Here is a 1,153,433-nt window from a genome sequence, read left to right as displayed (position 1 = left end):
AAACCAAGGCCCAGAGAGGCACTATTGCCACAGGTCACAAAACAAAACAGTTTCAGAATTCTGGCCTCTTTTCAGCATACCACCCATAAGAAAGCCTAGCAAATAATAAGCATTCCATAAACATTTGCAAAAATGAATGAATCAATTAATAAACTCAACAACTGCACTCTCTGAATGCCTTATATGCTCTGTACATAGTTTTAAGCTCTGGGAATAGTGTTGAACAAGATCACTACCATCATAGAGTTCACATTGGTGGGTGTGAGTGTGTGTGAGGAGGAAGAGGAGGAGGAGTAGTCTTCATTGTAATCATCATCATAGTAGTAGTAGGGCAATTGGAGTAATATATGATGCGGAGCAGATAAATAATTATAATAACTGATATTTAATGAACCTTTACTATATGCCAGCCAGATACTGTTCTAAGCATTTTGTCTTAGTCAATTTGGGTGGCCATAACAAAATACCATAGACTGGGTGGCTTAAACAACAGACTTTTATTTCTTGAAGTTTGAGGCTAAGAAGTCCAAGACCAAGGTACTAAATAATTCTGCTCCCCAGTGAGGGCCCTCTTCCTGGCTTGCAGCCTTCCCACTATGTCCTCACAATGTAGAAATGGAAGAAGCTCTGGTCTCTCTTCTCCCTCTTATAAGGACACTAATTCCTAATCCCATCATGGGAACTGCACTCTCATAGCCTCATTTAAACTTAATTATTTCCCAAAGGTCCACCTCCATCATATTGGGAGGTCAGTGCTTCAGCATAGGAATTTGGGATGGACACATTCAGTCCATAATAGCACTGTATATAAACCAACTCCTTTAGGACTCTCAATAACAAGAGCTACTCTTATGCTCCTATTTTACAGATAAGGAAACTGAAGTGCAGAGAGGTTAAATGGCTTGCCCAAGGTCATATAGCTATAAGTGGCAAAGCCAGAATTCAAATCTAGACAGTCTGGGCTCCATAGTCCAAAGTCTCATCCAAATCAAGGGAGTAAAGAGTGACTGAGTAAGTAAATAGACAGTGAATAAAGAAATTAATCTAATTCTTCATTGTGAACACTTCATAGGAAAACAAATTATCTTTCACAAAATTGGTCTTTGGAAGTTATTTGTAAGTAAATTACAGATGTTCCTCAACTTATTTTTTAAAGATTTTTATTTATTCATGAGAGACACAGAGACATAGGCAGAAGGAGAAGTAGGCTCCCTGCAGGGAGCTTGATATGGGACTCAATCCCAGGACCCAGGATCACTCCCTGAGCCAAAGGCAGATGCTCAACCACTAAGCCATGCAGGTCCCCGATGTTCCTCAGCTTATAGTGGGGCTACATCCTGATAAAGCCATTGTAAGTTGAAAATGCATTTACTATACCTAACATACCAAGCACCATAGCTTAGTCTCATCTATCGTAAATGTGCTCAGAACACTTACATTGGTGTACAATTGGACAAAAATCATCTAACACAAAGCCTATTTTATAATAAAGTATTGAATATTTCATGTAATTTATTGAGTACTGTACAGAAAGTGAAAAACAGAATGATCATATGGGTACAGAATGGTTTAAGTGTATCGGTTGTTTACCTTTGTGATCACATGCCTGAGCGGGAGCTGCAGATTGCTCCCACTGCTCAGCAACACCAGGGAATATCTTGCCGCATATTGCTAGTCCAGGAAAAGAACAAAATTCAAAATCTTAAGTATGGTTTCTACTGAATGTGTACTGCTTTTGCACCATCATAGACCATCTGTATGAGAAATTCTGACCATGGGAACTCTTTTTAAATCTTATTTGAAAAAAATTAGACACATAAAGAGGGGTTCTTTAAGTTTATATATGTGCAAACTTCTTTCCTCAGGTGACAGTTTTTAGATTATAAATCTAAACATCATGAAAATAGACAATATTTAGTAAGCCTTATCACATGTCAGATACTAAGTGCTCATTTTAACTCAGTTGATCCTTATATCCACACCAGGAAGCAGGTACCATTTTCATCTTAACTTTATGGATGAAACAAGGAGGCACAGAGAGGTTAATTACCTTTCCCAAGGTCACAGAGCTAATAAAGTGGCAGAACTAGAGTCTAAACAGGCCAACCCAGTCCAGAGACTAAGAAACACTCCCCCTAGTCTCTCTATTTTTATTTAGGGCCATGTTTCTCAACCTGGCTTCCTGTTGGCTTCACCAGGGGAGCTTTTAAAAAATGCTGATGTCGGGATCCCTGGGTGGCGCTGTGGTTTAGCGCCTGCCTTTGGCCCAGGGCGCTATCCTGGAGACCCGGGATCGAATCCCACGTCGGGCTCCCGGTGCATGGAGCCTGCTTCTCCCTCTGCCTGTGTCTCTGCCTCTCTCTCTCTCTGTGTGTGTGACTATCATTTAAAAAAACAAACAAACAAACAAACAAAAAAAAAACTCCATTCCAATTCTGATGTATGATAAGAGTCCAAATACAATGACTTAGAACCTGTAATTGACTCAAACCCCTCTAGGTTTTGAGCTTTCTACCCAAAACCAACATCACAACAATCTCCACCCTCTCAATGGCATCTGTGACTTCCAGTGACAGTCCACAGCTCAGGGTGGCGATGCTGGCTTCCTTCCAAAAATTTCTATGGATCCTGGAGACTCTGGTTTTTCTGAACCTCCAGGTCCATCTGTTGGGTCTTAGCACTACTACCTAGAGGGAGGATCAAGAGGGAGCAAGGCTGTTATATTCCAATTCACTCCTAGTGAAGAACAGCTCTCCTTTATTGTGTCAGGAGCTCCACCAGGCGCTTAACATACACTGTTACCACTCTCCACTCCTAGGATTTGAGGGGGGCCAATAATAGGACCCTTCTTCTTTCTATATGATTTCTAAACCAGTTGAGATAAGCAAAGGAGTTACACAGATGGAGATCAAAATGTTAGCTTTATTACAGATAAAGGTTGCTTGAGAATATGGGGTAGGTGGAGCAACAATGAATATACTACACCCCAGAATTATACATTGAGCAGAAGTTTAGCAGATGGACAGATGTAAGCGAACCTGGAAGAGACTCCACTGGTGCTGTAATGCATGTTTATAAAGCATGATTGAATTGTAAGATATTATTACCAAAATAGAAACTGCACACTGACTACCTTACTCAGTGCAGGCACTATGCTTAATTATTATTAAATCTACTACACAACAACAAACTAAACGCAAAGTCATTTATAAATTTACCTCAATTTACATGTAGCTACTATGTGCAACATTTTCCCACACCAACCCCACAGAAAAGTGGAAGAGATTTTATTGTATTTCCATCTTTTATACTGTACTTATGGGCGACATATGCAAGACACCTGTGAGAGGCATAGCCACAGCACACCCCACATGGGCATTACAAGCCATTTACATTAGATTTTCCTGTTACAGTAGCTGCAGGCACGTAAAATGTTTATTACTGTTATATTGCCGTTGCTTTCATTCTACATATACCTGCTGCTGAGCATCTGGTCTTCTGTTGAAAAGAATGGGAGTGTGTTGATGTTTTCCCTAGAACTCCAGTTTTCTTTAACCAGACACTGGCTCTCCATGGCCTTCTTTGCTGGCTAGTCTCAGGGCCCAGAGAGAGTCAATCACTTTGGTATAAGCTGAACAAAGAGAAATCATGACAAAGACTGCTTTTGCATTAAACTAATAGTCCAACAAAAGCAGGTCTTTTTTTTTTTTTTTTAAGATTTATTTATTTATTTATTTATTTATTTATTTATTTATTTGAGAGAGTGAGAGAGCTAGAGAGAGAGAGCAAGAGCAAGCTGGGGGAGGGAGGGAGAGGAACAAACAGCCTCCACACTAAGCGTAGAGTCCTATGAGGGGTGGATCTCCGGACCTTGAGATCATGATCCGAGCCAAAACCAAGAGTTGGGCCATCCTGATGCCCCCAAAACCAGGTCTTTTTAATTCTGAGGTAATCACTCTTTGAAGAACAGTCCATGAAGTTTTTTCCCAGGCTTACTACTGAGATGGTAATTACAACCCAGATCAATCTATCTTCTCCCATACCCAAGCCACTACATACATCATCAGGACTATTTTTGGTGCATTAACTGCTTGCCATTTGTCTGAACAACCCTTCAGTTATCTAATCATTGTCTTCAGAGATCTTAAGCAAGTAGACAAGCCTGTATGTTAGGTTAAACAATAAAACAAAAGTTAAATATGGTAATAGGTGATCATATATATTTAGTATATTGGGAAGTTGTCTGGACTTAGACTTTGTTGGGTGAGAGGACTGGCTTTCTCTTACCAGCTTTGGTCACATCACTTGATTTCTTTGTCTATATTGTATAATCGAGAAAGTTTGTGTGGTGGTTAAGAGGCTGGGCCTCAAATTCAGGCATGATTGTGAACCTCAACTGCCATTTACCAGCACTATGACTTCAGATAACTTACAAAACAATTCTGTGCCTCCAATTCTTCATCTGCAAAGGGGGATCTGCTACAGAGGATGACTGTGAGGATTAAACATGATATTCATAAAGCACTCAGCAGAGTGCCTAGACCATAGTAGGTGTTCCCTAAGGGGCAGCTGTTATTATTTTCAAGTTAAAAAGCCTCTGTGAAACCACTGGTAAACTACTATGATTATATAATCAATTGTCAAATGGGTGGTGCTAATGATTGGTAATTTCAGAGTTGAGGGGTAAGGTGCTCTCTATGGGAAGGAATATAGTGAGCTTGGCTTTGAAGAAGGCCTAGAGTGGGTGGGTGGATGGGGGTGACAAAGACATGAAAGAAAGGAAATTGGCTTAATCAAGGGCAAGGAAGCAGGAATGTGCATGGAATAATTTATGAACAGCAGCTTGTTGGAGGAAAAGATTCAATTGGGGTGGGAAGAGGAGAGGAATAGGTAGTAGAAAATAGGATTGGTAAGGAATACTGGGAAAGCCCTTCCAGAATAACAAGTTTTAATAATCCTAAGGCAGTTGTATACATTTGAATGTTTTTGAGTAGTGAGAAGATATGAAAGGAAGATTATCCTGGTGGTAATGGATAAGACAAAATGAATATCTCGGAGGTTCCTTTATTCTATTTTATTGGTGAACAAGACCTTTTAACCTTTGATGAGATTTGGGGGCCTAACAATGATATATAAAAAATTAACTTTCCCAGGTTTTGTTCCTAACTTAGTGAAACATTAAATATTGTGATAGCTAACATATATATATAGTTTTTTATACTTATCGTAATTTTAAGTGGCCCATAAATGGTGGTCATAAAAGAATAAAATCTCAGGATGCTTTCACCATGGGGAGTTGTCTAATAGGGTCACAAAAAAATAACTTTGCTGTGACAACTTTGAGGTAGTATGTCATAATCTTTTGGAGTAGTATTTTACTCTAGAAGTTTTTCCCTTACTGACAAAAATTAGAAAATAGTAAATTGGGAACAGCAGGGATTAGAATACAACTCATAAAGATTTAAACTGATGTTGGACAAATTATAGACAACATGAAAATTCTCTAAAATAATTTTAAAGACCCAGGATCAGGAGATAACTTTTCAAATCTGACTTATACAGGACAGAAAAGAGAATTAGAAGGGAACATGTAATCACAATGACAAAAGAGAAGATCTGAACAGGAAAATTTTCTACTGAGGAGGGATTAGTCAATACCAGAACCAGAATGCATATTAATTATGTCTAAATAATATAGATGACAGCAAAAGCTACTATTTATTGAGCAAAAAGGTAAGGGCCAGGCTAGAAGCATTTGTTCTTATTTCCCTCTGATAACAACTTATTACCTGCATCTTACCAGTTAGGAAATTGAGATTTACTGTGACTTGATAACTTGTCCAAAGTCACACAGCTAATGAATGCAGGACTGAGCTGAGATTTAATGGCAGCTCTGCCTGACTTCCTAAATCAGGCTCTTTCTATTGTACCCACACAAATATGTAGCAGGTATTCATACACACACACACACACACACACCTGCATGTGTGCACACACACAAGTACACATATTTCCTGAAGTTGAATAAATGCAATTAGCATGTGTAACATAAGGAGTCAATACTTATCCATTGATTTTTATTATTTAATTATAAGACCTTAAGTTTAAAGAATGAGTTGTTAAGGAGGATCTAAATTGAATGGTTCTAGGTGATGTCAGCAAGCAGTGAGAAGCCTCTCAAGGGGCATGCCAGATATGTTGTAGCCCTTCAGGAGGAGAATAAATAAGTGAGCACCTTGGATTAGTCTTCTGACACTTTTCTCATACTATTCACATATGTCACAATGCCCCATATAGTCAGCAGGGTAGGTATTATTTTCTCCTGTTATATGGAGTCCTAGAAGTTAAGTGGCTTCCCAAGGCCATATAGCTAGTATATGGCAGTGCTGGGATTCATAAGAGGTCTTCTGACTCCAGATCTGGACTCCCCCCATTACAACACAGCTGCTTCTAGAAGGTGCATCAACTGAGTATTTTAAATGTGAAACCTGGGTTTAAATCCCCTGTGGCAGAGGGATTAAGCCCTAATGATGTTCAGTTTTCCTGTAAGTAAAAATACAAACAATAGATTGATGTGAAAACCAGATGAAAGAAAAGAAAACACAGCTCAAATTACTTCAGTCATGTATATTAGAGCCTGAGCTTTCTTTGGATAATTTATGCAAAAGAAGTTGCTAAGTACCCACTCTGCACCAGGTATGTGCTGGGTGCTGGAGACACAAAAATCTTTGAAATTTTCGTGCTGACCACAGTTGCAGTCAATTTCAGTAATACATATATATGATATGAATGGGAGAGATAAGAAGCAGATGAATGAATGAACAAACTAAACCTAGATGAGAAAGAAGAATTTTTAATCTTGTATATCAAAATTCATTCACTGAACAATCATATTGAGTTCCTGCCTCGTGCACTATTCTGGGTGTCCTGGGAGACACAAGATTAAACAAAATATATGTTCTATCCCCAAAGAACAGTATGGTATATTGGTAAGAACATAAGATTCAGTCAGAAGAACTATATCTTGAAACTCCATTCTACCAGCTAACTAAATAACTTTGAATACATTTCTGAGCCTCAGTTTTCCCATCTGTAAAGCGAAGATAGTGCTGACCTCTCATGATTATTGAGAGGTATAACATTTATAAAAGTGCTTTGAAAATTGTTACATAATGTTGTCATTATTACAAAAATATTCCAAAAATATTTGCTACTAGCTATCAAATACAAGGTTTATTGAGGTACCTGGAGAATTGCTTTAATTCCCTGCTTTGCTTTCATGGTGGAGCCTTGGCTTAATGTCAGTTGTGATGGGATAAATGTGATCTCTGTTACCATCCATTATTTCCTTCTTCCTTGAAATCTACTCAAGAAAATTATAGAAGCAAGTTGTTCTAAAGGGCATGTTAAGTAAAAGGAGATGTTTCTGCTAATAAAACACAAAGGACCACTAACAAGTGAGTTTTTTGTTTAATGGTAAAACTAATAAGTAGTAAGTTAGTTAGTTGTTTAAAATAACATTGGGCTACAGCATTTCTGTGTCTTTCTGCCTTTGTTTCCAGTTCTGGGTTGCATCAAGTCAACTAATGTGTATCAGTCACTCATCATGTGCTATAGTGGGGACTACTCCCTTAAGTAAGCCATGATCCTTGCCTTCAAGGATCATGCATGTGAGACAGATATGAATATAAATAATCATAATACAGTAGGATCACTTTACAATACAGGTATGGACAAATCATCATAGCAAAAAGAGGTATGATTGATTAGCTTTTTTCATGAAAAGCAGGGAAGCTTTTATGGAGAAGGTGACACCTGAGAGGGCCTTTATATAAGAATAGGAACTCAGCAGATCTTGAAAACAGAAGAGCACTCCACATAGAGAAAACAGCGCATACAAAGGTAAAAAAGAAAAGGGGATGTATGGCATATTTGGAGAACAGAGATTATGTTAGTATTGTTAATATACATAAGTTGTGTGAGAAGTGGTTCAAGATGAGGCTGGAAAGGTAGGTTAGAACCAAATTATGATAGGCATGCCTAAGGATTTGGGACCCTAACTTACGAATCATGCATCTCCCATATCTATCAGAGTTCCTAGAGGTAAATCCTCAATATATACTTGTTGAATGAGAAAACTATGGTTAGTTATAGTAACTGAAATTTATCTAACTATCCCAACTGTCTATCCCTTTAGATTTTAGAAGAAGGAAAAAACTCTGTAGGAAAAAAAGAAGTCTCATTGGCTCATTGGGAAAGAAAAGAAAGAAAAAGAAAAGTGAGGGGTGAAGGTGCAGATGGTGCAAAATAAAGCCACCAAAACATAATGACATGAGAATTGTTGCTCCACTCCTGGGTTGGAACTCTTGCCTTACTATTTACTATCTGTGAAAACTTTGACAAGTCAAGTAATTACCTGAGCTTCAGTTTCTCCATCAGTAAATGTGAGTAATACAGAGTAATTTTTACTAACCTATAGCATTGTGTGAAGGATCAAACCTGATTTCTATGCTCTTTAGAAGTCACAAAAATTATGCACATTTCGGGCAAACCTGAGGTCATTTATGTGAAGTTAAGGGTCTCTGGGTGGAGGAGTATTGGGTAGAAAATTACGTATAGTGTAGAGACACGGAACCTGACAGCCCAGGATGACTGATTCCAGTTTTCAAGAGCAGTGAGAGCCTTGCTAACACCGGCAAATGATTGCCATTTCCTTTGTCAGGCAGTGACAGGAGTTAGTTGACCTGAAAATTCACTAATAGTTCCATTAGAGAGGCCTTGGAAGTAGCCATCTTTTTACTCATCCTGGTCAATTAACAATGAATTAATGCCAGACATATTTTCAGTTGAGCTGAATGGTAATTTCCCCCCATTTTGCTAAAAATATCCTCTTACAAAGGGAAAGCTAGCCAGCAAATATCCTGCTTTTCTTTCCAAGATTACTTTGAAGGGTTTCTAAAACAATGTCAGCTCTAGGCATTGATGAGGTAGTAGGTCAAACCCTGAATTTGACATAGGAGACCTAAGTTCAAATACCAGTATCTCTACATACCAGCTGTGTGTTCTTTGACAATAACTAAAATTTTCTGAAGCTCAGTGTTTTCAGATGTGAATTAAAAGGGTAGAGATGAATGCTTGAGTCCCTTTCAGTGATAACAATTATATGAGAACATTTAAAAATGGTTTTAGGCATGTTGGTGGAATGGTAACCTGACCTTGGGAGTAGGGGAGGAGCACTGGATTTCTTCTACTCACTCTGAACTAGGAGCCAGTACACTGGGGAAACTCTTAGCCCTTGGTTCTCAACCAAGGAAGGTGGATGGAGGTGGGGATATGTGAAGGGGAGGTGGATTTTGCCACCCATTGGACAGTTGGCAATACCTGGAGACATTTTTGGTTGTTACCACTGGGAGTTGCTACTGGTACCTAGTAAGTAGAGGCCAGGGAGACTGTCAAACATTCTACAATACAGGGGACAGTCTCCAAGACACAGAATTATCCAGCTCAAAATGGTCATAGTACAGAAGTTGAGAAAATCTCCTCTAGTATATTGGATGGTTTTGTCCAGGTCATAGTTTTTTTGTTGTTGTTGATCTCCGTGTCCTCATTTACAAAACAGGGATAGTAAAAAAAACATGCCTCTATCATCTCATGAGGTTGACAGCCAAATAAGGTAGCAGATCAAAAGTACCTTGAAATTTAATGTGCTTCAAAACAGAGGAATATAATCCTCATTATTAACTGATCTTTGCTGCTCTAGGAGCCACTTTCTTGGCATCTGTTGTCTTATTATTCTTAGACATGAGGTCTAAGATGCTTCTCCAGTTTGTGAGAATTACTTCAACATCTGAACTTATTAAATTAATTAAACAACAAACCTATATAAGCAAAGCAAACTCTAAGGCTGTAAATGCCTCAAGGTTATAAAATTGAAACCTAAGTATAACCTATCCTAAGAAGCAAACTAGGCTTTAAACTACAATCAATAGTTCCTTTACTTTGCTTCTGCCTTTTCTCTATAAAAATCTGTCCCTAGCTGCTCTCCATGGAGTGTTCCAAACCACTTTTTCATGCTGATTCAAATCAGTTTTTGTCCAGATAAACTCCTAAAAATTTTTAACATGCCTCAGTTTATCTTTTTAACAACCTCTAGGAGTTATGAACCTTGCTCTCAAACTCAAGTGTGCAAGAAATGTCTTTTATACGTTTAGTGTTAAAGTATATTTCTATTATAAGCCTACATCAGACAGGGGCTGAGCTCTCAAACTTGAACAGCAAGGGTCTCCCCTACATTTTCTTGAGGTTGCATTCTTGTTCCAGGGATTTCTGTAGGACCAGGGCCCTGGAGCTGAAACTCTTATAACCTCAGAAATCACCTAACTATGCTAGTATTCCCTGGAATGAGTCATTGCTTGTTGCGTGATCTGCCCACCTGGGTCACTGTAGGGTCCTCCTTGCTAGGTCCACTGCAATTTCTAATTGTCAAAGAAGGAAGAAGAATCATCCTGAATGCAGCCAATCAGGATCCATTCATTGTAAGTTTACTGTATCTTTATTCAAACTCTCTAGTCTAAATTTGATTCTTGGCCAAACATCGATCCATCTCTCCCTCTCTCATTCTCTCTCTCTCTTTCTCATTCCCTGCCCCACATCCCTCTTTCTTTCATTCAAGATTTACCTAATTATGAAAATTAATAAGACAGAAAACAACAAATGTTGGAAAGGATTTGGAGAAAGGGGAACCCTCTTGCACCGTTGGTGGGAATGTGAACTGGTACAGCCAGTCTGGAAAACCGTGTGGATGTTCCTCAAAGAGTTAAAAATAGAGCTACCCTAGGACCCAGCAATTGTACTGCTGGGGATTTACCCCAAAGATACAGATGCAGTGAAACACCAGGACACCTGCACCCCAATGTTTATAGCAGCAATGTCCACAATAGCCAAACTGTGGAAAGAGCCTCTATGTCCTTCAACAGATGAATGGATAAAGAAGATGTGATCTATATATACAATAGAATATTACTCAGCCATTAGAAACGACAAATACCCACCATTTGCTTTGACATGGATGGAGCTGGAGGGTATTATGCTGAGTGAAGTAAGTCAATCGGAGAAGGACAAACATTATATGGTCTCATTCATTCGGGGAATATAAAATATAGTGAAAGGGAATAAAAGGAAAGGAGAGAAAGTGAGTGGGAAATATCAGTGAGGGTGACAGAACATGAGAGACTCCTAACTCTGGGAAATGAACAAGGGGTGGTGGAAAGGGAGGTGGTGGTGGGGGATGTGGTGACTGGGTGACGGGCACCGAGGGGGGCACTTGATGGAATGAGCACTGGGTGTTATAGTATAGGTTGGCAAATTGAACTCCAATAAAAAAATATACAAAAAAAAAAAAAAAAACCACCCAGAATATGAAGGGAAAAAAAAAGATTTACCTAATTAGAAATAACCAATAGTGGTCACCATTTTTCCAGTTTTTGAGTACATCATTAGTAGAGTAATATACTGGGTTCCAGATAATTTAACAAATGGTGTTGGGACAATTGGTTTCAAAAAATGAGTTTGATCCATTGTACATCTTGCACTAAAATAAATTCCAGATGGATCAAAGATTGTTTTTAATGATTCATTAAAGTTGTAGAAGAAACATAAGAGAATTTGTTTTTATATAATCTTGCAGTGGGAAGAACCCTCTAAGTATGACATAAAATTCAGAATCCATAATAGAAAATTTTAGTCAATTTAAACTTGTAAAAACTTTAAAAAATTCTTCATAGAAAAAAATTCTTTAAAGTCAAGCAAATAAATTGGAGAAACATTCTTGACTTACATATTGCAATCCAAGGGCTAATTTCTTTAATATATAACATTTTCAACAATATTAAGAAAAGCATTCAATAGTATAAATGGGCAAATGATATAGGTAGTCTGTTTAAAGAAAGGGGAAAATAAATGGTTCTTAAATATATGAAAGGTGTTCAACTTCATTATAATAAAAGAAGTACAAATGAAAACTATATATGAGATACACAAAAGAAAAATTTGGATAAAACATTGGCTTGTTGAGAATTTGGGGAAACAATCAATTTCCAGGGTTGTTGGAGGGAATGTAAATAATATAATCTTTATTGATTAAATTTTTAAATTTATTCTTTGATCCAGCATTTCTGCATCTGGAAATTTATCTCATAGGTATAGTCACAAAAAGAGAAATAATACACATGCAAACAACCTATCTTCCACTGATAGGAGATGGCTTAAATAAATTTTGATACATCCAAAAAATAGAATATTATATAATCATAAAAGGAATAGGCAGCTCTATACAGAAGTACTGATATGGAACAATCTCCAGGATACATTATACAGTTAAAAACACCAACAGAATAATCTGTGTAGTGTGCTACTATTTGTGTAAATAACAGAAGAATTTAGAAATGTATATAGTTATATATTGGCATACATTATATCTCAAAGAATATTCAAAAGCCTGTTGCCTCTGGGAGTCAAAAGCAGAAAAGAGCTTTAGTATTCATTGAAAACTTTTGTACCTTTTCAGTCTTGTATTATCTTTTACATAGTAATGGCAACACCAGCTCTAGCTCCTGCCTCTGTGGGCTCCAAATGGCCTTATATCTTCCTACCTATAGACACCTTGGCATCTGCTTAGGAGTTGGGTTTTCCTTGCATGTCTACAGTTACATCTTTGTACCTGGTACGAGGACCTTCCTTCCTTTCCTGAAGCCCAGCTTTACATTTACATTCTTTGCTGTATATAACCTCCAGAATATTGTGTGGTGTCAATAAGAGAAGGCCTGCACTAGGTAAGACCAGTCTCCAGCAGAAGATCACATGGCAGAGTGAAGTCAGGATCAGGAGTTAGAGAAAGAATACAGTGGAGTTACCTTCTGTCAGTCACTTTTTCTCTTTGGCCCTTGTCTTTTTACTTGTAAAATTAGTTTATATTAGATAACATCCAAGGTGTTGTAGTAGTTCTAAATTGACTTCCCATGTTCCTAGTAAAGTCAGTATAGAAGACACAGACCGTGGAACCATAGTATGTGGGTTCAATCCTAGCCTTGCTACTTATTAGCTGTGTCCTTAGGCAAGTTTTTTTTTTTTTTAAGATTAATTTATTTATCTTTAGAGAGTGAGAGAGAGTGCTGGGAAGAGGGGCAGAGGGAGAGAAACCCCTGCAGACCCCTGCTGAGTGTGATCATGACCCTGGGCTTGATCTCAAGACCCTGAGATCACTACCTGAGCTGAAACCAAGAGTCAGGCACTTGAGTCAGGCACAACCAACCACGCCACCCAGGCACCCCTGGGCAAGTTTTTTTTTTTAACTTCTTTGTGACTATTTCTTCATTTGTAAAATGGAGATGACAATACTAGAACCTGACTTGTAAGGATATTGGGAGGATTAAGTGAGTTGCTATGTTTAAAATTCTGAGAAGACTGCCTAGCACATTTAAGCACTACTGAAGTGTGGCTGTTTCTTCCTCTTTTCCTCCTCCTCATTATTATTATCACTATTGATTTTGGGGAGGCTCAAAGGATTGTGCAAGGTATGGCCTGGGTTACCTAAGCCTGAATAAAGAAATGATTCCTTGCTACATTGAGAAGTATTAGAGCTCTAGATAAGTCCTACTTTCAAATGAAGCATGAATAGAAAAGGATCTGTAGGTCTCACCCTACCTCTGACAGCTTCAGTCGATCCATGCATCACTTTCAAATACTTACTGTATAATGCTTCAGGGCCCGCTGAGGAAATATGCAGTCTAGTCTTCATTCTTGAGTTGTTAACACTGAACATTCTTGAGTTGTTAACAACAGAAAGGGCAGCTTTCTGATAGATCAGGCAACTAAAAGAAGAGGAGAAAATTTCATTTACTGAGATGCACTATGGGTTATGTGTTGAATCTTTTGCAAAAACATTCTCATTTAGCTGTGTCAACATAAACTAGTACTGTATTGATTCTTAAATTGTGACAAGTAGCTTGCAAGTATAGAGGAAATTCTGAGATAAGATACCAAGAGACTGATCAAGGTGTTTGCAAAATTCCTAATGAATCAACTTAACTACTTGTTAAATATACATATTCTCAAGCTGCACCCTACATCTACTAAATCTGAATGTCCAGAGGTGAGACTCCAGGAAGCTATATTTTTTAAACTTTAAAAAGAAAAAATTTAAATAAATAAATAAATAAATAAAATAAAAAATTTAAGTAGGCTCCATGCCCAACATGGCGCTTGAACTCATGACCCTGAGATCAAGAGTCACACGCTCTCACACACTCCACCAACTAAGCCAGCCAGGTGCCTCCAGAAAGCTATGTTTTTACCAGGGTTTCAGGCAATACCTCTCACCAGAGAAATTTTGGAAACCTGGGTTAGAGGATATCTTGAAGGGCCAAGAAGAGAGAGTTCTATTCTCCACATCTGAGAGTTTTCATTTGCCTGTCACAAAGCAAATGAGGAATGAACTGGGTAGGAGCCAGCAATAGGCTCTCGTTGCCTTCCTGGGAGCACAGTTGTGACTTTAACCTAAGAGATTACACTCTCACGTGCTTTTCTCCTTTGAAAATCACTCAAGGAGGCTATAGTGTGCGTCTTGATCCCCTTGCTCCATACTCGATTGATAACAAGGGTTGCTTGGTTTTTAGAAAAACCTCTTTGAGCTGTGTTCTCACGCACTGTGACGTCAGCAGAACCCCCAAGACTGAATTATAGCTTTGCATTCCATCAAGAATCATGTATTATTCTCTATGTTATCCATCATTGCTTCCCACTGCTCAGAAGACAGAGTGACAGCAATACACACAATGGGCAAGCACCTGAGGTGCTTTAAACCTATCAATAATAAGCACTGTTCTCAGAAAGATTTTGCTCTGTGGAAAAAGCAGAATGGAACAGCCTTTCCAATGACCGGCAGAGGCTTTGAAATTGTTTCCCATTAAATGTGCAAATTCTGAAGGCACAGAATTCAGTTACCACCTCATTTGTGTCCTAGGGATTTGGTTTGGACTAAATCAAATAAATATATCTGTTCATATTAAATACAAAATGATTATTGGATGTGTTGCTTCTTACATTTAGCTGCATACAAACACAGAATTCAATCTATGTGAAATTAATGAGTTGATGGTGAGTCTGATGTATGTGTTTAATCAGAAAATTACATTCAGGGCACTTGAAAGCATATTAATTGAAGTTTATTAAGAAGGCAGTAGGTATTTAGATACAAACACAAATGCAAAATATATCAATACCCGTACCTGTAATTATCTATCACTATTGCCTTGCAAACTCAAATGAAACATAACGCATGCTTGGGTCATTTTAGACATTAGAAATGTTTGATAAAGATATTTTATTTTAGTTTTCCTTTTAAACTGGATTGAGTTACACAGTTAAATACAGAGAATATGTACTTGTAGTTGTACTAATGAAGGGAGGCCACTAGTAATTGGCATATAATATTTCCTCTGATATTATTAGCTTACAAATTTCTCAGGTTAAGATGAATATAAAACATTCCTTTACCCAGCTTGATTCTTTGTATAAATAAAGAAAACAGGCTCTTGACACAATGCTTCCCATAAATGCTATCATAATAAGACATATTTACAAATCAAACATAGCAATGACCAATCAGCACCTTTAAGCTTCTCCAATTTATTCCGAGGGAAATACAATAGCCTTGGTTGATATTTGTGGTACCTTCTTGTATCACTAGATATAATGGACTTACTACTCACCAAATGGGCAAATGTTGATCTGGCTTTCTCAAATACGTGGATTGAGATTCCTGTTTTGCATTTCTTTTTTTTTTAAATTTTATCAAACGTTTAAAGAAGAAACCATACCTATTCTCCTAAAGCTGTTTGGAAAGATAGAAAGAGATGGAGTACTTCCAAATTCGTTCTATGAGGCCAGCATCACCTTAATTCCAAAACCAGACAAAGACCCCACCAAAAAGGAGAATTACAGACCAATATCCCGGATGAACATGGATGCAAAAATTCTCAACAAGATACTGGCCAATAGGATCCAACAGTACATTAATTTTAAAGATTTTATTTATTTATTCATGAAAGACACACAGAGAGGCAGAGACATAGGCAGGGGGAGAAGCAGGCTCCCTATAGGGAGCCCCATGAGGGACTCGATCCCAGGACCCCAGGATCACTCCCTGAGCTGAAGGCAGACGCTTAACTGCTGAGCCACCCGGGCTCATTTTCATTTCTTTAGCTGTGTATCTACCATTTCTTTCTCTCTACTAATCTAAATATCTTCATATTTGAGAACCCCTGCTCACATTCACCTGACATAAGGCCTAAAATAAGGCAGTGAAAAAGTTGCCATTTCCAAATATCTTTGTGGAGGCAATCAATATCTGAAAGCTTAATTGCATTTTTTAAAAAGATTTTTTATTTATTTACTCACAAGAGACGCAGAGAGAGAGAGGCAGAGACACAGGCAGAGGGAGAAGCAGGCTCCATGCAGGAAGCCCGATGTGGGACTCGATCCTGGAACCCCGGGATCACACCCTGAGCCAAAGGCAGATGCTCAACCACTAAGCTACCCAGGCGTCCCTGTATGGCCATTCCGATTATTAAATTGTTTTTTAAAGATTTTATTTATTTATTCTTGAGAGAGAGAGAGAGAGGCAGAGATACAGGCACAGGGAGAAGCAGGCTCCATGCAGGAAGCCCAACGTGGGACTCAATCCCGGGACTCAGGGATCATGTCCTGGGCCTAAGGCAGGCTCTAAACCACTGAGCCATCCAGGGATCCCCTTAACTGCATTTTTATGCATTCAGTGGATTTTGGGCAGAGTGTGAACAAGGGCACAGTCCATTCAGCATCTCTAAGGTCAGCATCTTTCCATGATGCTGCACAGGGAATGAAAGGGGGTAATTCTCAACTCTCTGACAGATTGGGGGTACAGCCAACTGTCAAATGTTTACCCTTCCTCAGGAACTCTGCTGAACTCTTGACATCCATCATCTCATTTAATCCTCATAACTACTATATGAAATGGACATTATTTCTTTATTTAACAAGTGAGGAAATTGAGGCCAACACAGATATGTAGCATGCTTAAGATTCAGACATAGGAAAAAACTAAGATGACAAAGAGGAAATTTCATGGGCTAGAAACGCCAGGGGTGGGAGTTGAACTTAGCATGGACCATCATCTTCAAAACACACTCTGTACTCTGCTGGACTACTCTCTTTTTGCATAATTATGCCATGTATCTTCCTATAGCTTATAAGTTTATTTTAAATTATGGAATTGGTTATCATTCCCTTGGTAGCCTGATTTTTAAAGTCCTTTTCTCAGCAGAGTATCAGAAAAATTGGGGGAACATCCAAAGGTATTTTATTCATATCAAGGAGCTAGGAATTTTGTTTTTTCCTCAGCATCCAAGTTTTCATTCCTTTTGTGTATATATTATCAGATATATTTTGCTTATTAACTTTTCTTTGTTTGCACAAACTTTCCTATAAGAAATGTAAGTCTTTGCCTAGCAGTGTTGACTAGTGGTTATAAGCATAGCTCTTAAGGCAGGCTCCTTAGTTCAGAAACAAACTATTGCATTTATTATTCAACCTTGGGCAAGCAGTTTACGAAGTCTCAGTATCTTACTCTGATGGTAGGTATCTATGGATTAAATGAGATAATGCAAAGACAGAGACTGGCATCCAGTAAGAACCTGAAAGCATTAGCTACTATTATTTGTATAAGCATTAGGCTTTAACTCAAGACTATACCAAGAAGGCTAACTATAGGGTACCATTCTCTTGTCCCTTTGCAGTTAATCGAAAAGATAAGATCCTTAAACCTAGAGGCAGAACAAGGTCATCTCCCAGGATTAGGTCAAATAATGGTGTCCCAGTGAATTGGAAGCAGACAGATCATCTCAGTCCTACTATTAGCTGTGTGACTTTGGGCAAGTCATATTCGGCCTTCACTTTCCCCTTGTCTCAGACATGGGGAAATCAATTTGTCCCCTGAGATTCCTACTAGTGTTATTCTTTGAAGCACCCATGTAATCATGAGTACTCACTTCCAAGAGCTTGTAATTTCCATGCCCTACGTGAACACCATCTTTTAGCCCAGGAAGCCAGGAGCTCAGGTTGCTCCTGAACTTAGCACTTGGATGCCCAGAGCAGCTGCTAACACCCCCAGCCGAGCCCCACACCTCCTTAATCTGAAATCCTCATTAGCTCCAACTGCAGGCCATCTATTACCTCACGCCCATAATGGGAGTTAATTTCTGTTGGGATCAGATGGTCTTCCCCCTGGAAATTTTTATTCATATTTCTTTCCTGTTTTGTGATTCTCAATCGGAGTTTTCTAATAACAGATCATTTCTTTTTGTCTAACTTTAATCTGGTCCTGCTTGACAAGCCCCATCCTTTTCATTGAAGGGTAAGACCACTTAAAGGAAGGCCAATAAGCCTTTGCGCTGCTCGGCCGGCTAGGGTGATTTGTCACCCGGTGCAGTGGTGGTCACACCAATGGATTTATCTCAAGGTAAATGGAGATGCTGAGACCCGGGACCTGGAGCTTTGATTAAGGCGCCCTTTTTGTAGTGTTGATAGATGTTGCTTGTGTTTATCTATTTGAAATGCCACTAAATCTGTGAATACAATGGAAAAAGAGAGTACTTTGCTGCTGAAAACATATTAGTGATTTATGTTTCAGTAAGAAGCACAATAAAGAGACAGAGGCTATTAAGAGCAGCTATTTTCATGAGAAATAGTTCTGCTTTAAAACATTATTAACCCCACCTTGATAAAGACTTACATGCATGCATAATCATGTTTACTTACCCCTTTAGTTTGGTGCGATATGCATTTGAAGCACACATTCTCTAAATATTAAGAAGTTAGCAGAATATTTACAGCAAAAGACACTTCACCTAGGACTGTTCTGCATGTAAATTTCCTTCTCTCAGGATAGGGACACATAATAAACTTATCGAGGAAGATTTGGAGTTTATATGGACTTCATATTGTTCAAAGCACTCTCAAATCCTGCTCACCATCATTTTCTATGTCTACACACACACACACACACACACACACCCCACCCCCGCTGCCCTGCACTGTAGTAGATATAACCAGTACGGTGACACATAAAGATTATAATGCATGGATATAACTTATAACATGAATCAATGTCATCAAGACGCACCCATTTAAATGAATAGGGTCAGATGAGAGTGCTGTATCACCCTGACTTGTGTGACAGTTACAAATGCATCACCTCGTATGCATAATAGGAGTGTACAAACCAGAAGAGATTTGTAAACTTGGTTCATTTCAAGCAGAACTGACCCACAAGAATGGAAACAAGAGAAAAGGCAACCAGGTTGAAGCTGTCGGGGAAATAAGTGATTCTGCATTTTGTGGTTTCTAAAAACCCTAACGAGGATTTGGTGTCCTTCCAGCTCCACTGGGGACCCGAGTACCGATCAGACCAGGCTCAGCACGCTGGCTGTTTATGTACCACGTTCACTTTTAAAGGTTGCAGTGCTTGCACGGAGTAGAGGTGGGGATAACAAACGAGGATTGGAGGGTGGGGTACCCAGGCTGCCTGGAGGGGTGAGTTTGAGGTGTGCGATTCTTACCAAGTCTGGGGTGGTGGTGGGAGGGGGAACCCAGGCGAGTAGGGCCTGGCAGAGTTAGCAGTGTTCAGAGCGCAATTAAGTGTTTGGACGGTTCTGTGCCGTGTGCTCTGATTTATTGATACGTTCCGGGGATTGCTCCGCAGCCGGGTGAGCAGCGTGGGGGCGGGGGGGGGGGGGAGGCCTGGGGCGGTGCGCGCAGGGGAGCCCGAGGCAGGCCGCGGGGTCTGGGGCTTGGCCCCACCGCGCGCCGGTGTTGAGCGCAGCGCTTAGCGGAGGCCACACCTGCACCTCATTTGCTTCTGAGCGGCGCCATGACCCGCCTGCTGATGGGGCGCCTTCCCTTTCGTCCTCGGGATTATGACAAGTTATTAATTGCCACCATTAGCCGCAGCAGCCTGCCCGAGATCTCTGCTGCTCTCTGGAGGTGAGAAACTGCGCGTCTGAATGCGGAGGGAAGAGGCTCCGAGCGGCGCGGGGCAAACTGAGCAACAATCTGCCCAAAAGGGATTGTGAGATGGTGAATAATTTATTAGAAAACATTTTTCTTTGTCCTTCCCACAGACCCACAAATCCTCCCCAAGCGCTCTTTACCAGCCTTGCAGATAATGTACTTACACATCTCAGAGCCTGCTAAATAGACTGAAGAGGCCATCGGGTTCACCCTCCACACTGCGGCTGCCAGGACCGCGCACACCCAACGCGCGGCCTCTGCCAAGGGCCGGCTGATGGAGGTGAGGTAATTAGATGCGTTTGCAGAGGCAGATATGAAAAGCTGGTGGATGCATGGCCGCCCCACCTCCTTCCAGCTCCTGCTTCCCATACAGAACAGGTATATCCTCCCACACACAACTCCACAATTTCATTCCTTACTATAAGTATTTATTGAGTTTCTACTATAATTGAGAGTCGCTCTGTCCCTGGCACCTTCTGGATAAAAGGAAGGCCACACCATCTTCACAGCCATACATGTACTCCTTTGACAGAACTGTGAGCCTATGGTACTGGGGATGTAAAGAGGAAAGACTCAGGCCCTGTGCTCAAATTGCTGGAAGCCTGTGTTCATGCAGTGACACTAGGGCAGGCGGAGTGAGATATTGTAAGCTCTCCATTCCCAGAGATCTTCATAAGGAGGAGAAATAGTCCTATCTCCTCAGAGGTTTTAGAACAACACAGTTTGAAATCAGGCCAAGCATATGTAAAAGAAGTATCTTCTCAGTCACAGTTTTTATGATACCATGATCTTTTCCACCTTAAAATGATGCTCTGAGATCTGTCTTTCTAGGGATTTGGTGGATCAATTAAATCATTCAACAAACTTTAGGTAAGCGCTTACTACATGCCATGCCTCATGCTGGTCTCTGGGGATCCAGTGGTAGATGGGTGTGTTACCTGACATCCTGGAGGACTGCTCAGATTCTGAAGAGACAGCACCAAGCCTGCAGGTGCCTGCAGATGAGACTGGCTGCCTCCATTGTGTAAGTTTGAATGTGCTTTAATGACAAGCATGACAAGTGTTCTGATCCTCCTGCAGTTACTGACAGCCCCCATCTAATGGGCAAATTATATATCAAATATAGGAGTACACACACAGAGTAGAAGACTAACATGTCAAAAGGGGATATAATCTGTGAAAGACCCATTAATCCACCTATTTATTTGACCAACACATTTTGAGTACCAACATGAGTCAGACCCCATGCCTGGTGCCAGGCATCTCACACCAACCAGCCATGGCTCTGTGGAGGCACACAGACCAGTGTGGGATATGGTCTAGTGTGTAAAAAATTATAATTCTGTGGAAAATACTGAGAAAAGGTATCAGGCGTTCTTGAGGAAGAGCAGAAGAAACAAGTGGTTCAGGCTTGGGAAGGTGCACGAGGGTGTATAGATCAGAGAAGTTTCCTCAAGGCAGCAATGTGCTAGTTGGGTTTTGAAGAATGAGTGGGCCTCACTGAAAGAATGCAAGAGAGAGGAAGATGGGGAAAGGAAGATGAGAAAAATATGGTAAGCAATATACTTAAGCTATACTTCACTAAGCAAAGAGTATTGGTTAATTGGAATCATACATTTATCCATCCATTCATTCAAAGAACAGTGAAGCCTACTATGTTGTTATGGACTGAATGTCCCCCTAAAATTCATATGTTGAAGCCTTAACCGCTGTGTGGGTGTATTTAGAGTAAGGAAGTAATTAAGGTTAAAAGAGATCAGCAGGGTAGGGCCTTGATCTGATAGGATTAATATCCTTTTAAGAGACACCAGAGTGCACATACGCACACGTGCTCGCACACGCGCACGCAGATACTCTCTCTCTCTCTCTCTCTCTCTCTCCAGGCACAGGCATCAAGGAAAGGCTATGTGAGAAGACAACTGTCTGCACACCAGGAAGAGAGCTCTCACCAGAAATTGACCACGTTAGCACCTTGATCTTGGACTTCTAGCTTCCAGAACCATGAGAAAATTAATTTCTGTCATTTAAGTTATCCAGTCTATGGTATTTTGTTATTGCAGCCCAAGTACATGGGCTAATATTACAAGCTTCTAGCACTGTACCAAGAACGAAGTAATCAAAGATAAATAAGACCATTTATTTCCCACAAATGCTCAGGGCTATGTAGGAGAAACTGACCAACAGACAAACAATAACCAAAGTAAATATTCTGGTGGATTACTTGATCACCTGTTTGAAATCATCATGATTTATTTTCTTAAGTGAACAACAATTTTATCTGCTCTTAAACACATTTCAGTATGATTGAAGAATTCAATGGAGCCATTAATACTATTTACCAATATTTGAATTTCTTTTCACTCTAGGCAAATTCACAAAAAGTTAACTGGGTCTATATAATTTGCTTTAAAAACTGAATTGTGATCAAAAGTGATAGGTATCACTTGCAGGCAGAAACCTTTAAAAGCCAGTGAGTGATTTTGCCAAGTTTCCTTCTCCTGGATAGATAGCAACCATCAACATCCCACGTGTGGGAGGCTCTATCAGCCCACATCTCCATGTAAGACCATTAGGAGCAGAAGACCTATGAAGAACAGGCAGTGTGAATAAGAAATAAACATTTTTTGTTTTAAGGCACTGACATTTGACATTTATTTGTTACTATAGCACAATCTAGCCTAGTATGATTAATATAAGAAAGAAGAGGTTACTCGCGTTCTGACTTTGGTAGACATTCTGGAATATTGGTTTTGCCACTTGTAGCCCTAAGAGTAACATACTGTACAGGGGTCAAGAGACTGGACTTCCATTTTCTGCTTGGCCTGGGAGTCCCATTTATCCACCATCAGTTATAAAATACATTAGCAGATTTCCTCACAAGCAATAAGAAGTTAGAATTTTACTTGCTCATCTACCCTTTCAGTGTTACATGCTTCATCTCTCATAAAAGATCTGTTAGCAAAGAAGCCTGTGTGTGAAGCTGTGTACTTGAGAGATACAAACTGCACATGGATATGGTTTTCCAGTCTTTCAGAGGGTTTTGCCCTTTCATGTCCTGTTCATTAGCCCAAGAGCAGAAGGCTCTGGAATTGAGTGTCTGGTTTTAAATTCTGTTCCATCACTTACTAGATATGTAGTGTTGCACATGTTACTTAATCTCTTTAAGCCTCAGTTTCCTCATCTGGAAAATGTGCATACTAATAGTACTACCTCATGGGAATGTTTGTGCGTTATGAGATCATGCACATAGAGCTCAAAAAATAGTAATAATTATTATTTCTGGTGTTATCATTACTTTTCACCATCAAGATAGTCTTTTTTTTCCCATCAAGATAGTCTTAAAACCAAATGCCAAGAGTCCTTATCACAAAGCCATGACTATTGTTAGAGAGCTTACTTAAGGGTCAGCTGGAAGACAAGGGTCTGGAATAAATGATCTTCCAGCTCATGCCCAAGGTTTGCAATCCTTCAGCAGCACACAGTACCTTACTGGAATTAAAACATCTCCTCGGAAAGGTTCTACCCCAATGGGAATCCTGCCAAGGGAGGACCCAAGTTAAAGCTGGTGTGGATGCTGGCATGCTGCTTTCAAGAGTTCTGGAAACTAGCTTTCTTGCAAGTCTTCTCTTTTGGTTATTTAGCAACTCCCTTTGGAGAAAGATTATCTCCTTTTTGAAAGTAACCTGACCACCTGTCAAAACTGGACTTGTGTGAGGAATTGAAAGGCTAACTCTTGGCAGTCTGGCTAGGCTCTCGTTTCAGTAATTACACTGGCAGTGGCTGCATTACTCAGCATGAACTTGGCTTCCAGTCTCAACCATCTTCTGAGTCTCTGATGATGTGACTAAAAGAGCGTCTGGATCTGCCCCAGACTGTCAAAGAAGTAGGAACGGTGACTGACATAGAAGTACTATGATAATCACTTATAATTATGAAAATGAGTTTCTATTTGAGGAAAAGTGGCAACCAAAAAAAGAAAAAAAATTAAAGAGTACTAAACATTCTGCTCTAATTTCTGCCTTTTTAAAAAGGATTTTATTTATTTGAGAGGGAGAGGGAGACACACAGAGAGAGTGCACACAAGCCAGGGGAGGGAGAAGCAGACTCCCCACTGAGCATGGAGCCTGACATGGGTCTGGATCCCAAGACCTTGGAATCATGATTTGAGCTGAAGGCAGACACCTAAGTGACTGAGCCACCTAGGTGCCCCTCTAATTTCCTTCTGTCACTAATATGGAATATTCTTTAATCCTGGGCTTTTTAAAAATATATATATTTGATAAACTTCTAAATGATGTTTACCAAGTGCCAGGCCACATGCAGTGGACATGTGACTATACAATGATTCATACAGCCTTGACTTTCTCTGCAAGGAGCTCTTAGTCATCTCATCATTCAACAGTCCATTCCTTCAACTCATTCACTGGCATCCATTTTGTGCCAGGCACTGTGTTGTACTGGGTGTACAGTGGTGAACACAATAGAAAGCCCCCTGCTTTCGTGGAGCTTAGACTTTAGTGGCAAGTTTTGAAGAAGTAAACACAAAAAAATATACAGTAATGAGCTGTTTTTATGTCAGCAAAGGAGACAAAGGGAGCATCGCCATGCACATGGTGGACATTTGAGAGCAGCATATAAACAAATACTGACAATGCAGTAGGAAAGGGACACATGCAAAGGGCTTTCAGAGCACAAATGTCAGTGTTCTTGTCTGTTTTGACTACAGGCCAGACTGAGGATGGGGAGATGTGCATACAGGAGCCCAGATATGGAGGAATGATAAAAACCAACACACATACATTTTGGAAGTATTTTCTCAGAATACAAACCATCAGGGATCTAAAAGCCTGACTTAGGGAAAATTTCATTTTATAGTGTTTCTGTAACTGTATAGAAACACAAGAGTCGTTTTACAGATCATTTATTCTACAAATACTAAACTATTTTATAGCATGATACTCATCATTGAAGCAAGCAATTAACAGATCTTGCCTCCTGCAAGCTCTCTCTGACTGCTCCACACCACTCACCTACACATTCCTGTAAGTCTTCTGTGATTCTTCTCTAAACTCCATAACCCCTTCTGTATGCTATTATTATATCATTTTCCATACTTTTGTAAACCACTGATTCATTTTGTCTTTATTGTTTTTTAGACTATGAACATCTTGAAGGCAGAGACTGTCTTGATTTGTCTCTGTATGCTCAAGGCCTAGCTGTATTAATTTGAATTTCCTCAGAAGCAGACTCTAAGGCAAGCATGGAAGTGTAAGTCATTTATTTGGGAGAGATCCCAGAGAACACTGGGAACTGAGGAGGGGAAACAGCAGAGGGGAAGAAGCCAATAAGAAATATGTTATCAAGCAGGTTACTAGGCCCTCTGGAGAACTAGAGAGACACTGTAGAATATGTCCCAGTGTTGTCCCACTAAGGGTTAGAGGAGCTGGGGCATTTATCCACCACCACCCCAATCTATTGTTGATCGAGCACTGCTCCCAGGGGCATGCGCTCTCCAGCATTTCTGACTTGCTTTCCTCACAGGTCAAGCCCTCAGACAGTGTCACCTGTGCTTACTGTAAGCAACCTTTAGAACATGGAGATGAATATTAAGGGATATGGGTGGGGCATAACATCTGTTGGACTAGTTCAGAGCCTGGCACCCAATGGCTGCTTGGTAGGCTTTGGTGACTCAATATAACAGACAAGCAGCACACACTGTAAAGGAGTAGAAATTTAGTGTGAGCTCTATGGGCAAACCTCATGTTATTGACATGGCCATCAAGCAAAAAGTGAAGTTATTAGGTTTGGAGGCAGCTTGAGTACATTTGTGGGGGATGCTTGTTTCTGCAGCAGTCATGAAGAGAATTGGTAGGAAGAGTAGTGTTATTTTAATCCCTCCTTTCTCCTTTGCCTAGTTCACATGTAACCATATCTCCTGTTAGTGGAGTGAATCCATCTGTGTTTTCTCATTGGCAGATGTTGGGGGCTCGATTAATAGCACTTGCTAATATGTTGTTATTTTCTGAAAGGATGTGAATTATAGCAGGTGCTATTTATGAATGACATTTAGGAGCAATGCATCCAATTAGTTTGTTATCCTACACACGGTCAGATGAGGTCTCTTTAATTGACCTTCCAGAGCAAAGATGGCCAGCCTCCTTAACCCTCCCTCATATTTCTACAGGTCCCTCTAGTTGTCCTTCCTGTTTAAAAGTGACAGTGATGATACCAACCCAGGATTTCACCTGAATTGGAGTTTCTTATGGCACAGTTTACATGAACAGCTCCACCCACAGCCTAAGTCAATAAAAAAACTACTCCATATACCTTATAACTTCAAGAAATATTACTTCAGGAAAATAACACAGTAATTCCCACATGTGTATTCATTCTTGCTTATTCATTCATTCCTGAGACTAACCTTGGGGCAGCAGAATATAGTGGATAAGAGGACAGTATCTAGCACTAGACTGCCTAGGTTCTGTGCTTCCATTTCCTCATCTGTAAAATTGAGCTGATAACAGTTCCCATCTCATAGTGTTGTAATGACGATTAAAGGAATTAATAAATGTAAAGCTCATAAAAACAATTCCTAGCTCTTTGAAGAGTTCCCAGGACTATGCTAGATACTGAATAACTAAAGAATTATTTATTGGGATCCCTGGGTGGCGCAGCGGTTTGGCGCCTGCCTTTGGCCCAGGGCGCGATCCTGGAGACCCGGGATCGAATCCCACATCAGGCTCCCGGTGCATGGGGCCTGCTTCTCCCTCTGCCTATGTCTCTGTCTCTGTCTCTGTCTCTCTCTCTCTGTCTCTGTGTGTGTGACTATAATAAATAAATAAAAATTAAAAAAAGAATGATTTATTCATTTGTTCAACGAATATTTATTGAGTACCAATTCTGTTCTGGTCACTGGGCCAGGTGTAGGAATACCACAGTGAACAAAATAAACCGTTTGTTTACCAATCCTTATAGAGTTTACATCATACCTGGAAGCATAGATGGTGATAACGGAAAAAAACCCCGACTGACAAAGTAAGGGTTAGGAGAGACATCCTGAAAATAACTATGCTAAGACCTGGGGTCTGATAGAAACCAAACAAAGAGTGTTCCAGGTGGGGATTGTGGGTGCCATGTTCTGGAGGTGAGAGATGGCATCACAGAAACAGAGTGGCTCACTGTGGCTATGATATGGAGGGGAGGGATGGGGAGCTGGAGCCTGGAGAGGAAGGCAAGGAGGTAGGTTATGAAGGGCCCATTGGCATTGTTAAAGTGCTGCCCTCTCTGCTTGGAATAAATGGAGGGAGGGAGTAAACACCGTGTTTACTTGTTTACCACTCTTTTGACACCTCTCCTACATGGCCTTACATAATAATTTTTTTACAGTGTAAAGTGCATATATACTTTCACTCAATCACATTATGAATTCCTTGAAGGCAAGAACCATGGGTCTTCTAATTCCTTGAATCCTCCCTAACTGTTGCTAATCTTCTTAGGAATTAGGCCCCCAACTAGCCATCTCTTAGCACATCTTATATAATTTCAGTTTCAGTGTTATTCTCTTTGGTTTGAGGAGCAGGTCTCCATCACCGTGGAGGACCCCAACACCATGCCTTGCTCTTGTCAGACCTTCCCACCACTTTGGACTCAACTCCTCCCTCAACCTACTACCCTGAGGTTTCAGTTAAAGCCTCCCAGTGCTCTTTAACTCTTTCCCCGGGACTCCTGGTCCTAATATCCTGCCATCATTCCCTGAAGTAATTTTGTTATCCCTCACCAGATCTTCCCTCCCACTCTAAGGCAAATGACTTGTCTAGACAAACTGTTGTAATTTTAACCCTTCAGAATGTAGTGGAATAGCAATGTTTGTGGAGTCACACAGATCTGAGCCTGAATCCCACCTCCTACCTGTGAGGTCTTAAGCAAGTTATTTAATCTTTCTGGGCTTTGTTTCTCTCATCTGTAAAATGGGCCTTATAATACCTACTGCAGGGTTGCTGCTGTGAGATTAAATAATAGTTATATAACTCAGATGTTCATTAATGTTGTACCTGTGTTTCTGACAACAGATACAGCATGTCTAGTTCACAAGTCATAAGCTCTCCATGTCTGTACTTTATTTTTGTGGTAACTGATTCAGTTCCCAGAAATCTTGTGAGATAGTCAATTAGGGTCAATGAAAGGTAATTTCTTGGCACAAAGAGTTCCCTTTTCAAGATCTACCCTACACGTAAGTCATTCTTATTCTAAGCTGTTAAGACATTTTTCAAACTTACCTATAAAATGGTAATTCCAGACCTAAGAGACATATCAGCAGTGATCACTAAAAGAGAGCAAGTTATTTTGAAGTTGTTTTTCTCTAGAGCAACATGTGTACAGCATCCAGAACAATTAGATCCTGATTGCCAGGCCAAATTTCCATCAAGACACTGATGAGTTATAAACCCCTGGAGCTTTGCTCAAGTCACTGATGGAAACAGCAGCAGCATCCAAGCCCTTTGATGGAATCACAGCCTTGTAATTAGTATGAGTCCATTCATTATCATGGGCCTGGGTATGTGCATATGAGAGAAAAAAAAAGTGAGGGAAGAGGAAACAAATTAAAACACGTAAACTGAGAAAGGAAGAGAGATTGCAACCACTTAAAACTCACGGATATAATTACAGGAACTACTCAAGTTTGGGAAATGCAAACTGATTGCAGGGAGGCTTGATGTATAGAGTACTAACTGCAGGGCTACCTTAGGGAGAACTGTGAAATGCTTTGTGTCTGTCTTTCTGCCCCATTTCCATTTCTCTCTCTCTTGTTTCTGTGTTCTCATGACCTGGACACTTAAGCGTGAGGATGAGAGGGAACATGAATGAAGGGAAGGAAGGAGAGAAGGACAGGAAGAGAGGACCATCAACTCATGGAGCATGGACTCTAATATGTGCCCAGTGCTCTGCCAGCTGCTTCCCACTTGTTAGTACACTGTCAGGAACACATGCATGGGCAGCAGGCAGCCTGCTTCAGAGTCCACCTTAGGCCTACTTGAGCAGAGGCTTGTTTCTTCATATAAAAAATAACATTGAGGTGATTGGGAGAGTGAAATTAGGTACAATATATGAAGCCCTTAGCATACAAAGTGGGGCTCTTATCCCCATTTTGTGGATGAGAACACTGGCAGCTGGGGACATTAAGTGGACAGTGGGCTCCACCAAAGTGGGGGCTATGCCCATGCTGGTTACTGCTGCACAGGCCCATGTAAGCCTTCATTAAATATCTGTGTTGAGGGGGAATTAAAATTCAACCTGACCAATCCAAGGCCAGTATCCTCTCCAGTACCATGTGCTCTCCCTAGACACTCCTTTGTCTTTGTGGGCAGACCTACAACAGTAGTTAAAAGCACAGACTTGGGAGCCAAACAGCCAGGATTCAAGTCCTTTGTGAACGAACTATTGACATATTTCTTGTACTCTTCATGTTTCCCAAGCCCCCATCCCTTTGATAGTCTCTTAGTCTTTTAAAATATCTCAGAACATTTTAAAGGGAACCAATCAAAAAGGATCATTTGGAGGCCAGAGCCTTAGAGAAAAGTCCCATTGCTGGAGACGAGAATACTGGCAACAGAAAAAAAAAAAAAAAAAACACCCAGGGACATATAGTTAGGATGGTGTGTCTGGGGTTTGTTTTATGAGACGGAAACAGAAATAACAAAAAAAAAAAAAAATTGGGGGATGGAGCTAATAATTACTGAGCAGCTATTTATATACTCACTGTGCTTGGTGTTCATATGTGGTATCTCATTTAATCCTCATAAAAGTTCTGGAAGGAAGATTCCCATTTTACAGGTAAGGAAACTGAGGGTCAGAAAAGTTAACCTGTCTTGTTAAATGGCAAAGCAAGGCTGATTTCCAGGTTAGCCTATGTTGTTTCCATAACTATAGTATGCCTCTCTTTAAGGTCAAAGAAAATAAATATATTTGTCAGGCTTTTAAGTTTATAAAAAAGCTTCATCTTCTACTGGGTGTCTACTAGAAAGTGATTTCTCTGTTTGGAAAGAGCATTCATGTTCATGTCCTGCTCTCTTTTCACCTAACCTCTTTTCAACACCATACACCAATCAATGTAGTCTGTAGGTCCCTGGGGTTTTTAGTTTATGATTAGGCCACAAATTTGTGACTATTTCTAAAAATAATTATTTGTGCTCAACATGAATTTTTGTAGCAGTTAGATAAATAAACATTTTTTTATATTTCAAAATATAATATTGATTCTGTTTCTAGTAACACAAAAGAGAAGTAGGTGAGAAGTCAGAGTGCTGGCTTAAAGATTGAACCCTGTAAAGTTTACAGGCAATCTACAGCGAAGCTAAACCTAACAGCCATGAAACAAAAAATAGCACAATCACTTTACAGGGGTTTTCCAGGCAACTCCGGAATTCAAGTGCCCAAGTTCAGCCCATGTAATAAAAGAGATTTTATGATGGTTTTCCAATAGAGGGAGAAGATGGAGAAAAGAGCACTTGTATTATTGAACATCCTAAAACTAAAAGCCTCATGAGGAAAGTTTATTATGTGTGGAAAGTTTGCTTTAAGGAGAAAGTATACTAAACCATAAAACGAACAAAATCCCTCATCAACCCAGGCAGCTCTAAAAACATTATACATTGATTCATTGATTTATTCATTCGTTCATTCATTATTGCAACAAACCTTTATTGAGCACCTATTATGATGGCAAACAAATGCCCAGCACAGGGGATGTAAAGCTAACTAAGGCATGTTTCCTGCCCTTAAGAAAATCTTGTTATCTGAAGGGGGAACAAATATTTCAACAGTGATTTTTTTTTTTTTTTTTTAATTTTTATTTATTTATGATAGTCACACAGAGAGAGAGAGAGGCAGAGACATAGGCAGAGGGAGAAGCAGGCTCCATGCACCGGGAGCCCGACGTGGGACTCGATCCCGGGTCTCCAGGATCGCGCCCTGGGCCAAAGGCAGGCGCCAAACCGCTGCGCCACCCAGGGATCCCTCAACAGTGATTTTTAAAAAAGATTTTATTTATTTATTCATGAGAGACAGATAGAGAGGCAGAGACATAGGCAGAGGGAGAAGCAGGCTCCCCATGGGAGCCTGATGCGGCACTCAATCCCAGGACCCCAGGATCATGACCTGAGCCAAAGGCAGACGCTCAACCACTGGGTCACCCATGTGCCCCAATTTCAACAGTAATTATTCCACAATGTATTTGAGATCTTATAATAAGAGCAATAGTAGCTAGTGTTCATTGGGTGCTTACAAAGTACCATACTTGGTTTTAAGCACTTTCTGTGTTAACTCATTTACTGCTCACAACAGCCCTATGAAGTAAATACTGTTATTAACACCACTTTCCAGATGAGGATAGATAGGGTAAGAGACTTGATTAAGGTGAGACCTATGTAGAAAGGGCCATGAAAACATATTAGAGGGATCTGCTTAAGAGTAGAGAAGGTGCATGTGACCTGGATCTTAAGGAAGGACCAGGAATTCTGTGGACAGAGAAGTGGAATAGGAAAGCACATTTTTAACATGGGGAACAGTATGTGCCAAGACAGGAAGCAGCTCATGAGCATGATATAGGTGGGAAACTGAGAGAAGTTCTGTGGGTGAGTGTAGGACTCAAGGTGAATGGTAGTCAGAGATGCAGATTGTGAGGGGTTTTATGAATCATGATAAGGAGTTTGGGCAATATGGCACCAAATGAGGATTTTAAGCAAAGGATTCAAAATAACTGTGTAGTTAACTTTGGCAAAGAGTGTACCAGAAGGGAGAAGATTTGAAGTAGGGTAATTAATTAGGAGGCTAAACTAGTAATCCAGATGAGAGATGGTGACCTCAACTAAGCCAGTGATTGGAAGGATGACAACAGGGAAATTTGAAAGATTTATGAATAATGGATTCAAACTTCTGCAATTCTATTTCTGTTTATGGCACTAGGTAGGAAATATCAAGATACCAACCCTTTGATTGGTAGACCCTAAAGAAATTTGTGTAACAACTTTTTTGAGTGAATCTGGACTCATCCATTCATTTTTACCTAACAAACACTAGTACATATTTTGAAAGGGCTTTGTATGGTGCATAGTAGATGCTCAAAGTTACACATAGACACACACAGTATCAAAGTGATCTAATAATGTGGGGCAACCCTGAACCTCAAAGATAAAAGTCATTTATTTAACAGTTTTCACTAATCTATAACGTAACATCTTAAATTGCGGAGTAAGAGTTAGTTGTGTTTAGATTTAAGAAAAGTGAGTCTTTCCTTGGTATAAAACATTATACCTCACTCTCTCATCATGTTTAATAAACTACCTATGCTATCCTTTTTTGTTGAGAGGGGAAATTGGGCAACAGAGAACCCAAGCTACCTGCCCAAAGCCACACGGCTAGATGACATAGGAAAAGTAAAATATTTATATAGCCATCATGTGTTCCCCTCTAATGCTGCTTCTCCTTCCACTTTAAAAGAAAGTTAGACAATTATGGAGAGAAAGAGACAGAAAGAACATTCTGCATAAAATAAAACATTAAAAAAATACAAATGTGGCCTAATTTAATTTCCAATACATGTCTCCACCTTCAGCTTTGAAAAAAAAGGTTAAAATGCAATTCTCCAAAACGAAGTTATTCGATAGAGGAATATTAACCTCTTTGCCCCTTGTACTTTGACTCGTTTTATCTCCTTTTCATTTTTGTTTGTGGGTCTATTCATTTTGGTGAGGCCAGGCACGTTGCTAGGTAACGGGCCCATCGTGCGCCAGCATGTTAGTTTGTCTGCCTGGCCCCTGTGGCAGACTTCCCTAGCGCTAGCTGCCGGCAATGCAGTCTCTTACAAAAAGCATTTATCACCGAGCAGGCACCGTAATGGCCACTCAGTGGAGGGGAAATTGAGCTGACCCGAAGGCCAAAGCTGTTAGGGAGACTGGTGGGAAGGGTAAGAGGGTCACAACACCCTTTTCCCACCCACTTAGTGGCCAGTAAGCACTAGCACAGCCCAGCCACTGTTTTCACTAACATATCCTGAGGCTTTGCACCTGAAATAAATGTTTGCTTGACATTAACGATAAAAAAAAAAGAGGCAAAAAAATAAAATCGGTTTGCTCCAAGAACAATGAGCTATGTGATTTAAAGTTAGCCAAAGTTCCCTCAAGATTTGATTTTTGGTAGTTATGCTGGAGGGGAGATTTGAAGAGGAAATTGGGTGGTTCTAGATAATTAATATATTCTGATAGTGGTCATACAAATATTTATTTACCTAGCTCCTTGAATTTGAAAGTAGATAAATCTAATATCTGTGCTTTCCAGTCCCCCACCCAATAAATGGCACCAGTTTTATATGTATCAAATGCTGGTCATCGCCCAATTGACAAAATTTTCAAATTTATATTTCCTTCACTATTTATTTTTGCTTAGCATGAGATAAAGTTTAAAATTCCTGCAAACCAGGAATTTTTAAAAGTGTACGTATGTGCACTTTTGCAATGTTAAGTAACAATGCATATTTGGATGTGATTGTTTCCTGTACAATTTTATAGATTCTTTTGGAAACATTTATATTTCTTTGACTTTTTTCAAAATTTCTTTATGTGCATAGATAAAAACAAAGAAAAGTAGCATTACAAAAATAAATACATGAGTAAGGATGAAAATCATTATAAACAGTACAAATGTTATACACAAATCTTTGTGGAAATATTGGTTCCATTGTGGGAGAAAACAGAAAACAGAAATTCTTTCCCTAGACCATTTGTTTTTTTCAATCAACCATAGGCCATGTCATTTGTGTTAGAACTTGAAAATTATATGTAAAATTATATAAGGGGTTTTCAATGTCCTTGTGTGAAAAACTACTGCTCAGAGTTTCATTTTTAATTATCTTTATTATTAAACAATATGTTGTCTCCATATTCTTTTTGTGTGCAAACTCATTTTTCAAATAGGAATGTGTAACCACTGCTCAGAAATTCTCACTCTAAATGGATTAGCTATGTGATTTTAGTCAAATGGCTCCCTTTCTCTGAATCCTAGTTTCCCCACCTTAAGAGGAGAAGATAATATCTGCCCCAATTACCTTCCTGAGTAATCTGGAGCATTGGATGAGATGCTAGCTGTAAAACACCATATAGGTGTGAGATGGCAATTTTATTATTGAAAAAATTAAAATGTTTGGAGAAATGAAAGGATGAGAAGTAAGTTTTCAATAGCACTCAGTATTCTCTCATTGTGGATAGAATTAGGCTTTTTGCCTTGGTGAGATGCCAAAGTCAAAAGCCCATTAGGGCCACTGTGTTCTTTTTGACCAATTAGCCTCATTTTATACATAGACATGAGGAATTGCTGCAGCTTTTCATCAGAAATGGAACAGAGTTAAGAGTACAAAAAGGGCCCTGTTCTTCACTCCAGCTCCACTGCTTTCAAACAACAATATTTAACCAACAAAAGAAGAGACCAAGTCAATCTCAGTTTTAGTGATTCCCTTGAAAGTCATCAAATAAAAATGTGAACTTTAAAATTGATCAGGATTAATTTCACTGACACTGTATCATAACATATATCTCTTCAGAGACTCATTTGTTGGGCTGCAGATGCAAAGAAAGTAAGGAAAGAAATAAATCAGAATACAATAAGGCAATTAGACTTTTGCCATTGATAGAATACTAAAAATGTCTGATTTATCAAAGCATTAACAAACAGAAATAAACACAAGACTTATATTTTCTTACAAAATACCTAGAGAGAAAGATTAAAATAATAACCAACACCACATGTATCAATAAATTTAATTTATAAATACTGCTCCATTGCCAAAATATGCTCTTTCATTTGCTAATTTAAAGAGTGCAATAGCAAGGGATGATTTATCAATTCAAGTGCCACCCTGATGTGTAACTGCTGTTCTCATCTCTGTAGACATTCTCCTACCCAGATGAGAGAGTACTAGTGAATCTGAAGCACAGCTTAATAAGTAAAGTTATTTCGTCTTTACCTGCAGTCATTACCTTCACTCTGAAATTAAACATATTTCTAGTGTTTTTCTTCCTTATGATTTCAGTCCCAGGGTAGGTACAGTAAGAAAAATAATTACCTGGTGCCAGGCATTGTCCTAAGTGCTTACATACATTATTTCACTTAATCCTAACAATAGCCCTAGAAAGCATTATTGTTCTTTATCCATCCCCATTTCCAGATAAGAAAAGTGAGTCTGACAGAGGTATGGCAACCTGCTGTTCATAAATGTCAGAGGAAAGATTTCAAATCAGGACTGACCAACTCCAAAATATGTTCTCATAATAACCACAATGTAATTACTTCAAAACAAACATACACCTGAATGTCTTGAAAATCAAATTTCTTTCAAGACAAAATACAATGCTAATTACAGAAACTGTATAATTTAATACAGTCTAATACATGAAAAGTTAAATTTTGATCAAGGAATTTTAGTGGTGAAAGAACCTCAGGAGCCATCAAAATTAAACCTTCATTTCTCAAATGAAGATGCAGAGGTGAGACATTACGTTACCTAGGACATCTGAGGTTATTAAATGGACATAGGACTGGTGATTGTTCCAGCAAGTTAAGCAGCCATATAGTTGCCTCAAATAGTATGTTTACAATGTTGTCCAATACACAGCAATTCTTACACAAAAATGTCAGAGAAAAACAGCTGTTGCAAAATGAGGTAGCACTACATTAGAAGTCAGAGGGAATCACCTATTTCATTCCATACTGGCCTTCACATGCCAACCCTATGCCAGGCACTGGGTCACAGAGATGAAGGGCTCTCAGTATAGGCTTTGCACGATAATAAATGTCAAATGAATGCTTACGAATTTTTTAAAAAGATTTTATTTATTTGTTCATGAGTGACACACAGAGAGAGAGGCAGAGACTCAGGCAGAAGGAAAAGCAGGCTCCATGCAGAGAGCCTGATGTGGGACTCGATTCCGGGACTCCAGGATCACACCCTAGGCTGAACGCAGCGCTAAACCGCTGAACCATCCGGGCTGCCCAATGCTTATGAATTTTAAGTAATTTACTCAAATTTTAATTTTGAAGACCAAAAGAAAGCCTGAGGTTAAACTAAATAATTTATATGAACACTGGAGCAGATGTTTAATCCCTGAGTATGGCAACACTCAGCCTCATAGGTAAAAGGTGACTGTGTGAAGCCATTTTCCTCTTGGAGGTGAGGATGGAAGCAAAAATACTTAGATCAAAATGCTGCTTCCAAATACCAGTCTACCCAAGGAAATATTAAACCACCTTGTGATTCTGTCCCCAGTCATTTAAATAGGATTCCCTATACGACTTTCTTAATCAGACTAGGGGGGCCTCAGAAAATGATGAAATCATTCATATTATTGTATAAAAAGAGGTTCAAAGAATAGAAAATAAAATAATTCAACAAATCTAGAAGAGATGAAAAGAGGACTTATTCTATAAATAGCAATATATATAAGCTCAATCAGTTTAATCTCCTGGTGAGCAAATTTAGAGTTTCAGTGATTTGCCCAAGGTCACATGGTTTCATAGGGGTAGAGCCAGGGTTAGAACCAAGACCTCTTGACCTCAGTTCTGTGCTTTTTTCAGGGCCTTATATTGCTTGGACAAATATCAATGCACAGTTAACACACAAAAAAGAAAAGGTGTAGAAAAGTGGTATATTTACTTGATTATGTATATATACCAAGATGGAATAAAATCAATAGTACAACTTTGAGCTGATTTTGATAACAAAGCTACAAATTTTTCATTTCAAAGTTACTTTGAACATGTCAAAAATTTTTTTTGTAATATCCACATGAGACATGTAATAACAGTCATTTACTTGAACCTATAAGCATTAATGTTTAAGACATAAACTGTTTAGTGTACTATCTCTAGTATATAAATTTTCCTCCACACAATAGAATGCCCCAAAATTGTCATTAGCATGATAGGCTGTGCATTATAAATGCCCTCAAACTTTCAAAAACAAATTTTGTACTGTTTTAGTGAAAATAAAATGGACATGCAGCATATTTTATTAAAAGAGGTAAGACATATCAACAATGGTATACTGAGGAGTGGGGATGAACAGTGGGAATAGTCTACCCCAGCTGCAAGCATTATCTGTAGAGAATTTTAAAACTTGGACACATCGTAGTCTATTCCTCATTATCACCATGCACCAGCAATTCAGTTGGGGTTGAATTGTGCCCCTTCCCCCAAATCCATGTCCCTTGCAGAACCTCAGAATGTGAACCTATTTGGAAAGAGGGTTGTTGCAGATGTAATTAGTTAAAGGTGGGGCCTTAATCCAAAAACTAGTGCCCATATTTTCTTAATTGTGTCTTTATTTTTCAAATGAGGAAGAGGAAAAGAGACACAAAGGTATATACAGACAAGGAGAGAATACCATGGGATGATGGGCAGAGACTGGAGTAACATAAATACAAGCCAAGGAATACTTAGGATTGTCAGTATCTGCCTGAAGCTAAGAGACAGGTATGGAACATATTCTCCATGCCTCCAGAAGGAATCAACCCTACCAACACTTTTATTTCAGACTTCTAGCCTCCAAGACTGTGTGTGAGACAATATATTTCTCTTGTCTTAAGCAACCCGGTTTGTTATACTTTGTTATGACAATGCTAGGAAACAAATACAACAGCCACTCCCAAACCCTTCCCTCTTGGTATACCATTTAGTATTAATAATATAACATAATTACTAAAGTATATATTGTAGCTTATAATTAGTAGAATAAGTCTAGAAGTAAAGAGAGACATACAAATACATATTTTTTTAAATTTATTGTTTACTGGAGTTCAATTTGCCAACATATAGCATATCACCCAGTGCTCATCCCGTCAAGTGCCCCCCTCAGTGTCCGTCACCCAGTCACCCCAACCCCCCACCCACCTCCCCTTCCACTATCCCTTGTTCGTTTCCCAGAGTTAGGAGTCTCTCATATTCTGTCACCCTCTCTAATATTTTCACTCTTTTCCCCTTTAATTCCTTTCACTATTTTTTATCTTCCCCAAATGAAAGAGACCATAGAATGTTTGTCCTTCTCCGATTGACTTACTCAGCATAATACCCTCCAGTTCCATCCACCTGGAAGCAAATGGTGGGTATTTGCCATTTCTAAAGGCTGAGTAATATTCCATTGTATACATAGACCACATCTTCTTTATCCATTCATTTTTCGATGGACACTGAGGCTCCTTCCACAGTTTGGCTATTGTGGACATTGCCGCTATAAACATCGGGGTGCAGGTGTTCCAGTGTTTCACTGCATCTGTATCTTTGGGGTAAATCCCCAGCAATGCAATTGCTGGGTCATAGGGCAGATCTATTTTTAACTCTTTGAGGAACCTCCACACAGTCTTCCAGAGTGGCTGCACCAGTTTGCATTCCCACCAACAGTGCAAGAGGGTTCCCCTTTCTCCACATCCTCTCCAACATTTGTGGTTTCCTGCCTTGTTAATTTTCCCCATTCTCACTGGTGTGAGGTGGTATCTCATTGTGGTTTTGATTTGTAACAAATACATATTTCAGTGCAGTAAGGTAGAAGTTGTAATGGAGATGTACACAGGCATCTATGGATCAAAAAGAAGGTGTGATTCAAAGCTTTTCTGAACATACAGGATGTGTTCAGGAAAAAGCAGATTAATCCAGTTCGACTGGAACAGATCCTTGTGTAAAGGAGAAAAAGGTGTGTGGGGGGTGAGGCTCTACTCATAGAAAGATTTTTAAAAAATAAAGACTTAAAAAAGTCTTTATATGCTCTGAACCCTCACTAGTTAAAGTATGTTTTGTGAACCAACAGAATTGGTGTTACTGGAAGCTTGTTAAAGAAGCAGAAATCATTCCGGGAAACACTGCTATAGTCCCTTACTACTCAAAGTACAGTCTTTGAGACTAGTAGTATCAGCATCACCTGGGGACTAATTAGAAACATGGACTCTCTGGCCCCACCCTGACCTACTGAATCAAAATCTGCATTCTAACAAGATGACCAGCTGATTCATTTGTCCACTGGTGTCGAGAAGCACTATCCTCGGAGATTATGCCTCTACCAGAGGAAGTAAATGGGTGAGAACCTGGCTGAGTGGGAAGTTGGGGCAGGGGTGATACACCAGGGCATTCTGAAGGAACAACATGAGCAAAGACACTGAGGAGTAACAGCAACAAAACAGCAAATGAGACTTACAGAGCTAGATCTTGTGCTAGGCACTTTATATGCACTTATCTTTTGATCTCCACATTCTGTGTTTTCATCATGCTCATCTTTCCATGACAGACAGAAGGTGTAGAAAGGGGAATAGATAGCTCAATGTCACCCAGCTAGTGAATCCAGCCAGAAGGTGGATTTGACCCTAGCATTTCTCAAGCATCTGACAAATACCCCAAACCTTTGTGTATTTGCATAGGAAATTCCCTCTGCCTGGACTACTCTTCTTTATCTGTTAAAATCTCATTCATTCTTGGGATGCCTGGGTAGGTAGCTCAGTTGGTTGAGTGTCCAACTCTTGATTTCAGCTCAGGTCACAATCTCAGGGTTGTGGGATCAAGCTCCACTTCTACCTCTGCGCTCCATGAGGAATTTGCGTGGGATTCTCTCCTTCCTTCTCCCTCTGCCCCTCCCTCCTGTGCGCGCATGGGCGCACGCGCTCTCTCTCAAATGAATAAGTATTTAATAAATCTTTTTTAAAAATCTCATTCATTCTTCCAGATCCAGCTCAAAAGTCACCTCCTCTGTGATCTTCTTGCCTGTTTCCCCAATCACAATTAATTTCACATTCCTTGGGTATCTCTAACATCTCTTTTATATCACAATGCTATCATTTGTCATGGTCTGGCTTAGTTGGTGCTTGTCCCTCCCCTCCTCATCCCCAAATTGAATGTGATGTTTTGGAGAGTGGAAGCATGTCTCAGTATTTTCAGTTTTCCCAGTGCCTAGTTGGGTGCTTGATACCTACTAGACATGAATATTTATTTGTTAAAGATGAACCTAGGGATGCCTGGGTGGCTCAGTGGTTAAGCATCTGCCTTTGGCAGTGATCCTGGAGTCCTGGGATCAAGTCCCTCATTGGGCTTCCTGCATGGAGCCTGCTTCTCCCTCTGCCTATGTCTCTGCCTCTGTGTGTGTCTCTCATGAATGAATAAATAAAATCTTAAAAAATATATATGAACCTGGATGTCAAGTCTGGCTGCATTTTTGACTAGCTATGTGAAATTCACAAAATCCCCAAACCTCTGTATCTATAAAATGGTGATGATGAAACCTACTCATAAGATGAGAAGAGACGAGCTATGTGAAAATGCCCAGCACAGTGCGGAGCACAAAATAAGTGCATCATAAATACCTTTTAAAGGAATAAAATACGTGAGTAAAGTGCCTTAGTGTAAAAGCAAACAGTAATAGTAAACAGTACCTCTTATTAAGTAAGTGCCAGACACTATTTAAGGTAGAACATACATATTAGCTCATCATTCTTCAAATACAACCTATTATTATCATATCCTCACTTTCCTTCAATAAGTAGTTAAACCAAGGCCGATACAGGTTAAGAAGTTTGCCTAAGATCTAGCGGAAAGCCAGATGGGGAACCTGATCCAAATGAATCCAAAACCTTAGCTTCCAGATTTAAAAAAAAGCATGACATTAAGTACTCCCAACCTGTGTACCATCCCATCCATATATCATACCACTATACTTTAACCTCCAGAAATAGTTATTTTATCAAATTTGTACCGATTCCTAAAAAAATCTGAGCACTTTTTAAATTTAACTCCTTAATACTAGGAAAATACAGCTGTCAACAGTCACATGCGATTTGGCTGTTCATCATGAAATACAAGCTGTGTCAAGGGGAAGTGTGTTGAAACTGTTTGTTGCTGTACAGCACCGTGTATGCAACTAAAACAGTCAGGAACAGGCTTCCTACGTTCATGGAGATGTTTACAGACTGGCAAGTTAATAGGAATAAAAGCTGTAACCAAAGTATGAGTGATATTCTTTTGATGTCAGCTACATGGAGTCCTTCCTGTTACAGTAGTTGGATTTTTTTAAGGAGATTGGATTATAAAATTGGAAAGTGCTTCTCTTTACTGTACACTGTTTCCACTTCTCAATTATAAGGGAAATGAATTTAGATGTTTAAAAAATCAAATTATTTATCTTAGTGTTCCCTGAAGTTTGCAAACTGCTGAGCAATGTGATGCTTTGCCCTGCATTCTCCTCATTGAGTCTATCTGGGTAAATTAATTACAAGACAATCCTTAGGAATTAAGTGTATTTTAAGTTCAGAGGCATCTGCTTAGAGACTTCTAATACCGCTAAATAGTCCCTTTGGAAATGCACTCGTTAGTATGAGTGGTATAATTTTCATTTCCGCTGGCACTATGGCATATGACTTCTTCAGTTTCAGCTACCCTCTGATTGACCTGTCAAGGGCATAAACCACTCTGAAGATGTTCCAGTACCATTTGTGCTTCTCTAGTAGGTATAGGAGACCATATTGATTTGTTCTATGTGAAGGAATAATTTAGAAGATTATTTTCTCTGGTTTTAATACAACACATTCTCTGAATAAACATACACACAGACACAGAATCTGAACTTATAATAAGCTTACTGGCAATAGAACAAAACAAATAAACATTTTCTTAGATAACAGATATTCCGTAAGTCCCCAGGACATGAATTAGAAAAAAATCTATGGTATGATTAATCCATTATGTAAAATGGAAATGCATTTTTAAGTTGAATGCCAATAAGATGTTGGCAGGGGATTGGCAGGGGAGAGGGTACTTAGAACACAGAGAACTGAAAATTACATTTTGGATTTTTTTTCCCTCTTCTCTAAAATGGAATGTGGTGAGTTTTTAATATCACCTGATTTTTATGAAGCTACTGTGTTCCAGTTTGGAAAAATTCTGAATCGAGTGATTTTAGGAGGTCTGCTCTTTCCCAGGCTTGAAACAAAAAGCAAAGAATGGCCAACCAGCTATTATTCCCTCATTTATAAACAACATGGCACTGGGTGTCCTCCAGAAGAATGGGCATCCTCCACTCATCATCCATCCATCCCATCAACAAATCTAATTTCAATAGGTCAGGTATAGAGAAAAGAAGATATTAGTCCTTTGAATAAAATAGAGGCAAAAATTTGCTTTAAATAATAGAATTTTTAAACACACATAAAGCTTACACTCAGCTATCCCCAGAAGCATAGCTGACCCTCAGTAATATCACCAAATCAATCACTTCCGATGATGAAAATGATATAAAGGGACACTCACATAATACCTTATTAGTGTTATAAGGTATATTCATACATTTTATATCATTTATTCCTTGCAACAAACCTCTGAAGAAGTCTACATATGATGTCTATTAAAATTATACAGGCTTTAGAGGCAGCTCAGGTGGCTCTGCGGTTTAGCGCCGCCTTCGGCCCAGGGCCTGATCCTGGAGACCCAGGATCTAGTCTCACGTCAGGTGCCCTGAATGGAGCCTGCTTCTCCCTCTGCCTGTGTCTCTGCCTCTCTCTCTCTCTCTCTCTCTCTCTCTGAATCACATGAATAAATAAAATCTTAAAAAAAATAAAAAGAATATATAGACTTTGGAGTCCAGACAATTAGATTAAAATCTTGGCCCCTCAACATACTAGCTGGATCACCCTGGAAACTTGGTTAAACTTTCTGAAACTGCTCTCTCTGAGCTGGGACCTAGTTGGTGGTGACATAGCCAAATGCACCAAGAAGGTCAGAATCGTGGGTAAATACAGGACCCAGTATGGTGCCTCCCTCAGGAAAATGGTAAAGAAGATTGAAATTAGCCAGCACGCCAAGTACACCTGCTCCTTCTGTGGTAAAACCAAGATGAAAATGCGAGCTATGGGCATCTGGCATTGTGGCTCCTGCATGAAGACCATAGCCAGTGGCGCCTGGACCTACAACACCACTTCTGCCATCACAGTAAAGTCAGCCATCAGACTAAAGGAGTTGAAAGACCAGTAAAAGCTCCACCATTTGAAGCACTGCTAGCCTATAATAAATGGGTTAATTTATGTAATAAAATTACTTTGCCTTGTTGTTAAAAAAAAAAACCCTCTCTGAAACTGTAGTAGGAGTAAATAAGGTAATATACAAAAAGCATTTTCCCAGTTCATGCCTCATGGTATGCTCACAATAACTGGTAGTTGCTATAATTATTCCATGATTTCAATAACTTACTCTTTTCCAATCTAGAAATATATTTCCCAAAATGTATCTTAATAACCAGTTTCTGGGCCTTTTTAAGCAAACATAAGTATTTATTGAATGAATGAATAGAAAGAACTCTAGTTCAGGAGCAATCAGGAAAAGGACACACGGGGAGAATAATAGTCATTCAGCAAATATTTATGTTCAAACTCTTACTATAGACCAGAAGCTATTATAGGGCAACTCATTTAATCCTCATAGCAATCCTGTGAAGTAAGTATTATCCTTTTGCAGATTTCAAAACTAATGGTCCAACGTGCATACAGACATACAGCAACTAAGGGACAAAGCCTGGAGTTAAATACTAGCCTTTGGCTCCGTGTCCAATGTTCATTTTTGGCACCTTTGTTTCTTAATCCATTATGGAATAATCTAAGACAAACCACAGTATTGTTAGCAAATCCTGTCTATTTCTCATGAGCAAGCCCCACAGGATGAGATAATTTCTTTCTAAATCTAATTCACTTGGCTATTCAGCATGACTCTTAGATGTATATAATGGTGTCATATCTGATACCATAGTGTTAATGTTAATGTGATTAATAGGCTTTCATCTACAACATGGACCAAATCATGCCTTTTGGGAAAAAATATGAAGAACTGAAATGAACCTTCTCTATGATCCCCACCTCTCACATTCTCATCCTCTGATACTAATCACTCCCCACAGACTGCTTGCTGAGTTAGGGGAAAATAGGAAAGAGGACTTGAAAAGGAAAAAGATTAGAAAAGGAAATACCTTGTACCCATTCATAATTGAGTACATGTGACTAAAATCTTCAAGAAAAGGATAGAGCCATTGTACATCAACTCCAACTCTGAATCAAACATCTGGGTAGGACACACTTCTCCATTACCCATCTTATGGAACCTTCCACATCCCCATGGACAAGTGGGCTGCTGCATATCTAGGTAGAGCAAGTAATTAGGAAGCAGGTAATTCGATTTTTAAAAACAAAACAAAACACACTGATTCATTCTTTCATTCCTTCAATATATACTTATAGAGCATCTTGTACATGTCTGGCATACAGCAAATACCAAAACACTTATAATTGTTTGCCAAATGAATTTAATTTTCCCACTGCAGTAAACTTGATAAACCAATCTCTACCCTCAAAAAATGTACAGTCTGGTTTGGAGAATAGTTAATAGATAATTACACTAATGACTGTTTACTTTCAATTATAATAAGTACATCAAAATAGCAGTATAGTGTGTTATGAGAGTGAATAATAGGAAATGGCATCCTAGACTAGGGCATAAGGGAAAAATTTCATGAGCAGGTGGTATTTAAGCTAAGAAGGGGGAGCCTGATTTAAGCAGAGAGTAAGGGCCAGGTCATTCTAGGCAGAAGTGCAGCAAATTCTTTATCATGGCCTATGATGCCCTATGATCTGTCTCTGCTTCCCTCATGACCTCGTTTCTTACCAGTTCCCTTCAGTCACTCTTCTCCAGACTCATGATCTTCTCTCTCCTTTTAATCATGTCAAATTTGTTTCTATTTCATGAGGCTTTTGCATTTACTGTTCTTTGTGTCTAGAATGCTCTTATGCCAGCTCTTCATGTAACTGGCCCCAGCATCTGGATCCCAGTTCAAAATCGCTTGTTCCAAGAAGCCTACCCATCCACCATATGGGATGCCATTTACCATTCCATCAGTCACCATCTACCCTATCACAATCTACCAAATCCTTTAGAGCAATTATTAATGCTTGATGATTTGTTTACTTGTTTGTGTCTATCCCCTCCAACTAGAAAGTAAGTTCCATGACAACCAGAATCTTGTATGCCTGGCAAAAGTAATCACTCAATAGAAATTGAATAAATGAATAAGTCTTAGCATTTATGAAGGCCCTCTCGTTGAAAAAGATGTGGCATCTTCCAGGAACAGAAACACCAGTATGGTTAGAACATAGTTTAATAGTCTATTAAATGTTAGTTCTTTTTCAAATGAATATATCTATACATACAAGAGATAAGGGCTCCTCAATCATATTTTAATCAGCTTGACAGTAAACACAAGTGTCTTCTTACACAGAGTATAGCTGCTTTGCGTATAATAGGCACCCAAACTTTTGACTGATAAAAAATTATTCTTGTCTATTAAGGCCCTTATACCTCCTTTTTGCGTACAAAATTTCAACTTCAAAAGTAGCTTCCCAACCAGACAACAAAAAGAAATAAAAAGCATTCAAATTGGCAAAGAAGAAGTCAAACTCTCTCTCTTTGCAGATGACATGATATTGTATCATGTCATCAGAACCCAAAAGACTCCATCCCAAGGTTTCTAGAACTCATACAGCAATTCAACAATGTGGCAGGATACAAAAATCAATGCACAGAAATCAGCAGCATTTCTATACACTAACAATGAGATTGAAGAAAGAGAAACTAAGGAATCAATCTCATTTACAGTTGCACCCCAAACCATAAGATATCTAGGAATAAACCTAACCAAAGAGGTAAAGGATCTGTATTCTAAAAATTATGGAACACTTATGAAAGAAATTGAGGGAGACATAAAGAGATGGAAAAACATTCCATACTCATGGATTGGATGAATAAATATTGTGAAAATGTCTATGCTACCCAGGGTAATTTACATGTTCAATGCAATCTCTATCAAAATACCATGGACCTTCTTCATAGAGTTGGAACAAATAATCTTAAGATTTGTATGGAACCAGAAAAGACCCCAAATAGCCAGAGGAATATTGAAAAAGAAAACCAATGCTGGGGGCATCACAATGCCTGACTTCAAACTGTATTACAAAGCTGTGATCATCAAGACAGTGTGGTACTGGCACAAAAACAGACACATAGATCAATGGAACAGAACAGAGAACCCAGAAATGGACCCTCAACTCTATGGTCAACTCATATTTGACAAAGCAGGAAAGAATATCCACTGGAAAAAGGACAGTGTATTCAACAAATGGTGTTGGGAAAATTGGGCAGCCACATGCAGAAGGATGAAACTGGACCATTCTCTTATACCATACAAAGATAAACTCAAAATGATTGAAAGATCTTAATGTGAGACAAGAATCCTTCAAAATCCTAGAGGAAATCACAGGCAACAACCTTTTTGAATTTAGCCACAGTAACTTCTACAAGACACATCTATGAAGGCAAAGGGGAAAAAAAAAAACAAAAATGAACTATTAGGACTTCATCAAGATAAAACCTACACAGTGAAGGAAACAATCAACAAAACTAAAAGGCAACCTACAGAATGGGAGAAGATATTTGCAAATGACATAAGGATAAAGGACTAGTATCCAACATCTATAAAGAATTTATCAAACTCAACACCCAAGAAACAAACAATCCAGTCATGAAATGGGCAGAAGACATGAACAGACATTTCTCCAAAGAAGACCTACATATGACCAACAGCCACATGAAAAAATGGTCCACATCACTTGCCATCAGGGAAATACAAATCAAAATCACAATGAGATACCACCTCACATCAGTGAGAATGGCAAAAATTAACAAGACAGGAAACAACAAATGTTGGACAAGATGTGGAGAAAGGGGAACACTCTTGCACTCTTAGTGGGAATGCAAACTGGTACAGCCACTCTGGAAAACAGTATAAATGTTCCTCAAGAAGTTAAAAATAGGGGATCCCTGGGTGGCGCAGCAGTTTAGCGCCTGCCTTTGGCCCAGGGCGCGATCCTGGAGACCCGGGATCGAATCCCATGTCGGGCTCCCGGTGCATGGAGCCTGCTTCTCCCTCTGCCTGTGTCTCTGCCTCTCTCTCTCTCTCTCTCTGTGACTATCATAAATAAATAAAAAAAAAATAAAAGAAGTTAAAAATAGAGCTACCCTATGACCCATTGATTGCACTACTGGGTATTTACCCCAAAGATACAGATGTAGTGAAATGCCAGGACACCTGCATCCCAATGTTCATAGCAGCAATGACTACAGTAGCCAAACTGTGCAAGGCGCCATGATGTCCTTCAACAGAAGAATGGATAAAGAAGATGTGGTCTATATATATAATGGAATATTACTCAGCCATTAGAAATGACGAATACCCACCATTTGCTTCAATATGGATGACACAGGAGGGTATTATGCTGAGTGAAATAAGTCAATTGGAGAAGGACAATCATCGTATGGTTTCACTCATATGTGGAATATAAGAAATAGTGAAAGGGATTATAAGGGAAAGGAGGGAAAATGAGTAGGAAAAATTGGAGAGGAATACAAACCATGAGAGACTCTTAACTCTGAGAAACAAAAAAAGGGTTGCGGAAGGAGAGGTGAGTGGGGTGATGGGGTAACTGGGTGACGGGCACTAAGGAGGGCACTTGATGGGATGAGCACTGGGTATTATACTATATGTTGGCAAATTGAATTTAAATAAAAAATTTAAAAAACAAAAACAGAAGTAGCTTTCCATCATTATCTCAATGGATGACTCCCTAATTTAGCTCTGTCAATGAATAGATATATTTGATTGTGCCAGCCATAAAGGAATGCACTTACTCCCTTACAGTTTGGGTTGGGGATTTGGACAGAGTTGGAAGGAATATCCCTTGGTAAGCCTAATTTTATACAGTATGCACTAAAGACTCATCATATTACCAAAGAGTAATATTTGTTTTGTTTGTGCTCTATATTCTTGAGTAGGAAGGTATTATTTCCCAGCACTCACAGATAATCTTTTCCAAGCTTTCTGCTCTGGCCACACACCCCAGAAAGTGAGTGCTGGTAGAAAGAGACTGACAGTTTAATAATTAGGAGTAGCAAAGTGTGGAAGAGGCATTTCATCTGCATGAAACGTTCCCCCCAGAGCAATTCCAGAGCTCCCTAACACATTGACTTTGAAGCCTGTGAGGTTTGAAAACAGAGCCTCCTAGGGGAATTTTACTGTAAAATATCTCCCTGGGTCCCTACTTCAGTTCTTTCCCACTAGGCCCTCCAAAGTATTGGTTTGCTTGACAATTAAGGGAGAATTGTCAGATGATTCTTAGACTTGAACATTCGATGCAGGCAAAAACACTTCATATCCCCAAGATGGCTGCCCAAGATCAATTTTTGGATTAATTCTGGGGGGAAAGATTGACAATCCACATAATTTCAGGACCAATAAATTTAGGTCTAATAAAAGAGGTGGGGTTTTTTGACTTAATTCTGGAGAAAACTACATCTGGTAGATCTAGACTACTACCACTAGAAAATTTCTTACGGTCAGGGAACATGTCTGTTTTCTTTGTACTAATCAATTAGCATTGGTCCTGGAAAGTCATACTTGGATAAATATTAATGAATGATCATCAAAAATCTATCTATCAATTTCTGCAAGACTATGGTTTAAAAACAATTCAATTGCACTAATTTAATGTCCTCCTAAACAGGTCCATTATATTGAGGAAAAAATTACAGCTGTAATAGATCTTATCTTTATCAAGCTTTTGCAATTAGTGCCTTTTGACATTGTTGTCAAGAATTTAAAAAATTTATTCACCGTATAAATGGGTAACTTGGGTTCTTTGGTTGCAAGCAAAAGAAATTCATTCTAACTTAAGCAGAAAAAGAATACACTGGAAATATATGGCAGCTTTGAGTTCTACTAGATGGTTGCAGAAAAGGACAGGCAGCTTCAAGAGTCTGTAATAATCTGGGTCTCAAATGAGTGCACATTAACAATCTTTTTCCATCCTTACGTCACTCTGCTCAAGATTCAGAGTCCTAGACGAGACTGGTTGCCCCAGTCTGGGTCATAGGCCCATTCCTTGACTAAAAGAGAAAAGGGAACTTTTATTTTCCTCCTATCAACAACACACAGTAGTAGAGAACAGGTAATGCCCTTATCAAAAAAAGGAATGATCTGGGGGTACTTGGGTAGTTTAGTCAGTTGGGTGTCTGCCTTTGGCTCAGGTTGTAATCCCAGAGTCCTGGGATGGAGCCCCATGTCAGGCTCACTGCTCAGCAGAGAACCTGCTTTTCCCTCTCCCTCTGCCTCTCCCTCTGCTCATGCTTAAGTAAATAGATAAAATATTTTAAAAACAAAGAGGAATGGTGGAGGCTGATAACTCACAGCTATCGACTATGGTGGGTGAAGAAGCGGGGAAAGCAATGAACATTTCTTGAGCACCTGTACATATCAAACACATAATATGTGAATTATCTTATACATATGTCTCATTTCATCCTTAGCCATTCTGAGAGATGGGCATTTATCTCTATCTTACAGATAAGGAAACTGAGCCTCAGAGAGGCTATGTGACTTGGCTAGCACCACCCAACTAATAAGCTCTCAAGTGAAGATCTGGATCCTGTCTTTTCTGATATCTGCACTATAATGTGTGTCCCAAGCTTAAATAACTATTATTCATGGGTTATTGTCAGCCCCGAGGGAATATACTGAATGGGGCTTTAGAAAGGCTGATCTTTACTGGAGAAAATGTAATGCTTTATTTACTGACTTGATTGGTGAAATAACGTACATCTGCAAAGGTATAGTAAGGGAAAGAGCACAGGACTGAGAATGGAAAGAAAGGAGTTCACATCCTGGCTTTGCCACTTTATAGTTGTGTATCTCTGGGTAAGTGTCTGAGATAGGAGTTCCTTGGCTGAAAAAGGATACTGACTTAATGACTCCCTTGCGGGAGATAGCAAACGCACAGGTCTTGGCATCTCTGCTGGTTCTTAGCCTCTGTAAGACCTCATTTATTTTTCATGCAAAATAAAGATAATATCTATGATATAATATTATCATAGGAATTAAACAAGACAGCATACAGTAAATGCTCAATAATTCTCATGAAGCTCAGGAAAGGTAATATATGTGAAGATGCTTTAAAACCAAAACTGCAAATGACATCAAATTGGGCAGGAAATTTTAAAAACTGAACCATAATTTTTTAAAGGCCTGAAAAATGATAGGATGGATATTCTTTTGAATGGAAATTAATATTTAGGGGGATCCCTGGGTGGCTCAGCGGTTTAGCGCCTGCCTTTGGCCCAGGGCACAATCCTGGAGTCCCGGGATCAAGTCCCACATCGGGCTCCCGGCATGGAGCCTGCTTCTCCCTCCTCCTGTGTCTCTGCCTCTCTCTCTCTCTCTCTCTCTCTCTCTCTCTCTCATGAATAAATAAATAAATAAATCTTAAAAAAAAAAAGGAAATTAGTATTTAGTTGAGACAAATATGGAGTATGGCAGAGAGTGGCTACCTCCTTATTAAACCCACTTCCTCTTCTCTTAGGTACATAGCTAAACATATAATGTCCAGCTTTTCCTGCAGTTAGGGTAGCCATGTGACTAAGTCCAGGTCAAATGAAAATGAGCATAAGTTTAGTCCATACAATCTACCAGGTGCAATCCTTCATGCATTCTCCCCTAGCACCTTTAGACAGCCTGGGTGGCTCAGCGGTTTAGCGCCACCTTCAGCCCAGGGCCTGATCCTGGAGATCCAGGATCAAGTCCCATGTCAGGCTCTCTGCATGGAGCCTGCTTCTCCCTCTGCCTGTGTCTCTGCCTCTCTCTTTCTGTGTGTCTCTCATGAATAAATAAATAAAATCTTTTTTAAAAACGTTAAAAAAAAAAGAAAGCATGTGTTAATGAGGCAAAGCCACAAGTTGGAAGGAGCCAGGGTCTCTAAATCCCTGCTTGGAGGAAAACTGATCATTGATCAGGGACATACATTTTGACTTATCATATAAGCAAAAAAAATAAGCATCTACTGCAGTCAACTATTGAATTTTAGCATTTATATATTTTAATAGCCAGCACTACATTAACTCACACATTCTCAACCTCAGAACTATTGAAATTTTGAGCTGGGTACTCTTTGTGGGGAGGGTGGAGTTGTCCTGTGAATTGAAGGATGTTAAGCAAAATCCCTGGCTTCTATTTACCAAATGTCAGTAGAGTTCTCCTCCCCTTGACAATCAAAAACGCACTGCCAGACATTCTCCAGAAGGGCAAAGTTCCCTGGTTGAGAACCACTATCTTAAATATATTTGGGAATTATTTCAGTTAAAGAAAAAAAAAATGACTCTACAAAACTGAGAGAAAAGGAATGTCTTTTCCCAAAAGTAATAGTAAAATAGCTAAGGAGCCTAGCCTAGGGGACTACAGGTTAAAACTGTATCCATGAGAAAATTTGTTGAATTGGATTCTGAGGATTAAAATTCCTAAATAGGGATGCCTGGGTGGCTCAGCGATTGAGCACCGGCCTTCGGCACAGAGCGTGATTCTGGAGTCCTAGGATCGAGTCCCACATCAGGCCCTGCATGGAGCCTGCTTCTCCCTCTGCCTATGTTTCTGCCTCTCTCTCTCTCTTTCTGTGTGTCTCTCTGAATAAATAAATAAAATCTTTAAAAAAATAAAAAAAATAAAATTCCTAAATAAAATGACTTTCCCAACCTGCTGGTGCTCTACAACTGTATCAGGGGCATCATAATCAGAGAGTACTTCACACTTCTGGCTATTCTGAGATCTTCAGCTGTAGCAATACTATTTCTTGAGGTGGTTTTATTCTTGTTCTTGGCAACAGCCCTGAAAGAGAAGTGTCTTAGTCTTTCATCAGAGTTATATTCTCCTGCTTGTCCTCAGTGTATAGGCATATAATGATCTGATACTGTAGATAGTTTAACATAAAAATCCTCCCTCTGAACAGTTTTCAGAAATCATTTTGGTGGAGTAAAAGCCAAGTAGCAATATATGAGCACTTTCTCTTAAACATTTTATTCATCATTCTAAAAAAACTCATAATGCAAAATTTTTCAACTTATAAAATGTCCACAAGATAAAATTTTTTTCATTTTCTTTCTTTTTTTCCTCCTCTTTCAGAAGGTTTCTTTTCTGTATCATTATTAGTTTGAGGTGTACATCATAGGGATTTAACATTTATACACATAACAAAATAATCCTCACCATGTCTAGTTACCATCTGTCACCGTACAAAGTTATTATATTATTGACCATATTTCCTATATTGTACATTATATTCGCATGATTTTTTTAATTTTGTAACTATAAGTTTGTACCTTTTAATCCCTGTCACCTCTTTTACCCCAATACCTCCTCATTCTGGTAACCAACGGTGTGTTTCCTCTCTAAATGAGTCTGTTTGTGTTTTGTTTGCTTTTTTTGTTTTTTAGATTCCACATATAAGTGAAATTATACAGTATCTGTGTTTTTCCATCTGATCTATTTCACCTAGATAATACCTTATAGATCCGTTAATGTTATTGCAAAGGGCACAATTTCATCCTTTTTATGTTTTTTAAATTTTTATTTATTTATGTATTTATTTATTTTAGAGAGAGAGAGCATGAGCAGGGGGAGGAGCAGAGAAGGAGGGGAATGAATCTCAAGAAGACTCCACACTGAGCCTAGAGCCCTACATGCAGCTCAATCTCACAACCCTGAGATTATGACCTGAGCCAAACTGAGATTCAGATGCTCAACCAACTGAGCCACCCAAGTACCCCATCATTCTTTTTATGTTTGAGTAATATTCCATTTTTTTCCTTTATCCATTCATCGATAGATGGACACTTTGGTTACTTACATATTTTGGCTGTTATAAATAAATACTGCAATGAGCCTAAGTGTGATTATATCTTTGCAAACTGGTGTTTCTTTCCCTTGATTTTCACAGCAACCTCTATCAACCCAAATCTGACAATAATATACATATACTGAAAAATGCAAGAAAAAACCACCATATACACAGTGAACAAAGTCATGAATTTGATGGAAACTTTGTGAATTCCAAATTTTGATATTTTTGTTTTTAAAAATCTTCAATTCATAAACGCTACCCACTTTGGTTGTTTTATCATTTTATATGCTTTGAACACTTTTTTGGTAAGTGTTTAATAAATTCAGCACTGGAATAGGAGGCAGATACATGTGAAACTTTGGAATTTAACAAGATGTGAGTATTGGTACCTCAACTTTTATTTTTTAAAAAGTATCATAAGGGGTGCTTGGGTGGCTCAGTAGGTTAAGCACCTGCCTTCAGCTCAGGTCCTGATCCCAGGGTCCTAGGATCCAGACCCTGCATAGAGCTCCCTGCTCAGCAGAGGGTCTGCTTCTCCCTTCCTCTCTGCCCCTCCCTTCACACATGCTCCCATGCACTCTCTCTCTCTCTCTCTCTCTCTCAAATAATAAAATCTTTTAAAAATCTTTAAAAATAATAAAAATAAATAAAAAGTATCACAAAGGACATAATCAAAAACAAGGGCATCTTAAAACCAAATATGTGTATATGTGCTATATCTCTGTACTGCCAATAACTATTAAATTGCCGCTCAGAACCACTGCTCTCCTCCTAAAAGCATAGCAGATATGAGCTAGTTCTACTTAATTTCCACACCAAACTGGGAAGAGAAAACATTTGGTGTGTTTGTGTTTTTGTCTAAAGAGAATTACTAGTATTAACCAGGTAAAGCCCTGGGAAATCAAAGTACCATCACTACCATCTAAGATCAGAAACCCTTGAACTTTCCATGCAAATATTGCCTGCCATTGTAAACAACCTTACAGTAGATAAATGGAGTTGCTCTTAAGATCCCTTAGTTATCATTATATTATATTATGATTTTAGTTAGGCTATTCTACCATACACTGGAAATTTATATGTACAGTAAATCTCTATAGCTGCATTAATATTCAGCATGTATATAATAAGCTAGCAATAGCACAATATCATTCATTTTCAAATTTGTGCTCACTCTTGTTATGCATTTGCACCAAAGTACAGAAAGTCCCTGAGTAATTCCTCAAGGAAAGTTAGCAGAAGCTGGGCTTACTGCGTGAAACGGAGGAGGGAACATCTCTAAGAACTCAAATCACCTCTTTGTTGTGTTCATTGAAATCCAGAGAAAAATGTACCATACATAGCTTGCCAGGCTGCACATTTTGCCGTAGCACTGCAATAAGTGATGGAAGCAATAAGTCCAGAGCCTGCTACCCAGGAAGAGCTTTTCCAGCTGGAATTTGGAGATCGACTAAAAAAGTTCTTCCCCTGAAAGATGGATTAAATTGATCATTTTTTCCTAGACATAGTGCACTTCAGGCTCATTTTGCTTTGTAATTAAGAAGAAAGCCAGAAACATCATTTACACATTAAGAATTTAATAGATATATTTTTCTAGCTTTATGCATTAGCACAGGACAGCCCATTAATGAAATAAGTCTTCCTTCAGGGTCAATTTAGATGGCTGTAATCTTCTGCAAATATATTGCAAATGAGGATCATTTAATGATCTTAAAACTAACTGCCAGGAGAGGATTGTTATAACTCTCCAGACAACAAAAAGAGACTTGGCATGGTATGCAGTGGCCTTTCTTTAATTTAACACATGTTTAACTTCTGGCCAGTACATTTTTTAAAATTGCAAATATTATCTTTTGTTTAGGTTAGTCTCTGGCTTAGCTGACCTGGGAGGTTGATTCTGATCATGGAAAGCTTAGGGCTGCACTAAGTGATGGTTAAAGGGATAGCAATGTTGCACTGAAAATAATATATCCTTTGGGTTGCTGATATGACCATGATTGTCAAGCTCAGCTGAGCTTCCCTTGTTCTGTTCCAACTCATCTCTTTCTGCAGGACTTTCTTGTCTGACTCCACTAACTGTACATACTGATGTTACAACTATACTTCGCATGTACACAGGATTAAGGCATTTTAAAACTTCTTTCACATGTGGTCTTATTTGCTTCTGAAAACAATGTTAAATGGTAATATGGAGCGTCTCCTTTTCCCTTTATAACAACTAAACAATCTGAGGTTGCAAGGGACAAAATGCTGGGCTCCAGCCCCATCATCCCATTGCACTCCTCCCAGCCCCAGTTAGTAAGAGCTAAAGTTCAATCTTTTGGAACATTGTCCACTATGTATTCAAGTCAACCCAGATTCCTTGCTGTTGGAAAAGCACTGATCTAAAAGTTGTGGAAGCCTGGAGGGAAGATTTGATACCATATTTCCATGACCACAGAGAATGTACTGGAAAAGCTAAACATTTGTCCCTAAAAATATAGCAGGCAGTATATGTGTATGTGTAATTATCAAATGAATGGAATAGATAGTAAGTGTTGAGAAGTTCATGGAAGGGAGAAATATTATGAGATATAGAGGTCACAGAAGATTTCTTGGAAGAAGTAGACTTGAAAGAAGGACAGTAATTACATGGGAGAAGAGAAAGTTATCAGGTAGCATGTATGAACATGTGATTTTACAGTTAAATAGGCCTGGGTTTAAGTCCTGGCTCTCCCTTTTATTAACTATGTGGCTCTAGTCAAAATACTCAACTTCATTAAGTCTCATCGGGAAAATGGGAATAATTATTAGTAGCTCCTCATAGAGTTTTTGTTAATATCTGAGATAATGTTTTATAATGGCAAAATTCTTAGTATAGTGGCTGGTACAGAATCAGTATTTGTTATGAGAATAGCTCAAGCAAAGACATAGAGATGAGATATAAAGATTGCCAAAAAAAAATAATGATTAGTCAGATTTGAGCAAAATTTTGTGAAAAAGAGTAATGAGAAAATACTACAAAAAATTCAGACCAGATTATGGGGGGTCCTGAGTGCCGAAAGAATAAGCTTTCCCCAGTGCCTTTCGACTTCTATGATTCAGAATCTTTTCTTGAAACAAAATCTTATTCTCAATATATAAAAAAGATACACATAGAACTTTTCTGGTTGGAGCAAATATAGAGAATCGAGACCCCCATCTGCCAGCATCCCCACCCATCCCCAACATTCTCTGGAAGGAAACCCAGGTTTAAAACCATGCTTTTGATGACAGGAAGTTGTATGATGAACATTTACCTGAGAGCCGTAAGCAAATGCAATGGAGAAGAGAGACATGAATGGCCACTTAACCTGTTGTCTTGCCAGATGATCAGGGTTTGAAATGAAATAGAGTGCTGGCAGCATGAATAAAGAGGGACAAGTACCAAAGACATTACAAAGGACAGTTTAACAGGTCTTTGTGAGATGTTCAGGTGGGGAGAGATAAGGAAAAAAGGATCGATGATAATTTGATAATTCACGGGCTACAGACCTGAGCAACCATTGGTGGAATCCTAGGTTAACCAAGAACTCCTTTTTAACAAACATTTTAATGAGACTAATGTCTCTTGGAGTCCACTGTGGGATATGCTGCTCTATGAAAGCCAACAAAGGACCCTTGCAGAAGTCCCATTCCAACCATCATTGACTAAGTGTGTCAGGCACAAGACTTCTGCCATCGAGAAACTCAAGGTCTAATAAGGGAAGCTCACATGTAATCTATATTCCACACCCACAATATTTATAAAATTCATGACGTGTTTTGGGAAAAGCAAGTAATCCATGTGGTGACAAATAAGAGTGCTGATTTGGTACTTAGAGTGACAGGTGATAAGGCTAGAAAGGTAGGCAACAGTCATTATTGTTGTCATTAGCCACCATCTATTGAATACACGCTATATGTTATGCATTGTGCTAATCATCTTACATGCACTACATCTATAAATCTTCCCTACGATCCCATAAGGTAGGTACAATAATCATCCACATTTTACAGATGCAAAAATAGACGCTTAAGGAGGTTACATATCTTACCTCTTACAGGGGTCTCACGCTGTCTAAATGGCATAGCCTGAACACAAACAACCCTGACCTATCAGACCCCACAGTCTGTGCACTAAACAACTGTGATACCTGGGCTTCTTAAACTTTGTGAGCTGTTTTAAGGAGTGTAGACTCCACTGTGGAAGCCTTGGAGAGCCACAGAAGATTCTGCATTTCTTTCTCTCCTTTGACAAATCTCTGAAAACACTTTGAGTCAGACCCAAAACAGGGGAAAATGACACTTGCTAAACTACCAAACCACATCTGCCTTGCAGGGATGCTCATGAGTCACAGCCTCCAAACTGCCTGGGGATTTTCAAATGAAAGGCCCTTATGTGTTGCAAGTTACTATCCTGCTGGGTTATCTTCTTCAATAACTGTTTCTTAGCATTGCATTGCTGCACCATGAAAATCTTGCTTTATTATACTTTCTTCAGAGAATCCGCAGCTCTACATTCTGCCTGTCGTGTGGGTTTACTGAGAGCTAACTTTCAAAGTCATGCATTCTATGGTAAGTGTATTTTAAACCATGCAGCATCACATTAAAAAGAAATGGCAGTCATTCTGCCCTGGAAACTGTTCCCTAGCATGACATTACTTTAATTCACTGGCTCCTTGTAATCAAGATCTAATAAACAGCACCTTTAAATAAGTCCTATACACAGCCTGCATTGTTACAATCAATTGAACTACTTAAAAAGAAAACCTCTGAGGCTATCTGGAGGCATTCTGTGCTTCCCTCTGTTTTATGGCACAACCTTAGACACGACGTGTAAAAAGGTCAAGACAGCATGTAGGCTTTTGCATTAAACAGCAGAACACTAATTAGTTTTAGTGACAATGGAGTTCTGTTAGCGTGTTCTAATATTTTGATGCTTAGTTTTGTTTGAAACCTCTAGCCATAATACACAAAAGCTCTTCTATCTTCCAGTTTTTCTTATGTCTTGATTTTATGCTATTATCTGTTGAACAAAACATATATATTTTATATTTCTGTATTTTCATTAAAAGTCTGTTCTAATATCTAATTTCAAAACAGTTCATTTAAAAGAACAAAAGAAAATATAATGTGGGACCCAAAATTTAATGTGGAACTTAATATTTGACTATTAGTTTCAACCATTTTTTCAAATCTCAAATGTGAATTGTGTTAAAACATACTATCAATGAGTTTTAATATTTATGCATGTTAACCATCCAGAGCAAGTATACTATGTTTTAAAATGTTAAACATTAACTGTTGAGTGTTAAAAGTTTTTAAATTGATTGCCACATTCCCGAATTCTATTAAGGAGAATTTATACAGTCCTTCAAAACCAAAGAATTATTTTTTTCATCACATTATTTGCATCTATATTCTTACTCTTTTTCTAAGATATAGGTAAATACCTAAAACATTCTCCAGGATAAAGAGCTGCAACTGAAGAAAATAACACTATTTGAGACTTTATTAACAAACAGCTATCTTTCCAAAATACCAATTACTGTAAGTATAGTATGGTATGACTTTCTATAAAATAAACAACTGAATGAATTTTCCTTGGCTAAACTGGGAGTTACCAGTTCCTTGTACAAGACAAATTTATGCCACTTTTTGGTATCATTTGGTGTTTTTAAAAAATCAGTTTGAGGTCATAAGCTTACATTCGTCACCATCTTTTCAAGAGGTTATTGGGCTAATGCTTTAATAATACCTCCTGATGCTGTTCTCCCATGAGATTAAAAGCAATCAAATCTTTAGATGGGAAAAAAACCCCACATTCTTCTTTGTTCCCCCTAGCTGACTTGGCTGTGGTCTACAGAAGCTGAACTTTCATTAAAAGAAAATAAAGTTTCTAGCCCTTCATCTTGTAAAGGTAGCGTCTTTATACCGTAAATCAATACACTGCTGTTTGGTTTGCTCTCCAGCTAGACAGACTAAAACAATATAGCATCAAGGGAAGTGGGAGCATCCCCTCCAAGCCATTTGTCTTAATGGAGTGCCCACTTCAAAACTGACTTCTTACTGCTTCCATGGTGCCAATTTAATTGTTATCAAGCAAGACCCAAAGAAACAAATCCAATTATAAAGCCGATTCTTTATAACCAAAATGGGATATATGTGGGTGCTGTGGACTGCTTGCCATGCGCTGGGCACTGTACTAACCAGGTAAATGCATCACTTTATTTTATCTTATGAGAGAGGTGTTGATTCTAATCTCCATTTTACAGAGGAGAAATTTGAGACAGAGAAGTTAAGTAACTTGTTGAAGGTCACATAGCTCATTAAGTGAAGCAGCTGGAACTCTCACCTAAATCTGTCCAATACCAGATTTTAGTCTCTTAACCGCAATATCATGTTGTCTAGCAAAAGCAATAACCTAATTCTGCTTTCATTTATATTCTGTACTATCTTTGAACATTTCCAAGATTTGCCTCACAATGACTCTTAGTGGAACAGAATAAAATGGTATTTTCTGGTCCATATATTTTCTGTACCCAACAGAAATGACACTCAAGTCTTGAAAAGGGAAAAGCACACAAGTTATGGAGTCAAAGTAGCTGGGTAATTTAAGCAAGTTACTTAACCTCTCTGAGTCTTACTTTCTCATCTGTAAAATGGAGATAATAATAGCTACCATCCAGGATCATTGTTAAGATTAGAGCTAATAATTTATCAAACACTCCATAGGAATCACTCTGTTCAAAAACTTTACTTATGTTATCTCAATTCATTCTCACAATGATCCTCTGGGGGTTTAGTTATCCTGACATATATTCATCCATCATTTAAAAAAAAATTATAATCTGCTGGGTGCTAAGGTTACAGACTAAAGTTAAGGAATCTCTGCTTGGCCTGTCAGCCTTTAAAATTTGTGACCTAGACTAAGGTTGCTCTCTGAAAGTGCAGCACCTAAGTTATGATTTTGCCTGAGGTCTTTTACATACAACAAGCAATACTTACCGATAAGTCTTCTCTTCTCTGCTAGCTAGATTAGTTAGATTCCTCACTCTCCTCAAACACATCACTCTTGCCCCAGAATTTAATCGTGTACTTTCTGCCTAAAGTTCTCTCTCCCCCTTCTCAATTTTTCCAGATCTATCCATGTTATTCATTCATTCATTCATTCATTCATTCAACTATTTATTGAGTCCCTACTATATACTAGGAGTTGTTCTGGATGCTTAGGTTCAAAAGCAAAAAATCAGAGAGAAAAAAATCCTAACCCAAGGAGCTTACATCTTAGTATAATGATTAATCATTCCTTACAAGTATAGCACAAAGTGGAGTGTTTTGGGTGTGGACTTAGGATGGAAATGGTTGATGGCTATAAGGTTTCAAACAGAATACTATTAGGAATGCCCCATTTCTTTAGTAAGGCCAGGCCTCTGGGTTCTGAATAAAAACAATCCATGAGTGGGTACATAAAACTAAGTCATCCTACTTTTGCTAAATCAAGGATGGGTGGCAGAGAATAGAACTAAAGACCCTTCCATGTTTCTGCCTTTCCTCCTCCAAAGAGTTGCCCTGTCTTGCCTGCTTAATGTTTTAACTTTTTGGTTCTTTTTCATTATCATCTGCTGCTTATTGCCTCATCCATGATCCCTCCAACTGTAAAGGGGGCCATGAAACAGGCATACTGAAGTACACCTGGCTCTGAAAATCTAGAATGGTTTTCGGAAAAATTCAGACTACCAGCTTTAAAAAAGTTATATTTTAATAGTACAGAAGTAAATTATTTTCCAAGAATGTAGCTACTAGAGCATCACAATACCCAATGTGTCTTGGTTCCTAACTCAATATTTTTAATTACTTGCCTTTATTGGTCAGACAAAATGTAGAGTCAAGTTTCAAGTAATACCTTTTATTGGACTAATGGTGGAATATTGACAGAGGAGCTTTAGGGATATAGAAAACACCTCTAGGTCAGTAAGGGATTGACTCTGAGGAAAGGATTTCTGTAGGCAGAGAAGCCTCTCTGTCAATATTGTACAGTTTGTCCAATAAAAGGTATTACTCAAAACATGCCGGGTGTTTTGCTTTTACATTAAAAAAAATTGAGTCTTATAAGCTAAAGATGTTATCATGTAGGATAAATCTTATCAAAGTCAGTTGTTTGACCTGTCTAAACCTCTATTCCCTCATCTGAAAATAATAAAATCTGTCCTACTTCATGGGATTATTGTATATCATTAGTTAACATTTATGAAAATATTTTTATAATTGGAAAGTATGATAAAATACGTGATATTTTAATGATCATTAATATGCCTAAGCTGTTAATGGCAATAAGCCTAAATTAACAGATATCAAAGAGGGACACCTGGGTGGCTCAGTGGTTGAGCATCAGTCTTTGACTCAGGTTGTGATCCTGAGGTCCGGAGATCAAGTCCTGCATCAGGCTCACCCTCATTGCAGAGAGCTTGTTTCTCCCTCTACTTATGTCTCTGCCTCTCTCTATCTCTCATGAATAATAAATAAAATCTTTTAAAAAATAGATATCAAAGAGGTACCAAAATGACAATGATGGGAGTCTTTCCAAATTCCCATTTCAACATTCATGATTTATAATGTTAATTCAAGTTAACAAAATACTCCTGAATCAGGCAGGAGGGCCAGGCAATACAGTTATACCATGGTCGTTACCATTTTCATTCAGAGGTAGAGGTGTTTATAAATAATGCAAATAAGAGGAGATATCATACATAGGAAAGATAGCATTTGTCCTATAGTACCTAAATAAAATGGGTCATTGTAGCACCTGTGGGATTCTTTCCCTTCTTACTGTATCAATCTTTGATTTCTAAATTGTCTTTATGGATAGTTCCATTAACGAATCCCTAATAATCTGAAAAAAAGCAAACCTATGGTTGCCAATGCCATTCAAAAAAATCCCAGCAAAAGCTCTGCATTCTGTCTCAGAAAGAACTGTTGGATTCTAGACTCTTCTTTCATTTAGAATACTCAGGGTAACAATTCCCTTGACTTCCTTAGTGATCAAATCCAAATAAATAAGCCACTACTTTCAATGAGACATAAAAGTCTAGTCTAGTCTAGCAGAATACCTCACATCTAGAGGAACATCCTCAGATTCTCAGATGAACCCTTTTAATAGTTGCTTTTAAGACCAGCTTAATGTATTTACCCAAATCTGAATTTTCTCCAAAATAATAAAAGTTGTATCAGTTATCATTTTTGCTAAAAGCTGTTATTTTTAGAACAACTCATCAGGTAAGTTGCATCCAGAACCAGGTAACTACTTCTTGAGATTACCTTCTCCCATAAGAGGCAGTAACCAGCAATGATAATGTTTCTAAGGAAACTCACAGCATAGGGTGGAGGGTTTAGAGTTAAATTTGAGATCTCTGTTGATAGGGGACCATCTGAACTGAATCAGCAGAGGCAATTCAATGAAAGTAGATTCTTTTTGTGAAAGGTAGCAACAGTTTCAAATATATTGGTGTCATATTAAACTAATTCAAATTCAGCTAGTTTAGCCCATTTGTTTAATAATGCATTCATCAGCCATTTGCTGAATGCCCACTATGTGCTGGCCACTGTGCTAGATGTCAGGTTGCTTATAGCCTATAAAAGAGGGAGGCATCGTAACAAATGTGATATGGTGGAAATAGAGATAGAGCAATGAAAAGGGATCAGGAAAGGTCTCCAAGAAAAGATGAAACTTAAGTTGTGAGAACCTGTAGGAGTCAGTCAGAAAAAAGATGGAGCTTTTGTAGAGAGGAATCCAGAAGGAACAGCACATACCAACGACCAAGGAAAAGCGAAAGCAAACTTCATGGTTATTTACTCTAGGAGGGCCGTTAAAGTCCTGTGTAAGCTTGTTTCAGAGCTGCCCCAAGGCCCAGTGACATTCTGTTGCTTTCAGAGGTCCCTGTTTAGAGTCCTAGATTGAGCCTCAGGTGATTTTTGGTGCCTTAGCCAAGCCTTTCCCTGAGTGAAGGAGGGAAGGCCCAGCCTTTTCTCACTTGAGGGAAGAAAAAAGCATTTTCAGAAAAGATTTGGCCTCTAAGAAACAGTCCTGGAAAGACAGAGGGAATCATTCTAAACCTGAAGCATTATTCTTCATTCTTATTATCATACTTGACCTGAAATTTACCCTAACATGAGAAATCATGTCCTTTCTCCATACAAGAAGAGAGCTTGGCTTCTTTTTTCATTTCTGATGTCACTTCAGGCTGTTCAAGAATTTCCATTCCCAAACAGCAGGTACATTCAAATCACAAAGGAAAATGAAGGTAGGTGAAGGCAAAACTGAGAGCAGATGCTTGAACTTGGCTTTAACAGAGAGAAGAGTTTCCAAACTTGAGATATCAAGAAATCAATAACTCCACACACAAAACTCAATAACACTATTTTATATTCAGGCCATTCATACCCTCTGGCTACTGCTTTGTTTTAAAAGGCTAAAAAAAAGGTAATAATAACTAGAAGCAATTGTTTTCCCTTTCCATTCTCAGTTCACCCAGTGATTAGACTGAGGTTTGTTTGTTTCCACAGGCAAAGACTATGTATGCCAAAAGGGATTTTTATAATGGAGTTATACACCTCTAGTAAAAGGATTTTGCTATAAAAAAAACTTCAAGTGCAACCTTAATGATAGAGACACACACACAAAAAATGATAGAGACACAAACACAGCATTAAGGATAATGGTATCTTTGGGCAGCTAGATGAATTGAAACATGCAAACATGGTGTTAACATTTTTTGTTTTCAACTTAGGGTCCCACTATCAATTCAGACTACACATAACTGGCTGGAGTTAAGTAAGTCAATATTAGTTTCATGAATGTAAAAGTATCCGCTGTTTTCTGGTTATCTTGATAAATCAGTATTTCTAAAATAGTTTCAAAGAGATGTGTAATTTCAAAAATCATTATTCTTTTTTTTAAAATCATTATTCTAATTGGTTTACTTGCTTGGTTATTTTTTTGACATTTCTGCCTTCACAAGAAAAATCATAAGAACATGACCTATGAAAAGGCACAGACTCTAAAGAACAATCATCAACAATTAAAGAAAAAAGAAACAGTTCACTACTGAATATACTCTTTCTCTTTTATAAGAAATGTCACAGGGCTATTTTTTGTATTTGAGAGAAATGGCGTTGTGATGACTTGTCCCTTCACATAATCACATGCTCTGTTCTACATTTGCACCCTACACAATGCAACCCCTCCCCCAAACACACAAAGCAAAACAAGACTTCCTCGAGACCCTCTCTGGGATTTCTTCTGATTAGCTACACAAAGTACCTTTCCACTCCTGTTGCTATTAGTTATTTATTAATTTCTTAAATAGTAGCTGAATACCTACTATATGTCAGGCAATGTGCTAGATTCTGGTCACAGAAGTAGAATGATGGGGTGGCCCTTGTCCTGACATAGTTTATAGTCTGGTACTTGGAGACGTAGATAAGGAAAAGGATAATTATGGAGGCATATGGGGAATACGGAGATGAACTGGGTGCTTTAAGAAGGGTCACCTAATCCAATCTGGAGAGTCAGAAATGCTTTCCTGAAAGATGAACTATTTTAGCTGAGTGCTGAGCCAAGGGAGAGTGGAGATGTGGGTTCCAAGAGGTGGGTTTGGACAAATTTCAGTAACAAACTTAAAAAAAAAAAAAAGAAAAAAAGAAAAAGAAAAAGAAACAAACAAGATTGAAAATAATCAAGATGACCTATGAAGCCAAATATTTAGAACTAGTCACTAGGAGCCTTTCCAGATATACATAATATGGAACAGTAGGGAATAAATAGGATTTGGAATCAGAAAACTGGATTCAAGTCCAAGGCTCTAATTCTTATAAGCTATGTGACCCAAAATAAATCATTTAAACTCTCTGGAGTATGGTTGTTTTTTCTCATCTGTGAAACTAGAGTAATAATGTACAAGTTCTGCCATTCTCATAGAGTTGTTAGGCTCAAATGAAATAGTGAATGTGAAAATACTGTCTAAACTGTAAAGCATTACACAAATGTTAGTTATTATTATTAAAACAAAAGTAGAAGTGGGCTAGTAGAATTAATAGGATTTAGACACAAGGAAAAAACAGAGATTATGAATATAAAGTGAAAGATAGTTCTCTTTCTTGCTAGGGTAATGGCCAAAATTAATTTCCCAAAGCCTGGGAAATTTGCCAGAAATATATGAAGGAGGTACAAATTCCTATTTTAAAGAAAGGAAGAAATTTAATATGCTATAAGAAGCGTGCTGAAAGGGAGGGAAACTCTGCTCTCCATTTAAGATGTCAGAGAGGGAAGCAACAGGGTAAAATATACCATCAAGAAACTTTCCAAAAGCTCTCATGACCATACAGGTATTTCCAGCAGCTAAAGCATTTAACTGAGAGTATACATATTTTAAAAATATATTAAACCCCCTCCACCTCTCCCACTCTTTCATGCACATGTGCTATATTTCTCTCAAATAAATAAATAAAATCCTTTTTAAAAAATCTAAAACCAAAAATAAGGAAAATATAAGCCTATCAAAGTAAAAACCAGGAGAAAAAAATCAAGCTGGTGTAAAATGTCTGTATAAAAATCAGATGATAGAAATATGTATAGGTATAGCAGGATGATGGAAGAGAAGGGGAAAACTTAGCAAGAACATAGACACCCATTACAAGCAACAAACTACTGAACATTTTCTTCAGGCACTGTGCTTTGTGCTGAGGCTAGATAAGCCATGGTTCCTGTTCTCTAGGGGCTCACAGTGCACTAGTAAACCTCTTAGAGCATTTTAGAAGCAAAAAGAACAGAGCGAAAATGAGCTTAAGGTCTAATAACAGATGGTCTAAGGTGGTGCTAAAAGAGAGATCAAAGATATTGGAGTTATTTATAGAGTTGTTTGAAGCAAAAAAGAAAATTTCCACAGCTCACAGCATGGACTGTATGATGACAGATGAAGAAAGGCCATGCTCTTCTGGGTCTGAGGATTACATTGCTGAGTCCTCCTTGCCCTGAGCATTGCCCATAGGAACTTCCTTTGCAGCTATGGAAATAAGAGGGAAGTGCAAAGGTTTAAATAGAACATACTTCAAAGAAGAGCAGGAGCATATCAGGAACTGTGGCTTCTTAACATTACTTAGGACACCTACACCTATCTTCATCATCAGTTTCTTCATCACAACAAAAATAATTTCAATGCAAATGCCAGGCATTTTCCTGGGCGTCTTGAATACATTATGCAATTTACAACTCCTATGTAAGATATACATTATTTTCCCCATGTTATAGATGGAGAATCTGTGGTTCAGAGAGGTGAAGTAATTCGTTCAGGGTCACACAGCCTGTAAATGATTGTGTGACTCTAAAGATCATGACCCTTCCATATGGATGAGAAACAGAGCATGTGAATGCTAGTAAACTCTAGGGAAATCATTAAATATACCAGAAAGAGAAAAGTGAGATGTATATTTCTCTGGATTAAACAAAAATTTTTAGTGAAATAAGCCACAAGTTTTCTTGAAGACCATGCACAATTGCAATTTGCCAAAAGGCTAATGAAATACCTGTGGAGATGCTACACATAGGTATTCAGGATTCCCCCATGTCAACATCAGAGGTCAGAGCAAACCAGGTGCTTACACTGCCTTCAGGTAAGAGGTGCCAAAGACTGGAATAACACAGGGTTTGTCCAACGCACAGAGACAGCAGAGCTGATAGAAAAATGTGGTCCAAGGAAATCTGGGGACATAGATTGTGCTGGGCACTGAGCCTAAGGGTGAAGGGGAAAAATTATAATATAATAATGCTAATAATTATTACCATTTTGAGACCAAGGGCCAGGTGCTGGGCTAAGTGCATCCCATGGATTAAGAAGCTCATCTGAACATGTCTGTGAGCAGTGAGAACACATCAAGTCTCCTCTCATGCCAGATTTCATACCTGGATCATAGGTTTAAAGGCCAGGAGCCATTGCCTATTGAGTGGATGGACGGGGAAAAGATTATGAAGCAAGCAAGTTGACTAGCTATCCTTATGGTATTGTGTGATTTGCCATCCCCATATTAATAAGGTTTATTCCTAAGTGGAATAAAAATATTAATGAAGAATGATGATGTGAAGCTACACGTATACAATATCATTTCAGCAATAGCAGACTATAAATATTAAGTTCTACTTATCTTTTAAAGCTCAGTTCAAATGTCATATCCTCGGCCACCTGTTGGATTCAGAAGGACACAGGTTCTAATTTTGGTCCTGCCACTGTACTGTGTATCCTTGGGCAAGTTACTTAACCAGTCTGAGGTTCAGTTTCATCCATTCACTCAACAAATACAATTAACGTCTACTATATAGGAGGCACTCCTATATAAGAACACTTGTTCTTAGCATTGGGGAAAAAATCACCAGGGTTGGGGGAGACCTATTCTCAAGGAGCTTGAATTCTAATAGAGGATGAGAGACAATAACAAATATATATGGTTAATGGTGATAAGTGCTCTGAAGAAGAATAAAGCAGAATAAGGGGACAGAGAGTGACAAGGGATGTCATTTTCTTTGTGATTATCAGGGAAGGCCTTACTGTTAAGTTGAAGTTTGAGCAGTTGTGAATAAAATGAGATCAAACCATGCAGATATTGGGAGAGGAGCATTCCAGGCAGAAAGATCAGCAAGTTCAAAGGACCTGAGGTGGGAATGTGCATATTGTGTGTGAGGAAGAAGGAGGTCAGCATGGCTGGGAGGGTATATTTTAAGGAAAGTAGTGAGAAATGAGGGCAGAGGGGTAACTGGGGCCAATACTATTTGGGGCCTCCTTAGCCATAGTAAGCTTTTGACTAACATATGGAATTGTTGTGATGATTGAGATACTAAAAAAGGAATGCCTAATACACATTTAAGTGCTCAATAGTAGTTATTATTATTATTCCTTACCCAACAAATATAAAAATGAGATAAGAAAAGGCATTAGGATTTTAAACTCTTTCTTAGAAATGATTCCCAAAGTGACAAATGGACTAAGATCCTAGATCCAAATGGTATTTCCTGTCCCCATTTTCCCCCTCCCTGACACCCTGGGGCACTTTTTCCAGTTATGATGTTAGGATAGTTTGCTTTCATACTAAGCATAAATAGACATAAAGAAAGATACCTAACAATCCATCCTGGGACCCAAATGGAAATGCCAATGATTTTATTTTTAACTTTTCAATTGTGGCCACAGCACCTAATTATTTAGAATCCTTTTTTTTAGTCATTTAAAACTATATTCGTATTTTTACTTTTCCTCCATATATGGATATGTTCTTCCACAAAACCACTCCACTTCTCAGAGGCTTAAGAACAGAATTGTTTGAGAACTGAAAGTGATGAGGTAATTGCTAGCTTTACAGCTAATTCTTTTTCATACATTCATTATTCAAAAATAATAAGATGAAACCCACAGAACATAGTGGGCAGGGTTAGAAAAGGATGTTTTATATATCATTTATAGAAGATTTGCAATTGCACTTTGTGATTCAGAGCTTAGTAGGCACCAAATTTAGAATAACTCTCTTTATCTGTGCAAACTTTCCTTAGCCTGTTGCAACTCCCAAATCCAACTCTTACACATGGGTGTTGGGTAGAATATACTGAATAAAAAGTATACAAAGGCTTAATTTTTCTCCTGCCTACAAAGATCTCCAAATCTTTACTATTCTGCACAGCTGCCTAGAATAGACAACAGTAAAATCATTGTCTATGATTCGAACTGAAGAGGAGTGAAAATACCATTAACCCTTTAAAACAGAATTATCTTACTCTTTTGATTTCATTGCAAACTATAATGTGTTTGTGGCCATATTTGGATCATATCCGGTTAGAACACAGGAATAATAGATATCATTCAGATAATAATTAGCCATGTACTTGCAATAGCGGGATGTGAAGTCAAAGGAAAACACTAAAAATGTTGTTTTTTTGGACCATGACAAAGAGCTTTTTAAATGAGTTTGAGCATTTTTTGTGTCTGACTCATGTCTGGAGGCCTCACTATGGTCACCAATGCTTCAACTTTTGTACTTTTAATTTCTATCTTTGACAATTTTAAATGCTAAGTAACACAAGGCTTTCTTATTGCCTGCAAGTACATATAGTTTCTCTTTGTTTCTGCTATTTTCTGTTTGTAAGCAAATGCTACAATTTTAGATCACATGTTTTAGCCATTGTTGCTGATTAAAGGGAATTATAACATGTATTAGGACAATGGGCCTTACAATTTCTCCATTGATGTCTTAAAATTATAAAATCAATCCTATAAATTCTAGCTGACTTTTTTTTACTTGACCTGAATTATTATTACTTCTTTCACAGTTGGTAAGTTAAAGTTCCAATGACAGGAAAATTAATAACTAAATTATGACAGTATGAATAATTATTTACAGAAAAAAAGACTAAAAGAACATATACCAAGATGCTATCAGTGGTTTTTTGGGGGGGTAAAAGTCTAAGGGGATCAATTTTTCTTTGTGTTTTTATACATCTTCCAAATTTTCTTCAGTGGTCATATATCATTTTTATAACCTTAGAAAGTTTTTAAATTGCGAAAATTGCGAAAAACAAAAAAAGTTTTTAAATTGCGAAAATTGCGAAAAACAAAAACAAGTCCCAAACTCTTAGTAGATCATTAATACATTAGAATCATCTAAAATGTGATTCTATAGAAATAGACCCTATCAAGGGCAAGTAATTAGTTTCAAAACCCTCTTTTCTTAAAGAAATACTCAAAAGAAAAAAAAAAAGAAATACTCAACCTTTGATTTCATAACACAACTCAGAGTTCCATTGAAACAGATACTTGTTGGCAGTTCAATACAGGAATTTTATTTCATGTATATAGAGAATGGAGAACTGGGAAATTCATATTTAGCTTCAGCCATCCCCACCTTATTAAGATGTCTTAAAATATCTACCCGTTCTTCACTCACTGTTCACGTACCATGTGGACTCCTAAGTCAGAGGAGAGGAGAAAAAAAGGAACATTGGACCATTTTGCAGCAAAATCTATCTGCATGATTGATACTGGCTGCACAGAATCAATCTGCTGGGCTACGTTTTGGCATTTTAAGCATGGACCCTTTCTCTCCTCCTGAGTCTTCAGAGATAAATTTCTTGGTCTGGAGTTTTACTGATTTTTTAAAGGAACTTCTCAAGCCTCCTCTCTGTTGGTCTAACTACTCTCTGCCCTCTTGGCAGAGATGCTACCCTTTGACTCCTTGGGAGAGCCAAGCTACCACTTAAAGATACTCCTGAGCAGCTGACTCTGATATTTGGCAGTTTGTGCTTAGCTCTTTGGGCCTATTGAACTTCAAAGACAAATACTGGGCATAGAAATGACACAGAGAGGGCAGAGGGGCATGAGAACTGGACCTTGAGCACCTAAGTGCTGAAACAGATTTTCTTTGTTCTTAACTGGTGCCTAGCTAATTGTTGGTGCTTAGCAAAGGTGAAATAATAAAAATGTTACTACTAACAAAAATAGTAGGATTTTAAGCAAAAAGATGTTTGAGAACCATTGTTCCTAAAAAACTAATGGACAGACTCTGGCATCTTTTCTTTGATCTTTCCAATGTCCTAGTTTGAAGAGATTTGTTAAAATGTGCCTTCTTTGTGGGGTGGAGGGGCATAGAAGATCAAATGGGGAACAAGTCCAATGAGAATTTCACTAAAAAGCAAGCCATTTAACATCAAATACTAATACTACAAGCTAAACCTACAAGACTAATTATTATTCTTGCTCCAAGTACCTTTTCCCTCTGCCTCAGTTGGCTTTGGAAGGGATATTATAATTAGATAAGGAATATTAGTCAGTAAGAACATACATGTCCTCATACTAGTATTTTGTTTAAAGCTGAAACTAAGATAAAAAGAATTCTTGGGTATTTCCAGTAATCTTTCAATTCTCCTTACTTAAGAGCTAAAATACAGCCATCAAAAGAAAAGAAATCAACAATAATGGCAAAATGTGGGTAATTGTAAAACTGAATGATAAGGGATTCATTATGGTATTCTCTTTACTTTTGTGTGTGATTGAAATTTTTCATGATAAAAAGTTCTTAAAAAGCTAACAGCAAATTACAGCCATATGTCCCCATTTGGCCACAGAATAGTTTGTGTGATCTCTGGGAAGTTTCATCCCTGTCCCTCAGTTTCTGTAACTATACAGAGAAAGTTTGGTTAGTCTAGATAATATGCAAGGTGTTCCTCCCTACTTTTTATTTTTATGACGTTTTCTGCCTTTATTCACATTCTTCATAGTATCCTCTAGATTTTATGGATTTCATACTCAAGAGATCTAAGAGAGACCCAAGAAATCGGAGTCAGCAAGGCCTGTGCCTATGTTCCAGACCTCATACACACTTGCTCTGAACAAGTCACTTAAACAGTCAGTTTTCTTCTCTATAACTAGGAATAATAGTAGCACTTTCTTCTCTGGTTACTGTAAAGACAAGATATGGAAAGTGCTTAAACACAGGACCTGGCACCTTATATGCTCTCAATAAATGTAAGGTATTGCTGCTTTTGTGATGGTGGTTATTATTATGACCATTCTCTTGCATCCTGGAACATCTGCCCTGATCTATCCTTTCTGACTGAGGAAGCAGGGTCAAAAATACAAAAAATGAGGTTAGGAGTGCCTGCAGGTGGATCACTAGTTTTTCCTGAAAGTGTGTACTTGCTTTAAAGTGCAAGAAGTCAAAGGAGGATGTTGTGCCCACACACATGCTTCCAACACCAGAGCTCCATTATGTTTTCTTTCTTAAGATTCTCTAGCAGGTGTTTATATTTATGAGCATTGTTTTTTTAGAGTGTTGTAAACACAAGTCTGAGAGTGGCGTTCCTGATTTAATTTGTGCTTTCTCTTTGGAGGAATGAGCAGTGGTGCTAGGGATATTAAAGATCTAGATATTTAGTCTAGTCTAGTTAACAACCCTTCTGATTTCAAAACCAAAGATCAATTAGCATCTAGTCTGGACCAAAATGGCTACAGAAAAAAAATTTTTTTTTAATTCTAACAATTCCTTTATAAAAGCAACAGAAATTCAATCATGCAGCAAATCGTGACTTGAGTACTCACAAGAGAATTCACACGTAGTACCTATTTTGCCAAAAAGCTCTAAGTGATAGGTATTATTATCCCCATTTTACAGATGAGAAAATAGAGATTTGGCAAGGTTTGATAGCTTGTTCAATGTCATAAAAGCTAGTAGGTGAAAGAACATAAATTCTGGCTGCAGAATCCATAATTGGGAATGTAATAAATTAACATCACCTCCCTGGGGCGGGGGGAAACTTACCGAAAAAAAAAATTTTTAATTCCTGGAAAGAAACTCTTGGAAATCCTCTGCCACAATCTCTGCTCTGTTCCAAAACAACAAATGTTCATTAGCTCTCAAGTTAAGAATGCAATAAAAATACCTGCATTCATACTACTTTATGAATTATATCTTAGTTTTTAAAATCTACCCAATTTAGCTGGACTTTGTCAAACAAAGGCCCTAAATATCCACATAAGAAAGGCATAATCCTCAACATCAAAACTCTGCTAGTGAGGTTACATTGCATCTGACCATTATCTGGTAGCTTAAGAGAAAGCTGGCAGGAATGATGGGGCCAGCGCAAGCTGGCTGGCAATATAAAAGAGATCAGCCATTCTCTTAGGTGATATGAAAGATACCACACATTACTGGGGTTTTTAATCTTTGTTTTGTGCTCTTTACATGATGACTTTGACCTAGGGAGAGGGCAGTAAAACAGACAATCTCATGCTAATGGGAGTGCAAATTTATACAACAATTTGGGAAGCCACTGTAGCAACACAGCAAAGACCCTGAAAAGATGTTTTAGCCCTAGGACTCTAATCCTTCTTCTTGAATCTATGATGAAAAAATTATCAGAATTATGGAAAAACTTTATGTTCAAATATGTCCATTACAATAAAGAAAAATCTAAAACAATCCAAATGCCTGATAATAAGCCAGTAGTTAATTAAGTATACCAAACTAAATTAAGGCAGAACAACACAATGAAATAGTATGTTGTCATTAAAACTGGGCAGCCTGGGTGGCTCAGTGGTTTAATGCCACCTTCAGCCTAGGGGGTGATCCTGGAGACCCAGGATCAAGTCCCATGTCAGGCTCCCTGCATGGAGTCTGCTTTCTCCCTCTGTCTGTATCTGTGCCTCTCTCTCTCTCTGTCTCTCATGAATAAATAAATAAAATCTTTAAAAAAAATTTATGCTTACAAAGCCATTACAAATTATGTCACTGTGAAAAATGCTTGTGCTATAGTGTTAAGTCAAAAAAAATACAAACTTACAAACACTGCTCTTATGAATACCTATATTAACCTTCCTGTGCCTCAGTTTCTTTATTTATAAAATATGACTATTACTAATAATACTTTCTTCATTGGATTGTTATGAAAATTAAATGTTAGCAAAGAAGTAAGCTTAGAGTAAGTAAGCACTAAGTTTTAACCATACAATACAAGTATTATCATCCTCATTCTATAGATGAGATGACTGAGGCACAGAGAGGGTAACACAAGAAGCAAGATAGCCTAGGGCAACTAACAAAGTTTGGATTTGAACTTGTCTGACATAAAGTCTCATGGCTTTAACCACTACAGAATGCCTCCTGACAGAAAGAGAAAAGTCAGAAGTGTAAGTCAGATTGGAAAAAAAGTTATTGTCATTTTACAAATAATTCTTGAGATGACAAGTTGTTTGAAAACCATGTCAAAGAGTCAAATCACTATTTTGAATTTCATATTATTTTATATTTCTACTTAGTATTTTTAAAAGAAAACAATGCTCAAAGCTAGATATTAAGAATAAGTATATTGCAATATCATTCTCCAGAGTTAAACGACAACTCATCTTCTTGAGTGGAAGAGAGAAAAGCAATCTCAGTGGAGGAACTCAAAACATCCAAGGGGGGGGGAACCTTACATCTAGAAAAGAAGAATAAGAAAGACAAGAGAAGACAGGAGTAGGAAAACCATTACCTAAAAGAAAATAGGTGGGCAAGTTGGTGCAATCTTGCTCCATAAATTCCCAAGGGAGCTTTCACAGATTGGCATGGAGGAAGAAAGGGAGCTACTGGGGGTGGGGTGGGGGGAAGGAATGAAAGGAAGATAAACACCCCCAGGACAGGAAGATAACAGCAAAATAACTGAATTAGTAGATTCTTCATGGTAATAGTTGAGGTTTCAAGGGCAACTGTGCCTTCCAAAAGAATGAAACTGATCAATGAGAAACAGTCAAGTCATTGACCAGGCTTAAAACAGGATGTTACTCTAGATCTCAGAACTATCATCTATATATCTTTTAGATTTCGTATGTATAAATACATATATGTGTGTCTACATATATATGTTAGAAATAGGTATAAAAGGGGCACCTGGGTGGCTCAGTAGGTTAAGCCTCTGACTCTTGGTTTTGGCTCAGGTCACGATCTCAGGGTCATGAGATCAAGTCCCATGGCAGGCTCCACACTCAGCACAGAGTCTGCTTGAGATTCTCTCTCTCCTTCTCCTTCTGCCTCCCCTCTTAATAAATAAATAAACAAATCTTAAATAAATTTAAAAAAAAGAATTAGGCATGAAGTAAGTGGGCTAAGAAATAGTTTCTCTGAGAATTTAGTAAAAGGAGACAGATCACACTTCCCTTTATTATTTTAAAATATTAAAAAAATAAATCAAATAATGCCTAACATGCAATACTGCATATATTTTAAAAGATAAATGCATAATAAAGTGCTTAACATAGGGATCCCTGGGTGGCGCAGCGGTTTGGCGCCTGCCTTTGGCCCAGGGCGCGATCCTGGAGACCCGGAATCGAATCCCACATCAGGCTCCCGGTGCATGGAGCCTGCTTCTCCCTCTGCCTGTGTCTCTGCCTCTCTCTCTCTCTCTCTGTGACTATCATAAATAAATAAAAATTAAAAAAAAAGTGCTTAACATAGAGCCTGGCACAAACAAAACTCTCAGCAAATGTTAGCTGTCATCATTTACAGCAACACATCAAAAGGCTCTAAGCTCCTTGAGGACAAGGATTGTATCTTTTTTATCTTTGGTACCCAATGCCTTTCACAATTCTTGGGACTTAAGAAGCAGGCCTTAGCTAAATAGTCAGGAAGTGACAGAGAAAAAGGAAAGGGGGAGGCAGGGAAGCAGGGGCAGGGAGAAGTTTATCATTTGGGAGAACATGAACTGTCAAATGAATTTTAATCCTAACAAGAGATTTAAGTGGGAAGCCTTTATTTAACCTTCATTCACTTCTTCAGTTCATTTTTCATTCCAAAAATATGGAGTGATGGTGCTGGAGAGACAGAAATAGACAAATGGGACGAGTCTCTAGCCTCACAATAGTTACAGTGCAGCAGGGAACACAGGTATTAAACTAATAATTATGGAAGGCAGTAGGGCTGAGTGGTTAAATGTAGGATCTTTTGTTTTATTTTTTAATGTAGGTTCTTTAGAGTCAAAGATGATAATTTAAATCTGAGTCTAGAATGGAGAGGTTAATTGATTTGTTCAAGATCACAATTAGTTAATTCTGGTGGGGAAAATAACAAAGAAAACCTGAATCTCTTTGCCCTCCACCCCAAGATAGTTTGAGTATACAACTGTCTGAACTTAGCCTGGCATTTTTGTTTCTTTGTTTTTATTATATATATTGTATTAACAATCCCTCATATAAATGGCTGTTTTCCCTGTTAGAGTATAAGCCATGTGTAACTGAGGACTACATCTGCCTTGCTTTTTACAGAATCTTCTCCTTAAGCATCAGAATTGGTGTTTTCAGATATGATAGCCAAAGCCACATATGGTTATCAAACACTTGAAATGGAGCTAGTCCAAATCAAGATGTGCTGTAAGTATAAAATAAACACTAAGTTTTAAAGATGGGGGGGAAAATCTCATTAATAATTTTATATTGGTTATATATAATATTCTGAATAAATAGGGTTAAATAGTTTTTGTTTTTTCCCCCTTTTTTAAAAATAGATTTTATTTTTAAGCAATCTTTACACCCACCATGGCTCGAACCCACAACCCCAAGATCAAAGGCTGCATGCAATACCAAGTCAGCCAGGGACTCCTGTTTTTCCTTTTTTTTTTTTCTGTTTTTTCTTTTTTAACGTGGCTAATAGAAAAAAAATTAAATTTTGTGTGTGGTTTACAATTGTGGTTTACATTATATTTCTATTGGACAAAGAAGATGTTCCACAAATTTTTGCTGGATAAATGAATGGATCAAGAGGTCTATGGAGCTTTCAGGAAGACTAAAACCAGCCTGTTCCTTGTAATGATGCCTGACATCTTGATGACACACCAAGTCTCTTTACTAATTAGGAAGTCCAGAAGGGTAATCTAGGTATTATACCCCATGTTCCTTGGTAGCTAAACCACTAGTGCCTGAGTTTATAAAGCATCAGGATTCAAAATACCCTCTATTTTTCCCTGTCAAAAAAAGGTGCCAGTCGTGTGTGGAAAAGCAAAGAAGATTACAATCTTATTACAAGATTAAAACTTCATAACAGAGTACATCCAAGCAGGCCAAACCAAAAAGGGTATGGAGAACATACATTATATTAAACCATGAGTTATTTTATGCAGGCCTGAAACTGTGGGAAGGAAATGAGAAGGAAAATTACAGAGGCAATAGAAGAAAACGGAATTTTATAGCATTTGGAGATAATCTTTGAAGAAAAATGCTCTTGATGAAAAGGAAAAAATGCCCAAGGAGCCAATAATTTTCTAAAATATCTGAAACCACCCAAAAATATATGAGGAGAAAAAAATAAAGAGGGAAAGGAAGGAGGGAGGGAGGGAGGAAGGAAGGAAAGAAAAAAAATCCTGGAAACTCATATGCCAAAATGGTAATAGTGATGCTCTCTAGACGGTGGTGGATGTTTTGGTTTTCCGTTGTGCTTTTGCTTCATTTTCCAAAATTTCTATAACAAAGTGCCACTAGGTAATTAGGCAAAAAATGCAATAAACTGTGCCCTTAATTAGAAGGATAAAAGGGTGAAGCTTAGCATTAGTGACAGAATGACAAGTCAGAAAGAGAGTGGAGAATCTGTGGCAGGCCTGGAACCAAAAACCATCAGGTGGCTGGGCAGAGTCTGACACACAGAAAACCAGGAAGATCAAATAGCTACAAGAATGATGGAGTAGGTACCAGCAGGGAGTGGGCCAATGAAAGACCACATACAAGAAATTGGGACTCAACTTTCGAAGCTTGAGGTGACAGAGCTAAGGGAACAAGACAAATGAACCAACTTTCAAAGCTAAAATGATGATGGATAGACCTGGGAGCAGCCAAAGCCTAAAAGGGAAGAAAGGTCCTGGAATAAGTCCTGAACTTTATCAAATTCTTTGCCTGAAACTGAAAAAGAAGATAGAGAGTGATCAGTTAATTGTATAGTATTTGTTATTATAGAAGTTAGGAATTCAGTTGGAAAATATTAAGCTGTTCACTCACCAAAACCTGCTAAATGCAAGGAAATGTATCAAGACTTTGGTCTCTTTTTGACAAGAGAGCCTGTCTTATCAGACAAGCTTGGGAACTCATTCATTCCATACCTATTTATTGAGAACTTACACTTTTGTAGGGATTAGGAGGGAAAAGTCTGACACAGGAACCCAAAAGTCCAACAACATCCCTTGGCTGCTCTGGTTTCCTGTCCTTGAGAGCTGTATAAATAAAATGTTAGATTACCTGATAGGAACCAGATTCTTAAAGCATAGTGTACTGTCTTGGTATGAATATCTAAAGATGTCTTAACATTCCTGATGTATAGAATATATTAGATGTTTAATAAAATTTTGATCTAAAGGACTTTGGACCCTGATGAAACTATGAATAATGGTATGGTCTCCATAGCACCTACATTATCATCTGATGCTCTTTTTTCTCAGCCACAAAGAACAACCAGAGCTTCAGAAAATCAATAGAATACTCAGTTTTCAGTCCCATTCATGTAAACTAAATTAGTCAGACAAAAGGTAAACAGTACATTAAAATAGATATATACAAACCTAAAAACCATCCATTTTCTAAATAGTATTGCCAAATTTATCATATATGTTGGTATACATAACTTTAATCCATATTTATATAATGTTGCTTTTTAATAATCGTCTTTTAAATACCAACACAAATCTCCTTCTTATGAATTGTTCCTGTGACATCCTTGGCAAATCTTCATTACATTTACATGATAGAAAGCATATTAAAGTTTAACAGTAGTGTAGAGATTTCTATCTTACAATCATGCATAGATTTAATAACAAAACATTTTGAGGATGGAAATTCAGGAAAACCTAGGACAGTTTGGATGAATACGTTTCAAGAAAGGATAAGAGGGGAACCCTGGGTGGCGCAGCAGTTTGGCGCCTGCCCTTGGCCCAGGGCACGATCCTGGAGACCCGGGATCGAATCCCACATCAGGCTCCCGGTGCATGGAGCCTGCTTCTCCCTCTGCCTGTGTCTCTGCGCCTCTCTCTCTCTCTCTCTCTCTGTGACTATCATAAATAAATAAAAAAAAAAAAAAAGAAAGGATAAGAGTCCGCACTGTACAGCATGACTATCAAACCTTTTGTGGATGACCCCATAACATAACTTTAAAAGCCAGAATAGCCACATCTTCCTCTTTTATTTACATTTTTAAAATTTTATTTATTTATTTATTTTTGGTTAAAGAAGTATTTTGTCCATTAAGTGGTTAAAACTTAAGGTTACCCATCCAAGGAGTAGGAAATGAAGGTTCTCAGTTTGATGGACAACAGCTCAGAGATCCCTGATGTCCCAAAATATTAGGTTTCTCTTCTAATAATGTTGGAAATATTGCCTACTGTCATGATTAATCTGAACCACAGCACAAGCTGATTGTAGGTGACACAGTCACAGAGCAGCGCCCGTGTTGGTTTCCACACACCGTCAAATCTGCTACAAATGCAGGGGTGAATGGGAGAGAACTGTGATACCAGGTTTCCTGGTGGCTAATAGATTGTGACATGAAAGAAGGAAACCTTTATTTTAATTCAAAAAACAAAAGCCAAATAGCAAAACTTATGTACGTGCTGAACTTTTTTTTCTTCCTCAAGTGGAAAACATTGACTTGCTAACAACTCTTGGCTGGCATCAAGGGAAAGTGGAGGTATTTGCAGATGTGGAGGAAGACATACAAAACATTTTTCAAATCAAAGGCTTGAATTATTGCACTGGGTTCATGAAGTTTCACAGGCATCTAGACACACCATTGTCTTCACCCTGGAACAAGCTGCCCTTTCTATTCAAGAAAGAAAACAACCCAATGTTTCTTACAATCAGATCTGTATGTATCAGGGAGCTATCTATATTTTGAAATTCTTTGCATTGTCTGTGGAAGGGTGTGCTGTTTGGACCCAACAATGGCAACATTGATTTTAAGATTTTTGAATTTTGGTTGTACAGAGCAAACAGTGAAAGAAAACTGCCGGCTTTCAGAACTACAACAACAGTGCTCTTACACAAACTCACTTCTCTCCTGGCTGTTTTACATAGCCAAAGATCAATACTGCTCATTCAGCCAATGTTATTAACCCCATTTATCAGCTTCTCTCTTAAAAAAAAGAAAATTGAAAGAATCTTGCCGACAAAGTTATGTCATCTTCCGCTTGTTCAATCGTAGACTGGATAATTCACTTTGTTGTGTACCCCCAACAATTGGGCCTTGTTTATGAACTTACATTTATTAAGTGAAAGTATTTGGAAACTGATGGTACATTCAAGCTTGGTTGCCATGGGCAGTAATCATGGCAGAAAGTCATGACCTCCCCGTTATGCAGCGAGTAACTAATTGAAATGATACAAATTACTGCGATTCTCTGTCTGCCAATTTCGAGCCTGGTTCTGGTCAAGGGTCAAATGAGCTCCTATTCATGAAACTATGTTTGAAGTAGCTGCTACCATAGTAAGGGGGTTTGGCGTAGGCTTCACTACTCCTTTGGACTTTACCACATACTGTGGTGAGACGGAAAGCAGTAAGTTCCAAAGCCTACCTTAGCCAACACATCAAAAGCTTACTGTTGTCATTCGGTTTGTGCTACTTGTCAACAGCACTGGACATGGTTTGCTAAACTTTACTTACTGGCTAGAAATAAAAGTTGTATTCAGAAGCCACTTAGGGAATCTGTCCTTTTCAGCCTGCATATTTCACCAGTGCTCTGATATGCCATAAACTCAATATTGAATGACTCTCAACTTATCATTTCCCACCAAGTGTCATCCTTTTCAGTTTCTCGCTGCTCCTGCGCATATACACATTCCTGCCAAATAAATAAGATAAATTAAAAGCCTAAGAGGTATTAGCATGCAAGTTCTTCAAAGCATAATCAAGATGATTATCTCTGTTTGAGAAATGACACTAAATGTTAATCTAATTGAATCTGGGAAATGTGGCAATAAAAAGTTAATAATTTACAGAGAAATTGTTCTTCAGAAAATTCTAAGTGGATGTCCACTAAATGAATTTCAGGAATTGTGCTCAAAGGCATATAGGATATGTGACAAATGCAAAGGCTTACTTTGTCGATGTTTTTTACACTACCAAAACTATTTGCTTTAAAGAGGCATGCTGGTACATATATGTGCACAGAGATACACACACTTTGTCTGCACAATACCTAGAACGAATGGAGAAACATCTCTTCAAGCCAGCTGATAATATGAAGAGAAGCCTACCTGAGTATTTAAACTTTAACTTAAAGATTGGCTTCAGAGGGCATACCAAACACTATTTCTAAAATCAGAATTACCTACAATTAATGCATAAAGAAAAGCCTCATAAATTCCCACTGAATTCTTTTTTAATTTTTTAAAAGATTTTATTTTTAAGTAATCTCTACACCAAACATAGGGTTCAAACTCACAACCCCAAGATGAGGAGTCACATGCTCTACTGACTGAGCCAGCCAGGTACCTCCCACATAGAATTTTTAAGGTGCCAAAATTATTTTGAAAATTTTATAAAGCAAGGAGGTACAAGATTGGTTGGACATCCACTGTAGCCAATCCATGCTAGCACCCTAACAGATTAGACTACTTAATTTAGACTATCTCTCATCTCAGATCTCAGCAATTTCAGAGAAAGGGAAAACCTTGGTGAATCCATTTCAAATGACATTAACAGGCTATCTTCAAATTTGCACTAGAACAACAAGTAATAAAATTATACTGCAAAGTAGCTACAACATTTGAAGCTATAATTTCCCTTCAAACATATCCAAGTATGGTTGCTTTGGGGGTGGTCTACCCTATTCTTCATCAGTAAAGTCAGTCAACAAATACATATTGAGCCTCTTTAATGTACCCTGTACCTCATGAAGCTGGCCAGCAGACACTTGTCTCAGTTGAAGGGAGGACCTCGGTACTCAAATTTATACTTTTGTTCAGATCCAGAGCATCATCTGCAAGCTTATGTGGGAATAATAGGCTCAAGTTGAAGAGTTCTGTTAAAATAAGCAATGGTATAACAGGAATCTGATGTCCCAGTAGAATGGAAAGGTTAAAAACACTAACTTTATATTCAGCCAGACCTGAATTCAAATACCAACTCTGCTATTTACTATGAACCTTGGACAAATATTTCCATTTCTCTCAACATCAGCTTTCTCATATTGTATTTTTAATTTTTTTAATTTTTAATGCAGTGTCTGGCATAGAATAAATATTTTTATTGATGATAGCTCTTATTACTAAAAAAAAAAAAAAAAAAAAAAAAAAAAAAAAAAAAAAGACCCTTGCCAAAAAAGACAGTACTGGAATAAAATCCAGAACTTAAAAAAATTTTTTTTCAATTCAACATTTCAGTCAAGTGGGTAGCTTACTATTATAACATCTGTAGAAATTCAGAGAGTGATTCCATTGCAAAGATTCTAAATCTCAAAAATAAATTTCATTATTTATCTATTTGTTCACCAAACAGGCCCTGGAAATGCAACAGTGAGACCAATGTGTTTCCTGCCCTCATCTTGCTTGCAACCTACCAAACCAAGTAAATCACAAGCATAGTAAATGTTGAAACAAAGGCATATAGAGTATTATAGGAGTTCAGGGCATGGGACCTAACCTGTCTAGTTATATCCTGAATAGGATCTTATTACTTACTCTTGACTAGAAAAGACAGGAATGAAATTTGTGTTGTGAGATTGTGAATTTTTCCCTAAAAAGCCTCTTTCCATTCTAGGGCAACTTTCCCCAGGTGCCAAGGGAGACAGGTTCCTACCTCTCTGGTTCCTACCATTGCTGGTTCCTACCACAATGCACCCCTCCCCTCCAGTCTTATTTTAAGCTGGGCCACAGACCATTCCCTGAGCCTTTGCAACCTCTATGATTTTCCTCATGCCATCCCATTCCCTTTTCCAGCCTGTGATGCCTTTCCCGACCCTTCCATCCCCAAACATCTCAATCCTTTCCATCTTCCAGATTCCTCTCTTTTATCATTCCCTCCATGAAACCTTTCCCAATTCCTGAAGTAAGCTGTTATCTTTTCTTCCTCTAGACTTCCCAGACTCATGAGCTGGGAGCGACTGCCTATATCATCCTTTACTTGACTCCCTTAAGTAGATCCCTATGTATTTATATCTCCAATAGACCATAAGCTTCCTGAATGCAAGACTGCGGTCCCATCCCTAAATACCTAACACAGGGCCTCAAACTTGGGGGAATTCAATAATTATTTGTTATGATAATGATACTCCCTCGTTTCAAAAATCTTGTTAGATTTTTTAAGTGACCACCCTAAGGAACTGGGTACTAAATCACCAGAAATAATTATGAGTAAGAGTGAGTCTCCTAATTTGGAATGTAATAAACTAGCATAGCAGAACTATTTCACTCCTTCTAACAGAAGCATATATCACTCAAGTCAGTCAGTCAACAACTACTTATTGAAATTTGTATTTCAATACAATAATTTGTATTATTGAGCCTCTATTATTTGCCAGGAATTGTGACAGGGCCTAAAGATGTAGTACCTCACAGAGTTTATAGTTTTGTATGTAAGACAGACATTTAAAAAATGATTAAAACTACCAGAGCCAAAAAAAAAAAAAAAAAAAAAAAAAAAAAAAACAAAAAAAACCTACCAGAGCCCAAATCCTTAAATGGACAAAAGATTTAGACATTACAAAAAAATAAGCCAATGTCATTAGTCATCAAGAAAATGTAAATTAAAACCACAATGAGATACTACTGTACAACCCTTGTAGTGGCTCAAATTAAAATAGCTGACAATTCTTGTGTTCATGAAGACACGGAAAACTAGAACTCTCATATATTGTTGGCAATAATATAAAATGCGGCAACCACTTTAGGAAAGTTTGGCAGTTTCTTGCAAAGTTAAACATACTTTATGACACAGCAATTCTACTCCTAGATTATTTACCCCAGAGAAATAAAAACATGTATCTACCAAAGGCTGTACTTGAATATTTATAGCAGTTTTATTCATAATAGCTAAAAACTGGAAACTCCAAATTTCCACCAGCAGGTAAATGGATAAATAGAGATACATCTATACAATGGAATACAACTTAGCAAAAAAAAAAAAAAATGGAATGGACTACTAAAATGAAACATGGAGAAGTCTCAAAAACATTATGGTGAGAAAAAGTAGCCAAGCACAAAAGAATACATACTGTATGAGATTCCACTTATACAAAATTCTAGAAAGATCAAGCAACCAAACAATAAAGGAAACATGTCAGTGTTGCCTGAGGCCAGGTATAAAGGGGAGGATAGACTGCAATAGGGCATGAGGGAACTTTCGAAGATGATGGAAATGTTCTGTATCTCAATTGTGGTGGTGGGTACTCAGTGTAACATTTGTCAAAACTCATTGAATTGTACACTTTAAATGGGTGCAGTATGTTATATGTAAATTATATCATAATAAAGCTGATTTTTTAAAAAAATGCCAGGAGTATTGCCAAGGAGAAATACAGGATTTGTTAATTGATAATCTAGATCTTAAGATGAATAAAAATGTCTAACTGTAAATTAATTTGATTTTAATCCGACAATGTCTTTAAAAAAAAATCATTCCCAGTATGTGTTTCTTCCATAACTAAATTATCACTTCTTTGAGGGCTAAGAGGAAAGGAAATTCATGTTTATTAAATACCTTCTATAATCCTGGCACATGCTAAGAGATTTATGCAGAGGATATCTCACTTAATACTAACATTAATCCTAAAAGATAGGTATTATTATCACCACTTTATAGATAATGAAATTAGGTCTCAGTCAACAATTAAGTTACTTGCTCAAGGTCACACAGTTTGCAAATGGGGAAGCCAGAGTCTGAACCCAAATCTGTCTGCTTTCAAAGCTCAAACTCTTTTCCTGGAGCACCCTGAGTGACCATGGCCAACATTTCTCTAACTGCATTTGTCCTACTTTTCTAGAACATCCCTCTGCCTCTTCTTTTCTACCTGATTTCTTCCCCATTCTCAAGATCCAACATAGGGCTCTTTCCTGACATGGAGAATTCACCTTTTCCTGAAGTCCCAGAACAATATCTGTGTGACCCACTTGGGCATTTAATCTTAAATGGCTTATTTCAGCCATAATGTAAACAATCTAATTATTTTATAAATAGGTCTCGTCTCCAGTCAGCCTGCAATTTCCTTGCAAGCAGGGATATATGTTAGTTGTGGTAATATATAAACATTGAAATCATAATGGTTTTAATTAATTTCTCACTCATGCAAAGTCCAACAAGTCACAGTGGAGGAGGGAGTTCTCCCAAAGGTTGGCCAACATAGTTCATTAACTGTGGTGCTCTTCATTACACACATACTATGTATCAGCACTGGGCTAGATGCTTCACATATTATAACTCATTTTTCTTTTTAAGTTATTTTTTAAAAGCTTTATTAAGATATAATTTACATAGTAAATAATTCACCCATCTTTAAGTGTATAATTTAATGAATTTTAGTAAATGTACAGACTTGTGTAACTATTACCATAATTCTATTTTAGAATATTTCCATTATCCCAAAGATATCCTTCATATCCACTTACTTCAATGTTTCTCTCACATTCAGCCCAGACAACCACAAATCTACTTTCTGTCTATAGATTTGTCTTTTCTGAACATTACATACACATGGAATGATAGTGTGTGGTCTTGTATGCCTAGTTTCTTTTACTTAGCATAATATTTTTGAGGTTCATCCAGTATGTAGCATGTATCAGTAGTTCATTCCTTTTTATTGCTAATAGTATTCTATTGAATAGATATACCACAGTTTGTTTCCAATCACCAGTTAATAGACATTTGTATCTACAAAATTGGGCTGTTTCCAATTTTTTTACTTTTATAAATATTATGAGATAAATTCTTCAATCTCCATTTTATAAATGAAAAAAATCAAGGCTCAGAAAGTAGTTATCACGCTCAAGGTTAAATAGCCGGTAAGTCCTAGAGTCCAAACTCTAAAGCCCTTGCTCTGTGACATTGGTTTTTAGATTTAGGGATTTTGCTGATCTGAACGTTAAAAAATGAAACTTTTTAAAAATGTGAGAATAAACTTGTTTGCCATCTTCTGTATTTTGTAAAGGGCATTTTTAAAAAACCAATGACCATCTACCATCAGTATCATTTCTTAAAATAAAAAATATCTTTAACTCCCTAAAGTAGAGTAATAAATGAAGTTTTACTAAAAAGCTTGCTACAGGGGTTCCCTGGGTGGCTCAGCGGTTTGGTGCCTTTGGCCCAGGGCACGATCCTGGAGTCCCGGGATCGAGTCCTGTGTCAGGCTCCCGGCATGGAGCCTGCTTCTCCCTCTGCCTGTGTCTCTGCCTCTCTCTCTCTATGTCTATCATGAATAAATAAATAAACAAATCTTAAAAAAAAAAAAGCTTGCTACACTGTCCTTATTTTTCTCATCTCTCTAAAATCAGTTCATGAAGACGAGCCCTCACTTAAGAACCACTGTTCCTAATCACAAATCTACCTAATTAATAGGGCCACAAACTGTACTAAAATGAATTAGATGAAATGCTTTCAGTTCCTCTTAAAAATGATGTTAGGTCAAAAGTCAAAGTTTTATTAACTTTATTTCAATTGTATACAACAAATCCCTTCCAAAGGACTTATCCTTTTTATAGCAGTGTAGTACAGTGAGGTAGTGTCTCTTTTCCAGGAATAGGGATTTTAATCCATCATACCCTAGCAACAGTTCCAGTGACCTGGAGATAAGTACCGTGTTCCAAAGATCCAAAGATGAAGCCTTCTGTAACCACAAGCCAACCAGATTAGTTTATGTTTTCTTTTCCCGAGAACTGAGGAGAGGCCTTAGATGGTAATTCTGTGGCAACAGATTTAAATCTAGAAGATTTCATTCAAACCCAGCCCTCATGGAGACTAAAAGAAACGTTGAAGTCTTGCTGACATTCGTTTCGTGGTTTCCATCCAGGTCCCAGTGGAACAAATGCCATAATTAGCCCTCAGAAGAAAGGCCAGAGATTGACTGCGAGGTCCCTCCAGTCATGCCTTGAGGCCCTTGCTAGACTGGGACGCTCACACTGTTGCTCTCTGCTTTGTAGCTGTTTGTGCAAGAACAAAAGGACTTCAGTCTCCCTTGCTATTAATCCAACTTCACAAGCATGAAATTTACAGACACACACAAGAATTCATCATTGAAACCTTTTCCCCTTGTCATGTTCAGCTGCTGAAAAGTGGGCATACTCTTGGATATGAATGTTAATAAAAAGGAAAAAAAAATGGACAAGCTTTCTGAATCAGTTTCTAGGGCTCTCCACCTCTATCGCAGCTACAGGTCAAAATTTTGGGAGTTTGACTTTTTGGGGGAGAATGTGTCTCTCCACAGCATCTAGTTTGGGAATATTTTGTTAAAATTTTATTATCAACCTGAAAGTCAATTACTTTCTCTTAATAAATAAAATACTTCCATAATGTAAAACCAGTCATTCAATCTGTAAATGAAAAAAAAAAAAAAAAAAAGAATAGCACTGAAGAGTCATAAAGTGAATACTATTTGATTAGAACCAAACCAGTGGTATCAACTGGTTTTGCTCATTTAACCTGTCTCCTCATCATCATACACCCATCATTTAGCTGCAGGGTGGATGTGTTCACACTGAACTATTAATCTGTTTCAAAATGCCATAACATTTCCATGAAGAACTTCCTAATTTTTTTTTCAGAAATTAAATGTCTGTTTAAAGTTCATTCCCTCCTGCTGTAACTAATTGAAATGAGATTTGGTTTATCTTTATGACATGGAAATGGGATTGAGTTTCATAATAATAACAATAATGATAACTCGATAGATTTTAGGAGCAGTAGTTAATAATTACAGTAATAGGGGGGAGATTACACTTGCCTATTGCCACCTAAACAGATCCCTATTATTTGTAGAGAAATGTGAATGAATGTCACATGACCACTATTTCCTGATTTTGTATTTGTGTTCAGTGTAAGAATTTTAGAGCAGCACCATAATGAATTGGGGCCTCAAAACAATATTCCCTCAACAAGCAAAGAAAGCATTAGCACACTGGCTGAGAAATGTGCTGAATTATATTGCAGTTGTGATGGAAATAACCTGGTCTGGGGAAAATACAAAGAGAAGGCTTTTTCTTAAGATCTTTTCCCATCAATATACCCAAAAATAAGTCAAACCAACCTGTGACACTTCAGAAATTACAATACAATTTTTCAAATATCACTCCATTTGATCCTTACAATAAGCCCTTTGAGAGTGAATAGATTATTATCTTCATTTTACAGATAAGGTCATTGAGATTCAGAAACATAAAAGACTTGTCCAAGGTCGCAGAGCTAGTAAGTGGCAGACTTAACACTGAAAGCCAGCTCTACCTGTCTCCAATTTCAAATTCTGTTCCTTTATCACCCTATCAATGAAATCAGGGACTATACATATTAGTCTCAGAAGTCAGTAAAAAAAAAGCCTTAGGTTTCCCTTAAATACTAACCCAAGTCGGCATCCTGCTACCAAAAAGAGGTTTACCTTACCAGGAAGATACACCAAGGATACCAACTTTCAACTAGTTTGAGGTTATGAACTGGTCATTATTATTATTGTCACTATTTATATGGTTAACAGGCATTGTTTACTGAATATCTACTCAATGGGAGATGATTCTTCATCTTCATTTTACGGATAATTTACACGGCTACTGGCATCTGTGTGGCTTGTCGTCTACTCACCTTTCCAGACAACTTTCACTTTATTGTCTTTACTCCTGCCATAGTGAATTTCTGCCAAGTCATCAAAGACCCCAGACTGTCTTTCACAAAGGCTGTTTCCTCTGCTTGGAACATCTTTTCCCATCCTAGCCCACTCCACTTTACCAGTTATTATTTAGGTCTCAGCTTACATGACATTTCTCAGAGGTCTTCCCTGACTTGAAGACTGATGATATGCTCTCACAGCACTCGAACCTGTCACTCTTAGAGCATCCACCATACTTTCTGAGAAGCGCTTATAACATTCCTGCTGAACATTATAAAAGCAGTGTATGTGTCAATTATTTATTGATATTTTCCAAAGTATAGATTGGAACAACACCATTAATACAACAAATATGCGGTGTTTGAAAGAACAGGGAAATTGAAACTCAGAGAGATAACACAATTTAAGCAACTTAAGAATAAGGATTCCTTCACTCACGTGTAACAGGATGAAGTTGAGGATTCAAAAAAAAGATCCTTTAATAAGCATACCATGATCACCCTATTTAAGATTGCAAACCATGTCCTGCACATCTTCCAGTCCCCTTTACTCAGCTTTGTTTTTTAAATATATCATGTTCCAATATATTATTAATTTTGATTACTACCTCTAATACACATATAATCTTAGTTATAATTTCCTTGTGATCATTTTTGTTTATTGTTTCCCCTCACCAGAATGTGAGTTTCATGAGGACAGGGATTTTTGTTGTTATTGATCTCTCACTGTGAATAGTGTTTACTTTATAGTAGATGTTTAATAAATACTTGTTGAACTGAATCAAAGGAATTCTTAGTATCTAAAATTTCCTTAACAGTTATTAAACAAAATAGATTTATTTTAGGTACCAAAGATGACAAGTTCATTACTTACATGAGATGAGATGTGTGATCTGAATTTTTCCCAGTTTTCCACACTTGACCAGTTGTTAGGATCTTATCCCACCCTCAAACCTCGTTTCCCAATCTGTATTATAAGGGTCATGGTCTTGGTCCCTCCATCAATAGAAAGGAGTCAAGAATATCTCCTAGTCCTAAAGGTGACCAGTCTTTTCATAATTTCCTAGTGAAGAGATGAAATAGAAGAAGCTTACTCACCTCAGAAACTCTGCAAAAAGGCCATGAAACCTGGGAATTCAACTGGCTCTATTTGCAAAAATGTGCAGAGGTGATATTTATTAAGTACTTGACACTCCAGAGAGAACACTGCTGTACAAATATGTCATGCTGCTTTGAACACAAGCAAAGCAGGAATCAGATTCTATCTCCTTGCTGTATCCCAAGCCAAGGTGACTGTCTTGCCTTCATCTCAATGTATTTATATCTCATCACCAACACTCATCACCAAGGGAGCTGGTTCAGAGCTGAGCTGTAAAGATTGTGTAGGGAGCAGTGCTCAGAAGCACTGTACGCCACGCCCGGCTTATGCCAATGAATTTTAACACTCATGCATTCCAGATGAGCATCAAACTCTGTGATGAATAGTAAGAACAGGAATTCAGATTGCAATGTATGCAAAAATAAATAAGTAAAGCAATACTAAAGTTACTGAATGAGACTCTGATGTGGGAGACTGTCCTCTCCTCTCTGTTCACAATGCAAAGGCTACAATTCTTTCTCATCATCTCTTGCCTGAATTACTATAGCAGCCTTCTCACTGCTCTCCATACCTCCAATCTATCCACCATATTGCAGACATATGAATCTAAAATGCCTATCTGAACTCCTGGCACCCTTCAATGTCTTCCCAACTCTTCCAGGAAAACTCCATAGCATAACCCACAGGTCCCCCTATGACCTGACTCCTGCCCATCTCCTGATATTTATCACTCCCCACTACTCCATATATACTCTATGCTCTAGCTACAGTGAACTGCATATAGTTGCCCTAGTGTACCCAGCTTTTTCCTGTTTCAATGTCTTTGCATATGCTGTTCCCTCTGCCTAAAATGCCTTTCCTATACTTTCACCTATTAAACACATTCATCATTTGAGATATGTCTCTACTGGATAGTTTTCTTTGATATAATTCTATCCTAGTTTGAATTAGAGTCATTAGACAAATATTTCTTTAATCCAGCAAATATTTATTATATGCCTGCTGGTGGCATTTAAAAAAAATAATGGCTACAGACTTTTTCCCATTACTCCCATCAAAAGGAAGAGTCTATGTCTCTGAAATGTGGGCAGGTTTGTGGCACAGCAATGAAGCTATGTGACATCTGTGGCTAGGTAATAAATACCCATTCAGCTTCCACCTGGATCTCTTGAAACACTCACTTCCAGATGATCCCTTCTGGGATCCTTCCTCTCAGAACCAGCCCCATTCTGTGAAAAGCCCAAGTCACATGGACAGACTACATGTAAGTGTCTCTGGTCTTCAGTCCCCACTGAGCCTATCATTTGAGTCGTCTCTAATCAGGAGCCAGAGAGTTAAGTAAGGTACCTATGAATGGTTCCAGCCCCAGCTCATTCCAGTCTTCCCAGCTGAGATAACTCCCCACCCCACTTGGCTTCAAGAAGAGACAAGAGACAAGACACTTCTGCTGTGGTAGGCATAATATTCAAATGGCCCCCAAGATTCCCACATACTCCCCTTGTATACCCAGTCTGTACAAACCCCTTCTGAGGGGAGGAAAAGGGCTGTGAATTTGATAGGATACCATTCCCACAATTATGTCATATGGTAAAATGAAGGGATTTTGCAAATATAAGTTAGCTCCCAAATTAGATGATTTTGAGTTAACAAAAAGGGAGATTTTCCAGGGTGGGCCTGACTTAATCAGGTAAAAGCCCTTAAAAGAGGGATTGAGCCCTTCCTGAGGAGACAGATTTCTTTGCCAACCTTGAAGAAGAAAGCTACCATGTCATGAGAGGGCCATGTGGCAAGGGACTATCAATGGTTTTTTGAGCTAAGAGTAGTCCCCATACTGACAGCCAACAATAAAACATGGACCTCAGTCCTACGACCACAAGGAACTGAATTCTGCCAACAACCATATGAGCTTGAGAAAGGCCCTCACCTTCAGAAAGAAATGCAGCCTGGACAATACCTTGATTGCAAAGTTGTGAGCCTCTGAGTAGAGGACCCACCTAAGCTGTGCCCAGACATCTGACCTACTGCGATAACAGATGTAAATTATTTTAAACTACTAAATTTGTGGTAATATGTTATATAGCAGTAGAAAATGAATATACCTACTGTACAACCTCTTTGAATTCCTAACCACAAAATCTGCCTGTATAATGAAATGGATGTTATTTTTAAAAAGATTTTATTTAAATTCAATTTGTTAACGTATAGTATAAAACCCAGTGCTCAACCCATCAAGTGCTCTCCTTAGTGCCCAATACCCAGTGACCCCTTCCCCCCATCCTCCTCCTCTTCTGCAATCCTTTGTTTGAAATGGATGTTATTTTGTGCCACTAAGTTTGGAATTGTTTCTTTACATAGCAACAGGTAACAAAAACAAGCAGCCAGTAAAATATGAAAATCCTGTCTTCATTGCATTCTTCCCTCTTGTGAGTGGGGAAGACACACAATAAAATACATAAGTAAAATATGGAGCATGTTTCACAGGAACAAGTGCTAGGAAATGAATAAAACAGGATATAGGGGGGCAGTCCGGGTGGCCCAGCAGTTAGTGTCGCCTTCAGGGCATGATCCTGGGGACCCAGGATCGAGTCCCATGTCGGGCTCCCTGCATGGAGCCTGCTTCTCTCCCTGCCTGTGTCTCTGTCTCTCTCTCTCTCTTATGAATAAATAAATAAAATCTTTCAAAAAAGAAAAAACAGGATATAGGGATGATGATTTCTGGGAGTAGTTTCAGTTTTAGACTGAAATGTTCAATCTAGATGTTCTACACTGAGGCAGAATGTATGTTAATCACAGTGCTAGAGAAGGGTCCTAGAGGTCACTTAATATGCTAGGTATCAGATGTTTAGTTTTATTTTTTTAAGATTTTATTTATTTATTCGTGAGAGACACAAAGAGAGAGAGGCAGAGACAGAGGCAGAGGAAGAAGCAGGCTCCATGCAGGCAGCCCGATGTGGGACTTGATCCTGCGACTCTGGGATCACACCCTGAGCTGAAGGCAGACACTCAACCACTGAGCCACCCAGGTGCCCAATCAGGTGTTTAGTTTTAAAGTCATGTATTTATCTGCATGTTGTTCAACCCAATAGTAATAAAAGTCCTGGTATGCAGTATCCCATCTCATTCATTAATTCATTTAACCTCTCTCTGCACAAGAAATATTCATTGAATGTCTATTGTATTAAGTCATATGAAAGATGTAGAGTTTCTTGAGCACTACCCATGGAGCCCCAGGGCCTTACTGTCCAGCTGAGGAAGTGAGATGCATACATGAGGAGTATGCAGCAGTGCTAAGTTTCCTGAGAAATTTTATATTTCCCTATCTCACCTACTATACTGTAGCTATAGGATTCAAAAGAGAGAGAAGCTGGGATGATCAGAAAAACTTCTTGAGGTGGTGGGAATGGAGCTGAATCTTAAAGGATGGCTATTTCCATAGGGGACCTTATTCATCTTTGATTGCCCCCTAGTGCCCCACACAGGGAATGTAAATGTGTGGAATGTGTGCAAGCCACGAGACACAACAGCAGACAACTAATTGATGATGGCTCTGTTCCCAGACTCCGCCTGAGAATCCTTCTCAACACATTTATAGCCATTGCTAAGTGATCAGAGATGACACATGAAATAAAACCTATAACCCATCACTGGTAGCTTAACATCTTGGACATGGTAGGTGCTAGTATTAGTTTATTAATCAATAGCCCACCTAGGAAGAAAGAGAAAACCAGTTCAGAAGCAAAAATTCCTCTAGTGAGAAAAGGAATAGTCTAGGAAGGAAGTTTTGTACTGTGTTTATCCCTTCACCCATCAACTTTTTTCACTCAAAGACAGATAGTCTTGGTTTGGGATTCTCAAGTCAGACTGAGCTAGGTTCAAATCCTATCCTAGGTTTTTAATTTATAATTTATATGATCTGAAGTAAGCTAATATCTCTCTCTCAATCTGTTTTCTCATCTATACAATTTCAGATCTTGTACAGTTGCTTAAGAATTTATAAATCAAATAATGCATAATATATAAATTCTATTCCATAAATTCAGATATACAGGAAATTGCACATTATTTTATTAGATTAAATCCAACTTCAAACTCCTACTCCAACAGGATGGAAAGAAATTCAATTTTTGCCATTATTAGGACTCCACACTTTCATCTCTACAAGGTCACAGAAAGGTCCCTCCAGGACACCATAATCTCAGTGATTCACCTTCACAAAGTCAAGAGAATCTTTCTTCAGCCACTTCTCAGTCCTGTCACACACTCTGAGGAGAGGAAATGCCCAATAGTGGGGTGCCTGGGTGGTGCAGCGGTTAAGCATCTGATCCTTGGTTTCTCACAGTCATGAGTTCGAGCCCTGTGTGGGGCTCCACATTAAGCACAGTCTGCTTAAAACTCTCTCCCTCTCCCTCTGCCCCCCCTCAAATAAATAAATCTTTTTTTAAAAAAAAGGAAATGTCCAATAGCTACCAGTTTTGAAGGGGGGAGGGCAAGAAAAATACAGAGGGAACCGAACCAAACCAAACTAATATGTCAATAAATGATCTTGCTATATCTGTAAGCTTCTACCATACTCCCTGATAGCTGGCATATGCCCAAATATTTTTTCATTTATTCTACAAATACTTATGAGTCTCTATTACTTGCCAGACTGGGGTTTTTTTGAACTGGGGGTTTCTCAACTTTAGCACTATTGACATTTTGGACTACATTCTTTACTGTTGGGTAGGGGGAGGATGGGAGTGAGGGGGAGGATGCAACTGAGAAGAGGAGTGCTGTCCTGTGCATTATAGGATGTTTAACAGCATCCTTGGCCTCTACACACTAGATGCCAGTGGTAGCTCCCACCCTAGTCATGACAACCAAGAATGTCTCCAGACATTGCCAAATGTCCCCTGGGGGTGGAAACTGCCCCTGGTTTAGAACCCCTGAATGGGAAGCACCTGGGTGGCTCAGTGGTTGAGCATCCGCCTTTGGCTCATGTCGTGATCCTAAGATCCTGGAACCAAGTACTACATTGGGCCCCCCACAGGAGCCTGCTTCTCCCTCTACCTATGTCTCTGCCTCTCTCTGTGTGTCTCTCATGAATGGATAAATAAAACCTTTAAAAGAACAAAACAAAACAGAACCCTGAATGGGATAAACAAGAGAAAATCCCTACCTCCATGGAGTTTACATTCTAGGATAGACAATAAAGAAACAAATTTATTTATAAAATAAATTCCGGCTTGGAAGGCTAGGGAGACTGACAGTTCTTACCCCCTTGCTTCTCTGAATAAATAAGAGCCAAGAACCATTCTGAAGACAGTAGCATAGGCATCAGACCCTGATGAAGAGATATTTCATTGATAAGCAAAAATCATAGAAATGGAAATTGAATGATCTGGAATAACACCAGAAAGAAATAGGATTATAATTTAAATAACCATATTGAAGGATCAGCATTCATCTCTGTTGGACATATTCCTATGCATGGAAAAATAACCTCATCAACAGAAGCACAGGACATCCACACACTAAAGGGAAAAATTTCTCCTGCCTTCTCTCCAGCTCTGAGCTATTCTTCTGAACACTTCTGGAAGAATTTAGAGAGTGCCCCCATTCAATGAAGCCTTAAATTGTGAAATAAGGCAAGAGCACATAAAGAATTATTTAGAATACCACTGAAATCATTTTTGTCATAATGTAAAACTTGGTTTTAAAGAACTAGGTTAGGGATGCCTGAGCCTCTGCCTTTGGCTCAGGTCATGATCTCAGGATCCTGGGATCAAGTCCCACATCGGGCTCCCTGCATGGAGCCTGCTTCTCTCTCTGCCTATGTCTCTGCCTCTCTGTGTGTCTCTCATGAGTAAATAAATAAAGCCTTTAAAAATAAAGAAAGAAAGAACTAGGTTAAAATCTTCGTATGTACATAGCTTTTGTACAATTTACAAAACCAGAACAAATTTATAAATTAAATATAAGCAAAACCACAAAACTAATGAAATTCAAGTTATAGAGTGGCTATAGTTTTGCCATTCTAAACATGCCCAAGTTTGGTGTGGTGCAGCAGTACCCCTATGAGCTATGTGATGATTCAGTCCTCCCACCTCTTTTCTCTCTTAGAATTATTGTAAAACTTCTTGTTTACTCCTTTGCCCTTGGAGTAAGTAGTAGTATTATAATATGATCTTCCTATGGTGTCAACATATCGTTTTCTTATTAGGTCTACTGCTTCTGTTCTTTCCTCATTAGCCCACTAAAATTACCCAATCTAAACACAAATACAAACTTAGAGAAAGACACCACAGCAATCGCAGGTTATAAGGAGGTCATTTGGGATGTCCAGGTTATGCTTATATTGCCTTTTTCTCTTCTTTTCTTAGATTATTATAAAAATTAAAACCTAGGGATGCCTGGATGGCTCAGTGGTTGAGCGTCTGCCTTTGGCTCAGGGCGTGATCCTCCCTCCCCTGCAGGGAGCCTGCTTCTCCCTCTGCCTGTGTCTCTGCCTCTCTCTGTGTGTCACTCATGAATAAATAAGTGAATAATCTTTAAAAAAATTAAAACCTAAATGTAAAGGCCTTCATAGAGAACTCTAGGATCCCTGATAATACATCTATGGAAGCCTAGATTCTAATTTGAGAGACAGTGGTGTAATGGCTAAAGGTATCAGAAACAGAATGTCTAGGAATCAAAATTCTGGCTCCATTATCTACAAGAAATATTTTGCCTGCTGGCTTTTAAAGGGCTAAGTGCCATCCCAGACTGGGTCCCACAAAAGTTTACATCAAACAAAACAGGCCTGGAGCAAAACTGCAATGTCATTTGTTTCTGCTTCTCTGCCCCCGACTTTCCAATGCCACTCTCCCCCTATAGGTTCTTCAACACCACTTAAGATACCTGTCTAGCTCTTGGTTAGCCATCAACTTACCATTCTGCCTCTCCTTACCCCACTCCTAAATAACTTCCAACATACTAGGAGAATGGTAATTTATGGACTTTGTTAAATATATTTTAATATCTTTAGAATTTTATTTTTTTATCTTTAGAATTTTAAAGTATCTTTTAATAAATGAAAATCATTTATTGAGCAACTACTACATGCTAGACCCTTTGAATACTTAATTTTATTTAATCCTCTCAATAACCCAGCAAACTAGGTATCATTAATCCTTAGATGCAGAAACCACTTCATCTTTAATGCCAAGCACAGTGTCTGGGAATCACAAGTTTATTGAATGAATGAATGAATGAATGATCACCTAAGTAAAGTTACAGAGCTAGTAACTAAGAGAGAGAATTCAACCCTAAGAATGACTCCATGACATTTAAAGTTCTTTCCTCTATACCAGGGTCAGGAACAGTTTTCTATAGAAGGCCAGAGAGTAAATATTTAGGCTTTAAGGGCCACACAATCTCTACTGCAACAGCTCAACTCTGTCATTGCAACACAAAAAAGCAACCATAGATAATATAAAAACTAATGAATGTGACTGTGTTCCAGACCATACTTTGCCAGACTCTGCTGTACACCAAGCTGCCTCCCAAGCTACTATTTCTCTTAAGTAACCCCGTTTCCCCCACAAACCAACTGCAATGAATGGAATTCTGAAAGGTGGAATTTTAGAACTTGATCAGTTAAATGGGATCCAGTTTTTCTACTGCCACGGAAGTCCTGCCATGGAGACAATGGCCTATCTCCCAAGAAGCAGGCAAAAACAACTTCATGACTTCCCCTAAGTGTCCAGTATACTGTGTCTTTCCTCTAACCATAGCTCTGCACACTGACTTTCAAAAAGTTCTAGATTATTTCAGGATTAAGTCAGGTGCTAAATATTAAAGTTGGTCCATTCCAAGAGGGCAATTATCTAATCTGTTAATGAAAGAGCAGTCACATATCATAGCAAAATCTCCTCTGGTATATTCATTACAGGCAAAATGAGGATAAGTGGAACTTGCTTTATCTCTTTATTAAGTTAGAAAAATGACTACATATATTTTCCAGATAAGAGACTGTTTCGAAGACGAACCTCTATGGTATTTTACAAATGTAGTTTTCATTTTCTTTTTACCAAGGAAATTCAGAATAACTTGTCTCACTGTAAATCACAGTAACTCTAGTTGTTTTTTCTCTCTCCAAATGAGACATTGCCTGACATCTAACATGTGGCAAGATCTGAGAAAAGTTTCCACAAATTGGTAAAATTCTTTCTACATGAATATGTAATGTAATCTTCTTGTTAAACAAGAATAGATAATTTCTCCCAAAATGAATGCAATAAAGGGGCATAGAAAGAATAAATAATTCTAATACTGTTCTTTAATTCTGCTTGTAATTTTCCAAATTCCAGACTGATGGCAACATAGTGGGCCTATTCTATTACATATTATTTCAAAATGCTCATGCTCCTTGGAGAAATTCACAGGGACAGTCGTTACTAAAAAGCCCCCAAATGTGGTAAACTTGCATCATTTTATAGCAAAAGAAAAAGTCATTATTTTGTCCTATTTGTCTATACTATTTATGCCTGCATTCAACAAACATTTATTGAGAACCAAATATGGAGACAGGCATTATGCTAAGTGTAATAGGAGAGCCTATAAAAACATAATCTTTGTCTTCAAGGAATTCACATTTTAATTAGGGAGATGATAATGATGATGATAATGTTGATTATGTTAAGCACACAATCACTGATTATGAATGGGACACTGTGCTAAATTATCTACTTATCCAATTTCATGTAATATAACCCTCCACCCAAATAACTTATAAGATGGATGTTATTATTATTCTTACCTTACAGATCAAAAAACTGAAGCTCACTGACTAGCCAATGATGACATAGCTAGTAAGTAGGTAGATCTAGGATATGAACCCAGGAAGACTGACTCTGCTAAACTAGAAGTTATACATAAATAACCTTAATACAATGTTGAAAGTAGAACATCTTCTAGAAGAGGGACAGATAAAATGCCACAAAAATTGAACGTACAGGTAACTTTTAACTAGGACAATCAAGAGACACTCCATGGAGGTGGGATGGAGGAAATTCTGAAATTGGGAGAAGGAAATTCTAGGCAGTGGAAACAGCATGAGCAGTGGTACAAAGATAGGAAACATAAAGTAAAGTTTAAGAAAAAGCAGATAAATCTAGTTTGGTGCCAAGTACACATTAATGCGTGAAGCAGGAAATAAGATAAAAAGACAAGTGAGGATCCTTTCATAGAAGGCCATTAAAAGTAGACATTTATATGATGCTTTAGAGTATACAAGATTCTATGAGGCAGCTATTATTTTCATTTTACAAAAGAGAAAATTGAGGTCCAGAGTGACATTTCTGGCCTAGGGTCATGTAGCCAGCAAGTTTTAGATCTCATTAATTTATTCAAAAGATATTCATTAGTCCAGGGACTGTGCCAGGTACTAAAGACAGCCATGAACCAGACACAGGCGTTGTCTTCACAGCACTGCCAATCTAGGAAGGAAAGACAACCATTATAAAGCAAGTCCTTATAATCAACTATGGTGTGTGCCACAATGGAAAAATTGTAAGGTGCTTTGTAACCCTAATATCCTAGAAACCTACCTGGAAGTAGGAAAGGCGTCAACAATGAAGTGTCATTTAAGCCTAGATCAGAAAGATGCACAGGAGTTAGCCTGATACTGGGGATGGTGTGGGGAGGGCATATAGTAGAGAAGAATATTACAAGCAGAACATTCCACATACGTATGAAGCTCAGAGGAAACAGAAATGTGACATCCTCCAGACAGTGAGAAGTTTAAAGGATAGAGTCAAGAAAGGAGAAGCTGGAGAGAGTGGCAGATATCAGATTCTGAGGATAGAGGGGCATCTAGCAAAAGATTTTAAGCAAGACGTGGGAAGGACAGGAAGAGTGACATGGTTAAATTTTGGTGTCAAAAGAACAGTAAGGATGTAAAAGAGAGCTAAATTATATTGGATAGGATGGGGACCAGTCTGAAGGCAATACAACTCAAACCCAACACGATGTGATTTGAAAATCACTTTCTACTTTTTCTCAGGAGGTAGCAGGGTGTTCTAGAAGCTTTAGAGCAGGTAAGTGACATCAATTGATATATGCATTAGAAAGATTCACCTGGAGCTGCATGGAGTAGGCAACAATAACTCACCCCATTCTTTTTTTCATTCAATAAATATTTGTCAAGTACCTATTATACGTTAAGCATTATGCAATAGTTTTAGGCCTGGAAATAGGAAGCACATGTGACATTAGCTGAGTTGCAAACAAATTTTTAAAGCCCATAGTCTAATATTCCTTTAAGACTCCATTTGAAAGACCCCATCCCAAAAGCTTTCCCTGTCTCTGCTCTTCCAATGCTACTTCAAATTTGAATTAGCATAGCCACTTAGTCTGTTCCAATGAAATCACACAGCCTTGCTGCTATTATTTCAGAATCATTCACTGACACATGTCTTGTCTCTCAAGTGTTCTTCAAGACTTTCACCTGCATTGTTTTTAAGTTCTGGGGTGCCTAATGCAGTCTGGACACACAACAAATGTTTAGCTAAGAGGGCTGAGTGACTGGATGAATCAACAAATGGATAGGATTGCATGAGGCCATTCTTTGAATGTTTGCTGCTATATTACATTTTATCCTGAGTTCCATTCCCCCATTATTCCCTGAAGACAAGAGTTACATACACATTTAAACTTACAAAAATTTTCAGCCCTGTAAATACTATAATATCATCCTCAGTCATTCTTGATTCTTGCCTAAGGAAGGCCCGTGGCTTGGATTATAAATACCATGGTGGTCAGTGTTGTAAAAGTGCAAGGCAATTAGAGAGAGAAATAGATTTGTACCCTCACTATTCACAAAATATTTAGTGTGTGAACAAGCTTTGACCATCAAGCTTTGCTGATGACCATCTATTTTCTACAAGCAAAAGGAAACATGCATTTAACATTTCTATATGCCCATAAATGTGTGAGAAGTAGTATTTGCATTATTTCATTTTTAAGCTTTATGAAGACCACAGGGAATATGCATGGATTTCTTCTAATGCTCAAATGTTTACTTCACTTCTGGATATAACTTGATTTAATAGAACAGGGAATATGTTTTGCATCATGCGGACTGCAATTGGTCATTGCACAATTGTGATAGGGAATTAGCACCTCACCTTTCAAAAAACTAGTATCTCAGGAGTAAAGTAGCATTCAGCAGCTTTGTTTGAGTGGCTGGCTTAATTTGCTCGGCCTTACATTCTCTGTTAACTGTGGTTATGAGCTCACTGTTGTTTATTTTACAGACCTAGAAGTCTTTGGCTTTCAATCAACTTTTATGTTTTCTTCATAATTTTCTAACTTGTAGGTTTGTTTCTGTTCTTTTGATCCCTCAATTTATGATTTTTAGCTTTCTTTTTTTTTTTAATTAATTAATTTATTTATTTATTTATGATAGTCACAGAGAGAGAGAGAGAGAGAGAGAGAGGCAGAGACATAGGCAGAGGGAGAAGCAGGCTCCATGCACCGGGAGCCCGATGTGGGATTCGATCCCGGGTCTCCAGGATCGCGCCCTGGGCCAAAGGCAGGCGCCAAACCGCTGCGCCACCCAGGGATCCCGATTTTTAGCTTTCAATAACAAACTTTATTTAGATTAGTTTCCTAAGGCTGCCATAATAAATTGCCACAAATTTGGTGGCTTAAAACAACTGAAATTAATTTTCTTACAGTTCTGGAGACCAAGTCCAAAATAAAAGTGTTGGTAGGATTGGTGCTTCCTGGAGACTCTGAGGAGAATCCATTTCATATACCTCTCTCCTAGTTTCTGGTGGCTCTCAGCAATCTTTGGGACCCCTTGGCTTATAAATGCATCACTCCAATCTCAGTCTCTATCTTCACATGGCCTTCTTCTATATCTATTTGTCTTTTCCTCATCTGTCTGCTATAGAAACGTGTCATTGGATTTAGGGCTCAGCAAGTTCATCCAGGATGATCTCTTCAGATCCTTAATATAATTACATCTGCAAAAAAATCCTTTTTTCCAAGTAAGGTCACATTCACAGGTTTGGGTGGGCATATCTTTTGGGGTGGAGATGGGGTGGCCACCATTCTACTCACTACAACACTTACACTAAATTCTTTTTTAATGTAAATTTAAATACTGAAAAATCCCACAAGAAAAAAAAAATAATTGGTATTATAAGTCTGAAATTCTCTAGCTCCTAACCCTTTTTTTCTCACTGAAACAATCGTTTTGTAATGAAAGCTTCATTATAAATGAACAAATAAATTCATATAAAATTTTTTTAAATCCAAGCTTTCTTAGGATTGTAATTGATTGTATAAATGAGTTAACTTTTGTAAAGCACTCAAAATACCTCACACAAAATGCATTATATGAGTTAGATAAATAATAAAATTAATGTATGTTATCAAAGAGCAGAAGACTGTACTATTGTCCTATTTTTCAGATGAATGAGCTAAGGTTCAGTTTCTAGCCCAAATAGTGAGAGGTCATATTGTCTGACTCCAAAGCCTATGTTCTTCCACTGCACCAGGGTGTCCTCAGTCAAACTGGGGGAAAGCAGGCTGAATATTACCATGATTTTGCTCACAATGACCCTGAACCTTGGTCAGGGTTGATCCACCGGAGAAGGGAAGTTGTGGTACCAGAGAATATTCTGGGGCCAAGTCAGAGGTTAGTTACCAACAAAATGGTCTGAAATTTGCTAAGGCAGAAGAAACATGAAAGTCTGTGAGAAAATATAAGTAAATTGAGGACTGATGGAATAAAAAAGGGATTATACGCAAAACAGAGAAACTAACTGGCAGTTTTTGGGAAATGGAATTAGATGAAAATAGGGTATGTAGTGAGTCGTTGTGAGGAGAGGTAAATGCTTCATGTCACCCAGTAGCTGAGTTCTTCAAGGGCCAGCCCTCCCTGCAAGACATACATGATAACATATTCTTCATAAAGGCTGAGTAAAGGGACACCCCAACCATGGCTGAGGTACAGCAGAGGTGTTATTTCTCATAACCCCCATAGCCCAGCACGGAAGAACAAGAGAACAGGAGAGAAGGAAATCAGGTATGTTTCAGAAAGAAATGCAGGGAGCTGGGTGGGGGATGGGTATTAAAGAGGGCATTTGTTACGATGAGCACTGAGTGTTGTATATATATGATGAAACTGAATTCTACTCCAGAAGCCAATATTGCACTGTATGTTAAATAACTTAAAAAAAAAAAAAGGAAAGAAAAAGAAATGCAAAATGTAGGCCCCTGAATCATGTGCCATTTAGGTGAAATAAGGTTATCAGTGCTTGTTGTTTATAAAGATGTACACTGACAAAACATGAGAGACTCCTAACTTTGGGAAAGGAACAAGGGGTAGTGGAAGGGGAGGTGGACAGGGGTATGGGGTGACTGGGTGACGGGCACTGAGAGGGACACTTGACAGGATGAGCACTGGGTGTTATATTATATGTTGGCAAATCGAACTCCAATAAAAAATACATATAAGAAAGAAAGAAAGAAGAAAGAAGAAAGAAAAGAAAGAGAGAAAGAAAGAAAAGAAAGAAAGAGAAAGAAAGAAAGAAAGAAAGAAAGAAAGAAAGAAAGAAAGAAAGAAAGAAAGAAAGATGTACCCTCTTCTACTTTTCTAAATTTTCAGGGAAAACATATTCTCATTTTGTAGTAGAAAAACAAACAAAAACTACTTTAAAGGCCTCCTCTACTAAAAAATAAACATTCTTTGTAGACCACACGCTCTGATGGGAATTCAAACTGTATCCGCTGAGAACTAACAGAGGTCAAAGAGAGAATGGACAAAACATGTAGAAGCATCAGGATAAATAATAATAGTAATAAAGAGTGCATGGCATTCTTTATGTGCAACTATATCTGTTATTGCAAGAGCTTTCATTAGGAGAAGGAGAATATTAAATGGAATGATGAAGGAGATGAACAGTTAAATGAATACTCTGAATCAGTATTTATTGGAGAAGACAATGGGGAAATTCCTGTTCCAAGGACACATTTTATGGCAAAGCAGAGAATGGCCCTGACAGAGATTCTTCAGTCTCTGAGGAGAAGGTATGGAGCAACTTGAGGAACTCTGTGCAGTAAATCACCAGGACCAGATGGTATTCATCCATGGGTTCTGAATGAGATAAAGTGGGAAATCATGAGTTCAGTGACAAGGATATATAATAGATACTTAAAAACAGCCAATATCCCTGAAGATTGTGAAGTCATTAATATGGTATCACATATGTGTGGTGTGGTGTGGAGTGAGTGTGTGTGTGTGTGTGTGTGTGTGTGTGTGTGCGTGTGTGTGAGAGAGAGAGAGAGAGAGAGAGAGCTTCTTGCATGTTCTGGGCCTCTGAGGGGTGGGAGGGATGAAGGAGGTTTTCTTTTTTTTTAAGAGCGAAGAAAGATTTCTTGAAAAAACAAAGGATAGAGGAGTTTTAGTTTGTGAAAAGAATATCAAAAGACAAGAGACTAAATTTTAAAGACACTTAATAACATTTAAGCAGTTAAGTGGTTATTTTCCAGGTACTCTGGGAGATGCTAGGGATAGAAAGATTAATGAACATGCCTTCCATCTAAAAAGAAGGCTTATAGCCTTGTAACTTCAGCTATATTCATGGTCCTGCTATTGGCTTTGGAAGGCATCTAGCAGGCAATGTAGCATCTTTAAGCACTACCAGAGGACACAAGCAATATCTGGTGATTCTTTTCTTCCTTACAAAATTGTAGGTTTGGGTTGTTTGGTAAAATCTGGAGGCCTAAAATGCACGTATTGACTTTTGCTTCTCTCTCATAGGATCCAATCTCTGAGGTACTCAGAGGTAGCTAAAATGTATGGAGCACCAGGATCTTGCTCAGTTCTTTACCTATTACCTCATTCTCATTTAATTATCATAACTGTTAAGATGTGATAGACCTAAAATCTTAATCTTTGCAGTCTAATTCCAAAGTTCAAGCTTTTAGCCATTACTCTCTACTGTCTCTCTATGTGTATGTTTTATTTATAAAGGGAGTTGAAATTTTCACAAAACAACTCTTGCCCTTGTTACATACAATTCTCTTCTCTTTCATTGAAAGAATGATGGTCCCAAATGCCCAAACTAATTTCATAGTCCACCAATGGCTCACAGTCACAGTTTGTTTAGATAAATAGGAGTAAATCAGTAAATAGCCATATTCTCTTTGACTCTGAGGAATTCTAAAGCTAAATGAAAGCTCTACTATTAAAATCTCAATACATTAAAAAGGGTAAATCAGACGACTTTTAAATTGTCTTGTACCATTGCAAGATGCTTTTAACACAGGGGGAAGGCCCATTTCTTCCACTCCTTCTCTTACGTTTTTTTCTCTAAATACAATGTTGAATCAAATCTTCCAGCTGCTCTCATTGGGTAGAGCCCCAAGAGTATTACTTACACTGCTCTGAAATCCGACCACCTGAAACATCTACCCACTGATTCTAGTTTTACCCCTTGGAGACACACAGAATATTCAAGTAATTCTTCTGCCCAACACCCTTCAAATATTTGGAATGCATTCATGTCCCTCCTAAGTGTTTTCCTCCTTAGAATAAACATTTCTAGGGCAGTCTGGGTGGCTCAGCAGTTTAGCGCCGCCTTCAGTCCAGGGCAGGATCCTGGAGACCCGGGATCGAGTCCCAAGTCTGGCTCCCTGCGTGGAGCCGGCTTCTCCTTCTGCCTGGGTCTCTGTCTCTCTCTCTCTCAGTGTGTGTCTCATGAATAAATAAATAAAATCTTAAAAAATAATAATAAACATTTCTAGATCCTTCAACCATGTACAAATGAAGACATAAAATCCAACCCAAACTGGTGTAAGCAAAAGGAGGCTTCATTCGCTCATACACTAGAAAAGGCCAAGGATGTGACGCCTGGGTGGCTCAGTGGTTGAGCATCTGCCTTTGGCCCAGGGTGTGATCCCAGAATCCAGTATTTAGTCCCACATCAGTCTCCTTGCAGGAAGCCTGCTTCTCCCTCTCCCTCTCCCTCTACCTATGTCTCTGCCTCTCTCTCTCTCTCTCTCTCACTGTGTCTCTCATGAATAAATAAAAATTGAAAAAAAAGAAAAAAGAAAAGGCCAAGGATTGTTCTAGCTTCTGGCATGGCTTGATCTGGGGCGAAAGTAATATCACCAGGATAGACTTTCCATTTCTCTCAGTACTGCCCTCCTCCATAGTGGTTCCAGTCCTCCTTATAATATGGCTGAACAGCCCCAGACTTTGTATCTTCTCATGCATAAAGTCCAGCAGGAAAATGTGAATTTCTTTCCAGAAAATTCAGCAAAACTTCTCTTCCATCCCATTGGCTCTGATTAGACCAGTGCTCAATCTTCCAACTATTACTATGGCAAATGGTATTAAATACTTTGATTAGCAGAGCTTAAGTCACATGTCTATCTCTGAAAACATATAGACTAGAGAGGTCGTCTTCAACAGAGAGATTTTAGGGATGGAATATTTATTCAGTAAAGGTTGCATAATAAAAAGACAATAGCTGTCCATTAGATACTGTTACTCATATTTCATAGTTCCAAACCAATTCATCAAAGTGGCCTACCACAATAAAACATATCACTAAATCCTTGGAACTTTTCACATGTTGTGGGAAGAGGGATTGGGGCTGGGCCAGAATGCCAGGGTTATGTCTGCCATAAACCAAGAGGATGCCCCAATGGCATAGTAACTCCTACTTATTCCTCAACTGTAACCTCCTCTGTGTAGTTCTTCCTGTATCCTTCAAGCAGTTGCTCCCTTCAAGAGCTCTTATTAGTACTTCTACTATATTGTAGTTATTCATGTCTCAGGCTTATGTTCTTCCTGACAGTGGGTTCCTTGAAGATGGGGATTTTAAAATACATTTCTGTATCCCTCACACCGAGAAAACACCTCACACGCTTTAAAAAGAGGCCTACAATGCCTGCTATTTGAATAAATTATTCTGAGATCGGGGAAGAAGACACCCCATAGCAACTCTGAAAGTGTGAAATCAACAGTGCATCTTTCTCTCTCTTTTTTTTTTTAAGATTTTATTTATTTATTCATTTTTAAAAAGATTTTATTTATTTATTCATTTATTATTATTTATCCAATATTTATTCATTTATTTATTTATTTATTTCATTTTATTTATTCATATTCATTTATTCATTATTTATTTATTTATTCATTATTACTTATTTATTTTATTTATTTATTCAGAGAGAGAGAGGCAGAGACCCAGGCAGAGGAGAAGCAGGCTCCATGCAGGAGGCCTGACATGGGGCTCGATCCCGGGACCCCAGAATCACACCCTGGGCCCAAGGCAGGGGCTAAACCGCTGAGCCACCCAGGCGTCCCAACATCTGCATCTTTCTCTCTATCTGTGTGGGTTTCAGCATCCATATCCATAAAATCACTGGGGAAGAAAAGTTTCAAATTCCCTGACATACTGGGGCAGGGGTGGTAACAAAGCAAAACTGAGCATTAAGCATAGATGGTCCAGAAGGTGGGGAATTAATTATCAAATAGACAAGGAGTTGTAGACAGAGATTACAGATTTAGGCAGGTAAGTTAAAAAAAAAGTCACAAATGTTAGAAATTTCTGTCAGTGAGAACTCAATTGCTTATAGAGTTGGTAGGAAATGAGCTAAGGACTGATTCTGTTTACTCTGCTCCTTTTTAAACTGTCATGCATGCCAAGAAAGGGAAGAAGGGTAGGGATGAGTCTGGAGAAAACTGACCTTCACTAGTGTAAGAGCTGATTTCCAATCCTCAGCTGAGGTGGGAAGAAGAGACTCAACAATAGGTATTTATCAAGCACCCTGTGCTAAATATAAGGGCTACAATGATGAATAAACTAGACCCCCATCACTGGACTCACATGCTATTGCCCAGAGCTAACGAGAATTACTTTACCCAGTCTCATTTATGTAAGACTGAGGCAATACTTACAAAATACCTTAAGCTCCTCATATAAAATAAGTCATATAAATGACTTAACTGAGGAAATCATTGGGTATATTAATCTTTCAAGGGGCCAATGTTATGCCAGCAGGATGCAGATGATATCGATGTTATTCCTTTGCCTCAACTAAGGTGACAAGTCAGAGAAGAAAACATGAAAACAGAAGCTAACCTTAAACCAAGTCCCATGCCCACAGCAATGTTACTATATGCCCACGGGTTACCTGCACGTAGAAATGAAATCAGAGCCATGCCCCTTGCCGATATTGTTGCAGGGATATAAGATAGCAAAGAATGAGATTGATGCTTTTCTTTCTGCCTCTTAAAGACAATCATTATTCCTCAGATGACAATTTGTAAGCTCAACCTAATTATGACCAAACTGATTAAAAGACGTATAACATAAGGATTAGCATTAAGGTAAATGCTGCTTAACTTAGCCACCAAGGACACAGAAAGAATAGTTATGTTGTTCAAGAAGTTGTTTGGAATATAAGAGTGATTTCTGCCAGTAAAATCTAGCCTTAGTAAATTATTTAGCACCATCTTTTTCTTATTTGAACTCCCAAACTGGAAACTTCCTAGGATCAAATATTCCAAAGACATGGCTCCTATGTTTATGAGGAAGGCAACTGCCACTAGACATCAGAGATAATTCTGGGCTCCAGGAAGCTGCCTGTATTCTCTTAGCCTCAGATGTCCTATCCACAAAATAGGGATGATACCTTACAGGGGTTAGGGTGAGCAATAACAGAGCAACCACACCTAAAATATCTAGTACAGTATTTGGGAACTAAAAGGTTTTCAATCAATGTTTGCTCCTCTCTCTCCGTCCCTTGTCTTCTAGGACTTTATAAAAGCTTCACTTTTTTAGCCACTAACAGTTTAAGGTAAGTAACTTAAGTATTCATTCTTTTCAGAAAAAGGAAATTTTCTTTTTTTGTTGTGTCATGACTTATAAGTACCTTTACCAAAAGGTCTAAAAAAATGAAAAGCAAGGTCAACATTTGTCCCCACAAATATTCCCCATGTTAAAAAGTCATTGTTTTATAGCAGATCCATGAGGAGTCAAAGAGGAAGATGGAGGAGACAAAAATTTGGCGTATGTACTATGTGATAGATAATCTGCATATTATATACATTACCTCATTTAATAAATACAGCAGCATCTTGGTATCTCTATGACATCAAATCTCAGTTCTGATCAAGGGCTACTATGATGAATAAACTAGCCCCCCATCACTGGACTCACATGCTATTGCCCAGAGCTACGAGATTTACTTTACCCAGTCTCATTTCTGTTGTGTGACCTTGGGCAAGTTACTTGACTTTTCTGTGCCTTAGTTTCAACTATTAGGAAAATAATAGCACTGAACTCACAAGGCAAAAGATGAGTTCATACATGTAAAACTCTTAGAACAGTGCCTGGCACATAGTAAGTATTCAACAATGTTAATAGCTGTCAACAACTACAGTAAGAATAAGAGTAACAATAATAATATTTAAAAGCCCTTAATATTAAAGGTGGCACATAACAGATGCTCAATAAATGCTTCCTGTTATTACTTAGATAATAAAAGTAAAATATGATTTTAAAAAGTATTCTCTTTCATCAAGTTTATTTCATATAGGAGCTGCCTCTATGTCAAGCAGAAATATACGAACATCCACTCTGACTTTATTTTATAGATTATTGAATCAGAAGATAACAAATCTCTTGCTTCCTTTATACTAAATCTCTTTCAGAGCTTCAATAGTGAATTGGACAAATGTTCTGATATCAGGCCATTAGGCAGAATTTCCAAGTATAGCAATTCCTCACTTCTTTCTTTGCCCTTATCCCCATAAACTGTCATAAAATACTAAGTCAATGCCTAACTGCCTCCAAGCAGGGATTGGGGGACAGGGTTGTCTTCTCTTTATTTCTGACAACCCCAATCCTCTCTGTTTCTTTCCTATCTGTTCAGTTCTTTGCCTATTACTCCTTCCAGTATACATTAAGATTCAGCAAAACAACTTATAAAGCTCCCCCTTCACCATGCCTTCTCTCAGGTTCACTAACATTGCTTTGGCTTCTCTCTGTACCTGACCTGATCCATCCTAGCCCATAGGAGACATTCAGTACGTGTTTGCTGGTTGAACAAAGGACTTTAAACTGCAAAATAATCTACATGCCAAGGAAACCAAATGCTGTTCAGACTTGGGCTCACTGCAATTATGTACTCTTTCATCATTTCTGCTTGTAGCCTCAATTAGAGAAGCAGCAGCATGTCTCTTAGACAATTTTAAAATATATGACAAATAGTTCCAGGTTACCATGTAAATAGATACAAAAGATACAATAGATCTGCCATGAACAGATCTCCTGGCACTGATCATTAGAGAGGAATAGCATTATCTGGATATTAGAATAACACTGAACAGTGAGGCTTGATGCAAAATGGGCTTTTACACCAAAGCGCTTACCTTTCCAGATGCCGTGAGGAATACAAAATATATGTTAGATCTTTCTTTTGTCCTCAGTGGGCTTATAATGCAGTTGTGTAAAAAAAAATATATGAGAGGGTTCAGAATATTTCAAGCTAAATTGCTGCTATTGAGAAAGCCCTCTGTTTCTGAGAAATGAATAATTAGTTTGAGCTAGAATTAAAAAGTACATAATAAAAAGTTGGAGTTCTCAAAGTACAAAAATACTGTAAAATTCTCTTTAACTAGGATAATAACTTTCCCCCCAAATTTATAATTTTATACATATTTCATGTGGGCTGTGGGATAATTTAGCTATGCTATATCCTATATTCTTATGAATACTATTAAAAAATACATATTCACATGAGTTACAAAGCTGTAATTCAAAATTTCAACACCTATAGCTTTAAAAAAATGATAGAATTTTAGAGCTGATTCTAATCATTTTTGAACTCAGAGCCAGATTTCTTGATTTCCTTTTCCAGAAAGTTAAGAAAAACCTAAAACATTAAAAATATGATTAATGTTTTAGTTCTTCATTCACCTAGTTTGTGGATTATCCAGCTTCCTTCCTTCCTAATGGAGAGTTACCAGACTTCTGGTCTTAACATGTAAAGCACCTAGAAGAGCTTCTTGCATGTAGTTAAGTGCTCAGTAGCTATTGCTGCTGCTACTGCTATTGTTATTACTTTTACTACTACACTGCGGCTTCCACTGTTGCTATTACTGTTACTACTATTAGTATGGCTGCTACTATTTGTTCATTGTTGACTAGCCCCCCTGACCTCATAGTGGACTGGCAGCATAAATTAAAGGACATGAGAGGCACCTGGGTGACTCAGTAAGTTGAGCATCTGGCCCTTGATTTCAGCTCAGGTCATCATTTTGGGGTCATGGGATCAATCCCTGCATCTAGCTCCTTGCTCAGTGGGGAGTCTGATTAGGATTCTCTCTCCCCATCCCCCTTCTCCATGTTCCCACATGTGTGCACTCTCTCAAATAAATTAATTAACTAATTAATTAATTAAATCTTTTGAAAGAAAGGGTGAATGAAGGGACATGAAACTTACTCTAGACCAGGAGTTCTTTACTTAGAGTCCAAATACCCTCAAGTACCCTCTTTACTTAGAATTCAAATACCCTCAAATATGTGAATTTGGATGGTAAAAATTTACATATTCATTTTCACTAACCTCTAACTGAAATTTAGCATTTCTTTCCACTATAAATGTAGACAACAAGCCGTAATAATATTAACAGTACCTGTGCTTTTGTCACCAGTAGAAATTGCAGGTGTTTTTATATCACTTTACAGTGATATATCAATTGTAGAAATATTGTTTATGTTCATCAATACTTCTCACCACTAGTGCTTATTATTTAACTCATTAATAAAAAAGCATATGAGGTGCCTGGGTTGGTTAAGTGTCCCACTCTTCGGCTCAGGTTATGATCTCAGGGTCATGAGATCAAACACCTAGTCGGACTCCCTACTCAACAGAAAGTCTGCTTCTCTCTCCTCCTCTCTCTTGCTCTCACTCTGTCCCTGCCCCTCCCCTACTGTGCTCTCTTTCTCTCTCTAAAATAAATAAATCTTTTTAAAAATAAATAAAATGTAAAAGCATATATATATTGCTGCATCATAATTCGGGTTTTCAAATATTTTGGAATTGCATATATAATATATAATTGACTTTATTTGTAATCTTATGCATTTTGTTTTGTTCATATAAAAACATAATGCTGAGAAAGATTCAGTAGGCATCATCAGACACCTAAAGAGGTCCATAGCTCAGAAAAGGCTAGGAACTTCTGCCCTAGCCATTCACTTACAAAGCTTTTATTCATGCTCTCCCATCTGCCTCAAACACCCTTCCATTTGCCTACTGATTGATCCCTCAGCCGAAATTTGCCCTCAGTGAAACCTTCCTCTCTCCACCACTGAAAACAAATTATTGCACTTAATTGCTAAATTTGTACCTCTCTTTTACTAGCTATATGATCTTGGACAAGTAATTAAACTTTCTCAAACTCATTTTCCTCACTTGTAAAACAGTAGTAGTACATGTAATTGGAATTCCAATTACTTGGAAATAATAGTAGTGTATGTAATACTAAGAATGGCTGTGAAGATTAAGCAAGATTATGCATATTAAATGCTTTGTGTAACGTCTAGAGTAACAATTCTCATACTTTTTGGTTTCGGGACCCTTTGGTTTTGATTTAAGAATATAAAGAAAATTTGGCCTCACACAATCATCTAATTCAAGAAGAGAGGAGTATTTTAATATTCTTTTCCAATACCTGTGGGTATTTTTCTCAGATACTCTCCCAATATGACAAGTAGTAGTTAGGTTAGTTGAGATATGGAATCTGAAATGATATCAATAAACTTTTATACACTGTTGCATTAAAATACGCTGCTCTATCTTGCACACTGAATGGATCTTTTATTCACATATGATTTTATAATATCAGGCACTGGTCATTTGCAAAGCATTGGTTCACTGAATTATGCAGATCTTCAAAACATTGATACATTTCACTACACAATAAGAAAAAAAATCACATTCGTTAATAGCACTAAAATCTCACTGGAAAAGTCTTTTGATTTTAGGAAGCTGACAAGTTCACAATGCTGAACACAAATCTTCCAAAATTCTAATTTTCACATGAAAGTTCAAATTTTATCATTCGCAACAAATACTGTCAGTTGTTTTTCCTTGAAGTGACAGGCTCACTTCATTCATTTTTGAAAAAACGTCTGCCAAATACCCATGTCTGAATAAATTTTGTTTGCCTGTCAGTTATTCTTTCAAGTAAAAATGGTGTTCCATGAAAAAAAAGGTGGCTATTCTCTTACACAAGTATTTTTCCTCAGCCATCATGCAATGCTGTGTATCAAAAGTGCTTTAAATGTATTTTCCACTATGTCACATAGAGTACTGAGTAGGTATGTATCAAAGGTCTAGATTTAATAAAATTAATAATTTTTTATTGCTTCATCTAGACATTCTTAAGTGAAATTGGCATTGTTTTTCCATAGAAATAATGAACATAATAATACGTCAGTGGAACATTTTGGTGCCACTAATTTGATTCATATTGAGGCACCAACAGTTTTACCCATCATTGCTTTCACACCATTAGTGCAAATGCCAACACAGTAAAAAAAAAAAAAAAACAATAATAATAATAATAATAATAATAATAATAATAATAATGCCTTAGTATTATTATGAAAATTGTTTTGACCCTGTATACCTACTGAAAAAAGTCTCAGGAATCCCAAGGAACTATCAGCCACACTTTGAGAGCTGCTTAACTACATCACAGTATGTGCTTTATAAATGTTAATTATTGTTATCACTAGCTATAAAGACTGTTTTTTCTAATTAAAACTTTGGAATATAATATTTCACATGGTCTACATGTGAAGAATTAGAGAAATGGAGACTGTCCCCCTCCCCCCCATATCATTTTTGTTCTTTTTTCATTTTGTCTTATACTATAATTATATCCACCATCCAGACATTAAGGCCCCCAGGACAACAATAAGACTTTACTTAGGCCTGCTACTCAGCATTACCCACTACCAGCTTTACACAGAACGAGTGCTTAGTAAAATACCTGTTCAATAAATGAACAAATGAACAAATGCAAATCAATCCATTCTAGACTTCCTAGTAACTGGTGGAAGGAGAGAGGTTAAAGTGGTAGATAGTTTATTTTTGTTTGTTTGCTTTTAAGATAGACATTTCAACTATTAGCAAATCAAATTTGTGGGGCAGCCCAGCTCAGCGGTTTAGTGCTGCCTTCAGCGCAGGGCGTGATCCTGGGAGCCTGCTTCTCCCTCTCCCTTGTGTCTGCCTCTCTCTCACTCCTTTCTGTGTATTCTTATGAATAAATAAATAAATAATCTTAAAAAAAAAAGAAAATCAAATTTGTATCATAATCAACCAAGGTTACACTTTATAAATAACATTATACTTAAAACTTTTTTTAAGGAGGCTCCACGCCCAGTGTGGGGCTTAAATTCATGACCCTGAGATCAAGAGTCACATGCTTTACCAACTAAGCTAGCCAGGTGCCCCATATGTCTATAACACTAAGTGAACATTAACTTTTTTCCTTATTAAAAAGATAACACATGTTAATTACAGGAAATACAGACCAAAAAAAGAAAGAGAAGAAATTAGTAGGAATTCTATCATCTAGAAATAAATTTTTAAAAAATTTTGGGATCTTGTTTTTTTTTTTCTATGCAGGTACATAATTTTTTACCTCCTGTTTTGTTACCTCCTTTTTCATCTAACGCTATATAATGACTGTCCTCCTATATTACCATATATCCTTCTCTAACATAATTTTCAAATAATATCATATATTAAATAATATCAAATAATTTCCAAATAATATTACATATTATTTGGATGTGCTTCAGAAATAATTGGTTAAGCAGAGTTTTGTTTTGATTTTTTTCCATGTTATTTCTGTCCCATCTCATCATTAGCCAGAGAAACTAGAATCAGCAGTAACATAGAATGAAACAATAAGTAAACTCAAAGTATCCACCGAGCATTTTTACCTTTCTGTCATTGTCACAAGCACCATGGCAATGAATAACACACCTACAGCAGAAATAGTCCTGAAAACAGGAAAGAAATAAAAATTTAGAACACCCACAAGTAAGACATTTTAAGATGTATCTAGAGAGAAATACACCTGGATCATGTAGCCAAGAAGACAGAATTACCCTCTTGGGAAGCCACACTGAAAAAATGCTCAATGATGGGATGTGTGGTAAACTGTTCAGCTTGTCCATTGGTAAGTCAACCCAGAAGCTGCATGAAATGAATGGGCAGAAATATAAAGACTAAAATAAGTAGGAGTTGAAATAAGAAGAACTCTATTACTGCATTGGTAAAAGGGACATTTACGTAGAAGTCAAGGGTACTCTATTCTAGATTCTGTTTCAGTGTTTTGAAAAATATATTATCAATCTTGAATTTTCTCCTTAACTTCAGAGATAGCTAGTATAGTCAATTGAATATAAAAGAAACTTCAAACTAAGAATACTACCAAAGAGAGAAAGTCAACAAGCAACACAGTGAGATTGTAAATAAGCAGGAGAAAAAATGGAACTGAAAAAACAATGGAACTGGATATCCTCAAAGAAAACTATATCAATATATATTATAAAATAAACCATATTTCATATATTATCATTATTTTATATATTAAAAATATAGTTTATTTATACATTAAGAAAACTATATCTAGATTTTTTTTATCTGTGGAGAAATGGAAACCTAATTATTTGTAATAAATTATTTAGACAGATATTTAGTTCTAAGCCCTGCCTTCTGGGAGTTATCAATTTTAAAGAACTTTTGTGCGATTCAAAATTAAATTTTTATAAATTATTGGAAATGATAATATAATAACACTTTCTATATACATGTATATATTTTCTGTGACTGATTTCTATTAAATGAAGTGAACTGCTTCATGGTAAAGACTTTAGTACCCAGATCCTTTAAGTGACTAAGGAACACTATGGATAATGATCTTAAGCCCTATCTCCACCCCTCATAATTTATTTGAATACTTCAACTGTGTCCCTCAATTTTTTATAATGCAATAAAATCAGTATCTAGATGGTTTTTAAATGCATTCTTTGAAAATTGTTTTATGTAAAATAAATTTGTTGAATAACTTAAAAATATATATAACTGTATTCTCTCTGATAATCTATGTAATAAATCAGAAGTCTGGGAGCAGTTAGTACTTTCTAATTTTTAGTAAGGTTGAGGAGGTCATTTTTTAAAAATTTTTATTTATTTATGATAGTCACACACACACACACAGAGAGAGAGAGAGAGAGAGAGGGGCAGAGACACAGGCAGAGGGAGAAGCAGGCTCCATGCACCGGGAGCCCGACGTGGGATTCGATCCCGGGTCTCCGGGATCGCGCCCTGGGCCAAAGGCAGGCGCCAAACCGCTGCATCACCCAGGGATCCCGAGGAGGTCATTTCTTTACTCAATATGGTTCAGTGCCTTAACTAAGATTCAGAGTTCCATGTTCTATTTTCTCAGCTCTTTTCGTAAAGTATTGAAAAAATTCCAACCCTCTCAAACTAGCATTTACTTCCTTAATTTACACTTAACACTCCTCCATTCCATTATTCCTCCAAGATCATTCATCCAACTAAATCTGTCCAATCTATCTAAGACAGCATCTTTACAAATCCTTGAACACACCTTCCTAAATTCTGTCTCCAAGTACTTGCCATATAACTCCTCCAATGTTTGCCCCTTTCTACCATTAGTTCCTCCTACCCAAATCAAAATGGACCTGCCTCCTTCGCCAATGTTGCCTAAATAATCCCACTCGTTTTGATCATTCATGCATTAGTTATTTTAAAGAACATAGCTCATTCATATCACCACTGACATATTGCTCTCAAGTTGTTTTCCTGAGGCTATCTTTATTCCTTGACTATAAGTTTCTTGAAGGTAAACACTATGGCTTCTAATTTTTTTGTTTCAAGAAAATGGAAGATAGGAAGAAGAAATAATAAAAAGAAGGAAGAAGAAAGAAAAAGGGGAATAAAAGGGGAAATGGAGAAGAAACAAAAACAAGAAGAAAAGCAGAAGATAAATCTCAAAAAAAAAAAGAAGATAAATCTCTGAGAGTCTATTTTCTGATATGGACAATGAAAATAATGACATGGAGTTGCCATCCCTGTTCCATGCTCTATTTTTTTTCTAATTTTATATTTCTAATTTTAAATCTAATGAACATTCTGTTTAAAACTGCAACCCTCATCTCCTCCCTTACACTCCTTTACTTCGTCTTTTTTTATATACTTATTTTTTTTAAGTTAACCTCTTTTTAAAAAGATTTTATTTTTAAGTAATCTCTATACCCTACATGGGGCTCAAACTCACAATCCCAAGATCAAGAGTCACATGTTCCCCTGACTGAGCCAGCCAGGCACCCTCTCTTTTTTATATACTTATTACCTTTAACATACTAAATAATTTACTTACTAATTATGTATGTTTTATTATTGTCTCTTCAACCCTACTCAACTCCAAGTAAGCTCTATGATGGAAGAAATCTTTCTCTATTTTGTTCCCTAATTTAACTCCAGCCCTTGAAGCAGTATCTGACACAGAGTAGATAGATAGTAAGCTCACTGAATGAATAAAGCTTTCTGCAAATGTCATAAATAAGCTCTGGAATTTTCACAAATACCCACAACAGAGTCACAGTGATCAATGGAAAAGCTGCTCCCTTGTTAATGCTACATAGCAGCATTATCAACCACCCAAAAAATGGCGATTTAGATCCCAACTAGATTAAACACCATGAAAAACTGCCAGTATAAAGAATCAAGCAGAACTTTACAGAGGATATGGCAAGTCTGGACTTCACCACAGGCCCCCTGAGGGGCTAAGTGTTAACCAAATGAAATGGTGATAAGGACTGACAGGTGGCCAATCTGGCTCAGAGGCCTTAACTACTCCCTCCCCACTCACAGTGAAAGCCACAAAGTACCTATAAAAGGGGACTTGCTGTCTCAGGAAATCTCTCTAGGCAAGTCTCAAATTTCTACTCCAGTTGGCTGAGTTGGTGTAAGCTCTCTGCCTCCAACCCAGTTGTTATCCCCTGCCCTGTGTCTTCTGATGAAGCATCCAATCAGTAGGTCTTTTTGGTTTGCAAACTAATTGTCTTTGGATCTCCTATGGCTCCACCAGAGTCCCTTAGAGAGAAAGAGAGAAGTCTAAGACAGAAGTCTACATAGCTTTTAAAAGGTATGGCTTGGGGATCCCTGGGTAGCTCAGCGGTTTAGTGCCTGCCTTTGGCCCAGGGCATGATCCTGGGGGTCCTGGGATCAAGTCCCACATCAGGCTCCCTGAATGGAGCCTGCTTCACCCTCTGTGTCTCTGCTTCTCTCTCATGAATAAATAAATAAAATCTTTAAAAAATAAGTAAAACGCATGGCTTGCAGACTGCCACCTTCAGAAATGTTTGAAAAACAGTCTTGCCACAACCTCAGAAATTACTCTCAGAGTACCCAAAGCAGTACAGTCAGTAAAGATGGGTTTAAAACTACTTCTACCACCTACAGTCAACTGGTCTCAGAAAAGCTTGATTCTCTGAACCCAAGTTTCCTATTCAAAATAAGCAAACCCCCTTCACAAGGTTATTGTGCACACAGCCTCTTTCCCCTATCTCTAGAGGTAGACAAATTTAACTTGACCTTTAAATTTTGGCTCTGTGTCATATACACTAGCTCAGTCTCAAAAAGCTAACAATATTTAGATGATGTATTGACAAGTTCCAAAGGAAATATTTCCATTACACCTAGAAAAACCTGGGCTTTGGAGTCATATAGGCCTGAATCAGTTGGTGCAGCCAGTTTCCAGGCTTTTTTCATGACCTTGGTTAAGTTACTTCCCTTCATCTATAAAACAAGTATGCAATAAATATTCACAAACTTGTTGTAAGGATTAAAATAGATAATGTATGTAAAGTGCTTGACATAGCCTGATATACTTTTGGTACTTAAGAGCTAATAGCTATTATTATTAATATTAATATAGATATGGTCTAATATATTCTCTACTGAGATGGGTACTGGGATGAAAGAGACCTGGTCTATTTTCCTTGAATGCTAGATCTGGGTCTTTTCTTCTCCAGTAGTACAGTATATTTGTTGTATGAGTGAATGAATGAATGAACAAATGAAAGAACAACATAATGATAAAAAGAACACTACAACTGAAGTCAGGAGCCCTAGATGTTTCACTTATTTCCACCACTAATTAAATAATTGAAAACCTAGATAATAGATATTAGACTTTTTGGACTTCTAAGTTCAAGCTTTTGGCTTTGGCATTGTTTGATTCTGACAAATTGTTTTCCATTTATTTTTTTCAAGATTTCATTTATTTATTTGAGAGAGAGAGCATGAGTGGCAGAAAGGCAGCCAGAGAAGGAGAAGAAGCAGACTCCCCAGTGAGTGTGGAGCCTGACATGGGGCTCCATCCCATGACCCTAAGATCAGGACCTGAGCCAAAGTCAGATGCTTACCTGACTGAGCCACCTAGGTGCCCCAATTCTGACATTATCTGCAAAGGTACAAAATATACATGATAAAAGAAAAGGAAATTCTTAACCTATCACTGAGACCTGCTGCTATAGACTGAATTGTGTCCCTTGAAAATTCATATATTGAAGCCCTAAACCCCCAGTGTGACTATATGAAGAAACAGGGCTTTTATAAAAGTGATTAAAGTTAAATTAGATCATAAGGGTAGGCCCTAATCTAATAGTGTCCCTTTTAAGAAGAGACAGCACAGAGTTTGCTCTCTCTACCATGTGAGGATACAGGGAGAAGGTGGCCCATCGGTAAGCCAGGAAGAGAGCTCTCACCAGAAACTAAATTGGCCAGCACCTTGATCTGGACTCCCCAGTCTCCAGAAGTCTGAGAAAATAAAATTCTGTTCTTTAAGCCATGCAATTTATGCTATTTTGTTATGGCAGCCTGAGCTAAGACACCTGTTATATGCTGTATCTATTAGAAATATCCAACCCTTGGGGTGAATGGGTTGTTCAGTCAGTTAAACAGCTCCTTTTGTGCAGGTCATGATTGCAGGGTCTTGGAATTGAGCCCTGCATCCGGCTCACTGCTTCTTCTGCTTGTCCCTCCCCCTCTGCTCCTCACCCCCAACTGGTACACTCTCTTTTTTTCTCTCAAACAAATAAATAAAATCTCAAATTAAAAAAAAAAGAAATATCCAACCCTACATTCAGAGTTCTCTAAGAATATAATTTTTAATCTCCACACTGCTTTCGATTCCAAACTCATAAATTTGATATTCAGAGGCTCCTTAAATGGAATTGCTATATTACAACAGCAAATTGATAATCCTGATAAACTACTAATTGGATTGAATTTATAAACACTTTCATACTATGCTTCAGAATGTTAATTACCGGTTTGAAAAGCTCATATCCTTTACTCTCTTGTTTACTTGACATTTATTGAGCAAATTTCATGTTTGTTAATAAATTACTCAGTGCAAAATCCCTAAGATATTAAAGTAAATTTGTTCACCAATTTATCCTAACAAATCAACTCTGTCAACTCTAGAAAGAATGGGAAATTCCCCTTCATTTGGTGAAGAAAAACAATGCCTTTAACAAACTCTAAAACAGCTAGGGTTGCACATTGTTTCTTGGTGGAGAAGAAATTCCTAAATAAACAGGTCTTACCTGGGAAACATTTATAGATACTTATACATTGCTCAGTATGGTAGCTATTAGCCACATGTGGCTATAGAGCACTGGAAATATGGGTAGACAAAATTGAAATGTGCCATAAGTAAAATATCTCATTAATAAGATATTTATATTTATATTCATTACATATTAAAATAATACGATTTAGGATAAGATATTCATTTATATTCATTATATATTAAAATAATAAGATTTGGGATACATAATATAAATAATATATCATTAAAATTAATTTCACCTTTTATTTTTTAAATGTGGCTACTAGAAAATTTAAATTTATATATGCAGATGGCATTATATTTCTAGTGGACAGCACTGTTCTAATTAATTCCTTGTCACACTTGAAAGTACTTAATTAAAGCAAAGTATGAATCAAGGATTAAATACGGCCAACAGATATGTCTTATTTGGGCACACAATTAAACAATTTATTAATTTGCGATATCTAAACATTGACAGATTACAAGTCAAAATGATGCTTCCAGGGTACCTGAGTGGCACAAGTCAGTTAAGCAGCGGACTCTTGGTTTGGGCTCAGATTGTGATCTCAGGGTTATGAGATAGAGCCCCATGTCCTGAAGCCCCTGCACTCAGTGCAGAGTCTGCTCAAGACTCTTTCCCTCTCCCCCTACCTCTCCTGGCTCATGTTCTCCCTCCCTATAAAATAAATAAATAAATTGTGCAAAAAAATGCTTTAAAAAAACGCTGCTTTTGCCTTCTTTTAAAAAGTCAGAAGGGCCGGAGCCACCTCTGCCAGCAACATGTTCAAGGTAATTCAGAGGTCTGTGGGGTCAGCCAGCCTGAGTCTGCTCACCTTTAAAGTCTATGCGTCACCTAAAAGGGACTCACCTCACAAAACTTCTGTGAAGGTTAATGAGCTTTCACTCTACTCAGTTCCTGAGGGTCAATCTAAATATGTGGAGGAGCCAAGGACCCAGCTTGAAGAAAGCATTTCACATCTCCGACATTATTGCGAGCCATATACAAGTTGGTGTCAGGAAATGTACTCACAAACAAATGGGGGTTAGACAGCTATGAATATCTCCAAAATGCTCCTCCTGGATTTTTTCCAAGACTTGGTGTTATTGGTTTTGCTGGCATTGTTGGACTTCTTTTGGCTAGAGGGTCAAAAATAAAGAAGCTGGTGTATCCACCTGGGTTCATGGGACTAGCTGCCTCTCTTGATTATCCACAACAAGCCACTGTATTTGTCCAGGTCAGTGGGGAGAAATTATATGACTGGGGTTTACGAGGATACATAGTCGTAGAAGATTTGTGGAAGGAGAACTTTCAAAAGCCAGGAAATGTGAAGAATTCACCTGGAAATAAGTAGAATGCTCCATGCTCTGCCCATTTTAATCAGTTATAAGTAAACATTGGGAACTCCATGCATTTTCTACAGAAAAATGGCAGAGAAGTCAGTACTGAATGTAGTAAATTGGCTTCCTTCTTCAGGAAAAACTATACCAGGCTTCTTTGTTATCTTGGGTGATGCCATACTACCAGTGGACTAATCGGAAATCCTTTCACCTACAGATAATGTCCAGCATTCGAACTCCTGGTTCTCATGTTGCTATTTATGTACATAATTAAAATTCTTAATTAAAAAAAATAAAATAAAAAAATAAAAAGTCAGAAGATCCAGAAACATTAAACCTACATTCTAACATAGCAACGACTTGCAGAAATTGATTAGCAGCTTCCGTCTTTGACCAAAGCATGAGCTTTCTAGTTCATGTTAGTCCCTAATTGGTCTGTTCTACCTCCTTTGCCTGGTTTTCATAGGTATTTGAATTTTGATGTTTGCCTATTGAGAAAAGTTCAAATGTGGAATGGAGTGGAAGAGAAACCATATGCTCTGGATTTTGGTCAACAAATCCCAGTTTAAATTCCAGTTACCCATCTAAATGGCCATAGGACTTTGAATAAGTTATAAGTTTCTCTGAACCTCTGATTTCCTCAAGAAAATGGAAATAATAACTATATTTCAGAAATTTGTAATAATTAAAGTAAAACATATTCAGTAGTTGCATCATAAAAATTGTGTAATGAATTATGTTATTACTTCTCTCCTTTAGCTGACTCAATATTTATTTGGGAATTGGGGGTATTGATAAGAAAGGTGTAACTAGGTCCTTAGTAGTTTCCATAGTGCTAAAAACACAAAGTACAAATGCTCTTTCCCTGAACGCAAAGATCTTGGGAAAGAGATCTTTCAACATTTTTCCTAGAGACTACCTGATAGTTAAAAGCAGTTTTTTAAATAAAGTTCCATTTGTATTTGTCAACTAGAAATCAAGACCTCAGGGTTTTTTGAAGTAAACTTTACCCCCTGTGTGGCGCTTGGACTTACAACCCCCAACATCAAGAGTCTCATGCTCTCTGGACTGAGCCAGCCTGGTACCCCAAGACTTCAGATATTTAAAATCTGTGCAAGCTTTCAAAACACTGAAGCCCAAACAATGGCAGACTTTTATTTCAACCGGTGCCATGTTACAGCTTTATTTACAATCCCAGCAGTTCATGTAAATTGCAGAAGCCAAACTTTTCACACCTATAGATACTATGATTTAGTACAACCAAGAGTTAAGGATTAAAGACAGTATGAAAAGGATGCAAAAACTGAGAGCACAAAGATCAATGGAAAAAGTTACCTATATTCAGAAGCCAGGATACAAACCAGAGTGATTTGTTCTGTAGACTTGCCTCTCTTGGCATAAAATTTGTATCTCATTGAACACCTTGTTCAATAATAGCCACCGACTAGATTCAAATGCCTGCCCCTCACAGTTCTTAGGTAATGATTCATATACTCTCCTAGTTTTTTGACTGCCTGAAATTACTTGTGACAAATTATTCTTCAGTGTATTGTCTGCATTACTTTTTCAAATGTTTCTATGGTTCATAGATAAGTTATCTGATGTATATTGTCCTGTCTCTCCAGTAGTAAATCAGGAATTGAAGAAAGGGCTCCTCCCAAAATTCTAGTGTAATCCACAAGTTATTCAAAGTTCTTCAAAGAAGAATTCCACAAGTTCTTCAAAGAAGAATTCTCCTAGAACACACACATAAATTCCATTTGAATACCACGGTTAGCTACAACAATAAACAAAGAGACTGGTAAAAATTAGAAAAAAGTATAAGTGAATAAATTGGGAAGAATTCTTCAGATTAATGGAAGAAACAAGTCCAAAGATTTGATGACAAATTTTTAAAAAGGAAAAACTTAATAATCTGGAGAAAAACAAATCAATAAATTAGAAAAAAATCTGTTTCAAATATGAGAAAGAAGAGCTATGTTTAAAATGTAATAAGGGGGCAGCCCAGGTGGCTCAGTGGTTTAGCATCACCTTCAGCCCAGGGCGTGATCCTGGGGAGCCGGGATCGAGTCCCACGTTGGGCTCCCTGCATGGAGCCTGCTTCTCCCTCTGCCTGTGTCTCTGCCTCTTTCTCTGTGTGTTTCTCATGAAAAAATAAATAAAATCTTTAATAAATAAAATACAGTAAGAAATCTTTTTTTCCTTATCCATCAGATGAATCGATATTTGTTTCATTGTTAACACTCATTTTGGAACAGAATGAGGTAAAATGAACAAACTTACACATTGCTTACATTAATGCCTTTATGGAAAGCAAAACCTTTTAAAAGTTCCAAGATCTGGGGTGCCTGGGTGGCTCAGTTGGTTAAGTGTCTGCCTTCAGCTCAGGTCATGATCCCAGGGTCCTGAGATAAAGCCCCATACATGGCTCCCAGCTCATGAACCTGCTTCTCCCCTGCCTGTGCTCTCTCTCTTGTTAGCTCTCTCTCAAATAAATAAAATCTTTTTAAAAAAAGTTCCAAGATCGGGCAGCCCGGGTGGTTCAGTGGTTCGGCGCCGCCTTCCGCCCAGGGCCTGATCCTGGAGACCAGGGATTGAGTCCCACATCAGGCTCCCTGCATGGAGCCTGCTTCTCTCTCTCTCTCTCTCTCTCTCTCTCTCTCTCTCTCTGTCTCCCTGTGTCTCTCATGAATAAATAAATAAAATATTTTTAAAAAATAAAAAGTTCCAAGATCTTTCAACTTTTCTATAAGATTAAAATTTGAAGGAGGAAAAGAATGAATCTTAATAGCAAAACAAATACATATTTCCTTAAGAAAATATTTTACTATATATATTTTTGGATCTATAATTGACATATATCATTAGATTCATTTCAGGCGTACAACATAACAATTTGATATTTATATATATTCTGAAATGATTATCACAATGAGTCTAGTTAACATCCATCACTACACATAGCTACATTTTTTATTTCAAATGAAAACTTTAAAATGTATTCCCTTAGCAATTTTCAAATATACAATAAAATAATGGGGCACCTGGATAGCTCAGTTGGTTAAGTGTCCAACTTTTGATCTTGGCTCAGGTCATGACCTCAGGGTCGTGAGATTGACCTTCACATGGGACTCTGTTGGGTGTGGAGCCTACTTAAGATTCTCTCCCTTTCCCTCTGTTTCCACCCCACCCACCTCCGCCTACTCACGTGTGTAAACACTCTCCCTCTCCAAAACAAATGTACTATAAAATATTATTAAGTATAGTCACCCTGTTATACATTACTGAATATATACATATGCATATTTTTAAGTTATGAATTCAATGATTTTTTTAAAGAGATCTAATCTCTCTAAAGCTGTGAGTCTCAAAATGTATTATCTGGATCAGCAGCAGCAGCAGCAGCAGCAACAGCATCTGGAAACATGATAGAATTGCAAATTCTCATGTGCCCCCAGATTTACTGATTGAGAAATTCTGGGAGTAGGACCCAGCAATGGTTTAACAAGCCCTCCAGATATTTCTGATGCATGCTTAAGTCTGAGAACCATTGCTCTGAAGTTATAGAAAATACAGTGAATTGGAGAATATATTAAATAATTCCATGAGAATGCAATCAGACAAAACAAGAGTATAGCAAAGTCTATGTGACCAGTTCTCCATTTCTTCAACAAATAAATGGCAAAAGGGGAAAAAAAGAGAGAAAGTATTAAAAGTTAAGACACTTGAATGTACAAACAGGGGGCACCTGGCTGGCTCAGTCAGTGAAGTGTGAGACTCTTGATCTCAGGGTTGTGAGTTTGAGCCCCACGTTGCATGTATAGATTGCTTAAAAATAAAATATTTTTTTAAAAAGGCCAAACATGATAATAAGGAGTTATTACTTATTTTTATAATGTGATCATTGTAATATGGTTATGATTTTTAAACAACCCTTAAAAGGTCCTTAATCCATTAGAAACTAAAAATTATTTTAAAAAACAGATGAAGCAAATATGTCAAATGTTAATAATTATATAACCTAAGTAATTAAAAATAGAAGTTTGTTATACTACTCTTTTTTGGTTTGAAACTTTTCATAGTAAAAAGCAAAAGCAAACAAAAAGCTCAGACCTTTTAGCCAATAATTTCCATTTTGGAAATTTACCTTAAAGAAATATTCAGAGTCAGAAAGTACCTACTTATAAAGATCTTCATCACAGCATTATTTATACTATAAACTGTTAGAAACCCAAATATCCAAAAATTTTAAAAATCATATAATGTTATGAGACTTTTAAGTAGTAGAATATGATGCAACTATTCAAAAGAATAATCTTTTTAAAAAGCTAGATACAAAATACATATAGTATAATTATTTTTTGTAAAAACTAAATATATGCCTAGAAAAAAGACTAAAAGTAACTACATTAAAATGTTAAGGGTAGTTGTATCTGAATACTGAAGTTATAGATCATATGTATTTTCTTCTTTGTAACTTTCCATGCTTCCAAATTATCAGCAATGCATATGTACCATGTCATAATATGAAACTATTTTTAATAAAAACAAAGTATTTTTGTCAAAATGATAATAAAAATAACATACTGGGATCCCTGGGGGGCGCAGCGGTTCGGCGCCTGCCTTTGGCCCAGGGCGCGATCCTGGAGATCCGGGATCGAATCCCACGTCGGGCTCCCGGTGCATGGAGCCTGCTTCTCCCTCTGCCTGTGTCTCTGCCTCTCTCTCTCTCTCTGTGTGTGTGTGACTATCATAAATAAATAAAAATTAAAAAAAAAATAAAAAATAAAAATAACATACTGTTATACAATAAAATTAAGACTTTTTTTTAAGGTCTGAGAATCATCTTGGGAATAAACTAATACTTGATGAGATAGAGGGGAATTACACTTACTCAGCGGAGCATATATTATTTATACTATTCATTTGACAGTAATTACATACATCTTTAGATTATGTTTGTATGTCCATGTACATATTATTTCTACAATACTCAAAAAATATTTATTGAGTACTACTATTTGCCAACAATTACCAAAGCAAGCAAAAATTCTTATCTTCATGAAGCTTACATTCTAATAATGGAAGAAGACAGATAATGAAGAAAAATTTTTAAATATTTATGATACACCAAATAATAAGTGCTATGGAAAAAAATAAGGCACAGGAAATAAAGAATACTGGGTTGTTAGGGGAGATGGTGCAATTTTAAATAGGGTAGCTAGCAAAGGCCTACACTTAAGGATATCATCCGAAGAGGTGAGGAGGTAGACCATGCTATATCTGAGCGAAGAGGATTTCAGGCAGAGGAAACAGCAAACGCAAATATCTTATGGCAGAAGCATGCCTGAGGTACATATTTTGCTTGTCTCTCTAACTTGACTACAATCTCTTTGAAAGAAATATGTAATCACCTGCTTCTTCTGCCATAGTCCAAATCACAATACCTAGAATAGTACTTAGGAAGCATTTATTAGTGATAATATTGCAAGGACTAAAAATGATTGGACTCTATCATCTTTTCCTTAAAAATAATCCATTATCATTTTGTATATCATTTTTTACAAATAACCTTTTAACATAAGATGTGTTCAAAGTTGGGTGTGTTTCAGAGGTGAAAATGTTTCCTTCTCCAGATATATTCAAACAGACTGAAGTATCATTCTCAGGGATGTTCTGAAGGAGTTATAAGTATCAGATGCTTTACTGGACTAGATGACCCATTTAGTCCTCCCTTCCATCACTCAATAGACAACAAACATTACTTAGCAATGAACAAGACCAGAATCCTTGCTTCTCTGAATTAATTACCTGTCAGCACCCTAATAGTTGCTATAAAGCTACTGGATGGGCAAATAGTCATTGCTGGTTAAAAACAAGAAAACCTCTCCCTTTTTAAAAGTGAAACATTTATAAAGTCATTATGCTTATTTACCAGAGCATGCGTTCCTCAACTTCTTAAGAGAATATCTTATTCATATTTGAATCTCTAGAAGCTGACATCAAGACCTGAGCTAAACCAAGAGTTAGACACTTAACAGACTGAGCAACCCAAGCACCCCTTATATATACAATCTTGAATAAACTCCATATTCACGATATTTCTTCAGCCCCTAGCCTGGCATTTAGTACTCAATTATTTTGTTGATAGAAAAGTAAGGCATACTTAGTTACAAATGACAATCACAAATTGAAAATGTATTTACAATTAATTTGGTTCTTTTTTTCCCCATATTAAACATCAACCTGAGGCAATGGCATTGATTTAAACTGAGTATTTTACTTGTAGTGAAACTGTGAAAAAGAAGACCAATCTTTCTTTATTCATAAAATTCCACTTCTTTTTTTTTAAGCTATTTATTCCCAGTAAGCATTCCCATTGGTTAAAGATCTACTTAAAAGATCTTTTACTGGGGATCCCTGGGTGGCTCAGGGGTTTAGTGCCTGCCTTCAGCCGAGGGCATGATCCTGGAGTCCTGGGATCAAGTCCTGCATCAGGCTCCCTGCATGGAGCCTGCTTCTCCCTCTGCCTGTGTCTCTGCCTCTCTCTCTCTCTCTGTCTCTCATGAATAAATAAATAAAACATTTTTAAAAAAATCTTTTACTTAATTAAGGGGGAAAAATCACAATATATTCATAGAATCTTTTCTACAAACAAAAGCATAGGGTTAGACAAAGATTAAAGATAATGTCTCCACCGATGTATTTATTAGATAAAACTAAGTTGCAGTAACAGATAGATCCCTTAAATACAGAGGATGTTTGTTTTTTTTTGTTTTTTTTAAAGAAAGTTTATCCTTTCTCACATAACAGCCCAGGGAAGGAATTCAGGTCAGAGGTGACTTGCTCCATAACCTTTCAAGGATAACAGCTTTGCCAACTTCAACACCTGGCTTCCAAGGTTGCCCTGGGCATCATCGCTCCAGTCAGCCAGAAGTCGGAAGGGCATAAGGGGCATGAGTGGAAGGGTTTGTAGGCCAAATTTGAAAGTGATTATGTCACCTCCCCTCAAATTCCACATCACATAGCCATCCATATCTAACTGCAAGAGAAACCCAAAAATATAACCAAGCTCTGGATCCAGAAAGAAGAGGATAATATTTTAAAAGACTGCTGGTGATCTCTGCCATAGTGGAATTCTAAATGAAACTCTAATTCTCTAAATATTCTTCCCCCCACCCCCACCCCACTCCTGCCCACTCTGAGTATTCAAAGCCTCCGGTTTTGGTTTTTGTTTTTGAAGATTTTATTTATTTGTTTGTTTGTTTGTTTGTTTGTTTATGAGACACACAGAAAGAGAGACAGAGGCAGAGACACAGGCAGAGGGAGAAGCAGGCTCCATGCAGGGAGCCTGACGTGGGACTCGATCCCGGGTCTCCAGGATCAGGCTGCGCTAAACCGCTGAGCCACCCAGGCCGCCCTAGCCTCTGCTTAAATGTGCACAATGCAAAGGGCTCATATAGGATATTCCCTGTCATAGTTCACATTTATGAATAGATTATGTTCCAAGAGTTCACTTGTGAGTTTACTAGAATAGATTTTCTGAAAGAAGTACAATAATAGGCTAACCCAAAATTTACTACTTATCCCATATAGACAAACACTATAAAACCTGCAGTTTTGCATGAGATAATAAGAATGAAGTTTCCTCTTCTACTCTTGCGAAAAAAGAAAAGGTCGACTGGATAAAACAAGTTTTTATTCAACTCCTCCTCACCTCATTACTCTCCTTTCCATAGGTAACTGTCACCCTCAGACCCTGCCCACCTAAGTCTATCCTACTGCCCATTTCCCAGCAGCATTTATCATCAATGCTGCTGCTCTTATCTGGATGTTAAAGCAGTGGGTTTACATTTTAAGAAGTATTTTCACAGATACATTTATAATAATAGTTAACATTTCGTAGGGTGCTCAGCGGGCTCAGTCATTAGAGCATGCGACTCTTGACCTCGAGGTTGTAAATTTGAGCTCTGTGTTGGGTGTATAGATTACTTAAAAATAAAACCTTAAAAAAATAGTTAACATTCTTGAAAACTTATTATATACCAGAACTATTTTCTCTGAACTTCATTTTACTCATTTATAATGTGGAGATAATAAGAACCTCAAGATGTTATTGTAAGGGTGAAATGAGATGCCTGTAAAGTGCCTTTCCCTTGCCTGACATCAGTAAATTTACTTAATAAATGTTAGCTATTATTTTCCTAATTTGTTTATTACTACTCAGAGATAGGGTGAAAGTGTGAAGAGCTCATTATCACTCAGCTGTTCCCTTCTCCTGTAGGAACCTCCCATCCCTCCAACCTATAAAGGAAACAACAATCACACTTTTTTGAATGTTGACAGTGGTTCTCAATGCTAATGTGCCTGAACTGCTTGTTAAAAATGTAAAAATCCCCATTCAATTAGTCTCAGGTAAGCATTGCTACCACATTGAACAACACCAGGGGGCACCATTCACATTGTATTGCATATAAATGGTGCTTCCTGGAGTCTTGCAAATCTGTAGTTCTGAAGTTGTAGCCCAGGAAATTGTATTTTTAACAAAGACCAAGGTGATAACAGACAATCCTCAAGGGTCTTTGAGACTGTTCTAGAGTGACTGTTAAAAGTGTGAGGACCTGAGAAAGAATGTGTCCCGCAGGCTAATTCAGTGTCTAAAAGCGGCTGTAAAGAATATCCAAAAATAACTATTTTAAGATTTTATTATTTTTAGTGATCTCTACATGCAATGTGGGGCTCAAACCCACAACCCTGAGATCAAGAGTCACATGCTCTACCGACTGAGCAAGCCAGGTGCCCCATAACAAGATAATAATTTTTTTTTAATTTTATTTATGGGAGACAGAGAGAGAGAGAGAGAAGGAGAAGCAGAGACACAGAGAAAGAAGCAGGATCCATGCAGGGAGTCTGATGCAGGACTTGATCCCGGGACTCCAGGATCAGACCCTAGGCCAAAGGCAGGCGCTAAACCTCTGAGCCATGCAGGCGTCCCTCAAAATAATAATTTTTAAAGCTATCTACTACAACCCGAACACAGATTTATTATTCAGTAATATTCTCAGTAGCCAAATTCTGTGGAATGAGATTTTAACCTGTAATTTCCTTCCAAAGGCTTCGCAAGGCTCTTCAGAAGTTATCTCATTAATCCTCAGGACAGATCTCTGAGACAGGTGGCGGACATAGGACTTTTCATTACAGGTAGCTTGAGGCATGAGCAGGGTTCCTGGCCCCAGAAGACCAGCCTCAGTACCTGGATGGGTCTTCTGCAATCTTCCCAGTCTTTATCTATAAGACACTGAGCTTCTGCTTTTTGCTGGGGAAATCTTCATTTGTTCCCATATGAGAAAGGCTGTTAAGAAGGCAAATTTCATTCATTTGTCCATTTCATTCATTCATTCACAAATATTTATTAGCTACTACATAATAGGCCCAATGCTTTTTGGAAGTCAGTGGGTGTTGAATTATAAATGCACAAGTAAGCAACTATGTTCTAAGGAAATCACTGTGGGACCATAAAGAGGAAAGGAAGTACATATTAATTGCGCACTAATTACTAAATGCAAAGTATTGTGCTGGTATCTTTACTCAGATTATCTGTTTTATTCCTTGCAATAATTTTGAGCAATAATGACAGATACCATTTTTACAATCTTCAAAAAAATACATTTTTACAATAATTGGTTACATACCTATGGGTAGTACATATTAGAGGCAGACTTTGAAATTTACCTGATTCTAAAACCCATGCTCTCTCCATAGTTCAAACCCTTAAGAAGATTACAACCCAATGATAAAGACAAGTACACAAGACTTTTGTATAATAACAATCATGACGATAGTTGACATTTATTGAGCACTTGGCTAACGGTATGTTCCAGGCATCAAACCAAGCACTTCATACAGATTCTTTTGTGTAATCTTCACACCAATTCTGTGAGGTAGATACTATTAACCAGCTCAAATTATAGATGAAATAAATATCTGAAGCTTATAGAAGTTACATAACTTTTCTGTAGGAGAGAAGGCTTAAAGAACACCACTGCTTGGAGTTGTCTGGGTGGCTCAGTGGTTGAGCATCTGCCTTTGGCTCAGGTCATGATACCCGGGGTCCTGGGATCCAGTCCCATATCAGGGCCCCTGCAGCGAGCCTGCTTCTATTTCTGCCTATGTCACTGCCTCTCCCTGTGTGTCTCTCATGAATAAATAAATAAAATCTAAAAAAACAAACAAACAAAAAACACGCTATTCCAAGAAGCAGTTGGCTTGTTCTACAAGGTCCCAAGAAATAAATATAAGACCAAATGTCAGGTACTTCAGAAGACAGATTTTGGTTCAAAATAAAGACCTTACTGACAGAGCGATCCAAACGTTGCCTCTGGAGGGAATGAATTCTCCTTCTAAAGAGTTTGAACAGCTAATTACCACTTCAAAGACACATTATAAGATGGATATTATTATCTCAAGAATGTTCTGTTCTCTGCCCCACCACACCCCACTCCCACTTCAACTTCCATACATTCTTCAGATTTCAACCTAAGTATCACTTCCTCAGAGACATCTTTCCAGATCCTCCACACTAAGAGCCTCCATTATATATCATCTTAGTTCCTTGTACTTCTCCTTCATAGCACTTAAAACTGTAATTAATAACTAATTATGTAATTAATTATGGAATGTACATTCTTACTGGAAAGACACTATGTGAATTTTGTTCCTGGATGTTTACCTACCTACCTACTACCTACCAGAGTCTGGAACATGTTAGATGCTCAATAAATATCTGTTGACTGAATGACTAAGTGACTGTTGGTGGGTGATTGGACAAATTTGGATTCTCAGAACTGACCTAGCTGAAGATAATATGAACTCCCCCTGCTAAGGCGACTTGAACATTTCAGACAACCCATGTTCTTGGGGCCTTTCATACACCTGCTAAAATATTCACCTCATTATTCTCTCTGTCACACTTTTACCTTTTCCTTTGTTTGCAGCTCATGTCAAAACCTCAACCACACTGGTCCATCCCTACGTTGGAAACTGCATGGCAAGGACTAGCATTCATTTCCAACACTCTTGGCTTCTCTGCACTGATTTATTTCATATTCATCCATGGGCTTTGGCCTGCCTATCTCCCTTGTCCATCTGTTTGGACAGCAATGTGCCTGCTTGTGGGTGGTTAGATTCTTGGCATGGAATAGAATCTCCAAACAATGCAAGAGGTTTACATGGGCAAGCTGCACTGCATAGTCAGAGACATCTGTCTTGTGGGGAGAGTCTTCTCTCCGAAAGTCAGACTAACACATATCCCCTTTACACTTGATTATACCTGTAGAAATGTGGATGCTCAAACCAAATGATCAAAATCTCAAAAGGAAAATAAAAAAATAGTCACAACGTATTTGACAAACATAACTGACAGCCCATTCTTAGCTGGGCAGTGGTAGGTAAGGGCTAGAGATATGAGACCTGCAAAACTGAGGAAAAGCAATGTGTTAAGTATGGCATATACATGAAGTTACAGGAGCATAGAGAAGGGATGAGAATGCTCAATAGACCTGAAAAGTCCGAAAAATTCAAAATATATACCCAGGAAATAGTGCCAGGGATTTTCTGCACATTGTGTTATATTAGGCAACAGAGGAGAAAAATGGATTGCAACAGAGAGAGAATAGCTAAACCCAGAACCCAAGATGTAGCCTTGCCAATCAGTGGCAAGCAGGCAAATGGGCAGGACTTAGTAAGGGCTATGCCAAGGAGATGCAGCCTCTTTCGTTTAAGATAAAAATAAACATTTTCATTCCAGTTATTTAGGATAAAATAAATATGACAATGTGGGGCATGATGAAAGGTGAGTGTGCTGTAAGTGCATATGCCTCTTTCCAAGAATAGTGTCAATTCGTACATACATTCCTAAATAAGTATACACACAAACACACACATGCACACACACACACACACCCCACATGGCAAAGCAACACTGTCTGTTATGGGGCAATGTTTCACAGAATTCTAAGAAGTGAATGAGCCAATTATTATGGCATGTAATTTTGGCAAAAATATTTGTTATTTCAATGGTTTTTTGAATGAGCCAGGGAACTTTGGAATGTGAATCCTCTGTATGAAAACACACTGTTCTTTTAAAATGACTAGGACAGCAGGGCCCTATGAATTCCAAAACTGATTTAACCTTCCTAAATGGGAGAAGTTGGGTATGATAAGGTATATGAAAATGGGAATGAAGAAAGTGGTAAGTAAAAATCCTAAAAGAAAGAGAAAAGAGAACTTTATAAGGAAGACTAGAAAAACAGAATCTGGAATAAAGACAAAATAAAGTTATCACCCTTCTGATGGTTTTATTTTTCAAGGGGAAACAGGAAACAATTATAATAGACATGTAAATTAACAAATGAATTCTACAATTTTCAGAGAGAGGTAAAATAAGGGTTTGAGGAGGCAATCTTAGATGGCCAGGGAATTGCTCAATATAGAGGGGACATTTGAGCTGTGCCCTGAATGACAAGAAGAAAGCCATGCAAATATTTAGGGAAAGAGCAGAATAGGCAGAAAAAAAGAGAAAGTATAAAGGCCCTGAGGCAGGAAAAGGTTTCATCCATTGAGAACAGCAAGGCCAATGTGGTTGGAACATAGTGACCAAGGGGGAGTGTGGTAAAAGACTAGGTTGGAAAGAAGTAGGCAGGGGCCAGATTACACAGGCCTTCATAAACCATCATAAGATGCTTGAGTTTTATTATATATAAAATGAGAAGCCAACAGATGATTTGAAGTAAGGGAGTGATGTAAATATGCATTTTTGAAAGATCATGCTATTCATTGTGTGAAAAATAAAACTGTAGGGGGTGGGTACGAGTAGAAACAAAGAGATCTGTTAGAAATACTTTACAATAGTACAAGTAAAAGATAGTGGACGGTGGTGAAAAATGGTCAAATTTAGAATATATTTTGAAGAAATATATTTTGTATCTTTAACCATCATGCCAAACTTTTTACTTATGACACATTATTTTAAACTCCTCATTATGCTTTTATTTTTCTGCCTTATCTCCTTAGGTTATAGTAATTTTAACTTATTTACAGAATTCTACATAGAATTATTAATTCATTTAGGGATACCTAGGTGGCTCAGTGGTTGAGTGCCTGCCTTTGGCTCAGAGCATGATCTCCGGGTCCAGGGATGGAGTCTCACATTGGGCTCCCTGAGAAGAGCCTGCTTCTCCCTCTGCCTCTGTCTCTGCCTCTCTCTCTGTGTCTCTCTGTCTCTCTCTGTGTGTGTCTCTCATGAATAAATAAAAATTAAAAAAAAAAAAGAATTACTAATTCATTTAGTAAACCTGTGGTAGTTTTTTGGAAGGCAACTATGCTAACCACTATACCACCAACGCTCCCTATACCACCACCGCTCCAACTGTGGTAGTTTTTTTTTTTTTTTAATTTATTTTTTATTGGTGTTCAATTTACCAACATACAGAATAACCCCCAGTGCCGGTCAACCATTCACTCCCACCCCCCACCCCCGCCCTCCTCCCCTTCTACCACCCCTAGTTCGTTTCCCAGAGTTAGGAGTCTTTATGTTCCGTCTCCCTTTCTGATATTTCCCACACATTTCTTCTCCCTTCCCTTATATTCCCTTTCACTATTATTTATATTCCCCAAAGGAATGAGAACATATAATGTTTGTCCTTCTCCGATTGCCTTACTTCTTCCAACTAGGGCCCGACAGAATGGCTCCCGCAAAGAAGGGTAGCAAGAAGGGCCGTTCTGCCACCAAGGAGGTAGTGACCAGAGAATACACCATCAACATTCACAAGCGTATCCATGGAGTGGGTTTCAAGAAGCATGCCCCTCGGGCACTCAAAGAGACCGGAAATTTGCCATGAAGGAGATGGGAACTCCAGATGTGCGCATTGACACTAGGCTCAACAAAGCTGTCTGGGCCAAAGGAATAAGGGATGTTCCATACCGTATCCGTGCACAATTGTCCAGAAAACGTAACAAGGATGAAGAGTCACCAAACAAGCTCTACACGCTGGTTACCTGCGTACTTGTCATCACTTTCAAAAATCTACGGACTGTTAATGTGGATGAGAACGAATCACTGATTGTCAAATAAAGGTATAAAACTGAAAAAAAAAAAAAAAAAAAAAAAGAGAGTCGCATGCTTTACAACCTGAGCCAGCCAGGCACCCCAGGGTAGTTCTTTTTTTAAAATATTTATTTTATTTTATGATTGTTTTTCTTCTTGCCACATATATTGTATTTATACACACACACGATTTGCTTTGCCTATTTTCTATATCTAGAATTTTCCTTTTGAATAACTTTCTCTTCCTCTCACCCGTTTTGTATATGTTCTTTGGCTCTTTTCATTCCTTTTTCAAATATTCCTTATTTTATACAGTAGTCTTAGACACAAAATACAAAGTACTTTTACACAAAATACATGATTAAATACAACAATCTTATAAAGTAGCTCATGCTAATATAACTTATGCCTTTTTATAGATGAGCAAAGTGAGTCTCAGAGAGGTTAAGTGATTTGCCCAAGGTCATGGAACTGGATACAGAGGACAAACTGAGTACAGTCAAGGTTCCCTGATTCCTAAATCAATGCCTTTCTACTGTACTACTATGTGTCCTGTCTTTCCCTTCTGAGCCCACCTGCGCTATACCCTAGAGAGCAGGTGCTTATGCAAAGTAGATGATCAATAACCCAGTGACAGAGAGGACAACAATGCTGTCTCTCTGTATTCAATGTATTGATTCATCTATTTGTACAGTTAGCGTATATTTCACCATGCGAAAATGCGCCTTAAACTTGCCGTGTAGATTTTACAAAAAAAAAAAAAAAAAGTTAGAAAAGACTAGATCTGAATTCTTTGCATTTGAACAGGTTAGTCATGATTCAATTCAATAAATATTTTATTGTGTACCTACCACATGCCATAAGTATTTATTGGAAGAATGAATAATTCTACATAGTATTATATAATTGTAAGCTATGATTATCACAATCTACTTGGAGAGATATGACAGAAAAAAATAAAAGACCATGAAGTACTGTGTAATAAGTGAAGCAACCTGGCATAGTGATTAATAATTCAATATGCATTGACTTTTTAAGGTTCTGGGAATAGACAGGTGAACAAGACAAGATGGTTCCTGCCCTTATGAAGCTTCTACTGTAATCTACTCTCAAAACTGCTATTCTTACCTTAACAGCCTTGGAAACTTCCTAAAGTTCTCCATAACTGATAATATTGCTAACTTTTACTAGATGCTTACTAAAATTAATTTACTTGATCCTTTCAACAATCTTATGAAGTAGGAAACATTACATTATTATCAACTCCATTTTCCAAATAAGAAAGCCAAAAAGACCATACAGCTAGTCAATGGCAGAGCCAGTTCTGAATTCAGGCAGTCTAGCTTCAGAGTTCACATGCTTAGCTCCTACACAGGGAAAAATTTACATTTTGTGGGGCATGAAGCACATATAATATAGGGACTAGGGACTATGTTTGAGAAGAAAAAGTCTACAATACTACAAATACAAAATTAGGTACAAGGCTGGTGAAGGGGCCCATCCAGGACTTGCACTTTATTAGCTTCACAATAAATCTGCCTTTAGCTTTAAGGTAATCCCATCTCTTCCACTATGCAATACCTTAAGCATGAAGTTCGTTATAAAAATGATGACTGTCCCAATCCAAACACCTAGAAGGTGATTACATGAAGGGAGCAAGAAAATAAGCATTACTATTTAACTGTGAAACTACAAATGAGATTTTTCTGGTGCTTCATTTCAAGTCAGTTTGGATTCATAAAGTATCTGCTATGTGCCAAGCATCGTGTTACCATGCAAGTATATAAAACTGCATTTAAAATTATAGATAGATGATAGACAATGTTAGATAGATAGATAGACCTGCTCTCAAAGATCATGTTTACGTTTCTAACACTGTATAAATGCAAAAGGAGACCAATATGACAGCACTACCCACCCTTGAGGAATTTAAATAATAATAAACAATTAATAAACACTTAATGCTTAATATGTAACTGGCATTATAATAAATGGGTTACATCTGCTGGAGTAGGTAGTAATATTACCACCATTTCTATTTTATGAATGGAGAAACTGACCAGAAAAGTGTCAGAGTTCAGTTCTGAAATCAGATGTGCTAACCTTTGACCATACTCTTAACCATTCTACTATTCTTCTCCAATCCTTTTAGAAATGCTAATCTTGGAAACCTGAACAATTCGAGATCTAAAGCTTCTAAACTCCTCCCAATTGCCATCTTATCCATGAAGCCTTCTGTGCCCACTCGATAGAGGTCAGGTCCCCCTCCACATACATAGTCTCCCCTAGCCACCTTTCTCATTTCTGGATCAGTGAGTTACTTTTGCCTCCTTTTCTAGACCAAGAGCTTCTTGAAGGCGTATGTCTTTAGCACCTGGTAGGTGTTGACTAAATATTTGAGGAATCAATGAATTAATGCACAATACATTCAAACTGTAGTCAGGTGGTCAGTTGATTCTGTGGTAAACAATTTATCTGCCATAGGTTTTAGATGGGACTTAAGCATGAAATAAGTTTTAGAAAAGTAGAGGGAGAAAGAAAAGGATATTTCAGGTGAGGGTAAAACCCTGGGCAGCAGAAGGAATAATCGTGGTGTAAAAAGTGAGTTAATTTCCTATTGTTTCTATAATAAGTTACCACAAACCTAGCAGTGTAAAACAGTAACAAGTTTATTCTTATAGTTGTCAAGGTCAAAAGTCCATAAAATCAAGGTGCCAGCAAAGCTGTGTTGCTTCTACAAGCTTCAGGGAAGAACGTATTTTCTTGCCTTTTTCAGCTCCTGAGGCCACCTGAATTCCTTGTCTCTTGGCCCCTTCCTTGCATCACTCCACCTTCTTGATTCTGCTGTCTGAATCTCCTGCCACTGGCAGTGATCCACCTGCCTCCCTCCTATAACAACCCTTATGATTACATCACTAGGCCAGTGCAGAAAATCCAGGATTATCCATTCATCTCAAGAACCTTAACTGAGAAGTGCCTGGGTGGTTCAGTTGGTTAAGCGTCTGCCTTCAGCTCAGGTCATGATCCCAGGGTCCTGGGATTGAGCCATGTGTAGGAGCCTGCTTCTCCCTCTCTCTCTGCTGCTCCCCTCTGTGCTGTGCTCTTTCTCCCTTTCTCTCTCTGTCAGATAAATAAATAAAATCTTTAAAAAAAAAGAGAGAGAGAGCGAGAACCTTAACTTAATCATATCTGCAAAGTCCCTTTTCTTATGTAAAGTGTATTTACATCATGTAAAGTAATATTCACAGGTTCCCTGAGCTCTGGAGATTAGGATAAAGACATCTTTGGACAGCCATTATCCAACCTACCACAAAAGGTAACAGTGAAAAAACCGTCTGGGTTCTATGAAAGTTATGTCCCTATCAGGCCATAAGTTGAATAGATAAAGAGTGGCCACACTTCCTTCTAGGCTGAGAGATCTGGACTTGTTCTATTAGGAACAGGCAGTCATTTAGAGTGTTAAAAATGTAAAGTCATTAAGAAAATGATGCTTTTAAAAATTTATGTGGCAACTGTTGTTGTTGGCTTCAGCTGAAATCATCTTTTTTTAACATAATAATAATAACCAGTTGTATATAGGGTTTCATTGTTATACATACTTTCACATATAAGCCTGTCTGGTGGGTACTGTTATTTCCATTATAAAGATGAGCAAACTGAATTTGGAGAGGTTAAATGACTTACTGAGAAGATTATACATAGAGCTAACACATGACAGAACAGAGCCAGATACTGCGTGGAGGTGGTATAATGCAGGGGTAAGTACAAATCGCTTTGGAAACTGACCTGAGTCCTAATATTAACTCTGCCCTTAACTGGCTATGTGACTAACCATGTTATCTCACTTCCCTAAATTTCATTTCCCTTTTCTCTAAAATAAGGCTAATAATTGTTCCTGTCTCATAGATTTTTGTGAGGATTGAGTAAGATAATGCTAGTGAAGAAAGTACTTAGCACAGAGCAATAAATAAACAGTAGCTATTATTATGAATCCCACCCCCTTTCAGTAACACTGAACCTAGATGAGACTGAAATCATAGTTTTTAAGTCAGCTTTACATTTTAACACAGAAGGATTCAGAATCTCTGTTTAAAAGAAGCTATTAAAAGTAGGTAGGTTTGGGATCCCTGGGTGGCACAGTGGTTTGGCGCCTGCCTTTGGCCCGGGGCGCGATCCTGGGGATCCAGGATCGAGTCCCGCGTCGGGCTCCTGGTGAGTGGAGCCTGCTTCTCCCTCTGCCTCTCTCTCTCTGTGTGTGTGTGTGGCTATCGTGGATAAACAAAAATTAAAAAAATAAAAAATAAAAAAATATAAAAAAATATAAAAAAATAAAAATAGGTAGGTTTCACAATATTTTCTAGCATATGAACTTTCAGTTCTTCCCAATGAAAATAAAATGTCTTCATAATGTGTATTAATGCCCTAAAGTATGTTAATAATTTTAATTCCAACTCTCAGTTATTCTCAGTATAATTTCCCATAAACTCTAATTTTCTTTAATCAATATCTGATTTTGTTCAGATGGGTTATTTGAGAAAGACCAAATAAAATAGATGTAGTTTTGCAGTCAATCAGCATGGATTGGTTTGTATAACTTCACTGGACAAGCAAGCGCTTGCCAAATGGTGTGAATTAACCTTTACTTTGTGCCCATTGCTAGAAGGAATGAATGAACACCAGTGGTCTGGCCTGAGAGCCACTGCCCAGTATGTGGCATCCAAAAAGACTTTTCCTGGCTGACCTTTCGGAGAATGTCCAACCGTGAGAAAATGGAATCCAAAAGAAGATAGAGAATCGGGCTCCATGTTTTCAGAGATTGCACCACATTGGTCATTGGAGTTAAATTCGTTCATATCCATCAGCTTTGTGCTCTGTCACGCAAAATATTAAAATGAAATTCAAAGAGAACAGTTTGAAGCAATCCTTCCTGTTCTTGAAAATCACCTTTAGCTGCTGGGAACGCTGATAATCCCTTTGTAGCTTACCCAGGGCACATTTATCAGTGAGGCAGCTAAGCCAATTGTGGCTGCATTCACAGGTGACTGTGCTGTCTGCCTGCCTTCCCAGAGATACAAGAAACAAAACCAAACTGATAGAGAGGAACTGGCATTGCAGATTCACACAAGAGAGAGGCCCAGGCCAGGCTATTTTTTTATGGACAGAAACATCAGGCCCTCCGTGGCCCAGCCTCTGAATTCACAGGCTTCTCTTAGGATGCAAACCACAATTCTGAAAAATAAAAGGGGATCTCAAGCAGAAAAGGAGATTACAAATAACGATCATTCAACAACAATAACCAAAAAATAAACCCTGGCAGCCACCATGCTAAGCAGGCCTGGTGGATGCCAGTCTTGCCTTCTCAGTTCCTGCTCTGATCAGAAGCACAACAAATTATCTAGTTTCCTAAATCCAGTGGGCTCTGACCGCAGACACTGGAGAGCAAGCTCCATTTAAATTTGAAAAGCTGTTACTGATAGAACCCTGCTGGCAGGCACAAAAAGTACTTTTTACATATAAAAAGCATGTTTGGCAAATTCGGCTGTTTTCAGCGGCTAAGTTATACAATGTTGTTTACAAACAACAACAACAAAAATTAACATTCATCTCTGCATTAAAAAATGCTCTACTGGTCCTTTCATAATTTTTAGATCCTTTTTAGAAATCAAAGAAATTGAAGTGGAAAAAATTTTCATTACTGTTCTGTTGCTCTTAAAAGCACTCTTTTTTTAAAGTAATAAATAAAAGGTTTTTTTTTAAGTAAAAAATCAAAATAGACCATTAGGCTCAAATCATATGTATAGCAATGTGAGTTATTTCCCATCTCTTTAGACATTTACCTTTTCCCCCCATTTAGCCTGTTTTTTACAGTTCAATAAATATTTTTCCAAGCTCCACTTGCCAAACAAAAGAGTTTAGCCTCAGTGTTACTCCTCTGACAAATATCCTTATGGTCTTGCACATGTGAGAGCCATTGATAAACAAATTAAAATTCTGTCCCAGCTCAGAGCTCAGCTGGCCCATTTTATCTTGCAGTATGGGTTTGTAAAGGTCTGGGTGTCTGTCATCCTCCCCTAACCTTGTCTTTGTCAAAGGGATACAAAAGCCTGCCCGCTCGGGGCCCTTACGATACTGATTAGTGTGAGTGACAAAGTGGTGCTGCAAGTCCACTCAGCCCTTCATAATAAATCTATCAAAGAGTAATAGAATTCCATCAATCCTGCATCATCCCCGAGGGTCGCTGGGCTAGGATGGAAAGTGTGTTCCGTTGGGATTGTACAACTGTTATTATTCAATTACACTCTTTTCTTCCTAGTTAAAGACCATGATATCATTATCACTTAATGAATACATATAATTGGATCTGGACTCTATGTTTGGCTGATGAATACCACTCACTATTCATTCAGTCTCAGCTCATCTTCTGACCATTTATTATAGACTTTTGGCTGAGAACCATGATGACAAAGGGAATTTGAAATTAGCTGTGATTTTATTCAATGCTCAGTTAGACACAAAGACAAAATAAAATTTTGATGCCTAAATGAGTTGAGAATGGATTAAGAAGTTTTGCCTAACTCAGCAGTCTCTGATTTACTCACATCAAATACACACACACAAGATCCACAGACACACAATCTCTCACGCACACACACGCACACACACAGCAGCAAAACTATTTTAACAATTTAATAACTTCTAAAAATAGAGCTTTATTTTAAACAATCCTGAACATTTTTTAATATAATGGAGAGACAATTTACTATTTAATCTCTTTAAAAAATAAATAAAACATGTATTAGCCATAAAAGTGTCATCATACACAGTCACATACACGTACGTTAAAATCGTCAAGTCAACCCTATCCACCAAACACAATTTTATGATTAAATAACATTTAAATTTGACAAAGCAAAAGTGCTTCCAATACAGTATATTTATTACACCTAATATCAAGTCCATCATTAAGTTTCATCATACGATGTGCCCCCAAAGGAAACTAGCCCTCCTATTCATATTGTTGGGAGTAAATGTAGCATACCTCCTTTGGATCACTGGTGAACAGGCTACCTCATTAATCCTAGTTAGTAGATGCTGCCGGGCATGTGGAGCCGCCAAATCCAGATGCTACCCACAGAGGCTCTCCAGGCAGTTAGGGAATCACGGAGTACCACCTCAAGCCTTCCATACATCACTTCAAATTAAATTTACATTAAGTGCTACTCCATCAGAGCTGAGAGAAGCTGACATCTTTGGAAAATGCAGATGATAATCCATTAAATCCTATTATATACATGTCTTCTAATTTTACTTAAGCCCATGCATACCAAAGTATGAGTTTGTGTTAAAAATTAAAGACCCTTTTACTAGAACAAAAGACTTTATGAACTGTTGACTTTGGGAGGTTTTATTACAGGGGCAGGCTAGTCTATCAAGACAAGTAGACTTTTTCTGTACAAATTCTAGTTAAATATTTCTTCTGAGGATTTGTGCTGGTTTTTGTTTTAAAACACATCCTCTCTCCCCTTTCCCTACCATCCTGCAGGCTTTCCAAATAATATAGTCTTTCTGAGTCTCCATGCAGTATCTTAATAACGTTTGCATTGAATGCTATGAAAGAGACAGTAGCACACATATTGTCTCCTTTTGCAATTAAGAAAATATTTGCTGGCAGCTTCCAAACTGGCAACAAGGAGAAGATGCTATAAAATCATCACAGTGAAAAGCTGAGGTTTAATTAGCCTATATCACATATGTTAATCCCTTTATATTTTCATAGTCTTTAGTCACAGCTACTTTTACTTTGATGAGTCTTTTCTAATTTCATAGCAGTGATCTTATTATTTTTGATCCTGAGCGCTTAAATTTTTATATTTAGCTGCAGTCTTTTATGTTGACATTTCTGTGTAATTTGTTTTTCTACAGCTAAAAGCTGAATTAATTTAAAATTGGAAAATATTCAGAAGACCATGAAAATCGATGACTATTTGGAAAAAAGATTCTACCATAAGCCAGAAAACTTCTACCCAGAAATAATACACACACACGCGTGCACGTGCGCGCGCACACACACACACACAATTAATTTAAAAGCTATTTATCAAATCTTTTAAATTTTAATCACAGTTTGGTTTCTCTACACTAGATTTTTACACATTAAAGCCATTTATTTAAGAATGTGCCACTATATATGTCTGCATTTCAATAAAAGTGCCCTTTCTAGAGAAGTGCTAGAGCCCTTCACTCAAACCTAAATTTTTTTACATCCATCACTATTCTCAGACAATATACAATTCATTTCTTGGTTAGCTCCTACTTATGGCATTAAAATATTCCACAGGTACTCATCTGATCAAAATTTACTTGTAGAAAAAAATCTTTGGTATATATGCAATTATAATCCTTGATTTTAAAATAAGAAAACTGAGTCCCCAAACAGTTCAGTGACATAGAATAATAGAAGTTACTTCATAAAAGTTTACAAGAATTAATATTAGTTAATGTATATAAGGTATCTGGCATATATATACTAGGCTGTCAATAAATGGTTACATTTGTTTTTATGTTTTGCAGAGAGAGCTCTCCTAAAAGATTTGAGATTCATTTAGTGAAAGTTTTACGTTAATATCTTTGAAGATTTGTACACAATTTTGACTCTAATAATTATAAAATATTAGGGATCCCTGGGTGGCGCAGCGGTTTGGCGCCTGCCTTTGGCCCAGGGCGCGATCCTGGAGACCTGGGATCGAATCCCACATCGGGCTCCCGGTGCATGGAGCCTGCTTCTCCCTCTGCCTGTGTCTCTGTGCCTCTCTCTCTCTCTGTGACTATCATAAATAAATAAAAATTAAAAAAAAATTTTTTTTAAATTAAAAAAAAATAATAATTATAAAATATTAGACTCTTCACCTCCTCAGAAAAGATACCAACTAAGCATAATGTTAGTTAGGCACAACAGATTGAACATTAGGCTGATGGCCCTTCCTTCATACTTCGAAAGTTTAAAGTCCAGATCCTTGCCTGAATGAAAAAAAAAGTGAAATTCATATTAACAATCACTGATTATTAAAGTCTGCGTTATTGAATTATATGCACTTCTAAGAAGCCACTTGAAAAAGAGTATGGCAGGCCTTAAAGAGAATTCCCAGCTCTACCACAACTGACTCTTCCTACCAGAGCCATTTCTTTATGCAAGTTCCAAATTCCTATCAAAGGAATTAAAGGGGAGATAATAAACAAGACTTCACATGGATGCACAGATAAAAACCAGATTTTCATTTCCTGGAAGTCCTTGAACAAACCCTAGATTCACAGTGTCCTACACTGGCTTGCCTCTCTAACATTTCTACTTAGATGTATCAGTCTTAACTATCCCAAATCAAACTCTTTATGGTTGCCCTTCCTAAACTTGCTTCTGTTCCAGTCATCCTCATACCAGTAAGTGGTACCACCACCTACTCAGTTACCCAAACCAAAAAAAATGGAAGTCATCCTGGATTTTCTTCCTTCTCTCACAATTCCCTTCCAGTTCAACATGAAATTCTGCAGGCTTTACCCCAACTATATTCCAAATATATTCTCTCCTCTAATCTCACCCAAGCCAACATCATTTCTCAGCTATATTACTACAAGGAACCTCAACTTCCATGTTTTTATCATTTCTCCACACAGATTTCTTTTTAATGAAATCATCCATACATATAAAAAAGCAAAAAAGTAATGAATACCCATATATCAATCACCCAACTTTAAAAAAAAAAAAAGATTTATTATTTGAGAGAGAAGGAAAGAGAGCACAAGCAGGAGGGGCAAAAGGAGAGGGAGAGAGAATCTCAAGTGGACTCTGCACTGAGCACAGAGCTCATTGTGGGCTTAGATCACGACCTAAGCAGAAACCAAGAGTCAGACGCTTAACTGGGTGCACCCACCCAGGTGTCCCACAATCACCCAACTTTTAAAAACATTAACATTTTGTCACATTTGACTCAGCTCTTTTTCAAGAAATAAAATATAATTGAAAGACCTATGTACTCATCCCCAGTTGCCTCTTCATTACTCCCACTGCAGAGATAATAACTGTCCTGGAATTTTGTGAATTTAGTGATTTCATTTCCATGGATGAGATTTTATTTTTATTAAATGTTTAAATTCATGCATAACCCTCTTGAGGGTTGAGCAACTGAAGGTAACAGAAAACCCAAATAACAGAGGTTTAAAGAGAAATGGGAATTAATTTTTCTCACATAACTGAAAGACTTGGAGTGAGCACCTGGGACAGTGAACTTGGTTTAGTGTCAAGGCTAAATTCTTTGGAATTCTCTTGGTTTTCCCCTAATGGCTACAACATAGTTGCTCCAGATTCAATCATTGTGATTCATTTCTAAGCAAGGGAAAAGAAGAAAGAGCCAATGACAAAAGAGCACATCAGCTGAATTTTTTTCTCCTTTTAAGAATCTTTCCCAAGAGCCCTACCCAACTTCCCTTTATTTCAGAACCATGTCACAATCCATTTAGCTGCAAGAGAAGCTCAAAAATGTAGTTTTTCAAATGGATACATTCTCACAACAATAAAAGCACGATGCTGCTATTATGAAAGGAAGGGAGACTAAGTATTGAGTAGGCAACTAGTTGTCTTTTCTACAATATGTATGCTTAATAATATACTGATTTGAAGGCTTATAATTTTTATAAGTGAAATCATACTGTGTTACTTAATACAATTTGCTTTTTTTGCTTGACATCATATTTCTGGAATTCAACTGTATTAATATAACAACTAATTCATTCATTACCATTTTTTAAATTCATTCCCATTATTCTAAAATATTCTCTTAATGAATACACCACAATTTAACTCATTTTCTGTTGATGTTAAGTGAGGTTGTTTTAAGTTTTTCAATGCATATTCTCTTATATGTCTCCTTAAGGGTAAACATAAATTAAATTTCACTTCTTCCTTTTTAAAATTCTCCAGTGGTTTCCTATTATATTGAAATAAATTTAACCTTCTTTCCATATAACATCCTATATGAGCCGGTCCCTACTAACTTCCCCAATCCTATCTGGTTCTACTTTCCCTCTTATTCATTCTGTTCCATACATACTGGCCTTTTTTTCCATTCATAATATGCCAGACACTTTTCTTCCCTTATGGCCAGGGGATGAGCAAGGTTTTGTAGGGCCTGACGTTTATTCGAAGTAGGTACAATGATATAAAATTAAGTGCAAGGCATTGAAAGGGATGGAGGCAGGTGAGATGTTCTGATACTTAAGTGTCATTTATCTTCATGGAAAATCGACCTCTGCTCAAGGTCTCTGAAATTCTTTCTTTCTGCTCAAAATGTGTTTGCCCAAGATGTGTTCTTCATCAGGCTCCATTTAATTATTCAGGTCTGGGGCAAAGACAGCTAGTCCTCTAATATCCATTCTCCTCTTGTGCCATAGTAATAGAATTTTTGGCTAAGTACATGATTACCCAAGTAAAACCTACATTTTATAGTAGGCAACTAGTTGTGGCCCTGAGACTATGTTCTGACCAATGCGATGTGAGATGTGAGAAAAATGATGTGCTCAATTTGGGGGTGATTTCAAGGGGACACATACTTAGAGATTTCCTTTTTCCTCTCTCTCTTCCTTTCCCATTGGCTAGGGTGTGGACCTATGAGTTAGCCAACATGGACCATATGGATGACACTCAAGAGATGGTAGAGGGGCACCTGGCTGGTTCAGTTGGCAGGCAGAGCATACATACAACTCTTGATCTCAGGGTTGTGAATTTCAAGCCCCATGTTGGGAACAGAAATTATGTAAAATAAAATCTTTAACAACAACAACAAAAGAGATGGTAAAGCAACAGAATAGGAAGACCATAGGCCCAAGACAACTTCATGAAGCAGAACTACCAAAAAACCTTAATAAGAAAAAAAAAATAACTATCATATTTTAAATCTATGTTATGTTTGAGTCTCTGTCACATTCAGACAAATCTATATCCAATACATGGTCTTGGTTCAAATATCATTTCCTCACCAAGCTTTCTCTGACTACCGCATCTAAAGTAGCTTCTTCTCCCTCGGGATGCCTGGGTGGCTCAGCAGACAAGCATCTGCCTTCAGTTCATGGTATGATCCCAGTCTGGGGATCAAGTCCCACATCAGGCTCCCTGGGAGGAGTCTGCTTCTCCTTGTCTGTGTCTCTGTCTCTTTTTGTGTCTCGTGAATAAATAAATAAAATCTTTTTTAAAAATAAAAAAAAAAGCTCCCCCTCATATATACCAAGCCATTCCCTAACACATGAGCTTTATTTCCTTCAATGAATTTATCATCACCTGAAAATACTGTGTTTAATTTTTTACTTCCTCTTTCCTCACCAAAATATTAATTTTGTGGAGGCAGGGACCTTATCTGTCTTGAAACTATTGTATGCCCTGTGCCTAGAAGGGTGCCTCTGGTATATATGATAAGTACTCAATTATTAGTGGGATAGATGAAAGAATGAATCAACAAAAAATAAAACTAATTAGTTTCCACTAGACTATAAGCTGGAAAAAGGCAGAGATAACATCTGTTTGTTTATTGTCACATCACCAGGAACTAACTTCTCCATACCTTTTTGTAAAACAAATGCATCTACTGACAAATAAATGTATAAGGATGAATGCATTCTCAAGGTGCCTGGCTGGCTCAGTCAGTAGAGCATGTGACTCTTGATTTTGGGGTCATGAGTTTAAGCCCCACATTGGGAATAGAGCTTACACATTAAAAAATATATTCTCTTTTAAAAAAGAATGAATACATTCTCAAAGTAGTATTGCTTCTGAAATAATAGTCAATAATAAAAATTTAATCATGAATATAATTTCATTTTTAAAAAATGTTTCAAAACCTAGCTTCCCGGGGAAATAATTTGTTCATTAGGAAATAAGAAAAATAGCAGTATTCCCATAGAACTAAACAGAAAATATTGAAAGAAACTTAGCTTTCACAAAAAGTTGACGTGAAAAAAAAACGTTGATGTGGTTAATTTAAAATATAAATACCAATAACATTAACTGGCATTTATTAAAGGCTTACTATATGCCAGGCACTGTGCTAAATGGTTCCCATATACTATCTCATTTAATCCTCATAATAATCCTATGAGTATGTAATAAAGGCCAACAGTCCCTCTTTTAACCACTTGAGGGCGAAATATGTTTTGGCATTCAGAACTTCTCCAAAAATTAGTAGAGTACTTATGCTACAGGTAGCACCCCTACCAGAATCTAGGTCAGCATCCCATAGTCAAAAATACTAATAATTCGGCTGAGAAGCATATTAATATTCAGCATTTAGTGGGTACACAAGAACTATAAGTAACCTCATGTCCATGGTAGATTCTTCCTGAGTTCACATCAGGGCAGGTTTTCCTTAGAAAATGAATTACAAAAGCTTTTGATTTTCAGATATTTGGGATTTTAGATTTGCAAACAAGAAATTGGAAGTTTGTATAATCATCCCAGATTTATAAGTAAAGAAAACAAAAACTAAAGAACTTGTCTAAGGCAGGGTGCCTGGCTGGCTCAGTAGGTAGAGCAGGTGACTCTTGATCTTGGAGCTGTAGATTTGTACCCCACGTTGGGTGTAGACATTACTTAAAAATAAATTTGGGATCCCTGGGTGGCGCAGCGGTTTGGTGCCTGCCTTTGGCCCAGGGCGCGATCCTGGAGACCCAGGATCGGATCCCACGTCGGGCTCCCGGTGCATGGAGCCTGCTTCTCCCTCTGCCTCTCTCTCTCTCTCTCTCTCTCTCTCTGTGACTATCATGAATAAATAAATAAAATCTTTAAAAAAAAAAAAAAAAAGATTTTATTTAGGGGCACCTGGTTGGCTTAGTGGTTGAGTGTCTGCCTTTGGCTCAGGTCCTGATCCTGGGGTCCTGGGATCAAGTCCCGCGTGGGGCTCCCCATGGGGAGCCTGCTTCTCCCTCTGCCTGTGTCTGCCTCTCTCTGTGTCTCTCATGAATAAATAAATAAAATCAGATTTTATCAGACTTTTCCAGGCGCCCCTAAAAAATAAAATCTCAAAAAACAACAACAACAACAACTTGTCCAAGGCCGCCAAAGAGATAATAAGGAGTACTGGACTTGAGCCCAGATTTACTGTATATAGTTGATGATCTCAAAGAATCTGCAATCCAACTGAAGAGATAAGACATAAAAACAGAAAGAGTTAAATAGTCATACAAACAGGACTAGATACAAAGCCTAAATGAGAAAAACCACAAATGTGAGACAAACAATACACACCACTAGAGATCAGAGAAAGAGAAATCACTATGGGCTAGTGGAATCAGGGAAGGCTTCATGGAAAAGATGAAGCTGGGCCTCAAGGGATGGGAAGGATTTATATAGATATAGAGAAAAAGGGGTGGCATTTCAGGTATAGGCTGTGACCCACACATATATATCATCTAGTAAAAGGTTACATTTACAGTCAGCATATGCAAATTATTTTTAGAGACTTTATTCTTAAATGGATGCATGTATAAGAACAAATAGTAGACACTCTCAAATGTGTCTTTCAGTATACATACATTATAAAGGACCCTCATATAAGCAGTTTTACACACCCTAAGAAAAGTTGCTTTGATCATTTTCAACCAGGTAGTATTCTAAGCGCTTCTGCAGTAAAAGAATCAGCCCTAAAATCAATCAGGTACCTAAGAAACAAAAGCTGCCTCTAGGACAGAATATTCAAGTGAACTCTCTAGTAGAGACTACCTCCTCCACTATTCAGTAACATATCTTGAAGCACTGGATTGATTTATGTTTCCAGTGTCCTCTAAGATTCCATAACTTTAGGGCATCTACATAAATATGTCTTGTGACAAATACATACTACTGCATAAGTATAATATAACCAGTAACATCATATGCATGTATAAATATGCTGATAGAGCTAATATTTATGTATGAAGAGAAGCGATACCAAGATTTCATCCTAAATTTAAAAGCAAATTGTCACTTTTCAGTACATTCTCTAAAACAAGCTCTCAAATCTCTGACATCATTCATTTCTAATAAATTGCTAAAATGACTTTAAGCCCAGAAATTATTTCTTTTTGCCTGCAAAAAATCCTGTATAAATAGAATGATACATATTTTGAAATTAATATGATGAGTCACACCACTTGGGTACGTATTAAAACGATCAGCAGAATCAAATGGCAAACTTAGTAGTTGTCCTCAGATTATCAGAAGGGTAATAATAATTCTGCTTTCTCTGCTTTAGGAGGGCCAAAATAGGATGTGGTTCCAAAGGAATCCAGTCCATTTCTTGATAAGTTCATGACATTTCTTTTTTTTTAAGATTTTATTTATTTGCTTTAAAGATTTTATTTATTTATTCATGAGAGACACACACACACACAGAGGCAGAGACATAGGCAGAGGGAGAAGCAGGCTCCATGCAGGAAGCCCAATGCGGGACTCAATCCCGGGACTCCGGGATTACACCCTGAGTAAGGCAGACACTCAGCAACTGAGCCACCCAGGTGTCCCAAGATTTTATTTATTTATTTGAGAGAGACTGAGAGCAAGAGTGATCACAGAGGGAGAGGAAAAGGGAGAAGCAGACTCACTACTGTATGGAAAGCCCGATTCAGGGCTCAATCCTAGGACCCCGAGATCATGACATGAGCCAAAGGCAGATGCTTAATCAACTGAGCCACCCAGACATCCCAGTTCATGACATTTCAGATCAATCCCTTCACATTGGACTCCAAAGACCAATAGTGATTGCACATCAGTAACATGCATGAAGCCAGAGTATCTTCCTTTCCACCTTAAATCTCAATCTATATTCTTTATGGAGCCTATCTTTTCTGGTTCTGAATTCATTCCCTAGGACACTCCGAACATTTCTTCTCATCTTTTAAAGCAAATATTCAATATTCTGATTAATACACCAACGGCAGAAGATAATATATGTCTTTATACTATATGTATAGGGAATGCAAACTGGTGCAGCCACTCTGGAAAACAGTATGGAGGTTCCTCAAAAAGTTAAAAATAGAACTATCCTATAATCCAGCAATTGCACTACTGGATATTTGCCCAAAGAATACAAAAATACTAACTCAAGGGGATACGTGCATCCTGATGTTTATAGCAGCATTATCTACAATAGCCAAATTATGGAAACAGCCCAAGTATCCATCAACTGATGAATGGATAAAGAAAATGTAGTATATATACACAATGCAATATTACTCAGCCATAAATAAGAATGAAATCTTGCCATTTGTGATGACATGGATGGCACTAAAGACTATTATGCCAGTAAAATAAGTCAGAGGGCAGCCCCGATGGCGCAGAGGTTTAGCACCTCCTGCAGCCCAGGGCATGATCCTGGAGACCCTAGATCGAGTCCCATGTCAGGCTCTCTGCATGGAGCCTGCTTCTCCCTCTGCATGTGTCTCTGCCTCTCTGCCTCTCTCTCTCTCTCTCTCTCTCTGTCTCTATGAATAAATAAATAAAATCTTTAAAAAAATAAATAAAATAAGTCAAAGAAAGACAAATACCATATAATTTCACTCATATATGGAATTTAAGAAACAAAATAAATGAGTAAAGAGAAAAAAAGAGGAGACTGGCAAACAAAGAAACAGACTCTTAACTATGGAGAACAAAGTGGTGGTTACCACAGGGTAGGGGCTTATGGGAATGGGTGAATGAGGTGATGGGAATTAAGGAGTGCACTTGTTGTGATGAGCATCAGGTATTGTATGAAAGTGTTGAGTCACTATATTGCACACCTGAAACTGATATTACATTTTATATTAACTAATTAGAATTTAAATAAAAACTTTAGAAAATAGTATATGTATAGAATAACATTTTAAAGATTACTCAATGATTTTTTTGTCCTTGAGAACTGCTTTATTCTTCTACCATTCAAATGAAACCTTGATAATAAAGCTTATGTATCCAAAGTAAAATTCTCTTTGGAAAAAACAAAAATCTCTTAAATCTCTGACAGAAACATTTATCTGGAAAAGCCTGCAAATGTTTTGGGGGTTTTTGCTGGTATGGTTGTTTGTTTATTTGGCTTTTGAAAAAGAGAAGAGGTTTTCTTTTGAAAAGTAAGAGTATGAATTTCTTAAAGCATAAACCCCATATTGCAACAATAGAATTGGGAAAAGACATAATAATAGGAGATTTATGCTTGAAAGTCAGGCGGAAGAAAAATCTGAAGATGTAAAGGGGAGCAATGAAGTTACCTACGGATGTAAGTCTCTGAGAGGGAGCTGGCACTCTGGCTCCCCTAGGCTCTGTCCCTCATGAAATGACAATAAAATCTCACATAGGTTTGGGAGATTCTAAGAACAGAGATGTGGCTTTGCTTCCTGGGTAAAGTCCAGAAACACAGCAAGTGTCATAAAAAAAAAAAGTACCCAAACATATAGCAATAATTCAGCAGAAATTTAACAAAGCGTAGAAAGAAGAACTTGTAACTGTTCTCCAGGTCTTCCTTGACCTCAGAAGTGGCTGCAAGAAGGCTAGTTGACCTGAAGGATAAGAAGGTACCAGAGGTATGAACTGTATAAGCTAGAAATCAAAATAGGACCATAGCTATTGAAGCAGATGCAAGATTGACTAATAACTAGCAGAGACAAAAAATTATCATAGACCAAATTCGTCCTTCTCCTCAGATCATGGCAAACTTAAACCCTGAAGAGCTTAGATGTCTCCATAGAGAAGGGTGGAACCCCAAATTTGGTTGAGTTTATATTTAAAATAATTGCTATATAATTAGTGGCAAAAAGAAACCATTAGAAAAGAACTTCCAAAGCTCCCACCATCATGTACACCATGCTACCTACATCCATACCCATATAAACTATGGGTTTCCCCTCCAACTACTGCAGAGAACGTGCATGCTTCTCTCTAAAGTCTAGTTCTCTGGATTCTATCCTCTCTCATCTATTCAAGAACAATGCCCTTTTTTAAAAAAAAAAAAAGGTTTTATTTATTTAGAGATAGAAAGGGAGGGAGAGAGTGTGCACAGGGGAAAAGTAGAGAGGGAGGGAGAGAAAAAGAATCTCAAGCAGACTCCAACCTGAGAGTGGAGTCCCATAAGCTGAAACCAAGAGTCCCACACTTTGCAGACTGAGCCACCCAGATGCCCTAGCAACAGTCTCTTCTTTTGTCCTGTATCATCAATTTTTCATTCTTTTCAAGGTCATTTTCATCAGCAAATAAATCTGCTACACTGACTTTTGTCTTTAAGAAGTCCTCTCTATGAATGAAATATGTGCATAGCACTATAACATTAGGCAGTAGCTTTTTTTTTTTTTTTTTTTTTTTTTTTTTTTACTAATTACAAAAGAATTACAAAAGAGAGAGTGCTTTATAATGGAGAAACCTGGCAGTCACCATTTTAACTATGAGATCAAACGTAGCATCACTACACTGGACAACTACCATTATGTGCCTCCTGATGGAATATTATGTGAAGCACATAATGGAACTTAGGATATTCTTTTTTTTTTTTTAAGATGGAGGATGAGACAATTTTTTAAAAAAGATTTTATTTATTCATTCCTAGAGACACACATACACACAGAGAGGCAAAGACACAGGCAGAGGGAGAAGCAGGCATCATGCTGAGAGCCTGACGTGGGACTTGATCCAGGGTCCCCAGGATCACGCCCTGGGCTGCAGGCGGCACTAAACCGCTGCACCACCGGGGCCGCCCAACTTAGGATATTCTTGCCAAAAATGTTTAACATGAATTTCATCAAGCCTTTAGACTTTATTTCCAGTTAACAGGATACATAGGTGAAAAAGAAACAAGCTAAACTATACCATGAACAATTAGGGAAAAAAAATATGGGATATTCCCTGCACTTTCAAAAAATTAAATTCATTTTTTAAAAATGCAGGAGAAGGGGCACCTGGGTGGCTCAGTGGTTGAGCCTCTGCCTTTGGCTCAGGTTGTGATCCCAGGGTCCTGGGATCAAGTCCACATGAGGCTCTCACAGGAAGCCTGGTTCTCCCTCTACTTATGTCTCTGCCTCTCTCTGTGTGTCTCTAATGAAGAAATAAATAAAATATTTTTTAAAATGCATGAGGATTTTTCTATTAATCAATACTAAGGAGACATAATAATATGCAGCATGTGAACTTCAATTGGCTTCCAGATTTTAAAAATATCTAAAAATTTTTTTGAGAGAAAATATTGGGAGAATGTGAATTTGAGAGAAAATATTGGGAGAATGTGAATATGACCGGATATTAGATCATGTGGAATTATTATTAATTTTCTTGTGATGTGAAAGCTGAAGTATTTATAGGTAAAATGTCTTGATATCTGCAACCGGCTTTCAAATGCTTCTATAAGCCACTCAGAGAGAGAAACCAGACAGAGAAAGATAAAAATTGGTGAATCTAGGTGAAGAACATACAGTTGTTCATTATTTATTCTTTCAAACTTTCTGTATGTTTGAATTTTTTAAGTAAAGATTTTTTAAAAGCCTCTGTTGGAAAAAAATTTAAAATTAAAATTAAAAATTAAAATTAAAAAATAAAAGCTTCTGTTGGGCAGCCCGGGTGGCTCAGCAGTTTAGCGCCGTCTTCAGCCCAGGGCCTTATCCTGGAGACCAAGATCGAGTCTGGTGTTGGGCTCCCTGCATGGAGCCTGCTTCTCCCTTTGCCTGTGTCTCTGTCTCTGCCTCTCTCTCTCTCTCTCTCTCTGTCTCTCATGAATAAATAAATAAAATCTTAAATATATATATATATATTATATATATATATATATAATTTAAAAGCCTCTGTTGATAGCATATCTCTTTCAAAATAACTAATGTTTCATTTCTCTATCCCCCTTGGAAATTCCTTGGAAAGAGTTATATAATCAAAATTTTTGTTTCTCCTCTTTCCATTCTTTCTTGAATGGAATGAAGCTAACTCCCTAAATAGGCTAATTCCCCACCTTCTCACCAAAAATAATCTTAGAAAGTCACCGATGACTTTCACACAGACAAATCCAATGATCCATTTTCAGTTCTCATCCTATTCAACCTACCAGTAGTGTTTGAAAAACTTGATTAGTTCTTCTCTTAAAACATTTTTTTAACTTAATTCTAAGACACCATGCTTTCTTGATTTTTCTCCTTTGTACTGACTGGCCCTTCTTGTTTCCTTTGGTAGATCCACCTCATCTCCCTAATCTCTAACACTGCAGTCTCCCAAGGTTCAGACCTGAGATCTCTTCCTTGTCTAGACTCCTTTTCTAGATCATGCCACCCAACCTCTGATGTTTAAACACCATCTATATACACTATTTGGACTTCTACCCTGAATCCCAATATTCTTATACTAAGTGTCTATTTGACATTTCAGCTTGAATGTCTAATAGGCATTCCCAACTTAACACTAACATTCATACTTAATTGACCTTCCGAAAGATCCCTGCCCTAATCACCTTGAACATGTTTCTCCTACAAGTCTTCCTTATCTCAGTAAATGGCAATTCCACTTTTCCAGCTGCTCAAGCCAAAACTTTGGACTCACCATTTGACTCATCTCTTTTTCTCCCATAACCAATTCTTCAACAAATCTTGTCAGCTCTATTCAAAAATTAACCTTGGATCTTGCACTACTCACTATCACTACTATAATGAGCAGAGTCTAAGCCTCCACTTATTTGGCCAATTGCAGTAGCCTTCTAAACGGCCTAATTTGCATCCTATATTTATCCTACAAAAAGCAACCAAAGTCCATCTTTTGATTATGACATAAATCACATCCTATAATTACTCTGCTCAAAATGTTCCATTGGCTTCCAAATATACACCATTCCTATTGAAAAAAATTAAAGAAAATTTAAATAAATGGAAAGATCTCCTTCCTTTACTGAGATGTCAATTCTCCCTAAATTGATCTATCAATTTAATTCAGTCCTATCAAAATTGACAAGCTAATCTAAAATTCAAAAGGGGGTACCAGGGTGGTGCAGTCAGTTAAACATCTGACTCTTGGTTTTGGATCAGGTAATGATCTCAAGGTTGTCAGATGGAGCACTGACTCAGGCTCCATGCTTAGTTTGGAGACTGCTTGAGATTCTCTCTCACTCTCCCTCTCTCTTCACGAACTCAATAAATGAAAATCTTTAAATCAATCTATCAATAATATTCAGAAGAAAATGAAGTTTCAAGGAAATCAGAATTGTCAAAACAATTTGAGAGGGACGCCTGGGTGGCTCAGAGGTTGAGCACCTGCCTTTGGCTCAGGGGTATCTGCTGGTCCCAGGATCAAGTCCCACGTCCGACTCCCTGCATGGAGTTTACTTCTCCCTCTGCCTACGTCTGCCTCTCTCAGTGTCTCTCATGAATAAATAAATAAAATCTTAAAAAACAAAAAAAAAGGAAACAATCTTGAGAAGAAAAGAATAAAGGTGGAGAAATCATACTCCCAATTTCAAAACTACAATAGAGCTATGGTAATCAAGTTAGGATTGTACTGGCAAAAGGATAAACATCTAGATGAATAGAATACAAATTAGATTCTAGAAATAAATCATTGGTCAATTGACTTTTTGTGAGGATCATTAAATAATTTGATGCAGAAGAACAGTCTTTTCAACAGTCCTAGAATAACTGGATATCCATATACATAAGAATAAAGTTGGGGGCAGCCCCAGTGGCTCAGCGGTTTAGCGCCACCTACATACAGCCCAGGGGTGATCCTGGAGATGCAGGATCGAGTCCCAGGTCAGGCTCCCTGCATGGAGCCTGCTCCTCCCTCTGCCTTTGTCTCTGCCTCTCTCTCTCTCTCTCTCCTCTCTGTGTATTCTAATGAATAAATAAATAAAATCTTTAAAAAAAAAAGAATAAAGTTGGAACCTTACCTTACACCACACACACAAATGAACTAAAATGAACCATAGACCTAATTGTAAGAACTAAAACTTATTGAAGAAAATATAGGCATGAATTTTCATGACTTTGGATTAGGTCTTGGATTCTTAGAGATAATGCCAAAATGCCAAGTCATTTTATATATATATTATATATATAAATATAATTTTATATATATTATATTTATATATATAATATTTTACTTCATCAAAATTATATTTTTTTAATTTTTAATTTTAATTCCAGTGCAGGTAACATATAACACTATATTAGTTTCAGATGTACAACATAGTGATTCAACAATTCTATACATTACTCAATGCTCACTGTGGTAAGTGTACTCTTAATCCCCTTCACCTACTTCACTCATCCTCCCCCACACCTCCCCTCTGGTAACCACCAGTTTGTTCTCTATAGTTAAGAATGTGTTTTTTGTTTTGTTCCTTTGTTTTGTTTTTTAAATTCCACGCATAAGTGAACTCACGTGGTATTTGTCTTTCTCTGACTGACTTATTTCATTATACTCTCTGGATCCATCCATGTTGTTGCAAATAGCAAGATTTCATTCTTTTTTATGGTTGAGTAATATTCCATCATATGTATTTACCACTTCTTCTTTATCCATTCATCTATCAATGGACACTTGCGCTGCTTCCATAATTTGCCTATTGTAAATAATGCTGCAATAAACATAAGGGAGCACATTATCTTTTGAAATTAGTGTCTTTGTATTCTTTGGATAAGTGCCCTGTAGTGCAATTACTGGATCACATGGGAGTTCTGTTTTTAATTTTTTGAGACCTTCCATACTGTTTTCCACAGTGCCTGCACCAGTTTGCATTCCCACCACCAGTGCATGAGGGTTCCTTTTTCTCCACATCCCTTCCAACACTTGTTTCTTGTGCTTTTGATTTTAGCCATTCTGGCAAGTGTGAGATGATATCTCATCGTGGGTTTGATTTCCCTGATGATGAGTGATGTTGAGCATCATTTCACGTGTCAGTTGGCTGTCTATGTGTCTTTGTTGGAGAAATGTCTGTTCATGTCTTCTGCCCATTTTTAAAGTGGATTACATGGTTTTTTTGGACACTAACCTTTTATTGTATAAGTCATTTGCAAATATCTTCTCCCATTTGGTAGGCTCTTAGTTTTATTGTTTCCTGTGCTGTGCAAAAGCTTTTAATTTTGATGTAGTCCCAATAGTTTATTTTTGCTTTTGTTTCACTTGCTTTGGGAGACAGCTCTAGAAAAATGTTGCCATGGCTGATTCAGAGAAATTGTTGCCTGTGCTCTCTTCTAGGATTTCTATGGTCTCGGGTCCTTAATCCATTTTGAGTTTATTTTTGTCTATGGTGTAAGAAGGGTCCAATTTTATTCTTTTGCCTGTGGCTGCCCAGTTTTCCCAACACCATTTGTTGAAGACACTTTTTCCCACTGCATATTCTTGCCTCCTCCATTAAAGACTGATTGACCATGTAATCATAGGTTTATTTCTGGCCTCTCTATTCTGTTTCGTTGATCGATGTGACTCTTTTTGTGTCAGTACCATACTCTTTTGATCACTACAGCTTTTAGTATATCTTGAAGTCTGGGATTGTGATACCTTTAGCTTTATTCTTCTTTTTGGGGTCTTTTGTGGTTCCAAACAAATTTTAAGAGTATTTGTTCTAGTTCTGTAAAAAATGCTGTTGGTATTTTGACAGGGATTGCATTAAATCTGTGGATTGCTTTGGGTAGTATAAACATTTTAACAATATTTGTTCTTCCAGTCCATGAGCGTGGAATATCTTCCCATTTGTTTGAGTCATCTTCAATTTCTTTTTCTGTTAAGTTTTTATTTTAATTCAATTTAGTTAACATATAGTGTTATATTAGTTTCAGGTGTGTGATATAGTGATTCAGCACTTCCATACATCACCCAATGCTCATCACAAGTGCACTCCTTAATCCCCATCACCTATTTCACCCCTCCCCTCTGGCAATGATCAGTTTTTCTCTATAGTTCAGAATCTATTCCTCAGTTTGTCTCTCTCCTCTTTTCCCCTTTGCTCATTTGTTGTTTCTTAAATTCCACATATGAGTGAAATCACATGGTATTTGTCTTTCTCTGACTTCACTTAGCATTATAATAATAATAAAATCTTTTTTAAAAAAATGCTGCAAAAATCATAGTGATGCATGTATCCCTTTGAGTTAGTGTTTTTGTATTCTGGATAAATACCCAGTAGTGCATGTGCTATCTTTAACTTCTTTCATCAGTGTTTTATAGTTTTCAGAGTAGAAGTCTTTCACCTCCTTGGTTAAGTGTATTCCTAGATATCTCATTATTTTTGGTGCAACTGTAAATAAAATTTTTTATTAATCTTTCTCCTACTTCATTATTTGTGTATAGAAATGCAGTACAGTTCTATATATTGATTTTGTATCCTATGACCTTATTGAATTCATTTATCAGTTCCAATCTTTTTCTTTTGGTAGAATCTTTAACGTTTTCTGTATATAGTATCATATTATCTGCAAGTGGTGAAGTTTTACTTCTTCCTTACCGATTTGGATGCCTTGTATTTTTTTTTTCTTGTCTGATTGCTGTGGCTAGGACTTCCAGTGCTATGTTGAATAAAATTGATGAGAATAGACATCCTTGTCTTGTTCCTGATCTTAGGGGAAAAGCTCTCAGTTTTTCCCCACTGAATATGATGTTAGCCATGGGTTTTTCATATATGGTCTTTATTATTACATTGAAGTTTGTTCCCTCTAAACATATTTTGTTGAGGGTTTTTATCATGAATGGATATTGTACTTGTCAAATGCTTTTTGTGCATCTAATGAAATGATCATATGGTTTTTATACTTTCTTTTGTTGATGTGATGTATTAGACTGGTTGATTGCAAATATTGAACCATCCTTGCATCCCAGGAATAAATCCCACCTGATTGTGGCAAATGATTTTTTTAAGATTTTATTTATTTATTCATGAAAGACACAGAAAGAGAGAGGCAGAGACACAGGCAGAAGGAGAAGCAGGCTCCATGAAGGGAGCCTGACATGGGACTTGATCCCGGATCTCCAGGATCACACCCTGGGCTGACGGCGGCACTAAACCACTGAGCCACCCAGGCAGCCCTGATAGATTTTTAAGTACTGTTGGATTCAGTTTGGTAATATTTTGTTGAGGGTTTTTGCATCTATGTTCATCAGAGATATTGGTCTGTAGTTCTCTTTTTTTCGTAGTGTCTTTACCTGGTTTTTATAGAATCAATCTGGAACATTTTCTTCCTCTTTTATTTTTTGTCATTGTTGAAAAAGAATAGATATTCAGTCTTCTTTAATTGTTTGGCAGAAATCAGGGCCACTCGGCTGGTTTAGTCAGTGGAGTGTGATTCTTGATCTCAGAGTTGTAGGTTCAAGCTCCACATTGGGAATAGAGATTACTTAAAAATAAAATCTTTAGGGCAGCCTGGGCCAATCAGCTGCCATCTGGTCCTTGACTTCTACTTGTTGGGCATTTTTTTTTTTAATTACTGATATAGGAACACCTGGGTGGCTCAGCAGGTTGAGGGTCTGCCTTTGACTCAGGGCATGATCCCAGAGTCCCAGGATCGAGTCCCACATTGGGCTCCCTGTATGGAGCCTGCTTCCTCCTCTGCCTGTGTCTCTGCCTCATGAATAAATAAAATCTGTGTCTCTCATGAATAAATAAAATATTTAAAAAAATTAATTACCTATTCAGTTTCATTGCTGGTAATGTTTGTTCAAATTTTCTATTCTTTCTGATTCAGTCTTAATATGTTATATGTTTCTAGGAATTTATCCTTTCTTTAAGTTGTTTCATTCATTGGCATATAGTTTTTCATAATATTCTCTTATAAGCCTTTGTATTTCGGTGTCCATTGTTATTTCTCCTCTTTAATTTCTGATTTTGTTTATTTGAGTCCTTTCTCTGTTGAAAAATATTTTGTTTTGTTCTTCCAAGCATACCATCAAGAAAGTAAAGACAACTCACAGAATGGGAGAAATATTTGTAAGTTACAAATCTGACAAAAGGCATATCTTCCGAAATATGTAAAAGATACTTCTGATTCAACCAATAAAAAAAAATTAAAAACAGGCAAAGGATTTGAATAGACATTTCTCCAAAGAAGATACACAAATGGCCAAAAAGCACATGAAAGCATGTACAATATCATTAATCTTTAAGGAAATGTAAATCAAAACTACAATGAGATAGTACTTCACAACCACTGGAATGTCTATGATTAAAAAGACAAATAAGGGGCGAATGGGTGGCTCAGCTGGTTAAGTGTCTGCCTTCCGCTCAGATTGTGAACCCAGGTTCCTGAGATGGAGCCCAGCGTCTGGACTCCCTGCTCATTGGGAGCCTGCTTCTCCATCACCCTCTGCCCTCTGGCTCTTGCGCATTCTCTCAGTCTTTCTCTCTCTCTCTCTCTCTCTCTCTGCCGCATTCTCTATCTCATACAAATAAAATATTTAAAAAAAAAAAAAAGACAGAAAAGAGTGGCTCCTTGATGGTTCTGTTGGTTAAGCATCTGACTCTTGACTTCAGCTCAGGGCATGTGTCCCAATTTTGTGAGATGGAACCCTGTGTTGGGCTCTGCACTGGATATGGAGCATGCTTAAAGATTCTCTGTCTCTCTCTCCTTCTGCTCCTCCCTCCCCTGTCTCTTCCTCTCAAAAAAATTAATAAATACATAAAAAATAAAAAGAGTAAAACAAGAATTGTTGAGGATATAGAGAAATTGGAATCCTTATACACTGTTGGTGAGAATCTAAACTGGAATCCTGGGCAGACTGGGTGGCCCAGAGAGTAATCCTGGAGACCCGGGATCAAGTCCCACATCAGGCTCCCTGCATGGAGCCTGCTTCTCCCTCTGCCTGTGTCTCTGTCTCTCAAGAATAAATAAATAAAATCTTTATTAATAAATAAATAAATGAATAATAAATAAATAAATAAATAAATAAATAAATAAATAAATAAACTGGAATCGTTATACACTGTTGATGAGAATCTAAACTGATGCAGCCACTTGGAAAATCAGTTGGCAGCTCTTTGAAAAGTTAAATGCTGAGGTACCATATAACCCCCAAAATCCAATCTTATGTATATTCCAAGAAAAATGAAAACATATGTGCGTACAAAACTTGGACATGAATGTTTATAGTAACATTATCCATAATTGCCAAAAAGTGGAAACAAAATAACTGTCAATCTACTGATAAATGGATATATAAATGTGGTATATATAATGGAATGTTATTTGGACATACAAAAGGATAAACTTCTGATACATGATACAATCTTGAAAAATTATGTTAAGAGGAAAAAAAGGGAGAAACAAAAAGACTGCATAGTGTAGGATTCCATTTATATGAAATGTCTAGAATAGGCAAATCCATAGACACCAAAAGTAGATAAGTGGTTGCCAGATGCTGGAAGGAGGGAGAAATGGGGAGTGACTGTCAAAGGGCATGGAGTTTCTTTATGAAGAGATGAAAATATTCTGGAATTAGATGGTGATGGAGTCTGCATAACTCTGTTAATATTCTTACAACCAGGGCAGCCTGGGTGGCTCAGTGGGGTCAGCCCGAGTGGCTCAGCGGTTTAGTGTCACCTTCAGCCCAGGGTGTGGTCCTGGAGACACCGGATCGAATCCCATGTCAGGCTCCCTGCATGGACCCTGCTTCTCCCTCTCCCTGTGTCTCTGTCTCTGTTTCTGTCTCTCTGTGTGTCTCTCATGAATGAATAAATAAAATCTTAAAAAATATATATTCTAACAACCACTGAAGTATGTACTTTAAAAGAGTGAATTGCATGGTATGCAACTGTATCTCAATAAAACTGTCTTAAAATATCCAAAATTCTTACCTTGGTTTAAAAGGTATTTTATAATCTGGTTTGTTTCATATCCTGCCACTTTCCCCATCTTCGGTTTGTTCCGCCCTTCTTGCTATTTCTCAAGCCCTCAAGCACACTACTGCCACAGGTTCTCAAAACTTGCTCTTCCACCTGTCTGGAATATTGTTCCCCACCTCTCATCTCTTTAGAGTTCTACTTAAATAGTCCCTTTTTAGAGACCATTCTATATAAGCTCTATGGAAACAACTCACCCACTCCCACTTCCAGCACTTCCTACCTCCCTTACTCTATTTCATTTTTCTCAGCTATTTTTGCCCCCCACCGCCTTATTATATATTTACTTATTTATGATCTGTCTGCCCCATTTCAATATAAGCTCCGTGAAAATAGAAACTTTGTCTATTTTATTTACCCTATTACTGTATCTCCAGCATCTAGAACTGTGTCTGGCATGTTTTACATGCTCAAGGTTACACAAACAGTAAGTGTGTTGCAGTGTACCTAAAACACCAGAAGTCCACTTTCAAGGTAGATTGTCCCTGGTCCTAAGAAAATATTGCTAACAGCTCCATTGGCTTCCTCATAGAGGAAAGGCAAAATACTAATACAGGTAGGAGGAGTAACCCAAATACTGGAGTTAGATGTGACAACAACCCAAAAGTATCTATATTAGAAAGAGAAATATACCAAATATTAGGATTAGGAATAGGAGTGTTTCAACTAAGAGGAATAAGAGATTATATAACACATATTCTGCCTCTTTACAGAATCCTCAAAGCATCTCCAGATGGTCCTTTTATCTTTTTTTGCTAGTTTTCTCTGCTACATTGATAAAGGAAGAAAAGAAGGCAGTGGTACGGAATGACTGCAAAGGGGGCAGATATTTAAACACTGTAGAAAAAAAAGCAAAAAGGGGGGGTGCCTGGGTGGCTCAGTCAGTTGAGGGTATGACTCTTGGTTTCAACTGTAGTTGTTATCTCAGGGTCCTGATCTCAGGGTTGTAAGATCGAGCCCCGAGTTGGGAAAAGAGTCCTCCCTCTTTCTCTGCCCCTCCCTCTGCTCGATCTCTCTCACTTGCTCTTGCTCTAAAATAAACACATAAATAAAATCTTTTTAAAAAAAGAAAAGAAGCAAAAAGTAATAGTAACTATTACCCCCAAATATCCCCAATCTTTTTCCTCCTTAAGCTGTGGAAATCATAGTATATATTCTATGTTCATTTGCTCAGCAGAGATCATACTATCTATCCACAAAGCACACTCCAAATCCTAGTCAGCCATAGTATCAATTCAACTGCTGCTTACAGAAGGAGGGCAAGGAAAGATATGGGTATGCAGAGCAAAATGGACCACTACAGCAAATGTAATAAATGCAAAGATTTCTCAATAATGGTGCTGGAACAGCTATAAATCCATATGCAAAAAAATGAACCTCGATCCATATTTCATATCATATACAAAAATTGGCTTAAAATGGATCATATAACAAAATGTAAAACCAAAAATGATAACATTTCTAGAAGAAAACATAGGATAAAATATTTATTTTGCATTTGCTAAATATTTCTTAGATATGGCACAAAGACACAAATAATAAAAGAAAAAATTGATAAATTCAACTTCATCAAATGTGTTCTTTGAAAGACATTATTAAGGGAATAAAAACACACAAGCCACACACTGGGAGAAAAAAACTACAAATCACGTATCTGATAAAGGATTTGTGTTATAAGCATATAAAGAACACTCAAAACTGTAATAACACTGTACAATCCCATAGAATAAAGGGGCAAATAGTTGAGAAGATGCTTTTACCAAAGAAGATACACAGATAGCAAATAAGCATATTGTATTAGTTTGATAGGACTGCCATAACAAAGTCCTCGGAATGGGAGGCTTAAAGAACAGAAATTTATTTCTTACAGTTCCAGAGGCTGAATGTGCAAAGTCAACAAACCTGTCAACAGGTCTGGTGTCTCTTCCTCTTCTTATGAGGACACCAGTCATGTTGGATTACGACCACATTCTAATTTAATTGTCTCTTTAAAGATCTTTTTCGTTTTTGCTTTTATTTTATTTTTTATTTGAGTTCAATTTGCCAACATATAGCATATCACCCAGTGCTCATCCCGTCAAGTGGCCCCTCTGTGCCCGTCACCCAATCACCCCAAACCCCCGCCCACATCCCTTTCCAATACCCCTTGTTCGTTTCCCAGAGTTAGGATTCTCTCATGTTCTGTCACCCTCTCTGATATTTCCCCCTCATTAAAGATCTTAACTCCAAATACAGTTATATTCTGAGATGTTAGGGGGTTAGGACTTGAACATATGAATTTTGAGAGAACATAACCCATAGGACACATGAAAACATGCTCCACATCATTGATAATTAGGAAAATATAAATTACTATCACAGTGAAATACCACTACATACATATTAAAATGGGTAAAATGAAAAGACTGATCATAACAGGTTTTGGTGAGATAGGAACAATTCTCGTACACCTTGGCAGGAATGTAAATTGTATAAACCCTTTAGAAAACAGTTTTCCAATTTCCTAAAAAGTTAAACATACATGTACCATATGACTCAGGCTTTGTACTTCTAGGTATTCACCCAAGAGAAATGACAGCATGTGTCCATACAAGGACTTGTATACTAATGTCCATAGTAGCTTTATTAACAACAGCCAAAAACTGGAAACAACTGCTCACCAGCATGTGAATGGATAAACAAATTATGGTATATCCATACAATAGAATACTACTCAGCAATAAAAAGGAACTATTGATAAAACAACAGAATAGATTAATCTCGAAATAATTATGCTGAGTGAAAAATACCAGACCTAAAAAATACATATAGTATGACTCCATTTATTAAATCCCAGAAAACGCTAACTAATCTATAGTGACAGGAAGCACATGAGTGGTTGCTCGGACAGGGATGAAGCAAGACAAGGGGCCCAAAAAGATGAATTATAAGTAGACACAAGGAAACTATTGGGGTGACAGATGTATTCATAATGTTGGTTGTAGTGATGGTTTCACATGTACATACATATGTATACAAAATTTATCAGGATGCCTGGGTGGCTCAGGAGTTGAGCATCTGCCTTTGGCCCAGGGCGTGATCCTGGAGTCCTGGGATCAAGTCCCACATCAGGCTCCCTTTATGGAGCCTGCTTCTCCCTCTGCATATGTCTCTGCCTCTCTCTCTGTTTCTCGTGAATAAATAAATAAAATCTTTTTAAAAAACTATCAAAGTTTATATCTTAAATATATGCTATTTAAAAATAATAAATAAATATATGCTATTTATGTCAATTTTACCTTTAAAAGCCATATATATACAAATATGTGTGTATACATACATATACATATACATACACATACACATAACCTACATATGCCAAAGAACATATCATTCGATATTGAGCTTGGTCTCCCAATATTTCAGCTAAACCAACTCTTCCCATGCCAATCCATTCTTTCCTCTGCTCCCAGAATAAACTTTTTAAAACATATGATATTGCCATAACTCTTCTTAAAAATTTCAACTCTCTCAGTAAATACAGTTCTTAAGGAAACTTTTCTTAATCTAATATCATCCTCCTTTCTACATTCATCTCTTTCTGGTTCCCTTCAGGGTTTTCTATACCTGCTACAATTCATTCCTCATTTAGTCTTTGAACATTCACATGTCCTAACCCTTCTATGACCGGTCCCAACTTCTCAGCCTGGAGTATTTCTATTCGGTCTTCAAGATCCATTTCTTTTCTTTCTTTTAAATATTTTATTTATTCATTCATGAAAGACATAGAGAGAGAGGCAGAGACATAGGCAGAGGGAGAAGCAGACTCTCTGCAAGGAGCCCGATGCGGGACTTGATCCTGTATTCTGGGATCATGCCCTGAACAGAAGGCAGATGCTCAACCGTTTGAGCCACCCAGGCATTCCACAAAACCCATTTCAAATGGCATATCCTATCTATGTGAAGCCTTTCCCATTTCCTCCAAACATTCTCTCTCTCCTCATTGTTATCAAGATCCTTTGTACTTATTTTTAATAGCTTTCTATTGTAAAGCTTATTATTGTTTTTAATTTGTTATTGAAACATAATTGACATAAAACATTAGTTTCAGGTGTACAATATGATTCCCCATTTGTACATATTACAAAACAATCACAACAATAAGTCCAGTTAACATTGTCATTACATATAGTTACAAAATTTTTTTCTTGTGATGAGAACTTTTAGGATCTACTCTCTTAACAACTTTCAAATATACAATATATTAGAATTAACTATAATCAGCGTTTGATTTTATATCTGTCTTCTCCACTAAAGAAGACATTGTGTGGGATCCCTGGGTGGCGCAGCGGTTTGGCGCCTGCCTTTGGCCCAGGGCGCGATCCTGGAGACCCGGGATCGAATCCCACATCGGGCTCCTGGTGCATGGAGCCTGCTTCTCCCTCTGCCTGTGTCTCTGCCTCTCTCTCTCTCTCTGTGTGACTATCATAAATAAAAAAAATAAATAAATAAATAAATAAATTTAAAAAAAAAAAAGAAGACATTGTGTCTCTTAGTTTTCCCAGAGCTTTGCACAGTATCTGATACATAGTAGCAATTCAGTAAATGTTAGTTAAATGAATGAAAGCACATTTATTGGTAATTATTAATAGTTTTAATATATTTTTATGATGTTTTTAACAATTTTAATAATAAAACAACTAGCTTTAATAAGGTATTTGTAGAATCTCCTAAAATAAGCACATAAATATTATATATATACAATATATATACTGAAAAGTATTTTCATAAAACTGGTAAAATAAAATGATTTTGTGCTATATTCAGGACTTACCCCACAAACCAATCAGATGGTCAACAATTTGCCAAAGAAATTCTGAAGATCACCTAGTAAAAAGAGATAAAAAGAGAGATGTGGTTAATTCATCCTTCAGACTAAAGGGTATATTCTCATTTTGACGTTCAGCGATTTATATATGCAACTCCCATTAATGCTAATAGGAATTGTGCACATAAATTCTCACAAACTGAGATGAGAATACATCCCTAAATGTGCAAACCAGGGATACATCCAGATGCTATAATTCCAAAGCCTAAAAAACTAAGCCCATAATTAAAATGTGTGGATCTCTTGGTGGCAGCAGATTGAGTTGCTAACACACAGGCCCAATTCATCACAATATATCTATAGCCTTCCAACCTCTACCAGTCCTGGAAGGCAGCAGATGCTGGTGAACCGCAGACGGCCTTGAGCAGGTGAAAGGTCAGTTTGCTATAGAAACTTCATCTGGAGTAGGGGAAAAGGCAGGATAGAGTACTGTCTGGGGAAGATGAAAGTTGCCAAAGATCCTTTCTCTCCTGTTCCTACTGTCTTCCTTAGTCCTTTCACTTGACAGTTATATGTGCTTAGAAGAGAAATTCTGATTCTAAAATCTTTGAATGATAACCAAATAATCTGTTCTGTAAGAGGCTATTTGAAAATTTGATTTACTCATAATATATCATTAAATATGTTCTGTTTGAGAGAATCAACTGGTATTTCTGAAAATCCAAAGCAAATCTAAGGTGAATACAAATATATGATTTCAGGGTGCCTACAGTAGCTCAGTTGGCCAAAATCAACCACCTCTTGATTTTGGCTCAGGTCATGATCTTGGGGTCATGGGATTAGCCCCACACTAGGCTCCATGCTCAGTGGGGAATCTGATTGAGATTCTCTCCCTTTCCCTCTCCCTCTGCCCCTCCCCTCACTCACGGGCCTCTCTCTCTCAAAAATAAATAAATACATCTTTTTTAAAAAGCCAAAATATGGGGATCCCTGGGTGGGTCAGCGGTTTAGCACCTGCCTTCGGCCAGGGAATGATTCTGGAGTCCCGGGATTGAGTCCTGCATCAGGCACCCTGCATGGAGCCTGCTTCTCCCTCTGCCTGTGTCTCTGCCTCTGTGTGTGTGTGTGTGTCTCTCATGAATAAATAAATAAAATCTTTTTTTAAAAAAAGCCAAAATACATGATTTCACATAATATATGATCTAATCACTAGATCTTACAGACTTATTAAAATTTCAACCACTTATTTTTAATAGTCCTATAATAATTTACCTCCAAATTCAATCCCACCAAAAGTATAACAATCTGTACACACTAAGTACAGCCTAACAAAAAACACGTGAACTTAGAATTCAAAGACATAGACTCAAGTTCCACTTACTGGCACTAGACACGAAGTCTCTCCAAGCCTTGGAAATGATAGGCAACAATTGTTGCCCTATCCATCTCTTAAAATATTTATGATGCTCAAATTAGAAGTTTAAATGAAAACTATTTAAAAATACAAACATCAGTTCCTGTGCTCAATAATAATTTTTCTAACTTAAATATATGTTATCATCTAAACACTGAAAAAATGGTCTCTTTTACTGAAAAACAACCTAATGGCCAACAGAAAGTATCTTTCATAATTCTATTTCCTCTCTCTTCCCACCGTGATCCTCAACTCTGGTCCTTATTTCTGCCCAACCACCAATCCAATAATGAGTACCTTGTTTCACCTAAGCGACCTAAAACCACAAAGTGTGATACTTCAATAGTAGGGAAAGAATAATAAATTACATTAGAAGTCATGTGACTTCTAGTCCCAGTTCTACTAGCAGTACCTACTATGCCCCAGACACTGTATTAGGAACCAGAGATACTTCACTGAACAAGATTCAGCTTCAACTTTAAGGAAGTCATCCTTGGCACATCCTCTCTCCATTACTGCCCATATTCAAACCAACACTGAATCCTGTCATTTTTTAAAAGATTGTATTTTTAAATAATCTCTACAACCAATGTGGGGCTCGAACCCACAATGCCAAGATCAAGAGTTGCACACTCCACTAACTGAGCCAATCAGGTGTACCTGGATACTATCATTTTTACCTTGAATCCATCCATTGTCTCTATCTTCCCTGGTCCAAGATGGCATCATTTCATCATCTCTTGTATACACTACTACCATAACCTGCTAACTAGGTTACCCACATTCTACTCTTGGCACTTGGTTAACTGTGATCTTTTCAAACCCAAATCTGGTCCTGTTACGCCTCATGTTTAAAACATTTTAATGACTACTAAATGTTCTAAAAATAAAGGTGAAATTCTTAATGTGGCCTACAAGAGCTCACATAATTTGGCCCTACCTACTTCTCAAGTCTTATCAATCCCTTCCCTCTCTGTACTTCAACTACATCACCTCCTTTTGTCTTCTTTGTAAGTACCACTATCCTTCCTACAACCAAAACACCTTTAACATGCTGTTCTCTTTACCTTTTCATGTAGTCAACTCTTACTCATCTTAACTCAATCATCACTTCAAATTCCTCTTAATATATTCTCACAGCACCATGAACATCTTCTCAGTATTTAGCACTCATTAATTATTAGCTAACACCTCCAATGAACCGTAACCTCCATAAGAGCAAGGTTTGTGCCTGCTTTTGCTCATCATTATTTTCTCAGCACCTATCACAGTACCTTGTACATAGTAGCTGCATATTTTTATTAACATTACATTAACCACCTCATTTTAGTAACAAAGCAAGTCAGTAGGCAATTATATCTCATTAAACAACCACGGAAATTCTGAGAAAGCAGGGATTTTTGCCCATTTTATTCACTGATGTATATTCAGTACCCAGCAAAGTGGTTGGCACATATTAGGTACTCCATGAATTTTTCTTGAATTAATGAAGAGATAAACTATGGATAAGCTCAAGGAATAATGATAACATATAGTAATGCTTATTGGCTTACTACATGTTCTTTATTTCTTTTATCTGATGTCTATTTTATTGGGAGAATTCAATGAAATCCTAAACATAACAACTTCCTTGCTGAGTGATTTAGGGAAGTGACATAATCTCTGAGATTCTGTTTCCTCAGCCAAAAAATGAAGATAATATCATATGTTCTGGCCTCCTCACAGGGTTAGTTAAGAATTAAAGGAGATCGGGATCCCTGGGTGGTGCAGTGGTTTGGCGCCTGCCTTTGGCCCAGGGCGCGATCCTCGAGACCCTGGATCAAATCCCACATCGGGCTCCTGGTGCATGGAGCCTGCTTCTCCCTCTGCCTATGTCTCTGCCTCTCTCTCTCTCTGTATGACTATCATAAGTAAATAAAATTAAAAAAAATAATTAAAGGAGATTATGTAAACTATAAGGGGCTATGTAAGTGAATAGGCCCAAACTATTATTTTTTGAACATCTATCATATAAGAGTCAGTAGACTAGGCATTGTGCTTAAGAAATGATAGGACAGGGGATCCCTGGGTGGCGCAGCGGTTTGGCGCCTGCCTTTGGCCCAGGGCGCGATCCTGGAGACCCGGGATCGAGTCCCACATCGGGCTCCCGGTGCATGGAGCCTGCTTCTCCCTCGGCCTGTGTCTCTGCCTCTCTCTCTCTCTCTCTCTCTCTCTCTGTGACTATCATAAATAAATAAAAATTGAAAAAAAAAAAAAAAAAAAAAAAAAGACATGAGGACCTGAGCTGAAGGCAGATGTCAACCACTGAGCCACCCAGGCGTCCTCTTAAAAAAAAAAAAAAAAAAAAAAAAAAAAAGAAATGATAGGACAGTAAGTCTCTCTGAGCTAGTTACCACATAAAACCCTCTAAAATCGCATGCTTTTTCCTCTTTCCATTTCTTTCTTATCTCTCTGTTATAATCATCATTTTGATTATTCACATACTCTCTTGTGCTATGAAATACAGAAATACTGGAAAATATGGGGCACAGAAAGAAGTGGCTAAAGCTGGATAAAGTAGAATTTAGACCTTGAACAAGAGATTCAGCAAAATTCTAAATGTTGAGGAGGGACACGCAGTGAGGCACTTCACATTATTCCCAGGCTAAAGTACTGAGGACAAAACTGGTTGGGTAGGGATGCCATTGAATGCTTAGGGTAAAAAATAAGTGCAGTTTTCCCTTGCACAACACAGGTTTGAACTGTGTAGGTGACTTATATGTGGATTTTTTTCAATAAATACAGTATTCTCTTATGATTTTCTAACATTCTTTTTTCTCACTTGTTATATATAGTATATAACAAACATAACATACAAAATATGTGTTCATCAACTGTTTATAAGTGAGGCATTCAGTCAATAGTAGGCTTCTAATAGTTAAATTTTTGGAGTCAAAAGTTATGTACATATTTCTAACTGTCCCGGTGGCAATGCTTCTAATCCATGTTGCTCAAGGGTCAACAACAGTGAAAGTTGAATGAATAGCATTTTTTTCCTGAACAAAATTACCTAGGAGACATTAATTGGTCGGTAGAAAAGAGCATGGATATGAGTTGTGAATAGTGGCACTATACATCCCTTTTCTTTATTCCACAAAACACTTTCAGGTTGGATGATGGTGAGCTCAACATGCTGACAGTAATCATAACATTTCATGGTGCCTATCCCAGAAAAAAAGAAGTCCTGTTTCACCATGCCCATCACAATCCACAGGCAACTATCCATCATCCCTTCTCCCTCTCTACTAATAACTACTGTCCTCACTGGGATCCAAAGCAAAGTCCTCCAGATAGCCCATTAATACAGGCATTGTATTCAATGTTTTCCAGCCAGAACAAGATTTAACTTTAAAGAGCCTCCCAAACCATGGCAATCTTTTTTACCAAAAAAACTCAAACTAGAGTAAGGTTTTCACCATATCTCTGAATCTGGGTGACTTTCAGAAGGATTTCAGAAAGTATTCTTTCATGGTTTTCACAAAAAGGAAGTCTTTCTCCTCCTGGAGCTGATGTTATTTTTGCTAAAGTATAGCTTCCCTACTATAATTATACAATACTTGCATTCTATGAAACTAATGTTATTTAAGAAGTGATTGTACCTTTTGACCATTTTCACGTATTTCAAAGGGAGTCAAAAGGTATAAATTTCCACTTATAAAATGAATAAGTCATAGGAAAGTAATATATAGCATGATGAGCATTGTTGGTAATAGTGAATTGGGTATTGAAGGAGCTAGAGGAGTAATTCTTTTTTTTTTTTTTAAGATTTTATTTACTTACTTGACAGAGAAAGAGAGAGCACAAGCAGGGAGAGCAGCAGAGGGAGAAGGAGAAGCAGGCTCCCCACTGAGCAGGGAGCCTGATGTGGGGCTTGATCCCAGGATCTTGGGATCATGACCTGAACCAAACACAGGTGTTTACCCAATTGAGCCATCCAGACACCCCTGGGAGAGTGAGTCTTGAAATGTCTCATCACAAGAAAAAAAATTGTAACCATGTAGGGTGATATACATAAGTTGGACTTATAATGTGATTGTTTTTGCAACACATACAAATATCAAATCATTATATTGTACACTTGAAACTAATATAATATCAATTATAACCTAATAAAATTTTTAATTTTAAAAATAAAGTTGATTGTAAAAATAATGGGGAAAAAAGGTATGCAGAGTTTCCTAGCAACAAGAGAGAATAAAGGAATTTATAATACATAAGTATATTCCAGTTTTGAGGTGAAAATCAGGTGATCAAATCATCTTTAAGCAAATCCTCTTTTTAAAAATATTTATTTATTTATTTATTTATTTATTTATTTATTTATTTATTCATGAGATACACAAGAGAGAGAGAGGCAGACAGAGGTGGGGGGAGAAGCAGGCTCCATGCAGGGAGCCCGATGTGGGACTCAATCCCAGGACTGTGGGATCACACCCTGAGCCGAAGGCAGACTCAACCGCTGAGGCACCCAAGCATCCCTAAGCAAATCCTAAATAGCATACAAGATTAGATAAAAATGACAGAGATTTTAGACCCATTATTATCAAATGATAAATAAGGCAAACGTTTTTAATAAAGTTTGGTATTTTTAAAGTACAGAATCAAATAAATATCACAGTATATAGCTGCCAAAAAAGAGCCACAAGAATAAGTTGTCAAATGAACAGCCAGCAATTCAAAACAAACATGCATGTGTTCCCAATGCTGTGTGAGTAACAATCTTTCTCCTGCAACTGATATATAGCCAACAGCTGTATGTTATACAAATTATGTTCTCTAATTACTCTATCTCCATATATCTCACTTGTATTGTGCAAACTCTCACTGTAAGAGAAATGCCTATTCATTATACCTGCCAGTCTCTATATAAAATTCAACCAGGAAACCCATAACACCAATACTACAGTAACTCTGCTGTTCAAGAAACTTCAAATATAAGGAATAGGTCTGGTGGTACATTAGAATTCTGGCTCTGTCACTTATAGCTATGTGACCTTAAGAAATTTATTGAGTCTCTCTGAGTCTTGGGTTCCTCATCTATTCCAGTGGGGATAGTAATACTCACTTTAAGGTAATTGTGAGAATTAACTGAGATGCTATTAACCTCTAAGCATAAATGCAGAAAGCTCAGTGAATGTCAGGTATTAAACAAGGGATTTCAATGTGAAATCTATCAGAATACCCCATTGAACTTAAGCAATAAAGACCTTAATTATATTACATAATTAGAAATATGGAGGTATGGTAATTCTTACATACTTAGAAGTATGCTCCAGAGTTGAAAGTTGAGAGAAGTAGCTCAATGCTGTATTCAAAAACACAAACCCTAAATACATATTCTTCTCAAACTATAGCAAGAAATAAAAGAGGAAGAAAATGTTCCAAATTGATTCTATAAAAACCAGGTAAAGACACTACGAAAAAAGAGAACTACAGCCCAATATCTCTGATGAACATAGACGCAAAAACCCTCAACAAAATATTACCAAACTGAATCCAAGAGTACTTAAAAAAAACGTCAGGGCAGCCCAGGTGGCTCAGCAGTTTAGTATCACCTTCAGCCCAGGGTGTGATCCTGGAGATCCGGGATCAAGTCCCATGTCAGGCTCCCTTCATGGAGCCTGCTTCTCCCTCTGCATGTCTCTGCCTCTCTCTCTCTGTGTCTCTCATGAATAAATAAATAAAATCATTTAAAAAAAAAAAAAAACATTCACCACAGTCAGGTGGGATTTATTCCTGGGATGCAAGGATGGTTCAATGTTTGCAATCAATCAGTGTGATACATCACATCAACAAGAGAAAGGATAAAAACCATATGATCATTTCATTAGATGCACAAAAAGCATTTGACAAGTACAATATCCATTCATGATAAAAACCCTCAACAAAATATGTTTAGAGGGAACAAACTTCAATGTAATAATAAAGACCATATATGAAAAACCCACGGCTAACATCATATTCAATGGGGGAAAACTGAGAGCTTTTCCCCTAAGATCAGGAACAAGACAAGGATGTCTATTCTCATCAATTTTATTCAACATAGCACTGGAAGTCCTAGCCACAGCAATCAGACAAGAAAAAAAAAAATACAAGGCATCCAAATCGGTAAGGAAGAAGTAAAACTTTACTACTTGCAGATAATATGATACTATATACAGAAAACCTTAAAGATTCTACCAAAAAAAGATTGGAACTTATAAATGAATTCAGTAAGGTCACAGGATACAAAATCAATATATAGAACTGTACTGCATTTCTATACATAAATAATGAAATAGCAGAAAGATTAAGAAAAAAATTTTATTTACAGTTGCACCAAAAATAATGAGATATCTAGGAATACACTTAACCAAGGAGGTGAAAGACTTCTACTCTGAAAACTATAAAACACTGATGAAAGAAATTAAAGATAGCACATGCACTACTAGGTATTTACCCAGAATACAAAAACACTAACTCAAAGGGATACATGCACCACTATGCTTATTGCAGCATTAAAAATTTTTTTTTATTTATTTATTCAGGAGAGACACAGAGAGAGGCAGAGATGCAGGCAAATGGAGAAGCAGGTCCTCATGGGGAGCCTGATGTGGGACTTGATTGTGGAACTGGGATCATGCCCTTAGCCAAAGGTAACACCCAACCGCTAAGCCACCCAGGCATCCCTGCAGTATTATTACAATATTACAATAGCCATATATGGAAGCAACCTAAGTGTCCATTGATAGGTGAATGGATAAAGAAGAAGTGGTAAATACATACAATGGAATATTACTCAACCATAAAAAAGAATGAAATCTTGCCATTTGCAACAACATGGATGGATCCAGAGAGTATAATGCTAAGTGAAATAAGTCAGAGAAAGATAAATACCATGTGAGTTCACTCATGTGCAGAATTTAAAAAACAAAACAAAGGAACAAAACAAAAAACACATTCTTAACTATAGAGAACAAACTGGTGGTTACCAGAGGGGAGGTGTGTGGGAGGATGAGTGAAGTAGGTGAAGGGGATAAAGAGTACACTTACCACAGTGAGCACTGAGTAATGTATAGAATTGCTGAATCACTATATTGTACATCTGAAACTAATATATTGTTATATGCTAACTGCACTAGAATTAAACAAAAAATCAAACACAGACTCTATTTTTCTGGTCCACACTCTCCTTTGTCCTCATGCTTAGTCACATTATAGAGATGTCACAGTTCCAAATATAACATTCCCTGCCACTGTTCCAAGCATAAAATAAAGGGATAAAGGGTTTCTCATAAAGCCCTTTCATTTTATCTAAACTAAGAACTTTCCCAAAATCAGGCATTCCCTTACAACCCATTGGTTAAAATGAGTCTCATGGCCATACCAAGCTTCATATCAACTAGAAGGCAAGAATGTAGAAATGGAATATGAGATAGGCAATATGCATCCCTACCATGGTAGAAATTTCACAATCTCAAACAAGTGGCTTCCTTAGTCCTGTTTCCAGATATGCAACAAGCACTGGCATTTCTTATATCTACAATAAAATACTTTGAACCTAAAAGTGATCTCCTCTCAGAGCTGGTTGGCCAGAACTAGTTCCATGGCACTGATTATAAGGAAGCTGAGAAATGTAGCTTTTGATGTGTTCAGAAAACAGTATCAGTCAATGTGGTAATAGCTATTACCCCAACCATGCAGCTTTTCTCTTCTCTAAGTTTAGCATATTCTTTTCCAGAATGTCTGCTTTTTAAAAAATATTTTTTAGAGCACTTTTGGGTTCACAGCAAAATTGAGAAGAAAGCAGAGTTTCCATATACCTGCTGTCCTTCCACACTCATAGCCTTTCCAAAACCATCAACATCTCCCTCCAGTGATATGTTGTTGCAGTTGATGAACCTACAATGATACATCATGGTCAGCCATAGTCCATAGTTTACATTAGGGTTCACTCTTGCTCTTGTTCATTCTATATGTTTGGGCAAATCTATAAAGGGATATGTCCACCATTATAGAATCATACAGAACAGTTTCATTGTCATAGAAGTCCTCTTTGTTCTGCCCCCTAACCTCCTAGCTTCCAGCAACTACTGGTTCTTCTACTGTCCCCTAGCTTTGCCTTTATCAGAATGTCATATAGTTGGAATCATACAGTGAGTATAATTTTTCAGATCGGTTTCTTTCACTTATTAAAGCTTTTTCCTATGCTTGATATCTCATTTTGTTTTTAGCATTGACTAATATTCCATTGTCTAGATGTACCACAGTTTGTTTATCTAGTCATGTGGTGAAGGACATTCTGTTTGCTTCTAGGTTTTGACAGTTATGAATAAAGCAACAAGCATTCATGTGAAGGATTTTGTGTAAACATGGGTTTTCAACTCCTCTGGGTAAATATCAATGAGTAATATTCCTGGATCATATAGTTAGAATATGTTTAAACGGGATCCCTGGGTGGCGCAGCGGTTTGGCGCCTGCCTTTGGCCCCGGGCACGATACTGGAGACCCGGGATTGAATCCCACGTCGGGCTCCCGGTGCATGGAGCCTGCTTCTCCCTCTGCCTGTGTCTCTGCCTCTCTCTCTGTGTGACTATCATAAATAAATAAAAATAAAAAAAAAAGAATATGTTTAAACTTGTAAGAAACTGTCTTCCAAAGTGGCTCTACCATTTTTGTGGGCAAACCAGTAATCAAAAATCCTTGTTGCTCCATATCCCTGTCAGGATTTGGTATTGTCAGTGTTTTGGATCTTTGGCCATTCTAATAGGTATGTAGCGGTATTTCGTTGTCTTAATTTGCATTTCTCTGGTGACACATTATGTGGAGCATCTTTTCATATGCTTATTTGCCATCTGTATCTCTTCTTTGGTGAAGTGTCTTCTGCTCATTTTTTAATTGCATTGTTCATTTTCTTATTATTAAGCTTTAAGAATTTTTGTATATTTTAGTAACAGTCCTTTATCATATATGTTGTTTGTAAATATTTTCTCCCTTTCTATGGCTTGTCTTCTCATTCTCTTGACAGTCTCTTTTGCAGACCAGAGGTTTTTAAATTTTAATGAAGTCTAGCTCATCAATTATTTCTTTCATAGATCATGCCTTTAGTGTTGTATCTAACCAGTCATCACCATACTCAAAGTCATCTATACTTTATCCTGTTATTATCTTCTAGTTTTATAGTTTTGAATTCCCTTTAGGTCTGCGATCTATTTTCAGTTAATTTTGTGAAGGGCATTAGGTCTGCATCTAAATCAATTTTTTATATGTAAATGTCCAGTTTTTCCAGTATCATTTGTTGAAAAGGCTATCTTTGCTCCATTGTATTGCCTTTGCTCTTCTGCCATAGACCAGTTGACATATTTATGTGGGTGTATTCCCAGGCTTTCTATTCTGTTTCAATGGTCTATTTCTTTATTTTTTCACCAGCACCACATTGTCTAGAGTATTGTACTTTTATAGCAAGTCTTCAAGTCGGGTAGTATTAGTTATTTGACTTTGTTCTCCTTCAATATTGTGTTGGCTATTCTGGGTCTTTTGTCAATACAAACCGTAAAATCAGTTTTCCAATATCCACAAAATACTTTGCTGAGATTTTTTTTAAAGATTTTATTTATTTCTTTATGAGAGACAGAGAGAGAAACAGAGGTAGAGACAGGCAGAGGGAGAAGCACGCTTTCTGTAGGGATCCTAATGCAGGACTTGATTCTGGGACCCTGGGATCACCACCTGAGCCAAAAGCAGATGCTCAACCACTGAGCTACCCAGGTACTCCAATTGCTGGGATTTTTATTGGGATTGCATTGAATTTATAAATTAAGGTAGGAATATTGATCAAGTCTTTTAATCCATGAACACAGAATACTGCTCTATTAACTCTTCTTTGATATTTTTCATCAGAGATTTTTTTTAAGATTTTATTTATTTATTTATTTATTTATTTATTTATTTATTTATTTATTTATGAGAGACACACACACAGAGTGAGAGAGAGAGGCAGAGACATAGGCAGAGGGAGAAGCAGACTCCATGAATGGAGCCCGACGTGGGACTCGATCCCAGGTCTCCAGGATCAGGCCCTGGGCTGAAGGCGGCGCTAAACCGCTGAGCCACTGGGGCTGCCCTCATCAGAGATTGTTTTACGAATAAATCAGGGATGCATATATATATATATATACACACACACATACACACACACCATATATAATGAAATATTATTCAGCCATTTAAAAAAAAAAAAGACATACTGGGATATTTGGGTGGCCCAGCAGTTGGGCATCTGCCTTCAACTCAGGGCATGGTCCTGAAGTCCCAGAGTCGGGTCCCACGTTGGGCTCCCCGCATGGAGCTCTACCTGTGTCTCTGCTTTTCTGTGTGTGTGTGTGTGTGTGTGTGTGTGTGTCTCATGAATAAATAAATATTTTAAAAATAAAAAAATTTTAAAATGACATACTACTACTTGTGACAAATGAGTGGACTTTGAAGACATTAGGCTAAGTGAAATAAGTCAGATGGAGGAAAACAAATACTGCATCATACCACTTGTATGTGGAATCTATTTCTTTTAATACCAAACTTATGGAATTTTGATTTGCATTTCTCTGATGATTAGTGACGCAGGGTATCTTCAAATGCTAGTTGGCCATTAGTATATCTTCTTTGGAGAAATATCTATTCGAGTCCTTTGGACATTTTTTAATGAAGTTACTTGATTTTTATTTTTGTTCAGTTGTAGAAATCCTTTATAGATTCTGGATATTAACCTCTTATCAGATATATCATTTGCAAATATTTTCTCCTATTCCATAGGTTGCCTTTTCACTATGTTGAACGTGTCTTTTGATGCACAAAAGGTTTTAAGTTTTAAGTTTTAAGTCCCATTTGTTTATATTCGTTTTTATTGCCTGTGTTTTTGGTGTCTTACCCAAGAAATCATTGCCAAGTAAAATGTCATAAAGTTTTCCTCTATTTTTTTAGGAGTTTTGTCATTTGGGGATTTATGTTTAGGTCTTTAACCCATTTTGAATGAATAATTATATATGGTGTAAGACAAAAGCCCAACTTCATTCTTTTGCATGTAGATATTCAGTTTTTCAGGTATCATTTGTTGAAAAGACTGCCTTTACCCCATTGAGTGGTGTTAGCACTCTTGTTGAAGATCATTTGACCATATTACAAGGATTTCTTTCTGGGCTTTCTATTCCATTGGTCTATTTGTCTGTCTTTATGCTAGTATGACACTGTTTTGATTTCTTTTGTTTGGCTTTATAATATGTTTTTAAATCAGGAAATGTGAGTCCTCTGATTTTGTTCTTCTTTTCAAAATTGCTTTGGCTATTTGGGGTCTCTTGAGATTCCCAAATGAATTTTAGGGTGAGTTTTTCTATGTCTTCCAAAAAATGCCTTGGGGATTTTGATTTGAATTGCACTGAATCTGAAGATAGTTTGGGATGGTATGGACATCTTAACAATAGTAAGTCTCCCAACCCACAAACATAGGATGTTTTTCCATTTATTAGTCTTTAATTTCTTCCAGCAATGTTTTGTAGTTTTCAGGTACAAGTCTTTCACCACCTTGGTTAAGTTTGTTCCTAAGTATATTATTCTTTTTGATCCTATTGTAAATGGAATTATTTTTCTTAATTTCCCTTTTGTTTATTTGTTAGTGTAGAAATGCAACTGATGTTCCGATTTTGTTTCCTACAATTTTGCTGAATTAATGTATTCTACTTTCATCAGAGTTTTTTAATTTCCCTTACACAGATCTTATATCTATTTTGTTAATCATTTTTTGTTCAATGAACTTACTTCAGTTTTGCTTCTATTCTTACTTTTATTCATTTTTAAAAGATTTTAGTAATTTATTTGAGAGAGAGAGGGTGTGTGCACAAGTGGGGGGAGGGGAAAGGATGAGGGAGAAGGACAAGCAGACTCCCTGCTGAACGTGGAGCCTGAGTTAACTCAGGGCTTGATCCCAGGACCCCAAGATCACAACCTGAGCTGAAGTCAAACACTTAACCAACTGGCCACTCAGGCACCCCATTCTTCCATTTATTTATTTATTTATTTATTTATTTATTTATTTATTTATTTATTTTAAATGTTTAAAAAGACTTTATTTACTCATGAGAGACACACACACAGAGAGAGGCAGAGACACAGAGGCAGAAACAGGCTTCATGCAGGGATCCCGACATGGAACTCCATCCCAGGTCTCCAGGCTCAAGCCCTGGGCCAAAGGTGGCGCTAAACCACTGAGCCACCCGGGCTGCCCCCCTTTTATTTTTTAAATCATTATAACATAATTTCTTTTACAATCTCTTTCAAATTGTTCCATTATTTCAGGTTCTTAGGGTGATAACTCTATTGACTGCATCTGTTGATTCCCCCTCAGAAACACTTTTTTCTTTTTGTGGTTTATAATGTTTTTCTATTCCATTTTCAGAGGAGTTTATTCATTGTATAGTCATGGTAGTTGCCCTGGGTTCTGAGAATATAGAAGATACATATTTTCAAGCTTGTTTCTACAAGCATGTTTCTTCCAATGGTATCAATGGCTCTGGACTATTTATTGGATTATGAATCTTACATCAGGTAGCAGAATAAATCTGAGTATCACACATACAGATAATACAAACTTGGGATTTTAATTTCCTGGACAGATGGCTAGCTGCTTTGCCACATTTCTGGACCAGAAAGTTTCTCTGGCCTGTGAATGTAAGAACTTCTGATTTCTAGGGTCTAAGAAGGGGTATCAATTCCAGCTTTCTTACCTTGTGTAGGCCTGTTAGTCAAACTCTCTTACCCCTATGTGGGCATTAAGAACCCAACCCCTGCTCACAAGTCTTATAAGCCTACATAAATCAACTTTCTCTATACAAGCAATGGGGTTCAGCCACTGCCACTGTACACCAAGCTGGTGTACAGGCACTGAAATCTCACTCACTGCCCTTTCACCTGCACAGACACTTATGTGGCCTGATTTGAAGGCTTCAGAGCAGCAACATAGCCCAAAGCATCTTCCCCCATCAGGGACCTAAAATTCTACCACTGAAGATTAATTCATGTGGGATAATCATTGCCCTCTTCTCTTTACATAGAAAACATTCTAAAGACTTATCTTGGTGACAGTATCTCTGGGAACATTTTTCAAAATGATGTTGGCACACATCTACTCAAATATATTGTCCCTATCTGTATTCATTTGTTTGGTAAGATCTATAAATTCACAAATCAGTGTAAATTTACAAATTATCAAGACATGAGCAGTGAGAAATTTTTTTAACAAAATTAAAATAATGAAAAATAATTAAAATAATTTGTTCCTAACAGCGATAATAATTGTTCCTAACAGGGAGATAGTATACTTTTCTTAGTTTCTGCCTGTATAGCAACCCTTCCTCTTATATTTTTTGGTTACAGAATTCTTTTCTGGGATAACCCGTTCATGTACTTTGGGTAGAGATGATGCTGGAGGGGTAAAGGATCAAAGTCTGGCCAACTAATCTGATCCACTCTACTGGCCTCATTTGGTCCATGAGTGGGCTTCCTGTTGGAGCTACTAAGGAAGATGGTCATTTTCAATGAGGTTGATAAGGTAGGAGGATTTGAGTGTGTGGCTGCCTGCTACCATTTTCCTTCCACATGGGGAGAACTTGGTGAAGGATGACACAGGAGAGACAATCAAGACAAGAAATGGAAAGAAAATGCAAATAGAGACCACTCTGTATTTACTAAAACCTGTTTTTCTTATCTCTGATCACAGTTAGATTGTATTTCTCTGTCTCTCTGCAGACAGAGAAATACATAGTTCTGTGACTGAACTCTGGCCAGAAACAGTAATCCTCCATGCTGTCTCCACTTCCACCCCTATTTGTTGGCTAGATGTAGAATTCATTAGAGGTCAGATGCCTTAGAAGTAGCAGGCTAAAAAATGAAATGAGCTTGAAACCTTAAATTACCACATGGAAGGCTACCTATTGAAAATGCTCATTAAACTATTATGCGTACAGGGGCACCTGGGTAGCTCAGTCAGTTAAGCATCCAATTCCTGATTTCAGCTCAGGTCATGATCTCAGGGTCATGAGATGGAGCCCCTGCATCAGGCTCCATGATTAGCAGAGTCTCCTTGAGATTCTTACTCTCCCTCTTCTTGTATTCCACCCCACCACCACCACTTGCATGCTCTCTCTGTCTCAAATAAATAAAATCTTTTTTTTTTAATTTTTATTTATTTATTATAGTCACAGAGAGAGAGAGAGAGAGGCAGAGACACAGGCAGAGGGAGAAACAGGCTCCATGCACCGGGAGCCTGATGTGGGATTCGATCCTGGGTCTCCAGGATCGCGCCCTGGGCCAAACGCAGGCGCCAAACCGCTGCGCCACCCAGGGATCCCCTAAAATCTTTTTTTAATAAACTATTATGTGTACAGAAATAAACTTCTATTTTGTTGAGCTATTGAGATTTGAGTGTTGTTTATAACAGGATTTAGCCTATCCTGATTAATAAGAGGAATACAGAGCCCTAGTGACCTTGTTTGAATCCATAGAGCCATGTAGGCTTGAAGCTAGCTACTCCTCTGGGACATCTTTTTGCTTATTGGTTTGAATTGGGTTTCAGTTTCTTGTAATGAAAAGACTTCCAGGCAGCCCTGGTGGCTCAGTGGTCTAGTGCCGCCTTCAGCCCAGGGCACGATCCTGGAGACCCAGGATCGAGTCCTATGTCGGGATTCCTGTGTGGAGCCTGCTTCTCCCTCTGCCTGTGTCTCTCTGTGTGTCTCTCATGAATAAATAAATAAAATCAGAAAGAAAGAAAGAAAGAAAGAAAGAAAGAAAGAAAGAAAGAAAGAAAGAAAGAAAGAAAGAAAGAAAAGACTTCTAACACAAGAGGAAATATGTATAAAAAAAAATCAGTGATACCTTAGTGTAAAATGAGCTACTTACCAAATCATTTTGCTTTCTAAGAAGAACTAGAACAATATGAAGTTCTAACTACCTGAGAGAACTTCAAGCATTTCTTGACTTCTATAGGCCAGAAAATTTTTCCTCTAACTCAGATAATGATTTTATTAAGATAAACCTGGTCTTGTGAGTTTTTACCTTCAGATCAGAAAGTAAGAGACAAAAAGGAGCTAGAAATCATCTAATCTAACTCTTTCATTTTACAGATGAGAATATCATGGTCCAGAGAGGTGAAAGCGTTTCCCAAGTTCACACAGTAAGCAGCAGATGGCAAAACCAAAGTTAGAACTCAGATATTTTATAAAAAAGAGGAAGAGAGTGAAAGTACAGGAGACAGTGGGCACCACTGATAAAGCAAGGAACCTAAGGTAGGAGAAAGAAATGAGACCTGGGGAACAAACAGAGGAGTAAGTCTTAGATTTAAAGAAGAATATCTGGGTAGCCCTGGTGGCTTAGCGGTTTAGCAGCCCAGGGTGTGATCCTGGGGACCCGGGATCGAGTCCCACGTCAAGCTCCCTGCATGGAGCCTGCTTCTCCCTCTCCCTCTGCCACACTCTGCCTCTCTCTCCTCTCTGTGTATTCTCATGAATAAATAAGTAAAATCTTAAAAAAAAAAAAGATGAATATCCCTTACATTTAAACTAGAAGAAAAGGATGGGTATGAATACAGGGCCATAGGCAAAATCCCAGAGTTGTGGACAATGAATTTTGCCAACTTCACTTCTTAGCTCAGGCCCACTCCCACAAAGTCCAGGAATTAAAATTATGACAAGAAAACTTTAAAACTATTCAAATGGATAGACTGACCCAGCCCATGAGAATGGGGTTTATATAGAGTAAATGTGTCCTTTGGGATGAGATAAGGAGGGTACTATAAACAGAGACAAGTCCTACCAATGGCCAGACAGCCGGTAACAGGCCAGGCTGCACAAAGGTCTTTCTGGCCACCTTTTTACACAGTAGTAAGAAAACCATACATCTCTGTTGAGTGTGAGAGTGATCTGGCTACATCTGTCATTCCATTGATTGCCAGGCTGGGTTCATTAGTTCTGGCTGGCTAGCCTAGGGTTTCCTTTCTCTATTACCTTTCCACATGCACCTCTTATCAAGCTGCATGCTCTGTCAAGAGGTTATGCTTCTCTAGTAGGGTGGATCATTCTTCAGGGAAGAATATACTTATTATCAGAGTATAACCCAACTTCATTGTTCAAGAGCCCCTAAATAATCTCTTAGTTCTAATTTTTTTGTCACCCTGAAGGATTATCTCTAGTGCCAACAGCACCCAGAGTGACTAAGACCTTATAGGAAAAGAGGTTCTAGCTCTGGAATGAGAGATTCAATAAGGGGAATCCAAAAACTTTCACACTTTCATCTAGAATGAGAAGTCCAAAAAATTAAGGACATAGAACAAACAACCACTTTGAGGACATTGACATCGTAGGATGTCCTAACCTTTATGCCTCTTCTGCTTATATCATGGGGAGGCAACACAGCATCATGGGCTTTAAATCATTACATTGTGTCCCAGATCCTCTTGTCTTCATACTTCCCTGACTTCAGTTACCATCTATGCTATACTAATGATTTCCCCTCTAGAACTCATTCTAGAACTCTTGACCCTAATACCCATCTACCCATAAGACTTCTACTTTAGTATCCCATAAACTCAAAAACTATTTATTTGGCATCTAGTAAGTGCCAAGTAATGTCCCAATATGAACTTATCACTATCCTGAAAGGAAAACTGGATGAAACCTTGGGGCTTACACCAGCATTTCAGTTGGACTAAAGACAGAACCATCCATAGAGTGTCAGGTACTATCCCAAGTATATTTACCTCTGTATTTCATTTAATCATCATACTAATCCAACAAAATAGAATCATTACCTCCATTTAACAGGTGAGAAAACAGTATATAAAATAGATGTTTCCAAAATTTTTAGGTTTCAAAGACATTTCAAAAAATATTAGGAGGAGTTATATAGGATTACTATTTGTTTTGTTTTGTTTTTGGCAAATAGGAACACTAAAAAAAATCATCTACTATAATTTCATAAAAGATTATATTACATGGAGGAAATTTAAATGCATATTACTAAGAAGCCAATCTGAAAAGACTACGTACTATATGATCCCAACTATATGCACATTCTGGAAAAGGTGAAATTACAGAGATAGTAAAAAGATTAGTGGTTGCAGGGAGGAGAGGAAAGAAAGGATGAATAGATGAAGCACAGTTATTCAAGGACAGCGAAACTATTCTGTATGATACTAATGGTGGATACATATCATTATACCTGTGTCTAAACCACAGAATAGACCAAGAGTGAACTCTAAGGTGAACTGTATAGACTTTGGGTGATAATGATGTATCAGTGTAGGTCAATCAATTGTAACAAATGTACCATTCTGCTAAGGGGATGTTGATAATAGGAGAGGCAGTGCAAGTTGGAGAACAGAGACATACAGGAAATCTTTGTACCTTTCTCTTAATTTTGCTATGAACCTAAAACTGCTGTTAAAGAATTTTCTCTTTTTTTTTTTTAAATTTTATTTATTCATGAGAGAGACAGAGACACAGGCAGAGGGAGAAGTAGGCTCCAGCAGGGAGCCCAATGTGGGACTCTATCCTGGGACTCCAGCATCATGCCCTTGGCGGAAGGCAGACACCCAACCGCTGAGCCACCCAGGCGTCCCAAGAATTTTCTTTAAAAAGAAAAGGTAGGCTCCATTTAAATATATATGTATGTAAAAAACATAAACAGTCCTTTTGATTCAATAAATTAAGCTTTATGGAAAATTTGTATTGTCCTTCTCCATCGCCCCTCCATTTTGCTGACAACCAATAAAAGCCTTGTCACAGGCCCCAAATTTGGGGACCACTCATTGAGTTACTTGCTCAGTGATTAAGTGATAAGTAGCTGGATTAAGTGATAAGTAGCTACAAGGACTTCCTGGTATTTGCATAAAGAGCCAGGTTACATCTCTCTTCTCCCACCATCTTCCAGATGCCCTATGTTAAGCAAATTAAATTATGTTGCCTTTCCTTAAACAGAGCAGGCGTTACCTTAGGGGAGCTTTAGCTCATTCAGTGGGGTTGCTTTATATTAAGAAAGAAAGAATGATCATCTGTGGCCTTTCCAGAAAAAGATAACTTTTGGAATATTCCTGTTTCTTTGGAGATAGAATATTAATTTCTGGAAGAAATATTTTGTCATAACCATATTTTGTGAAGCTTATAAGTTTATTCACAGTATTATCAGAACAAATCAGAATTAGTGGACTAGGGCTTGAAATTTTAGTTTCAAGTAAAACTTCAGAGTAAACAGTAATAATTTTCAGATTATAAACCAATGAAATCTTCCAATTTGTCAGAAACAATAAAAATTAGTCTTATATGTACTTTCTAATATTAAAAGAAATGGATTTTTTTAAAACTATAACTAAATTTGCAAATTAAACACTACCCACCATCCCCTGATACATAGAAGTCCTTAAAGGAGTCAAATAATACTGCTTGCTAGACCTAGCCTATTGGACTCTAGGATCATTAACATTAAAAAATATATAATTTAGTATTTGGAGTGACAGGTATATTATGCAATTAATTTTTTGGTAATAAAATACCATTCAGTGAAGAAAGTAAGTCCAAAATCAGCAATCAAGGTGAAACAGATAGAAAGGCAGAAAGAAAATTATAAGTAGTGATGTAATTAACATATTTGGAGTTGTGATTATTTTGATGATTTTATTTTTGGTCACATTAAAACACCTCAGGAAATATAATATTAGGTTTAATTAAATAAAATTTTCATTTTTGCAGGTCAAAAAATGATCAAATATCACAATTTCATATAATTCAAACTAATATCTTACAGTCTTCAATGTAATTTAATCAGGTTTCTGGAAACAAAGTATTCATTTTTATGCAGGAAAAGTAAGGGGTCCTGTAACTTGACTTTTGCCAGATATCACAAAGGAATCAATAACAGAACTAGAAATATAACCTAATAGAATAACAGAACTATTAATTATGCTAACTCAATAGCACCATTGAGCACCTACCACATGCCAGGCAAAGTTGTGGAAGTGTGTGTGTGTGTGTGTGTGTGTGTGTGTGTGTGTATGGGGGTGAGGCGGGATGGGGCTCGGGGTGGGAGGGGGAACAAGGTCACATGCTTTATAGAGGTTTGAACATTTGAAGTTTGCCAAGCAGACAATTTGACTTAAGAAAGGCACAGGGAAAGTTATAAAATTACCTCTCTTGGTTTTACTTCTATTGTCAAAGTATTTGTCTTCTGTTGTCAACAGAAACTGGTTAATGAAGATGTGCTAACTTAATCAAGTTAATATCTGAATTCCCCAGCAAAGCCAGGCTGAGCCAGTAGTTTCATATACCAATATCAACAACCAAAGCACTTTCTGTCAAGGACTTCAGCTGAGTGAAGTTTCATGAACTGACAATGTGGCAAAATATTAGCTTTAATAATAAATCTGCTAATTCTTCTTCCCTGCCTGCCTTGTTCAACATTATGTTCCCATTCTGGCTAATAATAAGCCCTCAATAAATATTAGTTGAATGAATTAATTAGCTGATGTTGGGTCCTTGATTACAGCAAACTAATTCCTGCCAGATAAAATAAGTTCATGTTCATTTATTATACATAAACTTTTAAACAAATAGTGAAAGTCACCAGAAATTAATCAGATCCAACATCTTTCCTTACTAAATAACAGCATTACCTCTCAATTAGATATTTTTAAGAATTAGGGACGCCTGAGTGGCTCAGCGGTTGAGTGTGTGGCTTTGGCTCAGGGCATGATCCCGTGGTCCCAAGATCGAGTCCCATGTTGGGCTGCCTGCATGGAGCCTGCTTCTCCCTCTGCCTGTGTCTCTGCCTCTCTTTCTGTGTCTCTCATGAAAAACTAAATAACATCTTTTTTAAAAATATTTTTTTAAGAATTAAATCCACGTAAAGAAATTAACAAATATTAGCAAATTATTTTAAGTATTTAAATATTCTTTTATTGAAATATCCTAATTTGTATGTGTATCTTTTATGCTAGAAATATAATCAGAGCTATGTGTATTAAAAAACTGTTTCCTTTTACAAAAAAATAAAAAAAAACTGTTTCCTTTTACAATACAGCTATATGACTACTTCATAAAATTGCTGTAAGAATGAATGAGTTATACAAGAAAGGAATTTTAAGCACAAAAGAGCCTATTCTAGGTGAAAATGTTATTATAACAATTCTACCTCTTCATCCAGTTATAATACACAAAAATCATTTTATAAGGCTACTTGTATATCAACTTCCAAATAGTCTGATTAAAAAATGTCTTAATCTATATTTTAGGCAAAAAAAGGAAATCTAATTTTAACATGTTATCAAATGACTGAAAATAAAAGTACTGCCAATTTAAGTACTTCAACTGCCAGAGTTCTATAGGCCAGATAATAATTTTAAATAATAGTTACATTGTTAATTGTTGAAATAATATATAATAGTCTTTTTTCTCCTCAATCATTAAAATCTTATATAATATTCCAATAATAATTTATCACTAAGACAGATATTTTTCTAAGTAATGCATCACCAAACCACATTTTGTTTCTGGTGTCATCTGCTGAAATCAATCCATGTTATAAAATGACACATTAGCTAAAAACTTGATAAACTTTGGAATGAAGTTCACTGACATGCTACTAAAAATAGATTCCTTTTAATTTTTTCAACAAATTTAATATGAACATGGTGATAGAAATACATTAGGATAATAGAAATTCACCCTACATTAGTTTTTAATGATTCTTAGATATCACAATTCTTTCATATTCCAAATTTTAATTAGTCTTCGAAAATAATAACTACCATCTCTTGAACAGTTACAACATGCACAATACTATGCTAAGCACTTTATAAGCTTTACTTCACAAAATCCTCACAACAACCTTATGCAGTACTATACATATTAATTAGTGTCCCATTTTATAGAAATGGAAACTGAGACTCAGAGGATTAAGGTGTTTGTTGTGAACATAAGAACCAAGATTTGAGTACCTCAGGTCTACTTCACTACAAAGCCCATAGTCTTAACCAATCATCCAATTTTAAGAAAACAAAGTCCCAAATATAGAGAAATGGAAGTCAACAAAATTGAAATACAAACTAAGGGTAAATATAAAAAAAGACATTACTGATTGCTAAAGACAGGAGAAATGTTAACTACACTAGGAATCTCAAGAATATATTTACAAAATAAGTGAGACAAATGAATTTTCATTTTTAATAAATCCATTTCTTTTGCCAATATTTTTAAGATGATTGCAGAGACTAGCCCTTTTCAGAGTTCCTGATAAACATGTTTTTCATTCTAGACTTAAAATTCAATGTCTTTTAATTATCATGCTTTCACACCTGTGTAGTGGTTTCATTAAATAATGTACATACATTTTTTAAGCATTTGTTAACAACCAGTTATCGGATATTCATGACGAAATAAAGTATACCTTCTTAAGCTTTACACCGTCATTTCTCCTCCATGAGAAATTAAGTTATTTTCACATGATCAAAAAAACTCATGACACACAATTAAAAACAAGAGTCACATTTTATAAGGCAGCAATTACATTCATGTGGTACCAGTGTAATTGAAAGACAGAAGACATTTCATTCGTTAGTAACACAGAATTTCTTCCAGTGGGTTTCCTAGAGCTCATTAGATATTCCCTGGCTGATTCTCCTAAGTAATTAGATTTTAACAGGATTTTCAACAGATCAGAGCAATCTCTGTGGGTGCCAATAGAAGAGTCCCCCTCTGGCCTTACCAGCAGGGCAGAGCAGATAACATCCAGACTGGGAGTTAATGGGACAATTACTGGCCTCTTTTAAATGAGTTACATTAATGCACTTAAGCTAAATGGTTCTGCATATGATTAAATATTAACATCTGCAAAATATGAAAGCATGATATGCAATCAAGTTTTGTTGTTTTAATTTCCCCAAAGAAAGACTTCAATTGTTTATATAAATGCCTTTAAATACTACGTATTAAACATTTTTAGCATATACTAACAGAAAGCGAGAAACTATTCTTCTCACTTAAGAGTCCTAAAATATATGGACCTTTAGGATGCTACTTTTGGCTATGATGGAATAACTAAAAAAATAGACAAATAAGTGAAATAGTTTTCAGACATTGGACAAAAGGCAGTACAGGGGAAGTAAAATAAGTTGTCTCCCTGAGTTGAGAGACAGAGTTGAGAATTTAGGGAAACCAAGGTGGCTATAATTCACAGGACAGAGGACCAGGGAGAAGAGAGTAGTAGCAGGGTACCAAGGGAGAGAGTTCTGAAGATCTGCAGAGGTTACCCTCCAAGTCTCATGCTGTGTGTTGATCACCACATACACAAGTGGTAACTACTCAAGGCAAAAAAAAAGAATCACTGGAAAAGAGCAGGTGGAACAATTGTCAGAGCTCACACAGGGCTGGGAATATCCTCACAGCCAGAATTAAAAACAAAACAGAACAAACACACCTTAAAACACATAAGGCAGCAGTTAGAGAATCCAGAAGGATACTGTCTCAATAGTAGAGGCAAATTAGCTCTAGACTCAAAGTTGCTCTGGTGCTACCTAACAAAACTTAAAGGCAAATCGCAAAAGGATCAACCTATTTCCAAGTTATCTGAATGCTCAGAACAATGCTCAAAAATATTTATAGGAATACAAAAGAATCAAGCACTTGAACAACATAAAATTCAGTGTCTAACACCCCAAATTCATTAAGTCATGAAAGGAGTATGGAAGATATAAAAATCACAAAAATCAAACTTCTAATCATGAAAAATACACTAGATAGGATTAAGAGTAGTTTGACATTGCAGACTGAAAAAAAAAATGGACAGTGACTTGTGGGACAGTGAGATGTGGGACAACTTCAAGTAGCTTATTACATGAGTAATTGGAGTCCTAGGAGAAGAGAGGGAAGAAGGGAAGAGAAAAACTATTTGAAGAAATAATGACCAAAAATTTTCCAATTTTGATGGAAATTATATACCCCCAAAAAATGAAGCTATACCAAGTTTAATCATAAATCAAGTAACCTGGGCAACCCGGGTGGCTCAGCGGTTTAGCGCCGCCTTCAGCCCAGGGCCTGATCCTGGAGAACTGGGATCGATTCCCGCGTAGGGGCTCCCTGCTTGGAGCCTGCTTCTCCTTCTGCCTGTGTCTCTACCTCTCTCTCTCTCTCTCATTCTCTCTCTCTGTGTCTCTCATGAAAAAATAAATAAAATATTTTTATCAATCAATCAAGTAACCTAAAAATACTTTTAAATGCATTATAGATATATTTTAAATGTCTCTAGCAAAACCAAAATATATTAGTCCAGACCTGATCCAAAGTCAATCTCATGTTTGGTTCCTACGGCACTGGCTTACAAGATTTTCTAAAAGTAATTTTCAATCTAATGCAAATAATCAACTTTGCCACTAAGTATGAGAGATATTTCAGAAATTTACAATGAATTTTATCCTTTACTTACTAACTTTATAAAGAATTATTTCCTTCCTTTCCTCAGCTGCTGTTAAGGGGCTGGGTCCTGCTCAGGAAGATAAGGCCTCATGGGAGTGAGGCTCTCCTTTCATCTACTCTGCCAGCACCTCACCTGGCATGCCTGCTCAGCATTCACCCACACCATGGCCTCTATCTTAGAGCTCACCCACATCTACTCAGCCCTCATTTTGCAGGACGATGAAATGCTAGTCACAGAGACTAAGATCAATGCCTTCATTAAAGCAGCCAGTTTAGGGTACCTGAGTGGTTGAGCGTCTCAGTGGTTGAGCGTCTGTCTTTGGCTCAGCGTGTGATCCTGGGGTCCTGGGATTGAGTCCTGCATCAGGCTCCCCAGAAGGAGCCTGCTTCTCCCTCTGCCTATGTGTCTCTCTCTCCCCCTGTGTCTCTCATGAATAAATAAATAAAATCTTAAAAAAAAAAAAAAAAAAAAAAAAAGACCTCATCTTTAAGTCTTTTTAAACATTCAGGTGACCTGATTCTATGATTGTAAATGCTTTGGTGTTCAAACTAGGAATTTCCTTTGCTTTTACTTCTCCATAGGATGACTGTAACACTTGTAACTTTCTTGTATATAGGAAATATTGGACTATAAGGAGACCTAGGGTAGTTCTGGCTCTATCACTAATTTGTTGGGTAACTTTAAACAAATCATTTTTATTTCTTGGTTTTGGTTTTGCCATCTGCAAGTGTGGCCTGAGGTCTCTAAACACATGTCTCAAGAGTTCATTCCATTTTATAGGCTTTGCTTTCCCAAGTCTCCAAATCTTATCTATATATCAGCCAAGAGCCTCGCTGAATAACCTGCCAAAATTCTGTTTCTGGCATTCAGAAATATGTAAAATCTCTGACATTATAATTCCATGTTGTTGATGTGGAAAATTGTACAGTCAAAACTGACTTCCGGGCATTTGATGTAATCAGCACTGGGTGTTATATGCAACCGATTAATCACTAAATTCTACCTCTGAAACTAATAAAACAAACAAACAAACAAACAAACTGACTTCTATTTGCTTCAACCATACCCATTCATAGGGGCCAATAATAAAGAAAGATCCTTAAAGTTTCTCTAATTATCAATGACCTACACACACCAGCTCTAACATTCAACTTGCATATTGTATTGCCAGTTTTGCATCCCTGATAAGAATCATATTGTTCCTGCTCCCAAAGTAAGAAAAAGCAAGTAAATTAGCCCTGAGTTCAAATTAATTTTTTTGCCATTACAACATTTAAAAATATTAGTTGTACCATTTACTTCTGCTTCTAAAATAAATACAGAAAGAATATTACCAAGAGACCTGTTAAATGAATCACTCTGAGAAATATGCCAAACACAGGACACAAAAATGACTGATTCTTTTCTTACAGCAACTCATCAAAATTGACTGTCTAGATATTTGCATACCCCTAACTCTAAGCTAAATTCAGAAGCAATCTCGTTAAAATGAGAAAATTCACCCACCAGCTTAATATTCTCTGTCCAGTATTGACATTATGATATTCTTTTGTAGTATAATTAGAGATGGGATTTATAGATTTCTTCTCTTAACTCTTTCATTCATTTGATCCAAAAACTCTACTTCCAAAACGATCAAAATAAAACTCAACTCTTATTTCGTGCCAGAGGATTGGTTGGTTGTGAAATCTAGTTCCTGAATGTTAGAAGTTATTATGGAAAAATCGACATTTCTTATTGTGCAATGCCTACGCTCTCTACCTCCAAAAGAAGTTTTCTCTTTCTTTCCAAAAGAAGTTTTCTCTTTCTTTCTTTCGTAAGCTCTATACCCAACACAGGGCTTAAATTCACGACCCTGAGATCGAGAGTCACATGCTCCACTGACTGAACCAGCCGAAAGATATCTTCTTAAAGGGGTGCGATCACCAAACATAACTTCCTTTTCTTATCTACCATCCAGAAATACTCAGGTAAGAAAAAAAGAACTATGGATGGCTAAATAACAAAAAACAAAAACAAAAAAAAACCAAAAAAACAAAAAAAAAAAAACAAAAAAAGCCTATCCTCGGTACAGATTTAGAAATAAGTAAAAATAATGGGATTTGCATAGCACTTTAAACACTTTAGAATCAATGCTTATGGTTTTACTTGATGTACTGTTAACCTTATAAGGTTACATCAGGCATAAACTCCCATTTATAGGAAGGGAAAATGACACAGAAATCACCTGCCTGGTGACACAATGAGCTTGCTATGCAATGAATTGTGCCTCACCCCCTCAATTTATACTGAAGCCCTAACCTCTAATGTGACTGCATTTGGAGACAGAGCCTATATGAAAGTAATTAAAGGTTAAATGAAGTCATAAGGATGCGTCCCAGATATGATATGATGAGTATTCTTTCAAGGAGGGTACTCGCTGCACTGTCTCTGAGTGCACAAAAAGAAGAGGTTATGTGAGGATTTGGCAAGATGACAGCTGCCTACAAGTCAGAAAGAGTCCTCACCACAAACGAACCATGCTGAAACTCTACTCCAGGATTTCTAGCCTCCTGATCTACAAGAAAATAAATGTCTGTTGTTTAAGCTACACAGTCTATAGTATTTTGCTATGGTAGCCCAAGCTAAGGGTTAAGGATCATGAAACTTCTCCTAGAACCAATCTTTTGACTCTTTGTCTTGTGCTATGTCAGCATAGTAGAATGGTCAGCATTAAAGTACTGAGAATGACCCTTTAATTTCCAAGCAATTTTTCCTGAACTTATAATTGTGACCACCCCAAAAGCTGCTATGTCTTCACCTTCCATCAAATAACAGAAGTACTGCTGTCATGAAGATACTCCTTAGAGGGGGAAAAATGGAAGCATCATCGTAAACGTATGACAAATTCTGTGAATTTTTCTCTAGCACTAAACTTTTAAACAATTACTTGAAAAAAAAACTCTACTTGTTATTGGAGAATGATTTTCTTATGCTTAATGTTTCCTTCCTATGAAGAGCACTAAGCCCTCTAGTGCCACACATTCAAACCTAACCGGTACATTTTGTAAAGAATAACTAGACATATTCCAATTAGCTCAACTCTTTTTTCTCTTGAGATGAGTTTATCCAGCAAAAGCACAAATTCTTTGCTCTTCCATGTTAAAAATCTTACTTCAGCCATCTTTCCATGGAAAGAAGCCTAAGACCTAGAAGATAAGCGTCCCTGAAGTCAGGATATTGTTAAAAAACTTGGCTCCCACACTAAGCCAACTCAGTCAACTTTATTATTAGTAATAAAGGTGATATTTTGGCTCCAATGTTTACTCTTTTTTTAAAGTTTTCTAGAATTATTCAGAAAGAGGAAAAGTAGTGCGTTATTTAATGCAAATCCTTTCAGAGACCACCAGGATAACTGCAGGATGAACCTTTATATTCTATTATCTCTACCATTTGAGAGCCAGGAGAAAACATGTACCTTAATGGAGGTGGAATTATCCTTGCAATGACTGCAGTAAATGTTTGTTGAAGGGGAAAAAAATGGAAAGAGGAGATATACCATATAGACCCAGTTTTAATGGAAAGCCTATTTCTGCCATATACATTAGAGAAATTGTTCAAGAACAGTTCATCCATGTGAAAATATTAGCACTGTAATTCTGCCAAGGTCAGTAAGACCTAGTGATTTGCTGAGATATCACCTTCATTTCACCAGGTAAATAAAGGCTCCTTTTTTCAGTATGTCCTATCCAAGAAGGTACTCCATAGCAACAGTTAAATTATGAATACAGCACATATGTTCCATACCATATCATTTACAGCACAATTTAGCATAGACATAATGCTTTGTAACAAACTACAATACCATTCACAAAATGCATTTAAATAGCATAATTTAGTTCATTAAATTCAGTCATTTACAGTAAATCAAAATCATCATAGGAATTGAAGAGAGTACACAGTTGTTTGTTTGAATAGTTAAGCTAGGCAAGTCAATTTCTTTTTGAAGGTCAAGGACAGAGTTGTTTCCACTTTCTGTTATAAAAAAGATACAGCTGGTGTCAAAAGATAATTTAATGTCACCTCAAAATGATCAACCCTCTTTTTTTTTTTCTCCCCTCCGTCTCTTTCTGTCTCCTGGTTGCATGTCATATCACTGCCACTCCTGAAATATATCCAACTCCTGAAAACATTTTATAGTTAACTGAACAAGTCTGCAGACTTTACAAAATCTCAAATGTACAAATTTCTTCAAATTTTTACCGAAATATATATATTTGGCCCTGAGAAACATTCAAACACTAGATCACAGTACATGTAATCATCCATTTATCTGTTTTTCATAACATATTGTAAGTATCATGTGGGTGGGAACCTCATCAACCATACTTAGATTCCTACAACCTAGTACAGTGTTTGTTGATTATAAATTCCTTGAAATCAAGGACTGGTTCTTTATTAGTGTCATTCCTATGGCCCTTACCATAATGTTTCACATATACTCAGTAAATATTTGTTGATTTAAAGATCTTTTGGGGGTGCCTGGATGGCTCACTATAGAGCATATGACTCTTGATCTCAGGGTCATGAGTTCAAGTCCTGTGTTGGGCATAGAGAATACTTTAAAAAATTAAATTAAAATTAAAAAATCTTTTTGGAGGGGCTGACTTCAAGTTATATTTTGTAAGCACACAAAATCAGTATATTTTTATTGTCTAAGTAAAGTAGTGATAAAAATAACAAAGACTAAGAAAAGACAGCCTTTAGAATTTAACACAAATTATTTGACCTGATCTCATTGTTTCACTGTCCAGTGCATTCCAAACAAAACCACAATCCAGGTGGACACAATTATGTCTTCACCTCACATAAATCTTTTTGTTAGCCTTTGCCTGAAATGCTTTCACCATAGACTCAGTAATAATCAACAGTATGAGGATCTAAGCTCTGGTATAGCTTCTTTAAAGTCGACAGTATCTAGGCAGCATTCATACATTCAGCATTTATGCAGACATTTGACAACTTTATGTATGCCTTGCACTAAGCACTGTGTTAAATAGGATATAGGATATATGGAGGATATAGACTCAAGACCTGAACTCTGTTTTCAAGATGCTTCGACTCTAGTCAGGTGCACTGTCAATAGTGCAGTGTCTAAGATAAGCATAAAGTACTCAGAGCACAATATTCTGATAAAAAGATACCAATTGCCTTTACTTGGCATTACCCAGCCATATAAAGAACTGATTTCCATTCTCAGCACATTTTGAGAGGGCCAATGATACACTGGAGGAAGTCTAAGAGAGAGCTGCCAGGTGGAAGGAGTGCCTTCTCACATTTCCTCCCCTCAGGTTACCTCTTCCCTTCCTTAAAGAGGAAGGAAAATGGGAAAGATTTTTGGAAGCACAAGGGGAAATGTTTTCCTTTTTCTCTTAATTGAAAGTAACTGTTCTTGAAAGTATTTGAATATTGCTAGAGTGAGTATTGCTGGTTTGAGGAACCATGTCCAAGTCCATTACCATGAATAGCCTCTAATTGTATTAACTCCCTATGCTGAGAGTATCAGTAGCTCCACAGAACCCAAGCAATAAATGTACAAACTCCTTGGACTGCATTAAAGACCTCTGTCATCTGGCTTCAACCTTTATAACAGAGATTGCTAATTTCCTTTTTTTTTTTTAAGATTTTATTTATTTATTAATGAAAGACACACAGAAAGAGGCAGAGACATAGGCAGAGGGAGAAGCAGGCTCCCAATAGGGAGCCTGATGCGGAACTCAACCAGGACCCCAAGATCATGACCTGAGCCAAAAGCAGAGGATCAACCACTGAGCCACCCAGGTGCCCCAAGACTGCTAATTTCCTAATCCCTTTCCCCTCTTTTATTAGTAATAAAAATTTTAGCTGGAAACAAGGCCACCCAGGGAAAAAAAAAGATGTTTCCCAGTGTCTGCTACAGCTAGTGTGGCTATGTGACTAAATTCAGGCTAATAGCATGCAAATGGAAATGTCAGGCTGCAACTTCTGAGAACCTTAAGAGACAAAGGATGTCTACTCCTCCTGCTGATTGGGACATGAATGTCATGATTAAAGTTCCTCCTGGACTTTAATGACAAGGGCCATACCCCAGGGATTGCAAAGCAGAAAACTGGTAGGAAGTGGTGGGTCCTTGAAGATTTTGTGGAACAGAGTCAACATACCACTCTTGGTTTTTTGTTGTTGTTGTTTTGTTTTTTGTTTTTTTTATGATAGTCACAGAGAGAGAGAGGCAGAGACACAGGCAGAGAGAGAAGCAGGCTCCATGCACCGGGAGCCCGACATGGGATTCGATCCCGGGTCTCCAGGACCGCGCCCTGGGCCAAAGGCAGGCGCCAAACCGCTGCGCCACCCAGGGATCCCAACATACCACTCTTGGATTGCCTACCTCTAGATTTTTAACTGAAAGGGATATTATTCTCTATTTCATTTTAGATACTAAATTCAGCCACTGTTGGCAGACTCTGTTATTTGCAACCTCCCTTTCCCCCAGATCCTCCCCTAATGGCCTGCTGTAAGCCAGGCATTGTGCTAAGTCTCTAAAAACATTATCTTATTCAATCCTCACAAATACTCTGTTAGGTAGCTACTATTATTAGCTCCATTTTACAGATGAAGAAACAGACTTAGAAAGATGAATCTACTTGCCAGGTTTTTAAGCCCAGGCAGATTGTCCCTAGAGGCTCTGCTCTGAATCTCTATGCTATATTACCTGCCACGGACTGAACTACTTTCCCTATTTCATGTCTTTACTCATATTCTTCCCTTGATGTCTACAATGACTTTCTGACTTCCTTTTTTTTTTAAGATTTTATTTATTTATTCATGAGAGACACAGAGAGAGAGAGAGAGAAAGGAAGAGACATTGACAGAGGGAGGAGAAGAAAGCTCCATGCAGGTAGCCCGACATGGGACTCGATCCCAGGACTCCAGGATCAGGCCCTGAGCCAAAGGCAGATGCTCAATCACTGAGCCACCCATGTGTCCCGACTTTCTGAATTCCTGATGTCCCTTCCTTTCTAAATGCTCTCTTCCAAATGAAGATTCTGATGCAGAATAGAAATAAATCCCTCCTCAAATGAGTCCATTGTACTTTGACTATGCCTCTACTACATTGCTTTGCATATCTTTCCTTGCAATCTCATTAGCTATGTTATGTTCCAGTTTTCCTCAATATATTTTAGTTCCTTGACAAGAAACACATTTGATTTGTCCTTTCACTTCCCATACTACCTACCAGTAAAATTCAATAAGTGTTATTTGAATTGCTAAAAAAAGTTCTCACTGAAAGAACAGAGTTTTTGACTATCTTATAAATGAAAGACAAGTGGTGAGTTGTAGTTATAAATAATTGAAATTCCATAATAACAGCAGTATCCAAAAGAACTTTCCACAATGATGGAAATATTCTATACCTTGCTATCCAATACAGTAGCCACTGGATGTGGCACTTGAACTGTGTGTGGTGCTTCACTATATGAAGCACTTGAAATACGGCTAGTACAACTGAGGAAATAAAAATCTTTATTTCATGCAATTTTAATTAATTTAAATGTAAACAGTCACATGTGAATAATGGCTACCATATTGGGTGCTGCAGCTCTAAAGACTGTGTTGAAGCTTTAGAAAAAAGGTCCATCATGCTTTATATAAACTAAGTGCTCAGTAAATGTTTGCTAGAACTTTGAATTGGGTTGAAGTGAATAACAACCTAAGTACACAAAATCTATGTAAATTTTGAAAAAGACCGAAAAGGGGAGAAACTTCAAGAAATTTAAGGACAATATAGAAAAAATGAAGTTGAAGCATCATCAACCAAAAACCACTAAATATCAGCATTTGCAGCAGAAGAGAACCCTCAACTCATTTTGTCCTTGCTCAAGCAGAGTCTGAAAGAGGTATGTCAAGATGAGCAATTAATTATATGATGTATAAACCCAGTTTAATAAAAGCTGGGCTGGCATCCATTTACAAAAACCTCCAGAGGACAGAGGTTTCTCATGCTCTCTTTAAAGAAACTGTCTGTAAAAGGTTGGGATGGGTCTCACCAGGCTGAAAAGAATAAGTCCAGATCACTCTATTTAACAATGATTCATCATAAATTCCATTTTTTATTTAGTGGGGAAATGACAGAAACTCACTCACTCCTGGTTACAGCAATTCAGAGCAAAAACTGCCGGGACAAAATCTAAATTTAAGGCCTTTTCAGAATTTTTCATTTTTGCTTTTACCCCACTGAGGTAGAACACTAAAGAATGTAGTTAGGAACCCACGCTGCTAAGTGAGCTCCTCCCAGCCTGGCCATTCTGAGTGTGACCTTTCACCAGGTCCCTGGCATAAGACAGTGTCGTCTCCTGGAGCAAAGCCAGAATGTAAGATGAAAAGCCACATGCGGAGGATGACGCAAGGGAAACAATCATGACTCTCATATTGAGAGCCAGAAAGAAATTTGAGGTCTTATGCACACTAGTTCCTAAGCCTGGGTGTTTCACTCAGCATAATAACTCCATTAACATTTTACTTTTTTAGGATTTCCAGCCACAGAAGAGCATACCAGTAATCAAACTTTAGGTATGCCACTCTGGGGACGCCTGGGTGGCTCGACGGTTAAGCGTCTGCTTTTGGCTCAGCATGTGATCCTGGAGTCCCCGGATCAGATCCCACATCGGCTCCCTGCATGGAGCCTGCTTCTCCCTCTGCCTGTGTCTCTGCCTCTCTCTCTCTCTCTCTCTCTCTCTGTGTGTGTGTGACTATCATAAATAAAAATAAAAAAATAAAAAAATAAAAAAATAAAAAAATAAAAAAAAAGAAAATCTGGTTGATGGGATCCCTGGGTGGCGCAGCGGTTTGGCGCCTGCCTTTGGCCCAGGGCATGATCCTGGAGACCTGGGATCGAATCCCACATCGGCCTCCCGGTGCATGGAGCCTGCTTCTCCCTCTGCCTGTGTCTCTGCCTCTCTCTCTCTCTCTCTCTCTCTCTCTTTTTCTCTCTATCATAAATAAATTAAAATTTAAAAAAAAAAAGAAAATCTGGTTGATGTCAGTGCCATGTCCTCCAAGAATACTGGCCAGTGGGCTGTCCTAAAGTACTGCCACTGGAGCCACTGCTGCTGCCACTGGAGCCACTCCTATTGCTGGACACTCCCAGAAAGTTCACTAACCAGATCCAGGCAGACTTCCAGGAACCACATTTTCTGGTAGCTACTGATCTCAGGGCTGACCACCAGCATCCCACACAGGCATCTTATGTTAACCTGCCAACCACTGCTCTGTATAACACGGACTCTCTTCTGTGCTATGTGGACAAGAGAACTCAGTGGGTCTAACATGGTATGTGATGACCTGGAAAGTTCTGTGTGCACCGCCATCCCTCATGGACACCTGTGGGAGGTCATGCCCAATCCATTTCTCCAGAGACCCTAAAGAGATTGGAAAGGAAGAGTAGGCTGCCACTGAAAAGGCCATGACTAAGAAGGAATTTTGGGGTGAATGGACAGTGCCAGCCCAAGTAAACTGCTTGAGTTTACTGCTACTGAGCCCGGGGTTGCAAACTCGCCTGAAGGCAGCATGTGGCCTTGGTGCCTAACCAACAGTTCCCTACTGAAGACCAGAGCCCCTAGCCTGCCACTGAAAACTGAGCTGCAGCTCCCATTGCTCAGGCCACTGAATGGTAAAGAATAAGCCTGAGTAGTCTTAAGCTGTTCTTCCACAGACTCTAAAACAGAACATGGAAATAGAGTACCTGGGTAGCTCAGTTGCTAAAGTATGAGCCTCTATATCTCAGGGTCATAAGTTGAAGTCCTACAATGGGTATGGAACCTACTTTAAAAAAATGTAAAATAAGTAAATAAATAAAAATAAAACAGAACATGGAAATAAGGTGGATAGAAAATAATCTTTAAAAAACAAACAAACAATCTTTGGGTACAAAATGGTTTTACTGCTCAACTCAAGGGCCCATTCAGTTCAACACATTTTTTTCTAGTTCCTACCATGTGATTGCTAAGTGCTGAGAGCACAAAGAGGAATACAATGACATATATAACAAATATTGGGACTTTATATAACAATGCCTTATGGAGGACAAATATTTTTGAAACCACTGCCATGCTTTATATACTCTATTTCAGTTGCTTCAATAGCCTCTGTGAAATTGGTATTATTTTCCCTGGTTTTCAGATGAACAGGTTGCAGCCCAAAGTGATTAAACAATCTGCCTATTTGTACAGCTTGTAAATGCCACACTCAGATTCAAATACAGGGCTATCAAATCCAAAATGTGTACCCTTCTTACCAGGCTATTCTCTTCCCCCCTATACTCCCAAACACAACTGAAAGACCTTATATTGAGAGCATCCCCAAAATATTATCAAATGTCTTTAGAGCCTATAATAGCTTGGTCTCTCACCAGTTGAAGTAATCACTGCTAATAATAACAATGACTTATTGAATGTGTACTATGATCATTCTTTAAACCTCCAGCATCACAGTTATTCTGTAAGGCACACATTATTAACATTATCATACTCACTTGACAAATGAAAGAAACTGAGGCCCAGGAAAATTAATTAAATCGGCCAAGGCCATGCAACTACTAAAGGAAAGAATTAATGGATCAAAACTAGACCTGGTTAGCTCAATGCTAAATTAATACTTTTTCCACTAAGCATTTTATCTTGGAAAACAAAGACTCTGAGAGTAAACTCCAGATTTAATAACAGGCCAAGTCCTTTTGGGGGAGGGTGAGATTTTCTTGATTACCTAGCAGAAAGGGGTTTAGAAGACATGCCTGAGAAAGAACGAGCCAACCATATTCTAAATTAGAGGATGAAAAAAAAAAAATAAAAAAAAATAAATTAGAGGATGGAAGGCTCCACAAGCATTGGGAGAGAATCAAAGTCCCCCATTAGGGGCACCTGTGGCTCAGTGGTTAAGCGCCTACCTTTGGCTCAGAGTGTGATCCCGTAGTCCCGCATTGGGCTCCCTGCATTGAGCCTGCTTCTCCCTCTGCCTGTGTTTCTGCCTCTCTCTCTGTGTCTTTCATGAATATATAAATAAAATCATTTAAAAAAATTTTTTTAAGTCTTCTATTAAATAAGCTATAGATTAAAAAAAAATAAGATCTAGATTGTCATTGCTGAAAGAGGTGAGAAGCACAGAGGATCTGGAACCAATAAATCTGATTTTGAATACTGACTCTGTCATTTACTATGCGTGTGATTTCAAGCAAGTCATTTCAATCTTTTTGAACCTCACTGTTGCTTTTGTATCTGTCAATGTGAATTATTCAATTTGCTTATGTGAAGTACTTTGCAAAAAGAACTGAGAAGGATTTTTTTTTTTTTAGTTTTTTGTTTTGTTTTTGGTTTTGTTTGTTTTTTGAGAGAGAGAGAGAGAGAGAGAGAGTTCATGTACTCAAGTGGAGGAGCAAAGGGAGAGGGAAAGAGAATCCCAAGCAGGCTCCACACCCCATGCAAGGTTCATCTCAGGACCTTGAGATCATGGCCTGAGCGGAAATCAAGAGTCAGGATGCCTAACCATACTATATGCAACAAGGAGGCAATGTGCCAGCCAGCAAGTTCATGCCTACATTCTCCCCCATTGCAGTCCAGTAAAAAAGAAACCACTTCCTCCTAATGCTCCCACAGAAGTTTTGGGCATTGGAACAACGTAGGTAGGTCATGCTTTCCCTCCTCCAGACAACAATGTTATTAGGGTAACTATGTAAGGTGATGGATGTGTTAATTAACTTGATTGCAGTAATCATTACATAATGCCCATGTCTATCACTGTACCTTTTAAATATAAAAATAGACAATTTTATTTGTCAATTATATCTCAATAAATTTGGAAAAAGTAAAGGCATTAAAAAAACAAAAAGCAATATATTAGGAAGATCTAATGCACTTGATTGGCCATGACTGAGTCACCTGACCTATTACTAATGGAGCTACCCAGGAAAGAGATGGTTCTCCTAAAGACATTTGGGTGGCTTTCAGAAATAATGAGGAGCAGAAAAAATAAATATCTGTTAGAAGATAAAATTTAAAAATTTAAAACAAACTAATAGCAAAACACCAAATAAGGAAACAGACGTTTTTATGTATTATTTTGAGTGGACAAGTTGGCAATATCTATTTAAAATACAAATTCACTTTCTTTTTGCCCAATTGTACTTCAAGATATTTATCCTACAGATAAATCTACCAGTGCACAAAGATGCTCCTTAAAGGATGATCACTGAAGCATTGATTGTAATGGCAAACACTGTCCGTTAATATGGAAGTTGTAAAATTTTGATACATTCATAGAGACACAATTATTTTTTAATGAGGTAGATCTATATGTTCTTGTATGGGAAGAAGTCTATGATATGTTGTGTTTTTTTATGTACAGAGCTATATTTTATTCATTTTTATTTATTTATACATTTTATTGTTAATGGACATTTCATTTTTTCCAGTTTATTGTCCATATGACAAGTGTGGCTGTAAACATTTTTACTGGCACATAACTGCAAGATTTCTCTAGAGTATATACCTCATAGTGGAATTACAAGTCAAAGGTTATGTGCATATTCAGCCTAACTAAGTACCAAGATTTTGTCCAGAATGGTTATAGCAGTTTATATACCTGCCAGCAGTGGTTTTTCTTTTTCACCCCTCTTTTATCTTTGTTTTACTTATAAACATTTATTAAGTATTTGATATATTGCCCAAACCGGAAATTTGGGGAACTTCTTGCTCTTTCTTTTGTTTGTTTGTTTTTCACAGCTCTTTTTTTTTAATGTATTTTTTTTTTTTTGGAGTTTGATTTGCCAACATATAGTATAACACCCAGTGCTCATCCCATCAAGTGCCCCCCTCAGTGCCCATCATCCAGTCACCCCAACCCTCCGTCCACCTCCCCTTCCACTACCCTTGTTTGTTTCCCAGAGTTAGGAGTCTCTCATGTTTTGTCACCCTCTCTGATTTTTCCCACTCATTTTCTCTCCTTTCCCCTATAATCCCTGTCACTATTTTTTATATTCCCCATACGAGTGAAACCACATAATGATTGTCCTTCTCTGATTGACTTACTTCATTCAGCCAAATACTCTCCAGTTCCATCCACGTTGCAGCAAATGGTGGGTATTCATCATTTCTAAAGGCTGAGTAATATTCCATGTAATATAGACCACATCTTCTTTATCCATTCACCTTTCAGTGGACACCGAATCTCCTTCCACAGTTTGGCTATTGTGAACATTGCTGCTATAAACATTGGGGTGCAGGTATCTCAACTTTTCACTGCATCTGTATCTTTGGGGTAAATCCCCAACAGTGCAATTGCTGGATCATAGGCTAGCTCTATTTTTAACTCTTTGAGGAACCTCCACACAGTTTTCCAGAGTGGCTGCACCAGTTCACATTCCCACCAACAGTACAAGAGGGTTCCCCCTTCTCCACATCCTCTCCAACATTTGTTGTGTCCTATCTTGTTAATTTTCGCCATTCTCACTGGTGTGAGGTGGTATCTCATTGTGGTTTTGATTTGTATTTCCTTGATGGCAAGTGATGTGGAGCATTTTCTCATGTACTTGTTGGCCATGTCTATGTCTTCTTTGGTGAAATTTCTGTTCATGTCTTCTGCCCATTTCATGATTGGATTGTTTGTTTCTTGGGTGTTGAGTTTGATAAGTTCTTTATAGATCTTGGATACTAGCCCTTTTTCTGATATTTCATTTGCAAATATCTTCTCCCATTCTATAGGTTGTCTTTTAGTTTTGTTGACTGTTTATTTTGCTGTGCAGAAGCTTTTTATATTGATTAAGCCCCAATATTTATTTTTTTCTTTTGTTTCCCTTGCCTTCATAGAGGTATCTTGCAAGAAGTTGCTGTGGCCAAGTTCAAAAAGAGGAGGAGGGCCTGTGTTCTCCTCTAGGATTTTTTTTTTTAAGATTTTATTTATTTATTCATGAGAGACACAGAGAGGGAGAGAGAGGCAGAGACACAGGCAGAATGAGAAGCAGGCTCCTTGCAGGGAGCCTGACATGGGACTCCATCCCGGGTCTCCAGGATCACACCCCGGGCTGAAGGTGGCGCTAAACTGCTAAGCCACCAGGGCTGCCCTCCTCTAGGATTTTTTTTTTTTTTTTTTAAAGATTTTTTTTTTTTTTTTTTTTTATTCATGATAGTCACAGAGAGAGAGAGAGAGAGGCAGAGACACAGGCAGAGGGAGAAGCAGGCTCCATGCACCGGGAGCCCGATGTGGGATTCGATCCCGGGTCTCCAGGATCGCGCCCTGGGCCAAAGGCAGGCGCCAAACCGCTGCGCCACCCAGGGATCCCTCTCCTCTAGGATTTTGATGGATTCTTGTCTCACATTTAGATCTTTCATCCATTTTTAGTTTATCTTTGTGTCTGGTGTAAGAGAATGGTCCAGTTTCATTCTTCTGCACGTGGCTGTCCAATTGTCCCAGCACCACTTATTGAAGAAACTGTCCTTTTTTCCAGTGGATAGTCTTTCCTGCTTTGTCTAATATTAGTTGGCCACAGAGTTGAGGGCCCATTTCTGGGTTCTCTATTCTGTTCCATTGATCTCTGTGTCTGTTTTTCTGCCAGTACCACACTGTCTTGATGATCACAGCTTTGTAGTACAACTTGAAATCTGGCATTGTTATCCCCCCAGCTCTAGTTTTCTTTTTCAATATTCCCCTGGCTATTCAGGGTATGATATGTTGTTAAGAGAGAACAAAGGAAACTGTAAGAAAATAGGGAAATATGATCCTGCTCATGTAATAAATAAAAATATCAGGAAGAATGTTTTTTAAAATGTGTAACACTGGGGGATCCCTGGGTGGCTCAGCGGTTTAGCACCTGCCTTCAGTCCAGGGTGTAGTCCTGGAGTCCTGGGATCGAGTCCCATATGGGGCTCTCTGCATGGAGCCTGCTTCTCCCTCTGCCTATGTCTGCCTCTCTCTCTCTGTGTGTGTCTCTCATGAATAATAAATAAATAAATCTTTTAAAAAATTAAAATAAAATAATATGTGTAACAATGTTTATCACTGGGAAAGAAGTATAAGGGAGTTAGGAGTGGCAGGAAGAAAACACTTTTCAATTTATATCCTGTGGAATTTTAGTTTGTTTTCCTGAGTACTCATGGTTTATACTACTTTTAAAAGTTAGTTTTTTAAAAAAAAAGTTAATCTAAAAACACCTGTTCATTTAACTATTAACATGACTGACAATTTGTACCATTGGTTCTAAAGAACTAAAACATTTTTTACATGTGAAGAAATTTATTAAATTACTGAAAATACATGTAAATGGGATTTCACCATGAAATTCTACATACTTCCAAAAAGTAGGCAAATAATCTTGTTAAGAAGCAATATAATATTTTCATGCTAATCTAGCAAATTATCTGGGCTACTGAGTCAACTTGGTTCATTTATTTACTTTGTTTATCGGTCAGACCAGCCCATCACAGAATTTTGCCACTATAAATTGGCCCCTGGACTGACTCATTCAGGCAGGCAGCAACTCCATCAAACCCAATAATTAATCGGGCAGTCCTCCTCCATATGTCACTTTGACTATTCATTAAAGCAATGCATATGGCTCTTACCTACATGTGCTAGCTTTTTGCTTTTATTCATGGTTCAACAAATTTATGAACCTCAGATCCAGCAGAACAAAGAAAAATTAGTAGAGAAGATATTATAATTAGGCTGACAGTTTAAAATTAAAAAAGAAAAACTAAAATTGAGAAGAGATGCTGTCATTAACAGTAGAATTCATGACATAGCAAACATCTGTTGATTGCCTTCTATGTGCAAGATACAAGGCTAGACTCTGGAAACATGAAGAGATATACATGACCTTGTCTATATCCATAGTATTACCTTTTATTTGAGAAGATAGCATATGTATTGAAAAGAATAAGTAATGTACAATGTTATCATTGGCAAGTGTCATATATTTCTAATTATCAAGATTCCCATTTAAGATGTATAAAGTATCTTAGGAATCGTGAATAACTGAAGTATATCATACTGTATATAGTATATAACATATATATATTTGTATGTATAGTGTGTGTGTATATATATATATATAGTGTGTGTGTATATATAGTGCAAGAATGATCACTAAACTTAGAGTATTAGAACTATCACTAAACTTATAGTATTATTATAAATTGAATGATTATGTTCCCTCAAAATTCATATGTTGAAATCCTAAAGACCCAATGTAATTGTATTAGGAGGTGGTGCCTTTGAGAGGTAGTTAGGTCATGAGGGTAAAGCCTTCATGAATAGGATTAGTACCCTCATAAGAATAGACACAAGAGCTTGTTCCATCTCTCTGCTCTTTCCCCCATGTGAGGTGTAATGAGAAGCTGTCAGTCTGCAACCCAGAAGATAGCCCTCACCAGACACTCTGACCATGCTGGCACCCTGGCCTTGGACTTCTGGCCTCAAGAATTGTGAGAAATAAATTTCTGTTGTTTATAGGCCATTGTCTATGGTACTTTGTGATGGCAACCTGAAATGACTAAGACAAGTTAAAGATAGCATTTTATTTATTTATTTTTAAGATTTTATTTATTTATTCATGAGAGACACAGAGAGAGGCAGAGACACAGGCAGAAGGAGAAGCAGGCTTCCTGTGGTGAGCCTGGTACAGGACCCAGGCATCCCAAAGACACCATTTTATAAAATAAGAAATGAAGATTACTGAATTGAATTGATAATGCTTTGGTGACTTAGATATTTAGATATTCAGAATATAATTTCCATATGATTTAATAATATGCACAGTAATATACAAAACCAAAACACTAATTTAGAAGAGATCATTGGGGGCGCCTGGGTGGCTCACTTGTTGGGTGTCTGCCTTTGGCTCAGGGGATGATCCCCAGGTTTGGGATCAAGTCCTGAATCAGGCTCCCCACAGGGAGCCTGCTTCTTCCTCTACCTATGTCTCTGCCTCTCTCTCTCTGTCTCTCATGAATAAATAAATAATTTTAAAAAAAATAAAAATAAAAAAGAAGAGACCCTTAAATTCTCACTGTGACATAAGAGATGTTAATCATAACCATAATTATAGCTAAGATTTACCTAGTATTTACTAATATGTGCCAGATACTGTTCTAAGTTATATATAAGTACATATTCCAACCTCACAATTCTATGATGAAAGTAATTTATTATTCCTACTTTACAGATGAGAAAACTAAAGTACTGAAGTTAAGTAATTTGCCCAAGGTAGGTGTCAGAGCCACACTTCCAAAGCAGGCAGTCTGTCTCCAGAGTCTATGTCTATGTAGTGACTATATGATATATATTCTCTAAATTATCATTTTGTTCACTTTTTTAAAAGATTTATTTTTTTTAATTTATTTGAAAGAAAGAGCACTGGGCGGGACAGAAGGAAAGGGAGAAGCAGACCACCCACTAAGCAGAAGTGGGGGCTCCATCCCAGAACCCTGAAACCATAACCTAAGTTAAAGGCAGACACTCAACCAACTGAGCCACCCAGGTGCCCCTTTTTTGTTCATACATCCAAGGAGAAAATACAAGGCAAAGAATGATAAAGACAACATTCTTCTATTGTAGGATTCTGTACTTCCTTTATAGCCTCAAGCCATGCCTTGTACATCATAGACAATCAACAAATACCTGTCCTATGAATGGTTGAGCTCTAGACTGAGAGAACAGTATTTGCGATCCATATTACCCACTTCTTCACAACTCCGACCACATTACTTTTCCCTAGTATTCCCTGGTATTTTCTCTAGTATTCCCTAGTTGTTCTCTTCTCCAAATTCCAAGCAAGAAGCAGAGTGTCTGAAGTAGAAAGTTATGTAAATAGAGCACAGCACTGGTCTGGGAATCAACCCTGACATTTTTTATTTATACAGCCTTGGACAAGTAGCTTCACTCCTCTTAGAAATGAATATTCATATTTGTCGAATAAAAGAGTTGGATTAGATGACTGATTTTCAAAGCTCAGAAGGAAAGAAGAGGAAGCATATGAACAGGTGCGACCTCTTCAGCTTCAAGGAGAACAGTTCCCTCTAAACCTGTTTTACATATTAAGTATATGAGATTTTGTTTAAATAAAGGAACTCAAGCCTTTACAAAGTTTGAAGACCAGTGGATTTGATCAAATTCTTAAGTACTGTTTCATTTCAAATATTCTATCACTCTTGACTGCACAGGCATACTCCAATACATCAAGCGATTTGTCCTGACCTGTTCAAGAGATATTCTATAACTGAATCTTAGAATTCTTTCCATCATTACAGTTCCGGATCTATCCTTAAAAAAAAAAAAAAGAAATTGATTTTTTCCCCTCTACTCACATTTATCAGCCCATTTTTTGGAAGCTCTTCTTGCCACATCCTTAAATAAGTAAATAGGATAACTGTGGTAATTGCCTGACCTGCAAAGTGTATAGAACTTCAAGGTTAATGCTCTTGGCACAAGATTTTTGCTACAAACAGCAGAATTCTTCTAACCCTTTGCTGAGGCATCGGTTCAATAATAAGAGAAAATCATGCCATGTATTGAATTACTCAAAAGAGAATTATCAGAGAATCCCTTGATGGTCTAACTATGGCTAAAATGGACTCCAAAAAGAACTGGTCTTAAAGAACTTCAGGAAAGGCCTTCACCAGAGATATAATAGAAGAGCCAAAACTTAAACAACAACAACCACCTATATATTCAAGAATTGGCATAATCCTACCCTCAATTTTGGGCTAATTCTCTATGTTTAATTTTATAATCCTGAACTTCCTTTCACATGAATGAAAAGAAGTTACTAGTAAGCCTACCCATTCTCTGGAATTATTTTAGTCAGTTTTCATTAAGTACTGTCAAATATATACATCATTTAGGGCTTTTAAATCCAAATTTTATTGAAGATATATTACATATGGCCTAATATTTCAATTCAGCAATGGCCATCAGCAATAAGCATTACTCCAAAAGTGGGATTAATTAGATATTCTAGCAAACACAGTGATCCAAATAGCAAAGAAAAATCCTGGGCACTGAGCCCAGATTCCCCACCCTCTCTTATGGTGTGGTTCATCTCTCTCTGATAAACTAGACAACCAAAAAATCTTCCATCATTATTAGTGAATGTGTAAATGTGCAATAAATGATCAAATTCCTCCACCAGGTTGCCTAATAAATTTTTTAAGGAGAAAAAATTGCACAAAACCAAATTGCTTCATAAAAAGGTATTTTTAAAACCAAGGAGAAATATAGTTGTCAGAAATAAAAGGTAACTCTCCATGGTAATCAGCAGTTTCCTCTAATCTGACTTCACCACTCCTCCAATGACAGGCTAATAGATAGTGCCTTTCTAGAATTATAAATCTGTCTTTGTTATATTATGAAGCTTTATTTCAATTTTGCATATTTACAGTGAGTATGAATCTCAGCTCCACAAAAAAACAAGAGATTCAGAGCCAATTCCTGGCCTTGATCCCACAAAAGTTCCTGGTTTTGCACTCACCAGTTAAAACTGATGATACTCCAACCTTGAATCTTAGCTTTAGGTCCAAATATCTTGGTTTCAAAATTTTAATCTATTTGAATGGTGAAAAGGTGGGAGGAGCTCCAAGCAAAATATTTACAAAGGGTCTCACTCATCAGACATTTATGGTTCCTCTTTTTCCTTTGCTCTCTCAACTCCCAGAAGCAGCTACTTGGTGACATAATAGGTCTATCACTGGGAAAGATTAAAATAAAAAATAACCTAGCAATAGGGATCCCTGGGTGGCGCAGCGGTTTGGTGCCTGCCTTTGGCCCAGGGCGTGATCCTGGAGACCTGGGATCGAATCCCACATTGGGCTCCAGGTGCATGGAGCCTGCTTCTCCCTCTGCCTTGTCTCTGCCTCTCTCTCTCTCTGTGTGACTATCATAAATAAATAAAAATTAAAAAACAAACAAAAATAACCTAGCAATAACCATTTTCTGCCATGACCAAATCTGCATTTCTGGGTTACAATGTACCTTAAATCTTCTGTCAAAGAATCCTCTTAGTTCAATAGGGAGACTGTTTATTCATAAAGTAAAAATCTTTGAAGCTAGAGCAGCTGACAAAAGGAACAAAAAGCAAAAGAGCAGTAGCAGCAGCATTATATTTATATAGTCTAAACAGTTTTTAAAGTATGATCAAGTACATTACATAATTTTATCTTTCCAATAAATTTGCAAGGTGGTTATGATATTAGTATTAAGTCACTTATCTTGTATGAACTTCAGAATCCTCATCTTTATTTTTTCTTAAAGGTTTATTTATTTATTCATGAGAGACACAGAGAGAGAGGCAGAGGACATAGGCAGAGGGAGAAGCAGACTCCCTGCGGGGAACCCAATGTGGGACTCCGTCCCAGGACCCCAGGATCACGACCTGAGCCAAAGGCAGATGCTCAACCACTGAGCCACCCAAGTGCCCCAGAATCCTCATCTTTAAATGGGGATATATTTCACAGGGTTGCTGTGAGGCTAGAACAAAATAACATGTATAAAGTATGTGGTATAGAGTATTCAATAAATGGTGTCCTGGTTTTGTGTGTGTGTGTGTGTGTGTGTGTGTGTTTTTTTTTTTTTTTTAATTATTATCATCCCTACAAATAGAGGAAACATTGCTTAGAGAAAGTAACTAGGCCGGGCTTTCAATGAAATAGACTTTTTGAATACCTCCATAGGGCTGTGAACATAAAAATTCATGAAATCCCATCTCTGCCTTCTATCTAGGAACTCAGACTCACTCTTAGTAAGAAGACAAACAAGTTCTAGAACCAAATGTTCTTTTCACTCCATTCTGATGCAAATTCAGGAAAAAAAGAGGTAAACTGAAACCCAAGTCAACTATTTCTTAGATAAAAAACCTGCCTTTAGGGATTCCTGGGTGGCGCAGTGGTTTGGCGCCTGCCTTTGGCCCAGGGCGCAATCCTGGAGACCCAGAATCAAATCCCACGTCGGGCTCCCGGTGCATGGAGCCTGCTTCTCCCTCTGCCTGTGTCTCTGCTTCTCTCTCTCGGTGTGTGTGACTATCATAAATAAATAAAGAAAAAAAAATTAAAAAAAAAAAAAAAACAACCCTGCCTTTGCAGGTTTTTTTCACTGGTTAAGGGTACTCTAACTCAATGTGCCCCCCCTAACCTACCTCCCCTCCACAGTAGGAAATCCTGAATAGTGGGAATTTCCTCCTCTGACTGGAGAACTCCTTGCTTTTGTGTAACACTGTACAGTTGACTAAAAATACTTTCACCTGGGCAGCCTGGGTGGCTCAGCGGTTTAGCGCTGCCCTGGAGACCAGGATTGAGGACACCAGGGTCGAGGAGACCAGAATCGAGTCCCACGTCAGGCTCCCTGCATGGAGCCTGCTTTTCCCTCTGCCTGTGTCTCTGCCTCTCTCTCTCTCTCTCTCATGAATAAATAAATAAAATCTTTAAAAAAAAAAAACACTTTCACCTACATTAATTTAATCTAACTAACTTAACTCTCCCCAAATCTTGTGAGGTATGAATTAGTAAAATCATTTTAGAGTAAAAGAAATTGAGAAATAGCTAGGAGTGCCATAATCTAGACTAGAACTACATCAATAGCCTAATGCTATTTTAATTACTAGTTTAAAGCCTCCCTACTAAACTACACTATTTTTTTTATTTTTTTTTTATTTTTATTTTTTTCTTTATTTATGATAGTCACAGAGAGAGAGAGAGAGAGAGAGACAGAGACACAGGCAGAGGGAGAAGCAGGCTCCATGCACTGGGAGCCCGATGTGGGATTCGATCCTGGGTCTCCAGGATCGCGCCCTGGGCCAAAGGCAGGCACCAAACTGCTGCGCCACCCAGGGATCCCCTAAACTACACTAAACCTATGTTAAAATATTTTTGCACTCTCACCTAGATTTCCTTCTATTTTCTCTAAGCCTCTGTGACACACTCTAACTCTCCTATGGGCTCAATACTGAACCCTGTATTTGAGAAATTCCCCCAGGCAATATGTTTATTCAATAATCCATGCAATATAATATAATATCGCCTTTTCAAGTAACGCTGTGACTTTTACATAGGCTAGATCCATAAAGAGAGATGGAGAATGATACTTTGCATTTGTTTAGCAGTCTTTCAAAGTGCTTTCATATATATTATTCAGAGAGGAAGAATGAAATTTGAATTTAAGAGTAGAAAGATGTTAGAGATTCTCAAATCCAGTGTTTCTTAACCTTCTTTGGGTCACTTGCCTATTTGAGAATGTGACAAAAGCTACAGATCTCCTACCCAGAAAGATGTACAAATGAATATATACACACAAGTCTGCATAGTTTCAAAGGGATTCTGAGACTGCCCCAGATTAAGAAGTACTCTAAATTGCAACCCTCAATTTACAAATGAGGAAGCTACTATTTAATCGTGACAACATCCCTACGAGGAGCCAGAGTAAAGATTATGATTCACATTTCCCAGATTTGGAAACAAGGTTCAGTGAGGTTTCAAGACTTGCCCAAAGTCTTACAGCTAGTTAATAATAGGGAGTAGCAGAACCCAGGACTCTGGGTGGCTTAGTTCTTATTCTTCTAGATTATGTCACCTTTCCACTGCACTATGCTGGAACTTCTTTACCACGAGAAAGTCTCTTTCTATAGCTAATAGTTCATTTTACCCTTTATAACCCATATAATTCTTGACCTCCAATTTAAAAAAATTCCAAATTAAAAAAAAAAAAGTTCTCTTCACAATAGTAACTCATTTCTTAGAGATTTCCAAAAGGTTTTAGTCACTGCTAACACATTAAGTATTGATCTAGAAATTAGAATTGTAAACAACTCTGTAATTTCTACATTGGTGATTAATACCAATCTGGTCAACTTCTGCATATAGCAGCAAACATACCTGAATCCAAGCAAAGAACGCAAATATGTTAGCACTTCTCTTGGAAGGGTACAGGAAAGTAGCATTAGCACATTAGAATTACTTCTAGCACACAGAGTGCTTACTAAATATTTGTTGAATGGAGAAATGAATTTATGAATAAATATCGAGTTTTTCAAATACTTTGTTTCTACTTTCAAAAATTATATATAAACTAAGAATACACTCAAATACAGAACTTTTTGGTTAAGATCTAAGTTACACCCTCAACAGTATACTCAATATTAAACTATACATAAGAACAAATATATTTTTTAAATGTTTACTCATGTTTTATCAAAACAGTCTATGTTATTAAGATAATGGTTCTGGTTGATTTTATTATAACTTATTCATTCTCTTATAATAATAAATATATTTAAAATTCTTTTGGGAAGAAAATATCTCAGATACATATAAAATATTTAGATATGCCAAAGATACTATAACATTTATGATGAATGTTAAATTTTTGCAAGAATATGGTTTATTATTAACATTTAATTTAACTTTACTTGATAGCAGTCTATCCTACTCTCAAGATTTCCATATCTGAGGAGCAGTCTTTATTTGTAAGTCAAAAGCTTCCAGAATATGTACTAAGATGCTAAATATTTTGGTATTTAAGAGAACGAAAGATACTGTGTTTTAGCTTTGCTTATTTATGCTAGCTTTAGTAGACTTTGGATCTGAATTTTTATGTTTCATTATCATAGTTTTTTCATGATAACTGGATAGATTAAGAATTTTCTACAAAACAAATGCTTAATAAGGCAATAAACCTGTTGAAGGAATAAATTAGCAGGCAGGTTATGCTTTTAGGATATCTATACTACAGAAAAAGTATTGTACCCACTCTACCTAGTGATTAGGTTTATATTGCAATGTGACTCATAAGACTCACTGTACTGAATAAAAATTTAGGCAATTAGTGATCTTATTTCTTAGGAAGAACTGCTTGCTATCGTATATTAACACAGATCTCACTCAATTAAAATTGCTCACAGTCAGCAAAAATAATTTCTGCACTGTAATGAAATAATGAAATAATTATATGCAAGGGAGGACTTGTGATCTTTTTAATTATTCTATTCTTCATTTTTAAAAGGGCTATTTGAAAACGTACTCTTATAATTGATTGCTATAAATCAGTCAAACGCATTCTAAGGATCATAAATATTCTAACTTTTAAAAGACAAAGAAATGCTAAATATTCAATGGAATACTTCAATATTCAGAAAATTTAATCTGGGGGGAAAGGATAGCCTGCTCTTTAGAAAATAAAAAAGTAAATTTGTTGTCCCGTGAAAAATGAAATATCTTGAATGTCAGTAACAGAAATGGAATTAACAAGAGTCTTTTTATTGTTTTTTAAGGTCATTAGGCTGTGAATTCTATAATTATGGAAATTGTCAGTCCAGTTCTGTAAGAATGTTTGCTCCCATCCATAAGGTAGTGGAATGTTCAATCAGTCTCTCTCGTGGGAAAGTTAGGTCATAACTGTAAGTGTACCAGCAAAATTGAATTAAGCAAAGAGATTTCATTAGTATTTATAGCCAGAAGGCATCTGTAAAAGTACAGGGCAAAGAAGTTATGTGGAAGTCAAAGGAGAAAAAAAAATGGGTTTCCAGTGACAAAGGCGAATCTGAAAGAGATATAAGTGTATAATGAATAAGAGCTATTGAACGCTACTGCAAAGAGGGAGTTGCAAAGATGTCAAATATTGATTTTCTTGTGTATGCCTTTGGACTACATATGTAATTGTTTGGATTTGCTGTCTTCATGGTACAACAATATTTGTTGTCGAAGGTTAAAAAGCATGATGTGAAATAAACTAAAAACTGAGAAACATGTTGGAGAATTAAAATAATCCTCCACTCAGTACCTCATTGAGAGGTTTCTGTATTTTCTTGTAAAAGAATATTTTTAATGAATAAAAATGTTATGTATTTTTCGAACAGAACACAAGATCTTTATTATTAATTATATTAATTGAGAATTATTTGATTGATTTTCAGTCTTATTTTAAATTAAACTAGGTTCTCTACTTCCTTACTTTATTGCATGGATCTTCTTAAACCATATATCTAATTTTGAAAGTAGAGTTAACCACACTTTATTCAGTATGATTATAATTAATCCAGTTAAAGCTAAACTAATAATAAAAATCTGATGTCACCACTTTAAAAGAAATATTTTCTATAGTATTTTCCCTTTCACCACAGAAACTCCAGAAGAGAACTTCTGCAATTTAAAGTCTGTATAAGTATATATATTTAATAACAAATTGCAAACTCAGTCAAATTAATTATCAAGTTAGTACAGTCACTAGATAAGCAAATACTATTTTCTATTGCTTACAGGGGTTATTTTCCCTCTGATTATTCAAGTATGAACAAAGAATGTTAACTAACATGCTCTTTTTAAAAATATGTTCTTTTGAAATAACACTTTTTTAAAATCTGATTTTATTATTTGTTAGGACTTTGACTCGCATTTATGAATATTACCTTATTCTCTTTCCTATTTCAGGAAGTTTAAAAACAGCAAAACTCTCCAGGTGAATTCTATTGCACTTAAAACCACAATGACCACAAACTGAAAAGAGAAAGGGGAAAAAAAAGTATGAGATGTTTTAAGTATTAGAGGCAGACAGGGGTACAAATAAAGGAACAGTATAATATACAGCAGAAGCCTATCATTTTACCAGTGCAGAAAATACTGGCGAGAAAAAACCTGCAGAGAAGACAGTTTCTTCAGCACAAACAACTTTCACATTTTATTTTCAATGTCTCACTTTTAACGCTACTAAATATTTAATAGCAAAGTAAAACAGAGTGACAGCGTTGAATCTATGTGAAACCCAAAATATTTTTTTCGCAGGGCATCGGAAGCATGTAGGACGCAAAGGAGGTAATCCAGCAGTAATGGCAGCTCCTCTCCGAGGTAAATACTTGTCAGGAACAAAACATAATTCAATTGCACTCTTCTTCTCTGAAAAGGTTGCTTGTGGAATATCCATCATAAAGTCATTTCTATTTCTTAAGAGCTATTAGTGCCTGGCCCCTTGGCTTCATTAAGACACTCTTTTTCAATATATTCTTTTATTTTAGACTTCATCCCACTTCTCAGCTGCACAGTGCACATTGCAATTGCCGGGCTACCAAGGGAGCTGTCAGCCACGCCCCCCAGTGACTGACATGCAAGGACAAGGTAGCAATGGAGAGGAAGGCGGATTTGTTGGGACTAAGTCAGAAACATTTCTTAAACCCTAGAGGTTGAAAGGGAGTTTGGCCAAGCCTCTGAGACAGAGTGCTATATCATTTAGCTGACACTAACATTACCATGCTCCCCATTAGGAGGGCATCAGTCTCCCGGCCCGTTAATCTCACCCAATGTTCTGGTAGAGCTAAAGAAGCTAGAAGTTTTGAGAGTCCCTGCTGCCAGACCTCAATGTTGCCTAAGCAAGCATTAAGAGATTATGGTAATAATAGGTGTGCTTACACCAAATAAAAGGTTTCATTAATCAAGCCATATTGAGATAAACCTGTCACTGGACGGAGGAGACCAGAAATCAAATACTGTGAAAGTTCTGACAGATTGTTAAATAGAAACCCTTTAAAATAGAATTTAATTTACTGTGATATTATAGATATTTATGCATCAATAGGCAAGTGCAGATTGAGTTCAGAGGTCGGCTCTGGTATTTGAAAAATAAAAGCACAGGATGAAACAAAAGGTGACAGTTACCTTTGTCTGAAATTAGGGTTCATTAGACTAAATGGGAAGGTTCTAACTGATTCATGTAGGGAACTGAAGCACAGCATGCGATGTGGTGTGCAATATTGGATAACAGGCAAATCCAATTAAGGGATCTTCACTGTTAAAGACTTGTCTACAAACTTAAAAAAAAAAAAAAAAAATCCCAGAGCCAGCCCTGGAGCAGTCGCGATTGTCTATGGTGACCCTCTCTCACACCACAGCAGGTAAATATATTACCTTCCCAGCATTATGGTTAGGAGTGTTGGATTTGGAAGTTTGGATTTTGAAGTCAGACCTGAGTTCAAATCACAGCTCTGCTACTTACTAGCTGTGTAACTTTTAGCAAATGACCATCTTTTAGCCTCAATATCCTAATCAGTAAAACAGATACTACCAGCAGCCACCTCATATGGCTATTGTGAGTACCAAAATCAGGTTTGCAAAGCACTTAGTACAATGGCTAGTAGTGTGCAACAAACCATAGTTATTAATCCTTCCATTTCCTTCTCTTTTCTTTCTCTCCCACTTCATTTCTTCCAGTCTCTTTCTTTTTATCTTTTGCCCCCTCTTCCCTTTTTCTTGTATCCCCACCTGGCCCCTAGCATCCACCATAGGCACCAGCAGCACCTCCAGGCATTGAGCAGCCTCTGAATCAAAGAACCTGCTGAATTCTGGTTTGTGAGCAGAGCTCAAAAATAAAGACCACCTTACCCATATATGAAAGATAATAGGAAGGCAGCATACAATATTGTTACTCTTTTTCTAGACACTCCCAAGTGTCTAGAAAGCAGCCAAGACAGATTCAAAATGCTACAAAGTGTCTTGTACCCCTTTGAGAAAGTCCTTTGTCATCCCTTAATTCCCAAACTGGGTTAAGTACACCTCCTCTACATCTGCCTGTTTCCTGAGAATCCTGTATCAGGGATCCCTGGGTGGCGCAGCAGTTTAGTGCCTGCCTTTGGCCCAGGGCGCGATCCTGGAGACCCGGGATCAAATCCCACATCGGGCTCCTGGTGCATGGAGCCTGCTTCTCCCTCGGCCTGTGTCTCTGCCTCTCTCTCTGTGTGACTATCATAAATAAATACTTTAAAAAAAAAAAAAAAAAGAATCCTGTATCAGAACTCTTCCCACACTATTGAAATTATCTTCCCTACCACTAACCTATAAGCTATTCATAAGCCAAGGTATTTTATTATTTATCTTTGTATCCTCTGGCCAGCAGTGGTGTTCTTGACAAATGTTTGCTGAATTGATAAAAAAAAATTCACATTGAGGCCAGAGTTAAATCATCCACTGAAATCCCCTCCACATTTATTAATTGAAAGTGGCATAATTGACCTGCATGTAAAGATAAAATGACTCAGACCACTTGAAATAATTTAATATTCAAACAAGAGCTGAGGTGCCTGGGTGTCTCAGTCAGTTAAACACCCAACTCTTGATTTTACCTCAGGTCATGATCTCAGCGTTGTGAGATCAAGTCCCGCACGGGGCTCCATGCTCAGCGTGGAGTCTACTTAAGATCCTCTTCCTTTGGGATGCCTGGGTGGTTCAGCGGTTGAGTGCCTGCCTTCAGCCCAGGGCGTGATCCCGGAATCCCGGGATCGAGTCTTACATCGGGCTCCCTGAATGGAGCCTGCTTCTCTCTCTCTGCCTATGTTTCTGCCCCCCTCCCTCTCTCTCTCTCTCTCTCTCTCTGTGTCTCTCATGAATAAATAAATAAAATCTTAGAAAAAAAAAAAGATCCTCTTCCTTTGCTCCTCCCCCTCATCTTTCTCTTTCTCTCTCACTCTCTTAAATAAGATCTTAGAAACAACAACAAAGAGCTCTCAGAAAACTTCTCTTTAAATGAAAGTGTCCTCAAATCATAAGTCTCTTGTTTGGATTTATTGGTCTCACTTTGGACTTAGTCTTTACCTGTATTTTAACAGAACCATAGTTCAAAGAGAAATGGAAAAAAAAAAAAAAGTATGTTTCAATTTTTAGCCTCCACCACTCCTCCAACATAAATCATTTGACCTTTCTATTCCTGTTTCCTATTTCATAAAATGAAAATACTGATGTAGGCCACATACAGATACAGTGTTTGTTTCCAAGGGTCAAATCTCATAGTAAAAACATCTACATTTATTTTTATTATAATTGTTTTTAAATTGAGAATGTTCAACTTTTGTGAGTTGTATAGTTATTTACTGCTGTGTAATGTATCATCCCCCAAATTTAGCATCTCAAAACAGCAAGTATTTATTATCTTACAGTTTTGGGGTTCAGGAATCTTGAGTGTGACTAAGCTAAGGGGCTCTGGTGCAGGATCTCTCATACAGCCCAACAGTGCTGCAGCCACCTGAAACTTAACCAGAACTAAAGGACTCGTTTCCAAGATGGTTCACTCACAGGTCTATTAGCAGAAAGCTGGTTTTCCTCCCTGGTTGTTGGCAGAAGGCAAAAACATCTGTTCCATTCTATGTGGTCTTCTCATAGAGCTGAGTATCTCATAAGCTCGCAGCTGCCTTCCCCAGAGGGAAGGATGCAAGAGAGTACAAGGCAGAAAGAAGCCACAATGTCTTCTATGAGGTAACCTCAGAAGTGACATACCGTTATTTCTATCATATCCTATTGGTCACACAAACCAATGCTGATATAATGTTGGGAGGGGACTATATAAGGCCATGATTACTAGGAGGCAAGGGATCATTGGGGACCATGTTGGAGCCTAGCTACCACACCAATAAACAGTAATATCCATGCCAATGGAGCAGAGAAGAAATGATTCTTGGTTAGGGGGGTGGAAAGCCAGAGTCAAAATGACTTCCTCAGTACTGAGATTAAAGTGTACTAAGTCAGTTCAAATAACAACTAAGTAGATGAACTTGGGGTTCTGACTCCTTATTCCTATCATTTTTATATACATAACTCTTCATTGTATCACTTACTCCCTGAATTCATCAAAAGCAAATTTACCTTCCCCCACTCTACCTGTAACTGTAACACTTGGTGTTAGGGAAAAATCATATTTCTCCTAAGCAACAGACAACATCAACAAACAAGACATAAAATAAACCCACACCTATGAATCTAGGAGCTAAAAGACACAGACTGAATATTCAGTAGATAGCACTTAATTTTATTATACTAGTTCTTTCCAACATCTCAGCTGGTTGCACAAGGATCATATGCAATTAGACTCTCTGATTCTCAGCTGAAATGTATGAAAGTCTGAATCCCAGTGGATTTGACAAATCCTTTTCCATCATATGATAACTCCCCACCAAAAGATAATTTTCCCAATATCCTACTTCGAAGTGAAAAAGAAAACTAGGAATTGAGGGGCACCTAGCAGCTCAGTCAATAGAGCATGCCACTCTTGATCTTGCTTGGGGTTGTAAATTTGAACTCTGTGCTGGATATAGAGATTACTTAAAAACAAAATCTTTTAAAAAATCTTTAATAAAGAAATTTGGGACGCCTGGATGGCTCAGTGGTTTAGCCCCTGCCTTTGACCCAGGGCGTGATTCTGGAGTCCTGCATTTGGCTCCCTGCATGGAGCCTGCTTCTCCCTCTGCCGGTGTCTCTGCGTCTTTCTCTCTCTGGGTCTCTCATGAATAAATAAAAATAAAATTTAAAGAAAAAAGATAAATGTTGTCCTTTAACAAAATTTTAAAAATTATTTTAAAAAATTTAAAAAGGAAATTGGAAATTGTGATGTGAGTTCTAGCCTGGGCTATCATTAACTTGCTGTATGATTCCTGGCATATCACATCTCTGCTCTTCAACTTTAAAGAGGCAGGATTGGATCAAAAGAACTTTCTGGGACAAAATTAATCCCATAATCCTAATTCATCTGTGCTTTCAGATAAACCCAACTTTCTTATCCTTATCTACTGTCATTTGTGACCCTCATTGCATTGATTTCTCACTATATTCTGTCAGAAAGCAATAGGACAATGGCTATATTTGAACTTATATTAGGCTTCTGTCTACTGCCACCCCCTTTTTTGCAAAAATACTGCTGGAAAATACCCTGTAATATTCACTGAGGGAAGCTCAGCAGAAATGAAAATATTCAGCCAGTAAGGTAAAACTATTCTGTGACCAGTGGAACCAAATTGGAGATAAATTTAGGTACACAGATATAAAAACCAATTTTTAAAAAATGGTTTTAACAAAAAATGATTGCTTGTAGACAGAGACAGGAAGATGTCTTTCCCCAAAGGATTCACTCTTCACAAAGTTTGGCAGCATGATGAAAGGCAGAGAAGTATGATTCTATGGCAGTAGAGGAAATGATACTCTCATCAGCTGGCAACCAATTTTCCTCAGAGGAGGTACAGACACAGTTAAGTCAGGCCAAAAGTTATGAATGTCCCTGAATTCCCACGGGAAAAGACTGTGGTGCAAAGAAAGGAGTTTCATATATTGAGCCTAGACAAGCCTGAACAAGAAAGGGAAGCCTTTTAGCAATTTCCTGACAAAGAAAAAAAGGAAGAAAAGTAAGAAAATGAGGGAAAGAAATAAAGGTAAAGAAGAGAAAGGGCACAGGAAGAAAACAATAGGAAAATACAAAAATGAAAGAGAGGGAAAAAATTGTCCAGGACTAAAAACTTATTGAGGAAGTCCTGGTAGTCTTGTTCAATAAGGTACCCCTACCACCTACCTGAGTGCCTGTTATAGAACAAGTGTTTAGTATATATTGAATGAACTAAAGAATGGAGATTTAAAAAATAAACAAAAAACAAATTTGAAAAAGGTAGGATATTCATTTGCTTCTAGCTGAGTACTAACTGCAGACAAAAATCTCACAACCGAACAATAGAAGGAGAGAAGGTAGATGGATCCATACAAATCTATTACCTCTCTGGAAAAACGAAAAGAAAACACATGTTCTACTGCTACACATCTTGTCACTCTTTCGAGTTTTCTTCTATATATTAATAATCTGTATCAGTTACAACCTTATAAATATTTTCGGATCATGGTAAAAAAGAAAACCACTAACAGTTTTATTTACATACCAGTTCAATAATGTTTTTATGTTCCTTAAAAAAAAAAAAAGAATAGTACTTTATTTGGACATAGAAACCACATAGTCATTCTTTGTCATTTCTGAGAATTCTACAATATTTCAGTACTAAAATAAAATTGTTGGGGTGCCTGGGTGGCTCAGTTGGTTAAGCATCTCCTTCAGCTCAAGTCATGATCCCAGGGTCCTGGGTTCGAGTCCAGAATCGGGCTCCCTGCTCAGCAGGGATGTCTGCTTCTCCCTCTCCCTCTGCTAGCCCCCTTACTCATGCATGCTCATCCCTTGGCTCCCAGTCAAATAAATAAATAAAATCTAAAATAAAATTAAAAATTGTCAGGAAAAAGCAATTAATTTAAAAAGCAGCACTTAAAGGTCTTCTAGGATTGTAATCCTTCTTAAAAAAAAAAAAAAGAAGATTTATTTATTTATTCATGAGAGACACAGAGAGAGAGAGGCAGAGACACATGCAGAGAAAGAGCAGGGTCCCCACAGGGAGCCCGATGTGACTCCATCCCGAATTCCAGGATCACACCCTGAGCCAAAGGCTCAACTGCTGAACCACCCAGGCGTCCCTAGGATTTTAATCCTTCTGCAGAATAAATTACTTTTTATAAATTTGGTTGTTTGGGTTAAACAGTGACACAAGATCAAACTGCATTCAGTTCACTCAGCTCATACAGCCCAGTTCATTCCCCTTCTACAGATAATATTAGATCTTGGTCTAACACAACTATCCCTTTAGGACCAGTAGGATTGCCATAGTAATTGCTCAGTGACCACAGTTGTTGTAACTTTGACACAGGAATGACCACAGTTCTAGGTCAGCTTTCACTTCACCAAGAAATGAAGACACATTAACAAAAGTAGGACTACACACACAGAGACTGAATCACAAACACAATGTCTATTACAGAAAAGAAGCAAAAAGAACAGCGTACACTTCAATTTCACATAAAAACTCAGGTCAAAAATACTGTTATTTTTTTTTCCTTCATCATTCACTTTTTTAAGAACATGCAAGAGATCACTTCCACAGTGTTTTAATCAGATAAGCCTTTGTTTAAATGAATTATACTTCTAAGTAGAAATAATCGAGCCAGATAGCCTGTTAATCCAAATCATATCTTCTGGTAAATATATATTTTCGAAAAGACTGAGACATTATATGTTTCTTAATAAAGTGAATTTCAGGGGTTCCTAGGTGGCTCAGACAGTCAAGTGTCTGCCTTTGGCTCAGGTCATGATATTGGGGTCCTGGGATCCAGCCATGGGGCTCCCTGCTCAGCGTGGAATCTACTTCTCTCTCTTCCTCTGCTCCTTCCCCCTACCCCATCTCTCATGAATAAGTAAATAAATAAAATCTTTTTTAAAAAGTGTTAAAAATAAATAAATGAATTTCAAATTATCTAATTTTATGTCAACTTAAAATGTGATTATTTTTGATAGAGAAACTTATCAACATGTTTATAAAATAAGGTACATTATAAGGAATTGAATTGAAATTTATCTGTAAAATGAAAAAAAAAAGACATTTCACTTAAATCAGGCATCAAATATCTTTACTGTTCCATCCTTCTCCCACTCTAAGTAGGGCAGGATCAAAATGAGATGAGACACCTAAGGATATAAAATACAAGACAGAATATACTCAAGTGATAAGTTTTGTGTGTTCACATCTTATCAAAAAGGGAGCTAACTTTTTTTTTTAAGATTTTATTGGGGGGATCCCTGGGTGGCGCAGCGGTTTAGTGCCTGCCTTTGGCCCGGGGCGCGATCCTGGAGACCCGGGATCGAGTCCCACGTCGGGCTCCCGGTGCATGGAGCCTGCTTCTCCCTCTGCCTATGTCTCTGCCTCTCTCTCTCTCTCTCTGTGACTATCATAAATAAATAAATATAAAAAAAAAGAAAAAAGAAAAAAAAGATTTTACTGGGGATCCCTGGGTGGCTCAGTGGTTTAGCGCCCACCTTTGGCCCAGGGCGCAATCCTGGAATCCCAGGATGGAGTCCCGCGTGGGGCTCCCACCGTGGAGCCTGCTTCCCCCTCCTCCTGTGTCTCTGCCTCTCTCTCTCTCTCATAAATAAATAAACAAATCTTTAAAAAATAAATAAATAAAGATTTTATTTATTTATTCATGAGAGACACAGAGAGAGAGGCAGAGATAGAAGCAGGCTCCACGCAGGGAGCCCCACGCGGGACTCGATCCCAGGATTCCAGGATCACATTCTGAGCCAAAGGCAGACACTCAACCGCTGAAACACCCAGGTGTCCCGGGAGCTAACTTTAAAATAGGCCAACATTATACCCTAAAAAGAGGTCAAAATATTAATTTTTAAATTTATTTAAGTAATTTCCTTATGCAGATTTGGGTTCCCATCTAGTGTTTGCCAATCAGCATTAACTAATAATTATAACTCAGGCACCTGACTAGCTCAGTAGACGGAGCACATGGCTCTTAATTTCTGGGTCATGAGTTCAAGCCTGGGGTTACATATCAGGCACTATGCTAACCACTTTTTTTTTTTTAATTTATGATAGTCACACACACAGAGAGAGAGAGGCAGAGACATAGGCACAGGGAGAAGCAGGCTCCATGCACTGGGAGCCCGACGTGGGACTCGATCCCGGGTCTCCAGGATCACACCCTGGGCCAAAGGTAGCGCTAAACCGCTGAGCCACCTGGGCTGCCCAGTACATCCACTTTGGAAACAGTTTGGCAGTCCTTCAGAAAGTTGAACATAGTTACAATACAACTCAGCTATAAATCCTAGGTATATTTATAAGAGAATTGAAAACATATATCCACACAAAAACTTGTACATGAATATTAATAGCAGAATTATTCATCATAGCCAAAAATTAGAAACAACTCAAATGCCCAACAACTGATAAATGAACAAAATGTGATATAGCGTTTTCTGGGAATATTATTTGTCTACAAAAATGTGAAGTTCTAATACATGTTACAACATGGATGAACTTTGGAAACATTATGCAGTGAAAGAAGCCAGACACAAGGGCATCTGGGTGGCTCAGTCAGCTAAGTATCTGACTTGATTTTGGCTCAGGTCATGATCCCAGGGTCATGGGATCGAGACCATTGTGGGGCTCCATGCTGAGCATAGAGCCTGCTTAAGGTTCTCTCTCTACCTCTGCCCCTTCCTGCAACACATGTACTCTCTCTTTCATTCTCTCTCAAAAAAAAAAAAAAAAAAAAGGCAGACACAAAATGCTACATATTCTATGTTTAAGGATATGCCAGAATGCGGAGAAAATCAATCAACCAAAACCAAGCCAGAATTAACATAGATGTTAGGTGTATTAGATAATGACATTAAGAGTTATTATAATCTGCATTTTATATATTCAAAAGGCTAAAGGAAATGTTAAATATGTTGAGTAAAGACATTAAAGAATATTGAGGCCATGACCAGAGCATGGCCTGAGCCATCCAGGTGCCCATACTAGCTGAAATTAACAGCAAGTTAGGCATTGTTGAAAAAAAAAATGAATCTGAAGACATAACGTTGGAAAATAAACACAAATTGGGGTCCCTGGGTGGCTCAGTTAAGCTCTGCCTTTGGCTCAGGTCATGATCCTGGGGTTCTGGGATTGAGTCCTGCATTGGGCTTCCCACTCAGCAGGGAGTCTGCTTCTCCCTCCCCCTCTTCCCCTGCTTGTGTTCTCTTTCTCTCTCTCTCAAATAAATAAATAAAAATCTTTAAAAAAGAAAAGAAACACATAGAAAAAATACTTAAAAAGGGATGCCTGGGTGGCTCAGCAGTTGGGTATCTGCCTTCGACTACAGGATCAAGTCCCACATCAGGCTCTCCACAGGGGGCCTGCTTCTCCCTCTGCCTGTGTCTCTGCCTTTCTGTGTCTCTCATGAATAAATAAAATATTTTTAAAAAGATAAAAGAAAAAATACTCAAAAGGAAAAAGAAAGTAAGAATATAATATAACATCAATATGCTATGTAACAGCTTCAAGTGATTAGCATACCTATAACTAGGATTCCCAAAAAAGGAAGGGATAAACAGAAGAAAAAATATTTGGAGAAATAGTGTCTAAAATTTTTCAAAATTTGATGAAAACTATAAACCTATAGATTCAAGAGGCACTTGGGTGCCTTAGTCAATTAAGCATCCAACTTTTGCTTTTAGTTTAGATCTTGATCTCAGGGTCTTGAGTTCAAGCTCTGAGCTGGGCATGGAGCCTACTTAATAAACAAACAAACCTACATATTCAAGAATTTCACAAACCCCAAGTATCTAAAAACAAACTACGCCAAGACACAGTTTAATAAATTACTTAAACTTATTAATAAACAGAAAATCTTAAAAGCAGCTATGAAAAAAGTCACATTACTTAGAAAGAATGAAGATAAAAATTACAGCACCCTTCTAATCAGGACAAATGCAAGCAAGAAGTCAGTAGAACAATATCTAAAAAGTACTGAAAGAATAAAATTGCCCAATTATAATTCTATATCCAGGGAAAATATCTTTCAGAATAAAGGAAGAAGGTGCCTGGGTGGCTCAGTCTGTTAAGCATCTGCCTTTGACTTAGGTCATGATCCCAGGGTCCTGGCATCCAGTGCTGCATTGGGCTCCCTGCTCAGCAGGGAGTTTGCTTCTTCCTCCACCCCTACTCAGGGCTGGTGCTCTCTCTGTCTCAAATAAATAAAATCTTACAAAAAAAAAAAAAATCTCTCCCTGCCCCACCCCTCTCCTTGTACACTCTCTAAATTTAATAGAAAAATATCTTAAAGAAAGAAAGATATTCATAATACCCAAAAGATGGGGAAAAAATCAAATTTCCACCAGTGGATGAATGGATAAACAAAATGTAGTATATCTATACAATGGAATTTTATTCTGCTACAAAAAAGAATGAAGTACTAATACATGCTACAAAAAGGTAAACCTTGAAAATATTATGCTAAGTGAAAAAAGGTACAAAAGACTATATACTACACACAATTCCACTCATATGAAAGTCTAAAACAAGGAAATTTATAGAGACAGAAAGTAATCTGTGCTTACTTAGGGCTTGGGAATGGGAGAGATAGGGGATGGAGTAATAGCTAAGGAATATTGTTTCTTCCTCAGGTGATTAAAATATTCTAAAACTGACTGTAGTAATAGTTGCACATAACTGTGAACATCCTAAAAACAGCTGAATTGTACACATTATGTAAGTGAATTGTATTGATGTGAATTATATCTCAATAAAGCTATTTTTTAAAAATCAAGATGAAATAAAGACTTTTCTAAACATACAAAAGCTGAACGAATTCATTGCCAGCAAACTTGCACTACAAGAAGTATTAAGAAATGTATTTTAGGGGCAGCCTGGGTGGCTCAGCGGTTTAGCACTGCCTTCAGCCCAGGGCGTGACCCTGGAGACCCCAGATCCGATGGAGTCCTGCATCGGACTCCCTGCATGGAGCCTGCTTCGGCCTCTGTCTCTGCCTCTCATGAATAAATAAATAAATGTTTTTAAATGTGTTTTAGGGGCCTCTGGATGGCTTAGTCGGTTGAGCATCTGACTTCAACCAGGATCATGATCTCCAGGTCCTGGGGTTGAGCCCTGCGTTAGCCTCTGCATTCAGCTGGGAGCTGCTTATCCTTCTCCCCCAGCCCCCCACCTTCTGCACACTCTCTCAAATAAATAAAATCTTTTTTTATTTTTTTTAAGATTTTATTTATCTAAAAAAAAAAGATTTTATTTATCTATTCGTGAGAGACACAGAAAGACAGAGGCAGAGACATAGGCAGAGGGAGAAGCAGACTCCATGCATGGAGCCTGATGCAGGCCTCGATTCCGGAACTCCAGAATTATGCCCTGAGCGGAAGTCAGTTACCGGAGAGCCACCCAGGCGTCCCTAAATAAAATCTATTAAAAAAAAAAAAAAAAAAAAAAGGAATGTCTTTTAGGGAGAAGGAAAATGATACCAGATAAAAAATATGGGCCTACTCAAAAAAGTAAAGAGCAGCAGAAATGGTAACTATATGAGTAAATATATGAGTTTTTGTCTTATTTAAATCTCATTAAAATATAAACAAAAATAATAACAGATAACAGTGTGGTATGAGATATGTATTTCGAAAAATTAAAACACAACACAGTATAACAACAACACAAAGGCTGAGAAGAGAGAAGCCAAAATATACTATAATAAAGTGCTTAAATTGTATATGTAGTAAAATGTCACTTGAATGTAAAGTGTGATAAAGATGAATAGTATAAACTTTAAATCAAATACGAAAATAACAAAAAAGAGTTATAACTAATAGCCAACAAAGCATATACAACTGAATCATAAAAAGTACTCAACCCAAAAGAAGAAAAGGGCTGGTTGGCTGGCTCAGTCAGTAGAGCATGCAACTCTTTCTTTTTTTTTTTTTTTTTAAGATTTTATTTATTTACTCAGGAGAGACACAGAGAGGTAGAGACATAAGCAGAGGGGAAAAGCAGGCTCCTTGCAGGGAGCCTGATGTTAGACTTGATCCCAGGACCTCAGGATCATGACCTGAGCCAAAGGCAGATGCTCAACCACTGAGCCACCCAAATGCCCAAGTATGGAACTCTTAATTTCAGGGTCATGAGTTCAAGCCCAACCTTGGATATACATCCTACTTTAAAAAAAAAATAAATTTTAATTTTAAAAAAGAATTCAAAAAAGAGGGAAAGGGCGAACAAAGAAAGGTTGCACAAATGGGAAATGGCAAATTGAAACCTAACAATTATCAATAATCACATTAAACTGGAACATTGAACCAAAACAACAACAATACCAGGTATTATATTACAAAGCAAATTCTAAAAAATATCCAGGAATCTGAAGCTTCTGAGATGAAGAAACTGAAATTTCAGAGAGTTTAAGTAATTCTCCCCAGAACATAAAATTAGTAGGTAGTGCACAGTTAACTGTTAACTCCATGACTGGTCTTTAATAATAACCATGAACAATTATCTAATAATTATACCACCTCTATTAAAAGTTTAAATTAAAATTTAAAAAATTGGGACATCTGGGTGGTTCAGCAGTTGAGCGTCTGCCTTTGGCTGGGATGTGATCCCAGAATCCCAGGATCGAGTCCCACATTGGGCTTCCTGCATGGAGCCTGCTTCTCCCTCTGCCTATGTCTCTGCCTCTCTCTGTGTGTGTCTCTCATGAATAAATAAACAAAATATTTAAAAAATAATAAAAATTTTTAAATTTTTAAAATTCATTCCCTGTAATAGTTATTCCTTCTATATTGTATCTGATATTCAACCTCTCTATGTAGACATTCCTAGGAATAGAGCATTCTACTTCACTAGGAAGCTGTAATTTGAAATAAGGGTAATTTTATTGGGCTGTGTAAGCATGCAAGACAGAGAAAATCACATGGACGAGAAAAAGAGCAAATGGGGCACCTGGGTGGCTCAGTCGAGTTGAGCATCTGCCTTAGGCTCACATCATGATCCCAGGGTCCTGAGATCAAGCCCCATATCAGCTTCCAGACTCAGTGAGGAGTCTGCTTCTCCCTCTCCCTCTGCATCCCCCACCCCTGCTCATGTATTTGCACTCTCTGCTCTCTCTCTCAATAAATAAATAAGATTTTTTTTTAAGACTTTCCTTATTCATGAGAGACACAGAGCACGAGAGAGAGAGAGAGAGAGAGAGAGAGAGAGAGGCAGAGACACAGGCAGAGGGAGAAGCAGGCTCCATGCAGGGAGCCAGATGCGGAACTCGATCCCGGGTCTCCAGGATCACAACCTGGGCTGAAGGCAGGCGGCACCAGGCACCAAACCACTGAGCCACCGGGGCTTCCCAGATCTTTTTTTTAAAAAGAAAAAAGGGGGGAAAAGAAGAAAAGGTCAAAGAAGCAGGATTATGGGAAGGTAGGTTGAGGCCATGTTAATAGTAGTTTATTCATAGGAAAGAAGTGGAACATAAATAAATAAATGAATAAATAAAAAAGGGAAAGAAGTGGAACACAGAAGATTATTAGGGAGGTGACATATTTTAGAAAGAATAATATGATTGGCAAAAGAAATATCCTTTTTGATCCTTTCAAAATACTGCTACAAACTACATCATTGTATCTAAATTGTCTTTCAACAATTTTGAGATGAGTATCTCAAAAACTAGCATGACAGCTTAGAGGTAAGTATACACGATACCACACCCCACTCTCGTGTTTATATTGATATAAGTATTTCCATCAGATGCTCTATTTGGCCTCAGAATCTTTCTCAACACAACTCTCCTAGGAGCTATGATTAACTGACCCAACTTTTTGCAGGCCCTGGCAATGTAAAAGAGAATGAGATTTGGATTTAGATATACAGCACCAGTTCTATTACCTAGTTAGCTACGTGATTGTAAACAAGATACTTGGTATCCCTAAGCATTGGTATAAGATAGCCCTGATGACATTAACCTTACAGGATCACACAAAATAATGTAATCAGTACCTAGCCTCAGTAGGTATTTAATGTTTATCTTCCTTTTTTCCATATAGCTATTCAAACTAGTATATAGAATGGGTCTAGCAGTATTATATTATCTTCAATAACTATAAATAAACTCCAATTTATTTTTTTTAAGATTTTATTCATTTGGGGACACCTGGGTGGCTCAGCGGTTGAGCATCTGCCTTTGGCTCAGGGTGTGATCCTGGGGTCCCGGGACTGAGTCCCACATTGGGATTCCTGCATGGAACCTGCTTCTCCCTCTGCCTATGTCTCTGCCTCTCTTTCTCTGTGTCTCTCATGAGTAAATAAATAAAATCTTATTTTTTAAAATTATTAAATTTAAATTAAATCCCAGGGCCCCAGAATCACGACCTCAGCCAAAGGCAGATGCTCAACCATTGAGCCACCCAGGCATCCCAATAAACCCCAATTTAAAGAATAAATGGATGCAGATATCTCAGGAAGACAGTATGCAAACTGGGTATCTCCTTCAAATCTGCTCAGATGTCACCACCTTTCAGGTTTACCCTGACAACTATTTAAAAGTGTACCAATTGTCCCACTCCTAGCACTCCTGGTCCCTTTCCCTTGTTCCTCCTTTTGTTTTGTTTTGCCTTAAACATTTATTGCCTTCTAAGGTAATATACAAAATTGTTACCTCTTTTATTGCCTTGATAGAAAGTAATCTCCATTAAAATAATCATCTTTATCTGTTTCACTAATATACCCCCAGCACCTAAAACAGTGCCTGGTTTATGAAAAGTACTCTATAAAGATTTTTCAATTATTTATCTGAAAGAGTAATACACACTTAAGATGAGGTTTATCATTAACAAGAATATATATATCCATATTTCAAAAACTTTTTCTTGATAATTTAAAGTTTTTTGCCCAATTTCTTGTCAGCTCTAATTAGATCATCACTGTAGTTTTTATTTTGTAAAGTGCTAGAGAAAAGTTCTAATTAGGTCATCATTATTTTTATCTTGTAATGTGGCTAAGGAAGACCTCTACAAGTAGGGGAGAAATGTCAGCTCTATCATTTTATCATTAGGAAATTTTTATTAAGATTTTATTTATTTATTCATGAGATACACAGAAAGACAGAGACATAGGCAGAGGGAGAAGCAGGCTCCCTATAGGGAGCCCGATGTGGGACTCGATCCCAGGACCCTGGGATCACAACCTGAGTCAAAGGCAGATGCTCAACCACTGAACCACCCAGGTGCTCCCATTAGGAAAACTTTAAACTGAAGTTTCTTTGCATGAATTTTTTCAAGCTTACATTATATGTACAATTTGTAAGGTTATTTTACTTTACTATAAAATATAACCTACAAATTCGCTTAACCCAGCAAGTATTAACTGCAATAACCTCACAGAAATTGGGAGCAAACAAAAAAACAAAGGTCCTGGAGGTATTGTACAATTCCTATTCTCTCAGAAAGTTTCATCCACCGTAGTGAGGCCTTCCTCTATTTAGACGACTACAATTTTAAGTAACCAAAGCAAAAGAAAGAACAGTATTTTTCTCCTTGATGTTGAGAAAAACAGCAAATCTGGGTACCTTCCCCACACCATATCACAGACTATTAGGTTTTTGTGCCAGAGTGAAGGTTAATTGCATGAATATCCTGTTTAGTATTGGAAAGGGGGGTGGGTTGCATTCCTGAAATAGGTGTGCAAACTAAATCAGTCTATATGTAGTTGTTTTAGCATAGCCCCTGTGGAGTTGCTTTGTAAGTCATCAATTGTTCTCTTCAAATCCCCTAGTCACTACATCCCTTAGGTAGCAGCAGTTATCTTCTGCTACCTTTCCTAAAACTATGTCAATCCTGAAAGGTTTCAGGGATGTTTATAAGGCCTTTTATGATAGTCAAAGGCTCCACCAATCCTTAAATGCTTCCTGGCTGTTCCTATATCCTCCACCCTTCACTTGAAGACACCTCAAGTTGCCTTAAAATGTATATTTTTTAAAGATTTTATTTAATTACTCACAAGGGACATAGAGAGGCCCGAGACACAGGCAGAGGGAGAAGCAGGCTCCCTGTGAGGAGTCTGACATGACTGGATCCCAGGACCCAGAAATCACAACCTGAGCCAAAGGCAGATGCTCAACCACTGAGCCACCCAGGCGCCCCTTAAAATGTATTTTAACAGCCAGGATGACACCCTTCTTTTGTTACTTCATTACAAAGTACTATTCATGTGTATCCTTTGTCAGTCATTATGGATTTGCTGGAACACAAGATAAATGGCAGAGAAACACTACCATTGCAAAATGCACCCAATTCAGGAGAGCAGATAAAGAGCTCTGAGGATGGGACGCCTGGGTGGCTCAGCAGTTGAGCCTCTGTCTTTGGCTCAGGGCCTGATCCCAGGGTTCTGGGATGGAGCCCTGCATTGGGCTCCCTGTGAGGAGCCTGTTTCTCCCTCTGCCTATGTCTCTGCCTCTCTCTATCATGAATAAATAAATAAAATCTTTAAAAATTAAAAAAAAAAAAAGAGCTCTGAGGATGAGAGCAGATGGCCAGAGTTCAGTTATTCTGAGTTCAGTGGCTGAAAGAACACAACTGTTCACAGAACTTGGGCAGGGGATACATACTTAAATTTCGGTAACATGCATTATATTTATACGGAAAATATTTCAGAACTAGAAAGCTAGGAAAGCAGTGTTACTTAAAGTTATTCTTCTCTTTTCAGATGAATGCTGTCTTTCTGAGAGATCATTATGGGAGGTTACATGTTTATTTTCAAACAGTCAAAACATTTTTAGAATCCTGTTTGGAAAGTCCTTTGCAGACTAAAGCACATTCTTTTGATCATCCCTAAGGATGAGAAATGTCAATATTTTAAACGGGCTTTTATTTTAGACAATCTCCAAAAGTGACATAGAAAAATGGATAATCAAGCCAGTACAAATTATGAATCAAAGTTTAGATGTGATTCTAAAGTAATGGGACTGATGTTCTTCTTATGGTTATCTATAACATATCTCATTAATTGTATATCAATATTTCATTATTACTTTGGAGTATTTCATAGAAGAGAACTTGGAGGGGACTCCTGGGTGGTTCAACGGTTTAGCGTCTGCCTTTGGCTCAGGGCGAGAACCCAGATCCAGGGATTGAGTTCCCACATCGGGCTCCCTGTGAGGAGCCCACTTTTCTTTCTATGTCTCTGCCTCTCTCTCTCTCTGTGTCTCTCATGAATAAATAAATTTTTAAAAATCTAAAAAAAAAGAAGAGAACTTGGAGATGATGCATAATGCCATAACTAAAAGGTAGAGGTAAAAGAAAAAAAACAAAGCATTTAAATTACAATATTCATTATTTACAATGATCCAAAAAACATTACCAACAGCTGTTTATTATCAGCTATTATTGTATCCATTTTAAGGATCTATTTGGCCCAAAATAATAAGCAAGATTTAAAATATGTACATACACATACTCATACATGCACATATATATAGGGTAATAGAAGGTTTGTTATTCTATAGAGAAATATATTTAAAGTTTTTTTTTTTAAGTTTTTAAAACATAATTGATATCATTAATGTTTTATCCTATAGCTGGCCGTAAGTACTTAAGTATAATTGTTATGTACAAACCTAACCCTCTTTTTGGTATGCTATCTCCAAGAATGTTTATTTTTCCATTCCCATAACATCAGTCCATATTCAAACTGGTTTGATATTGATAAATGTTAAAATTTTGGTATAAAAGACAAAAGAGAAGTATTTTCAATATATATTGTTTTAAACCTCTATATATTTTACATATTAGAACATAACCTCTAGAAATCCTGGTTTGGGAATAAGGTTTACTTCTCAATTGTCATGTAAAAGCCAAGATTTCTTTCAAAATATTTTCTTTGAAGAAGATATTTTAAGTGATTAAGCAATATATAAAACTAATATATAGTTGATGGTATTGCTCTGATTTTATAAGGTTAGAATGTATTTTTTTTTTTTTTTTTTTTTTTTTTTTTTTATAAGGTTAGAATGTATTGAGTTTTTTTTTAGTTCTCTAGGAAACAGCTTTATTAAATAACTAAAAGTCCTAGTTTTCTTTTGTCTTCTTAATGTTTATTTTTTTTTTTTTCTTCTTAATGTTTAAAACCAGAATCTTTAAATTATGATCAGAAAGAATAATCTTCAGATAGTAATCACAATTATTTAAATATATCAAGCTTGAGAGAACCGGGACATTGGTGGATATAGCAAATGCTTCACCACAATGTACTTTACCATGCTTCAAATTAAGATTTTTTTTTCAAGTTATATCATACAGTAAAGTCACTCAGAATAAAATATACCAATATTGCACCTTAGCTTTCTAAGAAACTCCTCCTTTCTAAGAAACCTGTCTTCATGGCATCTTGAACCTCACTCCAAATACTGTTTATGTTTTAACTGTAGTTGATATAAGTGCATCCTGAAGTTACTGTGAAAGCTGCTTTTTACATTGGTGTAGGCTTTAGCTTTTCACTTCCAGATTTTAACAAAGGACACCATCACCACCCACCCGCCCCCTTCCTCCCCACTCAGTAAAGACAGACAGACTTATAAACTCCCTGCTTACACAGCCTTGTGAATTGACCACAGTTAACAACAAATTTAAATACCTCCAATCATCTTTTAACTTTCAAACTGAGATATCTTGTTTAAAAAAATAAAGGAGGGAAATTTCAAATACCCACATGGTTCTTTCCACCTAAAAGAGTTTAAATAACATCATTTTGCATAATAGTTGCTAATTAATTAATTGCTATTTTTGTTTTATTTATGCAGCATCTTTCTTCTGAGCTTTTTTTTCATCACTGTTCATAGTTATCAGTATCTTTTTCTTTTTTAATTTTTTTTCAAGATTTTATTTATTCATGAGAGACCCTCAGAGAGAGAGGCAGAGACTCAGGCAGAGGGAGAAGCAGTCTCCATGCAGGGTGCCTGACGTGGGATTTGATCGTGGGACTAGATCCAGGGACTCCAGGATCACACCCCAGGCCAAAGGCAGGTGCCAAACCACTGAGCCACCCGGGGATCCCCTAGTTATCAGTATCTTAATAGGTAGACGATAGTGGACAGAATTATCATTTTCCCTTTTATAGACAGAGAAACAGAAATAGTTTTAGAAATAAGATCACTCAAAAAAAAAAAAAAAAGAAGAAGAAGAAGAAGATCACTCATTAAGATAGCAAGAGAAAAAGATTGGATTCTTTGTCCCATGCAATGCTCTTTTAAAACTACCTTTCTAATTCTTTAGGTCTTCATATTATTTGTTAATAAATTTAAGTAGCTGAGAAAGTCAAGACAAACAGCCCTGGCTAGAACTACAGATAATTTCCTGCAGAGTGCTATGAACTTCAATCCTACGGCATAACACATCCAAACTATTTTAGTCCTGGATGTCTCCCAAGGGTCTGGTGACAATCATATCAAATTGAGGATCCACAGTGCAGTAAGGACCACACTAAACACACATGCACTCATTTATACTTGGAATTTTTAAATCTTTTTTTTTTTTAATTTTTATTTATTTATGATAGTCACAGAGAGAGAGAGAGGCAGAGACATAGGCAGAGGGAGAAGCAGGCTCCATGCACCGGGAGCCTGATGTGGGACTCGATCCCGGGTCTCCAGGATCGCGCCCTGGGCCAAAGGCAGGCGCCAAACCGCTGCGCCACCCAGGGATCCCTATACTTGGAATTTTTAGATAAGATTTTTGCCTTTTCTCAACCTCCTAATGTTTAAATCCTACTTATCCTTTCAAAACCATGAGCAAATGCTACCTCCTTCAGGAAGGCTCTCTTAATCCTCCCACCCCCTTCTCCTTAATCCCTCAGGGCTAAAAGGAATCTCTCTTCTAAATTCCCAGGAGTACTTTATTGGTATCTTTTATCCCACTTAACATATTTTATTCTATAATGTAATATTTTACGTATTTAAATTCTGCTATTAGTCTGCAAGTTCATCAGGTTAGGATCCATAGTAGATAGTAAGACTTCAATAAAGGGACAGATAAAAAAAAAAAAAAAAAGGGACAGATAGTACAGGAATAAAAATAAAATGCGCATTTCCACATGGGAAATTACCAAAGAAAATACATGCACTCTTGAAAAGGTATTAGAGGGCTGGATAACAGTACAGCGCTACAAAATAGTTAATGTTATACATGCTAATGAATTAGAAACAGAAATTTCATCTGAAGCACTGGGTTTACCAAGTATTGGCAGTGTTATCAGAAGGACTGATCTGCAAATGGCTATCTTTTGCATATGTAACAGGATTCAAACTCCTTTCCGTGGCTAACAATGATGTATGATCTGTATGATCTGGCCTCAGGCCTACCTCTCCAACCGCATTCCCTGTTCCTCTGCCATGCAAAGTTCCTGTCCAACCATCCAAGCTCTTTTTTTGCCTTGAGGCTTTTGCCTTGGGCCATTCTGCTACCTGGAACACAGTGTTGCCATTCTCCTTTCTATCTACCAACTACCTCATGCTCTTAGACTGGTTCATTATTCAAATCTTATCTTAAAAGACCCATTAGGCATTTCTACCTTAAAATAAGTCACCCTAGGCTTACCAGCTATTATTCCCTACTGAACACTATTTCTTCCTTTATCACATTTTGTATTTTTTGTTTCTTAGCTTGTCTATTATTTGTCTGCTCCATCAGATCCTATGACATGAGAGCAAGAACTACATCTATGCAGTTATCAATGTAGACCTAATACCTGGTATATAGCAGGGTATCAATTCATTTGTTTTATTGAATAATGAAAAATGCCAATTAAATGAATTTAAAATAAAGTATACAGAGGCGCCTGGCTAGCTCCGTGGGTAGAGCATGCAAATCAGCCTGAGGGTCATGAGGTCAAACCTCATGTTGGGCAGGGAAACTACTTAATAAATAAATAAACAAGTAAATAAAATAAAACTGAAGTGTATACATTGACTTCAGTGTCTTAATAAGCTTCAACTTCAAATACTGTAAAGTTAGTTCAAATTCCAGTTACTTCTTATGACCTGTGCAGGCTTGAGCAATTTACTTAAATCCTTTAAATCTCAATTTCTTCAAGAAGAAAAAGGACTAAAATTAGTGTCAACTTCTTAGATATATAAGAACTGAATGACAAAGAACTGAATATTTCTCCCTCCCTACTTAGCTATTAAGCACTCAATAAATGCTTGATATTATCATGCATATAAGAATTTCTTTGGTCTCCCATTGGTTATTTGTTCTTTTCCTGGCATCATTTGCCTCACTTAAAGCAACACTTCTATGTTAATGAGGTTATTTTTTGCTTTGTTTTGTTTGGTTTTATAACAACTTTATTAAGGTATAATTGACATGCGTAAACTACGTTGAGGTTGTCTTTTAAATGTCATCTGGGGGTACCTCTGGGTGGCTCAGTCAGTTTAAGGCTCAGGTCATGATCCCAGGGTCCTGGGATTGAGCCCCACATCTGGCCAGGAAGGGCTCCCTGCTCCACAGGGAGCCTGCTTCTCCCTATGCCTCCCTCTCCCCTTGTCTGCCATGCCCCCCTGCTTGTGCTGGCTCTGTGTCTAATTAATTAATTAATTTGATTAAATAAATGTCATCTTGGCCTAAAGAGTCTTCTACAACAGGTGATAAGGAATGCTGATCAGCAACATTATGTATAACTGTCCATGCTATGTGAATACAGGTGTGCCCCAGTTGGGGAATTCTTTAGGAATTACTATGTTTAAATTTATTGAACAAATATTTCATGGGCACCAGCTTGTATCAGGCAGTGTTCTAGAGATCGGGAATGTATCAGTGAATAAAATGGACAAAAATCTCTGCTTTCTGGTAGTTTACATTCTAGTATTATTTCTTATAATACGAAAGGATTTATGATTTTAGGAAATTTGTAAATTTTTTCAAAAAGAAATTATTTTTAAATAGCCATTCACCATGCTTAAAAATCAAGGCTATAGATTCATCTATCACAAAAAGTGAGTACATCTCTAATAAAGACCACCTCTATAATAGGCTTAAAGTGTCCCCAGCAGGATCTCATAGTCATATCCAAGTCATAGCTGTTTCATTACTTTGCAGGTTATTCCGTGAGACAATTCCTGGCTGCAACTTCTCTACTTCCGAAGCTAGCAGTGACAAAAATCAGCTTTCCATCTTTCAAATTTGCGAAGTCCCAGGTCTGAATATAACATGAGGAAATAAATGCTTAGAGAAAAACACGGAAGATGATATAAAGAAAGGAGGGAGGTTTTCACTTGGCTTCAGAATTCCATCAAGTCAAAAAGTATGTGCTTGTTCAATTCTGTTATTTCTCTAGAGTCTGGATAGTGTTTTATCAAACTGTTGGTTGCAACTCATTAGCGGGCCATGAAATCAATTTTGTGGGTCGTGACTAGCATTTTTTTTCCCAGAATAAGAAAAAAAATCATAGTACAACACATAGTGTGAATCTTGTTTTATGAAACGTGTGTCTCACATGTGTATGTGTCTTGTTACATGTATTTATATACTGAATCTTATATTTCCTATCATGAGTCAAAGATATAAATACCATAGAACCTTCACATGTCCAAGAGGAGTAAGAGGGAGAGGGTAACTCATAGGTGCAAAAAAGAAAATAAGAAATGCAAAAAAGAAAATAAGCTGAGTTTTACAAATCAAATAAAGTTCAATATTAAAACTTCTCCAAAATGTTAATCAGCTTATAGATTTTTATTTTAAGCCTCTGAGGGGACAGTGGGGAGAAGCATTATGACCAGATATACTCACTTTATTTTTTAATACTTTATTTATTTATTCATGAGAGACAGAGAGAGGCAGAGACATAGGCAGAGGGAGAAGTAAGGCTCGTCACAGGGAGCCTGACATGGGATTGGATCCCCAAACTGGGATCACACCCTGATCCAAAGGCAGACGCTCAACCACTGAGCAACCCAAGGGTCTCCAGATATACTCACTTAAAAAAAAAAAGATTTTATTTATTTATTCATAGAGACGGGGGGAGCAGGGGGAGGAGCAGAGACACAGGCAGAGGGAGAAGCAGGCTCCATGCAGGGAGCCCGACGCGGACTCGATCCCCCGTCTCCAGGATCACACCCCCGGCTGCAGGCGGTGCTAAACCGCTGCACCACCGGGGCTGCCCTATACTCACTTTTAATTCAGAAAATTGATCATTTAAAATAAACCTTTTTTTAAAAAACTTCTCTCTGTAAGACATAAAATGTTGTATTCATAAATAAAACTAAGGATATGCTGAATTTATCTTTAGATTCAACTTCTAGCCTTAAAGTACTGTAATCACCATTAACATTTAGCAATCCATGGTCCTCCATCCCCTCACTAAGAGTGTTGATCCCTCCTTCCTTTGTAAAATAATATGTGAATACCTATGGCAAGGATGAGCTTTATGGTAAAACAAAAAAGCAAAACAAAACAAAACAAAAAAATGTTCATACCTAACTGTTGGTAAATTCTGGTTTCCCAATCACAGATTTTAATTCTTAGCTGAAAATTATTTGTAGTGCCATATAAATATTATTTGAAATAGGAGCTCTTATATCAGGAAAGTCATTTCTTAGGATATCAATTCACATCCTTTGAATGTTATTTATTTACATGACTTTAAAAGCAATTAAGACATTTAGGGAACACATTAAACCCCAGATTAATGTGCATTTTTCTCTTGGACTATCTATCATTCAAAGGCTTACCCCTACCCTTTTCCACCCAGGGAGATAAATGTTTCAGAACCAGAGAGGCATATTTCCTTTCTGTCTGTTTCCTTAGAATTCATTTAAACATGCTTATTGAAATTTCCTGTCATGCAATATTTTAGAAAGATTCCCCAAATATATACAGCTTGCAGACTGTAAATATTGAATGACAAGATTGCTACCAAGTTTTCTTCCTTAGGCAAACAATACCACAGTCAAAATCCCCTATATAAACAATTCCAGTCGGTATGTAAATTAGATTAACATAATAAAAGAGTAAGTATAGCTGTTTTCCTCTAAGTCTTTTAAACAAATAGAGGTGAATATTCAAAAACTGTAAATGCCCTGGGGGCATGACAGCTTTTTGTCAGTTGTCAATACTGATCTATAAGAGGACAAGAGGACTGTTGGTCTCCAAAATTAAGTATCACTTTCTCTAAACAACATCCAAATCAGAGGACAAAGAAAACATTTTCCTCTCCAAGGCAGAGTGTTCAAAAAAATTTGAATTCCTAAGTAATCTCACAAGTTAAACTGATAAGACTATCAGAGACACAAATTTCATGGCTTTTTTCTTTAAAGATTTTATTTATTTATTCCTGAGAGACATAGGCAGAGGGAGAAGCAGGCTCCTGCAAGGAGCCCAAAGCAGGACTCCATCCCAGACCCCAGCATCACGCCCTGAGCCAAAGGCAGACACTCAACCACTGAGCCATCCAGGCATCTCTCATTTCATGGCTTTTTTGAGACCAATTTCCTATTCTTAAGAAGGAAAGACATATCAAAACTAAATATGACTCTCTATAAACAGCTGCAAAATCAGGACACTAAATGTAAAGTCATCTAAGCTAATACACAAAGATTCATTTCCTTAGGCTTCAACAGAACTCTCTAGGCCATGATTTGGCATAAAATATTCTACAAAAAAAAAAAGAAGGATAAATATCAGAAGTAGTCGCCACCCTTTGAGCAGCCTCACAGGTGAAGGGTGAGTGAGACGGTCTCAGGCTGAAATTTTACTCCTATTTAGCTACCTAAAGGGTGGCAAAGTAATCAGGTCTCCGGGGAACCAGCTAATTTAATAGGGTGGAACTAGTTAAAAAAATTAGAATTTTGATCTTGTTTTAAACTTCCGGGGTTTTATCTCCTTTGTATTAAATGAAAATAAACACTTCTATATTGATTATTTTAAATTTACAGTATTGGCTCCCATAAGAATTAGAAGCCTTAACCACAGTTTTCTGTTCATATATCTATATAAGTAGATATATGAAACCCATTAGTTTAATACCAAGAGCTAGTAAATTTTCTTTTATAAGAATTCCTTTCATTCCTGCTTAGTGGTTAAAACATAGACTTTGGAATCATATAGACTTGAGCTGAATGCTTGACTATTTTCTAGTTCAAGCAACCATGAGCAAGTTGCTTAATCTAATCTATCAATTAAAAAATGGGAATATTAATCAGTATCTACTAGACAGGGTTGTTATGGATATCGAATAGAACAATGTATAAAAAAAAGTGGTAGCTCAAAGAAGACAGAAAAGAAATGACCTCCACAGGAGGAAGAAAGGGGAGGGAAAAACAGGATAAGGAAAAGGGAAAGGGAAAGAAAAGAAGAAAGAGGTAGGGGGAAACAGGAAAGGGGGAAGGGCAAAGAAAGCAGAAAGAGAGATATCCATTGTAATAAATTTCAATGGATACTGTATGATACCATACTGTACTTGGATACTGTATGATACCATACTGTACTTGGCAAACATAAACACATAACCCTGTTTGTGTCTCATTCTCCACCATTTTCCTCCAGCCTTCACCTGAGCAATCAGCCCCCCAAAAACAAACAAACAAATAAACAAAAAAAAAACATACAATCATGCTGACTGAGTTTCACTTTAAATTCATGACAACAGGGGCACCTGGGGCATCTGGGTGGCTCAGTGATCAAAGGATCCTGGGACTGAATCCCACACCATGCTCCCTGCAGGGAGCCTGCTTCTCCCTCTGCCTTTGTCTCTGCCTCTTTCTGCATCTCTCATGAATAAATAAATAAAATATTTATAAATAAATAAATACATAAATAAATACATAAATTTATGACTACAATTGGCAACTAGTTTAAAAATAAAGGAAAAATTTCTTTTCTGGCATTGATTAATTCAGTTGCTCAATTACAACAAAGAACCTAAGTGCTTTCCATCTTTTTCCTCTGCTAGCCTCAAGGCCAAAAGATGACAACTGCAAGTATGATATGCAGACCTAACAATGTCTATAGCAGAAAAGGAACTCTTTCTTCCCCAGAGATCCTTGTCAGTAAAGAAAACCCTTCCTAGAAACGCAGAACAACGTTCCCCTTCTTTCTCACTGGACAAATGGTATCACTTGACCATGTCTTTATTAGTCTCTGGCAGGGTGAATGAAACAATCATAGCTGGATTAAATCAATCAAGTTTCACCCCCATGAAGCTGGAATGGGATTTTCATTAATACACATAGCTATAAGGATGACAGGAGATACCTGCGGAATCATACTTGCAGAAGAGAATTATATTGGCAGAAAACACCAGATTGGACAAAAAGGGACATAAACAGTACAAAATGAAAAGAGGTATTTGGATCTTCCAAACTTCCACAAGCAAGAAGCTGACTAAGAAAACTACTGAGCTGGAAACATGTGCCATCTTTCACAAGACAGGAAAAATTTGGAGGATAGAAATAACCCAGAAGGTGGAGACAAGATCATGGAAACTTGGGATCCCTGGGTGGCTCAGCAGTTTGGCACCTGCCTTTGGCCCAGGGTGTGATCCTGGAGTCCAGGGATGGAGTCCCATGTCGGGCTCCCTGAGTGGAGCCTGCTTCTCCCTCTGCCTGTGTCTCTGCCTCTCTCTCTCTCTCTGTGTCTTTCATTAATAAATAAATCAAAAAAAAAAAAAAAAAGATCATGGAGACTTATTCTCAGGCATTGAGCTCTAATCACAGAATGCCAACCTGTGCATAACTGGATTTCAGAATTGCTATCAACCACTAACTCTTATGTGATTCCCTTATTGTACCTTTTTGAATAAGAGTGTATAACAGTTACCTTATGCTATCCTCCATTACATGTTGGGTGTGCGCAAAAGAAGATAATTTGTCTGTTTAGTTCACAGGTCTTCAGATCAAGAACTGCACTTAAGGAGCTATACTTTTGGACCTACATCTGAGAAGTCTTATCTATACCTGAACTTGATTTCTATGATGAGATTCTGAACTTTGAGGTGATGGTGTAATGAAATGAGACTTTTGGGAACCTTAGGAGGAAGTGAGTACATTTTGTATGCAGGAGCAACATGGATCCTAGGGGACCACAAAGTGGACTGGGGTAGCCAGCCACCAAGATGGTCTCTACCGATCCCCACCTTCTGGTATTCATATTCTTATATAGTACACTCCTACATTGTATTGGGTTGTTCTGTGTGACCAATAGACTCAGCAGAAGTGATAGCATAGGATGAGGCTAGGTCACAAAAGATATTGTGGTTTCTGCCTTGCTTTCTCTCTCGATCTGGGGAGCCACCTGCCACATCATAAGGACACATAAATACTCCTGTGGAGAGGCCTACATGGCAAGGAACTAAACTCTCCTACAAACAGCACATGTGAGTGAACACTAATCAAGGCTTCAGATGAATGTAGCCCAGTCAACAGCTTATCTGCAGGTTCATGGGGGATTCTGAGCAAGAACCACCAAGCCATGCCCCATATGAATCCCTGATCCACAGAAACAGTGAGAAAATAAGTATTTGCTTTTTTTTTTTTAAGATTTTATTTATTTATTCATGAGAGACACTGAGAGAGAGGCAGAGACACACAGGCAGAGTAAAAAGCAGGCTCTACGCAGGGAGCCTGATGCAGGACTCAATCCCGGGACTCCAGAACCATGCCTTGGGCCGAAGGCAGACCCTAAACCGCTGAGCCACCCAGGGATCCCCAAGTATTTGTTATTATAAGATGCTGAATTTGAAGATAACGCAGTAATAGATAATAATTAGGCAGCCTGAGTGGTCCAGCGGTTTGGCGCCACCTTCAGCCTGGGGTATGATCCTGGAGACCAGGGATCCAGTCCCACGTCAGGCTCCCTGCATGAAGCCTGCTTCTCCCTCTGCTTGTGTCTCTGCCTCTCTGCCTGTCATGAATAAATAAATAAAATCTTCGAAAAGAAAAAGATAATAATTAGAGGTAGTTATTATAAATTCTGTATCCATTTTTTCCTAAGACTGTCTGTTCTGAGAAGCTCTCAAAATCAGTTATCAAAAAAGTACTGGAAGGGTATCTGGTTGGTTCAGTTGGTAGAGCAAGTAACTCTTGATCTTGAGGTCATGAGTTTGAGCCCCACCTTAGGTGTAGAGTGTACCTTTAAAAAATTAAGTTAAATTAAAATTTAAAGGTACTATGGACCCTTCTGAAAGAAAATAACACAAAATGGTTGGAAAAAAATCTTCACTTGCCACAAAAGAGAAAAAAAAATAAAATATCAAAGTAATGACTAGACATTAAAGATCTCTGTTCTTTGTTCATCTTCTATTATTCAAATAATTAATATTAAAGGTATAGAAGTATTGGGGGACCGGGGTGGCTCAGTTGGTTCAGCTTCTGACTCTTTATTTCAGCCATGGTCATGATCTCAGGGTTGTGGGATTGAGCCCTGCGCCAGGCTCCAGGCTCACTGCAGTCAGCTTGCTCCTCTTCTTCTGTTCTTCCCCGACACCCCCCCCCCCCACTTGTGCTGTCCTTCTCTCATAAATAAATAAATAAATAAATAAAATCCTTTTTAAAAAGTATATAAATATGGGATCCCTGGGTGGCGCAGCGGTTTAGCGCCTGCCTTTGGCCCAGGGCGCGATTCTGGGGTCCCGGGATCGAATCCCACGTCGGGCTCCCGGTGCATGGAGCCTGCTTCTCCCTCTGCCTGTGTCTCTGCCTCTCTCTCTCTCTCTCCTCTGTGTGACTATCATAAATAAATAAATAAAAATTAAAAAAAATTTTTAAAGTATATAAATATTTAATCAGTATGTCCCACTGAAAGGTTTAATTCAGTTGTGAGTGCCAGTGAGAAAGTTATTGGGGATGAGGAAGGAATAGAAGGGGTAGGTGAAAAGAAAGATGATATTACAGAACAGTACAGTGTAGTAGTTAAGAGCATGGGCTCTGAAGGCACACTGCATGGGTTCAAATTCTGGTTGAGTAACTTTCTTCATTTGTAAAATGGGAATAATTATGTCCCCTCCCCCACCCTCCCTCATAAGATTATTGTAAGGAATAAATACATGTAAATTGCATATGAGAGCATGTAGCACCTAGCAAGTACTTAATAAATCACTTTTATTATCCTGAGAATGTGGATGGGATGAAAATGTATAGACATATTCACAAAGAAGATTCAGTCACAGTCTTACTTAGCAGATTATGCTGCTTCAATTTCCCTTCAGAACACTTCAGGAGACTGGAAAGAGAAGCCCTGATCCAACTGGGAGGCAATTAAAACTATAGTAAGTGGCACCTCTGTTTGTTTTCAGCACTTTTTTATATACATCAGTAGAAAACCTGATGGGCACTTGACTATGCTCCAGGTTTTGAAAACTATGTCTACTATGTACAGAGTGACCAAATAATTTGTTATCCAAACTGGGACACTTCTAAGAACAAAACAAGCCCTAGATATATTTGAAAAGTAGGCTTAAACTGGAACCGTTCAGGTCAAGTAGCAATGGACATTTGGTCACTGTGACTACAGCACAAGTGCAAAGAAAGAGGCAATACACATGAAATCAAACAGTATTTTGCGACTATGCACAAAAATGAAGAAACGGTATCTACTCTTTTTTTTTCTTTTTTGTTAAGATTTAATTTATTCATGAGAGACACAGAGAAAGAGGCAGAGACATAGGCAGAGGGAGAACCAGGTTCCCTGGGGGAGCTGGATGCAAGACTCAATCCCAGGACCCCGGGATCATGCCCTGAGCCAAAGGCAGAGGCTCAACCACTTAGCCACGTAGGCATCCCTGGTGTCTACTACTGATAATTGTCTTGCCAGAATTTGAAAAGCCAATCTACTTATATTGAAATAATTCCTATCAGACATTGCCAAACCCTTATAATAATATCTATATAACAATTATTCAGAGGGGTGCCTGAGTGGCTCAGTTGATTGAGCATCTGGCACTTGGTTTCAGCTCAGGTCATGGTCTCAGGGTTGAGATCAAGCCTCACATCAAGCTCTATGCTCAGATATATGCTTGATATTCTCTCTCCTTCTCTCCTCCGCTCAGGCTCTCTCTCTCTCTCTCTCTCTCAGATAAATAAATAAATAAAATCTTTAAGAAAAATTACCCATAATAAAAATACATCTCAGAAACTCTTGGCCTTGTTGACTACACTTATCTTCTCAAAAGTTCCTCTTGCTTGCTTTCTGTGGTGGTACTCCTCCTGATTTATGCTTGATTTTTTTTCACTTTTCTTTTATGGGCTCTTCTTCCTTTTCCCATCTCTGAAATTTCCTTGGCTTTCTCATCCCACACACTCCCATTTGCTTTGCAGAGCTTACACACTTTCATTGCTTGAACTATCACACTTGAATGCTGATGACTACCAAATCTTTATTTGTAGTCTTGATTTCTCTCTTAGGTTCTGGACCTGAGTGGTCCAATACCATATCCATTAGCCACATGTGGCTAGGGAGCACTTGAAATGTGGCTAGTGCAAACTGAGATGTCTATAAGAATAAAATACACACCATATTTCAAAGACTTAGAAAAAAATGAATGGAAAATATCTCAAATTTTTTCATATACATGTTGAAATGACAACATTTTTAGCAATACTGAGCTAAATAAAATGTATCGTTAAAATCAATTTATCTATTTGTTTACTTTTTATTTATTTTTTTTCTTTTAAGATTTTAATTATTCATGAGAGAGAGAGAGGCAGAGACACAGGCAGAGGGAGAAGCAGGCTCCACGCAGGGAACCCGACATGGGACTCGATCCCGGTTCTCCAGGATCACACCCCGGGCTGAGGGCAGCACTAAACCGCTGAGCCAACCAGGCTGCCCTGTTTACTTTTTAAAATGTAGTTATTAAACATTTTAAAGTACATACATACTTCACATTTATAGCTCACACTATATAACTATTAGACAGCACTGCTCTAAACTCTTATCTTCTACTAATTATCTCTGGTCAGAAGTTCTACCAGCACCTCCAATTCAGTATGTGAAAAACTAAACTCATCTTCTCCTTTCAGTCCATTTTCCACAATGATGACAAGAGTGATATTGCTAAAATACATATCCAGTCACATCATTTCCCTGCTCAAAATTCTACAATAGTCACTTTCAGGATAAAGATAATAATAATCTAAACCTCTCAATTGCTACCTTCAAGGGCTTACAATGTCTGCCTCTCTTACCCTTACAATTGAAAATTCCTAGAAGGCTGGGACTATGCCTTTCAATCAGAAAACAGGAAAAGGCATTTCAAAGATAGAACTCATTAAATAAAATGTTTTTAATATGTGTTAAAGTGTTTTGGGTATATTTAATCCTTACAACAACCACATAGGGAAGGTATTATTATTCTCATTTTACAGATGAGGAAATAAGAAATTAGCTCAAAGTCACACAACTGGTATATAATGGAGTTCATGATGTGTCCTGAGAATAATAATATAGTCTCATGGAGCTGGAGCGTGGAGTACAAATGAAACTAGAAGGTAAGTTGGAGCCAGATCATGGCACACCTAAAACTTTCCTGAAGAGTTGCATTTTCTTCTATAAACAATGAGGGTTTTCTTAAAATCAGAGAGTGATTGTCATGCTCTGATATTTAAGGATATAACTTGAGTAGTCATGGGGATGACTAAAAGCAAGAGACTAGAGAATGTTCCTCCATCTGTATTCTCCCAACATTTCCTCCAGACATTAAAAATTTTTATTTAGGAGTTACCATGAACTCTTTCTCCCTTATTATTTTTTTAAGGTTTTATTTATTTATGTGAGACAGAAAGAGAAAGAGAGGCAGAGGGAGAAGTAGGCTCCTGCAAGGAGCCAGGTGCAGGACTCGATCCCAGACCCCAGGATCACGCCTTGAACCAAAGGCAGAGGTTCAAGTGCTGAGTCACCCAGGCGTCTCCTCTTTCTCTTTTATTGATCAGACCCTTAGTCCTTCCAATGTTACCTCCTGAATCCTTCTCCAATTCATCCCCTCTCTCCAATCCCACTGCCAATTATTTGAACCACATCTTCATCACTTTTAGGATAACTGAAATAGCCCTTCTACCTTCACTCTTACTCCATCTAGTATACCCTTTACATGCCCTTAAATAGATTGTTCCAACATTTTACTCTGATCATGCCAATCGTTAAGTTGAAACCCATCAGTGACTCCTTATCATCTGCAGGCTCTTTAGCACAATATTCAGGAATCTTCATGATTTTCCCTTTTCTAGCTCTCTAATATCAACTCCAGCCACTCCCCCACCTCCTACTTCAGTCATATTAAACTATACGCTGCTCCTTATGTGTCCTCTGTGTCTTTGCTCATGCTGTGTTCTCTGCCTAGAACTCTGTTCCTCTTTTCATCCACCTAATAGCAGTTATCATTATTCAAGACAGCTCAAGCATTATTTCCTTTGGGAAACTTTCTTATACTCCTTGTCTTTTCCAGACAGAGTTAGGTAAGTCTACTCTGCACTCCTGCAACATTCTACAAGTATTTATAATTTATCACATTATATTTTAACTATGGATTTTCTTGAATAAGTCACCCATCAGAGTGGGGCTGTGCCTTACTGATTCCTTCATTTAACCAATATATATGGAGCATGACTTCCCCTTCCCCACCTTCACCATCACCCCCCAACCTTCACCCCACTCCCCACCCAAGGAATGTTTAGCTGGGCGCCAGTGATACAATAGTGAGCAAAACAGAAGAAAATCCCTGACCTTGTGGAGTTAACATTGTAAAAGTGGAGCCTACCTTATTTACCCCTGCAGTTCCAGTGCCCAGCCCCTGATGAACTAATAGGATACGGTTAGAAAAGTGGATGGGCCTACCAGCCAGTCTTTTCAATAGTCTCTCCCTGTCAGGCTCTTCCGCCGGATCTTTTCCTTTTATCTATGTTCCCTTTTAATTTTCTCTCATGTGTTCATCAAAGCACGTCCATGTAATCCAAAACGAGCCATACTGGACCTGGACTAAATTTCTAAGCAAAGTTCTATTTTTATTCTATATCTTTTCTTTCTTCCTGTTTTCTTGTCACACACTATTCCCCATTTCCCTTGAGACCAAGTACCCTCCATCCAACTACAGTACCAAGTACCCACTATCTAGAAGTAGTTAGGCATCGTAGTATCCCAAAGTATCCCAGGTCCTAATTTACTCCTCCCTAATTTTCTGCAATGCCCCTGAAGTCAGAACTAGCTGCTCAGTAATATCTTCTGTATTGGAAAGCTTCACATTTTCTCATTTCCCATCCACTGAGACCTCTTAAATGCTCTACCTCTACCATTAGTACCTATCACCCTGGAATCTTGAATTTAATTATTTTCCTCGCTAGCATTTTCCAGAGTCTAGAACTGTTCAACACAGTATTAATAAATGAGTAAATGAGGGGCACCTGGATGGCTCAGTTAGTTAACCATCTGCCTTAGATTCAGGTCATGATCCCAGAGTCCTAGGATTGGGCCTGCATCCGCTCCCTGCTTAGCGGGGAGTCTGCTTCTCCCTCTGCCCCTCTCCTCTGCTCATGCTCTCTCTCTCTCAAATAAATAAGTAAAATCTTAAAAAAGAAAAATGAGTAAATGAATAAACATACATTTATTTATACTGTTAAATATAGTTAATACTCAAACAACACTGGGGTTAGGAGCACCCACCTCAAAGCCATTGAAAATTTGGGTATAACTTCTGACATACCCAAAACTTAACTACTAACAGTCTCCTGTTGACAGGAGACCTACTTACCAATAATATAAACAGTCAATAAACATCTATTTTGTATTATGTATTATATATTATATTCTTACAATAAAGTAAGCTAGAAAAAAGAAAATGTTATTAAGAAAATCATAAGGAAGGGATGTCTGGGTGGTTTGGTCAGTTAAGTGTCTGTCTTTGGCTCCAGCTCCAGTAGTGATTCCAGGATCCTGGGATGGAGCCCCCATGTCCCCTGCTCAGTGGGGGGTCTGCTTCTCCCTCTCCCTCTGCCTCAGCTGCCCTGCTGTTGGTCTCTCTATTTCTCTCCCTCTCTCTCTCTCAAATAAAATCTTTAGCAATTTTTTAAAAATATTTATTTATTTATGATAGAGAGAGAGAAGGGGAGAGAGGCAGAGACATGGGCAGAGGGAGAAGCAAGCTCCATGCCTGGAGCCGGATGCGGGACTCGATCCCGAGACTTCAGGATTGTGCCCTGGGCCAAAGGCAGGCGCCAAACCGCTGAGCCACCCAGGGATCCCAGCAATTTTTTTTTCTAAAGATTTTATTTATTTATTCATGAGCGACACACAGAGAGAGGCAGGCAGCGACATAGGCAGAGGGAGAAGCAGGCTCCATGTGGGACTTGATCCTGGTCTCCAGGATCACACCCTGGGCTGAAGGCAGATGCTCAACTGCTGAGCCACCCAGGTATCCCTCAAATAAAATCTTTTAAAAAAAAAATCATAAGGAAGAGAAAACACATTTATAGTACTGTATGGAAAAAAAAATGTGCCTATTCGTGGACCCGTGCAATTCAAAGCCTGTTGTTCCCGGTCAACTGTATATCCTCTCTCCCTAAATTCAGCTGTATGACTTCCATCCTTCTCCTCTACATTGTAGAGAGATCTACAAAAAGAGGCTACCGGAAGTACCCACTGTGGACCAAAGGTTATGAAAGTTGCTTCTTTAAAAGTGCTAGAATGGGAATTTAAATTTTAAAAGTGTGTTTCCATATCCCAGGTCGTGTCACATCTGAATGTGTACTCTTAATATGTGGCTTTTTGCATTGTTTGTAAATTCAGCTGACCTGAGTGAATGAGGTATGTATCAGAATGGTGTTTCTACAGGACATCTATCTAAGTGGGTCCTTTCTCCAGGATGTAACTGAGCCAGCCAATGGCATGGTGTTCTTGAGATTTTTGTCAAGAAAAGACAGGGCTGGAACTCGGCAGCCAACATCCAAGTCCGATTTAAGTACCCTGTGGAGCATGTATTTGAGAGCAGGGAGGAGAGGGGATTTCTGCATGAATACCAAAAAAAAACAAAAAAACAAAAAAACAAACCCATAAACTTTCTAAAGGGCACGGTTGTAAGAGGTCTTCCAGGTCACCTGGATTCTCTGGGCCATGCATAAGAAGGAAATGGACCCCCGATACTCCCCGCAGAGAACCCTTCCCCTGGGACAGACGGATTCGCCAGACTCCCCTCCCCCCACGGACTGCACCTCTGCGCAGTGTGCATGCAGGCGCGGCGGCAGCGACTGCTCCCAGAGCCAGCCCTCTCAACCTCTCCTCTCCCAGCCAAACTCCAGAGATGTCCAAGATTCTTAGGCAGGGGTTTTCCAATCTGCCCCTGAGGCAAGGCGGGCGGGCCCGGGCTGCGATGTCGAGAATTCGATGTCCGAGCGACCTCCTCGCAGGAGTGGATCGAGTTAAATATAACCGCGCGAATGGAATGGCGCTAAAAATAAGGCAACAGCTGGCGCGTCCACAGCCCTGTCCCGGGAAGGAGGGCGGGGGACTGAGGGGTCCTGCGCCTGAAGGGCTCCCCCTCCACACACTCCCCTCCCCCACCCCCTCAGCGACCCGGGGCCGGAAGGCAGCGGCGTCCGCAGGGCCGGGCCCGGAAGGCCAGCGAGGTGGGCGCGAGCTGCTCTGGGCCCGAGACGCCTCCACCTGCGGGCGTCCCAGGGACTGGACTCCGGGGCCGCTCGGTGGCCTCAGCGACAACTTTACTGAGGAACCGCAAACCCCGGGCGAACTTGCCTGGACGTGACAAGGTGGAAAGGCTGGCGCTGAGCTCACGCCCGCCCCGCCGCCAGAGGGAGCTGAGTGCGAGAGGCGGGAGCCGGACCCTCCTCGCCCGGGACGCAGCCGCAGGGGCACCTGAGGGGGGCGGCCTCGCGCGCGCAGACACGCGCGACTCCCGCGGCGAGCGGCGCTTTCCCACAAGCCCCCGGCGGCGCGCGCCCCTCGGCCCTGCGCGCCCGCCGGCGTCAGCGCCCCGACCATCCAGGCAACGATTGAAACGTTTCCAACACGGGCTATTTATTCGCTCCCAATAAATCGATCGGCAGTGATTAAAAAAAAATCGATAGGGCCTGGGTGGGCGAGTCGCTCGCGGGGAGACCAAGGTGTTTCCGCCCTGCTCCCGGGGCGGGCGCGGGCCTGGGAGAGGCGGGTCCCGCCCGGACCACACCCGAGGGCTGGTCACCTGGGCGCGCGGGCCCCGGGCGGCGAGGGGCGCGCGCCCGCCGCCTGCTTTCCCCGGGCCCCTGTTGCCTCGCGGTCTGGCGCGCGGGGCAGGCGGGGGCCGCCGGGGACCGCCGGGGACCGCCGGCGGCCGCAGCGCCGCTCCGAGGCTTTTGTTGCTCCACGGCGGGCTGAATGGGGGTTTTGTAAAGTGGGACAGATAAAAACGAGCAGCATCATATTGTTTGACAGAATGATCCCATATGATGAAGTGTCGGCTCCGAAGGGGGTGAAAATGGTGAATTCCTAAAAACCCAGCCCTGGGCTCCTCCGCAAGCTGCCTCCGTAGCCTGGAGGGACCCAGCCGTCAGCCCGGCCCGGCCGCATCGCTCCAAACCGTGTCGGAGACACTGGAGCTTTCAATGCCAAGTCATTTCTAAGCCCCGATCCTGCCCAGGACCTTTCTCCTCGCGGATGAAAAGAACAATTTTCGAGAGAAAGGCTCGTTTTGATTAAATCTGACATGCTGCTGATAACTCCATGCTAATGTGAAATAATTAACATAATAGCCATAATTAAAAGCACGCTAACAATGCCATAAATTTATCACACAATTTTACTAGCTTTCTGCCCCTAACTGCTCTCTCATCGTTAATTAAACGTGTTGCCTTTTACAGAATGGATGTTTATACATTTCCAATATAAATAAATTCGAAACCATCCTCTCTCTCTCTCTCTCTCCTTCTCCTCTCCCTTTGGTCTTTCGCCATTTATACGCACTTCTTGGCATGGGCCCGGAGTGGCGGACACCTTGAAAATAAATGAAGTTTTAAGATGAAAATCCAAACCAGAACGTTAAATTAGCCTCCCCCCACCCCCACCCCCCGTTCTTTCTCACCCCGAAGAGATCTGGAGACATACACAATTGTGGCTGGTGGGAAGTGAGCTTAAAAATCCCACCCACTTGGAAATAGAAATAATCTGGGTGGGTTGGGGACCTGGGTATCATCTCAGCCTGTCCCATCTTGCTCGGTGGTGGCCTTCCAGGTACAGGCTGATAATAGTTTAACAAATCTCGAAGATTGTCGAGAAGGAGCTGACTTTGGTTCTTGGGGGGAGGGGGGGGAGGCTAGAGGGGAAGAGAAAGGAGGGGGTATTTTCCAAATGGGCTCCACCTACGTTTGGTTTCCTCTGCAAGAGAGAGAGGGAGGCTGCTCTCGGTGGAGGATGCTCCCCTCACTGCGCAGAACCTGGCCCTGTCTCCCCGGATTATAAGAAAAGTGCACCCGCGCACGGGCATGATTCTGTCTCATTTCGGACCAACGATTTATCCAAGCCATTGGCACATACTCCGACGCAAAGGAGGATTAAGAAGGCCCTTGGGTGTTCTTGGGCCTGGCAAGGGGGTAGGTGGGCTATTCCTGCCTCCCACACGCTCTGACCGTGCCCCTCCTCCCATGTTGACCACTTAGGAATCCAAATTGAGCTGTAATTAACTTCGTCTTCTCCGTCATAAATTGTTCCATCCCCTTCTCCCCCATCCCATCTCACCCCCACCCCACCCCCACAACACACTAAATCTCCCCTCCCCCAAGACGTCTCAATTTCCTTCTTATCGATCCGGGACTCCACTTTCCTTGTTACCTATTGCTAGAAACTCGGTCCCCTCCACCACCACCACCACCACCGCGCCCTCCGCGGCTCCTGTCCAGGTACCATGGACTGTGCCGGCCTCGGGAGAAAGAGGGAGACTCATTCCCTTCTCCTTGGGCTGAAACGTTTCAAACATTTGAACAGGTGAGACAGCTGGATGCCATCTTCTTTAAATCCCTCCTGGGAAGTTTGCTTGTTGTGACCCCAAGTAGTTACTCTCACTCATAATAATATTGTGTACTCGTTCTGCTTCTATCTTCCCCAGTAAGCCCTCTGCGACTTAGAATATATTTACCCACATTTCTCTCCCCCTCCTAATATTTGTTCCTCTATCACATTTTTCTACCCCCCCCTCCACCCCCCACCCCACCCCCCACTAAATGTGTCACTTTTTCTTTGTAGCCGTCTCGCATCTTCCTTCAGTCTCGCTCTGTTCTAAAGTTTGGCGGTATCTGACGATTTGTGGGCTCTTCGCTTCAAACTGCAATTACGGGGCAAACAGGGTTTACTTGGCCCAGACTCCAGTGCGCCTCGGGCAGGTCCCTGCACCGCTAGGAGTCCCGGCCCTTCCGCCCCGGCGGCATCCCGCCGCGGGAACCGCGGGAACCTTCCGGCCTCCCACCTGGGCCGGCGCTTGGCCTCCTTCCGGCCCCGGGAGGCTGCGCTGGTCCTACCGGCCGCCCGGAAGGAGGAGGACGCGGGCAGGTCCCCCGGTGGAGAGCGGTCGCGGGAAAAATCGCTGCCTCCGCTGGAAATCGATATTAAGCGGTTGGGCCGGCGCCGGCGACGGACGTCGGGGCCGCAGCCAGTAGGTCCTGCACGTCTCATCATTTAGCTAATCGAGTCGAAAAGTTTCTGTAAGGGCCAGACCCGGCATCAGATGGTAACACTGATTGAACAAGAGATTAGCACAATAGATCTCTAACCGAGGGGAAGCGTTGCTTTTCACGCTACGCGCCGTAATTAATGGTATGAATCAATTAATTTGACTTTTATTGTGTCGAATGAAAAAAGCGCAACAAATGGAACTGGCGGCTGGGAGTTGTTCACTCCGCACCCCTTCCCCCAGGGGGGTTCCACTGAGACACGGGGATGGGGACGGATCAGGCCAGGTCTTGGCCGAGGGAGGGCGAGGCAGAGACCAGCAGCGCCGAGGGAGGCCTGAGAGCCAGCCCTGGCGGGCAGCAGAATCAAAATTAGGCTCATTTGGAGGCTACTTTAAAAAGACTGCCGAGGGCAGCCCCTGGAGTCGCTACACTCCCGCGCGCCCACGTACACACGCGCACACACATAGGGCACGCGGCCACGCGGGTCCAGCCTCTTCCGCAGCGATGGGGCTCGCGGACCCCGGCGGCCCACTGGAGCTGGACAACCGAAGCTGGGGAAAAAGTAATTTCTGAATTTTAAATTTCGTTTGTTTTTTTTTGTTTGTTTGTTTGTTTGTTTTTGTCCTTCGACCTTCCTTTTGTAATTATTGGGTTGCTCGGAGAGTTGCAGCCCCCACCTCTGCAGCCGGGTGCAGGGGTGGGCTGCCAGCGCCGCTCGGGGTTGGTTTCTCGGAGGGCTGTCTAGATGACATTGCAAACGGTTTTCGGACCTGCGGGGCCACAAAAAAGGTGCAGCTTCGGAGATGAACTCAGAGATGCATTTTAGGGTCAGGTACAACCGGGGATCATTTAGATACAAAGAAAAAAACTTTGGAGTTTCGCAGGTATCTCAGGATGGATAGAGATACCCTGCCGCCTCCCTCCTACCCCTCCCCCCCCCCCATCCTCAGCACAAACCAGGAACTTTCTGCAAAATGGAGATCCAATGGGTTAGTGTTATAACCAGGAAATTATCTAATGGAGATGAAAGTCAATCTGTGTGTCTCACTGCCTATAATCAAGTAACTTTACGGATTTGGGGCGAGGGTGTGTGTAGGCCAAGGACTGATGGGATCGTAGGTGAGAGAGACACAGATTGAGGGAATCAGAAACACCACCTGTCCAGCAAGAATTAAATCGGTTTCCCAGCGTCTTCTGTAAATACTTCACCAATATTTCCTCTCGGACCTCTCTCGTGTTCTCCTTCTTCTGGTGAGGCCGGTATTCTCCTCCCAGGACTCGGCGGACAGACAGGGCTTGGGTTCAAGGGGCCCGCCAACACCCGGCAGGCGCTTGCAGGTCGCTCCGAGGCGGCCTAAAACTTCAGGAGCAGAGAGGTGGCGCATCGCGGACTTACCCGGTCACCAACACTACTCCGAGGTGCGAGGTCCAAGCGCACGGGCGATGTCACGCACCCACGGTCTGTCTGCGATCCCCCCCCCACCCCCAATCCCAGTTAAATCCCCGTAGCCTTTCCTACCGCCAGTGATTTTCCTTGCCAAGGAAACGGTGTGAACTAGCCGCGCGCGTCCTCGCCTCCTCCATCCGCGCTGCGACTGGTTTCGTGGAAGTTAAGTCTTGGAGGATTCACCTAAGCCTCAAGAGAAGAGAATCCACGTTAGTTAACAGCGACTGAGAGCCTAGCCCACCCGCGTACCCGAGGCCGCCCCCCCGCTCCCCAGAGGCTGGGCCCCGCGGCCGGGGAAGGGCCACCACCAGCTCCCGGCGCGGTCCTGCGGCCCCAGCCGGAGCGCGGCGTCCATCGTAGAGGCCGGGAAGCCTCTTCTCCGCTCCACTCGACTTACCCAGGCCGCTGAGTCCCGGTTCCTTCCCCAGCGCCTCATTTCCGACTTTTTCACATGCTAAGTCGTTTAACAACTCCCAGCAGCTAGTTACGGCCTCTTATTTATAGGTTCCCTGTTATTTTACGTCGTTTTTATTTCTCACCGCAACTATTCTAATAGATTAATCAATAACTATTTTCTGACCTTCGGGAACCCCAGCTGATGCTGTTGTGGCCGCGCGGGGGAGGGACATATACATATATATAAATAACACGCCCACATCGAGCGGGGAAAGCGAAGGCAGGACCCGGGTGCTTTGGCTTTGGGGGACAGGGAACTTGTCCCCTCAGTAGGTGTCTCCGCAGAAAAAGCACTGAGGCGGGAGTGGGGGGAGGTTCTGAAGCCTAATCAGCAAAACGGAGCCGGGTGCGCCGCCCTTATTGGAGAGCTAAAAAGAATCAAACCCCCAAAACAAAACAAGAGACTACTAAGTTTTCTTTAAAAAGGGGGTGGGGGGGGATGGGAATCTCCTTCTCTGTTGCCCAGTCCCAGCCTAAGGAGTGCTGGCAAAGGGGGAGGGGGGAAGGGAGAGGGGGCAGGGAGGGCCGAGCGGCGAGAGCTGCCGGGTCCCGCGGATCTCCCGAGCCCACGCCCTCACTCGCTCACACCCACCCTCCGGCACTCACACCCATGGGCTCCCCGGAGCCCCGCGCGGGGCTCCAGCCTAGGCTGGGGTCCCAGGGCGGGCCCGCGGGATGCTGGCGCACCGCGCGGCGCCGAGTTGCGCGTCCCTTCGTCCCTTTGTTGACAATTCCCCGAACCAACTTGAGTTTGGCCGGCTCCGCCGCGGCCCTGACGTCACGCGCGGTCACGTGGCCCCGCCTCCCGCTGGATCTTTAAGTAGAAAGTAATCTATCAGGCCAGTCCTTAAAACGGGACTTTCGACTACGGGGGCTCGGCGTCCCTGACACCCCCTCCCCCCCCCGCCCCTGCCCGCGCCCTCCCGAGCTGCTCGGCGCCCGGCGTCCCGCGCCCGTCCGCACCGCTGTTGCTCTCCGCGCCCCGGCCAGAGGCCGAGGAAGGCGGGCGAAGTGAGGGGGCGGGGGGCGCGGCGTGGACCAGCCGCCGCGGCCGGGAGCGGCATCGAGCGCCTAGTACCGAGCGCCAGGGACGGCCGGAGTTTGAGGAGCGCGGCCGCGGGGGGCGGACGCCAGCGCCCGCGGCGCGCGATGCCGGGCTGCCGAGTGTGAGCTCAGCCGGGAGGGCCCCGAACCACCTACGTCCCCCTCCCCTCTCCCAGCCTCCCATCTTTCGGGAGCACCCCAGACCCCCTTCCCCGGAGCTCGGCGGCAGCCCCTGACGACTCCCGTCGCCCGCCGCCGCCACCAACCCCGAGGAGGGATGACCCTCTCCGGCGGCGGCAGCGCCAGCGACATGTCCGGCCAGACGGTGCTGACGGCCGAGGACGTGGACATCGATGTGGTGGGCGAGGGCGACGACGGGCTGGAGGAGAAAGACAGCGACGCGGGCTGCGACAGCCCCGTGGGGCCGCCGGAGCTGCGCCTGGACGAGGCGGACGAGGTGACGCCGGCGGCACCCCTCCACGGGCAGCCCCAGCCGCCGCACCAGCAGCCCCTGGCGCTGCCCAAAGAGGCGACCGGAGCCGGGGCTGGGCCAGGGGGCGAGGCGGGCGCTCCCGAAGCTGACGGCTGCAAGGGCGGCGAGGAGGGCGGCGGGAGCGGCGGCGGCGGGCCGGGCGCGGGCGGCGGCGCGGCGGGCGGCCTGGCCCCCAGCAAGCCCAAGAACAGCCTGGTGAAGCCGCCCTACTCCTACATCGCGCTCATCACTATGGCCATCCTGCAGAGCCCGCAGAAGAAGCTGACCCTGAGCGGCATCTGCGAGTTCATTAGCAACCGCTTCCCCTACTACCGGGAGAAGTTCCCCGCCTGGCAGAACAGCATCCGCCACAACCTCTCGCTCAACGACTGCTTCGTCAAGATCCCCCGCGAGCCGGGCAACCCGGGCAAGGGCAACTACTGGACCCTGGACCCGCAGTCCGAGGACATGTTCGACAACGGCAGCTTCCTGCGGCGCCGGAAACGCTTCAAGCGCCACCAGCAGGAGCACCTGCGCGAGCAGACGGCGCTCATGATGCAGAGCTTCGGCGCTTACAGCCTGGCGGCGGCTGCGGGCGCCGCGGGGCCCTACGGCCGCCCCTACGGCCTGCACCCCGCGGCCGCGGCCGGCGCCTACTCCCACCCGGCGGCCGCGGCGGCCGCGGCGGCGGCGGCGGCGCTCCAGTACCCGTACGCGTTGCCGCCGGTGGCCCCCGTGCTGCCGCCCGCGGTGCCGCTGCTGCCCTCGGGCGAGCTGGGCCGCAAAGCGGCCGCCTTCGGCTCGCAGCTCGGCCCGGGCCTGCAGCTGCAGCTGAATAGCCTGGGCGCCGCCGCGGCCGCCGCGGGCACGGCGGGCGCTGCGGGCACCACGGCGTCGCTGATCAAGTCCGAGCCGAGCGCCCGGCCGTCGTTCAGCATCGAAAACATCATCGGCGGGGGCCCCGCGGCGCCCGGGGGCTCGGCAGCGGGCGCTGGGGGCGCCGGGGTAACTGGGGGCGCTGGGGGCGCTGGGGGCGGCAGCGCGGCGCAGTCCTTCCTCCGGCCGCCCGGGACCGTGCAGTCCGCGGCGCTCATGGCCACGCACCAGCCGCTGTCGCTGGGCCGGACGACGGCCACCATCGCGCCCATCCTGAGCGTGCCGCTCTCTGGACAGTTCCTGCAGCCCGCAGCCTCGGCCGCCGCCGCCGCCGCCGCCGCCGCGCAAGCAAAGTGGCCGGCTCAATAGGGACGCGCCGATGGCCGGGACCGCGGGCCGGGCGGCGGCCCGCGGCGGCCGCTGCACTCCTGGTCTGCGCGCCCCGCCCCGGGCCCGGCCCCCCTGCCCAATCCCGGACTCTGCCTCTCCTCCATTTCCTCCCCCCCCTCCCCGACCCCTCAACACCGACCTTCGGCGGCCTCCACCCCTTCGCGCACACCTAGGCTGGCGGAGCAAACTCGCCGCCCGCCCGCCCGCCCGCCGGGAATAGCTTTCCGTACAGGTAAAACCGAAAACTGAATTTTCCAAAAAATGTACCCCGACGGCTCCTGCCCTCAGTACCGTGGGGCTGGGAGGGAAATTCTTTGTACATATTTGTATAAAAATTATTGACTTTCCTTTTGGGGTTCTTATTTTTTTAAGAAAAAAAATTCAGTAGATTTAGAGCTCTGAACTTTCATTTTTTTTGAAGGTTCACTCTCCGCAGTTTTATGTGAGAAAAAAAAATGTATAGAGACGTTGGGAGATTTTAAATATAAAAAATTTTCAAAAGGCGAAAAGTGTCATTCTATTATAAAAGTCTGTTTATATATGAATGAATATATATGGTATTCTAAATGTTATTCCATCGTGTTGTACACAACTTTGTAAATAAATTTTTAAAATGTTCTCCCTAGTGGTTTTTTTAGATGTCTGAGGTAAACGACAATATTTTAATATGGTATTTGTATTTTTATCTTTACCAGAAATTCGAGGAGTTTCAAGTAATGACCCTTTCAAACTTAGCTATGCATAATTTGAATGTATGAAAAATTTAATTGGAGAAAGGAAAGAATGCCTAGTTTATATCGTATTAACGTTTTTCTTTTAGTTTTCACATAAAATTGGAATGTGGGTGATGATCTCGTTCATACCAATCCATTAAGTCTGAATGATCAGGTATTTCTATAGATAAAATAAGCTGCCATTTTTAAAAAAAACCAACCTAAGTGTGAACAACAGAACAGAATGATCTTTTGATTTTTTTTTTTAATACCAGACTTTTGTCTTTCATAATGAGTTCTTGGTCATTTCAATTACCCTTTCTAAGGAATGTAAATTACAAACATGCCCCATTTTAGCATTCAAATCTTAATTTCAAAAATTTATTAATTTTCATTAAGTGGAAGTGGCAAATAAACAGTTTTTTTTTAATGTATGTGACGGCAGTTTAATTTCTGCAGTGTAACTGTATTACCTATATTAACCTGATCAATAAGACAGTTCTTATTCTATCACAATACTTTGAAAATATTTCCTTTCCCTTTCCTATGGCAATAAATCTACAACATAATTTTGATTCCTGAAGGATTCCTATAAATGCCTCTTCTCCAACCCGCAGGGTTTCGAAAGGCCAAGGAATAGTGTGGCCTTAACAGTCTTAAAAAACAGGTGCACATCCCCCGTCCCCCCCTTTATTCCCCTCTTTTTAAAACTTTTTTAAGAGAGTAAACCATAGTCTAGGTTAGTGGGAAGTGAGAGATCATAGGGCAGGAATGGGGAGATGTCCTCGTAGATCGGCTGTTGCAACCTCAAAAGTATTAATGTAGAAATGAAACATCTAGAAGAAGGCCGTTTCCCATCACCACCAACTTATCCTAAAACAGCATCAATTCTAATTATTTTGTAATTAATTTAGCTGTTAAATTACTTATGCGAAATCGCTTTCCAAAACTGGAACGGCTAGCAGTGCTGTCAGCTCGGCCCTACGCGCGTCCTGCTTGCAAAACACGGCTAGTCCCTGCCGATGGCGTCAGCCTCGGCTCTTGGTCTTGGAGATGCCTTCCGGCTTCGGATCCGAGCCTTATTTCTCTGCTGTCGGCGTGAGCTAGGGAGTCGCTTTGAAAGACACGTCCTCGAAAATACCGAATCTGTTTTCCTGGTAAACAGTAAACATTATTGTGTCCTGAGTAAACATTCCTCTTGGATCAGGGTCCTAAAATAAAACAGGCTGCCGGGGGTGAGATAGTTTAACTTGATAAACAAGAACCTGATAATCAACCGCGGCCGAACGGGAGCAACAGTAACCTTCACGGAGAAGAGATTATGGACCACACAGTCTCCGGGCGGGTCCCTTCTAATCTCCTTTTACAAGGAAAACTAAACGGATCTAAATTTGTTTGTGTGTTGCAGCTATAAAAGTAACAAGTTGTTTCACAGTTGTGTCTGGCTAATCGGTTTTTACACAAACAGCAAATGGTACATGATTGCAAACACATAGAGGTTATTTCTAATTTTAGCTGACACCCCTGGGAAAAGGGAAAGGCAGGGCTTCTTGAATTCACTTTTAGCCTCAAGAAGCTGCTGATCCAAGGCTTCTAAATGACATTGGATAACAGAGGCCTCATTCCATCCCTGATCCTTTGTTACTTATAAAATTACTCGCTCATATTTCCACGCATAGCAGCAATACCGGCCGAGCCTGAGCTCGCAGCTTGACACTCGGCCACAAGCCGCCGCTTGAGATCCGCAGGGCTTTTTCCAGAGATGCATTAGGCGGCAGGGAGTAGAGGAGGAATCTGCCGGCAACTTTCCTTCTAGCCGCTTCTCAACCTTGAACTAGAGCCTGGACATGGTCCCCTTCCTTTATTTCCTGGAGAATAGGAGACTCCCAGATGCAGACCCCAAACTGGACAGCGGCTGTTTAAAGTGCTGGCAGATGTGTGGGCTATAGACCTGACTCTACCCCTTTGAAAAGCTCTTTTTGGTTTAAGCTTTTTAAACCACGAAGGTGTAGAGCAGAAGGGAAAATGCAAATATATATAATGAACGCAAGCATTTGGTGGGGGGGGGGGGGGGTTGAAACTCCCTTGATATGAACGGCGGGCAGCAGCGATGAAAGACACTGAAATCCCTTTTTTTACATTGAGATTTAAAGGCAACAAGACTGATATCTGCTTTTTATTCCACTTAGGCAGATTTATTTGTAATAAAAAAAAAAAGGAAGCTGGTTGATTTTTATGGGAGAGAGATTTTTAGCTTTCGGCTACACACGAATTTAAACTGGTTTCCACCTCCTCCAGCACTCATTTCTAGAAAGTCAATCCAGTCCCGAGGCCTGTAGTCCTTAGAACTTCTCCGGGACCGAGTCCCCGAATGGGGTCCCTGCATGCAGTTCCTCGGGGAATGGGTGAATCCGGAGGTCCAGGGAAATAGGAACCTAGACTAGAGCAAGACCCTTGCACGGACTATGATGGGCTCTCGCTGCGATGGCGGATGTTGCCTGTAGGGGGCGACGAGCAGATGGAAAACTTACCCATTTTGTCTCCTAGCATCCAGCTCCAACCCGCCGAGGCCTCTCCTGGTCTCGCAGCCTCTGAACAACCTGGCACCCTTGTTCATCCTCTGGGTCTGGGACATGCAGGTAGAATCTTGGAGAAGCAGCTTTCCTCGGCCTGTCTCCTGAAAGGGACAGAGTCCCGAGGGAAGTTTGTCTTAAAGATTGGGAAGCAATAAAGTTTAGTGATGAGGAAACATCGACTTGGTAGCAATTAAGAATTATATTTGAGGTTATTTATTTTATATGGTTTATTGGAAGAGTCTTGTCAGTGAGGGGAACATGAAAGGCTGATGGGGGGGCGGTGGTTAACGTGGGTTCCTTGAAGAACTGTCTGGAAGAGAATGTGATCTGAAAGCCAATTCCAAAGTCATGTGTCCATTGGACTCCACTATGATTGTGGCAAACTGCAGCATGAATTAGTCAATGTTCTCCTCGCTGGGAGGGGTGGAAGGGATGGGTGTTGGAAGAGCATTCTTAGGGTGCCCAAGCCCAGCCATGAGGGATTGGGTACCTATTTCATGGGAAGGGATGATAGGAAGCAATGGAATGACAGAGACCTTGCAGAGGTGGGTTTCAATCAGGGATTAGGCATTTTGTGACTGTGACTTTGGACAAGCTGCTTGGTTTCTTTGAGTCTCTTCATTTCTTTACCTCTACAATGAGAATGAGGAGTGGGCAGCCCGGGTGGCTCAGTGGTTTAGCGCCGCCTGCAGCCCAGGGCGTGATCCTGGAGATCCAGGATCGAGTCCCACGTCAGGCTCCCTGGATGGAGCCTGCTTCTCCCTCTGCCTGTGTCTCTGCCTCTCTGTGTGTGTGTGTGTGTGTCTCTCATGAATAAATAAATAAAATTTTAAAAAGAGAGAGAGAATGAGGAGTCCATCTGATGCTTGGGCTTACAGGATTAGGTGAGTTGGTGTCAGTGAAAAATGTTTTATAAATTGTAAGGAGCTAAAGGGGATGTAAGGAGTTTGCTTGGTATTTCTAATGGCTTCTGGACAGAGAAAACAACTCTATTCCAAGCACTAACACTGTTGGGTTTTGAAAAACTCGATTTTAGGTGTGAAAAGTGGGTTTTTCTAAGAGGGGTCAAAGAACCTATTCCAGTCCCCTGCTGCCTGGAAGGATGGAGCAAAAGAGGCTGGTCAGAAGGGGCTTTTAAAAGGTGGACCTCCTCCTGGTCTTGAGTTCTTCCGCTATGGTTTGGGCCTGAGGAGAAATCCTCAGGCCAGCTCCAGAGGCCTGGCACATTTCTTTCTGGCTGAATGGTCCACTTTGCTATTTTCCCCTTTGCCTGCACCATCTGAGGCAAGTGGAGGAAACAGGAGCCCTTCGCTGACAGATGCCCATTAGTGTAAAACATGGGCTTCGGAGGTGAATTAAAGGTAACCAGATCCTAAAGTCACATAAAAGACCACCCTCCCTTTGCCTCCCTCTAACAGTTGGCAGAGTTATACCCAGAGCCAACTTCTCTCTTAACCATTACCATCTCCTCCTCTTGCCCTCTTAGGAATGTACAGGCCATTCTTTGCTCCCCAGAAGCAAGACCAGCCAAGAAGGGCGGGTGCATAGAACAAAATTTGAAAAGAAATGTTGCAAAATCATCCATGAAGTAGTAGGAAAGCATTGTCATCTTATTTATTTATTTATTTTTTACTTCTTGAGGGGGTGTCTTACAATAGAATTTCTCAAAATAAGGATTACATTAATCCCCTTCCCTATTTTAATATAAAACCCATACCGAAGCCCTTCTTTTCCAGATGATGTTGTGTTTACGCACACAGCTTCTTCCAATCAGTGGCAAGGTGGGGAGGAGGATGGAACACCTTCATTCCCTAGTCCCTCGAGGCTGCATTTCGGAGTCATCTTCAGAAAAACAGTCCTACAGAACACCCTCCCCTCTATTCACATAGCCCCGGAAGGTTCTGGGACTTCCCCAAGGTCACTCAGCAGCCAAGTGTAAGCTATGGAAATACTCCGGGGCGGGGTGGGGGGGGGGGGGGGGGGGGGGGAGTGTTCTCTACGTACCAGGGAAGGATGTTCATTTGAGGAAAGGAAAAAGCAAACCATGGGGGCAAGTCAGGTTGGGAAGAGTAGAGAAAAGAAAAAAGACCAACCCAGGGAAGCGCTGGGCGGGGCGGGACTCAGCTTGGGGAAGACCCAAGACCTAGAGCCTTGGGGCGTCTCCGAGGACCTGAAGCCCGCTCCGCCCCAACCCGCCGGGGCACCGCTAGCCCAGCCCTGGTCGGTTCTGCGGAGACCGACGGCTCGATGTTCTTTTTGGCGCGCGATTTGGGAAGGGAAGAAAGGAGGCGGGAACCCCAGGCCCGCAACTGCCCTCGCCCCGCAGGTCAGCGGCGCGTCCACGGCGCTCCGGTGTCTGCAGCCGGTCCCCAGGGGCCCCCCAAGCGCCCCCCCCCTCCGTGGGTCCACCTTTGCTCCAGCCGCGAGGACTCGGCCTGCGGGACTCCAGCTCCCCCTGTCTGAAGGGAGGGAAGAAGAGAATTTGAATTAATTAGGGAGAAAACCCATCCGGGAAAGATGCCCGCCGCGGGCCGGGGGCAGCGAGGGGCGTGGTGGGGATGTCCCCCCGGGCCTCTCCCGCGGCGCCCCACTGGCCCGCGCCTCGGGAGGCTCGCGACGCGCGAGATGTACCCGCCGGGGGGACTCGGGCGGCCTGGGACCGCAGCCTGCGATCTCTGGAAAACCAAGAGCAAGTTTACTACGTTCTAGTGAGGCCACAGCCCTGGCGGGTCGCAAAAGGAGGGTCGAGAGGACTCCGGAGACCCGGCCTGGGTGGCGGACGACCCGAGGGTCGCCACCCCGGGTCTGCTCGCGCGGCCGCCAGTGCGCGGCAAGGTCTCCTCTGGCCGCTCCCTCTGGAGCCGACTTGGCGTTTGCAACGTCCCCTCCCGGGATCTGGCAACAGGGGCTGCCGTGCGCCCCTTATTGAAGAGGGGAGCTTTGCTTCTTTTCCTCCCTCCATCCCTTGCAACTCTCTCCTCTCGACACATGGTGAGCGAGACTCCGTTTTCTCCTAAAGATCAACCACATATTTTGCCCGTTACCCTATTCTGCAAGGGGCGTGTGCCTGGTATCGCAGAGAGCTTTGGGGTCAGCGCCAGAGCAAATCCAAACCCTAAATGTTCTCTTTGCCCTCAAGCTCCACCTGGGGGGGGGGGGAGGCAGCGCCTCCTCCAGGAAGCCTTACAGAACCTCGCAGCCCTGGTTAGTTGCACCTCGTTGGAGCCCAATTGGCCAACCAATGAACCGTTGTCGTAGATACCCTGTGAGTTTCTTACTGCCTGACATTGCCTAGCACAAAAGGGACAGCTAAAATGTTTTGCCTAGCAAATGACAAGCGAGGACCGTGGGTATGAGGATGAGGAAAGCTGTTAATTGATCAAAACAGGTCTTTCTCAAGAGTTTGGGGGACTATTTTCTTCCCATTCCTTTTCTTCAGTCCCCTTCTTTATGATAATGCTTTTATAAACACCATGTTAATTTTTTTTTTATTCATGAGACACACACAGAGAGAGAGAGGCAGAGACAGACAGAGGGAGAAGCAGGCTCCTCGCAGGGAGCCCTATGCAGGACTCAAACCCTGGACTGGGATCACGCCCTGAGCCGAAGGCAGATGCCCAACCACTGAGCCACCCAGGTGTCCCAAACCATGTTATCTTTTTTTTTTTTTTTAAGATTTTATTTATTTATTCGTGAGAGACACAGAGAGAGAGGCAGAGACACAGGCAGAGGGAGAAGCAGGCTCCATGCAGGGAACCCGACATGGGACTCCATTCCAGGTATCCAGGGTCACACCCTGGGCTGAAGGCAGAGCTAAACCACTGAGCCACGTGGGCTGCCCAAAACCATATTAATATTTTATTTTTATTTTTAAAAAGATTTTATTTATTTATGCATGAGAGACATATAGAGAGAGAGAGGCAGAGACACAGGCAGAGGGAGAAGCAGGCTCCATGCAGAGAGCCCGACATGGGACTCGATCCCTGGTCCCCAGAATCACGCCCCAGGCTGCAGGCTGCGCTAAACCACTGTGCCACCGGGGCTGCCCTCTATTAATATTTTAAATGAAGGAATTTTAAAACTATTTATTAGAGATCTAAAAGGTATAAGACATGTCAGCTTCATAATATAATTTGATTTTCTGGAATGTTTTCTCTGCCTTCTCTCTCTCTTTCTCTCTCTCTCTTTTTAAGATTTTATTTATTCATTCAAGACACACACAGAGAGAGAGGCAGAGACACAGGCAGAGAGAGAAGCAGGCTCCATGCAGGGAGCCTGACGTGGGACTCAATCCTGGGTCTCCAGGATCATACCCTGGGCTGAAGGTGGCGCCAAACCGCTGGGCCATTGGGGCTGCCCCTTCTCTGCCTTCTCTTACATGAAATATCATCAGACAGTTCCACCTCCAACCTAATGGAAACCTCCTCTAGAGCACTTGAGTTTTCAGCAAGATTCTGCTTCATTTCTTCCAGTGGAAGAGGAATCAAACTTCACCATTCATCACTTCTGGGGGCATCTTTATTTGCTACACTGTCTTTCTCTTATAGAACTGGTTTGTTTATTTAGTAAAATATAGAGGATTTGAGAGTCATTTGCTTAGATTTTAATATTAAAGATGACCATATAAGTTGTTCATATTATCAACTGTTGGGTTTCTTTATGTAGAAACAACATTTACTGTGGTTTGGCTTTTCCATGAAAACTATTGTTTGTGGGGAAAACTGAGCAAAAGCTAAATAAAGCTTTGAGAAAGCATTAGGGTTCTATATTCAGTATATGTGTTCTAGGACTGTCCAGGAGCCTTGTTCTGAGATTCACTTGGAAAGTCCTAGTTACCGTCACCCCTCCTAGGATTGAGTTCAGAAAATACTGGCAGTAAAAGTTTTGTGAGATGGTTGTTAGAATCTCATGTTATTTTAACCAACCAAACAAAAAAATAAAAAGCTTTAAATAGTTAAACAGATCATTTAATTTGTCTTTCATTGCTATGACCATTGGCATAACAGTTATCTCTTACCTGTCAGTCATCCCAACCTTCACCATATGAAACTAGATATCTTCTCTGAAAAATATTCATATGGATTTTGCTATTTAATACAAAGAAGAAAGAAGGAAAATCCCAGATTATTTGACTATTGCCCTCGTATTGGAATCAAGATAACATGCTCTTGGGATGCCTGGGTGGCTCAAAGGTTGAGTGTATACCTTTGGCTCAGGGCGTGATCCTGGAGTCCTTGGGATCGAGTCCCACATTGGGCTCCCTGCATGAAGCCTACTTTTCCTTCTGCCTACGTATCTCTGTGTCTCTCATGAGTAATTAAATAAGATATTTTATATATATATGTGTGTATATATATATATCATGCTCTTTAGTTTTATACACTTAATGCAATTTTTTTCAAATTTGTATCTAGTTTGTGTGGTCTCTATTGATTTAGTCTTTATATAGCCCAGTTAGCTTCTTCTTCTGCCATTGTTACAGATTATCCCAGTAAGCCATCTCTCAAATTCTACCATCTTGCAAATGTAAATGTTGGTTACAAGAGCAAGGTGGTATCAAGATCAGCACAAATTAATCACAACCACTGAGAAACATCTGCTTTATTGATGGTACTTCAACAGCATCACCTTTCCACATGCATCAGGAATTATGGCTTTATGATAAAGTTGCTCTTGTTGCTGGAGGGAATCAAGTGCAAGTATTAATAGACTGGATTAAAAGACAAGACTAATTCCTAGTCCTAGTCCTGACATTGAACTTTGAAGTATCTGGTGGACTCTATATTTGCCCATGTAAAGATTACTATTGAAAATTTAGCTGAGAGAAAGAATTGTAGTATTATAACCACCATTTTAAAGTTTTAGCCAAAAGAGTTTTTTGAGTACTGTTTAAAAATTTAGAGATTTTTTAAAACCTTAATTTCATTTTTGTCTTGGTTTAAGATATGTTTTTCCAAGACATCTGTCACTCAAACCTCTAGCAGTTTAATGACTCCTTTACTCTGATATTGATAGTATATATTGTAGTTTAAGGTAGAGGACTAAATCACCTCTTCTCTACTACCACCATCCATGGGGCCCCATGAATAAATTGAAGACCTCCCCCACAGGATCCTGAGAGTGAATCCACCCTCCACTTTGGGAACCATCATTTTGGTACAGTATATTCAATAAAAGAACTTAATGGGTTACAGTTATTGCTTTTAAATACTCTTACATAGGTGAGATGAAGTATAAGGAAAAACTTTATTAAACTTTGAGAGCTAAAAACTTACTGTATAAGAGAGCTAAGCTGTATTTTCAGAATCGATTCCCTTGCTAAGAAGGTTTATTATTCAAGGTGCAGAATGATATTCTGGAAAGACTATGAGCTTTGAATCTAATAGTCCTACTGTCAAATCCTGGCTCTACCATTTTCTGAATATAATTTTCATCAAAGTTATTTAGTCTGTCTAAAGCTCAGTTTTCTTATCTATAAAATGGGGATCACAATATGAAGATTTACTGTGATAATGTATTTGGAGTGCTCAAAAATGATGGCTATTATTACTTTACAGTTTTGCTGATTTTATAGCACTCATATTTTCATGAGGCTACCTTTATTTTTTTCTTTGATATCATATACCAATAGTTGTCACATTTCATATTTAAAAATGAAGTTGCTGATACCACTGTCCCTTCTATCTGTTTGAGCGAGGTATCATTTTTGTGTTCTCACAACTTAACAAATGTGAAACAATTTACTCTGTAGTGCCACTTGGTAAATCACTTTTTCACTTTCAGGATATTTTTCAGTCTTGTGGATGAGAGGTCTTGACAATAGTCATTAAAGATATGATAGCACTTTCACAAGAACAAGGCCATGTGCCTTATGTCTTTGCTGAGCTCGGGTCTAGGTGGACTAATTTTAACATTTTTCTAGATCTGCACTAAGATTTCACTAGGAGAAGTCACTTTCTGCCTAGATTGGATCTGATAAGGCAAACACCTAATTCTGAGCTTGTAAAGATCACCTCAGTTATACTGTCTGGTTAATGGGAGGATGTCATATCATTTAGTTAAAGGAAGATGTGATAGAAATAAGATTGACTGGGTTTTGCTGCTTAGTGATCTTGACTAAGTCACTTGAAACCTCAAATTATGATAATTTAGTTGAGACCTTTGTCTATTTGGCTTACTTAAACTAAAGCAAATATCACTTAAAAAGTATGAGAAAGAATGAAAAACTATTAAAATGTGAAACTGCCTTTAGTTCTCTTCAATGGGCATGAAACACAGGGAAAGGTATATGGGTGGTGTGAAGTTGCACACAGTCTCAGTTCCTTCATGTATTTTGTAATGTGAGCATCTTGCTACAGAAAATGGGATGGGATCTCAATGTTTAAATATACTGCTCTTATATTTTTGTACAACATGGCTCCTAAATGCAAACTAGCGATTACATCTAGACTTCAAACAAAGGGACATCAACCTGTTTTAACAATGGAGAAAAAGCTGACTATTTGATCAATGGAGAGATTGTATGCTTGTTAAGGCATATAGTTAAGGGCAACTTTAAGGGATTTTGTGATTAATTTTTACTATATTTGATTTTTTACCTTACATGTTACTTTATAATCTAACTCCTGCACAAAATGCAATTTTCGTTGTAATATCTGCCTTACCAGGGTTGTTCTGGGAATCAAATGCAATAATATATGTTAAAGTGGTCTGCAAAATTCACAGTGCTATAAAATGTAAAATGTTTCTGTAATCTGGACAAGGCTTGGTCAACCATTTAAATGTTTTTATTCTGTGTTCTCACACAGAAAGTGAATTATAGCTGTGTACAGAACAACAATCACAACAATAATGATAGAAGGTAAGAAGATTGGTTAATTGACCACTTACGACAACCCAGGAGATGTGTTTAGCACTTTAAGTGGATTATCTAAATTAGATACTGCTTCGGGAAGAGTTCTTCCATTTAGATTTCTGTACTCCAGGCCCTCGTAAGGGTACCTCAGTTTCAAATACTATATACACTTTTTGGGAAACCCTCACATTATTCATCTATGTAGCCAGTATTTTTTTCATCTGATACAGCTGATTTTTTGTTAAGATTTTATTTATTTGAGAGAGAGAGAGAGAGTCAGCGGGGGAAGGGGCACAGAAAGACAAGCAGATTTCCCACCTTGTGCAGAGCCTGACTTGGGGCTCAATCCCACGACCCCGAGATCATGACCTGAACCAAAATCCAGAGTTGACACTCGACCAACTAAGCTGCCCGGTTGCCCCTGATTGAGAAGTGCTAGGTGAGAAAATACTTATTTCCTACTATTTACATGGGGAGGAATTTTCATTTGAGGACATGTGAACCTTTACCTCTTTTTTTTTTTTTTTTAGATTTTATTTATTTTTTAGAGAAAGGATGTGTGCACATGAGCATTCAACTGTGAGCAGGGGAGGGACAGAGGGAGACAGAATCTCAAGCAGCTAAGCAGGAGCCCAACACAGGACTCAATCTCATGATCCTGAGACCTGATCCAAAACCAATAGTCTCACTTAACCAACTGAGCCATGCAGGCACCTCGAACATTTACCACTTATTCACTCCATCCCTGAGGGAGGAAGGAGGACTTATCTGTTTAGTGAATTTAGGAGAAGGAGCTAAGCATTTGTGGATCAGCCACTCCTGCACATTTTGGATTTGCCTGCTCTCGGAGAGGACACATTCAGGTTTTCAACCTCTGTCATACTATGACCTTAGCAAAACGTGCCCTTACTTGTGGTTGAGATCTCAGCTATTTGGTGTTCCCAAAACACCAAACAGGTAAGCAGATAGGTAGGTAGGTAGGTAGGTAGGTAAATCTCACTCATTTAGCATCTGTTAGCAAGTTCACTTGGTTGCACATCACTTAATTTAGATTTCATTAAAAATAGAGGGGATCCCTGTATGGCTCAGTGGTTTAGCACCTGCCTTTGGCCCAGGGCGTGATCCTGGAGACCTGGGATCGAGTTCCGTGTTGGGCTCCCTGCAGGAGCCTGCTTCTTCCTCTGTGTCTCTGCATCTCTCTCTGTCTCTGTGTATGTGTCTCTCATGAATAAATAAATAAAATCTTTAAAAAAAGAAAAGAAATAGGACTACTATTTCTTGTCTCTGACTCCTGTGTCTACTCCTCAGTTGGTTCTAAATTTAGATGGGAAAGAGAAAGATTATGAATGAACTACTTAAAACCCTACCAAGAGACAGTATAAGGGAGTGGTTAAGAGCACAGGTGTGGAAACAAATTTACCTAATTTCAAATTTGGACTTCATCACTTTCAGCTGTGTTGCCTTACACAATTTACTTAAACTCTCTGTGCCTTAGTTACCTTATCTGAAAAATGGGGACAGTCATAGAACCTACCCTCATAGTGAGAGGATTAAGTGAATTAAAACATGTAAAATGCTTAGAATAGTCCTGGGCCTATCAGCATTCAATAAGTGTTAGCTTTTCCCATTATTTTTTTTAAGATTTTATTTATTTATTCATGAGAGACACACACACAGAGAGAGGCAGAGACACAGGCAGAGGGAGAAGCAGGTCCATGCATGGAACCTGATGTAGGACTCGATCCCGGGACTGCAGGATCATGCCCTGGACCAAAGGCAGGCTCCAAACCGCTGAGCCACCCAGGGATCCCCAAGCTTTTCCCATTATTATATTAACATTAATAGCCCAAGGATACAATATAAATATTTGCTTAAATAATTTGCATTCAGCTTCTAACTACCCTCCTTAAAAAATGTTGATTCATTGATTATTAGCACAGGAGCCTTCTACTTCTTTGTTTTCTGTGCTAACTACGGCAATTTAATCTTTTTCCTCCCCCTTGCCACAATCCATAGAAATGAGACTCACAGTGACATATATCTAGGGGATACTTTTAGACTTCTTTGAGCTCTTCAGGCTAGTCTATGTGCTTGCTCTTATTTCAGAGCCCCATAGCACTTTGCTTATCCTATACAATTTCACAGTTAAATGTGTGTTATCATATGTAATGGGATGCTGAATAGGACGGAATTTTTTTTTTAAGATTTATTTATTCATGAGAAACAGAGAGAGAGAGAGAGAGAGGCAGAGACAGAGGGCTCTGCAAGGATCCCCGTGGGGGACTCAATCCCAGGCCCCCTGGGATCATGGCCTGAGCCAAAGGCAGATGCTTAGCCAACTGAGCCACCCAGGTGCTGAGATATAATTTTTTTAAAGAAAAGCACCTCAGTGTCTCTTCTTAGGATACGAATATGTTACAGTAATATTTGGGAAAGTGTGTTCAACATTTTATCATGGAGAATTTCAAACAAAGAAAAGTTGAAAGAATTTTTTTTAAGATTTAAGGTTTTTTTTTTTTAATCTCTACACCCAATATGGGACTTGAACTCATAACACTGGGATCAAGAGTCACATGCTCCACCAATTGAGTTAGCCAGGTGCCCTGAAAAGTTGAAAGAATTTTACAGCATGTATCTGTATACTCACCATTCTACCATTAATATTAAAAAATATTTTTTAAAGTTTTTATTTTTAAGATTTTATTCATTCATCATGAAAGACATAGAGAGAGAGGCAGAGACGCAGGCAGAGGGAGAAGGAAGCTCCCTGTGAGAAGCCCAATGCAGAACTTGATCCTGGGACCCTGGATCATGCCCTGAGCCAAAGGCAGATGCTCAATCACTGAGCCACACAGGCGTCCCTAAAGATTTTATTTTTTAAGTAATCTCTACACCCAACGTGGGGCTTAAACTCATAACCCTGAGATCAAGAGTCACTTGTTCCACCAAGTGAGCCAGGCAGGTGCCCCCACCATTAACATTTTAATACACTTGCTCTATCACAGAATTTTCAACCACTCATCCTTTCATCTATCCATCATCCCATCTTTTCTGGTGCATTTGAAAACAGAGTGTTGCAGCAATATTTTGAAATGCTAACCTTTGCTTCTTTCCTCGGAATTTTTGCAACTCCTCTTTCCTATCTGAGGCAGAAGCATTGTGGCAAAGTGGAGGCTTTTGGATCCTGGCAGCCTGGGCTTGAAATCCAGCTTTGCCACTTACTAGCCATGTGGCCCATGTAACTTTATTGTTTAAAGTAAATAAAATATTTTTTAAAAGGGGGAGATAATAGTAGTACCTACTTCACGAAGTTGTGAAAATGTATGTAATGTATGTAAAGTGCTTACATTAGTGCATGACCAGCAAACACTTGTAGAATACTAACTTATGTTAGGAAATTTATACATACTAACATATTTAATTCTCGCCAAAACCCCATGAGGTAGTACCATTATTTTATTTTTTAAAGATTTTATTTATTTATTCATGAGAGACACAGAGATAGAGGCAGAGACATAGGCAGAGGGAGAAGCAGGCTCCCTGCAGGGAGCCCAATGCAGGACTCGATTCCAGGACCTTGGGATTATGCCCTGAGCTGAAGGCAGACACTCAACCATTGAGCCACTCAGGTGCCCTGAAGTATTACCATTGTTATAAACTATGATGTATATTAGGTATTATTATTTATTATAGCAGAAATTCATGGAGAAAAGTCTCTGCTTAGTTTTCGTGTTTTTTTTTTTTTTTTTTTTCTTTTAAGATTTTATTTTATTTTGGGTACCTGCATGGCTCACTTGGTTAAGTGACTGCCTGCAGCTCGGGTCATGATCCCGGGATCCTGAGAGTGAGACCAGCATCAGGCTCCCTGCTCAGTGGGGAGATTGCTTCTCCCTCTACCCCTCTCCCCTGCTTCTGAGCTCTCTGTCTCAGATAAATAAATTTTAAAAGTTTTTTTTTTAAGATTTTATTTATTTATTCATGAGAGACAGAGAGAGAGGGAGAGAGGTAAAGATACAGGCAGAGGGAGAAGCAGGCTCCATGCAGGGAGCCTGACGTGGGACTCGATCCGGGTCTCTAGGATCAGGCCCTGGACTGAAGGCAGTGCTAAACCACTGAGCCACTCGGGCTCCCCTTAAAAATATTTTTTTTAAGATTTTGTTTTTTATTTTTTTTAATTTTTTAATTTATTTATGATAGTCACACAGAGAGAGAGAGAGAGAGAGAGAGAGGCAGAGAGATAAGCAGGCTCCATGCACTGAGAGCCTGACGTGGGACTCGATCCCGGGTCTCCAAGATCGCGCCCTGGGCCAAAGGCAGGCGCCAAACCGCTGCACCACCCGGGGATCCCTGTTTTTTATTTTCTTAAGTAGGCTTCATGCCCAGCACAGATCCCCAAGGTGGGGCTTGAACTCATGACCCTGAAATTGAGACCTGAAACACTGAACCCACTGAGTCACTCAGGTACCTGCCCCTAAAGATTTCGTTTTTATTTTTTTTTTAATTTTTATTTATTTATGATAGTCACACAGAGAGAGAGAGAGAGAGAGAGAGAGAGAGAGAGAGAGGCAGAGACACAGGCAGAGGGAGAAGCAGGCTCCATGCACCGGGAGCCCGACGTGGGACTCGATCCCGGGTCTCCAGGATCGTGCCCCGGGCCAAAGGCAGGTGCTAAACCGCTGCGCCACCCAGGGATCCCCAAAGATTTCGTTTTTAAGTAATGGCTACACCAAGCAAGAGGCTCAAACTCACAGCCTCAAGATCAAGAGTCAGATGGTCTACAGACTGAACCAGCACTCTTCTGCTTAGTTCTTGAATTTTAAAACAGACATTTTGAAGTTCATGGCAAAAGTCATGCCAAAGAAAGGAAGCTTTATGAAAGAACTGGACTCCTTTCCTGTCAAAAGCCTATGTACCCAAGGAAAAAGTTTATGTTAACAACTCATTTTGGAACAACAGATAGAGTCTTAACTGTCTAAATTATGTAAAATTTCCTAGCCCTAGGGAGAAAAGAGGAGAAACAAGTAGGGAGAAGCAGAGGAGGGTATTTTAGGACCTGTCCCAAGCCAGGCTAATTCTTGGAGTTGGGGTATCCAAGAATATCCCTCTGGATGGATGGATTTGGGGATTGGACAGCAGAGGAGAATTGTGCTTCCTACAAATATGTTTTGGACTCTTGCGATGCAATTGTTGTATGTGTGTTTGTGTGTGAGAGCACTTAAGATTTACTCTCTTAGCTAGTTTGAAGTACATAATGCAGTACTAACCATAATCACCATACTGCAAGTTAGATCCCTAGCATATATTCATCTTATAACTGAACATTTGTATCTTTTACCAACATTTCTCCATTTCCTCCCACCCTCCTCCAGTCTTGGCAACTATTTTACTCTCTGCTTTTGTTATTAATTTGAGTTTTTTATATTCCATATATAAATAGGATCATATAGTATTTGTCTTTCTATGTCTGGCTTATTTCACTTAGCATAATATCCTTTCCTGTGATATTATGAGATATATATATATATATATATTATAGATATATAGATTTTTATTTATTTATTTTGGTCTTTTTTTTTTTTTTAAATCCTATCCCTCCCTGAAGTCCACACTAGACCATCACCTACTGCCACAGGAAAGGGAATCCAGAAGAAACAAAATAACCTAAATTTTTGGCTTTTGAGCACCAAAAACCAAATGCATAGTGAACAAAAAACATGTTTGGGTGAGTACGGTTGTTTCTGTTTCCACAGGAGATACAAATTTTCTGGATTGGAAGAGAAAGATAGTCCTAGGCAAACTGGGACAATTGGTAATCCTAGTTTAGTGGGGAGGTTATTCTGGTTTCAATTATACTTGGTATTTACAAAATAAATTGTTGTTGGATATATTAAGGACTTTATTTTATTTTATAGGATTTTATTTATTTATTCATGAGAGACAGAGAGAGAGAGGCAGAGACATAGGCAGAGGGAGAAGCAGGCTCCCCTTGGGAAGCTTGATGCAAGACTTGATCCTAGGATCCTGGGATCATGACCCAAGTCAAAGGTAGATGCTCAATCATTGAGCCATTCAGGTGCCCTATATTAAGGACTTTCATTCAGTATTCTACTAATGGAGGCAAGGCTTGGCAATATTTCAGTGTTCTCATTATATATAAGAAAATAGCTGGAACTCCTCAAAGTTTTAGGAGGGATAATTTTTTCACGCATTACTAGCTTGAGTTGGCTGTAGTGTTCAATTGTTTCCATTAAAAAAAAAAACCCTTATATTTATTTATTCATTTGTCTCTGAACCCTACATGGGGCTAAACTCATGACTCTGAGATCAAGAGTTGCGTGGTCTTCCAATTGAGCCACTCAGGCATCGGCAATTGCTTCTATTTTTGTGTTTTAATTTAAAAATTATTATTCTAAACTGCTTACATGAATAAGCTGTATAAATATATATTATTTTCCAATTGTTTCATATAACTGTTTATTTGCCACAGAAAATTGGAAATAACTATAATAAGTAATATGGAGCTGTGGTTAAGAGCACACGCTCTGGAGCCAGACTATCTGGGTTTGAATCCTAGACATGCCCCTTACTAGCTGTGTGATATTGGACAGGTTCTATTCCTTCGTCTATAAAATAAGAATTAAAATAGTATCTGATGTGATATGAGGATGAAATTAGTTAATACATGTAAGGTGCTTATAATAGTGCCTGGCACACATAGTAGAACTCAAGAATTATTAGGTGATTTGCGAGTTCTTTTGCCCTGATGAAAACTTAAGAGTTTCCCCATAGTTAATTATTTTCATAATTAAGTCTTCACAAAGAGTTTGGGAGGTAGGTTAGAATGTTTTCTGAGATGGCACATTGTTTCTTCCCCTCACTTTTAATAGGATTGTCCTGTGGACTGAATTGTGCCCCCCTCAAAACTTATATGTTAAAGTACTAACCCCCAATGTGACTGTATTTGGAGATAGGGTCTTTAGGAGATAAAGTTAAATGAAGTGATAAGGGTGGGCTACTACTCAAATAGCACTGGTGACCTTGTAAGAAGAGAAAGAGGCAACAGATTCATTCCGTGTCTACCCTCAACCCTCGCCACAGACACACATACACACATGCTTGAGGAAAGGTCATCTAAGGACATGGAAGATAGCCATCTACAAACCCGGAAGAAAGTTCTCACCAGGAACTACACTGCCAGACCCTGATCTGGACTTCTAGTCTTCAGTGCTATGAAAAAACAAATTTATGTTGTTTAAACTACTCAGCCTGTGTATTTTCTTACAGCAACCCAAGCAGGATAAGACAGATTGTTAACTAATGAGTACTGAAGACTGAGAAAAACCCTTAGAGTCGCACTTATTTGCCAAAGCATAGGCACCATTATCCAAGTTTTCTTACTCCATCTTGCCTACACAAAGGTGCCTGATGACTGAGCAGGACGATGAAGACCTGCTCCATTGGTGCAACCTTGCCTCTCGTAGACTAGTGATTTGGAACGAGTCTTTTAACCATGCCTTAGTCTTTTCCTCAGTATAAACAAAGAGACATAGGGAGAGAGAGAAGCAGGGAACCCGATGCTGGACTTGGTCCCTGATTCTGGATTCTGGGATCATGCCCTGAACCGAAGGCAGACACCCAACTGCTGAGCCACCCAGGCATCCCTCAGTAACTAATTCTGAATGAATAAAATAATGGCTCAGCCTGGTGTCTTAAACATAGTAAATACTCAAGAAAAGAACATTATACATATCATCTTCTCCAGTGGTTTTCAGTTTTTGCCTGCCCAGTATCTATTTGCTCATTTTCTAGTAGCAAAGTCTCAATTTTCCTTTGTGAAAATTCCTCTCCCTCATTCTCAGTTCTTGGGTTCTGTTGGGGCTGACCCTATATCTCTACTCCACGAATTCATATATGGCCCAGCCCTGGCCCAATTTAGGACAATGAGAACCAGGCCAGCCTTTCTGGACCAAACATGAAAGAGAGACTCCCTGCAGGGAGCTTGATGTGGGACTCGATCCCAGAACCCCGGGATCACGACCTGAGCCAAAGGCAGATGCTCAACCACTGAGCCACGCAGATGCCCCGAGAGACTCTCTTTCCATCGAGGTTGCCAAGTTGGTAAAAGGTAAGCCTAAAGGTACTGGTAGCTATCTTGTTCCTTGTGGGAAGACTGTGCTCAGGAATAAAGCCAAGAGTAAGAACCGCAGACCTGACGGGTGGAGGGAAACTGATTCCTGATGATATCCTTTAGCATCTAGATCCAGCCAAAAGTAAGACAAGGAGTCTATAATAGGAAAGGAACAGTATGATTGGAAAGGGTCAGGCTACCATGGAAACACCAAGGCAGGATACTTAGCCAGAATGTTAGTGAGCAGAGGTAAGTCAGGGAGAAGACTTCTGGACAGGCAGGGACATCTGAGGACAGATCAAAATGAAGAGTATGAATTAGCCACATGAATGGGGGTGGTGTAAGGGTTGGTACACATGAGAGAGGGTAGAAAGTAAAAAAGAACATAAAAGGAAGAACAACTACTCAAAGGCAAAACAATATGGTGGTTCCAGGGAATTCACTATGACCAAAGCATACAAAACACTTTCCAAAACAAAATCTTCTTTCATCCAACATGTTAAATCTTTCACAATGAAAGCAATGTACCAATTAGAATGTGGTTAGCTGCAAGGAAATGAAAACATGATGAATGGTGACTTAAACAATGAAGATATTTAATTATCTGAGGGAGCCAGTCAGGGCTGGTAGTGTGATTCTATGTCATCACACATCTGGGCTCTTCCCATCTTTCCATTTCACCATCCTCAGCTTTTGGTAATTATGCATATATTAGTTTTGGTAGAAAGAATAAAGCCCACCCCCCATATCTGAATACTTAGAACATCTGAATATATTTAATATATATATTTAATATATATGTCTTTTCTTGTAATAGGGACTTTGTAGATTTAGTTTAGAACCTTAAGATGGGGTTTATTCAGGTGGGACTAATGTAATCATGTGGTCCCTATGAGAGGGAGGCAGGAGAGTTAGAGTCAAAGAAAGAAATGCATTGATGGAAGCAGAGGTTAGGGAAACAGAGATTTGAGGATATTATGCTGCTGATTTTGAAGATGGAGGAAGGAGTCATGATCCAAGGATGAAGGCAGGCTCTAAAAGCTGGAGAAGGGGCGCCTGGGTGGCTCAGGTGGTTAAGCATCTGCTTTCGGCACAGGTCATGATCCCAGGGTCCTGGGATCAAGCCCCATATCAACTCCCTGCTCAGAGGGGAGTCTGCTTCTCCCTCTCCCTCTGCCCATCCCCCCTACCACCTTGTTCATGCTTGCTCTGTCAATCTTTCAAGTAAATAAATAAAATCTTAAAAAAAAAAAATTTAAAAAAAAGTTTTTTTTTTACAGATTCTCCAAATCTGTAATATAACAGGTATGTTTTTTAAACCATTGAGTTTGTGGTCATTTAGCAATAGAAAATTAATACATCACCCATGGTTGCAAGATGGCTGTCAGAGCTCCAGGTATTACTTTCACATTTAATGTAGGGAGAAAAGGTAGGGGATGAAAGGACAGAGCATGCTGCATCCACCCCTTTTGTCAGGAAAGAACAAACTTTCACAACCACCCTACCAGCTGACTTCCCCGTATACATTATTGACTAGAACTCTTACACAATGGCCACTTCTAGCTACAAGGGAGGGTGGGAGGGTAACTTACTTTCTAGTCTCATTTGTTTTGTGGATGGGCTCAATTCATTATTAATGAAAGCATAAGGGATGCCTGGGTGGCTCAGCTGCTGAGTGCCTGCCTTTGGCCCAGAGTGTGTCCCTGGAGTCCCAGGATCGAGTCCCACATCGGGCTCCCTGCATGGAGCCTGCTTCTCCCTCTGCCTATGTCTCTGCCTCTCTGTGTGTGTGTCTCTCCTGAACAAATCAATAAAATCTTTAAAAAGAAAAAAAAAAGCATAAGAGTGATGCTGAGGTGTAGGATCTGGGAATATGTGAGTGAAGTTTCCTTTTATCTGGGAGAAAGCGCCCTGAGAAAGTCTTGGTCCTATATGCTGGGTATTATTCACCTTCAGCAGCCTGAGGCAGAATGGTAAGGTAACTCAGAAATTGGGTCTCTCATAATTGGGGGTTCATGTATTTTTGGAAAGTGGCAATGGAGAGCATTTAAGAGTCTTTGGTTGGAGAATGCTGGCATATGCCTTGAACCAGAGCCATAGGAGGTTTGTGTTCTTTATAAGCCACTTCTTCCATGTGGAGAAGGCCAAGCCAGCTCCAAAAGTGTAAGAAGTGAAAGCTGAAAAACTCCAGCCATAAAAAGGGCTCTGGAGAGCACAAAAGAAGATGAGAGCTAAAATTGAGAAGTGAACGAGTGAAATCGAGTATTCTTTTAGGGATGTAATACAGAGAAAGCTAGGCATTATTATTTTTTAATCTGCATTTACCTGTTCGGTAGCTCTCTTGTTAGGGAGTAGGCTTTCTGTGAGAGGTCATGGTGAGATTGGTGATCACAGAAAGCTTGGGTAGATTTCTTGGCATAGGCTAGATATCTGGGCAAGGGATATGACATTTATAGCTTTTGGTGAAAGGTCATAAGCCTGCTTTAGGGTACCAAGAGGAACACACAGCACTGAGGACAACATAGAGTGACTTTGGCAGGGAGACAAAAAGCTAAGCAAAAATTAAGTTGCTTTTGGTAGGGATCCTCATTGGGATTGGCTGGACCATAGGATTTCCCTGCTAGTTCTGGCTATTGGAAGGAAGTTTGTTGGAGTGGATTCTCCACATATCTGAGTGGGGGAGCACAATTCTTGATCCTCATACCTACCTCCTATAGATACACTAACACGTATGCATAGATGTATATGTGCCATAGATACACTAACACGTATGCATAGATGTATATGTGCCAAGATGATCGTTGCATCAATCTTTGTAAATAATAAAAAAAAAGCAGAAACCATCTAAATGTCCATTTGAAGGGGCCTGCTTAGAAAAATTATGCTATATCCATATAATGGAATACTTTGTGACCATTTATATAGATGATATGCAGTAAATTACATATTATATTAAGAGAATCAAGCAAGACAGAGAGCTTTGGATATAATATGCTCCCATTATGATGCCCCTTGTCTCTGTGGTTGGGGAATGAAGTTTTTTGAAAGAAGGAAGAGATATTTTTTGCTTGTTCTGAACATTTTTTTTAACCAGATATGTTATGCCAGTTATCTATTGCTATATAACAAATCATCTCAAAACTTAGTGGCTAAACAGCTATTTTATTTGGTTACAATTCTAAGGGTCAGCAATTAGGGCTGGGTTCAGCTGGGCAGTTCTCCTAAGGTCTTCTCTTGGTCATGTGGTTGCAGTCGTCTGGTGACCAGACAAGAACTGGATGATTTAAGAGAAACTCATTTAAGTGTCTGGCTACTAATGCTGGCTGTCATGAAAGACATCTGTCTCCAGCAGTTAGCCTCAGCTTAATACAATGCCTATGTTCAAAAAGACCAGGAGCTGAAGCTGCAAAGCTTATTGAGGCTCAGACTCCCAGAGGAACTCACATAACATTTCTGCTGCATTTTGTTAGTCAGAGTAAGTCACAAGGCTAGCCCAGATTCATGGACTGAGGAAATAGACTCCATCTCTTATTGGGAGGAGTTGCAAAGAAAGAATTTGTGGCCATTTTTAATTTACCGCATTCATACATTACTTTTTCAAATAAAAGATTACTTGAATAAAATAATGCTATTTGTAATAAATTCATAGGATTTTAAGAATTGGGTGGAGGGTGCCTGGCTGTCTCAACTGGAAGAGCATGCGACTCTTGATCTTGAGATTGTAAATTCGAGCCCCGTGTTAGGGGTAAAGGTTACTTAAATTCTATTTTGTAAAAATCTTTAGAAGAATTGGGTGAAACGTTGGAGATTGTCTTATATAAAATCTTCTAATTTTATAGGAAGGACACTGAGGTCAGAAAGGTAAAATGTTTTGGGTAAGTTAACTCAGTGGTAGCATTAGGATAGAACCAGGTCTTCTGACTTCCAGTCTTGTGCTCTTAATTCCACAGTAAGATTTCCTTTTGCCAGCAAAGCTTATTAATGATCTTTGATCAAGAGACCTTGACAACTTTGTAGCCCAATTACTCTCATAGTTGAGAATGTTGAAGGTTACACCTCAACCAAATGAAGGTAAGACTAAAGAAAGAATCCAAACAATTCTGAGAAAAGTAAAATGGGAATTAAAAAACTTTAAAAAAAATTTATTTAAGAGAGAGAGAGAGCAAGAGAGAGAAAGCACGAGCAGGGTGAGGGGCCAAGGGAGAAGCAGACTCCCTGCTGAGTCCCAAGCCCAATGTGGGGCTTGATCCAGGGAGTCTAGGATCATGACCCCAGCTGAGGGCAGACACTTAACCTCCTAAGCCACCCAGGCACCCCTATAATGGGAATTTGAATTATCTAGGTTGTCTAGTCTCAGTGCTTCTTTTTTATTTATGTATTTATTTATTTAAGAAACCTAGTCTTAGTATATCTGTGGGATAAATAATTTACCAAGTCATAAATAACTTGGTCAAAATTGCTTTATAAAATGTTCAAATGGCTCTAGATGATTTTTCCTTTTGGGAGATTTTACAAACCAAATGTATTGCTAAGTATATTTAAATTATCTTGTTGATCCCACTGAGAATTTTTTTTTAAGGATTTTATTTATTTATTCATAGAGACACACACACACACACACAAAGGCAGAGACACAGGCAGAGGGAGAAGGCTCCATGCAGGGAGCCCGACGTGGGACTCGATCCCGGGTCTCCAGGATCACACCCTGGGCTGCAGGTGGTGCCAAACCGCTGTGCCACTGGGGCTGCCCATTGAGAATTTAGGAGTGCTTTAACAGTTCTGCTTAGTCTTTAATTAATATAATCTTGATTATTAATTGATTGGTTAATTAATTTTTAAGTTATCCTGCAAATGTTTATTGTGACCCTACGAGTTCAAAGTATTATGCTGAAAATTATAAAGAACATAGAAAAGAATAAAGCATTCATTTTCCTCTTTTTTTTAAAAAGATTTTATTTATTTATTTTAGAGAGAGAGCATGTGCATGGAGCCAGGGTAGGGACAGAGGGAGAAAGAATCTCAAGCAGACTCCCTGCTAAGTGAGGAGCCTTATATGGAGCTTGATCTCATGACCCTGAGATCATGACCTGAGCCAAAGTCAAGAGTCAGTCACTCCTCCCTCTTAAGAAGCTTAATATCTAGGGGTACCTGGGTGGCTCAGTTGGTTAAACGGCTGATTCTTGATTTTGGCTCAAGTAACGATCCCAGGGTCACAAGATCAAGCTCCAAGTCTGGCTCTGCACTGGTGAGTGTGGGGCCTGCTTAAGATTCTCTTTCTCCTCCTGCCCCTCCCCCCAAGAATGATTACAATCATGACAACCAGACAGAGGTAAATATCATTATTTATAGTGGAAAGGGGAAAAAAAGAACTTAAAGAGATATATATTTAGAGTAGTTAGCAAGATTTCCTCATGGAAAGTTAAAGTTAGGGAATTTAAAAGGTTTAAGTGCTTAGGATATAGTCCTGGGTATTGAGAACCCTCAGGATAGATAATCTTTTTTCCCCTAAGGAGGTCTTTTTGGTACATAAAGTTCTGAATTGAAGAATCCCTTTAATTATTACTATGCATGGATATTTGTTTTTTTTTTTTTTTCATGGATATTTGAATTAGTCTACCAAACAATTAAAATCAAAGTTCTGCTCTGCCAAGTAAGCAAAAGCAGGTAAGTAGCTCTTCTAACACAATTTTCCTTTAACAGACTTACTTCATTTTGTGTTTGCTAACACAGCACACCAGATTATAAATTCTGATGAAAGCAAGGGAGATACAGGATGATAATTTCTTAATTTATATATCTTTAACTTTTATTTGTTTTGTTTTTATTTATTTATGATAGTCACACAGAGAGAGAGAGAGGCAGAGACACAGGCAGAGGGAGAAGCAGGCTCCATGCACCAGGAGCCCGACGTGGGATTCGATCCCGGGTCTCCAGGATCGCGCCCTGGACCAAAGGCAGGCGCCAAACCGCTGCGCCACCCAGGGATCCCCCTATATCTTTAACTTTTAAATTAAAGATTTTATTTCATGCCCATTCATTGATATTTTATGTTTAAAAATCACCTAAATAAAAAAGGTAAATAGTAAGTCAGAAGTTCCCTGAACTACAACAAAATGCTGAAGTTGGCCCATAATGCAGTGAGAATGAATGGTAAAATATCTATCTTGTTCATTAGAATATAAGCCCATAAGCCACTCCTTTCACAGCATTCAGATCTTGTGAACAAGATGATCTGATGTGAGGATGGAGTTTTAACCAGCTATTGTTGCTTTTTTGGTTTAAACAAGACTTTCAATCCCATTTTGTGAGTGCCTGTTATTTTTCAAAGTCTGGTTACCTTATAATAAGCAGGTGCTAATGGAGTACAGGATATATATATATATATATATATATATATATATATATATATATATCATTGGATATATATGAACGTTGTATTTTTCTTGAGGGACAACACATATTCTTGGGACTTTTATTGAGTTACATTTTACTAGTCTTAAAATATTTAGTTATGTACTTAAAAGATACAGAGCATAGGTATTACATCCACAGAAAGTATTTTAGTCAGTGAATGTTCAATGTAGCAGGTAGAGATGAACTTAGCACGTCTTGTAGACTGAACTGGGAACAGACTCTTCAGCCATAAAATGCACTTAACAGTCTATTTAATAGTGGTGAGGTCCTTGAAAATGCAATATCCATGCTAATCTTGCCTTTTTCTAAATCACAGATGAAAAATAGGTCAGTTAGGTAGAGCCTTCTCTTTCTATTTAAAGTGTGACATTTAATCTATTTAAACAACTACCAAAACTTTATTAATTCATTGTAAGATAAGTGTGCTGAGAAAGTAGAGAACATTATTAAGACACAAGGTTTTCCAAAATTTGATCTGGATATCTTAGATCCCAATCCCAGGACCCAATACAATCTTGGGGTGGAGGGGCAGGGTTCAATCAAATCAGTAACACCAAGGAAGGACCAGAAAAAAAGCAACCCAGAATTCAATGAAATCCCCCACTGTGCAATGGCTTAAAGGAACTGAATATATATTTTTTAAATATTTTATTTATTTATTCACGAGAGACACACACAGAGAGAGAGAGAGAGAGAGAGAGGCAGAGACACAGGCAGAGGGAGAAGCAGGCTCCATGCAGGGAGCCTGACATGGGACTCGATTCCCGGTACACAGGATCACGCCCTGGACGGAAGGTGACGCTAAACCACTGAGCAACCCTGGCTGCCCAGGAACTGAATATTTTTTAAAGAGGCAAAAATTAGAAAAGGAACCTTTAGAGAAAGGTTTTCTACTTCCTTGATGCCTTTAGGGAAAATTCATTTGGAAAGAGTATACACAGAAAGCTTCTAGCAGATAACAAATCAAGGAGTCAAATTAGGGCTGAATGTAGATACCAGCTTTGGTGCATTTCTTTTAAACTACAATGTTCTGCAGAATTCTTTGGAGAGGAAAATGCAGGGTATGTGATAAATTGTAATTGCATTTCACTGGGGTGTATTTTGGAGAATGACTGTTCACACTTTTCTTAGTCCCTCTTATTTATTTGAATAGGATTTAGTACTCTCTGGCCCCACCCTCCCAATCAGCCCAAATGTATACCTAGGGTAATGCAATAGTTCCATTCTTTCCCAAGAACAATTATAAAGAATAAGTGCTCCAGTATTTGAAATGTAAACACAATGATCATCTATTACAGTTCTGGGTAGAGGTTTTAGAAAAAAAAATTCTTTTTGTTGTTTTTATTTTTTCTTATATACATTCTTGGGTTGCAAATTTGGGTGCTATAATTTAAGATGTTTTCCTCCTCCTAGCCTCCTGCTCCAGATCCTGAAAGAAATCCTAGGAAAGAAAGGGCACCTAGAGGTTATTTCTCCTGCTTAACTGACCACTGTGGATTCAACAGTAGTCTTATTCCAGAAAACTAACTCCATCAATTATAGAAAATAACTTTTTATAGAGTTTTTTCCAAACCTGTCTTCACTGCATATCTAGGAAGGATTATTTTCCTTCACACCATCAAAGCACCTAGGTTCTTCCTTTAGTTTTATGAGAATCATTCAGGTGATATGTAGTAGCTACTATTATTGGGCACATGTGGTATCTCATTTAGATTTTTTAATCCATGTTCCCAGGGGCAGAGTGCTGCTATTGACAATATCTGCCATCTCCCTTCTCATTAAAACCAAACCCCAACCCACTGTAAAACAAAATGGTGATAAAAAAAAAATCACACCTTACATATTTTGTGTCTTACCCTTCTCCTCAGTGCTCTTTTTTAGTTTGGCAATCTTTTTAAAAAATTGGTGAGCCAAAGCAAAAAATTGTGTAGAAAGCAAAGGCTTTATTTTGTGACTTATCCTGTTTCTCTGGTATGGACTTTCATCCTTTACTATAAGTAAAAATTTATTTAAAAATCTGACTTTAAATCTTGATGTATTTACTGTAAAATTTACAAGTTGGAACCTCCTACCATCTTGATTTATATTATTTTAAAATGGAGTTCTTACCATTTCCCTTGGGGAGACTTTTTGGTTTGAATAGCTCTTACTGCCAGGTTGCCTTCTTTATATTTAGCCCAAATTTTCATTTTCAAAGACCGTTTTAGATAAGTACCATGATAGCTCTAGCCAATGGATCTGTGTGTCACATAATAGAGTGTGACAATCCACTCAGTTGTGAAAGACACTGGAGATAAAGTAATAAAGTAGCATTTGTGTTATCACAGTGGCTTTACAAATGTAGTTAAACACTGACCCAACATTGTTACTCATTATTGGAAATTATAGATGTTTATAATTCTTCAAAATATGTTAAGTTATATCATATATCATATATTTAAATTTAAATTCAAAATCCGGTGATGAGAGAGATGTAGATTTGCAACACTCCTTGGAGGTTTGGGGACCATGAACCAATGAATACATTGCATTGCCACATTAAAGAACTCTTTTTATCTGTAAAGATATAAGCACCATCTTCCATTTTAGTAACTTAAAAACAGAGTTGTAAAATCTTATGATTTTAAAGAACTTAGATTTCCATGCCAAATTGTATCTGTAGACCTTTATAGATATATATATTTCATGTTTTATTTACATCTCAATATAAATAAAGATACAAAAATATGAACTTCTTAGAATTGTTCCTAGATCCTGTTACAACAGTGTTTGAATTATGTGGCAGGAACACGTATTATTTCTTTTATGGTCCATATCAACAAAATTATTTTATATGTATGATTTTATATATATACAGTTGAAAATTTTGAATTTGTATGAGAATATTAGAAGTGGCATCTGAAATTGACAGCAAAAATAATAACGATTTATTATCTCTTGGACTGTATAAAATGTTGGTCTATAGACTCCTTTTTTTTTTAAGATTTTATTTATTTATTTATGAGAGAGACAGAGACACAGGCAGAGGGAGAAGCAGGCTCCACGCAGGGAACCCAACATGGGACTCAATCCCGGGACTCCAATATCACACCCTAGGCCAAAGGCAGGCGCCAAACCGCTTAGCCACCCAGGGATCCCCTGGTCTATAGACGCCTTAAGAGCAGGCTATTTATGCAATAAATATTTGTTGAGTAAATGAGTATATCCATAAATAATTATAAACTACCTTAATTAGCTTCGTTTAAGCAATAAAGACATTTATTCTTTATTTTTTTAGATTTTATTTATTAGAGACACACAGAGAGAGAGAAAGAGAGACACAGGCAGAGGGAGAAGCAGGCTCCATGCAGGGAGCTCAACGTAGGACTCTCCAGGATCATGCCCTGGGCTGAAGGCGGTGCTAAACCGCTAAGCCACCAGGGCTGCCCCGCAATAAAGACATTTAAATCACTCTGTTCACAGTAGAAAATGATGTAGTTAGGGTTGATTCCACTTTGGTCCCATTCAAATATGAGGTAAGTTTCTGAAGTCCCAAAAGCAATTAGTCTCATCTATAAGGCTGTTCAGTGGTTTGAAACAAGGGTGACCGTGTGTGTATGTAAAAACTATTTGGCTACCCAGTGGAATAATTTGTATAACAAAGGCAGAATAACTGATTCTTTATTTACCAGTTTTCGAAATAAGTGGTTTACTAGCTTCCTCCATTGGTGATTTTTTAATATCATCATGAGCTCATGGAGAATGCAACGATTCCACAGACAATTCAAATTTGATGTGTTTCAATCCATTGGTTATTATGCTTACTGATGCTCAATGTGTCTCATTTATGGCCAGTAGGAGTTTCTTCAAGTTGGCTCCTGAGACTTTTTGACATTGGCTATAGTTTTTGATAGTTTCCTTGATAGTATAATAAAATGTCCCAGATTTTTGTATATTTATTTTTTCTCCAGACTTGTAACAAGTTAGCTATTTCTCCCAGAATCCTTGGTTCCTTATAATAGGATTGTATTTCAAGACACAATCTGTGTGCTTGTTATTTGGATCCACAATCTGGATGCTCATTATTACTGAGTTCATCTTTGTTTTAAGTCCTCTCAGTAAAAAAAGCTAGGCAGTATGTTTTCTATTTCCTCCCTTCCTCTCTCCCTTCTTTCTTTCCTTCCCTTCCATAATTCAGTAAAATAAATCATGAGTTTATTTTATTTTTTTAAATATTTTATTTATCTATTTATGAGAGACACAGAAAGAGAGGCAGAGACACAGGCAGAGGGAGAAGCAGGCTCCATGAAGGGAGCCTGATGTGGGACTCAATCCCAGGTCTTCAGGATCACGCCCTGGGTTGAAGGTGGTGCTAAACCGCTGACCCACCTGGGCTGCCCAAATCATGAGTTTATACTGATATTTAACTTCCATTTTACATCTTAACTCATTTCTCATACCAAGAATCTTGATATCAAAACACCAGCATGATACAATTTGAATTATCATATAAACCTTCATTTTCTTTATCCCACTTTACACATACAGCACTAGTCCTAATACCAACAACACATTTACTAATAGCAGTTATTTTATTCATTCATTTATTTATTTAAAGATTTTATTTATTTACTCATGAGAGAGAGAGGCAGAGACATAGGTAGAGAGAAGCAGGCTTCCTGCTTCCAGGATCACGCCCTGGGCGGAAGGCAGGCGCTAAACCGCTGAGCCACCCAGGCGTCCCTCATTTTATTTTTTTAAACAGATCTTTTTCCTTAGGTTATATTGTAGTAGGAATTTACTGCCAAATTACCATGTATTTTTAAAAAAGGTTTCTAAAGCATCTTTTCAAAATATTTTATTTATTCACGACAGAGAGAGAGAGAGAGAGAGAGAGAGAGAGAGAGAGGCAGACACAGGCAGAGGGAAAAGCAGGCTCCATGCAGGAAGCCCTATGCGGGAGTCCATCCCCGGACTCCGGGACCACGCCTAAATCAAAGGCAGCCACTCAGCTGCTGAGCCACCCAGGCGTCCCAAGTTACCCTGTTTTAAAATCACTTGGCAGAGTTATTTTCTTTATAGTTGAGCCACCAACTGGATACGCATTTCAGGTTTTTTTTTTTTTTTTTTTAATTTTATTTCTGATTTTTAGGGATTGCTTTTTTTCCACTTAGTTTTATTTTATAATTAACTTTCAAAGTTCATAGTTTTACTAAGGACAGTCCTCATGTCAATGGTTTGGCGTTTTTTGGTATGCAATCTCTATGTTTCTGAGTTCTTTTCTATGGACCTGAAAATAAAATAAGATCCATGTTTAATCATAATTCTGACATTTATTTGCTCTTACAGAAATCACACAATGTCTCAAACCAGTATTTCCAACTATGTGTTTCATGGACCACTCTGTAAGATGGGAAGTGGGAGGTGGAGTAGAATGTGGGGATAGGATACCATGGTCAAAGAAGTCTGAAAATGCCATATTCTCTTGGAGAATCATGATATACATAAGGCTCTAAAAAGACTTGGAGTAAGGAATCCTTTTTACATTAGTAGAGTCAATTTTTTAAAAGAAAAGATTTTATTTATTTATTCATGAGAGACACACACAGAGAGAGGCAGAGACATAGGCACAGAGGGAGAAGCAGGCTCCATGCAGAGAGCCCGATGTGGGACTCCAGGATCATGCCCTAGGCTGAAGGCAGATGCTTAACTGCTGAGCCACCCAGGCATCCCTAGAGTCAATTGTTACCAAATTTATCTCTGCAACAAGACTGTCTTCATATATAAATATATATTTTTTCAATATTTATTTCACTGAATGAAAGTTCTATAGAGCATGCTTTGGGAAATGTTGCTTTCAAGTTTTCTTGTATATCAGAAAGGGATAATAATACCTGTTCTACGATTCTGAGTTATTGTCTGGATTAACAGGATTGGATATGAAAGATTTTTTTTTTAAAGATTTTATTCATGAGAGACACAAAGAGAGAGAGGCAGAGACACAGGCAGAGGGAGAAACAGGATCCATGCAGGGAGCCCAACACTGTACTTGATCTGGGGTTTCTAGGATCATGCCTGGGCTGAAGGCGGCGCTAAACTGCTGGGCCATTGGGGCTGCCCAGGTTTTTAGTATATAAAAGAAACTATTTTGCTAATGGCTATCATGAAACTTGGAAATGTGGGGGTTAACTCTAACTCTATCCTACTTAGGTGGGCTTATTCCTTGGAGAGGGCAAGAGAATAATGAAACTTGCAGATTGCAGAATGAAGGAAAATGACATACAAGGATCAAATTAGGAAGATGTACAGACGGGAAAAATAATTCTATTTCAAAGAGTAGCTATAATCAGATGAATGATTTTCACATAGATTCAGGAAGGCTCTGGGCTCAAGATAGAAAAGGTTTTCCTTAGTTTCTTAGTAATCTCGGGAAGGAGCTAGAAACTACCGTAAAACTATGATTTATATGAAGAAGTTTGCCTGGTGCATCGAGTATTGAGAGTACCTTTCATAAGGTATGTATTGGTTTATTAGGGCTGCCATACAAAATACCACAATAGGATGACTTAAACAACAAAAATTTATTTTGGTACACTTCTGGAGGTCAGATGTCCAAGATCAAGGTGTCAGCAGGGTTGGTTTCTTCAGAGACCTATTTCCTTGGCTGTAGACGGCCATCTTCTCCCTGTGTCTTCACATGGTCTCTCCTCTGTGTATCGGCATATCTGTGACCAAATTCCTTTTCTTATAAGGACACAGTCAGATTGGATGAGGGCTTACCCTAATGACCTCATTCAAAATGCATTTACTGAGAATCTGTTATGTACAGGCACTGGGCTTTCAGCAATGATAGTATCTACTAGAGGGAAAGAACAGAAGTAGGATGTAGATGTGGTGGTGGGGCTGTTCAGCTATGAAGTCCCTTCTACTATTTATTCGATGAACATTTTATTTATTTATTTATTTATTTATTTTTAATTTTTATTTATTTATGATAGTCACAGAGAGAGAGAGAGAGAGGCAGAGACACAGGCAGAGGGAGAAGCAGGCTCCATGCACCGGGAGCCCGACGTGGGACTCGATCCCGGGTCTCCAGGATCGCGCCCTGGGCCAAAGGCAGGCGCCAAACCGCTGCGCCACCCAGGGATCCCTCAATGAACATTTTAAGTAAAAAATGTGTTAATTCTCTGCCAGAAGCTAGGAGAGAGGCTTATACCAATCTCATCATTTGAAGATGTGTATTTCTCATATATTAATATTTCTGAAATTATATTTTACAGTGATAACTGGTTTAAATGGGAGCTTTCTTACCTGTAGGTGCTTCTTACAATTGATGGAGCCAATAAAATTCAATAAAACATGATGATTTTTAGTGTGTCAAACATAGTTCTTGTCCACAAGATGCTTAATATTTGTATCTTGCAATGTACTGGATTCTCCCCTATACTTGTAACCATGAAATATCCTTCATCATCTTGTCTTTTTCCTTTTGACCTTAAATATGGGTTTATTGAAGTATGGTTGTCTATTATCCCACTGAACTGTCTCCCTTATTCTTCAGCCAAATGAAAGACTTTCATATCTCTATTTTCAACCCCAATTGTTTTTCTAGGCTCTGATTCATAACCGGTATCTACAGATTACTAATTTGTTGTCTTGCTGTCACCTCAAACTCAATATAGTGCATGGTCTTGCCCTCCAAACCAGCTTCTCCCTAAGCTTCCCTAGATCTTTCAGATTTTCTAGTAATTCTTTTTTTTTTTTAAGATTTTATATATTTATTCATGAGAGACACACAGAGGCAGAGACATAGACAGAAGGAGAAGCAGGCTTCCTACAGGGAGCTTGATGTGGGGCTTGATCCTGGGACCCGGCGATCATGATCTGAGCAAAAGGCTGACACTCAACCACTGAGCCACCCAGGCATCCCAGATTTTCTAGTAATTCAACATGAAACCTTGGGAACTTTCCATGATTTTACCCTCTCCTTTGTTTCACTTCTACATATCTGTTTACCAGGACCTGTCCATTCTTCCTGTTGCATTGATTTTTTTCTTTTCTGGTTCCACTATTACCATCTCAGTCCAGGCCTTTGTCTAATCATGCATGGACTACTATAATGATTTCTATCTCTTTCTCTGATTCATCTGATAAAGTGGTTATCACCACTTTAAATTTTCTCTAACATTGTACTGTACACTTGACTCCCTGCTAAAAGTCATTTAATGGTTCCTTACTGATCATTGAATAAATTCCAAATGCCACAGCCACCACATTCAGGGCTCTTCCCCAATTATTCCTTTCCAGTTTTGTCACCTACCATCTGGAACTGCAGGAAATGTTCTGCACTTTTTAGCTGCCACAACTTTGGCTTTAACCATTTCCTCCTTGGCCTGGAGTTCTACTCCCATCCTCCAGGCTTTCCTTCAAAGCTCAGCTGACTGCTCCAGGGAAAGCATTTCCTGATAGCTTTTAATTTAGTTTTAATTTCTTCTCTGAACTACAGTACTCAATGCATATATCAATAATCTGACATTTAGCATGTACTCCCTTCTATTGCTTTCTATCTTTTTTTTTTTGCTATCTTTTTATGCATGAAAATGTCTTTCTAATGAAAAATCTCTTGAGGGCAGGGACTTGGTCACACATTTCTCCATATTTCTAGTTTTGACAGTCTTTTATTTTTCATTCATTTTATTTTTTATTTTTATTTTTTTTTTAAAGATTTTTATTTATTCATGAGAGGCACACAGAGAGAGAGGGAAACAGAGACACAGGCAGAGGGAGAAGCAGGCTCCATGCAGGGAGCCCGATGTGGGACTCGATCCAGGGTCTCCAGGATCACACCCCGGACTGAAGGCAGCGCTAAACCACTGAGCCACCGGGGCTGCCCTCATTTTATTTTTTTAAAAAAAGGTTTTATCTATTTATTTGAGAGAAAGAGAGAACAAGAGAGAGCCAGAGCGGGGTAGGGGGGTGGGGGGGGGGGAGTCGGTGGGGGTGGGGGAGAGGGAGGAGCAAGCTCCTTGCTGAGTGGGGGAGCCCAAATGGGGCTGGATCCCAGGACCCTGGGATCATGATCTGAGCTGAAGGCAGATGTTTAAAAGGCTGAGCCGGGCAGCCCGGGTGGCTCAGCGGTTTAGCGCTGCCTTCAGCCCAGGGCCAGATCCTGGAGACCTGGGATCGAGTCCCGCGTCGGGCTTGCTTGCATGGAGCCTGCTTCTCCCTCTGCCTGTGTCTCTCATGAATAAGTAAATAAAATATTAAAAATAAATAAATAAAAGACTGAGCCACCCAAGTACCCCTTGACAGTCTTTTAAATATACAATAACGTTTTTTGATCTTTAGATCTAGAAGTTTACCTAGACTTACCACTCAATTCACAGATGAAGAAAAGTAGATCCAGAGAGTTGTGCAGACCCACTTAGTATAAAGCCATAGTCCAATATTTGCAGGTACTTATGGATTATGAATCAGAGGTGCTGGTTTATAGAGAAGGGCAGGATTCAGCAGGCAAAAATGTGTGCATTCTCTGAACAAAGGAGGGAAGGTAGTTATTTCGGGCAAGTTTGGGAAGAGGTGATCCAAGCCGTCCGACAGGAGAGGGGTAGTGGCTACTTGAGGGCAGGCAGGCCTGTTCTTCCGCACAACCCACAGGCTCTCAAAAGTGGTCGGACGCTTGATGTTTCTTGCATGAAGTGACTTACCAGCCTTAGTACATTCTTCTTCGCAGGCATGAGGCTTGAAGAGGGCGAAGCAGGTTGGCTTTCTGGTCTGAGGAAGACCCACTGCCCGGTGGCGAGGATCAGCCAAGGGCTCTCCACTCTGTGAAGGGAGCCGGGACGCGCCCCTGACAGGAATCCGTGGACTAAGCAGCCGCTCAGGATTTGGCCATCATCCCGGGAAAGAAGAGCAAGGGGCTTTCCACCTGCCCCCGGCCTAACCCGGGACCGGAGGCCTCTCGGGTTCCAGCGCCCGCCGCTCCGCCTCCTAAGCCCGCCGCCCCGTCTCCGCGCCTTCCCCCGGCCCCGCCCCTCACGCCCGACGGGCTCGCTCCGGCGCCCGGCACGCGCGCGCACGCGGAAGCGGAAGGCGCGAGGGAAGCGCTCCGCCGCGGGGGCGAGCGCGCAGGCGCCTGCCTCGGGGAGCTGCGGGCGCGAACCCCGCCGTGGCGCGGGCTGAGGGGTAAGAGGCGGGGAGCCTGGGGCGTCCGGGCTGCGCGGCCGGGGTGGGAGGCGGAGGGGAGCGCGGCGGAGGGGGACTCGCGACGCGCAGCGACCGCGCGCGCAGGTGGCAGCCGGGCTCCCTCCCCCGCTCCAGGTGTGAGAGGAGGGGGCAGCTGGCGGGGCCTCCCCGGGTCGGCCTGCTGGCTCGCTGGGGGGCGGGGGCGGGGGGCGCGTTGGCTCGGCGGCGGCCTGGGCTTCCTTGGCGCCCTTGATCCTGCGGTCTTGAGGGTCTGGGTGCTGCAGGAGCGGAGGAGAAGCGTTAGGACCCCCCCCCCCCCCTTTATGCCAGACATGCTCCTCACTGGGTGTCGGGCCCACTTTGGGGGACGGACCGTTCAGACTCCAAAAGAACAAATTCGGCCCTGGAATTTGTTCCGAAGCGAACCGCCGAGGTTTTGTTTTATATTTGGTTTTGACCGAAATGTACTCATCTTAGGGCAAAGTAGGAGGGAAAACTTAACCTGCCACCTGCGTGAAAACTTCGTGTCGTGTGGGTCGGTTAGAAAGTTACTGTGCTTTGCTTTGCAGATGGAAAAAGTAATACAGAGCCCTTCTTACTGTTCAAGAAGAGATCCGTTAAGCCTTATAATTAGCCACAAATGACCCTAAAATTACTTGCTGCCTTCATACACAGGAAGATCTCCATTCGGCAAGTATTTTAGGAGTACTTTGCTTTCTGCCACATTGTTCTAAGTGCAGGGAATAGACCCAGGGGCAAAGGCGAGAGGATCCTGCCTGGCTTGCACGAAATTTATATTCTAGTTGTCAAAGAAATATAATTTTATTTTTTTTAAACGTAATTTCCTTTTATGCCTTTTTATTGGAATATAACATATGTACAAGAAAATACAGCAATCATAATTTGTAACTTGCTGATATATCGTGAAGTAAACGCATCTTTTAACCACCACTCAAATCAAAAAACAACTTTGGGGATGCCTGGATGGCCCAGGCCTTTAAGACAAGGACTCTTGATCAGGTCGTGACCTCAAGGTCTTGAGATGGAGCCCAGCTTGGGGCTCCCTACTGGGCATGGAGCCTGTCAAAGATTCTCTCTTTCTCCCTCTTCCTCTGCCCCTCCCTTCCCCTCTGCCCCTCCGTCCCCTCTCTCTCTCTTAAAAACAAGACCCCCCTCACCCCCACTCCCCTTGCAAAGCCCCAGAACATTTACAGCTTCTTAGAAAGCCTCCGTGGAGACCTCTCCCAGTCACCATTCCTTCTTCTCCCCAAAGGTAACCTCTTTATTGATTTTTTTTTAAGATTTTATTTATTTATTCATGAGAGACACACACAGAGAGGCAGAGGCATAGGCAGAGGGAGAAGCAGGCTCCATGCAGGGAGCCCAATGTGGGACTCAGTCCCAGGACACCAGGATCACCACCTGAGCGAAAGGCAGCCACTCAACCTCTAAGCCACCCAGGCATCCCTTTTTATTGATTTCTAACCATATATTAGTTTTATCTATTTATGAGCCTTTCATAAAAGGAACCATATAATATGTATTTTTTGGTGTCTAGCCTGTTTTTTTATTTTTTTAATTTTTTTAAGGTTTTGTTTTTAAGTAACCTTTACACTCAACTTAGGACTTGAACTCACAACCCTGAGATCAAGAGTCACAAACTCCACCAACTGAACCAGCCCAGCACCCCTAGTATCTAGCTTTTTCTTTGTCTTTATTTTTAAAAAAGATTTTATTTATTTATTTATTTATTTATTTATTTATTTATTTATTTATTTTTGAGGGAGAGAGATAGCAAGAGAGATCACAGAAGGAAAGGGAGAAGCAGACTCGCTGCTAAGCAGAGAGCCTGATGGCAGGGCTTGATGCCAGGACACTGAGATCATGACCTGAGTCAAAGGCAGATGCCCAAGTGACAGCCACCCAGGTGCCCCTATCTAGTTTTTTTTTTACTAAGTATTTGTGAGATTGTTCTGTGTTGTGTAAAAAGATAATTTCTGATAGTGAAAATAATTAAGGTAAATGGTTCAAACAGTAAGAGGTGGAAACTTTAATAGGATGGTCAGGGATGATCTTTGGGAGTGGGGTAGGGGTGATTTAATACACAAGAGGAATGACAAAAGGTTAGCCATTGAGCTGGGTGAGAGCATTCCAAGTAGAGGAAAGGAACAGGGATAATGAAATTGATGGGTCCTTGGAAGAGTAGGAAGACCTTGGAAAGTGGGAGGAGATGAAATCTGAGAGGCTGGCAGAGGTCAGATCTTAAAGGGTCTTATGGCTGGAGTACTTGCATTTTACTCTAAGTAGAAAGTGAGGAAGAGATGTTTTTTATGCCCTTCAACTTCTACTGGGAGTCACTTGTAAAGGATGGGAAGGCCTATCCATTTTACTAAATAACAAAGAAACACCTCAAAACTGATGATCCTGGGTAACTTGGGAATTATGGAAACATTAATGTGTTGGGAAACCAACTCTTCTTTTGTATTTTCAGGATTTATATTAATTTAGCACATAATATATTTCCAAAATTGGATTTAGTAGACACTTTAAAAATTAGTCATCTGTTCTACACTTTAAAAATATTCTTTCAAGTAGTTGTTCAGTTTTCTTTTTGAACCTGTTAGAGAAGAACCCCCTTTTCAAGCTGCTTGTTTCATTTTTGGACAGCTATCATTGTTAAAAAACCTTTCCTAACATATATATTTTTTTGCTTTTTACTTGGCCAGTTGGCTAGCTGACTCAGTCGGAAGAGCATGTGACTTTTGATTTTTCAGGATGGTAAATTTGAGCTACTCATTGGGTATAGAGATTACTAAAAAACAAAAAATAAAACTTTAAATAAAAACCTAATTAAGCTTTTTTACTTTTAATTTCATTTTTAAACTTTTTACTTTTAAATCAAAGTACACTGGTCATTGGTTCTGCATTCCTATAGGACTGACAGTTATTTATGACATGTTACCTCCCTTTCAGTCTTCATGCAGTTGATTTTTATTGATTTTTTTCACATTTAAGTGCAGAGCTTTGATTTTATTTCTGTCATTTCTGGAATTAGATTTAGTTCATCATAGATGTTCAGATCTTTTTGGATGTGATTCTTTTTTTTTTTTTTTAAAGATTTATTTATTTATTTATGATAGACAGAGAGGCAGAGAAACAGGAGGAGGGAGAAGCAGGCTCCATGCCGGGAGCCCGACGTGGGACTCGATCCCGGGACTCCAGGATGGCGCCCTGGGCCAAAGGCAGGCGCTAAACCGCTGAGCCACCCAGGGATCCCCTTGGTTGTGATTCTTTATGTTTTCCTTTCCACCATTGTGCTCTTAGCCAACTTGATCAGCAGCAAATATTAGTTAAGCATTATGTTCTTTTAAAGTTTGTTATGATTATTTGGTGTTATTGGCACTCTTATTTTTGTTACTTAAGATTCCTGAGGAAGTACTTATACAGGATTTTCTGGAACTGTGAATTATTGACTTAACTTGGTCATATTAGTGATTTAAATTTCCTAGATGGAATATTAGTTAAGCTATATTTTCAAATCTAGGAATTAGTATTTCTAAATTTTTTTTAAAATTTTTATTTATTTATGATAGTCACAGAGAGAGACAGAGACATAGGCAGAGGGAGAAGCAGGCTCCATGCACCGGGAGCCCGACGTGGGATTCGATCCCGGGTCTCCAGGATCGTGCCCTGGGCCAAAGGCAGGTGCTAAACCACTGCGCCACCCAGGGATCCCGGAATTAGCATTTCTAAAATCAATTTTAAACATGATATCTAAGTAAAATATAGTGTTGTATTGCAATTCTAGAATGTAGAGTGCAGCATATTGAAAAGGGGCTTTTTGATGGGCATCCCCGGTGGCTTCATACTGGGCGTGGAGCCTACTTAAAAAAAGAAAGAATCTGAGTAGTTTATAATAACCTTGTATGAAATCAAGAATCAACTTTGGAAAGGGATTGAATTTTAAGTTTTCCCCTTACTTTGCCTCTGTGATAGAAGTTCTAGTGAATAGTAAAATGATTAAAAATGGATGCTGTAGGAGGGAGGAAAGGGCATTTATATAATTCAAATTTGCATGATATTTTTACATAGTCTTATTTACTACTTTGAGTCATTCTACCTAATTGAGATGCTGGACTTCATTAGTTCTAGAGTTGACCTTTGCGATATTTAAATAAGAGAATAATTTTCATCACTATATTGTATACTTGAAACTGATATAACGCTGTTAACTATACTAGAATTAAAATGAAAAACTTAAATAAAAAATAAATAAAACTAACATGTTTTATTACATCCTTAAAAAATTTTTTTTTTGCTCAGTAGGTGGAATGTGCCAATTTTCTCCTAGTTTTTACAGTTGGCTATTGTATTTTTTTGGTTATATTTAAAGTATATCCTGTGGCGCATAATTGTGGCCCATAATTTCTCAAAGCTTTTTGCTTTTATTTATTTTTATATTTTTATTTATTTTTAATTTTATTTATTTATACATGAGAGACACAGAGAGAGGCACAGACACAGGCAGAGGGAGAAGCAGGCTCCATTCCATGCAGGGAGCCTGACAGCGGGATTCAATCTCGGTTCTCCAGGACCACACTCGGGACTGAAGGTGGCGCTAAGCCACTGAGCCACCCGAGCTGCCCAAAGCTTTTTGCTTTTAAACCATCCAACCCAAGGAAAAAACTGAAAAAAAAAAAAAAAAAAAAAAGAAAGAAAGATATAAATAGTTAATTGCATTTTACTGCTTTTTCTCTTAAGACTTGGGTTTCCAGTCTTAAAAGTTATTATCCTAGAGGAGAACACAGGCAGCAACCTTTTTGAACTTGGCTACAGTAACTTCTTGCAAGATACATCTATGAAGACAAGGGAAACAAAAGCAAAAATGAACTCTTGGGACTTAATCAAGGTAAAAAACTTCTGCACAGCCAAAGAAACAGTCAACAAAACTAAAAGACAACCTACAGAATGGGAGAAGATATTTGCAAATGACATATCAGAAAAAGGGCTAGTGTCCAAGATGTATAAAGAACTTACCAACTCAACACCCAAGAATCAATCCAATCATGAAATGGGCAGAAGACATGAACAAAAATTTCACCAAAGAAGGCATACACATGGCCAACAAGCACATGAGAAAATGCTCCGCAACACTTGCCATCAGGGAAATACAAATCAAAACCACAATGAGATACCACCTCACACAAGTGAGAATGGCGAAAATTAACAAGACAGGACACAACAAATGTTGCAGAGGATGTGGAGAAAGGGGAACCCTCTTGCACTGTTGGTGGGAATGTGAACTGGTACAGCAACTCTTGAAAACAATGTGGAAGTTCTCCAAGAGTTAAAAATAGAGCTACCCTATGACCCAGCAATTGCACTACTGGGGATTTACCCCAAAGATACAGATGCAGTGAAACACTGGGACACCTGCACCCCAATGTTTTTTTTTTTTTTTTCTCACCCCAATGTTTATAGCAGCAATGTCCACAATAGCCAAACTGTGGAAGGAGCCTCTATGTCCTTCGACAGATGAATGGATAAAGAAGATGTGGTCTATATATACAATGGAATATTACTCAGCCATTAGAAATGATGAATACCCACCATTTGCTTCGATGTGGATGGAACTGGAGGGTATTATGCTGAGTGAAATAAGTCAGTTGGAGAAGGACAATCATCGTATGGTTTCACTCATACGTGGAATATAAGAAATAGTGAAAGGGATTATGAGGGAAAGGAGGGAAATTGAGTAGGAAAAATTAGGGTGACAAACCATGAGAGACTCCTAACTCTGGGAAACAAAGAAAGGGTTGGGGAAGGGGAGGCAGGGGTTGAGGGATGGAGTAACTGGCTGATGGGCACTGAGGAGGGCACTTGATGGGATGAGCACTGGGTGTTACTATGTGTTGGCAAATCAAACTTAAATAAAAACATGTAAAAAAAATACCAAAATCATTATGGTATAAAAAAAAAGACTTGGGGTTATTAGTTCTTGTAGAGGTTCATTCTATAAGATAGAAAGATGTGGTTAGTCAAAGTATATTTTGGAAGAACAGTAAAAATCAAACTACATAAATTAGTAGAATACTTTCTGAAACTAAATAGAAAGGTAAAATTCCTCTTCCTCTCTGTACCAAAGATAAATCATGCCTTTTAAACTATATTTTTTTTTACATGTAGGTAAACATGCTTTAGATGGAATTGATTCTGCTATCTATATATCTGTTGTTTTTCTTTGTTACCTTGTAAGAACCAGTCCTTACCACATCCTTACCATATCTTTACTACATATATTGAATCCCATTTAACAACATGGAGAGCTGCCTTTTGAGGTATATTTCCCAACTAGAGGACTAGGGAATAAAGAACTTAAAACTACCCACTTTCCTTCTTGCTGACACCCGAATTCTTTATCTTCCTACTTGGTTTAATGAGTTCTTTGTTGTACCATGCTCAGCTAAATCTTGGTCTTTCTTTTTTTTTTTTTTTCCCTCCAGGCTACTTCTTCATAGACCTAAAAGTCAATATTAACTGGAAATGAAGTATCACTTAAAATTCTCTCAAACTCCTAATCCCAAAGAATTTAATAACATTTCTCTGATGAAGAAAAGAAGTAACTGACTATGCATTAAAAGTATTTTGGCATTGGTCCTATTTTTTTCCCTCCTTAGATTTGAAGAAGAAATATGGAGAAATGGCACTTGATGACAATTGTGGTCTTAATAGGACTAACAGTACGGTGGACAGTTTCTCTTAATTCTTATTCAGGTAACACATCTTTACTCTTTAAAAGATGGATAAATATTCCTTTAAACAGTTTTGTCGTCCTCCTTTTTATAATAGTTTATAGATATCTGACTGGGACAGAAGAATTTTTTTTTTTTTAAGATTGTATTTGTTTATTCATGAGAGACACACACACACACAGAGGCAGAGACAGGCTGAGGTAGAGGCAGAGACAGGCTGAGGTAGAAGCAGGCTCCATGATGTGGGACTCAATCCTGGGACTCTAGGATCATGCCCTGAGCCGAAGGCAGGTGCTAAACTGCTGAGCCACCCAGGGATCCCATGGGACAGAAGAATTCGAGGCTTTTTTGATATGGTCAAGAAAATAAACATTGAATTCTAGTGAAAATAATATGTGTAAGAGCTAAATAGAAGCATAGGCTTTATGACATGAGAAAACAAAAATGTATTTTAATGGGGAAGATGACAAGTTGATAAATGATTACATATTAAGTATCAAAAAGAGAACTGAGCTAGTACCTGAAGGTGGGAATGGAATCAAAAGAGGCTTTTGTTTGCTTAGGGTAGAGAGGCCATGTTACTAGACTGAAAGGAAGAGAGGAATGGAGAATAAGACTGGGAATGATGTAAGAGAAGAGGAGGGAGAATTAATGGTACATGGTCCTGGAGGGGGGATAGGATTATATTCAATCCTGTATTTATTTAGCACTGCTCATGGTCCAGGCACTGCTAGGTGCTAGAGTACATGAATATCCAGTACTGAAAGTGTCCACATTTTAGTAGGTAAGTGGTCACAGGACAATGTGGTAATTATGACTAGAAGTATTTGTAAAGTACAAAGGTTACATAGAGAAGTGAATGATCAAGTTGCATTAGAAAAAACTTTTCAGAGAAGATGACATTTGAGTTCAAGGTTGAAGGATGAGTTGGAACTTGCTAGGCAAATGAAATAGGGAACATGGGCAAAAGGATGGTAGAGTGAGAGCATGGTTTTATTTATTTATTTTTTAAAGATTTTATTCATGAGAGAGAGAGAGAGAGAGAGGCAGAGACACAGGCAGAGAGAGAAGGAGGCTCCATGCAGGCAGCCTGACGTGGGACTCGATCCCGGGTCTCCAGGAGCACGACCAGGGCCCAAGGCAGGTGCTAAACCACTGAGCCACCCAGGGATCCCCGAGAACATGGTTTTAAGTAGTCAGTATTGGAGTATAAAAAGAAGGAACAAAACGATGCGGAGGGAGCGGCTGGAGATTTAGCTAAACACTGTGCTTGGCAAATTACTTGTGTTTTAGAAAGATAACTTTGTAATAATGCACAAGGTTTATAGGAAGCAGGTTGGAGGTAAAGAGACAAATGACATAATCATAATAATAGAAATAAGAGCTATTTTAAGTATTTACCATATGCTAGACACTAAGCATTTTTTTAAATTTTAATTTTATTTATTTTTTTAGCATTTTCTTTTACTTACCACACTACTGAAGATAGGTATTGTCTCTAATTTACAAGTGGAAAATAAGGCAGCCGATAAATGACAACTGGGACTCAAATATAGTTGTATTTTATTCCAAAATCAGTGCTTTTATGACACCACTCTGTGCTTCTAAGAAGTCCTGAACTAAGCTATTTAAAAGATAGATAAATGAATCTGAGAAATAATGAAGAAGTAAAATCACTTGGATGCAGCAGTAGACTTGGGCTCAAATCTCTATTTTTCTTTGCTTGTTAGCTGCCGGATCTTGGGGTAGTTATTTAATCTCTATGAACCTCTTTTACAAAGGTACCTCTTCTACAAAGTGGGAATATTAATATATATTTTAACAGGGTTGTGGGGATTACTTGAGATCATATGTATGAAACATATTTTCTTTTTTGGTAGTGTAGGAATATAATCAGCATATTAATGCTTCACAACTGTTCTGTTATTTGATCTTTACATCAGATCATTTAACCCCAGAATGTTTATTGAGTGTCTGCTGTGTGGGCAAAAATACTTTACTGGTGATCAAGTCTTTCAGTCTGGCTTTCAGGGTGACCAAGAATAATAAATGGTATTTTCTTATGATATTGTGGTTTATAAGAAATATATATTTGGTCTTTGTCCTCCTTCTGGCACAGAGCCTCTAAAAACCCTTGGGATTTTCTAAGTGAAAGTGATAAAGTTGTCTTTTGCTATGGTAATGACTGGCTTTTGGACCCATCTATGGATGGGGACTGGTTGCCCGGAAAACCTAATTGGGTCTTTAGAGGGTTGGAACCTTCAGTCCCACCCTCTGATTTCCAGGGAGGGGAGAGAGGCTGGAGGTTGAATCAGTCACCAACGGCCAGTGATTAATCAATCATGCTTTTGTAATAAAGCCTTCATAAAAACCCCAAAGTAGGATGGAGCTGGTGAACACATGGAGACTCAGAGGGAATTGAAGCTCAGCGCTCTTTCCCCATACCTTGCCCTTTGCATCTCTTACATTTGGCTATTCTGAGTTACATCTTTTTATAATAAACTGATAATCTAGTAAGTAAATGTTTCTCTGAGTTCTGAGAACTGCTCTAGGAAATTAATCAGACCAAAGGAGGAGGTTGTGGGAACATCTGCCAATCAGAAGCACAGGTAACAGTTTAGACTTGCAGTTGTCATCCAGGGTTGGAGGAGGTTGTTGGAACCTCTGATTGATAACTAGTTGGCCAGAATCTGGGCTTATGACTGGCCTCTGACATGGAGGGTGGGGGCAATCTTATAGTACTGAACCCATAACCTGTGGAATCTGATGGCATCTCTTGGGCAGATAGTGTTAGGATTGAGTTGTAGATATGGAGTTGGTGTCTGAGAATTGCTTGTTGCATGTGTAGGGGAAATCCCCCCCTATCCCCACACTGTAATTGGGTCCCTGAATCACCCTTTTATTTCCCTACAGATGTTCAGAGTCAGGTGGATAGAACAGACTTGTAAATATGTACTATATAAAAATATAGTGTGATATAAATAAAGTAGACTGGAACACAAGAGACTTCTAATTCAGATGAGAGGCTTGGAGTAGGGATGCCTGGTGGCTCAGTCAGTTAATCATCTTCCTTCTGCTCAGATCATGATCCTGGGATCCTGGGATGGAGCCCCCCATCCAGCTTCCTGCTGGAGGGTGGCAGGGGGCTGCTTCTCCCTCTCCATCTGCCACTCCCCCTGCTTGTGTTCTCTCTCTCTCTCTCACAAATAAATAAAATCTTTTTTTTTTTTTAAAGAAAGGCTTAGAGTAAAACAATGATAACACGTTTGTTCTGAAAAGGATTGAGGGAGGATTTACTAGGCAGATACGGAGGCGGGGAGACTATTCCAGGGACAGGAAATAGCATGAACAAAGACCAAGAGTTCTCTGTGATATGTTGAGGATGTAAGTGTGACTGGAATACAGGGTGCATGGTTAAGATGGACCATCGATGATGTAGGAATAAACGGGGCCAGAATGTGAGCCAAAGTAATGTGTGAGGGTTTATCTTTTAGGCAGTGGAGGCTTTTAAGCAGGGAATTCACATGATCTGGTATGCTGTTTAAGAAGACAACTATAGGGATCCCTGGGTGGCGCAGCGGTTTGGCGCCTGCCTTTGGCCCAGGGCGCGATCCTGGAGACCCAGGATCGAATCCCACGTCGGGCTCCCGGCGCATGGAGCCTGCTTCTCCCTCTGCCTATGTCTCTGCCTCTCTCTCTCTCTCTCTCTGTGACTATCATAAATAATAAAAAAAAAAAAAAAAAAAAAAAAAAGACAACTATAGAGGCAGCATGGAATTTGGAGTAGAACAAGGAGGGGCTGATGGTAGCAAGACCATACTGGCAGCATATATGTGCTGTGGCCTTACATCAATTTATAACACTTATTTGAAGTGTTGCACAAAGCTGGTTGCAGTGGTCTAGGCAAAGGATGATGAGGCCTGTCTAAGTGACTAATTTTGAGCCACATTGAATAAAAATCAACAAAATGTAATGAAAAATTGTGTGTGGGGATAAGAAGGAAGATTTTGACAGTGAGTTTGGTTTCTAGTTCAGAGATCCTGAGACTTGAAAACACAGCAGGCTCAGTGGGGAAGGTAATGAATGAATTCCATTTTGGATATGTTAAGGGTTGGGTACATTTTAGTCATATAAAAAAGGGTCAGGAATCCCTGGGTGACTCAGCAGTTTGGTGCCTGCCTTCAGCCCAGGGCGTCCCAGGATCGAGTCCCACATCAGGCTCTGCATGGAGCCTGCTTCTCCCTCTACCTATGTCTCTGCCTTTCTCTCTCTTTGTGTGTCTCTCATGAATAAATGAATAAAATCTTTAAAAAAAAAAAAAAGGGTCAATTGTGAGACATAGAATTTGGTTGGGGGCACAAGAAGACATAAATCCACTTTCAGCTGGTCACAAAGAGCAACAGTTTAGGCCCTGGCTTCATACTTCAGTGCAGCTCTATGATGAACAAGTTGGGCCAACTGCAGGAATCCTTTTATCTTGGCTAGAACCAAAGTAGGCAGGTCCTATTTTCATTCAGTATCTCTCTAAGCTCACACACAACCTTAGCTCTTAACAAAGTGCAAGAGATGAACCAGAAAACATTTGTGTCCTTTTTTTTTTTTTAAGATTTATTTATTTATTTATTTATTTATTTATTTATTTATTTATTTATTTATTTATTTATTTATGAGAGAGAGAGAGAGAGAGAGAGGCAGAGACACAGGCAGAGGGAGAAGCAGGCTCCATACAGGGAACCCGATGTGGGACTCGATCCTGGGACTCCAGGATTGTGCCCTGGGCCAAAGGCAGGCACCACACCGCTGAGCCACCCAGGCTCAAATTTCATCTCAGTCATCCATTCTAAGCTGTTTTTAGTATTCAGGCAGTTCCCAAAGGGAAGGGTCCCTGTTACCCCACATACTTCACAACTTTTGGTAGTATTAAGATTTTGAATTTTTGCCTCCCTGGAGTGTGTGAAATGATATTTTATTATGCTTTTAATTTGACTTTCCTTCATTACTAAAAGCTTAAACCTATTTTCCTGTTTACTGGCCATTTCTATTTCCTTTTCTGGGATATTTGCTATCATTTGTATATTTCCATTTTTTTTATGGATTCTGTATTTTTTTTTTCCTCAAGCATTCTATATTTTGGAAGGTAACCTTTGTACAATTGTTAATATCTTCTCCTAGTTTATGGGTTATCTTTTCATATCTTATTCATGAGAGACACAGAGAGAGGGACAGAGATATAGGTAGAGAGAGAAGCAGGCTCCATGCAGGAAGCCCCATATGGGACTTGATCCTAGGAACTTCGGGATCATGCCCTGAACCAAAGGCAGATGCTCAACCACTGAGCCACCCAGGCCTCCCTTCTTATCATATCTTAAGGTTCTTTTTATTTTAAGTTTATTTAAGTAATGTCTATATTCAACATGGGGTTTGAATCCAAGACCCTGAGATCAAGAGTTGCATGCTTTTTGACTGAGCCAGCCAGGCACCCCACATCCTAAGATGTCTAGATAGACAGGATAAAATAGTGAAATTTATTAATCTTTTTCTTTTATGATTTGTGCTTTTATTTTTTAAAAAAGATTATTTATTTATTTATTTACCCAAAAGAGAACAAACCATGGGGAAGGAGCAGAGGGAGAAGCAGACTCCTTGCTGAGCAGGGTGCCTGATGCAGGGCTGGATCCCAGGACCCCAGGATCATGACCTGAGCCAAAGGCAGATGCTTAACTTACTGAGCCACCCAGGCACCCCCACACTGGGACTTTTAATCCATTAAGATGATATGTATCTTCTCCCTTTATTTAACAAGGAGAGGCAGAGGGGGACAGTGAGAGAGAAATTCAAGCAGATAGCACTGAGCCAGGAGCCTGATGCGGGGCTCGATTTCATGATCCTGAGATCATGACTAGAGCCTAAAGAAGAGTCTTCTACTTAACTGACTGCGCCACTCAGGCACCCCTATTTAAGTCGTCTTTTTACATGAAAGTCTTATGTATCCTTTATTAGATGTATTCCTAGCTATCTTACATATTTTTCTCTCATTGTTACAGATATCTTTTATTTATTTTTATTATTTTTAAAGATTTTATTTATTTATTCATGAGAGACACACAGAGAGAGGCAGAGACACAGGCAGAGGGAGAAGCATTCTCCATGCAGGGAGTCTGATGCGGGACTCGATCCTAGGACTCCAGGATCATGCCCTGGGCTGAAGGCAGACGCTAAGCCGCCGAGCCACCCAGGGATCCCCTATAGATGATATCTTTTAAAAAACTGTTTTTCTTTCATTTTTTTAAAAAGATTTTTATTTATTTGTTCATAAGAGACAGAGAGAGAAAGGCAGAGACATAGGCAGAGGGAGAAGCAGGCTCATCGCAAGGAGCCTGATGCAGGACTCAATCCTTGCACCCTGGGATCATGCCCTGAGCCAGAAGTCAACCAGTGAGCCACCCAGGTGCCCCTCATTTTTTTTTTTTTAAGGATTTATTTATTTTAGAGTGAAAGAGGGAGTGGGGGAGTGGGGGAGTCCAGAGGAAGAGGAAGAGAAAGAATCTCAAGCAGATTCCCAGCTGAGCTTGGAACCTGATGCAGTGCTCAGTCTCATGACACTGATCCTACCTGAGCCAAAATCAACAGTCAGATGCTCAACTGACTGAGCTACTCAGGTGCCCCTAAAAAATCATTTTTCTAAATGCTTGTTGCTGGGACACCTTGGGTGGCTCAGCGGTTGAGTGCATGTCTTCAGCCCAGGATGTGATCCCGGGGTCCTGGGATAGAGTCCCACATCAGGCTCCCTGCATGGAGCCTGCTTCTCTCTTTGTCTATGTCTCTGCCCCTCTCTTTGTGTGTCTGTCATGAATAAATAAATAAAATCTTTAAAAAAAAGCTTGTTGCTGAGGGGTGCCTGGCTGGTTCAGTGGGTGGAGCAGATGGTTCGTTCTTTTTTTTTTTAAATAGGCACCCTTATCCTTTTACTCTTTACCTCTGAATCCCTGTCACTTAGACCTGACTAACGAGTTCCCCACCCTAATTCCACTTTCTCCTGATGGTTTGGAAGTTATGCTTTGTTTTCTTTCAGGGCGTTGGTGTAGAGATTTTCATATACTGATTTAACAGAGTCTAAAATTAATATTTATATGTTCTTTCTGAACAATGCAAGGACCATGAGATGCTTTAACACTAGTTACAAATCCTCATCTCTGCTATTAAAATGTTATTATTGCCTAAGATTTTAGACATTAATCACTGTTTTATACAATTAATAGTACTTAGGTTTACCCTGATGTTTCTCATTTTCTGTGCTTAACCTTCCTTTTTACATATTGTATCTTCTTTTGAGATAATTTTCTTTCTTACTGAAGTCCATCTTTGGGAGTTTTTTTGTTTGTTTTTGTTTTTTTCAAGTAGTCTCTAGGTCCAGCACAGAGCCCAATGTGGGGTTTGAACTCATGACCATGAGATCAAGACAAGAGCCAAGATCAAGAATCAGAAACTCAATTGACTGAGCCACCCAGGCACCTCAAATCTTTGGGAGGTTTTTAAAACTTTTCTTTAAATTAAAAAACTTTTTTTTTTTTAAAGTAGGCTTTAGTTCCCAGTATGGGGCTTGAACTCAGCATCCTGAGGTCAAGAGTTACATGCTCTACCAACTGAACCAACTAGGTACCTCCTGGGAGGTTTTCTTTTAGTGAGAGCCTGTTGGTGGCTTAGTTTTTATCTGAAAATGCCTTATTTTGCTCTAGGTCCTAACATTTTACTGGGTTTGGAATTCTGTGTTGACATTTTTTTTTTTTTAAGATTTTATTTATTTATTTGACAGAGAGCACAAGCAGGAGGAGTGGCAAGTAGGAGAGGGGAAGATGTGGGACTCCATCCCAGGATCCTGAGATCATGACCTGAGCCAAAGGCAGATGCTTAACTGACTGAACCACCCAGGCGCCCAGGCGCCCCAACAATCCTTTTCTCTTAATATTTTGAAAATCTCATTTCATTGTCTTTTAGTTTCTGTTGCTCTGTTCAGACATCAGCTGTCATTTTAGCTGTTATTTCTTTATAGGTAATTTGTCTTTTCTCTCGTTGCAGTTTCACTATGATGTATTAATATACGAGTATTAAAAAAATTATCCTCAGAATTTTCTGGGATTTCTGACTTTAATCAATAGAAACTTTCTTTCTGTCTCTTCTCATTCTGTTTCCTCCTTGTAAAACTCTGGTTAGATATGTTAGCTCTTTAGTCTTTTATTAATTTGCCACATATATATAGGGTACCCATGCCAAAGGCAGGTTATATAGCAGAAAATAAAACAGACAACAATCTCTTTGTTTCATCGAGTTTATATTTTCCTTTCTCTCTTCAAGTATTGCATTTCCTTCATTTCTATTTTCCTTGTGCAACTCTTATTAGATGTATGTTGGGTCCTTTCATCCTATCCTCTATGTCTCATAATCTATATTTCCCATTTCATAGTTTGTTCATACTACTTTTTAAATAATCCTCCGATCTATCTTTTTCATTGCTTTTCTTCTTGGCTGTGTTTATTTATTTTATTATATATTTTTTAAAGATTTATTTATTTATTTATTCATTCATTTATTTATTTATGATAGACATAGAGAGAGAGAGAGAGAGAGAGAGAGAGGCAGAAGCAGGCTCCATGCCGGGAGCCCGATGCGGGACTTGATCCCGGGACTCCAGGATCGTGCCCTGGGCCAAAGGCAGGTGCTAAACCGCTGAGCCACCCAGGGATCCCCTTCTTGGTTGTGTTTAATCTGTTTTTTAACTGTCCATTGAGTTTTTACAATTTTAGTTACTGTATTTTTTTATTCCCAAAAGTTCTATTTGTTTCCTTTTCAAATCATTTTCATCATTTCTAATTGTCTCTTGTTCCTTCAACATATTCTGTGCCTTCTTTTATATCTTTAAACATATTAGCAATACTTATTTTATATTTCCTCTCAGAAAATTCTAATCCCTGCAGTCTGATTTCCTGGTTTGTTGGTTCTTTGGACTCTAGCTCATGGTATTTTGTTTGTGGGTTTAGTGATTTTTTTTTTTTTTTTTTTTTTTAATTGTGAGCTTGGGTTCCTGGGTGGCTCAGTTGGTTAAGTGTCTGCCTCTGGCTCAGGTTGTGTTCCCAGGGTTCTGGGATTTAGTCCCACATCGGGCTCTTTGGTCAGTGGGGGTTCTGCTTTTCCCTCTCCCTCTGCCCTTGTTCTCTCTCAAATAAATGAATAAGATCTTTAAAAAAAAAATTGTGAGTTCAAGTTACTAGAAACTTTTATCTGTGAGAATTCTTTGAGGCTCAAGTTTACTGTGTATTTCTCCACAGAAGATTTAGGGTGCCTCTTGCTATGCCCCTTTGAGCTCTATTAACAAAAGTCAAATTAAATTCTCATCTTAAGGTTTCTTTGGCTGTAATTCTTGGTGTGAATTTAGGACCTATACTGGGTGAGTGTGTGATAATGTTAGGAATTTTCAGGAGACTTCTTTTTTTCCTGTACTACCAGGAACCAAGGCAGAGATAAATACTATCTTCACCATTTCCCCAAAGGCATTGTTATTTTATATCCTAGTAGATGATTCTGACACTGAAGTTTTTACCTGTTCAAGTTCTAAGCTATACCTCCTTATGCATTGCATAGAACTTCTCAGTTGCTGACCCATAGCCAGAAGAGGTCATTGGATACCCTCAGGACAAGTGCTTACTTGTCTGGATCTTAAATTTCTTTTGTTGTTTCTGTCTCCTAAGGAATTCTCTTGTTTTGATGCTAATTCAGCCATACCCCACCCTGTATTGGAGGTGTCTTTATGACCTAAGTCTGCCACGTTGCTGGAAACTGGTCTAATCTGTGTTTTTAAAAGCTCCATCTGTTACTCTGATTTTTTTTTTTAAAAGATTTTATTTATTTATTCATGAGAAACAGAGAGAGGCAGAGACACAGGCAGAGAGAGAAGCCGGCTCCCTGTGGGGAGCCTGATGTGGGACTCCATCCTAGGACCCCAGGATCATGACCTGAGCCAAAGGCAGATGCTCAACCACTGAGCCACCCAGGGGCCCCTGTTACTCTGATCCTAATGGTGGTTAAAGCCACAGGGTTGGGGACATTTATAGTGCAAAAATAAAACTTTTTTTTTTTTTTTTTTTTTTTGACCACTGATCACTTTAACAGAGAAGAGGAATTATTAAAAGGGGTTGAGAAGAAACCTTGAGGAAGGAGTATTAGAGCCTGGAAACCAGGAAATTGGAGAATTTTAAGAAATAAGGACTGACCTAAATTCTAGACTGTCAAGTAGTGTGAAAGGTAAGACTAGACAAAAGATCTCCAGTAGGCCATTGTGAGCCTTTCAATTATCAGATTGTAATGAATTGAGTACTAAATGGAAGTTAACAAGAGGGCATATCAACTCTTAGAAGTTTGTTTTTTAAAGATTTTATTTTTATTTTTATTTTTATTTTCTTATTAAATATTTTATTTATTCATGAGAGACACAGAAGGAGAGAGGCAGAGACACAGGCAGAGGGAGAAGCAGGCTCCATGCAGGGAGCCTGACGTGGGGCTCAATCCCAGGACTCCAGGATCACGCTCTGGGCAGAAGGCGGTGCTAAACCACTGAGCCACCGGGGCTGCCTCAACTCTTAGAAGTTTGTGAATGGAAGGAGGGAATTAGTTTGGTAGCAAGAATGGGGGAAGGAGGTCAGAAGAAAAGCCCAGTTAAAAGTTGTTATGTAAAATGTGTAATTTATGTTACCTTTGCTTTCAACCCATAACTGGTCCATTGGATGGTCATCTCCTTTTCTTTCTTCAGAACTATTTTATTCCTTTTTATTTTATTTTTATTTTTATTTATTTATTTTTTTAAGAACTATTTTATTCCTAACCATTATGTTGTTCTTATATAATTTTCTTTTTGTCTTCTAATTTTGACAGGTACATTATTTTCTTTGAACTTTTTGGGTTGAGGTGAAGTTGAAAATAACTAAAGGTATAGAGTAGAATAATATAATTTAAGAAATTATGCTATTTTAGTGTTACTGGCCTATGTAATCAGATGCTTAATGGAAACTGGAAAAGGACAATAAGCATATATAATACTTTTCTATCCTTGTGGCTTACTTACGTTATTTATTCTAACATTTCTCTCCTAAAGTCTGAGTTTACTCAATTACTTTTTCTGGAAAACAGGACTCCTGCTTATTTTAAACTTCACTCTTGGGGCACCTGGGTGGGTCAGTGGTTGAGCGTCTGCCTTTGGCTCAGGTCATGATCCTGGGGTCCTGGGATTGAGTCCTACCATCAGGCTCCCCACAGGGAGCCTGCTTCTCCCTCTGCCTATGTCTCTGCTTCTGTGTGTGTGTGTGTCTCATGAATAAATAAATAAAATCTTTAAAAAAATAATTAAGTTGTCCCATAAGAAAGTCAACTTAAAAAGATTACTTTTGGATTACTGTATAGGACAAGTATTGTTATTGCACAGTAGTAGAATATTTGTAGGCATCTTTTATAGGTGGTTATTATATGTTTTTGTCATTTTTCAGATGAGAAGAATAAAATGCTGAGCACTAAGAAAAAATGGTGATTCTGTCAGAGTTCTTAGCCCCACCGTAAAGAATACAACATTTTTAGCACTCACATGTGAAGAACTTCTATATCATAGGAGGCTGGGAGAATTTAGAATTAAATATGAGATCTGTGATTCTGCTGAGATTTTTTTTCCCTCTTAATTAGAATACTTTTTCTGTTATCATAATGTCTTTTTCACATGCTTATTTTAGTTTACTTTTCATTTATCTTATTTTAAGATTCTAATTAGGAAGCACTCAAGTGAGGAAGCTCAGGTCTGCTTGCTAAGTATTAATCCATTACTTCTCCTTTGAAATGCATATATTGTATAGGCAAACTACTTAAATGTATTGTAATTTAAATTTATCTAAAATGTATACCTCTTACATATTTATACCCATTAAGTGCTGCTTATGTAATTAATTTTATAGACCTAAAAATTTGAATAAATATTGCTTGTTACTTTTAAACAAGCTTTGGGAGGAAACAGATTCCTTATTTCTTTTTTTTTTTTTTTAAGCTTATTTATGTTTTAGTAATGTCTACACCTGTCATTGAGCTTGAACTCACAGCCCTGAGATCAAGTGTCACAGGCTTCACCAACTGAGCCAGCCAGGAGCTCCAGGGAGGAAGCAAATTCTGATTTTAGTATTGGTTGTTTATGTCTTGTAGAGATTCACAGTTCCTCTATAGTTGATCCCAAGTGTTATCCATCTTTTTGAGCAAAAAGCAACACTTGAACAAAGGAAAATTATTTTATTCTAATATAATTTTTCCCCCAAAGGCTGTGTGGAGTGTTAAGAAGGGATAGCCATAGAGAATCTTTTTTTGCAACATATCAGTTACTAAAGTAGACTGTATTTTATTTATTTATTTTAAAGATTTTACCTATTCGTGAGAGACACAGAAAGAGAGGTAGAGACATAGGCAGAGAGAGAAGCAGGCTCCATGCAGGGAGCCCGATGTGGGACTCCCATCCCGTGACTCTTGGATCAAGCCCTGAGCCGAAGGCAGACAGACACTCAACAGCTGAGCCACTCAGGTGCCCCTATTTATTTTTTTAAAAGATTTTATTTATTTACTGAGAGAGAGAGAGCACAGAGAGAGGGAGAAGCAGACTCTTGCTTAGTAGGGAGCCCAGCGTTGGGCTTGATGCTAGATCATGACCTGAGCCAAAAGCAGATGCTCAGTCTAGGTTAAGCATCTGACTCTTGGTTTTGGCTTAGATCATGATCTCAGGGTTAGGGGATCAGGCTCTACACTCAGTGGGAGGTGATTTGAAGATTCTCTTCCTCTCCCTTTGCCTCTACCCTTACTCTTGCACTCTCACCCCATTAAATAAGTAAATTTTAAAAGAAAAAAAAAGAAAGAAAAGAAAGAGTGTCACCTGGGTGGTTCAGTTGGTTAAGCGTCTGCCTTTGGCTCAGGTCATAATCCTGGGGTCCTGGGATCTAGCCCTGCATAGGGCTCCCTGCTCAGTGGGGAATCTGCTTCTCCTTCTCCCTCTGTCCTTTTGCCTATGTTTTCTCTCTCTCTTTCTCTCTCTCTGTCTCTCTCACTCTCTATCTCAAATAAATAAATAGAATCTTAAAAAAATAAAAACTAAAAAGAAAAGAAATCTTAATTATACTGGTTTCTCTACTTATCCACTGCTATTTATAAGTTTCCTTTTATTCACCAAGAACATATAAAAGGAGGATTTTGTTCTGGAAAATTTTAGCCAAATTCTCTTTTCTTAGAATGTTTAAAATTTAAATGTAAAGGCAATTAGAATGTATTGTTATCAAAGAAACTACTTGTTTTTTTAATTATAGCATAATTCTGGTTAGTTCAACAATTAATAAAATGGAATATTTAAGTGCTCTTAAGCCCATTTCCTTAAAAAACAAGACAAAATTGAAACTCCAGGAATATACATTAGTGTGTTTTCTTTATATAATTCTGAATTTTATGTAAATGAATTTGTAGAATTAATCACTGTGGAAGGAATCCTTTTTGTCCTTCCCAGGTGAAGCTCCCATAGGTACAGTTGGGTTGTCCTTCTGGGTTGCTTTAAGGGCACTTTAGCAGTTTTAAAAACTTAAGTACTAATTTCATGGCCAGTGTCAGCTGGATTTATTGAAGTAGGTCAGACTCTGGATAGAAACTTGTTTCTCAAATCTAAAGAGAGTCATTATCCATTCTTCTATTTGTTCGAGAATGGTAGTAAATTCTTCCACATTGACCACAAGTCTAGAGCAATTATAGAAAATCTAGATAGTTGGATTTTTTCAGGTATAGAAAATTATCCAAGATCTTCTCTGACTTTTATTATTCCAGTGGAACTAAACAAACAAAAACAAAATAAACAAAAAATAGAAATCAATTCCTCCTCCCACAAAAGAAGCCATAGACAGTGCTTGTATTCTTTAAAAGAGAAACACATCCCTATCCTATAAAATACACATGTAAAAATTGCAATTCATTGGGGATATATTTTCCCTTTTTAAAAAAATTATAGGTTATTTTTCCTCTTCTGTTCAGTTAACTAAGTTTTTAATGAAAGTATGTACATAGCAATATGTTTCCTTTGAATCTGTAAAATCATAGTCTCTTGTTCATAAGAACTAAAATTCTTAGTTCTATACTATTACGAAATAGTATAGTCATATGACAAAATAATGTGATACTGAAAATATAAGTATTACACAAAGTCAAAAATCAGTGAACAGTAGGGGTGCCTGGGTGGCTTGGTCAGTTAAGCATCTGACTTTTGGCTCAGGTCATGATCTCAGTAACCTGTCAGGCTCTGTGCTCAGTGGAAGTCTGGTTTTCCTTTTTCCTCTCCTTCTACCTGTCCCACTCCCCCTGCCCTTGCTCTCTCTCTCTCTCTCTCTCAAATTTTTAAAAATCAGTCAACAAGGTGTTTTTAATTTACAAGGAAGGTTTCATGGAGAATTTGGAATTTGAGAATTTGATTCTTGAAGGTTGGATATGAGTTGATGGAAGGGATGTAATAGAGAGTAAGCAGCATGAACAGAGGTTTAGGAATTTCAGCCTCTGAGAATAATTGAAGATGTTTTGGGCAAGAACCAATAAATGAACATTGTATTAGAATAGCATAGGGACACCTGGGTGGCTCAGCAGTTGAGCGTCTCCCTTCAGGGCATGATACTGGAGTCCTGGGATCAAGTCCCACATCAGGCTCCTCATGGGAGCCTGCTTCTCCCTCTGCCTGTGTCTCTAGAGCTTCTCTTTCTGTGTCTCTCATGAATAAATTAAAAATCTTAAAAAAAAAAGAATAGCATAATTTGGTCTGTCATCACAAATTGCTTACTTAATGTTGCACATATGGTAAGTGGAAAATCAGGGATTCAAAATTTCAAATCTTTTGAACTTAAAATCCTTGTTATAGCATGCCGATTGTATCAGTATTCTTCAGCATCATTAACTGAGAATCAATCTACCAGGTGCCATTACATCTGAGAATACAAAAATGAACAAGTTACAGTATTTTTTGAGAGGGACAGGTGTATGTGTATATGTGTGTCTATACTGTGGGTAATTGCTTGTGACAGTTACTCTCTGTATATACTTTGGAGATGTTAATCTGCTTTTCTCATGATTATCTCAACAGTGGGGTTATCTCCTTGGGTGAAGATGCTTGCCACTAAAGAATATTGGTATAACATAGCCATTAAATGCAAAAAGCCCTATTTAGTGTAGTGTTACAAACCTGGAGAAAATCTGGGTTGGATTTGAGTGAGTGTTAATATATCATTCTCCAATGTGGCATTAATTAATAGCTAATGGATTATTGAGTATATTTGACGGTATGTGATATTCAGTTGCTGATTTAAAACCTTGTGACTGTACTGTACATGTCTGGGCTTCTCACACTTTTATAGTTACCTGCTAGGTGAATAGTGGATATTTACTAAATGGAATTACCTCTATATCATCCAACATGACTTAAGGTTAATAACTTATTTAACCAAGTTGTATGCAATATAAATTAGGTATTAAAAGCATGGATTACAGAGCGAGTTTGCCTGGGTTCAAGTCCAACTCTGCTGCTTGATGCTGGGTGAATTACCTCTTTTTTCAGCTCTAAAGTGGGGATAATAATAATACTTGTTTCATTGCTGTATCTGGCACATAGGAAGTACTCTCAACTGTTAGTTATTAAAGCTCTATTATCCTGTATTAGCAGTTTTGAAATTTTTAAAAAAAGTTGTAAACTGACAGTCTTTATATCACTTATTTGACAGCAAAGCCTGACCTAAGAAATGTCTTTGTAACATATAATCTGGTTTTGGTTCTATACTTGAACAGTTATTTATATTTAGTTTGCAAAAGCTCCTTGTAAAATATAGATACTGATTATTATTATTATTGTTTTATGATATTTACCAGACAGTATGTGACTTTTTCTCATGAAGTAAAAATAAACTTGGATATTTTATAATTAGTATTATTAACTAATGTTAACAATAGCTTATATTTATTAAATGTTTACTGTGTGCCACATACTTTACTGGGTATTTTACATCATTATCTTATTTATTCCAATAGTCTTCTAGGTAGATCCTGTTTTTAATGTGCTGAGGCTTAAGGAGGTTCAGTAATTTGTCCAAGGTCACATAGTCATTCAGTGTACTAGTAGTGCTAGAATTCAGGCCTCATCTCTGCTATTTTGATTATGTCTGTGTTCTTTTCTTTAACCTGCACTGCCTTTCTATAATTTAGAAAATTTTCATAAGGAAATAAATGTCATTGATATATTAAAGTACATTGTTGTCTGGCTCTTTTTACCTTTCATCTTAGGTGCTGGAAAACCCCCTATGTTTGGTGATTATGAAGCTCAGAGACACTGGCAAGAAATTACTTTTAATTTACCGGTCAAACAATGGTATGGATCATTTTAACTTGATTTTATTGTTTATCATGTAATACAGATTATTTAAGATAATTTAAAAGGAAAATATTCATCTTCAGCATCCTCATTTTCGTGTATACTGATATCTCTGATGTATTACCTTGCATATTGAGGGTCATCTTTGAAATTTTATACTCATGAATGTTACCTATGTACTCACCAGCTGGAATATGATAAGAACTTTGAGGATAGAACACTATATGCCTTAGAAGCTCGTCTGGACATAAACTGAAGAATCATCCTGAGTTAACAGTATTTTTTCTGGTGGTTTCATAAAGCTTTTTTTATTAGAAATGAATGAGATGTGAAAGAGCAGTAGCTTAGTGGTAAGGAATGTTGGTGCTCAAGTCAGACCGCCTGAGTCCTTTTTTTTTTTTTTTTTTTTTTAATATTTTATTTATTTATTCATGACAGACACACAGAGAGAGGTAGAGGGAGAAGCAGGCTCCACGCAGGGAGCCGGACGCGGGACTCAATCCTGGGTCTCCAGGATCACACCTGGACCGAAGGTGGCGCTAAACTGCTGAGCCACTTGGGCTGCCCAGACTGCCTGAGTTCAGATCCTGGTTTACTAGCTGTGTGACCTTTGGTGAAATTATTTAATTTTCTCTGCCATGGTGTTTTTTTTTTTTTATTTTTTAAAGATTTTTATCTTTAAAAAAGACACAGAGAGACACAGAGAGAGAGAGGCAGAGACACAGGCAGAGGGAGAAGCAGGCTCCATGCAGGGAACTCGACGTGGGACTTGATCCTGGGTCTCCAGGATCACATCCTGGGTGGAAGGCGATGCTAAACCGCAGAGCCACCAGGGCTGCCCTCTGCCATGGTTTTATCAAACTTGTAGAGTACAAATGATAGAATACATATTTCACAGGATTATTGCGATAATTGAATAAAATGATACATGTAAAGCGCTTAGAACAGCATCTGCAACAAAATGAGCTCTCAGGAAATGTTATGTGTGGTTATATCTTTACAGAAATTTGTGCCTGTGCCATTTTTATTGAACATATTCTGGTAACATTTATTTATTGATGTATTGGATGCCTAATAGATTATTAGAGACTGTATAAACTGTTTGCATTGTTCTGTTGATTGCTTTAGTCACTGCTTTTTATTTTCTGTATGTTGATAAATTATTCGAGTCATTAACACCCAAAAGAACCATTTCATGGGATTTTATTTGAGGAAATATATCTTTTTTTTCAATGTTAAAATACATTTATTGTTATTTTTAAATTGAAATATAATTGACATAAAACCCTGTTAGTTTCAGGTAAATATCATAGTGGTTTAATATTTTTATACTTTATGAAATGATCCCCATGATGAGTCTAGTCACCACCTGTCACCATACAAACTTATAGTATTGTTGACTATATTCCCTGTGCTGTACATTACATCCCCGTGATTTACTTATTTTATAAGTAGTTTGTACCTCTTTATCCCCTTCACCTATTTTGTCCATCCCACAACCCCTTCTCACTCTGATAATCAGGTTTGTTTCCTGTCTATATGAATCTATTATGTTCATTTGTTTTCTAGATTCCATATATAAGGAAAATAATACAGGATTTGTCTTTGTCTGACTTCTTTCACTTATAATATCCTCTAGGTCCATCGTGTTGTTGCAGATGACAAGAATTTGTTCTTTTTTGTAGATATTCCACTGTGGATATTTAGTTGGTCCCCCCCCCCTTCTTTAATTTTAATTTTATTTTATTTACGTATTTTTAAAAAAGATTTATTTATTCATGCATTCATTCATTCATTCATGAGACACAGGCAGAGGGAGAAGCAGGCTTCCTGCAGGAGCCCGATGCGGGACTTGATGCTGGAACTCCAGTATCATTAAGGCAGATGCTCAACTGCTGAGCCACCCAGGCGTCCCAACCCCCCACTTTTTTAAAGCTTATTTAAGTGACCCTAATATCCAACATGGGGCTTGAACTTACAACCCTGAAACCAAGAGTTGGATCCTCTACCACTTAAGCCAGCGAGGTGTCCCTATTTAGTTGACCCTTGAACAACACAGGTTTGAACAAACTGCAGAGATCCACTTCCATGCGAATTTTAAAAATAAATATAGTACAGTACTATCAGTGTATTTGATTTTATGATTTTTTTAAGATTATTTATTTATTTATTAGAGACACACAAAGAGAGAGAGACAGACAGAGGGAGAAGTGGGCTCCATGCCGGGAGCCCGACGTGGGACTTGATACCGGATCTCCAGGATCACACCCTGGGCTGAAGGCAGCACCAAACTGCTAAGCCACCCGGGCTGCCCAGATTTTATGATTTTAATAGCATTTTCTTTTCGTTATCTTCCCTTATTGTAAGAATATAGTATATAATACATAAAACATACAAAACGTGTTAACTGTGTTATTGGTAAGGCTTCCAGTCAATGGCTATTAATAGTTAAGTTTTGAGGAGTCAGAAGTTCTATATGATTTTCAAATGTAACAGGGGTCAAGGCTCCTAACCTCTATATTGTTCAAGAGTTAACTAGTATACCACATCTTCTTTATCCATTGATCTAGCAATGGATACTTAGGTTGGTGCCTTATCTTGGTTATTGTAAATAATGCTATAAGGAACATAAGGATGCATATATCTCTTCAAATTGGTGTTTCTATTTTCTTTGGATAAATATCTAGAAGTAGAATTGCTGGACTGTATGCTGGTTTTATTTTTAATATTTTGAGGAACCTTTGTGCTGTTTCCCATAGTAGCTGTATCAGGTTATATCCCAGCAGTTCATGGATTCCCTTTTCTCCACATCCTCACCAATACTTGTTTCTTGTCTTTTTGCCAGTCTGACCAGTGTAATGAGATGATACCTCATTGTGGTTTTGGTTTGCATTTTTTTGATTATTAGTGATGTTGAGCATCTTTTCATGTGCCTGTTAGCCATTTGTATGTCCTTGGAGAAATGGCAATTCAGGTCATCTGCCCATTTTTTATTTGGGCTGTTTGTTTTTTGGTACAAGATATGTAAGTTCTCTATATATTTTGGATATTAACTCCTTATTGGGTATATGATTTGCAAACATATTCTTCCATTCAGGAGGTTGCTTTTTTATTTTGTTGTTGATTTCCCTCACTGTGGAAAAGCTTTTTAGTTTGAAGTAATCCTGTATGTTTATTTTAGCTTTTGTTACCCTTGTCTTAGAAGACTGGTCCAAAAATATAGTGCTAAGACTGATATCAAGGAACTTACTGCTTATGTTTTCTTCTAGTAGTTTTGTGGTTTCAGATCTTAAATTCAAGTTTTTAATAAATTTTGAATTTATTTTTGTATGTGGTATAGGATAGTGGTACAGTTTCATTCTTTTGCAAATAGCTGTCCAGTTTTCCCAACACCATTTGTTGAAGAGATTGTCATTTCCACATTGTATGTTTTTGCATCCATTGTCATAGATTAATTGACCATATATCCACATGTTTATTTCTGGCTCTCTATTCTGTTCCATTGATCTCTGTGTCTGCTTCATGCTAATGCCATACTGTTTTGATTACTATAGCTTTGATAGTTTGAAATCAGGGAGCGTATGATACCTCCAGCCTTGTTCTTTCTCAAGATTGCTTTGGCTATAATGGGGTCTTTTGTGGTTCCATAAACAATTTAGGATTCTTTGTTCTTGGTCACTACTTTTATATAATTCATTTACGAGAGAGTTTCATGCACAAATTAATAGGTTGGTAGGCAGTATCATAGCATTTAAAATAGAGATCAGCTAAATATTTATCATTATTTATTAATAGTATTATAGTACTATTGTACTATTTTGAGCATGTTTCATGTCCTCATACAATGATTTAACTGGTGAGTATTATTGTTCTAATTATTAGTACATTCTTAATGTGTTTTTTCTTGCTTGATTGATAGAATAAGGTAGTATTTGCTGAGGGAAACCAGCTTGTTGCTTTTGAGTTTTGTAATTCTTTTTATAACTTCAAAAAAATTACATGGATAAAATAATTATATTTTTGGCTATTCTCTGGTAAGTACTTCTCAACAAAGATTTTGATAAAAAATAATTGTGATATTTAGTATTGAAAGATTAGAGAAAAGTGATAAATTGAAGCATTTGGCTTAATGTTAGGCAGGGAAAACATTGATTCCAGGAGTGAGAATATAATCTGAATTTAGTATGGAGGGTGGGTTATTCTATTACTAATCTATCTCATTTTTCAATTTCTGTATCAGTTGTCTCCTACGTTGGCCCAGAAAATCAAGAGTTGACTATCTGTATACATTTTCATTCTTTTTCTTTGTTAAAAACCAGAAATGTTTTTAATGGTGTACCAGAATGTTTAAATGGGTGCCTGAGTGGCTCAGTCATTTAAGCATCTGCCTTTGGCTCAGGTCATGATCCCGGGGTCCTGGGATAGAGTCCTACATCGGGTTCCCTGCTCAGCAAGGAGTCTACTTCTTCTTCCTCTACCCCTTCCTCATTCTCATGCACTCTCTCAAATAAATAAAATCTTAAAAAAAAACCCAACAGGGACACCTGGGTGGCTCAGCGGTTGAGCGTCTGCCTTTAGATCAGGACCTGATCCTGGAGTTTCAGGATCGAGTCCCGCATCAGGCTCCTGCATGGAGTCTGCTTCTCCTTCCTCTGCCTGTGTCTTTGCCTCTCTCTGTGTCTCTCATGAATAAGATAATAATAATAGGGATAAGCAGGCTCCATGCAGGGAGCCCAACACGGGACTCGATCCTGGAACTTGATCCCGGAACTCCGGGATCACATCTGGAGCTGAAGGCAGGCGCCAAACCGCTGAGCCACCCAGGCATCCCTAGTGTTGAAATCTTTATTAAGCAATGTGTAGCATGAGAATCCTGAATGGTAGGCTCAGAAACAGAGACATATGGTATAAAGAAGTATGATTTATCATTAGTTGGTCATGTAATACTTCACAAAGTTCATAAGAAATCTAAGAAATACAATTTAGTATAATGTCAGAAATTTTCTCTTTATGAGTGGATAGACTAGAAAAACCAAAAATGTACACCTGGCAATTCTAAGAGAAACTGATCTGTTTCAATTCATGTTTGAATTCTGTGATTTCTTATTTTCTAAGAGTGAAGTCTTTCTCTTTTTACTTAGAGAGTTAGCTATAGTGTAATTAGTCAAAACTCATTCAAGTGACATGGTTGTTTAAAATATGATATCAGGATTGGTCATGTTCACTTTAAAAGTGTTAGCTTTGATAATAATTCTAAAATAAAAGAAAACTTTTATTATTTATTCGTTGTGTATTATTGTAATAGAGGAAAAGAGAACTTATTTCTTTAATTTTATGATGAATTTTATAATGAAAATTCCTTATGTGTGGAATCAGGAGCACTTTTGGCATCAAGTAAGAAAACTTGAGTAATAGTAGCTTACACAATAATTCAGTTATCTCAAGAGGTAGGTCGTAATGCTGGTAAAGTGGCTCAGTAATAGCAACCAAGGACTCAGGCTTTTTCCATTCCTTCCTCTGCCATTCTTTCCTCTTGGCATATTGGCTTTTCTTCCTGAGTGTTTTCTTTTCTTTTTTTTTTTTTTTTTAAAGATTTAATTTATTTAGTCATGAGAGACACAGAGAGAGAGGCAGAGACACAGGCAGAGTGAGAAGCAGGCTCATGCAGGGAGCCTGATGTGGGCCTCGATCCAGGACTCCAGGATCATACCCTGGGCCAAAAGCAGACGCTCAGCCGCTGAGCCACCCCACTCAGGCTTCCCCTGAGTGTTTTCATTCCATGGTCAGTAGATGACTGCTCAGGCTACGAGCATTGTAACTTTATACAACCATGTTCAAGGCAGTAATAATAGAATACCTTCTTTTTACCTTTTTGTCAAGGAGCAAAATGTTTCCCACCTTTAAAGCAATCATTAAAAAGAAATGGTTGGCTTAGTGCAGGCATGGTTTTTATACCTAGGGCTAGGGGAAGAGTCTGCTTATGCTCAGCTTGTTGCTTTGTAAATGAAATCAGGGATGCCTGCGTGGCGCAGCGGTTGAGCACCTGCCTTTGGCTTGGGGCGTGAACCCACTGTCCCTGGATCGAGCCCGCCTCTCTGTGTCTCTCATGAATAAATAAATAAAATCTTTAAAAAAAATAAGTTTTATAAATCAAGGTAATTGGTCGGCATGGCTGTTTATTTCAGCATTGTTTATAATAATGAGAAATCTGAAACACTAAAATATCTTAGTAGGGGAATGATTAAATAAAGTAAGTTTTCTCTGTGCACATGTTATTTCTAGGTAGAATCTTAGAAGTGGAATCTCTGAAGTAGCTGTAATGGATACTAACACCAGAATATCTTCTTTCCACATGTATTTATCAATGCTTTATATATATATCAGTGTATATATCAATTTATCTTTTAAAACCAGACTCTTAAAATTTCCATTTCCTTGAGTATTGTGACATTGAACATCTTTTAATATATTTCTTGATCAACATATTTCTTTTCAAATTTGCATATTCATATCTTTTTTTCTATGTTTTTGTGTGTTTCTGAACTTTTTAATAATAATTTGTATGGGGGGATCCCTGGGTGGCTCAGTGCCTGCCTTTGGCCCAGGGCATGATCCTGGAATCCTGGGATTGAGTCCCACATCAGGCTCCCTTCATGGAGCCTGCCTGCCTGCTTCTCCCTCTGCCTGTGTCTCTGCCTCTCTCTCTCTCTCTGTCTCTCATGAATAAATAAATAGAAATCTAAAAAAATAATAATTTGTATGATTGAAAAAAAAGGATTTTATTTATTTACTCATGAGAGATAGAGGCAGAGACATAGGCAGAGAGAGAAGCAGGCTCATCACAGGGAGCCTGATGCGAGACTTGATCCCTGCACCCCAGTATCACACCTTGAGCTGAAGGCAGATGCTCAACCGCTGAGCCACCCAGCATCCCAATTTGTATGATTTATTTGATTTTATTATTTCTTTTCAACTTGTATGATTTATAAATAAAGTAACAGTAGTCCCCCATTACTCATGGGGCATAAGTTCCAATACCCCCAGTGGATGCCTGAAGCTACAAATAATACCAAACCCTGTAGACTATGTTTTTTCCTATATATTCATACCAGTGATAAAGTTTAATTCATAAATCAGCAGAGTAAAAGATTTTATTTTTATTTTTTTTATTTTTTATTTTTTTTCAGAGTAAAAGATTAATAACTATAATAATAAAATAGAACAACTGTAACAATGTATTGAATTGTTACATGAATGTGTCTCTCTCTCAAAATATCTTATTGGACTGTACTTACCTTCTTGTGATGATGTGAGATGATAGAATGTCTAGGTGAAGAGATGAAGTGAGGTGAATGATATGGGCATTGTGATGCAGCATTAAGCTACTACTGTTAACCTCCTGAGGATACATTAGGAGGACAATGTGCTTGCAGACTGCATTTGACCACTGGTAACTGAAATCAAGAGAGTAAACTGGGATAAGGGAAGACTACTATATATTAATCTTCTATGCTGTGTTAACAAATGATCACAGATAGTAATTACTTAAACATACATTTTTTTAAATAAAATTTTATTTATTTATTCATGGGAGACACACACACACACAGAGGCAGAGACACAGGCAGAGGGAGAAGCAGGCTCCATGCAGGGAGCCCGACATGGGACTCCATCCTGGGTATCTAGGATCACGCCCTGGGCCGAAGGCAGGCGTTAAACCACCGCTGAGCCACCCAGGGATCACCTAAACATAAATTTTTAATCACATGGGTGTTTTTAGGTCAAAAGTCGAGGCATGGGTTAGCTTGATATTCTGCTCAGAGCCTCAGGCTACATGCAATCCAGCTGTTAGCTGGGGCTGTAGTCTTCTCAGAGGTTCAGCTGCGGAAGCGACCATTTTCAAGGTTCCTCAGGCTGTTGGCAGAATTAATTTTCTTACATCTACAAGACTGAGGGCTTCAGTTTCTTTTTGGAAGCTTCTCAGCTCTTAGAATTTACTTGCAGTTTTTTGCCATGTGGCTTCTCCAATATGGTCACTTACTGAAACATGACAGCTTGCCTCTAAAACATGACAGCTTGCCTCTTCAAAGTCAGTCAAAGTCTCTCTAGGATACATGCTAACAAGACAGAATCTTATATATACATAAAATATAAGCACAAGAGTGATATCTATCATCTTATATTCTGTTGGTTATAAGCAAGTCAGTCACCAGTCTTGCCCATGTTCAACGGGAGGGAGTTGTATGTATTCAGGGGCACAGACAATAGGAGATGGGATTCATGGTGATGACCTTGAAGTCTGTCTGCTACAGCAGTATTTGACATTTTAATAATTTTCTTGTGTGTGTGTATATATGTGTATATATAAATTAAATATCTTCTTCCTCTTCTTGTCTTTAAACTTATGTCTTTTGTCATAAAAATTTTTACATTTTGATGTACAGAAGTTCTTTAAACTGTTGTTGAAATCCTTCGTAAGTCTGAAACTATTTCACTTTAAAACGTGTATTTTTTTAGGGCAGCCCCGTGGCTCAGAGGTTTAGCGCTGCCTGCAGCCCAGGGCTTGCTTGATCCTGGAGACCCAGGATTGAGTCCCGCATCGGGCTCCCTGCATGGAGCCTGCTTCTCTCTCTGCCTGTGTCTCTGCCTCTCTCTCTCTCTGAATAAATAAAATCTTTAAAAAAATTTATAAAACGTGTATTTTTTAAAAGCCGAAATACCCATGATTATAGGTTGTATATTAGAAAAAATTTATCTTTGTTAATGATAACACTCTTGAATATAATTTCATAATTCATATGGCAACCAAATTTTTTCTGACAAAGCATCTACTGAGATTATATGGGAATTCATTGGGAAAATACATTTCAACATATTAATAGCATTTACACAACTTTTCAGATATATCCAAAATATATAAAGCAGGAGAATTAACTAGTTGCTTTGTTTCTACTGGTAGATTTTGCAGCTTTACTCGAAACATTTTAAAGCTACTTTTTCCATAAAGGTTGTTAGCTCTATCATTCTTTCTTCTCATTTCAACCAATGACTTTACTGTAAGTATATATTTTTGCAGTGCTTCTTTTACTTCTCTCCAGAGGATCTCAAATTTAAAGTAAACAAAAAATAGCGTTGCCCAATAAGGAACAGAAAACCAAATGCAATTTTATTGGTCAAAGTGGTTTTCCATTGCTAGATCCATTCTAGTAGTTTTGCAGCTAGTAGGCAGTTAGAACTACTATTCTGTACTTGTTAGGCAGTGATTTAACAGCTCTATGTATTTAACCCAATCCTACAACAACTCTGGGAGGTAGATGCAATAAGACTTTGTGCCAGTGTGCCTGGTAATAAGACGAATTTGGAAATAACACAATTGGTGCCTGTCTGCAGAGGGTACCAGAGAAGTCCAGTTTCCCAGAATCAAGCTGTCAAAAGGGACTCCAAATAACCTGGAGATTGTTGAATTTACTGCTACTTGGCTTCAAGTTCCAGCAGATATAGGACCTAGATGGTTCACATGGATGTTGCTCCTGGAGTAGACAAGTACTACTAGATGGTACATACTGTAGTACCCTATGCTCAGGCTTCTTGGCTGTGTAGCATGCATTGGTCATTTTATTAATCCCCATCCCTTCTGTACAAACGTACATTTTATGTGACTAAGCAAAGCAGACCTTCTGAAGATGAACAATAGATTATTTAATGGAATTGAATGTTAATTTTTTAAAAAGATTTTATTTATTTATTCATGAGAGACACAGAGAGACAGAGAGGCAGAGACACAGGCAGAGGGAGAAGCAGGCGCCACACAGGGAGCCTGATGTGGGACTCGATCCCTGGAGCTTCATGCCCTGAGCTGAAGGCAGATACTCAACTGCTGAGCCACCCAGGCGTCCCCTGAATGTTAATTTAAAAGAAAAAAATTATAATCCCAAATTAAGAGATTGTGACACTAAAACATTGTGACCCATTTGAAATGAGTTATGAACACTGATTATTTGTGGGTTATATAGTTTGGTCTCCATTACTGTAAATTATTCTTAGGACTGAGAAAATAAGTTGGATAGAAGAAGCTCCTTAGTTATAAAGGATATAATTAAGAAATCTGTTTATGTAAACTTAGTTTTCCTTTCTTCAGTCATAGTGATTGTATATAGTACCCTCGTATTCTGGCTAACTTTAGGAGACAATTAATTTATGGATGTTAGACCTAGTTTTCATTTTCAATTCACAAAATCTTGCATATAATAAGCTCTCATTATAAGTTGGTTGAATTGTTTTATTTTTATTTTTTTATTCTTTTTATAATAAATTTATTTTTTATTGGTGTTCAATTTACCAACATACAGAATAACAGCCAGTGCTCATCCCGTTAAATGACCCCCTCAGTGCCCGTCACCCATTCACCCCCACCACCTGCCCTCCTATTGTTTTTAAAGTCTTATTAAAAGTCTACCTGTTCTGGGGCACCTGGCTCTCTCAGTTGGTAGAGCATGCAATTTGACCTCAGGGTTGTGAGTTTGAGCCCCACGTTGTGTTGTGTATAGAAATTAGTTAAAAATCTTTAAAAAAAGTCTACCTGTTCCATGAGGTATTTCTCTTTCCATAAATCAAATCTTTGTGTGCTCTTTGGCACTGATATTTTTACTTTTTTTTTTTAAGAGTTTATGTGTTTATTTTATTTTATTTTATTTTATTTTATTTTATTTTATTTTATTTTATTTTATTTTATTTTATTTTTTGTATGTGTTTATTTTAGACAGCATGAGTGGAAGGAGGGGCAGAGGGAGAAGCAGACTTCCTGCCAAGCAGGTAGCCCAATGTGGGACTCCATCCCAGGACCCTGGGTTCATGACCTAAGCAGAAAGCAGACACTTAACTGACTGAGCCATCCAGCTGTCCTCTCCCACTTTTAAAAAGGTTTTTATTTATTTGACAAAGAGAGAGCACAAGCAAGGGGAGTGACAGAGAGGGAGAGGGAGAAGCAGGCTCCCTGCTGAGCAGTGAGGCTGGATCCTAGGACTCCAGGATCATGACCTGAGCCAAAGGCAGATGCTTAACAGACTAAGCCACTCAGGCATGCCAATATTTTTACTTTTTAAAATTGTGATTTTTTATTGCTTCTCTAATTTGTTAGATAATCAGAAGCAAATTGTCTTTTTTGCTGTGAATTTTTTTGTTGTATATAATCATCAACTTACTCTATTAATAGAATGACAATAAGTTCTGGTTTGCTGGGGACAATCTTGATTTACATTTCTTGTTATGGCTTAATTATTAATAACTTCTTCTTTCACTCTTTTACTCTCAAGAGTATCTTGGTTTAGACAACAAATCATTTACTTAACTCAAAAGCTTTTAATGTGATTTCACGAACAATTTTAAGTGAAGGGGAATAGACAAAAGTTTAGATGAATTTTTTTTACCTTGCATGACATTTTTTCATTTTAATTAAATGAGATGTTAAAGTATAAATCTATTTCTTGAAAATTAATGGAATGTTACTGTCTTTTTTTTTCAGGTATTTTAACAGTAGTGATAACAATTTGCAGTATTGGGGATTGGATTATCCACCTCTTACAGCCTATCATAGTCTTTTATGTGCATATGTGTAAGTTTTCTTCCTTTATTTTTTTATTTTTGAGAGAAAGAGCATACACAAGCAGGGAGGGGCAAAGGGAGGGAGAGAGAGAGTCCTAAGCAGGCTCCAGGCTCATCACAGAGCCCGATGCAGGGCTTGACCCCACAACCTTGAGATCATGACCTAAGCCTAAATCAAGATTGGTTGCCTAACTGGCTGAGCCACCCAGATGCCCCAGTTTTCTTCCTTAATGGAACTAAATATTTATGCCCTTAGCAGATTTAGTAAAGAAACATTGTGATCTGGCTTTGTTGAATAGGGGATAGATGTTTGTAGCTACTTTTACATTGTGGTTTATTATACCTTTGCAATTGGATTATAAATCAGTTACAATCCAATAGTTAACTATCAAAGCTTGAATGTTTCCATAATTTCTTTGGTGGGCAGGCTAAAAGACATGTAAAAATTTCCCATCCAAGTACTAACCAGACCCAACCCTGCTTATTAACTTCTGAGATCAGATGCAATCAGCACATTCAGGGTAGAATGGCTGTAGACAAGAAATGTAAAAATCTATCTTTGTGTTGAAACTGAGATACTACTAATTATACATGGATTACTCACAAATATGTCATGGTTAGTTGTATATAGCAAAGCTTTTTTTCTGGAATAGACCATTTATATTTTGTAAAAATTAGCTTCCTGGATTAAAAGTTAGTTGCTAAAGTTCATGATACTCAGATATACTTTTCAGTATTCAGAATAATATAATATGGTTGAAAAGTTTTAACAATTATGTTTAGTTTTATTCAAGGATTTATAATTAGCTGTTTATTATTGTCAACTGTTATCCTTTAGTAGTAACCAAAGGATAAAGTAAATGAATGAATGAGTGAATGAATGAATGAAATGTGACACATCAGATTGTTTTTATCCTGAAAGAATTGTAAACGTAGGGCTTTTCACGAATTGTTACATGGTTTTGTTGGAAGGTGAGTGAGGTAGACCCTGTGTTATAGCTTAAGGCACTTTCACATGATTAAATAAAGAGTAAAGCATAAAGCCTCGATTCTCTCACTTAATAAGAGAAATGGCCACTTCTTAAGATAGATTCATATGTTCTTAGATGTTGTTATTGCTAAAAGTGATGAGTAATACTGTATATGTATATCTGCGTTGATTTTCAGGGCAAAATTCATAAATCCAGATTGGATTGAACTCCATTCATCACGTGGATATGAGAGTCAGGCACATAAGCTCTTCATGCGTACTACAGGTAAAAGAGCAATAGGCATTGATTTTCTAAATCAAATATTGATTTTTAAAATTTTGGACAAACTGATAAAAAGTTCTATTGTTCTTACTTGTAATATTGTATAACTGTAAGTATACATATAAACATATAATACATGACCAAATGTATATATGTTAAAAAACAATAAAAAGGAATCATTGTAGGTACTTTACATTTATTATTATCTCAATTCTTTCAACACCCAAATACTATTATTCTTACTTTAATCTGAGGAAGCAGAAGCACAGTTAAGTGATGCTAATAACTTATCTGAGGTCAGATAGCCATAAATTGAAGTTTTAGTTGCTTAGCTGTACTTTAATATCTTTTTCTCCAAGATTTATTTATTTATTTGAGAAAGAACATGAGAATGTGAACAGTGGGAGGGGCGAAAGAAGAGGGAGAGGGAGAATCTCAAGCAGACTCATGCTGAGTGCTGAGCCTAACGCGGGGGGGCTCAGTCTCAGGACCTGAGATCATGTACCTGAGTGGAAACCAGAAGTCAGACACCCAACGGACTAAGCCACTCTGCTGCTTTAATATCTTCATTCCAAATCTCTTTCACCTTTTTTAAAGTAAACCTTTGGTTGTATTTTATACATTGTATTGCTGTACATTTTGGCTAAATTAGTTAATCCATTCAACAAATGTTTATTGAGCATTCTAAGAGCTTGAAAGTAATGAGATTAGATTTTTTTAAAAGCTTTTTTTTTTTTGTGTGTGTAAGTTTATTTAAGTAATCTCTACAGCCAATGTGGGCTTGAACTCACCACCCTGAGATCAAGAATTGTGTGCTCCTCTGACTGACCCATCCAAGTGCCCCAGATGATGTTGATAATGATGATGATGATGATTTCTTCTTTTAAGATTTATTTATTTTAGAGTGAGTGTGAGCAGGGGGAGGGGCAGAGGGAGAGAGAATCTCAAGCAGGTTCCATGCTGAGTATGGAGCCTAAGTGAGGAGCCTGATGAGGGGCTTGATCTTACCATCCTGAGATCATGACTTGAGCGGAAATTAAGAGTCTGACTGAGCCCCCAGATGCCCCCCATCTAGATTTCTTTTTTTTTTTTTTTTAAGATTTTTTATTTATTTATGAGAAACAGAGAGAGAGGCAGAGACATAGGCAGAGGGAGAAGCAGGCTCCCCGCAGGGAGCTTGATGCAGGACTGGATCCCTGGGCCCTGGGATCACCCCTTGAATGGAAGGCAGATGCTCAACCACTGAGCCACCCAGGCGTCCCCCACCTAGATTCTTTAAAAGCTTAGCATGACTTAGACTTTAATACTCCTTGCTGCCTTTTCCTTCATTAGTCTAAATTTAGTCAGAGTTTGTTCTCTTTATCATTCATCCAGTCATGGAATCTCAGCCCCAATTGATTATCTTGACTATCTTTCTTTCTGCTGCCCCCCAAACCCTACCCGACAGTGCTTTAATCCTCTCTGAACTGCATGCTCACTGGAAGATTATTTAACTTCTGAACCAACACCTGTATATACAGGGAACTCACAATCTTTAGAAACATTCTGTTCTATTTTCAGAGAGCCCCAGTCATTAAACATTTCCTTTTTTTTTTTTTAAGATTTATTTATTTATTTTGAGAAAGTGAGGGTGGGTGCACATGTACTGTTGTGAGTGGAGGGAGGGGGAGAGGGAGGGGGAGAGAGAATCCTAAGCTCACTCCCTGCCGAGTATGGAACCTACATGAGGCTCACTCTCAGGACCCTGAGACCATGACTGGATTGGAAACCAAGAGTTGGTCACCCAACCTTCTGGGCCTCCCAGACACCCCTAAACATTTCCTTCTTATGTTGAACCTCCACTCATCACTTTAGGTTCTGTTTCCTTGGGCTACATAGAACAAGTCTGATCCTTTGTATACCTAACACTCTACCGACATTTGAAGTCATCTCTTCTCCGGGTTAAGTACTCTTAGATATGTTAACTACTTCTTAGATGGCTAGCTTGTTGAATGTGATTATGGTTTGAGGCCTCTGGTTGTGCTCCTTTGAATATATTCCATTTTTTTCAGTGTCATCTTAAATGTGGCATTTAGGGCTAAAAATAGATTGCATGCACCTAAAACACAGTTTACTGTTGCTTATCTTATTCTGGACACTACATTTAGTGTGATACAAGAAAAAAATAGGTTCTTTGGATAGCTATGTTGTACTGTTGAAGAACTTACTGTATTTGTTTTTCTTTGTTCTAGAGGGACTGAACATTCCAAATTAGTAAAAGTTTATGCAGTTTTTATGAATATTAACATTTAGAAGGATTCTTGTATAATTTGCCACATTTGAGGTATACTTCACACCAGAAAATTTAGAGTATACAGATACTGGGGGAAAAAAATGTGTGTTCTTTTGAGTATTCTTAATTTTTAAGTCTCAGAGCAAAGACGGAATTAATTTTGGATACACCTAATTGATTTAATTTGTGAATTTATTAGAGAAAATTAAGAGACTCTTATTAATCATAATTGTAGCACCATAGCAGTTGAAATCAGGCACAGGTGAAGGGAATGAATGGAAGGGGCTAGACATGTAAAGGCATTGTCCAGAGTGGGTGAGAGCCTTCTGTTAACAGAATTCCCACTTGAGGTTGGAGGCGGGGGAAGGACGGCACTGAATAGGTTATTATGAATCCTAATGGACTCATGTTTGAAATGATTTGTTTTTCTCAGTATTCATTGCTGATTTGCTGATTTATATACCTGCAGTGGTTTTATACTGTTGTTGTTTAAAAGAAATCTCAACCAAGAAAAAGGTAAGTTTTAAAGCAACTTGAAATTTCATTTCTGAAATGTTTGATTTGCTTAACTATTAAAGTATAGAGCTTACAGAAGCCATGCTTTGGGCAATAGGCAATTGTAGAACAGTGATTCTTTTGTCAATTACCTTTCATTTAGAAAACATCAATTTACCTTAGACTAATAATTTTAATGTTCAATTCTAGTAATAAGATGCTCTGAATTTGAGAAGTTCTGTACTACTGAATTGCACAGCATGCTAATTATGACTTTACTGGTAAAACTGAATTTTGAATTGGCTTGTGAGGATAACTAAACTGGAAAGCATTTTGAAAAGTCACTGACTATTCTCTTATTCCTATTAAACAGATATCCTTTTGGGTCATTTTATACAGGTTAATCAGTAAATTAGTTTACTTGATTTGTATGTCTTTAGAGTGCTTTTTCTGACCCTTTAGTGATTTTTTTTCCATTTTACGGAGGTATCATATCACTTCCATGAAAACTTTAGTATTTAGAGAATTGTTTTATAAAAAGGAATATTTTTATTAAATAGGAGGTTAATGGGAAACATTCGCTGTGTTAAATCAGACAGCAATTTTACCTTGTTTGATTTGAGTAACATTACTTTCTTATTTCACAATATTTTTCTTTACAGATTGCTAATGCTTTATGCATATTGCTGTATCCAGGCCTTATTCTTATCGACTATGGACATTTTCAGTATCCTTTACTAATTCGGAAATGAAGTCAGATGCATATTTTGAAATCTAGGCTCAATGTGTATAATGTTGTCATCCACTAATGTCCTGTTTGAGAGGGTACTTGCTTACATAAACTATTTTTCACAACAATGGAAAGGAATCTTTTCACTAGGCTTTTACTTGAAGGGGTAACGTACAGATTTATTGAAAGTAGACTTGCTCTTTTTTGCTCTTTGGCTTGTCAACAAAATGTTGGTCACTGATTAGCTCTTTGGAAGAGTTAGAAAAAGAGTATGGTTGCTAAGTATGGTTGTGCTCTCCTCATTCTAAAGAGGTATCACAATTCTATCTTCTTCTATCTTTTGTAAACGTTATACAGCACTGATAAAAGGAAAAGAGTCTTAAAGTTTTTCGAGTGTTAAAGCAAGATGTTTCTCTTACAGATAGTGGTAAATGCAAGCTTCGGGGAACTAAAATCGAGTATTTAGAATCTATGTGGATTTTATGTGTGTAATTTTTTGAAATGTAAAATAAGGAACATTCAAACAGATCTTAGAGGAAAGTTGATAAATCTGGACATGGCTCTCCAGTGTGTCTTTGGATGTATTAATTAACTGTTACTGTCTGTTCCTAGCTGTCCTAAAAGGAAAAAAAAAAAGACATAGTCCATAGCAACATGATTAATGAATAGCTTTTTCTTTTCTTTTTTTTTTAAGATTTTATTTATTTATTTATTTATTTATTTATTTATTTATTTATTTATTTATTCATTCATTCATTCATGAGAGACAGAGAGAAAGAGGCAGAGACACAGGCAGAGGGAGAAGCAGGCTCCATGCAGAGAGCCCGACGTGGGACTCGATCCTGGATCTCCAGGATGAGGCCCTGGGCTGAAGGTGGCGCTAAACCGCCGAGCCACTCGAGCTGCCCTAGCTTCTTTTGAAGCCAATCTGTTTTAGTTATAACAAATTTAATGTGTATTTATCAAAGGACTTGGAAAAGATTTAAATCAGAGTCCTTCTTCGGTCCACTTTCCTAGTTGACTTGTTTGCTTTGCATTTTGGGATCGTGGCCATCTGATACTCTGATAATATCCAAAACACTGATAAGAAAAAAGCTGTTTACACGATTTTTAAAATGATATTTACTTTGAAATGTAATACTTATATAGAAAAGTGCACAACATATAAACGTGTAGCTCAGTGTATTGACAAACTATTGCCTGTGTCAAAAAATTGAACATTGCCTATATTCACTTGTACAACTCCCAAGTACTTTTCTCTCTTCCTTCCCCAAAGATAGCCACATACTAACTGCTAATCCTATAGTTTAATTTTCCCCCTTTGCTGGACTTTATATAAAAGAGAAAACACAGGGATGTCTGGGTGGCTCAGTGATGGAGTGTCTGCCTTTTTTTTTTTTTTTTTTTTTTTTTTTGAGTGTCTGCCTTTGACTCAGGGTGTGATCTTGGGATCCTGGGATCAAGTCTCACATTGGGCTCCCTACAGGGAACCTGCTTCTCCCTCTGCCTCTTTCTCCCTCTGCCTATGTCTCTGCCTCTTTCTGTGTGTCTCATGAATAAATAAAATCTTAAAAAAAAAAGAGAGAGAGGGAAATGATGTGGGACTTCCAGGTACTCAGCTTCATCAACTATCAGTCATTTTCATTTTAACCATTCTGGTGAATTTGTCGTGGCATTTCCTCTGTGATTAAATTCAAAGTCTTGAAGCTTTTGGGATTATGTCATTTTGTGGGGACACATTTTTTAACCACTGTATACTTTCCTCATTTGTTAAATAGGGATAATAATTACTCTTACTCTGTATGCTTTTTTTTTAATGTTTACTTATTTATTTAAGTAATCTCTGTGCTCAACATGGGGCTTGAATTCACAACCCCAAGATCAAGAGTCAGTGCTCTTCTGACTGAGCCAGCCAGGCACCCCACTTTGTATGCTTACTTTGAGAATTGAGGTAATTATTATTTATAAATAAAATAGTACTTGGGAGATACTAAGCTCTCTATGAGTATATATTGCTATTATTATCTGTTGTTACTGTTTTTGCTGTTACTTTTTTTTTTTTTTTTTTACTTTTTGGGCTCTGAAATTTAATAATAATTTGTTTAGGTAGAGGTGTTTGCAACAATTGTTTTGGTTACTCTCATGACTCATTAATTTTGAAGACTCCTGTTCCTTAGTTCTGGAAAATGCTATTATTTCTTTGTAGATTTTCTCATTTTACTCTTTCTTGAGCTTATTATTATTAGATAGATGTTAGAGCTTTCACCTCTTTTTTTAGTGATTTATTTATTTATTAGAGAAGAGAGCATGCATGCGAGTGTGGGGAGATGCAAAGGGAGAGGGAGAGAGAGAATCCCAAGCAGACTCCTCACAGAAGGCAGAGCTCTACTAGGGACTTGATCTCATAACCCTGAGGAAAGTGATGATATCAACAAAGTGTGTGTGTGTGTTTTACTCTGAATCATTGTTTTATTCTCTAGATTTTGTTATATTATACTAACATTGTGAAATAGTCTAGCAGAAACAAAGCTATGTGTTAACTATTTAGTGGTCTTTTAAATCTAAACAAATCAGTTGCTCTGTTTAGCAGTCAATTTAATATATTTGAGGCCATTATATACAATTTCTTAATAATTTATCACTTCAGTACTTTTGATTTCTTAGAAATAACTTTCATTATATATTATTTTAAAATCAGGGGATCTCTGGGTGGCTCAGCGGTTTAGCACCTGCCTTTGGCCCAGGGCGCGATCCTGGAGTCCCGGGATCGAGTCCCGCGTCGGGCTCCTGGCATGGAGCCTGCTTCTCCCTCTTCCTGTGTCTCTGCCTCTCTCTCTCTCTATGTCTATCATAAATAATAAATAAAGATTTTTTAAAAATTAAAAAATTACATAATAAATATTCTCTATAAAATGCAAGATCTATCAATTTTTGAGATAATTTCCTTGACATAGAAACATATATAATTCTGTGAGTCTTGGCTTTGCTTTGTGGGGTGTTCTTGGAGTATCTTGTGACTGGGACCTACTAGGCTCACTGGCATTTTGCTTAGCTATAAATTATAAACAGATGGAACTTTACCATTCCTTGCCATTTTTTTGCTTTTTACTTGGCAAGTGTTTTAAAAAAGGCCTGAAAGGAAAGGGGTGAGTGGCTTTTAAATAACAGAATTTTTAAAGTACTTCAGAGAATTTATTTGGCATACTTACTAGGATGAAGGTGGTCTTTCATTTTGCCTTTATGTGATTTCTTATTAGTGTGTTGACTGTGTGGTGAGTTGGAAGAGAGATTAAGTCATGTTCTATATTATTTTACTTAAATCTTCCTAACTAGAGAAATATTTTGATCAATGTACATTTACTGGAGGTAATGTGGATTGGCTTGTTAGAACATTGCTATAGGATTTCACCCATTTAGAGCATATTACATTTTATACTCATTAGAAATACATTCTAATTTGACATTTTTCTTCATGGCTGCATTGGAAAGACATAAAAGTTAAATGTTAATTAAGATGGTGATAGTCTTTTTGTTGGAGAGCTTATACATTTTAATAATTGTGAACTCTGATTTGAGTAGACTCCCATATTAAACCTTTGTTAGTGGCATAGATTTATCATTACTATGCATTTGTATTTATTATCTTTAGTGAGACTGAGACTGATTTTTCAGAATGATTAACCTCTCCCTATCTTACTGGGTACCTTTATTTCTGTTCTAGGTTCGTGTTGTTAATTAAGCTAGCTTGTACAGTTGTGGCTTCCTTCATTCTCTGCTGGCTGCCATTCTTTACGGAAAGGGAGCAAACGCTGCAAGTTCTAAGAAGACTCTTCCCAGTTGATCGTGGATTATTTGAGGTATGTTTAAAAACTTTCTTCTCAAAAAAAAAAAAACCTTTCTTCTCACTCCTTTCTTTCTTTTTTTTTCTATTTATAATTAAATTTATTGTCCAGTATCATTCCTTTCTGTTAACACTACCTTTGCTGTGGCCTCTGGGGATTTCATATAGAAGACAACACAAGGAATAGTAACTTCAGCTGCTCTCCTTGGAGTCATTTCTTGCCAGTTATTTAATCCAGTGTATGACCTCTAGCTTGGCTGGCATTTTCTAGTACATTAAGTGAATAGATAATATTTATGCTATCATGAAATCCATAATTCAGTGATATATTTTTCTAATGAAATAGAATCTATGGTGAAAGACAGCATGAGAAGTTGCAGCTACAAAGTTAAACATTCTGTAGTTTTTGGTTTATATTTTCTTTTTTAGTCTTAGGAAATTATTTATTAAACTAATAATCATGTTTGCTTCAGTAAGATCTCATAATTCATATATAATTTTCATCCATTGTAATTTTTAATGAGAATCTTTCATTTCATTTAATGCTAGCTTAATCACTCTTGTTAAACTTTTATTACATGGATAATTTGATGATTTAGATTTAGTAATTAAATTAAACAAACCATTTTTATGAAACAGAAAGGCCTTGTAATAAGGTTAGAGACAACATATTTATAGGTAATTTGCTTTTGATAAACAATTTCTTTTAAAAAGTAGAAATACATATATATATTTCTAATTTTTGAATATATAAATTGCTATAGATTATCTTTCAATGGATCTATAGGAGAATGGTACCAGCAGTTTGAAAGAGATCAAGAAAGAGTTTGGTGTCATGATGGAACAGGAATATATGACTTATGTGTTGATGGAGATACTGGTGCTACTGATGCTGATAATCACAAAAAATCACTATTTTTGTCACCACTCTTACTTAGCAGGTGCTGCATACTTCACATGTTATTTTTTTTTAAGATTTTATTTATTTATTCATGAGAGGCACTGAGAGAGAAGCAGAGACACAGGTAGAGGGAGGAGAAGCAGGCTCCATACAGGGAGCCCGATGTGGGACTTGATCCTGGGAATCCGGGATCACGCCCTGGGCAGAAGGTAGATGCTCAACTGCTGAGCCACCCAGGTGTCCCACTTCACATGTAATTTTATTTGAATCTTATAATAGCTCTGAGGTAGCTACTCTATCCATTTTACAGATCAGAAAACTGAAGTCAGAGATTCATGTAGCTTGTACTTGGCAGAACTGTGGTTTGAATCTTGAAAATTGTGTTAACTTCTTTATATTTCCTCTAACCTTAAAACTTATAAAAAGAAAAACTAGGGCAGCCCAGTGGCTCAGTGGTTTAATGCCACCTTCAGCCCAGGGCACGATCCTGGAGACCCGGGATCGAGTCCCACATCGGGCTCCCTGCATGGAGCCTGCTTCTCCCTCTGCCTGTGTCTTGGCCTCTCTCTTTCTCTCTCTGTGTGTCTCATGAATAAATAAATAAAATCTTTGAAAAAAAAAAAAGAAAGAAAAACTAATTCCCCATCTAAGCTGCTTGGTTATTTGCTGTTACTTGCCTTGCTTTCCACTTCAGAAATAGCATTTATCATGATAATCATAAAAATGGGTATCATACATGTTTGATAGTGTTGCTGGCCACCTCTGTTCACTTACTGCCCTCAAAATCTGAAGAGCCTTTTCTTTGATCGACAGAGGGAAGTGGGATGGTACAGTTGTCAGTGATAGTTACTTTCTTGATGTTATGCTTACACAGCTGTGAGTTAAGCAGCTGTGTAGAGGATGGGTTTCACAAGCAGAGAGCTGTAGTTACAAATTTAATTTTGAAAGTGATCCTACCACAACTGCTAATGTCTTTAAATGCCTTGATTTATTAGCAATTAACTCTTGTCATTGTGAGTTGCTAGTAGATTATACTTGAGATAATTTCAGGTGTGTGATGAAAAGGGTCAGAAAACACACATTCTACAAATTAGGAAATAAGATTTCCTGGAAAAATTTCCAAAGATGAATAACTTAAGTATTAGGGGTAGTGTGCTGCTCTTTGAAAAATAACAAACATTTCTTTGGAATGTCTAGATTATGGTTGGCTAGTGATTTAGGTCAACTCCCATTGCAGAACGTGGAGAGAGAGAGAGAAAGAGAGAGAGAGAGAGAGAGTGTGTGTGTGTGTGTGTGTTCCTTAGAGAGTTTAAGCAACTTATTTATAAAATTGTGAACAAAAGCTTTGTGTCTCAAAAGTTTATTTAGAGATTATGGGCTGGCTGTACTTTGATAGAGATTAATATTTCCTTCAATTATATCAGAAGGTAAAACTAACAAATCTGTTTTAAGGATAAAGTAGCCAATATTTGGTGCAGCTTCAGCGTCTTTCTGAAGATCAAGGATATTTTGCCACATCACATCCAGATAATAATCAGGTGAGAGATACAAAGTTTGTATATAGTGTTGTATAAACTGTTCTCTAAAAGTGTTACGGTAATAGTTCATTTAGCTGGTGTCATTAGGAAACGAGGTGGTCTTCATTAGTCAGTGTTCCATATAACATAAACCTATCCCTCTACACACCAAAACTTTTTTTTTAAGATTTTATTTATTCATGAGAGACACAGAGGAAGAGAGGCAGAGACACAGGCAGAGGGAGAAGCAGGCTGCATGCGGAGAGCCTGATGTGGGACTCGATCCCGGGACTCCAGGATCATGCCCTGGGCTGAAGGTAGATGCTTAACCACTGAGCCACCCAGGTGTCCCTACACCATAACTTTTATTTGAAATACATTACATGATAATCTCTCTGGATTGTTCTGTATTTCCCTCCTCCTCAAACAAAGTCTACTAAACACGATTAAACATTATCTTGAAGAGTCATGATTTTCAGTGGTAGAGTTCAACCAGAGAAGAATGAGTAGGAGGAGTGTGTGTGTGTGTGTGTGTGTTTGTGAGAGAGAGAGAGAGAGAGAGAGAGAGAGAGAGAGAGAGAGAGACAATTTATTAACAAGGAATTGGCTCATATAATCGTGGGGTCTGACTGAACCAACCGGAAGTCCAGAAGGCAGGCATTCATGAAGCAATATCTAAGGGGAAGGAAGAACAGTCAGTCTGAACCTAGTTGCTGTTTGGAATCTGAGTTTAGGGATGCCCTAAGCTCTCTTTTAAAAATCTTCCAATTGATTAAGTGGGGCCATCCAAGAATCTCCCTTTTGATTAAATTAGAATTAACTGAGTGGGGACTTTCATTACAACTGCGAAATCTCATCCCAGCAGCACCAAGATTAGTGTCTGAGTAACCGAGAGAAGGTAGGTGTGTGTGTGTGTGTGTGTGTGTGTGTATGCTACAAAATGGGTGCTGCCTCTCTCTGTTTTTGAATTCCGTTGAGAATATCCCTTGTAGCCCACTGTAGCTGGGAGCATAGTAGAGAGAGAATTCAGGGAGCCATAGTTCAGTCAAGCCAAGTTGGCACACCACAAAGCCACCAACAGTGGGAACACCAGTTATTGTATTGTGTTATGATACTTGTCCTTAGGCCTTTCAAAAACTGTTTGCCATGGTACTAAATGGATCCAGCTTGCTCTGCTTGTTGAGTTCTTTTTCCTCCCTGCCTATCAGCCATCATTAGGAGAAGTTCTTGCAGTTGCTCACTCCCTTTCTAACTTGTTCTTTCTGATTTGCCATGGGCTGGAAAATCAGATAATCAACTTTTGTGAGAGATTCTCTTGTGATTAAATTTCATGAATGTTTGTGTTACATATATTGTCTCTTTATGCCTGGTAGTGTTTTCTTACTTTTGAATGTTTGATAATTCATTTTAGTTATCTATCTTTATATATCTTTTCTATAAATAACATAAGCACTGTAATTTTTTCTGTATTATATAATCATGCATATATTACAATATTTCAATATGTGGTTTTATTTAAATGTTACTTGGTATTAAATTTACATTTAATAAATGAAAAAACTTTCATTTTGAGGGGATCCCTGGGTGGCTCAGCGGTTTAGCACCTGCCTTTGGCCCAGGCCGCGATCCTGGAGTCCCGGGATTGAGTCCCACATTGGGCTCCCGGCATGGAGCCTGCTTCTCCCTCCTTCTGTGTCTCTGCCTCTCTCTCTATCATAAATAAATAAATCTTAAAAAAACTTTCATTTGAAATAAACTTAAGTTGGTAAGTAATGTGATCCTTATAATAAAAAATATTTCCTTGTTTTAATTATATGCCTCTACAAAAAAAAAAAACAAATGTTTTATTTTTATTCATGTTTTTAGCTTTTGTTTTACATTTTTGAGCCTGCTTCCTGCATGTATAAAATTAACACTTCAGCCCTCTCCCAAAGGATTCAGGTTTACTCTGGTAAGTTGCTCATTACTTTATATATTTAATTCTTGTTGCAGCTGATCTTTTAAAAATACAGATAATTATTTTCTTGCTCTGAACGAGATTTACTGGACTGGGAAATAAGACATTCATTTATTTGGTGCACATTTACTGGGTGTCTGACATACTTTGGTACTGTGTTGTATACTAGGCTGGATAATCAGAATCTTTCAGTTTAATTCAACAGCTATTTAATTTCTGCTTTGTATTAGTTAATGAGGGAATACAAATAAGAAAAGAATAGCGATAGACATGTTCAAATAATTATGCTATTAAGCAGATGGTATTAGTAAGTTCTATTAGTTACACATTAAGTGCTGTGATAGTGTGGGAGAGGGAGGTATTACTTTGGGGGCAGATTTTAGACAGCTTCTTAGAGTACATAGGATTGGAGCCAAAATTTGAAAGCTGGGCAAGATTTGGAATAGAAGGTTATATAGCAGAAGAGGATTGAAGGCAGGAGGAAGAGCTTGAAGATACAGTGGTGGTAAAGGATAGGCAATGCTGGGAATAGCAATTAAATAATGCAATTTGTGTGACTTTTGTGTGTGTGTGTGTGTGTGTGTGTGTGTGTGTATGTTGAGTTTAGGAAAGGATATAGTGGAGATAAGAGTCGAAAAGGATCCAATTGGGTAAGACTTTGAACGTTGGGTTGAAAAAATTGGAGTTTGATTTGTATGCCAGAGAAGCCAAAAAAGATTTTTGAGGAGAGGGGACAGATCTGTTTTAGGAAGATGACTTGTGTGTGTTTGGAGATGAATTGGTTGTACTTCCTACAAATTTGGGCTTCTCTAAGTGGGTTTACAAATTCCTCACTGGTTGTATTTCTGTGGTATTTAAAATTTAATTCCTTTGTGCCTTGGTCTTTAAAATGACATTTTAAAATATCTTTTAATCAAGAAAATTTAGTTTATGAAAACAAAAGTCTAGCGGACTTACAAGGGGATGATATCTTGGAAATTAGTGTTTCAATTTTGGGGTGGTGTCCCACTTATTTACATTGCATTTCAAAAACAGGCCAGAACACAGTATAATAGTAAAATACTTCAGAAGTGCATGAGTACCACGGTGCGAAAAGGATTTCATGATCCTCTTTTCTATTTTATTGCCTTTTTTTTAAATTGACAATTTCTCATTTCATTCTGAGAATAAACTCTAAGCATTCTATGTCATCTACTGTTAATATTCTATAGGACTTTTTAGAATAGAAGGACTAATAGTAATGCTCTGATTACTAGACCTAACTTGAAATATTTGCAAGCTTACATAAGATTATGTTATTTTTCTAGGGAATAACATGCTAAATAAAGGTATATTTCAAAGATAATTGAATGGAATTTCAGAATTTGAGTAACTGTAGCAGTATTAGAGGTAATTACTTTTAGGATAATAAGCCAGAAAAAACATTTTTTTTTCTCTTAATTTCCTAACTTTATTGTTTGCTATGTTTTAATATAAACTATTATATTTAAAAACTAAAAAGATTCATATTAATGATTCTTATTGTTGTTGATGTTTTGAATTCTTACTGAATATTTCTGAGAACTTTGAAAACATTTCCCATTATAATTATTTTTTTTCCATTATAATTATTTTGAAGTGTTTTCCTTTCAATACAGATTGAATTATTTCTAAATACAAGTCTATAATTGAGGTAATCGATAGTGTGAGTTTTGATAGATATATAGCAGCAAAATGATTATATTTAATTTATTCAAATAGTATTTTTTGTGTACCCTCTAATGTGCCAGGTCCTTTTCTAGGTACTGGTATGTAAGTGAATGACAGCTAACATCCCTGCTCTCTTAACTGGGGCCATGTACGCTAGTGGCAGGAGAAGGACAATAAACAAAATAGATCTGTTAACCAGAAAATATCTGGGAGTAATAAAGGTTATGAAGAAAATAGTGTAATATGAAAGGAGTGCTGGTGGGGTTTGGTGAGAGGGCACTACTTTAGATTGAATAAGGGAAGGCCTTTCTGTGGAAGTGACATTTGAGCCTTGAGCTGAATGGCCAGAAGGAACATTCACAAGAAGATCTGTGCTCTGACTTGATAAAATGAAGTTTTTCCTTAAAGCAGGAACACATTTGACATTTTCAGCACATAAAGGGACAGTCTGAAGTGGCTGGTATGAAGTGAGTGAGGGAGACAGTAGATTGGAAGAGGAAGGCAGGACCCAGAGAAGAGTTTGGATTTTATTCTCAGTGTTAATGGGAAGCTATTGGAGGATTTTAAACAGGGAAATTCATATGATTTGATATGGTGGCTGAGTACATAATGGACTGTAAGGAAGCAAGGATGTTACCAATTAGGAGGTTATTGCAGTAGTCCAGGAGAAAGAGGAGTGTGGCTTAGACCACTCCTCTTCCACCATCAGCAGAGGGGAATGGAGAGAAGTGGGTGGATATTATTTTTAGAAGGTGATATAGATAGGATTTGCTCTGGATTGGATGTGTGTAGATAGATGTGTAATATGCAGATCATAAACCTCTGAAAATAGATCTAAGTCATTTCCATTTTAAATCCCAAATAGCAAATGATTACTTTATAAAACATTTAATATATTTTACCGAAATGTACATTTAAGAACACTAAAATAGATTTGTTTTGACAGTTTTATATTTTGACCTTGTTCTTCAGTGCTTTTTAAGTTGTCCAAGATTCCAAGGAAGGATGAAGGTCCGATTGTTATGTCTGAAGTGTTTAGTAGTTTTGTTTATTAATGATTGAGTCTGAATGAACTTGTTTTAGATAGTTAAGTATAGCTTTATAATCATTATTTTTTCAAGTAATGTTTTACTATATTTGAATAAGATATTATGCATATTAGTATTGTGTAGATATTTTCCTTCTAGATAGAAACTATATTAAGCTTTAAAATTTTACTTAAGATGATTTTTATTTAGATTCATAACTAAACTGCTATTATAGTTTTTAAGTTGTTATTTCATTCTCCCCCCTCTTTCCTTAAAGGTTAGCTGTGCACTGTCATTCTTTTTATTTTCTTTCCAAGTACATGAAAAGTCCATTCTCTTGGTATCATTGTAAGTAAAAATGTTTCAAGTATGTGTTTTGTTAATTTATTATTATGTGTTTATAATATATACATAAATTTACTAGCTACATATAATCACCTAAGTCCAAAAACAAAACCACACAAATGTTACTATGTAGTTGCATAAAATTATTCACAAAATTATATTTTTCCAGAATGATTTCTTCTAATTTTACTTTATAAAGTATTTTAAGCTGAAAGTTTCATAGAATTATTACTGACATATTTCTGTTTCTTCATATATATTTTTATATGATAATAAAAGAATTGAATAAACCAAAGAGATTTTCCTCAGATTGGAGCCTGTTTGTCATCTTTGCCTTTCTCAGTTCATTCATTTCCACATCTATTTAATAACTGTTCTCTTCATTCACCTCTTTAGGGGCTTTCATATGTTGACTCCTTTCTGTTTCTTTTGTTAAAATCTTTGTTCAGACCCTATTGGCAATCCCTAATTAGACTACTTTGTTTTAAGAGCATTACAATTTTTTACTGGTCATCACAGAAACTGGGTAACAGTGGGGCTATATTATCCCAATATTAAAATAGTATTTGCCCGGAACACATAGGAATATTTGAATCCTGCCCTAGATCAATCCCACCCCTTATCTTGTGTTTGCTAGGTTCCTATGGAAGATCCATGTACAGAATAACCAATGGTAAATGGCAGGGAGGATTGCTTTTATTAAGTGGAGTCTTGTACTGAAAACTCAGTGCAGAGCTTTATAGTAAGCTGCCTATGTGGAAGGCTTCTTTGCTTGGAACTAAATAGCCTCATATCATTGCAGACCAGGAGGACACCTTAGTTTCATCCCCCAAAGTCTAAACCTGATTTAGTTGCTACCACTATTATGTGAAGCTTGGCTGACCCTCCACAAATTCCTAATGCCAGGGGATGGAACTATGGAAAAGTTTGCTTTCAAATATGTATATTTTTTCCAGATTTTCTACCCCATACTAAGGAAGCCCATTCATTGACCTGTAATATGACCACTCAGATTAGCTCTTGGGCCTTGAATTTCTGGGAGTTCCTACTCTACAACTCTACTTAGACTATTTATAGCAATGCATGGCTTCATTTAATTAATTAATTTGAAAGAGAGAGAGCTCACAAGCAGGGAGAATGGAGGCTCCCCTCTAAGCAGGGAGCCAGACATGGGGCTCAGTCCCAGGACTCTGGGATCATGACCTGAGCTGAAGGCAGAGCTCAACCCAGGCGCCCCCAGTGCATGGCTTTAATATAATTTTGATAAAATATTTTAAAGTCAGCATTAAAAGTTTTTCTTGATCTGGTCCTACCTAATCTATCATTAGATATTTCATTCAATAAATATTCATTGAGTGCCTATTGTTTGCTAGGTACTGTTCTGTGTACTTGGTATATATCTATAAACAAAACACAGAAATTCCTACTTTCTTAGCTTTCATTCTTAAGGATAGACACTAATAATTAGATAAAAGTAAATAGTGTTTTAGAAGGTAATAAAGGCCACGAGGAAGAAATAAAACAGGATTAGGGAAATTGGGAGTATTGGAGGTGAGAGTACAGGAGCAAGTATAGGTTGTAATTTTAATATAGGTGTCAAGGTAGTCCTCATTGAGGAGATATTTGAGTGGACTGGAGATGTTGAGGAAATTAGCTGTGTGGATATTTGGGATAATAACATTATAGATGGAACAGCCTCTGTGAAGCCCTAAGATGAGAGTATGCCTGGTATGTTTAGTGAACAGTAGAATGGCCATTGTGGCCAGAGCGGAGTGGTCAAAGGTGGAGGGTAATAGGTGAAGTTAAAGAGGTAACAGACATGTAAATTCTATAGGACCTTGTAGGCCACATTAGGAATTTTGGCTTTATTCCAAAGGAAATGGGGAGTCATGGAAGGGTGCTGGGGAATAAGCATGGTCTGACTTGGTGTTTTAAAAGGATCACTCAGCTTATCAAATTATATACATTAAATATGTGCAATTCTTTGTAAATTAATTATACCTCAAAAATGTTAAAAAAAAAATTGAAGGATCATTCTGGCTGCAGGTTGAGAATAGATTGTATGGGGCAAGAAAACATGGAGACCATTTAGGAGGCTGTTATCATAATCCACTTGAAAGATGGTGGTACTGGGACCAAGATATTAATAGTGGAAGAAGTGAGAAGTGGTCATTGTCGATGTTAAAAAAGAACCAGGAGGCTTCCTGATGATTTGTGTGTAACATGTAATAGAAAAATCAAATGTGTGTCCATGATTTCTGGCTTGGAACTGGAAGGACAGAATAGCAATTGACTGAAATGGGAAGACTGCAGGTGAAACAGAATTAGGCTAGATACGGACCTGGTATGAGGATCCCATGTTCAGTATTGGACAGATCTTTGGCTATCAGTTTGGATACTGAGTCAACTGATTGGACATATGAGTGGAGTTCTTTTTATTTTTTTAAAAATTTTAAAAAATATTTTATTTATTTATTCATGAGAGACAGAGAGAGAGAGAGAGAGAGGCAGAGACACAGGCAGAGGGAGAAGCAGGCTCCATGCAGGGAGTCCGATGTGGGACTTGATCCTGGGTCTCCAGGATCACGCCGTGGGCTGAAGGCGGCGCTAAACTGCTCAGCCACCTGGGCTGCCCATGAGTGGAGTTCTTAAGGGGAGTTGAGCTGGAGAAACAAATTTAGTAGTTTGTTAGTAGAGAGGACAAAATCATGGGACTGAATGAGATCACCAAGGGAGTGAGTATATATAGAGAAGAGTACCAGAGACTGAGTCCTGGGCCACACAATGTTAGGGGGTATTAGGAGAAGAGGCAAATAGGAATGGCTAATAAGGCAGGATGAAAAGCCACGAGAGTTGATGTCCTGAGTGAAGAAGTTATATAAGGACATGACGTCACCTATCTTACCCCATTCACAAAAATTAACTTGAAATGGATTAAAGACATAAATATAAGACCTGAAACTATAAATCTCCTAGATAAAAAAACATAGTGAAGAAGCTCCTTGACATTGGTCTTAGCAATCATATTTTGGATTTGACACCAAAAACACAAGGAAGAAAAGGAAAAATAAATAACTGGGGTGATATCAAACTAAAAAACTTCTGTATAGCAAAAGAAATGATTAACAAAATGAATAGGAAACTTATGGAATGGGAAAAATATTTGTAAACCATATACCTGATAAGGAGTTAATATCCCACATATATAAGGAATTCATACAACTCAATAAAAAAAAAATGGGCAAAGGACCTTAATAGATATTTTCTGAAAGAAGCTATACAACAGGTACATGAAAAGGTGCTCAACATCACTAATCATCCGGAAAATGCAAATCAAAACCACAGTGAGTGACACCTGGGTGGCTCAGTGGTTGAGCGTCTGCCTTTGGCTCAGGTTGCGATCCTGGGGTCTTAGGACCAAGTCCTGCATCGGAGTCTCTGCAGGGAGCCTACTTCTCCCTCTGTCTATGTCTGCCTCTCTCTGTTCCGTATGAATTTTTTAAAAAAAATCTTTAAAACCACCATGAAATATTACTTCCTATCAGTCAGAATGGCTCTTATCAAATGGCTCTTATTAAAAAGACAAGAGATAACAAGTACTGGTAAGTATGAGGAGAAACGGGAACACTTGTACACTCTTGCTGGGAATGTAAATTGGTATAGTAGCTATGGAAAGCACTATAGAAGTTCCTCCAAAAATAAAATAGAACTGCCATATAATCAGCCATCCCACATGTGGGTATATATTTGAAGGGAATGAAATCATGATCCTAAAGAGGTATCTGCATCCCCATGTTCATTATTTGCCATAGTCAAGGCATGGAAACCACCTAAATGCCCATCAACAGATGAATGGATAAACACTACACTGCGCACACTCTCTCACACACTCTGGAATAGTAGTCATAAAAAAGAAGGAAATCTTGCCATTTGCAGCAATGTAGATGAACCATGAGGGCATTATACTAAGTGAAATAAGTCAAACAGCGAAAGATAAATACTGTGTGACCTCAAATAAATAAAGAATCTAAATCATAGAAACTCCTAGAAACAAAGTAGATTGGTTGTTGCTGGGCAGGGGAGAAGGGAGGAAAATGGGCCAAGGTGGTCAAAGGATACAGACTTACAGTTTTAAGATGAATAGGCTCTGGGGATCCAATGTACAGCATGATGGCTGTACATAATATTTAACAGGTATTATATACTCGGAAGTTGCTTAGAGAATAGATCTTAAAAATTCTCACTGTGCACGCTCACACATGAAAGGTAACTGAATTGACGGATGTGCTACTAACCTTATTGCAATAATCATTATTATATACCTATATATACCTATATCAAATCATTGTGCTTCTATCAAGTCATTGTGTCGTATACATTAAACTTATATAATTTTATATGTCAATTATATCTCAATAAAGCTGAGGGAAGAAAAGAAAATGAGGTGATCAATTGTATTGGATGCCACCACTCAAATAAGATGAGGTCTGAGAATAGACCATTTGCCTTAGCAAAATGGGAGTCACTAGTGACTCTGACAAGGATAATGTTGATGGAGTGATGCAGGGGAAAGCCTGATTAGGGTGGATTTGAGAACTAATGAGAAGAGAAAAATTGAAAATAGGTCTAGGTCATTTTCTTTTAATTTTTCTTTTAATAGGTCTAGATCATTTTTTTTAATTGTGGCAAAATACACCAGTTTATTTATTTATTTATTTATTTATTTTTATTTTTTATTTATGATAGTCACACAGAGAGAGAGAGAGAGGCAGAGACACAGGCAGAGGGAGAAGCAGGCTCCATGCACCGGGAGCCCGACGTGGGATTCGATCCTGGGTCTCCAGGATCGCGCCCTGGGCCAAAGGCAGGCACCAAACCGCTGCGCCACCCAGGGATCCCCAAAATACACCAGTATTCACAATGCTTTGCAACCCTGACCACTGTCTACTTCCAGAACATCTTTATCACCCCAAAGGAAATTGTACCCTTTACGCAGTCACTCCCTATCCTTCAGTTCTTGTAACCACTTAATTACTTTCTCTATGGATTTGCCTATTTTGGGTACTTCATGTAATTGGAATCCTACAATATTTGGCTTTTTGTGTCTGACCTCTTTCATGTAAAATAGTATTTCCAAGGTTCATCCTCATGCATGCCCATGCATTGTGTGGAGATGCTACATTTTGTTCATCCATGCATCATTTGAAATTTTTTTTTATTCATAGAGACACACACACACAGAGGAGGGAGAGAGAGAGAGGCAGAGACACAGGCAGAGGGAGAAGCAAGCTCCATACAGGAAGCCTGATGTGAGACTCGATCCCGGGTCTCCAGGATCACACCCTGGGCTGCAGGCGGCACTAAACCGCTGCGCCACCGGGGCTGCCCTCCATGCATCATTTGATGAATATTTGGGTTTCTAGTGCCAGTATGAATATTCCTGCATAGGTTTTTGTTTGAACATTTGTTTTCAGTACTCTTTGAGTCTATCCCCAGGAGTGAGATTCCTGGGTTATATAGTAATTCTTTATTTAACTGATTGAGGAATCATCTAACTTTTCCACAGTAGCTATACCATTTTGCATTTCCACAAGTAATGTAATAGATGACTTTTCCAGTTTTTCTACATCCTTGCCAGCACTTGTTATTTTTCCTTTTTTTTCCCCCCCCATCCTTGGGTATGAATTGGTATTTCATTGTGGTTTTTGTGTGTGTGTATGTGTGTGTGTGTTTTTTTTTTAAAGATTTTATTTATTTATTCATGAGAATACACAGAGAGGAGAGAGAGGCAGAGACACAGGCAGAGGGAGAGGGAGAAGCAGGCTCCATGCGGGGAACCTGATGTGGGACTCGATCCCGGGTCTCCAGGATCAGGCCCTGGGCTGAAGGCAGTGCTAAACCGCTGAGCCACCCGGGCTGCCCATCATTGTGGTTTTGATTTGCATTTCCCTGATAACTAGTGATGTTGAGCATTTTTTAAGATTTTAATAACTGTCAAAAGTTAATTTTGATGAAGTTCAGTTTATCTATTATTTGTTTTGTTGCTTGAGCTTTTGGTGTCGTATCTAACAAACCATTGCCAAAGCCAGGGTAATACAGACTTACTCTCATGTTATTTCTAAGAAGTTTATGGATTTAGCTCTTATATTTAGGTCTTTAATCCATTTTGAGTAACTTTTGTATATGGTGTGAGATAGGTAGACAGTTCTTCAGGTGAGCTTTGCTGAAAAGGGGAGAGCAATAATTGATAAAGTAGTCAGGGATGCCTGGGTGGATAAGCGGTTAAGTGTTTGCCTTTCAGCTCAGGGTATGATCCTGGAGTCCCCAGATTGAGTCCCACATCGGGCTTCTTCCATGGAGCCTGCTTCTCTCTCTACCTATGTCTCTGCCTCTCTCTCTGTGTCACTCGTGAATAAATAAATAAAATCTTAAAAAAAAGTCAACTGAGGTTTGCTTTAAGATAGGAGAAATAATGGTGTGGGAATGGTCAATAAAGAGTGAACAATGATCATACAGGAGGGAGGTTAAGAGTTGGGGCAATTGCCCCTTGGAAAGGGAAATAGGATAGGAGTTACAGCACAAATTGGAAGGGCTGGCTTTGGAAAGATGCAGGAGAAGTTCATTTTAATATAAAGGAACAGGGTATATTGGTAAAGATGCTGGGAATAGAGTAGATGTGATGGTGGCATCTGTGAAAGTTCTTTTAATTGCTTCAATTTTTTTAATGCAGTGGAAGGCAAGGTCATTAGGCAAGAGTAGGTTGGAACTGTTGGGATTATGAGATTATGAGGTGTGGATTATTCTAAGGAGTTACAATGTGAACAGATTAAGAGAATATACAGTAGTTGTTAGACCCCTGAATATCATCATCATGTATTTAAAGTGAAAGCAGGGGTGCCTAGGTGGCTCAATTGGTTAAGTAAGTGCCTGACTCTGTTTTGGCTCAGGTTTTGATCTCAGGGTTGAAATGAGCTGGTTGTTGAGCTCCTCTGCACTCAGCAGGGAATCTGCTTGAGACTTTCTCCCTCTCCCTGTGCCCTTCCTCCCCATTCTCTCTCAAAATAAATAAATACATCTTCAAAGTGAAACAGTGTGGGTAAATGTTTTCTTCAAGAGCAGTTGCTCAGTATGGTTGGAATAAGTACAGGTGGAGAGGTCTTTCCAGGTTTGCGGTTTTGTCTAGTGAGGGTAACAGGCTTGCTCAGGGCTTGGGAGTGAATGCATGGGAGTGATTTTAATGGTTGACCTTAGAATTTAAGCTGGCTGAGAAGGGGAAAAGACACCAAAGGAGTGAGGCAAAGTGAAAAAGGTAGTAGGAATAATGGATAGATGGTCTTGATGGGATCAAAAGATTTCTGGAGTTCCGGAGTGCTGAAAAGGTAGGAGATAGAGGTCAGGATGCAGTTGCTAAATTGTGATTATGGAGGGGTTGCAATCCCAAGTATAACCCAAAGATGTAGGAATGAAAGTGAGATCACTAGAAGACAGGAGTTCTAGTAAATGAGAAGTCAGGGTGTTGGAAGATCATCTACATGTAAAAATTGCCAGGAATAAAGATGAGTAGGGTTGTAGAAAGTGACAGTGAGTACGGAGTTGAAAGTGACTCTTGGGGATGGTAGATGATAACAAAGAGAGGATTGAGAGGGATGAAGCTGGAGGACATGAGATTAAAACCTGGAGATTGTTAGGGTGGAGAGAGGGAGAACTGGTGTGGAAGAGGTGATAAAGCACAAAGAGGTTATCTCCTGCTACGTCAAGCTGTTTTCAAGGCTGTGGAAACAAAACCTGTTGAGAGGGCTGAGGGGTAGCATTTTCCTTAGGGGAAGGGATCCAGGATTCATTTTCAACAGGATGGTGAAGGGAAAGAGTTAGAGGTTGAGGATGCAGGGGATTTTGCTGCTTGAGTATAAATATTAAGTACCTTGAATTGAGGTCAAGGGCTGAGTTATATTCCTCTTTGTATTTCTTTCAGAGCAGTTGTACATAAGTTTTCAATAAATGCTCGTATTCAGTAAATTAATATTGAAAGAATAAATGAGAAAGAGTTAAGACCCAGAAAGAGAGACGCCTGGGTGGCTCAGTGGTTGAGTGTCTGCCTTCAGCCCAGGGCGTGATCCTGGAATCCCTGGATTGAGTCCTGAATCAGGCTCCCTGCATGGAGCCTGTTTCTCCCTCTGCCTGTGTCTCTGCCTCTCTGTGTGTCTCTCATGAATAAATAAATAAAATCTTAAAAAAAAAAAGACCTAGAAAGAGAAAATAATGTTTATTGAGCACCTACTATGTGCTTGTGTTTAACATAAATTCTGATTTAAAATGAATCAAGTAGTGAAATTGAAAGTCCTCTAGTATTTTCTTTTACTGCAGTAGTTTTCATTCAGTTTGTAATCCCAGGTTTTACATTTCATATGCTAGCTGACATGGGGAAAAGTCATCCTAAGAAAGGAGAATGTTCAAACCTTTAGTAATGATGGGCAGTTGTTGAATACTTGTTTCTATTATTGTTGTTGTTACTATTTTGGGTCTCCTTATTTTAAAAGGTTTAAAAAGTTACTTATTAAATTAGATAATACTTGCAAAAGAGTGCTTTCAATTATGTAACAATATAAGGTATTATTATTACGATTTCCATTTACACCTGAGAAAAATGGTTAATCATTTGTTCAAGACCATAAAGTAAGAGGCACAGATGGGACTAGGATTCAAGTCCCCCTTTTCCCGAGCATTGCCACAGTAGAATCCAGAATGGAATGAGATTAGGGGTGCTAGTATGGAGGTCACAGAGTTGGGACCCATGACCCTATACTCAGTCATAAAGCCAGTCATTCCATTTATTGGCATTATGCTTCCTCTTCCTGTATTATTGCTCTTTTCACGTAGCTGCTTCCTACTTGTTTTTTCCTCTTATACCATTATCAACTTATTTCCTCTTATAAGTCTTCTTTGTCTCTGTTGTTTTCACTTCAGTGGCAGAGGACGATCCTATCTGTTATAACTTTAGTTTTTAACTTAGATTAGTAATATGTAACATGAAGGATCATAAAAGAAGTTTGAAACCACTATCCTGGGAATTAATTTATTTCCCAAGTAGGGTGAAACATGAAAAAGCTCTTTCTCTGAATATCTGAATTTGTTTATCTGATCTGTTCTGTAAGCTGTTTGTATGACAGAAAAAAAAATACATTAATGGAATATTGGAAGAAGCAGTTTTTCAGTTATTAGGAGGAGTTCATACCTTGTTTATGTTTAGACTTAGTTTGGATTGAATTTAAAAAATTAATCAGTGATCCATATGGAGACCTTACTGGCTGTTTTTTCTTTGCTTGTTTAGCTACCCTAAAGATTAGACAGATAAAATGCGTTTATATTTTTCATATGTAATTTCAATTGAAATTCTGTTCTCTAAGATTAAAATACTCTTTCTTTATCATTTTAGACCAGTCTGCTTAGTTTTGAGTGAAATTCCTTTTATGTCTACTTGGTTTTTACTTGTGTCAACATTTAGGTGAGTCAAACCAATATTCATATAGTATTTTCAGTATAATTCTCATAGGCTTATTTAAAAATTTTTATACAGTGATTATGGTTTGAATTAGCAAGTCTCTTTTGATGTTTTTTCTGTTTTCCCTTACAGTATGCTACCTCTTCTTCTGAAGGATGAACTCCTAATGCCCTCAGTTGTGACAACAATGGCATTTTTTATAGCTTGTGCAATTTCCTTTTCAATATTTGAAAAGACTTCTGAAGAAGAACTGCACTTGAAATCCTTTTCCATTTCTCTTAGGAAATATCTTCCATGTTTTACATTTCTTCCCAGAATTATACAATATTTGGTAAGTTGTTCAGTTTTGTTTTGTTTTTAGAGGCGAGTTGCGTGGGAGGAGAGGCAGAGAGGGAGAGAATCTTAAGCAGGTTGGATGCCCTGATGAGAAGCCCAATATGGGGCTTGATCTCATAACCTTAAGATCATGACCTGAGCCGAAAACAAAGAGTTGGATGCTTAATCAACTGAGCCACCTAGGGGCCAGAAGTTGTTCAGTTTTTTTTTAATTTAAATTTAAAAAATTGGGATCCCTGGGTGGCGCAGCGGTTTGGCGCCTGCCTTTGGCCCAGGGCGCGATCCTGGAGACCCGGGATCGAATCCCACGTCGGGCTCCCGGTGCATGGAGCCTGCTTCTCCCTCTGCCTGTGTCTCTGCCTCTCTCTTTCTCTCTCTGTGACTATCATAAATAAATAAAAATTAAAAAAAAAAAAATAAATAAATTTAAAAAAATTTTAAGGTTTTATTTATTTACTCATGAGAGACACGGAGAGAGAGGCAGAGAGACAGGCAGAGGGAGAAGCCTGCAGGGAGCCTGACGTGGGACTCAGTCCCGGGTCTCCAGGATCAGGATCAGGCCCTGCGCTGAAGGCAGTGCTAAACCGCTGAGCCACCTGGGCTGCCCTCTTTCTCTTCTTATAAGGATACTAATCCTATCAAACTAGGGCCCCACCCTTATGACGTCAATTTAACCTTCCTAAAGTTTTTGTCTCCAAATGCAGTCACATTGGGGGTTGGGGCTACAACACTTGAATTTTGTGGGGACATAATTCAGACTGTAACATGGAATCATAGAAAATATAGTCGGGGTGCTTGAGTGGCTCAGTCAGTTGAGCATCTGACTCTTGATCTGGGCTCAGATCTTGATCTCAGTGTTGTGGGTTTGAGCCCCATGTTGTCCTCCATGCTGGATGTGGAGCCTACTTTAAAAAACAAAGTAGTCTTTTGTGACTGACTACTTTCACTCAGCATGTTTTTGAGGTTCATCTGTGTTGTAACATGCATCAATACTTCACTCTTTTTTATTGCCATACTATATTCTATTTTAATGGATATACCACATTTTGTTTATCTGTTCATCAGTTGATGGGTATTAGGTCGATCCCACTTTTTGGCTGCTGTGAATAATGCTGCTGTGGAGATATGTTTACAAATTTATCAGCACTTTTTTTTTTCATTTCCCTTGAATATATCCTCAGAAGTGGTAATTCTCTTTAACATTTTGCAAAACTGCACAACTGCTTGCCACAGTGCTATATGATTCTACATTCCCACCAGCAACATATGAGGATTCCAGTTTCTTTACATTTTTTTTTTAAGATTTTATTTATTTACTCATGAGGGATAGATAGACAAAAGCAGAGGCAGAGGCAGATGGAGAGGGAGAAGGAGAAGAAGCAGGCTCCCCGTGGAGCAGGGAGCCTGATATGGGACTTGATCCCAGGACTCTGGGATCATGACCTGAGCCAAAGACAGATACCTTGCCAGTTAGCCACCCAGGTGCCCATCTACATTCTTGACATTTTTGTTATTGTCTTTATTATAGCCATCCTAGTGGGAGTGAAATTGTATCTCACTGAGGTTTTGATTTGTATTTTCCTAGTTACCAATGATTTGGGCAAATTTTTATGTGTTCATTGGCTATTTGTATATTGTCTATGGAGAAATGCCTATTCAAATCCTTTGCCCATTTTTAATTAGGTTGTCTTTCCATTTCTGAGTTCTTCATACATTCTTGATACAAGTCCCTTACTAGAAACGTGACTTGGAAATATTTCTTATTCTGTAGATTTCCCTCACTTTCTTAATGGTGGTGTTCGCAGCATGAAAGTTTTTTTTTTTTTTTTTTTTTAAGAAGTCCAATATACCTATTTCTTTTGTTGTTTGTGCTTTTCTTTTCTTTCTTTTTTTTTTTTCCTTTAAAGTAACCTCAATGGGATACCTGGGTGGCTCAATGGTTGAATGTCTGCCTTTGGCTCAGGGCGTGATCCTGGGGTCTTAGGATTGAGTCCCACATCGGGCTCCCTGCTGGAAGCCTGTTTCTCTCTCTGCCTATGTCTCTGCCTCTCTGTGTCTCTCATGAATAAATAAATAAAATCTTTAAAAACATAAGTGAATAAAGTAACCTCAATGCTTAATGTGGGATTTGAACTCATGACTCCGAGTTCAAAAGTTGCATGTTCTACTGACTGAGCCAGCTAGGTGCTCTTATGCTTTTGATGTCATATATAGGAAGCCACTGTGTAAAGGTCATGAAGATTTACCCTTTTTCTTTCAAGAGTTTTATCTTTAGGTCAATTCCTTTTGAGTTAATTTTGTATATGGTGTAAGGTAGGAGTCCAGCTTTATTCAGTTGTTCCAGCACCAATGAATTGTGTTGGTACCTTTGTTGAAAACTAGCTTATGGGGATCCCTGGGTGGCTCAGTGGTTTAGCGCCTGCCTTTGGCCCAGGGCGCGATCCTGGAGCCCTGGGATCGAGTCCCACGTCGGGCTCCTGGCACGGAGCCGGCTTCTCCCTCCTCCTGTGTCTCTGCCTCTCTATCATAAATAATAAATAAATAAATATTAAAAAAAAAAGAAAACCAGCTTATCTTAAGTGTTAAGGATTGGTTTCTGGACTCTCGGTTCTATTCCACTGATCTATGTGTCAATCATTTTGACAGTGCTACACTGTTTTGATCACCGTAGCTTTGTAGTTAGCCTTGAAACTCAGAACGGGAGTCCTCCAACTTTGTTCTTTCTCATGACTGTTTTAGCTATTCTATGTTCCTTGCATTTCCAAGGACATTGTGGATTTCCAAGGATTGTGTTTCCTTGACAAGGATCACCTTGTCAATTTCTGTAAAAGTCCAGCTAAGACTTTGATAAAGATTGCTTTGAATCTGTATATCTATTTGTGAAATATTGCTGTTTTAACAAGACTTAGTTTTCCAAATCTAATAACATAGACATATTTCCATTTATTTAAATATTCTTTTTCTTCAACAGTGTTCTATATTTTTCAGTGTACAGGTCTTGCACTTCTTATGTTAAACTTATTTCTATTCTTCTGTTAATTTTCCTTCATTTTTGAAGGGTATTTTTGCTTGAAAAAGAATTCTTGTCTTTTTCAGCAATTTGAATATCATCCATCCCACTGCCTTGTGGCCTCAGTATTTTTGACAAGAAATCAGCTGTTAATCTTATTTTTTTTTTTTAATTTTATTTATTTATTCATGACAGAGAGAGAGAGAGAGGCAGAGACACAGGCAGAGGGAGAAGCAGGCTCCATGCAGGAAGCCCGACGTGGGACTCAATCCCCGATCTCCAGGATCACACCCTGGGCTAAAGGCGGCACTAAGCCGCTGGGCCACCAGGGCTGCCCAGCTGTTAATCTTATTAAGGATAGCTGTTATTCATAGTTTTAGATGCTTATTACATATCCATTTGAATGAGTCTGGAGTTTAGGGGGAAAGAGGCCTAAGCTGGAGACAGTAATTTCAGTCTTTGGCATATAGGTAATATATGTCACCAAATGAGCTCACCAAAGGTGTGAGTACAGAAGATGACTAACTACTGAGCCTTGGGATACTACAATGCATAGAGGTGGGGGACATGAGGAGGAACCAGGAAAGTTGTCTGAGAAGGATTAACTATTGAGGTGGGAAGAAACCAGAAGAATATGGTGTTATGGAAGTCAAGTGAAAGAAATGTTTCAAGGAGATGGGAGTGATGTGCTATTTCAGATGCTGTTGAGAAATCAAATAATTCAAGAAATAACCATTAGATTTAATACAGTAGAGGTCACTATTGATCTTCGGCCAGGGCAGTTTCATTGAAACAACTGAAAAGGTCAAAGTCTAATTGGTGTGGATTCACTAATGAATAGGAAGAGAAGTGGATGCAGTTAAGTTATAAGCAACTACTTTGGGAAACTTTGCTGTAAATGGAAGCAGACAAATGGGGTAATAGCTGGAGTTTGTTTAAAGCAGGAGGAATTTTAGCATGCCTCTTTAACATTCAGGAACATAGTGTCATGACATTTCAACCAGTCCCATATTTTTTAAGTTTGAAACTTAAAAAAAAAAAAAAAAGTTTTATTTATTTAAGTGAGAGAGAGTGGGGGGAGGAGCAGAGGGGGAGGGAAAAAAAGGGGGAAAGAATCTCAAGCAGACTCTGTGCTGAGTGTAGAGCCTGAAGCAAGGCATGACCCTGAGATCATGACCTAAGCCAAAACCAAGAGTCAGATGCTTAAATGACTCAGCCACCTAGGTGGCCCTTAAGTTTGAAACTTTATATTTGATGATTTCACTTCAGAAGTTTTCACTTTTCAGTAAGGTTGATTCAGGGATTCTCCCTTTGGAGGATATTTGCCGCCTGTTTATACCTATTTGTGAGCCTTTTTGGTTACTGTCTTTCCTAGGCTTCCATCCGGAATGAGCACTGCATCACTCTCTTCAGGTCTTTAAATCCTGTTATAATATAGCCATTAAGACATCTTTTAGGGTTCCATTTATGTGCCACCTCCTTCATGAAAGTCACTATGGTTTCTCACTGCTTGCTTTCTACATTTACTTGAGCAGCGTCTGTGTACCAATGTGCTTTGCCAGGGGGTAAAATGGGTAAGATGTGGCTGATCCTTGTCTTAAAGCTCAGTCGAGAGCTAAACTGTCCCAATATGGTAGGGTGCCTGGGTAGCTCAGTTGGTTTGGCATTTATCTTTAATGTACTCATACATGTTTTTTCTCTTGTAGTTTCTTATCTCAGTCATCACTATGGTACTTCTGACACTGATAACTGTCACACTGGAACCTCCTCAGAAATTACCGGACTTATTTTCTGTATTAATTTGTTTTGTATCCTGCTTGAACTTCCTGTTCTTCTTGGTATACTTTAACATTATAATCATGTGGGATTTCAAAAATGGAAGAAACCAGAAGAAAATCAACTAGTTCTATCTCCAAACAGATGTGAAAATATTAACAGTGCTTAAAGTTGTTTTGAACTTTTTTGGCTACATATAAATGAAATTATCATTTTGATAATCACAAAACTATAGGGAAAAAATTAATAAAAAGTCATTGTTGTCTGTACAAAGTTAATGTATATGGGGACCCAAGCCCAGTGGAGGCTTTTATTTTCTAACTATGGAGTGGCCACAACATATTGTAGTTTTATTATTATTCAGTTATCTAAATGCTTACCCTTAATCCCAGTGTTTATATTTAGGAAATGTACTCTATGATTTGTTGTCTTAAAAATTTTTTTTTTGCAAATCCAATGAATTTACTGGGTGAATTAAGTCCTTCTTTTTAAAGGAAATTACTAATTTTGGTATTTAAATTTAGTTTTCCTTACATTTTAGGATGCAAATAATGTGTATTTTTCACTCATTAGAAATTATATCTCAGGGATTAAATTTGTCATGATCTTTTCAATTATTGTGAGAAGGCAATTTAAACTGCTTGGAGTTTGAACATGTCTTATACATGTTCAAATTTGATTTCTTTTATAACAAAGTAGAGATTAGACCATGTTCTTCTTTGTTTCCAAAAATGCTGATTTACTTGAATGCAATTAAAGAGTGAATTTTACTGAACTTAAGCAGTTGGAGTAATTTTTAAAAAAAATTATTCATGATCACTAGTTCTAAACTTCTAGGATCATTTTGAGTTAAATAGTTTTATACAAGATATCATCCTTTTGATCTTTTTTGAGTGGTTCAAGATTACCACTTCCATAAGCATTGCTTCATATCACGTTTCATGTTAACTTGGCCGTTAATAATGTATCATTCTATATTAGGAGAAGCTCATCTTTACTATCATACTCAATTGGTAAAAATAATGTATCATATTCATGTTATAGCTTCTTATGTAAAGACTGTTCTCTCGGGAGGGTGGGGGGAAAACGTGTTCTTTTAGTCTCTGTGATAAGAATAAAAATTATTTTCACATCAGCCTATGTTTTTAATGAATATATTTCTTTCATAAGACATCAAGGTGTATTCACTAAGCGGTGATCTGTTTTAAAACAATGAACACATATACGTAAAAAAAATTTGTTTCTAGACGTGGAAAGCCACAGGCTGCAAGAAAGTATGTGCTTCTAAGTCTGATAAAGGAAGTAGGTTTAGACGAAGCAAAAACCAGGAAGTATTCTTTCTCAAAGCAAATGTGCATAAAGACTCAAAGGGCAGGTCAGCACAGAAAAGCAGCCTTGAATCACTGCCGAATCAGCAGGAACATTGCTGTTCATGGTCACCATCTGTAATCACTGTGCCCAAATGTCAGCATCTTGGCTGGCTGGTATAGTCCTATTTTTTTTATTTTATATTTTTTGTAATAGCATATATGGGTTTAACACAGGATATTGATTTAAATCAGTGATGAGGAAGTTCTAACTTCTGAAAAGCTGGAGCAGAGAAACATTGTTTGAAAATCAAAGTATTATGTAAATATTAATAAATAAAATAGAATGCACCCATATTCAAAGTATCTCATAGGTAAATCCTATATATAGGGAAATACACATTTTCCCCAGATAATTTAATCATATTGAGTAACACTGCAGTTTTTATGGAGATCTGTAGCAATTTTAAGTCAAATATCTTGTATCTATTAGAAACCAATTTAAGAAGAGTCCACTTTGAGGGATTAGGTTCCAAAATACCAAAAATGTCTGATGAATTAAGATCACAGATATTGGCAATCCCAAGTACTTCTCTCAGACAGGGTTATTGGGATATTTTAATATAAAGATATTTAGATAATGCAAAAATGTTAAAGATTTCTCACTTCATGAATATACCTGCCAAAAAATGAACCCTTCTAAGTGATTTTCAAGTTTATTTTAGAGGGAAGGGTCGTTTCTGAGAAATGTAGTTTTCTGATACCAATAAACTTAGGTTTGCTTCTTAAAATGAAGAGAACAGGGTGTATGTTCATGTATCAAATATGAAGCCATTTTCCCTTGAGGCCTTAAGGAGGGGAGAAAAATCCCAGATGTAGCATTCTGTCCAAATGATAAACCACAACTAAGTGAGTGAAACATTTACAAAAGTCAAGACAGCCAAAGGAGCCTCTCTGTTCAATAGAAAGAGTAAAAGATGGATAGGATGTAACTAATGGTTAGAGTAACACAGGGGTTTCAAGTCTCAATTGGTCTCTCTCTGTTTTGTTCATTGGAAGATCAGGGCCACGTGTATCCCCCCTTTCTCCATGCGGCACCCCCCTTCCCCCATATAAACATTAGTTTTGTGTGTGGATCTTTCTGCTTTGTCCTTCATGTGGCCTCCAAGGGTGATAAAGCGAGAGTCATCTGATCTACAATGAAGAGAACTGGGAAATGATTCTTAGCAGACCCAGCTGTTCTGAAAGGCAAAAGCTTAGTGTATCAAGAGGTCAAACATATAGTAACTGACTTAATAGTATTAAGCACATACATACGTAAGTTGCATTACATATGCAACCAATCTACTTCTTAACCCTTTCCTGACTAATACAAGTTTATATGCTTTGGCTTACATCCTAAGGTTAGTTTTCACACAAAGGAATGCTAGAACACAAAGGAATTATCATTTTGGTATATTTTAGGTAATGTCCTATTATAAGGACTGTGTATCACAAAGTGTTCTTAATATTTGTTAGATTATCTTTATTTTATTTTATTTTATTTATTTTATTTTATTTTTTTGTTAGATTATCTTTAAAATCTTATGTAGTACCAATAAAATCATTAGTGAAGGGAATTCGATTTAATAGTTAATTGAGTTACTATTTAGTATCTATGTCATTTAATAGTTTTTAAAAACTCATTTTCATTTTAAGAGGTAAATCTGAAATTTCTCTAACTGGAAAATCAGTTATTTTCAAACTTAAATTTTGTTTTAGATTTTCATATAGTATTTTTATTTACATGATACCATAATATACAAATTTTATCAAGACTTAGGGCAAGTACCAAGGGAATGGCACTTTTTCCCTTGTAGAGATAATCAAAGAAAAATAGAGGTTTTAAAAAACCATGTTACCCAAGTTATAACACATCCTGTGATTCCCTCTTCCCTTTAATTTTGTGACAGTGCGACGATGATACAAAAGAACACCATAGAAAAATAGAAACTTAATGCTCCAAAGTAATTTTGAGGGGATCACATACTGACCCATAAGAAAGATCTCTTTAAATTCAGTAGAGTCTGTATAATTCAGTTTAAGAATAACTTCCTACTTAAAAATATATTTGTACTGAAAAATGCATTCCACTATTTTATAAAAGAAGGTGTGACAATTTTAAAACTTTGAAAATAGTTTTTCTATACTAGCATAGAAATAGGTAAAGTAGAAAAACTCATCCCTGAGATAGTGGCTACATAATAAACTCATAGAAAAATTTAAAAAGTTTAAAAAGAATCTAATATGCATCTGGGGCTTTCAATGGGAAAGTGGTACCTACTTCTACTCATTAAATTTAATCTGAGTCTTAAAACCTACACTTTTACCAAAGGTGCTCTTTTCATAAATGCTTCAAATCTATCTATAAAAGCTAAAAGTACACAGACGTGTATGTGACAGAGAACAGAAGTTAATATCCTCTCCTGCATGTTGGCTCACATTAAAGGGTCCAGGAGAAATGTATTATTTACATTGAGATTATCCACTGGTGTGTGTAGAAAGTTTAAATTAGCTGCAAGAAATTTTATCTAGACACACACCTGCCTAGTGCTCTGATCTGGTATTTACTGGGCAGATTAATTACAGACGTTTCTGTTCCTTTAAATACGGTCAGGCAGATGCAGACGAAGTTGGTGTTCAGAGTGGGCACATTTCTTCTAATGCCTGCAGGATAAATAGGATGGTTATTAGATCAAGAACTAGTTTCCAAATTAACATGCCTCTCATGCATTACTTCCATGGTTCAAGCACCCATTACCATGTGATCTGGCACCTAGAGGAGATACTGGCACTCTCATTTGTTCATTTTTGGGTCTTCTAACAAGATTCATCTTCATAAATAACTGTCAATAGGGTTACTCAGACATCGCACTCTCCACTTTGAAGATCGGTCTTGGGATACTTCTGAGAGATCTCTGAAACTCCTACATGACCCACTTGCTGAAAACACCAAAATCTACATGCCTTTGGTCTATAAGCCTTAAGGGCCTTTCAGCAGGTGTTTCCTCCAACAGCTGCCCCCCAAAAAAAGACCGTATTTACTGGCATTCCTATTCAGAGCATGTCCCTCGGGGGCCTCCCAGTGGTGGCAGACGTTCTTGCAGTTTGGCTCAGGACCTCTGGGTGAGGAAACCTCCCCCCCAAGCAGCCATTGGCAAGTGATAGCATGTTTCCCATAGGGCATCTGGACCTTTCACTCCTGAAATACCCCTTCCATGCTTATGTTTGCAGCTATTAAGAAGTAATGATGGTAGGCTCCTATATTTCCCTATTCATGAGAATCCACATATATTCTTTGTCCCAGGAGGTAGGTTGCCAACTTGACCATCCACATATATTCTTTGTCCCAGGAGGTAGGTTGCCAACTTGACCACCATCTCTTGCCAAGTTGAGCCTGGTCTGAATTCCTAGAGGAGATTTTAAGCACTCTAGTGTTCACTTGATATCCCTAGAGGTCACCGATCCAGAGTTATCAGAACTAATGACAATACTATACAGAAAAGTAAGACTATCATTAAATAGTTACTGTGGGGGAGGTGCTAGTTAAGCTTATCTTGTAGAATCCCACAAGGTAAGGATCAGTCCCATTTTATAGTTAAGGTTTAGGGGAGCCAAGTGCCTTATTAAGGCCACAGAGCTAAGTAGGTAGCAGAACTGGTGCTAGATATGTAATCCAAATCCTGTTCTCTGTTATAATGCCAGACCATGCAAAGGAGTTTTACAAGTTGATCAGGGCTGCTAGAAGTGTTGAGAAAGATTCTGAGGCCAAATTCAGGATCCAGCAAAAACAAATAACTGTGTTCAATGTGATAATATGTCACAACACAAGACTACAGTAGCATTAATATTATCTCTACACTGCCCTACTGGTTCTGGAGATGAATATCTCAGAACACAAATGAAAAGCAATTTAGATATAGTGATGCAGTTCATGAGCAGTATTTTGACAGGAATTATCCTTCATATAGCAATTATATTCTTTCTAAGACATATTTTTGGATTGTTACTTCCCTAATAATCTTCACTGGTCTACTTTTGCCTAATGAATAAAGTCTGAACCTATTAAGCCTGGTGATCATAGCTATCAATGACGTGGTCCAACCTACTATTGTTCAGTCATTCTACTATTCTGCCTTTTTTGTTCATGTTATTCTATCTGGTATGTTTATGCAGCCCATCAAAATGACCCATTTCTCAAATTCAGGCTTCCTAGTAAAGTACAGAGTTTCCACTACTAGGGTCCAGACGGTCCTCTGTCAGAGATAATGTAGAGTGGAATAACTAGAATTGATTTTAAAATCATGAACTCTTAAATAATGACCTAATCACTCCATCCTGAGGTGATCGATGTTTGTTGTGTATTCGTATACTATTGCTTATTCTTCACTTGGTTCTTAGAAAGGAAGGTTTATAATCCTTAGTCTGAAGAGGAAGGAACTGTCAGCTCTTCTGCTCTCTATACCCTATGGAAGAGTGACAAACTTGATTGGCCAAAGTCCAGAACATCAACACATTTCACTAGTAATAATACATGTCACTTTTTTTTTTCTAAAGATTTTATTTATTTATTCATGAGAGACACACGGCGGCGGGGGGGTGGGGGGTGGGATGGCGGGGCAGAGGGAGAAGCAGACTCCCTGGAGGGAACCCGATGTGGGACTCCATCCTGGGACTTCAGGATCACCCCCTGGGCTGAAGGCAGGGGTTAAACTGCTGAGCCACTCAAGGATCCCCGTATGTCACTCTTATACCTCTTTCCCACTATTCAGTTTCCCTTTCACTGTCTCCTCTCAAGTCCAGTGGGTCTTTGTGCTTCCTAATTTCATCCTGTAAGGATACCAGCCCATTCTATTGATCTCATCTGCAATCAAGCATAGGTATGTCTGTGGTCTTTGCATTGTAGAGGCACATGGACATGGGGTCTACTTCAAAGATACAGCTTTCTCCTCAGGTTCAAGATTGGGATTCACAGCGTTCAAGATTTAGACTCAGTATGGGAGAGGAGGTTCCACTTCTGTCTTAGGCACACTCCACATTAGTTACCCTAATCTTCTATCAGAGGGCCTGCCATGTTGAGGTTATCAATTCCTCCACTAATAAAGTTGATACTTTGATTCTCAATGGACTCATAATCCCTTTTTGTGCTTGCTGTTGGCCAGAATCCTGGAAAGAAGTGGGTCTGAACTTGTATTGCTTATCATAGCTTGGCTTATATTATTGTTTTGTGTATATAATATAAATCTTGTATCTTTAGCTTGATTAATCAACTAGGTTTTAGAAGGTTGGCATTATGCAAGTGCTCTATTTTTTTTTTAAGATTTTATTTATTCATGACAGACACAGAAAGAGAAAGAGAGAGAGAGAGAGAGAGGCAGAGACACAGTCAGAGGGAGAAGCAGGATCCACGTAGGGAGCCCGACGTGGGACTCAATCCTGGGTCTACGGGATCATACCCCAGGCTGAAGGCGGCGCCAAACCACTGGGCGATCGGGGCTGCCCAAGTGCTCTGTTTATACTAAGCCTCTACTTTTGTTTACCAAGTGATTTATCCAGTTGTTTCTAGATAAATTATCCCAATATCTCCTGCAGTGTCCTCTGTTAATATTAGCCCAAATCATGCTCCCCCACCCCTTTGCTGGTCTTTGTACTGCTACTGTCTAAGTCTGTGACCCATAGGTAGCTGTCTCTCTTATTGTAACATTATTTTATAAAGGCTTTGCTTGTTAAAGGCTCTGGGAGTGAATTTGTATGGGTTATTTCCCCCACTGAACAATAAATATCAGGCGGAATAATCACATAAGTGTGAGAGGGGGCAGGACTTGATGTGCAGACAGGGGAGTTGGCCACAATGGCATCAGGAGTACTGTGCCAGTCAGAAGTTTCTAAGGCACGGGACAAAATCAGAATTTAATACCCTCGCTTAGTCATACCAGTTGGGCAGCTATGACAAATGCATAAAAAAGGAACAACGAGACAACATGGAAAAGAGGGATCTGAGAAAGCCTACTGTAAGGTGAGTTATAAGTAGGTTTTGAAAGATGGGTAAAGTTTTGATAAGAAAACATGTCAAGCAGAGGAGAGACAAGAACAAAGATAAAGGAATGAGAAATGTTCTCTCTGAGGAATGTGTCTGAAGAATGGCACATCATCTGGAGTGACTGAGGCACCAGGACAAGGTAAGCTGTGGTCACATTAGGGAGAGTGTTGAATGTAATAGAAATTTGGATTTTACTGTGAATACGGCAGATTGGTATCTTCTTAGGCATAATTTTTCAAGTAGCAGGACAGGCTATAGGGGAAAGAGACCAAGGGGGCAGAGAGGCAGATTACAATGGGGAGGATAATCTGGATGAGAGGTCAGGAAGGAATAACCTAGTACAGGGGGCATGGAAAGAAGAGGTAAACATTTTTAGAAGTGATCTGGCCTGGCAGCAGTTGCATATGAGGGCACAAAGAAGGACAGAATTTTGAGGTTTTGAGTCTTATCACTGGATACATGTAATCCCTAAAAAGGCAAATGAGAAAGAATTTTTTTTGGGGGGGAATGATGAAATCAGCACACTTGGGGCAAAACATATGGCAGCTGAGTTGTGAGTTTATACCTCAGAAAGATGGTCAACATCGATTCGGAAGCCATAAGCTGCATTAAGGTGAGAACTAAAGTCAAGGAATGGGTAGGGTAAGATTATGAAGAAAGTGCCAAAGTAAGAAAAAAAATCAAAAGAACCCAGGAAAATGCCTCAAAGGTAAAGTCCAGTTTCATTTCATTGTTATTTCTCTCCAACGCTTCCCACTAAATGGGAAGTTGAGTGGCAGGACAACCTTCATTCTTGACAGTTTTTTGTTAAATACTATTCATATTAAAGACTCAGAAGACCACCCCTAATGTTCTAATCTTTATTAGGATCCAGGAACACAAAGCTATTCTCAGTACTTTAAGTTCCCCAAAGTTCAAATGAGACCATCAAATACTCAATATGTATGTTATTTGCCAGATGTATAACTGTAACTATGTATTTAGGATCTCCATCTAATAGTTATCTGTTGGATTGCCATGGGCCAGAAATTGTATAAAATGTTTAACCTATAATGAGTACATATGTATATGCATATATATTAGATCCTTACTATTTAACAGGTTCTAAAACCTTTGACCAGTAGTGACACCTGACAATCGTAGTTTACTATTGTGACTGGGCAAAGCAAAGATTCTGGTGCCAGCCTACTCAGCTTAGTATCCTGGCTTTGTCTCTTAGATCATTCTAGGACAAGGTTATTAACATCTTTGTACTTGTTTCCTTAACTATAAAATAAAGGTGATAATTGTATGTCATGTAAATTGCTGAAAAGGTTAAATGGAATATGTATAAGGTACTTACAATAGTACCTGGCATATTGACAGTGCTTAATGAATGTCAGCTATTTTTACAAACTATAGTTTGTGGACACCTGAGTGGCTCAGTGGTTGAGTGTCTGCCTTTGGCTCAGGGTGTGATCCTGGGAACCAGGATGGAGTCCTGCATGGGGCTTCCCCGCGGGGAGCCTGCTTCTCCCTCTGCCTGTGTCTCTGCCTCTCTCTCTCTGTTTCTCATGAATAAATAAATAAATCTTAAAAAAAAAAAACACCTATTATTTGTTACATACAACAGAATAAACATTTTAATGAAGGAAAGTGACACAATTTTGTGTATATTTTGCAAATATTTTTTAAAGTTAGGAAGCTAATACTAATCATTTGAAATACAATTACCTTTTTTTAAAAATTTTTAAATTTTTATTTATTTATGATAGTCACACAGAGAGAGAGAGAGAGAGAGAGAGAGAGAGAGAGAGAGAGGCAGAGACATAGGCAGAGGGAGAAGCAGGCTCCATGCACCGGGAGCCCGACGTGGGATTCGATCCCGGGTCTCCAGGATCGTGCCCTGGGCCAAAGGCAGGTGCTAAACCGCTGCGCCACCCAGGGTTCCCTGAAATACAATTTCCAAAGAAATGTATTTTCACTATAGAATTTATTTTGCATTAATATTTTTCCCTAAGAGACAGTAGGCAACATCTAGTTAGCTTCTAAGAATCTTATTTAATATTGATGCCACTAAGTCTGGGATAGGCTAGTTCTTTTTTCTTTTTTTAATATTTTATTTAATTAAATAAATACATCACCTTCGGCCCAGGGTGTGATCCTGGAGTCCCAGGATCGAGTCCCACATCAGGCTCCCTGCATGGAGCCTGCTTTTCCCTCTGCCTATGTCTCTGCCTCTCTCTCTGTGTCTCTCATGAATAAATAAATAAAATCTTAAAGAAAAAAAAAAGATGCTAAATTAAGAGCGCTCTAAATATTAACCTAAAAATATGCACTTGACTTTTAAAGCTAGGCTGATGAGCTCAACGGTTCTTTTCAATCAGCTTCTAACTCGCACATCCTGTCAGACTGTCCTTTTATAATTTATAAAAATAGATTCAATATAATTTCAAAAACACTTCCAAAGCTCATGTCCCTATTTTCTTCATAGACACACAATACCAAATTTGATAATATAAGTAAAATGTTTCCATCTGAACAAAACAGTGAAATTTCACAAGGCTAATAACCTTAGTTAGAAAGGTGAAACCCTACCTCAGTTTAAAATGCCTTTAAGGAATTCATAGCTGTCAAGATGATGCAATTCTATAAGAAAAAAGATTTTTTTCAGAAAACATTTCAAAGTAAGTTGTCACAATATGTGATACAGAATAAATGCTGAATCAAATGAAATTAAAGAACCCAAACATAAAGTTTTTTTTACATTATAAACAGCTTCAGGGTTATAAATTCTCATTTCAACATTTTACTGATTTGCCCAATTCTGTTTCAGAATGTACATTTAAGAATTTAGGACAAAAAGTGCCCCAAAACTTATTAATATAATTATTATGATTATTATGTGATTATGCTTTATTATAATTATTTGTCTTTTGTGACAGATTCTATAATCATGAGGGCAGGACTATGTCTGCCTTGGTCATTACCGTATCCCCAGTGCTAGAACAGTGCCTGGCTCATAGTAGGCATGCAGTAAGTATTAAATGGATGAAGCATGTAAGGAGATAGTAATTTATAAGTATTTGAAAATATTTAAATTCCTTTAAAAAATTCTTAGAGTTGCATTTGTCTTTATTTTTTCACTGAACATGCACTATGGACCTTCTATCAGGTTCTATACTAGGCTCTGGGGCTATACTATAGAGATACGACTTTTGTTTGCCAAGGAGGAGCCCAGGAGGAGCCATATAATCGGACAATTACAATACACTACAACTCTACAACATAATACATTTATAAACATTCAGACAAGTGTTGTAGAAGGCCAGAAGAAAAAGTAATTTAACTTTACCTAGGCAAGTTGGGGAGAGTTTCATAAAAGATGTGACATCTGAGGCTGATCTTAAAGAATGAGCAGGAGGAATCTGCTAGACAGAGAAGGAAGAAAGAGCAATCCAGGTAGAGAGAGAAGCAGTAGAGAGGCCTGGAGTTCACAAAGAGAGAGATTCCAGAGAGGTGAAGCATATGGTATGAACAGTATAAATTAAAAAATGCTTCTTTTCCTCTTGTATGAGTCTGAGCTGGAGGAAAAATTCACCCAATACTTTTTACAGAAGTCCTGCTTTTAACTATATAATTATCTATGTAACACTATAAATATCTGCTTTATCATTCTATGTGTGTGTTTAATACATAAGCCACTTAGAAAATTTATCTAACTCTTTTTTTGAAGAGATTTTTGACTACTCTAAGAGTTAAAACAGGGGAAAAAAATGTTCACCTGTCAGGTGACATAAAACCAATTTCTACTAACTGTGCCAGAATAATTTTTCTCCATCTCAAGAACGGTTAGTCTTCAGTCTGTTCATTACTGTCTTTTTATAGTATTTTTATTTAATAAAACCTATTAAGACTACCATACAAATCTCTTTACTTATGCTTTTATCTTTTAACTGATCAATTTTTATATTGCTGACATCCCTTCTTCACCATTTGCTCATTTAAAAATTCATAGTATGTGAGATATGTCTCTGGAGAAAATGTCTATAAAATTTGTTACAGCTGGCAAATGTGTATGAGTCAGTGATAGCACATGACTAAATGCTTCACAGAAAATAAAATTTGTTTCTGTAGTAAGCAGAACTGTTTAAATGTTATTTATTTTTATGTTTCAAAGAAAATATATTGTGAAGTGCTGCATTGATTTAATACGCAACAATGTCTGTGTACATGCTGTAGAAGGAAAATTTATGAAACCTTTGCACAACTCCTTTAATTGAATTTTCCAAATCTCTCACCACACACAAATAATCAATATCTTCTGCAGAGAAAACCAGTCAGAATTATTACAGTCTTTCGTTTCAATTTTGTTGTCATCAGCACATACAGAGCACCTGGATATTTGTAATGTCTGATAGCAAGTTATTTACACCTCTTAAACATATAATTGCTATTAAGTGAGTTAAAATCTACGGTTAAATTTTTTTTACTGATTATTTAAAAGATAAAAACTATCATACTTCTAAAGAAGTATACAAAAATTTGAATCATGGAAGAAATTATTTAAAAGGCTTTGAAAAGTAATAAATCAATTTGTTTTTCCTTAAATTGTAGACAAATCTCAAGTAAGCAGTCAAAATGTATCCCCAAAACAGTGATGAATAGTGTAAGACAAGGGCATTAACATTATTAATAGGAAAGATATGAACCAAGTACAACATGACAGGAGAATTCTGATAAAGAGCTAGGACTACAATTGTACATTATGTAGATTTGTGTCACCAAAACTAATATCTCCAATTTTTATCTTCAGATAAACCAAGAACATGAAGGCACAGGAAGGAATTTTTGTTTCTTCTAAAACGCATCATGTCTATGCTTCAAACTTTAGTGCTTTTAAAACTGAAGTATTTATTTGAAAAAAGATACCGTTTAATGTTAGGATATAAAAAACTAAAAGGATAGTAGTCTTCTAGGGAGTAAAATTATTTGGCTGATATGATAAATACATTTTCAAGCCTGAGTGGGGGAAAGAACAACATATCTTTAAATTAAAAAATACTTCTGTGGGTGGTTAGAATGAAAGGGCAGTATCAAACTATTTCATAGTCAGAACAGAAAGAGCTTAAAATTTGTCCTGTAGTCCAAGAATTCGAAAACTTTAAAATCCTATAACCCAGATGAATTTAATAATGTAAGACAGTAAGTTAGCTAAAGAAAACAGAAACGTTATAGCATGTACTTTTCTTCTGAAGGCCATGGCTAGAAATTCTGAAATATTTTGTATTACAAACAGCTGAGACAATCAACTTTTTTGAACAATTGTAAAGTTCACATGGTTACATTTCATTTCAAATATGCATACTGCAACCTACACAATTATTCTCAAAACAGATAAAATATGTTTTGGACTAAAGCTAATGTGTCTAGATTTCATATCTTGGCAACTGTTCTACAATTTGCTTACATTCTTTTGAAAAACATTTTGTTTACTGGAAGTACTGGTCTTAGACAAACAATGATGGTATTTTCTAATATTTCCAGAAAAAATGAAAATACTAAGTGCTATATAATGCCCTCTATTGACTTAGGAATATTTGTATCAAGTTGTTTTAAGTAGAGGTTGATTATGTAAAGTAAATAAATTTCATGCCTTACCATGTGATGATAATGTGACATTCCATCTGTATCAACCCATTGAATGGTCATGTTTTAAATCTTTAGCATAACAAATTAAGAATAATTATGAAAATTCACATCCAAATGTAACAGAAAAAGGACCTTTCATCTCATTATTTTTCTAAGAGTCATAAAGCCAATATTATTAAGGAAAATGAAGTTAGGCTTACTTCCTAAGTAACTGAAAAAAGAAAGAAAGCCTTCCTTTAAGAAATTTGTATTTAGCAAGGGAGAGCCTCTTTTATTCATATGCTCTATCAAAGCAGCCCCTGATTTGCAACATCCAGTTCTTTTGAAAACTATGAAAATCTCAGTGTACCTTTTCATGTTATTGTATATGTTTTAATTTCCTCTGTAAAGCCTTAAAAAATGTGTCAGATGTCTATTTATTTAAAACACTAGCATGTTATTTTTACAATTGTACTTCTCTGTAATAAAGGCTGCAACTGATGCTAAACAAGCTAGCTAGCAGTGACATGGAAAAATAAACAGAACCAGGGGGCTGACCTGAAGGAGCAACAATAGCCTAAATGTTGGAATTTTCCTGATATTGTCTATTTTAACTATTCTAGGAAAATTTTATGATAATCTGAAGGACATTCTTTTGACTGTGAAAAAAGTAATTTGTTCTTATTTTAAGTACCTAATAAAACAAATCCCATATATTTTATAGGAGTTATTTTTAACATTACATAACTTCTAATATTATCAAGATTCCCCAAATATTTTAAAATTTAAGCAATTATGGATAATAGCATAGTGAAAGTAAAGTAGAAATTTCTATAAAAGGCTAAAGGCTAGATCCCCAAATTTTTTATTTATCCCCAAATTAGATTGAGATGTCAAAAACACTAGCTAAATCCTTGTAAAATGAATATACAAATAAAAAGGGTTTAAAGTTGTTAACTCAGCAAAAAATTATATATACATATATAAATGTGTCGATGTGCATCATCTTTAATCAAAAACCAAAATAAAAAAATGCATCATGAGCTATAGAGAGAAGAGGAAAAAACACTCAGTAAAAACACTCAAATTTTAAAGGAAATAAGTTTCAAAAGATTTTTTAGGCAACAATACTTTAAAAAAAATCAACTGAGGGAATCCCTGGGTGGCTCAGTGGTTTAGCGCCTGCCTTTGGCCCAGGGTGTGATCCTGGAGTCCTGGGATCGAGTCCCACATCAGGCTCCCTGCGTGGAGCCTGCTTCTCCCTCTGCCTGTGTCTCTGCCTCTCTCTCCTCTCTCTGTGACTGTCATGAATAAATAAATAAAAAAATCTTTAAAAAAATATTAATTGAAAAGCTAATGAAGATCTGAATACCTCAGGAAATATAAAGAGCTAATTCAGCTCTTGCCAAGAAACAAATGGAAGATGACATATATTCTAATATATATTTCTACAGCTATTATATATTTTATATATATTTAGATTCAGTTTTCATTTTGGCCACAACAAATAATCAATGCTTATTAGAAATTTTATTTTTTATTTTATTTTATTTATTTTTATTTATTTATGATAGTCACACAGAGAGAGAGAGAGAGGCAGAGACATAGACGGAGAAGCAGGCTCCATGCACCGGGAGCCCGACGTGGGATTCGATCCCGGGTCTCCAGGATCGCGCCCTGGGCCAAAGGCAGGCGCCAACCGCTGCGCCACCCAGGGTTCCCTTATTAGAAATTTTAAAACATGATTTAGTCACAGGATCTCCTTTATGCATGAACAAACACTCAGTCCTTAGGGAAAACCTGGTAATGGGCAAGTCAGTTTTAATGCCTAAAATCCTAGAAAATAGTTTTAAAGCTGGTCATGCATAAACACACAAAGAATTGGTATATAATAGATAACTGAAAGGAGATAACTTTTAATACATGGAATATACCTTTAATGTCTTAATAAATGTTTAGGGAAGGAAACAATAGTTTTGGAAATTTCTTCCCCAATATTAAAGTGACAATTCACTTATTTATTCTATAATTTTCCCTTCCTCATTTCTCAAAAATTGGTGAAAGCCAACTCTGTAAAGCCTAATTCTGGTCACTTCTAGGAAGTTACAGATTGAAAAAAAAATCCACACCATTGGCACATAATATATAGATTTCCTCTGGTTGGGAAATAATCAACAATCTAATTTCCCATTTATGATCCTCTAAAACTTCTCAAGGAAAAAGAAACTGAAACCACTGAAATCCAGCTACACATTATAATCAAGTTTCACAGTATAGGAAAGAAAAGGTCTTAAGCCTTTTCTAAGAGCTAACTTCATATTCTTAAATTCTTGGGATCACAGTGGAAGTTAACTCTGCTCCATTGAATGGTTCGGGAAACCTGCTCAGCTCTCTTCCTTCATGAGCTTTGGAGGAGTCCTGCCAGGGCTATTGCCCTATATTACCAGGTGGCCTTTGGAAATAACAGGGAATCCTAGTACTTTCCATGCAAACTCATCACTGGCTTGTTAAAGATCCTAAATAAAAAAATAAAAATAAAAAAAATAAAAAAATAAAAAATAAAGATCCTAAATATAATCCAATATGCTAGATTGGTTGAAGTGGTTTCAGTTTTGCCTCATTTGAATCTAAAAGCTGGGTTGACTAAGTGATTTCATTTGTTGTAGGAAGAGGCAACATGGAACAATGGAAAAAAACCATACTTTTTTGAGGTTAGACTGGTCTTTAGTTGGAATTCCTGCTCTGACATTTAAATAGCAGTGTGTTGGGCAGCCTGGGTGGCTCAGCGGTTTAGCACTGCCTTCAGCCCACGGTGTGATCCTGGAGACCCAGGATCAAGTCCCATGTTGGGCTCCCTGCATGGAGGCTGCTTCTCCCTCTGCCTGTGTCTCTGCCTCTCTCTCTCTCTCTCTCTCTGTCTCTCATGAATAAATAAAATCTTTTTAAAAAATTTAAAAAAAAATAGCAGTGTGTTTGGGCACGTTACTTAACATTTTTTGTTTTTGTTCCTTATCTATAATGACAGTGATAATAGATATCATGCAGAGTAGAGGTAAAGATCTGCTGATCCTAGTGCTGGGAACTTAGAATTACTGGTCCTCAATAATTGGTAGTCATTGGTATTCAAAAATGGTAGACTAAAACATAGCTACCCGCTTAAAGGCCTAGTTCCACTTGCAGAGATTGCAAAATGGCATTTATGTCAGTAATATTAAAAAGATCCCTCTTAAGTTGGTCTAAAGGTTTTAATATTTTATAGTCCATGATCATTTTGCTTACTGAGGTATGGACGTGCATGTGTTATGGGAAGCCTGCTAATTTAGTTTCCCATGCTGTGAAATGCTCAGAGGCATATGAGTTCACAGTAGATCAAACATCATTAATGATCTGAAAGTTTTCAAAACGCTGGTTACAAAGTAACTTTTTATGCTTTGTGTAATCCTAATTCACCATTAAAAAAGTTGCTATATATTAATGCTTGTTCCTATTTGTCTGTATGCTCAAGAAGAACTTTTAATAAAAAGACAAAATCTAAATCTTAAACTGAAAATTATATTTCAAAACATATTTTAAAAGTTTAATAATCAGAGAAGTTATCTTATCAGACATGGCCTGCCAAATTCAGTATAAGGTTTTCAAATGAGATTTATGATCTTTTAAGAAGACCACAGTAAAAAAGGACTCATGATGATTGGCCAAATGAGATGAAAGGATCTTTTTTTTTTTTTTTTTTTTTTTTTTTTAAATTTATTTATTCATGATAGTCACACGGAGAGAAAGAGAGAGGCAGAGACACAGGCAGAGGGAGAAGCAGGCTCCAAGCACCGGGAGCCCGATGTGGGATTCGATCCCAGGTCTCCAGGATCGCGCCCTGGGCCAAAGGCAGGCGCCAAACCGCTGCGCTACCCAGGGATCCCAGGATCTTTTAATATAAATGAAAACACAACTCTTTACCTTTGTTGGAAAATTCTGAACACTTCTTTTCGAACAGTTTTTGTTCTGTTACTTTTATCACTAAAAGAACAAAAACAAAAATACTCATGTTATGAATTAGCATAGAATATGAATAATTTCTCATCCTTGGATAACTTCATGAGAAAAAGATAATTTGAAGTAATACATAATAGGTATCGAGTACAAAATGTAATACCTTATTTTATCTTATTTAAAGAATAAGCACCAGATTTTTAAAAAGCCTGATTATCAGGCTGAAGGCATATTCTTTTCCTTCATATTCAACAAGAATCTCTGAAGTAACATATCCTGGGAAAAGATATATGCTTCTTATAATTTTTTTTCTTTTAAGATTCTATTTATTTATTCACGAGAGACACAGAGAGAGAGAGAGGGAGGCAGAGACAAAGGCAGAGGGAGAAGCAGGCTCCATGCAGGGAGCCTGACGTGGGACTTGATCCCGGGTCTTCAGGATCACACCCTGGGCCAAAGGCAGGCGCTAAACTGCAGAGCCACCCAGGGATCCCTATAATTTTTTTTTTTTTTAAAGATTTTATTTACTTATTCATGACAGACACAGAGAGAGAGAGAGGCAGAGACACAGGCAGAGGGAGAAGCAGACTCCATGCAGGGAGCCCGACATGGGACTCGATCACGGGTCTTCAGGATCATACCCCAGGCCGAAGGCGGCGCTAAACCGCTGGGCCATCAGGGCTGCCCAGCTTATTCTTTAAATAAGATTTCCATTACATGTCCAGTAGTGCCATATATAAAAAAGTCTATCAGATTTAAATTTGAGAAAGATTATTGAGTTTATCTCTAAACCTGAAAACATTAGATATATTCTAATGTTTAGAAATAAGGAATCAGAGAGATGCCACTGAAAACCCATGAATTTTTCTTACTTAGCTCTTTCGTTTTCCGCATTTCTCTTTGTAAGAAACAGGATGCACAGGAGATACCAAGGATATTTTCAAGCTCTCTACTGCCCTCCAAAGCCTAAAAGAAAGACATCTTAAATGAGTTAAGTTCTCTACATATAGAGCATTACTGGTAAGTCTAGTTATCAGTAATGTTCCTTTCATTACTGTTCCTTTCATCTGAAAAACTTAAACTCTGTGGTAAGAAATTTAACTTTTGCTGGCAGGTCAACACTGCAAACTTTAAAATGTGAAAAAGCCAGATATTACTAAAAGATTATGGTTAGTGTTCATATAAGAAAAGAAATTCTCATGAAAAGTAAATTAGACATATTCCCTGCAAATTCTTTCCTGGATTGGATTCTCCAATCTGGGGCTTCTTTCCTATTTTCTTTTTTCAAATGGAGTAGTAGACATATGAAAAATTATACGCCCCAAAGGAAAAAAAAAAGTTAACCTGGGCAGCCCTGGTGGCTCAGCAGTTTAGCGCCGCCTTTGGCCCGGGGCGTGATCTTGGAAACCTGGGATCGAGTCCCATGTCAGGCTCCCTGCATGGAGCCTGTTTCTTCCTCTGCCTGTGTCTCTGCCTCTCTCTCTCTCTGTGTCTCTCATGAATAAATAAATAAAATTTATTTTATTTATAAACTTCAAAAAAAAGCTAACCTGTATACTGCTTAAATTTTGCATTATTTCCATGATTTCTTCTGATGATTTCTCAACTTTAGATAGCAACATCATGAATCTATAAATGAAAAAAAAAAATTAGCAAGATGAAGCATTTAAAATAGCAAGTCATTTTCACACCTTTAATTCTTTTAAAAAGATCTCAGATTCAGTTTTCTAATCCTTTTCTTTACAAAGGAGTGAAAGATGTAAATGTCTTTCATCCCTTTACAAACCAACCTGTCTTTGGGATTTTTGCTTTCATTTCCTCTGAACAGTGGGAGAAGATGTGAAGATCTAGTTAGTTGGCTTGCTCCTTTCTCCACAGTTCCACTTTGAGAACCCTAATATACCATCTCCTTATTTACCTTGATCTGAGTCAGGGTTACCCAGGAATTATTTTAAATAAAAAAGTAAGTTTGATGGCTTTAATAATTTCAGAGTGAAAAAAGGTTACAAAGGCATTCTTTTAAATTTGAAAACAAAGAAAACTTCATTTGTAATCTTATCTCTGAACATATCCCTAGTTAGCATGTTAGCATACAGGAAAAATTCTCTTAGGTATTTTAAAAACAATTTCTATAATTTTATATCATACTTTCTTTCCTTAATATAATATAATACATATACTTTTTGGCCACATCACCCATATGTTTATAATTTTAAAGGCTGCACAATATTATATCTAGTAAACATGCCAAAGATGATTTAACTATTCCCTTATTGTCCAATTTTATGATCTCATAGCTGTATATGATAATCTACATCAGTGCAGTCTAATAGAAATAAAATGTATGCCACAAATGTAATTTAAAATTTTCTAGTAGATACATGGAAAGAAGTAAAAAGAAGTGAACTTAATTTTAATAATATATTTTATTTAACAAACATATCTAAAGTATTATCATTTCAACATGTAATCAATAAAAATTATTCATGAGATATTGTATGCTTTTTTTTAAAAAATCCAGTGTGTACTTTACACTCATAGCACATCTCATTTCAGACTAGTCACATTTCAAATGCTCATTAGCCATGTGTGGCTGGCTAGTGACTACTGTTTCAGAGACCACAAATCTATGCTATTGACTTTATGAAAAAAAAAAAAAAGAAATTTTATTTAAATGCTTTTCAAAATTACATCAATATTATCCATTAACATTTCTGTGCTATTAAAAATAAGACTGGTATGTTAAATCTTCATATGCAATGAATATGTACAATATGTTCCCTCCAAGTAAAATACATGAAGTATGCAAATAAGGAATGAAAAACAGCATTTATGCAAAAACTAAAATTTATGTGAGGAAAATGGAATTGCAGGTGATCTTTTTTCTTTAAATATTTTCCTTGATTATCAAGTATTTTCTTTTTTTTTTTTTAAAGATTTTTTATTTATTTATTCACGATAGTCACAGAGGAGAGAGAGAGAGAGAGAGAGAGAGAGAGAGGCAGAGACACAGGCAGAGGGAGAGGCAGGCTCCATGCACCGGGAGCCTGACGTGGGATTCGATCCTGGGTCTCCAGGATCGCGCCCTGGGCCAAAGGCAGGCGCCAAACCGCTGCGCCACCCAGGGATCCCTATCAAGTATTTTCAATGAAAAGCCTTACTTGCTTATCACTTGAACCTCAGTTTGAAAGAGTGTCATAAAAGAAATCCAGCTCCTTCCATTGAGCTCCAAAAGCCTCAAGGAGCAAGAGGGCTTAAGTGACTCCCACCCAGGCTGGGAACCTCCAGTTTCCCCTACATTAACCAATGCTACTACTGCCTCAAGGGGGCAAAGCTGAGGCAAACGGGCTACTTCACCATGAGAAGCATTCCGAAGGGCTCTTTACCTTGCCTTCTTTTCCTGGGAGGACTGAAGTGGCAGATTCTCTCAACACTATCTTACCACACCTTAAGGAACTGATGATACTCCTTGTTGACCCTCATGTAATTATGTGGGAAGGGTGGGTCCTGCAGGGCTGCTATCTTGAATGACTCCAAGGGGCTCTCTGTTCAGATAGAGTAAGATGTAAATGGAGTCCCCAGGAATTGTGCAATGTAATATCCCCAAAGGGTCTGTTAGTATTTCTGCCTCTCAAATTAAGATAGTTATTGAGGGGCTCAGTTAGGCAAACTGTTTTTGACAACCTTGGAGAGCTAGCTGTATGGCCTGAGTATCAAATAACTGGGGAAACTATTTTCCAGGATATCCTTCACATGCCTGAGCTGCTTTTAGAGGAAAACTTGTCTTCACTGCATGACCAATGGACTAGTTGACAATACATCATTCTTCTCATTTTTATTTTTTTAATTTTAATTTAATTTTTAAGTAAACTCTACATCTAACATGGGGCTCAACTCATGATTCTGAGATCAAGAGTTGCATGCTCTACTGACTGAGTCAGCCAGGTGACCCCCATTTTTATTTTAATCTCCTTCTTCTCTTCCTCCTTCTTTTACTTCTTCCTAGATGAAATCAACTCCTCCCATCCTGACTGCAACCAGTTTCATGGAATGGGTACACACATATATTTCAAACCATTCTGTTACAAACTTTAAATATATATAATTTTATTTGTCAATTACACTTCAATAAAGCTGGGGATAATAACAAAAAGAAAAAGAAGTCCCTTAACCTTCTGCCACACACATGTCCTTCTAATGTGTAATCCTAGATTTCCTATTTGTTTTCTTCACTCTCTGGCCCAAGCTGTGAGTGCTACAGGAATCTTACATCAGTACTGATGGTTAATATTACAAGTATATGATTTGCTTGGCCCTTGAGGGCCCTTAATTCTTTTACTTAATTTAATGAATTTTCCCCCCATAAATCATTGCTCAAAATAATGGTCCAAACCCAATCTCTACTCCTCCGTACTGAAATTAAACTCTTATATTCAGATTTCTGCCTTACCACTCTACTGGTACTATACTCTCAAAGGCCACAAATGAACTCGTAATTAATTCCATTACCAAAAACTTATATCAAAAGTCACTATTTGTAAGAGACTATATTTGTATATAATTTCAAGAAACCTGAAAGTTATATGTACATTACAGGGACAAAATCCTCAGATTTCCTTTATCCTCTTAATACTTACTGTCTTTTTTTTTTTTTAATATTTATTTATCTATTTATCATAGACAGAGAGAGAGAGAGAGAGAGAGAGAGAGAGAGGCAGAGACACAGGAGGAGGGAGAAGCAGGCTCCATGCCGGGAGCCTGACGCGGGACCCGATCCCGGGACTCCAGGATCGCACCCTGGGCCAAAGGCAAGCGCTAAACCACCGAGCCACCCAGGGATCCCCCTACTTACTATGTCTTATAGAGAAAAAGGTAAATAGGTCACAGAACCTCTACTTATCTGTTTATACTTATACTTATTCTGTTTATCTAAACTGATTATTTTGGATGATAGCTGGACTGTAATGATGAAATATATTGCTAAGTTTCTTTGAGCTCTTTCTAAAGTCAAAGCATGGTACTTGTTACTTCACAAGCTATATCTTAATCTTAAAAATAACTCTTTGGTAAATATCTCCATTTTACATATATGGAAACTAAAACACTAATTACTCACAGTTACATAGAAAGGAACATAGTCATTGTGCATTCTTTGGGATTTTCTATATATAGCATCATGTTTTACTTCTTATAACAGCATATGTGTGAATCTACAACCTGAAAATAAAAAGTTTAATGGAAGTAAACCCTGCAGAAGGATAGTCTCCATTATTGCATTTTCATAGCAGTGACAGTAGCCAGCAGCAAATTTCCAAGAGGAAGAAAAGCCAATGCCAGTGAAATATATATTTTCCTTTCAGAGTACAAAGGATATAGAAGTTCACATAAAATATTAATGTGTAGGTGTTTGTTTATAAATGAGCTTTATTGACATGTCACTAACTGCTTGTTGTCTGGGGGAAAAAAAATTTAAACCTAGAATATGGAACTATATTTTCCTGTTGGAAGAATTCTTATATTTAAAACTTGCCAAATTGATTAACAAGGTATCATTTTAGGACATATACTAACAGAAAAACAAAGAATGTAAAGGAGTATACACTGTATGCCATCTTTGTATAAAAAGAGAAATTGAAAAAAGAAATGAAACAACTTAATTTTATAAAAATAAATAAAATGTAAACCAGAAACTAATGAATTTGTTTACCTACAGGGAGTAGATAGGAAAAATGAGGCAGGGAGTGACACTTTTCTGAATATACTTTTTTGTTAAGTTTTGGCTTTTAGAACCATATTAATGTTTGACATCATTTAAAAGATTAAATTTAAAAAGATGAGAGAAAAAAATTAAAATTGAATACAAACAGAAGCAAGAAAACCGAACTATTTCAAATGAATAATTCTTTAAAGAAAGAACTAATCCAAGTAATGTGGAGAAAAAGGAACCCTCTTACACTATTGGTGGGAATACAAACTGGGGCAGCCACTGCAGAAAACTGTATGGAGGCTCCTCAAAAAGTTAAAAAGAGAACTACCCTATTCTTCAGTAATCGCATCACTGGGTATTTACCCTCTAAATACAAAAATATTAATTCAAAGGGATACATGCACCTCTATGTTTACTGCAGCACTATTTACAATAGCCAAATTATGGAAGCAGTCCAAACGTCCATCAAATGATGAATTGGGTAAAGAAGATGTGACATATATAAACAATGGAGTATTATTCAAAAAAGAATGAAATCTTGCCATTTGCAACAACCTAGATGGAACTAGAGAGTATAAGGCTATGTAATATAAGTCAGAGAAAGACAAATACTGTATGATTTCACTCATATGTGGAATTTAAGAAATAAAACAAACAAGCAAAGGAGAAAAAAAAGAGAGAGACAAACCAAGAAACAGATTCTTAATTACAGAGAACAAACTGATTTTTGCCAGAGGGGAGCTTTGTGGGAGAGATGGGTGAAATAGGTGATGGGGATTAAAGAGTACAATTATCATGATGAGAAATGAGTAATGTTTAGAATTGCTGAATCACTATATTATACACCTGAAACTAATACAGAACTGTATGTTAACTAAACTGAAATTAAAATAAAAAGCAACAATAAGGGGATCCCTGGGTGGCGCAGCGGTTTGGCGCCTGCCTTTGGCCCAGGGCGCGATCCAGAAGACCCAGGATCGAGTCCCACATCGGGCTCCTGGTGCATGGAGCCTGCTTCTCCCTCTGCCTGTGTCTCTGCCTCTCTCTCTCTCTCTCTCTCTGTGACTATCATAAATAAATAAAAATTAAAAAAAAAAAAAAGCAACAATAAAGAACTAATCCAAGTAGTTATGAACATAGTAATTTGCCTATATACTGTCAAATTAAAGTAAAAAAAAAAAAAGACTGCAAACAAATCTTGAATGCTTTGCAGGTTTGTTTTTAACAGTGCTATGAGTATAGGAATTCTGAAACTATTTTGTGTTTGTGGTAAGATTAAGCAAATGTGAAAATACATTGCTGCTGTTAGGAGTCAAAGACACAGACTCCATAGCCAGCATGGGGCTGATCTCATGACCCTGAAAACGTGAGCTGAGCCGAAATGAAGAGGTGGCACAGACTATCCACTAAGCCACCTAGGCAACTCATCCTGCCTGCCTGTTTGAATTGGAATGTTTTTCTACTCTTGAACTGGGATTTACAGCATCAGCTCCCCTGGTTGTCAGGCCTTTGGATCTGAAATTGAATTACACCACTGGCTTTCTGGGGTCTCAAACTTGTGGATGGGATGAGAGTTAAGCCTGTGTAACTGCATGAGCCAATTCTTAACAATCAATCTCTCTCTATATATGCAAGTATATATATATAACTCATTATCAATACATTTTAGTTATTTCTTAAAAGATTTATTTATTTTAAGGGTAGCCCCGGTGGGCCAAGCGGTTTGGCGCTGCCTTCAGCCCTGGGTGTGATCCTGGAGACCCAGGATCAAGTCCCATGTCAGGCTCCTTGCATGGAGCCTGCTTCTCCTCTGCCTGTGTCTCTGCCTGCCTCTCTGTCTGTCATGAATAAATAAATAAAAACTTAAAAAAAAAAGATTTATTTATTTTAGAGAGTGTGTGTGCATGCATGTGAGTAGGGGTAGGGGCAGAGGGCGAGAGCAAGATAGAATCTCCAGCAGACTCCCTGCTGAGCATTGTGCCCAATGACTTGGTCCCACGACCCTCAGATCATGATCGGGGCTGAAATCAAGGACTGGAAGATTAACCAACTGAGCCACCCAGGCACCCCAATACATTTTAATTATCAATAACAATTACATCAATGCCATCTTATTATCATTAAATATTATATTTTATTAATACCTTATTATTATGTTATTACACATATATGTATCTGTGATTGGTTCTGTTCCTCTGGACAATCCTAACCTATACAATTGCCAAAACAAAATACAAAATGCTATGATCATTTAAAACTGATGTGCAAATAAGAAATGTTCAATTTCAGATTTTAAAAAACCAAGTCTTTAGAATGGCTTTACAAGGTAATAAAAGAAATCTAAACAAATAGAACAAATGAAGGATGTATTACAAAAGCTAGTAAAATAGCTTTATTGAGTAGGATTAAGTAATTTTATAATGAGTAGAAAAAACAATCAGCAAGCCATAATTTTTATCTATTGTAAAATATCTTGGCTTGTCCTTAAGTTCACTTATTCTAGTATTAAGTCATGGAGTGATATATATAAATAACTGGGATCTTTAGAAATAAATATTGAGAGAAATTAAATAAATACAGGCAAATTCCTAAGTGAACCATAGGTTCTTATTCCCTTGCTACTTGAAAGCTCACTGCTAAGATATCTGTTGTTAAAAATCTGGAGCTGTAAGCAAATTGATGGGTTCAGAAGAATAAGGAAGGGAAGAACCTATAAAAAGTTAGAATAGCTTAAGTGGAGCTGACTGAGGGGAAAGCAAGAGTTAAGTTTGGTTGCTTACATGGTTATCACTGTTGTCCAAAAACATTTCCTCCTTCACTGTCTACTTTTACTTCTAAGTTTGTTATACTTCATATAATTATATCAGAAATTCATTTGGTTTATTTAGCAGGTATCTGCTTTAATTTTTAACTTTTTATTAATTTAAATTCAATTAATTAACATATAGTATATTATTCGTTTCAGAGATAGAGGTTGATATTATTATTCAGTTCAGTGAATCATCAGTCTTATATTACACTCAGTATCTGCTTTCAAATATAAGATTATACATGCCTCAAAAATTGTTACTTGTCACTTGCTCTCCCTGTATGTCCTTTTGTACAATTTGAGATTTTTCTGTGTGTATAGAATGCCAATTTTAAAATGTATTTAATAAGTTAAAAAGAATGCTTTCCTTTTTTGGGGGGGGGAGATTTTTTTTTTTTTTTTTATTTATTTATTTATTTATTTATTTATTTGAAAGAGAGAGAGAGAGAGGGAGAACAAGAACCAGTGGGGGGAGAAATAGAGGGAGAGAGAGGGAGAATCTGAAGTCGACTCTGTGCTGAGGCAACCAGACTCAAACTCAGTCTCATAACCCGGAGATCATAACCTGAGATGAAACCAAGGCTGGACACCTAACCAACTGAACCACCCAGGCACCCCAAGAATGCTTTCCTTTTAATATCTAGTTGATATTGGCTTCATTGAAGAAATGTGAACTTTACTTAAGGGAAGGAAGGTGTAGTAATTTACAACAAAAATATTAGTGGGACAGGGTGCATGAAAATATCTGGAGTTGAGGGAAATGTGGCTAGGAAAAGTATCTAGTAAAAGTAGATAAAGGGGGTATGATGATATAGAAGATGTCAAAAGGAAATTTCTTTGAGAAACTCTTCCCTTTGTCCCTGTTGTACTCTAAATGGCACTCAATTTTTATATATTTTAATCTAGACTACTACTGATTAATACTATAGTTCAGCTATATTATGAGAAAGAGAATTCTGGCATTATAACCATAAATTATAATAATATTTGTATGAAAAATGCATTCTGATTTTTAAAAAATTTGAAACCTAACACATAACCTATTTCTAAGTTTGGAAAGGTATATTAACTTACAACATAAGACCAGAAGTTCCCAATGGGAGAAACTTTATTTTCTTCTTTACCTATCCATCATATTGTGTGGCAAACAGTTAATATAGCTGAAAGGGTAAATGAGCTGAACATATGAACTACTTTGAAAATTTAACCCCCGTTCTGCTTAATTCAATTTTCCAGCCTCAATGAATAAATACACTATTCTTTCCAGATTATATATGGGAAGTAGATTTTTATAGATAATATCTTCATTCAAGGCAGCAATGGCTGGCCAATATGAAATTAGGTGGGTACTGGCATATAAGCCTCCTGAGTTCCTCTGGATCTCTTACTCTGTTGGCTTCACTGTGTTCCTAGCTCTTGAACCAACTATTTGTTAGGCACTATGTTACCAGATGATAGATTACTTTTCCATCTATATAAAATCTGAAAAGGTGTTTTCTTCAGTTTTATCTTAAGCTGGTCTCTTATTCATGGGCTGGGAGACTGTACTCATGAGTATTAAAATTGAGATATCACAGGGGCTTCTGAGTGGCTCAGTCACTTCAGTGTCTGACTTTTGGTTTTCGCTCAGGTCATAATTTCATCTCAGGGTAGTGAGATTGAGCCCTACATGGGGGCTAAGTGCTCAGTGGGGAGTCTGCTTGAGATTCTCTCCTTCCCCCTCCCTCTGCCCCTCACCCCACTTGAACTTTCTTTTTCTCTTTCTCAAATAATCTTTTTTTTTTTTTTTAAGATTTTATTTATTTATTCATGAGAGAGAGAGAGAGACAGGCAGAGACACAGGCAGAGGGAGAAGCAGTCTCCATGCAGGGAGCCCAACAAGGAACTCGATCCCAGGTCTCCAGGATCATGCCCTGGGCTGAAGGTGGCGCTAAATCGCTGAGCTACCCAGGCTGCCCTAAAGAAAGAAATCTTAAAAAAACATTAAGATACCATGTATTATGATCACATGAATACTGTAAAACACATCACAAAATATTTTACTTCTTAAAAAAAATGTTTTAACTCAGGTGTATTTTTAAAATTCTGCAAATAAATTACTTCTCTTAATTTATCACTTTAAGAAATATCCTTTTCTTTCAAGATACATGTATTTATGATTTCAAAAACAACAGACTTACTCATTATTGTCTTTTGTTGTAGATTCCTTCCTTTTGGTTAAACTGAGGTGGTTCAGTTTTTTCCTCTTTTCTATATATATGCAATAAAAAGAAGAACTTAAAGTTAAGGGGAAATTTGTCAAATTCTAAATAGAATTTAGATTGCCAAAGTTTAAACAAAAAATAAAAGGGTAGACTAATGAAAGGGAAGTAGGAAAATAACAAGTATCCTGGAATTTGCTTTGGGAATCACTATTATCAACTTTTCAATAGCTATTGTTTTTATTTCCCAATATCCCAATTTTTATTCATGATGACTTTATACAGAAAAAAATCTTTACTAGATAAAGGATACTTTCATCAAATATATATATTTTTAAATTTTTATTTATTTATGATAGTCACACACACAGAGAGAGAGAGAGAGAGAGAGAGAGGCAGAGACATAGGCAGAGGGAGAAGCAGGCTCCATGCACCAGGAGCCCGACGTGGGATTCGATCCCGGGTCTCCAGGATCGCGCCCTGGGCCAAAGGCAGGCGCTAAACCGCTGCGCCACCCAGGGATCCCTCATCAAATATTTTAATAAAAAATGTCATCTTAAAGTTTCCACTTTGTATTATTTCACCCCTATTTTTTGCCTCAAAGTTAACAAGGAGTCGGTGATATTAACATCTACAAAATAGTGAGTTTCCAGTGATGTCACGGTAAAATAAATTTGATAAATGTGCTTGACTTTAAAATGCATATTGAAAAAATGCATAATGACTTAGTAAATTCTTGGAAAGATCCTCTGTGTGAGGTTGAAATGTAAATTTGATTTTATAGCTCTAGTAGGATATGTTTGCACTTACTGGTGGTCAAATAGATAATTGTTTTATGAGCTCTCCCTTTCATTGGTTCTACTGTACTTCATACTATAGTACACCATAAAATTTAAACAATTTGATGTATAATAAGTATTTGAGGACATATTAGCAAAAAGTTTCTTAATGGCTTATGTGTACTGGCCTTTAGTAAATGTTTATTCAATGAATAAGCAAGCAAATGAATGAATAATCCAAACTTTTTACTACTAATGAAAAAAAGTCCAGAGAAAAAATTTTTTAAAATGCATCATTGGTGACAACCTCCTTACATTTTGTATTTTCATGTTGTTCCATTTGTTCAACAACTGGCACAGGAACTATTACTTAACTCAATGTCCTTATTCTTCACAAAGGAAAAACAGGTGAAATAAATTTTTATTATTTAACCCCATATACTCAAAATACTATATTTTAACACATAATAATATAAAATTATTAATGAGGTCATTCATATTCTCTTTTTCACATGGCCTTTGATATCTGGTGTGTTTTAAACTTGCAGCACATCTCAAATCAGATAAGCCACATTTCAAATGCTCTATATGTATATGTATAGGATAGTATAGCTCTATGTAATACAGCAGGAAGATCCAATACTTTTAGATGAAACCGAGTACACACACACACACACACACACACACACCAGAAACCGAGTACCGAGTACACAGATAACACAAAGGCAATTTCTTTAAATTTTCAAATGTAATTTATTAACGTATTAATGTCTGGAACAGACTTTTCCAATGCTGGTTTGTACTTTTTTCTTCACTTAATTTTTAATCCATTACTCTTACTTGCACCTATTACTAGAGAAAAAGCTTATTTAAAGTATATTTTCTGGGCAGCCCAGGTGGCTCAGCGGTTTAGCGCCACCGTTGGCTCACGTGTAGCTCTTTATCACATGTTAATTGTGGGGGAGGAGAGACCGAGGGAGAGGGAGCAAGAGAACCCTAAGCCACAGAGTTCAATGCAAGGCTCAGTCTCACAACCCTGAGACCATGACCTGAGCCAAAATCAACAGTCAGATGCTTAACTGACTGAGCCACTGAGGCACCTCAGTAACTGGAATACTCTTAATGATATATTAGAGTCCAGTCTCTGCTAAATGATCCAAATGTTATTCTCAGAGATATTAAAACTCCTATTTAACAGTTGGAAAGTATATTAGAAATATAAGTCCTTCCATGAGAAGATCGAGATTAATGCTATTAGGCTATTGATTACTTTTTATAGGACAAGATATCTGATCCCCTTACAATAATAAAAATGTTTCAGCAGGCATTGAACACCTGGTGAAAATTCAAATAAAGCATTCTTTTACTATTTCTCACCTAACTTTATTGACTAATGGTTCTAAAATGTGAAAATTAATTACAGTTAAAGGAACAAAATATTTTAATATTTAATTGTGGAGCTTTATTGAATGCAAATAGCATAGCACAAAAGTCAGGAAATTAGTATTAACCTTTAGGCAAAGATTTTCTGAGAATAAGGTTTCATGTGTATCATGGGATTTCATATCCAGCTTGATTTTATTTTTTGAGAAATGGATTTTATTTTTATTTTTTTTTTTTTTTTAAATTTTTATTTATTTAGGATAGTCACACAGAGAGAGAGAGAGAGAGAGAGAGAGAGGCAGAGGGAGAAGCAGGCTCCATGCACCGGGAGCCCGACGTGGGATTCGATCCCGGATATCCAGGATCGCGCCCCGGGCCAAAGGCAGGCGCCAAACCACTGCGCCACCCAGGGATCCCGAGAAATGGATTTTAATAGACTTTTTCCTCAGAGTTCTTTAAAATCATCAATAAAATATTGTTACTGTTTTTCCCTTTAATCCTTTGTTAAATAAACTCTTACTATTGGAATTTAAGGATGTAGACGAGTCAAATAATGGAAAGTTAATAAACAAGAGTGGTAACTAGTACTTTGGCTAAATTTCTAAAGCACAAGTTTTTCTCTTTTTAGAATTAAAAACTATTTTGAATAATTTAGTTATGATACTGGTTTTGATTTTTGGGTGTTTTTATTTTTTTGGTTTTTTTTTTGTTTTTGGAGAGAAGCCATAAGATCCAAAGTAACAATGAGGGAAATTATTGTTAATCAGTTTCTGAACCAACTTAGTGATATTATGAATATCAGAGAACAGAAAATATATATTTTTAAATATTTTATTTATTTATTCATGATAGACACAGAGAGAGAGAGAGAGAGAGAGAGAGAGAGAGAGAGGCAGAGACACAGGCAGAGGGAGAGGCAGGCTCCCTGCGGGGAGCCTGATGCTGGACTTCATCCCAGGATCCTGGGATTACAACCTGAGCCAAAGGCAGATGTTTAACCACTGAGCCACCGAGGTGCACTGAATTGGTCACTCTTATTCCCATTTTACAGATGAGGAAACATAGGGCACAGAATAGCCACATAACTTACCCAAGCCCTAAAGATAGTAAGCGGCAGAGTCAGGATCTAATGCCAGTCATCTGGCTACTAAGATTGTTTTCTTAAGCAGGATGCTATGCTTCTTTAAACAGGTTTAGGCTGGTATGATGCTGCTTCTAGACACATATAGTTTATAGCGGGTATGCATCTTAGGCATCATTTGGTCCCAAACCAAAAATTATGAGTTGAGGAAAACCTTGACTCAGAGAGGTTCACGTGATTTGTCTAATGTATTAAACACTGGTTAGTAATTTTTTTCTAAAAAGAGTTATTGGGAGATAAAGTTGCTGATAGAATGAAATGAAATCAAGGAAGAAACCAAGAGTCTGATGTTCAACCAACTGCACCACTTAGGGATCCCAAAATCATATATTCTTTTAATTAACTAAGTTATTATTTTTAAACAAGAGTGGAGAGTGAAGAATCTCTTTAGAGGATCAATTCATGAAAAATAACAATGTTAATGGTTCCTTTTTTTAAAATTCAATACCTTTATTGATCCTATGGAAGAAATGTAATATTCTTAAAATATTACCTATATTATTGAATAGAAAGGTATCAATGAGAAAATTGGAATTGCTTTTTAGCTACTAAAACATTAATATTTAAGAAGCAGAATGGTAAGTTTTAAAATCTTTCACCCAAATTAGATTGTGGACCACATTAAGAAGCATTTGGCTCATATATCTAACTGCTCATCATATATTTAAACTCATAGTAATTTATCAGTTCCTTAGAAATACATATTGTCTGTTCCTTCTCTCACTTAAAAAGAGATCAATCTTGCCAGAGGTCTACCATTTGGTTAGTCTTTTCAAAGAATCTGGTTTTGATTTTGTTACTTTATCATTGCCTTGTTTTCTATTTAATATTTTCTCTTTATATCTTTTATTTCCTTTCTTGTATTTTGTGGGATTTGTTCTATTCTTTTTCCATCCTTCTAAACTGAATGCTTGGCTTATTTGTTTTCAATCATTATTCCTTTCTAAATACATGCATTTATAAGCATAAAGTTTCCACTAAGAACTCTTTTAGTATAATGCAGTGTTTAGGTGTAAAGTTTTCCTGTGTTTTCTGCTGTCATTATCAATCAATTCTAAATATTTTATATTTTCCATTTTGATTTTTCTGAACAATGGATTATTTAGAAGGCTCTAGGTTTCCAAACTTGTGGGCTAAAATTTTTAGAGGGCTGCCTTTTTTAATTTTTTTTTAATTTTTATTTATTTATGATAGTCACAGAGAGAGAGAGAAAGAGAGAGAGAGAGAGGCAGAGACATAGGCAGAGGGAGAAGCAGGCTCCATGCACCGGGAGCCTGATGTGGGATTTGATCCGGGGTCTCCAGGATCGCGCCCTGGGCCAAAGGCAGGCGCCAAACCGCTGCGCCACCCAGGGATCCCAGGGCTGCCTTTTTATTGCTGATTCCTTTTGTTTTTTTTTTTTTTAAATATTTATTTATTTATTCATTCAGAGAGAGCGAATAGAGAGGCAGAGACACAGGCAGAAGGAGAAGCAGGCTCCATGCTGGAAGCCCGATGCGGGACTCGATCCTGGGTCTCCAGGATCACACACCCCGGGCTGCAGGCGACGCTAAACCGCTGCGCCACCGGGGCTGCCCTTATTGCTGATTCCTAATTGCACAGAATTTTGGTTGAGAATGTGACAGCAATTTTAGTATGTTGAGACTTCTTTGTGATTGCAAACTGGTTATAGTTTTGTAAAAGTTCTAGGTCATGCTTTATCACGTGCTGGGTATCAGACTTGTTTGACCACAGCTCATTAGATCACGTTTGCTTAGCTGTGTTCAAATTGTTTATAGCCTTCTTAAGGTTTTATCTATTTCATCAGTTTTTGAAGAGGTACTTTAACATTTTCTATAAACTAGGGATCTGTGAGTCTCTCTTTGTAATCTGGCCCTATTTCATTAGGTTTTATTTTTGTTTTAGATGCACATAGTTTCAGGATTTTTTTTTCTGGTAGTGACTCTTTCCTTCTCTCACTAGGTAAAGATTCCTATCATCTTCAATAAGGCTTTTTGCCTTAAAGTCTATTTTGGTCTATACCAATATTCTTACACCAGCTATTCTTTATTTTTTTAAAGCTAATACATATTTTTTCTCTCCCTTTACATTTAATTATCCTATGTCTTTTTTTAAAGACTAAGTAATAATGATATCAATAAAAACAGCGGAAATATGTATTGGAAGCCTACTACACGCCAGGCACTGTTCTGAGTGCTTTCTATATATTACTTTATTTAATTCTCACAAGAATTCTGAGTCAGATATTATTATTTTCCCCATTTTTTACAGGCAAGTAAATTAAAAAAAAATTACAAAGTCAATTAACAGATACTCTTTTCTCTAAAGATTATAAGAATCTTAAAACACTTTAGCTCCTTTCTGTTCCCTCATCAATATTCCATGCCATTACAGCCTATTTGCTTTTAATCCCATCTCAAATTGTTTGTCTTTTGCATTATAGTCAGCAGAATTTGTAGTCACATTTCTGTAATTAGACTTTTTTTTTTTTTAAGATTTTATTTATTTATTCATGAGAGACAGAGCGAGAGGCAGAGACATAGGCAGAGAGAGAAGCAGGCTCCATGCAAGTACGCTGATGTGGGAGTCGATCCCGGGACTCCAGGATCAAGCCCTGGGTCGAAGGCGGACACTCAAACGTTGAGCCACCCAGGTGTCCCTATAATTAGATTTTAAATTAAATTTACTAACATGTTTGCTAATTTATTTTCTTCACCATTGCTCTTTGTATTCCATTCCTTTACCTGAGGCTCAGTTTACTTATATGAGGTTCGTTTTTTAGTAGTCCCTTCAAGGAGTATCTATGAATGGTAAATTCTCTCAGACTCTGTCTGAAAAAAATCTTTATTTATTTCATCTTCACTTCCTGAACAGCAAAAAAAAATCAGTTGTGATTTTTAGTTGGTATTATTCCACTTCCTGCTGGAATCTGTTGACACAGATGAGAAATTCACTATTAGTCTGTCATTCCCTTGTAGGTTATATGTCTTTTCTCTGGTGGCCTTTAAAATTTTCTTTGTCTTTCATAGTTTATAGTTTTACTGTGATATGACTAGGTGTGGATTTATTTTCATTCATCCTGCTGAGACTAAGTATGCTATTCCAACCTGGAAATTCTCATCTTTCCTTAACTGTGAAATTGAGATTATGAAAAATTGATAGTCCTTTTATCTTAGAATACTGCCTCAGCCCATTCTCCCTATTTCTTCCTCGTGGAACTCCTATTTGACATATGTTGGAGCTTCTTATTCTACTCATCATTTCTCTTTATGATTTTATCATATTCTCCATTTCTTTATCTCTCTATGTTATTACATTGCTACAGTCTGGATGATTTCTACAGATCTAATCTATTGTCTAATTCTCTAATACTCTCTTTGACTATGCAAATTTATTGTTTATCCTTCTACTCTAGTTATTAATAAGTCTGATGCATCCTTCCTCTTTACTGAAAAGCATAATAGTTTGGAGAAATTTGATAAGGGGTAGGGGAGGGCAGCAATATAATGATACACATACAAACATATATAACAATGAGAAACATATATGACGATAAGTAAATAAATATATATCTCAAATGTATGAACTGGAATCACTCACCTCATTTTTGGCCCACATATAGACTCTAAGTAGAGGGAAGACATAGAAATAGATTTTTCTTTCTTTTATAAATACGAATGTATTTAAATTTAATACTAAGTCACCTGTTCACATAGTACACAGTTCAAATGTATATAGAAAGTACATATAAATACCTAGAAAAAGAGAATTCCAGAAGGAATATAGATTGAGAGACCTTCAAGTGCAATGACCTTGTGGCAGGAAGGAGTTTAACATGATTGATGAATAGCAAGAAAGTAAGAGTTATTAAAGTAGTGTAAACATGGGAAGGGTAACAGAAAATGAGACAGACGAGATGGTCAGGTATTTGATGATGTATGGCCTTAAAAGTCATGATATGGTTTTAAATTATATCCTAAGTGTAATGGGAAGTGAATTGGACCTAAAATGCCCTTGAAAATGCTATTTAAATAAAAGTGCTTATTTCAGTTGCACCTTATGTTTGTACAATATTTAAAAACTGAGAATTGTTAATAGAAGTTATGAGATCATTTGGAACTTAAATTATTTCATAAGAATCAGGCTTTCTTATTTCTAAACATGTACAAGATGAAATATTAGGACAAGCAATGTAATGATTACAAGTGACATAATGTGATATAAGATCCTAGAGAATTCTATGTTGAGACTTTTGTATGTGAGACATATATATCAGAGTGTATGAAACATATATATATAGTTTAATGAACCAGTGTAACCACTATATAAGTTAAAAAATAGAATATTACCAGCACCCCAGGAACCCTTGCTATATGACTTTTTAAAAAAGAGCTTACTTAGTACAATAATATGTATAATTATCCACTTAAATGTCAACCGGGATCATGTGACTAATCTTTTTATGGGCAAAAGGAATGTTCCCTTAAGTCCATATTTAATTTCAATATGGAAATCAAGTACGTATCCACTTAAAATCTATTCATATTTCAGTATAGAGATGTGCCATCTCTAAGGCACTAATTTTTAATTTTAAACAAAGGATATATTAAGTGTATTAAAAACAGATAGAGCTTGAAGAAAATGTATACATCTTCATACATTTTTGTGAAAGCAAACCTAATAGTAATAGCTGTAAGATAAAAAGCATTTGATTAAAGTAAAATAAAAGTCATTCAAAAGTTTAAGATCTCATTATGGGTTTCATTACAACAAATTAGGTAAAATGAGATTTCTTTGTTTCTGTGTAGCTTCTAGTATATTCTTAGCACTCAATAAATGTTAAACAATAAAATATGAATTAGGCTAATCACAGCACATCTAAAATATATTTTATTAAATTTGAGCCTACTTAGAATTTTATATTATAGAAACTTGACATGTCAATGATTCATGACCTTTTATAATATTAAAAATTAAATCTATGAAATCTAGATTCATATATCTTTTAAATAAATATTTTAGCAATAAACTACCAGAGAATAAGAAATATATATTAAATTAAACTAACAATATTTTTAAATAAACAATTTCATATTAAAATTAGGTTATTCTTTAGTGGAAAACTGTAAGTTTTTTGCAAATGTATTTAAAATAGTAAAAGAAAAGAAGGTAATGAAATATAATAAAAGCAGGCTATATAAAGATAAACGAAATGTGGATAAAACTAAATGGACAACATGAATAAAAATAACATTTAGAAGTATCTCTCTTAAACTGTAGTACAGCAGTACCTGAATTATATGCTCTTCAATTTATGCACATGATGGATAGCTTGTTAAGGGGTATATCTGTAACCATTATAATTGATAGTAGCTGAAGGCAGTCAGACCATAATTTCTATTTAATGGATGGGATAGTAAGAGAACAAAGTCTGCAGTAGCATTTTAAAATAAGTACCTAGAAAGTTTACATTTATATCCAAAGTAGCACCTATATTCTAGCCTTCTTTACATCAAATTCCTTAAGAAAAAAGAAAAAAATAAGCTGCAAGATCCATAGATTATTAAATAAAAATTCTGATTTAACCAATAACTAGAAAAATATTACAATAAATGGAAAAGAATGTTCAACTAACCGTTTGATGGTTCATTTTTGTGCTCTTGTTCTTCAGAGCTTGCAGAAGCACCAAATGGGCTCATTTGACAAGTTCCAGTTGTTGGAGAATAAGTTCTAATACTTTTCTTCCTTGTGATTTTTGAAGAATTAAATGACTGAAAATAAATATTTGAGACAAAAATACTTATGTTTAGTTCTTTGAGAATGCTTTTAAAACTTGCAAAATTCAAACCAGTATTATTTTCCTTGCTCTTTCTTTTCAGATTTTAAATGTACTCAATTATCACCTTTGTAAATAAACTCAAATATCACTTTGTAGATATTTCAGCTCTCCACACTAATTAGGGCATCTCAATTTGATATTTGTGAAAATATAATATTAAAGGTTTACTACCTTCTGAGATGGTATTTCCAAACAGTTTAGAGATGCTGACTCTTCCAGTTTTATCTTGACTTTTGCTGTCTGCTAAACCTGAAGTATAATTATGGAGCCAGGCCAAGAAAACTCTCAGAAGTTTCTTAGTAAAACCCACAAGGAAATCCTAGGAAGGGTAAGTGCTTTCTTAAACGTTCATAAAGTTGCTCTGACACAGTGACTTGTCTCAAGAATAACCAAAATAATGTTCAAATGATGGAGTATGACATTTAAAGCCCTTGAAAATTTGGCCTTTCCTTCAGGATATCCCCCTATTCTCTCTGCAGCTTTCTCCTCCGTGTTCCTACACACCTTGTGCATACCTCTTATTGGAAACTACTGTCTTCAATAAAATTAAAAATTATTTTAATAGTTTTTATATTTCTGTCTGCCCCATTAAAATTTGAATTCCTGAAAATAAATATTTCTTCATCTTGTACCCTAAAAGTAAAAAATGTGTGATGAATGAATGATGTAAAAGGAATAGTCCAGGGATCCCTGGGTGGCGCAGCGGTTTGGCGCCTGCCTTTGGCCCAGGGCGCGATCCTGGAGACCCGGGATCGAATCCCACGTCAGGCTCCCGGTGCATGGAGCCTGCTTCTCCCTCTGCCTGTGTCTCTGCCTCTCTCTCTCTCACTGTGTGCCTATCATAAATAAATAAAAAACTTAAAAAAAAAAAATTTAAAAGGAATAGTCCAGTAACCTTGGCCAAGCCACCCTACTCTGAATTCATTCATTTGTTCATTAGTTAATTAATCTAATATGAAATGACACCTGTAGTCCCAGTCACTTAGATATGCACACTTCGGCCTCAGCTCATTCTGTGATCCTAGGCTAGAATGCCTTTTCTTTCTTTACCAGGATCAAATCTTACTTTAGTTTAGGTCCCATTTATGATCCAATTCCTCCAAACACCATTTATCACACTATTAATTGCTTGCTGTTCTGAATTCCTTTTAAACTATTTTCTGTAATGCTTACTAATCACCCAGCACTTGCTAACTAATGTGTACAAAGAAAGAGAACAAATTGTTCTGGCCTCGTAAACAGCAGAGAAGAGATCTAATAGTAGTATGAGTGCTACAAAAATTGAGAGGAAAGGGAAAATCAAAGTGGGCTGTAATAATCTTATAGAAGGATTCTTGTGAGGAGGAAGGGTGAGGCTTAGATAAGCAGAAATAAAAGGTGTGAAAACCTGAAATCTAGAAGTGCTACCAGGCTGGATTTGGGGGATTAAAAAAAGGGTCTGATGGCTTATGAAGTTGCCAACGTTGTAGAATTAAACTTTAGTTTGGTAGCTGACTTGAAATTGTTATATAATTCTCCACTGTCAATGATTCTTTATTTCTAAAACACCCTGGCAGAAATAGTGGCTGTGTCACCTTTTACAATAATCTTGATATTAGTTCTAGAATCTATAGCATCAATTTTTTTTTTACAGTTAAGGTTTTAAATGATAAATACTTTTTTATATTGGGGAAACAGAAGGCTTTCCATTCTTTATTTTATGTATCCATAGTAGCCACAAATATAACCAACATCTTTTTTAAAAATCAAACTGTAATATCAAGTTCTAACTCTAAAGCAATCTTTTTGTAGGGTGAAAAGGTTTTAAGTCTCTTTATCAGGGGTTATTATTACCTCTCCATCTTGAGTTCTCACCTGTTTATATGTATTCAGTCATAAACTATGACATTTATCCAATCCTACCCTACCTTTCCAAGAATTTATTGCCCAGAACTATTTCACTGTGTATGTACAAGAAATGAAAGTCACTACACTAATGTACATTTATGTCAATCTGTTTTCCTATTTTACCAAAAAATTATTTTTTCAATTGCCAGATATCTAAACATTACAACTATAGATCATACATTTTTCTTTGAAAGCCATTTTCTAGCTTTCATAAGTCTGCGTGTGCACACATGTGTGTGTATTTTTCCCCCTTCACCTTAAAATACTGAGCCTTCATGGGGGGGGCGGCGGGGAGAGAAAAAATACTGAGGCTTCTCTTCTGCTTTCTATTTTTGGCCACCTGTGTTGGTTAAAAGGAAAAATATGTGTCTACAATGACTATACAAAGAGGGATAAATGAAAATCTACCTTCCCCCACTATCCTACTATATGTTCTTTAGTAAATAACACATTTTTATGTATCTGGCTACTGATATACAAAAAGGCATAATCTTACTTCTCTAAGATTTTTCCCCTCAAAGTTTTATCAAGGTCCTCTAACTTTAAAACCCCAAAGATGCTTAAAAATGATCCTAGAACTTATGTAATCCACAGCAGGAACAGTTAAAATTGGGATTTCAGGGAGGAGTGAGCTACTAATTGAGAAGTCCAGCCTTCTTTCCACTTAGCAATGAGTACTAGCTCCCAGATCCTTAGAAAACAGAGGAAGAAAAGGTGAGAAGACTAGATTTGGCCAGAGAAGGGAAGGAATTCAGGATGTGAATAAAATTAGGGAAAGGAAAATCAGTAAGTCACAATTCTATAGTAATTTATAACTGCCTGTAATATTTAGTGACTCCTTAGAGGTATTTAATGTCATTATTAAAAAAGGATTCTATGATCAGCCCAAATATCACTGTACTTTTATAAAGAGTTCAAATCTTGTATATTAGCAAAACTAAATTTTGGGCATTGATTTTTCTAAAAAAAAGAAATGAATGTTCGCTTCATAATTTCAAATATAGATGACATTTTCCTTTAGTATCTTTCACAAATTGTAGCTTGCTTTGTCACTTTGTTTAAAGCACATTCTACAAAAAAGGTGCCTATTTTTCATTGATTTTTAGCTATTATAAACAGTCTAGAAAGTACTAAGGGTTTTTTTGGGGTGAAATACGATGGAAAAGGTCTGCTATTATTATTATGAAGTACTATCCTATGTTATCACTGAAATATTTAAAACACAGGTACTACAGATATTTGGACAACCAGAAACAAAAGAAAAATTAAGGCAACTAAAGGGAGATAATTCTTTATAACCTTCACACTGGTTAATTAGGTCACTGGAATGTATTACCTAAGATATTATTATCCATTATTAGTACTATTAAGGAATTTATATTATAACACTCTAAATACTAGCTGTCTCAGGTACTTTTCACAATTTGGACCTAGGGTTCTTAGAACAGCCCTAGAGATCAACTAACTTCTTATCAGCTACTATGATTATCATCCTTCATGGTTCTAATAATGCTGGGGTTTCGTTGCTATTATTTGTAATGATAGTTATGGAAACAAAAGTATTTTGCACTAATCTCAGTGATCTTACAGAGATAGCAGAGAAAAACTATAACCAATATATTAGATCTATGGTGATAGAAATGTTCTATTTCTTGACTGGGTGTTTGATACACAGGGGTATACATTTATTAAAACTCATTGGATTGTACACTCAAGATCTGTGGATTTTGGGGGTTTTTTTGTTGTTTGTTTTTTTAAAGATCTGTGGATTTTACAATATATAAATTTTACTCATAAAAAAATTTAATGAAAAAAGAAAACATTGGCTAAAAAAGTTGAGACACTGGTATTTCTATTTATATTCATTATTGTTCTGCAATTTAAAAATGTTTAAATATTATTTTTTAAAGATTTATTTATTTATTTTTTAGTGAGGGGAAGGGCAGAGGGAGAGAGAATCTTTTTTTTTTTTTTTAAGATTTTATTCATTTATTCATAGAGATGCAGAGAGAGAGAGAGAGGCAGAGACACAGGCAGAGGAGAAGCAGGCTCCATGCAGAGAGCCCGATGTGGGACTTGATCCAGGGTCTCCAGGATCACTCCCTGGGCTGCAGGCGGTGCTAAACCGCTGCGCCACCGGGGCTGTCCCGAGAGAGAATCTTTAAGCAGACTCTGCGCTGAGAACAGAGCCCGAAGCAAGGCGCAATTCCACAACCCTGAGATCATGACCCGAGCCAAAACCAAGAGTCAGACACAACTGACTATGCCACTCAGGCATCCCTAAAATAATAATTTTAATATTAAAGATAACACTATTCTGTAACTCTCTTGAATGTAACCCTCAGTAAGACGCTAATGAAATGTTTTCATGGCTGTTTCCCATCATTCTTTCACATACCCTCATATTTTTCGGAATATAAAGTGAATTCCACCCCAAATATATTTTTGTTTGTTTATTAAAATATAGTTTACATACATTAAAATGCACAGATTTTAAATGATCACCTTAAGAGTTCTGACAATCGTATACTCTGATGCAACTATCACCAAAGATATAGAACATTTCAACCATCTCCAGTTTCCTTGTACATCCTTCCACTCAAATTCCACTTCCTAGCCCATAGGTAACCACTTTCTAATTTCTATAATCATAGATACCTCTGTCTATTCTTGAACTTCACATAAATTAAGTATGTAAATTTTGGTTTTGGTTTCTTTTGCTCAACCTGTTTTTGAGATAGTCTGCATTGTTGCATGTGGCAGTAGTGTGTTCCTTTCTATTGTTAAATAGTACTTTTTAAAAATAAATATACCAGGATTTTTCTACCCTCCAACTGAAAGTGATTTTGGTTATTTTCATTTTGGGATTACTATGAATTAAGTTGCTAACAACATTCTTGTATATGTCAAGGTGCCTGGGTGACTTAGTCAGTTAAGCTTCAACTGGTGATTTCTGCTCAGGTCATGATATCCAGCCTAGGTCAGGATCCCCAGGCTCTGTGGGGAGTCTACTTGATATTCTCTCCCTTTCCCCTTCTCCCACTCGAAGAATGCAAACTTTCTCTCTCTGGAATAAATAAGTAAGTCTTTTTTAAAAAAATCATTCTTGTACAGGTCTTTTGTGGATACATCATTTTATTTCTTTGGGAAAGCTAGGAATGGAATTGTGGGGCTTGATCCTAGGACCCTGGGATCATGACTGAGCCCAAGGCAAATGCTTAACTTACTGAGCCACCCAGGTACTCCCTGTTATCATTTTAAATTCCCATCAGTAAAATGGAGTTCCAGCTGCTCCACACCTTAGCAACCTTAAGACTGACTGTTTTAGTCATTCTCATGTGTTTTTTTTTTTTAGGTTTTATTTATTTATTTATTTATTTATTTATTTATTTATTTATTTATTTATTTGAGAGAGAGAGAGAGCACATGAACATAAGTGGAGGGAAAGGGGAGAGAGAGAACCACACTCCTCACTGAGTGGGGAGCCTGATATGGGGTTCAGTCCCAGGACCCCGAGACCATGACCTGAGGCAAAGGCAGACATTAAACTGACTGAGCCACCCAGGTGCCTTCTTGTGTGTGCGTGTGTGTGTGTGTGTGTTTTAAAGTAATCTGTACTCCCAACATAGGGCTTGAACTCACGACCTTGAGATCAAGAGTTGTATGCTCTACCACTTGAGCCAGCCAGGCACCCCTAGTTCTGCTGTTTTTTAAAAGCCACTCTGTTTTGTTATTAGGCTCTTCTAGTGAGCAGGCATGGTATCCGTTTGTGGGTTTCATTTGTATTTCCAATGATAAACGATGTTGAACCTTTTTCATGTGCTGTCCATTTAAATATTTTTTGTGATATATTGGTTTAAGTTTTTGTACATTTTTATTGCACTTTTTAAAAAAATATTTTATTTATTTATTCATGAGAGACACAGGGAGAAAATAGAGAGAGACAGGCAGAAGCAAGCTCCCCATGGGGAAACCGATGCAGGACTCGACCCCAGGACTCCGGGATCACGACCTGAGCCAAAGGCAGACACTCAACCACTGAGCCACCCAGGTGCCCTGTACTGTCTTTTAATTGTTTATTTATACATTGTAGATACAAGTCTTTTGTCAGATATATGCATGACAAATATATTCTTCTCAATCCTCAGCTTGCCTATTTCATTTTCTTAATGGTGTCTTTTGATGAGTAGAAATTTCTAATTTTGATAAAGTCTAACTAACTTTATCTTCTATAATTAGTACTTCTGTTGTATGAAATTTTGCCTACTCTAAGTCTCAAAGATAATTTCTTTTTTTTTTCAAAGATTTTATTTATTTATTCATGAGAGAGACAGAGAGAGAGAGAGAGGCAGAGACACAGGCAGAGGGAGAAGCAGGCTCCATGCAGGGAGCCTGATGTGGGACTCGATCCTGGGTCTCCAGGATCAGGCCCTGGGCTGAAGGCGGCGCTAAACCGCTGAGCCACCAAGGCTGTCCTCAAAGATAATTTCTTATATTTCCTTCTAGAAGCTTGATGCTTTTAACTTTTACTTTATGCCTATGACATTTCTTGAATTAATTTTTGTGCATCGAGTGAGATAAAGATAGAGGCTATTTTTTTTTCCATATGGATATTTAAGACTTTCTTTTTTCCTATTGACTCAGCCCAATATTTAAAAACAATTCAAGGGTGCCTGGGTGGCTCAGTTGGTGAAGCGTCTGACTCTTGATTTCTGCTCAGATTATGATTTCAGGGTTGTGGGACTGAGTCCCACATCGGGCTCTTTGTTCTGTGGGGAGTCTGCTTAGGATTCTCTCTCTCTCCCTCTCCATCCGCCCCTCCTCCCTTTCTCTCTCAAATAAGTAAATAAATATTTTTTAAAAATTTATCATATATTTAATCAACTGTAAAGATAATATGAACCAAAAAGGGTATTAGAAATTAGATGTTGCCAAAGAGAATGAAGATTCATAAAGCATTTAAGTAATTACACTAAAGGAAAAACAGTTGTGTTATATGGAAGGAAGCCTGGGATCATATAATAGTTTTGCTGTGTCCTAGCTGTGGACATTGTGCTATTGTGGGTACACCACTTACTCTGAATTTTAGTTTCCTTAACCAAACTAGCATATCATAAGAATATTAATGCCACTTGATATGGAGTGCTTCCAGAGCTTGAAGGAAGGAGGACAAGGCAGTGGAGTTCAACTTCATTTTTTAAAAAATACTTTATTTATTTATTTGTTTGTTTTAAAGATTTTATTTATTTGAAAGAGTGAGACAGCATGAGAGGGGGTAGTATCAAAGGGAGCAGATACCCCCTGAGCAGGGAGCCTGATGACATGGGGCTCGATCCCAGGACTCCGGAATCATGACCTAATCCCAAGGCAGATGCTTAACTAACTGAGCCACCCAGGTGCCCCTGGAGTTCACCTATAAGAAGTCTGCAAGGGCCTGGAATCTGTGTCCAGACCTGGTAGGGTATTCAATATTGGGAATGAGAGGTGGCCAAACGGGAAGAACATGCAGAAGCACATATGCAAATAAGACTGGTACTACAAATGAATGTCTAGACTATCATGCCAAGGAATGCATACTACTCCAGCCCAAGAAATGCCACTTCTATCAGAGCATTGGCCATATGATGGCCTCATATCCACTGAAAGCCCAGCAGGCCCCAACATCACAGAGAAAGCCAGCTTACTTTCAGGAAAAGGATGAGATTCACAGACCTGCCCTATTCCTAGAGGCATAGAATTTTGCCATGGTGGGTAAGTGACTATCCTTCTGCAATCAGAAAAGTTCAAGGGTTAGGCATCAATCAGAAAACAGTAGAAAAAGCAGGATAGCTAGGGTCAGTATAGGGCAGCTGGTACTGCCATAATTTTTAGTTCAGGATCCATAGCATCATCTCCTCTTCTCTCTTGATGAGGGGAAGGAATGAGGCAAAGGAACTCCAACACTGCTATCCTAACACAGGCTTTCATGGAAAATCTCCCTAGAACTTGTACACTTTATTTGAAACTCCCACAATCTTAAGCTTCTGAAAGTGGCCTAGATAGGGAAGTTGTTTTCCTTTCAAAAAAGGATATATAATAATAATTCCTATGCCAGAGTGAAAAGATTCAGAATGAGACAAAATTGATGGACCCAACCCAGAAGCCATTACATTCTTCAGGAGGGAATCTCTTGGGGGTGGGTTAGACTCTTCTATCAGTTATCTTTTGGGGGAATATAGCATATTGAACTACCTAACTTTTCTACCACAGTGTTCTCTTGAAATTCCTTCATCTTGAAAATGTTTCATGGGATGCTTGGTTTTAACTGGTTTGTTCCATGACTCAATCTCCTTCTACTGGAAGGTTGGGAATGAGTATAAATAAGAAGCTGGTGCTGCGTATGAATAGAGGCTGAGCCAAGTGAAGGGCCTAGAGAGGAAGCTAAGTTGGATGAAAGATCATCTATATATATAATAAAGTATTCTTATTTCAAACCTCTAATTCTAGAGCACAGGACTTGCTTCACATCCATATTCATCCTTCACTGGATTAGGTTTGAGGTATCATTCATGTATGTGTGTGTGTGTGTGTGTGTGTGTGTGCGTGCGCGCGCGTGTGTACTAAAGATCTAAATTGGTATGCAAAGGTTTTAAGAATGATACATTTGTATCCATCTGTGCTGCCCATGAATGAATGAATGTAAAGGCAAGAAGGAAAATCCTTACAATTCTGGACCTTTCCTGGTTGGCTTCTAGAAAGACTCTTTAGTTAGGGCTTTTTTTTGTTGTACTGAAGCCAGTGTCCTGCTGTAGTAGTAACTATGGTATCATATTAGCTAAAGAAGAACAAGGGTTTAGTTTACAAGCTGTAAAATCACTGCAAAACTGTATCGCTATGTTGAAATAGAGAAAATACAACAGAATGTGTCAGGTGATGTGTCTGACCCAGGGTTCTTGTCATTTCCAATGTTCCTTTCTAGTTATTTTATTGTCTGATACTTATAAAGCTTCCTAAGTTGCTGATTTGGTGATTCATCTGTTTTTCTAAGTGTTCTTTTGAGTTTTCTGATCCTAGTGGAATTAAATTAGAAATTAGTAACAAAATAATAGTTGGAAAATACAAAAATATGTGGAAATCAAACAACACACTCCTAAATAACCAATCAAAATGGAAATTAGAAAACACACTGAGGAGAACAAAAATGAAATATAGAGTATATAAAAACTTATGGGATGCAAAGAAAGCAGTTCTAAGAGAGAAATTTAAACATCTACATCCAAAAAACAAACAAACAAACAAACATCTACATCCAAAAAGAAAGAAGGGTACCTGGGTGCCTCAGTTGGTTAAATGTGTGACTCTTGATTTTGGCCCAGGTCATGATCTTAGGATTGTGAGATGGAGCCCCATGTGGGACATTGGGCTCTGAGCTCAGCACAGAGTCTGCTTGTCCTTCTCCCTCTGCTCCCCTCCCACTCCTGCTCACCCACTCTCTCTCAAAAAGAGAAAGGAAGGGAGGGAGGAAGAGATGGAAGGAAGAGATGGAAGGAAGGAAGGAAGGAAGGAAGGAAGGAAGGAAGGAAGGAAGGAAGGAAGGAAGGAAGGAAGGAAGGAAGGAAGGAAGGAAGGAGCTAGGATGCTTGATAGGCTTAGTCAGTAGAGCATGTGACTCTTGATTGTGTGTTCAAGCCCCTCATTGGGCATAGGGATTATTTTAAATAAGAAAGAAAGGAAGAAAGAAAGAAGCTGTCAAATCAATAAACTTAACTTCCACCTTAAGAAACTAGAAAAAGCAAATTAAACCCAAAGGAAGCTGAAGAAAACAAATATGAAATATTAATATTAAAAAAGTGACAAGGCCATAAGAAGATAGTGAAGATCAACAAATCCAAAAGTGGGTTCTTTGAAAAGAAAATCAACAAACTTTAACTAGACTGACCAAGAAAGAAAGAAGAAAACAAAGAAGATTAGAATTACAAAAATCAGGAATGAAGGGGAGATATTACAACTAACTTTGGAGAAATAAAAGGAATTATAAGGGAGTGCTACAAAAATTTTATGTCAACAAATTAGACAACCTAGATGAAATGGACAAATTTCCAGAAATATACAACCTAGTAAGACAGAAAATCAGAATACATCAATGGAAAGTAAAGAGACTGGATCAATATTCAAAAAACTTCAAACAAAGAAAAGCCCAGGACCAGAGATCTTCACTGAGGAATTCTACATATATAATTTATATATATATATATATATATATATATAAAAGATTTATATATTTTAAAGATTTTATTCATTTATTCATGAGACACACAAAGAGAGAGAGGCAGAGACATAGGCAGGGGAAAAGCAGGCTCTATGCAGGGAGCCCAATGTGGGACTCGATCCCAGAACCCGGAGATCATGCCCTGAGCCAAAGGCAAACGCTGAAAAACTGAGCCACCCAGGTGTCCCACTACCAATATTTAAAGAAGAATGGACATCAGCTTTTCTCAAACTCTTTCCAAAAATAGGGAACACGCTGTAACTCATTCTATAAGGCCATAACTACTCTTGATACCAGAATCAGGCAAATACATCACAAGAAAATAAAACTACAAACCAATATCTCTTATGAATATAGATGCAAAAATCCTCAACATACTGGCGAGCTGGAATAAGAATTGAATAAAAAGATTTATACATTATGACCAAGTGGGATTTATCCTCTGAAAACAAGATTGGTTAAAACCAATCAATATATGGGGCACCTGGGTGGCTTAGTCAGTTAAGTATCCAACTCTTGATCTCAACTCAGGTCTTAATCTTAGGCTCATAAGTTCAAGTCCTGCATTGGGCTCCATGCTGGGCATCAAGTCTTATTTTTTAAAAATAACAATCAATAAAATACATCATATTGGGGATCCCTGGGTGGCTTAGTGGTTTAGCGCCTGCCTTCGGCCCAGGGCGTGATCCTGCCTCTCTCTGTCTCTGTGTCTTTCATGAATAAAAAAATAAAAATCTTAAAAAAAAATAAAATAAAAAATAAAATACAACATATTAATGGAATAAAGGGAGAAAAAAACCCACATGATCATCTCAGTAGATGTAGAAAAAGCACTTGCCAAAAATCCAATATTCATGATAAAAACAAACTAGAAATAGAAGGAACAACAAATTAGAAATAGAAGGAAACTCCATCTGATAAAGGGCATCTAGGAAAAACCCACAGCTTCCACCGTATTTAATGGTAAAAGACTGAATGCTTTCCTGCTGAGATCAGGAAGAAGGCAATGATGTCTGTTCTTGTCACTTCTACTCAACATTGTTCTGGAGGTTTTAGATAGGAAAATAAGCAAGAAAAAGAAATAAAAGGCATTCAGTTAGAAAGAAAGAAGTAAAACTGCCTATTTGCAGATGCCATGATCTGATGTATAAAACACCATAAACCTATAAAAAACTTTAGAGCTAATAAATGAGTTCAGCAAAGTTGCACAATAGATGATCAATATACAAAAATCAGTTGTATGGGGCGGCCCTGGTAGCTCAGCAGTTTAGCGCCGCCTTCGGCCCAGGGTGTGATCCTGGAGACCGGGGATCGAGTCCCACGTCGGGCTCCCTGCATGGAGCGTGCTTCTTCCTCTGCCTGTGTCTCTGCCTCTATCTCTCTCTCTCTGTGTCTCTCGTGAACAAATAAATAAAATCTTAAAATAAATAAATAAATAAATAAATAAATAAATAAATAAATAAATAAATAAAATTAAAAAATCAATTGTATTTCTTCTTTTTATTTTTTATTTTCTTTCTTTCTTTCTTTCTTTTTTTTTTTAGAAAGAGAGAAAAAGAGAGCATGCTTGAGGAGGTAGAGGGAGAGAGGGAGTCCCAAGCAGACTCCATATCCAGTGTGGAGCCTGACATGGGGCCCAATCTCATGACCTGGAGATCATGATCTGAGCCAAAATCAAGGGCCAGATACTTAACCAACTGGGCCACTCAGGCACCCCTAAAAATCAATTGTATTTCTATATACTAGCAATGATCAATATAAAGTAAAATTATAAAAACCATTCACATTAGCATCAAAAAGAATAAAATATTTAGGAATAAATTTAACCAAAAAATCTTAACCAAAAATATCTGTATATTGGAAATTTTAAAAATTGTTGAATAAAATGAAAGAAAATAAAAATAAATAGAAATACATTCTATGTTCACAGTTTGAAAAAATTACTAAAGTTAAGATGGCAAATTCCCAAAATTGATCTGTAGCTTGAGTGTAATCCCTATCAAAATTCCAAATGGCTGTTTATCAGAAACGGACAAGGTGATCTTAAAATTACTATGAAATTGCAAGATACACAAAATAGCAGAAGCAATGTTGAAAAGAAACAACAAAAGGGGCTTTACACTTCTTGATTTCAAATTTACAGTAATTATAACTTTTTATTGTGAAAATGTACAGTAATTAAGAAAGTGTAGTCATGGCATAAAGACAGATATAGATAAATGGAGTTATTAACTTAAGAGTCCAGAAATAAATCCATACTTTAATAGTTCATTGATTTTCACAAGGGTATCAACACTATTCAAAGGGGGAAAGAATATCTTTTCAACAAATAGTGCTAGGACAACTGAATATCCGTGCCCTACTCTCACATCATGTATAAAAATTAACTCAATTAGGTTTTTGACTTAAATATAAGAGCTAAAACTTTAAAATTCATAGAAACAAAGTAAAAACTTGAATTACCATGAATCATGTAATAGTTTCTTAGATATGATACCAAAAGTACATGCAATTAAAGAAGTAAACTGGACTTCATCAAAATTTAAAACTTTTCTGAATCAAAGGGATGCTACCAAGAAAGTTGAAAAGACAACCCAGAGAATCATATACCTGATAAGGTGAGAGTATTCAGAATACACAAAAGTAAAAACATAAAATCCTATTTAAAAATGGGTAAATGGGGATCTCTGGGTGGCGCAGCGGTTTGGCGCCTGCCTTTGGCCCAGGGCGTGATCCTGGAGACCCGGGATCGAATCCCACATCGGGCTTCTGGTGCATGGAGCCTGCTTCTCCCTCTGCCTGTGTCTCTGCGCCTCTCTCTCTCTCTCTGTGACTATCATAAATAAATAAAAATTAAAAAAAAAAATAAGATAAAAAAATAAAAATGGGTAAATGATTTGAGTAGATATTTCTTCAAAGAAAATATACAGATGGCCATTAAGCATGTGAAAAAATGCTCAACATCATCAAGGAAATGTAAATTAAAACCACAATGAGATAATATTTCACACATAGTAAGATGGCTAAAATCAAAAAGTCAGATAATAGGAAGAAGGATCTGGAGAAATTGGAACCCTCACTCACTGGTAGTGGGAATGTAAAATAGTGCAGCTGCTATAGAAGAGTTTGACAGTTTAAAAAGTTAAAGATGGAATTATCATGTAACCCAGCAATTCCACTCCTAGGTATCTAATTAAGAAAACTGAAACATGATTCAGCTATAAAAAGGAATGAAGTACTATTATATGCAACAACATGGATGAAACATGAAAATGTTATGAAAGAAGTCAGTCATGAAAGGTCACATGTTCTATGATTCCATTTATATGAAATGTCCAGAATGAGCAAATCCATGGAGACAGCAAGTAAATCAGTTGCCAGGGAAAGAGAAGAGGAAGAAATTAGGACCAATTAACTGCTAATAGATATAAGATTTGGGGGGTAGGGGCAGGGGAATCAGATAGTGGTGATGGTTGTTCAAAATAGTGAGTATAAGATAAACTACTGGTGTATGCTTTAAAATGATGAATGTTACATGAATTTTCTCTCAATAAAAATGCTGAAATTAAAATAACTATTAGAAATTACATGAGATAATTGGAAGATATGAACAAAGACTATCCATTTGATGGTTAAGGAATTATCATCAGTTCTGAGAAATATAATACTATAATAGTTTTAAAAAAGTCTTTATCTTGGGATGCCTGGGTGGCTCAGTGGTTGAGTATCTGCCTTTGGCTCAGGTCATGATCCTGGGGTCCTGGGATCAAGTCCTGCACAGGCTCCGTGCAGGGAGCCTGCTTCTCCCTCTGCCTATGCCTCTGCCTCTCTCTGTATGTCTCTCATGAATAAATAAAATCTTTTAAGAAACTAAAAATAAAATAAAAAAATAAAGTCTTTATCTTTTAAAAATAATTATTGAAGTATTTATAGATGATATTTCAGGTTTGTTTCAAAATAATCTAGTATGGAGTACTGACATATGTATGGGAGTATAAATGAAATAAGATTAGCCTTGTATTAATAATTATCAAAGCTGGGTAATGAACAGGAGTGCATTATTTTTGTCTCTGTTTGAAATTCTTCATAAGATAAAAAAAAAATCCCACTATCCTGTAACTGTAGTGAAATAAAGGATCTAGGAAATAATCATCAATGAAAAAAAAAAACTGAAGAAAGATTAATGGGGAATTTATTATGGGTGGATCAGGTTGATTAATATCCGAACCCCAAAATCAGATCATTTTGTGCTCTTGAGGGGATGCAGTAGAAACTACACAGACTATCTATTAAGTATTCTTATAAAAAATTTGAACCAGAATCTAATCAAGTCTCTAACGTTAACTACTAGTTTTATAGGAAATTTGAAGACTAGAGAATTATTTGAAGGACATCACAGCAAACAAATCAACTAAGTCCAGAATGTGAAATATGCTTATAAAACAAATATCTCGGTTTTTACAAAAAATAAACTACTGTACAAAAAAAGAAGGTGAGGGTGCCTGGGTGGCACAGATGGTTAAGCGTCTGCCTTCAGGTCAGGTCATGACCTCCAGGTCCTGGGATCGAGTCCCACAATGGGCTCTCTACTTAGCAGGGAGTCTCTTTTACTTCTCCCTCTGCCTCTCCCCTGGCTTGTGCTCTCTTTTTCTCTGTCTCTCAAAAGAAAATATAAAAATACTTTTTAAAAAAAAGAGGGTGAAGTTTAACAACATTTACAAAGACTTAAGATATATAAGAAACATTACAATGTATAAGCCTTGTTTGGGGCCTGATTTTTTTTTTTTTAAGATTTATTTATTTATTTATTCAGAGAGAGCGAAAGAGAGGCAGAGACACAAACAGGCTCCATGCAGGGAGCCCGACGTGGGACTCAATCCCGGGTCTCCAGGATCACACCCCGGGCTGCAGGCGGCGCTAAACCGCTGCGCCACTGGGGCTGCCCTTGGGGCCTGATTTTAAAAAGCCAGGTATAAAAGGATATTTTGAAACAATCATGGAAATATGAATATGGACTGTATAGGAGCTACTGTTAAGGAATTACTACTAATTTTGTAAGGTATGATAATGGCACTGTGGTTATAAAAAGTCATTATCTGTTGAAAACAATATACTGAAGAATTTTCTGATGCAATGACGATTCTGGGACTTGTAAAACATGCCAGGAAAAAATATAGATATACACACATGCATACACCTAAGTACATATACATACATACATATCTGAACCAAAATTAGCAAAATATTATTAATTGTTGAACATGGAAGTTCATTTTATTATTCTATTTTTTTTTGAAGATTTATTTATTTATTTATGATAGACATAGAGAGAGAGAGAGAGGCAGAGACACAGAAGGAGGGAGAAGTAGGCTCCATGCTGGGAGCCCGACATGGGACTCAATCCCGGGACTCCAGGATCGCGCCGTGGGCCAAAGGCAGGCGCTAAACCGCTGAGCCACCCAGGGATCCCCTATTATTCTATTTTATTTATGTTTGAAATTTTCTGTAATAAAAGGAGAAAGAAGAAAGAAGGGAAGGAGAGGAAGGGAAGGAGAGAGGAAAGTAGATTTTGAACCAGATCAGTAAGACTACAGAATGTGAACTACAAAATTTCCTAATGCCCTAAAATTCAAAGTTCTTTCTAATTTTAGGAGTTGGCAGAAGTCTTGTCTCAGAGAAATCAGACAAGTTTAGGTTCCAAGAATAATCAGACTTAGAAGCGTTCTACCAATAGTAATGGAGTAATCTAGCCTGGGAATCTGTGTCTAAGTTAGCAAACCTCCCTGCCCTCCTCCCAACTTGCACTGCTATTCCTTCAAGCAGCAAGCCTACTGAGTTGGCCTTGGTAGGAAGTATGTTCCCTCTCTTCCTATCTGTAGCATATGTTTCTTCCATTCCTTCCGAGGTGGCCTGAATAAGACCATGGATATGATCAGGTAGGTAAATTCATCTGAACTGCCGTTGGCAGCAGTCTGCAATAAAATTCATCTTCATTTCTGAAAATCCATCTAGAAACAGTTCTTGGAGGACAATAACTTGAGCAGCTCAAATACTGTAGGTGATGATACACTGGAACCTTCTTTACTCCTCACTACCCCCCAATAATTTGGGAGGTTTGGCAAAAAATGGTACTAGTCATATGCTTTCCAGATATTAAAGGAAGGTCATAGGGGATGATTCATACCTCTGTTTTCTCCATTAGGAGACTCATAAGGAAAATGACTTTTGCAGACTTGCCCTAACATCATGGTGCATTAATCTCCATGAAGGTCTGTAGCTGCTTTGGGAACACTGGGATTTGGGAGTTTCGAACATCTCTGAGAGAGGAAATAGCAGTAGATTAGAATGAATAGGCTCCACTTTAACCAATTGGTATATAAGGGCCATCTCCCTTCTGTGGATATCAGTCTTCTTCCTTCAGTATGATACTGGTAAGGCAAAATGACCATAAAGTTACTACTAGTTCCTCTGCAGTTTTATAGCAATTAGGTACTCTTAGAATTATAGATATATGTCTTGAATCTCTGATTTTTCTTTGCATGGGCTAAGGCAGCCTCATCAGGATCACTGACATGTGGGTAGACTTGAGAAGCCAGGCTGCTTCAGGGCCAAGTTGTAACTGGAGTGGATGCAAGCATAAATGCAGTTAAAGAGAGAATTTTAGACTTAACACCAGAACAAAAGCTGCCAATTCTAAGTTGTGAATATAGAGCTGCCAACAAACAATGAGGTCAGAGTACAAAAGCAGAAATTATCAGAAATAGGTCAGAAAATAGAAATGTTGAAGAAAGGCCCAGGCTAGATGCTAGGAACCTGCAGTTAACAGAGGTGGCCATACCAAGCTAAATTAAGCTAAATCCCTTTGGTTTAAAGGTATAGGATTGAGCCAAACACAACAATTATTTTTCTAATACAGGATATTAGCTGTGGCACTGGCTATCTTGACACATCCTAATCTGAAGTAAAAATGGATAAAAAGCCTGCCATGATGACAATTGTACTTCACAAAGAGGATGAATTTCTAAATAGCCAATCTTTGCTATTCAAATACTGTTACCATCTCCCAAAGAACGGTTTGGGGGCAGGAAAGAACAGTATTTCATTTCAAGCTGGACTACTCCTCTACCAAAATACCATTCTGACCAAAGAAACAGATGCAGAATTACAGTCACAGCTGCATTCTGTACAGAACAAGTAGGATAATGGTACTCTAAACTGCTAATTACACTGCTAACGATTTTCTTAGTGGCATTGCATTATTTTGCCACTTTTGTTTAAATTTTTTTAAAAAGCATCTAGGAAGTTTTAAAAATGGTAAATTGTTAAATAACAGTGAGTCTTCCAAAGGGAAATTCCATATAACACCCATTTCTTGAAATGACATCCTCATATGGGATTTTGTAAGAGCGCTGTTTATTGACTATTTGTTTTAATTTACTTTCTCACCAATTTACTTGCATTTAAGATTACTGAGGCCATAAGTATCTCAATATTAGTATTTGTATCTAGCTCTATAGTTGATATGAAAAGATAATAAACCAACATATGTCATGATATGCCGGCAGTGGCAATGTACTATGACTAGATTTACAAAAAGTAATAGCAACAGTACATTTTTATTTTTATTGTGACAACCATGGTGGAATTTATTACAGTGTTAGTATTTTATTGTTTAATTATGCCAGGATAGCTTGAGGGAGGTAATTACATTTTTGATATAAAAATGCTGTTAATGTTTTTATTTCAATTTAGCAGATTAGAGAATGCAGATTAAAGTACTGCCACTGTTCCATATTGTTTCTTGTGCCTTTATGTAGCAGAATATTTTTTTCCACAAATAGTAGTAAATTAATTTCAACTGAATTACTTTATTAAGGCTTCTAAATAATTTGCCTCTTAAATGAAAACCTCAATCTGGCCAAGAACATCCATACATTAGATTTACAAAAACCGTTTTATGTAGAAAATGGTGTAGCAATCACAATTATGTCACAATGTTTTTTGACAATTTTTCTATTTATTAAGGTAAATCTGTTAAAAAATTAAAAATACACTTGTTATACAATTACAAATTCACAGGTAAATACTTACATTTGCTTCTAGTAGATGATCCAATTTCAGTGATCTCCTAACACTGCAAACAAAATATATATATATATATAAAATCTTAGATTTATATGCTTTAGGCAGCTATATATTTAAGAGCAATATATATAAACAAAGATTCTGAGTTGCTTTTGCCAACTAAAGCAGAATATTATATGATGAAAGCAAAGCAATTTTCAGGATGATGAAACTAAATTTAATAGCATATTTCAAAATTGTACTCTTCAAGCATTAAAATATTATGAAATAATCTTAGTAAATATTAACATATTTGTGTTTTAAAATATCACTAATGAAAAATTATGCATAAGGACAAAATAATTTACACTCCCTTAATGGAGATGTTGAAAGTATATTATTTGCGGTAATAATGCACTAGGTATTAAAGTATGAACAAGGTGAAAAAAGTTTTGCACATTATTCTAGCTTTAAACATGATTCAGTGTTACCAGACTATGACTTAACTGAGGAACAGATGTTCTATGTCTTTATAAGTCCCCAATCCATAAGAAACTATTTTTTGTCTCTCTCACTAAACTGATTCAGGAACATGCCAGGCTCTCTCTGTGCAAAATCTGTTCTGCTAAACTGGATGCCCAGCTGTTGGTGACAATGCTTAGAAAGGAAAGCTGAATATTTATAATACTTTATTTCGTACAGCTGTCTTCTAAAGAGCAGTCATCAACATTTTATTGAATGCAGACTAAATGCTCAAAGGAGGAAAAGGTCAATATAAATTAAAACTAGTTTTCCCAGTGACAAATGCAACGTTAAAAGTACTTTTCTTGATCCCTAAGAAATAGAAATTACTCGATCTAAAATATTAGAGAATTTGTGCAGAAAGAAAGAAAGAAAGAAAGAAAGAAAGAAAGAAAGAAAGAAAGAAAGAGAAAGAAAGGAAAAAGAGGATTACATTGTAAAGGTTGTATTACAGAAAACAAAAATTTTTATACATCTTAGAAACGGACTATTCATAAATACTGACTTTTTTTTTCCTGACTATTGACTTTCAAACAAGTGACAAGAACAAGAAAAAATAGAAGAGAGATGGACAATTTACAATCACTATGGAGTAGTAAATATTAAATACAAAAATTTAATCTATCAAAAAAGGGCTCACTTCTTTTGCTATTATATCTACATTAGCTTATCACATAACATTATTTCTTGAGATTAATTAAATCACTTTGAAAACTTACTTATATCTTTTAGAAGTCCACTTGGAATTAATGTTAATTCTCAATGAAGCAAGAAGAGAATAGAGGTATAAACAAATAACAATGGCAAGTGATTCCCAAAAAAAGTATATATATTTAGTTTTGAAATATAAAGTGCTCTATTTAGGTGTATGAGATATTTTGGTATTTTATAAAATTTCAAAAGTAGAAATCAAAAACTAAGTACACAGGGCAGCCCTGGTGGCTTAGCAGTTTAGCGCCACCTTCAGCCCAGGGCATGATCCTGGAGACCCAGGATCGAGTCCACATTGGGCTCCCTGCATGGAGCCTGCTTCTCCCTCTGCCTGTGTCTCTCTCTCTGTCTCTAATAAATAAATAAAAAATCTTAAAAAAAAAAAAAAAGTAAGTACACAGCACATCATTTTTTATCCTTTGTTTTTAAAAACTAAAATGTAATACTACCTATTAGAAGGAAGCAAACCCTACTTTGATATTAACCGTTCAAAATATTGCTTTATTATTGATGATTAATTCTTAGAGAAAGTAACTAAATGTTTGGATTTAGATTTCCAGTTTAGGTCCTAGGGTTGATCTAAGAAGCTCAAGGAAATATATAAATGTAAACAAGAAAGCAAGCCAGGTTAGACTGTTATTTCCCACTTTAACAGTTTAGTGAGAATCTAAAAACATGATTTATTGTAGATGATATGGTTTTCAGATAATTCAGGCATGTAAACTAAAACCTGGTATTATTTACTAGAATCATGAAAAGATTTAATAGATGTGACTAGGAGAAATATAAGAAATCACTTAATTCATCCAATATGGAAGAGTTAATGTGATGTGCCCACTGTCACACAGCATGAAGGGCAGAAACTCAGATCTCAGGTTCTGTGCATAATAAATCATTGTTGAACTGAGGGGGAAAGGTAAAGAACAAACCTAGCAGAGGATTTTATGAGATCTATTAGAACTAGGCCCGCTGCTAAAATATGTTATTAAATTGAGCACATACTATATGTTTTTATTTTTTTTCCACTCTTTTATACACAAACAACTGTAATATAAACATGAAATTATGTTACATGGAAAAGGATAATGTTAATAGGAACATAGAGAAAGAGACGGTTGAAACATATAAAGGAAGAAGACAAAATTTGATTAGATATATGGGATAAGTATTTTCCTTTAGTATTTACTCACTTGTTACCAGTATTAGTTGGCAATTAAACATGATATATGTATGGTAATTCTGTAAAGTTATAAGCAGTTTTAGGGGTTGCTACCTTGGTTTAAAAAACGGGATGTCCCAAAAGAAATGTCAAATAGACATTTCTCCAAAGAAGATATACTACTGGCCAATAAACATATGAAAAAATGTTCAACATCCCTAATATTAGGAAAAAGAAAATCAGAAACACAATGAGATACCATTTCACAACCATTAGGATGTCTACTACCAAAAAAAAACCAGAAAATGCAGAAAACGTTGGCTAGGATATGGAAAACTGGAATGTTCGTGCACTGCTGGCGAGACTGGAAAATGGTACAGCTGCTGTGAAAAACAGTTTGGCAGTTTCTCAAAAAATTACATGTAGAATTGCCATATAATTCAGCAATTCCACTTTTGGGTATATATCCAAAAGAACTGACAACAGAGACACAAACAGGTATTTGTATATGCATGTTCACAGCAACATTATTTCTAGTAGCCAAAATGTGAAAGTAATGCAAGTGTACATTAACAGGTAAATGAGTAAACAAAATGTAGTATACATATACAAAAAGGCATATTATTTAGCTTTAAAAAGGAAAGAAATTCTGACACATGCTACAACGCAGATGAGCCTTGAAAATATCATACTAAGTGAAAAAGCCATATCAAAATGGCAAATACTATAATGATCCATTCAAATGAGGTTCTTAAGTAGTCAAATTCATAAACAAAGAAAATAGATAGTGGCTGCCAAGGGCTAGGATGAAGGAAGAATAGGGACTTACTGTCTGATGGGTATGAAGTTTTAGTTTTATAAGAGGGAAAGTTTTGGAGATAGATGAGGGTGATAGTTGCACGCGGTAAATGTACTTAATGTACTTAATGTCACAGAGCTATACACTTAATGATTAAAATGTAACCTTCAGCGATGCCTGGGTGGTTCAGTTGGTTAAATGTCCAACTCTTGATTGTGGCTCAGGTCATGATCTCAGGGTCGTAAGATGGAGCTCCATGTTGGGCTCTGCGCTTCGTGTGGAGTCGGCTTGAAATTCTCTCTTTCCCTTCTCTCTGCCCTGCCCCCTGCTTGTGTGCACTATCTAATAAAAATAAAATCTTTTAAAAAATGGTAAACTTTATAAAAAAATAAAGAAAATGGTAAATTCTGTTATATACATATTTACCACAATTTAAAAATAAATACTTTCAAAAAATTATTTATTTATTTGAGAGAGAACACAAACAGGAAGAGGCAGAGGGAGAAGGAGAAGCCGACCTCCACCTGAGGAGCAGGGAGACTGACACAGGCCTTGATCCCAGGACCCTGGGATCATGACCTAAGTCAAAGGCAAACACTTAACTGACTGAACTGAGCCACCCAGGTGCTCCTAAAAATAAACAATTTTTTAAAAAGATTTTATTTATTTATTCATGAGAGACAGAGAGAGAGAGAGAGAGAGAGAGAGAGAGGCAAAGACACAGGCAGAGGGAGAAGCAGGCTCCATGCAGGGAGCCCGATGTGTGACTCAATCCAGGGACTCCAGGATCTCGCCCTGAGTCAAAGGCAGGCGCTCAACCGCTGAGCCACCCAGGCATCCCAAATAAATAATTTTTCAAATGGGCACTTATCTACTATATTCTAATTTCCTCCGTCCTACTGGTAACCTTATTACCTCTGCAGGTTACTTCCCACTTCCAACTTAACCCAAATTTATACCAAATTTAATTACCCTGTTTCATTTTTAGGTGTACTAAGTTTAGACTCATTGGGATGAAAATTCTGGTTGCTACTGGCATTTTGCTCTTTAGAATTTAGGAAAGATAAATACATTTGACTTGCAATTTCTATCAAGGAGAGAAGAAAGTAACCATATTTTTAGGATTAGTCGTACTAGTAGGACTATCCTTCCCTATTTTATTTAACTTATCACATGGTAGTATCAGGATACTACCTGAATCCTGAACAGAATTCTCTGATTCTATCAGAACAGAACTAGTACATGAGCTTCAGTGTACAACAGTACTAACACTGGCGACAATATAAAAGAAATTACTCTAGAAAAAAATGAACTTTCATTTGATTTCTAATTAAGAATGAGGACTGACACCTCAAAAGACACAAAATTACATGCTTCGAGCTTCTCTTTCATTGTTTTTGTTTTTTTCTTTCAGGGAGAGTGTGATTAGGCAGAAGGGGGAGAGGGAGAGAGAAAATCTCAAGCAGGCTCCATTCTCAGTGCAGAGCCCAATGCAGGGCTCAATCTCACAATCCTGAGATCATGACCTGAGTGAAAGTCAAGAGTCAGACACCCAAATGACGGAGCCACCCAGGTCCCCTTTGAGCTTCCCTTTAAAATACTGGATTAAATATAATTTTAACAGTAGAGCTGAGGGTAGAGTGTGTGTAGGGAGGGAGAGCGATAAACTTGGTAAAAGAGATAAGACTCAGAGGACCTTGATGCTACCCCAAATTCCTCCCCTAAGTTTGGGCAAATCACATAACCTAAGTTTCATAAAGTTGGTAATAACACTGGCCTGTAAACTAGCAGGTAATTTCTCAATGGAAAATAATCACTTACAACATCAGTGCTTCCATTTACTTCTCATTATAATGGTGATGACAATATTGAAAGAATATTTAAAGGATTGACTATACTTGTGAGATGCTTAGAAATCCTTTGATGAAAGGCAATTACCAAATTCACATCCCATATGACTCCTTTGGTGTAAATTGAGATATCTGAAATGATTTATTTCCCATTCTATGTATGAGAATGAGAAAAGAAGGGAAAAGAATCTTTTCATACCCTTTTTAATATATTATATTCTCCCTTTCATTTAAGCCTTTGCTCTTTTGTGTTCAACATTCATGGTAGTCATACAATAATTCACTATCATGTATGGGTGAGTAGAAAGAAATATTACTCTGTTATATGTAGAGATATAGTTACCATGTGAAAGCACCTAAATATTCAATCCTTTGTTATTATTCACAACAAAACTGACCAAAACCTTAAGCAGTTATTGGACAACAGATGTTTTTTGTGTCAAAAGCCTCCTTATTAAAAGATTAACAAAGAATTAGCTAAAAAATTCTTACAGAGGTAAAGGAATATATTTGGGAATACTGACCCCAGAAGATAAATAGAGGTGAAATTGTCACTGGGCAAAATAAGAAATGACCTAAAATAATTTCATTCTCACATGAGTATTCTCAAAAATGAACAAGAAAACATTAATAATTATTTCCTCCCTCAGAAACTTTTATATATAATACATAATATATATATATACTTTATACATATATATGTGTGTCACCACACATGCATACACATAAAGAATATAAGTTAAATCCCTCTAAAATCTATCAAAAGGGATCACATAGTTTTATCAGAATTAAGTATGGGGAAAAGGTGGTATTTTACATATTTTTGTATTATTGTATTTTACAGCATAAAAATTAATAATAGATTTACAATGCTGCCTACCCTCCCCTTGAGATTCTATCACAATTACTTCTTTTTTTTTTTTTTAATTTATGATAGTCACACAGTGAGAGAGAGAGAGAGAGAGAGAGGCAGAGATATAGGCAGAGGGAGAAGCAGGCTCCATGCTCCGGGAGCCCGACGTGGGATTCGATCCCGGGTCTCCAGGATCACACCCTGGGCCAAAGGCAGGCGCTAAACCGCTGCGCCACCCAGGGATCCCTGCACAATTACCTCTTAAGTTTTCCCTGACACAGTCCACATTGCATTAAGGACTTTTCTACTCTATAGAACTATAGGACTTGAACATGCACCTCTAAAAACTTATGTTGAAATAGTCTATTTATATGTTTGTCTTTCCTCCCTGAACTAAGATATTTATGTCATTAGCAACTTCTCTGGGTTAAACATCCTTGTAGTTCAACAAAAATTAAAACCCCTAGCATATATAGCATCTGTTCATGTTTGAATCCCCAAAACCTGACACAGTGATGGGCACAAAAGTATTATACAAATCAATGATTTATTTAATTAATGTATTTTTTTTTAACTTAAAACTTCAGTCTCAAATTGAGGAATATATTTAATTCCCTTAATTTTTTATGAGCTTCCAAACCTGTTTAAGGTAGTTTAAATGCAGGTTCCTAAAAGATGTCATATTAACAGTCTTATCTCTAAGGTAGTCTTTTATATGGATCTATGTCTTAACAGTTCTGGAAAAATCTAAACTATATCTCTTCAAATACTGACTTTCCTTCATTCTTCTTTTCTAGACTTCATCTAGAAGTAATTTTAGACTTTCTAGTTCCACTTTCCAGATCTTTAAACTCTTATTTCTTAGTATTTCTTTTCTGTGTAGGGCATTTGGGCAATTTCTTCAGATCTATCTTCCAGTTGTCTAATTCTTTCTTCAATTGTATCTAATTTACTGTTTAATCCACCCATTGGTGTTCTGCTTTTCTTTTAAAAAATATTTTGATGAGTTTTGATGGGTAACTTTTAATTTTTACTTATTTAAACTTAAAAAAAATTTCTAGGAATAAGAGTTCTTGTTATCTTTTACCCAGACTTATCACTTATTTACATTTTGTCCTATTTGTTTTACCATTTCCTCATTCACTCGCTCACTGTAGTTCTTTCTTGAATTTCTTGTCCTCTTAAATCCATCTAGTTGAAAATATCTCAAATTGAAAATGCAATGAATACACCTAACATACAAAATATAGCTTAGCCTAGTGTACCTTAAACATGCTCACAACACTTACATTAATGTACAATTAATAAAGGGTCTTACTAATATCAGGCAAAATAATCTAACACAAAGCTTATTTTATAATAAATTACTGAATATCTTATGTAATTTGCTGAATGCTATACTAAAAATGAAAAACAGAATGGTTATATGGGTACAAAATGGTTTTAAGTATACCAGTTTTTCACCCTTGCAACTGGGTGGGGCTGATGGGGAGCTATGGCTCACTGTCACTGCCTGGCACCACAAGAGACTATCATATTGAATATCACTAGTCAGGAAAAGATCAACATTCAAAATTTGAAGTATGGTTTCTACTAAATATGTATTATTTTTGTACGATGATAAAGGAAAAAAATCTTAAGTAAAATCATCATAAATTGGGGGATCATCAATATTTTATATGTATAATCTTTTTTATAAGTCATTGAAAATAAGTTGATGATATCATATACATTTAACCATAAATATTTCGGTGTGCTTTTCTAAGAACAAAGACATTCTCTAACATAATCACAATGATCAAAATCAGGAAATTTTTCTAATATACAATTGACACATAAGGTATTAGTTTCAGGTATACAACATACCTGATTTGATATGCATATATACTATGAAATGATCATCACAATAAGTCTAGTAATGAACCATCACCACAGCTACAAAATTTTTCTCATGATGAGAACTTTAAAGATCTACCCACTTAGCAACTTTCAAATATACAGTATTTATGAAATGTAGTTACCATGTTGTATATTCTATATCCAGGACTACCTATAAAACAAATAATCCAATCAAGAAATGAGTAGAAGAGGGATGCCTAGGTGGCTCAGTGGTTGAGTATCTATCTGCCTTTGGCTCAGGGTATGATCCTGGATCCCAGAATCAAGTCCTATATCAGGCTCCCTGTCTCCCCCTCCTTCTGCCTATGTCTCTGCCTCTCTGTGTCTCTCATGAATAAACAAAATCTTTAAAAAAAAAAGAGAGAGAAATGGGTAGAAGATATGAACAGACATTTCTCCAAAGAAGACATACAAATGGCCAAGAGACACATGAAAAAATGAACATCACTTGGCATAGGGAAATAAAAATCAAAACCACAATGCGATACCACCGCACACCAGTATGAATGGCTGAAATTAACAAGCCAGGAAATGACAGATGTTGGCACGGATGCTGAGAAAAGGGAACCCTCTTACACTGTTGGTGGGAAAGCAAGCTGGTACAACCACTCTAGGAAACAGTATGCAGGTTCCTCAAAAAGTTGAAAATAGAGCTACCCTACAACCCAGCAATTGCACTACTGGGTATTTACCCCAAAGATACAAATGTAGTGATCCAAAGGGGCACTGCACCCCAATGTTTATAGCAGCAATGTCCACAATAGTCAAGCTATGGAAAGAGCCCAGATGTCCATTGGCAGATGAATGGGTAAAGAGGAGGTGGTATGTGTGCATATGTGTATGTATATAGTAGAATACTACTCAACCACCAAAAAAATTATGAAATCTTACCATTTGCAACAACGTGGATGGAACTAGAGGATATTATGCTAAGCACAATTGGTCAATCAGAGAAAGACAATTATCATATGATCTCACTCATGTGGAACTTAAGAAAGAAAACAGGATCATAGGGGAAGAGAGGAAAAAATAAAACAAGATGAAATCAGAGAGAGAGAGACAAACCATAAGACTCTTAATCATAGGAAACAAACTAAGGGTTGCTGGAGGGGAGGAAAGTGGGGGGGGGGAAGGGTAACTGGGTGATGAACATGAAGGAGGGCATGTGATGTAATGAGCACTGGGTAGTATATAAGACTGATGAATCAGTGACCTCTACCTCTGAAACCAATAATACATTATATGACAATTAACTGAATTTAAATAAAATTAAAAAAATAAACTTATTGAAAGCAAAAAAAAAAAAAATCCATCTATCAACAGTCCACAAAGAAATTTTATCACTTGTTCCAATATAGCCAATCCACACCTCTCTCCCTTGTCCCCAGTCTAGGATCCAGTCCTGGATCATTCATTGCATTTATTCATCCCACCTCTTTAGTCTTCCTTAATGTAGAGCTGTTCTTCAAACTTTCTCTTGTCCTTGAATTTTTCAAGAGTATAGGCTAGCTATTTTTGTAGACTACCTGCCAATTTGGGTTTATCTGATATTTTTCCATGATAAGCTTATGCATTTTTTTTTGGCATAAAACAGAGTGATGCTGTATTTTTTTGAGAGCCTGATAACTTGAGGTACATGATATTGGTTTGTCACAATATCAGTGATATGTATTTGATCATTAAGATATTCCCTACCAATTTTCTCCAGTGTAATAAATGAGAAGCCTTATATGTAAATACCTTGTTTCATATAAAACTGTCTCCTAGTACTTTATTTTTAAAGATTTTATTTATTCATGAGAGACACACACAGAGAGGCAGAGACACAGGCAGAGGGAGAAGCAGGCTCCATGCAGGGAGCCTGATGTGGGACTCGTCCCGGGACCCTAAGATCATGGCCTGTTCCAAAGGCAGGCACTCAACCGCTGAGCCACCCAGGCATTCCTCTCCTAGTATTTTATTTTATTTTTTATTTTTTGTAAAGATTTTATTAATTTCATGAGAGACACAGTGAGAAAGAGAGAGGCAGAGACACAGGCAGAGGGAGAAGCAGGTTCCATGCAGGGAGACTGATGTGGGACTAGATCCTGGGACTCCAGGATCACGCCCCGAGCCGAAGGCAGACGCTAAACTGCTGAGCCACCCAGGGACCCTCTCCTAGTATTTTAAAGAGCCACTAATGATTTTCAAATTCTGTCATTCGTTTAAATTTTTAGTTGGCATTTTACTCCAAGGAAGAGCTTTCCTTTTCCCTCTATTCACTTATTTATATCACTATGGAATCATGGAATTTTATTTTATTCAATGGATTATAACTGTTTCCTGTCATATATTTTGATGTTTAATTGTTCCAGATTTGTCAATGAACCATTCCCCTTTCACACTGCCTTCAGTATATCCTATATGTCCATAATTCTTTGATCTTCCTTACCTTCCAGCACAAACATCCTCTGCCCAAGGGCCTGGATATTGCTTTTGCTTCAGTGAGACTTGGCTCTTTTTAATGGACAATGGTATGTAGAAATCATGATCTGGGCACTGGATGTGTCTGTTGCTACTTATGTCATTGCTTATAGGCAATGGACAGAGCTAGAACAGAAAATACACTTCTCTATCTTTATATGTATATTTTTAAAAATCTGTGATTTCATATTGATACCTCTAATGCCAAGCCAACATATTTTAAATTCCTCTAACATTAAAAACCTAGCTCCCATTATCTGGAAAACACTTATCATTTGCTCAAGCCTAGAATACATAAAAACTAGTTTCTGAAGTGCTAACCTAGACCCCCTGCAAAGCAAATCTACTTACTAAGATTCAGTATTTGCATATTATTAATTGTAAAATGTACAAAAAAGTCATTCTACCAGGTGTTAACAGTATTTCTATATAGTTTTAAACTGCATTTTCCTGATGACTAACAAAATTTTTCCTTGCCATTTATGTAACTTTTTTAAAAAATTAAGTATTAGTTCAAGTTTTTGAACTAATAATTTAATAAGGTTTTTTTTTACTGTTCAAGTTATAAGAATTCTTCATATATTCTCAATATAAACTGTTTAAAATATGTCTTATAAATATTTTCTCCTATTCAGTGGTTTGTCAATTCATTTTCTTAAAGATTTTTTTAAAAAGATTTTGAGGCACCTGGGTGGCTCAGTGGTTGAGTGTCTGCCTTTGGCTCGGGTCATGATCACGGGGTCCTGGGCTCGAGTTCCTGAGCAGGCTTCCTGGGGGGAGCCTGCTTCTTCCTCTGCTTATGTCTCTGCCTCTCTCTGTGTGTCTCTCATGAATAAATAAAATCTTACAAAAACAATTTTTATTTATGTGACACAGAGAGAGGGAACAAGCAGCGGAAGAGGGAGAAGCAGGTTCCCTGCTGAGCAGGGAGCCAACGAGGGGCTCAATCCCAGAACCCTGGGATCATGACTCAAGCCAAAGGTAGATGCTAACTGAACCACCCCAGTGTCTCATTAAGATATATTTTTTAAGTACTCTCTATACCCTATGTGGGACTTGAACTCACAACCCTGAGATCCAGAGTTGCATGCTAAGGCAAGGCACCCTGACAATTCATTTTTAAAAATTTTAATTTTTACTTTAATTCCAGTATGGTTAACATACAGTGTTATATTAGTTTCAAGTATATAAAATAGTGACTCAACAATTCTATACATTACTCAGTGCTCATGAAGATGAGTATATTCTTACCTATTTCACCCATCTCCTTACTTACCTCCCCTCTGGTAACCATCTGTTTGCTCTCTATAGTTAAGAGTCTGTTTTTTTGGTTTGTCTCTTTTCCCCTTTGTTTAATTCCACATGAGTGAAATCATACAGTATTTGTCTTTCTCTGACTTATTTCACTGAGCATTATGCTCTCTAGCTACATTCATGTTGTTGTGAATGGCAAGATTTCACTCTTTTATGGCTGAATAATATTCTATCTATATCTATCTATCTACATATCTAGCTATTGTAAATAATGGTGCAGTAAATACAATTAACACAGGGGTGCATATATCCTTTCAAATTATTATTTTTGTATTCTTTGGGTAAATGCCTAATAGTGCTATTACTGGATCATGGGGTGTTTTTATTTTTAATTTTTTGAGGAACCTATGTACTATTTTCCAGAGTGGTTGCACCAGTTTGCATATCCACCAAATATGTACAAGAGCTCCTTTTTCTCCCCATCCTTGTTAACACATATTTGTGTTTTTTATTTTAGCCATACTGATAGGTGTGAGATGTCTCATAGTAGTTTTTATTTCATTTACCTGATAATGAGTGATGTTGAGCACCTTTTCATGTGTCTGTTGGTCATCTGTATGCCTTCTTTGGAGAAATGTCTGTTCATGTCTTCTGCCCATTTTTAAATTGGATTATTTAGGGGTTTTTGGTGTTCTACTGTATAAGTCTTTACATATTTTGGGTACTAACCCTTTATCAGATATATATTTGCAAATATCTTCTCCCATTCAGTAGGTTGTCTTTTAGTTTTGTTGATTGTTTCCTCTGTTATGCAGGAGTATTTAATTTTGATGTGGTCCCAATAGTTTTTGCTTTTGTTCCCCTTACTTCAGGAGACAGATCCGGAAAAATGTTGCCACAGCCAACTGCAGAAAAATCACTGCCTGTGCTCTCTTCTAGAATTTTTATGGTTTCAGGTCTCACATTGAAGTCCTTAATCCATTTTGAGTTTATTTTCATGCATCATGTAAAAAAAAGTGGTCCAGTTCTATTCTTGTGCATGTAGCTGTCCAGCTTCCCAACACCATTTTGTTGAAAAGACTTTTTCCCATTGCATATTCTTACCTCCTCTGTTGAAGATTAACTGACCATATAATCATGAGTTTGTTTCTGGGCTTTCTATCCTGTTCCATTGATCTATGTTTCTATTTCTGTGTCAGTACCATACTCTTTTGATTACTACAGCCTCGTAGTATAACTTGAAATCTGGAATTGTAATTATTTCCAGCTTTTGACAATTCATTTTCTTAATTGTGTCCTTTGATAAGCAGCATTGAATCTAAAGATCAACTGGGGAGAACTATTATTTTTACATTATCGAGACTTCAAATCCATAAACACGCCCCTATTTACATCTTTAGTTCCTCTACCCCTATTCCTTTATTAGGCTGAGATTTCTTAGAAAAATATGCTAGAATTTCTTCCAAAGAGGGGAATAATTCTAAAATTTGATAGTAGTAACCAAAATAGTCAACCAGGCAAATTAAATGATCCTCTGACATCTTTTGTTCGCTCCATCTCTGATGGCACGATAGCTGAGTCTGGGGACAATGATCAGTTGTCCCTATTGGACCAGCTATTACCCTTTTTATGGACAAAATCTTCAACTGGTGTTGGTAGAATCTACAGTACACCTCCAATCAAGAATCAAACAGATCTCTCAAAACCTCTCCCCAGAATTAATACCCTATAAATAAGGAAATCTTTCAAGGCATCAAGCCCATATATAAGATTGCAAGACGGGGATCCCTGGGTGGCTCGGCAGTTTAGCGCCTGCCTTGAGCCCGGGGTGTGATCCTGGAGTCCCAGGATCGAGTCCCACATCGGGCTCCCTGCATGGAGCCTGCTTCTCCCTCTGCCTGTGTGTCTCTGCCTCTCCCTCTCTCTGTGTCTCTCATGAATAAATAAATAAGTAAAATCTTAAAAATAAAAATAAGATTACAAGAGTCATTGCTATATCATTCCTTGCACTAGTCCCTGCAATACCCCTATTTTCCTGTGAGAAAACCCAATGTCCAATGATAAAGGTCTATCCAGGACCTCTGAGCAGTAAAGAACACTGTTATTCCCTCAGCACCTGACTTTTCCTAACCCCCTCATACTGCTGGCACCAACTGCCACTGAAAGCAAAACTTTTTATTATAATTGATCTTTGCAGTGCATTTTTTAGTATTCTAGTTGATAAAAGTATTTTTGCTTTCATTTGGGAAGGATGGCAATACACCCAGATAGTAATGTTCCAGGGTTACACAGAGAGTCCTTTTCACAAACCTTTAAATTGGATGATATAAAGTTTCCTGTAGGTTCTACTTTGTTACAATACACAGATGATTGCTTCTCTGCTGTCTTTCTCAAACCTCTTCACAGGAAGACAACATCTACCTGTTATAACTTTTGGTCTTTTCTACCTCTGAGACCAATAATACATTATATGTTAATTAGCTGAATTTAAATAAAATTAAATGATAAATGATAAATTCAAAAAACAAAAACTTTTGGTCTTGGGCAGCCCTGGTGGCGCAGCGGTTTGGTGCAGCTTGCGGCCTGGGGTGTGATCCTGGAGACCTGGGATCGAGTCCCACATCGGGCTCCCTGAATGGAGCCTGCTTCTCCCTCTGTCTGTGTCACTGCCTCTCTCTCTGTGTCTATGAATAAATAAATAAAATCTTTAAAAAAAAAAAAAAAAAACTTTTGGTCTTAAAGGGACATAAAAAAAAAAAAAAAAAAAAAAAAAAAGGGACATAAAATCTCCAAAGAAGGGATGCCTGGGTGGCTCAGGATGTGATCCCAGGTCTGGGGATTGAGTCCCGCATCAGGCTCTCTGTGAGGAGCCTGCTTTTCCCTCTATATCTCTCCCTCTCTCTCTGTGTGTCTCTAATGAATAAATAAATAAAATCTTAAAAAAAAAAATCTCCAAAGAAAAACTACAGTTGGCTCAAACCCAGGTTTGATACTTAGGGCATTTGATCTTGAAATAAGGACTACATTTAGATCCAGAATTCATGACATTCTCAACTTCCCAAAACCCAACCCAAAGCACCAATTACAAGTTTTTTTTGGCCAGGTAGCTGCTGTTGAAATTGATTCCAAACTTCTCGTATGATTCAATCTCTATATGCTTTACTTGAAAATAACAAACTTGACCCTACTATTTGGAAAGATAAGCTTTTGGGACTTTAGAGAAAAGCCTAATAAAGTCCCCTGCCTTCAGATGTCCTAATTATCAACTTCCCTTTGTATATGAAAGGGAAGGGAATAATACCCTTAGAGTACTCACCCCAAAACAGGGAGACCCTCATCAACTCATAGTGACCCTCCAGCTAACAACTGGACCCTGCAGCACAGGGATATCCACCTCACCTCAGAGCCATTCCAGCCACTGCCTTTGTGGATAAGGCAACTGAAAGAATAGTCAGGGGATCCCATCTTTGTGCCCTATGCATAAGAAGTCTTCCTTAATTCTCATTACACTCAACACTCTTTAGTCATTTTGTCTCCTATGAAACCCTCCTGTAACTGGTCCTCATACAATTCTTTTTCACTATAGTAACTTTAATCTGGCTATTCTCCACAAACATTTATACCAATAGCCAGTATGCCTTTAGGGTAGCTCAATACTTTGAAAATGTTATGGAAACAATGAGGTTTCCTTACCTCTGACGGGGATAAATTAAAAATGGTTCCTATGTCCAGACCTTATTAAATGCCATATTTTTGTTGGCCGCTCTGGCTATTAAGGTCCTGGGCATTCTAAACTTGACTCCCTGGACGCCAAAGGAAACCACCTTGCTGATATTTCTGCCAAAAATGCTGCTCTCAAGGAAATCAATAGCCAAACCTCTGTCATGGTCCAAAGGAATAGTGTCTCAAATGATAATCTTGAAAAACTGACCAGAGACATCCAACAATAGGCCCCGGAATAGGAAAAAAAAATTGGAAACCTAATAATTGTTCATTTGATAAAAAAAAAAAACTTGCTTGGACCAAATAACAATCTGGCCCTACCAGAAATTTTAAAAATTCCACTATTTACCACTGTACATGCATTAAATCATTGGTCTACTAACAAAATGATAGTGTTTATGAACCAATATTGGTGGGGAAATATTAGTGAGGTACCTATACCTCACTTGCCCCACCTGTCTAAAACACAACACAGGAAAATCTGTCTGCACGGCTCTCCAACACTTTACATTACCTCAAAGACTATTCAATTTTCACAAATGGATTTCATACAGCTTCCCCATCTAATGGATATAAATATGCTTTGGTCATGGTTTGTATGTTTCCTCATTGGACTAAAGTCTTCTTTTGTAGACTGGCTTCCCCCTCTTCTGTGACCAAAATTCTGTTAGAAAAAACTTATCCCTACTTGGTGAACCCCTCTTGAACTTCAGTGATTGGGGAGCCCATTTTATCAGTTAGATGCTTTAACAAGTCTGCTGTTTGGCTAGTTTTACAACACTTTTACTGTGCATCCAATCATCAATCCCCAGGGTCAGTCCAACACACTAGTGGCACTAGTAAGACTCAATTGACAAAATTTGTAGAGACCCTCTAAATTGGCCTAAAGACTCAATTGGCCTAATGCACTGCCTTTATTACTTCTAAATCTCAGACCTGCTCCCTTGGGAACTCATAGACCTTTCACTGTTTGAGACAGTCACAGAAAATCCAGTGCACTTGGTTCCTGATTCCTTTGATCCACAGTTGGTAAAAGGAGATATATTTCAAGATTGTAAAAGCCTAATTGTTTCTATTAAAAGCAACCATGCTTTGGTAGAGTGATCTTTTCACAGTGCACTCCCAGGAGACAACGACCTTAAGCACCACACCTTGCAACTTGGGGATTGAAAGACTCCAAGAGTCCAGAAAGACTCTCTTCAACTTTGCTGGAAAGCTCCCTACCCTGGACTGTTAGCCAACCCTTTTGCACCACACCTAAGGGAATGAACTCTAGGATTCATATGACACATCTAAAGAAAGCATCAAACTCTGACTGGACCCGAGCCCTATATGATCTGAAAGATTTACTGGAATTGAAACAAGTAACATCTGATGACAGAGTTTTCACAAGATGTCTGGACCAGGCCTGTTGAAAGGTTCAGGATTCACGGAAGTCTCTCTTTTCCATCTGGACTATTAACTGACTCTGGATTTTTGTCCAAAATTCATGGTTTCTGAATTTTCAACTTTACCATATTATTAACAACACACTTGGTTCCAACAAGTTCTTTTGAGATAATATTTTTTAAAAAGTCTTTGAAGTTTTGCTCTTTCACAAAAAGTTAACCAGCTATTGCTTCATGTTTATACTGACACGGTTTCTTCTCAAATGCACTGGGTTAATCCTTTCCATGTGCTCTTGCAGTCATCGCTGTTCTGCTTTCGTGACCGATTTAAGGAGGGACTTCCAGGAGGCATACATGACTCTGGGTTTGCCTCTGTAAGGGAAACTTTTCTCTCCTAAGTTGGAATAAGTGCCAATATTTTTAGTTGGCTACTTTCAGATCTAGGATCCTGGTTTAGAACCATCCAACAATTTGGAATTGTCCCCTTACTTTTGAATCTGTACCTGCTGACTGTCAAATCTTTGTAAAACAAAAACAAAAACAAAAACAAAAAAAAAACCCGAGGTACCCGATAAGATGATCTTCAATGCTTACAATCTTGATAAATACGGACTACAGAGGGGAACTGCCTGAAAGTTCTCCCAATACCCCTCCTTGTTACTCAAATTTTACCTCAAAAGGTTTCCAGTTTGTACAATTTGGCTCCACAGTGGAACAGGACAAGCAGGAAAGATCCGTCCTGGCACTAAGTGGCAAAAAGGTCACTGACCAGAAAAATCTGACTCTTCATCAGCGATGTGTTTGGACAAAGATCTCGACCAAAGGGAGGAAATGCGAAAATTAATAAAGGGGAAACTTCACTGGAGTGGAGTAGGGAGGAGAGAGGGGGAGGCTCAACGGGGAATTTATACCACTGAACGTCAATTCTAGGAAGAACTGTCAATCACAGACCCCGACAGAAGAATTTCAACAGGAAAGAGTCGTTAATCACAGCTCCCAATAGGGAAAGATAAACACTGCATCTCCTACAAAATAGAGGCCACCCTGCAACTCAGCCAAGGAGAAATCGTCACCACCTTTGACCTCAACGGACTGTTCTCCCACCGACTCTGGGTCACCCTACCCCCTCCCAACGTCTTCCTCCTTCTCCATAAAATAGCTCCTCTACTTTGTTGGACTTACCTGTGGTTTTGCCATACCTTGCACGCAGTGGATTGCACGGCTTGGTTAGCCCCCAGTAGGCCCATCTTTGCTAGGAAAATAACGGACTGTTATTTTTAAGGACAACTTAGTTATCTACTCTCCTTGCTCAAAAAAGCGACCCAGGAAACAGCAATGGGGTGGGGGACGGTAGATACCTACGGCATTTCGACATTCAGGAAAGCACCACCGCCGGATAGAAGGAACCGAGCAGCCTCTTCCTAAAGCGGAGAACCTTCGCGGGGGTTAAAAACTGGCGCCTGAAAAGCGCGGGCCTCGCGGGCGCCAGTGCCGGTGTCACACGCAAAGTGGCCCGCTGGAAACACCGTCTCGGCTTCGAGGGATCCGACGATAAGGGGCGGGAGGGAGGAGAGAAGAGTCTAGTTAAGGACCTAGGACCTCATCCGGTCCCTGCCAGTGCAACACAGCGCCCTCCTTCCACTCCGGCCATTCCAGACCCCGACAGACGAGCGGCACAGCAGTCGGTCCTCTCCGGATTTACGTCCGGCGATTTCTACCCGGACTGTTTGGGGAGGTGCTCCGCCTCTTATTTCCGGTGGCGGAGAGGCGCAGTTGCCATGGTGATTCAAGGAAAGGCCGAGGTCGGTCCGGCTGCTGGTGCGGGGACCGTGGAATCCTTGGAGGGAACTGGCCGCGCTTCCTCGCGTGTGAGCTGGAATGAGGTAGCAGACGGCTCGCTGTCTCTGTCTCGGCGCCGCACCCCGCCTCGACTTTTTTTTTTTTTTTTTTTTTTCTCTCTCTCAGCTGCTGCTTTTACTTCTCTGTCATACTAACGCCGCGGTCGCGGTTGTGGTGCTAAGAGACATCCCGGAGCACAGAGAGGTTGCCCGAGGCGAGCCGCGAGCCTGTTTCACCGTGCGGGGCCGGCGCCTGGGCGCCGCTGCTTTCACTTGGCCCTTCAGAAGCCGTGGGCGCTGGCGAACAGTTTATTTTTCTTGCTATTGTGTGGCGGGTTATTTATGGAGCGGTTTGCTGCAATGTGCTCTCGGGGCTCCCGGCGGGGGGGGGGGGGGGGGGGGCGGGGGGGCCCCTGTTGCGGTCTCGGGCTGGAGTTTTAAATGAAGGAGGTTTCCAAACCTGAGGGGTGCAGTTATATATTTATTGAAGCTTCCGTTTAGTCTCTCGTCACACACACACACACACAAAAGGGGAAAGCATAGAATTCTGGAACATTTTTCTACTGTGGGATTTCCATGGGAGGGAATCCCCTTTTTTTGCAAAGAGTTATTTCGAGGACGGTCCAAAAAATAAATAAATAACTTAAAAGTTGTTTGCAAATTTGTTGCAAAATGAACACGTATTCTTCCTTTCTTTTCGGAACAGTTCCCCACCCCCCCCACCCCCCGACCCCCCGACCCCCTGCCACTTTGGTGAGGAGCTGCGTGCACGCATATGTGTTTAAAACTGATGCTTAATTACAGTGATATCAATTTGCAGGAAGCAGACTGTGACACCTCATCCCTATGGGGTCCTTCTAAATCTGGTGTAATATGAAAGTGTCAGGCAGGCAGTCTGTGTATTATAAATAGGGTACTTCATCCATGATAAGCGATTATTATCTTTCTTTCCCAAGTGTAAAAGACCTATATAATTCAAGAAGGTGCAAGTGATTTAGGCCTCCTGAGTAAGAATCCAATGAGTCCTGAAGGGGACCCTACCTGTGTCGTCTTATTGTTGAACTTGAAATATTCAATTTATTAGGTTGGAATGTATTTTTAGAAGTCAAAGCTGGGTAAAATAATGTTGGAAGCTGTTAGACCACCAGCACAATTTAGTGCCTCATAGCTAACTGTTGTACAAGAAGCCTTCATTCACTTTAATAAAGAAGAAACTGTTATCAAAATTTACTGCCTCTTGATACTTAACCGCTAGCTGGGTGACATCTCTGTCCCTCAATTTCCTTACCTGTAAAAGGGACAAAAGATACCTGACCGCAGTGCTAAGGATGCATTAAGATATAGGATAGTTCTTTAAGCCTTATGAGATGAGGTGCTATGTAACCCCACGCATTATTAGTAACAAATGCAGTAAAATCTCAGGATAATGCTATAAATAGGATCCAAAAAAATTCATTCAAAATGTGCGCCTGCATTATTGAGATGTTGGTGAAATGACCTGGTTGATACTGCTGAGGTGATGGCCAACTCCCAGTCACATGACATTCAAATTCTCATTATTGCTGCTGTTCCACTCTTTCAAAGTTTATTTAGCACTTATGTGCAAGGCACTGTTTGTATGCTTTACACATATTAAATCCTCATGACAACCCTATGAAGACTTAACTTACTGTCCTCTCTCTTTAGAAGATTTTATTTATTTAACTGAGAGAGAGTACAAGAACAAGAGCAAGCACAAGTTGGGAGGAGGGCAGGAGAGGGCAAAGCAGGCTCTCCGCTGAGCTCAATCCCAAGACCCCAGCATCATGACCTGAGCTGAAGGCAGATGCCTAACTGACTGAGCTGCCCAGGTGCCCCAACTTACTATCCTCTTATTTTGAGAGTATTGCTGTGTGCTTTGCCTTTGCTCTATGATACTTCTTTTGCATTTATATTACAGCTTTGCTTTGGCTTTATTCTTGTTCTCCTATATATATTTTTTCTATATGTATTTCCACTCAGTTGATTTTTATGTTTCTATATACTAGATATTTGATATATACATGTATATTTATATATATGTATATATAAACTGGCAAAGTCTTATTATAATTTAGCATATAATAATACAACTGTATGCATATTATGTCTTTTTTCCACACATATGAAAACTTTAACGCTTTGATTCCCCTTCCCCCCCATTTGAATGGCAAGATAACATTGACATTTTAGGGGATTAACACTGACTAAAATTTTTAAATCCTTTTCTAATAGAATGGCCATCAGTCCAGGAAGAGATGCATCTTTCTCCAGTCAGAAGTCAGCGCTTTCAGAAAGTCCTCGAACAAAGAGATTTCCACTAACTGAAGAAGAGATATTTTATATGAATTGTAGAGCTGCCTACTTAACTGTTTTTAAAAGCAGCTTAGAAAACATTATTTCTAAAGAACAACTTTACTTGGGTAAATTTTTCCTTAAAATATATGTATTTTGCCTTGTTTGTTGAAAGTTAATAGATCAGAAAGACAGGAGTAAGAATTACATTGTTACATCATCCTAATTTCTTAGGGAAGCTTGAGCAGTGGAACTACATTATGCTTTTGTGCATTTTATATATTCATATATGCTGGTAGCTTCAAAATAAAACATTCAGTGTTTATACAGACTAGATTAGTATTTTTAGAGCTTCTATCAATTACTTGCTTAAAAATATTTTTTAAAAAATTCTTATTTGGTAACTTGAGATTTATAATAGAATTTTTTTTTAAAGATGTTATTTATTTATTCATGAGAGACACAGGCAGAGGGACAGTCAGGCTCCATGCAGGGAGCCCGATGTGGGACTCGATCCCAGGACTCCAGGATCACACCCCCGGCCAAAGGCAGGCACTAAACCACTGAGCCACCCAGGGATTCCCTATAATAGAATTTAAAACACTTGGCATCTGAATCACTGACCTGAATTCGACCTATGCTGGGGAAAATGTAAAGAATATATAAAAATGGGTTGAATGATTATAAAAGATAAATATTAGGAAATAAGTAAAATTTTGAAAGAGTGTTGGCTTTTTGTTTGTTTTTAGTGGGTGGAGAAGTTGGAAGTTGGGTCTTTTTTTGCTTCTCTTCATGGTTTCTAAAGAAAATTTAGAATTTTCTAAATTTCTCTGGTTGCAAGCATCCCTCAACCCAACGAATTTTGTCCTTGCTAGGTATACCAAGTGACTTAGAGGTCTTTACTCTCAAGAGAATGTAAACAATACCAGATAATACTGAATACTCATGTCAGTTTCATCAAGGCTAATAACTTTATGAATGGAGAAACAGTTATTCTGCCAACTGTTACAAGCGATTTCCTTAAAGAAAAATTCTGACATATTTTTGCAATAATGTCTCGGGTTAGTATGCAATAAGATATCATTTGAGGAAGTCCATATTGGGGAATATGAAAATTGAAAAGATTAAAATTTATATTTTATTATAAACTATAATTTTAGGTTTTTAAAAATTCTTTTGAAAGTAGTCTGAGATCATGAATCTCCTGTTTAAAAGTTTAGCCTGACTTTCATTATTATGGCATTTAGTTTGCGAATCAATGAGTATACGAATTACTAAGGTGCTCTCAGTCTTAGAGAATTATCTGGATTATTCAGTGTTTATCTCTTTAGTGTGTAATAATTGAGTTCAGATAATGTAGAGTTTTATAAAGTAGAGTGAAGCAGTGATATTTTTCTTATTACTATGTCTTTCATCTGTATCTTTCTGCCACTTATGCATATAACATATGCTTTGACTTTCCATTTCAAGGTTGGATAGAACAGTACCATTACTAGAGGTTTATAGTTTCTTTTTTTTTTTTTACTTTAACTTATAGATAATACAGGTACTATAGACTCATGTCAAAGCTTAAAGTAAACCCTAGCAAAAGATTGGTATTTTGGTGTAAGCCTTTAAACATTTATAGTTACATGTTTTTACTATTATTAGACATAATAATGGGCACCAAGTAATTCTAAAAGTAGAAATTTAGTTAGATTAGTAATTACTAAGTTATACCTGTTTCTTAGATATGACACTGTCTACTTACTGAGTACATGTTTAGGCATAATCCATTTTATTCTGAGAAAGTTGTTTTGTAATTAATAGTATATTTAAAAACTGTTTTTGTTTTTTTGGGAGGGGGAGCAGGAGAGGGAGAGAGAATCTTAAGCAGGCTCCATGCCCACCACAGAGCCCAATGTGGGGCTTGATCTCACAACCTTGAGATTATGACCTGAGCCGAAATTGAGGTTTGGATGCTTAACTGACTGAGCCACCTGGGTGCCCCAAACCCCATTTTTGTTATTGAACATAGCATCAAGTGTATGCTGACTGCCACTTGTGGGAAAGAGTTACACACCCATTTTCCCAAAGCTGTACAGAAAATAACATTTTCTTTTTTTTTCTTCTAAAGATTTATTTGTTTTAGAGAAAGAGTGCATGAGTAGGGGGAGGGGCAGAGGGAAAGAATCTTCAAGCCTACTCCCCTCTGAGTATGGAGCCAAATGGGGCTTGATCCCATGATCCATGAGATCATGACGTGAGCTGAAACCAAGAGCCAAACACTTAACCTCTTTCTTTCTCTTTCTTTCTTTCTTTCTTTCTTTCTTTCTTTCTTTCTTTCTTTCTTTCTTTCTTTCTTCCTTCCTTCCTTCCTTCCTTCCTTCCTTCCTTCCTTCCTTCTTTCTTTTCTTTTTTCTTTTCTTTTCTTTCTTTTCTTTCTTTCTCCTTCCCTTTCTCTTTCTTTCTCTCTTCCTTTTTTTTTTGAGTAATCTCCAGCCCTAATGGGCTCGAACTCATGACCCCCAGATCAAGAGTTGCATGCTCCACCCACTGAGCCAGTCAGGCACCCCAGTATTTTCTTTCACATGGACTTTGACTTCAAATCATGACTTCATTTAGGCCGTACTTGTATTTTTACCTTTTATTATATATATATTTTTTAAGATTTTATTTATTTATTCATGAGAGACACAGAGAGAAAGAGAGAGGCAGAGACACAGGCAGAGGGAGAAGCATGCTCCATGCAGGGAGCCTGATGTGGGTGGGACTCGATCCTGGGTCTCCAGGATCAGGCCCTGGGATGAAGGCGATGCTAAACTGCTGAGCCACCCGGGCTGCCCTATTCTTATCTTTTAAAGGATGGAGGTTGGCTGGAGATCCTAAAAACACATGTATCTTTTCCCTGATTCTCATAATAGCTGAATTATGGAATTGTCCATTTTTTTTAAGATTTTATTTATTTATTCATGACAGACAGAGAGAGAGAGGCAGAGACATAGGCAGAGGGAGAAGCAGGCTCCATGCAGGGAGCCTGATGTGGGACTCAATCCCGAACTCCAGGATCACACCCTGGGCTGAACGCAGGCGTTAAACCACTGAGCCACCCAGGGATCCCCCCTGGAATTGTCCATTTTTATGCTAGACAAAATACTTACCTTTTGTTCATTCCTAGGGCAGTGTGGTAATCGGGGCTTTTGTCTACATCCAAAATAAACCTTTGGAAATAAAAAGAACTTATATTATCTCCATTGCTAGAAGTTTCCACAAAGGCTTTCTAGGTGTAATTTCTGTTAGCTCTATTAGCTCTAAATGATTGTCTTGTTTCCTTTTCTCTAACCAAAGTTTAAATTGTCTAGGTATGCTGTACTGTCATAATCTGGAGGATGGGAACATTTCTCTTAGTCTGTGGACTTCTAATCTGTTACTGACCATAAATCATGACCTTGGGTAGAGATTTTATACTTCAAGTGTGGACTTCTGTTTAGATTATAAAATTTAGGAACCAAAAAGTTTGAGTCTTGAAAAAAACAAACACCCCTGTATTCTCATACACAATGAATGTTCAATATAATGGACTCACAAATGTCTGTATTTATTACCTTGCTCTAGTTTCTATTTCCTTGAGGGTATTTTTAAAAATTGTTTTATATATATTAGTCCTTATTCGTTATATTGTAGACTATCCAGATTATCATTTTTTTAGTGCTAGTTGATAATGCCCAGATCTTGTAAAATCTTACCTAAGATAGTTAGAAATGCCCAATATAAAGTTTTATAATAGAAGTTGGTAGCATAGTTCAGGACAGTTATACCTTTAAAATTTTATTACTTCCTTCCTCTGTGCTTAGGAAATGTAATCACTGATTCATTTTAGATGGTGTTATATCTTAATATGTACAGATTTGTTTATGTGCAAACTACCAATTTACTTCTTTTAAACTGTACAGAATACAGTTATTTAAAACCATCATATTTTAGTGTGTATGACATACAAATAGCTTTTCTCACATCGTAATTTGTTGCCATTCACATATATAAGGACATGCCTTTTAAAACAAGAATATCTCATGAATAACTTGTTATAAGACTTTTAAAGATTCTGGTTAAAAATCCAGAGTAATTTAACCATTGCATCTCCATAATAGCCTTCTCTCAAACTATATTGACATTCTTGATTTTTAGCAAGGCTATAACTGCTCATAGATAAATTTTGTGCATGTATTTGACTTTTGTGACATGATTAATATTCTTGAAACCTTACTATCTAGCAATAATGAACATTTTAGATATCATGACTTGTTGGCAATAATTTTCTCAGATTAATGATTTCCTCATTTCATTAAGGTATTTGTTAGGCCAGGAAAGGTAATAATTTATGCTTTTTGTGGTTATTCTTAGGTATTCAAAACAATTAAGTAGATGGTGGTTTTTAATCTTTTTTTTTCTTCCAAGCACTTTTACAAAGTAAATCAGATGTTATAGTTAATGTAGGTTGAGAACCAACTGTCAGAATAAGAAAAAATGTATTTAATTCTGGCATTAATAGATCAAGAATCTGTATCTGGTAACATATGTATTTTTTTCATTTTTGAAAGTCAGGCATGCATTGATATCAGTAGATTATCAACCCCAAAGGTGTGTGCATGTACTTCTGTATTATATTGTAATGTATAATGATTTAAAGAAAAAAGACACTTAGATACCAATTTCAATGTTACAATAACAAATAATACTTGTTTTATTGGGCAGCTCTACAGCATGCAGGAAGAAATCCATCCCAAAAAACCATTAATAAATATTGGACTCCTCAAACTGCCAAACTGAATTTTGATGATTTTTGTATAATTTTAAGGAAAGAAAAACCTACTTCAAAAGCAGAACTACTAAAATCATTTAAGCAATTAGATGTAAATGATAATGGCTCTATTTTACACACTGACCTTTATAAACTTCTAACAAAGGTAAGATTTGTGAAACAGTTTTATAATATGCAAATTGCTAGTAAAACTATTTGGAATCTAGCTTTAGCTACCAAGGCCACATTAAAAATAACTATTTCATTGGCAGGTGAAATGAATCACATACATGTTGTTTATAAAGTACTTAAGGATCCTTCTGGATGAAAGGTGCTTTGTAAATAAAACATAAAGTATAAAATTGAATCCATGTTGCAATCCCATTGTGTTCCTTTGCAATTATTTGCTGCCCAGAACTTTTTGTAATTCAAGAATAGGTTCATATATGTAAGTAAAAGAGAAACAAAGTATAAATGGGATTGGGAATCCATTCTGATTCTTGATAAACTGTGAGAAATTATCATTACCCTAAATTCAGTCGTAATATTATTACTGGATATATGATATATATTGTTGAAATTTAGTAAACTGAAGTTTATACTTTTACAAAATTTAATAGAATCATGAGATTTTATTTTATATAGGTTTCATTCTTGTTTGACATAATACTCATTCTGAGATTTATAATGAAACTATATATTCAAACTGACTTGTAGAAAAGATTAAAATGAATTTCCACTCTCCCTGTTCCCCCACGTAACAAAGTGATATTCATGTTGCTTTAAAATAAATTTTGTTTTTTCAGAGAGGTGAGAAGATGACTCCAGAAGAAGTAGATGCTATAATAAGTTTGGCAGATGTAAATGCTGATGGCAAATTTGACTATATCAAGGTACGTCAGTTCATGTTAATGTAAATTTGTATACCGTGTAGGAGAAGAGTTTTTATTTTTATTTTTTTATTTTTTTCAGACAAAACAGACTTTCTTTTTTTTTCTTTTTTTTTGTGTTTTGCAATTTTATTTATTTTATTTTTTTAATAATAAATTTATTTTTTATTGGTGTTAATTTGCCAACATACAGAATAACACCCAGTGCTCATCCTGTGAATTTTTAAAGGGGCACATCTTTTTAATATTGGCAGTGACACACTGAATATGTTGTGTAGAAATTGTACCTGAAATTAAATCTGAAGAGTATTGTAATCGGATGACTGTATTTGAAATAATAAAGGTAAAATACATGCATGTGCTCACACACAGCAGACACACACTAAAACATAGAGACTCTTCAGGAATATACCTTTTCTGGGGTGGAAGAATCATAAAAAATCATTTAGAAAAAAACTCAAGTCTACACATGTCTTATAAAAAAATAATAAATCACCTCTCTTTGTGTAACATTTTATTTTCACTCAGAGTATGACCTCCTCATTGAATCGTGGCTGCATTTCACTAGGTCACTTGAGGGTGGTCAATCTGATTCAAGAAAATAAAATGAGTAACCAAGTTCAATAGGAAATATATGCCATCTATCAGTCTATCCCTTGCCTACTAATGTGCATTTGCCTCTTCGTAGATGTATGATTGAATGTTTCACCCACTGGACTACTTTTTTATTTCCTGTAGTTTTGTAAAGTATATATGACAACCAATGAGCAATGTCTCAAAACTACTGTGGAAAAACTGGAGGTTGATAGTAAACTGAGGCGTCAACAGTTTGGAAGCCACATTGAAGGATCCCCTGAAAGGGACCCATCACCAGTACCAAAACCATCGCCTAGAACCATAAGAAAAACTGATCAGGAAACATTCTCAAATAAAGGTATTTACTTTTGACACTAAGGATTTCTTGATCAAGAATGAACAGTCATATTTGGGGATATTTTTCTACTATCTTAATGATAAATGAGAATCCAACTTTTGTTAGCTACTATTTCTAGACTCTCAGCTATAAAAATCTATTGAAGTAAAAATTTTATTATGGAACTTGACCTGGCTATGCTTATTATATTTTGTTAAAACTAAAATTTTAGGGTAAGAGTGACATGTTGAAATATAGAACCTTATTAGTAGCCAATATATTAGGGACCATTAAAGTCTGATAAATATGAAACTTCTAACTTTATTTCAATAGGAAGAACAAAAAGAAGGAAATTAATGCACATGTAGTTTTTTGCTACACTGTTTAGAAACAGACTTAGTATTGACAACTTTTCATAATGTGAGACCAAATAACTATTACTTGTTACAGGTGATACTAGGAGTTCTCTACTGGCAGCAACCAGAAAGTTCAAAACATCTGTTTCCTGTACAATTACCATGGATGTTAATAGCAACCGAAACTCAAAGTTAACTGAGCCAGATTCAATAAAGGTATTGTATTTTATGTATGTATGTATATATATATATATATATATATATATATATATGTGTATATATATATATATGTGTGTGTGTGTGTATATATATATATATATATATATACACACACACATTTTTTTTTTAAGATTTAATTTTTTTATTTGAGAGAGTGCATACATGAACAGGGGAAGGGGCAGAGGGACTGGCACTCTCCCTGCTGAGCAAGGAGACCTGACTTGGGGGTGAATCCCAGGACCCTGAGATCATGACCTGCCTGAGCTGAAGTCAGACACTTAACCAACTGAGCCACCCAGGCTCCCCAAAGGTAGAGTATTTTAAATTAATAGGTAAGACTTTTTCTAAAAAAAAATTTGACATTAAGTTTATAAGTAACTATTTGGTGTCTACAGAGAACCAGTAAAGTTTGTGAATAATTCTCTTGAGATATTTCTCTGGATTACAGCATTTCTACCTATAAGTCTATTTTAATAATACTAAAGTAAAAATGATGAATAAGAATATTATTAAAAGGTCTTTAGTTTGAAAATGATGATCCTTTAATTTTTGAACCTGAAGAATTATCTGATCATGTACTTTGCCAAGCAATTTTTAAGTTTTGTTTAACAAATATTTTCCATAGGTATTTCTTATAAATAAATCATTCATTCAATATCAATTCCTGTGAGAGAAAGACAACAAAGTCACTTTGCTAAGTCAATATTTGTGGAGTGTTAATATTGATCTTCTTCCTTTGTTTTCCCTTTTTAGACTCAACCTTTACTAGTTTTCTTTCAACAGAAAATAATAGCTACAGAAATATAAAACATTAACTGGAAACTGCTAGGATACATTAAAAATGTGTACCTAGAGACCTCTGTAAAAGGGGGAAAAATGGTTATGACCACATACTGTAACTGCTGTTAGAAAACTGAACTGATTGTTCTCAAGGGCTACATTTTTGTTTCAAATAACAACTCTGTATTTGTTATTGAACTCTGAAGTCCCTTATATCTTTAAATTGCTAGAGAGTGACATTTGTTCTATATTAAAATTTTAAAACATTATCTCCAAGGAATTTTGTTCAGACTGTTTAGGAATCTCTACACCCTAAGCAATTTCGTGTGCATGTCCAAAATGTTCACACACAATATTTAGTGTTCTGACAATATTATTTTCCACCAATGAAAGCTTTCTGTATTTTGCAACTAAGTTAAATGCTCATAAAATTAACTTAGTTAAATAATTGTGGGTTACCTAATTCAAAAGTATAAACAAATAATTTTACCCAGTGTAAAGACAAAAATATTAATATGGATTATGTTAAAATCGTAATAAGGCTTTTTCTGTTTCGTGCTCCTGTTAATTGGGCCCTTACCAATACAGTTTCTTTCTTTCTTTTTTTGATCTATACAATTTCTTAATGTAGTTCAACTCAACAAATATTTATTAAAAAGGTAATATATGCCAGCTATTTTGCTTAGTATAAAACATGTATATTATATTAAAAAATAAAAAATTTACTTGACTTTTAATATTATACCAAGGTAATCCAGCATAGTATTTCATTTATTCAACAAATATTTATTGACTGGTAACTGTGCCAAGCACTGTTTTAGAAGCTGATTAAGAGCTTTAACCTTAGATGCTGATTAAGAGCTTTGGTTAAATCTTAGCTTTGTCACATAGTATATTAACTGTGTGATCTTTGGTAAGTTAGTCAACAATCCTTCTGAGTCTCAGTTTCCTTATCTATAAATTGAGAATAATTATGCTTAGTGTGTTTTTGAAAGATTTAAATCATCTCACATGTATTAAGCATTTAGCACAGTGCCAAGAACATAGTAATAATCACTTTAATAAGTAATATTGTTACTAATATTATTAGAGAACTAAGAAATAAGTGTAGATATTTATATGGTAATGATATGATGAAAATATAAAGAACTTATACTATATATGTTGTATATGGAGACCTCAATTTAGAGAGACTATCTGAAAAGCTGATAGAGACATCCTGATATGAAGTGATGCCAGCTCAGCCTAGGTTAGTAGGCTGAACATAATAAGGAAGGGACAGATTTTTTTTTTCCTAAAGATTTTATTTACTTATTTGAGAGAGAGAGAGAGCACAAGCAGATGGAGTGGCAGGCAGGGGGAGAGGGAGCCTGACTTGGGGCTCGATCCCAGTACCTTGGGATCGTGGACCTGATCCGAAGGTAGATGCTTAATGGTTTAACCGACTGAGCCACCCAGGCTCCACAGAAGGGACAGATCTCACAGACAATGCCACAATTAGTCTATAGGCCGTAGTGATTGTGTAACAAAAGACAACATTTTGCATTTAAGACTCAAGAAGCATGGAATGGTGCTGATGACAAGTAGGAATTAAGTAAAAGATACTAGAAGAATTTAATGATTAAAAGAAGATGGCATAGTGTCTACTTTTAAATTCTGTGGCTTTCATATAAAATTTAGCATTTTGGAAATACTTCATAATCTTCATATTACTTACATAATTTACCTGACTTTTTATATCCTATTTCTTTTTTTTTTTTTTTTTATATCCTATTTCTGATCATGATACTGCCTGCTATTGTTTACTATCTGGTATTTCTTAGATGAGCTGAAATGATTTTTTTTAATCTGTAAATTAAAAAAATTCTGTTATTTAGCATGATTCAGTTGTTTGCATTTTACTTTGAATTTTTAAAATAAATTTCATAAATTTTATTTTTATAATTTAATATTTTTAAAAGATTTTATTTATTTATTTGACAGAAAGAGGGAGAGAGAGCACAAGCAGGGGGAGCTAGCTGCAGGCAGAAGAAGGAGGAGCAAGCTCCCAGCAAGAGCAGGGAGCCTGATGCAGGCCTGGATCCCAGGACTCTGGGATCATGACCTGAGCATAAGGCAGATGCTTAATGGACTGAGCCACCTAGGCTCCCCCCATCAGTCTTTATATAACACCCAGTGCTTATTACATCTCCTGCCTTCCTTAATATCCATCACCTGGTTACCCTATACCTCTACCCTCTCCCCTGCAGTAATCTCAAGTTTGTTTCCTATGATTAAGAGTCTCTTATAGTTTGTCTCCCTCTTTGATTTCATCTTGTATTTTTCCCTCCCTTCCTTTATGATCCTCTTTTGTTTCTTAAATTCCACATGCATGAAAGTGTATAATTGTCTTTTTTCTGACTGACTTATTACACTTAGCGTGTGATTTATTTTAATTGAGCTTGATAGAGTAAATTACTAGTAGAACTGTTAATTATGTTCAAATACTTTATTTTAAACAAGTTTGAGTACCTCAATTTCATGTGGAGTAGAGAATTATGGGATTAGGACAGAGGAAGTTCTTTTCAGAACTTAGAAAATTGTTGAAATGGGATATGCATAAACCAGACTTTAAACTACAAATTCACACAATTAGTGAAGAATGTGTATTACAAGAGCTTTTCTATAGATCACGTATAGGTACTTCATCACTATTTTTCTAATCCTGAATTCTGTCTGCTTAGGTTTTATAATGTGCAAGGAATGTCAGGAGTTTTTCTTTGAGAGAAGAATAGAGAAAATAGACTAGAATTTTCTCTAATTCTAGAAAAAACTAGAGTTAGAGAAAACCCAAACCATGAGTTAAACTCCAGAGATGCAAAAAGAATAAAAATTAAAAAAAAATAAATAAATAAACTCCAGAGATGCAATACTTCCTACATGCAGGCTCCTAGAATGTGTTTTAAGTATGTGTTGATAGAGTATAAAACACAAATGTTCTATAACATATGCATATGCTGTGTATAATATGTTGTATAACATTTGTTTTATGTATGTCTATGTGTATAACAATACAAATAGTTTAAATATTGTCTGAATTTTTGTGAAGTCTCTAATTTTGTTATAAAAGTTTCTCATATTTTCAAAATGATGATCAATTCAGCTTGTCAATTAGATGGCAATACATATAAATTCCTCTAAGTCTATGCTAGATCTACAGCTTAATAATTTTACCTCACCTAAAACTTTAATAATAATATAGAATTGTATGTCAAAACAAATTACATTCTCTACAGCTTTCCAAGAAAAATGTAACTTTACTGATGATACATTTAAGTTTTTTGATAGGTAGCATTTTCAACTCAACTATTTTTAATTTGTGCTTTTCAGCATTTCCTTATACATTGTGATTTAAAATAAATAAAATTTGTATATAACAAATGAGTTAATAGTTCTTTTTCCTTTTATATATTTACCTGAATTGGTAGAATATAGCACCACCTTATGCCCTGTGTAAGAATTACAAGCTACTATTTTATTTCTGCTTTATACTGTTTTAAAAAAAACTGTATCACACGTAAAATTTCTTACTCTTGTCATTCTAATATTTTTTTAAAAACTCAGCCTCCTTCCATTTTTCTCATAATACTCAAACTGTCAACTTAATCTATAATCCTTTCAAATTGATTTATTTGAATGAGCCAGCCACTTTATCAGTACTTTTTTCTTTTAAGTTATAACATTTTAGTCTAAGTTCTAGAGGAAAAGCTTTGTGTGATTAAAAGTCTATTTGTTTTAAAGAAATTTAGATTGAATAAACATTGGGTTTTTAATAACTCTGGCAGATCTTAAGAATTTGCTTCCTTTTATGCAGGAGAGCTACAAATTCTAGTACTGTCATTATTCAGTATTAGAATAATCTGATTGTTACATTGAAGCTTGATATAAATAATGTGGCATTTGTCTTTTTTCTATTTTATAATAGCTGTTGTTCCACCTTTTTACAGCTTCCTTTTTTTTTTTTTTTTTTTTTTTAAGATTTTATTTAGGGGATCCCTGGGTGGCTCAGTGGTTTAGCGCCTGCCTTTGGCCCAAGGCGTGCTCCTGGAGTCCCGGGATCGAGCCCCACGTCGGGCTCCCAGCATGGAGCCTGCTTCTCCCTCTGCCTGTGTCTCATGGAGCCCCCCTCTATCTATCTCTCTCTCTCTCTTTCTCTACATCTATCATGAATAAATAAATAAAATCTTTTAAAAATTTATTTATTTATTTATTTATTTATTTATTTATGAGAGAGGCAGAGACATAGGCAGAAAGAGAAGCAGGGAGCCCAACATGAGACTCAGTCCCAGATCTCCAGGAGCACACCCTGGGCTGAAGGCAGATGCTTAACCGCTGAGCCACCCAGGCATCCCTTTTTACAGCCTTGTTAACCATGTATTGTAGTATCTAGATTGGCTGTCTTTCCAAGGAAACTTAAAAATTTCCTTTCTGTACTTTTTCTAAAACTGGAATTTAGGAAAGACCTCCAATAATAATGCTTAAACCCACTCCCCATGTAAAGCCATCTCCTGCCAGCCCATGGCACTGCCCCCAAGAAGTATAATACGCACATGGAAAAATTCTTACATTTGAGTTTCTCAAATGTCAGAAATTATTATGTTCACTATCAGTGTACCAGGAAAAATGCATTACAGGCATGCCTCATTTTATTACATTTCACTTTATTGCACTCCACAGATTTTGCATTTTTATTTTTATTTTTTTATTTTTTTAATTTTTTTTTAAATTTTTATTTATTTATGATAGTCACAGAGAGAGAGAGAGAGAGGCAGAGACACAGGCAGAGGGAGAAGCAGGCTCCATGCACCGGGAGCCCGACATGGGATTCGATCCCGGGTCTCCAGGATCACGCCCTGGGCCAAAGGCAGGCGCTAAACCGCTGCGCCACCCAGGGATCCCAGATTTTGCATTTTTAAAAGGTTTTATTCATTCATTTAAGTAAGCTCTACATCCAACATGGGGCTCAGATTCATGACCCCCTAGATCTAGAGTTGCATGTACCTCTGACTGAGCCAGTCCCTGCATTTTTTTTTTAATTGAAGGTTTATGGCAACCCTGTATCAAGCAAGTCTGTTAGTACCATTTTTTCTTTCAACAGTATTTGCTCACTTTGTGTCTCTGTATCACATTTTGATAATTCTTGCAGTATTCTTAAAAGTATAATAAAACTTTCATTATTATTATATTTGTTATGGTTATCTCTGATCAGTGATTATGAGTTACTGAAAGTTTAAATGATCAGTATTTTTTAGCAATAAAGTATCTTTTAATTAAGGTATATACATTTTTTTTTAGACATAATGCTATTGCATGCTTAAACTATAGTATAGTGTAAACATGGCTTTTATATGCACTGGGAAAACAAAAAATTTGTTTGACTTGCTTTATTGTGGTATTCATTTTATTGCAGTGGTCTGGAGCCAAACCTGCAATATATCTCTGAGGTACGCCTGTTGTTTTTTAAACACTTTTTTAACCGTGGGAGAGAGGGCTAATACACCCATGATTAAATACAGATTTTCCAGCTACTAAAGAATCTGCATTTTTCAATAAGGAACCCAGATAATTATGTTTATCTTAACATTTCAATATGTGGGTAATTCCAAATGATAATGTTTTCTTATATTTTATTATAGTAGTTTTATAAACCTGAGCTTTCTTTTTAACATGAACTTTCTTTACATACTAGTTTTTGAAAAATCGTGACCAATATTTAAGTGTGAAAAAGAACAGAATTTTAAATATAGCTGGTAGTTTGGAGAGAAAGTAATGAGATCTAGATCCAGCTCTGGTTCTGCAATCAAGAAGAATTTTGTCAAGTAAATTCCTTTATTTTTCAGACTTCCATCAAAAGAGAAGTCTGGACTGGATTGCTTTTTTTTTTTTTTTTTTAAGATTTTATTTATTTATTGAGATGCAGAGAGAGAGAGAGATTGAGGAGAGAGAGAGGCAGAGACACAGGCAGAGGGAGAAGCAGGCTCCATACAGAGAACCTGACCTGGGACTCGATCCTGGATCTCCAGGATCACACTTCGGGCTGCAGGCGGCGCTAAACTGCTGCGCCACCGGGGCTGCCCTGGACTGGATTGCTTTTTATACTTCATCTACTTTAAATATTTTATAATTCTAAACTAATATCCCTTACCATTCCAGATGGGTGATGATAAAAAACATATTTATAAAATATTTGAGATGAAACTCCATTTGATAATGCTATAGTCAAAATTCATTTGAAAGGAAAACATGTTTTCCATTTGATGTCAGAATCTTAATTCAAACTATCTCAAATGGTAACTTGTCTAAATATTATGTGAGTATATCTTTCCCTTTCTTCTCTGTAACAATTGTAAGCATCTAGGATTGTGTTGATTATATTACAGTCAATTGGCTTTGAGGTAATGTCAGCATCTGTTGTTAGTCCTTAATAAATTCACAGGAAGGCTACGTGAAAATCTGTATACACTCTTACTCATCATTAATATTTGAATTTGAACTTCTGGCTCAAGCCCCTATTTGAGCCTCATTGAGTTATAAAATTTAGGATTTAGTATCTAGAGTATATTTTGTTTTGGAAACATGATCTAATCCTAGAAGCATTGATCCAAAAGTCTTAGACTGTTGACCTAATATTTCTACAAACTTCTTGTAAAATTCAGATTCTTTATAACCTCTGGGTACCTTAATTTCTCTGTTTATTAAAATGACTAATTTATATCTACCCCTTATTGCCTCATAGGGATGTTGTTGAAATATCATATATAATGACTCGTTTCTGTCATAGGCAATATACTTACGAAGATGAATTTCAATAATTTAAGGTCACATTTTAATTTCTCAGAATTAAAAGTACACATATCTTTTTATACCCCAAAGGTGTGACAGTGCTTGTGATTAATGACTGACTGAAAGCTTGAGTAATAGTTCAGCAATAATGGTAATTTCTTAAAATTCAGTTTAAGAAGAAATCTCCAAAGAAGAATATAAAAATCAAAAACTTACATAAGTTTAAAAGTAACCAAAACTAAAATAAGAGAAAATACATATATCAAAGCTTACAAAGGGTAGTCATCATCTAAAACAATCAAAAGAATTTATTAAAATATGTAACAAAACTACTGAGTCTGTGATAGAGCTAAGAAAATAAGAGAATGAGTAGGCAGTTCACACAAAACGAGACAAAAACAATAAACACATGGGTAAAAGTTCAATCTTGCTAGTAATCAGAGAAATTCAAATTAATGCAAAGTTGTTTCACTACCATTTTAATTGTTATGTCATTCTTAACTGCATTAATGTAAAGTGATGCAATACCATATACAAAAATATGTGGAATACTATAATGAATATTTTATATACCCATACTTAAGAAATCATTCCCTACCACTACTAAATTCCCTACCACTACTAAAATTTTTTTTAATTAATTAATTAATTTATTTGAGAGACAATGAGAGAGCACAAGCTGGGGGAGGGGTAGAAGGAGACAGAAAGAGCGGATCTCCAGAGCACTCTCTGCTTAGCGGACAGCCTGGTGCAGGGCTTCATCCCAGGACCCTGATATCATGACCTGAGCTGAAATCAAGAATTGGATGCTCAACCCACGGAGATACCCAGGTGCTCCCCGTCACCCAGTTTTTTAAATGATAATACTACCGACCAAGTTATGGTAGTGACAAAATTGTTACATTGTACATTGTTGATAGTATTATAAAATTGGATCAGTTTCATTAGCCTTAAAAGTGTGTATACTTTTGGCCTAGGAGTTCTTTTGAAGGATACTATTCATGAAAGGAAAAGCATTTGGACAAAGTAGTCTTCATTTTTTAAAAAAATATTTTATTTATTCATGAGAGACACAGGGAGAGAGAGAGGCAGAGCCACAGGCAGAGGGAGAAGCAGGCTCCATTCAGGGAGCCAGATGTGGGACTTGATCCCGGGATTCCAGGATCACACCCTGGGCCAAAGGCGGTGCTAAACCTCTGAGCAACTGGGCTGCCCAGTAGTCTTCATTTTATTATTATTTATACTGAGAGAAATTAGAAATGACCTAAATATCTAATATTTTAGAAATAAGTAATGGTATACCAACTCAATGAGTAATTATAGAACCAGTTAAGTTGAAAAAATTTAAATATTACTTAGCAAAATTTTTTTTAATTGTGGAAAAATATACATAACGTAAAATCTTCCATTTTAACAATTTCTAAGTGTATGGTTCTGTGCATTTAAATATATTCACATTGTTGTGCAACTGTCACCACTATCCATCTCCAGAAGCGTTTCATCATCCCCAACTGAATCTGTTTACCCATTGAACAATAACCCAATTTCCTCCTCTTTCCACTCTTGGCAAATAATGCTCTACTTTCTGCCTCTGAATTTAACTAATCTAGATACCTCATATAAGTGGAATTATACAATATTTGTCCTTTCGTGTCTGGCTTACTTCACTTAGAGTGTCTACAGTGTTTATCTATGTGGAGCATATGTTAGAATTTTATTCCCTTTTAAGGCTGAATAATATTACATTTGTATGTATATTCTACATTTTGTTTATCCATTCATCCAACAGTAGACATTTGGATTCTTCCCATTTGGCTGTTGTGAATAATGCTGCAATGAAGATGGGTGTACAAATATCTGTTTGAGTCTCTTTTTTCAATATATATCCAGAAATGGAATTGCTGGATCATATAATAATTCTGTGTTTAATTTTGGGGGAAACTGACAAACTTTTCCACAGTGACTTCACATTTCACATTCTTACCAGCAATGTACAAGAGTTCCAATTTCTCCACATCCTTGTCAGCACTTGTTATTTTCTGTGTTTTTGGCTTTTTTTTTTTTTTTAATAGCCATCCTATTGGGTAGGAAGTAGTAGCTCATTGTGGTTCTGATTTGCATTTCCTTAATGATGCGATATTGAGCATCTTTTCATGTGCTTATTGGCCATCTGGTATGTTCTTTGGAATAATGTCTACTCAAGTCTTAAGACTATTTTTTAATTGGGCTTTTTGGTTTTTGTTGTTGAGTTGTAAGTTTTTAATATATCCTGGATATTAATTCATTTTCAGATATATGACTGCCAATATGTTCTCCCATTCTGTGGGCTGCTTTTTCACTGTGTTGATAGTGTCCTTTGATGCACAAAGGTTTTTAATTTTGATGAAGTCCAGTTTGTATTTTTTTCTAGCCTGTGTTTTTGGTGTCATCTCTAAGAAATCATTGCCAAATCCAATATCATGAAGCTTTTCTACTCTTTCCTTCTTAGAGTTTTTTAGTTTTAGTACTTATATTTAGGTTTTTGATCCATTTTATATCAATTTTTGTATACGGTATAAGGTAAGAGTCCAAATTAATTATTTTGCACTTGTATATCCAGGTTTCCCAGCCTCATTTGTTGACCAGATTGTCCTTTCTCCTATTGAATGGTCTTAGGATCCTTTAAAAAAAAATTGTTTGTTTATTTATTTTAGAAACAGATCCTGCATGTGAGCAGGAATAGGGATGTAGGGATTTAGAAAGGAAGGGAAAATGACAAGCAGACTCTGAGCAAAGCACAAAACCTGGCACTGGGCCAGCTCTCATGGTCATAAGGCCATGACCTGAGCCAAAACTTAGAGTCGGAGGCTTAACTGACTGAGCTACCCAGATGCCCCTGGTCTTAGCATCCTTGTTGAAAATTACCTGACCATATATGTGAGAATTTTTTTCTGGCCTTTTTATACCATTAGTCTACATATTTGTCTTTATGCCAGTATTACACTGTTTTGATTACTGTAGCTTTGAAGTAAGTTTTGAAATCAGGATATATAAGTCCTCCCAACTTGTTCTTATTTTTTAATAGCAAAATATTTTGGATATGACATTAAATGGAAAAGACATAATATAAAAAAGGTTAATTAGAATGTAAATAATAGGTTTTTATGTAAAGCCAGTATTAGGATGGATTACATGGAAATCAAACTAGGATGATAGAATTATGGAGATTTTTCCCCTATTTTTAAATTTTCTAATTTTAAGTGTATATTGGTACTATGAAAATAATATTAAATATGAAATTAATTACCATTTGTACAAGAACAAAATGATGCATAAATACATGTTAGGATAATTTAGCCTTTAAAAGAAGTTAGTAAGAAGTCAGTCTCGGGGCATTTGGGTGACTCAGACAGTTAAGCATCTGCCTTCCACTCAGGTCTTGATCTCAGGGTCCTAGGATCAAGCCCTGTATTGGGCTCCTTGCTCAGTGAGCAGGGAGTCTGCTTCTCCCTCTGTCCCTCCCCTTATTCATGCTTGCTCTCTCTCTCGAATAAATAAAATCTTGACACATTAAAAAAAAAAAGAAATCTTAATGTAATTATGTTTGTTCTCACCTTTTTAGTGCCGTAGTAGATAATTCTACTAGGGATTACTGGTATTTTTTTATTTTATTATTCACATCTAATGCATACCTTTTCAGTAGCTTTCTTAATATTAGTGAAATCTTGGCCTTATCTAAATATCCTTCCAGATAATTTTTCAAAATAATTTTTTTAAAGATTTATATATTTATTTATTTATTCATTCAGAGAGAGGGAGAGAGGCAGAGAGAGAAGCGGGCTCCATGCAGGAGAGCCCGACGTGGGACTCGATCCCGGGTCTCCAGGATCATGCCCTGGGCTGCAGGCGGCGCTAAACCGCTGCGCCACTGGTGCTGCCCTCAAAATAATTTTTTTAAAGTCACTTCAAAACCTTATAAATATGTTTGAAAGTCATTAGGAGTAGAACAGAGGTATATTTTACATTATAGGTAAACAAGCCTAATAAATTAAAGACCATTTTTATACATATGGCAATGGCAAAATTCCTCATACCTTCAGTGGAGAATTTTTTACTTTTTTTTTTTTTAAGATTTTATTTATTTATTCATGAGAGACACATACAGAGAGAGCGAGGCAGAGACACAGAGGGAGAAGCAGGCTCCATGCAGGGAGCCCGATGTGGGACTCGATCCCAGGTCCCCAGGATCACACCCTGGGCCAAAGGCGGTGCTAAACTGCTGAGCCACCCGGGCTGCCCCAATTTTTTACTTTCTACATATGGCATCATCTTTGAGCTTTATTTTTTATTTTTATATCTCTTTATATTTTTTATATCTTTTTAGTTAATAGATCGCTTATAGAGCTATTAGTTTCGATCAGAAGGGATTTGGCTAGTCAGAAATGGCAGAATAAATCATGCAGAAAAACTTTTCTCTAAACTAATGTTTATCAGCATTTCACTATAGCTGTAAAACTTATTCAGTGTTCTTTTAGTTACCTGGACTTGAAACAGTTATTTTGGTTGTCATATACGTTAACTTTTAAATACAAAGTCATCACTTTTCCTTTTGACATCAGTTTCAGTGGTCCTTAGTCATCTTTAGTATGTTCCAAGCACTAATCCTGCCCTAATTATGGTAGCAGTATTTTTTTAAAATACTTATTTATTTGAGAGAGAGAGCATGTGAGTGGTGGCAGGGGCAGGTGCAAATCCACAAGCTGACTTCCCACTGAACGCAGAGCCTGATCAGGGTGGGAGGTGGGGCGGGTCCTTGATCCCAAGACCCATGAAATCATGCCCTGAGCCAAAACCAAGAGTCGACACTCAATGGACTAAGCCATCTGGTGCCCCTGTGGCAGCATTTTTATTTATTACTTTGTTTCAGTATTTCTTCCACTCTCATGAACCTTATTTTTCTTTTTTCTTTCCATATGTTTTTTCTTAGCTTTTCACTATCTAAAGTCCACTAATCCTTCAAGATACAGTTCATAGATTGCCCTCTCAGTTTACATTGATGGCCACCCCACCATCCCATCAGTCAGATACCATTGAGTACCTACAATGTACCAGGCATTATTTTAGGAATTAGAGTTATTATTTTGCACATGTAATTATTTTCTTGTTCTAACCATATAGAACTGTCAATTATAATTGAATTGTGTTATGCCTATTGGGTGTGTTGTTGTTTTTAACCTCTTAATGATGTCACAAATTCCTGGAAGTCAGTGGCTCTATTTGACATTTCTTTTATATCCTCCTCAGGTTTCTCTTTATTACTCTGCATGCTGGAAACATTTAATAAATGTTTGAAAAAATTTTTTTCCTTCATTTCAGGAATGGCCGTGTGTACAATCAAAAGGTTGCTTTTTCTTAGAAGAAGATGGTGAAATCATTAGTCATCAATATAGGATGCAAATAGTTCAGAGATCCATGGTTTATCTAACAATTAAACCATTAAACCTGAGTCAAGTTGAAGGCAAGTTTAAATTTTTCATGTACTTTTAAAAATATCAATTCATGTTCCCTTTGAAAATACTTATGTAAGTATTTGGTAGCCTTACTGAAGAAAATGTACCTAAGAAACATGGTTACATATATTTCTTTTTTTTTTTTTTTTTAGAATAAATTTGTGTTTTTAGGGTTGTTTTTTTTTTAAGATTTTATTCATTTATTCATGAGAGACAGAGAGGCAGAGGGAGAAGCAGGCTTTTCACCAGGAGCCTGATGTGGGGACTCGATCCAAGGACTCTGGGGCCATGCCCTGAGCCAAAGGTGGACGCTTAACCACTGAGCCACCCATGCATCCTGGTTACATACATTTCAAGAAAGAAAGCTTTAGTTTATACTTTGACTGTGTTATTATATTTTACAAAGTATTTAAGTTCTTTTCATGTATATTTAAAGCATGTTTTATTTTAAATCATTTATTTATTAAAGTTAGTGGCTTTATTATTTTTTTAATTTATTTTTATTTATTTATGATAGAGAGAGAGAGAGGCAGAGACACAGGCAGAGGGAGAAGCAGGCCCCATGCCGGAAGCCCAACGTGGGACTCGATCCCGGGACTCCAGGATCGCGCCCTGGGCCAAAGGCAGGCACGAAACCGCTGAGCCACCCAGGGATCCCCTATTTTAAATAATTTAAAAACAAGAACAAAGTGTACCCTGGTTTCTTCATGACACAGAATGAACTTTTTATTTACTAATTAATTTTTAGCTTTTCCATTTGTCAGTTTTTTAAATTAATATGTTTAAGAGAAGTTATGTAGAAACATAATTTGGAGCAATATGAAATACAAACAATTTTGTTTTTAAGATTTTATTTTATTCAGGAGAGACACAGAGAGAAGGCAGAGACATAGGCAGAGGAAGAAGCAGAGGAAACAGAGGAAGAAGCCTTTGGCTCAGGGTGTGATCCCAGAGTTTCGGGATGGAGTCCTGCATCAGGCACTCTGCATGGAGCCTGCTTCTCCTTCCTTTTCCTATGTCTCTGCCTCCCTCTCTGTGTCTCTCATGAATAAATAAATAAAATCTTAAAAAGAAAAAAAAGGGAAGAAAAAGCAAGAGCACTTAGGGCTTCCTGAGCCTTGGGCTCAGAACTGGCACATTATTTTTGCTATATTCTGTTGTTCACAGCAAGTAACAAAGCAAGTTCAGATTTATAAGATAGAGAAATAGACTTCATCTCTTGTTGGAGGAGCTGCAAAGTCAAATTGCAGTGGGCTGTGATTACAGAGAAGGCAGCCATTTCTGCTGTCTTCCACAGAAGGCAAGGAAATAAGCCTTATGGATGTAGGGCTGGTGGAAAGGAGAGGTGAAGAGTAGAAGTGGCAGTGCATTCCACACAGAGGGAATACTCCGTCAGAGGCTCTGAGGTGACAGTGTGCCTGGAGAGAGAGAGAGAGAGTTAGAACAGCAAGGTGATTAGGATGGCTAGAATAAGGTAGGAGAATGAAGGAATGAAGTAGAAGAGGAGGACAGGGAGGAACCAGGACAAAATTAGGTAGAGCTGATTTTGTTTGTTTGTTTGTTTGTTTGTTTTTGCCATAATGAAGACTTAGGCTTCTGAGAGAAATGAGGAAGCATAGGAGGATTTTCCCCATGGCTGCCCTCATGATTTTCTCTTTTATCTTTAATATAACTGTTTGAATATATGTCTAGGTGCTTGCGTTTTTCTTGTTAATGCTGTTATTGTGAGGTTCATTTGTATTTACTCTGCTTGGATTTTTTGGCTTCTTGTCTTTCATTATTTTTTGAAAATTTTCTACCTTTATTTCTTCAAGTATTTTTTCTGCTCTCTCTTCTTCTTCTACTTGTATGGTGCATGACATCTTGTCTTCTGTGCTGTACCAGAGATAAACCAATGCTTGCATCTCCTCTCTTCTTGCAAAGGTGTCTTTTCTTGGTTTTCAGGATCCTTGGTTGCCCTGAGACCTCAGCTCTGATGAGTTCAAAAAAATATGATTTTCTAGTTCATGTACTTTTTCTTGTTGTTATATTGGGAGCCACATTATTCCAACTCTCAACTCCATCAGAGGATTTTTAGTAAAGACAGGACATAATTGACATATTTTGATAAGAGCAGTCAGGTTGGGCAGCCCCAGTGGCTCAGCGGTTTGGTGCCGCCTTCAGCCCAGGGCCTGATCCTGGAGACCTGGGATTGAGTCCCACGTCGGGCTCCCTGCATGGAGCCTGCTTCTCCCTCTGCCTGTGTCTCTGCCCCCTCCCCTGTCTCTCATGAATAAATAAATAAAATCTTAAAAAAAAAAAAGCAGTCAGGTTGCTATATTAGAAATAGATTGAAGAATACCTAAGAGAAAGCAAGGAGGCCAGCTATGATGCTATTGCAGACTGCTAGGATGGTACTGATGATGTTTTGAACCAGGAATGTAGAAGTAATAAGAGGTAGACCTGGATATATTTTGAAGGGTAAACCATAGGATTTTCTGAAGATTGGCTATGATGTGTGAGAGAAGAAAAAAGTTAAAGATAATTTCAAGATTTTTCGCTTGACTAGAAGCGTGGCAACTGGAAGGATGAGTTACTATTTACTGAGCCTGAGAGAGGAGTATAGATGGAGAGTTTTTTTTAAGGGGTTGGGGAAGGTCAGTTTTAGATATAGATATTCAAGTGGAAATGTCAAATAGGCAGTTGATTATATGGGTGTAAAGTTCAGAGAAAAGATTCTAGCTGGAGACATAAATTATGGAGTTGTGAGCACATAGATGGGGTCTAACATCTTTTCTATGAGTGCCTCTTCACAGGTAAGCTAGTGTTTGGATCTCAGCTCTCTGAAAGGGTTTGTTTTTCCTTGAATTTCTGGCTACTTGGTTGCCTTGCAACCTCAGCTTTCTGATAAATTTAAGAAAGTTATGATTCTTAGAAAGTAAATAGAATATTTCTAGCAAGGTCACCGTATATAGTTACAAATGCTATGATGTTTCTATATGAAAATGGGTTGTGTATTTCTTAAAAAGAAATCTAAAGGGGAAAGAAACTACTAACTTCTTTTTTAGATAGGGGACAGAGTAAGTAGTAATTGCTTATTTTAAGATTTTTTTTTTTTTAAATAGGAAAACCATCCCCTTGGTTATCAGTTGATACTACCTTGTATATTCTTAAGGAAAATGAGAATCAAGCAACCCTACAACTCATGTGTTTTACTGAACTACGAAATAGAGAAGTATACATGTTTATTTCCTAATGTTTAATTTAAAAATATAATATCTCAAGTTTGGGGACACAGTAGTTTTTCTATATTTGTTTTTAATTTTTTATCTTTCCTCCAATTAGGATATATATAGTACTTAAGCACTATGCATATTATATGTGCCTTATTAATTGTAATGGATTTCTTCTTGTTTGCTGAGATTAAGAGCTGAGGATTGATTAGTAGTCTTGGCTTTATAACTTACAAGTTGTGTGACATTTTACTTTCTTCTCTAAATGCTCAGATGCCTCACATGTGTCTTTTTTTTTTTTTTTTTTTTTTTTTTTTTTTATGCAGTAAAAATGATCAATGCCAGTGGATTTTTTTCCTAAATACAAGCAATTCAAGACTTTGGAAAAGTTGCTTTAGATGTTTGTCTTACTTATACTACTACTGCAAAAAAGAAAAACTTCAAGATTACTATCCTCAGGCTTGACTCATATTATAGGGTTCAAAAACAGATTGATCTGAAAGAATGCTTTTAAATGATTTTATATATTGCCTGTGGGGTTGTTCTGATCTTTTCTAATTATATATTTACTCAGAGACCAAATATGTGAGGCAGATACATAAATGTGGCTATTTATTTTATGAGGACTACAAAATACATCTGCTACACAACAACAGGAATAATACTATTCAAGGGCTTACTGCAATATCATATTTAATCTTTATATAGGTCCAATGACAGATAAACATTTCCCTGATGGAATGTTATATAAAAGTCTTTATTGTAGGCTTGCTAACAGACGAGAATAGTTATAGGCAAGAAACAAATAAAATGACAGAAGTTAATGTTTTGATGAAACTCTTCTTCAGAACTGACTACGAAGTTAAGTTCAAGATAAAGCATTGTCCAAATAGCTTTTCCCATTTTGTTTTGGATAAAATTACTTTCTTATGATATTCCATGTATAAAAATGTTAGTACATAGCAAGCCTATAATAAACTTTGAATGAATTTCTATTTACCCTTTTACTATATTGGCTTCTGTTTTTCTGTAATATGTCATATTTACAAAGGATTTTATTTTCAGTTTTAGTTTCACAATTATTTTCTTTAGGAAGAGTTTTGTGCCCATGGAAGGCTTTCTGTTTGCCATCCACAGTGGCAATTCAAGGTTATATGTGGAGATAAGGGAAGTTCTTGGGATAACATGTCATAAGAAGCAGCAGGAACTGCTTTTCACTCCTGGATATCAGTCTACATCTGGCCAATTTACAAGATTATGGTTTCCCAAGGAGGGATTTGGTCAATCTTTTAGTCTTTGAAATGACCCTGATTTTATTAGATTGTATCTTGTATCAAGATAGGATGTGGTTACTTTAGGATGATTATGGTTCCTCTAACTTGTGGAGACAGAAATAGGGCTGAACCCAGAATTCACATAAGCAACTTTTATTTTGTGTATGAGTCACTGGGATGATCTAAAATACATCTGTGTTTTGAAAGTTTTTGGACACAATATTAGATAAAATTTTGTAGGGTGATTCTGTGCTGAAGGGCAAATATAGCTATTTACTTGGCTATTACACATGATTAGAAGATGCTTAGATTTAATGTATTTGACAGAGGTAACCCCTAGGTTTTATAGGAAGCTGTTTGGTTGCAGAATGCACCTAGAAGGTCCACAGAGAGATGCCATTATGCTTTCTTTTATGAAACAGTAGAATAAAATGTTCCTTATACAAAATTCTTGGCTCTCATTATAAATATACTGTGATAGAAAAGAATTTTGTATAAGGTTCAGTTTTATCTGGGATTCTACCATCTTTTATAGTTTTATAGTCCATATTGCATAATAATTAGATTCCAGTGCTTCTGTCTACATGACTGGACTCTTAAACATATGGCTAGCTCATACAAATAGAGAACTCTTTGAAATACATTTAATTTTTACTTTTGCTTATTGAAATTTGATTTATAAGTCATATTTTTATATTTGTTTTTTTCATATTTTTATATTTGAATCAAACTTGGGAACTGTAACTCAAAAATTATTCTGAGATCTCTCTCTTTGCTACCTGTTGAAGTCGTTTGTATCACATGTTTTTGAAGATTATTGGGGAAGATTTAGAAGTTATATAACTTCTTACCTGTTATAGTATTAGGCATTTGTTTTTAAAATATATTACAAACTACAGGGATCCCTGGGTGGCGCAGCGGTTTGGCGCCTGCCTTTGGCCCAGGGCGCGATCCTGGAGACCCGGGATCAAATCCCACATTGGGCTCCCGGTGCATGGAGCCTGCTTCTCCCTCTGCCGATGTCTCTGCCTCTCTCTCTCTCTCTCTCTCTGTGACTATCATAAAATAAAAAAATAAATAAAAAATATTACAAACTACATCTAATGGTCTTTTTTTTTTTTTTTAAATCTAATGGTCTTATGCTAGGGCTACCTTTAATAAAAAGATTTTGAAGCCTGTAAAAAATTGATAGAAGCATAATAGAGTTGGTGAATATTGATAAATTACTTCTAATACTTCTGTTTCAGAAGAAAGATAAAAAATCATTAAGACTAATAGTGGTTGTTGTTTTTTAATTCTTTTGAGAAAAGGTGTTTGGTTGGACTGGTGAACTAGGACCTGGAATTTACTGGTTAATTCCTTCCACAACTGGCTGTAGGCTAAGGAAAGAAAGAAAACCAATAACTGAAGAGGCCCAACTTGTGTACAGAGATGAAACAGGGGAATTATTTCTTACAAAGGAATTTAGGTAAGTTTTGTTTGTTAAGGTTAGGACTATAACATCTAGATTGGTTATAGATCAATAGCCTATCCTTTGGCCAGCTTCCACCTCCACCCCCAGATTCTAATACAGTAATTCAGCTCATTCACTAGGCATCTGAAAGTGACTTTCCATTCACGGGTCTGGGATTGCCATTCATTTCTGGGTTCCACACATTTGGCAAAATAACTTTAGTCACACATGTATAGATTTCTACCTGACTAGACACTGCCTTAGGAATAGACCCTGCTAGTTGCACTGTTAACTTAGATAACTGTCAAATATGAAATCCAAATGCTTAGGTGGTTCTCTCATACCCTAGATATATACAATAATATCTGGAAGAAGAAAAAGAAGGAGGAGGAGGGGGAGGGAGAGGGGGAAGTACAAGAAAACCGGAAGAGAAAGTAGAAAGGAAGGAGGGAATTACTATTCATTGAGTTCTTACTATGAGATACTATGGTTCTTTTAAAACCTTGTTTATCTCCTATTACACTGAATAAGAAATATATCTAGATACATTTAAGTTCACAAAAATTGTTTTAATGCCTTAATATTACTTCCTTTTAGTCTAGTTGCCTTGGGGACAAATTATTTCCTATCTTTATAATTTCAGGTCAACTTTATCAGATATATTTGAAGTAATTGATTTAGATGGAAATGGTCTTCTAAGCCTTGAAGAATATAATTTTTTTGAATTGAGAACAAGTGGTGAGAAATGTGATGAGGATGCTTGGGCTGTCTGCCGAGGTAAGCACTTATCTTTTTCTTTTCTTTTAGGTTTTATTTATTTGAGAGAGAGAGAAGTGTGTAAGTGGGAGAAGGGGTGGGACAAGCAGACTCTGTGCTGAGCTCAGAGCCAGATGCAGTGCTCAATCTCCATGACCCTGAGATCGTGACCTGAGCTGAAATTGAGTCAGTCACTTGATCCACTGAGCCACCCTGGCACCCCACACTTTTCTTTTTCTTAGTGGATATATTAAAAATATGTAGCATCATTTCATTGTTAAGAAATAAAATATAAAACTATGAAGATAGAATATTATTACGGCAATTAGGACAGTTAAAAAGTAATAGCATTGTGGGGCACCTGGGTGGCTCACTCTGCTAAGTGTCGCCTTTGGCTCAGGTCATGATACAGGCAGGCTCTCTGCTCAGTGGGGAGCTTACTTCACCTTCTCTCTTGCTTTACTTCCTGCTCACACTCTTTCTCAAAAATAAATAAAATCTTAAAAAGAAAAAGGAATAACATTGTGTATAGACCATAAAGATGTAAACATTTGTTTTCCTTAAATTGATAGTTATTGTAATATGTAAGTCAAAAGAAAATATCAATTACTTAAATGTAATTTCATTTTTAGCCCTTGCTCTTTGGAACTTAGAATGGAAAAAAACTTTGTCCCAGCTCCTTGATACTAATAGGATTGAAGTTGTCAAGAGCCCCAAACTGTGCCCAGGAGAGGGCAGCAAAGAACTAATAGGCTAGGGTTTTATTAAAAATTAAGCAGTTTCAAGGACTTTTTTTTTTTTTTAAGATTTTATTTATTTGAGAGAGAGAGACAGAGATAACGAGAGAGCACATACAAGTGGGAAAGAGAGGGAGAAGCAGGCCCCCTGCTGGCCCCCTGCTGAGCACGTGGGACATGATTCTAGGACCCCAGAATCATGACCTGAGCCGAAGGCAGATACTTAACTGACTGAGCCACCCAGGTGGCCCTCCACGAAGTTCTTTATATATGTTAAGAATTCTTTAGTCTCTTGTATTTGAGCTGAATTAAGAAAGTACATGGAGGTATAAAAACTAAAAATACCAAGATGGGCAAAGAAAAATACTGAGAATGAGACAAATTCTGTTATCTCTTAGGAGAAGTCTGGGAAGAGGGTAGGACTTGTATATTTAAGCCAAGGACTGAAAGATCAAAGGGAAAACCAAAAAGCCATAGCCAGCTATGGATCACAGAGTAAGAAGGCCAGAATGCAGTCAGGAGGCACATTAACTCACATATTGGTGTCATTGGGGTAACAACGTATCCTACCCCTTTGGTTCTTAAAATGGTCTAAGCTTGGCAAAATCAGTGAGCCAGGTGGGAGTCTGCTAAATCTATCTATCTAAACAGCAAATAAAGTAGAAGTGTTATTAATACAAAAGTTTTCAAAAATATATATTTTTGACTAAAAGTTTATATAGTATAATCAGGAACAAGAAATACATATTGATTTATATTATTAAGCTTTGTTTTTTTATAATAAATTTATTTTTTATTGGTGTTCAATTTGCCAACTTACAGAATAACACCCAGTGCTCATCCCGTCAAGTGCCCCCCTCAGTGCCCGTCACCCATTCACCCCCACCCCCCCACCCTCCTCCCCTTCCGCCACCCCTAGTTCGTTTCCCAAAGTTAGGAGTCTTTCATGTTCTGTCTCCCTTTCTGATATTTCCAACACACTTTTCCCTTATATTCCCTTTCACTATTATTTATATTCTCCAAATGAATGAGAACATATAATGTTTGTCCTTCTCCGATTGACTTACTTCACTCAGCTATTCAACATAGTGCTGGAAGTCCTAGCCTCAGCAATCAGACAACAAAAAGACATTAAAGGCATTCAAATTGGCAAAGAAGAAGTCAAATTCTTCCTCTTCGCCGATGACATGATACTCTACATAAAAAACCCGAAAGCCTCCACCCCAAGATTGCTAGAACTCATACAGCAATTCGGCAGCGTGGCAGGATACAAAATCAATGCCCAGAAATCAGTGGCATTTCTATACACTAACAATGAGACTGAAGAAAGGGAAATTAAGGAGTCAATCCCATTTACAATTGCACCCAAAAGCAGAAGATACCTAGGAATAAACCTAACCAAAGAGGTAAAGGATCTATACCCTAAAAACTACAGAACACTTCTGAAAGAAATTGAAGACACAGATGGAAAAATATTCCATGCTCATGGATTGGCAGAATTAATATTGTGAAAATGTCAATGTTACCCAGGGCAATTTACACATTTAATGCAATCCCTATCAAAATACCATAGACTTTCTTCAGAGAGTTAGAACAAATTATTTTAAGATTTGTGTGGAATCAGAAAAGACCCCGAATAGCCAGGGGAATTTTAAAAAAGAAAACCATATCTAGGGGCATCACAATGCCAGATTTCAGGTTGTACTACAAAGCTGCGGTCATCAAGACAGCGTGGTACTGGCACAAAAACAGATACATAGATCAATGGAACAGAATAGAGAACCCAGAAGTGGACCCTGAACTTTATGGTCAACTAATATTCGATAAAGGAGGAAAGACTATCCATTGGAAGAAAGACAGTCTCTTCAATAAATGGTGCTGGGAAAATTGGACATCCACATGCAGAAGAATGAAACTAGACCACTCTCTTTCACCAGACACAAAGATAAACTCAAAATGGATGAAAGATCTAAATGTGAGACAACATTCCATCAAAATCCTAGAGGAAAACACAGGCAACACCCTTTTTGAACTCAGCCACAGTAACTTCTTGCAAGATACATCCAGGAAGGCAAAAGAAACAAAAGCAAAAATGAACTATTGGGACTTCATCAAGATAAGAAGCTTTTGCACAGCAAAGGATACAGTCAACAAAACTAAAAGACAACCTACAGAATGGGAGAAGATATTTGCAAATGACGTATCAGATAAAGGGCTAGTTTCCAAGATCTATTATTAAGCTTTGAATAATAAGATTGATAGTAAAAAGAATTATTTTTAGGAAGATATAATCATCTTATAACTTTAATGATACAATCTTTTGATAGTCTATTGTTGGTACTAGAGCACATTCAGTAAGAGTGAATCATAATTAGAATTTTCTTAAGGTAAAGTTTTTGATAAATAAAGTTTTAGTTTAATTAAATTGGGGGAGCCTGGGTAGCTCAGTTGGTTAAACATCTGACTCTTGAACTCAGCTCAGATCTTTGTCTTAAGGTCGTGAGGTCAGGCCCTGAGTAGAGTCTACTTAAAAAATAATAATTTAATTGGTAGAATTGATAATTATTATCTTTTTTTTTCTTGTCTTTATTTATTTGTTCATGAGAAACACGGAGAGAGAGAGAGAGAGCGCGAGGCAGAGACACAGGCAGAGGGAGAAGTAGGCTCCATGCAGGGACCCTGACGTGGGACTCGATTCCAGGTCTCCAGGATCATGCCCAGGGTTGAAGGCAGCGCTAAACTGCTGAGCCACCGGGGCTGCCCGATAGTTATCATCTTTTGAGAAATTACCGTATATTAGTTTTTTTTTTTTTTTTAATTTATGATAGTCACAGAGAGAGAGAGAGAGGCAGAGACACAGGCAGAGGGAGAAGCAGGCTCCATGCACCGGGAGCCCGACGTGGGATTCGATCCCGGATCTCCAGGATCGTACCCTGGGCCAAAGGCAGGCGCCAAACCACTGCGCCACCCAGGGATACCCCGTATTCTAGTTCTAAGTACTCTCTCTCTCTTTTTTATTTTTATTTTTTTTTTTAGAAGTGGTAGGAGAGACGGAGAGAGAGAATCTTTTTTTTTTTTTTTTTAAGATTTTATTTATTTATTCACGACAGACACAGAGAGAAAGAGAGAGGCAGAGACACAGGCAGAGGGAGAAGCAGGCTCCATGCAGGGAGCCCAACGCGGGACTCGATCCCAGGTCCCCAGGATCACACCCCGGGCTGAAGGTGGCACCAAATCACTGGGCCACTGGGGCTGCCTGAGAGAAAGAATCTTATGCTGACTCCACGCCCAGTACAGAGCCCAATGTAGGGCTCAATCTCACAACCCTGAGATTGATGACCTGAGATCATGACCTAGCTGAAATCAAGTCAGATGCTTAACCAAGTGAGCCACCTAGGTGCCCCTAGTTGGAAGTACTTCTATATACATCAGCTCTCTGAGGTATATTCTTACGCTTGTTTTGCGAATAAGGAAACAGAATCAAAGAGGGTAAAATTTCACAGCTGAGTTTCACACCCAGGCAGTTAAACTCCAGAACCTTGAATACTCTGCTGCAAAAAATTCCTCAAGACTGGTTGACTTAAAAAATGATTTGGAGGGAATGTCTCCTTCATCAACATTGAACTATTGCAAATAATTGGACTTTTTTTAAGTTCTGAAGATTTTATTTTTCTTGTCTTACATAATATTAATTTTATCCATCCTTCTCCATGAAAATGAGAAAATGTATTATTTATCTGGAAGATCATTTTAATAAACGTTTTTTATACTTAAAGTTACCTTAATTTTTATTATTTTTTATTAAGACTTTATTTTTAGAGCAGTTTTAGGTTTATAGTAAAGATTGCATAGATCTCCCATATATTCCTTCCCCCTCTACCAATTTCCCTTATTTTTAACATCTTGCCATTAGTATGACACATTTGTTAAAATTGATGAACCAATACTGATGCGTTTTTATTAACTAAAATCCGTAGCTTATATTAAGGTTTTATTGTGCTGTACAGTTCTCTGGATTTTGACAAATATATAATGTCGTGTACTTGCCATTACAGTATCATACAGAATAATTTAATTGCCCTAAAAATCCTTTGTGCTCTACCTATTCATGTATCTATTCATCCCTTCAAACTTCTGGCAACCACTAATCATTTTACTGTCTCTCTAGTTTTGCCTCTTCAAGAGTACCTTGTTGTTGAAATATCATGCAGTATGTAGCCTTTTCAGACTGGCTTGTTTCACTTAGCAATATGAAAATTTCATACTTAGACATCTTTTTTGGCTTGATAGCTCATTTCTTTTTAGCACTAAGTAATAATTCCATTGTATGAAGGTACCATAGTTTGTTTATTCATTCACCTATAAAGACATGTTGGTTATTTCCAATTTTTGGCAATTACGAATGTAGCCATGTGCAGGGGCACCTGGGTGGCTCAGTCAGTTAAGCATCTGCCTTCAGCCCACGTCATGATCCCGAGGTCCTGGAATCAAGCCCCACATTGGGCTCCCTGCTCAGCAGGAATCTGCTTCTCTCTCTCTCCCTCTGCTGCTCCCTTTGCTTATGTTCTCTCTCTTTCTCTCTCTCTGTCAAATAAATAAATATAATCTTTTTAAAAAAACACTCGTGCATATTTTTGTGTATATATAGTTTTCAATTGGTTTCAATTCATTTCAATTCAGTGATTGCTGGCATAGTAAACCTATGTTTAACTTTAAAAGAACTGCCAAATTGTCTTCCAAAGTGGCTGTACCATTTTTTATTCCCACCAGGAATGAATGAATTCCTGTTGCTCCACATCCTCCTCTGCATTTGGTATTGTTAGTTTTTTGGATTTTAGCCATTCTAATAGGTGTGTATCTTGTTTTAAATTGCAATTCCTTAATGATGGGATCTTCTCATATGCTTATTTACCATCTGTATATCTTGTTTGGTAAGGTTCAGATCTTTTGCTCATTTTTTGATTGAAGTGTTCATTTTCTTATTTTTGAGTTTGAAGAGTTCTTTGTATATATTGTATACAAATTTTATTAGCTGTGTTTTGCAAGTATTTTCTCCCAGTATATGGTTTGTCTTTTCATTCTCTTAATCGTGTTTTCCACAGAGCAAAAATGTTTACTTTTAATGAAATCCCACTTAACTATTTTTCCTTTCACGTGTCATGCTCTTGGTTTGTGTGCTTTTGATGTTGTATCTGAGAACACATAGCAAAACACAGAGTCACCCAGATTTTCTCCTGTTATCTTCCAGAAATTTTATAGATTTGTACTTTGGTTCTATGACTCAGTTAATTTTTGTGAAAGATGTAAGATCCTTATCTACATTTATTTTTTTGCCTATAGATGTCCAGTTGTTCTAGCACCACTTATTGATAAAAACTATCCTTTCTCCTATGAATTGACTGTTCCTTTGTCAAGTATCAGTCATGTATATTGTACAAGTCTATTTCTGGGTTCTCTATTACACTGATCTGTTTGTCTAATCTTTTGCCACTACTACACTATCTTGAGTACTATAGCTTTAAGAATGTCTTGAAGTTGGATTTTTTTTAAGATTTTATTTATTTATTCATGAGAGACAGAGAGAGAGAGACAGAGAGAGAGAGAGAGGCAGAGACACAGGCAGAGGGAGAAGCAGGCTCTATGCAGGGAGCCTGATACAGGACTCAATCCCAGGTCTCCAGGATCACACGCTGGGCTCTAAACCGCTGAGCCACCTGGGCTGCCTGAGCATCTGACTCTTGATTTCAGTTCAAGTCATGATCTCAGAGTCATGGGATGGAGCCCTACATTGAGGTCTGTGCTTGGCAGGGTTATGTTTCTCTCTCTCTCTCTCTGTCTCTCCCCCTGCTTTTGCACACACACACTCTTTCTGAAATAAATAAACCTTTTAAAAAATTAGGTAAGAAAGAAGCTTTTGGGTTTTTTGACAGACAATTTTGATACAAAGAAGAATGAACTAACAAGACAAGGCTTTATGGATCTGAATCTAATGGAAGCCAATGATCGAGAAGGAGATCCTCGTGACCTTTGGGTAACTGTACACTCAATGGGCTACAATAAAGCTCTGGAATTGACAGAGGTAAAGCAATCTGAAAGTTTTGCAGTGGGTTTAATGTCCATAATAATTTATTTTGTTAACATTTTCTTGACACATGACTTTTGAATTGGGCACTCAAATCCTTGAACTTCAATATATGAATAGTGAGTGCAGCAATGTGTTTCTGCTAGTTTATGTAATTAAGTTCCTGTTCTTATCTGAAATTTAGTTACTGCCAACATTTAAGTAATTCAGGAACAAAGGAGTTTGAGTATATGAGATGCAGAAAAATATTGGTAATTAAAAAATTCTGTTTCTTAATTGGTGATGGCTATTTTAGTTGCTAAAGTCTCATTTCTATAGGGAATTCTTTGTCCTAAAGAATAAAGCCTAAGAATAAGGGGAATGTGTCTGTATAAGAATTGGAATTCTGATCTTTTGACAAAAAATACTCCTTGGGTTAATATTTGTAAAACACTTGGGATGGTGCTTGACTTATATATATATTGTGTATATATTAGCTATTACTATTAAGACTAGCAGTAAGCCAGAGAAATAATAAAAATGAGGCCTTACTTCTTAAATTCTGTATTTGGTGTCAAGTTTAAAATAAAGAATTAATGAGTTTCACGCCATGCATCAGATAATAGTACATTTGTTGTTTATATCCTTAAAAATAGTATCTGTCCTTTCTCCAAATACATCAGCTCAGGAGGATAATACTAGTAGTATCAACAAAGTGTATTGAGACTTTGGTTTAAGACCTAGCTTTGACATCATTCAAAATCTCTTTTAAACCTCTTTTCTGAGAAGTTCTCTATAATTTTTTTGCCATTTTAAAAAAGAAGAGGTGAATAGTTACAGTAACTTTTTATATCCTACTTTAACCTAACAGTTCAGTGAATCCCACATTCTGACTATGGTGCAAAATTAACTTCAAGTCTTTGAATAATATTGTATCTACTACACATCCCTTAGCTTAATAAGAGAAATTAGTTAAGAGCAATTTAAGACATTTTACAGCATTTACTGATGTCATTGGCCTTTGAAACCATAGGCAAGAAGGATTTCTGAGATAAAACTCTTTTTTAAAAGATTTATTTATTTATTTATTTATTTATTTATTTATTTATTTATTTGAGAGAGAGAAAGCAGAAGAGTGCACAGGGAGGAGGAGAGGGAGAGGGAGAGGGAACTTCAGCAGACTCCTTGCAGAGCCCAGAGCCTGACTCGCGGATTGATCCTACAAACCCATGAGATCACAACTTGAGCTGAAACCAGCAACAATTGGACGGTTAACCAAGCGAACCACCCAGACACCCTTGTTTTGTTTTTTAAAAAAAAATTTTTTTTTTTAAGGATTTTATTTATTTATTCATGAGAGACACAGAGAGAGAGGCAGAGACACAGGCAGAGGGAGAAGCAGGCTCCATGCAGGGAGCCTGATGTGGGACTCAATCCCCAGACTCGAGGAACACGCCCTGGGCCAAAGACAAGCTCTAAACCACTGAGCCACTCCGGTGTCCCAAAGGTTTTATTTTTAAGTAATCTCTACACCCAACATGCAGCTCAAACTTATAACCCCAAGATAAAGGATCGCATGTTCTACCAAGCCAACCAAGTGCCCCAGTTGTGGCCTTTTGACAGTGAAATATTTTGACCCATCCTGAAAATAAATATACTGTTATTTGTAGTGTCTATTCATAAACCATAGAGAAATAGTCAACTGTATAAAATCAATTTGGAAATGCTTAGAGAGTCTTTTGGAGCATAGTCTCAGTACACTTACTACCATTTTTTCCATGTTAATTTAGTTAGATAAAGACTAACCACATCCTTCATCAATTTAGGGAATTTTTTCCTCAATGATTAATATCATAGCTGATTTATCTCTATTGGTGTGAGTGGTTTCATGGAGAATTTTATCTAGCATCCAGGTGGCCATTCTGGTTTTACATAAGGAATTTAGTCAGAACAATATGCTTAGTATGATCTGTTAAAAGTATTTCTATAATACTTTTAAAGTACTTGTATAGTATCTATAATATAGCATATTGGCTTCTATAGAACTTTTACTTTGTGTCTCTTCCTTTATGGTCATTATTTTAGGTATCAAATAATATATTTGTTTTTCTTTTTTTAAAGTAAGCTCTACACCGAATGTGGGGCTTAAACTCAAAACCCTGAGATCAAGAGTTTCATGCTCTACCGACTAAGCCAGTCAGGCACCCCTTGTTCTTTTATTATTATTTTTTAAGATTTTATTTATTCATGAGAGACACAGATTGAGAGAGGCAGAGATACAGACAGAGGGAGAAGCAGGCTCCCTGCATGGGGAGCCTGATGCAGGACTCAGTCCCAGGACCCCGGGATCATGCCCTGAGCCAAAGGCCAACGCTCAACCAGTGAGCCACCAAGGCATCCCTCCTTGTTCGTGTTTTTTTGTTTTGTTTTGTTTTTGTTTTTTCCTTGTTCGTTTTTTTTTTTTTTTTATGATAGTCACACAGAGAGAGCGAGAGAGGCAGAGACACAGGCAGAGGGAGAAACGGGCTCCATGCACCGGGAGCCCGACGTGGGATTCGATCCCGGGTCTCCAGGATCGCGCCCTGGGCCAAAGGCAGGCGCTAAACCGCTGCGCCACCCAGGGATCCCTCCTTGTTCGTTTTTAAAGGGTACCTGATCAGAGGGGAAAAAGAATCCCCCTTTTTTTTCTATAGCATTTTTAAAAAGTCAGTTATTCTAAAAGCATACTATTAGTTTGTATATTTTACTTATGTCTGAGAGAGAGCCACAGTTTCATCATTTGAGTGTATCTCATGGTAAGGAAAGAGGTTTTACAAGAGACTAGGCAACTTACTGTATGTCAAACCTAGTGTTATTTTTCGTTTCTTTCTTTCTTTAGTATGAGACCCATTAACAAACAAAATTTAGTCAGGAGCATCCAAATTTAGTCAGGAACATCCAAAAAGTCTTCTTGGCATAGATACTTTTGGTTTACAGAATAATAGTGGAGACATTGTCCTAATTCAGTAAGGTTTATAGAGTTGTTGGACTGAAAATATTACACCAGCAGACAGTAATGCTAGGAGAAAACAACAATTCACAATTAACTAATTGGTATAAAAATATTAGGTACTTTCCACTAGTGATAGGAATGTATATATGTGGTAACATTTGATTTAAAGGATTCGAGTAGGGGGAGGTAGCTCAGACGGATGCATGAAAATAGGTTATGGGGATTAAAGAGGACACTTGTGATGAGCACTGGTTGATGCATGGAAATGCTGAATCTAATATTACACTGGTTAACTATACTGGTATTAAAGTAAATATAAAAACATAAATGGTTCATGTAAGACCTGAAGTTCTGACTGATTTAGTTAATGCTTATAATAGTTCTAAGACAAGGAGGCTATTCAGTTAAGATATTAGCTTTAATTTGCTAATATTACAAATATTACTGAAAACTCCTGAAACTAATATTACACTGGTTAACTATACTGGTATTAAAGTAAATATAAAACCTGAAACTAATATTACACTGAAACTGATATTACACTGAAACTAATATGACACTGGTTAACTATACTGGTATTAAAGTAAATATAAAAACATAAATGGTTCATGTAAGACCTGAAGTTGTTCTGACTGATTTAGTTAATGCTTATAATTGTTCTAAGACAAGGAGGCTATTCAGTTAAGATACTAGCTTTAATTTGCAGTGATTCTTTGATATGTGCGATTTTATTGAGTTAATATACCAAGAGCATGACCTGACATTTTCATATTTGAAAAAAATAAAAGGTTTATGATAATCTAGGAAGAATCGGTCTGTAGTCTTATAAATGTGTTCCAGTTGGTTTGAATATATCTTTTGAGTCTTTTGCTGAGAGGAATTTGGAAACCTTCTGCGGTACTTTCTTGAATCATGTATAATGTAGGTAAATCTAATGTCTAGGTGAGTTCTAATTTGATCCCACCTATTAAATTAATAGATATGATGTCACAAAGAATAATCAAAGTATCAGTTACAGTTTACATTTTGGGAAAGGACTTAGGATTTTTGGAAATCTCATTATTTGAATGGTTTTAGTAGACCAAGACAAAATTCCATTTATTTTAATTATTCTAGAATTTACTATGTACTCTCAGTTTGTCTTATTTTTTCCCTCCATAGTCAGGCATAACCAGTCATTTTTACTTTATTTTTTCTTATTAAACCCTCTAATTCAGTGTTCAGAATTAATAGATTATCCATTCACTGTATCAACCTGTGAAGGCTATCAAAGAGCAACATAACTTCTTTATTGTTCTTACTACAAGAGCATTGCCTCTATTTCACCATGACTTAATAATTTGTTCCTTTATTGAATATACAAAACACATGTCTAGTTTCTCCCTTTTTTCTATTTTTTTAAAGATTTTATTTATTTATTCATGAGTGACACAGACAGATAGAGAGGCAGAGAGAGAAGCAGGCTCCATGCAGGGAGCCTGATGCGGGACTCAATCCTGGGACTCAATCCTGGGACTCCAGGATCACGCCCTGGGCTGAAGGCAGGTGCTAAACCACTGAGCCACCCAGGGATCCCCTCTTTTTTCTATTTTTTAAAAAGAATTTCATTGTGTAAATTCCTTTTACAATTCAGAACTGGGAGAATTTTACTTCTTTTTTTAGATTTTGAGAGCTATGTGATATCTTACCTCAGTTTTGTCTTGCCTAACAGGTAGCTGAGAGCCAAATTTTGTGCTAAATTTAAGTATCATGGCCTAAGCTGGGTTTTATTATTACAGTCTTCCTCATCTTCGTTACTGTATATTGGTAATTCTGCAATTAACAATTTATAGTGAATAGTATTCTTGCTTATAGTATCCTTCCTATACAATCCTATAAATAAAAGATCAAGCCCATGAACAGAAAATATAATGTATAATTATATTATATATTAATAGGGAAGCTTTTTTTAGAGTAGATAAAGATTTTTAAAGTTTTAGAGAACAGGGATGCCTGGGTGGCTCAGCGGTTGAGCATCTGTCATCAGCCCAGGGCGTGATCCTGGAGTGCCAGGGTCGAGTCCCACATCAGGCTCCCTGCATGGAACCTGCTTCTCCCTCTGCCTGTGCCTCTGCCTCTCTCTCTCTCTCTCTCTCTCTCTCTGTGTATGTGTGTGTCTCATGAATAAATAAATAAAATCTTTAACAAAGGCCTTTTAAGATTTTTACTTTCACAAATCTTTATGTATTGATATTCTTTGATTGAATAAAAATGATAACCAACCCTTGAAAAATAGCAAAATACCAGAATCTGTTCAATATTAAAAAAATAAATTAAACCTTTAAAATTCCATAATCGGGATCCCTGGGTGGCTTAGCAGTTTAGCACCTGCCTTTGGCCCAGGGCATGATCCTGGAGTCCCAGGATCGGGTCCTGTGTCGGGCTTCCTGCATGGAGCCTGCTTCTCCCTCTGCCTGTGTCTCTGCCTCTCTCTCTCTAGGTCTATCATGAATAAATAAATAAAATCTTTTTTTTTAAAGACTTTATTCATTCATGAGAGAGGCAGAGACACAGGCAGAGTTGCAGGCTCTATGCAGGGAGCCCAATGCGGGACCTGATCCCAGGACTCCAGGATCATGCTCTGGGCCGAAGGCAGGCGCTAAACTGCTGAGCCACCCAGGGATCCCCAGATAAAATCTTTAAAAAAAATAAAATTCCATAATCATTCTTATAACTATCATAATCTTTTTTAAAGAATTCTACATTATAAAATATTTTCACACATATCACCTATTAGATATTTCCAACAACCCTTGGCAGAATATATACTATTTGTTCCCATTTTTTTCAATGAAGAAACTAATCCTCATAAAAGTTCACTAACTTTTCCAGGTCACATAGCAAGCAAATGGCAAAATCCAATTACAAACCCAGATCTTCTGCTTTCTAGTCCAGTGATGTTTCATTTTACTGTCTCTCTTATAAGAGTGACTTTATTGGGCAGCCCAGGTGGCTCAGCAGTTTAGCGCCACCTTCGGCCCAGGGCGTAATCCTGGAGTCCCGGGATTGAGTCCCACATCTGGCTCCCTGTGTGGAGCCTGCTTCTCCCTTTGCCTGTGTCTCTGCCTCTCTCTCTCTCTCTCTCGAATAAATAAATAAAATCTTAAAAAAAAGAATGACTTTATTATTGCCAAAGGTTGGAATCATTAAAAACTTTCTTAAAAATAAAAATTTCTGCTGATGTTCTGCTAACTTCAGGCTTCTTTTGTCCCCCAAATAAAAAGATGACCAGCTGTATGTATAAATTCACTATTTATTCAACAGATAATACATTGGATGCCTACCATGTGGTGAGTCTGTAATAAAGAGGCACCAAAGATCAATGATGAATAGTCAGAATTCTTGCTTTTATGGTATTTACATTCCATGAAGAAGAATGATAAATTAAATGGGAAATAAAATCATTTCAGAAACATTTGGAAAGAAACAAACCAGAGACCAAACTAGGGAAGAATAATGCGGGGGGACAGGAGATTGGAAGACCCGAGCAACTCTCTCTGCAGAGGTGATCCATAAGCCTCAACCTGAAGATACCCATGTAAAAAGATGTGAATCTTCTAAGCAGATAGAATACTATACACAAAGTCTCTGATGTAGGAAAGAGCTTTATTTGTTCTGGGATCTGGATGATCAGAGTATTGGGACTATAACAAGGCAGGAGGACTTGGTTGGACAGAGAGACAAAGGCTCCTGTGTTGTGTTCACCATCTTTTGGCTGTGGTAAAGACTATAAGGGACATTAGAAAGATCCATTTCCAAATGCAGAATTCACTTAGATCTCAGATTTTGAAGGTACTTTTACACTAACTTTGAACTGTACATTTCTTTTTCTACATTCTTTTTGGTGCTCTATATCCATGATTTAAGTTTATAATTGTAAGTATAATAATTCTTTTATATTCCCTTGATGACTTCTTTCTGTAGCCTTAAAGTTAGAAAAGGATATTAAATAACTAATATGACATATATTCGTTTTAAACCAAATGGAGGGATGGTGCTGTGACTTAAAGGAGGTATTACCGATTTGCTTGAGATTATGGTTTTCTTTCCTTTTTTCTTTTTTTTAAATCATCCTTCCTCTTTTTTTTTTCTTAGATTTTATTTATTCATGAGAGACAGAGAGAGAAAGAGAGAGAGAGAGAGAGAGAGAGAGAGGCAGAGACACAGGCAGAGAGAGGAGCAGGCTCCATGCAGGGAGCCCTATGTGGTACTCGATCCCGGGTCTTTGGATCACTCCCTGGGCTTGAAGGCGGCGCTAAACTGCTGAGCCACCCTGGGCTGCCTTGGTTTTCTTTCCTTTTCTGTGAAAATTGTCAGTTAACATGCTAACAAAAAGAATCATAGTTTCATGCTTTTTATATTATTGGATTCATAGTACTAAAATCTTCGAAATGTGTATTGAAAAGGACAAATTAGAAGGTACAGTACATCTTAAATCATTATAAACATATTAATAATTTATTTTAAATTCTATCAGAAGGCTAAAGCAAGATTTGATTTTTCTTTCTTATCAGGCATGTCCATTTATCATTGATATCTATGCAGACAAATGCAAGCCAAGAATTAAAGCTGTCCATATGGAGGCATGCAGTGGGCAACTCGAGAAGGCCATCTGTAAATCTGTTCTTAACAAAGGCAATGCCAGGGTAATGGATGGCTATGAAGATATAATTGTACATACTTATAAGCATGACACCTGGATAACATCAGTTATTGAAAACAAGGTATTATTTATGAGGTGGTTCTCTTCATAACTGCATTGTTTACTAATGTGTTCCATCTTCTTTCTTATTCTATTCTTACATAGTAATTAGTATCACATTGTATTAATAATATTTATAATGGGCAGTTCTTCTCTGGTTTCTAATTCAAATTGAGCATCATAATTTTTATGCATTTTTAAAAGTTTGAGATAATTATATTATGAAAATTAAATATTTGGGATCTCTGAAGATAGAGCATAATCTGGGTACAAAGTAGTTTGTCTTCACACAATTATTTCAAATAACAGACAGTGGGTTTTAAAGAAATGTAAACAAAGTAAAATAATTTACTCAACTTTTTACACACTTTGAAATATCAGAAATTTTATAGATTGTCATCATTTTATCTAATATATTCCACTGCCCAGGAACTATTTTTATCAAGCCAATTATTGCTAACTTTAGCTACCATCCCTGCTACTTCTGATATTGCAGGCCAAGAGAATACATGCATAAGTGCTAAGAGATACCAAGCTTTCTAGAAACGTAAATTTTCATAAAATCTTAACTCTAGATGGCTAGTTTTTAGGACTGTTGGGTTATTTCTTTTAGTTCCTGGGTGAGACATTATTGTTATGCCTACCATAAATTTCTTAAAGTGCTTAAGGTTTGGCTGAGTTTTGAGTCAATGTGAGGACATACTATGTAACTAACTCTTCTAGTCATTATAGGGGCCACTATAAGTGTAATATGGTCTCTGCTTTCATAGGCTGCTTGGGAAGACAAAATTAATACTCTCAAAAGCCAGAGAATAATTGGATGTTATATTATATAAGACTGTTTATTTGTGTAGTAGTTTTACTGTTTTTGTGTTTCTTGTAGCTGATGTTAGTTTGGACCATAGAAGTTGAGGAAGGAGTTATGATGAGGGGAAGGGGACTGTGGTATGGGATTGGAGACAAACGAGGTAGGATTAGATATGTAGAGACAGCCATTAGAAGCAGAGAAACAGTGTAAGGAGTAACATGAGACGGTTAATGTGAAGTATAGAGGAAAGAGTGGGAACATCCACTATGCAGAAACAGAGAACTTTATTTGGAGAGGAGTATTACAAAGATAAGTAACATAGGTTGGATGGGTTCAGATTATATATATATTCTTAAAAATGAGGTAGAGGACTAGGGTCCCCAGCCAGGAGATTCCAATCTTCAAGTGGATCATAAAGCTTTGAAGGGTGATTCCTAAGACCTAGCATGCCTTGCCTTCCATCCTCTACATTTTATTAGAACTAAAAGGGTGGCTGGGAGTCACTATCTTACCAGTTTCTGAGTTCTCTAGTTAGCTGTCAATTCTCAACCCTCCATCACCTTCCTTTCCCTCAAGGAAAATTAAACTTCCCTGCACCAAAATGAATAATAGTTTAGAGTTTCCCATTTGCCAGGCTCTTTACATTTATTAATGCATCTACTTCTCACAACAACCCAATGAGATAAATACTATATTTTACGCACAGAGAAACTGAAGCATGAGGACGTTAAATACCTTGCAGAAGGTCACATGCTAAGTAGTAGAGCTGAGAAATGAATCCAGGTAGTCTAATGTTATCCTGCCCCTTTGAATTCGTTGGGGAGTGCTTGTAGCTTCTTTAGCAAGGGAATACTTTGGTACCTACATTTCTTTCATTGACCAACTTCATTCTGCCTTCTCTTGCTTCCTATCCATCCTAGAGGCTATCTATTATCTATGATCTGACATCTAAGTATCTCAAGTATTGCTTCTTCCATTAGGTCTTGCTTGCTAACCCAGTCTGAGGTAATGTTTCTGTGTTTCTATAATTTCTGTGTTTCTACTGATTCTGTGAATACCTCTATCATAAGACTTACAAAGTGTTTTGTAATAATCATTTTGTTTGCATTTATATAGTCAGATAATAAAGTGATTATTCACATCAACAATGAGCTAAGTAAAAACTGCGTAAACAACAGAGGACTCAACATATTTGCAGTAGAAGTGGCACCAAAATCTACAATGGTAATGTGGTGTTTTCTTTTTTTTTTTGTTTTTTTGTTTTTTTGTTTTTTTTTTTTAATGTGGTGTTTTCTAATTAAAGTTTTTTCTTTTATCAATTTGAAAAAATATTTTTACTATTAACACTATGACTAAATGGAAATATGAAATGAAGTAGAAAATTATTTTGAGTGTGATATTTATATTATTATCATGCTATATTAGGAATTAGGAGATTTTGGGTTTAGTAGAGTTCTGTTTGGTTGAATGATTATGAGAGATTCACTTAGCCACTCTGTTCCTGTCTCTTTAAATGTAAAACTAGTATAATATTACCAGCTTTAGATAGTTCACAAGGTTAATGTAAGATAAAAATAAAATGTTGTACGTGACAGTACTTTGCAGCATCATACAGAAAAACAATGTAGTGCTTATACTAAATGGCAATTTTGCTAATCCAAAATATTTTCATCTACGTTATTAAGATTTTCTAATGTAACCTGAAAGAGAAAATGCCTCTAAGTTTCAAATAACCATCTAAGTCAAGAGCCAGGAATAGTTGTAGTTTCTGGTGTTAGCAGAGCTGTACGTTTCTAATTTAGTCAGAGGTTCAAAGGCAGAGATCCTGGAACTGGTGTAGTGAAGGGAAAAAGGAAAAAAAAAAAAAAAAAGAAACCTTCTATTCTTATCCTTTCTTCCTCCATTCTGTCCATGAAATCCTAAAATATTCTAGAACCAAATAAAGAGGAGAGATTCTACAGAATCCCAATGAGGATTTTGGAAAATGCTCTAGGCTTAGTGAAAAAAGGATATTTACTCCCTTTCCACTATTCCTCTTTACCCACATTTATATACTATCAAATACTATATTTGAGTAGAATTTATACTGAATTATTCTGTTAGACACCGGGTCATATTTGTAGTTCCCCACTAAGGACAAATGGTATAGAATTTTATCTGCAGAGGGATATGTTTTGCATAGGGTCTAGAAATGTTTTCCTGTTAAAAATTAGCCCAAAATAACAACATGTGAAAGGAAAGTAAAAGTTTTCTATTTTTTTTTATATGCAGGTTTGTCAACATGTAATGCCTCTGAATGAACGACAAGAATGGATATATTATTGTGTGTATTCCCTTATGTCTTAAATATCTTAATTCTACTGGAGACTATCAAACTAAGAATTATTTCAGTGTTAGTCTGTTATTTGTTGATAAACTAAATGCTAATCAATTTAAATGATGTACATAAATAATCTAATTATATTTATTTTTATACCCATGTTATATACTTTATTATTGAAATATAAATAAATACAATAGTGTTTTTAATGCATGGCTTTCTTATTAATTTAATGGTAAATCTGGGCATATTTCATTTACCAGCAGTAAATCAAAGTAAAGTTACAGATAAGCTTTTAAAAAGTAATATTCGGCTGAGTGAAGTAAGTCAGTCGGAGAAGGACAAACATTATATGTTCTCATTCATTTGGGGAATAAATAAATAATAATAAATAAATAATAGTGAAAGGGAATATAAGGGAAGGGAGAAGAAATGTGTGGGAAATATCAGAAAGGAAAAAAAAAAAAAAAAAAAAGGAAATATCAGAAAGGGAGACAGAACGTAAAGACTGCTAACTCTGGGAAACGAACTAGGGGTGGTGGAAGGGGAGGAGGGCGGGGGGTGGGGGTGAGTGGGTGACGGGCACTGGGGGTTATTCTGTATGTTGGTAAATTGAACACCAATAAAAAATAAATTAAAAAAAAGTAATATTCGATGAATTCTACAAAATCATGTATACTTTTGGTTTAGTTTTACTCATCAAAAAAAAAAAAACCTCAAGGAAAATGAAAATAGGCCAGCTTCAGCTAGTGCCTTGGGGTCTTACGCTGACTTCTCACTGTTCTATCCCAGGAACCCAACAGGTTACAGACTCCCATCCATGCCACTGTGGTCACAGGCATGTGGCTGTGGGAGGACCTGGGGGCCTCCTGGGTTTTTTCGCTTTCCTCCTGTTGCTGCTGCTGCAGCAGCATAGCTCCTGCAAAACCTGCCTCTCCACCAGCAGCTTCTATCTCCTGTTGCACCTCTTTAGCTTTGAGCTGATGCTTCCTCTTCCAACCCCTTCTGGGCCTGCAGGTGTTCAAGCCCTGGAAACTGTTCCACCATCATCCATAGCGGCGGCCATTTGGAAGGCAGGTACAATTGGAGCAACAGGCCCAGAGCTGGATGTTGAATTTACTTCTGAGGGGATTCTTGTCTTAATGCACCATAGCACAGTAGGTATGACAACTGATGGTAGTGGTTGATGAGTGATTTGGCAAATAAAACCTAATTCTGCAGCAAATCACAGATTCAGGAATGATTTCCCTGATGAGAAGATCTCTAACATAAACCATTAATATCACAGTTTTCTTAGAGGCCATACAAATGTAATACTGGTGCTCTAGGGAAAATGTATATGCAGTTTCTTCAACTATACAATCTGCTCTGGTATCATGTGCTCTTTCTTGCCAAAAGTGATCAATAAGATGAGACAGATCATTATGTTACATAATGACATTACCTCACAGAACTTGGAGCCTTAGCCATCCAGGAGATAAGAAGTCACACTATGATACATGTGTTTCAGTCTACTACATGTGGTAGTAGACATTTTGCTGAATTAGAGCATGCATAATATCTTGTAGTACTTGTATGGAATTTCAGCTTTCCTCATGCAAAAGCTTTCCTCATCCATTGTATCCCTATACTACTCAAAGAAGTAGTTAGTGAGGGACGCCTGGATGGCTCAGCAGTTGAGCATCTACCTTCGGCTCAGGACGTGATCCTAGAGTTCTGGGATCGAGTCCCACATCAGGCTCCCTGCATGGAGCCTGCTTTTCCTCCCTCTGCCTGTGGCTCTGCCCCTCTCCCTCTCTCTCTCTCATGAATAAATTTTTAAAATCTTAAAAAAAAAAGTAGTTAGTGAAAGGCATTCATATTGTTGCTGGTGAAAAATTTTCCCTTCTTTCTTTTGTTGCTGAACTCAAACTTGTCTGTGCACCCAATGTGCAGTAAGCCAATGTCTGAGACCCTGGTTTTTAAGCAAAGAAAGCTTTATTATCAGGGATCCCTGGGTAGCGCAGCGGTTTGGTGCCTGCCTTTGGCCCAGGGCGCGATCCTGGAGACCCGGGATCGAATCCCACGTCGGGCTTCCGGTGCATGGAGCCTGCTTCTTCCTCTGCCTATGTCTCTGCCTCTCTGTGTGTGTGACTATCATAAATAAATAAAAATTTAAAAAAAAATATATATATATATATTAAAAAAGAGAGAGAGAGCTTTATTATCAGAAGAGCAGCCCACTGAGAAGACAGGAGATCATTTCCAAAGTTGCCTTCCCTGTTGAGCCTAGGGACAGTTTATATATGTTTGGAGAAAGAGGTAAATACATGAGAGAAGGGTGAAGAATTTCTTGAACCATGAAGTGAGAGGCCTTGAAAGAATCTAGAGGTATGCATTCTTCCAGACTATGAGGTGCCATTTGGGACCTGGTATGATCAGGTACATCAGATAATTTTAAGACAAATGTTACCATCCAGTACCCATTAGGTTTCTGCAGTGGGTAAACAGGGAGTTGGGGTGAAAAAGGCAAAGTTAATGTAATGATTGATCGTGCGTGCATGAGATTAAGAGATGCATAAAACACAAGTAGGGAACAAAATAGGATATAAAGCTAAAATAATCAACTAATAGAAAAATAGTTCTGCTTCTGCTTTTTTTATATATATATATACTTATTTATTCATGAGAGACACAGAGAGAGGCAGAGACACAGGCAGCGGGAGAAGCAGGCTCCACAAGGGAGCCTGAAGTGGGACTCCATCCTGGAACTCCCGGATCATCCCCCGGGCTGAAGGCAGGCACACTCAACTGCTGAGCCACCCAGGAGTCCCTGCATTCGCTTTCAAAACAGGTCCAGAAACCAAGCATCTGGCCTCACTTTCTAGATTCATTGGCTGGACTAATAATTAAATAAACATAAAACATTAACAGGAGAAAAAGAATTTTCATTATATAGATATGGGAGGCTGACAAAGATGTGAAACTCACAGGCAGTCAGCCAATTGAGGCTTATATACCATCCTGAGCAGATGAGAGAGGATAGGAGTCTGGGGCTTCAAAGGGGAAGACAATTCACAGAAAGATGAAAAGAGTGAATGTTGGGTAAACAAATGTTTGCCATGCCATTGTTGATAAGTCTTTCTGATCTAAAAAGATTATCTCTAGTGGGACACCTGGGTGGCTCAGTGGTTGAGCATCTGCCTTTAGCTCAGGTCATGATCCCAGGGTCCTGGGATTGAGTCCTACATCAGGCTCCCAAAAGGATCTCTTCCTGGTATAAGCCATGTATCTAAATTCTTTTAGGCAATTAAGGGGAGGTAATAAGCTTTTCCCAAATTGCCTTCAGCTCAAAAGTATCCACATGTTAAAGCGGCACATTTTGGGGTGGCATATTCTGCTACTTCTCAATACCTTTGATAAAAATGTGGTTATGAGTTCCATCTTGGTTCCAGCTGTGTCACTGACAGCATGTTAGAAGACTGGAAATCTCTAGTTCTCAACTTTTCCCCCAGGAAGAAACAAGTTTATAGAAACTGCCTGCTGGCCTCATTCAGGGATACCAAAAGACCCTTTGTGCTAGCCCAAAACATGGGGGATTAGGTGGCTCACACAAGCAATAGTCAGTAATCGCATTTTTATCTGAACAAAAGCAAAATCCCATGTTGCCACCATGCTCCATGGAATACCTGAGTTCCACTCCATTGCTCTTGAAAATCTGGGTCTGCAAAAAGACACAACAGCTTCTGTCCATGACCTAACTGAGGCATACATTGAAACCTAGTGAGGAGGTTAAACATAGACTGAATTGTGGTTGGTTAAGATACAAATACACCGGAAATGCACGATCACTCAGAGTTTGCATTTTGAAACTTGCCACAATTATACAGTTTACTTATCAAATATTGCGTTTAGCTATGTACTATGATGTCAAACTTGTGACCATATTAGTGCAATCTGAAAAGGAAAAATATGCAGATGCAAAAATTGCCATTTAATTATATATTTAGTTTTCCAATCAGAAAATATAACTAAGGACATCTGGGTGACTTAGTCATTTCGGCGTCCAACTCTTGATTTCAGCTCAGAACATGACCTGATCGTAGGGTCATAGGTTGTTCAGTGCAGAGTCTGCTTCTCCTTCTCCCTCCCCTTCTGTTTCTCTCCCCCCCCAACTCATCCTCTCTCTGTCTCAAATAAATAAAAATTTTTTAAAAATAAAATACAGTTAAGCAAAATTTGGAGAAATTCATTTTTATGTTAAACCAAAATCTAATCACAACAGTAGGGATACAGTTAACCATTGAACAACATCAGTCCACTTATATGCAGATTTTTTTATACTACAGTACTATAAGTGTATTCTCTTTACATTATTGTAAGAAGAGAGTATATAATACATATTCAAAATACATGTTAATCAACCGTTTATCTTATTTGGTGAGGTTTCTAGTCAACAGTGGGCTATAAGTAAAGTTTTGGGGAGTCAAAAGTTCTAAATGGATTTTTGACTGCAGGCAGTGCACACCCCTCTAACCCGTGTTGTTCAAGGGTCAACTGTTTTGTTCTGACAGCCAATTATTTTTTTAATAAATTTACTTATGGGTTACTTTTAATTAAATGTATTTAAAAACAATAAGAATGAATTCTAAACATTTAATGAAGACTAGTACAGTGCATGAAAAACTATATTAAGCAATTAAGAACTGCACGACCATATCAATAATAGAATATGTTGCCAGCTAATGTCAGCTTTTGAAATAGGAATACCAGTATGGCAGTATATTATTTTTGTGCTGGTACATACTAGCCCATTGTTAAATGTCATTTTGATTTTTGGCTCTTGAGTTAGGCACCTGTAAAATGGGTTGTCATTATTTAGCAACTTCAAATGTTAAGTTGATGTGTCTAAAAAGTAATGCAACGTGAAAGCATTTTACTAATTGCCAAATGCTTTGTAAATCCAATAAATGTGACCGTATATTCCATTTTCACAAAGTATTGAGCTGCAGGAAGTTTTATCTTCCACTGCTGTCTCCACTTAGACATATTAAGCCTTTCCCCCCCTCCACTCCCTTCCCATTACTCATTAGATAGAGTCGAACAAAACAAAACCTTTTCAGGATAGTTTTGCACAGATGGCTATATTATTTTCAGAGGTAACTTTGCATGTGGTTTAATTTAAAAAGCAGAAGGATCCAGCTTACCTAAAAGACTTTTAGATGCCAACCCCAAATCTCTCCTGTGTTGTAAATCCCATTCCTGCCTGTCTCCTTAGTATTGGCATTAAAGCTACTGTGAATGAGTTTTACTTACAAACACTCCCTCAATATTGACTTTTTCCCATTATTGTTTACAGATGTTCTAGACTCTCCATCTTTAAGAAACCTCTCATTCCCCATCCTTATCATTTCTGTCTTCCCCTTGAAAAAATTGTCCATGTTTGCTATGCCCATTTTCTTGACTTTCATTCTTTCCCGTTAATTCAACAAGTAGTTGTTCCCCCATGGACATCGATAACTTCCTTGTCACTAAATCTAGTGGATTTGTTTTTGTTTTTGTTTTGTCTTGTTTTTTAGAGAGGGAGATAGAGAAGGGAGGGGAGGTGGGGTAGAAGGTTAGGGAGAGAAAGAATCGACACTCATCATGGAGCCCGACACAGGTTGATCTGATGATCCTCAGATCATGCTCTGAGCTGAAATCAAGAGCTGGACACTTAACTTACTGAGCTACCCAAGTGCCTTGTAGTGGATATTTTAACATCTTCTCTCTGATATTCTTCAGATTTTCTTCCCGCCTCTGACATTTCTCTTCACCCACATGTCTGTAGCTTCTCCCAGTTTTCACATTCTCTCTCACCTCAGGCCCTTTGAAGGCAATGTTTCTTTCTGCCTATAGAATAATAATTGTCTCTCTACTTCCTCTTCTTCCTTCAGGCCTCAGTGAATATGCCACTTTTTCTAGGACTCCTTCCCTGATTACTCCCCTACCAAGACTACTTTGGTGACTCTGAAAGCTTTTGCTTATTCTTTGTTGTAGCACTCATCATACTGTACAGGAATTACTGTTTATTTTTACCTGAAAAGGTAAAAGGCTGAAAGCAGGGACAGTTATAATTCCAATATACACCATAGAACCATAATAGATATGCAACAAATATTTGCTGGACAGCTGAATAAAGTGGGCAGTAAATTAAAATAAACTTACCTGTGGTATGAATTTTTCCTAATTGTTAGGGCTATTTGTTGTTCTTGTTTATTAGGGCTATTTGTAAATTTAAAATAGGCATATAAGAAAAAAATGTCTCATTACTATTAAATTCTATTTATCCAGATTTTGTTTTTCATGTCATTAACTAACAAAACAACTATATTTAATAATTTTGTTGATTTTTCATTAGATATTCTTGTAGACTTGTTAATTTTTTTTTAAAGCCAGAAGGCTTCTTTTAGATCTATTTTTGGTGTAGGCTGAATATGATACAGAAATTTAATACAGCACACTAATCATATTTTGGGTATAATCCAGGAAAATGAAAATATATTTCTGATTTTGGCTACAAGAGAGTAAGCATATTATTTATTATTCATAATGTTCATTAGAGGGAGAAAGAGAAAGAGACCGATTGATAATATTTCTCAGCACTGGGGTAAGTCTTTTATGACTTCCAAGACTATTTCAGTGAAATATATTGTATATTAAGGATCTATCTATACACAGGCATATACACCTATCCTATTAGAGAATATGTAAAAATTATGTCTAACTTGTGAAGTAGATACTAAGTCTTCTCTTAAAAAGGTACTGGCGCACTTTTTCGTGAAGTTACAAGTATAAGGACATATTAAGATGTGCTGCTAGCTTTACCTAAGTAGTATAAAGCCTGTCTTTGCTACTCAGCCTCGCTTGATTTCTGGGTCCAAAAAAAAAGAACTACATAATGACTGGAGGAGAAACATAGCAAATAGTGGAAATGATTTAGGGAAAGTAGATTAAATTCATGTAAGAGACAGTTTGGGGGGGCCTGGATTAGGAATGGTTGCTGAAACTCTAAGGGGTAAAGGATTTTGGCTGCTTAAAAGTGTCTGTACTTGTTAACTATGACTGATTTTGTCTAAGGAAGATGAAGAATAAGATTCTCAGTTCTTAGGCTCAGTTGGTTAAGCGTCCAACTCTTGATTTCCACTTGGGTTATAATCTCGGGGTGGTAAGATCCCGACCCACACTGGACTCTGCTCAGTGAAGAATATGCTTGAGATTTTCTCTCTTCCCTCTCCTTCTGGCCCTTCCCTCCTCACACCCCATCCTCATGTGTGTACCCTTTCTCTCTCTCTAAAAATAAATATTTAAAAAAAATAAAATAAAGACATATATTAATGTTAAAAAGAAGACCTACATATTATAAAAGGGTAGAGGTATGATTCTATTCCCCCCAAATTAAGAAAAATATTTTTAATTTTTTTAAGACACAATTGACAAATATCCAACATTTTATATGTATTCTTAATTTTATTTTTTCCTTTACAATTTAACACAAGATCAACCAACTTAAATTCATGGCCAGCTTAAGTTCAGTCATCTGAATGAGGCTAATGTAAATACAATACTGCTGGTTATAGGATAACCAGCACTATAAGCTTTCTGGCAATTTCAAGATATGAATATGCAGCACTGCTAAAAAAAGTAAATTTCTCTATGCCTTTTTCTAAATATCTGTTGCAAAAAATTGGATTTAGCTTTTGAAAGAATTGTTTTCTTACAAGGGAGTTAAAATTTAGGAGATGACTAGGCTGGTAAATGGTACGTGGGGATATCCAATTAACAAGTTTCTATTACATGTTGCATTAGTTATAATAGAAAAGTAGTAGACATGATCTGACTTCAGAAAAAGAGAGCTGAGAAAATGTGTTATATATTAGCCTATTAAGGAATAATATTAAGTCTTAAATTCATAAATACTGATCATTAAGCATAAACTATAGGTGAGGGTATAGGAACAGAAAAGGAAGGAAACACTTGCCCAATTTTTTTCCAGGGGAATAAGACTCAGAAGATTGAAGGAATAGAAGGGTAGTTTGAAGCTAGGTAGTACTTTGTTTTTAGTCATACAGTATAATGTATTTTAAAATTTAATACAAAATAAAGCACATTTTAATAGCTCTAGAATCTGGTGAAGGTACTACACTAAGGTATTAGACCAAGTTTGTTAGAATGAGTTTGCACAAGTTGGAAAGACTAGTGTGGCCTGGAAGAATCTGGAATGAGCTAGAACTTTAAATGAACTTGAAGGGATAAGAGAGATTTCAAAAGGGGTAGAAAGAAATTTCAGGCATTTTCTGTTTTTCACTTTTTCTAGAATTTCCTGTATTGTATCTCTGCCTTTAATATCATATGCAATAGGTCAATCACATACTTGTTGAGTGCCAAATATATAGTCTTCTCTGCTTTGTCAGAGAAGATAGATTGTGACAAGTATTATACAGTCTACCTTTAACATACATTTTTAAATGTCTCCTCTTTCATGAAGCCCTTAATCCTTTCTCCAATCCAGAAGAAACAATTCTACTTCTTGTGGGACTTGATGTGGGACTTGATCCTGAGACTCTGGGATCATGCCCTGAGCTGAAGGCAAACGCTCAACCGCTGAGCCCCCCAGGCGTCCCATTGAGTTTCTATTTTAAAACTAATAGTTTTTTTTCCCTCTGAGTCTTTTTGTTTCTTTTGTCTCACTTTGTTTTAATTCAAATAAAAAGAGTGTAAATGATAAGGTAATTCATGCACTTTCAATTTAAATAAGGACTTTCCTTTGAAATACCCATTATACTTAGGAAGTACAAGTACTTAGCAGAAGTGCTTTATGTGTTCTTTCTCTTCATCACACAGTGTATTAATACACTATGTAGCCAAGGGTTGAGAGTTAAGCGAAACTGGCTTTTTTTCTATTTACTTATTCATGAGATACATGGAGAAAGGCAGAGACATAGGTAGAGAGAGAAGCAGGTACGCTGGGAAGAAGCCTGATGCAGGATTTGATCCCAGGACACAGGGATCATGACCTGAGCCAAAGGCAAACACTCAACCGCTGAGCCACTCAGGTGCTTGGTGTTTTCTTGTTTTGTTTTGTTTTGTTTTGTTTTTTTTAAGTTGGGTGTACCAGTGAAGGATACAATCTTTACACTGCAGTCTGGTGTTTCTATCTTGATTCATGCTAAGGTGCCTTACCCGCCATTGCTTTTGCACCATCAGGAAAAAAAAGGGAAAAAAAATCTTGCATTAAGAAATACTGTTGGGATCCCTGGGTGGCTCAGCGGTTTGGCGCCTGCCTTTGGCTCAGCGGTTTGGCGCGATCCTGGAGTCTCGGGATCGAGTCCCACGACAGGCTCCTGGCATGAAGCCTGCTTCTCCCTCTGCCTGTGTCTCTGCCTCTCTCTCTCTCTCTCTCTCTCTCTCTATCATGTCTATCATGAATAAATAAATACAATCTTTAAAAAAAATACTGTTGCCTTTGTGGAACCCCCTAAACAAGTTTAGACTGTCAGGGTTTCATGAATCACACTCTTAGAACCACTGAAGTAGAGGGACTCTTTTTATCTATGGCTCTCCTTGCAAAAGCTAAGGCCTGGACATTTATTACAGATGAGGTTCTCTGAGACTTTGGCTGAATTGCCGTCACAGGCATCATTCCCTTAATAAGAAAAATAAAGACAAATTAATGAATCTAGGAAACTTAAGTATTATCTACTGCTTCCTAATCCTGGCACAGCCTAGTTAAGACAGATTATAAGACTTGTTAGAGAAACAGATGGTCAAGATGACACAGACTTTTAGTGTTACGGATTTAACTCTTTTTTTATTGGGGTATAACTGACATAAAACATCAGTTTCAGTTGTACAATGTAATGAGTCAATATTTGTATATAATGTAAAATAGCACAATAAGTCTAGTTAGCATTTAGCACTTCATATTTAAAAAAAGAACTATATAATAAATCTGATGTTTTTTGGAGGAAGATGAAGTTGTACAGTTCTATTAAAACATTTATAGATGCATTCAATTACTACCACAATCATGATACAAAATAGTTCCATCACCAAAAGATTCCATTACAATATCTCTTAGAGTCACATCCTTCTCTCCTTCCCCTCCCAAACACACACACTCCTAGCCCCTGGCAACTACTGATCTGTTTTCTATCACTATAGTTTCCTCTTTTTGAGAATGTCATATAAATGGAATCATGCAGTATGTAACTTTTTGAAACTAAATTCTTTCAGCCTGATTCCTTTGAGAAGCATCTAAATTGTATGTATTAGTTTGTTCCTTTTATTGCTGAGTAGTATTTTTTTTTTAAGTAAACTATACACACAATGTGGATCCATGATCCAAGACCCCAAGATCAAGAGTTGCATGCTCTACCAACGGAGCCATCCAGGCACCCCTGAGTAGTATTTCTTTATATGGATGTGCCATAATTTGTTTATTCATTCATTTGCTAGGCTGTTTCCAGTTTTTGGTGATATTGAGCTGCTATAAAAATTCATGCACAGATTACAGATTCTTTTGTGTGAACATAGGTTTTCATTTTTCTAAGACACATATAGAGAGAGGTGACATTGCTAGTCATATGGTAAGTGTATGTTTGACTTTTTAAGAAACTGCCAAAGTGCTAAAATGTTTTTCAGAGTGGCTGTATAATTTTGCATTTCCATCAGCAATGTATGAACATTTCAGTTGCTCTGTACCTCCTTAGCACTTGATATTGTATTTTTTTATTTTAGCCATTGTAATAAATGTGCAGTGATACTGTGTGGTAGTTTTAATTTGCATTTCCCTAATGGCTAATGATGATGAGCAACTTTTCATATGCTTATTTACCATCTGTATATTCTCTTCAGTGAGACATCTCTTCAAGTCTTTTGTCCATTTAAATTGAGTTCTTTTCTAACTTTTGAGATTTTTAAGCTTTTTATAAATTCTAGATATACCTTTTGTTGAAGATGTGAATTGCAAATATTTTGAGTCTGTAGCTTATCTTTTCATTCTCTTAACTGTATCATATAAAGAGCAAAGTTTTTAATTTTGATGAATCCAGTATATCAATTTTTTTCTTTATTGGATCATATGTGTGGTGTCAAGTCTAAGAAGTTTGTTGCCTAACCCCATGTCACAAAAATTTCTGTTTTATTTTACAGGTTTTATAGTTTTACTTTCTACAGTTATATCTATGATCTATTTTGAGTTAATTTTTGTATGAGTTTTGAGGTTTGGGTTGAGGTTCTTTTTTTTTTTTTTCATATGGGTGTCAGTGGTCCCAACACTATTTGCGGAAAGGACTATCATTTTCAGCATTTGTTGGAAATCAACTGAGTGTATAGATCCATATATTTGTGTGGGTATATTTCTGGACTCTATTTTATCTTATTGATCTATGTGTCTTTCTTTTCACCAATACTACACTGTCTTCATTATATAGCTTTATATATAGTAAGTCTGTAATCAAGTAATGTGATTCCTCCAATTTTATTGTTCTTTTTTTCAAAATTATCTTAGCTGTTCTAGTTTCTTTCCCTTTCCAAATGAATTTTAAAACTAGCTGCCTACATCTACAAAATCTCTTGCTGGGGTTTGATTGATATTATGTTAAATGTATTGGTCTTTTGGGGAATTGACATATTTATTGTGTTGCTTCCAATCCATGAACATAGTATATTTCTCCATTTATTTAGGTTTCCCTTTATTTCTCTAAAAAGCACTTTATAGTTTTCAGCTTACAAATCTTATAATCTTTTTTAAAGATTTATATCTAAATATTTTATTTTTATAAGCTATTATAAATGGTATAATTTTTTATATTTCAGTTTCCAGCTATAAGTTGCTAGTATACAAAAGCATAGTCGATTTTTGCATGTTAATGTTGTATCCTGAGACTTGCTAAACTCATTTATTAGTCGTAGGAGTGATTCCTTGGGATACTGTACATAGAAAAGCATATTATCTGCAAATACAGACAGTTTCATTTCTTTCCAATCTATATGCCTTTTCTTTTTTCTTGCCTTAGTTTTTTGTCCTTTATTAGGTTGGGAAAGTTGCCTTCTATTCCTAAATTACTGAGATTTTTTTAAAAATCTGGAATGGATGCTGAATTCTGTCAAATATTTTTTTGTTTGTCATTATTTTTCTTCTTTAGACTTTTAATGTGATGGATTACACTGATTGATTTTCAAATGTTGAGCCAGATTTTCATTCCCGGGATAAACCCCTCTTGGTTGTGATATGCAATTTTTATAATATATATTGTGAATTCAACTGGCTAGTACATTGTTTGGCTTTTTTTTAAGTATTTATTTATTCATGAGAGACATAGAGGCAGAGACCCAGGCAGAGGGAGAAGCAGGCTTCATGCAGGGAGCCTGACATAGGATTCGATCCTGGGTCTCCAGGATCCCACCCTGGACTGAAGGCAGCACTAAACTGCTGAGCCACCAGGGCTGCCCTGGCATTTTTGTGACAATGTATAGGAGGACTATTGGTCTCTGGGTGTTTTTGTTTGTTTTTTTTTTTTCCTGAGGGAGGGAGAGACAGAGCATGTGAACAAGGGGAGGGGTAAAGGGAAAGAGAGAAAGAGAAAATCCTCAAGCCGACTTAGTGGGGGCTCGATCCCAGGACCCTGAGATCAGGACCTGAGCCAAAACAAGAGCCAGGTGCTGAACTGACTGAGCCACCCAGGTGCCCCTCTGTAATTTTCTTGATTTGTAATGTCTTTGTCTGGTTTGGTATCGGGCAAAACTGACCTCATGAATGAGTCAGGAATGTTTCTTCCTTTTATTTTTCTGAAAGAGACTATGTGGAATTGGAGTTATTTCTTCTTCAAATGTTTGTTTCAATTTGTTTTTGAGACCATCTGGGTGTGGAGAATTTTTGGAGGTTTTGAAGTACTAATTCAATTTCTTTAACAGTTATGGGACCATTCAGTTTATCTATTTCATTTGGGGGGGAAGGGATTGGTAGTGTGTGGGTTTTGAGGAATTGGTCCATTTAATCTAAGTTGTCAAATTTATGTATAGAGAGTTTTATAAAGCATTGTTATGAAGTTTGTAGTGATATTTCCTTTGTCATTCCTGATATTAATAAGATGTACCTTTTTTTCTTTGTCAGTCTTCCCAGAGGCTTATCAATTTTGTTGATCTTTTTCAAGAACCAACTTTTAGTTTCATTGATTTTTCTTTATTTTTGTTTTCAATTTCATTGATTTCTGCTCTTTATTATTTTCTTCTTTTTGTTTGCCTTGAGCTTATTTACTCTTTTCCTAGTTTGCTAAGGTAGAAGTTTTATTGATTGAAATCTTTTATTCTAATACTAGCTTTAAAAATCAATCAACCTTTTTGTGGTTCATAATTCATTTTTTACATGTGTCTACTGTTCTATTTTTAACTCCTTGAGTACTGGATCTTATTTTAGGTGACTAATCTGAGCCTAAGTATCTTGTACTATGTGTTTAGTATTTTATAGATGAATGTGAATGGAAGGATGGATGGATAAAAGGAGAGTGAGGGCAATGAATATAAATTATTTCAAAGATATTTTCAGAATTAAGAAAAATATATAACAGGGAGCTACAGGAGTCAGTAATGTTGAAGGAAAGAAACAATTCGCTCATTACAAAAAATTGCTAATACCCGTTGAAGTTAGTTTTGATAGGGAGTATTCAAAACCTCAAGCTGGTATATAGAATACTCACAGTCTGCATCCAATTCTATACAGTGAATGAAACTGTTTCCTACCCAATTAAAAAAAATTAACTTAGATAATTTGAGCAAAATAATTTGGAAACAATTACCTCCATGATTTCTTGATTCTGTTTTACTTGTGTTATGCCTAATATACTTTCCTTAGTTATTTATTCACTGGTAGAGACTTAGAATATAGCCTTCACCATCTGAAGTCACACTTTAGGCCTCTAGGGAATGAGGCCATTGGTTTGAGCTTCCTGGCTCATACTCCTCTATAAAATTAGTTTTCTATGGACAGTGTAACAAATTACCACAAATTTGGTGCCTTAAAACCACATGAATTTCCCATAGTTCTGGAAGCCAGAAGTCCAAAATCAATGTTACTGAGCTAAAATCAAGATGTCATCAGGGCTTTGCTCTTTAGAGGTTCTAGAAGAGAGGAGAGTGTATTTCCTGCTCTTTCCAGCTTTTGATGGCTGCTGGCATTACACAGTTTGTGGCTGCACCACTCCAGTCTCTGCTTTTCTGGTCGTATTGTCTTCTCTTCTGTAATAAAATCTCCGTCTGCTTCCCTCTTATAAGAACACTTATGATTGCATTTAGAGCTCACTTGAATAATCCAGGATAGTCTCCCCTTCTCAAGATCATTAATTATATCTGCAAAATCCTTTTGTTGCCATATAATTCACAGGTTGCAAGGGTTAGGATGTGGATATTTCGCAGGGGGCCGTTATTAAGCCTACCATAGCATCTTGATTCCTTAGTCAAGAACACTAGTGAAATGGGATAACAGAAGACATTCATTATCTCTTTAAAAATGTCCTTCATAATCTGTATTTTTAAGAATCTTATCTTTTGCCATTTGAAATATTAATATTTGCATATAAAATATTCATATAAATTAATTCAGACTGATATCCTTTATAGTAGATTCCAAAAATGAATTCTAAGGGAAAAGCCCAATTTATTACATATCAATCTTTTTCACATATAGCTTCATGAATAACTATTTGACACTGAAACATGAGTTCAGAAACTATTATTATTTTGGCACAGGAACAAACTTAATTTCAGAATCAGAGACTCCAGATATCCATGAACTTTTTTTCAAATAAAGTTTTAAGCCACCTGAATAACTTATGGATACAAATAGAGAAGAGATTAAATGGTTTCATATTGCTTCCATATGTAGGAGCTAGTCGTTTCAGCAAGTTACAAATCAAAATTTAACATAACGAACAAAGTCCGCAGCCAGGAAGAACCTGTGATTTGGGTTTAACAAATAACCTGAGAGTTGCAGCATTGCTCAGCATTACTTTGTATTGATTCATATGGAATCATCAGTTATTTGCCAGCTATAAATAATTAAAAATTCTTGTAACATTATCTATAATGTCAGAGCTTTCTTAATTGAGAGACTACCTGTCAGGCCTTGTAGAACTCTTGGGTAGAAGAGAGATTTGGGCGACCATTCTCAGCCTAAACTAGAGGCTATCCCAGTAAAGATTCTTCAGTACAGATTTTTCAGCCATCGCTTGATACTATTGGAAGTTGAGTGTACACAAATATAGTGTTTTTTTTTTAACGATATAAGTGCTTTCTAAAGCTTTGTCTACATGTTAATGAATTACTTTTCAGTATTTTTTAATAATCAGTGTCTGTCTGAGCCATGTAATTAATAACTGCTAATGACTAATGCCACTGGATCACCCACGTCACCATCCAGTGTTTCCATTATAAATTCCATATGTCTTTTTCATTATAAATTCCATATGAATGCCACTTGTTATTTGTTGCATTTATCAGAGATTGATATCCTATGCAAATACATCTTTACATCACTACAGTTGGAATACAAATGATGGTTTGTAAAGGGTGAAAGTAAAGCTTCAATGACCACTGTATTTGGAAAGGGGATTGACTGGGCAGCCTGGGTGGCTCAGCGGTTTAATGCCACCTTCAGCCGGGGCGTGATCCTGGAAACCCCCGATCGAGTCCCACAAGTCCCACATTGGGCTCCCTGCATGGAGTCTGCTTCTCCCTCTGCCTGTGTACACTCTACCTCTCTCTCTGTTTCTCATGAGTAAATAAATAAAATCTTTTAAAAAAAAAAGAAATGGGATTGACCAAACATTGTACATTTATCTAGCTAGGACTTAACCTAGCTCCTATTTATACATATTTGTGTACATAGAGAAATCATTAACACTTTTCACAGAATTGCCAACTGCTTTTTTTTTTTTTTAAACCTACATGAAACCTGACAAAATTCTGGATAATTTGACTTGTAGGAAGACTCCTAAATGGCATATTAATAACTTGCTGAAGAAGTAGACCTTCCTTGCCTTTGAATGTCACCTAGTAGATTTGAGCTCAGGTTTATGGAAAGCTGGATGGTTTATAGAAGAAACACATCTAAATCTTCTTGCTGGATTGATGTTCTTAAAGAAATTCTCTTTCAAAGATAGAAAAGCCTGGGATCCCTGGGTGGCGCAGCGGTTTGGCGCCTGCCTTTGGCCCAGGGTGCGATCCTGGAGACCCGGGATCGAATCCCATGTCGGGCTCCCGGTGCATGGAGCCTGCTTCTCCCTCTGCCTATGTCTCTGCCTCTCTCTCTGTGTGACTACCATAAATAAATAAAAAATATAAAAGATAGAAAAGCCTGTTTCATAAGGACACTTACTGGCCTTTAAATGTTAGAGTTTCTTAGACTTCGGTGTCAGACTTTCTTTCCTTTATTTTTTTGCCTCTATATTCTCTCCTTAGTAATCTCATTCATTCTCAAGTTTTCAAATGCTATCTATATGCTAATGGATTATAAATTCATATCACTCTACCAGGTCTCTTTTCATAGCTCTAGATCTCTAACACTTCTTTCTGTACCTCCTTTTGGATGCATGACAGAAACCTCAAACTGTATGTGTTCAAAACAACTCAATGATCATACTGCACCACCCTCCAATCTCACATTTCTTACAATAGTCTCAGTCTCCAATTGCTAGGAGACACCATTCCTTTTCATTCACCCTATACATGTAATCTATCAGCAAGTCCTGCTGATTCCACTTTCTGAAAATATCTTGAGTCTATTACTTCTGTCCATCTCCATTGATTTTGACCTAGTACAGTCTACCCGTTTCTTCCTATCTGGCTTCATTTCATTTTTTTCCCTTTGATTTGTTCATAGAGCAGCAGAGTGATCGCTTAAAAATGTTATTGTGACTGCAGTAATCCTCTGCTTAAAACCCTTTTGGCATGTTACAACAGGGATGAACGTTGAAGACACTATGCTAAGTGAAATAAGCCAGACCAAAAGGACAAATATTGTATGATTCCACTTATATGTGAATAGAATAGTTGAATTCATACAGACAGAAAGTAGAACAGTGGTTTTCAAGAGCCAAGTGAAGGAGAAATGAGGTGTTATTGTTTAATGGGTATAGAGTTTCAGTCTGGGATGATGGAAGAAGTTCTGGAGATAGATTGTGGTTATAGTTGCATAACAATGTGAATACCTAATGCTACTGAATTTACACTTAAAAATGGATAAAGTAATATTAATGTTATGTATATTTTTCCAAATTAAAACAAAAAACCTTTGGTTGCTCATTGCTGTCGTGATAAAGACTGCAATGCTTGCCACCATCTAGAAGCCTGATACGTGTTCAGGCCTTCCAATCTACCCCTCAGATTCTTTGTTCCCGTTATACTGGCTGCCCATTAAATCCTCAATGACAATACATTTCCTTCTTTCAAATCTCTCTTAATGTTCCCTCCCCTGGAATGAAATGGTCTTTCTCCCTTCTCACTTGGCCAACTCAACTTATGCTTATAGTCCTTACCTTAGACATCACTCTCTCCAGGATATTTTCCCTGTCTCCCTCCAATGACCGTTCCTCCTATCTACATTCTGACAGCACCTATACTTCTTTGTAGCCTTCTTTACAGTCATGATTGGTTTTCAGGATCTGTCTCCTCCAACATATTGCAAGCTCTATGAGACCAAGGGCCATTCTGACTTGTTCACCTAACACCTTTTAAAGAGCTGGTGTTTAGCAGAAGTACAAAACGTATTTGTGAAACGAATGAATCAGTGCATAAATGTATGCATACCACCTAAAGGATAAAGTAAAAAAAAAAAAAAACACACACACATAAGAATTATAACTTAAAAGAGGTATTAAAAAGAAAACAGGCACCCCTGTATGTGTGTTTCTTAAATAAAATAATCAAATGGGATAATACTATCTATACAATTTTCTGTTATTTATACTATTAAGCTGCAGTATAAGTAATTATGAGTTAGAGTATCTCTTAATAAATCTTGACTACATCTTGGATTTTTTATTAGGATTAATTAATGAAATTATACTATATGAACATGAAAAAAATGAATCAGAAAACAGATGAAAGGGGTATACTTCTCACCATAATCTAACTATACAAGAAAGACAACTTTTTCTAGAACAATGTTTTCAAAACTTCATTCTGCTCTGGTGGCAGATACTTATATTCCTATGAGCAGAGAGAAATTTCAGTCCACAGAGTTGGGTGTTCTTGATTTCTATTTTGTTTGAGACCATCTGGGGCTATCATTAAATACAGTTTTCTTATATAGTGCCAATGCACTAGGGAAGAACATCTGGCCCGTGTCTGTGGAGGCACACAGTCATTTTTATTCTTGGTCATTGGCCAGCCAAGAATTTTCATTTCTGTTTGTATGGCTTTTCAGTTCCAATGGCTTCTTTTCCTACTCCAGTGCCACCCCGAGGGAACGGGAATCATTCTGCTGCTTTTCGCAACACTACAAATTGGAAGTCTCTCCAAAGTCAGTTTTGAGGGTAGCTAGAACTTGTATGATGAGATCTCACTCTCATGATTATTACATTACACGGCAAAAGGGAGATTATCCAGGTATATCTAATCTAGTCACACAAGTCCTTTGAAAAGCAAAAATTTTCCCTGGCTGGTGGCAGAAGAGGGAGTCAGAGATTGCAATTATGAAAGAACCCAATGTAGGTGGCCGTTAGCAGAAGAGACTGGACCCTGGCTGACAGCCAAAAAGGAAACAAGGACCTCAGAACTATAACTGTAAGGAAATGGGTCCTATTAACAACTTGACTGAGCTTGGAAGCAGAGCCCTCCTAGAGCTTCCAGACAAGAGCCCTGAATAGTTGACATCTTGATTTCAGCCTTGTTATATATGTGTATACCCTGAGAATTCAGTCCAGCCAAACTCACCCAGATTTCTGACCTACAGAACCGTGATAATAAATGGGTGTTGTTTTAAGCTGCCATGTCTGTGGTAATTTGTTGTATAGCAAGAAAATACAAGGGGATTACATGAAGGCATGATTACCAGGAGGCAAGGATCATGGGGACTACCTGTCATAGGAGCCCAGTCCAGAGATCAGCAGAGTCTGGCCTGGGTCAGCAGAACTACCCAGTTAAAAAGTCATAAACAATAATGATAATAAATGGTAACTGTCTTAGGCTACTAAGTTAAAGAGTGGCTTATTATGTAATTAAAGCTAAGTATTACAACTTCTTTTTACAAAAGATTTATTCAGGGCAGCCAGTGTGGCTCAGAGGTTTAGCGCTGCCTTCAGCCCAGGGTGTGATCCTGGGGTCCTGGGATTGAGTCCCACATCAGGCTCCTTGCATGGAGCCTGCTTCTCCCTCTGCCTTTTTCTGTGTGTCTCGTGAATAAATAAATCTTAAAAAAAAAAGTTTATTCATTAGAAACAGAGAGCACACGCAGAAACAGGAGGGGAAAAGAGAACCTCAAGCGGACTTCATGCTGAGCGTGTATCCTGGAGCAGGGCTTGATCTCAGGACTCAGATCACAACCTGAGCCAAAACCAAGAGTCAGATACTTAACGGATTGTGCCAACCAGGCGCCCCTAGTTATTACAACTTTGGCGGTAAGAGAAGTATGGAAAAAATCCTCTTAAATGGAAAGCCCCATCATAGTTCAAAAGATAAGAATATAGAGAACATGGGATCTGAATTTGAACCCACTACTTTATAATAATGAATTACCATTTTCTGAATACTTATTAGTACCATGCTAGGAATTTTTTTTTAAGATTTTGTTTATTCATCAGACCATACTAGGTGATTTACTTACATCAGCTGATTATTATTTAACCTGTTTGGACTGGATCCTGGGTAATTTCAAGTGTCTTCAGGTGATTCAATGTGTATCCATGATTGAGAAGTATAGACATACAAAACCCCATTAATTCTTGCAGAAACTCTCTAAGGTAGGTTTTATGTCATTTTATAGTAAAGAGATGGATGCCCATAGTTGCTAACTAACTTTCTCCAAGTCACACCGTTTCATAAGCAGTGGTGGTGGGGGAAGCTGTGGCTTTTCTACAAATGACACATTTCCTGAGCAGAGGAGACAATTCCTCTCACCAAATCCAGGGCGGATGCTAAACCAAAAGGAAAGAATCAATATTCCTACTTAATAATCAAGTCTCTTTTTTGACTGTATCCTCCATGAACTCTTTCAGTACTTCATCTCTTCACCAAATTTCTATTGCATGAATAACTGGCTTATTTTGGTGATGAATTATATTATACTCAGCCTTGCCAAATATAAGGCCTATATTTATCAAGGCCTCCCTTTTCATTTCTGTTATCAAACTTGGTGACATGGCAGGCAAATCGTGGTGACAGCCCTGGTTCTGGAGCCACACCCACCCGAGCTGGCCTCCTGCGTACACTTATCTCTGTGGCCGCGGCAAGCCATCTGAGTTTTTGAATCTCAGCTTTGTAAGCATGAAATAGGGAAAAATGAAACCTGTATTTTGGCAAGGATTAGAAATATTTAACAAACCTTAGCTATCAGTATACCCACCGTAACATGGAAGTAAAGGGTTTGATCCATCAGTCAACACAAGGAAAGTAGTAGGTCGAATTAGACCTTGGAAGTTGACTACTTTTTGATACAAATACTCTAGTATTTGGAGAGAGGATATAAAGAATAAGGAATCATGAATCTACCTAAGCCTGGCACTTCTATTCCTCAGAACAGGTTTCCAGAACGTTCTTTACACATGATACTCAAGCCAAACCACAGGAAATCATTATACTCAGCAATTCCCCTCCGTCTCCAGCTCTTGCCCCTAGGACAGACTTCCTACCCCGGGTCCTGCCCTTCCATTTAGGGGAGGAGTTGCGGATTTTATTTTACAGTGGATTGGCTCACGGCGGTGGGGTGGGTCGGGGAGACGAGGGAGGCCCCACCCACTGCCCTGGAGGCCTGGAGATGGGCGCTCCCCTTTCCCCTGCCCCCTCGCGGACCTGCAAAGTGGGGCCAGCGGCGGAGGGAGGGCCCTGTCCCCTGTCCCTTTAAGGAGGCGGGCCGAGCGCAGGCGGGGGAGCTGGCGTGGCCCCTTCCCGGTCCGAGCCCTCGCCCCACAGCAGCCGCAGCCGCAGCCGCAGCCGCAGCTCGGGCCGCAGGAAGCGAGTCGCCACCATGGTGAAGATTGTGACCGTTAAGACCCGGGCGTACCCGGACCAGAAGCCGGGCACGAGCGGGCTGCGCAAGCGGGTGAAGGTGTTTCAGAGCAGCGCCAACTACGCGGAGAATTTCATCCAGAGCATCATCTCCACGGTGGAGCCGGCGCAGCGGCAGGAGGCCACGCTGGTGGTGGGCGGGGACGGCAGGTTCTACATGAAGGAGGCCATCCAGCTCATCGTCCGCGTCGCCGCCGCGAACGGGGTAAGGGGCGCGCGCACGTGCGGCCGCGGTCTCCGCCCCCCCGGGGCGCTCGGGCCCCGCCACTTCCGCGCGCGGCCGCCCCAGCCTCCGCCCCGGCCCCGCCGCCCCGGCCCCGCCGCCCCGGCCCCGCCGCCCCGGCCCCGCCGCCCCGGCCCCGCCGGCTGCAGGGAGGTGGCCGCCGGGCTCCGCAGGGCTCCGCCGGGCTCCGCGGGCCGCTCCCCGGGGGCGCGCGCGCGGGCCGTGACCTTGGGAGGGCCCACCCTCCGCCTCCCGCTCCGCCCCTCTCCCGCCTCCTGCTGAGGCCTCTGACATTTCTGTTAACCTTTCCCGCGGCCCGAGATAAGGTTACAGCGCGGGGTGCAGTCGCCTCAACCCGGAAAGGTTAGACGGCCTGTGCCTCGCCCAGAACCCCTGCATCCCGCGCGCTGCCTGCTGTGCTGGTCCGGGGCTGGCGCTTCCCGCGGGCAGGGAGCCCGGGAAGGTGGGGCCGGGGTGGCGGGAGCGCGCCCAGCCGGCTGACCAGGAGGTTGCGAAGTCCCGCTCCCCACACCCAGCTTGGGGTTGGGACGGTTTGCCAGCCCTTGCACGGCCTGGTTTGCTGGGGCGCAGGCATTTGACAAGGCCGCTGTTTGCACGGCGGTGCTTCTAGATCTGTTCCCTCGAGGACTTGGAACTGAATTTTCATTACAACAGAAACGGCGCGGGACGCCTGGGGGGCTTAGCGGTTGAGCGTCTGCCTTTGACTCCGGGCGTGATCCTGGGGTCCAGGGTCACATCCAGCTCCCCATGGGGAGCCTGCTTCTCCCTCTGTCTGTGTCTCTGCCTCTCTCTCTCTCTCTCTCTCTGTGTCACTCATAAATAAATAAATAAAATCTTAAAAAAGAGAAAAAAAACTGCATACCCAAGGGCACTCTTACGCAAGCCGTCGTGGCTGCCCAGGAAGTTAATGCAACACCTTGGCCCCTCCCCTCATCATCTACCCCCCTCCCCCCAGCTAAGGACCATTAACTGACTTTATGGGCCGGCCGGTTCACTTGGTTAGGTGAAACTCTGAAATACATTTTTAAGTAAACCTGAGGTATGAGGAGGTCAATTTATAAAACAGATAAATTGGGGCTGATTATTCATTCGCTTTTATAAAACCTTTTCTAGCAAGTTTTTCTTTCTGTATTTAAAATATTTGACTTATACCCAACTCTTCTGGAACTCATAACCTTTCATATTATATTTATTCATTTTTAAGAAAGATTTTATTTATTCATGAGAAACATACAGAGAGAGGCAGAGACATAGGCAGAGGGAGAAGCAGGCTCCCCATGGGGAGCTGGATGTGGGACTTGGTCCCAGGACCCCCTGATCACAACCTGAGCCAAAGGCAGATGCTCAACCACTGAGCCGCCCAGATGCCCCTTTTTATTCATTTTAGTAGTACTTTAACATGTAAGTGTCATTTTACCAAGCACTATGAAAAGCACTTAACGTGCAGTATCTCATTTATGCTGCAGCCCTAAGAGGTTGATGCTATTATGGGCATCTTCAAGTTGCCAGTGAGAAAACTGAAGCCCAGGCTGGTTAAAGAGAAACTGCAGTGACAGTATCCAGAATGCTAATATAGACCTGCCAGTCCCACCTTCTGGGAATAAATATCTTGAGTCTATAAAGATCTATTTTCCCGTAGTCTGTAAAATCTAAAATGGGCCGAACCTACTGTGCCTCCCTGGGTCAGACATTTATAAGCATCAAGGAAAGAAGGTCCTCTGGATAGAATATGCTCCTGAGTTTTTTCAGACAACCACAAATTCCCATGAAAGAAGAGCAAACAATAGCTGTATACCAGTAGATACCTTCAATTCCTTATCACCTGTGTTGAATATAGATTTCATTCATTCATTCATTCATTCATTCAACAAAGATTGAACCTAGAGATTCAGAGATTCAAAGATTGCAGAGAAATGTGTGGAGTAAAGGGACAATGCAGACACAAGACTCATCTTTAAGAAAAAAAAAAAAGACTCATCTTTAAGGACCTTGCTTACAGCATGGTGGGAATTTTAGGGCTCCAAATGGAAAGCTGTGCATTTGGGAGTAATGGGGAGTAGAAAGAAAAAAATTAGGCTAAGACTAAAAAAATATGTTCTTAAAACCTCATCCCCTTTTAGCTACTGCCTTACTGCTTTTCCCCTTTTGGCCAGTTGCTACCACTGATATTTCACTCATTCACTTACCACCTCACTGCAGTCTGGCTTCGGCTTCCTCCACTATTCCACTTAATTGTTCTTGCCAAGGTTACTAGTGACTTTCTGGTTGCTAAACCCATTGAATACCTTTTTAGGCCTTATTTGGCCTTTTGTTGCTTTTGGCACTACTGAATTTTTGCATTTTTTAAAGTCCTCCTTCCCTTGCTTTGATCACTCTCCTGATTCTACTCACTTTTTGAGAGTCCCTTCATGGACTGCTCGCCCTGGGCACATTCTAGCTGTTCCCTAGATTTCTGTCTTCAGCTTTCTGCTCTCTGGTTTTGTTCCCACCGTCTCTGTCTCTCCTCACCAGGGATGCTACTCCTCTCTTCTGGAATGATCCAATTCAGATAGCATCTTCAGAAAACTTTCTCCCAAAACCTCTCTCTGACACTTTCATTCCCCTTTGAAGTACTCTTTTCTCATAGATACCTCTAGAATAGTTTAATCAAATTCTAGTGAAATTATCTTTACGTGTGACACTGTCCCCTAGAGAGTAAACTTCTTTAAGACAGAATCTGGTTTATCTATATTCGTAGTACCTAGCTAGGATGGTGTGGCTTTCAGTGAGTCCTTGTTTAATTGCCCTGAATTGTGAAGGATGTGGAATACACATTAAGTTAAGCAAATTCCAACACTTAAAGCCAAACATCCTTACTTGGTATCAGATGTTTGTGCCATGTACTGGGGATACAAAATATTCTTGCCCTCAGCAAAAGCAGTGTAGAAGGGGAGGTAGACAAGAATAAACATAGAGCACAGTTGTTAGGTGTTACTGTGGAGGTGTGTGCCAGGCACTGAAGGGGGGAAGAGTATGGAGGGCTGTACAGGTGTATCCAGCTTTTTGAAAGTATATGTTACTCCATTTTTATGAAAGACCTACACTAAGTACCTGTTTTTGCAAACAGCAAACCCAAAGAAATCTGAAAATGACTTGTGCTCTTATGAAAAAAGGCGAAAAGCGAAAGTAGAAGTCAATTTGGTGTACAGGGAGCTGTTGGAGAAGCAGCAAGGACCCACCCCCCAGTAGGAAGAGTGGCCCACCAATCACCTTTCCAGAACTACATTTGGCATCTTTAGGGCTTTGAACTGTGCTTCTGTGTGCTTCTGTGCTTTATCTTGACTTATTCTGTGCATCCAATAGCAAGATGTTTCCTAAGGTATCAGAAAACCCAAAAAGGTTTATTTTGGGGGTCTGAGAACACAAAAAGGGGTAGCTGAGTTGAGACTTAATGTATGAGTTGGAATTCCTAAGGTGGGTTTGTCGAGAATAAGAATTCTAGGCAGGAAAAAAGAAAAATATAGGAGTTGGAGGATCCCTGGGTGGCTCAGCGGTTTAGTGCCGCCTTCAGTCCAGGGCGTGATCCTGGAGACCCGGGATCGAGTCCCATGTCGGGCTCCCTGCATGGAGCCTACTTCTCCCTCTGCCTGTGTCTCTGCATCTCTCTCTCTCTCTCTCTCTCTCTCTCTCTCATGAGTAAATAAAATCTTTTTTTTAAAAAAAAAGGAGTTGGAGACTGTTGGGCAGGTTAGTTGACTTCTGATCCTTTTTCCCTCTTGTCTGTAAAGGTTAGAAATGATGAGACATACCCTGACAGTTTTTGTGAGAATTAAATGACATGTTTAAAAAGTACCTGCAGTCTCTTCTCACCTGGAAGCTGACTGGATGACACTTGTGGGGAAACCTCATGACCTGGGGCAGGACTTTGTGTTTTCAGTGTTCTGCCCGTATGGGGAGACTACGCATTAATCAGGCCCATCCTGATTCAAATATTAATACTTCTTCTCTGCCCTACATAGATTATAATCATTGTCCCCCACTTTCATCTACCCGTCATGGCCCCAACCAATATAGAGGGATTCCATATTACTCGGAAGCCAATTGGGTTCAAGTGCCAAAAACCTAGTTCAGATTAGCGCAGTGAGAGAGGAATTTATGGGTCTGTGTGACTGAGAAGTCTAACCAATACCAGTGCAGACAACTTAGTTCAAACCATTCCTGGTGTCTAAAAGTTGCTCTTGGGCCCAGTGATCTACAAATGACCGGTATTAGGAATTGGGAAGAGTTTGAACTCACAAGTAAATGAATGTTTGGATATTTTGAAGGAGCTTATCATTATCTTCAGGAAAATAAAATAAATGCCTTCATGGGAATTTTTTATTTAAAATAAAGAAAATATAGAGGATTTCAAAGGAAATTAAAAATTATGTTGGGGGATCCCTGGGTGGCGCAGCGGTTTAGCGCCTGCCTTTGGCCCAGGGCACGATCCTGGTAGGCCCGGGATCGAATCCCACGTCGGGCTCCCGGTGCATGGAGCCTGCTTCTCCCTCTGCCTATGTCTCCGCCTCGCTCTCTGTCTCTCTCTGTGACTATCATAAAAAAAAAAAAAAAAATTATGTTGGAAATAAAATTATCAAAATATTAATAATTTGTGATACAGCAAGATATATATGCTTCTTTATTGACACATTAACAAAATTTAGTGGAAGGTCTAATACTATCTTATTTTAGAGTAGTGATAAATGTGATATTTTGATATACCTGCAATCTTTTTTAAAAGGATTTTATTTATTTATTTGAGAGAGGGTGGGGAGGGGGAGAGAGAAAGAAAGAGAGAAGAGAGCAGAGCACTAGCATGAGTGGGGGGTGGGGCAGAGGGAGAGGAAGAAGCAGACTCCCCGCTGAGCAGGGAGTCCCACTCAGGGCTTGATCCCAAGACCCTGGAGTCATCACCTGAGCTGAACCAATCGAGCCACATAGGTGCCCCAGTATGTCTGCAATCTTAATATTTTGAGAATATTGTACTATGAAATAGCTGTGATTTTTATAAAAGATTTATTTATTTACTTTAGAAACAGAGCATGAGCAGGGGAGTGGGGACAGAGGGAGAGAGAAAATCTCAAGCCGACTCCCTGCTGAGCCTGACATGGGACTCAGTCCCATGACCCTGAGATCATGACCTGAGCCAAAATCAAGAGTTAGATGCTTAACAGACTGAGCCACCCAAGGTGCCCCTGAAAATATCTGTGATTTTTATTGATGATAAAGTCCCAGGTGGACTGAGTAAAGGTAATAATAATTCTGTGGTTTATTGCCTAGATTCATAATTCAAGGAAATGCTAAATTTCATTTAGAGGTTAAAGATTTTGTTTTGCCATTCAGATTCACTCCATTGAATTCTACCCAGGGATCTCTTGGGGGGGTGGTCCAAAGGATTCTGAGTTAAGACCCCCTGCATTAAACAAATGATCCTCTTTTAGTGTCAAGTACTGGTTGCACCAGAATGGGCATCAAATACATGACACAGAGATTAAGGGTCTAGGTTCTCAGACCAAACCAGTGGGGCTTTGAGAACTTAGCCTTAAGTAGAGGAACTCCACTGTCTCCCACTTGGGATGGACCACACTTTCCTGAACTTTCATGAAGCCAGTTGCAAACACAGGTGAAGGGACATGTTTCTAAATATAGTTCTGAGAAGGGAATGAAAGAATACTGGGCAGGAAGGGGAATGTTTTGGGACTCTGAGGTAATTGGTGTTAGGTAGAGGCACCTTGCTACCTTACTTAAAACCTGATATCCTTAGGGCAAGGATGATTTGACAGAGAACCATTTTTGGACCACTTTTTAATATGCTATAATTCCCATTATAAAAAAAATGTTCTTTTGGGGACACATGGTGGCTCAGTGGCTGAACATCTGCCTTCGCCTCCCATTGTAATCCTGGGGTCCTGGGATCGAGTCCTGCATTGAGCTCCCCGGAGGGAGCCTGTTTCTCCCTCTGCCTATGTCTCTGCCTCTCTCTGTGTCTCTCATGAATAAATAGATATATATTTTCTTAAACTCCTTTTAATCAAGATGGGTTTATGAATGATCGTTCTCCCCCTATTTACGCTTTCTGAGTTTGAATTGGCATTAAATATCAGGATAAAGAAGATACTTTTCTATCCTGGAGTGTGCAATCTTTGGGGAAGATAAGACACAAGAAATACATACACGTGCAAAGAACAGAATTAAAGAAAGTGACAGGCAACCCGGGTGGCTCAGCGGTTTAGCGCCGCCTTCAGTCCAGGGTGTGATCCTGGAGACCCAGGACCGAGTCCCATGTGGGGCTCCCTGCATGGAGCCTGCTTCTCCCTCTGCCTGTGTCTCTGCCTCTCTCTCTCTCTCTCTCTCTCTCTCTCTCTCTCTCTGTGTGTGTGTCTCATGAATAAATAAATAAAATCTTAAAAAAAAAAAGCGCCAAGTGCAGATAAGCGAGAGAACATTGTGGGTTGGGGAAAGAGGTGGTGGTATTTGAGTGGATAGTGTGAATAGAGAAGAGGCTGCTTGACTGGAGGGGGTACATAGCAGAAAGACGTAAGATGGAGGAATGGACAGGACTGATTTTTTCCATCCAGGCCGCACTTACCTGCAAGAAGTGCAAAAGAAATGTAGACTTTATACTGGAAGGCATGTGGGTGGCTCTGCTATCTTAAGAAAGGAAGTTGCAGGTAGAAATTTCTGCCATGGGCCATCTCTTTGAGCATGCAGATAACCTACTCTTCTTCCCACCTATGAAACACATCACTCTTCCCCTGAGGCAGCTTCTCAGATTCCTTCCAATAAATGTATACAGCTATATAGTTATACAAGTAGAGCAGTCACCAGCCATAGTGTTCACACTCTACTGCTGGTGGGGAGTGCAGACTCTAGGCCATGACAATGGAGTAGGTCCACAGGGAGCCCTGATTCTGCCTTCTGGGACAAAGTCTCTTACTCTCTGTCTTCTGTGCTCACTTAGTCCTGGACACTAGGGAGTAGGTTCTGAGACTTTTTGGATCTGCACAGCTTTTGCATCCTGCGCTCTGCTGATGAAAGTTGGGGGATGTAGGAAGGCAGGAGAGGGGCAGGGGTTGCTTTTGCAGACCTAGTTTTTGGTTTGTTTCACTATATAATTACTTTGAAACCTTATTAGGCTTTTTCTAGTTTATTCTGATCAGTTCCATATACTGATAACCACAATGAAAATTCTCACATAGATAGGGTTTTAAGGCTGAAAACTTTATTAATTTTTAAATATTTTATTTATTTATTTTGAGAGCACAAGAGTGAGCAGCGGGAGGGGTAGAGGCTAAGGGAGAGAAAGAATCCCAAATAGACTCCACGTTGAGCATGGAGCCTAATGCAGGGCTCCATCTCATGACCCTGAAATCATGACCTGAGCTGAAATCAAGAATTAGACACTTAACTGAGTCAGACACTTAACAGACTAAACCACCCAGGTGCCCCAACCCTGAAAACTTTAACTTTTATTTTTGGCCTCTATGTTCTTACTCTGTCCCTCCTCTGATGTCTCTATCACTGATGGCTGCCTTGAGACAGGAAAAGCTAGGCTGAGTGAGAAGGCAGTAATCCTTACTCAGATCTTTGCTGGTGGGTCAGTTTTCATTGTCTAGCAAAGAGTCCTGGGAAAGAGTTGAGGCAAGAGCCCTTTCTTATATACCTGCTGCTTCATGGAGAGCTGCCTTAGCTTGGGTAAATAAAGAGCAGTCATCTCAACTCGACAAGGCCACAAATTACTGGATTTGGGCAACACAGTTTGCAGGCCACAAAGAAAATTTCCTTAGCAGAGCTTTAACCTTTATTTTTGCCTATGGACTGGCAAGCCCTTGCCTGAACTCCTCTCCATTGTAGCAAGAAACATCCAACAACCGCTCCTATTCTGAATTCTCCCAACCATTTGCTTAACTTTGGTTGGCCAGTGGTCTGCCTTCCAAGGTAGCAGTGGTAATAATTTTGTCATGGCATAAAAGGTATGCTGATGCTGCATATTTTAGATCCTGTTTTGGTACAGAAGATAAGATTTTTATCATTAGTTAACATGTAGGTTTGGCTGTGAAAACAAAGTCTCAAGTTACTTGAACAAAATAAAATTTTATAGTAATAGAACCCTTTCTGTGATAGCAGTCCTGAGCTAATCTGGTGGGTCTGTAGAATAAGGGGCTCTATATTTATATTTCTTTTCTTTTTTAAGATTTTATTTATTTACTCATGAGACACAGAGAGAAGCAGAGACACAGGCAGAGGAAGAAGCAGGCTCCCTGAAAGTAGCCCGATCCAGGACTCGATCCCAGGACCCCGGGATCACGACCTGAGCCAAAGGCAGATGCTCAACCACTGAGCCCCTCAGGTGCCCTTCTTTTCTCCTGTTGCTCAGCCTTCCCTAGTGAGTTGCCCTTATCCACATGCTCCAAGATGGCTGCGTATACCACATGGTCATTCCAGGCAATAGGAAGGGGAGAGGGTGGAACAAAAACACACCTTTCTCAGAAACCACACATTATTTTTTTTTAAGATTTTATTTATTCATTCATGAGAGACATACACACAGAGAGAGAGAGAGAGAGAGAGAGAGGCAGAGGGAGAAGCAGGCTCCATGCAGGAGCCCAACGTGGGACTTGATCCCGCATCCCCAGGATCACAACCTGGACTGAAGGCGGCACTAAACTGCTGAGCCACCTGGGCTGCCCAGAAACCACGTATTATTAATTTTACTCACGCCTTCTGCACCAAGATGTAGTCTAAGGCCTCCTCTCACAGCAAGGGCGGCTGGGAAATATCCATGTTATTCTGGGTGCAGTGTGTCAGGCTAAACATTAGGGTGTCAAGGTAAAGGAAAATAATTGCTATTGGGGGACATTCAGCAGTCCTTACTACCCTAAACATGCTTTCCAAATCTGGTGAAAACCACGAAGTCATTTTCAAGAGATAGAATTACAGAAGACAGAAACTTAATTTTCTATAGGGAACTAGATTTTTGGAAGAGAACCTGACTATCATTTATTCCAACCACCATCTTAGAGAAAGGAACCAAGGTACAAACATTCCTGTTGTGGAGGGCTTTTTAAATAAACTACTTTACTGAGGTATGATTCACATGTCACACAATTCACCCATTTCAAGTATACAGTTCAGTATCTTCTAATGTGTTTACAGAGTTGTGCAACCATCACCACAATCTAATTTTAGAATATTTCCACAACCTAAAATGAAGCCTTATGTATTAGCAGTCAATCCCTCATGTTTCCTTAAGCTTTTGGCCGTAAGCAAACACCTTAAAAACCTTAAGTCTCTATAAATTTGTGTGGGTGGATTTTGCATGGTCCAGTTTCGATTTCGAGGCAGAAGAAGTTACCTTTAGCAAGGGAAGCCCCAGGTGTGCGAGAAGCAAAGTCAAAGGGTTTATGTCAAGAGCAGTGGAATTAGCATCCCATACTTCTGTGTTGTGCTGTCCTGAGTACCAGAGATACGGAGTTGAAGATGTCCCCTTTCTCAAGGAGTCTTTAGTTAAATGGGGGAGGACCGACACACAAAAAAGAAAATCACCACTAGGTTTTTCTCAGCAGACTCCCTGTCCAAAGCAGATCAGCTGTCAAAAAAAAAAAAAAAAGGAGGAGAAATTTCGCCAGAAGAGCTTCTTCATTTTCATGAGTGTAAGCAATCAGATTTCTTTTTTTACAAACATATTTGAACTTATATATCCAAATTAGTATTGTACCCTGCCAAATCACCACTATGGGAACTGTACACTTACTCCAGTGATGCGTCTAGTGCTCAAAGCATTTTGAAATTCCTCTATGGGAATTATTTTTCAGCCAGTCGGTTTATGGGTCACCTAGGAAAACCAGTCACATTATTTTATAGTCATGCCTCATTTTTCACCTAAAACGATGTAACAAGATTTGATCACCCACTTTATTCATTAGACATGGCTCCAACCAATTTTTGTCTCTTTCCAAAGTTCAAATCTACTCTCAGAGGATGAAATTTGTTATGACTGAAGATTTTCAAAGGAAGTGCCCACAGACTGTTAAGAGAGTTGCTGAGAAAGAGTTCCAGAAATGTTAGTACAAATGTGAGCATTGTTTGAATAAATATGTTGCTTCCCAAGATGATTGTTTTGAAGAAGATAGCATTAATTTAAATGAAAATACTCTAGCATAACTGTTTAAAATGAATTACCATATTTAAGTTTAAGCACACTGCGCCGTCAAGAGGGTCTTAGAGGGCAGTTCCTGCTGAGGGAGATTCTAGCATTCTGCTTTCCTTCTGCAGATGCCCACAGTGGCCTGGGGGTATCGTTCTCTTCCGTTCTTGTATATATTTAAACATGCTTTGGTTAGGCATTTATAAATTGTGCACTATGAGAAGGATTGTTAAAACACGAGTAGACAAAATGGCCCTGAGCTAGGATGAGAGTCCTGCCCGCTCTAAGCCACAGAAGCCAGAAACCTAGATGTTAAAGTTGTGCCCACCTGACTCCAAGAGATCATCCATGATGACAAAGAGGCCAGAAAATGGAGCTGCGATGGCATAACTGGGTGGGGCTGGGGAAAGATCTTTTGCTTTAGTGATAAAACTATTATGTTACACTGTCTCAAGTGAAATGCATTCTGTGGAGCAGAATGAAGCAAAGTATGTTTAAAAATGAAGCAAAAGGGAAATAAGTATAGGAAATTCAAATGGAATTGAGAGTAAGGTTGGCACCTGTTACAAAAGCCATACTGCCTCTCTGAGCTGGGCCCCCAGTCAGCACCAAGTCCTAGGTTGTCAAACCCACGAGAAAAACATGATCATACAGTTCGCCATAGCTATTTGCCCTGTGTGTAGGTTTGGTATAAAAAAAGGACTAATAATATCTGCCTTGAAACATTCATGTGATGATGAAGCAAAATTTGTGAGGCACTTACATACATAGTCTTTAGTAAACAGAAGATTTGGGTGATTCTAATGATTATTATGGTTTCTCCAAATGCCGAGGCCATTGAAGGGCCAAGGGGAGGTCTTCTGTGTCTGCTACCATATCTACCACATAGATGTCTTATTCTGTCTCTATTTATGCATTATCCCTTGAATTCCATCTGTGAGGCAGAGGTTTATGGTTGCTGAGACTCTCTGTCACAGGCTCATTGATTTGAGGCCTTTACCCTGTTGGAGTTCTCAGGCAGCAGTGGGTAGTTGAAGATGGATATTTTAGGCGAATCTGTGACTGATTCCGTGGCCCAGGCTAATGTTTGCTGCTGATGGGAAGCTGCAAGAAATACATGCCAGCATTGCTGAAAACCTCCTGGACTAGATGGATTTATTCATTCACCAAGCATTGCTGAGCACTCTCTGTATGTACAGGCACTGTGTGAGACGGCTAGGGGTGCAGAGGTGAGTAAGACAAAGTCTTTGTTCTCAGAATGCTCATGCTGGTAGAGGAGCATCCACAGGCAGTTAACAAAAATATGGTGCAAATGCTAGTGTGTTCATTTCCTCTGGCTGCTGACACATGACTGTAAACCAGGTGGCTTAAAACAACAGAAATTTCTTTTTTCACAACTCTGGAGGCCAGAAATGTGAAGTCAAGGTGTTGGCTGGTCTACGCTTCCTCTGAAGGTTCCAGGGGAGAATCCTTCCTTCCATCTTTCAGCTTTTTGTGGCGCTAAGTATTCCACATGTGTGGCTATAACACTCCAGTCTCTGCCTCTGCCTTCATATGTATCTGTCTTCTCTTCTCTCTATTTTAAGGATACTTGTTATTGGATCGAGGGCCCATCCAGATAATCCGTGATGGTTTCAGCTCAAGATCCTTAATCTTCGAAGACCCTTTTATGAAACAAGATCACATTCGTGGGTTCTGGGTGGACATATCTTTGCAGGGAGTAGGTGGCAGTGGCTACACTTCAACCCGCTTCATCTGAGAGAAGTCCAAAGAATCCTGGAACATAGAGGAGAGCAACCAGCCCTACCTTGAGTGGGGAGGGAAGAACAGGATGCCTTCTCTGATGAGATGATTTTGGGGGCAAGTACAAATCAATGAGAGAGACCTTGGCTGAGAGTGAAGTAAAGGTGGAGGCAGGAAGTAGTCACTGATTTAATGCATATGGTTTCAATGCATAATACCTTTGTTCTTCTATTTAAAAGTATACTGCTGGGAATAATTGTTGGGAAGATTCCAGAACTCCATAATCCAAGGTGCTTCTGTAGACTACTGACTTAATGCTAGATGGAAGGCAGGCCACATGGTAGCTACCCAAATCTTACCAAACAACTTAAGTGCATAGTGATGGGCTGGAATTGAAGATTTTGGTGCAAATCTCGGTTGTACAATTTACTGTACAATTATCATGGAGCCTGCTTAACTGATGTAAAGCTGAGTTTTCTCACTTGTAAAAAGGGATTAATTCTAATATCTGTCTTAATCAGAGGGTTTTATGAGAAATAACAGGCACACAAAGGTTTTGGGAACTCTAAGATGCAACCCAAATGTGCATTATTATGGTTGTTTTGAAATTCCACTGTTGCTTCAGGAAAGTCACCCCACCGAGCTGATGTATACCTCCTGCCAAAACAAATCTCCACATGTGATTTGATCTAGCATCTCTCAAAGTCCAAATCCCAGATGTGCTAAACAATAACCAGAGAGTAAAGATATCACACCATTTTGAGGATCTTAGTGGGATATCAAAATGACCTCTTTTAAATTAGAAATTTGTGACAGTAAAGTTTTGATATCAACTGACTTGAATTTGATTCTTGGATATGCCAGTTTATTAGCAGTTTAATCTTGGGCAAACCTGCTTGAACTTTTTTTTTTTTTATTCCACTTAAAAAATAAAATAATTTGTCATAGAGGTGTGTTTAGGAAATATGATACACATTGGAAGTTACCTAGCATAAATCCTCACACATAGTTGTGATAAGCACGTTGCTAGTGGGGATTTTGATGGGAAATATACACTTTATTTTTTAAAATTTTTTATTTAAATTCAATTTGCCAATATGTAACACCCAGTGCTCATCCCATCAAGTGCCCTCCTTAATGCCTGTCATCCAGTCACCATATCCCCCCACCCCTTCCATAACCCTTTGTTTCCCAGAGTTAGGAGTCTCTCATGGTTTCTCTTCTTCTCTAATTTTTCCCCACTCAGTTTCCCTCTTTTCCCTCATAATCCCTTTCACTATTTCTTATATTCCACATATGAATATAGATACTTTAAACTTCTCTTTGCTGAGGGGTCCCCCAGTCAGCTCCCCCCTTCTCATTTTTCTTCTCAGCTTTGTCAGTGACCTATCAAGAATGTCCCCACCCCTTGGCCTAGAAATTTCAGAACAAATAGGTCTTTTTTACAGGGAGGAAGTATTTCATGCCCAGGGCCTGGGAGATGGAGGGGGATGGGTGACCTGTTCTGTATAACTTTAGGTTTTCAGTGATATACCATCCTGATACTTAGTTATCTCATCTCAAAAGAACACAGCAACTGGCCCAAATAACCCCAAATAAGCAAAACCGTCCCAGAGTAGCTTAAGCGCTAGTCACGATGTTTGGTGTTTGCACCCGGGTCTACCCATCAGTGTAGTGGTTCCACTAAATGGTTGGATCTGCTGAATCATATTTGAGGGGTTGCTATCTGTCCCTCAGATATTTGCCAAGCATTCTGTCATTGCTCAGTATTGTGCAGTGCATTTGGGGTCACACACAAGCGCAGTGAGACAGTCTCAGCACCCTGCAGAGCTCATTGTCCAGTGGGCATTATGACAGGGTGTGCCAAGTGCCTCCTGGAGGGTGCCATTGGGAGCCCTAGAGAAGGGTGCTTGGAGGGGCAGTCAGGGGAAGCTTCCAAGGGAGACGTATTCAAGCCAGGTCTTAAAGGATGATGAAAAGGAAGCCGGGAAAAAGTGGAGACATTCTACATGGAGGGAGTATGGGTGAAACAAGGAGGCCATTGTGGAAAGTAAGCCCACAGGTTTAGACCTTTAAAATAGAAGTCTTCATAATTCCTGTATTATAGGAAGGGAGGAGGACGGCAAGGTAGCCGGTGGTGAGTTATCACCACACAAGTCCTTAACCCCCATTGCTTTCTTTTACATACAGGCCAGCCTAAGATGCAATCTAAGAATTGTCTTATGACTCTGGTAGGAAGGGAGAATCATGGAGACTTAGGCTAGCAAACCTAAAAAGCTATTTATAAGGAGGACTGGGCCACAGTATTTGTCCAGTAATGCATCAAAGCTCTGTTTGCTGCCTGTCTTTGACGAGCAGAATATATGACCTATGATAGTCTGTATGCGACCCGATGTTTTCATCAGGGCAAGTCTTGTACCGTGGGTGGGTTGATCTAAATCCATATTGTAGAATGTATGATGATGCACAGTCCACTCAGTTAAATCACAAAAATTTACAGGCACAAAAATTTACCAAAAAAGAACAAATTAGACATGCATTGTAGCTATGCTGTTTCCTCTAGATCTCACCCTGATATTAGTGAAGGGTGCTGGGTGGGCCATGACCCTTTTTTTTTCTCTTGTTAGCTTTAAGTCTCTGTCTTCCCCCAACTGTTTCTCATCACTTTCCTGCCTCACACTGAAGTTTGCTTCTGGGAATGAGTGTCTGTCTGTCTGCTGCCTGTCTGCTCCTCTTGGAAGCAGCCTAGGTGTTGGGCCTCAACCATATGGACTAGACCAGCTCTACTCCCTTCACTATTGCAGTTTCTAGCTCTGTTCCTAATTGTTATTGCACAAGTTTGTGTGCTCTAGAAATTAAATGCCAGTACTCAGGCAGAGTGTGCTCTGTTTTGGATGTCTTGTGGTTTGGGAATCGTCTAATGTTGATAGTAAGTTTATAGTTGAGGTTGGTCTCAGGGCAGGAGACCATGTACTGGGCCACTGCCTGGAAAAGCTCATCTCTGCCCTCAGAAACTCCAGTCACAGGGCTCATAGAATGCTCTTATTTCAGCAGTGCAGGCATCAAATATTTAGCGACTGTCCACTCTTCTAATTCCAGGTACCAAAGTTCGAAAATGTCTTTCTCCTCTTCACTGAGGCAGGGCAGAGGCGTGTTTGTATATTCCAAGCCATGGTGCATACTGCATTATTTAGTGCTAAGAACCAAACACTCTGGGGCAAAGAAAAGGGATATCTGTGGGGAGAAGTCTATGCAAGGGCCTCTTGCTCAGACCAGCCACCCTGCTGCAGAGTGATCAGCTGTCCTTGGAGCTGGGCTTGCCTTTAAAAAAATTATTTATTTTTATTAATTTTTAATACTAATTTCATAGGGCTGCTGTACCAAAATACAACAAACAGTGTGGCTTAAAACAGAAATTTACTTTCTCACAGTTCTGGGGCTTACAAGTCCAAAATCAAGGTGTCAGCAGGGCCATGCTCCCTCTGAAGGCTCCAGGGAATCCTCCCCTGCCTCTTCCAGCTCCTAGTGGTGGCCATAGTCACCAATGAGCAGAGCTCCAGTCTCTGCCTCTGGCCTCACTTGCTTTTCTTCCCTCTGCGTCTCTCCCCAAATCTCCCCTTCCTTACATTAGGTTTATGGCTTGCTCCAATCTAGTATGACCTCATTTTAATTTGATCACCTCTGCAGAGACCCTGTGAATATGACCATATTTGGTCATATTCACAGGCATCTGGGGTTAGAAATTTAACATAATTTTGTGTGTGTGTGTGTGTGTGTGTGTGTGTGTGTGTGTGTGTGGAATTTTCAACTCACAGCCTGGGCTCTATCCACCAAATGCAGGTGGGCTGTGCTGGCCACAAAGTTCATGTGCTTTGCCCTTGGGATCTGTTTTCATTTTCTAGTTCAAATATGCTTGGTCATCCAAAGGAATCAAACAGCTTAAGCATGAGCTTGGGCATTAAAACCAACGTTGAAACCTGCCTTCCCAGTGTATTACTTGCAAGATGTGGAGCAAGTCATTTCACTTCACTCAACCTCATTTCCTCTTCTGTAGAATGGGAACAGTGAGATTATCTGCATCACTAGGCTGTTATTAAGCCTATATGAGAACCTACATGTACTGCTCTGCACTGTGCTATATGTTCTCATTTAATCTTTTCAGTAACGCTGAAGACACTGATATTTAGACCCCTGTTTCACAGTTGAGGAAATAGAAGGTAAGTGATTTACCCAAGATCACTAAGATACTAAAAATTATCCAGAGTTGGGATTCAAACACAGATTTCCACTATGCTGCATTCGCCAGAAAGGCCGTACACAGCCAGACTTTTTTTTAAGATTTTATTTTTTTATTTTATAGAGAGAATGGGGGAGAAAGAGCACATATAAGCAAGTGGAGGGGCAGAGAGGCAGAGGGAGAGGAGGAGGGAGAGAATCTCAAGGAGACTCTCCTGAGCACAGAGTCAATCTCATGACCCTGAGATCATGACCTGAGCCAAAGTCAAGAATTAGATGCCTGAGCCACCCAAGTGCCCCAAGATTAGACCTTTTTTTATTTTTTTTATTTTTTTAAGATTCTATGTATTTTTTGACAGAAAGAAAGAGAACACAGGCAGGGCATAGGGCAGAGGGAGAGGGAAAAGCACACTCCCCCCTGAGCAAGGAGCCTGATGTGGGGCTTGATCCCACGGATCATGACCTGAGCTGAAGGCAGATGCTTAACCCACTGAGCTACCCAGGTGTCTGCCAAGGTAGACATTTTGTTTGTTTTTTGTTTTTTGTTTTTTTTCAAGGTAGACATTTTGAATAAAGTTATCTAGAGCTGTAATCTGATGGTTCCCAACCTTTTCATGTTGTGGTCCAACTTGTTATTTCTCTGAAGCCTTGTTTGCACTTAAGCCTTAAGGGCGGGAGAGGGTGCCTCCATGCAGCCAACTTGAACTGCTTGCTTTTCATCCCAGGAATTCCCATACATGGTTCAGAGTGGAGAAAACATGCACAGTTCTTTAGATTGCTGTTTTATTTTATTTATTTTTTTAAACTTTTTTTTTAAAGATTTTATTTATTTTTTCATGAGAGACACAGAAGAGAGAGAGGCAGAGACACAGGCAGAGGGAGAAGCAGGCTCCATGCAAGGAGCCCGACGTGGGACTCGATCCTGGGACTCCAGGATCACACCCCAGGCCGAAGGCAGGTGCTAAACCACTGAGCCACCCAGGGATCCCTAGATTGCTGTTTTAAAAGCTATTGTTGATTATTTGCTGTTCACATGGCCACATACTACAGTAAGAAGCAGCATAACATGATGGTTGTGTGTGGGCTCTGGAGCCAAATTGCCTGTGTTCAAAATCCATCTCCACAATTTCTCAGCTATTTGGCCTTGGGCAGATTATAAATGTGTATCATCTGTATCCCCAGGTGTCCTTGTCCCTAAGATGGGTCTGGGAATGATAGCATTGATCTTAAGTCTAAAGATCTAATGAGCTAATTCTTTTTTTAAATTTTTTTAAATTTATTTTTATTTTTTATTTTTTATTTATGATAGTCACACAGAGAGAGAGAGAGAGAGGCAGAGACACAGGCAGAGGGAGAAGCAGGCTCCATGCAGGGAGCCGGATGCGGGACACAATCCCGGGACTCCAGGATCGTGCCCTGGGCCAAAGGCAGGCGCCAAACCGCTGCGCCACCCAGGGATCCCTAATGAGCTAATTCTTATAAAGCTCTTGGAACACTGCCCAACACACTGACCTACTGTGGTTATTTCCTGTATACAACAACCTCTAAAGCAGGTGTCGTCATCTCTATTTTACAAATAAGAAAACTGAGGCCAGAAAGGCCGTACACAGCCAGAGGTGGTAAAGGCAGGGTTCAGACCCAGGCCTATCTGATTCCAAAGCCCTTTGGTTAGAGCAGGGCTCGTAGATTCCCTACCACACCCCTCATACCTCCCACACACTGCCCGCTGCCTTTCTCTGGCCCATTATACATGTTCACCACCCAGACCCTCCTATAGCATTAATTGATTCCTGCCTGGTCTAGCATGCTCTAGAGATCAGAGGCTGTGTTAGAAGGATGTGATCTGTCCTTTTCAACATGTCTTTCTGATTTTGGTAGTTTGGGTAATGTTTATTGAGTGCCCCTCTCTGGTTAGGCATGGTGATAAGTACTTTACATGCCTTTTCTCATATACTTTCAGATTTTTTATTTATTTTACTTTTTATTTTTAAAGATTTTATTTTTATTTATTCATGAGAGACACAGAGATAGGGGCAGAGAATAGGCAGAGGGAGAAGCAGACTCCCTGCAAGGAGCCCCATGCAGGACTTGATGCCAGGACCCTGGGATCACACCTGGAGCTGAAAGTAGACGCTCAACCACTGAGCCACCCAGGCGTCCATCCTTTCAGATTTTTTAAAGGAAGCTTTACTATCTCTATTTCACAGAAACTTAGGCTCACAAAGATTCCACAGAAAGACATCCCCTTTTTGTGGGCACCTTCATTCACTTCCTTACAGCTGGACATCCTAGTTTTTCCAGGCTGTGCAATTGAGAAAATCCTTAATAATGAGACAGAGAACCTCACCAAACCTTTCCCCTTATTAAAAGCCCAGAAATCCCACTGTGTTTTAATCATTTGATAAAGGGCCAGCCACTGGCACAAAACTAGAGGGGGCATGATTCCCATTGTATTTGAAGTGAATAGGGCCCCCTAGAGTCGTGTGATGCCACTAAGCCCAGCTAGTGTTAGTGTGCCTCCTTGTGAAGTCGTGAGAAATCTTGCATGTTTTTCCATTTTCCACCACAAGAGGGAAGCAAGCAACCACAAATGATTTGAAAATAAAGCAATTCTTTAGATCTACTTTTTAAGCTAATTAGTTAATTAATTTTTACTTTAAAAAAAAAAACTGAGGGGTTTCCATATGTAGTTTCTGGTAATATCCAGAATATAGGAAAATATTAGCACCTAATGAATATTCTTAAGGGAGTTAAATGAAAATTTTCTTGAGAATGCTCCAAAAAGGAAGTAAAAGACACATAAAAATTCTATATAAATTGCCATTTTTATAGGTCAAAATGGTTGAATATTGGCAATTTCTAATAAAACAGGAGCCCTCCTCCTAAGTGCAGTATGTAGGAGAAGGTCTCTCAAGCCTTGTGCATCTTCAAAGATTGTTTTTAGATTCAACCACATGAATTAAGAATGGCATTTGTGGAGATGGGGATTGCCTTCCTTACCTTCTCCCTCACCTCTGAGAATTCACAACTCTCTCTTGATGTTCCAGATTAGCACTTCTTACTTTTTTTTTTTTTTGTAATGATTTGTCGACTTATTGCTTTCTCTTTAGACCAAAAGTTTCTTGACAACTTGAGTCTGTCCTCTTCCCATGATGCATGGTGTTTGGTGAAATGAATGCAGCAGTTTATGTAGTAACTGCTGGGTACGTGGGTGGATAAACAGATGGACAACAGACTGACCAATGCTAAAGGATGTATCTGCTCTGATGCAACCATTTTGGCTTTAATTTCAAAATATGCTCTAGGAGTCTTTTTTTTTTTTTTTTTTTAGGATCATTTATTTATTTATTCATGAGCAACAGAGAGAGAGAGGCAGAGGGAGAAGCAGGCTCCTTGCAGGGAGCCCAACGTGGGACTCAATCCTGGGTCTCCAGGATCACACCCTGGGCTGCAGGCAGCACTAAACCCCTGCACCACCAGGGCTGCCCTGCTCCAGGAGTCTTTGAGCCTGAGATTCTGTGCAACTCTGAGCCATCCAGCCCTTGGGATTCTTCAGACTTTGTACTTTCTTTATCATTTAATGTAATTTCTCCTTTTCTTTAAAGGACATTTCCTAACTCTGTTAAAACACATATACTCATAGATAGGTATGAAACACAGCTACATCGTTTCAGATTGATTCAAGGCAGTAATAAAGGCTAACACTTACGGAGGACTCACAAGGTGCTAAAACCAGCTATCCTATTCTTTATCTTTATTAACTCATCGTGTCTTTATACAACAAACCATGCAGTATGTACTGTTTTATTTCTTTCTTTAACTCTTTAAAGGATGCATTGTTTAAATTGAAGTAGGATTGACATGTAATATATTACTTTGAGGTGTACAGCATAATGATCTGCTTATTTGTATGTATTGCAAAATGATCACAGTAAGTCTAAGTAGGTGTTATTTTCAGGTCCCATTTTAAAGATGAGAAAGTAGGAGTACCAAGAAGTTAGATATTTTGCCCAAGATGACCCAACTAGTAAATGTTACTCTGCCTTTCACCTTGCTGTTGACTGGGGTTGCTCAAAGGGAGAAAGAGGACAACTTTCCTCTCTTCCTCTTCTTGCCTGGGTGGGACAGCAGATGGCTCAGAGCTGGCAAATAGGAGCCACACACCACTGAGCTCTGCTCAATGCTGGGAAGGGCTGCAGGTGGTGGCAAGTAATAGGAAGCTGGTCAGACTATGGTGAGTTGCCAGGAGGATTGCTCTAGAAGAAGTGTCTCCCAAAAGCCGATGGTAGAGTGGAAGCAGAGCCTCCCAGGAGCCTGAGATTGGAGGAAGCTTGGCAGCCAGTCCCTGTCTACCCGCTCAGTTTATCTCAGCTTTGTTTTCCTCTCTCTCTCTGTTGACTCGGTTGTCAGTGTAAGTTGGTGGGTTTCTGTGTGTGTGTGTGTGTATGTGCATGTGATCTTAGTTATAAAGTCATTTACTCAAATTCCTATGAACATTGCACATTTATAAATCAAATAGGCTTATATACTTCTAAAATTCTTTGTCTTACAAGCAAATCTTGAAAATATTCAAGTTGTTCCCGTATAATCTAATAATGATAACAGCAGATACTTTTTTAGGGCATCTTATACCGGCTCTGGTTTTAGAACTTTCTGTGTATTACCTCATTCAACCATAGCTGCACACAGCGAGTGAGCTAGGGGGTCTGTTATTCTTCCCATTTTTACAGATGAGGCCATGGACACACAAAGAGGCTAAATGACTTTTCCGAGGTCACACAGCTAGTGACCAGCAGAGCTGGGTTTCCAGCCCTATTCCCTGCAACACTACAGCAAATTATCTGCATCTGATGATTGAAACTTCAAACTGTGGATATGGTACAAAATTTTCTTGCATGTTCCAATGTTTATAATTTTGATAAAATTCTCTTACCTCCTTAAAATTGTAAGTCAAAATAGGTTACTTAACTACACATTATAAATTGGAAATGCAAGACTAATCTGTTAGATAAACTAATACCCCAGATTCTCCTAACATATTTAAAATACCAAATATACTTAGATTTTCTCCCAAACTTACTGCAAAAATATTAATGCTACAAGTCTGATTTATTTTATTATTTGTATACTATAAGTTTGATTTATTTCATGTGCATACTTAATTCTAAATCTGTGTCTAAATATGCCCTCTTCAAGGAGCATCTGGGTGGCATATTTGGTTGAATTTCCAGCTCTTGGTTTTAGCTCAGGTCGTGATCACACGGTCATGATCTCACAGTTGTGAGCTCAAGCCCTGCATCAGCTCCACACTCCACTCAGAGCCTACCTAAGACTCTTTTTTCCCTCTCCCCGTGCCTAACCCCCCATGCATGAGCATATGTGCATGCACTTGCTCTCCCTCTCTCAAATCAATCAATCTTTAAAAAAATGCCCTCTTCAAAAACCAGTCTCTCACCCCAAATAATTAAGGGTGACCTTTCCAATTGAATTGGGGTGACATTGTCAGCTGACTGAAGTGCGTGTTGACCAGAGATAGGGATATGAAACCACCCCTGTCCAGAACACAATGCCAGTAGGGAGTCTCAAGCAGCTTTTGTTCACAGACCACATTCCCTAATTCTCATGTCTAATGAATCCACAATCCCTACCCTCTTGAGGAGATTCATCTAACCTATTTTATGCTTGATCCTATTCTAAATTGTTTTCCAATTCTTTCCGTACATTGGGTCTACAAATCTTAGAGACGTCTAGATGATTCACAGTTGCATCCTGCATGTAGCATTCAGGCATTCTTACATATTATGTGACTGTCAGTCATAATTTATGGATATTCTCATGACATGTCTGTCCCTGGCCCACAGCTCCTGAGTTTACCTATCTTCCCAGCCCAAAGACTAACTGAATCAAATCTGTATACTTTTGAGTCCTAATTCTAGATACCTGGGAGGGAAAATATGATTGATCTAGTTTTGGTCAGGCATCCACTTCTGGTGATCATGGCCTGGCATCAGGGTCCTATAGTAGAACATGGCTAGGAGTCTACTCTTGTGTGGTGGGTAAGGGATAGTTCTCAGAGAAGAGAGGGGATAAATGGAAGGAAGATACTATGTGTAGAAGGAGTCAGAGGAAAGAGGCTGTTTGGGTGGTGTCTTCATGATGGAGGGGAAAATTCCAACAGGGCTCAGAGTAGCCAAGGACTCAGAGTTGAAGTCTTGTGCAGGAAGCCGGCAGAGGAGCAGCTCTGGGCAAGACCCCATTGATCAGGATTGTCAGAGCTGCCTCAGCTGAGGAAGGAATCTGTTTTTGCATCCTTGTTAATCTTTTTCTAGTCTCTCCTTCTCAAAGCTATTTGATGTACCACTGGCAGCCAATTCGTTTTCCAAAAACATACCAGTTTAGATTCCTTTTGCTTAAAAATTTCCATAGATTCCAGTGCCTACAAAAGAAACTTTAGCGTGGTTCATGAGATTTTGTCATCTTGCCCCAACTGTTTCTCCTGTCTCACCCCATTACTGTAACCTCTCAAGAGCCATAGGTCTGTTCATGTACCTCTGGGACAGGGCCGAGGCCACCACACGAGGGTGGCTTCTCTGACATAAACTTAAGAACAAAGGTCCATGCTCTTCTTTCTCTTCTCCACCTCCTGAATATGAAAAAAAAAATTCCTAATTTTATATCATTTTCTAGTTCACAAAGGCTTTCACAGACATTTGGTGAGGTCTTCATCACAAAAATTTTGTGAGGCAGATATTATCCCATTGTAGAGATAGGGAAATTGAGGATTGGAAAGGTGAGGGGGCTAACAGTTACTGACATTCTACTAGATGCCAGATGCAGCACTAAGTGTTTTCACATATGGCACCTGATTCAATTCGTGGAACAACCTTGAGAGCTGTCCCCATCTTACAGGCTTAGTTCAGTTAAGTAACTTGCTCAAGATTAAATTTATCATGCAGTTGAAAGTCAGAGATTTGTATCTGGCTTCTAAACATGTGGTCTTTGCATTATCTTGCAATGCCTAGCCTGGGCTAACATTTACTCTATGCTTCCATACTGTTGGTGGGAGAAGTGAATGTTTCCCATCCATTGGGTCACACACCTGAACCACTCAAGCAGGCACCCATAGCTGTCACAAGGGCAGGGCTTCAGGCTGGGGGTCTGATGATCTCTGCTGCTTTTGGCACAATTAATAGCTTTCATTCTAGTGCTTACCCCAGAGACAGGGTTAGCGGTCCCTTTCCCCATGCCTAGTACTGTGGCATCAGCTAAAGAACGTAGTTAGCTACCCAGTAAGTATTTACTGATGGAAAGAAAGCCAAAATGAATAAAGGATGGGCAAGCTTGCAGTTTCCATTGTGTTCTACTAGGGAGGTATCCGCAGCTCACAACAGGAGTTGGAAGTCTTTGTGAGGCCGGGAGCAAAGGGGTTCATAACTCTGCCATTGTGAAATTGATTGTACCCAAGACCAGTATGAAAGTTCCTTGTCTGAAGGGAGTAATCCTTAAATCCCCCATATGGTTTAAATGTAATTTGTGTCATTGTGAAGGAGTACTGGCAACGCAGGTGAATTCATTAGGCCAAATTGGGTTCGCTATGCTCGACAGTAACGTTTCCGAAGATGAAGTTCAACCTTTGCTGGAGAAGCTAAAACAGATGAGTTTCTTAATCGCTGCCCTACTTAGTCTGAACACTGTAGGAAGCTTCATGTTCTTACCGCCCCTTCTTTTTTACCACACTTCACAGCTCATCTAACATTGCTGCTTCTGGTCATATTTTTATATGGGGTTGAGTTCTACAGTGTCCATAAAATGATGGCTCAAGCCCATTTTTAGAATAGAAGCTTTTCTAGGGCAAGGGTTACATCTTTTTGCTTTAGTTTTGCATAATGACAGACATGGTGCCAGACATATATAGTTTCCGGCCGCGTTACTCTCTGTTCTGGGGTACAGAATTCTTTCCTGTGGAGGCTTGGAATCACTGTGCCCTTAAATTGCTGGGTATTTACTGACATGTGCCAGAGCCATGAGAGAGGGAATCTTCCCCAGTCCATGCCTCGCTGAAGAGGCTCATGCACAGGAAGGTAAGAAGGCCCACAATCCTGCCTAGATGTTTCCTGCAAGAAGGATGCAGTGGTTCAGCCACTGGGTTCACTTAGTGATCTGATTCTACAGGGTAGACACATGATCTCTTGATGCTCAGTGACTGCTATCTGTTTCCTTCTGTGTTAAACAGTTTTTAAAATATGAAGATGATCTACACAGGAGGTATAGTTAAAAATCTTGAAATTAAGAGGCAAATAATAACCTCAAGATCGCATATCAGGTACCTAGAAGGTTCAGATTGGAAAAGCACCAGTATTACTAAATTTGCAATATTTCCTTCAAAACTACTTTGGAAAGCTGTTGTTTTTTAACTTTTAAGAATCAGAATAGTTACATTTGGAATACTTTCTGTATCAGTTTTTAGATGCATTAGAAACTGTTGCTCGGTCCAGGTTTAATTCTGGAAAAGTGCAGCTTTTTATAAACCTAGAGTGTAAAAAAATATTTTTAGAAACAAGTTATGGTTCGCACAAAAACACACTGGTAAGCAGAGGTGTTCTAGCTTGTGATGTGGCTACAGGCTTCAAGATAAAAAAGCAAGTATTTCCTATCCTTTGAAGCCAGATCTGTTGGATCTCATGCTGTGAACAAACCTACTTTTATGCTTATATATTTTTTGTACTGAACATCTATTTTGAATTTGCATGATTATACCTTGATTCTTCATAACTTCTCATTCTATGAAATTGATTTGCATTAACTATAAACAGTAAATAAAATCAATGCGCGGGCAAAAAACTAACAAAATGTTAACTCTCTTAGTTCCAGCTTCAGGAGGAGCTTCACTGAGAGAGTGGCAGACCAGCAGCAGAGAACATGCTGTAATGTGTGGGCAGAGAAGCTTCAGCTGGAGATGTTGGAGCACCCTTATGACCAACTGCCCCTCAGTCTACCCTGGGATTTCAAGAACTTGTTAAGAAAACTACCAATTATGTGGTTGGCTGCTCTGTTATTCCCAGTGAAAAGATTATTGGGTTGATACTTCATAAATCTTGATTATTAAATATGTCAAGACACATATGCTGGCCTAATTTGCAAACCTATCTAGAACCAGAGAAAACTTGGCACCAAACTTTAAAAAAAAAAAAAAGAATTAAAAAAACCGTTTATTGTAAATAGCAAAACAGTGGGTATGTAAACTACTATTAAAACAGCAAGCTTCTCTGCTTATGTCTCTGCCTTGCTCTGTGTGTCTCTCATAAATAAATGAATACAATCTTTAAAAAAATAAAACTGCAAGCTTAGTTCATAAATTAGTTTCTAAAGAATTTTATTTTTAAAAAGTAAATAAAGACCCCAAATAAATTATAAAAAGTGTCTTTTGGCCAACTGGTTTTTTCCTTAATAGATGTAGTCTTGTGAATTGTTTTAATGTTATGTCTCAGTCTTCCCTGCCCTTGGGCCAGTATCATTTGTCACTTGAAGGAGACCAGGCTTCCTTGCCAAGTGGCTGCTTTTGGCTCTTGGGCCTGTTCATTCAGCTGGTCCTGCACAGAGCAGCCCCCTAGTAAAAGAGCATTCTTGATTCAGAGAAGGTAGTCTGCTGCTCCCCATCCTGTTTGCTTTTGGACCTTGCTTAATGAGTTAGTCGAAAAATAGCCAGGTTTTGTTTATCAAGGGATTATTCATGTTTCACGTGAAAACCTGGACTCCCAGTGCAAGTCAGACTCTCTAAACATGTAGTGTAACTAGTCCTGGTTTACTTTTTAAGCATCCTTAACAAGTTCACCAAAACCTTGATAATGAAGTTTCTTAATTGTCAATTTCTGCTGAACTACATACAAAAGACACATGTATGCATTTAAATAGATCATTAATGAAATCTGAGGGACCAAATGGAGGTTGGATGTTAAATTTATTCAGGTAGAATGTCTTAAGAACATCTTAGGTTTAGTCCAAATGCATAGGACTTAATCTGTTTCACTAAAAATATTTTCTTAAAAGCCAAGTCTATTTAAAACTGAGAAAATGAGGGGTGCCTGGATGGCTCGGTGGTTGAACGTCTGCCTTCGACTCAGGTGTTCCCGGGGTCCTGAGATCAAGTACTTCATCGAGCTCCCCACACGGAGCCTGCTTCTCTCTCTCTGCCTATGTCTCTGCCTCTCTCTCTGTCTCCCATGTATAAATGAATGAATGAATGAATAAGATTGAGAAAACAAAAACAAAATTTAATCTTAAGTTTGTATTATTTTTCCAGATAATAACTTGATCAAACCTCGTGCACTTAAAATACTTTTTTCCCCTCCCTGTGTTGCTTACATTTTCAAGGATTTGGTGTATCTCCATTCCCACATTTCCTTAAGTTCCAGGGACTGACCAAGCTGTTGATCATTCAGGGCGTATTTGTAGATATCGGTTCTTCTAGAGCTGAATTACTGTTTTGTTAAATCCTTGGTGGGCAGTGAATAAATCGGTTCTGTTGGATGACTTCCTTCCAACTGGAATTGCATGTGGCTTGTAAAAAAAATTACTTGGGTATCAAAATAAGGATGATATAAGGAAACCAGAGGTAACTGAGATCCCTCACTTCCATTTTAAGATTGACCTTTAACTTGCTAGATGGCATGGGCCAACTGTAGCAGCAGATGGCCTTCTCAGTGATGAGTACCCAGAGAGGCTCTGCTCTAAGGGGTGTTGGGAGCAGAGGGAGCCACACCAGGGTGTCCTGTTCAGGAGCCTGTTTCTCGGGACTGCACTTGCTGCATCTTTGCCTGGGCTCTGAGAGTGGAGTCTGGCAGGCATCCGGTGTTTGTGACTAAAGTCTGCCACATGCAGTATCCTTTGGAGCTATCTAACGGGGAGATGAGGCAAAAATAATTGAAGGGTATTTGGTGCGGTTATGTGGGCAGAAGTGTCTTCACCAAAACAACTCTGAAGATGTGGTGTGGGTGTGGGTGGGCGTGTGGCCCGTAACTTTTCACAAGGGGTGACGACAGCAAGGAATTAACCCAGCTTCCTCGTTGAGAGTGATCGTCCAGGCGCGACCTCTATTTTAGTTACTCAGATGACACTGTTGCAGCTTCAGATCGGACAAACTATTTTGAGGACCCTTGACTGCTCTCTGGACACCCGCTGAGCCAAGTGGTGAAAATGAAAGATGAGTGATTTTGATGAATGGATTTCTGGGAAATACAGAAAAATGGAAGAAGGGCCTCTCCCCCTGTTGACTTTTGCTACTGCTCCCTACTACGACCAGAAACCAGGAACTAGTGGATTACGGAAGAAAACCTATTGTTTTGAGGCGAAGCCATGTTATCTGGAGAATTTCATCCAAAGTCTGTTCTTTTCCATAGACCTTAAGGATCGCCAGGGATCCTCAATGGTGGTTGGTGGAGATGGGCGGTATTTTAATAAATCGGCGATAGAAACAATAGTGCAGATGGCAGCCGCCAATGGGGTTGGTATACGATAATTATTGTTACGTATCTGGCTCTCCACATATGTTTCTTTCTTCATTTTGCAGAAATATACAAAAGTACAAAGATTAGTATGTTGTTTACACTTCAGTTCTACTAACATCCAGTTAGCGTTTTGTTGTGACTTCAGAGAACATATATTGTGATATTACTCCTGAAATTACATTAGTCACATTAGGGTATAGGAATGTAAATTCGGCTCCTTATGTGTTGTACTTTTTGCCTTTTGCTTGAAAAAAATACCTGTTGCTTTTGAGACATTTAAAGCACACCCGCAGCCTTCAGCTGTCTTATCTACATTCTAACCTAGTCCCCAGGGGTACCCTATCCTGTGTAAGAAGGCTCTAATGAGTGGTGGAGAGAGAAGGATTTTGTTTTCTTTCAATGGCTTCCTTGTTGAAGTTCAGTCATTTGTCAAACAGGAGAACAAAAGCCAGGGCATGCTGTTGTTTGTGGATCCTGGTAGTCATGCAGAAATGCCAGGAGGGAATTGGAAAATGTTAGGTGTAAGCCTACCAAGAGGACCTGTTACAGGGGAACCTGCTTATAATGACCTTGGACACAAAGAAGCCCTGTGTGCGGTGAATTTGTGCAGTAGGGTAGAGTTAATAACTCCTGTAAGACTATAATATAAGGAGGCTCTGCTAGGAGCTCTGCATTGTGAAAAACTGCATTGGCTGAATTAGCCAAATCAGAAGGAATCTTGCACCAGTCTCAAGGATTTGCAGGAAGGTAGACATCAGGACATTCTGTTTTGGCTCTGCAGATTCCTCCATGGCACCAAAAACATATTTTTAGTGTTTTCGATTATACTTAGCAATAATTTGGAGCACACGGTCCCTCAGAATTTTTAAAAATTTAGCATGGCAACCAAGTGTGTTGGGCATTCATTATCAGTCTATTTTAATAATATGCCAAGCAGGTGTGATTGCAAAACCCAAATTAAAAACAAAAACAAAAACACACCACCAAATTAAATTTTAAAATGTTTGTAGATCCTATTGTTTATAATGCAAAGTTTCCTTCCTACCCCATTGTGGAATCTGAATGCCTCTCATGTAAAAATTGCTGATAAAGCACTCAAATATGAAATTATTATGAAGCATACACATTTTTAAGATAAAATGTGACATGCTATAAATTTTACCTTTGAGGAGAGCTGCAAAGGGAATGGTATTAAGATGCTTTTAATCTTGAGAGAAAGAACGAAAGGAACATTATTTCTTCGCATATATCTAGATCGTTGAGTGGATCTGGTACACTGTCCCCTTTGCTGTGATATATTTGGCTTCATTTCATTTTTGTATGAAGCTGAAGGATGTGGAAGAGGTGGTAGGAATGTGTAATTTAGGCAGACCCTATAGACTTGCTCAGATTTACGATCTGAAGGTTTGCTAAATAATACATTTAAGTGATAATAATTGACTAAATATGGTAACTGCCTATTTGTTAGAGCTGTGGCAGCCAAGCAATATTTTCAAATCTTCTCAAGGGCATTCTTTATTAAAAATAGTGTTGCATTTAAAGCAGTCATGCAACCAAACTGAATTATGTAAAACATTTATTAGAGGGCCAATAAAGCACTTTAATCTAAAGCCTATCAAATCCTAGATGGTCTGATTCCTTCTTTTCCTAACATATCCTCAGTTCTGACTATTTTCACATCCCTTTGCTTGTGGACAGAGCTCTAGGGAAGAAATATAAAGGAAAGAAAATTCATTGCCACAGATTTTGGGAGAAGTCAGTGTTTTTTCCTCACCCCTGTCAATACCCACTCTACACTTAAGCTGATTCTTGGAAGGCTTTTCAGCCTAGTGAGCTAAATGAAGATCATTTCATTTTTTTTCTTTTTATTACACTTTTATCTGGGGCACTTATAGATCGTGGAACATAATTTGCCCTTATTAGGAGTTTCCCCTTTGTTTTTATTTGCATAGAGCTGTCTGCATTTACAGGAATTTTTTTTTTTTACATGATGCTTCTGTGAGCTAAGAAGTACAGGACATTTTAATGTACAAAATTAGACGTTAGTGGGGCCCTGTATATAATACTGATATCTCATTTTGGTCCCCAGAACTTTAAACTTAGAGATATGTTTAGAAATAAGAATATGTATGTATGACTAGCAGGGCAAGAAAATGGAACTTATTTTTTTGTGAAATATAAGAAAACACCAGGCCCTATTTATTTACTTACTTACTTACTTACTTATTTATTATTTTTTTACCAGGCCCTGCTTTTTAAAAGGAAATTTAGTTTGCTCTCTGTTGTGTTTGAGTACAAAATGGCGGGTAAACAGTGAGGTATCCTTTCTGGTAGTGTGAATTATGTCACTTGGGAAAGAGGGGTGGGAGGAGAAAGGAAAAGACAGTTTGATGGACTTTCAGTACTGGGTAGAAGGAGTTATCTGTGAGTTGGTAGACACTTGGGAGACAAGGAAGGATTTTTCTTTTTTAAAATTATTTTTTTGTGTGGTGAGCTATACATAAAATTTTAGCAAGTCAACCATTTTTAAGTGTGCACTTATGTGGTATTGATTACACTCACCATATTCTGGAACTGTCACCATTATCCATTTCCACAGCTTTTTTCTCATCCCATCTGAAACTCTCTCTACTCACTAAACAGTAACTTCCCATTTTTCCTTCCCCACCCCCTGGCAACCTCTGTTCTACTTTCCACCCATGAATTTGCCTCTTCTATGTGCCTCATGTAAATGGAATCCTATAATACTTATCCTTATGTGTCTGGCTTATTTTACCTAGGTATTGTTTTCAATGTTTATTTATGTTGTAGCATGTATCAGAATTGCATTCCTTTGTTAAGGTTGAATAATATTCTGTGTGTATACCATATTTTGTTTGTGCATTCACCTGTTGATGGACCTCTGGCTATTGTGAATAATTCTGCTATGAATTTGGGTATACAAGTTACCTCTTTGAGTCCCTGCTTTCTTTTGTGTCTATAGCTAGAAATGGAAAATCTGTATCGTATAGTACAGGAAAGGTTTTTGAGTAGAGGAGAGACACAGAAGTATGGTTTAAAAAGATGAACTAGGTGGGCCTGAGTTGGAAGGCTGGATTCAGCCAGGGTAGAATAAGGGAGATACAGGTGGAAGAGAGAAAGGGGAGCCTGAGTCAGGAGCTGTGGCAGTGCTCCAGACATTGTTAAGGGAAGGAGGGTAGTAGAGTAATATCTCCTCGATATCGGGTTGAGGATTAATATTCCCAAGTGGGATTCACAGGAGAGAGTCTTCTTTGAGAGTAGAGACTTGGATTAGCTGTTACCTCTTCTTAGGCTGAAGAGAAGGAAGGTACCATGGACTTCCTTGCTCTGGTCTCTTGACTTTCTTATTCTTACTCCCAATATACTCCCCTTGTTCTTGGACCATTACTGACTGCAGATTTCACCATAATGAATGGTAGAGTAAGAGGTGACTCGGGTGGTGCAGCTTAATATTCATTCGTCAGTCTCCCTTTCCATACCAAATACATATAAAATCTGAGTACATGTCAGTATGCCTGATGTGCAAGTACAATTTCCAGATAACTCCATCCCACTCTGGCTAATTAAATTGCCATCCTTAATTAAGCTCCTCCTACTGTTCAACCATATACTTTCACTCTTATCAAAACCACACCCAGAAACTGCTGGAAGGATGAGATGTTACTGTTCCCACTGTATTGAGTTAGTGGCCATCGCTGGCTACTAATTTGCCACGTGACCTTGCCCTGTCATCTCTCCCAGTGCCTCCCATATCAACTTTCCATAAACACTTATTATTGCTTTTGGATGGATGCAAGAATAGACAAATGAGCAGCATCATAACTTTGGACTTCAGCTTCTTCATCTACAAGACAGTATGAGGGAGCAGCTATGAGAATGAATCAAAATGCCATGGGTTTTAGAAAGCAATCTGTGGCTCAGGGATAATCATTAATCTTGATTTCACACCGTCCACAGGTCCCTCTAGTCTATAGAGGAGCCTCAGTATAGTATCTACCCTGGTCATCACCACTTCCTTACAGAGACAAGGCATAACAAATGTATTAGTCTAACAAACACTGTTCTGAGATGGACAAATGAAAGCCAAGAAGCAACTGAAATGAGCTGGCTGCTTTCTGGGAGGTGGTCGACAGCTGAAGGGTTGATGATAAGACAGACAAGCTTTCAGTGACTTGTAGGGGGGCAAAGGTAACAGTCCCAGGAAAGCTTTCCCAGGGAATCCAAGTATCATCGATACATTTTCTACCATAAGTTATTTCTTCAAGCATGTTTATCTGGGCTGGGTAAAAAGAAATAACAACCAGAAAAGTTTAAAACATTCCTGTCCCTTTCTTCTCTCAAAACGGAGAATGGAATGAGGGCACAAACTCCTAGTTTTATGAATCTTTTTATGGTAGTTAGGTTTTCTCCAAGCATGTTAAGGGAACTGATGGAACTTCATCTTTTTCAACTTGGGTCATGTTGAAACAAATATAAATTATATTTTAGTGAAGGAGGATTTAGGAGCTGTGCTGATAGCATCTTTGAGCGATATGGGAAGATGAGTTAATAACACAGCAAACTACCACCTGTAGCCCTTTTCTGTGGGCGGTTCTGACTGGTTTAATCAGGAATAACTGCCAGCATCTTCTGCCTTAGGCCCGGCAGGTTACCCAGGTACACCCACACACGGGTCGGTATGTCCTGCTTTGAGGAAGCCACCATATCAACATCCAGGCTTGGCCAGAAAGAGGAGTTTATGAGGTGCATTTTGTAAAACTCTTCATATAAAGTTTGCCCTTTTTACTTTTTAAGAAAATTTTTTTTAATTTTTTTTATTTTTTTAAAGATTTATTTATTTATTCATTCAGAGAGAGCGAAGAGAGAGGCAGAGACACAGACAGAGGCAGAAGCAGGCTCCATGCAGGAAGCCCAATGTGGGACTCGATCCTGGGTCTCCAGGATCACACCCCAGGCTGCAGGCGGCACTAAACCGCTGCGCCACCCGGGCTGCCCAGAAAATTTTAATTTACATAAAGCCTTCTCTTTGTGTAGAATCCCTTTAACTAGCTAAACTTATATCCTCTCCCTCAATGTAGTTTAAAAGTATGATTGAATTGGATAAAAATGTGGGTTTTCTAACAATTTTTCTTTTTTTTTTCTTCTAACAATTTTTCAGCGAAAATTATGAACCTGTTCTGGAAAGACTCTTTCAAATACTCTGTGTTTTCTTGCCAGAGCCTTAGAGCTCCCCCAGACCATACACTATTTTAAAACTACAGAGTCCCAAAACACTATCTAAAGGAATGGCTTTGTGTGAAGGAATGACTTTGTTCAGCAATGCTGATTCTATTTAATAATAATAATATTCTACTTCATAATAAGATAATAATAACCCAAAATAAAGATGTTTGTTAAAGAACACCTTTTCTGGTTCAATACTATTTCTTTGTCCATGCATGTTGTTCTGGTGTTTTTTGTGCAGTAGCTCTGAATTTATCGATGTTAGTGTGTGTTCTGAATTTCTTCTCTTAGATTGGTCGCTTGGTTATTGGGCAGAATGGAATCCTCTCTACCCCTGCTGTATCCTGCATCATTAGAAAGATCAAAGCCATTGGTGGGATAATTTTGACAGCCAGCCACAACCCAGGAGGGCCCAATGGAGATTTTGGAATCAAATTTAATATTTCCAATGGAGGTGAGTTTGCTGTCATTTTGAGGATAGTCAATTTATGTTCATTAGGATAAACTAATAACTGAAGCCTTGGAAGGCCAGGGTTCTGGTTCTGATCCTTAGCAAAGGAGTTCTTTGTTTCCTTTCAGTGAAAGTAGAATGCTTCTTATTCTGCTGTACCTGAATATGAGAAGCCATGCACGAATGCTCATTAACATGATATTTTCTTCTAGAAAATTTTGATACTTTGCTGCCTAAATGATGGAATGGCAAATGTACTGGTGAAAAGGAATTGACAAGCTCTGTGTTCTTTGCATTTTTGAGTCAGCTCCACAAAGTGACCCACGGTTCACTGTTTGATTCCCAGGTCCCGCTCCAGAAGCAATAACCGATAAAATCTTCCAAATCAGCAAGACAATCGAAGAATATGCAATTTGCCCTGACCTGAAAGTAGACCTTGGAGTTCTGGGAAAGCAGCAGTTTGACCTGGAAAACAAGTTCAAACCATTCACAGGCACGTTGACTTTCCTGCCTCTGCTCACTCTAGTTCCAGCTTCAACAGTTTGCCTTCCAAGGTTTTAATAAAATGGGTCTTCAGTTTTGGAAAGATCGTGGTCACTAACCTCTGCATGCCTTCATTAGCAGCTCTGCGATTTGGTCTGGGAATCCAGAGACCTGGGCTCTCTGGCCCCTGCTGGGTATCAGCCCTGTGACTTTGGATAAATCTTTTCCAACTTTCTTGGCCTTGGCTTCCATAGCCAAAAAATGCAGAGCCTTGACCAGAAGACCTATAAGATGACCTTCATAGCTAATTTTTATTGAGCTTTTATTGCATCCTGAGCTCTTAACATGCATTATCCTGCTTTATTCTTGCAGAGCCCTTGTGAGGGCAGCACTGTCTCAATTCAGTGTTTCCAGATGAGGAAACAAAGGTTGGGAGAGGTTACACGACCGGCTCAAGATCCCATAGTCAGTGAGTGGTAACCAGATTCAGACTCAGGTGTGAATGGTTCCGAAGACTGGGCTTTGAATCTTTATTTTTCCTGCCTTAAAACTCACTAAAGTCAAAATAAGCCTTCTTGGGGGCTAAATTGAAACTCCCTACATAGGAAACTGTGGTAGACATTTTGTGGTTGAGTGCCAAGGTATTAACGGTAACTGATGGAGTAAATGTTTATAACATTGTTCACGAGGATGAGATGGTTAGTAATGGGACTTGCGTTTGGACTGTTCCAACATGTACTCATTCCTCCGGATTGCAATTTGATGGAATGGAATGCATTTTTTTGTTTGAACCTACACATCAAGAGCTGGCAGTTGCACCCTACCAAAGATAAACTAGCACCTTGGTATACCTTGAAGACATTCTTACAGTTTAGAAAACACCAGTAGAGAATTGCTTAAACTCTTAATGTTTTGAAAATGTTCAGACCCCTGCACGTCTTACCAGAGCAATACTAAGTTCTTATATTTGTTTTATTCCTTCAGCAGTGCATGTGAAAAGTGGTTTATTAAAAAATTTTTTCCCTGCTTTTTTTTTTTTTACCATTAAGTCCTATGGCAATTGGCCTAGAAAAAGGAAAGAAAAGTGAGCATTACGTTTTCTGTTATTTGTGACACCAAAATATGCTTCTTACGGTAATAGGCGAGGAGTGAGTGTAGCAGCAGAGCAGAGTTTACAGTCAGGCAAAGCTCTGTCAAAAACCCAAAGTGTGCCCCATCCCAGCTGTGTGGGCAAGTTACTTAACCTTTCAGACTCAGCTTTCTTGTCTATAAAATAAGACTAATAACATTTACCTCTCAGGAATATTGTTAGTATTGAAAAAAGAGATCATGTAACAGCCCGGGTATATTGGAGCTACTTGATAATTATCCATTTATTTATTTATTCATGAGAGGCAGAGAGAGAGAGGCAGAGACACAGGCAGAGGGAGAAGCAGGCTCCATGCAGGGAACCCAATGTGGGACTCGATCCTGGGACTCCAGGATCATACCCTGAGCCAAAGGCAGACACTCAACTGCTGAGCCACCCAGATGTCCTGATAATTATCCATTTAAAATAACTATTGTGGGTTTACAGAAATATAATCATTTCAGGATATAATATTTCTTTTTTTAAAAAAATTTTTTTGAGGCAAGGAGAGGGAGAGAAGCCTAAGCATGCTCTACGCTCAGCACAGAGCCTGACACAGGGCTCAATCTCACTACCCTGAGATCATGACCTGAGAGCTGAAATTAAGAGTTGGATGCTTAGCAGACCGAGCCACCCAGGTGCCCTGAGGATAATATTTCTTAATGTGTTTAGTTCCCGTGTTTTAATGTTGCTTTATTCTCACAGTGGAAATTGTGGATTCAGTGGAGGCTTATGCTACAATGCTGAGAAACATCTTTGATTTCAATGCACTGAAAGAACTGCTTTCTGGTCCAAACCGACTAAAGATCCGTATAGATGCCATGCATGGAGGTATGGAGCCATTTTCCTTTCTTTCCTTTCTCTCAGAGATATGAAGCTGCTCTCTACTTTGTATATCATAATGCTTTAACATGCCTTTTCTCAAGACTCTCTGTGGCATGGGTTTCTAAATGGTGATTTTGCAACCATATCAGAGCATTATTCACATAGATAAACATCTAATTGTTGGCAGCAAAAACGGTAGAGGCGTTCCTCATGGTAAAGTAGGGCTGCGAAGATCAGAGTTTCCACATTAAGCATCAGGTTTTGAGTGTAACTGTTTCTGTGGATGCTTCCTCCCCCTCAGAAGATACCTTACATTCTTCCTAAACACCCCCATCTCTTCCAAGGGGGTGGGTGTCATTTGCTAGATGAGGTAAAAATGCTCCTGAGTCCCATACCCCACTCAGCTGCCCCCACATGTGCCTTTTCTTAGAAGAGCAGAGCTTACAAGAGCAAGCTGAGGATTAAATTCAGGAACAACAGTTGGGTGTCTCTCCCTCTTCTTCCTCTGTGGGTGTGTGGCTGGGTCAGCTGAGACAGCAGCCATCACTGTGAACCGGAACCATGAGGCTTTCTCACATGGAAGAACACGGGCATTCCCCAGCACTGAGGTGGTTTATTTGTTTTGTAATAAATTTAGAATCTTAGAGTCGTTGAGCGGGAAGGATTCTCCCTAACTTTGGAATCTAGCTGCCTGCCTAGTTGGGAAGACTTTCTCTCTGTAATTGAACCCTTTTGATGGTGCTATTCAGAGCCTCCTATTATACTGCAAAACCACAATTAGAAAACCTTCTTCCCATAGGCTGAAATCTTCCATCCCTGAACCTCACCTTTGGGTCCACAGTTGCCTCTGGAGTCCCACAGGATGAGTCTACTTCCTTACTTAGACGATACGATTTGTCATTTCGAACTATTCAACAGGCATGTGTTGAGCACTCTACTACATATGCGCATGGCAGGCAGGCAGGGACTCACACGATGCTTGGGGAGATGAGATAATGTCGAAAAACCACTGCCAGGCCAACAAAATGAGGGTTCGATAGAATTTCAAGTATTCTCTTTGTGGTGTGGAAGAAGACATAGCTTGACTAGCAGTATTAAGAAAGGCTTCCTGGAAGAATTTGGCAACCAACTCAGCTTTTATGAAAGAAAGATCTAGGATAGGGTGGTCATTTCCAGCTGAGGCAACAGCTGCCACAAAGCCGTGAAGTCGTAAGACATATTATGGTAGGGAATGAGAATGGCTTAAGAATGGACTTTGTTAACTAACTAGAATGTAAATAAAAACTTGAAATGAAAAAGCAAAAAGAATGGGCTTGTGATAGGCTGTGGGGTAGGAGAAGCTGGTCATGAAGTAGACTTTGTTCTTCAGGCCTTTCAGGAGTTCCTCTAATGCCTCAGTTTCCATATCCTTCATAGCCCTGGCTGTTCTGACCTTATCCCATGGTGTGTCCATAGCCTCCTTCACATGTGGCCCCTAACTGGAGATGCATATTCTATACTGCTCTGAGCTCTGTGGCCTACACTGGTGTCAGTACCTGCCTTGATGAAAACACATTCTCAGTGTTTTAGAGATGAATGTTCTCGGTAATTGTATTGAATGTCGCCATAAACGTTATATGACTGGTTTTTCCTGATGTTCGTAGTTCTTCCTTTTTGTTTATGGTTTGTGTTTTTAACGAGTTTGTCTGATAGCTGGGTACAGTGGGAAGATTAGGGCTCAAAATCCCAGCTCCCACTCCTACTGGATTTGACAATTTGGGCACATGGCTTCAACTCAGACCGGTTTTCTTATCTATAAAGTAGAGGTGATAATCATAATGCAAACATTTATAACATACGTACCAGGTACTGTTCTCAGGGCTTCCTATCTATTAACTCACTGAATCCTCACAGCAACCCTGTTAGGTTGTGAGCTAGTACTCTGTTAGCTACTATTATTATCCTCATTTTGCAGATAGGGCAGTTGGGGACCTAGAGAGATTAAATAACTTTCCCAAAGTTGTATGGCTAGTGATGAACCGAGCTGGGGTTTGAACCCAGACACTCTGATTCCAGAGTCCAAGCTTGTAAGCACTCAGCCCTACCACATTGTGAGGGCTTTGAAGGTGAAAATGGTTACCAAGCACATGGCATAGGTATGCAGTAGGTCCTTCAAAGAAGTTAGCTCCCGTCCCTTCCCCTATGCGCTGTCCTCAACTAGCCCTACTTTTTCCAACCGAACCTCTCATTATTCCTTTTGCTAAATCCTTCTGCCTGACTTACTTCTCCACCAGTCCCTGAATAGAGGTTTCATGTTCTCATGGTAATTCATGCCATTCTCCTTAGAATGCCTCCACCTCCTCCCCTGATCCTGATGTGCTTTATTTAATAAGTCATATTTTCTGATTCTTCATTTTACATTTTCCATAGTTGTGGGACCATACGTGAAGAAAATCCTCTGCGAAGAGCTAGGCGCCCCTGCAAACTCAGCAGTTAATTGTGTCCCTCTGGAGGACTTTGGAGGCCACCACCCTGACCCCAATCTTACCTATGCTGCTGACCTGGTGGAGACCATGAAAACAGGAGAACACGACTTTGGGGCTGCCTTTGATGGAGATGGGGTGGGTGCACGTGAGTTTAAGTGAACTATGATTATAGACCAGGCCTGGTCCTTCAAAGTGGGAAAAAGCAGGCTGCTTCTGTTGGGCCCTGTGGACTTCATGAGTGAGTGACAGTCAGGGCTAAGTTATTAGAAGACTCTCTTGAACAGGAATGAGTCCTTGAAATCTATCCCATGTGTTTAGTTTTAGACATTCATGTTTTCTTTTTTTTTTTTTTTAATAAATTTTAAAAAAGATTTTATTTATTCATGAGAGATACAAAGAGAAAGAGGCAGAGACACAGACAGAGGGAGAAGCAGGCTCCATGCAGGGAGCCCGACGTGGGACTCGATCCCGGGCCTCCAGGATCACGCCCTGGGCTGAAGGCGGCGCTAAACCGCTGAGCCACCTGGGCTGCCCTAGACATTCATGTTTTCTAAGAGTGGCAGGGTGATCAGGGCTCAGTTGTGATATGATGACTGGTGTGCTTCATGAGCTGGTCACGTTCTAGAAATCCATCCTAGGTTTATTCAACCCCTGGAAAAGGTTTTGGCATTATAATATAACCATTTGTTCATTCACCTTAGCTAAATGATAAAACTATAATGAGAGAATTAACCTTTTATTCTTTCTCTACAATTAGTATCTTTATAATAAACAGGCTGTTTTATTTACACTGGGGACTATAAAACAGACAAGGAAGAGATGTATTTTAGTTAGGTTTATATCCTTGGTACTTAGAGATGGTATACTTAGCTGAAAAAAATTTTTGTTGCTCTGTTCCTTAAATTCAGCTAGAACCCATTATTTCTTAAAAATTTAACTTTCCAATATCAAAATTTTCAGAATCTTTCTGAAGCAGTGCATGATGGGAGTTTTCCTCCATACTGAGTTACTTGAGTACTTCCTGTATACCAGGCACCAAGGAAGCAGTGATGGTGGCAGCATGTTTTGCTGGTTTCTGCATCAAAATGAAGGGGTCATAATTTAGGAGCCCTTTCTTGAAGAAATCTGCTTTGTCCCTTGAAAGATGCCTGGTAGACTCACCAAACTATGTGAATAGCCAACATTTCCTTTCTTATTTCAATTTCTTCTCTCCTCTGGGAGAGAGGTGATTGATTCCAGAGTTTGGAAAAGGTCTGGGAGGTTAAAGTCAGCTGGCCTCTGGAGGAAGAACAGAGTTTTCGGTTCAGAAGGAGTTTCAATTCACTTTAATTGAAAACAGTTTTAGATTTTTGGCATGGGGATGCCTTGGGCACCGTGGTACTATACAGATCCATTAGAAACAAAGTCCAGTGTTTAGAACCCAGTATGAATAAAAGCATCCGTTTTAAAGTTTATCATTTAAAATTCTATAACCCCTCCCCTGCCCCAATGTAAGATAGTTTGTTTTTTTTCAGCAGTTTTATTAAAAGCTCTTCCTTTGAATTCCCCCTTCTCCCAAAGGATCGAAACATGATTCTTGGCAAGCATGGTTTCTTTGTGAACCCTTCAGACTCCGTGGCTGTCATTGCTGCCAACATCTTCAGCATTCCATATTTCCAGCAAACTGGGGTCCGAGGCTTTGCCCGCAGTATGCCTACCAGTGGGGCCCTGGACAGGTAAGTCTCTCAATTCCCTTGCCTCACCAGGCTCTTCTCTATGTTAAGAACATTCTTCTTCCCCTTGCAGCAAGAGCATCTGAGGTATAGTATATGCGAAATGTTTATTGTATTACAAATTTTTATTGAAGTATAATCAATATACAGTGTTTTATTAGTTTCAGGCGTATAATATATTGATTCGGCAATTCTATGTATTGCTTGGTACTCACCACAATAAATGGAGTCCCCATCTTATGGTTACGCATAACCATATGATGTTATTGCAATATGTCTGACTATAGTCCCAATACTGTGCTTTTCATGTCTGTGACTTGTACTTCTTAATCCACATCTCCTATTTCAGCATCCCCCACCCACCTCCCCTCTGGCAGCCGCTCATTTGTTCTTTGTATTTAAGAGTCTGTTTGTGCGTTTGTTTTGCTTTTTATATTCCACATATTAGTGTTTAGTTTATGAAGAGTGGGTGGGTTTATTTCTGGGTTAGATGTCCCCTCCCCATGCTTCCTTATGACCCTGCACTTCTCCCATTCCAGCACTTACCACACTGTTCTGATAGCTTGTTTGCTTAACTGTCTGTTCTGCTAGACTGTAAACTTCTACAGAGCAAAGACTATCTTATTTATTCATTTATATCCCATAGTGTGCCTGGTACGTAGTAGGACACACACTCAACACACCTTTAAAAAGTGAACAATTAGGGCAGCCCGGGTGGCTCAGCAGTTTAGCGGCACCTTCAGCTCAGGGTATGATCCTGGAGACCTGGGATCGAGTCCCATGTCCGGCTTCCTGCATGGAGTCTGCTTCTCCCTCTGCCTGTGTCTCTGCCTCTCTCTCTCTCTCTGTGTCTCTCATGAATAAATAAATATAATCTTTTTTTTTTTAAAAAAAGGGAACAATCAAACGTTAATGAAGAAAGGAACAGATGGCGGCCTCACTACCCTGAAGACATCATTCTAGGGAATCATCACTGTCCTTTAGCACAGGTGCACAGTTTGAGCAAAAGAGTGATTTGAAGTAAGATGAGTGTATCAAAGAACTTTCAGAAAGACGTTCCACCTCCAGCCCTTGCTGGATGCCCATCCATACCCAAACACAGTATAGGTTCATTTATCCCAAATGCAAATAAACAGAAAGCTCAAATAGTTAAGGAAAATTATATTCAGTTTTTATAAGAAAGGAACCAGTGACAATAAACACTTGACATCTCTGATTTGCTTATTTATTTATTTATTTATTTATTTATTTATTTATTTATTTATTTATTTCATAGCCCCTCATTTAAAAAGGCTTTAAGGTGTCTTGTGAGACTGCATGTAAAACAATTGCAAAAATATAAGAAATAAATGAAGATTAGGGAGAATGTTAATTAGAATGTGTTAGGTGCCCAGTAAATCTTTGCTGAATGAATGGATAAGGAATGAGTGAATGAATAAAAGGTCAAGGTCAGAGAAGAAAGCAAAATGGATATAGCTAGGTTCTTCTAGTAATAAATAATGTTTGTTGAACATGGCCTTGTGCTAGACACTGAGTACTTTGTGTTTTAAGTCATTTAATTATCAAGCCAACCTCGCGAGGTCAATGCTATCTATAATCCTACTTTACAGGTGGGAAAACAAAAGGACAAGGAAATAAAGTTACTTGCCTGAGATTACCCTGTTAGTAAATGGCTGAGTCAGAATTTGAACCCAGAACCTTTGTTTCTAATTGGCCCAACTGGGCCATGTAGTAGTTTCCTACTGTGGGGGAGGGGAGAAGTGTGTTATAGAATTAGTGCTGACTTCCTTCTGCTAAGAAGAAGTTAATGACTAATATTCATAGAGTGGTTTATACTCTACACGGAGCTTTTTAACATTCACCATCTTAAATGATCCTCAGAGCAATCCTATCCTAAAGAAGAGGAACCTAAAGGTCAGAGAGGTTAGCTGTCTTGTTGAGGACCCGATAGCTAAATCAGAGCTAGAATTAGAACCTGGTGCTTCTGCCTCCACAGCCTGCACTTGAAGTTGTGAGCTGGTTTCAGCCAGGCTGTAATTAGATCTAGCAGGTCTAATTCTATGTCATCCAAGAGCAGTTTAATTCTAAATTTTGGAAAAATTAATAATCTAAATACAGAATCACAATGGAAATAACTCATTACCCAGGTAAAAGTTTATTGTACTTTGAGCTTTCAAGATTATAGATTTAATTTTCCTCAAATGTTAGCATCTGACATTGCTTTGCTAGCAATAAGATGAGCATTCTGGAAGGCAGAACTTATTAAAACAGTGAATGAAATGCAGATTATTCCTCCTTTTCAGAGGGAAAGGGATCTTTTAAAAAAAAAAAAGTCATTTAAAAGTCTTAAATAGTCTACAGATACATAGAAAGGAGTAAAAGATGTGTTGAAGGGGACAAGGGACCAAGGAGCAGTGTGCAGAAGTTGTACAAATGGGAGACCCCCTGGACTCTGTCCTTTCTGGGCCTTCTGGTGAAATGAAAGGAGCATTGACAGGGCAGCTGAATAGCAGGCTGTTGGTCATCCTGGCTGTGTGACCTTAGGCTGGTCACATAACCTACACCCTGTGTCCTTTTCTGTAAAATGGTGATCTCTTAGACCCAATATTCTATGATTCTGTGATTCTAATTGCAGCATAACATCACTCTTTTGTTCTCTATGGAGTGGTGACAGATGCAGTCTGTATCCAAAACATGTTGAGTTTAAATAGCCTCAAAATTAGCTTTGCACATTTTTGCTTCTGTTGCTTCTTCTAAGATATTAAACTCAGTGACCTGAATTAATTCTTCCTTCTTCCTCTTCTACCCCCTCCTCTGACTCCACGTATAATGGCCCATTGTGCACAAGTTTTCTCCTACGATTTTCCACCCATCTTAGAATTATGTGTACCTCTGAGCAATGCTAAATGGGACCCTTGATTACAATAATGGTTGCTAGTTTTCCTCCTTCACGTGGCTAAGCTAACAGTCCTGCTGTGATGTAACTTTGATTTCATGCCTTTGAAGGGTGGCTAATGCTACAAAGATCGCTTTGTATGAAACCCCGACTGGCTGGAAGTTTTTCGGGAATTTGATGGATGCAAGCAAACTGTCCCTTTGTGGGGAAGAGAGCTTCGGGACTGGTGAGTGCGTGGCCTGTGCTATCGTTTCCTTGCCTGTAAACATGACTTGTGGGGAACGCTTCCCACTGCTAAGGCAGGACTGAAATAGCACCCGTGGCTGATGTGGCCTAAATCAAGATGCAGTTTATTTATAACAACCCTGATGAAGTATACACATTTGAAAAGCCATGAGTGTGCTCAGCTGAGGAGGGCTAATTTTACTTCCAGAGGATTGCATCCACTAAGACAGGAAGTTTGGGGGCCTCCTGGGCGGCATGGTTAGTGCGTCTGTAGAGATTAAACAGAGCGATAAACATAGGTTTCTTCCCTCCGTGGTCAAGGAAACTTTTATAAATGTTTTCCTTTCTGGAAAGAAATATGGTGGAGCGAGTCAGTTTTTCGTTTTTATTTAAAAGGAGGTTTCAGTGCAGCATTAAATCTTTATCTTTCACAGGCCCAAGTTTGCTGTGGCAACAAGTTATGATTCATTTCGGTTAAAAGAAAGGAAACTGTTAGGGTGGAACATTTGCTAGGTGGTCAAGAAATTAAAAATATGTCCTTGTCCATGAGGATGTCTGCATAAATTGTTAGTCTGAGGAGAGAGGGGAACGTGGTGGCATGCTGGGGAGACGTTTCAGGACCCTTACACCCTACTTTCTGTGCTCTCCTTCCTCCTCTCTACCTGTCTGTCCAAATACTGAAGTCCTAACTTCCATGACCTTCCCTATTGCCTCCTCCGACCTACATCAGTTTCTCACCTCTTGAAACATCCATTCAGGCACATGGCCCTTTAGTCTTTTTACCCAATATTTTGAAGTAAAAGGACTGATCTTGGTCCTTCAGTACCAAAGCAAAGCAAGGATCAAAATCGAGCCTTCTCTAAGCCTTGCAACTGAGTTGTAGTTCATACTAGGTTAAAGAAAGGAGAATGCTGATTTTATTTCATTTCTTACAAAATCTGGCATAGGATCGGTAGAATGAGCTGGTAAATTTGAGACATGTATATACAAAGTTCTTAGAAATTTGGTATCCCTGAGGGAGTTGTAATGCTCCTTGGTAATGAATTGTTTTGATAGAATTGGAGAATATAAAAAAGATAGATGAATCTTGGGGTTGAACAGTGTCCACCAAGAAGAATTGATGGTTTCTGAACATTCTCTGTCTTTGGTCAGGGAATACAAGGCCACTGCTTAGCCCTATCCTACTTCATAAATATGGATGATGCCATGTTACTCCATGGGATACCAGATGAATGTCCACGAGCCGATGAGGGTGGTCTTATTCCATGAAATACCCACCCCTTCCCAATGTTATCAAGTACAGGCTTGCTTTCAGTCATTCTTTTTTATAGATGAAGCTGTCTTTGAAGGCAAGGGACCATGTCTTAACCTTTGGTTCCCTAACCCCCTGTACATGTATCAATGCTGAACATAGTGAAAGGGAGAAAAGTTTAGAACAAGGTTTCCCAGGGTGTATGGGTGTGTGGAAGGATACTAATTCCAGAACAGGGTTCTGAGTTCAGTAGAGATTGGGAAACTTAGAATATAGCTCTCTGTCTTGGATATTCATAATAAAATTAGCATTCAAAGATTCCAAAACATTCTACTGTAAGGAATCCTCTTTATACAGTTTTACCTAAACGTACTTAGCTGTATCTCTCTCTCTCTGTCGTGTGTGTGTGTGTGTGTGTGTGTGTGTGTGTGTGTGTGTTATATCTAGTAACATCTTGGCCCTACAGATCCATGTGGGAAGCACTGGGCAAGGTGAGTCCAAACCCTGGAGCCATATAGGAGTCCCTGATATGGACTGGCTGAGAACAAACTTGGAGACAGCAAGTGGTTCCTTTCACATGACAGGGCTTCACCTACTGGAAGGCAGCTTACGGGTCCTCTCCTCTCCAGGCTACCCATCCTTAGTTTCCCTGGTCATTCCTCACTTCACATTGTTTATATACCCAGCTACCAGCTTCTAGATGCTTCCAAGTTCACCGGGCCCCTTAGATCATGTCCAGAACTGAGCCCAAATCTCCAAATGACCTAACTGAGAAGTAAAGACTAGAGTGGAATGATTATTTCTAGAGAACTGGACCCTGTGCTTTTTTTGGAAATAGCTTTCATTTATGTTAGCTTTCAGGACAGTTCATAATACTGTTTAGCCCATATAATGAGGATAATTAATCCCCTTTAATTTTGTACTCAGGCAAATTTGCCACGAAAGTTTGTTGTTCATTTGAGGGATTGATTTCTTTGAACCCAGACATTAGACTTTAAATTATTTCTTGCTAAAGTTTCTACCTCTTTATTTATTGACCGATTCAAATACTAAGTGCCAACCATGATTTTATCTTCCCTTAGATGTCTCTTCTATCCAAAGAAAAAATGCATCATGAGAATGATCCACAAGCTTTCCCTTTGAAAAAAGAGAAAATTGTTCTGTAATGTTTCTGAAATAAACATTTTAAAAACCAAGCTGCATAGCTATGGGTCTCTACTGCTGTGAATGAGTGGCAGCTGAAGTCATTTAACTGAACTTCTGATCTTGTTTATAGAGGAGTTAATTTCCACCTGCTAGTTCCTTTCTGGTGACTGCTTCCTGAAGTTTCTTTACAATTTCTCAGAGTGGACATTAGTGATTAAACAAGCCTTGCAGTATTTCAATTCTATAGCTTCATTGAGTACAGGGTCATTTATTTCCGTATTTTTTCAGGTGAGAGCAGAGGCAATTTCTCAGGAAAGCCTCCCTAACCTTCCACTGTGGGTCCAGTCCCCTTCTTATTGACTCCCATGGCATATACATTTGTTGCGTATATTATAGCTGTAATTTTAAAATTATTTATGGTTACTTAACTAAAATCTGTTGGCAGCACTAGACTATAAGTTCCGTGAAGACAGGAATTACATCTGTCTTATTCTCCATCATATCCCCAGAGCCTCCTATACAGGCCAGCATGGAATAGGGGCTCAGCAAACACTTGTTCAATGCATGAGTGAATGAACACACTATTCACTTGGTACCTTCCATTTAGATAAATAGAATCCTAGTGTTGGAAATGAACAGTCTTTAAAAGTCATTCAGTGTGATTTCCTGTGTGTTGTTGGAATCATAGTTGGCAGTCAGTGCTCTTCTACTTAAGCACCCATCTCAGTGAAGAATCCTTACCTGATGTTTTGAAGCCATCTGCCACTCTTGTGGGGACTCTAACACCATTCCCACTCTGTAGTCCAGAGTCAGGGACCCAAGGTCTTTGTTGAGCTTTTATAAAGGAAAGGAAGTTGACTTGCAAAGAAGTGCAAAGGAGTCAGACTTCAGAAGAACTGGCTCACCAAATAAAACAAACCATCAGCATTTCAAAACACAAGCCATAATATTACCAATGTTACCAAGCATACATTAGTCTGTCCGTGATGGAGGAACAGCAAGTGTCCACAGGATTACCATAGCCACAGAGGTTAGGACACTTCCTCACACATCAGCATTACAAATGCCAGGGTAAAGCGACTCAGAAATGGGCCCCAGAACTAGACAGGGTGAACCTATTATTTTGGGTTGATCTCATGATGCAAAGTTATTTTTCCCCCTAACTGTGGATGATGATACACTTGTTTATACACAATGGCAGAGGACAAAATGGTGTTCTGTCTGGCCTTGAATTTTTTGGGAAATTGGGAAGGAAATAGAAAGTGCAGTCCCAGATAGAATAGAATATCACTGCCTTTGAAATTCTCCCTCAGGAAAATGGAGGGCTGGGACAGAGGGTTAGGAAAGAGTTGAGGACGAACCAGGTATCATATAGAAATATGCCAGCAAATTGTGATCTGGCCAGGTCTAGAGGTTAGTAACATTTTTTCCTGTTTCATCTTTAAAAGGTTTTAGCAATGATGCATCATATAGGAGTGATAACTTGAAGGAGCACAGCATTGATGCTTTGCAAATTTCTTTTAATTTCTTGTGAAAAGTTTTTCATGTTTGTACTTCTTTTCATTGACTCATTCCTCAAATGTGTATTGAACTTTAACTGTATCCCAGATACTGAGTGAGACTTTGGGGCATAGTGGGTATGATCTAGTGCAGGGCTCTGTAGAGTCCACATTTGGGAAAAGAAGTCAGGCTGTAATCAGGTAATTACAAGCGTGCAAAATGATCAGTGGTGAAGGACAGGGTGCCCTGGATGCTTTACTGTCAGGTAACCTGGTTCTGTGGTGTAGGGGATTTGATTTTCTGTCTGGTTCTCAGCACATTCTAATTTGCAGATACATTTGCTGATACATTTTCCTGTAGGTAAAGTCCCCATGGAAAAGTTAGAACATCCTGTCTCTGGAGATTTCCCAGACAGACTACCCCACTAAAACTAGGCTGATAACCTAATTATAACTAACTCAGTTAAACTATTACCTGCATGTCCATCTCCCTCACCTGTATGTCTATGCTTATCTGTGAGGGCAAGGAACATGTCTTATTCATCTTGGTATTTTCTCATGTACTTGGAACATGGTAGGCACTGATTTGTATTTGTTGAGTATAAAATGGAGTTTGGGTTAAGACATGGTTCTTGCCTGTCAGATGCTTACTAGATTCCTCCAAAAGAAACAGTTCCAGGGTTAGTCACAAGGCAGTTCTGGGTTAATTGCTAAATGGAAGGTCTGGAGGTTGCTGGGGGAGAGCCCCTGAAGGTTGGAGTGATCTGGAAAGCCTGAGGAGCTTACTTGTCCTTTCAGAGTAAATTCATTTGTGTAATAAAAGCCAAAGAAGACAAGACTGTGGACAGAGCAGCTCTGCTGAACCTCCCAGCCAGTCAGCTGGCATCTGACCATTCTTGGGGCAAACTCTTATTGACTGTGTGCCAGACACACCAGCTAGGGATACAGCTCATGGTCTAGGTGGGGTAAGAACAGATAGGGGTGTTAGATAGACTAGGGGTGAGCATGGAGGGAAACAAGAAAGCCATCCTGGGCTGGGGTGAAGTTGAAAGTAATTGCAGATGTTAGCCAGGCAAATAGGTGTTTATGGAGTGGAAATTTTCAGGCAGAGAGAATAGCGTGTGTAGAAGACCAAAGGGGAGGAGTACCTGAGTGGTGCCATTGGCTGAGCATCTGACTCTTGGTTTCAGCTTCAGTCTGATCTCAGGGTTGCAGGATTGAGCCCTGTGTTAGGGTCTGCACTCAGCAAAGAGCCTGCTTTTGTTTCTCTCTCTCCCTCACCCCCTACCCCTCCCCACCCTTTCTCTCTAAAATGAGTAAAATAAATCTTTTTTTTAAAAAGATGAAGAAGACCAAAGGGGAGCTAAAGATGGACAGAGAAAGAGAAAGACAGATGCAAGTGTTTTCAGACAACTCCATATAGCTCTATTTCACTTGCCATTGCCCCATCCTGAGACCCATCCTCTGGCAGAGGCAGGCAACCAGCACTCCCTAGATGCCCATACTGGTAAATTGAACCTGATCCCTAAACTGTTGGCTTTTGGCTCCCTCAGCAAGGATTGACATTTTTCTTGGCTGAGGCCCAGAGTACACCGTGACTGAGCTGGGTTTATACTTATCACAAGGTGCTGATTAGGCTAAAGCGAAGTGGCAGGTGTTTGAAGATGCTGATGGGGCAGGATTCCCATGCACTCAGTCCGTGAGCTGGCCCAAGTGTGAAGACACCCAGTGCAAACCCCACCTCTGCCTGTGTGTCAGCTAGGACACAGAGGGGTGTTTGCTGGCAGTGTTTCCCTTTTCTCAAAATTATGGGAGCTTGGCTTCTTTTCCTCTTTTTAAATTAAAAGAAATGATGCCAATAATTCACATTCATAGTAGGAAAATTAGATGAGGAAGAAGAGGAAAACTCTGTAATGCCACTGTCCAGAGAAAGAAACATACTGGGTCCTATTCCATTTTCTTTACCAATATGTACAGTTAAGAGAGATTCTTTCTGAAAGTTTAATAAGATAGTGGAAAGCCCTCATTTTCCCCAAATGTTTCTTTGTTTTTCTCTTATCCATAATAGTATTTTGCATTTATACAGTACTTAACAGTTCATAAATATTTCAACTCTCTTATCACAGTAAAGTCTTACAGTTGTGTGAAAAAGGTAACATTATCCCCATTTTATAGTCAAAGACACCGAGACTTAGAAAAATTAAGGTAATAAGTAACAGAGTTTCAGATTCTGGTTTTGTGACGTTTAAATATAAAGCATCTTCCACTGAAACACAACTGCCATGACTACATAAGCAGCAACTTTAGAAACACACACACATATACACTATTGCCTTATTTTTTTATTTTTATTTTGTTAACTAATAGCTTGTCATCATTCATCAGAATCCTAAAGAAAATGAAATGTGCCCAGACTTTTGGAGCACCTGGGTGGCTCAGTTGGTTGAACATCTGACTCTTGATTACAGCGCAGGTCATGATCTCAGGATCCTGAGATTGAGCCCCATATTGAGCTACATGCTCAGCAGGGAGTCTACTTGAGATTCTCTCCCTCTGTCTCTTCCCTGTTCTCTCTCTAAAATAAGTAAATGAAAGAAAGAAAGAAAGAAAGAAAGAAAGAAAGAAAGAAAGAAAGAAAGAAAGAAAGGAAAGAAAGAAAATGTACCCAGACTTTCTGAGTATTAAAGTTACCTAGAGTTTTGATAACATGAAGGTAATTAGTGAGAGTAGTTAGAATTTCCAGAGAGACTAGAGATTGTGCAAATGGAATAGAATATTCGAGTATGTTATCCAAGGCAGATGATATTTTGTTGGTGATATTAGGTATGTGACTTACTTATCTCCAAGTAACTTGGTCAGAGTTGGGTAAGATGTTTAGATTTTATTTTCATTTCCTCATAAAATAAAAAGCTGAATTATTTACTTAGAACAGGAAAAGCACAAAGGATAACTGCCTCCTATGTTCTCAGTCTAGCCTAAAGAAATAAATAAATACAAAATAAGAAAAAGAAGAGAAAAAGGAAGGAAGGAAGAAAAATACCCATGGGAGCACAGACAAATAATTCCAAGTTGTATACTTTTGTCATGAATTCTCAATATATAGGAGAAGCTGCCAGAATCTTGCTGCTCAGGGTGAACTATTGCCAAAACATCATTTGTAAACACTATAAGAGCCAGAGAGCTAATTTCTGTTCCTTGAGATAGCAATACAGGCAAATATAAAAGTTCATAGATAATAAAATCAGGTAAACCAAAAAATTGTTACATAAGGTGCTAAAAGTATTGCCTAACCTCCAGTTTTGTCAGCCTCCAAGTTCTGACAACTGTTGTTTATAAAAGTGGTATCTTACTGAAGAGATCTTTTGAAAAAAGTTGGTGTTTTTATGAACCAAACAAGAGAAGGAAAAAATATTGTAGTAGATTAATTAACTGATGAACAACTGTAAAGGAATGCAGTGGATGAGTTTATTCCATGTGCTATTCTAGTCACCAGACTTAGTTTTAAGGATAAGTATGAGATGTCTCTAAGAAATATGTAAAAAGTGGGGTGAAAGGCTCATAAATAGATGATTAAGGAATATGGCACCACAGCAGAGGTTTTGAGCAGGTTGCTATGGGAGAAGAAAGAGAAAGAAAGTAGCTCATAACTGAGTAGGGAAGCTGGAAACTAGTCCCAGATGGGAGAGGACATTTGAGTTGGGTCTAAAAGGATGAAAAGAGGAAGGAAACAAACTTAACTCATACTTATTACATAGCCAGCATTGTGAGATACTTGATGTTCTAGGAAGAGTAAGACCCAGTGGGAAGTCAAGAAGTGCACAAAGGCACATAAAGAATTCAAGGTATACTAATATACAAAGCACTGTCAGAGAGGGGTTGTACTGAGTCCTATTCAGAAGTCAGAAAGTAGCGCTCAATATGGTCCTCGTGTGGTGTGTTTTGTTTTTTGTTTTGTTTTGTTTCCTTTTTAGCATTAGGATGTTAAGGTTAAAAAACGAGAGTTGTGTCCCACATCAGGTTCTTGGAAAAGGGTCTCCGTGCTTAGAAGCACATCCAGATGAGCGAATCTGTGAGTTTTTTTTTTTTTTTTTTTTTTTTTTCTGTGAGTTTTGGTAAAGATTTTAGCAAGTGCCTTAGAAGGGGACAGATGTGCCATAGTTGATCTAACCAAATCCCTGTTGGTTAAAGTAAGATGTCCTAGATTGGGGTTGCTGGATCCACAAGTAGATCCATTTTTAAGACTTTGATACTTTTTGCCAAATTACTCTCCAGAAGATTATACCTTTCCCTGCAGCAGCATGCTGAAATCCCACTTCCCTTATACCTCTTCTGGTACTGGGTATTCTCATTTAAAAATCTGTGGCCATTTGTCAAGCAAGTTGCAATTTCCTATTGTAGTTTTAACTTTAATTTGCTTTAAAAAATAATACTAGCTTCTTATGTAATTGGGTACCTGTATTTATTCTTTGGTGATTGTTTATATCCTTGGCCTATTTTTCTATTGAAATCTCACTTTTTTTTTGTTAATACATAAATTTTTTTCTATACTGAGGTGAATTAAACATCTACTTTATATTGCAAATGTGGTTTTTTAAAAAGTTTTCTAGTGGCCTTTTATCTACAGCTATTTTGCTGGTAGAAATGATCATTTTTAATAGACAGATACATATTTTTCCTTTATGAATTCTGAATTTACCTGTATTTGCCATCCCCATGACTTAAAAAATATATTTATATATTTTTTCTATTATATTTCTATTATATATTTAAATTATATTTATATCTCTATATATATTTTATTTATACATCTCTTTGAGGATTTAAAGGTTTCCAAATTTTATATTTCAATGTGTAATCCATCTGAAAATCTTTTTTGGTACAGTGTTTTATAGCAGAAAAAGTTGAATTTTTTTCCAACTGTCTAGCTAGTTATCTAAATACTGCTTATAAAAGTAATTCATTCTTTTCCTACAGGCTTGAAGTAACACCTTTATCATATATTCTAGTCATATATGTGTTTGGGTCTCTTTCTAGGTGCTCTCTTTTATTTCATTAAACTACCAGACTTAATTATTGAATATTTATAATGGTGATGTTCTTCTGTTGTTTGGGGTTTGTTTTTTTTTTTTTTTTTTTTTTTTGCTCACATTTATACTTTATAAATGCTATATCAAGTTCCACCAAACTATTCCACTTACATTTTTATTGGCATTTGCTATAAATATCTCTATTACTTTGGGAAGCATCAACTTCTTTTCAATATTATTTTGCTTTGTTCAATATGTGGTTCCTTCCATGTATTCAAGTTCCTCAGTAAAGTTTTATGACTTTTTTGGTTGGGTCTATATGTTTACTCTTGAGTTTATTCCCAAATTGTTTGGAGAAATCACAATTCTCATTGCTGCTTACTGTCCACCTGCCAGGTTCTGATCACATTCGTGAGAAAGATGGACTCTGGGCTGTCCTCGCTTGGCTCTCCATTCTAGCTGCCCGCAAACAGAGTGTGGAGGACATTCTCAAAGATCACTGGCAAAAGTATGGCCGGAATTTCTTCACCAGGTAAGTCACAGCCTGGCTGGGGTACGGAGGTAGGGTGGGGAAGTAGGCAGAGAGAGTTCTCATGTGTACAAATTTTTTTGTCTCTCAAGTGATAATAAAATCCTAGTTCATCTAGCCTCTACAAATTGAGAATTTTTAAAATAATTCAGTCTGGGTCACCTTTTATGTCAGCCACAAAGAAGAGGCTTAAAAATTTAGTTATCATAGTCAAAAGAATAAATGTTTTGTAAGCCTTTTTAAAATGTACTTGCAGGTGGACATGATAATTGCATTGGATTTGGATTCAGAAGAACATATTAGAAATTTATTTCTGCCCCTTTGTGGATTGGGAAATCATTTAACCTCTCTCCAACAGAAAACTGTACTCATTTTTCTCATTTGTAGAAATGGAAATAACAGTCCACCGTTGAGTGGATTAAATGAAATATGAGTCTGAAAGTGTTTTATAAACTCTGGAGCACTCAAAGTATGGAAACTTTTTTTTTCCCTGAAATTATGGAAACAATTATGCTTAGTCTAAATCAACTTTTCTGACTCATTAAAATAGGTCCCCAAGGGCTGCATACTTGTCAATACTTCATTCATTGATTCAATAAATACTGTGTGCCTACTTTCTGCCAGGCACTGGGGATTCAGCAGTGAACAAAATACTTAGAATACTTAGTAATTCTTCTTTGCCTTGCATACTTCTATTTTTAAAAGTCATTAATGTTTTTTTTCAAGTGGTGGCTTTTTACTAATTCCAATATGCCTTTCCCCCGGTAAGCATAAAAATCTAACAAAATTTTTCCTAGACCTCACTGTTCTAATTATTGAAAGGAATTATGAGAAAAAGAAGAGTGGATGAATTGCTTATCTGTAAGAAAGGCATACATGTAATTTCTTTGGACCTCACTTGCCTTTTCTATAAAATAGGTGAGTTAAATTGGAGAATTTAAAAAATACATCACAGATTTAATAGTCCATGATCTCTGGATAGTCTCACAAGAATTAAACCTTAAGCAACTCAGCCTCCTTAATTAGAATGCTTTTCTCGACTTTAGAGACATTCATTGCTGTCTTTCTCCCTCAAGTCATTCTTTTGAGGATGGTATAAGTAAAAACTATCACATGGTACCGCAACAGTAGCCCTGAAAACCAAGACAAGGATCTCTACTTTCTAAGAACCAGAAAAACCTGGTAATTCAGAGCAGTAGTCATGAACTCTCTAGAGCCTAGAATGTCATGAAGACAGGACCATGTCTGTTTTTGTGCTTCATGGGATCACCAAACACTTCACTCATAGTGACACTGTAAATATGCTTTGAATAAATAAATGAATGAATTAACAAGTGAATAGTAGCCACAATGGAATAAGGTTATGAAGGTTTGTTCAGAGAAGGGATCACTCTTGAATCAGTTAAAAGCCTCCTTCTAAAAATCATTTTAACATATTTTTGTTAATTTCAAGTACAGCTAACTATCACAAATAAAGTCTCTAGAACCTGCATTTAGGCACTTTGTGTGCATTCTTTCATGCCAGCCTCAAAACATTTATTGATAAGGCAACAGATTTTGCTAGATGAAGCAACTTGCTCATAGTTGCACAGTTAGTAAGTGATAGAGGCTAGATTCGTAGGTAGTTCTGATGCCAAAGTCCAGATTCTTTTGATTGTGCCCTTTTGTGTCTAGGATTTATAGAACGCTTCCCTCAAACACCCAAAGGTCACAGATGTAAAGCACAAACACCTGGTTATAATTTCTTGCTGTTTATCATTTTAACTAGGGGAAAAAGCTGACTTAAAGATTAAGGAGACTGTTGTCCTTGATTCATAGAATCCTGGAGCCAGAACAGGTTGGCCTTAATTCTCCAGTATTTCTCATGTCTCAGAGGTGTCATCTTGCACATATCATATTTGTTTCACTATCGCAAATAAATATAGACTTTGCTGTCTTGAGCTTCTAAAAAAATAACTCTCTCAAGAGGGTCAAGAAAAGCCACCTGTTGGGGATCCCTGGCTGGCTAAGTGGTTTAGCGCCTGCCTTTGGCCCAGGGCGTGATCCTGGAGACCTGGAATCGAGTCCCACGTTGGGCTCCCTGCATGGAGCCTGCTTCTCCCTCTGCCTGAGTCTCTGCCTCTCTCTCTGTCTCTGTCTCTCATGAATAAATAAATAACATCTTTAAAAAAAAAAAAGGGAAAAAGAAAAGCCACCTGTAAGAGTCTTTAACTTCATAAGAAAGAAATCAAGAACAGTTCTTAGAGTAATAATAATAGTCATAACAGTCAGAATTTCTTTTTTTTTTTTTTTTTGACATTTCTGTGTCTACACCAGCTCTTCTCTGCCAGGGTGAACCCAAAGCAGTTTGGACCAGAATCTACCTTCACTGATAGGACAGGGGTGTTTCAGATATAAAGAGTTAGGGTTTAGCCACTTCTATCTAGTCAGTGAAAACTTGGCCTCCCTTTAGGAAGCTCCTGTGGAGACTGGAACTCTCCTTCACCAAAATCTCAGCAGCCTCAGGCAGGTCCCAGACTGGGAACCATCTCAGCATTTATCCCAAAGAAACTCTAGGAGTTTGGAAGAGAAATGCCTGACTCATGTGTTTCTTGATGCAGAGTCCTCTAGGGAGAGCATTGCATTTAATGATACCTCCTCAGGATGCAGTGATTAAATGTTAGACTTTCTCAAAAGCCTTTGAAGCTTCTAGAGCGAGCTTGTTCTGTAGAAAAGCCAAGATGGGGGTTTTCTGTTTACTCGGAATCTCTTAAACCTTCCCTGAAATCCTGCAAAGCCTTCTTCTCATCCCTGATCTGCTCCCTCCCCAGAGATGGACAAGCTCAGCCTTTTGCCAGCTTCTTCTAAAGTTAGGAGGTTTTAGGGGAGGGCCAAACAAATGATGAAGAAAGTCGTAATCTACCTCAGTGTGATCTGAAGTCAGTGCATGGCCCGACCTTTGTGACTTCTTGCAGGTATGATTACGAGGAGGTGGAGGCTGAGGGTGCCAACAAAATGATGAAGGACTTGGAGGCCCTGATATCTGATCGCTCCTTCGTGGGCAAACAGTTCTCAGTGGGTGACAAAGTTTACACCGTGGAGAAAATTGATAACTTTGAATACAGTGATCCAGTGGATGGAAGCGTTTCAAGGAATCAGGTAGGAACAGATTTATGTGTAGTGGGAGAGAGGCCTCAGAGCTTCATCTCTGAAATCTCAAGAGAATAAGGCAAAAAGCCACTTAATCCTTCGTCCTTTGCTACCTTTTTTTTTTAAATGATTGCCAGCTTTTTGCTGGGTCACATATAACTTGCAAATATACTTGTAGGGAAAATGCCCTGATTCTGTGTACTCCCCTACGGCCCTCATTCTGAGATTCTTAGCCTTGGCTCCAGAGGGATTTTTACATCCCCCAGAATTTTGTGCAAGACATGTGTTGAGTGCATGTGCAGAAGGGAGACCTAGAATCTAAAGCTGAAAAGGTGAACTACTGCCTTAGCTACCAATCCCCTTTTTTCTCTCAAGAGATTATAGTGGAATGCCAGCCACGAGAGTGGCATTATCATAGACGTTTCTCTGGTATGTCCTAATTTCTAAAAAAAAAAAAAAAAAGGAGAGAGAAGAAGAAGAAAATAATTGATGAGGCGTTCTAGACTTAGAAATGTTAGATAGCTGTTACTGTCGGCAGCACGTGACTTGCAGCCAGTCCTAACACAGCAGTGCATAAGCAAGACATCTCAGTTGAGAACCTGGACCCTGTCTGGATACAGACAGAGCTGTTAGGGTTTCCCTCATTGGGTGCCAGAGACCCAGGGTTGCAGGCTGGGTTGGTCCTTGACCAGGTTTCTCACAAATACCCAGGGCCTGGGGTCCTCTCTCCTCTGGTTCTGCTGTTGTCACAGGTTAGACTCACCACTGATAATTTAGAAGCAGAGATAATAAAGAGGGAAATGAAAATTCTTTTACAGCTTTCCAGGTTGCTTTTTTCATGGACCTAGATTTTTGGCCTGGTCCTTCTCAAGGCATCCAACAACTTTGAAGGAGATGGACCGCAGGATTGATTTAGTGTCTGTCTGGAGAGCAGGCAATGGATGGGTGGTTGGAGCATGGCCACAGCGACCCTCAGCGCCAGAAGTGTCCCATCCTCAAAATGCTAGCACAGTAGGCTTTTTCCCTATGCCTTTTCACCCCCTGTGAGAACTCTGGGTCCAGTATAGATGATTGTAAGCAATGTCTGAGATAATTGGAAAAAGAGAGGTCAGGGGTAGAGTAGGAAGTGGGTATGGAAAAGGGAAAGTGGGGTCCAGAGGATGGCAGCATATAAGTTTTTGTAGAGAAGCCTTCAGAGAGAAAGTGGGCAATTAGGGAAAGTAAACCCCAACTCTACAGTGTACCCAACATCTGTGAGGAAGGAGGAGGGGAGCTGAGGTGAATGTGGGATGGGTGTCGGCATGAGCACGGGTACTGCTCTCTGCACTCTGTGAGGAAGGACTCAACAGCTTCATGTTCTATAATCAGAAAGTCTGAGCATCTAAATAGAAGACCAGGTAGGAGGGAGAATCTTCCAAAGTAGATATAGCATCTACCATCAAGTGAAAAGAATTTGGAAGCTTCAAGTTGAAGCTGTGGGAGAGGTAGACCAACCTGGTAGGTTTCTAGAAGCAAGAAACGATAAATGAGAATTAACGGTATCCTCCCCCTTGATGATGACTGAATCAGGAAGGTACTTCAAGTGTTTAATCTGCTATCTTTACTGCCGAATGGCACGATGAAACATGGGGTGGGATTTGGTGACAAGCAGAGCTGTCTTTGGTGACACTGAGGAGCAGTGTCTTTCCTCCTGGTTGGTTTTTGACTTTATGTGAAATTCTTCTTTGTATGGAAGGATGATGGGCTCACGAAGACAAGAGAGTTCTCAGATAACTGTCTTGCTGAACTTTCGTACCTCAGATGACAAAATACCTACCCAAGAGTCTTCAACCTCAAGTCCCCTGAAGTAAGAAGATTCTTGAGGATGAGAGATGCTGCCAGGAGGGAAAGAAGAAGGCAGCAGGGGGTCAGGGGCATGGGTTTGGCATGGCGCCCACACACACCCTGCTTGGAGGCCTCAGGCCTGGAGGGGAGGGGAGGGGAGGTGATCACTCAATCCTGCTTGCTAGGTTGGGAATAGCTGGCTTCATGTGAGGGCATGTGGCCCATGTTCTCTGTTTGAGGCTCTTTATTGGCGATTTGCAAAGAGGTCTTCCTCTCATCTGTCTGGAATCTATTCTGCTCTGGTTTCAGCCCATTCTGCCCAGGTTTTCCTCCTGATCTGGGGGTCAAATTTCTGCATCTAGCGACTTATTTGTTTACTTATTAGGCTTCAAACTGGAATGGTTAGCCCATAAATTACAGGGAAGTGGGGAGAGGCAAGGGAGGGAAGGCCTGTGTCATACAGCACCTCTAGGCCCTGGATCAGATTTCCCACCTGACCCTGGGAATGCTTCTCTCCCCATGAGCTCAGTCCCCCTTGGCTGGACGCAGTGACAGTCTGACCAGGGCAGGATCATGACGCTTAACTGCTGTCATTTATCACAGATATAATCCTCCGATTGATCAAGTATGGATGAAATTAGATCTCCAGGCTAATCCCTTGTAATTTGCCAGTCTTCAGTTTCCCTTCCAGCAAGTGAGGAAAACATCTCTGCTTATCCTCTCCAGGGCTTGCGGCTCATTTTTGCGGATGGCTCTCGCATCATCTTCCGACTGAGCGGCACTGGGAGTGCAGGAGCCACCATTCGTCTGTACATCGACAGCTATGAGAAGGACATCGCCAAGATCTACCAGGACCCTCAGGTGATGCCCAAGCCCTGTGCCCTGACTGGCTCATTCCGTTGGAGGGAATGATGGTAGTAGCACTATTTCTCAAATGGTCAAACACGTGTGCTCACTTTTCTCCGTGTCTCCTTCAGTACATCGTAACAACAGTTAAGAGCTAACAATTATCTCAGCATTTTCTATTTGCCAAGTTCTGTTCTAAACCCATTACCGAAATGGAGGTACTCATTTAAGTCTCAAATGAGGTAGACTCTATTATTTTCCCTGCTAGAGATAAAGAAACAGAGAAAGATGAAGTGGCAGCTAATAGGGTCACATGCCTGGTAAGCAGCGATTCAGGATAACTCATCTTTATTTTTTCTAAAGATTTTATTTATTCATGAGAGACATAGAAAAACAGAGGCAGAGACATAGGCAGAGGGAGAAGCAGGATCCCCAGGGAGCCTGATGTGGGACTCGATCCCAGGGCCCCAGGATCACGACCGGAGATAACGGCAGACACTCAACCGCTGAGCCACCCAGGTGTCCCAGGATAAGTCATCTTTAAATCAGCTCCTCTTTTGGCATTCTGGTCTGTCACTGGTCACTTGCCGCTTTGCTTGGGCTGATAGCCTTTTCTGGCAGAGCACACACTGGTTCCAGATTTGGTGGTGGGGCAGAGAGTTTCATGACCCAGCAACAAATGTCTATGTGGAAGAGTCTGCAGACTTGAAGCCTGGTGCTTTGGACTCCCAGCTGCCCAGGGTCTCCAGAAGTATGTCAGAGTGAGGAGGGTCCCTGGAGCCAGGGCTGGGGCAGAAAACTGGGATGACAGCCACTCTAAGGGAGGAGCCACGGGGAGACTATGACCCACAGGGGACTTTCACCTCATTTGTTCCTCACACAATGATCTTGACAAATGCTCCCCAACCAGAGTTCCGTAGCCAAAAGAATTGTAGGAGGTCCTGTGGTACATTAACCCCTTCTTCAGGATTCATAACACACTGTACCTTGAGGACTCTGGGAGAACTTACAGGAAAGACCCCCGTGAAAGTGGCATTTCACTATGCTTATTATTCCACAAAGATTTTTTCTTCTAACACCTGATTAAAATCCTCGGAAACTCATTTGGACAACCTTGGCATGGCAGTTTTGAGCATAAATTTTGGGTTTAGAAAGATCTTGTTTTTTTTTTTTTTTTTAAGATTTTATTTATTCATGAGAGACAGAAAGGGAGAGAGAGAGAGAGGCAGAGACACAGGCAGAGGGAGAAGCAGGCCCCATGCAGGGAGCCCGATGTGGGACTCGATCCCAGGTCTTCAGGATCACGCCCTGGGCTGAAGGTGGTGCTAAACCGCTGAGCCACCTGGGCTGCCCAGATCTTGTTTTCTGATTCAGCTCCTGCTACCTGAGTCGCTGTGTGTCTGTGGGCAAGGCGTTTCAGTGCTCTGAGCCTTGGTTTCCTGGCAGAACATGACCTACTTCTCAGAGTTACTATAGGGATTTAAGGAGACACGGGGTGCAAAATTCTAAACATTGTGCCTGGCACATGGGATTAGCTTTTGAGGAAGCTCTTAGAGTTATTTTTATTATAAAAAAAGAGGGAGGTGAGAGGATGCTTCACTTTTACATTTTTTACGGTGGCCAGACTTCAGTTTCAGTCATTACCTGATCTCTGTTGTGCTACAGGTGTCCCTAAAACTTAAACCAAAGGCAGTGGTGTCTGCATTGTAGACCCACAAAATAATAGAGCAAGAGGGAAAAAAGCAGGGAATTGTGTTTTTTGTCTTAATACCTGGCATGTGGTAGATAATAATGAATGAAAGATGAAACATAGTCCTTGAAACATAGTCCTCTGGAGGTGAGAGGGAAATGGGGGAGGAAGGAGGGAGGTAGGTGGGAGGGAAAAGGGGAGGAAAGCGAGAAGGGAAAGGGAGAGGAGGAGGGGGGAGGGCTCTGAAGGGTATGTGGTGCCCACATTGCCTAGGTGTACCACCGTTCCAGCTAGGAGATGCCTTCCCTTACTCTGGAGCTGCTGGGCCTCAGCCTCGGCCCTTAATGGGACCATTGGAGCCCCAAGGGGAAAGGCAAGTGGTGTGGTCAGCATACGGAGCTGCTTCTCCAGCTTTCATCCAGGAATAATGAGTTGGTGGAGATTAAGATGAGGGAAAGTAACAGCGGGCAGTAGGAAATGAACTATTCGTGGCTCTGTCCTTGAGTCGTTTGGTTAAATCACTTCATGTTTTTAGGTACCAGTTTACTCATCTCTAAAGTGGGCCGTTGAGCTAGAGAAGTGGTCTTTAAAATTTTTTTTAATTAAAAAATATTAAATAATATTTATAAAATATAATGTTCTATTATTCTGCAACAGCAGAGTTCTTTTATTTTTTTCCCCCTAAGTGAGAGGTAGTTGGGAGGGTAGTGCTGTCACATTTTGGAAAGATCTCTTTGGGTACAGTGGAGGAAACAAAGTGGAGGATGCAGAAGTGGAAGTGGAAGCACTATTGTTCCAGGTGAGAAAGAGAATGTTGATTAGGCAAGATCTGTGGCCCCAGGATGGAAAGAAATGGTCTCTGTTGAGAGATACTTAGAAAGGTAAAAGCCACTTAGGCTTATGAATAAATTGGACAAGGGGGATATGGGAGACGAAAAGGGTCAAGTGTAACTCTAAGTTGTTCATTAGCTTTACATGATAGACTGAGGTGTTGAGTCACTGAGATAGGGAATGCTGGAAGCAGATTTTAGGGGGAAAGATCACATCTTTGTGTTTAGACTTACAGAGTTTGAGGAGACTTTGGAATATGGGAGGAGGCAGTTAGATGACTCTTGGAGACAGTCTTGGGGCTGGTACTATGGCTCTGTGTCTAGAGAAAGTAATGGAAAAGATTCTCCTTGTGTCTCCCTCAGGTCATGTTGGCCCCCCTTATTTCCATTGCTCTGAAGGTGTCCCAACTCCAAGAGAAGACAGGACGCACTGCACCCACCGTTATCACCTAAGAAGACAGGCCAGATGCGGTACGTCTCTCTACCCTAGGACCCTCCAAGTCATCTGATGGAAGAGCATGGACACAAACAAAATGTATTCACCCAGGCTTTTTAGGATTTGGTGTTTTCTACTAACCAGTTGTTGATGAATGGCATATTAGTGCAACACTGCCGATTGAGATGCCATGAGGGAAAGAGGACCCAGGGGCTTTTGCTAATGTCCCTCCCTTTTCATGCCCCTAGGCCCTGCTGTTGTATGGGTTTTGTCTCCCTAGCACCACCTTCTGTTTACAATGTGAGATGGAGGTTGAACATCAGCTAGTGAGGCCATTTCTCATCCTTAGGATGTGCCAATGAAATGACAGCACAAGTTCCTTTCTCTTTGGTGAATTCTTCCCCCATTAATTGTTTACAGGTGATCCAGCAAAATGCAATTTCTGGTGCCTTCTCTCTGATCTGTTCTTTCCTCAGAGTGAGACGTACTTGTCTACAGATTTCTGCCTTGTTTTGCCACATAGTCCCATTCACACGAATATTTTGGGATATTAAAGCAAAATAAGCCACTATTTCTTGATGTCTTTTTTTTCTTAACTTCAAAATGCTCTCTCAGAAAAGAAAGTAGATTTTTTTTTTAAAGAAGGTATTGTGTTTTGTTGGATGTCCTAGCTAGAAAACAAAATGTTCTCTGTGCTAGGTTTAAAATTCTTATATTCAGGAACTGTAATTTCATATCTTGGTAGGGTCAACTGAGCCCTGGATCCATCTGAGGCAGATAAAGTAAGCACAACATAGTTAATTTGGAATGAAGAAAAGCAAGATGATTTTTAGGAGATCTTTTTGTTTGTTTTTCAGGAGATATTAAATAGCAAGCACGGTCATGTGCCTTGTGGTGTTGAGATACCATAATGCCTATTGACAGGACAGAAGCAGAACTCTTAGAATCTGAGAGCAGGATTACTGGCATTTGGCTGGATATCTTGAGCCCTTTGGCATCTTACTCATCTTAGAACAATTATTATCTTTAATTAAAGATTTTATTTATTTGAGAGAGAGAGCACGAGCAGGGGAGAGGGAGAAGTAGAATTCCCTGCTGAGCAGGGAGCTCGACATGGGGCTCCATCCCAGGATCCTAGGATCATGACCTGAGCTGAAGGCAGGTGCTTAACCAACTGAGCTACCCAGGCACCCCATCTTAAAACATTTATATTCAACCCATGAGTGTAATGTGGTAGTTAAAATCATAGTTTGGGGAGCCAATAGATCTGAGTTTGAATCCTTCTTGAGACTTTGAGTCACCTTTGAATATGTTCTCAGTATCTTTAAAATTGGGAGGAAGGGGTGCCTGGCTGGTTCAGTTGTGGAGTTGCAACTCTTGATCTCAGGATTGTGAGTTTCAAGCCCCTCATTGGACATGGAGCCTACTTTTAAAAAACATTTTAAAAAATCAGGATGAAAATAGTTCCTACTTTATAGGGTCATTGAGAGTGAACCTGTGTAAAGCAGTGGGCACTTTATCTATCTAGCTCACGGTAGGTTATCAAGTGGAAATTAAGATTAGGTTTATAATACTGTTTCAAGATTTTAAGGTGTTAGGAAAAAAGAAACTGTAACATTAACACTTGTAATGCATTTTATGGTTTACAGGACATTTCCACAAAGTCATCTTGCCATACAGACTATGCCAGAGAGGCAGCTCAGCCCTGTACCCTTCCTCCACCCAGAGTGCACTCCCTGCTCCAGGTGACAGGGTCTCTGGGGTAAGATTTCCAGTGTTGTCACTTCACAAGAGGGTCTAGCCCAGCAAACAGAACTCAGTTTTCACAAAGATGAGAGGAAGCTGAGTGCTTATTGAACATTAAATGTCAGACGTTGTTCTGAGTGCTTTCCACATACTCTTTTTTTTTTAAGTTTTTTTATTTTTTAAGTTTTTTAAATTTATTTATGATAGTCACAGAGAGAGAGAGAGAGAGGCAGAGACATAGGCAGAGGGAGAAGCAGGCTCCATGCACCAGGAGCCCGACGTGGGATTCGATCTCAGGTCTCCAGGATCGTGCCCTGGGCCAAAGGCAGGCGCTAAACCGCTGCGCCACCCAGGGATCCTCCACATACTCTTTACATGCTGTCAGTCACTCTGTGAGGGACATACTCCAAATATTCCCTTTTTAGAGATGAGATCTGGTTACTTGCCCAATGTCGCACCACTGGATAGTGGTGACATATACCCCGATGGTGAAGCTCTGTTCTGCACAGCTTGCCAATACTTTGTCTTGCCCTTTTTATTGACTGGCTACTTCAAACAGGTGAAAGACAGGTTTGTGCAGTTGCACAAATGCCCCTGTATTTTATTTTTTAAGGGGTCATGTTGTGTGCCTTGGGTGCCAGAGAGTGTTAATTTTGGCATCAATGTCTCCACCACCCTCTGGCCCTGGGATCTTTTTTTTTTTTTTTTTTGAGAAAGAGCATGCAGAGGGTGTGGGTAGAGGAGGGCAGAGGCAGAGGGAGAGAGAATCTGAAGCAGGCTCTGCACTTAGTGTGGGCTCGACATGGGGCTCAATCTCATGACCCTGAGATCATGACCTGAGCTGAAACCAAGAGTCAGACACCTTGGTTAACTGGCTGAGCCACCCAAGTGGCCCTGGCCCTGGGATCTTGATACTTGGGTATATCAGTCAGCTAGGAAATATATATTGATCCACATGAGGTGTGAGATGTCACAGGAAGGGAAGAATGTGTGGCACACAGTTACTGCCCTCCAGCTGCCCCTAAGGCTAGCAGAGGGAATGAAGGCCAGCACAAGTAGGAGACTGTACAGGAGAACTGCCTAACGAGCTGGGTAGGTAGTACTTGATGCTGGAATCCAGATTTTCTAAGCACCTATTCAGTTTCAGATGTTGGGCTCCAGGCTTGCTAGTAACCCTCCAAGCAAGACATTATTATTCCTGTTCTAGAGCTGAGACAACTGAAACAGAACAGAAGCCTGAGTAATTTACCCCAGGTTCCCAGCTACCATCATGTGGTGGAAGTGGGATTTTGAATGTGAATCTCACCGACTTCCCTGACCCTTTTCCTGACTCTCCATCTGTTGAATCAGCTGCAGAAACTCCCAAGTCTGTGGCCCCTGGAATGGCTTTAGAAATTTCTTCCAAAAAAAAAAAAAGAAAGAAAGAAATAAGAAAGAAAGAAAGAAAGAAAGAAAGAAAGAAAGAAAGAAAGAAAGAAAGAAAGAAAGAAAGAGAAAGAAAGAAAGAGGGAAAGAAAGAAGAAAGAAAGAAAGAAAGAAAGAAAGAAAGAAAGAAAGAAAGAAAGAAAGAAAGAAAGAAAAAATTTCCTCTTCACCCCGGATCATAATTCAGCTGCTTTCCCTGACCCCATGTGGCTACAGGTTTGGGAGTTAAAAGCTCAGAGTGAAAGAGGGAGATGGCTGGGGCCAAGGAGCAGTGGGGATGGGCATGGGTAAGTACCACATTTCCTCTTTCTGTGGCTTCTAGAGATACACCCCAACACATGTGCCCTGCCCCCAGCCAGGAATGCTGGGGGATGGGGCCCTGAGAGGCAGGCAGACCAGCAGCCTGCAGCCAAGCTTCCCCGCCTGCCAGGATTGATGTGGTCTGTGAGTCAGGCCTGTTTTCTTTGGGGTGTGGTGGGGATTACAGTGAGAAAATTGGGTTGGAACTGTTGGGGCTAAACTCTGAAATTTCACATTTCCCCCTCCCTCTTGACATTCAGCTTTCATTTTGGAGAAGCAGATTCCAGTTCAGGGAAACTCCCCAGGTCCAAAAAATGGCCAGGCTTACAGGAGATGGGCCCTGCTTCAGAGAATGAAAACAAATACCAAGCTCTCTGCATTTCAGGGGGAGGCCAGTCCTTGATCCCTCTGCTTCCTCTGCCTCAGAGTTCATCCACTAGAGAAAAACTGGCCTTCCTGTAGCAGACACACCCCTCATGTTTTCACGTTCCGAACCCCCAGCAAGGGGGGGTATGATAGGAGTAATTTCAACCATTATGAACGGAGTCAAATCACCTTGCCTGAATGACTACAGAGATCCCCTCATGGCCTTGGGCCTCCATTCTTGCCCCTCTAGTCCATTCTCCATGTCATCAGCTAGGTGCTCTTTCCAATGCTAATGTCCAAATGCCTCTGTGTGTACAGCCTGTAAGGCCATATATCCTGCCTCCCGCCTTTCCCACCAGCTCCTTGTCCTCTGCTCTCTGCCTTACATTCAGACATACGGAGCCACCTGCAGTTTGCTGGAAATACTGTGCTCTGTTGTCTCCTTGTCTTTGTAGCTGCTCTTCTGTCTGCCTGGATCACTTTTCCCTTCCATCCCATCCTCCACCACATCCCTTTAACTCCTGCCTGTTCCTTAAACACTGTTTTCTCTAAGAAGCTTTCTCTGAGCCTCCAATGTCTGGTTTGGGAATTGGGGTATTCCTATAGAACCCTCCACATGGCACTTAACATGCTCCATGTTGATAGCCTGTTTTCTTTCCATTTTTCCTGCTGCCCTGGGAGCTCCTAGAAGGCAGGGACTGGTTTTTCATCAGTGTTGAACCAGGATCTGCCTCACACCCAGCACATAGCAAAAGTTCAAAAAGCAATTTTTGGAAAGAGTGAAGGAAATCTAATTGCATGGCAGGATGCTTTCTTCAGCTATGATCCCCTGCCCTCACCCGGCCTGTGGGGTGTGATCATCTTCATTTTGCAGGTGATAAGTGAGTTGACCAACTTTCACAGTGAGTGAATAGCCAACTAGGAACTCTCATAAAGTTTAGAGGTTGGAAGTGAGAAAGCACCTGGGACAGAGGGTCTGGGTAGATAACAGCAGCAGATGGGAGATACGTGTGTCATGGTCACTCTGAATAAAACTTAAATTTAAATGTTAAGTATTTTATCTCCCATTGCTACAAAAGTTATTTGGGGGTAGGGTCGGGGAAGGGTTCTACCAAGTTAGCCTGGTATGGAAAGAAGTTATTTTTCTTCAAGAAGTAGAATCAACAAAGCCAGGCCCAAGTCCTGAAGACCACCTCCGAGCAGATTCATGGAAAGCAATGGGGTAAGGTAGGCACAGCAGCCCTGGGCCTCCCAGTGTTGGGGTGCACACAGTGTGTACCTTCTGGAAGAGGGAGAGGCTTGTGTTGGTTCCCATTATGAGAGCAAAAAGGAATCTTACAATTTGGCATGTCATTATACAAAAGAAGTGAGGTCACTGCCAGCGAGAGTCTGTCTCATGTCTGTCTGCTTGTCCTGTGGGACTTTTGAGGGCTCTGGTTTGGTTTTCAACAAATGTGAAGACTCTACCTAGATCTGTTAAGTTGGATTTGCGGGTGTGGGCTAATAAGTATTTTGTAAAAAGCATGTCTTCGGTGATTCAGAGTGCTATTTTCCAGTTAAGAGTAGCAATCTGTTTGCTTTTCACGACAGCGTTTATTTTGTGAAAGTTCTTTATCTATTGCTTTCTGACTTCATTTTTGTACTGTGATTAGAAGGGCAATTATCATCCTAGATAAAGAAATAGAAACTCTGAGAGCTTACATGGCCTGTGCAGTCTCACAATCACAATGTAGAGAGCAGACCTGCCACCTCCAACCCTTGGTGTTTGGGATTCTTTTTCTAGTTTACCATTGTTGTCAAACAAAGCACCCCCAAATCTAGTGTTGGTAAACTTGTGCATGATCTTATTATGCTCAGAGATTCTGCGGGTCAGGAAATCAGGGAACAGTGGAAATAGCTTGTCTGCCCTACAGTGTCTAGGTCCTCACCTGAGAAGACTCGACCAGCTGGGGAATGAGGAATGACTCAAATGCCCAGGGGCTGGTATCATGTGGAGGCACCCAGACTGGAAGGGTGGGTTCAGTGGGAACTGTTGATGGACAGCTGCTCCAGTTCATGACCTCTTTAGCCTTGAGTTTCTCACAGCATGGTGCTAGCTACTTAGGAAGGAGCTTCTTCCCAAGAGCAAGTGTACCAAGAAAACCAGGCAGGAGCTGTGTTTTTCTTTCCTACCTACTATATCCAACCGGTTTTGCCCAACTCACTCAGGCCGGCCCAGATTCAAGGGCAGGAGAGTTACATTCTACCAATCTTGGGGGGAGTGGCAAGGTCACATTGCAGAAGAGCATGTAAGACGGGAGCTCTTGTAGCTGTCTTTGGAAAATACAATACAATCTGTCACAATTTTCAAATTTTTTCCCAGTAAATAAGCCGTTCAGAGTCCTATGAATATGAGAAGAAATTTGATTTAGAAATTATTTTCACCAGGAGCATCCATCTCTCACTTATCTGAGTATAGACACGTGCTATCACCTCACATTCTCATACCCTGTACAGACATAATGAATCAATCGCAGCACTATTTCAACTAAGCTCAGATGGGGCTCCAGCAACCTCAATACATTAGACAGGAAATAGTAATCAATTGCAGTGGGGAGATGAATGAAGACTTATTTGCTACTTGGGAATATTCTTACTTTCTGACCTTTACAATGTCTAACTAATACTTCACAGAGGGTGCAAAAGCCTATTTGAAAATAGATCAGTCTGTCTGTAAATTGATGAAAAATATGTGTCCAATAAGGAGAACATTAGTGATTACTGTCAAATGAAATAAATCGCCATTGATTTCAGAAACAGCATAAAACATACTAATAAAATAATTTTACTGGTATTTTTAAACTCCGAAGTGAACTGGAGTTTGATTTCACTATTTTAAGGTCATGGACCCACCTTTTTCCTACACTTTGGTGTTTTCCATCTGCCACTTTGCTGCCTTGGCTATAATCATCCTCCATATCTGACTTCATGATTCCTACAGCTTGCATAGCACTTTTCAAAGCACTTCAGCTCACTGTCTCATTTCATCCTCAAAGCTGTCCTGTGCAATAGATTTGCAGTAAACCTGACATTTAGCAATCAGATTCTTTGCCCCAGAGTGTACAAATTACTACTACTACTGCTACTACTACTTTTACTACTACTACTACTACTACTACTACTACTATTACTACTACCACTAACATGTATCAATCACCTTATTAAATGACAAGGTGGATTGTCATTTAATTAAATTAAATCCTTATTACAGCCCTAAAGATGGGAATTATTAGCTCCATCTTACAGATGAGGAAATGGAGGCTATGAGAGATTAGGTAATTTGCCTAAATTTGAAATTAGCGAGTGGTAGAATTGAGATTTGAACCTGAGTTGATCAGATTATAAAGTCCAATAAAATCTGGAGCTAGAACCAAAGCCTCACTTCTGTTGGAAAATAATTTTTTCAGGTCTAATTTTTAAAATGAATTTGGCAAGATAAATTGATAATAAAATTTGATGTATATTCTTTTTACAAAATTTACTTATTTGAGAAAGGGGTGAAAGAGCAGGGGCAGAGATGGAGAGAATCTTGAACAGACTCTCTGCCAAGCATGGAGCCCCACAGAGGGCTTGATCTCACCACCCTGAGATCATGACCTGAACCAAAATGTCGAGTGTCGAGTTGGACACTCCACTGACTGAACCACCCAGGCACCCCAGTGTACAATTTGATAATATAATGTTTTCTACTGATGGATGGTGGTGGTCAGACATATTTATGCAACTGATAGTTGGGAAGGGGTCAAAGCTAGTTTAAAATAGAAGCCCAAGTTTAGGGGTCCCAAGTGTCCTCAGTAGGTCACCCCTTGCAGTGTGGTTGATTTATGGAAGAAAGACTTGGGGGTCTGTCCCATCTTTGTAGTCTCTCCAAACCAGTCTGATACTGGTTATTCTGTGGGGTAATTGCTTGGCATCATAAGAACAGCTCCTCTCAGAACCCCTAAATTCATGTTTATGTTCCTATCTCTCTGCTCATCTGCCTTGAGCATACTTTCTATCATGTAGCAATTTCCAGAGAATAAAAGACTACCTTCAAAATGTCTTTTATGTGTGTGGATGGGTGGGAAGAGGACCTCTGACAACAGTGACCACGGATTCCTGCTTCAATATCCAGTATGACTGTGATCCAGAGTGGGCCCACCATGAGCATTTGGGGTATAGTGACCACCATCTCACCTGCCCTGCAGTCCAATAGTGTCCTGACTTCCAGAGCAGGGGAACAGTGTTCAGCCCAGCTGGCTCCTTTCCAGCTGCCCTTTCCAGTTTTATCTCCAATCACAATCCACTTCTTCACTCCCTGTCTGTATTGTTCCCCAGGTATCTCATGCTTTTCCACATTGGCCTGACCTAGCTCATACTGTGACATCTGTTGGAAAATTTTTCCTTGTATCAATGTCTTGTCTGCAGTGTCCCCATTCCTCTTCTTTTATTTTTTTTATGATTTTTATTTTTTATTTACTCATGAGAGACACAGAGGGAGAGAGAGGCAGAGACACAGGCAGAGGGAGAAGCAGGCTCCATGCAGGGAGCTCCATGTGGGACTGGATCCTGGGTCTCCAGGATCATGCTCTGGACTGAAGGTGGCGCCAAACTGCTGAGCCACCGGCTGCCAGCCCCCATTCCTCTTCTAAGAGAAACTAGCTTCTGCTAGAAGGGAAGACATAACCATGCTTGGTACAATGAGACACCATCACATTTCCTGGTCACGTCTGCTTAGACCAGGGGTGAACTCCTGACTCAAGGGCAGCCAATCTACTGGCTAGTCAGCAACTCATCACCTATGACCTATGGCTTGGTTCAAAAGGATGAGTTAGAATAATCACACTTTCTATTGGAAATTTGAGGTAAGACAGGAACAAATTTGCTTGATTTGCCTTGCCAGGAGTAAGACTCTCTCCTTTGGGTGACCACAACACTTCCTACCTCCTTACAGTAGTAGAAAAATGATGCCTTGCATTGTATTCCCAGGGACTAGTTCAATGCCTGTGAGTAGTAGGGACTTGATAAATGTGTAGTGAGTCCATAAACTCATGCAAGAAAAATTCACATTTCTTTTTATTTCAATACAATTTAAATCTGGCTCTGACCCTTATTCCAATAGGCTGCCAGGAATTTTTTTGTTGGACACTGTGTGTGATTTTTATTCCCATTTTCTACATCAAAAAGCAGAGGCACAGATAGTCTAGGTAACTTGATTGAAGTCACAGTTACAGTAAGTTTCAGATCTCTGAAACACAGTAAGTCAAATTCTTGCTCTTAATCACTACCTCTCAGATTTCGTGTCCATCATTGTGATGCACTGATGAATGAATAAAATGCTCTTCTGACCTACAACTCCTTTCCACCATCAATTGGTTCCTCTCCGCATGTTTCTTCAGCACTTATTTCAATCATATTTAATCTATCCACACCTTTTGCAGAGAACTTCCCTAGAGTAGTAATTAGAATTAACAATGGGTACTTGCCTTAGGCCAGTTACTGTTCAAGGAATATAGAGAAATATTGACTAAATATGGTTGAAAATTATACATTTTGAAATCTTAATTCAAGGTGCTGTTGGTTCAGGAAGGGATTCTTTTTTTAAAGCCCAGATGCTTTCCTTTTTGAAAAATTTAACTTCAGAGTAAAATTTTCCAGATCAAGTCAAGCCTTAGAGTGCTTTCCTTTGGAAGTTGGAGCTTAAGTTACAAATTGGTATAGGTTCCAAATACTCTGGATATTTCCCATAGATAAAGTGAAGTGTGATGTGACATACCTAAGCAGTATGTTTATAAAAAAATTTTTAATGGATCTTACTCTCGTCATTCTCTGCCTGGTGATTTGGAATTATTTTGCAATATAGTGCATTAATATCACACTGGTAAAGAGGTTTCTGCTCCAAAATAGTAACACAGGAAGACCCTGAACTCACCTCCACAGACACCAAATCTACATGTACTGATAAAGCAATTCCTTCTGAAGAACTGAGGGCTGACTGAGCAGCTTTGGCACCCCAAAAATAGACCACACAGTGAACAGCAACAGAGAGGAGACGTGAAAATGAAGGGAACTCCTACCCTTCCCACCTCCATGCCATCAACTGCAGTGGGGAGGGATAATACTGAGCAATTGTGAGCTGATTTGTCTGCCCTGGGGAACAGGAAAAAAAAAAACATGGTTTAAAAAGGCAGTTAGAGGGGTGCCTGGGGCTCAGTCGGCCTTTGGCTGAGGTCATGATCCCAGGGTCCTGGGATCGAGCCCCACCTCGGGCTCCTTTCTTGGCAGGGAGTCTGCTTCTCCCTCTGCCTTTGCCTCTTGTCCCCCACTCCTGTTCTTTCTTTCTCTTTCTCAAATAAGTAAGTAAAAAATTTTAAAGGGCGACTAGAATATGAAGGTACCATCCCTAGAACTTGCTGAAAGTCAAGGGAGCCACTAGAACTCTCTCTGGGTCAGAGGGGCTGGTAAATGCCATGGTTTACATTCCCCTTCCACCTTGATAGATAGCAGCAGGGGCTGAGCATCATAGCCAGCCTGTCTCCTCAGGACACCCCTGTAGTGCTTATTATAGCTCTAACATCTTGCCAAAATGACACAGGTGCAAAGAACCCTGAACACTCCAGACCAACACCATTTCAGTTCCAGACAGCTTTCTACATCCTTGGAACAAAGTGCTCTGGGACCTCCAGGCTCATGCCTGTTTCAGTTCTAGCTGCCCCACCAGGTGCCCCTTGTGCAGAGCACCCTGAGAATGCCCAGCCCATCCCTGCCTTGGTTCTAGCCATCCTGCTAGGATGCCCCCTGCGTGGAGTCCCCTGGGGTACCTTGCTTGCACCCACTTTGGCTTTAGTTCTCCTGCCAAGACACTCTTTCTACTGGGGCTCTGGGACCATTCAGGCCCACTCCCCCTTCAGCTCCAGCCTTCCACCAGGGCAGCCCCAGCATGGAGTATCCCAAGATACCCAGCCCATCCAGCCACAGCTCCAGCCACCAGGCATGCACAGTCTCCATTGGGGACCATATGCATAAGACCATTCCTTCAAGTTTATGAGAAGTAGTTGTTCCACCTACATAGAAACGAACACAGAAAGTTAACCAAGATGAGGAGACAGAGGAATATGCTCCAAATGAAGCAAGACAAAACCCTAGAAAAAGAACTAGATGAAACTGAGATAAACAATATTCCTGACAAAGACCTTAAAGCAATGGTCATAAAGATGCTCCCTGGACTGGAGAGAGGGGGTGGAAGAACTCATTGAGAATTTCAATGAAGAGAAAATATTAAAAAGTATCAACCAGAGTCGAAGAGTACGATAACTGAAGTGAGAAGTCCACTAGAGGGAATCAACAGTAGACTAGTGGATGCAGAAGCACAGATCAGTGATCTGGAATACAGGATGATGGAAAGCACACAAGCTGAACAGCAAAAAGAAAAAAATATTTTTAAATGAGGATAGGTTAGGGATCTCTTGGACAACATCAAGCAAACAAGCATTTACATTATAGGGGCCCCAGAAGGAAAAGAGAAAGAGAAAGAGGCAGAAAATTTATTTAAAGAGATAACAGCTGAAAATTTCCATAAGGTGGAACCAGATGACCCAAGGAGGCCCATACCATGACACCCAGTAATGAAAACATCAAAGGTTAAAGATAAAGAATTTTAAAAGCAGCAAGAGAGAAGCAAACAGGTATGTACAAGGGAATCCCCATGAGATTATCAGCTGATGTTTCAGCAGAAACTTTGCAGGCCAGACACAACTGGCAGGACATGTTCAAGTGTTGAAAGAATATTCCACCTGGCAAGGCTGTCATTCTGATTCAGAGGAAAGAAAAAGAGCCTCCCAGACAAACAAAAGTTAAAGGAATTCATCACCATTAGACTGGCCTTGCAAGAAATGTTATGGAGATTTCTTTAAGTGGAGTAAAAGGCCATAATTAGAAGTAAAATTATGAATTAAATGATGTAAACTATGATAATATACACATAAAACATGCCAGAGGGGAATTCAAAAAGTTCTTTTGGGGGCATCTGGGTGGCTCAGTGGTTGAGCGTCTGCCTTTGGCTCAGGTCGTGATCCCAGGGTTCTGAGATTGAGTCTGGCATCAAGCTCCCTGCAGGAAGCTTGCTTCTCCCACTGCCTATGTCTCTGCCTCTCACTCTCTTTCTGTGTCTCTCATGAATAAATAAATAAAATCTGAAAAAAAAAAAAGATTTTTTAGAATGTGTTCAAACCTAAGTGACCATCAACTTCATGTAGACTGCGATATACTTAGGATGGTATATTAACCTTATGGTAACCAGAGACCCCAAACATACAATAGATACACAGAAAATAGAGTGAAAGCCAAGCTACAGAAAGCCACTACAGAAAGTCATCAGTCACAAGGAAAGAGAACAAGAGAAGAAAGAAGCATGGAAGAGCTACAAAAATAAGCAGAAAACAGTGAACAAAATGGCAATAAGGACCTACTTGTCCATAATTGCTTTAAATGTCATTGGCCTCAATGCTCCTTAGAGATAGAGTGGCAGAATGGATAAAAACCAAACACGTAGCCACATGCCGCCTGCAGGAGACTCACTGCAGAGGTAAAGACAAGGAGACTGGAAGTGGAAGGATGGGGAAGGATATCCATTCCCATGGAGCAATAAAATTGCACTGACAAAGGCAGTGTGGCGAGTTAGCTATTTTCCTCAGTGCTCTGTTAGAGGATTCTTACTATCCCTCTTTTCACTGATGAGGAAACTGAGGCCCAGAGAGGTTGTAAAACTTGTGCAAGGTCCAGTAGCTGTAAGTAGTAGTCAGCTACTCTAGAGTGCTGTTTTAAAAAAATGAATTATAACTCACATCCCATGAAATTCGCCCTTTTAGAGTATATGATTCATCTGTTTCTAGTGTATTCACCAGGTTGTACAATGTGCAACCATTGCCACTGTCCAATCCAGAATACTTTCTTTACCCCTAAAAAAAACTGGTACCTATTAGCAGTCTCTCCCCATTCCCTCATCCTTCCAGCCTGTAACCACAAATCTACTTTCTGTTTCTATGGTTACCTGATGTGAGAATTTCATATAAATAGAATTGTATGATTTGTAGCCTTTTGTGTCCTTAGAGCTTTCTTGTTATCTCTCAGTGGCAATGGGTGCTTTTTTTTTTTTTCCTGGTCCATTATTTTGCCATTCACTGAAGCGCTCAACTTTATGTGTGGTATGGGTATAGGAAGAAGGTCAAGGCCAAAAAGCATTTGTGTCTTGGCCTAGTCTGTGGATGGAAAAAAGCCATCCCCTTGGAGGGGCACCTAGGTTGCTTAGTTAAGCATCTGACTTCAGCTCAAGTCATGAACTTGGGCTCCTGGGATTGGGCCCCAAATCAGGCTTCTCACTCAGCAAGGAGTCTGCTCATCCCTCTCCTTCTCCCTCTGCCCCTCCCCTTGCTCATGCTTGTGCTTGGTCTCTCATAAATAAATACATAAATACATAAATAAATACATAAACAAATAAATCTAAAAAAAGCCACCTCTTTGATACTTTATAAACATGAGTTTCTCATAGGTTTGGGTTGAAATTCATTCCACTTGCATGGTCCTAGAGCCATCAACTTTAAAAAGGGCTCCAGACTAGTCACACCCTTGGGGTATCTGGGAGAAACAAACATAGAACTTCTCTGGAGACCCTCAATCCAAGATATACCCAAAGGAAAGTCCCACTGAGCAAATGTTCACAATCCCAAGCTGAGGTTTCTGGCCATCTCTTTCCCCCATGATGACCACACAGACCTTCAACTGGCCACTAGGGCATTCCTGGCTCCATCCCAATCTGTTTCTGACCTTCCTAATTTCTGTCTTCAAGATTCCTCTTCCTATCTCTGTCCTGAACTGAGCCAGTGCTAGCCCTCGATGGCAATTCCCTGCAACAGGGACTGGGTCACGTGTTTGTGTGCAGCGAGGGCTGTAAGAATGGCAGGCCCAAGGCACTATGCAGGGCACACAGCCCAGGGCCTGAACCAACCTTTTTGTCCTCTGCTGTTAACAAAGCATATCTCCACGTGTGAGCTCATGGAGCTCATTGTCACCACTCTCAACACCCTCCTCAACACCCTCAACATGTCTGGGAGGGGTGCCCTGACTTGGTTATTTTCCTGGCCTGTTAGGGTCCAGGTAGAGAATTCTGCCCTGGCAATGGCTGTGAAGCCCCTGCCTTTGTCTCTCAGGAAAACAGGCGGGCTGGCCTTTGCTCCCTACTGCAGGGCAGGGAGGAGCTGCCAACCAACTCCTTTCGTGTTTCTGGCCTGCTCCGTGTCTTTTCTCTTCTCACAAAGACTGCTGTGTTGAATCTGTTTTTCTAAGTCAGATAGTGATTTGATTTCCACCTCAGAACTTAGCGCCAGCATTCCATGTAGCCAGCCTCACTGCCACAGGCTGTGGTGTAAGAAGGAATTCAGGTTCCCAGAGCACGGTCAGAGATTACACTCTTCAATTCAGGTGGGTGGAGTCAGGAGAGGCTCCCCACACCCACTGTCTAATGTGTACCAGACTTGGGCTTGGCCAACAAGAGGGCTCTGGTAGCAGGAGAAGCCCAGGTTCCACCAGTCCAAGCCATGTCCACGAGATGCCACAGACTGGGATGAGGACCAGCCTAGAGCTTGCCCCTGATTCTCCTTTTTTTCCCCCATTCTCTCTGTACTGGTCTAGCATGTAGGGTCCAGGCACATGGCCCCCCATGCATGTGGGGTCGTGCCCAGATGTAGTATCCCACCACTAGGCTGGGTCTAAGAGGTGAAGAAAAATTGCTCACCCTGGAGGCAGCCAGCGGCCTCACAACTAAAGGAACCATGTTCTGTAGCCATGTAGAGAGGGTGGTAGAGGTTCCCACCCAGAGAAGTGATGTAAGTATCAGGGCTAGCGCTGGCTCAGTTCAGGACAGAGATAGGAAGAGGAATCTTTTTTTTTTTTTAATTTTTATTTATTTATGATAGTCACAGAGAGAGAAAGAGAGAGAGGCAGAGACATAGGCAGAGGGAGAAGCAGGCTCCATGCACCGGGAGCCCGATGTGGGATTCGATCCCAGGTCTCCAGGATCACGCCCTGGGCCAAAGGCAGGCGCCAAACCGCTGCACCACCCAGGGATCCCGAAGAGGAATCTTGAAGACAGAAATTAGGAAGGTCAGAAACAGATTGGGATGGAGCCAGGAATGCCCTAGTGGCCAGTTGAAGGTCTGTGTGGTCATCATGGGGGAAAGAGATGGCCAGAAACCTCAGCTTGGGATTGTGAACATTTGCTCAGTGGGACTTTCCTTTGGGTATATCTTGGATTGAGGGTCTCCAGAGAAGTTCTATGTTTGTTTCTCCCAGATACCCCAAGGGTGTGACTAGTCTGGAGCCCTTTTTAAATTTGGTGGCTCTAGGACCATGCAAGTGGAATGAATTTCAACCCAAACCTATGAGAAACTCATGTTTATAAAGTATCAAAGAGGTGGCTTTTTTTAGATTTATTTGTTTATGTATTTATTTATGTATTTATGTATTTATTTATGAGAGACCAAGCACAAGCATGAGCAAAGGGAGGGGCAGAGGGAGAAGGAGAGGAATGAGCAGACTCCTTGCTGAGTGAGAAGCCTGATTTGGGGCCCAATCCCAGGAGCCCAAGTTCATGACTTGAGCTGAAGTCAGATGCTTAACTAAGCAACCTAGGTGCCCCTCCAAGGGGATGGCTTTTTTCCATCCACAGACTAGGCCAAGACACAAATGCTTTCTTGTTATCTCTCAGTTGCAATGGGTGCTTTTTTTTTTCCTGGTCCGTTATTTTGCCATTCACTGAAGTGCCCAGCTTTATGTGTGGTATGGGTATAGAGGGAAGAAGGTTCTCAGATCCAATACCATATATGTAGGCCCAAGACCTTCTCTTCTTTTCTCACATGACTGTTAAAATGTTGGTCTCTTGGTTACCAGAGGTTGGTAGAACTTTCCTGGGGAGTTATAATTTCAGCTACCAAATTAACCCTTTGTCTTCTAGCTTTACCCCATGAGGATTTCTCATAATTTCTTGCAAGTTCTATCGTTCATTTAAAAGGAACATTTTGCTATGGTTTTCGGAACATTTCTAGATAACTCCTAGGTAGTTGGGAAGTGTTTCAGTTGCTTAAAATCTGAAGTCCTTTCTGCTTCCACTCTTGTTCCTTCCATTTCAATCTTACAATAGCCTGTGTGGTCTTTAAAAAAAAAAAAGCTACCCTGTTTTTCACTTGCTTACAACCCTCCAGGGGTTTCTCATAGCTTTCTACCAATTATATTGTTTTGTCAATGTTTTTGTATATCCTACAATCTTCTCCACTTCTCTCCTGTGATGGAGAACCACTTTTCCATGGGGGAAACTCCTCCCCTATCCCATATGGCCCTGGGGCTGTCAGGCATGGTGCCTCCCTTTCTCCTTTCTTCACCCTCCACTTCTGTTCTAGCTACAGTTTTAGGAAGCCAGCCCAGGTTAGGTCAATCATGGTAAGGCATCCCCAGGGACATAGTGATTGGCCTAATGGATATATATGTGACCCAGACTGGGCCAATCAGAGTCTTGTCTGCATTTTATTTTCCAAATGGAGATGGAGGAGTAACCTTCTTTTCCTTTTGAACCATAGGATTGTGAAGATGGAGGCCTAGTGTATATCAATTACTATTTTCTTACTGGATTGATAGAATCTGTCAGTGCAGAAGAAAATTAGGCCTACTTAATACGAAATGTGGAAATAAACAGAAACAATTGATTAGCTGAAAAGGAAGTCTTAATGATACTATATGAGCTCCTGGATCCAGCCCTAACTGAAGCTTTATTCCAGACTTCCTAATTTATGAACCCATAAATTGCCTTATCACTTAAACTAGTTTAAGTTAGATTTTTGACATACGTAACAAAGATACTTGACCAATATGAGGCCAAATCCTTTACATGGCACTCTAAGACACTGTGTGATCTGATCACTGCCTATTTCTCCTCACATAGTCTTTTTCTCTCTCTTGATGGCCCGTCAATACAGAACTTTCCATTTTTCAAATGTTCCGGTCTCTTTCGTCTCAGGGCTTTCTTTTCTTTAAGCTTTTATTTATTTATTCATAAGAGACACAGAGAGAGAGGCAGAGACATAGGCAGAGGGAGAGGGAGAGGCAGGCTCCCTGAGGGGAGCTCGATGTGGGACTCCATTCCAGGACCCTGGGATCACGAACTGACCCAAAGGCAGACACTCATCCACTGAGCCACCCAGGTGCCCCTGTCTCAGGGCTTTCACACATGTTGTTCTCCTCAGTCACTTGGCTTGACATATCCCTATACTTCCTTCAGGTGTCTGCATATAGATCATGTCCTTAGGGAAGGCTCTCCTGACTGACTGACTAGGCCAGAGTCCTCATCTCCCCATCAGCACCAAGTTCTCCTGCATCACCCTGTGCTTTTTCTTCTAAACACTCATCACCATATAATGAACACATTCCTTGTTTACTATGAGACAATTCCTTGTTTACAGTCCATCTTCTCTGCTGGAATATAAACTTCATGAAGTTATGGACCATTTGCCTTGACCATTGTGTATTCAGTGCCTGGCACATTGTTTGGCACAAAATTGGTGCTCAGTAAATATTTGCCAAATGAAAAAAATGAACAGTTGAGTGTTTGGACTCCTAGGCCCATACTCTAGGTCTCTGTGGGCTTTGGTAACCAATGAAGGAACACTGGGGATCCTGATTCATAATGTGACTAGAGAAGGTTCCCTTGGGGAAGCTTAATTTGGTCAGGTTTCTTTTCTTTTTTTTTTTTTTTTTTAAGATTTATTTATTGATTGAGAGAGAGAGAGAGTAAGGTAAGGGGCAGAGGGAGAGAATCTCCAGAAGACTTCCCTCTGAACTTGGAGCTCAATCTCAGGACCCTGAGATCACAACCCTGAGATCATTGACCTGAACAGAAATCAAGTAGGAGGCTTAACCGGCTGAGCCCCCCAGGTACCCCTGAGTCAGGTATTCTGAGCTGGATTTCTACCTGGCCAGGCCGGTGCAGGCCTTGCTCCCAGGAGATGGCAGTGTTGTACAGTCTCTGACTCATCAAGCCTCCCAAAACAAACTCCCTTCTCTGAGGCCTGGGAGATATCTTGCTGGACATTGGCACCTCATGTCCTGGAAGCCAAAGTCCATGGCCCTTTGAAATAGCTGTTTGTTCAAAGCAGCTCTGAAGCAGATCTTTGTTTCAGAGACCAGCAGTCCCCTGATCCAAGATAAACAAGCTCCTGATGGATGGAATGATCTATGTGGGGTGGTACTCTGTTCTAGAACGCCACCTTCCTCAGGGCGTCAGCCTTTGTGCTCTACGACCTCCTAGGAGAGAAGGCTCAGGACACAGCACCTCCCAAGGCTGTGGGGAGTCTCCCCACTCACAATTTCTCTCCAACCCACAGGCTGCTACTGAGGGTGCAAAATAGGCCAGTGACCAGCATGGATGCCCCAGTGGACAGTCCTCCATTCAAATTCTGGCTGTATCACTTCCTGGGCAGCCCAGACTAAACACATTACCATCTCTCAATAAAGAATAGTAATGTCTGCTTCGCAGGCTTGTGCTGAGTGATAGAGCCAGTGGTGTGCACACCCCCTTACACCCTGCCTGGAGCATAGTAGGCGCTTAGGAAACAACGGTTCCCTTCCCTCCCCCTCCCCCCGGCCATCACTGTGGGGCCATGTGCACTGAAGGCAAAGTGAGAACACCTCCTCAGCAGGTTTGTACTGGCAAATGTCTAATAACAACAACCTTCCTCACTTCCCCCAAGCACTTTCCTCTCCCCGGTGTGACTGTAAAGCCAGATTAGAAAGTGCCCATAGTCTTTGGAACACACCCAGCCAGATAATCCACATCACCAGTCCCATCCATGTGAGCCTTGCTGCTGCTGCTCCCGCTGTGGGGAAGCAGGTCTCCTGGGAATCCTGAGATCTACCCCGGCCCAGAGGCCTTGGCTCCTTTTCAGTTCATTTCTTTCTTTTTGTGGTGCAGCATCTGGGCTGTAGCGCTGGAAGTGTTTTGGCCCTGGTGCTGGGGCCCTTATCTCTGTGCTGCGTGAGCCCCATCCCTGCCGTGTCAGAGCCCATTAGAGGCCACTCTGCTGAGGCTTTTGAAGGAGTAATCGGTTTGTAGAGGGAAGGGGCTGTGCCAAGCCAGGCCAGATGGAGTAAGTAATGAAGGCCCCAGATTAATCAAACTTGTCTCTTTTTTCTAATATGAAGGCTCAACCCAAGAGCTTGGCAGTCTCAAGACAAATTATACTTGTCAGCTTCAAAGCACAAGTTCCCTTCCAAGTCAGAATGTTTGTGCTTTCTCTTTCTCGCCGTCTCCTTCCCCCTCTCTCTTGAAATAAAAAACTAGAGTAAAAAATGGGGTGCACGTGAAATGTGGTGACTTTTTTGCATCATTGTAATAATAAGAGCTTCCATTGGGCATCTACTAGGTACCGGGCAACTGAGTCATCAACATGCATTCAGTTCATTTACTTCTCATCATTACCTCACAAAATAGGAATATACTATGGGATCCCTGGGTGGCGCAGCGGTTTAGCGCCTGCCTTTGGCCCAGGGCGCGATCCTGGAGACCCGGGATCGAATCCCACGTCGGGCTCCTGGTGCATGGAGCCTGCTTCTCCCTCTGCCTGTGTCTCTGCCTCTCTCTCTCTCACTGTGTGCCTATCATAAATAAAAAAAAAAAATAAAAAAAAATAGGAATATACTAGAACCCCCATTTTACAGATTAGGAAACCAAGGTTCAGAGAAGATGACTGGCTCAAGGTCATATAGTTAGTAAATGTGGAACAAGGATTGAAACCCAGGTTTGTGTTACTCCAGCCACTGCACTTTGCATATTTTCCAGTGTTCAGAGCCGTTAATCTCACTGACTTAAGTCTCTGCCTGAAGGAAGAGTCTGGCTCTGAAGCCAAGAACACAGTTTCCTGCTCCTTCCTGTTATTAAAGATTCCCCTTGGAGTCTTGGGCCAAAAGCAAGAGGTGAGGAATGTGTTCCCATAGAAGCATTTCTAGAGGTATACTTTATAACATCCTGGTCTTTGAGATATATGGGGACAAAAAAACCTGTGGTTAAATAAATTTGGGAACCACTGCATATAATTGATTCCCCCTAGTGGCACAAGTCATGGGGGTCTGCAAGATGTCCTGAAAATAGGAAACTCGATGAATTTGCTTTACCCACGGTTTCCCTGAATTATTTGATCTAGTTATGCTTTTCAGGGCACACCTAGAAGCATCCCTGAAACTAAATCCTGAGAAACCAGTCTGCCCCAGAGCCCTGCTACTTAAAGTGCTCAGACCAGCACAGCAGCATCAGCCGGGAGGTCCTTAGAAATACAGACTTGGGGGCACCTGGGTGGCTCAGTTGGTTAAGTGGTTAAGTGTCTACCTTCAGCTCAGGTCATGATCTCAGGGTCCTGGGATCCAGCCCTGGATCAAGCTCTCTGCTCAGCAAGGAGTCTGTTTCTCCCTCTCCCTCTGTGCTTGCTCTCTCTGTCTCTCTCAGACAAATAAAATCTTAAAAAAAAAAAAGAAGGAAAGAAATGCAGACTCTTAGGGCATGCCCCAGACCCACTGGATCCCAGGTTATCTGAAGGCACTAGCATCTTGGGAGCCCTGCTCTACATTAGAGTATAGCCACGCTAAGATCAGGACCAAGAAGCTCACTTAAGTAGACAGGCCTTGTTCAGCCACCCAATTTTTTAATGATGTCAACACAAGTGTTGTTCATTTAGAAAACTAAATTAAAAAGAAAGATCAGTTTCTCCCTTGTCCAAACAGCTCTAGCCCCACAACTGAACACAAACACGACATGAAGGAAGAATGCCATATTTAACGAGGGGATTGCCCCTTCATTGTGAGCATGCAGGGGCTACGTGATGGAGACAAGGCATAGCAGAGGATGAGAACGACAGTGAGCCATCAGAGCGGGTGTGTGCTGAGCTGTGGCACGCCATTGGCCCAGCCCTGGGCAGTGAGTCATACCATGTATTATTTCCAGGGGCTGCTGCAACAAATGGCCACAACAGAAACCAATCTGCCCCAGAGCCCTGCTACTTAAAAATATCTGTGCTTTAAAACAACAGAAATTTATTCTCTCATTGTCTAGGAGGGCAGAAGTCTGAAATCAAGGGGTCAGTGGGGCTGCACTCCGTCCAGAGGAAAACCTCGTTGCCTCTCCCATCTTTTGGAGGCTTGTGGCCACATCACTCCAATCTCTGCCTCTGTGGTCACACTGCCTTCTCCTTTGTGCCAAATATCCTTCTTTCTCTGTCTTATAAAGGCACTTGGAATTGCATTTAATGCTCTCTTGTATAATCCAGAATATTCTCTCCAGCTCAAGATCCTTGAGTTATATCTGTGAAGTGGAAGCAGCCATCTCTGTTCCCTGCTTTGTGACAGCGGTGGGAAGTAACAGAGTTAGAATATGTGGGACTGCCCCTTCCTCTTCTCTAACTAGGTGGCATCATCCGGTTCCTTGGCTTCCAACTGTTCATAAACCAATAAATCTCAAATTTATATCTCCTGCCTAAGCCTCTCCCCAGAACTGCAAGCTTCTATACCTCACTGTCCATTTGTCATTTACTTGAGTCATTTTCAAATTAATGTGGTTCAAACTGAAATCTTGATTCCCTTGTACTATCGTGACATTATTATTTCTTCCCTGGTAAGATGCTGAATTTTATGTGTCAACTTAAGTAGGCCCCTGGGTGCCCAGATATTTGGTCAGACATTATGTCTGGATGTGTCTATAAGGATGTTTCTGGAGGAGACAAGCATTTTAATCAGTAGACTGAATAAAGCAGATCGCCTTGTCCCATGTGGGTGGGCCTCATCCAGTCTGCTGAAGGTCTGAGTAGAATAAAAGTCTGGATAAAAAGTATTCTCTTGCTTTGCACTTTTGTACCCTTGAAAGCAAGATGCTATCACCCGCAGGTGTACTGGGCTCTTCTGTGAGAATGTAGCTGGAGCTCTGGTCTTGCTGTTCCTGCCCAAACTGTCATGGTCAGATCCAGAAACACAGCCTCAATGTGGCTGTCAGTGTTTCCATCAGGATGAGAAAGATATCAGCTTTATCAGGTTGGACTAAGTGACCTTCCTTGAACAGATCATCTAAGACATTAATCTGATGCAAGAAACAACACTAGCTCTTCATACGTTAAGTACATTAAGTAACAAAAAAATTAAACAAAAAATTTGAAATAGTTCATTGGTTATGGAAATCCCCTTTTTAAAATTTAGTGTTATTTTCTCAGTGGAGTCATCCTCAAAATATGTGGCTTATTTTCCCTTAGTATACAAAAGTATTTATTCTGGGGGAAAAAGAGAGAGAGAATTCTTTCTTTCTGCTTGTCTTCCAATAGGGACATCAGTATCTTCTTACCTTTGGACTTGGACTCAAACTAGAACTACACCGTTAGCTCTCCTGGATCTCCAGCTTGCCAATGGGAGATGTTGGACTTCCCAGCCTCCATAACCATGTGAGCCAATTCCTTATAGTAAATTGCTTTATATCTCTCTTTAGATATATTTATACATGTATATCTATATCTATTTCTATCTATCTGTCTATCATTTATCTTTCTTTCTGCCTCTCAATCTGTATGTATCTCCTGTTGGTTCTCTTTTTCTGGAGAACCCAAACTAGTACACTTGGTTTTTTTTCCCATCTCAATAAATAACCCCCAGGCATCCTATGCCCAAGCCAAAAATCATCCTTCGGTTCTTTCTATCCAGTGCATCTAAGAGTGCTATCAGCTTGGCCTCAGAAACACATCCTAAACTCTCCATTTCTCTCTTCTCCATGAGTACCACCACAGCCCAAGGCCCCAGACCCCTGACCCAGATTGTAGCAGTGGCTTTTATTTAATGGTACTGCTGCTTCTTCTGCCTCTGCCTGGGTCTTCAAATAGCAGCCAAAGTGAATTCTTAAAAACAAAGTCACCACACATCACTCCCCTGTTTAAAATCCTCTAAAGGCTTCACAACATACTTAGAATAAACTCCAAACTTCTAGCCGTAGCCAGCAAAGCCCACATGATCTCCCCATCTGCCCCTTCAACCCTCCACTCTGGCCTCTCTTGATTCCTCACACATCTAACTTCCTTTTTGGACTGACTCTTTGCACTAGCTGTTTCATCTTTCCAGAATCCCCTCCATTCCTAGACCCCCTGCCAGTATTCTCTTGAGGCAAATGCTGCCACCTCAGGGCAGCTTTCCATGGTTAATCCTTCTGAAGTAGCTAGTCACTATCCCATTACAATATTATAATTGTCAGCATGGTTAGCATGTTACTAGCAAAGATTTTACTGTGTTTTTGTTTATTCATTTCTATCTTTATTGCCTTCCCCTCATCAGGGTATAAACTTCATGAGAAAGAGACAAGATCTGTCTTGTTCACTACTCTATATCCGGTTCCTAAAACAATACTGGGGCCATGGTGGGCATGAGACAGACATTTATTAAATGACTGACTTATGGCTTTGAGAAGTATGGTATGTTCTTGCCTCTTTGGAGCATGAGGGTAGATCAGCCCGGTTAAAAATAAATATTGGGTTAGACGGATATTGGCTCCTGGCACATAGTTGGTCTCTGTAGAAACAATTCTAGTGCCCGATGTCACATCTCCTTAGCTTGCTTCTGATTTCAGCTGCAGCTATGGCGGACAGTTCTGTGGTGGCAAGCTGATTATCAAGCTTTTTTTTATTTAAGGCTTTTCAAAGAACTGGAAAGGAAAGGGAAGGGAAGCAAAGGAAAGTAGAGGAAGGGAAAAGAAAAAGGAAGAGACAAGAAAAGAAAGAAAAAGTCACCAGCAGAGCCCAGAAGACCTAGGAAGGTCATGTTTTGGCGGCAAACCTCAACACAGGGAGTGGGAATTGATGAATAAAAGGCCTTTGAGGGCAGCCCCGGTGGCCTAGCAGTTTAGCACGGCCTTCAGCCCAGGGCCTGATCCTGGAGACCCGGGATTGAGTCCCGTGCTGGGCTCCCTGCATGGAGCCTGTTTCTCCCTCTGCCTATGTCTCTGCCTCTCTCTCTCTCTCTCTGTCATGAATAAATAAATAAAATCTTTTAAAAATAAACAAACACAGAAACAAATAAATAAATAAAAGTACTTTGATCTTCTGGGGTGCCTGAATGACTCAGTCCGTACAGCATGCAACTCTTGATCCTGGGATTGTAAATTCAAGTCCCATGTTTAGTGTAGATATTACTTTAAAAAAAAAAAAAAAAAAAAAGGCCTTGCATCCTCTAGTGGGACTATCCTGAGATGTAGTCTTCACAATTCCTCACGGAGTTGCCAGCAGAAGTGGACAACAGCAGCCCAGAGCAGAAACTAGCTCACACCCTCTATTCGTGGTTCATCCTTCTCTGTCTTCCTCCCACTTCCCTCACTGCCTCCTGCTCTCTTTCTCACCTCCTCAGATCCTTGTCCTGGGCTCTCTTTCAGGGGTTCCCAAACTAAGGTGGTGCTTCATAGTTCTTGAGCACATGAATGGTTCGATTGCGGTAGACAATTTCAAAAGAACTTAAGAAACGTTCCCCACCACAGTCTTGAAAAATATTAAAAGCTATTCTCAACTGCCCACATAGCCTGTAGATTTATATATTTTTATGCTTTTCCTTTTGTAAAACTTGTGTGGAAAATATCCATTTAAAAAAATTTATTTATTTATGCATGAGAGAGAGAGAGAGAGAGAGAGAGAGAGGCAGAGACACAGGCAGAGGGAGAAGCAGGCTCCATGCAGGGAGCCTGATGTGGGACTAGATCGGGACTCCAGGATCATGCCCTGGGCGGAAGGCAGGCGCTAAACCACTGAGCCACCCAGGGATCCCTGAAAATATCCATTTACAAAAGAATAGATCAGCATTCTTAATTTTCCAAGGAGCAGTCTCTCTTATGGAACCCATTTGATCATTAGACTCTAATTATTCTAGTCTGTCCTTGGACAGGAAATATGTCCTTGACCAAAACACTTTACTTTTGTCACCTTGTATGTATAATTAATGGGATAGATAGCTCCTTTCTGAGGTGTATTTCAGTTCTGAGGTTCTGGAGGTCTTTATCCAAACTACGTAATGTTTGCTGAGGGCAAATACAGCCCCGCTTAGAGGCACCGCACACCTATGGCCAGAGGCAAGGCACCACAAGGCTAATGGAATTTAAGCTTCAGACTCCCTCACCTGCACTGACTCCCTGCGAAACCTTAGGAAGGACCCTCACCATGTGCTTACAGGGTCATGTGCTTTGTAAAATGTGCAATAGTAACGCAGTTTCTTCTTGTTTTTCTTGAAGAAGGCCCCCCAAGTTTTACAAGCTTCAAGCTGTACAAGCCAATGGCTGTCCATGGCTGCATCCTGTGCTTTGGGTAATTCTGTTGTGACTCCACACTGGGGCTTCCACTAGCTTCAACAGCCTCTGGGCTGTGTAGAGAGATGGATTCTTTCCCACTCTTAAGCCACAGATTTGCCATGAAAGTAAGCAATGGGTGCCTTCAAGTTTCAAAATGGCTGTGCCTTTGAAGTCTCTGAGTATGAAGTCCCTGTGCTGCTGAGCTGTGTTTTGGATTTTAGAAGCTGAGTGGTTTGAAATTTTGTTTTCTGGCCTGTCATGTGTTTATTTAGAAGCTTTAATTAGTATACTTTAATCTAGACTACTTCTGTCTCCCTGAAAATGTTTTTTAACGAATGATAGGTTTTGCTTATAAGGTAGGCTGTTGGCCACAAAAAGTTCCCATATTAATAATTTGCCTTGCAGTATTTATTTATTTTTAAAGTTAACTTAGCATTCATTAAATGCCAGGCACTATGTTAAGAGCTATATAAGCACTGGTTCGTTTACTCCTCTGGAGACTGCTGTAAGGTATTATCCTCATTACACGGATGAAGAAACTAAGGCCCAGAGAGGTTAAGAAAATTGCCCAAAGTCCCACAGCCAGGAAATTGTGAAATACAAATTCAAATCAGTCTTTAATCTTAACTACGGCACCATCTTAACTCTAATGGCAGGTGAAACCCTCTAGGAAATATGTCCACAGACTATTTGAGTTACAACATTGATTTTTGAGTTGAGATATTGATACACTTATTAAAAATCACTCCCACTTCCATTTTTATATTCATGGTTTGTAAGTGGCTATCATGCTATACATGCAGTGGCATCTATCTTCACTTACTTGTCCTTTCCTTTATCCATCCACCTACCCACCCGTTCATCCACTTATCCACCTACCCACCTACCTATCCACTCAGCTTTCCATCCATCCATCCACTTACTCAATTATCTGTCCATCCATCCATCCTACAGTCCTCCATGTACCAGGCCCCCTTCTAGGTGCTGGCATCCCATGACACGTTGCCTTTCATATTATGTCCCACATTCAGACAGACTTCCCTTCTCCTCTCTGCCCATCCAAATCCTACCCAGCTCTCACATCCAGTTCAAGTCCCTCATCGTCCTTGAAGTCTCCACTCACTACATTAATCCAAATGAGCTCAGTGTAACTTTGGATTGGATGTAATATTAAAGAACACAAGACTCAGAATTAAGCAGACTGGGCTCAAATCCCAGCTCTGCTTCCTCCATAACTATGTGAGTAAATTGTTCCTTCTGGGTCTCTGACTTCCTCATTTCTGTGAATTAGAAATAATAATAAAAAGAATAGTAATAATGATAATATCTACCTCATGAGGTAGTTGGAAGATTAAATAAGGAGCTGAATGTAAGTTATATAGCAGCCAGTAGATGCTTAATCCAGGTTAATTCCTCTCCTCTCCCCTCTGCGCCTTTCTCTCTAAAAACACTGGACGAACGGTCTGTACTACATCTGACTCAGATTCAGGCTCTTAATTAATTGTTAAATGTGTATAAATCATTTCCCTGATAAGAAGCCTATTAATTCCTTAACTGCATAGGACACATCTTATGCATCTTTAGCATCTTTCCTCTTGCATGGGGTTTCAATACAGTGCTAAGGGCATAGTGAGCACTCCATAGTTGTCAGGTCAAATTGGAGTCGATGTTTCACCCATTTCTCTCAGTTGTCAAGAAAAAAAAGTCAGGAAGCTGCCTAGCAGGTTCTCAAGACCCACACTCGGGCCAGAGCTCCCATGTGTATGCTTGCTCTGAATCTCTACGCTCATGTCCTGGGGTCCATGCCATCATTGTGGCTCTTGCCAGGTTGTGTTGACAGCAGTATAGCTCCCACTGAGGGCCTGGGGAAGGGGTAGGGGTTGGGTGGAGAGAAAGGCAGATGCTGAAGCTATGTCCTAAGTCTGACTGACGTGAAGGACTCACCGTGGCATCTGGCCCTGGATCCCAAACCTCCTGCCAACCAGGGTCTCTTACTGCAGATCTAAGGACACCAAAGGGAAGGCAGAGCAACATGCAGGCAAATGGTGTTGAATCAAGGAGCAGGCCAGGCAGTGGCCAGTCAGGATGTCGATCTACACAAGATATAAGCTGTTCTTGCTTCTACTAAGGGAGATGACATTTATCATTGGGAACTAAAAATGCTCCTTGCTATCCCCTGCCAATCACAATTGGGGTTTTGTGAAATTCACCATCAGTCAGAATCTGACGAGGTTGTGAAAATCTTCCAATGCTTAGTGTTATTTACTGGGAACTTACAACTTATTTTATCATTAAATTTAAAAATCCTTTAAAGGGCCTCCTTAAGAAGTCCACTTCAGAAAGGCAGCAAAGAAAACTGAAGAGAGAATCAGAAATTCTGAAAGGGGGAACATTTTGACAGATTTTCCCAAATATTGATTTTGCTTCAGGCCTAGTAATTAATTTGTTTCTGTTAAATTGTATTTCTTCACAGGAAGTCCATATTTGTTCATAATATTTATCCATAGGAAATTGCAAGCCCCACTTAACAACTGGTGAATAAGTAATCAGAGAATAGTGATTTGAAAACATAGCAATGATTGCTGCATTAGTGTGCTTCCAAGGGTGAGGACATGAGCTTTGCATAGTTTGTCTTGATTGGCGTTTTCCCAGAGGCCAACTCCAACACCAGGAAAATGTGGAGAGTTTATTTAGGAGGTGATCCCAGCACTGGGAGAGGGGTGGGGAGGCCAGACAGGAAAGGAAAGGCAGCAAATGAAGAATGCATTCTCAATCACCTTTCCATTGTGAGGAAACTAGAGCCTGACCCTGCTGAGGGATGCTGGGAGCCCATGTAGATTACCTGGCTTAGACTTATCCTGCTCAAGGAGCTAGAGCTGAAGTATTTATATGCCATCTCCCATAAATCATGGTGAGAGGGCTGCCCCAAGGGGTGTTAATTCTGGTACTTCTCTGACCTGCCCTGTGCGTAGGCAGAGCTGTTTCCCTCTCTTTAAAAAAATAAATAAATAAAGACCCTAAGGCATGGGTGTCTGTTGGATCAGCTCACCCCAAAATGGGAAGACCTGAGGGAATATAAGCAGGTACCAGCAGCATCTGCTACCTCCCAGTATTGCCAGCTGCAGCACAGTGCCTGGCCACAGTGGACAGTCAGTATTTTTCTACCAAATGAATGAATCCATGACCACATCTGTTTTAGAAAGGCCACAGTGGGGACACCTGGGTGGCTCAGTGGTTGAACGTCTGCCTTTGGCTCATGTCACTCCATCCCAGGATCAGTGGGATCAGGCTCCCGCAGGGAGCCTACTTCTCCCTCTGCCTATGTCTCTAATGAATAAATAAAACCTTAAAAAAAAGAAAAGAAAAGAAAAAAGAAATGAAAAGGAAAGAAAAGAAAAGAAAAAAAGAAAAGAAAAGAAAGGCCACAGTGATGGCTGAAGAGGTAACCTATGAGGGCAGCATGAAATGGCAGGGTACCCAGGTGCCCCAGGCTTTTGGATACAACTGTAAGACAACTTTGGGAGTCTTGAGACTCCACTGTGATAGAGATGAAGAAAAGACTGGAAAATTACAAAAGCAGTTGAAACTGGAGAGGCAAAAAGCCCACCATGGGGACATACTGTGGCAGTTGAGCTCAATGGTTAGCTAATCGTGTCTGGATTCTAAATGTAGTTTTATCACCTATGAGTTCATAGATGGCTTTGGACCCTTGTTAAACTCAGTCTTAGTTCTTATTTATACATGGAGCTAATTCCCTCCTCGTGGTTCTGAGAGAATGAAATGAGAGAATGTATGTAAATGACTTTCCACTATTGCATGTACTAAAGCTGAATATGTGGCTGATATCTTTCTCAGGGACCCTGGCTGTTGGGCTCCCCTCAGTGTGCTGAGCAGCCGGCAGAGTGGCTGGCACAGAGCAGGTGCATGAGAAATAATGTTGAATTAAAATAATCGTTTGCTTTCTCCCTATGTCAATTAACTCATCACCTTATCTCCTTCTTACATTTTTTTAAAAGTAGGTTCCACATGCAGGGTGGAGCTCAGTGCGGGACTTAAACTCACGACCCTGAGATCAAGACCTGAGCTGAGATCAAGAGTCAGACGCTTAATCGACTGCACCCCCCAGGTGCCCCTCACCTTTTCTCCTTCTGTCCAAGAATTGTGGTTTATCTCCGATGTCCTGAGTGTGTGAAACGTGAATTGAAAAAAATCTGCCAGAACTTGGACTGGGGACATATTTACTAATCTTACCTTGTGTCCAGCACTGTGGCAAGCACTTTCTATGGATAATTGTATTTAATACTAAGAACGGGCATTAGATTGAACCATATGGAATTGTCATTTCTTTAGGTCAAAATGGTTAAATGTCGACAATTTCATATGCTTCTAATCTATACATGGGTTAAATCTTATTATTGTTATTCTCAATATATAGATGAGAAATCTGAGATTTGACAGGGTAAATAACTTAATCATAATAGGATCCATGCTTTTCAAATTGTATTGTGCATATAATCATTGGCGACCTTGCCTCAGTGCAGATTCTGATTCAGTAGGTCTGGGGAGGGGCAGATTCGGCATTTCTGCAAGTTCCCAAGTCGTTCCTGTTGGTCCGTGGACCACACACTTTGAGTAACAAGGATTAGAGAAAAACTGACTTGAGCTGACCTTGTCCTTAAAGAACCCCTAGAGCTGTGATGGGGATCAAGTTAGGAGACTACCAAACAAGCATCGTCTAGACATTAATTTTTTATAAAAGGATTTGCCTTGCATTCAACCAATTGAGTGCTTCTGTGCATTGAGCTAGACCCTCATTTGTGGATCAGAAGACTTCCCTCCTCCCATCCTTCTTTCCTATCTCTCTTTTTCTCTCTCTTTTGATTTCTCTTTTCCCTTTGATTACGATTGTATTAAACTTTTTGCAGGTACAAATAACAGAAACTGACTCTCACTTCGTAGAGTCAAAAGACAAATTGGTTGGCAGACTATGTGGGCTCACAGAATTCCCAGAAAGTCTAGGGGACCATGGAATAGAGGCTAGAAGCAAAACAGCTCCAGAGGGTCAAGAAGCCAGAACCCCAACTCCAAATGTTTCTCAAGAGATGTGGCTCTTTCACTGTCCCCTCATGTCCACTCCAGCCAAAGATACCCCTCTGCTCCCCACAATAGCTGCTACTACAAAGGAATTTTAATGACCATTCACTTTTCACCATCCCTTCAGGAGTCCAATCAAGGGCAAGAGTAATCAGTTGGCTGCTCTCGGGCTAAATTCTAGGAGTGGCTGCCAGGGGACCAGGAAGAAGCAGGGCACTGCACCTTGCAGGCTGCTCCAGTGCACAGTTCCCTAATAGAGGACTGATGCTGGACAATCCGACCTACAAATATCCACCACAGCTCTTCAGGGTTAGTCTCCTTTAGTCTTCCTTCTGGAACAGAGAAAATACCTGAGCTGCTGTACAATTACTGAAAACCTCAAGGAAAAAAGTGGAAAGCACAGCCTGTGAACCTGAAAGTCTAATAACGACAACCTAAAGAGCACCAAGCTTTTCATCCTGCTCAGCCACAGGAAAAAGGGAGGAAGGAAAAAACAAGAATTTTACCCTAATTGTAGAATCTGCTGATGAAAATTCTGAAGCACTTGCTGATGACTAAATTATTCTGTAAACCAAACATGACTCTCTGTAGCTCACCAGGAGCTGAGAGGCTTAGACAATGCCTTTCCTTCCTGCTTCTCTCCCTCTCTCCCTCTCTCCCTCCCTCCTTCCCTCCTACCTCCCTCCTTCTTCCCTCCCATCCTTTCGTGCTTTCATTAATTTATGCATACATGTACATAACAAACTTTTACTGAGTACTTTCTATGTTTCAGGTGCTGTGCTAGGCTCAGAGGAAACAAAGATGAACAAAAAAGAATTCCTCAGAAGGAGCTCCATGCAATGAGAATGTGGGGTATGATCATGATAAACTGAAAGTAGGAGTTATTGTACAGCTAGTGATGGAGGGCTCTAAGAATGGGGTAAGCTTTTTGTTTAGTGAGAGAAACATGTTTCCTCTGGTTGGCAGATTTGCTGTAGAAAGCAAAATGTTTTTAGCTGCAAAGGCATGGGGATGTTTTCAAGACAAGAAGCTCCCAGTCCTAACTTGCTTACAGAGCAAGTCACCGTCCAACTGTCACCAGTAGGGGGCAACAACACGATGGATTAAAACTGGTCCTGAGACAGACTCCTACGGGAAGCATCTAACCTCTTCATTGTAGGAGCTGGAAAAATAAAAGTCTGGCAATAATATATATATATTTTTTCTTTTATATATATATATAAAATTATATTACTTATAATTATATATATATATATTTTTTCTTTTATAGAAAGCTGTTTCAAAACTTTACAGTCTGTTCTAGGGAGTAGGTTTTTATGTTAGTGAGGGAGGAAATTCACATAAAGAAATCAGGTCCCGTGTAAAATCAGTGGGATTTAGGTTATAATAATAAGAGTCCAGGGGACCAAAAACTTCACAAAAATATATTCCTCAGTGTTAAAATGTAATCTGTCCTTATGTACTAGCTGATTAACAATATTTAGAGAGTCACTACTTGGTGGTGTTCCAGGGACCGGGTGGAATCAAAAAAGGCGACACACCTTCAAAGGAAATATGAATATCAAGATTTTTTTTAATTGAGCACGTAACAATAAGTTGGCTATTTTTGTTCTGGTATCTATTTTATAGGATATGAAAAGTAAATGGGATCTGCAACTACTGCTTCTACAGTGTAGCTTTGGGTTGCTGCCTTCCACCAACTTCTCCATACTCAGAAGATGCAAGATTTGTTTCCATTGCTGAGTAGTCTCATTCATCAATTATCTAGTAGTGCATAAGCACCTATGTGTTGGTAGCAGTTTGTTGGGGCTCTGAGGGACATTGAGATCTCCAAGGCATTTTCTCTATCCAGAAGGCATTTGCAATCCAGCTAGAGTAAAACATGGGAACAGACATGTGATTTAATAACAATGGACAGAGCCAGATGCCTCGGGTGCACAGTCGGGGCTGCAGAAGACTGACTAGCACAGGGGATGAAGTGTGAGCTTTCAGCAGGCACCCTGGCTCTGCTGTGCTGGAGGCTGGCCCTTCCTAAGTCCTCACTCACCTCACTGGGAAGTCAATGGGCCTATAGAGACAGTATACGGGGCTTGATCCTGGAACCAGCTCATCTCTATGGGAACTTGGACAAGTTTATCTCTGAGCCTTAGTTTTCTTATCAGGTAAGTAGAAATTATAATAAGAGTGCTGACTTAATGGGGTTGTTATGTGGATGATTCAGGCAATCTGTGAAAGATGTTTAGTCCAGCTTCTGGTACATGATTTGTTTTTATTATCTTGATGGTGCCTCAGTTTCGTTTTCTGTAACTGCCAATAACAATGATCTATATTTCACAGGGCCACTGTAAGGATTAAGTGTAATAAAAGTTATAAATTGCTAAGCATGAGGGGGGGGTGCCTGGGTGGTTCAGTGGTTGAGCATCTGCCTTTGGCTTAGGTCATGATCCCGGGGTCCTGGGATTGAGTTTAGCATCGGGCCTCTAGCAGGAAGCCTGCTTCTCCCTCTGCCTGTGTCTCTCGTGAATAAATAAATAAAATCTTTTAAAAATTGCTAAACATGGTTCTTGGCATGTAATAAGTATCCAAGAGCCACTGCCAGTGGAAGAGAAAGATCACTTCATGCCAAGGTAGTCAAGGAAGACTTCCTGGAAGGAAAGCACCCTGAAGGATAATCTTTGGAAAAAATAGAGAAGGAGGCATTCTAGGCAGGGCACAGACATCTAAACAAGGCATGGAGGTGGCAATATAAAAGTTAAAAAAAAAAAAAAGTAGAGGGTAAGGTCCCTGAATGGAGCACCTGATCAAATCAGAAAGTTAGAAAAACCATTAGACACAAGGCAGGCCACACTGCAGCAACCAAAATTGTGGCTGGCTCATGAGACAAATCACTTTAATAAGCCACTTCCCTCTCTGGGCCTCAGCTTCTGGGCTGGAAAGATTGGACAGGAACAATTCCTCATCAGGGACTATTCCAGTGCTAACATTCTCCATTTAGTCCAAGTTTGTTCCACAGTGGATTAAAATAAATACGTGAGCACACATGTTTACACAATCCCAGAGGACGTTGAAATTCACGTGGAATGTCAGTGCTTCTGCCAGGAGGCAAAGTTTCCTGAGAGTGTCTTATTCTTTATATCATTCCTCCATCCCTCTAGTCATCCATCAAGTGTGTAATGAGCACCTACTATGTGCAAAACACTGTTCTAGATGCTAGGCTTTCTTTCTAAAACCAGGATCTGACTATGTCATAGCCCTGCTTAGATACTTTAGTGACTTCCCATTGCTGAGGGCAAATTCCAGGTCACACACACCAGGTAGTCACCCATCTGCATACTTTTCTTGTCTTTTTTTTTTTTTTTAAGATTTTATTTATTTATTTATTCATGAGAGACACAGAGGGAGAGAGAGAGAGAGAGAGAGAGGCAGAGACACAGGCAGAGGGAGAAGCAGGCTCCATGCAGGGAGCCCGATGTGGGACTCAATCCCGGGACTCCAGGACCACGCACTGGGCCTAAGGCAGGCGCTAAACCACTGAGCCACCCAGGGATCCCCTGCATGCTTTTCTTTATGCGGTTTCCCCTCTCTGGATTGCCCCTCCTAGTGATCCAGATGCTTCTAAGTTATCCCCTCCTCTCTGAAGCTGTAGGGAAGGCTGCCTCAGTTCCCATCCCTACCCCAGGCTGGCATCATGTTCTCTTCTCCGTGCTCATACAGCTCTTTGTCCCACCTCTATCGCTGTACTGGTCGCCTTTTACTCTAATTCGCTGTTTGTGTGGCTTTCTCTCCTGCTGGATTTTTAATTCCAGGAGGCAGGAAGAGTGTTTCACTCCTTTGTAACCTCCACACCTGGCATACAGCTTGGCACAGGGGACAAAATGAAGTCTTTGATGAATTTGCTTATTGAGACTTTGCAAGTCCTTGAGAACGATGATGTGAATAGTAGTGACAGTAATAGTAACTTTCTTATATCATGTATTTCTCCCATGCCAACTCTGAGCCAAGAGCTTTGGATCTGTGATCTGTTTAGTTTTAATCCCCACAATGCCCTGCGAGGCCAGGATTGAGGACTGGAGAGGCACACAGCGTCTCAGGAGTCAGAGAGGCCAGGGTATGAATTTCACCTCCACACGCCTGCACTTTGTGCCTGAGTCAGGGGGCATGGCTAAGGAGGCAAGTGGGGCTAAATGCCCCCTATGTTTGCCAATCCAAGCTCTCTGGATCAGGGCTGCATCTGCCCAGAAGAAAGAGGCTCCTTTTTCAAATATGAGAAAAGATACCTTAAGGGCATTGCACTAGCCTCATCTGACTCCACCTCTTGCCAGTGGTGACCTTGCACACGTTCCTTAACCCAGTTTTTGCCTTGATTCCTTATCTGTGGAATGGGGTTGTAGCGCCCCAACCTCAGAGGGTCCTTATTAGGGTGAGGCGGGATAACACATGTGATATGCTGGCACATGTCTGACATTTGGATTCACTAAATGTTAGCCATTATTGTTATTATTGTTATTATTATTATTATTGTTATTATTATTGTTGTTGTTATTATTATTGGTGGTAATAGCCCTATTTTCCAAACAAGAGAATTTCAAGAGAAGAGTTGGCAGAGAGAAGAACCTAAGGGCATCCTTCCATGTAGGGGCATCAGAAGGAACCATGAGAGTGAGGGGTTGAAAATGTTGACCGAGAGTGAGTTAGAAGAGATGCTGGCCAGGTGTCAAGTGCTTCTGAGAGATTAAGTGGGAAGATGCTGAGAAAAATCCCCTAATTTGACAGTTAGCGGTCATTAGTGACCTTTGCATGAAAGTACCAAGACAGCAGGAGAGGAAGCCAGATTGCTGTGGGTTAAGGAATCAATGACTGATAAGGTAGAAATAGAAACTCTGGCCTCTTCACCAGAAACTGGGACCTAGGTCAGTTGTCTCAATGAGATACAGGATAGATATACATCCTCTCTCACATATTTTATTTAGGGAGAGAAGCATCCGCTGCAAAGGGCCAGATCAACAGAGCTCTCAAGGAGCATGGGCCACCCCCTCCCCACTGAACTCAAATCTCCTTGGAGTATCTGGCAAACTATCCAGATTTCTGGGATGACAGGGAGGATTACTGGCCTCAACTACCCACTTTTAGGTGGGACTCTCTTTTCTTTAAGGAGAGAGGAGAGTTAAATGAATTTTGGTGGGGGCAGAGGGCAGTCAGCAAGACACAGGAGCAAAACAGATGACAGGATGAGATGGAGCACCCACATCGATGGATCTGTCCTCTGGAGTGGTGTGGATGGGGAAAAGCAAGGAGAAAGACACATGGACAAGTCAAGGAGGTAGCAGAAGGAAGTTGAGGAACTCTCTGGATGGCCTGTCTTTCTGGGAACAAAAAGAGGCAAAGTCCTCTGAGAAAGTGATGAGTATAAGGTGAAGGGCAGTGCACCAGTCAGGATAGATTAAGTGCTGTAACAGGCAGTCTCTGAGTTTTAGGGGCTTAGGAGAGGGCTTTGATTTGTGGAGTGGTGTGTGACTCCTTTCCCCATTTTGTGGCTCCTGTAGGATCTCAGAGTCCTGTTCTGGACCTTCTGCATCTGCTAGCAAATACAAGAAGAGAGAAAAACTGTGGAGGATTGTGTAGGAGATTTTATAGGCCACTCTTGGAAGTGTTGCGCATCACTTTGCCTGCATTCCATTGGCCAAACTTCAATCACATGGCCACTCCTAACTGCAAGGGAGGAATATTAAATGATATGCACAATATGGTCTTGTCTATACTTTCAAGGCCTAGAATGGAGTGGATGCTGAGTAAGCACCACTAAATAAATGAGGAGATGGACATTATCTCATTTGCTTATCGTCACTATTCTACTTGAGCAATGCTGCAGGTTCAAAGACCATATAGACTCAATTTCCTATATATGAGCTAAATGTTGAACTTAGAGTTATTCCTCCTGTGATGTAGATCTCAGGGATTCCTCCCTGGGATCCATTCATACTTAGTACCAGGATGTTTGCTACCTGGGGTTAGGCCTGAAGTATGTGGTTAATGAATCTGGTAGAGTGATGCTGACTTACTGTCAGAGATAAAGATCAGGGTTTTTCTTCCAAAGCCCAGTGTTAAAGCAAGTTGAGCTACTCTGCCAGAAAAATACATTAACTAACCCTTGAGCTATAATTTGCAAACCAAATATGAGCTAACCAGCCCAAGGTTTTGCTAGCCAGATTTCAGCTGAGCTATCCAGCGCCTTGCTAAACTAGCCACTCTCAAGATGAATAGACAGGTCACTGAGATAAACATCCTTCAGTTAAGCTAACTCATTTGAAATCAAACTATTTGTCCTCAAGTTACCACTGAATCAACTGTATCCTACAGAAAATGTTTAAGACCCAGGACTGGGATTAATCTTCTCCATGACCTTTATAATGGCCCCTTTTATGGATAACATGAGCTCTAGAAAGGGAAGGAAAGCTGGTGATATGAGTCATATTCCCTACAGGGCAAGTAAAGGGCTCCTTATCAGGCTGGCAAAGCTTGCCTGCAAGTAGAGCATGATGTGGAACCATGTCAGGCAGGGAATGCCAGAGATATTTTTATAAATGACTCCAGAGATATCAACAATGTGGGACTGGTGCAAAGATTCCCATATTTGCAGATGCTATTCCATTAACAAGGGTGCCCACAAATGAGAGCGAGTGCCAATAAGCCCAAGAAGGAAGAAGGAAACAGAGGCAGATGGTTATAAAACAAATCAGTGTTTCAGACTTGGGGAGACACAGAAGCTGGACTGACATCTCTGAGTCAGCCAGCCTGGCTGGCTGGGTAGCTAGATGGTCGATGTGAAGGGGGATAGGTGCCCAGGGCCAGAAGCCCTGCCCAGACTGAAGGGATGCTAAGGATGAGGGCTCTGATGACAAAGAGATGGGCATCCCTTCAAAGGGCCAGATCAACAGATTCCCGAGGGAACATGGACTGTTCTCTCCTACCTGAACCCCAGATATGTCTGGAAAATATGGCCATCTCTCCAGATCCCTGGGATGGCAAGAAGAAGGACTTGCCTCAACTACCCACCTCCAGACAGAACTTCATTGAACTGATCAAGATAAAAGAACTCATTTCAAAGCAATAGTTGCGGTGTCCTGCCTAGAAAGAGGCCAAGCTTTGGAGTCAGTGGGTTCTTTTTTCTTTTTAAGAGATTTTATTTATTTTTTCATGAGAGACACACAGAGAGAGGCAGAGACATAAGCAGAGGGCGAAGCAGGTTTCCTGCTGGAAGCCCAATGCAGGACTCAATCCCAGGACCCCAGGATCACAACCTGAGCCAAAGACAGATGCTCAACCACTGAGCCACCCAGGTGCCCCTGAGTCAGTGTGTTCTAATCCCACCAATTACCTCATAATAACTCTGTGGCCTTGGGCAAGTCATTCAGAATCTCTGGGTCTCACTTTTCTCTATTCAATTTTGCAGGTTAGTGAGGATTTAATGAGATTGTGCATGGAAACAGTAGGTGCTTATTAAATGTTTCTCTCCATTTCTTCCAAGCCTTACTCAGTGGTCCTGGGGCCAGGCTTAATCCTTCCCTCACCACAGTGGAGCCCTGGGCTGGCTTGTTGCGTCTCTCCTACGCTGCCCAACTTGACTAGCCTGCCCTGGCCCATGCACACCTGCTGATGGCTCCCGTCTACCTGCCAGGAATTCCAGCTGCTCCCTGGCTACGATCAAGACTCAGGCTCAATCTACTTCTCTGATTTGGGAAGTACAGGCAGGCAAGTTACTGGCAGGTAAGCCATCAAGACTGGGAACGTCTGCCAGATTTCACACAAAGAAACAGAGCCCATCTCATGAATAAAGAAATGGCTCAGTCCCTCATGCCTATAGCTAACAATGTCCAAATTAATGTCCAGTTCTGCAGATGAACTGCAGATTCTAAAACACAGTGTCATTATCTAAAGATGGGCTAAAATTTATACCATGTAGTTTATACGAGCTGAGCTGGTGTGAATGGGAATATGTTCATAGGTTACTAGGAAGTGTTTTTGCATCTTGAATCAGTTTGGGATGGTGTTGATTGTGGTGGGGAATCCTTTGCACATGCAAGATTCTGGGCTGCCATTTATTACAAGCTGGGGGGATTCTCTGGATAACCTTTCCCAGTACCCCCAGGGATGCTTATGTACGTTAAATTTTGGGAACCCCATCCTTCCCCCTTGATCCCACCTGCTATCCCTCTTCACTCTCTTTCTGCTCCAGCAGCCTTTGTCTTCCTACTTGAACACTCCAAGCATTGCCACCAGAGACTTGTTTCTACTCTCTCTCCTGTCTGGGATTCTCTTCCCTCACCTCCTTCAGGACTCACCTTATCAGAGCCTCTTACTGTCCTCCCTTTATGAAATGGCAACCCACCCCATCATCCTCTATTTCCTTATCATGATGATTGTTCCTCTTATTGCTTAGCATCAGGCCTATTACTTATGTTGTGTTTATCATCTATCTGCCCCACACTGAGTGCAAGCTCCATGAGAACAACTACCCACATTTCATTTTGTTTGCTGCTGTCTTCTCAGTTCCTAGAACTGCCAGGCCCCTAGTAGCCTGTTGTTAAATACTTGGTGGATGAATATTGAGCTTCACCTTCAAGTTGGTCTTTTTTCCCCCTAACATTTATTTATTTTAGAGAGAGAGAGAAAGAGTGAATGGAGGGAGGGGAAGAGGGAGAGAATCTCAAGTAGACTCCCCCCTTACATGGAGTCTAATACAGAGGTGGATCTCACGACCCCAAGATCATGACCTGAACAGAAACTGAGATTTGGACACTTACCCAACTGAGCAACCCAGGTGCCCCTGGTCTTTTGTCAATATAGTGAAGTAGGTGGAACATCATTAGTCACATTATTCAGTTGAAGAAATTGAAGTTCAGAGAGGTTAAGTGACTTGCTCTGTGTCATCAACTAGTTAGAGACAGGGTCAGAACCAAAACCCTGATATCCTGAGCTCAATCTGATGTGTGTACTGAGAGCCACTTGTGTCTCCCTAATTCTTCAGCATGTTGCATTGCTCTCAAGACCACCCTTAAATAGAGCACCGACTCCGTTTCAACTTGATTGGTTTTGCTCATGGACTTGTCAGAAACTAGAATTTAAAGGTAACACCCAGGGACTAGAGTTTTTTAGTAAAAACCACTTTTCAATTCCCCCAGCCTCTCCTCTGCACTCTGTTTATTCCAGGTCTAATGCAGAAAATATACACACTAAAAAACAAATTAAAAATAAACGATAAGTGAGTTAGAAACTGCCCAGGGCTGTCAGGAATTTATGCTCCATGCTATGTGGGTTTTGAGTAAATATTTGCTTTGCAAGTCAAGGAGCAATACGTATTTACTGAGGCCATTTCCGGCTGAAGGGCACACATGCTGCTTTTGAGAGTTGGCACAATTTTTCCAGGAAAGTGTGCGCACAGACCTAAGCACCATGGCATTCTGCAAAGAGGAGGCAGCATGGCATTGGGAGGCCTGGGTTCTTGTTTGAGCCCTGGCACCTCTCTTGTTGGGGAAAGTGGGGCAACTTACTGCCCTCTCTTGAACATTTTGTTTTCAGTAGCACCTACAACTTCAAGAGAGAATGTCAATGATTTTTTGATCAGTGAGTGACTCAGGAGAGAGAGAGAGAGAGAGAGAGAGAACCTTAACTCTCTCTCTCCCTCTCTTTTTTTGGTCTTTTCCACTGAGTCAGCTCTTTTCTTTTTTTGTCTTTTCCCCCAACTCAAGCATCTTTTTCAAAGAGCCTGTAATCAATGCCAAAACCTTCTGAGGGCTTTTGCTCTGTTCTTCAACAACAGTTAGCACCAGTTCCCAGGACAATTGGGCTTGAGGAGGAAGTGGTTGGCTACGTGCAGTGACGTAGGGGAGCTAAACGCTGAAACACATTTATTCTGCCACTATTCATTGACCTTTTGCCACAAGGACACACTAGGGAGCAAAGCTCAGACCTCACCCTCATGAAGCTTAAGGTCTGGGGGTAGAGAAGTGGTTAAGGAATCAGGCACATTTCATGCTTCCATGACACAACGAAATAGGGAGCTAGATCTATAGGAGGGCTAATTAATTTGGACCCCTTAACCTTAAAAAATAAAATTGCCAGTTAACTATGAGCGAAAAAGTTTTTATACCCGAATAGCCGAGAATTACAATGCAGGACATGCAAGCTCTGACAAAATCATAGACAAATCTTCAGAACAAAGGAGAGGAACCCCCATTTAGAGAGAAAGAAAGGAAGTTACAAAGGCTGCTATATAACAAAAAATCCATTGGAGTAAACTGGGAGTTTGAAGTATAGTGGTTTTTCATTGGCTGAGCAGTGACAGGCTCTCATTGGCTGGGCTGTTGCAGCGGGAAGAGGAAAAGCTTTCTTCCTCCTGCTGGGATACTAAAGGGGTAACCGCATGCAGCTGGTATCCTGTCTTCCTATTGGGTCTGCAATTAATGACAAATGCTGGGGCAGAGAGCTCCCCTTGCTGGCCTCTTGGCTCCGTTCTAAACAAGTTCCCTTCCCCCGTAGACTTGTTTTGAGAGGAAAGCTTCTGGCGAACCTTCCCAAAGTAAATGACATCTACACCAAGATGTGAAATTGGGAAAGCAGTTATTCAGGCAAAGGTGAGGATGGTGCAAGCATTGGAGGCTGACGGTATAAGTGTGTGTAAATGAAGAAGCCAAGGTGGGGGGAGGGGTGTAAATAGGGAGGCTGAGTGGCTAAGTAGAGAGTGTGAGCTATGAAGGGCCAGGCTGTGAGGTCTGAGAAGAGTGGCTTACGTCTTGCACAGAGCCTTGCGAGCCACTTGAAAGAGTTTGGATTTGGGGCCCAGGGTAGTGAGGAGTTTCTGGAGCTGGGGTGTGACAGATGTGCATTTTAGGGACAGCTTTCGCTGCAGTGTGGAGCTTCTTCTGGAAGGAGGCAAGGCTGGAGGACCAGACATGACCTGAGAGGAAGAACAATATAGAAGACTTTTTTAACTCCAAAGAGCAGGTCTAGTCTTTGAAACTTCTAGAACAAATTTTGTCTCCTGCCTTTCTCAGACCCCTGTGGTTCCTTTTTTCCCATGTGTCACAGCATTCTTAAATTTGATTTTGATAAATTCTGGGGCTTTTGTCACATGAAGGCAATGAGCTCCAACCCTTTTGAGCATGACAACCCTTGGTTAATATGACACCCCCCCCCCAACGTCACAGTCTTGTACATTTCATATCTGTTAATTGAGAAAATACCTGAAGAACAAAGCCCCCAGTAGATGCATGCACACTTGAAAATTATGCCTGTGTATATGTGGGAGCAGTGTTTAGCTAGTCTACTGACATGGCTATTGCAACGTATGGATACCCAGAGCCATCTGAAAGAAGTCTGCATCCCCCTGAGGGTTTGGGAACCACTGCTCTGGAACATGTGCGTTAAGAAGCCACATAGACATCTGTCCCCAGAGTGCAGTGCATGGCTGCCTTCTCTGTAAACCATGGGGTGCATAAACTCAGCTGGTTCTAATTGCACAGGGCATGCCATATTGTTGCCCGATGTAATGTCAATTTTTATTTATTTGTGTTTGTGAAAAGCAGGGCTGATTAGACCACTTAAAACTACACAGGCTAGTTAGAGCCAGGCTGGCGTTAGTGATTTCAGCTGCCCTCTAGAAAGTCATCAGCGCTCCCAGCCCTCGGCCTCCCTCTGAGAATGTAAACTTGGGGCCTTGTGCTATCATGATTTCTATTTCATCCTGACTCTTATAAACTACCATATAAAAAGCAGCCGCTGAAGGTTTTTTTTTTTTCAATTTCATTTTGAGGCTTGGAAAATCACAAAATAAAAATAGCCTTGAGAGTGGAAAGTTTGGGGGAGTTTGTTTAGCTTTCTTTGAAATGCACTTTGTGAAGGAATAAGTAAGTCATAAGATCCCTCTTTGTGGAGTGCTTTACAGTTTACATAATTTTTTCACATCCCTGTTTTCCTGTTTGATTCTCATGGAGACCCTATGAGGTGTGGATTATTACTCTCCTCCATTTTGCAAATGAGACAGAAGCTCCGGGAGATTAAAAATTGGCCTGGGCCAGGATTATGTGAGAGGGTAATGGCAGGCATCAGCCCAGGGAGACCCTGGCCCCAAATCCTGGCCTCCCTTGTGCTCCTCAATCTCTCCAGAAGGCCCCTCATCCAGGTCCAGCCTGCATCTTCCTCCTTCCTCAGAGCCGTTCTCCTGAAGGGGAGGTGTCCAGGCCATGTCTGGACAAGCAAGGCTCTGTGCTGCTCACTTGGGGTCTCTCTTCCTATCAAGGGGCCCACTACTTAGTATAACATTTACTTAGAGACCATCTAAGTCCCCTCACAGGTGACCAACTCATAACATTCCTCAAGGCAATTTGGGAAATAATTAGCCTAGTAACAACTTCAAGATTTTGCTCAGTCTTCCAATGGCCAATTCACAAATCAGGACATAAATTGAATGAAATAGAAGGATGATTTTAAAAAAGCTTTTTTGGCACCTGGGTGGCTCAGTCTACTAAGTGTCTGACTCTTAATTTCGGCTCAGGTCATGATCTCAGGGTTGTGGGTTATGAGACAGACACATCAACAGATATTCCAGAAAAATTAAAAGTTCAGTGGTCATATAAGTTTGGGAAATAGTGATTCAGTAAATTCAACAGATTTTTTAAATTATAAATTTCCTGAAAGCATAAATTCTCTTCTAGGTCTGGTTCCCTTCAAGATCTCCCCATCTGTGTGAGTTTCAGGAGTACCTCTCCATTCTCACGAGTGTTGAATGAGTAACTTTTAAACACGCACATCTGCACTCATACACAGAGCTCGTTTCCCAAATGGTCCAGAGTTTTCAAGGCTGTTCTCTTACAGTACCATAATTCTCAACAAAGGGCATCCTATCCACTGGCGGGCCATAGCCCTCCTGATGGCTGGAAAATTCTCTCGCTGCAATTCCTCCCCTTTAGCTTAACATCTTTTTCACTTAAAGAAATCTTTCCCTGACCATACTACATCCTCAAACTGGGGCCCTATTGCTCTTATTTTAAAAATTATTTATTTATTTATTCATGAGAGACACACAGAAAGAGGCAGAGACACAGGCAGAGGGAGAAGCAGGATCCCTGCAAGCAGGCTCCTTGCAGGAAGACAATGCAGGACTTGATCCCAGGACCCGGGAGCATGCCCTGAGCCAAAGGCAAATGTTCAACCACTGAGCCACCCAGGCACCCCTTTTTGCTTTTCTTCTTCTTTACTTAAAACTTAATGTGAACAGTAGCTCTTATCCAAAGTCACACCCCCTTCCTGAGGGGTCCTGAGAGACCCTGTGAAGGTCTCTACACTCCAGAGCTCCACCTGGGATTAGCCGAGAACTTTGCTGTGAGTGCTTCAGCAGCCTAACTTCTCCCTCTGCTCAATTCTGCTTTTTCATGCTCTTCAGTGTGTTTATTCTGAGAGTATTCCCCCAGTAAGTTTATTATGTGCTAATGTCCATCCCAGAGTCTGCTTTTCAGGAAATCTGACCTTCAGCAGTCAGTTCCTGGAGTGTCCCAAGAAAGCAGTTGTGAATATGAAATTTTTGATCTGATCGCTAGCAATAAGAATGCCACGACTGGTGGAAGATAAAACATGTATGTTCCTGTCACAAGGTGGGAGTGAAAAATTGTTAAAATTTTCACCATGGTGAACTGGGAAGTTATACAAATATTCCTTCCATACCTGTATGGAAATATATATATTTCCATACAGTGGGTGGGTCAAGTGTTTGGGTAATTAAAAGAAGACAGGCTATAAAGGGAATGGAATTGCATGGATATGGTTGGGAGCAGCTGATGTTTTTGAAGAAAGATATGGTGAATAAAGATTTTGGTAGATTTGTAGACAAAACTAAGAAAACATTTAATTTCCAAGATAATGGTAATGTCTAATGTCTGTTGGGGCAAAGAGACTAGAATTATAATATGGACAAAAATACTATGTAAGATTGGAGGAGTAGGTGATCAGATTGAAGATCTGGCCCTGCCTACTTCAAAGCTCATGGTATTTTTTGAGAAAAAGGTAATGACACCATTTAAGCTTTGTTGAAAAAGGTAGAATGGGATGTTTAATTTCCAAACAAGTAGAAGGAAAAGTGAAATTAATAAGAGAAAAAAATGCAGTCAGGTCAAAGAAGGTAAGAAGGGTGAGTGTGAGACAATAAAAGTGGTATGAATAGAAAAGACAAATAGAAATAAGAGAGTAGAAATAAATCCAAATCAATCAGTAATCCAAATAAATGTAAATGGATTAAACTCTCCTGTTAAAATATAAAGACTCTCAGACTACAAAGAAGCAAAATTTAGCTACATGCTTTCTATAAGAGATTCAATTATAATGTATGAACACAGAGAAGCTTTAAAGTGGGAGACTATACCAGGAAAATATTAACCAAAAGAAAGCAGATTTAATCAAATCAATGTAAATCAAAATAGACTTTGAGGGAAAAAGCTTGAAGAAAGAGAGCATCATGCTATGAACTTCAATTTATCAGGAAGATAACAGTCTAAAACATATTCAGCAAATAGCATAGCTTCAAAAACCATAAACTCTTTGTTAGATCTATAAAGAGTTATTAACAAATCTTTCAGTATTTTAATACAGCTTTCTTGGTTATCAATAGATCAAGCAGAAAATAACATTGGCAAGGATATTTAAGATTTGAATAGCATAATAAAAAAAAAAGCTTTAGGAAATTTCTTTGGTTTACCACTGTCATCACCCTTTCCCCACCCTGTCCAGTTCCTTCCTTTAATCTAAGTATACTCCCATCATGCTTGCTTCTAGCACTTTCAGTTACTTATCCCAGGGAAGCTCTTGCATGTGTTCTGTGCCTCAGTTTTACTTTTTGCCTCTGATTTGAGGCTCTATTCACACATATACTCAATGAGTTTTCTTCAGCAACTTTTTTAAAAGATTTTATTTATTTATTCATGAGATATACACAGAGAGAGGGAGAGACATAGGCAGAGGGAGAAGCAGGCTCTCTGCAGGGAGCCCGATGTGGGACTTGATCCCAGAACCCTGGGATCACAACCTGAGCCGAAGGCAGATGCTCAACCACTGATCCACCAAGGTGCCAGCTTCCTCAGCGTCTTAAGCAAGATTTTTCTGTTCTAGTATCTTAGGGGAGGGAAGTCACTAGTCAGCAGGGCCAGACTTTAACCCTTCATGGTCTTCACATTTCAAAGTGAGTGGGAAGACAGGTTCTGACACCACATAAATGTTAGTGGTGAAACATGTTAGGTAAGTGCTCATAAATGTATGTAGAGTAAAAACAGTAAACATGAATTTATTTGAAGAGTTGTCTCCCAGAATCCTTTACTTCCAGACAAAAGTGCTTGGTCATGTCACATCCTGTCCAAGAGAGCTTGATCAACCTTCACTCTCCCAGCCCTGCCTCTTTACACATTCCAGTTCTTTATCTTTCTTCTCTATTTAGTCTGAATTTCCTACCACCTAGTGCCCATTGCAGGATTTAAGAGTCTGGGAATGGTTTCTCCAGTAGGTTTTGTGACAGGAACAGCAATGACAGATGGAAACTATCCATAATATCTACCACATATGCTGGGCTCTCCCAGCTGACAGACTTCTTAGAAAATGAAAACTCATCTGGCAATAAACAACAAGGGCTACAAAGCTGTTCCTACTCTTCGATCCAGTAATTCTACTTCTGGGAATTTACTCCAAGGAAATAAGGAGAAAAAAGGAATCTGTCTAAAGATGCTCATAGTGGTCCAGCTTATAAGAAAGGAAAACTGGGAACAATCCAAATTGCCACCACTGGAGAAATGGCAGGGCAAATTATGACATTATTGCAATGGAATACTCTACAGATACTAAAAATGACAAATATACACAGCAGGCCAATTCTTGGAAATGTACTTGTGAGGTGACATTCAGTGAGGGGCAGTAGACCAGAAAACATTTACTGAGTCTCTATTGCATATAAGACACATCAAATCCTGATAGGATGAAGAGAAGTGACGCTCAAGGGGTTTCATGCCCCCCCTCAAGAGGAACTAGAATTCAAGCCTGGATCTCTCTGATTCCAAAGGCCACATCTTGCAAATGCAGCTCCTGGTTGGTCTAATTTTCCAGAAAAGATATAAAGAAAACATAGAGTGGTCCAAAGGGATACAAGTTTATTTTTCATTGTCTGGTTAATGAAAATTTGTTTAATTTGTTAGAAAAAAAGAAATAAAATGATATCTGTCTGGTCTACGAAGCTTGACAAAGCTGTCCCCTATTAGGATCTGTGTCGTGTAGAAGCCCACACTAATTATCTCGCCACTGTGCATCCAAATCACTTGCGGGGCTTTTTCAGTTCACATATGCGTTGTCTTCACCCCATCCTCCCACCATGCAGTGAAACTCTGTGTCTATGCCACAGTGAGTTACTGCTGCTGGTGGAAACATGAATATTTATTTTTTTCTTTGTTTGGAGCCAAAAGCAAAGAGTAAAAATCACTGATTACAGATTTTCCTCAAAAGGTCCCTACGAAATCCCAAGAGCTTATATTTCAGTTGGGAAGAATAAGCATTTCTTATACAAAACATGTCACCCGTACAGGTAACAGTCAGTGGATGAAATGGAAGATGCATGGTATTGTGTGGATTTTGGAGTAAGGGTTATTTAGTTTCTTTACAGTCTTGGCCCAACTGTAATTGTAGGTAAGAACTATTTTATTTATTTATTTATTTGTTGTTTGTTTGTTTATTTATTTATTTAGATTTTATTTATTTATTCATGAGAGACACAGAGAGAGAGAGGCAGAGACATAGGCAGAGGGAGAAGCAGGCTCCATGCAGGGAGCCCGATGTGGGACTCAATCCCGGGACTCCAGGATCACGCCATGGGCCAAAGGCAGGCACTAAACCACTGAGCCACCCAGACATCCCGGTAAGAACTATTTTAATCACACACACACTGGGCTTGTACTTAGCTCTTAGAATGGCCTGTTTATCTTGCCCTTTATCCTAATAAAGTTTAGTTTTGTAATCAAGGAAATGTCCTCCTTCTTGGGTTAACAGTTTCTCAGCAAAAGATACAAATTAGAAATATTTTGTTCCTAAAGATCTTGTGCTCTCTGGCTGCTATAGACTGAATATTTGTGCCCCCTAAAATCATATGTAAAAACCTAATCCCCAGTGTGGTGGTATTTGGAAGTGGGACCTCTGGGAGGCAGGGCCTTTGGCAAAGCCCTCATGAATTGGAAATAGTATCCTTAAAAGAGAGATACCAGAGAGGTCTGTCCTTCCCTTTATTTTTTATTTTTTTTATTTTTTTTTATTTATGATAGTCACACACAGAGAGAGAGAGAGGCAGAGACATAGGCAGAGGGAGAAGCAGGCTCCATGCACCAGGAGCCCGACGTGGGATTCGATCCCGGGTCTCCAGGATCACGCCCTGGGCCAAAGGCAGGCGCCAAACCGCTGCGCCACCCAGGGATCCCTGTCCTTCCCTTTAACCATGTCAGGTCACAGCAAGAAGATAGCCATCTATGAACTGGAATGTGGGCTCAACAGATGCCAAATCCACCAGAGCCTTGAGTTTGGACTTTCCAGTCTCCAGAACTCCGAGAAATAAACTTTTGTTGTTATAAGCCACCAAGTATACATGTTCTGTTACAGGAGCGTGAACAGATGAAGACATTGGCCTTTGCTTGTGTTTTGACTCCTTAGCTTCTTGTCGTGCACCCAAAGGTACAATGGCAGCAATCCCTCTGACTTTTTCTGAGGCCCCTGCACCTGCACTCCAGCTGGCTGACTTCACCACCTCCTCCTTAACTGCTTGTGATTGAAGAAGCGATCAGGTCACATTCTTGAAGTGACCAGTGAATAAGGGTTAGGGAGCCATTTGAAGTGGCAGCCTCCTGGTCCTAAAGAATCTGTAAAACCAACCTAGGCAGAGAAATGATAGAGTGCTCCGGGCTCAAGAGCAACAGACCTAGAAGACACCATGTCCTCAGAGTACCAGCTTCTGAATTGTCTTCCTTGGGTGACCTTCAGAGCCAGAAGCTGTTCTCTAAGTGACTTTGCAGTAGTAGCAAGATGAGGCTACTAGGAGAAGCCAGGGAACGTAGATTCCTGAGACTCTGGCGATCACCTGATCTACATGCTCTGCTGCTGTCCTCCTGACAGGACCACATCCTTTTAGATAAAAGTAATACTTTTCTGAGATACACAGAAAGAGGCAGACCTAGGCAGAGGGAGAAGCAGGCTCCATGCAGAGAGCCCAATGTGGGCCTCAATCCCAGGTCCTGGGATCATGCCCTGGACTGAAGGCAGACATGAAACCACTGAGCCACCCAGGCATCCCAATACTTTTCTTCCTATTAAAGGGCAGGTAGTTGGGATTTTTCACTTTGCTATTACAAACACATAGGAGGGAGACTGTAACCGTAGGGCTCCCAAGCAGGTAGAACAGATATTAAAGTCAGGATCTTGGCCACAGGGCAGGAATTAGAAGACGCTTTTATAGACCTCTAAGAGCCACTAGCAGATACAATGACTTATTGGTAGTGTGACTTTGGGCCAGTGCTTAACCTCTCTGACCTTGAAGTTCCTTATCTGGAGAATGGGGCTCATTTTCCCACCTTGCATAGTTGTTACAAACATTAGGGAGCATGTGTCTAACATGCCTGGCTATAGTAGCCACTAAATGAATGAGATTTACTCTCATTGTCATTGTGCATTGATTTATTGGATTCTCTTCCTCTCCTTTTTGTTTCCAAAAGTGAGCTAGCTGTGAATCAATGGGAAAGCAGCCTGGACAGGTGTCACCAGCTGTGATGGTTAATTTTATATGTCAACTTGACTGGCCATGGGGTGCCCAGACATTTGGTCAAACATTATTCTGGATTTGTCTGTGAGGCAGTTTCTGGATGAGATTAACATTTGAATCAATAGACTGAGTAAAAGCAGATTGCACTCTCTAATGTGGGTGGGCCTTATTCAATCAATGGAGGATCTGAATAGAACAACAACAAAAAAGCTGAATAAGAGGGAACTCCTTCTGCTTGACTGCTTTGGAATGGGACATCAGCCTTTTCCTGCCCTTGGACTTGAACTGAAGCATTGGCTCTTCTTGGGTCATGAACCTGCAGACTTTCAGACTGGAAGTTATACTGTTGGCTCTCTTGATTCAAGCATGTAGACTTGGACTACAACTACAACATTGACTCTCCTGGGTTTCCAACTTCCTGATTACAGATCTTGGGACTTCTCTGCCTCCATAATCACATAAGCCAATTCTTTTCAGTCGATCAATCAATCAATCAATCAATCAATCATCCTGCTTCTCTGGAGAATCCTGACCAGTATAGCAGCTGAGGGCTCTGAGTTTAGAAGACAGGCCTCAGGGAAGGCCTGCAGAGCCAGGGGAGGCCTTCCACATTGAGAAAGGAGAGCTGGCGTGCAGAAGCCAACAGCAGGCATGGTAAGGAAGAAAGGAAAACTTTGCCCCCTTTCCTTGTTTGCCCACTTTAATTGCCACAGATAGTCTGACCTGGTCTGGCTCCTGTGAGTATTCTAGGAATGGTGCCTGTGTGGCTGAGCCCAGAGGTACCTGAATATGGAAATAGGCAGAATGAATTGTCCTACCCTCTGTGTGCCCTGAGCCTTTTGTACATAGAAGAGCTTTAACTATGCAGTATCCCATCATATTTTAGTAAATTCCTGTCTTTCTTTTTTAAAGATTTATTTACTTGGGGGGGGGCATGAGTGAGAGGAAGGGTAGAGGAGGAAGCAGAGGGAAAGAATGTTTAGCAGACTCTGCTCTGAATCAGGGTGCATTAGAGGGCTCGATCTCACAACCCTGAGATCATGACGTGAGCTGAAATCAAGTTGTATGCTTAACCAACTGAGCCATCCAGGTGCCCCAACATGCCTGTCTTTCTTACTGGTCTGTGATCTATGCAAGGAGTGGAATAGAGTCAGATTCATCCCTATTTTCTCAGTGCCAAGCCCAGAACCTGGCACCATGCCTGGCTCAGAGTGGACACTCTTATACTTGGAAATTGTAGATTAGTATTTGGGTGATGGAAACATCTCATTCTTCCCCTCTTCCCCACACATGTGCCTCATCTATTTCTCAGATGTAAATGAATTTGAACCAAATAGACTTTTTTAAAAAATCAGGTTGGGCTGGGCTGTTGTACTAACAGCCCACTCTAAAATCTCAGTGACCTAACGCAAGTTTATTTCTGACTCATGAAAAGTCCCCTGTGGTTATGGGCGACTCTCCAGGGCAGCTGTTCTCCATACAGTGTCTCAGCAATCCCACACTCCTTTGATTTGGTGTCCCCATCATCACAGCATAAGGCAGGGCAAGAGCTGGTGGAGAAAACACGTCCTCTCAGCTGTGCTTCAGCCCAGGAGTGCTAGCTGTCACTTCCCCTCAGAGCCCTTTGACCAGATCTACACATGTGGTCACACCTGATGGCAAGATTGTTGGGATGCCTAGTTTTCTATATGCACAGGCAGGAAGAAAGAACTGGATGTGGTATGTACTAACCATGCCATCCCAAAGGCTCAAGGTGACATGTAGGACAACCCAAATCAAAAGTGAGAAGACTGCCAAAATTTGTTCTTGTTATGATACATACATTTATTTATTTATTCACCCAATAAGTATTTATTGAACACCTATTAGAGGTCAAGCATTGTTCTTGGTACTGGGGCACAGCAGTGAAACAAGTCTCTGACATCATGAACTTACTTTCTAATGGGGAGAGATGTTCAGTGAATAAAAGGCTACAGAAGGTTAGAGGAAATTGCTATTGTGGATATGGTGGAGACATGCCAATGCATGGAGGGAGGGGAGACAGTACTGCAGGCAAAGAGAAAACACAGTGCAATGGTCAATTTTTTAATTTGGTTCATTCATTCATTAAACATTTAATGAGCTCTTACCACTATATCGGGGCTTGCTTCTCTTATACAGCTGGTGATATAAATATGAATGAAATGCAGACAGTGGCCTCTAGTAGTCCACACTCCAGTAGGGGAGACAGATTAGGAGTCAGAAGGGACACAAAAGAGAGAATTGCCAGTTCCATTTAGGTGGAGAAGGGTCAAGGAAGATGTTTTGCAGGAGGTGACATGATGGTCTAAAGTGGAAATTAGGAAAATTAGTTATTAAAATAATAGTGTTGCATGTGTTATCTACTGCTGTGTAACAGAATCCTCTCATGTTGTGGCTAAAACCCACAACATTGTATTATTTCTCAAGATTCTGTGGATTGGCTGGGTATTGCTGGAAAATTCATCTGGTGATGTGGTACTAACCAGGTCACTCATGTGGATGCATTCAGCTAAGAGCAGGGTGTTGCCTGTGAATCCAAGGTGGCTTCACTCCCATGCTTGATGCTGTACTGAGGTGGCTGGAGCATCTGGAGCTGATTGGGCTTCTCTCTCTCTCCACGGCATCACTCATCCAATCTAACTTGAATTTCTTTATATGGTGGCTGGACCCCAAGAGGATACACAGAGGCTCCAAGACCTCAAAGGACTAGAAGTCACAGGGTCATTTCCACTGCTTTCTATTGGTCAAAAAGCCAACCCAGATTCAAGGGGGGAAATGACTCAATCTCCATGCCCCCAGGGATGGGAGGAATTGGTAGAGGTGATATTATCAGTCTATCACAGACATTGACAATATAGAAAAGCAGATATGTCTGTGTGCTCTCACACTATCCTTTCTCCATAACAAGCGTCAGTGGCAAAAATCACTAATTATCCAGCACACTTACCTGCTGAGTCTAGGATTTTTTTCAAGTCAACTCCCCAAGTAGACTGACCAAAGTCAGTGTAAGAGATGAGGCCCATTTGCCATCCCAGCCATAAGGGAATATAGCAGCTGTCAAAATTGTATCTGTGATATAATTATGCTAAACGCTGTCGCTATTGTGTCTGCAAATGCACAATGCCTAAGAAATATAATTTTTTAAAAATGATTATTCTATGGGACAAGGATAGAAAAAGGAAAAGAAAACCCATGAGAGGAGGTTTGGGTAAAGAGCAAGAATGGCTGGCCTAGAGAGAGGGGAATTCAGAGAGGCTCAGAAAAGGAGGTGACATAGGCATGTCAAGGGGTCCTGGAAGAAACAATTTTGGCCTAAGCTCTGGAGACTGTACTTGGTTTCCAGCCAGAATGAGCTTGGCACTCCCCAGCATTGGGGCTTGGGGAAATCGTCTAGCTGGGCTTAGAGGTATATCAGGTTGGAATGCAAACGCAGCTTTATGTGTCCAACTCAGCAAGCTGAATTCTACAGCAGACTCAGTACCTGCATTTGACCTACTTCCAAGAGGTTTGAATCCCCAAATGTACCATAATGTGTTAAAGTCAGTTTTGTGCTCTAAACTGCTGAGAGTGTTATATTTCAGGCACCTCATCGTAAAAGAAGGTTACAGAACAGCAGTTAATGCTATGCTCGCAAGGCTAGAGGCAAAAGAGGAGAAATGCATGCTCTTGCCTTTGGTGGTGATGGCAGTTGAATTAACTAGACACCAAAGCAAGGGGCCAAGGGGTTTCCTGAGAGATCATGTATTTATGATATCTCCTGACCCTTTAAATTATAGATATTTTAGCCCTGCCCCTTCAGCAAAGCCAAATCCTGATGTGGAGGCACTGTGTGTATTTTAAGGCTAGAACGTCTTTCCCTTTGCTCTAGACAGTGGTGATGTGGTGGGAAGCATGTTGCATCTGAAGTCAGGAGGGTACTGCCTAAGGGACATCTGTGGTGCACTGTGGGTTCTGGCATCCACTAGATTTGGACTTGAAGCCAGACCTTGCTATTTCCTAGCTGGATGGCTGGTATGCCTCAGTTGGATGAGTTTTTAAGGTGGTAGAAGGATGCCTGCTTTTCAGAGTTGTTGTGAAGATAAATATCTTCAAAGTACCCATGGTAAAGGAGCACTATCTGCAGAGCACTTGCCACCTAGTGTGGGTTTTCCTCATCTCCTCTGTATTTAACAGCCTGCAGGCCTTCAAATGAATGAATCTCTTTCTTAGTTGAATCACTTGAATTTTACTGCAGCTTAGTTAGAGGGACCTAGTCCAGCTGCTGAGTGGTCCCAGATGTAAAGGGCCAGCACCCCCTCCCAAACAAATACAAAGAGATCCTTTTGTGTTGAGGCTTCAAGTTCCTTCTTTTTGAGGCCAGATCACCGTAGGTTCTGGAATTTAGGGAAAAATTTTTCCCCAGATAAAACAGAAAATTGTATTTCCTGACATTTCAGCCACCATCTGGGTTTCCTTCCACATCAAGTATCATATTTTGGCTACTGTACCCTGTTAAAACATTTACCATAAGCTTTCCCCCGGGGTATATCAAGGCCCTCCCCATACAACTTCCTAAGCAGAAAAATCTTTTGGGAATACGAGGGCTGGTCATGGATTAGGACGAGGATTGAAACACTCCAATTCATGCCATAGGATACCTTCCCTGGCGGGGCTGTCACAAAGGTATTGTATTAAGGGATTTCTTTTTTTGTTTTACTGTAAGTGTAATGTCGTTTAAGTCCAAAATATTTCCGTATTGCTATCTGCTGTCATGTGTGTCGGGTCTGTCTGATGGGGAGAGGCTCAAGGCTTAGTTAAGATTCTTTCCTGGATGTTCTAGAAATACTCCCTTTGTTTCTGGTTCCATGATATTTGCCACTAAATTTCAGTCTTGCATCTGTTTACTATGCTCTAGTGGCAAGGAGGACCTAGGAAGTTGTCTGTTCATTGGACACATATTGGATGTATACTGGGAATCAGGCACTGTGCAAGACCTGGATGCAGAGAGCAGTGAAACAGCTCTTATCCTTGAGCACGTTGCTATCTAGTGAAGGTTGCTCCTCTGACCAAGGCTGTTTCACGTATATGCACTTGTGATTAGAAACAGGTACATATAGATTGATTTATTGATTACCTGTAAGGTGGATTGAATTATATTCCATTATAACTCAGAGCCTGACACTTTGGCCTTATCTACCATATTTAGTTAAGGTCATGCTAGGTGCTGTAACAAGTAACACCCCCCCAACCCACACACACACACACACAAATGTATAATGGACCGACAGAATGGAAATTTATTTCTTGTTCACATCAAGCCCAAATGTCTATTTCTGTTCCCAGCAGGGTTGTGGGAAACCCAGTGTCCATAGGCTCATCTGCTTTCCAGTTGATGGGAGAAATGGGAGTAAAGAAGGCACATCTACTTCTTAAATACTCCGACCCATAAGTGATACACATTGCTTCTGTCCACATTCTATTGGTGGGAGCAAGTCACGTGGCCATATCAAGATGCAGGGGGAAAGGGAAACCCTAGCTTGGCAGTCACATCCCTCCAATATCTCTCCACTATGGAAGGGGAACATGACACATTGTCTGGTAACTAGCTGTCTTAGTCACATCTGCTTTTCACTGGTAGGTAAAAACAAAAAAGCAAAAAACTTAAATTCATTTCTCATTGATTTGCCTCTCTGACTCCTTTTTGTGTGTTGGCTTTGCTGGTTGGTCTCCAGGATCTTAAAATTCCCTTTCTTGTATGATAGGATTAGAAGAACTCTGAACAGGGCACCTGGCTCTCTTCGTTGGTAGAGCATACAAATCTTGATCTCAGGATCATGAGTTCAAGTCCCGCATTGGGTACAGAGCTTACTTTAAAAAAAATAAAGAAAGAAAATAAAAGAACTCTGAGCTGGAAGTTAGATCTGGGTGCTAGAATTATTAGCACTATCTCACAGGATGATCTTGAGCCAGTCATTTTCCCTGCCTTTTTCCTCAGTTTCCTTATCTGTAAAATAAAGATAATAATACCTCCCATACAGGGGTGTTATGAAGATTAAATGTAATTCACATCCAAAGTGCCTAGCAGAGTAGACAAATAAGGGAAAGTCAATGTATATTTACTATTAATTGAGTAAATGTTGAAAGGAATTTTTTTTTTTTTTGAAAGGAATTTTTATCAGCTGTTTTCCTACTAACTTCCACTGGTTCCTGTGATGGTGTTTCTTTTCTTTTCTTTTTTTTTAAAAGATTTTATTTATTTATTCACGAGAGACATAGAGAGAAGCAGAGACACAGGCAGAGGGAGAAGCAGGCTCCCTGTGGGGAGCCTGATGTGGGACTTGATCCCAGGACCCTAGGATCACGTCCTGAGCCAAAGGCAGACGCTCAACCACTGAGCCACCAGGTGTCCCTGTGTTGGTGTTTCTTGACATTAATTGTGTGTGGTGGGGGTGGGGAGGAGAGAGGAAGAGAACTAGAAGTTTTCAGCTACTCAGTAAAGTCACTGAAGGCAGGAACTGTGTGTGAGCTCCCTTATGTGTGTCCTCCTCCTAGTGTACCTATATGGAGGGGATGCCTAGGAAGCCCATGCTGGGGAAATGAGTTTTGTTGAATTATGGATAAGTGATTACACCATTGCCTCCACAGTGCTGAGCACTGAGGTCACCATGGTGATGACCATAGACCAGAGTTGGGGTTGCCTAACCTCTAAGAATAGGATTATTTTTGTTCTTCTGGTTCAGGGTGTGAGACACCATTTCCAAGGTGGAGAAGTCAGTGTTGGTACTTTGCTGACTGAAAGTGTGAGAGGACCCGTCTGCTCACCAGGTAGATGGCTTTGACTTCCAGGCTGACTTTGTTTTTTTGTTTGTTTGTTTGTTTGTTTGTTTGTTTTTTCCAGGCTGACTTTGACTAATGAATTTCCCACTTGGAGATTCAAAGCAATGAGTCTTTCTAGCAAATCATAAGAAACTGTGGTTGGGTTTGAGTGATACATTGAAAGACTTGGTTTCAAGTCCTGAATGTACCACTCAACAGGGCTGAGGGGCAAGAGTGGAAAGAGCATAGACTTTGTAGTCCAACTGCTCTGGCTTCAAACTGCTCTGGCTTCAAACCTGGGCTTGCCAGGAAGGCTTTAGACATCTTATTCAACCATCCCAAGCCTCAGTTTCTTCATTTTCAAAATGGGAACATAGTCCTGCCACTCTCCCATTCCAATTCCTTCCCAAAAAGAGTTTTTGAGGGGCCAGTTCCCTTATCTGGGAACCAGGGTAAAGATTGAGAGATTAGATTCTGGAGGCAGACTCCCTGCACTCCTATGATTATGGGCTAGTTATTTAAACTTTCTGTGCTTCAGTTTTCCCATCTGTAAAATGGGGACAATAATACTCCCTACTGTATATGCTTATTCTGAGGAATAGCTGAGTTAATTAATGTGAAATGCTTAGAAGAGTGCTTGGGGGGATCCCTGGGTGGCTCAGCAGTTTAGAGCCTGCCTTCAGCCCAGGGCATGATCCTGGAGTTCTGGAATTGAGTCCCACATCAGGCTCCCTACATGGAGCCTGTTTCTCCCTCTGCCTGTGTCTGTCTCTCTCTCTGTGTCTCTCATGAATAAATAAATAAAATCTTTAAAACAAAAACAACAAAAAAAGAGTGCTTGGCATAAAATAAGCAACTGCAGCGAGTAATAGCTGTTATAATGATGATAATCATCATAATCATCAAAAGCATTAAATGAGGGGCACGTGGGTGGCTCAGTGGTTTAACATCTGCCTTCAGCTCAGGTCATGATCCTGGGGTCCTGGGATCGAGTCCTGCATCAGGCTCCCCACAGGAAGCCTGCTTCTCCCTCTGCCTGTGTCTCTGCCTCTCTCTCTCTGTGTCTCTCATGAATAAATAAATAAAATCTTTAAAAAAGAGAGAATTAAATGAACGTTGAGTTGTTTGCTAACTCCAGAGCCACAAATCTTCAGTTTCATTACTAAAGCAATAGGCTTTCCCCCATGCCCACCCAGCTCTATTTTCTGGCCTCTCCAGAATCATGGGAAATTTCTCATCATGGAGGGAGAACTTGCTTGACTTTTATGCTTCTGGTTCCTGTGGCTAACAACTGGTGGTCTTCCTCCAGGTCTGAGCCTGTGCTCTGGTGCTTTCGCCCCATTGTGTTTGGAGTACATGTTCAGTGCAAGTTCAATTGCACTAATCAAAGCACTTTTCACCATGTGCTCACACTGGCCCTGGAATGGAAGGGAAGTGGCTCCAGACCAGCACCAATAGGCTACAGAAGAGAAACTGGGGTGCCAGCACCTCTCTTACTGAGAGCCATGTTCTGATACTCCACCCTAGGAAACAGGGTGGGTGTAGATTAGTGGTAAGAAAGACCACATAGCCAGAGGCTAAGAGTGTGGGGCTTGAGGTCTGACCAGCCAGTGTCTGACTTTCAGCTTTCCCTTTCCATAGCTCTGTTATACTGGTTCATTGACTTCTGTGTGACCCTCAGCGTGTTAATCTATAAATGGCCATAATAATACCTACTCCACGGAGTTGTGGTGAGCATTGGATATGATGGTTCAGTGTCTGCCACATAGCAAACGTTCAAAAAATACAAACTAAAGCCAGTTGGCAAGGGGTCAACAAACCTGGGTCCTGATAAAATGTCTACTACCATTGTTCTGGAAGGCAATGAGCAAGTCAGTTGATTTCTCTGGGTGCTAATTTTCTTCATTTGTAAAGTAGGTGTGGTGGCTTTATACCATGTCAATTTAACTAAGCTGGGATCCTGGTTCCCAGAATTCCCTTCCTGGTGGATCCCATTTAGAATTGGCCACAGAGGGCAGCCCCGGTGGCTCAGCGGTTTAGCACTGCCTGCAGCCCAGGGTGTGATCCTGGAGACCTGGGATCAAGTTCCGCGTTGGGATCCCTGTGTGGAGCCTGCTTCTCCCTCTGCCTGTGTCTCTGCCTCTCTCTCTTTCTCTGTGTCTCTATGAATAAATAAAAATAAAATCTTAAAAAAAAAAAAAAGAATTGGCCACAGAGCACATGTGTGCTAGATTTGGAAGGTGGAAGTGGAGCAGAAACCATTTGCAAGCTGTAGCAGGCACTGTGGCAGCACAGGCATGTTGCTGCTGATGTACTAGTTCAGCTAGTTGGTGGAGCTGAGCCTGTAGCACCTTCAGCTCCTACTAGATCCTCCTGTAGCTTTGTCAAGTCCTGGCCAGAGTGTATGCATTTGCATGCAAAGGACACAGCTTCTCCTACAGGTCATCCATGACAGATGTGGGTTCCAGTTGATCTACATGGGGTCTAGATTTTCCATGTGGGTTCTGGTTTGTTCTTGTTCATATCACTTCATGTCCAGCTTGTCCATTTGTTGGGTCCACTGATATGGGTCCATTGACCCATATCAACCTGATGCACAAAACTTGATGCACACTTCTCTGGCAGTTCACACATCACGAAGTCTTATTTCTATCACAAATCCCTTCTTCTCTCTCAACTACAATGATGCCACTTCTCTGCTCAAATTCTCACTAATATAGTGGAGAATGATAGCAATTTCATGAGGTTGCTTTAAGGATCAAATGAGGTCAGGGATGAGAAATCACTTTGAAAAGTATAATGTGTGTTAGGTATATGGGGGCCTTTTCTTTAAAAAAAAAAAATATATGGAGGAGCACCTGGATGGCTTAGGCAGTTGAGCGTCTGCCTCCAGCTCAGGTCATAATACCAGGGTCCTGGGGTAGAGCCCTGTGTTGGGCTCTCTCTTCTGCAGGGAGCCTGCTTCTCCCTCTCCCTCTCCCTCTGCCTGCTGCTCCCCCTGCTTGTGCATTCTCTCTCTCTGTGTCAAATAAATAACTAAATAAAATCTTTAAAAAAAGATTACTAGGGATCCCTGGGTGGCGCAGCGGTTTAGCGCCTGCCTTTGGCCTGGGGCATGATCCTGGAGACCCGGGATCGAATCCCACGTCAGGCTCCCGGTGCATGGAGCCTGCTTCTCTCTCTGCCTGTGTCTCTGCCTCTCTCTCTCTCTCACTGTGTGCCTATCATAAATAAATAAAAATTAAAAAAAAAAAAAAAAAAAAAAAAAGATTACTAAAAATTTAAAAATTTTTTACTAAAAAAATTTCTTAGTAAAACTCAAAAGTATACTTTTAAAAAATATTTTTAAAGCAGAACACATGGTCTCTCCATGACCTGCTCCACTGTGCTCTTTCCAGTTGCTCAGGCCAAAACCTGGGCTCATCCTTGACATCATTCTCTCCTACACATCCTTCCTTCTATTCAGACTCCTGTCACTTACCACCTCCATCACTAACTCCTTGCTCCAAACCATGCTTCTTGTAGAGACTATGTTCTCCTCATTGGCTTCCCTGCTTCCATAAGGATGAATCCAGTCAGACCTAAGCTGGGTCACATCATGCTCTGCTCACAGCCCTCTGGTGGCTTTCCCCCCCTCCATGATGCCACAGGCCCTTGTCGCTTACTGCTTCTCTGAGCCCATTCCCTCCAACCATCTCCCTGGCTCACTTCGCTCTGGCCACACTGGCTTCTTTACCATTCTTCATATATGTCAAGTGTGTGCCATTACTTACAACAGGACAACATTTTTCAGAGAGGAGGAATCAGACATTGGAATGATGTCTTGTATTCCTATTGGCTTAGACACATCTGGAATGTCACTTGCCATGCATACACAAGTATTTACCAGTAAACTATATGACACAGACCAAAGCTGGATGTCGTTCTGAAAAGCTTTTTACCAGAAATTAAATGCAACTTGAGCTTACCGTTAGTATTATGGTTATCAATGACAATTTAGAATTTAATTATTGTGATCCACAATAATATCTCGTATCTTATGGCTATCTAGGATTTTCAAGGCGCTTTTGTGTCCAATATCTTATATAAGCTTCACAACAGGGGATCCCTGTGTGGCTCAGCGGTTTAGCACCTGCCTTCAGCCCGGGGCGTGATCGTGGAGTCCTGGGATCAAGTCCCACATCGGGTTCCCTGCATGGAGCCTGCTTCTCCCTCTGCCTGTGTCTCTGCCTCTCTCTCCCTCTCTGTGTATCTCATGAATAAATAAATAAAATCTTAAAAAAAAAAAAAACTTCACAACAGCACTAGCAGCTAGGCACTTTTCTCATTTTACAGATAGGAAAACTGAGGCTCCTAGAATCAAAGAGCTAATGGTTGACAAGGCATAATCTGAACAGCAGGTTTCCTGGGGCACGTGGGTGGCTCAGCTGGTTAAGCATCTGCCTTCAGCTCAGGTCATGATCCTGGGATCCTGGGATTGAGCCCCGTGTCAGGCTCTCTGCTCAACACGGAGCCAGCTTCTCCCTCTCCCTTTGCCTGCCTCTCTGCCTCCTTGTGCACACTTTCTCTGAAATAAATAAATAAAATCTTAAAAAAATAAGAATAAAAAGCAGGTTTCCTGATGCCAGACGCAGCATTCTTGCCTTTTACTACAGTTAGGAGATACTTGTAAGGCCAAACTGAGTTATAAGTAGGATTAGATGGAACGAAAAAATTTTGCTTTTTTCATTGCCACCATCTGCAATTGTAATGTTCCCAGGGCACCTGGCTGGTTTAGTCAGCGGGACACGCGACCCTTGATCTCAGGTTTGTGAGTTCAAGCTCCACATTGGATATAGAGATTACTTAAAATTAAAATGTTAAAAAAAATTCCCACCATGCCCAAGCCCAAAAGTTTACACTTTTTTAAAAATGCAAATATCCCTAGGATATGTGGCTGAGCCAGTTGTCTTGCTTTCCTCTTGAGAGTTTCTCCACAGAGAAAATAACATTTTGTTATGTGGAAATTAGGAAGAGTGAGAAGGAGAAGTGTGGGGAAGCATATGGTTCAGGTGAGTAAATACGTTATCCTTGTGTTATGAATGTGCAGTATGACTCAAGGTGCTCAAACTAGCAAGTTGACAAGGGGCAAAGCCTCATTTACGTTTCCCACTTAAATGAGGGATGTTGGAAAATACCACTAAATTCCCTTTTAACACACCATGTGCCCAAGTTGCTGAGCTTCTGCAGCCAAGCCAAGAAGCCCTAAGTATGCAGTGTGGTTCTGATACTTACCATTTATTACTAATAAGCGTGCCATTCACTGGACACTAATGTCAGGTGTCATGTTGCATTATCTCACTTAACTACCTCTCCTCCCAACCCTACTGGGAAGTTCTATGGACTTCTGTTTTATGTATGAATAAACTGGGCCTTGAGATTACAAAGCTGCTATGTGAAAGAACTGGATTTGAATGCAGGTCTATTCCCCTTTAAATTCATACTCTTTGCAGGGGAGCCTGGATGGCTCAGTCCGTTAAGTGTCTGACTCTTGATTTCGGCTCAGTTCATGATCTCAGGGTTGTGGGATCAGCAGGTTAGGCATGGCAAGGAGTGTGCTTGAGATTCTCCTTCTCCCTCTGCCATTCCCCACCTGCACTCATGCTGTTTTTAAATAATTAATTAAATAAATAAAATATTTTTTAAAATTCATGTTTTTTGCAACGTGGCACATTAAGGCAAAGGGGGAATGCACAAAATCAGAGGTGACTTCTTTAACTGAATTTCAAAGACTGTAGGCTGGGCGCCTGGGTGGCTCAGTAGGTTAAGCATCTGCCTTTGGTTCAGGTCATGATCCTGGGGCCCTGGGATCGAGCCCCATGCTCAGCAGAGAACCTACTGCTGTCTCACCCTCTGCCATTCTGGTTACCCTGCTTGTGATCTTTGTCAAATAAATACATAAAAAACCTTTAAAAAATAAAGACTGTAGGCAAAGTCCACTTAACTCCAGAAAAACTTACTGTCATTTGATACAATCTCCCTCATGGGGTTGTTTTGGGATTAAAGAAACCTATATAAAGGCTCCAGCATAGTGCATGGCACATAGTAGGTACCATGTACCTGACATGGAAGTGGTGTAGGACAGTGTTCAGGAATCATGCACTGGAGTGAGATTGCCTGAGTCCAATTCCCCCTTCTCCACCTACTAGCTGTGCAACCTTGGGCAAGTCAAGAACCTCTCTGAGCTTAAATTTCCTCATGTTTAAAATGGAGACAATAACTAAGAATTCAATGAGGTGATCCACATAAAGGACAACATAAAGGATCTGGCTAATTGTCATCATTAAGAGATTTTGACTGTTTTTATTATCATATGAATATTGTTTCTGTCTTCATGTGTGTGCTGCTTTCACTCCAAGTACAAAGACCATGGTGGGAGTTGAGGTGAATGAGCCATGGGGAAGGAGGTGAATGCCCCATTTCCTCAGAGCTCCTCATGTTTAGTAAACCCCACTGCATTAGGAGGAGGCCTCCAGGAAGTCTGCTGGACTCATTGTCTCCCCATTTTCTATCAGCTCAATTTCCTTCCTGTGCTTTGGGTAGGGGAGCTGATGAGCACAGGAGAGCAGCTTAGAGCCCTGGTATGGGGGAGGAGGAGAGGCATGAGGAGAGTGCTGGATTCCTGTCAGGTGTCATGAAGACACACACATCCAGGGCTGGGGGTGGGATCCCGGGAGGATTGGTGGTCCCTGCATTTATACTTTCTGGGGTGGGTGGCCCAGGGGGCCAGGGACTCCAAGCTGACTGTCACAGAGGGCAAGATGGGCCAGCTGGGGGCTGCTATCTTGTTTCAAGGGCCTGAGGAGCAGAACAGATGGTCTAGAGGTTTTGTGCTCTTTCCCTGGGACAGAGTATCCAAGGCCTCCAGGTTGTCCAAGATCCAGGTCTGTGGAGGTGCGAAGGTGCAGGAGGTGTGGAGTAGAAGGGCCTGCTCCTCTCAGGGAGGAGATTTCTCTTCCTGTCTAGGGCCCACGCACTGGGGACTGATGGATCTGCCTAGAGACAAGTGACCAGCCAGGCTCACCAGCCAGGTGAGGCAGCCCCCTATCCTGGGCACAAATGAATAAGAAAACAACCTAGAGTTTAGACCCAGAGAGTCACTTCCCACTCTGAGGATTTCCCACGGCGCTCCTGGAACATCACCTTGGGCTTTGAAAATAGAGTTTAATTTTGAGGGTTTTTATGTCATCTTTTTCTTTGTGATGCTAGAAATATAAGCATATGTTTATACTCTTCAGTGAGAATGAGGGAAAAGATTGTGTTGGCACAATGGCTACAACAATGGAGAACTCAGGATCTGACACATAGCAGTTAGTCAATAAATCATTGTTGGATGGATGAATAACATTCATACAGAGGGAAAAAGACTTACAGGAAAAAAAAACACACACACACACACACAACAAAACCCTAAAGTGTTGTTAGGAGCTGGTGATAAGGATCAGTGGTGATTTTTCTATTTTCCCTATCCTCTAGAGCTTTGTATTGTGGTAATAAGATTGTTATAATAACAGATAATTATGACCAAAATGAAATTAGAGCCAAAATTAAGGGGTCATTGTCTAATGAAGCAGAACCCTGCTTATAGAACTAACAGCTCAGCTGTGGGAGCCAAGGCCTAGGGGGAGGGTTACATTTTTATATCTCACCTCTGTTCCTTCTCTTCAGAAAGAACTCTCTCCCAATTTCCTTCTGCCCCAAAATGAATCAGTGCCCAATCTAAAAATCCTGCCAAGGGATCCCTGGGTGGCGCAGCAGTTTGGCGCCTGCCTTTGGCTCAGGATGCAATCCTGGGGACCCGGGATCGAATCCCATGTCGGGCTCCCAGTGCATGGAGCCTGCTTCTCCCTCTGCCTATGTCTCTGCCTCTCTCTCTCACTGTGTGCCTATCATAAATAAAAAATAAATAAAATAAATAAATAAATAAATAAATAAATAAATAAATAAATAAATAAAAATCCTGCCAAGATTCTAAAGAGGGGAGATTTTATAATAGTTGATTAAGACATGAAGCTTTAGAAGAGACAAATTATTTGAATGCCTTAAAATATACTGTTAATTTTGAAGTGATCTCCTCATGACATGCACTTTTTTTTTTCAAAAAGCATTTTCTCCTGATTTTAACATTGGGTTGAGAACTTGATAAAGTTTACAGTAAACAGCCCTCTTAATGTCAACCAGCATGGTCCTGAAGATTGACTGTAGTCCAACTAGGGAGAGATTAGATTTAGGGAAATGGTCTCCTAGGCCTCCCTGATCTTTTATGAGGCATTGGTCCTAAAATATTTGCCCATTATCTTCTAACCCCATAACCTTCCAGGCTAAAATAAAGCCTGCTGTGGTGGGAGCTGTGGCCATTTAGGATCAGGCCAGGAAAGTCTGGCTCCTGTGCTATCTGGTGACAAGATTCAGAGACAAGATGGGATCACCTTCGCCCTCTTCATCTCCTAAGACTCCATGGAGAGTTGGGGTTAGGGCTGCTGTGGTGACATAGATGCACTAGGAGCAAAAGTGTTATTTAAAAAAAAAAAAAAACACCTCACCTTTTCTTTAAACTACTCAGAGGGACACTTGGGTAGCTCAGCATCTATACCTTCGTTTTTGTTTTTTTTTTAATAATTAATTTATTTTTTATTGGTGTTCAATTTGCCAACATACAGAATAACACCCAGTGCTCATCCCGTCAAGTGCCCCCCTCAGTGTCCGTCACCCATTCACCCCCACCCCCCGCCCTCCTCCCCTTCCACCACCCCTAGTTCGTTTCCCAGAGTTAGGAGTCTTAATGTTCTGTCTCCCTTTCTGATATTTCCCACACATTTCTTCTCCCTTCCCTTATATTCCCTTTCACTATTATTTATACCTTCGGCTTAGGGCTTGATCCCAAGCCAGGATCAAGTCCACATTGGGCTCCCTGAGGGGAGCCTGCTTCTCCCTCTGCCTGTGTCTCTGCTTCTATCTCTCTGTCTCTCATGAATAAATAAATAAAATCTTTAATAAAATTAAAAAATACTACTCAGAAACCCGCTTAGACACAGGGTCAGGTTGTGGTACTTGAACTTTTGGGTAAAGATCAGGTTTGAGAATTCCTAATGTAGAAGATTCCAGGGATGCATCCTCCACACCAGGGAATTCCTGGTCCATCCTTATTGGGCAATTGCCAAGGGGATCTGGGTTTTATTCCAGGCTCTGCCAAGAACTTACTGGATGACTCTCCTCAAGTTACTTTGCTTCTTTGGGACTCAGTTTCCTCATTTTGTTCCTGCAAAATGGGAACAATAATCCTCACTTCATAGGCTTGTAGCAGAGATGAACCACAATAAGGTAGGTGAGGGGGCCTGACCTATGGAGGTGCTCAATCATTTTAACCCCCTCCTTCCTTCTTTCACCACAAAGAATCAGGACAGTACCCAGTGCACTCAAGGTTATGAGCTGCTGCACCGACCCATGCTAAGTCCCTCTATATATACCACCTGAATCGGGACTTTTAATTAATGCCAGGTGGACTCCAGCTCAGCTCTAACCCAGTCCAGGAGCTCTGAGTCATGTTTCATCCAGGATTTATTGCAGGAGCATTTTGGGAAGGACTAGTGCTGCTCTGGGTGAGGGGGGCCACACCCTGGTGCTTGGGACTTGGTGGCAGTGGTTGCATTTTGTTGTTGGTTTGTTTGTTTTAAAATATCCACATCCTGTTCCACAGCTGGGGCATAAAATCAAGCTTTAGTTGTGGGATTTTTGTTTACTTTATTCACTGGCTGAGCTGGTCAGGAGTTTAACAGAGGTCAATGCCTTTATGTTGCTTGGAATCTGCGAAGAGACTCCAGCAGCTTCTGGCTACTAAATCTGCTGGTGTGAAAAAAAGAACTTAAAAAAAAAAAAAAAAAAAGGTTGACCCTCACAGTCTGGCTGCTTTTAGGATAAATTCATTTTTGTTTTGCTTAAAAAACAATAACAACAAACTTGTAAATGTTTATGTGTTTTTATTTGCACAGGCAGCTTTGGCAATGGGAATTTTTGGTAGAAAAAAATAATTAGAGAAATAAATGGCAGCTCTCACAGCTGCAAATCATTGATTCAGCTTCACTTAGGGAAGGAGGGAGGGAGAAGAAAAAGGGGAAACAAAAAAGAAAAAAAAGACAAAAAGAAAAAAAGCCATTAGCTTTACTGCCAGAGGATGGCTCCCTGTCAGTTCCCATGAAGTCTTCCTCACATCCTTTCTCTCAGAACACTTCAGAGGTCCTGAGAGTATTTGATTTGTAAAGGCTGAGGGCAGACAAAATAGAGCAGCTCAAAAAATATCTTTCAAAATTTAGTAACATTGCATGCAACCCATAATAAACCCAATACATGTTTATTAAAGAAAAATGGAACATATTGAAAAGAAGAAAGAGAGGGGTACCTGGGTGGCTCAGTTGCTTAAGCATCTGCCTTGAGCTCAGGTCATGATCTTGGCTTCTTGGGACAGCCCCTGGTTAAGCTCCCTGCTCAGCAGGGAGTCTACTTCTCCCTCTGCCCCTCCCCAACCCCCCCACCTCATGTACTCTCTTTCTCTCAAATAAACCTTAAAAAAAAAAAAAAAGAAAGAAAAGAAAGGAAAAGAAAAGAAAAAGAATTCCTGGTTGTCCAAACACAACTATTGTTGATGTTTTCATGCACTTTCTAGCAATCCTTTTGCTTTATATGTGTTTCCTCATTTGTTTCTCATAGATGTAGTGACGGGGTGTGGATGCTTCTGCACTCTGCATCTTTCACATAACGGATAATGGCATTTATGAAAGCCTTGCTATGTGCCAGGTTCTGTCCACCGTTACTCAGTATCCCTCAACCTGCCTGACATTCTCACCTCTCCATCATCAGCCCCAGCTACAGAAATGTGGTTAAGTTCCTGTTTCTTTGGCATCACCTCATGTGAAAACAGCTGGATGAAGTTTCACCCAGTTTGGAGGGTATTTGAGGATGATCTTACTTCAAATGAGCTATATGACATGAAATTTTCACCATGGGAAGCCTCAGGTATGTGTATATAGGGGGAGGGACGTGGCTTAGTTTTTTATTTCTACGCAGAGGGAGTAACGTGACTCTTCTTTCTGGAGATTTTACTAAGTTGAGTTCAGACATTTACAGTTTTAAAAGTTTCCTATAATTTTATGGATGGGTTCAATATATTTCAAAATAATCATAATTTTTCCCCAGGGGGTACATGTAAGAAATTATACTTGGCCTAATGTCCTCTGAAGGCATTGATTTGATGTCAGGAAGAATTTTTTAAAAAGAAAACTTTAGAAAAGTCTAACCTGTCAGAATGGGATCTTGTTTGAAATCCAAAGAGGAGACATGTGATGAGACTTTTCATGGCAGTTGGCCAAGAGAGGCACACTTTTCCAAGGACACCCAGGGCAGGTGTCCAACCTAGGAATGTTGAAACACCCAACTTGATTGGCATTCAGCTTTCAGAGCAATGAAACTGAAGTACAAATAGAGGCATCTATGATGCCAAATGGGAGAGGTAGGCATTGGATTAAGTTGTGTCAAATTTGAAGCTTAACTCAAAATTCCTGTGGATAGACATTCTAAAATGTAATAATGAATCTGCTTCTCATATGACAACTCTAGGTAATAATGAATCAGAGTAAGACATGAAGATATACTCACACATATTCCAACCCATAGGACAACAAATGGGTATATAAAAAACATTACATTGTTTTCCATTAAGTTGAAAATTATTAGAGGTCTCTGAATCATTATAACTCTAAACATTAATTTTCAAATGGCTTCTATTACATTTAATGATTTTCCTTGAGCAATTTCATATAAAGCAGCTTGAAATGATAATAAGGACTGCACTTAAAACACTTCACTAAAAATTAGTAAGAAATGCTAGTGGCTCATGACATGGATAGCATTATTTTCCCTATTTTATAGAGCCAGGTCAGGACTAAAGTGAGGCAAGTGAGTTTCTCAGAGTACAAAATTTAAGGAGGCACCCATTCTCAGGCTCCTTAAATTTTGTCAAGCCTACAAATGAGTGCTTCCTTAAATTCTGAGCCCTGAGTGCCTCACTTACCTCAAGCTAGTCCTAATGCTTTTATAGATGAAGGAACTGAGGCTCTAAGAGGCTAATTGTCTGAAGTCCTCATCTAATAAGTGGCAGAGTGAAAACTTGAGCCTGGTCTTCATTAGCCCCAAGTAAATTCAGTTCTTCATTTACTAAATATTGGCTGCAAGTCTAAGATAGGAACCATGGAAACACAACGTCCACCCTTCAAGAATTAATAGACATGGAGGGAAACAGACATGTGTGTAATAATATGAACTGTACATTATCTTAACAGTAGATATCAATTGGCATCCCTTAGGGAATGAACATTCTTTGTTTGCAAAAGCATCCTGATAAATTCCTGAGGTGAAGGAGAAAGTCTAGGTTGGCAGAAAAATAAAGAACAAATAAAGTGCTTAAATTGCTCATGGGAAAATAGAAGAAGGAGAAGGAGAGAGAGAGGAGAAGGAGGGAAAGAGGGAGAGAGATGGAGGAGTAGGAAGAGCTGAGGGAGGAGGAGGAGAAGGGAAGGGAAAAGAAGGTGAGCAGAGCACAGGCTGGTTTTTTAGACCTCCTTGCCCCCCTTAGCTTGGTGGTACCCTTGAGCAGGGCACAATCTATGTAGCCTTATTTGATGGCCCTGGTCATATTGGGGTCAACATTGGGCAGACCAGAGGCAGCATGCCTAGAAGCAGGGAGTACATTTGGGGACAGATCCCTGGGAATTCACAGAAGCCATTGGAAAGGCTTCAGACTTCCATAAGTCTTTGTTCCAAGGGGCTCTCAGGAACAGGAAAAACCATCTGAGGTCTAAAGTTAAAGCATCCAATAAGGTAAGTGCTATAAGTTTGGTAATATTTCCCCCATTTTACAGCTGATGATATTGAGGCCCAGGGAGACTAAGTAACTTGTTCAAGGTCCTCCAGGCAGCGAGGCCTAAAGCTAATAATGATAGGTAGATCTCTGGTGATGGATACTCTCTGCAGACATGGTTCTCAGCATCTATTTTTTTCTTTCCAGTTTGATTGAGATTTGATGGCTCTGTAGCATTGTATGAATCTAAGGTATATGAAATAATTATTTAGTATGTCTAGATATTATGAAATGATCACCACAATAAGTTCAGTTGACATCACCTCACATAGTTACAATTTTTTTTCCTTGTGATGAGAACTTTTAAGATAGACTCTCTTAGCAACTTTCAAATATACAATACAGTATTATTAATTGCAGTCCCCCCACCAGTGTGGAGCCCAATGTAAGGCTTGAACTCACCACCCTGAGATCAAGACCTGAGCTGAGATAAAGAGTCAGACAAGACACTTAACCAACTGAGTCACCCCGGTGCCCCAGAAGTTTATACTTTCTGACCACCTTCACCCATTTCATCAAGTTCCCACCCTGCTTCTGGCAACCACCAGTCTGTTTTCTGTATCAATGAGTTTGGTTTCTTAGATTCCACAAATAAGTGAGATTATACTGTTTTTATCTTTCTCTGTCTGACTTATTTCACTTGGCATAATGCCCTTAGGGTCTACTCATGTTATCACAAATGACAGGATTTCTTTTTTTTTTTTTTAATTTTTTTTTTTTACGTTTTTATTTATTTATGATAGTCACAGAGAGAGAGAGAGAGAGAGGCAGAGACACAGGCAGAGGGAGAAGCAGGCTCCATGTACCGGGAGCCTGACGTGGGACTCGATCCCGGATCTCCAGGATCGCGCCCTGGGCCAAAGGCAGGCGCCAAACCGCTGCGCCACCCAGGGATCCCAATGACAGGATTTCTTTATTTTTTTTACAGTTGAATAATATTCACATTTTCTTAGTCATTCATCTGTCAGTGGACACTTAGGTTGTTACCACATCTTGGCTGCTGTAAATGATACTGCTATGAACATGGGGGTGCAGGTATCTTTTTGAGATGGTGATTTTGTTTCCTGGTTTTCAGCATCTTATTTGAATCATGTCATTCCTGTGACATCGATACTTATTTTGTCCCCATTTTACAGTTGAGGAAACCAAGATACAGAGAGCTTAAGTAACCTGCTCCGGGTTACAAATCATATGTGATGGAGCTGAAATTGAAATCTAGGCAGTCTGATGTCAAAGCAGGCAACCATGTTGGTCCTTTGACTTCAGCACCAGCAAAGTCTGGTCTTTTCAGTATATTAACAGTCAGTTCTTGGCATATAGATGTCAAATGTGATGCCAATAATTTCATATATAAGGGATTTCAAAGGCATACCTCTGGGGAGTTCATGATCTCAGTCACATTGTAAGAAATAAATTGCTGGAGTTTAGTGTCTTTAATTCAGATTGCAAGCACAGTATTAGCAGTGGGGTGAAGTATTAGTAGTATTCATCTTATTAAATGAACTTCTGTTTCCTGGAATTTGACAGCATTCCCATATACATATAGATAGGCTGGGATGGTTGACCGAGAAAGTGTAAGTATACTTCCTAATGCAAATAGCTTAGTTATAAAAACTATAGAGGGGATCCCTGGGTGGCGCAGCGGTTTGGCGCCTGCCTTTGGCCCAGGGCGCGATCCTGGAGACCCGGGATCGAATCCCACGTCAGGCTCCCGGTGCATGGAGCCTGCTTCTCCCTCTGCCTGTGTCTCTGCCTCTCTCTCTCTCTGTGTGACTATCATAAATAAATAAAAATTAAACAAACAAACAAAAAAAACTATAGAGCTGAAGTCAAGGGGTAAGCAGTCTAAATTTTAGCACCCCTAGAAAAAAGGCATTCTTTTATTTGTCCAACTATACAGTCATTATATCACTCCCTTCCCAATTTAGTGCCGATATGACACATAAATATTGGACAAAGAAATGACATGTAGTGGACAAAGGGTTTTTGACAGGGAAGTGGGCATAGCCCAGAATATTTGAAAAATGACACTGCTTTCATCTACTTTGAGATCGAGATTGAATATTGTGGTAGATAGACTGCAAAAAAAAAAAAAAATGCCTGCAGTTCTTCAAGTATTTTGCAATATGACTTTGTCAGCCATTAGGAGATGGAGTCTTTTTCCCTACCTGCTGAATCTGGGCTGCCTTGTGACTTGGTTTGGCTGGTAGAATGGGACAGAAGGTATGATATGCCAGGTCTAAGCCTCAGGTCGTGTACACCTCTGCTCCTCTCTTGCTCTTCTGCCTTCAGCATGAGAACAATACTGAACTCACCTGCTGGAGATGGGACACTGTGGAACAGAGCTGAGTCATCCCAGCTGAGGCCATCCTAGATCAGCCATTTCCAGCAGACTTTCCAGCTGGTGGCAGACACATGAGCAAGCCCAGCTGACATGGGAGCCCATTTCAGATCAGCCTAGATGTTCAGCTAACCCTGAAATTTTTGAGAAACAATAAACGGTTGTGATTTTAACCCACTCATTGTTGGGGCAGTTTGTTATGCAACACTACTAATGGCAATAGATAAATGATAAAAGTACCAAAGGCAAATCTCATCAGTGACACAGGAAGTCTGTTCCCCTCCAACATGGCCTCTTTCCTATGTCCCTGATGGCTTCTTTTGCATTTGCTTCCACTAGTGGCTGCAGCTCCACCCTCACCCAGACCCACAGAAGTCAGGCCATGAGTTACCTACTTAGAAAAGGTGGCCAATTCTTATATTACAAATGTACAGAGGAAACCACACTCATGCTCCCCTAGTCAAGAAAAACAGGTAACCAACATGGAAGAAATCCAGATCTTTCTCTCTTATTCCCACACTTTTATTTTAATCCATTTCCACTTCAATCCCCAACCATGGCTTCCCTTCCAGTTTAGAGAGAGCTATAGCAGAGAATTTAAAATCCGGAAACCTGCAGTTGCACAGATCTGGATTTAAACTCTGGCTCTGCTGCTTACTAGCTGTGAGTCCTTGGAAATGTGCCTTAACTCATTGAACTTCAGTTTTTTTGTACTAAAAATGGGGATGATACTCTTTAGGGTTATTGTGAGGATTAGGTGAAGTATGTATTTAGAACATATGAAGTGCTCAATAAATAATAGTTTTGACTAATTGGTTAATTACCTAACCCATTCTCTCCAGTTCCTACCTCTGGGGCTCCCTTTCAGGACTCTGGTTTGGATTCATACTGCCCCCCCACCCCCTCACCCCATATTCCCAGGAAACCTGTTCACTTAGGACCTGAGCCCAATCTGTAGTCCCTGTGAGCACCCAGGCTGATGTCCTAGTGTGCCCTGGTGCAGATTCACTTTGGAATGGCATAGAATGGATTCAAAGCCCTTTTGCAAGTGGGTCAGTGGGCAAGCCTGCCTCCCCAAACCCCCAAGCTCTGCTGACCGCTTGCTATTATTTTCACATGATGCAATGTTCCCTCGCCCCTTTGGAGCTGTATTAAGTTTCCTTCCATTCCCATACACTTCAGAGACTGCTGCCCCTCTCACATTTCAGACGCTGACCTGCTCCTTTGCACTTTTCCCTTCTGCTTGTCTGGAGACCTGCATAATGAAATTCAGACAGTGGTGCCAGCTGGCCTCTGCCTAACTTCCCTTCAGTATGGGTGACAAGGGCTGGGCTGCTCAGCCTGGCAGGGAGCGTGCCCCTCCAGTGGCCTAGAACTAGAACGGGGCCAGAGTGCCTGGTGACTTCATTTCTTTCTGTCAGGTCAGAGGTTCCTCACTCTAAGGAGAAAGGTAAACAATTTTGATCTGACTGTGGGGGGAGGAGCAGGGTGGAGCATACATGTGATATATAAAATGAAACAAGCTTTCCAAAAACAACAAAGCTGAATCTAATAACTTATATTTGTGGAGCACTGTAGCTTGAAAGCTCTTTACACATACAGTGTCTCATTCGATTCTCACAACAGCCCCAGGAGGAAGGCGGGACAAGGATTAACATCCCTGTTTAACCATGAGGTCACACAGCAAGTTGGGTGACAGTGTCCCAGCCCACACACAGGTCTCTGGACCCCACACCCAGCACTCCATCCTGTTTTATGCTGTCTTCTCTCTTGTGTTTTACACCAGGACTTCGGCCCAACATTTGTAAAACTTTCCCATAGCAACATCCCTTACGGCGGCGGGGAATGAACATCCTGGAAATGCAAAATTACTACCAGACTTTGTGTTTTATCTAAAAAAAAAAAAAAAAAGCCATTCAGACTCTGAATTCTAATTCAATAATTATGTCATATTTATATTAAATATCGTTTCTAGTCTTAATATAAAAGTAAGGTTTTATTATTCTTTCAGATAAAATATTCCAGGAACATGGCTTTGCTTAACCCCTGGTAACTTCAGGGGTTTGTGACACTAGGTTCTAGACACTTTCAACCAGTGGGCAAGATGAGTGTGCAACACACACTCATATAACCACAGCAACCATCTGAAGAAATGCTTGTATTAGCCTCTAGTAAGGATGTTATTTTTTAATTGGAATTGTTGGCTGGGTCTTCCTTTAAACCATCTGCCCCAAGCATTCCATTCTGTGTTGACAATGGAAAGACACATGTTTGTAAGGTATGTTTAGCATCTGAGAGGCTGAAGGAATGAGTTTTCGGGCATTGCCAGATGCAATGAGTGCATATATAGAGCAGAATCCGTGCACTTGAGGTGGGAACCAAAACTGGGGAGCAAGCCTAGCCAAACGACTAACTGTGGAGTGTTCAGGTAAGGAGCTGAACACAGGATTCAGGTCCTTGGAGTTGCTGAAAGCTCTATATAGTACCTTACATCACCCTTTGGGCAACTCTTTCCAGGCAGAGCCTTGAATAGAGATCCCACTATCACCCAGGGAATACTCTCCTCTCTACTCCCTGCAAGAGGCCAGGATCTCTAAATTGTAACTCTGACTCCAAAGGGCTCTGCTGGCTCCAGCTAGCCTTCTCAACCTTGGCTATTCATCCTAGACCCTTGTCAGTGGGCTGTTTGCTTCAGAGAGGCCTCCTGATGCTGGCAGTCTATGCAGGTGGTAGGGACAATTGCAGCATGCTCATCAGAACAGATGAGATGTAGCCCCGAGTCAGGCGTGGGGAGTCTATGGTGAGATCTGATTCCTTTGATGTGTGTTAAGCAAATGGGAATATATTCCAAAGTGCTCTTGCAATCAATTGGTTGCAACCGTGAGCTTGAGATTTGCTGAAGGAAAGAAAGAAGGGTGATCTCAATAGCTAGCATGTACACAAGCTGCTTCTGTGCCAAGTGCTAATCTAAGCATCTTAAATGCATTAGCTCATTGTCTTCTCACCACAGTCCTACAAGGTAAATGCTATTGTGATCATCCCCTTTTCCCTATTAAGGACACTAAAACATAGAGGGGCTAAGCAATTGGCCCAAAGTTAAATGGTTAGTATGTAGCAGAGCTGGGATTTTAACCCAGGGACTCCACACTTTTAATCATACTATACTGCCTCTCATTGCCTGCACAATGCACCCAAGGATAATAGTAACAGAACCTTCTTGAGTCCTGTTTATGCCAAGCACTGTGCTCAAGTGTTTGACACGCTCTATCTCCCACAATCCCTAAAACATTTCTGGAGAGAAAGTCCTGTCATTACTTCCATTTTCTAAATGAGGAATCTGAGGCTTGGAGATGTTAACTTGCCAGACATGACATAGCTAGGAAATGACTCAAAAGCCCATGCTTTTAATCATTCTGTTTTACTGCCTTCCATGTACACTGCATATGCTGTAAATAGCACAAAACAAATGAAACAGTTTTGCACAGAATCTTCTTTGTATTCTGGACACTAAATAGATGCAAATTCATTTCTGAGGAAATGGTATCGGATTTGAGATCTGGTAGGCAAACAATATGATGAAAAGCGAAGGACCTCGAGCTCATGGTCAGAAGATCTAGGTTCACATCCTGTCCTTGGCCTTCATGTTCTAGCCTCAGCTTCCTCATTTGTAAGGTGGCAGTGACAGTGAAACCTACCTATGGGGATTACATGGTAAAGCATATGTGGTACTGTTATTATTTAACATGAGTAGGTGGGGTTTTTTTATTGCTTTTGTTTCTGCATTACAGTTCCCTCTTGGTGCTGTACATTCTAAGGATTCTGATAACTATATAATCACATGTATCTACCATTCTAGTACCATAAAGAATAGTTTTAGTGCTCTAAAAATCCTTTGTGATCCACCTGTTTATACCTCCTTCACCCCAGCCCACAGCAATCACTCTTTCTACTATCTCCATAGTTTTTCCTTTTTCCAGAGGATCACATGTAGTAGGAAACATGGTATGTAGCCTTTTCAGGTTGGCTTCTTTCACTTACAATATACACTTAAAGTTCCTCTAGGTCATTTCACTTCTTCATGGTTCATTTCTTTTCAGTGCTAAATAATGTCCCCTGGTCCAGATCATTATAGTTTATGTATTTATTTATCCTTTCCCAAATCAATACAGCTTTTATAGTGTCTTTAAAATATTATAAATAAGTCTGAAAAATCATCTTGCTGTTTCTGTAGCTGGACAACTTAGAACTTATTCATCAGCCTTCTGCAATGATCCTTTTTCAGAAACATAGATATTAGCCATCTAAAAGTTTTATGATATCCTTGTTTTCAACTGGCTTGCTGATCAAAGCAGCTGAGTTTGATGAGTTTGATGCATGTTCCATGTCACTTCCGTCAAGAACGAACTCGTCTTTCTGGGCTTGAGATACTGAAGAAGCAACATCTGACCTCATCTGAACTCTGCAGATGGATTTTTCACCCAAGAAATTTTGGATTTCAACAAGAGAACTGTTCTCCTGAATAACAACATTGATGGGGAAGTAAGCACACACAGACCTCATCTGGTGACAGAAGCCTAATATGACGCCGTTGATCGTGTTCCGTACATGACTACAGATAGTGTGAACAGTAGCCAGTTCTTTCCTAGTTCTCCACAATTTGTCAACTCAGAGCCTCTTCTTTTTCTTTCTAAGGAGACTGAGCTCTACGTTAATGTGATTGAAGTCCCTTCACAGGGTTCCTCTGGGGCTCTTCACGATAACAGTGGGTCCCTTCAGAGTGATGTCCATATCTCTTGGGATATTGACAGTCTGATTGCTGAGAATAGTCTTCATTTTTGCAGGAGCTGTGGCAAAGAGCTATAGTTTATTTATTAAGTTTTTTTTTTAATTTTTATTTATGATAGTCACACACACAGAGAGAGAGAGAGGCAGAGACACAGGCAGAGGGAGAAGCAGGCTCCATGCACTGGGAGTCCGACGTGGGATTCGATCCCGGGTCTCCAGGATCGTGCCCTGGGCCAAAGGCAGGCGCCAAACCGCTGCGCCACCCAGGGATCCCTATTAAGGTTTTTTTTAAGCCCAACTCTTCATCTTACAGATGAGAAAACTGAATCCTAAAGAAGTTGGGAAAATTTGCTGAAGTCCTATAGCTAGTTGGTGACAGCGTCATGACTTGAAAATAACTCTTCAACCTCCAGTCCAGCACTTTTGCTACTTTACTGGGCTGAGTGAGGTTCTGACATTTTCTAGTTTGTGTTTTAGGATCTCCTCTCATTACTTGCATCCATTTGCTAAACTACTACTTCTCTTGTATTTGTGGAATTAGAGGTAAAAAAGAGTTTGGATGAGGCAAATGCACATCCTCTATAACCGTCTAGTGGTTTAAGAGCTTCCACTTCTTTCCCCATGTAAAAGTTTTTTTTTAAGATTTTATTTATTTATTCACGAGAGACACAGAGAGAGGCAGAGACACAGTCAGAGGGAGAAGCAGGCTCCATGCAGGGAGCCCAATGTGGGACTCGATCCTAGGACCCAGGGATCACGACCTTAGCCAAAGGAAGATGCACAACTACTGAGCCACCCAGGCATCCTCCATGTGGAAGTTTTTCAAGAGCAGCTGAAAAATAGCAAAGTTGGAAGAGGGATGTTTGATATCCCCTGTCTTCTGCTTATCGTTGTAGGACATGCCACCAAATGATGATGTGAACTGGAAGACAAGGAAGGCCTAGTAGGGATTTAGGGTAGTCTTATCTGTTGTAAGGGCAGGTACAGTGTAGTAAGAAGGAATCACTAAAAAAAGAGATCCAGTAAGGAACAAAGGAAATCCTACACTTAGGTTCAAAAAGACAACTATGCAAGATGTAGGGATGATAGAATATTCCACACAGAAAGGGCCTTGGGGTGCTAGTCATATAAGCTCAGTAGGAAATAATATTGCTATGCGGTTGCCTAAAAAGCTATTGCACTCTTAGAGTGCTTTAACAGGGCTGCTTACCAGTCCTGAGCCTGTCACAAACTGAGTGAGAAACTCTAGTTTTTAAACGTTGAAGAGTGAGGAATGCTGTAATCCCTCTGTATTCTGTATTTAATGCAGATGTGTAAGAAGGCCCATTTGCAGATGTCATGCCTAAACCGTGTACTGACAAGCTGGACTATAACCAGAAGCTGCTGACTGGGCAGTGGGCATTGGAAACGAACTTTATAGGGGGCTTCTAAGTACTAGGCACTGGGCCAGGGCTTTATCTACATGGGTCTTTATCTACCTGGCTTTCACACCAATCCTGGAATATAGTTCTTATTAGTCTTATCTGCATATTTTTAGAGGAAGAAGCTCACCCAAGATTCCTCCCCTTGAAAGTGGCTGAAGTGGCTTCTAACACCACATTCTTTCCACTATCAGGAAAGTGAAAGCTTGTAAAAACCATATAATAAGTGGACAGCTGAAGAAACGAGGCACACACAGCTATCCAAATAGATCTGAAATATTGTTAAGTGGAATGGGGAGCTAGATTTATTCTTCTTTGGTCCCGGAGAAAATTAGAGCCAGAAGGTAAGTGTTTCAGGGAAGCACATAGGAAGTTAATGTCGGGAAGGAAGAAACTTCTTTTTTTTTTTTTTTTTCTTTTTTTAATTCATGAGAGACACAGAGAGAGAGGCAGAGACACAGGCAGAGGCAGAAGCAGGCTCCACACAGGAAGCCTAATGTGGGACTCAATCCAGGGTCTCCAGGATCACGCCCTGGGCTGAAGGCAGTGCTAAACCGCTGACCCACCCGGGCTGCCCAAGGAAGAACTTCCTATCAGAGGATGGTTCAGTAAATGATCCAGCTGCCTTAACTCATCCTGCGTGCCTCCTCACTGGAGGAGCATTCAAGGAGAAGCAGACCGGCCAATTGTCAGGGGTGTTATTCATTCACTCAACCAATATTTAATAAGTAGCTATGATGTGTTACCACTGTTTTAGAACTTGAGGTTTCAGCAAAGAACAAAACAGAACAAAAAGTATATATTCCTGCCTTCATAGGCTTTACATTGCAATGGAATATAGTGGTAGAGGTCCTTACAGCATTCTCTGGTATATTCAACTAGTGGACCCCCAAGACACCAGTCATAGATGGACATCTGTGCCTGCCAGTGTTCCCTCAGCTCATACCACTGCTGGGCATGCTGGCTCAACCTCTAAATCTCAAATCCTGTGAATCTTTGCTAAGGGCCCTCTGTGGTCACTGGAGCCCATTCTACCTGTATGCTAGAAGTGATGAAGGAATTGACATTCCTCCAGCAGCTGTCACCCAATGACTGATGGGATAAAGACTGTGATCTTCTTGTCTCTCAGTTGGGATAACTGAGACACAGGATCCATGCTGCTTCCCTGTGTTCCTCAATAGGATGAATATCCAGTTGTCCACAGTGGGACCTTGCTTGATTGATTCTTTCTTGTCCCTATCTCTTTATCCATTGCCCTACTAGTGGTCCCTGGAGCTACTTCCCAAATAAACTGCATGCTCTTGAATTCTTGCCTCAAAGCCTGCTTCTGGAGGATTTCAAAATAAGAGAATCCTCATGTTTCATGAGCACTGGCTGAAATCAACGGACTTGAGTTTTCATCATGGCTCTTGGCTCTGTGCAAGGCACTAACTCTCCTAGATCCTCATATTATCACTTGTAAAATAAGAGCATCAGACTAGATGAAATATATTTGCATATATATTTGAAATATATATATATCTATATTCACACCTACAGGCATGACTAGTGTTTAATTTTGTAGCCTCCTTTATGTGGTTTTGAAAGAGCCTTCACATCCTTGCCCCATTAATCCTCAAAATACCTCTGAATTAGACTGAATAGAGACAATTTTGCCTATATAAGAGATTAGACAATTGCACCACCCTAGTGATGGGTTTCCTTTTTTCTCTTCTAAACATTTTAACTAATGTCCCAGAGTTTGAGTGATTCCTATCCTATTTTCCTAGTCTCCATCTCCAATTTGATATAGAGAACAAGTTTCCTGTTTCTTGATTATTGAATTAGGAGGTTATGGCCAGCAAATGACTAGACTCCATGGCTAAAATAAGAAGGGATCCAGAGCCTTTGAAATATAAAACTCTATCTTTAAGAGCCCATACAGGTTAGGTGTTGTGTGGGACTAGAGCGTGGGGGTAGATTCAGGTTGGGACTACATGCAAATTGGTTTGTGATTCACATACCCACTCTCTGATAAGAGGTAGCATGGATACATTTTTATATTTTTATATAGTTTATAAAAGCACTTTTACATGTTTGATCTCACTAGCCCTGTGAGATACAATTTTTACTACTCTCATTTTGGTAGGACAACAGAGGCTGAGAGGCTCAGTTGAGTAGATGTGATAAATGTGAAGTATCCCTTAAAATGTTAAGGCAGATGCCCATAGAGGCTTATCACGCCCAGACCTGTTCAGTGGAAAACTGTTGTTATGAGTTCTCTTGTATCTGTGTAGATTGAAACAGAAGGGGCTTTCTAGAATACACTGCAAGAACTCAATCATAAAGAGGGGGAAGAATAAAGACAGTGATGCTACAGATTCCTTGAGGCAATGATTAGACAGATGATTCCATGTCACTATGCAGAGAAAGAAATCAGGCGACAGCACTCCAGTAAACTTTAGAGATCATCCTGGTCCAAATTCCTCTGTGGTCCAGGGCAGGGAGAGGTACTTTCTTTAAGGTCACACAACTTGTAGGGTGAGCCATTGTCCTGGTTTGCCCTGAAAGTTTTGCCTTCCAGGAAACCTCTGAGTCTGGAGTAAACTAGGATGGTTGGCCACTGTACGACTGATAAATGTATTTGACACCTCCCAGTCTGTCTGGTTCCCAAATACTACTTTAACCACACAGACACTGAAGATGATCATGAGGGAGTTACTTTGCCTCTCCAAGTTCATATTCTCATCTGTAAAATGGAAATAAAAATATCAAATGTAAAAAGTTGTACAGGGTGCTTGGGTGGCTTAGTCAGTTAAACGTCTGCCTTTGGCTCAGGTCATGATCCTGGGGTCCTGGGATTGAGTCCTGTGACAGGCTCTCTGCTCAGCAGGGAGGCTGCTCCTCCCTCTCCCTCTGTCCCTTCCCCTTGCTCATGCATGCGCGTGCACACACACTCTCTCTCAAATAAAAAAAAAAAAAAATAAACTCTTAAAAAAAAGAGTTGTGTGGATTAAATCAGAAAATGCATGGAAAAAGCTCACTAAATGGTAGATACAATACTATTGCTATTACCAACACTAGAGCCAGGTTATTCTGGCCTTTGACCTTCTTCTCTTTCTGTTACTCTTTTTGCCTCCAGCAGGGGTCACAAATCCCCATTAGAGTTGTTTTTGTTTTTGTTTTTGTTTTTTTTCTCTGCAAGTGAAATGAAGTCTTTATACTATAATTGGAAATTTTGGTAAACTTATATGCCCAGGAAGCCTACCTCTTTTTAGTGACCAAAAAGCTTTTGCTTTCTGTACTAAAAGTCACATCTTCCAAGAGGAGTTTTAGTATACAGTTCAATCATACCCAAATGATCTCTTTTTTAGATTGTGAGAATAGCTAGTATCAAATACACAATTAAATGGAAGAATTTAGAGGTATCTGGCGCCAAGTGTCTCACTAATGTTGTGGCAGGGGAGAATGAGTACATTTCTTAAATCACATCCAATTATGTAAAATAAGACTATTTTGGATATAGCTACGATTTCATCACATTTTTCTCTTGCTGTCGCTCCCCATGCAACTATGCTACATCACATTATATAGGGAGAATAACAAAATCCAGCATTTCATGCTAGATTTAGAAGGCTGTCTTGTTCCCCTGTTGTAGTGTTCTGAGTGGGCGTTTGAACTCTGAAACCCTGCAGACTGAGCCCCTCAAACAGGCTCTTTCTGTGTCTCAGTGGGAAACTCTTTGCTTCTCTTCTTCAGTTTCTTCAGCTGTAAAACAGGAATCCAAATAATTCCCCCTTAGCTCAGGGATTCTTTGAGCTAGTCTGTAAAATGACACAGAGATGAAAAACCCTGTAGTGACAATGCATGCCTAACACTGTTATGAGTCTAGAGCTCAGAGCTCAATGAGATTTAAAAAAAAGAAAAAAAGAGAAAGATCCAGCATCCTAGAGGAAAAACCCAAAGTACCCTCTGATCAAACTGAGGATTGTGCATAACTTTGGGGATCAATTTCCGTGCAACTTCCTGGGATAAACTTGCAATGTTTTTCTACTCTCTTCCCTAAAGGAAGCCTTCTCCATCATAGTTTCATAGGATTCCCACCCGCTTTTTTTTTTTAATGTAGTAAAGAAAAAAATTTGGGTACAGTTTCCTTGCTGATTGTGGAGAACAAATCTGTATCTCTTCGGAAGCTTGTTGATTAAATGATCTGTGTCATCTGTAGGTAGTACATACATTTCTCTGAGGGGAAAAGAGGGAGTAATCAAGAATGCTTCTCTTCTGAGAGGAAAACAGATGCACCATGTGTGTATAGGGACTGTTTAAAACAGTCAAGAGCCTGGGAGAATTATAACGATGCTCTCCCTGCAAATGTTGTGGGGATAAATGGTGACTCAAAAAGAGAGCTTGCATTCCAGACCTTTTGGTGTCTATGGCAAGAAGCTGATAAAATGTGTCAATAAAATCTGGCATTTATTAGAAAGATAAAGACATCTGGAGTAAATGGTATACTCTGAGTAAGACAGGAAAACAGGAACATTTCTGTACCTTGTTACCAACTTTTGTCTCCGGTCGGTTGGTAACTGGGTTTATTATTTAGAATTTTTATTTTTTTAAATTTTTAAAATAAATTTATTTTTTATTGGTGTTCAATTTACCAACATACAGAATAACACCCAGTGCTCATCCCGTCAAGTGCCCCCCTCAGTGCCCGTCACTCATTCACCCCCACCCCCACCCTCCTCCCCTTCTACCACCCCTAGTTCGTTTCCCAGAGTTAGGAGTCTTTATGTTCTGTCTCCCTTTCTGATATTTCCTACCCATTTCTTCTCCCTTCCCTTCTATTCCCTTTCACTATTATTTATATTCCCCAAATGAATGAGAACATATAATGTTTGTCCTTCTCCGATTGACTTATTTCACTCAGCATAATACCCTCCAGGTCCATCCACGTCGAAGCAAATGGTGGGTATTCATCGTTTCTAATGGCTAATATTCCATTCGTATATATAGACCACATCTTCTTTATCCACTCATCTTTCCATGGACACCGAGGCTCCTTCCACAGTTTGGCTATTGTGGCCATTGCTGCTATAAACATCGGGGTGCAGGTGTCCCGGCGTTTCATTGCATCTGAATCTTTGGGGTAAATCCCCAATAGTGCAATTGCTGGGTCGTAGGGCAGGTCTATTTTTAACTCTTTGAGAAACCTCCACACAGTTTTCCAGAGTGGCTGCACCAGTTCACATTCCCACCAACAGTGTAAGAGGGTTCCCTTTTCTCCGCATCCTCTCCAACATTTGTGGTTTCCTGCCTTGTTAATTTTCCCCATTCTCACTGGTGTGAGGTGGTATCTCACTGTGGTTTTGATTTGTATTTCCCTGATGGCAAGTGATGCAGAGCATTTTCTCATGTGCATTTGGCCATGTCTATGTCTTCCTCTGTGAGATTTCTCTTCATGTCTTTTGCCCATTTCATGATTGGATTGTTGTTTCTTTGCTGTTGAGTTTAATAAGTTCTTTATAGATCTTGGATACTAGCCCTTTATCTGATACGTCATTTGCAAATATCTTCTCCCATTCTGTAGGTTGTCTTTTAGTTTTGTTGACTGTATCCTTTGCTGTGCAAAAGCTTCTTATTTTGATGAAGTCCCAATAGTTCATTTTTGCTTTTGTTTCTTTTGCCTTCGTGGATGTATCTTGCAAGAAGTTACTGTGGCTGAGTTCAAAAAGGGTGTTGCCTGTGTTCTCCTCTAGGATTTTGATGGAATCCTGTCTTACATTTAGATCTTTCAACCATTTTGAGTTTATCTTTGTGTCTGGTGAAAGAGAGTGGTCTAGTTTCATTCTTCTGCATGTGGATGTCCAATTTTTCCAGCACCATTTATTGAAGAGACTGTCTTTCTTCCAATGGATAGTCTTTGCTCCTTTATCGAATATTTAGAATTTTTAACATATTCCCTTAAAATGATTGCTAGCTTTTGCAGTCCTCTCTTCTTGGCTTGCTAGGGTTTACAAATCACACCAGGCAATAGATCTTTAACGCTATTATTATTATTACAAAATAATAATAGAAAGTGGATTGTGCATGTAGTGCATTTTTTTCTAGGGAATGAAATCACAAAAATAATTAACCACAAGAATTTCACTGTTTGAAAAAGCAAAACAAAACAAACTATAGATGTACAGACAGTCAGCTGATTTTCCTCCCATGTGTGGCTCTTCCGTAGCTGTATATAACTGTCTAAGGCAATTATCCTCACAGTGACCTCTGTTCCATAGTGGCAAAATCCAGGATAGTCAAGATACTTAAAAGTTGGTTATTCTTGGGGCGCCTGGGTGGCTCAGTCGGTTAAGCATCTGCCTTTGGCTCAAGTCATGATCTTGGGGTTCTGGGATTCAGCCCTGCGTCAGGCTCCCTGCTCCACAAGGAGTCTACTTCTCCCTCTCCCTCTGCACCCCTCCACCCTGGTTCTCATGCTCTGTCTCTCAAATAAATAAATAAAATGTTTTTAAAAGTTGGCTATTCTTTGTGTTTTGTAGTTATGATAAGAGACGAATGAGAAGGTACATCTTTTTCTAGACATTGTTTTTCAAAAATGTTTTTAGATTGGCTAGTGGTATATAGTTCATTACAGGGCTCCTGATCCAGTGTTTAGGTTGAAAGAGGAAAAATATTTTGTATTGACAGAAGATCAAGAGCAGATGTACACCAAGGTCTCAAGCATACATTTTAACTTATTTGTGTGTGTGTGTGCTGTGAGGAACTATTTTAGAGCCAAAAAGTGATTGTATTCACTAATTATAGGCAGTTTGGTAGTTTTTATATAAAAAAATAATGTTTTAATGTGTTATCCATTGGCTTTCCTCTCTCTCATCCTGAATATGTTTTGAGTGTTTACTTCATGGGCTTACTTAAGGTTTAATGTGGAACTATCTTAGTGTCCTGGGAAACACAAGTTTTTCATACCCATCAGCTTCCTTAGAAAGTTTAATGTGATTATGAACCACTTCAAGTTGTGGCTATAGTAGCACAGGTATGTGGAAACAGTGTAGTTGTCTGGTAAATTTGATCAAGGTAGAATGTCAAGTTGGATCATTCAAGAGTCAGACCTCCCCCCCGCCCCGCCTGCCCTGGACACCTAGGTGGCTCAGTGGTTGAGCACCTGCCTTTGGCCCAGGGCGTGATCCCAGAGTCCCGGGATCAAGTCTCACATTGGGCTCCCTGCATGGAGCCTGCTTCTCCCTCTGCCTGTGTCTCTGCCTCTCTCTGTGTCTCTCATGAATAAATAAATAAAATATTTTAAAAAAACAAAACAAAACAAAACACTTAAAAAAAAAGAAGAAGAATCAGGACCCGCAAAATATATCCACTTTGGTGTCTGAGAAAATCCAGATTGAATATCTACATTGCTCAAAAATGCTAGATTGCCAGATTTCTACTGCAATTGGTGTGCATGCAAACTGCTTACACATGCAGCCTAGAGGGAGTCAGTTCTGTTGAGTGGCTGTCAAAATGTCATCACAACTCATTGCCATTTTCAGATGACAAATCATAAACATGGCTGGCCCTCAGGAAATGATGGTTAACTGTGTGAGGCAGAATGGTGGAAAACCTGGGCTGCACATATAAATGTCACGTGCCAGGTTTATAAGTGAGGCAGGTCTAGAGTCAGGGTGTGAGGGATGGTAGGAACTGTGAACACCTGAGGGGACCCACCCATCTGAAGGGGCATCTTCACCTTACTTCTAGCCCTCCACTGCCCTTTTTCAGCAGAGGCTCAGTGTTGCCAAATCTGCTAATTTTTTTCCCCCAAAACAAGTAGGAAATTCAGATTTTTATATGAAATCTCTCAAACTTTAACTGTTGACTTTAATTTCCTAAAGCTCTTTGCACTTAGAATCTAAATACTGCAGAAGGCTAAATATGGCCACCAGCCTACCATTTTGAGAATTCTGAATGAAGTGACTCCCTAAGAAGAACCTCCCTACTCTGCATTTAGATATATGTCTTTCCAGGAACCTTGGTGAGTGTCTTTTTTTTTTTTTTTTTAAACAAAAAAACACTGGACTGGGATTTAGGAGATTGGGTAAGCCAACTCTATCTTTCCTGACTGCATGATCAAGGGAAAACCCTTAACTTCTTATCCTCAGCTTTATAATACATCAATTCATAATACATATTCCCTCATCTATCTCACATATAAAATTCACCCAATTAATATTTATTAAAAATTTACTTGACCATATCCTATTTTGCTTAATTCTCAAAAAGGCCTTTTAAGATATTCTTAACATGGATGTACAGATGAAGAAACTGAGATTCTGCAAATTTTATGGAAATTGCTCAAGTTTACAGAGCTAATTAGTGATAGAGTGGAGAATCAGAGCAGAGCTTTTGATTTTAAGCTCTGGTTTCCACTGTGAAAACAATTCTTAAAATAGATAAGGAGCTATAATTTATTTAAATCATCATCCTCATCAGCAGCAGTATTTTGGCTTGTTCTTGTCTAGCCACTAGACACAGAGTTTACAAGTGAAATCTTACCTGGGCAAATCACCGTATCTCTCTAGGTCTCAGTTTTTTTGACTCTTAAGTGGGAGAAGTAAGACTGGAGAAGAAGTTCAAATTGGTATTTTGATGGCTATATTTTGCTCAGAGATATAGTTGGTTGGGCCTAAATAATTGTTTCTGTTTTTTAAAAAATCTAAGTTATTGAGGTGGTATAGCTTACATAAAATAAAGGGTACATATTGTAAGTGTATGATTTGATAAATTTTAACACCTAAACACACCCATGAAAACCATTACCACAATCAAGATGATAAGCATATCCATCACCCCCAAAGTTTCCTTATGCCCCTTGGTAATCCATCCCTGACTTTCCACTCTCTGTTCCAGGTAACAACCGATCTGTTCTCTTTTACTATACATTTGTTTGTATTCCCTAGAGTTTTATCTAAATGGAACCATACAGGTTATACTTTTTTTGGTCTGGTTTCTCTTACTCAGCTTAACTATCTTGATATCTATTCATATTGTAATGTGTATCATGAGTTTACTCCTTATGATAGCTGAGTAGTGTTCCATCATATGGAAGCACAATAGTTTGTTTATCCACTTACTTGTTGATGGACATTCTGGGCTATTCCCGATTGGGGTTATTATAAATATACCTACTAGATCATCTAAGCAGATCAACAAGGAAACAAGGGCTTTGAATAACACTCTGGACCAGATGGACTTCACAGATATATTCAGAGCATTCCATTCTAAAGCAACAGAATACACATTCTTCTTGAGTGTACATGAAACATTCTCCAGAATAGATCACATACTGGGTCACAAATCAGGTCTCAACCAGTACCAAAAGTTTGAGATTATTCCCTGCATATTTTCATACCACAATGCTTTAAATCTTGAACTCAATCAAAAGAGAAAATTTGGAAGGAACACATGGAGGTTAAAGAGCATCCTACTAAAGAGTGAATGGGTCAACCAGGAAATTAAAGAAGAATTTAAAAAATTCATGGAAACAAATGAAAGTGAAGACACAACCTTTGGAATGAAGCAAAGGCGGTTCTAAGAAGGAAATATATAGCAATACAAGCCTTTCTCAAGAAACAAGAAAAGTCTTAAATATACAACCTAACCTTACATCTAAAGGAGCTGAAGAAAGAACAGCAAATAAAGCCTAAATCCAGCAGGAGAAGAGAACTAATAAAGATTAAAGCAGAAATCAATGAAATAGAAACCAAAAGAACAGTAGGACAGATCAACAAAACTAGGAGCTTGTTCTTTGAAAGAATTAAAAATATTGATAAACCCCAGCCAAACTTATCAAAAAGAAAAGAGAAAGGACTCAAATACAATCATGAATGAAAGAGGAGGGATCACAACCAACATCAAAGAAATACAAACAATTATAAGAACATATTATAAGCAACTATATGTCAACAAATTAGGCAATCTGGAAGAAATGGATACATTCCTAGAAAGATTTAAACTATCAAAACTGAAACAGGAAGAAACAGAAAACCTTACTATTATTGTATTACTATTGGTTACTTCCTCTATGTTTGTTATTAGCTGCTTTATATATTTGGGTACTTCCATGTTGAGTGCATAAATATTTACAATTGTTAAATCTTCCTGTTGGATTTTCTCCTTTATGATTATGTGTCCTCCTTTGTTTCTTGTTACAGTCTTTGTTTTAAATTCTATTTTATCCAGTATAAATATCCCTGCCTCAGTTTTCTTTTCACTTCCATTTGCATGATAAATGCTTTCCCATCTCTTCACTTTCAATCTGCATATATCTCTAGGACTGAAATGAGTTTCTTGTAGGCAGTATACAGATAGGTCTGGCTTTTTTGTCCATTCCATCACTCTATGTCTTCTAATTGGGCATTTAGTCCATTTACATTCATGATAATTGTTGTTCAGTAATTTACTTAATTGCCATTTTGTTACATGTTTTATGGGTGTTTTTGTAGTTCTTTTCTGTTCCTTTCTTCTCTTGCTCTCTGCTCTCATGATTTTCTGGTTTCTTTCATGATATACTTGGATTCCTTACTCTATTTTATTGCATACCTACCATTAGTTTTTCATTTGTGGTTACCATTAGTTTTGTGTATAACATCTTATGCATATGGCTGTCTATATTAAGTTGATGGTCACTTAAGTGGACCCCGCTGCATTCTTAATTCCTTTCTCACCTAAGTTTTTGGCATATGGTGTCATATTGTACATCCTTTTATTTTGTAAATTCCTTGACTGATTTTTTATACATATACTTAATTGTACTGCTTTTATGACTCCTACTTTTCTTACTCCTGATTATAATCTTTCCTTTCCATTCATTGTCCCCTTTAAAATTATTTGTAGGGCTGGTTTAGTGGTCATGAATTTCTTTAATTTTTATTTGTCTGGGAAACTCTTTATCTCTCCTTCTATTCTGAATGATAGCCTTGCTGGATAGGGCATTCTTGGTTGTAAGTTTTGTTTCCTTTCAGCACTTTGAATATATCATGCCATTCCCTTCTGGTCTGCAGTTTCTGTTGAAAAATCATCTGGTAGCATTATGGGTTTGTTTTGCATGTAACTTTTATATTGCTGCTTTTTAAAAATATTTTATTTATTCATGAGAGATAGATAGAGAGAGAGATTGGCAGAGACATAGGCAGAGGGAGAAGCAGGCTCCCCTCAGGGAGCCTGATGTGGGACTCGATCTCTAAACTCCAGGATCATGCCCCGAGCCAAAAGCAGAGTTTAAATACTGAGCCATCCAGGTGTTCCTCTCTTGCTGCATTTATTTGTTTGTTTGTTTTGTTTTATTTATTTATTCATGAGAGACACAGAGAGGCAGAGACACAGGCAGAGGGAGAAGCAGACTCCTTACAGGGAGCCAGATGCGGGACTTGATCCTGGGACTGGGATCACACTCTGAGCAGAAGGCAGAGGTCCAACCTCTGAGCCACCCAGGCATCCCTCTCTTGCTGTTTTTAAAAGTCTCTTTGTCACTATTTGTTTGCCATTTTAATTACTATGAATCTTGGTGTGGACCTCTTTGGGTTAATTTTGTTGGGATCTCTGTGCCTCCTACATCTGGATTTCTGTTTCTTTCCTCAGATGGGGGAATTCTTCATGTATTATTCCTTCAAATAAATTTTCTGTCCCCTTCTCTCTCCCTTTTCCTTCTGGAATTCCTATAATGCAAATGTTATTATGCTTGATGGTGGCAGTGAATTCCCCTGGTCTGTTTTTATTTATTATTATTACTTTTTCTCTCTCTTGTTCAGCTTGATTGCTTTCTATTGCTCTGTCCTCCAGATCATTGATCTGTCCTTCTGCTTCCTCTTGTCTACTATTTACTCCACTGAGGCTATTTTTCACTTACAGTTACTGAGTTCTTCATCTCTGATTGGTTCTTTTTTTTTATGTTTTCATCTCTTTTTTGAGAGTCTCACTGAGGTCCACTGCTCTTTTTTCAAGTCCAGAGAGTAGTCTTAAATTCTCTATCAGATATATTACTTATCTCCTTTTCTTTTAGCTCTTTTGCTGTGATTTTGTCCTGTTCTTTCATTTGGAACATATTCTTCTGTCTCCTCATTTTGTGTAACTCTCTGTGCTTGTGTCTATGTGTTAGGAAAGTTAGCTGTATCTCCTGCTCTTAAAATAGTGGCTTTATGAAAGCACCACTTTGGGGGGGCTCCAACCAAGGGTATATTTGAGGATGCAGGTTCGCAGGAGAATGGGGTAGGAGGGTGGGAGTTTGGGAGTGCAGTGTTAGCAATGTTTGGGCAGGTCTGCAATGGGAGGGGAACTGGAGCCAGGCCAGGCAGAAAGGGAGGGGACATGTCTCTAGGAGAACTTAGGGGGATGAGTGCACTAATAACAAGTTTGGTAGAAAGTGTTGGTGCTATGCTGGTTTCTGTAGGTGTCCCTGTGTCTAGGCTGAGGGACAAGGGAGGGAAATGGCACCTTCCAATTCTTTTGCTCTTGGAAAAGTCTCCCAAAGTTCTCTGCCCCTCCAGCACATGCTCTGAGATTAATAAACAAATCTCCTTGCTGTGTACCCCAGGCATTTTTCAAACTGTTGCTTCTATGGTGTATCTTCATGGGGCTGTTTGTTGTGCTGTCCCTTTAATGGCAGGGACTCAGTTTCTTCTTACTCTCCTTACTCTCCCAGAGCTGAGCCTGCTGATTTTTAACATCCAAGGTGTTAAGCCCCGCTGAGTGTAAGAACTCACAAAATTATGCTCCTCTGATTTTCAAAACTCTATGTTATGGGGATTCATCTTATCTGTTAGGGGTCCCCAGTGTGACAGTCTGTTTCTCTCCCATTTCCATGCCTTCTGTGTCCATCCCTCCCAGGGACAGTCCCACAGGTCCATTTAGCTCCTGACTGCATCTCTGCCCTTCCTATTCTCTCATTGTGGTCTTTTTTCTACACTTAGCTGTGGAGAGTCTGTTCTGCCAATCTTTGGATTGCTTTCTGGGTTATTTACATTGATGTGGGTGCTATTTAATTGTATTTGTGGGATGAGGTGAGCTTAGCGTCCTCCTATTCCACCATCTTCCCCGGAAGTCCCTCTTTTTTCTTATTATTGAGTTTTGAATATCCTTTACAAATTCTGGATAAAGTATTTACTTTTTAATTTTTTTAGAAAGAGCCATGCCTTTTTAAATTTTTTTACCTATTAGATAGAGATAGAATGAGCGTACACACAGAGTGAGAGAGAGAAGCAGACTCCTGCCAAGCTGGGAGCCCAACACCGGGCTTGATCCCAGGACCCTGAGATCATGACCCAAGCCAAAGGCAGAGACACCCAACTGACTGAAGCCACCCAAGTGCCTCTAGATACAAGTCTTTATCAGATACATGACTTATAAGTATTGTCGCTCAGTCTGTGGTGTAATTTTTTCATTCTTTTAATAGTGTCCTTTAAAAAGCAGGGGTAGGGGATCCCTGGGTGGCTCTGCGGTTTGGTCCTGCCTTTGGCCCAGGGCACGAGAGAGAGAGGAAGGAGCAGGCTCCCCACTGAGCAAGGAACCCAACTCAGGACTCAACCCCAGGACCTGGGGATCAAACCTGAGCTGAAGGCAGACGCCTAACCTACTGAGCCACCCAGGTGCCCCATCTTCTTTTTTATTAACGAGTAGTATTCCATAAGATGGGTTTGCCACATTTTATTTATTTATTTTCTGTTGATGGACATTTGATTGTTTCCAATGCTTTACATTATAAATAAAGCTGCAGTGAACATTGATGTGTAAATCTTTGTACATATATTTTTATTTTCTTTTGGGTAAATATCTCTGAATGAAATTGTGGGATCGTAAGTAAGTATATATTTAGCTTTATAAGGAACTCTTAAAGGGGCACTTGGGTGGCTCAGTAGTTGAGAGTCTGCCTTTGGCTAAGGTCAAGAACTCAGGGTTGTGGGATCAAGTCCTGCATTGGGCTCCCTGCGGGTAGCTCCTTCTTCTTCTGCTTATGTCTCTGCCTCTCTCTCTCTCTGTATCTTTCATGAATAAATAAATAAATAAATACAATCTTTTTAAAAAAGTCTTAAAGAAAAAGAAACTCTTAAAAAGTTTACCACAGTGGTTGTAACATTTTTCACTCTCACCAACAATATATCAGAAACCTAGTGGCTTTCCATACTCTTAACATCTGTGGTTTTAGTCTAGTTTTAGCCATAGTAGTGCATATGTGAATAGCTTATTGTAATTTTAATTTGCATTTTCCTGATGACTAATGATGAGCATTTTTCAGTGTTTACTTATCATTCACTGAGAGGTGTTTTTTGATGAGCAAATGCTTTTAATTTTGTTGAATTCTTATTCATCAATTTTCTCGTTTAGAATTTCTGCTTTCTCTGTACAAAGAAATCTTTGCCTAGTCCCTCTTTATAAAGATATTCATATTTTATTTTATTCTAAGAACTTTATAGGTTTAGCTTTTACATTTAAGCACTAATTCACCTCAAATTAAATTTTCTTTATACTATAAGGTACAGATAAAGTTTGCTTTTTTCCCCAGCATAATTTGTTAGACTTTCTTTTTGTCATTGAATTATATCGGTGCCTTTGTAAAAAAGAAGAAATCAATTATCAGGGTATCTGTGAGCCTATTTCTGGACTCTCTATTCTTTCTTTTTTCTCTCTATTCTTTTCCATTATTATATTTTTCTGCCTTTATGACATATTTACAGTATTTTTTCCAGCCCACAAGCATGATACAGCATTCCATCTGTTTAGGACATCTTTAATTTCTCTCAATAATACATTGTACTTTTGCAGTGCAAAAGTCTTTTGTTTCTTTTGTTAAATTTACTTATAGATTTTTTTTATGTGCTTTGGTGCTATTATAAATGGAATTTATCTTAAAATTTAATTTCCAATTGTTTGTTGCTAACATATAGACATATAATGGATTTTTGTATTATTGGCTGTGTATACTGAGACCTTGCTAAATTCACTTACCAAATTGAGTAGTAGGGTTTTAAAAATTGTTGTTGTTTCTTTTGGGTGTCTATGTCCACATCATATCGCCTCTAAGTAAAGACAATTTAATTTTTTCCCCAGTATTTATGCCTTTTTTTTTTCATCTTTTTTGCCTCATGAAACTGGCAAGTCCATTAATGGGATATTGAACAGAAAGGTGAGAATGTATATCCTTACCTTGTCTCTCATATTAGGGAGAACATGGTTAATATTTTACCATTAATCATGATGTTAGCTATAGGTTTTCCTTAGATACCTTTTATCAGATTGTGGAGGTTCTCTTTAATTTCTCGATTTATAAGATATTTCTTTTAAAATCATGAATGCATGTTGGATTTTTTCATGTGCTCTTTTTCTTTAGCTATTGTGCTCATTAAATAATTTTATCTTTAAGTCTGTTAACTATATTGATTAGATTTGTGAATTACATAATTTTAGAATGTCAGAGCAAGGGATGCCTAGGTGGCTCAGCAGTTGAGTATCTGCCTTTGGCTCAGTATGTGATCCCAGAGTTCCAGGATTGAGTCCCACATAGGGCTCCGTGTGGGGAGCCTGCATCTCCCTCTGCCTATGTCTCCGCCTCTCTCTCCGTGTCTCTCATGAATAAATAAATAAAATCATTAAAAAAAAAGAATGTCAGAACAACCTTGCATTACCAGGATAAACCTAACTTGGTCACAATATATTGTCCTTTTTATATTATTGAATTTAATTTGCTAATATTTTGTTAAAGAGTTTTGTATCTAGTTCATGAGAAGGATTGGTTTGATTACGTTTTTTCTTGACATATCTTTTATTAGGTTTTGTTATTAAGGCATGGCTTATAAAATGAATTAGAAAGTAGTCTCTGGGGGTGCCAGGGTGGCTCAGTAGCTGAGCATCTGCCTTTGGCTTAGGGCATGATCCTGGGGTCCCCAGATCGGGTCCTGCATCAGGCTCCCTGTGGGAAGAATGCATCTCTCTCTGCCTGTGTCTCTGTCTCTCTCTGTGTGTATCTTTCATGAACAAATAAATAAAATCTTAAAAAAAAAAAGACAGTGATCTCTGTTCTCTCTTCCTTCAGTTTGTAAAAGAGTTTGTGTAGTATTGCTATTATTTCTTCCTTAGATGTTTAATAGAATTCACCTACAGAGCTATCTAGGCTAGGGGTTTTCTTTGTGGAGAGGTTTTAAATTAAGAATTCAGTTTTCTTTCATAGGTAAGCAGCTATCTTTAGCAGTCATGTTGTGTTATTCAAAAAATTCATTCATTTCATCAACATTGTTTAATGTGTTGGCATGAAGTTGTTCAAAATAACCCCTTATGATAGCCTTATCCTTTAATGTATGTAGGATCTGATCTTGATGTTGGTTATTTGTGGATTCTTTTCTCTTGCTTATTTTTTAAAATTTTATTTTCAAGCAATCTCTACATCTAATGTCGGGCATGAACTTGCAACCCTAATATCGAGAGTCCCACATTTTATGGACTGAGCCAGTCAGGCATCCCATCTTTCCTCATTTTTTAAAAAGATTTTATTTATTTATTTATGTATGTATGTATTTATTTATTTATTTATTTATTTATTTATTTTTGAGAGACACACAGAGAGAGAGAGAGAGGCAGAGACACAGGCAGAGGGAGAAGCAGGCTCCATGCAGGGAGCCCCAAGTGGTGGGACTCGATCCCGGGTCTCCAGGATCACACCCTGGGCCAAAGGCGGCGCTAAACCACTGAGCCCCCAGGGCTGCCCTCTTTCCTCAAGGAGCCGGATGTGGGTCCCGATCCTGGACCCTAGGATCATGCCCTCAGCCAAAGGCAGGCGCTCAACCGCTGAGCTACCCAGTCGTCCCCACTGAATTTTTTTTATACTTATTATCTTTTTCTGCTTACTTTGAGCTTATTTTGCTTTCTTTTCTAGCTTCCTAATGTGTAAGCTTAGATCATGATTATAGATCTACCTGTTTTCTAATATAAATATATGAAGTTATAAACTTCCTCTTTATATATGAACTTCCTCTTTCAGCTGAATTCCCCCATTTTTTAAAAAAAAGATTTTATTTATTTATTTGACAGAAAGGGAGAGAGAGCACAAGCATGGGGAGTGCCAAGCGGGAGGAGAAGAAGCAAGGTTCCTGTGGAGCAGGAAGCATGGCTCCATCCCAGGACCCCAGGATCATGACCTGAGCTGAAGGCAGACACTTAACCAAATGAGCCACCCAGGCACCCCTGAATTCCCCAAGTTTTAATGAACTGAGCTTTCCTTGTCATTTAGTCAATGTATTTTAGTTCAATTGTTCTTTGATCCCAAGGTTATTAAAAATGTTAATTCTCGGATTTCCATGGATTTCCACATATATTTTAATATTAATTTCTAACTTACTTGACTCATAGAGCATATACTCTATGGCTTCAGTATTTTGATATATTCAGACTTATTTTATTGCTCAGCATATGGGTGTTTCTTGATGAATGGTCTGTAGGTGCTTAAAGAAAGGGAATCAGAACATGAGAGACTCCTAACTCTGAGAAACGAACAAGGGGTGGTGGAAAGGGAGGTGGACGGGGGTGGGGGATGACTGTGTGACGGGCACTGAGGGGGGCACTTGATAGGATGAGCACTGGGTGTTATGCTATATGTTGGCAAATTGAACTCCAATAATAATAAAAAAAAAGAATGTGTATTCTTCAGTTGTTGGATATAGTGTTCCATAAATACCTACTAAATCAAGCTGGTTGATAGTGTTCAAATTTTTATATTTTCACTAATTCTTTATTTTCTTTTTGTATCAGTTACTAAGAGAGAAGTGTTCAAGTGTCCAACTATGATTGTTCATTTTCTTTTCTCCCTCTACTTTTGTCAATTGTTGCTTCCCATATGCTTTTAAACTCTATCATTAGGACATACACATTTAGGAACATATACATATAAACATCCAAAAATTTAAGATTTCTATGTGTTTTTGATGAACTGGCTCTTTTGTCATTATGAAATGACCCTATTTTTCTATAATGATACTCTTTGTTTTGAAGACTATTTTTCTGATAATAGGAAAGCCATACCAGTGTTTTAAAAGTTACTGTTGGGAAAAAAATAAAAATAAAAATAAAAATAAATAAAAGTTACTGTTGGTGTGGTGTATCTTTTTTTTGTTTTTGTTTTCAATCTGTGCTTTCATATTTCACAAATATTTCACATTTCATATTTCAGCAAATAGGAAATTTGTGCTTCCTCTCCTCATAACCTTGGACTTTGCCTCCATAGAAAAAACTCTTCTACTAGGCTCATAATAAGAGTCCATTTAGGGGCACCTGGGTGTCTAATTCAGTTAAATGTCTGCCTTTGGCTCAGGTCATGATTTTGTGGTCCTGGTCATGATCCTGAGGTCCTGGGACTGAGCCCTGTGTTGAACTCCCTGCTCAGTGGGGAGTCTGCTTCTCCCTCTCCCTCAGCTGCACAACCTCTCCCCCACCCCCTGCCATTCATGCTCTTTCTCTCTCAAATAAATAAATAAAAATCTTAAAAAAAAAAAGAGTCCTATTAAAGTTTAAGCTGCTTTCTAGTTACTTTGGGTTCCTCATGCCAAGAGCCCATTAGAAAAGTAAAGGAATTAAAATCCTTGCAGGAATAATTGGCCCTAATCATCAGGAAAAGATGCTGTTTTTTGAAAGTAACTTTTTATTGCACATGGCATGGCCACACAGAACCCTTAAGGTCTATACAGTGATCCTCCTACTGAAGGTTTCCATTAACTCCATAAAACATCTTTTCCTGCCATAGACATCCTCCAATAACATATGGTCTACTGGTCACATGGACCCAAGCAGCAGGGCCATTTGCACCCCACTTGGTCCTACAGAAGAGCTCTTTCTTTTATATAGTTGCTGTAGTGTTGTAGGGACCTTCTTCCTGAGAATCTGACCTCTTATTTAGTCAATTGACTTCTGGTCAGAAAACTGGTCCTGGCCTAGAACCTGGGTAAAGTATCATGAATTTTTACTGGGGGAGCTGCCTCTGCCTCCTAATCATCCATCCTTGATTTTTTTTTGTTTGGATGGTTTAGCAATGCCCTTGGTAGGCTGCCCATGTATCTTGTTTCTAGGGATTCTGTGTTCTATAAACATCTCCATAATTCTGTGAGCCAGGCTTCTCTGACTGCCCCTTCAACTTCACTGTTCATCACAATAATCATGTCAGTGTTGTGTCTACATTCAGCACTTCTACCTGGGGGTACCTGGGTGTATCAGTGGTTGAGCATCTACCTTTGGCTCAGGGCATGATCTTGGGGTCTTGGGATTCAGTCCTGCATCGGGCTCCTTGTAGGAAGGCTTCTTCTCCCTCTGCCTATGTCTCTGCCTCTCTCTCTCTCTCTGTCTGTCTCTCATGAATAAATAAATAAAATCTTTTAAAAAAAAAGGTTAGTCTGTAAAAAAAAAATAATAAAGCACTTCTATCTGGTCTTTATTTGGGGATATTATCATCTCTATTACTGTCAACAGTTCCCAGTCTTATAACAGCAACTCTTATTCTGGCCTGCAGATGAGGGCCATCACTGACGTCCATCCCCTTTTCCATACCTACTTCTTGATTTCAATTCTTTCTTTTCATGTTTATCTTCATGATCTTAAATAACATATAGCTACAACTTGTTTTTTCAGTTTTAGTCATTATCTATTGACTGTCCACTATGAAATATGGGCTCCCTCTCACAATCACCACCACCAGCACCATTACCAACATTTCCCATCCTCTTACTCTTCCATCATAATCTATTATAATTTTGGCTAGATTCATTGTTTGCAATATTATGCCTATGCAAATGCTAGCTACAGTTAAGCCATGCAGCCTATTATATTTATTTTTCCTTTTTGCACACATTTTGTATTCCATGGAAAAATAATTGTTTATATTTTTGTTTATTTAGTTTTATATATGTTTATACCAATTCATCCCAAAATTTCCTCAAAAGCAAAACTTTCTCTGAGGCCTAAATTTACCTAAGAGTCTATTAGATGATGCTTTTTCTCTCAGAGTCTTAAGACTTCTTTCACTCTTGGATAATTTCCTCTAATCAGTTATTCAGTTTTCCTCCTGGAACATGCCTACATTGTCATCCTGAAAATACCTTTCTTCTCTCTCTTTCCTAGATTTAATGTATTCTTTTTTCTTTATTTCCTGAATATGGGCATATATCCTCTGATCATGACCTTAGAGAGAGTGTGTGGCAGGCTGAGTAATGGCTCCCTGAAGATCTTTGTGTCCTAATCCCCAGAACATAGCAAAAGGGACTTTATAGATTGAGTAAATTAAGGATTTTGTGATATTATCCTGGATTATCCAAATATGTCCTATGTAGTCACAAGACTTGTTATAAGAGAGGAGATGTGAATGTGGAGGCACAGTGAGATTTGAAAAATGCTATACCACTGGCTTGGAAAATGGAGGAAGGGGCCACGAATCAAGGAATGCAAAGCATGGACTCTAGAAGCTGGAAAAAACATATTCTCCCCTAGAGTCTCCAGAAAGAATCAGCCTTGCCAACACCTTGACTTTAGCCCAGTAAAACTGATTTTGGGTTTCTTCCCTACCAAACTAAGAGAATAAAGGTGTATTATTGGGGCAGCCTGGTTTAGCGCCGCCTTCAGCCCAGGGCCTGATCCTGGAGACCTGGGGTCGAGTCCCACGTCAGGCTCCCTGCATGGAGCCTGCTTCTCCCTGTGCTTGTGTCTCTGCCTCTTTCTCTCTGTGTCTTTCATGAATAAATAAATAAAATCTTTTTTAAAATGTGTATTATTTTAAACTACCAAGTTTGGAGTAATTTATTACAGAGACCATAGAAAACTAACGCAGAGTACATGGGAGATACTTCTGAGGCTTTGCATGTCCTGAATATTCTTTTCTCACTCTAAATGATAGTTTAGCTGAGTATAGAATTCTAAGTAGAAAATAATTTTCCTTCAGAGTTTTTAAAGCATTTCTCCAAGGCCATTTCTTTTCATTTCAGCCATAATTATTTTTAATTTCCAAGACTATTGTTCATTGCCTCTTAGTCCCCTCTCAACCACCTGATGCTCTTCTTATTTCATAAAAGCAATATCTTCACTTATCTTTCATGTATGAATGATGGTGTGTGTGTGTGTGTCTGTATGAGTAAGTTTTCTTCTACCTAAAGAGTCTATTGCTTCCAAGTTGCTTTTTTCTTGTTTATGTTTACTTCTTTTATGTTTCGAACCTTTCCTCAAGGGTGTTCTTTGGCTGTCAGCATGTATCACTTTATTGAAGTAGAATTCACATACATTAAACTAACTATATTTAAAATGTGTGATTTGATGAGCATGTCAGTTATTAAGGGTTCTAAGTATGTGAGCTGGGGAGAAAGAGAGAGAGAGAGAATCTTAAGCAGATTCTAGCCCAGCACTGCAGCTAATGTGGGGATCAATCTTAGGACTCTGAGTTCATGACCTGAGAGAAATCAAGAGTTGGACGCTCAACCAACTGAGCCACTCAGGCACCCCACTACGATGAGTTTTAATGTATCTATACACCTGTGAAAACATCGCCATATCAAGATAATAAATCTAACCATCACTTTCATGCCATGTCCTTATGCCTGTCTGTCATCCATCCTTTCATTTCTCTGTTATACGCTTTTTTGTCACTGTAGATTAGTTTGCACTTCCTAGAATTTTATAGAAATGAAATCATGTAGGGCAGCCCTGGTGGCTTAGCGGTTTAGCATCACCTTCAGCCAAGAGCCTGATCCTGGGGACCCGGGATCGAGTCCCACATTGGGCTCCCTGCATGGAGCCTGCTTCTCCCTCTGCCTGTGTCTCTGCCTCTCTCTCTCTCTCTCTGTGTTTCTCATGAATAAATAAGTAAAATCTTTAAAAAAATGAAATCATGTAGTATATATTCTATATAAAAATCTTTCTTCTTTTACTCAGCATAATTTTTATATTTTATATTTTAATAACATTCCTTTTTATTGATAAATAGTATTTCATTGTATGAGCACATTGAAGTTTATCCATTTACCTGTTGGTAGACACTTGGACTGTTTCCAATTTTTGGCCATTACAAATCAAGCTGTTTTAAATTTTCATATGAAATTTTTTTGGGGGTGGGGAACTATTTGGTCCAGTTGTTATTTTATAGATGAGAAAATTGAGGTTGAAAGAGGTCAAATGACTTGCTTAGGGCATATAATATCCATGACAAAGTTTGGATATCATTGCAACTCTCTCAATCATCAGTAAATTGTTTTTACTCACTTGACTATATAATTCATATTGACATGACTTGGATTAATTAATTCAGGGACTACTTATTAGCATCTATTAATTTAAACTTTCATTAATTGCATAGACTAGGACTAGTTAGGGTGCTTCGCTAGTATATTGGTTCAGTTTTACTAAGTTTAAAATGCTTTCGTGGGGCTGCCTGGCTGGCTCAGTTGGTAGAGCATGTGATTCTCAGGATCATGAGTTTAAGCTCCACGTTGGGCATAGAGCTTACTTAAAAATAAATAAATAAATGCTTTTCTGTAGTATTTTCTCAGATCTATGCTATGTGAAAATAAGTCTGGTATTTTTTTTTAGGACTGAAATGATATCCAAAGCAACATTTTAAGATGGAGTTTTATTACTTCTACCTGAGGAGGCTCTGTTAATTGCCTGGAATAAAGACTGTTCTTGATGACCTCTATGTTCCATTCTAAATATTTTGATAAAAAACACATTTGAAATTTAAAATATGATCATTGTATTAGAGCACAGGATTGTATAAGTCCCTGAATTAGGAATCAAGTCTGGAAAATATAACCATTATAAATATGTGCTAGTCGAATACATTAAAAGATGGAAGATGAGTTGTCTGAGTCTAGTTCATGATGGGGCTGAGAACAGACATGTTTGCTGCTGTAGTCTTGAGCAGACTAGAGATGGGGATACCTGGAATTAAACCTTCCCACTGGGACTAGAGCAGGTCTCAGGTAATGGGCGGGTGTCCAATCCAGCAGACATAATCCAGAGCCCAGAGGATTTGGATGACAATTGGGCTGTAACTGATGTATTAATTGAGAGTCCTCTGAATAAGGTCTTCCAAAAAGAGAAGGAAAGATTTGTCAGTGCTCATCTAATCTTGTCTGGGAGCCAGAGTGACCTGGTTTTGGTGCAACTGTACCTGTTGTCCAATAGAAACAGGTACAGAGAAGAAAAGTATATCTAATTACTTTTTTAAAAGCCTCTAAGACTATCCAATGCCCTTTATTCATGTTCTTTGTTCATTAAAACTCATTTTCCTTGACTTGCTCCATGTGAAAGTCTGTATGGACATATGTATTGATTTGTCTTGGATAAATACCTAGAAGTGGAATAGTTGGCTCATGTGGTAGATACAAGTGTAGGTTTTAACTATACAACTATTTTCCAAGGTGATTGTACTATTTTACATTTCCATCAGCAATGTATGAAAGTCTAGTTTCTCCACATCCTTGCCAATACTTGATATGGTTCATCTTTTTAACTTTAGTTACACTAGTAAGTATGTAATAATCTTTCATTATGGTTTTAGTTTACATTTCCTTGATTAATAACGATGTTGAAAATCTTTTCATGTATTTCTTTGTATTTCTTTGCCATCTGTATTTCTACTTTAGTGGTGTTTGTTCAAATATTTTGCTCATTTAAAATTTAAGATTTTTGTCTTTTTATCATAGAATGGTAAGAGCTTTTTCGTATATGCAGATGCAAGTCTCTACTTGGACATATATTTTGCAAATATTTTACCCCAATGACTTACTTTTTATTTTCATAACGATGTCTGTTGAAAAGCAAAAGTTTTTAACTTTGAAGAAGTCAAAGTTTTCAATATTTTTGTTTTGTGGTTCATGGCTTTTGTCTCTTCTTTAAAGAAATATTTATCAAACCCAAGATAACTAAGATTTTCTCCTATCTTTTCTTTCAGAAGTTGTATAGGCTATCCCATTTTGGTATTGGTTTTACTAAAAATCCCCTACTGTTCATGAATTTCTGATGATGATACTAGATTGGGGAGATGTTACACACGCACACACATGGCAGCACAGAGATATAGCATGGACAAGAAGGGCACATGGACTATACAGCAAGAAAGCCAGTTTGTCTTTTTATCATCTTTTTTTACCCACTGTACAAATGGAACAAAACATATCAAATCAAGGTTGTATTAGAAATCCACGCTGTATGATCACCAAATTTATATCCTTCTTGTACCCCATAATGTAGAGGTTTGAAGAAAAAAAGAATAATAAGCAACGATTTATTGAGTAGGTGCCATGCCAAACACTGTGTTGGGAACTTTATAGTCAAGGTACAATATATATTATTTTATACTTAAAATGATTTTATATTTTGGTTCAATTATTATCTCTTTTTTCACATGAGCGTATTATAACATAAAGAAGTAAAATAACTTATTCAGATCATCTGACCAAGTCTGTCTAATGCTAGATCCATGTTCTTAGTCATTAATAATAATAGCTAATAAATATTGGCTGCTTACTGTGTGATAGACCCTTTACAAGTACTAGCTAATTAAAAAAAATGTTTAAAGTATTAACTAGGGCAGCCCCGGTGGCCCAGTGGTTTAGCGCTGCCTTTGGCCCAGGGTGTGATCCTGGAGACCTGGGATCAAGTCCCACGTCAGGCTCCCTGCATGGAGCCTGCTTCTCTCTCTGCCTGTGTTTCTGCCTCTCTCTCTCACTCACTGTGTCTCTCATGAATAAATACAATCTTTAAAAAGTAAAATAAAATAAAAAATAAAAGTATTAACTAATGTAATCTTTGGAACAAAAGTAGATAGCAGGTATGACTATTATGCCTTTTTACAGATGAGGAATCTGACATACTAGACTCCAGTTCTCACAGCTACTAAGAGCAAAATCAGGATTTGAATCCCTGTAATCTGGCTCTTGAGTCTTTAATTGTAGTCACCATGCTACTCAGTTTCTCCAAGAATAATTGATGGCTGTTTTTGTTGGGTAAATCAAGCAAATGCCCCAGATGAATCTCCCTCTCCAACAACTTTTTCAAATGTTAGGTAGTTTCTTTTACACCCCTCTTGGCACCTGCCCTCAGTGACTTGTCACTTCCCTGTTCTTTCTCAACCTTCCCACCATGACTTACCCTGGCTATACCTTCTAAGTGTCCATGGTGATAAACAGAGCCATGTGTGTGCTAGTGGGAGAGGCCTAGGTAGGTGACTGCCTCCGTAAGCAGCAAGAGCCTCAGGAAGTACCTTAGGAGTCTGAGCCAGGACCCTCTAGAGTGGCTCCTCTTGGACTCTAATCCATTTGCATCCACCACTGGGTTGGTTAAGGGAGAAGGCAGGGCCATAGAAGACCCACAGGACCCATAGGTTCCTTATGGGTTGCCTATAGCTTTTGGAACATCCTACCACTTAAGTATTGTGCAGAGAGAGATGTGATTCAGGCTTGAGTCCTACCGTTTTGCCTTAATTCTTGTGACTTTGGGCAAGTTTCTTAACCTCTTTTCATTTTAGTTTCTTTGTTCGTAAAAGAGAGAGACAAGACTGACTTCATAGGAATTTTGATGGTCTAAGTAACCATAAGCTCTTGTATGTAAATAACAATATAATAACATCTAACATTTATCAAGTGCCCAGTCTGTGTGAGATACTCATAAGAGCGCTTTTCATAAATTAACTCATTTAAAGTTCACAATATGGAATAGGTACTATTATTATCATCATCACTATTTTACAGATGAAAGACCAAAGCCCAGAGAACTAAGATATTTGTCCACACTCAGCAGAGATCAGGAAACCTGGAGCATGAGCCTCCGCAGCCTGATCCTAAGCACTGGCATTTAGTAACTTGCATAAATATTTCCTTTGTCCTTTAAAAACAAAACAAAATAAAACAGGAAGAGGCTTTTCTAACCCGTTCGTTGAGAACTAGTGTGTTAGACCTAAACTTCAAGAGATCTGGGATGCCCAAAGGAGTATTTACCCAGGTCTGGACCAGTTGAGGTAAGGTTCCAGTTTTGGCTCTGACCAGCTGTGTGACCTTGGGCAAGGAAGTTCCACTTCCCTGAGTCCCACGTTTTTCTTTTATAAAATGTTGAAGGGGGTATGCTAGTTAATTTCCAAGGCCCGTTCCAGCTGTCACATTCCTCACGTCTATGATTCTGTGATTAAGTTCCTGGAAGGTTTAAGTACTGATAAAAGTGCCATTAAGTTCTGTATACTCAGCACTGGCAGCCTTCTGTTACCTAAGATACCTGGGACCAGCAGTTATGGGGTGGGGGTGGGGCTGGGGCTGGGGCTGGGGGCAGGGTGGGTGGACAGGAAAGGCTCCTTGTCTGGAAACTATGTGTTGTACTGTAGACCAGGGAGACTGCTCAGCAAAGTGCAGTGTCACCGAGTTTCCTCTGATTCCGGGCCATAGTGTATCGAGACTGACCATCAAAGACAGTTTCCTAACAAGGGAACCTTGTGCAGTAAGTTCCTCAGGCAAGTGACCAAATAATTGAGACAGGATTGAATGGGTCTCAGGCAGAGAAACTTGGAGGACAAACCTATTTGGGCAATGAACTGGTTGACCCAAGGCCTCTCTGTCTATCATTCCTTGACCTCAGGTCAGAGTGGTAGAAAGGAGGAAAGCTACAGAGGCAGCTGGGGGCACTCTTGCCCTGAAGTCTTGGAGATGAATAAGTGACTGTTTGTCCCACATGGGTTAGTCATTCACCTGCCTGAAGGCAGAGGGCTGCGAGTCTAGAGTCTATGACCTGCTGGACATACTTTGGGCTACAGGGTCCTTGCCCTCCATATGGTGACTGCTCATTATGAAATCCTAAAGCTGGGTTCTTAGAGGTGATTGCTGCAGCAATGATGACCACTGCCACTAACTGAGTGCTTGGCATATGCCAGGTCCTGGCCAAGAACTTCTAGCCTCGTCATGGTATAAACACTGAGTCTTAGCTTGGCCACCGTTGTCTATGTGACTGGTGGCAAGTCAGGTACTCTCTTTTTGCATTTCAATTTCTACAACTGTAATATGTGGGTAATCTATGTAAAAGTGCACAGAGGCAGAAAAATTTATAATGACTTAAAAAAATGTCAGTGGAAGGTTCATGAACAAATGTACACAAAGCACCAGGCCAATAGGAAGTATTCAATAAGTGATTATCATAGACTTGGTTTTTGGTGTCCCTCTAAGGCAACACCGACTGCTGTCTCTATTGCTCTAGCATCCACAGAGCCTCAGGTAGGGCTGCAGCAGTGCAGGTACTTACCACTGTATATGATCAAGGGGTCTCTCCACGGGGAAAGTCAAACTGTCCTGAGGTTTTTTTTTTTTTTTTAAGATTTTATTTTTTTTATTAGAGAGAGAGAGAGAGAGAGAGAGAGAGAGAGAGAGAGAGAGAGAAAGGCAGAGACACAGGCAGAGGGAGAAGCAGGCCACACGCAGGGAGCCCGATGCGGGACTCGATCCTAGGTCTCCAGTATCAGGCCCTGGGCTGAAGGCGGCGCTAAACCGCTGAGCCTCCCAGGGATCCCCTGTCTTGACTTTTTATGTATCACAAAATTCACAACACTTAAGCAAGAGACACAGACAAAACATACTGTTAGTAGGAGACTTTAATGACCCCCTAGGTCCATAGTAGAACAGCTGGACAAAACGATATGCAAAGATACAGAAGGCCTAAATGTAAAGAAGATAAAATTGAGATAGTCACCTATCTCCACCTTCTGAAGATAGAAAAACTCCTTCTTTCAAGCGGCCACAGGACATTGACAAAAACTGATCACAGAGAAATCCTCGGAGGCGGTACAGACGACATCGATTTCAATACAACGAAACTAGAAATTAAAGACAAAATGGGAAAACGTAAGTCCCTTGGGTCAAAGAGGAAATCAAAAGGGAAACCGTGTGATATCAATAAACGTCCTGTTATCCAGAGGCCCACAGCTCCCAGGGGCAGAGCCGGGACGGCTAGAACCGGGGTCTCCCGGTGGAGCCATCAGCCTGGTTTGCGAGTCGGGGCAAGTCTCCCTGAGCCTCGACTTCCCTCCCGGTCAGAGGGCCCCCCAGGTTCGCCCGCGGGGTTTGAGGCGCGGTGGGGGGAGGGGCGTGGGTTGCGGGGCACGTTCTGGAAGTCAGGGAGGGTGCGGGTGTCGAGAGACGGCAGCAGAGGGCGCTGGGTCGCCGGCCTGGGCTCGCGCCTGCCATTGGTCGGGCTCGGGCGCGGGGCTGGAGAGTTGGTGCAAAGTGACAAGTTGAGGGAGGCTGAGAGCCAGAGAGCGAGCGCGCCGAGCGGGAGGAGCCGCCGCCGCCGCCGCCGCCGCCGCCGAGGGAGCCCCGGGACGGCAGCCCCCGGGCGGAGGGCGCGCTCTTCCGAGAGGCCGGGCCGGGCCGGGCCGGGGGGACCCGCCCTCGGCCAGCGCGACCCCGACAGCCGGGACTGACCGGCCGCAGGGCCGGGGAGCGACCCGCGCGGAGCGAGGGAGCAGGTTAGGGGGACAAAGAACTTTGCAGAGTCCCCCGGCATCCTGCGGGGACAGCGGCCGGAACGAGGAGGCCGGGACCCCGGGCGGAGCCCGTGGATGTTCTGCGCGCGGCCTGGGAGCCGCCGCCGCCGCCGCCGCCGCCGCCGCCGCGAGAGGAGGAATGCACCGGCCGCGCCGCCGCGGGGCGCCCCCGCCGCTCCTGGCGCTGCTGCCGGCCGCGCTGCTGCTGCTGCTGCTGGCTGCGCGCGGGGCCGCTGCCCAAGGTAGGAGCGCGTCCGCCCGCCCCGGGCCCGGAGCCGTCGGGGGGCTCGCCAGCGCCACCGCGGGCGCCCGTCTGCCCGGGGGCGCCCTCCTCGGCGCCCTCCTCGGCGCCCCGCCGCAGTTGTCAGCGCTGACAGGAGGCGTGGAGGGCCCCGCGGGGCGGGCGCGGGCGCGGGTGGGGGTGGGGGGGCCCTCCCGTGCCGTCGGTCCCGCTGCGTCTCGCGGACCCCGCCAGCGCCCTGACCCGTCCGCGGGGCCGCCGTCCCGGGAGGCGCGGTCCGGGAGCCAGTTGGTGCCCTCGGCGGTGCGTGCGAGAGCCCAGGCTGGCCGCGCACCGACCCGAACAAAAGCCCCGGCCTCCCGAGGCCCCGGCGGCCTCCCGGATCCACCGCCCCCGGCCCTCCTGCCTCTGGAGGCTCACGCCGGAGGCCCCAACGTGCGCGCTGCCCCCGTCGCCGCCACTTTGTGCAAAATGTGCTGTCAGAGGCGGCCTGCAGCTCCGAGTGCTCTGAGCGTGCACGTGCGTGTGCGTGTGTGTGTGTGTGCGCGTGTGTTACACACAAGCCGGGGGCGGGCGGGGGGGAGCCATCTAATGCATACTTGATTTTGGTAATCTCCAAAGACAATTGCAACAGTTAGAGAAAGACTCCACCGAAAGCCCGAGCGTCTCAGTTCGCTGCGGGAAGCTCGGATCCTTGCTGCGTCTAAGCCGGTACACAATGAGAGGGAAGAGCCCGGCTGCGCCTGCGGAGACAACCGATTCATTCTTTGGAGGTTGGAGGGGGAAAGTTGATTAAAGTCTCCGGGGTCTGGGGCCTCACTTTTAACATGCATCCCTTGAGGGGGGTGCTGGAGTCCCTGGGTTCAGCCCTCCCTGCCCAAACCGGTGCAGATTAATAGGTCCCTGCTCTTTTATCATGCATCTTTCATTTTTTTTTTTTTTTTGAAGTTAGTGCTGTGCTTTGGAAAAGAAAAGACTTTGGGCTATTTAGCAGTTGAGGGGAAAAGATCTATTCGCTGCGTAGACTGTGGTTAACAGAGTTAGTTTTTAAGATCTGGCTGGTGGTTTTCGTTGTAGGGACGCACTCTGGAAGGAAGTTGCCAGCGAATGTTGATTTCTTAGAGTTGGGTTTGGGGAAGTGAGAACCACATTTTCTGAGAGATATTCTAAGATTGATCCCGTGGTGAGGTCCTGGTAATCTGGAGATTCCTCAGGGTAAATACAGCTCCTAATTGTGATTAAGATGTACATCAGCAGGGAGTGCACCTTCCTGATGAAAAATACTAATGAAATGTAAACAGCTTGATCTCGTGGATGTTTGCTTCCTTCGGAGATGCCAAACATCTGGCCCCAAGCCACAACACCTGGGTGAAAAGTAAAAACTGGGCTATACTGACTAAACCATGGAAGAAACATCCTTCTTAAGTCAGGTTGCCCGGCAAATTGAAGTGAAGATAATCGGGGGAGGACTCCTAGCTTGAGTCCTTGATGAATTTGATTATTTCCTCTCTCGGCTTCTTTTACTTCTGCGCAGCCTTTCAACAGTGGCTGCTTTTGGATCATGAGGGTGAGAGTGGGGAGGAGCGAACCTTTCTTCGGTCACCTGCCTTTAAATGAATGTCCGTGCAATGATTTTGCTGAGTGTAAGACAATTTTGTTATCAGCAGTCAGGCAAATTCTGTCTTGTTTAACTGTCTACAGGCTTTTGAAATTAAAGGAGAGAGAGAAAAAAAGAGTATTGCCTATTCCAAACAAGTCAATAGTGAGGTCAAATCTGTTATTATTGTCTTACTTGTCATCTTATAAATCCCTTTCCATTTTTCTGAATCCTTGATCTTTTCTCTGGGGGCAAGTTTTCCATTGGAACTCCGATTTAGTTTCTTGTCTGATTCAGAATTCTTAACCCAACCAGTGGCTCAAGATATCAGCTAAAGGGGGAGATAGATTTCAGTTACTTATTTTAAAAAATGCTCAGTAATTTGTCCCATTTTTTAAAAAAATTATTTTGTTGGCCAAGAGAAGCAAACCTTTACATTTACTTTTTCTGGCCTATGCAGTGTTGATCTCCTCATCTACCTCCTACCAATCTAGCACTAAACCTTTCTGGGAAGCAGAAGCCATTAATACTGTGTACCCAGAGTCAGGGCCTTAGGAACCCACCTGGGCCTTTCTCAGAATCCTGTAGATTGTGTGGTTTGCCTCTTAGACTCAGAGGAAGGTGGCCTGCTACTGTGTTTGCTGTCATTTCATAAACCTTCCAATGCCATTTTAATAGGTGTCTGTCCTGTCTACTTTTAGAATAGGAGTCTCTTGAGGGTAATAAGACTGTCAGCTTTCCTGGTGAAAACACTGAAAGCCAAGTTAGCCAGCCCCAACTTTATTGGAGATGCCTAAAAATCCTCCCTAGGGGAGCCACACAGAGGCTCAATAGACAAAGGGTTTGGTCTAGCTGCCTCTGGCACAGTGTTGGAAATATTTAATCCTCAATATTGATTCAGCATACCTGGTAGACTGTTTTGCTACTCGGATGCTGGGATTATCTTTCTGATATTTACTTAGGAGTCTTTTTAAAAAACTCAAACTTGGTCTGCATTTTCCTTTCTCCATCTCCTGCCTGGTGAGCACAGCCCTCAAATTAGACTTTAAAGTTTATAAGTGGTGTGTCACTCGCATCCATTAGTATCTATTTTGGCTGTGGTTTGCTGGAGACCACATAGCCCATTTTGAATATTTTTGAAAATTTTATACAGTATCCTATGTAGAAAGGAATGCTTTGTAGCCTATATGTGTATTAATGTAAACGTATGTCTACATATAAATGACATATGTGTACACATCTATACAGTAAGTGGTCCATACATTTTTGTTGAATGAATGGAGAATAACTTTCTTGGTTGCATGTAAAACTGTGGTGTAATATTTGCTTTTCTTAGTAAAAACGTAACGTGACATACTTTCAAGGACTTTTTCCCTCTCTTGCTCCAACTTTTAGTATGACTGGAGTATAGTAAAGTTAACCGTAGAGCTTAATGGTTATGAGCATTGGAGTTTAACAGACATGAGTTTGAATCTTTTCTCTGCCATGCGCTGGGATGGTCGCTCCATTTTTCTGAACCTTACCAGAGTGTTAAAAGAGATTTAAAATGAAACCATGTATGTCAAGTACTAGAGAAAAGCAGCCAGCTGAGAGGGTCTTAAGTTGGGGTACCTGAAACCAAGGATATGCAACCCCCCCGAAATAATATACAAAAATTTCTCTGCATTTTTGTGGTTGTATATTTCTAACTATAATCTGATGTCCTGAAAAAACAGCAATCCCCAAAAGATAGAAACCATTGATTTGGAGGGTTTGATGCCTGGGGCAGTAAGTTGCCTTCCGGGGTAGGTTGCTGGGGCTTGAGGGCTGGTGGTGGGTCCTGGGCCTGAGCCTAGATCTGCACAATTCCTGGAGCCTCTACCTCTCCTCACTTTCCAGTCCCTCCCTCCCCCACCCCCCCACCACCTCCAGGCCAGTTGTTACTGGGCTTAGGAGAAGCTAAAGAATGGTGCCAAGTCCTTTGGCCTCAACTAAGTATGTATTTCCCTGAATCCAAGCATTCTGAAATGCCTGTTTATACAATTGATTTAACAAACACTTGGGTAATCCTTACAATGGGCCAGTGACCATTCTGAGCAGTTTGCAAATATTAGTTCACTGAATCCTCCCCACAGATCTACGAGGGGGATGGCATAATTAGCTCATTTTAATGTAGACACAGAGAAGTTACTTTCTTAAGGTGACATGGATTGCTGGGCTTCCAAACCCTGTAAGAGTTCATGCTCTTCCCTGCTGCCTTACACAGTCTCTCCTGGTTTAAGTCTTAAAAATTTACACTATGTCTGGGCCAAAGGTGCCATTTCCCCATGTTTTCCAAGAGCAATGGGATGTTTTCTTAGCTATATCTAGGGGTTACAAGAAATGATCAGAGACAGCCAATTTCAATTTTTCTTTCTGTGCTGGAGTTCTCTGAGCCAGTCTTGCTGCAACTCTGGGTTTCAAGGGGCCTTTGGTGGTCTGCACCTCTGACAGGAGGAATTACACTGTTGTACTGAACTGCAACTTTGATGCGGTTTGGGGAGTGTGTCTGGCAGTTCTTTCCAACCAGTGATGAGATGCATTTTGATGAAGTGCCTTTGTATTTGCATCTTGGTGTACAACTGGGGTTGTAGGCTGAGCAGAGTGATTTATGAGAGTACTCTTGAGCGGGAGAGCTGGCTTGCCAGTTTCCAGGTCCCTATGTAGACCAGACTGGCAAATCCAGCCCCAGCTAGGAAACACTCAAATCTCTGAGGCCTTCTCTAACAACAGGGCCTCAACCTGGCCTTCCCAATTCCCCCGAGGTGTGCCAGGAGAAACTGTTCTGGAGACGCCCTGAAGAGAAAGGAATAGTCTTCTAGGAGTCTGAGAAGGTTCTCTGGAGTTGAGGGGGAGGGGATGGCAGGGGGTGGGGAGGGTGGGGAAAACTCTTCGAAATCCTTAACTAAATGCAGCTGCTTGTTACACGGAGCCTGACTTGCATGCCAGGAATATCTAAAAAGCTAACGAATACAAAATAAAAATAAACAGCAGTAAAAAGGCTCTCTCTTTGTTGCAGTAAGCTCGGTTGGGGTTTTCAGTTTGTTTAGGAATGGGATAATTGTGGCATCCACTTTATTTTGGTAAGGCAGTGAAACGTGGATTGATGTTATGTCATTGGGATGCTCCCACCACCTGAACTTTTTCCTTCACGCTTCCCCCTCAGAGCGCCCAGGCATGAACATCCACCGGCCCGAGTCTCAAACTGTTGCCCCTGAGTGAATTACACTGGAAGAGGGCAGATAATTTAATGGGATAATCTTGGCAGGGCCAGCAAATTTCACACCCCATCTCTCACTAATAGAAAGGCAGTAGAAGGCTACAACATCCTCAGATGAAAAGGTTGTATAAAAAGGCTCTGCTTAACAGTAACTGTCTGTCCATAAATAAGGTTCCGTAAGGTTTTGATCCAAAAGCTGTTATTAAATACTGATAAGCCAAGCCTCATAATGTTTGGCCCCTTACATTTCCTTTTTTCCCCCCTTCTCTCCACAGAATCATAGATTTTTTAAGGGGGGGAAGGGACCTTAAAAGATCAACCAGTTCAAGCTGTTTATTTTCTCTAGTATTGCTATGCAGAAAGGACCTTCCTTTATAGCCATTTAAAGAGGTATTGTGGAGGAACAGAAATGGAATGGGATTTGGATCCTGACTGACTAGGGTTTGAACTAGGGCGTTGCTGCTTGCTGGCTGTGTGAACTTGGGCAAAATTCCTTGAACTTCTGAGTCTCAGTTTCTCTCTGAAAAATGAGGATAATAGTACTGTTTGACTTACTAGGTTTTTGTGGGAATTAAAGGGGACAATGAGCAGAAAACACCTAACAGTGCCATGGACCTAGTAAGCACACAGTGTGTTAGCTTACTGTCATTATCAGAGGTTTGCTGGAGAAATCACAAAATTTGGCTTCTAAGCAATGATCATTATGCTCTAAGATAGGAACCAAGACTGAGAGAGCAGCAATTTTTATAATATTTTAAGACACTTGAGTATTTTATTTTACAGGGTGCTTGTAGACACTCCCGAACTGAGCAGTACCCAGGCCAGTGCTGGGGACCCAGATGGGAGATTCCACAGTGCGGTTTTGCAAGCCTTAAAACAAAGGCTTTTTTTCAGAACAGTGAGCTCTTTGGGGAAGAGCAGCCCCTCCCTGGTGCTTGGTGTAATTCCAGAATCCTGCAATGGGGAATGTTACATTTCAGGGACCTCCACTTGTAATCTGACCGTTTTTAGCTCCAATATCCAAATAATCTTGCTGAGCACAACTTAAAAGAGAAGGATAATGGCTGGAGGAAAGAATCCTGAGGTGCTCTGTTAGCCATTTAAAATTTCTGAGTACAAAAAAAAAAAAAAAGTTCACATTACCCAAAGAGAGAAGAGTAATGAAGTGTGGGAAGGGGGAGAGGAGATAAAAAGAACTTCCAAAGACCAAGACAGGGTTTGTCTTTTTTATTTTTGTCTTTTAACAGTAAAGTTGTCATTCAAAGTGTTTCATCTCACACTTATTATTATATGTTTATTTTGTGCAAATACAGTGTTGGTGCCCAGGAATCAAACATTACCCTCGCCCTTCAGGAGAGATGGAGGAGGGAAATTCTCACTTTTTGAAGAAACTGTTAGGTGCCAGGCATAGTTCTTTATAGATAGCAGGTTTTTATGTCCAGCAGCCCTTTGTGATTGGACCTCTGACCCCATTTTACTGATATGGAAATTGAGTCCCAGGCAGTATCTTGGTGAACCTGAACCTCACACAAACTATTAAGTTGGGATGTGGCATTTGAACCTAGATGTTGGAAATCGGTATTTTGACTCAAGTGTGTATTATTTCCACTATCTTGAAGTATAATTGGGGAGATGGGATGAACAGACACGTATCTCCATGTGCCAACGTGGAAAATGCTTAGCACCTTGTCTTGTACGTAGTGAGTGCTCAGTGAGAGTTCTGCTGTAATTAAGTAGCCAGAGAAAGGCCCCACCATGACTTATCTGCCTCAAAAGCCTGTGCTCTTAATTTTTCCACTGTGTTCCATCTCAACAGGCATGTGATTGGAAGAGTGGTGGCTGTGTAGTTCCTAAATGGAAAGGACAACACTAAGACAATTTCTATGGAATCTTTCCCACCTGCCCTAATCCAGATTTTGGGGCTCAGCTCTGCTTTGGGTGGGGAAGGGAATTTGCACAGGTGTGTATTTGGAGAGAATCATGATGCCTAATCATGAAGTATAACACTCCTGGAGCTCTGGCTAGGATCTATCATGTTTCCCATTCTTTCACTGATCATACATTTTTTAAAAAATGATTTTATTTATTTATTTGAGAGAGAGCACACGAGGGGGGCAGGCAGAGGGAGAGGAAGAAGCAGACTCCCTGCTGAGCAGGAGCCAGCTGCCTGGGCCTCCTCCTGGCCTCCATCGTGACTCTGGATCCCCGTCCCAGGATCCTGACCTGAGCCAAAAGCAGATACTTAACCAACTGAGCCATCCAGGCGCCCTGATCATACATTTTCTATGCACTTACTGTGAGCCAAATATTTTGCTACTCACTAGAGATATAAGGGTGAATAAGGCGAGGTCCTTGCCTGGAGTGTTTTTCAAATGGCAGATCTATGGCAGAGATTGCTAGCTGATCAGAAAATCTGTTTCCATCTCTTCTTGGTATCTTGGTTAGACTACATTTCCCAGTTCTTTGGAGTTAAGTGAGGCCAGGTGACTAAATATTAGCCAATGGAATGAGATTAGAAACAATGAATGTCACTTACAAGTGACACTTAACAGCTTGGCCCTTAAAAAACTTCTCAGGCAGGATTGCTAGGATTCTGAACATGGTAGTGTAGAAATCACGTGTTGAGGATACTGCAAGATACATACAGCCCGGAACAGCCTGGAATCTCCCTTTATCACTGCACTGTGGAAGCCACATGCCAGTCCACACTTGTTTAGGTTTTATGTGAGGAAGAAATAAGCTTTTAGGGTAGTAAAGGCTGAGATTTCAGAGTTATATCAGCTATCACTGCTAACATTACCTCTATGGAGCTGACATTATATATATTTAGGTCCCTGTTGATCTATCTCTCCATCCCACAGTGCAGCAGTCAGGACCAGCATTTTTAGATAGAATATAATAGGACATTTCAGAGTACGTTACATTAACGAAATGAGTACTGTTTTAGGAAGCTTTAGCTTCAGTTCTGCTTTTGCTGATTTGGGTTTTATCAGGCTCATGCTCAAAAGTTTGAAAGCCACTGGTCTAGTAGAAGCAGACAAACCAACAGCTCTGTTCCACGGAGTGTAATAGTTATGACAATAGTGGTTAAGTCCTCTTGAAATGGAGACTTTGTTAAGGAAGTGCCTAGGGAGCAGAGATGGCAAAATGGGTTCATTTTTCCTGTCAATTGGTATTGGCTGCCTGCGGTACAGTGTTGAGAAGGAATCTGAGGTTTCTTCCAGGATCCCTGGGAGAGAATGCTGTGATCTGTAGCAGCATTTGCCCTGGGCTTGCGGAGGAGGAGTAGAGGCTCAGAACTAGCTGGCATCTGACCAGTTCACATAGAATCTGGGCTCCTTCCAGTGGATTAAACCTCTATCCAAATTATTTATGGCACATATATGGTGGCTCTAGCACCGTGCTAAGCACTGTGGAGAATCTAGGAGCACTATGACTAGCCCTTGGGGAGTTTACCTTTTAGGGGCAATAAAATAGGCACTTGTGAAATAATTATACACCCAGTGAGTACAGAGTTGGCAATTATAGATGCAGAATGCTGAAGAAGGAGAGGTCTTTCAGGAGGAAGTGGGATATGATGGGAACCTTGAAGGGTGGGGAGGATTAAGATGGGCACAGGAGGAGGGGAGCTAGACATTCTGTAGCTGCTCTTGTCTCTCCATGGACTTGCCCTGGCTGTCCTGGCTTCTTAAACTGGGCCTTCACCCTGGAATAAGGCTCGTTTTTATGAGATGGGAGAGTAATGGAGAAAAAGGAGGACCTTGAGTGGTGCCTGTTATGTTTTTCTGCATATGAAGGAGGGTGGCTGGGGGAGCATGGATTCACTGGGAGCATGAGGATTTACCTTTCTCTCCAGAAGATGATCCCAGAGAGTTAAAAATGCAGTCCTTTTCCAGGCTCCTTGTGAAAGGAATAGCATGTCTGCTGCAAGAGTTTTTTTGTTCTGTGGTACAGGCTACTAAATCTCTGTCCACATTTTGCCTCCTTGATGAAAATCATAATAGTGTTGTAATGATTAACACATCAAGCATCCTGTATGCCAAGAACCTTTTCAAGTACTTTAGGTATTTTAACTCCCTCAGTCTTCAGGGAACACTATGAGGTAGGCATGAATTATTATCCCCATTTTCCAGATAAGAAAACTGAGGTACAGAGAGGGTAAGTAACCTGCTCTAGATCACACAGCAAGTTAAGCTTACCAGAACCAGAATTTGAACCTAGTTATTCTGAGTCCGGGGCTTTGTCCTTAAGCATTATGCCATACCGCAGCTCAGTGGTTTTCTTTTTTTTTTTTTTTTTTTAATCTGATGATTCACATTCTCTGTAAGATCCCAGCCAAATAGCTGAGTTAAAATGATTATAATTAAATCCTCCATTTGTATAGGGTTTTTCAGCTTACAAAATTATTTCATGTATAATGTTATCATTAATTTTCCAAATAATCCAATAAAACAGGATTTTTTTTTCTTTCTCTTTCTCTCTTCCTTTTAATATTAGGCATGGGAAGTTGGCAGCTCACCTAAGGTCACTGTTGCTGGTGGAATCTGCTGGAAACCCAGCCTCTTTGACTTTAGGCCCATAGTGCTTTCTGCTTTAAAAGACTACCTATGTTTGGAATTCATGACTCTAAGAGACTAATACATGTCTATTTCCACTGTACTTTTACCAGCAAACAAATTTTCCTGATTCTCCTTAAATCAGCTATTTTTTTCCCCAGAAATGGTTGTAAGGCATCTGTAGATAGGACCTGGAGCTAGGATTCCTGTAACCCATGAAAATTCACTTGCTATTAGACTGGGAGAAGTTACTTAAAGACAGAGTGTCCTAAGTGGTTGGTGATTTCAGCAGGGGGAAGAGCCATTGGTGAAAGGGCTTTGTTTGGTATCAGAAGGTCTTGGTGTGAAACTGGATTCACTGCTTCCCTGCCAGTAAATTGCTTGACCTCTCTGAGACTCGCTTTCCTCACCTGTAAAATGGGAGGCATAATGGTGTTCATGGTGCTTGAAAGGTTTGGGGGTGGGACTATGGGAAGTGCTTGTATAGTACCTGGGTCACGTTCCAAGTGCGCTCTCACTTAGTCCTAAGAATTAAATGGAAGCCAGCAAGAGAGCACTTCCTCCTTTGAGCTTTTCCCAGGATGTGATGGGGCAAAACTGATGAACCTTGGCATTTTGTGGGCCTTTATTTTATAATATAATCAGTATTATAATATAAGCATCTCTGGGGCAGACCTTCCTAGCACTTGGAACTTTTAGATTACAATTATGTTAATATTTGCCATGGACATGACTTTCTTATGCTCTGTGAAGGTTAAACACCCTACGGTAAAATCAGATCCTGCTGCCTGAAATCCTAGATTTCCTTGAAAGGCTCCTATCTGTTCTTCGTGGGAAACTGACCCCATTTCCTGATGGGCTTAAGTGTACATCAAAGCAATTTATTCTATTTTTTTCTCCATAAGAGAGATTATATCCTCACCTCTTAGATTTCACTCCAACTGGGGTATTTAATAGTTTTTACATCATTTTCATACTCCCTGAGAGTACTGATTGTTTTTCTTTCCCCACCTGAACTCTTGTGTGATGAACGTTATGGATTCCTCTGGAAGGCATGCCTTCAGAAAGTAGTGCTTGGGGCACCTGGGTGGCTCCATGGTTGAACATATGACTTTGGCTCAGGTCGTGATCCTGGGGTCCTGGGATCGAGTTCTGCCTTAGGCTCCCCGGAGGGAGCTGGTTTCTCCCTCTGCCTATGTCTCTGTGTGTGTGTCTCTCATGAATAAATAAATTAAATCTTAAAAAAAAAAAAAAAGAAAGTAGTATTTAACTTAGTGGTGGCTGTTTACCTCCTCCCTTAGAAGGATTATGTGCTGTCTAGGAACTTCCAGTTCCCAAATGTTGCCTGTTTGAGAGTAGCTGTGGAGACTGCTGACAGCAAGAAGCAACATTTTTTGATGATGTTCTGAATGGACTGGTGAGTTACCCTCTTTCTGTCTATGCTGCTCACAACCCTCTGCCCACTCACATCTGCTGTTCTTAAACTAAAGAATCAAGTGCTTTGCCTGTGGCCAGATAACCTTCAGAGAATCTCTATCTGCTGGGTGTGTGTGTGTGTGTGTGTGTGTGTGTGTGTGTGTGTTGGGGGGGTCCTCGGGGACCCCTGATAAAGGACATTTCTCTTCCCCACTGAGCAACAAAGGCCTGGAGCTGAGCATACCCAGTTTGTTCTACCTAATTCATCAGTGAGTTCCTGGGTCATACTGTGTGAGCTTCTGCAAGAAGTAGCTAGTAAAAGGGCACAGAGAGAGTCCAGCACCTAGCACTAATTTGTTTCCCTCCCCATGTGGAGAAGGAAAGCATTCCCTCCTCACACTGGCTTACAACTTGATTTTTTTTTTAAGGAGTAATTGCCAGATTTCATGGTTTTGTTGGTGTTAAAACTATATACATAGATGAGATGGTCGAAATGTTTTTTAAATAACTCTCCCACATCTTTGCCTCAGGACTCAGGTTTAGAAAGTTTCTCAACCGACCCAAGGCGTTGGTGAAAGTGGCTTCCCCCAGATTCATAGACTCAAGTCACCACGACAGTTGGTCTGTCTGCTGTGTGGGTGTAGAGGAACGAAGGAAAGAGGGGCCCTGAGAGGCAAAGCTCTGTCACCTGTCGAGTGATGTGTCCTGCGTAAACTACCAAGAAGTCACTGGCAATTCCATTTGGTTAGATATTTATTTAGCAACTAAAGTGGATGCAGGGATCCCTGGGTGGCGCAGCGGTTTGGCGCCTGCCTTTGGCCCAGGGCGCGATCCTGGAGACCCGGGATCGAATCCCACGTTGGGCTCCCAGTGCATGGAGCCTGCTTCTCCCTCTGCCTGTGTCTCTGCCTCTCTCTCTCTCTCTGTGACTATCATAAATAAAAAAAAAACAAAACAAAAAAATAAAGTGGATGCAGAAGAAATATACGGCAATATCCTCTCCCGTAGGACATTCATTGTTTTTGTTAGGCAATATTGAGACCCCTAAATGGTATGAGAATAATATTAAATCAAACTTCCTGTTCTGACCTTTGCTTAGGGCTCTTTCTCTGTCTTGCAGCTTCTAGAAGCCATGTACTCTAGCACCTGCCCCATCTCCCTGGCACAGCAGGGTCACCCTGGTCCCTCTCCTCATCTTTCCTTGCTGAAATCTTACTCTTCAACTCCCCAGTCTTCCACATTCAAGAATTCACCTTCTGCCTTCCTTCCCCTGTGCCCCCACATTCAGCCAGTATTTGCAGACGCCACCTAAGTCACACTCACCTATTCTTATTTAGCCCAGCACCTAGATCTTAATCTTTGTGATCATAGTCACCATCATTTTTTGAGCATCTACAATGGGGCATACATCTGGCAAGACATTTTGTATTTTGTAGCAGAATCCTATTATTTTATCTCTCCAGAATTGTTGCTCTTTCCCTCTCACCTCCTCCTTCTGCTCCTTTATCAGTTGGGAAAAGAAACTGCTTTTGCCTATATGCTGACCTTGTTATGGGGAGAGTGCCGATTGTAACCTCTTACCCCTAGCCTCACTATGATGGGCTAACCCTGGGATTTAGGAGTGGTTCCTTTGGGGCAGGGAAGCTAGGAGACACCCTCCACCATATCTCTGCCCTGGAAAGAAGCTGGTGTGAGGGAGAGAAAGACTTTGATGTCCAAGGCAGGCATTCCAAGAGGTCTGGCAGTGGTCCAGTGTCATCTCCATGTCTCTGAGATTTTCTGCTCAGAGCCCATAGACTCTACTTTGGATGAAGTGACTATCCCTGACCATGCACACAACTTACCTCACTAGTGATCACAACAAAATGAAATGGAGTCCTTATTTTTAACCCAAAGGAAGCGTTTTTAGTGCTTTTTCTCATGGGAAAATATGTCCAATAAAAACAAAATCATAAATGTAGTATGAAAACAATAATCATCCACAATCCTGCCATTCAGAAATAATCTCTGATAGTGTTTTCTATACATATTTGTATTTATAAAAGGAAGTCACACTTTTATTCCCAAGAGAAAATTGAGACTCAGAGATGTTAGGTAATTTCTCCCTCAGCCACTTTCCTTTCTATTCACTTCTGTGTGAGCAGGGACCTGATCTTATGTCAGTTAATTACATTTCACTCAGTAGGAAATCACTAAGTATGTGTTGAGCAAATGCTCAATTCAGTGTAATTGAGTGCCACAAGGAAGGTGCGTACAGTAAGTTTTGTAGATCAAAGAGAGAAGTGTGCATGGTTCAGAACGACTGGGAGGGTTTTCTGAAGGAGGTGGAGATGGCGAACCAATAATAAATTGTTTCTCTCCAATATGCAGTGTCCTGGGAAGTCAAAGCTGGAAAGCAGGGACACCTGTCAGAGCTGTGCACTGCCCCAGACTTAATGACTACATGTGAGATTTTTTCTGAAAATGCAAGAGGGATAGAAGTGAAAGGTGTCCATGTGGACATGGCAAAGAGGGCTGAAGAAAGAGATACATAGTATCCAGAAGGAAATTCATAGCTATTGGGGCTATAGGGAACCAAGTCCTAAAGAGATCAAGGAGGAAGTGAGCGGATGGGGACACAACCAAAAATATTACCAAGGACACATCAACAGGACTTTGGGGCTGCTGCCTCTCTTGGGTCTCATCTGGCACCTTTGTACATGGTGGCTTTTCCATGGGCTGTCCCCTCTCACAGAAACGTCCTTCCTCAACCTATCAGCTACCAGTGCTTCTGCTCTTCTACTTCACTGTAATTTCCCTGACAGGCCAGACTCAATTGGGTTCCCACTTACTTGCTTTGATAGCACCCTCTATTTTTAAATACTATTCGTTGTAGTGTGTAATTAAATATTTATTTGTACAGCTGTTACCTTTTCTATCGCTGGGTTGGATGCTTCTTAGAGTAAGGTCTGAGTCTGGATCACAGCCAGCACAGTGCCTGGTGGCCCTTTGAATCGACTCTACTTACTTTTACTAGGCTTTGGTCTTACTTCCTAGAGGCTGGGATACTTCCAGCTTGCTTTGCTGTTACTATCTGGCCATTTAAAAATGCATCTTTGAGCAACTGAAAATCTCAAGGCTATCTCTTCCGAAAGATGAGGAATTCAACCCCTTAAAAAGTCAATCTGGACTCAATTAAACCTGCTGTGGGCTCTCTTTGCAGGGAAGCAGTGGGCAGCTCGAGAGCTGGGCTGTTTTCCTAAGATGAAAAATCTGTGATAACTCTTCAGTTCTGCTGCTATAAATTAGGGTCACTCTGTCCTTAATTGGCAACAAATTAAAATTCTCCCTTACAGTCCTCCTCTTTCTCTTCTTTCATGTTTGGGGGAAGATGTGGAAAATATTGGCCTCTTGCCACAGGGGAGAGGGCACTGTGGCTGAGGCCACAGGCAGGTTTGGGCTGTGAGGGCCGCCCGGGAGAGGGGGTGGTGAGTGATTCTTCCCTGCCCTGACAAACCTTCTCCTCCCTCCTTTGGCTCTGCTCTTCCCTTCCCTTTCTTTCTTCAGGAATTTTGAGAGGTCTCATTACTAGGGAAATATCCCCCGGGGAACTCTTACTCTCCCTTCTTTCGACTAATAAGCAGAGGGGGAAAATTCTCTAAGTTTGGAACTTGCAAGCAATCTGGATGCAAAGATGGCCAGAAGGGCCCGGATGTCCTTGCATTTTGTACTGCACCTCTTTTTAAATCCCTCGAACCGTCTGCTTCAGGCTGGCCTACCTTTCCTTCACACAGGAGGGAGGAAAGGGAGCTTAACCAAGCTTTGGGTAGGTTTCTTGGCTGCTGAGGCAATGGTGGGGGAGAGGAAGAGCTGGAGCTGGGTCAGTTCTTGCCCTCCCAGTGTTAATTCAGGTTAATTCAGGTGCACAGGTCGGCATGTGCACTGAGTGGGGCTTCCTGGGTGCCGGACGCTGGGCTGGGGCTCCCGGCACTTCTGGTGAGAGCTCCACGGCTGGCCTGGTGGGGAGCACGACCGCTGAGCAGTAAGGACTTGGGCACCGGGTCTGAAAGCGTGGAGGGGGGCCGGCTAATCAGGGTTTGGGATTGGACTGGCTCAGAGGGCATCACGAAAGGTCTCAGGGAGGCTTTGCTGAAAGCCGGAGTCTGGGACGCCCTCAAACAATAACCCATCACGCATTTTTTTACACCATTGATAATAATGGATGGGTTTATTTTGACAAATGAGTTAGCCAGGATCTGCTGTCTGTAATGTTCGATGTTCAGCTGAGTGGTAAAAAGCATTTCCCAGGCCCGTCTCTGTAAACCAGCCCTTCTCAGGGAACCTCAGCTGCTCTTCCAGAGCCAAAACAACTCAGAGGGAGGCCGAGACCCTTCCACCCGAGTGCTGGAGGTAGGGGTAGGGTTCAGAACCCAAGCCAGGCCTCTGCCTCTCCAGGAAGTTGCTCTGCTCTGAGTTCTGGTGTCTCATTTCTTTGTCTCTGTGGTGGGGATTATAATGCCTTCCCAGAAGATTATGGAAGATTAAAGGAGATGAAGGATGTAAAAACACCTGGTAAACTTTCAAGTTTTATCTGAGATCCAGGGGTCAGATAGCAAGCAAGAGTTTGTCTCCATTTCTTGGTGAATGGACCCATGAAGCTTCCTTTATTCATTCCACAAATATTTATGTGGCTGGCACTGTTCTAGATGCTGGGGGTGAAGCAGTAAACAAAACAAAGGCCCTGCTCAGGGAGAGGTCTAAAAATGGAGAAATATATGTCCTATCAGATTACAGTAAGTGCTGAGGAAAATGAAGCAGGGCTGGAGAACCTGAGAGGTGAGGAGTGATGCGTGGGGTGGGCACCATTGTGTGGGGTGGCAGGGAAGACCCCAGGATAAAGTGACTCTCGAGCAGAGACCTGCAGGAAGTAAAGGCTGTGGGTGGCAGGGGGATCCTTCAGGAGGGGAGGTGGGTGGCTGTGTGTGGCAGGGGGATCCTCCAGGAGGGGCCAGCGAGTTCAAAAGTCTTGAAGTGCTCAGGAGCGTGTTCTCTAACTGTTAACTACAATACAACAGCCACTGCTATTACCACTAGGAATGTTTGTAGAGTGCTTACCTGTATGCCAAGCAATAGGCAAGCATCACCTCACAACCACCCCATCAGGAAGGCTATGTTATTATCATGCCTATTTCATAGATAATGAGATTAAAGCATCACCAGCAACAGGCTAAGCATTCAGAGGAGAGGCAGCAGAGTGTATAGGAGGCAGCTCTGCACAGAGGAAAGAATGCATGGTTTGAAGAGAAAAGAAAATCTGCGTTTGGGCCATTCACCAGCTGTGTAATCTTGGGCAAGGTGCTTCACCTCTCTGGGCCTCAGCCATCTATTTTGTAAAATGGGCTAATAAAATCTCAGAGGATTTTTATGTATATGAAGTGAGAAATTAGGTGAAAGGATTCTGCAAACTGCATAGCACCATGAAAATATTACTTTACTACTACTACTACTACTACTACTACTACTACATGACTACTGCTTAGCCAGGTCTCCTTCCTAGCCTTTTGAAAAGAGAATGAATGAGCGAGAAATGAAAGTTTGTAACTTTTATAATTCTCTTTGTTCTTTCCTGACATTTTATGTTAAAGTCGCTGAGGGTGATTAACTAAGGTATCTAATTGAGTTAGAAAGTATTTTTCTGAAAGGTTAAAGAACTATGAGGTACAGTTGGTGGTGAGGCTTCTCACATTTCTGAAGAAATTGCTTGAGGTCCTAGAACTCCTAGTCTACTCTCTTCCCTAATGCCAGGCTCCTTGTAATCTCCAAAGCTAGAATTTTATGGTAGCTTTCTCTAATTTTGCATTGTGTAGATAGTAGTTGCTCAATAACTTTTAAGTAAGTGGCCCTAAAGAATTGTATGTACCCTTTCATTATTATTTTTTTATATGTACCCTTTCAAATTATTCTATTAAATCATTTATTCTCTGCATTCATCCCAGAGTCTCATGGGATGAATGGCTAAATCGAGGGGATTTGGAGAGATAGGTATTATTATCTCGGGCTACAGAATGGGAAAACTGAGGCTTTAGGACCAAACCCAAACTGGAGAATTGATAGTGAGCCTTGGTACCCCTTCTCATTTCTGCGGAGATGAGAATGGGTACCATCTTCCATCACCATGGTGGTAGGTCAGGAATGTCATTTGTTCATTAACCCATTGAGCACCTTCTCTGTGCCAGGCCCAATGCTAAGTGCTGGGAATGCAGTGATGCTTGCTCTTGGGAATGCCCTTAGGAGATGCTCAGGATATATTCTTTAATTTGAATATTTACTGCTGCCTTTCCCAGCACCTCCAGAAAATGCAGAGGTAGGAGTTGCTTCGTTGTCACTTGCACCTATCTAGCTGGCACATCATCTGGTGCCTGTGATTTTTAGACCTCTCCGTGAGTCATGCAGTCTGTGTTTTGTTTCCCCAGCACGCCAGTGGCTTCCTGCGATAAGCTTCATCTTGGCTGTGATGCCGCCCTCCCCTGGGGTTGGGCTAACAGCCTCCTGGGGACCATGGCTAATCTCAGGAGAAGCAGAGCCCCCAGGGAAAGAATCCTGTCTCTCCTTGTGTGCACCTCGGATTAGGCAGAGCTGTGGCTAATGCACTTAATTAGGTAAGGACGAGGGGTGACTGCTGGGAACAGGAAGCATGGAGGTGAACCTCCTGTCTGCCCCAGTGAAGACTTTCCTCACTTTTACCTTTCCTTGCTGCTAGAGGAGCCCCTGAGAAAGCAAAATGAGAACAAAATAAAAATACTGGCTCTGGGAGTCAGCTAAACCCATTCAGCTGTCTGTGACCTTGGGGAAACCTCAAAAGCCCAGTTTCCCCCTCTATAAAATTTGGGGTACAAATCATGCCTACCTCATTACCTTTTGGTGAGGATGAACTATGATAATATTCCTGGGCCACTGGCACACACTGCATGTACACAGTAAGCATCAATAACTAGGAGCTGAGATGACCATTTTACAGGAGGGTGGCCTGAGGCCCACACTGGTGTTGATTGGAATTAACCACCCAAAATTCATCAGGGCCGGAGTCTAGAGTGGAACTCAGCTTTCCCAGTCTCTAGCACGAGGCCACCAATGAACCAACTTCCTTCTCTCACCAGTGGTGACCCTGCTGCCTGGCCTGGAAGAGGAGGGAGTGGGATCGTTCAGCAATAGATGCAGAGGTTAGAGCATCTCTTCCAGCTAGACCACTAACTGGATCACCACATCCTTTGAAGTTTGTACTTAATTTTGTTACCTGTAAAATGAGGTGGCCTGACTGCCCCTCAGGCCCTAAATTTTTTAAAAGACACCTACTAGAAGAAGCAAAGAGCCAGAAAAGAGAAGTGGAGGGGACGTATCAATAGTACATTCTAATAAAAACAGCTAGCATTTTGTAAATCCTGACTGTGTGCCAGGAACTATATTGGGGGCCGGGTTACACCGGGACCAGAACATTTTTCCCTGTTTTCTAGGGGCTTCTGGACTAGTTAGTGGAAGTGGTTAGTGGAAGTGGCAGGGCAGTGAGGCTAGGGAGAGACAAATAACTAGAAGAATTAGAATTTGTTCTGACATCTGCTGTCAGAGGAATGTGAACGGTGAGCTGTGGCTCCCAGACCTGGCTGTGGCTGTCCCCCTGTGTTGTGTGGCTGCCCGCACGTGCAGAGCCACCGACAGCCCTGGAATGACTCGGACGGTCTACTGTGAAAGGGAGCCTAGGCCCTGAGTGCTGGGGCAGGGGAGTCTGTGGTTGAAGAGCAGGTTCAGGAAGATTGGAGTGGGAGGGTTCGCCTTCGGGCAGCCAGGCCAGAGCTCCGGGGGGCTGATGGATTACATTCCTCCAGTTAGAAACCATCAGAAGCCCCACTGAGTGGGACTCTTGTGGCTTTGGAGCTTTGCTGACGTTTCCTCTTGCAAGGAGAAAAAGTCATTTCTGATTTAAGTGTTACCTTTCCGTCCTAATGCTTTCCTAAGGGTGGCAGGAACTAAACACAAATTATTTGCACTAAACCCGTTAATTTTAACGAAGCAGTAGAGTAAGAATTTGAAACAGCTGAAATACTCCCAGTTTTTCTTCCCTGTGAGGTTGTGTTTTCTGACCTTCTTAATAAAGTTCTGTTGAAAACCTGGTTCTAGGCGGCGGGTGTGACAGTCGGGTACATATCGTGGACCTGTGGACCTGCTGTGTACTTGGGCCTTAGCTAAATAACGTCGGAAAACAAGCTTTCTCGAACTCCTAAGATTGTCAAAATACAGTTCAAAGCCGCAGAAGCCTTTGGGAGCGATTTCTGAAAGGTGGGAGGCTTGAGGGAGGCTTTGAAGCTGCCCCGTATGAACACTTAGACTGCTGAGTGTAACTCTTTAAGCACTTTACGTGCCTGAAATGGTCTAGTGCAAAATGTATTTGGGAACATAAAATCTCCTACTGCTACCGGGATAAAAACCCTTATCTCCTCCCCAAATATTGATTTAGAATAATAGCTTGTTTTGAACTTTCTCTCAATAAATTGATTTTTAATTTAGAAAAATACCTCTAGGGAAAACTCAGTATAGAGTTGATAGAAAATTTTGGGGTAGCTGATTGGAAGGGTGTCTTTAAAGGAATGAAAAAGGGAGGAAAAAAGTGAAGGCATTCCTGTCACCAGAAGACTCCTCTCCCCCCATCGCATAATTCATTGATAGGTTATTTTGAGTATCTTTTGTTTTCAAGACCTTGTGCTGGAAACTGAGGAAGAGACTATGATTTAGCTCCTGTCTTCTGGGAGATACGTATGTGTGAGGTTGTGTAATGCCTTTGAGGGAATGGAAAATAAGATTTTTTTTCAGAAACTTTTTTTCTTTTCAAGAGAAAGGACAACATCAGGGCATAGCAGAAAGAACTCTAGACTAAAAGTCAACAAACTTGAATTCATCTTCTAGTCCTGCCTCTAACTAGCTGTGTGACACCAACAAAACACTTTTGCCTTCTCTGATCTTCAAGTTCTTTTACATAAAGCAATGAGGCTGGATTGTTTGGACCAGCAGCATAAATATCACCTGAGAGGTTGTTAGAAATGCAGAGTTTAAGTCCTCTCTCCAGACCTGTTGGGTTAGAAATCTGCATTTTAAGCAGATGCTCTGGTGATTTGTATGTAAATTAAAGTTGAATAAGCATTGTTTTAAAGAACTGATTCTTGTTCTAATATTTTAATGTTTTGTACTTTTTACCCAATATATTATTAAATACATTTATGAAGAATTTGTCTAAGACTGGGCTGGGCATTCTTACCCATCAAATGATTTAACTCTGTGAGAGAAAAAGATTTAAAGGCAGAGACATGCACTAATAGTTACACACTCAGTTCCAAATGCCATATATACTTATTTTTCCTTTTTGCCTTGCGTTTGAGGTCTTGGCAGCCTTACTGGCAGCTGTGAGAGAGAAGAGGAGGAGGTGGGAGGTGAATGAAGGTGGAGTTGGCAGTGGATTAGGACCTTCTGAGCCGGCAGCAGGTGGTACAGAGCAGTGGGTCCCCAGCTCAGGTCCTCGGAGTCATCACAAGGATTTTGAAGATCAAACAGTATCAGTGATTGTAAAATGATGTTTTATATTTTTCATGTATATATGAATGCTGCTTTGATGGACTGAATAAAAATTCAAAGTGACTTTTTGATATTCTATTTTCCTAATTGATGTTAAACATTAAACCTTTTAGATGGGAAGGGGGTCAATATCATTTTTTGCAATAAAAGGCATCTTCTCACTTGAAACCATTGAGAACCATTGGAATACCAGACACTGTGTCTTACAAGGAAAGACCTTAGGTATCTGCTAATCAATTTATAGATATGGAAACTGAGGCTCAGAGCAGTGAAGTGACTTGCTCTGAATCACACCTTGAGGGAGAGATTGGTGGATCCAGGACTAGAACCCAGGTGTCCTGGCTGTCAGCCAGTTTTATATCTGCTGTGCCAGACTTAGTGGTTTGTCCATCTGTGCTCCAGGGGAGCATAAGTGGGATCATTGAATGGAGAGGGGAAAGTTTTCTTCTGTTTCTGCTATGGGAAGCACAGATTGCCAGAACTGTGAGGACCTCATGGGCATCTGGCATCTGGGCCAATCACTGTATTTACAGGTGAGCACATCTGGCCCAGCAAGAGAAAGGAACTTAATTTGTTTAAGATCAGACAGTTGGGTTTGTTTGCATGCTTTGATATTTCTCTACTGAAATTCAGCTCTTTATAGATGTATTTTTTTCCCAAGAGGAGTAGGTGAGTGAAGCAAGCCCTTCTGTGAAAGCAAATGAACACTGTTTGTACTAATTTCAGGATTTGTAAAGATTTATATATCTTTAAAAGGATTTAGCATAGTCACTTGTAATTTAAGTATTCAAATTACCATTATAACTTTTTGTTTCTTACTGTTATCATTTTTTTTAAAAGATTTTATTTATTCATGAGAGACACAGAGAGAGAGAGAGAGAGAGAGAGAGAGGCAGAGACACAGGCAGAGGGAAAAGCAGGCTCCCTGTGGGGAGCCCTACGTGGGACTCAATCCTGGGTCTCCAGGATCACACCCTGGGCTGAAGGTGGTGCTAAACCACTGAGCCACCCGGGCTGCCCTCTGTTATCATTTTTAAACCAAGTTTTGCATATTAAATCTACCAAGCTTTGCATGTTAAATTTTACCAAGCTTGCATATTAAATTTAAAAGTTGGAGTGGGGGCGGCTGGGTGGGTCAGTCAGTTAAGTTTCTGACTCTTGATTTCTGCTCAGCTCCTGACCTTAGGGTCGTGGGATTAAGCCCCACATCAGGTTCTGTGCTCAGTGGTGAGTCTGCTTGGGATTCTCTCTCCCTCTCCCTCTGTCCCTCCTCCTGCAGTCTCTCTCTCTCTCTCTCTCATAGATAAATCTTAAAAAAACAGTTGGGATGATTGTAACCTTGACTCCCTCCACTAAGATCTCTATCTTAAAGATAACCTTTGAGGGAGCAGACTACCAAATTCCTTGTCACTGAGTACAGTATCACATAATCATTGGAAACCATGTAATGGAAAGGGAGAAAGTTGGCACTGGCTGTTGAGGCAGCTTCGTCTATGACAAGAGCTCACAGCTTACTGCTGACTCTCATTGAACTGAGAAGCTGTCTCCTAGGCTGTAGATCTCCTGATCCTCAGAAAATAAGAATAGGAGAATCATTCTCCAGGAAGCAGTAGGGCACCATCCTGTGCCACATACAATTGTTACCAATCCAGGGAAGTAGGACCTGGGTTAGAATCAGGGCCATCTTCATGGCTGTGCAACCTGTGCAGCGGAACAGGGCCCCTGCCTTCAGGCTCAGCTGCGGGTGTAATGCTCTGCTGTTCGAAGTCCTGAAATTCTTAATGTTTTGAACAAGGGGACTGTATTTTTATTTTGTACGGGGCCCTGCAAATTGGGTAGCCGATTTTTGTTAGAATAATTCAGAATTGGAACCAAGAACCCCTGAGGAACAAGTCAGTGGGGACTGAAGCTTTTTGGGCAAGGAGAAGGAAGAGAGGGAAGAAGGGGAGGAGAAAGAAGGGGAGGAGGCAGCCACCACAGGCCTGACCCCTAGTGGTGGATTCCAGTTTGGTGTGGGGACTGAGCAGGCGGCCTGGGGTCAGCTGTGATAGGAAGGAGAGGAGGGACGGTCTCTCACTGTCCAGTTTCTTTGCCTGGGATTGTAGACAACTCACTCTTTGCATTCTTCTTTGCGTCCCTAACCCCACTCACCATAGCACCCAGCACATAGTAGGTTCTTAGCATGGTGTGGTAGTTGTCCTGTGGAGCATCATCACTAGATAGCTTTGAATTAGTAGATGAACCTCTTTGTGGTGAACTACATTAGAGCTTTATCCTTTTTCAGTGTCATTGCTATACCTCTCACTGGACTCTGCACATACCTTGCACTAATTTCCTTGCCAGTGTTCTCTTCCTCATATTTATCCAACTAGCTGGATTAACTATCCCAGGTCCATCACTTACTAGCCATATGGCCTACACACACTTACCTAAGTGAGTCTCAGTCACCTCATCTCTAGAGAGGGGATGATTATATCTATTTTTAAAAAAGATTTTATTTATTTATTCATGAGAGACACACACACACAGAGGCAGAGACACAGGCAGAGGGAGAAGCAGGCTCCATGCAAGGAGCCGGACGTGGGACTTGATCCCGGGTCTCCAGAGTTATGCCCTGGACCGAAGGCGGCACTAAACCGCTGAGCCACCGGGGCTGCCCTGATTATGCCTATCTTGAAGGGTTTTGGGAAATTAGAGATAATACTTGTAAAGCCCTGGAAATAATAGTGACTGGCACATAGTAGGTGGTCAATAAAGAGTAGTTTTTCATATTATTAAATTATAAGGTTACATAAATATGGTATATGAATGATATACAGGCAGCTTTCATCATGTCATTTCCCCTTCTCAAAACAATCTTCAATGGCTCCCCATTGCCCATGGCTGTGGAGGGTCAAGGCTCTCCATGTTCTAGCCACAGTCTACATTGGTTAACTTTTTCCCAATAGTGTTTTAAAAAGTTGGAGAATGGGCCAGCCCCAGTGGCGCAGCGGTTTAGCGCTGCCTACAGCCCAGGGTGTGATCCTGGAGACCTGGGATCGAGTCCCGCATCGGGCTCCCTGCATGGAGCCTGCTTCTCCCTCTGCCTGTGTCTCTGCCTCTCTCTCTCTCTGCATCTCTATGAATAAATAAATAAAATCTTAAAAAAAAAAGAAAAGTTGGAGAATGCTAGTTGGAGAATGCTAGTGTGGTTGGGGTTTTTGTTCTTTCTGTATCTTGTTTCTCAAGGGCATTGGGAACTCCTTGGCAGTGGAATTCTATGTTACCCCTTGACTGCCCAGGAGAGCACCTGGTATACAGTGTGTGTGTGTGTGTGTGTGTGTGTGTGTGTGTGTGTGTGTGGCTGTTGATTCCTAACCACAATGTATTTCAGGAATACGTGCAACTTTGCTTGTTTTCCATGTGTTTATACCTCTTAGCCCCTTCAGAATGGAAAAGGATTATGATTTAGCATTTGAATCAAGAGGAGGAAAAAAACCATCCATTCTTCCTTTCCTGTGTGTGTGTGTTTCTTAAACAGCTGCTATCACTGTTGGGATTGTTTGCTTACATGTTTGTCTCCCCTCTAGACTGTGGGCTCTGGGTGGGGAGGGATGGTGTTTAATTCTCCCTCCTAGCTTCAGTGCCCAACTATTGAGCATGGCACAAATAAGAGATAGTCCTTAAATATTTGTAAAATCAATGAGTGTTAGAAAGCCCAAATTTTTATGGCAGATATAGGAGACAGTGGGAGTTGCCTTTTTACTGGAAAAACATTGTTTATTAGATCTGTATGGGTCATTTAGAAAATATGCAGTCGGATATTTTTTATAGTCAAAGAAGAAAATCAGTATAAAATGCTTAATTAAAAGCAGAGGCTAACATTTCCCCTTGTAATGAAGGCATGATCATGAGTATTTTCCTTTTCTCAGCCCAGGAGATGGGCAGGCAGCCAGACTCAAAGACAGGGATGCTGTGCAGACAGATAAGAAGGTTTGACATTAGGAGGAATGGGTCTGGGAATTACCCTGGGTCCATGTTTGCTTCAGTGTTTCTCCACATGGGTATTGAAAATGCAGAGTGTTAACTCCTATAAGGTATTCCAAACCATTGTCATCTCCTTTTTGATATTGCTCATGCTCTGTTACCTATGAAATTACCAGTTGATTGTGAACTTACCGTAATGGCGTATTTTCAGGAGTAGGTTCTGGATTTGAGGTTAAAAACCCCAAGAGGTGTGGGCCTTTTTCTTGTTCTCCTTGGTGCCCCTGGGCCTATCCATCCATGAGATACCTGGAGCTCTTACCCACATATTCCTGTCCTGGGTGTAAGAAGCTGGTGAGGACCAGGAGCTGGGGAGGCAGAGAGGGCAATGATATTCTGAATGACCTTTGCCACCTGGAGGAAAGTAGGCCCTCTGAGAAGACGAGTGGATGTACTCTAGGTCAGGACCTTACTACTCAAAGTGTGATCTGAGAACCAAATGCATCAGCATCACCTGGAAGCTGATTAGAGCTATGGAATCTCTGGTGCCTTCCAGACTTTTTGTACCTTACTTCTAATCTATCTTCTCTGAAGTGCAGTTTGGGTTTCTCTAAAGTGAATGAGAAACTTAAAGACACATGTAAAGCAATCCAAATGGAGAAATCTTTTAGATATTTACTCCCTTCCCAAGTTTTTCTCCTTATCTCACAGTTATTGGTGATTTGCGGGGAGGAGGGCATGGCAGGGGGTATTATTATTTTATCTAACCTTTCCAAATAATTTGACTTAGTTTTCATAAGAGTAACAACCCTCTTTCATATTTGTTTCATCAATTTACATCTCATACAGTTGAAGTCATAATTACAAGAAACCCCAAACAAACCTGTGTAATGAGCATTGGGACCAAACTCTACCGATTTTTGATTACCATTAGAATAAAACTCAAGAACTGGTGAGGATGAGATGGAAGCAGAAAAGTAAGACTTGTCTAGGAGCATCCACAGACAATAGGCAGATGTCTCTGGTGTACCAAAGTCAATTTCCTGATTTTTCTGTTATATTTTAGCCATGTAAGATGCCATCACTGGGGAAGTAGGGGGAAAGGGTTGTGAGACCTCTCTGTACTATTTTTGCGATTTCCTCTGAATATATCATTATTTCAAATTTTAAAAAGTTTGATGTTTGAACAGTTGTTCTGTTATTTGGAAAGCCTCTTGCCCAGAATTCCTAGTGAAACTGAATAAATAAAGTACACAGACCTTTATTCAGGACTGTCTTTTCTGTGCACTTGGTGTTGGACTCATGTCCGTGCAGGGGGGCGTGGTCATGACCTGGCTGCACACTCTCCCCATATAAGGAGGCACCTCTGTACTGATCATTCCCAAGGGCCCTCTCGTTCTGGTTGTCCGAGGTCACTGGAGTGGACAGTGCTCATCCTAAAGCAGCTGAGCAGTCTCCAAACCTGAATGTCCCTGGAGCTGTCGTTCTGCTGTTTGACCCCACCTTGGGAATGCTGGAGACACAGGGTCTTGGCAGCCTGAACTCGCTCTGCACGTTTCCATATTAATGTGTCACTGGCTTTCAGCACTTGCCTCTCAGTAATGTGTTTAGTCCCTGGTGAGCATTCCATAGCCAGATGAACTTTAATCCCTGAATGTTCTGAAAGGGAGGGTTCTTTTTCCTCTTTTGAAGATTCTGCTCCCCAAAAGTGCATGATTTAATTAATGGATAAAAGAGAAGGGCCCAAACTAGCCAGAAAGGAGTCAGCAGTATTGCCACCCACCTGCAGACACACAGTAAGATAAAAGTAGCATCTGATTAGGGAGGAGAAAGACCCAGGAGGGAGAGGACAGGCTTTGCCACCCTTGAAGCCCAGAGCTGGGAAGCTGGTGCTCCAAGCCCAGCTCAGTCACTGACTAATAAGTGTGACCATGAAGCTCAGTTTCTGTGGGATTCTTTTTTTTTCATCCTTTTAAGATGGAGATGAGAATATAGGTTCTTCCTACCTCCTGATATATGTAGATAGCAGAATGAGGAAGGGGGCAAGTTCACTGCAAAGTCTAAGATGCCCTCAAGTGCTGTTTTTGACAGTAGTAATGCATTATCTAGAAAGAAACTACGAAGTCAAATTAGGAGAGGAAAGATGGGAAAATGCAGTACCTTGTTCGTGTTCTTTAAAGAAATGGTTCTTTTTTGGTGAGCACCAAAAAAGATGCTCACATGGCAAATAGTCTGATTTGCCTTATCATGATAATAATAAAATTATGGTAGTGTTTGTTCGTCCATAGGGGCATTTCCCAAAGTGTAAGACACCCCATTAAAACGTGCTTGGGGGATCCCTGGGTGGCTCAGCGGTTTAGCGCCTGCTTTCGGCCCAGGGCGTGATTCTGGAGTCCCGGGATCGAGTCCCACGTCGGGCTCCCTTCATGGAGCCTGCTTCTCCCTCTGCCTGTGTCTCTGCCTCTCGCTCTTTCTGTGTCTCTCATGAATAAATAAGTAAAATTTAAAAACAAAACAAAACAAAACAAACATGCTTGTTGGCTAAGTAAAGCACATTGTACTGCCCTTTGGAGATTTATGATGAATGTATTAATGGTTTCTGCAAAGCCCTGCAACCAAGAAGGCTGTTTGACTTTGTTTAGTCCAGTTATTCCTCAGTTTATTATCCATGAAACTCCCTGCTTCTTGCTCTCTGACTTTCTCTTAACTTTTTCATACCTGGGTTAAATCCCTTAAAACTACTATATGGCTCAGCAAAATTTTGAGCTGAGTTCTTGGGGTGTTTGTTGTTTGCTTGTTTGTGTTTTTTATATGGTATACATTTTGTAACTAATTTAGTTTTTCTTTTTTTGCTTTGGCTTCAAGGAAGCTCAGAGGTAATTTATAACTCAGATTAGCTTCCATTTCAGGATATTATGACCTTATTTCTTTGAACTATGTTTTCTTTCCTTGTCTTGTTGATAGACTCACTGGCTCTGACTTAAAAATACTTGTTATTATGTTGTTCATTGCATCATAAGCCCCTTGGAATTGTCTCTTTGTTAGGATGGGGTATGGATGTAAACAAAGAAACAACTAATAATAACATAAATAACTAAATATGACAATAATGAATCTTTACTGAGGGACTACTTATCAGTCCCTATACTGAGTCCATTGCATAAATGATTTCTTCTTCATTTGATCAAGGTGTTCCTCACTTTTATCCTGGTAAGTTTCAAATCTCAGGATTCCAATTTAGAGTCTCAGAATTTTACAACTGGGAGTGACATTTGAGAGCATCTGACCTTAAGAAATAACCTTGAGGGAGGTGAAAGTCTAAACCATCCAGGACAGATGGTCTTCCAAGACTCTCCATGGCAACTGCAGCTAATCTCTCCCCTTCTGCCACTTCTGGGAAAATTGCTTTAGGGAAATGCTGTTTTAACTGGGACCATGAAATCATTAGTGATGGGCAAGCTGGGTCTTGGGGGGCTTCTTTTTGGAATATAAAGATTCAATGCCTATCTCTCTGGGGGGTGGGGGGAGCAGCAGCTGTGTGCTGGGATTATCTAGGACAATTTCTGCCTGATGAAAGAAGAGGTCAGTATCTTCCTCCCCCCAACTGGGCTTGACTAGCAGGGCTCTCTCACATGCTGAGCTGGTGCTAGCTTCGGTCCTTTTGTTACTGTGCCTTTACCTATCCCAACATCTCACCTAAGATCTGATTTTGCAGGCATGAGTCAACTGATGTTGTTCTTCCCCATCCAGAGCCATCTGTGGCTGTCCCAGGCTTTGAGAGCTTTCCTTCCTTGGCACTGGGCTTCACAGTTTCTCACAGTGTCATCTTTCCATGCATGGGTCCCCTCTTGACTTCTTGACTAGACTGGGCATTCCTGAGGACAGGAACGATGCCACATCCACAGTTGTTTCCCAAGTCCTAGTTTGGTAGTGGGCACATATTGATCCCAGGGGGAGTTCCCTACTGATTGGCATCAACAAACATTTACTTATCATCAATAGAATACAGGGCTCTGAGCTGGTCTCTGGTGATACAAAGGTGCTTGCATACTTTTCGGTTTGTACTAACAACTCTGAGTTCCTTGAGTGGAAGGGCTAGTGTTTATTCATCTCTATCCTTAATACCTAGAGCCTAGCTTCTAGAGTGCGGCTACTTTTTCCTCCCAGTCTTTGTTGTTCTTTTCTTCCTCTTCCTTCTTCTATAGTAATAGGAGTTTTCACCAGGCACATTTTTTCCCCAGCCTTTCTTGCAGCTGAATATGGTTATATGACCAGGTTCTAGCTAAAGGTATGTGAACAGAGGAAATATATTTAACTTCCGAGTTCTGCTCTTTTTAAAAAAATTTTTAAAAAGATTTTATTTATTTATTCATGAGAGACACAGAGAAGAAGAGATATAGGCAGAGGGAGAAGCAGGCTCCCTGTGGGGAGCCAGATATGGGACTTGATCCCAGGATCCCGGGATCACGAGCTGAGCCACCTAGGCATTGCCGAGTTCTGCTCTTGAAAGGAGTGGGTCATCTCTTTCCCTTTTTTCTCCATCTTTGGCTGGAGTGCGTGTGGGCCAACTTCAAATCTACGAAAAAAGGTAACGCTTTCAAAATAGCAGAGCGATGAGGTGGAAGGGTCCTGGGTCCTCACTACTGAGCTGGCATTGTAGCTCTGGGCTGAATATCTGTACTTTTTATCTGAAAGAGAATGTGTATGTGTGAGAGAAATCAACTTCTGTCTTGTTTTAGCTTATTTTGTAACTTTGGGTTTCTTGTTACAGCAGCCTAGTTTGTATTATGATTAATCCAGTAATTTCCTATTTAGTAAATGTCTGTTCAATGAATGAATGAATATCTGCCTTAACTTATTGTCTTATAGTTGTAGCAGAAGACAGTGCACACATTTAATTTGGGAAAAATGGTCTCAAGTGACTTTCATCTACATTTGACTGGGCAGATGTGTCTCTCTAGCTGCAGACGAGGCTGTGAATTTGAATTTCATTTTCTATTCTCCATAGTTGAAGAAGGCAAAAAAGGGGTCAGGAAAGGGGAGCAATGAGTGAACCAATCTGTAGTACCTATCAGTCACAAGATTAGCTTTGACTTATATTGTTTAGAATTACAGGGCTTTACATTTTTTTAATTAAAAAAAGATTGTAAGCCACCTAATTTGAGTATCACTGAGAAGAGATACAATTCTTATCTCAGATGAACCAGATTATGTTAAGATATTTTCAAAAGAATATAGATAATTATCAGTAGGGGCCCTGGGGCTAGATGTAGTCATCTTGTCATACAACTTGATTCATGGCCACCTGGAACTGACTACAAAGGGATACTGATGCTGAGGCCACCTGCTACATTCAGTGTCTTAAATACTTAGGGGCCATAGCCAGTCCCAGGTAAGGTATGGCCATCCTAGAGTCTGCAGGTGAGCTGGAAGAGAGTATGAGGAGAGTAAAAAACATTCAACAGATAATAAGCTTTCCTGTGTACCAGCCAAGCTGGGTACTGGAGATCCAGAAACAAGCTTTCTCTCTGCCATTAAGAGGGAGATGGGGAGGCAAATTCGTGACTACTCTACAGTGGATGAATTTCATATAGAGTATCTATAATAAGTATTGGGAACAAAGGAGAAAAGACAGAAAATCTTCAAGGAAGAACAGGAGGAGGTGCCTGGAGCTGAAATTTCTCTATTTTGGTGCTAATGAGACTCCAGCACTCTCAAATACTGAGTCTGCTTCAAAATTTGTTTAAGTTAGCATCTTTTGTGTTGTATATGCATTGTGGGGAATGAGAGTTTCAAAGAAGTCTAGAATAGAGGCAGCATCCTCTTCCATGTCTAGGGTAAGCACTGCAAAAAACCCGAGTCCACTTCCAGTATGACACCTGAGCAGGGGAGCCATGGAAGGGCCAAGTTTCATCAAAGGGGCTTTTCTCCTTGACTAAAGAAAGTTGTTCCTCAGTATACTTCACTTTAGATGGATATGGAAGCCTGAAAATATCTGTATAAGAAAATCTTGGTAAACTAATCATCTGTGATACCTTTCCAAAGCCAAGTATACATTGGACATTTAACTTTTTAGATTTTGGGTTTTCTTAAAGCTAGGCATATGGGAAGTTCAGAGGAGGTGCTCTGAGATGCTGACAAAGGAGGTACACAGAGTTCCCTAATTCTGGTTAACTCATCTTACCAGGAAAAATTTCATGAAACAAAGAAAACTCATCAGTGGTTTAACTCACCAACCCCTGAATTCCAATGCTATGAACAGGCTGGATGCAGGCAACTTGCCCAGGTTCAGTGGAGTTTAAAGGCCAGGTGTTTGTGTGGGGGAAGGAAAAACATACAGAATGTATTCAGAAAAAATGTATTCAATTAAGAAAGGAGATGTCTATTTTGAGAATTTAGTGCATATATTCATTTTATAGGTGTGTTGGGAAATTATCAGCAGGTCAGTGGACTTGGTCACAAAGCCTTTTGGGTTGATTTTGGGGGAAGAATGTTGCTTCTTGGGAGGTGGCCAGAGGAGTCAGAGATATTTTGGGAACATTCTGAAGGATTATCTTTTTCCCTTTTTGCTAATGCCTTCCTAGTTTTCTGGCCCTGAAACTTTTATATGCTTTAGGAAATCACATAGAACTAGAAGACATACTTTATTTCTTTAACTTAACCATATGTTCAGATCCAGTGCTGAGTTCTGGAGATGAAAAGACACAGTTACAGCCTTTAAAGAACTCAGAAGTAGGTGGGTATATATACATATAATCTAAATAATGTAATGTAGTGTGGTAAGTGGTATAGAGTGTGGCAGTTTTGGAGAAGAAGGATCGATTGATTAATTATCTGGAGAACATCAGAGAAGGTCTCACAGCAAAGATGGAATTTGAGCTGGATATTGAAGGGTCTAGAAGGTGATTGCCAAGAAAAAGAGAAGAAAAAGGCATACCAGATGGAGGGATCTGCATGTGCCAAGGCCCAGAGGTGTGAAACAGATGCTGCCCTTTGTAGCATGGCTGGTAGTTAGCTGGAGCAAGGGTTTTGGGAGGCCCATGGAGGATATTTTGAGAAGTAAGACTGGACTACAATGGCTTGATATTTTAGGGTAGGGGAATCTGAGTATAATCTTTTGGGAAGGAAATAGTCTTTCTGTAGGAAAATGACTAAGTGATAGAGAAATATATTATGTTTGCCAAAAAAGCCAGAGCTTCTGAGTGTGTGGACCTCAGGGACTCATATATATTGTCTGGTCTCTTCTTGGTTCCAGTGGGGTGCTAGAAACCTGAATTGTATTAGAAAACTAACCCTGAAGGACACAGGAAGTGCTGAGAGGCTACAGAACCAACCAACTACACACAATTGTGGGATTGAGGTTAATGTATAATTTGCTATAACTTGAGTAAATATAGAGTAGGGAGAGTGGCAAGAAGCTAAGTTCATGCTTATCTGATAATTATGTGCTTTGAGCACCTTTTCCTTTAAAGAGGACTGGGCACAGAAAGAAATGAACATCCTTTCATGTAGGGCAATGCCTGAGAAGTCTGGATGAGTAGTGGCCTGGAGCTGAGTTGGTTGTAGCTGGAGAACCCCTGAATGGATGGAAGTGAATGATCAGTGATCCTAAAAGTGTCAGATAGGAAATTAATTGAGAGAAATTGGTCCAGGTGTTTTTAGGTTACTCTTTATTTTTTATTTTTATTTTAAGATTTTATTTATTTATTCATGAGAGACACACAGAGAGAGGCAGAGACACAGGCAGAGGGAGAAGCAGGCTCCATGCAGGGAGCCCGATGTGGGACTTGATCCTGGGACTCCGGGCCCTGAGCCAAAGGCAGACGCTCAACCGCTGAGCCACCCACGTGTCCCTAGGTTACTCTTTAAATCAGGATTTCTTGTCTCCTCAGAGTCAGTTGTCACAAAATGCCATTTGGTCAAGGGGAGCCTTGTGGCTGATCTTTTTACCAAAATCCTGAAAACTTCTGTGGGCAAGCTGCTTTTTGTAGACTTTCCCGGGGAAACCCTCCTTCCATCTTTCTTCCTTCTGGAAAGGGACAGTGAAGTGTTGCAGGAAGGACCTTGGTCTTCGAGACTGGAGGCTTGGTTCTAACTCTTGTTCTGCTAGGTACCTGGTGACTAGAGACACAAAATGGCACTTCTTTTCTCTTAATTTGTGAAGTGAGGGTAGTGGAGACTCAAGGTTTTTTATGACTTTCCAAGGTAAGATAATGCCTGGCTTCATGGCTCATTTTGACTTCTCCCTCTGTACTCTTGGAGTGACCTATAATCTAAAAGGGTCTGGGTGGCTCAGGTAATTGATATGAGAAGAAGAGCTGTCTTAACCTTGGCTGGGCCTCCTCAGGTCCAGGCTGGAATAATTTCCAATAAAAAGGAAGGCTTTTGGGAAATAAAACCATGCTTTTAGATTGAGAGCTGGCAAACTAACATCTCCAGGCTAAATCTGGCCTGTGGCTTGTTTTCATAAATAAAGTTTTATTGGAACATACCCACACATGTTCATTTACGCATTGTTTATGGGGGCTTCTGTGCTACCACGCCAGACTTGAGTAGCTGCCCCAGAAGCTGTATGGCCTGCAAAGGTTAAAATATTAATCACCTGGCCTTTTATAGATGCATTTGCTGATTCCTATTTTGGGTCATAAGCTCTAAGAGGGCTGAAGATATGGCAACTGCTCAAAAAACTCTGATTAAATGAATGCATGGACAAAAACCCTGAATTTATTGGATAAGTACATATGTTGACAACCAACTTTTTGTGACACACTATAGGTCCCAATTTCCCTTTAAATAAAATAAGAACAGTAGTACTTATGAAATAAGCAGTACTTATGAGGATTATTTCCCATACTACAACTTTGAGTGTTTAAATGCTGTTAAAAATATAACTACCATCTATTAAGCTTTATATGTGTTGAGCACTCTATTAAGGACTTTATTTTTATTACCTCATTTAATTCTCCTGACCACTGTGAGAGAAGAATTATTGACCCCAATTTATAAATGAAGGAACCCAGTCCAGAGAGACTGAGTCACCTGCCAAGGTCACACAGTTGGTAAGGGATTGAGCTGGGAATCCAACTCCAGTGTGTCTGGTTCCATGTGTCTTTACACCATGTCCTGCTGCCTCTGAGTGCTGTTAAGTGCTTTTTTAACTAAGAGAAGCAAGTATTGATCTTGGGTGGGGGTAGCTCTCAAGATAGGAATTGCAAAGTGAAAAAGATTGGTTTTCAAATTTTTTAACTATTTAATTTAGAGAACCATGAGGTTACTCCCCATTAAAAGGACACTTTAGAAAACTCTCTTTAAAATTCAGCTCAGTTATGTTTTATGGAAAAAGCTAAATCAGAGACCGTGTTTTTCCCTTAGAAAGACAAATCCTGATCAGTTTCAGGGAGTTGGAAATTTTTCATTTGTTTAGCAATGTTATGTGTAATGGTAATATGCATTAAATGTCGACTTGTTCCAGGAATCTGCTCTAGTTGAGAGGACCTCACTCAGAGCCATGTGCCCAGCACATAGCAGACATTGAATAAAATGTTGGTTGAATGACTGAATGGATGATGGATGGGTGGATGAATGAATAAATGCCTTCTAGTACTTCATACATTCTGCCTTCCAGTATATTTGTGTGTGTGTGTGTGTGTGTGTATCTCTACCTATTACAGAGGAAGCACTTGTGCCTTGCCACATCTTTGTACCCCTTATTAAGTCTGTCTACCATAGTGCTTGTCACTAAGTAGATGCTTAATAAATGTTTGTGGCATTAAAGTGAGGAATGGTATGTGGCCCCCATAGCTTTTGTGGACTGAGTGAATGAAATGTCAGAAACTAGTTTGAAAAAAAAAAAGAAACTAGTTTGATGGGGTGCCTGGGTGGCTTAATCAGTTAAGTATTCAACTCTTGGTTTCAGCTCAGGTCATGATCTCAGGGTCATGGGATCAAGCCCTGCGTTGGGCTCTGCACTCAGCCGAAGATTCTCTCCCTCTTTCTCCCTACCTCTCCTCCCCACCCTTTGCACTCTCTCTCTTCCTCTTAAATAAATAAATAAATAAATAAATAAAATCTTTAAAAAAAGAAAGAAACTAATGTGAAGATCAGATGGATTTCTCTCAGGGGAATGATTTCAACACAATTTTATTGAGGACAAAAAGTCCAGTGAAAGCAAAGAAAAAAATATTTGTTGCTTTAGACAGAAAGCACATTTGTTTCTTTTATTCTGGAAAATATATTCATGGAAGATCATTGAGCTTGCTTTCCCCCACTCTACTAAGTTGCCAGTTTGTGGGCTTGTTTAATGCATATACTTACTTTTTAAGTGAAACTTTTATAGTGTATATGGCCCTGATTCAGGATTTTTTCCTCATCAGTCTCTTCTGTTGCCTATTAGTTGTTTATCTCTTTTGGGCTTTGTGTATGACCTATTTATTTGCATGCTGGTTTGGATTGCCGAAGTAGCAACACCTGAATAGTCACCTGAACATTTTTAGCTTTTGGGAGTCAGGCAGCTGTTTTAGAGAAGGCCAGGGTCAGAAATGCTCACCTGCTTTGATTTCCATGGAAGAAGCTGTCCTGGAGCTCTGGACCAACACTGGTATCTTCCAAGCCCTTTGGTAAACAGGAAGAGCAGACAAAGTCACACACCAGAATCTCAGCCTGGGGAGATTCTGGTTCCCCAGCTTTTTCACCTATTCTTTTTCTTTTTTGTATTTGTATATGATTTGGGGCAATTCCTTTAAAATGCGAATGCCACTATTCAGGCTAAAGGATCAGGGCTGTGGCTGGAGCCTTTTTATGACCTCTTACTATTTCTGTATTTTATTGGCCTGTCACTATTCTTCTTGGCTAAGGGGTTGGATCTACTCTGCCTAGTTCCCCTCTCCACCAGCTTTCTTCTCACTTAAATTTGTTTCTGCCCATTGCTTTGATCTATTTGGAAAGAAAGCACCTGGACAATGGAATATTATCGCTGGCCTCTGTTTTTTTATTTTTGCAAATGCACTATGTAATTCGTGGTTTGTCTTTTGGCCAGCCTGAGACCACCTGACCCTCAGCGGCCCTGATCCCTCCAGGTTACTCTCCAGGAGAATACTAAGGCTTGCCCATTTCTGTCATTGACACTGGTTCAGAGTATTTGAGTGATGAGGACTTTTTGGAAATGAAGAAAAGCAGAGCCAGGGGAATACCAGTAATTACGCTAATCTGAGAGCATTAAATCTTCAAATATTGTACATTTTTGGATAAGCAATTCTTTCGTTTTTGAAGTTTGATTGTCTTTTTGTTTCTTGGGTGGTGGTCTGTAATTTTGTATGAAGGGAAAATGCCTAATCCTTCTATGTTGACTTGCTGTGGAAATAAGGCTGTCTTTTTGTTGTTGTTTTCTTGAATGTTCATGAAAGGAAACCAGGAGAATGTGTCAGTATAATAATATACTACTTTGTGTATGAAGATGAAACTAATAATAATAATACCATGTTCAGTGGTGAAATGCTTTTAACTTTCAAAGCATAGTTCCTTTTATGAACTTATTTTATCAGCCAGAAAGGTGATTTCAGTTACTTTCCCCCCGCAGTGATGATGGATCTGTGGGAGCTTGTCTGGCTGTGCAGGTGAGTTTGAGAGACTCCATCCCAGTGGGTCTTAATCAGAGGCGACTGCAGAATCACCTGGAAAGCCTCTGTGAATTACACATGCTTGGATCCTGCCTGGGACCTACAGATACAGGCAGTCCAGAGGGAGAGAGATCTCTGACATTTGGAAAAAGCTTCTCGGGTGATTCTGCTATATCCTTCTGATTAAGAGCCACTACACCAGTCCACTGCCTCTACTGGACCCCTCCAGGGGTTATGGTCATCTGGCGAGGCTGGGATGCCAGGTCCTCTGTGACTGGAACCCAAGCGGAGTAATTACTGATCTGGGTTTATGTAGAACCCCCAGTGGCATTCACACTTGCTGTTGGCCACAAGCAGAGCTTTATTGAACTGTTTTAACAACCGAAAATTTGCATTTGTGCCCAGTAACTGTCCCTAGAGGATCCTTACACATATTATCTCATGTAACCATTTAAACTGGTTCCCTGGTCAGAGACATGTGTTACAAGCCCCATGAAAGAAAATGAGCCTTTAGTTGGATTTAGGTGATGTGATCCAAGAAGAATGATTTGGTGGATTTTCACCAACATGGATTTCTTTCACCTCATTTTTCTTTGCCTGTGGTGTGGGGCTAATGATGCGCACCTCATAGGACTGGGGTGTTTCCTGTGTTTGTTAGACCTGTCAGCCTCCCTGAGTATCCATATCCCTATTTGCAAGGTAAGGATACTACCTTATGGGCTTGTTATGAGGATTGTGTGTGGGAGAGTAAGAAAAACACATTTCATTCTGCTCGGTACATTGCAGATGCTCAGTCCATGGCAGGCATCTTCCTTGCTGCTTCCTTGCTTGCAGGCATTTGTTTTGTACAGCTGTCATCCTGGAAGGGGCTGACCAATGCCCTGCACTCTTGCTAGTTGTGAAGCAAATGAGCGTTATAAGGACAGTGGAAGTAGCTCCTTTTCATTGAGTGCCAGGCACTGTGCTAGGCACTGGAGATGCAATGGGGAGAAAAAGATGGATGTGGTTCTTGACGTTGTGGAGCTTAACAATGAGAAAGCCCTGCAGAGAACATTTTCAAACCATTACTCTTCTCTGTATGGAAGAGGAAAGCTTTAATGTAATAGGATGGCTTCTAAATGTGTGTTTCATAATGTAGTGGGTAAAGCGTGGAACATGTCTGCTGGGAGGAAACTGGAGTTTTGCATTTCCTGCCTGGTTGTGCTTTTGAATTTGTGGCTGTAATGCTGCCCTGCCTGAGGTTTCAGCAGTTAATATTTCCCAGGGCAGCATGATGTAGATGCCCTGTGGCCTATATACAGTAGGATTCTGGGTATGTCCAGGACAGAGGGGGAAAAGGACTGTTTTCAAAGTCTCTCGGAGACTTTGTTGAGTTTTAACTTGGATTTCTCCCTATCTTCTTCCTCCAATGTCCCTAGTGCTTGATGCACATAAACCATGCCAATGTTTTGGAAGATTCAGGCTTGACCACCATAAATTGGTTCATATTTCCAGCAGAGTAGTTATTTAATTTCCTGTTGGAAGTCTACAAATGTTGGCACTGTTCGCTCTTTGGCAAACGACCAAAACCCAGTACAGTATCATTAGCAAGCTCTGGTATATAGATTAAAGCACGATTGTCTTTCATAAGAGGCCATCTCTGTTTAGGATGGGGCTTGGGGGACTGCAAGGGTGCAGGGAAGCACAATTGAGCTTTCTAATCAAAACCAAAGTGTAGTAACGGGGACTCACTCAAGAGAAGGGTTAGAATGAGGGCAGAACTCTGTTTTCTTGTCTCGATTTCATTTGTTTGGGTTATTTCTCTCTGGACTCTGGGAGAGTTTGAGGCTGAGGCTGGCTTGGTTTGTGGAATGTCCTCAATGAGATCTTCTGTATCTTCCTGACTCCCCCCCCCTCTTGGCAATGCTCCTGGGAGCCACCTACCTCTAGGGTCTGTGGGAGAAACACAGAGTGTCTCCAGAGAGCCCACTGTAATAATTGAAATGTGATAGAGTGGGCGTTTATTGAAGCTGCGGTATGGGTGAGGCACTTTGTATATGCGCCTTCTAATCTTCACAATACCTTTGTGAGACGTGAATTATTATTCCTGTATTGAGGATGAGATTACTGAGGTGTACAGAGATTAAATTATCTGCAGCCAGTGAGGGTCTGAGCTGAGGTTGGAATCCAGTTTTGTCTCTTTGAAAGGTTCTTGCCTTTTCTGTATGCTGTATCTATACTTTAGTAGGGTTTTAGGGGGAAAAAAGAATTTGAGATTTTGGAGGGAAGGGCGTGAGTAGTTTGAAAAGTTGAGTAAAATGAAATTTGGAGGATTATTTCTAGATTTTTTTTTTTTTTTACCACATTAACCCTGTCTTTCATTAGCAAGGATCCTTCGGTGTTGGCTTCTTGGTAGAACAAGCACTGAGATGTACTTTTTTCCCTCCAAACATTGTATCATGAAAATGTCAAACATATTAAAAAGTGGAATGATAGTGAATAAGTTCTAACCAATTACTTTCTTCTAGGTGCCAGACACAATGCTAGCTGCTTTATTAGCCTTATTTCATTTATCCTTTCAACATTGCCAATTTATAGATGAGCAAACTGAGCCTAAGAGAGGTTTAACTTTCTGAGCTTCTCTAGCTAGTAAGCTGCATTGCTGAGATTTGAAATTGGTACATGGAGACTGGGGTGTGATTCCTCTGCATTTCAAATTTCTCTTCCCTGTATTTCTGTTCTTCCTCAATGTCATATTATTTAGAACATCAAGTTCTAGATGAGAGGTCCTAGAAGGTCACTAATGAGCCAAAATTCCCAAGGCCTCAGAAATTGAAGGCTCTCAGTAATTTCCAAAGTTTCTCTGGGACAAGACCTAGTTCTCCTGAGGATCCTTGTCAGACTCTCATTAGGGAAGGGACAGAAGTTTTGCTCTCTCCAGAGTGTCACAGAAAGTTTTTGTAGCCTTTGGAGTTTCTTAGGACTGACTTATATCTTCTTTTCACACACACACACACACACACACACACACACACACACACACACACACAAAAACCCCTTACCTTTGGGCAAGGTTAATTTTGTTATGATAGGATCATCTGTGGTCTCCTCAGACCTACAGGGCATCTTTCCTTCCTGGGGAAGAAGTTAGCATTTCTGGGCACTAACTTGTGCTAGAGCAGACAAGGGACCATTCTTGAAAGACAATTGGTACCTTTTGACATATTTATGCTTGAATCTGCTTTGTTGATGATTGGATGTAACCTTGAGCAAATCACACAAGTTTCTTAAGATCTAGGCCTCTCTGCAACAGTAATTATTGTCCGGAGGGTAGAGAAAAGATAACAGAGTTCCTTCCATCAGAAAATTTAATCTTCTTAAGGAGCCAAGGCATATACCCAGGAAGAAGATGCTGCTAAAGACTGAGGATGTGGCATAGGGAGGAATTGCTATAAAAGGCAGCGACGAGAAAGCGAGGAGAAGAAATAGTGGTCAGTTGGAATAGTTGAAAGGAGGAATAAAAAGTAGCCAGGGCTTAAAGTTAGATCCAAATACCAATACTGTCACTTTGTAGCTGCATAATTTGAACTCTTAGGTACTCAAATTTTCATCATAAAATGGGGTTAATAATACCGGCAGCATAGTACCCTTGTGAGGATTAAGCTTACATAACATAGGTGAAGCTCCTAACATGGCAGTTTATGGTAGTTGACAATAAGAAATATCCCCGTACGTGGGAAATGGGGAAGCTGAGGTAGGTCTTGAACTCTGAGTGGATTTGGATACATGAAATGACTCACTTCTGAAAGGATCTTACAAATACCACTGTGGAATGTGATGTGGGCATCAAGAAGTGTGGTTCTCTTTTTGCTCTTAATAAGGCAATGGTGGCTTAAGCCAAAGTTTGATAAAATGTCACTGGTAAAATGTGAAAATGTCTGGTCTCATTTTGGCTGAAGCCCATGTTGGTGAGGTGGAATTGCTCAGCTGGGTGACACATTTGATGCTCTTTTAATGTTTTAGGGATCCCTACAAGGCGCCTTACGAGGTTGATGGATCCCCCTGCCCTCTGCAGCCCCTGCAAACAGCCATATTTTCTACACACCTGTTTGGTTATTTAATGAAATCTATCCCCCTGTACCGCCCCAGGAACAAAGGATCAGTGTTTAGTAAGATCGACTTTGAAAATTGAGGCTGTAATGGCACTGTTGAAGACTTTTCTTGGTTTTGTCTCTTGTTTTTGGTTTTTGTTTTGTTTTTGCTTGTAGTTTTTTAGTTGGGAGGTCAAGGAGAGGAAAGTCATCCTCAGAAAAACTGAAATCCTAGTCTAGTACTTTGAGAGAGTGATTTTTGTTTTCTCTTTATTCTTTCCTTTACCTTGCAGTCATTTTTGCTGTGTGCAGATTAAGGTTTGATGGTTTGATGTGACTTGTTGGTTTAGCTGGAATTAGTTTGTTTATGGCCTTGAGGAGTATGCTGATAAACAGGGTTGCCAGTAAAATCTAAAGGTCAGATGAGGTTCTCGATGCGTCACCTGCTTGGAGTGGTTCTGTAATGAGAGTATTAGGACTTGATAAGCATTTTTCTATATAATCTATAATTTATAGCAGCCCTTTATTATAAGATAGATTTTTTCAGTGTATATTATGTCATTTGTATCTCGAGAGGCATTGTTTTTATTGCTGCTGTACAGATGGGGACACGGAGAAGGAATAGGAGAATCAGTAACTGTGTGGGTGAGCTGGGAAGTAGCTGGGACTTGAACCCAAATCTGTGACACCAAGCCCTCCCTCTGAATTGCAGTGAAATATGCTCTCTCCATTCTAGACTTTTCTCCTAGAGGAAGCTGGGTTTGCTGGTGCTCTGTATGGAGCCCCTGGTAGCAGAGGAAGGGAAAGAGGACTTATTTGTGTTCCCTTTTCATCCAATTAGGCCTTTTTATACTCAATATTATGACAAGGAGAGAAACACTGGACGTACCAGGTATTAAGTACTCCTGTTGTGCCTTGATCAGAGTTAGGTGTGTTGCATAATGCTTACATTGAACCAGGATATCATCATTCTTCTTGATGAGCTTCAAAAAAGCAAGTATTTTGTCCCCAGGTTCACCCAGGGAGAATTGCTGGTGTTAAAATTTGAATTCGGGTGTTGAGTACACCATCTTGCCTCTTCGGTTTCTGATGACCTCTGCCTGACAATCATACTATATTTGTGGCTTTAATGTCAAAGACCTTCTAAATTGTTTCAGGTTGATCTATTTGGTATCCATTGGAAACTGTCAAAACTTTTCACTGCTACATTTGGAAAAAAATAATAATGAGTTGACGTGTTAGTGATTCAGGACTTCTGGGAAACTGAAAGCACCCGTGTGTACTTATTTTTGAGTCAGGACGTCACGAATGAGTCTGGCCCAAAAGGAGAAATATCTGTCTTCCGAAATTGAGTGCAGGTCTCTTAGTGGCTTACCCCAGCAGGGACCCAGTTATTACATTAGCTGAATACCAGGTCCATGGATTTCCCTCGCCTGAAAAAAGGAGCAGCATCTGTAGTTATGAGGAAAGCAGAGACCCATTTCTCTGTGGAGTGATACTGAACAGGCAGCTTCGGCCAGGAGGATATTCTGGCCAAAGGAAAATGTAGCTTAAGAGAAGCCCCAGCTGGTTCAAGTAACTTAAGCCTCGCTATTCATGAAATATTATCTGATAGCTTCTCCCTCCCCACGTGGCTGGGGACCGAGTCAGAGTTGCTCCAGGAACCTGTGTTGTCATTTTGGCATTATAGATTTACCTCACTTTGCACACCAGACCGTTTGTGAAAGAAAGGTTGTATTTAAATGCAGCGTTTTTGCGTGTGAATATAAAGGCATTTATTTTTTTTTTATTTTATTTTTTTTATAAAGGCATTTAATAAATGTACTGGGAAGCTTGCTCTGTTGAATCCTCTTGTTCGGAAATTAACTGACAAAGATTTCTTTTTTTAAAAATATTTTATTTATTTATTCATGAGAGACACAGGGAGAGGGAGAAGCAGGCTCCATGCAGGGATCCCCATGTGGGACTCGATCCCAGGACTCTGGGATCACTCCCTGAGCTGAAGGCAGACGCCCAACTGTTGAGCCACTCAGGCGTCCCTAGACAAAGATTTCTAAGTAAGGACTTTCCCCTGGGTTCAGCACTGTGCTTATTGATGTGGCTGAGGCAGGGGTCTGAGAAACACGGGAGTGGAAGCTCTTTGAGAGCAGGGATTCGTCTATTTTGTTTACTAATACACCACAGTATTTGGAAGGGTGTCTGACACAGAGTGGATGCAAATAGGTACTGGTTGAATGAGTGAGTAGAGGTCTGCCCATCAGAGCTTGCAACCTAGTTTATTTGCATTTGATTAATTAATTAACATGAACTAATTTGTCATTCTGTTCCTTTATTCTACTTATATGAGTGTCCTTGAGTCCTCAGTTTTATTAGATCTTTAATCTCTTTTATTTATTTTATTTTTTAAAAAAGATTTTATTTATTTATTCATGAGAGACACACAGAGAGAGAGAGACAGAGACACAGGCAGAGGGAGCCTGATGTCGGACTCGATCCCGGGTCTCCACGATCATGCCCTGGGCTGAAGGTGGCGCTAAACCGCTGAGCCACCAGAGCTGCCCTTTAATCTCTTTTATTCTTTTATTTTAATTATATTTAAAATTAAAACCAGTGATGTTTTTGTTTAGAAAATGAGAAAACAGGTAAGTACAGAGAAAAATAGTTAAGACGTAATTATTTTCATTTAAGTTTATATCTTTCAAAACTTTTTCTATGTAAATAATAAACATTTAAAAAAATAGGCTCATCTTCAGGCAAAGTTGATTTTATGATTTGCTTTTTCCCTTCACTTATCAGTGTTATTGTGCATAATTTCTTATATCAAAATACATAACTCTCAATTGTTTTTAAAACATTGTACAATTTAGTATTATCTGTGATTATATTGTAATTTTCTTTTTAATTTTTTTAAAAGATTTACTTTTTTATTTTTAGAGAGACAGCATATGTGCATGAGCAGGAAGAGGGGCAGAGGGAGAAAGAGAGAGAGAATCTCAAGCAAATGCCCTGCTGAGTGTAGAGCCCTACCCGGGGCTCATTCTCATAACCCTGATTTCAACCTAAGTTGAAATCAAGAGTCAGATACTTAACCGACTGAGCCACCCAGACACCCCTGTATCGCAATTTTCTTAATCCCTATTATTGGACATTAGGTTTTTCCCCCTTCTCTTTCCCTCTCTCCCTCCCCTCTCCCTCTCTTTAGTATAAACAATGCTGTGACTGTCTGTAAACTTTTTCACATATCCATGATTATTTTCTTGGCGATAATTCTTAGAAGTGGAATTACCTTACCTTAAAAGGTCAAAGGCTTTTGATACATATAATCACATTGCCTACCCTAAAGACTGGGAAAATGCATACCCCTCTCCATATTCTATTGACAGGGGATTTTTAGTTATACTGACACGATGTATTATCATTTTTTAAATACTTGACTATCTTCTGGGTTAAAAAAGTGAATATTATTGTTTACATACTTTTGATTTCCTGGTAGTGCTATAAATATTGTTTTTGGTCATTTGTATTTCTCCCTTTGCTAGTTCATATCTACTCTCTGACTCAGAGACTCACGAGGACAGATCTTTTCTTGGTCCCCTCCAATCCACAGTGGGACTTGCTATGACCCTTATCTCACAGTTAGCCCTCAGTAACTGTTGATTCTTTCCATTTACTCATCCATTCATTCACCCATCCACCCATTCACCCATTCAGCCACCCAGCTACCCATCTATATTACCCATTTATCTATTTATTTGTAGATTTATTTAACAAGTATTGAGGACTTACTAGGTGCCAGGCAGAGAAATATAGGCTTATAATCTAAAATATTCATGAGAGACACGGAGGCATAGGCAGAAGGAGAAGCAGGTTCCCTGTAGGGAACCTGATACGGGACTTGATCTCAGGACCCCAGGATCACGACCTGAACTGAAGGCAGATGCTCAACCACTGAGCCACCCAGGCATCCCTTTATAATCTAAAATAGTGCTTTGAAAGGTTTTGATATTGCTGCTATCAGTTACAAATCTTACATTTTTAGAAAAGACACGTTGATATGATTTTAATACAAAGAGTGGCTAATCCAAATTTTTTTTTCCCTAATGAATTTTCTTTAGGATAATAGAACTTAAACTTATCTTTTCTGAGAACCTTACAGATCTCAACAAACTTTTTCTGTAAAGGGCGAGATAGTAAATATTTTAGGTTTTGCAGGCCGTGCTCTGTAGCAACTATTGACTCTGTTCTAGTAGTGCAAAAGCAGCCATAGACAAATGAGCCTGGCTATGTTTCAATAAAAGTTTATTTATAGATGTTGAAATTTACATCTTATATAACTTTCACATGCCACAAAATATTATTTTTCTTTTGACTTTTTTCAATCATCCAAAAGTGTAAAAACCTTTCTTAGCTTGTGGGTTATACTAAAAATAGGCAGTGAACTAGACTTTGGCCTGCCGTTTTTAGTTTGCTCAGTATGCTTTAATGTGAAGAGAAGCCAATCTGGTTTTGCAAATTTGCTATAACACACCCTCAGAATAGATAATTCATAAAGGGATGATAAATTTGAGTTTACCTGAAGCTTGGGTATATCCTGACTCTTAATGACTTGCAACGCATATTTTTTAGTGTTTTAGCAATATTTTAAATTTCTGAATGTATTTTATTATATATTGACTCAGAAATTGACTATAGAAATTTTATAGTTAAGAGTAAAGAAAAAATGCTCTCTTATCCCTTGTCAAGGATAGGAGATACATTTTTGATGTATTTCTTTTTAGTCTTCACGTATGTGTGGGCTTACATATGTGACAGGTCATTCTATATAAACAATTTTGGATCTTGTTTTGTTTTTTGTAATACTATATGGTAATATTTTTCAGTGCTGCTAATTATTCTAATGTAAACTAAAACCACAATAAGATACCACTATATACAGAATGTCTATAATTTAAAAAAAACAAGCTAACTTATCTGAGAGAAATGAAAATATGTGTCTACACAGGTATGTGTACAAGTGTTCAAAGCAGCATTATTTATAATAGCTCTAAAATGGAAACAATTCAAATGTTCAGCTCGTGAGTACATGAACAAAATATGGCATATTTATAATAGAATACCATTCAGCTATAAAAAGGAGCAAAATATAATACAAGTTATGACATGGGTAAACCTTAGAAACATTATGCTCAATGAAAGAAGCCAGACACAAAAGAACATATACTGTATGATTATAGTTATTTAACATTTCTAGAAAATGCATAAAACGAGACAAAGCAGGTTAGTGTTTGTCTGGGGCTGGGGTAGGAGTGAGAAGTGGCTACTAACAGGAATAGCAGAACTTTTTTGGGGCAATGGAAATATTCTAAAAGTGGAGTGTGGTGATGAATACATAATGAGATACAAACTAACTATTGTACTATATGCTTACAATGGGAAATTTATGGTCTATAAATTATTCCTCAATAAAATTATTAAAAATATTCATTGAAAACTGAATTTTTAATAATACTCTATTTCATTGCTTGAATGTTTCATTTCTTTATCATATGTGACTTGGGAGAAATGTCTAGTTTTTTAGCCAACATCTATATTCAGTAGGTTACGTTTGAGCCATTGGACCTAAACAAAAATGATTTAGTGGAATACATCCTAATCCAGTGGGCAAGGAACCTCAGGTGGCCTCAGCTCTGCCTCCAGCTGGGTGAACCTCAGTTTTTTCATTTGTAAAATCTAGAAAAGAAGTGGACACAAGGAAATACTGGGCACTAGGGGATAGAGGATCAGAAGAGAAAACATGGTAGTAGGGGTAATGAAAAGACTGATTTCCCCAGAATTATGAGGCCAGTGACTCATGACTTACCCCACCATCGTGTCCGTGTCACGCAGGTCCCCTCCTGCTCTCCTGTGCGATAGGAAGTCAGTAGGAACTGTATGCAGGGTTTTGAGGTGATTGTCACAAAGGAGAAGATCAGAACTTGGAGGAGACTCAGGAGAAGTTGCAAAGATGAAATGATGACAAGAAGTTGGGTGGGTCTGCTTTGTAAACTGGAAGCATTCTGCTTGGCCATGGCCCTTGCCATGGGGAGGAGCACCATTGGCTGATTTGATCACCAGGAAGCTATCTAGGTTTCGTACTCCCAAGTAAGAATGTAGAGCTCATTATAGGAATACTGAGGTTGGATATACTTTTAGAGTCAAGAGTTTAGAAATGTTGCCATGAAAATAATAGGTCATCATGTTTGCCTTCCAAGGGAGAGTTTAAACTGAGTGAGACAGAACTGGTCTCCGATTCCTTGGGTTCTCAGTTTCCAGCCGAGTTCCAGGTTTTCCTAGAGTACAGCCAGCAGCATCTGTACCCAGAAAACACAAAAGAAAAGCTGTGGATACCTAACTTGTAAATGTTTTTTTCATTAGCTCCAGGCTCCCAGCCACCAATAAACCGTGTGTTTTTAAAAATCCTTTATTATTTTGTGAGCTTAAAAAAAAAAGTGCTTTTTACCCTTATTCATGTGCTTGGGATTTTCTTAAAATGTTACTTATCAAACATTTTTCTGTTTAGTCCCTCCAAAAGGTAACGGCATTCTAAGTTTTTGCTTAAAAGAGAGAGAGGAAAAAAAAAACCATTTAATAAACTCACTGTAACTTGAGCCTGTTGGTGGTCTTGGAAGAAACCCAAATCCAGGTTTGGTTGATACTGTGTAATGTGAATGCAATTAGTAGTGGTTTTTCCAAAGTAGAAAGAGATGTAGAAAAATAATGCACAGCAAATTTAGGTCAGAGCTGGGAAGCTTATAAATCCTTATTTTTGTTTTCATTACCTTAAGTAATGGGGAAGCTTCTGTCTTTATTACATAATTTCCCTAGCAATAATATGTTTTAAAACATTTCTGTGTTAATTTCATATGTTTGATCAGAAAGCCAGAGTTCTGTGATGTGGCTGCTGGCACTGTTGACATACAGAATATTTCTTGTTCATCTCTGGGAAGCCAACACTAAAATTACCGATGGGGGCAACTTTTACCACCTGTTTCTTCATTCAGTACGAGGTCTGACAAAGCAGTTTTCAAGGGATCGGCATCCTATGGCTAGACTGAGGAATGAAGTGATCTGTATATTGATGTTGTTGTATTTCAGAGGATGTGATTCGATTCTGGCATATTTAAACCTATGTGACCAGATTGTAAAGCCCATATGGGTAGGGGATGTCCTTCTGGTGCATAGTAGATACTCAGGAAATAATAACTATTAGTATTCTCACCTTCCATGGTCTCACCCTCAAATGTTGAGATGCAGTTTACTCCTCCCAGCTACACTATCCTGTGTGCTTCTCCTTTGAATTTGCCAGGCCTACTCCTGTTTCTGAACTTTGGCATTTTTTATTCTCTCTTCTTGGAGGCCAGATACCAGCCTGGACCACTTCCTAACCTCTTCTAGGTCTTTGTTCCAAGACACCGTCTCAGTGAGTCCCTATCTCTTTTCCTTGCTTTGTTTTTTCATAGGTTCATCGCCATCAGATAAACTGATTTACTGATATGCTGTGTATCCTGTTTATTTATTTGGGTATCATTTGTTCTACCACCACGAGGGCAAGCGTTTCTGTCTGATTTGGTCATTGCTATGTACCCACTGCCTAGAACATAATCATTGCTACAACTTGGTTGAATGAATGGATGAATACATGAATGAATGAATGAGTGAGTGAATGAATGAATGAAAATTCTACCCTTTACTGGTTATGTGGCAATGGTTAGTGCATTTGCTTTCTTGGATCTTTTGCTTGATTCTGCATCTGTCTCATGAAGTGCCATATGTAGGTCACATGAGGTGTTGCACTGTGTACATAGCTCTTTCATGCTATGTTCTGCCAATGGATCCATTCATGCTGTCATTTAAGAAGGTAGACACCGTTCCCACCTTCAGAGAGCTTAATCTTGGAGGGGGAGCAGGAATTGGACAAATACATGAGTAATTCTAGTAAAGTGGACTAGTAACAGTGATGGGGAAGGTACAATGAGTTATGGGGGCACCCATGAAAGACTCCTAATCCAGATGTGGAGAAAAGACCATCAAAGGCTTCCAGGAAGGAGAGGCATCACGGCTGAGAGCCAGAGGTAGAATAGGCATTGGACAGGCAGAGTCAGAGCGCTGTGATGGGTGATGTAATGAGGGTTCTAGGAAGGAAGAATAATGTATCCAGGGTCTGACAGTGAGTAACCATGCAATATGTGGGAACTGAAAGGAGAGCCTAGAAGACCATGCTAAGGAGCTTGGATTTGATGTTACCAGTATTGTGGAGGCATGGAAGGGTTCCACGGACAGGAGTGACTTGGCCAGACTTTCATTCACAACAGTCATTTTACTGAGTAAGACAGTTTTTTCTCCTGAGATGAGGAACTTGAACACAAGCTCCTGGAAGGGAGATTTTGAAGACAGTTAAAGGGGCTTCCAGAAAGTGAATCTTTAGGCTCCATAAAGTCTGCTGAAATACTGTTGAATCTGACTGCTGAGTTTCACAGCAATAAGTTTAGAGTCCATCCACTCCCACCCCCAGATGCTTAAGAAGCTTCATTATCTTTGGGTGTATAGTTCATGGCTTGAGTTTAGGGACATGGTGTTGCTATAGACATCAACATCACTGTGAAGCAGACAAATACAACAAGTGTGGAGGAGGCAGAGAAAGTTCTAATCTGCTTTTAGACCCAGAAGGAGTGACAGCATTTCCTACTCAGTGCTACTTGCCAAATAGAAATAAAGTGGCAATAATGGGGTGTCAGGCAGTGGAGGGGACACCAAGCAGACCTTGATCCTATCCTTGATCTGCAATTTATTATGCATGATGTGGTTTTGGGGGGAGATGCCTGGGTGGCCCAGTTGGTTAAGTGTCTGTCTTTGGCTCAAGTCATGATCCTGGGGTCCTGGGATCAAGCCTGGCATCAGCTCCCTGCTCAGTGAGGAGTCTGCATCTCCCTCTGCCTCTCTGCCCTGCTTGTGTTCTCTAGCTCATTCGCTCATTCTCTCTCTCTCAAATAAATAAATAAAGGAATAAAATATTTAAAAATATGTGCTTTGGGGACCTAACCTCTTTGATCATCAGTTTCCTTTTCTGGAAAAGGGAATTAATGCTTACCTTTCTTCCAGGGATTTTAGGATTCAGTGAGATAAAGTGTAGTTAGTTCTGCTGTAGTACTTGTTTTAGACATGAATTTGTTCCAGCTTGGTTGATGTATTAGGGAACAATTTGAAGATAACGCAATCAATGTTATTCATAAGAAAAGCTAGGTGAACTCAGAAGACTGCACCCAGCGACAGTAGGGTGTAGGAATATGCAGAACACACATCTCAGTTCACTGACAGTGTTGTGGGCCACACCCAGCTGCCTCTGGTGTTAGAATTTTCAGTCTCATTTCCGATAACTCTCCTTCCACCACTTCTCAATAACCCATGAGCTGTAACCCTTCCAACACCCACTTCTGCAAACAAACTTAGGTCTTTTTCAGGGCATAGGGCCACATTTATTACTTATATATGTCTTCATCTTTCAACATATGTAAACAAAACTGTGCTACTTTTTTTTTAAAGATTTTATTTATTTATTCACAAGAGACACACACACACACACACACACACACAGAGGCAGAGACACAGGCAGAGGGAGAAGCAGGCTCCATGCAGGGAGCCTGTCGTGGGACTCGATCCTGGGACTCCAGGATCACATCCTGGGCTGAAGGAGGCGCTAAACTGCTGAGCCACCTGTGCTGCCCTGTGCTACCATTTTTATTAGATTCTTATCTTGTATTTTGTGTCACTAATGAAGTTTTTAAGTGGTGTGCCTCAATCTCATTTTCCCGTAAGCCTTCTAGTTTTTATTGCATGATTTCGCATAACAGGATGGTACTTTGGAATTTGCCTTTTCTGTTCTAGCAAAGCTGATTGTATTTAAAGAACCCAGTGCAACTCCTGGCAGACAAGTGGCACTTACTAAAAGGTAGCTGTTTTATTATTAATCCATTTAAGTATGATGTTGTATTGGGGCAGGGATAACTAGCATTTAATTACTTTGATTGTGAACATAAGTGAAATGGAACACCTGAGTGGAAGGGTTATGGTGCTTGTCTTTTCCGAGTGTGTCTGTACCCTTGGGGTATTACTGTGACAAAGCAGATGTGTCTGGAAAAGAGCAATCCAGGAAGAGAGAAGCCATAAGAATGATCTTTAAGCAATTTAAAGGGCTGCCGTGGGAAGAAGGATTGCTCTGCTTTGTGGAGTTTCACACAAAGCAGAAGCTTTCAGGGTTCAGAGGGCTGCTTCAGGGATGCTGTGACTGCTCTGGGGTGGATGAATACAGGAAGAATTCAATCTTGGGTTTGGAGTTTCTACCTTTAAAGTTCCTTTTTTATTTTATTTTTTAAGATTTTATTTATTTATTCATCACACACACACACACACACACACACACACACACAAACACAAAGGCAGAGACATAGGCAGAGGGAGAAGCAGGCTCCATGCAAGGAGCCTGACGTGGGACTCGATCTTGGGTCTCCAGGATCACGCCCCAGGTTGAAGGCGGTGCTAAACTGCTGGGCCACAGGGGCTGCCCAGTTCCTTTTTTTTTTTTTTTTAAAAAAAAAAAAAAGAAAGATACCTGCAGGTTTACCAGAAGAAATTTTACACAAAAACAACCTGAAGTTTTCCAGCAATACTTGGGCTTTTGCTTCCTTTTTTTAATGGTCTGAAAGAATAGCTTACATGTATACATATTTACCTACTGATTTTCCTTTAGTGGTGGCCTTCAATGCTGGAAATCTAAAGATCATGCTTTACAAATACTTATGGCTTGGGCATGCTTAGGAGTAGTGAAATCACATCACTGCTTTCCATCCAGAGTTCTTCTTTTTTTCCAACTCAGGGAGAAAGCTCAACTAGTTGCTGATTTGGCTTTAATTTCTCTTTAATATCCTGCATCCTCTCCACTTGGGCTAGGCTGTTAAGCTCTTGTCATAGGAAGATGTCATCCTAGTCTTAAACACTCTCAGTTGAGCTAAAATGGAGAAGCACCAGGATATGTGGAGAATTTGAGTTGAGGGTTGGTAGTCTGCCTCAAGTATTTGTAGTGGGAAACTCTGAGCCTACAAATGAGGGCTAGGTATAGAGGAACTATTTTTAGAGGGCTTTTTTGAATAAAAATTAATTATGCTGGGCAATATGTCTATATTCTGATGTAGAAAATGCTAAGTCTCTATCTGATCTTGCTATTAAGAATAGGAGATGTTTTGGGACGCCTGGGTGGCTCAGCAGTTGAGCATCTGCCTCGGCTCAGGGCATGATCCCAGGTCCAGGTATCGAGTCCCATATTGGGCTCCCTGCGAGGAGCCTGCTTCTCTCTCTCTGTCTGTGTCTCTGCCTCTCTCTCTGTGTCTGAGTAAATAAATAAAATCTTAAAAAAAAAAAAAAAGAATAGGAGATGTTTCAAACATATTCGATTTTATCACAGTTTTCTCTCTAATCATAGATGGGGCAACACTGTTCCCATGCTAAATCTTTTTTTTTTTTAAGATTTTATTTATTTATTTTGAGAGAGAGAGAGCGAGAGAGAGCACAAGTGTGCAGAACACAAGCAGAGAGGAAGGGCAGAGAGAGAGGGAGAAGCAGACTCCCCACTGAGCAGGGAGCCTGATGCCAGGCTCCATCCTTGGATCATGGGCAGATGCTTTACCAACTGAGCCACCCAGACGCCCTCCCATGCTAAATCTTAACAAAACTATTTAAAAAATGTAAATGGCATATTTTTAATGATAACTCTCTTGTCCTGATGCTGTGAAAATGCATGTTATCGTTTTGTTTGTTTCTGTGAAGAGCACATGGGATTTTAAGTTGATTTTTCCAAAACCAATAAATTCCTTCTCCCTTTCAATCTCTCTGGAATATGTGGATGATCTTTCCACATGGGAATTCTTGAGCTAGGTGTATTGGCAATAAGAACTTGGTAGAAAGGGACTACTGGCTCTGAGATCTGAGTCTGAGGCATTCTGATTGGCTGGCCTAGACTCATAGATAATGAGCAGAAGGAATTGGGCTGGCATTGCCATTTTTCTGAGCCACTAGCCTGGATGGACAATCCTGCTTGGGAAATAACTCTAACCAACATTTCAGCCCACCTGGGCATGGTTGCAGCGGCAATCAGATGGGTCAATGATTGGCTGGGGCAAGTGGCCCCAACTGGTCAGTCCCTCTCCCTTAAGCCTGATCAACCAGTTTCCACCTCCTTCTTCCCCTAGAATCATGTGACTTCAAATAAATATGGTTGTCCCATCTATTTTGGTGCTTTCCCCTCTCCCTTAGCCTTGCAGAGTTTGGGTTCAATCCCAGCTCGGTTAGTTTTTGGTTGTGTAATTTTGGGAACGTGACTTAATCCCTCCGAGCGTTTGCTTACTCATTTAAAAAATGATGTCATTCGTCTCTCACTACGAGGGCTGTTGAGAAAAAAATGTAAAGTGTCTACTACAGCGCCAGTCACACACAGAAGGCCTTCCGGAACGGAATCCACACAAACTTTTACCAGTTACTTTTTTGTTTTGAGTATGCCAACCCCAGTTGAAATGTCTCCAGGGCAAAAAGATTAGTTGATCCTGCTTTCTTCTTTGTGCTAGGCTCTGTCCAAGGCCCAGAGGCTTCAGAGATGAGTAAGAAGACTCTGCCTATGAAGCCACTTCCAGTTTTACTCAAATCCATTAATTCAACAAACATATTTTGATACCTACTGTGTGCAAAAGCCCTGTGCTCTTGGGGAGGATACTAAGTTGATTCAGTCACTAATTCATTCCACATTTATAGGTCATCCGTTGTGTGCCAAGATATTGTTAAAAGCGCCATGGATAGAAAAAAGCATGTGAGGTAGATCTTCCTTTGAGAAGCTCACAATGTAATAAAATAAACCTAAGGGTGGGGAAAGCAGATGGAAAGACAATATGTTCTGGTTGTTAAAAGGCACTTACTTTGCTAAGTAATATAGGCTGCATGTAGCAATGTAGGTTGCATTTTTCCAGATATGCAGATGTTGAAACTTAGAGCTTCATAGAGGTAGTGCTCTCATTTCACAGCTGAAGAAACAGAGCCCAGGAGTGGTTAATACATCACACATTTTAGGGACAAGTAAAGCTGAGACTAGACCCGCAGCAACCTTTACCTGTATCATTACTTAATTTGAAAATGCCCTCTCTTTCTTCTCCATCTTGCTGTCATTAGATCTGCTACTCCCTTTCTGTAAACTGTCACATTCCATCCCCCCCCAGTAGCTCTCTTGGACCATTATGGGTTTAAGGAACTTGCTCGAGGTCACACAACTTAACATACAAAGTCAGGATTTGTATTCAGGTCTGTCTGATTCTAGAGGCCAAACCTTCAACCTCTGTATCATACTTTATCCATGATTCATCCTCGTGGTAGTGCCTAAAGATGATTGCAAGTTTTTGAGACAGTTCGTTGAAAAGATACTTGTCACAAATTGTTTTGGGGACCTGTTTATCTGAACCAGTGGGAGAGCTAAATTTATGAACAAGAAATAGAGTCTACTTAAGTGAGTCAAGATAATAAGTAGGAAAAAAAGTTATGATAAAAAAAAGTTCTCTACATCTAGGTTCTTAAGATTTCATAATCAGGGACACCTGGGTAGCTCAGTGGTTGAGTGTTTGCCTTCAGCTCAGGTCGTGATCCTGCAGTCGGGATGGAGTCCTGCATTGGGCTCCCTGCATGGAGCCTGCTTCTCCCTCTGCCTGTGTCTCTGCCTCTCTCTGTGTCTTTCATGAATAAATAAATACAATCTTTAAAAACAATATTTCATAATCAGAGGGGTAATTTTGAGCAAATGATATAAAAAGGCCTCTTCAGATAGTCTAAGCGATGATACTTAAGACCAGAGATCATAAAAAGAAAAAGAAGTAGGAACTGTAGATTTTTCCTCTGCTCCATGATATCTTACTGCAGAATTTCTGCCCTTGGCACAGATCAAGCCTGGAGATAATTTCTTTTTTTTTTTTTTTTTTAAGATTTATTTATTTATGATAGAGAGAGAGAGGCAGAGACACAGGAGGAGGGAGAAGCAGGCTCCATGCCAGGAGCCCGACGTGGAACTCGATCCGGAGACTCCAGGATCGTGCCCTGGGCCAAAGGCAGGCGCTAAACTGCTGAGCCACCCAGGGATCCCCGTCTGGAGATAATTTCTTAAAAATCATTGATACCTTAATTAAAGAGCTTAAAATTTTGAAGGTGGCTGCTCCATGGCCAAACGAAAAACATCCTCTGTGACCACAAATGCAATTGACTTTCCATCTTTTAAAACTGCCCCCGCCCCCGTCCTTTTCATTCTCCTTGTGCCTCAATTAATCCATGTTTATTTTATAAAAAACATGTGAGTCTGGTGAGTTGATAATGCTAAATGCTGACAACCACGTAGAAGGTACCTCTTCTGGTGATGAAGTGTGTGAGCCTATTTGAATTTTCTGTTAACTAGCATCAAGGTACTGGAGCTCTGTCCTGGGTGGAATAAGACTTCACTCGGCCAAATCAGCAGGCAACTAATAGAATGTTTCTGCTCCCCTTCAAGAAAGGTAGTCAAGCATCTGTACTTCCAGCTGATCTCCAGTTTCCATTCTGCTTTGAAATCCTGCTTGCTCTGTCAGGGAGAGCCATATGACAAATGTTTAGTATGTCAGATTTGTTTTCCTTTTAAACTACATATGAATTTGACCTCCACCGTAGGTCTGCATTAGTTTCCCAAAGATCTTCCAATAAGTGTATTCTTTTTTAAAAAATGTGCATACTATTCTTTTTTGAGTTGTGTTATGACTGGTGTTTTGAAAGTGGTTGGAGGATTACTGGTTGCATATGGGGTGATGTGTACGTGATGTACATTCCCAGATGTAAACAGCCGCTAAAGTTCATTATATAGTTTGTATAGCTATTCGACTTGTTTTACGAGACTCAACTTACTCTGGCCAGAAGAGTACATTTCTTTCTTCAGCTAAGCTAAGTTTGGATAACCTTTTCTGAAAAGCAGCATCAGTTTGGTCATATTGGTACTTATATTGATAATTACTTGTTTGTGACTACCAGAAGAAAGCATGTATCTAATTGTGTGTGCCCTAAATTACTCTTCCTGTTGTGTCCGTATGGTGACTAGTTCATACATTAATGAGCTACCTGTACCATCCATTCAATGTCAGAGGTCAAAGCTATATGTCTAGGATGCCTATGAATAAATTTCCCTTACCTTAAAAAACAGTTGATTAGTTTAGAGAAGAGAGAGGCAGCTGAGGTGGACAAGGAAGCCACGTCTTGAGTATATTTCTAAGAGGTGCTATTCTTGAATATTTTTGGGGAAAGAATCTCTGTCTCTGTATCCTCTGTCTATTCGTCTATGTATCTGTCAGTCGATCTATTGATCTGTCATTCATCTGTCCATTAGTCTATCTGTAAAACAATATTCCAAACATTTAAGAAACATAAGCAATGTAGATCTTGAAAGAGATTACTACTTTGAGCAGAGAGCTCTGAAAGCATCAAGTAGAGATAATATTAAATGGTTTCAATGAGCTGTTCTTTTGATCTCTTCCATCTCTCCATCACCTCCTCTTCTTACATTGTTTTTATATAAGTTTACTGCAATTAAAAACATACAAATAACATGTCTATCAAATAAAATAGAGAACATTGGGAAACTGAAAAACTTTAGTCTCCATTAGGCTCATTACACATTACAAACACAAATAGTCACTTTTTTTTTTTTTTTTAGAGAGAGTGAGAGAGAGAAAGAGAGAGAGAGTGTACAGGCAGGGGGTGCAGGCAGAGGGAGAGGGAGAATGAGAGCATCCTGAGCAGACTCCATGCCCAGCATGAAGCCCATCGTGGGGCTCATCAGTCTCAGTCTCACGACCCTGACTGAGATCATGACCTGAGCCAAAATCAGGAGTCTGACACCCTACTGACTGAGCCACCCAGGCGCCCCACAAATAATCACTTTTAACATGTTGGTATATTTGCTTCTAGCCTCTTTTGCCCTATGGATACATTTTTAAAAATTCCATAGACATGATTAATAAAAAACAAAATTCCATGGATGTATGGATGTATGTATATCTTGTATATACTACTTTGAATCAAGCTTTTTTCACTTAATGTGAAAATATTATTTTTTCCAAGTCTTTATAAATGTTGTCTTTTATGTCTGTGTGATAGTACACTGAGTGGGTTTAGCCTAAGTAATTAGCCACTTAGTTGTGGGATTATGTTGAGTATTTCACCTGCACTGTTTTTGAAAATCAAATAGCAACAACAACAACAACAAAAACCTGATTGTCCTAGATGGCCCAGAACAATGGCTATATAGCTTAGTAGTCTATTATATTATTCACATGGAAATGTGAGGGGGAAAAAACACTCTGCATCCATGAGGAGTATATATTAAACTCTAATTAAGAAAGTGTTTATGAACAGCCAACAGGTCAGTTAGAAGTGAAGGCTGGTAAATGGAGTCATTTGTTTTATAAAAGTACCTCAGAGATTTAAGCCCCATACCCTCAATTTTGAGTCCGTTTTGATTTCATGAGTCAGGCCATGATACACCATGATTTCAGTGTTCAGTATGCGACATTAAGTCTTCTTTATTCAATTTACAGAATCTGTGAAATAGGACCCCAGTCAACCTAGAAAACTCTGCTTATCTGTTTAGATATTTATGAATAATCTTTCAATCCTGAGTAGTAGAATCTTTGTAGTTGTAGATTAAAGGTAAATGCTTCCAAAGTTCCTTGTTTTTTTCCTTTAAAAAATATAAGTAGTAAAAATGCATTCTTTTTCTCCCTGAGGAGGCAATTTGGCACTGGACTCTGGAGCCAGACAGCCTGGGCTTACTTCCTGTTCCTCCACTGACTGCAGGGTGACCTTGGGCAAGTTATTTGAGTTGTGTGGGTGTCAGTTTTCTCATCTGGAAAATGGGAATAATGCTACTCATTCATAAGTTTGTTGGAACGGTTGAAATATGTTAAAACACAGTAGAGATTCAGTAGTGTTAACTACAGTATTATTGTTTTGACCACACTCCTGACTCTGCATGTTTAGGGCTTTAGACCACTCAGTGGCATTTATAACATTCTTTAATATCCCTCAGTGAGTGACTTTTCTCTGAGCATTTCTTCCCCAACCGGCTTACGATAATGGTACTAATACTAGCTACCACTTTGAGGGAGTACTTTATGCTGCATGCTCTACAGATATTATAAAATAGAATTCTCATCACCATTTATGAAGTATGCATTTTTATTATCCCCTTTTCACAAGGGAAGGAACTAAAGGTTATAAAGTTTAACTAATGTGTTCAGGGTCATAAAATTGCTAAGTATGGATCTAGGAACTAAATTCTGGTCTGGCTTGTTTACCACTGCTCTGCTTTTGTAAATTCCTTTAAGGAAGGGCCTTTTATACTTTTCAATTTCTTAATGAATTTTAGTGTAGTTCTCTGAACAATGTAAGTCTTCAGCAGTCTGCTCTTTTTCAGTAAGAATCATCTCGATGTGGCAGGGAGAGCTCATGTATAGGTTAATCCGCCCATGAGCCCTGTAAGTTCTCCGTTGCATCTTGTGGGTTTTGTTCACCTGGATGTGCTCAATGACCAGAGAATCTACATCTTAACCCTTAAGTTCAGCATCACTCTCTGCATTTTTAAGCATGTGCAGTAAAATTCAGCACTCTTCTTGGGCCACCGACCCTGTGTCTAGCCCCACTCTTTGGCCTGTGCACACCTACCAACTCCACCATTGTAGCGATGGAATGGCACACACTGCTTCTGCAAAGTGACATTTTTCAGAAACCTGGTGGCTTTTCAGATATGCATACCCTTGATGGCCTGGGCAGTTTCACGTGTGTTCTTACAGTGAACACGAAGATTTGAACCTCTCGATTTGCATGATTTTGTAGGTTTTTCTGGGTCTAGCGAGTAGCGAACCATTTTTGGAGGTCACCTCAGCCCACTCCAGGCTGTTTTTTTTTTTTTTTAAATGAGTGAATGAAGAAATGATCCTGTGGATAGGAGAAGGTGGAACTTTTCTCCAGAAAAATAGAAGTATTGCTTTTTTAATGACCGTGAAGTTATGAGTGGTAGAATTGTGTTCTGCTCTGGATAGAACATTGCATATGAGGGAATGATAGATTTTTAATTTTTTGCATGTGAAACTATTTCATATGAAACAAGTTTTAGATACTCTGTATTTGAGATCCTGATTTGAGAAAATCTAGATTAGCATTATGTAGGTAATTATTGAAACGGCTCTAATTTAAACAAAGGCTATAACTAATTCTAGGTCTGGTTTTGGCCATTTGTTTAATAGACATTTATTTAGTGTGTGCATTGTGTCACATCCTCTGTCAGACGCTGAAGGCTTAAGGATGAATATGATGGTTCCTTTGACTGCTCTGCCTTTGCTCACCGAGGTCCAGAAGTCTTTATATTTGCTGGAGAGAGGATTTTATTCACTTTCATGGTTTCAGCTACTCCTTGATGCTAATGATCAATGTATATTTAACCCAGATCCTTTCCTTTTAGCTCATTTCCTTGGCTCTTTGCTGGATATGTCCATGTGGATGTTTCAGACACCTTCAAACTAAATTTGCCATCTAATCCCCAGCACCTCCTGGGCCCCAACTTTGTATCATATATTTTATCTCAGTTGGTGACACCACTGTTCTCTCCTTCATCCAAACTAAAACACCAGAAGTAAACTCTGATTTCTTTTTCTCCCTTACTTTTGACATTTAGCCAGTCATCAATCCTACTGATTTTCCCAGCTAAAATAAATCCTAAGAACTGTGAAGGATTTGGGATTTTATCCCACCTGCAAATAAGTTAGTTAGCCTGGATCAGTTTTATGGATGCTGGCAGAAGAAACAAGATTCCCAGGTTAGAGACAAAGGAATTTATTACTGATAGCAATAGCAGTAGCCAGACTGTTAGCATTTTCTTGCACCAGTTGTGTACAGTGTCCTGAAGAGGGCCAGATGACACCTACACATGCAGTACATGTGTCGGTATGTTAACAAGTCAGTTGCTGCCTCTAGACTATGAGCTTTGTGAGGATGGGCTGTCTTATTTATCTTTGTGTAGCTGGCACATAACACAGGTTGAAAAATTGTCGAATGAATGAAAGAATAAAAAGAGTTCATGGTCTACTGGGGTGTGTGGAGGCTGGGGAAGAGGGATGGAAGGCAGTTAAGTAGCTTAATAACAGTGAAGGGAATCTGAGTAAGTGTTGGGCTGAGGTGAAAATTAGGTCCTATAGGAGTCTAGCACAGGGAGTTTGCTCATTGAGTAAGTTCATGTGGTTAGGAAGCCTGTTTAAAGTTATCTATTGAATGAGAGAAAGCAGCCCCTTCTATGTGATTCTAAGTATTCCCTTCCCTAAAACAAGCTATTGCAAATGGAAGGTCATGCAATCTGCCTCCTTGTAAGATTTTCAATTCCTCAGAAGACAATGAATTCTCTGTTACCTGGTGGAATGGATAGAGTGGAGCTGCTTTTTAATTAAATTGTCTCTGCAACAGAAAGTGACTTTATCTTTCCTTCTGAAGTCCCCCAGGTCTCCGAGGCCTGGCTCAAATCACCCTCCTTGAATTTACTGTCCTACTGGTACACCCTGAATTATGAGTTATGATTTTATGTGAACATGTCTAGTTCTGTAATGAGATCGAGACTCTTTGGGAATTTATATTTGTTTCCTGAAATGTTTAATGTTGTGCTTTTGAATTATGAAGTCTCTGCACATATATTTATTGACTGACTGGGATTCTCCATGTATGTGATAACAACTTTTGAATAATTAGAACACAGTCCTAGTCTCAGAATGCCAGTAATCCCCAGGACTTCAGATTCCTTGTTATAGGAGCTTCTCAATGCATGTTATTCAATGTCTAATCTTTTTTTTTTTAAGATTTTATTTATTTATTCATGAGAGACAGAGAAAGAGAGGCAGAGGCCTAGGCAGAAGGAGATGCAGGCTCCATGCAGGGAGCCCGACGTGGGACTCGATCCTGAGTCTCCAGGATCACGCCCTGGGCTGAAGGCGGCGCTAAACCGCTGAGCCACCAGGGCTGCCCTTAAATCTCTTATCTACAACTTTCATTACTTTTGAAATAAGAAAAACTGAAGTAAGTGTGTGTGTATGTGGGTGTATATGTATAAAACTTTGGAAAATATTAATACACAAGTATAAAACCCTAAAATAACCTAATATTTAAACCTAGGGACAAGTACTTTTAGTATTTATACCATGTTTCTAGTCTCTCTTCCTTTACTTTATGTTATTGCTTCTGTGTTCTCTCTTTCTCAACGTGAAGTGGGGTCATATTTTACCACTCATCTGGCAATCTACTTTTCCCTCCTTCACATCAATAGATGTTTATTAAAAGTGATGGTGCTGAAGAATTTCTTGTAGCCTGCTGTTTCAGCCCTTGACCCACATTTCCCCTTGCTTGTCACTACCTGTCCTTTCTTGATTTCTGTTAGTTTCTCTGGACTGACTCACCATTGTGTTCTGATCTTTGATACCTGAATGCATCTTGATCATAAGCTCTAATTTTTTAGAGCATCTACTGTGCCCCAAATACTTGTGTGTGTTTTAAACACTTTAAAAATCTGTCTTCTGATAGACTGAATATTTATAATATTCATTTTATAGGCAAGGAATTTGGTCAAGGGGTTTTCAACTGTAAAAGATCATGAAGGTGGAAGTTGATTTTAATAGTCTTTACGCCCAATTCCCTCTCTGGTATGTGAAATTACCTTCACTCTACTTAGCTTGAAACTTCTTTTGGAATATTGATTTTTAGGGGCTGTGTCTAATCAGCTTTTGGCTCTATAATATCCCTCCAAGGACACCACAAGCCACACCCTTTAGCCAACATAGTGAATTTCATATGCTTTACTTGAGTGCATGGTGTGTGTGTATGTGTGTGAGTGATTGAGAAAAGTGGCTCTTGCTTTCATTCCTTATGGTGCTGAAGTGGACTGCCCCTCACATCTGTTTTCAACCCCCAACCCCAATACCAGAGTTATATTCTATTAACTCAATGTACCTTTTCTTTGTAATTCATGTCAGTTTTCCTTCCAGCCACCTGCACAGTCTTTGGCTTTCTCTCTGGCTTGCTCTCAAGGCTGTGAGTAAGTTCTTTGTGTATTTGCTGTTTTTGATAACTTCAGCCCAAGATTTAATGTCAAAGTGAGGGCCCTATTAAAGATGCTATTAATCATCCCGTCTGTGTTTGAAGATTTCTGTGTTGGCAAGTGAGTAGATAGAAGTAGCTGTATGTTTCCCAACCAGATGTACTGGTAGCTGGGATGGGGCATTCAGCTGAAGCACAGTCCTATCATGATTTGGCAAAGAATGGGACACTAAGATTAATATAATAATCCTTGCTTGTGATCCAAATTCATCAGCTGAATCATAAAGCGTCAGTGTTAGAAAGGACCTTTGAAACCCTCTACTCCAGCTGCATGATTTTGTACTTGAGTAAACTGAGGCACTAGATAAAGGAGGTGATTGAAAATTTTAGAATGCCAAGGCTGGGAGGGACTTTGGGGATGACCTCATCCTACTCTCTTATTTTATGGGGAAGGATAGTGAGGCTTAATGTCACACAGCTTGTTACTTCAGAGCCAAGACTCCACTGGATTTCTGGCCTCAGGCCCAGGACCGGTGACCTAGCTCAGTCTCCAGGGTGGATCTGTGGGATTGGGCTGGTAGAGGAGCATCCTTTCTCCTTGCATTATGGGGCATGTTTACTTCTGGTTGGGGAGAAGGAAGTTTCTTTTGATAAGGTTATAAACAGGCTGAGTTCCCTGATATCCCCTTCAGGTTGGTTCCCAACGGTCTCTGTTTGAATTCTTCGTCTGGTGTTCTTACTTCTGCCCTCTCAGCCCTATGAAAGTCTTCTTCCTTGATAAATGGGACTGCCTTCTCCAGTGTTGCAGGTGTGAGGGAACCAGTGAGGGGAACCCAGGAGAGAGGCAGCAAGGGAGTGAAGCAAGAGGTGCTGGCAGGTGAGAGGTGCTGGTTGCTTGCTTTGGGTTATAGGTTTTTAGAGGATTTCAACTTTGCAGTGAAGACAGGACTTGAAGAATCCCCTCTGTTTTCTACATCCTTCCCAAAGTATTTCACCCAAGAACTCCTACTCATTCTTCATGACCTAGCTCAGATATACTGGTTCACTCTTTTAGGGTGATAGCCTCTGTATTGGATTAGGAGAAAGATGGAGTTTGTAAAGAGGTCTTTCTGGTCCTTCTAGTACTAAAGCCTTTGGACAAGTGCCAGGGAGATTCATCTCCCAGAGACTCCTGTGCTCTAGATGGTGGTGGAGGCTTCCTGCCAGATGGATCTGAGGCAGAGGACATGGATGCTGCTATGCTTGCATCTCCATGCGTCTGGCAGTGCAACAAAGAACTTCTGTCTGCCCTACAAGGCTGGGTTGGTAAAGCCCACCTCAGCTGAAAGCCACCATAATTTAGCAACTTGATAATTAAAATTCTAACATATGAAAAAAAAAACAAAAAAAATTCTAACATAGGAGTTAAAGAAAACATGGGCAGTGTTACTGAAATATTGAAGTACAGCTGTCGTGATTCTACTATTGTCTCCTTCTACAGATCTGTGGCTTTCCCACACACCTTCTTTGTTTTAGGGCTTGATTCAGACATAATCTTTGCAGGAAATAAGTCCCATGTGTCTACTCATTGGTTGGATGATTCTTTTGTGATGGAGGAAATAAAAAGTACGGTCTTCAAATTACGTGAGGTGGTGAGGGGCATCTCATCAATTGAAGAGATAAACAGAACTCTTGGAAAAGGTACTTCTGGAGCTGCCATTTTGTTTATCTAGTGATTAAAAACATAAAGGCCAAATAGAAGAGAAAACTTACAAGGCGATATTGCTGAGGTAGACCATCAACCTGTACGTATGGATTGATTTATTTCCTTGCATGTTCTGAGAAAACGGCCACTTGTCGCTTTCTGTTATTAATAAAGAGGTCACTTTATCATTAAGCCTTTGAATCTGCATTTAATGGCTAAAGCAGATGGTTATAATTTCTGGCTTAGTGTGGCCACCTTATTAATAACAAAGAACTGATGGAAAGGAAAAGGCTTCTTCATTTTTAACTCCAGAAGCATAACACAAATGTTTTCCAGCCTTTCTTTGTGTGGAGAGCAGACCTAGTGACTGCAGTAAGATCCTGTTACACATTTGAAAAAAAAAAAAAAAAAACAACTTTTGCAGAGTGGAGGTAACTCCATTTGAATCCTTCTTTTGTTAAACTTTAAAGGGACACCATAACTATATGCTCCCCCTTTTGTGGGGAAGGTATTTTGAAGGAAGCTCCAGGATTATATTTGAAAGTAAATTAATATTTTAATAACATCAAGAAAACAGTAGAAAACATCCACCTCATTTCAGATAGAAGAGGTCTGTGGTACTTTCTAAAATTATTCTCTTTGCTTACACTGTTTTAAACTGGTTTTTGGATTTAATTACTAGGATTGGGTGGATGTATCATGTATCTTATTTTGGTTCTTTTTAAATTCACTTGGAGTTTTGTGGAAAAAAAAAAACAATGGCAAAAATGTAGAGTAGCAGATTTCTGCTTGATTTCATGGATGATACTCCCCTATAGTGAGTGGGGAAGAATTTGAAATCATGGCCACATTGGCAATTTTTTGTTACATTCTAGCATTTTGAGGGAAGTTTAGGGACAACTTACATTCATGAAGATAGAATGATTTAGAATCCTAGTGCACCTGGTAAACAAGGCCCAGAAATCATGGGAATTCTTCACCTAAGGATCAGAAGAGCACTTTAATTGACTGACTTACCGTAAGACTTATTTTTATTTCAGGCTATTTGCCATATTCTGGGTTTTGCTGGCAATGAACTCCTGATCCTTTAGATGAATAGAATGTTTTGAGCATGCTGTCCCTGCCTCTGAAATAAAGAAAAAGCACTGAATTTTAAGGATAGAAAAATCTTCAAAGATTACTTTGTATATTCGTTTTCAATTTTTTTTCTACTAATGCCTGTAAGAGGAACTCTCCCAGAACCCATATTTAGAAATAGTTTGAATTTCAAATTATTAACAATTAACAATAACTATTTGGTTTTTCCATTTTTATTAATCAAAGATGAGTATAACAACCTATTCAGTTCATTTGGTCATTTGCTTGTCCGTTCGTTCTTTTGTTCATTCATTCAACATTTAGTCTGTATCACTTTTGACTAGGCACTGTGCTGAGGCATAGGGATACAAAGGAGTAGTGATGGCCCTCAGGCTTGTTACTATGCCAGAAAGAAGGGGTGGATATTTGTTATTCCTATACCTTCTCAGACTCCTGAATCTCTAGACCAATCCATGGCTAAGCTATCATGCTTTGTTTCTTTTTTCTAAATTTTGAAATATCATAAGTATATGGAAAAATGGCTGCTAAATATGTATAAACACATAAATGATAGTATGGTTTTGCTTTTGTTGATTTTTAACCTTTTTTTTTTTTTTTTGAGAGAGAGAGAGAGTGTGTCTGTGCAAGTGAGGAAGAGTGGGAATGGGGATGGAGGTGGGGAGGGACAGGAAGAAGGGGAGAGAGAATCTTAAGCAAGCTTCACACCCAGAGAGGCCATGGTGGGGCTTGATCTCATGACCCTGAGATCATGACCTGAGTGGAAATCATGAATCCAGATGCTTTTAATGGACTGAGCCATCTAGGCGTCCCCAACCGCTGATTTTTAAGCTTTAAAAAGTAGATTTTTAAGCTTTAACTTACTGTATCTGACCTTCCACAGCTTACTCTTTTTGTTCAATGTTAAGTGTTTGATGTTTAACCTTGTTAATTTAGGACTACATGTTAATCTAGAGAGTTATTTTAGCTGGTGTGCAGTAACTATTATATGACCATTTCACAATTAATATATTCATTCTCCTGTTCTCTCTCTTTCTCTCTTTGTATTATAAACAATACTATAGTGAAAGATTTTGACCTCTCCTTCTGTGAACATGTGGAAAAATTTCTCCAGGCTATAGGCCTAGTAATACTGTGGAGTGTGACTATCTTTGGCTTACCTAGATGTTGCTGAATTGTGTTCCAAATGCCTTGTGCCACTGTGAACTCCTGCCTGCTGTATGAGTCCCTTACATTCCTCACTTTTTCTAACTTCTGGTATTAGAAGTATTTTTAGTTTTTGTTTATTCAATGGATATGAAATACATTATCATAATTTGGATGTACAAAGATATGTCAAAAGTTGAGTAAAGATGTTGAGCAAAGACTGGGGATTTCTCCTTTTCCTCTTGTTCCAGCTGTATTGCAGGGTGGGATTGAATTTCTGGTTGGATAGGGTCATTGTTGTCAACGGCTGCTTTGGCCTTAATTAGCTTGCTATGCATTCATTGTACATGGAACATGTTCTTGTGGACCCTCCAAAGGAAAATGAAGATGCAGAATCCAAACTTATAGAATCTATGTTGGAGATGCATGGTCACTATGGCCTGATTTATGGTGGATTCTTTGTAAGAGACCTGGGTCTCTGCTCTAGCAGAGACTGCTGTCAGCTTGTATTTGAGGTTTTGTGTTCCCATCCATAAAATAAGGGGTTGCATTACTCATTTTTTCTTCAAGTGCTAATTTTTTTTGGTCTCAAAATTCTGTTTCTAAATAGTAATGTTTCTTGGTACTTAAAAATATTTTTGAATCACTGATACTTGATTTGTCTTGAGAACAGAGAAACTTATACAGGAGCCAGATTTTTAAAAAAAGTGAAGAGCAGATAAAAATGCTAAGAAGTCACCTTCAAAATTGCAACTGAAATTAAAACTATGTAGAAAAAGATCACTGTTGCTTATACATTAAGACAATAGGGGAGATAGTGCAACAATATATAAACTGTGAGTGATTATCCCCCTCACTGCCCCATTTTTCTGTTTTACAAATTTTCTTTAATGGTCATATAGTAATATTCTTGGAATAAAATAATAAACATATGCAAACAATTATAAGCTCATTTGTTGGAAAAAAGAATGTGATTTACACAAAACATGTGTTGGGAAAAGGGGGAACACCTGTATATGAAAAATGATTTATAATAATTTCTTAGGTAATTCCTATAATCCTTTCCTGGGTTAAAGTTGGTGGATGATAAGTGTCTTTCTTTATGTATTGCTGTTGGAAATATCCAGGAAAGATGAAAAACAACTAGACCAGCATCTTACATAAAAGCAGCGGTGAAGCCAAGCGTAGAACAATTCGAACTTCTCTCCTTTGGTTTTAAGACCAAGAAAGAAAAAAAAAAAAAAAAAAAGACCAAGAAAGAAAGAAAGCACAACTGAGAAGATTTTAACTATTAGATTGTGTAGGTTATCTCATTTGAAAGGCATCTGACAAATCCATACTATTTGTCAGAGCAACAATAAGACTGGGTATAATCATAATTTTTATTACATTGAGCATTAAATATCTGCATTTTCTTTCAATGCTGGAACACCCATGGAAGGTAGAAATAATGTTTCTGATTGATAGTTGAAGATTCAGATAGGTTAAAAAACTTGCCCCACTTGAGGGGCCAATCACCGGTGCTGCATGGATTTACCCCAGCTTGTTTTGCTCTACTGAGGCATCCATGTGTCGCATCCTTGCCCTGGGAAGCTCTCCTTATATAGAGCTGCAAGCTGCTCCTTTGCAATTTTTCCACACATTTGTTCTCATCCTGCCCTCCTGAGCACTCAGCATCAGAAGTCCATTCCCTCTTTCAATGACAACCCTTCCCATCCCTGAAGAGGGTTCTCATGCCCATTTTCCAACCACCCCTTACAACCACCCCCTACCTCAGTCTGTCATTTCTGAAAAACGTGGAGAGGTGTTTTTATTCACAGATGCCTTGGGAAATTTCATGGTTTTTAGACTCATGCTGAGTTTGTCCAGATGTGCCAATATTTGTCTTATATGATATAAATTAATTGTCTAGAAGAGGAAGAAACCTTTGTAGGCACTTACTCACTAATGCAAACCAGTTCCTTTGGGTATTGATGGAAGGGAAAAAATTCAAAATGAACCAGATCATTTTCACTGAGAGAGTGTAGAATTCACATCCTACTTTTAGGACAAATCTGTAGCATGACAGTTCAGTATTACATACTTTCACCATGGGAAACTCAGGCTGACATTTGTAATAGAGCCCAGCTTTTATGTGAGGACATTGCAGAGATGGAGAAAGCGTGATACTCCCATATTTTATTACCAAGATCTGTGACCCAGTGTTTGCAACATAAGGTGGCAAAGAAATTTGCAGCTCCCAGACTTAGAAGAGTTTTTTTTTTTTTAAAGATTTTATTTATTTATCTGAGAGAGAGAAACAGATAATGAGAGAGGGCATGAGTGGGAAGGGGAGGGAGAAGCAGGTCCTCTTTGAGGAGGGAGCCTGACAAGGTACTGTATCCCAGGTCCCTGGGATCATCCTAAGCTGATGGCAGATGCTTAATGGATTGAGTCATCCAGGTGCCCCAGAAGAGTATTATTATAAGAAAAATAATTGTGGTAATATTCAGTTAGATTGAAATTTATGGAGAAACACAAACTTTTAGGGAGAGAATTTTAAGAATAAAGGGCTATGACATTGTCAGTGCCTGGCATTATATGCACCTGAGTTCTCTTTGAGAACCAGAATGAAAAAAACTAGTGTGGATGAACCTCAAAATATTAATCATTGTCACGGCCCTTCTTCCCTCATCATCATAGTCATTAACTTCAGCGACAATCGTTTCTAATGTTTTTTGAACACCTGTGATGTGCGTGGCAATGTGCTTTGCATCAAGTTATCTCAATGAATTCTCAAAATTCAGAACGTAGATACTATTGTTAGCCTTGTTTTACAGATAAGAAAACTGAGAGGTTAAGTATCCTGCTCAAGATCATGTACCTTGTGTGTAGCCGAGCCAGTTGTAGCTCACACTTTGCTCCTATACCTTGTTTCTTTCTTGGCAAATAGACTATAAATTGAACATTAAATAGCGCACTGGGGACACATTAAGAAGTCTTTTGTAAATGGAACATGAATGAACATTTTCCCAGTATGAGATTTTCTTAGATACTCATTCTTGGAAAACTGTTAAACCAAGGCTTATTATAAAGCATCTATTTCCACATCCAAATATACCTTTTCTATGTTAGTATAATTCTCTATTAAAATCACAGCATGAGGGCAGCCCCAGTGGCACAGTAGTTTAGCGCCGTCTTCAGTCCAGGGCATGATCCTGGAGACCTGGGATCGAGTCCCACACTTCTCCCTCTGCCTCTGTCTCTGCCTCTCTCTCTCTCTCTCTCTGTGTCTCTCATGAATAAATAAATAAAATCTTTTTAAAAAATCATAGCATGAAGTGGTTCACCCTAAAAGATAAAGGCAACACAATTTAGTGTAAAACTCACCAGTTTCTCAGGTGTAGGATGACATGAATTTTAGCTAGCAATGTCCCTAGTCCTACCTGTGGCGTTGGTCTTGCCTCTTACTCAATCTGGATCTTAGTGTTCCCATCTGTAAAATGTGAGTGTCGAACTCTGATCATGAAATTTCCTTCTAGATTTGCAAAATGCATAGTGTATAGTGATTGTTAGCTTCAGGAAAAATAAGGTGCCTTTGTTCTTTTTCTTTTTTAAAAAATTTTATTTATTTATTCATGAGAGACACAGAGATAGAGAGAGGCAGAGACATAGGCAGAGGGAGAAGCAGGCTTCATGCAGGGAGCCCAATGTGGGACTCGATCCCGGGACCCCGGGACCACGCCCCAGGCCAAAGGCAGGCGCCAAACTGTTGAGCTACCCAGGGATCCCCAAGGTGTCTTTGTTCTTTAATGAGAATAACAGATATCCAATCTCATGCCAATCTCTTGCTTTGAATTTTTTTTTATTCATGGAAACTAAGGACGTATTACTGTCTGCTGCCTATCTCTGTTAGTCATTTCTCCAACAGACTTGTCAGGGCTTATCTAAATCTTAGCACCATTTAGGTGTGGCTGATTGCTTGGAAGGAGGAGGTCCTGACTTCCTCACATGGAAAAATGAATTGAAATCCACTGAAAAACTGCTTGCCTTCTTCTTTCCTTAGTGGACTTTTCCACTTATTTTTCAGCAGGACTTTTTGGCGAAAGCAGGACAGGATGGACATTTAAAAAATGGGTGATAGTTGTCTGTCTCGTGAATTTCTTCTCTATTTGCTTCCTTCCCCAGCAGAATGAAGTGCTCCCTTCTCACAACCCTTGAACACACATCCGTTAGGATTTTTCTTGAAGGGTAGTCAGTAGCCATTTCTCTTTTGCCTTCTCTGGATTATGAAACCATCAGGGGTACAGACAGAACATGCCTCTGCTTAGCTAGTATCTGGCATGTAGATGTTGCTCAGTAAATGGTGAATGAATGAATAAAGAAGAGAAAAATTGCATTTCCAAAAATATGCTAATGAACAATGCTTTATTTTTTTTTAATTTTTTTAAAAGATTTTATTTATTTATTCATGAGAGAGAGAGGCAGAGACAAGGCAGAAGGAGAAGCAGGCCCCATGCAGGGAGCCCGATGTGGGACTTGATCCTGGGACTCCGGGACTAGGCCCTGGGCCAAAGGCAGATGCTTAACCGCTGAGCCACCCAGGGATCCCAACAATGCATTACATTATATGAAAATTTTCACTTATGAAACAGGCAATTCAGATATTTCCTCTTTGACCATTTTTTAAAAAAGATTTTATTTACTTATTCATGAGAGACACAAGGAGAGAGAGAGAGGCAGAAACAGAGGCAGAGGGAGAAGCAGGCTCCATGCAGGGAGCCCGACGTGGGACTCGATCCTGGGTCACCCAGGCTGAAGGCAGCGCTAAACCGCTGAGCCACTCGGGCTGCCCCTCCCTCTTTGACCATTCTTAACTTTATTTCCTCTGCCTGAAATATCCTTTTCCTCTCCTCTAGACAGGTGTGCTATTTGTTTGGTAATTAGTTATGTAGTACTTCATGACATTTTTCTCTGTTTTATAATATTTTCTGGTTTTCAGTGATTTCTGACTTTATTTTTTATTACAGTTTGTTTCCATATAAAGGTTAAAAATTATTAGAGGACAGAGATAAATATTACATTTTATTAAATATTAAAAATTATCAGTGTTAATGCTTAATAATAAATATAACAGTTTTCCTGTTTATATTTCAAATTCTATCTTCTGTGTTTCATTTTTGATAGTTTTGACTTTTGTGTTTTCAGGTTCACTGATCTTTCTTTTCTTCAACATCTAATCTGATGTTAATCTAATCCAGAGTAGTTTTCATCTCATACATTGTAGATTTCACCTAGAAATTTGATTTGGGTCTTTTCCATATCTTTAATGTCTCTATTATTCTTAAGCATATGGGATATAATTATAAGAACTGTTTTAATGTCCTTGTCTGTTAATTCTCACATCTTTTGTTAGTTTTGGGTGACTTGATTAATTGATTTTTCTCCTCATCAGGAGTTACATGTTCCTGCTTTTTGCATGCCTGGTAATTTTGATTGGATATCAATCAGGTGTGTGAATGCTAGATATTTTTGTATTTCTGTGATGTTCTTTGTTCTGGGATGTAGTTAAGTTGCTTAGAAGCAGTTCAATGCATTTGGATCTTGCTTTTAAGATTTCTTAGGTAGGATTGGTACAGCACTCAGTCGAGGACTAATCATTCCTAATGACAGAGACAAGGCCCTTCTGTGTACTCTACTTAGTGTTTGGGGAATCATGGAGTTTTCCATTTTGAACCAATTTATGGATGCTTTCCCCCACAGCCTTGGGTAGTGGCTTTACATGCATGGCCCAAGCAGTATTCCACTGAGTATTGAGAACTTCCTTTGGATCTCTGTGTAGTTTTCCCTTCTCTGGTACTCTTCCTTTTTCTTTCTTTCTTTTTTTTCTTTTTTAAACATTTTATTTATTTATTCAGGGGAGGGGAGGGGCAGAGACACAGGCAGAGGGAGAAGCAGGCATCATACAGAGAGCCCGACGCGGGACTCGATCCAGGGTCTCCAGGATCACGCCCTGGGCTGCAGGCGGCGCTAAGCTGCTGCGCCACCGGGGCTGCCCTCTTTTTTCTTTTTACCATTTAACACTTTTATTTATTGACAAGATATAAAAATCCAAGTCTCTTAAACCTACACAGTCTCTCAAAATATTTGGCTGTGTCCACAAGACAGATTCTAGTTGCCTTGGTCTCCAGGGACTGATAGCTCATTTACTCAACTCAGGATGTCCACTTGAGTTCTCTCTGCCCCTACACACCTCCACCTGGAAACCCTCTCAGGTGTAAGGGGAGGTTTGTAGGACTCACTTTGTTTCTCTTCTCTCAGAGATCACTGCCCTTTGCTACTTGTTATCCAGCTCTTCACAACTGTCCCTGTTAGTCCATGTTGGACAGAAGTGGAAGTGACCTGTTTAATTCTTTTTGCCTAGACTTAATGTTCATTCTCAATTTCCAAATCTCACCGTTCCTGACTCTATGACCCTGGGTGAGGAACTCTTCCTCTGTGTCTCCATCATACCTGTGCTCACCAGCACAGCACTCACCTCCCTGCCTTATTATTATGTTTTTTTCTCTCTCTTTTTCCATCAGATGTGATTTCCTTGAGAGGAGGGAATGTCTTTCATCTCTGTTTTCCCACATCTAACATAGTAGTCCCAGGCATTTAACACTTACTGGATACACGTTTGTTGAATGAACGAATGAGCAAATAGGCTTCAGTTTTCAAAGTTATCCGTTTATGAACAACTTTCAGAAGCTTTCTTTTAGCAGCAAATAGATTATATTTTTATATGTGCAGTTGAAGTGTCTTTTAAATTTTTAGATAATCAAGTGCTTTTGATGGCTTAGATCTGGTCTGTTTTTTGTAAACACCATTAGATGGTGTTATTAAAGTCCACCTAACGCTTAAATAAAATGTGAAAGGAAATGAACATAGAAGAGAATAACCATATCATAGACAAAATGAAGACTTACTTTTAGGTAATCTAGGTTATGGTTGACCCCAGGTGTGGTATATCCCAAGGCTGAAATTTGGTGAGGTGGTATTCTTATCTCAAGTGGCTTTTCCATGTTGGATGTACTTGGATCACTGTTATCTGAGTCTACCGCAGCTGGTCTGCAAATAGCTGTGAGTCTATGCATTCTTATCAACTAGAGACAATTGACAGTGGATATGTGCCACTGGGGCCATGGTCAAGTGCAAGTCCCTACTATATTTGGATCTTTTAGAGTTGGTAGAATGAACCATATTTGGTAAGCCTCTTAAGACTATCTAACTCTGTTTCCTCTTCAGCTCTTGGTTACCGGAGGTGCCTCTGGAGTCCTCCCTCCCCCCAGCCATCCCCATTACACAGTCAGCATGATGGCAGTAGATTGGGGCTTGGGTTCTTCTAGACTCAGTATTTTTTTTCTCTGCAGTAGGGATAGTGAGATTTAACTTGGCAGGTTATTATGATGATTAAATGAAATAATAAATGTAAGTTGCCTATCATAGTTTAGGCACACAGGCCCGGCTCCCTGTTTCCCCCTCAGCCTAGTCTAAAAGGAAGCTCTCTGCCTCTAACGTTGAATCTTATTGACTAGCTACCAATATACAGACACATGGAGTTATATTGCATCTGTATTTCTTAGCAGCTTTTCCTTTAAGGTTTAGTGTACATTCCTTTACTTTTAGGCCGGACGTTTATTTTCCTGAAATGGTGTTTTCTTGACTTAAAGTACAGTCTTCTGCTTTTCTGTGTTTTTACTTCTTTGCCTGGTGATCAAATTGTCTAAATCTACCTTTGTCCTTCCTTCTTCTAATCCATGGCCAAGGCAGAGGGTGGCTTTAATTTACAGGAATGCTGTGCCTTAGCTAAGTGATTTCTCATTCTACCTCTCAGTTATTGATTAAACCTTTCCCTGATGCACAAAGGAAGACTGGATGTATTTGCGTATTTTCCTAGAATGGCACAGTGATTCTGTGGCTAAACCAAGATTAGACCTTGCAAGTTCTAAAAATCTGAACTTTTGCCTTAAAGAGTAAACTGTGTTGCCTTCAAAACTACTAGTTGAGTTTAACTTTCAAGTGTACTTTGTATTTAAATCTGATGATAGTGTTGTTTTTCCTTTTGTCTTGTTTAGATGAGGGTATCAAACCTTTTGCTTTGCTGGTCTGGTACAGCTGCCCTGACTGTGACCTAGGCAGCAAGTTTCTTGATGTTGTCAAGAATGCTAATTAAGATATTTATTCTCTTTTGCCCTACTGTTTATGATACTTATAATTATGTCTATCAGATGATAAGCTCTATTATCTCCCACTATATGAATATAGCACTCTATACATAAAAAACTATGAATATGTGAGTGTGTAAGTGAATAAATCAACTATATTTATATAGTTATTAGTTTAAAAAGTCTCCAGGTTACTGGTTTAAATGTATGCAGTCTTGGGATATGAGATATGATAATTGAATAGGAAATTAGACTGCATTGTTTTCTGACTGTTTGTGGGTTCGGGTGTCACCTGGTCTCAAGGAGGGCAATTGGCCCTTTCCTAGTCAGTGAAGAACAGGCCTAATGAGGATGAGGATCCTCCCATTCTATCTTTCTGACTCTTTTGTTAAGCCCCTGTCAGCCTCCCCAACTTCAAATTCATTTTCTCTCTGATATTTGTCTGTTTTGTTGAAGATTTAGACCAGAATGCTGTGTGCCTTGCTGCAACCTGCAGCTTTATTAGCTTCTCCCATTTCCTTGGAGTCAAGGCCAGTCACTCATCTTGGTGTTTGAGATCCCTCTCGCACTGGCCTTTACTCTATAGACATCTAATCACATTTCATTTAGTTCCTCCACAGATACCCTGGTCTTGCTCTTCTCCTCAGGCCATTGATCATGGTGGGCTCATCACTCATACTTCTTTGCCATTGCCCATGTGGCTCCCTTTGTCTGGGTGCCTTCTACTGCCTCTACTAATTCTGTAGAAAAGCTTCTGTTCTTTAACGCCCACTTTAAAGTAGCTACTCTTGAATGAAGTGATGCTACTCCCTCCCCCTTAACCCCTTGAATCATTCTACAAAGTCTGTTTGATTTTTTAAGTTAAATATTAAATATATAATCGAATGTTAGCACATGTTGATTCCTTAGAATGGTACCACTAAGTTCATGCTTAGTACTTAGAGCACTTAGTCATTATTATTACTTTATTTGAATCACTTCAGTCATTCATTCATTCAACAAGCAAATATTTCCTCTGCAGGTGCTGCTTCAGGTCTGGGGACTCAGAAATGTGTAGGACTTAGAACTTGGGTACAAGTAGTGGGGGTGATCACCTGCCAGTTCACTGGAGAGGGATGCTGTGGGAGAGGTTGGACAATTTTCAAGGCTCTCCTGGTTGTCACATTTGAGGTTTCTGATGTGCTCTCCTCCAACGCTTGGTTAATATGAGAGAGTAGAAAGAGGAAAGGCTTCACACTGAGTGGATGTGGATTTGAAAGTCAGCTGCTTCATGTGCTAGTTCTAACTGTCAGTCCCCACTTCTTAAGATGGAGATAACAGAGTATTTGTCACATGTCATTATGAACTAGGTCCTGGGCTAAGTGCTTTACCCTTGTGATTTTATGGACTCCGCAGAATAGCTCTATAAGGTACATCCTGTTAATATCTTTATTTTACAGATGAAGAACCAGGCACAGAAGGGTGGAAAAAAAAATGGCCTGACTGATGGAGCTTTGAGCTGATCTCAGGCCTGTCAGAGAGCAGAAGCCACAATCCTCCTTATCATCACATGCTATATCATGTGTCTAAGTATGTTAAGATCTCTGGCACACAGTTCAGATTAAACAGCTATTATTATTATTACTATTATTATTATTATTATTATTATTACTTTTCTTGTTCTACAATTTGCAGTTTTCTTTACCATACTGCCTAACACTGAGTTATATACATTGTTGCTCTTCAATAAAACTTTATTGGATTTAATTGGTTATGGATTTTGTGTGTGGGAACGTGGGTAACTCTGAGTCTCTAAAGGGAAATGCGTAATAGAATAATATCTTAAAATGGGGGAAGTTACAACAATATAAAATAGCAGCCACAGAAGCAAACCAGTTAATGAGATTCTGTATTGGAAAGTTGGAAAGAAATTAAAAAGAATTGAAGAAACAGTTTGGCGGTTGACAACACTTGAAAATATTCTGGCCAGCAGATAGTATTCTTGAGCAAAAGCAATAGAGATGATGAATTACTTAGTTATGTGGCCATCCCTTATAATAATAATGACAAACAGAGGCTGTGAAGTCTTTAAAGTTCAAAAAAGTAACTTGTCTTTCTGCCATCTCTTCCTGTACCTGACACAAAGTTGGTCATGGCAAAGGATTCTGTTTTGCCTGTGATGTTTTGAGTGAATTGGGTTAGGTTGTCTTGAACATGACTGTACCAGAAAACAAAAGCCTTTCACTCTGCGGAAAGGGACTTTGCTCTGGGGAAGAGCACAGCTTTCCAGGAGGAATCTGGTACTGCTGAGACCAGGAACTTCTGTCTTTTTCCCACTCCCCTAGTGTTTTGCCAGCAGAACAAGGATGTTATTAGTTTTGTGATGAAACAAAGCTGCACATTGGGATGTGGCTGCCAGAACTTTTATCTTTATGGTTTTCTTGAGTTTGTTGGAAAAATAATTAAATGCTGCATATGCAAATTGAGTGTAACTTTTTCACTTTACAAATAGTCAAATGGCCCTTGGGATTTTGTCTCTTTCCCTCTCCTTTGGCAATTGGTCTGTTCTAGCCTGTGTGAGTTTTGCCTCCTTAGGAGGGCCAGAAAGCCAGGTTGGATAGCCAAGGACATTCTGTAGCAGTGCCTGGTTACACTAGGAGACAGCTCTAGAGAAATTATCCCTGCCACCGTGTCCAACACATTGAACTGACTGGACTCAAGAGGACGATACCTAAACCCCACCAGAGTCCCCTTCATCATTGGGCTTGCTGGGAAATCGTGTTCCAGAGAGTAGCTTCTGCTTCACATGCCTCCTTTTTCAGCGGTGTGTTTTGCAGAGGGATTTGTGATTGTCTCATCATAGGGAACCTGGGAAATAGAGTGTTTTTGAATTTTACTTTGAGATGATGGCCCTTATCAATAAACTGGAAAACCACCAGGATGTCGAGAAGGATGTTCAGAAGGTTTTGGGGAATCTGGAAAGACAAATGTCCCTTCCAGTCAGCCAGGGCGTTGGTATTGGGCTTTCTGTGACAATATAGGGCTTCAGGATGGAGTGACCCTTCCTGACAAGTCTAGGGTTGATTTTATGCATTTGCTGAAGTTAACATAAAATTTTAAAATAGCATATTCTTTATGAAAGTGAATATTAGTGACATTTTAATTCAGCTTAAGCAGTACAAAATGAGTGTCGTATAATTTCCATTTATTATCACTTTTTGCATTTCAGGATCTTTCTTCCTGCAAAGTTTCAGTGAAATACTGAGAAATACATTTTGCTTTGTTATAGGCAGGATACATTTCAAAAGGCTTTCTTACCCCTCTGTGTCTGATGCATCTGCCAAATGCCTTGACTTTATGTCTTCCATAAGCCATCTGATCTTCCTGTGGCCCTGGAAGAGGCATATCTTTGGAAGTGGAATTTTGAATAAAGAAAGCTGGCAGTTAGGGAGTGATAGCCAGGCTTGACGGCTTCTTCTTTATTCCAGCCTGAAGCTACATGCTGCCTCTTCTTGGAACCTTCATCTGCCATTGAACATCTCTTTTTCTTTGTGTAAATTCTGCCCTTTGGTATAGGTGGCATTTGTTATTTAACTCTGATATAAACATGTGGCATGTGCCTCAGTGTCATCATCTGTAAAATGGGGCTGTATTTCCTGACTTACTTCAAGGTTACCAGGAGGATTAAGTGATAATGTACAAAGAAGCCTTTTAAGAATTATCAAGTGTAAAATAAATGTAAAGCAACATATAATTAATTACTTTAGCTTCTATTATTTAGTTCTATTTTGTGACCTAAAAAAATTTGACTCCTTTTAGCTCTACTGAGGGAAGCATTTTGTTTCATTATCTTCTTTTAGAAAAGTTAAGTGCTGTCCAATGTCACAAAGCAAGTTACGGTAGAAGCAGGTCAAGGGCTCCGATCTCTTGACTCATAGACCAGCAGAATGCTCAGGTTTGATGGCTGCTTTTTCATTTGCATTGTGTTTTTAGTGAGATGTACCAGTCTCCTTCGGGAGGCTAACATAGTACCTTAGAAGAAGCAAAAAACATGGTGTCACTTTCATTCATTTTAACCCTCATTTATCGTTGCATTTCTGTGGCTCCATGTGCTGGGCTGGGCTGAAGGTAGGAAGAATAGATGACTAGGTTCTGGCCTCCAGGGGCCTCTAGTGGAAGGAAACAGATGAGCAAATCTGAGGGGTTTTTTTGGTATTTTATTTTATTTTATTTTTTGCAAATCTGAGTTTTTGTCTCTGCTGCTTACTCACAGGATCTAGCTGGGCAAGTCATGTACATCTCTGGGTTCAGGTTTCCCAGCTGCCCAGTGAGAGCACTGGAGTAGATGTGCCGAATGGTCACCATCACTGAGGCTTCTTCTGATTTGTCACCATCTATAGATCTTTATGACTCCAAAGCCTTCACAAACTGATGGCATATTTTTCTTAATCATTATTTATGATAAATTTCACAAGCTCACTACATTCTCTAACACCCAAAACACTACCATTGTATTGAAATGATTAGTGACACTTTTTAGTTAACCAGTCAACTTTGCAATGATAGCAAAATGGGCATCTGATGGTGATTTAATCAGGGGCATAAAAGTTAATACCAGCATTAACTATTGCTCTCTGCACTTCTGTAGTACTTTTCTGATACAAATCTTTATATTAGGTCATTTTCCTTAAAAAGGACCATAGAATAATAATAGCTAACATTTATTTTGTGTTTGCTTATGTGCTAGGAAGGTATATTGTTCTAAGTGCTTTCCATGTGAAGACTCATTTATCTTTGCAACATTTTGAAGTACCCCTGCCTCTGTCTTGGGGTAAGGAAATAGGAACAGAGCAGTAAGTAAAATTTAAGATTACCCAGCTGTAAGAGACAGAGGCAGGATTGGAAGCCTCTGCAGCTGTACTTTTCATGGCTGGATGATCGCCTAAATGAAAGCTGCTCACTCTCAGCTCATGTCGGAGAAACTGGAGAGACTTGCTTGTTAGGAGGCTACGAAATAAGAAAGCAGCTGAATCATCTTACTTGCAGCTCTAAACTTGGCTAGATCCTTAAGCATGAGGGTTCTTACTATATGAAAGTGTTCTTAGTCTGGATTTCATGTCTCCAGTGACTCATGAATTCTTGGAAATCGTGTGCAAATTGCATTTTTGTGTCCATGTGTGTTGGTGTGAGTGGGGGTAGGTTGCTTGCCGATTTCCTGCCTGTTATCAGAGTGGGCCCCTTCTGCCACTGGTGTAATTTTAGCTATGCAGGTCCTCATCAGGCCTAAATCTGTGTGGATATTCCAGGCTGGAAGTTTGGGCATAACCACCTACTGAACAATCGAGTGGCTGTGGGAACATAGAAGAGACTTTCCACATGTCCATCTGCTGCGCAGAGCTTTGTTGCTTTGGTACAGTTGGACGGTGCTCTTTTCTCCTCTTGATGCCTTCCAAAGTTTTCAATCATTTTTTTCCCTCTTAAAATTTTGGAACACCAGGGTTTTGAGGATTTTTCATTTTGTTTTGTTTTATCTCTTCCTTATAGGTTTTGTTCAGAAATCAAATGTTCCTAAGCTTTTTATTACTCATCCAACCCATGAGTTCAATTTCTCATTTAACTTTTATGATTTTGTTGTTTTTAAGTGCTTTCAAAACCATGTAAGTATGTTTTACTGTATACTAATATAAGAACAGAGTGGTAAAACCAGATAATCTAACAGAAAACTTACACACGCACACACATACACACTCATGGGCAATTTAGTTTCTGTTCACAGAAATGAGTGTATCTGCTAGGGCAAAAAATTTTAGGGATGTTATTTTGGTAGCTGTGTTATTTTATATCACCTATTTTTTCCTAGTCTCTGTTTATAGTTGATTACTCTAGATCTTTTTAGGAGGATGACACATACTATGCTAGAGATGACAAAATTCCACTACAAAGTAGGTTTGTTCTGCTCTTGGTTTAGATGAGTAATAGAACTGGCTTGTTTTGTTGTCATCTATAAAACTTTACCATCTATCTTATCCTTACCCATTACAACAAACTTTTAATGTTATTCAGTGTGATCTTTAAGGATATGAAGGCATTGCCTCTAGAGACAGGCTTGGGTTCTGATCCCAGCTCTGTCGTTGACAAGCTGTGTGACTTTGGGCAAGTTTATTTAATCTCCTGGAATCCTCTTTTCCTGATCCATAAAAGGGGAAAGTAATAATTACATGTTGCTCAAAGGGTTGTGAGGAGTGATATCAGACATGTTTATACATTTACCATAGGCTTCTCCCATGGTAAGCATTTGGTAAGTAATTATTGTTGATTGATTGTTTTTATTATTATTGTTGTCATAATAACACATATATATATATGATAATATTAACATCACCGTTAAATTAATATGTGTAATCTGCCTAATATAGTGCCTGGCACATGAATGGGCACCAAACAAATATTCTATTGGATTTGACTGTACATAGTTAGCTTTTCTGACTGAATCCGACTAGAGGTACCTTTTTATTTATTAGATTAACAAGGATGAAATTGCTGAATGGAACAAATGATGGCTCTACCTTCAAGTCAACAAACTTCGTAGCAAGGTGATTTTGAAAGCAAACAATGAAATGTGGCAAGTTTGGTGGGGAAAAAAACAAACCTCAACAACCTTGGAGCTCTTTTTATTTTTATTTTTTAAAATTTTTTGAAGCCCTTTTAAGGAGCAGCAGTTGCCTAGTCACCCTGATTGCTAAAATTTTGCTTCTCTCCCTTGAATGAGGAGAGGGGAGGAGGGAGGGGCAGAAAGGTTACTGGTTGTGTTCATTAATTTTCTTTCAAGAACTGCCACATGTCACCAGATTGCCCCCCGGCACCAGCGCTGTTTGGCTGTCTTCTCTTTGCCTATGAGAAGCCAAAATGTTAAATTGGTGGAGCTTACTAGATCTGACAGAGAAATTCTTCACGTCTGGCCTGGATGTCTAAGTAAATTTGGTGTACTTCTTGTGGTCTGGGGCAAATGCTGGAAGCTATTAGAATTCTGAACAAAACCCTCCATTCAAAGACTGCTCGTTTCCTGCTGGGGTAATCCAAGTATCAAACACGAAGAAATATGGGCAAGGAGGACATGGCTGTTCAATGCAGAACCCACCAAGGTGTCTACGACATCTCCCCAAATGACTTAGAATGTTACTTCCACTTGATCATGGTGAATAAGTCGTTTCTTTTGAAAATAAGAGCTCTCCTTTTCCTGCGTCAAGTATGGATGAGAACTGCTTGGATTTCCTCCTGTCAGTCAAAGTTAGGACAGGGCAGCTTGCTCCTTCCCTTCAAGTTCTAGGGACCTCTGTGTCTGTTTCTGTTTTTTTTTTTTTTTTTCCTAATCGTATCTTTTTGAGTTTTCCAAAATCACAAAGTATCTTTCATTAGCTATGGTTGTGAAGACTATGCTTTGAGACCAGGCCTGTCCAGTGGCTGGAAACTATTTTATTAAGAAACCTTTATGGAGAAGCTATGGTCTATCTCATGAAATATCTGAGTTTGTCATAAACTGTTTCCTTTCTGTACTGAAATTTATTTTCTGTGAAATTCCAGGTGTTCTTTTATATAGACTTGAAAGGAATAGACTTGATCAGGTTTTTCCAAGAAGCATATTTTCTTGTGATGGAGTAATTGAGGATGAAGAAATCAGATAACATAGGTGAAGTCATTGGGTATGCATAGTGAAAACCATTATTTTAATTAATTTTGGTTCCACCAGGTTGTATGGCCCATTGCGCATTTGAACGATACGATGCTTGCTATATAGCTGGCGTGCTGCTCTGCTCCTGCTCTTCTACTGTATGGGAACTCTGAGACAGCCTCTCTCCTCCTAGACTGCAAACTTACAGAGGACAGAGACAAAGCTTTATTCATTAGAGCATATTCCTAGTTCATGGCACCACAGTAGGCACACAATTAATGCTTTTAAAAAAAAAATGATGGGACGAATAATGCCTTTTTTAGAACCCGAATGTTAGATCAGGTAGTTTCACAAAACAAAACACTAGGGTTGGTTTATTGGACTTCCTCTTAACATTTTCAGCCCCTTCTTCAGCTCCTGTCTGTGCTTTGATCCTTCAATGAGATGGTTTATGTGGGGAGTCCAGTGTTCTTTCATCATTAAAGAATTCAGCTGCATAACTTAATAGTCCCAATCTTGTGCCTTTCTCCATAGAATCTGTATGAGATGTGAAATATGTGGCCGATAACACTGAATGGGAAAAATTAACCTATTCTCATGACTTTGAAGGAGTTCTAACTGCATGCGATAGCAAGCGGCCTGCTTGTCAGTAGACAGCAGTCCTGCGTTATGTCAGGGGTCACGTGGTGGTTCACGTTCAGAGAGTCTTTTTGTGTTTTCCTTCAAGTGATACTGACCTCTCAGATGAAAATATTCCCCATCTAATAAAAGTCAGAGCAAATTTATGGGCCTGCTCCTGACCACTTGTCCTTTATGCTTTAAAAGAAAAAATAAATCTAGATTAAGATTCATAGGTTACTGTTGGACCATGTAAATGGTGGGCAGGGGCCAACTATTCCCCTATCCTTAGTATGCCTGTCTTTCCTTGTTTGGGCTGTTTGGGGATGTTGGAGCTTGTGCAGTGAAAGTTCCTGCAGAGAATGGTAATGTACTCAGTTCTCTTTAGGAATATAAGCTGTTGAGGCACCTGGGCGGCTCAGCAGTTGAACGTCTGCCTTTGGCTCAGGTTTTGATCCCGGGGTCCTGGGACTGCATCCCTCATCAGGCTCCCTGCAGGGATCCTGCTTCTCCCTCTGCCTGTGTCTCTGCCTCTCCCTGTGTATCTTAAAAAAAAAAAAAAAAAGGAATATAAGCTGTTGGTCTCACTGTCTGGGGCTTCATGCTTTGGTCCCACATAGGAGGCCCCAGGTGGGGCTGAGGCGAGGCCACTAATAAAAAAGTAGCTATGGTGTGTCAGGGTGACTCAACTGGGACTGAGTGAAAAGGAGGGCATTCTGTCATTAAAAGCCCAGGAAAGGGACACCTAGGTGGCTCAGTGGTTGAGCGTCTGCCTTCAGCCCAGGACGTGATCCTGGAGTCCTGGGATCAAGTCTTGCATCGGGATCCCTGCATGGAGCCTGCTTCTCCCTCTGCCTATGTCTCTGCCTCTCTCTCTCTCTCTCTCTCTCTCTCTCTCTGTGTGTTTCTCATGAATAAATAAATAAAATCTTAAAATAAGACAGCTCATAAATGAATGTGTGATGACTCAGATGTGGGTCTGGTCCTCAAGGATCTTGCCACTTGGTAAGAAACGAATATGAGTCAGAGAATGGCTGGCCCAATGGGTTATGGCAGATTGTAGAGGAAGAGGGCTTGGGTTCAAATTCAGGGTCTGCCAGTTTTTTCAATCTTATTCACGGTTGGTTTCTAAATATTTAAATATTTCTTTTTTTTTTAAGATTTTATTTATTCATGAGAGACACACAGAGAAAGGCAGAGACACAGGCAGAGGGAGAAGCAGGCTCCATGCAGGGAGCCAGATGTGGGACTTGATCCCAAGACCAGGGTCATGCCCTGGGACAAAGGTGAGGTGCTTAACCACTGAGCCACCCAGGTGCCCCAGTTTCTAAGTCTTCAATCATGAATAATGCATTCCCTTCCTGGAAGAGTTGCTTTAGACTTTCAAAAAGCTGAGAAAAGGGCCTTGGCACAGAGTAGGCATTTGCTAAATGGCAGCTCTTATTTTCTTAGAACGACCAGCCAGGTTCAGATAAACTCCCATGTGAGCTTGAGGGTGGCGAGGGGACAGTATCAGTGAAGGGCCAGGAGTTTGACGGGGGGCCTGCATCTGAGTTGAGCGTGGAAAGATGAGTAGAATTTAGAAATGTGGGGAGGGCAACAGAGAGAAACTGTATTTAAGACTTATTAGATATTTTTATATCTTTTTTGTTTTTAGGAAATAGGCACCAATTTTTTGCATCATTTTTATTTGCAGTATGTGAATCAAATCATCATGTCACTTCAACTTCAGCATGAATCCAAATGCCAAGAATTGTGTTTCTTCTGTTTTTTCCTGTTGTCTCTCATCCCTCTGTAAACAGCACCTATTGAATGATTGCAGAGGCTCATGACCTGGCTGTGTTGAAATCTTTGCATTTAGTGGGGATGTCCCTCTAAATCCACTGTGACCAGAGGTGTTTTCTGAAAAGGTGCCCAAGTCCTAAGTTCTAGTTGCTTCTCAGAACAGTAAGAGCCTGAGGATGTTAGAGTAGGATCATGGCGTGTGGCCTGTGCATGGCAGGCCCTTGACAATGCTCATGATAGTTGTGATTATTATTGATTATTTGGGACTTCCAATAACTTAGAATTATGTCAAAGACCCCTCACTCCTTGGTGAGTCTGAAAATGCTGGCATCATCTTAGTGTTCTTCTGTGCTGGCCTGCAGCTCATTTGGCCTGAGTTAACTTTGGCCCTTGTGCTCAGCCTGTGTGTGTGTGTGTGTGTGTGTGTGTGTGTGTGTGTGTGTGTCCCTGGCCTCTGTGCTAGCCTGCCAAGTACTTGAGATAATGTACACCTTACATCTCTTGTCAGGCCTGCTAAGAAGGTGCTTTGTGCTTCTGGACAAGCATAAATAGGAGGCCCTTGGCATAAGTCGAACTCACAGTGTGTTCTCCTCTTTGCACTTTCTGAGCTGAATCTTGCTCTTCTTCTCATTTTTTTCCCAAGAACAGAACTTAGCTTTGTGGTGTTGGATTGTTAGGAACTCAACCCATATTCACTGTAGTAATTTTGCTGGTCTTTCTCTTAGTAGGAAAGTGACACTTGTAGAAGACCTCGTTCCATCATTCTAGAATACTTGTTAAACTCCAGGAACCGGTAGCGTGCTGTCTGTAAGGTTTGAATCTGGACACTTAGAGCATATGATCAAAGGAACCTTGTAACTGGACCTAGTTCCTTTTGAGGGAGACAGAGGTAAGTAAGTAACCCCACATAGGCATCCTAACTTGGAATTTTCTGAATGGTTAATGCTTGGCTGACATGTTATAAAGCTAATTTGTTTATACTTGTGTCACATAATTATACACTCTGTATATAATATGCTTTTGAAATTATTATTTATTGCACAAATATTATAACAGAAACTGAATGCAAAACACGAGGAAAAATGTGTGTGGGCTTACCATTTATACAAATCAAGCCTTTTACTGTATTCTTAGGTTCACTCAGAGTCCCTGTTCATGTATCCATGACAGTATGGTTGAAACAGTAGTGTAAATGTCATTTGGTATTCTGTTCTTCCCAGCTACCCCCTCTACATACAGCATTATGTTATTCACATGCTTTCAAAACTGCTTATACTTGCATGCAAACGTTTACATATTTTTATAGAACCTGTGTTTTAAACTCTGTGTATCTAGAGGAAGCTCCTACGCTACCCCACCTGGGTACTTTCTTTTCTCTCCATGTTGAGACGGGGAATTAGGCATGGTGGCAAGAGGGAACTGTCTAGAGTTCATTGTCCAAGGCTGTCCTTTTCTCAGAAACCTAGAAGCACCATCTATCAGTGAAGCCTCTTTGCTTCTCACGTTCAAAGCAGAGAATTCAGAAGGGAAATTTGAGAATATTTAGAAGGAAATATTTGAGGATATTTAGAAGGAAATATCTGAGGATGTCCTGAGACATTCAGGTCATAGATCTCTACTATTATTATTTTGCATGGAGAAGTTAGGTGTGGGTAAATGGTAATTGAAAGGAACCAGCACCTTGGTTTATTCTGGAATGCTTCTGCACTTTGGGTTTGAATTCTTCTAATGCTCTAGGCACCGCTCCACCCCCTTTCCTCTCTCTTTTCCCCTCCTTCTCTTGTCTGTTAGAATGCAAACCTCCACAGACTGAGGATGTGGTTTCAGAGAATAAGATGATAACTTGAATCTTTATGAAACATTTCCAAAGTGAGCATAATGCATATGATGTTTTCCAAAGGGACTGAGAAAGATCTTGGAATGCAGCTAGGAGGGAGAGGCAGGGGAGCCAGTGGAGTGGAGAAGAGCAGTGGCTTTGAAGTCAGATAGCATGGTTCAAATTTTTGCTCTGGCGCTAGTTTGGTGGCCTTGGGCAAATTACTTAACATTTCTGAGTATTTCTATGAGAAAGATAATTACAGTGCCTACCTCACAAGGTTGTGGTGAGATTAAATTGGATAATGTAAATAATGCACTTAAGCACAATGCCTGGCATAAATAGTAAGCATTCAATAAATGTGAAGTGTTATTACTATTTTCGTGATTTCCTGTTTCATATAACAATCTTACTGCTTTCCGAACTGGTATCCCTGGACTAAGGTAGTAATGGGATCTGTAAACCATGTTTAGTATTATTGCAAAGTCTAAGAGAAGTAGGCAGTTCCAGTCATTGTAATGAGCACATGGTATCGTCTTTGAAGCATGGCACCCTCAAAGGAAGAATAACAAAAGGGGTCCTTGTTGCTGAATAACTTGGGTCTTCCAACTCAGGAAGTTAGCAAGTTCTTAATGAAAGCTTGTGGGTCTCCAGTAGGAGTGGGAGTAAATAGAAGATGGTACGTGCAAATGACTTGATTGATTGGTACAAGTGATCATTCTCTTTGGAACATTAGCAGTTGATATGCTGTGGAGTCCCCAGTGCTCAGTCATGTTAACTGGCTTGTTGCATGCACTCTAACTGCCAAGTGCCTCTTTGGAAACTGGAAGCAGTGGGAAAACTGCTAGGCAAATGTAAACCGGTTCCTCTACCCAAGTTGGTGGAGCATGTGCTCTAGGCAACCAGACAGGCTCCAGGAGACATTTGTCTTTACACTGCCTTTTTTTTTTTTTAACCTATAATTTAAACTGACATCACTTGATTTTGACATTGCAACAAGGTCTCTGTAGACTTAACATTTTGTTCATTTTCCCATGTACATCCTCACTGGAGATTGATGGATTTATACCAACATGGAAACTGGTTGGAATGGAAACCATCCAGAAAATGATTAGGGAGCTTGAAGCTTTCTGGAACTGGGCACAACGTGTATTAAGTCATTATTGTTTTAATGAAACTTGTCTTAGCTGGGGTCTCTTAACCACTTGTTTGCTTGTTTAATATTAAGTCACTAATTTACACTAATGAGACTCTGTCAAGATTAAACACCAATCTTACACTGTGTTTGCCAAAGTGTAAGATCTAACCTGAGATGTGGCTTTGCAAAATCCTCTGTATTAAACTTGCTAGAGAAATGGAAACAAACTGCCTGGTTTCAACAGAAACTGTCAACATCATATCTGGGAAGAAATTCATGGTGAATATATTTTATATGATACCAGGGTGGTCTATACTAGGTCCTATCAGTAAACAGCTAAATATCACCCTTCTCTGGTAACTTTGCCTACTCACATATATGATGTGAAATGCTGTACACACCAGCTGTTGATGATCTTGTCTGTGGATTACCCACTATGAGAATTGTCTCTTAAAAATGAGAAGCCACAAGCCATAGTGGAAAGAATATGGAAATGTTGGAGCCACACATATCTAGGTCTGTGTCCCAGATTTCTTCTTCCTCACTTGGTTTTCCAGGTAAATTCCTTAACCTTCTTTTGCCTTGATTTTTCTCATCTGCAGCATAGGGATGGCGATATTTTTAGGGCACTGCTGTTGAAAGGTTTAGTAGAGATAATACAGGTAGATAATGTAGTGCCTCACATACAGTTGGTACCCACTTAAAGGTCCACTGAAAGGTACACAGATCACTCAGTTGAATTCCTTGCAGATTTGTCCAAGGCCACCCAGCCTTTCTTGGCCTTCTCTCCTGTTAGCAGTGTGTGTTCTTGACGGCAGTCCAATTTTATCATTGGTTCGGAGGGAGGAAAATAATTAGGAAAGCAAGCCTACTGCAAGAGAACCCATCTATCTTGTTGCAGGATCAAATGCAAATGGTTTTTGGATTGTTCATTATATATATTTCACTTCTCCTCTTCATTAAGTGATGCTAATGGAGACATAATTATCTTCTTACTTTGTCAGTCATAATCTCTTGGTCTCTTCAGTTCCCACAATAGTGAAAATATGTTGTCTGTTAATGTTCTCTCTTGGCCTACCAAACCCAAAGAAGGCTGGGGAGAGCATAGAAGATGATTCGAGGGGTCATTTACATACAAGATAATCAGGGTATATTGATGATTTTATTTTTATGAAGACAGTATTCCTATAGAGAAGTATTCTCTCCCAGTCTCTCTCATTTGGATTTGGAGAATATGGTAAGTGATGGGAAAGATACACTCTGAACTGCTTTCAACAAATCCTGCTATAATTTCTGTTTGCACTCAGTTCTGAGGCCATCGATATTGATAATGGTTGCTCCTACATTCAGGGGCCAGTTTGGATGCCTCTGTTTGAGTGATTCCAGCTACTGCTGAATGGTGTTTCTGTTTCAATAGTATTGTAAACTAACGACTACGATATTTTTTTGGTTGGGAGATCTTGTTTCTCTTCTTCTTAGTCCCATTCCTCCACACTCACTCCTCCAAGCCATTCTTTAAAAAGCAAAACAAAGCAAACAAAAACTTGCACTGAGAAAACATCTGGAAGTGAGCAGGCTGTGCCAAAGCCTTTTCCTGATAATACAGTAGAATCCTATGACCATCCTTTCGATTGGCTAATTTCAGCTGTTTCAGACTGATTCACACAAATCTCTCAGTCTCATTCATGGAGACAAAAAAAGAAAAAGCATCACTAAAAACTATCAGAATTGGTTCAGGAAAAAATATTTTTTACCATAGGGAAAATTCATTATCCTATCTAGAAGAATGCCTTGAGATAGCATAAGATTCATAGTATTTTTTTTTAAACTAAGTAATACATTGTTTAAAAGAAAAAGAAGTTAGAAAAACTTTTAAAAACCACACTGATAGTAATATGGAAAGTATGTATGCATCTTCATTTTAAAAAAGAATGCACTTGGACTCAGCAGTTGAGCGTGTGCCCTTGGCTCAGGGCATGATCCCAAGGTCCTGGGATCGAGTCCCGCATCAAGTTCCCTGCAGGGGAGTCTGCTTCTCGCTCTGCCTATGTCTCTGCCTCTGTGTGTGTGTGTGTGTCTCACACGAATGAATAAATAAAATCTTAAAAAAAAGTAAAAAGAAAAAAGAAAAAAGAATGCACTAGTTCATGGAAAGTATTGTCTGACTTAAATTTAAAACCATTGCAGTGGTTTTGATTGTTTTTTTTTTTTTTTCTCTTGGAAGTACTCATATTCTGGAATGTGTTTATAGATCTTGACCTCAGATGCTTCTCCTGACTCAGAAATTGGAAAACATTTTGCTAGAGGGGCCAACGGCGAGTGCCTGCCCTGGCTGTAAATAGGGCCCAGGGCTGACACGTTAGGAGCTGGTTCTGTGGTCCAGGGAGTCCTAGAATGGTAATGCCACAATTTCTTGCTCAGTGTAAAGGCATAAAAAACAGATAAGACACACCTAGAAATTAGGAGCAAGATGATTGTTAATGAGATATGCTAATGAGGAATTTGAGAAAGAGGTAGAAGAAGGAAATTGCATTTTCCTTCTCAATTATACTCTTGTTTTAGAACACAATTAGTCCTTTGGCGTATTTTCAAAGTGTGATATGTTTTACCCATGTTCAAACTTGTCAAATTCTCAATGCAAAAAGCCACTGAATACGTTTTTCTTCCTTTTGTGGGTGCTGCTCTTTTTAGCCTCATAGAGATGATAAAGGGTTGTGTTTTGTGAGGACTTTCACAGCATTTTTGATAGTGGTAAGTGCTAGACAGGTTAAATGGATCATTGCAGAGTTGCAGAGGTCATGTGTCCAGTGTTCCACCCCGTGCAGGAAGCATCCCTGGTCTCTGTTCTTCCCATCTCTGGTGGATCTCCCTGATGAATGAGCAGATCTTCTACTTCTGAACTGTAGGGGTTGTTAAGCTAGAGAACTTTCCCTCCATTTGACATATACTGTCTACTCAGTAAAACTGATGAGAAAATGAATGATAAACCAGTCAGGCCCAAGGTCTGCTGCTCACATCTTCACATGGTGACCAGGGCCCTTTGGGCATTTTAGTCAGATGGTATGTGTGTGCTCTCAAAATTTCCTTTCCAGGTCAAACAGTACCAGTCACTCCATACTCTACTCTTAGGGCATTTCCCACCCTATTTTCTTCCTTTCTTGCTCTCTGCTGGACAAGTTCCAATTTGTTAGTGTTTTTCTTAAAATGTTGTAAAAATACATTCAGGTGAATGAAGTGTCCCTGGTATAGTCAGATGAGCACAAAATCCAGTGGAACATTTCTCTTATGGTTCTGGACTCTGATAGTATCCTTTTAATAGAACCAGAATTTATCAGGCTTCTTGGGGCCACCATGCTTAGACAAATGGATAGCAGAGTGGCAAGGAGAACAGCCTGGAGCCAGCTGCTTGGATTTGAACCCAGGCTCCATCAATTATGAACTAGAGGACCCTGGGCAAGTTGCTTAATCTCCTTGTGCCTCAGTTTCCTCATCTATAAAGTTGGGGATCATCATAATACTTACCAGTCTATTATAAAGAACAAATGAGTAAATTTATGCCAAGTGCCCACCAACAATGCCAAGAACAAACTATGCTCTCTGTGTTGGCTTTTATTGAACTTAAAATGGAAAACCTCTAGGTCTTATGATTTCAGGAGGCTTTAGAATTAGGCTGTGCTTAAATCCTAGTGCTGTGACTTTCTGAGTTTTTGGGCAAATTAGTTCACGTTTCCAAGCTTCTGAAAGCTTCTCAGAAAGCTTCATGTTTCTCATCTGCAAACAGGGCAGAAAAGAATAAAACTATAAAAGCCTCAAGAATAAAACTATAAAAGCCTCAAGAATAAAAGAATAAAAGCCTCAAGATCTTCTCTAGATGCTGGTTGGGAGGATAAAATAGGGTCATAGGCTTGGTGGTTGGTACAAGGTTTTTGCTAATGTTATCATTTGAATTAAGATCCTTGATGGCAGTGACTATGGTTTGCTACTTCACTTTTTTTTTTTTTTAACTCTACCTGACATGGCCTGTGTCTAAGGACTGCTAAATTAAGAGTAAATTTCCCTTTGGGTCTTACCTCGGGGTAATTGGAAAAATGAAGTTCTTCTCAGTTACTGAAAATTGTGTGCTCACAAGTTCATGATGGTATTTGGCGTGGTTGTTCCGAAGAATGTATTCTGTTTGCTGCCATGCACTGGCTAATTTATTTGGGCTTCAGGATAAATCGACTCACTTGATCCCTTCTCTCCTCATGATTTGCTGTCTGGAGTTTCTAGGAAATATTTAGGCCGGTAGCTGCACTGGTCACCAGCTGGAGGCTTCTCCCACCTTTCAAATGGCTTGTGAGGTGGGTAGGTAATCCGGTGAGTGACAAAGGTTACAGCCAACTTTCTAGGGATTCTGGGACTCATTTTTCTTGTGTCCTTGAAGCCTTAAACAAGTGAGTTTTAAGGTTGTTGAGAAAGTGGGAGGCCATTTAAAAATGGTTTATAGTTATTAATGTTTTCAAATCTTGGTTGGATTTTAAAGGTGGGTTTAAACTGCTAAAGTGAATATAAATTAAAACCAGTTAAACAGAGGAGTCCCTCGTCCATTCTGTCTTTGGTGTGCTTAGAATTCCATAAATTTTATGGGTTTCAAAATACTTGCCTTGTTTTGAATGTTTCTAATAAGATGGAGTGAAGTGGCTTGCACCTCATGAGATATGGAACTGTTACCCAGGAATGCTGTTTGGCGCACATATAAAGAAAGCACTGGTCTCTTGATTCATAAAAAATGTGTGGCTCATTTCCCTGGGACATGTGCATTATTTTCACAGAGGAATTTCATTTTTCACTCTCTCCCACCCTGTGCATCACTTGCACACGTTTGCAATTCATCAACTGTGATTTCCAAAATTTCTTCCCCCTCCTCTCTCAGGCCACCTCCATCCGTCCAACTAACCAAAGAGAAAGAGATTATGTGGGGAGGAGGGAAATTTACTTAAATGCCTCATTTTCCTGCATGTAAGGGGCATGGTGAATTTGAGAAGTGGTCTGAGTGTTAGCCCAGATGACTCAATGCAATTATGAAACAAATTGGAAACTGTTTCCGTGAAGGGGAGGGGGCAGGGGGGCATACATGTGTTTATGTCAGCTCTTTCTCTGTCTCTCTCTCCTTCCCCCTCCTCCCTCCCTCCCTCCCTCCCTCCCTCCCTCCCTCCTTTTCTCTCTCTCTCTCTCTCTCTCTCTCTCCCTCTTTCTCTTTCTCTTCCTTTTTGCAGTCTCAAAGCTATATTTTAGGTTGGCTGTACAGAAATGAGGTCGTGCTGCACAGCCTCACCCTCTAAACCAAAGTATACCATGTGGAAGACTGCATAGCTCATCCAATGAGAATCTCACGTATTGTACTCTTGTCAATGAGCTTGCCAGAAAAAAGTAAATAGCTAGCTCTGACTAAGAAAGCAATGACTCTTCTGCAATGAAAATATCACTTTTTTTCCTTCTGAAAAATTTTTCTTAGGAAATGAGAGCATGTACAGATTAGTGCTGACTTCTCTAGTTTAGATGTCCAGCTTTTGGTTTTCTGGTGAGGCAAGATTGTCCTCTGTTGGGTGCTTGATGTAGTGGAAAGAGCAATGGCTTCCAGTTCTGTTCTTATTCAGCCATCAAAATCCAAAGAGCTCACAGGTTTGCCCAACATGGACAGAAAAATTCCTCTGGGAGAGGAGTTACATTCCTCTGGGTAGAAAGTCCCAGTGGTTAAAAATTTGGCCTCTGGAACCAGACTGACATGGATTGAAATCTGGCCTTGCCACTCAATGTGTGAGTAGGGCAAATTGCTTAATTGGAATCTCAGTTTTCTCATCTGTAGGATGGGGATAGTAATGCATGCACACTGCGTAATTTATTGTCACGATTTAGTAGCAGTTTAAGGCAGAAGTGTAGAATAGAGCATGTGGAAAGAGTTAAAGAAAGACATGGTAAATTATAGATTTCATTCTTCCTTCATTTGTGAAGTTATGCCAAGAGGACTGGCCTTTGTAGGAAAAGGGTGAGGAGCAATTTGTTGAAATGTGGGATGAGAGTGTGTGGAAGACAGCAGAAATTCCTGACATCTCGTGGCTAGAGACTGAGCAACAGCATTTCTTCTTACTGCAGGCCAGAGGAGACCTCTATATTTTTCTTTACTATTTCTAGAGAAAATTTATGGGATATTGATTTTCAGGGAAGATTTAGACTTCCAATGTAAAGAGGAAAGTTTAGCTGTTATATTCAGTAGAAACAATTTATTAGACATTTTTGTGGAACCGGGAAGCATTCAAAGATGAGACTGGGATGCTTTGATATGTGCTGTTACATTTTATAAACTATCTGATGAATTTAGTAAGAGCCTGTCAGGTATGACAAAAACTTTTCTTGTTGAGACGCTGGATTGTTGTGTGCAGCTGTGGCTTTCCAGGCTGCTTTGGGGTAAGTGTAAACCCTTTCTTCTTACCTGTGAGCCTCTGTTCTCACCACAGAGACTTCCCTCCTGAGGTACAGAGTGCTTGTCAAGCTCTTACCTCCAGAGACCTCTCTGTCATCTTGCTGGAATTCATGCCATCTATTTTCCCCACTGTATCCGCTTCCTTACCCCACACTGGTACACAGCCAGGGAGAGGGTGGGCTGATTGTGTGGCCTTGGGGACTACACAACACCCTCACTGCCCTTCCCTGCCAACATGGAAAATGTAGCAGGGTTCACCTGTGGGGAACCAGGGAGAGGAATAGTTATTTATAGGATTTTATCTTTATAGGATTCCTGTGGTACGCTTGGGAATGCGTGATTTCCATACATACCTGAGCATTCTCATGCTTCTTATGTTCCTGCATTTCCCTTTGGCTTTGAAAACACTATTAGCATTCCTTGGCAATGAGAGACTGATTGGAAATAAACCTAGTTGTTATTTACTTAACAGTTTCAAGCCATGAAACTTGTAGCAGCTTCATGATAGTCTCTGTACCTTTTCTCTGCCCTCATCTAATCTCTTTGCCACACTGTAGCTGGAATGATTTTTTTCAAAAACAGAAATCTGATCATGAGCCTTCCTTGTTGAGAACTCTTTAATGGCTGCCACTTGCTCCTATAGGCTAAGGAAGATGTTCCTTACCGAGGCTTGGGTTGCAGGACACGATGGGTCTGGCTTTTGCCTGCCTTGCTGTCAGAACCAGCCTGTGTCACCCTTCCCCTTGCCAGAACACATCATCTTCAGGTGGGGTTCCATCCATCTCCTGCCCCACCATGAATACTCTCAGGCACCCCATTCTTTCTCTTTCTTTATGAGCACTAGTAAACGTTGGTTACTATTGTATGGTCATGTGTTTATTTGTCAGTCTTTCCCACAAGACTATAAACTCCTTATGGGTGGAGACCATAGTCTGTTTCATCACCACTGTGTTTCATCACCACTTGGCACATCTCATGTCCTCAACATATATTTGTTGAGTAGTTTCATTAATTCATTCTTTCTCCAAAGGGACTGATAACCTACAATATTAAAACGTATATTGAATGAACAATTTTATTTAAAAGGAAATAAACCATTAGAGGGAGAAATACAAGTCACAGGAATTTGGAATGAGTCTTAAGGTTGAGCAGGAGCATAAGCTTTGAGCAAAGCTTGCTTGTTTGCTTGATCACACAATGTTTATTTTTAAAATTTCCTCTTGGTAGTAGAGAAGGAAACCCAAACAGTTAACTGTGTTCCTACTATCTGGTGAAAGGAACCTCATTTGGAGTGATAACTATTTCCTGGTAGCAAATGTGCCCTGAAAATTAGACAATGAATCCATAAAGGGGAAAGCAAAAAAAAAAAGAAAAGAAAAAACCCAACTCTTGCTCCTGTCATGGATGATGTCTTCTATTGTGGTTTTGCCAAAGGTCCAGGGTTTGTGAGAGGGGGAGAGGCCAGATGAGATGAGAGTTGAGCCTGTGTATAACTTTGGGAGAATTGCAGACAACTAGGGAGATGTTTTGTAATCTGAGATGAGGGCCAACGTCGCAAAGGACGAGGGGACCATCTCCCCATGGGGCAGTGTTTCTTGTATATATTCTGTGGGACCTCAAGGTATTCAGTGGGGAATAAGGGTTCTCTAGTCAGATATGTTTGCAGAACACTCTGTATGATATCCTGGCCTTGTGATGAAGATATATAGTGTACATACACAAAGACATTGAGAAATCTTACAAAAAAGGAGTTAGCTGTTCAGTCCACCATTTTTCAAACTTACTTGACCACAGAAACATTATTACAGAACTTCCCTCAGAAAAGCCCTGGGGAAATGTTAATTTAGAAGTTGGTGGGAAGAATAACTAGCACAGGAGATCAAGGTAGAGTTATCTCCTTTGTTGAAAAGAAAGATGAAATAGAATTCTTTCAAATATTGATTTTAGGGTAGCCCGGGTGGCTCAGCAGTTTATTAGTGCCACCTTCAGTCTAGGGCCTGATCCTGGAGACCTGGGATCGAGTCCCACGTCAGTCTCCCTGCATGGAGCCTGCTTCTCCCTCTGCCTGCGTCTCTGCCTCTCTCTCTCTCTCTCTCTCATGAATAAATAAATAAAGTCTTTAAAAATTTTTGACTTAAAAAACCATCATGGATCTTCCCTTGATGAAGATGGTATAGATCACACTCATTTCATAGAGGGAGTTTGTCTTGAGGGAGACAAGTTGCTAGGTATGAATTCAGAGTCTACCATGTCTCAGTTGGGTGATACAGGAAATCACCTGACATCCTGATGCCTACTTTATCTGTGAAATGTGGGTGATACTAGTAATGACTATAAGCTTCTTCTGAAAGCTAAATGTGACGAAGCTTGTATAATGCTGAGAACAGTGCCCGGTTCAAAGTAAGAGCTTAATAAATATTGGCTATTATTAATAGTGTTGTTGATTAAGTTATGCCAAGGAATGAATAAGCACAAAAACATTAGAATCCTTTACTCAGAACAAAATGTAGAAACTTCCAAAAGCCAAGTTATTCTTCTCATGGGGTCTTTTCCAGCTTAAAGCGAGTATTAATATTTTTAAAAGCTGATGGGGTAATAGTTTCCCAGCTGGAAAAACCCTGGGCTCCGTGATAAGCAGGGAGGACTGCACTGTGTGGTCCTACAGTACCACTGTGGAAGTCATACCATATGTATATATATCCAAATTGTTAATCATAATTAGCTCAGTGGCTGAATCCAAGTGTTCCTTGATAATCTTTTAAATTCTTTCTTTAAATGATACTTTCCCTGAAAAGAATTTGAGCCTAGTATACTTAAGTATACTTATTTGAACTTTGACGTGTTGGCTTTCTTGTTTATTATGCCAAAGTCTTTTTGGTTTCTAAGAAGTTGAATCAAAAGATAGGATGTCTGGTTTTCTAATTACTCAATTGACAAAGTTGCATCCCACCTTTCCTTCCTTCCTTCCTTCCTTCCTTCCTTCCTTCCTTCCTTCCTTCCATCCATCCATCCATCCATCCATCCATCCATCCTTCTACCCATCCATCCATCTAAGAAAGTTTTTGACCACCTAGCTCTAGCCAAGTGCTGCTACCCACTTCTAATGAACAAAGCCCCAGATGTGTTTTGAATACAGTACTAGGAATTCTAAACAGGACTCTGAAAGTTAGTTATGAAAAGCAAGAGGACTTTGCTCTAAGTTAAGTTGCTTACCCTCCTCATTGACAAATTCTGTTCTGTGCACATTGTGGCTCTGCCAAAGTAATATTGGAGATTAGATTTAAGATCTGGATATTCATTCCATAGATAGAAATACACAAAGAAGGGCTGATTACTAAATAATTGGGTCAATGGTGATGGTGGCCCTATTTTGACCTTTGCATAAGTACAGCTGCTCCCCCCCCCCCCCCCCCCCGCCCCGACTCATCCCAGGGGCTTTTTTTTTTTTAACCCCAGGAGGGGCATCTTTAACAACACTGACATGTGATAATAAGTAAGTCTCTTTAGGAATTTTTCTTTCTGGTTCAAGTGGCTGGTTCTGAAGAGTTCCATGGGGAAGCAATCTTCATAATACATATTTCTTGTAGATAAAACTTTGGCAGACCCATTTTCAACCCTGGCGTTCAGATCTCTTAAAATTATTATCAGTTAATTGATATTTAGGATACATAAAACTGGAAAGGTGGAAGCAAGGACAGTCAGATGTGTTTGGGGAAAGGCAAATTTCACCGTGTAATAGGGAGAATGAGCAACTTCACAAAGGCCAGATCACACTGAGTAGTTTGGATGTTAAAGCCCGGAGGACAGTGAGACAGCACTGTAGAATACTGTTGGCCTCATAAATATTAATCTGGAAAGAAGGCTCTTGTACCCTTTCAGAGTCCTGGCCTCTAGCCTATTCTGTTCAACTTTTATATCAATGACTTGATTAGACAAAGATGACATACATGCTGATCAAATTAGTAGAAGACACAATGTTTGGAAGGTTTGTGAATCTGTGGATAACTTAATCTGAAGCCAGATGTCTCAAACAGCTTGAATGACTCCAACCAGAGGATATTTAATAGGGAAAAATGTAAAATTCTGTAATTTGGTTCACACAACCAATTGTACAAGAGCAGGATGGAAGAATGGTTGGCCTAGCAATAATATATGTAAAAAGGGTCAGAGCTGGGTTGCAAACTTTACCAGTCCACACAGTGTGATGTGGCCTCATTGAGAAAATAGTAATGATGGATATAGAGTGTTCAGAAAGAGGCATAATAAAAAAAAAAGAAAAGAAAAGAAAGAGGCATAATAGTCCTGTCCTTGTCTATCATGTTCAAACCACAGAAGGAATGTTCATTTGGTAAAGAATCTAAAGATAAAAATCAGTTGGCATGTGTCCAGAGAAAAAGAACCAGGATGGGGAGGTATTTTGGTTGATGATCTTGAGATTGCTAAACTCCAAAAGAGAAAACACAAGAACTGTCCCCCCAAATTTTGAAGATTATTGGTAGCATAAGGATGGGTTTATGTTATATGGAATGATGAAAATGCATAGACATTTCTGGAAAGCAAATTTCAGCTCAGTTTCTAGATAGAACCTCCACTGATAAGATCTCCAAAGCAAAAAAGGAAAATCCTAAGTTTCCTGTCCCAGAAGTAATGAGGCAGAGAATGGGTTGGCACTTGCTAGCAATATTGTAGACGGGATTTATATTTTAGATAAGGATTTGGGCCCATAGACCCTTCCAACTCTGAGACTTTTTTATTCTAGAGAAAATAAGATGTCCCAACACTGTACTGTCTTTCCTGAAGCCAGAAAATAACACCTATGAATGAGAGCCCAACATTTAAGTTGAATCTCTTGGTGGAATTGACTTCTTGTTGGGAAAGTTTTGATCTGCTATGATGACAGCAAGGCTTTTGCCCTTGTCTGGCCCTTCCTTCTTCTGTTTTTAGAATCCTCAGCCTCTTCTTTTTTTTTTTTAATTTCCCCCTCCCTTGCTTTTTGGGTCACTCACATCAAAGACACCCCATAAAACACTCCCCTGAAAGGAAAGCACCTTTCTATAAAAATTCCTATAACCTGAACGATAAGACACAAAAAGCTGCATTTCCCAGCTCTGAGCTTTTGCTAAAACCTGTGTTATGACTGGATGAAATGAGCTGGCCTCAGAGAAAAGGCCAGACAACATGAGGAAGCCCTTTTGCTGATTGGCGTTCTGTGCTGGTTGCAACTCTACGCAACCCGTGTTGTCTCTGGCTGCCAGCACCCTGTCAGATGTTTTGCCAGCTTCAGTTCTGAGTCTGATTTCTCATGCCAGGTTCATCTTGTTGTTGCTGAATAAATGAGGTTCCCACCATCATGATACTCCTTCCCCCTCCTCGAGGGAAAATCTTCATCCAAAGGGCTGGGCCGCCATTGTGAATGAGGTGGTGGGGATGTGCTGTCCCTGGGGCAGCTCTCAGGAGAGGGGCGGGGAGGAAGCAGAAAATGCACATGCTTGTGCAGCAGCCCCTGGGATCTAGCTCCTGTTCCCGTTTCTTCCAAAACCTGCCTGTTAATCATCTGTTTACATTGCCAAGAATGCTTGACTGGGTAATGATAGCAGGGGAAAAAGCAGTGAAAAGAACATCACAGGTTTTGCTCAAGTGGAGTAATCCCTTCCTGAGTTACAGGCGTTTCGGTGGCTTTGGTGCAGACAGAGTGGCTGGTCTCATTCTTTTCACACTGATGGCCAGCGGCCCCCAGAAGGCAGCTGACTCCGTGTACTGCTTGGCTGTCCCCTTTCTGGCGGTTCCCATATGGAACTTGGTGTCATGGGGCTTGGTGTGGTTTTGGTGTACCTCACCCTTTCCTGGTGATTATTTGTAAAGTCAGACTGGTGGAGTTGTCCCTCTACATGTGAGTGAGGGACAGATGAGGACAGGCTTGTCTCCAGTCTCTTCTCCTGTTGACCTGCCCGGATGCCACAATCCTAGGATGCTGTAACTGAAAGGGAACTCAGAGGTCTTCAAGCCTAACCCTGTCACTGTAGTTGTGAGGAAACTGAGGACCAGAGAGGTGAAGGAAGTTGCTCAAGGTCACATAGCTAGTTGGTAGTAGGATCTGAGACCTTGGCCTCTTGACTCACAATCCAGGGATCTTTTCCTTTTTTAATATTAAAATGTCCCCTCCTGACTATTTCAATTATTTACATATTTTCCCAGTTTTATTGAGATGTAATTGAGATACATCACTGCATGAGTTTAGGGTATATAGCGTAATGGTTAGATTTATACATATTGTGAAATGGTTACAACAAGGAGTTTAGTTAACATCCATTATCTCATAAAGATAGAGTAAAAAGAAAAGCAAAAAGAAGAAAAACAATTTTGCTTCTTTGATAAGAACTTTTAGGATTTACTCTTAACAGCTTTCTTTCTTTTTTTTAAAAAAAGACTTTATTTATTCATGAAAGACACACAGACAGAGGCAGAGACATTGTCCGAGGGAGAGGTAGGCTCCCTCTGAGGAGCCTGATGTGGGACTCGATCCCAGCACCTGGGATCATGACCTGAGCCAAAAGCAGACGCTCAACCACTGAGCCACCCAGGTGCCCCTTAACAGTTTTTTTGTATATTGGACAGCAGTGCTAACTATAATTGTCACATTGTGTGTTATATCCATAGTGCTTTTTTATCTTGTAAAGGACATTTGTAGCTTTTGACCACCTTCCTGCAATTTTTCCTCCCCTCACCACCTGCCTCTGGTAATCACAAATCTGATCTATTTTCTATGAATTTTTTTTAAGGATTCTACCTATAAATGAAATCATACAGTATTTGTCTTTCTCTGACTTATCTCACTTAGCATAATGCCCTCAAGGTCAACCCATATGTCACAATAACAGGATTTCCTTCTTTTTTTATGGCTGAATAATATTCCATTAATTTAATATTCCATTATTTAAATAAACAATATTCCAATAATATTACATAACATACATACATACCACACACACTTTCTTTATCCATTCATCCATCAACGGACACTTGTTTTTTTCCATGTCTTGGCTAATGTAAATAATGCTACAGGTATTTTTTCAAGTTAGTGTTTTCATTTCCTTTGGATATATATATATATATATATATATATATATATAAAATCTCCTTTGGATATATTCCCCAAAGTGGATCATATGGTAGTTCTATTTTGAATTTTTTTTTTGAGGAATCTTCATACTGTTTTTCGTAGTGGCCAGTTTATACCAGTTTACACTCCTACCAAATAGTGCACAAGGATTACCTTTTCTCCACATCCTTGCCAGTATTTATTGTCTCTTGTGTTTTTGATGATGGCCATTTTAACAGATGTGGGGTGATAGATAATTGTGGTTTTGATTTGCATTTCCCTAATGACTAGTGATGCTGAGCATTTCTTCATTTACCTATTTGGCTATTTATATACCTTCTTTGAAAAAAATGTCTGTTCGGGTCTTTTGCCCATTTTAAAAGTTGGATTATTTGTTTTGGGTTTTTTTTTTTTTTTTGCTATTGAATTTTATGAGTTTATTATGTATTTTGAATATTAATTGCTTATCAGATATGTGGTTTACAAATATTTTTTCCCATACTGTAGGTTATCTTTTCACTTTGTTGATAGTTTCTTTTGCTGAGCAGAATCTCTTTAGTTTGATGTAGTCCAACTTTTTAACTTTTATGTTGTTGCTTATACCTTAAGATGTCATCCAAAATCATTGCCAAGACTCATGTCAAGGAGCTTTATTCCTCTGTTTTGTTTTAGGAGTTTCATGGTTTCAGGGCTTACACTTAAGTCTTCAGTCTATTTAGAGTTACTTTTTGTGAGTGGCATAAGATAGGGGTCTAGTTTTATTCTTACGTATGAATATCTGAATTTCCCAGCATCATTTATTGAAAAAACTGTCTTTTCTCCATTGAGTATTCTTGGCCCCCTTGTCAAATATTAGTTGATTGTTATATGCTTGGGTTTATTTCTAATCCAGGGATCTTTATTCTCTCTGAGGCTAAAGCATTGCCCCCTTTGAAATGGACATAGTCATTTATTTATTCAGATTCAGCAAATATTTATTGAACTGTGACAGAGATGAATAAAGTCTGTTTCCATAAGCAACTTGTAGTCCAGGAGAGAAGACAAGCATTTACAAAATCAGTTTTTATTCAGTGTGGAAAGTGCTGACAAATAAGGGGACAGACATTAGAGGGGGAATTGCCTGGCTGATTTTTGGAGAGAGGGAAGGAAAAAGCATGAAGGTGATCTGGAGAGATAATAATAGCATAGTAGTGACCATGAAGTGGGCTCCCACGCCAGACTACCTGCATTAGAAACCAAGTTCTGCCACTTACCCACTATATAACCTTGGGCAAGTTGTTTAATCTCTGTGCCTCAGTTTTTCACTCTGGAAAGTGAGAAAATTAATAATACATAATGCTTAGGGTTATTGCAAGAGTTTAACAAGTAAATACTTATAAAGCATTTAAAAAATGTAATAGAGTAGGGGATCCCTGGGTGGCTCAGTGGTTTAGACCCTGTCTTTGGCCCAGGGCTGATCCTGGAGTCCCGGGATCGAGTCCCACGTTGGGCTCCTGCATGGAGCCTGCTTCTCCCTCCGCCTGTGTCTCTACCTCTCTTTCCCTTTGTGTCTCTCATGAATAAATAAATAAAATCTTTAAAAAATAAAAATAAAAAAAATGTAATAGGGTAAACCTGGATGATGATGATGATGATGATGATGGTTAGCAAAAAGCTGTATTCAGATAGTGTCCAGAGGAGTGGGACAGACCTCTTGTTTTAGTGATGACCAAAGATCCTGAAATGGTAGCCTAGTTCCTAATGGGAGATGGTGGTTCTGTTTGGGGCTCCTCAGAGGGGAACCAGGCACATGGATTGGAAGTGTACCACGTGGAGGCAGCAGACAAGAAGGGATTTGGAGGAGAAGAAATTCTGAAGACTGATATTTTTCCTTTCATGGCTTTGTCTAAATTGGGTATTGGAGGGAGTGAGCATTACTCCTTGATAAACAATAGGTATCCTCAGTGTCTGGGGCTCTGGAGGACCAGGAGTGGTTCTGGGCATGACTCTTGCTCTGAAGGAACTTCTTTTTAGAGGTGAAGACAAATGTGCCCATAGATGCTGTGCCCTGGGGTGCTACCCAGAGCAATGGGGAAAAGAAGAGGGAAAGCAGCACTTTAGGGTCTTGTTAGGTAACAGAGAAATGTCATCTAAGAGAGGTCCCAGTTCCCTCTTCTTGTTTCTTTCTTTAGCATCTCCAGCCTGTTTGTTTGCCAACTGAAAGCATTTTCCTTCCAGAAATAGAGGCACAGAGATGCCCTTGGATATAGAATCAATGCAAGAGCAGACTTGATCTCTCTGGGTATGAACCCTCCTGTGTGTTAGAAAGCACATCTTTATGGAATAGATAAATTTTCTTTTGGAAAATGAGGTGGTTAAGGTAAATGGTTTCTGGGGTTCCTGATAGCTCTAACATTCTAGTTCTTGGGCCTTGGCATTATGGATTTTATATATATTGTTTTCACTTGTTAAGAAGCTGGAAAGGTCTAAGACACATAGTAATTTGTAATTCTGCTGAAGCAAGGGTTTCACAAGAATGAATCATGTAGCTAGCTGGTGAGTAAACCTAACGACCACCGAACCTCCACATGTGGTGCACATGAACCTGGACGGTGCAGAGGTCTGAGTCTTCTCCTGTTGAAAGCCCGTGGCTGTACCACTTTTTCTTAGATTTAGAGAAAGGTAAATATTTTCCTTCTGGAGCTCATATTTCTTTCTTCTCTAAAAAACACTTTTTTTTCATGTAAAAAACACTTTTATTTTAAAAATTAGGAAAACCCCCCACATACTCCACCACTCAGCTCCACACTAGCACAGATCCAGTTGCAATGTGGAATCTTGGGCTACCCCTAAGCCCTGTTGCATTACCACCAAGCAATTGAGATGGGAGCTGGAGTTGAAGTTTGAGGAACTTTGAATTATTGCAGTTACCTGGATATATGATGTTTTTCTACTTTGTTTAAAGATGGATGGAAGGATCCTGACCCTTCCATGCTCCCTCCTCCTCCCCAATGAATTTCCTGTTTGTTTGAGGGACTAGATTGGCAGTCCAGGAGACTGCAGCTTTCTGTCTCTACTTGGCAGGTCAGGCAATGGCCCAGATGGGTGGGTCAGAGCATGTCCCTGGAGAGTGAGCATAAGACCACCTCTGAGGGAGAGAGAGGAGGCTGTCTGAGGGCTAATTGAGGAGCTCACTGTTCTCTGCTCTATTGTTTCCTGTTTGGTTTAGGGATTTTTTTTTGGCAAGTGGGAGTGGCATGCTCTGTCTGTCCACTCTGAGTTGCTCTCTTTTCTTTCATGAAGAATATATGAAGGGAGGAAGAAAAGAGTGGGCTTGAGGTCATGATAGGGAACTGAAGCTTTGACTTTGTAAGGTAATTTTTTTTTGTTTTTGTCTTCATTTATTATAATTTTTATTGAAGTGTAGACAGATTTTAAGTGTTCTGTTCCATCTGTTTTAACAATTGTGACCTCTTGTGAAACCACTACCTGAAGCAAGTTACAGAATGTTTTCATCATTCCAGAAAGTTCCCTTGTGCCCCTTTTCCCAGTTAATCATATCTCCTGTCTCTACTCCCTTTACCCAACCCAGGCAATCACTTTCTGATGTCTATTACCATAGACTGACTATACACAGCGTCATTTTGAAAAACACGTATTCCCTGTGACCTGTGCACATCCAAGTAGAGTTTCATTTTATTCAAGACTGTACCTTCAAAAATCAGAATGCTGGAGTTAAGGGCCACTTTTCCTCCTTACTTTGAGCAAATCCTTTGAAATGCTGGACCTTGATGAATATAATGATAATAATTCCTACCACATAGCAGAAAAATGGAAAGAGAAGTAGCACACAATTATTGACCGCTTACTTTGTGCCAGTCACTCTTCTAATCACTTCATTATTTCTTTAGTCCTCAAAACAATGCCCTTAACTAAGTACTACTCTTCCTATTTTATACATGGCAGAACTGAAGCTCAAAGAGGTGAAGTAATTTGCTTAAGGCCGTACGGCAGTCAGCTATGATTCAAAGTCAGGAACTTATGTGTCCAGGGCTTTCACCCAAAGCAGATCTATGCATGGAAGACTCATAAACTGATGTAAGAGCTAAGCAGAGGTCATTATTATTTTAAAGGTAGTATCTGTTGGTTAGAGAATATAATCTTCCTTTTTCCCCCATTATCTATTAAATATTTACATATAAAAATTCTATAGCTCCTCAGAATGTTTGACATCATTGAGTATCTGCCAATTAGAACTGTTGGTGCTGGGATCCCTGGGTGGCGCAGAGGTTTGGCGCCTGCCTTTGGCCCAGGGCGCGATCCTGGAGACCTGGGATCGAGTCTTACGTCGGGCTCCCGGTGCATGGAGCCTGCTTCTCCCTCTGCCTGTGTCTCTGCCTCTCTCTCTCTCTCTCTCTGTGACTATCATAAATAAATAAAAGTTAAAAAAAAAAACAAAAAACTGTTGGTGCTGGGCAGCCTGGGTGGCTCAGTGGTTTAGTGCCGCCTTCAGCCCAGGGCCTGATCCTGGAGACCCAGGATTGAGTGCCACGTCAGGCTCCCTGCATGGAGCCTGCTTCTCCCTCTGCCTGTGTCTGCCTCTCTCTCTCTCTCTGTCTGTCTCTCATGAATAAATAAATAAAATCTTGAAAAAAAAAAAAAAAGAACTGTTGGTGCTAAGATTAAGCTTTGAGCTAACAACAGGAAATATGAAAAAAGAAATCTGTCATTAGGATTGATGACCATTCTACTAGTTTCTTTCCCATAGAAAAGCATTGTGATGAATCTACCATAAAATTATGTTTATTATTTTTATAGTACATCATTATTAATAATAAAACAATTAATTGATAATATAATCATTAATAATATAATTGTAATGTTAAAGGCTAGCATTTGAGTGCTGTTATGTGTCAAGCATATGCACAGCATTTGGCATATACTATTTCTGATCCTCAGTGGAACTCATTGTAACTCTGCCCACTAGACATTGTATGAGTTACCTATTGCCTCGAAACATATAACAAAAAAAAAAACAACAAAAAAACAAAAAAACAAACAAAAAAAAGAAACATATAACAACATAACCCTGAAATTTGGCAGTTGAAACAAACTTTTATTACCTTACACAGTCTGAGGATCAGGAATCTGTGAGTGGCTTAGCTCAGTGGTTCATAAGATTGCCATTAAGCTGGGTCTGCAGCCCCTGAAGGCTAGACGGCACTAGAAGCTCTGCTTCCAGGTTCACTCAGTGACACATGGGCATCTGCATGTGGTGGCTCACAACATGGCTTCTCCCAGAGTGAGTTATGAGAGAAAATGCCCAAGATGGAAGTCACAGTCTTTTATAACCTATTCTTAGAAGTGACATACCATCACTTCTGTTGTATGACATTGATCATAGAGATTGACCCTGGTAATACGGTAAAAGGTTGGAGGGAACTATCCAATGGTGTGAAAACCAGGAGACTGAGGATCATTGGGGTCATCTTGGAGGCTGACTATCATAGGCATTATCAACTCCATTTTATTGATGACAAATGGATGCTCAGAGAGGTTCAATGAGTTCCCCAGTTATGTATCTAGGAAGTGAGTAAGCTGGAATTTGAACACTGATCTGGTTGACTACATTGTCTGTGTGCTTTCCAGAAGGCCCAATAAAGGGAAGCCCTAAGAAAGAACAAAGCATATGCATACCTGGCCTTGAGTATTTTAGCATGTTCCTGAGGGTGCCTCAGATTGCAGTTTGCTTATAGATTCCTACTTTATAGAATTAGTATGTACCTGAAGAGCTTGACATAAAATAAAGATTTGCAATTCAGTTTTATTTAAAATGTATCATGGGAATTCAATATTTAAAAGATTTCTGCTTGTATCTTTCTGTAGCCCTCTGTTGATATTTGTAATTGATTTTTAAATAGATGTTCAGATATTGGAGTACACCAGTGATATTCTAATTGGGTATGAGTGAAGGAAGATTTTGCTTTCCTCTTCTAGGGTAAGGGTGGTATAAGATCACATTTTAAACTATTTTGAGATCCACTGAGGATACTAATAAACTGTGTGAAAGTCTAGTCATGTTTAAGATTTTAAGGAGTTGATGTGTCAGTGGTGTTTTCCCAGACCATCCCAAGCCACCCTGGCTTACCACATCCAGAAAAGGACATTTTTTTATAGTTGGTTCTACTGCAAGAGGATCTGACCACTGAGATAAATTTCCCTGTCATGACCTACTTAAAGGAATTTCATTTTAGGGAAAGAACTCAGGGAGATTACATGGTCTCTAGCTGGCCCATTAAAAAGGTAAACATTTATCTACTTTTTAATGTTCATACCAAGCAATTAATAAAAGTTACACATACTTTTCAAGCTCTTTTTTTTTGTTGTTTTTTTTTTTTTTTTTTTTTTTGGTGATCATGGAATATCTTATGGAAATAGGAAAATATCACCTTTCTAGTTTTGTTCACCAATTCCTTCTTTTTACTATTACTTTGCCAATTTGTCCTACTTATGTTAAGGGAACTCTTTATTCATTCTACTCACTTGTTCAGTTAAAATTTTATTTTATACCTACTCTGTGCTAGAAGTAATAGGTATAAAATTCCTTAAGAGATACTGGGGATAAAAAGTTGAAAAAAGATAAATTTCCTATCCTTAGGAAGCTCACAGTACAATGATTCTAATGTAGAGAATGATGACTACAACCCAAGGCTATTTTTGATTTATTATAAATCATAGGGGAATGAGTACTTTATTCTGAATAGGAGGTGCTGAAAGATTTCCCAGAGGTAATGAGGAGGGATTTGCTAAAAGAAGCAGCAAAGGAGAGAAAATGGAGGGTTAGGATGGTGGTGGAGGACTTCCACGCAGAGGGAATCATTCACAAAGACGCAAACTGAGAGACAGGATGGCCCATTTGGGAACAAGTTGTCTTTTTTTTTTTTTTTTTTTAAGAGTTTATTTATTCATGAGAGATACAGAGAGAGAGAGAAAGAGAGGCAGAGACACAGGCAGAGGGAGAAGCAGGCCCCATGCAGGGAGCCTGACGTGGGCCTCAATCCCGGGTCTCCAGGATCACACCCTGGGCTGAAGGTGGTGCTAAACCACTGAGCCACTGGGGCTGCTCCAGTTGTCTGGGTTCTAATCGATGACTCTGTCTCTACATTCCACAGTTTCAGCAAACCACAATGCTTTATTTCTCTAGGACTATTCCAAATACAAATACTGTATCATTTACCCCCAAAGAGACAGTATATAGTAAAGCTCAAAAGACAGCAGCTTTTACTATTATTCTCGTCACCATGGCTAATATTTTAAAACTCCATTTCCTGCTTCATGTTCATCAGGACCCTTGGCGACAGACACCTCTAGGACACATCATGTGGGACCACCATGAGTCACCTATGGGAGTATGTTACGTCACACTGCTTCCTGTTAATCAAACCCACCACAGGGCAGCCTGGGTGGCTCAGCGGTTTAGCGCCACCTTCAGCCCAGGGCCTGATCTTGGAGACCCGGGATCGAGTCCCACGTCAGGCTCCCTGAATGGAGCCTGCTTCCCCTTCTGCCTGTGTCTCTGCTTCCCTCTCTCTCTCTGTCTCTCATGAATGAATAAATTTAAAAAAAAATTTTTTTTAAAAACCCACCACAATGCTGATTCTCTCAATGTCTTTTCTCATCTTCAGATTTGCAACAGTCACAAGTTCCAGTTTGGTAAGAACTTCCCCTGTGCTCGATTTATAACATGAAGATTTCCAATCTTTTTGCATCATGCAGACTCTGTTAGAAATAGTAAGGTAAAGATCTTTCTTTTGTGTGTATGTGTGTGGAGTGAGTTAGGGTCACCCCAGAGGCTGTCAGAGAGTAATATATTTGAAAATACTTTGGAAAGATTATTACTAGTCTAGTGACAGTGACAGGAGAGTTGTAGTGGACTCATTTGTGGGAGGCATTCAGAGGTGATGAAGTTGGTCACCTGGAGATATACCTCATAGGATGACTTGTAGGTGAGTGGTTGCCTGAGAGTTTCATTTCAGGATTTGCAAGGCAAAGGATGAGGATATGGCCACCTTCAGTTTGTCTTGAGTCGCCTTGCCCCTTAGTGATTTTGTTCTTTTTATTATTTTAAAAATAATAGTTGAATTCACTTCTTATGAGCCAAGAATTGTGCTAGGTACTAGAAATGCAAAAATGATTAAGACATAGTCCATTTTATTGAGACTCTCTCAATAAAATGTGAAAAAGGCACAAAAGATCATCAAAATAGAGATAGATACAAGATAGATACATGCAGGGGCATGATGGCAAGTTGAACCTGAAAGAGAGTAAGAATCAATCTGACCCAGAGGCCTAACAGATCTTTAAACAAATGGAATAAAATTGATATGATTTACAAAGAATGATTTGTTCTAAAAGCTGGAACATTTTACATTTCTCTAAGAACTTTCAAATGTATTGTCAGAATTGAACATGTACTTACTGAGTTGTACTGGGTATTTATTATCTATTATGCAGACAGAAAAGCCTGAGAAGGCAGAGGTAGGTGAATGTTTCTTCCCCCGTGTCACCAACCAACGAGCTCTAGGACTGAAACCCAGAATTATTCTTCTTACTGTAAAACCCATGCTTGTGCAAGTCTCTACTGGACTAGAACCAGCAGTCCTGGACTTGGCCTGGCTCTGCCACCACTAATGAGTCCCGTGAGCTTAGACAAATTGCCAGGTTTCTTTAAATGTTTGTTTTTTCATCAGCACAATGGAGAGAGTAGGACTTGAGGCCCTCCCAGCTATGCAGCTTGTGATTCCTAGGAACAGAATCAGGAAGGGTGATGGGGGTGGCTAAGGGGATGGCAGGAGACACCAGCAGCTGCAGGCACAAAGAGAAGCTCTATGGCAAGCCTGGTTTCCCAGAGGGAGGATCCTTCCCCATCCTTGCCTCTCTACCCCAGGTGCTATGAAACAGGATGTGTTGGGCTGTATCACATACCTCTGCCAAGGACCAACTGTCAGAAGAAAGCAAAGAGTGGCACAGTAGATTTCGAGATGAATTTATTTTTATGCCATCAGCCACAGAGGGTACGAATTCTCTGCCTCAACAGTGGGAGACACGGTGTGCAGTGGGAAGAGTGTTTTCCTTGAAGGGCGATTGACTACATTTAGGCAGTAAACATCTTCTGGGCACAGTGTCACTGGGAGGATTTTGTGTGGAGAGGGCAGTGAGGCGTGAAACCTCAGGCTTCTGTGGTACTTCCTGCTACCAAAGTGATGTCACAGGCTTGCTGTTCAGAGTTCCCAGCTCTGGTCCTTATTTCTCAAGTATTGCTTCCCTGATATGGGAGCATGGGAAAATTGAACTGCTGGAAGTGCACACATAAACGTGGTACTGAGAGAAGGGAAAAAAGCTGCATTAAATTTATCCTTGAAGATAATTACTCACTTGTCTGTGACTGCTTCTATGTCACATTAGGTAGAAAAGAGGCTGATTTTTGACAATTTTATTTCAAATATATCTCCATGAAGTCTAGACGAGGGTTTTTGGTTTTTGTGGGTTTCTTTGTTTTGTTTTTTACTGACTGAATAAAGACTTTTTTTTTCTGGTCTTCTTTTCTAGATTTATAGCCTTCAATGTTTCTGGGACATAAGAGAAAGAATAATCTTTTCACTCAATTAATGACATCAGAAGTATTGGTAATCTTTGGTTGGTACTATTCCAACTGGGTCAGCTGATGTGTTTATAAGAGAAAGCAGTTGATGGTGACAGTAAATGTCATTGTGTTGCTCTCTGCAGTAACCCCTCACATTTATTCATTCATTCATTCATTCATTTGTGCATTCATTCAATTAATAATCATTAATATACGTATAGCCCCTCACCCCCTTCACACATGTTTTATATTAGTGCAATTGATTTTTGTGAACCTGATGTTTATTCTTATCATGCTCAGGATTGGGCCTCTAGCATAGGGAAGATTTCTGGGTTAGGTGGGTTTAAAAAAAAAGGAAGGAGGAGCAAAGAGGATCTGATTCTTCATTGTTTATGCACAAAAGCCACTGCCCTTTGCATAATCCCTCCTTCAGGGCAATGGATTATGAGTTGGCAAAGTGGGAAGGACGGAAGTGGTAGTTACAAATACTCTACAAATTGTAGAATAAAAGCTGGTTTTCATTTGAGTTGGCCATTAGGTTGGAATCTGCTTGGCCAGAAGGTCAAAACCCTTTCTCTGGCAGGAGCCATTACATCTTAAATGTATTTTCTTTATTTTGCCAAGTAGACTGAAGTCCTTCAAATCTTTGACAGGAGTGTGGGAAATCCTACAGTACTTATTTTCCCTTGGTCCAGAAAAATTCTTGGACATGAATTACAGGAGCTTTTAGGTCACATTATGTAAGCCAGCTTCGAATACCTTTTATAAAACATATTTGGAGGACATGTAACACTGAAAAGTCTCATGGCCTGATTGTATTTTATGTAAACTTATGATTTGACCGGAGTTGGGGAAAGTTATAAGCATTTTAAATAAAATGTCGGAATCCCTGTAGGTAGAGGTGGCAACCAACAGCATGGTAATTGGTTGATGAAGAGCCTTGGACAGAATTAACAGAATATTGCATTATTGTAATGTGTTCGTGTTCTTCTTTGGACACAGGCCTATTACTTGGATTTAGGAAATCAAATGATATTCATATTTTTCTTTATTGTCTCTGGTTTGGTAGTGGGATAAAGCTATCTGCATTTCTGGACTAGAAACTTTGGGTAAAGTTTCACCACCTACTCAAGAATATAAGCCCTATATCTAGGTCTCCTTAGAAAGATGGTTAGAACTGAGGAGGAGGACCACATCTGTTTACCAAGTTGGAGTTTGAAGTTGGGACAGGATGGAGTCAGCTTGAGATTCTGGCACATGGAGTCTCCGAGATAGAGTGATGATCGAAAATCGATATCCACTCATCTTGATTAGGCAGCCAGTGCACCATTAGCCTCTTTTTGGAGTCCCTGAATCACAGACTATTTAAGGTAACAGAGAACTTTGAAGTACTTTGTCAATGTCTTCTCTCTCTCTCATTTTGCTTAAGTGGTCCAAGACTCAGAGAGTTGAAATCATTGGTCCTGAGCAGTTCATTAGCTATTAAATACACGTGTTCTTTTTAACATTGTTGGAACATTTTTAGAACTTTTTTTCTCTTCATCTTGATTCTAGATCTTTATCTTTCTTTCTCTTTTATCTTAAAAAAAATTTTTTTTGATACTGGGTTTGTTTTCTGCTCAGAAAGTAAGACCTACACATGTCTTAGAGATGGCATCCATAAATTAGATTTATGACTCCTCTGGATCCTAGCTGGCCTCTGTTCAGTACATTGATCACAGAGTCACTAGATGGACTAAGAGGTCATGGTATCCAGCCTCTTACATGATGCATGCTTCCATCTACAGTGCCCTAGATAGATTGAATTCTTGAAGTCTTTATTCACAGTGTGCCTTCTCTTAAACAGGCTTCAGATTGTGTCACATTCACTCAATAACTTCTGCAATTTTATTAAAAGAAACATACAAATAAACAACATATGTGAAGTCGTTTTGATAGCAGGTGGAGTTTTTACATGATTTTTTGGCACCTGGATCACCAAGACTTTGGTTGGATTGTGGTGGCTTTTCTGGAAATATGAGCACAAACTCTCCAGTGTTGTATAATTTTATGTTCAATAACTTGAACTTCATGCGATCTGAAACCTCCAATGTGTACTGGGTCCCTCCTTTACTCTGAAATTTTTCCTTAGCACTTGGTAGGCACCAAAGAATGCTTCCTCCCCCTTCCCCCTCATTTTAAATTGACTTGTTGAACATATGTGTTCCTTCTTCATCTAATCAGTGGGGTGGATTCTGTTTCCTAATAATAAAAGCAAGATAACCTGGTGCTGTTGGTGAAGCACCAGCACTGACTGGCAGGACATTAGGGACAAACTGGCTAGTCCATGGTTCCTTTATGAGACAGCCTGCATGTGACCTCTCTTACAAGTAGAGAGCCAGTCACTGGAAAGTTGAGTGGTATGTGAGCACATTTAATTAACCCTCTGATCTAGGGAGGGTGTTCTCTGCAAAGCTCTTTGAGTATGCCTTGCACATTCCCACCTCACCTGGGAACCTTATTCCAGATGCAGAATAAAAGGACCAGAGTTCGAGTTCTGACTCTCTATTAATTATTAGCTGTTGAGTTTAGGCAAATCCCTTAATCCCTTTGAGGTTAATAATATCTACCCTAGAGAGCTATTAAATATGTCAAATGAAGTAATATGTGTGAGAATGCCTTGTAAGCTCTACAAAGTCATAAATAGGCAAGCTGTTATTATTAATGGTATTTTCTGTAAAATTTTCCTGGCTACTTCAGCTCTCAGGATTTTGCCTTTGTCTGAACTCACTGTTGGTACTGCCTTTTGGCCCTTTTGTGGGTCCATCTGTGATGCTAGTCAACCCATCCTCTGGGTAGAGGTGCTCTCTCTGACAGGTCTGTTGTTTTAATAGTTTAAATTGATTTTGTACAATAATAAAGTATGTAATATCTTTTGATAAAATAAAAGGATATGCATAACATATATAAATCTTAAAGCATAAGACCGTGTTTTATTCAACATTTATTGAGTGCTTACAACATGCTTGACATTAGGCAGGTCCTGGTGATATCCACACAAATGAGAGAGTCCCTACCATGGGACAACTCCCTATCTGAGGGTTAGGGGCAGAGGGCAGGGCAAAGAGGGAGAGAGTTTTCTCTACTTGGTAAAATTCAGACTACATTCTGAAAGTGTTCTTACTCTAGGTTAAGTCACTCAGTGTTTTTAATCAGTTTTTTGGTTTGTTTACTTGTTCCTCAGATCCCCCACTCTTTTTTCTAATACATAAGCTCAATAAGCTTGGAGTTATACCTTCAGTAAATATTTTTTGAGCATCTCCTGTGGTGCTAGGTACCCAATAGAATTTTACCTCCAGGAAGGCAGAGATTTTTGTTCACTGATACATCCCTAAAACAGTATCTGGTATGTAATTTATAATATAATATTAATAAATATTTGTCAAATGAACTATCAGATAATATTAGTTAAGATAATACTAGCTGGCATAACTGATAATCCTTGAAAATCCAGAGGTTTAACACAATAAAAGTTTATTTCTTGCCTGTGTGAAGACCAATTTGCAGTGGATTAGGTGACTCTGTGCCACATTGTCACTCAGGGACGCAGGCTAATGGGGACTCCGCCATCCTTAACCTGTGGCCTCTATGGTTGTTATCTTAATGTCAGTCTCCAGATAAGGGAGATAAGAGAGAGGAAGAATGTGGATGGTTACAAAGAAGGTGTTTTTGGCCAGAACTCACTTCATTACCTGACCACATTTAGACAACAGGAGTGGGACTGTGGCAAGACATGTAGATTCTTGTTGGCTACTTCCCAGCAGTAAGTTTGCATTTTGAAAGAGTCACATGAGGGGCAGCCTGGGTGGCTCAGCAGTTTGGCGCTGCCTTCTGCCCAAGGTGTGATCTTGGAGATTGAGTCCCACGTCCTCGGGCTCCCTGCCTGCTTCTCCCTCTGCCTGTGTCTCTGCCTCTCTCTGTGTCTCTCTGTGTCTCTCATGAATAAATAAATAAAATCTTTTTTTTTTTTTTTTTAAAGAAAGAGTCACATGAATCTTTGGGTCAGTGGACACATCTCTACCTCACAGACAAAAGGCCATTTATTTTTTGTTCACATGTGGGTGTCCTGCAACCTGTGAGCTTCTAGGGAGGCAAAAGCTATAACTTAATTCAATTATTCACAGTTCTCGGCATATTCTAACAGGTCAGTAAATGTTTTCTGAATTGAAATAAAGAAATAGTTTTTCTGTTGGGTACCTGGCACCATAATAGACACCTAATTTTTGTTGTTGCTGAAAGAACAGAAAAAGAGAAAGAACAGAGGAATAAGAAACCGTTAGCTACAATGAAGGTATGCCAATACGGGAACCAATATGGAAGGTATTCAAAAAAATTTCAAAAAAGAAAAAGTGAAAAGAGGAAGACAAAGGAAGAGAAGACAGAGAAAGTAAGAAAGAGAAGGAAGCCATGAAGGAAGGAAGAAAGGGAGGAAGGAAGGAGAGAGAAGAAAGAAGGGACAAGAAAGGAAGGGGAAGGGAGATAGATGGTGCTGGGGTGATTGGGAGAAGGAGGGACGCAGACACAGTGAGAGGGAGAGCAGGGAATGGAGGGAGGAAGGAAAGAGAAAGAGAACACAGGAGGTTCCTGAGAGAAGTTTTGTGGCCTCTGCCTCATAAAGAGAAGGGTCTCCCCTGCCAGGAAGTCAGGGAAGGCTTCCCAGAGCAGTCTCTGGCTTTGGCTTCAGCCTTTCCTGGTCCCTCTGCCTAACTTCTATGACTTTATGATCTGCCCACCCTAGTACAGGACAAAAATATCTCCCTGTCCTCTAATGGAGAAATGAAGTTAATAAATCTCCTGGAAAGTTTGTGCTTCTGTATGGAAACGGTCCATAAAGTACTCCTGCCACCCACGGAGAAGCACCAGGAGGGGCCAGCACTCAGTCATGCGACCTGTTCCTTCCAGCACACTTCTCCCCAGGTCAGGCTGCTGTGTGCCGGTCTGGGGTGTGGACCTGGTGGCCTCAGAAGGCCTGAGGATCCTGTGTTTGCTTCTCTAATCAGCCTGCCTTGCTTCTGGCTCATTGAGTTTCTCCACAAGATCCACATTCAGAAGGTTTTTGGTGATTTGATTGATGGCAGCTGCATACACAGGCCTGGGTATATGGCGCTCAGATGCTTACCAGAGTCCCTGACCACAAACCCAGTGCTGTGAGTGGCAGCCTTGCCATCTACACACGCTGGAATCTTTGCCTTTTGTTTCCTTCTGTGCCTGTAACATTTCCCCCACTTCATGCATCCTCCATTTGCACGTTTATAGAGTGCAATATGTTTTGCCAAGTGCTTTCACACTGGTTTTGCAGCAGTTCTTCAAAGGTGATATGAATATGCCTGTTTTATAGATGAGAGAACTGAGGCCCAGAAAGGTTCAGTGTCTTGTTCATGGTGCTGGGATCAGTCAGGATTGTTCAGAGTCTTTACCCCAAGCCCCCTTTCAACAATGCTGCAACCCTACTGCTGTCAAAGATGTAGTCATGAGTTCTCAAGGACACTCACAGATATCTAAGATATCTAAGCTGCACTTAGATGACTGGGATCTAACAGTGAATTTAATACCAAGAGGAGGAAAGGAATTGTTTTTTTGTTCTTCATAGAGACGTTTTCTTCTGTTTGCTTGGATTTCACAATATTCTTCTAATGTGTAGGATTGAAGAAAGCAGTTTTGTTGCTGCTGTAAAATTGCTAAAACCATAAACTGTTACTCTTGGTTTTCAATATCAAGCCTGGTGAAGAACTCCCAGTGTTAGGAAAGGGGAAATCATTTAAACAGCAGAATGGACAGCACATGGCAGTTTTTTGTTGTTTGTTTTTCCTTTAAAGAGAGTGTTATTTCTTCCCTCTAGATTCCAGTAACCGTCTGTCACCACATGATCCAGGGCTGGGAGAAGTATCAAGGGATTTAAGATTTAATGAGATTGGCGTTGCTGAAATTAACTTTATAAGACAAGACTGTTTACTCTTTATACTAATTTCCATGCATACCACTGACTCTGATTTGGTTTGAAGAAAGATATTCTAACGGGACATTCTTACCATTATGGAAATGAAAAAGGAGCTCTGTGTGATTTAATTTTTCTGGCTGCCCATCTGATAATCATGTATTACAGGGCAAAGCCATGGACAGTGAGAGCCACAGGTGTCTTAGAGAGCAGGCAGTTCTCATCCTATGGATTAGGAAATTGAGGCTGGTGTTATTAATCATAATGAAACTTTTTTATAGTACAAGTTCTATAGAAAACTATAGAGAACAAGATAAAAGTGAAGCAATCTATAATTCCAAATCTAAGAGGGAGCCACTGTTCATATTTTTAACCTTATTTTTAACCTAATGCTAGTCTATTTTCTATTGATATACAACATATAGGAGCCCCTTCCTTTATCCACGGGGGATGTGCCCCAAGACCCCCAGTGGTTGCCTGAAACCACAGATAGTACTGAACCCTATATATATGATTTGTATACTATGATAAAGCTTAATTTATAAATGAGGCACAGTAAGAGATGAACAATAACATTGTAATGAAATAGAGCATATATAACAATATACTGTAATAAAAGTTATGGGAATATGGTCTGTCTCTAAATATTTTGTACTGTATTCACCCTTCTTGTGAGGATGTAAGAGGATAAAACAGTTGCATGATGAGATGAAGCGAAGGGATGATGTAGGCATTGTGACGTAGTGTCAGGCTTCTATTGATCTTGTGATGATCCTGTGGGGGATCATCTGCTTCTGGGTGGTGGTTGACCCTGGGTAACTGAAACCACAGATGGGAGGACTACTTTATATTAATTTGACATCTTACTGTATATATATCCGTTTTGAAATGTATTTTGAAACATTTAAATACATACAAATGCCTTTATTTGACAAATTATGATAATAGCTAACACTTCATGAGGCACTCTTTTATACACATGACAAACACGAACTCATTTCATTTTCACAACAACCCGAGGAGTGAGTAGTAGTGTTGTTACCCCCTTTTACGGGGGAGGACATGGAGGCACAGGGGGGTTACACAAACTACAGGGTCACACAGGAAGTGGCACAGCCAGAATAGGCACCCATGAGGTATGGCTTCTCTGTCCCCTAGGACCTGGCACAGCTCCTGGCAACTCTTAAGTGCTGAGTGAGAGTTGGTATTGAGAAGACTGGCTTGACGAATGAGCAAAGGCTCCATTTGGGGAATGATGACTATGCATGCCTGACATGTGAATTATGCACTTGCTGTTCTATGCCTTGATTCTAGCAAGGATTCTGAACAAGCAGTGGAGTGCCTATGGGTCTGGAGAAGTTGTAACACAGCAACTTTGCATTTAGCCTTGGATCTTGTTGGCTGGCTCCTATTAACCTCCAACCTAATTCCTTTCCAAAGTCAGTATCCTGTGTTGGTAGCTGTAATAGAGGATGTAGTACCAGTGTGCTGATGGGCATGCAGTGCTCCTGGATTTGTTTGTGATTTCTAGCTAGCCAAATGGACTCAGTAAAAATTAATCCATTTTTCAGATGCTAATAATGTCTTTAAATTATTTTAGTGAGAAAATTTTCTCTTGAATCAATGAACAGAGTCTGATTCCAAATAAAAAGTTTAGTTCCAAAGAAGCTCCAAAATATATTTTCCTGATTTTGGAGTCAAATCTCTTTATATTAATTTTGTTTTCTGAAGGGCATAAAATTAATCTTTCTCATTATGTATTTTGCTTCTTTGAGGTCCAGAATAATTCCTTCTTTAAAAATCCTCCCATACTTCTTTCCATCCATTTATTAATGAAGACAGTTCTCTTGAGATGAAGGTTATGCTAGCTAGTGAATGTATGAGACCTAATGTCCAGCCCACGAGAGCAATCTATTGAGGATGACAGATAAATACCAAAGAATTGCAATACAGTTCTCTAAACACTGAGGTAAAGCACAGAGAAGGAAGGTGGGTGTGAAGGTGGGAATACATAAAGACCTCTTTATGGTGTGGTATCCTGTTACTAAAACATCCAGACCATGATATATTCAATTTATGTTTTCAAGGAGTAGCCCTCAATGCTTTTCTAAATATATGCAGTCTGAGTCTGTAGATATAGGAAATGAGCTTATCCGCAGCTTAAAAGCATTCTCTATTACCTAGTTGAAGGAAAAGAAGGAAGACCTGTGATGTGCAAAGTTTTAAACGTAATTCAGAGTTTTGTACGAATTAATAGAATCAACAGTAGCCAGGGAAACTTTCCAATCCCAGTTTAATCAGATGTATGCAGTAATACAGACTTTTTTTTTTTTTTTTTTTTTTATAAATACGAAGGCCATTATCTATGTAGTGCTGGATATATAACAGGAGTTTAGGGATTACTTGTAAGTAGCATGTGTCATTGGGAGTACCCAGAACTGGGAATTGAGAGGTATGGATTCTAAATCTTGCTGTCACTAGCCTCAGCTGTCTTAGAATCTCTATTCAGCTGTGTGTTACAGAGACCTGAAAAATAATGGTTTAAAAAGTGGAGCAACACATTATATCATTTTCTCATATACTGAAAAGCTGACATTTCCATTTTGCAATGTCTTTGGGACCCAGATACCTTTTTTCTGCCCTCTTAATCATCCTTGTAAATATGCTTGTCATCTTATGGTCATTGGTCGGCTGATTCATGCTCTGACTCACATCCATGTTCTTCATGGGAAGAAAGGGACAGGTAAAGTATAGGCACAGTCTGAGTCAGCCTCTAAAGAGCTTGCTCAGAAACGCCCCCTATCTCTGTTCTTCTGAGTTTATCTCATTCCTTGGTCAAACCATGTCCCGTGACCACCCTCAAATGGGGGGAGGCTGGAAAAAGATGTTTGCATAGTGCATTGCTGCCCTCAATAAAATCAGGGCTCTTTTATGAAAGGGGAAAAGGGAGCTTGGATATTGGGGAGAAATCTAACAATCTCTGTCATATTAACTATGAAATAAATGAACTAAATCAGTGGTTAGCTAACTTTTTTTTTTTTTTTTTTAGTACACTCTCCGCCCCTTTCCATCACTAAATCTTCACAGGTCTAGTTACCAGGTCCATGTAACAGTGTGTGTTATTTGACCGAAGTCAGAGTTGGGATGCCAAGATTACTTTGCCTTTCCTATTTCTCTCTTCATTCATTTGAATTTAAATTGGGTTCATTAGTGTGTATTCCATTTTAGGTTTTCCTCCCACCCATCTTGATTGACTTTACTTATTTATTTAGGTATGTGTTTATGTGTAAAATATTAATACGGTTTTAAAAGTCAGAACTATATAGACAGGTATACTCAAAGAACCGTCTCTCCTCACAATCCTTCTATCCCATTCCCATCCTCCTAACACTTCCATTTCATTACTACTCATTGCACCCCTGCGGACAATCAATCTTACTAGTTTTTGATTTCCTATGCTCCTTTTTGTACCAATGTGCAGATACATGTGTATTTTCTCATTTTTCCTACCTAAAAAAGGTCATATTCTATAGTTTTCTTTTGCACTTGGGCGTCTTTGTGGATAGTATTAAGAAATGAAATAATGGCGGGGCTAGGGAGAATGACAAATGTACCATAAGAGAGGCAAACCCAATAAGGCAAGGAGAGACTACATCTGCTTAGGGAAGGTCTTAAGACCTTGTGCTTGAGCAGGGTCATCAGAATGGGTGATATGACAAAGAAGGGAGGGTTTTCTCTGGACATTGATAGAGGAGAGGAGGGGAATAGCTGATTTAGCCTAATTGGATGTCAGAGAAGGGGACCAAGGTCAGGGGCGTCAGTTCAGGGGAGCTCATGGTGGAGAGAATGAATGTCCAGCTGAAGAATGTGAATCTATGGGGAAGGATGTGATAGGACAGTGATAATAATGTAGGAAACTAAACCTGAGTGTTGTGTGCTTTTCTTGGTTTATGGGGTTCAGAGCAAATTGAGAGATCAGCTAGCAACTTGTTTTAAACTAACATTGTGCACATGTTATAGAGGAAGAGACTGAGGCCGAAAGAAGTAAGGAGACTTGCCAAAGTTTCATAGTCAGGTTGCAGTTAGAGTTGGAAATAGTCATGCTCTTGATTCACAGTCCCCTGCTCTTTTCCTCAGGATCTAAGATTTCAGATGAACATGAAGTCAGCCTTGTGCTTCTCAGACATGGCAGTTGTTTCCTTTGCCAGCTTATGTGTGGAATTTTAGTTCATTTAATCCCAAATCCTAAAATTCACCCAGGCTAACAGCAAACTCAAACCAGCCTGTAACAGGCTGAATTCTTGTCCTCTTTCAAAATTCATATATTGAAGTCCTGACCCCAAACACCTCATAATATGACTATACTTGAAGGTAGAACTTTTAGAGAGGAAATTAAGTTAAAATAAGGTCATTAGGGAGAGTCCTAATCCACTGTGACTGGTGTCCTTATAAGAAGAGGAGATTAAGACACAGACATGTACAGAGAAAGATACATAGAGAAGACAGCCGTCTGTAAGCCAACAAGAGAGGTCAAGGTTCATCAAATGGTCCTTGATCTAGACACCTTGATCTAGCCTGTTAGCCTCCAGAAATGTGAAAAAACAAGTTTCTTTCTTTCCTTTTTTTTTTTTTAAGATTTTATTTTGTTATTTGAAAAAATAAGAGAAGAGCACAAGTGGGGAGGAGAAGGAAAAGCTGGCTTCTTGCTGAGCAGGGAGCCCAATGTGGGGCTCGATCCCAGGACCCTGAGATCATGACAGACACTTAATCGACTGAGCCACCCAGGTGCCCCCAAAATAAGTTTCTGTTGTTTCAGCCCCCCAGTCTGTGGTACTTTGTTATGCAGTGGGAACAAACCATAACACAGCCTTAACCAGTTCTTTGGGGCTGCTGGTGGGATCTCATTAGCAGCCCATTGTCTCAGCCTCAGATCATGTAGCTCCTCAGTCTCCCCTTGTTAGGCCCTATCATATGTCACCCACTCAGCTACCTTGCCCAGAGACAAAAGAATCGTGGAGGAGAGTCTGTCGTGGTACAGAGAAGAGCACAGGGCAGGCAGGTCAGGAGCCTGATGGAGCCATTCACAATCAACAGATCCTTAACCTCTGGCTTCCAAGGGTGTGGTTGATGTAGGTGTCTTTGAAATAATTTCCAACTACTGGATTCTACAAGTAACAAAGAAAAAACTCATTGTTGGTTTTAAATGATTACTCAGGGATTTGAAATTTTGAAACTTTAAAAATTACTGTTTCTTTAATTGAAAACAGATTTTTTTTTTTAAGATTTTATTTGAGAGAGAAAGAGAGCAGAGAGAGGGGTAGAGGAAAGAAGAGAGAGAGAATCCTCAAGCCAACTCCTGCTGAGCAGGGAGCCTGATGCAGGGCTCCATCCCAGAACTCCGGGATCATGACCTGAACCAAAGGCAGACACTTAACCTACTGAGCTGTCCAGGCACCCTGAAATCCTTTTTTCAAATGCTCTACGTCACTATAGACTTTAATGCACCAAGATGTTAACATTTTAAAATTAGATGGTGAGAATATGATTTCTTTTCATATTCTTCTTTATGACTTTCTAGATTTTCAAAAATTTCTTTAATAAACACACATGACTTTTACGGCCAAGATTTGGGGAAGTATGGATCATAAGGTTGAAAAGAATTCCTTTCCAATCCTGTGTTAGAACCAAACAAGAGTAAATGAATCTTCTTAACTTCAAGGAGTTCCAGAGGAAGAAAGCACACTTTTAAATGAATGGATAATGAGAATAGTTGTAGGGCATGGGATATATAAAGCTCTTCATGAATATTTATTATTTTAAAAACACCTCCATATATGGAAAAAACTAATAAACTTTCTAATGCTAATGAAACGGTGTATATGGTTTATATAAATTGACATATAGTGTATAAAAGGGAATGTAGATCTAAAAGTAATAAAATACGAAATACTAATCAGGTTGAGAATAGAAAAAGCTGTCACAAGATGTTTATGATTTGTTAATTCGGTTGTGGCGAAGGATATGTGATAATTGACTTGCAATATCATGGAAAAAACTTTTGTTGACATCCGGCTTGGCCTCAATTGTAGTTGGGGGGAAGAAGGTGAAGATGGCAGTATAATTTAAAACTAGAAAAAAGGAAAAAAGAAGAATTATTGGATTAAACAGTATTTTTAATCCTCCCCCCAACCAAAAAAGCTAAAATTAGGAAAAATGAACTGGATTCAGAAACTAGAGGTACAGCCAGATTTCACCAGAAAAACAGAGGTGAGCAGATTTCACCATAACTTGAAGTGCAATTCCTTGAGGTCTTGTTACTTAAGTTACTAATATTAAAATAATGCATTTGATAACATTGGGACTATGTAGGTAAGAGAATTGATAATAAGGGATGCCTGGGCTGCTCAGCAATTGAGCGTCTGCCTTTGGCTCAGGGTGTGATCCTGGAGACCCAGGATCGAGTCCCACATCAGGCTTCCTGCATGGAGCCTGCTTTTCCCTCTGCCTGTGTCTCTGTGACTCTCATGAATAAATAACTTTTTTTTTTTTTAAAAGAACTGATAATAATAGTTATTATCAGTTAGCCAAATGCAGTCAAACCCTCCCACTTAAAATGCCCTTTGAGAATCTGGATTCTTGTTGTGTTTTCCTGCAGATCTTTTCCAAGCACAGGTAAAATACAACACCCTTTTACTATGGAGAAGAACAGAGCTTGGCAAATGGGATGGCTTCCAGGCCTTTTCCTAGATCACTAACCACAACAAACTGGTGATGAAAATCCATCCACCTCCACACACATTTCAGAGTAAATTGCCTGTTCCTACATGTGCTCCGGCTCGTCAATACAGGTACTGATAACCTGAGACCTCCTTTTTGGTATTGATTGCAGGAGTGATCACTCCTCCTGCGTCTTCTTTTGTAGAGAGTCAGGATCCGTTTGGAAACATATGGTTTCATCTCAGGAGCACATATGCTATCAAGATTTGTGTGTGCGTGTGCACGTGTGTGTGTGTGTGTGTGTGTGTTTGTAAAAGACGTTTTATGTATGCCTTGAGTGACCTTTCCAAGAATCTCACACAGCTTGTGGACATTGTGGCCTGTTCCCTGGATTTCTCTTAAATGCAAATCCAGCTGTGTCATTTCCCTTAACCCCTCCTGTGCCTGCTCAGGGTTAAGCATTACCGTGTCAGCTCTTTCATAAGTGTCCAGAGGGGAATTAGCCAGATGCACCTGGGTGGGGTTTAACCCCTTGCACCCCCACCTTCTCTGCCAGAGTCATGGGGGAGATTCAGACGTTCAAGAGAGGCACAGCTAGTGAAATCACTTCTCTCTCTTGAGGTAACTTGATCTTGTCAAACAATGCTTTTCACAGAACAGATGTGCTTTAGTTTTATTTTAAGTTTCTGAAACAGCATTCTCCACTTTGCTCACCCCTGAGGCACGTGCACAAAAAAGAAAATCCTCTTTGGGTTACACGTGAAACTTTCTTATTATTGCTATTATTGTTGTGTCAAAAGAAAAGCCACAAACTTTCCTGAATCAAAATAAAAGCAAATACTGTGATGTCACTTTATCCAGAGCCAAAGGCAAGAGGGAAAATTTGTGAAAATTAAATTCACAGAAGACCAGAAGGAAAACCAAACTGACTTGCCCAGAGATGAGTAGTCAGCCATTGTTCCTTGGCTGGATTTGGGGAGAAGAGAAAATAAGAGTTATTTTTTTAAAAAACAAAACAATGAACTCCGATTATGAACAACTCTCTCCATAATACTCACCTCGGTGTCCCAGGTCTGATTTATGCTGGAAATGAGCTAAGGTCTCATAGGCACAGGACATTCTAGGTGAAAGGTGGTTATCACCTTACCCAGGCCCCTGGTGTCATAGAAGCACTTTAGACAGGGACTTTGGGATGCCCCGGAGGTGGAATCTAACAGGTAGAGAATGTGGGCTTGGGCGGCCTCTTGTTGGCTCTGTTGTGCAACCTCAGGGAAATTGCCGAAGGTTTTAGAGTCTCAGTTTCCCTCTCTGAAAAGGGGGTATTGATGTTTACATCATAGAGTTGTTATGAAAATAAAATTGAGGGGCACCTGGCTGGCTCAGTTGGCAGAGCATGCAACTCTTGACCTTGAGGTGGTGAGCCTCATGTTGAGTGGGGTTAGAGTTGACTTAGAAAAATTAAAAATTAAACAAAAAATGAAATGAAACCAACTATGCCAGTGTGTAGTACAAGCCAGGCACATTACAAATGCTCAAGTCAAAGCTGTTATTTTATGTTCACAAAAGATGGCTCTGCCACAAACAGATATGTGATGTTGGGTAATTCATGCTGGGTAGGTGACTGACCTCTGCTCTTATTTATAAAATGTGAAATTTTAAACAGTAGCCTCTTGTAGTTCCAAGACTCAGTGAATCTTTGAAGCCCCTCTTAAGCCTTGGTGAACCCTTAAGAATATTTTCTGTGCCTAGCAGTCGGTAGAGTTCCCAGAGTTCAGGTTAAGTTTTTGCGGAAGGTGATCAGAACTTGCCTTGGGCCTTAGGCAGTTCTCATCATCCTGGTATCAAGGCAAGAGAAAGAAATCTGTTCTTACTGTTCCTCAGTCTTATTATAAGTCTAAAAATCCTCCCATAGCCCCAGTCTGTATTCTCTGCCTCTCAAACTTCTGATCTTCCTTACTACTTTAAGGTAATATCTAATGTGTAGGTAGTACATTGTTGCTTCGAGACTATCTTGTAGATTATGACCTTGGCTCCTCAAAACAATTCCTCATGGCAGGTTCATTATCATCCCCAATTTACAGATGAGGAAACCGAAGTCTGGATTGCTGAGATCGTATGGTCAAGAGTTGGCAGATATGCAGTTCATACTCAGGTCTTTTACTGCAAGAACATACCTCTGTCACTGACAAGGCTCCTTTATAAAGTACTGGAGCCTTTTGTTTATAAATGAGAAGGAGAGGCAAAGAAAAGGATGAAGTCATAATGGGAAAGAGGATATAGAAATGCTCAATCCTTCATGACTCACAAGCTCAGGCTTGTGATTCTCAGCATCTTTTTATATGAGTACCTGCTTTATTTATTTATTTATTTATTTATTTATTTATTTATTTATTTTTGCAAACGGAGTTTATTATTTCATTATATGTGTAAAATGCAGATGAACAAAAACGAAGATAATAAAAAGTACTCATACTCCCGTGATAACCACTATTAATTAACATTTTGATATAACTTTCCAGATTTTTTTCACGTTCATATGTTGATGTGTATGTGAATGTGCACATACTATTTAAGAACCATCTTTATTTATTTTTTTTAAAGATTTTATTTATTTATTCATGAGAGACAGAGAGAGAGAGAAAGAGAGAGAGGCAGAGACACAAGCAGAGGGAGAAGCAGGCTCCATGCAGGGAGCCCGATGTGGGACTCGATCCCGCGTCTCCAGGATCACAACCTGGGCCAAAGGCGGCGCTAAAACGCTGAGCCACCCAGGCTGCCCAAGAGCCATCTTTAGTAACAAAAAATGATACAGGTTGCCCACAGATAGGTGGAAGGGACCCAGATTATGCAGCTTTCCAGAATGGCTTCCATGCCTGCCTCTTGGGCCCTAGGCTGCCGGCTCCGTGGAGAGCCGGCTGTTATTACTACCACCTCATTACCCCCCCAGGGCCAAGCTTGCAGCTCAGCTTCTATAGTTCTTGCTGCAGTGGAGCCCAGCAGAGTCAGCACCCAGGCCTGACTCAATTCTACGACAGAAGCCCTGGCTTGTCCTATTGTTCCAGGACTCAGATGAAGCAGTGTTCTACGGGGTGGGCATCAGCTTCTCCAGGCACTCTACATAGAGACTGGCTGATACACCTAGAAATGTGAGGGATTTGAAGCCCATAGGTGAACCTTGGCCAAGAAGATGGAGAGACTGTTCTGAGCCATGGTGGGTACTATACACCCTGTCCTGGTGACCAACAGCCAACAGCTTCTTATGGGGTGGTGACAGCTGACTAATTAACATGTCACTGTGTTTTTGCTTTCTCTCCTTTCCTACTTTACCTTTCTTTCCCCTCCAGTTTTCCACCCTGAGTCTCAAACCCTCTCTGCCCCATCCCATAGGCTTTAGCATAGATACTTTTTCTCAGGTTCTTTTGTTTGGACCTAGGAAACTGAGCTGAGGTGATGGCCACCACATTTGTACTGTCTCTCTGTTCGGTAAGTGCATATGAGAAAATACCCCAAGTGCAATGACTTGTAGTGAAACAGATTTTATTAATGACAGCGACATCTGTATGCACTTGAAGAAAAGTAGTCATCAAAGTTACCTTCAGAGACCATTCGGTGATAGGTGGATTAAAGGACCCCTAGAAGCCACTCCATGCCTTGCCCTACCCTCGTGTCCCAGGGAAGGTCTGAATTCTTGGTTGAGTTGTTTAGGTGAGATGCAGACAATCACAGCTCTTTTACCCTTAACTTGACCTTCCTGCTTCAGTTAAATACTCTCAGACATGAATGCAGTGCATCCAACTTCGTCTGCCTGCCACCTTTCAAGCGTGTGAAGTATTGAAGTCTGTGCGTTTTCCCAGAGCAAGGCGCTGTACACATCTGGGTCAATTTTATTCCAGTTTTCTTTCTTTTCTTTCTTTCTTTTTTTTCTTTTTTTTTTTTTAAGTCAGTCAGTGTAAGTAACTGCTACATGAAACCGTGAAGAAAATGGAATAAATATGTTGGAAATGCTAGAAAGTGATCTGCAGTTGTTTATTCTCTTCAGCCTCACTTCCTGGACTTATTTTTAAGCATTCAAAGAGTTTCAGCAATCTTTAATAAGAGTGGTTGGCATGCTGCAAAAAAATGTGGCCTGTTCTCTAATATGAGAGAACGTCTACACTGTGTTTCCTGGTTTGAAAGTATATGGGAGTGAGGAAAAAACTAGTCTCGAGGGACAGGGCCCCTCATGTGCTGATTCGAGTTCCCTTAATAAGACACTTACTCTATGACATCATCATTCAGTGCACTTCATTTATTAAGCAGTATTTATGGGGCTCCTTTTTGTTTCTCTAGGGCAGGGATTCCATCTTGTACATCTTTGTGTTCTCCAGCAGCACAGACATAGCTAATAGGTACTGCCCAAGCTCCTTGAATGATGAAGTGGATGGTGAATTTTTCAGTGTAAATAATGGGAGTGGCATAAGCTGTCCATATTTCAAAAAACAAATGCTAGAAACATGATTTCTGTGTAAATAATTAGGGAACAAGACAGTGTATTTGTACAATGTACTGTTTTCAGACAGAGCTCATTGGATGTATTCACAGTAAGGGTTCATTGGCTGGTTTAGGCAGAAACAAGAGAGGTTAGGGCAGATATGGTGAAGGAAGGCTTGTGCCCCAGGTTCTCATGGGAGTGGAGTGGGATGAGGCAGTGGGCTATGATCTAAGGATTCTGAGTTCCAGTCTTGCCTCTTGAAATCTAGTCTAGCCTGTCTCCTCCATCCATCTTTTCCTGATCCCTGAACTAGATAATTAACCTCCTGGGACCTCATAGCTCTGTGTCAGGACCTTTCTCCTGGCTCTGCTCCTGGATGGCCATTTGTGTTCTTATCTGATATCTTCAACTAGACCTTCCTTCCTTCCTTCCTTCTTTCCTTCCTTCCTTCCTTCCTTCCTTCCTTCCTTCCTTCCTTCCTTCCTTTCTTCCTTCCTTTCTTCCTTCTTTTTCTTTCTTTCTTTCTTTCTTTCTTTCTTTCTTTCTTTCTTTCTTTCTTTCTTTCTTTCTTTCTTTCTTTCTTTCTTTCTTTCAAGATTTTATTTATTTATTCACAAGAGACACACAGAGAGCAGAGACACAGGCAGAGGGAGAAGCAGGCTCCCTGCAGGGAGCCCGACGTGGGACTCAATCCAAGAATCCCCGGATCATGTCCTGAGCCAAAGGCAGACTCTCAACCACTGAGCCACCCAAGCATCCTACCTTCCGCTAGATTATGAATAACTTCTAGACTCTTCCTGACTTGTCCATATGACTCCTAGAGTGCCTAGCATAGTGTCTTCTACTCAGTCCACTGCACAGATGTTTATAGAAGCAGACTTACCAACCCAGAATTTCAGAATGATGAGGACATTCATTCTTTGCAGGGCTTTTGTAGTGTAGTGCCTTGAATAGTGGCCCCTAAAATGACAAGTCTACATCCCATCTGCATCTGTGAATGTGACTTACATCCCTGCATCTGTGAATGTGACCTTATTTTTAAAAAGGATCTTGCAAATGTGAGTTGAGGATTTGTGTCTTTGGATTTTTCCCTGCGGTAGTTATCCTTCACAATACATAATCATAGGTTTAATGGTCCTTGTTTTGAATAGCTCATAATGAAATAATTAATTATACTTAGTATCAATAGAAATTATGAATGGTGATGCTGAATGATACCTTGATACCATAAGAGACAATGATGTTGGTCTCTATTAGCTTACTAGCTATAGTGGGTAGAACGGTGGCTCCCCATGTCCTAATCCCCAGAAACTATGAATGTGATATTATTTGGAAAAAGTGTCTTTGTAGATATAATTAAGGGTTTCAAGATGAGATCATTCTGAGTCACCTGGGTGGGCCCTAAAACCAATGACAAGTGTCCTTACAAGAGACATAAGAGAGAAAGACAGAGAGAAGCCCGTGGGAAGACAGAGGCAAAAATTGGGGTGTTGCAGCCACAAGTCAAGGAATGACTGGAGCCACACAGGGCTGGATGAGGCAATGAAGGATTCTTCTCTGGAACTCTGGGAGGAAGTATGGCCCTGCTGATATTGTGATTTCAGATTTTGGTACCTGGAACTTTGAGAGAATAAATTTCTGTTGTTTTAAGCCATCAAGTTTATGATTATTTGTTATGGCAGCCCTAGGAAATGATTGAAAGGTTGAAATTCCCTCTACCTCTAACTAACTATGAATTTCTTAAGGGTAGGGACTATGTCTGTCTTGTTACCAGTGGAGGGGCCCCCAGTGCCTAGTAGAATGACAGTATTAAATACTTAAATTTTTTTTAAAGATTTTATTTATTTATTCATAGAGGCAGAGACACAGGCAGAGGGAGAAGCAGGCTCCACGCAGGGAGCCCGATGTGGGACTCGATCCTGGGTCCCCAGGATCACACCCCAGGCTTCAGGCGGCGCCAAACCGGTGCGCCACCGGGGCTGCCCTAGATACTTAATGTTAATTCCTTTTCCCTTCCTTCCTCCCTATTGTCCAAAGTTCCATGTCTGCTGGTAAGAGCAGAAGTGGTTCCAGACCACGCTTCGGTTCTTCCATAATTTCTTATTTGTGGCAGAGCTTGTTAGTTTTTTCCCCTGTATGTATTCTCCTGCTCTTTTGTGATGATAGAGCACCTGATCTTTGACTGGCCTCTCTCTGCATGCGGGTAGGGCTGTGCATCCACGTTCTGGCCTGTAGGCTGTAAGGGGAAATGTTGTGAGGTAGCTTCTTGGAGCCTTCCTTAAGAGACAGCTGGTAGATGCCCTCTGTGCCTTCTTCCTCACGCTTTCTTCTGTCTGCCTAGAATGCAGGTGCTGCCATTTTGGACTGGGAGAACAAGAGTCCCACGTAGGGATGGTGAGCAATGGCTTGGGGAGGGCCTCTATCCCTGTGTGCAACAGAGCCATCCAGCAGCACTGGGTTACATGCTTCTTGATTTTTGTGTCAGAGGGAAATAAAGTGTTTATGGAAACTGGAAACTGTTGTTATTGACTCTGTGTGTGTGTGTGATTTATCACCACTTACAACTTTGGGATTGCAGGGACATTATTTGTTCTGAGGGGACAGAAATGGAATGAGAGATACTTTGAGCCTCTGTGCTATTTCAAAATCTGTGGTCTCAATTTTAACTGAGGAGGCCTGTGACACAAAGAGTTAAACAGACCTGAATTTGACCCTTGACTTTATTCCTCCCCGCCATGGAGTGACATAACCCACCCACCCTACTCACCCCCCAACCTCAGTTTCTCATCTGTAATGTGGAGATCAGGGTAGCTACCTGTTGGGAATGTCATTCTGTGCCTTAGAATGCTATCATGTCTGTTAGTAGATTCTGTTGTAGTAGTATATTTTTATTTTGTCTGGACTAGTGAAATTACCAAGGCTGCTATTCCAGGAAAGGAGGAAACAAAAACCAAATGAATAAAGTGTTTATGCCATAAAGCATTAAAAGAACACTTGAACTTGTATAAGGGATATACTTAGAGCGTTAGAGAAGGAAGTCCTGTTCAACCTATGGGTATCAGGTTTTGGCCATGTAGACAGGACTGGATTTTTCTATTCCTTCAGTAGACATTTCTTGGACTCCTCCCATATGTCATGTGTATAGGACACACAGAGATAAATGAAGACATAGTCTTGATCTCTGCCCTCAGGAGCCCTTTGTCTAATGGGGAAGACAAAGATCATTATAAGGCAAGGAGAGGGATCCCTGGGTGGTGCAGTGGTTTAGCGCCTGCCTTTGGCCCAGGGCACGATCCTGGAGACCTGGGATCGAATCCCATATCGGGCTCTCGGTGCATGGAGCCTGCTCTTCCCTCTGCCTGTGTCTCTGCCTCTCTCTTTCTCTCTCTCTCTCTGTGACTATCATAAATAAATAAAAAATTAAAAAAAAAAAAAAGACAAGGAAAAACTGCTCTAAGTGCAGCATTTCCAGAAGCCTGTCTATAGGAATTGAAAAAAATAAGACCTGTTTCCATTCAGGGTCCTGAAGAGTGAGCAGGAGTTCACCAGAGGGGTAAACAGTCAAGGAAGGGGCAATCAGGTGGACAAAGACAAGACACAAAAAAGCAATAGGGTGATGGTGGCTGCAGCTGGCCTATTCCATTTCAGGACGTGGGAGAGGAGGGTTAGGGGACACGAGGCTGCAGATGGATCCCTGACGCAGTTGCCTACAGAGCTGGATTGCCCCTTTTCCATTGTGGGGAGGCCAAGGACCTTTAAAAGGAAGAGAATGATGTGGGCAGTTCTCATCTGATGCTTGTGCTCCTCATCTCCCTGTTCTTTTGACTTGGAATGCTGCCACTTAGGGCAGAGGAGGAGAAATCTGGCAGTCATAGGAAACGCAGATATCCTTTATCTTGGTTGAGATTAACAAAACAAATTAACTTAGGGTGTGAGGAGAGCCCTTCAGATGAAAAATGGGCAAACCCCCTTAATGAGGTTGCTGGTAGTAATGCCAAATCTTCCCTAATTTTACTTGGCTGGCCATTTATTTTTATTTTTATTTTTTCCTTCTTTTAAAAAACTATTGTACTTCTAGTTTAAAAAAAAAAAGAAAAAAGGCTCCATCTTCCAGAATGCAGTGTGGTTTTTACTCCCAGTCAGGGGATCCCTGGGTGGCGCAGCGGTTTGGCGCCTGCCTTTGGCCCAGGGCGCGATCCTGGAGACCCGGGATCGAATCCCACGTCAGGCTCCCGGTGCATGGAGCCTGCTTCTCCCTCTGCCTGTGTCTCTGCCTCTCTCTCTCTCTCTCTCTCTCTGTGACTATCATAAATAAAATTAAAAAAAAAAAAATTTTACTCCCAGTCAGAAGTGAAGAAAATATAACCTCTGGATTTTTCCATGCTTGATAGAGGGCATAAGGTGTAAATGTAGGTTATAAAACTATCTCCAACATGATCTCAGATTTATAAAAGAAAAACTATATATGCATATGTAATATAAATTGCCCTTTGGGTTACAGGATTTTCTTTTATATTTTCCATATTTTTTTAGGGAGCATATAACTCTTAAGTACTTTTATTTTATTTTTTTAAGATTTTTAACTTTTTATTTGAAAGAGAGAGAGAGGGAACAAGGGGTGGGGAGGGACAGAGGGAAAGGGAGAGAGAAACAGAGTCCCTGCTGAGCCAGGCGCTGACAGGAGGGCTCCATCCCAGGACTCAGAGATCATGACCTGAGCCAAAGGCAGACACTCAACTGACTGAGTCACCCAGGTGCCCCGAATCTTAAGTATTTTTTATCCAAAATTCTCAGCGTCATCCCTGTACTCAAACTGAGAAACAAAAACGAACTACTTGGGAGGAGGAAGGATAGAATTAGGGGTAGGCTGTGTGTTTTGGAAAGAGTTGGGCTCCTCTCCTGTTGATAACTTCTGCTGAGCTGTCACTACTAAAGATTTCGATGGTTGTTTTATTATTCATTTGATGTAGATTTATTGAGCAACTACTCAGCAACCAGCCATGCCTTTCTGGGCAGGCTTATTTTAGACTGCAAGCCAATTCCTGGCTGGTCCCACTGCCTCCCCCTGAGGTTTTCTTAGCTGGGCTCAGTGAGGCCACAACACCCTGTGAGTCTGTCATCGCCTCTCTTGCTGCGAGGGGCCACTCCAGAGCCCTCCATAAACAAGCTGTCCAGGCTGTTTGGATAAGAGCAGGGAAAAGACAATAATAAACTCAGGAGGATGGCATGGCCAAGGTGGTTCACACTGAGGCTTTTAATGGCTTTTCACACATGAGGAGCACTTTACTGTGTGTGCTTCAAAACGCTATCCTCACACGACCACCCTGCAAATGCCAGCCTCTCCTGGGAGCCTTCTGTAACCAAGCAGCCTCAAGTTCAAGGGACGGCTCTGGTTGTTTCTTCTGAGAACAAATATCAGAGGCCCCTCTGCCTGTGTCAGGGGCTGGAGGTTAGATGTGCAGAGCCATGGCTAAGTTTTAGAGGCTGTGTTAGGTGTTTTAAAAATAGGTATTTTGAAGAAAGCTTTTAAAAAAATAATGATTGGCCATGAGTAGCTCTCACTTTCTCTTTTCCAGCACCAGCTGAATAACCAGGACCTTGAAGTGAACCAGAGTATTCAGGAAGGTGAAGCACAGAGGGAAATGTTTTATTAGAAACAGGCTTTTTAGTTGTGACAAATTATTTGTGAAATTTCAGGTATAGGCCTACAAGGCTGTGATGGCTTCAAGCATGTTTAAGTGTGGCCGGAAGGAGAAATCTGCCCTGTCTGGTTTATTGTGTGGTTTTGCTTCCTGGGGTGAGGGTAGGCTGGAGGGGTGAGAATGGGGGGTGTTCCAGGTTACTGTGGAGGTCAGGCTGTGGTCATCTCCAGCATCCCAACCCATGTCAGAGGTCAGAAGACAGAGAGAGTGCATGAGAGAGCGAGTGTGCTATAGCTGTTAGGCAAAGCTGAGGACCTGTAAGTTGAGGTAGGAAGATGGTCCAAATTCCTTCAGTGACTCTCAAGGCTTTTTATAGTTTGACCCTTTCCAGATAATTCTGTTAATCTTTCCAAGCCCCAAATGTTGCTCTTCTTCAGTCTTTGGCAAACTCTAAATCCTCATTCAAGATTAAGTTTAGAAGTGATCAGTGAAGTCTGAGCCTTTAAAAAAAATTATTTAAATCTGACCCCCCCCTTCGTTCTCTTCATCCATTCTGCATTCTTCCCCTGGGGAGGCAGAGTCCATCACTGTTCATGTTGCTTCCGTGTGACCTGGCTCATGGCCACTGTTAGAATTGACAGTCACAGCATGGAGGAGCAGATGGGGTCAGAGAGAGCCTCTCCAGGAAACTGGCACAGGGTCACATGAGATAATACATATGAAGGTTGTGAATTGCAAAGCACTGTAATCGTGTACTCATCACTGCCCTTTACTGAATACGTGTTTAGCATTTTCTCAGCAAGTCCTTACAACAACCACCTGAAGGTAGGTATTATGATCCCCTTCTTTTTCAGGATGAGGATGCTGAGTCTCAGAGTGGCTAAGAAGTGGTCTTCCCAAGGCCACCTAAATGAAAGTGGTTAGAATTTAAGAGTTAGAGTTTAAACCCAGTTCTGGCTCCGTGGTCCTGACCCCACAGTGCCATATTGCTAGGCCAATAGGGAACTCAAAGGGGAAGGAGCTATCTCTCCAAAAGCATGAAAGCTGGGGTGAAGTAAGATAGTCACTGCCAGATAACTTACAGCAGCATAGGGTATAAAAAGGGTTCCAAGAAGGCACGTGTGAAAATTGTTTGAAGATTGGAGTTACTTTTTAGGGAAAAAAAGAGGCTTTGTGGACAGTGCTTGCCTCCTCTACACCTTAAGGAATGGGTAGGGTTTTTATAGCAGAAATGGAGAACAAAGAATGGAAGAACCTACATGAATAAAGGTGGGGGTGTGGGGCGGAATGTAAGATATGTTGGAGGGGGGCATGAGAATGAGGCTTTTCTGGTCACTTCTTGTTATTATCAAGGACTTCAAGCTCATAACATTTACCACCACCCCTCACCTCCTTTCGTCAAGATAGAAGATGGTTGCCAGCTAGCATGTAGGAACAGTTCTTACAGCAATTCTCACCTGAGTTGGTACCACTTCCTTGGGCTTGGAAACATGTTTGGTTGTCACAGCGATTGGCAGGGTAGGGTGTGTTGGTTGTGTGTAAAGGGATGTGCTTGGCACTTGGTGCCCCCTGAACAAAACATGCTAAATATCTTGCAATATAAACTCAGTTTTGCCCAAGGAAGAATTCTCCTTCTCCAAAGGCCAGTATCTTCTGCTAAGAAATGGTTTGGGCTCACTACGCGTACATGTGTAGACCCACCCCTGGGCCATTGCAGTGTCCCTCTGGGAAGCCTGATTCTGTTCCTTGATATCCGTCTCCTGATCAGACACATTCTAACGATCTAGGTATTTTCTCCCCAATCCATGCCTCGCCTCCAGAAACTGCTATTTTATTTATGCTGCTTCCAAAGCTTAGAACTGAAAATAAGAATGCCCACCCTATTTTTCTTCCTCTGCTGCTGAGGCCACATAAGGAAAATGCTGCCCTGGAAGGTTTTCATAACCTCCCTCTTAGTATGAACAATAATTGGAAAATGATCCATCTGATCTGGCTACCATTGTGGCAGGGAAGAGGATAAAAAGAGCATTTAGTGGGCCAGGCCCTTCTCAATAAGGGCTCATCAAGGTGGAAAACCAAGTGGCACATACTTGGGGAGAAAGTATAAAAGAAGTAGGGGTGAGGGAGTGGTAGGGTTGGAGGAAAAGCCTAATAACATGGTAATAAGAGATAACAGACTACAAAACCCCAGCGAAGCCAGGAATAAAAGAGCCCAGTGCCTCACAAATACAGGATTGAATGAGTTTCATGTTTAATGTAAATACACCTGCCATTTGTTCACCGAAGCACTGGCTCCAGGTTTTAAGATAAAATAGAATTTTGAACACTGTGCCAGTGTGATTTGCCTTTGCCCATGCCCTGACTGTACACTTTGTCCCCAACAGTCCTCAGAGACAAAAATACTGCTCCAGCTAGCTCGCAGGTCACACCTCCCGCCATTTCTTGTGGCCAACTCTGCTTCTACCTGGCGTTCATCTAAGACTCCTGGGCTGCTGACAGAGCAGAGAGAAGGGCGGCAGTGGGCCAGGAGTATATGTGCTCGGTGCCAAAGTAGATCATTTTACTCTCCTGCTTCAAAGTTTCCCCCCTGCATTAAGTAGAAAGACTGAAGTCCTCCATCTCTTCTCCAAGGCTCCTGCCTGCTTTTTTGCCTCCGGTCCCACCATCCTCTCCTCGCTCCCCCAGCCCCAGCTCCCAGACCCGCTTGCTTTCAGCTCCTGGGCTGTTGCTGTGCACCGTCCAGCTGCAGGGCTGTTGTTGCTCCTCTACCTGCCATGCCCTCTCCCTGTTCCTCCCTCCCCCTGCAATTCTGCTTTCCATAAATCAGCCTTACATGGAACTTCTTACGGGATTCTTTCCCTGAGCCCACTTTCACACCAGAAGAGATCGGGTCCCCTCCTATATTTGGTCGTGAAGCCCTCTACTTTTCCTTCATGGCTCTTTTCCCAGTTTATAATTATATATTTGCGTGATTACTTGATTAATGTCTCCCTCTGCCACTGGACTGTGGTTTCCATGATGGTAAATCTACTTTGTGCTCCATAGTAATTCTGGCACTCAGAACCAGCCTGACATGTGGTAGGTATTCAGTCAGCGTTCGTTTAATGAGTGAGTTATTGAGTCTATTACAGATAGATTAGAAAATCCAAATGAGCCAAGGGGAAGAAATAATATAAAAAGCAGTTGGAATCCTACCATCAAGGAGAAAACACTTTCAATTTTTTGGTGTATAGGGCTCTCCTGATTTTTTTTTCATTCAAAAAATAATATTATTATTTTTCACTTAAAAATATTGTAAACAAGATGAAATGTCTGTTCACTTTATTTATTTTTTTGTGCCATCATTTTATTTAATCCCTTATTGTTAGGCCCCAAATTTGATCATGTGATCTACGCTTCATGGAAACTGATGGAAAATAATCAAGAATTGTGTCATGTTTACTCACTGAGTCAACATTTTACCTTATCCAAAAGGAGTGTGAAATGCCAAATTGGGACTGGCTGTCCAGAAACGTGGAGACGTGTGGCAGATGGAACTCTGGACCACATGGGGAGAGTCCTGGCCACGGGAAATGGCTGTGGTTGCTGGAGGGGAAAGCAGTGGGGCTGTTACGGAGTTACCACCTGCTCCTAGTGGGAGCAGCGTTGTTGGAGGGAAAGCCACAGTACATTATGGCAGGGTCTGTGCTGGCTCAGTGATGTGGGCGAGCGAAATGGCTGCCTTAGCATTATCTGGGAGCTTCTGGGGCTGATGGGGTGGTGACTAAGTGTGGAGAGAGAATCCCTCAGTACTGTTTTCCTAGCCTAGTGCAGGGCAGAGGAGCTGAGAAACCTGACCCAAGCCAGGTGCCCACCATCATCCCATCTCTCTGACTCTTATTTAGTGCCCCCCTGTGGCTGCCCAGAGTTATTGACTCTGACTTGGGTGCCTTGGCATCTGTGCTAAAACCAAGCAAAGAGACTCAGGTTGGAACAGGAAGAGGTTTTAGGAATTTTTGTTAGAGATTCACCAGTTTGTACGTCCTGCTGAAGGGTCCCTCCACAAGTTAGGATGGTGGAAGGCTGATTATATTTCAACAACCACCACCATCCCCACTGAATGCTTATGATGAATAGGTATACTCCATAAGGATCACAACAATCTAATTATCCCCAATTTGTAAACAAAGTACCTGAGACTTGCAGAGTGCCGCAGTTGGAATTTGAACACAGGTCTGTTTGACTCCAGACCCTGTGCTCTTTTAACCATTATTTTTGAAGAATCTCAGTGGGTTCTTAAGCACGAGTTATGCTACTTTCGAGAGCATTTGTGACCCAACAGTATGAATTGAAACAAGGCATGCTCTGTGTTCCCTTTTGGGGAAAGTTAATATTTCACATGCTCTCGAGAATTTAGGAGCTTGGTAAAAACTTACTATTAAACAGGGATTTTCTTTAATTCCTTTTGTTTAAAGATTTTCATGTGAAACACTCTATGTACTGTGCCTCCCTCTGAGACGTGGTGCCAGAGACCGTTAGGGAGTTTGTGTAAATAGAGAGCAGGCCAAATGCTGCCCACACAAGGAGTGAGGCTCGAGGCTGAGTGTGTGGAACAGTTTCACAGTTGGCCCGGGGCTCCGAATAGTGTCCCGAGGCCTTATCCCAGGCTGCGGATCTATGGACAGACAATGCCAGCAGAGGCCAAGTTGGCTTTGTTCTGTAGGTGTCGTAGACTCCAGCCAGCCAGGAGACAAAGACCAGCATGAAGAAGTATCTTTAACTGTTCATGTTAAAACAGATAAATTTGCCAAGGAAATAAAACCAGTTAGTCTTGAAAGATCAATCTGAACTAATGTTAATGTACATCTTGATGATTTTTTTTTAAACTGGCAATTCTTACAAAAGACAGAAATATCTAGAGAGTAAATAACAGGACAAAAATGCTTTGAAAACATCTTTGAAATGATGGTTCAGTGCACAGGGTCAAAGGGTAGAACTGGTTCTCTTCAAGTATTTTTAAAAATGCCTCATTTTTATTTTACTTTGTTTTGGGAAGGACTGCATTCTATTGATACATTGAGGAAAAAAATTACTTTTTGTTTTTCTAAAACTAATAGGAGCTTAGGCATTATGATTAAGGACCAAAAGGAGCCAACTCTGATGAATGCCCCCTTTCTTAAACTGCAAAATTTAATAGCTGCCACAGAGAGTTTTTTCTTTTAATCAACAAAAAATTTATTTTGTCCTTGACATTTTATGCCAAAAATCAGCCTAGAGAGTGTGTTTTATAGCTTGAGCTGAAATGCCCTACAGGTAGTTTTCCTGTGAGTAGTGTTCACTGAATTGTTTTTTTTTTTTTTTTTTTTTTTTATTAGATAGCGAACCAATATCCATTTACCAGCGCACCTTTTCAGTGTTTCTGAAAGATGAAAGAAACTTAAGCAGAGACAGCAGAGCATTCTGGTAAAGGCCTAGGTTCTTTGGGGAACAAGATATGGGTACCATTGGCCCCACTACTTCCCAACTCTGTGACCTTGAGTGCGTTACCCTCCTTGAGCCTGTTTCTTCTTTCGATTGGGGACCACTGTAGTGCCAACATCATCACGTTGTTGTGATGATCAATGCACCTAAAGCATGTAGCACAGCCTGTAGCACTGACAGTTAGTGATGCACAGCCATATATAATTTAGCACTTTGGCTCAGAGAAGGCCTTCTTATGATTTGATGGTAGAAGGAATGAGCAGAAAACAAGATGTTTTGACTATCTAGAAAAAACTACCCAATATAAGTTTAGCATGGGCAAAATAAATGTAGCTTCAAATGCTGAAAGCTGATTTTATTTCTTAAATGTTATAGAAATGCAGTTATCTTATTAAAAGTGTTAGGAAATACATACGAAATCTCTTGCCTTCCTTTCATCTGTTTGTAAAAGAAGCTGGGGCAGTCCATAAACCCTGAGCACCTGTTGGGTGCAAGGGACAGTGTTGAGCATATGGGAGAGCTCAAAGAACTGTGATGTGCCATCCCTGTTCTGGTGGTGGTTTTAGTGAAACTTGGGGGAATTAAAAAGAAAAGTCGACTAACGTAACAACACCTATAGCTGCCAAGTATGTTGGGAAGGAAAGACCCTAGGCTGAAGCATGGGTGGTGGGAAGCAGGATGGATTTGAGCTGATGTTTAAAGGTGGGGATGTGGAGAGAAGTGGGAAGTTCTCTTGTAGGAAGGGATTAATGGCAGGAGGCAAAGTCAGTATAGTGGGAAAGAGCAAGGCACGAAGAAGACATGGTTAGCAAGTGCAGGCTCATAGGCTTATTAACATTTAAAGCTACCTTTGAACCAGAAGTGTCTATCTGAATAGGTTGAGTAGGCCTGTCCATCAAGCCATTCTCCACCACCATGATTCATTACCTCAGAGTCTCTTATCTTTATATCAAAAGTAAGACCAGAGGCAGATACAGATATGAGGAAGTACTTTGCTTTTTACTGCTATGCCAAACATAGTTTACATACCAACACTGATAATCTGTCAGCCCACCTCTCCTGGACACTTAATCATTTTCCTGGAATCCACTGGAATAATTTTCCTATGCATTACAAAGTATGCTTCAGAGTGTCTGTTTTTAAAGATAAGTTTGTATTCCTTCAACCAACTGGCATTCCCACAAAGAGCCAAGGTGGCCCATGTTACGTGTTCCTTCTCAAAGCCAAAGTGGCCGTTTTGAATGCAGCTACCTTCATGGCCTGTTAATAATGATATTTGACACTTGTTGAGCACTTATTATGTGCCAGGCACTGTTCTAAGACTTTCACATGTACTGACTAATTCACTGAATTCTCCAGATTAGAGGAGCATGAGGAGAAAGGGGAGATGTAATAACACATAGATTAACTGGTTAAAAAATCAACCAATTTGTTCTACAAATATTCATTTCATGCCTATTATGTACCACGTACTGTAATTAAATGCTGGTGAAATTAATGAATAGATACTTGAAGCAACTCAGAAATCGCACTGTAACAGCCACTATCAACATCCCACATTCTGCATTGGCTGTTTATTGAACACATACTGAGTTCTTGAGAGGAATGCTTACTTAAAACTTAATGTGCATATAGATCATCTGAGAACCATGTTAAGATGCAGATTCTGAGGGGTGCCTGGGTGTCTCAGTTGGTTAAGTGTCTGCCTTCAGCTCAGGTATCTCGGGGTCCTGGGATTGAGCCCCGCGTCGGGCTCTCCATTCAGCCACAAGTCTGCTTCTCCCTCTCCCTCTGTGATCTCTCTTGTTCTTGCTCTCACTCAAATAAATAAAATTTTTAAAAAGAGAAAAAAAGATGCAGATTCTGATTTAGAAGCGCTGTGATGAAAACTGAGAATGTCTATTTTTCACTAGCTCAGAGGGGGTGGTGATGTTGCTCACCCGAATGACCTTTCTAAGTAGCAAGATTTTAGAGAGCTGAATAAATGGCAGAGGAAACACAAGAAAAAATAAAGGCAGGAACATATTGTCACTTTGCTGCCAGAAGAGGCAACAGGCCTGGATTTGGCCATAGACCCCAGCAGAGCACTTAGCATGATTATTATTGTCATTGTCCTTACCATGTGCACCTGCAGGAATGTAAGAGATTGGACCCTCAAGGCACAATGGTTCAGTTATAACTCTTAACACAGTTAAAGGAGCAAAGCAAGCTATTCTTTTTAAGAACATGATTGTTACGGTGTGGCAGAGAAGGTAGTAGACTAGAAGCCAGGAAATCTGCATTCTCATCAGAGCTCATTTACAGACTCACTGTGCGATTCTAGTTAAATCACTTAGCCTTTCTGTGTCTTGGTTTCCACTTCTGTAAAACAGACCGGTAACAGCTGCCCTGCCTTCATTGGACTGTGGGCATTAGTAGATGAGGTAGGGTCTGCAAAAAATCAACGCTCATGGAAAAACCAAAGTGTTACAAATATGCTTTTTTATAATTAAATATTATAGGGTCTTTAGCAGTGGCAGGAAAGAGAAGGTGTCTTATGAGCTCCTACTTTGGTTTATACCTCTCTGGGGGATTTTTATGACTCTCAGCCTATTCTGATTCATGGCATGTATAGAACCCCTGTGGAAGTTAACTTCATGATATTCAAGAACTGGCCATCTCAGCCTCTACTTGACCAATGGAAACTTTCAGACTCTAACTGCTTGTCCCTCCTGACAGTGAGCTGGGGAGAGGGTGAAGCAGAAGGAAAGTAACATTTATGAGTTATTTTACTTAATCTTTACAACACTCCTAAAGGAAGGTATTATTGCAGTTTTACAGATGAGACGCCTAAAGCTCAGACAAGCTCATTTGCCTGGGGTTTCATTTGTTTCTCTTAGTAAAAAGAGAAGCCTTTTTCAATTTTGTAGCTCTAAAGATGTGATTATTTCACTTTCACAAGACTATAAAGTTGGCAAGATCTGGTATCTGGTTAACAGTTTGTTCTGTGCATGCTATTCCAGAGGTAGATACCATGAATTTAGAGTGAAGTCAAGAATTTTGTCCTTAAACACCCATCTCTTTGCTACAGCATTAGAGGACTATTGCAGGATGCTCTGAATTTAAAAACCACATACTTTTAAAAAGAATTCTGCAGTTCACCTCTCCTAGGAATACAGGAGGGCTGTAGCTGAAGACAGTGGCTCATTCTTTTTAGTATTTGAGGAAGAGGATGATACTGATGGATTTTTATTAATTTTTATGTGCCCTGCAGGACTAAGCTTTTTCCACAGGTCATTCACATAAATCCTCATATAGCCCTATGAGGTTGGTGGCTTTGTTGCCCATGTTTTAGAGAAGAAGAAGCTGAAAACTCAGAGTTAAGAAACTTTTGAAAGGCCCAGCATCTCCCAGATGGGTCAACCTGGGGTGTAGTCCTGGTCTTTTAGGTCCTCATGCTCCTGCTCATTTCCATCTACCACCATATCCAATGGATTAACCACTGTCATTGACCATCCAGTTTTAGAAATTGGCAGTGGCTCTCAGTGGGAAAGAACTACTTGAAACAACTACCACTACAACTGTTACTACTAGAACAACTGCCAGCTTGCTCTTTTGCTGATAGGATCCCCTTGGTTGGCCCTGTCACATCCCATCATTTCACGGGCATGTGAGATCACAGGGCTGAAATAACTCTGGGCGAATGCCGTAAAACAGATTGCACGTGACACCTGCCCTTGGATTTCGCAGCATGCTACTTCAGCCCCACTGAGCTCACAGAATGCTTAATTTACCATCAGAGTACTTGGATCCCTGGAAGGGCTTCCTGCAGACCGTATGACTTTGCAACTTCCACTGGAATAGGATCCCAGACTCTGTGGAATCTTGAAAGGCACAAATCACTGGAGGCACGAATCCTAGCTTCGTTTGAGCTACTTAATCTCTCTTAGCCTCAGTTTATTCATCTGTTAAGTGGGGGATAACAAGTACCTCCCTTTCAGAATTGTGAGGGTTAATTGAGCCAGTGGGGCCAGATCCATGGTAGTACACAGTTGAAGAGAACCATTGTAGCTTATTTTCTTCTGGACTATATCAAGCCTGTTTTGTCTCTTTCTCTCCACTTACAATCCAATAACACATTCTGTCACTTTATCTCTAAATGATCCCTTAAATCTGTTTTTTGTACCCAGCTATCACCTTAGTCTAAACCAGCCTTATCTCTAGCCTAGATTATTAGCCTCCTACCTGGCCTCTCACTTGTACTCCTGGTTGACAGAACATCTGGAGTGATTTTATTAAAATATAGGTAGGATTATCCATTCCTTTCCTTAACCCCTTCCACCCTCAGTGGTTTCCCATTGCACTTAGAACCAATCTGTATCCGTTTCTCTACAAGTCGCTATATGGTACGAACCCTGCCCACTGCCCCACATTCACCACATGCCCCTCTCCCCCCTGTGCTCCAATCATGGTGACCTTCTTTCTGGTCCATGGATGTGCCAAGCTCAGTGACCTAAGGGCCTTTGCACTTGCTATTTGTCCCTTCGGCCAGAGACACCATTGCCCAAGATCTTTGCATAGCTGGAAATGTTTTGTCATTTAGGGTAGCTTCTCAGCTTCTCAGTAGAAAGTCACCATGTCCCCTCCTACAATTATTTCCTAACATGCTACTTTGTTTCTAACATGATACTTCATGTACTCATCATGACCAGAAATTTTCTTGTTCATTTGTTTATTTATTTTTTTTAATTATTTATTTATTTATTTATTTATTTATTTATTTATTTATGATAGTGACAGAGAGAGAGAGAGAGAGAGAGAGGCACAGAGACACAGGCAGAGGGATAAGCAGGCTCCATGCACTGGGAGCCCGACGTGGGATTCGATCCCGGGTCTCCAGGATCACGCCCTGGGCCAAAGGCAGACGCCAAACCGCTGCGCCACCCAGGGATCCCCCATTTGTTTAATCATTTGTAGTTTATCTCTCCCAGCAAGAAGGTAAATTCCATGACTCTGCTCATGATTACATGTCTAATTCTTAGAAACGTGCCTGGTAGAGATGAGCTAATCAGCAAGCATCTACTGATTCAATGAATAAATGTTATCTTTGTTATAAATTAAAAATAGACATAAACAAGCTGAAAAATAAGAGGAAGTCTGTCAGGATTTCTATTCAATTTGACATTTGGGATCTGTTGGTCATGGATAGGCCAAATGGGTGTGGGTGAGTTAGAGGAATCAACCCATTTTCAGAGCAGAAGGGGTGTGGTGGGAGGGCATCTTCTTTAGCCCCTGCCTCCAACCACTATTGTTTATTTGTTGAGTTAGTCAATAAGAGCTTGCTGTGTGCTAGACTGTGTACCAAACTCTGGGCTTACAGCAGCTGACCGTGAGAGATCTAGGCTCAACCGTGACTGAGCTTACAGTTGGTCCAAGATGACTGGCACACAGCACAAACATTTCTGAAGAAACAAGTATTTGACAAGAACCGTGCAGAAGCCCAAAAGACCAGGGAGGCCTCTGCAAGAGAGTGAGGTTTGAAACAAAGCTGAAGGATGTCTAACTCTGCCCACATTTTTCTCATGAATTTCTTATAATCAGTCCTTGTGGAGGATGCAGAGTTGTGCAGGTGGAGCCAGCAAAGAGGGTGCACTTTTTTCTGAATCCTTCCACCCAGATGATACCTTTTTCTCTCTTCCATTTATAAAATATCCCATAGGTAGTAACATTGGCTATGGAGGGATGGTGATATCTTCATTGCATATGAGGGACATTGAGGCTTGATGAAGTAGGATGATTTGTCCATTCATGCCACTGGTAAGTGGTGGATTAGGCCCCAAGTCTTCATGATTTCCAAGCCCCACACTCCTTTAGACAATTTTGGGTATACCTACTTGTTAGTGATCATGAAGGATTTATGGTTCAGGAGATTCCATCTGGTTGATTTTGTTTCTTCAACTGCTTGGTCTATTCTGGATTTTTAGTAGTTAAAAAGTTGACACGTGTTCCTTTCAGCCCTAACAAAATGTCTCAATATCCATAGTCCTTTGAGATCTCCTGGCAAGTGAGAAACCAAAATGCAAGTAGGTCCTTTTATGCCAGCCAGCCAGCCTAGTGATTTGGCACACTGGGCCTGAGTGGTTTTGAACCTTGAGGCTGCCTCTGAGTACCTGCATCCCCACCCCTGTGCAAGTCACCAAAACTCTCTATAAAATGGCCAATACAATCTTATAGAGCCGGTTGGGGAAATACTCATGAAATTGATCTTGAAGTACTTGGCAATTGCAAGTTTCATGAGAATCCCTGGTAAGAATAATTAACTTATTTTGGAGGATGGATTTACTTAGGAAAGCTCCATCTGCAATGAGGGTGGGCCCCTCTTTCCTGTTGCTCCTGGCACGTGTTCTTCTCTGAGTAACATTTGCAGCAGTCTGGGTGGTTTGTCTGCTTAGAGCCATGCAGAAAAGTCGGTGGGAAAAGCCAACAGGCCATTGGCACTTAGAAACTGGGGTTGGCACGAGTCACAGTGAGAGTCATTGCTTTTATTAGCAACTTAGTCATTTTACAGTGGGCAAAGCAGAAGTGCCTACCATGCAGACTCACGATACAAATGTGGCTAAGAGGAGCAGATATATCCAGCATCTCACAGAAGTCCCAATTACAGACACAGCACACCTTTCACTAGTGTAGTGGTAAGACCTGATTTATACTCTTGCTTCTAGAAAGACTCTGTCGGTCTCTCCTAGGTCACATGGTGTGGTATTTGAATTGTAGTCCTGCCACTTACTAGCTCTGTGGCTTTGTGGTCACGGACCAATCTCTGTGTTCTCATTTGTAACACAGGGATGTTAATGGCATCTACCTCCTAGAGTTGTTTTTAGGAATAGGCAGGTTAATACAGGTAAGGCACTTAGAACAGTATCTGACATGTAGTAAGTGCTCAATAGCCAATTGGCTCTCAATGACATTAAACTGGCTGGATCTCCATATTGCATATCTCAATCCCTCCTCAGAGGCCTTTAGGGAAGTCCTTGAGAATCTGAGCTGCATAGCCCACTGCTCTAACAATGAGAGGAAACAATGTGCCCTCAGATAGGCCCCTATTAGAGACCAAAGCTCATAAAAGTCAGAGGGAAGGGCTTGGAAATATAACACAGCTGGGGAGTCCCAGATGAAAAGGATACATTTTAAAAGACCCATTACAGTTTATACAGGCAAACACACAAATAGGCAGATTGATACTTCCTGCCTCAGGGACGTAGGGTGTTGACGTTTTCTAGTCCTTCCACCTCCATCTCAAGTGTCACTTCCTCTAGGAAGCCTTCCCAGAGTTCTCCTTGCACAGTTAGCAGTTTTCTGTTCTTTTTTTTTTTGGTGGGGGGGGAGGGAGTGATGGTGGAGTGGATTGCTTCCATAAAACTTTGACTTTAACCTCATTGACATTGTGATTGTCTACTTGTCTGACTTGCACATTAGTCTAGGGTTCTCTTGAGGGCAAAGAGCCTGGCAAGCAGCCTAGGGGGTATCATGTGGTTCTTACATCACTTCCCCTGTGGCATGAGCACACAGGATATGTTTGTTGAATAAAAAAGTAAATGTAAATTGTAAGTCATGAAATGATAGCTAACACCAGCTGAGTGCTTTTGGAAAAGCAATTCTTAGTCCTCCTCTGTTGTAATGGTAACTAAGGTTTCCGAGGCCTGCCTGCCTTCCTTCCTTCCTTCCTTCCTTCCTTCCTTCCTTCCTTCCTTCCTTCCTTCCTCCCTCCCTCCCTCCCTCCCTCCCTTCCTTCCTTCCTTCCTTCCTTCCTTCCTTCCTTCCTTCCTTCCTTATTTAAGAGATTTTATTTATTCATGAGAGACACACAGAGAGAGGCAGAGACATAGGCAGAGGGAGAAGCAGACTCCCTGCAGGGAGCCCGGGACCCCGGGATCACACCCTGAGTCAAAGGCAGACGCTCAACCACTGAGCCACCCTAGTGCCCCTGTGAGGGCTTCTTTTAGATCTGTGTTCTTTTCCCTTCAGTAGCTCCTTTGATTCTCCTGACTGCTGTAGGAGGACGTCGATCAGTGTTGCTATTTTATAAGTGAAGAGACAGAGGGCACAGCGAAGTGTGAGAACTCATGCTGGAATTCTCACCCAACAGTCTGATCCAGAACCTGGCCTTCTAACAGCTACATGAACTGTATTTCACCGTTGAGACTTCAGGGAGAACTTTAGAATCTCTAAAGGGTCCTCCTCTCACTCACTTTGAAGCCAGGCATTCTGGCTTTTTGGACATTGACCTAAATTAATTTATCCGTTCAAGGGTGGTCAGGTTCTTTTTGGTTGGTTTAGGAACTGTGTTTCCTCCCCAGTAACCAGTGTGTTACAATGCAAGCAAGTCACAGGCTAAATTTTTCATAAGTATAAGCATTTTTAGCCAGCAAGCATAGAAGCCATCATAAATCCTTTTCCTTTAGGTTTCTGTGAAATGCATTCTCTCTGTCCTGGAGGTCCACTGACCATACTTGTATAAGAAGTTTATGTTGAAACATGCATAATAACATTCTAGTGTTAGAGTTGGCCAGTCTTCTGGCTGCATCAGGTGAGAGACTCCTAGTGTTGGGGAGATCTTACAGAATTCTGGACCTTGGTGCTACTCCTAAGTCCTCTTCATGCTAGAGTAGAGATGTCCATGCAGTGCTACTAGCCAATCCGATTTCTTGAGTGTTGCTCATTTTAACAATGGGGAATTTTTAGTTTTTTCTAATGCCCCTTATATGTTAATATTCATTAACGACTCCTGTGCAGATTTAGACAACAGTCTTTGAAGTGCCTACAGTTGCTCCCTTTATTCTAACTAACCACCCCTCAGTGTGAATTCCTAATTAGGATACTTGAGATGTTAATAACCACTCCCCCTAGAATACAGATCTTCGTTTAGGCTATGTAAATGTTAATCATCTACCCCTCAGAGGTAGATTGAAATTTAACTTGGAAACGTGTATATCTTGGGGCACCTGGGTGGTGCAGTGGGTTGAGTGTCTGACTCTTAGTTTTGGCTCAGGTTGTGATCTCAGGGTTCTGAGACCCGCCCCCACCTCAAGCTGTGCTCAATGCAGGGTCTGCTTGAGATTCTCTCTCCCTCTCCTTCTAGCACTTGTGTGCTCGCTCTCTCTCTCCCCTAAAATAAATAAATAAATAAATCTTTTTAAAAAAGAGAAATATTTATAACTCACTGTCATTACTGCAGGGCTTTAAAGTAGATCACAGACAATATGAAAGTTTTGCTCAGAGATTGTGTAAAACAGTAGAAAGAGGTGGGCTTTGGGGTCAGGCAGGGTTTGAACCTGTGTCTAGCTGACAGTATGGCTCTTGCTGTTGGGGAGAGGCTGTGCATGGGTGTTTCCCAGCTGCCTTCAGGAAGCCTGGCCATCTCTGAGTATCCATTCCAGTGATTTTTACCTAAAGCTTGAAAACTGGACCTGGGTTTTGAAAGGGCAGGTATGGGGTCAGAAAGAGTTGGTGGCATGGGCAGTGATAGTTTTAAGCCTTCTTTGCCCACCTGCCCTAAACTCTTGGTCTCTGCATCTCTGCTATAATTGCCAGCAATCCCGGAAGATACCTTTTCCCTGTCAAGTGGCAAGCCCTGCTGTTGAGGCCAGGATTATGCCAGACTTAATTGACTTGTGTTGAAAGTTAAAAGAACTGATCCTCCCTTTAAGTTTTCCTAAATTAAACACTGTGGAAGGATGAGATGATGGGAGATGACCAGTAGTCCCGATAAAGGGTTATCATAGTGGTGACTCATGCTGCCTCTCATAGCTGTGGGACCTTGACCATGCTTCCGGGTTTTTCAGAGTGAGCCTCATTTCCTAATATGTAAAACAAGGGCAAGTGACGTTGCCCTCAAATGGTTGTGAGGGTCAATGAGATTCTCTATGTAAGTGCTCAACACTAGATAGGAGCTTAAGCAACATTCCTTTACATTCCCAGAAATGAGCCTTGATAGCCTAGTGTGGGTCTCAAACTCTCATGAAATTTCTGACACACAATAGGTGCTTCATAAGTATTTGTTGGATGGATGGATGTGGCTGCTCTGCTCTCTTTCAGAGGTTTTCCAGCTAGATTACAGAAGAGCCAAGAGGCCATTAAAAGATGCTGCCTTTTCATGGGCAAAGATGTTAACAGTTACTGAAAACCAGCTACCACCAAGTGCTATACATGTAATTGCAACAATCTTGAAGAACTTCATTATGACTATTTTAAAATGAAGAAATTAGGGCTCTAAGAGTTTCAGTGAGAAAGCCAAGGGCACTGATCTAAGTGGTGGGGGTGGACTTTGTATCCAGAGCTGTTTCCAAATCTGTATCCCCATCTACCACACAGGTTAGAATATTGAACCTATACATCTCAGGTGAGACATACCATCTGACTGAATTGAACATGCAACAAGTTCCATCTGGACATGGGATATGTATGGCTTCTATATGATCAGCTTCTATATGATCATCAAAGAAGAATTGGAAGGAAGCAGAGTAAGGCTGATTGGACAAGCTGTTCAGTCTTTATTCAGTGGCTGCTTTGCAGGTGTGCGATTTGGTTTGGGCTGAGGGCAGTGTGGGGATCAATGTCAGGGAGAGCAATGATGGCAAACATAAGACGTTTAACAACAAGGACAAATTCAAGAGCCTGTGGGTGAACCACAGGGGTTTGAAACCAGGTGGTGACTGTGGAGCAGGAAGGGGCCCTAGACCTTTGCAGTGACAGCCCTGCCTCTGAGCTACACCCTCCTGAAATGAACCCAGTCCTGCCACTCACTGTACGACTTTGGACAGGGCTCAGTTTGGTCACCTGTGTAATGGATCATGATATGGATGATACCAGCCTCATGGGCTAATTGTGTGGAGTCAAAATGGTCTCAGGCCCATACAATTTTCAGCCCGGTATCTGGCGCTAGTAAGCATCTGAACAAATGTTAGGTGTTATCATTGATCAAAAGACCACATTCTACCATGAACTTAAGTCCTGAATGGATCTTGTGGGGTGATTTTGACAGATAAAGCTGTTTACTGAATTCTTACCCCCTGACTTAGATTTAGAAGAATGGCTGGGTGGAATCCAATTTAACACATATTTAAATTTCACAGAAAGAAAACATTTAGGTTGGCTTTGGCAGAGTCTCCTTTTTTAAAAAGTTTATTTAAAATTTTTTGTTTTTGCTCTGTCAGGGTCTTGAGTGACGGACAGCGTGTCTAATGTCTAGGGCTGAGAAAATCTAGTTAGAGTCAGGCCCACGGGGTCAAATTAGCCTTTCAGACAGAGCCTGCCATAGATTTTCTGAGGATTTAGACGATACAAGGGAGTTAACCCATCCCACATTGTAAATTATTTTTTCAAAGGAAAAACAAGGGAGCCAAGAAACAATTTGTCATGATTCTTTTACATTTGACTCGGCAAGAACTTAGCAATCTGCCATCCATCTCCAGCTCCGTGTGATTTGGGAGAATTTTTATAAACCAAACGTTTAAGAGGAACCTGTTTATTTTTTTGTTGAAATGTAAAATATGATTCAGTAATCCATACCACCCCCAACACCACCAAAGGAACAAAAACTATTGTCTATGTTCCTTGACAGCAAGAACTAATTTCCAGCCTTTGGTTAGGAAAACAACGTGGGAGGAACTTCATGTTTATAACTTAGCTGTACCAGTCCAGGAGGTCATTTACTGGCGTCAGATGGACTAAGATGCAGCTCTGTACCTCCTGAAGTTCAGGCCCTGTTGAATACTAGTAAAACTGTATTTGTCTTCAGAGTTCAGCACAAATACTTGAGTACCTATACCCTTCATATTCTAGAGATGAAAATACAATGATGAATAGATGACATGGTGACTGATGGGGTTTAGAACTTAATAATATTGATGATGATGTTGGGAGGGAGGAGGAGGAAGAGGAACAGCTGCCATTCATGCAGCATCTGTGCCAGTCACTCTCTGCATCTTTTCCCATGTAATCATCTCATACAGCAAATGCCTGCTTCAAGGAGGTATATTTAACCTCACTAAATAGGTATGGTAAGAAAAGATCCCCAAGTCTCCAAAGCGAACAAGATCGACTTGGGTTTGGACCTCAACCTGCCTTTTCAGACTGTGGTGGAAACCAGGATGCTTCACTGTGCTGTGATGAAAGCAGATGTACAAGGAAATCACTAGAATATAGGGTGGTGTGTGTTAAAGCAGAGGTGTCCAAGGTGCCTTGGGAACATGGGTGAGAGAGACTTACCTTTGACTGGGATGTTGGGCAGGGTCTCTTAGATCAGGTTCTACCTGAACTGGGTCTTAGAGGTGAGTAAGCAGGAGTTTGCACTGATGAGGAAGTGTGTTGTGTGTGTGTGTGTGTGTGTGTGTGTGTGTGTGTATGAAGGCTTTGCCAATAGAAGGCACAGGTAGTGGGAAGTTGTGGCATACTACAGATTTATTGTAGAGCATGGCATAGATTAGGCCTAGGTGTAATGAACTAGGGAAAAATCAACTTTCTCTAATTGGAACTCCAAAAGTGGTTAAGACACTGTAATCATTGTATGGTTAGGTTACCAGGAAGGCCTTTTCTCATTATTGTATATAATGTCCACATACTTGATTGCTGGGAAAGGAAGCCAAGACCATATTTAATCACAAATTACGCAGCATCAGCAAAGATCCTGGTACCTTGTCTTGTCACTGCCCTGCGAAGCAGTAATTTATAGCTTGAAACAGCAGCTGGAGCAGGAGGGCGCCTTTAAAGCAGTCAGATTTGTTGGTTAACTTTGGTTAACCCAGAGGTCAAAAGCAGATAACTTTTGAAATGTTTGACATGTTGCAGGTATCATTACAGGAACATCCACACTTGTGATAAAAGGAGTTATTTATGAGGTAGATGAGGTTTCAAATGTAAAAGAAAAAAATGTTCTGTAAATTTTGAAGACTTTGGTAACAAACCCCAGTTAGATGGGCTGGCGTTTCTGAGAGGGTGTTAGGGAGATTAGCCAGGAATAAAATGGGAAAGTCCATTTAAGTACTTTCCAGTGGCATTACCTGCTGATTGAAAGTGACAGTCCAAAGAAATGTAAGTGACCATCATGGAGAAAGGATTAATGCCTTCAGTCTTTTGATTGGAGGTCTTTTGTGTCATGAGTTGCTATGGAAAACTCTACCGGTGTTTTCCAGCTGATCTAGTATTGTCTAGAAATAAGTGAAAAAAATCAATTGGTTCCAAAGGCATCATCACAAAGCATTTATAATCTATTAGTTTCCTGCCTTGGCTTATCAAAGCTAAGAAAGAAAGAGAGTGCTCTAAAGGGGAAAAGTAGAAACCAGATTCGGCTGCTTTCTGATTTTTTTTTTTTTCCTACAATGGTTGTATTCAACAATAAAGTACATGCTTTGGGGGAATAATGATTATTATTTTTTTTAAACACCCTTACCTCAAATGCTGGAAGGTTAAGATTCTCTGGGATACATGATTAAGTCAAGAACTGCTTTTTTTTTGGGGGGGGGGTACACATTTACAGCTGCTGAAAATGTAGAAATTGGTTAGGAAGAAAGAAATTGTACTTGGCTCTATTTAGACTGTTTTCTTTTTCTTCTTGTCTGCCTTGTCAGCTTGTGGGCATTCAGGCCACATGCAAGGGGATAGAGGGACCTGAGAACTGGCCTTGGAATACCACCTCCTGTCAATGTCACTTCCAGCTGGAAATCTGGGGCAAGTGCTGTAACCCCTCTGAACCTTGGGGACTGATATGCCCTTTTTTGAGATCCTCGCTAGTTGTTAGCAGGATCACGTGACGTTCTGTATATAAGAATTCTCTGCATATTTGTAAGGCACCTATTTGTACCTATTTGTACAGATGTACAGGGATGAAAGTAAACTCTCTAAGGGCCGGGACTATCTCTGACGTAGGCCCCTCTATATTGTCATCACCAAGCACAGGGCCGTTTGTTGAATCAAGAAGGCAGTCATCCATTAGACAATTTTATATCATCAGTGGCCCAATTTTTACTACGTGCCCAGGCTATTTCCTATCTGAACCTTTTGGTTGATAGTTTTTTTTAGCTATGAGTCAATGATGATGTGGTTTCTCAATTAGGATATGCCTAATAATTAGCCAAAGAAATGGGCAAAAATGTTAAAATTTTCTGCTTCCTTCAGGGCGGGAGTCATGTCTCATTCATTTTTCTATCTCTAAGCAACTGACAGTATGATGTTTTGCATTTGCCCCTAAACTAGAGATATTTACTAGAAGGAATTTCCCATGGCCTTGGGCCATCTGCTGCCATCTCAAACCTCTTTCCACTTCCTGTTCTGGATTGGGATTTGAAGCTAGTGCAGGACTTTGGCAGGACGTTGGCTTGTGAGCTTGTCCTTGTTCCACTCTTGGTCTGTCCTGCTGCTGCCAAAACTCCTCTAAATAGACCCTTCCACATTCTACAGTGTGTTTACTACATAATCCCTAATTGCTCACTTAAGAACCCACTGTTCTAACTTCTGCAGATGTCATCAAAGATTAAAAAATATATATAGTATATAGCTGAATCCTTTATTCACATGTGGTGATCACTTCTCATCTTCTAATGCAAGCTGCCTCAGATAGCCATCTTGAACGTGCCTGGCTCAGGGAAGTGAATAACCCTCATCCTGAACAGGGAAAGGGAGAAGGAGAAGCCACATTGGCAGAACGGTTGTAAATCAGAATGCCAAGGTGCTCTTGGAAAATGGGAATTACCTGAACCTAGAGACAAGAAATACAACAGAAAAGGAAGTTAGTATTTTGCTGGCATGTTTTTTTTTTTAAGATTTTATTTATTTATTCATGAGAGACACAGAGAGAGGCAGAGACACAGGCAGAGGGAGAAGCAGGCTCCATGCAGGGACCCTGATGTGGGACTCGATCCCGGAACTCTAGGATTATGCCCTGAGCCGAAGACAGACGCTCAACCGCTCAGCCACTCAGGCGTCCCATGTTGGCATGTTTTTAATGTTCATATTAAGACAGATGATCAAGGAGCAACCTGCTAAGTCTGTGAGTTTTGACTAGTTGCTTCTTCTGGTATTTTGGTAGTTCATTTTAACTTAGAGCCCATTTAGACAGGCTTCGTGTTGACCAAAAGTTCAGAAGGCTCACAGTTCGTCTACTGCAATGCTCCTCTGCCTAAATACTAACCACCAGCAGCTTCTTTCTCATCTCTCCTCCCAAATTTTAACACCCTTTAATCCTCCCAAGCTCAGCTAGGACTTTACCTCCTCAGGGAAGTCTTCCTTGTTATCCCACATGGTGTACACCTGGCTTGATGCTCCCAGAATCCCCTGCACCTGGACTTAGTGACTTTTTTTTTTTTTCCTAGCATTGACCACTGTTGATGGGTGTTGCCTTTTTACTCAAGATTCCTTTAGGCCCTGAGCACGATGACATGCTTCTCCACTGTGCGCCCAGTGCCTTGCAAGATGCCTAGCATTGAGTTGCCCTATAAATGCTGACTGGATTGTTGTTTCATGGAATCGCAATGTCATCCGTAATTTTAATCATGTCTTTTTAGTAAGCCAGTTTTAAATTTTTGTTTGTTTTTCATTTTTGTTTTATTTTTACATTTCAGAATTTTATTAAGAAACAAATTTCAGCTTTAATTGCATTTCCTAGAATACCCTGGGCCATTGAAGAAAAAAGGGTCAGGTTAATTTTCAGGATGGCTGTTCATTCCTTAAAGAATTGAGAAGTGATTCCCTATCCATTTTATTTTCATCGTGTATGGCATTGTTTCCCTAACTTTGCTGCACATTAGGGTCATCTGAGAATCCAGTCTGTTAAGCATCCAATTCTTGATCTCAGCTCAGGTCTTGATCTCTGGGTCATGAGTTCAAGTCCAGTGTTGGGCTCCACCTACTTAAAAAAGAAAAAATCCCAATGCCCAGCTCAGCTTCAAGCCAATTAAATGAGATGCCTGGGGCAGGAATGCCAGCCGTTTTTAAAGATCCTGAGTGATCCCAATGTGCAATAAAATTAGACAATATTGCTTTATGGATTTTTGTTGTTATTTATGAAAGTGGTGTATCAGGCATGTAACAACTAAGGAAACTTTTTCCCCAGAAATGCAGGGATATGAAGTTCCAAGAAACAGGTTGTGGGAACACATTGTGCATTCTATTTTAATTAAAGAGAAAGTATCTAGAAACAAAGTTATTTTTCAGAATATCAGGAAAGTTATTTTCAGAAAAGCAATATAGGTTAAAAGTAAAAGATACAAATGGGAGGAAAATCTCTACCCACGGGCTTCTTCAGTATATATATATCAGAGCTTTTGCTTTAGATTCAAATGGTCCTGGGTTTGGACTGTATAGCTCACCAGCTCTGTGATCTTCAATAGGGATCATTATACCTCTGTGAGCTGCAAATGCAAAAATAAGGATGAAAATAATACAGAAGAGTGTTATAACGACCAGGAATAATGTCCTTCGGGGGTTTAGTACTAAATGTTGCCTCCATTTCTCCTACCTTTCCCTGTATATTTTGAGTTAGTGGATTCAGCTGTCTTTTCCTAAGCCTTTCACCAACAATAGGTCCACTGCAAAGGTCCCTGAGGTTTAGAGAGATTCACTTTCCCAAGTGCTTTCTGAATTACCAAGGACAACTCAGTGGATGTCTGCCCTCATTTTATTGTGCAGGGCGGAAGCACGAGTGTGAAGGAAAGAAGTTAGGAGCTGGATTTGTGTGTTCTACAGGTGGGAGTATGTTAAAAGCTCTATTCTGAAAGAGTCAGATGACAATTTTCTGTCTCTGCAGTGATTCATATGGTGCACAAGGAAAGCAGATTTTCATTCGTTCAGTCATCCATTCAATGACTATGTGCCAGGCTAAGAATAGAAGTGGCGGTTATACCATTCTGCACTGTAAAGAAGCAGAGGTCCTTCAGGAAAAAAAAAAGATGTTGATTCCATTACTGGGCCTGGAAAGGTACACATTAAGCCTGTAACATTTTGTTGTGCCAGAAAGTAAGCAAATGTGATTGATGTCAAGAAGATACAAGAACCAGCTTGAAGGAGCTCCTGCCAGCCAACAATTTGAGTAATGAAATAAATAAGGATGGTAATGGATAACAACCCATTGAATAAAATAGGAATCCATGAGTCCATTCTGTGATAGAAACTTAGACAGGGGGACGCCTGGGTGGCTCAGGTTTAGAGCCCTGCCTTCAGCCCAGGGCATGATCCTGGAGCCCTGGGATCGAGTCCCACATCGGGCTCCCTGCATGGAGCCTGCTTCTCCCTCTGCCTGTGTCTCTGCCTCTCTCTCTGTGTCTCTCATGAATAAATAAATAAATAATCTTTTTTTAAAGATGATAGATAGATAGATAGATAGATAGATAGATAGATAGATAGATGATAGATAGGGAAAGAGGATTCTTCCTTAGAGTGTAATGCCAGCTGATAAATGTGGAGGATGTGGTGGATTTGGAAGGTCACATTTTGCAACCTTAGGATTGTCTGGGCAAAAATCATCAATGGATATTAAGCCTGGGGTGGGAGATTTGATAAGGAACAGGATATTTGTATGGTCTTAAAATGTATCCCAACATATTGGTTTTTGGTTATTAGTGGGCAAAAGGTAACTTTACTGCAGAGAAAGTAGACACTATCTTGGCCAGATGATCAGGCTAATAGAGCCAATGAGAAACAGACAGACATCATGAGGCATCCAGATGTCCAGATCCAGGAATGTGATACACTGAGAAGGGCACAGCATCACTTATGTGGTATTCGGGCCAGGAGTGCATAACCTGAATCTAATCATGAGGAAATAGCAGAGAAATCCAAGCAAGAAACATCCTGTAAAATAACTGGCCTGTTTTCTTCACAGGCCAATATCATGAAAGACAAAGGCTGAAGAGTTGTCTAAGCTAAGCCTGTCTAAAGAGATGTGACCACTAAATACTATAAGTGATCCTGGACTGGATTTTGTGCTGGGAAAAAATGCCATGATGGACATTATTGAGGCAATTGACAAATTGGAATATAGCCTCTGGATTCGATGAAAATATATGTCAAAATTAATTTCCTGATTTTGATCATTTACTTTGGAATATCCTTATTCTTTTCTTTAAATTGAGATGTAATTGGTGTATAATGTTATGTATATTTAAGGTATACAGGGTGTTGATTCAATACTTTTAGATATTGTAATATGATTGCCACTGTAGCATTAGCTAACACCTCTATCACCTTATGTAATTATTGTTTCTTTTATGTGGTAAGAACATTTAAGATCTAGTTTCTTAGCAACTTTAAAGTATATAATACAGTATTGTTTACTATAATCACTATGCTGTGCTTTAGATCTCCAGAACTTACTCATTTTCTAGTTGCAGAATATTCTTATTCTTAAAAAAAATACATACTGAAACATGAGGGGGTGAAGGGAAATGATCTATACCAATACTCTTCGTAGTTCAGAAAAAAATAACACAGAATGAGATAGCATCTGTGGTGAATTTTGAAGATTGACAGATCAGGTGAAAAAGGGTAGACAGGAGTCATTTAGATGATCCTTTAAACTGTTCTGTAAATTTGAAATAATTTCAAATTGAAAGTTTTTTAAAAGTATTGTGATACAGTAAATAAGTAGAACACAGCAATCTGCCATGGCTTAGCTCTGTTAGTTTGGACAAGTCATTCAGATTCTTTAATCCTTGTTTTCTTGCCTTTCAAATGGGGATAACATAATACCCATCCCTTTTGCTTTATAGGATTGTGTGTGTGGCAGTCTTTCTAATTGCAAAGAGCTGTAGATATTTTTCATGACATTTTAATCTAAACACTTCCTCGTGTCCTGGGCTCTGTATTGATCTCAAAGCTTTGGCACCTTCTGCTTTATTTGCCAGTCATTTGTGTTTGTAAAGTACTCCCTTCATCATGAAACTATGACATAAGGATTATACTACTACCACTACCTTTAACAACAACAACCACACTTGCATAGTACTCTATGGGTTGTATAGTGCTTTCTGTGTCCCTGGCACCATTCTACTTGTCTTACATATATCACCTTATTTAATCTTTACTAAAACCCCATTAGGTAGGTATGTTTTCTCCATTTTATAGAAAAGGACACAGAGGCAAGAAGAGGAGGCAGAGCTAGGATTCAAATCTAGGCAGTCTATTCTCAGTTTATGGTCTCAAACAGATCCCCCCTTCCTTTTTAAAAAGTAGGCTTCATGCCCAGCATGGAGCCCAGTGTAGGGCTTGAACTCAACAACCCCAAGATTGAGACCTGAGCCAAGAGCAAGAGTCAGATGTTTAACTGATGGAGCACTCAGGTGCCCCTCAGCTAGACCTTTCTATGGCTTCTGAAATCTGTATCTCATATGTCCAACACCCTTCCTGGCACAGCATGGCACAAACCTGATAAATGTCTGTAGATTAAATAGTGGGGAACTGAGTGTTTCAGAAAGTGTTCTGGAAACAGATGGACTGAAGATCTTCACTCTGCTTTTACTAGCTACATTCAGCCTCTCTGAGCCTCATTTCCCATGTTTGATAAGGACAATAAATGGTCAGAATTCTCTTCCTTTTCCTTCTTTATCTTTTTCTTTTTACCTTCCTTTTTGAACATTTCACCACGGCGGACAGTGCTCTAAACTGGGCTTTTTTTTATTGCTTCTATTGTGATTTTTACAGACTATCATGATGCCTTATTGCAATTATTTGCTTTCTGTCTCCACCTAGATTAATTTTCTTGAGGGCAGAAGCCATGCCATTTTTATCTTTGTATCGTTTTTGCCCACCATGATGCATGGGCCCTTGTCAGGGCCCATAGCACACGTTTGTGAAATTTAGGACGTGGCTCTTCCTTTGGCCAGGTACAGCTCTGCAGGCACAAGGCCTGTTCCACCAATACCACCTCTGTATTAAAAAAAGCATCATTTTTTTTTGGAGAGCCACAGTCTTCCATGAGGAGGCACAGCTTGGCAAGTGGAACTATATTTTATCTCCCACTCTTCCCTATAGCTAGACACTGTATATGGTCCACAAGGTAAGTGATTGGATGCAAGAGCTGTGCCTATGGGCTACTCAGGAAATGTCTGTGGAATGAATGAGCGAATGGATAGGTGAGCAAGTGACTCATCTCTTCCTGGATTCCTTTCTGCACTTAGCTATGATTCAGCCAGAGAAGTGATCCCATGGTTGCTTCATCTGTAACCCCAGACACTTACCATTATCTTCTTGGTCAAATTTTTTACACTTAATGATGCTATCACAGGATTTATCTCTAACTGATATTCTGAGTCTTAACTGTGAGGATGGTTGTTCCTCTATAACAGACCTAGAGCAGAAGGCTCTAGAGCTGAGGCCCAAACCTGGGTCAGGGCACCCGCACCAAATCCACATTGCCCCTCCCAGGTCAGAGCAGACAGTCGGCATGGCTCAGGACAGGACCCCAGACTCTACAGACTTGGTCTTTAAGAGGTGTGCAGAGAGGGCGCCTCGGTGGCTCAGTTGGTTGAATGTCTAACTCTTCATTTCAGCTCAGGTCAAGAACTCAGGGTTGTGAGATCTAGCCAGGTGTCAGGCTCTGTGCTCAGTGCAGAGTCTGCTTGATGATTCTCTCCTTCTGCCCCTCCCACTGACTCATGCACGCTCTCTCTCCCTATCTCAAAAAAAAAAAGATTCCTGTGCAGCGGAACTGGTCTCTCCCAACTCTCACCGTATGGTCTCCAAGACTTTCCTCAGAAGCCACTCTCCCTAGCTGCTGGAAAGGAAACAAGTTCATTTGGGTAATTGCCGATACTGGCAGAGCAGATGCCAGGTGAGCACTCTGGTTCTGATGGCTGGAGTCAGAGCATCATGGTTAATTGGCTCCAGGCTGATCGATCACACTTGCAGAGAGAACCTTGATTTTGTTATTTGATTACAGCTAGAGTAATTTGTTTTTCACTTATAACTTAAAATTATTGTTTTCCAGTTAAAATAAAAAAATTTTTAAAAGTAGGCTCCGTGCCCAGTGTGGAGCCCAGCATGGGGCTTGAACTCAACCTTGAGATCAAGACCTGAGCTGAGATCAAAAGTCACACACAACCAACTGAGCCACCCAGACGCTCTGAAAATAATTTTTTAAGATTGCAAAGTGCTAAAGCATTTGTTACAGAAAAGCTATAATAATAATAGACACAAGCAAAAAGGAAAGAAAGAATACCTATACTCTCTCTCACTGAGTCATAACCACTGTAAATAGCTGAGTTTTCTCTCTCTCTCTCACACACACTCACACACACACACACACACACACACACACACACACACACGCTCCATACCCTCACTTCCTTTTATTCATTGTCTTTTGGAACAGCTTGGAAACTTTGAGATTACACTGATTGGTGAAGGTGATCAAGGATCTACAAATGTAAAGTATTATTAATATGTTGGGAATGAGGGTAAAGTTATACCTTAAATTCCATAGATACATGCTTCCAGGCTATCATTCCTGAAATAAACTTCGTGGAATGTCTTTCTTTTATGCCAAATCTATACTACACAAAGAACCTACTTCCCAGGAGATTGGCTAAACCATGCACATTGTGTTCCATCTTTATGATGAAATACAGATTTCCCATTAAAAAGAAAATCTCTTCCTTTCAGAAGGTTGAAAAAAGATGATACTTAAAGAAAAGGGAGGGAGAAAAAAAAGAATCCCAGCTGGTTAAATTTAGGGCGCTGAAAGAGATCCAATTGGCAGATAATCCCTGGCCACGGGCCCACAACATTTTCATTTGATTGTGCATTGGATACATTTTCATTCATTTTAAGCCCTTGCCTTTCAGTATTTTGTTCCTTGGAGACAGGCAAACTAGTATCAATAGCTCTCTTGGCCTCTGTCAAATGGCTTGATTTACTTAAGTGGTCTATTTCGTTATTCCAGTAAGGAGGGACTTGTATTTGTTGACGCATTTCTGAGAATGATTGTGCAAAGAAATTCTGAGATTCTAACCATCTTTGTCTGTCTTCTCATTGGTGGCCCTGTTTTAAACTGAAAAATGCTGGATAAAGTGGTGAGTGTGGGACACTGGGAAGCGGACACTCTGGCCCCATGGGCAGGAGACCTGGCTTCTCACCCAGCTCTGACACTGACACGTGGATACGTGGATTTAGCCTTGGCTAAATCTCCTAACTGCCTTGGATCTTGTTCCTTGTCTGAAAAGTAGGGATAATTGTCTCTCTCTGTTTTTCCCTCAGGGGTGTTCTGAGGGTAGAATGACCTAATCCAGAGGCTCTCAACCTCGGCTGCACATTAGAATTACCTGGGGAGGTCGTAAAAAATACCCTTTGCTAGGTCCCACCCAGACTGATTAGGTCAGAATCCATGGGTGTGGGACCTGGGCATTGATAATTATTTTTATGTCCCAGGAGATTCTATTTTGGAAACAGGGTTGAAAACCAGTGATAATCAAGGAGATAATACCCTGCATTAGGACGATGCTCTGGTCTTTCCTTTCTTCCTTCCTTCCTTCCTTCCTTCCTTCCTTCCTTCCTTCCTTCCTTCCTTCCTTCCTTATTTGAGAGAGCGAGAGAGAGTGTGAGCAAGTGCATAAGCAGGAGCAGATGCAGAGGGAGAGGGATAACCAGACTCCCCACTGAGCATGGAGCCCAGAGACACGACAGGGGCCTCCATCCCAGGACCCTGAGATCATGATCTGAGCCAAAGGCAGATGCTTAACCAGCTGAGCTACCCAGCTGCCCTACTCTGCACCTTTCAAATGGTATCACATGGAAACCTATCAGGGGCCCATAAGGCAGTGGCATTCAAACTTTTTTTACAGTAAGCTTAAAAAAAAAAAAAAAACCCCTCACATCACACTATACACACTTAGTTACACATAAATGCACTCAGATTCATGGAAATACAGCTGTCACAGAACAATGCTTTCCTTTTCTGTGTGCGATTCACACTAACATTTTTTTCTTTTTTATTCCATTGCAGTTTAGACTATTTCCTTTTTATGCTAGTGGAGAGCCATGGAGCTGATTTAATGATCTGCTAATGAGTACTGACTTGTAGCCTGAAAAACTCCGATGAAGAGTGGCATATTAAAAAAAAAAAAAAAAAAAAAAAAAAAAAGAGTGGCATATTTCTGGGAAGCAGGCTTACCTCCTCTTTGATGTTTATTCCCTTGAGTCCTAGGCTGAGACTACTGGTGCTCAGATCCACCTCCCCACTGCCCTCCCACCTACACCTTTACCTGCTGCCTCAAACATACCCCCCAGGGCTGTCTTGCTTCGAAACGTATTTGGCCCTTAATTGGGTGACTTTGGAGCCTTGCTTTCTCTTTCTCTTCCATGTCGTAATCCCTGAAAATCCCTGAAATGGTAGAAACTACACCATAGATGTTATACTTTATACCTCACACAGAATTGTGAAACAACCTCAACCTACATTGTCCATTGAATTATATATACTTTACTAAAGGGCTTCCTTAGCGTGAATGCAAGAGATGACAGTTGATTGGCAGTGCTAGCTTGCAGCATGGTGGTGCTGATGCTAATTCTAGGCTCTTTATTCCCCCACTTGTGCACTTGCTCACACTCTCTCTCGCTCTCTCAAATAAATAAAGAAGGAAAGAAGGAAGGAAGGAGGGAAAGAGAGAAGGAGGGAAGGAAGGAAGAACCAGAGCATCGTCCTAACGCAGGGTATTATTTCCTTGATTTTCACTGGTTTTCAACCCTGTTTCCAAAATAGAATCTCCTGGGACATAAAAATAATTATCAATGCCCAGGTCCCACACCCATGGATTCTGACCTAATCAGTCTGGGTGGGACCTAGCAAAGGGTATTTTTTACGACCTCCCCAGGTAATTCTAATGTGCAGCCGAGGTTGAGAGCCTCTGGATTAGGTCATTCTACCCTCAGAACACCCCTGAGGGAAAAGTAGAAGAGAACTGAGGAGGCCCCTAGGTCAAAAGTGGTGAACAAAACTGTGTCCCTCTTGTTCTGCCCAGACCCTCTTCTTCCCATGCTTGTGCTCCTCCTCTGTGTATCCTGCTCTTCTATATAGGTTTGCTTCAGCTACAGAGAATACTCAGCTCTCTTCATTCATTAACAGTTTGGCCAGTGCAGCCCTGTCATTCTCCATCACATCTTTAGCCCTGACTTTGCTGTTACTTCTGTTGGTTGGTATGTGACTGTGGGCAGGCACTCAAAACTCATATTCTCTCCTAGGACATCCTCTCTAATATGCAGCTTAATTGGATGCCCACTGGTTCCTTCTTTCTGCTTTATTTCCATGGGGCCATAACTATTTCCCAATTTTTATATTATTTCTAAAATTTTCTCCCAGTTTTTCCCCCAGTGTCTGTGAACCTTTTTTTTTTTTTTTGTCTGCTTAATTTGTACTATATTGCCTCTAATTTGGACAATGGCACAAAAACAAATGTACTCAAATTTCAATATATAATAATTGAACATATTAACTTTTGTTATTTCCGATTCTAAAGCAAAGTTTGAAGAGAGATTTTATAATTTTCACTGTATGGAAATTATATGTAACAGGCTTAGAGCGATGAAGTGACTTACAGGACTCTGAAATGTAAGAGGTGGGATTTGAACCCAGGTCTTTAGAGTCTAAGTCATGGCTGTTCTCTTACACGTCAGGGTTCTGTATGTCTGATAGGCTATTCTTGCTTCCTTAAGGCATTTTTTGACCGAAAGCAGAAAGACTGATAGAAAGGGTATAATAGTGCTAGGCACAAGCCTGGTTGGGTTCGACATGGTGGGTACCCTCCCCCCCAATATGCTGAGTCCCAAAGGAGGTAGTTAGGCTTTACCACACCTATCACCCTTCTGAAACCTTATTTTTGGGAGTCAGGCTTGCCTAAGGCTACCATGATTGACCAACATGCCAGATCTTTCCTGACAGTGGGAGTTGAGTTAGGCTAGGAAAGGAATCTTGTGAAAAAAATAGATCCACCTCACCCAATCCGTGCTCTGCAGGGGACGCAGGCAGTCCTCTCTCAGACGGCTGTCTCGGCTGTCTCGGTTCCACGGTGATAGGCGTCCTGAGTAAATACTCTGATAGACTAAACACACGTTGCCTGCTTTGGCCCAGGGAGCAGCAGTCCCAGGAGCGCTCCCAGTGTAGTCCCGTGTGGCAGCCCGACTTGTTAATCATCCCACTGGCAGGCTGGCCAGGATGGAGATATTTAGCTTGGGACTTGTGCGTTACCCTGTATGCTAATGCGAGCATTCTTAGAACTGTAATTTCCGTTCTGACCTCCATGGACAGTCCTTACAGAGAATGCAGACATAAAACAATTCCTGAAATGTCAGGAAGAAATTGCGTCTAATGGGGGGTACCTCTGCCAAGGAAAACATACTTCAGTTTTAAAGCATTCCCATCCAAACAGGGAAATTTGAAAACTACTCTTGGATCTGCACTGGGGCCTGAGCACTTTTCCATGCCCTTTAATAAGCTGTAATGCATGTACCAGGTAGCTCCACTGCATGTTCCCCGTGGTCTGAGGCAGCTGCCTCTGAAGGAGATGGGACAGGAGGCAGGACATCATAGCTAGTATCATCCAGAAAACCTTCCCAGGGGTCAAAACAAGAAGATTTACAATGGGAACAGATACTAAATACCATAGTGTCCTACCTGCATCTGTTACAATGCAGAACATGATCTCCAGTTGGGTCTTGAACCCTTGGCCTTCCTGATACCTAATACTAATGGCTGAGAAGCATGTCCTATAGCCTTTAGAGCTTTGTGTTCAGAGACACACTGTCTTCCAAAATTGTGATTGTGAACAGATATCACTTAGAATAATAATAATATATTGATAATACTTGCTATCATTATGAATGTCTATAATATGCCAGGAATAAGTACTTTACCTAAATGATCTAATTTAACCCTCTCAATAACATTGCGACATAAGTATTGCTGTTGTATCCATTTTACAGCGAAAACTGAGGCACAGATGGTTGCATAGCATGTCCACAATCATATAGGTAGTAAAATGGCTGATCTGGAATTTGGAGATCATGTCTAGATCTGTGCAAGGTGATCCCACTGGGATAATAAAAGGGAAAAAAAATTAAAAAGGAACTATTAGAACTTGTATTTAGACTTATTCCTTATTGTAACCTTTACACATTTTTAAAAGATTTTATTTATTTATTTGTTTATTTATTTTAGAGAGAGAAAGAGTGTGAGGGGGGGAGGGGCAGGGGGAGACAGAAACAATCTTCAGCAGACTGCCTTCTGAGTATGGAGCCTGATTTGGGACTCAATCCCATGACCCTGAGATCACAACCTGAGCTGAAATCAAGAGTTGGATGCCCAACTGATTGAGCCATCTTTATACATTTCTATTTGGTGACTATACTTTATAAAATACACTATGTATAGAACCACATAAATGTAAGTCTTGAATAGACATGCATATAATGAAAGATTGTCATCAAATATTTTTTACTTATGGGTCAAACAAATTTGGAGATTATTGCATTTAAGTACCAAGTCCACTTGAAAGTAGATTTTCTGAGAAGTAGCTGATATTGATAATATCATAGGAAATCTGATACATCTGGAGAGCATAAGGTCCTTAAAGGCAGATATTTTTGTCTGATTTGCTTACTACCATATTCCCAGGACCAGACCTAATATGTGGTAGACACTTGATATAAAAGGTGGTGATAAAATTTGGAAACATAAGTGAACATTCCTAATGAATAAGTTACTGCTGTCACATAATACATGATGTGCTCAGTGACATTGCCCAGTGTGTTTAATGACTTATCCTTCACTGAGAATGCAGAGCTTGACGTGCTATGCAAAAAACTCGGGTGAGCATGGTGTGATTTCATCAAGCCCTGCACAAGCACTAACCTTTTCCATGTAATGAAGGCAGGGCTGAGGGCTTTCATAGAGAAAAAGGTTATGGCAAGTTAGGAGCATGGAGAAGGGAGAGAAGGGAACGCCAAAATAAAAGAATCACATCCAAATTCAGTTTCATGAAGTGATTTCAGTGATCACCTACTGCTCTTGACCTGCTTGGTGATAACTTTCCTGTTGCCCATTGTATCCCCACGGAAAAAAGAGTTTTGCCCAAAGTGAGGTAATAGGGAAAGGTCCTAGTGAGGAGGTTAAGATTTAAGCCTGGCTTTGGATAGGTGGAGAGGAGAAGAGCCACATTTGAATACTGTCTGGTATACAATTCTGAACTTGTTTTATTCTTTGGGGTAGCCTGGTTTTATGCCCATTTTATAATCAAGAAATGGGGGCTTGCTGGAGCTTACACCACCAGTTTTCTGGTTATGGTGGTATTCTCTTTCTGCTGCACTCCACCCGGGCTACACAGCATTCTTAGGATGTGTCTGGAATCTTAGATAATGCAATTTCTTCTAGGTGCTAAGAGCTTTGTGATTCTGTCCTTCAGCACCCTGTCGGGTTGTCTCAAAACTGGAAAGGTTGCATATCATTTCCAGAAGTGCTTATATTTCTGAGAGGGAGTAATCTGGGAACTCGAAGGCTTTACTAATCTTCTTTTTCTTGAATGCCCTCATCCTGTAACTTGCACAGACCAAGGAAAATCGGGCATGTGTGCGTGTGCATGTGTTTGAGGGGTGGGAATGGATGCTTTCATTTTTCATTATGCGACGTTGATAAACCTACTCATCTTTTCTGAGTAGGTCCAGTTGTTTTGACCTTTGTCTTGTAAATATCTTGGAGATTCCTTTCTCTTGGAATCCTTCTAACGGTTTCCAAATTTGGCTGCATATCTGAGTCACCTCAGGTGCTTGTTAAGCACACAGAAGGACCCCAAAAGCATGGTGGTAGAAAACATCACAGGTAGATTGGAGGGCAGCCATATTTGGGAACCAGTGGTATACCCGACACTTAAAAAAGGAAATAATGGTGGATGTCTCATAGAGGTTTAACTATTCTGATACCAGACTGAAGGAAGCAGAAAATGGGACCGAAATGTCATCAAAGCTATGAACTTAGTTGGGGAAGATCACCACTCATCGTGGGGAAGGATAATGAAAAGACAACCACATTTTCATCAAACAAATAACAAACAATAAACCTCATTAAATTTACTAGAGAATTCCAACATCCACAAATGTAGTATGTGAAGTAAAGCCTTTGATCCTTTCTGAGTAAGAAGTTCTTTCTGGATATTTTGTTGAACATTTTGAGTTACTGAAATAGAAGGAACCCAGTGAAAGCCAGAAGTAATTTGTTGTCTTTATTCATTAGCAGCAAAATTGTCATGGTCCCCTTTCTTAGAGGTCACAAGAAGTCGTGGAAAAAGGGAGAGTTAACTACCAACCTTCTTTGTCCCTGATCTTATTTATATCTTGGGTCTTCAGAGAATGGGTAGATGGCTGTTGGGCTCATTTTATTATGCAGCAAATCTTTTTAGAGAATAGCCACATGGCAAACATTGTTCAGGGCTCCATGTACTGTTGAACTAGACAGAGTCTCTCATGAGTTGACATTCTTGTGGTAAAGATGGACAGTAAACAAGTGGATGAAATGTTTGTAAAGATCATGTCAGGGATCCCTGGGTGGCTCAGCGGTTTGATGCCTGCCTTTGGCCCGGGGCGTGATCCTGGGGTCCTGGGATCAAGTCCCATGTCGGGGTCCCTGCATGGAGCCTGCTTCTCCCTCTGCCTGTGTCTCTGCCTCTCTCTCTCTCTCTCTCTCATGAATAAATAAAATCTAAAAAAAAAAAAAAAAGATCATGTCAGTGAATGATAAGGGACATGAAGAAAACAGGGTATGGAAGGGAATTAAGGAGAATTCTTCTCTGAGAGGAGACCACTCTGAATGGAGGCCTGGCTAGCAAGGGAAGTGCCATCTGAAGAACTAAGAGTGGTCCAAGCAAGGGGAATGTGTCCTGGAGGATTTCCGTGCAAGCCACTGAAGATGATGCACTTGGCTCTGCCTTACACAACCCCTCAAGTCCCTGAGAAAGGCCTTAGATATTTTGTGTTTGTGATTTTTCTTAAGACACACCCCACCCACCCCCGGTTATAAAAACTTCAGATTCCACAAAACCTAGACCTACTTCTGGGAATGTGAAATATAAGGGTGCTGAAATAGGGATGGACTTGGAAGAACCTAAAGGAAAAAATAAAGTTGGTGTGGAGAAATCTCTGCTCAAGGTGGAGTGTGTGCTAGATTCATACATTCATCCATTGGTTCACTCATACATTCATCCATCCAGTATTAATTCATTGAGTAACAGCATGACAACCAAAAAAAGCAAATTAAATCCCTGTCCTACTGGAGCTTTCATTCTAGTAGAGAGGAACAGAAAATAAAGAAATACATATATAATATGCCAGATGATGATGAAAAGTAGCAGGCTAAGAGGGACATAGAGTGTGTGGTAGGGAGGGAGGTGGCAGGTTTAATAAACAGGTTTACTGTTTATTAAGGGGTGGGCAAGGAAGGCCTGTCTCATAGTTCCCATCTGGAATAAAATCTAAAGGAGGAAAGAGAACAGGTCATATGGGGAAGAATATTCCAGGCAATGGAACAACAAATAGAAAGGCCCCAAAGCAGGCACACGCCAGGTCTTTGTGAGGAAGGCCCTAGACATAGAAGAAAGTAGGGGTTGGTTATGGAGGCCCTAAGTGAGGAATTTGGATTTCATTCAAAGAGCAGTGGGCAGCCTTTGGAGGACCAGTGCTCTAGAAATCTAAAGAAGGAGAGAACATTGGGTATCAGAGGCCTCAGAGTTGACTTCAAGTTGGACCTGGAAGGATGCAGTAGGATAGGCTAATAAAGAGAGGGCCAAGAAGGAGCCACATGAGGAGCCTGGGTGAGGAGCTGTGAAAGGAGACCTATCTGTGGGCCAGGTGACAGGTGAGCACTGGCTGGAGCTGGAGTTGTATGTGGGAAAATACTGGGGATTAGATTGCAAAGGCAAGATTTGTGCAAATCGTGGAGAGCCTTGAAGCCGGGCCAGGGAATTTGATATTTATAATGTGGATTCCTGGATGCCACAAGTAGAGCAATGAGGACTCCAAAATTTCTGTGTAGGAACATTTTGGGGATAGCTTTCTGGTTAGAGAATAGGGGTGATGGAGAGGGGCAGAGGATTTGTCCTAGAGCCAGCAAGCAAAAGTTTTTACCTCGATTGTATGTTTACTTGAGGGTGGCTTTTGGGGAGGGGTGGGTGGTAAAGCTACATGGCATAGCACTGGTTTTTACTTGGATGACATCCCTATTTGGGGTTACTAAGGGGTAGGGGGCAATGAAAATTATGGGAGCTTAACCCTTGGCTCTATCTTGGGAGAATGAAAATTGCATAATGGAAGCTGTGATTTAGGAAGGTTGGCAAGAGTGAGTGTGGGGAGGCGTTCACTCATTTACTCTCCATATGCCAAGCGGCAGAATAGAACTCGGACAGTCCTGAATTCAAGCCTTATTTCTGCCACTCACTAGCTGTGTGACCTCAGACAGGTTTTATTTAATTTCCTAGGACCTCAGGTTTTTTACCTGTAAAATAACAATAATGATATCTACCTTGGTGCTTGCTGTGATTAGAGATGATGTGTAGACACTGCCCAACCCAGGGCTTGACATTACAGGTGCTAAATAAGTGGTGGCTCATACTAGGACACTGGAAGTGGGAAGTAGTTACTACAGCAGCATGGATTCGCTACAACGAGGGCCTCAAGTAAGGCGAAGGGGCAGACTGCAAGCAGAGGACAATTTTGAAAGGCTTTGAAGACCACCTTGACTGGAACTGGGAACCTGAACGAGAGGCTGTATTCAGAGATAACATTAAGGTTTTCAGCACAGAGAATAGGGAACTATTTGAACACCCCTCCTCCCCTCAGAAGGGGGAGAGAGAGAGAGAGAGAGAGAGAGAAGAGAAAGAGAGAAAGAGAACTGGGAAGAAAGTAGACTGGGAAGAAATCACAGTGCAAGTTGAATCTAAGGGAAAGCTAAGAGGAGATGTGTCTCCAGTTGTGGGAAGAGACAGAGGACCTCAGGAGTGAGACCTGAGCTAAACAAATGGGTTTAATATAATCATCACTGTGACAGAATACTAGTCAGGATATAAATTTGGCTGCTAAAACGAAGACCCCAAACAACAGTGGCTTGTACAAGAGAGAAGTCAGCATAAACCACTCAGGGCTTTTCAGTCTCTTGTTGTTCCACCTGTACTGGTTTGTAGTCCTCATTCAGGTAGGCCAAGACACCCATGCTAGCATGCCTACCTTCCATCTAAGGGGAAGGAGTAATAGGAGTGGTGGGAGGGCATACCTGCTTCTCACATTCCATTGGCCAGATTCAGTCATGCAGTCATGCCTAGCTGCAAGGGAGGCTGAGAAACGGAGTCTCTGTTCTGTGGGATGCCAGATTCCTAGCTACAATTCAACTATTTTGGAAGAGGTGCTTGGGGCAGGTAACAGTCTCTTCCACAGGTCCTATTAAATAAAGATTGGAGGGGGGTCAGGTCATGAAGAAAAAGGTGAGATGGGAGTAACAAATTGGACTTTTTAGTAAGACTCTCTGTTATGACAATGGAGGGATCTAAGAAGAGAACAGAAGACATGGCAGATAGACCAAGAGGCAAAGAAGGTTGGTACAGTTTGAGGGACAGAACGGTGAACAGCCATATCAGATCCTGCAGAGTCCAAGGGAATTGGATTGGTGATTAGTAGCTCATGGTGGGCAGGGGAGGGGAGACACATTCTCAGTTGGTGGGAGGTGGGGACAGGGAACTCTGAACTGCAGAGGTAAAGCTTGGACAGTGGAGGCTGTAGGCGTGAGTCCCCCAGGAGAGGTTTGGCAGTCAGAAGGACCTCAGGAGGAGCAGAAACCCCAGGGGCCAGCCAGGTTAAGTGAAATTAAGTTCACATGTCTGAAGAGGTTTACAGATATTAATTTTACTGTATTTTTTTTTTTTTTTTATTGGGAAGAGGCTTTTAAAGAAAAAAATCCTCTTAACCAAAAGGAACTAATCCTTTTAGGGAGTTTGCTAATTTAGACATAAATTCTTTTCTTTGGCAGTTTTTTTTTTTCCCATCTCCTTCAGATAATCTTATCTCAATTTTGAATCAGAAATCTTATTTATAACTTTTCTAAAGAGAATTATTTCAAGGGGGCCAGATTCTTTGCCCTTTGGGCTTATTTTCTTTTTAAAAACAGATAAGTTATCCCTCCTTTTTCTTGGGAGAGACAGTTAAAGTATTAATTTAAAAACGATGATTGTGAGCTGAAAGGGGACATAAATCAAAGCAGGAGAGATAAATTCAGCCGGCTTCCTGTTTTTGTGTTTCTATTTCTTCTTTGGAGGGAAACTAAAATGCCAAAATTCCATCTTTCCCTCAGGACCAGAAAGGAACTTAGTGCAGCTTCTATCCTTAACAAACCTGGAGTCAATGGGGGAGTGGTATGTCCTTCACAGCTCCTTCCTCCACTCTCCATTTCCCCTTCCCTCTGCCATATCTCAGTTGGATGAGCAGCTTGGTGGTCAAGGCTCTGAGACAGCCAGATGTATGTGCTTCCAAGATCTATAGTAACTGTGGTTACTACCTTCTGAGTGCCTACTGTGTGCACTACAATTGTGTTGTGGGCTCACCTACTTCCTCCCTACAGCCTCACTTCTGGCTGTCATATCCCAAATTCAGTGATAAGGAAACATAGCACAGCTCTCGGGAGGCTGAAGAGAGAAGCGGATGTAACCAGGGACCCCACAGACACACCCAAATATTCCCAGATTTTACGTAGAGTTCCAAAATCTAACTCCTAGCATTGCTGGGGAGTAGATGAGTTAATACACGTCAAGTGCTTAACACGATACCTAAGACATGAGCGAGCATTCAGTAAGCATCAGCTATTTATTATCAGATGCGCCCAGGCAGTGGCCCAGATTCCACGCATGTCCTTTTGCTCCCACTAACTCGGTGTATCGGAGGGGCCCTGTATCACCGTCAGAGATTTACTTTGTGAATTGCTCATAAACTTCCCGATACCTCGTGGGAAAAGCTGGCATAATCAACTCCATTGACGAACATATTTTTAAAACTAATTTTCAGACATATTAAAAGTAAGAGAACAGGACGCCTGGGTGGCTCAGTGATTAAGCTTCTGCCTTTGGCCCAGGGTGTGATCCTGGGATCCGGATCGAGTCCCACGTCGGGCTCCCTGCATGGAGCCTGCTTCTCCCTCTGCCTATGTCTCTGCCTCTCTCTGTGTGTCTCTCATAAATCAATAAAATCTTTAAAAAAAATTAAAAGTAAGAGAAAGTCGCAGTAAAAGAATTCAAACCTGACTGAAGAGTATAAAGTAAGAAGTAACTCTTCCACCCACTCTTGCCCGGAGTCTCAGTGCCATTCACCATTTTGTAGGATATCCTTCCAGACTTTAAAACATGCATATGCGAATATACTGGAGTTGAGAGCACTACCTTTGAGATGTGCTAAGAAAAGGTAGTGGGGTTTTTTTTGTTGTTTTTTTGTTTTTGTGTTTTTTTGTTTTTACTAACTAGCTAGTCTTCCTCAGTGCTGCCTCCTTCCTGGTTACGGTGGAGCAGTGGAGGCGTGAAAGGGACTTGGATTCAAGCCTGGGCCTCTGGCCTCTTGGCATCCTCGGCTTTGGGTTTGCCTGGGCCCGTTCTTGGGCCTGTGTCTATTGAATAAGTCTGTGGCTGATGAACTTGTAGGCAGTGCTCCCTGTGGAAACCTCACCCAGATTATATATTCATGACACACGTGGCCAACTGTCTACTATCACGACTGGCTCCTGCTACATCTTCCCAAGAGTCAAGGGCGGCCTTGAAGTGCCCTCCTGCAGCTCGAAAATACCAGTGTTCCTGTGCTGTTGCACTTGTGTGTCAGTACAGGGCCTCCAGGTATGGAGGTTCCCCTGCCTTCTAAGAGTTCCTGGTGGGAAGCGTAGTACGTGCACTGAGTGGCTTTTTGCTTTCCCCTTAACAAGCATAAGTCTGTTCCCCTTTGCCTTTCTGTAATTTCAGCCCACTGTGGGGGATGAGGATCCATGATGCCAAGAAGCATTTGCTTTCTTCTTGTACTTCTCTCAAAGGCAGGAGAGTAGGACTCCCCCTATATCCACCTTTCCTGCTCTGCTCCTCCTGTCTCCTGAGGTTTACTAGTAGAATGGCTGCTAGGAAGGAAATGAAAGCACATTGTTTGCATGTCTTTAAGACATTATATCCAGGGCATAACTCAGTATGTCTATCTGTCCATTGATCTAACCATTCATTCATTCATTCATTCAGGAGCTTTTCCCTGTGAAGTATTTTGCAACTTGCTTTTGTACTGATTAATATCCCTTGATGATCTTTCCATTGCAGTGGGTATATGAATACCTCATCCCTTCAAAGAGCTGTTTAGAGTTTTATTGTATGGCTATATCAAAGTTTATTTACTCGTTTTCTTATTGGTTGACATAGATTATTTATGGTTATACAAGTATGTCTGAAAAACACTTCATGCTCTCTGCTCATATTTTCTTTCTTTTTTCCTTTGGAAATTCCTTTGTCACCTCGTGCACAAACAACAGTATGTCAGTTAAAGAGTTTCTTATTCCTGGTGAGTCCTCCAGCTGCTGCCCATTCTTCCTTTATACTTATAATCTTTTGCTTGACAATTTTGACAACAGAAATACAAAATTGTGGTTTCAAGGAAAGGAGCAACAGCAATGGCATATGAGTGTTCAAATTCCCAGGTGCATGTTTTTTCCTTAAGTGCATATTCTGAGTCCTGGGTAAGAGAAGCACATTTTCAGACAGGATTGGCATCTCTTCTTCTTTGCCCAAAGGAAAGGAAGGAAAGTAGAACTATATGGCTGAATGGGTAGGATAAACCTGAATATAGTTGCTTTCACGATTTGAAGTTTTATTCTTTCACAAAAAAGAGGTCTAGAAGTAGGCAATAAGTCTGAGGCTCACATGCGGGTGCCTTGAAATCATGGCTCCTTCTATCTTTCTGTTCCGTCTACATTTATGGTACCTCCATAGTATGTAGTACCATCCTCAGGATCATGTGATGGCTAATGGGGCTTTATCCATCACATTGCACTCCAGGTAGGGAAAATTGAAAGAGTAAAGGACACATGAAGCATGTGTTCACTGTCTACCTTTTTAAGAGCTTAAAGGACATCCATCCCACATAACACTTATCTTTATATCCCATTGGCCAGAACTTGGCCATGTGGCTTACACTAAACTGTACTAGGCTTCTGTTAGTAAGGGATGAGGGAAGGCAGCTAGCAGTCTCCACCTTATGCAGTTTGACCTATTGTTTGATTTCTCATTTCACCAACTGCTGATGTATATGGAATAGTAGTTGTTCAGAGCATAGATGTGAAGTAGCTTAAATTTGTATCTATTTGACCTCTCCCATCATCTAGGTTTCTGCTTCCTTTCTTTTAAGGGTCTTGGCATAAACTGTTCTTCCTGAATGATTGGAGAACTTCAGTGTAGCACTTGGCCATAATTTAGAAGTAGCTGATGTATTCAGTTTCTTTTTCCCCAGCCTCTCCTTTAAAACTTCCAAGTTCTGTGTGCCCTCTTTGCTGGGCACAGTTGGGTGGGTTTGCTGACTGAATCAATAGGAATTAAGGAGCCAGAAATTCACAGTTTACCATTCCAACTCCAACTTCCATTGCTCTTCTCATTCTTTGAAATTCTTAACTGCAACCATGCTGAATTCTCTTCCTTTTTTTAAAAAGATTTTATTTATTTATTCCTGAGAGACGCGCACACACACACACAGAGGCAGAGACACAGGGAGAGGGAGAAGCAGACTCCCTACAGGGAGCCTGATGTGAGACTTGATCCCAGGACCCCAGGATCATGACCTGAGCCAAAGGCAGATGCTCAACCACTGAACTACCCACGTGTCCCCTGAATTCCTTCTTTGGGTTCATTGTATCCTTTAGGAAGTTCAGACTAGCCCAAGCTGGACCTTCTGTCTGGGGTGTCCTCTTCATTTCTTCACCCCTTCTCCAGCCCCATCCATAACATACTTGTTTACTTTAAGTGACCCCATTCAAGCATCATTCTTGCAAGAAACGTTTTCTAAAATTTTTAAAAAGATTTTATTTATTTATTTGAGAGAGAGAGCAAGAGAATGTATGAGCCAGGGAAGGGACAGAGGAAGAGGAAGAAGCAGACTCCCCACCAAGCAGGGAGCCAGACTCGGGACTTGATCCCAGGATCCCAGGATCATGACCTGAGCTGAAGGCAGACACTTAACCGACTGAGCCACCCAAGTGCCCCTTAAGAAGCCTTTTCTAATTCCTTAGCATTAATATTCTCTCTGCTGAGCTCACAGTTTCTGGAGTGCATGGCTGTCACAGTTTATCACATATGTCATCAAGTTAATGTATGAGTCTGTCTTCCCCCAGTAGATCCTGAGCTCCTTGAGGGCAGGACAGTGAGTTTACCACGCAGCCTTATATGTGTAGAAAAATCCTCATTACTGTTTGTGGAATGAATGGATGGATGAATGAATGAATGAATGAATGAATGAATGACAATGTTCAATACTTTGATCCAGAGGAAGAGTAAGAATTTCTCTGATGGAAATTCGTTTTGGTGATGGAAGACCTATACATAGCCATATCGTGATGAAGATGTCTCTCTGCTTCATCAAAGCATACAGCATGCCTGAAATTGCTGCTATTTCAAGGGAGAAAAGTCTGAGTTTGTGCAGCTGAAGGGATTCATGAGACCCCATGAAGAAAATGCTAGGCTTTCTATCATGGTTTATTTTTAAATAAGAACAGGTCTGTGGCACTAATCCCATTTGAATTCTGGAGCTCTGTTTAGCAGAAAGATGAGCCAGAGACCTCAAGTTACATTTGTTGTTAAAGTTTGACCAGACACTTGGTGTAAGTGTGTGTCATGCATGACTTTGCTTAAGTAATTAACATTCCTGTCAAGGCTCCTTAAAAGGGTCCTGTGTTGTAGAGCCCCTCAAAAGACTGGTTGAAACCTTTGAACTCCCAGCCTTTCCATTTTTTGCCAATTACTGATATGCTTAAGTTTCATTTTTCTAAAAAAAAATACAAAAGGGATTAGATCTTGTAAAAGAAATGTTTATTCTTAAGGGAATCAAGCTTGGAAAATGGGCAGTTTTGAAAGGGAAGACGTAACTGTAGACATGGTATTAGAGGATGTGGGGCAGGAAAAGTCTAAAATCATTTTTAAGTTAGGAAAAGAATTAACGTGACTATGAGAACAGCTTTCAGATATCTTATGAACTATGAGGAAGCTAAGTAGTTCGATGCACCAGAGGGCTGAACTGGCATTTAATTACCTCCTTCCTTTCTTTCTTTCCTTTCATCCTTCTTCCTCTCTTTCCTTTTCCTTCCTCCCTTTCCCTTTCTTTCTTCCTCCCTCCATCCTTCACACCTTTTCTTATACCTCTCTCCTTTCAACTCCTATTTAGATGTCTTTAAGATTGTAATGCCTATCAGAGCAGGGGATGGATCTAACTTGTTGATAGATGTCCTCTTGAATGAATGGAAGAAGGGATGGATGCTTGTAGTGTGCCAAGAACTAGGAATACCAAGACGAAAGACATAATCTAGAAGAGAAAAGAAATAGTTCCCTGCAATGTGGAGACATAGTACAGGGAGATGCATGGACAGGGGCTGCTAAGGGAGCAGAAGGTGAGGGGCAGCATCTACTAGCTACAGAAGGAGGAAGGAGATGGGACAGAGAGCCTCTAGAGTTGGTGATGATTTAACTGTGTCTCAAATAGTGATTAGGTATCCATCAGCTAAGTGTATGCAGAGAGTGCCTCAAGGGGGATGAAGCATGAGCAAAGGCCTGGAGGTGAGCACGTCATCGCATAGGCTGTGATCCCACACTGTCTGTGCTACGTTGGGGAAATCCAGGGCAGTGGGGCTGGGAGGTGGTGCTGGGAGAAGTCGGTGAGAGCCCACAATATGTGCCAAGTGAAAGAATGTGGGTTCTGTCTGGACATAATGGGACACATGATGGATCTATTTTTTTTAAGATTTTATTTATTATTTATTTATTCTAGAGAGAGAGAGAGAGAAAGGCAGAGAGAGGCACAGGCAGAGGGAGAAGCAGGTTCCATGCAGGGAGCCCAACATGGGACTGGATCCCAGGTCTCTAGGATCACGCCCTGGGCCGAAGGCGGCACTAAACCACTGAGCCACCCGGGCTGCCCCACATGATGGATCTTAAGCAAGAAGTTTTAAGAGTGTCTTTGAAGAGAAAAAGAAAATTTGGAAGCTATTCATTAGACTAGATAAGATGGTTCAGTAAAACCAGGTAAAGGCCCGAACTTGGATATGATAGAGGATGAAGAGTGGAGATAGATTTAAGAAGAATTAGAACTTATTGCTTGATCACCTTGATTGACTAGTAGGGTATGGTGCCTTTTATACTAGACAGTGAGTTTCTCAATAATAGACGCCATGTGTTATCTTTATATCCTTAATGCCTAGATCAGTATCTGGAACCCAGTAAAGTTTTAATTTTAATGATGTTTATTTAATGAGTGCTTTAATTAATTCTTTAATTATAGTAACCTATATACTGTGTTAAAGGGTGCTAGTTGCCTTCCAATATTCATTTCTCTTTTGGAAAAAGAACTGTGATTTGTAGCTGTGTACATTGCCTCCCAGCTTAAAAAAACATAACCAAAACTAAAACCAAACAGAAAGCCCTACATTTTCCAGTTGCCTTTACAGCTAGGTGTGGTCATGTGACTAAGCCTTAGCTAATGAGATCCAAATACAGGTGCTATTTGGAACTCCAGGAAAGTCTTTTGGGAGAAGAAGCAGCACCCTTGGCCCCTCCCCTTCCACTCCCTTTTCTTCCTTGCTATTGTGTAGAATGTAGATTCAGTGTGTAGGGTACCAGCATCTCTCTGAGGATGGTGAAGCAGTAAGATAGATAGTATCCGGGTCCCTTCTGTAAAGACTGACATAGCAGTCTGAATTCAATTTATTCATTCCACCTGTTCTTCATCAAATATTTGTGAAAGTCCTATTGTATGTCTAGTGCTGTGCTGGGAGCAAGGGAATCAGAAATAAATGAATCACACTCCTTGTCCCATAAGGAACCTACAGTTGATCTTCCAAGGTTTTGAAGGAAGAACTTCCTTCCCTTCATACTTCTGAGGTGAGTATAGATCAACTTGAGAATGTCAGCAGTTTATATGAAATTAATTGGGTTATTCAGAGAAAGCCCATAATACCCTCATCAGCAGGGCACTTTTGATTGCTCACCCATGTGGTATTACTAACACACAGTGGTCTGATTTTGGTTGTGAATCTTGGTTTCTGAATGTGTGCTGGTGCATCTCAACTACGTAGTTTGAGTTTCAACACTTGGCTATCTGGGCTAGAGGCATGACTTGAAGCTTTGGCAACTTTTAAAAAACAGTATGAGTTTCTCAGTGGGGTATGAAGAGGCTCATAGTGGAAAACCTAGGTTAAGGTTCACTGAGATGTTAGCTTTGTGTTCAAATTTTCCCATGGCCTTATGCCCCAGCAGGTACAAGGAAATAGAAGATTATCTAGTATTAATTGCTACTGTTCAGTGAGCTCTTAATACTTTACGCACTTTACCTTCCATCAGTTATTTTATGCTAACAACTCCATGAAGAAATATCATCATCTGTATTTTATAGATGAAAGAAATTGAAGTTTGGAGGAGTTAAGAAATCCCAGGTATTCATGACTCCAAAGCTGCCCACTGAACTCTCCTGCCTCCTTGGGTGACCTCAGATGTATACACTTATAATCTGTCCCTGATGAGGCTAGGCAGGAAGGGCTAGACCACCTGGCTTCTCTGTACTCGATCATGGTGACAGTGGCTACCAGTGGCTGGTTATTATCACAAATAGTGTTGTCACTGGAAAATGCAGTAACAGTGTCCTTACATCTAATGTTTTCCCAGACATTACACTTGTTTAGGGAAACACCCAGCTTGTTAAACCTCTCTGAGCAAACTGATCATAATTTGTAGTATTTTCTTTAAAATAAGGAAAAGAGTTTCTGAAAGTTTCTGAAAGGCGATGTGAGGACTCCTCCTGGGGACTTGCATAGCTGCACATCACAGCCTCTGAGAATCAGGAGTGTTGAGAGAAATTATTTTATGCTGTTATGCTTTTATTATCTCATTCAGTATAATTCCAGTGTCTTAAACTGTTCAGCCTGCTGTATAACAAAACAAAACACACACAAAGAAAACCCCACTATAAACTGGATGGCTTATAGACAACAGAATTTTATTCCTCACACTTTTGGGAGCTGGGAGCCCAAGATCAAGGTGCTGGGAGGTTTGGTGTCCAGGGAGGGCCTGCTTCCTGGTTCACAGATACCTATCTTTTTGCTGCAAATTCACATGACAGACAGGGCTAGGGAGCTCATGGGGTATTCTTTATAGGGGCACTAGTCGCAGTTATGAGGGCTGTACCCTCATGACCTACTCACTCCCAAAGGCTCTACCTGCTAATGCCGTCACATTGGGCATTAGGTTTTAACACAGGAATTTGAGGGGAACACAGCAATTCAGAGCATAAGACCCAGAGTTGTTCTACTTCTTGTGTCCAGGGAGACAAGATCATTTTTAATTTTATTAGATCATTGGCATATTAAAGATGATAGCTCCTTTTTGGAGACTTTTAGGTTTCAAATTTGTTAACAAAATAACACATTAAGCTTGACGAACTCCTAAAGTAAACATGGGAGGCAGTGGTTTTAGAAATGAATATCACAAGGGCTTTGGAGTCTGACACACATGGATTCTAATTCTATTTTCCCTGCTAGCCAGCTCTGTGGCCTTGGGCAAGTCACTAAACCTCTCAGCCTCAGTTTGTTCCTCTTTAAAGTGAGGATATGACTATTACCCATAGTAACCCTCATAGGCTTGCTATGGGGACTAAATCCTACGGGGCAGGTACAGCTTGAGTGCAGCATCTGGCACAGGGTAGACGTCGGATGCCGGTCACCCACAATTAGTTTCCATTATGATCTTCATGCTCTATCATGTAATGTCTCGGATGTAGTTAAAACCGGTTAGCTCTTTTGGACATTGCCAAACAAGTCGACAGGCATAAAATGCTGAGCAACTGGAGACGCCGCTTTGTTGGTTCAGTTACCCAGAACTGTCAGAGCGACAGCCAGAATCTCCTTCATTGAGCGTCAGCTGTGCGTGTCAAGATATGCCTCCTGGGTCTCTTGCGTGTCGCACCCTCCACCTCACGGACTGCAGGACACACCCCAGCTCAGTGTGTTGACAGAGTCCCCACTGTTGATTTTTGCGAGAACAGTCTGTTCTACCCTGAAGTCTTTGAATTTTGCACAGGGGTAAACAGATACCAAGGTTTGTAAAATTTCCTGATGGGTAATTTGGGAGGGAGGTGTGATCTCCCGGAGGACTGCAAGAACTTACCTGGTCTGAGGTGAGTTTGTAGATTGGAGGAAGCTTCAAGAAAGGCTGAAAGAGTCTTGGGTGGTGCCGTGCCCTGATCCCATACCCTGGCCTGTGGGTGACACCCTGGCCTGTCTCAACCAAGCAGTTCTAATTTAGAGCCACTTTTTTCTATTTTGCAATGAGTGACTTTTTCCTCTTTGTTTGACTGCCTCTGAAAACCTCCCAACTGAGAAATAAAATAGTATTGTTTCAGGTTAGTCAAATTTTAGTTTCCGTTTGAACTGAGGGAATTGGCACTGCATGTTGGGAAGCTAATTTCCTTAACTGGAGAATGACCAAAGCATTGAACCAGTTGGTCTGCAAAGTTCTTAGCTTCAGATCAATTTCCTGTGCCTGATGATACCACCTTTCCAGCAAACCTTCACATCTTGTTTTTCAAAGACCTTTATTTTTCCCACTTACGTGGTTGCATTCTACTTTGATTAGGTACAGCCTCGTCAGACTGAATTCTCTAGGCTCTGTAAAGTTTAGTTATTTGGTCGCACCAAGTAGGATTTTCTCAAATTAGTCCCTAAGAGGACTTGCTTTGATTTAGTAGAAGCTCAATCTAAATGAATTACTGTAAGTGAAGGGGTTAGATTGGAGCTCGACACATAGTAACCACTCAGTAAATGTTAGCAATTAAGGTTGTTTTTATTAATCTGTTATTTTATGAAACCTGGTGGATATAATTATTTATGTCCTGCATCCAGTTTTGGGAATACGTGTAAGAAATTACCATTTCTTCTTAAGAAATTACATCATTAGAGCCCAAGTGAAGAAAAAACCCAATTCTTTCATAAGACAGAGGAGACAGAGTTAGAGATACTGTCCTTCAGAAGAACATAGATATGGGTTCCTTTAACACCTTCTACTCTCCTTCTCCAGTTGCCATCCCCTGCCACTGTCATCAGCTCTGTTGTGTTCACTTCTGTATTTCCAGAGCTCAATATGGTATCTGCCATGCAAGCTGTTTAATAAGCATTGACCTGACCTGAAGTGGCCTGCCCTCACCCTAATTCTGCTGTATTACTATTTGTGTGGCTTTATCGCTGAAGTGGGAGATCAAGTCAGTCTTTCTCTCAGGACTTCAGCTTTCTCATTCATACGATGAGAGAGGGGTTTGCATTAGAGGATGTCCCGAGACCCTCCTGGCTCTGGCGCTGCACCATCCCCTATGGCATTCAGGTTTCTGTGGCTGGTGGTGTGCTGTAACCCATTATGAGTCAACATTCACGTGAAGATGAGGTATAGTCTTACACTTTTTTTTTTTACGCAAGTTTTTTGTTTGTTTTTTAATCCTGGAAAGTGAATTAGGATTAGGCAGAAATCTGTTTAGGAAATTCCCCTTACAACTGACGCATAAACTCCTCATTGCATTTTGTACCTTTAGGCCTTTAGGAGATGGTAGGAGTATATGTGTGCATGACTATGTGTATATATATATATATATATATATATATATATATATATATATATATCTGTGTATACTTTTTCATCTGTTTGTAATCTACAGGTAGACAGTAGATTACAGTTCTGAATTAGAATTGGGTGGCTCAGTTGGTTAAGCGTGTGACTCTTGATATCAGCTCAGGTCTTTTTTTTTTTTTTAAGATTTTATGTATTTATTCATGAGAGACACAGAGAGAGGCAGAGACATAGGCAGAGGTAGAAGCAGGCTCCATGCAGGGAGCCCGATACAGGACTCGATCCCAGGACCCTGGGATCATGACCTGAGCTGAAGGCAGATGCTCAACTGCCTGAGCCATCAGGTGATGGCTCACTGAGCCATCCAGGTGACCCTCAGCTCAGGTCTTAATCTCAGGGCCATGAGTTCAAGCTTTGCATTAGACTTCACACTAGATGCAGAGCCTATAAAAAAAGGGGGAAGGAAGTAATCTAAAATTATAATGATTATTTCTGGCTAGTAGGATTATGAAATATTTTTATCCTCTTATTAATGCTTCTCCTTCTAAGTTTTTTTTAAAACCATATGTACTATTTTTCCTGTGAGAAATCTAAAATATAGAAACCTTATCTAAATACAGAGCTTTGTCAAAATATCTAATATTTAGATATTTATATGTACTTGATTATTTATATATTTAGATAAGCCTTACTTAAATATAGAGGAACCTTACCTAAAATATCATATTCCTGTAACAAACACTAAAAGCAGTGCTGATTTTCATGCAAAACATGCCAGAATAGAGTGGGACAGATTGAACTATCCAAGCCCCAGCATTATTGAGCACACCTACCAGCTTCATGCGTGGCAGCAGGCCCTTCTCTGAAAGGCCCTAACTGTGGCATCCAGTGGACTGGCTGGCTGGGGTTCATGTCCATTGCATTGTGGTTGCAGGTAGAAAGAGAAGGTCACCCTGTGCATGGTTCTGCCGGTCCAAGTCTGCAGGAAATTACTCAATCCAGAGTTCAGTTTACAGAAGGTGGTGCAGACCCAGGAAATAATAAAATGATTGAACAATTTCCCATTAAGTGTTTTGTGTTGAGGTGTATTGAACAGGCCCTTCCTTGGAATCCTGGAGTTATAGAGCAATCAGAGAACCTTCCATAGCACTTTACTTCAAATCCTGGATTCTTCTCTCAGTTCACAGGGGAAAAAAATCCTGTTTGGAGTCGTCCAGACTACTGTGACTGTGCTACTTTCTAGTTGTGTGACCTTAGACAATTTACTCATTCACTCAAGAAATAATCATGGAGTTGCTGCTTTGCACCAGGCTCTGTGCCAGGTGCTGGGAATAAAATAATCAACAACATGAAGGACCTGCCCACACAACGTTCCGTGTCCTCAGGGGTAGGGTGTAGATACGGACACGTTATTTCACTTCTTTGGCAACCTCTGTTTTTACCTTTCCACGAAATGCTGCTGTTCCTCATGGTCTGGTCTATATTTTGCAATCTCACTTGAGAATTTCATACCCTCCCGTCACTCCAGACACTATGTACTGAGTGATGACTTCCCATCTGTGTGTCCAGCCTGGGTGGCTCTGCTGAGCTACAGACTCATGGAGCCTATTGTTTGTTGCCCTTAGGAGTCTAAGGATCATTCAAAAGTCAGCTTATCAAAAACCCAATTGATGTCATCTTCCTGCCTCCCTACCCAAACTGGCTTCTCTTCTGTGTTCCCTGTGTCCATGAAAAGCCCTGATATCCATCCTGTGTCAGAACCAGAAATCAATCTCTATGCTTCCATTTTCTTGCCTGCCGTCCACCTCTAATGGCTTACCCACCAGGAGATTGCCTCTCTTACAGACGTAGTATTTGTTTCCGTCCTCTTCTCTTTACCCTAACTTCTACTTCTTTTCTTTCTTCAGGTTCATTTCTTCACATTCTAGACAATTAGTCTTTGTTGATATAACCGGATTACATCTTTCCTCTGCATAGCACCCCCTGCTGGCTCCCCAGTGCCCTCAGAATAAGATCTAGTCTCTTCAGCATGTCCCTGCTGACTTTTCCAGTCTCATTACCTACTCCCCTCGTCCTTAAATCTTAAAGATTCAGCCATTCCTTTCCTCGTATATCTGGACCACTCCATTTCATTCTTTAGGTCTTGGGTCAGATGTTATTTCCTCCAGGGAATCTTGCCCAAATTCCCAAGTCCAGGTTGCTACCTCTACTAATTGTTCCCATAGCCTCCCCATCCAACAGTTTATCACTGTTAGGAAAATGCTTGGTCCATCTGTCATCAGAAGACCATGGGCTCTGTGGGGGCAGGGACATCATACCCTGTGTTTCTAGAATCTAGCCCAATGATAGGTAATCGATTACTTATTAATAGGTAATAAAACTTAATAAATACTGATTAAAAACAATTCTTTATTTCTACGGACCATATTAATCTGGGCATAAGGATAAGGCCAAAATAAGAATAACAGAACTATTATTTTTGTTTTCTTGGTCCTTCCTTGGCCCAAACCCTGGATGTACCTCTTTATTCCTTGAGAAGATGCTCCAAGCTCTCTATCAAGCTTACCTAGGGTGGTCTACTCTCATAGGCCCTGCCTGGATGTGACCGAACCCTAAGATCAGCCACACTTAAAACTGGAATAAAACCAACCATACATGGAGCTACCGTGTAAGATTCTGATGAGAAAAAGGGGAAAGCTGAAGTAAGAATAATACCTGGCATTTGTGGAGAGCTTCTTATATGCTAAACACCATTTTAATTGCTTTATATGAATTCTTTTGATCCTCCCAAAAAATGATAGGAAGTAGGATTAACCCCCATTGTGCAGATGAAAAAATGGAGGTCCAGAGAAGTTAAGTAACCTGCCTAGGGGACAGAGCAGAATGTGGTGGAACCAAGTTCTGCAGTCTGATTCCAGGGCCCACAGTATTAGCCAGCATACTTCCTGCATCCCTGGCTGAACTCTAAAGCTCTGACCTACGTTTCTCTGGTTTTCAGGAGCAAAAGCTGGGTCTGTGGGCAATTAGGCATTCAGTCTTCCCTTAAGGTCTTCTTCTCCCTTAATCATTGTCCCAGATTGTCCTTGGACCCAGCCGATCCAGATGGGATCAGTCCTTGTCTCAAAGCCTTCTGTGGCACCATCCTTACCTCTTGTAGAGATGTGTGTATTCTTCATGAGAAGCAGAATAGCATCGTGATTAGAGAGCAGACTTGGAATTGAGACTACCTGGGCTCAAACCAACCACTTATTAGATCTGTTACCTCGGGCAAATTATTTGCCCTCCCTATGCCTCACTCTCCTCATCTGTAAAATGAAGATGCTAATAATATTAATAATATTACGGACCCCATAAGCTGTTGTAAGGATTATGGGAATTAATGTTACCTTACACGTTTGGAACAAGGCTTGGTACATCATAAGCACTAAGTGTGTGCTTTAGTGTTCTCATAATTTAAAAATGATCTTGTTAATATTTACTCAAATTGTTCTTAGGATGCGTTGAGCATCCTAAAAGTACCTAAGCACCAGGGTAGCTCTACTACCATTTGAGATGTAGAAATCTACTCATTCTTTCATTTCATTATGGGATTTCATTTCATATATATATATGGAATTTCATATATATATATTTCATTTCATATATATATATACACACACACACATACATACACAGAGAGATAAACACATATATATATTTACACAGAGAGATAAAAACAAATCATCTACAAAACCGCACATGAAAGGTTTTCATAAATCTTAAAGTTAGGCCAAATTTAAAGATTGATGCCTAGATTGATATAAAGCCCTTTATTGTGGACATTCTAATGGGGGTGTTTATAGAGGGATGATCTGAAATGGTTTGGCTAGCAGTGTGTGTGTGGGGAGGATCACTGGAACCATGGTCTTATCTACCTGATGAATGGGAGTAAGAGGAGTTAGCTTAGGCTTAAGGGGAACTTGAAGATGATAAAGCCCTTGTCTTGCTCATATCAACAGTTGCAGGGCAGGATCAGGTTCTGGGTCCTTAGCCTGATATTCATGGTCCACATTCCCTGTCATAATCAAACCCACCTTGCTACTCTATACCCTACCGCTCTTACCTTTTCTTCTGCCTAGAATTTTCTCAATCATATCTCAATAGGACCTGAGCCTGTGTGCATCTCAGTTAAAGCCCATTTTCTTCCTGAAGCTTTCTCTGAGCCCCTTGACCTGCTGTATTTTCTTCCTTCTTCACACTATGCCTACTTCTCTTATGCATATTTTTACTTTCTAATTTTGTTGTACTTCTAGGGAATTTCCCATTAGCCTGGGCTTTCAAATACATTATTTCATTTAACTTTTAAAACAATCTTGTAATCAATCAATCAATCAATCTTGTGAGGTATCATCATCCTTACTTTCCTGATGGGGAAGCCCAGGCTCAGAAAGGTTAAGTGATTTCCGTGAAGATGCAAAGCTAAGTCAGACTCCAACTCTGATATTCTTTTTTCTGCTCCAGACTCCTTCCTTGAAGTCATATGCATGTTTTGTTCAATTTTGTATCCCCTTGAAATGTGTAGCACAGCTTTAGGCTTAATAAATTTCTTTATTGATTCAACTCATTTTATTGAACCTACAATGTGTTACTGGGCCCTAGTATTAAACAAAATAGCATTAAACAAATATAGATGTTTGTGGGAAGAAAGAAGATAATGTGGTTAATGGCATCTGTATTTTACTTAGTAAAATGGGGTTCATATGGTTCAGAAACTCAAATGCCAACAGGACAGCCAAGTGGTTGAGCTAAGAAGGCTGGGTATAATCCATTATAGAGTGATGTGGATTCATGCTAACTGAACATCAGTCCTCTGTCTAGTGGAAGTGACCGGATAATTGTTGCCCCAATGGAATGTGGGCCTAGTGTTATGAGATTTTCAGTTGTTTCCGAAAAATTGGAAGTCTGGATTACTTATAAAATTTCCTTATATTCAACATTTGCAGCTAATTTAATTTCAAACAAAGGACTAAAGAGCTAAACAACACCTGGCTGGTGGTTTCCCACTCACCATCTTGAAAGGCTGCCTATTGAGCTGACCATGCAGCAACCAGTGCCTGCACTCACAGCACCTGAGCAACCAGTGCCTGCACTCCCAACTCTCAGTGCCTGCAATTCTGAGGCAGGAGCTACTGTTGAAGAAGGATCAGGTCCCTCCCCTTCCTCCTCCACCTCAGTATCCTATTTGCAGGTCTAGCTCACCTGCAGGCCTGCCTGGCTTTGCAGCAGTCACACCACCTCCATGCCCTTTGCCCTCTTGGCCTGTGGAGAGGGTGATGACTTTTCTGTCTCTTCTGAAGAGATCACTGACACTGGATCTTGCTCTCTAATTTAGCTCCTTGTCTTCATTGTGATGAATGAGGCTGAGCAGATGACAAGCAGGGTTCACTGGGCAGAAGATCAAAAGCTCCTACTGGGCTGCCGGCAGCATATTTATGACTTGGCTGCTTTGGGAAGTTCCACCCATGAGAATGTGGTGTCTGTGGGGAGTGAGCTCCCCCTTGGATACTTCTGCTCTGTCCCAGTGGGAAGAGAGAGATTTGTACAGGGGTTATCAAAGGAAGACCTCTGAAAACAGAATCAAGGACAACCTGGAATTTTCTGTGGCTGGTGCGCATCATAGGATAGGGTCCAAACTAAGAGACCCATGGAGTCACTTGCGCTTTGTGATTTAATGACTATAAAATAATATCGATACTTGTTTAGAGTATTCATAGAGGTAGTTGAGCTAAGGGACATCTGCTTCAGTAAATCATATAGTCCTCAATATTGTGGCAGAGTGTTTCTTAAAACATGATTTGAGGAGCATCAGCAACAGACATGCCGGAGGTTTGTTAAAAGTACTAATTCCTGGACTTCATCCCAGATCTAGGAATGGGGTCTGGGAATTTGCATTTAACAGGTATCTTGAGATTCTCGTGTGTGCAAAGATTAGGAAGCTTTGACTAATGATAACAATGATAATGATGAAAACAGAGCCCTAAGTGTTTTAAGTGCTGTATATTTATTCCTTACAGCATGCCTATGAGGTACTTGTTTCTCAAAGTGTGACCTAGATAACACTGTTTGCTATTGAAATTTTAGATGACATGTAAATAAACATTTTTTAATTTTTAAAGTTTTATGTTTAACTTATACATAAAACACATGTATTTAATTAACTCACTAAGCTCCTAATTTCATGGATATTATTTCTTAAGTGAAGGCTAAATTTATTTGAGTAAAAATAATGAATCAATTTAAGGGGAAATATTAACTAAATAATTGTTTCAGTAACAAAAACTGTGAAAATAGGATGTGAATAATTGGAATTTATGAAATACTGAGATGAGTGTAAAAGCTCTGAATTGAGCCAGAGGACTTGAATTTAAATCTAGAATTAAATCCTTACTAGCTGTGTTCCCGTCGAACAGATTTTTTTCCCTCTCTGAGCCTTAGCTTTATTCTCAGCAAAATGGAAATATTAAAACCAACTTTATTGATCTGTGCTAAAGAATATAAGCAAAAACATAAGTAAAGGAGTACATTATAGGTGGTCAAATATTATTAAGTATTACTTGAATTATCCTAAAATATTAATTGAATATGAATCTTTAATCTAGACATTACTTTAATCTTCCTAGAATTATATTAGAAAAAGAAACTATCATTTTCTTATGGCTTTTTTTTTTTTGTTTTTTTTTAGATGTGGCTTTACCACACTTACTAAATAATTTAAGGGGAGAGCACTGAACTGAGAGTCTGAAGACTTGGGTCCTAATTCCAGCTTTGCCTCTGGCTATCTAAGTGACATCCAACATGACATTTTGCCTCATTGTACCTTAGTTTTATAATTTATAAAGTGGGTTCACACTAGAAGGCTTCCAAGGCTTTTCCCAGCTTCATTCTATTTGCATCAGTTATTTCTTGGTTTCCTGAAATAAGTGGAAGATAACATAGGTTGAATATCATTTTAGCCCAGTAAGTGATTTGCCAAAACTTCTTGACTTCCTGGTTTCATTTTCTCATGTTTCTTTGGAGGTACTAAGGAGCAGTAAAACCAAATGACTGGCAGATGGAAGAGGAAAAAAGAAGACTCTGGAACAAGGAATATAGATTTCCTACAAGTTAGAAATAGCTCTCAAATGAATAAAAATTGATTATGTGTTTATAGTACTATAGTTTGACAATGCATATCTTGTCAATGGAATCATCCTAGCATTGGACTAGATAGTGATTCATAAATTGTGTCTCTGTATTTCTTTCTGCCTTAGAAATAGCAATGAAATCTGAATTCTTAAAGTGGAAGATCTTTAGTCTTTAAAAAGTGAATTAATAACTATGAGGGCATAATTAACTGCTTGGGTGAGTTCTATGAAATGAAATTTTTGTGGGTCAACTTTCTTTTCTTTTTTATTTTTATTTTTGGTCTACCAGTTAAGCAGTTATGCAGAGCTCTTTCTATTTCATGCCCGGAAGTATCAAACAGAAAAATCATGGGATGCTGAGATTGCTGAACACACACGAAGTGGTGCCACAGTGTCCTCACCCTGTGCCAAAGCAAATTTCTGAGCATTATGTAATTTCTCCCTGGCTTTGAGATCCCAAGATCCTGTCTGAGGTTGATGCTATATAATCTGCTGGGGCAGTATTCCATCAGGCATTTCCTTGGTGGGTGATAACTTGTCAGTGTTACGGACCTGTGAATGGGAAGCCCAGAGGCTTCCATCATTTCAGCCCACATCCAGTGTCTTGCTGTGTTCCCAAGTTCATGCTGAGAATTGCTAAAACAGATAGCATTTAATTGGCTAAAGCATAAATCATGACTTGTAAGGGTACGTTCATTCATTTGGAAAGTATTTTTGATCATCCACTGGGCTCACAGTGCTATGGAATTTTTTAAAATGTATTTTATATGGTTTTAAACAAGTATATGGCAGAGCTTTTGCCCTCGAGAAATTAACAGTCCTTTGGAGAGCCAGGGCATGCATTCACAAGTTAAATAGCAACAAATATGAAAAAGAGGTGCCCCTGCTGTGCTCTAGTGGTAGAGGAAAGATAAGGTCACAGAGTGAGTACTGCTTGGGTGCCCTTGTCCAACTCTCACATTCCCAGTGAAGAGACTAAAGCACAGAGAATTTTAAAAGACAGGCCTGAGGAAACAGCCAGAAAAGGATGGAGGCTCGAATGCAGACATCCTTATGCCCTTTGACTCTGTTTTCTATTACTTGAGACTGCTTGAGCATATAATCAATGATTTTGGAAAAGCTGTAGATGCTCAAAAGGGAAAAAGTAGTCAACTTTAAAAATCAAAATTCCAGTATTACTTCAGGAAACTCATAGAAGCAAAGAGACACAGTTTTTTAAAAAAATTATTATTTCTATTTTTTAATCCCAGTATAATTAACCTACAGTGTTATATTAGTTTTAGGTATACAATATAGTGATTCAACAATTCTATAAATTACTTAGTACCCATCATGATAAGTGTACTCTTATTCCCCTTCAATAGTGTCATTCATCCCTTCCACCCACCTCTCCTCTGGGAACCATCTATTTACTCTCTCAGGGAGACAGGAATTGATTTGATAGATACAATATACACAACTCTCTAGTCCAATGGCAACATGATGCCATTAACTAGATATACATTATTGTCAAACTATACTACAGTACGGTAAGACCATCATCAACTTTTCACCATGAGGGAGAAATTTCTAGTGTGAGGGGAATCTAGATCCCTGGTTTCTCAGTGTTTTCTTTTTCCCTCTTCCTTTTGTGAGCCATTTGGTTTTATTGTCCATTAGCACCTTCACAGGAGTGTAAGAAAATGAAGCCAGTACATTGGCTGCCATTCTGCAGCCCTGGAAAATTGTGTGCCTTCACTGAATTTCCTCATCAATAAAATGGAGATGGTAGTTTGTACCGACCTTATAGAATTGTCCTAAGAATGAGATGAATTCATATAGCTTAGAACAGCGCCAAACATGTAGCAAGTGCAGTAGCATTTTTCACTGTCTTCATTTCCACCATTATCTGTGTGTTTCGATCATTCTTATCCCTGCCTCTGACACACTCTCCTCTCAGGCTATATAGCTGCAGGACACACACTGTCCCCAGATTTTCACCTCCTTTTCCAATTCTTAGATATGGGTAAGAATGCTGTTGTTCAGCCTCCTCAGAAACTACCACTTTTGTTGCTGATTACTGGCCTGAACAGATTTTCATACCATTTAGCCTTAGGGATCATAAGCAATAGCCTCTCATTTAAAGGTGAGAATACTGAGCCGTGGAGAAGTTATCTACCCATCTGTGGTGGATGTACATCGGAGGATATGGTTAGAACTGATGGGGAAGCCTGGGTGGCTTAATGGTTGAGTGTCTGCCTTCGGCTCAGGTTGTGATCCTGGGGTTCTGGAATCGAGTGCCACATCGGGCTCCCTGCATGGAGCCTGCTTCTCCCTCTGCCTATGTCTCTACGTCTCTCTGTGTGTCTCTCATGAATGAATAGATAAAATCCTTTTTTTAAAAAAAAGGAACTCAGGAATCTTGACTTTAACCTCAAATCATTCCCTTTATGTCTGCATTGAAGGAGAGGAAGACAGAATTAAGACATGCTTTACAGAGATAGTCAATGCTAGCTTCCTAAAAGTACCACTGTAATGACGTGTTGAAAGGGCAAAGCTGTTTCTTTTTGTGATAAGGGAGAACAGTATCTTGAAAAAGGAAAAAAGGAAAAAGCTGGGGTACCTGGGTGGCACAGTTGGTTAAGTGTCCAACTCTTGATTTCGGCTCAGGTCATGATCTTAGGTCTTGAGATCAAGCCCCGTGGAGGGCCCCTCACTCAGCAAGTAGTCTGTTGAGACTCCCTCTCCCTCTCCTACTGCCCCATCTCCCCTGTCTCACTTTTTATCATATAAATAAATAAGTCTTTAAAAAAGAGAAAGAAAAAAGAGGAAGGGCTATGTGGAGATTTGTGTTAAGATGGATCTTTGAATGCAAGGATGTGATTGGAGTGCATAAAGATCAAGCCATAATAGTTTAGAATTAGTGAACACAACCATGTATGACAAAGACTGAGAGACAACAGTTATGTCATGGTCTCTATGGAAAAGTTGATCAGTTTGATGTTTCTTAAATGGATTTTCCAGGAAATTATCTGCAACCTTTATCTTTCTGGCTGGGATTTTCCTGCAATAGTAAAGTCATACCGATGAAGATAGTGAAATAGTAATGTCATATGAATGTGCATAGTAAGATGTATGGTGTAGATAATTTTGGTCTCAGCAATAATTACACATTTCCTAGGCCTCAACTACGTGTCAGATTATTTACACACTTTTTTTTTAATGAAAGTTCAGCATGGGCAGGCATCACATTTATTTTGTAGATTATTCTCTCTAGTTCCCATATATAGGGACTGGCACACAGTAAATGATCTGTAAATAATTACAAAATGTTCTAATTTTGTTATAACATTATGCTTTGTAACACAATACAGTTGATATCATTCTATGACCCTGAAATTTCACCTCTGGGTATACAAGCCAAAGAAATTCTCATATAGTTCCATAAGGGAACATATATAAGAATGTTCATCCTAGCATTGGTGGTGGTAGCTGGGAATTGGAGACAATCTGGATGCCCATATGTGTGAGGGTTCTCCAGAGAAACAGAACCACTAGGATATGTATATACTCTCTCTCTCAATATAGCTAGCTAGCTAGCTAGATTGATTTATTTTAAGGCATTGGCTCATGTAATTATGGAGGCTGACCAGTCCAAAATCTGTAGAATGGGCTGACAGCCTGGAGACCAGGGAAGAACCAATGCTGTAGTTCAATTTGGAAGGCTCTCTGCTGGTGGAATTCCTTCTTGCTTAGGGAGAGTCACCCTTTTGTTCCATTCAGTCCTTCAACTGTTTGGATGAGGCCCACCCACATTATGGAAGGCAATCTGTACTCAAAGTCCACATCTTTAAATGTTAATTTTATTTGAGAACACCTTCACAGAAACATCTAGACATTGTGGGCCACCCAAGTCAATGCAAAATTAGCTATCATACCATTCCTGCAAGATTAGATAGGTGTAAAGTTTAATGGATATAGACCCTGGGGTACTGTATCATTAAGTGTCCCAATAGGGAAGAGATGGCCTGTTCAAGAGAGTTCGGCTGAAAAGCATTTAGCAAAGATACTGCTTATGGTGGTAGATGAGGTTAAGGGATCAACAGGGACAATAAATCACCCAAGGACTATCAAGTAGGGAAAACCCTTATCACCCCTAGGTTCAAAGGATAAGGGGAGAGAATGATGTAGTTGGAGCCTAAAGAGACCAGAGCCATAGAGGGAAGGTGACCCAACAGAAGCTGGCTGTGACCTTAAAGAAACAGACCTACTGCCCAACTCTCAGTGAGGCACAGAGAGCAAGAAAGCTTGCAGGGTGGCAACCTATTGACTTAACCTCTCTTTCTTCCTCCCTTCAATCTTTTGTTGGTGCCTCCCACTGGTCAGACACAACTGGGAAGAAGCTAGTAGGCCTGGGCTCTGGCAGATGTATCTGTAAAGATCATCCTTGGGTGCACAGAGGTAGGCAAAGAATGACTAGATGGCCCAGAAAGGGCCAAGGACAAAAGGCCAGCATAAACAGTATGTGGCAGTTAGAAGTCAGGAGATAGATGAGCTTTTAAATGACATGGATGAATCTGAAAGTATAGCGTGCAGCAAAAAAAGTTAAGAGACAGAAAGAGATCTAAAACAATTCCAGTGATAAAAATGAAAATACATCCACATAAAACTATAATGCGCATTTGCCAGAGAGTATTTGGGAGCAAAAGCATACCCGTCAAACCCTGTGTGATGACTGCCTATGGTAGAGGAGAGGAATGTGGATTTAAAGGGATTAACCAGAAACACAAATAAGAAGGGGTCTTTCATGGACCAGTGTTGATAATGTGCTATGAATGAGGGGAGGGATTATCTCAACCCTCCATATCAAAGGTCCAACTTTCACAAAAACTGAAAATGTAGTTGGTAGTAATTTCTCGGAGATGAGGATGAGGCAGCTAAGGCCTGAGGAGCTTGAGGAGCCAGCCTGAGGTGATGAAGGTAGTGGGAAATCCCTGGAGGAAACGAGCAACTGGAGCCATCCTGGGTGCAGACCCATCGGTCACATTGCCATGACCCCGCTTCCGTGGGACACCTGCCTCATGCCATGTAGCGGTGTTAAGTGCTCTTCGTCTTCATGCCCTTTCCAGGCAACCAGTGAGAAACTTTTGGGGTTTGAGGACTTACTTTAGAAAAGTACCACCACTGGCCTTGTACGTATTCTCAGCCAAAGCTTCTGTAAATGGAGTCCTTTCAAGAGTGGGAGTGATCAGGTTGGGCCTGAGCAGACACATGCCTCAGCTGTTATCTGCAAGGTCGCTTTCAATCTCTTGGCCTTTTCCATCTGTTAGCAGGCGTCTCACTTGGTTTACATTAAGCTTGGAGAATAAGGTTTGGGTTTAGCTAGAGGGTGGATGGCTTTGGCCACCTTTTGGCTCTGAAAGAAAAGGCTGAGGGGTTGGTCTTAGCCACTTTGGGGCTCTGTGTAAGGGGACTGAGGAGCACTTGCCCCTCAAAGGATGCTTGTATCCAGGGCCAAAGGGTTGTCTGTCCACAATCATGGTCCTCACCCCTGAAGAGCTCCCCAGGCTAGATTTCCAGGACAGGGCATTTATAGGAATGGCCCCACGAAAGCTGTAGTTATCACAGTAGCAGATTATGAGAGGAGGGCAGATGATGCTTTTGATTCTGGGAATCATTTAGAAGCAAAAATATATGCCTTTGTGGATCCCTCATGCCACCACACTGGAGAAACCTGCATCAGTTTAGAGTGATTAATAACAACGATAGTAGTTAGAGTAATTATGAAAACTACTACCATCATTTGGTCATTTATTCTATAGGAAGCCGGGTGCTCAAGGTTGATGTCTGTCTTCTCATTTCCATCCTCATGACAGTCTTGCATTTTACTGATGGGGAGACCAAAGTCAAACAGTAAAGCAGCTTGCTGAGCCCAGCATGGAGCTCGAAGATGACTCTGGTCCTGCAGCTCCCCCACCCTCTGCTCTTTCCTCACAGAGGTACTGCCCCAGTTCTGGAGGGCTAGTCTGTGCTGGTGCTGGGACCAGGTGATGTGAAGCTGGAGGCTCACAGAAGGTTGAAACTTCACAGGTGGTGCTAGGTGGAACCTTCCTGAATTCAGGATCGATGCCTGTCTTAAAGACCAGGATGTCTGCTGGGATTGTTCTCTCCTCTCCTTGCCTGGAGAGTGATCCTACCCTACCTTCTGAAAGGCCCTCAGAAGAGAAAGGTGTTCATGCAATCACACAATCAGGATAGAGATATGCCAGGCTGGGCTGACAGGCCCCTGCAGGAATGACTCCATTTGCAACCGGTGTCTGAATGTGACTATGGCCCACTTTTGCCAATTTGTTTTCAGTACTGTGCTCTCGCTGACTCCCCTTTGGTTTCCTCTTTTAACAATGTTTTGTCCTAGTAACAAAAGACACTAAAAGTAAAAACTAAAAATCACCATCGTAATAATCCATGACAGGCACTGTCACTTGAAAAGGTTAAGAAACTAGTTTAAGATCCCACAAGCTAGAAAATCGAGGAGCAGGGAACAGAACCCTATTCTGTTTTCCTTCAAAGCCAGGATACTTTCTGCTTGACCACATTGCCTGTAAAGTGGGGATGGTAATAATAGTTGCCCTGCTTGCTTTGCAAGCCTGCGGTGAGAATCAAATGAGGCAGTAATTGGGAAAGCACTCTGAAAATTGCAAAGCACTATATAAATATATGGTATTATTCTAATGTATCACTGGCCTACAAAAACACTGCTCCAACATTTCATTTAGGAGAAGACACACCAGACCATTATTCAATAAGATAACACCACATGTGATCCTTTTATCATTCAAGGAATGTTTATGAAGTCTACAAAACCAAAGCCATTAGGAAGGTTTTGTTTTCTGGGTAGGCTCAGTAAACTTGGAGCCTGCTCAAGCAGTCTTTAAAGAGCCAGGAAGTTAAGCTGAAGAGACTGCATTAAGCGTCAGAGAATTGGATGTCCTTTCACAGACTCAAAGAGTTTAAAATAGATGCTTTTGATAAATTAGAATGTTCCTAGGAGTTGCTTTCAGGGAGTTAAATGGCAATCTCTTTGGGACCAAAGGGAGCTATAATAATAATACAAAATAATAACGATGGTAATTACAGCCATGGGAGTAGTGGGAAATGTATTAACTATCTAATCAGACTTCCTGGTTAACCACCTACATAACCTGGGCAGATTATTTAATCTGTGCCTTAGTGTTCTTACCGGCAAAAATTGGAATAGTAAAAGTACCTATCTTGTAAGGCTGTTGTGATGATTAAATAAATAACTGAAATAATGCCTGGCACATAGTAACCCCTTAGTGAAGGTCACCTCATGCAATTATTATAATTTATTAAGCACACAAAACATGAACAACACAAGAGGAGAATATTAAAGATACTAAATTCAACTGTAATGACTAAGAGCTTCCAATGTGCCAGGTAATATGCTCCACACTTTATAAATATTATCACTTTACTCATTGTAACAACCACCACAAAGAGATTTTACGACCCTTCATTTCACAGATATGGAAGCTGAGGTCCAGAGGGCAATAGTCTGAATTGCTCTCTAAGAATTCTTTAGTTTTTGCAAATTCCCCAAACGACCAAAGCCTGGCAGCTGGTAACAAGTCCTCTGGTCCTGGATCTGGTTGATCCTGAGGATGGGGAGAAGTACTGTCCAGTGTCCTAGCACGGCCCACATTGCTGAGAGATGGGCAACCAGGGGAAGGAAGACCCCTCTAGAAACAATGGCTAAAAAAGTTAGGTTGGCCTTTCCACACTTTTTCAGGGTTCTAGGCTGATCTGTGATTATGTTCCCCACTTTGGGCTATTCTTGAAGCTGCTTTGAAACAGATTTTAAGTTTTAAAAATATTCAGTAAGGCAGGAGTCTGGGGCTGATACTTTGCAATACCTCAGGATTTCCAACTGAGTTGATACAGGATGATATTATATCAGAGAACAGCTTTAAAACTTCCTATAACTCTTCCAAAAAGAAAATGTCCTGTTTTTTTGCTGTCATGGTAAAGTGGAGTAAGTTTGGCCTGCAAGGTGCAAGAGACCCCAGGTCTGAATCTGGGCTCTGTCCTCAAGCAGCTGTGTGAATTTTCATGTGATAAGCACAGTTTCCTCATCTATGATGCTACCTTGCCAGGTTATTGTAAAGATCAAAGATCAAAGAAGATCCAGAGGGACCCAAAGTACCCTATCCCATGTGGCTCACTAAACTATGGTTTAGTGATTACATTCTCTTAGCAAGTCACATATAATCCTTTCTAAACAATTTGGTCTGTTCATTAACAAACTCTCTGTCTATGTGCCCTATAGTTCATGAAGACCAGGTTGAAACATGACATTCCCAAATTTGCTACAGAAATGAGATCATTTATATGGAATTGCCTAGCTTAATGCCTGGGACAAAATGGGCTTTCAGTTAGCTGGAATGAATAAGAGTGGCCAAAAGGTAGGAGAGAGGGTATTGAGAATGTTGTCTCCCAAGGGGTCCCCAGATTGCTCTAGGAAACTGAAACCCAGGGAAGTCAAAATGGGAGAAGAAGGAAATTTTTCTGTTTTGGGGCCTGTATACTGCTGCCCCCTCTGCCCTAAGTATTTGCCCCCTTGGCCATCCCCAAGCCAGACCACAGCCAATCACATTCAAAGCTTCTTGTCCTCAAATGAGTGCCATACAGAATAGGATGAAATTAAGTGCATGGTGATTGCCTTGTGGCTCAGATAGAGAATTGTCCCTGGCTAAGTCCACATTGGGTACTAATCTTGTAAATGCCATTAGGGTCTCAGAGCTAGCTGCTCCTGCTGACTTCATGGTGACTTTCTTTTTATCAAACATAAATTCCCAAAAGAGTTCCCATACAGAGAGCCATTTAAGGGCTCAGGCAGTCTTCAAAAGTTGGTTTGGGGATGCATGAGAATGCAGCCTCTCCTGGAATTGCATTTAGGATCCTGATTTAATGTGTCTTTTAATACTGATGTTTCTTTTTGTCCTTTTCCATGCATTGGATAGCTGGAAATAGATATACAAGATGAAGTCTCCTTGGTTTCTATAGGCACACATTTTCTATCTGGCATTGTCATCTCATTAACTGTTCCACCTAAGTGAATTTTCCAACTAATTGAAGGATTCTCTATTTAATGCCAAATGGTTTGCTGTTTAATGGAAATCTTCCCTGATGGATTGCCGACACACCTCTGTCTTACTAAAAAGGTCTACCTTTTCATAATAATGCATGGTCATCATTTTGAGTTATTGGATGGTGTTGGTGTAGAGTACATACCCAGGGTCTGTTGAAATCTGTACTAATTGCCCTGAGCTGTTAAAGTTTTTGAATCCTTGGGTCTCCTTTCTTCCTCCTTAGAGTACTTTCTAGTTTATCTGCCTACATCTCCTTTCCTGTTCTCAATTTGTTGTGTCTAGTCAATTCTAGACTGGAAGATCTGATAACTAAGCTTGTGAAAAGTGCATTTAAATAGCTTCTGAGTAAAGATCTTTTGAGCATTTCTAAGGGTAAACCTTCAATGCATAAATTTATGTAGGTTCACTAAAACAGAAAGAGTTCTTACTTGGACAATATTTATGTCAGATATTTATTTACCTAGTCTTCCACATTTGAGTCACAGGAACCCAGTCCAAGTGTTGACTGGGACCTCCAAGTTACTACTACCTAAAGTGGTTCCTTTAAGTGGGATTTTTAAGACCTTCAAAAGATTCATTCCATCATTTCTTATTTACTGCCAGGCCCTGAGCTAAGCTTTGTCTGTGTAGACAGACATAGCCCCTACCTTTGGGATTCTTTGAGCCTAGGTGAAGAGAAAATATAGAAATAGAAAAGCTTGAAAATGGTATGAAGGAGTGTATATAGCTCAGAGTATACTACAGTATCCATACAGCTCAAAGAAGGGAATGGAGTCTGCTTAGAAGGATGAAAGACAAGAGGAGAAAATTTGCTCCCTCTCCACCTCCCTCCTTTATTTCATTTATTGTCTTTCTATATTTCTCCCATTCTTACCTTCCATTTATTCAGCGCCAGCTATATTCTTTGCACTGAGATTGCAGTGGTGGATAAAACAAATGTGATCCCTTTTCTAATTTGAATATCAGAGAATGAATGGGGAGGAGGAGAGAGGGATGAAATGGGCAGCCCAGGAAAGAGAGTCAAGGAATGAAGAGGTAGAGTGTTTGGACTGGTAAGCTGAATTTTAGCATGGCCAGAGTTGTGGGAGATAAGATGATAAAAGTCTTGGCTTGCTCTGCTGGGGGCTTTGAACTTACCTCATGTGCGATAGATAGATGCCCAGTGAAGATTCTAACCAGGAGGTTCTTACAAAAGTGTGGCCATATGGCAGTGAGTTATGACATGGAAGAGGGCAACATCATGGAACCAAACCTGTACCATCTAATAAATTATACATAATTTTCAACTTTACTTTTCAGCTTAAATTCTGGGTTTTCAGCCTCAATTCCCCAGAATTGCTCAACAGCTGCTGTTATGCAGATCTAAGCAATCAGGACCTGTAAGAAGTATGAGAGGCTGCCTGACTCTGGGAATAGGCTAATAGATGAGTCAGCCATGGTTTTGCTATGGAATGATTCAAGTGGAATTTATTAATGACTGAATTACATCCCATGTTGTCCTGGTTCTTAACCCAAATCATGAGGATTAAATGAGATAATGAGTGTGAAATTCTTATGCCTGACCCATAAATACTAAATAAACAGCAGTTGTTTTTAGCCATGTTTATTCCACTTTGTCACGCTGCCTGCCAATTTAATGTGCTTGCTTTTTATTTTTTTAAGGTAGGTGGACTCTCAGCTTATCCCCACTATTCTGTTAGCTCCTCAATTTTGGGGACTAGGAATGTTAATTAATCTTTGTATTATACTGACTTTTAATTTAGATTATTTAACGTGTCACATCCTGATCAGTAATGCAGATACACATACACTTGCTTTCAAAGAGCAGCAAAAATTCAGTTTAAATTTATCATTGCCTTTCAACTGGAGGAAAATTTGAGGTTAGTGCTCCTGGAGGTTTTAATGAGAACAACATTCTCTGTGCATTATCAATGTTCCTCAGTCCTCACTTGGCTAGAGCAACTACCTCTGGCTTCAGTTAGCTATTTACATTCCTCTATTTTTATATAAATTGTGCTATATTAGCATATATTTCACACTGTGACCTAGTGTTTCCCAGACTAAAGCCAGGCTATTTGTACATTAGTCAACGTCAACGGAAGTAAAATTGCAAATTGAGTACAGACTATAGCTCTGCTACATTGCCCACTCTGTCATGCTGAAATGGATCCCTTGTTCTAAGAAGATTTGCTGTGAAATACAGTCTATTTACATTAAGAAGACCTCTGTATATTTAAGGCATAATTGTTTCAGGGCCTTGAACTGCAAGACCTGAATTTTCTTTTCTTGTATCTTTTCTCTAACAATGGTAGTCAGAGATTTCAAAAAATAATAATAATAATAACAAATTGGTCCTCATTAAAATGGAGCTGGAAATGGTTTTCTGGTAACATGCTTTACAAACAATGAGAGAATCTGATTGTAAATCAACTCCAGGACCCAGCTGTCTCCAGGTCCAGGCTAGGAAGCTCCAGGATAAAAGGTAGTCTGTATTTTTATGGAAAAATAAAATATTTTTTTTACTTCTGTAACTGATGAAGTGCTTATCTTGTCATAGTATTTTAGAGTTGGAAGGAATCTCAGAGGTTATTTAATCCAGCCCCTTCCTGGAATAATAATTCCTTCCTCAGTATCTCTGACCTATGGACATCTAGTCTCTGCTTGAACACTTCCAGCCATGGACATCTCATTCCTTTTTTAAAAAAAATAGTGTGGTTAAATAATGCACAAATTAAAGGAACCATTTTCACCATCTTTACGTATATAGTTCAGTGGTCTTAAGTTTAGTCATACTGTTTTATAGACATAACCATCGTCTATCTCTAGAACTTTTTTATCTTTCCAAACTGAAACTGTACCCGTTAGACAATAATGCCCCATTCCATCCTTCCCCTCAGCCTCTGGCAGCTATAATCTGACTTCCTGTCTCCATGAATTTGACTACTGGTGATACCTCATGTAATTGCAACCATATTGTATCTGTCCTTTTGTGCCTGGTTTATTTTGCTTAGCACAAAGTCCTCAGTGTTCATCCTTGTAGTATGTGTCAGAATTTCCCTTCTTTTTAAGGTTTAATACTATTTCATTGTATGTCCAGACCATATTCTGTTTATCCAATCATCTGAAAATGGGTACTCGGGTTGTTTCCATCTATTGGCTATAATACCTCTATGAACATATGTATGCAAATATGTCTTTAAGACCCTGCTTTCAGCTCTTTGGGGTGTATATCCAGAAATAGAATTACTGAATCATATGGCAATTCTTGAAAACTGGCAATTTAGCTTTGCCAGTTTTAAATTTTTGAGGCACGGCCATACCATTTTCCAGTGGTGGCACCATGTTACAATTCCATTGGTAATGAGCAAGGGTTCCGGTTTCTTTATATCCTCACCAGCACTTGCTCTGTTCTGTGTTTTTAAACTCCTTTTTAAACAATATAATATAATTGTAAGAGTGTAGACTTTGGCTTTGGAACCTGGCTCAGCCTCATACTGATTGTATGAGTTTGGACAAATTATTTAATCAACCTCAGTTGATTATATTGTAAAATGTGAATAAGGAGCTGCTGCTGCTGTTGATTAACCTTATATAATTATGAGGATAAAATGAGAACTTTCCTGTAAAAAATAGTCCATTGTCTGAAAATAGCAGACTATCAGTAATTTGGGTTTTTGTTTTTGTTTTTGTTTTTGTTTTTGTTGGTGGTCATTGACCAGTCCATTCTATTTTGGGACCTACTCTGTTAGGTTATCTTCTTTATTTTCTTTTTTTTTTTAATCTTCTTTATTTTCAATTAAAACCTATTTTGATGTAATTTCTATAACTTGTGGAACAGTTGCCTACAATTTGTATGTCTTGATTCTGTTCTTTTTTTTTTTTTAAGATTTGTTTGAGAGGGGGAGAGGGGGAGAGAGAGAGAGAGAGAGAATGAGAGAGAGAGAGAGAGAGAGAGAGAGAATGAGCATGTGTGTGCACTAGTGTGGTGGGGAGAGGAAATCTTAAGCAGATTCCAGTGCTGAGTGCCGACCCCTGTGTGGGGCTTGATCTCACTATTCTGAGATTGTGACCTGAACTGAAACCAAGAGCCTGACACTTAATTAACTGTGCCACCCAGGAGCCCCCTGATTCTCTTCCTTGCAGCGTCACAGAATAAACCATATCTTCCTTCCACGTATCATCTCTGATATTTGAAAACAGCCATCAGTTATTTACTAGTCTTCTCTTGCTTTGAGCAAACATTCTTCTAGATTCCTTCATTGTTTTTAAGGATGTAGTGTCTACATCTCTTATCATGTGTCTCAACTGATTCTAGACTGCAGTTTGTCTCAGAGAATAGAGTGACTGGGAATTTCATCATCTCTCCCATTCTTTTGGCTTTGCTCCCTAACAGTGATGTCCATACGGAAGAACGAATGTGTGGATATTGGTGAATCACTTCAACAGACTTAGCTATCCCTCATTTCTTTCCAGTGTTTCTTCCTCATTGCTCAGAATGCCTCATGTCTATAGCACTTGCTTTTTCTTCAGTTTCAGATCAATCTTGCCTCATTTCACCTCATCTCCATTTGTTTTTTCTTCCCTAGCTGTCAGCCCCTTAAGAGGGAACAGGTAGTCCCTGCTCCCATATACTTCCTCATGGTCCCACCAGCACACAAAGGACACAAGGGATGTATTTTTGAGATAAAAGTGAGTTGCGCTCTTAGATATAGAGCTGTGTATTCTGACATAGTCACAGGATGCTTTGAGAACATTGGCTGGAATATAGGTCTTTTCCATTGTTGAGATGAACACCTGAAGACTTGCCTAGGAAGAGATGGGGTGGGAGGGTATTTTGGCTGAAATTCCAAGGAGCACTTTTAACTTGGAGCATCAGACAGGATAGTCTAGGGAGGGCTTGCTTCACCCCACCCCACCCTGTCCTGTAATTCATTGACTCTTCAATGCCAAGCTAAATTGCCAGTTTCCAAATTTGCCCTTAGGTGGATGAACGGAGTGCTGTTTTTGAAACGACTTGAGCAGTTGAAAGTATTCTGCAAATTTCTGATTTACATGCCTGACTTATCTAAGTGTCTTTTCTTTATGTGCTCTTTAACATCCAAGAAGACTTTTCTGTTTCATCATGAACCTTTTTACCCTGAAAAACAAAATCCCAAAACCTCTTTTCCAGAGAAGGGAAGTTGTATTTTTGTCAAGGATAAAATATTTGAATGGCATTCTTTTCTAGCAACTCAACTGTGTGTTTTAAATCCTAGTTCCTCGTGTATCAGGTCATATGTTTACATTAAAAAAAGGTAAAAGCCAGATTCTCTTCCTGTCTTTAAAAACAAAAAAAGTGACAGGGCAGGGGGAATAACTCACTTTCTTGGCATTTTAATAGAGTACCCAGAATCCTCCTAACATAAGGCACTGTTATAGTTGAAAGGCATGTTAAAACTGTGTGTAAACTAAAAACCCTATCTTTAGGACAGGACTGATAGATTCACTTACAATCAATATAAATGAGCTTTATGGCATGGGTTGTGTGATTTTTATCTTACCCATTGAGAACATTCAGAAATATTTATCTGTAGTTTGCAGCCATTTTTCAAATATTTGGGGTGGCCAAATTGCTGACATACAGCTAAATAAGATCTTATTTTGTAAGGTCAAGGCAATGTAGTCATTGCTTAATTTGCCTGTTTGCCACATATGCATTTGGAATGATGCCATGCATGCCTGGTGATAAGCACCCAGCACAGGCATTCTGCACCTGGTGGTATAGAAAACCAGCCAATCACCAGTGAATGAATGGCAGATAGAGACAGCTTGTGGTCACCTTTGTCTCCATGTCTAATTTGGGCTCTGGTTGGTTTACCTTGCTACAGATTTCACTTTTGTTACACTGTGATTTAGTTGCTATATCCATTGACATCTGCCACCTGGGGAAGTTTGCAGACATCAGGAATTAATGCCTTTGAGTGTCTTTGAGGTAAAGAAAAGAAGACCTGGGAGTGTCTACACAAAAAGGGACACCCTAAGAGGGGATTATCAGTAGCTATTAGAGGTCTCTAAGCAAGTTAGGGAAGTCAGTCTACCATCGCCAACATCATTATCATGAAATGTAATGGCCATACTCTCTTCTGTATCACCTTTCTTGCCTGGCTAACTCTGCATCCCACATTTCACATTTCAGTGTGGAGAACATGATATGACAATAGGAAAGGAGAAAGTGATGTCTGTCCACTGTGACCAAAATTCTCTGACCTTATATTTTAACATTGTAACTTTTGGAGAGAATTTCTTTTTGTGATGTTTTGTGAACTTTAAAACAAAAAACAAAAAACAAAAAACAACACAACCCTTGTAGGTGTCAGAATTTGAAATATAAGTACTAGGTGATACCTAAAATGCCCAGAGAACTGAGCAAACATCCCTCTGTTGGTTAATTATGTCATGAGGATTTCTGCTCAGAGTATCTGTGTTTAAAGAGATGGAATCTATACACATATTCTAGTAAAAAGGGTTTCCTTAATGATGGTTTAAATAGAGGTCACTGTAGAATAGGGGACAGCATCGCAGGTTCAAGTCTTAATTGGCCCCTTTTTAACAATGACTTTTGATATGTCACTGTCTAATCCTTAGTTTTGTCTCAGTGAAAATGGGGATCCTAACTCTTCAATAAATGTTTGCGAAAATATGTGTAAATGTGTTTTGGAAGCTTTCACTGATATAGGAAATATGACTAGTACGGTTATCCCATTAGTGTTGTATTTGCTGAAGTCCTCCTCCCCCACTGCCTCTTCCTCTTGCTCATTCCCATCATTGCAAACCATTAGGAAAGGTCCTGCACTTCTGACTCGTGTCCTTTTCTGCCTGCCAGTCAATGAGATTCAGCAAATATTAGGTATCTAATAAGTGCCTGGCACTGGAGGATATAAAGATGAGTACTGAAAAGAAGCAAAATGAATGTGCAGCAGTATATAATGAACTCTTTGTAGTTCCCTAAATTTGTTTAGCTCCCTGATACAAAAGAACCTTTGTCTGCCTAGCTAATGTCTACTTGCTCTTGAAGACTCAACTCGAGAGTCAACATCCCTTGACAGTCTTTGATGATCAGTTCTATTACTCTCCCATCCACACTCATGGTGCTCTTCCTTTGGGGTACCAGAATGTACTACACGTACCCTTGAGAGAAACACTCATCATACAAAAGAATAATCATTGAGCACTCTTTATTTTTTAACTCTCTCATTTTGCACGTGCTATAAAAATTTTAAACTATGAAAGGATATATAGTAAAAAGTAAGTCTCCTCATCCCTGACCTGCAGCCCCCAGTTCCCCTCCTCAGATGTTGACATTACCCAACTTTTGTGTATCCCTTTTATAGCTATTTTATACAAATACATATCTAAATAAGGTTGTCTATTTGTACATATAAGAATATGTATATGAACACAGCATATGAATGCATATACATGTTATATACAATATAATATATACTCACAAATACAAGAACACATAAGCATTTTTTTCTTTTTATGCAAGTGTTATTTTTCTCTGATATGGTCAGTACTTTGATTTTTATTTTTTTAATAAATTAAGGTTATATTTTGGTGAATTTTCTCCCAAATCAGTACATACAGAGCTTCTTTATTCATTTTAACAGTCATATCATTTTCCACTGTAGATTTTGGATAGGCTATAATTTATTTAACCAGTCCCTTGTTGCTGGATAAGTAGGTTATTTCCAATGTTTTTCAGTTGTAAACAATACTACATTGAAAATATTATATAAATGTCATCTCATACATGTTAGAGAACATCTGTAAGATACATTCCTAGAAGTAGAATTGCTATTCAGGGCATTTGCATTTAAAATTTCATCGACTAAAAACAAAAACAAAAAAAAAACAAAAAAATAAATAAATAAATAAAATTTCATCGACTGCCAACTTGTACCAACTTATACTCCTACCAGTATAAGGGTGCCTGTTTGCTCGTGTCCCTCTCAATACAGTGAGTTATCAAGTTCTTTTAAATCTGGTTGGGAGAGGGGCACCTAGGTGGCTCAGTTGTTGAGCATCTGCCTTCAGCTCAGGTCGTAATCCTGGGGTCCTGGGATGAAGTCCCATATCTGGCTCCCCACAGGGAGCTTGCTTCTCCCTCTGTCTGTGTCTCTGCCTCTCTCTCTCTCTCTCTCTCTCTGTGTGTGTCTCTCGTGAATAAATAAAATCTTTAAAAAAAATCTGATTGGGGAGGAACAACATCTCATTGACATTTTAATTTATGTTTCTTATATTGTCAATGAGTTTAGTATGTTTTCATGTCTTTAAAAACCACCTATATTTCCTTACCTGTAAATTGTCTATTCATTTCCGCTTACCTCTTGCATTCTTAGATCTTTCTCCTTGCTTATTTGTAGAACTTTTGCTTCCTATATCATGGCAGCTAGCTCTTTGCCTTTCAAGTTGCAATAATTTTTTCTTCCTGGTCTCTCATTTGTTTTTTGATATTATTTTTGCTTTTTGCCTTGTAGAATATTTTTAATACAATCAAATTGATCATCTTTCCCTTTTTTTAAGGCTTTTAAATTTCGTGTCAAGCTTTGAAAAGCCTTCTTCATCCAAGACTGCTGCATAAATTTCTCCTATGTGCTGAAGGTATACTTGCTTAATGGGTCCCTGCAGCAACCGTTCAGCACAAGTGAGGAAGGCCTTATAGTAGATGGTGTCATGGTGTGGGACCTTGACTGTGAATTCAAGGGAGAGGCAGAATGACAGAACCCATCAGACTGCTTCTCTCTCCCAAACGGTTCCACTAGCCACAATAAATTCCCCCAAATACCTTGGTCATCCCTGACTGGAAATGGATAACCACATTCCATATGGGGAAGGTTTACATCTTCTCTGAGCAAAGCAGCTATTAAGAACATTCTCTTATCAGCCAGAGATCAAGTAGCCTATCTTGGTGGGTGACACACATGAGTGAACAGGCCGCCCCATCCATCATGTGCACAGTAGCATTGGTCGTTCCTGTTCACTGCAATTGACTAGAAAGGCCTCCTGAAATGCTGCTGTTTGACAGTTCTGGGAGGAGGAAAAGCCATCCTTTTCACAGAAGAGGGGCTCTTTGGTAAATCCAAAGCAGGGTCTTGCACTGTTGTGAAAAGTTCCCAGGCCTGCAGCCACAAATGCCAAGACTGCTTGCTTAAAGGCTGCAGGTAGAATGACATTTCAGATGCAGCTATCAACCCCTGGGAACCAACTCAAACTGTTTTCATCAGGTTTGAAAACCAAAACAGTCTCGGCAGATTGATGGTAGAAGAGAACAGTGACAAAATTAATTACAGGCAAAATTATTTTTCTTACTGATAAGAGCAATTAATAAAGTATGTTGCATGAGAGGATGACCAAATCGCCAATTTTGAGTAACAGTTGCTATTCGTGGAGCTCTGGGCTTGTGGATATGGAAGTATCATTCCTTCCAGATCATTGTTTGAAAAAGATCCTGTACTTTTGCATCTCCTTCATCTGATCCAATGAACCACTGACCAACAGCCCTGCCAGACTGGGGTGGCTCACTCCCACAGGTGGTTCTCCATGGCACTTTACAGTAGTGAAAGCTCCTCCCACATTTGTCTCTTATTTCTGAATGCACAGGAATATTTGAAATTTGGTCAATTTATTTAGTGAAAAGACCGTGGACTTTGGAATTTGCAAGACTGGATTCAAATACTGGCTTCTCTCTCTATGGCTTAGGCTGGTTCCTCACTTCACCGAGCCTTAGTGTTCTTATCTTTAAATAGGCATCAATCAGTCATTCAATGAATATCTATTACCCACACATAATTCTCTGTAATCACCCCAAAACTTTGTGACAAGCACTTATCTCATGAGTCAGTGGGTCAACTGTGTGGTTCTTTGATTTGGACTAGGCTAAGATCTCCAGCACATTCTGTTAGCCAAAGCAAGTCATAAAGGCCAGCCCAGATTCAGGTTGGAGAGGTAGACTCCATCTCTTCATGGGAAGAGCTACAAAAAGGTGTGGGTAACAGGAAGGAATGAATTGTGGCCATCTTGCATCCTACCACACTATGTTATACTAATAAATGTAATAATACATGGAGAGGGCTGCTATTACATCATGTATCCATTCAGAAAACATTTGCTAGTGCCTATTCTGTGTGCAGTGCAACAGTTGATGCTGTATGTAATGTAGAGATAAGTAAGACTGCCTCTCTAGCCACAGGAAACACACAATTTTAGTAGGGAAGCAGGCGAAAGCAATTGTTAGTTTAGCTTACAAACCGTAACACGTCTTAAGAGAAGACTAGATGAAACACCTTGGGACCTCAGAAGAGGGAGAGATTGAACTAAGGGGTTCTGGGAAGGGATTCTTGTCCCAACTTAGGCTCTGCATAATGTTTCCCTCTATTTAATTTTAATTATTGATCTCCTTAGGCTATCAACAATGACATGGCACAGGAAACCCAGTCCAGATGGGCAAAAGCATTTTAAACTGGAGCAATTTGAGGCAAATTAAGTATTTGAAAATTGCCAGCCATCTAGATCTTCCACGCCTAGGCTAATACGGCTGAAACAGAACCATCTTACTATCTTGTAGGATAATAGTAATCCTCCTAAATTTACCTCTCTGATTAAAATAATTTCCACCAATCCAAGAGTCCCTCAATTCCATTATCTTAAACACTTCATTTCCAGGGCCAACCAGAAGGTAGAAATTACACTTTCAATAGGTCTTTTTTTCTGAAAATAGTTCTTTTTAAAAATTTTACTCCTCACTCTATGGAACTTTGAAATGATTGAATTAACAATGTGGGAGGAAATTAAGAAAAAAGAAAACAACAACAAAAAACCTTACAACTGGGGAAGAGTCTTCACTAGGCATGTAATAAAGAGTCTGCTTAGAGCCAGGGCCGGGTGAGGGAAGACGACTGCTACCTTCTCCTGGCAGTTGACAACATGCCAGGGGACCTTAGGCAAGTTCCCTGACTGAGTCTGGGTTTCTTCAGCTCCAACCAGGGTATGATTATCTCGGGCCTTGATCCTTTACATGTGGAGTCATGAGCTCATGTCTGTTCTGTGTACAGACTTTCTTAAAATGAAGAGTGCTACCTAAACACAAGGTATCTGTGTTACTGTAAGGTGCTTGGAATCTTAATAGCTTTTTCAACTGCATCCTAAGTGGGCTTCTTTTTGTGAATGCTGTAAGTGGCTGAGAATCAAAGCTGAAAAGGGTTTTGTTTCTTTCTCCTTCTATGTCTAGGATAGGATGACTGCATAGGTTTAGAGTGTCCCCAACTTACCCATTTGGGAGGGAGTTCCACAAACAGAATTCCCAGCCATTGAGATCCTGTGTAACATAGATACTGGTTGAGACAATATTGTTTCGTTCTTTACAGGATGATAATTTTGCTCCTAAAAGAGCAGTTGGCTGAATCATTGGTCAACCAATTAAGAGAAGTTGCAAGTTAAATAAAAGTACTTGGCTTTGGAAGTCATTCGACAGGTACTAGTTTTGTTCTTGATTAATACGCATTGAGCTGTCTCAATATTGAAATTGCTGACCACTTTGGAATTTTACAATAGATATGAGATAAGGTTTAGTCTGCCAATTCCCTTTCCTCTCTATTCTTAAATTGTATTAAGTTTATCAGTTTAGTTAAACCTTTCTGTGTTTTTCATTTTTTTGCAGGCATATCATAATTTGAGTTTCTCTAAACCGGTGGTTTATAGAAGACTAGTGCTAGGGTGGTTATGTAAGACTCACTTAGGGAGATTTGGTAGTGTAGGAATAGGGGTCCCAGAATCTGGATTTGTTTAACATGCTCCCCAACTGGGTTTGGAATCAGTACATTAAATGCCCTTCAAGCTATATCTATGGTAAGCAAAAAGAAATTTCACTGAATAATGATAACTGCTACTTTACCTTTTGCTGGGCGCTGAACTCATGTCTGAATATTTTCATAGTTAATCATCACAGTCCCGTGAGGTCATTACTCTTATGCCCATTTTATGAATGAAGACCTGAGGTTTAAAGATATGAAGTAATTTGCCCAAGGTCATAAGCTAGTATGTGACGGAGCTGGGATTTAAACATGTTTGATGGGATCCCTGGGTGGCGCAACGGTTTGGCGCCTGCCTTTGGCGCAGGGCGCGATCCCGGAGACCCAGGATCAAATTGCACATCGGGCTCCCGGTGCATGGAGCCTGCTTCTCCCTCTGCTTGTGTCTCTGCCTCTCTCTCTCTCTCTCTCTCTGTGACTATCATAAATAAATAAAAATTTTTAAAAAATTAAAAAAAAATAAACATGTTTGACTCTCAGGCAATGTAACACCTTTCATCCCTGTGCTGTGCACCCTCCCATCTGGCCTCTTCGGGATCATGTAGAGACCGGGTGGGGTGCAAAGACAGAATCCTTGCCCTCAAGAAGTCAACTGTCTAATCAGAATGATAGGAAGACCACTTACTGATGGTCAAAGGATGCATAGACCATAGAATTAAGTGCAGTAGAAAATTAGAGTAATTCCAGCTATTTTTTTTTTGTCTTTTCAACAAAAAACTGAATATCACTGAATTAGCAGATTTGTTTTCCTGTTGAATTGCATGATTGTATTGCTGTGATTTAAACATAGAAATAACCTATTTAAGGTTCAAACATGATGGGGCACCTGGGTGGCTCAGTGGGTTAACCATCTGCCTTCAGTTCAGGTCATGATTCCAGTGTCTTGGGAAAGAAGCCCTGATGTTGGGTCCCTGCTGAGCAGGGAGCCTGCTTCCTCCCTTTCCCTTTGCCTCTCCCCTCCGCTCATGCCCTCTCTCAAATAAATAAATAAAATCTTTTTTTTTTTATTTCAAGCATGAGAAAGGTTTTATTGATGTCAGTGTTATACTATTTCAAGGAGATGAAATTTGTGCATGAAACCTTCTGGTTTATGTATTCTGTTTCCTCACTGGTCTGGCTGGAGCAGAAGTCATTTAACCCGTGCATAGTAGCATGTTGAATGGACATTATTTTCTCTTTCCAGAGCCAGTTGTAAATTAGAAAGCTAAAAGGAGCTGAAAATTTGGAACCTCTTAGGTTAGACTAACCCTCCATTCCCAGCAGATATTTACATTGCTAAGAAGAGAAAAGCACATAGAACCCCGACCCGGTCAAAGAATTGATTTAGGAAGTGTGCAGGGCTAAAGTCAAATCACTAGACTTGGGAGAAGCATTTTCTGCTTCTAGTAGAAGCCTTCTTTTATTTTTTTATTTTTTTTAAGATTTTACTTATTTATTCATGAGACACACAGAGAGAGAGAGAGAGAGGCAGAGACACAGGCAGAGGCAGAAGCAGGCTCCATGTAGGAAGCCTGATGTGGGACTTGATCCCGGGTCTCCAGGATCACACCCCGGGCTGAAGGCAGCGCTAAACCACTGAGCCACCAGGGATCCCCAAAGCCTTCTTCTAGTAGCCAAGTCCTGCAGGCAAAGGAAGTGATGTGTTTATGGCAGGTGGGACCCACCCAGTATAGAGTTCTTAGCTCCTTATTCACTTTTTGAGAAAGATAAAATCCAGTTTTATTCAAAGGAGGAAATTTGATTATCCAGGTTCCTTGTGTCCATCTAAACATCTGGCTCTCCATAAAGGTTTGTTACCAAGGTTTTTGGTCAGGACAGGATCCTTCAAGACTGCTAGTTCCATTTTCCCCCTACTCCTACTTCCACCACACATACACAGCATTTATCATACAATCTTTTAATTCTTTGTTTACTTCTCTGTGCTTCTACCACACAGTGAGCTCCATGAAGTAAGAAGTCCTTATCACCTAGCTAGCACTGAGCTGATCAGAAACAGAGTAGGTGCTCAATAAATTTTTATTGAGCATTGAATGAGTGATTCAATGAACAAACAAATATATCAAACTCTGGGTGAAAGTAAAGAGTTTTTGAAGAGATTCTTAGTGGCCTTCTGTTTTTCTGAGCTATATGCTTAATGCACTGTGCCTTTGGGGATCCCCCAGCATAATTTAACTTTGTTCCCATTGTGTGTGGAACTTAACCAAGATTTCATTTGTTTTGCAAGAGTCAAGAGTCATGGCATTGGACTAGGAAAGCATCTTTCTTGGGTCTCTTTTTTCTTCTGAGTGACAGTTGTTTTTGAATTGACCAGAGACAACTACAGGGTAATAGATTTTTATTACAAAATTGATTATAGAATATGAAAGTTCACATGGGCCATACAAAGGGAAGGATTAAATGGCAAATCTCCGAAGACAGACAGATGACACAGCAGGGAAGAAGGAAAAATGGCCAAAAGGCACTTTTGAGGGGAAAAGCCTATAAGGAAGAGCAGTGAAGCAGAAACCAGAAGAAACGAGTGCAGTTTGTTGACATTGGGAATCTGACATTGACAGATTCAGTGCAGCACCTGAAAAAAAAAAAAAAAAAACCTACATAGAGAGATAGGACCAATTTCTGAGCTAAGCATTTCTCAGCATGCTTCATCCTTTTTTTTTTTTTTTTTAAACTTTCTTTGCCAGCGTGCTCTGAAGCCCTAAATAAACTAATTCTTTTGTTCTACTAAGTATCCTTTGAGTCAAGTGGCACCATGGGTGAATGAGGGAGCGCCAACTTTGGGGATCCATTTATTTCAACTTCTTCTTGGGGAAGATCAGAGTTTGAGCCATTTTGAAATTTCTCTTATGACTTTGCATTGATCCTAAGAAGATCCGGCCTGCCCAGAAATTAGCTGAGATATTCCTTTTTTGTCTTTAAGAAAAAAACAAAAACAAACAATTAGAAGGCTCTGGATTTTGAAATGACCATTTGTTTACTTGTTGGAAAAAGTTGATAGTGTGTAACTGAGAATGACCATTATTGAGTTATTTGCTCTTCCACTAATGTGCCATGGTATTTCCAATACCCAGACCTCCTCTCAGAGTGGGACAGTCTTTGCCACCCGCTGATCCTTTGGGTTCCTCGTCCCCAAACTGGACAACATACCTTCCTCAATGCTATCTTGGAACTCTCTATTTACCTCTGTTGTACTTCTAATCACATATTTATTTTTAGAATCAAGGCTTATTTAACATTCTAAACACATTTTCCAGTTTATTTCCTTGTTACTGCTTCTTGCATACAACTCTTTCCTTCTAGATTCACCTTCCTTCTTACTGAAATAGCGCAAAAGGCAGTGAGTGGATTTATAATAGTTTTATTTTTAATAGCCAGAAAATGGAAATAACCAAACATCCAGGTTAAACAGAGTGTGGTACATCCATACTATGGAATACTACTCAGCCATGAGAAAGAATAAGCCATTGATACATGTGGCAAATTGGGTGGATCTCAAGGGCATTGTAGGAGTCTATTTATATATTATTCTTAAAACAACAAAAGTATAGAGGTGGAGAATAGATCAGTGAGTGTCAGGTGTTAGTGGTTGGGAGGAGGGTGATGGGTGTGACTATAATGGGATAGCATGAAGGAGATCTTGGTGGTGATGACAGTTCTTGATCTTGATTACAGAGGTGGTTAGATGAATCTACAAATGACAAAATGACAGAACTTGACATGTGCTCAGTAACAATGTCAAATTCATCATTTTGATGCTGTACCATGATTATATAAGCTGTAATCATGGAGAGAAACTGCGTGAAAGGTACATTGGACTTCTCTGGTCTTTACACACCCTTTGATTTATTGAAGAGATGTGCCCTCCACCCCTTCCCAATTCCTAGACTATAGGAATCTAGCAGCTTTTCTGGGCCATTGGAGTAAGTGTTTTTTCAGCTCCTTCCCACAGATGGGGATGTTCTCCCAGGCTCTAGTAAAGGCGTTAAGCAAGAACCCAGATATCTTTCTGGCCACATTTTTGGCTTTCAAGTGAACATTGAAACTGAGCCCCCAGGCCAGAGGGTCTATATTTACAAGGCACCTTCTGCATCATCTTCCATTTAGTTTTCTTCTTTTTTGGCACCTGAGAATTTCTTTCCATTCAATCTCAGCTATGCATTATATATTGTTTTGTGATATTTTATTCAGTACTCTGGGTGTTTGTAGCCTCGTTGGGGTGGGGTGGGAGGAATGACTCATGGGAGGAAGAGCCTATTTCTATCAGTTTCTATTGTTACCCTATCACACTGTTTATAATTGTGTTTCTGTACTCTCCCACTGGACTGTGAGTTCTTGAAAATGTCAAGGACCAGGACATGCTTTTTCATCCCAGTTCTTATACATAGAAAGGACTAATACATATGTATATTGAATGAATGAATAAGTTGAATGAGTGAGTGGGTGAGTGACTCTGTAGAGTTCCATGGAAGAGAATCCAAGTATGATAGTTTTTAAGTAAGATAGTTTTCAAGATTATTGCTATTGACTGTAAAGAATATGTGTGTTATTGTGGTGCTTTGTGTAGCATAATTCCTTTAAATACAAGAAGTGCATGTGGTCTGTAATATTAATTTAGCAGACTTGGAAATAGTATGTCCAAATTAAAACAAGGCATTTAATGGTGATTCCTCCAGAAGTATTTCCTCCCCTCCCTTTGTGTCCCTCACTATCCTTTTTGGGTTTTAGAACTAGGAAACCAGGCATTAACAGGGAGGAAGTGTTCATCTCAGGTACTGGTTCTCAAACTTAGAATTCACAGGGATCCTCTGAGGCTGCGTAGCTTAGAATTCACAGGGATCCTCTGAGGCTGAAGGGGGCTTAAGCCAGAGAGCAAGCAGATACACCTTTCAGCATACCCCTGCCCCCTGATCTTAGTACAGTTGGAGATGCACTGGTTCTACTGTCAGACTTCCCTGCCCAGGTGGATCAGAATTCCTCCCCCTATTCCAACAACCTGAGTAGGCAAGTGCCTTCATGTGTCTGCTTCAGGTTCTTCAATTTGAGAATGGAGATAGTAATGGCACTTAATGATGGACTTGTGGACAAGATCTCCAAGCCTCTCACATTAAGAAAACCTGGACTCCCCCTCCTTTTTTTTACATTTCCCTCTACATAAAAATATGAATAATACCACAAATTTTGGTATGTGTAAAATTTTTTTTCAGCAAGTTAATGGCTTGCCAACCTGCATAGTAATTATGCTATTTACAAAGTCATTACAGGTTTTATTTTAAAAACATGGTTTCATAGTGCAATGTAGGTTGTGTGGTTGGGAATGTGGTTTAATGTGGCAGGATCATGCCTTCTTTTCTCTCTGTGACTGTACCGATAACTTCATTTAAAGATTATATCAGAAGTCCCAATTTGAGGGCCTTAAGGATTATAGGGTCGTCGTGAACCCTGAGCATAGTAATTCTCCAGTCCTGACTGTCTCACATAGGGTGAGAAAGTCTCTAACTTATATCTCTTCTCAGTAAGTTAAGTCCCCAGAGTGGAGGGGCCACTCATTCAGGATCCCAGATGCTCTGTAAACCCAGAGCAGGAGCAAAGCCCTGGCTGATAAACCACCTTGCACTGTTAGAGAATGTCGCCTGCCCAACTGTCAACTTTCCCAAACAGGTAATTTTGGGGAAGGTAACCTATGAGTAAAGGTAACTTAGGGCTACATGGGCTTTTCTTCCACTGAGGCACTGGAAATAGGAAGGAACCATGGCAGAGAGCCATCACCAAACAGTATCTAGAATGACACTGTGTATCCAAGAACGTGAAGCTATCAGCCCGCCCACCTCCTTTCTACTCTCCCCTGGCCCCTGTTGACCATGAACAGAGAAGTGTACTCATTTTGTGTGACTGACCCTAGCTGTTTGAAAATGCCCAGTGTGTCTCTCTGAACTCCTTTTAAGGGTACAGGTCACAACTTAGGGGCACAGACAGAAGCGAATGGAGCACAGAGAGAAGGCATGCATTTATTTCTAAGCCATTTCTAAGGCCTAGCTCTATTTAGGACTTCTGTGATTTTCGCCAGGTCACCCAACTGCTGTGGGCCTCACTTTCTTCATCTGTAAAATGAAGATGAATATTTCATATATACCAAATTAGAAGCTTATTTTTTTTTAATTTTAAAAATGTTATTATTTATTTATTTATTTATTTATTTATTTATTTATTTAATAAAGCATTGGACCCTTTTCCATGATATCTGATAGGTGAAACAGAGAAATGGGAAATTGTTCCTGTTGCAGGAGGGTCTAAAGTCCTGTCCTCCTGTCCTCTTTCCCCCTGTATCTTCTAATCTTGCTCTGTAAAGATACCCCCACTAAATCCTGTAGACGCAAAAAAAAAAAAAAAAGCAGTTATATCTAGTGTATATCCAGATGTAACATTCTGGGACCCAGTGGCTCCGGTCATGAAGGACACTGGGGGTAGCCATTTGTCCCCTCATACTTGGCCTTTGTGACCACTGGGCTGGCCACCGATGTCCTGAATATGCTGGTTTATGTCTGTGTAACCTCACGTATCCCTGGATCAGGATACAGGATGTGGCATGGCTGGGTGCTTCTTGCAAGAGCCTCTACATCCTGTGAACGTTGAGTCTCTACCTGCCAACTGCTGAGATGAACCAGTAATCCTTTCAGAGAGCACAGGCTTTTATCAATTAGGAGGATTCAAGGCTGATTTTTTTTTCCTTTCCTCCAAATAACACTCCCACTGTTCAGACTTAAATACCAAAACCTTATGGTTTGCAGAATCAGTGCCAAGAAGTCAATCATCAGTGAAACTGCAAAGATAATAGCTCCTATTGATCAAATCGGGAGAAGAATGGTTTGCCCTCCTGCAGAGGTCAGGGAAGATAAGGGCTGGAGTTTTCTAAAACATGCTTGATTTGCCTAAATTGGATAAAAATACATAAAAGCACTTAAGTTCTTAAGAGAACTGGTGACCAATTCGGGAAAACCTCACAAAAATGAAAAGATTGGCTTAGTTTAGTAAGGCATGAGAAATAGAGTCTTTCTGAAAAGTATGGAGAATGTTATTTCAAACCTAGACGGTGACATAGCAGCTAACAGGAATATGTCTGCCTAGAGGATGACTATTATCTGCCGTGGTAGACAGAGAAGTCACAAAAGAGCTTGAGTGTCCACTCTGAGCTGGACAGTATGCAGGACCTTTTTGGACCATAATCTAATGTAATCCTTACCACAGTCCTGTGAGGTGGCTTTTATTGTCTCCATTTTACAGACAAGAAAATAGAGGTCAGAAGATGTTAAGTAACTTGTTCCTGATCATAAAATCAGTATTTTAATCTAGGTACGTGTTTCTATTAAGTACTCTACTATCTCCCAGTTGGCACATATTAATTTGCTCTTACCACAGTAATTTTACACAAAGAAAAGTTGCTAGTCAGGTACTAAATGTACTTGGAAATATCTCATCCTTTTGCCATGGTGAGGAGGTAGGAAAGAAGCCACAACCACTGGAGATCCTGCATGGTCAAGGCTGGTGGTTGTGTCTCTCTCTAAAGCTGCTACTGATCTTGGACTCCATAGAGCACAAGTTGAGAAGTACTGAATTTTTCTCACCTAAAGGCCAACCTTCCTTTTCGGGGAGGGGGAGCTTATTAAACATCATTTCTTTGTGGAGAGGGAGTTACTACTGTTAAACTTTTCACATAAAATAATCAGCCTTTCTTTTTAAAAAATGTGGCCTTGGAAGATAATATTTTTCAGGGAGGTTATTCATATTTTAAGATATTTTATCTGTTTTTATTATCATTTTATCTGAAAAGCTGAACATGTGGTTATCTAAAGGAATAGATCTTGAGGCTGAGAACGAAATTCCTCAGAATCATCACAATCACTTAATAAGCTTGTGAATTGAAATTATCTTTGCCATAGTCCAAGAGCCGAGTAGTAATTAGTGTCTAGGGACACATGGGGAACAATTTTACTGTTAGCAGTGCCAAGAATCTATTCATTTGTCATCGGTCCCAAATTATATTTAATCAGCAACTCAAACTCAGGTTAGAAAAACCAAGTGACATAGAGCTAACTTTCTATAAAATTAATACTGTAAAATGAAACCTATATTTCTGGCAGTTTAACTGTGAGCAGCAGTAAGATGAAGCTATGAAAATGTTGAATGTAAATACTGTCAAGGTCTGTCTTAATCCCACCACTTCCCCACCTTTTGCTTCCTTGCCTGAAATGCTGCCCTGGCTGCCATGCTTCTATTCCCAAGCTCCCTGAAGTCTGGGTATTGGAGGGCTTCATGAGCCCTTTATACGATGAACCACAGTAGTCCATAATATTGCAAACAAGGGGCCATTATTCAAAGAGCCCAAGTGGGTGGCAGCAGGATTGGGGTTAGATTGGAGCTGTGGTTGGAGTCATTCATGGGGGCCCCCAATTGTAGACAATTAGATCTTCCTCATGAAATCACTTGCATGAAATACTCATTCCTAGGACAAGTTGTTAATACCATGCAGAAGCACTGCCTTCTCTTGTGGTTTCGGGTTAAGCATTTTTCCTACTTGGAATACTTTTTTCTTTTTCACTTCATACTTTGAATCTTATGTGCTTTAACGTTCCTGCCATACTGCCCATCTGACTTCAGATCCCCTTAAAAGAATCTATGTTGTTTTTAGCTCACGACATAGGAGGGGACTGGGGCAATTTGGGTTGGAGAGGATGTGTATGGTTTGTCTTTCTTTCCCACTGCTGCTTGGACAGGGAAAGAGGGAAACCAAGGAGGTCTGCACAAACCAAACAACTCTTTTGTCTCTGCTGTATGTGACAGGTTGATCAGAGGCCCCGTAGACAAACTAGAAGTGAGTCTTTGCAAGGTCTCAGTGGGTAAACATCCTGTTCTTGGTAAAGCTCACTGACTATGGTGTGTGGCTACTATGGCCAAGTGGCAGCCAAGCCCCATCAGTAAATAAGGAAATGTTAGAAAGTGTGCTTATCTAGGTAAAAAGGTGAAGTCAGAGAGAGGTAAGATGAAAAACAAATCAGGTTCCACAGATTTGAGTACCAGGTAGCATGAGCTACTAGGAGATGTGTGGACAATAGGCCTGAATTTGAATTGCAGTTCTTCCACTTACTAAAAAGTTCACCTTGCATTTCAGATCCATTTTTAGTGGCTACCTAGAGCACTATGTTGAAAAGACTCTAAGGCAGATCCCAGATTTAATAAGCAAAAAGGACCATAATTGTTTAATGATGTCTGCACCAGATTGAAGGAAGGGGAATTGACAGCATGGGTACCATATATCTTTTTTCTTTAAAAAAAAAAAAAAAAAAAGATTTTATTTATTTATTTTGAGAGACAGAAAGCATGAACTGGGTGAGGCAAAGAGGGAGAAGGAGAGGGATAAGCAGACTTCCTGCTGAGTCCCAAGACTCAGTTCCAAGGAGCTCAATCCCAAAACCTTGAGATCATGATCTGAGCCAAAGTCAGACAGACTCTTAACTGACTGAGCCACCCAGGTGCTCCTGGGTGCCATATATCTTAATGTCATTGGTTCTGAGTTCTCTGAGATCCTGCTCAGTACTAATGTTCTGTAATACACCGTGTGTGTGTGTGTGTGTGTGTGTGTGTGTGTGTGTGTAGATACGGCCTAAGGGGAGGTTAGTGAAACCCCATTAAAATGTACTCGTAGGATGGTGTCGTGACTTAAAATTTCAAAAACAACAACAAAAACATCATTTGGGTATTACAGTCTATTACTGAAGAGTTTTAAAATTTTTAAATTTTGATAGTGCATTGATTTGTATGTTTGCTTTAATTTATGGTGGTTTTGAAAATTGCCTTTAAGTTTAGTTACCTCAATTAACTCTCATATTCAAACAGCTTTCATTTGTCTTAACTATAAGTTTCAATGTAAGGAAATAGATTTCTCTATTAATAGAAACCCTATCAATTCACAAATACAAAAAATAAAACAGTAGCAAGAACAATTTAGCTCTCATTTTTCATGGAAAGACTATTGACTATATTAGTCTAGGAGTAGTCCTCTCACAAGAAAAAGCAGATTCTATGTTTGATAATGTGTGGTCATTTCTCTAGGTTTGTTTTTTTGTTAATGAAATATTTGTATTTTAACTTTCAAGCCCTTGTTTTAAAGAAAAACCCTTTCAATCTGGCCTACAGATTGTTCATCTGGATAGCCTCTGTAATGCAGGCGCCTCTGTCTGGCAAGCAGAGCAGCCATTCCGGCTTAATAAGCTATGGGATTGCAGTGGTCTCTCTGAAAAGGCAGGGCCTTTGGAAATCTCCTGTAATGCTTCTAACAGCCCATAAGTTACTTATATATTTAATATCACCCTTGTCTTTCTCCCCTTCCTTCTTTTTCTTTCCAGAAACAGAGTTGTCAGTCACTGCTGAGTTAGTGCCTACCTCATCGTGGAACATTTCAAGTGAACTCGACAAAGGTACAAAATGGGGATGCATAGGGGAGGTGGAGGCATGGGGGAGGGGGTGTGAGTGAAACTCCATTTTTAATCCTGGCATGGCCTTCTTTGAAATCAGCTGCTTTTTAGATCATTAGAAGGAGGCGGGGGCCAAAATAAATCCCTTGCTTACTTTGTGATTATTTAACATTTAATTACTTGGAATTCTATTATTTCTGGAGAGCTTTTCCCCCCCCCCTTCTTTCCTTTCCCTTCTTCCTCTAAAATGTTCCATATGGTAAAAATGCTTCAAGATGTGAAATAGGGTTGTTTCTGACCTTCCTGACACTGCATCTAGTGGATCTTATTTAGGGGATTTGATTCCGCCTGAGCCAGGATTGATCAGAGCTGTTTGCTGGGTGACCTTTTACAGTGACTATTTGATGTGCTTGCAGGGTTCAGGGCAGAGTATTTGGAATGTTTGTAATTGCCTGTGCGTACAGATGGCGGCTTCCTGTGCGCACGTGGGGAACAGGTTCCTGCTATGAAGTTGTTGTAGTATTAATTAAGCTCCACCATATGCTAAGCACTGGCCACTAGATTGGGATCCTCTGTCTGGGAATGGTAAATCAGAACACGTTCAAAGCCCCTACAGCCTGGCTCATCCTACCCTTCCAGGCTTATTTCTCTTTAGTCCCCTTAATGTCCCTTTATGCATCTCCAGTGAAATTTCTATTTCTTCTTCTATACTCCATGCTTTTCTTCCTCTCTGCTTTGGCCAAAGCTATTCTTTCCACCTGAATCACTCCTTTTTTCTTTGCCAGTAACCATTCTCTCCCTTCTGCATGCCACAAATTACTTATCCTTCCAGACCAAGAATGAATTCTATATTAGCCACAGTCTTATCTAATCCCTGAGCAGGAAGTGGCCTTTCCTTCTTTGGAACTCCCATAGCCCTTTTCCCTGTTCTTCTCTTAGCATTTTCTGTGTTATATCATGGTGATTTATATACCTGTCTATCTCATTCTTAAGCCTGAAAGTTCCTTGTAAATGAAATTCTGTTTTATTCTTGTCCTCTTTCTTTTTCTTTGTCTCCATCACAAAATCTAGCACCGACTCCTGTTCTTAGGAAATCCTCAGTAAGTATGTGTGAAATAATGAGTCACAACTTATCTCAGGCAATACATATGAATGGGCACATCTGTCTATATATGTGCAAATTCATTAAACTTACTGAGTTTCTGCTTTAGTTAGGCATGATTCAGGTTCTGGGAGTATAGTGATAAAAGCTCAAAAATCATTGTCTTTTATATCAGATGCCTTTTATAATCAGCTCTCCTTGTCAGCTCATGTGTTCACTGTGAGTTGTATTTAATCTCTGAAGAGAGAAAACCTTATAGAACAGTAATTGGCAAGGTTATGTTGATGGTTGTAGACTTTATTATTTTTTTAAGATTTTATTTATTTATTCATGAGAGACACACAGAGAGAGGCAGAGACATAGGCAGAGGGAGAAGCAGGATCCTTATGGGGAGCCCAATGTGGGACTCTGGGATCATGCCCTGAGTTGAAGGCAGATGCTCAACCACCAAGCCACCCAGGCATCCCGGTTGTAGACTTTATTAGGCATTCTTAGAGTGGTGGGATGAGGTGAGCTATCTTTTCACCTTAAAAAAAGGACATTTGGAATAATTTTCTCTTGTCAAATTTATTTTGGACATTCTTTTTCTAGTTTAGGATTTAAAAGAGACTGTATGGTATTTCTCTGTTCAGCACCAGTACAATGCTTAGGAGTCAGTAGATTTTCAACAAATACTTATGATTTTTTTTTTAATGTGAAAGAAGACATAAACCACACTAAATGTCAACTCGGTCCCCACTCTGTAACAAGCACTTTACTAGGTGCTTTCAAGAATGTGAACATAATTGGCAAACTCCTTATGGCACCAACAGTAAAAATTATATCATTATCATTTGATCAGGTTCCAGTTATGGCTATAAGAGGCCATCAGTTATGTACTAAAAAGTTAGCAGAACCACCAGTCAAGAACCTAGGCTGCCAGACTTTGAATTTCTACCAGACCAACACTGTAATTAGCAGTGAGTGTCCTTTAGGAAAATAGTAGTGTCAATAGTTGTGAACCTCTTGCTAAAATGCTGGACTTAGGCAGGCCCCAAATTTTTGTTTGTTCAGCATGGCCTTCCAGAGGGCATGGGTGACTTTCCAGGGATTCTTGGTGTCCTATTTCTCTAGAAGATATTTAGTATATGGTCTTTCATTCCCATCTAGAATCAGAAAGAAAGCTGATTAATTCTTTCATTCATTGATCAAATCTTTCTGGCTTCCTACTCTGGTCTGGGCACTGTCTGAAAAATTAGTATTGAAAGATGAATTAGACAAAGACCTCCGTCTTCCATGAACACAGAGCCAGGTGGAAAAGACTGGTATCTAAATGTATAATCAAAGCCTTCTGGTCAATTTGATAGATTGGGCTGTCAAGGGACATTCCCCTCTAATTGCTGGTGGAAATACACAATGAAAAGAAAAAATCATTGACAGGCTGGCACACAAAAAGTAGAAATCTCCAGGTGCCAGAAGAGCAAGCTCAGTAGTAGAGCAATGATCAGCAAAAAGGAATTAAACAAAAGGTTTTATAATAAATATAGGAAATGTGTATGGTTCTCAGGGGCTAGAGTTTCAATATCCCATGGGGATGAGAAATGAGGCCATAGGAAACAAACTTGCTGCCTAAGCTGTCAGTGAGGAAAGACTGGACCAAGTGTGAAAGGACAGTTCTACTGAGGATGTGGTGTGGAGGTCTATGAACTACCCTGGGCTGTTGGGGCCACCGATGGGAAATGCAAGCCCGAACCTGTACTATATGGGGCTTAGGGGTTGGAGTTCTCATGTAGTACACAAGCTACAAACCAAGAAGATAATGTAAAAACTTGGTCTGGAATTGATTAAACTCTGAAACTCTGACAGGGGACAACCTAAAACCAGCTCACAAAATGTCTCAACATCCCAGTGCATGTGGCACCCTAACAAAAACAAAATTCTAAAAATCAAAACCACTAAATAACAACAGCAAATTCCTACTGATGTTGAGTTTACTTTTAAAAATTATAGTACAGGGCAGCCCTGGTGGCCCAGCAGTTTAGCGCTGCCTTTCGCCTGGGGTGTGATCCTGGAGACCCAGGATCGAGTCCCACGCCAGGCTCCCTGCATGCAACCTGCTTCTCCCTCTGCCTGTGTCTCTCTGTCTCTGTCTCTGTCTCTGTCTCTCTCTCTCTCTCTCTCTCTGTGTCTGTCATTAATAAATAAATAAAAAATCTTTAAAAAATAAAATAAATAAAAATTATAGTACACGCAAGAGAGGAATAAAAGAGTGAGCAGACAAGACACACAGAAAAGGTCATACCTTAGAAACTAGACAATAGACCGATTTGAGAGAGAATATATAGTGTGTGTGTGTGTGTATGTTTCATGGGAAGAATAAGTAAATAAACTGCCTCATGGTGAAGAGGAAATTAGAAACCATAGGGCAAGTATAGGATAATATGATAAAAAAGTAGGTTTTAAAAGAACTAAGTAGAAATTCTAGAACTGAAAAGCAGTTATAGAAATTAGAAGCTCATCAAATGGGTCAAATAGTGGATGCATTCAGCTAAAGAGAAAAATGGTGAACTAGAAGATGGATTTGAGGGCAGCCCGGGTGGCTCAGTGGCTTGGCACCGCCTTTGGCCCAGGGCGTGATCCTGGAGAACCGGGATCGAGTCCCATGTCAGGCTCCCTGCATGGAGCCTGCTTCTCCTCTGCCTTTGTCTCTGCCTATCTCTCTCTGTGTCTCTCATGAATTTTTAAAAAAAGAAGATGGATTTGAAATAACATAGTGGTTAAGAGAATGAACTCTGGGGCCAAGGTGACAAAGTTTGAACCCTGTAGCTACTACCTACATTCTGTGTGGCTTTGGGCAAGGCACTCCACCTATCTGTGCTTTGGTCTCCTCACTTGTAAGATGAGATAACAAAAGTAATTACCTCATCTGGTTGTTGTGAAAATTGACCTGGCTAGCAAATCTGATAAACTAATTGGAGAGAAAGCAGTAACAGCTGTTGTGGGTTAATATGATTATTACTTTGGGCTTTATAGGAAAAAAAGTCGTAGGCACTTTGGCAGGCTTGTAGGGAAAGCATATTTTAGAGATTTTAGATCTTATTCAATCAGCCCATGTCCTCAGCTTTTCCATTCTGGCCTTCCACAAGTGCATGTTCACCCACACCAGTGCCACACTTTTTTTTTTTTTAAGTTTTTATTTATTTATTCATGAGAGACACAAAAAGAGAGAGAGAGAGGCAGAGACACAGGCAGAGGAAGAAGCAGGCTCCAGGCAGGAAGCCCGACATGGGACTCGAACTCTGGTCTCCAGAATCACGCCCTGGGCCGAAGGCAGCGCCAAACCACCAAGCCACCCAGGGATCCCCCAGCACCACTTCTTAGCTTGATAAGCAAGCTTCTCCCTGGTCTTACCCCTACTGACTCCTCTCACCTCATCCCTACCCCTGTACTTTATGCTCCATTTGTTTCAACAACCTGCCTCTAATTCCCTAAATGTACCACTCTGTTTCTAGTCTCTGCACCTTTGTTCATGCAGTTTCTTCAGACTGGATTGCATTGAACTTCCTTCTCCTCCTGGCTAACTCCTTTACTTAAGTATTGTCTGAAGCATTCCCCTAGTGCTCCTAATGGGAATAGTGCTGAATAAGATAGGCAGCATCCCTGCTTTGCTGACCTTGCATGAAAGAGAGAGAGAGAGAAAGAGAGAGAGAGAGAGAATGTATGAATCCATTTATCAGTCCCATTGACCATGCCATCTACGGTACCCTGAAATACTTCATATGTGGCGTATCACATCACCCCACATCTATCTTGATCAGAGTCCTTACCATGCTGTATTGAAATTACCTAGTTTGTGCCTGCTTTTTGAAGTTAGGGGTTCCCTTATCTATTGGCATGCTCTAATTACCCAACACAATATCTGCTGTGTATAGTAGGAAACATGGTGCTAAATTGCTTGGGTTCATATCCCAGCTATTTCAATTCATAGCTGCTGCAAGTGAATATACCTGCTGTGTGCAAGGCACTGGGTAAACATGTTGCATGCATCATTCGAATTCATACCACCCTTTATGGTAGAACAGATAAGCAACTGAGGCTCATCAGGCTTAAAGGAGTTGGCTGAAGGGCTCTGGTGGTGAGTGGCAGTGCCAGGATTCCCACCAAGGCCTCCAGGCCAAGTTTAGGGATCCACTTTCAACGTGGCAGCTGATTACACCCCCTCCTATGCATTCCCCTTCCCTCCTTCTTGGGCCAAGTTTGTCAAAGGTAGAAGCAGTAAAGTAAGCCCCATCAGTTGGTGTTCTTTAATGCCTTTCTCTTCACCCAGCTACTCTGTTCCACCCATCAACCCCACCCTGGTTCCCCAGACTCACTCAGGTCCTGTTTTTCTGTTAAATGAGTCCAGTCAGTGGCATTAAACAGTTACCTGTTTATCCTTTCCAACAGGAAATGAAATCTAAAAGAGACAAGGCCACCCGGGAAGAGCCGTTGAAAGCTACTATTGATGAGGCATGGGGGTAATTTCTGAAACAAATGCTTCAGAACTGAGTACCTTCTAAAATAAATGGATCTACGGGGGCCCCACCTCAGCTTCCCCATGGGGATTTTGGGATGGGGTGTGATGAGGGCCTCTTTCCCCTTCTTGCATTTTCAGTCACACGAGGTCTCAGAGGTTCTCTGTAGAAAGCCAAATGTTTCTTTTGGAGAAAGGACTGGAAATTGCACCCGTAGGTAGCAGAAAGGGAGGGAGCCTCCTACTTAAAAAAAATACTGAGGCTTGCTTCCAACTTCAAATAGTTCTCTGTGCTGACAGACTAGATCTGGGGGTATTTTTGTCCTGTTTTGCTTTCTCAAATGGAGACCTGGCTTTCTCTATGAAGCTTAGAGCTTTACACACAGTAGGGAAGTGTACAGTGTGATTCTTATGAGCATGAGTTCTGGAGTTACTATGACTCTGAGCTTCCTTTTACTCACCTCTGGAGTGAGGGCCTTTGAATCTATCACCTAAGACTTTTGCTGGCCAACAAACACATCTCTAGTACCACTTGTGTATTGTGCCAAGGACATCTGCTTGCGTGGTCATAACAAACAGATAGATACATGCTGGCCTCGGTCCCTTAGCCTACCTCTTCCCTGAGAGCTTGCCTGTCAAGAACTATGACCAGGTTCTCTGGTTCAGGAGTGGTTGCTTCCTCTTGTCCCTTTTTTTCTGTTACTTGATTTGGCACTTAAAGAATCTGTTTAAGTGATATTGACTGGCCTGTACACTTAGCCCAAATAGGGTAGCTGGATCCTTTACTTGTGCTCCTGGTTGTATGGATTTGGAGCAGTGGCAGTGGGTGAAGGAACAACATAAAGAAGGACTGGATCAGGAGTCTTGGTACTTGGCAGGCTAACGAACAGTCTTCCTAGGACTGGGGTCTTTGAAGGCTTATCCATTTAGTGTCCCATCTTCAAAACTGGTAGTTGGTGGGAAGAATTTCTGGTGGAACTCCTGGGGTAGCCTGTGATGTTTAAGACAGCACCATTTCAGTAGGTGTTGGGAAGGGAAACCTTCCTCTGTCCTCTGAGGTCCTTCTAGCTGGATTTAGAATCAAATTGACATGAGACAGATTAACAGGAGAAAATCAAATTTAATAGGCATATGTATGGGGAACCCAACACAGACATGAGATTCCAAAAACAAGGCAGTAGGAAGCTTATCTGAGCTAAGGAGAGAGGTAGGGCCTGAGGATACAAAGAGGAGGAAGGCCATTATGCAGGAAAGTGACAGATGCTAGGAAAAATAAGGTTGCCCTATTATGCGGGTAAGTTTCTCAGCCTACTGGGAGTTTCTATTCATAGCTCTCTTCCAGTCCAAAGTGAGATGTAGTATAACTATAAAACACACACTGGATTTCAAAGGCTTGACATGATAAAAGAACTTGAAATATCCCATTAATAATTTTCCTATCAACTACATGTTGAAATGATCATTTCTCATGTATTGAATTAAGGGGAAATATATTATAAAATTAATTTTACCTAATCCTTTTTAATGCTGCTACTAGACAACATAAAATTACACATGATGCTTGCATGTGTGGCTTGTGTTATATTTCTATTCAAAGGTGCTGCCGTAATGAAACAACAGCTGGAATCTTAGGTAAATCTCCTAACCTGTGTTTCCTCCTTAGAGCATGAGATATTCTTGTGCCCATTCCAGTTTTAAAACTCTAAGAACTACTTTTTATGAAAAGAAACTTTTCTAAAACAGATCCTGTGTCTGTATATAATACTTTAAAATATCTAGGCATAAGGGATTATCGTTACTGATTATAATCTGATCATTAACTCAAAAAAGGCAATATTTTGAGTAATGTACTTTTTGTGGAGAAAAACTCTGCAGGTTAGAAATCTGAAGCATCGAGGGATTATAATTTGATAATGAAGGACAATAGCAGAATCACAGAGCAATGCAGGAACTGCAGATCTGGGGCAGTAGTTGAGCACTTTCAAACAGGGCCCTATTACATATCCTGCATTGCCTCTGTCTCTCAAACCCAGTCTTACACTGTTCTCCTAAGCTGGCTATGCACCCGATGCACTCACTCCCTTTTAGGTTCCTCCAGCAAGCTAAGCTCTTTTCTTGACCAGGGGCACTTGATATGCTGTTCCTTCTACCCAGAATCCTCTTTCCCTTTTCAGATATTGGCATAGTTGTCAGCCACTCAGGTAAGTTATTCCTAACCATCCAAAGTTAGTCTCCACCATTAGTTTTCTTTTCCTTTATAGGAATTAATAAAAAAAAAAAAATCCAGTCTAGTTCTGGAAGCAGTGAGAATACCTTCTTGATAGGAAAGTAGAGAAGTAGAGGAGCTTCTTGCCAGCTCTGCTGTGTCTGCTTTATCCCTTGCTAATTGACAAGTCCTTAGTCCCTCTGGCTAGAACCCAGGGTGGAGCACATGATATAGAAATCAGTTACCCTTCAACCAAGCTGTGCTCTCTATAGGACTCTTGTTAATCTTCTTTACTTGATAAGCCTATTTGTTTTAGGGAAGGAACCTCCAAGATAAGGCCTATGGAATTCTGTCCTAAATTACAGGGAAAATGCCCCTATATGGTCAATCTTGCTTCTTCAGAACCTGCTCAGAGGGGAGGAGCTTACTAGTGGGGCCCATCACAGGAGCAGAGGATCAGCTTCCCCACTCAATGGTCTTTCCAGCTCCAATTCTTGGCACCAATCCCTCCCATCAGCCCTCTTGTCTCCTCCTCCATGTGCTGCTGTCAGTAGGGCATTCAGCTTAGAGGGATGAGGCCCTAGGGTGTTCCACAAGAGGCCAATTTGGCTGTGTGAGGAGCACAGAGCTCCCTGCTCCCTGCTCCCAGCAACCACCACCCAGTTGAGACAGAGGAGCAGTCAAATAAGCTTGGAAATGTTTATGCTCCTATCAGGATAGAGATTTATCTACTTCCCATCATGGGTCTCAGATTCCTTACTCCCTTGGTACCATTTTCAGTAGTTGCTGTCTAAGACCAGGCACAATCTTGGAAGCATAAAACAGGAGGCAGCAGAGAGTTTCTTGATTTGCTCAGGCCATCCTTTTCCTTTCCTGCACATCTTTTAGTTTGGATTTAAACCTTCCTGCTGAACCTCCTGTCCACCCACTTTAGAAATGGCTTTGGAGTTTGGCCTCAAGAACTTTGTGGACTGAGGTCCTGCTCATAGAGATCATAGGCCTTTCTAGTCCTGGGCCTATGGCTTTGGTCAAGCTTTGCTCGAAGACTCACAAGGACATTTGGACTTAGAAGTCTTTTGGCTAAGGGCAGGAGAAGAGAGATCATACAAAGCACTTTGTTATCTGGCTCTCTCTCTCCAGTCTGTAATTGAAGGGTTTAAAAGTTTTCCAGTGATTCTAACTTGCAACAAAGTTTAAGAACCATCATTTTCAAGTTCTTCCAGGCTAATCTGTACTGCAGTTGACAACTTCCATAATAGTCTCTAACACGTGATTTATCCAGGTACAGAAGCTTGGAACTTTCTCCATTTCTGTTCTCAATTTTCTGGGGTAGTATAAAGAAGGAGTGGGTTTGGAGGGAGAAGTCCTTGGTGTATATTTAAGCTCTATGGCTAACTCAGGTTCTTGAAAATTGAGCTTTAGTTTAGTGGGTTTTTTCTTCTTTTCTTCATCTCTTAAATGGGGAGAATACCAGTTTTCCACGATTGTTGTGAGTACTGAATGTGATGACATGTAAGAGGGTCAAGCTCAGGTTTCAGCCCTGATAAATAAATATAGTGATAGATATTGATACTAATATTGACAAAAAAAAGTTTATGTCTGAATAACTTGGCATAACTCCATCACCTCTATATGGCCACCAGGAGTAATACCTCCTTACCTCATGAACTATTAAGAGCTACCATCTATTAAGAGCGTTTCACATGTCATAAATCATGTGAAGTGATTTACATGCATTGTCACACTTAATCCTCATAATAGTTCTAAGAGATAGTGTGTCCATTTTACAGGTGAGAAAAAATAAGCCTTTGAGAAATGTCATGGGCTGAATGGTGGCCCCCCTCAAAGATATGTCCATGTCCTGATCCCAAGAACCTATGAATTTTACCTTATTTGGAAAAAGGGTATTTGCAGATGTAAGTTAATTAGAATTTTGAGAAGGGATTATCTCACATTATCTGGGTGGGACCTACATGCCTACAATTGTTCTCATAAGATAAAGGCTGGGGGAGATTTCATACAAACCCACAGAGGAGAGGGTGTTGTGAAGACCAAGGTAAAGACTAGGGAGATATAGTCCCACAAACCTGGGAATATTGGGGCACCCACCAGAAACTGGAAGACCCAAGGATTGTACTCCCCCTAGAGCTCCTAGAGGGATCATAGTTCTGCCTGATTTAGGACTTCTGGCCTCAGAATTATAAGAATAAATTTTTGTTTACACCAAGTCTGTAGTAGTTTGTTATAGCAACATCAGGAAACTGATCAAAGCAATTTTAGCAGTTGGCCCAAAGTCCCATAGCAGGGAAGTCGAATTCAAACCCATGTCCTTGACCAATATATTATATTGCTTCCAACTGAACTGATATTTGTGATAGGGAGTACCTGGGTGGCTCAATCAATTAAGCATCTGACTCTGGATTTCAACCGAGGTCATGATCCTGAGATCATGAGGATCACGACCTGGAGCCCTGCATTGGACGCTGCACTGAGTGTGGAACCTGCTTAAGATTCTCTCTCCTTGGGCAGCCCGGATGGCTCAGCAGTTTAGCGCCGCCTTCAGCCCAGGGCCTGATCCTGGAGACCCAGGATCGAGTCCCAAGTCGGGCTCCCTGCATGGAGCCTGCTTCTCCCTCTGCCTGTGTCTCTGCCTCTCTCTCTCCTCTCTGTGTATTCTCATGAATAAATAAATAAAATCTTTAAAAAAAAAAAAAAAAAAGATTCTCTCTCCTTCTGCCCTACCCCTCACATGCACGCATGCTCTCGCTCTCTCTCTAAAAAAAGAAAAGAAAAGAAATTTGTAATAAAATGTCTTAGACTCATTTACTCGACAAATGTTTATTGAGTGCCTAGAGTGGACGAAGCCTCTACTGGGGGTGGAAGATGCAGTAATGAACAAGACAGAAATAGTCAACCGCTCAGTGAAAGAGAGACTTTAAGAATGAAGGTCACATGCACACATATACTAAAAATCATTTCATTTTAGCAGTGATGGAGAAGAAGTCATACTTAGACTTAGAAGTCTCCTTCTTAGAGGAGAAGTATGAAAGCATACTTGTATGAAAAGAGCCTGTGACCCTGGAACAAAGGATTCTCACATTCTCCCTGGCTAGGCCCTCCTAATAGCTACCCGAGGTAGAGGTCAACCCTTCATTTTCTTGGCCTGTCTCCTGGGAACCTCCAAGCCTACAAATCCATGTCAGCCTTCCTGAAGGTAGTCTACCAACAGGGCAAGTCCCTTGCTAGGAGATGGACCCACAACAGGAGGAAGGCAGTGAGGCCTTCAGCAGGCAGTGAGCTCTGCAACCCATTACAGACATCATTATGAGGCAGTGGAGTGTGGGGAAACTGTTTTTAGACAAGGTTGGAAAATTTTGCATTCCTGTGCCCGGCAAGATTTCCTGTAGGGCCATGAGAAGCTCACTAATCATCTCTTTAGTTCCAAGCGATATTACTTCAGGGCAGTTCCTGTCAAGGCCCCATGCTTAAATATCTCTTTGCCTGGGTTTATTCCATCAAATGCTTCATTTGTTTTTGAAAAAAAAAAAAGCACCGGGACTTAGCTGGTCCAGCAGCCTAGGAAGTTCAATTCACCACATGCCTCAGAGGGCTCCTAGCTCTGCACCCAATTGCTACAACTAAGATAAACTTATTTTCTGACCGTTTTCTGCATATGATTCCATTTTATGTGGGCCCTAAGTCAGACTCGACCAAAGCCAGCCACTCTAATATGCTTGTGCAGAATTCAAAATGGCTTGCAAGAATTTTCTATTGGTCACCACTTGTCTTCTGAATTCAGGAAGCTGTGCTTTCCCAGGGAGCTTGCCCAGATTTCTAATTTCAGGGGTTTTTCTCCAACATTTATATCCATTTATTCACTCAACAGATATTTATTGAGTGCCAACCATGTGCCAGGTACTGCACTAAAGATACAATGGTAAAAACACAAAATTCCTCTCTCATGAACCTTACATTAGGTAGATTTAGCAAATCTGTGTGTGGAAAGTACCATTACAGCTAATACTTCCTGAATGTCTGTTCAATCCCGGGTGCTGTGCTAGATACTTTAATCACAATATCATCCCATTTAATGTGCCATAAAAACCCTGTGAGGTAGGTACTCTTGTGTCCATTTTATAGCTGGTAAAACAAGCTTACAGAGGTGCAGTGACTTGGCTAGTATATGGCAGACCCAGGATTCAAATCCAGGTTTTTATGACTACGAAGTCCATACTTTCAATGATTACCTAGTTCTATAATAACAACCCATGTTTATAGGGAGGAAAGAAAGCATGGGTTTATAAGCTTTTTAGCATATAGAATATCTTTTCTGTAAGAGAATATTCTTAATCATCCTTGAGTGATTTTTTTTAAATTTGTGTTTTCCCTCTAATTTCTATAATTTCTTCAGTAAATATCCTATACTCTTATAGTCAGATAAAATATAAAATACATAAGAAAATAAGAAGACTCATATATACCCCCAAAGAATTGAAAACAGGTACTCAAATCCATGGACATGAATGTTCATAGAATCACTGTGTATAATAGCCAGGAGGTAGAAACGGCCCAAATATCCTTAGAATAGGTAAACATACATACATACTTACATACAATGGAATATTATTCAGCCATAAAAGGCACAGTGTACTGATACATGCTACAATATTATTGGATGAACCTCAAAAATGTTATACTGAGTAAAGGAAACAGATACAAAAAGTCCCCATGATCATTAAATGTACAGAGACAAAAAGTAGAGGTTGCCAGAGACTGTAGAGAGGAGAGATAGGGAGCAATTGCTTAATGGATATGGTGTTTCCTTTTGGGGTGACAGACATGTTTGTGGGCTAGAGAGAAGTGGTGGTTCCATAATACCCATAATGTCCTCAATGCCACTGAATGATTTATTTACTTTAAAATGGTTCATTTCATGTTATGTGAGTTTTGCCTAAATAAAACAAAAATAAGAAAACCCCAAATCAGTAAAATAGACACACAGATAAGCTTCTATCATGCTCTTTGCGGTACTGCTGGTCCTCTGAGGGCTACAGAGGTGGGTTTGACGTCTCAATCCTGAAAGTGTGTTTACTTACTGCTACTGTCCCTAACCTGAGTCTGAGCCCTGGCATGGCAACTAACTGATAAAGGAACCTTGCTTGGGCCAGTCACTTAACCTGAACTTCCGGGCCCTCTGTTGTCATGCAAGAGTAATAATGTCCACAGAGATCAATGTTACATCCTTTTTTTTTTTTTTCAATGTTACATCCTAATATGATAAGGTTGTGCTCTGTAAGCTGAAGATTTGATCTGCATATGCTTTTCTAGTTTTTGTTTTTACATCAAGAACTGCTAGGTGATCTGAAATCCTCTCCAACTGCTTATCAGGCATGTGTGTTAATAAGAACTAGGGAAATAGGCGGTGGAATCTTAGTGTATGGTTTTAGAGACCTTAACTTTTTGTTGCTGTTGATATTATTGTTTTCTATTTGTGGGTGTTTTGTTCTTGCCTATACTTTATAATAAAGTTTGTTCGGGTAAATAGGAATGTTTGGACTGAGCAACTGGGAGGGGGAATGGTGCAACCACATGGAAGACGGAATGGTGAACCACACAGAAGACAAGAGCTCAGAGGAAGTCTTTCTGCTGATGATGGGCATCTCTCTGCTAACGATTCCCAAAGGGAATCAGGTCAGTCTAACAATCTCAAACTTTGGGCTGGGATCACAGATAAATCCTGGGCAGACCTTGAGATGCTGGCCTTCAAATGAGTGCCACTTAGATGCTGATAGAGGGTCTTGCATCAAGTCAGTGTCACCTGCTGTAGCCCATCCCTCCCATGCTGCACAAACCTCCCAGGTGTGTCCTCTCAATTCTCCACAGTACTTGTCTTGCTAAGAGAAAGATTTGGGAAAGGCTTGAGGAACTCTTGAAAGACCACTGAAGAATCCAACTAAATAGCTTGGGTCCTTTCTCCAGGGTCAGTTAAACAGGCCTCATTAACCTCTGGTTTCAGGAAAACTAAGGTCTCCAGGAGACCTCGTTAGGATGTTGGGATCAGCAGCTCAGATCTTAAGAGGTGAAGCAGGCCTGGAGGGTCTTCTGTGACTTCTATTGATATTTTCCTCAAAATGTTTTCTTCTTTAACAAATCTAGATATGGGGTGCCTGGGTGGCTTGATTGGTTAAGTGACCAACTTTTGATTTTGGCTCAGGTGATGATCTCTGGGTTGTGAAATGGAGCCCCATTTTGGGCTCCATGCTGATCCTGGAGCCTTCTTGGGATTCTCTCTCTTTGCCCCTTCCCCAACTCACACCAAAAAATAAAACAATTTTTTTTTTAAATCTAGGTTTAAAAGTACTTATAGAAGCTCAATGTATTTGTTATAGAAAACCCAGAAAATGAAATTAAACCAAAATTATATAGTCACTGCTAACACATATTCTTTTAGTCTTTTTTCATGCACGTTTTTATATTGATAGTCACCAAAATGGAGCCATATTGAGTATTCTGTGTTGCTGAACAGCATTTGTCTTTTCACAATATCACAATCCTCTTTCTGTATTATTAAGTATTTTCAATGACAACATTTTTGTGGGCCTTATTAGACATGTTCTGTTGTAGGGGCATTTCTTAATTTATTTAACCTATCCTCCATAGTTGAAAAAATCATTCCAGTTTTTTGTTATAAATAACACTGTGATGAAAGTTGCTTTAAAGGGCCCGGACAGACAGTACCTAGCCTCATGATTTTTTGCGTGTTTTTTTTAAGATTTTATTTTATATATTTATTCATGAGAGACACACAGAGAGAGGCAGAGACACAAGCAGAGGAAGAAGCAGGCTCCTTGCAGGGAGCCCGATGCAGGACTTGATCCTGGGATCAGGATCACACCCTGAGCCAAAGGCAGAGGCCCAACTGCTAAGCCACCAAGGCCTTCCACATGATGTTATCATAAACCTATCTGCATATTTACGGTCTCTAGCAATAGCGCAGGAGAATGCGCCATTCTGCTTTCCTTCACCAACACTAGGTTGTCATTTTCTTAGTCAATGTCCATTTTATTTATTTATTTTAAAAGATTTTATTTATTTACTTGAGAGAGAGAGAGCGCACGCACAAATGGGGATAGGGGCAGAAATTGAGGGAGAAGGAGGCTCCTGCTGAGCAGGGAGTCCCAACTCAGGTCTCTATCCCAGGACCCTGGGATCATAACCTGAGCCAAAGGCAGATACTTAACTGACTGAGCCACCCAGGTGCTCCAATCCGTTGTCTGTTTTGAAAGCAACAATGACATGCTATTGATGTTTTAACTTACATGTCTTTGATAACTAAGATTGAATTTTATTGGCATTTAATAGCCATTATTTTTCTCTAAAGAATATTCATTCTTTTTTCCCTCTATTCTACTACTATTGGTGTATTTATCTTTTCTCACTGATTTGAAATCTGCATTTTAAAAAATCAGTTTAACTTTGAAATTTGCTTATGATGTGTATTTTTATAGTACAGAGAACTTTAATTTTTATGAAATCAAACCAATCTTTTATCATTTTTTTTTACTTTGGTATCATGCTTAGAAAAGGGTTCCTTTCCCTAAGATGATGGAAGGTCTTTTAGTTCCTTGAAGATATTATAAGTAAACACTGTCTTTCGAAAGTCTGGGTCAACTGAGCAATATTTCCAGCTGTAGAGAGGACAGGAAATGAATCTAGTGCCAGAGTCAACTGTTTCTCTACAACCTAGACTCAGTTACTTCCAAGTTGAAGGACCTTAGAGGTTATGTAATCCAACCTTCCAGCTGATATGTGACTCTCTTCTTCCAAAAGCTTCATAAATCCTTCTATATTAAGATTCTACATCAGTGCTTTCTTTCTAATTAGAAAGCTTCTACATCAACACTTTCTTTAGTGTAATCACACAAGGTTAACCTATTCTTCTCTTTGAGAAGTCCTCCTAAAGTTCAGATGGTCTTTCTTATACTGAGCCAATTGGTCTTCATTCTTCCTCTCCCTGCTATGTCTACTCCTTCTCAGAAAATGGATAAAGGCTGTTCTTTGAACTTTGCAGTCATATCAGCCTGGGTGTCTATTCTAGAACTAAGTTAGCTATATGGCCTTAAATAAATTACTTAACCTATTTGAGCTCTGGCTTTATCATGTATAAAATGGGGATTCAAAAATTCCTATTATAATCCATTCTAACTTTGAGATAGAATTAAATGCTAGGTTAAGACAATATGAGCTCTGCCTTGCTTAGCATTGTGTCTGGTCATTTCAGACTTGACTATGACTTAGGACTTTTTTGTTTTTTGTGTTTTAATTCAAAGCTTCTAAAGTGTGTATGCAGTATTTGAAGTAATGTCTTATAGCCATATTAGTGATTAACAAAGAAAGCCAAAATATATCTAGATTAATCTGTCAGTACATTGAAAAAAGAGGCAAAATCAGTGTCATAATGTATTGTTCCCAACAATGTGTTATGAAAGTTGTTACATGTATTTTCATTTATTCCGGTGTTGCTTTGAACTTTAGGATAAAATGACAAATGACCCCTAGGGACCTTTTCTCTTCTTATTTGGAGGATCTGGTGTGTGGACACCTAGATTTCATGAGTTTACTGTGAGGATTAGGGGAGATCCTGCATGACTGTGGTAGTGTGTCAGCATTATGATATCATTGCCCATGTAATCTCTTGCTCTGACTGAACAGTTGCCATTCTTTTCATTATTTCTCCTCCTAACTTGTTGTCTATGTTCCTCCCCCATAAAAGGTAACCCACTAGAGTGAGCACACCATACTCCAGGAGTACCTGGACATAAAGGATACAGCAGGGCCATCTCTATCTTTGTTTTACACTTTTTTTTTCCACAACCAAAATTCTCAGCTTCTGAGTAGCATCATCTTATTGTTGACTTATGATGAACTTCTAGTTAACAAATCTCTTGTGAGTTTCTCACAATTTTAGCTATATACCTGTATCTCTCTTTTCTCATATTTGTGTAATCAATATCTTATGTCCCACTACTCACTATGCTTTATTCCTATATTTCAACATGTTCAATCTGTCATGTAAATCATATAATGATATCATTTAGCATACTCATGATCTTGCAACATTGTGTCCATATTAATTTGGTCTTCATCTAAGACACTGGTGTGACTGTTGGCTGGAAAGAGTGTAGATAGAACTCCTGTTATGATGATATCTTGTCTTGCTGCCTCTCATACAAATGTATATAGTTAAGATAATGTTTTTGAGACCCCACAGATCGTTTTTAGCATCTTTCTGTTTCTGTGACCTTTTTCAACTTAATATTTGTATTTTGTTCTCATTTTGTCATTTAACAAACATTTGTTGAGCTATGTACCAGACACTGCAGTGGGTCCTGGGTACAGAAACAAATAATATGGGTCTGTCTTTGAGATGCTCACAGTTGAGTGGGAAAACAGACTAAAAGAAGTGGGTGCACAGGGGCACCTGGGTGGCTCATTTGTGGCCTCTGTCTTTGGCTTAGGTCATGATCCTGGGGTCCTGGGATTGAGTCCCACATCGGGCTCCCTGCAGGGAGTCTACTTCTCCCCCACCTGTGTCTCTGCCTCTCTCTGTGTGTCTCATGAATAAATAAAATCTTAAAAAAAAAAAGAAAAAAAAAGAAGTGAGTGCACAAAGAGAAGGAGTGGGGGAGTTGTGGATAAGGCTTTGTGGAGGTGGTGATATTAGAGCTGGGTATTATTTTTTTTTTAAGATTTTTATTTATTTATTCATGAGAGACTGAGAGACAGAGAGAGAGAGGCAGAGACCCAGGCAGAGGGAGAAGCCGACCCCATGCATGGAGCCTGACGTGGGACTCATTCCCGTGACTCCAGGATCAGGCCCTGGGCTGAAGGTGGCGCTAAACCGCTGAGCCACCCGGGCTGCTCAGAGCTGGGTATTATAGATGCAAAGGAATTTGCAAAGCAGGAAGCAGATCAAAGATACATCTGACCACGCTTCAAATTCCCTCCCCTTAGACTACATGAATGTCAAAATTACATACCCATTTTCTCTCATAGTTTCTGCTGTTCTTCTGCAAACAATATCTCTTTGTTTAGAATTATATTTCTATTATTGGCACTCTAAGATAAGGAATTACCATCCAGGAATGTTAAGAATAGAGAATATGTACCATCTTTCAGCTAATGGACACTTTTAAGAAATATTTAGAGCATGGAAAATCTATCCTATATCACTCTGTGTCTTACCTCAGTACCAGTTTTGTGATCAACAATAATTATAATAATATAATAATAATTGCTAACATTTATAGAGTACCATGGATAGTGCCTTATGTATATTATTTCTTTCTACCATTAACAAAGAAGAAGTTTGAGCGCAGAGAGATTGAGTAACTAGCTTCACATCACCCAACTAATAAAGCAGCAAAACTGAGATTTTGGACATTGGTCTCTCTGTCTCCAAAGTCTGGCCATTTACATTTTGTTATTCTGTCCAGTTGGTCAATATACCTACTCATTCTCTTCTTGGGTCTTTATTTTATACTCCTCAGTAGTTTACCTTTGTGTTAGTCTGCTAAAATAGCTATAACAAATACCACAGACTACATGGCTGAAAGAACAAATTTATTTTCTCACAGTTCTGGGGGCTGGGAAGTTCAAGATCAACATCTGGCAGGAAATTGTTTCTGGTGAGGCTTCTCTTCCTGGCTTGCAGGCAGCTGCCTACTTACTGTGTCACTATATGGTGAGGGGGTGGGTGGAGACAGGGAAAAGGAGAGAGAGATCTTTCTCTTCTAATAAGGCCACCAATCCTATCAGATGAAGGCCTCACCCTTATGACCTCCTTTAACCTTACTTATGCTTTAAAAGCCCTAACTCCAAATACAACCACATTGGGAGTTAGGGCCTCAACACCAAATTTGGGGGAGATACAATTCAGTCCATAGCACCCTTCTCAAAACATTTCATACCTTTTTACTTCTCCATACTTTTGTTTAAGCTGTTCCCCTAGCATAAGTTTCCTGCCTTTCAAAATCCTTCTGGTTCTTAACTATCCAACTCAAATGTCACTTCCCCTGAAGCCTTCTCTGTTTTCTAGTCATTCCAGTTGCTCCTTCTCCTCTATATTAATAATATTTTATATTTTGATTTAGCTCATATTTTAGCCAGACTGCATTATAGGCCCCTTGGAAGCAGACACCCTGCCTTGATGTGATCCCAACCGATCTGGCCCTAATTGTGTTGGTACTCTCTAAAGGTATGACTTGAGTGATTCATTAGTTCTAAGGAATGGTGGAGGCAATTGGGTGGGTTTAGGCTGTAGAAGAGAAGAGACTACAGGAAGCTCTGTTGGAAGTGATGCCCTACAGAAGAGAGAAAAAACAGTTATATGTTCCCTGGGAGGTTCAAATCGAGACTACAAATTAAGTTTCAAAGAAGCAGATTTTGTTCCAATGTAGGGAAGATCTTTTTAATTAAGAAGGAGGGTTGAATAACATTCATTGATAACCAAGAGCTAAACTGTTACTCTACATACATTATTTCTACTCCCACATGATCTTATAAAATAGTTCCCTCTGTTGCAGATGAGAAAATCAAAGTTCCAAAAGGCTAAAGACCTAGTGTGATTTCATGTAGTTAGTTAGTTGATCTCCTCTGCCCAGTCCTTCATGAAGAAGCACTCTTCCTTTCCCTGAAGGTATTGAAGCAGTCTGCCTGACCACTTTCCAGGAATTTGAGCTCTGGAAGATCTGGGGGGTGTTGGTATAGTTCATATTTCTGTTTTCTTTCATCTCTCAAATCCTGTGACTCAGAAATTCTCAGTCCCTGACATTTAATGGGAATAGACCTATAAAACCTATCTTCTGTCTTATTTTGGAAAGATATATTATAAAACTCTTCCTAAGATTATTGCAAATTATCATTACAGTATTAAATGTGCTACTGGTCCCATTAGTTTATATTTATGAAGCTGTTTGGAGAACACAGCTTTGGAAATACTTATTATTAATAAAATTGACTTGAGGGCAGCCCTGGTGGCGCAGCGGTTTAGTGCCGCCTGCAGCCCAGGGCATGATCCTGGAGACCGGGGATCGAGTCCCGCATCGGGCTCCCTGCGTGGTACCTGCTTCTCCCTCTGCCTGTGTCTCTGCCTCTCTCTCTCTAGCTGTGTCTCTATGAATAAATAAATAAAATCTTTAAAAATAAAATAAAATAAATAAATAAATAAATAAATAAATAAATAAATAAATAAAATTGACTTGATCCTAGTCAAGTGGGGCTACATTTTCAAACAAGAGCTTCTCTATCTGAGGAAAAAGGAATAGGCACAAGATGTCACCTAACTCTAGAAGTCAGATGAATGAACTACTTAGCCTTGCTATCCTGATTGCATTCCATACTGAAGGTGGGTCCCTGTAGACTAAGCCCTCCCAGGATCAGCTTCTGGGGCAGGCAGCCAATGTTCTGAAGCAACTGCCATTTTTCTTGGGTGATTCATGTGTGAAAGTGTCTCCTCCATAAGAATCTGGGTCATCTTGTTCTTCTTTCCAGAGCCAGGCTCTTATCAGCCCAGAAGTGTCTCCTCATACAAATGCATCCAAGTTGGAACATTTATGAATGATAACGATAGTTGTTCACTCCAAATACATAACTCTTTTGGTCTATGACATCTCATGTTTGGCTATACTGCTAGTTGCATTCAACAGAATTGGGTCTGAATTCTGGAGCTGGTGTACATTTTGGTGTAACTTTAGAGACTCTTTAAGAATGATCACTATCTCTATCTTCTCAATTCAGATGGTTTATTTAACTCTGTATTTCTCTTTCCTATTGTGAAAGAGAATAGCCTTGAATTTGAGCAAAGCTTTTGCTCCTGTGTGTGCATGTGTTTTAAATAACATTTCAGCATATGTTATGAAACTCTACTCTGGTCCCACCACCACCAGTCCCAACCCCTGGTCAGATGAGAGGTGACAACACAGAATAAGCTTCCATGAACATTTAAAACCAGCTCAATTTTGTTGTTCTTGTTGTTTAGAGTTTTTCTTTGCACCTGCTTTGTTTTCCTAGGAAAAATATCACAGGTATCCTCTTCTTCTTCCATTTTTACTAGACAAAAGACATTGTTCCCGGATGGAGGTGGAGAGAGGGAAAGAATGATACTTTTGGGAATCTTACAAGGTAGAAATGCCATCAAAACATTTGAATATGAAGTTGACACTACTTTAGGATCATTTAATCCCGCAGCCTCCAGACATCCCGTCAATTTAACAGACATGACTCAGAGAGGAGAATGAGTCACTTAATATCAAACAGTACTTTTGTGGTAGAGGTGAGACCAGACCCTGTTCCCCTGTTGTCATTGCATAACCTTAAAATATCACAGCTTCTAAGAAGTCTTCCAAAATTGCAATGGAGACCAAACTAAATAATCCACCCCATCGGGGCTTGAGGATGCTACCAGGGCAGTCAGTGTGCTTTTTCTTCCTTAATCATGGTCCTGTTACAAACCTCAAGGATCTGGAACTCACAAAACGAAATCCTCAACTAACTACTGTTGTTTTCTACATTCACCTTTCAAAGCAAAGATGGAAAAGGATAAGACAACAAATAAGGGATTTATTTGAAAAAGCAATATCCTATAGGATTTCACTGTGTACCTTGAATAGTCAAATTGGTAGAGTCAGAAAGGAGAATGGTGGTTGTCAGGGGCTTAGGAGAAGAGAGGATGGGGAGTTATTGTTTAATGGATACTGAATCTTAGTTTGAGAATATGAAAAAGGTTCTGTGGGTGAATAGTGGTGATTGTACATAAGGTAAGTGTACTTAATGCCATTGAACCATACACCTAAAAATAGTTAAAGTGGTAAATTTTGTGTTGTGTATATTTTACCACACACACACACACACACACACACACACACACACAGAAAGCAATGTTCTTGATGCAGTCTTGAATCTCCATACCCTTGTGTGTATGCATTCTCAGAAACAGTCCATTATTATGTCCTAAAGAGTGCTAATAACAAATACATACTGTCTTCTATTTGCCTTGCATTTTTTGTTTTCAAAGTAAAGTCACGTCCATGATTGCATTTAGTAGTCATTAACACTATCATGAGGAAAGCATGACAGGTATCTTTCCTTATTTTACAAATGAGTAAACCGAGGCCCAGAGTTACACAGCTGACGGATAAAAGAATTGGTACTAGAACCCAAGGCTTCTGATTTGTGTTCCTCAAACCATGCCAGATCCGTGTTAAGAAGTTTTGAATCGATACTTAACATATTATACTTAGTTATCCTAGAAAGTAGACTCACCAGGACACCTGGGTGCTCAGTCGGTTAAGCATCTGCCTTTGGCTCAGGTTATGATCCTGCGGTCCTGGGATCAAGTTCCAAGTCAGGTTTCCTGTTCAACGGGATGGGGAATTTGCTTCTCTCTCTCCCTCTGCCCATCTTCCTGCTTGTGTTCTCTCTCACTCTCTCTCAAATAAATAATAAATAAAATTTAAAAAAAGAAAGTAGACTCATATATTTTAGAAAGATTTTCAAAGACTTTGAACACAAGTAGTTTGGAGAGGTTTTTAAAATGAAAATAAAGTAAACTCTAGACAACTCATTGTCTAAATATTCTGATTAACTGAGGTTTTGCTATATAGTAATGATATTGACAAACACTTATATAGGACTTTATTATGTGCCAGAGGCTATTGTAAGTCATTTAACAGAGCGTGTTATTTATAATTTAGAACAAAATTTGTCAAGACTAGCATGTGCTAAACTCCCTCTAAAGTGCTTTGTATACTTTGCCTCATTTAATCCACATACCAGTCTGAGGTAGCAGGTATAGCTGGAGCTTAGAGATGTTAAATAAATTGCCAGAGGACACTTGATAGCCAGTGACAGAGTCACTACTTAAACCCAGGTCTGCCTCCCTCTTTACCACTCAAACAGATAGGGCAGTGTAGGCCTTTCTAATCACTGCCATCTCTAAATATTAATTATGTCATTCAGGCGGCTGAGGCAACACCCAAGTATGGATGCTGGTTGGCTCATAGTTTGCTTCTTGAGGGACTTCTAAGTTTCACCCTGAAATTCTGGCTGGAAATTGGATTCAGTTGCTGAAAGCGGAAGAAATACAGCTTTCATGTTCATGCGCAATTTGCTTTTTCATTTTCTTTTATTATCCCGAGACTTACTGTAAATCACACTTTCCCATCAGTCCTGGGGGTTCTAATTATATTCATGGGGTCCAGCTAAGAGCAAGGGCAGTAAATTACTGCCACTTTGTTTGAAAATTTTTTTAGCCACAGTACATTAGCTGCTTTTGTTTGCTTTTCCACTGGTAGTGTGCAGTTTTATTTCAGAATTGGTGTTTCTTGAATGTCTCATTTGTGAATAATGTAGCTTGCAAAATGGAATGATTGGAGAAAACATATGCCAGAGAGTATCCTTTGGCATCTGTAAGATTTTAAAGCATTTATAGCTGAAATGAGTTATTGAATTCTTTCTCTGTTTCTCTCTTTTACACACACACACACACACACACTCATTCTCTGCATTTTCCTGTTCTCTTCATTCTCTTCTTCTCTGCTTCCCAAAGATCAATTGCATATGGTAATCACCAATATAACAACTAATATCAGGTAACTACTAAGAAATGCCTTATTCCAGGGTTCTCTAAGTATTTTTGTTTATTTGAAAGATTGATAGATCAGAGGGTCAGGGGACATGTTTTATTGTAAGTTTCTGTTCCAAATTTCCTGACATTTTTAGTAAAAAAAAAAAAAAAAAAAAGAAGAAGAAGAAGTAAAAAAAAAAAAAAAAAAAGAAAAAAGAAAGGAATACATTTTAAAAGGCAAAAATAGGGCTAATAAGAACCAGACCCTAAAGTGATTATCAAAATGTCAAAAATAACTACTTTTTCTTTATTCAGTAGCATTAATCTTGAGGCACTTACCTTTCAGTAAAATCTCCCTAATGGCTTGACTTGATTCTCATGCTGGACCATCCACAAATAGAGTGGCTTCTAAAGTGATGCCCAAATCCTCAATTGCTTTCAGTAATTGGTCTGGGAGTTCAGTGAAGACATTTGTTTATGTTTTTAAAATCCTATCTTTTGATAAAGTAGCAAGAAAGGAGTCTTTCTGGCATGTGCTGGCAACCTAGAATAAGGTTTCCCAATGAGTCTTTATTGTCGTAATGTTCACAGGACCATTCTGAAGATGCTAGAAAGCTATAATAATTGTACAGGACCTGGTTGAGTGTGAAAATGAACTCTTTTTTCCTGAAATTTGTCAGAGTTTCTAGAATGGCTTTGGAAAGGATTGTAGTGCTGGTGAAGAAGGAGATTAATCATTCTTATCACTAATCCATACAGTGGTCATTTCATTTTCTTGGACTTTATAAGTAAACACCTTTGAGGGTGGCTGCCTACTTTACAAAAACTCCCTGTTGTCTGATAACTGCTCCTATGACCCATGGTGATGGGCCTTCAGCAGCTATGTTTATGTTGTGTAACTCTGTCCCTCCCTGGGGAGTTGACTGGACCAGGGAGGTGAAGGACACTAGACCCAGGTTGGGCCATTCAGCGTGATTTTCCTGGGAACTTGAAATTGAGACTCAGAGACAGCCAGTGTTTGAAGCTGCTGGTAATGCCATGAGATTAACTTGAGGTAGGTAACATGAAGTGATCATCCTCTCCTCTGTGTGCAGAAAAGCCAAGAATGTTGGTTTACAAAGAGAAGAGACTGGGGATCCCTGGGTGGCTTAGCGGTTTAGAGCCTGCCGTCGGCCCAGGGCCTGATCCTGGAGTCGTGGGATCGAATTCCACATCAGGCTCCCCACACGGAGCCTGCTTCTCACTCTGCCTCTCTCTCTCTCTGTTTCTCTCATGAATAAATAAATAAAATCTTAAAAAAAAAAAAAAGAAAAACAAAGAGAAGAGACTTAAACAGATTCATAGAAAGAACCAAAGATAGAGGGCAGAGGGAGAGTCCTGACCTGTCTTGGTTCCTGTTCTTCTTGAGGCCTGGCTGGACACCTTACCAGAGTTCCACAAGAAACCTCTATGTTAAATTCCTCATCCACCTCATCCGCTCCTCCTCACCCTCTTCAGCCAGCTTGAGTTAGCTTCTGTTACATTCAATCAGAGTCTTAGCAAAGACAGGTTGACTCTCTCTCTCTCTCTCTCTCTCTCTCTCTCTCTCTCTCCCTCTCTCCATATGTATTTGTTTAATTACAGAGATGGCCAAGTAAACAAACACATGAATGTTCATACTTACTCTTTGGTACCCTAGAAGGTCTGAGCTGGGAACAAACCTCAGAGATGTCTTAGTCCTATCCTCTCATCAGACAGATGAGGAAATCAAAGACTATAGATGAGAAGTCATTTACCCAGGTTCACACACAACCAGTACTTGATCCCTGGCCTTCTGGTTCTCAGGGCAGCCAATGCTCTTTCCAGGTTGGCTCCCTGGTGCCATCCATCTGTCTGCTTATCCATCTGTCTCTCCATCCAACCAAAAACCATAGAGTAAGCAAGCTCCTAGTACATGACAGGTCCTGGAATATATGCTTTCTGTGTTCAGTGAACTGAGTATGTGGTAGGATTAAAGTTCTTTATGTATATTTTCACTTCATTCATTCACTTCCCATCTGAAAGGGCACTTTTCTACCTTTTCTAGCCCATCATCAGAGAAAATTCATTTAGAACTCTCCCGGAGTGTATTCCTATCACATATTCTCTGCTCCTCTCTTGTGGCAGTCTTTCCTAATATCTCTGATAATCTGTTTTCATATCCAATTTCCTTTGGCAGCCCTTTGAAAGCAGTATGAATCAGAACCTTCACTTCCTTGTACAGAACCTGTCACAAAGTACATCTTCAATAAATGTCTGCTATTCTGGAGAACTTATTTCATTCCTTAGAGTCTCAGATGCGGACTGTGTATCAATTATCTATTGCTAGATAACAAACCACTCCATACTTAATGGCTTCAAGCAACAATCATTTATTATTACTGCTCATGGTTCTGGGAATTGACTGGGCTCAGCCAGATGGTTCTTGTTCAGGGTCTATCATATGGTTGTAGTCAGATGGTGGCTATGGCTGAGGTTATCTTGAAGGCTTTCTCATTCACATGTCTGTTAGACATCTGGGCTGAGAGTACAAAAACAGGGCTGGAACAGCTGGAGCTCTATGGGAATCTCTCTCTCTCTCTCTCTCCACATGGTGACCTCCGTATAATTGGACTCATTTCATGGTGGCTAGAGGACCCCAGAGAGACTGTCCCAAGAGAAACTACCAGAAGCTACAAAGACTTGCATAACCTGCCTCAGAACTCACCTCACATATGTTACTTCTGTAACATTCTGTTCCTCAAAAGATTCACAGAGACCCTGCCAGGTATAAGGAGAGGGGGCACAGACTTCATCTTTTGATAAGAGGAGTGTTCAAGAATTTACAGACATGTTTCTGCATCTCTGCTTTATGCTTCTTCTGCACATGAAGGGGATATGAAAGGAAATGAATTCTTAATCTCTGGCCCCATGTTGCTTACGTTTAAGCTGGGAGCCATGGTTCTCAGGCAACTGCTGGTTTCTGGCCCCATGATAGCTAGATCTTTTCCAACTACTTTGCCACTCCTAACCACAATTAATCACAGTGTTTGATAACCAGGTACTTGTGGCCTAGGAGTTAGTATGGGCAGGCAGGTAGCATCAGGGTCTCTCATTTTATCATAAAACTCTTGCGTGCTGGGTTTTGTGGTAGGCCCTCTAGAGGAATTAACAGAAGATTCACATTTGGGCCCTGCCAAGAAAGAGTGAGAGACATTTCTAAAAGTGTAACTTAAAGAAATAATACAAAAAGGAAAAAAATATTAAAGCATAAAGATATACACTGAAGCATTTTCTTTAAGAGTAAAGAAATACTCTTTGGGGAGCTAAATTTTCCCCAATTAGGGATATCCTTTCATTGTGATCTCTGATGGAAATCCATGATCAGAGATCTGTGACTGCTTTTCCTTGGATTCCTGAGATCATACTACTTGGGGAGTAGGAAATAGGAGTACAAAATTAGAACCTTCTGGCCCCTCCTCTCTGTCACACTCTTCATCAGCTCTACCTTCCTTGCCCTACTGGGTCAGCTCACACTTCCTGAAGCTCAGGTCCAGGCACATGTTTCCTGGCTTAGTATTGTGTAAAAACTGCCCATTGTTGGCCAGATGAGGCAGATGAGGTACAAAATCCTTCATTACTATTTGAGGTCTTTCCTCATTCTTGGCCCAGCCTTTCTTTATGGCCTCCTTGCCTACCATTTGTTTATCCATAAGCTTCTCAGAAAGCAAATAAGGATGATTTATTCTCTGTTGCTCCCACCCACTTTAGACACCTGTGCCTTTGAACTTTTCCTCAAACCATTCCTTTACCCACAGAATGCCATTTCCTCCACATCCACTTCCCGAAAGCAGACCTTCCCTGACTCCTGCCACCATAAGCCAAGCTGGGGAGGTACAAAGGGAGGGGCTGGGAGCTTCCCAAGAGCACATTTTCCTGAAGTGATGTCTTTTAAACAAATTTTAATGGTATTATGTTATATGATGGTTATTAAGACCATGATGAAAGATGCTTCGGGTGGGGCACCTGGGTGGCTCAGTCAGTTGGGCGTCTGCCTTTGGCTCCGGTCAGGATCCTGGAGTCCCAGGATTGAGCCCCATGTTGCTCCTCGCTTAGTGGGGTGGGGAAGAGGTCTCTTTCTTCCTTTCCCTCTGCCCCTCCCTGCTTGTGTTCTCTCTCTCTCTCTTTCAAATAATAAATAAAGTCTTTAAAAAAGAGAGAGAGAGGGAAAAAAAATAGAAGATGCTTCAGGGCTCCTTAAGGTGGCTGAATATGTGTGCTGCTGTTTTTCATTATCACAATGATTAGGGGGATGCCATGGACATTTATTTGCTAGAGACCTGGGATGTTATATGCCTTGCCATGTGCAGGGCAGTCGGGTAGGATAAAGAACCCTCCTGCCTCCCATCAGCCATGCCTCACTGCAGAGCACAGTGAAGTGAGGAAGCTGTGGAGGCCATCCTGTGTCAGCAGAGGCAGAAGCTGTGGAGGCCACCCTGTGTCAGCAGAGGCACATGGGTCACATTGGGACGGTCCTCAAGGATGGCACCTTGCATGTCCCCACTCTCCACAACAACTGCCTGGCTCCTGCTCTCTGCCCTCACTCCCTCTGCTCTCCCAGCCTCACTCTCTCTGATCTGAGAACCCAGTTGTCAACTTCTGCTCTCCAGCAAGGCCCAGCTCAAGACTGGCCTTGATTTCAGTCAAGCCTTCCCTGATTTCTACAGCTGGACATGCTTACCCCTTCCTAAGTAGAAAATAGCATCCCCCTCCTCGCATCTTCCCTTTTTCTGATTATTTTTATTGGTTTATTTTCCATCAATATTTCATGAGGAGAGATGGGACAGGTATGTCCCCAGCACCTACACAGGTATTTAATGAGTATTTGCTTATTTTCTGTCTGTCTCCCCCTTATTTCTTCCTCTTCTCCAAATGCTTGTGGATTCCAGCAAGAGGACAGGAAGTCTGCAGTTTCTCTGCCCCTCCACTCTGCTCTGGGTCTTGGCCACTAGGCCTGATAAAAGGACAGGGGACGGTCTGGCTCCTCTGCCACTGTGGCATGGCCACCTTGGCCTCACTACCTTCCCCCTCCCTCTCCTTCAACCCTCAATGTCTTGACCACACACTTAGCTTTACTCTCACTCTGACTTATACTTTCAAATTAGACCCTGAGATAACTCCTCTTCCTCCCTTCAAGATCTTAAGCAGCTACTGATGGACAGTGGTCATATCGCCTCCTCTTTTTTAAAAAAAGATTTTACTCATTTATTCATGAGAGACAGAGAGAGAGAGAAAGAGAGAGAGACAGGCAGGGGGAGAAGCAAGCTCCATGCAAGGAGCGTGACACGGGACTCGATCCTGGGACTCCAGGATCACGCCCCAAGCTGAAGGCAGGCGCCAAACCACTGAGCCACCCAGGGATCCCCTGATATCTCCTCCTCTTTAAACATCTTACCGATTGCTACGTGACACCTCTGGCCCAGAAAGCAGATTAAGCTCCCCTTTTCTAGGGTATTCCATCACCCCGAACACACTCAGATCACACTGTAGTATGACTGTCCCTTTACTTGTCTGATTCTGCAGCCAGGATGAGAGATCTTTGAGCACGTCCATCCACTTGTTCATTTCTTCATCAAACGTTTTCCACATCTATTCATAGCAAACCCACACAGAGTGTAAGGTGCCATACCCGTGGAAAGGGCATGCACATAGCCCCAGTGTTCCCTGACTTGTCTGCTTCACTGACTCTTGCCTCTTGCTATTGAGAAAATACCACCCACTTCAGTTCTCACCTCCAGATTGCTTAGTACTTTTCTGTTTTGTTGAAAAGGCAGTAGAGCAGAGACTGTCTAGTTTTTGAGGAATTTGGTTCAAAATTGGAAAGCAAAATCACTCCATTTATAACAGAACATTCAGGTGACAGGGTCCTCTCCAGTGCACTGCCCTCCTAGCAGCAGATCTGAGATGTGTCCAAGTCAGCAGATTCTTTCAAAATTTGAAATACAAACCTTGCACAATGAATGGAGAAGAGGGGAAAGAATGGTTTTTGTGCCCTTTCGTGTCCCCTGATGTTTATATTCTGGGAAAACCTGAAACTGGAATGTGGGCCTCAGTGGAATCACGTTGGAATGCTGATTGGCACTCAAAGGGATTCGGGATCTGTTCAATCAAGATGTGATTAGAAAAATGAGCTGGGATAGCTGTGTGGTCCCTATAGGAATAGAAACTCCTTGGCTAGAATGGCAAACTTTTATTTTGAAAGCCACCTGGGCATCCCTTAGAGCCATCAAATGCTTAAGAATTTATTATGACTGGACAAGCTGCTGCGTCGCAGAGTCAGGCCAGAGCAGTAAAAATACACAATGACTTCGTCTTTGAAGGCCCTAAATGTGGCTTGGTTCTTCCTCAGAAAGAGCTCCCTAAAGGGCTGAAAGCAAACTGTGACCTTTGCATGACGCAGAAGCATCTCTAGACTTCCGTAGCGAGGATCACACATCGTCCTGATGCTGAGGCATCTCTCCTATTCACGGTATTGAAATCATAGAGATGACTTATAATGTGCTCTGTTTGTGTTGGCCCAAAGCCCAAACCGGAGACTTATCTCAGGCTTGGCCTTCTAGATACTATCTCTGGTAATTTAAAAGTTCATTATGCAAGCCCACTCATCCTGTCCTGCTACAGTTAAGGTCTGTCAGCATTTTACAAAGGCTTATAACCCACCCATAAAGGGGAAAGAATGCAGTTTTCGGGTTGCAGTATGGCATGCAGGGCCTAACCTTGAGAGTCAAAAGCTTTACGACTTTTGTTATGTTCAAGTTAGAACTTCTCTACGTTCTAGAGAAGCAAGGTAATAGCTGATGGTTTTGCTGGTATTACTTAGTTTGGTTTTGCGGGGTCAGGAAAAGCTGCTAGGGATGGATGGCAATGTAGATGCACCTTATATCTGAAGAATTCTTAGGCCTGTGAATTTACTTATCATCCTAGCATTCAGCTGAAGGTGGGAATTGAGTTAAAATAATTACTACTTTATATAGTAGTATATAGTTAGGGTCGATGAAGACCAGGAGAGTCAGAAACAAGATTGGGAATATTTTTCTAAGAGGCAGGGGCCAGTTGTCAAACCAGATACCTGTATCCTTGTGAATGTCAGCTGGATGGGGTTGATCCAAGCTGATCCAAGTCCAAGTCCATGATCCAAGTCAACAATAATAATCATAACCCCCTACATAATAAAAATGGTTGCAAATTGTAGTAGAATAAATTGTATACTTAAATAAGTCACAGAAGTCCAAAAATGTTTAAAACTAGAAAAAAAGTCACTAGAGTAACCTTGTTGGCAGTTGCCAGTGATCCCATTAGATAGTCCGCTCCTCGATAAAAAATAAGGGTACATAGAGATCATGGCATCTTTGGCATGAAAAGGAGATCTCATATGGATGCATTCAGGTGAGCTAATAGTCTGTTTTTTTAAGATTTTATTTATTTATTTGGCAGAGAGAGAGAGAGAGAGAGTACAAAAAGGGGGAGGGGCAGAGGGAGAAGCAGGCTCCCTGCTGAGAGAGACCGACATGGGGCTCCATACCAGGACACCGGGATGACCACCTGAGCCAAAGGCAGATGCTTTACTGACTGAGGCACCCAGACACCCATAGTGGAAGAGGTTCTTAATGACAGTGGGGCAGAAAAGAGCAGGTTGAGAGGGGACAAGTTAAGAATGGGGACAGGGAAGGTGTCAGCTAGAATTGGATTCCAGTCCTGGCCTTGCTGGGCCTAGCTACACTGAAACCTCTATTGGTATCTTCCTTAAAATTGAGTAACAAAAACCTATGTATGTCATGGGGTTCTGGAAAGGATGAAATGCAGTAATATATGTAAAGTGCCTGATAGAATCCGTGTTCCTTTCTCCTTCCACCTTTATTAATTATAGCTGGACAGAAAGTGATCTAAATGCTGGAGGCCAGCCATTCTCATTCTGTGTAGATCTTAGCTACTTGAGAGGAAAAAGCAGTTTTCCTGAGCTTTTAAGAGATCATTTACATACAATTGGCCTACTTGTAAAAAATGACCTACTCATTAAATCAAGCCTCTAGGTAGCAAAGTTTTCTTGAACTCCTTTGAGTTGCTGTGTATTTATTTATTGTGCTTCCTAAAGAAAGACCTATAAAGGCAGCTGCTTTTCCCCATTAGTCCAGATTTACAGGAGTTTTCACTCTAAGTGCACATTTGCAGAACCATTTCTTTTTTTTTTTTTATTTTAAGATTTTATTTATTTATGAGAGACAGAGAGAGAGAGAGAGAGGCAGAGACACAGGCAGAAGGACAAGCAGGCTGCATGCAAGGAGCCCGACGTGGGACTCAATTCCGAGACTCCAGGATCACACCCTGGGCTGAAGGCAGATGCTCAACCACTGAGCCACCCAGGTGTCCCAATCCTGGGGATTTTTGAGCAGTGAAAAGTGGGCTTAGCAGGAAGCCAGGCAAAACTTAGCGGCCAGAAAGTGGGGGTTATAATTATGTAGCCATGTGTTTTCCTGTTGACTGCTCTGGAGAATCTTTAAAGGAGCGCCTAAAAAAATCCTTATACTCAGCCTCCACCCAGGATCAGTTATATTCGAATCTCTAGGGGTGAGAGCTAGGTATCAGTGTTGGTTTTGTTTGTTATTCCGCAGGTGAGTGATGTTCATGAGGGTTGAGAATCTCTGGAGGTAGGTAAGTATACATCTTCCCTGTAGTGAGCATTTTTGATTTTATGAAATTGATTATCTCATGCGACACCCTCCCAACATTAGTGGCTAAGTACAATTTTTGGTCCCATTTTACAGTTGATGAAGCTGAGGTTTGGAGATGCTAAATACCAGCAGGTGAGAGGTGGAACTCGGATATTTAGCCAAGCATCCAGAGCCGTGTTCTTAATTACCACACTGCAGCCCATGATTATAAATAGTGCTTCTAGTGGGAACTGAGTTCCAGCAAGTGGGGTCATCCAGTGGTCTTGAGCCCTCTCCCTACCTTCAACTTACCGACCTCCTGCTCCCCGTGTGTTCGAGACTTCCCAGCAGCCCCATGTCAGATAACGAACTGTGGTTATTCAGAAGTCCCCTGCTATTTCCACTGATTTTTATTAAATGCAGCTTGTGGCTCCAACTCAAGAATGTGCAAGCCGATGTAGATTATGTTTTGCATTGAGTTTATTAAGATAAAAAATATTTCCCGAGATAGTGAGTCAGAAATATTTATGGTGAAGTGTGCTGAAAGTGAATGCAGGTTGATAGCGTGAACAGAATGTTCCCTCAAAGTCAAATGCGATGACCTAACTGTGTTTGGCAGCCTTCCTTTATGTTTAGCTAAGCATTTTATTTCATGTCGGGAGCCTCCTCCCTCTTCTGAGAAGGATCGGTCCTGTAGGAGTCCAGGATTTTGGCGTATGCCTCTTTGATACCAAGACCCAGGCCCTGGGCCTAATTGTGACTGGCTCCCCGGCCGACTGGCTGGGTTGCCATGGCAAAGGACCATTAAACTCTTTATATCTCAGTTTCCCTCACCTGTCAAAATGAGAATATAACTCTTGGCCCCACCTCCCTCCCTGAGGAGAGTGAGAGGGCACTTTGAAAATTAAGCAATAAATGTTGGGAAGGATTTGTGGATGTGACGTCTTGTCAAATGGGTAAGTAATAAATGGGGTGTCTCCAAAGCTCATTTGCCCAAAATACACTTGAGCCTTCCATTTACTTAATCAACTAGCCTTTATTAAATGCCTACGAAGTTCACAATAACACCTGGAGTGCTAAGGGGAATACAAAAAGGAAAAAAAGGAGGAAATAGGGTCTCAATTCCCAGAAAGCTCATAAACTAACTTCTTTTTTCTCACAGTTCACTTTTTAGGTTGATTAAGCGTCAGAATGAACGATGCCTGTACTGGATTTAAAAAGCTCATTCTCAATGGTGACTTCCAGTTACGTCATATGTAACTAGTAGTGATTTAGTTGTTCTCAGTACCCGGGGCATTGTCACGTGCTGGATAGACTTATAAAAAGGGCAAGAATATTCTGTAGTACTGGTTAGGGAGACTGGGGGACAATGAAGGACCACCGTCTGGATTTATTGGGAATGGTGTGTATTGGCTAATATATGGCCTCCTAGTCCAAAAGGTCTGCGTCTGGGTCCTGGCTCTTCCACTTTCTAGCTGTGTGACTTTGGGCAAATGCTTAACCTCTCTGTGTCTTGTTTCCTTATCTCTAAAACGGGGGTAATAAAAGGTCTAACCCATGGGATTGTTTTCAAGATTAATAAGTTAAAGTGTACAAGGTACTGAGAGTGGTGTCTGGCACCTTATAAATGCTCAAAAAAGTGTTAGCTCTGAGCGCCATTTCTATGGGTAATGGAGGAAATGCTAGCACTAAAAGAATACTAGTATTTAATTTCCCTATATTATAAAAAAATATCAAATCCTTTTTTATTCAGAGTCCCAAAATTTGCCCAGATCTGCCACAATCACTTAGAGTTGCCCCCAAATCCCAGACTGCTTCTTCAGAAATGGGAAACGGGCCATACAGGCCTTTCTTTCTCTGGCATATGGTGCACAGGGCCCAAGCTAAACTATTTTGTTCTGAGAGCTTTACACCAGTCCAGGGCCCAGAGGGGTGGTAAAGGGCCGCTGTGGGGTGTGACAGGAAGAGCACAGGGCGTGGAATCCAAATCCTGGCTTTGCTTTGGTTGGCTGGGATAGTCTTTAATTCCTCTAAACTGCAGTTTACCCATCCTGATGATCCAAAAGCAGTGATTAGGTAACACTGCTGGGACCCTAGCCTAATCAAAACAGTGGTAGCAAACTATACCAAACTGTGCTAGAAGTCCTTGTAATCTTCACCAGCATGCACTTGTAGGTTTATTTGTTTTTTAAGACAACTGTACTTAAGAATGTCTTTGATGAAGCAGTAAAAATTATTTACTTAATTATTATTTATTAACTTAAATCTTGACCCATGAGTACATGTCTTTAATATTCCATATGGCAAAATGGGAAATACACAAGAGTGCTGACTGCTGGCTGAAGTACTATAGCTGTCACAAAAGCATGTGAGTTGTGAACTGAACTAGCCACTTTTTTACTTAACAAAATGACAGACTGAGAAAGAGAAATGCCATATGATTTCACTCATAGGTGGAATCTCATAAAACAAATGAATAAACAAAGAAAGAAAAAGCAGAATCAGACCTATGAATACAGAGAACAAACTGATGGTTGCCAGGGGGTGGGATGCACATGGGTAAAGGGGAGAAGGAGATAGATACAGGCTTCCAGTTCTGGAATGAGTAAGTCACAGGAATAAAAGGCGCAATATAGGGGAATATAGTCAGTGGTGTTATAATAGTGTCATACGGTGACAGACGGTAGCTGAAAATAGCATAACATATAGAGAAGTCGAACCACAATGTTGTACACCTGAAACTAATATAATATTGTGTGTCAACTATACTAAAAAAAAAAAAATCAAACAATGTTAGTTATTTTTGAATGAACAAAATAAGTCTGCACTTCAAATAAATGGGAGATAGTATTAGCCAATAATAAAATTTGAGCTTCTAAGCAAAAAATTAAAATTTCAGGAAACTTTTAGCCACTACCATGAGCTTGACAGATTTCCAGTCTTTTTTTTAAAAAAATATTTTATTTATTTATTTCAGAGGAGAGAGAGAGAGAGAGAGAGAGCAAGAGCAGGGGTGGGGAGAAGGCCAGAGGGAGGGGAAAAGCCAGACTCCCCACTGAGCTGGGGCCCACAAGGGGCTCCATCCCAAAACCCTGAGATCATGACCTCAGCTGAAGGCAGACGCTTAACTGACTGAGCTGCCTAGGTGCCCCAACAGCTTTCTGGTCCTTACTGATGATGATATTAATATCTGGTGGTGATAGTAACAAAATGATTTTTTTCTCAAAATCAAAAATCAAAAATGATTTTTTTCTCTTATATAATTAAATGTGTTCACATTTGGAAGATCTACATAAATCATTGGAATAATGTTTTCTAAATGGACAATGCGTAATGTTGCAAAATCATATATGGGTAAAAGATCTTTAAAATCCAAGATGAAACAACTCATTATAATGTAACAGATTATGACAAGTTCACTGATAAGGCTTCAGACTCACATCACAACTAACCTCTAAGAAACTAAGACTTATCAAATTTTAGTGTAGTATACAGAAGGATATTCTAAATTATCTGAAAAGGCTATTAAAATATCCTTCCCTTTTCCAGCTGTGTAAAGCTACATATTCTTCATATGCTTTAACCAAAACAACATATCTCAACAGACTGAATATAGAAAGAGGAGAAAACAGCTGTCTGTTCTTAAGCCAAATAAACTGACAATATAAAACAATGCCATCCTTCTTACTATTTATGCGTGTATATAAAAGATAATTATTTTTTGTAAAATATATTAGTTAGCAGGTAATGAGATTACTTTTTTTTACTTTTTTTTTTTACTTTTTTATTTTTTAATAAATTAGTAAACAAATGGGGGTTTTATTATTTATTTATTTTTAGAGAGAGAGCACAAGAGGGAGGGGAAGAGGGAGAAAGGACTGAGAATCTCAAGCAACCTCCAGACTCTGTGCTTAGCATGGAGCCTGACCTGGGGCTCAATCCCACAACCCTGAGATCACGACCTGAGCCAAAACCAAGAGCCAGATGCTTAACCAACTATGCCACCAAGGCGCCCAAAAATGTTTTTAAATGTTTTCATATATTGTAGAGTCTTTAGGGGTCTTAAAACCAGAACTTTTGAGAACTTCTGTAACAGAATAAAAACTGAGAACATTTAATTATTTTAAAGACTTTTTTTAGAGCAGTTTTTGGTTCACAGCAAAATTAAGATACAGAGATTTTTCTGTATACTCTCTGCTGGCACACATGCACAGCCTCCGCCATGATCCACATCACACATGAGAGTGGTACATCTTACAATTGATGAACACATCATAATCACCCAAAGCCCATAGCTTGTATTTTAGACCACCCTTGCTGTTGTGCATTCTATTGGTTTAGACAACTGTGTAATGACATATATCCACCATTATAGAATTCCCTACCAATCTTCTATGTTTCACCTATTCACTCATCCCCTTCCTGTCTCTCCAACCTGTGGTAACCACTGATCTTTTTACTGTCTCCATAGTTTTACCTTTTCCAGAGTGTCATGTAGTTGAAATTCTACAGTATGTAGCCTTTTCAGATTGGCTTTTTTCACTTAATAATATGAATTTAAGTTTCCTTCATGTCTTTTCATGGCTTGATAAGCTCATCTTCTTTTAGTGCTGAATAATATTCCCTTGTCTAGATGCACTACAGTTTATCCATTCACCTACTGAAGAACATCTTGGTTTCTTCAAGGTTTTGTCAGTTATGAATAAATCTACAAACATCTGTATGCAGAGTTTTGTGTGAACATCAGAGATTATTGGATCATATGGTAAAAATATGTTTAGTTTTGTAAGAAGCTGCCAAACTGTCTTCCAAAGTGGCTGTACCATTTTGCATTCCCACCAGCAATGGATGAAATTTCCGGTTGTTCCATAGCCTCACCAGCATTTGGTGTTGTCAGTGTTCTGGATTTTGGTCATTCTCATAAGGATATAGTAGTATCTTGTTTTAATTTGTATTTATCTGATGACATCTGATGTGGAGTATTTTTTTCATATGCTTATTGCCATTTTTGTATCTTTGATGAGTTATCTGTTAAGGTCTTAGACTGTTTTTTAATCAGTTTTTGTTTTCTCATTGAGTTTTAAGAGTTCTTTATATATTTTGGACAGCATTCCTTTATCAGATGCTTCTTTTGCAAATATTTTCTCCTACTTTGTGGCTTGTCTTCTCATTTTCTTGATGTTGTCTTCTGTAGAGCATACTTTTTTTTTTTTTAACTTTAATGAAGTCCAGCATATCAGTTACTTCTTTCATGGATAATATCTCCCAGGTAGTATCTAAAAAGTCATTACTGTGGGGCACCTGGGTGGCTCAGTTGGTTAAGCATCTGACTTTGGCTCAGGTCATGATCATAAGGGTCCTGGAACCTTGCGCTGGGATCCCCGTTCAGTGGGGAGTCGGCTTGTCCCTCTGCCCCTCCTCCCACTGATACATGCATGCACTCTTCTCTCAAATAAATGAATAAATGAAATATTAAAAAAATAAATTTAAAAATCATTATCATATTCGAGATCATCTAGATTTTCTCCTAAGTTATCTTCCAGGAGTTTTATAATTTTGCATTTTACATTTAGGTCTGTGATCCATTTTGAGTTAATTTTTGTGAAAGGTATAAGATCTGTGTCTAGATTCATTTTTTTTTTTGCATGTGGATATACAGTTGTTCCAGTTCTATATGTTGAAAAGATACTCTTTCTTCCTTTGTATTGCCTTTGCTTTTTTGTCAAAGATCAGTTGACTATATTTATGTGGGTCTATTTCTGGGCTCTCAGTTCTGTTTCACTGCTCTGTTTGTCCATTCTTTCATCAATACCACACTGTTTTGATTATGTTAGCTTTATATCAAGAATTGGGTAACATCAATCCTCCAACTTTGATCTCCTTCAATATTATTATGGCCATTCTGGATCTTTTGCCTTTCCATTTAAACTTTAGAATGAGCTTGTTGATATCCACAAAATAACTTTCTGGGATTTTGATTGTAATTACATTGAATCAATAATTTGATTCACTTCCACTCATTGTGTGTGGAATCTCAGACAGCTTCCTTACCCTCTCTATGCATTAGGTATCTGATGTGTAAGATGAGGATAATAATAGTTTGTAACAACACCTACCATAATAGTAAGTACCCTTTAGGTGTTAACTGTTATCACTATCATTGTATTATCATCATTGATGTTTTTATCATTATCGTCATTATGTACCACCACTGGGAGACACAGCAACACAGAGCTAGAGGGTGGAGTCAGCAGAATTGGAAAATTTTTCTCTCTGAAGCCAGATTAAATCCCACCTGCTACTGCTACTGGCCAGTCTGCCAGCATTTGTGGCCTAAGAAGGGAAAGAAGGATGAGAAAGCTTCCACAGCTCAAGCACACAGTGTCAGAGATATTGAATCAAGTCACTGAAAGAAAATATGGATAGCCAGGTATAAATGTTGACGCCCCATTGCTTTGTCCGGCATCAGGCCCAGTTGGTACCTGCTGTCTGCCATCCAGTGCTTCTGTGTCTACTCCTTATGGAAAAGTAAATTACTCAGGAGGAGCAACCTGCACAGGCCCATATAATAGATCATGAAGCCAGAGTCTAGGGAAGTGAAATGACTGTCTGACATAGGCAGCTAGCTTGTGGCACAACTGGTATCGGGTCCACTTTGCAGGTTTCCTCTGCCCTGGGCTTCTTCACAGAGACACCCAGGTATTTGGGTCAGAACCTGCAGTGGCCATACCAAGCTTTAGGTGTAGAGAAGGGAATGGATCCCCCAATGCGCCCCATGAGGCTGCTGCAGAAGGATCCAGCTGGTTCTGGGAAGAGAATGGATTGTAGCCAGGGGCTTGTTAACAACAAGACTGATAGTAATGATACAGACATGCGTTTTTATTTTATTTTATTCCATCACAAAATGCTTTCATGTTGTTTAGGCCAAATGTTGTTCTGATGCTTCTAGTCTTTGCCAAACTGAGGACCAGACCATTTGTGTGTTCTAAGTGAGCAGCTACAGATGGCAAACAAATTTGAACATTATTCTTTATCAGTAAAAAAGCTAAAACCAAATTCCCTGTATTTATGGCAGGGCTCCTTTGTTCAGTAAATACAAAGATTTATTTACAGTTCCTTTTTGATCTCTGGACATATACTGTGTGGGCCAGCTACTACACTGATTTCAAAGTACCCTGTAATCTTCATTTTTGTTTTTAGGTGGGTATTCATGGACAAATTAACCACTCTTGCCTGCAGTGTGTTAGTTATGTGATCTCAGACAGGTGACTTCACCCCTCAGGTGTACTTTTCTAAAAAATCAAGACTAAACTTGGTCAGGAAACCAATCAGTTGAATGAATAATCATTTCCCTACTTTTAGGAATAAGATATTTGTAAGAAAAAGAAAAGAAAAATATAGCTAATAAAATAACAGGAACTCATATGCTACTTGCTCTGTGCCAGAGCCTATTAAAAGCATTTGGCAAGTATTAGTTCATATAATCCTTGAAATAGCCCTGCAAGGAAGATACAACTAGTATACTAATGTCACAGATAACAAAACTGAGGCACAGAGAAGTTAAATAACTTGCCCAAGGTAACACAGCTGATGTAGAGCAGAACCAAGACATGAATTCAGGCATTCTGGCACCAGAGTCTGTGAGGGTTGATTCTTGTACATTAGATCAGCCCTTATTAATTTGTTTGCAATAAATTTGAATACACTTCCAGAGGGTAATTGAAAAACTACCTCCTGTTATAGAACTCTCTGGTTCTTGGCAAATTTATGTTCCTAGAAGAAAAAAACTTGAAGCTCTGTATCTCTGTGATTATGATATGCAAAATAACTAGAGTTTGGAGTCAAAGAAATAGTTTAAAGAGCCAGCTCACCCTTTTATGTGATATGTTATGTGGGTTTGGCCACAAAGCTTGCTCGGCTTTGGTTGCCACCGCCTGTTGCCTGTCAGAAAAAAACCAAGAGAAGTAGAAGTGTCTTTCGTTTTTGACTAAAACTCAGCAGGTAATGTTAACCCCTGAGGTATGCACCCCAGTAACTGTTATCCTGGCCTCTGGGAGTGTGGCTTGGGTTGGTGTGCTTCCATATTGAAAGAAGGTAGGGGGCTCCCAGGTAGGTCAGTGGGTTGAGCGTCTAACTCTTGTTTTCAACTCAGGTCATGATCTCAGGGCCATGGAATCAAGCCCCATTTCGGGCTCTGTGCTCAGTGTGGAGTCTGCTTGAGATTCTCTCCCTCTACCTCTGTCCCTCTCTCCACTCTCTTTTTTTAAAGTAAGTAAGTAAGTAAGTCAATAAATAAATAAATAAATAAATAAATAAATAAATAAATAAAGCTATGGGGGGGGGAAGAGAAGATAGAAATCTGGGAGGTGAGAATAAATAAGTTAAATAAATAAAGCTATAAGAAAGAAAGAGAGAGAGGAAGGAAGGGAGGGAGGGAGGGAGGAAGGAAGGAAGGAAGGAAGGAAGGAAGGAAGGAAGGAAGGAAGGAAGGAAGGAATCTCAGAGGGGAAAGTCAGGTTGTGGGAGTACCCAGGTGATGAACCTCTTATCACTATGGAGACTCCTCCAACTCAAGGCTCAACTCACTCTATTGGAAGGTCAAGAAACAAAAAAATGTGCCAGAAGATGGGCAGGGGGACTGGGATCCTCATATATCAGGTCAGGTGAGTTACCTGGCTTCTGGAGGGAAACAAGAACATCAGCAAAAGCTTAGACCCATGAGCTAGACAATCCTGACTGGAGTTAGGGGCAGATCTCAGCCCTGTGGGTATGTGTTTGTGTCCCCAGCTTGCTCTTTTTTAGGGAAGAAACTCAAATTCTGTCTCTACCCCTAGTGGGGCTTGAGTTGCCCAAGCAGTCTGATGGGATGGAAAGAGCTAGGTTTTGGAGTCAGGTCTAGATTAGACCTTCAGATCACCCATGCTACCTTGGGCAAGTCACTTAACCTCTCTGATCCTACATCTCCTCATTATAAAGCATTGATAATGATTCTTGCTTTGTGGGGTTACTGAGCAGGTGGGTACTGAAACCTCCAGCGTATTGTAGGATTCTAAATAGTCTATCTGTGCTCACTACTGTATTGGCCTGTTGGCTCACTTGGACTTTGTGCTTGGCTGAGCCTGAGAATTGGCTGCTAGTGCCAGAGGCTTTGGGCACAATGTACAGCCAGCTCACTGAGAGATCATGGGGCCAGTCGGTGCCTCTCTCAATTGTAATTTCCTCATTGTGGTAATTAATGCTCTTTTCCTACTTGCCACATTGTTAGAGAACGCGTGACTGAGTGACCTGAAAAGCATTATACAAAAATTGTTACTATTATAAAAAGAATTGTAATAACATTGATGAACATTTTTAGTGCTTCCCTTTTTGCCCAGCACTAGCTTAAGTGCTTCCCATGCGTCACCCAATTTAATTTTAATCCTCTAACGGTTTTGCCTGTTAGAGTCCTATTTATTATTCCTATTTCTCAGTTAAACTGAGGTACCCAGAAGTTGAGTAACTTGCCTGAGTTCTCTCAGATGATTGGGGGCAGACCCAGGATTCAAACCCAGTCAGTCAAGTTCCAGAACCTGCCTCATAGAGTATTAATCACTATGCTTATGTTGGCATTGCTATTTCTGTGTTTCTTTCCTACAGAGAGGGTATATAGTTAGCCATTCTCTGGGTAGGAGATGGAGCTGGGAAGCCATGATGACAGCTCCATAAAGCCACCTGCTAATTGGTCTCTCTACTCTGTGGGCATACCTCAAACGTCTTAGGAACACATGTGCTTGTATCTATGAACAAAAAACATTCACAGATAGAGTATATATGGATAGAGCTTACAGAAACAAGTTCAGAGATAAAGATCAGAATATCAATGGAAAGAAGCAAGACTTTAGCAAAATAATTTATGGGCTCATGATTGTGTTGTGAAGGATAATTATTCATTGGTTTAAGTGGGATGAAAAGTGTCATTATAATAGCACAGTGAGTGATAGTAATACTTAATCTGTTTTCTAACACTCACATAAGATGAATGTCATTCACATGTGTGACATACTCCTGTGGGGCTGCCTAGACTTTCACATCTCTCCCTAATCATTTTGTGGAAACTTAAGGTAAATAGTGAAACATTTATTTTTGGCATTTATGAGAGCATTGTATAGGAATTTGAGTGCTTAAATTAGGCATGCAGGTCTCTTCAAAAAAAGTTCATTTTTTTTTTAAATTTTAAATTTCCATTGAAGTCAACAAATTTACTGTGTCCGCCTGTGTTGTACAATATAGTATCTACTAGCTACATATGGCTGTTTAAATCTGAATTTAAAAATTCAGGGACACCTGGGTGGCTCCGTGGTTGAGCATCTGCATTCAGCCCAGGGTGTGATCCCAGGGTCCCAGGATCGAGTCCTACATGGGGCTCCTCACAGGGAGCCTGCTTCTCTCTCTGCCTGTGTCTCTGCCTCTCTCTCTGTGGCTCTCATGAATAAATAAATACAATCTTTTTAAAAAAATCTAAAAATTCAGTTCTTCAGTTGCTCTAGTTACATATCATGTGCTCGGAAGCTCACCTGTTTCTAGTGGCTACCATTTAGACAATGCAGATTATAGAACATTTCCATCGTTACAGAAATTTCTGTTGCACAACGCTGCTAGACAGTAGGATACACTAAAGATATAGTGATGACCAAAACATTCCAGATGCCTGCACTTATGGGCTAATAGTCCTGCAGAGAGGACAGCAGCTTAACAAGCCATCCCAGATGGAGGGAAGGACGGAAGGCACTGGGAGGGTATGGCAGGGGAGATGAAAGGGTGATCAGGGAAAATGAAGTCAAAGAAACCTCCTTATCTGTAAACAAAAGAACGATTTATTTATTTATTTTTTTCAAAAGAACGATTTAAAAAAAAATGGCGAACCTAATTTTTTAAATAGGAAATTATTTTCTCTGTAACTGGATTCTGCAACTAATATTAATATGAGGTTTAATACATATTATTGAAGAATAAGCTTAAATAAAATGTATTTAATTATTAAAATATTTAAGAAATTTCTAAAAAAGCAAAATGTACATACAGTATCATTACATTTATATGCAATTCTAGAACAGACAAAATTAGTCTATGATGATAGAAATCAGAACTGCAGTTGCCTAGAATGGAGATGGGGGTGGAGGTGGAAGCAATGTTCGACTACAGAGGATCTTAAGGGTACTTTCTAGGATGTTCAGGATGTTCTCTATCTGACAAGGGCATTTGTTGTATAGATATATGCATTTGTTGGTACTTAGAGAACTATATAACTTAAGATTGGTACATTTCCTAAAATATGAATTATATCTCAATTAAAAGTAGAATTAAATATTGTAACATATTAATGATTGATATGAGTAACATTATAAATATATTCATTGCCTCATTACTTTGTCTGCCAGAGACCTCCATATCCTTTATATCATCACTGGTGGGAAAATTTTCAGCATCCTTCCTGATCTTGTGCCATGTGGATATAAATATGTTGCTCCTACTTTTCCAGTCTTTCATGCTTTCTTTCATATCAAAAGTGGACAAACTGGAAGGATCTTTGCCAGAACTTTAAGGATGTGTCATTTTGGGGTGAAAAGATTTGAGGTGAATTTTGCTGCTTTTTCTTCACAGTATCGTTTGAATCTGTAACAAGGACTGTGTGTCTTTCTTATGCTTTGAAACACAAAATCTCATTCTGTCTTGCCTTAGAGGGTACATTTACTCATCTATAGGTTGCCATATAGTCACTTGAAAACTTTGATTTGGGCAGCTGGGTTGGGGCTCAGCAGTTGAGTGTGTCTGCCTTTGGCTCAGGTCGTGATCCCCGGGCGGGGTCTTGGGATCAAGCGCCGCATTGGGCCTTCTCCAGGACGCCTGCTTCTCCTTCTGCCTGTGTCTCTGCCTCTCTCTGTGTGTCTCATGAATAAATAAATAAAGTTTTAAACGATGGCTAGTAACAAGTATCCTCATAAGTAGCAGGATCTGTGGGTGGTTGCTCAGTAGTCATGGGTTCTCAGTAAATGTATAATTTCATACCTTGTCTGTCTCCACTATGTCTCTCCCGTACAGTGACTCTGTGGTCCTGGGGCACATTGGAGTGGATTTGGGTTGCTTGGAGGTACTCACTAGCAGTCTGCCCCTCTCACATGCCTCCTTCACCCTGTGCTCACAGATTCTTACCTGACCCTCGATGAACCGATGAATAACATCACCACATCCCTGGGGCAGACAGCTGAACTGCACTGCAAAGTCTCTGGGAATCCACCTCCCACCATCCGCTGGTTCAAAAATGATGCACCTGTGGTCCAGGAGCCCCGGAGGATCTCCTTTCGGGCAACCAACTATGGCTCTAGGCTACGGATCAGAAACCTGGACACCACAGACACAGGCTACTTCCAGTGTGTGGCAACAAATGGCAAGAAAGTGGTTTCCACCACTGGGGTCTTGTTCGTCAAGTTTGGTAAGCCACCCTCTGTGGGGGATGGCCTTTGGCCCCCAGCATCCCTGGGGGGTGAGGAGGGAGGGAATGGGCACATACTGAGAATGTTCTATGTGCCCAGAAACTGGTACAGTTTCCAAAGCTGGTACACTTGCATCCATTTTACAAGTAAAGAAACCAAAGCCAGTATTAATACCATGTGCAGGATTGCCCGGCTAGTAAATAGCAGAGCAGAAGTGGGGTCCAGATTTGTCAGACTCCACAGCCCTACTCTAAACCAAAACCACCATGCAAGGGAGAGAGAAGATGAGGTCTCCAGCATGTATGCCTCTTCTCTGTCCAGCTGCCAACCAAGACCCCTGCTTTTCAACCAGTGTGCTTCTGTAACCACTCAGCCTCCTGCTGCAAACTCTGCACAGCAGGAGGATCCCTACTCTAGTGACTCATTTGTCAGCACTTGTCCTAGCATTTCCCAGGCCCTGAGCTATGGGGTGGTATAGGCAGGTTCTCGCTGGTATGTTTTCTTGTAGAGGTGTTTGTGGGGAACTGAAACAAAATAATAAATCCCAGAAAAATAAATATCACCTGAAGTGGTTGAGAACTTCCATCTGTAATGGTTTGTACCCACGCTCACCCTCCAATAACCCAACCTGACTGTTGCTTTTCCTTTCACTTCTCCAGGCCCGCCTCCTACCGCAAGTCCAGGATCCTCGTAAGTATTTTTATCTCCCTACTTGTCACTTCTAAGTGTTTCTCCAGAGGTTTTTAGGGCAAAGGCAATGGTGTCCTCTGCGTGGGCCAAAGACTATTAACAGATTTCAGTCCATTTTACCCTACCTTCATTCCATTTGGCCTTTTCTCTGATATGAAGATTCACAAGAGACCAGCACTGGCAGTAATCTCAAGTGTGGTCTTGTTGACTCTGAACACGTTGATGAAAGCAAAAGTCTAGTTACGTTTTCTATTTTAAAATCAATCTAACATTTACAACAATGGATTTGGTCAAATCACACAAAAAAGGATATAGTGCTAGGTTAGGCCTGTAGCCTAAAAGGATCTCTTTTGTGTTTCTGCAAGCATTGCATTCCTGATGCTCTAGTTATTGAACAGGCCAACAGCTAGGCAATCACTTTATTTTTATTCCCTTTAAAAAACTCAAAGATAGAAGTTCCGACTCACATAGGGCAGGGAAGAAAGTACTGTGCCAGAACTGAGAGTTACATGGCTTTGATTCATTTTGGGTCCTTTGTTATTGGAGTCTAACAATCTCATTTCTTAAACTAATGCTCTTTGTGATGCATTTGTCTTTTACTCTGGCTAAGGAGTTCTCTTCCTTCACTGTAGGAGCATCCACTTGGGGCATTTTTTTAATGTATGTTTTTATTTGGGGGATAAGAGCCATTTATTAAAACCCTTGCTCTGCAATAAAATATATTCCATATTTTGTAGACTTCTGAAGTAGAATTCACTGGGCTCGACCACGAGAGCATCAGAATGTCTGACCTAGACTATACCCATGGCAAATATAACAGCCACTGAATTTGCTCTAATCCCCTCTGTGCCACTTAATTACAGTGTGGGATATTGTAATATATTTGTGTGTGCCTGGAGGGCCCAGTGGCCCACAGTCCCATTAATAAAACAGGTAATGGGTAAAAATAAACATTGGCCTTCAGCCACCCTGTTCTGCTATTTTGTCAGCTGATTAAAGGCAACTATAAAAGAGCCTTTAAAATCACCCAAGTGCTAATTGTGTTCTACTTATCTAGGTAGAAAATGTTGATTGATCTTAAAACAGGTCAGAAATTTGGTCATTCCGCTTTGCATTCTTGAAGTTAATTTTTCTTTCTTTTTTTTAATGATCTCACTATTGGTCGATATGTGGAATCCTTTTGAAGTCTTCTTTAAACAAAGATGAAAATGAAAACTTTCGTTACTTGCTATAAAACTGCTTCCCACCCTGGTGCCTTATTTGTTCCTGTTAATAATCTGTGTTTCAAATGTGGTAGATAATCTGCATCCAAGTAGGATGAATGCAGTTTGCTAATCTGCCTTGACTGTGAAGCACTGGGCTGTTGAAGTTTGACTGTTGTATTTGCATCAGAGAATTCCTTTTTTATTATCAAAATCATTTTTAAATACTTCTATGTCCTTCCTGCTTGAAATTTTCATTCTTCCTTAGCTACCATCTCTCTGCTGAGCCCACTCTGAGTCTCTCATGGTTTGTAATTTTATACAAAGATACTATATGGCTTTTGTGAGTTGAAGTCTACAGAGAGGATGTGGATGTCCTTAAAGATGCTCAGTCACAGCTAAAAGTAAAAGAGAGTTGCCAGGTTTGCTTGGAGAGAGCTACAGTAAGATACAATTTAAGTTAGAGGGGCACCTGGGTGGCTCAGTGGTTGAGCATCTGCCTTTGGCTCAGAGCGTGATCCCAGGGTCCTGGGATGGAGTCCCGCATCAGGCTCCCCATAGGGAACCTGCTTCTCCTTTTGCCTATGTCTCTGCCTCTCTTTCTGAGTCTCTCATGAATAAATAAATACAATCTTAAAAAAATAAAATAAAAGAAGTTGGAAATCCAGTGGGGCTTTTTGCAGCTCAGTCTTCACCCTCCTTGTTTAGGCATTGACGGTGGTGCTTTCCTTTTCTTTTTTTAAAGATTTATTTATTTACTTTAGAGAGAGAGCACGCGCACACACACATGTGCAGTATGGGGTGGGGGGGGGGGCAGAGGGAAAGGGAGGGAGAGAATCTCAAGGAGACTCCCTGCTGAGCACGGAACCCCAGGCAGAGCTCAATTCCAGGACCCTGCAATCATGACCTGAACTGAAATCAAGAGTTGGCAGTTTAAACAACTGAGCCACCCAGGCGCCCCACCAGTTGGTGTTTTGATGCACTTTTTTTCTCTTTCCCTTAGAAACTGGTGACCTGTCCTACTTTTTCCCTTTTCTTTACTGCTACCTCTTAGGCCTGTTCCTAAGAGTTCTTCTCTAATCAAGACTAATTCCCAGATAGAATGCTAATCTCCTTTCCCTATCCTCATAGCCCCCAACAAGCAGGCAAACCTGCCACAAGAGGAGACATAGAGAGGCACCGGGGTGGCTCAGTTGGTTTAATGTCTGCCTTCGACTCAGGTCATGATCCGGGGTTCTGGAATCGAGCCCTGTGTCAGGCTTCCTGCTCAGCAGCAAGTCTGCTTCTACCTCTCCTGCCCCCTGGCTCCTGCTCTCTCTCTCACTCAAATAAATAAATAAAATCTTAAAAAAAAAAAAGAAAGAAAGAAAGAAAGAAAGAAGAAAGAAAGAAAGAAAGAAAGAAAGAAAGAAAGAAAGAAAGAAAGAAAGAAGAAAGAAAGAAAGAAAGAAAGAAAGAAAGAAAGAAAGAAGAAAGAAAGAAAGAAAGAAAGAAAGAAAGAAAGAAAGAAAGAAAGAAAGAAAGAAAGAGAACCAGTGGAATCTAGCAAAATGATAGCCACTGTGAATTCCACAGCTTTGAGGATTGCTCTGCAAGCATTTTCTCAGGTTGCGCATTATTTTTTCCAAGGTCAGAGTATAACATTCCTCTGCTTACTTGAGGGTGGCATAGCAGAGTTAATGCAAAAGAAAAAGAATACAGTGCAAGTCCACGGCACAGCCCTAATGTCTAAAACAGTGAAATGTATTAAACTTAGGAAACCTGGTGAGAGACAAGTGCCATTTAAGACCACAGAGAGAGCTACATAATCCCTGATTGAGAAGGACTTGTAAGGGTCCTTGAGACAATGACCCAGGAAGGCAAAGGTGATGAGACACTTGTCACTGCCTCTAGGGACTATATCAGGTTTCCACATGAAGCTCACAGAATGGCATTTTAGGATGTAGCAGGAGCAAGTCTGAGATGTTAGTTTGGCTTCTGTTCATAGCTTCAGGCTTTATTTCTTCTGTCATTGCAGGGTCCTGGCCCACCCCTAACAATTATAGGGCCTGGGGCATGAGTACAAGTGGAGACCCACATAACGAACGTCTAAATATTTAGAAGTTATAAATCAAGCTAGCAAACTGTTAAATGAAATAGGATCTGTCCTCCACATTGACAAGTAAACCTTCATAATGACAAAATCAAAAAATACTTATAAAGTTATGGTTTGTATGTGCCTAAAAGCCAAGAATTATCAAAAATGACTACTTTAATCATTATTATGCTTGTTTGGGTGTTCTGTTCATGGCCAGAGATACTGTATACATATATATGTATGTATACATACATATACATATATATATATGATTCATAGATTGCTATATATTAGTTCCATTAAAAATTTTTTATTGCCAAAAAATAAAATAAAATAAATTTTTTTAATAAATTAATTTTTTATTGGTGTTCAATTTACCAACATACAGAATAACACCCAGTGCTCATCCCGTCAAGTGTCCCCCTCAGTGCCTGTCACCCACTCACCCCCACCCCCCGCCCTCCTCCCCTTCCACCACCCCTAGTTCATTTCCCAGAGTTAGGAGTCTTTATGTTCTGTCTCCCTTTCTGATATTTCCCACACATTTCTTCTCCCTTCCCTTATATTCCCTTTCACTATTATTTATATTCCCCAAATGAATGAGAACATACACTGTTTGTCCTTCTCTGATTGACTTACTTCACTCAGCATAATACCCTCCAGGTCCATCCACGTAGAAGCAAATGGTGGGTATTTGTCGTTTCTAATGGCTGAGTAATAGTCCATTGTATACATAGACCACACCTTCTTTATCCACTCATCTTTCAGTGGACACCGAGGCTCCTTCCACAGTTTGGCTATTGTGGACATTGCTGCTAGAAACATCGGGGTGCAGGTGTCCTGGCATTTCATTGCATCTGAATCTTTGGGGTAAATCCCCAACAGTGCAATTGCTGGGTTGGAGGGCAGGTCTATTTTTAACTCTTTGAGGAACCTCCACACAGTTTTCCAAAGTGGCTGCACCAGTTCACATTCCCATCAACAGTGTAAGAGGGTTCCCTTTTCTCCGCATCCTCTCCAACATTTGTGGTTTCCTGCCTTGTTAATTTTCCCCATTCTCACTGGTGTGAGGTGGTATCTCATTGTGGTTTTGATTTGTATTTCCCTGATGGCAAGTGATACAGAGCATTTTCTCATGTGCATGTTGGCCATGTCTGTGTCTTCCTCTGTGAGATTTCTCTTCATGTCTTTTGCCCATTTCATGACTGGATTGTTTGTTTCTTTGGTGTTGAGTTTAATAAGTTCTTTATAGATCTTGGAAACTAGCCCTTTATCTGATAGGTCATTTGCAAATATCTTCTCCCATTCTGTAGGTTGTCTTTTAGTTTTGTTGACTGTATCCTTTGCTGTGCAAAAGCTTCTTATCTTGATGAAGTCCCAATAGTTCATTTTTGCTTTTGTTTCTTTTGCCTTCTTGGATGTATCTTGCAAGAAGTTACTGTGGCCGAGTTCAAAAAGGGTATTGCCTGTGTTCTCCTCTAGGATTTTGATGGAGTCTTGTCTCACATTTAGATCTTTCATCCATTTTGAGTTTATCTTTGTGTATGGTGAAAGAGAGTGGTCTAGTTTCATTCTTTGGCATGTGGATGTCCAATTTTCCCAGCACCATTTATTGAAGAGACTGTCTTTCTTCCAATGGATAGTCTTTCCTCCTTTATCGAATATTAGTTGACCATAAAGTTCAGGGTCCACTTCTGGGTTCTCTATTCTGTTCCATTGATCTATGTGTCTGTTTTTGTGCCAGTACCACGCTGTCTTGATGACCACAGCTTTGTAGTACAACCTGAAATCTGGCATTGTGATGCCCCCAGATATGGTTTTCTTTTTTAAAATTCCCCTGGCTATTTGGGGTCTTTTCTGATTCCACACAAATCTTAAAATAATTTGTTCCAACTCTCTGAAGAAAGTCCATGGTATTTTGATAGGGATTGCATTAAACGTGTATATTGCCCTGGGTAACATTGACATTTTCACAATATTATTTCTGCCAATCCATGAGCATGGAATATTTTTCCATCTCTTTGTGTCTTCCTCAATTTCTTTCAGAAGTGTTCTATAGTTTTTAGGGTATAGATCCTTTACCTCTTTGGTTAGGTTTATTCCTAGGTATCTTATGCTTTTGGGTGCAGTTGTAAATGGGATTGACTCCTTAATTTCTCTTTCTTCAGTCTCATTGTTAGTGTATAGAAATGCCATTGATTTCTGGGCATTGATTTTGTATCCTGCCACGCTACCAAATTGCTGTATGAGTTCTAGCAATCTTGGGGTGGAGGCTTTTGGGTTTTCTATGTAGAGTATCATGTCATCGGCGAAGAGGGAGAGTTTGACTTCTTCTTTGCCAATTTGAATGCCTTTAATGTCTTTTTGTTGTCTGATTGCTGAGGCTAGGACTTCCAGTACTATGTTGAATAGCAGTGGTGAGAGTGGACATCCCTGTCTTGTTCCTGATTTTAGGGGAAAGGCTCCCAGTGCTTCCCCATTGAGAATGATATTTGCTGCGGGCTTTTCATAGATGGCTTTTAAGATGTCGAGGAAAGTTCCCTCCATCCCTACACTCTGAAGAGTTTTGATCAGGAATGGATGCTGTATTTTGTCAAATGCTTTCTCTGCATCTAATGAGAGGATCATATGGTTCTTGGTTTTTCTCTTGCTGATATGATGAATCACATTGATTGTTTTACGAGTGTTGAACCAGCCTTGTGTCCCGGGGATAAATCCTACTTGGTCATGGTGAATAATTTTCTTAATGTGCTGTTGGATCCTATTGGCTAGTATCTTGTTGAGAATTTTTGTATCCATGTTCATCAGGGATATTGGTCTGTAATTCTCCTTTTTGGTGGGGTCTTTGTCTGGTTTTGGAATTAAGGTGATGCTGGCCTCATAGAACGAATTTGGAAGTACTCCATCTCTTTCTATCTTTCCAAACAGCTTTAGTAGAATAGGTATGATTTCTTCTTTAAACGTTTGATAGAATTCCCCTGGGAAGCCATCTGGCCCTGGACTCTTGTGTCTTGGGAGGTTTTTGATGACTGCTTCAATTTCCTCCCTGGTTATTGGCCTGTTCAGGTTTTCTGTTTCTTCCTGTTCCAGTTTTGGTAGTTTGTGGCTTTCCAGGAATGCGTCCATTTCTTCTAGATTGCCTAATTTATTGGCGTATAGCTGTTCAGTTCAGCAAAATGACTACCTCTGTTGTTTTACACAGATTTTTTACACAAGATTTTAGCATGTGTTCTTTTGACAACAGTGCCAAATTTTTTTTTTTAATTTTTATTTATTTATGATAGTCACAGAGAGAGAGGCGCAGAGACACAGGCAGAGGGAGAAGCAGGCTCCATGCACTGGGAACCCGATGTGGGATTCGATCCCGGGTCTCCAGGATCGTGCCCTGGACCAAAGGCAGGCGCCAAACCGCTGCGCCACCCAGGGATCCCGACAGTGCCAAATTAGACAAACTATTTGAGTGATTATCATTTTTACTTTTTAAAACTAATTTTAATTTGAAGAAACTGTACTACCTTGAGCCAGTAACAGCTATAATGATCAATGAAATTCCTAAAGCAATAGTTTGATTTGCTAACAATTATAGCAGATAAACTAAGAACTTTATTTTTCATATTCAAACATAATAATGAGGTCATGTGATAAATAATCACATAATATTGCACATATTATGAAATATAATAATATAATAAACCTACATTATTATATATTATATATGTTATACAACATATTATATATGGGGTCATAATCACAGTATTATACAATATATTACAAAATATTATAGTATTATGTATATTGTTATAAAATGTATATTATGATTTTGTATAAATCAGCATCCTGCTTCACATTATCCTATACATGCACAAATTTAAGAACAATATCAATTGCTTAATGTATTAGTTTTCTACAGCTGCTATAACAAAGAATATTGAATTGATTTAACCAACAGAAAGTTATTATCTCACAGTTCTAGAAGCTAGAAGTCCTAGATCAAGATGTTGGCAGGGTTGGTTCTTTCTGAAAACTGTGAGGAGGGTTTCTTTCTTCTTCTGGTGACTTGCCATAATTCCTTGGCTTGTTGATACATCATCTTGATTTCTGCCATGTTAGTTACATGGCATTCTCCCTTCATTGTGCACATTTCCAAATTTCCCCTTTTTCTAATGACATCAGTCATATTTTATTAGGACCCATCCCAATGACCTCATTTTAATTTAATTACCTCTGTAAAGGCCCTATTTCCAAATAAGGTCACATTTTGAGGTCCTGGGAATTAGGACTTCAACATACGAATTTTGAGGGAACACAGTTCAACTCATAACACTGAATATTGCAGAATATCTCAGCCATAAGAATATAATCTTATAAATATTATTATTTTTTAAAGATTTATTTACTTATTAGAGAGAGAGAGAAAGAGAATGGAGGAGGGGTAGAGGGAAAGGGAGAGAGAGAATCCAAAGCAGACTTCCCTCTGAGTGCAAAGCCTGACACAGGGCTTGATCCCGTGATCTATGAGATCATGACCTGAGCTGAAACCAAGAGTTGGATGGATGCTTAACCAGCTGAGCCACCCAGGCACCCCAATCTTGCAAACATTATTTTAATTTGTAAGAACTTTCAGAATATAAATAAATGCAAAGAAAAACAAGAAAATGGATGCTTGGCAATATTGGGAATGATACTTTGTTGTGCAAGAATATACTGAGGAAGAATTTGACAAATTGATTTGACAAATTGATTTCTTTTACTGAAGTGCCTTTGCCGCTGCAGTCTTTCCTGGGTTCTAAGCAGTGTCCATCTCCTCCACTGGCAGTTATATAACATGCAGATCTTCATAGTATAGAATCACACTTGCCTTCTATTCTAAGAACATAGGGCAAGAGGTGTAGGGAAGTGATCCCTGGGGCCAGATTAGTGTTTGTCACAAGAGTGGGTGTTCAAAGTTTTGGTTACACTATGCCAGCACCAAGTGCCAGTCTCAAGAGGCAAAGGACTCCATGGGTATATTAAACTGATTTTTGGTGTATTTTTTGTAAGTAGGTCCAGCTCAGGGGCCCTTCTTTTTTTTTTTTTTTTTTAAATAACTGTTTTACTGGTATATAGTTCACATACCATAAAATTGACCATTTTAAGGTATAAAACCTAGTGTTTTTAGTATATTCACAGAGTTGTATAACCCTAACTGCTCTCTTATTTTAGAACATTCTCACCATCTCATAAAGAAACTCCTCTCATCCCCTGATAACCTTTAATCTACTTTATGTCTCTATGAATTTGCCTATTCTAGATATTTCATATAAATAGAGTCATATAGGGATCCCTGGGTGGCGCAGCGGTTTAGCGCCTGCCTTTGGCTCAGGGCTCGATTCTGGAGACCCGGGATCGAATCCCACGTCGGGCTCCAGTGCATGGAGCCTGCTTCTCCCTCTGCCTATGTCTCTGCATCTCTCTCTCTCTCTGTGTGTGTGACTATGGTAAATAAATAAAAATTAAAAAAAAATAAAGTTCATTAAAAAAAATAAAATAAAATAAATAAATAGAGTCATATACTATTTGTCCTTTTGTGTCTGGCCTCTCTCACTTAGCATTATGGTTTTGGGATTTATTCATCTTACAGCATGTATCAACACTTCATCCTTTTTTATGCCAAGTGAAGACATAAACTGACCATCACATTCTTTTTTTTTTTTTTTAAGATTTTATTTATTTATCATGAGAGACACACACAGAGAAAGAGAGAGAGGCAGAGACACGGGCAGAGGGAAAAGCAGGTTCCCTACCAGGGGCCTGATGTGGGACTCCATCCTGGAACTCCGGGATCATGCCCTGAGCCAAAGGCAGACACTCAACTGCTGAGCCACCCAGGCATCCGTGATCATCACATTCTGTGACGTTGTCCTTTACCTTCTTTTTCACGATGCAGGGGGTGAGGGGTGAGGGGTTGCTGTTCTGGGGCCCATTGCATTTTCATATGAACTTTAGGGTCGGTTTGTTAATTTCTGCCTAAAAGCCAGCTAGGGCTTTGATAAGGATTGCAATGAATCTGTAGATTAATTTGGGGGATATTGCCATCTAAACATTAAATCTTCCAATCCATGAATTCAGGTTATCTTTCCATTTATTAAATTTCTTTCAATGATGTTTTATAGATTTCAATATTCAAGACTTTCTTCTTTTTTCTTCAATTTCTTTCTTCTTTCTTTCTTTCTCTCTTTCTCTCTCTCTCTCTCTCTTACTTTTTTAAGAGGGAGAGAGCTGAGGGAGGGGCAAAGGGAGAGAGAGAGAGAATCTTAAGCAGGCTTCATGCCCAGCACAGAGTCCAATACAGGGCTCAATCTCACAATGCTGAGATATGACCTGAACCAAAATCAGGAGTCAGATGCTTACCCAACCTAGCCACCTAGGTGTCCCATCTGTTAAATTTATTTCTAATATTTTATTAGATTATTTTATTTTTATTTATTTTTTTATTTATTTTATTAGAATATTTATTTTGTGCTATTGAAAATTGAACCGGCTTTTTAAATTTCATTTTTAGATTGTTCATTGATACTCTATAGAGCTAAACTTGATTTTTGTGTATTGATCTTGTATTCTATACTGTAGCTGAGCTCATTTATTTGCTCTAATAGTTTTTTTGTAGATTTCTTATAATTTTCTCTCTATAAGATCGTGTCACCTGCAAATAGAAATTATTTTACTTTTTCCTTTTCATTCTGTATGATTTTTTTTTTCCTTCCTAATTACTGTGACTAGAAACTTTAGTATAATGTTAAATAGAAGCAGCAAGAATGGACATTCTGGACTTTTTCCTTATTCTGAAAGGAAAACTTTTATGATGCTAGCTGTGGGTTTTTTTAAAAAATGTCTTTAGCAGATTGAGGAAGTTTTATTCTTATTGTGTGATTTTTTTTTTTATTTTGAGTTTCAAAAGAGTATTGGATTTTGTCAAATGCTGTTTCTCTATTGAGATGATCACATTTTAAAGACTTTTATTATATTAATGTAATCTACTACATTGATTTTTTTTTAAACCAAGCTCACATGCCTAGAATAATTTCCATTTGGTAATAGTCTAATTGTTTTTTATGTGTTACTAGATTCAGTTTGCTAGTATTTTGTTGAAGAATTTTGTGTCTGTGTTTATAAAAGATTTTGGTTTGTACTTGTGAGTCTTGGTCTAGTTCTGATATCAGGATAATTCAGGTCTCTTAGAATGAGTTGGAAAGTATTCTCTTGTCTTCTATTTTGTTAAGAGTTTGTGAAGGATTGTGTAGAATTCTCCAAAAGTTTGTGGTAGAACTTCCCAGTAAAGCCACTGGTCATGAGCTTTTTTTGTGGGAAGTTTCAAAATTACTAATTTGACTTCTTTACTTGTAGGTCTATTCAGATTTTCTTTTTCTTCTTGAGTCAATTCTGGTAATTTGTGTCTTTCTAAGAATTTATCTATTTCATCTGGATTATCTAAGTCATTGGCATATAATCGTTCATAATTTCCCTTATTATTTCTTCAACTTCTTATAAAATCAGTAGTGATATCCCTTTTTTCATTTCTGATTTCAGTGATTTATGTCTCTTTCTTTCTTTCTTTCTTTCTTTCTTTCTTTCTTTCTTTCTTTCTTCTTCTTCTTTCTTTCTTTCTTTCTTTCTTTCTTTCTTTCTTTCTTTCTTTCTTTCTCTGGTCAGATTACCTAGTGTAGCTAAAGGTTATTCGATTTTGTTGATCTTTTCAATAACTACCTTTTATTGAAAACTAGACGTGTGTGTGTGTGTATAGTTGACACACTATTACATTAGTTTCAGGTGTACAACGTAGTGATTCAAGAAGTTTATAGATTTTGCTATGCCCCAAGTGTAGCTACCATACTGTCACCTATATATAATGCTATTGTAATATCATTAACTGTATTCCTTATGCTGTGCCTTTTATTCCCATTATGTATTCATTCCATAACTGGAAGATGGTAGCTTCCACTTCCCTTCACCCATTTTACCTCTGTCCCCACCCTCTTCCCCTCTGGCAGCAATCAACAATCAGTTTGTTCTCTGCATTTATAGGTCTGATTCCGCTTTTTGTTTGTTGTTGTTGTTTTTAGATTCCATATATGAGTGAAATCATATGGTATTTGCCTTTCTCAGTCTGACTTATCCTATATAATATTATACTCTCTAGGTCCATCCATATTGTTACAAGATCTTAACCTTTTTATGGCTGCGTGATATTTCATATAGGTATACCACTTCTTCCTTATCCATTTGTCTTTCAGTGGATGCTTAGATTGCTTGCACATCATGGCTATTGTAAATAATGCTGCAGTAAGCATAAGGGTGCATATATGTTTTAAAATTAGCGTTTTAATCTTCTTTCGGTAAATACCCAGTAGTGGAAGTACTATATCATATGGTAATTATATTTTTAAGTTTTTGAAGAGCCTCCACACTGTTTTCCACAGTGGCTGCACCAATTTGCATTCCCACCAACAGTGTATAAGGGTTCCTTTCCCTCCACATCCTTGCCAACATTTGTTATTTCTTGTCCTTTTGATGTTAACCATTTTAACAGGTGTGAGGTAATATCTCATTGTGATTTTGATTTGCATTTCTCTGATAATTAATGATATTAAGCATCTTTTCATGTGTCTATTGGTCATCTATATGTCTTCTTTGGAAAAAAATCTTCTGCCCATTTTTTTAATTGGACAATTTGTGAGGGTATTTTGGTGTTGGGTTGTCTAAGTTTTTTATATATTTTGGATATTTACCCCTTATCAGATTTTTTGCACATATCTTCTCCCACTCAGTAGGCTGTCTTTTTGTTCTGTTAACCATTCCTTCACTGTGCAAGAGCTTTTTGTTTTGATGTAGTCCCAACAGTTTACCTTTGCATTTGTTTCTCTTGCCTGAAGAGGCATGTCTAGAAAAACGTTACTATAGCGAATGTCAGAGAAATTACTTCCTATATTCTCTTCTAGAATTTTCATGGTTTCAGGTCTCATATTGGGGTCTTTAATCCATTCTGAGTTTATTTTGTGTATGGTGTTAAAAAAGTGATCCACTTTCATTCTATTACATATAGCTCTCCAGTTTTTCCAGCACCATTTATTGAAGAGACTGTCTTCCCCCATTGCATATTCTTGCCTCCTTTGTCATAGATGGATTGACGATATAAACATAAGTTTATTTTGGGGTTCTCTATTCTCTTCTCTTGATCTGTGTGTCTGTTTTTGTGCCATGCCGCACTGTTTTGATTACTACAACTTTGTGGCATATTTTGAAATCTGGAATTGTGATACCTCTAGCTTTGTTTTCCTTTACTAAGATTACTTTAACTTTTGGTGGTCTTTTGTGTGAAAATTGGACATTTAAATAATGTAATGTGGCAACACAAATTAGATTACCTCTCCTCTGATGTTGCTGTGTGTTGTTTGTTTAGTGACTATCCTAAAATAATTCTGTATATCTATTTTCCCTATCATATATGACTACTGAAGTCATTGCTTAGTTAGCTTACTGATCAGCTAAGACAAAAATTTCCTTAAACCACGGAGTCTCCTACTCTTTTCTGGGGGGGTGGGGTAGGAGAGGGGCTCTGGATGTGTTTCAGGGGATTCCTTCGGCATTCCCATAATTTTTAACACTGCCTTTGCTTCCATTTCATGCTCATGCAGAGTATTACCTAGCCAGAGGTGAGGATTAGGACTTTCTCAGGTCTTTCCTGGGCATGCACGTAGTCCCTCACATGAACACATCCTTCTATCTCTCCAGAAATATGTCAGAGATTTTCAAAGCCCCCTGTGAACATCTTGTTCCTTAAATCTTCCCTTTGAGCTTTTGAGCTTTCTGGCCAGGCTCTTGTTTTTCCCAGCTCGTATTGCTACCCCAGGCAACTATGAGTTTTTTTCAACAGATATCCTGAGGCTAGGGCTTTTCCCACTGAGAAGTTCTGAATCTAGTCAAATAAAGACAAGAGTTGTAAATAGGACTTTCCAGAATGCTGCTAGACAGGTCAAATGGAGCCAATTCTCTAGAGATGGGGATTTTGAGGCATTCCAATCCCCTCTGCCTCCTCCAGTGACTGCTAGGGCTGTTGGTTTTCACAGCTGCTGTGGTGGTAGAGCTGCTGGTTTTCAAGGTTACCACAGAACTCAGAAGGGGGAAATGAGAATAGAGCATGTTAAAAATCCACAGAACTCTGTTTTAACCAAATTTTCGCTTTTTTTCTTGAATAAATGCTCCTCAGAGTGTTGCAAGCCTTTGGCTAATTTCCAGAGTTCTGCAAATGTTGATTTTCACGATATTTTTGCTGGTGTTCTCATTGCATTAGTGGAAGAACAGATTTTTAGTAGTCCTTACTGTCCTTCCATATTTCTGGCTTCTCTCTCCTCTGTGTCTAAGGACAATACTAAGGGTGGATGCTGTCTTAGAAGTCCTTTGAGGCCCAAGGACATTGTTCCGTTTGACAGCCTCCCTTTGTTGAATTCCTTCCTCAAAATAAGGCAGTGTGCTGGGAATCTTTACAAACATCACCTCCTTGTTCCAAAACAGCTCTCTAGGGAAGGTGTTTTGATCCCCATATTATTAAGATGCTCCACAAACACTAAATGGCTTGGATTTCGTTCATATTTTAAGTTCTTCAGTTTTAGTATTGTGGGGTCATTAAATTGAGTGAAGGGAGCACCATATTATATGACTCATGATTGCTTTAGGTCTTCTCCTGGTGAATATCCAGATCTAATCCCATAACTGTTGAATTCAGTTCAACAAACATTTATTAATTACCTATAAAATGCCAGGCTCTCGTCCAACCTCTGTGGAAACTCCGAAGACTAAATTTCACCCTCAAACTACTTACCCAGTATCCTGGGGCCACAGAAATGGGCCTTCCATAGCCTCAGTAAGTGCTTTTAACCAGCCACCCACTCTTCTCCATCTCCCTACCACATCCTCCTCTAAGCCACCATCATATCTCATTTAAAATCCTGTAACAAACTAAATTTGTAGCACAAATTTATGTCCTTCCACCCTTGCTTCCTATAGGGTATTTCTTATCACAGAAACCAGAGTGAAAAAAAAAAAGAAAAAAAAAAAAAAAGAAAGAAACCACAGTGAGCTTTGAAAAATACCTTCTGCCCTCCTAAGCCCTCTTCCCAGCTCTGGACTTTTCATTTGGTATAGATTCCCAATTCCTTGCCCTGGCCTGAAGGCTCCCTGCCTACCCCTGTGACTGTCCCTTGTTCTACTCCCACCTTGATCGTTCAACTTGAGTGCTCCTTGAATACTCCAGGCTTGTTCTTCAGGCCAGAGGATTTTTGTGCTAACAGTCCTTCCTGCCTGGAGGGCTTTGTTCTAAGACCTTTGCATGACTCAATCTCTCTTACTATTCACTTCTCACCTGAAATGTCATCTCCTGAGAAATAACCCTGAATCTACCTCAGCTCCCAGTCACTTTTATCATATAACCCTGTTTCATTTATATCATGGTAGTTATCACTATGATAGAGGCTGCTTTTAGGCAACAGGCTTGAACCATGGAAACTGAGTAAAGTAGAAGGGCCCACAGTGACCACCGGGCTGAATACAAACAGGCTGGCCCACCTCAAAATAGCCATAGGCCCTTAGCTGACTGATGGGCTACTCACACCGGGCACAGGTACCAAAAAAAAGGAAAATTCAATATATTCTCATACCTACCCACTTCCTTCCCTTAACTACAGCTCTCTAGCTCTGTCTCTGACAGGCAGTCTCTCCTTCACTGTCCTGCCTGCTGCTTCCTTGCAATGTATTCAATAAACTTCTATCTCCTTTGTTGTGCCTTGTGTGAATTCTTTTACCACTCATATGGTGCTCCTCCTCCTCCCCCCTCTTCTCTTCCCCCTTCCTTCTCCTCAGATTGAGGTTGCACCACAACTACCTAACATTGTCTTTTTTTTATTATTATTCATTTGTTTATGTTTTTGCAAAATAAGCTTCACAAGCTCAGGACCTCCTTTGCTTCATATCCCATTCTATACCTAGAACATAGCTACTAGCATTTAGTAAATTTTTACTAGGAAGAAATAATAAAAAAAAAAAAAAAAAAAGAAAGAAAGGGGGGAAGGAAGGAAAGAAAGAAAAGGAAAGAGAAGGGGAGGGAAAGAAAGGAAGGAAGGAAGGAAGGAAGGAAGGAAGGAAGGAAGGAAGGAAGGAAGGAAGGAAGGAAGGAAGGGCAAACATCTAATCGTCCTCTTCTATGAGATGGTGATGACAGGATCTATCTCATAGTATTGTCATTAGCAGTAATGAGACAATGACTATAGAGTATATGACACTTAGAATTCACTTAATTATTCCTCAAGTGAATGATATTTATTGACTGACTGACTCTACTATCTCATATAGCTGTGACCATATGAAAAATCAAGCATGGGGCCTAGTATATAAAGTTTAATACATTTAAGTTGTGTTTCTTTTTTTTTCTTTCATCATTTGTGAGATCCTGCAAAATCAGTCTGTAAAAGCATGGTAAAAAAGGTATCTGTCTCATAGAGTTGTTGTGAAGATTAAATAAAATAATGAGATGATACATGTAAAGTAGTAGCTAGCACTGTTCCTGGCAAATATTAGGAGCTTAATAATCTTGACTGGCATCATCATCCTCATTGTTGATAGTTTTTTTTTTTTTAATTGAAGTGTAATTGACTCATCATGGCTATTTGAACCAAGAGGCTATATATACCTTCTTTCTAGCCAAAGTCCTTCTAGACAACATTCCCTGCTGTGAACCCCAACAAGAGACCTCGAAGACTTTATTTCCTTTTCTCTTGTTGATCTTTGGCTAAGGTCCCTTTCTGCAGACAGACAAAGTGACCTACTTTTGATGAATTCTTTCCTTCTTTCATCTACTTCCAAGTCTCAGCCACAGTGAAGAAATGTAGCTGGGTGCTGGCTCAGCCCAGGAAGTGATAATGTAATTTTCAACTCAAGATAAACTCAAGGATAACTTTCAACACAGCAACTCAGGCAGTCCAGGGGTGGAGGTGCCTTGTGGAGGGGAAACCAGGAAGGCATTCAGCAGTTGGCCCAGGACACAGGGGGCCATTGCTCCAGTGAAGTAGCTGACCTCTGTCTCTTCGTCAAACTGCCTGAGACTCAGTGCTCTGCAGAGAAGGGCAGATGGAGGGAATGTGGAAAGATTAGATAAGAAGGATTTCCCAATCCCAGTAGGGAATAGATGGAAAAGCACAGGAGGTTGAGAAGCCAAACTCTCATATCCCAGTCCACCTCCATCACTCAACAATTCCCACCGTATGAATGGGGTGTGGAAAGCTTCCAATTAAAACGATACTTGTGAATATTGGCAAAGCTTATCTTTGTGTGCAGGGCACATTTAAAAAGAAAAGAGGGAAGATAAGGTCTTGCTTTCTAGGAACATGCATTCTGAAAGCTTGTCCACCAGGCCATGAGCTGCTCAGTCTACATGATAGATATGAAGGTATCTCCATACCTCATACAGCACCTAGCATGCAAGATATGCTCTATAAATGTGTGTTAAATTGTACATTGAGAGTCTGTGTCCTGAAATCCTTTCTCCACATATGACAAGGTTTTATTCATTTAATCAACACATTTTTATCAAGTGCCTTCTGTGTTCCAGGCCTCTGATTCTTAAAAGCTTTTTTTCAAGTCATACAAGTGAGTGCCAAGCAGCAAAACCAATCTAAAAGTCCTCATTCTACATCATTTACACTTTCCCTTCCTGTGTTTATGAGTTTTAATATCAGCTCCTGCTGTAAGTTACAGAGCAAGTACTTTTCAAGAAATGGAGAAAACCCCCACCTCAACTCTGGCTGTGGGTGAACAAAAATCCCCAAAGGAATCAGAGTCTGGTTCATTTCTCTTAGAAAGCTTGGAGTGTACGTCAATGAGTAATGAACCTATTTTCACAAATCACACACGTAAACCAGTTGTTCTTATTTTTCATCAGCCTCCAGGGCCTGCCAGTCAGAATCAAATTATAATGTGTATGTAGGTAACCTGGGGATATTGTTAAAATGCAGATTCTAAAGGTATAAGTCTGGGGTGAGGCCTGACATTCTGCATCTTTAAAACTTTCCCAGCAGGTGCTGGTGCTGTTGGTCCACATAGGGTAAGAAATAAGGGTCCAGAGAAAAGGTACCTATCTGAGTTCTAGTCCTTTCTGTGTCATTCACTAGCTAGTAACCCTGGACATAACTGCTTACCTTTTGGGGGCCTCAGTTTTTTTCTTTGCAAAATGCAGAGCTTGCATTCAATGTCATCTAAGAATGTTTCTAACTTTAAACTTGATGACTCATTGACATTCAATTTACTAGTGCCTTCTTAATAGTAAGACCTCTTCGAGTTCTGAATTTCATACAATTTACCCTTGGGTTCTCTTTCTCTGCCCTGAGGTGTCAATAGTTCTCTTTTATCTGGCTGTGCTTGCATGCTACCCATTCTAAGCACGACATTGTATAGTTAGATCCATCAGTGAGAATGATTTTACAGAAAATTCCCATGCAAGAACTCACCTCACCACCACCAAATTATGAACTGGTGTGACATCGGGCCCTCCTGGGTAAAAGTAGCTCTCTGTGGGCTAGGTACCTCTGTTTGGAGCTAAGCAGTGGGATCACAGCAGGAGGCATTGTGATGTGATAGTGGAGACAGCCCTCTGATGTCTTCACATGGGTGTTTTGAAAGCACTCATCAGATAATCCTGATGCCTGACTGACAGACCCTGAAGGCTGATGGGAAAATAAGGACACTGGTGTGCATGTATGACTTGAATACAGGTTCATTACTGATTTGTATACCCATAAAGCTTTCTAAGAGAAACAAACAGATCTTATAACAAACACAGTGAAATGTTATGAATATTCTTGACTGTGCTCAAAGGTTGGTGATTCTACTCAAAAGATCAGCAACAAATAGAAGGCACAGCTATGCCTAGATTGGAAGGATAAAAAGAACAGGTGGTTTGACCAGAGCCCAAGGGTAGGGGTCATCTTTGGAGGTTGGGATGATGGTAAACCCATTCTGTGGGCACTGGAGCATGAGAAGCCATTCCTACTGATCACCCTAGGCAGAAAGAAGGTGAGGGGAAACAACTTGGTTTCTCCCTTCCTCTCCACTTCCAAAATACTGCCAGTGCCTTCCAATAGGGGAACTCTACAAGAAGCTACTTGAGGCCGGAAGTCTGAGAATTGAGCTTATACAAGTCACCTGCCTTGTGGATCCTGAGCAGGGAGAGGGCAAGGAATGAATCTGAGTGCAAACAGGCCTAGCAACAGTGTCAATACCCCACACTGATTCCCATGCCATTGGAAAGTATGCAGGCTAGGAGGAAACCGTAAATTAAAAATAGTATATTCAGTGTTGCTGTTCCTGCCTAGTCTCAGGTGGAACCATCCAGTGGACAATTTGGGTTTTAGAACTGGGACCTAGGACAGAAGTCAGGACTAAAAGGGTGGACATGATGGTCATCTTGCCTAAGTGAATGGGCACAGCTTTGAAGAGGGTGAAATTCCCAAGAGAAGTTATAAAAAGGGTAAAATTCCCAAGAGAAGTTACAAAAAGGTACAAGAATATGATCTCTTACATTCATATAACTATTTATAGTTTTCAGAACTTTTTTTTAATGTTTTTTGATCTTATAGCATACAATAGTTTTGGTAAGGTAGCCTGGTGTTTTAGTTTCCTGTCTAGAAAAATGGAAAAGTTGATAAATTATCATCCCTGTGCTCTTTCTTATCACAAGTTCTTTTTAATTGTGTAGAGGGGTGCTCTGAGTCTAGACCTCAATATTAATGAACTCCTGGGGCTTAAAAACAAGGACAGAAAACTTGCAGAAATCTGCTTCTTGAGACTTTAAAGATAGAATTTATTAAATGGTTAACACTAAATGCTGTTGTGTGCCAGATATCTTTGTAAAACCTTGTATAAGGATGAGCTCATTGAATCCTTCGAGGTAGACGCTATTAATTTCCCATTGTACAGATTAAGTAAGTCACTTAGTTTGGGCTGCAGTAACAGTACCGTAGACTGCATGGCTACTGTTTTCTTTATTTCTTATTGTTCTGGAGGCTGGAAGTTTGGGATCTGGGTGCATTCCTGTGAGAGCCCTTTTCCAGGTTGTAAACCATCTTCTTGCTCTATGCTTACATGGTCAAGTAAGGAAGCTCTCTGGCTCCCTTTTATAAGGGCATTAATCCCATTTCTGAAGGCTCCACCCTCATGACCTAATTACCTCTCAAAGGCCCCACCTCCTAATACTATCACGTTGGGGGTTAGTTCTCAACATAAATGCCGGGGGGGGGGGGGGGGGGGGTGTTGTGTGTGCCATAAATTGTGGTACCACAAATATTCAGTCAATGCACTCACTTAAGGAGACTCAGCTAGCAAAGGATGAAGCCTCAATCTGAGCCCAGGCAGGTAGACTCCAAGGCTCAAGCTTTAGCCAGTCTGATTTGTTGCCTCCTCTCTTGAGAAGGCAATCAATTGATGAACTCTTACATGAGTTACACATGAGTGATACTTTGTGTTTGATTGCTAAAAGGACTCACAGCATTCAAACAGTTTATCCTTATGGGGCAGTTTTATTACTGGTTAGGGATACAGCACAGCAACAGCAAGAGACCAGTATGCCAATACAAAGAATCCAGAGACCTCAGGTGCAAGCATTTTCCCCCTGATAAGTGGGTTGCACTGGACACCCTTTGTCTGCAGGTCTTGAACCTCTACTGGCATGCATGTGAAGCATCTGGGTACCAAGAAGTCTAGTCAGGTCCTAGTGGAGGTCTCATAATGAGCTGGTCAGTCACATAGGCACATTCCACCTAATGTGACATGACTCCACTGAAACCAGGTGTAAATTATAGATCCAATTAGGGCTACCAAATAATGCTTCAAGCTGATACATTCAGACTTAACCAACTCATGCAACATCATTTATCTTTAGTAAATACATTCCATAGTGATTGCCAATAGCTGGTGGCTCTGCAGATTAGTCTGGGGTCAATGTAGGTCAGCTGAGATTAACCCATGCTATTCAACCCTCTTGCCCTTGCTTAGTGTGTAAGTCAGGAACCTACTCCTAGAACTTGGACAGTGAAGTAACCCAAATGCAAATACTTGCCATTGGGATGGGAAGTATTCTATAAATAATGGAAAAGGTATCATGGCTCTGTCGTTAAAAACATCTCTTACTTTAGCAGATGGTCTAGTATTTTTGTGGCTGACATCCAATGTCCGTGCCCTTCTGCTAATTATTCTAAGACTAGGCTGGGTAGATGTTCTATGTGCTTCCATGGAACCCTAACTTTTTCTAAAGGCCATTAGAATAGAATATGGTGGGTGCTGTGATATTTATCTGGGTCTCTAGAACAGCGTTGCCTATTAGAAACAATGCAAGTCATATAAGTAATTATAAACTTATTAGTAGTCAACAGCCATTGCAGTACATTGAGCTACATAGAGGCAGTGCCGGGGCAAGTGAGAACCAGACGGGCACTGGGCGACTCTTTGCCTCGCTGAGGAAAATAATTAAACATGGGCAAAAGAGATCCTAAGAAGCCAAGAGGCAAAATGTCATCATATGCATTCTTTGTGCAAACTTGCCAAGAGGAGCACAAGAAGAAGCCCCCAGATGCTTCAGTCAACTTCTCAGAGTTTTCTAAGAAGTCCTCAGAAAGGTGAAAGACCATGTCTGCTAAAGAGAAAGGAAAATTTGAAGACGTGGCTAAGGCGGACAAGGCCCGTTATGAAAGAAAAATGAAAACTTACATTCCCCCCTAAAGGGGAAACAAAAAAGGTCAGGATCCCAATGCACCCAAGAGGCCTCCCTCAGCCTTTTTCTTGTTTGGTTCTGAGTATCACCCAAAAATCAAAGGAGAATATCCCAGCCTATCCATTGGTGATGTTGCAAAGAAATTGGGAGAGATGTGGAATAACACTGCTGCAGATGACAAGCAGCCTTATGAAAAGAAGGCTGCTAAGCTGAAGGAAAAATATGAAAAGGATATTGCTGCATACCGAGTGAAAGGAAAGCCTGATGTGGCAAAAAAGGGAGTTATTAAGGCTGAAAAAAGCAAGAAAAAGAAGGAAGAGGTGGAAGACGAAGAAGATGAGGATGAGGAGAAGGAAGAAGATGAAGAAGGTGAAGAAGAAGATGATGATGATGAATAAGTTGGTTCTAGCGTAGTGTTTTTTTTCTTGTCTGTAAAGCATTTAACCCCCCTGTACACAACTCACTCCTTTTAAAGAAAAAAATTGAAATGTAAGGCTGTGTAAGATTTGTTTTTAAACAGTACAGTGTCTTTTTTTGTATAGTTACTACACTACCAAATGTCTTTAGATAGCCCTGTCCTGGTGGTATTTTCAATAGCCACTAACCTTGCCTGGTACAGTATGGGGGTTGTAAATTGGCATGAAAATTTAAAGCAGGTTCTTGTTGGTGCACAGCACAAATTAGTTATATATGAGGATGGTAGTTTTTCATCTTCTGTTGTCTCTAATGCAGCTTCTACGAAATAATTGTTGTTCTGTTAACTGAATACCACTCTGTAATTGCAAAAAAAAAAAAAAAAAGGTGCAGCTGTTTTGTTGACATTCTGAATACTTCTAAGTAAATACAATTTTTTATTAAAAAAAGACTTATTCGTAGTCACATTAAAGAAAAGAAACGAGTTAAAAGAAACAAGTGAAATTAATTTAATTTTATTTTTTTTAAAAATTTTATTTATTTATTCACGAGCGACAGAGAGAGAGAGAGAGAGAGGCAGAGACACAGGCAGAGGGGAGAAGAAGGCTCCATGCAGGGAGCCCGACATGGGACTCCATCCCGGGTCTCCAGGATCAGGTCCTGGGCTGAAGGCAGCACTAAACCGCTGACCCACCGGGCTTCCCTGAAATTAATTTTAATGCCTATTTTTTTAGTTGACTACATCTAAAATATTATAATTTCAACATGAAGTCAGTATAAAGTATAAAAGATATTGAGATAGATTCTTTTTATTGAAGTCTTCAAAATTTAGTATGTCTGTTGTATTTACAGCACATCCTAATTTGGATAATAAATTTTCATTTGAAATACTTGATCTATACTTATGCTTTATAAAATGAACAATTAAAAACAAATTTCCATTCCCAAATTGTTCCAAATTACTCAGTTTTCCAATAACCAAATTGACCAAGAAATTATTTTTCTTTGATATTATTCACATCCATATTCCAAAACCAGTTCATCTTTCTCAGAAGAATTGATTTGACTTTGCAAAAAACATATCAGTTTTTAAACTATGTTTACCCACATTATGTAAATTTACTAAATCTTTTATCAACTCAATATTCACATTAACTCAGCTGTATATTGCATAAATTCAAAAACAGCACTAAATTTATCAATACCAACAAAGCCTTCTTCAAATTTTTTTCTGCAGGTTTTGCAATTTACAACACTCTGCCATTTACAATTAAAATCTCTTGCATACTTATTCATGCTAAGTGTGTAAAAGCTATGATTCTTGGTTTGTATTATGAAAAGTCTCAGTTACAACTTACATTCTCATACCTGTCTAGTTAGGTTACAATAAGCTTTTCCTTTTCTTGGAGCTGCAACTTTAGCTTATTTATATCCAGTGTGGTATTGGTGAGAAAACGTAAATCATATTGCCATTTTTTGTCTTTGATTATTGAGAATTTGGCAAGCGTCCTTTCAGTTTCAAAGAAAATCTTGAATTGGAGTTAACAGCAAAGTAAATCATTGCAAAACTCTTCACCAATTCAATCAACAAGTACTGGCAAAGAGCACAAGATCATTAAATTCATTGCCTTTGATTCCTTTCAACATTTCTATAAACTGGCAATGATTCCATTTGCATGCATATATGAAAGTTTTAACAACTGTATCCAAGATGCTCTTCAGAGTCTGCTTCAGAAAACTGAGCATAAGATATTTTCAGTATATTTCATACAGTAGAAAAAAGCAATGAAGAAACCAGCAGTCTCATTTTAAGATTCCACTAAATCTAGATTTTTGACCTAACAGCTATAGTACCATCATGACAGAAACTAATTTTTTTATATCTGACTGAAATTCTTTGACAGCTATAAGAGATTTTTTTAAAAGATTTTTTGTTTATTTATTAGAGACAGAGAGAGAGAGAGAGAGAGAGGCAGAGACACAGGCAGAGGGAGAAGCGGGCTCCATGCAGGGAGCGCAACGCGGGACTCGATCCCAGGCCTCCAGGACCATGGCCTGGGCTGAAGGTGGCGCTAAATCGCTAAGCCACCAGGGCTGCCCCTGTAAGAGATTTTTAAAAACTACTTTAGGAGTTCAGGGTTTTTTAAAAGATTTTATTTATTTATTTGAGAAGGACAGAGAGAAAAGTAGGGAGGAGGGGCAGAGAGAGAGAGAGAACCAGACTCCTTGCCAAACAGGGAGCCCGATGCAGGGCTCAATCCCAGGACCCCAGGATCATGACCTGAGCTGAAAGCAGACCTTTAATTGACTGAGCCACCCAGGTGCCCTTTGGAGTTCAATTTTATAGGCTGCAAATTGGCTTTTTTGTGTGTCAGTTTGGAAGCCATTTAAGTAAAATGTACCTAAAATATTAATTGGCCAGTTTCTCTTTTATCTCTTGGCTCATCTAACTCAAAAGGAAAGTACCTGCAAGTTTTTAAATTATGAGTCAATTGATCTTTGATTTTATTAGAAAGGTTTTACATTCTATAGGCTATCCATAGGTAATTTTTTTTTTTTTTTTGCCATCTCTCCCTCTAAAAGTGGCTTTATACATGCCAAAGTTACAAGCTCAGATTCTGTTAAATTTGTGTAAAAGAAAGTTTTGTTAGGACATTTAATTCTGATTTTAGATAGCTAATTTCATTGATTCTTTTTGCCTGTTAAAAGGGACCTTTTTTAAAATCAAAATCGCTATATAGTATTTACTGAAAATGCCTCCTTATGTTATCTATCTTATTATCTTTATTTTTTTTTAACACACACAAACAACTTCTTTGGCTCTGCCCAATTGACATTCATTGTGAATTTTGTGGTCTATCTTATTCCAGATTCTTCTTCCCATTACTGTTCTGGTCATAGTGCTGTCCTCCAAATCTCCACTCAGTTCTGCATCAATAGTATGCTTTCATTTTATTTATTTATTTTTAATTTATTTATTTATTCACGAGAGACACAGAGAGAGAGAGGCAGAGACACAGGCAGAGGGAGAAGCAGGCTCCATGCAGGAAGCCTGACGCGGGACTCTATCCCCAGACTCTAGGATCACACCCTGGGCCGAAAGCGGGCACTAAACCACTGAGCCAACCAGGCGTCCCTAAAAGAATAAAATCTTATGTGATGCAGCAGTGAAATTAAAATGAAGTCCTACCAAAACAAGAAAGTTGTGTGTAACAAACTTATTCCACTTGCTTCAGTTTTTAAATTAATTAAAACTAAATAAAATTCATATTTCATTTTCTCAATAACACTAGCCGCATTTCAGCTGTTCACTAGTCATACCTGTTTTGTGGCTCCGATAGAGGACAGTACAACTCCAGAATCTGGAGGGATCACCAAGTGGCAGCAGCAATCTTGTGCATCTTCTTCACTCTTTGTCCCCAGTGCATTACAAAGCACAGTAGGAGCTGAAATACAGTTTGTTCGATTACAATGAAAATTAAAATCATGGGCTTAGAACAGTAACTGGCACTTAGTAGGCCTTTGTTGAAGTACCGATTGAATGAATGATGTGCCATTTGCTCATTCATTTATCAGTGACCTGGTCTTCAGGCAGCCATGGCCTCTTGGTGAGCCCACTACCCCCTGGTGACCACTTTCCCTGGCAAAAGGCAGTGCGTATCCAACTATGGCTTTATTCTAAGCCGTCCTGAAAAGCTCAATGCCCCTAGGGTTGCTCAGGCGATTTAATTGAATTCAGGAAAAAAAAAAAAAATCAAGAAGTTGGGATTTCTAACCCTAGAAAAGCACTCTGTGGTGAGAGCACAGGGAGACTTGATGTTTGGAGGCAAAAGGAGAAGCTTTCTGTTAAACTGGGGAAATGGGGGTGATCCCTGGATGGCTCAGCGGTTTAGTGCCACCTTCAGCCCAGGGTGTGATCCTGGAGTCCTGGGATTGAGTCCCACCTCAGGCTCCCTGCATGGAGCCTGCTTCTCCCTCTGCCTGTGTCTCTGCCTATTTCTCTCTTTCTCTCTCTCTCTCTCTCTCTCTCATAAATAAATAAAATCTTAAAGAAAAAATGAATGAATAAATAAACAAACAAACTGGGGAAATGGGTGAGTGAGGTCCTGGCTTTGGGACTGGAAGGAGCTGTTAGGCATCTTCCAGCCAACAGCTCCACCCCAATCCCCACCACCTCCTTCCTCACTTCTGTTCCAGAGAGACTCTCCATGGCAAAAACACTACAGAACTCAATCTTCTCCAGAATAGTATTTGTTTGAATCATTTTTCTGTTTAGAGCTAAAAATAGAAATTCAAAAAAACAGGAGCAGCTGGATGGGATTTCAAAGCTGCATTCAGCAGGCTACGTTTCCTCTTGGATTAAAAATATATATATGCGTGAGTGTTTGGGGGAATCACCCTGATTAAAGAGAAAGGGTAAATTGCAAAGAGAAACACCACCACATTGCAAAGTGAAATGTTATTCTTTTAGATTAGGGTTAATTTTGCAACAGTCCACCATGCCAGCAGATCCTGCAGGCAGATCCTGCAGAGGGTCAGTCAGGGTGCTGAGAGGAGGCAGCACTGTTCCCATGTCTGCAGCCAGCACAGCAGAGGGGCCAGGGCACCGGGGCTTTGAGAAGGTTGCCTGCCTTGGCCTCCAAATGGCTATGGATACCTGCCTGTCCTGGGGATCTCTGCCTTTTCTTGTCACTGCTATTACTGTGGTAAAATATACATACATGTGAAATGTACCATTTAACCTGTTTTAAAGTATACATTTCAGTGGCACGTGGTCATTCACAATGTTGTGGGACTGGCACCACAATCTGGTTGCCAAACACTTTCGTCATTCCAAAAGGAAACCCTGGACCCAGGAAGCAGTCACTCCTTATCTCTCCCTGCCCCTGCCCCTGGCAACCACTAATCTGTTCTCTGTCTCAATGGATTTGCCTCTTCTGGACATTTCATAGAAATGGAATCATGCACAAAGGAGTCTTTTGTGTTTGGTTTCTCTCACTTAGCGTAATGCTTTCAAGGTTCATCCATGTTGTAGTATGCATCTTTCTTGTGTTTTGATGACCTTGAGTTACTTTCTGGAATAGTAACAAGAGGCCTGGCATGGGAGCTGTGCAAACCTGGGTTTGAATCCTGGCCCTGCCTTTGAGCTTCAGTTTCTTGAGCTACACAATGAGAATAACCTAAAATGTCTACTTCAGAAGTCCTCGGGAAGGTTCATTTGCTTATATTGAACTATTTATTTGCTAATTCAATAAATATGAATTGAGCAACCACTAAGTACCAGGCCAAGGCTTCAAAAATATATCGGTGAATGATACCAGGCATGTTCTTTGTCCTCGTGGAACCTGGTTCTAGTAATAGAAGTAGGCAATAAACACAGAAACAGATAAATAGGAAGAAGATTGGGTGAGGTGTAATTGTCTGGGTGTAGGAAAGGAGTTGCTTTAACAGCTTGATGAGCAAAGATCTCCCTCCCAAGAAGCTGACATTTGAGCCAACATCTGTGGAATGGAATGAGACAGTCTTGTTAAGAGCTGGGTGAAGACTGTTTTAGGTAAGAGAACAGCAAGAGTAAAAAACCTGAAGTCCAAAAGACTTTGACACAATTGTGGAATGGAAAGGAGGCCAATGTGGCTGAAGATGGGTGAGTGAGAGCTGGGGGGTGTGACATGAGGTTGGAGAGGTAAGCAAAAGCCAAATGCTGCAGTGCCTTGTGGACTTCGTTCTAAGAGCAATGGAAGCCATGGGAGCGTTTTAGCTGAAGGAGCGAGATGTTCTAACTTACATTCAGAAGAGCACTCTGACAGCTGTCTGGAGGATGGAGCAGGTATGGAGGCTGCCAGACTAGTAGAAGGATGCTGTTGTAAAGTCCAGACACAGAAAATGGGTGGTTTGGTGACTTGGGCTAGAGTGGGTTAAGAGAGTTATAAGGAAGTAAGAAGTGGATGCCTAGGTGGCTCAGTGCTTAAGCATCTGCCTCTGATTCAGGTCGTGATCACAGGGTCCTGGGATCAAGTCCTGCATCAGGCTCCCCACAGGGAGCCTTCTTCTCCCTCTGCCTATGTCTGTCTCTGCTTCTCTCTGTCTCTCATGAATGAATAAATAAAAATCTTAAAAAAAAAAAAAAAAGAAGTGAGAAGTTCTGAAATGGACAGGAGAGGAGGCTGGTATGAAGAATATCTTAAATAGGGGATCCCTGGATGGCTCAGTGGTTTGGCACCTGCCTTTGGCCCAGGGCATGATCCTGGAGTCCTAGGATCGAGTCCCACATTGGGCTTCCTGCATGGAGCCTGCTTCTCCTCTGTCTGTGTCTCTGCCTCTCTGCTCTCGCTCTCTCTCTGTGTCTCTCATGAGTAAATAAATAAAATCTTTTTAAAAAATGAATATCTTAAATAAATAAAAGTAAACAGAATAAATGAAATCAAATGAGAATATGACTCAGAGAGCCTGGGACAGAGCTACACACCCCCATGCACACACTCACAAACCTCTGAGGCTTTTTGAGGAAGCATATTATGGGTTCCATCTTCATCTGGACTTCTCTGTCATCAGGGGTGAGTGGGAACTACACAGAGAGAGACATGATATGTCTCTGAGTCTCATGGGATAAAGAGAGAATAAATCTACCACTTTCTAGTCAACTAGAATGCTTGGCCTTGGCCTTCAACAGGCAATGGAGAAGTAGAGTTCTGTGGGATGAGGTAATTGGCCATATTCTAAGAGAAGAGGGGATAGCCAATAAGGAAGGTGTTTTCCCCCTTTTTATTATTTTTAAAATATTTTATTTATTTATTTTAGGGAGGGGTTAGGGAGAGGGAGAGAATCTGAAGCAGACTCCACACTGAGCATGGAGCCTGAGGGCTGGTGACTCGATACCATGAACCAAGATCATGACTTGAGCCAAAACCAAGAGTCAGATGCTCAACTAACCGAGCCACCCAGGCACCCCTGTTCTTTCCTTTTTTTAGCTAGCAGAGCCTACCTGAAAGGAATTTCCTTCTTCTAATCTCTTGACACATTTGTACTTCGTGTCCTCCATCCCTGGTGCAAAGAGGGCACTTGATTACTATCCAAACCTTCAATGAGTGAGTACCAGAATATACTATTGCTGCCTGGTTTAGAGCAGAGAAACTTATGGGGCTGCAGAAGAACCAGTGAGGTTTTCTCTTCTGTAAAAATGTGGGTAATCATAGCATCCACTCAAAGGATTGTGAAGATTAAGTGTGATAATGTGTGTAATTCACTTAGCACACGGTGCCTGGCACATAACAAGCCCTCAATGGAAGTTTGCTATTATTCCTCTTATTAGGGGTCTGCTTTCTGTGGCTTCTTCTTCCAGAGTTATTGTACATAAATGGCCTGTAGAGACTCCTTTGGGAACCCTAGATTAAGAGGAGAATATGGGCCAATGTCCAAGAAAGCAGGGCCCTGGTGCAGGAGCCTGAATAAGCCCTCCCAGTTCTCACTGTCATGAGGGACTTGAAAGTGGAATTAATAAAGTGCCTTAGGTTTACCGCCAGTTCCTTTATGGCCTGACTTCCTGTGTACTGGGGACTAGATGAGACATAAGGGATTGCAAATGCAATTGGAAAGTGGGATATTGTTAGCTGAGGCCAATATAAATATGTTTGTGGGGGAGGACAGAACAAAGGCCTAAAGCCCTGATGTTGACAGAAACCATGTTATTGTTCAATAAATGACTTCATCCTAGTAAAAAATGATAGTTCCCCCCAGGCCTGCCAGGGAATGGGAGAGATGTGTTATCTGTACCTACACAGGCCAGCAACCTGGGGAGGGGGACAGCCTGCACGTGACCCTGACTCGGCCGCCGGTACCCTCCTGGTGTGTCTGAGGGAGGGGCTCAGCAAATGGTGTCCACCCTGGAGTCAGAAGTCTGGATCCCAGCTCTTCCAGGCACCAGCTGCTGCAGACACCTCAGCTGGGAGCCTCGGCTCTCCCTCATGCACACTCAGAAAACAACTGGACCCCTCTGCACCCTGCCAGAGTAGTTGTGAGGAATAAACACCATAAATAATATAACAAGGTTTGAAGGAAACACTCCGTTAAAGAGACTTTTTTTTTTTTTTTGCACTCACATGACCTGCTTGTGTGTGCCCTCTCCCACCAACATGGGAAGCAGTGTGGTTCCTGGAGCTCCCCTCGCCCCCCCCAATCCTCCCCTCTCTGCCCCCCCCAATCCTCCCCTCTCTGCCCCCCCCCCCTTACTTCCATTAGCTTACCTCCTTGATGTAAATGTTTTATTTCTTTAGGCCCTTTGCAAGGTGTTAGTTGGCTAAGAGAGTGGAAAGACCAGGGAAACCTCTTAGAAAATATTGTCCACTTGGGGTCCTTATTCTCACCCAGCTCATCAGAAGCACCAGCAACTTGTCTGTCTGCCCCTTCCCCTCCACGTGACCCTTCATTTTACCCATCACCTCCATCATGGATGGAAATGTGAATCTTTGGTGGCACAGACGGAGCCTCCACGAACACCCAGTGGAAATCCCTAAGTAGTAGGTTGAGGCGCTTCTTTAGTTTTAAGAGCACTGGACCCAATGAGGCTTCCCAGTCTGCCACTAGCCACCTTCCATTTCCTTCCCCCGAAAGTTTCCACTGGAAATTCCCCAGCTTTGGTCTGAGTGCTTGGCTCTGTAATCTTGGAGACATTCAGCATACACCCCACAATTAAGACTTTGCAACTCCACGCAGTGTTTCTTAAGAGAAAGTTAGATGCAATTAGATCATTTGAAGATGGATTAGCCTGCCGTCTGCACAATATTAAGAAAAATCACATTGGCAATTGACAGGGCCTCTTTGAAGAGCTCTGAAGGAAAGCCACTAATGAGCTCTACGCTGGGTTGCCCCCCTGTTCCCAAAGGGTTAACACAATTTGTGGGAAAGGAAAAAAATCCCCTGTGGTATTAAAATGCTGTGTCAGAGATTTGTAAGCTCTCCTTTGTAGCTCTGCCCCCAGGCCTGGCTCACTTCAGTTGAGATCAGGTTAATAAGAGCTCTGTTGCTGCCTGGCAGTTCCTAATGGGGTTACAGTCTGGTGCCTGACCAGTGAAGAACACTTAGTAGTAGTGGTATTAAATAAATGCCAAGGAATCTGATTCAATAAAGTCAGGGACATCTGTTGTTCTTGCCTGTCCAGGATCTATTCATCCTTCTTTTGACAAGAGCAGCTTGCTTTTCCTCTGGGGGAGAACTGCCTCTTCTCCCCTCTCGGTCTGGGTAAGGCTGGCCCAACACACTTTAGGATGACCCTACGACCAACCCAGCTCCACTGGTGTATTTGAGAATCCAATCATGGCCCAAGCCACAGGACCTGTCAATTACATGAGCCTATAAACACCGATTCCCCCTACCCCCCACCCCTGCTTTCTTGTTGTTTTTAGCTTCTCCCAGGTAGAGTTAGGTTTCCTGTCATTTGCAACTAAGAATCCTGATTATTTCAAATGTGAGAGGAACTTGTGCTATACTAGACACTCTGAAAAGAAACATATATTAAATTGCCTTCACTCTTAGAAACCAATAACCTTAGAGTATCAAGTCTTAGAGACGTTAACTAAAGGATTAAATAAATGATACAGTGTATAATTAAATGACATAGAGAATATGTTCTGTGGGAAGCCAGGAGAGGGAGAAATTGATGTGAGTGGGTAGGCTTCCTGGCAGAGGTTGGACTTAAACTGGGTGGTAAAGGATGGAGAGGTGTAGTGATACTGAGGGAATGCAGTGCTCTGCAGGAGGCACGGGGGACCTCAGTAACAAGGAAGATCCTATGTGCATAAAAAATGGAAAGTGGATTTTTGACATATATGTAATCAGGGCAGATACCAAAGGACTTGGAATCCCAGAATGAAAAGTTTGAGCTTAAAAAAAGAAAAAAGAAAAGAAAAAAAGAAAAGTTTGAGCTTACCTGGATAGTTCACTAGTGTGAGCTGATGTACGGGTGGGGGAAATCCACCCCAGATGGTGCTACCAGTTTAGGGAAGTATATGCCACCATGTGTGTTTCACCTGTGCTGGAGTGAAACTGGTACGATGAAGGGGAAAGGCCACTGAACTTGGCTGTACCATTTTACAACTGAGTTACAATGGATGAGTTACTTAATCCCTCTGAATCTCAATCTTCTTATCTGCAAAATACAGATAACAATAGCTAAAGATTTGGGGTGTTTGTGAGGAGCACTCAGGCAATACCTGGCACTTGGCACTAAGAGTAGATAATATCTGTTGAGTCCTTACTAGGGTCCCACAGGCACTGTGCTGAGCACCTGACATGCCTTATCTCATTAATCCTCCCAATAACCAGAGCTCAAAAAAGTTTACTACATCTGATTTGGGGTAACATTTTCATTCCTGTGCTTAATGGAACAATAAGCCTTATCAGAGCTCAAATTCACTGTCCAATGAGATCTGAGTATATTATCTGAACATTCTTAAAGGTTACAAATTCTAATTTTTTAATATGCATCTTAAAATGTTTTGAATTTAATATATAATCACACTGCAGAACATGTGAAGAAGAGATTTTTAAAAAGAATGTAAACCTAACTCTATTACCTACAACACAACCGTGATTTCCTTTAAAAAAAAAAAAAAAAGATTTTATTTATTTATTCATGAGGGACACAGAGAGAGGCAGAGACATAGAGGGAGAAGCAGACTGGAGCCTGATACGGGACTTGATCCCAGGACCCCAGGATCATGACCTGAGTCAAAGGCAGATGGTCAACTACTGAGCCACCCAGATGCTCCTCAGCTTCGGTTTTCTTATTTATCTTTATGGAATAGAAGCTTCCTTATCAGAATTTTTTGGTAGGGCTTAAATGAAATAATTCATACTTTATAGAGCACCTGGCACATAATACACTCACAATAAATGTTGTCAATGCCCCTCGACCCTTTCCTCCGTGCACTTCCTATATGATTGCAGTAACTTCATCTGTACAATAGCTTCCATCTTCCATTTCCACTTAATATTGTATCTTAGATATTTTCTATATGGTAACAGAATCTCTGCTTCTCGTTACCAATGTCTGTGTTCTCCTGACTGAAACTATCATTTAGCAACTCGTCTTGCCCCCACCCCCCAATTTCTCAACATTTATAAATAATGCTGCAGTTCACACCTCTGTAGCATGGCTCTTGGTAAGGGCTTGGGTCTCGAAACACTGTTTCTTTGAGCTCAGCTTGTGATTCTGCCCACAGCTTTCCAGAAAGTGACACCCAAGTTAGTGAAGACCTTTGCCAAATAGTGGATTTTGCCAATTTGATGGACGGCCATCGGAAGATAGGATTGTCATGATCTTTGATCATTCACTGATCATGATCAGTGAATTCCCTCTGGCGTGATATTCTGTGCTTCCTCCTTCGAGTGGTTTTATTGTGGGTCTGTCAGCTCAGTCTCCCTGCTGTTCTTGCTGACGGAGCGAAAGGAATCCCAGTACATTTTCGCTGGAACTCATTCCCTGTTCTTTCTGAATCTTCTTTCTTGGAGTAGGAAAGATTTTGCAGACAATTTTGAGCTGTCTTTCTTATTACAAATGAAAGCCTCAAGCCCTTGTTTAGGTCCTAGAGTACTTTGAAATCGGACCCTCCTGCGTACACCTGGAGTCACCAGTAAGCTGGGGGGTGGGGGTGAGGGCACATCTCTTGGCTGAGGGACACACAAAACTAAGGGCAAAGGTGAGATTTTCCTTTCTTCTCTAGGTCCTAAGGATCCTTTGAAATCTTTATGATCTGTACCTTTAGGGATCAGAGCGACAGCTTGAGGAAATCCTAAAATTGTGTTTTCTCTAGATAAGTATTCAGGTCAAAGGGAAGACCTTGCATGCCTTCCTGATGAACAGAATCTCGCCTAAGTTTAGAAAAAAAATCACCAACAACAAAAATGGCATTCAGCATTTATTCAGTACATTGAAAAGTAGTTTTCAAAGGATAAACAGCAAAGCCCAGTACTTAGACAGTGGTCTTTCCTGGAAGTCTCAGGCTCCCTGGACACTTGGAGTGAGTAATAGAACAGAAGCCCGACTATAAAATTTCAATGGTCCTATTGGTAACTGTAATAGAATAGAAGCCCGACTATAAAATTTCAATAGTCCTATTGGTAACTGTATATTACTATTAGTTTTTAAAAACAGCATAAGACAACTAGAGCAACAAACTTATTGGTCTTGAATTAGATTAAGTAAAAAAAAATTTTTTTGCAATCTCATGCTAATTGAAAGCTTTAATTGACAATATTTAAAAATAAATTTTGGTTAACTATTTTTATATTTTACAAAAATAGTTATTATTTTAATAACAATAATGGGGGGCACCCTGAGTGGCTCAGTTGGTTAAGCCTCTGCCTTTGGCTCAGGTCATGATCTCGGGGTCCTAGGATGGAATCCCACATCAGACTCCGTGGAGGGAGCCTGCTTCTCCCTCTGCCTATGTCTCTGCCTCTCTTTCTCTGTGTCTTTCATGAATAAATAAATAAAATCTTTTTTAAAAAAGTAACAGTAAGGAGAACAATTACTCTTTTACTTAATTAGCTTACTTAGTTGAAATCATCTGAAAAGCCATATGACTTTGGACAACCTGGTTGACTACTAACAAGGTCATGTGTAAGGTGTGTGATCCTGAACAAGTTAGCCTCACTCAATTTCCTCATTTATTAAATAGAAGTAATATACTCTCCTCATTTAAATAACAATTTTTTTAAAGATTTTATTCATGCAAGGAGCCTGACATGGGACTCGATCCTGGGTCTCCAGGATCACGCCTTGGGCCAAAAGTGGGCGCCAAACTGCTGAGCCACCCAGGAATCCCCTAAATAAAAATTTTTTAAAAAGAAATAATATACTCTCCTCATAGGGTTATTATAAGGAATAAAAGATACAATATACAAAGCACATAGTACAGAAGCAAAGTACCTGTCATACAGTAAGGGTTCAGTGTGTAAATGTTTTTCTCATAAAAACTGCAAATTTATATATTAGACAAAAGCATTTAAAGCATGGGTCCTTGGGGGCAAGGAGATGTAAAATTTAAAAATGCTTCCCTGGTGGTGAAAATGTTGGAGGACAGCTCCTTGGCCCTGACTAGTGTTGGTTACTTAAATGAAATAATTATCAACACTCATCAGAATGAAACATCCATTAAATTCATCTCCATTTTGTAGCTACCAGACAACATTCTTCTGAGCGCTTTCACACCCAGCATACCATACCTTTTCTTCCTGTACCTGGATAGCTGACACTAGCCCAGTTCCCGAGGGCAGAGAAGAGTGGAGCTCTATGTCTGGGAAGGGAGAAACTGACAGGCAAGTCCTCTGATCCTTGCCCAAGGGCCTGCTTTGTGAATAGTGGCATCAATGCTGCTTTGTTCCACCTTCAGTGGCTGGCCCATAGTTGAACCCAGAGAGGCTGGCTGTTCAGAGCAACTTTGGCCTACCAAGGACAGAGAGCGCCAACCAGAGTCAAGGGTTCACTCAGCACCCAAGATCTGGCACAGGAATTCTCCCCACTGGGGAACCAGTCTCAGGGAACATTGCCTTCCCCCCTGTGGCATTCTAATTCATTCCAAATTTCATAGAGGTAAATTGGAGGTTTGAAATGTGATATCATTGCTGAAAAGGGCAGAACCATCAGCATGGAATCAGTATATCCTTATTAAGTACAAGACCTAATAATTGCCTTGCTCATGCAAATGAATTGTCCTTCACTCATTCATCAGATATTAATTGAGTTCCTACTAAGTATGATGCTTAATTTTGGGGACATATGGATGAAAAAATGGCATCCCTGTCCTTATAATCTGGTGGACTGGTGAAGAAGTTGTCACCTGCTTTGACAAGCACCGTATAATATCCTGGAGACAGTGAGAGACACCTAGAGAAAAGGAAATAGAGCCTGCTGAAGGAGCTAATAATCATAATAGCTATAATTTGTCAGGCACTTATTCTGTGCTATTCACTGTGCTAAGCACTTAGCATAGATCACCTCATTTAATTCTTGAAGCACAACTAGAAAACTGATCATTCTGATTATTTTATTGGCTTCCTAACTCTCTAGGGAAGGCCATGCAAAGGACATGGCATCTCAGGGTCTTAAAAAAAGAATAGGGGTTTGCAAACTGCACACAGTGGGTGGATCATTCCATTCTATGCCATTCCAGGCATAGAAAACGAAATGGTCTCTTTGGAGACTTGCAGATTCCCTGGTATTTGTGGTGCAAAGGGAGCATATAGAGAGTATGCTGGATGAGGATGCTGATTGCAGTGAAGTGAGAATAAATGAGATAAGCTTTCAAATACAGATGACTCTTAGCAGAGCTGAGATGTAGAGGAAGCAGATTCAGTACTGTAGAACTTTAGGCAGAAGGACGGATGACCATGAAAATTCTGGCTTTTGAGATGGGAAGCCAACACATATAGGTAAAGGTAAGCTTGAGAAGGGGCAATGAGAGGGGAAAACTAAAAATGCAGAACAGAAAGAATGATTGGTGGAGACAGGTCTACAGCTTCTCCAAATTGGAGGAAAGATAAAGATAAAAAGAGACCTAAAGACTTAAGTAAGTTCATAAGAAAAGGTGTTGTAAGGGGGACCTACACAGGAAGAGGCAGAAGGAAAAGATATGATCTTGAGAGTTGTATCGCCTGTTGCCCCCTGTCTGTGAGATCAAAGACAAGTCTTCCAAGGAAAGTGAGAGATGATGGAGCATTTTAGGGCCTTGATGAAAGTTTGGAATCAGTGTTGAAGGCAATTGTGAGGTGCTCATGACGCCCCTTTGGGTCCTGAGGAAAGAATGTTCAAAGAGGGGAGAAGAGAGTGAAGGTGATGGCATGTGAGAAACAGTTGAATGTACTGGGAATGGTCGATATGAGTGGAGAAAAGATGATGAAGATAAGACTTTATTAGGTGACTTCAGGATCTACCTTCAGACTTCTCAACAAGGCAGTGGACTTAGTCCATGATGCTTCAAGGTGCTGCACCAGGTCCAACAAGTGGTCATTACTAGGAGGCCAGTTCTAGTCCCCAACATAAAAACATATAAGTAGTGCTACCCAACAGTGGGACAATCTGCCTTGCAAAGGGTTTCAGTCATCTGTCAAGGATGCTATGCTGGCAACTTGATAAGCCGAATCAGATGGTTTATTAGAGCCTTTTAATACTAAGATCTTATGGTTGCATAACACAGGGAGCAGCAAAGTAGGGGGAGACTGGTCTCAGCATTCTTGTAGGTAGCCCTGCTTTTTGATTATTTGATATCAAATCAAGGTAGTCCTTGATTTTGATTATAATGTTCAGTCAGGTTTATGCAGTTCAATAACTGTAGGAACAACTTTGGAATTTTTATTAATTGCAGGAGGAGTTTTGTGAAGAAGCCATGTTCTAGTCTATGGACTATATATACATGATATTATCTAATTAGCACACATGATGTGTCTATAAAACCTATATTCACAAAAAAAAAAAAAAACAAAACCAACCTATATTCACTAGGAAAGGGCTTCTTTCTCTTTTTATGCCCATCCCATTTCATTACAGACCTGAAGAAGACCCTTAGCTGGGTGACTAAAGAAGACCTTTGGTTCTTCTCTACTTTGGAGTCCTCCTTTTAGAAGACATTTTGTTCATATTCCATTCAAGTCACCTTCTTTTCATTTGCCTCCTGCATTGGGATGGGCTGCTTTCTTTTTTGGAATCCATTAGTCTGACTCAGTGGTTTTCAGGAGGGATGATTCTGACCCTCAGAGGACATTTGACAATGTCTAGAGACAGTTTTGATGTCATGACTAGAGCGGGGGGCTACTGGCATCTGGTGAGTAGAGGGCAGGGATGCTGCTCAACCACTATAGTGCTCAGGACAGCCTCCACAACAAAGAATTATCCAGCTCCAAATGTCAATAATGATGAGGTTGAGAAATCCTTTTTTTTTTTCTTTTAAGATTTTACTTACTTATTCATGAGAGACACAGAGAGAAAGAGGCAGAGATGTAGGCAGAGGGAGAAGTAGGCTCCCCACGGGGACTCGATCCCAGGACTCCAAGATCATGACCTGAGCCGAAGGCAGATGCTCACCCATTGAGCCACCCAGACATCCCTCTTGGTCTATTTTTAAGTCTTTCTTCTAAATCAGCTACTATCAACACATTCTGTAAAACCCTAGATGGCTACTTTGATTGTCTAATTTGAGAGTTCTTGCATGCCTGAGTGTTCTACACTTTTTGCCCATCCCTTGGTTCATGCTGTAGCAATAAGCAGGACATTTTTGACTCCCTTTGGCAGGAAGAGTCACTTCTTGGTTGGGGTCTAAATATAACCAGATCTCTCCCAAGATAAAGGCAGGGATGCCATGGCTTTCAGAGTCACAGCATCAGATATCTCCTATCTGCAGCAGCTCTAGGCCAAGGGTGTGGATGAAGGACAAGATACAAATACAACTATGTGATGCCATTTGTTTGATTTTGAGTAAGCTCATACGATATTTAAAGACTGGGTATTAGAGCTCCACCATGAAGGTCCCCTGCAGCCTTTTCAAGCAAGGACAAAACCAAGACAGTGGTACTAATGCAAATGTGACTTCAGCACAAATGAACACTGAGAAAATAGTGCCTGACTAGGTTATACCTACCTAATCTTCTGACCCTCTGAAAGATCCCATGGAACTCATGTATATGTCCTTGTACCTCTGATCCCAAATCAGGCTGAAGTTTTTAGGGAATTAGATCATAAATTAGCCCTTGCTAGTTTCCAGATCTTCTACCCCCTAAAGAATCCTAAGACAGCATCCCTTCATGTCCCATTATGAGTAGCCTGTCCCAATAGAAATAGCCCAGGGATGAGATTTCCCTTTTCATCTCTTACCCTTTATAGGCTAAGTGGCCTCAGGAAAATCAGTCAAACTCCTAGAACGTAGGTTTCCTCATCTCTGAAATGAAAACATCTACCTTCCCATTTCTAGAAATCTACTCAAAGTACTCTTTTTTTTTTTTTTTTAAGATTTTATTTATTCATGAGAGACACAGAGAGAGAGGCAGACACAGGCAGAGGGGGAAGCAGGCTCCCCGTGGGGAGCCCAATGTGGGACTTGATCCTGGGATCAAGACAGGATCACACCCTGAGCCAAAGGCAGGTAGATGCTCAACTACTGAGCCACTCAGGCGTCCCTGAAGAAAATACTGTAAAAAAATTCAAACAAAACTTTATGTACAAAGTTATTTACTGCTTCATTATTTAACATTAGACATCATTATAAAACACTAATTATGACATCCACAGAATGAAATGATATGTGCCCATCAAAAAATATTGTTCATGAAGAGTTTTATTGACTAAGAAAATGATTGTGTTCTAACATCAAGAATAAGAAGCAAGACACAACAGACACACACACACACCCCTATATCCATATAATATTATCTCAACTATGTGAAATATCTGTAGGAAAAAAAGTCTGAAAGGAAACCAAACTATTACCAAAAGTTTATGCTTAGTTTTGAGTTGGTACATATTTAACATTTTAAATAAAATAATTTAACACTGGGATATACAATATATTTTTTCTCTTTAAAAGTGTGTAACACTGAAGTTTGAGAAACATTGATTTAGAGCTCTAGACAGAACTGGGGCTGGAGATGAAAATTTTGGAGTCATAGGTATTTCAGTAGAGGCCAATTACTGGATAAGATCATCTAGGACAAGCCTGTAGCATGAGGAGACAAGAGTCCGGGACTGAATCCTAGGGAACCACAACACATATAGAATAAATGAGGAAGCTGAGTCAGGGAAGGGACTAAGTGTTTGGCAGCAATCAGTGTGAGACAGTTATCTAGATGGATTAGAACAGTAATATTGAGAAGAGAGAGGGGTTGAGAAAACTGAAAAGAATCTAAGAGCCACAAGTTGGATATAAAAGATAAGGGTCTTGGAAAAAGCAAAGATTACTTGGAGATATCTTAGCTTGGAAGATGGAAGGATGCTGATATCAAAGGCAGAGATGAGATAATTTGAGAGGAAAGCATAGATGGTGGGAGAGGAGAAAGGAAAAGTTAAACTTAGTTTCGTATGGATTGTGTTTGAGATTTCCTTTGAAGAGAGAGCTTCTAGCTGCAGGAGCTTGGGCATCTGCCAGAGCACACAAGCCAGGATCACACTTCCTGGGCAGCTCTCAATCAACCAGTAACTAAGCTCAGAAGGAGTAATAGAGCTGAGCTTCTCTGTCCCATGTTGCCTCCTCTGATAGGCAGTCATTGACCTGAGGCTCCCCTCTGGGCTGGCCCAGACTTTCAGAGCAGCACTTGGATCTGATGCTTCTCCTTCCCAATCCTTCTTCCTTCCCCTTCTCTGATCTCAGATGGCAGTCTGAAACCTCTCCTTGCCTGCTTCAGTCTTGCCCCTCTTTTCATCCACAAAAGCTACTGACAATAAACCTCTTGTCCTTTTAACTCCTATCTTAGCATCTGCTTCCCGAGGGCTGGAACTAATATAGGTGATGGTTGCATATCCAAATGGAATTATGTGGGAATTATGTATGGGTCTTGAAGACAGTCAGGATTGAGAGAGAACTGAATCACAAGGGCCTCCCTAACAGCATAATCATAGGGAAAAAGGGAGGAACAAGGTTTGAACCTTAAGTGACACGCATAACTGTGAGGGGTACAGGTGAAAGAGAGGAAAAATATCATGGACAGATAGGAAAACCAGGAAAGCACAAGATCAAAGAAACCATGGAGGAGGAAGAAGAGAATTTCTTAGGAGCAGGTAAGATGTCTGAGGAAAATCTGAGTGGAGCCTAAGATCTTGCATTTAAAGAGTGAAATGGTGGCTGGGCATCAGGAGATCATTTCAGAGAAAGTATGGCAAAAGGTGCCAAATTTCCAGTAATCAAGAAGCAACACAGTGGGAAATTGCTGGAGGGAATGATGTAGATCATGTTTAAAATGTTTTACCAGGATTAGAAAGAGGGAAATTGGGATAATGAGAAGTAAGACTGTGTGTGTGTGTGTGTGTGTGTGTGTGTGTGTGAGAGAGAGAGAGAGAGAGAGAGAGAATATCTGGAAGCGGTCTTTGAAGATGTTAAAGAGAAAAAAAATGACCGTTGTGGGATTAAAATCCTGGAGGCAGTGGGAAGAAAAAAGCTGCAGAGGCCAGGTAGAGGGGTTAGATTTCAATAGTAAGGGGAAAAATCTCTTCTCTGGAACTTGGAGGGAAGAAAGAGAACATGGCTGGAATGACAGAGATGGATGAGAATAAGGGGTGAGGATGAGGAATTGCATACACAGTATATCTTACAATTATAACAATGACAAAGACAACCTCTGAGATTAATGGAATGAGTTGGGAAAAATGTTTAAAGAGAGAAGAAGGCCAGAAATCGCTGGTGCGCACGCTATGTTGTCCCTTAAGAAATGTAATGGGGTGAAAGAACTTCTTGCCTTAAATGCATGAAGTTGGATCTCCCTAAAGGCACTAGTCCCAGAGGACTGTGACTAACTGGCAAGAAAGGACAGGTAAGTACTGATATTACTCTTACAGAGTTTCCCCAGCTCAGATATAATCTGAGTGTTCAGAGATATGGACTGGCATTATGCAGTCTACTATTATAATGATCAATACTCATAGAAAAGGAACTAGTGCATAGCTACCCATTTGCTTTGTTTGGGTGGCACTATACTTTATTTATCATATAATCATGTGACATATGATTATATGATATGATTATATCATATAATCATATCATAACAGATTATAATCATTATATTTATGAATATTTATATATTTATATTTATGATATATTTATCATATAATCATAACATAACATTATAATCATATAATCATCATATATATTATGATATATGATATGATATAACATAACATATTATAATCATATAATCATAACAATGAATAATAAAGATGATAAGAATGACCAAGAATCACCATGCTCTATAGCAGAGCTGATATGATCAGAAAAGAAATGTTGGTGCTCTTGAGCAAAAGCTCCATATAACCAGAGTCTTTGCACAGGATTTGCACAGTGTTTAGGCTTAATAGCTCCATCCTGGCCTCTCAGGTCTTACAGCTATAAGGGAAAACTTTATTTTTTTAAATTATTTATTTATTCATGAGAGACACACAGAGAAGCAGAGACAGAGGCAGAGGGAGAAGCAGGTTCCATGCAGGGTGCCCGATGTGGGTCTCAATCTCGGGATTGTGGGATCATGCCCTGAGCCAAAGGCAGATGCTCAACCGCTGAGCCACCTAGGCGTCCCAAGGAAAACTGTAGTATTGACATTCCTACAGGAAAAAAAAAATCCCTATTACTGAGCAGGAAAGTGCCTAGCTCCCAAGTATTTTTCCTATTGGAATAACTGTTTCAATAACTGAGAATTATTTTTTTAATAACTAAGAATAATATCAGAATATATTCAGTAATAATATCTACAAACTGGTGATATCTTAGGTGTATGACTTAGGAACATGACTGTACCTTCTTTTAATAACTGAGAATAATATCAGAATATATTCAGTAATAATATCTGCGATATTATTGGTGATATCTTAGGTACATGACTTAGGAACATGACTGTACATTAGAGCAAAGCAGAGCCCAGCACAGTAGCCTGAAATCACCAGAAAGGCAGGATCCATGGCAACTCTCATTGGTATTGGCCAGATGTGGCTCTAGGAGTCATTTCACGGAAGGGCCCTTCCATTGATCTTGTGACGAGAAAACCACTGGGAAGCAAAGAAATGAGCCAGGCATGTCAGTTTCTCCAATGCGACTAGTGATATGTCTGCAAGTGTGACATGCTTGCTAATTACCCCCAGAGTCCTCAACAAGACAAAGTGCTTTATTCTCCTACTTTGAAGCACCACTTGGAAACCTCTTGATAAGGTCTAATAATAGGCCAGCTTTTGCCTCATAGTGGGTTATACAGGTGCTGCCTGTTGGCTTCCAAGCCCGTTTTATTCCAGGGCTGGCAAAGCTTGCAGGAATGTCATGTGAAGAGATTTATAATAATTTCTGATTCCACCCAGCTCCAAATCACTATATGAATAATCTTTCTCATAGCATACTGGTAATTCTATGAGCAGTCTTGGCCAAGAACAACGGAATGAGCAAGCTCGAGGAAATATTTTTTTTTCCTTTTTAAGAAATCATTATGCTGATGTTTTACAAACCTCATAAAAATTAAGGGTTCGTTTGAATTTGGGAGAAAGACTCATTTTATCAAAACTCATTTGCCAAAAATATTTAAATGAGCACATGCTGGAGGTAAGAACACCAAAAACAGTGTCAGTTATACATTCTCCACCTTCCAGACTCTCCAGAGCCCTTAAAATGCAGCATTTTTCTACAGGTGTTAATGGGATCCTGCAAAGAGGTAGGCGGTTTCAGGTAGGGTTGTGACAGAGTGGCTTGTGGGGTGGGTGCTGTGGAACCCTCTGAGGGCTCCTGACCACAGTCCCATTCAGAGACAACAATGGCACTCGTTGTTATAAGCAAGCGTCAGTCACGAAAGAGCTGCCATTACGGAGTAGAGCCCGGTTTCCATATTCCCAACATGACCAGAGGTTTCATTCCCCGAGAATGTGTTTATTCAGCCTAGTAAAAACATTAAAAAGGGGAATAAATCTCTGCCGACCCCAAAATGCTTTTCACCGCAGCTGTAAACCATAAAACATTTAGAAAGGTAAGCAGGACTAAAGATAATATGGTCCCCCCAAGCAGCATGGACCTAGAGGTGGCCCTTGCAAAGACAGCTGCAGTGCACAGAGCTTCCCTGCAAAATCATTAAGAGAGGGACAGGTTCTATAAGGTGTTAAATTATTAGTAGTAGGGGTTTTTTTTGCAGTGGGGGGGGGGGGCAATAATAAAAACCATGTGCTCAGCAGCCTGCTTGGCCATATAAAATAGAGAGGCCTGTGACTTTAAGTGTTGTAAAAGGGGTTAATTGTCGATTTCTGAATGTGGCAAGTTTATTGATCTTGTTAACAGCAGTGGAGCATGTGCCATTGGTTACCATGGCGGGAAAGAAAAACAGCCTTCTATCCTGTTATTCCATGGACACCCTCGCTGGTCTTAGAGCCCAAGTTAAGGAACATATGGATAAATGCATCATTAAAATTGCTTCTTACCACTTGTCCAAATTTGTAACCATCCTTAGGGTTCTAGTTCCTTCTTAAGCTACATTTTACTACATTATACTTACCTTTCACACAAATGTATTATTTATCTGTATGACAACCCTACATAGTTGGTAGGGATTATATAGCCATTTTACAGATAAGGCAACTGAGGTTCAGGGAGGTTAGGATCCAAACCTAGGTCCTTCTATTCCTAGTCTGGTGTTTTTCTACTAGTTATTCAAACAATTTGTTCATCAGTTAACTCGGTAGGTATTTCTCAACCACACACAAAGAGCCAGGCAGTGGTCTGGTTGCTGGAGATACAGCAATGGACAAAAGTGACAGCATCTCTGCCATTGCAAGGTCTGTGTTTTATTTTTTTTTAATATTTTATTTATTTATTCATGAGAGACACAGAGAGAGGCAGAGACACAGGCAGAGAGAGAGGCAGGCTCCATGCAGGGAGCCTAATGTGGGACTCAATCCTGGGACTCTAGGACCACGCCCTGAGCCAAAGGCAGGCAGTAAATGGCTGAGCCATCCAGGGATCCCAGGGTCTGTGTTTTAGAGGGCATTATCCTAGCTTTCAAAACCCACTCTCTCTTCCAAACTATCTTCACATGCATAGTCTGCATCTGCAGTTTTGTATTTTGTTTTGCTGTTGAGTGTTGTCCTGTTGTTATTTCATGCAGGTGTTTTCCCTTTAGCTCCCCTGATTAGACAGAAAGCCACATGAAGGCAGGGCTGCTTTCTAATGCTCCCCTTTTTCACTCTTCATGCAGCACAATGCATTAGGTAAAGTGCATTGGGCTTTTTCTCTGCTGCAGAAACTCCTTATTACTTGATCTTAAGATCATCAAGGGCCTTATTCAGGTCTTGACTCTTGCAGCTTCAATTATTGAGCACTTTGCTAAATGTTCATTGTCTCAGTAATGCTAATACAACCTGACTAGAAGTCCCATTTTACAGTTGAGGAAGATGTGGCTTCTGGTGGCTAAGAAGCTTGCTTAAGTCCTCATAGTAAGAAGCAGAGCTCCGATTCTGACGTGGTCTGACTCAAAAGTCCCAATATCTTTCCACCAGGTACTTGGGCCTGAGTAGTGACTGAATCTTTGCTACCCTGAAACACATAGAGAACATCAAAAGCCCCTGTTACATTATATGCAGGATAAATAGGGTGAATTTAATAACTTGGGTGACTTTAAGTCTACGGCCATTCTACCAATGATTTATCTAATCATTTACACCTTCATTGCAAAGATCATTTTTTAAAAGATTTTATTTATTTTATTCATTAGAGACCCAGAGGCAGAGACAAGGCAGAGGGAGAAGCAGGCTCCCCGCAAGGAGCCTGATGTGGGACTCGATCCCAGACCCGGGGATAATGCCCTGAGCCAAAGGCAGACGCTCAACCGCTGAGTCACCCAGGCATCCTGCAAAGATCGTTGTATATCTTAGTTTCCTGCCCCATCCTTCATTATGTGATCGTTTAAGAATGGCACGTGTCTTAGTTCAAATGCTATCCCAGAAAGTTATATAGTGGGTGACTTAAGCAACAGAAGTTTATTTCTCACAGTCCAAAGGCTGGAAGTCCAAGATCAGGGTGCCAGTATGGTCAGGCTCTTGGTGAGGGCGCTCTTCCTGGTTATATCTTTAGATAGCCTTTCTGGTATGTGCCTTTTTGTCTCTTCTTTATATAAGGGCACTAATCTCATCAGGAGGGTCCCAACTCATGACCTAATCTAACCTTAATTACCTACCAAAAGCACCACCTTTTAATCCTAACCTGGTGGTTAGGGTTTCAACATATGAATTTTGGGTGGACCCAAGCATGCAGTCCATAACAGCATTTTTTTCCCCCAATACAGCAAGTTGCAAAGGATCCCTACATTCTTGGGAAAAGTGACAAATCAGAGATTGGGTAGAGTCAAGGAGGGCAATGGTAGGCTCACACGAGCTTGTGATAACCGGCTTATTAAAAATATTAGTATTCACACAGTGCATTGGCGTCTGAACCACCATACACAGTACATTAGCAGTTGGTATATATTCTGAGAAAAGGTGGCAGGCCAGAGCCAGAGCATGGGTCAACTGCTGAAAAACAGAACCCAGCTGGAGCCACTGGGGTCCAGGAAACTAGGTAGAGACTGAGCTTTTTCAGTTTGGATGGCATAGTTTCCACTTAAAGTAATGTCATCTAATCTTCATTTACTTTCTTCCATCTACACAGAAATGTATTTATTATTGTCCTGTGATAAGTGGTAATGGTGATATAAAGCAGCACTTCCTGAAACTGCAGGCAGTTTCAAGGTCTGGATGTAAAGTTACAGAAATATAGTAAGGAGAACCCTGTAGCATGACAGAGTTTATTAAAATGAAGGAGGGAAGAAAGGAAGAGAGAGGGGGAAGGAGGGAGGAAGAAAAGGAGGAAGGAAGAAAGGAATCCTAATCTTTTTGCAACCTTTATCAATCAGTCTGTCAACAAGTAACTGATAATTTCTGAACGTGAAGAGTTGGCTAACAAATGAGTTACATGTGTAATGAGATTTTGTTTGGTTCCTGCATGTGGATAATGACTCCACTGGTGAGTCGAGTCAGAGAATGGCAAGCTGGTAGACTGGGTCTCCCGTGAATGGTTGTGATTATTTAAAGGAAGACTTCTGCTTTCAGTGGGGCTTGCTGGAAGAGCGATACCTTGCCAAAGCTGCATTTTTGCCAGTTATGGTTTTGAAATAACATGATTTAAAATTTCTAGGCCAACCTCAAAATCTACAGTCTTTTTCATATAGGCACAAGTCAATTCCATCTCCTTAATCAAAAGAACGTGCCAGCAATTATTACTTCCCAATATCATTGAGCACGCAGCAATGTAAGGAATGATCCAGAAAGAAGTGATCTATTAGTATTACACCTTCTCATAAAAGGATCATGGGCACATATGTTTTGTATGTCCAGAGCATCTTTTCTTTCTTTGGAGGATATATTTCTCTCCTTGCCATCTGTAATGATTCTTATAGTAGTGCCGATCAGAATGCTTCACTCTCAGACCACAGAGACCTAGGTAAGGAAGAGTAGTGACACAAGCCAAGCCAATCCTAATATTTCCACAAAATTTTTCTAATATGGAGCTGACAAAAGAGCTTTCTTGTATTTCTAGATATGTAACTGCTATATAAATCTGGAACTGCCTATGGCCATAAAACCAAAAAGCAGAAATGAGAGAAAGATAGGATTATCTGATTCTTTGGATCCAGTCTTCCCTGAGCCAGCTCTACCCCCACTTTTCCCAGGCAATGGCTTGTGAACCAATAAATATTTCTTTATTGCTTACGGTAGATCAAGTTGAGTTTCTGTTATCCAGGAATCCTGAGTGATACAAATGAGCAGAAGATCAGGCCCAGAGAAATGTGATCCTGATAATTAGTTACCTCATAATTAGGAAAAGCATTCAGGCAAGGTTTACATTAAATAAAATAAGGAAAATGCATATGCAAAAGATAGTACGCTTTCAGACATCAAGAGCTAGTTTGAAATCTTTGAAAAGAAATACAGACTGCAGAAAATAAAATCTTATGGGAAAACCAATCTCTACAACGTTTTCTGCAGAAGTGAAAGAGCAGAGCTTAAAAATGATATCTGCTTTAAAAAAAATGATGTCTGCTTTGTTCTGGACACGAGAGTTCTAGAATTTGTTTCACTATGTTTTGGAATACATTTTCATTGTGACTTAAGACTATCACTGGTATTTTCAGGAAAATCACTCCAAAAGTGATTAAAATGATTGTACTAAAAATTATGGTACATTTAATCTTTGATAAACTATATTATTTCCCAAGTTAGTGGTTACATCTTAGCCAGCCTCGATAATATTAGTGAAATAATCAAACCAGCAGGTTTGGTAATGTCAGTATGGATAGCCTCTATTGAGGGTCATGGACTGGAGAATAAACAGGCTGGAATGTACACATCAAACTCGTTTTTCATCTTTTTTTAAAATATTTTATTTACTTATTCATGAGAGACACAGAGAGAGAGAGAGAGGCAGAGACATAGGCAGAGGGAAAAACTGGCTCCATACAGGGAGCCCGGTGTGGGACTTAATCCCGTGACTCCAGGATCATGCCCTGAGCCGAAGGCAGATGCCCAACCACTGAGCCACCCAGACATCCCTCATTTTTCATCTTCTTTGAAAGTGTCAACAATGGCTAGGGTACATTTCTATGTCGATATCTACACTTTCCATAAATGAGGAAAGAATATGTGAAAATCTGGCCACAACTTATAATTTTTGAAGACAGGATGATATCTGATATTCCCAGCGGAACAAGGGAAATGTAACATGTCTTCTGCACACTGAGGAGAAAATGTCTGTTGTGTTCTCACTGTCAGATCAATTGCATTTATCCTAAGTTGAGGGATGTCTCATAGCTCATTCAGGGAACACCCACAGTGGGTCATGACAGGCCTCTAGGGAGAAACATAGTCATGTTCCTAAGGATCTATTAAAAAGCAGAGAATCTCAGAAGTCACATTTGGATGAACTTTAGTTGATTCATTGAAACATTAATTATGTCAGAAATCTCATGAACACTAAGCTGCCTTAGTAAGAGCTCTTTGATGCTCTGTTTAGTCAGTACATAAGTACCTCAAATTGTTGTTGAATGTACATAGAGTAACAATTAACAATGAGCAAATAAACAAGTCGGGATATGATATCATCAGAGTGCCAGGAAATGACCCAAAAGCTCGATGTTCTAGCATTAAGTGTTTTCTGAGAGGAAATCAGCTTCTACCCCACGTGGCCATTGTTATGGGTGAGAATCTGGATTTTGTTTGCTCTTGATTACACAGAGGAAGAAAGAAAAAAAAATGCTGTCCTGGTGAGAAGCAAGCGCTGAGATGGTTTTCCTCAGTAAAAATCAATGTGAAGTCTTACTCCCAGCCTAGAAGAGGGTGAGGAAGTAGGGGAAAGGATGTTTAGCCCATCAATATCAGTAAAGTGCCCCTCTTTTTCCCTGACGGATACCCTTTTTCTGGTTTTACAGCTTAGAGAGCTCAGTTCTAGCCAAGGGCTCTAGTGTTACTGCCCACACTTATGAATGGACCTATTGTAATAATGGCCATTTGTCTATATTAATTAAGTAATCTTTAAAGCAGCCCTAATAATTTGATACATTTGTCACCATCCCTGTTTGAGACTCAGAAAAGTGAAACACTTTGCCAAAGATCCTATAGATGGGTAGGAGCAGCTAGGATCTGAATACTCATCTGTCCTGGTCTGAAGCCGACATCTTAACCATTTAACCCTTTGCTGTGTGCTATCTACTCCCTCATATGCAAAGCTGCTATGCCTGACCCATGGATATATTTATTTTTTTAAGTTATTAAGGATGAGATTTCTCCATCCCCTAGCCTAGTGATGTAAGTGTGTGAAAGGTCTGTATGCTCTAGGATAACACAGATTGGGCCCAGCCACAGAACAAAACCGGTGATGTGTTTCTTTTACATTGACATTGACACACCTCATCAGCTGACCAGAGGCCACAATACTCAAGCTATTGACTATAGACTAGGATTATAAACTGTACTAGAGTTATAGACTCTTTTTAATTTATTAAAACTCATCATACTAATAATCATATTTCGTTGGTTGGGGTCACCTGTGGAGAGGAAGAACATGGCACACCTCCATCCCTTTATATCCTGGGATCCCAAAGATCATTCTCTCAGCCTACTGATGGCCAGTCTGGTTTTCCGTATCCCACAGTACATATCCCAGGGGCATGGAAATACTCTCATGTACCTCCCTCCCACACAGAATGCCTACCTGGTACTCTTCCTTTTGACCCCCAACCACTGACCACCATAATATTCTCTTCCCTCCTCCTCTCCCTTTCCCTGCTCTTCTCTCCCTCTCTCTCTTCCTCATTCCATTCCCAGAATAAGATTTAGCATCAAGGATGCTTTTCATCATCAAAGATGAGTTTCTTCAAGTTTGGAATCATTCACCCCCATATCCCAGCAGCAAGTAGTGTGTCTACTAGTTGGAGGGATGGGTCAGTGGGTAGATGCAGCCTTGGGCCATTTTGCTTTCAAGACTCATCAAAGTCATTGAGCTTAATAACCAAATAATCATTTTGATATGTTTTTCTCCTCCCTCACATTACTTAGTCATATAATTTTGAGTGTGATTCTATGGAGAATGGGGTAGTTGAACATGCTTTCTTTTTTTAAGATTTTATTTATTCATGAGAGACACAGAGAGAGAGAGAGGCAGAGACATGGGCAGAGGGAAAAGCAGGCTCCCTGAGGGGAGCCCAATGCAGGACTCGATCCCAGGACCCTGAGATCCTGACTTGAGCCAAAGGCAGATGCTCGACCACTGAGCAACCCAGGTGCCCCCTTGAACATGCTTTTAATGTTGAAATTTAATTCTCTCTTTCCTCCCTTCCATTCTTTCTCCCTCCATCCCTTCCTTCCTTCCTTCTTTCCAAATATCCTTTAGATGAGAAAAGAAAAAAAAAGAAAGAACTTCATTGAGACTTTAAATGGTCCATATCTGATTGAGTGACTCACAAGAGGTGAAATGCAGGTAGTTTCAAATGTCTTCTCAGAGTGACTCCATGTTATATAAGGCAAGAACACTGGGCTGGACATCAGGAGCCCTGGGTTTGGCCCTAGTCTTCACTTTCATATTTCAGAATTCTGGGCAAATCACTGATCTCTTTGTACCTAGTTTTGTCATCTATAAGTAGGGAAGTTTAGTCTAGTAAGTGATTTGAGGATTAGGAGCCCTCAAATATTCATGGAGGTGCCTTGGGATCTGTCCCAAGAGGGGTGTTTTGATAGAAATGGGGGAGATTGTATAGAACAGTCAGGACTAATCCCCCTGCCCCCACCCCAACTTCAACCAGAATTAATGTTCTTGTTAAACTGTTTTTAACTCTATCATTCTTTTGAGCTTCTGCTAAAAGATCTATTCCAAAAAAGGTAGAAAACTACTGGACCAGATTATCTTTAAGGTGCTTTTGGCATATCTGATTTCAATATATAAATCATCTGTTTATGATCTTCATTTACAGAAAGAATGGAAACTTTCTTTTTCTCATGTGCTTGTTGCTCTAAGAACAAATTTCTTATCACAAGAATAATCTCCCATTCATCCTGCTTCCTACCTGGCTCAATATAGCACAAAATGCACAAGCTAAATCCGCTATCCCCTTGTGAATATCTTCTATTTAAACACGTCTATCAATGGTGGGCTTAAGAAAGAAATATATGTTTTCACAGTTGCCACACAGGGCCAACTGTTGTGGTAAGGGTGACCACGTAGGACACCTTTGTGCTCTTGAGCTGTCCTCTGTTAGATGAGAAGTCATAAGCCATAATCAAAGCAAAGCCTGGGTTGCTCATTCACTTTGAAAGAGACATCCTTATGATCCTGCTAACATTTCCTGTGTTATATTAATAATGTGTTTTGGGAAGGTGTTATTTGGTTTGTTTTCTGGACAAGTTGGATGAGTCTCTCTCTGTTTTAGCCACAGCCCTTTGTAGGGTTTTTTTTTTCCTGCTGTCCCATGACAGACGACTTAATGGGTTGCTGAAAATATCCAGGCTGCTTCTGGCTCTAGAGGTAGCTCAGCTCAACAATGGAAGGCATTTAGCAGAGCCTCATGTTTTAGAGCAGGAAAGACTTGAGAGGGCATGTCATCTGGTATTTTTCAAGATGCTTTGTAATTTTTTCAGCAGCATACTTTTTCCCCCCTAAAACAAATCTGATGCAAAACCTCAATTTATGAAACAGATAAAAGGAGAGAGAGAGAGAGATGAGAATTTTACCAAATTGCACTCCCCCCTTGCTGTTCTCCCTCACACATGCTCAGCAACACCTGAGCATCACCGGGAGTGTTTTGAGTCCTAGAAGTGATTATAGTAACTTAATTGCATAGTCCTCCACTGAACCTGTCTTTTCTGTTAGTCAGGAAAATGAGACACTTTCCTCGGAGTTTTAATGACTTGCCTGAGACCCCACAGCTAGTGATGTCAGTACCAGATTGCAAGGTTTCTGATTCTAGTTTACTATCCCCCTTCCATCCATCCCCACCCCTACCTCTAATTTACCATGCCACCTCAGCTTTAACACTCGAAAAGAGGACAAAAAATTCTGTACCAGGCAGTGTGGTTGATATGTGTATACCTGTCTTTAATTCTCAGAGCAACTTCATAGGGAGGGCAACATTAGTATTATCTTCTTATAGATGGGGGATATGGACAAAGAGAGGTTAGGGAACTTGTCCAGTGAAATTCAGCCAGAAGTGGCTGAACTTGAATCGAAAGCTAGTTTTATCTGATTTCTTTTCTTTTTTTAAAGTTTTATCTGATTTCAAAAGCTGTTCCTGTTATACCCCAGGATAAACACTGCAAACTAATGTTTGTCCTGAATAAAGCCATGTCTTAACACGACAAGCTCAGGTAATAAAGCCTGACTCATATTTCATGAGATTCTTTGTAGCTTTTCTTAAATAACTACTGTAGACTGCCCTTCTGCAAAGTTTCTGTTATGAGCACCTTGGAGAATGTGTCCCCAAACCTCAGCCAACAACACCCGTTCTTTTAGGGACCATTCCCTGTCACTCCAACCACACCCCATCCAGAAACTAGGGCTTCTAGAGCCATGATTTAAAAAAAAAAAAAAGATTTTATTTATTTATTTATTCATGAAAGACACAGAAAGGCAGAGGGAGAAGCAGGCTTCCTGTGGGGAGCCTGATGCGGGGCTCAATCCCTGGACCCCGGGGTCATGACCTGAGCCAAAGGCAGATGCTCAACCACTGAGTCACCCAGATGCCTCTAGAGCCATGATTTTAGTGTTTGAATCATCAGGTCTTGAGTGGACCACAGTAGGAATGAGGACCAAGAGAGAATCAACATGTAAAATCAAGAGGCTTACTCGCTATATGGATTGAACAATGAAAAGAAAATGAAAGATAGAAATGGAGAGGCATCCAGTGAGGCATCCATCTTGGTTCTATGTCTGTCCTTCAGTTCAGTGAGACACTCTTCTAACTACATAATATCGTCCACCTTTCCTTTCTTAAGCTTTGGTTTCTGTTACTTGCAAACAAACCGGTCCTACTTAATATATCATCATATCCAGTGATCTGAAGTTTCTTCAGGTGAGTTCAGACTACCTTCCTGTTGTAGGCATGCTTATTGTTTGTACAAACTGTACAAGGCTACCATTATTAGAGGCCTCAGCAATGAGCTATTTTATTACTCTTTGTTTACACAGAAACAAGGAACTCTGTAAAGTCCCTTTTTACACAGGTACACTATCCAGAGAAAGCCAATCTCTTCTGGCCCTATTGACTTTATCTCCTAGACTTCTCCCCACTGGACAGAAAATCTCAAGTATATGTGTCTGAAATAAATTAAGCTGGAATGTAAATCTCAATTAAGTGGAATGAAGTGCTGTATATTTCACCAACAGATTAATTTGAGAAACAAAATCTAAGCTATCATAGTTTCCAAATGGAAATAGCCCAGATTTTCATCAATAATAGAATAAATTATGATATTATATAGTCCTAGCATATTGAATAGCAACCAAAAGTGAAATACTGCATAGAAACAAAAAGTATGGGCAGCCTGGGTGGCTCAGCGGTTTAGCGCCACCTTCAGCCCAGGGCCTGATCCTGGAGACTCGGATCGAGTCCCACATTAGGCTCCCTGCATGGAACCTGCTTCTCCCTCTGCCTGTGTCTCTGCCTCTCTCTCTCTCTCTCTCTCTCTCTCTTTCTCTCTCATGAATAAATAAATAGAATCTTCAAAAAAATAAAATAAATAAAAATAAAATAAAATCAACATTTTTAAAACTAGAGGGGATCTAGGAAAGAGTATCTAGTTCAATTGTCAGATGTTTTACAGAATAAGAAACCGGGCCAAAGAAGTGAAATGATATGCCATAAATTTTACAGCTTATAATTGAGCCAAGATTGGTGTTTAGATCTCTTAGCTATGTTAACAAAGATATTCCAAATAAACCTTTTAAAGAATAATATGCTAAAATCAATTCACTCTGAAGTGTACTTTTGTATTAAGAACAAAAGGTTTGTAAAATAAATAAATAATGTGAACAATACTATCAGTGTTGACATAGAGACAATATGATAGCATTTGTAAAGATAAAATCCGTCTGTGACACATTTCATGAAATAGCCATCTGGTTTAGTTTCTAAGAATTTTGGCAAAATTACACATTGCTAGAAATCGCATTCCCCAGCTAATATTTGAAATATTATTATATCATATTGATGATGATAATGTCAGAGGTGATGATAATGTCAATGATGACAGCAATACAATCTTACATGTGGGTAAGGCATTAGTTTTCTAATTTGTGAAATTAGTTTCCTAATCACTGCTATGACAAATTACCACAAACTTGATGGCTTAAACCAACACAGATTCATTATCTTAACAGTTTTGGAGGTCAGAAGTCCAAAATGGGTCTCACAGGGCTAACATCAGTGTTTCTTCTAGCGGCTCTAAGGGAGAATCCATTTCTTTGCCATTTCTAGCTTTCGGAGGCTGTCTGCCTTCCTTGGCTCATGTCCCCTTGGGTATTCAAGGCCAGCAATAGCCAGTTGAATCTTTTTTAGTACCGTATCACACTTAAACTGACTTTTCTACCTCCTTCCAAATTTAAAGAATGTTTGTGATTATATTGGGCCCAGTTAATCCAGGATAATCTCTTTGTTTCAAGGTCAGTTGATTACTGACTTTTATTTTATTTTAAAGATTTTATTTATTTATTTATTTATTTGTTTGTTTATTTATTTATTTATTTGAGACAGAGAGAGAGGCAGAGATATAGGCAGAGGGAGAAGCAGGCTCCTTGCAGGAGTCCAATGCAGGACTCAATCCCAGGACCCACGAATCACGCCCTGAGCTGAAGGCAGATACTCAACCACTGAGCCACCTGGGCATCCCTGATTACTGATTTTAAATCCGTCTGCAACCTTAATTATCCCTTCAACATGTTCTGGGGACTGGGACATGAACATCTTTGAGGACCATTACTCTGTCTATAATAGGATTGTATTTATGCATTTTTCAAAATAGTGTTCCGTATGTATATATATTTCATATCTGAAAGCAGTGAAACACCTGGAACAAAGTCATTCTGTTCTGGGTATGATTCTCATTTTGCCAAGGGGAAAAAAAAAAAAAAAAAACAGAGAAGTGACATAAATTGTCTACATTTCTGCAGCTGGTTGAGGCAGAGTCAAGTCCTACAAACCGGATTTCCAAACCCACTGCCTGTGTCCTCCAAACCCACTCTTGGTTTCTCCAAGCTCCATAACCTATTGAGACCCAGCTGTGGTGGGCAGTTTGAAACACATGAGTTGTGGAGGACTGGCGTTGCTGCATGACTACCTGCTACGTGGATGGACACATTTTTGCAGAGAGCTGCATTCTCCATTAAATCTACACACAGTTGCTACTCATCTGTAAGGCTTAACATTTGCCTCCTTCTCTCCTATGTTTAACCCTTATCCTGGTTCATGTGCCTGTCACAAAGCAATATTTCTCTGGTTCTAAGAGAACTTCAGTCCTTTCAGATTTGTTCCAGGTACTTGGGGAGGGGGAGACCCAGGTCAGTGATGAAATTAAGTGACAGCCACAATTGACAGGACCTGAGGGCATGCTCTGTGGGTGAGAAGTCCAGACAGCTGTGGTCAGGGAGGAAGACCTCATCATAAGCATTTTGGCTTTTAGATATGCTGTGCCCCTCCACAGAAACAGGTCCCCCTGACCCCCCACCACCAGTTCATTGCCCTCAGTCATGGCATCCCCCCAAACAGCCTCTAAAATGGCCAAAGAAGGGGAAGCAGATGGTACAGCACAAACGGCACAGGTTCTGTGCTCTCCCAGGGATAAATAGAAAAGAGGTGTTCTTGACCCTTCTCTTGGCTTGAGATCTGCTCATGGAGGTTCCTCAGTCTCTTACAGAGACTCATGTGGCCCACTTCTCATGTTCCTCCATAGGCCAGAATTCCCAGCTGAGCTCTACCTAGGAGCAAACGGGGACTTCTGGCTCAACACACAAAAGCACAGCCCAGAACACTTAGCTTGGTGCAAGCCTGGCTTTGTCTGCCACTCTTTGTGTATCACTCTCCCGTTAGGTTTCCTCACAGTATTCACCCCTCCATGTTTATGAGGATAACAAAGCTAAGACTACAGCACCAGTCTTGTATAGCCTGGCTAGAGGTGATTGCTGTTCATGAATGTGCTCTGTGCCTCAGTCTGTCATCCCAGCTGTGTGTGGGGCAGAAGAAGCTTTGCAGTATTGTTACAGAGCTAAAGCAGACGCTTTCATACTTTAGGGTTTTGTCAGCCTGAAGTAATTTTCTCTTAGTAATAAATAAATCATTTCACCCATAACTCTGAGAAATAAATATTAGGGCTGTGAGTGAAATAAACTGTGGAAGAGAATTAATGTTATAAATAAAAATAATAGAATCTTGCATGTTTTACCATTTGTCAAGCTCTTTCACATATATTATCCACTTAATCAAGAAATGTTTACTGGTGGGATCCAGTGGTGAAGATAGGCCAGGAAGTGAGGTTTACACACTTCTGGAATTGTATGGTGGGATGGCTGAGGAGAGAACCTATAATCTTGCATATCAGAGTGTGCCTCCACCACCACGCTGTGTTCCATTCACAGTGTGTGTAATAACAAACAACTCTGAGGCAGGGAGGGTATACTACCTCCATCTCAAGGATGAGAAAACTGAAGGGCAGAGTGGTGAAGAGCCTTGCCAAAGCCCCACAGATTGACATGTTAGATCTGCCTTAAATCCCAGTGATCCTTGGTTTGTTGTCAAGGACAGTGTTTGGCCCATAGGAAGCACTCTATAATCATGAATAGCTTCTAAGTGCTCAGTCAGTGCCACCTGCTATTACAATTGTTAGTGTAGCATGAGAAGGATGGCAAAACTCATTTGAGCATCTGAACTAATCAGAGGCCACTGAAGGAACATTCTGCTCTGGAGCATTTGCATTCTAACTGAAAACTGTAAAAGCAAAAACAAAGTGTTTATATTTTCTAGCTGGTTGTGAAAAGAGAAATAATGATCGTAACAGATTAGTTACGATATTTTAAAGTTTGCATATTGGCAGATATTTTTTCCCGTGAAATAAATTTAATTAATACTTATTTGTAACCTTTCAAGTAACATACGCTCATTTTACTGAAATAAATACATTTGTGGGATTTTTGTTGCAAATGAATTTAAAAATTGGAAAAAACATTTTTTTAAGTTTTAAAAATGTTACAATTTGTGCTTAATAATTTTATGTTGCACTAAATTGAATCTTTTCATGTGGTGATTTTTTAAAATGTCTATCAATAATACCCCCAAATATTAATTTTGACACCTTGATTTATAGGTAATCGATTTTCATTGCTTCTCGGCCTTTTGGCTAAGATCAAGTGTAGTATAGGTAATTGATCTCTAATAATTTCATATTAGCTCACTTAATTTCAATAAATAAATGCTCCCAACATTCATTCTGTGTTTAAGTTATAAAATTAAGCTGGAAAAATAATAAAACCCTTGCTAGTATATGCCCTCAACTGGTCAAACCTGTACATATCTGAGTCATAACAAATCTGTTTTAAGGATATAATGAACACTAGTGATCCACCCTCTGTAAGAAAACATCTAACTCTGTGGAGTCCAGAGTTAGTCTTGATTCAAAATCCAGACATTCTGGAGCCTATAATTCATCCTAAGTAGGTGCCCTCTCTGTGCCTGGATCATGGAATAGATTGCTCCAGAAGATTGCCACATCTCAGGAGACAAGTCTTTTCAGGAGCCCTCGACGATTAGGCTAAGTTATTTGGGAAAACTAGACTCTGTATTTATTTTTACAAGCCAGATGCCTACACACAGCGAATTCTTTTACAAAAATATAAAAGGGGTTATGGAAAAAAAGAAAGGCTCAGGATCATAGATGAAACTATGAGAGTATCTTACAGTTATATGGATAGAAATTCTTTATCTTTACCTTCTACGATGGCTCTGAGAAAAAGTTTACTGCTCTGAATGCAATGCTCTCAATGTAAATTGAGTTTTTAACTTACACCTTTACAATAAAGACCTGAAAAGTGAGAGTTCAAAGGACTCTGTACCTGAGGGCATGGAGAGGGCAACTGCCACAGAGTAGAAAACAGGGAGCTCTGCTCACCACGATCCTGTCTCATTCGTAAGGATTCTTCAGGAGGCCTTAATTAGGCTGTCTTGACAAACACTAAGTAATGACCAGATGTGAACATGTGAAATTGATTAAGAGAGGGGACGTTAACTAATTACACTCAATAACCCATCACGTGCTGCTGGCATGGGGAAGAGGTGGAGGTGGTCATGGTACCAATTCCTGACCAAGATTGGCCATGAGACTTTCATGTGATCCACAAATATTTACTGAACACTTACTACAAGCCAGCTACTGTTTTAGGAGATAAGGATCTACAGTGAGAAAAATAGGGAGAGATTCTGATCTATCTCTTATAGAGCTTACGTTGTTGAGGGGAAACTCAGTGATGCCAGGAAGGAATGATTGCTTAAGAAGAAATAGAAAGCAGAACAAGAGGAAATGAAATGCTATGGTAGAGGGCTGCTACCTTACTCAGTTTAGTTAAGGGAGACCTTTCTGATACAGTGACCTTTGAGCAAAAGCTTGAATGAAGTGAGGGAGTCTATCTGAGAGACATGTGTTCCAGACAAAGGGGACAGTCAGTGTGAAAGCTTCTTGACAGAAGTGTGCTTGGCATAATCCAGAAATAGCAAAGAATCTTAGAAGCTGAGGACAGCTTTAAGATCAACTGTGAGGGACGCCTGGGTGGCTCAGCAGTTGAGTGTCTGCCTTTGGCTCAGGATGTGATCTCCAAGTCCCAGATCAAGTCCCACGTCGGGCTCTCTGCATGGAGCCTGCTTTTCCCTCTGCCTGTGCCTCTCTCTCTCCCTTTCATGAATAAATAAATAAAATCTTTAAAAAAAAAAAAAAAAGATCAACTGTGATCTCCTCTTTAACTCGCTGGAATCCTCTGTGTGCTTGATAGTTATTGGCCACCTGTTAAGAGCTGGTGCGCGTCAATAACCATAGCACCTCTGTGTTTGGGCAATGAGGAAGAGAAGGCCTTGCTCTCCAGAAGTACAGAGTAGGGCTAGGGAGGGGCCTGAGAAGGATGGGAGACTGAGGCATAAACAACTAACTACTACAAGTAGCAGAACCCTGCCCTCCACATTTCTCCTGTTTGTTTTAACAGCTCTACTATAGCAGCACGACAAGGAGTGTGAAAAGTGTAGAATCAGATCTGTTTGTTCAATTTTTACATTTCAGATGATTAAGTGAAATGTTAAATGGAACCAAATCTATATTCCTGTCAGTGTGAGGCAGAGAAGGAAAATAAACTCCAGCTCCTGGTGTAGACAGGGAAGAGTGAGGCAAGCAAACCTGGCTCCTCACCCCGTCTCTGTTCTTGTCACCAAGAGCAGGCCCTCGGAGGCCCCCAGAGCTTACATGGGACATGTCCAGAGAGGGAGGTCAGAGCAACCCCACGAACCCTAAATGCTCAAGGACCCATTGTTGGGTCCCATACCTGCACATTCATTTAGCTCTCTTTTATTACACATCCACTGTGAGACAGCACTGTGCTGATGTCGTAAGTGCTATGATGGGGGCATGAACAAAAGCCTCTGGTGTCCAGAGAGGGTCTCCCAAATGTCATTAAAAAAGCTTCCTAAAGAAGGCAACATGTATCTCAAAGCCAGGCAAGCAGGATTTAATTGACTTTGTTTTATTGTGTGTTGTTGTTGCTTTACAGTTTGCTCATTGTTCATTTGCCAAAATCATTCAGAGCCAAGGTCTAGAACAGGATTTCTCGACCTTGACACCACTGACATTTAGAGCCAGATAATTTTTGTAGAGGACTGTCTTGTGCATTGAAGGATGTTTAGTAATATCTCTGGCTTCTACTCACTAGATGCCAGTAGCTCTTTAGCCCCTAGTTGCAACAAACCCCAAAAATGTCTCCAGACATTGCCAGATGTCTCCAGTGGTACAAACTTGCCTCCTATTGAGAACCACTGGTCAAAAGAAGTCCCAGTCCAGGCCTGATGCTACTTAAAATCTCCAAGTATATAAGAATGAAGCTCTTCTGATGAACAGCTGGTCTTGTATTCCACGGAAGCTTGAACAATGGAAAATAGGCTAACAGGGCAGCAGGAAGATGTTAGGTTAACCATATAAAAGAATTTCCTGCTTAAAAAGTTAGTAAGAATGTAGAAAATCTCAACACAGCAGTTATAAAATATCCTCCGCTTTAGATGTGTGAGTGAAGCAAATCCTCATTAACCTGCCTTTTTTTTTTTTTTTTTTTTTTTTTAAGATTTTGTTTTCAAGTAATCACTACACTAAAAGTGGAGCTCGACCTTACAACCCCAGGATCAAGAGTTGCATACTCCACTGACTGGGCCAGCAGGAACCCTCCTGCTTATTAAAAGGGAAAGTTAGTGTTTTTGTTTTCTTTGGGTAAATATTCAGCAGTGGTATAACTGGATCATATCATATTTCTATTTTTTTATTTTTTATTTTTTTCTTTATTTATTTATGATAGTCACACACAGAGAGAGAGAGAGGCAGAGACACAGGCAGAGGGAGAAGCAGGCTCCATGCACCGGGAGCCCGACGTGGGATTCGATCCCGGGTCTCCAGGATCGCGCCCTCGGCCAAAGGCAGGCGCCAAACCACTGTGCCACCCAGGGATCCCCTCATATTTCTATTTTTAATTTTGGGTGGAACTTCCATACTGTTTTCCACAGTGGACAACCAACTTAACATTCCTACAAGCAGTGTACACAGATTCCTTTTTCTCCACATCCTTGCCAAAACTTGTTTATTTCTTTTCTTTTTGGTTTAGCCATTTGAACAGGTATGAGGTAATATCTCACTGTTTTGTTTTGCATTTCCCTAATGATAAGTGATATTGAACATCTTTTTATGTGTCTGTTGGTTATCTGTATGTCTTCTTTGGACAAATGTCTGCTCATGTTTTCTGCCCATTTTTAAGTGGGATTATTAGGAGTTTTTTTGTATTGAGTTGTTGAAGTTCTTTATATATTTAGATATTAATCCCTTATCGGATATGTCATTTGCAAATATCTTCTCCCATTCCATAGGTTGCCTTGTCATTTTGTTGATGATTTCCTTCACTTGTATAAAAGCTTTCTATTTTGATGTAGTCCCAATAGTTTATTTTTGCTTTGGTTTCCCTTGCCTCAGCAGACATATCTAGAAAAGTGTTTCTATAGCCAATGTAAGAGACATTTTGCTTATGTTTTCATCTAGGGGTTTTCTGGTTTCAGGTCTCACAGGTCTTTAATCTGTCTTGAGGTTTTTTTTGTGTCTGTCATATAAGAAAGTGGTCCAATTTCATTCAAACACTATTTCAAAAAGATACCTGTACCCTTATGTTTATAGCAGCACTATTTACAATAACCAAGATATGGAAATAACTCATGTCCATCAGTAAATGAATAGATAAAGAAGATGTGGTATCTTTGTACAATGGAATATTACTCAGCCATAAAAAATGAGATCTGCCATTTGTAACAACATGAATAGACGTAGTGGCATAATGCTATATGAAATGAGTCAGAGAAAGACAAAAATCAGTATTTCAATCATATGTGAAATTTAATAAATTAAAAAAATGGACAAAGAAAAAAAGACCAAAAAACAACTCTTAAATATAGAGAACAAACTGATGATTGCCAGGGTAAATAGGTGAAATAGATAAAGGGGATTAAGAAGTACAAGCTTTCAGTTACAAAACAAATAATTTTTGGCAATGAAAATACAGCATAAGGATATAGTCAATAAGATGGTAATAATGTTCACCACAACACATCATGGTGAACACTAAGTAATATAGAATTGTTGAATCAGGGACGCCTAGGTGGCTCAGTGGTTGAGCGCCTGCCTTTGGCTCAGGATGTGATCCTGGGTACAGGGATCGGGTCCCACATCAGGCTCCCTGCAAAGAGCCTGCTTCTCCCTCTGCCTGTGTCTCTACCTCTCTCTGGGCCTCTCATGAATAAAGAAATGAAATCTTAAAAAAAAAAAAAATCTTTAAAAAAAAAAAGAAAAAAAGAATTGTTGAATCATATTGTACACTGAAACTAATATAACATTATATGTTAATTATACTTCAATGTTTTATTTATTTATTTATTTTTAAAATTTATTTATGATAGTCACAGAGAGAGAGGCAGAGACATAGGCAGAGGAAGAAGCAGGCTCCATGCACCGGGAGCCCGATGTGGGATTCGATCCCGGGTCTCCAGAATCGCGCCCTGGGCCAAAGGCAGGCGCTAAACCGCTGCGCCACCCAGGAATCCCTACTTCAATGTTTTAAAAAGTCATTTCTTTTTTATAGTCAAAGTTAATCTGCAATAGAGGACAAAATCAGAAATAGCTGGGGTTTTAAAAAATATAATTGCTCTTTCAATACTTTGAAGTATAGTTATCAATTTAAATTTGCTTAAAAATGATTGGTAGTCAATTTATTTCTCAAGACATTAATAAACGTTTAAGAATTATTTTCACTTATATACTAGTTGAATATAAATGACTTTCACATGAGTGTTTATAAATAGCTTGTTTTCATAAGTGAATCTTTGTCTTCTGGATTATTGTGTACACTGCTAATTTTTCCCATATTACTGAAAATATGGACTTCAGTTCTGCCAGTATTTGAACTAACACAGATTCCAAATTAGTTGGATCTTACCTCACCAAGAAAGAAAATTTCAGCTATAAAGAAGGAAAGAATTAATATGTATTGAGCACCCATTATGTGGCAGGCATTGGACTAGGACAGTGGTTCACAACCAGGGGTGATTTTGCATCCGCCCCCCAAGGACATTTAACAACATCTAGAGACATTTTTGGTTATGACAACTGCAGGGCCACTCTGGGCATCAGGTAGAGGCCAGGGATGCTGCTTAACATTCTGTGATGCACAGCACAGCGCCCCCACAACAATTAACCAGCGCAAAACAGCATTAGCACCAAGGCCCAGCATTCACTCTGAACTCGGCTCCTTATCTGTGTTATCTCGTAGACTTCCTTATACCTTTCCTTACAAAATCTTCAGTCTTATGAATCCCATATTGTAGACAAAGAAGCTGAGGCTCAGTGGGGTGATGTAACTTGCTCAGGCTCCTACAGCTAGCATATGCAAGGGCCAGCGTTTGTTTCCACACCTTGGCCCTTGTAGTTGGTCATCTTGACCATGGCCGGCTATCTTCCTGTGGGTAGTTTTCCATCTATTCTTGTAGTTATTTTTGCTTAAAGCCACATGTGGTGGGATTTGCAGGGATGATGCTGATTAGCAAAGAAGGAGGATCATCAATTTTGTGCCCAGGACTCTAATAAGCAATACAGCATGGCTTAGCCTCTCATGAGTAATCAATTCTTGGCCCACAGGTACAGTCATTTGTGATACTTGGTTTTCTTCCATTTTCTAAATATGGCACTTTTTTTGTCTGCCTCACATGTCTGTGCATATGTTTTGTTTGCACTCTGACATTCTGTCCCCCTAGAGTCCCTGCCCTGCCACTAAGGAGCAGCATGCAGTTGACAAGTCATTGCTGCCTCATGAACTTCACTTTCCTCGTCTGAAATGAGGACAATGATACTTTTCTCACATGGTTGTTGAAATGCCTGTATGAGAAAAATAGAGTTGTCGTATATTACACGCATGTTATTAAGTGTTTTACATGTGTTATCTCATTTAATCTTTAGAACAACCTTTACAAGTACATGTCATCCCCATTCTACACATGAGGATGGTGAGGTACAGAGAAATGAGGCCATTTACATGAGCACGAATGGTCAGTAAGTAGCAGAGCCAGAGTCTGAACTTGGGATGTCTGGTTGTAAGGCCCAGCCCCTCTTAACCACAAAGCCTTCTGTCAAGCGCTGCTCAAATGTGACAATTATTACGAGCAATAATAACTAATTTAGGTAATTAGAAAGCCTTTATGTACTCCAGAGAGTCTTCACTGGGCCATAATAACCAATTCTTTTTCAGTGTTATCATGGAGATAATCTTTGTAAGGTGCCTATTATATTTCATTTTTGTGTTTTCTCAACTTTAAATAGGGGAGCAAGAGGTTTTTTTTTTTTAAGTCTGGTTTTGTTAATAAATTTTCAGAACACACTTTATTTATTTTTTATTTTTTTTATTTATTTATGATAGTCACAGAGAGAGATAGAGAGGCAGAGACACAGGCAGAGGGAGAAGCAGGCTCCATGCACCGGGAGCCCGACGTGGGATTCGATCCCGGGTCTCCAGGATCGCGCCCTGAGCCAAAGGCAGGCACCAAACCGCTGTGCCACCCAGGGATCCCCAGAACACACTTTAAAGTGCCAGCAAATTAAGTCCTTTTCATGCTATGTACAGACTTTTTCATTGATTCACTTTTTAAATTTCTATTTTAAGTCCTCCACTTAGAGCTGATTACAATAACCCATATTTATAAATATAATTGTACTGGGCCTCACCCCTGAGGTATTTTCAAATTTGGTCTCGCTTGCTCTATTACTAAGTAAAATAATCATTCATCAAGTGGAGGTAAGAGCAGAGAAAGAGCATATTTCTGTAGCTGCCTCTATGTTCTGAGAGGGTCAGCCATAAATATTCAGCAGCAGTGGTCAAAGCTTGGCTCTGTGCTAAGTCATAATCATTTTAATGGCAAGGAAATGACATGTTTAATTATATTATATAGATATATAAATTTTTGTTTTGATTTGGGCATCCTACTTTTGCCATCTATTGTTTTTGTTTTTGTTTTTACTCACTTATTAACTGTAACTGCTGGGTCACAGAACATGTGGTCACTGTGGTCTAAGCAAAATCTCAAATAACCAGAACTTTCAAATAACCACATGTGTTCAGCACACCACTTCTAGGATAGAGGTAAGTGACATGAGTAGAAGCTGGCAGTGGGAATAACTATGGAGCTCCTGAGCCCTGAACAAGTCATGTTGAGTGAGCCTTCACTCTACCCTACATGCGTGTGCACACACACATGCACACACACACACACACACACACACACCAATACCACATTTTAAAACGAAGAAGTGAATGGATTTTTATCAGTAATGAAAGTGATTAATACTGATAGAGAAGAATCACGGAGAAGAGGTCTAAGGGATATCCTCTGTCCTAGAGTTTTTGTGTACAGGAGGACGGGGAAATGTGTTTAGCAACTAATTTCAACAAGCTTCTGTTATATGAGATCACAAGCCTCCCTTGGGGAAGTGACCCCACTCTAGTCCTACTGAATCAAAATGTCTAGAAGAACTGGCAGAAGTGAATTCTTAAAAGAGCCTCAGGGATCTGGGATCCACCCTAGACCTGCTGAATCAGAATCCTTAGGGTTGAAGCCAGGATATAGAAATATGGAAGAAACTCCACAGATAACTCTGATATAACCCCCTGCTTGAAAGGCAGCTCAAGGTCACTCTCATGCCTTATTCTGTTTGGAGGGATGATACTGTCCTCTGTCTCTTGCCCCATGTTTCTGAAAGTCTGGTGGGCATTTTACATGTAGCCTATGAAGAGTGTATATTCCTGGATCCCACCCTGGACTTTGGAGTCCGATCTCTGAGAGTGTTTCCTGACAATCTGCATCATTAGCCTGCCCTCTTAGGTTATCTGAAGTGCATGCCCTCTTAGGTGCATCTTATGGAACCCCAGTTGGAGAAGCACTGTGCCCAGGATTGCTCTGAGCTTTGTCAGAACTGAGACAGCATAATCTCCTATACCTTCTTGTGGGGGATGGGCAGGGAATAAGTGGTCTTTTTTGGGCTTTTAACTTCCAAGGATCTTACTCTCACCCTCACCCTGCAGGCAAATAAAACTCAGACCCTGTGTATCACTACATACTTGAAACCAGTTTCCATTTGCTACCATCCAATAATATTTTTGAGTGGCACTTAGCATATGGGCTGCAAGTAGCAAATAATTAGTGCCTTTGATCTGGGCAGGCCCAAAGACCCAAATGGATTTGTTAAATTTTAAGCACTAAAAGTAATCATTGTAAGCACTTACTTATCACTTGTAGGTCTGAGGCACACTGTATTTAGGAACTGATCTCCCTCATTTTACTGGACCAAAAGAGTGGATCGTGGTCATTACAGATCTGCATTCCATAGGTGCCCCTTTGGTAAAGAAAATCAAGCCAGTTGCTGTGAGCTCTAAGACATATGACTCTCCGAGCTGCAAAATGATTGTATTGTTTAAAATCTTCCTGTGTTTCTCTTTTGCCCTCAGGATAAGTACAGACATCTTTCCTTAATGTAGGAAGACATTCCTAATCTGTCCTGTCCTGCTTTGCCCTTCTAGCCTCTTTTGCCTCCATCCCTATCCCCCACCCTCTACAGTCCAGAATCCTAAATGACTCTCAGTGGTGGCTGGCTCAGCAGTCTTGGTGCAGGCTGTTCTTTACATCTGGAACATTCTCACTTCCTCTGGGAAGCCTTCACATCACTCTTCAGTTCAGGGTCACATGCCCTCCTCTGCACTCCCCAGGCTTGCCTCCTTGTCCCCTCCACATAGGCCAAGTCTGACTGTTCACTGAGGCCAAGTATTCACATATTCAGCAGGCACATACAAATGCTTAATTATTTGTGGAATAAACATATGACTGAGCAACTGCAATTAGAATCAGTGTGTAAATATTTCTAATATCCAAAGCAATGGAAGGCAGCTCACCTTCCTCCTATGCCTATTCTAAAATCCATCTATCCTTCTCTTACCCATTTGTCCATTTTAACCAAGTTTTATTATGTAGAAATATGGTAATGTGGGAAAAGAGAACACTAGAGGTAGATACTACTTCCTCCATTTGACGTGGAGGAACCTGAAGGTCAGAGATGGCAAGTCACTTTCCCAAGGTCACACAGCCTATGAGGCATGGAGCTGGTATTTGAATCCAGGCCTGTCTGACTTTGAACCCCAAGGACAGGCAACTACCGAGTATCACAGCTGGAATTAGAACTCGGGTCTTTTAACTCCCATGTCCGTTTCTTCTTTCCTCCTACTTAAGAAACAGGATAATTAATGAGGGTTGTTTTTGTTTCCAATTTCAAGGTTAGTGCTAATGCAATTAAAGTGTATCTTAATGGAAAATCATGAAGTGTTCATTAGCTACATATTCTTTCACAATCCTTGTGAGGGTTAAGCTTTGTCTCCCTCATTTTACTAGGTAAGAAATGAAGGCAAGGAAGTTTGAACACCCTCACAAGCTCCTCAGAAGGCCTGTATTATCTTGGAAGCAGGATACAAGATAGTTCTGGAGGGGTCAAGAGTAGAAAAAGGACTAAGAGGGTATGTTCAGAGCAGTGGGGTAAAGTCTTTAACTTGAAATAATTTAAAAAATACTTTCAGGGATGCCTGGGTGGCTCAGTTGGTTAAGCGTCTGCCTTCGGCTTGGGTCATAATCCCAGGGTCCTGGGATCAAGACCTGCGTCCAGCTCCCTTGCTCAGCCGGGAGCCTGCTTCTCCCTCTCCCTCTGCTTGCCACTCCCCTTGCTTGTGCTCTCTCTTTGTCAAATGAATAAATTAAAATCTTAAAAAAAAAACTTTCAGGGATGGCTGAGTGGCTCAGCAGTTGAGCATCTGCCTTTGGCTCAGGGTCTGATCCCAGATTCCCAGGATCAAGTCCCACATCGGGCTCCTTGCATGGAGCCTGCTTCTCCTCCCTCTGCCTATGTTTCTGCCTCTCTCTCTGTGTATCTCTCATGAATAAATAAATAAAATCTTTAAAAAAAATACTTTCAGATCATATTTTTGTGAGCCCAGGTAATTTTGGGAAAAAGAAGGAAAAAAGGAAAGGAGAGGAAAGAAAGAAGGAGGGGAGAGAGGGAGAGAGGAAAAGAGGGAGGGACTTGTTCCAAATTCTCTTTCTTCTATCAGAAATCTTCTGCTGTCTGCCCCTGGTATTCCCTGGAGATTTCCTAAGCAAAAGCATTCTTGTGTTTTTACTAAACTTCTTCTTTGAGAGAATGTTTTGCTTTTAGGACCCAGACTTAAGAAAGCAAATCAGTATAAAACTACATTTGGTTGTAATTTTTGTCAGTGCTGCCTTCTGACAAGGATTTGAGGATGCTTCCATTTCTGCCAGGATAATAGCTTTGTTATCTGCTGAGATCTGCAGGAGCTCGACAACACAGGAAATCTGTGTCTCAGCCTCCCTGCTCCAAATTTAGCTCATGCATTACCCTAAAATTGGGTTTACACAAGGAAAATTACTTCAGTGCTAATCCAGTTGACTTGTAAGTAAATTCAGCTTCCCCAGGTTCCTACTCCCTCAATCCAAATGTATTTCAAAGGCACTTAATAGTTTTGCCACACTTCCCAAAAATGCCCAAGAGCACAGGCCCCCAATAAGCTGGCCACAGGCTCCTAGGGCATCATGAAGCCTGAGGGAGTTTAAGTCACCACTTTAAGCTGCTTGCTGCCCTGATACATGTCCACAGCCCCTCAGTAGGCACCACAGGGCAGGGCAGGGCAGGGAGTGGGGTCAGAGAAGATAGATTTGGGCTAGTCATTTCACATTTCTGTGCCCCCATCTGTAAAATAATGGTGAAATATGAGGTGCTACATAGAGGGAAAAGAGCTAATTAAATTCTTTGAACCGATGAACAGAAAACCTGTGGATTAAAAACCTATGATTAAAGGTAACAAAATCTCCCTGTTATTTTTTTTTTCTTATTACCATGTGTTAGATCTGGGTTCACTTTCCACAACTTACACACAAGTCTAATGTGATGGTTTTTAAGACTTGTTTACAGTGGTTTACCCAAAGCTCATCAATAAAAAGTCCTTATGTTTCCAAAACCTGGTCAGCTCTGTAGCAAAAGCCCCAGAAAATGGTATGGTTCACATGACATACCTTCCCAAGAATGCCAGCCCAGAGCCTTGGGTTCCATTACGAAGCAGGGCATGTCCCGCATGAGTGGGAGCCTGGCAGAGGATGAAGGGGTTGATCTGATCTTTGGCTCCTCAATTCAGAGGCCAAGAGCTTTGGAAAAACAGGCCTTTCTACATGGATTGGCCTGTATATAATAGCTAACAGTTACTGTGTACTCATCATTTGTCAAGAATTGTCCTAAGGGCTATTGTAGATAAGGGCTATTGTGTTTATTGAATCCTCTTAATCATCATAGGAAGCAAATAAAGGTATTTTCCCCAACTGACGCACAGAAAGCAGTCGTCCAAGTCACGTGGCTAGTAAGTGACAGAACTGGAATTCAAATCCATATGTGCTATCATGGTTACTAGCTGCTGAGATCAGATAATTACAGCTGTATGCTAATGCAAGGAGACTGAAAAACTAACTGGTAATTCCAGTGGTTTCTTCTTCATGGTCAATGTCCTATATCTTTGTAGAGTAGAGTGGTGCTGGTTACACTTTATTCACCCTTTCTCTACCTCTCTGAGACTTTTTCACCTGCTCTGCTAAATTCCTTTTTCTTTCAACCCCATATTTATGGACACCCTACAATTTCTGTCTGTGACCTCTCAACTTACTCTGCCATTTAAACTCACCTGTATACCTGGAGGAGCACATCAGTTCCTGTAGATTCAACTGCTAGCTCTATAAGGATGGCTGCAATCTGCCAACCAACCTAGACTCCTGAACTTAAGACCTGCATTTTCAGCTTCCCATTGGAAATTGCCCCATAGCCAGCCTGCCAGCATTTCCCACTCAACCTGTCCACGTGGGCCCAGTAATTTACACAGTAGCCAGCACATAGTCATGTAATAAATGCTTAATAGATGAAAGAATGCAAAATTTATTTTTTTTTACATTTTTATTTTAAAGATTTAATTTATTGATTTGAGAGAGAGAGAAACAAAGAGCACAAACAGGAAAGAGGGGCAGAGGGAGAGGGAGAAGCAGACTCCTCTGTGAGTGGGGAACGGGAGCCGGGACTCAATCCCAGGACCCTGAGATCACAACCTAAGCCAAAGTCAAACGCTTAATGGACTGAGCCACCCAGGTGCCCCATGAATGCAAAACTTAACGAGACAATGTCAAGTTTCATAGATTTTATCTTCTAGATTGCTCTTAACTATGCTGGTTTCTCCACGTTCTTGAATCCCAACCACTTACCCTGCTCAAAGTTTCCATAGCATCTTATGTTTCTCTTTGTTGTGACACCCATTATTTCCCTACATTCTGTTATAATTATTTATGTAAATATAATCTCTCTTCAAAAATGTACATACTTTAATTTTTTTAAAGATTATATTTATTGGGATCCCTGGGTGGCGCAGCGGTTTGGCGCCTGCCTTTGGCCCAGGGCGCAATCCTGGAGACCCAGGATCGAATCCCACATCGGGCTCCCGGTGCATGGAGCCTGCTTCTCCCTCTGCCTGTGTCTCTGCCTCATTCTCTCTCTCTCTCTCTGTGACTATCACAAATAAATAAAAATTAAAAAAAAAATGAAAAACAATATATTTAAAAAAAAAAAGATTATATTTATTTAATCATGAGAGACACACAGAGAGAGGCAGAGACACAGGCAGAGGAAGAAGCAGGCTCCATGCAGGGAGCCCAACGTGGGACTCGATCCCGGATCTCCAGGATCACACCCCAGGCTGCAGGCAGCGCTAAACCACTGCATCACCGGGGCTGCCCAAAAATGTACATACTTTAAGAGCAGAGATTGCATTTTATTCATCTGTATCCACCAGATAGCCTAACACTGTGCTTTTTAGAAAGAGGCACTATTTTTTTATAAGTTTATTTTTTATTGGTGTTCAATTTGTCAACATACAGAATAACACCCAGTGCTCATCCAGTCAAGTGCCCCCCTCAGTGCCCACCACCCAGTCACCTCCACCCCCCGCCCTCCTCCCCTTCCACCACCCCTAGTTCATTTTCCAGAGTTAGGAGTCTTCCATGTTCTGTCTTCCTTTCTGATATTTCCTACCCATTTCTTCTCCCTTCCCCTCTATTCCCTTTCACTATTATTTATATTCCCCAAATGAATGAGAACATACACTGTTTGTCCTTTTCCGATTGACTTACTTCACTCAGCATAATACCCTCCAGTTCCATCCATGTCGAAGCAAATGGTGGGTATTTGTTATTTCTAATGGCTGAGTAATATTCCATTGTATACCTAGACCACATCTCCTTTATCCATTTGTCTTTGGATACCGAGGCTCCTTCCACAGTTTGGCTATTGTGGACATTGCTGCTATAAACATCGGGGTGTAGGTGTCCCGGCATTTCATTGCATCTGTATCTTTGGGGTAAATCCCCAGCAGTGCAATTGCTGGGTCGTAGGGAAGATCTATTTTTAACTCTTTGAGGAACCTCCACACAGTTTTCCAGAGTGGCTGCACCAGTTCACATTCCCACCAACAGTGTAAGAGGGTTCCCTTTTCTCCGCATCCTCTCCAACATTTGTGGTTTCCTGCCTTGTTAATTTTCCCCATTCTCACTGGTGTGAGGTGGTAAATCATTGTGGTTTTGATTTGTATTTCCCTGATGGCAAGTGATGCAGAGCATTTTCTCATGTGAATGTTGGCCATGTCTATGTCTTCCTCTGGAGATTTCTGTTCATGTCTTTTGCCCATTTCATGATTGGATTGTTTGTTTCTTTGGTGTTGAGTTTAATAAGTTCTTTATAGATCTTGAAAACTAGCCCTTTATCTGATACATCATTTGCAAATATCTTCTCCCATTCTGTAGGTTGTCTTTTAGTTTTGTTGACTGTATCCTTTGCTGTGCAAAAGCTTCTTATCTTGATGAAGTCCCAATAGTTCATTTTTGCTTTTGTTTCTTTTGCCTTCGTGGATGTATCTTGCAAGAATTTACTGTGGCCGAGTTCAAAAAGGGTATTGCCTGTGTTCTCCTCTAGGATTTTGATGGAATCTTGTCTCACATTTAGCTCTTTCATCCATTTTGAGTTTATCTTTGTGTATGATGAAAGAGAGTGGTCTAGTTTCATTCTTCTGCATGTGGATGTCCAATTTTCCCAGCACCATTTATTGAAGAGACTGTCTTTCTTCCAGTGGATAGTCTTTGAAAGAGGCACTATTGAAAGAATGAGTCAGGGGATGATGCCTGGGTGGCTCAGTCAGTTAAGCATCTGCCTTCGGCTCAGGTCACGATCCCAGAGTTCTGGGATCCAGTCCTGCATTGGGCTCCTTGCTTAGAGGGGAGTCTGCTTCTCTCTCTCTCTCTCTCTCTCTCTCTCTCTCTCTGAAATAAATAATCTTAAAGAAAGAAAGAGTGAGTCAGTAAAAGCGGACCAAGCACTTAGCGGGTTATGAAGAGCTTTGATAGAAACCTTTTCTTTTTTTATTCCACAGTGTGCTGTGCTGGTAGGTGGTTAAGTCATTAGCCCCAATTTTACAGATGAAGAAGCTAAAGGTTAATGTGGTAGTTGATAGTCCAGAATCTCACTGCTCAGAAGTCAGAAAGCCAGTGTTAAGATTCTAAATTGGAAGACAGATTAACCCCATCATGATATCCTCTCCCATGTAATCAAGAAAAACAAGGGACAAAGAGGAAGAGAAGTTTCATGGGGGGTGGGAGGTCGATCTTGCATAGAAACTATTACAAATGTGTCCAATTTGGTGTGTCCGATGTCACAACCTCTCAAATTCCACATGTCTGTCAAGAGTCTTCATGTGAAGCTCCTAAGAGTAGCTCACTTCGGAGGAAACCCAGATGCAAGTTAATCTCGGGGAGTTCCAGATTTTAGGCTCAGATTAGAAAAGCACAAAGTTAAAAATATCCAGTTTTTTCTTTGGGAATCAGATCTGGGTTGGAGGTGCAGTTTGAACATTTAACAGCCTCCTTCCCACCTCCATCTATAAAATGAAAGTATTAACACTCTGCCTCATGGGGACATGTGCAGATTACAAGGGGGAAAGTTTACAGTGCTTAGCATGGCTCCTGCCACGGAGCACCCAATCCATTCCCTTCCCCTTCCCACGAATTATGCCTCTGTGCCTTTAGTTTGCTATGTGTGGGCCCATGATCGGTGACCTGGGGCCCAAGATGACACTCATCTATGGGAATGAATCAACAGAAAAGACCCAGCTAATGACCGAATCATGGGATGGTGGTGGCAGACATCAGCTGCTTCTTGCACATTTGCCACCCATCTTAGCCACTCCGGGCCATCTGCAACTTGCAGCACGACTGACATAGCTAGGTCATTCGAGTCAGACTAACAGAACTCCTTGGCCACTTGCCAGCCAGTGAACACCCAATTGATACTATCGTATGAAATGTCAAGAAGTGAAAGAGGAGTAGTTTCTGGAGGAGGGACTGCTGGGGAGGGGTCCGTCATTGAGAGCAGATCAGTGCCTGCAGCAGGTGTGAAGGACAAAGCTGGCTTCCTCAGAAGGTTAGTACTGAAAGAACCCCTGGCCCCACAGCCCTGCTGCACCTTTAAAGAAAGGGTGGGAGAGACATGCTTTCCTGCTGCACAGTCAGGGCCCAGGTATTGGAAGTGCTGACAGATCAACTGAGAAGTGGTTTAAGATGGCATTAACAGAACTGGCACATGGCCTTTTCTGATTGACACAATTCAAGCAGGCGTCACTGCCTTTCAGCACCAATGAGAAGTGGTGAGTGATGAGGGGCTCATAGAGCGGCCCAGCTCAGTTCCTGGCAGGGACCGTGGACCACGTTCGGCCTGTCCCACCTTCCCTTTTCCCAGGTGAGAAAGCCAGGGCTCAGGACATCACCAGATGGGTGATAAATTTTCCATTAACTGGAGTATTCAGTTAGCCAGAATCATTTCACTGTTATATTGTTATGGTCCAATTTTTGTAAAGTAGGGGTAAGTGAGCCAAAAAAAAGTTGAGATTTTTCTTTTTAAGAAAAGGAACTGTAAGTAATATGTACAGTTTCATATCTGGTACTTTATTCCACTACTTAACTATCTAGGTGACCATCAACAAATGTCTTAAATCTTTGCATCTATGTCTCATTTTACTCATCTGTATGAAGGGTTGATTAGAACCTCCCCCTAGGGTTGCAATGATCATTAAGTGAGAGACAGTCTCTATTTATCACTTAAAAAGTATACATACTTGATAAATATTAGGTGTTTTATTAGCATTGCTCTTATTATCTGCCTTTATTTTCTCTCTTCCTGACTGATACACACCAAGGCTGAGCAGCTTTGTAAACAGAGGTTGGAATCAGAACTGAGGTGTCATGAGGACGGGGGTGAACCTGTGCAAAATTGTTTCATTTCTCTTAACCTTCAGTTTCATGTCCATTAAATGAGAGTAGTAATATCTGCCACTAGTGATTGTTGTATTATGCAAATAAAAACATATTTCTAAAGTAGTGAGCATACAAGAGCCAACAAATAGTCAATATTATGTTTGTAATAAGGACTCTCAAAGCACTAGAAAGCAAAAAATCATCAAAGAAAGCAGCTCTTCATTCACTCAACATTTATTTCTTGTGTCCTTACTCTATGCCAGACACAGAGTTTGGCACCGGGAGACATAGATTTACAATTTCTTGTGAGCTCTCGGTCGCTAAGGAAACAAGGCCATCCCAATTCCCCTGCACTTTCAAGTTAATCCATGCTATTCTGTAGAATCCTTGCCTTCCAGCCAGGGGATGGCTGTGTTTCATATCTCCTCAGATCAAAAAGTATTTCTCTGAGCAGTGATGTCGAACATTAAACTGGCTGTATCAGACTTGAAAGGAGGGTACCGTGATTTTGTGTCACAATTTTTTAAACTTTATGCCTGGTGGATCTGCACATGGTAGATATAAAGGAGGTTTCAAAAGGGGGGAGCTTTACTACTTGGGTGTTTAGATTTCCAGGCTGCCTTGTTGGGAAAGCCACATGAAAGAATGCCTTTTCTTTTTTTCAAAGAGTATTACTTCAGAACGCCTAGCTCTTTTACAAAAGCAGTATGTCATTCTGAGCACTGTCCACAATGTGACCCATATTGTGATGGTTCATTTTCGACTAACGCATGACCCACCATAACAGACATCCTCAGAAAACTATCTGCTTGGCGGGGCTTATGTTGAACAACCAAGTAATACATGAGTGGGGTGTGTGTGTGTGTGTGTGTGTGTGTGTGTGTGTGTGTATGTTTAAAGTAAAAGGCATTTTAAATGTATAATCTACTCTTTCCTCCGGCACCAACGTGTATTAAGAATACTTGGCTGAGGGACGCCTGGGTGGCTTAGTGGTTGAACGTCTGGCCTTTGGCTCAGGTTGTGATCCTGGGGTCCTGGGCTCGAATCCTGCATCTGGCTCCCCCTGGGAGCCTGCTGCTCCCTCTGCCTGTGTCTCTGCCTCTTTCTCTATGTGTCTCTCATGAATAAATAAATAAAATCTTTAAAACAAAAAAGAATACTTGGCTGGGATTCAGAAACTTGCCTCTGGGGAAAAAAGGAAGAAAAGAAAAGAAACTGGTCTCTGGCCTCTAGCTTCTATTCCACTCTGACTGTGAGAGGAAATTAACTTTCCATCTCCTCCAGGAAGATTTCCCTGACTACCCCAGCCTCCTGTGGTGCTTTCCTCTGCTGAGTTTATTACACTTAGATCCCGTGCAGTGTGATTTAACACACCTCCTCTCTAGCTGTTTCAACATTTTATATCTCACCTGTCTAGAAAGACTATATGCTCCCTGAGGGTAAAGGCCAAGTCTAAGCTGTCTTTCAAACCTCCTGAGATATAGGAGAGTGCTAGAGAACAAATATGCTCCTCAGCCAACACCTGATTAACTAGGAAGACCAGTGATTGACCAATGATGTTAAATTATATTCCACTAACCAGGATTTTTTTGGGCAAGGGGTAGATGGGGAAGTAGAGGAATGGAGGCTGGGTTCAGAGGAAACTAAATGAAGAAGAAAGGACATTAGATTTGCTATCAACAGACCTGGTATTGAGCCCCCCATCTGGCCAGCTGACAGTCAGTGATCGAATGGAAGCTGCTCATTCTCTTCATTTTACTCATCTTTAAAATATCTGCCTCTGAGGGTGGTTTTGAGGATCAAATGAGATAATGTGTGGAAAGTACTTTGTAAGCAGGATCCGGCTGTACAGCACTATTTTCTAATTCAATTCCAGTTTGGTTTTTTTTTTTTTTTTAAGGGTAATTTTCTTTCCTCAAACCAATGAGAGAGGGAAGAAGCTATAAAAATCACATTTTCCAAAATCACTCTGGCTTATAGAAGAAGTCAGATCTCCCCCAGCCTTTGCCCTTCTGTCACACCAAGCCACCCATGGCATCCACCAAGTAGCCTGGAACCCTTCAGGTAGGGTTTTATTGCTCACTTAAGCATTTTCACACTGCAGTACCATACAAAAACCCAGGAATTCAGGCAGTGCAGAGGCAAGTCTTCCCATTTCATGGATAAGCAAAGTGATCCAGAGTTTTTTAAAAAATGCCCCAACGCCACTCTGACAGGTTTGGCGTCCATCTTCCTCCCAGACAAGCTCTCTTTCCACAACACCATATCAGCCCTGCATGGCATATGCCCTTCCCAGAGGCATTTGCAATCACAGACATGCTCATGGTCTGCTTCCTTGTCAGGGAGATCCATTTGCTAGCATTTTGTCTCCCTAAAAATAATTAAAATATTCAAAGCAAAAATTCCATCTCTAGAAGTTTAACATTTCATAACAAATGTAAACATGGTGCACCTGACTTTGCTATATTTTTAGCAGCATAGCCAACCGTTAGAGGGAACCAATTCTCACCCTCATTCTGGTGTTCACCAGATCAGGGGAAAATCGAGAAGCCTTTTTGAGGCTTGGTGAATCAGGGTTAACTAACTCTAGCTAGCTCCCAGTATTGCGGTAACAGTAAAATGGAATAATGCGTAGAAAGCACTTACTCCCCCCTGTGATTCATGGATGAAAGCTGTTGGTATGTCGACTGTTCCCAGCTATGTGAAGTAAGGGAAGATTTATGTCTGAGTAGCACACGAAGGTACAGCATTTGGACCCATAAATGTTGTCATGATTTGACAGTGTTAATGAAACACTTCATCGTGCATCAGCCAGCATCACCTTGACAGGCCTTCTCTAGCTGGCGTAACCCAAGGGCCCTGGTGAAAAGGACATTTCACTGAGGATACACCATGCTGCCCTGTTTTCCCTTCTTGACGAACTATTTCAATTAATTTTTTTCATGCATAGTCCTGACCCTTTAGCCTCCAGGTAGAATACTGTACGTGCATGACAGGAATTTTGACATTTATTGTGTGTACTTGATGGGAATGTGGTTCCCCTTTTACTGCCTTTCCCAGCCCACTCCCCGTTGGCAGAATTTTTCCGTGAGGCGGTGGAAGCAAAGGTGATTCATACCCCTGTAGTCATATTTTTCTTTTTATCCTTATTCCTGATTCTGAACAGCTTCTTAGGAGGGATGGCTGGGCACCTGGGGTCTTTAGTCTGAGAGTTGGGCTATATCCATGGCACGTGTGTTAAAGGTAGAACCATGGTATGAGGTGTGGGTCATAGTTTTCTAGCTTTGAAAAAATGGTTGCCTGGAATGGCTAAGAAACCACTCAAGACCATATGGGTAGGGATCCCTGGGTGGCGCAGCGGTTTGGTGCCTGCCTTTGGCCCAGGGCGCGATCCTGGAGATCCAGGATCGAATCCCACATCAGGCTCCCGGTGCACGGAGCCTGCTTCTCCCTCTGCCTATGTCTCTGCCTCTCTCTCTCTCTGTGACTATCATAAATAAATAAAAATTAAAAAAAAAAAAAAAAGACCATATGGGTAGAAGGGCAGAGCTAGAGTGTGAACCCTGCTTTACGTGATTCTGAAGCCCTTGCTCTTGGACTCTGTGGCTTAGTTTCCAAAGGCCACTTTCTTTGACCAGGGCCTTCTAGAAACAAAAACGTTAAAGTTAAAGGCAAAACCTTTGTGGGGTAAGTTCATGTGTTGTGGTTGTCCAGTTGGGAAGAGGGGTGTTCTTTTGAGAGCCAAAGCCTTCTGGGGCTTCTCAGCTGCTCTCCAAAGAGTTAGCTGTGCACTCTGCCCACATGGAGGGTGCCTCCCTCTCCTGGGTCTTTGAAGGAGTCTATTGGATGATTGTGATTATTCTTGATAAACCCTAATACCTGGAGAGCAGGACTTATTCCTCCATGAAAAGAACTGTGGGAAGACTGGAATTGGGGTGGGGAACTGGGGGAGCCAATGACACAATAGAAGCAGCAGCCTCTGGGAAGAGGGAAGAACAGGGCAGGAATTGCTAATAGGAGGTTAAAGCACTGCTATCCAGGAGAAATGTCATGTGAGCCACAAATGCAAATATATGTCATTTTAAAGTTTCTAGGAGCCTCATTCTAAAAAGTAAGAACAGGTAAAATTAATTTTGACAATATATTTTATTTAACCCAGTAGATCCAAAATATTATCATTTCAATATTTAATCAATATAAAAATATTATGAGATATTATGCATTCATGCTTTGGGGACTAAATCATTGAAGTCCAAAGTGTATTTTACACTTACCATGCATCTCAGTTTGGGCTAGCCACACTCAGGTGCTCAACACGGGCACGTATGACTAGCAATTACTATGATGGGCCATGCAGGTCTAACAGTGACAGTGACACTGTAGCCTTCCACCCACCAGCACTCACTCTCACCCCTACTTCAGTTTTCTGCATATACTTGCCATTGGACAAATTACTTGTTTCCTTTATTTGTTTATAGTCTACTCCCAGTATTAATTCGATTATAGTCTAAGCTGATGTAACAAATTACTGAATACACAGATACATGGATAGAGAGATACAGGTAGGTAGGTAGGTAGGTAGTTATAGAAATGGCATAAACAAGATAGAAATTGATTTCTCTCTAGTCCAGATGATGCTGCCCCAAGCTAGAAAGGTAACTCTGTTCTCATGCCCATCCTGAGACCCAAGCTCAGTCCATATTATTCTTCTGCCAGCTTCAACCCATGGCATTTATCTTGTCGTTGATGGCTTCTTCAGCATCTTCATGGCCATAGTCCCATCAGGAACGCACCCTATCTTTTCTAAGAGCACAGCCCTCTGTTCTTTCTCCCATTTACTCTCTCCTCCCTTCCTTTTTTCTTTCCTTCCTTCCTTTCCCTCCCATTATCCCTTCCTCCTTCCCTCCCCTTCCCCCTCTTCTCCCATTTTCCCTCTTCCTCTCCCTCTTTCCCCCTCTCTATACATATCTCCTCTTTCTCTTTCTCCCTTCCACCCTGCCCTTTGTTCCTTTTTTCCTTCCTCTTTTACTTTATTTCTGCAAGGACCTGACTCAGAGGTGGTACACTTCACTTATGCTCACATCTCTTTGGCTAGGACATAGCCACATGGCCACATGTAGCTCTGGTCTCTGGCCAGTTAATATGAGTAGTTGAAGTTAGAAGAGAAGAGCCACTGCCACCACCCTCCAGAATGTCAGCTCCATGGGGGCAGTGGTTTGAGGATGTTTTGTTCACTGCTGTAGCACCCACAGTGGCAAACCAAAGGCAGACAGTGGGATCATCTACCCTGGTGGGAAGGAGTATCTCATACGACGTTGTTTGAATAGCAGGCACATAATGGTAATAAAAGCAGACTGATGGGATCCCTGGGTGGCTCAGCGGTTTAACACCTGCCTTTGGCCCAGGGCACGATCCTGGAGTCCCAGGATCGAGTCCCACATCAGGCTCCCTGCATGGAGCCTGCTTCTCCCTCTGCCTGTGCCTCTGCCTCTCTCTCTCTCTCTCTCTCTCTCTCTCTCTATGTCTATCATGAATAAATAAATAAAATCTTTATAAAAAGATCAACCTTTTTGGAAACTACCTATCCTCTCTGACCAGTAGACTATACTGTCAACCAATATGGCCTCCCCATGTACCCTAGGAAGCCTCACCTTCCTCAGCATCTCTCCTTACATCATCTCTCTGCAGATTTACTTTAAGTCTGCCAGTTTGGAAAGAAAACTAGAGACCATTCAAATAAAACACATTATAAGTGTGGTTATTAGGCTACTGCTATAAATAGTCTAAGCCCAGAGCTTAGTGGCTGTAATCAAGGAACAAGATATCTGATAGTTCTCATTACAGCACATTGCACCTTGTTGTACTGTTGCGAAGTTCCTTGATTTTATTTATTTTGGTATTCAGTGGATTTGGTTTAGGAGGTTATGATTATTGTAGTAATTTATAAAAGAACACTGTGCATGACAGGAAGCTGACTTATAAAACTCAAATTTGTTCCATAACTTACATGATCTTGGACAAGTTGGTCAGTCTCTGAAAATCTTTCTTCACCTAATAAGAATAATAATACTGGTATACCTGGGTGGTTCAGCAGTTTAGCATCTGCCTTTAGCCCAGGGAGTGATCCTGGAGACCCAGGATCAAGTGCCGCATCGAGCTCCCTGCATGGAGCCTGCTTCTCCCTCTGCCTATGTCTCTGCCTCTCTCTGTGTGTGTCTCTCATGAATAAATAAATAAAATCTTTAAAAAAAAGAAGAAGAAGAATACCAACAATAGAGGAACAGAGAAAATGTACAAACTGTGCAGGCAGTTTACATGATAACTAATACAAATGTTTTACAAACATGAACAAATGAAAAAGATGTTTTAACTTCACTAAGGCTAAAAATGAGATATGGTCTTAAAAAGTGATAGTATCTAGTAGTTATCTTAAAAGGTACTTATTAACAGTGAGTGCAGGGAAATAGACACTATCCTATACTGATGGTAGACATAAATTATGGGGCACTTGTATGGCTCAACTGGTTAAGTGTCTACCTTCAGCTTGAGTCATGATCCCAGGGTCCTGGGATTGAGTCCTACATCAGGCTCCTCGCTCTGAGGGGACCCTGCTTCTCTGTCTCCAGCTGCTGCTTCCACTGCTTGTACTCTCTTGCTCATGCACGAACACTCTCTCTCAAATGAATAAATAAAATCTTAAAAAAAAGAAATAAATTATAGCAAGTTTCTTAGAAGACTATTTAAAAATATATGTAAAAAGCCTTGAAGATGTACATACCTTTGGCCTAGAAAATAATTCCATTCATTGTTTTTAACCTAGGGAAATAATCATAGATATATATAAAGAATCCTATACAGGGATATTCATCTCAACATTTTTTTGAGGGGGGAGGGGCAGAGAGTGAGAGAAAATCTTAAGCAGGCTCCACATCCAGCATGGAGCCCGATGTGGGGCTTGATCTCATAAGATCATGACCTGAGTCCAAATCAAGAGTCCAATGCTTAACTGACTGAGCCACCCAGGCACCCCTCAACATTTTTTTTTTTATTCATGAGAGACACAGAGAGAGAGAGAGAGAGAGAGAGGCAGAGACAGGCAGAGGGAGAAGCAGGCCCCATGCCGGGAGCCCGACATGGGATCAACATTTTTATAAATAATGAAAAGCTGGACACAACCTAAATGTTTAATTGCAGCCACTAAAAATCATTTAGGATTTATTAGGAGAATATTAAACAGTGTAGAAAATACATATGACACCTAAGAGAAGAAATTATGTCTAATATAATTCTACTTGGTAGAAAAAGAATTTATTAGTGTGGTTATATGTATGTATAAAGATGTATGCTATAGGTTAACAGCAATTATCGGGTTCTGGATACAAGGTAATTTTAATTGACCTCTTTATGCTTCTATTTTTCAAAATTTCCACATCTCTTACAAGAGTATAAGAATCTAAATTTAAACTGTAATAACTGTGGAAACATCCAAATCTACTTCATTATTTTTAGATGTGAAAGTAATCTCATAGTTTGCTTTTCTTCACCACTTCCTTCTTGCTCCCCTGCTTCCTTTTCCTCCCTCCTTCCCCCTCTCCACCCAGCCCTTTCCTTCTCCTTCTCTTTCTGCTCTCACCCTTCTCTCTGGGCTCTGCCATAGTCCTGCTCCTGTCCTCGGGGGCATGGCTCAGCTGCTAGGAGTCAGAGTCAAACAGTTTGCTGACCCTGATCTGAAGCTCAGTTGATCCAAACTGAGCAAGAAGTGAACAAGTTACTTGCATTTCCTTCCAGACCTCTAGTAGCTCTGACGCACATCCTGGACCAATCAAGACTGTGTGAAACGTACGCCCTTCAGTTCAGAGCTGAGCTCTTGTCGTAGAGGACTGAATTATCAGCTTCTCAGGAACCGCTGAGCATGGGAGCATGTTCTTTCTTCTACGTCCCAAATGTTGGATGCCTCTGCCTTCCAACACTGCTCTAAAATAACTTTGTCAAACAAAGCATGAACACTAGGAGTTTCCTGACATTTTCATAACTACGAGCATATGATTTGCAGTTCATATTGAATAACGATGTAAGAAATCTGCCAAGAAAGCTCCAAATACTATTTCCAGCACTGGTTCATAACCAGTTACAGCTGCCTCACCACAGAATGTGAGCACAATAGATTACCAGATTCCGTGGTTCTCGTGCTGGCAAGCTTTGTATTGAGTTACTGGGAGTCACTCTAATGGGGGAAGTCACTCTCCTGGAAAGCATTTAAGATGAATAAAGCTAAGGCTTTAATGTTCTAATGAAAAAATTTGTCAATATTTAAATCAAACGTGTGAACACTAAGTGTTTTTACATATGTTTGCTGCAGAGGTTTTGAGGTGGTCTTTGGCTTTCCAGACGCAAATAAAGGAGATAGATGCACTGTTAAACTTTCGAACAATGACAAAGAAAAACATAGAGTAATTGCTTCACTCAAAGCCTGCCAGGAGATTAATTGCCTAAGAGATGTATTTTATGCAGTGTCCAAAAACTGCAGAATCTACGGGAGTGCCTTGCTTTCACTAGGAGAAAACATATGTCACCTCTCACCAGAGATGTTTATGTCTTTTCACAAACCTGTCTTTTTTCAGCCAAAGAAATTCCAACTGGAAATGACTACAAAGCCAGGAGTTGATAGGTTAGGGGTGTTTAGTAATGCTTAAAATAATACCCTTGTAGAGTCCGATAAAATTCTGTACCGCGAGCCCCGTGGAACAGCAACCTGGGTGCCAGGACTGCAAAGTCTTTGTGTTTCTGGTCAGAGGCACTGGGGGATGGAGGTGGGAAGTGGTGAGCCTACCTTTGACCTGCCTATTCTGAAACTAACAGATTTGGGGCTACGGGGTTCTTGGGGAGCTAGCTAAGTGCACTAAAGAAATGGTAAGGACCTGCCTTGGTCCACCTTTGAGATCGGATTCAAATGTGGGCTCGTCGAAGGCTGATGGCGTTGGAATCTGGAGGGAGTCTTTGTGGCTACAGCTGAGAAGCACACAGTGCAGTTTCCTAAGCACTGAACAACTGCTACAAACCATGTTGAATGTACTAGGCTCTGCTGAGAGTGAGATTGAGGATGTGTTAAGACTACAAAGAAAAATAGGAATAGCGTCTGTGCTTCAGGAACATTCTTCCTGGTAGAGGAACAGACATATCAACAATCACAGTAGAATGAAGTGTATATAGGATGCTAGAGAGAGCACATGAACTACTCTGGGGGGATTCTAGAAAGAACATTAAAGATAATAGGACTGAGCTAGAATGGTGAGCCAGGTGAAGAAAGGTCAAAATGTGTTTCTCAGAAGGAAGTAACCAGTGCACGAATGTCTATATTGGCACGATATCCTCAGAAACTATGAGCAGCTCCTTATCACTAGGGCCTGGAGTTCCAAGGGAGGCAGTGGCAGGAGCTGAAGAGGCAGATGGGACCAGTCTTTCAGGGCCTTATGATCCCTGTTAACGTGGTAGGACTGTCTCCAGCGGCCCTTATACAGCGCAGAGTCACTGCAGTTGTAAACAAGAGATGATCTGGTCCACCTGTTAGGTAGCCCATATTGTGACAGCATGAAAGATCAATCTCCAGGCTAAAGAATGGAGGTAGTGACACCAGTTAGGAGGAGACCACAACTGTCTTGGTGGGACATGATGAGAGCTTAAACTAGACTGGCCATAAAAAGTTAGAATTGGAAAGAACATACCATATAGTTTGACTTCTATATTCTACAGATGGAGTGACTGAGGACAAAAGAGACCTAGTGACCTATCCAACGTTAGATGGAAATAAAGTTTGTTGGCAGCTAAATCAGGACCAAGGACCCTGGCCTTCTGATTTCCAGCCCAATGACTTTTCCACTCAGCAATGCCAAGATCAGTCCCAGCATCCTGCTTGTTAGGTAATGCCCTAGAGAAACTTGAAACTTTACTTGGCCAGCATTTTTCCTGTCAGTATCTAGGAGGTGGGAGCAGTCCTTGCTGGATAGAGAGGACTTCTACCAAGCTGGACTGCCAGGAGGGATCTTTTTTGTTCATCTTCTCTCTGTCTGGCTTTAAATCTCTCCCTTACCTTTTCTACCCTCCTTTCCTCCTCCAGAAAACCTTCTCTGACTACTGCTTAAGAAATTGTCTCCTTCTGCTGACTCTAAGCACTGGACCACACAAGGGAGCCCTCTTCCTCAAGCTTTTTTTCTCAATATGATGATCTGACTACTGTATCGTTACTAAGCATTGGGACAATTTGGAGGACACGTGGTCCCATAAAATCAAGATCAAGTATTTCCATCTAAATTCCTTCTTTGACCATGTACATATAACCATTTTCTATAACAGTATTATCTGTGCAGATACTATTTTGTGTCTTTTCTACTAAATTGTATGTGGACACATTCTCATATATATTTTTTTGTTGGTGTTATAGTATTCCTCATAGTGGAAACAGCAGGAAATTTGGAGTGAGTCCTAAGGCTTTGGGCAAGAGTTAATCCCTGAACCTTAGTTTTCTCAACTAGAAAATGTGGAAAATACTACCACCTTGAGGGTTCCTGGCACATGGTAGGTGTACAGAAAACATTCATTCTTCCCTCCATCCCCACCTTTTTGTTGTGGATATTGTTTCTGTGTGGGGCAATATAGTATTTTTGCAAACATCTAGGTATGAATACAAATGATATCCATAGCTAAAAGTCAAAGGTTATTTTTTTTTAATCTGCCTCAAAGCTGAGGATATCATTGAGCACAGAGAAAGATCTCAATGACTTATGAAGGTAGGTGGAAGAAAGAAGAGAGGAGAAAATCCTTGTAACTTGAGTAGACTAGCTAAAAAGCCTGTGGCCTTTCAATCCTATATTTATTAAAGTGATCAGAATTTACTGTGTACCTGAGGATGGCAGTGTGCTTTATGGAGAGTGTCAGCCATAGGGGTAACACAGATTTCCATTTTAGATGGCCCTTTGGTAGCCTCATGGAGGGTAGATGGGAAGAGCAGAAAACTGGAGGCTGACGTCCCGTCAGGGGACTGTTACAATGAATCAGCTGAGAGGTGGTGGGTACCTAGGGCAGGAGGGACAAGAGGGCTCAAATTCAAGAAGTGCTTTGGAAGCTAACTTACTTTTTGACTGAGAATGTTGTTACTCACAAAGTTTGCCCCCTTTCCTCTTCTCTTCTTTGTTCTTTCCATTCAGCAGAACTGAATTCACTGGGAGACTTAGTGGCCAGGCTGGGGAAGTAGAAAAACTGATTATAAATTTGAGGTTGCTAGATGAACTCAGGCTCCCTCTTTGCTGCCACCACAAAGAAGTTAAAATCAAAAGTGAAGGAGATTTAATCCATTCATTAAATATTTTGTTTTGTTTTGTCAACAACTTAACACTTTCTAGGCACAATGGGGACATAGAAGTGATCTGTCCCCATGAAGGTTGTATATAAATAATAAACAAAAGTATCGATACAGAGTATATCAGATGATACTAAGTGCAATGGGTAATAACCAGGCAAGTAAGGAAAAGGTGGAAAGTGATAGGCATGAGGTCAGAGAAATGGTGGGGGTGGCAGGAGGCTATGCCAGGATGTTTTAATGACTCCAGTTTTCACTTAGCATGAGAAGGGAAGCCACTGGCCAAGAATGTGAGTAGAAAGACTAGTCATAAGGCTGTTGGGAAAGACCATGCAGAGGTAATGGTGGCCTGAACCAGAGGGTATCAGTAAAGGTGGATTGGGGATAAATTTTAAAGGAAGTGAAAACATGGGCTGATAGTCTAGATAGGGTTATGAGAGAAAGGATAGAGTTAAGGAAAACTCAGATGTTTTTACTGTAAGCAATTGGAAGGAAGGAATTATTATGTACTGGGATGAAGAACTCAAGAATGGTCTTGGCAGAAAATAGAGTTCAATTTTGGACATGTTGAGTTTGAATTCCTTTTAGATACCCAAGTGGGTATGGAGGCTGAAGTTCAGAGAGTATTCTCAGCTCGAGATATGAATTTGGGAGTCCTTAGCACAGAAATGGTCACTTAAAGCTAGAAGGGGGTGCCTGGGTGGCTCAGAGGGTTAAATGTCTGACTCTTGATTTAGGCTCAGGTCATGACCTCAGGATCATGAGATCAAGCTCTGCAAGGTGCTTCATGCTGGGTGTGGAGTCTGATTAAGATTCTCTCTGTCCTTCTCCCACTGCCCCTTCTCTGAAATGCTCTCTCTCTAAAAAAAATAAAAAAATTAAAAAAATTATTATAAATTAAAATAAAAAATAAAGCTAGGAGATGAGAATATTAGGTTCAGAGTGAGAGCAGGAGAAAGAGGTCTGAGGACTGAACATCAGGCTCTCAATGACTGAAATCTTAAACTAGCAAAGGAGACCAAGAAGACACAGCCAGAAAAGTAAGAGGAAAATCGAGAGAGAACAGTATCCTGGAAGCCAAGTGAAGCAAAGTGTTTCAAGGAGTGATGAGCTGTGTCAAATGCTGCTGCTAAGTCAATAAAGATAAAGACTGGAAATTTACTATTGAATTTAGTAACATGGAGATTATTGACCTTGACAAGAGCTCTTTCAGTGGATTGAAAGGCAAAGCCTTGATGGGGGTTGGTCCAAGAGTAAGTGAAAGAACTGGGGAAAACAGATGTAGATAACTCCTTTGAGAGAAGTATTGCTATAAATAGCAGAAAAACATGGAGGTAGCTGAACAGGGACACAATCCAAGAAGAATTTGTTTTAAAATGGGAGTTAGGGACACCGACACCTGGGTCGCTCAGTCAGTTGAATGTCCAACTCTTGATTTTTGGCTTGGGTGATTTCAGGGTCATCGGATCAAGCCCCACATGGGACTCCGCATTCAGCAGGGAGTCTGCCTCTCTCTCTCCCTCCCTTTCCCTCTGCCCCTTCTCATGGTCATGCTCTCTCTCTCTCTCTCTCTCTGAAGAAATAAATCTTTAAAAGGAAAAAATAAGAGACACCTAGGTGGCGCAGTAGATTAAACAGCCAACACTTAGTTTTGGCTGGGGTTGTGGTCTCAGGGTCGTGAGATTGAGCACCCCCTACCCCCGCAATTGGGCTCCATGCTGAGTGCAGAGTCGGCTTGAGATTCTCTCTGCCCCTCCTACTCATGCTCTCTAAATAAATAAATAAATCTTCTTTAAAAATTAAAAAAAAAAAAGAAAAAAGAAAGTGGTAGATATTATAGCACATTGGTGTATTGAGAAAAATGATCCAATAGAGATGGGAAAATGGTGATAAACAGAAAAGGAACAATTGTCAGATAAACAGAAAAGGAACAATTGTCCATGAATAGGTGAGGAGGTGAGATCCACCTGTGCAAGGCAACAGTTGGGCCCATCCACTGTAATGGGATGGGAAGCAGTTTAGGGAGCAGACCAAGTAGGTGTAGAAGTGGCAGTTTAATCAAAATTCTCTTCCCTGAGTCTAGACCTCTCTAACTTACTTCATAAGCCATACTCACACATGCATAATTTTACACATGACCAATCTTTGGTACAATGAGAAGGAACTGCAAGATATGAATTATTAAAAAGGAGTGGGAGAAAGAGTTTCCAGGTAAATATCTAAGTCAGCATAAGTGTGACAAGGGTGAGGATTTTTGTCTGCTTTCTTCTTGCCATGCCTAGAATAGTGCCTGGTATATAGTAAGCAAATCAGTACATATTTTTAGATTAAGTAAAACAGAAAGGGACATTATACTTCATAAACAATTATCATGAGCAAATACTTTGCATACGTTATTTTGTTTAACATGCCAGCTAAACAGATATGGTGACAGAGGCTCCGAGAGATTACATACCTAGCCCAAGGCCACATGCAGTTAGAAAGCACCTGTTAAGATTGAACCCTGAATGTTTGTGGGTCTCCAAAGGCATGCTCTTTCCACTACACTGCATTCTGTCCATCTGCTACTCAGTGAACTCAGTCAAGTCACACAGCCACTCACTCTTGGTTCTCTCACCTTTAGAAAGAGTTGGGCCAGATGCCTGTAAAGTCCCATTCCAATTGAATGACTCCATGTGATGGTAGGCTCAGGGAACAGCTACAGGCATGGTGCCTGCCCTGAGTTCACAGTCCCCTTTCACACCAACTCTGCCAGCAATCTCATTTTCTACCACCTCTGATGCCGGCTCAGCTCTTTCCATTGAAACAGCTAGATGGTCTATACTTTGTGTCTTGGGTTTATTGCAAGTCCTTATGGGTGATTATGACTCCTGCCCTTTCAAGCTGAACCTACCATCTTGGGCCCTAATCCATAGCCTCTGATCTCCAATCCCACCATTTGAAACACTGTGACTAATCACATCACTTTCTGGTGTCCTTTTGATTTCTTTTTTTTTTTTTTTTTCCTTTTGTTTTCAAGATGAAACCCAAGATTTGAATGCACAGGGCAGGTAATGGAATCATGAACTCTTTACTTTCCCCGACTTCACAGGTTAAGGCCCAACCCTTGGACTTATCCTGCCTCCCTTCTCCCATTACTCCCATTTAGCCTTACTCTACCTCTGACTCCACTTACCTTGGCTAGCATTACCACAGTTGATCTCTGAACAACACAAGTTTGAACTGTGGACCCACTTCGAGGCAGGTTATTTTCAGTAAATATAGTATTGTATTATAAATGTGTTTTCTCTTATGATTTTCTTTTTTTTATCTCTTATGATTTTCTTAATAATGTTTTCTCTAGCTTACTTTATTATAAGAATATAGTATATAATCCCCATAACATAAAATATGTGTTAATTAACTGTTCGTGTTATCAGTAAGGCTTCTGGTCAACAGTAGGCTATTAGTAGTTAAGTTTTTGGGGGAATCAAACGTTATATACAGATCTTCAACTGTACAGGGTTCAGCTCCCCAGCCCCTGTGTTGTTCAAGGGTGAACTGTATTTTATCCACGATTTGTTGATTTATTCCTCTTTTAAACTACCTCCTCCAGAAGCCTTCCCAGCCTTAACTGGATGCCCCTTCTTTTATTCTCAGCTCAAGGGTTCCACAAACTTGTTGGTTGAAAAGGAAAAGGAATGGAAAGAGAGAGAGAGAGGGAAGAGGAACAGTAACTGTATTTATCACACTTAATATTTCTCTTCTACTAGACTGTAGAGTCCTGGTGAACAGGGATTATATTGTTAACACCTGAATATCAAAACTAAGAGCCCCCTCCTCCCACTAATCCATCCCTATTCCATATTTCTCCTTGAAGAACCCACCAGATTTCACAATTATTTTTCAGAGACCTCTTGTCTAACAGATATCACTGGTCTAATTACTATATTGCCATTCGGTGCATCACAAATCCATCCTTATTTTAACATGAATTTCTGCCTCTACTACAATTTTTAAAAATGTGTAACATTCTAGACTTGACAGGGACACCTCTGTATTGCCTTATTTTGGATTGGGGTCGGGAAAGCAGTGAGTTCACCATTGCTTTTCATGGTGATAGTCTTTCATAATTGCTTTTTATGACAGTCTTTCATAATTGCCATCCACAGAAGGGGTGGGAAACAAAGCTGAGCGGAAACAGAAAAGCAAGAATTGGGGATTGGGTTTCACCCCACTTCTGAGTAGCAATATGAAATTAAACCCTCCTAAGAAGTCCCTAAATTCCCTTTACCACTTTCCACAGACCTTTTTTTTTTCAACCCAGAGCCAAAGGCATAAAAGGAAAGTGAAAAGCAAATCAAAGCACTCCTAGTAACATTTGTGGTAGAAAATCTGACCAGATTGGTATGTGTGAATTTCATATTATTCTAAACTCCTTTTATTCTCAATGGGCAAATTTAGAGCAATCTCAATCAGGCAAATGCCTGATATTTGGAGAACTGCCAAAAAATATCCAAAGAGTTTCTAATGAGAAGTCGGCAGTGGGGACAGAGGCTGAGTCTGGGGGCTCCAAGTCCCACCTAAGTGTTCCCGGCTCCAGCCCAAGGTTGACAGGCAAAGTAGGCCCTTCATAGGAGGAAGAGTGAAAACACCCCAGGACTTCTTAGAAGATACAAGGCAAACCTACCACAAAAACCTCAGCAAATAGGAGAGGGCAAAAATCACTCAATCTTTTATTAGTGATCTTCATATTCTTACAAATAGGTACTAGGGCAGTCCTATCATTTCAGATGTGTGTTTAAATAATAAAATATATTACATGCATAATTTTCCCTCAAATTGCATTTGTGAGATACAAGCCTGGGTAATTCTGCTCCTTTTCCAAAGTGAAATGCAACCCTTGTATTTCCAAACATCCTTATGAAGCAAAGCCAGTACCTTCCCATTTCTAAGTTGGATACAAGTAACTATTATGTGCTGCTGTGGAAACTATGACAGAACATTATTCATCTGTTTGTTTTAATGGTTCATGGCCAAAGAAAAAAACTTTTAAAATTTAAATTTTTAAAAAATATTTTATTTACTTATTTGAGAGAGAAAGAAAAAAAAAGAGCAAGCAGGGGGAGGAGCCCAGAGAGGGGGACAAGCAGTCTCCACACTGAGCAAGGAGCCCAACACAGGACTTGATCCCACGACCCTGAGACCACAACCTGAGCTGAAACCAAGAGTTGTATGCTTAACTGACTGAGCCACTGAGGCGCCCTTTATAACTTAACTTTTAAAGCAAAAAAATGATGTGAGAAAGAGTAAGGGACGCTTTTGCTAAGGAAATAAATGTTAATAATTGTCAGTGTCCAGGTATGGGAAACAGCACATGATACTTGACACAGTCACCTCAGGAGTGACTCTCATGCTCACAGAGGCATTGTAGTGAGAGAAGAGATGTTAGGAGTTAGGTGAGTTCTCAGCCTGAGAGATTGAGATCTTCTCTGTGAGTCATTGCCCCTCTGGGTTGATGGGCCTGGATTGGCTTACTTTGAAAACTGACCCTTAAGGTCAGGTGTGTTAACGCATTATCCTCTTTGATGCTGATGTGTAGATTGGTCTTTAGAGAACACAGTTTGTGAGATAAGTTTGGGATCACATATTTAACCTGTAATCTCTTGGTCACAGCCAGCCTCAGGCAAAGTCTACTCTTGCCACTCCAGACACCTCCCCTTCCAGGACTCTCACCTTCCCTCCTTCATTCTGACCAGCTCTTTCCGTATCTCCATCTGTATTTGTCCTGATGCCCCTTCTCTGAGGGTGTATACTTACAGCCGAAGAGAATTAAATTATTTTCTGTCCTTCTGGTTCACAGTTAACCAAAGATACTTCATGGCCCAGAGTCTTCTCAGGAAAAAGAAGGGTATTTTTAGATAGGGAATAGCTTTTTAGACCACATCAGATTCTAATTTGTTCTTAAAGTTTCCATGTCTCTGATCATTTATCCATATTGGAATAATTTTTCATTCTTTACTTGGATTCTTAGTTTTATCATGTATCCCCCCTTTTAAATTAAAAACAGCCAATTTTCACCTTCAAGAGATGTGACTGGGATGCCCAGGTGGCTCATTTGGTTGGGCAGCCTCCTCTTTGTTTCAGCTCAGGTTGTGGTTTTGGGGTCATGGTATCGGGCCCTAAAGAATAGGGCATGGAGTCTGCTTGTCCCTCTCCCTCTACTGCCCCCCTTGCTCAGTCTCTCTCTCTCTCTCAAATAAATAAATGAATAAAATCTTTAAGAGAGAGAGTGAGAGAGATGTGACTGTACCTGTCAAGGGAGAACCCTGTTTCTGAGATGGAAAGTTTTGCACCCACACCTAAGAGCTGGCCCTGGAGAGCACAATGTGTGTGGGTTTGCCATGGCTCTGCTTTTAACTGAGCAGCTAATATTAGTGGCCTGATTTACAAATTTTGTAAGGTATACTTTCCATCCACCTGTTGCCATGATGGTCTCTTGGGCAGGCACTGGTAAGTTATTATTGCTTCTCCAGAATAGATAATTTCATAGAGACAGGAAGCAGATTGGTGCTTACCAGAAGCTGGGGAGTGGGAGAAATAAGAAATATTTATTAATATAAGAAATAAGAAATAAAAAATACTCAAGGAGTATGGAGTTTTATTTTGCTATGATGACAATATTTTGATACTAAATAAAGAAAAAAAAAGGAAGAAATTACTTCCCAAATGAGAGAGGATAAGTCACAGTTGCTAAATTGCTCTCTGGAGCACACCTAAGGATACTCTACACATCTAGAAATACTTCGCCTTCCTTCAGACCAAGATTCAGAGCTTTGAGGGCAGGCAATTTGATGTGATTTCATCTTCATGGCTCAAAATGGAGCTCTTAAGGGGCATAGAGTGCGGTAAATTCAAAAGTGTTGGATTATTTCCTTCACTGTGATCTACATACAGGAGGTTGCCATGCTGTGGGCTTGCAGGCCACTCTCTCTGGCATTCTGGTTGGAGAGCCACAAGAATCAGAACAAAGAAACCTGCTAATACTGCATAAATTGGCAATGCTTGCAGCAGTTTAGTCTGCTTGGAAGCAGCCCATAAAGCCATCCCCAAAACTTCTCCCTGGATCTGAAGCTTGAAATTCCAACCATTGGCACTCTCCCAAGGTCCCTCAACCTTGTCCCTTGGGTATATATAAATAAATATTTTTAACTGAGGTGAAATTCGCATAGCATTAAAAATGAACCATTTTAAAGTGAGCCATTGGATAGCAGTTAACACATTCACAATGTTGTGTAACTACTACCTCATATCCAGTGTCAAAATATTTTCCTCATAGCAAAATAAAGCTTCATACCCATTGAGTTGTTACTCCCTATTTCTCCCTCCCTGGGGCCTTGGTAACTACCAATCTGCTTTCCATCTCTATGAATTTACCTATTCTGTATATTTTATGTAAATGGGATCATTAAAATATGTGACCTTTCATGTCTGGTTTATCTCATTTCAAGATTCATCCATGTCAAGTTGCAATCCTGGGGTCCTGGGATCAAGTCCTGCATCAGGCTCCCCACAGGGAGCTTGCTTCTCCCTCTGCCTGTGTCTCTGCCTCCCTCTGTGTGTCTCTCACGAATAAATAAATAAAAATCTTTAAAAAAACAAAAGCTGCTTCCATGTTGTAGCATGTTTCAGTACTTCATTCCTCTTTTTATAGCTGAATAATAGTCTATCATGTGTATCTACCGCTTTTTGGCTAGTGCTGCTATGAATATCTGTATTCAAGTATTTGAATACCTGTTTACTATTTTCTGGGTTGAGTAAGATTTTATAGTTTGCAAAATACCTTTACACTCATTCTCTTCCCACTAAGGAGAGGCATGCATTTTAACTGGTCTTATTCCCCCAAAGGGAACTTTTTAAACTCATCAATAAGTCTGTTAGGCCTACCCATGCTCCAGTGTAAAATCTGAAGAGGAAGAAAGTGGCTTCCAGTTTGGAGGGTGCTTCTGGCATGTCCACGGGCTAGCCTGGGACAGCCCCACATCTATTACGTCTGGTTCCGTTGTTGATCAGTCAGGCAGCGGGTCTCCGTTTCCACTTCTGAAGGTCTGGAGGGGGATGGTTCTTGGCAGCATCCTTTCCCTCGTTCAGCAGGTTTCCTGAGTTGTGCACTGTGCTGGGTGGGAGCGGAATCAGACATGGTCCTTGCCTTAAAGTGGTCGCAAGGTGGACAGTAACCATACAAACCTAATATGGAGTCAGAGGTATGATGTGTGATAAAGAAGCCGGCCTGGGTGGAGGTCAGTGACTAACTCTTGGGGGGAGCTTAGCATTTGGATCTTGAAGACAAGAAGACATTCACAGAATGAGAGCGAGGGTGGAAGGCATTCTAGGCCTCAGGAAGAGTGTAAACCAAGTCAGAGGAATAGCAAACTTGGCTTCCCTGTTTTGAGACTAGCAGAGTCATTCAGGTAGCCAGTATGATCAAGTTCATAGGCTTGACTGGCAAGAGCAAGGTAGGAAAAATGGGAGGGCCTAGATTATTGAAAGGCCTTGTAGGCTGTAGGCAGGAACCTGAAATGAATAGGAAACTATCATTTTAGGCAGGAAATGAGGTGATCGGGTCTGTGTTTGAAAAGATCACTTTGTGAAGAGGAGAATAATGAACCAGATGACAGAGGTGCCCTCTATTGGTGAGCCTCATACCTTCCATCCTCAGCCCACCTTCTGGGTCATCCTGGCTTGAAGCTGGGCCCAGACCTAACTGTAAAGTCAGGAAAGATTGCTGCCTTCTTCCAACACAGACCTCTCATCCGCTGCCCCAGCCTGCCTTCCTATATGGTTTTCGATAAAGATGACAGTGCCCGCGGCAGCTAGCAAAAATCAATCTACACTGAAGGCTTCCCAACCAAATAGGTCATCTCTCCTGGAAGCGTTTGAATTTAGAAGTAGGCCAAGCCTCAAACAAATAAATGAATTGTTAGTGAAGGCAATTCAGCCACCCAGGGAGAGACCCAGAGAGAGTGTTCTAGGGTTGTTATAAAGATGAAATGAGATCATCTGATGGCTTACCTAACCCCCTCACCCCATAGCATCTCCAGGTCTTTCTGCGCACAGTAAGGTTTCCACCTCTCCCCCTGTAAGATTTTTATTTTGAAATATTTTTATACTTAAGAAAAGTTGCAAAAATAGTACAGAGAGTTTCCATATGTCCTTCTCCCCATTCCTCCTAATGTTAATGTCTTGCATAAACATAGTGCAATGATCAAAAGTAAGAAGTTATTGGGGTGCTTGGGTGGCTCAGTAGATTAAGCATCTGACTCTTGATCTCAGCTCAGGTCTCGATCTCAGGGTTGTGAGTTTAAGCCCCATTCTGGACTCTACACTGGGTGCAGAGCCTACATTAAAAAAAAAAAAAAAAAGGAAGAAATTATCATTGGTACAATACAAACTACTCTATAGGTTTTATTTGAATTATGCCAGTTTTCCCAGTCATATTTCAGGGTTTCCTTTGAAATCATATATCTAAGACAATCATTGAGTTTGTTCTCTTGTGTCCCTTAAATTGAGGCAGCCTTCGGAAAGCCTGCCCTTCCTGGAAGCTGAAAAGAGCAGTCATGGGCCTCTCATGGTCCAAAATTGGCACAACTCTGTTCGGGCATTCCTTAGGGTGTTCTACAACTTTTCACTTTCCTAATCCCATGCAGCCACTCATCCTTTCTCTCTGCTCCCAAAACTACAGATAGTCTCCACATGCCCCATACCATGCAATGCACTTTTTCCATCATCATAATTCTCTGCTTTAGTCACTGACCTGAGAAATTAGGCCAGGAATTTGTGGCTATTGATTTTCATTATCACTATAAAACTCCCTTGGGTTGTGACTTGCGGTGGCCGCTTTTCCTTTCACTGGTCTCCAGAGGGCCCTGGATGGGACACCCCTACTGCTACCATGTTGGTCATGGTGACCCTTAGCCCTGTATGACTATCTCTTATAAGATCCTTCCACCTCCATGGTCTCCCGTGGAGAAGGTGATAGGGATTGGCAACATGGTACCTAAATTACTTTTGTGAAAAACATGAGTCCCCATCACAAAGCACTCCTGCTTCTTGACATCAAGTTAATGTAGCTGGCACATGTTGGTGCCAGCCATTGTGATATATGTGCAAAATTCCATTTGCCTGTTCACTATGCACCCTTCTTCTCTGTACAAAGAATGCAGCCTTGGGCATACTCACTGCAAGTGCCCTTGCCCTTTTGCTGCCATGTGCTCCATTATTTTAATTTTGCTCCGCAAAATTAATGATGAAAGAAGTATGAGCTGGAGAAAAGCATAGAGCTGATGAATGTTGGAGGAGCACTGGTTCCCCTCCAGCCAAAGCCAGAAGGAAAAATGGGATGCATGAAACGTGACTGTGACTCTATGTTCAAGAGAAAACCTTGTCACCACCCAGCAAACACCCAAGCATCTTCACAGCAGAAAGCCCCTCTAAGCAGTGCAAACACTTTCATAAACCATTTGGAGGGAAGCTGTATAGCATGGTTGCAAGCACTAGTTTTAGACAAATCTAGCTCTTCTACTTGCTATGTGTATTTAGACAGGTTCTTTGCTCTTTCTGACTCTCAGCTTTCTCATCTGTAAAATGGGAATGAATACACTTTCACCTTTTTTATAAGATGGTTGTCAGGATTCAATGATTTAATATCAATTGTATATGTACACAGAACTTAACAGTTCCTGGTACAGAAAAAAGGCTCATTTTAAAACCTCTTATTTATGATTAGGCTGATCTAATTAAAAGTAATACTGAAAAGCAGAACATCATGATAGATCCAACAATGTGATGTAATGGCTTAAGCTTACATGTTAAGTTCTAATCCTAGCTCCACCTATAATTGGCTTTGTGCATTTGACCCAATTATTTCTCTGAACCTGAATCTCTCCCTCTGTAAAATAAGGATTATAATACCACATAAGGGGCTACTTGGAAGAAAGCACTTAGCATAGTACCCAGCACGGAGAGTGTCAGACACTTAATAGAGGTTTGTTTTTCTAGTGCTGTGGTTCTTGACCACATGCAAATCACCCGAGAGCTTTTCAAAAAGCATGCATGCCTATGCTGCATCCCCAGAGAGTATGATTTAATGGGTCTGAGGTGGGGCTTAGGCATTGGTATTTTTCAAAAGCTTTCTGAGGAGATTCTTCAGAGCAGCCAGGAACTGTTCCTGAGCAGATGACATTACACACTGTTGTTTTGTTTTGTTTTGTTTTGTTTTGCTTTTTATATCTGTCCCCAAAAGACTGGTCAAAATATCAGGAATTCTGGGCACAGTCAAAAATTCAATACACCTGCAGTGCTAAGCCCTTGATAAGAAATATGCAGCCAAGGAACTGCATTCCTTTTCATTATGAAAAAAAAAAAAAAGGATTCAAAGAGTCTTTTTAGAGTCTTGAACTGGAAAGGTGGTAAGAAGTTTAGCCTAAGCCTCACACATAAAATATGGGAACTCCCAGTAGGTTAGGGATTTATATCTGGGGGTAATTCCAGAGTTTTGTCCTCCCAAGAGATATAAATTGAGGCCTTGAGAGTTTAATGTGGGGGAGGAAGAAGTGTTCTCATAATGACACCTTAAAAGTCCAGGGCTCTGCTAATGCCTAGGGATAGAAAAGCATCATCTGTAATAGCAGGGGGTGGTGTGGAAGTACTTTCTGGTCTCAGTACTTTGGTTTCCAAGACCCAAGGCTAGGTCATCGAAAAATTTCTTTCTCCCCATAGGTTTATGGTATTAGTTACCCAATAAAAGTGGAGTTAATTTTACAACCCAAGTAAAATTTAAGCCAAAAAGGCTTCAACATTACTCTAGGATTTATGAAAGTAAACATGTGAAGTGCTTGCAGGATTTTACGACATTAAAATTTCAATGTCTTCATGTCAGGTATATGATATATTCATTTGTATGTGTATTTAAAGGTTATGTTTATAAGAGCTTTGCAGTACACACTGTTTTGGGGAACTAACGTGAAGATACTTCCCCCATGTCCACCTTCAAAATGACTGTTACAGTGAATGGGAAGTAGAGAAACTCTGGAAACTGGTCTTTTAATAATTAGCTTTATCAGATCTCTTTCACTTGGTTTCCTGTGATAGTTTGGGCTCTCTAGACTCCCACATTTGTGGCCCTAGACTGACTACAGTCCATTTCACAGAGTAGGAGCTTAATAAATAATTGTCCTTTAAATAAGTGTCTTCTTTGGTAATCATAAATACTTCAATAGTAAGCATATGTGACTGCTGCATGTGTAGCACTTTTTAAAAAGCGTTTACATTATTTCATAGGCTTCTCATGACTTTCACTTATAGGATAGAAAGGCCAATGATTATCTTCATCTTATAGATAAGGAAAGCCATAGCTCAGAGGACTCAGAGAGATTGCCTAAGGACATGCAAATGTTAAACCTAGGAAGACAATTTCCTTCTCCTGACTTTTGCTCCAAAGAGGAAAAGTGATAATTCTTTCCAAAGATTTTATTTATGTATTTGAGAGAGAGAGAATAGAGAGAGAGAAAGCATGAGTGGTGGGGATTGGCAAAGGGAGGAGAAGCAGGCTCCAGGGTGAGCCTTATGCAGGGCTCCATCCCAGGACCCTGGGATCATGACCCGAGCCAGAGGCAGACACTCAACCGACTGAGCTACCCAGGTGCCCTGGAGAAGTGATATTTTTATTCAGACAAAGTATTGATTCCAACCAGATCAACAGAGGAGGAGCATCCAGGGTGAAGTCAGCCTAAAAGTGTGGCAGGTGGCCTTTTGTTCGGCTGTGGTCTGCTTTTGAGAACCAGCTGGATATTCTGTGCTCTGGTGTCTTGTGCTTATCATAGGCCTTGTGGGATGTTACAGCCTCTGTCCTTTCAAGCTGAATCTGCCACCTTGGGTCCTATCTCCAGCCTTAGATCTCCAGCCATTTGCCACACTGTCGCTTAACCACACTATCTGGCATCCCCTTGTCTTCAGAATGAAATCTACTCCCCCTCCTTTTTTATTATCATAATTTCGAGGCAACAAAAATTTTTTAAGATTATTTCTAAAGTTTTCGGGGATCACGAAAGCAAGATTTTCATTGATATGTTTTCTAGAGTTCCTGGAACTTAGTGACTCATTTGAAATTGTGCAGTCCCTGGGTTGCCTGGACCTCTCTGTGCACTGTAGAGATAATGGATCTTCAGCAGTGTGGAGCCACATAACTGCACTGCCCTCTGGTTTCTTTCCAGCTGCACCAAGCTTCTCACCCCATGGATCCTCCTAATTGACACATCAGTTGGAGTGGATCTTGTGGATAATGTGCCCACGCCTTTGTAGCAAATGAAGCAGAAATAATCTGTGCTTAAAAAAAAAAATACTGTAGAACATGTGCCCAGATTCCCAACTCATTTCCTCTTTACTTTTATAACTACATCATCTTCCAGCCCACCACCAGCTGCGAAAATAAAAGTGCTTTCTCCCATATTTAAGGATGATTTTGCGCTTCAGAATGATTTTCTGGGGGTGAAGGAAGCTTGACCAACGTGACCAGCAGATGTTTTAAGTGATGGATGGAACTGAGGAAAAGCCGGACTCCTTAATGAAGCCTTTGGGATACTGTGCTCAGCTTCTCCCCCTAGCGACCGTTTCGGGCATCACACAGTCAGAGCCACCTGGGTGTGAATGCGCTGCACCAGCTAATTAATATCTGTGCTCTCTTTCTAGAGATGAGTATGAAGAAGATGGGTTCTGTCAGCCATACAGAGGAATCGCATGTGCAAGATTTATTGGCAACCGCACCGTTTATATGGAGTCCTTGCACATGCAAGGGGAAATAGAAAATCAGATCACAGGTAGGTAACACCAATGAAATTGTATGGATACCTTGTGTAACTCTTCCTCACCAAACGCTTTCTTGAGCTCCTCTCTTACCAGAGGATCAGGCTAGGCAGAGGGGTTAGGAGCAGAACCACAAAGAAGCCGAAGAGAGGATCTCTGTGCTCTGGAATGTATGTTAGACTACTTTCTTCGTTTGTCTGAATCGGAAGTATCTTTTCAATGGAAATCTCACAGTGAGGCGCTTTCTAGCACACAGGAGTGAAGTAGTGTAGGCCACCCTGTACGATTTGCACACCTGGTTCTGCTGGTTAGTGTGTAGTTATGCCTGGGTGCCATGAAGCCCTGCAAGCCATTAAAATTGCCTTTATGCTCCCTGCGTGGAGCCTGCTTCTCCCTCTGCCTGTGTCTCTGCCTCTCTCTCCCTCTCTCTATGTATCTCATGAATAAATAAGTAAAATCTTTAAAAGTAAAAAAAAAAAATTGCCTTTATAGGATTCTGATAAGGTTGCCAGCTTTAGCAAATAAAAATACAGGACACCCAGTTACATTCGAATTCCAGATAAACAATGGAGAACTTCTTAGTGTAAGTATGCTCCAAATGTTTACCTGAAATTCACATGTAATGAAGTACCTTGTAGTTTCTGGTGACCTTCGGGTTTATGAGGCAAGAACAAACTTGAGACAGGCACACAGAACAGCAAAGAGTCTAGAAATTATGTCCCATGAGGAATACGAAGGAACTAAGGGGAGGCCAGGGGAGCTATTTAACCTGGAGAAGCAACTACAAAAAGCTGTGGTTGCCACAAGCTAGAGAACTTTGAGGAGGAAGGATTCTGAAAGGCCAGAGGACAGAAAAAGGACTGATGGGGAGGGGCTGTTGAAGACACATTTCATCCTAATATAAGGACATTTTAATGTACTTTTTACTAAGTATTTGCAAAAATAAGTGGGAGTTCCCATGTAAATATTTCATCACCCATCTATAATAATGCTCTCTTAGACATTTTTGATGGACCTCTGCTTACTGGAAAATATTATAGTTAAAAAAAAAAAGCCATTTATTTTTGTTTAACTCGACATTTCCCAAACCTGTTCAGCCCTGGAACCCTAGTTTCTCAAACACTATGAATGTTCTACAGAATGAATGTTGGGAGGAACATACATTGGGAAACAGTGTACCAACCACCCCTAGACTGTCTTGTGAGGTACAAGCTCCTCGTCAATGCAAAGGGAGGCAGGTATACTCTTTTTGTACACGTACTCATTAAGAAGTTAGGCTAAGTGACCACTAACACACACACACACACACACACACGGAACAACGGAGTTGTGCTTTTTAAGAACTTCCAAGAGAATTGCCTCATTTTCAGAAGATGCAATAGGAAGTATCAAAGGCACAAAGAAATTAAACAAGTTTCCCAGTCATATACCTCAGAGGTAAGACACAGAACTAAATCCTGTGATCAGGCTCCGCCACCACAGACAACAGGTTCAGCCCTGCAGCTGTCAAATGTTTTAGAAGCTTCATAAAGCTAATAAAAAGTACCGGATGAAAAACAAAGTTCTGTTGCTTTGTAGTAAAAATGAAAAATATATTGCGCTTTAACCTAATTAATTCTTTTTTTATTGGGAAACGGGACATATGTAACTTAATCCTGTTTTTTTAACTTTGTAGTCAAAATGATTTTTTTCAAGCCAGTGAAAGTAAAGCCCCTGGGACATCTGAACCAAATCTCTTCTTGGCCTTGTCTGGTTGAGTACAGCGGATTCCTTCTCGCGTGTGTTTATATCTGATATCTGTTGACTAGATAACCGAAGGAGATAAACCCTGGCCCCTGGGAGCTAATAACTGTGTTTGTTTTCCAGCTGCCTTCACCATGATCGGCACCTCCAGCCACTTATCTGACAAGTGCTCTCAGTTTGCCATTCCTTCCCTGTGCCACTACGCCTTCCCCTACTGCGATGAAACCTCATCCATCCCAAAGCCCCGGGACTTATGTCGCGATGAATGTGAAATCCTGGAAAACGTCCTCTGTCAAACGGAGTACATTTTTGCCAGATCGAATCCCATGATCCTGATGAGGCTGAAACTGCCCAACTGTGAAGATCTCCCCCAGCCCGAGAGCCCCGAAGCTGCAAACTGCATCCGGATTGGAATTCCCATGGCAGATCCTATAAATAAAAGTAGGTGGTAACTCCTGACTTTCTGTGCTGTCTGGAGGCCAGCAGCCCCATGGCACAGTGCAAACTGGACCTCGATCTGTAGTAATGATTCTTACTGGTAGGCAGATTACCTTCCAGTGGGCTAAAGACTGTGTGTGGGCTTAGCAAGCAGTGGTGGATTATCTAATGTCACTGTCTTCAAGAAGCTTCATGAAGATGATAATTTTTAAATATGGTTACTGGTTCCTCAGTGACTTAAAACAGAATTACCATAGGACCCAGTAATGCCACTCCTGCTGTACACTCAGACGGATTTAGAAAAGGTGCTCAAAGAAAAACTTTTATGCAGGTGTTCAGAACAGGTATTCACAATACCTGTAAAAGAGAAAAGCAACCCAAGTGTCCATCAGTGGATGAGTTGATAAATTGTGGTAGATCTATATAGTGAAATAGTATTCATCCAGAAAAAGGAATAAAATCCTGTTACATGCTACAACATGGGCTGAAACTTGAAAGCAGTATGACGGTGAAAGAAGCCAGACACCATTGGATGATTCCGTTTCTCTGAAATATCCAGGATAGACAAATCCATAGAGACAGAAAGCAGATTAGTGGTTTCCAGGGACGGGGTTGGGGAGCCTGGACATTGACTGCTGAATGAGTATTGTGTTTTCTTGGGAATGATGCAAGTGTTCTGGAATGAGAGAGTGCTGAAGGTTGCGCAGTATTTTGAATGTCCAAAATACACTAATGGTAAATTTTATGATGTGTGCATTGTACTGCAATTTAAAATATATATACATGGGGCTTGCTTCTATCCACTGCCCTCTCACCTCTGTTCCTCTGTGATTTCCCATTCACCTAGAATTAAACTCACTGGTAATTTTTTGGTTTCCTTTTGGAATTTAATATTATGCTATTAGTTAACTTATTGCATCTAAAATGCTTAGAACTCTGCTTAGCACACAATGATGGCAATATCTTCATTATTACTGTTATTACTGTTATTTTGTCGCTGGCCCTCCATCTTTTGACTTATTTCAACTCAGTGGATTTTTGCAGTGCTTTCAAGTGACAGCCCTGTGGTCTCCTGGGAAGAGGACTTGCTTCTCAAGAATATGCAGTGCTTCAGCACAGAGTGGCCCTAACTCCTGTTAGAAACTCATAACACACTGCTCCTAATGAACATTTTCTAGGAACTAGATTCTTTTTTTTTTTTTTTTTACGGAACTAGATTCTTTATCACACGATTCATGTCTAAAGACATCAAGCAAGCATGGAAAGAAGAGTGTAGCTTGAACCTTTCCTTTTTCGAACTGGAAAATTACTCCTGTGCCTCCAAGTCCCAACCCCAGTTCTGATTTTGTGTGTGTGTGTGTGTGTGTGTGTGTGTGTGTTCAGTATTAAAAATGTTTGTGGGGGACTGGTTTTATTCCTGCCGCATAAGCTTTAAATCCTCCCAGGAATGTAACTGTGAGGCAGGACCTGTGTCCCAGCCTAGCAAGCAGGGAGACTGCTCACATGGCCCCTAACCAACAGGGAAGCCTGAGCCATGAGGTTAATTGTGAGTCCTCCCTCCAGAAACTGCTGGCTAGAAACCCCAGCATCTCCTGTTTCCTTCACACAGTTTAAGCCTTTCTCTTCTGTTTTCCAGATCACAAGTGCTATAACAGCACAGGTGTGGACTACCGGGGGACCGTCAGTGTGACCAAATCAGGACGCCAGTGCCAGCCGTGGAATTCCCAGTACCCCCACACGCACACCTTTACCGCCCTCCGCTTCCCAGAGCTGAATGGAGGCCACTCCTACTGCCGCAACCCAGGGAATCAGAAGGAGGCTCCCTGGTGCTTCACCTTGGATGAAAATTTTAAGTCTGACCTGTGTGACATCCCAGCATGTGGTAAATGCCTTTAATGTGTCCACTTACCTTTAAAGGATCCCCTCTCCATCTCCCTGCCCTGAGGAGAGTCAGTAAGAGGGCAAAGGAGAGCTATAGTGTTTGTTAGATCTCAAACTATGTTTCTAAGACAGTTAAACCTTGCCGTTTCTACGTAAGATGTCTTTTAGGGTACCGACACACACTCTCAGGGGGCAAACTGCCTTATCCCCGTAACCACTGTCGTCAGTGGGTATAACAGACACAAGGGAACAGGCTCATCACAATCAGTCATGTAGAAAAAGATATTACCCACAATGCTCCATGTCCAAGTGTTAGCAAAACAGGTGTATTAGAAACAGAAAGAGAACTGTTTTCCCTTTGTCCTTGAGAACACCATAAGGTAGGATGAATCTATAGCTATTACGCACTCATCCAGGGCAACATGTAGACAAACTGTGTCTTCTCTGTCATCCTTTTATGCCACAGAAGTGTGGAAAGCAAATGAAATTCCTGAATCAGTTTGTTCCATTTTCTAGAAAAATATGTGGAAGGTAGGAGAAACAGAATGAAAATAAAGGTGAAACCTGGTTTGGGACTGTTTTGGAACGGACCCATCTTCCTGGTCCTAGTTCTCATAGATGATGTCAACTTGGTTCTCTCGACATAGAGGGAGAGTCTGGTGTCTCTGCAGGGAAAGCCACAGCAGTAAATTGGACATAATAATAACATCCACCTAGTGGTTACTGGGAGAATGAATGGGTTACTAAAAAAACTCTATGATGTCTGGAAGATAGTAAACGCTTAACAAATATTATCTGTTATATAATTATTATACAGTCAATATATAAAGAAAAATCTGCTATAATTCATATATAGTCAACATAGAAAGAGGAATGTTTGCTCCCAGTTTAGCAAATGTTGTTTGAGAGTCCACCGTGGAGCAGGGGGTTTGAAAGAGAATAAAATGTGATTCACATTACAGTCACAATGTAATGTGGATGATGCAATAGAAGTTAGCACGAATGTTATGGAACAGAGAAGAGAAAGCTGAAACATACTAAAGAGGTCCATAAGAAGAAGTAATAAAAATGTTAAAAAGAAATCTCAGTGATGAAAATTTGGGAAACTATTATTCAATAATTTTGTTCTTATGTGTTACCTGTTACTATATTGTCTTCTCTTGCAAAATGATTTTGTGGGTGGTGAAGCATGCCAGGTTTGAGAAAGAGGTGACCAGACCCTTTTTGTGTTGCTGGGCTTTAAAATGCCTTCATATGCAGCATAAAGAACAAATTATGAAGTAAAACTTTTCCAGAGCCACCATCGGAAACTTCAAAGCAAATTATCCGGTATTTTTTAAATGGTTTGCCCTTAATAATTCATGACTTTTCCCACATGCTATATTCAATGCTAATAGGAAAGGAATAAAAATAAAATGTAGATTTATAATCATCCACTTAGTTGTCCACCCTTTCTCCTAAACCAGGTAAGGAGAAAAAGGAGAAAAAGCATCACTTGCTGAGCATGAGTAATGTGTCAAGCATGGTGCTTGGGGTTTTCATAGGCTTTGCCCTTACACTGTGATGAGTGTTATTAACCCTATGTTACTGATGTTACACCCAACTACATCTTCTTGGTACTCTACTGTGCTATCTCAGAATACTGGTGTGTGTCCTTAAGAACACCAGATGAATTATTTTAGGGAAGAAACACATTGTTCGTTCCTCTCTTGGTAAGTGCTGTTGTCCTTTGGGTGACTTCTGATGCTCAATTTCCAACTAATACCCAGCAGAAGTAGGAAGATAATTTGGTCATAAACTAGAAGGTTTGTTAATAAGCTGATTCAAGCTTTACTACAATTAGTTTAGTTTAGTCAAGACTCAAAATTATACCTGAGAAATATGTGGTTTTCATTTCAGTGACCTTCCTGAAGCAATCAGACCAAATACATACTCTGAGGAATGAAAGGAATCCTCAAACAGTTTTTCAGACTGGATAGAGAGAGAAAGATCCCCTACAAAACACTTACTTACCATGTGCCTGCACAATGCTCCATGCTTTACATATTCATGTACATTTAAAACTCGTATCCACGCTATGGGGTTAATAGTGTTATTAACGTAGTCCACTGAGGTTCAGGAGGGTTAAAGAACTGGTATAAATCACACCAGTGATGAGATTGGACCTTGAACCTCATCTATCTACATAAAGCTCTGACCAAACTCAAAGCTCATCCTCTTTTCCCAGACACTCCCTAGCTCCCATTTAAAGATTTTTTTTTTCAGAAATAAATAAAAGAATGACAATAGGCTCCACCTTTGGGTCCCAGTATACAGATTCCCATAATATGATGTGACATCAAAAAGTGTTCCCTTGCTGATGAGGAAATCCATCCTAGTATTACTCTATGTTCTCATAGTATCAGTAAATACAATGATGTTAGAAACCCTGAGAATATTTCATTCTGCATATTAGATGGCAGAAGACACAGTTAACCTTCTGATGACTGGTTAAGTTCTAGTCATATAAGAGATAAATTTAGATGAATGTTAAATCTAGAGATGACAAGGTAGTTCTCACCACTTATAATAATCATTTTTATTAAAAAGAACATTTTCATTTCAGTTTGAAAGAAAACAGTTGCTCTTGAATTCTTCAAGCCAAGCCACAAGTATATACATTAAGGGCACAGGGAATCCTTAACATTGATCAAGAAGCAGCTGCTGAGAGGCCAGTGGCTCTTCAATGTAAGAATTAAAAAAGAAAGCAGGTTAGCATCATCTGTTGTTCCTGGGCAAGGCTTCTCAGAATTGCCCCTGGATAGACCACCTGTAGCAATCTAATCATAATAGCATCCTACTTTATAACACTTCTTAAGAGCATTTGATTTTCTTTCTCTTTTCATTTATAGAAAAATTAAGAAAGAGAAAGTTGAAATTCCTGCCTTCTTTTATCATATGAGAAAACCAAGGCCCAGGGAAGTGGTAGGACTTACCCAAGATCATAAATCAACTACAGAATCTAGATCTCCTACCTCTAGGACCACTCACTGCTCTTTGTTCTATACTAGTGCTTCCCAAACGGCAGAAGTTTTGTCTTCCGGAGAACATTTGGCAATGTCTCAAGTACTTCGGTCCTCACTCCTGGTGGAAGAGGAGGGTTGTGAGATGCTACTGGCATCTACTAGGTAGAGGTCAGAGACGCTGCTAAACACCCTACAATGCACAGAATGACCCACACAAAGAATTATCCAGCCCAAAATGTCGATAGTGCCAGGGTGGGTGGAGGAACCTTGAGACTGGATAGGAATTACACAATTTAAACTATAGAACAACAATATCATTAAACAGCAGTTGCCGTTTATTGAGTGCCTACAATGAGCCAAAGACCATGCTAAGAGTTTTTGTGCATTATCTCATTTATAGCAGTCCTATAGCCCTATGAGTTGGGTTTTATTCTATTCAAGAAGAGAAAACTGAGACTTAGAAAGGGTAATTTATCCAAGACCAAATGGTTAATAAGCAATGAACTAAAGACTCAAACCTATAGCTGGTATGTGTATCTGCTGAGATAGATAGATAGATAGATAGATAGATAGATAGATAGATAGATGATAGATGATAGATAGATAGATAGATATTGAGAATAATGTTTCATCTTACAGCGAGCTAAAAGCTAGTGGGGCAGATTTGAAGTGAGTCTTTTTCCTTCTCCCTCCCAAATGAGATGGAGTCTCATGGGAATGTTCCTGCATTCTTTAGTTAAGTCAAAGTTAAGGAGATTTCAAAATCTCCATGTGGTTTCTCATTTTCCTACTGATAACTTTTGTTTTCATTTCAACCAAGTAAGGCTAAAAGAAGTATAGGACTAATTAAATGCAGAATGTGAGCATTTGTTGTACTTTCTAGAATAAAGGCATTTGAGAATGGTCTGCCACAGACCGTTTTTATCTGCAAACTCACTCTAAGACAGAAGATAAAATTAAACACAACCAAATATGTCTTCTATGAATTCTGGGAATTGGCTCTGCTAAGACTCTGTGCATGCACCCAGGTAGTGCTTGGAGGAAGTGAAAGGACCAAAGATACTTTGGGCAAGATCTGACCTCTCATCCTCCCTGTCTTTTCCTTCCTATCTATCCCAGGCATCTAACAATTAGAATGGTCAGTTATTTACTTAGTCATTCACTGAAACACAATGTATGTTGAGCTTCTATTATGCTTCAGATTTTGTGAATGGGGAGGTCACAGCATGCCCTCGTGTAGCTTACAATCTAGTAAAAGACTCAGATGGTAAAAATATGAATCACGTTCAGCACTGTTTTATAGTTCCCAACATTTCTGTGCGCTGTCATGCGCTTGGCATTTTAATGACTGCTGTCTGTTCTGTAATGCCAGCATCTGGCCTGTGACTTAAAATGTGTTGAATGAATGAATCCTCGTAATAACCACAGGATAAAGGTCTCCTCTCGACTCTACTGATGGAGAAGCAGAGGCAACATTTTTACTAGAGCCAACATTCAAACCCAGTCCGTGAGACTGTAGGTCAGTCTTCTGTCCACCGTGACACAACCACCTAAAGGACAAATTTGAGAGTATTCAGAGGAATGAACATTCCTTTGATCATTCTGAACTCTCTAGGTGTTTGGGATGCTGTTCATTTATTTTCTGATTTGCAGCTCCGCACACGCAGGAATGGAGCCCACAGCCACAAAGTCATCTATTCAGAGGGACCCTAGGTGCTCCACTCAGCCTCAGCCCCGAAGAGGACTAGCTCCCCCAGCAGCTCCATGCAGGGCTCACAGCATTTGCTGGTTTCCCGTTAAATCCAGCTCTCTCCTCCCTTCCCGGCAGCAGGTCCCCCATCCTCAGAGTTGGCCATCTTCCCTGAGAGCCTGCCTGCAAACCTTCGTTCACTACACCTTTACCTCTAGTCACTGTGGCCACCTTCCAACACAAATACTGTGGGTTGGGTGGAAACTACGTCGAAAAAGAAACATTTGCCTATGTTCTTTCCAACTGGCACCTAGGCACACCTCCCAGCTTCACAGTTCCACCGTAGCCCTATCATTGCTTTCCTACACAGCCTGGGGGCAGAACTATGGAAAATGCTTGTTTCTCCGGGAGCAGCTTTTTCATGATCTGGCCATTTTACTTTGGCTTTATTTTACCACGTGACTTCGGTTCTTTCTTTGTCCCTCATTTGTTCCTCTCTTGAATTGTATGGGGAAGCCGAATTTTGATTATATTAGGGCTTTCATATTCATACCTTGGCCCTTTATCTTACTCTAGATGAAGTCCAGAGGCCACGTTCCTTCCGCCAGCCAGGCTAGCATGTCCGAGAGGTCTCACTAAAAGTCTCTCCCTCTACCAAACAGCTAGAACTTCCAAGAGGGGGATGGTTTTGACTCCTCAGCCAGCTTCACCGAAGAGCACCCACTGATAAGAAAAGTCGTGGGCCATTTGGCTCCACTTGCAGTTTTCATACCTGGCCTATTACTTTTCTATTTCCTTTTAAGTCCTTGGCTTGCAACAGTCTGCCAAAGGGCACTGTGCCCAGTTCTGTGCCTGAAGAGCCCTGACTTGTCCCATAACCTTATAAACCCCCGCCCTGGGTTCTGCTTTGTCACAAACCATTTTCTACAACGTGGTGGTTTACAGTTCGGGGCAAGGCAGATGTTTTCCAGATTGCGAACACTGCAGTTTTTAACTCACTCTGTCAGCAGCCTTCTCCCATATTTCATAGAAGACCTGTTGTAAGGCAATTTGTCTTTCAGCCATTTCTTCAAACCAAAATTGAACATTACAGTGAATTGGATGGTGGGGAGGGGGAAATGGAGGGAGGAATAGAGCACTGCTTTGTATGGTTTGAAGTCTTCCGGAAGAGTTATTTTTATGCTACAGAGATTTTCAAGATGTACTTTATTCTCCAGTCTCTATACATTTTCGACAAAGTAAAGAACAATAGTTACCCAAAACTTATAACTAAGTCATGTTCCATAAACATTTTTAACCATAAAATAATTTTTTCTCAGAGATTTTTTTTTTATTGTTCTCAAAATATATTGAGTCATTTATCCAGTGTGTCAGCTGCTCTAGCAATAAGCTTTCGGAAGCTCTTAACTCTTTTGGCCTACCACCATGCCAATGGGAAGGGCTCCTTGTCGCTTTAACCCTTTGGTGACAGAATTCTGATATACCACCACAATGATCTCTGCCATTTGTTGTATCAGCCACGGTTCTGGTAGGAAACAAAAGGCACAAGCAAACATACTATGGAGAGTTTTATAAAGAGACTGTTTATGAAGACTTTGGCAGAATTAGGGGAAACCAATAAGGTGACGAACCCAGGGCCAACAGAAGTGGGAGGCATTACCATCCTAGGCTTGAAGAGCCAAGGGAATGATTAGTTACCTTACCCTATGGAGCCCAGCTGAGGCTAAAAAGAGATGTCCAAAGGCTGTGGCCTTTGGTAGGAGGAGGTAGCCAATCCTCTGCAACTCAGCAAGGAGGGAGCAGGAATAAACATGTCAGCCATACTCTTCTTGCCTTTGGCAATTCTTTTTGTCCCGCCAACGTCTCCCATTGGCTGAACCTAACCAGAAGCCAGAGAGCAAGGATGCCCAATGATACTGTCTATAGAAGTCAGCCTCAGCATAGAGCTGAGTAGAAAAGGACTGATACTGGATCTGAAGACACTCAGGGAAAATATTCATCACTAGCTTTAAATCAGTTGCTTCACAAGAAAGTCAAAAGAACAGTAGGTGCCTAAATAAGATATGTCAACTCAGTTTATAAAATTAAAGAACTTTAGGGGGAATCCTAGGAATCATCCAGCCTCTGTTTGAACATCACCAGAGACTGTCAGAGACAGGGACATCTCACCACCCTGAAGAAGTTATGGGATGGCCCCCACTGCTCAAAATCTGGATTTGTAAGTCTGAAACCAAAATTTATATGTGAAAGCTCCCTAATTTTTAAAAAATGTTGGCCATGAATTCAAATTAAAAAAAAAAATCAATAAGGAACAAGTCTATGTCCTAGATCTAGATCTAGTCTGTAACCTCTGGTAACATTTATCATCCACATTTGAAGGTACTTAGCACATCCTTCATTTGATTTTTAATTTGGTCGGAAGAGTATATAACTCTTCCAAACTTTCCTTACCCATTTTCCTCCTCCTCTAAATGTTTCTTGCTTTTTTAAAGCCTTTCTTAAAAATGCTGCCTTAGAAAACACTTTTTTGGTGTTTTTAAACTAGTGACGATAGAAGACCACGATATTTTTGATCATCACTCTGTATTGTCAATAAAAGGGTTTTTTGTTTTGTTTTGTTTTGTTTTTGCTTAAAGTACCATATGTAAAATTTTTTTGAGTATTTCATCATGCTATTGCTGAGTCTAGCTGAGCCTTCAAGTCTTCATTAAAACTTATCAGTCTTCTATTTTCCTCTTTTTTTTTTCTTGGTTTTGTTACATAAAATGTTATTTAGTAGATTTGCTTAATGAGCTTCTTTAAGCAAGAACCTAATGGCAAGCTATGTCTATTTGTAAAATTTCAACTGTTGGTTTGGGTCATTATTTTAGTCTATTTTGAGTAAACCTCTAAAATTTTATTTCTTTAGTCAGGTTTCTTTCCTAGATTTGGGTCATTTTCAAGTTAGATGAATATGGCATCATCATGTAGTTGATGATAATGTCAAACAGTCAGGTTCACTCATGCTTAGTTCTCTACAATTTGAGGTTGATTTGCTGATTAACACTGTTAGGGTATAGGCACATGGTAAATTACAAATCTATCTAATGATATTAATATCTAACCCTCCATCTTTGGTCCATAAGGATATCATTGGTCACTTGATCAAATGTCTTGCTAAAAGTTTAAGTGTGCTTGGTCTACCACTCTAAAATAATGCTATCAAAATGAAAGAGATTTAATTTTAGAAAACCTTTTGAATTTTGGCATGTAAAGATTATTAGCCCAATTAAAAAGTGGATGAAGGACTTAGATATTTCTCCAAAGAAGATATATAAGTGACCAATAGTAAGAAGAACGGAATCTCAAAGAGATATTTGTACACCCATGTACATTGCAGCATTATTCACAATAGCTGAGAGGTGGAAGCAAGCCCATCAATGGATGAATCCAGAAAGAAAATGTGATATATACATACAATGGAATATTATTCAGCCTTAAAAAAGAAGGAAGTCTGACACATGCAACAACATGGATAAACCTTGAGGACATTTTACTGAGTGAAATAAACCAGTCATAAAAAGACAAATATTGTATGATTCTGCTTATATGAGGTCTCTAAAATAGTCAAATTCGTAGAAACAGAGTGTAGACCAGGTGTTGTCAGGGGCTAGAGGGAAAGGGAAATGGGGAGTTATCATTCAATAAGTACAGAGTTTTAGTTCTGCAAGATGAAAAAGCTTTGGAGATCTGTTGTACAACAGTGTGCATATGCTTAGCACTACTGAACTGTACACTTAAAAATGTTAAGATGGTAAGTTTTGTTAATTTTTTTCCATAACTAAATTTTTTTTCAGTAAAAGAACAAAGATTAGCCCAACTCTCTCCTTTTGTAGAAGAGAAAACCGAGATCCTAAGAATTAATAGAAACTTATAGTGACCTCGTTTGGATTCTAGTTACTAAGATTTTTCTCAAGTGCTCACACAATAAGTTACTGTCCCTAACTTATGTGTCTAAAACATTTGCTGAAGAGAAACATTTTAATCACTATATATGTCCAATCAGAGTCTTCTTAAGAATTAATTTGAGAATAGGGACGCCTAGGTGGCTCAGGGGTTGGGTGCCTGCCTTTGGCCCAGGGCGTTGATCCTAGAGACCTGGGATCAAGTCCCGCGTCGGGCTCCCTGCAGGGAGCCTGCTTCTCCCTCTCCTCTGTCTTTGCCTCTCTCTCTCTGTGTCTCTCATGAATAAATAAATGAAATCTTTAAAAAAAAAAAAAAGAATTAATTTGAGAATACATAAGGCAATAGATCATCTACTTAGTATTTCCATCATTAAATTGAGAGACCGAATGGTGGACCCAGCATACCAACTGAAGGCCTAGTTAACAGATTTTCTCCTTTGGCTTCCAGGCATATGCTTAAACATTGCTGGTGCAAGTTCCTATCTGCCACAGACTGTTATTTTATAGTTTTCAAATAATAGATGGTAGCAATTCCTATTTGTTTTCTACAGTTTTTATTTCTTTTCAGAAAAGATTATAATTTAACTTGTTTATTTGGGGAGGATTCTAAGGTTCTGTAAGATTTCTTCCCCCACCTTTGCCATTTTTAAGATCTAAGGACTTTTTTTGTTTTAACTCAAATATCCCAGATGATGTTTCACTTTATGAAAGTACCTCTTGAATAGGAAATCATGTTTACCTTGTTTTAAGCCCCAGGATAAGAAAGGAGTATTTTCTCCATTATATTTAATTACTAATCAAAGTATTGAATATCTTTGTAAAAATAAAATAGGAATGTTAGATGTGAACTGTGATACCAAATTGTTGATTTTTAAAAGGAAATTAATCATGTGATCCAGACTAAATAGTTGGTTTCAAAAATCCCAAGTATTTAATTTGATGTAACTAATACGTGCATTTAACTTTTAAATGGTTATTTTGAAGTATTAAAAATCTTCACCATTCTAATTTCCAGCCAAGTTTTTTTAAAAAAGATTTTATTTATTTATTCATGAGAGACACAGAGAAAGAGACATTGAGAGAGAGAGAGAGAGAAGCAGAGACACAGGCAGAGGGAGAAGCAGACAGGGAGCCCAATGTGAGACTCGATCCTGGGTCTCCAGGATTAGAACCTGGGCTGAAGGCGGCGCTGAACCGCTGAGCCACCGGGGCTGCCCTCCAACCAATTTTCTTTGTAATGCACTGAGGGTGTCCAGTATCCTTTAAAGTGAATAGTAAGAATGTGTCCATTGTTCTAAAATGATTCTGTTTAATAGCGTGATCTCTACTAAATATTGGCCCTCATTAAAGGGAGCCTTGGAATCTTAAGGAGAATAATGAAGGACAATTCCATATATTTTAATTTTTATTAGTAATATAATTTTAAAAGCATAGAAGCATTGAAGGCAGACAGGCTTGCATTCCAACCCAGACTCTATCACTTTCCGGCTTTGTCAAATTATTTGTTCTTTCTTAGCTTTAGTCTACGTGTAAAATTGAGATGAAGGCAGCCCCAGTGGCCCAGCAATTTAGCGCCGCCTTCAGCCCAGGGCCTGATCCTGGAGTCCTGGGATTGAGTCCCACGTCAGGGTCCCTGCATGGAGCCTGCTTCTCCGTCTGCCTGTATCTCTGCCTCTCTCTCTCTCTCTCTCTCTCTCTCTCTCTCTCTCTCTGTGTGTGTGTGTGTGTGTGTGTGTGTGTGTATCTCTCATGAGTAAATAAATAAAATCTTTAAAAAATAAAAATAAAAATAAAATGGAGATGACACCAAGTACCCGGTTAAAGTGATGAATAAAAATGCTAGGCTGGGGATCCCTGGGTGGCGCAGCGGTTTGGCGCCTGCCTTTGGCCCAGGGCGCGATCCTGGAGATCCGGGATCGAATCCCACGTCGGGCTCCCGGTGCATGGAGCCTGCTTGTCCCTCTGCCTGTGTCTCTGCCTCTCTCTCTCTCTCTCTCTCTATCATAAATAAATAAATTAAAAAAAAAAATGCTAGGCTGTTCCTGAGAGCTGAGCCCACGGTGGGGGCTGGGCTCTGCCGCTGACCTCTGCCGCCCCCGCCGACCCTTTATGTCAGACTGTAAGTCACTATTTTTGTGAAAAGCTATGCGACCCCCACAACAAAGGCCACTCCTGTCCTCTCCTGCCCCTGTGTGGCATTCAAACCCTTGCACTTCGCACACTGCACCCAGAGCACAGGGGATTTTTTAGCACGCGTCCCACCCAGCTCTGTTTAGGCTTGTAAACCAGACTTCAGGCTCACATGTGTTTTACTTTGTTCAGGCTGCGGCTTCCTCTGTTGTGTTGGATCGCCCTAATAAAGACTTCAGACTCTTTTTCTTTTTTTTTTTTTTTTTAAATTTTTATTTATTTACCTATGATAGTCACAGAGAGAGAGAGAGAGAGAGGCAGAGACACAGGCAGAGGGAGAAGCAGGCTCCATGCATCGGGAGCCCGATATGGGATTCGATCCCGGGTCTCCAGGATCACGCCCTGGGCCAAAGGCAGGCGCCAAACCGCTGCGCCACCCAGGGATCCCCGCCCTAATAAAGACTTCAGAACTGAAAAAAAAAAAAAAATGCTAGGCTGTTAAAAGAAGTTGACCAATGTTAATTTTCTAATTTTCCATGAGTAAGGTTAGTTGTTCTGTGGAATGTTTTCATATAAAGTTTTTTGAGCCAGACTGACTCTCTTCCGGCCTGATGTGGAGAGAGGTGTGTGGGGGGGAGTAAATGTGCTATCACAGGTTGACAATCGGTCGAAATTTGTTTTCTGTCATTTCCAACATGGCCATGTATTGTTCTGCTTGATTATTTCACTTGGCAAGAAGACACTGTGGGCTCGTTTGCATATCCTCGGTGTAATCAGAGGGAGCCAAGTTTGCCTATGTTTAAAGGATTCAGCTTCTTGAAGTTTGTGCTCCTTGCAGACCCACTGGGGGATTTGTCCCAGACCTCCCATTTACAATCACAGGCGTTCTGTGAATAATCTGATACAGAATGAGAACAGAATAGATTCCTTTGTTTGCCAGACAGGTGAGAGCCCTACTTTCCCTCATTGCTAGAAACCTGGGCCAGAAAAATCACTAGCGTTACATGAGTACTAAATTAATCTCATTCCTTTGTAATCATTACTCTCATAATGATTTCACTGAAAATCCAAGAATAACAAGAGGGATCCACCCCCCCCCCAGCACACACTAGGGTACTGAGAAATTTGAAAGTGTTTTTATATGTTCATAATTATAGCATCCAACACGTATATGGCAATTTTCGATTTTCTGATGTTTTGTCATGAGCATTATCTCTCATGTGAGCCAAATAAGATTGGTAGAGCAATTATTCCCTTTAAGTAAATAAATGAGGGGATGAGGTAAAAGAGGTTGTTTCCTGCTTCAGGTTATTTAGAATTCCTTGCCCAAAGTTTTTATTTCTGAATCCTTTTCCACTCTAAGGGTAAGAGTTAAACAGTGAGTGATTGGGTTGTAATAGGTACTGGAGTAGATACTTCCTATGTTACTTCATTTACTGTTTACAACAACCCTATGAAATAGGTATTACTCTTCTTATCTATAGGTGGGTTTGCTCAGAGAGGCTAAGTGCCTACTGAAGGTTGCACAGATGAGGACAAAGGCAGTCTTCAGAGGTTTCTGACTCTAAGTCACACAGTTCCTTTATTCTGCTACATCATCTCTAAAGTGTCTACACAGATAGGCAGGCAGACAGATCTTAGATATAGATAGATAGATGATCCACTCTGGATCTATTATATTCCTATTATAAAAGCTCTATCTGCTAGGCCCTGTGGGAAACATTTTTCCATGTGATTTCTTTCTCTCTGTCCATCCACCCAAGACATACAGACACAATCCTTACAAAAGGACCTGAGAACAGTTCCCAAGATGAGAATGACTAGAATGGCCTCCAAAGATGCCTGGATTATGTGTTAACCTGCCACTGGATAAAGTGGGGAGTGCAAAAACAGCACATCTGGCAAAGCTTCTGTGTCATTTCCCACCTTTCATCCTTCCTACCTTTGTGCAACAAGAGAAGTCCTAGCATGATAAAATGGGTGCCAAACAACAGCCATTCTCAAATTACTGGCCATGCAGTGGAGTATCTAGGGCAGGAGATAGGAAACAAGACCGAGAGGGGAGGAGTCCCAGCTTTTGAATTACTAGCTGCATATCCTTGGGCAAGGTACTTAACCACTCTGTCCCCCTAGCTTTCTCACCTGTAAAAATGGGCATAAGGGTGGCCCCTGCCTCATGGGGTTCGTTGTGAGGATAAAATCAATGAGTTAAGGAAAAGTACTTCCAACAGTAACTGGCCCATAATAATAATAATAGCTACATGATTTTGTTCTAGAAAACACTCCATAAATATTAAAACTGTTATTTTTATTATACCCAATAAGCAGATTTTACTCCTCTTCAAACCTCTCTGAGAGTTAACCTACAGCAGTTCCAACACCTAGGTTTTGTGTCCCTTCTTAACTTCATGTGTTGAGTCTGTATCTGTAGGGAGAAGGCAGTGTGATTTAGTTACTGCTATATCTCACTGAACAATAGGTTCCCCCAAGCAGGTGTGTCCAAGCACCAACTATGTTTAGTATATTCTTGTTTATCTGTAATAAGGAAGCTTACTATTTAAAGGGACTTTCTGGGTCTCTTAACCACTCTAGTCATACTTCCCTTGTAGCACTTCCAACAACATATTGTAATTATCTTTTCTCTGTTTTCTTTCCCCAACCATGAACTCCTTAAGGGCAAAGGACATACCTATTTAATTTTATATTCCCAGCACCAAGAATGGTGCTTGGCAATAGTAGTTTTTGTTTACTGAACAAGTGGGAGGATGAGTGAATGGATGCGTGGTTAATTCTAAGTTAAGTAAATAATCATCTCCAAATTTTGGGTGGATCTGAATTTTCACACTTTGGATTTTCTTAAGGCAAGATGGTTGATGAGGTTATAGGTGATCAGGGCACGTATTATGTAACCTTTCTGATTACTGCCGATAATTCTTGTGTTTGTTTTGTCAGTCAAATAATTTATTATCACATGCCCAAAGTATTTAAAGGTCAGACTCAAATCAGTTTTTAGAAAGTATGCCTCATGTCCTCCTATTCATATTATATTCTTTTCCAAGCAATGGTACAGTAGATATATAAGATTTCAAAAATATACTTCAGAGTGTTAGCACTCATTGTTACTGTGTTCATATGAAATCAATTAAGAAGAATTCTGGGGTTTCAAAAAGTGTCAAGTTATTCAGTGATGCTGTGCTGGAGGGAATTGTAGACACTATCCAAAATAGATACTTCACTTTTGCAGACAAGAAGAAGTGAGGCCCGGAGAGGTGAATGATTTGTTCAAGGTCACACAACTCATCAGAGACTGGGTCAGGTCCCCATATTGTCAGGCCAGTGGCTTTGTGGACCCTGGGACCAGGATTCTTGAGTGACATTGATTCTGGAAGATGTGGGACTGGCCCTGTAAGTCCAAACCAGCAAGACAAGGGCATGAGTTCTGGAACACCATGCTGTGGTGGTCGATCCAGGCTAGCAGCCAATGAAAGAAGAGCCCTGTGGTCCACGTGAATGCTCTTGGGTATCTATGGTCCATTCACATGACTTTTTTAACGTTTAAGGTGTCAGAGAAATGCAGGTCTGCTGCTAAAGAGAGGCAGCATCAGACGGGGACCCACACACATGCAAAGGCTTCATAGTGTCCCTCTGCAATTTTTAAACATTTGAACTTTAAACTTTTAAACTTCAATAAATTATGTTGAAGGTTTGATAGAAACAAATTGTAATAAGCAATGCTTCCTTTTTTTCTCCAGTGAATTTGTGTGTATAGGAGAATAGGAGGTCATTTTAAACTATGCAGTGTAATATTATACATGTTATTTGAACTAGTATGACTTTTGCCCTCTTTTATTTCTATACCCAGATTCAAAGGATTCCAAGGAGAAGAATAAAATGGAAATCTTGTACATACTCGTGCCAAGTGTTGCTATTCCTCTGGCCATTGCTTTGCTCTTCTTCTTCATTTGTGTATGCCGCAACAACCAGAAGTCTTCATCACCACCTGTCCAGAGGCAGCCGAAACATGTCAGAGGTCAAAATGTGGAGATGTCAATGCTGAATGCATATAAACCCAAGGTAAAATTAGCAGTACAGAGCTGCAGAGATTCTGTAGGCTTCAGGTTAAAGCAGAACGTCCTCCCCAACTTAGAAATCAAATGATCTAGAATCAGAGTTTACAAGCTCTAGCATTCATGTCTGCCTTGACTGTGTATCTCTAACTTTATCCAAGGCAGCTGGAACATTCTTTCATCAGTGTGTCCATACCAGTGTTGTTGGACCAGCCACATCACTGCCTCACCATCGAGTCTGGGCTAGAAAGAATCCTTAAGACATCATCTCTCCTAAGGACTCAGAGTGTGAGCTATTTTTCAAAATTTCAAAAGAAGGAAATACCACGTTCTTCTAATCACACTGAAAGAGATGAACAGAGGAAAAAAAAAACACGGTTTACCAACTTCACTGTCAAAAAATCCTTTTTATTGCACAACAGCACGCATAGATTATACCCTTAAGAATGGTAAGTTTTATGTGATGTGTTTTTTGCCACAACAACATAACCTAAATCCTAACCTAGGAACTAAGTTAGGTTAAATGTCCAACCTCAATCCATTTCTCTTTGGTTTAAGCATAAAGAAAAGTATTGTCCTTCCTGTGATCTTCGAATGCTGGTTTATGATAGCCTACCTTAGCCTTCTCATCTCTCTACTAAATCAAGCCACTTCCTTTTAGTTTTCCCTCCTCATCTTTCAACATATGGGTTGCTCTGGGTCTTGGCAAGGAACCCAGGGTCACCGGCCCTTACCTTAAACAGAACACACACTCCGCTTCTTGAAGCTGAAATACAATAGAGGCTTTCTCTCCAGAAAGCCAGAACCTCAATCCCAGGCCTCTTGGCAAAGAGAGTTCATTTAAATAATTTAGAAGACATCCAAAAAGCCTGTCTCTTCTTATTCCAACTCCATAGGACATTCATTCACTCATTCTGCAAATATTTATCTTCTCTGTGGGTGAATGACCATATTATTCGTTTGACCTTCAATAAAGAGAAGATGTCTCTCTTTAATAAAATTTTAGGGAAAACTGTCTTCACACTCAAATTAACTAATTATTTTAACTAATAAGTAGAGTTGCATGTTGGGACTGACTCCTAGCCCTCATTTGATTTTAGTCTGCTTTGCAGTTGGATTTTTTTTTTAAAGTCTTAAAATATTTTTCTGTTGTAGTCATATCTGTTAGTAAGTTTTTGGATTTCTTTCTTTTTTTTTTTTGGTTATTGGATTTCTTAAATGTTGAAAATTCACTTGTAAGTATTCTATCCCAAGTGAAACCACTGTTTTCTTAAGTGTGAATTTTTACCATTAAAAAACCCCCACAGACCCTGAAGACCACTGTGTTCACTAAGTGGCTTGGGAGACAGGTAAAGGTGGAGGTTTAATTGGTTTTGACATTTTAGCTGCCAGCTAGCCAGCTTACGTACATTATGGCATGTTATATAGTATTACATTCAATCCTTACAAGGTAGTAGAAGAAAACAGAGGCATTAATATTGCACATTCTTGAAGTAACACCCAGTTGACCTTTTTTACATTTCCCATTTTTCAAAGTTCCAGTGCAATAGTCTTTTTCCATGAGACTCTTTCCCCATCTTTTCTGTTATTAACTGTTGAGAAACCTTAGAAACACCAGAACTCTGGACAGAGAGAGACCCAGATCAGCTTGGTTACAGCAGTCACCGCGCAGCTACTAGCATCCTAGAGAGGTGGACTCCTTGTTGCTGTGGCAGGAACCATGGGAAGAGTTCTTTCTATTTGGGAAAATTGTCAATTTTGTAAGTCAGCCTCAATCTGCAACTCAATTCCATTATTAGCAGAGGTTAGTTTTGTGAAGCACAATGTCCAGTGGGCATGATGGTTTGGATTTATGCAGTCTTCCAAATTAAGATCTCAGAGAGTTTTGTGGCGTAAATAGAGAAAGCTATGTCGATGGATACAAATTGTCAAGAACTATACCAGGAGCTTTTATATTCATCATCTCATTTAATCCTCACAGCTGTTCTATAATATAGGTGTTAATCACTACCATACAACCAAGGTAACTGAGACTCATACAAATTAAGTAATTTGCCCCAAATTAAAGAGCTAGAGATTGGAAGAGATGAAACATGAACATAGGATTTTTCACAACTAAATAAAATCCTTGTACTTGCCTGACCCCATAATTTTTCCACAGAACAAATCATGCTGGGGAAGAAGAGTGGGAGGGGGTCAGGCAAACAACTGAATATGATTCCATTTGGTCACTTTGGGCTGAAAACTAACCACAGGCATCACCCTGGCTAAATCCTTAAGAGGCTTGTGTAACACTTACACGTCTAAATGATACAGCTCCGGTCCTGCCAAAGGCATGTGAGATTTGGCCAGAGCAATAATAGTCCTCTATCTTCCATGGTCGTAGAGACAAATGTAAAATAGACTGGGACAAATTTTCCCAAAGACTTGGTGAAGTAAAGATTGTTCTCATCATTTCCAGTGTCCCTTACAAAGTCTCCCAGTGCCAAGAGTTCTCCAACACAAGAACATTTAGCCTTACACAGCTCTCAAGTCATTCTGAGCCACCCTGAAAGGAGGAATGGCTCAAGTGTATTTGACAGGGTTGAGGAGGGGGAAAGAAACAACAAAAATACATGCTCGCTCTTTTTCTCTTACTTTCTTCAGAGATTTGGCTCCAATCAAATTTGAGTTATTCTGTTGTTTGTTTTGGTTCTTACTGAGTGCCCTTCCTGGAAAAAGCACAAAGGACTTCGAAGACCTTAAAGAAAATTCCTAATTGTAAACAGTCAATCTCTAAAAGTGCTTTGAAAGGTCACTGACACATAAGTATTACATGTACCTATAAAATTGAGAAGGAAGGAACACACATAAGAACAAAAGAGGAAAAAAAAGTCCTGAGAACAAACACCCTACCCGCATAGAATCAAAAGAATATTTGAAAGCTGGGATGTAGAAGAATATGAAGCATGGAAGCTGGTGTGCCCGAGCCTGATTCTTACTTTATCTTGGTCAATTCAAAAATCAGAGACTCCAGGATTTTTATGGATCCAAATGAATATGCCCTTCAGGCTTTAGACTGTTTCTATCTCTCTCCACTTTCTGAGCTGCTAAAGTCATCCCCCACCCCCACCAAGTGTTCAGATGAAGAAGAGGCTCTTCAGGGAGATTAGAAACCCATACCCTTCAGAGGAGGCAATAGCAGTCACAGACAGACTGGTTGACAGACCTGGCTTGAGTCCCCAGAGAGGTGGATGAAGCAGTTGGGAGTTAGACTTCAATGAGGTTTGAGTTTCCCACTAATCTATGGAGAAAGGAAGTCAGTGGACCAGAGATGCTTCTCTGGCTCCAGCCCCCCTGCCCCGTGTATAATGTACTGTGCATTTGTTTTCCTTTTATTTGGTTCAGCAGAAGATTTCAAGCCAAACCATTCCCCGGTTGTCCTGTGTCTGAAAAGCAGGGCAGTGTCTGTAAGGAGCAAAGGCTGAGGAGCAGTCTCCCTGGGGAGGGAGCGAGGTGGGACAGCCTCCCAGCCAAGCACAGCGGTGGGGGTGTGGGCTTCTATCTTTCCCTATGGGACTCTGCTCTGTGAGACTCGGGGACACAGAGAAGCTAAGAGGAGAAGGCGTTTGAGAATGGAGAACAAAGAACAGTGGGTGGGGTTCGGGAAGGGCCACAGCCAAAGCCTGAACAGGCCCATGGGTCAGACTCCTGCAACTCCTGGCTGGTAGAAAGAACATTGGGGGGAAAGCAGGATTTGCCTCACTTTCTGAAGCTGGTAACTCTATTTTATTTCTCAATTTACCCTCATCTCTTGCCAGCTTCTCTGTTTCTTCACTTCCAGGCAATTCTTCTCTCCTTTCCCTTTCCAGCCAAAGTAGTTGCTAATTGTACTGACACTTGGTTATATTCTCTGGGTCTGTCCCTTGTGCCACAACATACTTCCATCCACAAAGCCCTGCTGTGGGCTGGCTACCCCCCTTTGAAGCCCTGGCCTTCCCCCGCATCACCACACTTGGTGCTAAATGTCCTCAATAGCTGTTCCACTCAGTCCTTAAAGCCTTTGTCTCCCCAGACTTCTGAGCTCATCATTCTATTGACAGGGCCCTCTAGGGAATCACCAGTGATGTAATTCTATCCAATGGCCTTTTCCAAGTCTTTATCCTCTTTAATTTCCCCGGAGGCTTGGATATTCTGAACCACCATCTTGAAATACTTTTTCCTCTTGGCTTTCCTCCTATCTCCTCTATTTCTTTCACTAGTTTCTTCATTTTTTAAAGAGATTTTATTTATTTATTCATGAGAGACACAGAGAGAGAGAGAGAGGCAGAGACACAGGCAGAGGGAGAAGCAGGCTCCATGTGGGGAGCCCGACGCGGGACTGGATCCCAGGACTCCAGGATCACCACCTGAGCCGAAGGCAGATGCTCAACCACTGAGCCACTCAAGGCCCTCACTAGTGCTTACAACTGCTTTCTCTACCCTCGAACAAAAGAGAAGGAGGATCTAGCTTCTCCTCCTCCTCCTCCTCCTCCTCCTCTCCTCCTCCTCCTCCTTCTTCTTTCTTCTTCTTCTTCTTCTTCTTCTTCTTCTTCTTCTTCTTCTTCTTCTCTTTCTCTCTCTCGCTAATTTTATCGTCTGGCATTACTTTTGCTCCCATTTGATATACATTCCCCAATCTGGAAGGGCCAGTCTCAAGTTATGAAATTCTTTCTCCCAGCACCAAAGGATCCATACTCTCTGGGCCTAACTTACCTTTCTAGCCACATTTTTTCATAGTCTATTTCTCGGAGGTACTTCGATAGACTCCAAAGGGCGAGGACTGAAAGTAAAGAGAGATGATTACAAATCTCAGCTCTGTTGATTACCTGCCATAAGGCCTTAAGCAAATTCTCTGAACCTTTGTTTTCTCCCCTGTAAAACAAGTATATGAATAGTGCTTGGAGATTTTTTTTTTTTAAGATTTTATTTATTTATTTATTCATGAGAGACAGAGAGAGAGAGGCAGAGACACCGGCAGAGGGAGAAGCAAGCTCCATGCAGGGAGCCTGACGTGGGACTCGATCCCTGGTCTCCGGGATCATGCCCTGAGCTGAAGGCAGGTGCTCAATCACCGAGCCACCCAGGCATCCCTTTTTTTTTTTTTTTTTTTTTTTTCTTATTTAGAAGTTCTAGCAGGGGAGCACAGCTACTTCTATACCCTTGACCAAAGAATGGTCCTCCTCTATCTGGGAAGGTCATCCTCTTTGACCAAGTGCACAGCTTCAGAACAGATATGCATGGAGCCCTGGGGGGACAAGGGGACACCCCCACCAGCAGCCAGATCAGCCAAATCAACCCTGGCGATCAGTGAAGGGATGGATCACCCTCACATCCAATCTTTTCATCACTTTGAGATAGCATATCTGATACTTCACTGGTACTCAATAGCTTGAAGTTACTATTATTCTTGTTACAATGATGATATGAGCAACCACAAATATTTTAACTACCAAATATTTCAAAATTTGTGCACAGGATAATGTAGGTTGTGAGGAAGCCATAGGATCCAGCAGGCCACATTAACTAGGGTGAGGACAGAAGCAACGGAAGCTCAGTAGATACTGAAGGTAGCTCTTTGGACGGCTCTGGTAATCCATTCAGTTGACGTAAATCCCTCTGCCCCACACCCTGTTGATACCCTAAGTAAAATCCTTGAGGGTGGAGTGGGTCTAGCTCCAGAGTTCGGGCTGGGAGGCTGTCTAGCACAGAGCCTCAGCTCCAATGTATGTCTGTAGAAACTTAACTTCCAGGGAGAATGAGCATTAGAAGTGGATAGATTAGGGTAGCCCGGTGGCTCAGCGGTTTAGCGCCACCTTCAGCCCAGGGCATGATCCTGGAGTCCCGGGATCGAGTTCCACGTCGGGCTCCCTGCATGGAGCCTGCTTCTCCCTCTGCCTGCGTCTCTGCCTCTCTCTGTGTGTGTCTCTCATGAATAAATAAATAAAATCCTTTAAAAAAAAAAAAGAAATGGGTGGATTATAAGTGATATTACAAGTAAGCTAAAGTATATCACATGCATTATCTTAATGGGATCTCTCTTACGACCTTATGAAGTAGGTGCTAATTTGAGCCTGATTTGGGAGTAAGAAAACTTGAACTTGGGCCTGCCCAGGTCCAGAGCCCAAGTGCTTCCACATTGCTTCCCCATGGCACTCTACTGCTTTAATTTTCAGACTGACCAAACACATGAGCTCAAGTTATGAGTACGTGGTGGCTCAAGTGGACATTAAAAATATTGGCTTCTGTTCTGCCTGTTTCCAGGCAGGACAGAACCTCTTCCATTGACATTGTCAAGTAACCACCACAGAATCAACCCTGATGACCACCAAACATTCAAACTAACCATCAGAAATTTACGTTACAGAGAAAAGAACCATTTCTGAAAATAAATCACTTCCAGAGAAGTGCAGCTGAACTCTGGACAAGTGTGGCAGACTGTTGGTTGAAACTCCCTCCTAAATTTGATGGCATAAGCTGGAAGGCACTTAGTTCAGCTATAGTCTTTGAAAATGTCCACAACCTCCCAAAATGAGATGGCTCTGGCTTTAAGTTTTTAAAACATAATCATTTCCGTTTAGAAGTAGAGCCAATTGGTTCACAATTTGAACACTGTTTACCTCAGAACCAGTAAAATGCACAAGAAAGGAAAATAGGCTTTGGAGTCAAGCAGATTCCTATCAATAGCTAATTCCAGATACTCAGCTATCTCTATATACTCTCCAGGACTCTTGTGCCCCACGGAGGCAAAGGCTGATGTGGAAAGGTTCTGTTCATTTGTCCCAGTCAACTAATGAGTACAATAGAAAATCACAGAGTAAGGTCTAGATCAGAGACCAGAGAGCAATTATACCTTGATATTCCACCTTTTTTTTTTTTTTTTTAAGATTTTATTTATTCATGACAGACACAGAGAAGCAGGCTTCTCACAGGGAGCCCAATGTGGTACTTGATCCCCGGACCCAGGATCATGCCCTAACCCAAAGGCAGATTCTCAACCGCTGAGTCACCCAGGCATCCTGACATTCCACTTTTATACCAGTGGGCTTTATGCTTTTAAAATTATGGATCCCTTTGAGAGTCGAAATGAAAGGTGCCAATTATTCCCAGAAAAATGCTCCAGCTTTGGAGTCAATCATATTGGATTTGCATCTTGGCATCACCTCTTAATCGGTAGGCTTCTTTCGGCAAGCCACTTAACCTTTGAATGTCTTAATTTCCTGATCCATAAAATGGGGACACGGTAGTATGACTCTCTGAGGATTGGGATAAAAGTTAAATGAGTTGACGCAGTAAGCACTTAGCAAACAAAGGGCTTGTGGACTAGTCACCAAGAAAACAGCCTTCACAGTCTGACATAACGACTTACCAGCTGTGGGATCACTTAACCACTCTGTTTCTCAAGGATTCCATCTGTAAGATGGGGATAGTAGTCACAGCAACCAATTTCATGGGGTTACTTACAGCTTAACATATCAGCACTCCAAAAACAAATTTTAGGCATTTTTATGGTCTCAGTGTCTAGCACAGGGCAAGGATTCAATACATGGTCATTATTTATTTTTTTAAGATTTTATTTATTCATGACAGACACAGAGAGAGAGAGACAGAGACAGACACAGGCAAAGGGAGAAGCAGGCTCCACGCAGGGAGCCCGATGCAGGACTCGATCCCAGGTCTTCAGCATCAGGCCCTGGGCTGAAGGCGGTGCTAAACCACTGAGCCACTGGGGCTGCCCCCATGGTCACTATTATTAAACTCAGAGTACCGATATCTAGGGTAGGAGCTGTGTTTTCACTCTTAATGCTTCTTGCATGGGTCCTCATACACTATTCTGCTTGAATGCTCCTTGGTATGTAGTATCATACCAAAGTATGTAGTCAACTGATGGATACAACTGGCTATTTAAAAAGATCCCAAGTATCCCACACCATTGGCTGCATACAAAAGTAGAATAAACTGATGACCTTGCCCAGCATATAGAGTAATTTAATTTCAAAACCTTGAATTTCACTAAGAGTAGCAGAATATAAACACAGTAGACACCAGCCAATGGTTCTTGTGTTTATTTTAACTGGCATTTCCAAAGCATCTTTTGAAGCAAAGTGTTATTTTCTCTGGCTCCTAGAAGTCAAAATTTCTCAGCCAGATTCTTCAGACACATTGTAATCATTCATCATGCCAGGAGCAGAGATCTGGACCCCTAGTAATTGTCTGATCCAGAAAGCCATATTCATTTATTTCTGTGGTTCTGAGAGTGAAGCCTGCAGTTCAGGAACATCCTCATAATCTGGACTTGTCAGAAATGCAGGATCTCAGACCTACAGAATCAAAAACTCTGGGATTGGGTCCCAGCAATCTGTGTTTTAACAAGCCTTCCAGGGGGTTCCCATGCATGCTCTGAATTAGACTATGCTGGTTCGTACTTGAGAATCAGAGAGCAAGTTCCCAACAGATCTTTGGATCTCAAGGAGAACTGTGCTTCCAAAGAGAAAAAGAACCTGGTAATGTCCTATTACCCCAAATCCTGCTCTTAATTTTAATGAGGCTCCTTATCCATCTGCCACCTACATAATGACAAATGCCACCGTATGGAACATGCTCTTCTCCCGAAGATACTTGGGTCCAGCTAAAATTAACAAATGTATAGCAAATGAGATTTGTAAAAGGGCAGTAGTCTTGGAGCATTAGGGCACGGGAAAGGGACCAGTATAGGGGCTGAAGGGGCTACAGGGGATGGTTTGAGTCAATTGTATAAAGAGAGTTCAGTTCTTTCCCAACATCTGCTGCTGGAGTCACCCTCCTGTCCTGGAGAACTGCCCTGGGCTCTGTTCCCCTCCACTTCATGTCAATCAGCTTTTTATCTGTGTCCAACTTCAAGTTGGGCCCCAAAGTAGAGCATTCATACCCTATTGAGGTTAGAAGCAAAAAGTCACAAATCCATGGATCCGTGCTGCGCACAAATGCAAGCCATCACGAAATCCTCACCTCATCTCCTACAGTAATCACTTCTATAACGTGAGCAGGAAATGGCAGGTCAGTCATAAGCTGTGTCACCCAGAGGAATCATTTCAAATGTATTATCACCTAAGGTGTAACTTCCCAAAGGTGGAAGGAGATAAAGTCATTGAGTCTGTCCTCTTATCCATCCGCCACCTACATAATGATAACTTTTTAAAACTCTACTCATGATTCATTGCTTGCATATATCTAAAGGTAATATATCTAAAAGGATCCCACATCCTATTTAGTGTTTGTCACCCAGGAGAAGGAAGCCACCAACATCAGCCTGGCCTCCATCAGCAGTTTAGACAGGACTGCAATAGTCACATCGGAACCATGGCTAAGTGACTACTGTCATCTAAAATGTTCTCCCTTCATTTTCCTTCTGTGAAGAGCTCATTTAAGCTCTAATTGAGTTGCTCTTCAAAAATTTCTAAGGGAAGAAGCAGATTTGGATTTTAGAATCATGTACCAACTTCTACATTAACTTTGATTTTTCTCCCCCCAGAATTGTATCGTTTTTAAAACGTCACTGAGGCAGATGTGTGTTTACTTTGAGGGGTAAAAATGTTAACATTTAAACTGAAAGCCTGTTTCGGTTTTAAGGTACTTAATTGCCTTACAGCATATAATAAACCGAGCCCATCTTGTCATTCAACTAATGGAGGGAGTGATAAAGAGATAGGAGCCCAGGACCCAATTCATTCCATTTTTCCTTTGTACTTGGTTTACTTTGGCACCGCGCCTCGTGTGTATTTTACACTTCTTTACATTTTGTACATCCCTGTATGACAAATACTTGTCAAACAAAAACTAAACAGATTTATAACCCCTTAACTTGAAATGAGCCAAAATTGAACTGCCAAAACTTTATGACTTCATTTTCTTTCATAGTTTTCCACTACATTGGTTCAAACAGACAAACCCCACTTGAGGTCAAGCAGAGGTCATTTCACTTTCATTACTAAAATATAATTTACAATATGCCAGACCTAAACAAGTTTAGCCTAAAGGGTTTGTATAATGTAAACCATCTGTTCCTCAACAATACAGCTCATTTCCTGCCGTCACTGTACAGTCTACTGACTGCTGCTTTAAGGGTTTTTATGATTTTTTAACTAGTTCAGGATTTATGTAAAATTTGAAAATGAGTCTATAGTTAAGACACATTTGTACCAAGTAACTTGAGCATTTTAAAAATGCAAATCACTGTGTAAATTGTTCCCCTGAAACCAAGCTCTGAGCAGTTTTTCTGGGTACTTCTATGCCGGCTGCCGTACAGGTGTTCCGAGGAGAGGTTTTGTGAAATCTGCCATTTTTGTTGCCTTCCATGCCTCTTTCCAAAGCAAATCCCCAAGTACGGTTATGACTAGCTGTGGCGAACCGTTCCTTCCTTCTATTGGCTAGAAAAGAGCTGGGACTCTGTGCTCTATGACCCACCGGGTGCAGGTGGGATCTGACAAGACACACTTGGGTCAAAATGGCCTCTCACATGTCTGAACAGGGAAGAAGAACCATTATAATTCCGCGGAGTGGCCACACACTGAAGGCTGACCTCACAGCCCTGTAAGGTGTCAGGCCCGAAGCTGAGCCTCCAGAGACATTGAATGTCAAGTTCAGATTGCTGGCCAGCAAGCTTCTCTGGTTTCAGACAGAATGGTGTGGCTCAAAGCAGAAGGCCTTGCAGTGCAAGTGCACTCTTTTTGGCTCTTCTAAAGATTCTTGATACTTTTCAATCCTCTTTCTCCATCCATAAAATGGTAAGAGTTCTTTTTCCAAGAGCAAATAGAAAAGAACTAATTTGCTTACCTCAGTGAAGGGGAATGCAGCCAGTCTTCTTAGCCATGAAGCCCAAGGGGCCCTGTGTCAGGACGGTGCCAAGGTCCTGTCCACCCCTCTTCTCTTCCAGTCCCCAGAAGTTTGGCTAGCTTGCTTTCTTGTCCCATTGGCCACCATGTATTCTTGACATGGGTTCTTGCTCCCACCACCCATCTTCATCTCCCAGAATCCTAGAGGAGCAGGCCACCTAGAGAGTGTACCAATGTACCAACCTTCAGGCTGCCATAACACAGTCTCTGTTTTGAGATTGAAGATTTTTAAGATTTTAAAATTTTTGTTTTAAACCAATAACTATAGGAGAACAGGGAAAGATTACTAGGAGGAAGTTAGATGCATTTTTTTAAAGATTTTATTTATTTATTCATGAGAAACACAGAAAGAGACAGAGAGAGAGAGAAAGAGGCAGAGACACAGGCAGAGGGAGAAGCAGGCTCCATGCAGGGAGCCCAACGTGGGACTCGATCCCCGGTCTCCAGGATCAGGCCCTAGGCTGAAGGCAGCGCTAAACCACTGAGCCACCTGGGCTGCCCCATTTTAAAAAATATATAAAGGGAATCATAGAAAACTGTCCAGAACTACTTAAGACTGTAAATGGATCTAAATCATTTGCATTTACTCCACTTCCTGGATTATTTTCATAATAAGGATAATAAGATTGATTTAAAGATCACTTACTAGGTAGAAATTACTTTTATACATTGTTGCATTTAATTCCTAGTGTAACTATGGAAGCTGCATATTATATTATTTAATGGATATGGAAATAGAGGTTTAGAAAAAAGTTAAGCTCACCCAAAGTCAAACAGCTAAGATACAGGACTTATGTTACAGGATGTTGTCTTAAATGAGTTAATATTTGTTAAGTGCTTAGATCAGTATCTAGCATATAGTAAATGTTATGTATTAACTAATATTAATAGAAAGCAACAGGTCCAGGATGCAAATTCAGATTGTTATGACTCCAGAGATCACAGAGTTTGAATATGCTGCATTGCCAATGCATTTCAGCAGGGACAGAAAAAAGGAGTCGTCCTAATTCCTAATCACATTTGTCTAATATTCTTTGAGTGTAATTAGTAATTCCTGTTTTCCCTCAAAAATTTTAGTACTCAGTCACATACCCCTCTCTCTCACCAAAGCTTCCAGATCCTGTTTAGGTGGAACAGTAAGTAATCCCTATGATGCCATTCAAGGGACCTTCATGTAAATCAGATTCATTTAAATCATTAGGGAAAATTGTGATAGAAATCCCAGTCTGAACATCATGTGGGAGAAATTCACCTGGGGTTAGTCTTCCCACGAAAGCAAAATCATCTGGGATGCTTGGGTGGCTCAGCGGCTGGGTGCCTGCCTTCGGCTTGGGTCGTGATCCCAGGATCCAGGATCAAGTCCCACATCGGGCACCCTGTGAGGAGCCTTCTTCTCCCCCTGCCTGTGTCTCTGCCTCTCTCTCTCAGTCTGTGTCTCTCGTGAATAAATTTTAAAAAAAAAATCTTAAAAAAGAAAAAGCAAACTCATCTGAGTGCCACAAGAGAAAAAAGTAGGGTTTGTGCAAATGGTTTCTTTTCCCATCACCTGCATGCTGTTCTCCCAGAAGATCAACGTAGCTCCCATAAGAATCCAGCTCCTGGAAGCAAAAGGAAAAATAGTGGAGGGACCTATAGCTGCAAAAGAAATTTCCATATACAGTCAGATAGAAAGATTGGTCATATGTATTTACTTTTTTACTTTTTTCTTGGTTCAAAAAATTTTTAAGTATTAAAAAGCATGAAGTGAAAACACTCCCAGCTTTGTTCCCTTCCTTCTGGTTCCCACCTCTGTTCTCCCCCGCCCCCCAACCACCGCTGTTTCCTGCATGTCCTTTCAGAGTTTCTTCATACATATGCAAATAATTATGAATATATCCATTCTTTTCCACCTACCCTTTCACACAAAAGCAGCATGCAGCATTAACTGTTCTTTTGCTTGTTATTTTTGACTTAGCAGTAGGATTTTGGAGATCTTTCCATATCGGTACTTAGAAAACATCTTCATTCTTAAACTAGATACTCTATTTATTATTTAATGTAACAGGTCTCCTCCAGGTAGACCTTTAGGTTGTTTCTTTTTTTTTTTTTTTAAGGAAGTTTTATTTTATTTTATTTTTTTAGAGCAAGTACAAGCAGCAGAGGGCGGAGGGGTGCAGGAGAAAGGAAGAGAGAGAATCTTAAGCTGGCTCAACGCACCTAGCACGAAGCCTGACTTGGGGCTCAGTCTCACAACTCTAAAATCATGACCTAAACTGAAATCAAGAGTCAGACAGTCAACCAACTGAGCCACTCAGGCATCCCCTTTTTAGGTTGTTTCTATTCTTTTGCTCCTGTAATACTATAATGAATAGAACTGGATAAATAAGCTCTAATTTGCTGAATGTTTAAAGCAATGTGTTACCATTACTTACAGCAGAAGTAACTTTCCTGTAAAACATTTCCAAATACAGAACACTTGAGATCTGCCTTAATGAATGAGACCTATTTCAAATAGGAAATATTTGGATGGGAAAATTGATGTTTCAAAATTGTCGATTTTATTTTGTCCCTTTAAGTATTTTGCTGCATGTTTATTTATACTTATATAATTAGGTTAATGGGCACCTTGCCCTGGAAAATATCAGCCCAGAACAGAGCTAATCATCATGAATTTTAAATTAATAGTGTTTGGATTAGAGAAATATTTTACTTAATTTTCTAAACTTGTTTTAGACTGTACAGAGAGCTCTGAAATCTGTATGTATTTGCAACATGGTCAGCTTTAATTGGAATAGTCAGAGCAGTATTCTTTTTCTAAAAAAATTCAAAGTGCAGGGATTATTTTTTAAATTAGTTTAAGAACAAATGCATTGCTTTTGTGATTTTTTTCTTAACAGATTCGTCTAGAAGTCAGGCTAAATTTGTGGTGAATTTCAAAAATTGTTGCCAAGATCAAATGTGATAATTTTTAATACTTATTTTCATCATGCGCTAGATGCTTTTTTCCTGTCTGTCTAAACATCTATTAATAAACTTGTGAGGCTGTAGGGTTATCAGTTGGTATGAAGGGCAAAGCCTCCCCTTCAAGAAATTGAAATCTGACTGAGACAACAAAATATACATTAAAAGAACAGTAACAGCAAGGGAACAACTGAAAGTTAAATAGCACTTAACCATGTACCAGACATCATGCTGAGTACTTTGCAAGTGTTAATTTACTAAAAGTTCATAAAGAACCCTACAAGATAAGTAATCATCCCACTTTAAGGACAAGGGAATTGAGGCATAAGGTGGTTAAATACTGTGGCGAGAGGCACCCAGCTGGTAAGTGGAAGAGGCAGGATTCAAATTCAGATTGTCTGACTGGGAAGGCCATGAGTGTAAGCTGCCCTCTCAGGGCCTCTTGCATGTGGTGGCATGCAGACACTAGAGCACCAGGACTCCAGAGAAGGCGGAGACCTCAGGGAGCAGGGAAGGCTTGAGAGGGAGCAAGATTTGATAAGCATTGGGGTGCACATTCCAAACCTTCCTACTGTGAGCACCTCAGGAGGACAGCCCTTCACTTTGGTTTCTCTGCCTTTTCAACCAATAAATATCCTAAGAATAAAAAAGCATTGTAGGAACAGAATTGTTAGGCAAAAATGGCTGAGATATTTAGGGGTGGACACTGAGGAGACCTATTTAAGTAAAGTGATGCTAACGGACAGAGAAGTAGCAGGGGTAGGCAGGGTAGGACCAAATCACACACACCCTGTGTGCCAGGCTGAGAAGCAAGGCCATAGATCTGCAGCAGTACCCCTCAGCCTGGAAGGTTTGCTGAAATCACCCAGGGGCTGGTTAATTGCACATTCTGATCCAGCAGGTGTGAGGCAGGGTCGAGAGCCTTCCTCTGCCATAAGCTTTGAGTGATGCTGGTGTTGCCTGTTTCAGGACCACACTTTGGATAGCAAAGACTCTAAGGCACCAGCTGCAAACAGCTTATGGGATGTGGAGCAAGGGATGTGGATGGGCTGGGAAGGAAGGGGGAGCACGTTGCCTGTGGCACCTCCTCCAAGTTGTGGCGGACAATTTTAACGACCTATGGACCTAGAGTATTTGATTCAGTCTGATTTATAGAGCCTCTCCCTATATGCTCCACCCCTTCTTGCAGAGGCCAAGACGTCTTGCCTTAAGAAATATTTGAAACCACACTTTTTCTTTCTTTGTATACAGAGCAAGGCTAAAGAGCTGCCACTCTCTGCTGTCCGTTTTATGGAAGAATTGGGTGAATGTGCCTTTGGAAAGATCTATAAGGGCCATCTCTATCTCCCAGGCATGGACCATGCTCAGTTGGTTGCCATAAAGACCTTGAAAGACTGTAACAATCCCCAGCAATGGACAGAATTTCAACAGGAAGCCTCCCTGATGGCCGAACTCCACCATCCCAATATCGTCTGCCTTCTAGGTGCGGTCAGCCAGGAGCAACCTGTGTGTATGCTTTTTGAGTATATGAATCAGGGGGATCTCCACGAGTTCCTTATCATGCGATCCCCACATTCCGACGTAGGCTGTAGCAGTGACGAAGACGGAACCGTAAAATCCAGCCTAGATCACGGAGATTTTCTGCACATTGCAATTCAGATTGCAGCTGGCATGGAGTACCTGTCTAGTCACTTCTTTGTCCATAAGGACCTTGCCGCTCGCAATATTTTAATTGGAGAGCAACTTCACGTCAAGATCTCAGACCTTGGGCTTTCCAGAGAAATATACTCTGCTGATTACTACAGGGTGCAGAGTAAGTCTTTGCTGCCCATTCGCTGGATGCCCCCGGAAGCCATCATGTATGGCAAATTCTCATCTGATTCGGATATCTGGTCCTTTGGGGTTGTCTTGTGGGAGATTTTCAGTTTTGGACTGCAGCCCTACTACGGATTTAGTAACCAGGAAGTGATCGAAATGGTGAGGAAGCGACAGCTGCTGCCATGCTCTGAAGACTGCCCACCCAGAATGTACAGCCTCATGACGGAGTGCTGGAACGAGATTCCTTCCAGGAGACCACGATTTAAAGATATTCACGTCCGGCTCCGCTCCTGGGAGGGACTCTCCAGTCACACCAGTTCTACTACCCCCTCCGGAGGAAATGCCACCACTCAGACCACCTCCCTTAGTGCCAGCCCCGTGAGTAATCTCAGTAACCCCAGATATCCCAATTATATGTTCCCGAGCCAGGGTATTACACCACAGGGCCAGATTGCTGGTTTCATTGGCCCACCGATACCTCAGAACCAGCGATTCATCCCCATCAATGGATACCCAATACCTCCCGGATATGCAGCGTTTCCAGCTGCCCACTACCAGCCAACAGGTCCTCCCAGAGTCATTCAGCATTGCCCGCCTCCCAAGAGTCGGTCCCCAAGCAGTGCCAGTGGGTCCACAAGCACTGGTCATGTGACCAGCTTGCCCTCTTCAGGATCCAACCAAGAAGCGAATATCCCCTTACTACCGCACATGTCGATCCCAAATCATCCAGGTGGTATGGGCATCACTGTTTTTGGCAACAAGTCTCAAAAGCCCTACAAAATAGACTCAAAGCAACCATCTTTGCTAGGAGACTCCAATATTCACGGACACACCGAATCTATGATTTCCGCAGAACTGTAAATTGCACGACTTTTGTAAATGTGGTTGGTATACAGGAAAAACTAGAAAGTCGTAGAAAAGATTTAAATTCAAATGTTTTTATTAAAGTAAGGTTCTCATTTAGCAGACATTGCAACAAGTATCTTCTGTGAAGTTTAACTGTGTCTTACCAAGCAGGGCAGACACCAGCCAGAAAAACAAAACAAAACAAAACAAAAAACATTGTGAGATTAACACTCCATCAGGGGCTCATGACATGGCATTGGGATTGGTACATCTGGTTTCAAGTACTAAAAACTGCAAACCAGTGAAGAGGAAAAGAATTTGCGATTAAATATCAAACCAAAAAGGAAAGTCAAATGGTGCTTTGTGTATTTGCCTTCGTTCTCCATGACTGGTCTCTCCCCAAAATGTATATACCATAGCATTTGTCTACCTGCTGTCTTATCTTCAGGACAAATGTTCAGGAATTATGTTGGTTCAATTTAGAGTCTATGCATACTTGTATGGAAATGATATTCAGAATCAAGGAGGAAACTTTAGGCAAAATTTGAAATCCCAGATGGAAACGAGCCATAAGACAAGTGTAAGATCCCCTGAAGCCTTCCACACAATGGGGCTTCTTTGGGAAGGCACAAAGTGTGCCTCTTTGTGAATTTCCTCTGCTGATCAGGAAGGCCTTTTCCACAGTGTGTTTACACTTGCGCTTGAAAAAATATAGGGCATCAGGCCATAAGAAGGCTAGATGCAGATGCTGGAATTGATTGTTGGTTGATAGCTCACTCCGCTGCGTTAGAAATGAGGAACCAAAAGAAGCACAGTCAGGAATTTGGCCGCTTGGCCTAGATCAGCACCCATGGGGACAGCCTCACAGGAGCTTCCCTGGACCAATACCATTGAAGAAAAGAGGTGTGGCTGCAGACCAGCACATTAGTGCCTACAGCCTCCCGCATATGAGCTGTCCAAGGTGTAGGGGTGCTCACCATCAATGAACTCTGGGGAAGTAGGAACCTCTATGACACCGATACCGAGTTCAAGTTTCTCTCATCTTTTTTTCTGATCTGGAAATGTTCAGAGATTTTATTCCGGCTCCAGAACTTATGACAGCTTATTCCTACAATTAGTTGGAATCCAAAGACTATGAATTCTATTTTGCAAAATATTACAGTATTTAAAAAAAACAACAACAGGCACTGAGTTCACATTTCAAAGATTACCATGAACAGAATTTTTAAAGTGGTGAATAGAAGCAACATAATCCTTTTGGCCTTAGTTAGGAGGGAGGCATCAAATGTGCATCTCATGCCACTTACTGGCTAGCCATCTTTTGCCAAGTTTAGAATTCTTATGGGTTTCAAGTTCTATATAGAAAGGAATGTTATGTTTGATTTTCTCTTGTTAGAAAATAACTCCTTTATTCTAAGAACAGTGTCTCAAGGTCTCATTTTTTTTTTCTTATTTTACAGCTAAAAAAACTTATAAAGAGACTTCCGGGATATAAAATAATTCCTGGAAATGATATTTGATGAGGAGAATGCAAAAGTATTAGAAGCACATTGATTTTCAATTTTGTAAAAAAAAAAAAAATTGCAATTAGGATGAGAAATCAAGGAAATATGTTTACCAAATGTGTTGCAATTTTCCCAAACACTGAATCTTCAAACAATAAACATGGACTTATCGGTACTGTGAACTTAAAGAATTGGCTATATCTGGTTTTATTGGGAGATAAATTAAGAAATATTTTTGTGACATAAATAAGCTGATTCAAAAGTTACATTTCTTAACTTTAGGTAGAGGAGAATATTTGTATCCTTTTGTTGCTATGCAACTGTTTAATGATGAAGATTCAAACCACAATTTTGTATATCATACGACAATCAATTGTTTTCCAAGAATATTTATTATTTTAAGTAAACACAATTTCAGTGAATCTGAGTTTTTCTAGGAGTCCCTTAAAGGGAAATTAGCATTCCATGAGCCAGTAAAAATACGTACTCTGGAAAAACATTACTATGGTTAAAAAATAAATTCAAGTTAGTTTTTTATAAAGAACTATAACATTTATTTTAAACATTTTATAATTACTGAGGTCATTAAGGTGAGCAAACCAAATTTCAAAACCACTTGTAATAATGTGTTTTATAATAGCACTGTGATACTACATAACACAGTCCCTTTTGTATTAAAATAGTATTTTTTTCACAAACTGAAAAATTTCTTTCGCTTTGTTGACAATGTTTTGTAAGATGACTTTATTTTCAGATCTTTTCTTTCTTTCTTTTTTTTTTTTGCACAAAACTATGTTTATGGTTTGTATCACAGAAGTGAAAATATATCTCTGCATTTTTATATCTGGTCTGTTTCTTTGTTTCCTTTGTTCATTTCTTTTTAACTCAATATAGATTTTCTTCAAATATATCATGGCAATATGCAGCTATCTTGCCCTCCCATATCTTTTCTTATTTTCACTGCATGCATTTAATCACTGTATTACCTAATGTTTGATTTGTTATTACGGGCATTTCAAATAGACAAGCATGGATGTAATGACAAAAAGGCTATTTTATATGGAGGATATGTGCATTTGTATTTCACACACCAGAGATGATATTAAACACTGATTACTTTATGCTGCTGTTTATTAAAAATGTTTACCATATAATATTATTTCCTGAATATTGCTATCATGGAGGTATTTGGGAATTTTAATATTATTTCTCCTAATTTTTGACATTTCATAGAAAAAGAAATCATAATTCCTATTTACTGCTATTTCATTGAAATGATTTTTTTCAGTAGGCTTTTAACGACTTGGGCATTCTTTTGCCAGTGACCACAGGTAGAAGGGAAAAATCCCAATGATTCCATGACCATATACTATCCAACTATATATGGCAAGATTTTAGTTTCTAAAATCAAGATAATGAATAATTACAACCAAATGGAATGTAAAACTTGGTTTTTCAAAGTTGCGTCCTTTTCTGCCTTGTTTCCATGTGAACTTAGCCATCAAAAATCATGTCAGAACTCGGAAGAAGAAAAAGCTGTGTCCATCTTATCGTGTTCAACTTAGATTCCAACCATACTGATAAAATAAAAGAAATGTGGCCGTTTAATTGTCACAGCTTATCTTTATGACCTTCTTTGCCCAAAAGAAAGAGTTCCCCATCTGGCAATTAATACACACTGTCAAGGAAAATGAGTATCATTATGAAAGTTCAAAGAACTTGTCCATTCTGCTATTTAATACAGAAGGGAATACAATAAAACCTTCAGGGCCTTATCCATCTGTTTTAGGTACAGTTCTTGTCACCACCTCAGCGATCAAACTCAATAAAGCAGTCACTTCACATGGCAGTGAGATGGATGTCAGGTTGGGTTTCTCCCTCTCATGTGAATTCCTCGATCTGCCCTTCACTCCTATTTCCTTCTGACTCCAGGTCTTCCCCTCCCACCATCCCCAATCCCTTCAACTTTGTGATTTGGGCCTTACTCTTACTTCCCTAATCACCAACATCTGCAAATTTATAGCACCACCTCAGATAATGCTTACTACAAACTACTAACTACTGATTAAAGGGAACTCTGTTACCTGCCTATCCCAGCGGTTCACAGAGTGTGGTCCTCAGACTAGCAGACTTTGGAACTTGTCAGAAATGCACATTCTCGCGCCCCTCCTCTTTGAAGTACTGAATCAAACTCTGGGGGTGGGACCCAGCAATTTGTGTTTTAACAAGCTCTCCTGTATTCTAAAGATTGAGAATCACAGTAAAGGCCTGGGGGTGGGTAAGGGTGGGGGGTGGTCACTACATCCTTAGAAATGTCTGTATGAACATTTAATAACATTTTAGCCACTTCAGCTCCCCTCAAGGAAAATCAAGTTTTACTTAATGAAAAATTTAGCAGGAAAAACCCTTTTGCTTTAACCATTTGACGATTGGTTATATATTTTGTAGTTGTTCTCTATAGAAAACTAATAGCCCCGGCCTTGACAAGGCTACCTTGTCTAGTTCACTCAAGACCCATGTTCTTGGATAGTAATCACAAGCTTTTTCCTTCCTGTGGACAAGTTCCTTGCTCTCTTAGTGTACTTTTGACTCCTTGCAGTGTTGATTAGCACAACTAAAAGAACTGTCTGTTGTAACTTCACAAAGTTAGGGTCTGGGATAGCCTGGTCTTTCTTGGGAGGAGGAAAGATCCAGCTCCCAGTAAGCACCAAGCAGCAGCTGCAGAGGTTACCCTCTCCCCTGAGCTTCCTGACCCAGTTGGCTGGATGCAGTCACCTGTGGCATGTTCCACTGTTCCTGTGCCAGTTGCAGTCCATCAGTCCTTGCTGTCTGGCTGTGAGCATTCCTCTACTCAGACTATACTCCCCACAGCCTTTAGAGACTCCCCTGAGGGAGAACAGCAGGAGGGATCCAAGGGAGGTGCTAGAGGTGAAGCTCATACTCTTCCTAATTTATACATCATTTTTTTTTAAACCAATAGTTCAAATGCTAAGGAGGAAGTGCTATATTAGAGGAGAAAGAGCAAGGGATCACACACAAAAGAGGAAAATGTTTGCAGCCAAGATATGACTGCACTGAAGCTTGTTACCATAAATGCCAAGAGTATTAAGGAGTCTGTTAATTCAGAGGAAGGAGAGTCTTACAAACCATCAAAGTACTCAAGGTCAATGGAATCCCCTGGGAAATTAGGCGGGGGATGGCTCAAACAATAGAGATATACAGGGAGAAGGTCTGCTGACATATTTATGGCCACCTGAATCCCAAGCACCCATGAACTGCTGATTCACAAATAAGGACCATAACGTTTTTCTGAACAGGCCAGACACGGTGCATATCCTCACCAAAGCGACCAGGTTGGTACATATTCTTATCCAGGAATGGTTGTTAGGAGAAAGGTCTTTCTTTAAAAATTAGATAGGACATTCTTTCCACTGTGAAAAAGGCCAGTATCCCAGCACGCTGAATACAGATAATGCAGGGGATATTCAATTGGAAGAAAAGTGGTTCTAAATATCAGTCTTTGTGTACCTGTGCTCTTGACCGAAATTCGAATCCCGCCCAAAACAACAGAACGGACAGTACACAGTATGGATCAGTGTGGAAGCTCTCCCTGACCCTAGAGGCACCTGGATTCTGAGCAGAGGCAGAGAGATGTCAGGCTCCCTCCCACAGCAGGTGCTGCTCCATGACCACTGCAGGCCTGGGGCATCGAAATGGTATCAGTTATCACTGGGGCTCAGTCTAATACAATTTCTAATACAAAAGAAAGGATCTTTTGAGTCTACACACATTAAAATCACTCCAAAGAGACTGAAAATCCTAAGACTAAAAGTAATATTTGGGCAAAATGACCGTTTAGGACTTCTTTGTATTGCTAAAGTTCACTCTGGAAACAGAATCCATCCGCTGGGCTGCAGTAATACCTCCCACATCTCAGTGCTTGCCTTACCTTTACTTGTCATTCATCGCAGCTCCCAGAGGGAGGTCTGGTGCTGCAGCCCGGCTCCTAGGGCTCAGAAGGACTGGCTGTTCTCATGGCATAGAAAACAAAGAGAAAGAAGCAGAACTGAAACGTGGGCACTTGAAAACCTCCTGCTTGGCCATGCTCCTCGTCTCACTTTCTCTTGGCCAACACAAATTCTGAGGGTGAACCCGACTGTAGGACATGCATGTATCTCCACCTGGTAAGAAGCCCTGCAGCCACAGCCTGAAAATGATGTAGGGATGTAGGTTCTCCATGCAGCAAAGCAAAGAATTGGGAATAGGAACACAACCCCCACCCAGCAGAAGCCCTGAATGGAAGGAGTTGGGACCAGTGAACCCACAGCACCAGTGCCCTTCTTTCCTCTTGCGTTCATGCCAGACCTCACTGACTGATACTTTTCCAGTTGACTCAGAGTTATCCCTAAAATGTTCAACAGACTGCCCTGGGTAACCTAATAATTAGTCAGAAATAACACCAGGGATGAAACTTATTAGCCACCCCTGCATTAGAGCAATTGTCAAACCAGTTTATTTAGATTGGGAAGATTCTGAAAATTATAACCTTAGGACTATCCAAGAATGTACCGGAAAAGCTACCTTAAAATCTCCTATAAATTCCTCAGCGCGTAAAACACTGTATGTCTAGCCCTCTTTCCTGGGACCTGGATGAAGAGCCTGGGAGAGTACTGCTGACTTTTTAACTGTTCCTGCACAGGAGCGGGATAACCTTGAGTAAGTAAGGCAATCTCTATATCCTTATCCATAAAATGGTGTAAATGTAGCATAGAGGCTAGGAGTAAAGATTTTGACGTCATGCTGCCTGGGCTTAAAATTCCCTTTCACCTCTTGGTAACCACACATTTAGACAAGTTTCTGAACTCCCTTTTTATCCATCTGAAAAAGTAACTACTTCATAGGATTGAAGCTAATTAACCTAATTTATGTACACTGCAGTAAAGTATACCTGACCCAAAATTATAAAAAAAAAAAAAGTCTAGATAATTTTCTGATTTTTCTAGAGTATCTATCTGTCAGAGTTGATACAAACATTTAATGAGAATATGTATCAGTATGTTAAGAGTTATCTGGCACATAGTAGGTGCTCAAAAAGTGGTGACATTGCTATTATTAGATGTGTTTTAAACGACTTTTACAAAGGGATACATTATTTTCTTTTTTTAAAGGTTTTATTTATTTATTCATGAGAGACAGACAGAGAGAGAGAGAGAGAGAGGCAGAGACACAGGCAGAGGGAGAAGCAGACTCCGTGCAGGGAGCCCGATGTGGGACTCGATCTCGGGTGTCCAGGATCACGCCCTGGGCTGAAGGCGGTGTTAAACCACTGAACCGACCTCTCCCCCCGCCCCAGGCTGCCCCAGGGATACGTTATTTTCTAATGTGGTAAAATATCTAGAGCACAAAGTGTTCTACCTATTATTCACGCACATGTCATAACGTAGACCGCCCAGTACCAGTGCCAATGGGCGGGAGGCTTAGTCTTTCAATAACTTCCATCATTTCCCTTCAAACCAGCCCTAATAAACATACACTAAATAAAAGCAGCTTCAGGACATATCTCTAGACCATCACTCTACCATATGTCATCCTTTATACCCCCAAGCCAATTGCCACCTCAAAGCTTCTCCCATGTTGGAATTCTAAAGTCATCCCTGGGGCAACTGAGAGCACCATGAAAAGGTATTTTAAACCAATATATGTGAAGGAAGCCTAGAATAATTACATCGTTTAAGTGGTTCCCTCCCCTCCCCCCATACACACATTTAGTAAAGTTGTACTTAGATAATATGAATGTGGTATCTCTCAACAATTGGTGTTCCTATGTGGGGAGTGAAATAAAGTGAGACCTGATCTTCCTAAAACATTTGAGTGCATGTAAAGTGCCCAGGCTGGTATTGAATTCCTTCATCATAGACCCAAATCCACTCCATTTTTTTTTAAAGATTTTATTTATTTATTCATAGACAGAAAGAGAGAGAGGCGAGGGAGAAGTAGGCTCCACGCAGGGAGCCCAACATGGGACTCAATACTGGGTCTCCAGGATCACACCCGGGGCTGCAGGCGGAGCCAAACCGCTGCACCACCAGGGCTGCCCCCCAAATCCACTCCTAATGGGATTCTGGGCACTACTTTTTAGTGCCCAGTACTCTTTTTAGAACTTGGATTATAGGATTTGGACACCAGCCTGACAGAGAAAACAAATTTGGTTCCTTTAAACACCAAGCTCCGAAGCAAGTAGGCAGCTGTTACCAGGTTGTCTACAGTATTCCCGCCTGGAAGATGTCCTTGATGCCCAAGGTAGGGTGACCAACTGTGACAGTTTTCCAGGGCTTAGTGTACTGTTAGCACTGAAAGCCCTTTTGCCCAAGAGAGCCCCCCGTGCCTAGGCAAACCTGGACTCTCCTACCTCATCCTACCTAAAGGGAAGAATGTGAAACAGAAGCCAGCATGTATTGGCTCTGAGTTCCTCTCTGTTGAGAAATTCAGATATGAATAGTGATCAAGTCTCCCCCACACCTCAGGAGCCTTAGAGGGAGAGACTGAATTATTCTGTAATTAACACAATTCTGAAACTGGGGGCGAGCCCTCTGCTGCAGCTTTACAAAGGGGAATAGAGCATTTCTTTAAGCCTCGGGTTTTATAAGCTAAAATAAAATTTTTAAATGAGAAATTTCAGGAATTCAAGTTGCTGAACTATGCTGCCCACCTCTTTCTTCCTGTTTGATCTTTGGAGATTAGCATTCGGTATTTTTCATGACATTTATATTGAGGAAGGAATATAAGATTATTAAAAGCAGAGAAACTCAATATTGGGAACGCACATCAAAAGGTCTTCAAGACAAAGAAGGGATCATATGATTTGAAACCAGAGTTACTAGAAGCATGTGTGCTGCACTTCATTTTCTAGTTAACAGCGTAACATACGTCAAAATATGATTTAAAACACTTCTCACAGCTGAGCTGACATTTGGCGATCCTCAGCCTTTTTTTGTTCTTGAGGATGGGGGTTCAAATCCAAACGAGGTTAACACTTTGTACTGGTACATATTCCTGGTGGATGAGGAAAACAGTTTTTTAGTTTAAGTAAAATGAAAACATCTGTCCAAGTCCTGAGGGAAAGAATTGTTTTTAAAAAGAGGGGGAGGGGATGCTTGGCTGTTAAAGCCAGAGATGGCCTCAGTCACTTTGCAAATGTTAAATAATTATACTGCTGGTTGCTTGGCTCACCTAGGATGATGAAAGTTTGTATCTGAGCCTTAGTTCAGTCTTCGTTTTTCAGATATCACACCCATTTTTATCCTCTAACCCTGTCTAAAGCCATGTGTTAATGTGTACCAACTGGTGGCAGGTTCTTTTCATACTGTTTCAGGGTAAACCCAGCTCAGTATGTGACTGACCTTTTGCCAAGTAACTTGTCTTGGTCAGTAGCTGTACACTCTGGGTAAGTTGTATTTGTTAGCCACTAGCACACAACCAAATACCACAACGTTAAGGTTTTATTTATTTATTTTTTTAAAGATTTTATTTATTTATTCATGAGACACAGAGAGAGAGAGAGAGAGAGAGAGAGAGGCAGAGACACAGGCAGAGGGAGAAGCAGGCTCCATGCAGGGAGCCGGACATGGGACTTGATCCCGGGTCTCCAGGATTACGCCCTGGGCCAAAGGCTGCACTAAACCGCTGAGCCATCTGGGCATCCCCCTCTCACACTTTGAATTACTAACTCTGGAAGAGCACAATCCTTTTTTAAAATTATTATTTTATTTGTGTGTGTGAGAGAGAGAGAGCACACATGTGCACAAGCAGGGGGGAGGGGCAGAGGGAAAAGCAGACTCCCCGCTGAACAGGGAGCTTGACACAGGAGCTCAATCCCAAGACCCTGAGATCATGACCTGAGCCCAAAGCAGATGCTTAACTAACTGAGCCACTCAGGGGCCCAAGCCCAGTCCTTCTTAAGGGCTCACCTGATTAGGCCAGGCTCACCAGGGATAACCTCCCTTTCTTAAAGTCGACTATGCCATCTAACTTAATCGTAAGAGTAAAATGCATCATATTCACAGTCCTGGGGATTATGCAGGGAGTGGAGATCTTGAAAGTCATCTTAGAATTCTGCCTACCCTAAGAAATACAATGCAACATTTCTCTTTTCAATCCTCTAGGCCTACTTTTAGGCGGAAAGACTGAGAGAGAAAGCCCAAAAAAGCATATGGTAGAACTTAGTAAAATATACTCTCCACTTGAGGGTACAAAAGTAATAAAAATTAATGTAAAAATGATTATTTTGTAGTTGGTTTTCTTTGAGCAGCAGACAGGGTACTGCATATTTTTCTACAAGTTACAGAAGTCAGACTGAGGTGTTGATGAATTTATAATCTAAAAGAGAAGACAGAAATCACATTCAATGAATAGATTCCCACTGGGGCTTTATCACATGCCAGGCACTGTATTATTGCAGAGCAGTGGCCTGGCTTTCTTGGGTTTACATTTTAGCAGAGGAAAACTCAGAAAGCAAACAAGTAGAAATACAGCTGGAAATGGATACACCAAAATAGCAAAAACAAAAATAACAGATACACGCACACACAAACTATTGAGAGTAGCAGTTTTTTTTTTAAAGAAGGCCAGAGAGCTCACTTGATAGAACATGAGACTTTTGATTTTTTTTTTAAGGTTTTATTTATTTATTCATGAGAGACACAGAGAGAGAGAGGCAGAGGGAGAAGCAGGGTCCATGCAGGGAGCCTGATGTGGGACTCAGTCCCGGGTCTCCAGGATCAGGCCCTGGGTCGAAGGCAGGTGCCAAACCATTGAGCCACCCGGGCTGCCTGACCACGAGACATTTGTGAGGCTGGCTAGCCAAGTGGTTAAAAGCATGGAATCTGGAGTTGGAGACTGGTGGGGCCGCCTCCTGGCTCTGCTGCATTCCAGCTATGTGACTGTGCACTTACCTCTTCTGCAAAAATTGGAATCATACTAGTACTTACCTCATAGAGCTGTTTCTGAGGATGAAATGAATTCCCCAAGAGCACTTAGAACCTTGTGCCTGGCACATGGTAAGCATGGGTGTTGCCTATCAATCTGTGCCAGCTGGTGACTGGGGGCTTGGCAGCGATTGCTGCTTTCAGCTTCCTGGTCATTCTGAGAAGTAGGTATCATTACTGGCTGCACCCTCCACTACAAGTGAGAATGTGCTGGTACAGGGAGCCTAAGTAACTTCTTCAAGGCCATGCTGGCTATTATTAAAACATAGGTATCTTGGGAGACAATCCAGGTCTGTCCTGAGAGCACACATTATTTACCCAGACTAACTACTAAACTAAGACAATGGAAGGACTACAGATGGGATTTATTCTCCTGTTTTCCCAATTGTGTTGCTTTATCTAAAACACCCACAATCAACAAATCTGATGAACAAGGCAGAGAAGGACATGGCTTAGGAATAATAAGTGGCGAGGACACAACTTCAATGCTGTCATGTACATGGAAATATTATTAAAGTATGTACTATAATTGGAAGGTGAGTCCATGTGGAGAAAATATTTTCAGATAGGCTTCTACTTAGAAGTTTGCAATTTTAAGTAACTCAGATGTCGGAATAGCAGATGCTACTGGTCTCCAGCTCTGTTGCTATTCATGCAAGAAGCACACCTAGCCAGTTGCTACCCACATGCTCAATGCGTGCACACACATCTCACTCCCACCATTCACTGAGGCCCCAGTTCCACTTATCAGCACAGGAGCCTGTGACCAAAGCCCATCTCCCATCTTCGCAGGAGCTAAGCTAATTGTAAAAACACGGGGTGTTGGCCAGCCATCGAGTACAACTGTGATCCCATTTATTTAGTACCTCCAAATACAACAAAGCCAAGCCCCCAGAGGCAGATTGGCAGGAAGCTGTCTTTCCCAGCAATTTCATTCCCAAACCTGTTCCAGGAGCTCTAACCTGTTTGTCCCTCGAGACCCAGTGGTTGCAGACCTTTCTAAGTGTCTGCACCTTCTTTTCGGTGCCCTGGGGTTGAACTTACAATCTCCACCCTGCCTGCACCTCTCCAGCCCCTCTGCTTGGTGGGCTCCTACTGACAGTGATTCTTCTGCTCCGTGACTACTTTGTCACTAGCCTCCCAACTTGAACATGCTATGTGCCCATTGGGCCGAACAAACTCCTCTAAATCACCCACCACCCCACATCTCTGCAAACCCCTTCCTCGGCTTATGTCTCGTTCTGTCATGGAAGGGTCACTCTCCTGGCCCCCCAATTTTTTATCTGCTCAGTTTAATTCAATCAGCATAGAGTGATGTCCCTCTGAGTCAGGTGCTTGGTGCTGGGAATGCAGTGATGAATAAACGGGTCTCCATGCCCTTAGGAATTTACATTCTAGTGAGGAAGAAAACCACACAAAGAGATCATTTCACAATAATGCAGTAATGACCCACAAAGATGCGCCCGGGGTTAAATGAGAACACAACCCACTGTGATGCTGCAGGAAGATTCTGAGAAGGAATTTATGTCTTTTTACATGTGGAAGAGCTGGTTAGCCAGATAAAGAAGAAGAGGAAGAAAATCCAGGTAGAGAGCTTAGGCAAGATGGTAGCTACAGGGAAAAGACAAGCAGTTCAGTGATGCTGCTGCTTCAAATGTGAAGCAGAGTGGGCATCACTAAAGGAAGGATTGATAGGAATAATATCACAAGAGGTTTTGCAGAGACATGTTAAGAAGCTTGGATTTAACCCTGTAGTGCATGGTTTCTTAAGCTTTTTACATCACTAGTATTTTTTTTTTAATTTTCTTGTTTTTTTTCTTTAAGATTTTATTTATTTACTCATGAGACACACACACACACACACACATACACACACAGAGGCAGTGACACAGGCAGAGGGAAAAGCAGGCTCCATGCAGAAAGCCTGACGTGGGACTCGATCCCGGGTCCCCAGGATCAGGCCCTGGGCTGAAGGCGGCACTAAACCACTGAGCCACCTGGGCTGACCCTTACATCACTAGTATTAAAATTAATGCATTCCATGACCCCATTCTACCAAAAGAAAAGGCAATGTGCACACACGTACCCATAATAGATATACAGACACATACAAGGTTGCCCACAATATAACCCCCGACCCACACCCCCAGAGGTCAATCCACATTTAAAACCCTGTAGATGGAGGTAAGGTAAGCTGGGGTGGTGAGGGGGATCTCTTGCACTATTTTCAGCAGAGAATTACATAATGACATGTTAGTTTCTATACGTTACTATAAGGTATCATCACACACAAGTCTGGAGGCAGAGTATAGTATGAAGATGTTCTGTGTTCTAGCAAGAAATAACAAGGCTGTGAGTTTGGGCACCGGGGATAAGGCTTGAGAAGAAGCTAGAAAAGCAGCAGGTCTTGAGGGTGAGTTATGAGGAAGAGGAGTCAGGGGGGCCTTCAGATTTCCAGCTTGAGAAACTGCATGAACAAAATGAAACAGAAGGCTAGTGGAAAGGAGGAAAGATAATGAGTTCATTTTGGACATTTTGAATTTGAATGGTCTTTGAAACAGCTGGTTGAGAACCAGGCGATTGAGTATACTGGGCTGAAGTCCCAAGGAGAGGTCCAGGAGGGGTCAAATGAGAATCCACTAACTTGATTTTCATTGCATTAAATTCATTTCATTGCTAGAAATACCAATTTCTTAAACTTCAGAACAAATAATGTTTTAATCTACCTTTTTTTTAAAAAAAGATTTTATTTATTTATTCATGAGACACAGAGAGAGAGAGAGAGAGAGAGGCAGAGACAAAGGCAGAGGGAGAAGCAGGCTCCATGCAGGGATCCTGACGTGGGACTCGATCCCAGGTCTCCAGGATCACATCCCAGGCCGAAGGCGGCACTAAACTTCAAAGCCACCAGGGCTACCCTTTAATTTACCTTTTTATTTTACCTTAACATAATTTCCCCTAGAACAAAATTTAAAAAAAACTTCTTCTTCTTCTTTTCTTCTTCTTCTTCTTCTTCTTCTTCTTCTTCTTCTTCTTCTTCTTCTTCTTCTTCTTTTTTTTTTTTTTGAGAGAGGATCAGAGGAGGGAGAGGGATGGGAGAAGAGAGAGGACCTCAAGCAGACTCTCACCCCTGAGATCAGGACCTGAGCTGAAATCGAGAGCCCATGCTCAACTGATTGAGCCACCCAGGGGCTCCTAGAACAGAATTCTAAAGACATAACAAAGGATCCTACATTTACTATCACAGTATTCCCCTACTGGAGTTGAAGGAGTCACAGGACCACCATGATAGCATCAAAAAATCTAGCTAAAACTCCCAAATTTGGTACATTCTCTCCTCACTGAAGTGCTGTGTCTTCACTTTCAACCTTACATTCACAGTCCTGCATAAATCCAAGTTAAAATCCGATGGATTTAAAAGGCAGCCCCCCAAAAATCAATCTTAGATCCTAGTTGATGTTTTAAATGGAAAAGTTCCTTTATATTCAGTTTTACGAAATATAGAATAAAATCATTTTATCATGCCAAAATGTTAGTAAGATTAATATATTGTTGGGAATTTGTAAGCTATCATACCTGGACATGATGAAATTGAACAGGGAGTCTTCTAAAAAAAAAAAATGAACAGGGAGTCTTCTAAAAGATCTCCCCCCTCCCCAATCCATTCCCCACAAAGCAGCCAAAGTCATGTTGTAAATGTAAATCAGAGCATGATGCTCTCAGACTTAAAACCATCCAATGGGTTCCTGTGGCTATTCAAATAAAACCCAAACCTCCCATCCTATAAGGCCCCACCCTAATTACATCTCACTCATACCCTTACTCAAGTCTTTCCTAGTTCCTTTTTTAAGCCTAGTTTTTCCTGACTTGAACTATTGTATTTTCATCTTCCTGGAAGTATCTGCCCTCAATTTCATAAAGCTGACTCCTTTTCAGACAGAGGCCTTCCCTGACCATCTTGTACAACCCTTGACTACTTGCTACACTCTCATTACTTTTTTTTTTAAGACTTATTTATGTATTCAAGAGAGACAGAGAGAGAGAGGCAGAGACACAGGCAGAGGGAGAAGCAGGCTCCATGCAGGGAGCCCGACGCGGGACTCGATCCCGGGACTCCAGGACCACGCTCTGGGCCCAAGACCGCGCTAAACCGCTGAACCACCTGGACTGTCCGCAATGTGATAAATGTTAATGAGGAGATAAATACAGGGTCCTCTAGGATCACAAAAGAGAGGAATCTAGTCTTGTTTTAGGGGCTCCCATAAGGAATCGTGGGCAAATTTAAATCCGAAAGATGAGAAAAGGAAAAATGGAGGGAGAGAGGGTGGAAGGGTTGTGGTAAACGTCTAGATAGGAGGAACAGCAGGAGTGAAACCCTGTGGCAAAGGATGGGAGCCTGAGACATTTTAAGTACGTCCCTGTTCCTGGAACATCCCCCCCAAGGTACGATGACATAACAATGTACGCGAACGTATTACGAATACGTTGCTATGTAAGTTACGATTAATAAACTCAGACTTGTGCCTAGTGATCACTCGTGACCTGATAGTTTCTAATGTTCAAAGAAAAAGGAAAACATTTCAGAGGACTTCGAGTGAAGGCTTCTGAAAGATCCCAGGGCTTTATCCCCACCGTCTTACACTAGCTGGGTACACTCCACGTTGTTGGACTGAGTTGGCGTGGTGAGGGGGCGGGCGGGTGTTGCCTTGACAACGGATCTCACAGCCTGTCAAAGTGAAACGGTTAGACGATTGGCTGCGAGGGTTTCCAGAGGCCCGCCCCCCGTCGCTGATTGGATGCGGGGCGGCCAAGTGCCACAACTTTCCCTCAGGGTCTTGTCGCTTAGCAACCAATTTGCGACCTCCCGGGAAGCGGGCGCCCGGCGACACCTGTGAGGCGTAGCCTAACCGCGCTCCCTAACTTCAACCGTGCGGCCCTGCGCTCCGCCGGGCGTCCCCGCGTCACGCACGCACCTCACGGGTTGGCCCAGGTGCTCCCCCGCGTCTGCCTTGAGGCTGGGCTGTGGGCTGGCGCCGCGTGACACGCCGCCGTTGGGGAAGTTTGGTGGAGTCAGAGGAGAAAAGGAAAGTAAGTCACTGTTGTAAGTCCAGCTTAGAGCCGCTTCCCTCGGGAGGACAGAGCCTTCTGGGGCTCTAGGAAACAAGTCATTGTGAGCTGGCCAGGTGTGCCGAGCGACCCAAAGTCTCAGGCATCTGTCTCCGAGTGAAGCCTAGGAGTGTGGGGACGGGTGCCAGAGCCTTATCATGCACTGCAGAGCTTACTTCTTGCTGGAGAGAGACTTCCAAGAGTTGAAGGAGAACGATTTTAAGGTGAGTGTGGGAACCTGGAGAGGTGTGTTTTGTTGGGAGTACGAGGTTTTTTGTTTTTTGTTTTAAGATTTTATTTATTTGTTCATGAGCGACACAGAGGCAGAGACACAGGCAGAGGGAGAAGCAGGCTCCATGCAGGGAGCCCGACGCAGGACTCGATCCCAGACCCCAGGGTGACCACCTGAGGCAAAGGCAGAGCAGCTCAACCTCTGAGCCACCCAGGTGCCTCTGGGGTACAGGTTTTTAAAAGCATTTTGATCCGTGTTTATTCTGTAAGGCATAATTTAGTTAGACCTAATTTGCCACGGCAGTATTATTAATGAATCGATTGCACTTTTTATAATAATAATAATTATTATTATTATTTTAAAGATTTTACTTATTTACTCATGAGAGACACACACAGAGAGAGAGGCAGGGACACAGGCAGAGGGAGAAGCGGGCTCCATGCAGGGAGCCCGATGTGGGACTCGATCCCAGGACTCCAGGATCACGCCCTGGGCTGAAGGCGGCGCTAAACCGCTGGGCCACCGGGGCTGCCCAGAATCTACTTTTTAATAAGAATTATTACTTCATAATCATAATAGTTAAAAATATGGAGCACATTGTGGTAATTTGTGTGTATTTAAACCTCGAATATCAGGTAGTGATTAGTAGAGACAGGGTGTGCTCATGAATTACATTATTAAATAAGTAGTGTTTGGTTTTATCTACCAGAAGCCTAAGTCCCAGAAAGGCTCAGTAAAAATTTGGCCCCAGGATCCCATCCCAGGGTTTTCTGATCCCAAAGCCCTTGCTCTTAAGTTCTACTACTCGCTGTCTAAGGCACTTTTTTCCACCCAAGGCTATCAGATATAACGCCTAGGTGCCTTTCCTTTATAATTACAACACAGAGGAAGGCTTTGCCGGGAATCCCCCCACAGTGAGGTCCATAAGTGCGACAGGCCATGTGTGTCGCTTATGGTGTGGAGAATAAAAAAGGGAAGGCGGGGAGGGAGTGCTTAAGGGAACAGAAAGAAAGCCACCTTGGAGGGAGGGCTTCGAGGACTACCAACACTTGCTTCAGGTGTAGGTAGTTCACGGGCACTGTTCTATTTCCATCCCTGCTATAGAAGTGTTGTCTTCACTGGAGATGTTAGGAACAACTCTTGAGTCCAACAACAAACATCCAAGATGTTCGAACCTAATACTTAATGTTGTTTCTGCTCTACCTGAACTCTGTGGTTCTCTGGTAAAAGAGAATTTGCTGAAGAGAGAACGTGATATGTAACTATAAAAAATGTAGATAATAGAGATAAAATGTTTATCCAGACTAGCATTTAATATACTTTTAAAATTATTATTTATTCATGAGAGACACAGAGAGGCAGAGACACAGGCAGAGAGAGAAGCAGGCTCCATGCAGGTAGCCTGACGTGGGACTCGATCCCAGGACCTCAGGATCACACCCTGAGCCAAAGGCAGACACTCAACCACTGATGATCCACCCAGATGTCCCCAGCATTTAACATACTTAATAACTATGTTGGTTGCTCAGAAATATTTGCTGACTGTATCTAACTCTATCCCTCAGCATAAACGATAAACTTTTCCATGAAATAGATTGTCATCCCTCCATTGGGACATTAACTCAAGTGAAGGAAAATTTTATTTTTATACACAGAGTAATTTTGGAGTTGTGTCTTTCTTAATGAAACTTTTCTTCATGCCCTCCATAGAGCATCCATATAGTTTTTTGAAGCTTTGAAGATGCATCTTTCCAACTATTTCCTTCTTTTCTGTTTGGAATCTTCAGTTGGCTATTGATTTATATAAGCCACATCTCAATCTTGGCTTTGTAGTCCCACTTGTGATTTTCATGCTTATGATTTATTATGAATTTATTGTTGTATGCATTTCTTGGAATCTACCTTAACTTCTGCGTAATCAAACAATATAAAATATATAACATTTTCCTAAATCAACAAATAAATTTATCAGGAAAAGAAAATGTGGAGTTTCTGGAATTCATTATAACTTGACATCTGATTTTCAAAGCTGCAAAATTTAACGTTTACTTCTGCTTTGATTTTTTTTTTTTTTTTTTAACTAAAGGGTATTACTGCCTTTCCTGTAAGTGAAGATCTGATGGAATGGGGAGCCAATATTGAAGGTCTACAGAATACATTTTGGCATGGTCTGTATTTTCAAAACCAATTTACTTTTTAAAAGTCTTTTTTTTTTAAGATTTTATTTATTTATGATAGACAGAGGGGCGGGGGCAGAGAAGCAGGTTCCCTGCCGGGAGCTCGACATGGGACTCGATCCCGGGACTCCAGGATCACGCCCTGGACTGAAGGCAGGCGCTAAACCGCTGAGTCACCCAGGGATCCCCTTAAAAGTCTTTATACCATTATTAGCCTATCTTCTTTACATGTATAATAAGATTACGGTATATAAATTCTCTAGATTTCCAGAGGAATTCACGTTATTTTTTCATCATGTGGCTTAATTTTTTGTCACTTGTCAATGTAGATGGGAATTTTAGGTTTGAATTTTCCCTTATGCCAAATTTTAATGTCATTACACTTTTTAAGAAGCAGATGCAATAAAGCATATCATTTGGGAATATCATGTAAGTCTTCCATGAAATCAAAGAATAGGTATAAAAATTTCTACTTGCATAAAAATCCCACAGTTATCTCTCATTTTTGTCCTTTATGATTTTTCCCAAAATTTTCATAAATCAAATTCTCAAGAAGACTGGGCCACTATAAACTTTAATGGCCATGCACTCTTTCTTTGTGGATTGACAAAATAGAGTTGTTGAGTGAAGTAGGGGAGAAAAATGTCAGTGGCTAATTACAGTACATCTAACATGTGCTATTAATGGGTCTTGAATGCTGAGAAGAAAGTGGATTAGTTAATTTTGCCTTGGAAAGTCAGGAACCGGCTGGCTTCTCAAGGAAGTAACGTTTGAGTTGAGTCCTGAAGAACAGGTAAGAGTTTGTCAGATTTAGAAGGGAAAGGAAATTCAGTCTGAGTAAACAGCATGGCAAAAGCTTATAAACAAGAGACGGTTCTGGAAGAGTGAGTTCAGTAAATAAGAGCAATACAGTGAAAGGGGCGGGTGTTCAGGGATGGAGTTAGTGGATGAAAAGGCCTGGTGGGAAACAGGCTGAAAATACAGATTAGACTGTGAGGAGTCTATGAAATTATCTAGAGGACTCTATGTACCCTGTGATCCAATTTACTTATTAATAAAACTCTCGGGACCTCAGAAGCTAAACTATAGAGAATCTTCAGGTTTCAGTTAATCGGTACAACATGATGCTTTAGTAAAAATGTTTGTTTCTTTATTATAGGATTATTCTTCCAACTGACAATACATTTTACATCACAGTACAATTTTGTCCCTCCAGTTGTGAAATTCATAACAATTCCTTTTCATCCAAATGGTAAGGACCAAATGAGATTTTTATCATTGGGATTCTGTCCCTATTATCCTTGTTCCTTGTAAGTGTTTAATAATGTTTCTTTTTGGGGCACCTGGATGGCTGAGTTCTTTAAGCATCTGCCTTGGGCTCAGGTCATGATCCCAGGGTTCTGGGATTGAGCCCTACTTGGGGCTCCCCGCTCAGTGGGAAGCCTGCTTCTCCCTCTCTCTCTCCCTCTGTTCCTCCCCACTCCATCTCTCAAATCAATAAATAAAATCTTTAAGAAATGTTTCTTTTTAACAACCTTGTTATGGTTAAATTAGTAAGCATGGTTATTGGGGAAAATATAAAAAGACAGAAAAAAATTATCACCTTGAATCCAAATTCAGAGAGCTGTTCCTCTTAACTTTTAAACAATTTTTTTTTTTACTATATACATAGTAAAAAAATGTATTTCTTTTGGATAGTTTAAGGACTACATGTGAAGTTTATAAAGTGACATGTTTATTTCTGCATTACTAAACATTCTTCAAAAGGTTATTTTTAATGACTAAATGATAAACTTAACTATTTTTGTATTCAGTATTCTCATTGGCTCTGATTTATCCAATGATAAAAAAATGCACTGACAAATTAACATTAGAAAGAAATGAGTTAGGTTGCTATTGAAGTTATACACAAAATGAATTCCTGATGTATCAAAAAGTCTAAAAGTTTTAGATACTAAAAAGGTAGAAAATTGAATAGAATTTTTAATCAACTTGGTGAGGAAGGCTTTTCTAAATATGATAAAACCTAGAAACTGTGAAAAAAAAGCATGACAACTACTAAACTTTTAAAAAGTTCTACAGCAAAAAAAAAAAAAAAAAAAAAAAAAAAGTTCTACAGCCAACAATATTATAAACAGACAAAATACATCGACTTTTTCAAACCAAGGGACAATATTTGCAACGTGTAAAATAGAATACTTACAACATGTAAAGAATGCTTAAGAATCAATAAGAAAAAAATAAAGCGATAAAAAAGCAGGCAAAGGTTATAAACAAACATTTGATAGAAGAAACATAACAAAAATAAACATAAAGATATTCAGCCTCACTAGTAAGAAAATGAATGCATATTAAAACAATTATGATTCATCGTTTATGTTTGCAAAATGTTAAAAACTCTGACATAATGATAACCTTAGTGTGACCTTTTTGGGAAGCAGTTTGGCAGCTTCTAATCAGCTGTAAAATGCAAATAGCCCTAAATCCCTGTAATCCTGTGTTTATAAATTATTCCATAGATAAACTAGCACAGTGTGGAAGAGTATGTTTCATATTTAAAGATGCTTATTCCCAGTAAAAATTTTGAAAATAGGGAAAAGGGAAATAATCTCAGTGTCCATTAATATAGGAATTTTTAAGTAAAATATCTTAACAGCTATATACATAACAAGGTGGATATATAAAGCTAGACTTTTTGGTCACTGCTGTATTCCTAGAATATTCACTACCTGGCATAGAGCTGGTGCTCCAGTATTTTTTCATAAATATGTCTATAAAAATGCTGATGTTTATTGTTAGATGAAAAAAACCTCAGAGAATATGTAAGATATAATTCCATTTAATAAAAAATAAAAACAATACAGTTATACACGTCTATATGTATATTTGTATAGACCAACTGGTAAATTTATTTTTTTACAGATTTTATTTATTTATTTTGGAGAGAGAGAGTGCATGAATAAGGGGGAGGGGCAGAGGGGGAGTCTGATGCAAGGCTTGATCCCAAGGACCTGGGATCATGACCTGAGCTGAAACCAAGACTCAGATGCTTAACTGACAGAGCCACCTAGGCACCTCCAGGCCAACTGATAATAACTCTAAAGAGTGGCATAATAGGCAAGGGAGGTTTCATATTTTACTTTATGTATATTTATATAATTTTTTTCCAAGTACATTATTAGTTTGTAACTAAAACTTATTTTGGGCGCACCTGGGTGGCTTAGTTGTTGAGCATCTGCCTTCTGCTCAGGGCATGATCCTGGGGTCCTGGGATCGAGTGCTGCATCAGGCTCCCCACAGGGAGCCTACTTCTCCCTCTGCCTGTGTCTCTGCCTTTCTCTCTGTGTCTTTCATGAATAAGTAAATAAAAATCTTAAAAAAAAAAACAACTTATTTTTAAGGGATAAAATTAAATTAATGGTACACAATTTACTGTGTACGTTTGCTATTACTTGTTTAACATAAACACCTGTGGAGTCACCAGTTAAATGTAGTGAGAGGTCAGTGCTCTCATCCCTGAGTCCTTATACCTTCCATTTCCACAGAGTACAGAGAACCTCTGTCTCTAGAAGGGAAAGTACAGAAAACCTGTGATTTTTCTTCTTTCCCTCCCTCAGTCCTTGAGTGACTTACTTGTTGGGGAAATAGGAGAAAAAAGTGAACATTTGTGGCTCAGCACTTTCTTTCCTACCAGTCTTCCCTTAGAATGGGTGGCCTCTCTCTTTCTCCAGGCAGGACACAGGTAGGCCATCAGTTTGGGTGTTTAGTTCAAAGCAGCGGGGAGAAGGGAGGGCAGGAAGCTTTTGTGGAGCTCAATGAAGGCCACAGATCACATGCATTTTCCAATTCAGTCTTACCTACAGTAAAGCTGATATCTTTTCACTTCCATCTTTCAACACTTAGGTCTGTCTCCTTATCCATAAGCTTGAGAGGAGAGGAGTATTATTTATTAGTCCCCAAACTGCAAAGGATGGCTCTATATAGTTCTCTTTAGAGGCCTAAAGCCAAGTTCCCTTTTGGGATGTTTTTTACACTTCTACCAGTCACTGTGTCTAAAGTCCTCATTTTAGCACTCCAAATTTGAGCATTGAAACTTCAAAGACATTTTTTTTTTTTGCCAATTTGATAAAAATCTCAATGTTAATTTTAACAAGCTCATCTTTGAATACTTGTGAGTTAAACATTTTTTCATGTCTCAGGGAGCCCGGCGTAGGACTCAATCCCAGGCCTCCAGGATCAGGCCCTGGGCCGAAGGCGGCGCTAAACCCCTGAGCCACCCAGGCTGCCCTTGCAGTTACCTTTAAACTTAGATGATTGTTTCCCCCAAACACAATCAAATCATCATTTTAATATTCTTTTAGTTATTACATAGTCTTATTTTTCTCATTTAACTCCATTTAAAAAAATACTGATTTAATTAATTGTGTTAGGGCATAGGCCAAGCTTCTATGTATCTTTCTGCTCTGTGTATAATAGAACAAAGCTGGCAGAGAGGTTTCACCATCCTCAATGTGCAGGTATCATTTTTGGATGTAAGACTTTACTCTGTGGCCATTTCCAGCCAGTGGGAAGAGGAAAAGACAAGGCAGAACAGCTTCCTTCAGGAAGTATGATCTAGAAATTGCACACTTTCCTTCCGCTGAAATCCCACGATTACAACATAGTTACATAGCCACATCTTGCTGGAGGAAAGGCTGGGGAAAATGTGGGCAACCACGTATTTATCTAAAACCACAGGGATGGAGACTGGGGGTGAGGGTGGGGGCAGACATAGTGCTCCTTATTCCAGAAGAGATGGAAGAAAGGAAGCCTAACCTGAGGACAATGAGTTGTTTGCACAGCACTTGTTGTTTTTAAAGATTTTATTTTTCCATTCATGAGAGACAGAGAGAGAGAGAGGCAGAGACATAGGCAGAGGGAGAAGCAGGCTCCCTGTGGGGGAGGACCCAGGACCCTGGGATCCCACCCTGAGCCAAAGGCAGATGCTCTACCACTTACTTAACCACCCAGGTGCCCTCACAGCACTTGTTAATGCCATTTGTTGATACTCTTCTTTTGCTGCTGAGTCATCATTGCACTTTTAACATACAACAATTTTATTTTATTTTATTTTTTAACATACAACAATTTTAATACATGCCAGGATTTGTTTCTTTTTCTTTTTCTTTTTCTTTTTTCTTTTTCTTTTTCTTTTTTTTTTTGGCCAGGATTTGTTTCTAAAGGCTCTTACCACATTGTTTAATCTCATGTCCCACGCTGCAGTTATCATTATTGTAGTTTTACAGTACAGTGTCAAATCCAACACCTCTCTTTTCACCTTCTCAAAATTTTCTTTTTAGTTAACTTTTTATTGCAATATTTTCCTATTAGAGTAGAAATGTGGGATGCCTGAGTGGCTCAGCGATTGAGCACCTACCTTTGGCTCAGGACGTGATCCTGGAGTTCTGGGATCAAGTCACACATCAGACTCCTGCATGGAGCCTGCTTCTCCTCCCTCTGCCTGTGTCTTTGCCGCTCTCATGAATAAATAAATAAAAACTTTAAAAATATAGCAGAAATGTTTCCCTTATTCATTTGCTGAAGTTTTTTTATATATCAATAAGACAGTTATTAAAATGATACCTATCACTTGGGGGGAAGTTGCTAGACATCAGGTACTCTATTAAATATTTTTAAGTTCTTTTCAGTGATGGAAGGTACTTTCATCATATCCCCATTTCACATATTAGGAAAGTTAGACCTAGAGAAGTGAAGTTAAATTGCTCAACATTGCAGAGCTGACAAGTCAGGGAGTCAACATTCAGATCTCTGTGTATCTTATACCAAAGCCCATGCTTTTAATAGCTACACTATATCAGCTATCCGTCATCTTCACTGAAAATACTTTTCTGCTTTGTCTTTTGCTTTCTGATTTTGCCTATGATATTTTGATGTTCATAAATCTTAAATAATTTTATGACATGTGTCAATATTCATGTGTTATTTTAATGCAGTAGATCAAAATTCTGGTCGAGTCTGTATAGATTTTTTGGATGACCCTGAAAAGTGGAATACAAACTATACATTGAGCAGCATCTTACTTGCTCTCCAGGTAAGAAGAGATTAATATAACACTCTTTAATTCTGTCAATTATCCCAGTTACTCAAAATATAAGGAATAAGATGTGCAATGAATATTTAAATGTTTGAAGGATTTGTTTTTTTGTTTGTTTGTTTGAAGGATTTGAATAAGCTTTTTTAAATCAATAGAAATTTTATACCAAGGCTATAAAGTAGAACTTAGAAAGATTATTATTTTAAAGTGAAATTGATAGTTAAGGCCCTTTACAATGAAAGAATACATATTTTATTTAAAAAAAGAACTGGATAGGGGCAGCCCAGGTGGCTCAGTGGTTTAGAGCCACCTTCAGCTCAGGGCATGATCCTGGAGACAGACCCAGGATGGAGTCCCACATCAGGCTCCCTGCATGGAGCCTGCTTCTCCCTCTGCCTGTGTATCTGTCTCTGTCTCTCATAAATAAATAAAATCTTTGGGGAAAAAAAAAGAACTGGATGGTTTCAATTTTAGAAATATAGTCTTAAGTTTTCTTTTGGCTTCTAACTTGACTTCATAATATCGGAAATGGATCTTTCCTCATTCATGAGTGTTGCCTTCCTCAGAAAGGTGAATCAGATAGCTACAATTTAAAATGTTCAGCTTTATCCTTTGCTACTTTCTCTTTTGTAAACTTTCATATCAAACCCAGTGAACAATTAAAGCAGGGATTGTGTCTTCCTCTCAGATTGATACCTGTCTCTGGAATGCTCCTTTGCCCCTGGATTCACACATTGTCCTTAGAAGCATGCCTCAGTGTTGTGTTATTTCTGACCCTCAATGAACCTCCTTTCTCATCTGGTCCTAAAATAAATTATTTTAATAGCACTTGCTTTGACCACCTATAATCCAGCTCAGTAATGTTTCCATGTACCTACTCATTAATATTATCTGAAGATAATCTATTAAATTTGATTATCTAGAATACTTACATATTCTGGCTTAACTGAATTCTCTCAAACACATAGAATTATAATACAAATCCCATTTTTTATTTCTGAAAAAAAATTTTCTGTCTAGCCATCTTAGTGCACCGAGGAAAGCAGTCTTTTTTAAAGATTAAGTGTTCAAATATATTCACTCATTCACTCTGCAAATATGTGCTGAGCACCTACATGTGCTAGGTCATGTTTGGGAAGAGACATTTGAGCAAAATCTAAAGTAAGTGAACATAATTTGCAAATATCTGGGGTTGATCTTTTGGATTCCTTCAACTTGAGTCCTATTTCTGTCTATTCCACCTGAATTAGAATCTGCCTTAAGAATAGTAAAACTGAAGGTTCCTGGTAGCTTAGTCAATTAAGTATCTGGCTCTATTCCAGCTCAGGTCATGATCTCAGGGTTGTGAGATCAAGCCTCAAGTCAGGCTCCGCACTGGGCATGGAGCCTGCTTGAGATTCTCTCTCTCCCTTTGCCCCTCCTTCCCTCTCTAAAATGCATAAATAAAATCTCTTTTTTTTTAACCTTTTTTTTTTTTTTTTTTTTTTAAGATTTTACCTATTTATTCATGAGAGAGACAGAGACACAGGCAGAGGGAGAAGCAGGCCCCATGCAGGAAGCCCGACATGCGACCCAATCCCAGGACTCCAGGATCATGCCCTGAGCCAAAGGCAGACGCTTAACCACTGAGCCACCCAGGTGTCCCACATAAATAAATCTTAAAAAAAAAAAAATAGTAAAACGTTGTTTCACAGCTCTGTGCTCAGCAGGGAGCCTGCTTAGACTTTTCTCTCTTCTTCCTTCTCGCTTTCCCCTCCCCACCCTCGTGCACTGGTTCTCTCTCTCTCTCTAATTTAAAAAAAAAAAAAAAATAGAAAGGAAAAGAAAATCACTGAAAGTTATAAAGAAAAACCCCAACCCTAATGTGATTAGCATTTCCCGCTAATATTTTCTCCCATATTTTTGTGTAATCTTTCAGTTGCCCATTCACTGCAAGGTTAATGTCAGTTCTATTTCCTGACACCCGGGCTTCGGACTCTCCCTAACAGCACAGTGCAGCCCCATTCCTATTATATCTCATGCTTTTCTTCACTCACAGTGTTTGGTTCAATCCAGTTTAAAAACAGTATTTATAGAGTTCTCAATTCTAAAGTTACAAACCCAAGCGAGTCTTGCATCTTAAAAAGTGCTCAGTCCAGTTTCTGACTGGCAACTCATTTTCTCCTTCCCTTTTGCTCAGTCTGTCCGGGAAGCAGCTGCCTACATTGGAAGAGTCAGGGCCAATGAGTCCTCCACTGGGATGCCTTTCCGGACTTTCTTCAGAGAGGTCGAATTGATGGCTTTGGTATTTGAGGGATTTCTTTTGTCTCCCACCCATTGCGTGGTACTCGAAGGAAATTTCTGTCAGAGGGCTATAATACCGTAACACACATACTGTTTTCTTACCTGTCTTCCCCTATTGGATTGCAAGCTTCCCTTACTGGACTACAAACTCCTTGAGGTCAGGAAGCAGGTCCAGTTCATCTCCAATACCCAGGACAATGCTGACAGTAAATGCTAAATAACATTAATGAAAAAATGAACCTGAATTTTTTTTACTTTGTTCCAATTATGGTTTATATGTATAAATTATTTAACCTATTTTTCACTGACCATTTTATCTCAATTTTCCTATTGTTGAATCTAATATTTTAATGGCTATCTAATAGCCCTCTCAAGGCCAGTGCTTCCCAGTAGAACTTTCTGTGCTGACAGAAATATCCAATATCTATGCTGTCCAATACAGTAGGCACTAGTCACTTGATTATTGTGCCCTTGAAATGTTGCTAGTGTTACTGAGGAGTACTGTTTTTTTCATATATTTTGTTTAATTTCAATTTAAATAGCCACATATGGCTTGTGCCCACTGTAATGGACAGTACACGAATAAACCATAATTTCTGAGTACTTCCCTTTGAATAATAGATGAGATATAGGGACGCCTGGGTGGCTCAGCGGTTCAGCATCTGCCTTTGGCTCAGGGCATGATCCTGGACTCAGGATCAACTCCCACATTGGGCTCCCTGCGAGGAGCCTGCTTCTCCCTCTGCCTGTGTCTCTGCCTCTCTCTGTGTCTCTCTCATGAATAAAGAAACAAAATCTTAAAAAAGAAAATAGATGAGATTATGTATAATGATCACATTTTTTCCAGGGGAGTGGCTTTTTGAAATGGTGTGTAAAAAATTTAAAGTCTAAATATACCAATCATCTCCTAAAACTTTTATAATCTTACAGAAGATGATAAGAACACTTGTACTTAATGCAAAGATAAATAGCAACACCATCCATAAAAGGAATTCCAAATTCACAGGCCTTAACTAATTGGAAATTATAAATAGTACCTATTGTTGCTGTTGTTTACTAATGCTCCAGTTTTTTTGTACTTTTCCTCTGGAAAGCTGCTTTGTTGTTCCACACTATCACATGACATGGCTCATTTAAAAGTTGGACCTGGGACACCTGAGTGGCTCAGCGGTTTAGTGCCACCTGCAGCCCAGGGCATGATCCTGGAGTCCTTGGATTGAGTCTTGCAATGGGCTCCCTGCATGGAGCCTGCTTCTCCCTCAGCCTGTGTCTCTGCCTCTCTCTCTCTCTCTCTCTCTCTCTGTGTCTCTCATGAATAAATAAGTAAAATATTAAAAAATAAAAGACCTTTTCTTTTTACTATTTTAGCAGGGTGTCTGACTCACACATTTTAATATATTCCAGTTATTAAAAATCATTAAGTATACTTAGTAGCTTGTGTACACATAATATCAAAAGGTCTTAGGCACAGTGTCAATGTGAAGACTATTGAATAAACTTTACCAGATGTGCCTCTCTGAGTAGGATTATCACTCCAGCTAAAGACCAAAAACTTGTTCTTGAAGATAGATTTCATCTGCTTCCTACCCACTTTGAAAGGTTTGGTGTAATCCACACTGAATCCTTATTTAAGCAACTTAGAATACTTACTCTTGGAGATATAGCTCAAATGTGTTTTCCAAACAGAAAACTCAAATAACAGCAGTAAATTCTTACTGCCTTTGAAATATCAGACAACAGATTATTGCTTTCATTAGTGATGAGTGTCATCATTTCCATGACACTTAAGTCACAGTTATCCATTTTGACCTTCATCTATGCTTAGGTGTGCTAGTAGTTATTATCTTGGCTGCATCTTATCTAATTTGCATGTTGTAATATTCAGAATACTGAAATTATTGAATACATATTTGCAATTTGGGCAAATAATAATTTTGAGGTGCTAGATAAACAAGATCATGGTCTGGCCGAAAAGTTTTGGTTACTCTGGGACCCCTATTTAGTCTAGATGCACATATACTATAGCAGGCAGAATTTTAAAGATATTGCTCCAAGACTTCCATCCTCTGGTTATTCAATCTAATCTACTTACTGCTGTTAAAGGGCTTTGCAGATGGAATTGCAGTTACTAATCAGCTGATCTTAAAATAGGAAGGTTATCCTGAATTATAGAGGCAGACCCAAAGTAATTATGTGACCCCCTTAACAATAGGAGAGGAAAGCAGAAGAGTCAGTCAGAGAAATAGAATGGGAGGAGAATGTATGTGGCAGGAGGAAACATCAGAGAGATTCCAAGCATAAGAAGGATTTTTCATACCTTAATTGCTGTGAGATGTTGGGGTCCAAATGTAACCTGCGAGAGACCTCTTGGAGCTAAGAATGGCCCCAAGCTAATAGCCAGCAAGGAAACAGTGATCTCAGTCCTACAAAGATAAGGGACTGAATTCAGCTAAAAACAACCTGAGCTTGGAAACATTCTTTCAGAACCTCTGATGAGAGTGTAACCAGCTGACACTTTGATTTTAGTCTTGTTAAATCTGGAAAAGAGAAACCAGACTAACCACCTTAGACTTCCCGCCTACCAAAATGTGAAATAATAAATTTGTATTGTGTTAAGCTGCTAAATTTGTGCTAATTGGTTACAGCAGCAATAGAAAACTATAGATACCAAATTAATCATTCAATAATCTGGAGGGATGTTGAAGTATACATAGCCTTACTACATATATTTGTTTATCCATGACCTAAATAATATGTTATGTTAAAAATTACACTTCTTTTTTTAACGGAAATGTTTCAGTGTTGCCTAATGTTGAGTTTCCTTTATATGTAAATCAAATTTAAATTCATGTGAGGGATCCCTGGGTGGCGCAGCGGTTTGGCGCCTGCCTTTGGCCCAGGGCGCGATCCTGGAGACCCGGGATCGAATCCCACGTCGGGCTCTCGGTGCATGGAGCCTGCTTCTCCCTCTGCCTATGTCTCTGCCTCTCTCTCTCTGTGACTATCATAAATAAATAAAAATTTTAAAAAATTCATGTGATAAAAAAGAATAGGCTAGAAGAAGGAACTTGTAGCTTACTTTGATCCTAATATTTGGCTCTTGAATATACAACAGTATAAAGCCAAGATAGAAAAAAATTTAAAAAATAAATAAAAAATAAAACCAAGATAGACCAAGAGTTCCCTGAGAGTAAGGGCCATGTCTCATTTGTCTTTGTATCTGTCTCCAGATGGATACAGAGTAGGCATGTAATAAACACTTGTTACTGTTGGATGTGTTGGCTTGTCTTTTTGCTTTAGCAAAAGAGTTTAAGAATGTTTATATTTTTTCTTATAGGTTATGCTTTCTAATCCAGTTCTAGAAAATCCAGTGAATTTGGAAGCAGCCCGAATGCTGATTAAAGATGAATCTCTGTACAAACAAATAGTTCTAAGACTTTTCAGCCAACCAATACAATGTAAGAAGTGCCTCCTTATTGTTTTTGCCAATTATTAATTATGCATTTATAGCAAATAAATGGTTTAGCAAATAACTGTTATAGTATTTTCTGTATCCATTTTCAGTAATGAAATCATCCTAAGATTTCTCCTACTGTACCTGTTTGTCAAGCCAATCAGTTATCAAAAAAACAATTAAAAAGTGGTTCTTTAGAGATTATCAGCAATCATAAGCTTAGTAGTTTTAAATGTTCTAGTCATATGGATGGATGGTACTGACTAAAACTTATTTACCCATCATAAAGATATGACATCTGATTTTAACTCTTTGTTCTATGATGGATATTTCCCAGATTTCACCTGCAGTACCCCAGATCTTACTGAACTGGGACTCCTTTCCTCTTGATTAGCAAAGTGTTCAGCTTTTTGTTTGGAAGAGATCACCCCTGAAAGTATTTCTTCTAAGAGTCCATGTGGAAATGATACCTGAGGCTCTTCAATCTTTCTGCTTTCTTGACTGGTATTGGTGGAGTAGTTTTTTGATACCCTAGTTTTACCTCTTCATGATTTAACCCAGCATTTCTACTGCTTCTGTGTTCTCTTTGTGGTTAGCAGAATAATACTGTTGGCTCCTTATGCCAGAGGAGTTCATCACAAATGAGGATTGGGCCCCCAGTGACATAGTTCTTTCCTCTATATCTTGCCCAGCTGTGCACAGCAGCCAGGCATAGCGGCTGCTGTCATTATCTCCCTAATAGCAAGCCTTGCTGTTCAGACTCATTCTGCCAAAGGGATCTCTCACATGCTTTTTCTTTCAGATGTCCCCTGTTTCTTTTTCCAGTCCCCTTCCAGGGTCTGCCAGTCCATTAGCTGGGTCTGTACAATTGTGAGGAAGTTCAAGTGCTCCCCCACAGCACTTTGAGTCTGGTGCAAATCAAGCAATGTCGATTAGGCATCCATTTTGGTGCCTTCAAACATTTCATGATTATTGTGGAGTCCCTCAAACATTCCCTGAGTTTTGAAGCTGGTTAGTACACGGAGGTATCCTATTGCATCACTCTGACCACATTTCTGACCTACCAGTATACTGTAGCATCTACTACTGTATCCTTTCTGCTCAGTTACTATTTGTGCAATGAATGAATGAACAATTTATATTACTTAACCTTCCATTGAGCTCTGTGGTACTACCACTTTAAAGAAATATTCTGTAATAAAAGTATATCCCAAAAAAAAAAACTATATCCATAGCCTGGTAAATGGAAATTTAAAAACTGGTTTTAAAGGCTTTTATATGGCAAATGATTCTGTGCAACAAATTTTGGGTTTGCCTTGCCAAAAAGAATGATGAGAAAGAAACTGGTGAGAAGTCAGCCCTTCCTTTTGTCCACCTGCCCACTAGATGCCATCCTTCACTCCTTTTGCTTCTCCAGCTGTATCATCAAGCCAGACAGAAAAGCTGCCCCAGTTGCCAAATCACCCTGCTGATGAGCAACAGCAAATAGTACTTTGGCAGGTTTTCACTATATTCTTTAGTTATGTTGGTGAAATATGTGGAAATCCAAGACAGTAAATAGTTATAAGTTTGCTTGCCATCTCAGCCAGACTAGGAGTGGTAGCCTTGGGTACCATGAAGAGAATGACTTCTTGCAGCTTCCAAGGGAAAGAGTGTCCATGATATAGCAGAGACATCTGCTAAGGGGCAAGGAGTGGGAAAGAAGTTGCAGAAAACTCATTCACCCTAAATTATATGGTAGTCTAGAACTATGTGGATGTCTGTGAAAAACTGCATCCAGTGAGAATTACTTGTAACTACTTGAAAAGTGTCACTAGAATGCTGCAAGAATCATCTTTCATCTATTTCAAATGTTAATAAAGAGGCCTAGAAAAAGCATAAAGGGAATTGCCACATTTCTAAGTAACACAAAACTGGAACAGATAGTTTATTGTATAAATGAGAAACTCAAGGGCCAGCGAATGGTGTCATCTCTGTAGGTGTTGATTATAGGCCAGAACTATATCCTCAGTATCCAGTGTAGGCCCTGGTTGTAGGTATTGAATAAAAATTTGTAGAATGAACAAATGAAGAAATACGTGTAAACTTAGATCTTGATTTTACTTCATAGTTTACAGAATGCTTTTACATATATTTATTCATCTGATCCTCAGACTCTTCCTCAGTAGGAGCTGAGGATCATTGATGAAGTGGTTGGCTCAAGGCTGCAGAGAGCAAGCTGCAGAGCCAGAGCTTCAAACTAGGCATTCCCCTTCCCTTGTGCCTACAAATTTAATGGAATGAGCATAAAGTCATTCACTTGGAATCAAAGGATTAAAATTTCCAAGTAAAGAATGGGAGAGGCCTGACTTGATAACAGAACTCTATGAAAAAATTCTTGGGGAGCTATTTGATCATAAACTTAATGTGAACCACTAATAGGAAGTGCCCTTCCTCTAGGCATGTGTTGTATGATAACTCCACTCCACTCTGATGTGGTGGGCCCTTGTCTGGAATACCAGCATGCTCAATTTGGAGCAGCACATTTACTGAGCTGAAGAAACTGTATATATTTAGCTGGTGGGAAGAAATGACAAAAGGCAGTTGTAAAAGCTGTTTTCAAATATTTGAAAGACTTTCATATAGAAAACGGCAGTTTCTTCTTTGTTTCAAAAAACTAAAGTAGCTACACTCAGCTCTACCTTCCCCAGGCCTACTAGATTGTAGCTGCTATAGTTCAGAATCTGCCGGCTTGGCCCTGCCTTGTACCAGAACATACCTTGACTATACTGGGGACTTTCCCCTCATAATCAGTGGTCTGGAATTAATTTTTTATCCTAAGCCTAAGCCTGGTATTTGGTATGCAGACATGCAAATGCCTCTCATTCCCCAAACCTTACATAACGTGTTGCTTGCCTAGCCTGAGCAGCTAGGTCTTGAACTTGGTGTAATTGACAACAACATGTTAAGCTCTGAGCCCAGACCCAGCTCAAGGTGGGGGTCTCAAAGACATTCCCCAATCCTGCCCTCCTCTTTTGGACCTGGGCCCTCTCTCCCTTACTGATAGTGAGTCCCAGACTGCCCAGGACAGTCCTGGTATAATTATTTCTAGCATCCCCTTTGACTTTGTGCTCTGGTTTGCACAACAAATTACATAGTCACTTGGATGCCTGACTGATCTCTCTTACCAGCAAATGCCGTGGAAGTTGTAAGCATCCCTGGCGGTAACGCCCATCCAGATCCTGGCTGGCAGGAGGGAGAACTTTCTAAAAATTCAAGTTGCTTAAGAATGGAAAAGGCTGCCATCACTAATAGCCTGCTTTGAGAACTAGTGTTCAGTTAGTAAAGTTTAAGAGCTCTTTTTTGTGGATGCTGTGAGAGAGCTTCTTACTCAGTGTTGAGAGTTGGACTAACAAAGGGGTTTTTCAAGTACTTTCCAACTTAGGCCTCAACTTGTTTATGAAAACTTGGAAGAGGGAGGAGAAGAGGTCTGGAAGGAGATAACGCATAACAGCTATCTTGCTTCCCAGCTTTTGTGTTGCTACTTATTTACTAAAGTGTCACAAAGAGATTTTATATAAGCCTGTATGTACTTTTTTTCCCAAGCTGAGTGAATTTTTATTTCTATGTGGTTATATAGTCAAATAATATTTATCTTCTGTTTATCATGGTTTTTTTATATTTTTATTTTTTTTTAATTTTTTATTTATTTTATGATAGTCACAGAGAGAGAGGGAGAGGCAGAGACATAGGCAGAGGGAGAAGCAGGCTCCATGCACCGGGAGCCCGATGTGGGATTCGATCCCGGATCTCCAGGATCGCGCCCTGGGCCAAAGGCAGGTGCCAAACCGCTGTGCCACCCAGGGATCCCTATCATGGTTTTTTTAAAATCATCAAGTTTATATAATCATTAAAAATCTTTGTTTGAAAGAAAATAGAAGAGTATAAAAATAGTAAAATTCACTATCAGTGTCACACCTGACATAATTTTTCTTTTCGCCAGGCATATTCCTGTAGCTTTTGCTAAGTAAAGGAGAGTCATACTAATAAGTTTCAGATATTTATCTGAATAAACTGTAATATAATAACTGCCAGATATTATGACAGTGATCATTAGAATAGAGAGGAATTATAGAAATATTAGGGAGATTATAATACTAATTTATATCCTACAGCTTTAAAAAAAACCTGGTCATTCTGCAAATCCATCCCATTCTTCTTGTGGTTAGGAAGATACTATGATAGGCATTTGATCCTTCTTCAGTTCATGCTCTGAATTAGTTCATTGACAGCTTTTTTTGTTTGTTTCATCCTCCTAACAGTAGAACAATTTTAAAGAAAATGGGTTCTGTGCTTAAAGTAGGTGATGTCTCATAGGACTTCTGGTTTGGTTTTTCTCTTTAGAGGGACTGTTTTTTACTGTTAGTTGCAGGAATACGCCTTCCTGGATGTCAGCAAAAAAGAAATTTAGTCCAATAGCATAGCTTACTCATTAAAGAACATGAGCTTTAGCACCATTGTACAGACCTAGTGTGGTTGTTGATGATTACGTTGTTGTTATAGATAGCCTGTTATTCATAGATGTCAGGAGATACAGCAACCAAGTTTAACAGGATGGTGTGTGTGGATCTCCTTGGCAAAATTAGAACCTTTTTTTCTTGTTTGTATTTCATTGTACCAGGTAGTCCAGTAACTTTTAGCAAAGTATCTAGTTGCTAGTTTTAACTAAAAATATTATTTATTTTCTATCAAATATGTTTATTTTCTATCAAAGAAATATGTTTATAGCTTCAAAGAACAAATTATATGAATCATTTTTTCCCCAAATGAATGGGGAATCAGCCCAGGGCCTGATCCTGGAGACCTGGGAGCGAGTCCCACATCGGGTTCATGTTTTCTATTTCTTCCTGCTACAGTTTTGGGAGGTAGAAATTTATCCATTTCTTCTAGGTTTTTGGCATATGAATTTTTATAATATTCTCCTATAAACCTTTGTATTTCTATGATGTCACTTGTTATTTTTCCTCTTTCATTTCTGATTTTTGAGTTCTCTCTCTCTCTCTCCCTTTTTTCTTTTTATGAGTCTGGCTAAAGTTTTATCAGTTTTGTTGATATTTTTAAAGAACCATCTCCTGATTTCATTGATTTGTTCTATTTTTTATTTCCTATTTTGTTTATTTATGCTCTAACCTTGATTATTTCCTTCCTTTTACTGGTTTTAAGTTTTGTTTGTTCTTCTTTTTCTAGCTCCTTTAGGTGTAAGGTTAGATTGATATTTTTCTTGCTTCTTGAGGCCTGTATTCCTTTAAACTTCTTTCATTTTTTTTAAAAGATTTTATTTATTTATTCGAGAGAGTGACAGAGCAAGCATGAACAAGGTGGTGGGGGGATGGGCAGAGGGAGAGGGAGAAGCAGACTCCCCTCTGAGGAGGGAGCTGATGCGGGGCTTGATCCCAGGGCCCTGGGATCATGACCTGAGCCACCCAGGTGCCCCTAAACTTCTTTCAAAGAACAACTTTTGTTGCAACCCAAAGATTTTAGACCATTGTATTTTTGTTTTCATCTGTCTCCCTGTATTTTTTTTTATATGCTTTTTGATTTCCTTGTTGACCCATTCATTGTTAGTAGCATGTATTTGTGTTCTTTCCAGAGTTTTTCTTGCAGGTGATCTATAGTTTCATAGTGTTGTGGTTGGAAAAGATGTGTAGTGTGATTTCAGTCTTTCCGAATTGGTTGAGACTTGTTTTGTGGCCTAACGTGATCTAAAGAATGTTCTGTGTGCCCTTGAAAAGAATGTGTATTCTGCTGTTTCAGGATAGAGAGCTGTGAATATGTCTGTTAGACCATCTGATCCAATGTATCCTTCAAAGCCACTGTTTCCTTATTGATTATCTGTTTGGATAATCTATCCAATGACATGAGTGGGGTGTTAAAGTCCCCTGCTATTAATGTATTTCTGTCAAGTTCTTTTTTTATGCTTATTATTAGCTGCTTTATGAATTTGGGTGCATAAATATTTACAATTGTTATATTTTCTTGTTGGATTGTTCCCTTTATGATTGTATAGTGTCCCTCTTTGTCTTTGTTACAGTCTTGGTTTAAAATCTATTTTGTCCAATATTTGTATTGCTATGCCAGCTTTCTTTTTACTTCCGTTTGCATGATAAATGCTTTCCCATCACTTCATTTTCAATATGCATGTGTCTTTAGGTCTGAAATGAGTCTTTTTGAGGCAGCATATAGATGGGTCTTACTCCTTTATCCATTCTGTTATCTTGTGTCTTTTGATTGGAGTGTTTAGTTCATTTACATTCAAAGTAACTATCGATAGGTTAGTACTTTGCATATGCGTTACTGGTTTTTGATTTGTGGTTTACCATTAGGTTTATATATAGCATCATATGCATGTAACAGTTTATATGAAGTTGATGGTCACTTAGGTTTGAACCCATTGATTACTCCTCTCCCCCTGTTTTAGGTATATTGTGTTATACTGTACATACTTTTAATTTGTGAATCTGTTGACTGATTTTTATAGATATATTTAATTGTACTGCTTTTGTGCTTCCTACTTTTCTTACTCGTGTTTAGTCTTGTCATGTATAGTCATGTATAGTCTTTCTATTCCACTGAAAGACACTTTTAACACTTCTTGTAGGGCTGGTTTAGTGGTGATGAATTCCTTTAACTTTTATTGGTCTGGAAAACTCTATCTCTCCTTATTTTCAGAATGATAGCCTTGCTGGATAGAGTATTCTTGAGTGCAGGGTTTTTTTCTTTCAGCATTTTGAATATATCATGCCACTCTCTGGCCTGCAAAGTTTTCGCTGAAAAATCAGCTGGTAGCCTTACAAGGTTTCTCTTGTATGTAACTGTTTTCTTTTCTCTTGTTGCTTTAAAAATAATCTTTTTCACTACTTTTTACCATTTTAATTATTATGTATTTCTATGTGGACCTCCTTGGGTTGATTTTCTTGGGGGCTCTCTGTGCCTCCTGAATTTGGATTTCTGTTTCCTTCCCCAGATTTGGGAAGTTTTCAGTTATTATTTCTTCAAATACATTTTCTACCCTCCTCCTCTCTCTCTTCTCCTGGGATCCCTATTATGCAAATGTTATTATGCTTGATAGTGTTACTGAGTTCCCTTATTTTTTTTTCATTTTTATTTTTTCTCTCTCCTATTCAGCTTGATTCCTTTCTATTACTCTGTTTTCCAGGGCACTGATCCATTTTTTTGCTTCCTCTAGGCTGCTCTTTATTACATTTAGTGTATTTTTAATTTTAGTTATTGAGTTCTTCATTTCTGATTGGTTCTTTTTTATGTTTTTCCATATCTTTTTTGAGGGTCTCCTTGAGGTCCCCCATTCTTTTATAAAATACAGTGAATATCTTTGTGACCATTACTTTAAATTCTCTATCAGACATATTACTTATTTCCATTTTGTTTAGCTCTCTTGCTATGATTTTGCCCTGTTCTTTCATTTGAGGCATATTCCTCTGTCTCCTCATTTTGTCTAACTCTGTGTCTGTCTTTGTGTTAGGAAGGTCAGTAATGTCTCCTTCTATTGGAAGTAGTGACATATGTAGAAGAAGTCCTGTAGTGCCCTACTGCTCATGTCTTCTGTTCACCAGAACCTGGTTATTCAGGGTTGCCTCCTGTGTGTGTTGTACATGCACCACTATTGTAGATGACCTGTTTTTGCCTTCAGTCATCTTAGTGGCTCTCTTTTCCTGTCAGAAACAGGCTTTTGTCCCTGTGTTGTTAGTGGACTGGTCTAGGGCCACTTCAGGCTTGAGTTGAGTCAGACCAGGTGTTTGCCAGAGATGCAGTAGAATCAAACTGTAGGGCACTTTCCAAGTGTTGTTTCCTACATTGTCTCTTAAGTTCTGAAGTGTAAATCTGCGTGCTTTTTATTGGTGTCCCTCATCATGTCATTAGGTTTCAAATTTCTGGCTAAGACAATTACCACTTGACATCTTTTATCTTGAAAAAAATTGTTTAAAAAGATGTATTTATTTTAGAGAGAAAGAGGATGTGTGAGCAGAGGAAGGGGCAGAGGAAGAGGGAGAGGGAAAGAAGCAGACTTCCTGCTGAGTATGGAGCCCAACACAGGGCTCCACACAGAACTAGATGGAGAGCTCATCACTGGTCTTGATCTCATGACCTGAGATCATGATCTGAGTTGAAATCACAAGTTGGATGCTTAACTGACTGAGCCATCCAGGCACCTCTCACTGTGAAACTTTTTCTTACCTATTTTTCTTTTCCTCTTCTTGAGGTTTTATGCTTTATTTTTATTCTTTTATTACCATTTTATTGAGACTTTGGAAAGAGTTTACATAAAGCTATGTATTCATTCTTCCAAGTCAACCAGAATCCTTTCATATTTTTCTTTACAGTGAGAGAGAACAGCCTTGAGTTTCCTAAAGATCCACATAAACTTACCAGGTAAGTTTATATTGTTCCATGTCAATTTCTTTCTCTCTCTTGCTCTCTTTCTTTCTGTCTTTTTTCTTTCTTTCTCTTTCATCTCTACACCCAACATGGGGCTCAAACTTATGAGCCTACTGATTAAACCCCTACAACTCTCTGGATATTTAGTTGTGTAATATCACGATTAAGAGTAAAGGCTCTGGAATCATCTGGCCTGTGTTAAAATTCTCAGGTACTGGGCAGCCTGGGTGGTTCAGCGGTTTAGCGCCACCTTCAGCCCAGGGTGTGATCCTGGAGACCCAGGATCGAGTCCCACATCGGGCTCCCTGCGTGGAGCCTGCTTCTCCCTCTCCCTGTGTCTCTGCCTCTCTCTTTCTCTCTGTCTCTCTCATGAATAAATAAATAAAATCTTAAAAAAATAAAAAATAAAATAAAATTATCAGGTACCACTACATATTAGCTATGTGACTCTGGGCAGATAACTTTCACTCCTGTTTCTAGCAATATTTTAAACTTTTCATTATGGTATTAGTTATGATGATCTGTGATCAGTGTTGCTTCCATGAACTAGCACTACCCCATCTCTCTTCTTCCCTTAATGAATGTTCTTGTTTCCTTCACTGGCTCTTCTTAACTCTTAATTGGTTTCTGATCTTTCTTTTCTAAACACTTACTTACTCTTTCTGCGTTTGTTTTCCCTAATGGCATCATCTATCAACCTTTATGTTGATTTGACCCAAATCTCTTACTTCCAGTCTCAATTTCTCAGTCACACTCCTAAAGGTCATCACCTAAAACCCATGTTTAAATTTAAACTCATATTTTACTTCAGAATCTCTAGATGCTTTCTGTTAATAGCAAAATTAAATGGTCTTCTGGGCTTTAGAAGAATATTTGACCCGTAGATTCCTTCACCTTTCACACTCTATCAGAAAACCAGCCCAGTCATTTCATTAGCATGTCAGAGATTCATCTCCTCCCCTTCATAGTCTCTGCTCCCACCCTCTCTTAGCTCTGCATTTCTTGCCTGAATTACTGCATCTCTTTCCTAACTTGTCTCCCTGCATTTAATCTCTCATATACTCTACTCCGCATACTAATGCCAGAAAAAACTCTTACACACTCGGTTCATAATTTACTTGCCTTATTCAAGAACTTCTGGTTACTCTCTATCACCTAATAAATCAGATTACTGAGTCAACTCTAGCCCATTCTCTGCCTAAATCTGAAGACCTGAGTTGCCCATTTTCAGTTATTTTATCAAATTCCAATTCCTCTGAAATTGGAACTCTCCACTCTAGTCAATGATCTCGTTACTGTTGTCTCATCCCCCAACATGCTCTATCTGTGGAAGTGCACACACCATGCTCCTTCTCTTCTGAGCCATTACTAGTACTGTTCTCCTTGCCTGAAATGCCTCCCCCAACTCTTCCAGGTCCATATCCCAAGTGACTCCTTCCCTAAAGACTCCCAAGACAAAGTTACATCTCTCTCTTCCAACCTTTTTAGCTTAGTACCACTGCCAAAGAAGTATCTGTCATTGTCATTTCCAAATGTCTGTGTTAAATGATGAAACAGTTTATATGTTAATATATAAAGTTATTCTATTAGCCAATTTAGGTATATATCTTATTTTCCCAATAGGATAATAAGCTCTGATACTCAGTTTTAAATTATGTCTTCTACTTTTTCATATTCATAATGCCAATGATAATACTCAATAAATTCCTGTTAATGTTTCAAATTATAAACACATGTGTTTTTCATACTTCCCTGTAAACTTAGTAGCCTATCTGAATAATCATAACAAGTGTTCATGTTCTCTTATTTTAAGGCACTGTTTCTTTTACAGAATTGAAAATGCAATATTCTCAAATGTTTAAGACCTTCTGCTTTGTATATTCAAACTATTCCAAAGTTATACCTTTTAGGGTAATATTTTTAATTATTCTGGGGAAGAAAAGAAAGCCCCTGAAGGCTAACAGTTTGAAATTGAACAGGACACTGCTGGGAAGGGAGAGGGTCAGGGGTCGTCTCGTCAAACAGACAAAAAAAAACAATGGAGACGATTGTGCTTAAAGACGGTGTATTTTCTTTCACAAGACAGTGTGTTGACAGTTTCCTTCCTCTTGGGTCATTGTTGTCTGCTAAATGATCTGTGACAGCAAATTGATCACAAGCTTTTTCATGCAGGAGATATAATGCAGCCTTTCATTTTGTTACCTCTTTTGCCAAATGCTGAAACATTTTGTTGGCAAAATTAATGTTGGTTTAATATGTCATTTAGTGGTGTAAAGCTCCGCAGGTAGCTCTGGAAACAATAATGGTAGTGATTAATTTATCTTTATCCGGTTTTAGATTTCTACTAAAGTGTGATTGCAAAAACAATAATATATTTGAAAAATGTTACTCTTAAAATTAGATATCTGTAATTATCACTTAAGTAAATGATGCAGTAAAGAATTTAGATATTGTCCCATGAATTTCCAAATCAAGGCCAATATTTAAAGTACCTACAATTCACCTATAAAAAAAATTAATGCTGGTGTACTTGTTCTGACCGAAAAGTTGCTTCTTCCTTCAGAGAGCTGAGGACTTCAAATTCAAAACGGACGTAAATTAGATCTTTTACATCTGATGTTTCTGCATCTATTTAAGCCAGCTAATTGGTGATTTCACATGTCTGAAGAACATCCCAAAGGAATATTTTGTTTGTAGAGTGTTGAGAATCTCTGCAAGTAAAATATTTGCGGGGAGAAAAAATTAGAAGTGAACTTACTTAAGTGTTTCACAAATCCTGTTCAATATGTTATAACAACCTTTGCTCTCCCATTAGGCTAAAGTAATATTAGCACAGGGAAGGAAACATGCCGGCAGGACTGTTAGAAAAGTGAGTTTTTCTCCCTCTGTGAAAATGGCCAGATTATGTATGAAAATTAACTGATCTCCATTCTGGTGTTTTATTTCTCCTCATAATAAAAAGGAAACAAAGGTAGCTTTACTAAAATTTGGCATCAATATTTAAGAAAACTTTATTGTAGAAAGAGAAAATATGCAAGTGTGATGCTTTTCTTAAAATTCTTTTTTAATATTAGTCGTGAAAGGCAGATGTCTTAAACTTGTGTTTCTCTTTTTAAAATGAACACATGGGGATGCTTGGGTGGCTCAGCAGTTGAGCGTCTGCCTTCTGCTCAGGGCATGATCCTGAGTCCTGGGATCGAGTCCCACATCGGGTTCCCTGCACAGAGCCTACTTCTCCCTCTGCCTATGTTTCTGCCTCTCTCTCTCTCTCTCTCTGTCTTTCATGAATAAATAAATAAAATCTTTTAAAAAATGTACACACGAGTGTACACTTTTTGCATTTATTTTTGAAATATGTTTTAGATAGTTTTCCCTTTTTGTGATTTGTATGTATTAGTGGAGAAATTGATATATTAGATCATTTGTTAAAAATTGCAAATCAGTGTAATGTCTTATGGCCGGGTATTGTTATCTGAAACAGTCTACTCTGATAAAATAATTTTAAAAAAGAAACTTGCAAATACTCATTATCTGATTTTAATGTATATTTTCAGATCAATTAAAGCAGTCTCATTTAATGATTACTACAAGACATGGTCTGGAATAGCCACATCAAAAGCCACAGAATATTATAGAAGTTCATGTAAGGTGATCTAGCCTTATCTTCTGTCCTTTCAGTATATATTAATCTCTTAATTACTCTGAACTTGTCTTGCTTTCAAAGACTAATTGACATATATTTGTAATCTGAAGGTGATAAACTTCTCTGTTACCTTTATATACAAATCATTCAACAACTATTAATTTAGTTCCTCTTTTGTATAGAGCCCTGGGCTAAAGTCTCATTAAAAGCCAGAAGGAAATATAGACAATTAGAGGGATAAAAGATGAAGTTCTCAAGCTTATGAGGTTTACTTTACTCCACCCCCAAAAGTGGAATCTTCATAGCTAGAGGAGCATTTTTTATTCTAAAAACAATTATCTTCAAAGCCAGAGAAAGTATTAAGTAGAAAGACAGCATGAAAACATATGAACCTATGGCTTTCAATTATATCAGTCTCAGGAAAATCACCTGTTGCCATCATACATTAGGAGCTAAAAAGACAGAAGGGGAGAACTAGACAACTTTCTAGTCCCATTTAATCAAAACTTATAGAGTGTGCTGTTTTGTTATTTAGATCCAAATAGGTTATCCAGCCTGCTTCTCTGCTATCCTGCTGAAATGGCGCTTGCTAAAGTTACCCATGACTTCCTAATTCCCAGGCTCAGTGATAACTTTTTAGCCTTTGTCTTCCTTGTTCACTATGCCTATCTGTCAATAATCCCCAAAGCCTCATCTCTAGTCAGTCTCTCCTCTGAATTCTGCATGCATATTTACTACTATGCATTGGATAACCACCAACATGGGTAATAGGCGTCTCCTACTCAAGATGTCCCAAAATGAATTTGTTATCTTGACCCCAAACTATCCTCTCCCCCTTATTGCCTCCCTTAGTGGTAGCTCACCACTATTACATTTACTTGCCTAAACCAAAATCATATGTTTCCTAGAGCTCTTTACTTTCCAGATTAATCTTCGTTTACTTTATCTCCTACAACATTAGGAATGTTTCCCCTCTCCACTCCACCTAGTCTCATTGAATTTCATCTCATCATTGTGGTAATCTCATATTTGGTTTCAACAGAACAAAATATTACCAAAAAAGTTTGTAATTTTACGGCACAAATTAGAGCAAAAAGTAATACTAAGTTTAACAAATATTAAAAAATAAATTAGATCAGTTATTTCTAAGAAATTACATGTTCTTTCAGGATGTTATTATTTTATTATCACACATTACCTTCCTCACTAATTATAGATTAGTAGTAGTTGGGAAAAATAATTATGGTGCTTAAAGAAACACAATCTTTGGCAACTCTACCAGTATAAATAATTTTATTACTTTCGATGCCAGAGTATGTGAATATTTACTTCATTTGAAAGATTTGTGAAAAAAAAAAAAAAAGATTTGTGGTTGGTGCTCACTAGTCAACCCAGCAAACACAACTTGAACACCTTGTATGTGGAGGCACTGAGGAACTCAGATGGGATCCAGAAGACAGGAACCCTTAACAAACAAGGTATCCAGAGACAGTTGGCACGCTTTAGGGAAAGATTCAGCATCCAGCTCCTTTAACCATAAAACAAACCAACTGGCATAGAATGGTGCCTTATGGAATAACATGCAACTATATAGAAGTACTTGGAAACTCCAAACTGCTAAGAAAAAAAAGAAAAGAAAAGCACCTGCCAGAACTTTGGGGAATTTGGAAATGATTGTCTTGCAATAAAGAATAATTAAAAATGGAAGGAAATCATGAAGTACCACTGACTATAGTTTCTTCTTCAAAAGAATTGACACCAAAATGTTTAATTTGGTTCTCATGTCCATGCCGTTAGTATGTAATTCATCCCTTTTTGTGAAGCCAATAGTTTTAGTGGCTGCCTCTAGCCCAGAAGAATTTCTGAGACTGATTCTAGCCCTTGATGCAAGATTTCACAATCACCCTGCCTGTTCTCCCCCAAGGGATTTGTTAAAAGAATGTTTCAGGAGCTTTCCTTCAATAATAACCAGCACTTAATTTTTAAAAATTAAATTTAAACCTTACATGTGCTGCTGGCCATTTTGTCTTTGGATAATTCAGCTGGATGAGATCCAGTACTATTTTTTAACAGCCTAATTTCCTGGCAATAATAAAGATGAAGCTTTGAGATTATAGAATGATTCTTCAGCTACTGAGAAATAAAAGGGAAACTTCTAATAACTTCAGTTTCTACAGTTACATTCTTTTTTAAAATTTTAGTTTGTTTTTTAGAGAAGGAGAAGCATGGGGAGGGAGGATCTTAAGCAGGCTCCTTGGCCAGCACAGAGCCTGACGTGGAGCTCCATCTCACAATCCTGAGATCATGACCTGATCCAAAATCAAGAGTCCAACACTTAACTGACTGAGCCACCCAACTGCCCCTCTACAGTTATATTCTTATTGCTGCAAAGATTATGAAACTCTTGTGCATATTTTTAAAAACTTTTTTATGAATATTGATGAGTGGTTATATTTTGATTTGGGGTATTAACTCTTTTCCATATCTTTGTGCTACGAATCTACCCATAGTTACGTGTGCCATAATAATAGTAAGTTTATTCATGTACAGTATGGATTACAGAGTATATTCTTGTGTTTCTTAATCATCCCAGTCTTTGTCAACCAATATTTATTGAATGCCTAATATATGTCATGCATAGTAGTATATCAAGCCTCTGAACCAGGCATTATTATTATTACTCTGTTTTACAGATGAGAAAACGAAGACCAAGAGAAGCTAAGTAATGGACCTAAGGTCACACAGGTAGGAGGGAATATTATATACTGGTAAAAAGTGTAAATTGCTGAGACTTAATCCCAGCTCTGCTACTTACTAGCTGTGTGACTTTAGGTGAGTTTTCTTTTCAATCTCTCTGTGTCAGTTCCGTGTCTATAAAATGAGAATAATTACAGCACATACCTTATAGCATTGAAGCATTTATAGTAGTGCCTAGCACATAGTGAGTGCTCAATGAAGGTGGCTGTTATTAATTAGTACAAGTAGACTATGGCTCTAGGACTTGAACCAGCAACTCTGACTCACATCTGTTGCTCTTTTTATCATGCTATCCTGCCTCCATAATGTGGTATCAAAATGCCATCTCTATAGAGCCTGAGATCTAAATTAAACTCTGAAGTATATACAGTACATTTTTCAATAATTATAATTATTAGTTTATAATCATAGGCAATCATATGGGAACTTGTACTGATAATCCACTGTTCTCTGTCCATCAGTATAGAATGGCAAATAAAAGTTTGGCAGAGAACAAACCAATACATATGGTTGTGGGCAACAGCACCTTAATGACAGAATATGATCCCCATAAGGAAATGTTTATGTTAAAGGAAAAGAATTCCTTCAGACCAGTGTACCCTGTAATACTGAGAGGAGGCTTTCTGGTGTTTGTTTGCTGTCATCAGACAGACTAGACACCCCAGAGCATCATGGGGATGCTTGCTTTTGCCTAAAAGACTTCCATTCTTTGAGTCTTTGAGTGGGAAATAAGGGCAAGTATCCCTAGGATGCATTTAGATGGAAGAGGCAGCAGCATCTCATTCTAATGCAGTGGTTCTCAGTCTTGACTGCTCATTAGAACCACAAGAGGAACTTGTAAAAATTCCCATGTAAAAGGCACACCCTCAGATTAATTACATCAGGATCTCTGGGAGCAGGACCTAGCAGTAGTAGTTTTTAAAGCTCCCCAGGTGATTACAATGTGCAGCCAAGGTTGGAAAGGCTGCAGTGAGAAGAGCATGCTATTGGAAGTTGGGGACTCCAGAGCTCTGAACTGGTTTTGCCACATACAGTTAAGTGAATTTATGTTAGTCATTTAACTCTTTGTGCCTTATTTTTCATTTCTTTTCACTGACAGAAGCACTCTATGTTAAGTTGCTCTGTGATTAGTATGAGATCATATGTGTGAAAATAAAACATGCTAAGGCAAGTTGATGCTATTATATTTCTTTGGGTGTGACAGTCCCAGGAGTGGAAAACAAAATTGAAATCAACCTATACTGATGTTGGATAAGAGATGTGTCATGGAAAAAACAAAATAAAGGTGATGCACAGTTATCCTTAGAAGGAAGGGAAAGAAAGAAGTGGGTTACAAAACCAGTAGAAGATGATTTTCCATCACAGATACAAAACTGCCACAAAGATAAGATATGGTCATGATGGGGAATTTCAGCTTCAAAAACTTTGGACAAAATTTCACTGATCCTTTCCTCCTGCTTCCCCTCATGTGCCCGGTGCCCTGCATTATTTCCCTCCTGTCACCATCACTCATTGAGCATTTTCCATGTCTAAACAATGAGCTGTGTGTTGGAGATAACATACGTATTATAATAAGTGTTTTAAGTTTATGATCAAATGGCAGAATAGGTGAATGAAAAAACAGGGATAAAATAGAAAGCATTAAAATAAAGTTTGTACAAATACTGTGGCATTTTCCAACTCTTAGAGAAAGCAATGAAGAAAATGAGTCAGTGATAAAATATTAATGGAAATATTCAGGAAGGATGACCATAACATATGGGGCTTCATAATATATAAGGAAGAGACTAATGTACATATTCAAATAGAAAATGTAGGGAAGGTAATTTCAAAAAAATTAAGAAAATATATGAATTATCTTTGAATACAAACCTCACATTTAAATTCGTCTAAGTGATAATGAAGAGGCTCAATGAGAAGACATTACTCAAATTTTGTTTGTTCATCTGTGAAGTGTATATTGTAATGGTAACCACTGCTTTCCTACTTTACAAATGCCCAATGTGTAGGAAGAACTCTTGTTAATATTAGTTTTATAATCATCTAAAGGAAATAATGAGACCTCACTAAGAACCCTAGGGAGCCCAGATTTGCTTCCTTAATAAGGAAAGGAGGAGTATAAGTCTAAATACCAACAAAAATATTACTAAAGGCCATAAGAATATATATATAGGGGTGCTTGGATGGCTCATTTGATTAAGCGTCTGCTTTCAGCTCAGGTCATGATCCTGGAGTCCTAAGAGCAAGCCCCACATCAGGCTCCCTGCTCAGCAGAGTCTGCTTCTCTCTCTCTGTCCCTCCCTCTGCTTGTGCTCTCTTGTGCTCAGTCTATCAAATAAAATAAAGAAAATCTTTTTTAAAAATATGTATATGTGTATTTGTGTGTGTTTGAAGGAAGAAAAAAACTAAAGACAAGAACTGATGAAAATTATGTAATATTAATAGGCAAAAATGAGAACTATTCAGTTTAAATGTTTCTATCAATGACATATTTCATCAAGCTAGCAGAGGTTAATCAATCATTGTTTAGAAGGAAGCTGCAGAAAAAGGTAGGTAAGACTGGTGGAGAGCATCTAGTTGGTTAAATAGTGCAAGACTATAAACCCAGGACAATTACAAGAAACAGGGAAATGGATGGATGGATAGATAGATAAAGTGTGTGTGTGTGTGTGTGTGTGTGTGTATGATCTGGCTTTCAATAAATTTTATGTTAATGTGATTGAAGACATAAGGCATATAATTAACCACAAACATATGTGCCAGTAGTGTAATGTGATTTCCAGGAAATAATATAGCAGATCTGAGCTGAATTGATAGAAGTGTAGCACACAGGTCAAGGGAGACAGTAACCCATTTACATCTTTGCTATTCAAAAGAAATCAAGATCCTGAGCCAGTTCTGTATGTAAACTTTCATAGGAACATTAACAAAGTTCACCACCGGGATGATGAGGATGGTTAGGTCTCCAGAAACCATGTCCTTGGTTGGAGCTGACAGAACTGAGGTGGCTCTGAGAGCCATCGTGAAATATTAGAAGGGCTTTCTCCCATGGGAAAAGGATACCTTAGCTAGTATCGCTCCAGAGCTCAGAACTGAGACCAGTGGAAACTCAGCACTCAGATTGAGAAACACTGTGACCTTACTGTCCGGCAATGGCAATAGGCAATTTCCCAACAATAGAGGGGAGTTTTCTGTCGTTGGCAAGGGATTCATTCGGAGGCTGGATTGGATGATCATCTGTTGACGACTCATGCTTTGTGAAAGATCAAGACACACCGTATCATTTCCAACTCCAAGATTTTATGTCTTCACTCATAGTGCTGAACTAGAATATTGATAAACTGTGGGATCTTTAGTTTTTGTATGAGTTATTTTAACACCTTCATTACTACAAATGATATATAAGCAAGTGTGATTATAATGAAAACTGAAGAAAAGTCTAATTGTTTCAAAGTTCAAGTCAAAGGAAGAAATTTGTTAAGTGACTGAACATTGTAGTATGGCTTGAATGATATAGTGTACATCATTGCCATATATCAACTTAATGAAAAGTAAGTTATTTTAAACTTAGAACTATTATTAAAAAATGCATACACAACTCCTTTTTCAAAACTCTAATTTCAGTGCTTGAAGACCCAAATTTTATTGGAGAGTATTATAAACAGAAGAAAGTTGAATTAAAACATACTAAAGAATGGAATTTAAAGTAAGTAATTTGCATTCTACTTTCTACTGTCTGACTCATCAGAAGAAATCTTTGGAAATAATAATGGTTGCCCTTTTCTAAACATAAGAACAATAATGAGAAGGTATCATTTTTTCCTTTCCTATGAACCCAGATGGGAAACATCTTTTGCTACTGTTAATCTTAGAAATGTCGATTATTTGACCAGCAAAAAAGGGATTTATTCAGGAGTAGCAGAGAATTGCAATTTGGGATTTACAAACTAGGTCAAAACTCCAGGGCAAGTCCAAGAAATGTAGGAAGAAGAATGACACTTTATAGAAAAGGAGGAAGTTGGGAAGAGTTGTTTTGAAAGGAAGTCCATTGGAGAAAAGCAAATGTTTGGAATGATGCCCGTTTGTCATTGGCTGAGTTACTGGAGTAGTCCATTTCTTATAGGAAATGCAATGGGCATCTTTCCCGTTGGTATCTGTGATTGAGAATTCTTTCCTGTTGATGATTCTTCTGTTGGAGTCCATAATGGACAGTTCTTGGAATTGATGCTAGGTAGTAGAGCTCCTCCTTCTGGCCCCAACTCCGTTTTGGGAGGGTTCCCTTTATTAATTTTCACCTGTTGACTGCCAAAAATAGAGATGATCATGAGACCCAGTGAAGGACTCTCACGGTATCCTCCACATTAATTCTTTTACTCCCATTCCCATTATCCTTGTCAAAATATGACTTAGAAATAGGAAGGGGGCACCTTGATGGCTCAGTTGGTTAAGCGGCTGAGTCTTGATTTCAGATCAGGTCATGATGTCGGGGTTGTGGGATGGAGGCCCACCTGGGGCTCCACGCTCAGTCAGCGGGGAGTTTGCTTGAGATTCTCTGTCTCCCGCTACCCCTCATACTTGCACATATGTGTGCACTCTCTCTCAAACAAATAAAATCTTTTTAAAAATAGGAAAAAACTCAAAATACAACCCTCAAAATAGAACTATCACTAGCTAGTGTTTCATCCTTTTCATAGTTCCAAATATCTTTTTCCACAGATTTTTCACTCAGGAACCAAATTATTTCATCTAACAAAAAAGTATGTAGTAAAATATAAAACTGCAATATATTCAGAAATTATTGACTATTGGGACCACATTAACGAAGGAATCTTAATCTCATCTTTGGTCACTTGAGTCCTAAAGGCAGTTTTTCTTTTTCATCATGTTAAAGCAAAGATTACATCCCAGCTCTGTGATGTTGGTGAGGCTATAGTACTTATTCCAGTGTGCTTATTTCAAGGTACTTGGTAAATGTTCTACACAATGTAAGAGGAATTAAAGATCCTTCTCTTTTTTGGCATTTACCTGAGGTCATTTATCTCAGTTTTTAGCTCTTTGGCTTGTTAGCAATGTGGTTATTTCTAGATAGAAATACGGGAGTAATAAAAATAATGAGCTGTATTTTTAAAAAGATTTTATTTATTCATGAGAGACACAGAGAGAGGCAGAGACATAGGCAGAGGGAGAAGCAGGCTCCTCAGGGAGCCCCGTGTGGGACTCGATCCTGGTACTCTGGGATCATTCCCTGAGCCAAAGGTAGATGCTCAACCACTGAGCCACCCATGTGCTGTATTTTGAATTTGTATAGAAATTGAAGTTCTTAAAAAAAATGTACTCTCCTACTGTTAACATCATAATTCAGATTGGGTTTTTCAGTTGGATATTCTTTTTTTAGTTGACTTCTGTGACAATTTCCCTTCAAGCCAAAGTGGAGAAAAGCTTTTGCATTCAATACTTTTCTGCTTTCAGAATAAATTACAAGCAGTAGAAAAGTTTTTTAAAGCAGAATTTGAAGGAGTACAAGCATGTTTTTTTCTTAAAGCCATGTTTCAATTTTTGTTTAGAGTTAAAGCTACTTAGAATATAAGGTTAATTTTGCTTTGACATGACTTCCTTTTTTATTTCCTTTAACAGAACTGCTTTATTTGTTTGATCATTGATTCATTATGTAATGCCAGCATCCCACAGAACCTCAAATTTAGAAATAGTAGGGCCATGTCATTTTCAACTTATCCATCCACTTCTACATATGGCTGAAATAATTGTGAGCTGTTTGAGTGCTAGAACATTTTTCCAAATACATTATTTGAAGTTACAGGTCAAATTATCATGTGCATGGCTGACCCTGTCAGAATAAAACTCTCACACCTCATGCCATCTGGTGGTTGATGAGAATATATTTAGATCAAATGATACTTGCTTCTTTTAAATTTTGGAGTTGTTTAAAAACACTGAAGTTTTTTTTTCACTAAAGTTTTTTTTAAAGATATTACATTTAGCTGAATAATTTTGTTGTGGCATAAATATGTAACAATATGTTGCAAAAATCTAAAGTATGGTGAATTAGCCTCTTTTTCAAGTAATTATTAGGAGTCTTATGTTCTGCCAAAATACAATATAATAAAGTGGTCAATTCATAGAGACTCAAATAGAAAATGTTTGGGCATTTTTATAAGTGAGTAATTGGTGTAAACATACATGTAACATAATACCATTATGCATATCTCTGTTTTAATATTGAAAATGCTTATTTTGCACTGAAATTTCCTGTTAAAAAAAAAAAAGAAAATGCAAATTAACAGCCTTTCATCTGCATAGTATTAAGGAAAAAGACCTATCTTTCCTGCTTCATACCCTCCTCCTAGTGTCCCCCACCCCATCTCCTCATCAATCAAGACTCCATTCTTAAGCCACACTAGGTTCTTTTTTCTCACTATTATTTCAGGACATAAGATCTCTTCACCACTTTGTGCCTTCTGCCTGGGATATCTTTCCCAGCAGGGTCTTTGCTGGTGGTCTAGCATTAGGCTTTGGTCTGAATGAAAAGGTGGAATGTGGAGTCCTTAAGCACGGGGACATGGGAGCCAGACTGTCTGAATTTCAGTCCTGGGTCTGTCAGTTACCAACTCCTTGACCAACTCAGGGCAAGTTATCAGATTTCTTTGTGCCTCAGTTTCCTTGTCTGTTAAATGGCAGTAATAACTGTACCTACCCCTCAAGGAGTTTGTGAGGATTGATACATGAATACAAGTAAAATTCTCCAAACTATCTGGTGCATAGTAAGTACTCACAAGGTCCACTGTTATTCATGCTTTTCCTACTGTGGCCCTAGTTCCATTTTCAGCTAGAACACCATTCTTTGGAGGTAGCAAAGGGGGGAAAAAGCATAGGCTTTCAGGTCAGACAGATCTTAGGAAATTCTTACCGACTCTCAGCTTGTTTTCTTATCTATTAAATAGAGATAACATCACTTACCTTGCAAAGTTGTTTTACATTTGATCTCTTAAGGTCATAGATATGTAGGCAGATAGTTTTGACTTAAAGACATTCAATAAATATTAGTTCCTGAGGAGAGGAGGCGATAAAAACCCACACCTCCCAACTTTTCAGAGAATAAAAATAGTCTGTCAGAAATGGGTTAAAATTGTAAAATTTTCTCTGGCTAGAACATAGGCAAGGCCATGTATCATGACCGCATTTATTTTAGTTCCATGATACATGTGGTTCTTTTCCCTTTTCTCCTTCCTGAAAAAATGCATCACAAGGATGGTGTGACGATCCAGCCCAACATATGTTTGTGAAGGTTTCCACATCTCCCCATGCTCTCCTTCTTCTTCTTCTTCTTTTTTTTTTTTTTTTTTACACAGAACAAGAAATTTTATTATCTCGAATGCTGGTGCATAACCAATGAAGAGGAAGCTACTTGAGGAGAGACCCGACATTCCATGGTCTTTTGGGCTCATTCCAGATAGATAGTAATGGTGCCAAGGAAAAAAGTCTATCTTCAAAGAAAATTTTTGTTGTTGTGCAGAGTAGAATAGGGCAGTGACTGTGCTCTTATGAAAGCACAGTCACTTGTTGGAGAAGAAGAAACATATCAGGACTGTGGAAATCTGTTTTCAAGAATGTTCCTGAAACACCTGCCGCTTAGACTTTGTTACTGATCCTGATTATTTTCCTTGCATTGGGGAAAATACCTTTCATATTTCACTATAAGGAATGGTTTTGCTCTCCTTCAATAGCATTCTGTTCCTGTCTCTTTCAGCACCTGTGGTATAGAAATCTGGAGAGTGACTAGGGCCAAGCCATTATTGTAGCTTTATATTCTTGGCACTTAGCACAATACCTGGTACCTGGCAGGCACTTGGTCATGTTTGTTGAATGGTGCATACTTACCGTTTCCCCACTTAATAGGTGAATTAAATGTGAAGGCAGTTAACTTTTAGAAAAATTAAATGTAGATGCTGACTTGTATTAAGGCCAATTCTAATAGAAAGATAATGATTCTATTTGGAGAATTCTAAGGGTACAGTTATAGAAGAATGATTGAAAACTGGAAATGCAAATGACTTGTGAATATTTATGCAAATTCTTAAGTTGTACACATGTTTTTAGTTAGTATTAATAGGAACCCATTGTCATTATAAGCACCTCATAAATATTCATGAATTGATCATTTGGTGTGGTCATTTGATCATTTCTGAGGCCTTTTTTCCTCCTCTGTTGCCTTGCCTGTCTCTTGACTATTCATGCAAATGCTTTATTTCTACTAAGACATCGGAAAGAATATGAATCTAGAGGCTAATCAGTACTTTGTATGTATTTTCTCTGGAGAAATAGAGATACAAAATCAGAACATTGCAAGCTGTTCCTTTAAATATTCTCCCTTTTGCAAAAGTAAAACTATTGATGTCATACTCTGTGGCTAATGAATGCTTATGTGGTCATGGAAGTAGCTGTGTAGGTAACCTAGGCTTTGTCAGACAGTAAGGTATCTAAATAAAAGTTATCAGTTCTGCAGTTTTACATTCTTTGCAGCTTTAGAGGAGAATATTGCTCTTGTCTACACATAAGGGGTACAGAAGGAACAGGAACCAAATGGTGAAGCACTTCCTATGTGCCAGGCATTCTTTTATTCCTTAATGTAATACTGGCCATGCTATAGAGTTGGCCTCTAAGTGTAACCCCACAGTAGTACCCATCAGCCTCCTGCAAAGCTGTAGCAAATCAGCTTGCATGCCAAGTCAAACCCCTTCTTTGTTATACAGACACAGCTTCAAGACAAAATCCCTAGCCTTCCTCTGTATCTGGATTGTCAACCCCCTAAGTTCTCCACAGAAATTCTGGAAACATAGATGTAGGTAATACCTACAGTTTACTAATGAGAGAAACATGAGATTAACCAGCTTGCCTGAAGTTATTAATAGACACATTTTGTATTTGAAAACTAAAACTAAATTATTTCCTAATTGCCTGTTAACATATGTGTATTAAAAGCTTAAATTTGGGGGCACCTGGGTGGTTCAGCCAGTTAAGCGTCTGCCTTTGGCTCAGGTCACAATCCTGAGGTCCTGAGATCAAGTCTCACATCTAGCTATCTGCTCAGCAGGGAGCCTGCTTCTCCCTCTCCCTTTGCCTGCCACTCCACCTGCTGCGCTCTTTCTCTCTGTCAAATAAATAAGTAAAATCTTTTTTAAAAATATGCTTAAAATTTTCAGGTAATGTTTAAATATGGTCCACCCAGTTGCAAGCACAAATCAAGTCTACCTTTTGCAGAAAAAAAGGGGTTTTTTGGTCAATCTCAAATTCTATTATTAAACAATGTTAACTCCTTTCTCCTTCATAAAACTCTTCTATTTTTATAAAAAATACTATGGACATAGTTGTACTGTATTTTAAACTGAGGGGTTAATATATATTATTTCTAACTTTCTGTATCTGAGTTTGTGTTTTAACTTACATAATATGTAAGCTACTGATTTTGTGTGTTACTATTTGATTTCTTTTCTCCAGTTATATAGAAAACATTTATGATGAATACATTAATTTAATGTATGTTTGTGCTGTCTTTTCAGGGCTATTGATATTAAACATTGTTTTTATAGATTTGCATAATTATATACCTAATGCATTTCTAAGGAGGAATGCTGGCTTTAGTTTATTCCCCAAAGACTGAACCTTGAGTGCCATCTTGTGGTTAAGGAGAGAATTAGCATTAGAATGAGCATTGGAAATATCCCCTTTAAAATAGAGACATGGAAAAGAAATATAGACAAAGGAAAAAAATCGCTTTAAAAAATAATTTCTAAAAATAATTAATTAATTAATTAATTAATTAATTAATTTCTGCCAAGCAACTACTTAGTATCTGCCTGGATGGTCTTAGACACAGGGAGCTCAGTACTTCAAGGACCACTCAAACAGCTGGAATCTCCTGTATTTCTAACTAAAATCTAATAGCGTATGATATTCAACAACTCTAGGTAACAGGTAGCAACTTACAGTGCCAATAAAATTGTTAAGAATTTAAGATAAACGGGACACCTGGGTGGCTCAGTGGTTGAGCATCTGCCTTTGACTTGGCGTGATCCCAGAGTCTGGGATCGAGTCCTACATCGGGCTCCCTGCAGGGAGCCTGCTTCTCTCTCTGCCTGTGTCTCTGCCTCTCTCTCTCTGTCTCTCATGAATAAATAAATAAAATCTTTTTTTTAAAAAAAAGAATTTAAGATGAACAAAGATTTGGATTTCTACTTTTACTTTTTAACTTAATAATTATGACATCTTCCTTTACAGTCATTTAATTTGCATTTCTTTAGTGATGCTAAACATTTTTAAAATCATATATTTTCAGTTATATAAAGGCAAATGGGTGAATAAAAAGGAAAATGTTAATACTTGTGTAGTTTTTTGAAGACCAAGATTTATCAGAGAGGGATAAAAGGTATAAATCAAGTTATATTTTATGGGAGGATGGAGGGTTAGAGAGAGAGAGTGAAAGAGAGAATTTTAAGCAGGCTCCATACCTAGGACAAAGCCTGATCTCATGGCCCTGACATGACCTGAGCTGAAATCAAGAGTTGGATGCTTAACCAACTGAGACATCAAGGTGCCCCAGTTACATTTTTTTTTCCCAAAGTCATATTTATTCTGAGTAAGATTCCAATTTTTTTTGGTTGGTTTTATTTTTTGTGTTTGCTTGTTTACTTGTTTTGGTGCTCACACAGAGGTTGCAGAGGGCTGAAAATTGTGTGTATTCTTGCTAGTTAGGAATGTAAGACCTCTTAATTCAAGGGGACATTGAATTAAGGGGGTCATGCCTTAGCAATAGGGCTAGATTAGCACCCCCAGTAAAAGCTGTTCTAGACCCATAGGAAAGCTTAAATATCCTTGTATATGTCAAACTGATTTGTAAGATACTGACCTACATTTAAAACAACTATTATTCATCTTATAAAATGTACTCAAGGATCTAAAAAAACCCATGATTATAATAAAGAGAAATTGAAGAGATGCAAAATGCAACTGGAACATCTACAGATAAAGTAAATTTAAAAATGTAAATATACACTGTTGGGAACAATAAATTAGATATTATAGAAGAAATGACCCATGAGACTAAAAATGTAGCAATATAAACTCTTGAAAATAAGCATGGAGAGAAAAGAGACTGGGGAAAAAAAAGAAAACCTCAATGAGCTGTATGGCAATATCAAGTGGTAGAAGTTACATGTGATTGGGCATCCCAAAAAGGAACTGACAGGAAAAAAATACATGAAGAAATAATTATGCCTAAAAATTTCCAAGTTTGATGAAAGCTATAAACTTAGAAATTAAGAAACTCAATGAATCCCAAGAGACGTAAATATAAAGAAACCATACCAAGGCACATCGTAATCAAAGCACTGAAAGTCAGTGATAAAGAGAAAAATCTTCAAAGCAGCAAAGGATAGGGACGCCTGGGTGGCTCAGTGGTTGGGCCTCTGCCTTTGGCTCAGGGCCTGGTCCCGGAGTCCCAGGATTGAGTCCCACATCGGGACTGGAGCCTGCTCATCCCTCTGCCTGTGTCTCTTATGAATGAATAAATAAAATCTTAAAAACAACAACAAAACAGCAAAGGATGGATAAACACACACACACACACACACACGCATACACACAGAGACTGCATGTAGAGTAACCAAAGATAAGAACAATCAATAACTATATGTGAGAAACTTTACAATCAAAAGATAATGACAGTTTTAGAGTTCCTGAAAGAAATTACTGACCTATAATTCTATAGTCAGTGACAATCTCTCTCCAAAATGAAAGTGAAATACATTTTTCAGGCCAATAGATCCAACTACATAGATGAAGTGAACAAATTTCTTAAAAGACAATATTTACCAAGATTCTCTTAAAAAGAAATGGAAAATTTGAATAATTTTATGTCTACTAAAGAAATTGAGTTGATAGTTAAAAGCCTTCATACAAAGACAAAGCTAAACCCACATGGGAATTTTTCTAGGCATTCAAGAAAACATAATATCAATATATAGAAATTCTTCTTGAAAATAGGGCACTTCCCAATACATGTTATAAAGTCAACATTACTCCTTATTGCAATCCCTATCAAAATACCAGCAGCATTTTTCACAGAACTAGAACAAATAATCCTAAAATTTGTATGGAATCACAAATGACTCCAAAGAGCCAAAGCAGTCTTGAAAAAGAAGAACCAAACTGGAGGTATCACAATCCCAGATTTCAAGATATATTACAAAGCTATAGTAATCAAAACAGTATGGTACAGGCATAAAAACAGATGCATAGGGATCCCTGGGTGGCGCAGGGGTTTGGCGCCTGCCTTTGGCCCAGGGCACGATCCTGGAGACCTGGGATCGAATCCCACGTTGGGCTCCCGGTGCATGGAGCCTGCTTCTCCCTCTGCCTATGTCTCTGCCTCTCTCTCTCTCTCTGTGTGACTATTATAAATTAAAAATTAAAAATTAAAAATTAAAAAAAAACAGATGCATAGATCAATGGAACAGAATAAAGAACCCAGAAATAAACCCCCAATTATATGGCCAATTAATCTATGACAAAAGTGGCAAGAATATGCAATGGGAAAAAGGCGATCTCTCCAACAAATGGTGTGGGAAAACTGGACAGCTACATGCGAAAGTATGAAACTGGATCACTTTCTTACACCATACAAAAAAATAAGCCCAAATGGATTAAGAACCTAAATGTGAGACCTGAAGCCATAAAAATTGTAGAAGAGATCACAGACAATAATTTCTCTGAATGGTCATAGCATTTTTCTAGATATGTTTCCTGGGGCAAGGGGAATAAAAGTAAAAAAATATTGGGACTACATGGAAATAAAAAGCTTCTGAAAAGGAAGGAAACAACTAACAAAACTAAAAGACAACCTACTGAATAGAAGAAGATATTTGCAAATGACAAATCCAATAAAGGGTTAGTATCCAAAATATATATAAAAAAGATTGTACAACTCAACACCAAAAAGCCAAATAATCCAATTTAAAAAAAATGGGGCGCCTGGGTGGCACAATTAAGTGTCCGACTTTTGGTTTCGGCTCAGGTCATGATCTCAGGGTTATGAGATTGAGCCCCACATCAGGCTTCGTGCTTAGCACAGTTTGCTTAGGAGACTCTTTCCCTCTGCCCCTGCCCCCTGCATGCTTGCTTTCTCTTTCACTCTCTCTCTCTCTTTCTCTCTGTCTCTCTCTAAAGTAAAGAAATAGTTGGGAATTTAAAAAAATTTAATAAAAAGAAACAAAATAAAATCGGCATTACTTCAATAACAAAACCAAAGACAGTACCAAAAAGAAAGAAAATAAAAATCCATTATACATAAATATACCCCATATACATTGATGCAAAGATCTTAGATAACTGAATCCCATATATATAATTATAGTAAATAACATAGATGTAATAATAATATAATAAATTAATTATACATGACCAAGTGTGGTTTATGCCAGGAATGTAACCTTGGTTTAATATTTGAAAAATTTGGACAATGTAAAATAGAGTAAGAAAGAAGAATCATATGATCATCTCAATAGGTGAAGAAAATGTTAACACTAGTTTCTAAGTGTCTGCCTTCAGCTCAGGTCATGATCCCAGGGTCCTATCAGGCTCCTGGCTCAACAGGAAGCCTGCTTCTCCCTCTGTCTTTCACTCCTGCTCATGCTCTCTTTCTCTCTCTCACTGTCTCTCTCTCTCTCTCTCTCAAATAAGATCTTTAAATAATAAAAAAAGATAAATGATTTTTAAAAATTAAAAAAAAAAACAGCCTCCAGACTGTGAGAGAATAAATTTGTTATGTCAGCTCTAGGAAACAAATGTGCCTTGCCTTACCAGTTGATGCTTTTATTACTTTTATGGTATTAATCTTACACCACATTTGTTTGCTTTTCTAATGACTACTCTGCTAGGAAACATACTGGAATAATTTCTGTTTACCATCACACTAGTGAACACTCAGAACGTCAGCACAATCAAACCCCGTTGCTCTGCTTGTCTGTCTGATTTGATATGTTTGTCTTCTCTTTCTCAAAAGTAATGTACACTTCCCAGAATTCATTTGGAAGTTCAGATGACTTCTTTTTCTTATTCTAGGTATGCTGCTGCTGTGGCTGGGCTGGCTAGAGAAAGTAGAAGGCTTTCCAAAGCCAATTATCCAACTGAAAGAAATCAGCTCTGCCCAACTCCAAGTAAATTGAGTTCAGCCTATTTGTTTTGCTTTGTTTTTAGCACTAGAATATTAGTCATAATAATAAATGTAAATCCTTTTTAAGTTCAGATAAATATAAATCAGTGAGACCTAATCTTGTGTTCTCCTTTTAAGGTTGCTTTAACTCTTTCTAACAAAATAAATTCAGTAAATTACTTACATGGGAATTGAAGCTTTGAAAAAATTCATTTATTTACATTTTGAAGCTTACCACCCTTTAATAAGTTAATGTACAATTTGAAAATCTAAGGGTAAGTTTCAAGGTGTATAAAAGCATTCAAAACAAAAAAAACTCCAAATAAACTGATCCCTAAAGATCATTGTAGACTCAGAGATATATGCAATATGGCTGAAAAGAAAGAACTAATGTTGGTTGAGTTGTTTTTGGTGATCTTTTTTAAAATTGTTTAAATGTTTTAAAAATTTAAAAAATTTTAAAACATTTTAAAATGTTTTAAAAAATATTTGGAGGGCACCTGGGTGGCTGAGCCCCTTAAGTGTCTGCCTTTGTCTCAGGCCATGATCCTGGGGTCCTGGGATCGAACCTCGCATCAGGGGGAGCCTGCTTCTCCCTCTTCCTCTGCTACTCTCTCTGCTTGTGCTCTCTTGCTCTCTCTGTCTCTCTCAAATAAATAAAAGCTTAAAAAAAAAAAAACAACCATTTGGGATAAGTTGAGGGGGTTTCTTGAGCAAGAAGAGAATTGGTAACCTATAATAGAAATCAGCTATGGAGGGGAAAGCATTGGGTTTAGATACCAGGCCTATGCAGTTATGAGAAAGGCACCAGTTTCTGCATCCTCACCAGTATTGAGTACATAGAAAGTGCTCAGTAAATACTTGTTTCTAATATTCTGCCCTAACATGGGATTCTTGTGACTAAGTGACTCCATATATGTAAACATTCTTTGTAAACAGGAAAGTACTAGAAGTCTTAGTTATTGCATTTCCCTGATACCTGTCCTGCAAACACAACAGCATAGGCATGCCAGGCACAGGCAGCCGCCTTTTATTCAGTGGTTTTTCAAGAGCCCTGTTGCCTTATCTCTGACTTGCGTTTCCCTGGCTCAGATTCTTCTTCTCTTCCTCCTTCTTGTTTTGATGTACCACTCAGATTTCCTTATCTGACCTATCAGCCTCAATCTTCTCTATTCCATTCTCCAAGAAACTTGCCTTTTCCAGCTGTACTGTGCTTCTTCCATGAACTCTCTGCCCTCTGCCATCCCTGTGCTCCCAACATGCTCACATCTGCACCAGAGGGAGAGAGCTTTTGGTTCAGTTGATGATTACAATAATTCCTGTTCATGCTTTGTCAGACTTCTTTCTACAGTTCCCATCTGCTTGTGTTTTTCTGAGTCTAAAATCTTTTGTTCTCCATTTCGTTTGGGATAAAATTTATACTCTTTGACATGGCAAAGTCCTTAATGCTCTAATCTCTGTCTGCCTTTTCAGTGACATCTCTTCACACTCTCGCACTCTCACCCTAAACACAATACTGACCTAGTGGCTCATGACTATTTTCCTTCCTCATTTCAAAAAAATTTGACAAGTGTGCTGTGTTTTTTCATATTCCCACTTGAAACACCCTTTCTTCCTTTCCTTTCTTGTACCCATCCATCCTTTGAGATTCAGCTCAGGTATTGCCTTCTCAAGGAAACTTTCCCTGTGGGCTATTAGTGCACTTTTGTCATGCCATCTCATGGCTCCCACAGAATGGGGAGCCTGATGCAGGTCTTGATCCCAGGACTCCCGGGACCCAACCAACTGGGCCACCCAGGAACCTCTAAGTTTTCTATTTCTATGTAACAAATCACCACACACTTAATAGCTTAAAAAACACAAATTTATTGTGTCACAGTTTCTGTGTGCCCAGAGTCCAGGTATGGTGTAGCTGGATCCTCTGCTTGGCATCCCATAAGCTATGATCAAGGTGTGAGCTGGGCTGCAGTGTCATCTGGGGGCTTGCATGGGGAAGGGTTGCCTCTAAGCTCACTAAGGATGTTAATGGAATTCATTTTCTTCTGTCCTTAGGACTGAGGCCCCAGCTTCTTTCTAGCTGTATGCCAAAGAGCTCCTTTAGGTCCTAGTGGCTGCCTGCAGTTTATTGCCATGTGGGCTTTTCCAACATGGCCTCCTACCTCATCTAGCCAGCAAGGAGAGTCTTTAGGGCAAGTCTGATGGCAAAATGGAGTCTTATGTAATGTAACATAATCATAGGAGTGAGATTCCATCACCTCTGCCATATTTTATTGATTATAAATAATAGGTGCCATCCACACTTAAAATGTAGGAGTTTACATAAAGATGTGAACACTGGAATGTGGGGATCATGATGAGCCACCTTAGAGTTTGTCCTCCATACATGCTATGTTCAAGTCTCTTTACTGCCAATCTCCTTAGGAAATGACCTCCTGAGGAAAGAGGCCTACCTCTCAATCTGCCACCGCACAGCACTTCATCTAGTAGCCATTCAGTGCTCATGAATGAGTGAATGAATACTAGAATGAAGTAGAGTTGTTACGCTTTTATCATCTCTGATCCTGGAAGAAGATAAATAAACCCTTGATGAGTGAACAAAGTATGAAAGGTGAGCTGGAAGAGAGACACTTTACGGAATGTCTAAAAACTGATTAGATCTCCATGCTGAACCTGTCATCTTTGAAAAGGGAATAAACTATATTTAGTGTCTAATCTTACTGCCAAGAGGAGAAACTATATGTAAGAGGTTATGGTAAGTTAGATTATTGTTCAGAAATATTCACTATCTGTGAGGCCCCTGGGTGGCTCAGTCAGTTAAGCATCTGACTCTTGATTTCAGCTCAGGTCATGATCTGAGGGTTGTGAGATCGAGCCCTATCTCCTTGAGTTTCTCTCTCTCCCTCTGTTCCTCACCCCACTGTCACCCTCTCCCCAAAATAAATAAATATTTTTAAAGGTTTTATTTATTTATTCATGAGAGACACAGAGGCAGAGACATAGGCAGAGGGAGAATTAGGCTCCCCATGGGGAGCCTGATGCAGACTTGATCCCAGGACCCTGGGATCACAACCTGAGCCAAAGGCAGATGGTCAACCACTGAGCCACCCAGTTGTCCCAATAAATCTTTTTTTTTTTAAATAAATATTCACTATCCTGTTCCATTTCCACAGGCAAAATGTACTCTCTTGACCCCTGACTTTGAATTTTGCCATGTGACTTGTTTTGATCAGTAGAATATTGGTGAGTGTGGTATGCCGAGTTTGGGAAGGGTTTGTGCAATTTGGCTTGCTCTTTTTCACTTCTGCCACCGTCACAAGAACATGCCTGTGTGGTCACAGAGAAAGATTAGAGCCATAGAGCTGACCTTCCCCAGACAACCTTCCCAGCTATTCCCAGCCCAGATAAGCCAATCTCTGGCAGATCTGCAGACATGTGATCTGAACAAATGCTTATTGTTGTATGCCACTGAGATTTTGTGGTTCTTTTTTTTTTTTTTTTTTGTGGTTCTTTATCATGTAGCAATAGTGAATTTATACAGCATATGAAAGGGAGGCATGACTGTTGAAAAAGGAATGAATTCTGTGCTCCTCTTTTGTAGAGGGGCTTAGCATACCATAGTTTGCTACTGAGAAAAATTCACCAGACATTGAGGAGGTGGGAGGAAAGAAGAGGTTTTTATTCCTGAGAAATTGATAGTTTCCTTAGACTGAAATTCCATGCAATTCCACAAACTCTTACTTATAGATATGGTGGTTTCACAGATATCTCCATCAATTCTTAATTTTTGTCCCATTTTGGGTGGCGAGATGTGTACAGCTCCTTGTACTACCCCAGGAAATCCTGGTTTTCCCACATCAGGCTAAAGTAGGTAGTGACTACTTTTCCAGTCCTCCAACTATAGCCTTCCAGACCTTCACTCCCTCACATCTACCCACACCTGTGTAATCTCTATTTTCTATATTAAACTCCTCATTCTTGTATTAGCTATAGGGTTTTCCTACCTGAACCAGACACAGAAGTGAATGGAAATAAATCATTTGGCAATAATCAGAGCTCATCAGTCAGAACAAATGTTAATATCTTTACCAATTAAATTATTTTCAGGTTAAAAAAATATATATATATATAAGCAGAGTTTCCAGGATCCATCCCCAGAAAGGCATACAAACTATATGGCAATTAGTGTTTATGCTTTTATAAGTTATTTTGTTAACATAGTAACAGAGTTCTCACCTTTGTATTGATTCCAACCAGTATATACAACGTTTCTTGGAGGGATTTATAATACTTAAAATTTTTTCAAAGAAGGAAGTTCAAAATAATATTTTTTCTGTGTCATAAGGAAACATTTTTATATTTGTTTTACATTATGCTCAGCTACTCAAACCAGAATTTCTTTTTATTGTTCTGAGGAGGGTTTTGTGTGTGTGTGTGTGTGTGTGTGTGTGTGTGTGTGTGTGTGTTAGGTTTTGTTTTTTAACAGAGCAGGAGCTAGAAGGCAAATGGTCAAAGTGATTGACTCTCAACGTTTATTCCTGGCCAACAACTGGTGTCAGCCCATCATGGTAATCCGATTTCCCTTGCCAGGAACTAGCTTAGGAGCAGTATGTGACACAATTCTGCCTGAGAGGAAGTATGCTAAAGGCTTCAGGAGAAGGTTTTCCTACTCTTAAAAATGAGACTCTGAAGAGAAAAATTGCTTTTTTTCTCTCTGGATGTTGCCATGTCTGATGTGGATACTAGAATAGCTGCAGCTCTCTTGCTGTGACTCTAAGGTTGAGAACACCACCAAAGATGGGAAAGCAGAGCAGTGGAAAGAACTGGTCCTTCATGATATTGTTGAGTCACTGGATCATTCAATCCTGCCCTACCTCTGACTTTCCTCTTCTGTAAGATAAGACATTTGCCTGTTGTTTAAACTGGTGTGAATTGGGCTCTGCATCTCTTGTACCCAAAAACATGTAAATTCAGAACAGCCTACACATGGTTAGAAAGAGCTGGAATTAGTTGATCAATGATGTGTTCATAGAAAATAAAGTAGATTTTCTCAAGGGAAAGACAGAATTTACATTTAAATTTAAGTTAAAGCTAGAAATTAATATTAAAATAGAAAACTAAAAATTCAATCATTGGAGACCTCAAGATTCTCCCAGGATAATGGCAATTGTCTAAGCTCATAGCTCTCTATAAATCTATCTACAAAACAAAGAGACCAGGAGAACAATTCACTCATCACCCTTGTCCATAGCATGACTAGAAGGCAATGAATATTATAAGGTTTATTTGATAGGTAATTAGGGAAATGAATGCATGAGACAACAGAATTTGTCCTGGATCCCTTAGTAGGCAATTAATTTGGTGGTAATTGTGCAGAAGGGAGGAAAATGCAACAAGGTCATTGAGGTAGCAAAACAAATAGCACCAATTAGGGTTAAACATTCCTAGAAAACAAGTTCCCCATTTTGAGTAGAAATATTGAGCAATATGGATATGGTATCTATATTCTCCCCTTAAAATATAATTAGTTTATTTCCCTGTTTACAAGACTATAGAAAAAAGATGAATCTTCTTTGTATGATATAGGAGGCTTCCTTAATCCTGCCTCAGTTTAACTAGCCAACCCCACCAAACTCTCCAGTTTAACACAGGGATTTGGGATCTGATGAACCTGTGATGAATTCTTATTAGCTAAATGTCCTTGGACAAGTTACTGTAGGTCGCTTGGTCTCAATTTCCTCATCTGTAAAATAAGGATAGCAATACCTGCCTGTCACAAGGATCATATCTAGGTTAAATAATATTATCCAAATAGACTACTTAGCACAGCAGCTGGCACAGCATAAATGCTGATGTGTCAATTCCGATTACTTCCAAATCTGTCAAGTCCTCTTCTACCTTTGTGCCTTAGTAGATGCTGTGTCCTTAGTGTAGACTGCTCATACCTTCCCTCTTTACCCTTCTCTATTCAGCCAACTGCCCCTCCTTTGTCAAAATCTAAGCCTGTTTTCACTTAGACCCAACGATTCCACTCTTGTGCAGCTGAAGCACTCACAGACACTGTTTCCCTCATATGCTTACTGGCACTTAGTGGGGACTCAGTAAATACACGTTAAATGAATGAACTAACAAAGCATAAAAAGATAGACCATAACAGAAAGAATGATTTATGACAAAATATTTGCAAAATGTGCAATTTAGAGAGTTGTAAAGGTTGCTTGCATTCACTACACAATCTTAGGCACTAGTATAAATGCAGGAATGCATCTTTTTTTATTGTGTTCCCTGCCATGTCTGTTAATTTCTTTTATATTTCCTCTTACAGTTGAAATTTTTGCTGATACACAAACTGAAATGGATAGTGTCATGAAGACTGGTAGAACAAAGGAGAGGTGGAAGAGTGTAGCTTTACCAGATGGTGGTAATGAGAGTGAGTCATGGGAAGAAGAAGTGGAAGACCTGGTCACCTGGACCAACACTCTTAATACAAACATTTTAGAAGATTAAGACTGATGCTCCAGGATTTAAAAAATAAACAGCCTCAACCACAGCTCAACTTGTTAAAGCAACTTTGGAACTTGGATTCCATTTTTTTCAAGTTGGTCTCATGCTTTCACTTTAAGTACAAATTAAAAATATAAGTATAAATCAGTGAATGTTTCTTTGAATTTTTTGAGCTCTATTTCATTGTTTGAAGATAAGTTAACCAAATTAGGGGTATTCATTGTGGCATTTCAATCACTGGTATTACACCCACAGTTGTTAGGCTATGGGATGCAAGTTTTTGCAGGAGGGGCAGGAAATGAGTCGGAAAGAGGCTAGGATAGGAGGAGAGCACTAGGGAGCTTCAGAGGCTGGACATTAACCAAGGAGAAGAAGGATCTTTACAGTTAATTACATCTGCCTGGTTTAGTGTCATGTTTCCTCCATATTTAAGGGATGAGATGTCATCCATCCACCAGTGTTTCTCTTCTGTTTTCTCCCAAGAAAACACATTGTTTCCTCTCTGACCTTATCCCCTCATATTCTCGTATCTTTATTTTCTCCCTCTCTTTTTGCTGCATTGCCTCAATCTGCAACTGTACTCAGGTCTCTCCTATTTTAAAATACGTCTCCACCTTTGACCCTATACTTCCTACTTCCCTCAGTACTATGTTATTCAGGGAAATCTGGCTGGCTTAGTTGGTGGAGTATGGGACTCTTGACCTCAGGGTTGTAAGTTTAAGCCCCAAATTGGGTGTAGAGAAAAATAAAATCTTTAAAAAACAAAAACAAACGCTATATTATTCATATTTTCTCAGTTACGTTTACTGGCAATAGTCTATCATTTGCCATCGTTTTTTTTCACTTGCTACTTTTTAATATAAAAATTATATATACTCATTTTAAAAGTTGAGATATAAAAATATACAAAATAGTGGCTTTAAACTTTCCTCTTCAAGCAGAGGCACAAATGTCAACCTCATGAAAGGTCACGATTTGTGGCCCAGCCCATGGTCATGGAGTTGGGTTCTTAGGACATTTTCGGAATTTGCTCTGAAGGAAAATCCCTTAGCACACACAGGCCTTCTTTTTTGTTCACCGTCTCACAAAACACATACTCATTCACCACTTCTTTTTTTTTAAGATTTTATTTATTCATGAGAGAGAGAGAGAGAGAAAGGCAGGCAGAGACACAGGCAGAGGGAGAAGCAGGCTCCATGCAGGGAGCCCGATGTGGGACTCGATCCAGGGTGTCCAGGATCAGGCCCTGGGCCAAAGGTGTTGCTAAACCACTGAGCCACCCGGGCTGCCCTCATTCACCACTGCTTCGTAATCTGTGTCCGTAAAGAGCCGAGCCAGGAATTCATCAGTAAAAAAATATGATCTTGTTCCATCTTGTCTAGCATAAAAGTTTTCCCCAAGTTTGCTGCCAGCTTTAAACCTAAGCATGGTGTGATCATACAGCCCAGAGTCATGAAACAAGACACTTTTGCCTGGTTTCAATGCCTGGTAAATATTTTGTAAGACAAGGTGCATCTTATCAGGGTGAACAGCAGAGAGTACAAATATCAACATGACAACACCCATAGATTCTGGGGGCACATGTTCCAGAAGGTCATCTTTAGTTAGATCACACTGGAACACCTTGTGTCTTTCTGAGTCATATAAAGGATTTTGCTTGACATATTCAACTGCTCTTGGAAAAAAATCACAGGCATAAGCAAAGATATTCTGATCTTCCAAAAATGGGAATAAACAGTCCCAACAGCCAGCTTCAAGTATAGTCAATTTTTGATCTTCAAATTCTCTACGTGATCTGAGATCCTCAAACTCTCGGGTGGTCCAGTGTCTACCTTTGAAGAAGTTAGTACTATTTCTTTTGTAAAAAAGGTCCCAGTTCTTCTGAGCCTCTTTTTCCAGTTTTTGCTGCTTACAGTCGGACACCAAAGCTTGATCTCTTTTCAATTTCTCTTCTTCTTCAGAGCTGAGAATCCTTGCCTGCAGCCTTTTTCTTTGCAAAGAAGCCATCTCCTCAACTGACGGCATTACTGTTAACGGTGCTGAAGACTCTCCATCCCCGAATAACCCGAGGGGTCCAAGCGGATATTGCAGACATACATAGGCAGGGTTTTTTTCAGATGCAGTTTCTCAGGATTGGATTAATCCTGATTGGATTTCTCAGGCAGCACTGGGTCCTTTTGCAGGAGAAAGGAGATTCCGTTAGTGGTTTTAGAACGGTTTTTAAGACGCTGGGTTAGTGGTTCTAGAACAGTTCTTTGACCAAACAGTTCAGACGCTGACTCGACACAAAGCCTGGCCCACTACACAAGAGGTCGGTCGCAAAGACCAAGGTCCCTACCTTCAGACGGCTGACGTTCAGCGGCCAGGACTCTCACGCCCCGAACTGCAGGTCAACTATTAGAAACCGCTTTGGTTTTAAAAAAGGACGGGCCCAAGCATGGTCTGAGAAACCGTAGGGAGAAAACGCTCATCGGTGTTCGGTGCCGCGACAAGGGGCGACTTAACCATGAGAGCTTCCCGAGGGGGCGGGGGCGACAGCGGTCAAGTGGGGTCACCGTCGCCCAAGGATCCGAGGCTCGCTTTGGGGGCGGGGGGGGGGAATTTGGAGCCAAGCCCGGCGGCCTGAGTCTCTGATCGCACTCCCAGGAACAGGTCTCACGAACCAGTGGGGGCGTCGCTTTCCAGGGGCTGAGGCTCCGGCTCCTCCGGGAACGCGGCAGGGAGAAGAGGCCGACGACGCGCGGGGCCGGAGCCGTCCGGATGAGGGCGCTCGGGAGGAACCAGGCCGCCGCGGCCGCCGGGGCGTGTGGAGGGCGGTTCACGCTGGCCACCGGGCCCGTGTCGCCCTCGTTCGCCGCGCTCTCGGGCGCACCGTCGTCGGTTCTTACATTCGCCTGGACGGGGACGGCCTCGGCCCTCGGCCCTCAGCCCTAGGCCCTCAGCCCTCAGCCCCTCAGCCCTCGGCCCTCAGCCCCTCAGCCCTCGGCCCTCAGCCCTCAGCCCCTCAGCCCTCGGCCCTCAGCCCTCAGCCCCTCAGCCCCTCAGCTCTCGGCCCTCAGCCCCTCAGCCCTCGGCCCTCAGCCCTCGGCCCTCAGCCCCTCAGCCCTCGGCCCTCAGCCCTCAGCCCCTCGGCCCTCGGCCCTCAGCCCTCAGCCCCTCAGCCCCTCAGCCCTCGGCCCTCAGCCCCTCAGCCCTCGGCCCTCAGCCCTCGGCCCTCAGCCCTCAGCCCCTCGGCCCTCGGCCCTCAGCCCTCAGCCCCTCAGCCCCTCAGCCCTCGGCCCTCAGCCCCTCAGCCCTCGGCCCTCAGCCCTCAGCCCGGCTTGGGGAGCCGCCTCGCGGGGACAAACCCGCCTCAGGTACCTCTCCCTGCGGAACCCTCAGCCATGGCGCCGCCCCCCGCCGCCACTTCCCTCATTTGCCATCTTTATTTCTTTGGTTCACTTCCCATTTGCGTTCCAGATGATAAAATCTATCTTCTGCTTATATTACTTGTTTAAAATTCACTAGGATCACCAGAGACTTCTATATTGTGAAAACTCAATAGCAGTCGTATCTTACAGGACCTCTAAGCTATAGTCAATATTATCGATCACTTCTGTCTCTCTTTTTTAATGTTTATTGCTTCACCTTTGAAGAGGCTTGTTTTGATGCCCACCTCCCCACACACACATCTCTCCCCACAAACACCACACATGTGTGTACATACGAATATGTATGTCTATATAGAGACATAGATGCCTGACCCTGGATCTAGTTGTTAAATAGATCTCGCCCTCATTTCTAAGAAAACGGATTTTGCTTCCTGTGGAAAAAAAAAAAGAAGTTGTTATATGTGTCTGGGCTACCCTGGCTAGCTAGATGTTTTCAAGTCTGCCTGTGGTAGTTCAGACAATAAGGCCCTAAGTGATGTAGTGCCTGATTTTTATTATCCTTCCCAACCACAACCACAAAATTCTAGCAGCTATTTCGGATTTTCCCCTCCTTTTGTCAATGTCAAAATACAGTGAAGAGCTTCACGATCCCATCCAACTTGATAACAATTAGAGTTATTTTTATACCCAATAAAAAGTGCCATTGTGAATGGCCCATCCCATAACTCAGTGAAATTATAGAATGTAGTCAAAAGATGCATTTTGCTGATAGTCATACTGATGGAGGCTGGGCCTCTGACCCTTCCCTCGTGGTTTTATAGGGGGACAAACATGTAGATTGTCAACAGATATATATAGCAATCACCAAGAAATTAAACCCATGACAGTCAACCAAAAATATTTCCTTGAGATCAGCTGTCATATGTTGTATTTTATTCTTTCCATTTAATCCTTTTCTTTCAGGACAAAGAAGTTTGTTGCTTTCTTTTCCTGCAACCAGAAGACCTGGGGGTAAAAGTGGGTGAGGGGTGAAGGAGGGGTAGGGAACAAATTTTTGAAATAGAGACATTCATCAATAGAACAGGATAGTTTGTTTACTTAGCTTTACTAATACCTCTGGCCATTCATTCTGGGTCCTCAATAGGAATTTCCCTTCCGCCTCTGACCCTTGGTAAAAGGCTCTTTTGGGTTTCAGCTCAATGCTTTTCTCGACATATTTTTCTTGGAAAATGTTGCCACTGTCAGAGTTTTACCTCCCACACATATTGTCATCCTTGGACCTTTTATCTCCCTGCCTTAAAAAGCATCTTCACTTCCATGTCCCCCATGCATCTGAAACTCAACATGCCTGGTTTATTTATTTCATTATTATTTTTTTATGAGCGGGCCGCAGCTGCCCTGGGACCATGGACCAGCTGCCGCCCAGGGCACACGGTCCGCCCAACATGCCTGGTTTAAACTCATTTCTCCGCTTCCACCTTCTGCCTCTGGGTTTCTTTTTCAGTTAATGAAATGATCACAAGATAAAAACTTGGGGATTGCTATAGACTTCTCTCCTTCACTTATGACCAGTTGATCACCAGAAGGTCTTATGGTCTTATGACCAAAAGACTTGCAATATTACCTTTTAGATGTCTCAAATCCATCTTCTCATTCCTGTTCTTACCATTACTTTGTATTATGAAGCCCTTTTAATCAACAGATGGGATTATACTTTTCTTTAATGACATCATTCACTTTCCTAAAATTCTTCAGAGAATCTCTGCCTAATAGATAATGTCCAGGTCATCATGCCCTTCATGTCAGCCCTCACTCACACTCTCCAACCGCATCCACCACAACTTCCCACATTGTGTCTAATGTTACCAAACTCCGTTTACCTCTCCACATGTAACCTTGGCTTTTGCCACTTTCTCTGTCTGGAATGCCTTTTCCCTTCCTCACTTGGCAAACTCCTATTCACCTCCTAAAACTCTATTCATGATTTCCACAAAACCTTCTCTGTGTGCCACAGACTCACCCCAGGGTGAGCTAAGTCTCAGCCTCTCTCTCTCTCTCTCTCTCTCTTCCTCTCTCTTCCTATGTGTATATGTATATGCAGTTATATTATATTGAAATTTTCTGTTTGCCCATCTGACTCTTCCACAAAACCTTGAAAGTATAATCCAATCAGACTACATCTTAGAGATATTTCATAATGTAGGACTCACATACCAATAGTTGCCACAATTTCTCCACCTTACACAAATGTTCCTATAATACATAGTCGTAGAAGATATGTGGAAGGAGAACTTTCAAAAGCCAGGAAATGTGAAGAATTCACCTGGAAATAAGTAGAATGCTCCATGCTCTGCCCATTTTAATCAGTTATAGGTAAACATTGGAAAATCCATGCATTTTCTACAGAAAAATGGCAGAGAAGTCAGTACTGAATGTAGTAAATTGGCTTTCTTCTTCAGGAAAAACTATACCAGGCTTCTTGTTATCTTGGGTGATGCCATACTACCAGTGGACTAATCGGAAATCCTTTCACCTAGAGATAATGTCCAGCATTAGAACTCCTGGTTCTCATGTTGCTATTTATGTACATAATTAAAATTCTGAATTAAAAAATGCTCCTGTATTACTGTCATAGAATCTGCTGTTAAAAAATAAACTTGAAAAATTTGTACATCGATGAATTCAAAATTAATAAAAAGGGAAGCTTTTATTAACAAGCAGGAATATCTTGAAAGAGTTGATTCTGAAAGAAGATGCTAGCTTTTTAAAAACAGGCTTAGTGAGGTATGATTGACATACAGTAAATTGAAATATTTAAAGGGTACAATTTGGTAAGTTCTGACACTCATGTAATTATCACTAATATTAAGAATGTGAACCAATCTGCCACTCCTCAAAGTTTTCTCATACCTCTTTGTGGCACTTCCTGCCTTCACTTCTCATTCCCAGGCAATCACTGATATGCTCTCTGTCATTATAGATTATTGTGAATTTTTTACATTTTTATGTAAATGGCATCATACTGTAAATACTTGGTTTTGCCCAGTTTCTTTCACTCAGCATTATTTTGAGATTGATTCGTGTTTTGTATATATGATTCATTTATCTTTATTGCCGTGTATTCCACCGTACAAATATACCACAATTTGCTTATCCATTCACCTTTTGATGAGCATTTGAGTTATTTCCAACTTGAGATATTACAAATATAAAAGCTGGTGTGGCAGATCCACCTGCAGATGACTAACAGTAAATCATGTATGATCACTGTATGTGATCCCTTGTATGATCCCCTCCCCATGAGTATGAATAAAACCTAAGATTTCTTTTTAGCCAATGGAATATGACAAAGGTGATTTGATAGTCACTCCTGTCATTATGTTACATTATCTAAGATTCCATCTTAGCAGACAGAGATTCTTCTGATGGCTTTGAGGACATAAGCTGTCATATTCTAAAAAAGGCTGCATGGCCAGGAACTGCCTGCAACCTCTAGGAGCTGAGAGTGACCTGCGTGACCGCCAGCCCCTGCGTGACCACTAGCAAAAAAAAAAAAAAAAAAAAACGGGACGGGGGGACCTTGCAGTTGTAGGCAACTGCAAGAAATTGAATCTTTTGAACACCAATAAAAAATGAATTTATAAAAAAAAAACAAAAAGAAATTGAATCTTTCAGTAACTGTGTGAGTTTGGAAAAGGCCTGACTCCCAGAAAGGAGTGCAGCATGGCCAATGCCTTGACTTCAGCTTTGTGAGATCCTGAGTACCCAGCTAGGCCATACCTGGACTACAAAATAATAAATGTGGTTTTTTTTTAAATCTTTATTTATTTATGATAGTTACAGAGAGAGAGAGAAGCAGAGACATAGGCAGAGGGAGAAGCAGGCTCCATGCACCGGGAGCCCGATGTGGGATGCGATCCCGGGTCTTCCAGGATCGCGCCCTGGGCCAAAGGCAGGCGCTAAACCGCTGCGCCACCCAGGGATCCCCGGGTTTTTTTTTTTTAATGTGTGTTAAGTTGTTAAATTTGTGGCAATTTATTATGCAACAATGGAAGATTAATATAGATGATATGAGCATTCGTGTGTACATCTTTTTTTTTTTTTTAATTTTTATTTATTTATGATAGTCACACAGAGAGAAAGAGAGAGAGGCAGAGACACAGGCAGAGGGAGAAGCAGGCTCCATGCACCGGGAGCCCGACGTGGGATTCGATCCCGGGGCTCCAGGATCGCGCCCTGGGCCAAAGGCAGGCGCCAAACCGCTGCGCCACCCAGGGATCCCCTTGTGTGTACATCTTTGTATGGACATGTGCTTTATTTCCTCTTGGGCAAATACCTAGAATTGAAATGACTGGATCATATGGTGCATAAATTTTTTTTTAAGATTTTATTTATTTATTCATGAGAGACACAGAGAGAGAGCGGCAGAGACACAGGCAGAGAGTGAAGCAGGGTCCATGCAGGGAGCCCAACGTGGGACTCATCTGATCTGGGGTCTCCAGGATCAGGCTCTGGGCTGAAGATGGTGCTAAACTGCTGAGCCACCAGGGCTGCCCCAGGTGCATAAGTTTTTAAGAGGTTGCCAGACTGTTTTCCAAAGGAATTTTATAATGTTACATTCCCACCAGTGGTGTATGAGAATTCCAGTTTCTTTACATTCTGGCCAACACTTGGTATGATCAGTCTTTAAAGTGTTGGTCATTCTAAAGGATGTGTAGTGGTATCTCACTTTAATTTTCAATTCCCTGAAGCCTATGATGATGAGCATATTATCATGGGCTTATTTGTCATCCTTCTGTCTTTTCTGATGAAATATCTGTTCAAATCTTTTGTCCATTTGTTATTGGGCTGGTTGTTTTTGTATTATTAAGTTTTGAGATTTTTTTTTCTGTACTCTGGATATAAATCCTTTATCAGATAAATGACCTACAGATGCAAAATTTGCAAGCTAGCAACTAGGCTGCCACTTTTCATTGTCTTAACAGTGTTTGCAAAAAATAGAAGTTTTTAATTTTGATAAAATCCAACTTATCAATTTTTTTTCTTGTATAGATTGTGGTTTTGGTGGTATATCTGAGAAATTCTTGCCTGATCCAAGATTAAAAATTTTTCTTTTATTGTTTCTTGTAGAAATTTTACAATTTTATATTATCTATGTCTATGATACATTTTGAGTTAATGTTTGTATATGGTAAAATGTAAAAGGAACGGATCAAAGTTTGTGTGTGTTTCTCTTTCAGCATCCCTCCTTCCTTCCTTCTTTCCTTTCTCTGTTCCTTCCTTCCTCCATTCTTCCTTTCTTTTTCCTCCATCTATTCCTCCCTTTCTTGCTCCCTCCCCTTCTTCCTTCCTCCCTCCCCTTCTTCCTTCCTCCCTCCCCTTCCTGCCTTCATGTCTTTCCATATGGATATTTAATTGTTCCAGCAGCATTTGTTGAAAAGACTATCCTTCCTCCAGTGAATAATCTTACTACCTTTGTCAAAAATCAGTGATCATATATGTATGTATATATTTCTTGGCTCTCTGTTTTGCTGATCTGTGTATCTTTACACCAATATCATATTGTCTTGACTACTAGAGCTTTATTATATCTTAAGATAATGTTAGCTTTCTAGTTTTGTTATTCTTTTTCAATTGTTTTTACTCTTCTAGGTCCCTTACATTTTCATATGAATTTTGGAATCAGCCCATCAATTTCTACAAAAAAATTGTGTGGGGATTTTGATTGGGATTGCATTGAATCTATGGTTCACTTTGAAGAGAAGTAATGTCTTAACTATATTAAGTCTTCCCACACATGAATTCTTTATTTATTTGGGCCTTCTTTAATATCTTTTAGCAATACTTCATAATTTTGAATATCATGTGTTGAATATCTTTTGCCAGGTTTTTCTTTAAGTATTTAATAATTTTAGTGCTATTGTATATAGCATTACTTTTTAAAAAGATTTTATTTTATTGTATTCATGAGACAGAGAGAGGCAGAGGGAGAAGCAGGTTCCTCACAGGGAGCCCGATGTGAGACCCCATCCCTGGACTGGGATCATGCCCTGAGCCGAAGGCAGACAGACGCTCAACCACTGAGTCACCAAGGCGTCCCAATAGCATTATTTTTTAATGTTCAATTGTTCTTTGCTGGAATATTGAAATACAACTGATTTCTGCACATCAATCATATATCGATACATAGTTAATCTCATTTATTACTTCTAGGAGCTATTTTATAGATTCCCTCAGATTTTCTGCATAGAAATCTGCTATTTTCAAATGAAAACAGTTTTGCTTCCTCCTTTTTAATCTAGATGTTACTTCTTTTTCTTGCTTAGTGTGCTGGTTCAGAACTCCCATTACAATACTGAAAAGAAGTGGTGTAAGTGGACACCGTTTTTTTCTTATTCCTGAACATAGGAGGAAAGCAATCAGTCTTGTCAGTGAGTATAATGTTAGCTTATATTTTTCAAAGATACCCCTTACCCGACTAAATTCCTGCCATTCCCAATTTGCTATCAGTTTTTCATCAGAAATAGAAGTTAGATTTTATCAGATGCTTTTTCTGTGTCTATTGAAATAAGCATATGATTTTTCTGCCTTTATTTGTTAATATGGTAAATTATTTTTATCGTATTACATTGACTTATTTACTTTTAATATTAAATCAACTTTGCATTCCTAGGACAAAACCAACTTGTTCATTGTATATTATCCTTTTATATGTTGTTAATTAGATTCATTAATATTTTGTTTAGAATTTTGACATCCATGTTCATGAAGGAAATCAGCTATAGTTTTCTTCTAGTGTCTTTATCTAGATTTGGTATCAGAATAATGGTAGCCTTATAGAATGAATTGGGAAAAATCTCCTCTTTATAATTTTCTGGAAGAATTTTTGTAGAATTGGTATTATTACCTCTTTATATGTTTGGTAGAATTTACCAGTGTAACCATTTGGGCCTAGAATTTACTTTGCAGGATGGCATTAAATTACACTTTTCCATATTTTAAATGCCTTTATGGTTTTTAGCTTATCTATTTCTTCTTTAGTGATCTGTGGCAATTTAAATCTCTAAAAAAAAAAGATTTTATTTATTTATTTATTTGAGAGACAGAGTGAGAAAGAGATAGAGCACATGAGCAGGGGCAGAGGGAGAAGAAGAAGGCGGCTCTCTGCTGAGCAGGGAGCCCATGCAGGGCTTGATCCCAGGACCCTGGGATCATGACCTGAGGTGAAAGAAGATGCTTAACTGACTGAGCCACCCAGATGCCCCTAGTTTACATCTTTCAAGTAATTTGTTCACTTTGTTTAAGTGGTCTAATTTTTTGGCATAAAGTAATTAATAATTTCTTTATTATCCTTTTAATATCTATAAATTCTGTAGTTATACCACCTATATATTCTCTTGCTTTTCCTGATGAGTCTGGCTAGACGTTTATCAATTTTATTGGTTTCAAAGAATGGGCTTTTAGGTTGATTTATGTTCTTTGTTGTTTTTTGTTTCCTATTTTACTGATTTCTACCATAATATTTATTGGTTTGTGTCTTTTGCCTACTTTGGGTTTAATTTACCTTCTTTCTCCCTTAATTTGTAAAATGCAAGCTAAAGTCACAGCTTTGAGACTTTTCTTCTTTTCTAATAAAAGAATTTAGTAGGAATGCCTGGATGGTTCAGTGGTTTAGCACTTGCCTTCAGCTCAGGGCGTGATCCTGGAGTCTGGGGATACAGTCCCACATGGAGCTACCCACAGGGAGCCTGCTTCTCCCTCTGCCTGTGTCTCTGCCTCTCTGTGTCATAACTAACTAACTTTAAAAAAAAAAAGAATTTAGTACTGCCAGTTTCCTTCAAAATACCACTCAGGCAGATTGCCACTAATTACAATGTGTTATGTTTTAATTTTTATTCAACTCAAAATGCTTCTAATTTCCTTTTTGATTCTTCTTTGATTCACATGTTATCTAATTTCCTTTTGATTCTATATATTTTCACAGTAGTTATCTTTTTTTTTAAAGCTATTCCAGAGCTTTTCATTTTTTTTCTTAAAGATTTTATTTATTCATGAGAGACACAGAGAGAGAGAGAGGCAGAGACAGGCAGAGGGAGTAGCAGGCTCCATGCAGGGAGCCCGATGTGGGACTTGATCCTGGGTCTCCAGGATCAAGCCTTGGGCTGACAGCGGCACTAAACCATTGAGCCATCCAGACTGCCCAGTAGTTATCTTTCTTTTTTTTTTTTTTTTTTTTTTTAATTTTTTTTTTTTTTATGATAGTCACAGAGAGAGAGGCAGAGAGAGGCAGAGACACAGGCAGAGGGAGAAGCAGGCTCCATGCACCGGGAGCCTGATGTGGGATTCAATCCCGGGTCTCCAGGATCGCGCCCTGGGCCAAAGGCAGGCGCCAAACCGCTGCGCCACCCAGGGATCCCAGTAGTTATCTTTCTATTGTTGATTTCTACTATAGTCCCATGTGGAAAGAGAATATGCTATGTATGATTTTAATTCTTTTAAACCTATTGATACATGTTTAATGGTTCATAGTATAATCTAGCTAAGCAAATATTCCATATACATTTGAAAAACATGTATATTCTGCTACTGTTGAATGGGTAGTTCTATTAATGTCAATTAGGTCAAGCTGGTTGATTGTATTGTTCAAGTTTTCTGTATCTTCACTGGTTTTCTGTCTGCTTGTTCTATCAATTATTGAGAGAGATGTGTTGACCTCTTTGAAACTGTAGGTTAACCTATTTCTCCCATCAATTCAGTCAGTTTTTGTTTCATGTATTTTGAATCTTTGTTGTTAGGTTTGAAAACATTTAAAGTTATTGAATCTTCTTGATGAATGGGTGTATTTATCATTATAAAATGACCTTCTTTACTTTGAAATTTACTTTGTCTGATTATCATATAGACAAGCTAGTTTTCTTTTGATTAATATTAACATGGTATATCTTTTTCTATTCTTTTGCTTTTTTAAAAAAATATTTTATTTGTTTGACAGAGAGAGTGAGAGAGCACAAATAGGGGGAGCTGCAAAAGGAGAGGGAGAAGCTGCAAAAGGAGAGGGAGAAGCTGCTGAGCAGGGAGCCCAAAGTGGGGCTCTATCCCAGGACCCTGGGATCATGACCTGAGCCAAAGGCAGCCACTTAACTGAGGCATCCAGGTACTCCTATTATTTTGTTTTTAACCTATTTTTTTTACAGTTTTAAGAGCAAAGAAATAGTAAATATTTAGTATCTCTTAATTATTGTGACTTTTTGCTCTTTCTCTTTATTCAAAGCAATAGGACATTTCCTAATATGTCAGACCACATTCATTACCCAGCTATAGTTATATTCATATTTTCTATTTTTGGATGTAAACAGGAAAAATATACTAAAAATACATAAAAGCCAAAATGAAAGTGTTTATTTTTTTAAAGATCTTATTTATTTATTCTGAGAGACAGCGGCAGAGACACTGGCAGAGGGAGAAGCAGGCCCCATGCAGGGAGCCCAATGTGGGACTCGATCCTGGGTCTCTAGGATCATGCCCTGGGCAGAAGGCTACATTAAACCGCTGAGCCACCCAGGCTGCCCAGAAGTGTTTTCTTTAAACAAACAAAGAAACTGAATCAGTCATATGCTTACTAGCCATGTAACTTTGGGCGAATTACTTAACCTTCCTGCATCTTGGTTTCCTAATCAGTCAAGGATGGATAATAATGACACCTAGGTTCCTAGAGTTGTTGAGAAGACCTAATACATCAGTACATTAATATTTGTTAAGTGCTTAGAACAGTGCCTAACCCAAAATGGTGCCATATATATGTTGGATAAAATAAAAAACATGTTTTACTTCCTCCCAGTAATAATTCTAATGAAGTGTGAAAGAAATTCATTTTCAGAAAGCCTAATACATCTGCAGTTTTATGAAATGCCCAGGTGATTTTGGTGGAAATTATCAGTGGTTCTTTACACCAGTGAGAATAGCTACAATTAACAAGACAGAAAACAACAAATGTTTGTAAGGATGCAGAGAAAGGGGAACCCTCTTGCACTGTTGGTGGGAATGCAAGCAGGTGCAGCCAATCTGGAAAACAGTGTGGAGGTTCCTCAAGAAGTTAAAAATAGAGCTACCCTGCGACCCAGCAATTGCACTACTGGGTATTTACCCCATAGATACTGATGTAGTGAAACACTGGGACACCTGTACCCCAATGTTCATAGCAACAATGTCCATAACAGCCAAACTGTGGAAGGACCTGAAATATCCTTTGACAGATGAATGGATAAAGAAGATGTGGAGTATTACTCAGCCATCAGAAAGGATGAATACCTACCATGTACTTCAATGTGGTTGGAACTGGAAGGTTTTTTTTTTTTTTTTTTTTTGATCAGGTCTTTATTTAAAATTAGCTGTCCAAAATGATTGACTTTTATAGAATAAACAAATATAAGTTTTTAGGCAGCAGGCTTCTTCTCTTCCATGGTAGGTTTCTTTTTGGCAGGTTTCTTGTCTGCTGCTGGTTTGTTGGTAGCCGCAGCCTTTTTTCCTACCAAAGGTTTCTTTGGCTTTTTCACACCAACAGCCTTCTTTCCTTTCTTCCCTTCCATGGGCTTCTTGCCTGGAACCCCCTTCTCATCTGATTTGGCTTCTAAGGCTGCTCCCATCTTATCCATCTAGAGTTTGTGATTCTTGGCCTGGCGAAGAATGGTGTTCCGGCGCATGGTCTTTGCATACGGGTTTAGCTTCAACATGATTCTTAGGTTCTTCAGTGGATTCTTCTTCAGGACTCTACGATGAATCTTCTTGCATGCTGCTCGGAGGGCCCTTTGGATCTCTGGGCTTTTCAAGATTCTGCTAAGGTCTGTATTAAGCATCTTATGCATGGGAAGGGTGTTACTCTTGAGGGAGGCAGCCTAACGCCAAGTGCCATACAGATCGTCTAACTTGGGAAAGCACTTTCAGTCCAAATGCAGAAACGTCCCACATGCCCACCAGGAGCAAGTTTCAGAATGTTCAGTTTGCTTACATTAAGTAAAGTAATTCCAAGGATGTTTCTGAAGGCCTTGATGATACCATTGTCTTCATTGTAGATGATGCAGGGTCCCCTGCTCTAGATACAACAACGGTTTCTCATTTTGCCTTTGCCAGCTCTCATTTGCTGAGAGGCACAGACCTTTTTGATATCATTCCAGGCTTTAAGTTTCTTAAGAAGCAAAACTGCCTCCTTGGTCTTCTTGTAGCCTTCAACTTTATCTTCAACCACCAAAGGAAGTTCAGGAACTTCCTTAATACAATGACCTTTAGACATGACCAGTGCTGGTAAGGTTGAGGCAGCCAGGGCAGAGCAGATGGCATATCGTTTTTGTGTTGTGTTCACTCTACAGTGCCAATGGTGCCAGGTTTTGGTTGGTGCAAACATGCGGCCTCCACGACACATATTTCCAAAAGCACCCTGGCCAGAATGGTGAGTCCCACTACCTCGAACTCTGGGAATTCGAGCCACGGCTCTGCCAGTACCCCAAGACTCAGCACTGGTTTGATGACCTGCTAATTCACTGACAGCATATGGCTGTCTGTTGTTTTTGCGCAAGTTGGTGTGAACAAAATTCACGATATCGGGTTGAATGGGAGCTTTAAACACAGCAGGCAAAGTAACATTTTTGCCAGATGATTCCCCCTTTTCGGAGTACACAGGTATCAACGGACGAGCACACGCCATCACGGGGAGAGGAGAGGGCCGGAACTGGAAGGTATCATGCTGAGTGAAATAAGTCAGTTGGAGAAAGACAATTATCATATGGTCTCACTCATATGTGGAATGTAAGAAATAGTGCAAGGGACCATAAGGGAAGGAGGGAAACTGAGTGATGAAAAATTAGAGAGGAAGACAAACCAGAGAGATTCTTAACTCAGAGGACCAAAGAGTTGCATAAGGGGAGGGGGGGGGGGGGCGGGGGATGGGATAACTGAGTGACAGGCATTAAGGAAGCACATGATGAGATGAATACTGGGTGTTTATACTATATATTGGCAAATTGAATTTAAATATTTTTAAAAAGAAATTATCAGTGGCTGACACTTTGTGACACAATATAATCCCAATATTTATTTCAAATATGATTAACATGGCACAGGTGGTGCCAACTGGTGGTGAGAGTGACACTTTACAATGACGTCCCATGACTGAGTGCATAGCCTAAATGGGAGAGAGATGTCAAGTCTAAATTTGAGGTCCTGTGTGAACATGAGTCCTAGCCTCC

General features: G+C 39.7%; 9 protein-coding genes, 8 long non-coding RNA genes and 7 pseudogenes across 84 annotated transcripts in view; 16 read left to right on the top strand and 8 right to left on the bottom strand.

The window, feature by feature from the left end:
• LOC102152515 overlaps nt 1–14,688 on the bottom strand; it is an 87,729-nt gene extending 73,041 nt beyond the window's left edge. For 3 of the 4 annotated variants that reach the window (XR_005359672.1, XR_005359673.1, XR_005359674.1), the window contains exons 1-2: nt 14,377–14,688; nt 13,747–13,868 (exon numbers count right to left, since the gene is read on the bottom strand). This is a non-coding gene — a long non-coding RNA (uncharacterized LOC102152515). Of the gene's footprint in view, nt 1–6,096; nt 6,207–7,245; nt 7,364–13,746; nt 13,869–14,376 lie in introns of those variants that run through there. The other variant, XR_005359675.1, reaches the window with a different exon arrangement.
• A 5,365-nt stretch (nt 14,689–20,053) lies between these two features.
• Nucleotides 20,054–22,738, top strand: LOC119871876. The gene is made up of 2 exons (XR_005359677.1): nt 20,054–21,127; nt 21,987–22,738. It is a non-coding gene; the product is annotated as an uncharacterized LOC119871876 (long non-coding RNA).
• Nucleotides 22,739–38,697: 15,959 nt separating this feature from the next.
• Nucleotides 38,698–43,146, top strand: LOC100684598 (60S ribosomal protein L37a-like). Its single transcript, XM_038538810.1, has 2 exons — nt 38,698–38,735; nt 42,849–43,146. The coding sequence occupies exons 1-2, from the start codon at nt 38,698–38,700 to the stop codon at nt 43,144–43,146; spliced, it is 336 nt and encodes a 111-aa protein (XP_038394738.1).
• Nucleotides 43,147–103,314: 60,168 nt separating this feature from the next.
• LOC119871875 lies at nt 103,315–123,505 on the bottom strand. Its single transcript, XR_005359676.1, has 4 exons — nt 123,455–123,505; nt 122,759–123,159; nt 114,375–114,434; nt 103,315–103,489 (listed from the first exon to the last, which is right to left on the bottom strand). It is a non-coding gene; the product is annotated as an uncharacterized LOC119871875 (long non-coding RNA).
• Nucleotides 120,866–121,481, top strand: LOC100684522 (annotated as a pseudogene).
• Nucleotides 123,506–135,165: 11,660 nt separating the features above from the next.
• LOC100684442 lies at nt 135,166–135,554 on the top strand (annotated as a pseudogene).
• Nucleotides 135,555–213,944: 78,390 nt separating this feature from the next.
• LOC111096112 lies at nt 213,945–246,357 on the top strand. Its single transcript, XR_005358891.1, has 4 exons — nt 213,945–213,966; nt 218,919–218,981; nt 241,372–241,576; nt 246,148–246,357. It is a non-coding gene; the product is annotated as an uncharacterized LOC111096112 (long non-coding RNA).
• A 14,558-nt stretch (nt 246,358–260,915) lies between these two features.
• FOXD3 (forkhead box D3) lies at nt 260,916–262,573 on the top strand. Its single transcript, XM_038535541.1, has one exon. It carries the CDS (start codon nt 261,134–261,136, stop codon nt 262,571–262,573), a length of 1,440 nt encoding a protein of 479 aa, XP_038391469.1. The 5' UTR covers nt 260,916–261,133.
• A 32,197-nt stretch (nt 262,574–294,770) lies between these two features.
• Nucleotides 294,771–298,277, bottom strand: LOC111095933. Its single transcript, XR_005358890.1, has 3 exons — nt 297,967–298,277; nt 297,632–297,791; nt 294,771–294,984 (listed from the first exon to the last, which is right to left on the bottom strand). It is a non-coding gene; the product is annotated as an uncharacterized LOC111095933 (long non-coding RNA).
• Nucleotides 298,278–298,326: 49 nt separating this feature from the next.
• On the top strand, nt 298,327–365,031 carry ALG6 (ALG6 alpha-1,3-glucosyltransferase). 5 transcript variants are annotated; one of them, XM_038537292.1, is made up of 16 exons: nt 298,327–298,444; nt 299,014–299,134; nt 305,122–305,218; nt 321,559–321,643; nt 333,168–333,257; nt 334,415–334,503; nt 337,206–337,288; nt 337,930–337,994; nt 340,958–341,143; nt 341,719–341,854; nt 344,192–344,277; nt 346,123–346,207; nt 349,208–349,278; nt 358,709–358,777; nt 358,907–359,105; nt 363,827–365,031. In XM_038537292.1, exons 3-16 carry the CDS (start codon nt 305,137–305,139, stop codon nt 364,022–364,024), a joined length of 1,524 nt encoding a protein of 507 aa, XP_038393220.1. In that variant the 5' UTR covers nt 298,327–298,444; nt 299,014–299,134; nt 305,122–305,136; the 3' UTR covers nt 364,025–365,031. The 5 variants fall into 5 exon arrangements, with proteins under 5 accessions (XP_038393220.1, XP_038393222.1, XP_038393221.1 ...); XM_038537295.1 differs by lacking the exon at nt 299,014–299,134 and adding an exon at nt 315,361–315,492 and having other exon boundaries at nt 298,401–298,444; XM_038537294.1 differs by lacking the exon at nt 305,122–305,218.
• A 1,614-nt stretch (nt 365,032–366,645) lies between these two features.
• Nucleotides 366,646–437,285, bottom strand: ITGB3BP (integrin subunit beta 3 binding protein). Of its 7 annotated transcripts, XM_038537298.1 has the most exons (11): nt 436,921–437,285; nt 436,741–436,810; nt 418,965–419,007; nt 400,535–400,670; nt 391,576–391,645; nt 382,430–382,508; nt 381,752–381,845; nt 380,847–380,906; nt 374,617–374,689; nt 373,860–373,910; nt 367,793–367,909 (listed from the first exon to the last, which is right to left on the bottom strand). In XM_038537298.1, the coding sequence occupies exons 1-10, from the start codon at nt 436,931–436,933 to the stop codon at nt 373,895–373,897; spliced, it is 654 nt and encodes a 217-aa protein (XP_038393226.1). In that variant the 5' UTR covers nt 436,934–437,285; the 3' UTR covers nt 367,793–367,909; nt 373,860–373,894. The 7 variants fall into 7 exon arrangements, with proteins under 7 accessions (XP_038393224.1, XP_038393225.1, XP_038393227.1 ...); XM_038537303.1 differs by lacking the exon at nt 374,617–374,689 and having other exon boundaries at nt 436,921–437,266; XM_038537296.1 differs by lacking the exons at nt 373,860–373,910; nt 374,617–374,689 and having other exon boundaries at nt 366,646–367,909; nt 436,921–437,273.
• On the top strand, nt 437,196–484,525 carry EFCAB7 (EF-hand calcium binding domain 7). Of its 2 annotated transcripts, XM_038537289.1 has the most exons (14): nt 437,201–437,441; nt 439,650–439,837; nt 444,444–444,655; nt 445,296–445,382; nt 446,118–446,313; nt 446,743–446,864; nt 459,825–459,966; nt 463,063–463,172; nt 465,755–465,912; nt 466,541–466,674; nt 473,321–473,469; nt 480,997–481,206; nt 483,109–483,216; nt 484,264–484,525. In XM_038537289.1, the coding sequence occupies exons 1-14, from the start codon at nt 437,437–437,439 to the stop codon at nt 484,336–484,338; spliced, it is 1,896 nt and encodes a 631-aa protein (XP_038393217.1). In that variant the 5' UTR covers nt 437,201–437,436; the 3' UTR covers nt 484,339–484,525. The 2 variants fall into 2 exon arrangements, with proteins under 2 accessions (XP_038393218.1, XP_038393217.1); XM_038537290.1 differs by lacking the exons at nt 459,825–459,966; nt 463,063–463,172 and having other exon boundaries at nt 437,196–437,441.
• Nucleotides 484,526–485,152: 627 nt separating this feature from the next.
• LOC111096072 lies at nt 485,153–485,958 on the top strand (annotated as a pseudogene).
• A 19,332-nt stretch (nt 485,959–505,290) lies between these two features.
• PGM1 (phosphoglucomutase 1) lies at nt 505,291–638,515 on the top strand. Of its 5 annotated transcripts, XR_005359669.1 has the most exons (17): nt 533,098–533,440; nt 538,980–539,142; nt 539,486–539,632; nt 541,457–541,582; nt 543,986–544,176; nt 545,602–545,756; nt 548,760–548,875; nt 558,195–558,330; nt 561,282–561,465; nt 564,007–564,141; nt 567,010–567,117; nt 589,336–589,452; nt 596,342–598,268; nt 599,046–599,578; nt 604,942–605,180; nt 633,796–634,101; nt 638,294–638,515. XR_005359669.1 is itself a non-coding variant. In XM_038537286.1 (12 exons), exons 1-11 carry the CDS (start codon nt 533,141–533,143, stop codon nt 567,097–567,099), a joined length of 1,743 nt encoding a protein of 580 aa, XP_038393214.1. In that variant the 5' UTR covers nt 533,098–533,140; the 3' UTR covers nt 567,100–567,117; nt 568,732–568,895. The 5 variants fall into 5 exon arrangements, 4 of the variants coding, with proteins under 4 accessions (XP_038393215.1, XP_038393214.1, XP_038393213.1 ...); XM_038537286.1 differs by lacking the exons at nt 589,336–589,452; nt 596,342–598,268; nt 599,046–599,578; ... (1 more) ...; nt 633,796–634,101; nt 638,294–638,515 and adding an exon at nt 568,732–568,895; XM_038537285.1 differs by lacking the exons at nt 589,336–589,452; nt 596,342–598,268; nt 599,046–599,578; ... (1 more) ...; nt 633,796–634,101; nt 638,294–638,515 and adding an exon at nt 567,503–567,653.
• LOC111095929 lies at nt 505,984–531,276 on the top strand. Its single transcript, XR_005359670.1, has 4 exons — nt 505,984–506,138; nt 515,381–515,467; nt 515,776–515,889; nt 530,806–531,276. It is a non-coding gene; the product is annotated as an uncharacterized LOC111095929 (long non-coding RNA).
• Nucleotides 599,454–1,074,781, top strand: ROR1 (receptor tyrosine kinase like orphan receptor 1). Of its 6 annotated transcripts, none has more exons than XM_038537281.1 (11): nt 605,042–605,180; nt 607,953–608,047; nt 633,946–634,101; nt 892,526–892,597; nt 936,906–937,193; nt 937,854–937,884; nt 1,036,926–1,037,053; nt 1,038,906–1,039,223; nt 1,040,857–1,041,102; nt 1,055,733–1,055,944; nt 1,071,018–1,072,445. In XM_038537281.1, the coding sequence occupies exons 3-11, from the start codon at nt 633,960–633,962 to the stop codon at nt 1,072,443–1,072,445; spliced, it is 2,865 nt and encodes a 954-aa protein (XP_038393209.1). In that variant the 5' UTR covers nt 605,042–605,180; nt 607,953–608,047; nt 633,946–633,959. The 6 variants fall into 6 exon arrangements, with proteins under 6 accessions (XP_038393210.1, XP_038393209.1, XP_038393208.1 ...); XM_038537280.1 differs by lacking the exon at nt 607,953–608,047 and adding an exon at nt 632,275–632,412 and having other exon boundaries at nt 605,049–605,180; XM_038537282.1 differs by lacking the exons at nt 605,042–605,180; nt 607,953–608,047 and adding an exon at nt 599,454–599,578.
• Nucleotides 642,590–643,175, bottom strand: LOC100686951 (annotated as a pseudogene).
• Nucleotides 958,459–959,773, top strand: LOC100683367 (annotated as a pseudogene).
• Nucleotides 979,519–985,151, bottom strand: LOC111095930. Its single transcript, XR_005359671.1, has 3 exons — nt 984,823–985,151; nt 982,437–982,611; nt 979,519–979,655 (listed from the first exon to the last, which is right to left on the bottom strand). It is a non-coding gene; the product is annotated as an uncharacterized LOC111095930 (long non-coding RNA).
• On the top strand, nt 994,963–995,042 carry LOC119872077 (annotated as a pseudogene).
• Nucleotides 1,074,782–1,087,745: 12,964 nt separating the features above from the next.
• On the top strand, nt 1,087,746–1,137,971 carry UBE2U (ubiquitin conjugating enzyme E2 U). Of its 44 annotated transcripts, XR_005359660.1 has the most exons (13): nt 1,087,759–1,088,249; nt 1,090,344–1,090,425; nt 1,091,594–1,091,686; nt 1,096,428–1,096,525; nt 1,098,708–1,098,812; nt 1,102,149–1,102,269; nt 1,110,644–1,110,692; nt 1,114,253–1,114,341; nt 1,120,723–1,120,804; nt 1,131,232–1,131,326; nt 1,133,202–1,133,273; nt 1,133,744–1,133,930; nt 1,137,645–1,137,782. XR_005359660.1 is itself a non-coding variant. In XM_038537248.1 (12 exons), exons 2-12 carry the CDS (start codon nt 1,090,377–1,090,379, stop codon nt 1,137,824–1,137,826), a joined length of 1,035 nt encoding a protein of 344 aa, XP_038393176.1. In that variant the 5' UTR covers nt 1,087,756–1,088,007; nt 1,090,344–1,090,376; the 3' UTR covers nt 1,137,827–1,137,971. The 44 variants fall into 44 exon arrangements, 35 of the variants coding, with proteins under 35 accessions (XP_038393204.1, XP_038393179.1, XP_038393201.1 ...); XM_038537248.1 differs by lacking the exon at nt 1,133,744–1,133,930 and having other exon boundaries at nt 1,087,756–1,088,007; nt 1,137,645–1,137,971; XM_038537244.1 differs by lacking the exon at nt 1,133,744–1,133,930 and having other exon boundaries at nt 1,087,758–1,088,249; nt 1,096,431–1,096,525; nt 1,137,645–1,137,971.
• Nucleotides 1,137,972–1,138,832: 861 nt separating this feature from the next.
• Nucleotides 1,138,833–1,140,589, bottom strand: LOC100684019 (tRNA N(3)-methylcytidine methyltransferase METTL6-like). Of its 2 annotated transcripts, none has more exons than XM_038535540.1 (3): nt 1,140,487–1,140,589; nt 1,139,131–1,139,997; nt 1,138,833–1,138,936 (listed from the first exon to the last, which is right to left on the bottom strand). In XM_038535540.1, exons 2-3 carry the CDS (start codon nt 1,139,846–1,139,848, stop codon nt 1,138,833–1,138,835), a joined length of 822 nt encoding a protein of 273 aa, XP_038391468.1. In that variant the 5' UTR covers nt 1,139,849–1,139,997; nt 1,140,487–1,140,589. The 2 variants fall into 2 exon arrangements, with proteins under 2 accessions (XP_038391468.1, XP_038391467.1); XM_038535539.1 differs by lacking the exon at nt 1,140,487–1,140,589 and adding an exon at nt 1,140,162–1,140,422.
• Nucleotides 1,140,083–1,150,251, top strand: LOC111095926. The gene is made up of 3 exons (XR_005358889.1): nt 1,140,083–1,140,212; nt 1,147,521–1,147,625; nt 1,150,187–1,150,251. It is a non-coding gene; the product is annotated as an uncharacterized LOC111095926 (long non-coding RNA).
• Nucleotides 1,150,252–1,151,627: 1,376 nt separating this feature from the next.
• LOC100686708 lies at nt 1,151,628–1,152,927 on the bottom strand (annotated as a pseudogene).
• Nucleotides 1,152,928–1,153,433: the final 506 nt, after the last annotated feature.

This window comes from Canis lupus, chromosome 5 (genome assembly GCF_011100685.1).
Source record: "Canis lupus familiaris isolate Mischka breed German Shepherd chromosome 5, alternate assembly UU_Cfam_GSD_1.0, whole genome shotgun sequence".
NCBI lineage: Eukaryota > Metazoa > Chordata > Mammalia > Carnivora > Canidae > Canis > Canis lupus.
The sequence above is the reverse complement of the archived record's forward strand: the minus strand, read 5'-3'. Positions and strand labels throughout refer to the sequence as shown.

Excerpts from the sequence above, each read along its gene's own strand:
- LOC100684598 (XM_038538810.1), top strand. The coding sequence starts at position 38,698 with ATGGAGATGTACACAGGCATCTATGGATCAAAAAGAAG. Across the intron at positions 38,736-42,848 it reads ATCTATGGATCAAAAAGAAG|CTGGGACCTAGTTGGTGGTG; the intron begins GTGTGATTCAAA and ends GCTCTCTCTGAG.
- FOXD3 (XM_038535541.1), top strand. The coding sequence starts at position 261,134 with ATGACCCTCTCCGGCGGCGGCAGCGCCAGCGACATGTCCGGCCAGACG.
- ALG6 (XM_038537292.1), top strand. The coding sequence starts at position 305,137 with ATGGAGAAATGGCACTTGATGACAATTGTGGTCTTAATAGGACTAACA. Across the intron at positions 337,995-340,957 it reads ATCGACTATGGACATTTTCA|ATATAATTCTGTGAGTCTTG; the intron begins GTATCCTTTACT and ends ACATAGAAACAT. Across the intron at positions 349,279-358,708 it reads TCCATTCTCTTGGTATCATT|ACCAGTCTGCTTAGTTTTGA; the intron begins GTAAGTAAAAAT and ends TTATCATTTTAG.
- ITGB3BP (XM_038537296.1), bottom strand. Across the intron at positions 400,671-418,964 it reads ATCATCTACTAGAAGCAAAT|TCATTTAATTCTTCAAAAAT; the intron begins GTAAGTATTTAC and ends ATTTATTTTCAG. Across the intron at positions 391,646-400,534 it reads CAAAAATGAACCATCAAACG|AAAAGAGGAAAAAACTGAAC; the intron begins GTTAGTTGAACA and ends GCATATATATAG.
- EFCAB7 (XM_038537289.1), top strand. Across the intron at positions 466,675-473,320 it reads TGCTTGGGCTGTCTGCCGAG|ACAATTTTGATACAAAGAAG; the intron begins GTAAGCACTTAT and ends GTTTTTTGACAG. Across the intron at positions 483,217-484,263 it reads TGGCACCAAAATCTACAATG|GTTTGTCAACATGTAATGCC; the intron begins GTAATGTGGTGT and ends TTTTATATGCAG.
- PGM1 (XM_038537286.1), top strand. The coding sequence starts at position 533,141 with ATGAGTGATTTTGATGAATGGATTTCTGGGAAATACAGAAAAATGGAA. Across the intron at positions 533,441-538,979 it reads AGATGGCAGCCGCCAATGGG|ATTGGTCGCTTGGTTATTGG; the intron begins GTTGGTATACGA and ends TTCTTCTCTTAG. Across the intron at positions 548,876-558,194 it reads GGAAGAGAGCTTCGGGACTG|GTTCTGATCACATTCGTGAG; the intron begins GTGAGTGCGTGG and ends TCCACCTGCCAG.
- ROR1 (XM_038537279.1), top strand. The coding sequence starts at position 633,960 with ATGTGGTTAAGTTCCTGTTTCTTTGGCATCACCTCATGTGAAAACAGC. Across the intron at positions 1,037,054-1,038,905 it reads AATAGAAAATCAGATCACAG|CTGCCTTCACCATGATCGGC; the intron begins GTAGGTAACACC and ends TTTGTTTTCCAG. Across the intron at positions 1,039,224-1,040,856 it reads GGCAGATCCTATAAATAAAA|ATCACAAGTGCTATAACAGC; the intron begins GTAGGTGGTAAC and ends TCTGTTTTCCAG.
- UBE2U (XM_038537243.1), top strand. The coding sequence starts at position 1,088,184 with ATGCACTGCAGAGCTTACTTCTTGCTGGAGAGAGACTTCCAAGAGTTG. Across the intron at positions 1,102,270-1,110,643 it reads TTTCAGCCAACCAATACAAT|TGAGAGAGAACAGCCTTGAG; the intron begins GTAAGAAGTGCC and ends TTTTCTTTACAG. Across the intron at positions 1,110,693-1,114,252 it reads GATCCACATAAACTTACCAG|ATCAATTAAAGCAGTCTCAT; the intron begins GTAAGTTTATAT and ends GTATATTTTCAG.
- LOC100684019 (XM_038535540.1), bottom strand. The coding sequence starts at position 1,139,848 with ATGCCGTCAGTTGAGGAGATGGCTTCTTTGCAAAGAAAAAGGCTGCAG. Across the intron at positions 1,138,937-1,139,130 it reads CTTTACGGACACAGATTACG|AAGAAGTGGTGAATGAGTAT; the intron begins AAGCAGTGGTGA and ends ATCTTAAAAAAA.